Source organism: Pleurodeles waltl, chromosome 6 (genome assembly GCF_031143425.1).
Source record: "Pleurodeles waltl isolate 20211129_DDA chromosome 6, aPleWal1.hap1.20221129, whole genome shotgun sequence".
NCBI lineage: Eukaryota > Metazoa > Chordata > Amphibia > Caudata > Salamandridae > Pleurodeles > Pleurodeles waltl.
The window spans coordinates 377,264,986-378,289,873 of record NC_090445.1 but is presented as its reverse complement, the minus strand read 5'-3'; the positions used below and the strand labels follow the sequence as shown (position 1 = coordinate 378,289,873).

The window sequence follows — 1,024,888 nt, the reverse complement described above, 5'->3', positions numbered from 1 at the left end:
TTACTTCAGCAATAGTAGGAGGCACATTTATCACTGGGTCTGGACTTTTCAAGGGCCACCGGTCTCTAATTTTACTTCTTGTCCCAGGCACATCTGAGTTTTCAGAGTTTTCTGAGCTGGCAGGAGTTGACTGACTCTGACTCGACCCTCCTTCACCTTCAACTGCAACAGACTCGCTCAGAGTTTCAACAGACTGTGCATTGTTCATGACAGCCACTTTTTTAGACCCCACAGCTTTGCTGACCTGGACCCCTGCGCACACTATACCTAACTTGGGAACTTGTGCTGTATGATCAAGGGGAGCTGAAACTTTGGGAGTGTGGCTCGCCTGAACCCAGTTCGGGAGACCAGCACACTTCACAGCTTTTGTAGTCACAAGGACAACTTTGACCGGCCCTTTCCAATGCGGCTCTAAGCTAGACTTTCTTAAAAGCTTCTTCACCAGACCCCAGGTTCCTGGACTCAGATCATTACACAGTTCTTGTGTGGTTGAGCTGTTGTTTCTCCAAGCTGGCAAGTCAAAGAACAAACCACATAAGCTAGTCCTTTGCAATAATCCAGCACTAAGTCATCTGTAATGTTCACAAGTGCATTTGCAGGCACAGCTGGCAATCTCATAGCCTGCCCCATAATAATCTTGTGCGGGGATAAACCAGTCTTTCTGTTGGGTGCACTGTGCATGCTCATCAGAGGCAATGCATCCGGCCATTTCTGGATGCACACATTTTCGCTAGTCAAGACTTCAAAGTTCCATTCATCTGCTCAACTAATCCTGAATCTTCTGGTCTGTAACCGTAGTGCAATCTTTGCTCAATTTGTAGTGCTGCACACAATAATTTTCTAATTTTGCTGTTGGAAAGAGTCCCTCGGTCTGATTCCAAAGAAGTCTGAAAGCCGAATTGAGGACTCAGTTCCCTCAAAAGCAGCTTTGCAACTGTGAGACTATCATTCCTACATGTTGGGTAAGCTTCTACCCAATGGGAGAAGGCACACACTATCATCAAAACATTTATCAGTCCATTACACACAGGCATTCCAATGAAATCAAGTTGCATTATGTTGAAGGGACCTCCTGATCTACCTATGTGACTCAGGTTAACTACAGTGCATTTCCCTACATTCATTTGTTGACATGTTACACATCAGTGACACACTATTTCAGCAACCAATCTGAATATGAGGTTGCACCATGTTTGCCTAAATGTTCTAATCATTGCGCCTCTACCTATGTGAGCCTATCCATGGTAATACCTTGCCATTGGGGGCAACAAGCTATTTGGTAACACTGATTTACCTTCACTTGAAACCCAAATATTATCCTCTCTGAACACAACCTGCTCTACTCCAACCTCCTTGTTCTTCCTCTGGGACTTCTTCTTGCAATCTTTTGACTTCCTCCCAAGTATCAATTGCTGTCATTAAAAAGTTATGACTTGTCTCATCGGTGCTGCTACCATAGCTCCATTCCTCGTTAAAGTTTGTGCTATGAAGAGCACAGTACCAGGCCACTTGATCAGCATAGGCATTGCCTAATGAGATATAATCATTTGACTTTTGATGAGCTGCACATTTCACAACAGAAAATTTCAAAATTAACTTTAATGCTTTCAATAATTGGTCAATTTTGTCACCCGTAGAGGCCATGAAACCTCCCTAGGACCATAACTGTCCGAAATAATGAATGACAACAAAACCATAATTGCTGTCAGCAAAAATGGTCACTTTGAGCTGTTCAGAAACATAGCATCCTGTAGTAAGAGCAACCAATTTGGCTACTTGGGCAGAAAAGAGTCCTTGAAGCCATGAAGCCTCAATTATGCCTGAGACTGTGGAAACTGCATAACCAGATCTCAGATGTCCATCAGCATCACTTAACCAGGAGCTATCAATAAATATGACCTAGTCATTTTCACCAAGGTGGGTATCTTGAATATCGGGTCTTGGTCTAGTGCACAATTAGTCAAATCGAGACATTCATTGCTCTACCTCATCCTTGTAGTCAGTTACATCAGGATTTGGCACGAGCGGGGCCAAAGGAACCTATTTTTACTAGGGCATGTTCCTAATTAGGTTTTTTAATTGTCTATTTGATACTCCTATCACCTGAACTAATTTTCCTGACAAGGGCAAATTTGGAACTTCTGCGGTTCTGACAGTGGAACATGTAGCTCCAGTGTCGACCAAAAATGAAACATTGTGTCCCATAACATTGGGACTATGTTGATCTACTTCTAAGGATGCTGCTAACATGCAATCCTCATCATCAAAACTGTCACTGGTAATTTTTTCTGAAAGCTCCTCATCACTTAAATCAATTAAGGGAAATTGTGATAATAACTAATTCACATTTGCATCTGCCCTCTGATTCATGCTTTGCTGAGGAACATTCACCTGCTGCTGTATCCCCGGGGCTTATGAAATCTGCATTTGTTGCAGGACCTGTATCTGCTATAGAACTTGCATTTGCTGTGCAACCTGTATTTGTTGTGCACCTGCAGAAGCAACCACATTTTGAACTCAGGGTCTTTGAATTGTCTGAATTTGAATTTGATCATTGGCAATAACTTGAGCAACACCATCACTTTGCACCAAATTATTCACATTATTATAAGGACAGTCACGATTCCAATATTCAAGATTTGCATTACATGGAAGTTTTTTCTTCTTCGACTGTACATCAACCAAATTTCCAATCTGATTCACCTGAACACCACGTCCTTTACTTCTAAACTGAGGCACATTAGTAACTTAGGGCCAGATGTAGCAAACGTTTGCGAGTCGCAAATGGCTCGAATCGCTATTTGCGACTCCGCAAAATCGGAAATGGGATGCAAAAATCCCATTTCCGACTCGCAAAAAGCGATGCGAGCCGTTACCGACTCGCAAAATTTGCGACCCCATTGTGCGACCCGCAAATAGGAAGTCGCAATTTGCAAGTCGCAAACCATATGCAATAGCAACTCGCAAATTGCGACTAGTCGCAAAAAGCCCAGTTTGCATGTCCCATTTACCACTAACTCAGAGCAGGTGGTAATCATTACCAAAGTTTAAAAGGAGACCCAGAAGGCATCTGGGTTACTCAAGATGGCGGAGATATACCTGATAGCAGTGAGGAGGAGAGCCCACGCAGCCCAGCAGAGGAGGAGGAGGAGCCACAGACAGGAGAAGATTTACAGAACAAGGCAGACACTCTTCCAGCAAACCGAGGAGGAAATATACGATAAATATAGACTTAGCAGCGCAGCTATACTAGATTTAATCGAATTACTCAAACCACAGCTAGAACGCCATACTCTGCGCGGCTGCGCCATCCCAACGCATGTGCAAGTGCTATGCTCACTGCACCTCTTGGCCTCGGGGAGCTATCAGGGGGTCATTGCTGTGGCAGGTGGGGTATCCCAAAGTGCACTATCAAGGTTCCTCAGGGCTTTCCTAGATGCCTTACTCACACACATGTCCCAATACATATACCTACCCAGGAATGAGGCAGAAATCAACAGCACCAAGTTGGACTTTTACCGGATTGCCAACTTTCCCCATGTCATAGGGTGTGTAGATGGGACACATATTCAAATATGCCCTCCTGCAAACCTGGAATATCTGTTCCGCAATAGAAAGTGTACCCACTCACTCAATACTCAGGTTGTATGTGACGCCCATTATGTCATTACTGACATTGTAGCTAAATTTCCAGGCAGTACTCATGACTCCTACATTTTTAGGCACAGTGGGATACACCAACGCCTGGAACGTGGGGAGTTTGGAGACGGATACCTCCTGAGTAGAGCTGCATATACCTTGTAGACATGCACACAGATCAATGTGCACACCAACCAGGACTTTCTAACAGTGTACTTTTTGTGCCCAACAGGTGACAGTGCATATGCCTTACGGCCATGGATACTGACTCCGTACTTAACACCCAGCAATGAATGTGAGAGGCGATACAACAGTGCACATAAGAGGACCAGGAACCTGATAGAAAGAACATTTGGATTGCTGAAAGCACGGTTCAGATGACTTCACCGAAGTGGAGGTGCCCTCCAGTATACCCCCATAACGGCATTCAAAATAGTTGTTGCATGCGCCATCCTGCACAACATTGCCACCCGACGCGTTCTACCTCTCACCCCTGCAGACCCAGATTCTGAGGATGAAGAGCAAGAGCAACCACATCGCCATCCTGGGGATAGGAGCATCGCAAATCAAGGCAGACTAAGACGGGAACACATTGCAACACAATACTTTGGAAGGTACGTGCCAACTTCTACCATACTCACCAATTGAACAAACACTCCATTTGTTAAGTGGAACAAAAAAATTATTTAATATGCGCAAAAACCGAACAAATTTACAATGAAAAACTGTTCAGGGACTTAAAAAAGTCCACCTGGCATGGGGCACATTGCCATCATGTGCCCCAACATCAGGGACAGTGTTTAGTTTATAGCCTACAGCTGCCTCTGCCAGCCTGGCTGGTACCAGGTTGCTCAGCAGTGCTCTGCCTCATACTCCCACTCCGGAGCACCCTGGTGTCACCAGCAGAGACACTGCTGACAGTGGAGCCCTCCTCACTGTCTTGTGGGGTGTCCCCTGTACCCCTGGACACCTGCCGTGCCTCCATGAGGTCTATCACATGGGTGATCCGGCCCAGGCCCCTTGCCACATCACCCGCAAAGTGGCCCATTTCCACCTGGAGGCCGACTGTTCTCCTTGACAGCCCAGTAGTGTTCACTGCCAGTCTGCAAATAGAGGTCATCCTGTCCAGCCTTTGGAGCAGCTGGCGGTCCCTGCGCCGCGCACCTTCGCTCTGTGTAAGCAGTCCAGCCACCAGTTCACGCATGGACAGGGCTAGGTCACCAGTGTTGTTGCCTATTACGTCCAGTTGTGCATGAAGCTGCTGCATGCTGTTTTCATTGTTCCTTACGAAGCGCTGCAGAACCCCACTAATCCGCCCTGACATTTGATTCTGCAGGCGCTGACCACGTAGCAGTTGTGCCTCTGTCAGTGTGGTGGACGGACGCCCTGACTCTGCCTGCAGCCCTGCTCTCCTCATCTTGCGTCACCTGCGCAGCGGTGGATGCCCTGTGATATGTGCTGTGGCACTCCTGGTTGTTGCTGGTGCAGGCTCCGAAACCACTGTTGCAGCGGGTGTTGCCATAGAGGGGATGGTGTTGGTGGTACAGGTGGGAGTGGTGGCTGCTCCTATTGTCTCCTCATGAGGCTGGCTGACCAGTGGCACCTGGCTGCTGTGGCTGGTGGTGGGGTCTTGTGGGAGACCTGTGGGACATGGGGAAAACACTGTCAGTGTCTACTATCTGTTGCACACTTCCTAATAAACATTTGCCTATTAACTGCCTACTTGACTACATTGCCAATAATGCATCATGCTGGTATCTGCAACTCTGAAATGGAGCTATCTTGGTTGTGCATGCCCCTGTGTACATGGTGGGTGGGGGTATGGCATTGATGGGGGTACAGGCATATCACATGGTAATCACCGGTTGATGTTCTGGGCTCAGAGGTGTCCAGTTCTCCGAATCCTGTTACAGACTCCGGCTCCAGGGTCTCCTCCACCCTTTCCTCCAGGGGTGTGGGTGGTGGTATGGAAGATGGTCCCCCTCCTGTGCCTCTCATCTCCAGGAGCCTTTCTGCCACCCTCTCCTTGGTCCGGGAGCGGAGGTCATACCACCTCTTCTTTATCTCATCGACACTCCTGTGGCTGACCCCCAGGGAGTTCACCTTCTCCTGAATTTCCTGTCAAATTCTTTTTTTGGCAGAGTCTGGCACATTGAGGGCTGCCTTCCCAAATAGCTCATCATGGTGCTGACAGCATTCCTCTGTGAGCACCTCCAGCTCCTTCTAGGCAAATTTCAGTTTTCTCTTTCTGGGAGTGTCAGCCATGGTTGCTGTTGCTCTGTTAGCTGTGCAGCAGTTAAAAAGGGTGTGGTCCTCCCTCCTCCCAGGTGTATTTTTAAACTTCCTGGCTGTGATGTCATCATCATGTGCCAGGAAGTGTTTCCAGAGTGTTCTGGAGTGGTTTCTGGAGTGTTCTGCAGCACCTGCAATCAATTTTCATGAAAATCGCAATTTGCGACACCCACTCGCAAAATGCGAGTCCGTTTTTTGCGTGGTCGCAAAAAGCGACCTCGCAAATAGCGGACTCGCTATCTGCGGTGCGACTCCGGGTGCGAGTCGCAATTTGTCCCCGCAAATTGTACCTGCATTCCAGTTAGCGACACGCAAATTGCGAGTCGCACATGCTCGCAAATTGAGAGTCGATAATTTTTTTGTACCTACATCTGGCCCTTACTGTTGCACACCATGCATTCCACTAGTATTCACCATCATCTGCTGGCTCTGAGTTCCTGTCTGAGCAGCTTTCAATTTCATAACATCAACTTTTCTTTAAGCTTTTTCTGCCTCAATTCAATGAAATCTCCACAGAAACTTGTGTACTGCAGAATCTCATCAATTGGTTTGTTTTGCCAGCAAATCAAATGCTTCTGAATAATTTCGCTAATTTCTGGTTACAATCCTAGCATGAATCTAAACACAAAATGGCCCGTTTCTTTTGTCTCAATGTTTTCTGTACCACTATGCTGTTTGAAAGCTTCCAACAATCTCTCATAATAAGCATGAACCACCTCTTTTGTTTCCTGTGTTGTGCTGTCAATTTGCTGTCAATCAATGTCTTTCAGGGACACTTTGGGGGCTATTATGACCCATTATGAATTTCCAGCCCGGCGGCCGCCACTGTGCTGCCGGCGGTATTATGTCCCTGCCTATTGCCATGGAATTCCTTCCCTGTCACTGATAGGAGGCCTCCACCCCCCCCCAACAACTCCCCAGACGCCTCCCACCTGCCCCTACATCTACACACCCCCAAAAAACACACACAGGCAGACACACTTATCCACACATACATACACGCATGACTACATTCATTCACGCACACATCCGCACACACATCATGACATACATGCATACACATTACCATACTTACACGCACTCACACACACATACACGCACTCACACACATTCATACACGCTCTCACACACATTCATACACGCATGCATGCAAACACCACTCACACACCCGCATTTACGCACACTCACACAAAAATGCACACACACCCCCCCTCACACACACACAACTCCCCCCACCCCTCTCCCTTGTCGGAGACCCGACTAACCTGGGTCCAGGGGGTCGTCCAGCAGGGGACAGGACGGGGCGCTGCTACCACCAGCAGTGCCCACAAGCAGAGCATATTTGTCATAATACAGCTAGCGGCGGTCTACTGGCGTGGCGCTGCTGGTGGTAGCAGCGGCACCTTACCGTCATCCGCCAGTATGGCCACAGCCGGGTTTCCCCCTTCCTGTGGTCATATTATGGCGGATGGATGGGAGCCGCGGAGACGGTCTTTTGGCGCCCGTTGCTGCGGAGGTCGGCAGTTGTTACCACTAATATCAAAAAGAGGGCCTTTATTCTTCAGGAATTCAATCACATTATTATAATATATTTTCATCATCAGGCGCACCTGTTACTGGATCTCTCAGCGGTTCGTGATCAGGCCAAACAACACCTCACTTGCACTCTACCCACAAATCAACTGGAACCACAATGTCAAACAACATATTCAAATCTTACCACAGGCATGTTTTAAGTTTCAAAATCTCTGTCTGCTTGTGCCATTCTTTAGGTTTCTCTCTCAATCTGGGGTAATCAACAGTATGTCCCCTCTGCTCCATGGAGCATGTACATAACCTCCTCCAAAATTCTCCCACATAGCCATTATTTTTACATTGTCTTTGGCTTGATTCACTCTTGCTGGAGACAAATTCTGCTTCAACAACTTCTCTCTTTTCTTTACCCATCTTCCTTCCCATTTATCGAAAGCACCCTATGTTTGAGTTTATGTAATCAATTCCTTTATGTGCATTCTCATTTCAGGCAATCTCATGTTTGCTGTCTTTTGCACTGAACTCTTATCTGTAATTTCTCTTCAAAGGTTTTGATTTTTCTAAAACTTCATCATATTTGTCTGCCAATCTCCTAAATTCTCATATGTCAGTCCTGCTTGTTGAGCAACATCTTTGCACATGAAGCGCCTTTTCATCTTCTGTGTACTTTCCCAATTGAACTTTTACCGAATGTTTACTGTGACTCTGTCCTGTCTGACCCTGAATAACATTCGATGTTGACTGACCTGGAGTGAACATTGACATTGACTGGGCTTGGACACAATTCTGAATGGGTTGATTCACTTAAGGTATAGACAGCGTCTGACTCACAATGGGACTTGGCATAACCTATTTCATAACTGGACTTGAAACTACTTGATTTACGATTGGACCCAAATTGGGCTGTGCTGTACTAACAGTTGAAACAGGTGGGTAACCCACGGGCACTTGTTTCACTGAATTGGCAGGTGTTCATGGAAATATCTGAATCGTGGTCTGTGCAACTGGAGCAGTTGGCACATTTGGGGTTATATTTTGTTCTACTTCATTTCCTGATTCTGTTTCAACTGCATGATAAGGTAGGGGACGATTTATCAATAACTGATTTATGAATTCATCCCCTGAATCACTGTCGTATGAAATGGTCTTTGTATTTTCTTTTTCTGTTGTCTGCTCTGTTTTTGTTGTCTGCTTCTTTTTCGTCTTAGGCTTTGTACCTGCTTCTTGTTCTTCACCTGAAAAAGCTGGAAACATTCTCATTCCATATAATATGTCTGCACTCCATATTTTCTGCTCTGCGTCCCATCTAGCCTCTGAAAGTGTCTTAATTGCTTTCTGCATTCTGTTCTCGTATTTAGTTGACATCCTGTCACAAGCAATTAATCACCAAACACTAAGGGCTTCAAACTGTGTGGGTCTCACAGGCAGTTTCATCTCATACATTATTCACCTCAAGTTATCTAGAATGCTCAAATTAAAAGGTCCATATCGTGGAAAGGCTTTCTCCGTAATTTTGCACCAATGTTGTAGCCAAGTACAATACTGACATCCCTTAGGAGTTGTTACAATATAGCCTGGAGTTCCGTCTGGTAGGGTTTCAATACCATCAATCAATCAGGGGATTTGTAAAGCACACTACTCACCCGTGAGGGTCTCAAGGCGCTGTGTGGGTGGGGATGGGAGGAATAAACACATGGTCTGTACTAGAACTGGAATAAACACATCTCCTCTTAACACACTCTTTAATGCCTTGAAAATTGACAATTTTACATTAATTCAATTAATAACAATGAATTCCGATCGAATCAGGAAGTACTTTCAATCCCTCAATCCTTTACTCTTGCGGTCTTCAACCAATATCAATGCGGTACTCCACCAATAACGACAAAGCATCACACCAAACAACCTATACCAGTGCTGTACAATATGACATCACACTCACTTCACTCAGCAGCTGCAGTTGCTTCGCACTTGTCTCTCACACAGTCTCTCAGTCATAAGCTAAATGCAAAATAATGTGAGCAAATAACATAAAACAAAAACCTGTCTGCTCACTACAAGTAGGGCTCAAACGCTTTGAGGCTGTACAAGCTACATTTCCGACTGTGGCTTCTACAATTCACGAGTACGACTTGACCAGCAATTCTCACACTGGTTGATATGGATCCTCCATGTGCACTCAGAATTCACCTAATACCAACCAACAACTCACACACACTCAAGGAAAAACTAATAGCGCTGTCAACAATGTGTCATGACAGATACCTCACTGCAGGCAATAAATTAACCAAGTGTGCCGCAAACACTAGTGCGTTATCCTGGGATCTTGATGGACCCGACAACAACAACCACAGATAATTTTTGAGTCAAAGGCGCCACAATCACTTAGAGTATGACAACTCTGCAAAACACTTCACAACATCTCACTTCAACGCAATCTTCAAGCAAAAGCATTGCACACACAAATCCCTATTTATATTCAAACAATACGTCACTTGTAGTCACAATGCTGGAACTTCAACAATCTCTGGAACGGACCATGGAGGAAAATGTGGGATGGGCAGTTTGTGGACTGGGCAAGAACATGTGATCCAGGGAGATCACTAATCTACTCAACAATATGTTTCCTCCTCTGATGGGACAAAACCATCAATCTGCTAACAGAACTATGAACCAAATTTACTAACATTAACCTAAAATATGGTTACCCCTCTTATTGGACAGAACCTCTGCTAGCAGAACTGCAAGGGCGTTTTCATCCTTCACAGAATTCAAAGGCATCACCGAGGTCAAGGAACCTTTAGAACCAGTAAGGTGTGTGATGTACCATAAACCAAATTCTACATCAAGACCGCAATCAACAATTTAGACACCATGACCAATCTGGCCACAGAAGGAAAACTCCAATCTGAATAAAGTTTAAAAGCTTTATTTTACAACCACAATGTTAATTTCATGAAGACAGTATGCAAAACCAAATTGTAAAGATATATGATCACCATAGGTTGCCCAAAGCGGTAAAATAAATTAAATCTAATTAGCATTAACACAATTAAACATTCAAGAAAAACCATGCATATCATTAAGGATATTATCTGTGAGACATATCTAAATCTTAGGTCAGATTTTATCAACATTGATCGAATTCAATTAGGCAGAGTACACAATTTTAGTCTAGGCATAGGCTGTCCCTTAGGCTAACCAAATTAGGAAATGCATGTATGGGGATGGGCAAAAACATGCAGGCAAAATGAAAGAGAAAACAAAAATAATTTAGAAAAATATAACGGGCTACAGAATGCTAGCTAGAAAAATAAAAAGAGTGATTATCAGCATATTAAATCTATTCTAGAAAAATGGGACATGACAAGGGACAATAGAATTCAGTTGAGAGAGTATCAGGGAATCCTCAAATCAGAGCATCAAGATCAGCAGCAAGTGTCATCAGGAAAGGTGCAGCATTAGGAGAGAAAATGAGTTCCAGAGTCCTTTAGTATTTCAAATCTCATAAATGTTTCCAATTGGTCCATTAACATCACTTCAGCGCATGCTGGAGGGGCATCATCCAATAAAATTAATTAAGTTCTGCCATGGGATTAGCTCATGTCAGTGTGAATCCAAAGAGTTTGAAACATTTTGTATCCCTTTGCAACACTCTGTTTAGCTCCCAGCGTTTTTACAATACAGTCATCTCAGTTCCAGGTGAATCCTAACAGTTTGAAACAAAATGCAGTCCATGTTCCTGTTAAATTTAACATTCAAGGACAAATGTATTTCTCTTCCACAGTAAGACAGTGGGTTTTAAAAATGAGGCTTTGCTTCTCCTGGGAAAGAATTATGGAAGAAAGCTTCATGTGATAAGAAAAATAATTTTAACATTTTTACAATACTGCAAAATAAGAGCTCTGCACGCCTTGTTAAGCTAATATAAGAAATTCAAAGGCATTATAATTTATACATTGTAATCTAATAAAGCATGTAAAATATAAGCATAAACTTATTCATGTTAATTTCTTATTAATGCATGCAATACATTTCACTTTAAACAAAGACAGTATTAATATTTTTAATAGCTGTAACAGAGAAGTTAATTTTTTTAATTTCTGCTCAATGTTTAAATTAACAAATCACACATAAAATGTTAAATAAGCAAATACGTTTAAGTACATATGTATAAACTAAGGTCTAACTTATACTTTCCCATAATTTTCATTTTTCTAACATGTTAATAAACAAGGTAGGCACAATGTGATCACCACCAAAATGAAAACATTAGCGCATTTTATATGCGTGTGAGTGCAGCTTTCTATGTTACGACTTTTAAACATAAGGCATGAAATTGTGCTTCTGTTGACATCTGGGTCACTAAAAGCTTTAATAAAAATGTGATTTGAGATGACCCAGGTTAGACTAGCTTTTGAGTTCCCCTCTTGTCTCAGGGGCATAGAAGTCTCCCTATACTTTATCACTTGCACGATTTTTTGCAGCCAGTATTAGCAATGTTTTGGTTTTATTACTGGATGACTTGACATGTAGAAATTTCTGTGTAAGGCATGCATCAAGAGTTGGGACCTTGGTTGGGAAGGAGGAAGTAAGGATTCTGTTGTCTGATACAAAATGTAATGCAATTATTAATAAAATTGCATATGGTTCTAATGCAGCTGCATCAGGCTACCCATTTTTAGGTTAAAGCTTAAAAGACAGCGAAGCTGGCTGTTGCAAAAACATATTGGAAGCATAAAGAAAGCTTACCCAGGAATGCAACCTTTCCATTGCTTGTCATTGGCTTTGTTTTGTTTAACTCACATTTGCTTGTTGTCTATTCACTGGCTTTGTGGTATGCAGTCCAGCATGTCTGTCTCTCATGTGCAGCATAGGCTCATTATCACCTCTCTGATTCCTTCTTGTGTTTTTAGCTGTTCACCTTGTATGTTAGTTTACCAAGTAGCTGCTGCAGCTCAGTGAGATGTAATAAGCATGCTGTATTTCGTTGAAAAGGTTTTCCACGCATAAACTTATTTACCTATCTCTGACACTACAAGTTCATCAATCATGTGACCATGCTGGAGTTCAAAAAGCAATGAGCAATAAAAAGTCCTTTACATTTTCATTTTATCTTGCCACATTTGCTGCACGTTCAAAGGCAGACGTCATATGTCAGACTATGCTTGTTGCTATTTATTCTTTTAAAAGCAAGGTTGATGTTTACTTTTCTTTCTCTAACTGCAAAATGATAGGATTTTGTAAAGTAAACTATTCAACAATCTTGCTGACTACAGGGAGTGTGAAAAGTAAAGGCTGCAGGAAGTAATTTTTTCTAGCTTGCAACAAAATTGAAATACTTGTAAATGTACTCTACAAATGTTTCAGAATACATTAGCAGCTAGGAAAGCACAAATGAAGCATATTTTTGGTAATCCTGAGTGTGGTGGAAATAAAGATTTTATCAGGCACTAATTAGTACATTTGGTGATGTGCAGATGAAATATTTGCTGGAATCCGATTTCAACAGATTATCGTGTGCTGCATAGTTTTATCAGCAAAATTGAGTGTCTGTGCTAATTTAGTGCCTATTTCAGTGGCAAATGTGTTGTATGTAAATGGTAGTGTGCAACCACACCATTTAGTAATCGAATTGCCACACTCTGCTCTAAAATGTACCACCAGCATATACTACGTCTTTACTATGCTTCTGGTAGACTCCTGGTGAATAAATGTGCTACACTTGTTCTTTGTATGACGCAATTATTTTTCACAATCTTTATGTTCGAACACCACTGGTACTGGCCTTTCGTGAAATGTCTTTCGCACATCAGCCCTTGTTGGTCAACCCTTTTTCCATACAGACCTTGAAGGTAGAAGCACTGCTCAGCTTTTACTTCAGCATTAAGGTGGTCATTATGACAATGGTGGTGACTGTTAAAGTGGCAGTAACACCGCCAACAGGCTGGCAGTAATTACGCAAAATTATGACCATGGCGGTGATAACTCCCATAGACAGCCAATGTACCACACGAACTGCCAGGGCATCAACACCACTGACCACGGCGGCAGCCATCAACAGCCAGGCCGAAGACAAGGTACCACCCACCATATTATGACATAGCAAACCGCCACGATTTCTGGGGTGGTAACAACGCAATCAAAAGCCTGGCGGAAACAGAACACTGAAGATGAAAGACTCACCATTAGAGACACAGAGAAGATCAACGCCGCCATGGATCCGGAACTTCAAGTCTTCCCGATGCTCTTCTATGCCATGCTCCAACTGGAACACCAATGCAGACGAAGACGACGGCGGACAGTACAGCCGCTTAGCGCACACGGAAGTGAGAAAAAGGAAAGTGACACTCATGCACAACAGACACCATCCAGACACACACCATACACACAACCAGCTGCAGAGGAAAACCAATCTCACAGGACACACGTCATAACAATGCAAGGCAACATTTAGCCATAACTGATAGTGTAATTTGATGCCAACAGCCACCATATTGTCCATGTGATAAGAGAAATTTGAGTAAATGTTCAGAAAGGGCCAATGGCCACTCCAAAGTACAAAAGGCCCACATGGCCACAGGGCACAGTCCAAGCCCCAACTTGTTTCCTGACGAAATCCTCACTTCATTGTGCAGTGGCATCATGTTTGATTGGTGCCAAGCACCTCATGGGGAAACGGGGTTGAGGGCACCTCATCTGAAGTGGAATACCTGCCCACTGGTTCTGGAGGGGGCCCATGACCATTTCCCTTTGCTGGGAAGTTCAAGGTCAGAGGGCCTGATTCTAACTTTGGAGGACGGTGTTAAACCGTCCCAAAAGTGGCGGATATACCACCTACCGTATTACGAGTTCCATAGGATATAATGGACTCGTAATACGGTAGGTGGTATATCCGCCACTTTTGGGACGGTTTAACACCGTCCTCCAAAGTTAGAATCAGGCCCATAGTCTCTGAGGTGGGGAACTTGCCCACTTGTTGCAGTGTGCTGATGTGAGGTGGATGGCTGTTGGGAGTCTGAGAGTGTGCATTTGTGTCTCTTGGCAGGGCAGTCAGGGTAGGAGAGGACACAAGGGATGCATGGATGGATGTTGTAGAGGCGTCTGCAAGTGAGGTGTGGGTGCTGCTTGGTGTGGTGATGGTGGCGGTGACCTTTGACACAGTGCATGCAGGTGTGAGTGCGGATGTGACTGTGAGGAAGGAGGAGGAGGAGGAGGCAGTGGAGGCAGTGGATACTGTTGTCTGTGCAACTGTCTGTTGGTTGTGTCAGTGCCTGTTGCCTGAAGTGTGTTGCCTGTGTTTGTCTGTGCCATTCTTGTGTGATGTTTTGTCTGCATGCTTGTCTGTATGTGTGCATGGCATGGGTTGGGGTTGAGGTGACTGGGACTGGGAAGTGTTCCTACCGTCACAGGGACAATTGCTGCCATCAGAGAGGATGCCAGAGCCTGGAACGATCTCTTTTGGGCCACCAATCCACCGTGAATGCTCTCCAGGGATGCATTGCATTGTTGCACCTGGGATGCCAGCCCCTGGATGGCATTCACAATGGTTGACTGCCCTACAGAGATGGATCTCAGGAGGACAATAGCCTCCTCACTGAGGGCAGCAGGGTTGACTGGGGCATGACGTAAGGTGCCTGTGGCGAAGGAGATGCCCACCCTCCTGGGTGAACGGGCACGGGCAACTCGGTGAGGGCCTACTGGGTGGTAGGTGCTGGTATGGGGGTGGTGGCTGCAACTGTAGCTGGGGTGGTCGCAGAGGTGTCCACCACCAGGGAGCTTCCATCAGAGGATGAATCAGAGTCAGTGTTGTCTCCTCTTGTCTCCGCCGTGGTGTTCCCCTCGCCCTCCGTCCCACTGGTTCCCTCGGCGTTGGTAAACTCTGCCTCCTGGGTCCTGTGGGATGCAGCTCCCTCTGTCTCCGGTGCCCCTGCTCCTCCGCCAGAGGATGACATAAGAAAAAAAGGGGGGGAGAGCAAGGGAGCACTGGGTCCATTAAAGCACAAACACCACAGATGGCATACACATTACCGTCACAACCAGGGATCAGGATTGAGCACCATGCATCGCACTGGCATTCCATTGGCTAGGTACCACAGCAAAATATGAGCAAACCACCGCCAACTGCACCCCTCCTGGGAGTCACTAAGCCCTGTCTGACATGGAATGCAACCTAGCTAGGTTACCAGATTTTGCAATACACCCATTAACCTTGGGCTGGATCACTCTGCAATGTCTGAGCTGGCATTATGAGGCACCCACTAACTAACGCCCGCCACCAGGATCCCAAGCCCCCTACCAATTATAGCTGTAATGCCCACTGTACTCACCCCCTTGTGGCTGCTGTGATGCTGTCAAACGCCCATCCAGCTCTGGGTAGGCCACTGCCAGTATGCGGGCCATCAGGGGGGTCAGGTTCCCATGGGCACCCGCCCTGTTTGGCAGGCCATCCCCAGCTGGGCCTCCGCGTTCTTCCGGGCCCAGCATCTCAGGTCCTCCCACCTTCTCCTACAGTGGGTGCTCTGCCTGCTTTCGACCCCCAGGGTCTGCACGTCCTTGGAGATGGCACGCCCCAATCCCTTCTTCTGATGGGCGCTGACCAGCAGAGGAAACACAGAGAGGAGGACACCATTACACATACAATCCAGTCTGTCACACATATGGCCCACAAACCCTGTTTCAATCTCCATTGGCACACACATCACCCAGCGCCCACCATGTACACTACCACCAGACATACCACCCCCCCAAATTACACGATGCTTCCACACACATCTCCATGCAAACTTGTCAAATGCATTTGCCCAAGGTGTATTCACCTGTTGGTCTGGAGGCCCATGTAGCTGTTCATACTGGGGTAGTACCCAATCCACCAAGCGCTCCAACTCCTCAGAAGTAAAGGCAGGGGCCCTTTCCCCAGTCACACCGGCCATGGCAGGATCCAGACACAGGTCACAGCAGCACACGCAGTGTAGGTGTTGTCCTGTGAAAAGTCAGGAATCAAATGAGGATTTAGATAGAAAATGGTGGGACTATACGATGGAACAACTACTACCTAAACAACGACGTTCTAAACAACTACTACTGAAGCATGAAAAAGCCTAAACAACGATGTTTTTTACAACGATGTCTGAACAACGAAAAAATCCTCTTAAACAGTAAAACACCTAAACAACGGCATCAACTACAACGAATACCAAAACCCCAACAATACACAGGAAAAGGAACTACGAAAAGGAAAAAAAAGGTGTTTGAACTGAAAATAAAGTTTTAAAAAATTCTTTCAAATTCTAAACGTACAATGCAAACTTCATTTACAGAAAAAAAAACATTTTTATAGAAAAAAATAAAACAGACTACATTAAAAAAAAGGACACTGCATAAACACATAGTCCTACAACGCGGTTTACAGCACCCAGGAAGTATTTCTTCTCCTCATACAACACCGACCAGAACGGAAAACATATCAATATTGTACAAACACTAATCTCAAGTAATAAATATACGTTCAGTCATACAAATATATACAATAAAAAAAAAAAATTAAAACACATTCTACCTTAATTTAAAGATAACATTTCAAACACATATATACACATATACAGCCGTCCACCATTTTGGGTTCAGCGTTACACAGAACACAATACAGATAAGACGTGTGAAGGAGTACAGAGACACAGTGAGTAAAATTTGATGTAAGAGCGCCATCTATTGACTTTAACAGGTAAATTTTTATCAAAAATAGATAAAAAATATTTGATTAACAAAAGAATAGCAAAAAAAACAAGAAATAAAAATTAATTTATTTCTTTAAAATTACAGAAATATACTGCAGACCAGTAAACAAGAGAAAAAGAAAATCTTGTCAAAAACAAAGGTCATTTCCACTATTTTATCCCAAAAAAATGAATAGAACAATAGAAAATGAATTAAAAAATGTTTATATGTATTTACAAAAAAAAAACATTCAATTATATTCAGCTGTACAGAAAAAAACGAATTTCACCTACCAAATAAAATACAAGAGTATATACTACCTGGCACAAAAGTGACTGTTAGAGGGAAAACGTTAAAAATAAAAAATAAATTTTTTACTGCGTTCATACCTGAAAACATATAGTAAATAAAAATTACAACACTATTTTCTGTTTATTTATATATATCAAATACAGAAAAAAGAAACAGAAAAGGACTTCAAAAGTTCAAAATACGACTTCCAAAAAAACAATTAAGGACCACTCACCCAAAAAAAAAGAAAAAAGAAAAGTAAGTATAATTTTCAACAATATTTTCAAGGATAGTGCAATTAAATTAACTTTCTACCAAGTAGAACAGAAACTGAGTGAAAACAAAAAAAAGAAATGGTATTTTAGCACTACCAAATATGTGAAATGAAGTGCCGAGCAGCACTTAAATTGCCGAATATATATTATACGTCCTCTACAAACATAACTCAGAGCAGTGGCAAAATACCAATTAGGAAGCAAATATAATATTTCTACCTCACTCAAACGATACCTCAAATCAAGTGCAGAGTAAGAACCAGCTATACACTTACTTCAGAACAGATAGAAATCAGTGACTCTGAAACAAAAATACAGTAGACTATCTCCACTAAATACTTACTTGAGCAAAAGTGTTTAAAATTAACTAAACTATGAATATAAAATACTAAAGAGAAGACTAATAAATATTTTTTTCAGATTGACAAAAAAGATATCACCACAGAAGATCATCAACAACGTGAAAAACAATATCTTCACAACTAAACAGCTCACCAGAAAACAAAAGTAAGTATAATATTAAATGGTAACTATAATGTGTATATAGCTGAACAACATACTACAGGAGAGATGTCAACAATACACACAAGAGCAAATTTAGTATTACTACACCACATAGTACTTACCTCAGAGAAAGTGCTGCACAGTGACTAAATTGCAAAATAACTATTCCAACTCCATAGACTACTTATATCACAGTAGGTGCAGGATACTAATAAAAGTATAAATTACTATTCCAACTCCAGAAACTGGTTACTTTATAGTAGATGCTGGACAGTGATAAAAAATGTACCCTTCATAATGCACTAAGTACTTACCTCAAAGCAGTGTAGGACAAACACTAAAAGCCCCCCAAAAAACCCTAAACTGCACGAAGTCCTTCCATCAAAGCAGGTTCACAACAGTAAGTATACAATAAATTTACTGTTACAACTCCACCAAATACTTACACCGAGGCAGGTGCTAAACACTAACTATAAACAAAACTCACTAATACAATCCTCTCCAAAAACTTACCGCAGAGCAGCTGGTGGACACAGTACAGGTAAAATTTACTAACACAAAAGGATGATGGACAGAGTGCTAAACAATGCAAACACTCACCCCAGTCACAGATCTAGGTTTAATTCATCATTCTTTTGCTCACTGTGCCACCTCAGTTTGAAGCCAGCCATATGCAAATCAGTCTTGACCCTGTTCCCCATGGGAACAGTCCAGCCCAAACTGCCAAGCCAGGTCCTCCCTGGACCAGAAACAAACATCCTCGGACCGGTTTCAGGGTATCACCCTTCGTCAACCAGGCTAGCTTGAATCCAGTGGCACAGTGATCAAAGGGCCCACGTCTGGGGATACCCTTCCCACTTAGGGCAAATTTAGCAACACAAAACAATGATGGACACATTTATTTACTAAATCAACTCCACAAAATACTTACCTCAGAGCAAGAAAATAAAGTCACAAAATGTCAAATTTAGTGAACCAAATCCACGAAAAAAATACCATTAGTAAATGTGTTGGACAGTGAGAATAGAAAAAAAAATACTAGTACTTCTCCACTAAGTACTTACCTAAAAGTAGGTGCTGGACAGTAACTAAAAGCAAATTACTAAAACAAATTGCACCACTAACTTATATCAGGACATATATGGGAGCAGAAAAAAAAATTACTATACCAACTCCACCAAATGACAAAGTAAGTAAAACAACTCCACCAAATAGTAACATGATACAATGTGCTGGACAGTGGATATAGAGAAAAAATATAATATCACTACTTCACTTATCTAAAAGCAGGTGTTGGACAGTAACTACACCAACTTTACTACACAAACTCCACCAGGAACTTATGTGAGGACACATAGAATAGTCGGGGAAAACAATTACTATTCCAACTCCACCAGGTACTAACCACAAAGCAGAAAATGAAAAGTATTTACAATTAAAAATACTATTCCAAGTCCACCAAGTACTTACCTTAGAGCAGGTGCTGAACAGCAAATATAGCCAATCTACTAGAAAATTACCTCACAGCAGGTGATAGACATAAAATAGAGCTAAAATTAGCTACACCAACTCCACCTAAACATTACCATATGGCAAGTGAAACATAGTCACTACATACCAAATTCACCAACTACAACAAATACTAACAAAAAAGAAAATACCTGGACAGTAAGTATAGAGAACAAATACTATTACCACTCCGCCAAGTACTTACCTAAGAACAGGTGCTTGATAGTAACTAGAAAGAAACTACTCAAGGAAGTCCACCAGGAAGTTATGTCAGGTCACATATTGCACAGGAATTAAAAACAAAAATACTACTGAAAATCTACCAGATACTTACCACAAAGCTGGTAACAAAGAGTGTGTAAGAGCACAATTACTATTCCACCTCCATCAAGTACTTACCTTAGAGCAGGTGCTGGTCAGCGAATACAGCCAAACTAACAAACCAACTCCGTTGAATACTTACCTCAAGGCAGGAAATACACAGTCATTAAATACCAAATACACTACTCAAACACCATTAAATAATTACTTACTTATTAATTACTTACTAACTTAAATTTTGTCTTTTTCTATTATTTACAGACTTTGAAAAAATGACATCACAGGGTGAAGCAAGTTACGTGACATCATGCACAGGACACCAACTCCTTAAATTTAGAGGATATCTTTATTGCAGAGATAAAATTGATAAACTCAGAGGTCATTAGAGGTGTGTACAATACTTCTCTTCACATTGCAGAGGCAGAGCTGTTACTCTGGAAGATACTGTGGTTAGGACAACAGAGTATAACCACTCTGCCTCTGCAATGGAAATAGAAGTAAGAGAAAATGTACAGAAAATAAAACAGTTTCGACACACCTCCAATGAACCCTGTGGACAGGTGCTAAGGGCAGTAGCTCAAGCAATTCCTGTACAGGTTGCAGGTAGCATGCCTTCAATACAAAATCTTAGACAAATGTTTCAATGAGAAAAACTGGCAAGTAACCCCCAACATGTAACACCACAATCCTATGCTGATATTAACATCCCACCAGAACTAAAACTTACCTTCTCGAATGAAGAATTCCTGATACATGACAATGAAAACCTTCAAAAGAGAAATTTAATATTTAGTACAACCCACAACTTACTAATCCTAAAAAATAGTGAAATTTGGATGATGGGTGGAACATTTTAATCAACACCACATCCATTCGACCAAATTTACACTATACATGCTACAAAAAATAACACCACAGTCCCCGTAGTGTATGCATTACTACCTGACAAACATTCCTCTACTTACACTGAATTTTTATCAGTAATCAGAACCAAAACAATAAATAAAAGACCTAGAAAAGTGATAATTGATTTTGAACTTTCAATGATGAACACAATAATAAAAATATGTCCAGAAACTCAAATAAAGGGATGCTTTTTCCACTTTTCACAGGCATACTGGCGTAGAATACAAAAATCATCGTTAAGTAGAGAATATTTTTCAGACTGCATACTCCAATTTGAATTAAGAAAACTAACTGTATTATGCTTTGTACCACCTGATAATGTAGATCAATATTACACAAGTATCACAGATTCTAACTATTATACAACAAATGAAGAGAAATTGGCACCATTACTAAATTACTTTGAAGAAACATGGATTGGACACCTTAGCAGATAAGGTCGCAGAAGAAAACTAAGATTTCCTATACAGTGGTTGAACTGCTACATGACCTGTTTAGAAGGTGGTGCAAAGACTAATAATGCCATTGAGGGATGGCGCAACTCCTTCAATAAAGCAATCGGAAACTCCCCCAAACCTCTATCATTTCATGGAAATTTTGAAGAAGAAGCAAAGTTTCCTAGAAATGAGGCTTGCTCAATCACTGTCAGGTAGCCTGAACCCACGTGCGACCCAAAAAAGCAAACAAATGTCAGAACAAATATTGGCAAAAATACAAGAATTCCCTTTAATGGTGGCTTCAGACTACCTTGACAGTCTAGCATATATACTAACTTTTAGTATGCCAGTTTTAAAAAGACCATCAATTAAATTGAAATTTTTAAAATTATTTTTAAACTAAATTATTCCCAAAAACACAAGTTCATACCTTAAGGTATTTTTCTGTCTTAATGCAATAATCATACCATCTCTGCATCAGTTCTTGTAGAAATATTGTTCTTCTTTCATATAGATAAGGCATTTTAAGCTGCAAAATGATAAATAAATAAATTAATCATCCAAAAAAAATACAATTCATGATACAAAATATATGATGAAAAAAAACATATGTACATGATAACAACTGTACAAAAAATAATTATAACAAACATTTCATCAAAGTACAAAGTATGTGAAACACAATATACTATATAAGCCCAAATAAAATGTTTCATCCCTAAAAAAAGGAAAAAACGTAACTCACATACTAAAAAGATACTAATTTGGGAAAAAAAATAGCATAAAGACAACAAAACTAAACAAAAGAGAAAACTATTTCACAAATATACTAATACCACTGATATACGATAAATAATATTTTTTTGAAACAATTCCATTGCCAACTCCATCTATCACGGAAAAATAAAATAAAGCAGCATAACATTTTTATGACATTAGCAGTAGAACTGTTACAAAACATAAAAAACTGCTAAACATTTTTTTTTATAACAAAACAAATACCGCTATCGATAAGTAACCTGAATGGGCAGAAAACATAAATATTATTAATACACGCAAATTGGAAATGCTACTCCCTAACTTAAAAGTACCTCCGATACCTATGGCTATAATAAAAATACCCTAAAACATGTGGTAAAAATAATTTAACTTAACTTACCCGAGCAACGTGTCTGCTTCCGTCCAGTCTTGACCGCGACGCTCCCCGGAATGAAGAAACATACGAAAAACCTACGTAACCAGAGGATACCAGTAAAAATAGGAAACTGACTATTTCTTCCATAGGAAATATTAGAACAAATAGAAAAATGCCACAAAAAAGGCTAAAAAAATGTAAATAATTTTTTTTTTATTGTAAAAATATGTAAATATGTAGAAAAAAAAGTCTGTATTTTTAAATGTTTTTAAAAAAGTAAACATTTTCAAAAGTTCTCAAAATGTGTTTTTATTTAAAGAAAAATGTATTTGAGAAAAAATTGAACAAAAGGTGCAAAAAATGTATAAACTATAATACAATAACACAAAAATAAAAAAGCGAAATATAACTTCTCTCACTTTAAAAAAAAATTTTTTTAAAAAGCCATAAATATTACTTAAAATTATATTTTTAAATTATGCATTTAAAAAAAATATCAAACACATAATGCACACATATGAATATTTCTATTACCAAAAAAAATCATTTCTACTGTAAAGATAAAAAAATCATTAAAAAGTATTTATAACAATTACAAAATACATTTACAATCAATAAACATTTTTAAAAAATTGAGAAATTAGATAAATTAAAAAATTAATTAATATTTTACATATTAACCAATACAATTAATATTTCAACATTACAATAATACACAAGTATATTTAATTTACAAAACATAACAAACACATTTAATTAAAATACAAAAAATAAAAAAATAAATTAAAAAAATAAAATACGACACAAATATTAATTATAATGCTTAAATATAAATAACATTGTCCAACCATAACAACTACATACCATATATCCTGTCCCATTTACCACTAAATATTTTAAAAACAAATAATAAAACAAAAAATATAACTGAATTGTTTAAATTAATACCAAAACATCAAAACTGTTCCCCACTAAACACCCCTAAATCCCATATATTCTGCACCTAAATTTAATGCATGTTTTTTTAAAAAAAATCATAAAAAACATTTAAAAGTATACTATTTAAATTAATACCTAAATACTAATAATCTTCCCCTCCCATAAGCCCTACATCCCAAATATCCAACCCCTTAAACTGCAGCATATTTTTTTATATATAACAAAATACTAAAATATTAAAATAAATACCTAACTATGAATACACTTCCCCATCCAAAACCACTCCATCCTATACATCCTGCTCCTTAGCCCAATACATATTAATACACTTCCCCACCCATAACCCCTAAATCCCATATATCCCGCCACTAATTCTACAGCATGTGTTTAAAAAAAAAAATAGTAATAATAATACACAAGTATTTTAATGAATACCTAAGTATTTATACACTCCCCCACCCATAACCCCTGCATCCCATACATCCCGCTCCTTAACCCAATAATTAATACCTGTGTACTAATACTCTTCCCCTCCCATAAGCCCTACAGACCAAATATCCAACCCCTTAATACACAGCATATTTTTTATATATAAAACATACTAAAATATTGAAATAAATACCTAAGTATTAATACACTCCCCCACCCATAACCCCTCCATCCCATACATCCGACTCCTTAGCCCAAAACATCTTAATACACTTCCCCACCCATAACCCCTAAATCCCATATATCCCACCACTGATTCTACAGCATGTTTATTTTTTAAATAATACACAAGTATTTTAATTATTACCTAGGTATTAATACACTGCCACACCTATAACCCCTGCACCCAGTACATCCCGCTCCTTAACCCAATAATTAATACCTGAATACTAATACTCTTCCCCTCCCATAAGCCCTACATCCCAAATATCCAACCCCTTAATCTGCAGCATATTTTTTTATATATAAGAAAAAATACTGAAATATTTAAATAAATACCTAAGTATTAATACCCTTCCCCACCCATAACTGCTCCATCCCATACATCCCGCTCCTTAGCCCAATACATATTAAGAATAATAATTTAATTAATAAAACATCTATATATATATATATACACATATATATAAATATGTAAATATCTATATATATATATATATATATATACATATAATTATATTAAATATAAAAATTATACATACAAAAAAAACTAATAAACCAAAACAAATTCTTACCTTAAAATTCATTCTAAATGTGTTGTTCCAGCATTCGTTGTTAAGGAAAATTTGTTGTTCAGACAGTAGTTATTCTGTACTTCGTGGTACAGACTAACTAGTGGTTAGGTCTCGTTCTTCAGGCAGGTCGTTGTTCAGAACTCGTGGTTCAGGGTGTTTCCCAAATGGTGGTCATGTCCGCGGCGGTGTACACCGTCACCGCTGCAGCTGATCCCCATTGGCCACTGTACTCCATAGAGCCCTATATTAGCCAATGAGGAATTGCAGGCCAGTGCAAGACCGCCTTCCACCATGATGCACAACGTCGGCAGAGTTACCTCACTTCCACCTGTTTCTAGATACACGACAGGCGGTCTCCATTTCATGGTGGTGGACTACACTGAGATAATCCATAACTGCATTCTGCATAACTGCGTCATTGCTACAATTTGCACATACATTGACATTCCCATTGTCCCATCACATCAATGCTCAATGTACACTAAGGGAGGTGGTTCCATTGTTCAAACTGTGACAGCCTACTCACTATTGTGTCCCTTAGATACCTACCACTGCAGATGAATAGGAGGAGGAGACAAGCCCCCGTGTACAGACCCCTTGTGGACTTGGCTACACTGGAGGAGAGGCATATAATACTGACCTATAGACTGGACAGGGCCACAATCACAGAGCTGTGTGCCCAATTGGAACGTGATCTGATGTCAGCTGTCCATCATCCCACTGGGATCCCTCCTCTTGTGCAGGTTCTATCAGTGCTCCATCTCCTGGCAACTGGTTATTTCCAAGTGACAGTGGGCTTGGCAGCAGGAATGTCACAGCTAATGTTCTCAATCGTGCTGGCAAGGGTTTTGTCTGCCTTGGTCAAACACATGTGCAGCTACGTTGCTTTCCCCCAGGTTGAAGATTTGGCCACTGTGAAGGTAGGATTCTATGCAATGAGACATATAACCAATATTTTTGGGGATATTGATGGTACACATATTGTGTTTGTTCCCCCCCCCACCAGAATGAATAGGTGTTCAGGAATCGGAAGAGTTTCCACTCACTCAATGTACAAATGATGCGCCTGGCGGAGCAGTACATCTCCTACGTCACTGCCAAGTATCCTGGGTCGGTGCATGACGCCTTCGTCCTGAGGAATAGCAGCATCCCAAATGTGATGGCACAACTACAGAGGCACAGGGTGTGGCTAATTGGTGAGCCTGACTCCCCACCCAATGTATGTCAGTGTATGCCCTCTGTTGTTAACCCCATACCATTGTGTACGACTAATGTTTGTCCCTCAATACTTGCAGGTGACTCTGGCAACCCAAACCTATTGTGGCTCCAGACCCCTGTGAGGAATGTCAGGACAGGGGCTGAGAATTGTTATAATGATGCACATGGGGGAACCACGAGAATTATTGAAAGGTCCTTTGGCCTCCTGAAGGGCAAGTTCAGAAGCCTCCGTCTAACAGGTGGATCCCTGCACTACTCAACCGAGAAGGTCTGCCAGATAGTAGTGGCATGCTGCATGTTGCACAACCTGGCCCTCAGGCGACATGTGCCTTATTTGCAGGAGGAGGTGACTGGAAATGCCCCTGTGGGAGCAGTGGACCCTGAGGACAGTGAGGATGAGGAGGCAGAGGATGAGGATGTGGACAACAGAACATCAGTTATACGTCAATACTTCCAATGACACAGAGGTGAGACAATGGAAGAGACCATTCCTCTGAATATTGATGTTTTCTGTGTGCCTGTAGCAGGATGGCATTCACTTCCTTTGCATCTCAAATTACTGTCGCCTATGGCTTCTCATTTTGCAGATGATATAACAACTGTATACTGATGTGATGCCTACAAACAGCTACAAGTCATTAATTGAATGGTATCACAGTGTTCAGATCTTTCGCACAAGATGTGACTGTTTCCATAAATGCACATTTTCAGCACATAAAATACTGTCACTCAAGTTGTGTTCAAGGGTGTTTATTGTAATGCTAAGAACTGACGGACAAGTGCACTGGAATGGGGTGATGGTAGAGGAAAGTCCAGGGTATTGTTCCAGTCTGTTTGTAGCACAGGTCCAGTGTCCAAGGGGCCAAAGGAAGGGGTGCAAAGGCAGTTCAAAGGGGACAAGGTGACTGGGTAGGAAACAAGGGGGGGGCATTCAGGAGGGTCTCATTTCCTGGCAGTGGTCTTGGTCTTGGCAAGTGTTTCTGGCTTCTGTCTGGTTCGCAGGGAACGTTTGTGGGATGGTTCACCTTTTGCAGGGGGAGGCGTGCTGGTGGCCTGTAGGTCCTGTGGCAGGGCCGCCTGCCCACTAGCTGCAGCAGAAGTGGTGGGCTGGTCAGTAGACTGGCTAATGGCAGGGGCCTACTGGTGTGCTGTCCATTCTCTCATGATGTTGGCCATATCTGCCAGCACCCCTGCTATGGAGACCATGGTGGTGTTGAGGGCCTGCAAATCCTCCCTGATCTCCTGATGGTGTTCCTCCTGCAGCCACTTGTTCTCCTGCATGTTGGTAAGGATCTGGCCCATCTTGTCCTGGGATTGTTGGTAAGCCGCCAGGAGATTAGTGAGTGCCTCCTGGAGAGTCGGTTCCCTGGGCCTGTCCTCCCCCTGGCTCACAGCTGTCCTCCCAGTGTCCTTGTTCCCCTCTGCCTGTGTCCCCTGAACGGTGTGCCCACTGCCACTGACCCCAAGTCCCTGATTGTCTTGGGGGTGAGGTGTGGGCTGGGGTCCCTGTACAGGTGGGCACACTGCTGATTGGCGTGTCCTGTGGACAGAGGTGTGGAGATGTTGGATGGGTGCTGTGGTGTTAGATACAGATGAGGGAGGCACTGTGGTGGACTGTGAGTGGGCTGGGGTGACCAGTGGTCCCCAATGGGCCATGTAGTTCATCCAGATCTTGAAGTCCAGATTTACTGTCATCACTAGGGGCATCTTCTGTTGGGGGACTGGATAGTCATGGCACCTCCTCGTCGTTTAGATTGCCTGGGGCACCTGTGGGGATATAAGTGATGTATTATGCTTCATGTCTGTGACATATTGTCCATCCCTAGCTTCCTTTCTATTGTTGCTGCTGCCCTGCCACCTTTGTTCGTGTATGGTGATGTGGGATTGTTTGTTCTCCATGCTGTGCATGCTTTGGTGATGGGTGTACATGCAGGGCTGGGAAGGCTGTCCATGCATTGGTATAGCATGCAGGGATTGGCATTGGGGTTAGTTAGATGTGTAGGTGAATTGTGTGGGATGGAGTGGAGTGATGGGAGTGAGGGTGAGGGGGTGTGATGGCATGCAGGTGGAGGGGTGATGGGTAGTAAATATTGACTCATCAGTGTCCAGTCCTCCGGCTACTCCAGTGAGTCCCTCGGGATGCAGGATTGCGGACTTGCTCCCCCCATGCTATGAGCTGTGGGGGAGGAGGTGGAGGTCCGGCGCCAGTCCTCTGGATGGCAAGCTGGTGCCTTGCTGCTATGGAATGTACCTTCCCCCGTAGGTCGTTACACCTCTTCCTGATGTCGTCCCTTGCTCTTGAATGCTGTCCCACGGCATTGACCCTGTGCACAATTCTCCGCCATAGCTCCATCTTCCTGGCAATGGATATTTGCTGTACCTGTGCTCCAAAGAGCTGTGGCTCTACCCTGACTATTGCCTCCACCATGACCCGCAACTCCTCATCAGTGAAACTGGGGTGCCTTAGTGGGGACATGGGTGTTGTGTGGTGTGTGTTGTGCAGAGGGTGTTGAGTGATGTGGTGGGGTGTGGAATGTGGGGTGCCTGACGGATGGATGGGTGTTTGTGGTGTGTGTGTAGTTGTCTCAATGGTCTTCGTGTTAGTCTTGTGGTGATTATTGGTGTTCGCAAAGGGTTGTGTGTAATGTGACTGTGTGTTTTATAGTGCTGTGGGTGGGTGGGTGTGGTGTGTGTCTCAGTGTCAGGTGTGTGATTTTCGTTTAGGCCAATGTTGTGTTGTTTTGTATTTGGGTAGCCATTCTGAGCGTTCCGGTGTGTACTGCCAATGGTTTACCGCCAATGAATGTCCGCTGTGGTGATTCATGGACACTTTACCATTGACCTTTGGCTGGCAGATTTGTGTATGTGGCAGTATTCTGTCGGTTTGGTGTGTGTGTGTGTCATAATATGGCTAACAGATACAGGGGTGTGGAATTTATTAAAATATCTACTTGTCCAGGGGACAGGTTGCTTCTCAAATCTACTTGTCCTGTAAAAAGATCTACTTGTCCCTTTGGTGCCATGTAGTGTGGCGACAAATTATGGCAGCAATTAATAGCCTCTCTGATTATGCCAGGGCTACTACCATAGTAGGGCTTGAATACTTGGAGTTTCAATCCCTACTGCAGCAATTTCCTTATTTTGCCACCTTTCTGCAGATCTGCATACTGGGGCTGGAGGAAGCAGTAAGCAATAGTTCCAGGGCTGGAATGCCTTTGAGTCTGCAGACCTACTAACCTGCATGTTTTAAAGATTTTTACCAGCTTCTCTCTAATATTTTCCCATAATAAGAAAGGTTGGACATTTACTCCTGACAATGGCAGAATTAGAACTTCTTCCAGGGTTGGGAAGAAAGTGGCTGGAGGGAAAATGAACTTGCAAATGCTCAATAGATTTTCACATGAGCAAATCTACACATCGTATTTACCCACGCTAAAATACAGTTCACAAATATTTTATAGGGGTACGACATATACCATGGGTGCACTTTTGTGACTTTCTTTAAGAATTTGGGGCCACAAGTAGGTAGGTTCAGATTTGTGACCTGCAAATTGCGAGTCGCAAATCCGAATGTAGGATGGTGTCCTTGACACCATCTGTGATTCGCAAGGGCTTCGCAAATGCCCACATCATGAATAATCGTGAGGTGGGTCGCAATTTGCGACCCCCTCACAAATGGTGGCCTGCTGGAGACAGCAGACCACCATGTCTGTGACTGCTTTTCAATAAAGCAGTTTTTTTTGTAATGCAGCCCGTTTTCCTTAAAGGAAAACGAGATGCATAACAAAAACGAAAAATGAAACGTTTTCGTTTCATTTTTTCAGAGCAGGCAGTGGTCCACAGGACCACTGCTTGCTCTGAAAAAATGTTTACAGTGACATTCACAATGGGAAAGGGGTCCCATGGGGATCCCTTCCCTTTTGCGAAAGTGTTGGTACCCATTTGAAATGGGTGCAAACTGCGATTGGTTTGCGCCCGCAAAACAATCCTACATTGCACTGCGAGTTGCAATTAGGAAGGGAACACCCCTTACTAATTGCGAGTCGCAAACCCGTTTTGTGATTCGGTAACCAGGTTACTGAATCGCAAAACTGGGTTTGTGCATCGCAATGTGCTTTTTGCACGTCGCAAACAGCGAAAGTCGCTGTTTGCGACATGCAAAAAGCTGCCTACATGTGGGTCTTGGTCCCTAATTAGGTCTGTTGTTAACAAAGACATTTTGTTTTTATTAAACTTCTATTTCTCTCTCTTTTGACTGGCTTTACTGTGAGTGAACGCATTCTGCTCTTCCACAAGGAGCATATTGCCACACAAAGTAGTTTTGTTCAGTGTCAGGAACTACAGTGGCAATCAGTGACGTAACGAAACTGGAGGGTGCCCCTTTGCAAAGAACATGGAGGAGCCCCCTCTCCAGACTCACTCAGGGCAGGTGCTGTGCTGATGGGGCCCCCTGGAGGGCGGCTGCGGGGCCTTTGTTATGCCGCTGGTGGCAACGTGTGCTTTAAGAGTTCAAAAACTTTTTGGGGGGGTTTTGCCAATGTTTGTTACAATGTTGAGGGCCTGGTAGCTCCCACAACAATAAAGTGTTACAAAAGCCATGTCAAAACAAGACACGCATTGATGAAACTAAAAGACTTATAAAAATATGTCAGATCAGTTGGCTTTGTCAGTGTTTGTTTATTTTCATGCTTCCCATAATCGTGTTGAAAATGGTTACACTGATTTTCCATTAGAAATATTTTTGGGAAATACTAGCATGCATCAACACATTTTCCTAAATGACACTTCATTTGCATATAATCAGAGAGCATTCTGGGAGCATTATACTTAGCCTCTTAGCCTAAACTTTTCAAACATGTGTGTACATGTTTTTTTGTTTTGTACTGGAACAACGTCAGTAGTGAAGTGTGACCTTAAAACATTTATTTACACCACGCACCCTAATAATGAAGGCTTTCAAATAATGAACCATAAATACAAGTTCGAACAGCATTATCTTTTGGAAACACATTACCTCAACTGCAGAGAGTTCAACTCTCTGTAAACAGGCAGCCAAAGGGTTTGTGCTGCAGGGGGTTGGGCCTATTTGTCCCAAGGACAAAGTAAACATAAAAACTTGTTGCCCTTGACCCCAAACAAGATGTCCCAGGCGATAGGATGCAATACTCAAATAGGAGGTGCACTGCGAAAAGGGCAATTAAATCAATAATATAAGGAAGAGACCAAAGTTCCAGTAGTGCAAATGAACAGTCCTTATTTTTAATGTTTCATAACCAGTCCAAGGTGTTGATTCCACACCATTCCGTGGATGAAAAAGTTGAAGCCAGGATAAATAACATAAAGTAACCATATGTTGTTACAATTCCATAAACAAATTAGATGACACTCGAGATGAATAGCCAACGCATTTCGCCCAACAAAGGGGCTTCTTCAGGGCTGTAATGTAATGAGAAATAAATATATACTATACTATCTAATGTCATAATGAGGGCCTAACTGTTTACACGCTTGCTGAAAAGACTAGTCTTTTTCACTGAAGAATACATACATATCACTGTATTACTATCTGTAATTTAGATCACAACAAAGCATTATAACAGATGTTATTAGGCCCCACAGAAAGCTGTGCAGGGACACATTCAGAGGACTTTTCACAAGAATCTAAAAATACACAGTCGTGAACTTCTAAAACCAGACTCCATTTTGAGCACATTAAGGTAAGCTGTCTGCCTTTGGCCCAGCTAGTCATTATCTTTTGCAGAACTTATGAAAGTGTCAATTTATCCAAACAGTGATTTTTGCTAATACACAAGGCAACACATGTCTGCTCCAAGTTCCTTGATATTTGCCTTTCAAGGTATGACAATGAGTGTGCAAAATAAACATGTAGTCAGAATTGACTTGTTTTCATCATGCTGGCTCATGTCATTATATCTCAGATGAAGAGAGAGGGGGCGGGGAGAGGCCCAGCCCAGCCCACATGATGTGTGTTTTCCTTCTGAGGGACCACTCTCTCCCAGCTGAAGTCTGATAATCACAGCTTCTCTGCTGTGAACAGGTATGCAGTGCGCTGAATCTCAAGAAACTCTAGAAGCAAATTAGCTATTCCATGCTCTCATAGTGTAGCGCAAAGAAGTCGTCTTTAGGGTGTTAGACTGATTGGAACCTTCCAATCATGTTAAAAATATTTATATTTGTTCGAAATGGGGTCTCTAGTTGGCAGTAGTTTGCTTCCTGTCCAAGTCGGGGTCCTCACTCTAGTCAAGTAAGGGAGTCACACAGCTAAGATAACCCCTGCTCACCCCCTTGGTAGATTGGCTCAAGCAGTTAGACTTATCTCAGAGACAATGTGCAATGTTTTTGTACACAGTGACACAGTGAAAACATCACAAAAGTACTCCACACCAGTTTAGAAAATAGGCAATAATTATCTGAGTAAAACAAGACCAAACCAACACAAATTCAACATACACATGTAACAATAAGAATGTTCAAAGATTAAATGTAGTTAAGCCCTTAGAAACACAATAGCCCCAACCTTGCCTATCACAGCAGCTGGATGGAGTCACTTCCATTAGTCCGTTGCCACCTGCAAGGGAGCATGGCCAGCCACGGAGTCGTGTAGACCCTGGTTACAGTACCTTGAAAATGATTGGGACACAAAGATGTTGCACAGAGTTGGGGAAGTGAGGCTGTGCTGGAGCAGGTGGTGGATCAGTTCCTTACTACCACCGGGGAAGTGAGGCATTAGTTCCTTACTGCTAGGCATGGGATGTGAGGCATACTTTCCTTACGGTTGCAGGGAAGGTGATGCAGTGTTGGTGACGAGGCTTCGGTTCCTTACGAAAAGGTGGGGTTGATGAATCCAGCAGGTCAAGGCATAAGGCGTCAAATTTGTGGTGTTGCAATCACACCACAGAGCCACAGGTGCTGCGGCGGAGTCAGAGGCAGTGCCATGGACGTCTGTAATACGGCACTCTCGACTCACGCTGTGGCGGGGCTTCAGAGGTGCAGTGACGGGCCTGCATTGTAGGTCATGGTCGTTGCACTCTGCAGGGACTATGGCTCAGGTGCAGGTAGCAGTGCGGGGTCAGAGAGAAGCACCAGTTCCGAAGTCGTTCTGGAAGTCAGTGTAATAGTTTCTTCTTGGTTGCACCAGAACCCACTCCCAAGGGCTCAGGAACTGGATTGGGCACCACTTGACAAATCAGCAAGAGAGCCCAGGTGCTGGCAGGTGAAGTCTTTGATGTCCGTGAAGGCAAGCTCAGTCCAAGCCCTTGGAGAACCTCTGCATGCAGGATGTAGAACGCAAAGTCCAGTCCTTTCACTCCCAGTATAGAAGCAGCAAGGAGCAGGCCAGCACAACAAAGCAACAGACAGAATGGCAGTCCCCCCTACATCATCCAGCTCTTCTACCTGGCAGAATTTCCTAAGTATAGAAGGATTCTAACTATGTGGTGTCATTTCAGTACTTATACTAATTTCTGTCTTTGAAGTAGGCAAACTTCAAAGAGATGCCTTTGTAGTGCAAAGGACCCTGCCTTTCCCAGCCCTGGCCCTAGACACTTCCCAGGGGGTTGTAGACCGCTTTGTGTGAGAACAGGCACAGCCATCTTCAGGTGAAAGTGTCAGCTCCTCACACCACTCTAGCTCAGGAAGACCCATCAGCCTGGTGATGGACCTTCAGAATATGCAGGACACACCTCAGCTTCCTTTGTGTCACTATCTAGAGTGAATGTACAAACAGCCCAACTGTCATCCTGACCCAGATGTGTATTCAGCAGATAGACAGAGGCACATGATGGTTAAGAAAGAAAATGCCCACATTCTAAAAGTGGCATTTTCAAACTCACAATTCAAAAAACAACAGAACTAAAAGATGCTCCCAATAAAATTACACTTAAAAGATATTTCAAGGCAATCCCCATGTTGCCCTATGGGAGAGATATGTCTTGCAATAATGAAAAACAAAATTTGCAGTATTTCACTATCAGAACATGTAAAACACACCAGTAGATGTCCTACCTTTTACATACACTGCACCCGCTCCTGCCCATGGCTTATCTTAAGGGTGACGTACAGGTACTAAAAGGGAAGGTTTGGGCCTGGCAGTGGATGCACAGTTTAAACCTGCATACACAGGCACTGCAATGGCAGGTCAGAGACTTGTTTACCAGGCTACTCATGTGGGTGGCACAATCTGTGCTGCATGCCCACTAGTAGCATTTGGTTTACAGGCCCTGGGCACACCTGCTATACTGTACTAGGGACTTATTAGTAAATCAAATATGCCAATCATGGAGAAACCAATCACCAATACATTTTAGACAGAGAATATATGCAATTTAGCATTGGTAAGCAGTGGTAAAATGCCTAAAGTGCTAAAGGCAACAACAACAGGTCAGAAACAATAGGAGGAAGAAGGCAAAACATTTGGGGATAACCCCGCAAAAAAGGGCCAAATTCTTGGTGTTAGTAATATATGATAGTGCTTATGAGGAAAGTTGTGTATTATATGGCGTAGTTGTGTGACCTCACTGTGTAATACACTCACCATACAGCCTTAGGTCAGTCAGGCCCATTTGTAAAACCTTAGCTCAACCTTGGGTAGCAGGGGCGTCGAGCAGTAAGGCTTAAACAAAGGAACACGTGCAAAGCATGTAAAAGTACCAAAACAATCATCAAAAAAGAAAGTCACATAATACAAAAGAAATCTGTCAGCAATTTATAATTTGTAATTTTATTAATTTACATACATCAAAATGAACAAAATTCTTTAAGGGTTTTACAGATGCAGATTTTTAAGTAATATGTAAATCATTGTTTTTCACTATTAATTTAAGCAAGCATTGGCAACCACCACTGTTAGAGGAAACATTGGAAACTTTATAAAACTTCTGTAAAGTTGTGATCAGGTACTCTGGCCTGTTTTGGGCAACCAGCTCCAGCAGTGAGCAGGTCAAGAGGGCCAGTGAGTAACTGTAGAACAGTTACCTTGTCATAAAGCAGTCTCCAGTCCAGACCCAGGCTCTATGGATCAATGGAGTATTCCTGATGAAGGAATACAGGATGCTGTAGGATGCTGAAGAAGCTGTGCAGTTGGTGGGGGCTTCCTGGGGCGATTTCTCGATCCATGGTCTTGGAGGGGTGACTTTGGCCTCTGGGGTTGATGTCCCTCAAAGTCGTGACAGGTCCTGCAAAAGTCCAATTGACACTGGACTACTGGTCTACAGCCACAACAAAATCAGCAGTTCCATTTGGTAAAGGCTAGGGTCCTTCTTGGAAGACTAAACTGCTCTCAGACAACTCCCTCGGGTCCAGCAGACTCGGTTACAGCTTTTGATTATCAGGACAGGCTTTATGTCGGAGGTTAGTGGCGAACGAGTGATTGTGGCTACTGACTTGCCAAGTTGGGTGTCTTCAGCTTTTGTGGCCATGGAGTTGTAGCAGGAAGTCAGCCAACTGACTCTTGGAGTTCACCTCTTCTGTCTGGGGCTGTGGGGTCAATGTTTCCCCCCAGCAGGGCACTACACACAGTCCTCTCTTTGCTAGCCCAGGGACAGCAGGTGCAGCCCAGTCAGTAGGGTAACCTCTCATTCCAGGTCCAGGGAACAGCAGGGCAGTCCTTCTTCGGTCCTCTCTCCAGTAAGATGTCATTTGAAGTCTGGGGGCCAGGAGTGACCTTTTTAGACTTAGAAAGTGCCCTCTGGGACGTGGCAGTTACTAGTCAATGGGCTACCAGGTCCTTTTCTGCCAGATGATGACTTCCTACAATGTGTGTAATCCAGATACCTCAGAATGCAATTTTCTTCCCAATCCCAAGATGGCAGAACCACTCTCTTGGTGTGTAAAGCTTGGTAGTTCACACTAAAGGTATGGCTGCTTGAGGGCTACACGCCCACAGGAAAACCGGTTTGGCAGCTGTTTTCCCCTTCCTGCCCCCTAAGTCATCCCATCCACTATTTGCCCTTCAAAGGTGGCTTCCCTTTTGAAGCTGCCTTATTGGCAACCAACAGATGGGCAACTTTCTAATGTTGCCTTTTACTTAAAAGGTATATTAAATTCATTATGGGCATCAAGTTGGGTTTAATATAATGATTATTTTGATACCTTGAAGTGCCAACTTTCGAAGGCTCATTCCAGAGTTAGCACAGCTATCATGCAACTGTGTACTTACCAAATGGGCTACTAACCTTTCCACAGTAAAAATTTCAATTTTTGTTTTTTTACTGTTATGGCAGATAAAAAATACGTCTTGCTTTTTAATATATAGCACCCTGTCCTAGGGCTTGATAGGCCTATCTTAGGGATGACATGTATATTAAAAAGGTGGGGCTGGACTTTGTCAGCAGTTTCAATGGCAAAGCCCAGTTAGCAGTTTAAAAGGTGCTCTACCAGTCTGTAGTGGCAACCTGGGAGACATGTTTCACTTTGTTGCACTCAAGGAAACACAATAAATGCTGCAGCCCAGAATGGAAACGTTGACTTATAAGCCCTAGCTTCCCTTTGTATATTATAGTATGGACTTATGAATAAGTTAACTAATTTCAACCGGGCATGAGCCAATTAAACATACATTTTTAAGAGTCAGAGTACTGGCACCGTGGTTTGGTTAGCAGGCCTTAGTGCAGTTTCAGCATCAAATAACCAGCACATAGTAGTCACAAAGTGGGTCAAAAAAGTGTGAGATTAGCCTTCAAAAAGTGATTTCCTCACAGTGCTGTATTAATTATATTCTGTGTCATTATTACTCATGTCCTAAGCAACAGGCTAGGACTTTTAAAGATATAGGCTCTCATCAGGACCCTGGTGGCCCAAAGACAGCCAGGGCAGCTGTGGCGGTGTCACTGCTGACGGGTCGGCGGTGAATACCACCAAATTAGGAGTTTGTCCGAAGCCAAAATGCTGAGCCTCCACCAGTCCCACCGCCAGAGAAAGTTGGTGGTCTTGCACTCTGGTAACAGGAATTAGCATTCCTGTCGCCAGGATACACTTGCACACACGTCCACATACCCGCACACATGCACTCATATACTCCCACATACAAACATACCCGCATTCACCCACGCACTCACGTCATACACCCCCATTCACACTAACATACATACACAAACACTGCACTCATGCATGCATTCATTCCCCCTATCCTCTCCTCCAGCGCATATACATACATTCACGCCCCATCCCCCCTGCACTACATACGTATATTCACTCCCCCTGCACTGCATACATTCATTCACACCCCCTGCACTGCATACACGCACTCACCCGCTCTCCCCATTCAGTCACACAAACACGCACCCCCTTCCCCGTCCACTCACACAAACATGCACCCCTCTCCCCCGCATTCACGACATTAACACACGCACTTGCAGGAGCAGACACGCACACACACACACACATGCTACCCAGTCAGATGATCCACTTACCTCGTCCGTCGAGGAGGTCGTCCCAGAGAGGACGGGACCTGGCGCTTCCACTGCCGGCAGTGCCTCACCATCTGAACACCGCCACACCGTATTATGGGTTGTAATACGGTTTGCTGTCTCTTTTTGGTGTGGCGGTACCGCCTCTGCACCACCAACCGCCAACCCGACTGGTCTTGAAATTCCACCCGATTTCAGGCAGATTTCAGAGATCAGTCATATTAGGGCGGTCTTAAGACTGCCAGCACTGGCAGCATCTCTGCGCTGACGGCTTCGGCAGTCTTTGGAAAAGACAGCCAAAGTCATGATGAGGGCCATAGTGTCTTTGCTTACTGCTGTACTTGTGGGTGCTATTCTAAAGACCAAAATTGAGTATGGATCACCACTGCATCCCTGACACATTTACAGGACTTTTAGTAATCCAGAAAGTACAGACACCACATTGACACATATGTCAAAAGGGGTTGTGTGGGGCTACAGTAAGATAGACTTCCCACTCAAGGGCTGAGGCACTAAACATAATCCAGCTACCCATGGGAGGGAATGCCAAATATTGTAGAGCTAGGCCAGAGCCTAGTTCATACAACATGGCACCCAGGGTGAGACATTTCTGATATTTTGGACCTGTGAGTAGTCTGAATATGCACACTCAAGAAAACCATCATTACAAGTACAAAGAGGTGGCCAAAATAATTATGGTTTCCTGCTACAAGAAATAGGGATTCACCTGTCACTGTAGGTTTGTCAAGCTTGACTCCTAAAAGGTTATATCCTATCTGTGATTTTCTATGTTTTTTTACTCTTATGTTTATTGAATCTCTTCAATTAAAATGATGGCTTCTCCACTTATGATAGGAGTAAATTACCAAGAGATAGTTGTACAACATCTCAATAATAGAGATGTCCTGATGTTGGGCAGTTACATTTTTAAGAGCTGCACATCCAGTGTATGCTTTTGAAACATATTATTCTTGGGAGGGGATTGAGGCAATAGATGCTGCTTCAGAGCAGTTTCAGGTTTGAAAAATAGCAGCACTGCCTGTCCATTATAAGGCATAGCAGTACATGGAAATCACTTTAACTTACCAAGAGCACCAAAATTGACTTGTTGGTGTACTACCACACACACACACACACGCACAAAGGAATGTTGGATTGGAACTCTTAAGTACACAAGCATTTGCAATTCAATGGGTCTCACATTTGTTCGATTTAGAGCTATTAGCGTAGTAAAGTCCTAACCAGACTTTTCTTGCCACATAAATTGAAAATGAAAAGTAATACAGCAAGTTGAATCAAAGTGCCACGCCATGAGCATGAGCGTGGAGGAGCACACAAAAGGAAACAGAAGTTTGCTCACAGTCAAACTTATCTGCAGTTACGCAATTATCCATGTAACAGAGTCCATGTCATGCAAAGCGCTCAACAACTAACCAGCAAGATTGCGCTGCGTAGGAAAGAAAAAGTAAAAGTAGTCCAGAAGCCATGTGGAAAACATGGACCCTCGTATGTTTTCAGTAGTTTACCGGTGCTGTTGAGAAGGGCTAAACACCGGAAAAGGCATGACGTATGTATGCCTTTCACAAATGAAATCAATAAATTTTTAAAAGGCAAGCCCATGAACCAATGAAAGTGATGGTGGTAACATGGGCATGGTTAAAAGCCCACAGAAAGATTACAACAGGGGTCAATGCGCTTGAGCGCACGACCCTAAAATTGACGAAATAGTGAAGTAATACTGTTGCAAAATGTGGCACATTATTCTCCATAATTTGCATGTTGTTGCTCCATAATTTACTCAACCCTATTGCATAATTTGGCCCTCTCCAACTGCATAATTCTAGTGGCCCTGATCATGACGCAGGCACATATGTCAAAAACACGTCGTGATTTGTGGATGTGCATCAGCTTCCATCTTGCAACTGTTTACTTACGTAGAAAACCCACTGGAAGATTTCCGGCCGTGGTCTGCTTACAAACTGATGCTTATACATGCACCACTGGCACAGCTAATAGGTCTCTCTAACTTCTACATCTGAGACCTATTGGCAGGGCCATGGGAATTATGCGATTGTGCCGTTGTGGCATTTTTTGCATAATTGTAGATTTGCCATATTATTCATCATCTGCTGCATAGCCTGCAGATTTTAACAATTAGTGGAAGGCACTTTGAAAATGTTCACCAGTCAACTTTCTGTTGCTTATTGCTATATTTGGGTGCTAAGCTGGTACTAATGAGGTGCATCCTATGTCCATACAGTGAAAATAAATGTAAAGAAAGACAAAGTAATGATGTAATACCATAAAAAATGTCCTGCATTACACCACATAATTTAACTTTTCTTGTTGCATAATTTACTCAACCCTGTTGCATAAGTTGGCCCTCCCATGTCGCATAATTGCATGGCCCTGCCTATTGGCTTTGCAAATGCTTGCTAAAAAGATGGACCATGATCACTGATGTGCAGAAGCACACTGTTAATAACTGAACGCACAGAGAGCAAAATTCCCCAAACGTTTTCAACACAGGCACGTTTTGGAAATATATAAGTACGTTTGTGGAAATGTATTTAAAGAAAAAAAGAACAGAAGAAGGAATGCTACATCTAGCAGTAAGTGAATCTGAGGTGAGGAATACAGTACTCAGAGCTGTTTGCATCACACTGCTGTAGTCTACCGAGGACAATGACAGTGGCAGAAAAGGCCACAGGAAATCCTTTGAATAGGCGCCGAACTACTGAAAAAACTGCTCTGTGTAAGGATCACCATTACTAACATCGCTGGCACTTACTGTATACTGCGCGCTCTTTGCCGTAAGCAATCCATCTTGTTTACATATGTGAACTTTTAGTTCACAATAGTTGCAATGTAATCGTGATACTCGTGATATCAGCAGAATCCCATGCTATGCACGGAAGCTCCAAAAGGCCGAAGCAGATTTCTCAGTCAGTGTTCAAGGACCCTTACTAAGCTTATTATCCGACCTGACAGTAAATGAAGACGGATCCTTCGGGGAGATGTTTGACTTCTGCTCGTAGAACTGGTTCAGCTATAAACACAAACAGACATTTTCAGTAGAGTTCACAGCTTTTTCATCATTGATAACAGTAAATATGCCATTCTATAGCGAGGCGACGGTGCTTGAAATGGAAATACAGTAGCGCCTGTACCGTTTTCATTAAATGCAGCAGTGTGGGAAAGTGCAAGTACTCTCCCTGTCGAATCAGGTACTCAGTACCTGCCATTTTGAGCACTGACGACAGATCTATTCCATGAAAGAAGTTTCGAGAGTACCTTCATAAATCGTGACATGGTTCCACACTACTGAATGACAGTGAAAACTTGGATCACACGTATCTCTTAGTGCTTTCTTGACATCGGATAACCCAATTTAGCAGTGTTTAGAAATGTTGCTGACCAAAGAAATCATCAGTTTGCTTTGGGATTTTGGGGGAAATGTAGGCAACTGGCCCTCTGATCAACTACTTCTGCCCCTTGTACCTTTCACGCAGTCCGGGCACCAGCTCATCCTCTCCTCGGTCTTATTGCTACAGAACAGCACAAACACTTCCTTGTCTTTGAAGCGCTTTACTGTCTGCATAAACTTGTCCTAGCCCTGGCAGTTATGCAATTATCCATGTAACAGCGTCGAGTTCATGCAAAGCACTTGAATAATGCCCAGCGGGATCATGCTAGGTAGGAAATAAAAAGGAAAAGTAGTCCAGAAACCATGAGGAAATCATGGAGCCTTGTATGTTTTCAGTAGTTTACTGGTGCTCTCGAGGAGGGCTAAACACCGAGAAAGGCATGACATTTGCATGCCTTTCAGAAATGAAATCAAGCGATTTTTAAAAGGCAAGCCCACGAACCAATGAAAGTGATGGGGGTGACATGGGTGTGGTTAAAAGCCCACAAAGAGATTACAACAAGGGTAAGAGCGCTTGCCTGCTCGACCCTAAAAATGGGGAAACATGGCCAGTACTAGCTGAGTATACACTGTTTCCACATCCTGACCCTACCACTCAAACATTGTAAGGATCTTGAATTGTACAGTCTTCTAATGTAGGACACTTATACAATATATATGCTACGAACCATGAACACTAAATAGGCCAACTCTAGCAGGACCAGTAGTATGGGGCAGATTGTGGGACAAACAATCAGTCTGTAAACAATAAACGCTATCATAGGAAAGATGCCTACGAAGCATGATGAGATTGCCTTTTGGATTGCTCAGAAGACCAACCAATGAGAAGCGGTTTACCCTCACAACACACCCCAAGACAAGTATAGATTGCTAACTTTATGTATTTCCCTTCGAATGGTGCCACCAAAGGAGGAGTGTAGCACCTGGGGTAGTATATTTGCATACAGTTACACTAACACACATGGCATACACTCATTAACAATTCTACCGGAAGTATTAAAACAAGTGCAAAATGAGCCCTCTGCTGCACAGACTCTGGACTTACGAAATTAATGGGAAGTTTTTCTACAATTTCCTCCATCATCCCAAGCAACATTAAGGAAGCAGTGTCAGCACTGGCTATACACCAGAGACTTGCAGAAGATCCAGTTCAAGATTGCAAATGGGAACTACAGTGAATAATGTCTGAAGTTTGAAGGTTTATACCCTAATGGTCTGTGATACTTTAGGTACATGAGCAATTAAACCGCAATTAAAACCTAAAGGCAACATTAAAGAAAAGCCTATGACTGAATGTTGAAAGAAACATAAGGGAAAAGAGAAAAGATGGACGGGATCTCCAGTAACTTAGGAGTCCAACCTGAGTGGGACTGTGATGAAATTAAAAAGCTAGTTTTCTCATAGCCACTCTTCTGTTCTCTGCAGGACTCTTACAGTAAATGAGCAGAAAGAGGGGGTTGGTTTGGGTACCAAAGAAAAGATGAATATACCTGTGAGAAAACAGGGCTGATTGCAGAGGCCCCCTAACTTTTTGCCCCCATGCTAACCAGTCCCAGGGCCTGTGCTCTGTGTAAAATCAGTATGCAAATTAGGCTAATTATAATTGGCTAAGTCAACCTACCTATAAGTCCCTCGTATATGGTAGGTGTAGGAAAGTACCATCTTGCCTGGCATGTAACCCCTATATTTCACTGTATATATGTTGTTTTAGTCTGTGTGTCACTGGGACCCTGCCAGGCTGGGGTTCAGGGTTTCAGGGAGGAGCTCAGGACCATCAGCTGCGCCCTGGGCACCATCGTAGGGGTGCTGAAGGACATACAGCAGACCTTGAGGGACACCGTGGCACTCCAAGGGGCCCCTGACACTAGCCACGACGATGAACTGCCCACCACCTCCGCCGGCGCTAGTGGACAGGACGCCCCACCACAGGACCACCACACCAGCAACCCACCCCCTGCAGACGGACAACCACCACGCAAGCGGTCCCTGAGATCCAGGAACAGGACAGAGCAAGATGGCAAGACCCCGCCAGGAAATGAGACCACCCTGATTGTCCTCCCACTGTCCCACTTTGTTACCCTGTCCATATTCGAACTGCCCCAGCTCCACTTCCTATGCCCAGATGGGCAGTGCACCTGTGAGACTAATAGACTGGACTCTGCCATGGACATTCCTCCACCATCCCCCATCACCATTTTACAACCCCCCTTCATTTTCTGAGCACTTAAATAAACACCCTTGAAACACAAAACAATCTGGAGTCAGTCTATGAATTTGGTAATTTGTATTATCAATGACAGTGTCATAATGGCTGTACCATTGTAAGGCTAACATACCTATGTCACACATCACAAGCCCTTGAAGGATGCAAGCAGTTGACACGTAGGTTACCACACCTGTGAAACCGTAATGGAAGGGTACAACTCAGTTAACAAATAGTGATTGAAATCGAGAAACAGGATAGAGGTAGACGTGTGAAAGTTAATGTAATGTTAAACCTGAAAATGTTCTCACCTGTGTGTCACTGGAAATATTGCTGTATGACTGACTCCCTGTTGTCGTTGTCTTCTTCCTCAGCTTCATCCTTATCACTGTCCACAGGCTCCAGACTCCACAGCTGCTACAACACCGTCATCTGGATCATCCTCCTGCAGAAAAGGCACCTGGTGTCGCAAAGCCAAATTATGGAGCATGGAGCAGGCGATGATGATCTCGCACACCTTCTTTGGTGAGTAGAATAGGGATCCACCTGTCATATGGAGGCACCTGAACCTGGCCTTCAGGAGGCCAAAGGTGCGTTCAATCACCCTCCTAGTCCACCCATGGGCCTCATTGTACCGTTCCTCTGCTCTGGTCCTGGGATTCCTCACTGGGGTCAATAGCCAGGACAGGTTGGGGTAACCAGAGTCCCCCAATAGCCATACACGGTTCCTCTGGAGTTGACCCATCATATCAGGGATGCTGCTATTTCGCAGGATGTAGGCGTCATGCACAGAGCCAGGGAACATAGCATTTACCTGCGAGATGTACTGGTCTGCCAAACAGACCATCTGGACATTTATGGAATGATAACTCTTCCTGTTCCTGTACACCTGTTCACTTCTGTGAGGGGGGGACCAGAGCTACATGGGTCCCATCGATGGCACCTATGACGTTGGGGATATGTCCAAGGACATAAAAGTCACCTTTGACTGTAGGCAAATCCTCCACCTGAGGGAAAATGATGTATCTCCTTACGTGTTTCAGCAGGGCAGCCAACACTCTGGACAACACGTTGGAAAACATAGGCTGGGACATCCCTGATGCCATGGCCACAGTAGTCTGAAATGACCCACTTGCAAGGAAATGGAGCACTGACAGCACCTGCACGTCAGGGGGGGATTCCAGTCGGATGGCGGATCAGTGACATCAGGTCTGGCTCCAACTGGGTACATAGTTCCTGGATAGTGGCACGGTCAAACCGGTAGGTGACGATGACATGTCTTTCTTCCATTGTCAACAGGTCCACCAGCGGTCGGTACACCGGAGGATTCCGCCATCTTCTCATATGTCCCAGCTGACGGTGCCTACGAAGGACAACAGCGAAGAACCAGTCATTATTCCTCCAGGTATGTACCCACAGTTACACACAAGACTACACCAGACACAAAACACTTCCTGTCTGTGTGTTGAGTGTAGGCCTAGCTATGTGTGACGCAGTAGTAAATGAAGCCATGTGGGCCCCTGAAATGGCGGCTGCCTGACCTCTAAACTGGGACAATGGGATTGTGGGTTAACTGCGCTGGCGTTCACACCGTCGCGGTAGGCGGTCGTAGACCGCGGCGCAATGTTGCATTGGTTAACATTGGACCCTATGGGTCCCAGGAGCCAATGAACAGGTGCGCCGGTGGTGATGATGCGCATCGCCGCGGACGTCACCGCCGCGGACGTCACCGCCATTTTCTACCTGTTCAATCACTAGATACCTGACCTTCGACAGGAGCGGACCTACACTGCTAGTGCTGCTGTGACCTCGGTCTGGAAGCGACGATGGCTGCTGCGTCCGGTGAAAGGGCCCCTGCCTTCACTGCACAGGAGTTGGAGAAACTTGTGGATGGGGTCCTCCCTCAGTACACGCTACTCTATGGTCCTCCAGACCAACAGGTTAGTACACAGGGAGCCCGTTGTATGGGCTAGGCCTGGGTGGAGAGAGCTGGGTGGAAGAGGGAAGGGGCAGAGTTCATAGAACATTAATGCATGGGAATGAATGGGCCACATGGCCAGAGTAGGGAGGGGGCCACTCACATTGACGGTGCAATTGGTAATGACTGTTCCTCTTCCCTTGTGCATGTCATGTAGGTCAGCGCCCACCAGAAGAGGGACATCTGGCGTGCCATCGCAAAGGAGGTCTGGACCCTGGGGACCCACCAGAGACGGGGCACCCACTGCCGGAAGAGATGGGAGGACATTCGCCGCTGCAGCAAGAAGATGGCGGAGGCTCAGCTGGGGATGGCCTCCCAACGTGGGAGGGTGCCCGTCGCACCATGACCCCCCTGATGTTCCGGATCCTGGCGGTGGCCTACCCGGATTTGGATGGGCTCTTGAGGACATCACAGCAGACACAAGGGGGTGAGTACATCCTCATTCTGCGGACTTTGCGTGCAGTGGAGGGGTCTGGGTGGGGGAGGTGGGCTCTGGGTGTCCCTAGGCCAGGGCGAGTTAGGTAGGCAAGGCCCCTCCGTAATGTAGGCCCTGTGGCACAGTGCCAAGTCGAGGTATAGTTGCCCCTGTGGCATCCATGTGCGCAGATGTCCACCATTGCCATGTAGGCCATAACCCAGAAATTGCGTGTGCAGAGTGCAGGAGCACGGCGTAATGGAGGGGGCTGCTGCGTCTGTCTTGTCCGCCAACGGTAGCGGAATGCCATGCACTAAAACTCTCTTTCTTCTGTCTCCCCCCCCCCCCCCTTTTCCTGCTCTCCCTGTCCTTTTGTACATCAGCATCAACAGGCGGAGGTACAGTGGCACCGGAGCACGAGGGAGCTGCATCCCACATGGCCATGGAGGGCCACACCACGGACTCTGAATGCACCAGTGGGACGGAGGGCGAGGGGAGCTTCACGTCGGCCACTGGATCACCAACCAGCGACACGGACTCGTCCGCCGATGGGAGCTCCCCTGTGGTGGCGGCACCATCTGTGCCCACCACTTCAACAGGTACTGCCGCCACCTCCCCTACCAGCATGGCCCTCCCAGCAGCCCCTCAGCGTTCGCCCCGTGCCCACTCACCCAGGAGGGTGGGCATCACCTTTGCCCCAGGCACCTCAGGCCCTGCCCCAGTCACCTCTGCTGCCCTCAGTGAGGAGGCCATTGACCTCCTCAGGTCACTCACTGTTGGGCAGTCTACCATTGTGAATGCCATCCAGGGTGTAGAACAAGAGTTGCAACACGGTAATGCATTCCAGGAGGGCATTCATTCTGGTCAGGCTGTCCTTCAGCGAACCCTGCAATCTCTGGCCTCAGCACTGATGGCAGCAATTGTCCCTGTGTCTAGCCTCCCCCCTCCAACTTCCTCCACCCAGACCCAATCCCCTGTACCCCAGCCCATCCCAAGCACACCTACAGACCAGCATGCACACAAGTCAACACACAAAAGTAGCTCAAGCAAACATAGGCACCACACATCCCACAGGCACTCACACAAGCATCACACCCATACAGACACAGCAACATCCACTGTCTCCACTGTGTCCCCCTCCTCCTCTTCTCCCTCCTCCCTCCCAGTCTCGTCTACACACACACCTGCATGCACCACATCTACAGGCACCATGAATCGCACCAGGACACCCAGCACCACAAGCCGCTCACCTGCACTCACCACCTCCACTGCCATTTACACGTCCCCTGTGTCCTCTTCCAGTGTGTCTGTGACGCCCCCTCCCAAAGTACACAAACGCCGGCAATCACTCACCCAACATCCATCCACCTCACGACAGCCTCCAGTACCTGCACCTGCACCCAAAACAGCTAAAGTGACACCTCCGACAACCACCTCCTCTTCCTCCACTCCCAGACCCCCTCCAGCTACCCATCCCAGTGTTCGTCAGAAACTGTCCATGTGTAAAATTGACCTTTTTGCCCCCACTCCCCCCCTCCAATTCATCAGTCCCGTTGTAACGCCTCAGCCAAAAAGCCTCCAATACCAGTGGTGCGTGTTCGAGGCTTGTGGAGTGCACCGGCCACTAGGGCAGGCAGTAGGACCTGGAGCCAAGGCACTGGCAGCCCACCCCCTGTAAAGGCTCTAAAATTGGAGAGTGGACGACGGGACCGTGTTAAGACTCCTGGTGGGACAACAACTGACATGGGTTCGAAGGGGATTGGTGAGTCAGCTGTGACTCCACCAAAGGTGGGGCAGGTCCAGAGGAAGTCTGCCCAGCCTGTTGTGAGTGTCACGGCGGAGAAGTGCGCCATCATTTCCGGCGGTCCAGACACAACCGCCAGCACCGTCGTCACTGGTCCAGAGACCACCGCCAGAGTCCCAGCCCAGGAGGACCCAAGTATTGTCACTGGTCCAGAGACCACCGCCAGAGTCACAGCCCAGGAGGGTACAAGTATTGTCACTGGTCCAGATACCACCGCCGGAGTCACAGCCCAGGAGGGCTCAAGTATCGGCACTGGTCCAGAGACCACCGCCGGAGTTACAGCCCAGGAGGGCCCTGGCTGCCACAGCCCCGCTGGGCAATGATGGAACGTCATGCCACACACCAATTCCCAGTGTGAAGAACGTCATGCCACACACCAATACCCAGTGTGAAGAACGTCATGCCACACACCAATGCCCAGTGTGAAGAACGTCATGCCGCACACCAATGCCCAGTGTAGAGATCATCATGCCACACACCAATGTCCGTATCAGAACCGCCATGTCAAAGCACCGCTGAACAGTCCAGAACCGCCATGTCAAAGCACCGATGAACAGGGCAAAGACCGCCATGGCAAAGCACCGCTGAACAGGGCAAAGACCGCCATGGCAAAGCACCACTGAACAGTCCAGAACCACCATGTCAAAGCACCACTGAACAGGGCAAAGACCGCCATGGCAAAGCACCGCTGAACAGTCCAGAACCGCCATGTCAAAGCACCGCTGAACAGGGCAAAGACCGCCATGTCAAAGCACCACTGAACAGTCCAGAACCGCCATGTCAAAGCACCGCTGAACAGGGCAAAGACCGCCATGGCAAAGCACCGCTGAACAGGGCAAAGACCGCCATGGCAAAGCACCGCTGAACAGTCCAGAACCGCCATGTCAAAGCACCGCTGAACAGGGCAAAGACCGCCATGGCAAAGCACCGCTGAACAGTTCAGAACCGCCATGTCAAAGCACCACTGAACAGGGCAAAGACCGCCATATCAAAGCACCACTGAACAGTCCAGAACCGCCATGTCAAAGCACCGCTGAACAGGGCAAAGACCGCCATGGCAAAGCACCGCTGAACAGGGCAAAGACCGCCATGGCAAAGCACCGCTGAACAGTCCAGAACCGCCATGTCAAAGCACCGCTGAACAGGGCAAAGACCGCCATGTCAAAGCACCGCTGAACAGTCCAGAACCGCCATGTCAAAGCACCACTGAACAGTCCTGAACCGGCATGGTGAAGACCGCTGAACAGTCCTGAACCGGCATGGTGAAGACCGCTGAACACGGCAAAGACCGCCATGTCAAAGCACCGCTGAACAGGGCAAAGACCGCCATGTCAAAGCACCGCTGAACAGGACAAGCACCGTGTAGGAATGAATAGCCCGCCACATCAGGCATCCTTATCCCATGTGCAGCTGGAACAGTGACAGGACAGGAACATTCACGGGGAGACTCATCCAGTCTGGGCACCAGTCCCACCCAGTACCAGTAGAGAACTGCATCTACTTGAGAGACTGTGGCTTTGCACTCCCCAGGATGGCACAGTGGGCAAACCACCCACTGTAGAGACTTGTGAGACTGTGGCTTTGCACTCCCCAGGATGGCACAGTGGGCCAACCACCCACTGTAGAGACTTGTGAGACTGTGGCTTTGCACTCCCCAGGATGGCACAGTGGGCAAACCACCCACTGTAGAGACTTGTGAGACTGTGGCTTTGCACTCCCCGGGATGGCACAGTGGGCAAACCACCCACTGTAGAGACTTGTGAGACTGTGGCTTTGCACTCCCCGGGATGGCACAGTGGGCAAACCACCCATTGTAGAGACTTGAGAGACTGTGGCTTTGCACTTCCCGGGATACATCAATGGGCATGAAGCCCCGTCGTGGATCTGGCTTTGCATTCATCCGGCTGAGGTGCCCCTCCCCTTCCCTTCCCCCTGAGGTGCCTGTAGTATTTTGATCTGATGCCCCGGCAGTGTTCTCTCCGATAGTGGTCAGGTATCGTTTGTGGGCCTCGCCCATGCATTTTTGGACTGTTGTTGTACGGACATTGTTGTGTACATATCTGCACTACTTCTCGTATTGTATATATAATTATGACTGATTTTCAAATACTGTATATATCTGTATATTTTTGTATGACATGTATATTGGCACATTATAATGTTTGACCGAATTTCGCATTGTCTTTTCATTCTTCCGGGGGGATTGTGGGTTGTTCTTGTGATTTTTGTGAATGCATTGGTGTGTATGTTGTAATATGGGAGGGTGGGGGTGTTTGGTGGGTGTCCCCCTAACTTTTGCCTCCCCCCTCCCCCGTGTCGTAGGTGCAGTACTCACCGGTGTCTTCGGCGCCTACGTAGCTGTTGGTCGTAGAGGAGCAGAAAGACAAGGGCAGGGAGTATTTGTAATTCCGGCTCCATGGTGGCCTCCTTCCTCGTGGGATGTGTTCAGGTGAGCGTTTTCCCATTGCAAAAGCTGTTTCCGCCGTGTTTTTATCCACAGTGAATCTGCCCCGGAAAAGGTGGCGGATTGGCGGGTTGTAATACTGTGGGCGGTACATTGTCTCCCGCCTGTCTGTTGGTGGTAACCGCCGCGCTGCTTGTCTGTACCGCCGTGGCGGGCGGTGTGTTAAAGTGGCTGTCTATGTTGGCGGTTTCCGCCAGGGTCATAATTCCCTTTTTTTGTCCGCCGGCCTGTTTGCGGTATTTCCGCAGCTTTAACACCGTCCGCCAGGGTTGTAATGACCCCCATTGTCATAAAAATAAAGTACCTTTATTTTTAGTATATCTGTGTATTGTGTTTTCTTATGATATTGTGCATATGACACCATTGGTATAGTAGGAGCTTTACATGTCTCCTAGTTCAGCCTAAGCTGCTTTGCCATAGCTACCTTCTATCAGCCTAAGCTGCTAGAAACACCTCTTCTACACTAATAAGGGATAACTGGACCTGGCACAAGGTGTAAGTACCTCTGGTACCCACTACAAGCCAGGCCAGCCTCCTAAATTGGTTGTGCAACGGTCAGATAAGTACTTGTAACTACTTACCTCTTTGTCATTGTGTACTTTTCATAAGAGAATAATATACAAAACAAGTTCAGTGTATGTACACCTAACGAAAAAAAAAATGCTTTTCTTCTCTTACACTTTCTACTAAGTGCTGAAAAGTATTCCTAAACTTCTAAAAGTTTCCAAATAGTTTGAAAAAGTTTTTATTTTCCCCTGTTCTTTAAAAAGTCCTGAAACTTTTTCTCTCTTCTCACCTTCTCTAAACCTTCTTCTATCATGTCTGATGTATTAACTGCTCTTAAAATGGTCAATACTACTTATGACAATTTAAACTTCAAGAGCCTAAGGAGTCTCTGCATTGATAGAGGTTTAGTGATAGGAAGAACCCTTCAAGAGAATTTCTATATAACATGCTCATTGAGAATGATAAGTCCTTAGCAGGCACTTCAACTGAGAAGTTAGTAGATAGCTCCCATTCTGACTCAGGGGAACCCCTTGAGGGAGGTGTGGAGGGTTTTCTTCCAAATCTGCCCCTCAGCAGACCACAGACCAATGCTGGTAGTAATAGGAGCTCCCATCATAGTAGGGATGTTTTTATTCCTGGAGGCCAGGTTGTTAGAGTCCAAGCTGTTAGGGACAGATCTCCCTCTGTTGGTTCCAATTTATCTTCAGTGTCCAAGCATTCCCCACCCACCCACCCTGAAGACAACATGTTAGAAAGGGAACTCAAAAAATTGAGAGTGGAAGAGACCAGGCTGAAGATTAAACAGCAACAGCTGGCTCTAGACAGGGAATCCCTAGACCTGGAGAAGGAGAGACAGAGATTGGGGTTTGGACCCCATGGTGGCAGCAGCAGTATTCCTGATAGTAATCCTGTTAGAGAGCATGATTCTGCACAAGATAGTTCCCCCTTACAAGGAGGGGGATGACATCAACAAGTGGTTTGCGGCACTTGAGAGGGCCTGTATGGTACAGGGGACCCTCCAAGGCAGTGGGCTGCTATATTGTGGCTATCTTTCAATGGAAAGTGTAGGGATAGGCTCCTTACTGTTAGAGAAAGTGATGCTAACAATTTTGCAGTTTTGAAGGATGCACTCTTGGATGGATTTGGCTTAACCACTGAACAATACAGGATTAAGTTCAGAGACACCAGAAAATAGTCCTCACAAGACTGGATAGACTTTGTGGACTATTCAGTGAAGGCCTTGGAGGGGTGGTTACATGGCAGTAAAGTTTCTGACTATGAAAGCCTGTATAATCTTATTCTGAGAGGGCATATTCTGAATAACTGTGTGTCTGACTTGTTTCACCAATATCTAGTGGACTCAGATCTGATCTCTCCCCAAGAATTGGGAAAGAAGGCAGACAAATGGGTCAGAACAAGAGTGAACAGAAAAGTTCATACAGGGGGTGACAAGGATGGCAAGAAGAAGGGTTGTAAGTCTTCTGACAAGGGTGGGAATAAATCAAAACATGAATCTTCATCAGGCCCACAAAAATCCTCTGGTGGGGGTGGTGGGTCCAAATCCTCTTCAAATCAAATTAAAAAGCCTTGGTGTTATTTGTGTAAAGTCAAAGGCCATTGGACAACTGATGCCAGTTGTCCAAAGAAAAACACAAAACCTGCCACTACCACAACCCCTACTGCAAACTCTAGTGCCCCTAGTAATAGCAGTGGTGGTGGGCGCAAACCTACTAATAGCCAATCCAAGGGAGTAGCTGGGCTCACTTTTGGTAATTTAGTTGTGGTTGGTCTTGTTAGGGAGACCACAGAGGCTGTGTTAGTCTCTGAAGGTGCCATTGATTTGGTCACCTTGGTTGCTTGTCCCCTTAATGTGGATAAGTGCAAGCGACTTCCCCTAATAAATGGTGTTGAGGTTCAGGCCTACAGGGACACAGGTGCCAGTGTTACCATAGTGATAGAGAAACTGCCTACTTGGTCACCAGTACCAAGTGACAGACGCTCATAACAACACTCTTAGCCACCCCATGGCTGTTGTGTATCTCAACTAGCGGGGGGGTTACTGGTCCAAAGAAAGTTGTGGTTGCCTCAGACTTACCTGTAGACTGTCTACTAGGAAATGATTTAGGGACATCAACTGGGGCAGAAGTGGAGTTTGAGGCTCATGCAGCAATGCTGGGCATTCCAAGGCATATTTTTGCTTTGACAAGGGCTCAGGCCAAAAAGCAAAAAGGACAGCGTAACTTGGATCCTGGAACAATGGACCAAGTGCTCCATAAAGCTAGGGGTATCAAAGGTAAATCCCTACCCACTATACCTCCCTCTACAGATGATTCTCCTTCTGAGGAAGAAAAATGTCCTCCCTGTGCAGAACCTTCACCAGAGGAGCTGGCAGCACACACTGCTGAGCATTTAGGTGGAGGGGGGACTGCCAGGGAAGAGCTGAGAGTGGCACAGCAATCCTGTCCCACATTAGAGGGTCTCAGACAGCAAGCTGTCAAACAGCAAAATGGGGATGTCAGTGACTCACATAGAGTTTACTGGGAGGACAACCTCTTGTACACAGAGGCAAAGGACCCAAAACCTGGAGCAGCCAGGAGATTGGTCATTCCCCTGCAGTACAGAGAGTTCCTCCTAACTCTGGCACATGACATCCCTTTGTCTGGGCATTTGGGCCAGATCAAAACATGGGAAAGGCTTGTCCCCCTGTTTCACTGGCCTAGCATGTCAGAGGACACAAAAGATTTTTGTAAGTCTTGTGTGACCTGCCAAGCCAGTGGCAAGACTGGTGGCACACCAAAGGCTCCCCTTATTCCACTACCTGTGGTTGGGGTCCCCTTTGAAAGGGTAGGGGTTGACATAGTTGGCCCCCTTGACCCTCCTACTGCTTTAGGAAATTGTTTTATCTTGGTGGTTGTGGACCATGCCACAAGATATCCTGAAGCAATTCCTCTAAGGACCACTACAGCTCCTGCAGTGGCAAAAGCCCTCCTGTGAATCTTTTCCATGGTGGGTTTCCTAAAAGAGGTTGTATCAGACAGGGATAGCAACTTTATGTCTGCATACTTGAAAGCTATGTGGAAGGAATGCGGTGTAACATACAAATTCACCACACCTTATCATCCACAGACCAATGGACTGGTAGAGAGGTTTAATAAAACCCTCAAAGGAATGATAATGGGACTCACTGAAAAACTCAGGAGCAGATGGGATATCCTGTTACCTTGCCTCCTTTTTGCTTACAGGGAGGTACCCCAGAAAGGAGTGGGCTTCAGCCCCTTTGAACTCCTCTTTGGGAACCCTGTAAGAGGTCCAGTAACACTTGTGAAGGAGGGTTGGGAACAACCTTTAAAAGCTCCCAAACAGGACATAGTGGACTATGTACTTGGCCTAAGATCCAGAATGGCTGAGCACATGAAAAAGGCCAGTAAAAACCTTCAGGCCAGCCAAGAGCTCCAGAAGCAATGGCATGACTAGAAGGCTGTTCTGATCCAGTACCAACCAGGACAAAAGGTGTGGGTATTGGAGCATGTGGCCCCAAGAGCACTCCAAGACAAATGGAGTGGACCCCATCTAAGAAGGGCGAGGTCACCTACTTGGTTGACCTGGGCACTGCCAGGAGTCCCCTTAGGGTGATTCATGTCAACCGCCTAAAACCCTACTATGACAGGGCTGATCTCGCCCTGCTCATGGCAACAGATGAGGGACAGGAAGAAAAGAGAGACCCTCACCCTGGTCTCTTCTCCTCCACAGAAGAGGATGCTCTAGTGGAAGGAGTAGTTTTGGCAGACGGTCTTACTGCAGAACAGAAAGACAACTGCATAAATCTCCTTGGACAGTTTTCTGAACTCTTTTCAACTGTGCCAGGCACCACATCTTGGTGTGAACACACAATTGATACTGGAGACAGCATGCCTGTCAAAAGAAAAATCTATAAGCAGCCTGACCATGTCAGGGACTGCATAAAGCAAGAAGTTCAGAAAATGCTTGACCTAGGAGTGGTTGAACCTTCTGAAAGCCCATGGGCGTCTCCTGTGGACCCTGTACCAAAGCCTCACTCAAAAGATGGAAAAAGGGAGATGAGGTTTTGTGTAGATTACAGAGGTCTCAACCAGGTAACAAAAACTGATTCTCACCCTATACCCAGAGCAGATGAGCTCATAGATACACTGGCATCTGCCAAGTATATAAGCACCTTTGATTTGACTGCAGGGTATTGCCAGATCAAATTGGCAAAGAATGCTAAACCTAAAACTGCATTTTCAACTATAGGAGGTCACTACCAATTTACAGTGATGCCCTTTGGTTTGAAAAATGCACCTACCACTTTTCAGATGTTGGTGAACACAGTCCTGCAAGGGTTGGAGGCTTTTAGTGCAGCATATCTAGATGATATAGCTGTCGTAAGCTCCACCTGGGATGAGCACCTGGTCCACCTTTGGAAAGTTTTGGAGGCCCTGCAAAAGGCAGGCCTCACTATCAAGGCCGCAAAGTGCCAGATAGGGCAGGGAAAGGTGGTTTATCTGGGACACCTGGTAGGTGGAGAACAGATTGCACCACTTCAGGGGAAAATCCAGACAATCATGGATTGGGTTCCCCCTACAACACAGACCCAGGTGAGAGCCTTCCAAGGCCTCACAGGGTATTACAGGAGATTCATTAAAAACGATGGCTCCATTGCAGCCCCACTTAATGATCTCACTAGTAAGAAGATGCCTAAAAAGGTATTGTGGACAGCTAGCTGTCAGAAAGCTTTTGAGGAGCTCAAACAGGCCATGTGCACTGCACCTGTCCTAAAAAGCCCATGTTACTCCAAGAAATTCATTGTTCAAACTGATGCATCTGAATTAGGGGTAGGGGCAGTCTTATCACACCTGAATTCTGAGGGCCAGGATCAACCAGTTGCTTTTATCAGCAGAAGGTTGACCCCTAGAGAAAAGCATTGGTCTGCCAGAGAGAGGGAGGCCTTTGCTGTGGTCTGGGCACTGATGAAGTTGAGGCCATACCTGTTTGGCACTCACTTCATTGTTCAGACAGACCAAAAACCTCTACTTTGGCTAAAACAAATGAAAGGTGAAAATCCTAAATTGTTGAGGTGGTCCATATCTCTACAGGGAATGGACTATACAGTGGAACATAGACCTGGGAGTACCCACTCCAATGCAGATGGACTCTCCAGATATTTCCACTTAGACAATGAAGTCTCATCAGGTCATGGCTAGTCTTATTGTCCTTCGTTTGGGGGGGTTGTGTAGGAAAGTACCATCTTGTCTGGCATGTTACCTCCATATTTCACTGTATATATGTTGTTTTAGTCTATGTGTCACTGGGACCCTGCCAGGCAGGGCCCCAGTGCTCATAAGTATGTGCCCTGTATGTGTTCCCTGTGTGATGACTAACTGTCTCACTGAGGCTCTGCTAACCAGAACCTCAGTGGTTATGCTCTCTCTGATTTTCAAATTGTCACTAACAGGCTAGTGACTAAATGTACCAATTCACATTGGCATACTGGTACACCCATATAATTCCCTAGTATGTGGTACTGAGGTACCAAGGGTATTGGGGTTCCAGGAGATCCCTGTGGGCTGCAGCATTTCTTTTGCCACCTATAGGGAGATCTGACAATTCTTACACAGGCCTCCCAGTGCAGCCTGAGTGAAATAACATCCACGTTATTTCACAGCCATTTACTACTGCACTTAAGTAACTTATAAGTCACCTATATGTCTAACCTTCACCTGGTGAAGGTTGGGTGCAAAGTTACTTAGTGTGAGGGCACCCTGGCACTAGCCAAGGTGCCCCCACATCACTCAGGGCAAATTCCCCGGACTTTGTGAGTGCGGGGACACCATTACACGTGTGCACTATACATAGGTCACTACCTATGTATAGCGTCACAATGGTAACTCCGAACATGGCCATGTAACATGTCTAAGATCATGGAATTGTCACCTCAATGCCATTCTGGCATTGGGGGGACAATTCCATGATCTCCCGGGTCTCTAGCACAGAACCCAGGTACTGCCAAACTGCCTTTCCGGGGTTTCCACTGCAGCTGCTGCCAACCCCTCAGACAGGTTTCTGCCCTCCTGGGGTTCAGGCAGCCCTGGCCCAGGAAGGCAGAACAAAGGACTTCCGCTGAGAGAGGGTGTAACACCCTCTCCCTTTGGAAATAGGTGTGAAGGCTGGGGAGGAGTAGCCTCCCCCAGCCTCTGGAAATGATTTGATGGGCACAGATGCTGCCCATCTATGCATAAGCCAGTCTACACCGGTTCAGGGATCCCCCAGCCCTGCTCTGGCGCGAAACTGGACAAAGGAAAGGGGAGTGACCACTCCCCTGACCTGCACCTCCCAGGGGAGGTGCCCAGAGCTCCTCCAGTGTGCCCCAGACCTCTGCCATCTTGGATTCAGAGGAGTTGCTGGCACACTGGACTGCTCTGAGTGGCCAGTGCCAGCAGGTGACGTCAGAGACTCCTTCTGATAGGCTCTTACCTCTCTTAGTAGCCAATCCTCCTTCCTAGGTAGCCAAACCTCCTTTTCTGGCTATTTAGGGTCTCTGCTTTGGGGAATTCTTTAGATACCGAATGCAAGAGCTCACCAGAGTTCCTCTGCATCTCCCTCTTCACCTTCTGCCAAAGGATCGACCGCTGACTGCTCAGGACGCCTGAAAAACCGCAACAAAGTAGCAAGACGACTACTAGCAACCTTGTATCACTTCATCCTGCCGGCTCTCTCAACTGTTTCCAGGTGGTGCATGCTCTGGGGGTAGCCTGCCTCCTTTCTGCACCAGGAGCGCTGAAGAAATCTCCCGTGGGTCAACGGAATCTTCCCCCTGCAACCGCAGGCAACAAAAGACTGCATCACTGGTCCTCTGGGTCCCCTCTCAGCACGACGAGCGTGGTCCTGGAATTCAGCAACTCTGTCCAATTGACTCCCACAGTCCAGTGACTCTTCAGTCCAAGTTTGGTGGAGGTAAGTCCTTGCCTCCCCACGCTAGACTGCATTGCTGGGTACCGCATGATTTGCAGCTGCTCCGGCTCCTGTGCACTCTTCCAGGATTTCCTTTGTGCACAGCCAAGCCTGGGTCCCCGACACTCTAACCTGTAGTGCACAACCTTCTGAGTTGTCCTCCGGCGTCGTGGGACTCCCTTTTGTGACTTCAGGTGGACTTCGGTTCACTTTTCTTCTAAGTGCCTGTTCAGGTACTTCTGCGGGTGCTGCCTGCTTTTGTTAGGGCTCTCTGACTTGCTGGGCGTCCCCTCTGTCTCCTTATCCAAGTGGCGACATCCTGGTCCCTCGTGTGCCACCGCAGCATCCAAAAACCCTAACTGCAACCCATGCAGCTACCATGGCTTGTTTGCAGTCTTTCTGCATGGGAATACCTCTGCAAGCTTCTTCACGACGTGGGACATCCATCCTCCAAAGGGCAAGTTCCTAATCCTCTTCGTTCTTGCAAAACACCAAGCTTCTTCCATCCGGTGGCAGCTTCCTTGCACCCTCAGCTGGCATTTCCTGGGCTCCTGCCCACTCTCAACACTGTCGCGACTCTTGGACTTGGTCCCCTTGTCTTACAGGTACTCAGGTCCGGAAATCCACTGTTGTTGCATTGCTGGTGTTGGTTTTCCTTGGAGAATCTCCCTATCACGACTTCTGTGCTCTCTGGGGGTTGTAGGTGCACTTTACACATACCTTACAGGGTCTTGGGATGGGCTATTTTTCTAACCCTCACTGTTTTCTTACAGTCCCAGCGACCCTCTACTAGCTCACATACGTTTGGGATCCATTCGTGGTTCGCATTCCACTTTTGGAGTATATGGTTTGTGTTGCCCCTATACCTATGTGCTCCTAATGCAATCTATTGTAACTTTACACTGCTTGCATTACTTTTCTTGCTATAACCTGCATAATTTTGGTTTGTGTACATATATCTTGTGTATATTTCTCATCCTCATACTGAGGGTACTCACTGAGATACTTTTGGCATATTGTCATAAAAATAAAGTACCTTTATTTTCAGTAGATCTGTGTATTGTGTTTTCTTATGATATTGTGCATATGACACCAGTGGTATAGTAGGAGCTTTACATGTCTCCTAGTTCAGCCTAAGCTGCTTTGCCATAGCTACCTTCTATCAGCCTAAGCTGCTAGAAACACCTCTTCTACACTAATAAGGGATAACTGGACCTGGCACAAGGTGTAAGTACCTCTGGTACCCACTACAAGCCAGACCAGCCTCTTACAGTAGGGCATGTAAGTTGCCAACTTCAGCCCTGCATTGTTTTTGCTGCTGTGCTCTGATTGGCCAGCCTCTGGCAGCCTGGCCAGGCAGCCTTGATGAGGTGTGAAGTGGCCTGGCTTCACACAAAGAGATGTGTCTGCACAGCAGATGGTGAGGCAGGAAGGGGGAGGGCTGCCAAACTGGTCTTCAAAGGCAGAGAAGGACCTTTGGAGCAACCCAGCAGCACCCCCACATCATGCAACCACAGACAACTAGGTGCCCCCTAGATTAGAATAGGAGAGGGGTGTGTTTATGATTTTTAGCCACACCAGTGGGTGGGCTTAGCCAGATGTAACCTCCAAAAATCACTTTCAGCCATGATGGATTTTTGAGGAATGTTGCCTCCTGGGATTGATTTTTGCCACACTTCCCAGGAAGAGGTCATCACAGGTGGAAGAACCCTGCCCCTGATTGGAGAACCAGGACCCACCTGTTTTTCACACAGGAGCAAGGATAAAACTGGCAGACCTGCACCCACACCTCAGTTCCCTGCCAGATCCCTACCAGGAAGAACTACAGAAGGAGAAGGACTGCCATGCTGGACCCCTGGCCTGCACCTGGACCCTGCACTCTGAAGGACTGCACCAGCTGCACACTTGGGCTTCACCACAAGAAGGACTTTGCCTGGCTTCAACTGGTTCAAGGAGGGACTCCCTGTTTGCTACAGGTGAAAAAGTGCTAACCAGAGTCCCCTGCACCAACTCCTGAAGAAACCAACCAGCTGACCATTGTCCAGTGGCCAAAAAGGAGTTTGCGCCAGGTGCATTCTGGGAGTTGTAGTCCACACCCCCAAGGATCATCTCAGAGCTTCTGGAACTTTGGGGTGAGCTGTGGATCCGAAAAGAACCTTAAAAGAACATCTGGGAGAAGATCCAGACGTTTGGAGAAGTTTGGAGAACTTTTGGAAAAAAGCTCCATAGAGGGACCGACCCGCAGCGGCAACTCTAGCCGGCTTGCCTCAACCGCGACCCGGCCTGATCTGCAGGTTCGTCCCGGTGAAGAAAATCTCCAAAAAAGAGACTAAGTCCGAACGTAGAAAGTTGACCGGGACCGCCCAGCCAGCTTATCTGAGGAGGGCTCCAAGGACGGCGGATCAAGATCCAGGTTTACCCCAGTCGAAGGATTTTCACCTCAAAAAAACGACTAAGTCCGAAGGTAAAAATCTCCACCGAGGGCTCCCGCGACGTGTATGTGGAGAAGAGTTCCAGGAGGTCGGATTGGACAGGCATGTTCGTCCCACTGAAGAAAATCTTCAGAAAAGCGAGCAAGTGCGAAGATAAACTTTTGACCGAGGCCTCCCGCGGGCTGTAGCCGAGCCGGACTCCATCGCGGTCACCCTTAAACTTTGACTTTGCCCCGGTCGAGGTGCGACCAGATGACCAGATTGGCGCTTTTTGTTTCTAGGTGCTAGAAAACAATAATTCTTTAAAAATTCATAACTCCGGTTCCCCTTATCCGATTTTATTCGTTTTGGTGTCATTTTGAAGATAAAAATATAATCTATTTTTTTAATTGATTTTGGATTTTTAAACTGTTTCCTGTGTTCTATTTAATTACTGTTTTGTGATATTTGAATGCTTTACACTCTGTCTCCTAAGTTAAGGCTTGTTGCTTGTTGCCAAGCCACCAAGGGTTGAGGTTTAATTTACTCAGACCTAACTGGACCTAAGTGGAGGTTAGTGGCCTACTGCTAAGTGTAGGTGCCTACCTGCCCTTACCAATAACCCATTTTCCAACAATACCAAGCAAAAGTAGAAATAGGAGGAGGGACTGAGGTCACAGTAGACAGGGAAGAGAAAGGTTCTGACTGTGAAACTCAAGAAAAAAGAATAAATTGGCAGGACTTTCAAAAAACATGCCTTACCAGCTACTTCTGTTATAGCCCACTCTCAGTCCCAAACTATTCTACCATAATCTCTCTTATTTTAATTCTGAAATTGGCTACACCTCTTTTCATAGATCACAACTGCTCCTTTTTAAAATTCTATCCCTAAAACCTAACATTGCCTAATCTCCACTAGCCTATCTATCTTACTCAACCATTCACCTGAAGCCACTTAGCACTAATGATCTCACCAAGCTAGTATTAATATAATCTAACACAAACTAACTGTGGTAAATGCATGCAATTTCTTTTCTTCAGAGCAAATGACTAATTGCAATTACCATCTCGACTTGGTTAACTATTAATCTTGGCTTTCGGATATATAAATAAAAATAAAAATACAATACCATACAGATACTTCTGCAGAACAGCACTTTGGGCGACAGCAGAAGTAACAATAGTGTATCAGACACTCCAGCTGTCCAACTGATAATTTCATACAGATGAATACTGCATATAAAAATGTGAGTCCTCCTAATAGTTTAGATACACAAATTGAGGGGGATATTCTCTGCACAATTAAACCTGTCTTCAGGCTGCATTTATCTGAAGAGTATGACATAATACTAGAAGAGGAGGACTGGCCCCCGGTCTTCATTAGATAAGCACTCCGAGGATTGGAGGTAATACAAATAGCCTTTTCCTCGATAATACCAGACGATATCAGGGAAATTTACACAAGAGGGGGTACTGTTAAACAAGCTCCAGTTTTGTACAGAAACTAAGCAAGGTTGAATAAGCATTCTATTCCACGTGACATTCCCTTATGCAATGATCTCCAAGCACAAATTCAATATTCCTTAAAACAAGAAGTAAAGCACAATATAAAAGAAATATTGAAGCAACTACAATATCAGGGCATTATAGTGCCTTATCTTTCACCAATGAACACAACTATTTTCCTGTTTCAAAACCAGATGGATCCTCTAGAATAGTTTTAGTTCATAGGAATCTAAACACGCATACACACACACACACACAAACATATACAGTTTAAAATTCACACAGTATGGGTTTAATGAAAAATCTAGTACAGAAAAAATATAAAACAACCCTGGACATTTCCAACAGGTTTGTCATTCAGAACGTGAAAGCAAGTATCTAACTACCTTCAACTTCGATGGGGTGCATTATTCTTCCAAAAGAGTGCATAAAAGGGTATAAGAATAACTCTGCTCTATTCTAAACACACATAATGGAGATCTTAGAACCAGATCCCGAGGCACTATCATAAATTGATGACATCTACCCCACAGATGAGAACTTAGATGCACACCTAACTAGGGAGAACTGGATAGTGACAATTCAAAAAATCACGTGGTTACAAAATTTACTTAAAAAATTCTAAAAGCTAGCAAAAAAAACCATAGAGAGCATTTAAGAATTCAGACTCAGCCCTTCAAGTCTGAATGCTCAGGAGTGATAACTGGCCTCTGTCTGGAGAAAATAGTTTCTAGATAGCAGGCTGAGGGTCAGGTCCTTGGCACATAACTGAGACTCTGTGCTTTTCCTCCTTTTCGTATCCTCATCAAGATGGCAGGAGTCCGCATTTTTGGAGCCAGGCTCTGACTGGCCGGTACTGCTTTCACCACACTCTACTTTCATGCAAAATATGACCGATGTGCAGGAAACCAACGCATTGTGTTCTGCCTCCTGCCAGGCGTTTTGCCAACTTTATGGCCGTATTTTCACGGCCAACTCCTTGCCGCAGTCAGGCTGACATAAGAAGGGGCACCCGCTGCCCGAAGAGTACTGCCAGCCTGCCAAGACCGCCAATTTCGCCACACTAAGAGGAGAACGGCCGATGTAACAGCTGCTCGAAATCTCCATGGGCAACGTGCCCAGAGCCGTGATTCGGAACTCCCAACACAGCATCTGCTCAGCCCCGTAGGAGGAGGCAGCTGAAACATCATCTCTGTCTCTCGTCAGAGTCTCTCAATGGTTCCGGCGAGGCGGGGGAGGAGCCGAGATGCACAAGGCTGCCTACACGGGAGTCATCTTGCTTCTCCCTACTGTATGTGATATTCAGCATTTCCGTAAGGATGTTTAAATAGTAGTATCTCATAATTTGGTAGGGTGTGTAACTTGATTGTTGTTTTGGGACTAGGGAGAATGTCGAGCACGGAACCCATCATTCAGGCCTTGTATCTGATTGCTTCTAAAGGTTGGTGGTGGAGGGACAGTAGGGGGCTGGACTGGTGTTGAGTGTTCAGGTGGGACGGGGAGGAACGGGAGGAGCACTGGGTGGGTGTTGGCCGAGTGGGACTAAAAACAAAAGAAGAGCAGAACAATTTAGATGTCCATATTGGGTCTGACATTGGCAACGCCGCGTGTCTTTTTAGCAAACTGGTAGGAGGTATAATAATTTTCTGATATTCTAATTACTACCATGAATGACACTCTAATTGAGACTCTGGGTGAATCAGTATATGAACTGTAACATGGCATACATAGCGAAATTGCGCACTGCCACAGTCAATGTATGTGGCTTAAACAACAGTAGAAACAAGCATTTACAATGCAACGGGTCTCGCGTTTGCTCATGTTTGAGCTGATCGGGTTGTAAACTCTTAACCCGACTTTTCACCTATCGGGCAAAAGTGCATTTATGCACATAACCCGAAAAAGTGAAATCAAGTATGTAAAGCGCTCGACTTCTGTCAAGCGAGATCGCGCTCGTAAATAAGAGAAAAAAAACTCCACGAGCCCGATGGAAAACAGCGAGCCTCGCATGTTTTCTGTACTTGGTCGCTGTGCTCGAGGAGGGCTAGCCACCGGAAAAGGCATGACATATGCATGCCTTCGACTAATGAAAGCAAGTAGGTTTTATTAGGGAAGCCTACGAACCAATAAAAAACACTGATGTGAAGTTGACAGGGCTCCGAGCCCTTTTCTAAATACAAAAGAGTCTTGCTGCGATACGCATGCGCGAGCGCTTGCAACGAAGGCTCGACCCTAAAAAAGGAGTGCTATGGAGGCATTAAAAACCCTGCGGGCAGATATCATATGTATGCAGGAGACACATATAGATGGGTGAAGGAAAAGTTTGCTTGAGTCCCTAGGTCTTATGTTAATTGTGCATACCACACAAGGAACTAACATGCTCTGCTGGCCCGTAGAAATATCTGCATGGTTAAATGTAGCAGATCAGACAAGTACAGCAGATGGGCATTTGCAGAATGCCAATTTGTCACGGAAACCATTACTATTTGTTCTGTGTGAGGTCCAAACATGGATGATTCGACTCTGTCTATTTCCTGTATCTTGAATTGGCTCTATGGCCACCTCCAATTTTAGTCTGTGGAGATCTGAATATAAGCTTGGGCTCTCTGGTGGATGGCTTGTCCAGAACCTCCTACCTGGTAAAAAAAACCCTAAGACCTTTCATGCCCTCCAACATCTTATTGGCAATCATGTGCTGATAGATATCTGGCAGAAACTTAAGGCTGTGGACCTGGAGTCACCCATAGGAACCATGCTCGACTTGAGTATTTTTTTTACCTCTACTAGTTTAGTCAGCGGGATTTTTAAATTTCCACAAGTGATTTTAGATCATAACCCATTTGCTATTGAAATCCCCCTCACGTGTAGGGCAACCTCTTCCTGCATGTGGACGTTTGAGGGAGAATTACTATTAAACAAGAGCTATGTTCACTATCTAGATACCAGAGTTTGGGGGAATAATGTAGGTTCTGCCCCAGTAGGAATTGTCTTGGATACCCTAAAAGCAGGAAAACGGGGGGAACCCTCAGCTTTAGTCTAAAACACCAGAAGTCTCAGTCCGTCTTGATAATGGCCAAATATAAGGAGTTGTCTGAGCTGGAGGCAGAACTCATGGTCGCAGTCTCAGAGGGCGTTGACTCTCAGGAAATTCTGAATAATGTGATGATTGCCGAATCTGCTATCAATGAAGTCATCACAAACAAAGTAGCAGAGAAATATCTGGCACATAGAAAAGAATACTATGAATATAGTAAACGTGTTGGGCATCTTTTGGCTCTGTAGACTAGACAGAGGACCATGCAGGGGGTGATAGCTGAGATCAGGAGCAAGGATGAGATGGGCAGATATCCTCTCACAAACCCAAGAAGTATTTCAGGATTTTTATGAGGAGCTGTAGCAAGCGCAGGAGGTTCATAATCAGCGGAATGTGTGGCAATACCTGGAGTTAGTAACTTGAGTTAGACTTAATTAAGAGGAGAGAGAAACCTTGGGTGCTCCTGTTAATGGGGATGAAATCAGGGAAGCTCTTAAAGCATTGTCTACGGGCAAAGCTGTATGGGTAAACAACATCCTGGTGGAATTCTATAAGGTCTTCTTTCCAGCTCCTGAGGGTGCTCTTGTTAAGTTATTTCTAAACGTGCAAAGCAGATATCTGGCACCACAATCCTTTGCTCTGTCTAACATTGTAGTTTTTAAAAAGAAAGGGAAACCTCTTCAGGAACCCAGCTCATATAGGTCTATTACATGAATTAACAGTGATATGAAATTATATACTAAGGTATTATTGAAAGGTGAGTCATGTTGTGGGCAAACTAGTCTCTCCTAGTCAGCACAGGTTTATACCCAGAAGGGGGACGACTGATCATATTCCTCTGGTTATAGCACTATTTGATAAGGCTGAGTACAGATGATCCCATGTTCTTGTCTTATTGGAAGCTGAGAAGGCTTTTGACAGAATGGCATGGGATAATCTGTGGACGGTCCTAAAATATAACAACATAGGGACAGGGTTTGTAGGACTATCCAGGCTGGCTATAAAAGTCCTATGGCAAAGCTTTCAGATCATGGGTGTGCAATCTGATCCTACTAAAATCACAAGAGGTACAAGGCAGGGGTGCCCTTGCACACCCTTGATGTTTGCCCTCTATATAGACCCTCTGATCAGGAATATAGAGTCTAATGTATTAATTAGACCCTTGAGGACACAGGGATATGACACCAAAATACTTTTATACGCAGATGACACCGCTATCGTGACGCCAGATCCAAAGGGGGCATTAAGTGAGCTAGCGAAGAAAGTCACTGAGTTCAGAAAACTCTCCGGCTATTCTCTCAACCAAACCAAGACCCAAATTATTGTGAACAGTCTAATCACACGTCGATGTCCACCAGCTTTCCCCAACACACCATTATACTGCTCGGCGACACTGTCTCTGCTTCCTACGGTACAGGAAACCATCTCCCCTGCCCATTGAACTGCTAAGGCCTTACCTCACCATCCAGCATGTCGGGCCGCCCCCACGTGACACACCCATTACGGATCCTCTCCTGGAATGTGCATGGCGGGATTGGGTAGGAAGGGTTTTCTTTAGCTGTTGCCCAGCACCCAAGAGGTCAGAGGAGGTACCCTCCGCAAATGCGGAGTAGCGATGCTACTACGTAAAACCCTTTCGGCCACAATTATCAAAACATGGGACGACCCGGAGGGGAGATATGTATTCGCAAAACTGAAGGTGGGAGGCACTTTTCTCTGCATGGTCTCAGTTTACGCACTGACCGGTACTAAGCGACCTTTTCTCCTGCAACTAAACCGCCTCCTGACCAAAATTGGGACCACCCGCCACATCATAGGGGGTGACTGGAACCTAGCCCAGGACGCCATATCAGATAGGACAGGCCCCATAGATTCGGGCAACAACCACGACAGGGCGTTACTGACAGACGTGACCAATGACGCGGGTTTAGTCGATTACTGGAGACTAACCCATCCAAAAGACAAGGAATATACCTTCTTTTCACCTGTCCACAGCACCCAATCTCGCCTAGACTACTTTTTCGTATCACACACTGTAATTCCCCAACTTCAAGACACCAGTATATTAGATAGTGGGCTTTCAGACCATTCCCCTATTCTACTTTTGATCCAAATGGGTCTCACATCCCCTGGCCGCAAACCATGGCGCTTCATTGTGCACAGGTACCGCTCCCCACAAGGGAAAGAACAGCTGAGGACTCAAGTGGCAAGGTGATTAGGGACCACCTATACTGAGGAGGACTGGGCAGACATTTTGGAAGCCCTCGACAGAGGCACCCGAGAAGCACGACTAAGTTTTGCCTCTTTAAAGTCCTCCAAGACTGGTACTGGACCCCTATGAAACTCTTTGGGGCGGGTCTTATACCACACGCAAATTGCTGGTGCTGCGTATATTCTCACTGAGATCTACTACACATTTTGTGCTACTGCCCATCGATACAACTCTTATGGGACGCTGTACACCACACTCTGGCGGACTCCCTTTGGATACCGCATCCGATTCCACAGCCGTTTATCCTTCTCCATGACACGCGTCCATACCCCCCGCCACAACCACAGCAGAAATTACTACATATGGCATTCGCCACAGCCAAAATGTGCATACTCCGACACTGGAAATCCAGCACCGCTCCAACTTCGGCAGAATGGATGATTGCTATAATCCAAACCACTACACATGAACAGGTAATCTATAATCTACAGGACCACACGGCCCTGTTTACAGAAGTCTTGAGGCCTTTCCTAATAGGACCGTAACTGACAAAAGCCTTTTCCCTCTAGATACTCATCCTCCTACAACCCATCCCTCCCCCCCTTCCCACACCAGCTGGTGGACAGCCTAGAGATGACAACTTGGTCCCCCCCTTCCCTCTCACACCCCGTCTCGCCAATCTCCACTTCCATTCTCACTTCCTGTGTCAACGCCCATCCTCTTCTTCTCCGACTCCTAGACCACCTATCTCTGGCAGAACCCCTTGGTTCCATACTGTTTTTCTATAGTCTTGTTCTTGTTAATCCTCCTCAAGTCGAAGTCTCCTCTCCCTCTCTTCTATTCAGCTTCTATTAGCCCGACCAGTGAGGGACTACTAGACCCGCTCCCAAGAGGTTAAAGCTGTCAGGGAAACCCACCCAGACCTCCCTCGATCCCTCCTCCCCTCAATCAACGATGGGTGAGCCCCAGGGTACGGGAGAGGCAACAGCAGATAACTTACCGATATTGTACTCTAAATACAACCGACTCACAGAATATCTGCCCCTCTCGGCTATCTTTTAACCATCAGGAAAGATATCAACAGAATACGCCAGGGCATCACTCTCCTGTCGGATTGTATTACAGGCCAACGACAGTGTGCATAAACATCTATAAGATGGAGTCGCATACCTTCAACATCCTGTGATATACACTCTTATGAGCTTACCCATCCTGATCCCCCCCCTCCCTGGTCACTTGAATAAAGGTGGCAATTATGTCCTGGATCACCGCTCAAACCCCCTTACCACGCCCACACCCTGGATACTCCACACTCAACATCTTGGACCTCACGCCCTACAGTATAGATAAGTTCACATAATATTCCATAATATTAAGGAAATTATCAACATACTCTCTAATCCACCCTGGCTCGCTGACCTAACCCTCCCCCCCCCCACCCCCCCCCCCCCCAATTTTTTTTTTTTTTTTCCTCTACCACTTCCTCCCTCCCCTCTTTTCCCTTATCTATCTCCATCTCTAATACTTTTTTCCACCACCCCTTCTACCTATCCGTATCTCCCCCCACTTAATATCATTTTTCAGTCTATCTTACTCAATGTATTTTATATCGCCTCAGATGGCAATTAACCCTCGCATGTTAATCATAAAACTAGACCAGTTATGAAGCATACGGACGATATCCCGCAATGTACTCTGTAATATCCTTTAATTTTCAATAAAGACCTAAAAAAAAAAAATCATAGAAGATCTGGTTAGCAGGTTTATCTGGTATTCTGCTAAGCCCAGAAGAGCACTCAAGTTTTTAATGCTCTCAAAAGCAGAAGAGAGGTGGGTAGTCCCAAATTTCAGGCTTTATCAGAGAAGTATTTGAAACTTCTCATCTGGGCCACATTTGGGGATCATCAGCTAGGGAAGGGCCTTCCCTCTGTCTATGATCTGTTAATGAGGAAAGATGCTAAAAAGTGTTTTTTCAGATTTGTTACAATTGAAAACCACATTTAAGACGTTACAGGCCGCTTTCAAGATTTGGGCCATTATTAGGCGAAAGATTGGTATAGGGAGATTCAGTTATTATTCCCCCATTTGGAGATCTCTGCTTATGCCTGCAATGTTTCATGAGTCATGTTGCTTTAGTTGGGAGGCAAGTAATCTAGGGATATTGGGAGATCGCTATGACAGAGCAAGTATACCCTCATTTGCAGAGTTGCAAGCAGATTATGGCATAGATAAGAGGGATATCTTTAAATACCTCTAGATTTGTGATTCGTTTACTCCAAAAATGTGGGGGTGTGGCTGGCTTTTCCAAACAAGCACTGATGGAGCTTCTCTGCACTAACTCTGAGTGTACTTTAAGACAAATCTATGGTTATCTAGCAGAGTTGATGCCAGATGATCTGGAGAAGTACTAGGAGATATGGCAGACAAAGCTAGAAGTTCGCAATTGCAGCTTTTATGAATCACTTGCTCTTGAACAAACTCTTTTATTATCCATGACTCCAGGCACAGCACTATAAAACAATTTTCAATCTGTACCATATCCTGGCAAAAATCACTAAATCGCTAGATGGGGTTGGGGGAAGTGCAGGAGCCTGTGCCTTCGTTCCCATATGAGGGAAGCAGATCTCAAGCACATGTTTTGTGTTTGCCCTGCACTAGAATTGCTTAAATTAGAAGTTTATTACTGAATTATGTTTTGATTAAGGATTTAATGCAGTACTTTTGATACAACTTTTTATGGGCTTTATTTAATTGTGTTCCTCTTTGGTATAAAACTGAAAACATTATAATGATAGTCTAAAACTGCCTACCTGTCGGTGAGTTTTCTTGAGTATGAATTACTCAGTGAGGACAAGGGACGAGCACCTGATTTCCTTCAGAAATGTGCTGCTTTTCAGCCTTCTGACATAGTGAAGAAGTTACAATCCCTGTTGGGGTTTCTTAACTTCAGACAGAATTACTTATCACTTTATGCTGAGCGAGTGAAGCTCTTATACGACTTAATTTCTCCCACATTTTCTGCAAAGCAATGGGCAAGCAGACACTCGAGACTATTTTGCATGTGCCACAAGCAAACATGATAGAGACAAAATATTTACAGACCAGGGATAACAAGACAAGTCTAGGGGCATATTTACAAGAATGGATGATGTGCCACTTTTCTTGCGCCCTCCTACCGGCACCTAACAACACCATGGCTGCACCGCATGCATTAAAAATGACTAAAAAGATGGTGACGTGAAATATTGTAAATTTCACTGCCCCATTTGTTCGGGCAAGCATTGCGCCACTTTGTACATATGGCACAGCAGAGAAGCTTCCTTCATGTAAAAAAATGACACTATACCGGGAGCAAGGGGATTGTAAATATGCACCCTAGTATTAAGAGTCGTACTAAGTTACTCAAATTACACAAATATAATCTACAATGAGGGACAGACAGTGCCCATAGCATATGAATCACATTTGTATTCTATAGCTGGAGCATGTTTTGCTTCTATAGAGAAACTTCTAGCAGCTGTGCAGACAATGATTTTGATTGAGGACCTGTTGGCACAGGGAAACTAATGATTTTGGTTTCTCCTATTCCTGCACAAGAGGCAGCCTCTACGGCAATCATTCCTAATCCTCAATCTCTACACCAGAGATGGGTGCAGTGGGCCTCCCTGATAAGTGCAATGAATGTAAAGTTTCAATATGATTTGACTTTTTGGACACAGTATTTTCGCCCTTATGAACAGAATGTCACTCTGACCTTGAAAGCCTTACCCATTGAGCCCCCCTAGAGCTTGTTCTATACTGATGGCTCTACACAACCTGCATTTGGGTCTAAATAAAAGTACTCCACAACCTATGCAGCAGTCCAGGTGTAGTTAAATATGGTGAGTTCCATGCACAGCACACCCACAACAACATTCTAGGTCATAGCACCACACAACATGCAGAAATTCATGCCTTGGTACTTGTATTACAGAAGACTGACCCATCAGTTCCTTTACTAAGGGCGGTCTTGTGCACAGCTTTCTCGCAGGGAGGTCCAAACATGCCACCCCACTGCTATACCTTTCAGCCAGCCCTACACTCAAGTCTGGATAATACCACACTGCATGCAGCATTTTAACATAGGCATCCACTTGAGGAGAAAATGATAAGAGGAGTCTACCCACGAGTGACTTGCACATTCATCAAAACCAAGGCTATAATTACCAGAACACCTGAAAGGATGCTGCAGATCCTGCATGCTGCCTGCACATGGTGAAGGTTGATGCCCTCAGCGTAGACACAGCATCTTTAACTAAGGGGAGCATCTTTGTGTGAAATGGATATCCTGTGCACTACCTGGCCTACCTCTGGTGATATCCGCCATGGTCGTCATGTCCTCCCACCATCAACACAAAAAAGAAGCGTACCCCAAGGACATGCTCAGTAAACCCTCCGCAAAACAGAACGCTCAAAGTGGTGATGCAGCAATGCCGGCCACTTGACTCGCCTCCCCCACGACTGCCAAGACTCAGGAGGAAGACGCACTGGTCATCTGGTGATTCTTGGAGAACCTCTTTAGCACTCTCAGAGAGGACCTAGCAGCCTTGAAGCACGACATAGCAACAGAGGTTAAGGACATGAAGAAGGAGGTCAGTGAATTGGGCACAGAGTTAGCACTCTGGAGCACGCAAGCAACGCAAGGAAGTTGAGCTAGAGGAACACAGATGCAAACTGCTTGTACCGAGAGATAAAAATGCTGACCTCCTCCACAGACTGGAAGATCTTGAAAATAGATCTTGGCGCTCCAACATTTGCATTAAAGATATCCTGTCTCAGCCCTGGTAGCTTGGCACAGAGCAGACAGGCTTAACTTAGAAGGCAAAGTATTTGTGCAAATACTCCTACAGTAATACAGTGAAAACACCACAAAAATGCTCCATACCAATTTTGAAAAATAGATAATATTTATCTGAATAGAATAAGACCTACACAACAACAATCCAATATGCACAAGTCAAGATATCACATTTGAAAGGATTAAATTAGTCTCAATCTTTAAGAATCAGTGGATGTTCCCTTTTAGCAAACAGTACCTGGGATGCATCAAAAATAACCATGCAGAAGGGCTGCAGGGGAGGAGAAGCATAGAAAATTAAAGAGATGCATCAGTTTTTCTGGTGTGGCAAATGCGATGTGCCGATTCTTTCCACGCTGCAAAGTGATACCCCAGGGAGGATGCATTTAAAACCCAGAATGAGTTGAGCAGAGGCAATAAGCACTGCGTCGATCCAGCATGTGTTGCGTCGAATTTTGCAGGCATTGCGTCAATTTTCCAACACCCTGGCTTTTCTTCTCTTTGGTGAAGTCTTTGATAGCCCTGAGACCGTAGAACAGGAGGCAAGCTCAATCGAAGCCCTTGGAGAGCACTGAGGAGGAAGGCAGGGTCCTTCGAGCAGAGTCAGAGGTCAACAAGCAGGCCAGCAGTCCTTCCAGCAAAGCAGTCCAAATTAGTATTTTTGGCAGCCAGGCAGTCCCTCTGATGGAGTCGAGTTGGTGGTCCAGAAGTGTCTGATTTGGTGGGTTCACAGACCCAGTATATATATCCAGCCCTGTCTGCCAGGAGCTCTGTGGGGGGTTACCAGTCCTTTGTGTGAGGGCAGGCCACTGGCTTTGAAGAGTAATAGAGAGCCCCTCTGCCTTTCCTGTCCACGGAAACCCAGCTGTATGCAGAAGAAAGCAGATGGAGTTGAGTCTCCTGTTTATGGCTGTCTGGGCAGAATACACAAGAGGAGCTGACAACCAGCACAGACCAGACGTGGATTGGAGACAGCCTGTAAGGCACAAACGGAAATAAGTGCAGAGAAATGCATACTTTATAAAAGTGGCATTTCTGAAATAGCAATGTAAAATCCAACTTCACCAGTAGGTAGGATTTCTCACTACCATTCCAACCATACAAAATATGACAAGTCTGTTCCTCTCAGATCAGAAATGACCACTTAAAAGCATATAAGGGAATCTCTAATGCTGGTGTATGAGAGGAGCAGGCTTCACAGTAGTGAAAAACGATTTTTTCACTATCAGGACATATAAAACCTGTAAGTGCATGGCGGGCCTTTTATTTACATAGCACCCTCCCCTATGGGTTACCTATGGCCTACCTTATGGGTGACTTATACGGAAGAAAAGGAGAATTTAAGGCTTGGCAGGTAGTTGTAAATGCTAAGCCAAAGTGGCAGTTCATCTGCACACACAAGCCTGGCAATGGGAGACCTGAGATATGGTTAAGGAGCTACTTATGTGGTTGGCACAATCAATGCTGCAGACCCACTACTAGCATTTTGCTTACAGGCCGTGGGAACATCTAGTGCACTTTACTAGAGACTTGCAGGTAAATTAAATATGCCAAATGGGTATGAGCCATTGTTAACATGATGAGGGGGAGGGCACATGCACTTTAGTACTGGTCAGCAGTGGTAAAGTGTGCAGAGTTCAAAAGCCAACAAAAACGAGGTCAGAAACAGAGGAGGAGGAAGGCAAAAGGTTTGAAGTGACCCTTCAGAAAGGACCATTTTTCAACAGTGTTCCATTACAAGCAGACTCAGGGAGACTTGAGGAGCATGACACCCACCTGTGTTGCCATGTCACGCCAGATTTTGCAAAGAAAGACATCATACTGGACTGCACGCACAGGGCAGGGCGCCCATCAAAATCCTCCAGTGCACATCTGGAGATACTAACTTGCCTTCACTCACATCATCAAAAAGACATAATCATGGCAGCAGTCTGCAATAAGAACAGCATTGATTTTGAAGCCATAAAGATTTGGCTGTACCAAGAAATCTCTCTTCTGACATTGCAACACCGTAGGACCCTCCACCCCATAACTAACTTCCTGCAGGGACAGGGGATCCGCTACAAGTGGGATCACCCATTCAGACTCACATTTGGATGAGACAATGAAATTTGTAGTATTCGCACCCTGAAGGAAGCCCAATCCTTTCTGAACTCCCCGGACTTTGTAAGGGCGGGGACGCCATTACACGCGTGCACTGTACATAGGTCACTACCTATGTACAGCGTCACAATGGTAACTCCGAACATGGCCATGTAACATGTCTAAGATCATGGACAATTCCAGAACCCGGGTACTACCAAACTGCCTTTCCGGGGTCTCCACTGCAGCTGCTGCTGCTGCCAACCCCTCAGACAGTTTTCTGCCCTCCTGGGGTCCAGGCAGCCCTGGCCCAGGAAGTCAGAACAAAGGACTTCCTCTGAGAGAGGGTGTAACACCCTCTCCATTTGGAAATAGGTGTGAAGGCTGGGGAGGAGTAGCCTCCCCCAGCCTCTGGAAATGCTTTGATGGGCACAGATGGTGCCCATCTCTGCATAAGCCAGTCTACACCGGTTCAGGGATCCCCCAGCCCTGCTCTGGCGCGAAATTGGACAAAGGAAAGGGGAGTGACCACTCCCCTGACCTGCACCTCCCAGGGGAGGTGCCCAGAGCTACTCCAGTGTGTCCCAGACCTCTGCCATCTTGGAAACAGAGGTGTCTGTGGCACACTGGACTGCTCTGAGTGGCCAGTGCCAGCAGGTGACGTCAGAGGCTCCTTTTGATAGGCTCTTACCTCTCCTAGGTAGCCAAACCTCCTTTTCTGGCTATTTAGGGTCTCTGCTTTGGGGATCTCACCAGATAACGAATGCAAGAGCTCACCAGAATTCCTCTCCATCTCCCTCTTCACCTTCTACCAAAGGATCGACCGCTGACTGCTCAGGACGCCTGCAAAACCGCAACAAAGTAGCAAGACGACTACTAGCAACCTTGTATCGCTTCATCCTGCCGGATTTCTCGACTGTTTCCAGGTGGTGCATGCTCTGGGGGTAGCCTGCCTCCTCCCTGCACCAGGAGCTCTGAAGAAATCTCCCGTGGGTCGACAGAATCTTCCCCCTGCAACCGCAGGCACCAAAAGACTGAATCACTGGTCCTCTGGGTCCCCTCTCAGCATGACGAGCGTGGTCCCTGGAACTCAGCAACTCTGTCCAAGTGACTCCCACAGTCCAGTGACTCTTCAGTCCAAGTTTGGTGGAGGTAAGTCCTTGCCTCCCCACGCTAGACTGCATTGCTGGGTACCGCGTGATTTGCAGCTGCTCCGGCTCCTGTGCACTCTTCCAGGATTTCCTTTGTGCACAGCCAAGCCTGGGTCCCCAAAACTCTAACCTGCAGTGCACAACCTTCTGAGTTGTCCTCCGGCGTCGTGGGACTCCCTTTTGTGACTTTGGGTGGACTCTGGTTCCCTTTTCTTCCGAGTGCCTGTTCAGGTACTTCTGCGGCTGCTGCCTGCTTCTGTGAGGGCTCCCTGACTTGCTGGGTGTCCCCTCTGTCTTCTCCCCCAAGTGGCGACACCCTGGTCCCTCCTGGGCCACAGCAGCACCCACAAACCTCTACCGCGAGCCTTGCAGCTAGCAAGGCTTGTTTGTGGTCTTTCTGCATGGGAACACCTCTGCAAGCTTCATCGCGACATGGGACATCCATCCTCCAAAGGAGAAGTTCCTAGTCCTCTTCTTTCTTGCAGAACTCCAAGCTTCTTCCAACAGGTAGCAGCTTCCTTCCAGCTTTCCTGGGCTCCTGCCCACTCTCGACACTGTCACGACTATTGGATTTGGTCCCCTTGTCTTACAGGTACTCAGGTCCGGAAATCCACTGTTGTTGCATTGCTGGTGTTTGTCCTTCCTGCAGAAACACCCTATCACGACTTCTGTGCTCTCTGGGGGTAGTAGGTGCACTTTACACCTACCTTTCAGGGTCTTGGGGTGGGCTATTTTTCTAACCCTCACTGTTTTCTTACAGTCCCAGCGAACCTCTACAAGCTCACATAGGTTTGGGGTCCATTCGTGGTTCGCATTCCACTTTTGGAGTATATGGTTTGTGTTGCCCCTATACCTATGTGCTCCTATTGCAATCTACTGTAATTTTACACTGCTTGCATTACTTTTCTTGCTATTACCTGCATAATTTTGGTTTGTGTACATATATCTTGTGTATATAACTTATCCTCATACTGAGGGTACTCACTGAGATACTTTTGGCATATTGTCATAAAAATAAAGTACCTTTATTTTTAGTACTTCTGCATATTGTGTTTTCTTATGATATTGTGCATATGACACCAGTGGGATAGTAGGAGCTTTACATGTCTCCTAGTTCAGCCCTAATCTGCTTTTCCATAGCTACCTTCTATCACCTCTTCAAGACTAATAAGGGATAACTGGACCTGGCACAAGGTGTAAGTACCTCTGGTACCCACTACAAGCCAGGCCAGCCTCCTACATTGGTTGTGCAGCGGTGGGATAAGTACTTGTAACGACTTACCACTTTGTCATTGTGTACTTTCCATAAGAGAATAATATACAAAACAGTTCAGTGTATGTACACCTAACCAAAAAGTTTTTTGCTTTTCTCCTCTTAAAACTTTTTACTAAGTTCTGAAAAGTATTCTAAAACTTCTAAAGTTTCTAAAAAGTTAGAAAAAGTTTTTCTCTGTTCTTTAAAAAGTTCTGAAACTTTTTCTTCCTTCTCACTATTTCTAAACCTTTTACTGTCATGTCTTTAGAAGACTCTACTCTTAAAATGATCAATACTACTTATGACAATTTGAATTACAAGAGCCTAAGGAGTCTCTGCTTAGATAGAGGTTTAGTGATAGGAAAGAACCCTACAAAAGAGTTTCTATTTAACATGCTTATTGTGAACGATGAGTCCCAAGCAGGCACTTCAAGTGAGAGGTTAATAGAAGGTTCCCATTCTGACTCAGGGGATCTCCTTGAGGGAGGTGGGGAGGGTTCTGTACCAGATCTGCCCCTAGCAGGACACCTAGTAATGTTGGTAGTAATGGAGGTTCCCATCATAGTAGGGGAGTCTTTATTCCTGGAGGCCAAGTTGTTAGGGTTCAGTCAGTTAGGGACAGATCCCCCTCTGTTGTTTCCAATTTATCTTCTGTGTCCAAGCATTCCCAACCCACCCACCCTGAAGACAACATGTTAGAAAGGGAACTCAAAAAGTTGAGGGTTGAAGAGACCAGACTGAAGCTTAAACAGCAACAGCTGGCCTTAGATAGGGAATCCCTAGACCTGGAGAAGGAGAGACAGAGATTGGGGTTAGGACCCCATTGTGGCAGCAGCAGTATTCCTGATAGTAATCCTGTTAGAGAGCATGATTCCAGGAATCTGCACAAGATAGTCCCCCCTTACAAGAAGGGGGATGACATCAACAAGTGGTTTCCTGCACTTGAGAGGGCCTGTATGGTACAGGGGGTCCCTCAAAGGCAGTGGGCTGCTATATTGTGGCTATCTTTCACTGGAAAGGGTAGGGATAGGTTCCATACTGTTAGAGAAAGTGATGCTAACAATTTTGCAGTTTTGAAGGATGCACTCTTGGATGGATTTGACTAAACCACTGAACAATACAGGATTAAGTTCAGAGAAACCAGAAAAGAGTCCTCACAAGACTGGATAGACTTTGTTGACTGTTCAGTGAAGGCCTTGGAAGGGTGGCTACATGGCAGTAAAGTTTCTGACTATAAAGCCTGTATAATCTTATTCTGAGAGAGCATATTCTGAATAACTGTGTGTCTGACTTGTTACACCAATATCTAGTGGACTCAGATCTGACCTCTCCCCAAGAATTGGGAAAGAATGCAGACAAATTGGTCAGAACAAGAGTGAACAGAAAAGTTCATACAGGGGGTGACAAAGATGGCAAGAAGAAGGATGGTAAGTCTTCTGACAAGCGTGGGGACAAAAGTAAAAATGAGTCTTCATCAGGCCCACAAAAATCCTCTGGTGGGGGTGGTGGGTCCAAATCCTCTTCAAACCAACCTAAAAAACCTTGGTGTTATTTGTGTAAAGTCAAAGGGCATTGGACAACTGATGCCAGTAGTCCCAAAAAAACACCAAATCTCCCACTACCACAACCCCTACTGCAAATTCTAGTTGCAAATTCTAGTGCCCCTAGCAATAGCAGTGGTGGTAGGAGCAAACCTACTAATAGCCAATCCAAGGGAGTAGCTGGGCTCACTTCTGGTAATTTAGTTGGGGTTGGTCTTGTTAGGGAGACCACAGAGGCTGTGTTAGTCTCTGAAGGTGCCATTGATTTGGCCACCTTGGTTGCTTGTCCCCTTAATATGGATAAGTACAAGCAACTTCCCCTAATCAATGGTGTTGAGGTTCAGGCCTACAGGTACACAGGTGCCAGTGTTACCATGGTGATAGAGAAACTGGTGCACCCTGAACAACACCTACTTGGTCACCAGTACCAAGTGAAAGACGCTCATAATAACACTCTTAGCCACCCCATGGCTGTTGTGAATCTCAACTGGGGGGGGGTTACTGGTCCAAAGAAAGTTGTGGTTGCCTCAGATTTACCTGTAGACTGTCTACTAGGGAACGATTTAGAGACATCAGCTTGGGCAGAAGTGGAGTTGGAGGCTCATGCAGCAATGCTGGGCATTCCTGGGCATATTTTTGCTTTGACAAGGGCTCAGGCTAAAAAGCAAAAAGGACAGGGTAACTTGGATCCTGGAACAATGGACCAAGTGCTCCCTAAATCTAAGGGTAGCAAGGGTAAATCCCTACCCACTACCCCTCCCTCTACAGATGATTCTCCTTCTGAGGAAGAAGAATTTCCTCCCTGTGCAGAACTTTCACCAGATGAGCTGGCAGCAGACACTGCTGAGCTTTTGGGTGGAGGGGGGCCTGCCAAGGAAGAGCTGAGTGTGGCACAGCAAACCTGTCCCACATTAGAGGGTCTCAGACAGCAAGCTGTCAAACAGGGATGTCAGTGACTCACATAGAGTTTACTGGGAGGACAACCTCTTGTACACCGAGGCAAGGGACCCAAAACCTGGAGCAGCCAGGAGATTGATCATTCCCCTGCAGTACAGAGAGTTCCTCCTAACTCTTGCACATGACATTCCTTTGGCTGGGCATTTGGGCCAGATCAAAACATGGGAAAGGCGTGTCCCCCTGTTTCACTGGCCTAGGATGTCAGAGGACACTAAAGATTTTTGCAAGTCTTGTGTGACCCGCCAAGCCAGTGGCAAGGCTGGTGGCACACCAAAGGCTCCCCTTATTCCACTACCTGTGGTTGGGGTCCCCTTTGAAAGGGTAGGAGTTGACATAGTTGGCCCCCTTGACCCTCCTACTGCTTCAGGCAATAGGTTTATCTTGGTGGTTGTGGACCATGCCTGAAGCAATTCCTCTAAGGACCACTACAGCTCCTGCAATGGCAAAGGCCCTCCTGGGAATATTTTCCAGGGTGGGTTTCCCTAAAGAGGTTGTATCAGACAGGGGTAGCAACTTTATGTCTGCATACTTGAAAGCAATGTGGAAGGAATGTGGTGTAACCTACAAATTCACCACTCCTTATCATCCACAGACTAATGGACTGGTAGAGAGGTTTAATAAAACTCTCAAAGGTATGATAATGGGACTCCCTGAAAAACTCAGGAGGAGATGGGATGTCCTGTTACCTTGCCTCCTTTTTGCTTACAGGGAGGTACCCCAGAAAGGAGTGGGCTTCAGCCCCTTTGAACTCCTCTTTGGACACCCTGTAAGAGGTCCACTAACACTTGTGAAGGAGGGTTGGGAACAACCTTTAAAAGCTCCCAAACAGGACATAGTGGACTATGTACTTGGCCTAAGATCCAGAATGGCTGAGTACATGAAAATGGCCAGTAAAAACCTTCAGGCCAGCCAAGAGCTCCAAAAGCAATGGCATAACCAGAAGGCTGTTTTCATCTAGTACCAACCAGGACAGAAGGTGTGGGTATTGGAGCCTGTGTCCCCAAGAGCACTCTAGGACAAATGAAGTGGACCCCATCTAATTGTTAGGAAAAAGGGCAAGGTAACCTATATGGTAGACCTAGGCACTGCCAGAAGTCCCCTAAGGGTGATTCATGTCAACCGCCTAAAACCCTACTTTGACAGGGCTGATCTCACCCTGCTCATGGCAACAGATGAGGGACAGGAAGAAGAGAGTGACCCTCTCCCTGATCTCTTTTCCACCACTGAAAATGATGCTTTAGTGGAGGGAGTAGTTTTGGCAGATTGTCTGACTGCAGAACAGAAAGACAACTGCATAAATCTCCTTGGACAATTTTCTGAACTCTTTTCAACTGTGCCAGGCATCACATCTTTGTGTGAACACACAATTGATAAAGGAGACAGCTTGCCTGTCAAAAGTAAAATCTATAGGCAGCCTGACCATGTCAGGGACTGCATAAAACAAGAGGTTCAGAAAATGCTTGATCTAGGAGTGGTTGAACCTTCTGAAAGCCCATGGGCGAGTCCTGTGGTGCTTGTACCGAAGCCTCACTCAAAAGATGGGAAAAGGGAGATGAGGTTTTGTGTAGACTACAGAGGTCTCAATCAGGTAACAAAAACTGTTGCTCACCCTATACCCAGGGCAGATGAGCTCATTGATACACTGGCATCTGCCAAGTATCTAAGCACCTTTGATTTGACTGCAGGGTATTGGCAGATCAAATTGGCTGAGGATGCTAAACCTAAAACTGAATTTTCAACTATAGGAGGGCACTACCAATTTACAGTGATGCCCTTTGGTTTGAATAATGCACCTGCCACTTTTCAGAGGTTGGTGAACACAGTCCTGCAAGGGTTGGAGGCTTTTAGTGCAGCATATCTAGATGGTATAGCTGTCTTTAGCTCCACCTGGGATGAGCACCTGGTCCACCTTTGGAAAGTTTTGGAGGCCCTGCAAAAGGCAGGCCTCACTATCAAGGCCTCAAAGTGCCAGAAAGGGTAGGGAAAGGTGGTTTATCTGGGACACCTGGTAGGTGGAGAACCGATTGCACCACTTCAGGGGAAAATCCAGACAATCATGGATTGGGTTCCCCCTACAACTCAGACCCAGGTGAGAGCCTTCCTAGGCCTCACCGGGTATTACAGGAGATTCATTAAAAACTATGGCTCCATAGTAGTCCCACTTAATGATCTCACAAGTAAAAAGATGCCTAAAAAGGTATTGTGGACAGCTAGCTGTCAGAAAGCTTTTGAGGAGCTCAAACAGGCCATGTGCTCTGCACCTGTCCTAAAAAGCCCATGTTTCTCCAAGAAATTAATTGTTCAAACTAATGCATCTGAATTAGGGGTAGGGGCAGTCTTATCACAACTGAATTCTGAGGGCCAGGATCAACCAGTTGCTTTTATCAGCAGAAGGTTGACCCCTAGAGAAAAGCATTGGCCTGCCATAGAGAGGGAGGCCTTTGCTGTGGTCTGGGCACTGAAGAAGTTGAGGCCATACCTGTTTGGCACTCACTTCATTGTTCAGACAGACCACAAACCTCTACTTTGGCTAAAACAAATGAAAGGTGAAAACCCTAAATTGTTGAGGTGGTACATATCTCTACAGGGAATGGACTATACAGTAGAACATAGACCTGGGAGTACCCACTCCAATGCAGATGGACTCTCCAGATATTTCCACTTAGACAATGAAAACTCATCAGGTCATGGCTAGTCTTATTGTCCTTCGTTGGGGGGGGGAGTTGTGTAGGAAAGTACCATATTGCCTGGCATGTTACCCCCATATTTCACTCTATATATGTTGTTTTAGTCTATGTGTCACTGGGACCCTGCCAGGCAGGGCCCCAGTGCTCATAAGTATGTGCCCTGTATGTGTTCCCTGTGTGATGCCTAACTGTCTCACCAAGGCTCTGCTAACCAGAACCTCAGTGGTTATGCTCTCTCTGCTTTCCAAATTTGTCACTAACAGGCTAAGGACTAAATTTACCAATTCACATTGGCATACTGGTACACCCATATAATTCCCTAGTGTATGGTACTGAGGTACCCAGGGTATTGGGGTTCCAGGAGATCCCTATGGGCTGCAACATTTCTCTTGCCACCCATAGGGAGCTCTGACAATTCTTACACAGGCCTGCCAGTGCAGCCTGAGTGAAATAATGTCCACGTTATTTCACAGCCATTTACCACTGCACTTAAGTAACTTATAAGTCACCTATATGTCTAACCTTCACCTGGTGAAGGTTGGGTGCAAAGTTACTTAGTGTGTGGGCACCCTGGCACTAGCCAAGGTGCCCCCACATTGTTCAGGGCAAATTCCCCGGACTTTGTGAGTTCAGGGACACCATTACACGGTGCACTGTACATAGATCACTACCTATGTACAGCGCCACAATGGTAACTCCGAACATGACCATGTAACATGTCTAAGATCATGGAATTCTCACCCCAATGCCATTATGGCATTGGGGGACAATTCCATGATCCCCCGGGTCTCTAGCACAGATCCCGGGTACTACCAAACTGCCTTTCCGGGGTCTCCACTGCAGCTGCTGCTGCTGCCAACCCCTCAGACAGGTTTCTGCCCTCCTGGGGTCCAGGCAGCCCTGGCCCAGGAAGGCAGAACAAAGGACTTCCTCTGAGAGAGGGTGTAACACCCTCTCCATTTGGAAATAGGTGTGAAGGATGGGGAGGAGTAGCCTCCCCCAGCCTCTGGAAATGCTTTGATGGGCACAGATGGTGCCCATCTCTGCATAAGCCAGTCTACACCGGTTCAGGGATCCCCCAGCCCTACTCTGGTACGAAACTGGACAAAGGAAGGGGAGTGACCACTCCCCTGACGTGCACCTCCCAGGGGAGGTGCCCAGAGCTCCTCCAGTGTGTCCCAGACCTCTGCCATCTTGTAAACAGAGGTGTAGGTGGCACACTGGACTGCTCTGAGTGGCCAGTGCCAGCAGGTGACGTCAGAGGCTCCTTCTAATAGGCTCCTACCTCTCCTAGGTAGCCAAACTTCCTATTCTGGCTATTTGGGGTCTCTGCTTTGAGGATCTCATCAGATAACGAATGCAAGAGCTCACCAGAGTTCCTCTGCATCTGCCTCTTCACCTTCTACCAAAGGATCGACCGCTGACTGCTCAGGATGCCTGCAAAACCACAACAAAGTAGCAAGACGACTACTAGCAACCTTTTATCGCTTCATCCTGCCGGCTTTCCCGACTGTTTCCAGGTGGTGCATGCTCTGGGGGTAGCCTGCCTCCGTCCTGCACCAGAAGCTCTGAAGCAATCTGCCGTGGGTCGACGGAATCTTCCCCCTGCAACCGCAGGCACCAAAAGACTGCATCACTAGTCCTCTGGGTCCCCTCTCAGCACAACAAGCGTGGTCCCTGGAACTCAGCAACTCTGTCCAAGTGACTCCCACAGTCCAGTGACTCTTCAGTCCAAGTTTGGTGGAGGTAAGTCTGTGCCTCCCCACGCTAGACTGCATTGCTGGGTACCGCATGATTTGCAGCTGCTCCGGCTCCTGTGCACTCTTCCAGGATTTCCTTTGTGCACAGCCAAGCCTGGGTCCCCAACACTCTAACCTGCAGTGCACAACCTTTTGAGTTGTCCTCCGGCGTCGTGGGCCTCCCTTTTGTGACTTCGGGTGGCCTCTGGTTCACTTTTCTTCCAAGTGCCTGTTCAGGAACTTCTGCAGGTGCTGCCTGCTTCTGTGAGGGCTCCCTGACTTGCTAGGCGCCCCCTCTGTCTCCTCCTCCAAGTGGCGACATACTGGTCCCTCCTGGGCCACAGCAGCACCCAAAAACCTCTACTGCGACCCTTGCAGCTAGCAAGGCTTGTTTGTGGTCTTTCTGCGTGGGAACACTCTGCAAGCTTCATTGCGATGTGGGACATCCATCCTCCAAAGGAGAAGTTCCTAGTCCTCTTCTTTCTTGCAGACCTCCAAGCTTCTTCCAACAGGTAGCAGCTTCCTTGCACCCTCAGCTGGCATTTCCTTGGCTCCTGCCCACTCTCGACACTGTCGCGACTATTGGACTTGGTCCCCTTGTCTTACAGGTACTCAGTTCCGGAAATCCACTGTTGTTGCATTGCTGGTGTTTGTCCTTCCTGCAGAAACCACCTATCACAACTTCTGTGCTCTCTGGGAATAGTAGGTGCACCTTACACCTACCTTTCAGGGTCTTGGGGTGGGCTATTTTTCTAACCCTCACTGTTTTCTTACATTCCCAGCGACCCTCTACAAGCTCACATAGGTTTGGGTTCCATTCGTGGTTCGCAATCCACTTTTGGAGTATATTGTTTGAGTTGCCCCTGTACCTATGTGCTCCTATTGCAATCTACTGGAATTTTACACTGCTTTCATAACTTTTCTTGCTATTACCTGCATAATTTTGGTTTGTGTACATATATGTTGTGTATATAACTTATCCTCATACTGAGGGTACTCACTGAGATACTTTTGGCATATTGTCATAAAAATAAAGTACCTATTATTTTTAGTACTTCTGTGTATTGTGTTTTCTTATGATATTGTGCATATGACACCAGTGGTATAGTAGGAGCTTTACATGTCTCCTAGTTCAGCCTAAACCGCTTTGCCATAGCTACCTTCTATCAGCCTAAGCTGCTAGAAACACCTCTTCTACACTAATAAGGGATAACTGGACCTGGCACAAGGTGTAAGTACCTCTGGTACCAACTACAAGCCAGGCCAGCCTCCTACAGTGAGGGGTTGCGGGTGTGGCTCCATGCACCCTTCGAAACCAACAGCAGGGCAAGACAGAGGACACCACTGCTCCTCCAGGCCTAAAATAAAATCGGTCAACAAACCTACAGATACTGAAAGCCGCAAAGAAAGTGCTGCACTCTTGCATCAGTTGCAGCAACACAACAATGCTTCAGACCATGAAACTCTCTTTGCCCTTCGAAGGCCCACCTTCTGGTGTCAATTAGGGGCACCGCAGTGCTCTTGCCCCTCCCAACTCACATTTCATGTAGGTGGGGGAGCCCCCCTTCTCACTGCACTACAATGAAAATTAATGCTGCTGTTGCCATTGACATGGACCCTCTAACAATTGATTATCCTGTTCCCAGAAGGGTAACTTTACAGTTTGATTGTTCTGTTCTTTATTTCCACACTTGGCTTGACAGCTCCTGATCCACTGAGAGCCATCTCTGTTTTATTCATCTTTCTTAACACATGGAGGATCACACAGTGTCCTGTCCTACATGATAACAGGTTGCAATTCTACAATAGACAGACACATGGTTCAAATATTCAGCTTCAATGTACGGTCCTCAGTGCTCCAACAAAGCGATTGGCACTGCACTCATACCTTAGGGACTCTGGGTGCAACATTTGCTTACTGCAAGAAACACACCTCTTTCACGCAGATTGGAAATGATTTTGGTTGTGCGATTTGACTGTCAGTATTTCTCCCCTGGGCCTGGGAAGAGGGCTAGGGTGGCTATACTACTGGCATCACACTTCCTGGGAAAGGTAATACAGACCTAAGTGAAACTACCTGGCCAACTGCTCTCCCTCTGACTGGAAGTAGGTGATCATACCCTCACAGTTGCCTCCATCTATGTTTCAAACAACCATCAGGAAGCCTTTATTAAAATTGCAGTGGCATGGGTGGTGACCACAGTAGACGCAGATGTACTTATAGGGGGCGACCTTAGCATACATCAAGATGCCCTACTGGACACATCTGTCCATAGAACAGGACAGGGGGGATCCCTGTCGGCCTCCAGTCAGATATGGTTAGCGGACATGGGACTGACTGATTTGTGGCAGCAACGTAACCCAACAAGAGCTCCCACATTTTTCTCTGCCAATCATCTGACATGTATCTTCGAACTATTCTTGACAACCCCTCGTCTCACTCTAGCTTCCACCTCAGCAGACATTGGCGTGGGGCCCCAATCTGATTATGCACCTATTACCCTCACTGTGCAGTTGCCCTGGGGGGTTCCACACCAACGCACATGGTGTTTGAACCATAAACTACTTGAGTATGACTCTAATATCACCTAAGGTTATACACGCTTATTTAGACACTAATGACACACCAACGACATTGGTTGTGGTGCTGTGGGATGCTTTGGAAGCGGTCATTTGGGGCCACTTCATTGCTCTTTTCTCTAGACTTAATGGAGAAAGGAAACAGAAATGGATGTGTCTTGAGGAGGAAATATGGGAATTAGAGGGGATACATAACAAGTATAGGCTCATTTAAAATGTGGTGGAAACTCATGGCAGCCCGCAAACTTCTTTGGACATGGGACATGAACAAAGAGGAATATGCTCTCTTGCGTACAAAGCAGACATTCCATGCTGGAGGTGGCAAGGCAGGGCGGCTATTAGCTCACTGACTTTGTGCCCAAACTATGCAACAATGGGTGGTTGAACATGAGGGGTCCCAGGGTAAGCGCGTACACCAAGATGCACAAATAGCTCAGGAATTTGAACACTTTTATCCCTCACTGTACATGGTGTAGAAGCTTGAAACTAGCGCAGCTGGGACCTACTTGGCCCAGGCTCCCATCGCCTAACTTCCGGAACGTGATGCCTCCCATTTAGATAAAGATATCCTTTAGAAGAGGTACTTTTGACCATTCAATCCTTACCATTGGGTAAAGCCCCAAGACAGGATGGCTATACCTCAGTATTTTATAAAACGTTTGCAACCACTCTCCCCCTACTTCTGGTGCATCCTTATAACTCCTTCAGTGACACAGTGACACCTGTGTGCTCGCAGAAACGATGACAATGGGAACCATATCGGTCCTCCCTAAACCGGGTAAAGACCCAGCTTACTGTGCCTCATATCAACCTATAAAGTTGCTTAATGTAGATGTTGAGATCTTTACCAGCATTCTTGCATCTCGCCTGGCTCTCTATATGCAAGTTCTTATAGATCAGGACCAATTCATACCTGAGGTGAGTTACAGTGGCAACACTAAGCACCTCTGTCACCTCATGCATAAGTCACAGTGTACACCCATACCAGCACTTCTATTATCAGTTAATGCTGAGAAAGCCTTCAACTGCGTACATTGGGCAAACCTACAGAAAGTGCTTTCCAAGTTAGGCTTGGGCGCACGTTTTTGTCGCGGGGTAGGATGCAGCTATGCGGCCCCACAGGCAAGGGTCAGGAGCAATGGAATGATGTCCCAGCCATTTCAAGCTGCTCCGGGCATGCGTCAGGGCTGCTCATTGTCCCCACTCTTATTCACCCTTTATATGGAGCCCTTTGTTAAACGCATAAGGAGACACCCTTCCATAGCGAGCATACATATGGGTGGAAAAGAGCATAAATTATCCATGTACTCTGATGATCTGTGCTGGTTGTGACTGGGCCCCTTACTTCTCTTCCACCACTTCTGCTTGAATTGGAAGAGCTCAGACAAGCATCGGGATTAAAAATTAATCTGCAGAAGACACTTAAACTTACTATCTCTCAAGAAGACCAAGCCAAGCTTGAACGCCTTTTTCCATTTGAATGGGCCGCTCAGGGAGTCACATATTTAGGACTACAGATACACTCCACTACCGGGCACCGTTAAATCTGATTTCTAATCTTTGAGGAGATATGTTATTTCATGATTGGGAAGGCTGGAAGCAGTTAAGATAACGCTACCTTTGCAACCTCCCGCACAGACGTTAGACAACAATTTCATCTGAGCCGGGAAAAGGGCACGAATGTCCAAGGTGCGGGCTTATTTGAGTCAAGCCAAAGTGGGATTAAGCATACCCCACCTGGAACAATATTACCAGGGGGCTCAATTGATATTTCTAGTGAAAGGGGCTAGAACGGAAACAGAGAAATAGTGGCGTTTTATTGATCAAGCTAACGCTGGAATACACATCTGGAAAATCACATGGCTTCCCAAGGGGTCCCGCCCTACTGGGGTGTATGTTTTGCCAATCACCAGAGCCACAATGGGGGTTTGGGATAGAGTGCAAGAATGCAACATCTCTCCTTCCAAATATCACCTATGACTCCTTTTATAGGCAATCCGGACTTTCCTCGAGCACTCCAGAGATCTGCTTTTATAAAATGGCAAGACACCAACTGCAAGAGAGTGCGAGACTTTTTTGATGCCAACAGTATGCTGGACTTTCCTCCAACTCTGGGAAACCTTTGACCTTGATAACGCGTCCAGTCCTTATAAATTACTTATACTTGGACACGCCGGAGGTCGGTGAACCTTTTAACCGAGTTGGGTTCTCCTCATCCAAGAATAGTCGGATCACTTAAATAAATAATCAATAACCATTATAATCAATACCCAATACTCAATTAATAGATCAAACAACACATCAAGAATCAATAACAATCAGTATTTTGACACACCATGACCTTTCAGTCATGAATAACCACACCTGTTTTATCAAAAGCTAATAAGTTTATTTCCCTATATTAACAAAGCTAGCACAATATAAGTAAGTCTCAAAATCAAATGATATACGTATACGAACATTACTAGCTTTACCATAGCGACGGAAGAAACGCAATCTATGCAATATTTGGATTATAATGCACTTGGTTATAGCAATGCAAATCACTAATATAAGTAATTGAATTTGACTAATTGCATACATCGGTCAGCATAACAAGATTTCAATGTAGCATGGTGCATCAAGTGAATACCTCAACTAACCTCTAATTAGCATTGGCATGTGGGACTTCATGCAAAACAAATTTAGTCAACACAAATTTAGAAAACTTTTAGCTTAGGCCCTGTCAAAATAAGCAGTTGGTACCTAAGAAGGAAAACACAATGCATAATACAATTATCCTTTCATATTTACCAAATACAATCAGCATTCAAGAAAAGTCTTCGTCCTTCAGGTACCGGTTCGATCAGCATGGGGCGGATTTCAAAGGGGCAAAGTTAAAACAAGTTTCCTTGCGGCAGCAAGGAGAGTGTGGCAAAAGTCACTGCATGGACAGGACGGGCAAAATTAAAGTTAAAGTCTCTAGGGTGAGAATTCTTTAAAGTCTCTTTCTCTGCGACACAAAAAAGGCATCAAAGGGTCATTCTAAAATGGCGTCTTGAATCAGGCTTCAAAATGGCATTGAAGAAAAAATGGCTGGCTTCTCTTTGTCCGGTGGGTTTAAGTAAGAAACGGTCCAAATTCTTCAGGGTCTTCCATTGGAGGGTTCATAGGGTGGCTTCCTTTTGACCAACTAATAGTGTCTTTCTCCTAGTGCTCATTTATGCATATGGTGTCCTTGGAGCCTTGGAACACAAGTTGCAACAAAGTTTGCCAATTAATTCTATATCAGAGCTTTTATTGTCTGCACCTGCAGAAGCTGACCTTGCTTCAAAGGGGATGAAACTAGCCTAGCACGAAACCTTGAGATAAGTGTATTAGTCATTTCTACTGGAAAAATACAACCTTAAAGTAAAAGAATATGTCTTTGTTAATACAAGTGAAAACCACGCAGTTAAATTTGGGACCAGGCAACTAGGCCAAAGCCTCTGCTAAATGTAAGCTAAGCATAAAAGAGTTTCAACAAGAAAATCATAGAATACATTTGCAATTATGACGGATTACTACATTTATCAATTCTTCATGATTAATTAGGCTTGTTTATAATAATGGCGAACTACCTCATGGGCACAATTTCCCACGTACCTTATTTTTTTTTGCTAAAATCACACTACTTTATACGATTTTGATACATGATATATGAATATTTGTCAGCCTTTCTTTTCTGCATCATCAATCCCTCCTCTGATGACTAATTATGTCATCACATCAAATCTTCCACCACAAATTTTATTTCATTAAAATTCTGTTTTAGTAATTTGGCACTTCATTCAATTCCCTCTTCCTTTTTGTTCCCTTTGATTTTTCCCTATATATTTCTACTATTTTATTTTGTTCTTTCTCTTCTCTTCTCCTTTTGCTTCTTGATTTCAATATTTTAATATCTTTCCATATTCCCCAAATACCTAATAAGCAGATTAATATTATTAATATTCCTTTTACTATTTTCAGTAATATTCCGTTCCAAATGTTGCTGAGCCAATTTCCCACGGAAGCAAATCCATTTCAAACCTTTTCCCATACTCCTGGTTCTTTCCATTCTTTCAAATTTGCACTCTTGTTAGTTAAATTTGTAAGCATTTTTCTAATTTGCCCACTGTTGTCTGGAATATAAGAACAGTGACGTGCACTAAGCATTTTGCAAACGCCTCCATTCTTTGCTAAAAGAATGTCTAAAGCAAGCCGATTTTGAAGAGTCATAGCTCTTTCTGCAGCAAGTTCAGCATCAATCAGGATCATGGCTCCTGAGAATTTTGTCAGCATGTTAACCACAATAGTAGACAACTTTCGTATTTTAATTGAATTCAATATAACTCCTACGGAAGGAATCATTGCTCCAAATATATCTCCTACCACACCAGAAGCTGTCTCCCTCTTCTGAATACGATGTAATTCAGACAGCTTTGGAAATTTCTTTAAGTCGTCTAGTTGAAAAATCTTTGGAAATACTATTCCCAAATAACATCTCCCATACCATCCTTTTGGAAGACGATAATAGGCATTGAGTCCACAAATATAGTATACTCCTGGAGTAGCTGGATCTAGGCCATTTAGCATGAACGTCCATTCAGCCTGAAACAAAAACGCGTGTTTACATTCACTCGTTCCCCCAAAGATTGTGTCATAATATGATTTAGGTCTATATATGCAAAGCTTTCCTACGTGTATTGCATCTAAAGCTAATTTCCCTTGTGTCTTTATCACGACAAAAGCATAGTTATCTACAGATGTCCTTTTGTGTAATTTCCTTTCTAATTTCTCCTTCACCACTTTCCTTCTATCTTCAGTGTGATCTAAAAAGTTTTCTCTACAGGTGAAAGCAAGCATGTAAGGTTTTCTCTATGAGCTTGAGCTGTGGAAAAAGGTGATAATGGTTCAAAGAAACCCCTAACTATTTGTATATAATAATCTCTTACTACTTTACTCAAGTACATATGAAAACATGCCATCATGATTGGAATAGAAATATTGAATAGACTCCTGGCCATAAAATCTGGTCAGTAACAAGCTACATGATATTCCATACGTAAGAGGCATGCTCTGATATGTCACTCCTTCTATTACTGAGGTAGGTATTTGTGTGCACACATAACAATCTTTCGCATCCAATGTCTCAACATACTCATTAAGCAAGCGATAGAAGACGTTTGAGGAGAGCTCTTTCTTGTCGTGTAAATATTTCTCGTCTTGTTCAAGTTTCTGCAAAGGAGTTAATTCAGTAGGAGTTTTAGAAGTAGAAGCATCATTCGCGTCTCTTTCATTCTTTCCATGCATTCCAAGAACTATTGCTATAATTATTAGTACACATGCAGTTATTAGACCTATACACATGTATTTACAACATTTTATTTTGTGTCCTTTTGCAGTGCAGCCTGTCATGATCTATATAGAATCAGAAAGTTGAAGACACTTTATCAAATCAAATTTGCAGATATATATAAAGCTGAACGAGTTAAATGTTCACGCAGTTTTCTTAAGCAGCTTAGTTTCTTATCGGTTTAGCAGCTTTTGTCTCAAAATTGGTTTCAAAGTTAATCAAGTTATCAATGTCTTATCCGGTTCAAAAGTCAATCAGGTTGTCAATGTCTTATTCGGCAATGTTCATGAAATTTTCACTTCTCAAGTACCAAAGTGTCGTTCTGCTTCTTCGTTTTCAAGACTGAGAGATAGAAATTCATCTGACCAATCGTTAGTGGCTGTGTATGCCCACTCTGGACCAGAATATCTTCTGCTCGTAATTCTTTTCCTTTTCAATTTTGAATCACCTTTTGATTCTCTCTCGCTGATGTCTTGTTCTTTGGCTGTGTCTTTTTCTTCACTTAGTGATGTTATTACGATAGACACTTCTTTTCTTTTCTCCTTCAATTTTGGCCCTTCATTTTCTTTTAATATTTCTTTAGTCTTTGATTTCACTGGCGATATGCTTTGTCACCGTTTCCCTCTGCTTTCACCTGATGGACCTGCAACCGGTTCTGGAAGAATTTGAACGATTTCACTCTGTTCTGTCTTGTCTCCTTCGCCTAGAAGGTCAATCAGGTTTTCCTTTTCTTTGCCTGTATCGTCTGCTTCTGGGAAAGCCCTCCTCTTATTAGGCTCTCCTGCTTCTTCACCTGTGACAGGATCTTTGTCACCTTCAGGATCTTTGTCGCTTCCTGAGGCTTCTTCTCTGTTGTCCTCAAAAGGATCAACTGCGTCTTCCTCAGAAAATATTTCTTCTGTCTCAATTTCTTCTTGTTCACTCTCAGGCTCTCTAAGTTCTGCTTCAGTGCCTGGTACTTTCCTATCAGCTGCTGGTAATTTCAGCGCTTCAACTACCTCTTCTGTGGGGCACGTCACCCTTTTCGTGTGACTGGCGTGAATCTAGTTGGGAACTCCCGCACACTTCACAGCAGTGGTAGTTGTCAGAATCACTTGAAAAGGTCCTTTCCAACGAGGTTCCAGACACGATTTCCTCACGTGCTTCTTTATCACGACCCAGTCACCTGCTTTCAGGGCGTGTCCTGGACCTTGGATCGGTGGCAAGGTGGTTGCCTCCACCTCGTGAGAAAAAGAGCGGACCACATCAGCCAGCCCTTTGCAGTAGTCCAATACCATATCATCGGTAATATTTACAAGAGCACTTGCAGGAACAACTGGAAGTCTCATGGCTCTGCCCATGAGGATTTCATGCGGCGATAGTCCAGTTTTTCTATCAGGTGTGTTTCTCATTGACAGTAACACCAAAGGCAACGCATCAAGCCATTTCAAGTTTGTGGATGCGCATATTTTCGCCATCCTCGATTTCAATGTGCCATTCATTTGCTCCACTAGTCCTGATGCTTCAGGGCGGTAGCTACAATGCAATTTTTGTTCAATGTTCAGCGCTGCACACAATAATTTGATTACTTCGTTGTTGAAGTGACTTCCCCAATCTGATTCTAAAGAGATCGGGAATCCGAAATGTGGTATTAGTTCTCTCAAAAGTAGTTTTGCAACTGTGAGACTGTCATTTCTGCATGTAGGGTATGCTTCAATCCAGTGACTAAAAATGCACAAAATCACCAACACATACTTCAAGCCTGCATGCATAGGCATCTCAATGAAATCCATTTGCATCCTGCTGAATGGACCACCTGCTTTTCCAATGTGGCTCAAATTTACTACTGTTCCCTTCCCTGCGTTCATTTGTTGGCAAATGACGCAACAATGGCAAACTGCTTCAGCAACTTGGCGGAATTTGGGATTAAACCAATCAATTTTGAATAATATAATCATGGCATCCCTTCCAACGTGGGCTTGTCCATGATACAACCTGGCCAATTGCGTCAAAAGACTGTCTGGTAGAACCAATCTCCCTTCACTTGAAACCTACAAATCATCTGGTTTCTTTACGCATTGTAATTTGCTCCATGAGAGTTTCTCATCCTTACTGACATTATTTTGTAGGAATTTCAATTCTTCAATTGTATCTACAACTTTTAAAGCAAAGGCTTCACTTGGTTCAAGTTCTGGCTCATTTATCAGGTTCCATTCATCTCTGAGCAATATACGGTTCAATGCGCAAAATCTTGCGACTTGATCTGCATATCCGTTTCCCAAAGAAACATAGGGCCTCATTATGACCCTGGCAGTACAGAACCGCCAGGGTCAACGGGGGCGGGAGCACCGCCGACAGGCCGGCGGTGCTCCCTTGGGCATTCCGACCGCGGCGGTAACGCCGCGGTCGGACCGGGACAACTGGCGGTCTCCCGCCAGTTTCCCGCTGCCCAAATGAATCCTCCAAGGCGGCGCAGCATGCTGCGCCGCCTTGGGGATTCTGACACCCCCTACCGCCATCCTGTTCCTGGCGGTTCGCCCGCCAGGAACAGGATGGCGGTAGGGGGTGTCGCGGGGCCCCTTGGGGCCCCTGCAGTGCCCATGCCAATGGCATGGGCACTGCAGGGGCCCCCGTAAGAGGGCCCCGCTAGTATTTCACTGTCTGCATAGCAGACAGTGAAATACGCGACGGGTGCAGTAGCACCCGTCGCACCTTCCCACTCCGCCGGCTCGATTACGAGCCGGCTTCATCGTGGGAAGGTTGTTTTCCCCTGGGCTGGCGGGCGGCCTTTTGGCGACCGCCCGCCAGCCCAGGGGAAAACTTGGAATACCCTCCGCGGTCTCTGGACCGCGGAGCGGTATTTTGGAGGGGGGAAGTCTGGCGAGAATGAGGGCCATAGTCTTGTGATTTCGAGTGTGCACTGCATTTTACCACTGCTACTTCTCCTGGTAACTGGATGTCATTGAGCAATTCTCTTATTCTTTCACCATTTTTCACTGGTGATCCTGAAGAGGTCATGAAGCCTCTCTGTGACCACAATTGTCCAAAATCATGCACTATTCCAAATCCATACTGACTGTCAGTGTAAATGGTGACTTTCATTAATGCAGAGAGTTGGCAAGCTCTAGTAAGGGCTACTAGTTCCACTACCTGTGCGGAGTAAACTCCCTGAAGCCAAGATGCTTCCAGAACACCTGTTATTGTACATACAGCATATCCTGCTTTCAATATTCCTAGTGCATCTCTTAAACATGAACCATCAACAAAAATAATTTTATCATTTTCTTCCAATCGGGTGTCTTTGATATCAGGTCTTGGTTTTGTACAAAATTCAGTCACCTGAAGACAGTCGTGCTCGATGTCTTCGGCGTTCTCAATTTCAACATCTTCACTGGGAAACAAGGTTGCTGGATTCAACGTAGTGCACCTTTTCAGCTGCACATTGGGTGATCCCAAAATTATTGTTTCGTACCTTGTAAGCCTAGCACCGGTCATGTGCTGTGTTCGGGAACGTGTCAAAAGTATCTCGACTGAGTGAGGGACCATAACTGTTAAAGGATGTCCCATCACTATTCCTTCACTCTGATTTAGGCTTATACCAACTGCTGCTACAGCACGCAAGCACCCTGTTAAGGCTGCTGCGACTGGATCCAAAGTAGCTGAAAAATATGCTACTGGTCTGTTTACGCCACCATGGGCTTGAGTCAAGACAGACAAGGAACATGCATCACGTTCATGACAAAACAATGTGAAAGGCTTTGTGTAATCAGGCATACCTAAAGCTGGAGCTCTGCACATGCATTCTTTTAATTCAATAAAAGCATCAATTTCATCTCTTTTTGAACACTATTTCATCCAACGCATCCTTCTGGGTCAGTTTCAGTAAAGTTTTAGCTAGAGTTCAGAAAATGGGAATCCATTGGTGACAATAGCTCACCATTCCCAAAAACATTCTCACCTCTTTCCTCGTCTTGGGTGGACTCATTTGAAGTACACTTGTTATTCTTTCTTTCATGATTCTTCTCGACCCTTTCTCTATTTGGTGACCCAAGTATTTCACTTTCTTCTGGCAGAATTGTAATTTCTAAGGGGACACTTTGTGGGTCATTACGACCCTGGCGGCCGGCGGTATGCTGGCGGTAACACCGCCAACAGGCTGGCGCTGTTCCGCCAGCAATTATGACCGTGGTGGAATTGCCACGGCCATACTGCCGGCCCCTCCACTTTCCCGCCAGGATTCCGCCTGGCGGTCATAATCCCCAGGGCAGCGGTGCCAGCACCGCCGCCCTGGGGATTATGAGTCACCGACCGCCGGCCTGCCCATGGCGGTACACACCGCCATGGAAAGGCCGGCGGTAAGGGGACTTGGGGTGTCCCTGGGGGCCCCTGCACTGCCCATGCACTCTGTTAAGGCTGCTGCGACTGGATCCAAAGTAGCTGAAAAATATGCTACTGGTCTGTTTACGCCACCATGGGCTTGAGTCAAGACAGACAAGGAACATGCATCACGTTCATGACAAAACAATGTGAAAGGCTTTGTGTAATCAGGCATACCTAAAGCTGGAGCTCTGCACATGCATTCTTTTAATTCAATAAAAGCATCAATTTCATCTCTTTTCAACACTATTTCATCCAACGCATCCTTCTGGGTCAGTTTCAGTCAAGTTTTGGCTAGAGTTCAGAAAATGGGAATCCATTGGCGACAATAGCTCACCATTCCCAAAAACATTCTCACCTCTTTCCTCGTCTTGGGTGGACTCATTTGAAGTACACTTGTTATTCTTTCTTTCATGATTCTTCTCAACCCTTTCTCTATTTGGTGACCCAAGTATTTCACTTTCTTCTGGCAGAATTGTAATTTCGAAGGGGACACTTTGGGGGTCATTACGACCCTGGCGGCCGGCGGTATGCTGGCGGTAACACCGCCAACAGGCTGGCGCTGTTCCGCCAGCAATTATGACCATGGCGGAATTGCCACGGCCATACCGCCGGCCCCTCCACTTTCCCGCCAGGATTCCACCTGGCGGTCATAATCCCCAGGGCAGCGGTGCCAGCACCGCCGCCCTGGGGATTATGAGTCACCGACCGCCGGCCTGCCCATGGCGGTACACACCGCCATGGAAAGGCCAGCGGTAAGGGGACTTGGGGTGCCCCTGGGGGCATGGGCAGTGCAGGGGCCCCCAGGCATAGCCCCGTCGCGCATTTCACTGTCTGAATTTCAGGCAGTGAAATGCGCAACGGGTGCTACTGCACCCGCTGCACATCAGCATTGCCGCCTGCTCTATTACGAGCCGGCTGCAATGTTGATGTGACATTTCCGCTGGGCCAGCGGACGGTAACACTGTTACCGTCCGCTGGCCCAGAGGAAATGTCATAATAGGGAGACAGAAATACCACCAGCAATGGCGGTATTCTGTCTCCCGTGGCCTCGGCGGTCTTCTGAAAAGACCGTCGAGGTCGTAATGACCCCCTTTGTGTCTATTCCTTCCCAAATGGTTCAATAGGGCAATAGTGTCAACCGTACAGTAATTTTCTGTCTTGGATGCAATCAGCAAATCGTCAATATACTGTACCAAGGTTGATTCAAAAGGTAATTCCAATGATTCAAAAACTTTCTTTAGAATCTGATTGAAAATTGATGGTGACTGTGAAAACCCTTGAGGAATTCGACACCAACTGTAGACTCTGTCCAGGAATTTGAAGCAAAAGAGAAATTGGCTGTCCTCATGAAGAGGCACAAAAAGAATGCTTGTGACAAGTCGATGACTGAGAACCACTCTGCATCACAGGGAATTTGAAACATTATCACAGCTGGATTTGGTACCACGGGACAACATTTGACTATTAAGTCATTTATTTTTCTCAAATCTTGAACAATTCGGACCTTTCCACTCGGTTTTATTAATCCCATGATTGGTGAATTACATGGACTACTTAGTACTTCTTTCAGTACTCCCTGTTTCACAAACTCATCAATGAGTTGGGCGACGTTTATGAGAGTGTCTTGTGACATATGGTATTGTGGAGTCTGAGGAAAATTTACATTGGGTTTTACAGTCACTTTCACTGGTTCTGCTCCTTTAACCAATCCTACTCCTTTCCCTGTCATATCCCACACTCCTTTTTCAGCTGTTTCCTGTAACTCAGCAGGAATATCCGCTTCAGTGAGCATTGGATAAAGAGTAATCAGGGGATACTCTTCATCAACAGTTTCCACTTCGTCCCCTCATAAACTGTCCTCTTCTTCCTCATCACTGTTTGTCTGAATTTTAATTCCATCATTTGAACACATAATCGAGCATCCCAATTTGCACAATAAATCTCTCCCTAATAGGGATATCGGACTCGAGTCACAAACCACAAATTTATGTAACCCTTGAAGGTTACCAATTCTGTCTTGCACTGGATCTGTGATTGGGTTTGTCAAATACCTATTTGCTACTCCCACTACTTGAACTGTTCTCCCTGATAGGGGCAAATTTGGTACTTCGATACTTCTGACTGTAGAGCGTGTAGCTCCTGTGTCAACCAAGAATGAAACGCTGTGACCCATAACTCTTCCTTCTACATACGGTCCCTTTTGATCAACTTCCAAAGATGCTGCAAGCATACAATTTCCCTCCTCATCTGAACTTTCACTCTCCCATACATCGTTTATTCCATTCTCACTGTGTAACGGGAATTGGTGTACTGTGTCATTTTGATTCATTCCTTGAGCCGTGACCTGTTGAGGAAGCATTACTTGTTGCTGATTCATTGGTGCTAAGGGTATTTGCATTTGCTGATTAGGTACCATAGGAAACTGCTGTTGCATTGGTTGCAACTGTGCCATTTGTACACGGGGCATTTGCACCTGCTGTTGTTGTATAGGTTGTATACCCTGCATCTGATTTACATTATTTTGGAAATTTGGATTTAGACCTCTCGATTTCGGTCCTCTCATATTCTGAAATGTATTGACATCATTGTTTTGCTGACCTACACCTTCCTGCACCAACATTGGGCATTCCCGTTTCCAATGCCCGACAATTCCGCACGTGTGACATGGCATCACCTTCTTCATTGCCTGTATACCATTTGGAATCACAACAGTATTTAAATCAGGACCATTATTCACAAAACCTCCTCAGCCTCTGCCTCTCATCTGTGGCTGAAACATAGCATTTCCCTGATGTTGCTGCTGCTGCAACTGTTGTTGGAAACCTTGCAAACCTTGCAAACCTGTGTGAGCTGCTCTAATCTGCATCACCATCACTTTTTCTTTCAACCTTTTCTGCTTTGTCTCAATCTCATCACAGCAGTATTGTGCATAGTTCAAGACTTCATCGATTGATTTTGACTGCCAACAAATCAAATGCATTTTAATCATCTGGCTGATTTCGGGTCTCAATCCCTCCACAAATCTGAACACAAAATGGAGCATGTCCTTTGCCTCAATCGTTTCCGTGCCACTGTAATTTTTAAATGCTTTCAACAATCTGTCATAGTAAGCATGTGCTGTTCTGTCAATTCTCTGCCAATCTACATTTTTCGACACAACTTTTTGTTTTTAAATGCTCAATCACCTTATGGTATAAACTCATTACCGTAGGCAATGGTGCACCTATGTCCCTATCTCTGTCTGGTTCACTTGTTGGCCAACCTACAGCCCTTTTACAATCTTCCCACAAATCTGCCGGAACCACAATTTCGAATAAAGTATTCAGGTCTTCCCAAAGACATTTTGCGAGCTTCACAAATCTATCTGTTTGTTGATACCATTCGATCGGTTTCTCTCTTAATTTAGGGAAAACATCTGTAAAGGATTGAATATCACAGCTGTGCCACGGTACATGGACAAGTTTTCCCTCTGCTGTTTCTCTCATTGGTAACATTGTTATCAGATCATCATTCTGTTGTACTTTCTCATTCTGGTCTGAGGTACTCTCTTTCTTCTTGTCCTTTTTCTTAACCCACCTGCTCTCCCATTTATCTAAACATCTCCAAACCTGCGCGCTTTGCAGTATCTCTTTAAGGTGTGTTTTTCATTCCTGCAGATCTCATGTGTTCAAAATCTTTTGTCTCAAAGTCTAACCTGTAACTTCTGCTCAAGAGTTTGGTCTTACCTATGTCGACCTTGTTTCTGTCTGCAATTTCTTGTAACTTCTTATGTATGCTGCTTACTTCTCTTGCAATTCTAGGGCACATGTATCTCACCTCTTCTTCTGTGTATGAGTCTAACCTGTTCAAACCCATTGTTCCCTCTACTAGTTCGTCTGCTTCCATGCCCAATCTTATTTTATTCAAATATTCCTCTCCCTTCCCGCTGGGTGTACTCTGTGGGGAGTTCAAGCTGTTCAACCATTGTGTCAACTGTTGCGCGTCCAGTCTCATCAATGTAGCACTTACATCGACTGCTACTGATGGTTTCTGTAACGTTTCTGTTTTTGAAGTTAGCAGTACTATTAGAGGTGGACTTGACCTTACCACAGTTGACGGAGCACAAATTGGAATTGGACTAAATTCCAACAAAGACCCAGATCTATTTGGCAGTGTTCCTACCGGAGTTGTTTCTGGAGTATTTTCTATCCATCTCCTTCCCGTCTCATTTTGTGTCATTACCCCTTGGTCGCATACATTCGGTTTTGCCTGTATATACAATGGCACTGGCGGACCTACAGTGATAGGCAAAGATATTGCATCCGGATTCTGTCTGTTCCCCGAATTCTGTGGCATGTTAATTCCCACATTATGGTTCATCATTGCTGGCATGTCTAACTGGTTTTCTGTTATTTGAATGTATTTTGGCACTTCTTGCATCTGCTTTTGAGGCATCAACATTTGTGTTGATTCGGCTTGAATCAATGTCAGTATTTGGTAATTCTGTCCTCCCTGCGCATTAAACTAGAAGTCATTTCCAGAATATGCTCATCACAATAGCGTCTTTGAACCTGTGGCTGATAATCATTGACAGGTTTCAATTTAGGCACGTCAGGATATATTCTCCTAACTTGTGGTATTTCTGGTGTAAAAAGCATGTCGGGACTACTTTGCCTCTGTGATATTCTTAAATTCGGTGTTACAGTACCCTGTATTGGTTCTGGAGGGGCAGTGCTAGTGCTTGGGCCCTTTTCGCTTTCCACATATGGTGGCGGGCGGTCATTTAGCAATTGCATAAAGAACTCCTCATCGTCTGATTCGTCTGACCTTTTCGAATTTCTATTGTTTTCTCTATCTCTGGACTGACTCCTGTTTGTTTCATAGGTAGCTTTCCTTCCTTCCGTCTCTGCTTCGTCAGTAATTGCTGGAAACAATTTAATTCCTTGCAATACGTCTGATCTCCAAACCTTTTGAGTACTATCCCATCTAGCATCCGCTAGTGTCTTTTCTACTTTTCTCACTCTTGTCTCAAATTTGTTTTGCTGTTGCCTTCTAGCCATTTGCTCCCAAATTGCTAATGCTTCAAACTGTGCTGGTCTTGGAGGTACTTTCATGTCGTATAGCGCAAATCTTAAATTCTCCAAGACTCCTAGATTAAATGACCCATGGATAGGGAACGCTACACTTCCATGCTTCTCTGTTAATTTACACCATTGCTTTAACCAAAGACATGGTGCGCCGCCCTTTTCTTCAATCACGATGTAAGCTGGTGTACCCTCAGGTGGTGTTTCTTCTCCTACATTTGCTTTAATATATACATCCCCCCTCAAGGCACTCTTAAGTGCTTTGAAAAATTTCATCTTTCCGTCTTTTATTTTCTCAAAAATTTGTAATCAATAAGTGACTTTAATTCCCGGAATACTCTTCGCTTGCCTTTCCCCACCAATTGCGCTTCACGGACTGCGTCCAATCCGTGCGTGACCCTTCTCACCAACCAACCTATCCCAGCACGGCTCCTAGTGACGTCACACCCACACACTGCGGCTGACAAAGTCTTGCGGCTTGTCCTCCTTCATTCAGCTTCACTCAAAACTAATATCTGCAATATATTGGTTTACTACAGGAAGGGTAATACAATCGCTTCAGAAACCTTAGGGATTTTTCACTAGCCTCGGCAGTTATTCCATCTTTCTCGGTTTCCCACTTTCGCAAGCAAAATTTGACCCGCAAACTTTACTCTCAACTGATCAATGAACTATTCTAGCACGCCTTAGAATTCGTCAAATCTCAAAGTCGAAAATGTTCTTTCAATCCTCAATATTCATACTGACTTGTTGACCACGTCCGATCAACCTACTAAACCGAACAGATTACAACATCAATCAAGTGTCTCATACACTTTTCAGCATACTCCGGAGTCTCTTGACCTCACAGGGCCTGTCTCAACATCAACAACCACGTGGACAATTTTTCCTGCACAAAGCGCTACACACATATGAAGTTCGACGACTTCCCTACTCTCACACTTTGGAGTATCACTCCTCTAAAATTTTTGATTGGAGTTCGTAACCCCCTAAAATCCTCACAAACTTCACAATTAATCTGCGGCATAAGCTATGCAAGCGCAAAACCCTAACTTCACTCATACCGTCACTAGAAACGGCGAAAACATTCTCACACCTCCATTTCCTCCATTCGCAAGCTCTGAGATTCCAGGAAAGTCATTGGGGATTTAGGGCATCATCATCTCTATCAAAGAAAATTCTAACTTGAATCCGTGTATTGTTCGGATGGGGTCCCAAAGGGCGAAACCAGCAACCTCTGCTACCATCTTGCTCCAGTCCTTATAAATTACTCATACTTGGACACGCCAGAGGTCGGTGAACCTTTTAACCGAGTTGGGTTCTCCTCATCCAAGAATAGTCAGATCACTTGAATCAATAATCAATAACCATTATAATCAATACCCAATACTCAATTAATAGATCAAACAACACATCAAGAATCAATAACAATCAGTATTTTGACACACCATGACCTTTCAGTCATGAATACCCACACCAGTTTTATCAAAAGTTAATAAGTTTATTTCTCTATATTAACAAAGCTAGCACAATATAAGTAAGTCTCAAAATCAAATGATATACGTATACGAACATTACTAGCTGTCCATAGCGATGGAAGAAACGCAATCTACGCAATATTTGGATTATAATGCACTCAGTTATAGCAATGCAAATCACTAATATAAGTAATTGAATTTGACTAATGGCATACATCGGTCAGCATAACAAGATTTCAATGTAGCATGTTGCATCAAGTGAATACCTCAACTAACCTCTAATTAACATTGGCATGTGGGACTTCATGCAAAACAAATTTAGTCAACACAAATTTAGAAAACTTCTAGCTTGGGCCCTGTCAAAATAAGCAGTTGGTACCTAAGAAGGAAAACACAATGCATAATACAATTATCCTTTCATATTTACCAAATACAATCAGCATTCAAGAAAAGTCTTCGTCCTTCAGGTACCGGTTCGATCAGCATGGGGCGGATTTCAAAGGGGCAAAGTTAAAACAAGTTTCCTTGCGGCAGCAAGGAGAGTGTGGCAAAAGTCACTGCATGGACAGGACGGGGCAAAATTAAAGTTAAAGTCTCTAGGGTGAGAATTCTTTAAAGTCTCTTTCTCCGTGACAGAGAAAAGGCATCAAAGGGTCATTCTAAAATGGCGTCTTGAATCAGGCTTCAAAATGGCATTGAAGAAAACATGGCTGACTTCTCTTTGTCCGATGGGTTTAAGTAAGAAACGTTCCAAATTCTTAAGGGTCTTCCATTGGAGGTTTCATAGGGTGGCTTCCTTTTGACCAATGAATAGTGTCTTTCTCCTAGTGCTCGTTTATGCATAAGGTGTCCTTGGAGCCTTGGAACACAAGTTGCAACAAAGTTTGCCAATTAATTCTATATCAGAGCTTTTATTGTCTGCACCTGCAGAAGCTGACCTTGCTTCAAAGGGGATGAAACTAACCTAGCACGAAACCTTGAGATAAGTGTATTAGCCATTTCTACTGGAAAAATACAACCTGAAAGTAAAAGAATATGTCTTTGTTAATACAAGTGAAAACCACACAGTTAAATTGGGGACCAGGCAACTAGGCCAAATCCTCTGCTAAATTTAAGCTAAGCATAAAACAGTTTCAACAAGAAAATCATAGAATACATTTGCATTTATGAGGGATTACTACATTTGTCAATTCTTCATGATTAATTAGGCTTGTTTATAATAATGGCGAACTACCTCATGGGCACCATTTCCCAAGTACATTATTTTTCTTTGCTAAAATCACACTACTTTATACAATTTTGATACATGATATATGAATATTTATCAGCCTTTCTTTCCTGCGTCATCAACCTCCACCCCACTGCGTATTGTCAATACATTGCCGTTCGACACTGGATTATGCAACCGCACACTTATGCCCATGTCAGTCCTCCCCTCACCCCTTTTTTTACAAATGACTTATCACGCGCCACTCAGAGAAACGCATCCTCTCGGATATCTACGCTTTCCTCCTGACACCTATGGCTCCCATAAAATCCCCAGCATAGAAAAGATGGGAACAAAAGTGTAAGCATCCCTTCACTTTGAAGGAATGGCATGATATCGTTCACAGAGTACGAGCATCAGCATGTAGCTCGTCAGGCAAAGAAATGTTGCTCAAAATAGCTGGTACTGCACTCCAGCCAGGGTGGCTCAGTGAAAACCGAATGGCGATCCCACCTTTTGAAGGCTATGTGGACAGACAGGAACTCTGACACATTTACTTTTGCAGTGCCCTAAAATACAGCACTTCTGGGCAGGGGTTCTGGCGGACATAGATGAAATGCATGAGAATGAACTGCTGTGATTCCCCAGTTACGTCCTATTGACCTCCCAAACGACCTGGCCTACCTCATGAAATCAGCAAAGGGACACGCTATCACACTCACTCTGGGAGCGGCCAAGCTGGTACAGGTGCCATCCAGACGAAGCTAGATTGGTTACACAAATTGTGGGATCTTTCAGGAATGGAAAAACTGACAGCAGCTGCTACACATACACTGCCTCGGTTTGACAAAACATGGGGTCAATTCATACGATTCCTATCAGCTGGATTTAGGGAACGGACTTGCCCAATCTACCTCCAGATACTCCGACTTACGCTACCAACACACACCACTGGCTAATATGGAGGACAGGTGATTTTATTTACTCCTCCATACACACACTAGCTCTCCTTAGACCTTTTCCTCAACCTCTTAGATACTCCTGAGCCTCGGTTTCTTCTCTTTCCTCCCTCTTACTCCCTACTCTTCTCCCTCTCCATGTTCTTTGCAATTGTATTGAATTTACCTTTACCACCGGCCACTGGCTTTAGGTGGGTGCTGTTGTATTTTGCTTTATAAAACTAATAAAACTGAGATAACCCTTAAATGTCTCACGGAGCATTCAAGAGGCCAGAGATAAGATATCTAAGTTGAAGTATTCAGAAGCCGCCACTGGAAAAGAGAATACATCAACAGCTGCTGACAGGTGGGTACCTTAAGTAGGGGATCTAGTTTGAGAAAAGAGCTATGATAATTAAGCTTTTGGGCTATCCTACAAACCACCCTATTCCAGTTCTTGGGGTAAAAGGTGAACAAATTGTAATGCTGCCTCCTTTGTCTGGTTAAAAAAAAACAACAGGTGCCCAGTGACTACATTAAAAAGCAATACGTGGCCAATTCTGTACAGCAGACTCTCCTGGACATCAAGAAGCATTCATTGTGGAACCTCTCAGCCTCTCCCTACTCTGAATGAAATACCCCTAGAAGGGTAGAAGGGTGCAGTAACCTCACTAGCTTGAGTACCCAGCCAGGGATGTTAGAGGCTAGTGCCTTCTGTGTCTCTAGTTTTACATCAAACAGTGTATTCCTTGGAAGAATCTGACACTGCATTTAGTACAGTTGCAAATGTTCCAAGCAATGCTATGGTTTATAATGAATCCCCACATGAGCAAACATCAACTGAGATGATGCGTTTTTGAGAAACAACACTTTATCAGAATGAGTTGTACACAGTTGACTTTTCACCACAGCACCCAGTCACTCCATGGCATCAATTTCTGTTTGCTTATCATTGGTTTGCGATCTTTCCATCATGTGGCTGATAACAGTGACTGTCATTCTGCTGCTGCTGAATTGACATTCAGGGTCTGATTTAGAGTTTGGCAGAGGGGTTCATTTGTTACAAATGTGACAGATATCCTGTCTGCCATATTACACGTTCTATAGACTATAATGGAATTTTAATATGGCGGACGGGATATCCGTCACGTTTGTGACAGAGTAACCCCATCTGCCAAACATTAAATCAGGCTCCAAGTCCCTGAAAAAGCTGTTCTACAACCTGTGGGCTGAGAGCTACAGCTGCAACTTTCTTCCCACAGAGCTCAACGAGATATCTACACTGCAAACATTACAACTTATCCTGTGCCTGACGGCATAATCTGGGAAAGGGTTCCCTGTCAGGTTATGGGACCCACTGAGACATTGCAACTGCCATCTGTGTTGAAAGTCTCAATGATTGATATGATTATTCCTGGTTCTATCTCAGATGACTGGGAGTCTGAGAATAAAACATATGATAACTGAATTACACTAATATACAACCGTGGACAATGAAAATCCTTATTAGAATGCACTGAATTACAAAGGAATGATTTGTTTCCATCATTATGCACATTCTTACGGCTACAGACCGTCTCCCTTCGACCATATCTGGCAAAGGTCTTACAAAACTAATTAACCAACACCTCAGCAACCACCAGCTCCTCAATGTCACAGTTTCGGAATTCAGGCCCAATCACAGTACAGAAACAGCACTAAGCACTACCACAGACAAAATCTTTATGATCCTTGACAGAGGAGGCACAAAAGCCCTCATTCTCCTGGACTTCTCTGCAAATATAACACAGTCTCACACCCAATCCTTGTCAGGTGCCTGCACAAGATTGGCATCCAAGGATCTGCACTCTGCTGGATCTACTACTTATCGGAGAGAATACAAGCTGCCAGCCTGGCACCTTACTTCCCGGAAACACACAAACTCATCTGGGAAGTGCCTCAACGTTCATCACTCAGCCCCACCCTCTTAAACGCATACAGGATCCCTCTGGCCAATATCATCCACGCACATGACATCAAAATCCTGATGATGACAAGCAACTCATACTCTCCTTCTAGGACGAGACCCCAAGCACAAGAAACAAGCTCACCCCCACATGACCAAATTTGCTAACTGGATAAAAAACAACTGTCTCAAGTTCAACACTGACAAGACAAAAGTAGTAATCTTCTTCAAGAATATTTCAGCATGGGACTCTATCTGGCAGCCTGCTGATCTTGGACCCATATTCACACCCAGCACCCATGCTAGGATCCTCAGAAAAATCATCAAAAGAAAACTGGACATGACCGAACAAGCTAACACCTCTGCTGCACCCTGCTTCCAAAACCTGAAGATGCCGAGGAAGATCTTCAAATGCCTCCCAAGCAACATTAGCAAAATTGTCGCCCACACCCTAGAAACCAGCAAGTTGGACTACAGGAACACCCTCTATGCCTAAATCACCAAGCATCTCACTAGAAGACTACAAACCATCCATAACTTGGCAACCAGACTCATCCTCAACCTCCCACATAGGACATACAACACACTACACCTCACAGAGCTCCACTGGCTCCTGATACACAAACACACTCATTTCAAACTCCTCATACACATAACCATTGAAGGCACTATACAACATAGGCCCCACATACCTGAACAGTTGCATATTCTTCCACCAACCACCCAGATACCTCCACCTCACAGGACTTCTATTCGCACACATCCCACATATACACAGAACCAGATCAGTAGGACAGGTATTCTGTTACATTGCTTATAAAGGGTGGAACAGCTTCCCACTCCACACAAGAGCCTCCCTCTCTCTTCTTGAATTCCACAAGAAGCTGGCAACTTCTAAATGAAGCAGCCATTTTTTACTCCTACACTTTAACATTAACACAAAAAACAATGGCTAGAAGGAATCCACCTACACTTTATTAAGAATTGAGTAAATGGAGGAAACCCCATTTTCTGTCAGCGAGCAACCACCTGCTACATGGCTGATACATAGTTATATCCTTTTCAATTACCACCTTTCATTTCCTTGACTGGCAAAAATATAAATCATTGGACTGGTACAAGAAAATGACACTTCACATCTGTTTTATTCATCGAAATTTCCTTTCTCCTACGTGTGCTTAAATAAAGATGACCGTGTGTATCGCTGTTTCCAGATGGAAAGGTCCTCTAGGTCTCTGACTATCGTGCAATTCAATTTCTTTGCATGGATGTGTAACTCTTTGATGGTTGGATTGAACTGTGTTTTATCAGTAACTCTCATTTTATCCATCCCTACACACCAAGCAGTTTCGCACAGTGGTTTGCATTTAATGTTAGCAAACATTAACTAATGCTCGTGGAGCCCAGCATAATGATGAGATTACAGTTTCTAAAACAATACAGTGTTCTGGAAGAACCCTGTACTTCCCAACTCAACATGTAATCAAAGGTGTCCCTTGGCTTAGAATTGATGTGAAAGACGTGTATTGACGAAATTAGTAAACTTGTCACAGTTTTACTAAATAAAGAGGTCCCTTTGACTTCTGCAGTTTAGGCATACGGTTTGCAGACAGCCAGAACAGCTTTAGAAATAAATAGGCTATTATGAACACAATACTCAACTCATTTTGCTGACATCGTACAAACGGTTTTTAATGAACCCAGTACCACTGGTATTGTGCACTTTTTCAAGAACATCAGATCTGTTCTGGTGACTGGATTTGAAGCTGTATTCAGACTGATTCCATGGTTTTTTTCACTTCTTACTCTCAAGTCTTTTTGAGGATTGCCCATGATCATTCTACTAATCTGCTAAACCATGGAGCACTGTCTGGGACGTAAGTGGCTTTTTGAACTCAGTAAGAGCTACATTTTGTCCTGTTGCAAAATGGATGCTGTAAAAGTAAAACCCATCTTTTGGTGTAAGAACTGTACAACTAAAATCATCTTGGAACTGCATCTGGAACAGCCCCCACTGGCTTTCCTAAATGTAGACATGCTACTGCAACCATTGCAGTCACACCATAAGCAATGTCAAGCAAAGCATCTGCTCATGCTTGCTATAAAAGCCCCTCTTTGTCTTTCTAAGAGCTACCTGAGGACTGACTTGCACCGCTCATGTCATTTGAACTATCGATCGTAGCACTCTCACCATGTCTGAGTGTTTTGGTGCAACATCTCTTCCAGTTCTCTGACCCGTCCACCTCACGCGGTAACATACCTGTGTTACCAATCCGTTTAATTGACCCCTCATATGCTGCCTGTGATCCGGTTATTATGGAAACATCTTCAGCTGATGACTAGGAGTAGTTGTACCCTGATCCGAAGGCTTGTTTAACATGAAAGAAACTTGCTCTGGGAAGCTCAAGATGGCATTTCAAACTGTGATCAGTGGCATAACGAGAAAAGATGCCTTCTCAAGCCGCTATTCTTTCTGACATATTGGTGACAGACCTCTAAATGGTAGGCTACTCATTCACAGACAAGCAGAGGCAGGGGCCTTATGCTTACCAGGTGGTTCTCAAGAAAATTCCGATCCCCGTATTAGAGGGCTTGCAAGGTCATCTGTTGCTAACCATGAGCCACCATGAGCCAACAGCGTAGCAGGCAAGTTACATACGTTTTTCTACCCCGCACGCAACCTTCCCTGCCATCTACCTGATCTTTAACAGATCTTGTTACTTTATAAGGCTTCTTGGGCATTCTTTTGTATAGCACACACTGCTAATTCTGCTATGAGTTTAGAAGAACTTTGCTCTGAGGAATTATTGTGCTGCTGTACATGTGCATTACGAAAATAAAAGCATTGATAAAGTGAATAGGTCACTGCCTGCCAGCAAAAGTAAGACCTATTGGCTTTGCCAGTGCTTGTTTTATCTAAAATCTTGCTTTTGGCCATGTCTCTAGTTGGAAAAAAGACTGCGGCTGCGCAAGGACAGGGGGAAATTGGCACATGACCAACAGCACCCAAAGTGTTCATCGAGACCACAGTACGAGTTTCCAAGGCAACATTAACAGGAAAGCACTGATTGACATGCTGATTAGGTGGCCATGCACAGTTACTTACTGGTAGCCACCATTATCCTTAGCACTGAAAGTACTTGCCACAGGCATTACTTCAGAGGTGAGCCCAGCTTCCACAGGAGAATGGGACATTAAGTAAGCTAAGTCCCCACCCATCCCAGGGTGCTATGAGGCGAGATACCCTAGGTAACGACTTGAAAATACCAAGCTAAATGAAAACCAGTATCAGAGTGAGGTGGGAATGTCTTAGTGATTGTTGGCCTTGGCACTCTCTGCAGGGTAACAGGTCACCCCCATACGTTTTACCTTCACCTCTCCTGCTTTCTGAACCCATTTTTGTTGTCGTTTAGGACTTTCTATACTTTACTACTGCTAACCACTGCTAACATGCGTTTGCTCACTCCTTAAAACATGGGGAAATTGATTACACCCAATAGGCACATTTAATTTACATATAAGTCCTTAGAACAGTGGTACTACATGTACCCAGGGCCTGTAAATTATTATATGCTACTAATGGGCCTGGGGCACTTATTGTGCCACCCATTTAAGTAGCCCTTTAAAACATGTCTTAGGGCTGCCATGGCAACCTGTATGCAGTTTTAAACTGCCAATTTGAGCTGGCAAAGTTAACATTTTGCCAAGCCTACGCCTTTCTTTTAATACATATACATCACCCCTAAGGTAGGCCTTAAAGAGCCCATAGGGCAGGGTCCATTGCATTTAAAATGTTGGCATGTATGTTTAAATATTATGGCCCTCATTACAACATTGGGGGCAAAAGCCGTTTACCGCCGTGCAGAAGACCGCCAACACACCGCCGCGGCAGCGGAATTCCACCACGGTCATTATGACCCACTGCTCGGAATCCGCCAAAATTCAGACACCCACACAAGTCCGCCACACCAAAGGTCAGTGATAAACTGACGAAAACAAAACCTCCACCGTCACGCCAACAGAAATACGCCCATACTATCACGACACACGAATCCACGCAGCGGTCTTCCAACCATGGTATTCCATTGATGGTACACGCCACCGCGTTCAAAATACACACACATTTACGAAACACTACCACATTGGACAATTCCAAATACACACACCTGATACACATACACACACCACCCCCACACATCCAATACAATATAAAACACACACCCACATCACCCACAAACCCCTACGACAAAATTACAGAGAGAAGGCCAGAGAGAGACACTACAAACAGCTACCAAGCATCCACAGGCACACAATACCATCACCCACATAACTTCCACGCACCTCACACAACACACCACTAAATATCACTACACTCATCACTACACACACGACCCCACACATCACCCACACCTCCCCATGGTACAGCAAAGACACCCCAGGTTCTCTGAGGAGGAGCTCAGGGTCATGGTGGAGGAAATCATCCGGGTAGAGCCACAGCTATTCGGATCACAGGTGCAGCACACCTCCATAGCTAGGAAGATGGAGCTATGGTGCAGAATAGTGGACAGGGTCAACGCAGTGGGACAGCTCCCAAGAAATAGGGATGACATCAGGAAGAGGTGGAACGACCTACGGGGGAAGGTGCGTTATGTGGTCTCCAGACACCACCTTGCGGTACAGAGGACTGGCGGCAGACCCCACCTCCTCCCCCACAACTAACAACATGGGAGGAGCAAGTCTTAGCGATTCTACATCCTGAGGGCCTCGCAGGAGTAGATGGAGGAATGGACTCTGGTAAGTCAAATCTTAACTATTACATCCCCCACCCTACTTGCATGCTATCACATACCCCAACCCTCACCCTCACCCCCATCACTCCAACTCCTCACAAATGTCCCAACATCACAAAGCACACATCCTAACACCAAGCCCTGCATGCAACAACAAAGCATGGACACCCATCACCAAAGCATGGCCACTGCACATACCCATACAGCCCCCTAAACCACCATCACACAAGGCCCCACACAGGAATGCAAGCACTGGGGTACACGGTCACCCACCCATTGCACACCATGGCACACACAGATGTAATAAACATCCTTTTATACACCTGCAGGACCCCTACCCAATGTCACCGGACAGGAGGGTCCACACATGTCCACACCACCAACAGAAGAGGCCCACAGTGATGACAGCAGCTCTGTCCAACTGGATCTAGATGACCAGCCCGGCCCATCTAGGAGCTTCCCCCCTCTGGAAACAACAGCACAGCACCCACCCAGCGGGCCAATACTTCTGTCCCCAGGACACATCAATCAGCAGTGTGTCCACCACTACAGCGAACCCAGGCTAACCCACCACCCCAACAACAACAGGGACCTGGGGGCAGTGGGCACATGGTCCAGGGGACGGGGGCCCAGGAACACAGGGGAACTGGGAGGGCTGCTGTGCGACAGGGGGAGGAAAGGCCAAGGGAAACCACTCTCCATGATGCCCTCTCCAACATCATGGGAGCATACCACCATTCCCAGGAGACGATGGCAACGGTACTGGCCAAATTTCAGGAGACCCAGCACCTGCAGGAGGAACAGTATTTGTGCTTCAGGGAGGAACTCAGATCCATCAATTCCACCCTGGGCACCATCGTAGGGGTGCTGAAGGAAGTCCTCAACACCAGGAGGGACACTGTGGCACAACAAGGGGCCCCTGACACTAGCCTGGATGATGAACTGCCCACCACCTCCGCCGGCGCTAGTGGGCAGGAGACACCGCCACAGGACCACCTAACCAGCACCCCACCCCCTGCAGAGGGAGAACCACCCCGCAAACGGTCCCTGAGATCCAGGACAAAGACAGAGAACAATGCCAAGACCCCCGCCAAGAAATGAGACCACCCTGAATGTCATCCTTCTGTCCCCCCTTGTCACCCTGTCCATCCTCAAACTGCCTCAGCTCCACTTCCTATGCCCATTTGGGCAAGGCACCTGTGAGACTAATAGACTGGACTCTGCCATGGACATTCCTCCATCATCACCCCTCATCATTTTACAACCCCCTCCAATATTGAGCACTGAAATTAACACCCTTAAAGCACAAAACAATCTGGAGTCTGTCTGTGATTTTGAAATTGTGTATTAGCAATTACAGTGACAAAATGCTCTTTCAATTGTAATGTCAACATACCTATGCCACACAGCTCTAGTCCATGAGGAAACAAAGCAGATGTCACTGGAAGTATTGCAGGATTACAGAGTTCCTGTTGTCGATGTCTTCTTCTTCTGGTTCCTCGTCTTCACTGTCCACAGGCTCCACAGCTGCCACAACAGCACCATCTGGACCATCCTCCTGCAGAAAAGGCACCTGTCGTCGCAAAGCTAAGTTGTGAAGCATACAGCAGGCCACGATGATCTGGCACACCTTCTTTGGTGAGTAGAATAGGGATCCACCTGTCATATGGAGGCACCTGAACCTGGCCTTCAGGAGGCCGAAGGTCCGCTCTATAATCCTCTGAGTCCGCCCATGGGCCTCATTGTAGCGTTCCTCTGCCCTTGTCCTGGGATTCCTCACTGGGGTCAGTAGCCATGACAGGTTGGGGTAACCAGAGGCACCTGCAAATGGCGAGGGCAACTGTTAGACACACACTAACCTGTAGGGATATCCCCAGACCCAGACAACCATTCCCACTTGCTTCCAGGTGCTCACCTAATAGCCACATACGGTGCTTTTGGAGTTGACCCATCACATAAGGGATGCTGCTATTCCGCAGGATTTAAGCGTCATTCACTGAGCCAGGGAATTTGGCATTCACATGGGAGATGTACTGGTCTGCCAAACACACCATCTGCACATTCATGGAATGATAACTCTTCCGGTTTCTGTACACCTGTTCACTCCTGCGGGGAGGTACCAAAGCCACATGTGTTCCATCAATGGCACCTATGATGTTGGGGACATGTCCCAGGGCATAGAAGTCACCTTTCACTGTAGGCAAATCCTCCACCTGAGGGAAAACGATGTAGCTCCGCATGTGTTTCAGCAGGGCAGACAACACTCTGGACAACACGTCGGAAAACATAGGCTGGGACATCCCTGATGCTATGGCCACTGTTGTTTGAAAAGACCCACTTGCAAGGAAATGGAGTACTGACAGCACCTGCGCTAGAGGGGGGATTCCTGTGGGATGGCGGATAGCTGACATCAGGTCTGGCTCCAGCTGGGCACACAGTTCCAGGATTGTGGCACAATCAAGCCTGTAGGTGATGATCACATGTCTTTCCTCCATTGTCGACAGGTCCACCAGCGGTCTGTACACCGGAGGATGCCGCCATCTCCTCACATGTCCCAGCGGACGGTGCCTATGAAGGACAACAGCGAGCACAGAGTCAACCAACTCAGAGGTACCTACCCACAGCTTACACAGAACACGAATCATAATCCGAAATTTGGCCTGTATGAGTGTTGAGGCAAGGCCTAGGTATGTGTGGCGCAGTTAAAAATTAAGCCATGTGGGCCCCTGAAATGGCGGCTACCTGACCTGTAAAGTGGGACAATGGGATGTAACTGCGCTGGTGTTGTACACCGTCGCAGTAGGTGGTCGAAGACCGCGGCGCAATTCTGCATTGGTTAACATTGGGCCCTATGGTCCCTATGGGTCCCAGGAGCCAATGACGATGTACGCCGGCGGTGACGGTACGCACCGCCGCGGCCGTGACCGCCATTTTCTATCTGTTCAATCACTCAATACCTGATTTTCGACAGGAGAGGACCTACACTGCAAGTGCTGCTGTGACCTCAGTCTGGAAGAGGCAATGGCTCGTGCGTCTGGGGAAAGGGTCTCCCGCCTTCACATCGGAGGAGTTGGAGAAACTCGTGGATGGGGTCCTCCCCCAGTACATGCTACTCTACGGTCCTCCAGACAAACAAGTAAGTACACTGGGAGCATGCTGTATGGGCTATGCCTGTGTGGAGTGGGGTGGATGAAAGATGGGGGGGGAGATTAAGGCGTGCATGAAACGACGGTGAGTGCATGTGCCACATGGCAAGGGTAGGGATGGGGGCCAATGACTGTGATGGTGCAGTTGGTAATAACTTTCCTTTTTCCCCTGTTCAATTCATGTAGATCAGCGCCCACCAGAAGAAGGACATATGGCGTGCTATCGCCAAGGACGTCCGGACCCTGGGGGTCTATCACAGACGGAGCACCCACTGCCGTAAGAGATGGGAGGACATTCGCCGCTGGAACAAGAAGACGGCGGAGGCCCAGCTGGGGATGGCCTCCCAACGTGGGAGAGGTGCCCGTCGCACCATGACCCCCCTGATGTTCAGGATCCTGGCGGTGGCGTACCCGGAGTTGGATGGGCGCTTGAGGGCATCACAGCAGCCACAAGGGGGTGAGTACCCTCTCATTCTGCTGATTTTGCGTGCAGTGGAGGTGTCTGGGTGGGGGAGGTGGGCTGTGGGTTTCCCTAGGCCAGGGTGAGTGTGTTAGTTAGGTCCCCTGTTCTGGCAGACCCTGTGGCACCCCACCCCACCTGTGTACAGTGCCAAGTACACCTAGTCAGGCTCCTGTGACATCCTTGTGTGCAGATGTGGGCCATAGCCTTGTAGGCCATGTCCCATGTATTGAATAGTGGACCCCAAGTGCGCAGCGTAGTGCAGGGAGCTTCTGTGTCTGTCGTGTCCGCCAACGGTAGCGTTAATGCATGCACTCAACATGTCTTTCTTCTGTCGTTCCCCCCCTTTTTGTGGTCTCACTGTTCTTGTGTGCATTAGCATCATCAGGCGGAGGAGCTGTGGCACCGGAGCAGGAGGGAGCTGCATCCCACATGGCCCTGGAGGGCGAGACTACGGACTCGGAATTCACCAGTGGGACGGAGGGCGAGGGGAGCTCCACAGCGGGGACAGGAGCTGACACCAGTGATACAGACTCATCCTCTAATGGGAGCTCCCTTGTGGTGGCGGCTAAATCTGTGCCCCCCGCACCTACAGGTACAGCCGCCACCCCCCTACCAGCACCGCCCTCCCAGCAGCCCCTCAGACTTTGCCCCGTGCCCACTCACCCAGGAGGGTGGGCATCACCTTCGCCCCAGGCATCTCAGGCCCTGCCCCAGTCACCCCTGCTGCCCTCAGTGAGGAGGCCATTGACCTCCTCAGGTCCCTCACTGTTGGGCAGCCTACCATTTTGAATGCCATCCAGGGTGTAGAAAGGCAGTTGCAACAACCAAGTGCATTCCTGTGGGGCATTCTTTCTGGTCAGGCGGCCCTTCAGCGAGCTTTTCAGACTCTGGCCTCAGCACTGATGGCAGCTATCATCCCTGTCTCTAGCCTCCCCCCTCCAACTTCCTCCACCCAGACCCAATCCCCTCTACCTCAGCCTATCCCAAGCACACCTTCAGACCAGCATGCACACACGTCAACACACAAGGGAAGCTCAGGCAAACATAAGCACCACACATCCCACAGGCACTCACGCAAGCATCACACACATGCAGACACACCAACATCCACTGCCTCCACTGTGTCCCCCTCCTCCTCGTCTCCCTCCTCCCTCCCAGTCTCGTCTACACTCACACCTGCATGCACTACATCTACAGCCATTACTTCCATCACCAGCAGACACACCACCACACCCTGCTCACGTGCACTCACCACCCCCACTACCATTCACACGTCCCCTGTGTCCTCTCCAAGGTGACGCCACCTCCCAAGATTCACAAACGCAGCCACACACCCACCCAACAACCATCCACCTCACGACAGCCTACAGCGCATGCACCTTCACCCAAAGTCACCAAACGAACACCTCCTACAACCACAACCTCTTCCTCCACTCCCAAACCACCTCTAGCTACCCGTCCCAGTGTTCCCAAGAAACTTTTCCTGTCCACCCTTGACCTCTTTCCCTCACCTTCCCCACCCCGTCAGTCTCCTAGTGCCCGACTCTCCAGGTCCCAACCGAGCACCTCAGCCACAACATCTCCGGGACCAGTGATGCCTGTAGTCACCGGAATCTGGAGTGCACCGGGCAGCAGGGCAGCCAGTGTGGCACGGAGCCACAGCACGGACAGTCCCCCACCTGTCAAACATCAAAAGTTGGCCAGTGCCCGGCGGGAGAGGGGGAAGACTCCAGCCACCAAAGCCGCTCCCCGGGGTACAGGTGGGAGTGTGGAGTCAGCTGCGACACCTTCCAAGGTGGGGAAGGGGCACAAGAAACTCAGCAAGTCTGGGAAGAGCAGCACGGCGGAGAAGACCGCCATCATCCCCGCTGCCCAGGAGGCCACAGCCATCATCCCCGCTGCCCATGAGGCCACCGTCATCATCCCCGCTGCCCAGGAGGCCACCACCATTATCCCCACAGCCCAGGAGGCCACCGCCATCATCCCCGCTGCCCAGGAGGCCACCACCAGCACAAGCCCTGCTGCCCAGGAGGCCACCGCCATCATCCCCGCTGCCCAGGAGGCCACCGCCATCATCCCTGCTGCCCAGGAGGCCAGCACCAGCCCTGCTGCCCAGGAGGCCACCGCCAACACCAGCCCAGCTACCCAGGACAGGACCGCCAGCACCAGCCCTGCTGGGCCATAAAGGACTGCCAGCACCAGCCCCGCTGGGCCATAAAGGACCGCCAGCACCAGCCCCGATGGGCCAGACAAGACCGCCGGCAGCTGAGTCACTGGCAACGACCCTGCCGCCACAAGCACCTCTGAACAGGACACCGCAGCCACAAGCACCGCTGAATAGGACACTGCCACCACAAGCACCGCTGCCAAGGACATCGCTGCAACAAGCACCGCTGGCCCATGAGCGCCAAGTGCACAGACACTACTGAGTCCGTCACAAGCAGGATGAAGCACTCTGGGCACAAGGCCCCCTCCAGAACCAGTGGAGAGATGCATCCACTACCTCAGTCCTTGGCAGGATGAAGCACTCTGGGCACAAGGCCCCCTCCAGAACCAGTGGAGTAAGGCATCCACTACCTCAGCCCTTGGCAGGATGAAGCACTCTGGGCACAAGGCCCCCTCCAGAACCAGTGGAGTAAGGCATCCACCACCTCAGTCCTTGGCAGGATGAAGAACTCTGGGCACAAGGCCCCCTCCAGAACCAGTGGAGAGTGTTATCCACTTGAGAGACTGTGGCTTTGAACTCCCCAGGATTGAACAGTGGGCAACCCACCCACTGTAGAGACTTGAGAGACTGTGGCTTTGCACTCCCCAGGATGGAACAGTGGCCAACCCACCCACTGTAGAGACTTGAGAGACTGTGGCTTTGCACGCCCCAGGATTGAACAGTGGGCAACCCACCCACTGTAGAGACTTGAGAGACTGTGGCTTTGCACTCCCCAGGATGGAACAGTGGGCAACCCACCCACTGTAGAGACTTGAGAGACTGTGGCTTTGCACTCCCCAGTGGATTTGGCGTCGTGCACTCAACCGGCTGAGGTGCCCCCCCTTTCCCTTCCCCCTGAGGTGCCTGTTTTATTGCTATCTGATGCCCCTGCAGTGTTCTCTCCGTCATGTTCGGGGATTGAGTGTGGGCCTCGCCTATGCCGTGGGGGCCCAGTGTTCCACGGACTTCAATGGAGCACTACCTGGACTACTATTCTTGGTGTATATACTTGTTAATAGTTTATACATATTTTTACGTACTGGATTTTAATACATTACAATGGTTACTCTAATTTCCTTTTGTCTTTGCATTCTTCTGTGGGGTTTGGGGGGTGTAACTGTAAGGTATCATGCTGTATTAGTGTGTGTGTTGTAGTGAATGAGGGTGGGGGTATTGCATGTGTATGTCCCTGTTTTTCCCTCCCCCCCTCCCCTGTGTCGTAGGTACAGTACTCACCGTGGTCTTCGCCGCTGGCGTTCGTGCTCCCGGTAGAGAAGCAAGAAGATAAGGGCTGGCAGGATCTGGAGCTCGGGTTCCATGGCATCCGGATTCCTCGTGGGGTGTGTAGAGGTGAGCGCTTTTCCTTCGAAGTCCTGTTTCCGCCGTATTTTTGTTTGCAGTGAATCCGCCCCGGAAAAGGTGGCGGATTGGTAGGGTGTGATACTGTGGGCAGTACATTGTCCTCCGCCTGCCTGTTGGCGGTGACCGCCATGCTGTTTGTTTGTACCGCCGTGGCAGTCGGAGTGTTAAAGTGGCTGTCTATGTTGGCGGTTTCCGCCATGGTCGTGATTCAATTTTTTTACCGCCGGCCTGTTGGCGGTCTTACCGCCGCTTTAACACCGACCGCCAGGGTTGTAATTACCACCTATATGTCCTGAAAGAAAACAACACCTACATTTGTTGTTCACTAATGTGAGGTATAGCTTCCACACAGGATAACACTGGGTTACTTTATTACATGTCATAAGTGCTAACCTCTGATTGCAACCAAGTGGAAATGTCCTGTTTGGACTCAAATTAATTGTAATTTAAAATCTTCTTTAATGGTAATGTCGGATTTTTTATTACAATTTTGAAAATGCCACTTTTAGAAAATTTGTTTCCTGCCCTAAACTTCGTGAGGCATTCTAGGTCTTTCCAGCTGCCTTGGCCTGTTAATTGCTCCCACATCAGGAATGCATATTGGGCCCAGACGGTGAAAAATAGGATCTGGGTGTAGCTGTGGAGGGCCATCCTCCTAGAATGGGAGGGGCCGAGCTGTTACCTACTGTGCTTACATTTCAAATGAGCTGCCTCAGCGCACTCACAAAAAAATAGACACCAGGCTTTTGTTACCCCAGATATCTTGGGACCTGGGCAGGGAGGAATAAAATTCTAGAAAGATCTGTGGGGCGGGGGTCAAGACATTTCTTACACTTCAAAATCGGCTCTGGGTATAAGTAAGGGACTGTCATACCCACTTTTCAGTACACTCCTAGACCTGCGGAATACTACAGAAGAGCTGCCTTTTATTCCAAAGGACTGCCCTGCTGCTTGTACCTGCCTCGTTTCTCAGAGTACTGCCCTGCTGCTTGAGGTCTGCCTTGTTTCTCAGAGGACTGCCCAGCTACTGCCAGGGGACTGCCCTGCTGCTTGAGGCCTGTCTTATTTTTCATAGGACTGCCCTGTTGCTTGAGGCCTGCCTTGCTTCTTAAAGGAGCAAAGACTGTCTCTTTGAACCCAGGACTACCAGAGTGACTCCAGGGGTTAGTTGGCTGACCTCTTTTTCTGAGCTACAGGGACAAAACAAGCTCCAGAGGCCTACCTACAAATGACCAGCTTCAACTAGACCTGCAACTGGGCCTTCCTAAGCCCTGCTAACCCCTGCTGGAGAGTTTCCTGATCCCCTATTGGTATCTCTCCAGCTCCTGGACCCTTGACTGGCACTGGCGGAGTTCCTTCTGTGAAATCCTGAATTTGCTCTGTGTACCTGACTTTGAGAAGGTACATTTTTCAACAGGATTAACGTGGTCCCTGTATCCGGCCCACACTCCAACGCGGTTGGCCTTAACTTGTGACTTTGTTCCAGCATAACATGACCAGATACCCACAGTTAGCGCTTTCTGCTTCTTGGAGATATTTTTACTTAAAGCTTTAAAACTGCATGACTCTGGTTCTACTGATTGGATTTTTGTCATTATGGTTTTCATTTGTTCACACTTTATTACTGTTTATGGTCTGCATAAATAAGTATCACAGTGCTTCTAAGTGAAGCCTGACTGTTTTTGTGCCAGGCTACCACTGCGTTAAGCATAGGTTGCATTAATACATTTTGTGGTTCACCCTAGGAAGGATTGTGGTTGTTGCTTGACAAGGGTTTTCTCCCCCCTCAACTAAAAACCCAATTTCTCATAACATCTGTGAAAAGGACACTCAGGACTAAGCATTACTAGGATTACCAGTAAGCAACTGGGCATTATCCCTCCATCCTCGTCTCAGACATTACTTGTGAGTATACCAACCCCGAAAACGGTCGTTCTTTTTAAAAAAAAAGAAAAAGATAGTCATTGTACAGATTTTTACTCCATGGTTCACATTTTCTAACGTAACCAACAAATGGTCAGGTTTCCCTTAAGTCAAAGCAATCCAGACAGATGGGAGGTGGCTGTTTTACTTGCCAAAGTGCAGTATTTTTTCCTCTTCTGAACTTGGGGAAGAAAAATTGTAGGTAAGAAAATGCCCTGATCCTTATGTAACTTAGAAACAACCCTAGGTATAAAAGCAGAATTTGGCCTTAAAGGTATGCCATGCTCTAAGATAGTAAGAAAATGAGGATTACACAAGATTGTGCCCAAATTGACAACCCATCTAGCAGACGTAATGGTTAATAAAAAAGCTATTTTCATAGTCAAGTACTTAGAGACCAAAGGTTCAAACGAAACTCCCTCCAGGCTTTTCAACAGTAAGGGAATATCCCAGAGAGGAAAAGAAAGTCTATTTGCAGGTCAAGAAATAGAAAAGTCTATAATAACTCAAATACCAAATAATAATCTTTTCCAAAAACCTCCCTATGGTTCCCTGAAGGATTTGATGGCAGACCATAGAGTTTTTAAGGTAGATGCTACCAAAGTCTGTTGGAACCCACCTTGTAAAAATTGGAATAAAAATATTCAGGAGAGAGGAGAAAGGGACAAAAATTCACACCAACACTGAAACAACTGCCAGTGCTTAGAGTTAACTTTAAGAGTACCTGGACGTCTAGATTCCTGATAATTCAGGGTTAAATGTTCAGGAATTCATTTATTTTCCATTCCCAATCTCTCAACATCCACTCCAATAGAAAAACCCTACTAGAGGAAAATACACCAGACAGCGCAGATAACAAGGCAAAAGAGGAATTCTCCAGTGAGGTGCTACCACCATTGATTTGAGAATATGAAAGAGAGGTGAGGCCATAATGGAAGCAACACCTAAGCTGATAGCCCCACAACAAAGGGAATGGTAGTGACTAGGAGTTAAAACCTGGATGTCAGCCATAGGGATATGTGTATCAAAAGGTTAGCCCATGGTGTCAGCCTTACATTTCATCATTTCATGATTTTCTTATAAGCTCCATATCTTTCCTGAGATTTTCCCAGGTCCCTTCCTTGTGACCTGTCTCTGAATCAAAGAGCACCATTTATACACCACAGAGATACTGCAATACTGAGCCTGGCATATATGCAAGTGCTTGGCATAGCTGTACCAGTGAATGAGATAATACATGAAATATCTACTGCTGTGCAGTGATGTATGCTGTATCCAGGCACTGGGTATTTGTGTGTCTGTGGATGGTACAATAAATGGAGAGCCCTAGCTTCCTTTTTAGGAGAACAGGGCTTGCATGGTGAAAAATAGATAGGAGGTGGATAGACCCCCCCAGACAGATTTGTGTATTGCTGCATTCCTATAGGCTGGGTGGGACACACACTGTGGAGGAAAGAGCCAGACTACACCTGTACACTTCAACGGGTGTTTTTTGATTCAGTGACACGTCACAAGTAAGGGGCCTAGGCACATCTCAGAAAGGAGATGAAGCTGGTAAGAGAATCATAAAGATTAGGGCTGGGGACCCATGGGCTAACCTTTTGGATGCACAAACAACTATGGCTGACATCAAGATAGAGCCTTTAGTCACTCCTATGGCCTGTGTTGTAGGACTAGCAGCTTTGGAGACACTCCTGCTGTGACAGTCTGCTTTTTAAGAGGAAGAGGGACCTGAGGAGTGGACACTTCAAATGAATCAGACCCCCAACATCAAACTTCAAAAATTACTATAAACCACTTTTGCTGTCTGGAAATGAACTATAAGGGGAGTTTGAGATCCCAAACATTGTCAACTGCCAAGCAGCCAGGAAAGCTGTGTGAGGAGCACAAGGCCTGCAAGACATCTGCCTGTGACCACGACTCGGGCAAAGGCCTGTTACTCTCCCTGATGAGTGAGATGGCATCACTCAGAGTAACCAAGACCAAAAACGTTGGAGACTGGAGCACCAGTGCCTTCCTGTTTGTCAAGACTAGTGTGCCCTGTGTGGAAGAGGAGAGCGTTGGGAGGAGCAAAGTCAAGTGGGGAGCCCGTCGAGTGGACTCACCATGTGAGGTGTGTGGCAACAGCTGCTGCAATAACCTGGTCTTTTGTCCTGTACAGAACAAAGTCGGTGATCCCTCCCCTCCAGCAGGTGAAGGCTGTAGTGAATTGAGCCGTGTGGTGTGCTGCGCTGCTCAGGCCAAAGCCCTATATATTGCTGAGATGGTGACCCCATGTGTGAAGAGAGGCAACTGAGAAGAAGAGTGCAATGTGGTAAGAGCCATAATCCTGCGCAGCAGCAGACAGTGATCCTGTATGCCAGGAGAGGCTGCTGTGAAAAATACTGTTGTGCGGTAAGGACAGTAGCCTTGTGTGGCAGCGGGCATTGATCCCGTACACCAGGAGAGGCTGCTGTGAAGAATTCACAGTGCCAATCAAGCAGGAGCTTGTACTGTGAGTTGTGGTGACCCCATATGCCACAGAGGGTCAAGGGAGCACCAAGAGCTGTGACCTGTCCCCCCCTCCACTATCAAAGTGAGGATGCCGTGGGAGCACCAGTGCACCGTCACCCAGAGGAGACATAAAACACAAGAATTGGCACAGTCATCCCCACCACCAGGAGACAAATTGACCACTTCTCTCACAGGAGGAGCTGCAGAGATCCTCCGATTGCTTCAGGAGCACAACAGTGAGTGAGAGATTCTGCACCCGCTGAGTGTGGCTGCCTGGGCAGCATGCGGCCAACTCACCTGAACTCAGCTGCAGCCACTGTGGGAACTCGCGGACAGGGCACACTCAGGAATTCTGAATGCTTCTGTAGGAAAGTAGCCTCTTTTTAGCTTGGTTACCCACACTATTGGCCAGTTTGTCAGTGTCTTTGACTGTGTCTACTGGGATCCTGCTAATCAGGACCCCAGTATTTATGCTCTCTCCCTTAAATTATGATTGTTGCATACTGTTAACTCAGTATTTCACCCACAATTGGCATACTGGTGCCCTCTTATAAGTCCCTAGTATATGGTACCTAGGTACCTAGGGCACTAGGGTTCTAGGGGATCCCAATGGGCTGCATCATATCTTTTGCCACCCGTAGGGATCCCATGCAAAGGCTTCTACAGGGCTGCCATTGCAGCCTGTGTGAAAAGGTGCATGCACCCTTTCACTGCCATTTACACTGCACCAGGTCACTTTTAAGTCACCCATATAGCAGGACCTCCAGCCCTGCACTAGCAGAGGTGCCCCCACGACCTCCAGGACCATTTACCCAGACTTCATGAGTGCAGGGACTCCATTTTACACGTCTACTGGGCATAGGTCACTACCTATGTCCAGCTACATAATGGTAACTCTGAACATAGGCATGTTTGGTATCAAACATATTGGAATCATATCCCAAGGCTTTTGCAAGCATTGGTTGTATGATTCCATGCACTCCGAGGGCTCCTTAGAGGACTCCCAGTATTGCCATTCCAGCCTTATGAGGATTTCCAGGCAGCCCCAGGTGCTGCCGCCTCTCAGACAGGTTCTGCCCTTCTGTTGCTTGAGCAGCTCAGGCCCAGGAAGGCAGAACAAAGGATTTCCTTTGGGAGAAGGGTGTTACACTCCGTCCCTTTTCAAATAGGTGTCACAGGCTTGGGGGGGTAGCCTCCCCAAGCCACTGGAAATGCTTTGAAGGGCACATTTGGTGCCCTCCTTGCATAATCCAGTCTACACCGGTTCAGGGACCCCCAGTCCTGCTCTGGCGCAAAACTGAACAAAGGAAATGGGAGTGACCACTCCCCTGTCCATTACCACCCCAGGGGTGGTGCTCAGAGCTGCTCCAGAGGGTCTCTGGGTTTTGCCATCTTGGATTCCATGTTGACAAGGAACTCTGGGAGCATATGAGTGGCCAGTGCCAGTAGGTGACGTCAGAGCCCTCACCTGATAGGTACTTACCTGTGTAGCTGACCAATCCTCTTTCAGGGCTATTTAGAGTCTCTTTCTTGGGTGGTTCTTATCATTCAGATTGCAAGACTCCAGCAGGAATCCTCTGCATACTTTACTTCACCTTATCACGGAAGTAACTGTATCTGGACCCTCCAGGAACTCTACAAACTGCAACAAAGAAGCAAAGACATCTTCTGCAACATTGTATCTTCAGTTCCTGCCAGCAACTGCAACTATTTTCCAGTTGTGCATCCTCAGAGGACAGCCTGTCTTTAGCCTGCACCAGAAGAACAAAGGAATCTCACTTGGAGTGAAGGAGTCGCTCCCTGCTTCAGCAGGCACCTCTCTGCAACAACAACCGGAGGCATCGGTCCCCTCTCCTGACGAGTTGTGTGGATCCTGCCCCACAGGTGGTAGACTGAAGTGGTCCCAACGGTACTGACGCCCTACTGTCGAACTTTGGTGGAGGTAAGAGTTTGCCTCCCCACGCAAGACAGTACTCTTGTGCACTGCGTATTATGCAGTTGCCAAGGCTTGTTGGCATCCTTCCATGAAGTTCATGCACTGTGCAGCTCTGGCCCCCAGCACTCTGTCCTGCGACACACAGCTTCCTGCATGGTTCTCCGGCAGCGTGGGAACCTTTGTTGTAGTGCTGCGTGGGCCTCCTTCTGCACCTTCTTTGTCCCTGTGCTGTGCGACTCCTGTGCAGGCTGCCTGGTCTTCTGAGGGCTCTCTGAGTTGCTGATAGCGCCCTCTGACTCTCCCTCCTGGGTAGAGTCCACCAGGTCCCTCCTGGTCCCGGGCAGCGCCATTTTCTGCTAACTGCGAGCTTTGCATGTGCCAAGGCTTGTTGGCAGAATCCAGCGATGCAAACCAGACTGCAATCATCCATCTGGCATGTGACATGATCTGCACCAACCAGGAACCCACACCCTTCTTCTTGGCTGCAGTACTGACTGTTGTTCTTCACAGGTGGTTCTTCTTTTGCACCTTCATCTGGGTTAGAGGGGCCCCTGTTCTCCCTGGACTCTTCTGTGCTTCTTGGACTTGGTCCCCTTCTTCCACAGGCCTTCAGGTCCAAGAAGCCACTGTTGGTGTCTTGCAGTCTCTTCTGGTTCTTGCTGCATTATCTTCTTTCTTGTGTTCTTGTGTGTTCTAGGAAAGTTACTGTGATTTACTCCTGCCTTCATGGGCTCTGGGGTGGGTTCTATTACTTACCTTTGGCCTTTCCTAATACTCCCAGCGCCCCTCTACACACTACACTTGTCTATGTGGGAAACCGACTTTCGCATTCCACTTTCTTAGTATATGGTTTGTGTTCCCCTAGACCCATTTCTAACTATTGTGATTTTCACTATTTGCACTGTTTTCTAACGGGTTTTACAGATATTTCTGCATACTAATGTATATAATTTGTGTATTACTCACCTCGTAAGAGAGTATAGTCTCTATGGTATTTTTGGCATTTGTGTTACAAAAATAAAGTACCTTTATTTTAGTAACACTGAATATTTTCTTTCATGTGTGAGTACTCTGTGACTACAGTGGTATTGCATGAGCTTTGCATTTCTCCTAGATAAGCCTTAGCTGCTCAGCTACAGCTACCCCTAGAGAGCCTGGCTTCTAGACACTGCCTACATTTCACTAATAAGAATAACTGAACCTGGTATAAGGTGTAAGTACCTAAGGTGTCAATTACAAACCAAGCCAGCCTCCTACAGCTTCATAACTGCCAGATCAAATAAGAATGGTTCTGGGCCTGCCGGCCTGCAGGGGAACTTGCTGCTAAATTAGCATGGTAGTGCTGGAACGCAATTGACTTTAAGTTCGAGTCATAGTGGACTCTTGAGACTGTCTACTAGTGGGGCTTACCCTGGATGTTACCAATAAGGAATGGTGACTAACCACAATTTCTAATGTGAGGAGTAAGTGGGACAGGGAACCACCAAAGAATCACTAGAGCCGCGATCTCAGGCGTGGACTATATAATTGTTTATGGATGTCATATTTTTCCTCTTTGTGGATGGTGTGAGCAAAAAATACTTCTCTTGTTTTTGTAAAAGTGATTATTGGATTGTACAATGATTTACTGCGGTTGCATGCATTTTGAGTTGTTAACCTGTGCTCCCTATCCCAAAACTCAATCCCCCTGATGGAGCCTTGGACTGATTTGACCATTCTATTGTGAGAGTCAAATGCAGAAGGGGTACTTGGCCAAGTTGCTCAGCATTTGCAGTAGGTCAGGCCCCAGGATATCAGGGGTACAAGGTCTCACCACACACGGTTAGGCCCAATAGCCACTGTGTGCTCTGGCAGAGCTTCTGACATGCCCCCAGGTCCAACATTTTAACAACTCCGCCTTAATGCATCCATGAATCCATTCAGACATTCTGTACCTCCTGCCCTTCACTGACAGATTGTCTCCTGTGGTTTTGCCATGCACACAAACAGGTGTCAATCCTGGAGTCAGAGAGACGAGGCAGGGAAGCTATCCTAACACCTTGTTACTTTCTCTCTGTTACTCAAGCATTAACTCAAGGGCTAACTGAACTCCTTTTTAGGATTCGCCTGCACAGTCTTGCACTGTGCAAGTGAAATCTATTGTATATAAAGCCTAAAAGGGGATTATGTCACACCCTTGGTTTTCATTGGTTCCTGTGCTTGCCACCTGCTTTTCCTCCATTTCTCTTGGCTATAGCATATTTCCTGCAGTTATCAATGCTTGTTCCTCATGTGTTTGTTCTTATCAGTGTCCCGAGGCCCAAGTACAGTTTTCATCAGCTTTTGCAACTTTTTTTTTCAGGTTTTCCTTGCATGGTGCTTTTTTTTGCACAATGTTAAATAACGTGATACACAAGCACCACTTCTATTATTTAGGTTTCTCCTCACAGGACTTTGGTGCAATTTTACATACTGTGATAATATAGCACCGGTATCATTACAGATCGACACATTCCAAGCACAGAGGGATTAAGTAAAAGTGAGTTGCCCAGAATTTCAGGATATTGAACCTCCTGCCGGTGATCAAACCCTGCTCCCCAGGAGTCAAGGTCAAGTGCTCTACCCCTACAGTACTTTCTCTGCTCCGTTACGATTCAAGCAGATCGGCATAAAAGATGGCTTGCACTCCTTTAGAATGCACAAGTAAAATGCATTCCTATTATGCGTTCCAAAGCACCGCCGCCCATCTTGTTTGATTGGTTGTTTGCGCCCATTTTCAACCATTTATGTTTATTCATGTTGTATAGTAGTGCCGAGGGTGTACAATGCAGCTTTGAGCTCAGGGACAAGCCTTCAACTACTGTTCTCACAGAACTGTATTTCTGTCATTTTAAAGTGCATTCGAAGCCCAGTCCCAGTTTTGAAATGTTGCATTTCGCAAACGAGCATCCCTTTGGTGGCAAACTCTTCTCCCCGCGAGGCTCTGCTGGCTCGATAAGGCTTCTTCATTTCCCAGATAACCAGCAGGTGGCGATGTTTCACTAAACCACAAGTGGAAAAGTTAAAAACAAAACGTTTTCAGTGCTGACAGTTCTGCTGTGGATGTGGCCGTCTATTTATCAGATTACTTCTATTTCAAGCTAATTAAGACATGTGGCTTTCAGTACAGCATGACTGCTTAATTTGGTGGTTTCGTTTTCTGTAAACTGGACAACGAATTCAACCAGAGGAAGTGCCACCAAAACTCTTGAAGCATACATTAGAATGCCTTGCTTTTAACAAATCTTGACTGAACGCATCAGTGCTCACTTAAACAAAATTGAGGCACTCAAAACAGAGTTATGTTCAGGGTGCTACACAGTGCTGCCCTACTTCTTTTTACTTGCATATTCTGTTCTACACTGATAGATGTATCTGTTAAATGCCCTTTCATTTTCAGCCCCTAGTTTTTCAATTCTACCCAGACAAAAATCAGACCACTCTTGTGGAGATGTATGTGACTCATGGTATTATCAAAGCAGAGGCCGAATGAGCTGACTGTATTACCCAACTTCCCTGCAACCTTTCCTCAAGGCTTATTCCTGCTTGCGGTACCAAAGATTGCGCTACTGTGGAAAAAGGCTGGGTGATGCAATGTCTGCAGCTGTACACTTGACGGGGCAGCCTATTCTCCACAAGCGTGGAACACTCATGTTTCCCCACCAAGGCATACCGAGGGACATATTTATAGGCCCCTAGCACCACAGGAGCATCACTTTTTGTGACCCCCCCTGTGGTGCTAAGCACTGGGCCGTATTTACAAGGTGGCGTTAATCCACTTTTTGTGGCTTAACGTCACCTTGTAAATACAGCCCCTTCCCACACAGCACTGTGCGTGGAAGGCGCGTGCAATGGGTGTTGCATTTTGACGCTGCCTCAGATTTATTAAATTTTGTAAACCTGAGGCAGGTCCAAAATCAAACACCACCCCTAGGGGTGGCATTAGCAAGGCACAACAAGGATGAAGACTTTTATTCCTCCTGTTTTTTTTGTTTTTTCTATTCGAGCTGCATTCTACAGTATGCATAGAAAGAGCAAAATGCCAGAAATGATTGTTTATGTGGAGGAAGGTGTCCCTTCCTGCACATAAACAATCATTTGAAAATGATGCTTTGACACTTTTGTGTGTGCTGTATTGTGCAGCACATACAGAAGTGCAAAAGCACCATTAGTGATTGTTTATGTGCAGGAAGGGACACTTTCCCGCACATAAACAATCAAACCCCTCAACCCAGGCACCCTTGGTGCAAGGATGCCTGCATTGGCGCTGGTAGCTGAATTTAGCGCCAGTGCAGGGGACAGCACAGGGGTGCGCCGTATTCACTACTGTGCATTGCTGTGTTTCTAAAGTGATGCAGCGTGACGCTGCCAATTTTGGCGCAGCACCGCACTGCGCCACATTTCCATAAATCTGAATGAGGAACAGGGTCAAGACTGATTTGCATATGGCTGGGTTCAAACTGGGGTGGCATGGTGAGCAAAATAATGGATGGATTAAACCCAGATCTGTGACTGGGGGTGAATGTTTGATTGGTTCCGCATTCCGTCCATCCAGTTACGCTATCCCACAGCGTTTGTGTTTTGCTTTGCTAAGTGAGCAGACACCAACACTGGTGAAATGGATGGACGCAGACACAGAGCTCTGCAACTCACCGTTTAAATTTAAGGCCAACCGTTTTCTTATTCATCTCAAGATTTCTACTGACATTTTTGAAAACACTACTAAATATTAACGTATTGTGTAAAGAAACAAACACCAAATAATTAACATTCACTAACCACTAACAATAAATAAAAAAGGGAAAAAAACATGTTAAAATAGCAATACAAGTGTGCAATGAAAAAAAAAATCACGCTGTATTTCACGTCCTGAATCATGCCTATCCCCTCACAGGCCAATAAGCGACTTAACTGGGAGGTAGTTAATCTATGTATTTATATATGTGAAGCATTCTCGATACCATCTCTGGAGGGTGAGAGATACACAAATAGTCCTATCCAGTCACAATACAATGTGTTTTACGTAAACAATAATTACTACCTATATCATAGAACATATAAAGGAGGAGTATATGGTGAGGACCGAAAGCAGAAAGACCTGGCCAATCACAACACAAAACTTGAGTCTATTCCATGGCATTATTTCTTTGAATTTGATGGTTTATGTCTGTCCATATTTTTCCAGTCAAACTACTATATTTTCGCATTAATTAAACTGATTAAAGTGCACCTACAATGGAATGCAGGTCGGAGGTTAGCATTCTAAGCAGCCACATGCGGTATAATACTCTTATGAAAACATAAGTATCCTTATATGTTGGCCTCTGACATCACGATTGCTTGCATGGGGAGTCACTCCAAAAAAGACGGTCTTGAAAAAAAAATTCTGTTTGAAAAATAGGTACAAACATGAAACAGCATTTCTTTTCTTCTGTATTTTTAAGTAAAATGAAGAAAAACAGAAAACTGAGTGTTTTAAATATAGCATGTTAGAAAATGAATGGTGAGTGGGTGATCTGGTGTGTCTTAATTGTCAGAATCACAATAACAATGATGACAATTCAGAGATAGAGAACGCGCACACATACCTCAAATAAAATGTTGCCATGGTTTTACTTTTTAGGTTTCACCTGCACAGAGCTTGCACTGTGCTTGCAAATTCTTTTAAAAATTAAAATAAAATCTTAAAAGGCGGCCTGTTTCTTCTGTAGGGGTTTTCTGGGTGAGCAAGTGGTGTCTGGAGCACGGGACCTGGAGACTGGTTGCGCTCGCCAAGCAAGTGTGATGGTAACTCTCCAAAGCATGTGTCATGAATGCCTGAATATGTATCTTGCTGCTGCAATAATAAAATAATTTTTAAATTTAACAAACCTAATACATTTTGGGTAGGCAAAACCTACTTGCTTTGCCAATGCCTGATACAGTTCCATCCTTCATGTAACTATCCAGCACGCCAGGAAGAGACTCATTGTCTTCCTTTATTTATTCTGCCATAACCATGACATTCACTGTGCAATCTCTCCGGAGATAAGGCTTTAGCCTGTTCACATGGAACACCCTTTTGGGTTCGCTTGTGGCACCTGTGCCCACTTTATACTTAATCTCAGAAATCTTCTAAACTACTTGTGTCCTCCCAAGCCATGAGACAAATAGGCTTTAGCGCCAACTCCTTCTGACCTTCCTAATACCCAGTTAGCATGGCTATATGGACATACCATTCCTTCATCAGCACTTGGCTGGCGTGAAGGTTTTCCTCTGCCTGAGTCACGTATTGCATCATCAATTTCCTGAGGCCAATTACATAGTCCTTCCTTCCCACCCTTCTCAGACTAAGATGAGTGGACCCCAAACCGGGTGTCCATACAGAAGCTCAGATGTACTTAACCCTACCCCCTTCTGCAGAATCCCTCAGCGAGCAAACAAGAGACATGGCAGGAGAAGATCCCACTTCTTCCTAAGGTTCTCTGGCAGAGTTCCCAAATGCTTTTTAGTGTCTTGTTAAACCACTTTACCAAACAATTGGTTTGTGGATGGTACACAGTAGAGAAGCACACCAGTTTGCTCCCACATCTGTTTCATGTAAGAAGAAACGAAGTTGGTTCCACGGCCAGAAATTACTGTCCTTGGAAATCCAATCCATGAAGCGATGCCCAGGAGAGCTCTCACTACCACCCGTGCAGCCATGCTCCTCACAGGTACAGCTTACAGGCACCTGGTAACATGATCCCCCACAACCAAGATATACTTGTTGCATGACTGTGAGGTGGGGGTCAAATGGACCAATTAGGTATATTCTCACCTGCTCTACCTACAACTGGTAAAGGCACTAAGGGTGCCTTAGTTCTCCTTCCTGTCTTACCACTCATCTGGCAAGAGGGACAGAACCCTTTGGTGTCTCTGCACATTCCTCACCAATAAAACAGAGGATCCAACCTATACTGGGTATTTCTAAGCACTAAGGGGACTTCATAGGCCGGTGTCAGCAGGACATTCCTGTGCACTTATAGAACCATTAACCTCATGCTAGTTCCTGGCTCAGAATTTGCCAGCTCACTATAAAGGAGGTCATCATCCCAGCCAACTTTGTGACCCTGACCACTTCTTTGCTGAACTGTTTCTAGGCTTCCTGTTGCCACAGACGTCCCACAAGGGTAGGGCACTCCTTCTGTGCCTTGTGTAAATCTTTCTGGGAAACTCCCCCTGACCAACTAGCAAGCCCTCCAGGTCAGGTGCACCCAGACTCCAGGAACTGGTCCACTTCAGAACCCTCATCCTTCCCTCCCTATGGAGCAGAAGCAATGATTTGTTTGGCCATTGCTTTTGTAGTCCCTACCCATTTCCTGCAAACATCTTTGTCCTGGTCCTTGCAAATCAGGAATGATCCCAGTCCCACTCTCAGAATGACATGCAGCATGTGCTCTAGTCAACACAGCTAACAATATCCAAGTCATAAAGGTGTCTGGTCCTGTACCAAGCCTGGGGCAATCAAATCATTGCTCAAGAGACATCCAGCACCTTGCTTTTCCCTTACCCCAACATCAATCTTGGCTGCCTTTCTATTGAGTTCAAATGCAACCCTGGGAAACAGATATTCTATGCCCTCTCCACTGGCTACCAACCCTGTATCCTTGGCCCCAGGGAGTATCTCTTCAGGCTTAAGGTGCTTTCTCTCAGCATAGTGAGGAAGGCTTCAGTATCCCTCTGGGCAGGCACTTCCCATCCATTGACACAAACTTCCTGCACAAACTTCATTGATGAATGTGCTTAAGAGCATCTGGTTCCCTCTCCCAGATGTCCATAGCTACTAGGTTGAGCACAACCAGGCTCTCTCAGGTTCCTTCACCCACGTCTGACATGCTTGCTCTCATAGGTGCTGCTAGGTCAGGGTCGCTTACCTGACAGTCTCTCTTAATGTGTTCCACTTGTGGCACTTGAAGCAAGTTAACACCTTGGAAGAACTTCCCTGTCCTCCTTTCTCGTGATGCACCTTCCCAGACACTTCATTGCCATTTCCATTTTTCCAGGGCCCTCCTCGAGTGAGACAGTGGTACCCTAGAAATGCGACGTGGTGTACACACCAAGGAGATTATAGAAAATAAAGGAGCTGAGTGTCTTGGTGAAACTCTGGTAAATGTATTAGGGGGCACATGCTGCATGTGTCTGTGATAGATCTGTCCTAAGGGGATCTTAGATTCTAAATGCACAGTGCTCTCTTCATGGGTTCCTACCATAGTTCCCTCCTGAGAGTCAACCAAAGTCTCATACCTTCGACTTAGTGTCTCAAGCTGTTCCCTAATGAAATTAGTAAGGACCTCTCTGTCCCTACTCCTGAGAATATTTCATCCTCTATCTCAACATAAAGCCTTCATCTGATCTATGGACATGTTGCTGAGATCTATTTCTAACCCTGTGTTTTTCATTGTCTATGTGTGTCGCCTTTGAGTGTAAAACCTGGACATATGATACTATTGACACCTTGGATTTGGACACCTTGCCCAGCACCACACCTGCATCCGGGCTCCTAAACGTTAGCAGGACCACTGCTTGCTGCAAATTGTTGGAGCTCCATTCAGAGGGCACCTGGCAAGCAGGGGTTACTGGGCCCAACCAAGGGATTTGAGATATTTTATTCCTGATGTCCCAGGGTCTGACCTACTCTGCTTCCTGAGCAACTAGGCCAATGACCCATCCACCACTTGACTCTCACTAATAGCATGGGTCAAGCAGTACAGGGATTCTCAGAGAGGAGATAGGTACAAGAGGGTGAACTCGGACTCACAACTCAAAATACATGCAGCAGCAGTTACAAATGATTGTCCAGTAAAATCAGAGGTTCTTTATGGCTCCTTCAAGCTGTGCAAGATCTTTTGATCCTTTCCATGTTGAGTGTGGGGGAGGGCAAGTGCAAACGTCCTGTCTCTGATCCAAAGTCACAATGACTCTGTCCTCTGGCGATGATCCTAACCTGATCATACTTCTTGCTTGGTCCCAGTGGCCTCCTCTGGTATAAAGGTTTATGTTTTTTCTACAGCACATGGGCTCCGACCTCATCATCAGAAGAGATTTCCTTCCTTCTGGCACACACGGTTGTTGGCTCACCTGCAAACTAACTACGACCAACTCAGCATGACATTCACTTCATGGCAGCCCTTCCTGGCAGACGGGGTCACTGGCTTTCCACAGCACATGGGTTGTGGCTTTTCAGTATGGCAATCTCTACACTTTGGTCCTCCTGGCTTAGAGGGTTGTTGGTTCCTTACTGCACATGGGTACATTCAGTACAGCAATGATCATGGCTCACTTCACGGAAGCCTTCCTCTGGCGTACAAGGGTCGCTGACTTCCCTTGCACAAGTTTAGAAAAAAATAAGGCAAACCCAGTAACCCGAGGACCCGGGTATGTAAATATAACAAAAGGTTTTAACTCCTTCGCTGCCAGGCATTTCCCCTCAGGTGTCAGGCCTTTTTTTGGCTCTTTGGGGCAGTTTGCGCTTAGGCCCTCATAACTTTTTGTCCACATAAGCTACCCACGACAAATTTGCATCCTTTTTTTCCAACATCCTAGGGATTCTAGAAGTACCCAGACTTTGTGGGTTCCTGTAGGAGGCTGAACTGGCTTGTAGTGAGTACCAAGGGGTACTTGCACCTTGCACCAGGCCCAGTTATCCCTTATTAGTGTATAGGGTGTCTAGCAGCATAGGCTGATAGATAATGGTAGCTTAGCAGAGCAGCTTAGGCTGAACTAGGAGACGAGTGAAGCTCCTACAGTACCACTTAGTGTCATATGCACAATATCATAAGAAAACACAATACACAGTTATACTAAAAATAAAGGTACTTTATTTTTATGACAATATGCCAAAGTATCTCAGAGTGTACCCTCAGTGAGAGGATAGGAAATATACACAAGATATATATACACAATACCAAAAATATGCAGTATAGTCTTAGAAAACAGTGCAAACAATGTATAGTTACAATAGGATGCAATGGGGACACATAGGGATAGGGGCAACACAAACCATATACTCCAAAAGTGGAATGCGAACCACGAATGGACCCCAAACCTATGTGACCTCGTAGAGGGTTGCTGGGACTATTAGAAAATAGTAAGGGTTAGAAAAATAGCCCACCCCAAGACCCTGAAAAGTGAGTGCAAAGTGCACTAAAGTTCCCCAAAGGACATAGAAGTCGTGATAGGGGAATTCTGCAGGAAAGACACAAACCAGCAATGCAACAACGATGTATTTCCAGTCGAGGGTACCTGTGGAACAAGGGGACCAAGTCCAAAAGTCACAAGCAAGTCGGAGATGGGCAGATGCCCAGGAAATGCCAGCTGTGGGTGCAAAGAAGCTGCTACTGGACTGTAGAAGCTTAGGTTTCTGCAGGAACGACAAGGGCTATGGACTTCCCCTTTGGAGGACGGATCCCTCACGCTGTGGAGAGTTGTGCAGAAGTGTTTTCCCACCGAAAGACTGCCAACAAGCCTTTCTAGCTGCAAATCGTGCGGTAAGGGTTTTTGGATGCTGCTGTGGCCAAGAAGGGACCAGGATGTCGCAAATTGCGTCAGGAGACAGACGGGACGTCGAGCAAGACAAGGAGCCCTCTCAGCAGCAGGTAGCACCCAGAGAAGTGCCAGAAACAGGCACTACGAGGATGCGTGAAAGGGTGCTCACCCAAAGTCACACAAAGGAGTTCCACGTCGCCGGAGAACAACTTAGGAGGTCGTGCAATGCAGGTTAGAGTGCCGTGGACCCAGGCTGGACTGTGCACAAAGGATTTCCGCCGGGAGTGCACGGAGGCCGGAGTAGCTGCAAAAGTCACGGTTTCCAACAATGCAGTCTGGCATGGGGAGGCAAGGACTTACCTCCACCAAACTTGGACTGAAGAGTCACTGGACTGTGGGAGTCACTTGGACAGAGTTGCTGGATTCAAGGGACCTCGCTCGTCGTGCTGAGAGGAGACCCAAGGTACCGGTGATGCAGTTCTTTGGTGCCTGCGGTTGCAGGGGGACGATTCCGTCGACCCACGGGAGATTTCTTCGGAGCTTCTAGTGCAGAGAGGAGGCAGACTACCCCCACAGCATGCACCACCAGGAAAACAGTCGAGAAGGCGGCAGGATCAGCGTTACAGAGTTGAAGTAGTCGTCTTTGCTACTATGTTGCAGTTTTGCAGGCTTCCAGCGCGGTCAGCAGTCGATTCCTTGGCAGAAGGTGAAGAGAGAGATGCAGAGGAACTCGGATGAGCTCTTGCATTCGTTATCTAAAGTTTCCCCAGAGACAGAGACCCTAAATAGCCAGAAAAGAGGGTTTGGCTGCCTAGGAGAGAGGATAGGCTAGCAACACCTGAAGGAGCCTATCAGAAGGAGTCTCTGACGTCACCTGGTGGCACTGGCCACTCAGAGCAGTCCAGTGTGCCAGCAGCACCTCTGTTTCCAAGATGGCAGAGGTCTGGAGCACACTGGAGGAGCTCTGGGCACCTCCCAGGGGAGGTACAGGTCAGGGGAGTGGTCACTCCCCTTTCCTTTGTCCAGTTTCGCGCCAGAGCAGGGCTAAGGGGTCCCTGAACCGGTGTAGACTGGCTTATGCAGAAATAGGCACCAAATGTGCCCATGAAAGCATTTCCAGAGGCTGGGGGAGGCTACTCCTCCCCTGCCTTCACACCATTTTCCAAAGGGAGAGGGTGTAACACCCTCTCTCAGAGGAAGTCCTTTGTTCTGCCATCCTGGGCCAGGCCTGGCTGGACCCCAGGAGGGCAGATGCCTGTCTGAGGGATTGGCAGCAGCAGCAGCTGCAGTGAAACCCCGGGAAAGGCAGTTTGGCAGTACCAGGGTCTGGGCTACAGGCCACTGGGATCATGGGATTGTGCCAACTATGCCAGGATGGTATAGAGGGGGCAATTCCATGATCATAGACATATTACATAGCCATATTCGGAGTTACCATTGTGAAGCTACATATAGGTAGTGACCTATATGTAGTGCACGCGTGTAATGGTGTCCCCGCACTCACAAAGTCCGGGGAATTGGCCCTGAACAATGTGGGGGCACCTTGGCTAGTGCCAGGGTGCCCTCACACTAAGTAACTTAGCACCCAACCTTTACCAGGTAAAGGTTAGACATATAGGTGACTTATAAGTTACTTAAGTGCAGTGTAAAATGGCTGTGAAATAACGTGGACGTTATTTCACTCAGGCTGCAGTGGCAGGCCTGTGTAAGAATTGTCAGAGCTCCCTATGGGTGGCAAAAGAAATGCTGCAGCCCATAGGGATCTCCTGGAACCCCAATACCCTGGGTTCCTCAGTACCATATACTAGGGAATTATAAGGGTGTTCCAGTAAGCCAATGTAAATTGGTAAATTGGTCACTAGCCTGTTAGTGACAATTTGTAAAGAAATGAGAGAGCATAACCACTGAGGTTCTGATTAGCAGAGCCTCAGTGAGACAGTTAGGCATCACACAGGGAACACATACCTATAGGTCACAAACTTATGAGCACTGGGGTCCTGACTAGCAGGGTCCCAGTGACACATAACAAACATACTGAAAACATAGGGTTTTCACTATGAGCACTGGGCCCTGGCTAGCAGGATCCCAGTGAGACAGTGAAAACAGCCTGACATACACTCACAAACAGGCCAAAAGTGGGGGTAACAAGGCTAGAAAGAGGCTACTTTCTCACAGTTCCCCAGAAGGAGATGAAGAAATTAGCCAAAAATTCAGTGAAAATTTAGATTTTTCAGAAATTTGGGAAAAAAGGGCTGCAGAAGAAGGTTTGTGTTTTTTCCCCCTGAAAATGGCATCATCATAGGGTTTGCAGTACTAAAATAACCAGCTTCCCAGCTTTCAGGAACAGGCATACTTTAATCAGAAAATCCAATTTTTCAACACAATGTTGGCATTTTACTGGGACATACCCCATTTTTACTATTGTTTGTGGTTTCAGCCTCCTTACAGTTAGTGACAGAAATGTGTGAAACCAAATGCTGGATCCCAGAAAGTTAAACATTTTTGAAAAGTAGACAAAATTCTGAATTCGGCAAGGGGTAATTTGTGTAGATCCTACAAGGGTTTCCTACAGAAAATAACAGCTGAAATAAAAAAGAAATTGAAATTGAGGTGAAAAAAACTGCCATTTTTCTCAACGTTTTACTCTGTAACTTTTTCCTGCAATGTCAGATTTTTTGAAGCAATATACCATTACGTCTGCTGGACTCTTCTGGTTCCGGAGATATATAGGGCTTGTAGGTTCATCAAGAACCCTAGGTACTCAGAGCCAATAAATTAGCTACGCCTTGCAATGGGTTTTCATTCTATACCGGGTATACAGCAATTTATTTGCTGAAATATAGAGAGCGAAAAATAGGAATCAAGAAAACCTTTGTATTTCCTAAATGGGCACAAGATAAGGTGTTGAGAAGCAGTGGTTATTTGCACATCTGTGAATTCTGGGGTGCCCATATTAGCATGTGAATTACAGGGCATTTCTCAAATAGACATTTTTACACACTGTCTTACATTTGGAAGGTAAAAATGTAGAGAAAGACAAGGGACAATAACACTGGTTTTGCTATTCTGTGTTCCCCCAAATGTCCAGATAAAAATGGACCTCACTTGCGTGGGTAGGCCTAATGCTCACGACAGAAAAATGCAACATGGACACATCATAATTTTACATTGAAATCTGATGTTTTTTGGACAGTGCCTAGCTGTGGATTTTGGCCTGTAGCTCAGACAGCAGCTAGAGAAACCTAGCAAACCTGCACATTTTTTAAAACTAGACACCTAGGGGAATCCAAGATGGGGTGACTTGTGGGGCTCTCACCAGGTTCTGTTACCCAGAATCCTTTACAAACATCACAATTTGGCTAAAAAAAAAACACATTTTCTTCACATTTCCGTGGCAGAAAATTCTGGAATCTGAAAAGAGCCACAAATTACCTTCCACCCAGCGTTCCCCCATGTCTCCTGATAAAAATGGTACTTCACTTGTGTGGGTAGGCATAGCGACCGCAACAGGATATGCCCCAAAAAACAACATGGACACATCTCATTTTCCTCACAGGGCACATTGCTCTTGGCAAGCAGGCAGGAGCTCATGCCTGAAGCTACAGGGCAGGTGTTCTCTGATTCCCTGGGTGATATCCCCTCACCTATCCTTGGGCCCCAGTTTGGTCACAGGCAGAAATCTTGCGGATCTTTTCCTCCTTGTACAGCCTGACTGGCTCCTTGAAGTTTGACTATTTTGGGGGTCTCAAGCTCCTCATAATTTCCAAACACCAAGTGTGATTTAGAGTCTGAGTCTTTGAAGTTTATGTTGGGGGGTCTTCTTCTTTTTGGAGTGCCCGCTCCGCTGCCTTCTCTTTCTCCTGAAAGCAGTCTGTCACAGCGGATGCGACTCTAAAGCTGAGAGTCCACAATGCAGGCCAAGAGAGCACACCTGGATGTCAACCACAGTGATATGTGTATCAAGCTTTTAGCCCAGGGCCTTAGCCCTTCTCTTTATGATTTTCCTATAAGCACCAGTTCTTTCCTGAGATGTACCCAGACCCCTTCTTTGTGACCTCTCTTTGAATCAAAGTGCACCCTTTGAAGTGTACTGGGAAGCCTACTCTCCCTTTTCAAGTGCACCCCAGCCCGAATATAGGAATGCAGAAATACCCAAATCTGCTGAGGCAGATTCCGCTACCTTCTCTCCTTATGCTTCACCATGTGGCCCTGAGTCTCCCACAAATGAAACCCAGAGTATGCCATGAACTGTGAAATTCGCAGTACTCATATATCCAGCACATGCATATAGCATACATGCACTGCATCACACTACATCCTTCATGTATTTTACCACTCACCGGCGCACATACACCCTGCACATGTACTTTACATATGCACTGTTCAGCACTACTTGCCAAACTGATGAAGGCCAAGAGTGAGTTAAGCACACAACAGCAGAACTTTAAATGAGTGAGTCTCTAGGCCTCACTCCAGTGGCATATGTAAAAAGGACCTGTTCACCCCTACTGATCACTACGCAGTATGCTGCCCCCACAGCGCTAGTGCTGCCCAACTTCTAGTAAAGGCAGTAGTCTTTCATCACTGCAAGGGCACCTTTTTCGGCACTCATCATGGTCCAACAAGAAGGCAATCCATACAACAGGCCTCTGTTAGGGCAAAAACGCATGATCCTTGTTTGCCTACGACAACAAAAAACAGCATTAGGGAACCAGACATCACTAGAGTGGTGTCACTCAGAGCAGGGGTGCACATCTGTTGCCATATAGAAGGATTTCAGTTCCAACAGTGGTGCAATGAGTGCTACAGCCCACTAATAGCATTTAATTTGCAGGCCCATGATTTGTTCCAATCAGGTATATACCAGGTTTACCACATTTGGAAGGCAGAGCACAAGCACTTTAACTCTGAGTAGCAGGGGTAAGGTTCACGAGTCTTGCAGCCAACAAAAAACAGGTTCTGCAACAGAAGGCAAACAAAAATCAGGTGTGAACCTATAGAAAGGGCAAATTTCCAAGAAGCCCCAATGAAGATCTTGTCCTGCTGAGGTTCCAGATTGCATTTCTATAAATTTACCAGTAATCCATACTGTCCCAGGCGGCCCATCATCACCTTCCATTTGTCTAGTGTCCTTTCGCTAGATGACTCCTGAAGAAACCATTTGTCTAGGTATGGATAATTATTCCAGCCTTGAAGCTGAAGTCTTGCTGCTAGGGGTGCCAACATCTTTGGTAAAACTCCAGGTGCTGATTTTATTTCAAGAAGTAAAACTTGAAACTGATGATGTCTCTTCCGTACTGTAAATCTCAGATATTTCAATGCTTTCACCACATGGGCATTTAAAAGAAGGCACCCATTAAGTCCATTGTTATCAGGAAGGCGTTATCCAATATGAGTGGGATAATATTTTGAACTGTCTCCATCTTTACTGGTATCTTTCTGATCTATTTGTTCAATTCACATAGATTGGTGATCATTCTGTAGTCCCCTGATGTTTTTGGTAGAAGAAAAAACTCTTCAAGGTCTGCTCCAAAAAGCTTACTTCCTGAAAATGTCATTCATAAGGCTGTAGACTTCTGAGCTGCATCAGTATGCCTTTCATATGAGTACAGATTCTTCCTCGCTGCAATAGTAATTCTCTCAGTTAGGGAAGTAGCTCTTACTTTATCAAACGAGATGTCAGAGAGAAATTCAATCTGCTCCTCAATGGCCACCAGAAGACCAGAACACTCTATACCCTCTTGAATAGCCTTACAAAGCACCATGAAGTCTGAAATAAGAGAATGTGACATATAGCACCATATCCTACAGCTTGCATCACTAGATGAGATCCTGATTCAGATTTCTTTATTGCAGAATCAATCGTTTTGTTAGTCTGTCCTCAGCTTTGGAAATGTGTGTCACCACAGTGGCTATCTGGCAGCCTACTCCTACAGAGCCCTCAGAGGTCCTACAGAGTTGTATCCATAAACCTAAGCATGGGACTTATCATAAACCTAGTAAAGCGAATCTTATCTGTCTTTCCATTCTCTCAGCACATCTGCTACATGTTCATGCATGGGAAGATCAACAGAAGGAGCCGTCTGAAAGTTCCTAAGTGTCAAGATCCACTGAAGAGCTGGAGACTTACGCTTGAGAAAATCTCTTGTTAACTCGTATTCTTCTCCCAATATCTGGCAAATGATTTCTATCTATATAATTCTGTCTTTGGTTAGGTGCAGATTTTAAGCCTTCGTTGTTTCCAACACAATGTACTTTTCTATGCAAGATCCACCCCCAAACTCATCATTTAGAATGAGGGGAAAAATGGCACAAAGTAGATGATGAAAATGACTCATATTTGCTATAAGAAGAGCGATTCCATACCTTGACAACAACAGTAGTATCTCAATTCTGCAGCCTACTAGGGCAATAAGTAACACAGAGCGCTGTATTTTAAAGTAAAGAGATGCGCTACCATAAAACCGAAAGTTCGTGCATCAGTGGTTCTCTGAATGCACACTCCTCATACGCTACAAATGTATGCCCCAATCGCATGAATGCTCTTCTCATAAACAAGGCGAACACCCTGAAGAGACAGAAGAGGGTCTGTTCTCCTGCTTATATCAATTAGGTAAATTGCAGCAAGCTTTTATTTTTAAGAAAATTAAATAATAACGCAAACAGATACAAAATGCTCGACTCTTCTCCATCAGTCAGCATTACTTATATGAACTAGGGAACCAGGTAGGAGTCTTGGAGTCAACTCAATGTCCTGTGATTCTTTGGAAATCACTTCCTCTCCTCAGGCCTAAAAATAGTTTACAAAAATGAATGTGAACTGGTGCTCATGTAAAGCGATCCAATAGCTTCAGGCCCCGTTCACACTATGTAAAACTGCAAAAACGAAATAAATAAATAAATCAATCAAACAATCAATCAATCAATCAATAAATAAATAAATATGGCTGGAATGAGGAATGAAGGGCGTGAGAATAATGTCCCATATGTACAAAATTTCATATCTGCAATTCCTAAATAGCCAATCCGAAGAAGCCGCTATTTGGGAATCACAAATTGGAATGTACATAAATTGGGATTTACTAATAGCGATTCCGATGGAGTCGCAATCGCTATTAGGAAATTGTAATTTTGGAAATCCTGTCTCCTGGTGCACAATGATGATGTCAGAGTAGGAAGGTTATAAATATAGGGTGTGTCCACAACACTGAGGCCTACACTCGCAGTAAGGAGTGTCCCTGCATCACCACTGCCACAGATTACACCACCCCATGGGAATACCATGGCCGCAGCGGATGGGAGCTAGGACTCAAGACCCAGAAAACGCAAAGTTCACTGAGAAGGAGTTGGAGCTCCTGACAGAGGAATATGTGGCCCATATGGACCAACCTTTTCTGTGCCACAGTGCCAAAAGACCCGAATATGGATTACCATCCCAGAGAAGGTAAACTCCCTAGGAGTCACCCAGTGGACCATCCCTGAGATCCACAAAAGATGGTACAACCTGAGGGTTCGTATGAAGGAGGAGCTGGCCTGCAGGATGGCAGAGGGATGTGGAACCAGTGGAGGACCACCACAACACACCTCTCCAACTCCCATGGAGACACTGATAAGGGGACCCTGGAACCAGAGACTGTGGTGGGAATAAGTAACATCGACACCTACAATCCAGCAGGCACCATTCACGGTAAGTCATCTTCCCTTCACTTACTTAAAAAAACAGAATGTTAGTAAATCCATATATCATACACACAGCATGATTAGGTCCATTGAGATGTTTGCCACACCCTGGCAATACATCATGGGAGTTGTAGTACACATCACCTGCTTGCGGAACTGTGTGCGGATTACTACCCCAATCATATCCCTACAACATTAACAAATCACAAACACTTATAACAGAGATACAACAAAATTGTGGCCAAAATGTAGCAATTTATTTACACTAACTATTTACATTCATTTACACAGATCACAGCCCAGATATGCCACAACCTATTGCACCTGAAGGGCCTACTGACACTGATGTGGTCATGCAGCACACAACACCACCAACCCCTCCACTTATCACCCCAACTCCTACTGGCAGGAGAGCAACCATCTCACTGGCCAAATTATGTAGACAGTGATGAGGGCCAATCACACAGCAGGGACCTCCACAACATTGGAGACCAGGACACACAGACAGCGCGGAGGGTAAAGATCAACAGTCCATAATGAGAACGTGTCACCCAACATGTCAGCTAGTGCTCCGTGTATGGTGGGTTGGAGAGGTCCATCCTCTCCGTACAGAGCCTGCAGACAAAACAGATGCAGACAGTTAGTAGGCAGCTATAATGTATGTCTAATTCCCTGAAGAAACTGGAGAAATGTAAGGACTGTTGGCTAGCAGCAATGGAGAAGGAGCACCATGAGAAACAGAGGCACAGGCAGTACCTGGCAAGGTCTGATTCCTTCACCTGATCCCTCAACCCCCTGGCAGTAGCCACAACAATGCTATCAAGGCGTACTGTTACGATTCAGACTGACATAGGGCACTGCTGTCAGGATATTACGCATGAACCTGTGCAAGTGACCACAGCCCTAGAGAATATCCACACCCATGACCTCTGTGTCCTTAACATCCTGCCCCACCTGAGAGCGAAGAGGGCTCTGACCTCCATGCCACATCCGTTCAGGAGGCATTCACTACCAGGCATTCATGCAGACACATTTCTGGGACTGACACCAGTTCCACAGTCAATGTTGCTGACAATGCACCCAAACCCAGAAAAAAGTGAAGCACTGTAAAATCAGAGGAATGAGTGACCTTTTTTTTGTATCACATTAGTAACTTTTGTTGCACATATATTAACAATGTTCCTTACACAAAGATACAGTCAATCTTTGCGTGTTACAATGCTGTTACTATCTGAATTAAAGGTGGTGTCTTGGTTATGCACCAAGCATTAGCAGCATGTGTGATTTCTCATTATTTGATAATCTAATTTATCTCACCTAAGAAATAGTTGTTTGTGATCTCTGTGCATCGTGTACGTCCCTGTGCTGCACGTGTGCCCTCCTGCTGCACATGCAGTAGTGGTAACCCACCATCAGAGGTGGTATCTGCCTCTATGGTGATGTCATGCAGACCCTTCTTTATTGCAATATTGTGCAGTATGGCACAAGTGGTGATGATTTTGCAGCATGTATCTGGTCTATACAAAAGTATCCTACCAGTTTTATGGGGCCAGCAGAAGCAGGACTTCAGAATCCCAAAGATCCTCTCAATGATGGTGAGCTTTGTCCTGTGTGCCCGGTTATATTGCCTTTCACTTCTTGTCCTCAGAGTTAGGTACGGTGTGAGTAGCAAAGGCCATAAGGCATATGCACTGTCACCTTTAGAGCATGAGAAGTAAAACCATTAGGTCGCATTATACACACTGTGGTGGCCAATATATACATTGAGTGTGCCAATCTGCGACTAAGTGGAAAACCATCACCAAATTCCCCCTGTGCCAGTCAGTTGTGGATTCTACTGTGGTGGAACATGAATGAGTCGTGGGTGCTGCCTGAAAATCTGGCCACAAGGTCTGTTATGATACAGGAGGTGTCACACACTACCTGCACATTAAGTGAGTGTGAGCTTTTTCTGTGCCTATAGATGTATTCAGTTGCTGAGGGGGGACATATGGCAATATGTGTGCCATTTACATAGCAAATGACATTGGGTAACTGTGCTACCGAGTTCAACATGAGATTGGTTTGCTGCAATGGTTGGGAGGTATTGAGGAATGAAATATATTGGTTGATCGTGCTCACAATGATGTCAAGGAACCGGTGAAAGAACCTGAAAAAAGGCACTTTGTCACACCCCCCGGACACTGCTATGAGTTCTAGGCAACACAATGCCTGCACATGTGGTGATATTGCATTGCTTCTGCATGTTGGGGCCTGTAGCTGAGGCCCTTACACAGCTATTAAATCAAGTATTACCTGGCTACAACACAGGGCACTCAGCCATATCTGCATTCATCTGCATACTGATGGATCTTCCTGAGGAAGGGGTGGGGTGGATCTCACACCTGTATTCTCAAAGGGTAAAGGCTGGGGTCCACACAAGAGAGCTGAGTACTCCCCACTGGCTGTCTGGAGCCAAGGCTGACTTGAAAGGAGGACCTGCGTACTTCACAAGCCTCCTTTGTTAATCATCCCCCACATCAAAATGCACTTTTTTGTAAACGTAGTGTGCCCCTTGACACACTAGCTAGATCATCCCTGGGATAAGAGGAAGACTGCTCAAGTAACCGCTCCTGTTCTAGAAGTACTGCCACTTTGCTGGTATTTGACTGTTTTTATGAACTGCTACCAGACTCTGCTGAGCTGCCCTCTGCCTGCTGACCGCTGTGCAGCACCATCCCAACTCCAAGCCCTACCAGGGAGTCTCCAGGGCTTTAACTGCATGCCCTGTCTTTGTTAACCACCACTTGTGAAGCTCCCTGTGGACGCCCCCTCATCATTGTGCCTGGCTCTTAAGAATCACCGAGCAGTCCCCGCACCCTTTTCAGGACTGCTACTTTCTAATCCGCAACCACAAGGCCGTTGCCACCAAGAGGGCATTGTGGTCATGCCAACGCACCGGGCCTGCCGGCATTGTGAAGCTGCCTCCCTCCTCTCTGGTGCCCCTGACTCACTAAGGATTGACAAACCTAGGACTGGGCAGCCCGAGAGTAGTCTCCAGGAAAGCCTCCTCAACACAGCAGCAACCCTGGCGGCCTGATCATACCACCACAGGAGTGCTGAGCACGGGTACCGTCTTTGCGGGGACATTGCCTCAGACCCCTTAGCATCTCCCACTCACTGGGACTGACAAGCCTAGGACCAGGCGGCACCCCAGGAGATCCACCGCTCTCCCTGTTCCTGGTTGCACTGCTTCACCAGCCAGCCTTCCTCGCAGAGCATTTAGTAAGGCTTGCCTGTGATCTTCATTACCCTGAAACTGACGAGCCTGAGACTATGCGGCCCCTGAGAAGTCTGCCGCTCTCCCCGACCCTTCGGTACTCACAACACCAGCTCCCCTTCCTTGAAGAGCGAGCAGGAAGCCTCCCCCAACCTCTTCAGACATCACATTGCCAGCCGCTCCATGGTGCTGAGCGCGACCGGGGGGAATACCGTATTGCTTAAAGACAATGTGCATTTTTGTAGACCTCTGGGTCACCCTTCAGAGAGACCTGAGACAAACGGGGTTTACTGGGCCCAACACTTAATGTCCTGGGGTCTGATCTACAATGGATTCTTGTTAAATTAACTCTGCGTTGGGTACAACTCCAAATTGGTGGTGACTTAAAATTGTCTAAGATGGGTCTGTGTACAGGGTTACTGAGGGTTTTTCTATACCTGTGACAACTGTAAATCATGTGCATATATTGCTTTAGAGAACAATGGTTTGTATTCACATTATGTTTAACAGCCCCTTCATGCACTGGGCCCTGCTAACCATTCTGTGGGAATAGTGATACCTGTCAGAGATTGTCAACAGATCAAACGGTGTCTTGTGACACAGCCCTCACAATCTCTGGTCATAAATTCCAACCTTCCTCAGCATTTTTACAGCTCTGGGACCCTTTCGATTTGTTTGTGTAGGCTTGATGCTTTGACATATAGGGCGCCATTACTAACTTCCGTGGAAGAACCGCCACTGATAAGCCGCCATCAGCACCATGCTCCCACTACCAGGCAGCCTGGTGGTGGCGGCGTTTCTGATCCGCTGGATAATGAGTCCGGCTGGTGGAATGAGTGACTCGGGCCCCCATGCACAATCCCCATGCACAACCCACATGCACAACCCCGTTGCACATTTCACTGCCCGATTTACGGGCAGTGAAATGCGCGATGGGTGCTGCTGCACCCGCCGCACTGCTACATTGCAGCCGGCTCTATTTGGAGCCGGCGTCAATGTTCAGGCCCTGCTTCCATCTAAGCAGGCTGGCGGACACACTGTTTCCGCCCACCGTCCCAGCTGGATGTTTATTATGTATTATTGCACGCTGGCAATCTTCTGTTGGTTTCCCCACCGAGATTGTAATGAGGGCCATAGTCTCTGATTTAAAGCTCCCTCCGGCATTGTGTTGGTTTCATCTGTTTACAGTAGGCTTTCAAGATGACCATTTATTTTTTAAGTTTTCAGCTTGACAACCGTTGAATGTCTCTGACATTGTGGGTCTGATTTACAGATTCCTCCTGCATTTTGTTTGTTGCAGCTGTTCGCATGGTGATTTGACAATGCATAATTGTTTGTGACTCTGTCCTTTCCTAACTCTGTGTTACTCATTCTACGACACACGGCTGGTATCTTTGACAGGTTTGTGCATTTTGTTTTATGGGGTCCTTTTAAAACAACCCACTTCTTTTTTTTTTTAAACTCCCACTGCCAGTCCCCACCTCCATATTCGTCAGCCATGAGGCACCCTGCCCATTCACACATACCCTTTGCTCTGCTGAGACAGCCAGCACAGCTCTTAACATGCCCCAACAAGCCCCTGTTCGACTCACACATTGCGCAAAATGTTAGGGCTTTAATTTTACACATACCTTAACAAACACAGACTTACTGTGATAGCTCCACACACAGCGCAAGCTGTTAGAGTTGTAATTTTTCACAACCCTTTGACAGCCTGAACATGAACAGACACACACAGACATCAGTTGTAGGCTCTTAGGGATATCAATCACACAGCCACAGACCCATGACAGGCACGGTGATTGATTGACAACCTGAGGAAGGGCACCCACGTCATTGCCTATGTCATCCCGTGGAGTGGCACCTGTCAAAAAAGTTTGAGGGACGGTATCCCCTCATACTACTCATTTGGAACGGGAAACAGTCCCATCTTTAAACATAGTGAATTGATTCATTTTTCTCACATTAAGCTATTAGGCTAGTAAACGTAAAAGGCAATGAATTCAAGCATCCTTTTTAAAATACTTTAATTTAGGATTAAGTTAGATTCAGTAGGTACAGTTTCTGCTATCTGCATGACATCTACATGCCCAAAGTGTATTTAAACATACACACTGTTTAAAAAAGGCCTCCCATGTACATACAGAGCCCCTGAACAAACCATATCGTTTTTACAGTGCTCGGCTGTCACTAACAAGGTTTCCGGCATTGGTTCACATATGAGTTACACACTAAGCATGCACAGATAATTGACAAAAAAGATTTTCAGCTACGTGAGGGTTGGTTTTCAGGATGAAATGGGTGTAAACAAGCTTTTCTGCAGAGTCGATACTTTAACCCCCACCAGGCGTAGCTCATCGAAGGCAAACCCCGCATTGTACATTTAAAAAACCCCTTTTACTTTGGGAAGGACACATTGAGAGCCAATGCTATCCAAACCTGGGAGCTTAAAATTGATGTACCTCCGTATTCACACACAAACATAAGATCACACACAGGGAAACTAAGGCACACAGTTAAAGACACAGAGGGTCGCATGCAAGTACAAGAAGGTGCAGACATTCAACATATATATATATATACACATGAACAGTCGGACATGTGAACATAAATCCATGCACACAAAGAGACACAGGCCAGCTTACTCACGACACGTATACTTATGCTATATGCTCACACATGAGCAGCCGTGCGCACAATACATCCATTACCACTTCCAAAGATGTATTTGTATATACTACATGCACGTGATTGCACCCTATGCAATATACCACCATGTGTCCAGTGAAAAATAAATCTAGAACAAAGTGCACGCCGACCTAAACGCATTTAGGCAGAATGGCAATAGGTTACACTTTAACCCCTTAAGTGCCGGGGACGTAATGGTTACGTCCACCGGCACAGTGCTCCTGTGCCGAGAATGTAACCATTACTTCCTCTGCCTGGAGCTCGGAGGGAGCGCCAGCACTCCCTCCGTGGGCTTCCCTTCCACCCCCACAAGGCAGGGATGGAAGGGAAAGCCCTTCCATCCCGACCCCCCAAAACCCCCCCCAGTGACGTCTGATGACATCAGCACGCATTCGCTGGATTTATTTTTTGTGCCAATTTCATGCAAGGGGAGCGACCCCTTAGGCAAGGGTCGCTCCCCTGGGGGGGGGTGGAATTTATTTTAGGACATTTCTGCTCTCCTTGGGGGCAGATCGGCATATTTCTATTAGGCTGATCTGCCCCCAAGTGGGGCAGAAACCAGTAGGCACCGTGGATTTTTTTTTGTTGGGCCAATTTCATGCAAGGGGAGCGACCCCTTAGGCAAGGGTAGCTCCCCCGGGGGGTGCAAATTTATTTTTGGCTATTTCTGCTCCCCTTGGGCGCAGATCGGCGTATTTCAATTAGGCTGATCTGCCCCAGGGGGCGGGGGGGGAGAAACCACTTAGTCACCAGGGATTGGTGTGTGTGTATATGTGTGTTTTCTTTAGGGGGGCAGCCCCTTGGGTAAGGGTCGCTCTCCATGGGGGCACATTACTGTTGGCCATATCTGCCCCCCTTGGGGGCAGATTGTGCTATTTTTAGAAGGCCCATCTGCCCACAAGGGGGGGGGGGGGGCAGAAAGCCCACCAGAGACCAGGGAAGTTTTGTTTTTCTAAAATAAGAAGATGGGGGTATGGCCATACCCCCTCCCCAAATAAATGGGGCCAAAGTTGTTCTGCTCACCAGTGGGCAGATGGGGCAATTAGCCCTGATCCACACCCCGGTGGCAGAAAGAGTACTAGATGCCAGGGAATAAAAAAGAAATAGTGGGGTGGTGGCTACCAACCAGTAAAGGCCTGGTTATGCCCTCACCCCAACTGTAGGGGGTAACAGTCTTTCAGCTCTCCCCCGCACACTAAAATATCTTATCCCACTGTAAGCAAGAAGACATTTGTTTATTTTGGGTTTTGGTTTTACATTTGGGCCATGAGAGCTTGGCTAACTCTCAAAATCGTCTCACTTGGAATGGTGAGAGCTGCACTTTATGGACTTTGGGACGCTGCCATGTAGAAAAATCCACAAGACCTAGATACATCTGAAAACTAAACATCTGGGTGATTCCAGGGTGGTGTGTTTCACATGCACCCCACGCTATTTTCTTACCCACGATGCCCTGCAAATCTCCATCTTTGCTGGAAATCACACATTTTTCCTACATTTTTGTGATGAAACCTACCGGAATCTGCAGGAATCCACAAAATTCCTACCACCCAGCATTGTCTCATCTATACCGATAACAATTCTGCTGCAAAAATGTTTTTCTTCAAACTGCCCTTTTGGACCCTCTTTGGTTCCCCCTCAATTTCAACATGTTTTTGGCTCTTCCTGTCACAAGCACTTGGCCCACCTACACAAATGAGGTATCATTTTTACCGGAAGACTGAGGGGAACGTTGGGTGGTATAAAATGTGTCCCAGTGAGGCGATCCCTCACAGAAATGTGGGAAAAATTTGATTTTTTTAGCTAAATTTGAGGTTTGCTGAGGATTCTGGGTAAGAAAACATTGGGGGAACCACGCAAGTCACACCTCCCTGGACTCTCTCGGTGTCTAGTTTTCAGAAATGTCTGGGTCAGATGGCTGCTGAGCCCAAGACCAAAAACGCAGGTGACCCCCGGCGCAAAAACAGGTAGTTATGTATTTGATAATTTTAATGTGTGCAGATAGCGTTCTGGGGCATTTCCTTTCATGGGCAGTAGGCCTACCCACAAAAGTGAGGTACCATTTTTATCAAGAGACTTGGAGGAACACTGGGTGGAAATACATTTGTGGCTCCTCTCTGATTCCAGAACTTTCTGTCACTGAAATGAGAGGAAAAAGTGGTTTTTTTGGCCAAATTTTGAGGTTTGCAGACGATTCCGGGTAACAGAATTTGGTCAGAGCCCCACAAGTCACCCCATCTTGGATTCCCCTAGGTGTCTAGTTTTCAAAACTGCATAGGTTTGCTAGGTTTCTCTAGTGTCGGCTGAGCTAGAGGCCAAAATGCACAGCTAGGCACTTTGCAAAAAACAGCTGTTTTCTTTGTGAAAATGTGATGTGTTCACGTTGTGTTTTGGGGCATTTCCTATTGCGGGCGCTAGGCCTACCCCCACAACTGAGGTACCATTTTTATCGGGGGACTTGGGGGAACACTGGGTGGAAGGAAATGTGTGGCTCCTCTCAGATTCCAAAACTTTCTGTCACCGAAATGAGAGGAAAAAGTTTTTTGGGGGCCAAATTGTGAGGTTTGCACAGGATTCTGGGTAACAGAACCAGGTCAGAGCCCCACAAGTCACCCCATCTTGGATTTCCCTAGGTGTCTAGTTTTCAAAACTGCACAGGTTTGCTAGGTTTTCCTAGGTGCTGGCTGAGCTAGAGGCCAAAATCCACAGCTAGGTACTTTGCAAAACACAGCTCTGTTTTCTTTGTGAAAATGTGATGTGTCCACGTTGTGTTTTGGGTCATTTCCAGTTGCGGCGCTAGGCCTACCCCCACAAGTGAGGTACCATTTTTATTGTGAGACTTGGGGGAACGCTGGTTGGAAGGAAATTTGTGGCTCCTCTCAGATTCCAGAACTTCCTGTCACCGAAATGAGAGGAAAAAGGTTTTTTTTGCCCAAATTCTGAGGTTTGCAAAGGATTCTGGGTAACAGAACCTGGTCAGAGCCCCCAAAGTCACCCCATCATAGATTCCCCTAGGTGTCTTGTTTTCAAAACTGTGCAGGTTTGCTAGGTTTACCTAGGTGCGGGCTGAGCTAGAGGCCAAAATCCACAGCTAGGCACTTTGCAAAAAACAGCTCTTTTTTCTTTGTGAAAATGTGATGTGTCCACATTGCGTTTTGGGGCATTTCCTGTCGCAGGTGCTAGGCCTAACCCAACAAATGAGGTACCATTTTTCTCTGGAGACTTGGGGAAATGCTGGGTGGAAGGGAATTTATGGCTCCTCTCAGATTCCAGAACTTTCTGTCACCGAAATGAGAGGAAAACGTTTTTTTGGGGGCCAAATTTTGAGGTTTGCAAAGAATTCTGGGTAACAGAACCTGGTCAGAGCACCACAAGTCACCCATCTTGGATTCCCCTAGGTGTCTAGTTTTCAAAACTGCTGAGGTTTGCTAGGTTTCCCTAGGTGCCGGCTGAGCTAGAGGCCAAAATCCACAGCCAGGCACTTTGCAAAAAACAGCTCTTTTTTCTTTGTGAAAATGTAATGTGTCCACATTGTGTTTTGGGGCATTTCCTGTCACGGGCGCTAGGCCTACCCATACAAGTGAGGTACCATTTATATCGGGAGACTTGGGAGAATACAGAATAGCAAAACAAGTGTTATTGCCCCTTGACTTTCTCTACATTTTTTCCTTCCAAATGTAAGACAGTGTGTAAAAAAGACATCTATTAGAGAAATTTTCTGTAATTCACATGCTAGTATGGGCACCCCGGAATTCAGAGATATGCAAATAACCACTGCTTCTCAACACCTTATCTTGTGGCGATTTTGGAAATACAAAGGTTTTCTTGATACCTATTTTTCACTTTTTATATTTCAGCAAATTAATTGCTGTATAACCGGTATAGAATGAAAACCCATTGCAAGGTGCAGCTCATTTATTGGCTCTGGTACCTAGGGTTCTTGATAACCCTACAAGCCCTATATATCCCCGCAACCAGAAGAGTCCAGCAGACGTAACGGTATATTGCTTTAAAAAATCTGACATTGCAGGAAAAAGTTACAGAGTAAAACGTTGAGAAAAACTGCTGTTTTTTCACCTCAATTTCAATTAAAAAAAATATTTCAGCTGTTATTTTCTGTAGGAAACACTCGTAGGATCTACACAAATGACCCCTTGCTGAATTCAGAATTTTGACTACTTTTCAGAAATGTTTAGCTTTCTGGGATCCAGCATTGGTTTTTCACCCATTTCTGTCACTTACTGTAAGGAGGCTGAAATCACAAAAAATAGTATAAATGGGGTATATCCAAGTAAAATGTCAAAATTGTGTTGAAAAATGGGGTCTTCTAGTTCAAGTCTGTCTGTTCCTGAAAGCTGGGAAGAGGTTGATTTTACCACCGCAAACCCTTTGTTGATGACACTTTCAGGGGGAAAACCACAAGCCTTCTTCTGCAGCCCTTTTTTCCCATTTGTTTTGGGAAAAAAACAAATTTTCGATGTATTTTGGCTAATTTCTTGGTTTCTTTCAGGGGAACCCACAAAGTCTGGGTACCTTTAGAATCCCTAGGATGTTGTGAAAAAAGCACGCAAATATGGCATAGGTAGCTTATGTGGAGAAAAAGTATAAGAGCCTAAGCGCGAACTGCCCCAAATAGCCACAGGAGGGTGAAAAGGCCTCGCAGCGAAGGGGTTAAAGATTTGCCAAAGCAAATATTCTCTTTAGCAGGTCTTCTGTTTGAACGCTAGGTGGCATCTCTCTCCATGAAAATGCTCAAGCCAGACACGAAGCGATCTGAGTGGAAAAGAAACAAAGATGGCGTTCCAACCCAGTATGCAGCTGCAGAGGTTGGCAATGCCGAGCTCCAGCAGGCACCTGGATACGTTCCAGGACCCAAATGAATCAGCTCTGCAGGAACAGTCAGACCACAATAACATTGCATCAACATTCACAATCTTTCTGGCTAAAGAAGCGGGTAAAGTAATCTCAGAAGTTACTAAAAAAGTAAGAATGTAAAATAACATCTGAAAACGAGGAAGGAACCCAGAATAAAAAAGGTTGAGGAAGCTAAACTGTTGACGGACTTGAAAAGAGCTGGAGCCATATAACACAGGAAGGTTTCCAGGAGCAAACGCTTCAGTTTGCAGTAATGTATGTTGCCCTTCAAAGTAGGAAGGAAGTTTATTTGCCAGCTACATTGGCGAGATGCCACCCAGAGCAGATCCAGCTACAAACTGCCCAGAGAATGCTAAACAAATCCAATCCAATGGATATAATGACGCTAATCTAATCTGAAACATCTGTATGTGTGGCCCGGATACCATGAGCCAGTCTTCCACACTCTCCAAACTGTGATATAAATCCAATACTCTCCAAGCCTTTCCTGTGGCCTGCGGCAGCCGCCCTTCTCTCATGAGTGAAATCTTGACAGCAATGTTTTAAAGATGTTGAGCACGTTTGTCAAGTCTTTTCATGATGATATTTTATTATTTTTTCAAAAGATTACGTTGATAATAAGAAACATTTAATGCATATTCAAGGAAGGAATGTGAAAGAAAACAAAACAATGGAGTAAATCTAAAAATAGAGAAAGGAGAGTTGTTTCAAGCGAGGTGTATTATTGAGAGGGCACAATTTTGGGAAATGGCACTGTAAATATTTTTTGGTTGAAGAGATCACAAAGGCTCCTTCGCCAGACACTAAGGAAAATTAGGGGATTCTTTGAGTGGTATAGCAACTTTGGGCCTGATTTAGAACTCGGTGGAAGGGTTACTTAGTCACAATGGTGACAGATATCCCATAGGCTGAAATCTAAATCCTATTATGTCCTGTGGGATTTAGATTTTAGCAGACTGGATATCGGTCACCATTGTGACGGGCGAACCCGTCCGGCGAGTTCTAAATCAGGCCTTTTGTGTGTCATTTCTTGGAGAAAAGGGAACATTTGAGGAAATTAGCAAGAAAGAATGTGAATTGTGTATGGCACGGAGATCAACAGAACGTGTTTGAGCAATTCATGACAGACATTTTAAATGTTTAAATCATATTGTGTATGGAAGACATTTATCATTACATGGTCTGTGCAAATGTACAGACTGTGTGACGTTTTTCTATGTAATCATGTATCTATATATTTATTCCTTTACTCCTACAGTACAAGAGAAAAAAATCACTATCTCCAATTCACTACTCTGTCTCTCCCAATACCTCTCTCAATCTCCACTCTCTGACTCATCCCAAACCTCATTGTACTACTATGATCTCCAAAATAACCAGGGATGTGGAATTCCCCGGGACATATTGTTTGGGGTCAAGGGCAACAAGTTTTCATGTTTATTTTGTTCTTGGGACATGTACAACCCCCTGCAGCACAAACCCTTTGGCTGTCAGTTTACAGAGAAGGGAACTGTCTGTAGTTGAGGTAATATGTGTGTCTATCAGTTAATGCTGTTCGAACTTGTATTTATGGTTCATTAATGAAAAGTCTTCATTATTCGGGTGAGCGCTGTAAATAAACTTTTTAAGGTCACACTGCATTTCTGACAGTGGTTCCAGTAAAAAAAAAAGTATACACGTTGCTCTCTGATTACACGCAAATGTTTGCAGAAGCTTGTAAGCAAGATGATAATTCTTTGCTTAAAAAAAAATGTTCAGAAAAAGTAGGAAAGAAAGTTTAGCTGCTATGAATTTTTACGTGCTATTTCTTTGAAGCGACATTTAGTGAAATGTGTTGATGCATGCTAGAATTTTCAAAAAATATTCCTAATGGAAAATCAATGTAACCATTTTCAACCAGATTATGGGAAGCATGAAAATAAACAAGCACTGGCAAAGCCAATCGATCCAACATTTATTTGTGAGTCTTTTGGTTTCGTCAATGCGTGTTTTGTTTTGACATGGCTTTTGTAACACGTTATTGTGGGAGCTGCCAGACCCCCACCATTGCAACAAACACTGGCACCAAGAAAAAAATATTTTGGGTCTCAAAAAGCACACATTGCCACCAGTGGCGTAACAAAGGCCTGCAGCCCCCAACCAACGGGGTCTCCACAGTACATGCCCTGAGTGAGTCTTGAGGAGTGGCCCCTCCATGTCCTTTGCATGGGGGGACTCCAGTTTTGTTACACCACTGATTGCCACAGTAGTTCCTAGTACTGAACAAAACTACTTTGTGTGCCAATATGCTCCTTGTGGAAGAGCAGAATGCGATCACCCACAGTAAAGCCAGCCGATAGATAGAACGAGAAGTAGAACTTTAATAAAAACCAAGACCCTCATTACAACCCTGGCAGTAGGTGTTAAAGCAGCGGTAATACTGCCAACAGGCCAGCGGTAAAAAAAAAGGAATCACGACCACAGCGGAAACCGCCAACACAGACAGCCACTTTAACACTCCGACCGCCAACAGACAGGCGGAAGACAATGTACCGCCCACCATATTGCAACCCGCCCATCCACCAGCTTTTCCGGGGCAGTACCAACGTCATCAAAAGCACAGTGGAAACAGTACACAGAAGGGAAACCAATCACCTGTCGACACCCAAGGAAGAACTAGGACGCCATGGAGGCCGAACTACAGGTGTTACCCATGTTGATGTATCTTCTCACGGTGAGTACTGCGCCTAACACACAGGGGAGGGAGGAGGAAAAAGAGAGTGGCACACACACGCAACACGCAACACCCCCACCCTCACCCCCAACACCGTACATAAAAACACATATATCAACATTACTTATACACCCCGTAACCCTCTGGAAGAACACAAGGACAAAAGGAATTGAGTCAAATGAGTGTCATATTAGAAATAGTCAGATATACGTTACAAATTCAAAAACAGTATTTACAATATATACAATATGTACATAAGGCAGTACATTGTCCACTCAAAAGGTCCATGGGGCACTGGGCCAAAACTCATATGCCAAGCCCACACTTGACTCCTGCCTCAATAAAGAGAGAACACTGCAGGGGCATCAGGTCTAAAACAAACAAGCACCTCAGGGGGACGGGGAAGGGGCACCTCAAACGGAAGATGGGACAACGCCACTGCTCTTGGATGGGGCTCCATGCCCACAATGATGTCCTGGGGAGTGCAAGGCCACAGTCTCTCAAGTCTCTCAAGTGGGTGGTTTGCCCACTGCTTGCTCCTAGGGAGTGCAAAGCCACAGTCCCTCAAGTCTCTCAAGTGGGTGGTTTACCCACTGCTTGCTCCTGAGGAGTGCAATGCCACAGCCTGTCAAGTCTCTCAAGTGGGTGGTTTGCCCACTGCTTGCTCCTTGGAAGTTCAAAGCCACAGTCTCTCAAGTCTCTCAAGTGGGTGGTTTGCCCACTGCTTGATCCTGGGGAGTGCAAAGCCACAGTCTCTCAAGTGGATTCCTTTCTCCACTGGTTCTGGAGGGGACATTGTGGCCAGTGTGCTTCATCCTGCCAAGGATAGGGTGAGTGGATGCCTTCTTCTACTGGTTCTCGAGGGGGCTCTGTGCCCAGTGATGCAACACTTGGGGTGTGGCAGTTCACAGTCCCTCACCTGAGTGTCTGAGCCACGAGATTTGCAGTTACCAGGATGCCTGTCCATGGAGGCAGGGCTAGAGTCCATCTGGCGGCTACAGCTGCACAGTGGTGGTAGTGCCGGTGCTGGTGGGTGTGCTGCCAGTGGTGGAGGTAGGCTCCAGCCCCTCTCCTGCAGCCTCGGACGGCTGCCCACTGGGACTGCTGCTGGCAGTGGTGCTACTGTCAGCAGTGCAGATGGCAGTGCTTGCCTCGGGGCTGCTGGCGGTGCTGGCCGCGGTGCAGGTGGTGGTGCTGGTGGTTGTGATTGTAGCCACCAGGCCTTCACCTGCAGCCTCGGATGGCTGAAGTGCCTTGCCTGGTGTTTTGGGCCCCTTCCTCACCTTGGCAGATGGTGTTGTCACGTTGGGTCTGGCAGCTGGAGTCTTTGAGGCAAGGTGGTTGTAGCTCCTTCCCCTTGCTGGATGCTGTTCTCTTCACCTTGCTAGGTGGCGGAATGGCTTTTGCCTCGGCAGGGGTTGGTGGCACACTGGCTGGGCCGACGGATGCCCCCTTTGAGCCTCTGACAGCTGCAGGGACCACAGCGGATGTGGACTTGGAGGCTGAGGTGCTGGGCTGGGTTTTGGCCACCCTGGCCCGAGGGGAAGGACGGGGTTAAGGGTCGGGAAGAGGTCAATGTTTGCCAGGAAAAGCTTCTTAGGGACACTGGGGCGGGAAGAGGGAGAAGGTCTGGGAGTGGAGGAAGAGGGAGTGGTTGGAGGAGGTGTCTGTCTGCTGAGTTTGGGTGCAGGTGCATGGGCTGGATGCTGTTGTGAGGTGGATGGCTGTTGGGTGGGTGGGTGTTTGAGTTTGTGTACTTTGGGAGGAGGAGTCACAGACACAGTGGGAGAGGACACAGGGGACGTGTGCATGGATGTGGGGGTGGTGACTGCCAGTGAGGGGTGTGTAGTGATGGGCGTGCTGGTGATGGAGGTAGTGGATGAAGATATAGTGCATGCAGGTGTGAGTGGAGACGCTACTGGGAGGGAGGTGGACGACGAGGAGGAGGGGGACACAGTGGAGGCAGTGGATGTCGGTGTGTCTGCATGTGGATGGTGCTTGTGTGAGTGCCTGTGAGATTAAGTGTGGTGCTTGTGTTTGCCTGAGCCACTTCTGTGTGCTGATTTGGGTGAATGCTGGTCTGAAGGTGTGCTTGGGATAGGCTGGGGTTGAGGGGATTGGGACTGTGTAGAGGAAGTTGGAGGGGGGAGGCTAGATACAGGGACAATGGCTCCCATCAGTGCGGAGGCCAGAGCCTGAAATGCTCTCTGTTGGGCTGCCACGCCAGAGTGAATGCCCTCCAAGTATGCATGTGTTAGTTGCAAATGCCTCCCAACACCCTGGATGGCATTCAGAATGGTTGACTGCCCAACAGTGAGGAATCTCAGGAGGTCAATAGCCTCCTCACTAAGGGCAGCAGGGCTGACTGGGGTAGGGCCTGCGGTGCCTGGGGCAAAGGAGATGCCCACCCTCCTGGGTGAGTGGGCACGGGAAACACGCTGAGGGGCTGCTGGGAAGGTGGTGCTGGTGGGGGGTTGGCGGCTGTACCTGTTGTTGGGGTGGGCAAAGAGGTGTCTGACACTGCCAGGGAGCTTCCATCGGAGGAGGAGTCGCTGTCTGTGGTATCCCCTCCTGTCCCCATCGTGGTGCTCCCCTCGCCCTCCGTCCCACTGGTGCCCTCACCGTCAGTGGATTCGGCCTCCAGGCCCATGTGGGATGCAGCTCCCTCCGTCGCCGGTGCCTCTGCTCCTCCGCCAGATGATGTTAATGCACACAAGGACAGGGTGACAAAACAAAAAGGGGGGGAGAGACAGAGGACACACTTGGTCAATGCCAGCAACAACACTACCATTGTGTACATAACTCACAGGGAACAGCCCTATGCACTACTAGTTACAATGCTAGTTATCAGCCAATGGGGTACAATGCCTAACGCCATCAGCTGCACACCTGAAACAAACACGGCCCTGACCAGTAGTAGATGCCCACTAACACTATTGGGGTTGGAGTGCTTCGGAGCCTGCTCAACAAGGGACCTACTCTGCCATGTTTGCCCTGGCCTAGGGGCACACACAGTCCACATCACCACCCAGGTAAAACCTTAACGCGCGCAAAGTAATGAATCAGAATTTTTTATCACCCCCTTGTGGCTGCTGTGATGCCCTCAAGCGCCCATCCAACTCGGGATAGGCCACCGCCAGGATGCGGAACATCAGGGGGGTCAGGGTACGATGGGCACCCCTTCCTCGTTGGGAGGCCAGCCCCAGCTGGGCCTCTGCCATCTTCCTTGCCCAGCGGCGCAGGTCCTCCTACCGTTTGCAGCAGTGGATGCTCTGCCTGTCAAAGACCCCCAGGGTCCGCACCTCCTTGGCGATGGCATGCCAAATACCCTTTTTCTGATGGGCGCTGACCTGCAGGAAAAAGACAGCAGAAAAGGGAATTAGTTAACCGTCTGGACCACCACACTCATGGCCCACCATATCCCTCCCCTGACGCACATACATTGACCACCATACACGCAGCACTCTGGCCAGGACGCCTCCGCCTCCCCCTACATGTGGCTTACACTCACAGCACTCCATACATTCATGGCCCACACATCATGCTCACAGTGTACTCACCTGTTTGTCTGGAGGACCGTAGAGTAACGTGTACTGGGGTAGGACCCCATCCACCAGTGTAGGTCCTCTCCTGTTGAAGGTCAGGTAGCAAGTGAGTGAATAGATAGAGAATGGAGGTCGCGTCCGCGGCGATTCGTACCGTCACCGCCGGCGTACATCACCATTGGCTCCTGGAACCCATAGGGCTCAATGATAACCAATGCGAAGTTGCGCGGCGGTCATCGACCGCCTACCGCAATGGCGCACAGTGCCAGCGGAATTACCTCAGCCCCACTTGTCCCTCCTCACAGGTCAGGGAGCCGCCATTTCAGGGGGGCACAGGCCATGGCACCTAACTGCGTCACTGCAGACATTGGCACAGCAACTGACTCTCAGATTCACATACTGGTTCTGTAAATGTAGAAATGCATCATTATTGCAATAGGTGTGTGATTATGACCCTCTGCTCACCGTTTTCCTCCATAGGCTTCAACCGCTGAGGATGAATATGAGATGGAGACATCCTCCAGTGTACAGAACCCTGGTGGGCCTTGTGACAATGGGGGACAGACACATTATACTAACATACAGACTTGATCTGGCCACAATCCAAGAACTGTGTGCCCAATAGGAGCCAGACCTGATGTCAGCTATCCGCCAGCCCACAAGTATCCCCCCTCTAGTGCCGGTCCTGTCAGTGCTCCATTTTCTGGCAAGTGGTTCCTTCCAAACAACAGTGGCCATGGCATCAGGGATGTCTCAGCCAATGTTCTCCAACTTGTTGACCAGAGTGTTGTCAGCCCTGCTTAAACACATGCGCAGCTACATTGTATTCCCCCAGGTGGATGATTTGGCCACAGTGAAAGCTGACTTTTATGCCCTGGGACATATCCCCAACATCATTGGTGCCATTGATGGTACACATGTGGCATTTGTCCCCCTCGCCCGGAGAAATGAGCAAGTGTTCAGGAACAGAAAAAGCTATCACTCTCTGAATGCGCAGATGGTGTGTTTGGCGGACCAGTACATCTCCCATCTGAATGCCAAGTATCCTGGCTCTGTGCATGACGCCTTTATCTTGAGGAATAGCAGCATTCCATATGTGATGGGCCAACTCCAGAGGCACCGGGTGTGGCTAATAGGTGAGCCCAAGGCCCCCGTCCAGTATATGTTGGTGTCTGGGTATGGGGTTGTCCATAAGGGTTAGTGTGTGTCTAACAGTTGTCCCTCGATGTTTTCAGGTGACTCTGGTTACCCCAACCTCTCATGGCTACTGACCCCAGTGAGGAATGCCAGGACAAGGGCAGAGGAACTTTACAATGAGGCACATGGGTGAACAAGGAGGATCATTGAAAGACCTTTGGCCTCCTGAAGGCCAGTTTCCGGTGCCTCCATCTGAAAGGTGGATCCCTGTACTACTCACCCAAGAAGGTGTGCCAGATCATCGTTGCCTGTTGCATGTTCCACAACCTGGCCTTGACGCCAGGTGCCTTTTCTGCAGGAGGATGGGCCTGGAGATGGTCTTGTGGCAGCAGTGGAGCCTGTGGACAGTGAGGAAGAGGAGGCAGAGGAAGAAGATGTGGACAACAGAAGTAATATCACACAGCAATACTTCCAGTGACACACAGGTAAGACACTGTAACTTCACTTTACCTTTCAGTTTTCTGTTGGACATTGTACATGGCAGCCTGATTTCCCTATGTCTATGGCCACTTACTGTACCCTTTGGCATCTCTATTTCCAGATCCCTGTGGCCCACTCTGGCTCCTGGTATGTTTACTGCTGCCCACTAAAGATCATACCAATGTATATATAACTGTACATATGACTTGCAATGTTTTCAGAATGTTGTACTAATACATATGTCAATCATTTGACAGACTCCAGATTTATATTTGTTCTAAGGGTGTTTATTTAAGTGCTCATACGTAAAGGGGGATGTGAAATGGGCTGGGGTGAAGGTGGAGGGATGTCCAGTTAGAGTCCAGTCTCTTGGTATCACAGGTGCATTGTCCAATGGGGCATAGGAAGGGAAGTAATGGCAGTTCAAGGTGGACAGGGTGACAGAGTGGGACAGAAGGGTGACAATCAGGAGAGTTGTATTTCCTATCTGGGGTCTTGGCAATGTTCTCTGGCTTCTGCCTGGATCGCAGGGACCGTTTGCGGGGTGGTCCTCCTTCTGCAGGGGGTGGGGTGCTGGTGGCCTGTTGTTCCTGTGGCGGGCCTCCTGTCCACTAGCACCGGCGGAGGTGGAGAGCTGTACTTCTGTGTGGCTAGTGTCAGAGGCCAGTTGGTGTTGGCCATGTCAGACAGCACCCCTGCAATGGTGACCAGGATGGTGTACATGTGTTTGAGGTCCTCCCTGATCCCCAGGTACTGTCCCTCCTGCAGCGCTGGGTCTCCTGCAACTTGGCCAGTATCTGGCCCATCATCTCCTGGGAATGGTGGTATGCTCCCAGGATGTTGGTGAGTGCCCCATGGAGAGTGGGTTCCCTGGGCCTCTCCTCCCCTTGTCACACAGCAGTCCTCCCAGCTTCCCTGTTGTCGTGTGCCTCTGTCCCCTGAACCGTGTGCCCACTACCACTGACCCCAGGTCCCTGATCGTACTGTGTTTGTGAGGTTGCCTGGGGTCCCTGTAGTGGTGGACACACTGCTGATTGACGTGTCCTGGGGACAGTGGCATGGGCCCGCTGGGTGGGTGCTGTGGTGGTGTTACCTGAGGGGGGAGGCTCTGTGGTGGGTTGGGACTGTGGTAGGGTAACTGACTGTCCAGAGGTCCCTGATGGGCCAGGTTGGTCATCGTGATCCAGGTGTGCAGAGCTGCTGTCATCACTGTGGGCCTCCTCTGGGGGGGACTGGATGTTGCTGGTAACTCCTCTCCGGTGACGTTGAGTAGGGGTCCTGTGGGGATGCAAATGCAGTGTTATTGTATCTGCGTGTGCCATCTTGTGCATGGGTGTGTTTCCCTGTATGGTTGTGATTGCCCTGTCAGCTTTGCTTTGTGTGCGTGGTGATTTTGTGGGCTAGGTGATTCTCTCTAATGGGCATGCTGTGGTGATGGGTGTCCATGCAGGTCTCTGATGGGTGTCTATGCATTGTTGTGGCATGCAGGGCTTGGTATTGGGATGGGTGGGTTGTGATAGTGGGGTATATGTGAGGTGGTGGAGTGATGGGGTGAGGGTAGGGGTAGGAGTTTGTGATGGCATGCAGGTAGGGTGGGGGATATAGTAGTAAAGATTTAACTTACCAGAGTCCAGTCCTCCTGCTACTCCTGTGAGGCCCTCAGGATGCATGATTGCCAAGACTTGCTCCTCCCATGTTGTTAGTTGTGGGGGAGGAGGTGGGGGTCTACCGCCAGTCCTCTGTACAGCTACCTGGTGTCTTGCAACCACGGAACGCGCCTTCCCCTGTAGGTAGTTCCACCTCTTCCTGATGTCATCCCTTGTTCTGGGGTGCTGTCCCACAGCTTTGACCCTGTCCACGATTCTCCACCATAGATCCATCTTCCTAACAATGGACGTCTGGTGCTCCTGTGATCTGAATACCTGTGGCTCTACCCGGATGATTTCCTCCACCATGACCCTTAGCTCCTCCTCTGAAAACCTGGGTTGTCTTTGGGGTGCCATGGATGTGGTGTGAGTGATATGTGTGAGGATGTGTGGGGTGAGGTGTGGGGTGATGTGTTGGGGTGTGTGCTGCGAGGTGCGTGGATGGTGTATGGGTGATGGTTTTCTGTGGTTCAGATTGAGTGGGTGCTCCTGGCTTGTGTCTCTCTCTGTTGGCAATCTATTTTTTTCGTAGAAAGGGTTGTGGGTGAGTGTTTTATATTGGTGTGGGTGTGTGGGTGTGGTGTGTGTATGTGTGTCAGGTGGTTGTAGTTTGAATTGTCCAATGTGGTGGTGTTTTGTAAGTGTGTGTGTATTTTGAGCGCAGTGGTGTGTACTGCCAATGGTTTACCGCGGTTGAAAGACCGCTGCGGTGATTCGTGGGTCCAGATACTGTGGGCGTATTCCTGTTGGCGTAACGGTGTGGGTTTTGGTACCACCAATTTATCACTGACCTCTTTGGTCTGGTGGACTTGTGTAGGTCTCTGTATAGTGGCGGATTTATCTGTGTGGGTCATAATACCCGTAGCGGTATACCGCTGCGGTCACAGTATGTTGGCGGCCATCAGCATAGCGGTAGGTGGCATTTACTGCCAGGGTTGTAATGAGGGCCCGAATGTCTTTGTTAACACCAGACCCAATTAGTGACCCAATTCTTAAAGAAAGTCACAAAAGTGCACCCATGGTATATGTCTTTGAATTAGTAGCTTTCGTGAATTCACAAGAACTTACAGAAGTAGACCAGGAAATCGTACTCCCAGAAAATATTTGTGAATTGTATATTAGCACGAGTAAATATGAATGTGTAAATTTTCTCATGTGAAAATCTATTGAGCGTTTATAAGTTCACTTTCCCTCCAACCACTTTTTTCCCAACCCTGGAAGAACTTCTACTTCTTCCATTATCAGGAGTAAATTCCCAAACTTTCTCATTATGGGAAAAGATTAGAGGAGAGCTGGTGAAAATCCTTAAAACATGCAGGTTAGTAGGTTTGCAGACTCAAAGTCATTCCAACCCTGCTTACTGCTTCTTCCAGACCATTATGTAGATCTGCAAAAAGGCAGCAAAATAAGGAAATTGTTATAGTAGAAATTGATATTGCAAGTATTCAAGCCCTACTATAGTAGTAGCCCTGGCATAATCAGAGAGGCTATTATCAGTGCTCTTACATAATGAGATTCCTGCTATAATTTGTCACCAGACTACATGGCACCAAAGAGATAAGTAGATATTTTTACAGAACAAGTAGATTTAAGAAGCAACCTGTCCCATGGACAAGTAGATATTTTATTAAATTCCACACCCCTGATAACCCTTCCTAGACTCTACCCTACTCTATCCCGCTTGCCTCACTCAAACTTCAGTTTACTCAGTCAAGGCTCGCTGTGGGTGCAGACCGCAGGAGGGGAGCAAGGGTACATTTAATAAAGAACATTTTTTTAAAAACGTACCTGATCCGCAGCCACCCCGCTCCTCTTTCCATCGTCGCTGCAGGCACAGGCTCCTAGCCTGCCCTGCGGCCAATCCTGACACTGCTAAGAGGAGCATTAGGATTGGTTGGGAGCGCCCAACCAGGGTGCTCCCAGGCAGACTGGGAGCCTTTACCTGCTCTCTCCAGCCTGGCAACACAGTGCCGAGCTGGAGAGAGCACACTGAGCATTGTGTTTGGCCGGCCCGAGACAGCCAGCCAAACACACATGCGCACTGAGGGGAGTGCACATCCAGGTCACCCCACAAGGCCTCACCCCTTTCACAACGAAAGTATAATAAACTCAGTTTATTATCCTTTTGTTCTGAAAGGTTTGCAGCTTCTGCTGCTGGTGGGGGGGGGGGAGGATGACGGTTCTCCACCTTAACTGAGGAGCTGCACCAGAGTTTACTACTATGATCTCCCAAACAACTGTACTAAATTCTTCCCTCATGTATCTCTTCTTTTATTATTCCCAAACCTCGTTTTACTACTATGATCTCCCTAATCCCTTTCTACAGACACTTCCTTCTCCATCTTTCCTTTTACTAATCCCAAACCTCATCTTACTACTATGATCTCCCTAGTAACACTTTCTAGATTCTTCCCTCTACTATCCCTCCATTATTCTATCCAATCACTTTGACACCTCTTCAGGGGTAGTGAGCACTATATGAATACAATTATCATTACCATTACCATTTCTGTCACGGAAAGCAGAAATGGAATGGAAGCGTTGTTAGCATATGTTTGGGAAATTGGTGCCGTCACTTTGAACTAAGTCAAACTGCAAACCTGTGGTGGGATTCTTTCCCATGGTGGCGGTGAATGGAATTTTACAGCAAGAATATTTATATTTATAATTTGATTGAAATGGCAAGAGTACACTTTTGAGATTATGCTCTGGGAAAAAAATACTAGGTTTGACTGTTTAGGCTTTCATGTGCCTTTATCTCTGCAAGACTCTGCTATGCATATAGTGATTTGGAAGTTATAGCTACCATCAATGAGGTGACTGACAGGTTAAGAGGTATCTGTGAAAGAGATTTAGAAGAAGCTGATATAAAGGATAAAGAATTAGTTGGTACAAAAATACGTGATGGAAGTGTGGCCCACACTTTCAGTGATGCATTATGGTATTAAATTCTATTTTAGGTGGCAAATGATTTTGAGGTAGAATACAAGCTGTTATTTCAGTCAGGAAAAGGTGTGCGTCTTTAGGTTTGAAACAATATTTTGGTATACGTGCATGAAGATCATCCAAGAACATCTTTGCTAGAAATAGGTCTCTAGTTGGCAGTGAGTTTGCACTCTGTCCAAGCAGGGACCATACTCTAATAGGGTAAGGGGGATACACACCTAAGATTACCCCTGCGGAGGCAATGTGTAAAGGATATGTATCAACACACACAGTAATATATTGAAAACACTACAAAATGGACACAACACAAGTGTAGAAAAATAGCCAATATTTATCTAAATTAAATAAGACAAAAACAACAAAAATCCAACATACACAAGCAAAGTTTTGAATTTTCAAAGATTAAACTTCAATATATCGCTTAGAAACACAAATGCTTCAATTTGGGCTTATCACAGCATCAGGATAGATTCGTTCCCAACAATCCGACGCCAATCGCACTGGTCACGGAGTTGCAAAGACCCCCAGGTATAGGAACTTGTGAAAATGAGTAAACAGGCTGGTGCACAGAGTCTGGGATCGAGGCTTTGCTGGATATGGTGCAGCGTCAGTTCCGGTGCTGTGGAGTAGAGGCATCGGTGAGAGGTCCTTGCCATGTAGCTATGGAGACGAGGCAGCATCAGTGCGAATTGTCGGTTCCTTACACTTCTGGCGGGGTCGGTGCCCAGCAGTCAAGAAACAGTGGGTCAACCGCACAGGGTCATGGCAAGAGGCTGCAGGTGCCGCTGCGGTGTCGGGTGACAAGGACGTTGGTGACACCGCACTTTGGAACTCATGGAGTCGTGGACTTTAGCAAGGCTGCAGCGGCGTCGGGACTGTGTGGTGGGTCTGTGTTGTCGCACTCCAACAGGGACCACAGCTTCAGTTGCAAGCGGTGTCGCAGGATCTGGCAGTGGTGTCAGTTTGGGTGTTGTCCGGAGTCTGTGCACTTGGTTTTCTTGGTTGTTCACCAGATTCACCTTTCAAGGGCCCAGGGACAGGATTAGGCAGCACTTAGTAGGGTAGGAGTCCCAGCAAGAGCGTCCAGATACTTGTAGAAGAAGTCTTTGATGGCCCTGAGACTTCAGAACAGGGGGCAAGCTCAGTCCAAAGCCTTGGAGAAACTTCACAAGCAGGATACACAGCAAAGACCAGTATTTGCCCCCTCTGAGGCAGAAGCAGCAACTGCAGGCCAACCCAGCAAAGCCCACACAGCAAATGGGCAGTACTCCTCAGCTCTTCTCCTTGGCAGAGGTTCCTCTTGATCAAGAAGTATTCTAAAAGTCTGGGGTTTTGGGTCCACTACTTATACTCTTATCTGCCTTTGAAGTAGGCAAACTTCAGAGGAAATCCCTGTTGTTCAAAAGATCCTGCCTTGCCCAGGCCTGGCCCCAGACATGCACCAGGGGATTGGAGACTGCATTGTGGGAGGACAGACACAGCCCTTTCAGGTGTAAGTGTCAGCTCCGCCATCCCCACTCTAGCCCAGGAGACTTATCAGGATATGCAGGCTACACCCCAGCTGCCTTTGTGTCACTGTCTACAGGGAATTCACAAACAGCCCAACTGTCAGTCTGACCCAGACGTGGATTCCACAGGCACGCAGACTCATCGAATGGATAAGCAAGAAAAATGCCTACTTTCTAAAAGTGGCATTATCAAAATGACAATCTAAAAAACAACTTTACTAAAAGGTGTATTTTTAAATTGTGAGTTCAGAGACCCCAAACTCTACATCTCTATCTGTTCCCAATGGGAAACTGCACTTAATATATATTTAAAGGCAGTCCCCATGTTAACCTATGAGAGAGATGGGCCTTGCAACAGTGAAAACTGAATTTAGCAGTATTTCACTGTCAGGACATGTAAAACACATCAGGACATGTCCCACTTTTAACATACACTGCACCCTGCCCATGGGGCTACCTAGGGTCTGCCTTGGGGGTGCCTTACATGTACAAAAAGGGAATGTTTGGGCCTGGCAAGTGGGTACACGTCCCAGCTCAAACTGCAGTGGCAGGTCTGAGCCAAGTTTACAGGGCTACTCATCTGGGTGACACAGTCAGTGCTGCAGGCCCACTAGTAGTATTTGAATTACAGGGCCTGGCACCTCTAGTGCATTTTACTAGGGTATTACTAGTAAACCAATTATGCCAATCATGGAAAAGCCAATCACCAATGCAACTTACACAGAGAGAATATGCACTTTAGCACTGGTTAGCAGTGGTAAAGTGTCCAGAATTCCCAAAGCCAACAAAAACAGGTCATAAAAATAGGTGGAAGGACGCAAAAAGTTTCAGGATGACCCTGAAAAAAGGGCCAGGTCCAACAATCTTAAATAAAGTAATTTATTTTCTGGTGACCTGAACTGGACCCAGTAGTGCACCAGGTGGCTATGAAAATGACCTTTGTACAGTTATTGTGAATGATTGTCATCTTTGAAAAACTACTGCTTTTACATTTCTGTATAACTTCATAAGTTATCATGTGATTGAAAAGTTGCTTTGTTGACCATTGTGTCAAATTCTCACCTGGGTCTTTTCACAAGAGTGAAATAAATCATGATGTAAATTCCCAACCTTCTGTAGGCCTAAATGGACCCAACACTGTCAGTCGAGATTGAACCTCAGGGAAGAGAGGCTGAAGGATCCTTGAAGGTAATAGTGGGTTGTTGCTCTGATCGTCTGGCCTTCCCCAAGCTTTTTCTCTATCTAGGATTCAAGGAAATAGAAATACCATAGATATCAGACTGCAAGGTGCATCAGAAACCTACAAGCTATGGTAAGTACAGGACATACTAAAGATACCTTATGTTACTTACTCTATGTATCTAGGGTGTATCAGGGATTGTCTCCTCCTTTGTGTGCCTAGGGTGAATCAGGTGTTCTTGTTGCGCAAGGATTAACTCTAAAAGAAAATAGGATTTGTAAGACTCTGATGTTCTACTTGTCTAGTGCGCAAATTCTTATAAGGAACTCACCTATATGTTTCTGGCATAAGTGTGGGAAAAATATATATATATATCCTAAAGGGAAAAACTTGTAGATATCTTAGCGCACATATATTCACCTCATATATGCATCAACATATTTTTTAATACGTAAGGTATTTCTCAGGAAAACACTCAGTTAGATTACCTCTTTTCCTAGCCTGAGAAAAGAACAGAAATCATTCACTTATATATATGAAAGTCAGTTGTGGCTTCAAATCAAGAAATACATGTAACTAAACACTTCCTTATACCTTCAGGTTCGTAATCACAACATCTATCAAAACAACAAAACTGAATGACAGAAACTGAAGATTAAATCAGATAAGTATAGTTCACAAACATGTTTTTACCAAACTATGGGCCATATTTACAAGGCCCTATCGCCTTTTAGCACCACATTAGCATATTTTTTTTACCCTAATGTGGCATTAAGGAGGCCATTCTCCTTCGCATATTTACAAAGTTGCGCAATGCTTGCATTGCGCCACTTTGTGCCTCCTTGACCCATATTATGCCTGCGCCAGGCATAATGTATGCAAGGGGGTTTTCCCCCGTAGGGAGGCCCGTAAAAATGTCGCAGTGAAATTTACAACATTTCACTGTGCCATTTTTGGCGTCATTTTCAATGCCTGCTCAGAGCAGGCGTTAAAATGACGTGCCCATTACTTTCAATGGGCCTACCTTTACTTTGCTGGATTAGCACCACAATTTATGGCACTAATCCTGCAAAGTACCACAATAACATAATACATTTTGATAGTATTGTCCTAACGTGCGCCATGGTGCGCCATATTGTATGGGCGAAAGGGGGCACAAGAAAAGTGGCGCATCACAGCTGATGTGTAATTTTTTGGTAAATCTAGCCCTATGTACTATAGCTGCCTTAAAGTGTGTTTCTTTCCTTGTGTTGTTTGCAGATGTTTAAGACAAAATTTGACTGACGCCGAAGAAGTTGAGCAGCCCGATGCAACCCGTCACTCCACAGACAAACGTTGCAACAGAGAGTCATGAGATCCAGAATGCCACCACACGGATCCCAAACCTTAAGACGCAATATCAGGACTCCAAACACGGACCCAAGGAGACAGTTAAGTAACAGCAGGAAAGGGAAAAACGGAGAGCAACTTTTGTGGTGCAGCACGTAGTCTCAAAGGCTATGCGCTCCACCTCGTTAAAGGGACCTTGCACTCACAGCAGCAGGTCGACAGTCCCAACATCATTGATTACCATTGGCCAGTGGTGACATTTTTAAGCCATATTTCTACAGATGTTGTGATTGACTTTTAATAAACTTTTGTCAGAGACATTAGACATGTTGCAGATAACCGTGTGCAACTTACATGTGTCGCGCCGCGGTCTGCCGCAACCCAGGCAGGCAGATCGGCTCGGGACGCGGCTGGAGCCGCGGTTCGTTTTCTCTGCCGCAGGGCATGCCGTGCCCCTTTTTTCGACCTTATCTTGCACAAGGCCCTAGATTGGGCATGGGGCCTCGTGAGTTCAGGGCGCAGCACGCTCCCTCGAAATTAGAATTGAGCACCCCCTCACTTACCTGGTGTTACCTGCTCTTTTTTTTGTCTTCTTTTCTCTTCTTTCTTCTTTCCTTCATGTTTACAAATAGGATCCATGTTCTTCTTTCTCCCAGTATACCCTTCTTCTACCTCTTTCCCTGCATGCATTAGGATCCTTTTCTAAAATGGTGTCTTCATCTATGTTCTCCTAGGGTCCTTTCCCAATCCATCATGGCATCTTTTTTCTTCCTGTCTGTCACTTCCTGTTTTAGGGTATATAAGGAGTGGGATTCTTGCTCTCCTTGTGCTGCAACACTTCCTTTGGTGGTGATCACGCTCCGGTTATTTTTCCTCCAGCCTTTTTCCTCGCCTGTTCCAGTTTCTTCCAGTATTTGTTTTCATTTTATTGGAAGACTTACCTTTTTTCTTGTGCTTATTCTCTGTTCCAGGAAGTTCCAGCCATTAAGGTTTTCTCCCGTTGGGTTTTTCCTCTGGGACTCCTTCTGGAGGGCACGGACTGCCTTTTGACGTCCATTTGTCAGCAGCACTCTGGCTACCAGAAAGGGCTGCCCTTACCTTGGTCAAGGCAGGACCTACAAGGATCGAGACCATCCTGCAGTTCCAGTTTATCCGAGCCGTAAGCGATGAGTAAATTGTGACAACATGTTTGATTAAAATATTTCTACAGACATGTTGGAGTAAACATATTATGACAGTTTTGTATGATACGAAAACAAATAGGCAAGTGGAATTGTTAAACAGAGGCATTATCAGTAATATTGTTTGAGCTCTAAGTAATGGTTTGGAATGGTAAAATATTTTTATATGAAAATTTGCAGTTTTTCAAAATGACACAACACACCACAGCCAAAGAGAATTCCTTGTGATTCAAGGTAGGAATCCCGCTTCTAAGTTATACCTACGGTGCTTTAAAAAGTCAAAAGAGGGTGGTTATTATTGTTGTCAGCGCAAATGGGCAGTGGAGGACTGTTGGAAGTTAAACATGAAACTACGAATGGTCAAATTTTGTTGTCGGCATATGGTATACTCTGTCACAAACGTGCTGGATATCTTATCTGCCATATTACGATCTCCATAGAATATAATGGGATCGTAATTCAGCGGACCGAATATCTGTCACATTTGGGACAGAGTATTCTGCTCCACCAAGAACTAAATCAGTCCCAAAGTCTCAACATGATTGTAATAGGAGTGCATGATAGGTAGAATCAGACACCAGATTTGAACCTTAGAGTTTTGATGAATAATTTTACTTTAAAGGAAAAGCATATGGGTTAAGGTTGTGTTATTTATATTTTTAATCCTTTCTTTTGCTATCTCTCTTTCCATTATTTATTTCCTTCTTTGTATGCGTACATCACCTCAGTATGTTGCTATGATGTGACTTCAGTTTGTGTATTGGCCTCATGGATCGATTTGAAACAAATATGTTGTGTGCCACTTCTATGTGTCTGCCATAGTTGTGGAAGATGGAGAATAGTCAGTCAATATCAATGGTATCTTTATTTGTTAGAGCAGTAAAAATCATTACTGTTGTACCCGACATCGTGGCGTGGGTTCCCCTAACTTTTTGTCTTCAATACTCCTGTTTTTGCTGACTTAGTTCTTGCTGGCCTTAGGACTCTGCACACTTTACCGCTGCTAACCAGTGCTGAAGTGCTTGTGGTATCTCCTTTACACATGGGAGTTTGTCTTACACCCAGTAGGCATATTTAATTTACTTGTGATTCCTCAGTAATGTTGTACTAAAAGTACTGAGGCATGTAAATTAAATGTTACTAGTGGACCTGCAGCACTTATTGTGCCACTCACTTATGTAGCCCTTTAAACATGTCCCAGGCCTGCCATTGTACCTTGAGTGTGCAGCTTTAAACTGCCATTTCAACTTGGCTCAATAAACCTCTTGCCAGTCCCAACCTAGGGTACCCAGAGGGTGGGCCACAGTGAATTTAAAACTGTGGACATGTACTTATTAAGTTTTACAGGTCCTGGTAGAAAAATAAAATCCTAAAATGTGTTTCTTCACTAGTGTGATGTCTTCCTCTCCCATATTATAACACTGGGCTCCCTTATTGTGTTTAATATGTGATAACTTTCATTTGGAAGCGGATAGGAATTTGCATTTGGTGTACAAAGAATTGAAATTTAAAATCATCTTTAATTGTAAAGTCAGATTTTAAGTCACAATTCTGAAAATGCCACTTTTAGAAAGTTAGTATTTTGTGCCTGCAGCCTGTATCCTGTGACACATGACTAGGTTTAAGTGCCAGTTGGAATGTGTGTATTGTTTCCAGACAGTGAGACAAAGGGTAAAAAGCTGTTGGCAGGATGGGCCATCTCTGATTTAATGGGTGGGGGCAGCTGTCACATCACAAAGCGTTTGCATCAGCACATTCACAAAGGTTTAGATAAGCTGGGGCCAGGGCAGGGAGGCAGGACATTCCAAGCATCTCTAGGGGGTGGAAGCCTATAGAAACTTCTCCTACTTCAAAGCTTGCACCAGGTATAGATATTGTACCCTAAGACCCAACTCCTCAGTGCACCTCTGGATCTGTGGAAGATTCAGAAGGACTGCTGTGCTGCTCAGCAAGAAGCACTGCTACTCAGCTGCCCTGCAGTCTCAGTGAGAATGATTGAACCTGCGTCTTGAGCCAAGGACCACCACAATGACTCCAAGGGCTAACTGGCTGGCCTTCGTTTCAAAGCTTCAGGGACAGAAAAGGCTCCACCACCCTGAAACCAGCATCTGGACTATGCCTGCTGTGAGTCTTGCCCCCAAGGGTTGTCACCTCAGTCCTTGACCTTTGGAAGTGGGCCTGAAGGTGTTCTGCCAGCCCAGTGGTGAACTGGTATGCAGAACCAACGCAGTGTACGCATTGCTTCGCATCGGAACCACCGGGGCAAGGTGCATACCTGATACAGTACCCACCAGCTGCTTGGAGCTGCCACTGGGCAGCATATCTTCAACACAGGACCTCTAAGCACAGCTTTGCAGCTTCTCAGAACCACTGTTGCACAACACATCTTCAACGCAGAATCTCATATCACAGCCCTGCAGCTCCTCGGAACTATCACTGCACAATACATCCTTGTCTCAGGACCTTGAAGCTGCTGCTGTGCGACATATCCTCAACGCGGGACATCGCAATGTTCTACAACCTGGATTTAAAGTACTTTGTTCAGCAGGCCTAACTTGGCCCGTGGACCCAATCCACACTCCATCGCAGGCGGCCTGAACTTATGACTTTGTCCTGGACCGACATGACCAGATAACCAAATTTGGTGCTGTGTGCTTCTAAGCACTGTTTTCACTGAAATCATTAAAACTGCATACCTCTCATCCTACAGAGTTTTGTTGTTTTGGTCTCAAATAATTTATTAGATTTTACTCTACTTTTTAAATTGGTGTGGGATTTTGCTTGTGCTGTGTTTTCACCTGATTACTATTTGAAGTGTTGCATAAATACTTTACACATTGCCTGAGTTAAGCCTGACTTCTTTTGTGCCAAGCTGCGAGAAGGATAAGCACAGGTTAATTTCGGGTTTGCTTGTGTTTCACCCTGATAATAATTGTGGTTGCTACTTGAGTAGGGTTTCACCCCCCTCAACAAGTAACCCAAATTCCTACAATTGCAAATATAATTTATGAACTGCAGCACATCAATCACATTATAAATAAAACACTGTATGGCACTTGATTACCAAGTTAAATACACAATAAAACTCCACTGTGGCATTATAAAAGAACATTATAAGTTGCTGATATATGATGCATATGAACGGCAGGGTAGAAATACTCAAAGGAGATAAGTTGCACCCTGAGGTGCAGACTGTAGATGCTTGTCTGAAATATCTAGAAACATCAGGATGGCTGCTTTGGTTTGTTAGAAATTGGGTCTCTAGATGGCAGAGGTCTGCACCCTGTCCAAGTAGTGACCACAATCCTAGTCAGGGTAAGTAAGCTACACACCCTAAAATGAAACATCTGCTCACCATCTGGTAGCTTGGCACAAAGCAGTCAGGCTTAACTTAAGAGGCAATGTGTAAAGTATTTGTGCAATACTTCATTACAGTAACACAGTGACAGACACCACAAAAAGACTCCACACCAGTTTAGAAAAATAGAGAATAATTATCTGAGTAAAAGAAGACCAAAATGACAACAGTCCAACTAGTAGAAGTCAAGATATTCATTTTTAAAGATTAATGCCCTCATCATGACATTGGCGGTAAATCCCACTTACCACCACGCTGACAGCCGCCAACATACCACCACGGTGGCGGATAACCATTCGGCATATTACGACACACTAAAACCTAACCGTCAGAATACAGCCACTTACACAAATCTGCCAGCCCAAAGGTCAGTGCTAAAGTGGCAGTCCCAATACCCATAGTGTTACGCCAACAGAACAACGCCCACCACAGCATGACCCAGAAATCACCATGGCGGATATTCAAGGGCGGTAAACCATTGGCGGTATACACCGCCGCGCTCAGAATGGACACCAAAAAACTAAACTACACAACTTTGGTAAATTCAAACAACACACACCTGACACCCATACACACACCACACCACTATAAAACACACACCCACATTACCCACAACCCTTTACGAATACAAATCATTGCCACCAGACAGACATCAAGACCACTGCGACAAATACACACACACCCATACATCCCTCACCCACTCCACTATGCACACCCAATCACACCACCCAACACGCCCACACTGACACACATTACACAACACCCATGGCCTCACAAAGGCACCCCCGTTTCACAGATGAGGAGTTGAGGGTCATGGTGGAGGAAATAGTCACGGTAGAGCCACAGCTGTTTGGAGCACAGGTCCTGCAGATATCCATTGTAGGAAGTTGGCTCTGTATGTGCTATTTCAAAGTAAGGAATAGCATGCACAGAGTCCAAGGGTTCCCCTTAGAGGTAAAATAGTGGTAAAAAGAGATAATACTAATGCTCTATTTTGTGGTAGTGTGGTCGAGCAGTAGGCTTATCCAAGGAGTAGTGTTAAGCATTTGTTGTACATACACATAGACAATAAATGAGGTACACACACTCAGAGACAAATCCAGCCAATAGGTTTTTATATAGAAAAATATATTTTCTTAGTTTATTTTAAGAACCACAGGTTCATATTCTACATGTAATATCTCATTCGAAAGGTATTGCAGGTAAGTACTTTAGGAACTTCAAATCATCAAAATTGCATGTATACTTTTCAAGTTATTCACAAATAGCTGTTTTAAAAGTGGACACAGTGCAATTTTCACAGTTCCTAGGGGAGGTAAGTATTTGTTAGGTTAACCAGGTAAGTAAGACACTTACAGGGCTTAGTTCTTGGTCCAAGGTAGCCCACCGTTGGGGGTTCAGAGCAACCCCAAAGTCACCACACCAGCAGCTCAGGGCCAGTCAGGTGCAGAGTTCAAAGTGGCGCCCAAAACACATAGGCTAGAATGGAGAGAAGGGGGTGCCCCGGTTCCGGTCTGCTTGCAGGTAAGTACCCGCGTCTTCGGAGGGCAGACCAGGGGGGTTTTGTAGGGCACCGGGGGGGACACAAGCCCACACAGAAATTTCACCCTCAGCAGCGCGGGGGCGGCCGGGTGCAGTGTAGAAACAAGCGTCGGGTTCGCAATGTTAGTCTATGAGAGATCTCGGGATCTCTTCAGCGCTGCAGGCAGGCAAGGGGGGGGTTCCTCGGGGAAACCTCCACTTGGTCAAGGGAGAGGGACTCCTGGGGGTCACTCCTCCAGTGAAAGTCCGGTCCTTCAGGTCCTGGGGGCTGCGGGTGCAGGGTCTCTCCCAGGTGTCGGGACTTAGGATTCAAAGAGTCGCGGTCAGGGGAAGCCTCGGGATTCCCTCTGCAGGCGGCGCTGTGGGGGCTCAGGGGGGACAGGTTTTGGTACTCACAGTATCAGAGTAGTCCTGGGGTCCCTCCTGAGGTGTTGGATCTCCACCAGCCGAGTCGGGGTCGCCGGGTGCAGTGTTGCAAGTCTCACGCTTCTTGCGGGGAGCTTGCAGGGTTCTTTAAAGCTGCTGGAAACAAAGTTGCAGCTTTTCTTGGAGCAGGTCCGCTGTCCTCGGGAGTTTCTTGTCTTTTCGAAGCAGGGGCAGTCCTCAGAGGATGTCGAGGTCGCTGGTCCCTTTGGAAGGCGTCGCTGGAGCAGGATCTTTGGAAGGCAGGAGACAGGCCGGTGAGTTTCTGGAGCCAAGGCAGTTGTCGTCTTCTGGTCTTCCTCTGCAGGGGTTTTTCAGCTAGGCAGTCCTTCTTCTTGTAGTTGCAGGAATCTGATTTTCTAGGGTTCAGGGTAGCCCTTAAATACTAAATTTAAGGGCGTGTTTAGGTCTGGGGGGTTAGTAGCCAATGGCTACTAGCCCTGAGGGTGGGTACACCCTCTTTGTGCCTCCTCCCAAGGGGAGGGGGTCACAATCCTAACCCTATTGGGGGAATCCTCCATCTGCAAGATGGAGGATTTCTAAAAGTCAGAGTCACCTCAGCTCAGGACACCTTAGGGGCTGTCCTGACTGGCCAGTGACTCCTCCTTGTTGCTTTCTTTGTTCCCTCCAGCCTTGCCGCCAAAAGTGGGGGCCGTGGCCGGAGGGGGCGGGCAACTCCACTAAGCTGGAGTGCCCTGCTGGGCTGTGACAAAGGGGTGAGCCTTTGAGGCTCACCGCCAGGTGTTACAGCTCCTGCCTGGGGGAGGTGTTAGCATCTCCACCCAGTGCAGGCTTTGTTACTGGCCTCAGAGTGACAAAGGCACTCTCCCCATGGGGCCAGCAACATGTCTCTAGTGTGGCAGGCTGCTGGAACCAGTCAGCCTACACAGATAGTCGGATAGGTTTCAGGGGGCACCTCTAAGGTGCCCTCTGGGGTGTATTTTACAATAAAATGTACACTGGCATCAGTGTGCATTTATTGTGCTGAGAAGTTTGATACCAAACTTCCCAGTTTTCAGTGTAGCCATTATGGTGCTGTGGAGTTCGTGTTTGACAGACTCCCAGACCATATACTCTTATGGCTACCCTGCACTTACAATGTCTAAGGTTTTGTTTAGACACTGTAGGGGCACCATGCTCATGCACTGGTACCCTCACCTATGGTATAGTGCACCCTGCCTTAGGGCTGTAAGGCCTGCTAGAGGGGTGTCTTACCTATACTGCATAGGCAGTGAGAGGCTGGCATGGCACCCTGAGGGGAGTGCCATGTCGACTTACTCGTTTTGTTCTCACTAGCACACACAAGCTGGCAAGCAGTGTGTCTGTGCTGAGTGAGAGGTCTCCAGGGTGGCATAAGACATGCTGCAGCCCTTAGAGACCTTCCTTGGCATCAGGGCCCTTGGTACTAGAAGTACCAGTTACAAGGGACTTATCTGGATGCCAGGGTCTGCCAATTGTGGATACAAAAGTACAGGTTAGGGAAAGAACACTGGTGCTGGGGCCTGGTTAGCAGGCCTCAGCACACTTTCAATTGTAAACATAGCATCAGCAAAGGCAAAAAGTCAGGGGGCAACCATGCCAAGGAGGCATTTCCTTACACAACCCCCCCCAAACGAAAGAGGATGAGACTAACCTTTCCCAAGAGAGTCTTCATTTTCTAAGTGGAAGAACCTGGAAAGGCCATCTGCATTGGCATGGGCAGTCCCAGGTCTGTGTTCCACTATAAAGTCCATTCCCTGTAGGGAGATGGACCACCTCAACAGTTTAGGATTTTCACCTTTCATTTGCATCAGCCATTTGAGAGGTCTGTGGTCAGTTTGAACTAGGAAGTGAGTCCCAAAGAGGTATGGTCTCAGCTTCTTCAGGGACCAAACCACAGCAAAGGCCTCCCTCTCAATGGCACTCCAACGCTGCTCCCTGGGGAGTAACCTCCTGCTAATGAAAGCAACAGGCTGGTCAAGGCCATCATCATTTGTTTGGGACAAAACTGCCCCTATCCCATGTTCAGAGGCATCAGTCTGCACAATGAACTGCTTAGAATAATCTGGAGCTTTTAGAACTGGTGCTGAGCACATTGCTTGTTTCAGGGTGTCAAAGGCCTGTTGGCATTCCACAGTCCAGTTCACTTTCTTGGGCATTTTCTTGGAGGTGAGTTCAGTGAGGGCTGTCACAATGGATCCATATCCCTTCACAAACCTCCTGTAATACCCAGTCAAGCCAAGGAATGCCCTGACTTGAGTCTGGGTTTTTGGAGCTACCCAGTCCAGAATAGTCTGGATCTTGGGTTGGAGTGGCTGAACTTGGCCTCCACCTACAAGGTGGCCCAAGTAAACCACAGTTCCCTGCCCTATCTGGCATTTGGATGCCTTGATAGAGAGGCCTGCAGATTGCAGAGCCTTCAAAACCTTCTTCAGGTGGACCAGGTGATCCTGCCAGGTGGAGCTAAAGACAGCAATATCATCAAGATAAGCTGTGCTAAAGGACTCCAAGCCAGCAAGGACTTGATTCACCAACCTTTGGAAGGTGGCAGGGGCATTCTTTAAACCAAAGGGCATAACAGTAAACTGATAATGCCCATCAGGTGTGGAGAATGCTGTCTTTTCTTTTGCTCCAGGTGCCATTTTTATTTGCCAGTACCCTGCTGTCAAGTCAAAGGTACTTAGGAATTTGGCAGCACCTAATTTATCAATGAGCTCATCAGCTCTTGGAATTGGATGGGCATCTGTCTTGGTGACAGAGTTGAGCCCTCTGTAGTCCACACAAAACCTCATTTCTTTCTTCCCATCTTTGGTGTGAGGTTTGGGGACTAAGACCACTGGGCTAGCCCAGGGGCTGTCAGAGCGCTCAATCACTCCCAATTCCAGCATCTTGTGGACTTCCACCTTGATGCTTTCCTTAACATGGTCAGATTGTCTAAAGATTTTGTTTTTGACAGGCATGCTGTCTCCTGTGTCCACATCATGGGTACACAAGTGTGTCCGACCAGGGGTTAAGGAGAAGAGTTCAGGAAACTGTTGTAGGACTCTCCTACAATCAGCTTGCTGTTGGCCAGAGAGGGTGTCTGAGTAGATCACTCCATCTACTGTGCCATCTTTTGGGTCTGATGACAGAAGATCAGGGAGAGGTCCACTCTCTGCCTCCTGATCCTCATCTGTTACCATTAACAGATTCACATCAGCCCTGTCATGGAAGAGCTTAAGGCGGTTCACATGGATCACCCTCTTGGGGCTCCTGCTTGTGCCCAGGTCCACCAGGTAGGTGACCTGACTCTTCCTCTCTAGCACTGGGTAAGGGCCACTCCATTTGTCCTGGAGTGCCCTGGGAGCCACAGGCTCCAGAACCCAGACTTTCTGCCCTGGTTGGAACTCAACCAGTGCAGCCTTTTGGTCATACCAAAACTTCTGGAGTTGTTGGCTGGCCTCAAGGTTTTTGGTTGCCTTTTCCATGTACTCTGCCATTCTAGAGCGAAGGCCAAGTACATAGTCCACTATGTCCTGTTTAGGCTCATGGAGAGGTCTCTCCCAGCCTTCTTTAACAAGAGCAAGTGGTCCCCTTACAGGATGACCAAACAGAAGTTCAAAGGGTGAGAATCCTACTCCCTTCTGTGGCACCTCTCTGTAAGCGAAAAGCAGACATGGCAAGAGGACATCCCATCTCCTTTTGAGTTTTTCTGGGAGCCCCATGATCATGCCTTTTAATGTCTTGTTGAATCTCTCAACTAAGCCATTAGTTTGTGGATGGTAGGGTGTAGTGAATTTATAAGTCACTCCACACTCATTCCACATGTGCTTTAGGTATGCTGACATGAAGTTGGTACCTCTGTCAGACACCACCTCCTTAGGGAAACCCACTCTGGTAAAAATACCAATGAGGGCCTTGGCTACTGCAGGGGCAGTAGTCGACCTAAGGGGAATAGCTTCAGGATACCTGGTAGCATGATCCACTACTACCAGGATATACAGATTTCCTGAGGCTGTGGGAGGTTCTAGTGGACCAACTATGTCCACACCCACTCTTTCAAAGGGAACCCCCACCACTGGAAGTGGAATGAGGGGGGCCTTTGGATGCCCACCTGTCTTACCACTGGCTTGACAGGTGGGGCAGGAGAGGCAAAACTCCTTAACCATGTTGGACATGTTGGGCCAGTAGAAGTGGTTGACTAACCTCTCCCACGTCTTGGTTTGTCCCAAATGTCCAGCAAGGGGAATGTCATGGGCCAATGTTAGGATGAACTCTCTGAACAGCTGAGGCACTACCACTCTCCTAGTGGCACCAGGTTTGGGGTCTCTGGCCTCAGTGTACAGGAGTCCATCTTCCCAATAGACCCTATGCGTTCCATTTTTCTTGCCTTTGGACTCTTCAGCAGCTTGCTGCCTAAGGCCTTCAAGAGAGGGACAGGTTTCTTGTCCCTTACACAGCTCCTCCCTTGAGGGTCCCCCTGGGCCTAAGAGCTCAACCTGATAAGGTTCAAGCTCCAAAGGCTCAGTTCCCTCAGAGGGCAGAACTTCTTCCTGAGAAGAGAGGTTCCCTTTCTTTTGCTGTGTTGCAGTTGGTTTCCCAACTGACTTTCCTTTCCTCTTGGTAGGCTGGGCCATTCTTCCAGACTCCAGCTCTACTTGTTCACCCTGTGCCTTGCATTGTGCTCTTGTTTTCACACACACCAGTTCAGGGATACCAAGCATTGCTGCATGGGTTTTTAGTTCTACCCCAGCCCATGCTGAGGACTCCAGGTCATTTCCAAGCAGACAGTCCACTGGGATATTTGAGGAGACCACCACCTGTTTCAGGCCATTGACCCCTCCCCATTCTAAAGTAACCATTACCATGGGATGTACTTTTCTCTGATTGTCAGCGTTGGTGACTGTGTAAGTTTTTCCAGTCAGGTATTGGCCAGGGGAAACCAGTTTCTCTGTCACCATGGTGACACTGGCACCTGTATCCCTCAGGCCCTCTATTCTAGTCCCATTAATTAAGAGTTGCTGTCTGTATTTTTGCATGTTAGGCGGCCAGACAGCTAGTGTGGCTAAATCCACCCCACCCTCAGAAACTAGAGTAGCTTCAGTGTGGACCCTGATTTGCTCTGGGCACACTGTTGATCCCACTTGGAGACTAGCCATACCAGTGTTACCTGGATGGGAGTTTGGAGTGGAACCTTTCTTGGGACAGGCCTTGTCTCCAGTTTGGTGTCCATGCTGTTTACAGCTATGACACCAGGCCTTTTTGGGATCAAAGTTTTTACCCTTGTACCCATTGTTTTGTGAAGAGGCTCTGGGCCCACTCTCCTGTGCAGGTTTTTGGGGGCCTGTAGAAGACTCTTTACTATTTTTAGTTTTGGTTGTCTCATCACCCTTCCCCTGGGGAGTCTTTGTGACCCCTTTCTTTTGGTCACCCCCTGTTGAAGTCTTGGACACCCTTGTCTTGACCCAATGGTCCGCCTTCTTTCCCAATTCTTGGGGAGAAATTGGTCCTAGGTCTACCAGATGCTGATGCAGTTTATCATTGAAACAATTACTTAACAGGTGTTCTTTCACAAATAAATTGTACAGCCCATCATAATTACTTACACCACTGCCTTGAATCCAACCATCTAGTGTTTTCACTGAGTAGTCAACAAAGTCAACCCAGGTCTGGCTCGAGGATTTTTGAGCCCCCCTGAACCTAATCCTGTACTCCTCAGTGGAGAATCCAAAGCCCTCAATCAGGGTACCCTTCATGAGGTCATAAGATTCTGCATCTTTTCCAGAGAGTGTGAGGAGTCTATCCCTACACTTTCCAGTGAACATTTCCCAAAGGAGAGCACCCCAGTGAGATCTGTTCACTTTTCTGGTTACACAAGCCCTCTCAAAAGCTGTGAACCATTTGGTGATGTCATCACCATCTTCATATTTTGTCACAATCCCTTTGGGGATTTTTAACATGTCAGGAGAATCTCTGACCCTATTTATATTGCTGCCACCATTGATGGGTCCTAGGCCCATCTCTTGTCTTTCCCTTTCTATGGCTAGGAGCTGTCTCTCCAAAGCCAATCTTTTGGCCATCCTGGCTAACAGGAGGTCATCTTCACTGAGAGCATCCTCAGTGATTTCAGAAATGTGGGACCCTCCTGTGAGGGACTCACTATTTCTGACTAACACAGTTGGAGACAGGACTTGAGGGGTCCTGTTCTCCCTATTTAGGACTGGAGGAGGGACATTGGCCTCCAAGTCACTAATTTCTTCCTCTGTGAGGTCATCATCAGAGGGGTTGGCTTTTTCAAACTCTGCCAACAGCTCCTGGAGCTGAATTTTGGTAGGTCTGGAGCCAATGGTTATTTTTTTGATATTACAGAGAGACCTTAGCTCCCTCATCTTAAGATGGAGGTAAGGTGTGGTGTCGAGTTCCACCACATTCATCTCTGTATCAGACATTATTTTGCTAAAAGTTGGAAGACTTTTTAAAGAATCTAAAACTGTTTCTAGAATCTAATTTCAAACTTTTAACAAACTTTTAAACTCTAAAAGACAATGCTAAACAGGGACTTAACACACAAGGCCCTAGCAGGACTTTTAAGAATTTAGAAAAATTTCAAATTGCAAAAATGAATTTCTAATGACAATTTTGGAATTTGTCGTGTGATCAGGTATTGGCTGAGTAGTCCAGCAAATGCAAAGTCTTGTACCCCACCGCTGATCCACCAATGTAGGAAGTTGGCTCTGTATGTGCTATTTCAAAGTAAGGAATAGCATGCACAGAGTCCAAGGGTTCCCCTTAGAGGTAAAATAGTGGTAAAAAGAGATAATACTAATGCTCTATTTTGTGGTAGTGTGGTCGAGCAGTAGGCTTATCCAAGGAGTAGTGTTAAGCATTTGTTGTACATACACATAGACAATAAATGAGGTACACACACTCAGAGACAAATCCAGCCAATAGGTTTTTATATAGAAAAATATCTTTTCTTAGTTTATTTTAAGAACCACAGGTTCAAATTCTACATGTAATATCTCATTCGAAAGGTATTGCATGTAAGTACTTTAGGAACTTCAAATCATCAAAATTGCATGTATACTTTTCAAGTTATTCACAAATAGCTGTTTTAAAAGTGGACACTTAGTGCAATTTTCACAGTTCCTAGGGGAGGTAAGTATTTGTTAGGTTAACCAGGTAAGTAAGACACTTACAGGGCTTAGTTCTTGGTCCAAGGTAGCCCACCGTTGGGGGTTCAGAGCAACCCCAAAGTCACCACACCAGCAGCTCAGGGCCAGTCAGGTGCAGAGTTCAAAGTGGCGCCCAAAACACATAGGCTAGAATGGAGAGAAGGGGGTGCCCCGGTTCCGGTCTGCTTGCAGGTAAGTACCCGCGTCTTCGGAGGGCAGACCAGGGGGGTTTTGTAGGGCACCGGGGGGGACACAAGCCCACACAGAAATTTCACCCTCAGCAGCGCGGGGGCGGCCGGGTGCAGTGTAGAAACAAGCGTCGGGTTCGCAATGTTAGTCTATGAGAGATCTCTGGATCTCTTCAGCGCTGCAGGCAGGCAAGGGGGGGGTTCCTCGGGGAAACCTCCACTTGGTCAAGGGAGAGGGACTCCTGGGGGTCACTCCTCCAGTGAAAGTCCGGTCCTTCAGGTCCTGGGGGCTGCGGGTGCAGGGTCTCTCCCAGGTGTCGGGACTTAGGATTCAAAGAGTCGCGGTCAGGGGAAGCCTCTGGATTCCCTCTGCAGGCGGCGCTGTGGGGGCTCAGGGGGGACAGGTTTTGGTACTCACAGTATCAGAGTAGTCCTGGGGTCCCTCCTGAGGTGTTGGATCTCCACCAGCCGAGTCGGGGTCGCCGGGTGCAGTGTTGCAAGTCTCACGCTTCTTGCGGGGAGCTTGCAGGGTTCTTTAAAGCTGCTGGAAACAAAGTTGCAGCTTTTCTTGGAGCAGGTCCGCTGTCCTCGGGAGTTTCTTGTCTTTTCGAAGCAGGGGCAGTCCTCAGAGGATGTCGAGGTCGCTGGTCCCTTTGGAAGGCGTCGCTGGAGCAGGATCTTTGGAAGGCAGGAGACAGGCCGGTGAGTTTCTGGAGCCAAGGCAGTTGTCGTCTTCTGGTCTTCCTCTGCAGGGGTTTTTCAGCTAGGCAGTCCTTCTTCTTGTAGTTGCAGGAATCTGATTTTCTAGGGTTCAGGGTAGCCCTTAAATACTAAATTTAAGGGCGTGTTTAGGTCTGGGGGGTTAGTAGCCAATGGCTACTAGCCCTGAGGGTGGGTACACCCTCTTTGTGCCTCCTCCCAAGGGGAGGGGGTCACAATCCTAACCCTATTGGGGGAATCCTCCATCTGCAAGATGGAGGATTTCTAAAAGTCAGAGTCACCTCAGCTCAGGACACCTTAGGGGCTGTCCTGACTGGCCAGTGACTCCTCCTTGTTGCTTTCTTTGTTCCCTCCAGCCTTGCCGCCAAAAGTGGGGGCCGTGGCCGGAGGGGGCGGGCAACTCCACTAAGCTGGAGTGCCCTGCTGGGCTGTGACAAAGGGGTGAGCCTTTGAGGCTCACCGCCAGGTGTTACAGCTCCTGCCTGGGGGAGGTGTTAGCATCTCCACCCAGTGCAGGCTTTGTTACTGGCCTCAGAGTGACAAAGGCACTCTCCCCATGGGGCCAGCAACATGTCTCTAGTGTGGCAGGCTGCTGGAACCAGTCAGCCTACACAGATAGTCGGATAGGTTTCAGGGGGCACCTCTAAGGTGCCCTCTGGGGTGTATTTTACAATAAAATGTACACTGGCATCAGTGTGCATTTATTGTGCTGAGAAGTTTGATACCAAACTTCCCAGTTTTCAGTGTAGCCATTATGGTGCTGTGGAGTTCGTGTTTGACAGACTCCCAGACCATATACTCTTATGGCTACCCTGCACTTACAATGTCTAAGGTTTTGTTTAGACACTGTAGGGGCACCATGCTCATGCACTGGTACCCTCACCTATGGTATAGTGCACCCTGCCTTAGGGCTGTAAGGCCTGCTAGAGGGGTGTCTTACCTATACTGCATAGGCAGTGAGAGGCTGGCATGGCACCCTGAGGGGAGTGCCATGTCGACTTACTCGTTTTGTTCTCACTAGCACACACAAGCTGGCAAGCAGTGTGTCTGTGCTGAGTGAGAGGTCTCCAGGGTGGCATAAGACATGCTGCAGCCCTTAGAGACCTTCCTTGGCATCAGGGCCCTTGGTACTAGAAGTACCAGTTACAAGGGACTTATCTGGATGCCAGGGTCTGCCAATTGTGGATACAAAAGTACAGGTTAGGGAAAGAACACTGGTGCTGGGGCCTGGTTAGCAGGCCTCAGCACACTTTCAATTGTAAACATAGCATCAGCAAAGGCAAAAAGTCAGGGGGCAACCATGCCAAGGAGGCATTTCCTTACATCCATTGCAAGAAAGATGGAGCTATGGTGGAGAATCGTGAACAGGGTGAACCCCGTGGGATAGCTTTCAAGAACAAGGGACGACATCAGGAAGAGGTGGAGCGACCTACGGGGGAACGTACGTTCCATGGCAGCAAGGCACCAGCTCGCCATGCAGAGGACTGGCTGTGGACCCCCACCTCCTCCCCCACAGCTCACAGCCTGGGAGGAGCAGTCTTGTCATTACTGCATCCTGAGGGACTCACTGGAGTAGCCGGAGGACGGGGTACTGTTAGGTCAACATTTAACACTTATCACCCCCCCATACCTGCATGCCATCTCACACCCTCACCCTCACTCCCATCACTCCACTCCATCCCACAAACTGCACCAACGCTGATGACTAACCCCAATGCCAAGCCCTGCATGCCATACCAATGCATGGACAGCCATCCCAGCCCTGCATGGACACCCATCACCAAACCATGCACAGCATAGGGAACTAACAATCCCACAATACATCACCATATACAATCAAAGGTGGCAGGGCAAAAACAACCATAGAGGGGAATATAGGGATGTACAACAGGTCACAGGCATGAAGCATAATACATCTCTTAAATACCCAGAGGTGCCCCAGCCAATCGCAGTGGAGAGGAGGTGCCACGACTATCCAGTTCCCCAACAGAAGATGCCCCCAGTGATGACAGTAACTCTGGACTCCAGGATCTGGATCAACAACCTGGCCCATCAGGGACCACTAGACAGTCAGTCACCCCAGCCCATTCACAGTTCACCACAGAGCCTCCCCCATCAGTTACCAACACCACAGCACCCACCCAGCGTACCCACATGTCTGTCCCCAGGACATGTCAATCAGCAGTGTGCCCACCTGTGCAGGGACCCCAGTCCGCACCTCATACCCAAGACAATTAGGGACCTGAAGTCGGTGCCAGTGGGCACACCATTCAGGGGACAGGGGCACAGGGCAACAGGGACACTGGGAGGACTGCTGTGCACCAGAGGGAGGACAGGCCCAGGGAACCGACTCTCCAGGAGGCACTCACCAGTGTTCTGGGTGCCTACCAACAATCCCAGGACACGATGGGCCAGATCCTGAACAACACGCAGGAGAACAAGCGGCTGAATGAGGAACACCATCAGGAGATCAGGGAGAACTTGCAGGCCCTCAACAGCACCATGATCTCCATAGCAGGGGTGCTGGCAGACATGGCCAACATCATGAGGGAATGGACTGCACAGTGGCAGGCCCCTACCATTAGCCAGTCTACTGACCGGCCCTCCACTTCCGCTGCAGCTAGTGGACAGGACACCTCGCCACAGGACCCACAGGCCACCAGCACACCCCCCCTGCAGAAGGTGAACCACCCCACAAACGAAGCCAGAGACACTTGCCAAGACCAAGACCACTGCCAGAAAATGAGACTCTCCTGATTGTCCCCCTTGTGTCCTTCCCTGTCACCTTGTCCACTTTGAACTGCCATTGCTCCCCTTCCTATGGCTCTTTGGACACTGGGCCTGTGCTACAAACTGACTTGAACAACATCCTGGACTTTCCTCCACCATCACCCCATTCCATTGCACTTTACCCTCACTTATATAGCACTACAATAAACACCCTTGAACACAATTTAAATAACACTGTTTTATGTGTCTTAAATGTGCATTTGTGGGAACAGTCACATAGAGTGCAAATGATCTGAACACTGTGATAGCTATCAAATAATGACCTGGAACAGTCTGTAGTGATCACATTAGGACAATGTTGTCATATCACCAACATCTGGAAAATGAGAAGCCATAGGTGACAGTAAGTTGAGATGCAAAGGATGTGAATGCCATTATGCCATAGGCACACAGATAAATCAATAGTCAGAGTAATGGTCAGTTCCACTGTCTCACCTGTTTGTCATTTGGAAGTATTGTCGTATAACTGATGTTCTGTTGTCCTCATCCTCATCCTCACTGTCCTCAGGGTCCACTGTTGCCACAGGGTCATTTCCAGTCCCCTCCTCCTGCAGAAAAGGCACATGTCGACTGAGGGTCAGGTTGTGCAATACATACTGGCAGACCTTTCCACTACTGTCTGGCAGACCTTTCCGGGTGAGTAGCACCTATCAGATGGAGGCACCTGAACCTGGCCTCCAGAAAGCCAAAGGTACGCTAGATTATTCTTCTGGTTCACCCATGTGCCTCATTATAACGATCCTCAGCCCCTGTCATGGCATTCCTCACAGGGGTCAGCAGCCACAATAGGTTTGGGTAGCAAGAGTCACCTGCAAGTATTGAGGGGCTACATTTAGCCTTACACATTCCTCTGGGGAAACACCTGAAGGCATACGCTGACATACAGTGGGTCGAGGATCTGGCTCACCTATTAGCCACACCCTGTGCCTCTGTAGTTGGGCCATCACTTTTGGAATGCTGCTATTCCTCAGGACAAAGGCGTCATGCACCTACTTAAGATACTTGGCAGTGACGTGGGAGATATACTGGTCTGCCAGGCAAAACATTTGCACATTCAGTTAATGGAAACTCTTACGATTCCTGAACACCTGTTCATTCTGGTGGGTGGGGGGACTAATACAATATGTGTACCGTCAATTGCACCTATTATATTGGGGATATGGCCTATTGCATAGAATCCTGCCTTTACAGTGGCCAAATCTTCCACCTGGGGGAAAGCAATGTAGCTGCACATGTGTTTCACCAGGGCAGACAAGACCCTTGCCAGCACAACAGAAAACATTGGCTGTGACTTTCCAGCTGCCAAGCCCACTGCCACTTGGAAAGAACCAGTTGTCAGGAAATGGACCACTGATAGCACTTGCACAAGAGCAGGGGAATCCCAGTGAGATGACGGAAAGCTGATTTCAGGTCAGGCTCCAATTGGGCACACAGCTCTGTGATTGTGGCCCTGTGCAGTGTATGGGTGAGTATAATGTGCCTGTCCTCCAGTGTAGCCAAGCCCACCAGGGGTCTGTACACAGGTGTTCATCTTCTTCTCCCATTCATCTGCAGCGGTAGGTATCTAGGGGTCACAAGAGTGAGTAGGCTGTCACAATTTGAACAATTGAACCACAAACTCAGTGTTGTGGGACAGTGGTAATGACAAGTATGTGCAAATCTAGGCAGTGACGCAGTGAAGGTTAATCTGATGGCTGTCCATCTCCATGATATGGCGACCACCTGTCCAGTATGTAGGGACAGGTGGAAGTGAAGTAACTCCGCCGACGTTGGGCGTCGTGGCGGAAGGCGGTCTTGAACCGCCGTGCAATTCCTCATTGGCTAATATGGGGCTTTATGGAGTACAGTGGTCAATGGAGGTCAGCACCGGTGGTGACGGTGTACACTGCTGTGGACATCACTGCCATTTTCTATCTGAATCCTCACTTGTTTCCTGACCTTCAACAAGAGAACACCTACACTGCATATGCTGCTGTGACCTGTGTCTGGAACATACCATGGCCCGTGTGATCAGGGAAAGGACCCCCTGCATTCACCCCGGAGGAGATGGAGCGATTGGTGGATGGGGTCCTACCCCACTACGGACTGCTGTCTGGGCCTTCAGACCAACAGGTGAGTACACCTTGGACACAATGCATGTGGGAAGGATGCATGGAGATGTGTGTGCAAGCATCGTGTCATGGGGGATGTAATGTGGTGGTGTAATACACAGACAATAGTGGCTATGCTAATGGTTCGCACCTCCTTCAGTATGCATATGAAAATGTTGTTCGTATAATATGCTCAATCATGCAAAAGGTGCCGACTGGTACTGCACCCAACCACTTCAAGTGCATTCGTGTTGGTTAAAAACCAACCTTACTTGAGAAGAAATTATATACCAGGGCACACCGAAAAGTCCATAAGGTCCAGTCCTTAATGTGGACTTGCAAAACAGCGTACAACATAGATATACAGTGCATCATGAGAATTGTATTAATTCGCTGTCATATGTTTCCCATTAGAACAACAGCTAGTCCAATGACAATACAGCCGGCATGTGTTTCGTCAATATGACTTCCTCACGGCCAAAGTAGACAGGGTTAAACCAATTATCTGAATTCTGAACACATCTCCTATGTCCAGGACATACCGCGAGTCCAATGTGGGCAATACAGCCAACACGTGTTTCGTCAATATGACTTGCTCAAGGCCAAAGTAGACAGGGTTAAATCAATTATACGAATTCTGAGCACATCTCCTATGTCCAGGACATACTGCGAGTCCAATGTGGGAGTATGTATAAAGCAGATGCTGTGCTTTTGTGTAGTACATAAGTACGACCTTGATAAGTCATAATGGTCTGGTCAATCACCAGTTTGTGAACACAATCATAATGTGGTGGTGTACATGGTGTGCGCCGGGTGATGTGTGTGCCAATGGTGACGGCAACGGGATTGGTGGGCCATATGTGTGACAGGCTGGATTGTATGTGTAATAGTGTCCTCCCGTCTGTATCGCCTCTGCAGGTTAGCGCCGATCAAAATAAGGGATTATGGCGTGCCATCGCCAAGGACGTGCGGACCCTTTGGGTCCATGGAAGGCAGAGCACCCACTGTCAGAAACAGTGGGAGGACCTGAGACTCTGGGCACGGAAGACCGCAGACGCCAAGCTGGGGATGGCCTCCGAAAGAGGAAGGGGTGCTTAGCAGAAACTGACCCCCCTGATGGCCTGCATACTGGCGGTGGCCTACCCAGAGCTGAATGGGTGCTTGCGGGCATCACAGCAGCCACAAAGGGGTGAGTACAGTGGGCATTGATACAATAATTGATATGTGGCATGGGATCCGGGTGGTGGGTGTCAGTTAGTGGGTGCCCCTTACTGCCAGGCCATACATTGCAACGTGATCCAGCTCAAGGCTAATGGTTGAAAGGGAAAAGAAGGTAACCTAGCTAGGGCTTAGTTGGTCCTAGGAGGCATGCAGTTGGCGGTGTTTGGCCCTCATCTTGGTGTGGCATCTAGCCAAATCAATGGCAGTGCAATGCATAGTGCTCAATCCTGATCCCTGTGTGTGACAGTGCTGTGTATGCCAACAGTGGTGTTGGTGCAGTAATTGACCCTGTGTTCTCTTTCTCTCTCTCTCTCTCTTTATCTTCTGTCATCCTGTCCATGTGTGCATTAGCATCATCTGGCGGAGGAGCAGGGGCACCGGTGACAGAAGGAGCTGCATCCCACAGGGCGCAGGAGGCAGAGTCCACCGACCCCGAGGGAACCAGTGGGACGGAGGGCGATGGGAGCACCATGGTGGAGAAGGGAGGTGACAACACATGGCAGAGAAAGGAAGTGACTACACAGACTCAGATACCTCCTCCAATGGAAGCTCCCTGGTAGTGGTGGACACCTCTTTGACCACCCCAGCTGCAGGTACAGCCGCCACCCCCGTACCAGCACTGCCCTCCCAGTAGCTCCTTAGCGAGTTGCCCGTGCCCACTCACCCAGGAGGGTGGGCATCTCCTTCGCCCCAGGCACCTAAGGCCATGCCCCAGTGAGCCCTGCTGCACTGAGTGAGGATGCTATTGACCGCCAGAGATCCATCTCTTTAGGGCAGTCAACCATTGTGAATGCCATACAGGGGCTAGCATCCCAGCTGCAGCAATGCAATGCATTCCTGGAGGTCATCCACGGTGGATTGGCAGCTCAACAGAGATTGATTCAGGCTCTGGCCTCGTCTCTGATGGCAGACATTGTCCCTGTCCCTACTGTCCCCCCTCCAACTACCACTTCTCAGTCCCAGTCTCCTCAACCCCAACCCATCCCATGCACACATACAGGCGAGCATGCACACAAGACAACACACAAGAGTAGCACAGTCAAACACAGGCACCACACTTCAACACACAAGCAGTCACGCCAACACCAGACATTTGCAGACACAACCACATCCACTGCCTCCACTGTCTCCCCCTCTTCCTCCTTCACCTCCCTCACAGTCACGTCCCCACTCACACCTGCATACACTGCTTCAACAGACACCACCAGCATCACCACACCAAGCAGCACACACACCTTACTAGCAGACACCTCCACAACATCCATGCATGCGTCCACTGTGTCCTCTCCAACCCTGTCTGTCCCCCCTCCTAAAGCACACAAACGCAAGCACTCAGACACCCAACAGCCATCCACCTCACATCAGCACACTCCCCATGCACCTGCACCCAAGTCCAGCAGACGTACTCCTCCAACAACCACTCCCTCAACCTCCACTCCCATCCCTCCTCCCTCTTCCCCCCCCACCGTCCCTAAAAAGCTTTTCCTTGCCCAACTTGACCTCTTCCCTCCCCCTCCTCCCTGTCCTGCCCGTAAGAGCAGGGTCCCAACAACCCAGCCCTGCACCTCAGCCAAACAGTTAACGCGGACAGTGGAGGCACCTCCTAGTTGTGGAGGCAAGACAGCGATGGTTCCCACTCTACCAGACAGAAAGGGTAAGGATCCCACAGCCACTGCCATGAAGGGGTAAAGCCCTCGACTCCTGCCATGAAGTGGAAGCAGGCTGAATCTCCTGCCATGAAAGGGAAGAAGCCCTCAACTCCTGCCATGAAGTGGAAGAAGCCCTCGACTCCTGCCATGAAGGGGAAGGAGCCCACACCTCCTGCCATGAAGGTGAAGAATCCCTCGATGTCTGCCATGAAGGGGAAAAAGCCCTCAACTCCAGCAGAGGCTGGCAGGATGACACCACCACCACTGGGCAGCCTCTGCTGGAGGTGGTCAAGGAGCCCTCACCTCCAGCAGAGGCTGCCCAGGAGGCACCTTCACCTTCTGACACAGTGGAGCACTCACCTCCAGCTGAGGCAGTGCAGACCACTCCTCCTGCAGAGGCTGCACCTTCACCCGCTGAGACAGTGCATTCCTCACCTCCAGCAGAGGCTGCCCAGGAGGCACCTTCACCTGCTGACACAGTGCAGCCCTCACTTCCAGATGAGACAGTGCAGCCCTCACCTCCAGCAGAGGGCATGTAGGCTACCCTGCTGCAACTGCTGTACAAGGAGCCCCCTCCAGAACCAGTGGGAAAGCCACCCACCTGAGAGACTGTGGCCTTGCACTTCCCAGCACAGAGAAATGAGCTTAGCGCTCCCCGGCACCAGTGGGAAAGTCACCCACCAGAGAGGCACCAGACACTGTGGCTTTGCACTCCCCAGCACAGAGAAATGGGCATGGAGCCCCTTCCAGAACCAGTGGGCATGTGCCCCAACTTAGCTGAGGTGCCACCCTCCCTCTTCCCCCTGAGGTGCTTGCCAACTTACAAAATCATGCCCCTGCAGAGTTCTGTGTAGCTGATGTCAGGAGACAAGTTGGGCCTTGGACTGTGCCCTGTGGCTATGTGGGCCCTTTGGACTTTGGACTGGGTGCTAGCCGGTTGTACTCACCATCATCGTCTTCATCGGTGTTGATGTTCCAGGTGGAGCATGGCGTAGAAGAGCATCAGGAAGACTTGCAGTTCCGGCTCCATGGTGGCGGCGGAGTCCTCTGTGTACTTGTTGGTGAGTCTTTTGTTTTCTGTTTTCTGTTTCCGCCAGGCTTTTGATGGCGTTGGCACCGCCCCGGAAATGCTGTGTCATAATATGGTGGGTGGTACTTTGTCTTCCGCCTGGCTGTTGATGGCTTCCGCCGTGGTGCGTGGTTTTAACTCCCTGGCGGATGGTGTGGTACATTGGCTGTCTATGGGAGTTCTCACCGCCATGGTCATAATTTGCCGGTAATTATCGCCAGCCTGTTGGTGGTATTTCTGCCACTTTATCACTCACCGCCAATGTCATAATGATGGCCTAAATGTGAAAACAGTGCTTAGAAGTCACTAGCGGTCAATAGGTTGCTTGACATAGCGAGGGACCGGTGCAAATCCAAAACCCAGGCAGACCGCAATGAAGGGTAGGTGGGCTATAGAACCCATGCAGGGTCCACTAAAACAGTACCTTTGATGGAGCAAAGCATCGACGCAGAGGGCTTGATGTGGCGGTATTTACCATGCAGTTTGGTTACTACGTCATCTTCGGGCAACACTGAAGTGAATCCGCTGTTGCCTAACAGCCTCTTTATCAGCGTCAAAGGAATGATGCGGCTGAATTTCTCACACACTGGAGGAGATGCATACATTTTTGCAGGAATCAACTGCAGAACCCACTTCGGAGGCCAGGACTGAGGGGGGCACCTCAAGCATGAATTAGACTCACAGAGGGCAGAGTCCAGCAGCACCATGAGAGTTGCAGGCAGTCTTTGATGTCCCTGAGATTGCAGAGAACAGGGGACAAGCCAACAAGCCCTTGGAGAATCTTGGGTTGAAAGATGTAGAGAACAAGTCCAGGCCTTCTCACTACAGGCAAGAAGCAGCAGGCCAACACAGCAAAGCGAGTAGCAAAGTGGCATGCATGCCTACAGTACAGCACACATTAAGCAGTAGGCCAACACAGCAATGCAGTTGTAGAGTGGCAGTCCCTCCTGGCAGCATAGCAGTCCTTCTTTCTGGCAGAATGCCATTGGTTCCAGTAGTGGTCTGATTTGGTGGTGTTTGAGATCTAGTATGTATACCTAAATGTGCCTTTGAAGTGGGGGAAACTTCAAAGAGGCATTTGAAGATCACAATGTCCCTGTCCTTCCTTCCATGTCTCCAGACACTCTACAAGGGGGTTATGCAGCCCTTTGTGTGGGAAGAGACACATCCCTATTCAGGTATAAGTGAAGCAGTGCTAAGCTCTGCCACCCCATCAAGCCAGTTAATGGTCCATTAAGATCCATTAAGGCACACCTACGCTCCCATTGTGTTTGACTGTCTAAAGGGAATGCACAAGGACCAGCTGTCACCAACCCTAGACATGTATTCAGAGACAGGCAGAGGCACAGAATGGTTAAAGTTAAAAAATGTCAATTTTCTTAAAGTGGCATTTTCAGACCTACAATTAAAAATCCGACTTCATCATGAGTTGTGATTTGAAATTCCAGAGACACCTAATTCCAAATGTTTATATTTTACCACTTGGAAGTGACACTTAAAGGCTGCTTCAAGGTAACCCCAATGTTAACGTATGGGAGAGATAGGCTTTGCAGTAGTGAAAAAGGAATTTAATAGTTTTTCACTATCTGCACACGTTAAACTTAAAAGTACATGTCTACATTAGGGGTGACATATGTAATAAAAAAGAAGGTTTGGGCCACGCAAGTGGGTGCACGTGCCAGGTCCAAATCACAATTTAAAACTGCACACACAGGCTCTGAAGTGGCAGGCCTGAGTCATGTTTAAAAGGGTACTGTAGTGGGTGGGACAATCAGTACTGCAGGTCCAATAGTAGCATTTAATTCACAGGCCCTGGGCACATATAGTGCACTTAACTAGGGACTTACAAGTAAATTAAATGTGGCAGTTCTGGAGAAGTCAAGGTTACTGTGTTTAGTTTACAGAGCACCAGCACTTTAGCAAATCCTAAAATCAACAAAAACAAGGCCCGAAAAGAGGCACAGGTAGGCAAATATCTGGGGAGGACATTGCGGCAAGGGTCATGGCCAACACAACTCTCCTCCAGCCTAGAGCCAGGGTAGGTTAAACAATGCCTTGATGGGCTTTCCTGTTTAGGGCAATAAAATATGGACAATGGCCCACGAATGCAGGGGCACTTGTAAGTTCTACACCCCTCTGAACCCAGTTGGATCCCTCTGCCTATAATCTTGGGTTCCACTCACTTGACCAATGGGAACCCTTCTCATCTGTGGACCCCATCAGTGCAGCACCTACCCTTAACTTGCTCACAGATGCATCCCAATAGGAAGACAGTGTTAATATTAGAAAAATTGATGTGGCTGTGCACCATGATACTTTCACATATAAAAACGAAATTGCATTACTATTGTTGAATTCACACGTCATGAACTCTCCGTCAACCCAGACTCCAATGTACGTGGTCAGGCAGGCTCTGAGACCTAGGCCTAAGGTTACTGATTGACAGGTCACAAGTGGGGAAACATGTAGCCGGTAGACAAACGTGCAAACAGGAAACTGAGATCAATCCCACAGAAAGGCGCAGCACCACCACAATGGCTCTAAGAGATTGACATCAATAAGCACATATGGCCGGAAAACACCATGAAGTCAGATTCTACATGAAGTTTGGAACACTCAGCCAATCAGAACACAGCACGCACAGTAACACACCGTGAACACGCGCCCCTCATGCCGGACATCAGCAAACATTATCCACTGGCCCTCATTTTGTCCATGCAAGGTCAAGGCCCACCTCATTTGTTATCAGGGACCCTAGTTGGGATATAGGGCCATCACCCTAGTCTAAAAGTGTTTTCTCAGTGCTACCGTTTTCTTAACGCTGTTGGTATCTGAAGGAAGTGAGAGGTGTTGTTCACTTCGACCGCTTGGCCTGACACAGATGGTACGTATGACCCTTGGGTTTGATATAGGGTGTGACATTAGGGGAAAAGGATTTGGATCTAGGAAATTACGTCTGGCTTGTGTTTGGCCAAGAAGGGTCTATGGTTGTCGAGTTATGCCTTTTCTTTGCATAAATTGTTATTATATTTGTCCTGCAGCCGATATTGACAGACTATCAGGCTCACTTAGTCCAGTGTACCGCGCAGAGCTTCCCCCGTTCGCAGGATAGCGTGTGCTAGAAGCTGGCTAAGGTATTTTTGACAAAGTCATCAAATTCTTTTCTGTCAGTTTTTTCTTTATTCTAGTTGAAAATTGATGTATCTTTGATGATGTGGTACTGGTAAATTAATGCAATTGTATTTTGTCTTGAGTACTGTGTTTTGTTGTTGACTCAATTTGCTATATGAAGGTGTTACTATTTCTCACAATCACTATTTAATACCAAAGTAAAGTTTGCTATTTGATACAAAATTTCATGATGTTTGACTTAACCATTGTACTTTGTTCTACGTTGTGACCCTACATATGTGCTATTTGTATTTGTGCAATGTTCATGATGATGCATCTGTTAATAACGATGAGCTCACAGTAAATAATTAGAATTAGCAATCCACATGTATATATTTCCCCACGACCAGAGTAGAACTTAAGGTTCCCTAAAACCATAAAAACTAAAAGTGTATCTGTCCCCTTAAAACAGAACAACTTATCATGGAGTTGCCACTAAAACACATGCAAACCAGGTTCCCCACACAGGCTAAGAAACATAACAAGTTTTGCCATGAATGATACACACACACTAAGGCACGCACATTTCCCTGGCCAATGGAGGGAACGTTTGACACTAACATAATCGAAAATATGAGGACACACATACAAACCAAATAAATGGGACAAAAAAAGGATGGGAGAAAAGCACTATTAGAGCTATGGGCCATCTTCAAGGAGGCCCAGCCCAGACCGATATTCCTATCCCACAGTCAGCAAGCAATGTGTCCGCACTTCCCCGCCATATGCAGGAATGGAGGTGGTCTTCCTGATGCCTGCTATCCCCACATCAGTTTACACCAATCCACTGGTTGAGGAAGACAGAGGGTCCAGTCATGACGGTCTAACAGGCCAGCAGGCCTAGGCAGCCCAGCACAACCCCAGTCCAATGCTAGAGTTCCCTGAAGTTCGACCCCCTCATCCGTTGCATTCAGCGCATCCACCCTCACCAGCACGGAGAACATGTACTCCAAATCTATACGGTGAGCACACTCGAGTGACAGGGACATTTATAGTGGTTTTGGACAGTGATACAACAAGTGGGGGTGAGGAAAAGGGTCCCAGTCCACTGGGATCTGATGATGGGGGGGAACCACATAGTTTGCTCAGGTAGCCGAAGAAACAGCAGAACGCAAATTTGCAGGCAGGTCTCAACCAAAAAGAACAGCGCATACCTCAGAACAAAGGAGGTAACCTAGGTGGGATTTAGAGGAAAGGCGCAAACTAAGGAGGGTGAGAGAGAGAGACCACCTTGAAAGCACAATGATACAGTAGAGGGGTGCGCCCTCCACCCAAGGAGAGCGGGTGTAGGTACGGAGCACCACTCAGGCGAGAGTCAGAGGCAGAACTAGAGGAGAGGCTTTTGGCTGGGATCTGAGCCTCACCAGATCGTCAATGTAGGAGAGGGGCTGAACAGAAAATAAGAGACCAAGGTAGCCTGTTGCAAAATCAACTTAGACGCAGGAAAACCAAGATGGCACCTTTGCGTGCATGTAAGGAGAGCAGTGATGAAGATGTCTGCTGCGCCTTCCGAATGCGCAGGAGAGATAAACTAGCCCCCAGAGAAATAATGGCTTGAGAGGAAGGCGAGATCTTTGCTTGTCTATTTTATCACCTGCTAGCCCACTGGCCGAATAAAGAGAGCAGTATGATGGACCTTGGCCGGAAGAGGGATCCTTCAAACCAGAGGACATGGTTTTTGCGGAAGACTGCATCTGGCACGGAGTGGGAGATCCCAATTGGAACTTCAATTACATTCAGGATTATCTAAGAAGATGGGAACACTATGTCAGGGAGAAACCAGTAGAGCTACCCAAAACCAAAATATACTCGCTACTGCAGAAGGGCACGTCAGAGGCCATCTATGTGCCACAGGCTCAGATGGATAAAAAAGGGCTAAGAATCAAATTGCCACGTTGTTGGGTGGGATGGGAAATTAATCTCATGCTTTGAGAAGTACATTGTGAGAATAAACCTAGCGATAGAGGATGTCAAAAGTCTGCAAAGTAGTCTTATCGGACAGCAGACTAAAATGATGTTTACCCGAGCTCGCATCCCAGCAATCAGGCTGACAAACACCGAGCATGACAAGGCCACATTCAATTCGAGCAGACACCAAATATGGATGGCTCTGAGGGAAATGTTCCCTGCCTGCCCAGGCGTAGAGGGGTTAATGGCAGAAATTATGAAACATGAGGAAACCATAACCGATTTTTTGGGTAGGATGAGGTAACGATGGGGACAAGAAAAAGGAAAGCCAATGGACCGATACGGTCCCCGAGTTCCTATTCTTTTACAATGTCCCCAAGAACGGGTAGCCTACTGAAATACAAAGCAGATTGGATAGCATAGTGGAGCTAGACACCAAACTCTGGCAGGAGATACAAGCTCACATATTACATTTTCACTAAAAAAAACATGGAAAGGACAGAGAAAGACAGGAGCAAGCCCAGAGAGACACCACTAAGTTGGTTCAACATAAATTGAAAAAGACCACTCTTGATGGGGCTGCATTGACTGCGAGTGTGCAGTTCTGAAGAGAGCTCCACCGCAAAACCCCAGGGGGATTCAACCTTGATATAACAGCAGAAACCATGGAGGCCACATGGACAACAAATGCCAGCTAAAAGCATATCACGAACAGAGGTCAAAGAGCCTGGGCCAGTCTCTGCAAAATTTCCATCCATAAAACCAAGTCCAAGAAAACCCGGACATCCCTTACAGGGAAGTCAATCCACCGTTGTACCACCGCAACATGGGTCATGTAGTTGAACAAATACATGGCAACAGCAACCACAGACAAGGAACCCAGCCCAACAAGGACCGGGGCCACAACCACAGCAGGAAGAGGTAACTGTTTGGGGAAGCCTTGCCTTTATACAAATCAGAACAAAAATGTGCAGTAAGGTTAATACCCCCAATGCTATACATCCATTTCACGCACACCTCAAAATTCACTGTAATAAAACTCAAAAGAAGGACGAACAGGACAACATTAGGGATTCAAGTCTTTATTTGAGTTCAGGAAGCTCAGGGCTGCTGTACATGTGTTTTTCGATTGGGTATTGTCGCTAGATTCTGCCATTCAGGCTGCCTGCAGAAGCCTAGGCCTAACTCTGCTGCTGCTCCCCAAGGGCGGGATCAGCTGGCCACGCCCAGGGGGGAGGGCATTCTGACCAGGGGGTGGAGCACACCCACCCCTAACCATCGATAAAAGCAGGCACCCAGGTCCCCGCATCCAAGTCTAAAGTGGGATGGGTTCCAATAACCTGATCAAACAGTCTCCATCCAAAGGCACCCACCCTGGGACTGAAGTTCCCATGTGGTGCATAGTCCTGACTGCAGCACCTCCAAAACCAACAGGCCTTCAGCTAATGGAGCTTCCCTTTCATTTAAAAAACAAAGCGATGTTCCAGGGCCGGAAGCCAGGTTCTGTGCACACTTGGAATAATTATGTCGGCATAAAACATTGAAGTCCACGCAAATCCGACAGGTTATGAGGCAACAACATGGCACCAAGTCAGTAGGGAAATTCACCAGAGCAATCATCCGTCCCACTTCATTACCCATATAGGGCAAATCTCAACAAGTCCTGGCCGCGCACCTGACTCCCACCATAAGCAAATGATCTGCCTCCTCCTCCCCCCACAATTCTTCCAAATGCCCAAAGGTCGCCCGTCGAACCATGTCCCTCTAGCGATGGTAGCGTGTCAATGAGTAGAAGTTCCTGGTCCCAACTGCGGCAGCAGACCCAAAAACATCCTTGATCCAAGGGAAAAGGGATGCCAGGAGGGAAAGGGATTCTGTAAATAACCAGCACAACCTCATGTGAGGAGCACAGACATGCTCACCGCCGCATCTGACCTGCCTATCAGATCACATAAGACCTCACACATACACAGTCCGAGGAAGCAATAGGCCCAATCCTAGTCACTGTCGGATTGAAGGTCACATGGGAGCCACAGAGCACCTCTCCGACCCTCTTCAGCATACCACAATAAAAACAGCATTGCATGAAGATCTAGGAAGGCACCCTGTGACCCACAAAAAAGTAGCCCAAAACAAAGCTTCCAGAGAAAGGGTGTTTCCTAGACACCTGACCTCATAAGGGAGAACCTCATTGCACGCAGTGTGCAGGACCTAGAGGGGCGCATGTCCTCAGAACACATTGCGACCACCAGCAACATGCAAATTGCTACACGCACCCCTTCCTTTCACATCGGACCATGCATGTAAAGGGCAAAAGGTTCCTAACACATCAGTAAAGCACACACACGTTAGGGAAAAATAGTTAGGAAAAAAGGAATAATCCCACGAATATCACCCCACAGAACTACTCTCCTCTGTCATGGTGAGAAGGGAGGACCAAATAGCACACAAAACACACCTCAGGCCATCCACAAATAAAACATTCACCACTCCCTAAAATAGTTGCCCCAACTAGAGTCACCTCCAAAGTAAATGCAAAGAACATACATAAAAAGAAAGGCACAGGAATCTCCCGAGACTAAAAAATGATGTATGTTTTTCTAAAAGCTAACCTTCAAACCACAGCTCTTATCCAACAGGTCTGCAACCGAACCATAAGTGCACCACATTTATAACGGCCTGCCACCTCTTCAGCAGCAACTTCCAGAACTCCAACAAAGCCCAAGTGTACAAGACAACGGCCACAAACTGCTTTTGGACTGTTTCTATGGACATTCTTCTGAGAACTCATTTTCCAAAAGCAAAGACATCCCCGGTACCACAGCATTTACGAGAGCAAAAACACCCACGATCTCCAGAAGACCACAGATGTTTCTCCAGGAAGCCATCCCGAGACCTGCAAAATTCCAAACGTTATATATTATTGTACCATTGTACAGCCTCTGTTTGCTGTGGGTATGGCCACATCCATCCATAGCCAGAAATCTGCTTCTGGACATGGAGTCCACCTCAACACTTTCACAGTGCTTGTCAAGGGGCCTTTCCCACATCACTTACAATTACACTGAACCTAACGTTAGTCTTCCACACCCACTACACAGCGCACTATTACACAACACATGGTATCAGCACATGACCGCCCTGGGCACCTAGACATCAGCCAGTCCGTGCTATGTCTGTGCACTAATACCACATGCCATAGGTGCAGATAGGCTTTATTTATTCCAGGAGGTAGCCCCCGAAAAAGCAAAATGCCTCATCCATCTGTACCTATGTAGGATCAGGGCCAAGTTACAACCTAGTAGAGCGGAACCCCATAGGGTAGTAGTAAACGTCACTCGATATGAAACCAATCCCACCACACTGTACGTTTACACCAAGCCTAGCAATATTCAAACTGAGTTAGACAAGATACGCAGGCGAGGCACTGTAGGGGAGGACACTGTTTGGCCCTGAGACTTTCCAGAAAAGAGGTTCTTGGAGGTAGCAAAACCACAGCACCAATGGACAAACATGTCCACTCCTGCCTCCGTCTGTGGCCCCAAGGTGGCCCTTATCATGTCTCGGACAGTCTTCTTTAATAACGAATGGACCCCAGACGTGAAGTTCCTGTGTAGGGCCATCCACCTCAATTAAAGAAAGAGAAACAAGCGTCATTGGGGAGGACTGAATACCAGCATAGATACCCCATGTCATGGAAATCTGGGATGTTGAGATAGATAGGTACATGTGGATAGAGGTGAAGGGGCAACCCTTAATGGTACAGAAATTTACACTGTATTCCTTGTGTTTCAGAGAAAAAGGGACGATCCCGCTCAGCACGAATGAGAATTGTGAACCAATAAAGCACATAACAGACATGCACTGGGGCACCTACGCGCTGATGGACCTCTACTGGCAGTATGGAAAAATTCACCTACCCTCAGTTCATCCCCGGGTGGTGGGGCCTCTGCTCCCTCATGACCAAATACGCCCGATCCTGGTCATCCCTCGAGAAAACCTTTCTGAGGTGTTCTAACATCCGCTACAGAGGAAAACAACAATGTTGCATCAGGCAAAAAAAAAAAGAACAGATGATTATTTTGGCTGGGCTCAGTACAAGGACATTCCAGGAGAATTCTGACTATTCTCTGACACTCAAATAAAATGGGAGGATCAATAGCCTTTTTTACCCTACAGACAAAGTCAAGCACCCGCTGGTTGCAGATAAACAGGTGGAAAATGTTGAAAATGATCAACGATACTGAGCTCGCCCTAAACGCTATCAGAGAAGAACTAAGAGCCATCCGCCCCATGGTGATGCAACATCGGTATGTGTTGGACTTGATGACTACAATGCAGGGTCGTGTGTGCACCAAGATCGGTGCATCCTGTTGTACATTTAGCCCCAGTAACAACCTAAACAATGGGGCACTAACTTCTGTGTTCCAAGCACTGCATCATATACAAGTCAACATGAAGGAGGGAGATGCCCCTGACCAGGACTGGTTATTTGATTGGTTTGGCTGGCTTCCCCGGTGGGTGACCAAACTATGCATGTCATTGCTTCGAATACTCATTTTTGTTATGTTTTTGTGTTGTTTCCTACAAGTGGGGGGTTCCTGCTGTAAAAACGCAGTCTTCAAATTAGGTGGAATGCAAGTAACTTGGAAAATAGTAGTGGACGCAACAGAAACATGTCAAACCTCAAATAAGGTGACTTTCATGAAGTGTGGGGTGGACAAAGTAGGTGAAAATTCAACCAGAGAGGAAAATAGTGATAGAGATACAAACAATATCAATGTATGCCATGATATGATTACCCATAACAATGAACTTGCATTACTATTGTTGATTCTACCAGATGTGACATCCTCATCAACCCAGAGTCTGAAATACATGATCAGGCAAGCCCTCCGATCTATGCCTGAAGAAACTCATTGACAGATCACAGGTGGGGTGACAGTCTGTAGAAAAATGCTTGAACAGGAAAAACCCAGATCAATCCCTCAGATAGGCTGCAACACCACAAAAGTCAGAGAAGATTGGCCCCCTATAAAACACATTTGGCCAGAGGGGCTTGCATTCCCAATACACCATAAAAGTTAGATGCCACATGAAGTTAGGAACACTCAGCCAATCAGAATACAACACACACAGCACACGCAGTGATTACGTACTCCTCATGGTGGACATCTGGACATGTTACCTAAAGGCCCGCATTTTGTCCATGCAAGGTCGAAACCCACCTGAGCAGTTCATCAGTTGGTTAGATTTACGACTCCATGACTAGGCCTGGATTCCTTTCTGCAAAGAATGTATAGAATTGTTTAATAACCCTTCAGGAATTGTATATGAGGGTGCTCAGAACTCTGTAACTTTGAGAGAGTCATCAGACCCCGACTCTGTGCTGTGCTCTTCTGGTCGCTGCTTTTAATTAAACCAACTATTCCTGTTTTGCCAAACGCCTTTTGACTTTCATTTCTTTAAGGTAAAACCGCATTTGAGCAACAAAATCACCCTGTGAAAAGTGCTTTACCGCTGTGCGTCCAGTCAGTAATGGAGAGTGGGAAGGACCAACAAACCATAAAAATTCATGTGTCCATGAACAATAACCCACTTTTTCACCCACTTTTTCACAATAGATACCCCGAGTGGGGCCACCCCCTGGTGCCTCATTACAAACTGCGCGAATGAAGTGTGGAAGAAATACACCCCCAAAAAGGAAGCACAGGAAACTCTGAGGAAATAATTGTCGGCAACACCTGCAAGCTTGCAATGTTCTCTAAAATAACAAACCAAACCTAGCAGCTCATATCCAACAGGTCAGCCTCCAAGTGTACCACCTTTACATCACTTTTTAAGCAGCCGCATCAATACTCCCAACATGATCAGTAACTAAATTGCACAGTGAACTTTTCGTCTGAACTGTTAAAACTGAGAAACTCCCCTCCCCAGAGGATTACAGATAGCTCCCCCCCCCCCCGGATTCATCCCAAGACCTGCAATGCTTTATAAGTTATTTATTGCTACTCATTTTCATAACCTCTGTTTACTAAGGGTGCAACTGCATCCCTTCATTGCCAAAAAATTGCCTAGTCAAATCCAAGTCCATCCAGAAATTGTCACAGGGCTTGCGTAGGGACCTCTCCCATGTCATCTATAATTACACCACACCCAACACTAGCATTCCACACAAGCTACACAGCGCCCTCATACACAACACATGGTATCAGCACATGAGCGCCGTGGCTTCCCAGACAACACCTCGGTTATGTTACGTCTGCTCACTGATACTGTATGCAGTAGACACAGACAGGCTTTACAAGAGGTAGAACCTGAAAAAGCAAAATGCCTTCTCCACCTATGTAGAATCAAGACCAAGATACAACCCAACAGAGTAGAACCCTATAGAGTAGTAGTGAATCTGACTCAATACAAGACCACAGCACGGTACCTTTTCACCGAGCTTAGCATATTCAAACAGAGCTAGATAGGATGCGCAGGAAGGGCACCATAGGGGAGGATACTGTTTGACCCCAAGACTTTCCAGAAAAGAGATTCTTAGAGGTAGCAAAACCACTAAACCAATGCACAAACATGTCCGCTCCCGCTTCAATCTGTAGCCCCTGGGTGGCCCTTAGCGTAACTTGGGCTTTCTTCTTTAACAACAAGTGGACCCCAGACATGGAGTTTCAGTGTAGGGTGATCCATCTTGATGATCTGAGGGTAAATCACTCTCATAGGGCAAGGTTGAATAACATCATAGATACTCCATGTCAGGAACTCTGGGATACTGAGGTGGATGGATATATGTGGATAGACGGGTAGGGGCAAGCCCTTATTGTACAGAAACTCACATTGTATTCCTTGTGCTTAAAAGGTAAAGGAACAATTGCACTGGGAACAAATTAAAACTGTGGCACAATCCTGCACATTTCGGACATGCAATAGGGTACTGCCACGCTGATGGATACTTTTTTTTTTAACTTGTTTATTTATGCATAAAATAAACACATACAACTGTGTACTACATTATTACATAGTGCTTTTAGGAGGGGGGAAGATCAGACCAATCGCACCTTTTATGTTCATAACATTTTGAAGAGTTCAGATCCAGGTCCACTTAACTACTCTGACTGAGCACGCATAGGGAGATAAGACATCCGTGTTGTTGGATAGGGGGACCCAAACAACATGACTTCCACAGCGGCCCGACAGAGCAGAGCCCAGCCATTCAGAGACAATGCAGTACACTATAACATATTAACCAACAACAGTACACTGTAAGTATAGTAAGCATCGACAGACCAGCGGACAGTGCTACAAATGATCGTCATTCATCTGGTGCAACAGGCATGGTTGGGGGGGAGGGGGAGACTCAGCAAGGGAACACAGCAGCATCCCAGAGTGACACAGTAGCCAGGTCGAGGGAGCGAGCATGGAGCCACCCACGGCGAACCCCCTCAAGTAGCAAGACCGGAAGCATGCCCTCCTGGGCAAACGAAGACACACATTCGTGCCACGGGAATCCCCGGGTCCAGCACCCCAAGGCTCAACCATGACCAGGGCTCAATGGGCAGACGCATCAGTCAAAGGACTCTCACCCTCGCTCTCCTGCACACCAGTTAGCTCAATAATCATGGTACGCCAGAGTTCCAAATCTTGGTCAGCATACTCATCTAATTGAACCTTCCGCAAACAGCATTCTTCTGCAGTAGCCCATTCAATGAAATCACTTAACCAAGTAACATGTAGCACGGGTTGCGGGCTGGCCCAACGAATCGCAATGCGCCTTTTTCGCCAATATAAGCCCCAGCTGTGCAAATCTATATGCCATTTTCCACCCTTTTTAGGAACAAGGATCAGGCCCAGCAGGCAGTGCTTCATTGTCACCTGCACTCTCACAACTGTAACCTCCCTTAGCGTCTTTACCACTTGATGCCAATAAGGTTGGAAAGAGACACAGACCCATGCCATGTTATCAAATGTGGCCGACTGCTCTCCACATCAGGCCTTGAAGGAAATATCCTATTTAACCGCTGAGGTGTCAGGTATGCTCTATGCAAGTAATAAAAGTGCATCAACTTAAACCTAGCGTTGCTGGTCGCATCCCGCACCAAACAACGGGTCCTATTCCATTCCCCATCTGTGACCACCATTCCGAGACTAGTGTCTCATTGGCCTCTAATCCCCTGAAGGTCAGTCAGTCTGTCACCCTTGAGAGCTTTGTAAGTTCGGGATAGCAGGCCCCGATCACCTCCGGGATCAAGCAATGACGCCAGGAGGTGAGATTCAACGGGCTCCTCCAGAAAAGATGTACAAATGTCTCTGACCGTCTGCGAGATGCTCGCATATTGTAAGAACTGTCTTGGACCTATACCAAACATGGAGTCTGCCTCCTCCCTCGTAATGAACATGGCATTATGATATAAGTCACCAGCATTGCTACAACCCCCTGCACGCCACTGTGCAAAATCCATTACTTCAGCAGCTTTAATAAAAGGCCGGATCTACCACAGGGGGAGCAGGCGAGCATATGGGGCCTTACGTAGGACCCGCACCACCGCACTCTCCCAGGGCCTCAACACCTGCTCCACCAGGTAGGGGGTGCCCTGCGGAACCCCAGAGCCGCCCATTAGTACATGCGTGAGGTGCTCCACACAGACCGAGCTGGCTAACAAATCCTTTTCCCAATCGGACGCATCCTCACACCATCGGACTGCGTACTGCAGCAACCCATCCAAGTATTATAAATATAAGTCTGGCAGTTCCAAGCCGCCATCAGCCAGGTCCAATTTCAGGATTCCCATGCAAACTCGGCATTGTTTGCCTGCCCAGTCTAAGGATAAGAGCAGTTTATCTAGTTGCCGAAATATCAAAGAGGGAGCTCACATAGTGAATTCTTCATAACATATAGGCAGCGAGGAAGCAAGATCATTTTACTGAGCACGACCCTACCCATAACCGATAGTGGGAGAGAGGTCCAAAACTGAACAGATGCACGGAGGCCCTCCAGTCCTCTTCCCATGTTTAAACTGAATTGCAATTGCGGCAAATGTGCAACTCGGATGCATAAATATGAAAAGGACTCAGTCTCCCAGGTTAAGCCCAATTGGGGCAACTCCGAAGCCTCTTCCACAGACAGACCTGCCATTGGGAACAACACCATTTTGTGTCTGTTAATGCGTAAACCCGAAACCCGAAACCCGAAACCCGAAACCCGAAACCCGCCCGAAATCATCCATCATTCCCAACAAGAGGGGGACCGCCTTCTCAGGCTCCGATACGTACACTAGAGCATCATCTGCATACAATGAAATTATGTGCGTTCTCGCCCCCTCCTGGATACCCCAACCATCCACGCCAGTCCGTAGTTGAATAGCTAGGGGCTCCATGGCCAACGCAAACAGCAGCGGCGACAGGGGGCAACCCTGCCGTGTGCTGCGTTCGATCATAAAGGAGTGTGACACAATCGCCCCTGTACGCACTCTCGCCCGGGGCGGCGAGGACAAAAGACGCACCTAGGATAAGAAGACAGGACCAATCCCCATCCTGCGCAACACCTCCCATAGGTAGTCCCATGACAGGGTGTTGAACGCTTTTTCCATATGTAGCGCCACTAGTGCTGTGGGAAACGCAGAGCCTCAAGTCTCGTGAAATATAGGCAATAAGCATTGTATGTTAATATGAGTTCCCCTCCGCGGCACGAAACCACATTGATCCCCCTGCACTAAATGCGTCACCACTCTACTCAACTGAGAGGCCAATACTTTAGCGAGTAGTTTAACATCAACATTCAGCATGGATAACGGCCTAAATGAGCAGGGGTCGTCAACCTTCTTTCCTGGCTTTGGTAGCATAACTATCAGAGCTTCTCGCATATGCACCGGTAGCAGACCCTCCCCTCGCGCCTCATGGAGTATTTCCAACAAACGAAGAAGAAGCACAGCAGAATATGTACGATAAAATTCGACTGGCAGCCCGTCCGGACGAGGTGCTTTCCCAGTCGCCATACTACTCAACGCCTCTCCCAGATCGTCCAATGAAACCTTTCCTTCCAATTCCTCCGCCTGGACTGCCGTAAGGTGAGGTAACCAGAGACCATTCAGGTACGTCTGAATCTGGGTTTCGCCCGCTCTCCGTGGTGCGGCATAAATAACTCGCAAGTGCTCACGCAGATGCACATTCACCCTCAGCTGCCCCAAAATCCTTTCCCCAGAGGAGCCGCGGAGCAACTGAATAATGGGGACTGGTCTCTCTCGCCAGAGGAGCCAAGCCAGCATACGCCCAGAACGGTCTCCCTCCCAGAATAGTCGCAGCCTATAGTTCCAGCGGACATAATTCTCTAGCCTATCCCAGAGGTCCACAATTCTTCCTCTCACCTCAAGGCAATCCACCTCCGAAGCGTCGCCATTATCAACTTGACGCTGTAGAGTAGCCAACATCTTCTCCTGACTCGTGAGCTCCCGCTCCAGGCGCAACCTAATTCCATACGTTTTACTAAGGCTTTCCCCTCTAATAACAACTTTCAGTGCCTCCCACTCTAAGCCTCTGGTCCCTGCCGTACCCCAGTTCGTGTTAAGTATCCAACTAGCACATCCTGGAGATCTTTTTTATATTCCGGATCACTTAGTAAGTCTGGGCGCAACCGCCACAGGGGGATCGCTGTCCTGGGCATGTGCGTCTCACACTCTAGAAGGAGGGGGGCATGGTCTGACAAAAAACGGGCCTGATAAATAATTCGACAAACATCTAGGGACCCGTCATTGGCTAGAAGAAATCTGTCCAGATGGCTGTAAGCCCCATGGGTGGGCATGTAACACAAAAACACTCTAGTCGAGTGGTGCATTTCTTTCCACACATCCACAAAGTGGAGATTCCTCATAACGTTTTGCAGTTTGGCAGTCATATGCACTTTCGTATTAAACTTCTGGGGGGTCTCCATCTAGCTCTCCATCGAGGACGCAATTAAAGTCGCCCGCCCACAGAATGGGTATCCCTGTAAATGATATTAATTCCTGTTGTATCTGATGATAGAATCCCACATCATCCGTGTTAGGGGCGTAGATATTCAACAGACTGATCTCACGGCCATCAAGTGAGCCATGAAGACATATGTAATGTCCCTGCACGTCTGCTTATAGACTTTGTAGTACAAAGGGAGTCCCAAGGGCCACCCAGACTGAAACCCCTCTAGTGTAGGAGGAATAGGTTGCGGAATATAGCTGCCCCCTCCACTTTTTCTGCACTTATTGAGCTTCATTCTCAACCAAATTAGTCTCCTGCAGGAGAGCAATATTAACGCCAAGCCGCCGAAGGTACGTATGCTCTCTATAGCGCTTCACATAGAAGTTTAACCCCCTAATGTTCCATGTAACTATGCGTGTCAAGGTACCCACCATAGTCTTATCTGTTCCACACACCTCACCACCCCTCCGGGACGTCCCACCACCCCAACCGCCCATGGCCCCACCATAAAATCCCCCGGCTTGTGCTCGCGCAACCAGGCAAGTCGATGTCCCTACACAGAAGGACACTCACAGTGCTTACAGTGCCAAATACAGAACTCCAACTCAAACAAGAACTCACAGATAAGTTCCCCATCCCACCCCGGGTAAACACCTCCCGTAAACTAGTGTCTGCTCAATCGAGTGTGTACCCCGCTATCACTTCTATAGTCCAGAAGTGGGAGGCTATCGCCGCTTCTGCTCGATTGCTAGATTCAGGTCCAGACAGCGCTCCAACACTCCGTCCACGCCAATAGTCCGGCCCGCACACACACTGTACCCACAAGCAGAACCAACAACAACAATAGGGGGCATTAGCTCAGCTCCACCACTCCGAAGCAACTCCCGGCACAATCATTGACCCAGACCCCTGCTACCTCCCATCCATAGTCAGCATCAGAAAGAGAGGGGAGGGGTCAGAAAAAGAAGGAGGGCACAACAGGGGGAAGACCTCAAAGAATCCCCCAAAAGAAAGTGCGTGGCTCCAGCCCCGACCAGGGGGCCAATGAAGCATTCAGGCTCCTTCAGGGCTCAAATCCGGGGACAGTCTGCCCACAACACAGGGGGACCCGGAACGGAAGGATGCCTCCAACGTGACAGTTTGAACCAACAGTTTGGCCTACTCCTGCTTCTGTCTCTGACGTTCAAGACCCAGGGCGCCATCCAAGCGAACAATCACTCGGCTTCCTTGGCCAGCACGGCATCTGCGGGCTGCAATATGCACCTCTGCTGTCCCTCTGGGCCTTCTGCCACTCTCTCCAACCAGGAAGTCTGGCGTTTCCACCACACCGTTTTGCTCCAACCAGTCCCAAGCTGCTTCAGGGGATGGAAAAAAGTGCGAGCGACCTGCATGGAGAACTTTCAACTTAGCTGGGAACAACAGCATACAGGTATAGCCCAGTTCTTTAAGCTTGCGTTTAACACCCGCAAAGGATTGCCCCTGGAGCTGCACCATCCTGGTATAGTCGGAGAAAATGTTTTTGCACCTCCTGCAAGATTACATCTCGGTCTCTGTAGTTAAGAACCGTGGCTATAATTGATCGTGGGGGGGCTTCCCGCAACGGTGGCGCTGTTAAGGCTCTGTGCGCACGCTCCACCACAAATACAGCCGATAAGGGTGCCTCAGGCAATGTTTTTCGGATCCAGTTTTCCAAGAAAGCCTCCACATTCGCCCCCTCCACACCTTCGGGAAAGCCCACTATGCGGAGGTTACACCGTCTTGCCCTACCTTCCGCATCCTCAACCCTCACCTCCAGCTGGTGCGTTTTAGCTTCAAGGATGGCCACAGAGGCCTTCAGCATATCCTTCTCAGACTGCAGGCATGTTACTTGTTGCTCAGGGGCCACCGAGCATTCTGCCACTACTCTGAGGTCTGCACGAAGCAGATTGACATCCACCGCTATGGACAGATTCTGAGTTGTATTGCCTGCCGCGAGGACTCAATAGCAGCCAGGATTTGCGCACCAGTGGGTTCTGCACCCTTCTCCAAGGGGTCTAGGGGATCTTTCTGTAGACTCACACCTGAACTTTACGTCGTGTATTGGACAATCAACGTTTGCTGAGTACTCTTTTGTGTTCTATCTTTGCCCATGGTATCCACCTGCTGGAGTGGCTGTTACGAAGGAACACACCAAATGCCAGGCTCAAGCCCTCCAGGCGCAAGGCAGGCAGCCAAACTCCGTATTCCTGCCGCCCAACACCTCTCAGTCTCTTAACCCTCCACCCCCTATGGGGGTGCCAGCATATGTAGAAACAGCACAAGTGTCGTACCCGAGCTGACGGATCCGATGCACAGCTTGATAGTTCCACACTCCAGTGCCGAGCAACCCAAGAACTCTGGCAGATCTCCAACGCAAAGGAGTCACTCCTCAAGAACCAGTCCAGCGACGCCTCCAGATGCCACTCTATGCCTAATGCAGCTATGTGAGCCCCAAGCGTCCAGGGCCTGTGCACACACCGCTGCCCCAATCACCACATCCAACTGGGAGGCCCAACTCCCACACTGTACCCACTCTCTGGGGGGAGAATCAATGGGGGGCAGAGTCAAAATCCACTCAACCCCTCACCCCGAGTGGCTCCCCTTCAGGAAATTTCTTCCTTGGATTTGCGCCAAAATGGTGAGCAAAAAAAGAATCCCGTGCAAAATAGATTCTGATGTGATATTCCAGAATGAGAAGATTCTTAAGCCCATGCATAATAGGAGTTAGTAGGTGATTAGGATAGGACTCAAGGCTTTGGAAGTCCATAAGAATCAGGAAAAAGAACAATGAAATGTTAATCGTGCTACAAAAACTGTGATGTTACACCTACTAACTCCTATTATGCATGGGCTTAAGAATCTTCTCATTCTGGAATATCACATCAGAATCTATTTTGCACGGGATTCTTTTTTTGCTCACCATTTTGGTGGTGTTTTTGATGGTATCTTATCTCTTCCTTCTTATATGATCAACTCTACTAGAAAATTTGATTTTTCTCTTCCTTTTCAGCCTTGAGAAAGCCCCGGCTTATATATAGCCAGAGGGGGCGAAACACGTGTTGGCTGATCCTCCCTTTTCTTGTCATCATTTTGGATTTTGGATTTTGGATTTTGCCTTTTGTTTCATAAATAAGTGACTCTTTAAATATTTGGAACTATAACGCCTGTACAACAATGAAATACATTTTTATTTTTACAACTTCAAGAACCTCTTGAGTGGGACTTTACCTTCTGCTTATACTGTATACTCTTTCTAGAGGACGTGGGTCCCTGTCCTCTGGTCAAGTCCCCCATTTCATGAAGAAGGCATTTAATACAGAAGAATAGTGACTTTGGACCCTCTCCAGTATTGGAGTTTTGTTTTGTACTAAGATCAGTGCCTCCTGCTGCACATTTGTACCAGCCAATGACATGGGCAATGGGACTCTGATGCTTGCCATCCAAGCATTGCACCGTTTACAAGGAGAGATGCATGAGCAGGGAGGTGCCCCTTGTAGGAAAGTACCATCTTGCCTGGCATGTTACCCCCATTTTTCACTGTATGTATGTTTGTTTTTGCCTTGTGCCATTGGGATCCTGCTAAGCAGAACCCCAGTGCTCATAGTGTATGCCCTTTATGTGTTCCCTGTGTGGTGCCTAACTGTATCACTGAGGCTCTGCTAACCAGAACCTCAGTGTTTATGCTCTCTCTGCTTTCTAAAATTGTCACTGCAGGCTAGTGACTAACTTCACCAATTCTCATTGGCACACTGGTACACCCATATAATTCTCTTGTATATGGTACTTAGGTACCCAGGGTATTGGGGTTCCAGGAGATCCCTATGGGCTGCAGCATTTCTTTTGCCACCCATAGGGAGCTCAGACAATTCTTACACAGGACTGCCACTGCAGCCTGAATGAAATAACGTCCACATTATTTCAAAACCTTTTTTCACTGCACATAAGTAACTTATAAGTCACCTATATGTCTAACCCTCACTTGGTGAAGGTTAGGTGCCAAGTTACTTAGTGTGTGGGCACCCTGGCACTAGCCAAGGTGCCACCACATCGTTCAGGGCAAATTCCCCAAACTTTGTGAGTGCGGAGACACCATTACACACTAGCACTGCACATAGTTCACTACCTATGTGTAGCGTCACTATGGTACCTCCGAACATGGCCATGTAACATGTCTAAGATCATGGAATTGTCACCCCAATACCATCCTGGTATTGGGGGGACTATTCCATGATTCCCCAGGTCTCTAGCACAGAACTCGGGTACTGCCAAACTGCCTTTCCGGGGTTTCCACTGCAGCTTCTGCAGCTGCCAACCCCTCAGACAGGATTCTGCCCTCCTGCGGTCTGGGCAGCCCCGGCCCAGGAAGGCAGAACAAAGGATTTCCTCTGAGAGAGGGTGTTACACCCTCTCCCTTTGGAAATAGGTGTGAAGGGCTCGGGAGTAGTAGCCTCCCCCAGCCTCTGGAAATGCTTTGATGGGCACAGATTGTGCTCTTCTCTGCATAAGCCAGTCTACACCGGTTCAGGGATCCCCCAGCCCTGCTCTGGTGTGAAACTGGACAAAGGAAAGGGGAGTGACCACTCCCCTGACCTGCACCTCCCAGGGAAGGTGCCCAGAGCTCCTCCAGTGTGTCCCAGATCTCTGCCGTCTTGGATTCAGAGGTGTGGGGGGCACACTGGACTGCTCTGAGTGGCCAGTGCCAGCAGGTGACATCAGAGACCCCTCCTGATAGGTTCTTACCTCTCTTGTTAGCCAAACCTCCTTTCTTGGTAGCCAAACCTCCTTTTCTGGCTATTTAGGGTCTCTCCTCTGGGCTATTCCTCAGATAACGGATGCAAGAACTCACCAGAGTTCCTCTGCACTTCCCTTTTCGACTTCTGCCAAGGATCGACCGCTGACTGCTCCACGACGCCTGCAAAACCGCAACAAAGTAGCAAGACGACTACCAGCAACATTGTAGCTCCTTATCCTGACAGCTTTCTCGACTGTTTCCTGGTGGTGCATGCTCTGAGGGCTGTCTGCCGTTACCCTGCACTGGAAGCCAAGAAGAAATCTCCTGTGGGTCGACGGAATCCTCCCCCTGCTAACGCAGGCACCAAAAGACTGCATCACCGGTCCTCTGGGTCCCCTCTCATCCTGACGAGCATGGTCCCTGGAACACAGTAGCTGGGTCCAAGTGTCTCCCACAGCCCAGTGGCCCTTCTGTCTAAATTTGGTGGAGGTAAGTCCTTGCCTCCCCACGCCAGACAGCAAACCTGTGTACTGTGTGATTTGCAGCTTCTCCGGATTCTGTGCACTTCTCCAAGGATTCCTTTGTGCACAGCCTAGCCTGAGTCCCCAGCACTCCGTCCTGCAGTGTTCAACCCGCTGAGTTGGACTCCGACGTCGTGGGACCCTCCGTTTGTGACTCTGAGTTCACAGAACTTCCAAGTGCCTCCTCCGGTACTTCTGCGGGTGCTGCCTGCTTCTGCAGGGGCTCTCTGAGTTGCTGAGCACCCCCTCTGTCTCCTCCTCCAAGGGGCGACATCCTGGTCCTTCCTGGTCCCCAGCAGCACCCAAAAACCCCTACCACAACCCTTGCAGCTAGCAAGGCTTGTTTGCGGTATTTCTGCGTGGAAACAATTCTGCAACATCCAGCACGCCATGGAACATCTTCCTCCAAAGGAGAAGTTCCTAGCCCTTTTCGTTGTTGCAGAAGCTTCGGCTTCTTCCACCCGGAGGCAGCCCTTTCACACCTTCATCTGGGGTTTCCTGGGCTCCTGCCCCCCCCCTGGACACTATCACGCCTCTTGGACTTGGTCCCCTTCCTTTTCAGGTCCTCAGGTCCAGGAATCCGTCTTCAGTGTTTTGCTGATGCTTGTGGTTCTTGCAGAATCCCCCTATCACGACTATTGTGTCTTTCTGGGGTAGTAGGGTAACTTTACTCCTACTTTCTAGGGTCTTGGGGTGGGGTATTTTGGACACCCTTACTGTTTTCTCACAGTCCCAGTGACCCTCTACAATCTCCCATTGGTCTGGGGTCCATTCTTGATTTTCATTCCACTTTTGGAGTATATGGTTTGTGTTGCCCCTAGACCTATGTTTGCCTATTGCATCCTATTGTGATCCTACATTGTTTGCACTACTTTTCTTACTGTTACTTACCTGTTTTGGGTTTTTGTACATATAACTTGTGTATATTACTTACCTCCTAAGTGAGGGTATTCTCTGAGATACTTTTGGCTTATTGTCACTAAAATAAAGTACCTTTATTTTTAGTAACTCTGAGTATTGTGTTTTCTTATGATATTGTGCTATATGATATAAGTGGTATAGTAGGAGCTTTGCATGTCTCGTAGTTCAGCCTAAGCTGCTTTGCCATAGCTACCTTCTATCAGCCTAAGCTGCTAGAAACACCTCTATACTACTAACAAGGGATAACTGGACCTGGCACAGGGTGTAAGTACCACAAGGTACCCACTATAAGCCAGGCCAGCCTCCTACACCCCTTAGCAGAATTGGTTCACAAATTGGCTCTACTGGCTTCCCCAGTGGATGACCAGTCTGTGCACATCATTGTTACCTATTTTCATGCTATTATTGTTTTTGTTGGGTTTCCTGCAAGTGGGGGTTTCCTGCTGTAAAAACACAGTCCTCAAATTGGGTAGAATGCAAGTAGCTAGGGAAGTAGAACAAACCCCCAAAAATGTGACTGACATGAAGTATGGGTTGGATAGTGTAGGTGAAAATTGAACTAGAAGGGGGAATGGTAATATTAGAAAAATCGATGTTGATGTGCACCATGACACTTTCACATATAAAAACGCATCACTATTGTCAAATTCACCGGTCATGAACTCTACGACAACCCAGACTCAAAAATACATGGTTAGCCAGACTCTGAGACCTAAGCCTGAGGTTACTGATTGGCAGGTCACAGGTGGGGCAGCACGTAGCTGGTAGACAAACTTGTGAACAGGAAACTCGGATCAATTATACAGATAGGCACAGCAATACCACAATGGTCCCAGGAGATTGGCCTCAATAAAGCACACATGGCCGTAGGAGTGAGCGCATTCCCAAAACACTAGATACCACAAGAAGTTATGAACAGTCAGCCAATCAGCACACAGCATCCACAGTTACATGCCACAATCACGTGCCCCTCAGGCTGAACATCTGGACACATTACCCACTAGCCCTCATTATGTCCATTCAAGGTCGAGGCCCACCTGCATTTGTTATCAGGGACCATATTTAGGACTCCAAGACAACTGCTCAAATTCTTCACATAAAAAGAAATGTCAAAATTGTTTTATTGTACCCCACAAAAATGTATAAAACAGTGCAGATCAATTGTACTTTGAGACTGTCCTCAAAACATGTTTCTGTAACTGTTGTCCCGGCATAATGTTTAATTAAACAAACTGTTCCTGTTTTGCCAAACACCTCTTGTCTTTTGTTTCTTCAAGGTAAATTAATATTCGAGCTACAACAGTACTAGCATGGCCAACAAAGTGATGTGGCCCATTCCACCCCTGACTTCTGTCCCCAGCCTAGAGAAAACTCTTTCGGACATCAACCAAAAGAGACCACTGGCAGCTGTCAGTTTAAAAAAGAGGTCCCAGGTCATCCAGGAGTCTTTGATCTTTGTGGTCTCTCGGAGTACGGAGCAGTAGCCCTAGATGCCTTGCACCCTTCTTCCACTCTACTTTCCACCAGTTCGGGGGGGTATCATGAAACTGGCCACCCAGCCTAGGGTCTGTACCCTGAGGCTGAACAGGAGACAGAGGTGGGCTCTCCCTCACCCTGCTCCTCCCTCTGGAGTCCTGTACCTTCTGCTTTGGTGTGGTACCCCCAGAAAACGGAACTGTTAGGGTGCTTGTGACAGCCATCCCACCTAGTTCCCCTGGTTCCGAGGGGCAACTCATTCCCCAGAAGGCAGTCAATGGGCATCTGGGGACTACTATGACCCTCCTGTGTGTCACTTCCCCACCCCATTCTAGGGATACCTGGCCAACAGGGTGGAAGAAGTCCACCCATGTGCTGGTGTCACCCTACACACCTGGCAGGTGTAATGCTCTGGGGAAACTAGACTTTCCAGAATCATGGTATAGCTACCCCCGGTGTCCCTCAGAGCAATGACTGAGACCCCATTCACTGTCACCTAGTAGTAGTGATGATTCCCAACCTCATGGATCACCAACTCACCCTTGAAGTCCACCTCTCAACTAAGGGAGATCACAATATGGTCTATGACCAGCCCTGGGAAAATACTTATGCCTAAGGCTACATTGGTCACTACTGTAGAGCTCCCACCAGTGGGTGGTTTCTTTGAACAAACAGAGTCCCATCCCCCAGCTTGTGTCCAAACTGAGAACAATCAAAACAGTAGGGTTGGAAATGGGGTGCCCTGGGCCACCGCCCACCAGAACGTCCCTGCCTTCTTCTCAGAAGTGACATGGGAATCCTTTTCTTCCCCCTTATCCTGGGACTTCACTGGGTCTCCCTCGACCTCCCCTTTATTCTGCTGGGGGGACCTGAACCACCCTTGGGGTACTTGGGGTCACTCCTGGGTACCTTCTTGTGGACCTGGGTGCTAACCCAGCAGTCCGCCTCCTTGGCAAACTCTCTGGGGTCAGTGAGCTTGGGTGTTGGCCCGGATCTGGAAAACAAAGACTAAACAGGTGCTCTGTTGCAAACAAATTGTATAGCTCTGTATAAAGCTTTTATCTCACTGCCCCTCACCCAACCATCTAGTGCCTTGCAAAAATATTCCACACAACCCACCCGGGCCTGTTAGGAAATCTTTTGACTATCCCTGAATTTCTGCCTATATTTCTCTGGGGTCAAACCAAAGTTCCTGATTAGGGCCTGCTTCATGGGGGATACCTCATTTTGTCACTCCCTACTAGGGCCAATAGAGCGTCCCTCCCCTCACTATGTTTCTCTTCAAACTAGCTCCCCAATCTGATTCAGGGACCTTGAGCATTTGTAGAAAAATGCCATTGGCCACAAACCATATGTCTATGTTGTCTCCGACCACAAAATCAGACATCAGACCCTTGGGTATGTGAACCCTCCTGTCAGAGAGCACAGAAGAATTGCTGCCACCATCACTGCTGGGCTCAACCTGTCTTGTCTTTGTGCCCAGGTCTGTTAGGTTCACCTCTTGAGCCAACATCAACTTTTTCTCTTCAATAGCCAATTTCTTTTGGCTCTTCTCCATCGCAATGGCAATCCTTTTCTCCTCTAAGGCCTGTTTCTTCTTTTTTTCCTCTTCCTCTATGGCCATTTTCCTCGGATTTGAGCTTGTCAAGCTTCAGTCTGAAAATTCTCTCCTTCCTCCTGTCCTCCAGCTCCACTGGAGAGAGGCCCTAGGATGACACACTACTCCTTGCCCTGGAAGGTGCCCTCATTCCTAGGAGTATGTTGCCCACCTCCTCCACAGACAGCAGCCCAAGGCCTCCTCTCAGTCCTTGGTCCAGATCATCCTCCACATCCAGCTCTTCCTCAGTCTCCTCTCAGGTCTCATTTGCTACAGCAGGGGCTTCTAAATAGGCTCTCACTGCCTTTTGCAATTCCACCTTCTTGCTCCTTGCAGGCATCCCAAAATCCTTATAGAAATCTTTGAGCTGGGCCATAGTGTAATCCTCAAGTTTGGACAGCTCAAACTCCATTTTTGCACCTGCTGAAGCAGAACCTCCAACCAGAGTCATGATTTGGAGTAAAAATCTAAAATGCCAATCAGAGAGAATTGAAAAATCAAAAATGACAATTAAAGAGAGTGGGAAAAAAATACCAATGGGGATCAGAGAGAATTGATTCGAATTGGTTTAGGTGTGAGTAGTAGTATACACCACATTAGTATAGGGTACTACACAAACACAAGTCCTAGCCTTACTGCTGATTACCAATGTTCAAAATGGGGTCTCCAGTTGGCAGAGATTTACACCCTGTCCAAGTAGTGACCACAGTCCAAGTCAGGAAAAGTCATATACACAACCTAAATTAACTTGTGTTCACCCTCTGGTAGCTTTCACAGAGCAGTCAGGCTTAACTTAAGAGGTAATATGTAAAGTATTTGTGCAACACTTAATTACAGTAACATGGTTAAAGACACCACAAAAAGACCCCACACCAATTTCGAAAAATAGGGAAAATGTATGAGTAGAACAAGACCAAAACAACATAAATCCAAATAGTAGAAGTCCAGATCTGAACTTTTAAAGATTAATTGTGAAAAGAGCCCTTATACGTCATTAGTGGTCAAAAGGCTACTTGAGGTCGGCAGGGACTGGTGCAAATCCAAAATCCAGGCCAACCGCGATGGAGGGTAGGCCGCCTACAGAACCCATGCAGGGTCCACTGAAACACTACCTTTGATGGAGAAAAGCGTTGACGCCGAAGACTCAATGCAGCGGTACTTCCCACGAAGTCAGGTCACTGTGTCGTTGTCGGGTTCCACTGAAGTGAATGCTGTGTGTTGTCGAGCTGCGCAGAGTGTCAGCATCAGGCTGTACAAGGTGTGAATGCGCTGTCATCGAACAGCCTCTGCATCGGCGTCGAAGGAGCGATGCAGTAGAATTTCTCATGCACTTGAGGTGATGCATTGGTTTTTGCAGAAATCAGCCGCAGAACCAACTTCTGAGGCCCAGTACTGGAGGGGGGCACCTCTGATAAGGGTAGGACTCACAAATGGCAGAGTCCAGCAGCACCAGGAGAGTTACAGGCAGTCGTCCATGTCCCTGAGACTGCAGAGAACAGGAGGGAAGCCAACAAGTCCTTAGAGAATCCTGGGTTCAAGGATGTAGAGAACAAGTCCAGGCCTTCTCAATGCAGGCAAGAAGCAGCAGGCAGCAGTCTAACACAGCAAAGCAAGTAGCAAACTGGCAGTCCCTTCTACAACACAGCACGCAGCAAGTAGTGGGTCAACACAATTGCAGAGTTCACAAGTTCCCTGCCCTTTCCTTCCTGTCTCCAGACACTCTACAGGGGTTTTGCAGACTTTTGTGTGGGGACAGGCACAGCCCTATTCAGGTGTATGGGAGGCAGTGCTAAGCTTTGACCCTCATCAAGCCAGTTAATGGCCCATTAAGTCACACCTAAGCTCCCATTGTGTATGAGTGTCTAGATAGAATGCACAAAGACCAGCTGTCACCAACCCTCGACGTGTATTCAGAGGCAGGCAAAGGCACAGAATGGCTGAAGTAAGAAAATGACAACTTTCTAAATGTGACATTTTCAGACTTACAATTTAAAATCCTTCTTCACCTAAGTTGTGATTTTAAATTGTGAGTCCAGAGACACCAGACTCTAAATTTCTATCTTTTCCCAATTAGAAGTTACACTTAAAGGCTGCTTTAAGGTAACCTCAATGTTGATCTATGGGAGGGATAGGCCTTGCAGTAGTGAAAAATAAATGTAATCGTTTTTCACTACCAGGACATGTTAAACTTAAAAAGTATATGCCCAACTTTTTTAATACACAGCACCCTGACTATGGCACTAACTAGTGCCTACCTTAGGGGTGATTTATATGTAATAAAAAGGAAGGTTTGAGCTTGGCAATTGGGGGCACTTGCCAGGTCGAAATGGCAGTTTAAAACTGCACATACAGGCTCTGCAGTGGCAGGCCTGAGACACTGAAAGACTACTTTAGGGTGTAGCACAGTCAGTACTGCAGGCCCGAATATAAGTCCGAACAATGAATGCTGGAACCACGCATGCCTCAACAACGCATTCAGAACAACGACCGTGTTGTTACCACAAATGCCTTTACTACGAATGCCTTAACAGTGATTTTTCTTTGTAAAGGCATTCCTGGTAAAGGCATACATGGAACGCATAAAAACTAAAAATACCCCGACCCCTCCACCCCTGCCCCTAAAACCACTGTGACCCTCCACCCCCCTGAAACCTAAACGTCTCCCCGACCCCCCACCCCACCCCTAAAAACGACCCCACCCCTAAAAAACTAAAGGTACACTCGCCCCTAAAACTACCCCAAACCCTGCCCCAGCCCCACTTACCTGACTACCACTACTCCCCACCCCCTCTAAAACTTAAACTAGCCTGACCCACCACACTGCCCCTAAAACCTTAAAATACCCTGACCCCCCACCTCTGCCCCTAAACCTACCGCAACCCCCACCAACCCTATACTCAAACTACCCGACCCCCACCCTGCCCCTAAAAACTAAAAGTACCCCAGCCCCCTCACCCCTGCCCCTAAAACTACTGCAAACCCCCCTCTAAAACCTAAACTACCCCAACCCTAAAAGCTAAAAAATTGCCCCAAACCCCTACTCCACGCCTAAAATGCTGCAACCCCCCCACACCCCAAAACCTAAACTACCCCACCCCTAAAAACTAAAAATACCCTGACCCCTGCCCCTAAAACAGCCCTAGCCCCACTTACCTGACCGCGTTCTCCTCCAAAGTCCCTTCTTCTATGCCTTAACCACGCATGTGTGTTGTTCAGCACATGTGTGGTTAAGGCACAGAAGAACGAAGTTGTGGTTAATGAAAGCGTTCTACCGCTTTTGTTGTTCACAACTTCGTTCTTCCGGAGTCGTGGTTTGGGATTTTTCCTCTGAAGACCCACTAGAAGCATTTCATTCATAGGCCCTAGGCACAGATAGTGCACCTTTGGTAGGGACTTACAAGTTAAATACATGTGCCAATTGTGGAGAAGCCAAGGTAACTATGTTTAGAGTACAGAGTACCTGCACTTTTGAACTGGTCAGCAGTGGTAAAGTGCCCAGAATCCTAAAACCAACAGAAACAGTAACAGTATTAGTATTGTCAACAGTGCGCAGCCAAAGTCTAATAAAACATAGCCTCTGAAAGTTTTTGCGCAGATCCAATAGGTGCAGGCATATGCAATAGCATGTGTCAGGGGTCTGAGACAATAGCCACATCCTCCAGAGTATTTGCAAGGCATGGAGTTTTGCTATTTCCATTCAGAACTAACAGCTGCAAGAGGCACAAATAAGAACTGAAGTCTCATTTATTTAGCTGTAATTGATTGCTTCAGGTTCGTTCTCAGGTAATTCTGGGATAATAAAGAGGTGTGTGTGGGTGGTAACATAATCCGTTGTTACATATTTGACTGCTCCTGAACACTTTAGCCAAAGGACATCTTGATTGCAGATTTTTTGCCAAGATCCTAAAACAGCCATACTATTGCTACCTGCTCCTGCAGGAGTTGCGCTACTGGAGTCCCCTGGAGTGTTCCTCATTTGGGGGTCATGGAGGTCTGCAGCAGCTGCCGGTGGTGAGGAGCACTTTCACTTTGGCAGAGGCAGTAGGTGGTCATTCAGGGCGCTTCCTCTGATGACAATGTAAGTTCCTCTGATCTTTCTCTCAGGTAAGGGGACGATCACCCGGGTTCTGAAACTTCAGTTGGTGGTTGGGCACTCACAGGTCACCATGACATCCCTCCTTCTCAGCATCTAGAAAACTAGGAAACAACTCTTGCTCTTCGCAGCAGCCCCCTTTGCAATACAGAGTCACCAACTTTACTTCACATCTGAAGGGTGGCCCACTCGAACACGAGTAATGCATTCTTCAAGGTGACCTCTTCCATGATATGGGGTTGCCAACTTTACTCCACACATGGGCAACAGCCATATCGGCACAGAATAACATAATCTTCACGGCGACCCCCCCTCAGGCACAGAAGATCACACACTTTACTCCGCACATGGGTGATGACCCAATGGGCACAGCATGCAGTCTTCACAGCAACCACCTCTGATATATGGGGTCACCAACTTTAAACTGCACATGGATGATGGCACAATCAATACAACAGGCAGTTCCTCACACCTCACAATGAGGATTCATTCTCCAGGATCCCCCACTGGACCTTGTGTCCTCCACTCACGCTGCACTTCCTCAAGGGCATATTGGTCTCAGCAAGCAGACAGGTGATGGTGCTCCAGGGCAGGTGGTCTCAGATTCCCTGGGTGATATCCCCTCACCCAGATGGGAAACTGGCAGGCCTTAGTCCCAAGCCCTGGACACAGGTCGAAGTCTTGCAGAGCTTCTCCTCCTCACACAGCCCAACTGGCTGCCTGGCAGTTAAAGATTTTAGGAGCCTCAAGCTTCCCTCCTTATAGTCCATTTCCAGACACAAAATGTGATTTAGGCCCTCATTATGACATTAGCGGTAAGTCCCGCTTACCGCCATGCCAACTGCTGCCAACATACCGCGACCGCAGCGGTATACCGCTACCCATATTATGACCCACACATAGCAATCCATCACTATACAGACACAAACACAAGTCCGCCAGCCCAAAGGTCAGTGATAAAATGGTGATAGCAAAACCCACAACGTTACACCAACAGAACTACGCCCACATCATTATGACCCAGGAATCACTGCGGCGGACATTTAACCGCGGTAAACCATTGGCGGTACATACCGCTGCGCTCAAAATACATGCACACATACAAAACAACACCACATTGGACAATTCAAAATACACACACCTGACACTCATACACACACCACACCCACACCACTATAAAACACACACCCACAATACCCACAGCCCTTTACGACACACAAAAATTGACAACTGAGAAAAACACCAAGAGCACCCACAGAACCAGAGCCACACAGCACCATCACCCATACACCATCCACGCACCTCACAGCACACACCCCAACACATCACCCCACACACCCTCACACACACCACACACATTACACCCATGGCACCACAACGACACCCCAGGTTCTCTGAGGAGGAGCTAAGGGTCATGGTGGAGGAAATCATCCGGGTAGAGCCACAGCTATTCAGATCACAGGTGCAGCAGACATCCATTGCAAGGAAGATGGAGCTACGGCAGAGAATCGTGGACAGGGTCAACGCCGTGGGACAGCACCCCAGAACAAGGGATGACATCAGGAAGGTGCGTTCTGTGGTTGCAAGACACCAGATAGCAGTATAGAGGACTGGCAGTGGACCCCCACCTCCTTCCCCCCAACTAACAACATGGGAGGAGCAAGTCTTGGCAATACTGCATCCTGAGGGCCTGGCAGAAGTAGCAGGAGGATTGGACTCTGGTAAGTCAACTGTTTACTACTTTTACCCCCCCCCACCTGCATGCCATCACATACCCTCACCTCCATGACCCCACAACCTCACATACACCCCACTATCACAACCCACCCATCCCAGTACAATGCATGGACATTACTCACAGCCCTGCATGGACACCCATCACCACAGCATGCACACTAGAGAGAGCCACTTAGCCCACAAAATAACTACTCACACAAGACAAAGGGGACAGGGCACTCACAACCATACAGGGCAACACACCCATGCACAAGATGTCACATGCAGAAACATTAACACTGCATTTACATCCCCACAGGTCCCCCACCCAACGTCACAGGAGAGGAGGTGCCAGCAACAACCAGCCCCCCCTCCCCCCAGAAGAGGTCCACAGCGATGACAGCAGCTCTGCTCGCCTGGATCTGGATGACCAACCTGGCCCATCAGGGACCTCCAGACAGTCGGTTACCCAGGCACAGTCACATACCACCACAGAGCCTCCCCCTCAGGAAACACCACCACAGTACCCAACCAGGACACGTTAATCAGCAGTGTGTCCACCACTACAGGGACACCAGGCAACCCCACAAACACAGGACGATCAGGGACCTGGGGTCAGTGGCAGTGGGCACACGGTTCAGGGGACGGAGGCACAGGACAACAGAGAAGCTGGGAGAACTGCTGTGCGACAGGGGGAGGACAGGCCCAGGGAACCAACTCTCCATGAGGCACTCGCCGACATCCTGGGAGCATACCACCATTCCCAGGAGACAATGGGCCAGATACTGGCCAAGTTGCAGGAGACCCAGTGGCTGCAGGAGGGACAGTACCTGAGGATCAGGGAGGATCTGAGGGACATCCACACCACCCTGGTAACCATTGCAGGGGTGCTGGCAGACATGGCCAACACCATGAGGGAGGCAGTGGCACACCAACGGGCCCCTGACACTAGCCACATCGATGAACAGCCCTCCACCTCCACTGCCACTAGTGGACAGGAGGCCCCGCTACAGGAACAACAGATCACCAGCACCCCTCCCCCTGCAGAAGGAGAACCACCCGCAAACAGTCCCTACGATCCAGGCACAAGCCAGAGAACATTGCCAAGACCCCCACCAGGAAATAAGACTCTCCTGATTGTCACCCTTGTGTCCCACTCTGTCACCCTGTCCACCTTGAACTGCCATTGCTCCACTACCTATGCCCCCTTGGACAATGCACCTGTGATACAAATAGACTGGACTCTATCCTGGAGTCTCCTCCACCATCACCCAAGCCCACTGCACATCCCCATTACATTTTCAGCAATTAAATAAACACCCTTTGAAAAATACAAGTATGTAGTATGTCAAATGATTTAAGTACATATTCCTTTAACAATCTGTAGACATTACAAGTAGACTGTACAGTAATGTATACATAGGCATTACCTGTATTGTGCTACAGTCAATACACCAGGAGCCAGAGTAGGGAACAAATATCTGTGAATAGAAATGTCAAAGGGTACAGTAAGTGGCCATAGTAGTAGGAATAGCAGTCTGCCAGTGAAAAGTTACTACACAAAACTGCAATGGAAGGTGAAGTTACAGTGTCTTATCTGTTTGTCCCTGGAAGTACTGTTGAATGATAGATGTTCTGTTGTCCACATCCTCATCCTCTGCCTCCTCTTCGTCACTGTCCACAGGCTCCAACGCTGCCACATGCCCATCTCCAGCCTCGTCATCCTGCAGAAAAGGCACCTGGCATCTCAAGGCAAGGTTGTGCAACATGCAACATGCCACGATGACCTGGCAGACCTTCTTGGGTGAGTAGCACAGGGAACCACCTGTTAGATGGAGGCACCGAAACCTGGCCTTCAGGAGGTTAAAGGACCGCTCTATAATTCGTCTTGTTCACCCATGTGCCTCATTGTAACGTTCCTCTCCACTTCTCCTGGGATTCCTCACTGGGGTCAGTAGCCATGAGAGGTTGGGATAAATAAAGTCACCTGCAAATATCGAGGGATAGCTGTTAGCCAGACAATCACCCTTAGGGTGAAAACCACACCCATATACCAGGATACACTGGCTGGGGACCATGGGCTCACCTATTAGCCACACCCTGTGCCTCTGGAGTTGAGCCATCACATGTGGGATCCTGCTATTCCTCAGGATATAGGCATCATGCACAGACCCAGAATACTTTGCATTCACATGGGAGATGTACTGGTCCGCCAGGCACACCATCTGCACATACATAGAGTGAAAGCTCTTTCGATTTCTGAACACCTGTTCATTTCTCCTGGGGGGGACAAAGGCAATATATGTACCATCAATTGCCCCAACAATGTTGGGAATATGTCCCATTGCATAGAAGTCAGCTTTCACTGTGGCCAAATCCTCCACCTGGGGGAATACGATGTAGCTGTGCATGTGTTTCATCAGGGCAGACAACACTCTGGTCAGCACTAGTGAGAACATTGGCTGGGACATTCCTGCTGCCATGGCCACTGTAGAACCACTTGCCAAGAAATGGTTAGCTGAGGTCAGGTCTGGCTCCAATTGGGCACACAGCTCTTGGATTGTGGCCCTATCAATTCTGTAGGTGAGAATAATGTGCCTGTCCTCCATTGTTGCCAAGTCCACCAGGTGCCTGTACATGGAGGGATGTCTCCATCTCCTAATCATCCTCAGCGGTTTTAATCTAGGGGGCAAAGCAATGAGCATCTTGTCAGTGTTCAACATTTCCTCAAAGTACAATGCATTGCATGTTGTGACAGAAACCGTATGTTTATGTTTAGTCCCAAAATGTGCTTATGTCTGCTGTGACGCAGTGGCTGTAATGGCAGGTGGAAATGAGGTAATGCCGCTGACGTTGTGCGGCGTGCAACTCCTCATTGATTATCATTGGGCCCTAAGGGTTACAGTAGCCAATGGTGATGTGCGCCGGGGGTGACGGTACGCACCGCTGTGGACGTGACCACCATTTTCTATCTGTTCTCTCACTTGCTACCTGACCTTCAACAGGAGAGGACCTACACTGCCAGTGCTGCTGTGACCTGTGTCTGGAACCGACCATGGCTTGAGTCACTGGGGAAAGGGCCCCTGCCTTCACCACTGCGGAGTTGGAGAGACTGGTGGATGGGGTCCTACCCCAGTACCGATGCTTTATGGGCCTCCAGACCAATAGGTGAGTACACTGTGTGCACGATGCATGGGGCATGAATGTATGGAGTGCTGTGTGTGAAGGCCTTGTGTAAGGGGGGTGGTTGAGTGGTACTGGGCAGTGTGCTGCATGTATTGTGGGCAATGTATGTGCATAGGGGATGAGAGGGATATAGTGGGCCATGGGTGTAATAGGCCGGATGGTATGACTGATCCCTTTTTCTATTTTCATTTTTCTGCAGGTCAGCGCCCATCAGAAAAGGGTAAATGGCGTGCCATCACCAAGGTCGTGTGGACCCTGGGGGTCTACGGCAGGTGGAGCACCCACTGTCCCAAACAGTGGAAGGACCTGACACTGGGCAAGGAAGACGGCAGAGGCCCAGCTGGAGATGGCCTTCCAACCACACCCTCTTCCTCCACTCACAAACCTTCACCCTCTACCCGCCCCAGTGTCCCTAAAAAGCTTTTCCTCTCCACCCCTGCCCTCTTCCCAACCCCTCCCCCCATCCTTCACTTCGGGCCAGGGTGGGCAGAACCCAGGCCAGCACCTCTGCTACCCAGTCCACGCTCACTGTAGTTTCGGCAGCTACCGCAGGTGTAAGAGGCTCCAAGGAGACACCCATCAGCACTGGCAGTGTGCCTGCACCAGCTGCCAAGGGCAAGGGCAAGGAACAACCACCAGCTGCCAAGGGCAAGAAGGGACCGCCAGCTGCGAAGGGCAAGAAGGGACCAACAGCTGCCAAGGGCAAGGAGGCACCACCAGCTGCCAATGGCAAGAAGGTACCACCTGCTGCCAAGAGCAAGGAGGCACCACCAGCTGCCAAGGGCAAGGAGGCTCCACCAGCTGCCAAGGGCAAGGAGGCACCAACAGCTGCCAAGGGCAAAAGGCCTGCCCCTGCAGGCAGGAGGGACAGGAGGCCTGGTGCTGTGACAGGATCTGAGCCCCCACCACCAACCATGGTGCTTCAGCTGTCCGAGGCTGCAGGGGAAGGGATGGAGCCTCCCCCACCACTGCCAGCACTGCCACCAGCACCGCCACCAGCACCACTGTCAGCAGCAGCAGCCCCAGTGGGCAGCCGTCCGAGGCTGCAGGGGAAGGGCTGGAGCCTCCCCCCAGCACTGTCAGCACCACCACCAGCACCACTGCCAGCAGCAGCAGCTCCCGTGGGCAGCCGTCCGAGGCTGCAGGGGAAGGGCTGGAGCCTCCCCCACCACTACCAGCACCGCCACCAGCACCACTGCCAGCAGCCCCAGTGGGCAGCCATCTGAGGTTGCAGGGGAAGGGCTGGAGCCTCCCCCCACCACTGCCAGCACCAACACCGACACTGCCACCACTGTGCAGCCGTCACGGCCGGTGGATTGATTGTAGTCCTGCCTCCATGGAGTGTCATGCATCCTGCCCACTGCATATCTCGCGGGTATGACACCCAGGTGAGAGACTGTGACCTTGCACTCCCCATGTGCTGCATCACTGGGCACAAGGACCCCACCAGAACCATTGGAAGAAGCCATCCACTCACCCCCTCCTTCCAGGATGAAGCACACTGGGCACAAGGTCCCCTCCAGAACCAGTGGAAGAAGCCATCCACTCACCCCCTCCTTGCCAGGGTGAAGCACACTGGGCACAAGGCCCCCTTCAGAACCAGTGGAAGAAGCCATCCACTCACCCCCTCCTTGCCAGGGTGAAGCACACTGGGCACAAGGCCCCCTTCAGAACCAGTGGAAGAAGCCATCCACTAGCCCCCTCCTTGCCAGGATGAAGCACACTGGGCACAAGGTCCCCTCCAGAACCAGTAGAAGAAGCCATCCACTCACCCCCTCCTTGCCAGGATGAAGCACACTGGGCACAAGGCCCCCTCTAGAACCATTGGGCAAACCACCCACTTGAGAGACTGTGGCCTTGCACTCCCCAGGACCAAGCAGAGGGCAACCCCCCCCCCCCCCCTTGAGAGACTGTGGCCTTGCACTCCCCAAGATCAAGCAGTGGGCAAACCACCCACTTGAGAGACTGTGGCCTTGCACTCCCCAGGGCCAAGCAGTGGGCAACCCACCCAGTTGAGAGACTGTGGCCTTGCATGTAGCCCCCTCCAGGAGCAGTGGCGTTGTACCATCTTCCGGCTGAGGTTTCCCCGCCTTCCCCTTCCCCCTGAGGTGCCTGTGTATTTTCGACCTGATGCCCAGCAGTGTTCTCTCCGGATTGAGGCAGGAGTCAAATGGGGCCTTGGCCTATGTGATTTGGCCCTGTGGCCAACGGACATTATGGACTGGGCAGTGTCCCTACATTTGTATATCTGTAAATAATGTTTAGATTTTTGAGGACGTATTTCTAGTATTTTATCTTATTACACTGACTTTCTTAAAATCATTTTGTCCTTGCATTATTCCTGAGGGTTACAGGGTGAATATGTAATATTACTGCATCTGTTTGTGTGAAAGGTGTTGGGGGTGGGGGTGTTGCGTATTGCGTGTGTGTGTGTCACTCTCTTTTTCCTCCCCCTGTGTGCTAGGCGGCAGTACTCACTGTGGTCGTTGTTGCCGGCGTTGGTATTCCTGGTGTAGGAGGAGGTAGACCAGCATGGGGAACACCTGCAGTTCAGGCTCCATGGCGTCCTGGTTGTTCCCTGACTCTCCAGAGGTGAGTCCTTTGTCTTCTGTGTACTGTTTCCGCCGTGCTTTTGATGTCGTTGGTACCACCCCTGAAAAGGTGGCGGATAGGCCAGTTGTAATATTGTGGGCGGTACATTGTCTTCCGCCTGGCTGTTGCCGGTTACCGCCACTGTGCTTGTTGCTACCGCCGTGGCAGTCAGTGTGTTAAAATGGCTGTCTGTGTTGGCGGTTTCCGCCGTGGTCAAAATTCCATTTTTTTTACTGCCTGCCTGTTGGTGGTATTACTGCCTCTTTATCACCGACCGCCAGGGTTGTAATGAGGGCTTTAGTGTCTGAGTCTTTGAAGTTTGTCTTGGGAGCCTGCTTTCTTTTGACATGTCCACTCCTCTTACCTGCCCTTCCTCCAGAAAGCAGACTGTCACAGCAGCGACTCTAAGGCCCTCATTCGGACCTTGGCGGGCGGCGGAGGCCGCCCGCCAAAGTCCCGCCGTCAAAATACCGTACCGCGGTCGCAAGACCGCAGCGGGTATTTTGACTTTTCCCCTGGGCTGGCGGGCGGCCGCCGAAAGGCCGCCCGCCAGCCCAGGGGAAAACGACCTTCCCACCATGAAGCCGGCTCGTAATCGAGCCGGCGGAGTGGGAAGGTGCGACAGGTGCTACTGCACCCGTCGCGTATTTCACTGTCTGCTATGCAGACAGTGAAATACTAGCGGGGCCCTCTTACGGGGGCCCCTGCAGTGCCCATGCCATTGGCATGGGCACTGCAGGGGCCCCCAGGGGCCCCACGACACCCCCTACCGCCATCCTGTTCCTGGCGGGCGAACCGCCAGGAACAGGATGGCGGTAGGGGGTGTCAGAATCCCCCATGGCGGCGCAGCGAGCTGCGCCGCCATGGGGGATTCAAATGGGCAACGGAAAACCGGCGGGAGACCGCCGGTTTTCCATTTCTGACCGCGGCCAAAGCGCCGCGGTCAGAATGCCCAAGGGAGCACCGCCGGCCTGTCGGCGGTGCTCCCGCCCCCGTTGGCCCTGGCGGTGCAACACCGCCAGGGTCATAATGAGGGCCTAAATCTGACAGCATCACAACACCAGCTGTGGGAGTGACTACAAGTTCACACCTGAATGTCAGCCACATTGATACGTGCCTACCCTACTCTTTATGATTCTCCTATCAGTCTCATCTCCTTCCTAAGATGTGACAAGGCCCCTTTCCAGTGAGCTCTCCCAGAATCATGGAGCACCCTTTGAAGTGTACCTGGCTCTTACTTCCTCCTTTTTGTGTCCCAACCAGCTCTCAGGAATGCAAAAATCCACAAATCTGTCTGTGGGGGGCTACTCTACCTCTGCAAGATCCTCCACTTAACCCTGGGTCTCCCAAAATGGAACTCAGAGTCTTCCATGTATTGTACTACTCACAGACACACATACACCCGGCAAACAGCACACGTGTGCTGCATACCGACTTAATGTGGGGCAAGGGTGAGTTAAGTACACAGCAGCAGAACTTTACATGAGTGGGCCTGCAGGACTCCTTCTAGTGACACAGGTAAAAAGGTCTCTTCACTTCTTCTGATCACTACAGTTTATGCCGGCACAACTGCATTTGTGCTACTTTACTCCTGGTAAAGACAGTGGCCTTTCACCAGCATGAAGGTAGCGCTTTGTGCCCCCCCACACTCCTACCTCCGCCTCCCCCACCCCACCCCACATCCCCCACCCCCAGTTCAGCAAGACTGTGATCAGTTAGACAGGCACATGTCATGCTGCAGATGCATGATCCATACTCGCTCACGACAACAAAAATCTGTGCCATGAATTCAGCTATTGTTGCAGTTGGGCACCTAGAGCAGGGGTTCATGACCATAACATGAGGGACATTTCGGTCCCAACAGTATTCTGAGCAAATTTCGAGATGCCATTGATGCTGTGTATTTTAGGCTTTCACAGAGCAAATCAAGTTTTTTAAAAGCCCTGCTACTAAGTTTTTCAGCCTGTATCTTTCATTTAAGGTGTTTAAATTATTTTATATGCTGCTACCTAAAACTGAAAGAACATCATATTAGTTACAAAAGATTATTTGTGTTTTAATAACATCCTAGAACCTGACATCATTTCTCACAGGATCAGTTCAGTGCTCTGATGGACTCACCTGTGCTATCCAAAGCGGCCTTTACAGTGACAGCCAGACTGAGCCAGAGAGCATTTTTGTGTTGGACTGGGGGCCACCAGGCAGAAGACAGTGCTGATTGTTAGCAGGATTGATGGTGATTGGCCTGATAATTGTATGGGGCAGCCGAGCTGACAAAACTAAAGAGTGTTGGCTGTTTAATAATATCCTTCATCGCCTCGCCAGAAGAGCTGTAGTATGCGTGACATTTTAATGTGGTGAGGCGGACACTAGCCATAAAAATGCGTTAGTCTTTGCCGCCGTACTGGACAAGGTCGGATGAAAAATGTATTTAGCACTGGCAGCTGAAAAAAATCAACGTCTACCATGCACGGTTACCAGATCATTCTGTCTCTCAGGGGCACCTTGTACCCAGACCTGGGCAACAGATACAAAACGAACGTATTGTTCGGTAGTAACACGTGTGGTGGTAACACGTCATTGGGGCTGGCTTTAAAGAAGTGTGACCGGTGCAGCCGCACCTGGTGCTGACCTTGGAGGATGCTATGCCTGCTGCAAAAAACATGTACCATGCGGTCACAAAAATGTATTTTATGTGGATAGCTCAGTGGGTTACTGCTTTTGTCACAGAAATCATTTTGTTAGTTGTGGTTCATAAGGAACGATCACAGTTTAACACAGAGACCCATGAACTGTCATCAAAGACTGCATGAAAACTGCATGGTATGGGTTAGAACGTTATGCTTTTCGCCCAGTCTTTATTATCCTAAAGTTGATAAAAAAAATTGTTGACTACAAATACATTATTAGTAAAGCCAACCCCAGCCACTGAGGCACGTTTGAAATCCTGAGTTTTCGCTTCTCCAGACCACTCTTAAATACAGCTTGTAGTCCTCATTGTTTTGTGTAAATTTTCTATAGACTAATTTACATACATATGACTCATTGTCTCTGCATAATGTATGTCTGATGTAAAGTGCTCTGACACCCTCTACTAGTATGAGTAACACTATAAAACAAATGAAATGCATATGAGTGTGTGGTTACGTAGAGATGAGGGCCACTGTAAACAAGCATTTGCAATACAACCGGTCTCGCGTTTGCTTGAGCTAGAGCAATTAGTATTGTAAACTACTAACCAGACTTTTCTTCCCACGTAAATTGAAAATGAAAATAAAACAGTTTCACATAACTAACTGGACTTTTCTTGCCATATAAACTAAAAACTAAAAGTTTCACATAAGCAAGCTGATGGCCGCCATCAGTGCAAGCAGACAGACAAACGGAAATAAAAACCTATCAGCAAAAATGCAATTATCCATGTAACCGGCAAAAGTGAAATTATCTACGTAACCAGCAAAAGTGCAATCAACTATGTAACAGGGTCGATTTCATGCAAAGTGCTCGACTTCTGCCCAGCGAGATCGCGCTGCCCTAGAGGAGGGCTAAACACCGGAAAAGGCATGACTTATGCATGCCTTTCACTAATGGAAGCAAGCATATTTTAAAAGGCAAGCCCCCATACCAATGAAAGACACTGACGTGACATGGGCGTGGTTTGAAGCCCAAAGAGAGGTTACAACACGGGACGGAGCGCTTTGCGCGCACCCGTAAAAATGGGTTTAATTTAGCTGTCCCCCGCCTGAAATTGCCTCTCCTTCAATAGAATTCAATGAGGGGAAATACATTCTCCTGATTATGTTTTTTTAATCTCCCACTTTCCTCTTCTAAAATATTGGCATGATGCTGTTGTAGGGTGCTACTGAGGGAAAAAGAGGTCATGAGGATTGGGGGCAGCGCCAAAAAGCGTCAGCAACACTCAAGATGACCCTGCCTGTCATTTCCAGTTTATAGAAACTGCACTAGCATTCCACGAAGTGCAGTGCCAATATCTAGTTATTAGTTTGTATTCTGGATGTTCAAATAATGGTTCAGCTTAATTTAACCTATTCAAATGGCATCTCTAAAAATAATTATTTGGGCACGGAAAACTCAGGGCTGAACAGTTTGTCCCGTGGTATCATATATTTATCTGGTAAACATGAGCACAATTTTTTAAACAAGGGCAAGCCTGTGGTAAAAACCACACACATGTTGCCTTGTGAGTTTGTTTTGATTTGTTTTTGGTGCAGTAAAAATCCTAAAGAAATAACAAGTATTGGCAAAGCAAATAGTTCTCGCCTATAGAAGTGCTATTGGCTTTGGCAATGTGTTTTGTCATGTTGTACACCAGTGTCGCTGCTGTCCAACATGGCTAAAAGTTAGTGGCATGCAGTGTCAAAGTGGAGTGGGGGAGTAAAGTGTTGTGGAGTGGATTTGTTAGAATGTCATAAAGTGGAGAAGGAGGAGTAAGGTGTAGTAGAGTTGAGTAGAGGTTAGATGTGTTCAGTGGTTCAGTGGCAGAAAGTGTCATAGAGTGAAGTGGAGTAGGATGGGATAGGATGGAGTGGGTTGGAGTGGTTTGAGGTAGGGGTGGATTAGACTAGAGTGTGGTGGCTTTGACAAGGTTGAGTGGGGTGGATTAATTGGAGTGGGTGGATTGATGTGGGGTTGATTGGATTGGAGTGCGCTGGGGTGGATTGAAATGGGATGAGGTGGGTGGGATTGGGTAGATTCAAGTGAGGTAGATTAGATTTTGGATTGGGGTGGGTGGTTTGGATTGGAGTGATAGGGCTGGGGTGGGGTGGATTGGATTGAGGTGGGGCAGATTGGATTGGAGTTGGACGGAATGGATTGAACTGGAGTGGGGTGGATTGGATTAACTGGATTGGAGTGGGGTGGATTGGACTGGAGTGGGGTGGATAGGACTGGAGTGAGGTGGATGGATTGGGCTGGATTGTGGATTAGATTGTATTGGAGTCAGGTGGGGTGGATTGGAGTGGGATGGGCTGAATGGATTGGAGTGGGATGGGCTGTATGGATTGGAGTTGGGTGGATCGGATTAGGATAGAGTAGGTGGGTTGCAGTGAGTGGGGTAGATTGGAATGGGGGTGGGGTGGGGTGTGGTGGATTGGAGTGGGGTGAATTGGATTGGAGTGTGGTGGATTCAATTGGAGTAGGGTGATTTGAAATGGGGCGTGGTATATTTGATTGGGCTGGGGTGTGTTGGATTGGGGTGGATTGCACTGAGGTAAAGTGGATTTGGAGTGCGGTGGGATGGATAGATTGGAGTGGAGTAGACTAAAATGGGATAGGATGGGTGGGGTGGATTGGATTGAGGTGGGATGGACTGGATTGGGTGGGGGTGGATTGAGTGGGATAGAGTGGGTAGATTGGAGTGCCGTGGACTGAACTGGAATAAAATGGGATATATTAGTGTAGATGGGTTGATTGGATGGAAATGGGGAGGAGTGGACTAGAGGGGGTTGATTGAATTGGGGCGTGGGATTAGATAGGGGTTGGGTGGAATGCACTGAGGTGAGATGAGGTGGATTGGATTGGCGTGGAGCGGATTTGTGTGGGGTGGACTTGAATGGGGTAGATCAGATTGGGGTCGCTCTGATTGGGGTGGTGAGGAGTGGATTGGATTGCATGGGGTGGATTGGATTGAGTGGAGTGAATCAGGGTGGGTGGATTAGGGTGGGGTTGTATTGGATTGAGTGTGGTGGATTGGATAGGGGTGGAGTGGATTAGATTGGGTGGATAGGATTGGGTTGGGGTGGAATGGATTGGGGTGGGGAGGATTGGAGTGGAATGGGTGGATTAGTGTGGAGTGGATTGTGGTAGATTGGACTGGAGTGTGGTAGACTTGATTGGAATGGGTTGCATTGGATTGGTGTGGGATTGATTGGATTTGTGTGTGGTAAATTGATTGAGAGGGGTGGACTGAATTGAAGTGGGGTACATTAGGTGGTTTGGAGTGGGGTGGATTGGACTTAGTAGGGTGGATTAATGTGGATTGTATTGGAGTGGGATGGACTAGGGTGGTGTAGGTGGATTGGACTGGAGGGAGGTGAGGTGGATTGGATTGAAATATGGTGGGTTTGATTGGAGTGGGGTGGGATGGGCTGGAGCAGAGTGGGTTTGATTGGTGTAGGGTGGGTTGGATTGGAGTAGGGTGGGATGCATTGGAGTAAAGTGGATTGGAGTAGGGAGGGTTGGACTTGGGTGGGCTGGATTGGAGTGGGGTGGATTGGAGTGGATTGGGTGGACTGGATTGGTGTGAGGTGGATTGGTTCGGAGTGGGGTAGATTGGACTGAGCTGGATTGGGGTGATTGGCTTGGAGTGGGGTGGACTGGATTGGTGTGGGGTGGAGTGGATTGTAGTGTGGTGGATTCAAGTGGGTTGAACTGGGACTGAGTGGGGTGGTTTGGATTGTGGTGAGGTGAGATGGATTGGATTGGGGTGGGGCAGATTGTTCTGTACTGAAGTGGATTGTTTGGAATTGGGGTGGGGCAGGCTGGAGTGGAGCAGGTTGAGGTGAGGCAGGCTGTTTTGGATTGAAGTGGGACAGATTGTTTTTGTTTGGAGTGGGCAGGTTGGAGTGGGGCAGATCGTTTTGGATTGGAGAGGGAAACTTGTTTTGGATTCTAGTGATGCAGATTGGAGTGGGGCAGATTGTTTTGGATTGGAATGGGGTAGATTGGAGTGGAGTGGATCGGAGTGGGACAGATTGCTTTGGATTAAAGTGGGCAGACTGGAGTGGGGCAGATTGTTTTGGACTGGAGTGGGGCAGATTGTATTAGGGTGGACTGAAGTGAGGCAAATTGGGTTGGTTGGGGTGGATCAGATAGAAGTGGAGTGGATTGAAGTGGTGTGAATAAGGATGGAGTGTGGTGGATAGAGGTGAGGTGGATTGGTTTGGAGTGGGGCATATTGTTTAGGATTGGAGTGGGGTAGACTGGAATGGGGTAGATTGTTTTGGACTGGAGTGGGGCAGACTGGAGTGGGACAGAGTAAAGAGGGACAGATTGTTTTGATTTGGGGTGGGGAAGATCTGAATGGAGCAGGTTTGAGTAGGTCAGATTGTTTTGGATTGGGACAGATGGGAGTAGGGTGGATTGGAGTGGGCAGATTGTTTTGGATTAAAGTAGGGCAGATTGGAGTGTCGTGGACTGGATGGGGCAGATTGTTTTTGATTGCAGTGGGGCAGATTGTTTTCGAATGGAGTGCATCAGATTGCATCGGGCAGGCTGTTTTGGATTGGGAAAGATTGGAGTGGAAAAGATTGTTTGGACTCCAGTGGGGTAGAATGTTTTGGATGGGAGTGAGGCAGATTGGAGTGGGGTAGATGGGAGTTGGCATATTGTTTTGGACTGGATTGGGGCATGTTGTTTTGGATTGGAGTGGGGCATATTGTTTTAAATTGGAGTGGGCAGATTGTTTTGGAGTGGTGCAGAATATTTTGGATTAGAATGAGGTGAATTGAAATGTGGCGGGAGTGGGGTAAAGTGGGGTGGGCTTGGTGGATTCTAGTGGGGCAGAGTTGAGTGAGGTGTATTGGGGTGTACTGCACGATTATGTGTTAATAATAAAGAAACAACATTGCATTGCAAAACTTCAAACAAAATAATTGTCATCTTTTGAGAAGAGCGCCCACAAGCAAAAACAAAATAAAACAGGAGTGAAACGTGAGAAAAGATTACTTTGTAACATAAAAGATAGTAAGCTATAAAACAAGAAAACGTTGCAAATTTGTTTGTCCTGCTGGGCACGTTTTTGTCAGTCACAATTCTTCTGTTTGCAGGGCACTCGAAGTTAAAAAGAACAAAACAGTACCTTGATCACATCAGGAGCAGCAGAAGCGCACTGAATAAGTTTAATCAATCAGTGCTTGATCCCTGCGCCACAGAGAGTAACACAAATGATGCCAGGCCTGAAGTGGACAAATTACGAGGCTGTAAAGAAGAGTGCCAAACAAGCCAACAAATGGTGAGAGACAGGCAGGCTCCAAGCCCTTTACTGTACACTACAGAGTCCCACAAGCATGTGCTTACAGACTTGACCCTAAAAACTAAAGGCCTGATTCACAAAGGTAAAGTTAGACCAAAAATCTATCTTAGACCAAAAGTCTAACTTTTCAGTTCTTTCAACGGTAAGTTACTCTAGTCAGGCAATCAACACCCATTAGGCTGAAAAGGCTTCTGCCACCCCTGTCGTGTCCGAAGCCCGAGCTGAAGCTGTACTGGTGTCTGCCCCATGAATCCTGGGCAAAGTAGGGCTGTAGAAGAGGTAGTTGGAATAAACATTTTCTACAGACACCTTCAGCTTACCTTGCTGCTGCACTGTCATAAAAGGAGGCAATTGGGGTCACAGGTGATTCACCACACCCAGGAAAAAACCCACTGCAAGGCAGTGATCAGCTTTTAAAGGGGATGTCACAGCTGCACTCCAGAGGCAATCTCTTGCACCTTCCTCTGCATCCAGGCAAATAAGGCAGAAATCGCAAATTGTTTTGAATTACAATTGTATTTGTATAGCGCTTACCACTCCTGAGGGATAATGATTTCTAAATAAATGCTAACAGATTTTGCTTTTTAAATGCAGTGACCGTTGGGCAGTCCAGACGTTTTTGCCAATTGCATCTTTCATTGGGGAGGAGGGCAGGGAATGAGTTGTACTTTTGGTTTGAAAAATGCTAAGTACTGATTAAAACATGAGACCAAGAAAAGTGGTGTTGGCACAATAGGGGTGGGGTGGGGTTGGTGGATCGCAAAGATGATCAGTGGGTAGAACTCAATCCTCTGAATAAAATGTTCCCAACTGCCTGCCGTTTTTTTATTTGAGCAGTTTTATATAGAGCACAACCCAGGCAAAAAGCATCAAGGTGTTTTACATGAGGACCAGATTATATTACACAAAAACAGATTTTTTTTAGGCACATGGAAATTAAGGCCCTCATTACAACCCTGGCGGTCGGTGATAAAGTGTCAGTAATACCACCAACAGGCTGGCAGTAAATACCACCAAATTATGACCATGGTGGAAAGAGCTCTGACAGACAGCCACTTTACCACACCGACCGCCAGGGCGGAATCAACAGGCACTACGGTGGTAGCCACCTACAGCCAGACGGAAGCCAATGTTCCGCCCACCGTAATATGACAGCCCAATCGCCACCTTTTCCGGGGCTGTACCAACGACATCAAAAGCCTGGCAGAAACACTGCACAGAAGGGAAACGACTTACCACGCTGCCATGGAGCCTGAACTGCACATCGAGCAAATGATTTTCTATGTCTGCTCCACCACGAACACCAACGACGGTGAAGACGACCACGGTGAGTACAGCCACCTAGCACACAAGGGGGGGTGGAAAAAAAGAGAGACACACACACGCAACACACCCCCCCCCCCACCCCCAACACCATACACACCAACATCAGTTGCAGTAAGAATACATATTTACCCCGTAGCCCTCAGGAATAATGCAAGGACAACACGAATAGATGAAAGTGAGTGTAAAAATATATAGTAGAAATATGTACATCCAATCTAAAAGTATATACATATGTACAAATCAAGGGACTCTGCCCAGTCCTCAATGTGCGTGGGCCACAGGGCCACATTACAAAGTCCAAGGCCCCACTTGTCTCCTGCAAAAATACGGAGCGAACACTGTTTGCGCATCAGTTCGAAAATAGGCAGGTTCCTCAGGGGGATGGGGAACAAGGGGGCACCTCAGCCAGCAGATGGAACAACACCACTGGTCCTGGAGGGGGCAACATGCCCTGTGCTTGGTCATGGGGCGTGATAGGCCACAGCATCTCAAGTGGGTGACTTGCCCACTGGCTCTGGAGGGGGACACATGCCCTGTGCTTGGTCCTGGGGAGTGATAAGCCACAGTCTCTCAAGTGGGTGTCTTGCCCACTGGCTCTGGAGGGGGAAACATGCCCTGTGTTTGGTCCTGGGGAGTGATAAGCCGCAGTCTCTCAAGTGGGTGATTTGCCCAATGCTTCGTCCAGGAGAATGCAAGTCCACAGTCTTTCGGGTAGATGACTTGCCCACTGGTTCTGGAGGGGGCATCGTGCCCTGTGATCTTCATCCTGGGGAGGATGGGGTGAGTGGGTGTCTTCCCCACTGGTTCTGGAGGGGGCATAAACCCCTGTGATATTCATCCTGGGGTGGATAGGGTGAGTGGGAGTATTCTCCACTGGTTCTGGAGGGGGCATCGTGCCCTGTGATCTTCATCCTGGGGAGGATGGGGTGAGTGGGTGTCTTCCCCACTGGTTCTGGAGGGGGCATTGTGCCCTGTGGTCTTCAGCCTGGGGAGGATGGGGTGAGTGGGTGTCTTCCCCACTGGTTCTAGAGAGGGCATCGTGCCCTGTGGTCTTCATCCTGGGGAGGATGGGGTGAGTGGGTGTCTTCCCCACTGGTTCTGGAGGGGGCATCGAGCCCTGTGATGCAGATCTTGGTAAGTGCAAGGTCACAGTCTCTCAGGTGGGTGTCATACCCGCAGGGTTTGCATGGGCCAGGCTGCACAACAGCCCATGGACACAGGACTACAGACTGTCTGCCGACGGTGACGGCTGCTCAGTGGTGGTGCTACTGATGCTGCCGCTGTTGGGGGGCTCCAGCCCATCCCCTGCAGCCTCGGATGCCTGCCCACTGCTGGTGGTGGTGCTGGTGGTGCCGGTGCTGCTGGTGGTGGGGGGGGGAAGCTCCTGCCCATCCCCTGCAGCCTTGGATGGCTGCCCACTGCTGGTGGTGATGCTGGTAGTGGTGGCGCTGCTGCTGGTGGTGGTGGTGGTGGAAGGAAGCTCCTGCCCATCCCCTGCAGCCTCGGATGGATGCACCACCATGGTTGGTGGTGGGGGCTCCGACAGAGTCCCAGCACCAGGCCCCTTGTTCTTTCTGCCTTGTGCAGGCCCCTTGCCCTTACTGGCAGCAGCTGAGGATTGCTCCTTGCCCTTCCTGGCAGCAGCTTGGTGTGGCACCTTGACCTTCATGGCAGCAGCTGGGAATTGCTTCTTGCCCTTCCTGGCAGCAGCTGGGGGTGGCACCTTGACCTTCATGGCAGAAGCTGGGGAGGACTCCTTGCCCTTCTTGGCAGAAATTGGGGCAGGCACCCTTTCCGTGTGGCTGCCTGGTCCCTGAGATCCTTTCCCACCACAAATTGCTGTGGACACTACTGGGCCCGTGGACTTTAGCCTCCCTGGCCAGACGTGAAGGACAGGGGGAGGGGTAGGGAAGAGGTCAATGGTGGAGAGGAAAAGCTGTTTAGAGACATTGGGGTGGGAAGAAGGAGAAGGTTTGGGAGTGGAGGAAGGGGGAGTGGTTGTAGGAGGTGTCAGTCTGATGTGTTTGGGTGCAGGTGCATGGGCTGGATGCTGTTGTGAGGTGGATGGCTGTTGGGTGTCTGAGTGCTTGCGTTTATATACTTTGGGAGGGGAGCGCAGACACAGTGGGAGAGAACACAGGGGACATGTGCATGGCTGTTGGGGTGGTGTCTGCCAGTGAGGTGTGTGTTCTGATAGGTGTGCAGGTGATGGCGGTAGTGGGTGAGGATGTAGTGCATGCAGGTGTGAGTGTAGACACAACTGAGAGGGAGGAGGAGGCGGACACATTGGAGGCAGTGGATGTTGATATGGCTGCATCTGGATGGTGTTTGTGTGACTGCCTGTGGGATGACGTGTGGTGCTTGTGTTTGCCTGTGCCACTCTTGTGTGTTGTCTTGTGTGCATGGTGGTCTGCCTGTGTGCTTGGGATAGGTTGGGGTTGAGGGGAATGGGATTGGGTAGAGGAAGTTGGAGGGTGGAAACAGGGACTGCCATCAGAGAGGAGGCCAGAGCCTGGATTGATCTCTGTTGGGCCACCAAGCCAGTGTGAATGCCCTCCAGAAATGCATTGGTCTGTTACTTTTGGGTTACCAGCCCCTGGATGGCATTCACAATGGTTGACTGCCCAACAGAGATGGATCTCAGGAGGTCAATAGCCTCCTCACTCAGGGCAGCAGGGCTAGCTGGGGCAGGGCCTGAGGTGCCTGGGACGAAGAAGATGCCCACCGTCCTGGGTGAGCGGGCATGGGCAACTCGCTGAGGGGCTGCTGGGAGGGCGATGCTGGTACGAGGGGTGCGGCTGTAGCTGGGGTGGGCACAGAGGTGTCCGCCACCACCACAGAGCTTCCATCGGAGGAAGTATCCGTGTCAGAACTGTCCCCTCCAGTCTCCGCCGTGGTGCTCCCCTCACCCTCCATCCCACTGGTGCCCTCGGCGTCAGTGGACTCTGCCTCCTGGGTCCTGTGGGATGCAGCTCCCTCTGTCGCCGGTGCCTCTGCTCCTCTGCCAGATGATGCTAATGCACATACGGACAGGATGACAAAACCAAAATGGGAGGGGAGGAGATAAAGGATATACTTGGTCAATGGCTGCACCCACACCACCGTTGGCGTCCACAGCACCCTCACACACAGGGAACAGCCCTAAGCACTATGCAATGCACTACCAGTAACAATGCTAGTCACCAGGGCATGGAGATGGACACATACCGCCAACTGCAGCATACCTGGGATCCACACAGCCCTGCCCGGTAGTGGATGCCTACTAGCTAGGTTGGAGGAATATCACATCAGAACCCTGCCCAACATGCAACCTACTCTGCAATGTCGGGCCTGGCCTAGGGGCACCCACAGACACACATCCCCAACCCGGATTCCACCCCACCATGCGTAAGTTGTAATGATGGGCACTGTACTCAGCCCCCTTGTGGCTTCTGTGATGCCCCCAAGTACCCATCCAGCTCCAGATAGGCCACCACTAGTATGTGGGCCATCAGGGGGGGTCAGGATTCGATGGGCATCCCTTCTTCGTTGGGAGGCCATCCCCAGCTGGGCCTCTGCTGTCCTCCGTGGCCAGTGTCTCAGGTCCTCCCACCGTTTCTGACAGTGGGTGCTCCACCTGCCGTAGACCCCCAGGGTCCACACGTCCTTGGTGATGGCACGCCATATACCCTTCTTTTGATGGGCGCTGACCTGCAGAGGACATACACACAGGGAAAGGTATAAGTCAGACCGTCCTGGCTGTTACACTCATGGCCCACCATAACCCTTCCCATCCCCATTTGCACATCCTCCAACCCCCCTCTACACAAGGACTTCACACACACCACTCCATGCATTCATGTCCCATGCATTGTGCTCACAGTGTACTCACCTGTTGGTCTGGAGGCGCATACTGCAGTCCGTACTGGGGTAGGACGCCATCCACTAGTCTCTCCAACTCCGCCGAGGTGAAGGCAGGGGTCCTTTCCCCAGTCACACAGGCCATGGTAGGTTCCAGACACAGGTCACCGCAGCACATGCAGTGTAGGTCCTCTCGTGTTGAAGGTCAGGTAGCAAGTGAGTGAACAGATAGAAAATGGCGGTGACGTCCGCAGCGGTGTAAACCGTCACCGCCGGCGTATATCACCATTGGCCACTGTACCCCATAGGGGCCAATATTATCTAATGAGGCGTTGCACAGCGGTTCCTGACCACCTCCCGCAACAGCGCACAACGTCAGCGGAATTATCTCACTTCCACCTGTCCCCCAATACAGGACAGGCAGACACCATTTGAGGGGGGGGAGGCAGGCCATGGATCATAACTGCGTTACTGATCGCAATTGTACATACAAGACAAATGCCAGTAACACATTAAAAATTCACATCATGCATTGAACTGTAGTGGCCACAATGTACAGTTTATGACCAGCTCCTCACTCTTTTGCCCCATAGATTGCAACCGCTGAGGGTGAATAGGAGATGGAGACATCCCCCGTGTACAGACCCCTGGTGGACTTGGCAACATTGGAGGACAGGCACTTTATCCTCACCTACAGGCTTGACAGGGCCACAATCATGGAGCTGTGTGCCCAAGTGGAGCCTGACCTGCTATCTGCTATCCGTCACCCCACTGGGATCCCCCCTCTAATGCAAGTCCTATCTGTGCTCCATTTCTTGACAACTGGCTCTTTCCAAGTGACAGTGGGCTTGGCAGCAAGAATGTCACAGCCAATGTTCTCAATAGTGCTGACCAGAGTGTTGGCTGCCCTGATTAAACACACATGCAGCTACATTGTTTTCGCCCAGGTGGAGGATTTGGCCACAGTGAAGGCTGACTTCTAAGCAATGGGACATATCCCCAATATCATTGGGGCGATTCATAGAACACATATTGCATTTCCCGCCACCCCCTGGCAAAATTAACAGGTCTTCAGAAATCAAAAAAGTTTTCACTCTATAAATGTCCAGATGGTGTGCATGGCGGACCAGTACATCTCCCACATCAATGCTAAGTATCCTGGATCTGTGCATGATGCCTTTATCCTGAGGAATAGCAGCATCCCAAATGTGATGGCCCAACTACAGAGGCACAGGGTGTGGCTAATAGGTGAGCCCTGGTTCCCACTCAGTGGGTGTTGGTGTATGGGTATGGTGTTGGCCATATGGCATAGTGTGTGGCTAAATGTGTCACACAATATTTGCAGGTGACTCTGGTTACCCCAACCTATCATGGCTACTGACCCCTGTGAGGAATCCCAGGACAAGGGCTGAGGAACGTTACAATGAGGCACTTGGGTGAACAAGAAGGATCATTGAATGTACCTTTAGCCTCCTGAAAGCCAGGTTTCAGTGCCTCCATCTAACTGGTGGATCCCTGCGCTACTCACCCAAGAAGGTCTGCCAGATAATCGTGGCATGCTGTATGTTACATAACCTTGTCTTTAGACGCCATGTGCCATTTCTGCAGGAGGAGGAGGCTGGAGATGGCCGTGTGGCAGCAGTGGCCCCTGTGGATAGTAAAGATGAGGAGGCAAAGGATGAGGACAACAGAACTGCAGTGATTAGACAATACTTCCAATGACACACAGGTAAGACAGTGTAACTTCACATTTCATTGTCACTTCTTTTGTTTCACATTGTCACTGGCAGGCTGTTATTTACCACTTCTATGCCCACTCACTGTACCCTTTGGCAACTCTTTTTGCAGATGTTGGTGCCCCACTATCGCTCCTGGTATGTTCACTGCAGCCAACTACAGGTCCTTCCTATGTAAAGATTACTGTACAGTTGAATTTCAATGTTTAAACCCTGTTAAACGAATACATACTTGCATCATTTGGCATACTCTATACTTGTATTTTTTCAAAGTGTGTTTATTGCAGTGCTAAGAAGAAAAGTGAGAAGTGCAATGGGCTGGGGTGATGATGGAGAAAAGTCCAGGGTATAGTTCCAGTCTATTTGTAGCACAGGTGCATTGTCCAAGGGGGCATAGGAAGGGGAGCAATGGCAGTTCAAGGTGGACAGGGTGACAAGTGGGACATAGGGTGACAATCAGGAGAGTCTAATTTCCTGGCGTGGGGTCTTGGCAATAGTCTCTGGATTTCGCCTTGATCGCAGGGAACGTTTGCAGAGTGGTTCTCCTTCTGCAGGAGGAGGGGTGCTGGTGGCCTATTGGTCCTGTGGCAGGGCCTCTTGTTCACTACCGGCAGCTGAGGTGGGGTGCAGTTCAGTAGTCTGGCTAGTGGTAGGGGCACGCTTTTGTACGACTGCCTCCCTCGAAATGCTGGCCATGTCTGCCAGCATCCCTGCAATGGAGACCAGGGTAGTTTTAATGGCCTTCAAGTCCTACCTGATCCCCTAGTACTGTCCCTCCTGCAGCCACCTGTTCTCCTGCACGTTGTCCAGGATCTGGCCCAGTGTATCGTGGGAATGTTGGTATGCTCCCAGGATCTCAGTGAGGGCCTCCTGGAGAGTCGGGTCCCTTGGCATGTCCTCCCCCTGGCACACAGCAGTCATCCCAGCTTCCCTGTTGTCCTGTGCCTCTGTCCCCTGAACCGTGTGCCCACTACCACTGACCCCAGGTCCCTGATTGTCTTGGGTTTGAGGTGTGCCCTGGGGTCCCTGTAGAGGTGAACACACTGCTGATTGACATGTCCTGGGGACAGAGGTATGGGTATGTTGGGGGGGTGCTGTGGTGGTGTTTCCTGAGGGGGCAGGCTCTGTGGTGGTGTGTGACTGTGCCTGGGTAACCGACTGTCCGGAGGTCCCTGATGGGCCAGGTTCGTCATCCAGATCCAGGCGAGCAGAGTTGCTGTCATCATTGTGGGCCTCTTCTGTGGGGGGATTGGATAGTGCTGGCACCTCTTCTCCAGTGACATTGGCTGGAATACCTGTGGGGATATAAATGCAGTGTTATTGTTTCTGTGTGTGACATATTGTGCATGGGTGGGTTGCCCTCTATGATTGTAATTGCCTTGGCAGCTTTACCTTGTGTCAGTTGTTATGTGGTGGGCTAGATGATTGTCTCTAGTGTGCAGGCTTTAGCGATAGGTGTTCATGCAGGTCTGTGAGTAGTGTCCATGCATTGGTATGGCATGCAGGGCTTGGCATTGGGAGGAGTGGGTTGTGATGGTGGGGTGTGTGGGAGGTGGTGGAGTGATGGGAGTGAAGGTGAGGGTGGGGGTATGTGATGGCATGCAGGTAGGGGTGTGAAAGTAGTAAAGAGTTGACTTACCAGAGTCCAGTCCTCCTCCTACTCCTGCCAGGCCCACAGGATGCACAGATGGTTTTTAAGCGCAGAGAAATGCTCACTTTCTAAAAGTAGAATTTCTAAAATAGTAATATAAAACCCAAGGGCTTGGCATTGGGAGGAGTGGGTTGTGATGGTGGGGTGTGTGGGAGGTGGTGCATTGATGGGAGTGAGGGTGAGGGTAGGGGTATGTGATGGCATGCAGGTAGGGGGGTGAAAGTAGTAAAGAGTTGACTTACCAGAGTCCAGTCCTCCTCCTACTCCTGCCAGGCCCTCAGGATGCACAGATGGTTTTTAAGCGCAGAGAAATGCTCACTTTCTAAAAGTGGAATTTCTAAAATAGTAATATAAAACCCAACCTCACCAATAAGCAGGATTTTCTATTACCATTCTGGCCATACTAAATATGATCTGGTTACCCCTTTCAGATCAGAATCTAACACTCAAAAAATATATGAGGGCAGTCCTAATGCTAACCTATGAAAGCAGCAGGCCTCACAGTAGTGAAAAACAAATTTAGTTTTTCACCACCACGACATATAAAACACATATGTACATGTCCTGCCTTTTACCTACATAGCACCCTGCCCTATAGGTTACGTAGGGCCTACCTTAGGGGTACCTTATATGAAGAAACAGGGGAGGTTAAAGCTTGACAAGTACTTTTAAATGCCAAGTCGAAGTGGCAGTGAAACTGCACACACAGACCTTGCAATGGCAGGCCTGAGACATGGTCAATGGGCTACTTATGTGGGTGGCACAATCAGTGCTGCAGGCCCACTAGTAGCTTTTAATTTACAGGCCCTGGGCACATGTAGTGCACTCTACTAGGGACTTATAAATACATTGAATATGTCAACTGGGTATGAGCCAATGTTACCATGTTTAAGAGAGACAGCATATGTACTTTAGCACTCGTTAGCAGTGGTAAAGTGCACAGAGTCCTAAAACCAGCAAAAACAGTGTCGGAAAAGTGGAGGGAGGCAGGCAAAAAGTTGGGGAATGACCACCCTAAGGCTGTCAGGTCTAACATGTGTCCCCCCAGCTGAAAGTGGGGAGAGCTACCAAACCCCCTGGGAGCTCTCATCACTAAGGCGGAAGAATCTGGAGACAATCAGCATTGGCATGGTCAGTCCACGGGCGATGCTCCACCGTAAAGTCCATCCCCTGTAGGGAAATGGACCACCTCAAGAGTTTAGAATTTTCACCGCTCATTTGCATGAGCCATTTGAGGTGCCTGTGGTCTGTCTTAACCCAGAAGTGAATCCCAAACAGGTGTGGTCTCAGCTTCTTCAGTGCCCAGACCACAGCAAATACTTCTTTTTCAATGGCACTCCATCTCTGTTCCTGTGGTAATAGCCCTCTGCTAATAAAGGCTACTGGTTGGTCTAGGCCCTCCTCATTCAGCTGTGCGAGAACTGACCCTATGCCATGCTCGGAAGCGTCTGTCTGCACAATTAATTCTTTCGAGTAGTCAGGGGCCCTGAGCAAAATTGCTGTGCACATGGCTTCCTTCAGGGAGTCAATGGCTTTCTGACAAGCCTTCCTCCAAGTCACCAACCTAGGTTGCTTTATGGAAGTGAGTTCTGTTAAGGGGGCCACTATGGTGCCATAACTCTTAACAAACCTATGGTAGTATCCGGTGAGGCCCAGAAAGGCTCCCACTTATGTTGGGGATCTAGTTGGTTGCCAGGCTGTAATTGTCTCAACCTTAGCCTGGACGGGCTGCACCTTTCCACCACCTACTAAGTACACCACAGAACCCTTCCCAATCTGGCACATACTTGCCTTGTCAGGCCTGCCTGTTGCAGGGCCTGGAGCACCTCTTGGAGGTGGTGCAGGTGTTCCTCCTAGCTGGAACTGTAGACGACAGTGTTGTCTAGATGGGTGGTGCAGAATACATCCTTTTCAGCCAGGACCCCATTAACCAACCGCTGGAAGGTAGCAGGGGCATTCTTCAAGCCAAAGGGCACTACCCTGAGCTGGTAATGTCCCTCAGGTGTTGAAAAGGCAGATCTCTCTTTGTACCCTTCAGTCAAGGTGATCTGCCAGTACCCTGGTGTCAAATCAAAAGTACTTAGGAATTAGCAGCACCTAGCATGTCAATGAGCTCATCAGCTCAGGGGATGGGGTGAGTGTCAGTCTTGGTGACTGAATTGAGACCCCAGAAATCTATGCAGAACCTAAGTTCTTGCTTGGCACCGGATGCGGCAGCCTTGGGTACCAGCACCACAGGGCTGGACCAGGGACTGCTGGACTTCTCAATTACCCCTTAGAGCCAGCATCTTGGCAACTTCATCCTTGATACTGGCCTTCACCGTATCTGACAACCTTTAAATGTTATTCTTTACAGGGGGACTGTCTCCTATGTCAATGTAATGAACACACAAGTGTGTGAGTCCAGTGGTAAGGGAAAACAGGGAGGAGTACTGCTCCAGTAGCTGGTAGCAGTCCCCTCGCTGGTCCAGGGTCAGGGAGTCAGAGAGATTGACACCCTCCACTGGCCCATCACTTTCTTTGGCAGAAAGGAGTTCGGGAGAGGTTCACTCTCCTCCTCCACACCCTCATCTGTCATCAGAAGCATATTGACCTCAGTCCTTTCCAAATGAGGCTTCAGTCTATTCACATGGAGCACCCTTAGAGGGTTCTAGGGGACTGGAGGTCCACTAAGTAAGTGGCCTCCCTTTACACTCCTTGATCTCAAATGGGCCAGTCCTGGAGAGCTCTAGGCTCTACTGTCTTCATTACCCAAACTTTGTCACCAAGCTGAAACTTCACCAGGGTGGCCTTCTGGTCATACAAAATGGCCTCGAGGTTACTCTTAGCCTTTTTCCAGAAGCGGTGCATCTGGTTGCGGAGGGCCAACACATAGCTGACCACATCTGGGGGGGGGGTTCTTGGGAGCTTTCTCCCACTCCTCCTTTACAATGCTTTAGGGTCCCCTGACAGGGTACTCATAGAGAAGTTTAAAGGGACTGAACACTACCCTCTTCTGGGGTACCTCTCTGTAAGCAAAGAGAAGGCATGGCAAGAGGACGTCCCACTTATGCCTCATGGCCTCAGGAAGGCCTATGATCATGTGTTCAAGGTCTTGTTGAATCTCCCCACAGGACCATTGGATGGAGGATGATAAGGTGTGGTGAACTTGTAGGTCACCCCACACACATCCCACATGGACTTTATGTATGCAGACATGAAGTTTGTGCCTCTGTCAGACACAATCTTCTTTGGGAACCGCATTAGAGTTCTGGTCACCACTGGTGCAGTCACCGTCCTCAGAGGGATTGCGTCTGGGGAGCGGGTGGCATGGTCTACCAAAACCAGGATAAACCTGTTGCCTAAGGCAGTTTTGTGGTCCAATGGACCAATGATGTCGCAATCCACCCTTTCAAAGGGGGTGCCAATGACGGGGAGTGGTATCAGGGGGGCCTTGAGCCTTGTCCCTGTCTTCCCACTGGTCTGGCAGGTAGGACAGGACCTACAGAATGCATGTGAGGCTGTCTGTATCTGGGGCCAATAGAAGTGGGTGACAAGGCGGGCAAATGTCTTGTCTTGCACTAAATGTCCTGCCAGGGGAATGTCGTGACCTAGGCCAAGTAGGAAGGCCCGGTAACACTGGGTGACCAACAGCACATGTGCTGCCCCAGCCTCCGGTACCTTAGGCTCACGGTAAAGGAGATCATTCTCCCAATAGATAAGGTGATCACCAGAGGCTTCACCTGCTCCCTGTTGCCTCAAACCCTCAAGAGTGGGGCACTCTTTCTGCTCCTTGCAGAATTCTTCCCTGGTTGGCCCACCCTCAACTTGCCATCCAGCAAGGTCAGTTAGGTCCCCTAGGGCAGCAATGTCCTCCCTGGTTGGCTCAGGGGCCTCCTCCTCAGGGACCCCGTCAACCACGGCGGGAAGTTCTGGGACTGGTTTCCCGCACCCCTTGCCCCTCTCCTTGGCAGCTGTCAGGGCCATTCTTCCAAGCTCCAGATGCCCTTGACTCCCCTCCTGGGCAGCCATGGACCTTGTGGTCATGCAGACCCATTCGGGCTATCACAACATCTCCAAGTGAGACCTTAGCTCTACCTCCCTTCAGGTAGTGTGCTCAAGGTCATTGCCTAACAGACTCACACCTACTTTCAGAGTACCAGAGACCCCCTCCCCCTATTCAAAGGGAACCAGAGCTGCCAGTAGGCGGCTCTCACGTTTATCAGCAACTATGACTTGGTGGAATGTGTTCGGTAGGGCCTGCTCTGCTGACACCAGCTGACCCCTGACAGTAGTCATGCTGGCTCCTGTGTCACGCAGAGCCTCACCCGTTACCCATTAATGGTGACCCACTGCCTATACTTGGACGTATTAGCAGGCATGGGGGCTTTTGGCACCATTTCTGAATCCCCCATGGACAATAGGGTTACCTCTATCTGTTCCCCAAAACTAACTGGGACTACCTCCTCCCCGAGCACTACAGTAGCCAACACAGGTGTCTGCTCTCCAGTGGGGGGGGCTGTGCCCTCTTGGGACATTTGGAGTCTCCCTTAGAGTGACTATACTTAGTGCACTCTATGCATTGGGATACAAACATCTCTTTCTTGTGATCAAAGAACCCTTTCTTATTAGAGTTGGACTGGAACTGGTTACCACTATTCCCTTGAGAATTATTTTGGGGGCCTTTTAAGAACTCCTTGTTTTTAATTTTTTCTGTTAAGGACCCTGACCACCTTTGTGGGTGTGCCCCCCCCAGATACCTTTTAGGACACTCTGGTGCTAGGCCAGAGGTCTGCCTCCACAGCAAGCTTCCTGGGATCAGTCAGCTTACTGTCAATTAGGTGCTGGCGCAACTCTGTAAAGCAAATACTGAGCATATGCTCTCTCAGTATTAAATTGTCAGCTTCCAGCGCGATCAGAAGAGAAAAGATTTTGTTTCTCTTCTGATCAGGGTGGGTGAGATCGGAGAGGCATCAAAGGAAAGCAAAGGCAAATCGGCCTACTTTTATTAGACCAATCTGCCCCCAAGGGGGGCAGAAACCACTAGACACCAGGGATTAAAAAAAAAAAAGTTTTACATAAGGGGAGAGACCGCTTAGACAAGCGTCACTCCCCGGGGGGGCATATTATATCAGGCCATTTCTGCCCCCCTCAGGGGCAGATCGGCCTATTCCTATTATGCCCATCTGCCCCCAACGGGGCAGAAACCACTTAGGCACCAGGGATTGTTGTGTGTGTGTGTTTTGTTTGGGGAGGCAGTCCCTTGGGCAAGGGTCGCTCCCCATGGGGGTACATTACTGTTGCCCATTTCTGCACCCCTTGGAGGCAGATCGGCCTATTTTTATTAGGCCCCTCTGTCCACACTAGGCACCAGCGAAGAATTGTTTTAAAAAAAAAGAGGGTGTGGGTATTGCCATACCCCCACCCCAAATAAATGCAGACAAAGTTGTTCTGCCCACCGGTGGGCAGATGGGGAAATTACCCCCGATCCACTGGGGGGGGGCAAGCCTTCTAGATGCCAGGGAATTAAAAAGAAATAGTGGGGTGGAGGTTACCAACCAGTGGGAGCATGGTTAAGACCCCACCCCAAATGAAGGGGGTAACAGTCTTTCAGCTTTCCCCCCCACCGCACACTAAAAGATCTTATACCAACGGCAAGCAAGAGGACATTTGATTACTTTGGGTTTTGATTTTACATTTGGGCCATGAGAGCTTGGCTAACTCTCAAAATCGTCCCACTTGGAATAGTGAGAGCTGCACATTTTTTGACTTTGGGACACTGCCTAGACACATCTGAAAACTAAATATCTGGGTGAGTCCAGGGTGGTGTGTTTCACATGCACCCTGCACCACTTTCTTACTCACAATGCCCTACAAACCTCCAACTTTACTTGAAATCACACATTTTTCGCACACATTTTCCCCACATTTTTGTGATAGAACCTTCCGGAATCTGTAGGAATCCACAAAATTCCTACTACCCAGCATTGTCACATCAATACCGATAAAAATTCTGCCCCACTTGTCAAACTGCCTTTTTGGACCCACCTTGGTTCCACTCAATTTTGACATGTTTTTGGCTCTTCCCTGTCGAAGACACTTGGCCCACCTACGCAAGTGAGGTATCATTTTTATAGGGAGACTGAGGGGAACATTGGGTGGTAGGAAATTTGTGTCGGTGCGGTGATCCCACACAGATATGTGGGGAGATTGTGATACTTTAGCTACATTTGAGGTTTGCTGAGGAATCTGGGTATGAAAACATTGGGGAATCCAACAAGTCACACCTCCCTGGACTCCTTTGGGAGTCTAGTTTTCAGAAATGTCTGTGGGTGTTAGGTTTGCTTGGATGGCTGCTGAGTCCAGGACCAAAAACGCAGGTGCTCCCTCCACAAAAACAGGTAGTTTTGTAATATATCATTTTGAAATGTCCACCCAGTGTTTTGGGGTATTTCCTGTCACGGACACTAGGCCTACCCACACAAGTGAGATACGACTTTTAGTCGAAGATGTGGGGGACTGCTAGGTAGAAGGCAGTTTGTGGCTCCCCTCAGATTCCAGAACTTTGCAGCACCGAAATGTGAGGAAAAAATGTTTTTTTTTGCCAAATTTTGAGGTTTGCAAAGGAATCTTGGTAACAGGACCTGGTGACAGCACCACAAGTTACCCCATCCTGGGTTTCCCTAGGTGTTTAATTTTCTGAAATGCACAGATTTGCTAGGTTTTCCTAGTTGTCGGATGAGCTAGAGGCCAACATCCACAGCTAGGCACTCTGCAAAAAACAGGTCAGTTTTCATAAGAAAAATTTGATGTGTCCATGTTGTTCTGTCTTGGGGCATTTCCTGTTGCGGGCACTAGGCCTACCCATACAAGTGAGGTACCATTTTTATCACACGACAACGGGAAATGCTGGGTGGAAAGAGATTTGTGGCTCCTCTCAGATTCCAGAACTTTCTATCACCGAAATATGAGGAAAAGGTGTTTTTTTACCAAATTTTGAGGTTTGCAAAGGATTCTGGGCAACAGAACCTGGTGACAGCACCACAAGTTACCCCATCCTATTTTCCCCTAGGTGTCTAGTTTTCAAAAACGCACAGGTTTGGTAGGTTTTCATAGGAGCCAGCTGAGCTAGAGACCAAAACCCACAGCTAGGCACTTTCCCAAAAAAACGTCAGTTTTCTATGTAAAAAAATGATATGTCCATTTTACGTTTTGGATCAAATCAAATCAAATCATTAACATTTATAAAGCGCGCGACTCACCCGTGCGGGTCTCAAGGCGCTAGGGGAAAGGGGGGGGGTTACTGCTGCTCGAAAAGCCAGGTTTTTAGGAGTCTCCGGAAAGCGGAGTGGTCCTGGGTGGTCCTGAGGCTGGTGGGGAGGGAGTTCCAGGTCTTGGCTGCCAGGAAGGAGAAAGACCTCCCACCCGCCGTGGAGCGGCGGATGCGAGGGACGGCAGCGAGCGCGAGGCCAGAGGAACGGAGGAGGCGGGTGGGGACGTAGAAGCTGAGGCGTCGGTTGAGGTATTCCGGTCCCTTGTTGTGGAGGGCTTTGTGTGCGTGGGTGAGAAGTCGAAAGGTGATCCTTTTGCTGACTGGGAGCCAATGCAGGTGTCTCAGGTGTGCGGAGATGTGGCTGTTGCGGGGTACATCGAGGATGAGGCGGGCCGAGGCGTTTTGAATGCGTTGCAGGCGATTTTGGAGTTTGGTGGTGGTCCCAGCGTAGAGGGTGTTGCCGTAGTCCAGGCGGCTTGTGACGGAGTCGTGGGTCACGGTTTTTCTAGTGTCGGCGGGGATCCAGCGGAAGATCTTGCGGAGCATGCGGAGGGTGAGGAAGCAGGAGGAGGACACGGCGTTGACTTGCTTGGTCATGGTGAGAAGGGGGTCCAAGATGAAGCCGAGGTTGCGGGCGTGGTCTGTGGGGGTCGGTGCGGTGCCGAGGGCCGTGGGCCACCAGGAGTCGTCCCAGGCGGACGGGGTGTTGCCGAGGATGAGGACTTCCATTTTGTCAGAGTTCAGCTTTAGGCGGCTGAGCCTCATCCAGTCTGCGACGTCCTTCATACCCTCTTGTAGGTTGGTCTTAGCGCTGGCGGGGTCCTTGGTGAGGGAGAGTATAAGTTGGGTGTCGTCGGCGTAGGAGGTGATGATGATGTCGTGCTTGCATACGATGTTGGCGAGGGGGCTCATGTAGACATTGAAGAGTGTCGGGCTGAGCGATGAGCCTTGAGGTACGCCGCAGATGATCTCGGTGGGGTCTGAGCGAAACGGTGGGAGGTGAACTCTTTGGGAGCGGTTTGAGAGGAAGGAGTCGATCCAGTCCAGGGCCTGGCCTTGGATCCCGGTGGAGCGGAGGCGGGTGATTAGGGTGCGGTGACAGACGGTGTCGAAGGCTGCCGAGAGGTCGAGGAGGATGAGGGCGACTGTTTCACCGTTGTCCATCAGGATTCTGATGTCGTCTGTGACTGAGATGAGGGCGGTTTCCGTGCTGTGGTTGGTTCGGAATCCGGTTTGTGAAGGGTCGAGCAGGTTGTTGTTTTCCAGGAAGGTGGTCAGCTGTTTGTTGACGCTCTTCTCTATTACCTTGGCAGGGAAAGGCAGGAGAGAGATGGGGCGGAAGTTTTTCAGGTCGCTCGGGTCAGCCGTAGGTTTCTTTAGGAGGGCGTTGACTTCGGCGTGTTTCCAGCATTCAGGGAAGGTAGCAGAAGAAAAAGAAGAGTTGATGACGGCCTGGAGGTGCGGGGCGATGATGTCGTCGGCTTTATTAAAGATGAAGTGAGGGCAGGGGTCCGAAGGGGCACCGGAATGGATAGAGTTCATGATGGATTTGGTTTCTTCAGTGTTGATGTGGGTCCAGTTGTTGAGGGTGAAGGCCGGGGGTGCGGGTTCGGTGATGTTAGGTAGGGTCTGGTGTCCGAAGCTGTCGTGGAGGTCGCTGATCTTGAGGTGGAAGAAGGTGGCGAGGGATTCACACAAATCCTGTGAGGGCGTGACGGCGTTTGCGTTGGCGTTGGGGTTGGAGAACTCCTTGACGATGCTGAAAAGTTCTCTGCTGTTGTGGCTGTTTTTGTCTAGTCTGTCGGTGAAAAAGTTCCTTTTGGCAGCGCGGATCAGGTGGTGGTGTTCGCGGGTAGCGTTCTTGAGGGCGGTCATGTTGTCAGCGGTGTGGTCCTTGCGCCAGGCCTTCTCGAGGGTGCGACAAGTTTTCTTTGATTCTTTGAGGGTGTCAGAGAACCAGAGAGGTTTTTTGGTGTTGGTCTGTCGATGCATGCGTTTGAGGGGATCAAGGTTGTCTGCGCAGTTGGAGATCCAGTTTGTGAGGCTGAGGGCTGCGTCGTTGGGGTCGGTGGTGAGGGTGGGTTGGTTGGCGGCGAGTGCGGAGAGGAGTTGCTCTTTGGGGATCTTGTTCCACTGTCGACGAGGGATGGGTTGAGTGTGGAGGTGGCGGGTCTCGCGTCGGAATGTGAAGTGGACACAGCTGTGGTCGGTCCAGTGTAGAGCGGAGGTGTGGCTGAAGAAGATGTGTTTGCTGGCGGAGAAGATAGGGTCGAGCGTGTGTCCGGCGATGTGGGTGGCGGTGTTCACCAGTTGCTTGAGGCCGAGGTTGGCGAGGTTGTCGAGCAGGGCGGTGGTGTTGGGGTCGTTGTTCTGTTCCAGATGGAAGTTGAGGTCACCTAGGAGGATGTAGTCCGGCGAGGCGAGGGCGTGCGGGGAGATGAAGTCGGCGATGGCGTCGCTGAAAGGGGGTGCGCGGTCCGGGGGGACGGTAGACGAGGGATCGTCTGAGGGTGGTCCTGGGGTCGGTGCGAATTTGAAAATGCAGATGTTCAGCGGCGAGAGGGGTGTCTTCGGTGGAGGTGGTGACGCTGATGGAGTCTTTGAAGACGATGGCGATGCCTCCTCCTACTTGGTTGGTGCGGTCTTTTCTGGAGATCTTGTAGCCTTCGGGGATGGCAGTGGCGATGTCTGGAGCTGATGAGGCGTTCATCCAGGTTTCCGTGATGAAGGCGACGTCCGGAGCTGTGGAGTCCAGAAGGTCCGAGAGTTCAACGGCGTGCTTGTGGACAGAGCGAGCGTTGACCAGGATGCACTTGAGGTGGTTGATGGCGCGTGGGCTGGTGGTCGTGGTAGTTGCGTGGTGGAAGATGCATTTGCAGGAGTTACAGGCGAAGGGTCCATGGGTGCGCTTGGGGTGGGCTTGGAAGCAGGTGTTGGAGCGCCCGGGGTTGAGGGCGTGGAGGGTGGTGGGGTCGTAGCGGGTCAGCGGGGTAGGGGAGGGCTGGGGACCAGGGGTCGTGGCGCTGGGCGCGGGCCAGGCACGGACGGGCGCAGACGGGCTTGCCTCTGGTGCGCCTCTGGCGCGCCATAAGAGGGAGGAGGGGGGGAGGGGTCAGCTGGGGGCGAATGGGAGCTGGGGGGCGGGGCGTGCAGGAGGTCGGGCGGGAAAGCGCGGGGGAGGGGGGGACAGGTAGAGTGAGAAGAGCTGGGGGAGGGGGGTTTAAGGGTGGAGGGGGGTGAGTGTTAGAGTTTTAGGAGAATAGGGAGATAGATAGGAGTAGGGTTGAAAAGATAGGGGAGGGGGTGGTAGAGGTGGGTGAGAGGTAGAGTGAGAGGATAGGGAGATAGGTAACAGAGGGGGTGTCGGGACGGGGGAGAGATAGGGAAATAGATAGATGGAGAGATAGGTGGAGAGATAGAGGGGGGTGAGGCAGGAGGGCAGAGACAGGGGCGGGAAGAGACAGGAGTCGGAGAGGACCGAAGAACAGAAGAACCGAAGAACACAGAAGACCGGAAGAACAGAAGAGAAGCACACAGAGGACCGGAAGAACACAGAAGAGCCGAAGAACACAGAAGAACAGAGGAGAAGAACGCAGAAGAACACAGAAGAACAGAAGCGAAGAACACAGAAGACCGGAAGAACACAGAAGAACAGAAGAGAAGAACACAGAGGACCGGAAGAACACAGAAGAACCGAAGAACACAGAAGAACAGAAGAGAAGAACACAGAAGAACAGAAGAACACAGAAGAACAGAAGAACACAGAGGAAGATGCAGGGAACGGAGAAGCAGAAGAGCAGACGAACAGAAGATCAACAAAGAAGATACAGAAGACGAAGAGCAGAAGGCAGAAGACCACAGAGCAAGATGAGGAAGAAGAGAGGCGACAGGAGAGGCTGAGGAGCACACAGAAGAAGAGAGAAGACGGGGAGAAGAAGAGTGCAGAAGAAGATTGCAGAGGAGGAGCGAGGAGGAAGAGACAGAGAGGAGGAAAAGAAGCAGGAGCAGGAGAGAGGGTGAGTAGCGCGGGGCAGGGCGAGGGGCTGGGAGGTGGGGGGTACTTACTGTGAGGTGGGTCTCAGGAACTCAGGAACCTGAAGGAGCTGGAGGAGCTGCAGCAGCAGGGGGAGCGACCTACCCTTGGGTCAAGGGTCGCTACCACTGTCGCGCAGCGGCCGCCATAAGAGGGAGGAGGGGGGGAGGGGTCAGCTGGGAGCGAATGGGAGCTGGGGGGCGGGGGCGTGCAGGAGGTCGCGGCGGGAAAGCGCGAGGGAGGGGGGGACAGGTAGAGTGAGAAGAGCTGGAGGAGGGGGGTTTAAGGGTGGAGGGGGTGAGTGTTAGAGTTTTAGGAGAATAGGGAGATAGATAGGATTAGGGTTGAAAAGATAGGGGAGGGGGGTGGTAGAGGTGGGTGAGGGTGAGAGGTAGAGTGAGAGGATAGGGAGATAGGTAACAGAGGGGGTGTCAGGACGGGGGAGAGATAGGGAAATAGATAGATGGAGAGATAGGTGGAGAGATAGAGGGGGGTGAGGCAGGAGCAGGAGGGCAGAGACAGGGGCGGGAAGAGACAGGAGTCGGAGAGGACGAAGAACCGAAGAACACAGAAGACCGGAAGAACACAGAAGAACAGAAGAGAAGCACACAGAGGACCGGAAGAACACAGAAGAGCCGAAGAACACAGAAGAACAGAGGAGAAGAACGCAGAAGAACAGAAGAACACAGAAGAACAGAAGCGAAGAACACAGAAGACCGGAAGAACACAGAAGAACAGAAGAGAAGAACACAGAGGACCGGAAGAACACAGAAGAACCGAAGAACACAGAAGAACAGAAGAGAAGAACACAGAAGAACAGAAGAACACAGAAGAACAGAAGAACACAGAGGAAGATGCAGGGGACGGAGAAGCAGAAGAGCAGACGAACAGAAGATCAACAAAGAAGATACAGAAGACGAAGAGCAGAAGGCAGAAGACCACAGAGCAAGATGAGGAAGAAGAGAGGCGACAGGAGAGGCTGAGGAGCACACAGAAGAAGAGAGAAGACGGGGAGAAGAGTGCAGAAGAAGATTGCAGAGGAGGAGCGAGGAGGAAGAGACAGAGAGGAGGAAAAGAAGCAGGAGCAGGAGAGAGGGTGAGTAGCGCGGGGCAGGGCGAGGGGCTGGGAGGTGGGGGGTACTTACTGTGAGGTGGGTCTCAGGAACTCAGGAACCTGAAGGAGCTGGAGGAGCTGCAGCGGCAGGGGGAGCGACCTACCCTTGGGTCAAGGGTCGCTACCACTGTCGCGCAGCGGCCGCCATAAGAGGGAGGAGGGGGGGGAGGGGTCAGCTGGGGGCGAATGGGAGCTGGGGGGGCGGGGCGTGCAGGAGGTCGCGGCGGGAAAGCGCGAGGGAGGGGGGACAGGTAGAGTGAGAAGAGCTGGGGGAGGGGGGTTTAAGGGTGGCGGGGGTGAGTGTTACTGTTTTAGGAGAATAGGGAGATAGATAGGAGTAGGGTTGAAAAGATAGGGGAGGGGGGTGGTAGAGGTGGGTGAGGGTGAGAGGTAGAGTGAGAGGATAGGGAGATAGGTAACAGAGGGGGTGTCGGGACGGGGAGAGATAGGGAAATAGATAGATGGAGAGATAGGTGGAGAGATAGAGGGGGGTGAGGCAGGAGCAGGAGGGCAGAGACAGGGGCGGGAAGAGACAGGAGTCGGAGAGGACCGAAGAACCGAAGAACCGAAGAACACAGAAGACCGGAAGAACACAGAAGAACAGAAGAGAAGCACACAGAGGACCGGAAGAACACAGAAGAGCCGAAGAACACAGAAGAACAGAGGAGAAGAACGCAGAAGAACAGAAGAACACAGAAGAACAGAAGCGAAGAACACAGAAGACCGGAAGAACACAGAAGAACAGAAGAGAAGAACACAGAGGACCGGAAGAACACAGAAGAACCGAAGAACACAGAAGAACAGAAGAGAAGAACACAGAAGAACAGAAGAACACAGAAGAACACAGAGGAAGATGCAGGGGACGGAGAAGCAGAAGAGCAGACGAACAGAAGATCAACAAAGAAGATACAGAAGACGAAGAGCAGAAGGCAGAAGACCAAAGAGCAAGATGAGGAAGAAGAGAGACGACAGGAGAGGCTGAGGAGCACACAGAAGAAGAGAGAAGACGGGGAGAAGAAGAGTGCAGAAGAAGATTGCAGAGGAGGAGCGAGGAGGAAGAGACAGAGAGGAGGAAAAGAAGCAGGAGCAGGAGAGAGGGTGAGTAGCGCGGGGCAGGGCGAGGGGCTGGGAGGTGGGGGGTACTTACTGTGAGGTGGGTCTCAGGAACTCAGGAACCTGAAGGAGCTGGAGGAGCTGCAGCGGCAGGGGGAGCGACCTACCCTTGGGTCATGGGTCGCTACCACTGTCGTGCAGCGGCCGCCATAAGAGGGAGGAGGGGGGGAGAGGGGTCAGCTGGGGGCGAATGGGAGCTGGGGGGGCGGGGGCGTGCAGGAGGTCGCGGCGGGAAAGCGCGAGGGGGGGACAGGTAGAGTGAGAAGAGCTGGGGGAGAAGGGTTTAAGGGTGGAGGGGGTGAGTGTTAGAGTTTTAGGAGAATAGGGAGATAGATAGGAGTAGGGTTGAAAAGATAGGGGAGGGGGTGGTAGAGGTGGGTGAGGGTGAGAGGTAGAGTGAGAGGATAGGGAGATAGGTAACAGAGGGGGTGTCGGGACGGGGGAGAGATAGGGAAATAGATAGATGGAGAGATAGGTGGAGAGATAGAGGGGGGTGAGGCAGGAGCAGGAGGGCAGAGACAGGGGCGGGAAGAGACAGGAGTCGGAGAGGACCGAAGAACAGAAGAACTGAAGAACACAGAAGAGAGGAAGAACACAGAAGAACAGAAGAGAAGCACACAGAGGACCGGAAGAACACAGAAGAGCCGAAGAACACAGAAGAACAGAGGAGAAGAACGCAGAAGAACAGAAGAACACAGAAGAACAGAAGCGAAGAACACAGAAGACCGGAAGAACACAGAAGAACAGAAGAGAAGAACACAGAGGACCGGAAGAACACAGAAGAACCGAAGAACACAGAAGAACAGAAGAGAAGAACACAGAAGAACAGAAGAACACAGAAGAACAGAAGAACACAGAGGAAGATGCAGGGGACGGAGAAGCAGAAGAGCAGACGAACAGAAGATCAACAAAGAAGATACAGAAGACGAAGAGCAGAAGGCAGAAGACCACAGAGCAAGATGAGGAAGAAGAGAGGCGACAGGAGAGGCTGAGGAGCACACAGAAGAAGAGAGAAGACGGGGAGAAGAAGAGTGCAGAAGAAGATTGCAGAGGAGGAGCGAGGAGGAGGAGACAGAGAGGAGGAAAAGAAGCAGGAGCAGGAGAGAGGGTGAGTAGCGCGGGGCAGGGCGAAGGGCTGGGAGGTGGGGGGTACTTACTGTGAGGTGGGTCTCAGGAACTCAGGAACCTGAAGGAGCTGGAGGAGCTGCAGCGGCAGGGGGAGCGACCTACCCTTGGGTCAAGGGTCGCTACCACTGTCGCGCAGCGGCCGCCATAAGAGGGAGGAGGGGGGGAGGGGTCAGCTGGGGGCGAATGGGAGCTGGGGGGGCAGGGGCATGCAGGAGGTCGCGGCGGGAAAGCGCGAGGGAGGGGGGGACAGGTAGAGTGAGAAGAGCTGGGGGAGGGGGGTTTAAGGGTGGAGGGGGTGAGTGTTAGAGTTTTAGGAGAATAGGGAGATAGATAGGAGTAGGGTTGAAAAGATAGGGGAGGGGGGTGGTAGAGGTGGGTGAGGGTGAGAGGTAGAGTGAGAGGATAAGGAGATAGGTAACAGAGGGGGTGTCGGGATGGGGGAGAGATAGGGAAATAGATAGATGGAGAGATAGGTGGAGAGATAGAGGGGGGTGAGGCAGGAGCAGGAGGGCAGAGACAGGGGCGGGAAGAGACAGGAGTCGGAGAGGACCGAAGAACAGAAGAACCGAAGAACACAGAAGACCGGAAGAACACAGAAGAACAGAAGAGAAGCACACAGAGGACCGGAAGAACACAGAAGAGCCGAAGAACACAGATGAACAGAGGAGAAGAACGCAGAAGAACAGAAGAACACAGAAGAACAGAAGCGAAGAACACAGAAGACCGGAAGAACACAGAAGAACAGAAGAGAAGAACACAGAGGACCGAAGAACACAGAAGAACAGAAGAGAAGAACACAGAAGAACAGAAGAACACAGAAGAACAGAAGAACACAGAGGAAGATGCAGGGGACGGAGAAGCAGAAGAGCAGACGAACAGAAGATCAACAAAGAAGATACAGAAGACGAAGAGCAGAAGGCAGAAGACCACAGAGCAAGATGAGGAAGAAGAGAGGCGACAGGAGAGGCTGAGGAGCACACAGAAGAAGAGAGAAGACGGGGAGAAGAAGAGTGCAGAAGAACATTGCAGAGGAGGAGCGAGGAGGAAGAGACCGAGAGGAGGAAAAGAAGCAGGAGCAGGAGAGAGGGTGAGTAGCGCGGGGCAGGGCGAGGGGCTGGGAGGTGGGGGGTACTTACTGTGAGGTGGGTCTCAGGAACTCAGGAACCTGAAGGAGCTGGAGGAGCTGCAGCGGCAGGGGGAGCGACCTACCCTTGGGTCAAGGGTCGCTACCACTGTCGCGCAGCGGCCGCCATAAGAGGGAGGAGGGGGGGGGAGGGGTCAGCTGGGGGCGAATGGGAGCTGGGGGGGCGGGGGCGTGCAGGAGGTCGTGGCGGGAAAGCGCGAGGGAGGGGGGGGACAGGTAGAGTGAGAAGAGCTGGGGGATGGGGGTTTAAGGGTGGAGGGGTGAGTGTTAGAGTTTTAGGAGAATAGGGAGATAGATAGGAGTAGGGTTGAAAAGATAGGGGAGGGGGGTGGTAGAGGTGGGTGAGGGTGAGAGGTAGAGTGAGAGGATTGGGAGATAGGTAACAGAGGGGGTGTCGGGACGGGGGAGAGATAGGGAAATAGATAGATGGAGAGATAGGTGGAGAGATAGAGGGGGTGAGGCAGGAGCAGGAGGGCAGAGACAGGGGCGGGAAGAGACAGGAGTCGGAGAGGACCGAAGAACAGAAGAACCGAAGAACACAGAAGACCGGAAGAACACAGAAGAACAGAAGAGAAGCACACAGAGTACCAGAAGAACACAGAAGAGCCGAAGAACACAGAAGAACAGAGGAGAAGAACGCAGAAGAACAGAAGAACACAGAAGAACAGAAGCGAAGAACACAGAAGACCGGAAGAACACAGAAGAACAGAAGAGAAGAACACAGAGGACCGGAAGAACACAGAAGAACCGAAGAACACAGAAGAACAGAAGAGAAGAACACAGAAGAACAGAAGAACACAGAAGAACAGAAGAACACAGAGGAAGATGCAGGGGATGGAGAAGCAGAAGAGCAGACGAACAGAAGATCAACAAAGAAGATACAGAAGACGAAGAGCAGAAGGCAGAAGACCACAGAGCAAGATGAGGAAGAAGAGAGGCGACAGGAGAGGCTGAGGAGCACACAGAAGAAGAGAGAAGACCGGGGAGAAGAAGAGTGCAGAAGAAGATTGCAGAGGAGGAGCGAGGAGGAAGAGACAGAGAGGAGGAAAAGAAGCAGGAGCAGGAGAGAGGGTGAGTAGCGCGGGGCAGGGCGAGGGGCTGGGAGGTGGGGGGTACTTACTATGAGGTGGGTCTCAGGAACTCAGGAACCTGGAGGAGCTGGAGGAGCTGCAGCGGCAGGGGGAGCGACCTACCCTTGGGTCAAGGGTCGCTACCACTGTCGCGCAGCGGCCGCCAAAAGAGGGAGGAGGGGGGGGGGAGGGGTCAGCTGGGGGCGAATGGGAGCTGGGGGGCGGGGCGTGCAGGAGGTCACGGCGGGAAAGCTCGAGGGAGGGGGGGACAGGTAGAGTGAGAAGAGCTGAGGGAGGGGGGTTTAAGGGTGGAGGGGGGTGAGTGTTAGAGTTTTAGGAGAATAGGGAGATAGATAGGAGTAGGGTTGAAAAGATAGGGGAGGGGGTGGTAGAGGTGGGTGAGGGTGAGAGGTAGAGTGAGAGGATAGGGAGATAGGTAACAGAGGGGATGTCGGGACGGGGGAGAGATAGGGAAATAGATAGATGGAGAGATAGGTGGAGAGATAGAGGGGGGTGAGGCAGGAGCAGGAGGGCAGAGACAGGGGCGGGAAGAGACAGGAGTCTGAGAGGACCGAAGAACAGAAGAACCGAAGAACACAGAAGACTGGAAGAACACAGAAGAACAGAAGAGAAGCACACAGAGGACCGGAAGAACACAGAAGAGCCGAAGAACACAGAAGAACAGAGGAGAAGAACGCATAAGAACAGAAGAACAGAAGAACAGAAGCGAAGAACACAGAAGACCGGAAGAACACAGAAGAACAGAAGAGAAGAACACAGAGGACCGGAAGAACACAGAAGAACCGAAGAACACAGAAGAACAGAAGAACACAGAAGAACAGAAGAACACAGAGGAAGATGCAGGGGACGGAGCAGCAGAAGAGCAGACGAACAGAAGATCAACAAAGAAGATACAGAAGACGAAGAGCAGAAGGCAGAAGACCACAGAGCAAGATGAGGAAGAAGAGAGGCGACAGGAGAGGCTGAGGAGCACACAGAAGAAGAGGGAAGACGGGGAGAAGAAGAGTGCAGAAGAAGATTGCAGAGGAGGAGCGAGGAGGAAGAGACAGAGAGGAGGAAAAGAAGCAGGAGCAGGAGAGAGGGTGAGTAGCGCGGGGCAGGGCGAGGGGCTGGGAGGTGGGGGGTACTTACTGTGAGGTGGGTCTCAGGAACTCAGGAACCTGAAGGAGCTGGAGGAGCTGCAGCGGCAGGGGGAGCGACCTACCCTTGGGTCAAGGGTCGCTACCACTGTCGCGCAGCGGCCGCCATAAGAGGGAGGAGGGGGGGAGGGGTCAGCTGGGGGCGAATGGGAGCTGGGGGGGCGGGGGCGTGCAGGAGGTCGCGGCGGGAAAGCACGAGGGAGGGGGGGACAGGTAGAGTGAGAAGAGCTGGGGGAGGGGGGCTTAAGGGTGGAGGGGGTGAGTGTTAGAGTTTTAGGAGAATAGGGAGATAGATAGGAGTAGGGTTGAAAAGATAGGGGAGGGGGGTGGTAGAGGTGGGTGAGGGTGAGAGGTAGAGGGAGAGGATAGGGAGATAGGTAACAGAGGGGTGTTGGGACGGGGGAGAGATAGGGAAATAGATAGATGGAGAGATAGGTGGAGAGATAGAGGGGGGTGAGGCAGGAGCAGGAGGGCAGAGACAGGGGCGGGAAGAGACAGGAGTCGGAGAGGACCGAAGAACAGAAGAGCCGAAGAACACAGAAGACCGGAAGAACACAGAAGAACAGAAGAGAAGCACACAGAGGACCGGAAGAACACAGAAGAGCCGAAGAACACAGAAGAACAGAGGAGAAGAACGCAGAAGAACAGAAGAACACAGAAGAACAGAAGCGAAGAACACAGAAGACCGGAAGAACACAGAAGAACAGAAGAGAAGAACACAGAGGACCGGAAGAACACAGAAGAACCGAAGAACACAGAAGAACAGAAGAGAAGAACACAGAAGAACAGAAGAACACAGAGGAAGATGCAGGGGACGGAGAAGCAGAAGAGCAGACGAACAGAAGATCAACAAAGAAGATACAGAAGACGAAGAGCAGAAGGCAGAAGACCACAGAGCAAGATGAGGAAGAAGAGAGGCGACAGGAGAGGCTGAGGAGCACACAGAAGAAGAGGGAAGACGGGGAGAAGAAGAGTGCAGAAGGAGATTGCAGAGGAGGAGCGAGGAGGAAGAGACAGAGAGGAGGAAAAGAAGCAGGAGCAGGAGAGAGGGTGAGTAGCACGGGGCAGGGCGAGGGGCTGGGAGGTGGGGGGTACTTACTGTGAGGTGGGTCTCTGGAACTCAGGAACCTGAAGGAGCTGGAGGAGCTGCAGCGGCAGGGGGAGCGACCTACCCTTGGGTCATGGGTCGCTACCACTGTCGTGCAGCGGCCGCCATAAGAGGGAGGAGGGGGGGGGAGGGGTCAGCTGGGGGCGAATGGGAGCTGGGGGGGCGGGGGCGTGCAGGAGGTCGCGGCGGGAAAGCGCGAGGGGGGGGACAGGTAGAGTGAGAAGAGCTGGGGGAGGGTGGTTTAAGGGTGGAGGGGGTGAGTGTTAGAGTTTTAGGAGAATAGGGAGATAGATAGGAGTAGGGTTGAAAAGATAGGGGAGGGGGTGGTAGAGGTGGGTGAGGGTGAGAGGTAGAGTGAGAGGATAGGGAGATAGGTAACAGAGGGGGTGTCGGGACGGGGGAGAGATAGGGAAATAGATAGATGGAGAGATAGGTGGAGAGATAGAGGGGGGTGAGGCAGGAGCAGGAGGGCAGAGACAGGGGCTGGAAGAGACAGGAGTCGGAGAGGACCGAAGAACAGAAGAACCGAAGAACACAGAAGAGAGGAAGAACACAAAAGAACAGAAGAGAAGCACACAGAGGACCGGAAGAACACAGAAGAGCCGAAGAACACAGAAGAACAGAGGAGAAGAACGCAGAAGAACAGAAGAACACAGAAGAACAGAAGCGAAGAACACAGAAGACCGGAAGAACACAGAAGAACAGAAGAGAAGAACACAGAGGACCGGAAGAACACAGAAGAACAGAAGAGAAGAACACAGAAGAACAGAAGAACACAGAAGAACAGAAGAACACAGAGGAAGATGCAGGGGACGGAGAAGCAGAAGAGCAGACGAACAGAAGATCAACAAAGAAGATACAGAAGACGAAGAGCAGAAGGCAGAAGACCACAGAGCAAGATGAGGAAGAAGAGAGGCGACAGGAGAGGCTGAGGAGCACACAGAAGAAGAGAGAAGACGGGGAGAAGAAGAGTGCAGAAGAAGATTGCAGAGGAGGAGCGAGGAGGAAGAGACAGAGAGGAGGAAAAGAAGCAGGAGCAGGAGAGAGGGTGAGTAGCGCGGGGCAGGGCGAGGGGCTGGGAGGTGGGGGGTACTTACTGTGAGGTGGGTCTCAGGAACTCAGGAACCTGAAGGAGCTGGAGGAGCTGCAGCGGCAGGGGGAGCGACCTACCCTTGGGTCAAGGGTCGCTACCACTGTCGCGCAGCGGCCGCCATAAGAGGGAGGAGGGGGGGAGGGGTCAGCTGGGGGCGAATGGGAGCTGGGGGGGCGGGGGCGTGCAGGAGGTCGCGGCGGGAAAGCGCGAGGGAGGGGGGACAGGTAGAGTGAGAAGAGCTGGGGGAGGGGGGTTTAAGGGTGGAGGGGGTGAGTGTTAGAGTTTTAGGAGAATAGGGAGATAGATAGGAGTAGGGTTGAAAAGATAGGGGAGGGGGGTGGTAGAGGTGGGTGAGGGTGAGAGGTAGAGTGAGAGGATAAGGAAATAGGTAACAGAGGGGGTGTCGGGACGGGGGAGAGATAGGGAAATAGATAGATGGAGAGATAGGTGGAGAGATAGAGGGGGGTGAGGCAGGAGCAGGAGGGCAGAGACAGGGGCGGGAAGAGACATGAGTCGGAGAGGACCGAAGAACAGAAGAACCGAAGAACACAGAAGACCGGAAGAACACAGAAGAACAGAAGAGAAGCACACAGAGGACCGGAAGAACACAGAAGAGCCGAAGAACACAGAAGAACAGAGGAGAAGAACGCAGAAGAACAGAAGAACACAGAAGAACAGAAGCGAAGAACACAGAAGACCGGAAGAACACAGAAGAACAGAAGAGAAGAACACAGAGGACCGAAGAACATAGAAGAACAGAAGAGAAGAACACAGAAGAACAGAAGAACACAGAAGAACAGAAGAACACAGAGGAAGATGCAGGGGACGGAGAAGCAGAAGAGCAGACGAACAGAAGATCAACAAAGAAGATACAGAAGACGAAGAGCAGAAGGCAGAAGACCACAGAGCAAGATGAGGAACAAGAGAGGCGACAGGAGAGGCTGAGGAGCACACAGAAGAAGAGAGAAGACTGGGAGAAGAAGAGTGCAGAAGAAGATTGCAGAGGAGGAGCGAGGAGGAAGAGACAGAGAGGAGGAAAAGAAGCAGGATTAGGAGAGAGGGTGAGTAGCGCGGGGCAGGGCGAGGGGCTGGGAGGTGGGGGGTACTTACTGTGAGGTGGGTCTCAGGAACTCAGGAACCTGAAGGAGCTGGAGGAGCTGCAGCGGTAGGGGGAGCGACCTACCCTTGGGTCAAGGGTCGCTACCACTGTCGCGCAGCGGCCGCCATAAGAGGGAGGAGGGGGGGGAGGGGTCAGCTGGGGGCGAATGGGAGCTGGGGGGGGCGGGGGCGTGCAGGAGGTCGCGGCGGGAAAGCACGAGGGAGGGGGGGACAGGTAGAGTGAGAAGAGCTGGGGGAGGGGGGCTTAAGGGTGGAGGGGGTGAGTGTTAGAGTTTTAGGAGAATAGGGAGATAGATAGGAGTAGGGTTGAAAAGATAGGGGAGGGGGGTGGTAGAGGTGGGTGAGGGTGAGAGGTAGAGGGAGAGGATAGGGAGATAGGTAACAGAGGGGTGTTGGGACGGGGGAGAGATAGGGAAATAGATAGATGGAGAGATAGGTGGAGAGATAGAGGGGGGTGAGGCAGGAGCAGGAGGGCAGAGACAGGGGCGGGAAGAGACAGGAGTCGGAGAGGACCGAAGAACAGAAGAGCCGAAGAACACAGAAGACCGGAAGAACACAGAAGAACAGAAGAGAAGCACACAGAGGACCGGAAGAACACAGAAGAGCCGAAGAACACAGAAGAACAGAGGAGAAGAACGCAGAAGAACAGAAGAACACAGAAGAACAGAAGCGAAGAACACAGAAGACCGGAAGAACACAGAAGAACAGAAGAGAAGAACACAGAGGACCGGAAGAACACAGAAGAACCGAAGAACACAGAAGAACAGAAGAGAAGAACACAGAAGAACAGAAGAACACAGAAGAACAGAAGAACACAGAGGAAGATGCAGGGGACTGAGAAGCAGAAGAGCAGAAGAACAGAAGATCAACAAAGAAGATACAGAAGACGAAGAGCAGAAGGCAGAAGACCACAGAGCAAGATGAGGAAGAAGAGAGGCAACAGGAGAGGCTGAGGAGCACACAGAAGAAGAGAGAATACGGGGAGAAGAAGAGTGCAGAAGAAGATTGCAGAGGAGGAGCGAGGAGGAAGAGACAGAGAGGAGGAAAAGAAGCAGGAGCAGGAGAGAGGGTGAGTAGCGCGGGGCAGGGCGAGGGGCTAGGAGGTGGGGGGTACTTACTGTGAGGTGGGTCTCAGGAACTCAGGAACCTGAAGGAGCTGGAGGAGCTGCAGTGGCAGGGGGAGCGACCTACCCTTGGGTCAAGGGTCGCTACCACTGTCGAGCAGAGGCCGCCATAAGAGGGAGGAGGGGGGAGGGGTCAGCTGGGGGCGAATGGGAGCTGGGGGGGCGGGGGCGTGCAGGAGGTCGCGGCGGGAAAGCGCGAGGGAGGGGGGGACAGGTAGAGTGAGAAGAGCTGGGGGAGGGGGGTTTAAGGGTGGAGGGGGTGAGTGTTAGAGTTTTAAGAGAATAGGGAGATAGATAGGAGTAGGGTTGAAAAGATAGGGGAGGGGGGTGGTAGAGGTGGGTGAGGGTGAGAGGTAGAGGGAGAGGATAGGGAGATAGGTAACAGAGGGGGTGTCGGGACGGGGGAGAGATAGGGAAATAGATAGATGGAGAGATAGGTGGAGAGATAGAGGGGAGTGAGGCAGGAGCAGGAGGGCAGAGACAGGGGCGGGAAGAGACAGGAGTCGGAGAGGACCGAAGAACAGAAGAACCGAAGAACACAGAAGACTGGAAGAACACAGAAGAACAGAAGAGAAGCACACAGAGGACCGGAAGAACACAGAAGAGCCGAAGAACACAGAAGAACAGAGGAGAAGAACGCATAAGAACAGAAGAACAGAAGCGAAGAACACAGAAGACCGGAAGAACACAGAAGAACAGAAGAGAAGAACACAGAGGACCGGAAGAACACAGAAGAACCGAAGAACACAGAAGAACAGAAGAACACAGAAGAACAGAAGAACACAGAGGAAGATGCAGGGGACGGAGAAGCAGGAGAGCAGACGAACAGAAGATCAACAAAGAAGATACAGAAGACGAAGAGCAGAAGGCAGAAGACCACAGAGCAAGATGAGGAAGAAGAGAGGCGACAGGAGAGGCTGAGGAGCACACAGAAGAAGAGGGAAGACGGGGAGAAGAAGAGTGCAAAAGAAGATTGCAGAGGAGGAGCGAGGAGGAAGAGACAGAGAGGAGGAAAAGAAGCAGGAGCAGGAGAGAGGGTGAGTAGCGCGGGGCAGGGCGAGGAGCTGGGAGGTGGGGGGTACTTACTGTGAGGTGGGTATCAGGAACTCAGGAACCTGAAGGAGCTGGAGGAGCTGCAGCGGCAGGGGGAGCGACCTACCCTTGGGTCAAGGGTCGCTACCACTGTCGCGCAGCGGCCGCCATAAGAGGGAGGAGGGGGGGAGGGGTCAGCTGGGGGCGAATGGGAGCTGGGGGGGCGGGGGCGTGCAGGAGGTCGCGGCGGGAAAGCACGAGGGAGGGGGGGACAGGTAGAGTGAGAAGAGCTGGGGGAGGGGGGCTTAAGGGTGGAGGGGGTGAGTGTTAGAGTTTTAGGAGAATAGGGAGATAGATAGGAGTAGGGTTGAAAAGATAGGGGAGGGGGGTGGTAGAGGTGGGTGAGGGTGAGAGGTAGAGGGAGAGGATAGGGAGATAGGTAACAGAGGGGTGTTGGGACGGGGGAGAGATAGGGAAATAGATAGATGGAGAGATAGGTGGAGAGATAGAGGGGGGTGAGGCAGGAGCAGGAGGGCAGAGACAGGGGCGGGAAGAGACAGGAGTCGGAGAGGACCGAAGAACAGAAGAGCCGAAGAACACAGAAGACCGGAAGAACACAGAAGAACAGAAGAGAAGCACACAGAGGACCGGAAGAACACAGAAGAGCCGAAGAACACAGAAGAACAGAGGAGAAGAACGCAGAAGAACAGAAGAACACAGAAGAACAGAAGCGAAGAACACAGAAGACCGGAAGAACACAGAAGAACAGAAGAGAAGAACACAGAGGACCGGAAGAACACAGAAGAACCGAAGAACACAGAAGAACAGAAGAGAAGAACACAGAAGAACAGAAGAACACAGAAGAACAGAAGAACACAGAGGAAGATGCAGGGGACGGAGAAGCAGAAGAGCAGACGAACAGAAGATCAACAAAGAAGATACAGAAGACGAAGAGCAGAAGGCAGAAGACCACAGAGCAAGATGAGGAAGAAGAGAGGCGACAGGAGAGGCTGAGGAGCACACAGAAGAAGAGGGAAGACGGGGAGAAGAAGAGTGCAGAAGGAGATTGCAGAGGAGGAGCGAGGAGGAAGAGACAGAGAGGAGGAAAAGAAGCAGGAGCAGGAGAGAGGGTGAGTAGCACGGGGCAGGGCGAGGGGCTGGGAGGTGGGGGGTACTTACTGTGAGGTGGGTCTCTGGAACTCAGGAACCTGAAGGAGCTGGAGGAGCTGCAGCGGCAGGGGGAGCGACCTACCCTTGGGTCATGGGTCGCTACCACTGTCGTGCAGCGGCCGCCATAAGAGGGAGGAGGGGGGGGGAGGGGTCAGCTGGGGGCGAATGGGAGCTGGGGGGGCGGGGGCGTGCAGGAGGTCGCGGCGGGAAAGCGCGAGGGGGGGGACAGGTAGAGTGAGAAGAGCTGGGGGAGGGTGGTTTAAGGGTGGAGGGGGTGAGTGTTAGAGTTTTAGGAGAATAGGGAGATAGATAGGAGTAGGGTTGAAAAGATAGGGGAGGGGGTGGTAGAGGTGGGTGAGGGTGAGAGGTAGAGTGAGAGGATAGGGAGATAGGTAACAGAGGGGGTGTCGGGACGGGGGAGAGATAGGGAAATAGATAGATGGAGAGATAGGTGGAGAGATAGAGGGGGGTGAGGCAGGAGCAGGAGGGCAGAGACAGGGGCTGGAAGAGACAGGAGTCGGAGAGGACCGAAGAACAGAAGAACCGAAGAACACAGAAGAGAGGAAGAACACAAAAGAACAGAAGAGAAGCACACAGAGGACCGGAAGAACACAGAAGAGCCGAAGAACACAGAAGAACAGAGGAGAAGAACGCAGAAGAACAGAAGAACACAGAAGAACAGAAGCGAAGAACACAGAAGACCGGAAGAACACAGAAGAACAGAAGAGAAGAACACAGAGGACCGGAAGAACACAGAAGAACAGAAGAGAAGAACACAGAAGAACAGAAGAACACAGAAGAACAGAAGAACACAGAGGAAGATGCAGGGGACGGAGAAGCAGAAGAGCAGACGAACAGAAGATCAACAAAGAAGATACAGAAGACGAAGAGCAGAAGGCAGAAGACCACAGAGCAAGATGAGGAAGAAGAGAGGCGACAGGAGAGGCTGAGGAGCACACAGAAGAAGAGAGAAGACGGGGAGAAGAAGAGTGCAGAAGAAGATTGCAGAGGAGGAGCGAGGAGGAAGAGACAGAGAGGAGGAAAAGAAGCAGGAGCAGGAGAGAGGGTGAGTAGCGCGGGGCAGGGCGAGGGGCTGGGAGGTGGGGGGTACTTACTGTGAGGTGGGTCTCAGGAACTCAGGAACCTGAAGGAGCTGGAGGAGCTGCAGCGGCAGGGGGAGCGACCTACCCTTGGGTCAAGGGTCGCTACCACTGTCGCGCAGCGGCAGCCATAAGAGGGAGGAGGGGGGGAGGGGTCAGCTGGGGGCGAATGGGAGCTGGGGGGGCGGGGGCGTGCAGGAGGTCGCGGCGGGAAAGCGCGAGGGAGGGGGGGACAGGTAGAGTGAGAAGAGCTGGGGGAGGGGGGTTTAAGGGTGGAGGGGGTGAGTGTTAGAGTTTTAGGAGAATAGGGAGATAGATAGGAGTAGGGTTGAAAAGATAGGGGAGGGGGGTGGTAGAGGTGGGTGAGGGTGAGAGGTAGAGTGAGAGGATAAGGAAATAGGTAACAGAGGGGGTGTCGGGACGGGGGAGAGATAGGGAAATAGATAGATGGAGAGATAGGTGGAGAGATAGAGGGGGGTGAGGCAGGAGCAGGAGGGCAGAGACAGGGGCGGGAAGAGACATGAGTCGGAGAGGACCGAAGAACAGAAGAACCGAAGAACACAGAAGACCGGAAGAACACAGAAGAACAGAAGAGAAGCACACAGAGGACCGGAAGAACACAGAAGAGCCGAAGAACACAGAAGAACAGAGGAGAAGAACGCAGAAGAACAGAAGAACACAGAAGAACAGAAGCGAAGAACACAGAAGACCGGAAGAACACAGAAGAACAGAAGAGAAGAACACAGAGGACCGAAGAACATAGAAGAACAGAAGAGAAGAACACAGAAGAACAGAAGAACACAGAAGAACAGAAGAACACAGAGGAAGATGCAGGGGACGGAGAAGCAGAAGAGCAGACGAACAGAAGATCAACAAAGAAGATACAGAAGACGAAGAGCAGAAGGCAGAAGACCACAGAGCAAGATGAGGAACAAGAGAGGCGACAGGAGAGGCTGAGGAGCACACAGAAGAAGAGAGAAGACTGGGAGAAGAAGAGTGCAGAAGAAGATTGCAGAGGAGGAGCGAGGAGGAAGAGACAGAGAGGAGGAAAAGAAGCAGGAGCAGGAGAGAGGGTGAGTAGCGCGGGGCAGGGCGAGGGGCTGGGAGGTGGGGGGTACTTACTGTGAGGTGGGTCTCAGGAACTCAGGAACCTGAAGGAGCTGGAGGAGCTGCAGCGGTAGGGGGAGCGACCTACCCTTGGGTCAAGGGTCGCTACCACTGTCGCGCAGCGGCCGCCATAAGAGGGAGGAGGGGGGGGAGGGGTCAGCTGGGGGCGAATGGGAGCTGGGGGGGCGGGGGCGTGCAGGAGGTCGCGGCGGGAAAGCACGAGGGAGGGGGGACAGGTAGAGTGAGAAGAGCTGGGGGAGGGGGGCTTAAGGGTGGAGGGGGTGAGTGTTAGAGTTTTAGGAGAATAGGGAGATAGATAGGAGTAGGGTTGAAAAGATAGGGGAGGGGGGTGGTAGAGGTGGGTGAGGGTGAGAGGTAGAGGGAGAGGATAGGGAGATAGGTAACAGAGGGGTGTTGGGACGGGGGAGAGATAGGGAAATAGATAGATGGAGAGATAGGTGGAGAGATAGAGGGGGGTGAGGCAGGAGCAGGAGGGCAGAGACAGGGGCGGGAAGAGACAGGAGTCGGAGAGGACCGAAGAACAGAAGAGCCGAAGAACACAGAAGACCGGAAGAACACAGAAGAACAGAAGAGAAGCACACAGAGGACCGGAAGAACACAGAAGAGCCGAAGAACACAGAAGAACAGAGGAGAAGAACGCAGAAGAACAGAAGAACACAGAAGAACAGAAGCGAAGAACACAGAAGACCGGAAGAACACAGAAGAACAGAAGAGAAGAACACAGAGGACCGGAAGAACACAGAAGAACCGAAGAACACAGAAGAACAGAAGAGAAGAACACAGAAGAACAGAAGAACACAGAAGAACAGAAGAACACAGAGGAAGATGCAGGGGACTGAGAAGCAGAAGAGCAGAAGAACAGAAGATCAACAAAGAAGATACAGAAGACGAAGAGCAGAAGGCAGAAGACCACAGAGCAAGATGAGGAAGAAGAGAGGCAACAGGAGAGGCTGAGGAGCACACAGAAGAAGAGAGAATACGGGGAGAAGAAGAGTGCAGAAGAAGATTGCAGAAGGAGGAGCGAGGAGGAAGAGACAGAGAGGAGGAAAAGAAGCAGGAGCAGGAGAGAGGGTGAGTAGCGCGGGGCAGGGCGAGGGGCTGGGAGGTGGGGGGTACTTACTGTGAGGTGGGTCTCAGGAACTCAGGAACCTGAAGGAGCTGGAGGAGCTGCAGTGGCAGGGGGAGCGACCTACCCTTGGGTCAAGGGTCGCTACCACTGTCGAGCAGAGGCCGCCATAAGAGGGAGGAGGGGGGGAGGGGTCAGCTGGGGGCGAATGGGAGCTGGGGGGGCGGGGGCGTGCAGGAGGTCGCGGCGGGAAAGCGCGAGGGAGGGGGGGACAGGTAGAGTGAGAAGAGCTGGGGGAGGGGGGTTTAAGGGTGGAGGGGGTGAGTGTTAGAGTTTTAGGAGAATAGGGAGATAGATAGGAGTAGGGTTGAAAAGATAGGGGAGGGGGGTGGTAGGGGTGGGTGAGAGTGAGAGGTAGAGTGAGAGGATAGGGAGATAGGTAACAGAGGGGGTGTCGGGACGGGGGAGAGATAGGGAAATAGATAGATGGAGAGATAGGTGGAGAGATAGAGGGGGGTGAGGCAGGAGCAGGAGGGCAGAGACAGGGGCGGGAAGAGACAGGAGTCGGAGAGGACCGAAGAACAGAAGAACCGAAGAACACAGAAGACCGGAAGAACACAGAAGAACAGAAGAGAAGCACACAGAGTACCAGAAGAACACAGAAGAGCCGAAGAACACAGAAGAACAGAGGAGAAGAACGCAGAAGAACAGAAGAACACAGAAGAACAGAAGCGAAGAACACAGAAGACCGGAAGAACACAGAAGAACAGAAGAGAAGAACACAGAGGACCGGAAGAACACAGAAGAACCGAAGAACACAGAAGAACAGAAGAGAAGAACACAGAAGAACAGAAGAACACAGAGGAAGATGCAGGGGATGGAGAAGCAGAAGAGCAGACGAACAGAAGATCAACAAAGAAGATACAGAAGACGAAGAGCAGAAGGCAGAAGACCACAGAGCAAGATGAGGAACAAGAGAGGCGACAGGAGAGGCTGAGGAGCACACAGAAGAAGAGAGAAGACTGGGAGAAGAAGAGTGCAGAAGAAGATTGCAGAGGAGGAGCGAGGAGGAAGAGACAGAGAGGAGGAAAAGAAGCAGGAGCAGGAGAGAGGGTGAGTAGCGCGGGGCAGGGCGAGGGGCTGGGAGGTGGGGGGTACTTACTATGAGGTGGGTCTCAGGAACTCAGGAACCTGGAGGAGCTGGAGGAGCTGCAGCGGCAGGGGGAGCGACCTACCCTTGGGTCAAGGGTCGCTACCACTGTCGCGCAGCGGCCGCCAAAAGAGGGAGGAGGGGGGGAGGGGTCAGCTGGGGGCGAATGGGAGCTGGGGGGCGGGGCGTGCAGGAGGTCGCGGCGGGAAAGCACGAGGGAGGGGGGGACAGGTAGAGTGAGAAGAGCTGGGGGAGGGGGGCTTAAGGGTGGAGGGGGGTGAGTGTTAGAGTTTTAGGAGAATAGGGAGATAGATAGGAGTAGGGTTGAAAAGATAGGGGAGGGGGGTGGTAGAGGTGGGTGAGGGTGAGAGGTAGAGGGAGAGGATAGGGAGATAGGTAACAGAGGGGGTGTCGGGACGGGGGAGAGATAGGGAAATAGATAGATGGAGAGATAGGTGGAGAGATAGAGGGGAGTGAGGCAGGAGCAGGAGGGCAGAGACAGGGGCGGGAAGAGACAGGAGTCGGAGAGGACCGAAGAACAGAAGAACCGAAGAACACAGAAGACCGGAAGAACACAGAAGAACAGAAGAGAAGCACACAGAGGACCGGAAGAACACAGAAGAGCCGAAGAACACAGAAGAACAGAGGAGAAGAACGCAGAAGAACAGAAGAACACAGAAGAACAGAAGCGAAGAACACAGAAGACCGGAAGAACACAGAATAACAGAAGAGAAGAACACAGAGGACCGGAAGAACACAGAAGAACCGAAGAACACAGAAGAACAGAAGAGAACAACACAGAAGAACAGAAGAACACAGAAGAACAGAAGAACACAGAGGAAGATGCAGGGGACGGAGAAGCAGAAGAGCAGACGAACAGAAGATCAACAAAGAAGATACAGAAGACGAAGAGCAGACGGCAGAAGACCACAGAGCAAGATGAGGAAGAAGAGAGGCAACAGGAGAGGCTGAGGAGCACACAGAAGAAGAGAGAAGACGGGGCGAAGAAGAGTGCAGAAGAAGATTGCAGAGGAGGAGCGAGGAGGAAGAGACAGAGAGGAGGAAAAGAAGCAGGAGCAGGAGAGAGGGTGAGTAGCGCGGGGCAGGGCGAGGGGCTGGGAGGTGGGGGGTACTTACTGTGAGGTGGGTCTCAGGAACTCAGGAACCTGAAGGAGCTGGAGGAGCTGCAGCGGCAGGGGGAGCGACCTACCCTTGGGTCAAGGGTCGCTACCACTGTCGCGCAGCGGCCGCCAAAAGAGGGAGGAGGGGGGGAGGGGTCAGCTGGGGGCGAATGGGAGCTGGGGGGCGGGGCGTGCAGGAGGTCGCGGCGGGAAAGCACGAGGGAGGGGGGGACAGGTAGAGTGAGAAGAGCTGGGGGAGGGGGGCTTAAGGGTGGAGGGGGGTGAGTGTTAGAGTTTTAGGAGAATAGGGAGATAGATAGGAGTAGGGTTGAAAAGATAGGGGAGGGGGGTGGTAGAGGTGGGTGAGGGTGAGAGGTAGAGGGAGAGGATAGGGAGATAGGTAACAGAGGGGGTGTCGGGACGGGGGAGAGATAGGGAAATAGATAGATGGAGAGATAGGTGGAGAGATAGAGGGGAGTGAGGCAGGAGCAGGAGGGCAGAGACAGGGGCGGGAAGAGACAGGAGTCGGAGAGGACCGAAGAACAGAAGAACCGAAGAACACAGAAGACCGGAAGAACACAGAAGAACAGAAGAGAAGCACACAGAGGACCGGAAGAACACAGAAGAGCCGAAGAACACAGAAGAACAGAGGAGAAGAACGCAGAAGAACAGAAGAACACAGAAGAACAGAAGCGAAGAACACAGAAGACCGGAAGAACACAGAATAACAGAAGAGAAGAACACAGAGGACCGGAAGAACACAGAAGAACCGAAGAACACAGAAGAACAGAGGAGAACAACACAGAAGAACAGAAGAACACAGAAGAACAGAAGAACACAGAGGAAGATGCAGGGGACGGAGAAGCAGAACAGCAGACGAACAGAAGATCAACAAAGAAGATACAGAAGACGAAGAGCAGACGGCAGAAGACCACAGAGCAAGATGAGGAAGAAGAGAGGCAACAGGAGAGGCTGAGGAGCACACAGAAGAAGAGAGAAGACGGGGCGAAGAAGAGTGCAGAAGAAGATTGCAGAGGAGGAGCGAGGAGGAAGAGACAGAGAGGAGGAAAAGAAGCAGGAGCAGGAGAGAGGGTGAGTAGCGCGGGGCAGGGCGAGGGGCTGGGAGGTGGGGGGTACTTACTGTGAGGGGGGTCTCAGGAACTCAGGAACCTAGAGGAGCTGGAGGAGCTGCAGCGGCAGGGGGAGCGACCTACCCTTGGAACGTTCCCAGTCGTGGGCACTAGGCATACCAACACAAGTGAGGTACCATTTTTATCGGGAGACTTGGGGAATGCCGGGTGGAAGGAAATTTGTGGCTCCTCTCAGATTCCAGAACTTTCTATCACTGAAATGTGAGGAAAAAGTGTTTTTTGCCAAATTGTGAAATTTGCTAAGGGTTCTGGGTAACAAAACCTCATGCGAGCCCCACATGTCACCCCATTCTGAATTCCCACAGGTGTCTAGTTTTAAAAAATGTATAGGTTTAGTAGGTTTCCCTAGGTGCCGGCTGAGCTAGAGGCCAAAATCCACAGCTAGGCACTTTGCAAAAAACAGGTCAGTTTTCTTTGGGAAAATGTGATGTGTCCACGTTGTGTTTTGGGGCATTTCCTGTTGCGGGCACTAGGCCTACCCACACAAGTGAGGTACCATTTTTATCTGGAGACTTGGGGGAATGCTGGGTGGAAGGAGGTTTTGGCTACTCTCAGATTCAAGAACTTTCCCTCACCAAAATGTGAGGAAAAAGTGTTTTTTTGCCTAATTTTGAGGTTTGCAAAGGATTCTGGGTAGCAGAACCTGGTGAGAGCCCCACAAGTCACCCCGTTCTGCATTGCCCTAGGTGTCCAGTTTTCAAAAAAGTACAGGTTTGCTAGGTTTCCCTAGGTGCTGGCTGAGCTGGAGGCCAAAATCCACAGGTAGGCACTTTCCCAAAAACACGTCAGATTTCAATGTAAAAATGTGACGTGTCCATGTTGCATTTCTTGTCCGCGCATAAGGCTTACCCACATAAGTGAGGTACCATTGTTATCAGGAGACTTAGGGGAACACATAATAGAAGAACAAGTGTTATTGCCCCTTGTCTTTCTCTATATTTTTTCCTTCCAAATGTAAGACAGTGTGTAAAAAAGAAGTCTATTTGAGAAATGCCCTGTAATTCACATGCTGGTATGGGGACCCTGGGATTCAGAGATGTGCAAATAACCACTGCTTCTCAACACCTTATCTTGTACCCATTTTGGAAATACAAAGGTTTCCTTGATACCTATTTTTCAGTCTTTATATTTCACCAAATGAATTGCTTTATAGCTGGTATACAATGAAAACCCATTGCAAGGTGCAGCTCATGTATTGGTTCTGACTACCTAGGGTTCTTGATGAACCTACAAGCCCTATATTTCCCCACAACCAGTAAAGTCCAGCAGATGTAACTGTATATTGCTTTAAAAAATCAGCCATAGTTGGAAAAGGTTATAGAAGAAAACGTGGACAGAAATGGTTCTTTTTTCACCTCAATTGTAATATTTTTTATTTTAGCTGTTACTTTCTGTAGGAAAACCTTGAAGGATCTACACAAATGGCCCCTTGCTGAATTCAGAATTTTGTCTACGTTTCAGAAATGTTTAGCTGTCCAGGATCCAGCAATTGTTTCACACCCATTTATGTCACTAACTGGAAGGAGGCTAAAAGCACAAAAAATAGTAAAAACAGGATATGTCCCAGTAAAATGCCAAAATTGTGTTGAAAAATGTGTTTTTCTGATTCAAGTCTGCCTGTTCCTGACCGCTATGAAGATGGTGATTTTAGCACTGTAAACCCTTTGTTGGTGCCATTTTCAGGGGAAAAAACACATGCTTTCTCCTGCAGCACGTTTTTCCCATTTTGCTGACAAAAAACAAAATGTTAGCTGTATTTTGACTAATTTTTTTGTTTTGGTCTCCTCCAGGGGAACCCACAAACTCTGGGTACCTTTAGAATTGGAGCTGGGAGAAATGGATGCAAATTTGCCGTGGATAGCTTATGTGGACAAAAAGTTATGAGATCTAAAGCGAAAACTACCCCAAATTACCACAAAAAAAGGCTTGCTACCTGAGGGGGTAAAACTCAAACTCAGTGCTGAGAGGCAAGTGTTTATGTATTTTCTTTAACTTTTCTTTTCTGCTCAAGCCCACTCTTTTCTCCCTATGTGCTACAGTGCATTTTAACTTCTATTGAATTGCACATAGGTAGTCACCTTGTTATGCCATTAATTGTGTTTGACCAATGACTTTGTGTTTCACCACTGCGAATATTAGTTGTACAATGTTCATCAGGAGCACATTACATTCTGTATTCAGTTTAGCTGCCTATTGGCTTTAACGTGGCATTAGACATTACATTCTGTATTCAGTTTAGCTGCCTATTGGCTTTAACATGGAGTTCGACATTGCAGTTGAGACATTGCAGATGAGCTGTGTTTTTCCACAAGGTAGACCAAGCTGTGTTTTTCAAATTGAATTCACACAAACCCTAACGTGATAAGAGAGCGTATATTTGGTGTTTTCCTTTCTGCTCAGCCTTGGGAAGAGGAGTGGCTTAGGAGATCTGGCCAATCTCCAATGGCTTGTTTTATTTCCCAGGTCTGAGAAGAAGGGGCCAGGCTTTTTTTTACCGTGGCCCTGGGCGGCAGCGAGGGGAGATTCTCCAGGACTTCAATCAGGAGCGGACCTCCCGTTTGGGTGGAAAATCTCCTTCTCGCAGTTGAACAGGAGTCATCAACTTCCAGGCATGAGAAGGATGACGAGCAGTGATAGGCCCTACAGTGATGACATTTTGACTTTTATTCTTTGCTTTGAAGTTATGCTATTATATAATCACATGTATTTGCTGTGTACATTGCAATTGAGAAGTACTTTGATATATTTTGCTTTCATTGCTGCGACTACTTTTAAACATGTGCTTCCAACCTACTAATCTCGTCTTTCAGGAACCTCGTGGTGAAGTAATGATAATAAATGTCTTCTTTAAACTAAGAAGTGCATTCCAGAGAAGTTTTGTAAGCTTGGTCATAAGATAAGGAAAGCAAAACACACCTGTACCTCAGCATTGTACATCCTGCCCTATGCCCCTCTTGCCCCCCAACCCACATGTCACTACCTTCTCTCCTTTTCATTTTTCTCAACCTGCCCCTTCCCACCCTGTACATTACACCTTTATCTTGTTTCATATTTAACATTGACTCCTTGTCTGAGCCTGATGTTTCCTGCTCTTTCAGGGTTTCTTTCCTACAAATGTAGTTCAAAAGGACATTTAAAGCAACGAAGATCAAGAAGATGTTCACAACAAAGTATACTATGGGAAGAAAGAGGGTGTGCCATTGAGAGAAGATAAGAACACAGGGTAAATGGAGATCAGCAGAGGCATATGTAAAACAAAGTACCATTCAAACGGGTGAGGTCTGCTCGGTATCAGGAAGTTGGTTGTTTCTCTGGAGGTAGGCTGAACACTTAGAAGACATAATCAAGTTCTTGGACAGAGAAAAGTAGGTCTTTGTGAAGACAGAGACAGTGGAGCTCTGCCACAAACAGTCCTCCTAATCGTGTAGAGTTGAACTAACTCCTCTGCAGACAGAGCTGAGCTCCAGTACATAGTGCAGCAACCAGGGGTTATGTCCGCTGCAACTGGGCCTTATCCAGGTCAAGACCCATGTTTTCAGTTTCCTGCGGAGCTCAAGTATGAAGGAGACAACTCTAATGTGTAGGGGCAGTTTGTTCCAGACTTTGGGCACAAGGTATGAGAAAGCACAATTGCTGACTTTAGATCTTTATACGTGGGGGATATGTGTGAACAGAAGTCTGGCTGAGCAGATGTGTGTGGTGGGTGTGTTGAAGTTGATGTGGCTATTGAGGTAAGTGGGGTAGAGGTTGTTCAGGACTTTGTATCTGTGTGTGAATAGTTTAAAGAGTGTGGGTTAGTGAATGGGGAGCCAGTGGAGGTCTTTGAGGGTTGGGTTGATGTGAACGCTTGGGAAAGCCTAATTGTGAGTCTGGTCACAAGCTTCTGAATGGTCTGAATTTTGTTAGCAGTTAGACATTGATTCAGATAGAGTGTGTTCCTGTAGTTCAGCTTGCTGGTGATGAGGGTTTGGGTGACCATTCTGCATGTGTTAACTGGGATCCACTTGAACATTGTATTGAACATTTTGAAAGTGTGGAAGCAGGAGGTGGTGACTACATTGACTAAAGCAAATCTTACAGCACATTTACCCCATTATTTTTCTCCCTTCATCAGAAGTCTGCCTTTCACTGTGTAACTGGGCAATGCTGGTGCTAGCTGTGGATGGTGCCTGTACCAATCTCCAAAGAAACATTTTTGTCTCCAGCATACTTTTCTATTAGCTAATTAAGCACTGGGTTGAAAGGAAAGGGTAGCACATGTGACAGATTCACTTGGCAACTAGGTTTTAGAATTGTGAGTGGTCTAGTCCATTACAAAATTGTAAATCTTTCACATACTGAAGGAGTTTTACTTTTTATATGTTTACTTCCCTGGCGTGGTTGAAGCAGGCAAACCCCAAAGTGAGTGAATGGAGGTGTAAAGCATAAAGCCTGTGAAGGCAGCTCAGTTTCAAGGGTGCAATAGGAGGGATTCCTTTCAGGACCTCTGTTTGTGCATGTGCACTAATTGATAATGTATGGCTTGGTAGCACCACAAACAAAGGGAAGGACTCCAATAATGGTGCCCTCAAATCATGGTCTCCTCAGTGGACAAAAGCTCTGCATACTGTACATTCATTTTCCTGCTAGAGAGCACTAGGCATCTGTTCAGGTAAAGAAACATGAGCTCCACACTGGCTGAGGGTGCAGGTGTTGTGCACTGGCTGCAACTACAGGAGCTCTTTGAGAGGGGTGCAGCAGGATTGTGGCATGCACACAGCTTTCCACACAAATGCATCTACTCATAAGTCTCCTTCTGGCTATCTAAATGCAACCCTGCATTTAGATAACCAGAAGTGTCTAATGCTGCTGATGCTCACCATAGCAAGAATACATTTAATTTTACTTGGCTTCAGTTACTTCACTAACATGGCTGCCAGCACTACTTCCCATGATGTATTTCTGTTGTAGCATGCACAAATTTACATCTATGCATCTTTGTCCAGCTTTCTTTCATTTGGAGAGAATAAAACAGTGACTGAGTGATTATTTGGCTTAGGTGTAAGTATGCATTTTTATAAGAAAATTCACCTAGAGCTAACAAAATGGGAATTGGCTGTATAGTTGTAATTTACGATATAGCCTCATTTCTCTCACAGCAGTGCTTAGCCATTTTAAAGAAGTACTACACATCCAAAAACTGAAAAAACATTGATCAGCCATTTAAACACTTCCTTATATGACAGAAAATACCACATTAAGATACTCCTCCCCACCAGGATTGCTTGTCCACATGGAAGGATGGGTAAAATGGAGAATATTGAAAAGTCATTACATCTTCGAGTGAAAATGTGGTTTTAGAAATGGGGTCTTTGGTTGACACTCAGGTTACCCCCTGTCCAAGCAAGGACCCTCACTCTTGTCAGGGTAAAAGAGAATCACCCTCAGCTAAGCCCTACTCACCCCTTTGGTAGCTTGGCACGAGCAGGCAGGCTTAACTTCAGAGACTAAGGTAGAAAGTATTTGTACCAACAAACACAGTAACTTAATGAAAACACTACAAAATGACACAACACAGGTTTAGAAAAATAGAAAATATTTATCTAAGCAAAACAAGACCAAAACAACAAAAATCCACGTCAAGTTATCACTAAAAATGCAAAAAGAGTCTTCTTGTAATTTTAAACACAAACATTGTTAGCGTGAAAATGTACAATGTACCTGTGAAAAATAACCCCACATGGGCGAGTGTGCGTCAAAAAGGGCTTGCGATGCGTCGATATCACTCACGAGCGAGACCTTGCATCATTTCTCCTTCAGTCGGGTTGACGTGCGTTGTTTCTTCTCTCCACAGGAGAGCAATGCATTGATCCGATCAGCACTCTTGAGTCCGGGCAGGCCTTGAGTCGTTTTTACACGGCCAGCGGTGTTTGCGTCAGAAATCCAGCCGTACGATGATCCAAAAACCACGCAGCGCGTGTTGCGATCTCACCAGCCTCTGTCAGCGATGTTGCGCATTGTTTCTCCAGCCGCGTGCATCGATCTTCTAGCTGCACAACAGGCAAACGTTGATTCCAGCTGCGAAGCCAGCGGCACGTCGATTTTTCAGCAGTGGATCGGAGTTGTGTCGATCTTTTCCCCGCACAGTGGTCTGTTTCTGGATTTCTCACTCTTGTCCTGCCAGCTTCTCCTTTCAGGGCCCCAGGAACTGGATGGGCACCACTTGGCAGAGTAGGAGTCTCAGCAGAGGCTTCAGGTCCTGGCAGAGAGAAGTCTTTGCTGTCCCAGAGACTTCAAATAACAGAAGGCAAGCTCTAAATCAAGCCCTTGGAGAGTTCTTCACAAGAAGGAAGGCACACAAAGTCCACTCTTTGTCCTCTAGCACAGGAAGAAGCAGCAACTGCAGGTGGCTCCACAAAGCACAGACACAGGCAGGGCAGCTCTTCTACAGGCAGAGGTTCCACTTGGTTTCCAAACGTGTTCTGAAGTCTGTGGTTTTGGGTGCCTTTCTTATACCCATTTTGCCCTTTGAAGAAGACCTACTTCAAAGAAAAGTCTCTCTTGTTTGTGAAATCCTGCCTTGCCCAGGTCAGGCCCCAGACACACACCAGGGGGTTGGATACTGCATTGTGTGAGGGCAGGCACAGCCCTTTCAGGTGTGAGTGACCACTCCTCTCCTCCCTCCTAGCACAGATGGCTCATCAGGAAATGCAGACTACACCCCAGCTCCCTTTGTTCACTGTCTAGAGAGAGGTGCAACCAGCCTAACTGTCAAACTGACCCAGAATCCACAAACAGGCAGAGTCACAGAAATGGTTTAAGCAAGAAAATGCTCACTTTCTAAAAGTGGCATTTTCAAACACACAATCTTAAAATCAACTTTACTAAAAGATGTATTTTTAAATTGTGAGCTCAGAGACCCCAAACTCCACATGTCTATCCACTCCCAAAGGAAATCTACAATGTAATCATATTTAAAAGTAGCCTCCATGTTAACCTATGAGAGGGATAGGCCTTGCAACAGTGAAAAACGAATTTAGAAGTATTTCACTGTCAGGACATATACAACACATTACTGTATGTCCTACCTTAACCAGACACTGCACCCTGCCCTTGGGGCTACCTACGGCCTACCTTAGGGGTGTCGTTTATATAAGAAAAGGGAAGGTTTAGGCCTGGCAAGTGGGCACACTTACCAAGTTGAATTTACAGTTTAAACTGCACACACAGACACTGCAGTGGCAGGTTTGAGCCATGTTTACAGAGCTACTAATGTGGGTGGCACAACCAGTGCTGCAGGCCCACTAGTAGCATTTGATTTACAGGGCCTAGTGCACTTTACTAGGGACTTACTAATCAAATATGGCAATCATGGATAAACCAATCAACCATACAATTTACACACAGAGCATATGCACTTTAGAACTGGTTAGCAGTGGTAATGTGTTCAGAGTTCAAAAGCCAACAGAAACAGGTCAGAAAAAATAGGAGGTAGGGGGCAACAACATTGGGAATGACCCTGCAAAAGGGCAAATTCCAATATGTGTCTATTACATGTTTTGGTGCTTTTATTGCACAAAAAGCAGTACTATAAAACCCATGTACTTAAAAACTTTATTCGGTATGAAAATTATCAACCATACAAATAAATTAGCAACACAATACATAGCACTCTCAAAATCATTATCAAAAATACATTCCTACACCTATCCTATCCAATAAATACTTAAAACAAAGATTAAGAACACTTCATTAAACCAATTTCATATCCTACTAGCCATATTACACATATAAATATTACGTTCAAAAGTTCATTAAAAATATAATATTTCGATAAGATTACAGATTAAGACTCATTTAAAAAGCCTCTATATTGTTCTGCAATGGTTATAGCTACCTTTAGTAAAGACCCCACCCCTCGCCACACTAGCGCATCCGAGGTCATACGCAACCACAGGAAGGCTGGGCGGTATTGCACAAAACCCCTAGACCTCAGTATGGGGAGTAAATAGCGATGCCTAAAGGGGGCATAAAAACCACAGACAAAGTAAAATGAATTAAGGTCTGTAGAGACACTCCATCACAAGGGCCTGGTTTTATAGATTTTTCATCAAACTGGCCTAGCGGAAAACACAGATTGCTTCTTATAACCCCTAAACGAAATCGTGAGATAAGAGTCCTTTCCCTCACATTTCTTATCTCCAAAATATAAGCCTCAGGACCCACCCCCATCTTTAATATAATAAAATCCCTTACTGATTTTTTCCTTAATCTCTCCATTTCCCTCTTAACCCCCACAATTTTGGAGAAATTCTCCTTTGCCCAGCGTTTGTCAGAGCTGGTTAGACTCTCTGGAGCCTCGTACATATCCAGCCGCCCCAGTAGATAGGCTACTTTTCTAATAAACATCAGCCAGGGAATATTCTTTGCACGCTCACTTGCCATGCAATCCTACAAAATCTCTCTATTGAAGGTAGCAAACTTGTTAGTCCAAATAGAGATCCATAACATAAGGGGTGCAATCGTGATGGTATCTTCTATAAAGTCTAAGGCCAATTCAGCATGCAAACAGAAACTGGAGATATTTTGGCCAACTCCTAACACCCTCCTGCAGAAGCAATGTTCCTCTATAGCAGGGGCCCTGTTTTCTGTATGCCCCCACAATGGAGCCTTGTACAGCAAGACTGGGAGACACTTTCACCTATATACTTCGAGCAGGGCCTTAACTTTCGAGTTTGCTGCAGGTCAGCAAACTCGAAAGTGGCACCAACTGTTGCACTGAAAGCGCCCCTCTCCTGGAAATACAAGATTTCCAGGAACCCTTGTCATTGAAATTAACCAGTAAATAGGGGAATTCCTGAACCTTACTGATTACTTACTCGTTAATCTTCAGCCCTCCCACCCTGCTGAGTGGTTTCCCATACACCATAAAGTGTGATTTATTGCAATTTACCTCCAGGGCAAGAGCTGACATAACAATTTCATAAGCTCTAACCGCCTCTCGAAGGCCATTCATAGTGTGGGCCATAAGCACTGCGTCATTCACATAAATCAATACTGGGGCGCTCTTACCATGAATTTTTTAGGAGCATCCTTACAGCATTCCACCAAAAAAATCAGACTGCCCATTATTATACAGAAAAAAAAGGGTAGAAGCCAAGACACATCCCTGGTGCACACCCCTGCTGAGCTCAAAAGCATCAGAGCATTCCCCATTTATCCCAACCCTCACGTTTGCATACGTTCCTTGGTCGAGGTACGAAAGCAGTTCCATAATTAAGGGGTCCATTCCCAGCCGGGTAAGCTTCTCCCACAGCTTAGACCGATTGACCTTATCAAAGACACAACTAAGATCCATAAATCCGAGATATAGAGTGCTTTTCCTAGCTTGAGTATATTTTCCAATCACCATCAGCAAATGTAGGCACTGTTCCTGGGTACCAAGCCCTTTCCTAAAACCATATTGTACCCGGCTCCGGATTGCATTTTCGGTCATCCAGGCCTCAATACACCTTAAGATAATCCAGTCAAAAATTTTGGCCTAAGAATCAAGAAGAGAAATTGGGATCATTCTGGTCCCCCTTTTTGTACACAGGAAGAATACAAGCCGATCTCCAGGTATCTGGGATACCCACACTAACTGCAGCATTAAGGGCATTTAGCAGAATGGGCGCGCATAACTGGGGGCAAGATTTATAAAGATCCATTGGGATTGTGTCTGGACCTGGAGCTTTGATACTAGTGCTATCATGCAACGCCTTCTTTACCTCTTGGAGTGTAAACATGATAGCTAAATTAGGGTGCTCTTCATATTTTCTCCCCCATTAGCTCCTAAAGGACTCCCTTGAAAGAATCTACAGAAATGGCTGACCCAAGCCTCGGGGGCAATATTACCGCTCAGACCCTCAGATGTTTCTGATTCAATAAAACCCCTATTAACAAACTTCCAGAAAGGCCAGGGTTCTTACAATCTACTGCACATTGCAGTCTCTCCCAGGCTAGCTCCTTAAGCTTTAGCTTCCTTACCCTGAAGACAGATTTATACAGAGCCCTCGCTTTTCTAACTTGGGCCTTATCTCTTGGGTGCTCTTTTAAGGCCTTCCTCAGAGATTTCTTAGCCTCCAAACAGGACTTTCTGAACCAATCACCCTTATACATACGGGAGGACTGAGCGGCTACAGTCAAACAATCTTTAAAAGCTTTATTCACTCTAAGCATAGCATCCATAACTTTCCCTGGGCTGGGAGTTTCTGCCAGAAGTGTACCTGTGATCAGATTTAGGTTGTCACCCACCACCCTTTCTACTACTTGCTGGATGTTTATTGCACAAAAAGCAGAACTATACAACCCATGTATTTTTAAAGAATTATGGAAAATATTTCATGGGTACCTGTGAAATACAGATGATTTTCTCATCATAATGGAAGGCCCTAAACCACTGTGCAGAGGTTTTATATTGTCCAGGCTATTAAGATTAGGCAGTTTGGAGGACTAAGGTTATCTTTATATTATTCTGTAAAAAATGCAAATGATGTGGCACTAGGTCTGGCGGTATGTTTTTTTTACTGCATTTGAACTAGAAACAATAGTTTTGGAGAAATCTGAGTATTTTGGAAATTATGTGGCTGATTCAGTAAATCTATAATTATGCTGAAAACCCTGCAGCCACAGATTCACATATATCCACTGACCTCCCCATTGCTAATTATTTTATCAAGAGTTTATTTGTGACAGGTAAACAAAACTTCAATATTTTAATTCAAGTTAGTGTCCATTGTTAGCTGTATTCTGAATAAAACAGTTTGTAATATAAAAATATATAATGGGTACCTCGTCATTGCTATCTCATGCTTCTGGTGACTTTTACAAATTATAGGGACAAATATATCACCAGAAACCATATTGGACCAGATTACACAGTTACCTATTATGCAAGCTCTGTATGTACTTAACTTTAAACCACTGTGAATATGCAAATAAACCTTAAACAGGAGACGACTCAATTAGGTGCTTCCCATGTATAGCATATGAATACAAAAAAATGTGCATTCATCTACATATTAGACAGCTTGACGAATGTGGCCTAGTGGCTGGATGTATGATGGAACAGCTGTAGGAGGCTGGCCTGGTTTGTAGTGAGTACCTAAGGTACTTGCACCTTTTACCAGGTCCAGTTATCCCTTAATAGTGAAATGTAGACAGTGTCTAGAAGCCAGGCTCTCTAGGGGTAGTGTGGATGAGCAGCCAATGCCTAACTAGGAGACATGCAAAGCTCATGCAATTCCACTGTAGTCACAAAGTGCTCACACACATGAAAGAAAATCCTCAGTGTTACAAACATAAATGTACTTTATTTTGGTGACACAAATGCCAAAAATACCATAGAGACTATACTCCCTCAGGAGGTAAGTAATACACAAATTATATACACTAGTATGCAGAAAAAGCTGTAAAAACAGTTAGAAACAAGTGCAAATAGTGAAAATCACAATACTTAGAAATGAGCCCAGGGGGAACACAAACCATATACTAAGAAAGTGGAATGCGAAAGTTGGTTTCCCACCTAGGCAACAGTAGTGTGTAGAGGGGCGCTGGGAGTATTAGAAAACACCAAAGTAATAGAACCCACCCTAGAGCCCAGGAAAGCAGGAGTAAATCACAGAAACTTTCCTAGAACACACAAGAACACAAGGTAGAAGATAATGCAAGAACCAGAAGAGACTGCAAGACACCAACAATGGATTCCTGGACCTGAAGACCTGTGGAGGTAAAGGGGACCAAGTCCAAGAAGCACAGAAGAGTCCAGGGAGAACAGGAGCTCTTGTGAACCCAGATGGGGTGCAAGAGAAGAACCACCGGTGCAGAACAAAAGTCAGTACTGCACCCAAGAAGGCAGATGCAGATTCCTGATTGGTGCAGATGATGTTCCACGCCAGATGAATGATTGCTGTCTGGTTTGCTTTGCTAGATTCCACCAACAAGCTTTGCACACGCAAAGCTTGCGGTTAGCGGAAAATGGCGCTGCCCGAGACCAGGAGGGACCTGGAGGACTCTACCCAGGGGGCGGAGTCAGAGCGGGCTCTCAGAGAGCCCTCAGAAGACCAGGCAGGGCACATAGGAGTCCCACAGCACAGGGACAAAGAAGGTGCAAAAGGAGGCACACGCAGCACTACAACAAAGGGTCCTACGCCGCCGGAGAACCACGTAGGAAGCTGTGCGTCGCAAGATAGAGTGCTGGGGACCGGAGCTGCACAGTGCACAAAGAACTTTGTGGAAGGATGCCAACAAGCCTTGCCAACTGCAAAACACATGATGCACAGGGGTACTGTCTCGCTTGGGGAGGCAAACTCTTACCTCCACCAAAGTTGAACAATAGGATGTCAGTGCCATCGGGATCACTTTAGTCCACCACTCGAGATGCTGGATCCATGCACTTCGTCAGGAGAGGGGACCCACGCCACCGATCGTCAATGTAGAGGGGTGCCTGCTGAAGCAGGGGAGTGACTCCTTCACTCCAAGTGAGATTCCTTCGTTCTTCTGGTGCAGGCTGAAGACAGGCTGTCATCGGAGGATGCACAACCTGGAAACAGTTGCAGTTGCTGGCAGGAGCTGCAGATACAATGTTGCAGAAGTCTTCTTTGCTTCTTTGTTGCAGTTTGTAGAGTTCCTGGAAGGTCTGGAGGCAGTTTCTTTGGCAGGAAGGTGAAGTAAAGGATGCAGAGGATTCCTGCTGGAGTCTTGCAATCCGAATCTGAAGTACCACCTACAAGAGAGACCCTTAATAGCCCTAAAAGGGGGATTGGTCAGCTACACAGGTAAACACCTATCAGGGGAGGGCTCTGATGTCACCTGCTGGCCCTGGCCACTCAGATGCCCCCAGAGTTCCCTGCCAACTTGGAATCCAAGATGGTAAAACGCAGGGACTCTCTGGAGGAGCTCTGAGCACCACCCCTTGGGTGGTGATTGACAGGGGAGTGGTCACTCCCCTTTCCTTGGTCCAGTTTCAAGCCAGAACAGGGCCTGGTGGTCCCTGAACCAGTGTAGACTGATTTATACAAGGAGGGCACCATCTGTGCCCTTCAAAGCATTTCCAGGGGTAGGGAGGCTACCCCTCCCAAGCCTGTAACACTTATTTCCAAAGAAAATCCTTTGTTCTGCCTTCCTGGGCTTGAGCTTCTCAAGCAACAGGTGGGCAGAAACCAGTCTGAGAGGTGGCAGCAGCTGGGGCTGCCTGGAAAACCTCAGAAGGCTGGAATGGCAATACCGGGGGTCCTCTAGGGAACCCCAGAGTGCATGAAATCATACAACCAATGCTTGCAAAAGCCTTGGGTTATGATTTCAACATGTTTGATACCAAACATGCCTATGTTCGGAGTTACCATTATGTAGCTGGACATAGGTAGTGACCTATGTCCAGAACACGCATAAAATGGCACCCCACACTCACGAAGTCCAGGAAAATGGTCCTGGACTTCGGTGTGTGAGGGCACTGGAATGGTCCAGTGCCCTCACACACAGGTACTCTGCACCCTGCCCTCAGGGCTGGAAGGTGTACTACAGGGGTGAGGTATAAGTGACCTGGTGTAGTGTAAATGGCAGTGAAAGGGTGATTGCATTTTTTCACATAGGCTGCAATGACAGTCCTGTAGAAGCCTTTGCATGGGCTTCCTATGGGCAGCAAAAGAAATGCTGCAGCCCATAGGGATCCTCTGGAACCCCAATGCCCTGGTTACCTAAGTACCTTATACTAGGGACTTATAAGGGGGCACCAGTATGCCAATGTGGGGGGAAATACTGGGCTACCAGTATGCAGTGACACAATTTAGAGGAGATGGAGCATAATCACTGGGGTTCTGGTTAGCAGGATCCCAGTGAACACAGTCAAACCCACTGACATCAGGCAGAAAATGGGGGTAACCATGGCAAAAAGAGGGTACTTTCCTACACAACCTCCCCTCCCCCAAACGAGGGACTATAAGGCTAACCTTGCCCAGATGAGTCTTTATTGTCTAAGTGGAAATATCTGGAGAGTCCATCTGCATTGGAGTGGTTACTCCCAGGTCTATGTTCCACTGTAAAGTTCATCCCCTGTAGGGAAATGGACCACCTCAACAATTTAGGGTTTTCTCCTTTCATTTGTTATAGCCATAAGAGAGGTTTGTGGTCTGTCTGAACAATGAAGTGAGTCCCAAAGTGGTATGGTCTCACCTTCTTCAAGGCACAGAACACAGCAAAGGCCTCCCTCTCTATGACAGACCAACGCTTTTCTCTAGGGGTCAACCTTCTGCTGATAAAAGCTACAGGTTGATCCTGGCCCTCTGAAATAAATTGTGATAAAACTGCCCAACCCCTATCTCTGAAGCATCAGTCTGAATTATAAACTACTTTGAGTAGTTTTGGCTTTTTAAGACAGGTGCAGTGCTCATAGCCTGCTTTAGCTCCTCAAAGGCTTTTTGACATCTAGCTGGCCATAATACCTTCTTAGGCATTTTCTCAGAGGTGAGGTCATTAAGAGGGGCAACAACGGAGCCCTAGTTCTTAATTAACTTCCTGTAATACCCAGTGAGACCAAGAAAGGCTCTGACATGGGTCTGTGTTGTGGGGGGAGCCCAGTCTAAAATAGTCTGGATCTTCCCCTGTAGTGTTTGAATCTGTTCTCCATCTACTAGGTGCCCCACATAAACCACCTTCCCCTGCCCTATTTGGTACTTTGAGGCCTTTATAGTAAGGCCTGGCTTTTGCAGGGCTTCCAAACCTTTCCATAGGTGGACCAGGTGGTCATCCCAGGTGGAGCTAAATACAGCAATATCATCTAGATATAGTGCACTAAAAGCTTCCAGATCTTGAAGGCCTGTGTTCGCCAACCTCTAAAACGTGGCAGGTGCATTCTTCAAACCAAAAAGAATAACAGTAAACTGTTAATGCCCTCCAATGGTACAGAAAGCTGCCTTAGGTTTAGCATCTTCTGATAGTTTGATCTACCGATACTTGGCAGATGCCAGTGTTTCAATAAGCTCATCTCCCCTGGGTATAGGGTGAGCATCAGTCTTTGTGACTGTGTTGAGCCCTCTGTAATCTACACAGGACCTCATCTCCCTTTTCCCATTTTGAGAGTGAGGTTTGGGTACAAGCACCACTGAGCTGGCCCAGGGACTATCAGAGTGATCAATCACTCCTAAGTCAAGCATTTTCTGAACCATAGATTTAATGCAATCTCTGATATAGGCAGGCTGCCTATAGATCTTACATTTGACAGGTAAACTGTCTCCAGTATCAGCTGTGTGCTCACACCATGTGGTCTGACCAGGTGTCAGAGAAAGGAGTTCAGGAAACTGACCCAAGAGGTTCCTGCAGTCCTCCTTCTGAGATTCAGTAAGGCAGTTCAAGGATAACTCCTTCCACTGACCCATCAGGTGCATTGTTGGAGAAGAGATCAGGGAGCGGTTCACTCTCATCTTCCTGTCCCTCATCAGTGGCCATAAGCAGGGTTAAGTCAGCCCTGTCATACTAGGGCTTCAAACGGTTCACATGCAGTACTCTAAGAGGACTTCTAGGAGTGCCTAGGTCAACTGAATAAGTGACCTCACCCTTCTTTTCCACTATGATGTGTGTTCCACTCCATTTATCTTGGAGTGCTTTGGGTGCCACAGGCTCCAGTATCCACACCTTCTGTCCTGGTTTGTATACTATCAGGACAGCTTTCTGGTTATGCCATTGATTCTGTAACTTTTGCCTTGCCTGAAGGTTTTTAGTGGCCTTGTTCATGAACTCAGACATTCTTGATCTTAGGCCAAGCACATAATCTACTATATCTTGTTTAGGGGGCTTCAATGGTTGCTCCCACCCCTCTTTCACAAGAGCTAATGGACCCCTAACAGGGTGACCAGAGAGGAGTTCAAAGGGGCTTTAGCCCACTCCTTTCTGGGATACCTCCCGGTAGGCAAAAAGGAGGCATGGTAATAGGACATCTCATCTCCTCCTGAGTTTTTCATAGAGTCCCATAATCATGCCTTTGAGGGTTTTGTTAAGCCTCTCAACCAATCCATTTGTTTGGGGTTGGTAAGGTGTGGTGAACTTGTAGGTTACACCACACTCTTTCCACATTGCTTTCGGGTATGCAGACATGAAGTTGCTACCTCTGTCTGACACCACTACTTTTGGAAAACCCACCCTGGACAAGATTCCCCGCAGGGTTTTGGCCACTGCAGAAGCAGTAGTGGTCCTCAGAGGTATTGCTTCTGTATATCTAGTGGCATGGCTCAAGGGGGCCAACAATATCAACTCTTACCCTTTCAAAGGACACCCCAACCACTGGCAGTGGGATCAAAGGGGCTTTGGGGTCCCACCAGTTTTACCACTGACCTGGCGAGTGGCACAGAAGCAACAACACTCCTTTGTGTCCTATGACATGTGAGGCTAGTGAAAGTGAGTGATTAGTCTGTCGCAGGTCTTCCTTTGCCCCAGGTGTCCAGCAAGGGAAATATCATGAGCTAAGGTCAACAACCATTATCTATACTGCAAGGGAATGACCAGTCTCCTGGTGGCACCAGGCTTTGGGTCCCTTGCCTCAGTGTATAAGATTTTTTTCCCAGTACACCCTATGGGTGTCAATGACATCCACTGCCTCTTACTTGCCGGTTTGCTGTCTTAAACACTCAAGTGTGGGACAGGTCTGCTGAGCCACATGTAACTCCTCCCTGGCAGGTCCATCTGCACCTAAATGCTCAGCTGTGTCAGCTTGCAGGTCCTCAGGTGCAGGTTCTGTCCAGGGAGTTGACTCTTCCTCCTCAAAAGGGGAATCATCAGTGGAGGGAGGGATAGTGGATAATTTCTTACCCTTTCTACCCCTACTTTTGGGAAGCTCTTGGTCCATTGTTCCAGGATCCAAGTTTCCCTGTCCTCTTTGCTTCTAGGCCTGAGCTCTTGTCAAATCAAAGATATGCCCGGAATACCCAGCATGGCAGCATGGGCCTTCAACTCCACTTCAGCCCAAGCTGAAGTCTCCAAGTCATTTCCTAGTAGACATTCTACAGGTAGGTCTGTGGATACCCCAACTTTCTTTGGACAAGTAACCCCCCCCAGCTGAGATCAACAACAGCCATGGGGTGGCTTACAGTGTTTTTATGGGCGTCTGTCACTTGGTACTGATGGCCAAATAGGTGTTGCTCAGGGGCCACCAGATTTTCAGTCACCATTGTGACACTGGCACCTGTGTCCCTGTAAACCTCAACATGAACACCATTTATTAGGGGTTGTTTCTTGTACTTATCCATATTAAGGGGACATGTAACAAGGGTGGCAAGGTCAATGCCACCATCAGAGATTAAAACAGCCTCAGGGTTTTCCATAACTAAACCAACCTCACTACACTTCCCAGAGGGAGCCCTGCTACAACCTTGGATTGGCTATTGGTAGTGTTATTTTTCCCACCCATACTGCTATTGCTAGGGGCACTAGTTGAAGCAGTGGGGGTTGTGGTGGTGGGTGCCTTGAAGTTTTTCCTTGGACAAGTACTATCACTTGCCCATTGGCCATTCTTCTTACACATATAACACCAAGGCTTTTTTTCTGATGGTTGGAAGAGGATTTAGACCCACCTCCAGAAGATTTTTGTGGACCTGATGAAGACTCCTTGTTTTTATCGTTGTCCCCACCTTTGTCATGAGACTTGCATCCTTCTTCTTGTCCTTGTGACCCCCTGAATGAGCTTTTCTGCTTACCCTTGTTCTGACCCATTTGTCTGCCTTCTTTTCCAATTCTTAGGGATAGGTCACATCTGAGTCTACCAAGTACTGGTGCAACAAGTCAGACACACAGTTATTCAAAATATGCTCTCTCAAAATCAGATTGTATAAGCCCTCATAATCAGACACTTTGCTGCCATGTAATCAGCCTTCTAAAGCCTTAACAGAACAGTCCACAAATTCAACCCAACCCTGTGAGGACTCTGTTCTGGTTCCTCTGAACTTAATCCTGTATTGTTCAGGGGTTAAGCCAAATCCATCCAAGAGTGCAGTTTTAAGAATACCATAGTTGTCTGAGTCTTCTTCCCTGACAGTGAGTAGTCTATCCCTCCCCTTGTCAGAAAAGGACAACCACAGAATAGTAGCCCACTGACTTTCAGATACCCTCTGAACTTTGCAGGACAGCAAACTACTTGTAGATAGCATCCCCTACCTTGTATGGGGGAACAATTTTATGCAGGTTTCTAGAATCAATGGTGTCCTTCCTGACCCCATAACTCCTGAAACTGCTGCTGCTATCACCATGGGGTACTACCCCCAACCCCTTCCTTTCTCTTTCCACAGCCAAGGCCTCCCTATATAGGGCTAGCCGTTGCTGCTGCAGCCTCAGCATGGCCTCCTCCACTCTCAGTTTCCTGAGTTCTCTATCTATTGAGTCATCAACTGGAATTGAACCATGGGATCCCTCAGACACTGAGGTGATATGGGAATGGGCAGAGGTAGATATTTCCCTAACTATTGTGACCCTAGTGACTTGACCTCTGGGTGTGAAGGTAGCCCTACCTGAATGACTACTCCTCCCACTACCAGCTACACTAGTAGGTCTGCTAGGTGGAAGATCTTTGGAAGAGCCCTCCCTTAAATCTGAAGGGTGATTCTCTGATTCTAAGGGGTCAGAATCTCCCTCTACCTCATCCTCCTCCTGATTACCAGCATGCTCCTGGTCATCCTGAAGAAGGAGGCTCAACAGGAAATTCTTGCTGGGGTTCTTCCCCACATCTAGGTTCCTATCTGTGCAACTCCCCTTCAATTCCTTGAAGGTCATGCCCTGATAGGGAGTACCCATGATGTCAGAGCTAGGCCCAGCAGTAGATATGATGTGAGTGTGTTAGTGTAGTGTAGGAAAACCACCTAACCTACCTAACATCTAGTCTCTTGGAAAGGAAAGTAAGAGACTAGAACCTTGTACTAGGTATATATGTATAGCTCTAGGTATAGAGTATTCTTTCCTGTGGAAAGCACTGGTGACAGAGTGATAAGGCAATCGCAAGTACTTACCCCATCGCTGCACCACCAATGTAGGAGGCTGGCCTGGTTTGTAGTGAGTACCTAAGGTGCATCTTATACCAGCTCCAGTTAGCCCTTATTAGTGAAATGTAGACAGTGTCTAGAATCCAGGCTCTCAAGAGGTAGTGTGGATGAGTAGCCAAGGCCTAACTAGGAGGCATGCAAAGCTCATGCAATATCACTGTAGTCACACAGTACTCACACATATGAAGGAAAATGCTCAGTGTTACAAAAATAAAGGTACTTTATTTTGGTGACACAAATGCCAAAAATACCATAGAGACTATACTCCCTTGGGAGGTAAGTAATACACAAATTATATACACTAATATGCAGACATAGCAGTAATAACCGTTAGAAAACAGTGCAAATAGTAAAAATCACAATAGTTAGAAATGGGCCTGGGGAACACAAACCATATACTAAGAAAGTGGAATGCGAACGTCAGTTTCCCACCTAGGCAAGTGTAGTGCGTAGAGGGGCACTTGAAGTATTAGAAAAGACCAAAGGTAAGTAATAGAACCCACCCCAGAGTCCAGGAAAGCAGGAGTAAATCACAGTAACTTTCCTAGAACACACAAGAACACGAGAAAGAAGATAATGCAAGAACCAGAAGAGACTGCAAGCCACCAACAATGGATTCCTGGACCTGAAGACCTGTGGAAAAAGGGGTCCAAGTCCAAGAAGCACAGAAGAGTCCAGAGAGGACAGGAGCCTCTGCTAACCCAGATGAAGGTGCAAAAGTAGAACCACCAGTGAAGACCAACAGTCAGTGCTGCACCCAGGAAGGAGGATGCGGGTTCCTGGTTGGTGCATATGATATTCCACGCTGGATGGATGATTGCAGTCTGGTTTGCGTCGATGGATTCTGCCAACAAGCCTTGGCACACACAAAGCTTGCGGTATGCGGAAAATGTCGCTGCCCGGTACCTGGAGGGACCTGGCGGACTCTATCCAGGAGGGGGAGTCAAAGGGGATCCCTCAGAAGACCAGGCAGCGCGCACAGGAGTCTCACTGCGCGGGTACAAAGAAGGTGCAAAACGAGGCCCACGCAGCACTACAACGAAGGTTCCCACGCCACCGGAGAACTACACAGGAAGCTGTGCATCACAGGATAGAGTGCTGGGGGCTGGAGCTGCACAGTGCATGAAGAACTTCATGGAAGGATGCCAACACGCCTTGGCAACTGTAAAATATGCAGTGCATGGGGTGCTGTCTTGTGTGGGGAGGCAAGCTCTTACCTCCACCAATGTTGGACAGTAGGACGTCAGGAACATTGGGGCCACTTCAGTTCACCACCCGTGATGCTGGATCCATGCACTTCATCAGGAGAGAGGAACCACGCCACTGGTCGTTGCTGAAGAGGGGTGCCTGCTGTAGCAGTGGAGTGACTCCTTCACTCCAAGGGAGATTCCTTTGTTCTTCTGGTGCAGGCTGAAGACAGGCTGTGCTCTAAGGATGCACGACCAGGAAACAGTTGCAGTTGCTGGCAGGAGCTGAAGATTTAGAGGATTCCTGCTGGAGCCTTGCATTCCGAATCTGAAGAACCATCCAAGAGAGTGTTAGGAAAACTATTTTTCAACCCTCCTCAGAGTGACGCAAAGAAAACACAAACACCAGGCAAGGCTCCGGAAAAGATTAAGTCGGTCATTACAACATTGGCGGTAAAAGCTGCTTACCGCCGTGCAGAAGACAGCCAATAGACCGCCGCGGAATTCCGCCACAGCTATTATGACCCACATCTCGGAATCCGAAAAAATTCAGACACCCACACAAGTCCGCCACACCAAAGGTCAGCGATAAACAGGCGGAAAAAAAACCTCCACTGTCACGCCAACAGAAATACGCCCACACTATCACGACACACGAATCCACGCAGCGGTCTTTCAACCGCGGTATTCCATTGGCGGTACACACCGCCGCGCTCAAAATACACGCACATTTACAAAACACAGCCACATTGGACAATTCGAAATACACACACCTGATACACATACACACACCACTCCCACACACCCAATACTATATAAAACACACACCCACATCACCCACAAACCCCTACGATCACTATTACAGAGAGAAGGCCAGAGAGAGACACCACCATCAACAAACTAGCATCCACAGGCACACAACTCCATCACCCACACAACTTCCACGAACAAAACACCACACACCACTACATATCACCACACTTATCACCACACACACACCACCCCACACATCACCTACACCACCCCATGGCATGGCAAAGGCACCCCAGGTTCTCGGAGGAGGAGCTCAGGGTCGTGGTGGAGGAAATCGTCTGGGTAGAGCCACAGCTATTTGGATCACAGGTGCAGCACACCTCAATTGCAAGGAAGATGGAGCTATGGCGACGAATAGTCGACAGGGTCAACGCAGTGGGACAACACCCAAGAAATCGGGAGGACATCAGGAAGAGGTGGAACGACCTACGGGGGAAGGTGTCTTCCGTGGTCTCAAGACACCACCAGGCGGTTCAGCAGACCCCCACCTCCTCACCCACAACTAACAACATGGGAGGAGCAGGTCTTGGCGACTCTGCATCCTGAGGGCCTCGCAGGAGTCGGTGGAGGAATGGACTCTGGTAAGTCAAACCTTTAACTACCATATCCCCCACCCTACCTGCATGCTATCACATACCTCCACTCTCGCCCCCACCCCTATCACTCCAACTCCTCACAAATGTACCAATATCACAAACCACCCATCCCAACACCAAGCCCTGCATGCAACACCAACGCATGGACACCCATCACTAAAGCATGCCCACTGCACATACCCATACACCCCCCTAAACCATCATCACACAAGCCCCCACACAGGAATGCCAGCCCTGGGGTACACGCTCACCCACCCATTGCACACCATGACACACACAGATGCAATAATCATGCCTTTCCACCCCTGCAGGACCACTACCCAATGTCACCAGACAGGAGGGTCCAGACATCTCCACTCCACCCACAGAAGAGGCCCACAGTGATGACAGCACCTCTGTCCACCTGGATCTAGATGACCAGCCCGGACCATCGTGGGCCTCGGGACAGTCGGTTCCCCTCACACAGGCACAGGCCACCACAGACCTTCCCCCCTCTGGAAACACCAGCACAGCACCCACCCAGCGGGCCCATACCTCCGTCCCCAGGACACGTCAATCAGCTGTGTGTCCACCACTACAGGGAACCCAGGATGACCCACCACCCCAGCAACAACAGGGACCTGGGGGCAGTGGCAGTGGGCACACTGTCCAGGGGACGGAGGCTCAGGAACACAGGGGAACTGGGAGGGCTGCTGTGCGACAGGGGGCGGACAGGCCAAGGGAACCCACTCTTCACGAGGCCCTCTCCTCCATCATGGGAGCATACCACCACTCCCTGGAGACGATGGCAACGGTACTGGCCAAGTTTCAGGAGACCCAGCGCATGCAGGAGGAACAGTATTTGGGGTTCAGGGAGGAACTCAGAACCATCAGCTCCACCCTAGGCACCATCGTAGGGGTGCTGAAGGAAGTACTCAACACCAGGAGGGACACTGTGGCACTCCAAGGGGCCCCTGATACTAGCATGGACGATGAACTGCCCACCACCTCCGCCGGCTCTAGTGGACAGGACACCCCGCCACAGGACCACCACACCAGCACCCCACCCCCTGCAGAGGGAGAACCACCCCGCAAATAGTCCCTGAGATCCAGGAACAAGACAGAACACGATGCCAAGACCCCCGCCAAGAAATGAGACCACCCTGATTGTCATCCCACTGTCCCACTTTGTCACCCTGTCCATATTGAAACTGCCCCAGCTCCACTTCCTATGCCCATATGGGCAATGCACCTGTGAGACTAATAGACTGGACTCTGCCATGGACACTCCTTCGCCATCACCCCTCACCATTTCACTTCCCCCTCCAATATTTTGTATTTAAATAAACACACCTAAAGCACCAAAAGATCTGGAGTCTATCTGTGATTTCGAAATAGTGTATTTGCAATTACAGTGACAAAATGTTCAGGAAATAGTAATGTCAACATACCTATGTCACACAGCTCTAGTCCCTGAGGAATCTAAGCAGATGACACACGTTGGGACCCACACCTGTGAAACAGTAAGGGAAAGTGACAACTTAGTGACCATACACAAGGTGAAATCGACAGACAAGATAGAGGTAGAAGTGTAAAAGTACATGTAGTAGGCAGCAATGTATTCTCACCTGTGTTTCACTGGAAATATTGCTGGATGACTGAGTCCCTGTTCTGCATGTCTTCTTCCTCTGCTTCCTCCTCATCACTGTCCACAGGCTCCACAGCTGCCACAACACCGCCATCTGGACCATCCTCCTGCAGAAAAGGCACCTGTCGTCGCAAAGCCAAGTTATGAAGCATACAGCAGGCCACGATGATCTGGCACACCTTCTTTGGTGAGTAGAATAGGGATCCACCTGTCATATGGAGGCACCTGAACCTGGCCTTCAGGAGGCCGAAGGTCCGCTCGATCACCCTCCTAGTTCGCCCATGGGCATCATTGTAGCGTTCCTCTGCCCTTGTCCTGGGATTCCTCACCGGGGTCAGTAGCCGTGACAGGTTAGGGTAACCGGAGTCACCTAATAACCACACACAGTGCCTCTGGAGTTGACCCATCACATAAGGGATGCTGCTATTCCGCATGATGTAGGTGTCATGCACTGAGCCAGGGAACATGGCATTCACATGGGAGATGTACTGGTCTGCCAAACTTACCATCTGTACATTCATGGAATGATAACTCTTCCAGTTTCTGTACACCTGTTCACTCCTGTGGGGGGGGGGACCAGAGCCACATGGATCCCATCAATGGCACCTATGATATTGGGGATATGTCCAAGGGCATAGAAGTCACCTTTCACTGTAGGCAAATCCTCCACCTGAGGGAAAATGATGTAGCTCCGCATGTGTTTCAGCAGGGCAGACAACACTCTGGACAACACGTTGGAAAACATAGGCTGGGACATTCCTGATGCCATGGCCACATTTATTTGAAAAGACCCACTAGCAAGGAAATGGAGCACTGATAGCACCTTCACTTGAGGGGGGATTCCTGTGGGATGGCGGATTGCTGACATCAGGTCAGGCTCCAACTGTGTACACAGTTCCTGGATTGTAGCACGGTCAAACCTGTAGGTGATTATCAAATTTCTTTCCTCCATTGTCGACAGGTCCACCAGCGGTCGGTACACCGGAGGATTCCGCCATCTCCTCACATGTCCCAGCGGACGGTGCCTATGAAGGACAACAGCGAGCACAGAGTCAAACAACTCAGAGGTATGTACCCACAGTCTACACAGAACACCATTCATACAGAAAATGTGGCCTGTATGTGTGTTGAGGGTACGCCTAAGTATGTGTGACGCAGTTGGTAATTAGGCCATGTGGGCCCCTGAAATGGCGGCTGCCTGACCTCTGAAGTGGGACAATGGGATGTGAGGTAACTGCGCTGGCGTTGTACACCGTTGCGGTAGGCGGTCAAAGACCGCAGCGCAATGCTGCATTGGTTAACATTGGACCCTATGGGTCCCAGGAGCCAATGACGATGACGGTGATGGTACGCACCGCCGTGGACGTGACCGCCATTTTCTATCTGTTAAATCACTCGATACCTGATCTTCGACAGGAGAGGACCTACACTGCAAGTGCTGCTGTGACCTCGGTCTGGAAGAGACAATGGCTCGTGCGTCTGGGGAAAGGGCCCCTGCCTTCACATCGGAGGAGTTGGAGAAGCTTGTGGATGGGGTCCTCCCCCAGTACACGCTACTCTACGGTCCTCCAGACCAACAGGTAAGTACACAGGGAGCATGTTGTATGGGCTATGCCTGTGTGGAGAGGGCTGATTGTAAGAAGGAAGGGGGCAGAGTTCTGAGTGCATGAAAGACGGTGGGTGCATGTGCCACATGGCAAGGGTAGGGATGGGGGCCAATCACTTTGACTGCCCCGTTGGTAATGACTTCTCTTCTTCCCCTGTACATTTCATGTAGGTCAGCACCCACCAGAAGAAGGATATTTGGCGTGCCATCGCCAAGGACGTCCGGACCCTGGGGGTCCACCACAGACGGAGCACCCACTGCCGGAAAAGATGGGAGGACATTCGCTGCTGGAGCAAGAAGACGGCGGAGGCTCAGCTGGGGATGGCCTCCCAACGTGGGAGGGGTGCCCGTCAAACCATGACCCCCTGATGTTCCGGATCCTGGTGGTGGCCTTCCCGGAGTTGGATGGGTGCTTGAGGGCATCACAACAGACACAAGGGGGTGAGTACACTCTCATTCAGCTGACTTTGCGCGCAGTGGAGAGGTCTGGGTGGGGGAGGAGGGCTGTGGGTTTCCCTAGGCCATGGCGAGTTCCGTAGGCTAGGCCCCTTCGTAAGGCATGGCCCTGTGGCCCCCCCACCCCACCTCTGTAGAATGCCAAGTACAACTATTCATGCACCTGTGTCATCTATGTGTGTATATGTCGTCAATAGCCTTGTAGGCCATTTCCCAGGAATTGCACTGTAGAGCCCAACAGTGCGACGTAGTGCAGGGGGCTTCTGTGTCTGTCTTGTCCGCCAACGGTAGCGGTAAGCCATGCACTCAACATGTCATTCTCCTGTCCCCCCCACCCTTTTTTTGCAGTCTCCCTGTTCCTGTGTGCATTAGCATCATCAGGTGGAGGAGCAGTGGCACCGGAGCACAAGGGAGCTGCCTCCCACATGGCCATGGAGGGCCACACTACGGACTCTGAATACACCAGTGGGACGGAGGGCGAGGGGAGCACCACGGCGGTGACAGGAGCTGAAACCAGCGACACAGACTTGTCCTCCGATGGGAGCTCCCTTGTGGTGGCGGCAACATCTGTGCCCCCCACTTCTACAGGTACAGCTGCCACCCCCCCCCTACCAGCACCGCCCTCCCAGCAGCCCCTCAGCCATCGCCCCGTGCCCGCTCACCCAGGAGGGTGGGCATCACCTTCACCCCAGGCACCTCAGCCCCTGCCCCTGTCACCTCTGCTGCCCTCAGTGAGGAGGCCATTGACCTCCTCAGGTCACTCACTGTTGGGCAGTCTACCATTTTGAATGCCATCCAGGGTGTAGAAAGGGAGTTGCAACAAACCAATGCATTCCTGGAGGGCATTCATTCTGGTCAGGCGGCCCTTCACTGAACCTTTCAAACTCTGGCCTCAGCACTGATGGCAGCCATTGTCCCTGTGTCTAGCCTCCCCCCTCCAACTTCCTCCACCCAGACCCAATCCCCTGTACCTCTGCCTATCCCAAGCACACCATCAGACCAGCCTGCACACACCTCGCCACACAAGGGAAGCTCAGGCAAACATAAGCACCACACATCCCACAGGCACTCACGCAAGCATCACACACATACAGACACACCAACATCCACTGCCTCCGCTGTGTTCCCCTCCTCGTCGTCTCCCTCCTCCCTCCCAGTCCCGTCTACACTCACACCTGCATGCACTACCTCTACAGCCACTACGTCCTGCACCAGCACACCCACCAGCACACCCCGCTCACGTGCAGTCACCACCCCCACTACCATTCACACGTCCCCTGTGTCCTCTCCCAGTGTGTCTGTGACGCCCCCTCCAAACATACACAAACGCAGGCACACACCCACCCAACATACATCCACCTCACAACAGCCTCCAGCGCATGCACCTGCACCCAAAACCACAAAACGTACACCTCCTACAACCACCACCTCTTCCTCCACTCCCAAACCCCCACCAGCTACCCGTCCCAGTGTCTCCAAGCAACTTTTCCTGTCCACCCTTAACCTATTTCCCACCACCCCCCGTCCAACTCATAGGTCCCGAACTAGCACCTCAGCCACAAAATCTACGGGACCAGTGGTGTCTGTTGTCACAGGTATGTGGAGTGCACCGGCCACCAGGACAGCCAGTGTGTCACGGAGCCACAGCACAGCCAGTCCCCCCTCCTGTGAAGCACCAGAAGTTGGCCAGTGCCCGGCGGGAGAGGGGGAAGACTCCAGCCACCCAAGCCGCTCCCAGGGGTCCCAGGGGGAGTGTGGACTCAGCTGTGACTCCTCCCAAGGTGGGGAAGGTCCAGGAGAAACCAAGCAAGTCTGGGAGGAGCAGCACGGCGGAGAAGACCACCATCATCCCCGCTGGCCAGGAGGGCCCCGCCAGCCCCATCGTCGCTGCCCAGGAGGCCACCGCCAGCCCCATTGTTGCTGCCCAGGAGGCCACCACCAGCCCCATCGTCGCTGCCCAGGAGCCCGCCGCCAGCCCCGTCGTCGCTGCCCAGGAGGCCACCGCCAGCCCCATCATCGCTGCCCAGGAGGACCCCACCAGCCACAGCCCAGCTGCCCAGGAGGGCCCCGCCAGCCACAGCCCAGCTGCCCAGGAGGGCCCCGCCAGCCACAGCCCAGCTGGCCAATGAAGTACCACCAGCCCCAGCCCAGCTGGGCAATGAAGGACCGCCAAGTCATGCACCGCTGAACAGGGCAAGGACCGCCAAGTCAAGCACCGCTGAACAGGGCAAGCACCGCTGAACAGGGCAAGCACCGCTAAGTCATGCACCGCTGAACAGAGCAAGGACCACCAAGTCAAGCAACGCTAAACAGGGCAAGCACCACTGAACAGGGCAAGGACCGCCAAGTCAAGCACCGCTGAACAGGGCAAGCACCGCTGAACAGGGCAAGGACCGCCAAGTCAAGCACTGCTAGCCCATGAGCGGCAGGGGCACTGATGCAACAGGGACCGTCACGGGGTGAGTGATGCACTCTGGGCACCAGTCCCCCTCCAGAACCAGTGGAGACCTGCATCCACTACCTCTGTCCTTAACAGGATGAAGCACTCTGGGCACCAGTCCCCCTCCAGAACCAGTGGAGAGATGCATCCACCACGTCTGTCCTTAACAGGATGAAGCACTCTGGGCACCAGTCCCCCTCCAGAACCAGTGGAGACATGCATCCACTACCTCTGTCCTTAACAGGATGAAGCACTCTGGGAACCAGTCCCCCTCCAGAACCAGTGGAGACTGTTATCCACTTGAGAGACTGTGGCTTTGCACTCCCCAGGATGCAGCAGTGGGCAACCCACCCACTGGAGAGACTTGAGAGACTGTGGCTTTGCACTCCCCAGGATATGGCAGTGGGCAAACCACCCACTGTAGAGAGTTGAGAGACTATGGCTTTGCACTCCCCAGGATGCAGCAGTGGGCAACCCACCCACTGTAGAGATTTGAGAGACTGTGGCTTTGCACTCCCCAGGATATGGCAGTGGGCAACCCACCCACTGGAGAGACTTGAGAGACTGTGGCTTTGCACTCCCCAGGATATGTCAGTGGGCAAACCACCCACTGTACAGACTTGAGAGACTGTGGCTTTGCACTCCCCAGGATATGGCAGTGGGCAACCCACCCACTGGAGAGACGTGAGAGACTGTGGCTTTGCACTCCCCAGGATATGGCAGTGGACAACCCACCCACTGTAGAGACTTGAAAGACTGTGGCTTTGCACTCCCCAGGATACATCAATGGGCATGGAGCCCGTTCGTGGATCTGGCGTTGTGCACTCATCCGGCTGAGGTGCCCCCCCTTCCCTTCCCCCTGAGGTGCCTGTTGTATTTCTATCTGATGCCCCTGCAGTGTTCTCTCTGTTTTGATCTGGTATCGTGTGTGGGCCTCGCCCATGCATTTTGGGCCCAGTGGTCCACGGACTATGAATGGTGCAATACCTGGACTACTGTTCTTGGTGTATATTTTGTTAATAGTGTATATATGTATATATTTGCTTACTGAATTTTGATATATTACAATGGTTACACTCATTTCCTTTTGTCTTTGCCGGGAGGGTTGGGGGGTGTAACTGTAATGTTTAGATATGCATTGGTATGTGTGTTGTAGTGGGTGGGGGTGTTGCGTGTGTGTGTCCCTGTTTTTTGCCTCCCCCCCTCCCCTGTATCGTAGGTGCAGTACTCACCGTGGTCTTCGCGGCCGGCGTTGGTGCTCCTGGTAGAGGAGCAGGAAGACTATCGCAGGGAGAATATGGAGTTCCGGCTCCATGGTGTCCTCCTTCCTCGTGGAGTGTGTAGAGGTGAGCGTTTTTCCTTCGAAATTCCTGTTTCCGCCGTGTTTTTATCTGCAGTGAATCCGCCCCGGAAAAGGTGTCGGATTGGCCTGTCATAATAGTGTGGGCGGTACATTGTCTTCCGCCTGTCTGTTGGCGGTGACCGCTGCGCTGTTTGTTTGTACCGCCGTGGCGGTCAGAGTGTTAAAGTGGCTGTCTTTGTTGGCGGTTTCCGCCACGGTCGTAATTCCAAAATTTTTACCGCCGGCCTGTTGGCGGTCTTACCGCCGCTTTAACACCGTCCGCCAGGGTTGTAATGACCCCCTAAATGTTTCTTGAGGCACCAAGGTTTATTGGCAGGCCAAGGCAGAAGGCAGACACACATCCCAGTGTTACGTCTTACAAGCTGGCATCTTCTGCCCTGAAGTATATAAGTCAGGCACTTATAATGTTAATAAGTGCTGTCACAGCAAAACCCCAAAAGGGGACATAGTCCACACATGGGCACGCACATACAAAAGAAATGCTGCATATACAAAACTTAAAGTCCATAGAGTAAAAATATACATAATGCAGTGTGAGCATGAACAAGTGAACAAGTGAATAGACAACAGGTGGTCCCTAAAGAAAAGGGGACTGGGTTGCTGACTGGCTGAACTTAAAGTGTGAGACAGAGCTAAACTTAACAATGTGGTTTTGAGAGGTTTGTTTGCACAGCTGGCATAGTTGTCAGAGAGGTCAGTAGGGAAGTCTTCGAGCAGTTCTAGAATAGTAATGTGGATGAGCTGGTTCAGCCCGTGAATGACATGAGCAAGTGTCTTGGAAAGAGGAAAGGATAAATAGCTTACTGGGATTCAGATAATGGAGGAGAGAATTGGAACTAAAGTATCATATCTATAGGTACATACGTGGGAATATATTTTTCTCAACAATACCTCCTTTTTGATGGAAATATCAAACATGATTGCAAAAATTTATTCTACATACATGGCAAGCATAGTAATAACAACGTATCAATAAAATACATTTCCTCAGATGGCATTACACATTTTTTAGATGAAATGTAGGGGGTCATTACGAACCCCGGCGGTTCAGCCCGCCATGCCGGCGGCAAGTGAAAAGCCCACCACCGGCATGGCAGGCTGGACCGCCATATAATGGACATAGGCGGCCCTCCTCCCCCGCCAGGCTGCCTCCGACAGGCAGCCTGATGGTGGAAGGAATCATTATCCGACAGGACATCACTGCTGCCCTTCAGATAATGATCCCTACTGCCCCCAGCCTTTCCCTGGTGGGTTCTCCCGCCAGAGAATGGCTGGTGGAAGGGGTGCTCCGGGGCCCCCCTGGTGGCCCCTGCACTGCCATGCACTTGGCATGGGCAGTGCAGGGGGCCCTGTGCAGTGCCCCATTGTGCAGGTCACTGCTCGATTTACAGGCAGTGATCTGCGCGACAGTTGCAGTTGCACCCGCCGCACAGAGGGATGTGGAGCCGCCAGCAGTGTCCGGGCCAGGTATTCTGCTGGGCCGGCGGGCGGAAACAATGTTTCCGCCCGCCGGCCCAGCAAAATGTTCATTATGCGGCCGGCAGGGTCCGAGGGGGGCTGGCGGTCAATGAAATGACCGCCGGCCTGAACACGGCGGTTAACACTGCGGTGTTCATAATGAGGGCCATAATCTCGCTATACACCTACTAGATAATCATAATTCAACATAGGCAAAATGACATGCTAGTATCTAATCTAATGCTTTCATGTGTTATGGGTCGATAGCGATTAAATCAAACATTTCTTTGTGTGCTTCCTCTACATCTTGTTGTATTCTAAGATATCTGTGGGCTAGCTCCTGCTCTGTAGGAGGCAGAACTTTAACTGAATAGATGCTCTTACTACAGAATTGCTGGAGCATGGCAAAAGTTATAGACATAGATATGAAGCCTTTCTGTTATTCAGTTTTAAGCCACTTTCTCTAATTGTCAGTAATGCAGTGGCACACAGCGTGCTGTCCTCTGTTTCTCCTACTGGTCAGCAGTCCTCTTGTTCAGGGGCCGCTTCACGGACCTGCCCTGCGGTGTCCTCTTCAGTCTATTTTTCTTCAGGTGTGGCCATCACCTTTCTTCGAGACTATGTTGTGTGCTTCACTCCACTGCATCAGTTGGTATCACCTGACACTTGATGAGGAGCTCTCAGTGTGGTTCTTGGGAATTGCCTGGTCTGTCTCCCCCTTTCCTGGTATGTTGCGCTGCTCCACAGGTTGTAGGTGCTCATCGGTTGCGGGCACTTCTGTCTTGGTTGTTGTTGGTGCGGATCTGCACCTAGTGCCGTGAATCCACTCAGGACATGCCTGCACCTTCACCGCCATCCACGTCACCAGGAGCACGAGGTGTGTCCAGTCTTCCTAGAACTAAGAGAAACATCTTTTATTTTCTCACCATGACCATGTCTCCAGCTTTTAAAAGCTTCCTTCACCTGGAGATGGTGATGCATCAAGACTGCTGACAACTTTATGGCATAGTCAGAAATGTTTTCATTTGTCCATAGCAGTGCTGCTTCAGATGCTGGGAGTGGCAACCTCAACCCCACAGGCATATGCCGCCCCATCAGTACCTCATGGGGGGACAAAAGGGCTGTCCTAGATGCAGTTGCCCTTATGGCATTCCTCATTAAAGGCAGTGCATCAGGCCACTTCAGGCCTGTTGCATCAGTTGTCTTTACTAATCTATTTTTTATTGTGGAGTTCATCCTCTCCACCTGTCCTGAACTTTGGGGGTGTTACAGGGGCATGCAGTTTCCACTCTATTCCCAAACATTCACACATCTTTTGCACAACTGCAGCCACAAGTTCACCCTCTCTGTTGCTATTCATGCCCTGGGGGACCCCAATTCAGGGTATGATATATTTCATCAAGCATCGACCCACAGTTGTCGCATCATTCTTCCTTGTGGGAAATGCCTCCACCCATTTTGAAAATTGATCCACACCCACCAGCAAATATTTGAATCCATTCACGGACGGCAGATAGGCAAAGTCTATTTGGACATTCGTAAACGGCCCATGTGGTACTGGGAAGTGATTATGTGTAGCAGGGGACCGGCATTTAGTATGTTGGGCACAGACAAGACATTGGGAGCAGTATTGTGCAGTGAAGGCTATTATCCCTGGTGCATTTCTGTGTAATTATCTCATCCATCCCCCTTGTGCCACGTGAGTGGGTCCATGAGCAAGCCTGGTAAAGGGAAGGAACCTACTGCGCGGAGCCACAGGTTTCTCATCCTGGTGGACCCATCCTCCCTCATCATTTTGCTCACACCCAGCATCAATCCACACTCTTTCCTCAGCTGGTGTTGCAGACCATTGTGCTTCCTTCACATCATCTAGCAACAATTGTCTCAGAATAAGCTGAATTTTTGGAATGCTTTTTGCCATTTGGGGTACCATCTGTATTGGCTGTAACATGCTCTCTCTCTTGCTGCTGTGTCAGCCATGGTGTTTCCTCTGGCTATCTTGGTATTAGCTCCTATATGGGCCTTGCATTAGAGCTGCACTTTCAATTACAATGTCTACTGTTGTTATAGCTTAGCCTGCTCTGTAATCGGTGTCTGTTAGTCTGCTGGAGGAACCATCAGTGTACCACTCATAGTTTGCCTTTTCTAATGGTGTCTATTGTAAATCTGGTCTGTGGGTGGTGCATGTTTCTACGACCTCGACACAATCATGGTCAGGGGTCTCATCAGAATCACATATTGCAGGTAATAATGTTGCCAAATTAACAGGTGGGCATTTTTTTATGGTAATATTAGTGTTAGACAACAACGTAACCTCATAACCTGTGTGCCTGGCTGCCGAAAAATATTGTGTTGCTGCTAATGACAACAACTGTACCAAATGTGGCACATAAACAATACAAGGGTAGTCCATCACAATGGGGGCCCCCCTCTCTAACATCACAGCGGCTGCCGCCACTGCTCTCAAACAGGCTAGATGCCCAGTCACTGTCAAGGGCAAAGTCGCAGAGTAATACGCCACAGGTCTTTTTCCAGAATCAGGCAGCCCCAATGCTCAGTCTCTTGAAACATTCTGCAAGTTCATTAGTCCATACAATGTTGTTGGGTGCATCTTGTAGTGTACATTTCCTCAAGAATGCATCATAGGATATGAACTCAGGGATCTACTGGTGGCAGTAGTTCATCATCCCCAGGAAGGACATCATTTCTTTCTTGGTAGATGGGGGCTGCATGCTTTGAATCATTTTTATTCAGTCAGGTGACATGCAGCGTGTACCTTTGGATATCACATAACCAAGGTCAGTCACTTCTTTTTGGCAGCACTGAAATTTTGACAATGAGGCTTTATGTGGTTCAGCAGAGCTACAGTGTTTTTTTTCACAAGCTTCAAGTGATGGGGATGCCACAAGGAGATCATCAGTGTACTGCATGATGACACTGCTGCCTTCCAGGTGTAGGCTGTCCAGGTCTTTCTTTACTGCCTGTGCATAGACCATGGGACTCTTTGTGAAGCCTTGGGACAGTCTTGTGAAAGTGTATTGCGTATCTTTTATTGTGAAGGCAAAGAAGTATTCACTCTCTGGATGGACTCTAATGTTGAAAAATGCACTTCCGAGACTTAACTGAAACGTACTCTGCTTCTGCAAGTATAGAAGATAATATAGTATTGTTGTCAGGCACAACAGATGCTAAGGGAACCACGATGTTGTTTATCTGGCGTAAATCCTGTATGAATCTATATTGCCCAGTGTTGCCCTTGGGCAATGGAATTATTGGGCTATTACAGGGGCTATTGGTCTTTTTAATGATACCCTCTTGTAAGATAGACTCAGTCACATGTTTTATTCCCTCTACTGCCTGAGGTGACAGTCTATACTGACGCATATAAGGTTGTTCTGCATTTTCCTTAAGTGTCACTTTATGGGGAGGGCATGTTTTTAACAATCCTGCCTCATTTTTGTGTTTGCCCAAACCTCTGAGTTCAGTTGTTCAAGGACTTTGTTTTTAGTCAGCTGTAAAGTCATATTCCCTTCAAGCTTATCAAAAACTACAGCCCTGTCGTTTCTGAGCATACACAACATTCAACATCATCCTTCTCCATCTCTCAACACAGTCACAACTCCCAAAGGAAATGTAAAATTCTTAGTTCTTGGTAAGTCCCAGAGACATATGACCATGGGACCCACATTTTTAGGGTAGAATCCTGGTGCTACAGCTATAGACGTGTTCCGAAGCTGGCCCTAAAGAATTTCTCTTCCTGTGGTCCTAGGACAATGCTCACTATTGTAATTAGCGCTATGTTAATCAATTCTAACCTGCGCTCAGGTGCTTGTAAGTAAATCCCAATTCTTGAAAGTATATACTGTTGCAGAAATTGTGGCAGATGAGGTATCTCCCCAGCAAATTAGTGGAGCACATCCATATTGAAATTAAGAAATCAACTATTTTATCTCCTACCTTAGTTGGGAACATTGTATTCTATTCAGGTGTGTTCAGATACGATACCTCCATCATAAAGCACTGGGTTCATTGGTTTTCTGCTGCATGGATCATCTCTCTCTCTGCGTCATCCTATGTTCCTACTTGTTTTCTCTGGAAAGCGTTCCTCATGTAGTGCTGTTTCTTCTGTAAGATTATTGGCATGGGCAAGAATAGCACTGATCCCTACTCTTGTCTCCTTGCTGGTATCCTTGTCCTTCATCTTATCTACACTGTGGCCCTTGATAATGTTATTCAATAATGTAAGCCCTACCTTGCATAACTCCTACAAAGGTACTATTCCTCAAGAAAACAGCAAAAACTCTGCCCTGTCCTTAACAGAATCTGCAATTCTTTCTTTATCCAGTCTTGGTAGTTGCATGGTGACGGTCCCTCAAACAAGTTACAATCCAGTGAGACACCGGCTCCTTCTTTTACTTATGTTTTTATTGACACTACAAAATGCATCATAAAGGGGTCAATCAGTTTCATTCTTGGACCTAGAATGGACCTGTGGTGTTCAATTTAGTTTCAAGAGGGCTGAATCAAATCCAGAAATGTATTGCTACCACTCTGCAAATTCTTCCATTTATTAAATGTATTTAAATTACGAATGATGATATTCTAAAACAGTTTACATGTATTCAGCATCAATTTGACCCTCTTTTTTCTAAGCAGAAGGGACTTTCTTTCATATATTAGCTCTTTTCACCTAGTATGTTCTGGTTTGTATATTACTTGGAGTGGGTTCTCCTACCGTGGAATAGTTAGAAAATGTAGGAAATTAAGTTATTCTTAACCGACTCTTCAAAATTATAAGCATACATGATATATTTTTTCTTTGTTCTGTAGTACCTATTTAGAACAAGTTGCACTCCAGTGTGCATTTTTTTTACTTTTAGAAAATTGTGCTCATTCAGTGTGGTGAGGGCTAACATGACACTACACTGTTTGCACGTGTAAAAGTACAAATTGCATTAATACAATTAAAAATGTTTATGTATATGTACATATTCATCTCATATTTAAACTATGGCCTGCAGTCATGCTTTCACAGTCTAATGTAGACTCTTCAGCAGTTTGCCAAGCTAAGCGTGTACATGTGTCCCTTTCAAATCATTTAGATAAAACCAGTTTAATCAGTGTACTGCTAAAAATCTGGTGTAAAAACAGAAATAAGGACTGCCACAGTTGTCATTACTTATTTGCATAACTTTGCATGAGGAAATGTTCAAAGCTACCCTTGAGTATTTTTTTTTGTTTTTGTAACAGCAGTGCAAGTCAGGGCTAAATACAGAAGCTTAGCATCTGACACTTAAACCTGCTATTGTAAATTCACATCCCCTGCCCCAGCACAGTTAACAACTGCTGTTTAGTGTTTGACCTATGTGAGAGTCCCATCAGACCTCTGCAGGGCCAGAAGCATGACTGCTTAACATCCACATTTTCAGTCTTTGGAAAGGTAGGATGTAAACTATGCTGTTTTTGTATTTCTGTGTAGTACACTCTCTATCACCAATTAACACCAGTAGGGAAAGGTAACCTTCCAAGGAACTGGCTCAAGGAAATTTAGAATGCCAGTATGCGCATAAAAATCCTGTGCAAAAAAGCAGTTCAGGAGCTGGGGTACTTGAGAAACACTGCAGCCATGCGGCCACATTGAAACTAAAGCTCACATTTTAATTTTGTCTCTAAGATACAGGAATATTGGCATTGTTAGAGCTCAAAATCATCCTGTATTGTACTCAAGATATTTACCTATTTAGAAACCTGAGTGTGTCATTTACACATGTTGAGAAAAATGACACAGAAAAAGTAGCAGCATCTTAAAAGTGTGCTTGAAGCCACAGAAATGCAAAATATTAACTGCTTCTTAGTAAGATGTTATAACAGAATACTTATGAAAAGAACGATTTAAAATAATTATGGTGACAGAATAATGCAATTCTAATGATGTGCCCTAGCCTTTCTGTTGCCTTACATTGTAGTATACCATGAGACGAAAGGGGTGAAAAAATTTGTGGGAATTAGTTACATAGCTGATATTTAAAGTAGTGATATTAGACATTATAAACATCATAAAAATGCTAAACGGTTTTAGTAAATTTAACTTTAAGAATAATTTACATGTATGTATGTTGAGCAAACTTTGTGGTAGTTGGCCATATTCAGCCTTGGTTATTATTGAATAATGTTTTAAGCTCTTCAAGCTGTAGCTTCACACTGTAATAAGTGTTTATTCAGAATGTACATTTTAGGTTGATCTCTTCATTGCTGCGAACATGATCCTTTACTGAATCCTAGACATGTGTATTTTATCCTTTAGAAATAAGTAATTATTTTCCATCCAACCACAAATGTATCTGAAAGTAGTATACCATGTGCCCAGGGCCAGTAAATGAAATGCTACTAGTGGGCTGTAGTACTGGTTGTGCCACCCACAGATGAAGCCTTTCAAACCTGTCTTAGGCCTGCCACTGCAGCCTGTGTGCGCAGTTTACTGCTACTTTGACCTAGCATTTAAAACTGTTTGCCAATCCTTAAAACTCCCTTTTTGCTATACACAAGTCACCACTAAGGTAGGCGCTAGGTAGGTGGGGCATGTACTTTTAAGTTTACATGTCCTGGTGGTGTCACGCAGAAATTAATTTTATTTTTCTTTCACTACTGTGAGGTCTACTCCTCTTAAACTGAGTGCACTTTTACCATTAAAGTTAGTTTTATCATCACTATGTTATAAATGTTACTTATAAAATGTAGATATTTGTCTGCTGTTACAGTTCTGTGTGCATACAGCCTGTCTTTAAAACCCAGGTTTTGTTACAACTACACTCTGCTTTCCCTCTCTCTGTCAACATTAGCGTGCAAACTACTTTACATTTGCTAGACAGTCTGTGTCCTTCTTACCTTGCTCTATAGGACTATCTGGTCAAAACATTTCTCTCCTGTCATCTGTTTAAACAACTTTTCATTCTTTTTCAGCATTCTAGGGTTACCACCCTTACGTTTCTTTCAGACTTGCCACTGCCCATTGTGCCCTTCCCTCACAATTTTACAATCTGAAAAATAAACACAATGGTTGTATCCTGCAAAAATAAATTAAGCAGAAAACAAAATGTATGCAGTGGTGGATAGAGAGATGGAGAAAACCAAGAGCTATTGCTAATTTAGAGGCACAACATGAAACAGTTTTTCTTCTCTAATGCGGTGCTGCACTACTTTACATATAATTCAAAAACACTGCAATGAAACATAGTGGCACATTTACACTTAAGCAACACATAATTAAAATACAGCCATTGATCAATGACAGACTATTTGTTTGTGCACATTTCAAAATCATTTCCTGTGTTCCGGTGCCAGCTGAACAAATACTTCCCAAGCTACACTCTTGGAGGGTTTTAATTAACTAATTAATTTATTTGTTTTCTCTCTGGGATTCCAGTAAAAGAAAAACAAAATTATCTTCTCTCTGTCCAGGCTCTCCTGCGTGGTCTTACTAATCGCCGTATGAATTTGCCACTATCATTTAACGTAATGATATGGGTAACTTAGTTACTCCTCAGTCACCTATTTAATAGCCAGCTATATTTTTATTTACCTCAATCCCCAGTTTAACTCTTAGCTCAATTGTAAGCGTTGAATCGCCACAACAGCAAGGCATTTAATTAACTTACCGGTGGTGGCATTTCACGCATCCCACTTCTGATGCCATTTGTTAATGAAACTACGTTCAACCCTCCTCAGAGTGACGCAAAGAAAACACAAACACCAGGCAAGGCTCCGGAACAGGTGAAATGCTTTTATGAGGTACCAAGGTTTATTGGCAGGCCAAGGCAGAAGGCAGACGCACATCCCAGTGTTATGTCTTACAAGCTGGCATCTTCTGCCCTGAAGCATATAAGTCAGGCACTTATATATGTTAATAAGTGCTGTCACAGCAAAACTTCAAAAGGGGACATAGTCCAAACACGGGCATGCACATACAAAAGAAATGCTGCATATACAAAACCTAAAGTCCATGCAGTAAAAATATACATAATGCAGTGTGAGCATGAAGATGTGAACAAACAACAGGTGGTCCCTAAAGAAAAGGGGGCTGGGTAGCTGAGTGGCTGAACTTAAAGTGTGAGACCTAACAACGTGGTTTTGAGAGGTTTGTTTGAACAGCTGGCATAGGTGTCAGAGAGGTCAGTAGGGAAGTCTTGGAGCAGTTCTAGAATAGTAATGTGGATGAGCTGGTTCAGCCCGTGAATGAGATGAGCAAGTGTCTTGGAAAGAGGAAAGAATAAATAGCTTACTGGGATTCAGATAATGGGGAGAGAATTGGAACTAAAGGATTATGGGCCAGATGTATCATCACGGCTGTAGGAAAGTACCATCTTGCCTGGCATGTTACCCCCATATTTCACTGTATATATGTTGTTTTAGTTGTATGTGTCACTGGGACCCTGCCAGCCAGGGTCCCGGTGCTCATAAGTGTGCCCTGTATGTGTTCCCTGTGTGATGACTAACTGTCTCACTGAGGCTCTGCTAACCAGAACCTCAGTGGTTATGCTCTCTCTTTGCTTTCCAAATTGTCACTAACAGGCTAGTGACCAATTTCACCAATTCACATTGGCATACTGGAACACCCTTATAATTCCCTAGTGTATGGTACTGAGGTACCCAGGGTATTGGGGTTCCAGGAGATCCCTATAGGCTGCAGCATTTCTTTTGCCACCAATAGGGAGCTCTGACAATTGTTACACAGGCCTGCCACTGCAGCCTGAGTGAAATAACGTCCACGTTATTTCACAGCCATTTACCACTGCACTTAAGTAACTTATAAGTCACCTATATGTCTAACCTTTACCTGGTAAAGGTTGGGTGCTAAGTTACTTAGTGTGTGGGTACCCTGGCACTAACCAAGACGCCCCCACATCGCTCAGGGCAAATTCCCCGGACTTTGTGAGTGCGGGGACACCATTACCCGCGTGCACTATACATAGGTCACTACCTATTTATAGCGTCACAATGGTAACTCCGAACATGGCCATGTAACATGTCTAAGATCATGGAATTGTCACCCCAATGCCATTCTGCCATTGGGGAGACAATTCCATGATCCCCCGAGTCTCTAGCACAGACCCGGGTCTGCCAAACTACCTTTCCCGGGGTTTCACTGCAGCTGCTGCTGCTGCCAACCCCTCAGACAGGTTTCTGCCCTCCTCGGGTCCAGCCAGGCTTGGCCCAGGAAGGCAGAACAAAAGACTTCCTCAGAGAGAGGGTGCCCATCTCTGCATAAGCCAGTCTACACCGGCTCAGGGATCCCCCAGCCCTGCTCTGGAGCGAATCTGGACAAAGGAAAGGGGAGTGACCACTCCCCTGACCTGCACCTCCCCTGGGAGGTGCCCAGAGCTCCTCAAGTGTGCTCCAGACCTCTGCCATCTTGGAAACAGAGGTGCTGCTGGCACACTGGACTGCTCTGAGTGGCCAGTGCCAGCAGGTGACGTCAGAGACTCCTTCTGATAGGCTCTTACCTGTGTTGCTAGCCTATCCTCCTTCCTAGGTAGCCAAACCTCCTTTTCTGGCTATTTAGGGTCTCTGCTTTGGGGAATTCTTTAGATAACGAATGCAAGAGCTCATCAGAGTTCCTTTGCATCTCTCTCGTCACCTTCTGCCAAGGAATCGACCGCTGAATGCTCTGGACGCCTGCAAAACCGCAACAAAGTAGCAAAGACGACTACTGCAACCTTGTATCGCTGATCCGGCCGCCTTCTCGATTGTTTTCCTGGTGGTGCATGCTGTGGGGGTAGTCTACCTCCTCTCTGCACTAGAAGCTCCGAAGAAATCTCCCGTGGGTCGACGGAATCTTCCCCCTGCAACCGCAGGCACCAAAAGACTGCATCACCGGTCCTCTGGGTCCCCTCTCAGCACGACGAGCGTGGTCCCTGGAACTCAGCAACTCTGTCCAAGTGACTCCCACAGTCCAGTGACTCTTCAGTCCAAGTTTGGTGGAGGTAAGTCCTTGCCTCCCCACGCTAGACTGCATTGCTGGGTACCGCGTGATTTGCAGCTGCTCCGGCTCCTGTGCGCTCTTCCAGAATTTCCTTTGTGCACAGCCCAGCCTGTGTCCCCGACACTGTAACCTGCAGTGCACAACCTGAGTTGTCCTCCGGCGTTGTGGGATCTTCTTTTGTGACTTCGGGTGAGCTCAGGTTCACTCCTCTTCGTAGTGCCTATTCCGGTACTTCTGCGGGTGCTGCCTGCTTCTGAGAGGGCTCCTTGTCTTGCTGGGCGCCCCCTCTGTCTCCTCACGCAATTGGCGACATCCTGGTCCCTCCTGGGCCACAGCAGCATCCAAAAACCCTAACCGCAACCCTTGCAGCTAGCAAGGCTTGTTTGCGGTCTTTCTGCGTGGGAACACCTCTGCAAACTTCTTCATGACGTGGGACATCCATCCTCCAAAGGGGAAGTTCCTAGTCCTCTTTGTTCTTGCAGAATCCACAGCTTCTACCATCCGGTGGCAGCTTCTTTGCATCCACAGCTGGCATTTCCTGGGCATCTGCCCACTCCCGACTTGAGTGTGACTCTTGGACTTGGTCCCCTTGTTCCACAGGTACCCTCGTCCGGAAATCCATTGTTGTTGCATTGCTGGTGTTGGTCTTCCTTGCAGAATTCCCCTATCACTATCTTCTGTGCTCTCTGGGGAACTTAGGTGCACTTTACACCTACTTTTCAGGGTCTTGGGGTGGGCTATTTTTCTAACCCTCACTGTTTTCTTACAGTCCCAGCGACCCTCTACAAGCTCACATAGGTTTGGGGTCCATTCGTGGTTCGCATTCCACTTCTAGAGTATATGGTTTGTGTTGCCCCTATACCTATGTGCTCGCATTGCAATCTATTGTGACTGTACATTGCTTGCATTGCTTTCTATTGCTATTACTGCATAATTTTGGTATTGTGTACATATATCTTGTGTATATTTGCTATCCTCATACTGAGGGTACTCACTGAGATACTTTTGGCATATTGTCATAGAAATAAAGTACCTTTATTTTCAGTATATCTGTGTGTTGTGTTTTCTTATGATATTGTGCATATGACACTAGTGGTATAGTGGGAGCTTTGCATGTCTCCTAGTTCAGCCTAAGCTGCTCTGCTAAGCTACCCTTTTCTATCAGCCAAAGCTGCTAGACACCTCTTCTACACTAATAAGGGATACCTGGACCTGGTGCAGAGTGTAAGTACCCCTTGGTACTCACTACAAGCCAGGCCAGCCTCCTACAACAGCCCTTTGCGATTCGGAAATAGCGATTTTTAAGAAATCGCTATTTCTGACTCGCAAAGTGCCATGTATCACATTTGCGATTTGGTAATAGCGATTTCTTTAAAATCACAAATGCTATTACAGAATTGCAAATTGCGATACCGGCCCCATTCGCAGCTATGGGCCTGCCAATTTTGGAAATGCAAAACCCGAGGGTGCTGGGGGGCTAAGGCCCCCTCTGCTGCACCCCAAAAAGAATTTGGGGGACATGTAAGGTGCACACATGCCAAAAGGGCATGTGTGCTTTACATGTACAATTTAAAAATGCATTTTAAATGTATTTTTAAATTTTGCACATGGTTACCACCAAGTTCAACTTGGTAGTAATTAGCGATTCCTAAATGCCAAAATCGCATTTAGGAATTGCTTCATACATGTGCTAAGAAATCGCAAATAAGGAATCCTTATTTGCTATTTCTACTTTAGAGAGTCGCAATTTGCGACTCTCTAAACAGGGTCGCAATTTTAAGGAATCGCTATTTTAGTGATTCCTTAAAATTGCATTCAGAATGTATTTCATACATTCTGAACTGGCATTCTGCATTCGCAAACGGGCATTCGCACCGTTTGCGAATGCAAAATGCCTTCATACATCTGGCCCTATATCTATAGGTACATACATGGGAATATATTTTTCTCAACAGAGAGACACCAAATAGCCCTGAAAGGGGGTTTAGCCAGCTACACAGGTAAGCACCTATCAGGGTTGGCCCTGACGTCACCTGCTATCACTGGACACTCAGATGCTCCCAGAGTTCCTTGCTAACTTGGAATCCAAAATGGCAATACCCAGGGACCCTCCTGAGGAGCTCTGAGCACCACCCCTGGGGTGGTGATGGACAAGGAGTGATCACTCCCCTTTCCTTTGTCCAGTTGTGCACCAGAGCAGGGACCAGGGGTCCCTGAACCGGTGTAGACTGGATTATGCAAGGAGAGCACCAAATGTGTCCTTCAAAACATTTCCAGTGGCCTGGGAAGGCTACCCCTCCCAAGCCTTTAACACCTATTTCCAAAGGGAGAGGGTGTAACACCCCTCTCCCAAAGGAAATCCTTTGTTGTGCCTTTCTGGGCTTGAGCTTCTCAAGCAACAGGAGGGCAGAAACCTCTCTGAGAGGTGGCAGCAGCTGGGGCTGCCTGGAAAACCTCAGAAGGCTGGAATGGCAATACTGAGGGTCCTCTAAGGAGCCCCCAGAGTGCATCGAATCATACAACCAATGCTTACAAAAGCCTTGGGGTATGATTCCAACATGTTTGATATCAAACATGCCTATGTTCGGAGTTACCATTATGTAGCTGGAAATAGGTAGTGACCTATGTCCAGTACACGCATAAAATGGTGTCCCCACATTGGGAAAATGGTCCTGGAGGTCGTGGGGGCACCTCTCCTAGTGCAGGGGTGCCCTCACACACAGGTACTCTGCACCCTGCCCTCAGGGCTGGAAGGCGTGCTATAGGGGTGATTTGCAAGTGACCTGGTGTAGTGGAAACGGCAGTGAAAAGGGTGCATGCACTTTTTCACACAGGCTGCAATGGCAGTCCTGTAGAAGCATTTGCATGGGCTACCTAAGGGTGGAAAAAGAAATGCCTCAGCCCATAGGAATCCCCTGGAACTCCAATGCCCTGGGTACCTAGGTACCATATACTAGGGACTTATAAGGGGGCACCAGAATGCCAATTTTGGGTGAAATACTGGGTTATCAGTATGCAGTGACAAACTTTAGAGGAGAGAGAGCATAATCACTGGGGTCCTGGTTAGCAGGATCCCAGTGAACACAGTCAAACACCGGCCCTAAAAATAAAACTTCCCCGACCCCTCCCATCCCTAATACCTACCCGACACCCCCCCACCCACCCTGAGCCCTAAAACCTACCCCACCTGACCTAAAAACTGATCCCTCACCCTAAAAAATAAAACTACACTGCCCCTAAAAACAGAATTACCTCAACCCCCTCACCTCACCCTAAAAATAAAATGACCCCAACCCGATCTAAAAATCAAACTACCCCGACCCCCACCCACAAAATAAAACTACCCTGACCCTGCCATCTGCCACAAAAATAAAATACCTGACCCCCCTGCCTCTAAAAACTATTCCGATACTCCCACCCACAGCCCTAAAACCTACCCCCCAAACCCCACCCACCCTAAAAACAACCGACCCCATCCCCAAAAATAAAAACTATCATGACCCTAAAAAAATTACCCTGACCCTGCACCCCACCCCTAAAAACCCGACCCCCCACCCGCCCTAAATACAAAATTAGCCCAACCTCCCCACCCCTTACAATCCGCCCAACCCACACTAAATACAAAAACTACCCCAACCCCTCACCCCGCACCTAAAAACAAAACTACCCCAACCCTCCACCCCACCCTAAAAACAATAGTAAAAACGATCTCCTACCCCCACCCTAAAAACAAAACTACCCGACCTCCCACCCTCGCCCCTTGAAAAAAAAAATAACCCAACCACCCCACCCCTAAAACCTACCCACAACCCTCCCCCAGCCCTCCTTACCTGACCGCGTCCTACTCCTACCCCTTAACCTGCCTCTAAAAACAAAATTACTCCGCCCCTACCCTGCCCCTAAAAACCCAACCCACCCTAAATACAAAATTACTCCAACCCCCCCACCCCGCCCCTTAAAACCCGACCCCCCAGCCGCCCTAAATACAAAATTACTGCCACCCCATCCCCACCTCTAAAACCCCGCCCCGTCATAAATACAAAATTACCCCGACCTTATAAACAAAATTACCCTGACCCCTCACGGTCGCCCCTTAAAACTTGACCCCCCACCCACCCTAAATACAAAATTACTGCCACCCCATCCCCACCTCTAAAACCCCGCCCCGTCATAAATACAAAATTACACCGGCCTTATAAACAAAATTACCCTGACCCCTCACGGTCGCCCCTTAAAACTCGACCCCCCACCCACCATAAATACAAAATTACCCCGCCCACCCACACTGACCCTAAAAACCTGCCCCCATCCACCCTAAATACAAAATTACCCCATCCCTAAAAACAAAATTACCCACCCCGCCCCTAAAAACCCACCCCAAATACAAAATTAGCCCGACCTCCTCACCCCCGCCACTAAAAACAAAATTACCACAACCCCCCCACTTCCGCCCTAAAATCAAAACTGCCCTAAAAACTACACCCAGCCCCACTTACCTGTCCGCGTCCTCTCCCGATGCTGATTCCCTTTTTCTCTGCCTTAACCACACATGTGCGTTGTTCAGCACATGCGTGGTTAAGGCAGAGAAAAAGGGAGTTGTTGTTAACGCAAGCGTGGTTACACTTGCGTTAATAACGCTGTTGTGGTTCCGGCGTCGTAGTTCCGGACATTTCCCCTAGTGGCTATGTTAAACCATCTACAGAACAAGAGTGTTCACAAGGAGTAGGGAAATTCAAAGTTTAAAGTTTTTTTTAAGCTCTTTTGAATCATCTAAGCAAGGAGACGCGTTTGGTGACTTGCCTATCGATCTTAGGACCTTGGTTTGAATCCAGGTTAGCATTTACTGAAACTTATGCAGTTATGGAAAATCACTTAATCCCAGTGTGCCTAAAATTTAAATGTGTGAGATAGTAGTGCAAGTGTGTGTTACAAAAAGATTTAATCTACCACTTCTGAATACAATCTTGCATCATGTTCCATTATCCCAGTTTATTCTGCATACTTCAAGTCTACTTCTCAATGTCTGTGGGCTCATTTTCTTGGCACATCGGGAGATTCGCCCCACATGCATCTTCTTGTACCCTGGAAACATTTCATCATTATGCAGTTCATGCCACTTTTAATCAGAAAAAACATGTTTCCATTAAGCCTTCAGTGCTTTCTTTTCTGTTCGTCAGACGTGCACAGGATTTCCTTGGTACCAACCATTTTCCAGACATCTGAAGCTGGCAGGTCTGGTGGATACTCTCTGCGTTCCAGCAGTTCTCGTGTCTCAGGGGAATGCATTGGAGAAGACACAAGATATGGCTTTAATGTAGTGGCGGTTCACAGTGTGAAGAAGGGGTGGGCGGCGCCTGGGGGAGGATAAAAATGAAATTAAGAAAAAAAATGTACCGCCTCCGTCGCGCTGCTCCTCTGCTGCACGCAGGCACAGGCTCCCAGCCTGTACTGAGGCCAATCCTGACACTGCTCAGAGAAGCATCAGGATTGGCTGGAAGCACCCAGCCAGGGCACTCCCAGGCAGACTGGGAACCTGTGCAGGCTCTCCAGCCCGGCAACTGTGTTACTGGGCTGGAGAGAGCCCTGTGTGTATGTGTGCTTGGCTGGAGACGGCCGGCCAAACAAACATACATGCGCAGTGAGGGGAGTGCTGTGCACACCCTCTCAGTGCACGTCACCCCCAGGGGCCCCGCCCAGTTCAAAGAAAATGATAATAAACATAGTTTATTATTGTTTTTTTTTAAAGGTTTTGCAGCTACCGCGGCTGGCCAGGGTGCAAAACTCATCTGTCCTAAAGGAGAAGCCGCCCCTGCTTTAATGTGCTAAAGCATAAAAGAACAACCAGGCACATATGCTTTTCCATGCATTTATTAGCCCATTAAACTGGTCTACCAAATGTAAATTCTAATGCTGACTCGCCTCCAGGTGTGGAAAATGATAGCGTCTCCCCTCCCCACCCTCCCCAAAGTTCAGGTCTAGTTGCGCCCCGGCTACTAGTAAAGTTAGACTTTTTGGCTAACTTTACCTTTGAGTATCAGGCGTTATAGGTTATTTTCCCCAGAGCATTCCGCTTCATAGATGTTTGAAGTCGGGGGCCCTCTCGTGGCCGCTCCCTGTGAACTTTTCCTTTGGTTCACCTCGCGCTCCCTCTCTCATTGTCAACCGCGCGCGCGCCTATAATTAGACTGAGGCGAGGGCAGGCGGCGCAGGCGCAGTGGCCGGGGACTGCCAGACGCCAGATTCCGCTGGGTGTATTAAATCACATCGGGTCGGGGGTTATTGCAGTTCAAGGTGCCGCGGCCTCACGCCACCTCCTCCCTACTCTCAGAAGGAGGGAGGGTAGGAGGAGCACTTCATTCGTGCCAGCCTTGTGGGGACGTGCCGTCTGCATATGCGCCCTACGTTAAATACCAGTAATTCTGGTGCTCGAGTTCGTTGTAGGTAATTAAAATGTACAAACGTATGTGCGAGAAGACAGCGGGGAAACGCTAACGTCCAGAATCTGTTTGCTTACAAACACAAGGCGTATCCTAAAGCCCTTCAAAAAAGCAAAACAAAAAAAACATCCGTCGTGGGATTTCCCAAGCCTGCTCATCGAGATAATGAGAGTTTTAGGCATTCAGAATGATAAGGCCCGAACGATCACTCTACAGGCTTTTTTAGGGGGGAAATGATGGAAATGCAGGCGTTAAGTAGTTTAGGCACGGAACATATCATTAGTCATCGTTGTGGCATGATTCAAGAGGCTATCCTTTTTTCGGAACTTTAAGTGTGGCACAGTCACATGGGTGTTGTTGGCGCAGGCAGGCAACATGTGTCGTTTCTGGAGCAAGTGAACTGCCTGCGTTAGAGATAAGTGCTGCTTGGAATTCCAGTGTAAAAAGCAACCAGCGGGCTAGTTTTGATTGGTACCAGGGCCTACTTTAGCGCTGGTGGTGGTGGCGCAATTTGCACACAATGTATATGAAAACTCTTGGTTTTGAAAGATCGGGGTGATTTCTCATTTTTCTCCTGAGACTATCCAAGTACTCTCTGACTTTCTTTCTCACTAAAATATTTCCGTACCCTTCAGATTGACATTTAGAATTTAGATGGACATTGATGGTATTTTGTTATGATTTATGATTCTGTATTTCTGAGTTTTCATGACTGTAAATTTGCATTCCTCTGTAATGTTTTATTAACCTCTGCTCAAACCCTTGGTTGACTGGGGTATGAGCCCTGATCAGGCAGCAGCTACAATCCTAGTCAGGATAAGACACAAGCAAACCCCAAATTAACCAATGGTTTACCTCCTGGTAACGTAGTACAGAGCAGTCAGGTTTAACTTAGTGGCAATGTGTAAAGTATTTGTGCAACACTTGGGTAAAAAAGGTGAAAACACCACACAAAAAGGGACCCACACCAAGTTAGAATAATAGAGCAAAATTAAGGGCCAGATGTATGACTATTTACTTTTGCGACTTGCAAATTTGAGTAATTTGCTTTCGTGTAATTACATGAAATTTCGGCAAAATACAAATGCATCATTTGGGCTGGCATTACATCAGCTTTTGGGCCAAAAACGCTGTTGGGACGAAAACGTCTCCTGCATGGTGAGTGCATGCACCCTTCCCCTTAGTGCACCAGCTGTATCGATATCTGGATCCCTGGTACCAATTTTATGGTCATGGGAGCAGACGGATCATGTTTGTGTACCATGACCTAGGCCTTAATGCAGTCTGACCTAGGAGTTAAGGCAGTCTGCTTGGACCTGGAATGGTGCACCAAGCACTACCTTTGTGAAGGTAGGGGTTACACCTGTTACCTAGAGTTAAGTGACACAAGCACAGTCGTGACAGCATACCTGTTTTGTGTTCAGTAGACTCAGTAATGTGAACAGGCCTTTTTACCTTTGCTACTGGAGGGGGGCCTACTGGCTGTGTACTTAATTCACCCTTGGCCTGCATGGCTGGTGTGTAGCACCGGACATTGCATGATACATGCATATGTGTCCTGGGTTGCAATGGTGTGCCTATGGATGGAATATTAGATGGGGACCTGTGGTTTCCATTTTGGGGGCCCAGAGCCTGGAGAGGTGAGGACTACATTCGACAGATAGGAGATGTGCATTGCTGATATTCCTGAGGGTTGGAATGGGACTCATACACTGAAGGAGGAGGAGCAGAGCATCCTCTCTACACATCAAAGGGCTCTTTGAGTCCAGGCAGAGTTACTGGTCAGTGGGAACTAGGCTGACAGAAAAGGCTGGCACCACCAGGAAATTAATCTTGATAGAGAGGAAGGCTTAGGGCCTGATTACGACCTTGGTGGAGGGGATTACTCCGTCGGAAACTTGACATACATCCCCTCTGCCATATTACAAGTTCCATAGGATATAACTCTTAATTTGCGAGTTACAAAAGGAAATGTACTAATGTGTTACAGACACATTTAGTGATTTCCAATGGGGTCACATTTGACCTGCCTCATCAATATTCAAGAGGCAGGTCGCAAATTGGGAATGGGCAACTACTAAAAACGGCCGTACATCTGGCCACAAATGAATAAAACAAAACCAAAATGACAAATATCCAATCATTAGAACCACAGTTAAACATTTTCAAAGAATAAACCTCAATATAGCGTCTAAAAGCATAAAGCGCCAACTGCGGCTATCTGGTCATGCTGGACCGGGTCAAAGTCAAAAGTTCAGGCCGACCCCGATAGAGAGTGGGTCAGATACAGTCCCAGATTATTCCTGCTGAAGTTTTGCCTTCTCAAGTTTTGTGCCAGGAATCCCTTTCGCATTGATGAAGGTCGCCAGGAGCAAGGAGAGCGTTGTGGGCTGTGGTCGGCATGTTGCAGATGAGTGAGCCAGAGGTTTGCGTTGGCAGTTCCCAGTGGGCTTTCGATGCTGCTGTGCGAAGGGACTGGCTGGCGGTGAATTGCTTTGATTTTTGGAATGAGCAGAGTGGCTTTGGTACAAACGGGCCCAGTTGCGGTCATGAAGAGCCGAAAAGCTTGATTTCAAATGCTCAAGAGCCACACCACCGGTCCAGGGCCTGAGTGGCATCATTTGGGGGTCAAGAACTCACTGACGACGGGTTCAAGAGCTGTTGGGGAGTCTTTTATGTCTCTGAAGCTCAGATCAGAAGGCCAGAAGACTAGCCCTTTGAGTCACTCTGGGGTCCTGCGTTCAATATATAGTTGCAGGTCCAGTTATTCTTCCCCAGGCAACAGGGCAGCAGGCAGCAAGTCAGCAGGATAGAAGTTCCCTTAAAGCAGCAGTCCAGCAGATTGGCAGTCCTTGTAGCAGCCTCCTGGCAGAGTATCCACAGGTCCAGAAGTGTACTTAAGAGTTTTGTGTCTGAGGTTCTTCTTTTATACACAGATGTGTCTTTGAAGTGGGGAGAAGCATCTAGAGACATGCCTTCTAAATGCACATATGCCCTGCCTTCCTTGCCCTGACTCCAGACTAACTGCAGAGGGTATGCAGCCCTTTTTGTAAGGAAAGGACACAGCCTATTCAAGTGAAAGTAGGGCTGTGCCCCGTTCCTCCATTCCAGCCTGCCAGTGATGGCCCATCAAGTCACAGCTAAGCTCCCATTGTGTGTGGCTGTCTAGGAGGAATACTCTAAGCCCAGCTGCCAACCCACCCAGTCATGTGACCAGAGACAGGCTGCAGGCAGCAAATGGCTAAGGCAAGAAATTGCCAACTTTCTAAAAGTGACATTTTCAGAACTGTAATATAAAATCTGACTTCACCTTAAGTTAGGATTATACATTCCAGAGACACCAAGCATGAATTGGTTATCTCTTCTCATGTGGAACTTACACTTATAAAATGTAATAAGGCAACTCCAATGTAATCCCTTGGAAGAGATAGGCCTTGCAGTAGTGATAAATGAATTTAAGAGTTCTTCACTACCAGGACATGTAAAACTTAAAAACTGGGCTGTGCAGGGCCTACCTTAGGGGTGACTTACATGTATTAAAAAAGAAGGTTTGGACCTGGCAAAAAGGCTTTTTTGGCAGGTCGACATAATCGACATAATCAACACCTTGATGGACTTCCCTGTTTAGGCAATAAACATGAACAATGGCCCTCTACTGTAGGGGCCCTTGTCAGTTCTATGCCCTCCTGAATTCAGTTTGACCCTTCTGCCTATACTCTCCTGAGCCACTGAACTGACCCATGGTAAACACTTCTCACTTGTAGACACTCTGCAGCACTTAACCTTAAATTGCTCCCAGTGGACAGTGCCACCATGGCCAACGTGATGTGGCCCACTTCACTCCCTTGATCAGACGTCTGTCCCCAACCTAGGGAAAATTCTGTCAGAAGGACATCAACCAAAAACTTCCACTGACAGCTGTCAGTGTTAAGAGGCATGCCCAAGGCCATCCAGGGCTCTCTGGCCAGCGAATGGGGCTGGCGCAGTAGCCCTGGGTGTTTTGCAACCCACTTCCACTCGCTTTCCTACCAGTCCAGGAGTGGTAGCCTGACATTGCCCGCTTGGGACAGTGTTTGCACCTTGAAACTGAACATATGCCTGGCAAACCAGGACGTCCAGGGGGAACCCCCTCAACCCCCAAAGGGTGACACACCCTGTCTCAGTCATGTTTCCACTTCCTGCCCCTCCATCTGCGCCTCTGTATTCTCTGTTGTGGAGTGGTACCCTGTAGGAAAGTACCATCTTGCCTGGCATGTTACCCCCATTTTCACTGTATGTATGTTTGTTTTTGCCTATGTGTCACTGGAATCCTGCCAGGCAGGACCTCAGTGCTCATAATGTATGCCCTGTATGTGTTCCCTATGTGGTGCCTAACTGTATCACTGAGGCTCTGCTAACCAGAACCTCAGTGTTTATGCGTACCTAGGTTCCCAGGGTATTGGGGTTCCAGGAGATCCCTATGGGCTGCAGCATATCTTTTGCCACCCATAGGGAGCTCAGACAATTCTTACACAGGACTGCCACTGCAGCCTGAGTGAAATAACGTCCACATTATTTCACAGCCATTTTCACTGCACATAAGTAACTTATAAGTCACCTATATGTCTAACCCTCACATGGTGAAGGTTAGGTGCCAATTTACTTAGTGTGTGGGCACGCTGGCACCAGCCAAGATGCTCCCAAATTGTTCAGGGCAAATTCCCCAGAATTTGTGAGTGCGAGGACACCATTACACGCGTGCACTACCTATAGGTCACTACCTATATGTAGCATCACAATGGTAACTCCGAACATGGCCATGTAACACGTCTAGGATCATGGAATTGTCCCCCCAATACCATTCTGGTATTGGGGGGACAATTCCATGCATCCCCGGGTCTCTAGCACAGAACCCGGGTACTGGCAAACTGCCTTTCCGTGGTCTCCACTGCAGCAGCTGCTGCTGCCAACCCCTCAGATAGGTTTCTGCCCCCCTGGGGCCTGGGCAGCCTGGTCCCAGGAAGGCAGAACAAAGAATTTCCTCTGAGAGAGGGTGTTACACCCTCTCCCTTTGGAAATAGGTGTGAAGGGCTGGGGAGGAGTAGCCTCCCCCAGCCTCTGGAACTGCTTTGATGGGCACAGATGGTGCCCATCTCTGCATAAGCCAGTCTACACCAGTTCAGGGATCCCCCAGCCCTGCTCTGGCGCAGACAGATGATGGACGGAATGCAGAGCAAATCAAACATTCACCCCCTGTCACAGATCTGGGTTTAATCCATCAGTTTTTTTGCTTGCCATGCCATTTCAGTTTGGACCCAGCCATATGCAAATCAGCCTTGATCCTGTTCCCCCATGGGAACAGTCCAGCCCAAACTGCCAGGCCAGGTCTTCCCTGAACCAGAAACAAGCATCCTTGGACCGGTTTCAGGGTATCACCCTTCATCAACCAGGCTAGCTTGAATATGGTGGCATAGCAAGCACGGGACCCACGTCTGGGCATACCCTTCCCACTTGGGGCGACAATTGCAAAAAACAACAGATGATGGATGGAATGCAGAGCAAATCAAACATTCACCCCCTGTCACAGATCTCGGTTTAATCCATCAGTTTTTTTGCTTGCCATGCCATTTCAGTTTGGACCCAGCCACATGCAAATCAGCCTTGACCCTGTTCCCCCATGGGAACAGTCCAGCCCAAACTACCAGGCCAGGTCTTCCCTGAACCAGAAACAAGCATCCTGGGACCGGTTTCATGGTATCACCCTTCATCAGCCAGGCTAGCTTGAATCTGGTGGCATACCCTTCCCACTTGGGGCGACAATTGCAAAAACAACAGATGATGGACGGAATGCAGAGCAAATCAAACATTCACCCCCTGTCACAGATCTGGGTTTAATCCATCAGTTTTTTTGCTTGCCCTGGTTCTGGCGTGAAACTGGACAAAGGAAAAGGTAGTGACCACTCCCCTGACCAGCACCTCCCAGGGGAGGTGCCCAGAGCTCCTCCAGTGTGTCCCAAATCTCTGCCATCTTGGATTCAGAGGTGTTGGGGCACAATGGACAGCTCTGAGTGGCCAGTGCCGGCAGGTGACATCAGAGACCCCTCCTGATAGGTGCTTACCTCTCTCAGTAGCCAAGCCTCCTGTCTCAGTAGCCAATCCTCCTTTTTGGGCTATTTAGGGTCCCTCCTCTGGGCCATTCCTCAGATAATGAATGCAAGAGCTCACCAGAGTTCCTCTGCACTTCCCTCTTTGACTTCTGCCAAGGATCGACCGCTGACTGCTCCAGGACGCCTGCAAAACCGCAACAAAGTAGCAAGACGACTACCAGCAACATTGTAGCACCTCATCCTGCCGGCTTTCTCAACTGTTTCCTGGTGGTGCATGCTCTGAGGGCTGTCTGCCTTCACCCTGCACTGGAAGCCAAGAAGAAATCTCCCGTGGGTCGACGGAATCTTCCCCCTGCCAACGCAGGCACCAAAATCTGCATCACCAGTCCTCTGGGTCCTCTCTCATCCTGACGAGCATGGTCCCTGGAACACAGGAACTGGGTCCAAGTGTCTCCCACAGTCCAGTGGCCCTTCTGTCCAAATTTGGTGGAGGTAAGTCCTTGCCTCCCCACGCCAGACAGTAATCCTGTATAGTGCGTGATCTGCAGCTGCTCCGGCTTCTACGCACTTTTACAAGGATTCCTTTGTGCACAGCCTAGCCTGGGTCCCCAGCACTCCGTCCTGCATTGCCCAACTCTCTGAGTTGGACTCCGACATCGTGGGACCCTTCTTTGTGACTCTGAGTTGACCGCTGTCCTCAGATCTTCTAAGTGCCTGTTCCGGTACTTCTGCGGATGCTGCCTGCTTCTGCTGGGGCTCTCTGAGTTGCTGAGAGCCCCCTCTGTCTCCTCCTCCAAGGGGCGACATCCTGGTCCTTCCTGGTCCCCAGCAGCACCCAAAATCCTCAACCGCAACTCCTGCAGCTAGCAAGGCTTGTTTGTGGTATTTCTGCCTGAAAACACGCCTGCGTCCTCCAGCACGCAGCGTGACATCTTCTGATCAAAGGAGAACTTCCTGGCACCTTCTGTTGTTGCAGGATCTTCGGCTTCTTCCACCTGGAGGCAGCCCTTTTGCACCTTCATCCAGGGTTTAGTGGGCTCCTGTCCCCCCTGGACACTTGCGTGACTCTTGGACTTGGTCCCCTTCCTTTACAGGTCCTCAGGCACAGGAATCCGTCTTCATTGCTTTGGTAGCAGTTCTGGTTCTTGCAGAATCCCCTATCTCGACTATACTGTCTTTCTGGGGTAGTAGGGTAACTTTACTCCTACTTATCAGGGTCTTGGGGTGGGGTATTTTGGACACCCTTACTGTTTTCTCACAGTCCCAGCGACCCTCTACAACCTACCATAGGCCTGGGGTCCATTCGTGATTCGCGTTCCATTTTTAGGGTCAAGCCTGCGTTGCATGCACTCGTGCATGCGTATCGCAGCGAGACTCTTTTGTATTTAGAAAAGGGCTCGGAGCCCTGTCAACTTCACGTCAGTGGTTTTTATTGGTTCATGGGCTTGCCTAATAAAATCTGCTTGCTTTCATTAGTCGAAGGCACGCATAACTCATTCCTTTTCCGGTGGCTAGCCCTCCTCGAGCGCAGCGAGCAAGTACAGAAAACAGGCGAGGCTCGCTGTTTTCCATCGGGCTCGTGAACTTCTTTTTCTCTAATTTACGAGCGCGATCTCGCTTGGCAGAAGTCGAGCGCTTTACATAGTTAATTTCACTTTTTCGGGTTATGCACATAAATACACTTTTGCCCGACAGGTGAAAAGTCGGGTTAGAAGTTTACAACGCGATCAGCTCTAACATGAGCAAACGCGAGACCTGTTGCATTGTAAATGCTTGTTGGAGTATATGGTTTGTGTTGCCCCTAGGCCTATTTATACCTATTGCATTCTATTGTGATTCTACAAAGTTTGCACTACTTTTCTTACTGTTACTTACCTGATTTTGGTTTGTGTACATATAATTTGTGTATATTACTTACCTCCTTGGTGAGGGTATCCTCTGAGATACTTTAGGCATATTGTCACTAAAATAAAGTACCTTTATTTTTAGTAACTCTGAGTATTGTGTTTTCTTGTGATATAGTGCTATATGATATAAGTGGTATAGTAGGAGCTTTGCATGTCCCCTAGTTCTGTCTAAGCTGCTCAGCTATAGCTACCTCTAACAGCCTAAGCTGTTAGAAACACCTCTATTCTACTAATAAGGGATAACTGGACCTGGCACAAGGTGTAAGTACCACAAGGTACCCACTATAAGCCAGGTCAGCCTTCTACATACCCCCAGAAAACAATACTGGTAGGGTGCCTTGGGCTGAGCCCTACCCAGCACACCTGACACTGTGAATCTCCCACTAATGGATGGTCTTTTGGTACAGAACAAGTCCTCCTGCATGTACCCCAGCTGGGAGTAATCAAAGCACTGGGGCTGGAAATAGGGCATCCTGGGCCTCCACCCATCAAAACCTCCCCCTACGCTTAGAAGGAACATGGGAACCCTTTCCTTCCTACTGTACTTGGACCTGTCCGGGTCACTGCATACCTTCCCCTCACTCTATTGGGGAGAGTCAGCCTCCTATGCAAGCTCTTTAAAGTCAGTGAGCCTGCAGTCAACCAGGTGTTGGCGTAGCTCTGGAAAACCCTGACTGAACATGTGCTCTCTGGCGAGCAAATTGTACAACCCCTCATAGGTGTTTACCTCACTACCCTTCACCCAACCATCCAGTGCTTTACACAAGTAAGCCACAAAATCCCCACGTACTAGTGAGACAGTTTCGGACTGTCCCCCTGAACCTCAACCTATACTCTTCGGGGTGAATTCATATCTCTTGCGAAGGGTCCCCTTCATGGTAGGATACCTCATCCTGTCTTCCTTCTCTAAGGCAAGTAGGGTCTCCCTCCCACCACTTGATATGTGCTTCCAAAGGCCAGCTCACCCATCCTCCTCAGGGATCCTGTGCATCTCTAGAGCAACTTCATATGCCTCAAACCACCTGTCTAGGTCACCCTCCACCTCAACGTCAGGCACTAAGTCTCTGGGTACGTGGAGCCTTCCTTCAGGACTCGTAACTGTAGGTTCTCTGCCACCATTTCCGCTGGACTCTAACAGATGTTTGCCCTTCAAGTCCAGCTTTAAGACACAGTTCATGAGTCAACAAGATTTGCTTCCAAGTCTCGTGCAGCATCAGCCCTCCTCTCTTCTGCAAGGTCTCTCTCAGCTTCAGTTTTTCTCTCCAACTGCATCTTCAGGTCCCTCTCAGCCTGTCTGTCCATCTCCACAGGAGACAGGGTGTGGGAATAGACACTGCTTCTTGCATTGGATCCGACAGGGGGCTCCATCCCTGTGGGCTCCCCTCTCTCCTCTGCAGTCATTGCCAAATCATTTTCCTCCTCCTCCTCATCCTTCTCAGGGCCATCGCCCCTTTGGAGCCCTGATTCTGGGGCCAGGAGTAACCAGGGCTCCACATTCTCTAGCCCCAGAGCTGCAAAGTAGTCCTCCTCAGACTTTTCCCCAGAGTCATCACCCTCCTGGTCCTCTGTTGAAGTCCTTAACCAGCGTGCCTCCTCATGAGGGCAGAGGGCTGTCTGAAGGTCCGCTTAGTGGACTTCTTCTTCACAGCCAGCCCCCTCTCCTTGCAGATCTCTTTCAGTTCTCAGTTCTCTTACAATGTAGTATGCTAGACAGTTGACATCCAGGAACATTCTGGCAAGGTATTACAGGTGCATCAACAAAAGAGTCCAAAGTGTATAAAGGTGAAGCAGGAATCAAATATTGGAAAAAAAATTACCAAATGAGAGAAAAAGGAGAATTTAAATTTTAATTGGTCTTAGATATGGGATGGTAGTGTTCACCAAATCATGATATTGCACTGCACAAACACAAGTCCTATTCTCACCACTGATCACCAGTTTTAGAAATTGGGTTACCGGTTGACTGGGGTGTGAGCCCTGGTCAAGCAAGAACCACAATCCTAGTCAGGATAAGGCACAAGTAAACCCCAAATTAACATGTACTCACCCCCATGGTAACTTGGTACGGGGCAGTCAGTTTTAACTTAGAAGCAAAATATAAAGTATTTGTGCAACACTTCAAACACTAAAAGAACAATGAAAACACCACACAAAAAGGGTCCCGCATCGTATTAGAAAAATAGAGCAACGTGTAATGAATAAAGCAAGACCAAGACAACAAAAATACAATCAGTAGAGCTGGAGTTATGAATTTTCAAAGGATACACTGCAATATAGCGCCTAAAAGTATAAAGCACCAACCACGGCTGTCTTTTCACACTAGACTGAGTCCAAGAAAAAAAACCATGTTGACCGTGATGGAGCAGTGGTCAGATACAGTCCCAAATTAGTCCTTGTTGGATATGGCCCTTCTTGCAGGGTTATTCCAAAACTTTGACTTCTTCCTCCTATTTTTTCTGACCTGTTTTTGTTGGCTTTAATCAACAGTGCTAAAGTACATATGTTCTCTGTCTAAAATGTATTGGTGATTGGTTTCTCTGTGATTGGCTTATTTGATTTACTAGAAAGTCCCTAGTACAGTGCACAATGTGTGTCCAGGACCTGTAAATCAAATGCTACTAATGGGCCTGCAGCACTGATTGTGCCAGTCATATAAATAGCCCTGTAAATATGACTCAGGCCTGCCATTGCAGTGTCTGTGAGTGCAGATTTGAACTGCCTTTTTCGACCTGGTAAGTCCACCCACTTGCCAGGCTCAAACCTTCCCTTTGATTACCTGGAAATCACTCCTGAGGTAGACCCAAGGCAGCCCTGTGGGCAGGGTGCAGTGTATTTAAAAGGTAGGGCACGTACTGGTGTGTTTTACATGTCCTGATAGTGAAATACTACTAATTTTGTTTTGCACTATTGCAAGACCTATCTCTTCCATAGGGTAACATGGGGATTGCCTTGAAATATCTTTTAAGTGTAATTTCCCATTGGGAGCAGATAGAGATGTGGAGTTTGGGGGCCTCTGAACTCACAATTTAAAAATACATCATTTGGTGAAGTTGGTTTTTGAACTGTGAGTTTGAAAATGGCACTTTTAGAAAGTGGGCATTTTCTTGCTGAACATTCTGTGCCTTTTGCCTGTCTGCTGAATACACGCCTGAGTCAGGGTCAGGATGATACTTGGGCTGTTTGTGAATTCACTCAAGACAGCCACACAAAGGGAGCTGAGGTGTTCCTTTCATATCCTGATGGCCCATCACCAGACTGGTGGGTCTTCCTGAGCTAGAGTTGTGGAAGGAGCTGACACTTGGCTCTGAATAGGGCTGTGCCTATCCTTACACAAAGCAGTCTCCAACCCCCCGGAGTGCGTCTGGGGCCAGGGCAGGGAAAGGCAGGGTTGTGTGCAATCAAAGACTTCTCTTTGGAGTTTGCGGACTTCAAAGATAGAAATGGGTATAAGTACTGGACCTATGACACCACATAGTTAGAACACTTCTGGACTGAGGAACTTCTGCCAGGAAGAAGAGCTGGATGCTGTAGAAGGGACTGACACTCTGCCTGTTGCTTTCTTGTGCGGGTCTGCTGCTTCCGTCCTGAGAGTTAAAGGACTGGACTTGTCTTTCTATACATCCTGCTTTCCAAGGTTCTCCAAGGGCTTGAACTGAGCTGGCCTCCTGTTAAGAAGTCTCAGGGCCATCAAAAACTTTATCTGCCACCACCTGGGATCTCTTGCTGAGAGTCCTGACTTGCCAAGTGGTGCCAAATACAGTTCCTGGGCCCTTGGGAGTGAGTTCTGTTGCAACAAGGAAGAAATTGGTCCATCAACTTCCAGAACAACTTCGGAACAGGGCTCCACTCCCCGACCCAGCCATGCTGCCTGCACCGGAGCCGTAGTCCCCCCTGAGTGCAATGACCATGACCTACTACTTTGAAGTGGACAGAAGCTTCTAGAGGCATGTCTTTGAAGAGCATAGATGCATTGCCTTCATTGCCCTGGATCAAGACTCACTACAGGAGGTATGCAGCCCATTGTGTGGAGACAGGATACAGCTTATTCAAGTATAAGTGGGGCTGTGTCCGGTTCCTCCTTCCCATTTTGTCATTGATGGCCTATCCAGTCACACCTAAGCTACCATTGTATGTGCTGTGTAGGAGGAATACACAAAACTCAACTGACAATTACACCCAGTCATGTGACCAGAGATGGGCTGCAAGCACCAAATGGCTACGGCAAGAAAATGCCAACTTTCTAAAAGTGGCATTTTCAGAATTGTAATTTGAAACCGACCTGACCAAACATGACTTAGTTATCTCTTCCCATTTGGAATCTACACTTATAACATGTAATAAGGGAACTCTAATATTATGGTATGGAAGCAGTAGGCTTTGCAGTAGTGAAAAATGAATTTAAGAGTTTTTACTACCAGGACATGTAAAACCTAAACGTACATGTCATACTTTTTAAATAGATTGCACCCTGTCCGCTAGGCTATCTAGAGCTTACCTTAGGGATGACTTATATGTTTTAAAAATTAAGGTTTGGACCTAGAAAAGGTTTATTTTGTCAGGTTGACATGGCAGGTTAAAACTCCACACACAGCTGGTGCGATTGGCAGGCCTGGGACATTTTGAAAGGGCTACTTGAGTGGGTGGCACAATCAGTGCTGCAGGCCCACTAGTAGCATTTGATTAGCAGGCCAATATGCCAAAAGGGTATAAGCCAATGTTACCATGTTTTGAGCTGAGAGCACAATCGCTTTACCACTGGTTAGCAGTGGTAATGTGCACAGAATCCTAAGGCCAACAAAAATGAATTCAGCAAAACGTGGAGGAGTGAAAGCAAAGAGTTGAGGATGACCCTGCAGAAAGGGCCAGGTCCAATAGTTTTACCCTGCTAAATTTGCCTGATTGAAAGGGAGGATGGTCTGTTGTCACCAGAGCAATAAGAAGGGTTGTGGAGCTGAACTATCCAAGATAAATTTTGGGGTTTTGCTATATTGGGCTTCAAGATCTTATTAGCATTCGACTTCCACAAAATTTTGGTAGCAGAAGATGATTAGCATGAGAACACTTCTTCTTTAAGGGGTCCCTGAAGGATTTTTGTAGGTTTTGATCCATTTATACTCATAAGAAAGGAGAAAAGAGTTTTTGAAAACTAGCCAATGTTCCAGTGCCAGATCCTCTTTTGAAGTAACTAGCTGTGTTGACTGCACATTCTTGAAAGAAGTTGAAGTGTAAGTATGAATAGGGAGAAATTGAGTTGGTGAATGTATTTTGAGGTATGAGTTGTGATGATTGATTTCTGTTTCTGTATTGGGTTGATTAGCCATATGATGATGATTGTGGGTACAACTGGTGGCCTGATTACTGCTGTGATGATGTATTATTCCTATTGGTAATCCCATTTGAAGATTAATGTGTTAATAGAAGGAATGTGTCGTGCTTACCCTGAGTGCACAAAGGAAGTATTTTAACTCGGAGGCTAATTTCTGCTGGTCAGCATTTGCCTAGTGAGAACTTTGTAGGATTGTTGTGTCCTTTTCTCTTTATTTGTTTATATTTTGAGACTTTATGGTTTGCAAATGAATAATTTTACTTAAAGTACTGATCTTTATTTCCTTTCTAGGATAAATGGACAAAGGTTTACTAATTCAATGTGGTTTAATGTGGTTTCCTAATTGGAATGATCTGGAGAAATATCAAGAAAATTGGAAGAAGGGACAGAAAAAAAAAAAAAATGAAGGGGGCTGAGAGAAAGAGTAAAAGGCAAGGATTATCGTAATTGATTTAGAAGCAGGAACAACCTCAGTGGTAAGGAAGTGCATGGAGGAAATCTGATACGTGTTCCTTGGCTAAGGGCTGATTTGTATGACTTTAAAAAAAATATTTTTATTGTTTTTCAAACAAATTGATATAACAAAGCAGAAAAAATGAGGGTGTGCTGGTATGGTAGTCGAGGCAGTCAGAAAAGGCAACACATTCACAGATAAGATTGTAGATAATGTGCCAAGTAGAACCGGTACTGTGTTGGCCACTGCAAGTATTGAGCAGGCATAGTTGTTCAACAGTACTGGTATGATGCCAGGCACACCCCTGCATCATACACATCACTAGTAGACCCACCAGTGTCCCACAGCCTAGAGCCTCCCTAGGTCAGGGGATTGCTGTATCAATATGCTGCACTGCAGGCGTGACCCGGGCCATCAATGACTTCCCGGATGTTCTCCTCCTTCACCACAATCCTACCCTGGGGGGTCTAGTCTAAGGCATGAGAGTACCACCACAACCCATGCCGGCAGGATTGGAGTTCTGCTTACCCTCTAGTCCTCCTCCTGCCGGATCACCTCTCTCTCACAGTCAGCCACTTAATCACTTCCTTCCACCTCCTGTAACACATCTGGGCTCCAAACCGATTTCTAGCTCATCATCAGCTGCCTGCCCCTGATTGTAAATGCGGTGACATCAGGTCCGTCTGAGCTGCCTTCAAAGGAGCCCTGTAGAGGAGCATAACTGCCCTCGTCTTCCTCATTATAAGAAATAAGTAACAAAAGCACTCATTTTCCGGAGGTTCCGCAGACCCCGATGCTCACCAAGTACACACCTTGCCCATCAAGGCCCAATATAAAAGAAAATGCCAGCCGGAAGGTCATAAAATTCTCACAGTTCGAACAAGGGGGTGAGTTTACTCCTTGTATACAGGTCACCCAGTATGGTAAACCTCTTTTTGGCCCATGTGTGCAGGCCAACCAATCCCTCGGTGTAAGCCAATATTGCGCGATCAGCAAGGGGAGTACAGAAGTATGGGGGGCTGTCATGTGTGTCCTCTGCAGTGCGCTGGCCCAAACATAACTCACTGTTCTAATCAGTATATTCTCACTTAGTACCATCAACGCGGGAGTTGGGTTCAACAATATCTGGGTCAAAAGAGGGCACACCACATTCCCCAAGACCTAGGGGGATCCCATAGATGGGAGCACCACCAGCCCACCCACTGTAACTGCGCAGTCAAGTAGCAGAGTTTAAAGTCTGGGGTAGCCATTCCCCTCTTATCTACAGGAAATCACAGCTTCCACAGAGCCACTCGTCATCTGGATGAGCCCCAATACAAAGTTAGGAGGGCGCCATCCAGTTCCTGAAAAAAAAAAAACCAGGGAGCTCCACCAGCAGAGCAGCAAACAGTTAAAGAAAACATAGCAGTATCACCATCTTCGCTACCGCTATCCGGCCACTCACCGAAAGTGGGAGGGCACTCCAAAAGGTGACCGAGCATAGCAGCGTGAATACAGCCCAACCATTATTAGCCTCAAAGCACAGATCTGCTGTTCTGTATATCAAAACACCCAGATATAGAATGGTAGGCTGCTCCCAGTGCAGCACGGGTGTGGCCCAAGTGACCTGTGGTTCCTTGGTGTTGGGAAGTAGCAGGTAGGCATTAGATTTATGGCAGTTGACTCTGAGAACCGACACCTCCCGAAATGTGGAGACGGCCACAGGGGCCCCCTCCAGGACTGACTCCTCACAATGCATATGCGATAGAATATCATCGGCGTACAGAGAGATGTCATACAGTTAGCACAAAGGACTCCACAGCCAAAGCAAATAACAGTGCGAAAGCGGGAAGCCCTGCCTAGTGCCTCATTCTACCTCCTAGGAATCTGATATCAATGACCCTGTCCAGACCCTCGCCGCCGGTTTGGTATACAACAGCAGTGTACATTTAACAAATTGGAGCCCAAAGCCCATCCCAATCATGGTGGTATAGAAGTCGTCCCAGCGGAGGGAAACAAATGCGTTTTGGATGTCTACTAACAGCACTAGAGAGCCCGGAGGAAAGTGCTCATACATGTCCAAAACATGGATCAATTGGTGTTCATTGGGCAGAGTGGTATGAGTAGGAACATACCCTGTCTGGTCCAAGTACATTAGCATACCCACATGGGGTAAGATCCGGTTTGCCAGAATCTTCCTCAGGATTTTGTAATCTACATTGAGAAAGAGAGGTGGTGGTAGGAGTCTACCACTCTCGGATCCAAGTCTTTCTTGGGCAAGGACACTATCACGGCATAGTGCAGTGAAGGTGGGAGCAGACCCAACACCAGCTTCCCATTGTAAACATCTGTCAACTTAGTGGCTAAGGCTGCCACATAGGTGACATAGAACTCAATAGGTAGCCCATCCAACCCAGGGACCTTGCTCTGCTCCAACTCCTTAATTGCACCACTCACCTCCTGGACAGTAATGGAAGTACCTATTCGCTCCATGATTTTGAAACTCAGAAAGGGGGGGAAGAGTCTGCAATATACTGCAATGGGACTTCCTCTGCAACCGTCGCGATCACCGTATACAATCTGCAATAATACTTGGTGAACACAACATTAATCTCTTCCTGTGAATACACATTCCGGCCCGTGATTCTCCTCCCAGAGGAGTCAGGCTAGCATGTGCCCCGACTTATCTCTGTCCGCATAAGCCCACGTAATATAGATTCTATATTCATACTACTTCAGGCTTTCACCAAGGCAAATAGCTTCTCTCTTTCCTCCGACAACCAAGTCCTCCCTTTGACCATCTCTCCCAAGACCAGGACAAACCATTCAGTACCCACTCTTGCCGCTTAATGTCAGAATGCAGTTGGGTGCAGATGCCCATTTTATTGGAAAAGCAGTGCCCCAGCACCACTACCAAGAACGCATCCCACTCTAACGTGAGCGATGACGCCTGTCTTCTCCAGCCAGCAATTATGGATCACCTCTCCAAGTGAGACCTGGAACACCGGATACTTCAGGAGGGTGGGATCCAATTGCTAGATCGGGGTACTAGCCCTATGGGGTGACCAGAGGTAAGTGCAAAGCAAGGGATAAGGATCTGAATTTGTCCTCCTTAAGTACTCCACATCCACCACTCACTCACACAACACATCACAACAAAAAAATGCATCCAAGCGAATGTCTAATGAGTGCAAGCCAGGGTGGAAGGAGTAGGCCAGTGCCCCCAGCTTACATGCCTGCCAGCGGTCTATAGGCCCCCAGTGCCCAATCCAAGTGTGGAAGGATCCTGCTATTTTATGCACCCGGGACAAAGGTAATGGGGGGGTAACACCTATCCAGGTGGAGGTCTGCCACGTAATTAAAATCCCCTCCAATTATCTTCGGATAAGGCAATGTGGCTGTCAACAATGGTGTCAAGCTAGTCAAAAAAGTGTTTTGGTTGTCATTTGGCGCATATATATTTAGCAGTGCAACATCCTTACCATCCACTCAGCCCACCACTAAAACGTAGCGTCCCTTGCTGTCTACCTTTACCTTATGCAATTGGAAAGGCACTCAAGGCTTAATCCAAAAGAAGGCCTCCCTTGCAAATGCAGAGTAGGCAGTATAATAAATTTGCCCCCTCCACCTCTTTTGGAGAGCCCTATCATCGCGTTCCTTCAAGTGGGTCTGTTTTAAGAACCGTATCTGCGCCCCGTCTCTGTTTTATGTACGTAAGAACATTATAAAACTTTGATGGTGTGTTCAGTCCCCCCACATTCCAGGTAGTTACTCAAATGCAGTCAGCCATTGCTGTATGAAAGTGTGTGGGTCAGCACACCAGGGCCTCCCCCCACCATTTGATCATCTGCAGCGCCACCAGCTGGTCACTCCATACTGCCTTGTCCACCACATGCACACCAACAAGGAAAGAAGCAAAAATCAGAAAATCATAACTAACCAACTAAATACCCACAACCCCCTACCCAGGCTGATATAAACACATGCTGTCTAAATAAAAATAAGCAGCAGCCACAAACTAAAGCCCATTTACAAAGACCAACCAGTTCAATTATGGAGAGTTCTTAGGCAAAAGAGTCTTGCCACTCTAATAGTATCCACCTAAGGAATATCCAGTAAAGAATCCTGTATAATGCTGGCTCCCTCCCACACTCAACTCCTCCTCAGCCCCACAATGAATAGAGTAATTTGTAGAAGGAGAAACAACAGCCCCATTATAACAATATCAGAGGTATAATCCAGTCTACATAGTGCGTCCCAGCTCAACCAGTAAGAGTCAAATGAGGTCATCTACTGTGCCTGGGGTATTTCCCGAAAGGGTATGTTCCAGGCCTGCCTGATAACACTGATTTCGCTGAGCTTGAATTAGACCCACTGTGTGATTGTGGCCCAGGATGTGACAAACCATCTCCAGATCCCAATAAGGCTGCCACCTCCACTGCTCTCGTCTGCTCCGCAGTCGCCTGCTGCTTGGTGGGTTGGGAGCCCCTCACCTGCGGGATCTCTGTCACCTCTGTGGCTGCGACCCAGGCTACTATGGGGGGCACGGTCACCTCATCAAAGAGTTCCAGCCAATCCCACATAGTGGTGATTTCTACGAAAAAATGGGTCTTGCCCTCTGTCTACACCCTTAGTTGAGCCGGGAACAAGAGGGCATAAAACACACCCAACTCCCGGATCCTCTTTTTCACTGCAGTGAAGGAGGCCCTCAGATTCTGAATCTGAATGGTGAAATGTGGATAAAGGGAAACCCTAGCATTTTCCATGGCAAAGGGGCCACGGCTGCGCACCTCCTGTAGAAGGAAGTTGCTGTCCTGGAAATGCAGCAGCTGGGCTATTACTGGACGGGATGGTGCCCCTGACATGGGTGCCAAGCAGTAATTCTATGTGTACGTTCCAACATATAGACCCGGAATAAGCAGTCTGGGGCTACAACCTTCTGCAGCCAAGCATGGGCTCACCCTCCACTTTTTCCGGCAGGCCAACAATCCTGATGTTATTGCGATGATCCCTCCCCTCCTAATCATCAATCTTGGCCTCCAATCGGCAAGAGCGAGCCTCTAGGTTGGTGAAGCAGCAGGGTTAGGAGGAAAGTTTCAAGGGTAGACACCCGTGCTAACATCTTATCTAAGTCCTCCCAAATGGCTCCACCCCTATGGAGTCGATCTTGCCCTCCAACTGCTCCCAAGTAGCATCAATCGCCGCCAACAGCTTATCAAACTTGTCACCGAGTTGTGAAGCCCTGCCAACCCCGGTGCCATGCTTGATCCCCTCTTGAGAGGTTCCCTTTGAGACATCATGCTACACACCCTGGAATGGCCCATAGTGTAGCAGGATAAAGGGAGTCAGCCCACTACAAGCACCAGCAACTGGGGTACAGCAACATATAGCACCTCTGCAGCGTCAGTTGTGAGAAGAGGCAGTCTGACAGGGATCAGTGCAGTTTCCGAAGGGAGGGCAACTACCAACACTTATGGGCAAGGGCATCCTTCACACCCAGCACTCCTCAAAAGCTGTCTCGGATTACGCCTCCACCACCTGGTCACAGTCCAGAACACAGCCGTACATACACCTATGCCATGTAGCACAAAGAAGGAGCCCACAGACCAGCTACCTCCTCCCTGAGTCAGGGCAGCCAAAAAGACAGCAACCTCTAATGAGTGGGGCACTCCCCCCAGCTCTGGCAATCTCTTCACACAGGTTTACCAGTCCATTGAGGGCGCCGACGAGGTGCACAGGATGAAGGCCACATGTGCCTAACAGCCAAAGCAGAGAGAAAATGCAGGGGGATAAAAAAAAGTCCAGGGACCCCCTGTTCATCAGCACTATGCTATAATCATCAGCACCCAGGCACTAGGTCCCAAAGTTCCAATAGCCCTGTAGGCCAGGGCTACTATTCATCCACTAGCCAGCCCTAGCGCAGAGTATGATGCCCCAGGAAGAAGGGGGGGGGGGCAATTAAGCAGTCTGCCTCTTTGTTTCACCACGGGTCTTAGCAGCCTGGTCTGCCCCTATGGGCTGTCTCCAGGATATGGGGCAGGGCTGCAAGGCTCTAAGAGACAGGTAAACCAGCGTGGGGAGGCACTACCCCCACAATGTGTGGCTTCCTCAATGACTCTCTTCCAGGCATAAGTGATGCAGCTGATTTTCAGCGAGCGCCATTGGCGCTGTATAATTAGCTTGGGCCACCATCTTGCCTTTGTAGTCAGGGCCAATCATACTCAGCACAGTGCGGTCTTCAGCAGTGCCCTCGCTCGTTCTCTTTAGCCTGCTGTGTGCTCCTTTGTGATGCAGCATCTGGGACCCGAGGTCATCAGTGTCGAGAGTATATGGGGGCCGTGAGGGGCAGAGAAGTTGTGAGGCAGCCGGGGAGCTCCCCTATAATGCTACCTATGGCACGGGAGCAAACTTTGCCCCCTCACAACCTCCCCCGGCTGATTTGTATGCCTTTACAGATGATTATCCAAAATTGAGAGAAGACCCAGCAAATTGATATGATTAAATACACTGGTTCACACGCATTTCGTCAGTGTTATAGGCTGATTTAAATATGTTATTTGAGATTGCAGTCCATGGAGATCTGTGATTAGAATGCAAGATTGCTGGATAGCTGACACACTTGGTCCTAATAATGCACCAGCAATGGGGATAGCTTAAAAATATAAGGCTGTGGTTGAGTATTTGAAAGAGTAAGTTCCTTCGAGGGTTATACGTATATTTGAAGAAGACTTTAAGAAAATCACAGGAACCTAAGGAATCAGTGCACTCCTATTATGAGAGGTTGATGCATGTTTTCAAAAAACATAGCAGAGTCGAAATTGCAGAAAAATATGGAGCTAGTGGTTTTGTTTCTACTTTTGTAAATGAAATGAGATCAGAAATTAGTAATCATATTCATCAAAATGAGTGTGTTGGCAGATGAAGAGCATTGGTAAGGTCTTAATGCTGGCGAAAAAGAGAAGTGACCACTTTGAGACAAAGCAAAAGAAGTTAAAGGAAAAGATGATGATTGCTCTGACAAAACTGTTTGAAAAAAGATTGCAAAATCAAGTGGGTTCAAATATGAAATTTGCACAGAGTGGAATGAATAGAATGATTCAAGGAATTAAAAGTAGAAGTGATGGAATGAATGTGAATGTTGAAATGTTGAAAAAGAATACAGCATGTCATTACTGTGGGAGGATTGGACACTGGAAAAGAGAATGTAAATAGGATTCAGATAAATTTAGAAAAGAGCTAAATCAAAGAGGTAATATGATGTAAAATATGCACAATACACAGCAGGACCAGAAAGGGTTTCGAATGTCTATGCCACCAGTACTGGTAATGCATTAATACATGAGAAACAAAATGCCATATAATACAGGATACCAACAAAATACTATGATTTTGAATGATGAAATGGCAAGGTGTAGTTCATAAAGACTGTGCCTGAGGGAGGAAGGAGGATTGCTTGCTTGGTGCAGTCGTAGAGCTAGATCAGAGTGCCCTGTGTATTGACAGAGAACACAGTTGCCACCCAGTTTCATTTTTGATTGCCCCATAGATTGCAACCGCTGCGGATGAGTAGGAGATGGAGACACACCCCTGGTGGACTTGGCAACACTGGAGGACAGGCACATTATCCTCACCTATAGACTGGATAGGGCCACAATCACAGAGCTGTGTGCCCAATTGGAGCCTGACCTGATATATGCGATCCGTCACCCCACTGGGATGCCCCCTCTTGTGCAAGTGCTCTCAGTTCTCCATTTCCTGGCAACTGGTTCTTTCCAAGTGACAGTGGGCTTGGCAGCAGGAATGTCACAGCCAATGTTCTCAATAGTGCTGACAAGAGTGTTCATGCAGAGTTCTATGCAATGGGACATATCCCCAACATAATTGGGGCGATTGATGGAACACATATTGCATTTGTCCCTCCCCTGTCAGAATGAACAGGTGTTCAGAAATCGGAAAAGTTTCTACTCTATGAATGTACAGATGGTGTGCTTGATGGACCAGTACATCTTCCACGTCAATGCTAAGTATCCTGGGTCGGTGCATGATGCCTTTGTCCTAAGGAATACCAGCATCCCAAATGTGATAGGCCAACTACAGAGGCACAGGGTGTGGCTAAGAGGTGAGCCCTGGTTCCCAACCAGTACATGTTGGTGTATAGGTATGGTGTGGATCATATAGGATAGTGTGTGGCTAAATGTTGTCCCTCAATATTTGTAGGTGACTCTGGTTACCCAAACCAATCATGGCTGCTGACCCCTGTGTGGAATGCAAGGACAAGGGCAGAAAAACGTTATAATGAGGCACATGGGCGAACCAGAAGGATAATTGAAAGAACCTTTGGCTTCCTGAAGGCCAGGTTCCAGTGCCTCCATCTAACAGGTGGATCCCTGTGCTACTCACCCAAGAAGGTCTGCCAGATAGTAGTGGCTTGCTGCATGTTGCACAACCTGGCCCTAAGACGCCATGTCCCTTTTCTGCAGGAGGAGGAGGTTGGAGATGGCCGTGTGGCAGCAGTGGACCCTGTGGACAGTGAGGATGAGGAGGATGAGGAGGCAGAGGATGAGGATGAGGACTACAGAACATCAGTGATTAGACAATACTTCCAATGACACACAGGTAGGACAGTGTTACTTCACATTGCAATAACATTTGTTTGAATTTGTGTGGCACTGGCATGCTTATATTTCCCATTTCTATGCCCACTTACTGTTCCCTCTGGCAATTCATTTTGCAGATATTGGTGACCTCACATATACTCCTGGTGTGATCAGTGCAGCCAGCTACAGGTCATTAATCTGTGCTCAATTTCAGTACAGTTGAATTGCAATGTTTGTACCTGTTTCGATGAATACATAATTGAAAATATGACATACTCCAGACTTCTTCTTTTTCCAACAGTGTTTATTGAAGTGCTAAAATATAGAGGGGCAAGTCCAATGGGATGGGGTGATGATGGAGGAAAATCCAGGGTATTGTTCCATTCTGTTTGTCGCACAGGTGCATTGTCCAAAGGGACATAGGAAGGGGAGCAATGGCAGTTCGAGGTGGACAGGATGACTGAGTGGGACACAAGGGTGACAATCAGGAGAGTCTCATTTCCTGGTGGGGGTCTTGGCAAGTGTCTCTGGCTTCTGTCTGGATCACGGGGAATGTTTGTGGGGTGGTTCTCCTTCTGCAGAGGGCGGGGTGCTGGTGGCCCGTGAGTCCTGTGGCGGGGCCTCCTCGCCACTAGCCGCAGCGGACGTGGAAGGCTGTTCAGATGTCTGGCTAGTGGCAGGGGCCTGCTGTTGTGTGACTGCCTCCTTCATAATGTAGGCCATGTCTGCCAGCATCCCTGCTATGGAGAGCAGGGTGTTGTTGATGGCCTGCAAGTCCTCCCTGATCCCCTGGTACTGTCCCTCCTGCAGCCACCTGTTCTCCTGCCCATTGTCCAGGATCTGGCCCATCGTGTCCTGGGAATGTTGGTAGGCTCCCAGGATCTCTGCAAGTGCCTCCTGGAGAGTCAGTTCCCTGGGCCTGTCCTCCCCCTGGCACACAGCAGTCCTCCCAGTTGTCCTGTGCCTCTGTCCCCTGAACCGTGTGCCCACTGCCACTGACCCCAGGTCCCTGATTGTCTTGGGGGCGAGGTGTGCCCGGGGGTCCCTGTAAAGGTGGACACACTGCTGATTGACGTGTCCTGGGGACAGAGGTGTGGGTACGCTGGGTGGGTGCTGTGGTTGCGTTTACTGATGGAGAGGCTCTGTGGTGCTGTGTGACTGGGCCTGGGGTCCCTGATGGGCCATGTTGACCATCCAGATCCTGAAGACCAGAGTTGCTATCATCACTGTGGGCCTCTTCAGTTGGGGGACTAAATATTGCTTGCACCTCCTCTCTGCTGACATTGGCTGGGATACCTGTGGGGATGTAAATGATGTGTTATGGTTTCTGTGTCTGACATAATGTGCATCCGTGGCTTGCCCTCCTTGGTTGTAATTGCCCTGGCAGCTTTTGTGTTTGTTGGTGTATGGTGGAATTGTTAGTTCTCTATGGTGTGCATGCTTTAGTGATAAGTGTCCATGCAGGGCTGTGAGTGGGGTCCATGCATTGGTAGAGCATGCAGAGCTTGGCATTGGGATAGGTGAGATGTGATGATGGGGTGTGTGGGAGGTGGTGGAGTGATGGGAGTGAGGGTGGGGGTATGTGATGGCATGCAGGTGGGGGGTGATAATAGTAGAGAGTTGACGTACCAGAGTCGAGTCCTCCTCCTACTCCGACCAGGCCTTCAAGATGCAGGATTGCCAAGACTTACTCCTCCCACGCTGTTAGTTGTCGGGGAGGATGTGGGGGTCCACCGCCAGTCCTCTGCACAGCGAGCTGGTGTCTTGCTGCAATGGAACGTACCTTCCCCCGTAGGTCGTTCCACGTCTTCCTGATGTCATCCCTAGTTCTTGGGTGCTGTCCCACAGCGTTGACCCTGTCCACAATTCTCCACCATAGCTCCGTCTTCCTAGCTATCGATATCTGCTGCACCTGTGCTCCAAATAACTGTGGCTCTACCCTGAATATTTACTCCACCATGACCCTTAGCTCCTCCTCTGTGAAGCGGGGGTGTCTTTGTGGTGCCATGGGTGTTGTGTGAGGTGTGTAGGTGGGGGTGTGTTGGGTAAAGTGTTGGGGTGTGTGATGTGGGGTGCGTGAGTGGTGTATAGGTGTGTATAGTGTATGGCTCTGGTTGTGTCTGTGGTCTTGATGTCTCTCTGCTGGCAATTGTTTATAATGGTAAAGGGTTGTGGGTAATGTGGGTGCGTGTTTTATAGTGGTTTGGTGTGTGTATGGGTGTCAGTTGTGTGTTGTTTGAATTGTCCAATGTGGTGTTTTGTTTGTGTGTGTCTATTGTGAGAGCTGTGGTATGTACGGCCAATGGTGACTGCCGTTGAATGTCTGCCATGGTGATTCGTGGGTAATAATGTGGTGGGCGTAACAGTGGGGATTTAGATACCGCCAGTTTATCACTGACCTTTGGTGTGGCAGATTTGTGTCTATGGCTGTATACTGACGGATTGGTGTGTCATAATATGGTGAACGGATATCCGCTGCGGCAACGTTAAGTTGGCAGCAGTCAGCGTGGCAGTAAGTGGGATTTACCGCCAATGTCATAATGAGGGCCTATATGTCTACTTGTTACCACACACAAACAGATGGTCAGGCAGAAAGAGTGAATTAATGTGGGATACATTCCTTTGGGCTGCACAGTTTGCCTACAATAATGCACAACACGGTTCTATAAAGGTTACCCCTTTTCAATGTAATTATGGTCTACATTCTCGATTTCTGTTACACTCTTTCACTCATACTACTGAAGTTCCGGCAGCTCATATTTATGCAGATCAAATCAAGACTATTCAGCAAACAGCACAAAACAATTTGGACCAGGCAGAGTTGATGTACAAAATGAATGCAGGTAAACATCGAAGGCCAAGTCCAGATTATCAGGTGGAAGATCAAGTGTGGTTATCGACATAACATCTCAGTTTGAAAGGCCCATGAAAATTTCAAACACGGCATATAGGCCCTTATCCGATTATCAAGAGGATTAATGATGTCACCATGAAACTGGAGTTGCCTTCACCAATATGAGTACACCCCGTTTTTCATGTGTCCTTGTTAAAGCCTCTTGACCCTTGAACTGTGCTTACAAAAACTAAACCAGGGTTGTTATGGTGGATAATGAACAAGAATTTGAAGAGGAAGAAATCTGTGACTTCAGATGGGTTAATCACAAACTATTTTATTTGATTCACTGGAAGGGATATGGACCTGAGGATTGCACATGGGAGCCTGCATGTCAGGTACATGCCCCCTGTCTGATTCCCCTTTTTCACTGACAATACCCTGATAAATCCAAACCTGTAGGGAGGCTCCTTTTGGTGGTGTACTGCCAGGCCCACCACACCATTTAGGTGGCATGCTGGGTGCTTGTCCCTTTAAGGGCGGAGCGTGGAGCCTTGAAGGCTAGGTACTGCACCATGACAACTGCGGGTCGTCAGTGTTCCCACACCTTCGGGTATTCACCTGTTGTTTTGGAGTCTTCATCGTTCTCTGGCTTTCTTTTTGACTCTCTGCCCGAGCGCTCAGCATTTTTTCTTCGGGAACTGTTGTAGCTTCGCCTTTGCCGTGGGATCGGGCTTCTCACCGTTTTCTTTGGATTTAATGATCACGTGCAAAAGAAAGAATAAGAAATAACATTAAAACAGCAATCTTTTCTGTTAACATTAAGACTAATACAAAAAACGCGAAAATAATTATTTATCTGATGGATTCTTCTGGAAAGGACTGGTGAAGTTAACCATTTTCATTTTTTGTTTCTGCAAGAGAAAAAGGAGTATATAATTTGTTGTTCATGTGGAACTAATCTAAAATAGTGACTCTTAATTAAGAATTGCACTATATATGTATAGATATATATATTGTACAAGGTACAAGTGGAACTAAATTGAACTCAGAGACTATTAAGGAGTTCCTCATATGAAATTAAACAAAAATATATTTTACAGATCATGCATGTTTCCGGGGGTGTCATGATGCTAACCACAAACAGAAACAAGAAGAAAGGGAAAGAGCCATGTTTTGAGTTTTTTCCTAAAGCAGGAACATGATGAGCAGTTCTTCAGATCCACCGGAAGAGAGTTCCACAGTTTGGAAGTCCTGTAGACGAAATTACATCCACTCCAATGGGCTTTCTTGAACTGTGGGACCAGCAAATCATGAGCCCACTAACTCTTTAGCTGATGCTTCAACCACTGTTCTGCATCCTCATCTCATAAGGATTCTTTTAATTGGCCCAAAAAAGGAATATTAGAGCAGGAACCGATTATTCTCTCTGTGGAAATCATGGGTATTGTTTTTTGGATGCTTTGTTCTTTATAAGGAAAATAATGAATCTGGGTTGTGCAAAGATAACCCCCCCCCCCCCCCACCCCCTCCACAGCTAATAGAGAAGCGTCTGCTTCTAAGTAAAATGGTAGAGATGGATCAGGGTGCTTCAGGATTGGAGCAGAGGTAAAACAAGACTGCAACGTATCAAATTCAGATTGTGCTCCATGTGACCAATGAAAGGGTACCCCTTTTCTCAGTAAACATGTGATTGGTGTGACTGTGTCAGAAAACTGTGTTATAAAACGCCTACAGAAATTGGTGAATCTTAACAATGTTTGCACCTCCTTGACACAGGTAGGAGTCAGCCAATGCAGGATGGCTTCAGTATTTTTTTTGTCCATTTGGATACCTTGTGGTGACAGAATGAAGCCCAGAAACTCCACCTGTGAAGCATGAAAAATACATTTCTCGAGTTTAGCATAGAGCTGATGTTCGTGCAGTTTTTGTGGTACCATCAATACATGATACACATGTTCCTGCTAATTTTCTGAGTAAATCAGAATGTTGTAAATGGATTACAAAGTGATCTAGGAATTCTCAGAGGACCTCATTTATAAAAAATTGAAATGCTTCAGGGGTGTTGCATAACTCAAACAACATTAATAAGTATTCCAATAAGTTGCACTTTGTGTGAAGCCTGTTTTCCATTTGACGCCTTTGCGGACTGTTATGAGATGATAAGCCCTGCGAAGATCGAGTTTAGTGAAAATGGTAGCCTTTCACACTTGGTCCAACAACACCGTTATGAGAAGGAGGGGGTACTTGTTTTTCACTGTCACTTTGTTCAGTGCCCTGTAATCTATGCACCCCCTAAGTTCCACATTCTTTTTAAGGAACACAAAATAGAGGAGAAGAGAAATGACAAATTAAACCGATAGCCAATAGTTCATCTTATTATTGCTTGAGATGTTGAGTTTCTGGCACAGATAACGCATACACTCTACTACCAGGTTAAGTTGCACAAATAACTAAATCTATTTGGGAGCCAAAACTGTGGTGCAGGGGTAAAGCAGATGCCTGAGTTTTATCAAAGATATCAGCATGAGATTGATACGGCTTTGGGAGCGTGATGACTTAATTCTCTGGTGCCGTAGCACATAATAATGGGGAATGCCAGTTGGTAGCTCCTTGGTAATAGTACTGCAAACAGTATTTTGAATTCAGCGTCACAGTACGGGCCTTCCAGTCTATCTTTGGGTCATGCTGTTGAAGCCATGGTACCCTAAAATGGTCCCAAAGGTTGGGGTATCAATGAGATCAAAACTATTGGCTTCAGAGTTCCCATTGTCACAAATGAGAGTGATTGGTTCTGAATAGTATGTTATAAGCCCTGAAGATAGCTCTGAGCCATCCACAACTCGAATTGGTTCTAGTTCCTATTTTCGTAAGAACACGATACCCATAGCCTTGGCTAGTATGATGTCTAGAAAGTTTGCAGTAGCTCCTGAGTCCAATAAAATAAATAGGAATCTTCTAATCTGATTATGTAAGAATATAGTTATTGTGATGGTAAAATGTTGAAGATTTCTAGAGAGAATTCTGTTAATAACTTTTGAGATCTGTGGCTGCTTGCCCAATGAATCAATTTTCCAGAACATAGTTGGAAGTAACCACGGAGGCCAAAATAAGAAATAATAGTGGAGCACTCAAAATCTCTATAGATCATTCATGTGATAATCAATGAGGCAATCTGGAAAGAAGAGTTAGATCAAAATATAAACAGAAAAAATAGCGTGCACAATTAGATAACAAAACCAAATGGGTGTTGACGTTCTCTAAATCGTTGGCAACATTAATAGTAAATTAACTGTATATTAGGAATTCAGTGTCTGACCCATCATATCCATGATAGTATAAAAACACATAAAAAGCGATACCAAAATGTAAATTCTTTTGATACTGCAAAAAGATTAATGTCCATTGCTATAAAAATCCACTTGATAATTAAGCCCAAGAGTTCAATCTTTATAAATCCTCAAACATTTGAGGCAAACTTCAGCCCATGCAATGTTATAGCCGAGAGTCCTTTTGACAGATGGGCCCTGGTCTTCAATCTTTGTGAGTCCTCAACCACTCGAGGTGAGTTTCAGCCCATACAATGATTTTGCCGACACGTTTCGTCCTGTGCTGGGACTTTATCAAGGTTGACGAAATATTACTGTCAAAAGAGGAGAAAATATTCTATCACATATTGCACGTCAATTGGCACGAAGATGCTTCCAATACCTGAGTAGTATTTGATAGACTGACAACTATTCAAATTGCCTATTAATCCAATGTGCTGTGATGTTCTTTTGAGCAAAATCACAGTGTCAAAGATATGTGATTTCCATAGATGAAGATACAGTCCAACACCCAATGATTTAAAGAACAATTGTAAGAATAAAGAGACCCATAATGATTCCTTAGAGTATAGAAAATGCGTTGTTAGTATTAGTATCTAAGGATGGAAAGTCGAAATCAAAAAGTTTCATAAAGTCCATATGGTGAAGTTTCTAAATGTACCTTATGTTTAATTTCTAATGAACTCCAAATTTCCCATTTTTACGGAATCCAACTCTGTAAAATAATGTCCAACATTTTCTAAAGTGTCTCACACTATTTTATAATAACTACAGTTCAAAATCTGTATCCACTTATGGCACTTAAACCAACCTTGTTATTTATTTGTCACTTCTCAATAACCTAATTTGACACATTGATGTCCACTATTCACTTCCTAATCAAGGTTTCCAAGTTGTAATAATTTGCAACAGTTCGTCATATCTATCTCATAGATTACGTAGACTACTCCATTTTGCAAATCTGTTCAAGAAAGGTAGCTCCACTTCATAACAGTAATTTAACTTATTCTTTTAGTTGTTGTTACCTCCAAAGTGCTGTTAACTCTTCAAAGACGTCTTCGATGGCGTATTATGGCCCTCATTATGACATTGGCGGTAGATCCCACTTACCGCCATGCCGACTGCCACTAAACACACCGCCGCCGTGGCGGATTTCCTCTACCCATATTATGGCACACACACACCAATCCGTCAATATTCAGCCACACACAAAAGTCCACCACACCAAAGGTCGGTGATAAAATGGTGCTATCAAAACCCACACCGTTACGCCAACAGAACAACGCCCACAACATTATGACCCACGAATCACCACAGCGGACATTCAATGGTGGTAAACCATTGGCGGTACATACCGCCGCACTCAAAATACACACTCAAACAAAATGATACCACATTGGTCCATTCAAACTACACACACCTGACACACATACACACACCACAGCCACACACCCACACCACTATAAAACACCACCATCACCTATACACCACCCACGTACCCCACATCACACACCCCAACACATCACCCTACACACCCTCACCACTCACACTACACCCATGGCACCACAACAACACCCCATGTTCTCTGAGGAGGAGCTAAGGGTCATGGTGGAGGAAATCATCCGGGTAGAGCCACAGCTATTTGGATCAGAGGTGCAGCAGATATCCATTGCAAGGAAGATGGAGCTATGGCGGAGGATTGTGGACAGGGTCAACGCTGTGGGACACACAGAACAAGGGATGACGTCAGAAAGAGGTGGAACGACATACGGGGGAAGGTGCGTTCCATTGCAGCAAGACACCAACTGGCTGTACAGAGAACTGGCAGTGGATCCCCACCTCCTCCCCCACAACTAACAACATGGGAGGAGCAAGTCTTGGCAATCATGCACCCTGAGGGCCTGGCAGGAGTGGGAGGAGGGCTGGACCCTGGTAAGTCAACTCTCTATTACTATCACCCCCCCCTACCTGCATGTCATCACATACCCCACCCTTACCCTCAATCCCATCACTCCATTACCTCCCCACACACCCCACCATCACAACCCACTCATCCCAATGCCAAGCCCTGCATGCAACACTAATGCATGGACACCACTCACAGACCTGCATCAACACCTATCCCCACAGCATGCACACTAGAGACAGTCACCTAGCCCACCAAATAACAACTTACACAAGGCAAAGCTGCCAGGGCAATAACAACCATAGAGGGCAACCCACCCATGCACAATATGTCACACACAGAAACAATAACACTGTATTTACGACCCCACAGGTACCCCAGCCAATGTCACTGGAGAAGAGGTGCCAGCAACAACCAGTCCCCCACCCCAGAAGAGGCCCACAGTGATGACAGCAGCTCTGGTCACCGGGATCTGGATGACCAACCTGGCCCATCAGGGACCTCCGGACAGTTGGTTACCCAGGCACACTTGCACACCACCACAGAGCCTCCCCCTCAGGAAACACCAGCACAGCACCCACCCAGCGGGCCCATACCTCTGTTCCCAGGACACGTCAATCAGCAGTGTGTCCACCACTACAGGCATTCCAGGCCACCCCACAAACCTAAGACAATTAGGGACCTGGGGTCAGTGGCAGTGGGCACACGGTTCAGGGGACAGAGGCACAGGACAACAGAGAAGCTGGGAGTACTGCTGTGTGACAGGGGAGGTGCAGGGAACCGACCCTCCAGGAGGCACTCACCACGATCCTGGGCACATATCAACATTCCCAGGACACGCCGGGCCAGATGCTGGACAAGTTGCAGGAGAACAGGCGGCTGCAGGAGGGACAGTACCTCAGGATCAGGGAGGACTTGAAGGCCATCAACACCACCCTGGTCTCCATTGCAGGGGTGCTGGCTGACATGGCAAACACTATGAGGGAGGCAGTGACACAACAGCGGGCCCCTGACACTAGCCACACTACTGAACAGCCCTCCACCTCTGCTGACGCTAGTGGACAGGAGGCCCCGCCACAGGACCAACAGGCCACCAGCACACCTTCCCCTGCAGAAGGAGAACCACCCCACAAACATTCCCTGCGATCCAGGCAGAAGCTAGAGACTAATGCCAAGACCCCCGCCAGGAAATAAGACTCCCCTGATTGTCACCCTTGTGTTCCACTCTGTCACCCTGTCCGCGGCCGCTCCCGACACTATGGAGATAAAGGATGACATGTACGAATACTTTTGTTTCTCATTGCGTGGTCGAGTGTGGCCTTGCTCAGAGCAGCAAGTGGTCCGGCGTCCTGCCTTTGAGCCGCACCGCCGCTCCCTCATGGCCTTGCCGACCACGCCCTCTTTATTTATACCCCCGGGCAGTAGGCTGCGGGGTAAACCATAGTTCACATTTGTGGAGGTGAACTCCACCTTCAACATACGGGGATTACCTAAGTTGAACGCACTTAGGTAATCCCCCCTCCATCGCTGGGAGGTGTCGACTGGCCGGTTACGTCACCAACCAGCGACACTACACCCAAGTTGCCCGGGACAAAACCCCTGGCACAGATGGGCTGCCCATCGAGTACTATTCTTCTTTCTTAAAGCAGATCTCCCAGCACCTGCTGGAAGTGTTTACCAAATCTAAACTGCCTGGCCAATTGCCAGACTCAATGTGTGAGACGTGACCCTTTGGGTGTGCGCTCATACCACCCTTTATCTCTACTCAACCTCAATTGTAAGGTGTTGGGGAAAGTGCTTGCCAATAGGCTGCTCTCTCTAATCAATACCTTGATACATGCCAATCCTTCTGGGTTTATCCCTAGACGCAGCACCTTTCTTAATATTCGACGTTTGCTGAGGCTTGTCTACGATACACCACCACAGGCACATGGCAGAGTAGCAGTGTCCCTTGATATCGAAAAGGATTTCAATACCCTGAGCTGAGACGACTTCTTGTCAATCAGAGGGAATATGGGCTTTGTGCCCGAGTTTTTGAGCTGGGTTTGTACGTTGTACTCAAGACCGATAGCTAGGTTCAAGACAGACCAGCTGATATTGGATAGTTTTCCTATCCAAGGGGGCACTCGCAAGGGATGCCCACTGCCACCACCAATTTTTGCCATGGCCATGGAATCCCTAGCCTGTCACCTGCATTTACATGTACAGAATTGGGGATCCCGGAATTGGACACCCACCACATTGTATCATTATATGCGAACAATGCACTGGTCTTCCTCCGTGAAATTGGAAACTCATTCCCAACCTTGATGCGATTATTTGATGTCTTGGTGATGTGTCTGGGCTTAAGGTCAATTGGGGAAAAATCCTGTCTGTTACCCCTTATTCCTACTTCTAAAGTCAGCAGAGGCCCCTTGCCGGAGCACTGGCTCAAGTGGTGTTACAACACCTTTAAATACCTAGGTGTCCAAATTTATCACACCAATAAGGCTCTCTGTTGGACAAGGCCCTCTCTACAGGGTCACCCCCAAACGTTTTACCTTTCTTCGCCTCCTTTTTGCTGGATTTTGGTTTGTTGGCCTTTGGACTATGTTCACTTTACCTGTGCTAACGAGTGCAAAAGTGCTTGTGATCACCCGCTTAAACATGGTTTGATTGGCATATACATGATTGGCATATTTATTGTACATGTAAGTCCCTTGTAGAGTGTCATACCATATACCCAGGGCCTGTAAATTTAATGATACCAGTGGTCCTGCAGCACTTATTGTGCCACCCACTTAAGAAGCACCTTACAACTTGTCCCAGGCCTTCCATTGCAGCCTGGTCCCATTGCCATGTTGACTTGGCATTTAAAACTCCTTGCCAAGCCTTTAACTCCCCTCTATTACATATAAATCACCCCTAAGGTAGACCTTAGGTAGCCCATAGGGCAGGGTGCTGTGTAATTAAAAGATAGGACATGTACCTTTTAGTTTTATCTGTCCTAGTAGGGAAGAACTCCCAATTTTTTTTTCATCTACTGTGAGGCTTAGCCCTCCCATAGGGTAACATTAGGGATTTCTTATTAGATTTAATAAGCTGCAATTCCTAAACCTGCGGTACAAATATCATGTTTGGTATCTATGAACTTGTAATGATAAATTTCTTTAAAGGTAAAGTCAGATTTATCATTATAAGTTGGAAAATGCCACTTTTAGAAAGTTGTCATTTGCCTGCCCTTAGCCCTTTGTGCCTGCAGTCTATTTTGGGTCACATGACTGGATGTAGGTGACAGTTAAGACTTTGTGAATTCTTTTCAGACAGTCACACAATAATGGGATTATCAGATCCTGAATAGGCCATTAGCTGGTGTTAGACCTCACGGCCTTGGGGTGGTCTTCCCTCCAACTTTTTTCCTGCTTGCCTCCAATTTTCACTGACGTTGTCTTTGTTGGCCTTAGGACTCTGTGCACTTTACTAGTGCTAACCTGTGCTAAAGTGTTTGTGCTACCTCCCTAAAACATGGATTGATTAGTATATACCTAATTGACATAGTTAATTTACTATACGTCCATAGTAAGGTGCACTACATGTGCCCAGGGCCTATACATACTTTTAGTGAGCATGCAGCGCTGCTTGTGACACCCACTTAAGTAGCACTTTAAAACATGTTCCAGGCCTGCCACTGCAGCCTGACTGCAGTGTTACACTGCCAAGTAGACTTGGCATTTAAAGCCCTTTGCCAAGCTTTTTTTTAAAATAACATACTTTATTAGATTTTATCAGGAAAAGGAAACAGTACCTTGTACAGACATTTCATACCACCTCATTTCCATTACTCATAGCAAACACATAGAATTGCCATGTCAAATAGCCTTTGCACTCCATTAGTGTCAGATTGGTCACCCCGTCTTTCCACCTAATGCACCCTAGAAAATGTGCCCCAGCCATTTCCCCCATATTTTATTATGTTTTCGAGGGCAACCCCTGGCCTCATAGACCAGCCTCTCCTGTTGAGCACATCAGTCAACTCCATGATGCCATTGTGTCAGAGTAGGTGGTGTGGATGCTTTCCAGTGAGCCACAGTGTCTCTCTTAGCAACTATGAGGGCCCTTTCTTAACATGTTCTGTCAGCTCTCGTGACTCCTGTACCCTCTAACATCCTCAACAAGATCATAATAGGGGAGAGGGGAACCTCCCATCCCAGAACCTCTGTAACTTCGGCAACCACAGCCGACCAGCAGCGCTGAATTGGGGCACAAGTCCATACCATATGATAGAAGTCGGCTGGGCCATGCCACAGCAGGAGCAGTCAGAGTCTGAGCACAAATCAGCATAGTGAAGCCGCTGCGGGGAAAGGTATGTTGCATGGAGGTAGCAGAGCTGGATTAGCTGCAGATGGGAAGTAGTAAGTGTTCTGGGGGCCATCAAGGCATCCCGCAAGTCGTCCTCTTCGAGGGGTCCCATCCAGTCCTCCCATCAGGATCTAAGATAGGTGAGGTCTGCTGAGGTGTTAAGGATAAGTGTACAGTAAATTAGATTCCCTTTCCCCTGGGACCCATAAGGAGTTAGGCTTCTAGGGAATTTAATTCCAGTAGGGGGCAGTTCTAAGGAACTGGGCATGAAGGGTATGACGCAACTGCAGATATTCATAAAACTGCCTGCTGGTATGTATTCAAGTTGTAATTCCTGAAATGACTTCATATATGTACTCGACCTGACATCTCCCAGTCGGGACAGGCCAATGATGTCCCATAGTGTGAAGCTCTGCAACTGTGCAGTATCACGGAGCCAGGTGCCATGCCAGAGACATGTTTGTTGTGTGAGTTTGTTTAGACCCAGAGGCGGTCATTCCAACCCTGGTCCGAGACCGCCAGGGTTGTGGACCACGGGAGCACCGCCAACAGGCTGGCGGTGCTCCCAAGGGCATTCTGACCGCGGCGGTATGGCCGCGATCAGAAACGGAAAACCGGCGGTCTCCCGCCGGTTTTCCGCTGCCCTGAGGAATCCTCCATGGCGGCGCAGCTTGCTGCGCCGCCATGGGGATTCCGACCCCCTCACTGCCATCCTGTTCCTGGCGGTTGTGACCGCCAGGAACAGGATGGCGGTGAGGGGTGTCATGGGGCCCCCGTAAGAGGACCCCTAAAAGATTTTCAGTGTCTGCCATGCAGACACTGAAAATCGCGACGGGTGCTACTGCACCCGTCGCACCCTTCCCACTCCGCCAGCTCCATTCGGAGCCGGCTTCCTCGTGGGAAGGGGTTTCCCGCTGGGCTGGCGGGCGGCCTTCTGGCGGTCGCCCGCCAGCCCAGCGGGAAACACAGAATAACCGCGGCGGTCTTCTGACCGCGTAGCGGTATTCTGTTGGGGGAACTTTGGCGGGCAAATCACCCCCAGAGTGTGGCGCAGAGCTGTTCTCCAAGCCAGTAGCAGCTTTCTGATGATGGGGCAGTATTTTGGAGGATTGAGGAGCCGTTAAGCATAGATAGGATTTGGGGAAGTTGATAAGGAATAACTCTAAACAGTAGGCAGGGTTGGCCCATCCACCATTGAACAAATCATGGATCACCAGGAGGTGGAGTGTCAGGTAACAAAAGTATATATTTGTCATACCCAGACCTCCCTTATAAGTCATACGCTGGCATGTTTTGCGCACCAGACGGGAGCGTGTCCCCTTCAATAGGAAGGAAATCACATATCTATCTTTGAGACAGAACCAGCTCTGCAGTATGATGATTGATGTGTTCTGAAATACATAAAGGAACAGCAGCAAGACCATCATTTTATATAGAGCAACCAGGTTCATCATGTTGAATGGTAAGGATTACCATTTAGCGAGGTCTTGTTTGATCTTCCCCACCAGGGGCTCTAGATTAAGGCTCCATGTTAGTTCCGGAAGCACGGATACCCATATACCCAGGTATTTCACACTAAGGATGTCGCTCCGCCAGGCAAAGCAGTCCTGTGAGGGAGCTAGGAGTACCAGCACTGATTTGGAAAGGTTCAGTCTGAGTCCTAAAGCTTTTCCAAAACAATGAAGGCGATTCAGGCAATGGGGCCCAGTACGGGCAAGGTTAAGTAAAGGAGGACATCATCCGCATATAAGGCAATGCGATCTTCCCTCCCATCTTCCCAGTCCCAACCCTGAATCAGAGAGTCGTTACGAATCAGGTATGCCAGGGGTTCGATTGCAAGTGCAAATAAGATGGGGACAGGGAGCACTCCTGCCTAGTTCCGTGTCTAATGGGAAAGGGGTCAGATAGAACTGCATTAATTTGCACTCTCGCTGTTGGGCAAGAGTAAAGAGCCCAAACCAATCCACAAAAGCGTGGTCCCAGTTCAGCTTGAACCAAAACCGCCCCACAGAGCCCTAATCCACTGTATCGAAGGCCTCTTTAAAGTCAAGAAAAAGTAGCACTAGGTTGCTTGGAAGGCAACGCCGGTGGGCATGGGCCACATGGAGTCACCAGATACAGTGGTTTGTGCTTGGCCTTAGCATGAAACCACATTGATCCGGATGGATCAGTGTGGAGATGACATGCCTCAGTCTGGATGGCAATTTGGTAGCAAATATTTTAATCTTGCAATTGTATTGAGATATGGGCTGATAAGCCGCATACAATGTAGAGTTTTTGGGAGCACCACAATAGCTGCTACATTTAGTGCAGGTGGAAAGGTGCCAGTATGTTCTACCACTTTATGGAGAGCTAGCAATTTAGGGACTAAAATGTCAAGGAATGTGGTGTAGTATTCTGCTGGAAGGCTGTCTGGGCTAGGTATTTTCCCCCAAAGTCATCTTCGCAAGAGCTGTGTTGATTTCGTTATCTGTAATGGGCTCGTCCAACAACTGAGCCTCTGAGTGGGAAACGTGGGGAGGGACGGAACCTCAAGGGACCGCTGGGAGTATTCTGGGTCAGGTTGATGTCTGGCATTGTAGAGTTCACGGTAGTAGTGAGCAAGGTTGTGCTACTTCAGTTGTATGTACTTTGTTACCAGTATCATCCATGAGTTCTGGTATAATCCTTGATGTCTGGTGGTGGGAGACAAGCCAGTATAAAATGTTACCATTCTTGTCCCCCAGCCATATATGTTTGCCTGTGTGGCTCTCCATACATGTTTGGCTGCATCTAGAGAGAGCTGACGTATCTCATTCCGTAACTGACCTAATTCATGCTCTGTGTTTTCCCCCGGCCTCTCGCAACATTGGTCTCCAGCCAAAGGACCTGGGCTTCCAGTTGGGCAATGTGGAGCAGGCGGGCTTTTTCCCACGCTCGTAAATGGCCCCTGGCAAAGCCAAGCAACGTTGCCTTGCTGACAGCCCAAATGGTGCCAGCAGAGAAGACCGAGCTGTCATTAACATTAAAGTAATTGTGAAGCTCTTTCTCCAGGGCCTGGACATAAGGTTTATCTTGCAGGTACCAAGCATTAAGACTCCATATCGGGAGTGTACCCTCTCTAGGGGATCCAAGATGGAGCAGGATAGGTGCATGATCCGAGATGCCTCTTGGTAAGATTTGGATTTGGGTAATGCAGCGGCAATCGTGGGAAGGCATAAGTATCAAGTCTATACGTGAATGAGTATGATAGGCTGTAGAAGTGTGAGTAAATTGTCATTTTATATGATGCTATATCTGCCACACATCACTCAGGCCTAGCGAGGTGACTTAGGGGGTCATTCTGACCTCGGCGGTAAAAGTCGCATACCGCCGGCCAGAAGACCGCCATAACACCGCCGCAGCCGCGGTAAACCGCCACACCAAAGGTCAGCGGGAAACTGGCGATGACCAAACCTCAACCGTCACGCCAACAGACATATGCCCATACCATTCCGACCCACAAATCCCTGCAGCGGTCTTTCAACCGCGGTATTCCATTGGCGGTACACACCGGCGCGCTCAAAATACACACACCTTTACAAAACACTACCACATTTGATAATTCGAAATACACACACCTGAGACACATACACACACCACTCCCACACACCCAATTAAATATAAAACACACACCCACATCACCCAAGTGAAGGACAGAGAGAGAGTGCACAGCATAGAGTACACCATCACACAGAGACAAATCACATCACCCACACAATTTCCACGCACAAAACACTATACACCACCACACTTCATCTCAAGCACCACTCCGCTGGGCCTTCATCTCAAGCACCGCTCCGCTGGGCCCTTCATCTCAAGCACCGCTCCGCTGGGCACTTCCTGTCAAGCACCGCTCCGCTGGGCCTTCCTGTCAAGCACCGCTCCGCTGGGCCCTTCATCTCAAGCACCGCTCCGCTGGGCCCTTCATCTCAAGCACCGCTCCGCTGGGCCCTTCATCTCAAGCACCGCTCCGCTGGGCCCTTCCTGTCAAGCACCGCTCCGCTGGGCCCTTCATCTCAAGCACCGCTCCGCTGGGCACTTCCTGTCAAGCACCGCTCCGCTGGGCCTTCCTGTCAAGCACCGCTCCGCTGGGCCCTTCATCTCAAGCACCGCTCCGCTGGGCCCTTCATCTCAAGCACCGCTCCGCTGGGCCCCGCCGTCTCTGCACCGCTGGCCCATTGGCAGGGCCGGATCTGTGTCGGGCAGGGCTTCACAAAGCACTCTGGGCACCATGCCTCCTCCATAACCAGTGGAGTCTGTAATCCACCAGATGGACTGTGGCTTTGCACTCCCCAGGATGGTACAGTGGGCAACCCACCCACTGCAGAGACTTGAGAGACTGTGGCTTTGCACTCCCCAGGATGGTACACTGGGCAACCCACCCACTGTAGAGACTTGAGAGACTGTGGCTTTGCACTCCCCAGGATGGTACAGTGGGCATGGAGGCCCCTCGTGGATCTGGCGTCGTGGACTCATGTGGCTGAGGTGCCCCCCCTTCCCTTCCCCCTGAGGTGCCTGTGGTTTTATTATCTGATGCCCCAGCAGTGTTCTCTCCAATGGAATCGGGTCTCGTGTGTGGGCTTTGCCCATGTGTTAATGCACATTGGCCCACGGACAATGGCATGTACCCATTATGTGCCGGACTTTTGGACTATGTATACATTGTTCATGTTGTGATTTATTTATTTAAAATATCTCATATTTCACTTCAGTTCAAATATGCTTTAATATACGTCTATTTTAATGATCATTTTATTTTGTCTTTGCATTATTCCGGGGGGTTTGGGGGTGTCACTCTGACTTGTTGCTCTGCATTGGTGTGTAGGTATTTGGGGTGGGGGGGTGGGTGTATCGCGTATGTGTGTGCCCGTTACCTTTTCTCCTCCCCCCTCCCCTGTGTCGTAGGTGCAGTACTCACCGTTGTCTCCTGCGGCGGCGTTCGTGCTCCTGGTAGAGGAGCAGGTAGACAATCGCTGGTAGGATGTTTAATTCGGGTTCCATGCTGTCCAGATTGCTCGTGGAGTGTATAAAGGTGAGCGTTTTCCCGTTCGTGGTCTGTTTCCGCCATGTTTTTATCGGCGGGGCTCCCGCCCCGGAAAAGGTGGCGGATTGGTGGGTCGTGATAGGGTGGGCGGTACATTGTCTGCCGCCTGTCTGTTGGCGGTGACCGCCGCGCTGTTTGTTTGCCCCGCCGTGGCGGTCGGAGTTCCCGCCAGGGTCAGAATTCCATTTTTTTTACCGCCTGCCTGTTGGCGGGTTGGCCGCGCCTTTAACACCGACCGCCAGGGTTGAAATGACCCCCTTAGTCTGTCAAAGGACGGGCGCTTGTACGCCGGTATGCGGAGGGAGGGCCAAGGTGTCAAGCTCAAGAACCAGAGCTCAAGTCACCACCTATCAAGGTCAGGCCCTGCGGGAGGTCTGTGATATACCTGATCAAAACCCTTTCAGGCCAAGAAGGGACAGTGGTTGTCCAGGAGATGGGTCTCTTTCAACAGTAGTACATTTGGGGAGTGGTGGTGGCAAAAGTGAAGAATGCTGGTTATTTTATTCGGTCTAGCAGACTGTTAACATTCCATGAGAAGGCACATATAGGTTCCATGGTTTGAGTTGAACAAGGCATTTGCAGGTGTGGAGAAGGGACTTCTAGGGTCACCGGTAACCCATTGCTTAGCTGGAAGTGCTATTATGTGTGTCATCTGAAGCCATATGGAGTATCTCCTACGGTTAGAGTTTAGAAAGGGATGAGTTTGTGGGTAAGGACCTGTTGATGGACTAACTGTCATACAAGGTTGAACAAACAAATCAAACATTAAAACATTACTGAGTCCCATCCCACAAACTCCCACCCCTCCCCATAATTCCCTCCCAGAAGCAGCTGTCACCCCCCCCAAATATTGAAAACATCAAGAATATAAAGAAAGAGAGAAATATTTACAAACTGAACAATAGGAGAGTAGCGTGGTGGACCCCTCCTTCTGAAGGATAAGTGATAGCCATGGACCCAACAGAATATATTTCCCCCTCTGGGGATATTGACTATGTGGTCTCCTTCAAGGGTTGTGACCAGTGTGGGACTACGAGAAAGGTCAGAGTCAATGTCACTGTGAAGTAGGACCATGGAGTGTCTCTCGGGCTCGTCAATAGTCGATGGAAGCTCTTCATCTGTTCCAGCAATCTTCTGTGGCACTGACATGTGCAGAGGGTCCCCTTGAGGCCAGGAGGACTTGGAGCAGGCGTCTGAGGTGGGTCCCCGGCGTCGCCATATTGATCCAGTCCTATGGCATTGAGCTTTGGGTCTTGTTCCTGCTGCAGATAGGTTTGGTCCGGCTGACAAGTGTGTGTGGGTGTCCGTTGGCGGGGGCTCTGTGAGCCATTGCCACGCCGCCTCCAAGGTGTCAAGGAAATGTGTGTTATTTGCATGGACCATTCGCAGCATTGCCAGGAAGAGGAGGCAGTATTGAAGACCCATGACCCTGAGTTTCTGTTTGACCTTGGTGTATGAATGCCTTTGTTGTTGTCCTTCACATGTATAGTCTGGGAAGATAAGGACCAAGGCATCCCTGCAGCGAAGGTCTGTACGTGAGTGAGCCTGCTGGAGAACTGCATCTCTGTCTCGAACGTTTACGATGTGCGCAATCAGTGGCCTTGGAGGAGCACTGGGTGATGGTTGTGGTGTCAGGGTGCGATGGGTGTGCTTAATTGCGAATCAGGGTGAAAGAAGGTCAGTCGGCATCGATTACTTAATCCAGGCCTTTAGGAAGCCTGCTGTTTGATGCACTTCTGTTCCTTCAGGCACACCTATCACTCTTGTGTTATTGCACTGAGACCTATTCTCCACATCTTCAGCGTGGCGCTGGAGTTTGGTTTTGTGAGTGAGCAGCTTCGTCATTTGAGCTTTGAGTACTACAACTTCGTCTTCTACTGTAGAGAGTCTGAATTCTGCTTCAGTAATACGTGATGAAGCATTGCGCAGATACTGTCTTAGTAGGGTGACATCTTCGCAGACTTCACCGATTTTTGTTTCTACTGCTGATTGAGCTGTGTGAATGGCCTGAAGAATAGCCGTTAATTCATTTGTTGGGGTATGTGTCTTCTCCACTACAGTTTTCGCCATGGTGCCAGTGGTGGAGCCAGTTGTGTTTTGGTCCATGCAGGCTTGGACTGATGTGGAGTGTGATGGTTTGTCCTTCCCCATGGGTCCAAGGAGTACCTCGTTGTTGTTTTACCCCAAGGGGCGGGAGACACCTGGCCAGGGGAGGTCAGCTCCACCAGCATGTGTTTGAGTCCCAGGCTCTGTTGCTAAAATCGTGTAGCAATATAAGGCCAGAGGAATCCATACCACAAACTGGACTCTTTGCAACAGACTTTAAGAAAGTAACTATTCCAGCTGGACTAACCTGGTCTCTGCATCCGGCCCACGCTCCATCGCAATTGTCCATCAAACTTGTGACTTTCCCCCGTCTACCACGACCAGATGACTGTAGGAGGCTGGCCTGGCTTGTAGTGGGTACCTTGGGTACTTACACTTTATACCAGGTCCAGTTTTTCCATATTAGTGAAATGTAGTAGTGTTCTAGCAGCTTAGGCTGATAGAGGTCACTGTAGCAGAGTAGCTTAGGCTGAACTAGGAGACATGCAAAACTCCTGCAATACCACTATAGTTACACAGTACTTAAACACAAGTAAAGACAATACTTCAGAAACATAAAGGTACTTTATTTTAGTGACACAAGGCCAAAAATATGATACAATACTCTTTCTGGTGGTTAGTATCATACACAATATATACACTAGACACCAAAATGAGGTAAGTAAATAGTCATAGGCTAGTGCAAACAATAGAAAATACCATAGAATGCAATAGGAAGAAATAGGCCTAGGGGCAGCACAAACCATATACTAAGAAAGTGGAATGCGAATCACAAATTCCCCCCTAGGCAAGTGTAGTGTGTGGAGGGGTGCTGGGAGTGTAAGAAAACCACAAAGGTAAGTAAAATATCCCACCCCAGAGCCCAGGAAAGTAGGGATAAAGTACTGCAAGTTTCCTCAGGACACACTACAAGTCGTGATTAGAGGTATTGCAAGAACCAAGCAAGACTGCAAGCAACAAATGGTGGATTCCTGGACCTGAAGACCTGTAAAGAGAGGAGACCAAGTCCAGAAGTCGCAGAAGTTTCCAGGAAGGACAGGAGCCCCTGAAAAACCTAAAAGATAGTGCAAAAGAGGATTCTCCGGTTGGAAGAAGTCTGCAGAAGGGCACCAAAGATGATGGCTGCGGGTTCCTGCGTGATGCAAAGGATGTCACACGTGGAGATGTTGGATGCGGGGCGAGTTGCAGCACTGGATTCATCCAAAAAGCCTTGGTTCATGCAATGTCGCGAATTGCATCAAAATGGCGCTGCCTGGATGCAGGAGGGACCTGGTGGCCTCAACTCAGACTGAGGAGGCAAACTGGGCTCCCAACACAGGAGGGAACCCACAGATGACCCGACAGCACCCACGTAGGTCCCAGGACATGGGGACAAAGAAGGTGCAAATTATGGTTGCTGCAGCACTACAAAAGAAGGTCCCACGCTGCCAGAGAACAACTCAGCGAGTTGAGCATCGCGGGACAGAGTGCTGGGGACCTTTGCTAGGCTGTGCACAAAGGATTCTTGCAAATAGTGCACAGAGTCCTCAGGAGGTTAAGATGACGTGGTGCACAGGGGTACTGTCGCAAACAGGGAAGGCAAGCTCTTACCTCCTCCAAATTTGGACAGCTGGACCTTAGGACAGTCTGTGTCGAAGGGGTCCACCACCTGTGTTCCAAGGAGCACTCTTGTTGTCAGGAGAGGTGTCCCAGAGAACCGGTAGTCATCTTAGAAGGTACCTGCTGGAGCAGGGAAGTGACTCCGTCACTCCACAGGAGATTTCTTCAGTTCTTCTGGTGCAGGGTGAAGACAGGGAGTCCCCAGATGGTGCACACCATGGAAACTGTTGCAGTTGTTGGCTGGAGCTGAAGTTGCAGAGTCACAGTAACCTTTCTGGATACTTTGTTGCAGTTACAGCGGTTTCTGGAGCAGTCTGCGGTTGATCCGAGGTAAGAGGATGAAGCAGGAGTTGCAGAGGATTCCTGATGGAAACTTGTAAGCTAAATCTGAAGAGGAACCCACAGGAGAGATCCTAAATAGCCCTGAGAGGGGGATTGGCTATCTAACCAGGCATGCACCTATCAGGAGGGGTCTCTGGCGTCACCTGCTGGCACTGGCCACTCAGAGATTTCCAGAGTGTCCCCACACCTTGGAAAACAAGATGGCTAACACCAGGGAAACACTGGGGGAGCTCTGGGCATCACCCCTGGGGTGGTGATGGACAGGGGAGTGGTCACTCCCCTTTCCTTTATCCAGTTTTGTGCCAGAGCAGGGACTGGGGGTCCCTGAACCAGTGTAGACTGGCTTATGCAAGGAGGGCACCATCTATGGCTTTCAAAGCATTTCCAGAGGCTCTGGGAGGCTACCCCTCCCAAGCCTGTAACACCTATTTCCAAAGGGAGAGGGTGTAACACCCACCTCCCAAAGGAAATGCTTTGTTCTGCCTTCCTGGGACTGAGCTGCTCAGACCACTGGAGGGCAGAACCCTGTCTGTGAGGTGGCAGCAGCTATAGTTGCAGTGCAAAGCTCAGAGAGCTGCTTTGGCAGTACTGGGGGTCCATGGTGGAGCCCCCAGAATGCATGGGATTATCCCCCCAATACCAGATTTGGAATGGGCGGACAATTCCATGATCTTAGACACCTTACATGGCCATATTCTGAGTTACCATCATGAAGCTACATATAGGTATTGACCTATATATAGTGCACGCATGTAATGGTGTCCCCGCACTCACAAAATCTGGGACATTGGCCCTGGACAGTGTGGGGGCACCTTTGCTAGTGCAAGGGTGCCCTCACACTTAGTAACTTTGCACCTAGCCTTCTGTAAATTAAGGTTAGTCATATAGGTGACTTATAAGTTACTTAAGTGCAATGGAAATGGCTGTGAAATAGTGTGTGCACTATATCACTCCGGCTGCAGTGGCAGTCCTGTGAAAGGGTTTGTCTGAGCTCCTTATGGGTGGCAAAAGAAATGCTGCAGCCCATAAGGATTTTCTGGAACCCCAATGCCCCAGGTACCAAGGTACCATATACTAGGGACTTTTAAGGGGGGGGCAGTGTGCCAATTGGAATTGGTAAACAAAGTCACTAAATTATAGTGACTAATTCGGAAGCACAGAGGGCATAAGCACTGACGTTCTGGTTAGCAGAACTTCAGTAACACGGTTAAGCACTACTAACAACACACACATTAGGCCACAAACTAAGAGCACTGGGGTCCTGACCAGCAGGATCCCAGTGAGACAGGCACAACATACTGACATACAGGTAGAAATTGGGGGTAACATGCCAAGAAAGATGGTACTTTCCTACACAACCACCCCCCCACACCCTCTAACGAGGGAAAATAAGACTAACCTTGCCAGGATGAGGCTTCATTGTCTATGTTGAAATATCTGGAGAGTCCATCTGCATTGGAGTGGGTACTCCCAGGTCTATGTTCCACTGTAAAGTCCATAATGGACCACATCAGCAATATAGGCTTTTCACCTTTCATCTATTTTAGCCATAAGAGAGGTTTGTGATCTGTTTGAACAATGAAGTGAGTCCCAAACAAGTAGGGTCTCAACTTCTTCAAGGCCCAGACCACAGCAAAGACCTCCCTCTTTATGGCAGGCCAACGTGTTTCTCTATGGGTCAACCTCCTACTGATAAAAGCAACAGGTTGATCCTGGCCCTCTGAGTTAAGTTGTGATAACACTGCTCCAACCCCCAGTTCAGAAACATCTGTCTGGACAATGATTTTTTTTATGTCATTTGGGCTTTTTAAGACAGGTGCAGTGCACATAGCCTGCCTAAGCTCCTCAAAAGCTTTCTGACAGCTGACTGTCCATAATACCTTTTTAGGCATTTTCTTTGAAGTGAGGTCATTAAGAGGGGCAAAACTGGAGCCATAGTTCTTAATGCACCTCCTGTAATACCCAGTGAGACCTAAGAAGGCTCTGACCTGGGTCTGAGTAGTAGAGAACCCCGTCCATAATTGTCTGGATTTTCCCCTGTAGTGGTTCAATCTGTTCTCCACCTACCAGGTGGCCCAGATAAACCACTTTCCCCTGCCCTATCTGGCACTTTGAAGCCTTGATAGTGAGGCCTGCCTTTTGCAGGGCCTCCAAAACTGTCTATAGGTGGACCAGGTATTCATCCCAAATGGAGCTAAATAAAGCAATGTCATCTAAGTATGCTGCACTGAAAGCTTCCAAACCTTGGAGGACTGTATTTACCAGCCTCTGGAAAGTGGCAGGTGCATTTTTCAAACCAAAGGGCATAACTGTGACTTGATAATGCCCTCCTATGGTAAAATATGCAGTTTTTGCTGTAGCATCTTCTGATAACTTGATCTGCCAATACCCTGCAGTCAGATCAAAGGTGCTTAGATACTTGGCAGAAGCCAGTGTATCTATGAGCTCATCTGCCCTGGGTATAGGGTGAATATCTGTTTTGGTTACGGTATTAAGTCCTCTATAGTCCACACAAAACCGCATTTCTCTCTTTCCTTCTTTGCAATGAGGTTTAGGGACAAGCACCACTGGGCTGGCCCAGGGGCTATCACAGGGCTCAGTAACTCCCAGGTCTAACACTTGCTGTACCTCAGTTTTAATGCAATCTCTGACATGGTGAGGCTGCCTGTAAATGTTACTTTTGACAGATAAACTGTCTCCGGTATCAAATGAATGTTCACACCAGGTAGTTGTACCAGGCATAAGGGAAAAGAGGTCAGAAAACTGTCCTAGGCGATTTTTGCAGTCCTCCCTCTGCTCAGCAGTGAGGCAGTCTGCAAGCACCACTCCTTCCACTAAGCCATCAGCTTCAGTGTTGGAGAAGAGGTCAAGGAGAGGGTCACTCTTCTTCCTGCCCCTCATCTGTGGCTATGAGTAGAGTTAAATCAGCCCTATCATAATAAGGCTTAAGGTGATTGACATTACACACCCCAAGGGGGCTTCTGGCAGTGCCCAGGTCCACCACATAGGTACCTCACCTTTCTTCTCCACAATGAGATGGGGTCCACTCCATTTGTCTTGGAGTGCTCTTGGGGCTACAGGCTCCAATACCCACACCATCTGTCCTGGGTGGTACTCTGGTCAGGACAGCCTTCTGGTCATGCCATTGCTTTTGGAGCTCTTGGCTGGTCTGAAGGTTTTTAGTGGCCTTTTTCATATACTTAGCTATTCTGGATCTTAGGCCAAGTACATAGTACACATTGGCCCTCATTACAACCCTGGCAGTCGGTGTTAAAGCGGCGGTAATACAGTCAACAGGCCGGCGGTAAAATAAATGTAATCACGACCATGGCGGAAACCGCCAACACAGACTGCCACTTTAACACTCCGACCGCCACGGCGGTAGAAACCAAAACCGCGCCGGTAACCGCCAACAGACAGGCGGAACACAATGTACCGCCCACTGTATTACAAGGCACCAATCCGCCACCTTTTCCGGGGCGGTACCAACGGCATCAAAAGCACGGCGGAAACAGGATTTGGAACGGAAACCACTCACCTCTCGACACCCAACGAGGAACCAGGACGCCATAAAGCCCAAGTTACAGGTGCTACCAATGTTGGTTTACCTCCTCTTCTACCAGGAGTAGCAAAGACGGCGGCGATGACCACGGTGAGTACTGCACCTAGCACACAGGGGAGGGGGGAGGAAAAAAAAAGTGACACACACACTCAACACCCCCACCCCCACCCTCACCCACAACGCCATACACACAAATACATGCCGCAACATTACATATACACCCTGTAACCCTCAGGAAGAACGCAAAGACAGAAGGAAATGATTGTAACGAGTGTAATCATCTAAAATGCAGATATGGAAACAGGTCTGTAACGGATCAGTATATACAAATATGTACAGCAACTACACAAGTCCAGATAGTGTTCCATTCATAGTCCGTGGACCAGTGGTCCCAAAATGCATGGGTGAAGCCCACACATGATACCTGCCTCTAAATGGATAGAACACTGCTGGGGCATCAGGTTGAAAAAAAACAGGCACCTCAGGGGAAGGGGAGGGGGGCACCTCAGCCAGATGAAAGGACGACACCACTGCTCCACAAGGGGGCTCCATGCCCACTGTTTGGTCCTGGGAAATGCAAAGCCACAGTCTCACAAGTCTCTCAAGTGGGTGGTTTGCCCACTGTTTGGGCCTGGGGAGTGCAAAGCCACAGTCTCACAAGTCTCTCAAGTGGGTGGTATGCCCACAGATTGGTCCTGTGAAGTGCAAAGCCACAGTCTCACAAGTCTCTCAAGTGGGTGGTATGCCCACAGATTGGTCCTGTGAAGTGCAAAGCCACAGTCTCACAAGTTTCTCAAGTGGGTGGTTTGCCCACTGATTGGTCCCGGGGAGTGCAAAGTCACAGTCTCTCAAGTCTCTCAAGTGGATGGGTTGCCCACATGCTCTGGAGGGGGCTTAGTACCCAGAGTGCTTCATCCTGCCAAGGACTGGGGTAGTGGATGCTTTTCTCCACTGGTTCTGGAGGGGGCTCAGTGCCCAGAGCGCTTCAACCTGCCAAGGACTGGGTGAGTGATTGCTTTTCTCCACTTGTTCTGGAGGGGGCTCTGTGCCCAGAGCGCTTCATCCTGCCAAGGACTGGGGTAGTGTATGCTTTTCTCCACTGGTTCTGGAGGGGGCTTAGTGCCCAGAGTGCTTCACATGGTGTGTGGCAGTTCCCATTCCCGCACCTGGGTGTCAGAGCCACGAGATTTCCTGGGAACAGGTAGCATGATACTCCATGGAGGCAGAGACACACTCCACCCTGCGGCGACTCAGCCTGCCAACTGCTAGTATTGCCAGTGCTGGTTGTGTTGCCTCATGTACGCTCTGCAGGGTCCCGGACGTCTTCTGCAGCCTCGGACGACTGCCCACTGGGGATGATGTCCATGTCAGCTGTGGTGGCACAGTCTGAGTACGTTGCGGGGCAGGTGCCAGTGGTTGCGCCGGTGTCAGCGGTAGACATGCTGGTGGTGGTGCATGTGTCAGCACCTGTGGAGGGAGACACCAGGCCGTCTTCTGCAGCCTCGGACGACTGCCCACTGGGGATGATGGTGGGGACTGGAGCAGAGGCGGTGCAGGTGGCCGTGCAGGTGGCCGTGATTGCGGCGGGTCCACCGTAATACAGGTTGCTGTTCTGACCTGCAGAAGGAATGTCACCAGTCCCTCACCCTGAGGCTCCGTGCCCTGAGCTGACTTCCCTTTAGCCTTGTGTCCCTTCCCCACCTTGGAAGTCGCTGCTGGGACTTTGGCACTGTCCTCTTTTGTCTTGGAGGAGCCCTTGCTGCTTGGTTGGTTCGGCTTGTCCTTACGGCATGTTGTCCCCTTCTTCACCTTGGCAGGTGGTGGAAAAGGGTGATCCTTGTCCTCATTAGGTGGCGCACTGGCAGCCCTGATGGGTGCGGCCTCCGATGTTAGAGGACTTGCAGGGACCACAGTGCTGGATGATTTCATGGCTGAGGTGCTGGGCTGGGATCAGGACATCCTGGCTTAGTGGAAGGACGAGGGGGTGTAGGGAAGAGGTCAAAGTTAGCGAGGAAAGGTTTTTTTAGACACACTGGGATGGGAAGATGGAGGGGGTTTGGGAGTGGAGAAAGAGGTAGTGCTTGTAGGAGGTGTACGTCTGCTGAATTTGGTGAGGGTGTATGGGCTGGAGGCTGTTGTGAGGTGGATGGCTGTAGAATGGGTGTGTGCCGGCATTTGTGTACTTTGGGAGGAGGGCTCACAGACACACTGGGAGGGGACACAGGGGACGTGTGCATGGTAGTGGGGGTGGTGACTGGACTGCATGTGAGCGGTGTGTGGTGATGGGCGTGCTGGTGATGGAGGTAGTGGCTGAGGATGTAGTGCATGCAGGTGTGAGTGGAGACGAGACTGGGAGGGAGGCGGAGGACGTGGAGGAGGGGGACACAGTGGAGGCAGTGGATGTTGGCGTGTCTGCATGGGGATGGTGCTTGTGTGAGTGCCTGTGGGATGTGTGGTGCTTATGTTTGCCATGTTCACTCTTGTGTGTTGATGAGTGTGCATTCTGGTCTGATGGTGTGCTTGGGATAGGCTGAGGCAGGGGGGGATTGGGTCTGGGTAGTGGACAATGGCTGCCATCAGTGCTGAGGCCAGAGCCTGAAATGCTCTCTGTTGGGCTGCCACGCCAGAATGAATGCCATCCGGGTATGCATTTGTTTGCTGGAAATGCCTCTGGACACCCTGGATGGCATTCAAAATGGTTGACTTCCCAACAGTGAGAGATCTCAGGAGGTCAACAGCTTCCTCACTGAGGGCAGCAGGGCTGACTGGGGCAGGGACTGAGGTGAAGGAGATGCCCACCCTCCTGGGTGAGCGGGCACGGGAAACTCGATGAGGGGCTGCTGGGAGGGCGGTGCTGGTAGGGGGGGTGGAGGCTGTACCTGTTGTTGCGGTGGGCACTGAGGTGCCCGCCACTGCAAGGGAGCTCCCATCAGAGGAGGAGTCGCTGGTGTCTCCTCCTGTCCCCGTCGTGGAGTTCCCCTCGCCCTCCGTCCGACTGGTGCCTTCAGACTCCGTACATTCATCCTCCAGGGCCACAAGGGTTGCAGCTCCCTTCTGCTCCGGTGCCAATGCTCCTCTGCCACATTATGCTAATGCACACAAGGACAAGGTGACAAAATAAAAAGGGGGGGAAATAAAGAGGTGAGACATGGTCAATGCCAGCAACACCACCACCATTGGCGGACACAACACACAGGGAGCAGCCCTATGCACTAGGCCATGCACTAACAGTTCAGGGGAAAATCACATGCACATGGCGGACTATGCCTATATCCATTTGATGCACACCTGGAACCCACAGGAGCCTGACTAGGTGTAGAGGGCCACTACGACTTTTGGGGTTGGAATGGCACTGAGCCTGCCTAACAATGGATCTACCCTGGCACGCTTGCCCTGCTCTAGGGGAACCCACAGTCCTCTTCCCACACCCAGAAACCTCAAAAGACGTGCAGAGTCAGCTGCATGAGACAGTACTCACCCCCTTGTGGCTGCTGTGATGCCCTCGGGCGCCCATCCAACTCCGGATATGCCACCGCCAGGATCTGGTACATCAGGGGTGGTCATGGTGCGACAGGCACCCCTTCCACGCTGGGAGCCCAGCCCCAGCTGGGCCTCCGCCGTCTTCTTGGTCCAGCAGTGCAGGTCCTCCCATCTTTTGCAGTAGTGGGTGCTCTGACTATGGTAGACCCCCAGGGTCCGTACTTCCTTGGCGATGGCACGCCAAATACCCTTCTTCTGGTGGGGGCTGACCTAGAGGAAATGTAAAGTAGGAATGGATTTTACTCCCCCGTCCGGTTTTTCTTACTCATTGGCCACAACCACCCACCCTGGCCCACAAACACATACACTGACCATCCTCACATGCTGGCCTCTGCCCACCTCCCACCTGTACGTTCCATCGACGTCACTCCATACATTCATGTCCCATCCGTCATGCTCACAGTTTACTCACCTGTTTGTCTGGTGGACCACAGAGTTGCATGTACTGGGGGAGGACCCCATCCACCAATTTCTCCAACTCCTCCGCGGTGAAGGCAAAGGGCCCTTGCCCCAGACACTGTAGCCATTGTCGCTTCCAGACTCAGGTCACAGCAGCACTTGCAGTGTAGGTCCTCTCCTGTTGAAGGTCAGGTATCAAGTGAGTGAACAGATAGAAAATGGTGGTCACGTCCGCGGCGGTGCGTACCGTCACCACCGGTGTACATCGTCATTGGCTCCTGGAACCCATAGGGCCCAAGGATAACCAATGCTGAATTGCGCCGCCCGCCTATCGCGACGGTGTACAATGCCAGCGCAGTTACCTCATTTCCCCTTGTCCCTCCTTAAAGGTCAGGCAGCCGCCATTTCAGGTATCCACATGGCAGGCCAACTAACTGCGTCACAGCAGTTTTGTGCAGGAATACGGACATACAGCGCTAAACACAGATTCAATCACATTTGTTCTAAACAGCCTTGTGCAAGCTATGTGGTGTATGACCCTCTGCTCACCCTTCTCCTCCATAGGCCACGTCCACTGGGGCAGATGATGAGATGGCATCATCCTCCGGTATACAGACCACTGGTGGACCTGTTGACAATGGAAGACAGACACATCATCATCACCTACAGAGTTGATCGTGCCACAATCCATGAACTGTGTGCCCAATTGGAGCCAGACCTGATGTCAGCTATCCGCCATCCCACAGGAATCCCCCCTCTAGTGCAGGTCCTGTCAGTACTCCATTTCCTTGCCAGTGGGTCCATTCAGACAACAGTGGCCATGACATCAGGGATGTCCCAGCCAATGTTCACTAGCTTGTTGTCCAGTGTGTTGTCTGCCCTGCTGAAACACATGCGCAGCTACATCGTATTCCCCCAGGTGGATGATTTGCCCACTGTGAAAGGTGACTTCTATGCCCTGGGACATATCCCCAACCTCACTGGTACCATTGATGGTACACATGTGGCATTTGTCCCCCCTCCCCTCCCAAAGGAATGAACGGGTGAACAGAAACCGCAAAAGCTACCATTCTATGATTGTGCAGATGGTGAGTTTGGCAGACCAGTACATCTCCCATGTGAATGCCAAGTATCCTGGCTCAGTGCATGGCACTTACATTTTGAGGAATAGCAGCATCCCTTATGTGATGGGGAACTCCAGAGGCACAGTGTGTGGCTAATAGGTGAGCCCAAGGTCCCAAAACACAGATTACATAGGTGTCTGGCTATGGGAGAGTCCCTAATGGTTGGTGTATGTCTCACAGTTGTCCCTCTATATTTGCTGGTGACTCTGGTTACCCCAGCCTGTCATGGCTACTTACCCCAATTAGGAATCCCAGGACAAGGGCAGAGGAACGCTACAATGAGACACATGGGTGGACTAGGAGGATTATTGAGCGTACTTTCGACCTCCTGAAGGCCAGATTCCGGTGCCTCCATCTGACAGGTGGCTACCTATACTACTCACCGAAGAAGGTGTGCCAGATAATCGTGGCATGTTGTATGTTGCACAACCTGGCTTTGCGATGCCAGGTGCCTTTTCTGCAGGAGGATGGGCCTGATTTTGGTCTTGTGGCAGCTGTGGAGCCTGTGGACAGTGAAGAAGAGGAGGCAGAAGAAGATACAGACAACCGAAACAGTATCATCATGCAATACTTCCAGTGAGACACAGGTAAGTGACTGGCACTGCTCCTCTCATATCAGACTACTGTAGGACATTGCATGATTCTGGCTTTTTACCTCTGTGTATGGACCCTGACAGTTCACTTTGGCTTTCCATTTTACAGATCTGTGTACCACTTTCTGCCTTCTGCTATGTTTACTGTTGCACAACAACTGTCTAACATTGGTATGTGGAAATGAACATTGACATTGCTATTTTTCTGAAAGTTTACAATAACACATTTGTGAAAGAACAGACTGACTCCAGATTGATTTGTGATTCAAGGATGTTTATTTCAGAGCTAATAAATGGAGGGGGCTGTGCAACGGGCTGGGGTAATGGTGGAGGAATGTCCATGGTAGAGTCCTGTCTATTTGTATCAAAGGTGTATTGTCCAAGGGGACATAGGAAGTGGAGTAATGGCAGTTGAAAGTGGACAGGGTAACTGAGTGGGACAGAAGGGTGACTATCAGGAGAGTCTTATTTCCTGGTGGGGTCTTAGCAATGTTCTCTGTCTTGTGCCTGGATCGCAGGGACCGTTTGCCAGGTGTTTCTCCATCTGCAGGGGGTGGGGTGCTGGTGGGCTGTTGGTCATGTGGTAGGACCTCCTGTCCATTAGCGCCGGCGAAGGTGGAGGGCTGTTTATCGTTCAGGCTAGTGTCAGGGGCCCGTTGCTGTGCCACTGTGTCCCTCTTGGTGTTGGCCATGTCTGCCAGCACCCCTGCTATGGTGACCAGGGTGGTGTTAATTGGAATTCAAGTCCTCCCTGATCCCCAGGTAGTGTTCCTCCTGCAGCCGCTAGGTCTCCTGAAACTTGCCCGGTACCGTGCCCATGATCTCCTGGGAATGGTGGTATGCTCCCATGATGTTGGAGAGTGCCTCATGGAGAGTTGGTTCCCTGGGCCTGTCCTCCCCCTGTCGCACAACAGTCCTCCCAGCTTCCTTGTTATCCTGTGCCTCTGTCCCCTGAACCGTGTGCCCACTGCCACTGACCCCAGGTCCCTGATTGTCTTGGGTTAGTGGGGTTGCCTGGGGTCTCTGTAGTGGTGGACACACTGCTGATTAATGTGTCCTGGGTACAGTGGCATGGGCCCGCTGGGTGTTTCCTGAGGGGGGAGGTTCTGTCGTTGTTTGTGACAGTGGCAGGGGAACCGACTGTCCCGAGGTCCCTGATGGGCCAGGCTGGTCATCTGGATCCTGACGTGTAGAGCTGCTGTCGTCACTGTGGGCCTCTTCTGTGGGGGGACTGGATATGTCTGGCACCTCCTGTCCCGTGACGTTGGGTAGGGGTCCTGTGGGGGTGTAAATGCATAGTTATTGTATCTGTGTGTGCCCTCTTTTCCAAAGTGTGAGTTACCCTCTACTCCTGTGGTTGGCTTATTGTCTTTGGCCTTGTGTGATTGTTAATTTTGGGGCCTGGGTGAGTATCTGTACTGGACATGCTTTGGTGATGGGTGTCCATGCATTGGTGTGACATGCAGGCCTTAGAATTGGGATGTGTGGGTTGTGATAGTGGGGTATCTGTGGGGTATTGGGGTGATGGGTGTGAGGGTAGGAGTTTGTGATGGCATGCAGGTAGGGGGGGATATAGTAGTAAAGCTTTGACTTACCAAAGTCCAGTCCTCCTGCTACTCCTGCGAGGCCCTCAGGATGCATGATTGCCAAGACTTGCTCCTCCCATGTTGTTAGTTGTGGGGTAGGAGGTGGGTGTCCACCGCCAGTCCTCTGTTCTGCTACCTGGTGTATGGATACCACGGAGCGCACCTTCCCCCGTAGGTCGTTCCACCTCTTTCTGATGTCATCCTGTGTTCTTGGATTCTGTCCCACTGCGTTGACCCTGTCAACAAGTCTCCGCCATAGCTCCATCTTCCTTGCAATGGATGTCTGCTGAACCTGTGATCCGAATAGCTGTGACTCTACCCGGATAATTTCCTCCACCATGACCCTGAGCTCCTCCTCAGAAAACCTGGGTGTCTTTGAGGTGCCATGATGTGGTGTGAGTGATGTGTGAAGTAATGGTTGATGTGATGTGTGGGGTGATGTTTTGGGGTGTGTGGTGTTTTGTGCGTGGATGTTGTATGAGTGATGGTGTTGTGTGCCTGTGGATGCTGGTGTTGTGTTTGCTATTCTCTCTCTCTCTCTCTCTCTCTCTCTCTCTCTCTCTCTCTCTCTCTCTCTCTCTCTCTGCTTCTTACAAAAATGTAATTGTGGGTAATGTGGGTGTGTGTTTTATAGTGGTGTGAGTGTGTGGGTGTGGTGTGCGTATGTGTATCAGGTGTGTGTATTTTGAATTGTCCAATGTGGTTGTGTTTTGTAAATGTGTGTGTATTTTGAGCAAGGTGGTATGTACCCCCAATGGATTACCGCGGTTGAATAACTGCAGCGTTGGTTCGTGGGTCGTGATTGTATGGGCGTAGTTCTGTTGGCGTGACGGTGTAGTTTTGCTATTGCCAGTTTATCACTGACCTTTGGTGTGGTGGACTTGTGTGGGTTTCTGCATTGTGGCGGATTACGAGATGTGAGTCGTAATACCTGTAGCAGAATTCTGCCGCGGCCACGGTATCTTGACGGCTGTCAGCACAGCGGTAAGCGGGATTTACCGCCAGGGTTGTAATGAGGGCCATTGTCTTGTTTAGGGGGCTTTAAAGGTTGCTCCCAACCCTCCTTCACAAGAGCAAGGGGACCCCTAACAGGGTGACGAAAGAGGAGCTCAAAAGGCCTGTAGCCCACTCCTTTTTCGCCCACCTCCCTGTAAACGAAAAGGAGGCATGGCAAGAGGACATCCCATCTCCTTCTGAGTTTTTCAGATAGTCCCAGGATCATGCCTTTGAGAGTTTTATTAAACCTCTCAACCAATCCATTTGTTTGTGGATGATAAGTGCTGGAGAATTTGTATGTTACACCACACTCCTTCCACATTGCTTTGATGTATGCAGACATGAAGTTACTATCTCTGTCTGATACAACTTCCTTAGGGAAACCCACCATGGAAAATATTCCCAGGAGGGCCTTTGCCACTGCAGGTGCTATAGTGGTCCTTAAGGGGATAGCTTCTGGATAACTTGTGGTATGGTCCACCACCACAAGGATGAATCTATTGCCAGAAGCTGTTGGAGGGTCAAGGGGGGCAGCAATGTCAACCCCTACACTTTCAAAGGGCACCCCAACCACTGGCAGTGGAATTAAGGGGGCCTTTGGGGTGCCACCAGTCTTGCCACTGGCTTGCAGGTGACATAGGAGCGACAAAACTCTTTAGTGTCCTCTGACATATGAGGCCAGTGAAAATGGACAACAAGTCTGTCACATGTTTCACTTTGCCCCAAATGTCCAGCCAAAGGAATGTCATGAGCCAGAGTTAGGAGGAATTCCCTATAATGTAGGGGGATGATCAGTCTCCTGGTGGCACCAGGTTTAGGGTCCCTTGCTTCAGTATAGAGGAGATTATTCTCGCAGTAAACTCTGTGGGTGTCTTTGACATCCCCATCCTGCTGTTTAACAGCTTGCTGTCTTAGACCCTCTAGTGTGGGACAGGCCTGCTGTGCCACACTCAGTTCCTCCCCCCTGCACCCAAAAGCTGTGTCAGCTTCAAGCTCCTCTGGTGTAGGTTCTGCATAGGGATACGACTCCTCCTCATCAAAAGGGGAATAATCTGGAGAGGGAGGGATAGTGGACAAGGGTTTGCCATTCCTACCCGTAGTTTTTGGGAGCACTTGGTCCATTGTTCCAGGATCCAAGTTTTCGTATCCTCTTTGCTCCTTGGCATGAGCCTTGGTAAGAGCAAAGATATGCCCTGGAATGCCCAGCATTGCTGCATGGGCCTCCAACTCCACTTTAGTCAGCCCAAGCTGAACTCTCCAAATAATTTCCTAAGAGACACTCTACAGGTAAGTCAGTGAATACCACAACTTTCTTTGGACCAGTAACTCCCCTCCAGTTGAGATTCACAACAGCCATGGAGTGGCTAACAGTGTTGTTATGGGTGTTTGTCACTTGGTACTGATGACCAAGTAGGTGTTGCTCAGGGGCTACAAGTTTCCCCATCACCATAGTGACACTGGCACCTGTGTCCCTGTAGGTCTCAACCTGAAGACCATTTATTAGGGGTAGTTGCTTGTACTTATCCATATTAAGGGGACAAGCAACTAAGGTGGCAAGGTCAATGCCACCATTAGAGACTCAAACAGCCTCAGTGGTCTCCCTAACTAGACCAACCCCCACTACATTACCAAAAGTAAGCCCAGCTACACCCTTTGACTGGCTTTTTGTAGTGTTTTTCCCACCACCACTGCTATTACTAGGGGCACTAGTGGAAGCAGTGGGGGTTGTGGTGGTGAGAGGCCTAGTGTTTCTCTTTGGACAAGTGGGGTCACTTGCCCAAGGGCCTTTTATTTTACATAAATAACACAATTTTTCTGATCGTGTGAAGAGGATTTGGACCCACCATCCCCAGAGGATTTTTGTGGGCCTGATGAAGACTCTGATGATTTCTTATTTTTGTCCCCACCCTTGTCATGAGAATCACCATCCTTGTTCTTGCTGTCTATGTCACCCCCTTGTATGAGCTTTTCTGCTGACCCTTATTCTGACCCATTTGTTTGCTTTCTTACCCAATTTTTGGGGAGAGGTCAGATCTGAGTCCATAACATACTGATGTAACAATTCAGACACACAATTGTTCAATATATGCTCTCTCAGAATTAGGGAGAGTCATTATGAACACTGTGGTGTTTACCGTTTCACTGACCGCCAGCCCCCTCGAGACCCTGCCGGCCGCATAAACAACATTCTGCTGGGCCGGGACATTGCTGTCGGCTCCACATGGAGCTGCTGTCAATGCCGCTGTGCGGCGGGTGCAGCTGCACCCGTCACGCAGATCACTGCCTGCGCGACGGGGCACTGCACGGGGGCCCCTGCACGGCCCATGCCAAGTGCATGGGCAGTGCAGGGGTCCCCAGAGCACCCCTTCTGCCAGCCTTTACCTGGCAGGGGGACCCGCCAGGGACAGGCTAGAGGGAAAGGGATCATTATCCGGAGCAGCGCTTCCCTGTCGGATAATTATTTCCGCCATCGTCATGCTGACTGTCGGCGGTAGCCTGGCGGTGGTGGAAGGCCACCTGTGGTGGTCCCCACAGCCTTCATTATTTGGCAGCTCAGACCGCCATGCCAGTGGCGGTCATTATCGCGGCCACCGGCATGGCAGTCTCAGCCACCAATGTTCATAATGAGGGCCTAAGTTATATAGACTTTCATAGTCAGTCACCTTACTGCCATTTAACCAACCTTCCAGGGCCTTCACTGAACAGTCTACAAAATCTGTCCAATCCTGTGATGACTCATTTCTGGTCTCTCTGAACTTTATTCTATCTTGCTCAGAGGTTAAGCCCAGGCCATCTAACAGTGCAGTTTTGAGAATGTGATAGTTGTCTGCATCATCCTCCCTGACAATAAGGAGTCTGCCTCACCCCTTGCCAGTGAAAGACAACCACAGGATAGCAGCCCACTGAACGTGAGGGACCCTTTGAACTTTACAGGCACTATCAAGTGTAGCAACCCACTTATAGATGCCATCCCTATCTTTGTGCAGATTTCTGGAATCAAATGTAGGTTCCCTAACACTGGAGTTCCTAAAACTGCTGCTGCCATCATGGGGAAGTAACCCCAACCCCTGCCTTTTACCCTTTCCACAGCCAGGGAGTCCCTGTCTAAGGTCATCTGTTGCTGCTGTAGCCTCCGTCTGGCCTCCTCTAAACTCAGCTTTCTGAGTTCCCTATCTAGGGACTGGTCCTCAGAGTTAGAAGTGTGGGATGCTTCTGAAACAGAAGTAACATTGGAATTGGCAGGGGCAAGTGTTTCCCTAACTGGGGCCACCCTAGTGACCTGGCCTCTAGGTGTGAAGGGAGCCCTACTGGTGCGTGACCCCTTCCCACTCCCAGTTACACTAGGGGGTTTGTTGAAAGAAAGATCAGTGGAAGGACACTCCCCAGGATTGTCAGAATGCTCCTCTTAGCCTACCTGGCTGGAACTTTCCTCTCCTCCCCCTCTGGCTCTTCCTGACCAGTGCTAAGCCCCTGGTCATCCTTTAGGAGAAGATTTAAGAGGAATTCCTTATTGGGATTCTTCCTAATACCTAAACTTCTTTCAATGCAGAGACCCCTCAAGCTTTTAAAGTTTAAACGTTCATATGTTGTCTTCACAACTCTAGGGGTAGTCTCTACAACAGACATGTTGACAGAAAGAGTTTAGGAAAAAGAGTAAAAAGGTAGTAGACTAGTAGGCCTAACTTTTTAGAGAAAGGAAAACTTTTCAGAAACTTTGAAAAACTTTTGCCAAGTTTTAAATAACTTTTTAGAAAGCTAAAAATTACTTCTAGGTACAATTATGTATAGCTGTAAGTATTGGAGCAAGCGTTTCTTGTGAACAGTACTAGTAACAAAGTGGTAAAGCAATTGCAAGTACTTATCCCACCGCTTCACCACCAATGAAGGAAGCTGGCCTGGCTTGTAGTGGGTACCTTGGGTACTTACACCTTATGCTAGAACCAGTTATCCCTTATTAGTGAAATGTAGTAGTGTTGTAGCAGCTTAGGTAGCTATAGCAGAGCAGCGTAGGCTGAACTAGTGGACCTGCAAAGCTCCTGCAATATCACTATAGTTACACAGTACTTATACACAATAAAAGACAATACTTAGGGCCTCATTTCAATATTGGCGGGCGGCGGAGGCCGCCCGCCAATATTGAACCGCCAGTCGGCCGTCTATGCTGCCTGGAACCCGCCAGCCGCATTTGGACATCCCCGCTGGGCCGGCAGGGAGCAGGGCCATAACATTGCAGCCGGCTCCTAGTGGAGCCGGCGGCAATATGGCGGTGTGGCGGGTGCAGCATCAAGATTGCGCGATGGGGCTGTGCCTGGGGGCCCCCAGATTACCCTTACCGCCAGCCTTTCCATGGTGGTGTTTACAGCCATGGACAGGCTGGCGCCATGGACAGGCTGGCAGTAAGGGGAGTCGAAATCCAAAGGGCAGCGCTGCTTGCAGCGCTGCCCTGGCGGATTACGACCGCCGGGACCGCCATGGCGGTATGCCGCCGGTCCTTACGGTATTACCGTGGCGCTTTTGCCACGGTCAAAATATGGTGAACAGTATGGCCAGCCTGTTGGCGGTACTACTGACACATTTCCCCTGGAAGTCACCGACCGCCAGGGTTGAAATGAGGACCTTAGTGTTACCAAAAATAAAGGTACTTTATTTATAGTTACACAAGGCCAAAAATATCTTAGAGACAATACTCCTTCTGGAGGTTAGTATATACACTAGACATCAAAATGAGGAAAGTAAATAGTCATAGGATAGTGCACACACTAGAAAATACCATAGAATGCAATAGGAAGAAATAGGCCTAGGGGCAACGCAAACCATATACTAAGAAAGTGGAATGTGAATCACAAATTCCCCCCTAGGCTAGTGAAGTATGAAGAGGGGCGCTGGGAGTGTAAGAAAACCACAAAGGTGAGTAAAATACCCCACTCCAGAGCCCAGGAAAGTAGGAGTAAAGTACTGCAAGTTTCCTCAGGACACACTACAAGTCGTGATTAGAGTTATTGCAAGAACCAAGCAAGACTGCAAGCACCAAATGGTGGATTCCTGGACCTGAAGACCTGTAAAGAGAGGAGACCAAGTCCAGAAGTTGCAGAAGATTCCATGAAGGGCAGGAGCTCCTGCCAACCTAGAAGATGGTGCAAAAGAGGATTCTCCTGTTGGAAGAAGTCTGCAGAAGGGCACCAAAGAAGATGGCTGCAGGTTCCTGCGTGATGCAAAGGATGTCCCACGTGGAGTTGTTGGATGCAGGCGGGCTGCAGTGCTGGATTCGTCCAACAAGCCTTGGTTCAAGCAATGTCGCGGATTGCATCAAAATGGCGCTGCCTGGACCCAGGAGGGACCTGGGGGCCTCAACTCAGATGGAGGAGGCAGTGGGGGCTCCCGACATTGGAGGGAACCCACAGATGACTAGGCAGCACCCACGTAGGTCCCAGGACACGAGGACAAAGAAGGTGCAAATTGCAGTTGCTGGTCCCATGGTGCTAGAGAACAACTCAGCGAGTTGAGCGTCGCAGGATAGAGTGCTGAGGACCTGGGCCGGCTGTGCACAAAGGATTCTTGCAAATAGTGCACAGATGCCTCAGGAAGTGAAGATGATGCGGTGCACAGGAGCAAGCTCTTACCTCCTCCAAGTTTGGACAGCTGGACCTTAGGACAGTCTGTGTCGAAGGGGTCCACCACCTGTGTTCCAAGGAGCACACTCGTCGTCAGGAGAGGAGTCCCAGAGAACCAGTCGTCGTCTTAGAAGGTGCCTGGTGGAGCAGGGAAGTGACTCCGTCACTCCACTGGAGATTTCTTCGGTCCTTCTGGTGCAGGATGAAGACAGGGAGTCCCCAGAGCGTGCACACCGTGGAAACTGTTGCAGTTGCTGGCTGGAGCTGAAGTTGCAGAGTCGCAGTAGCCTTTCTGGATACTTTTTTGCAGTTACAGCGCTTCCTGGTGCAATCTGTGGTTGATCCGAGGTCAGAGGATGAAGCAGGAGTTGCAGAGGATTCCTGATGGAAACTTGCAAGCTGAATCTGAAGAGGAACCCACAGGAGAGACCCTAAATAGCACTGAGATGGGGATTGGCTACCTAACCAGGTAAGCACCTATCAGGAAGGGTCTCTGATGTCACCTGCTGGCACTGGCCACTCAGAGATCTCCAGAGTGTCCCCAAACCTTGGAAAACAAGATGGCTAATGCCAGGGACACACTGGAGGAGCTCTGGGTACCACCCCTGGGGTGGTGATGGACAGGGGAGTGGTCACTCCCCTTTCCTTTGTCCAGTATTGCACCAGAGCAGGGACTGGGGGTCCCTGAACCGATGTAGACTGTCTTATGCAAGGAGGGCACCGTCTGTGGCCTTCAAAGCATTTCAGAGGCTCTGGGAGGCTACCCTTCCCAGGCCTGTAACACCTATTTCCAAGGGGAGAGGGTGTAACACCCTCCTCCCAAAAGAAATGCCTTGTTCTGCCTTCCTTGGACTGAGCTGCTCAGACCCTAGAGACCCCTGTCTGTGAGGTGGCAGCAGCTGTAGCTGCAGTGCAAGCCTCAGAGACCTAGTTTGGCAGTACTGGGGGAGTCCATAGTGGAGCCCCCAGGATGCATGGGATTGGCCCCCCAGATTTGGAATGGGGGGGACAATTCCATGATCTTAGACACCTTACATGGCCATATTCGGAGTTACCATTGTGAAGCTACATAGAGGTATTGACCTATATGTAGTTCACGCATGTAATGGTGTCCCCGCACTCACAAAGTCCGGGACATTGGCCCTAGACAGCGTGGGGGCACCTTTGCTAGTGCAAGGGTGCCCTCACACTTAGTAACTCTGCACCTAGCCTTCAGTAAATAGAAGGTTAGAAATATAGGTGACTTATAAGTTACTTACGTGCAGTGAAAATGGCTGTGAAATAGTGTGTGCACTATTTCACGCAGGCTGCAGTGGCAGTCCTGTGAAAGGGTTTGTCTAAGCTCCTTATGGGTTGCAAAAGAAATGCTGCAGCCCATAAGGATCTCCTGGAACCCCAATGCCCTGGGTACCTTGGTACCATATACTAGGGACTTATAACCGGGTCCAGTGTCCCAAATGGAATTGGAAATGAAGTCACTAAAATATAGTGACTAATTTGGAAGCAGAGAGAGCATAAGCACTGAAGTTCTGGTTAGCAGAACTTCAGAGACACAGTTAACCACTACTGACAACACACACATTAGGCCACAAACTATGAGCACTGGGGTCCTGACCAGCAGGATCCCAGTGAGGCAGGCAAACCATACTGACATACAGGTAGAAATTGGGGGTAACATGCCATGAAAGATGGTACTTTCCTACAATGACCTTGAGAGATGCTTTGCGCTTCTAGGCGCTATACCTACCTAAAATCTTTGAAATTGCATATCTCCAGGTTCTCTGATTGGATTTTTGTTGTTTTGGTGTCAAATAATTTATTAAATTTAACTGTATGTTTCTAAATTGGAGTGGGATTTTTCTTCCATTGCTTTTTCTCTTTATTCCTGTTTGTAGACTGCATAAATACTTTAAACATTGCCTCTACGTTAAGCCTAACTGCTTTTGTGCTAAACTACCATAAGGTTAAGCACAGGTTAATTTAGTTATTTTTTGTTCACCCTGAGGATTCTGGCTGTTGCTTGAGAAGAGCTCACACCCCTTTCGCAATCAACAACCCAGTTTCTCATAGGGCACTACTGCTACACTGTATGCTGTTCAGTCTGGGACATATAAACTTGGCTTTGAAGAAAGTACATTTCGTTCAGAACATTCAGTAAAGTCTTCGTCTTGCTCCGTGGAACCTAGAAATTCTTTATTATAGTGAAGAATGAGAGGACAGAGGTAATCATGTGGTGTAGCACAAAGTCATGTCAAAGATGAGACTAAGGCCCTCATTACAACACTGGCGTTAAATGTGCTGATCGCTGTGCGAATGGCTGCTAACATACCGTGGCGGAAATCCGCTACAGGTATTATGACCCACATCTAGAAATCCGCCACAATACAGACACCCACACAAGTCCACCACACCAAAGGTCAGTGATAAACTGGCGATATCAAAACCCACACCATCACACCAACAGGAATACGCCCACACTATCACGACTCACGAATCAACGTGTCGGTCTTTCAACCGCGGTAATCCATTGGCGGTACACACCACCGCACTTATAATACATACACACTTACAAAACACAACCACATTGGACAATTCAAAATACACACACCTGACACACATACACACACCCACACACTCACACCACTATAAAACACCTACCCACATTACACACAATCCCTTGTGACATTTTTGGAAGAAGCGGAGAGAGAGAATAGCAAAGACAACACCAGCATCCAGAGGCACACAACACCATCGCCCATACACCATCCACGCACCTCAAAGAACACACCCCAACACATCACCCCACACATCACATCAATCAACTATCACCTCACACATCACCCACACCACATCATGGCACCTCAAAGACTTTCTGAGGAGCAGCTCAGGTTCATGGTGGAGGAAATCTTTCGGGTAGAGCCACAGCTATTCGGATCACAGGTGCAGCAGACATCCATTGCAAGGAAGATGGAGCTATGGCGGAGAATTGTCGACAGGGTCAACGCAGTGGGAGAGCATCCAAGAACACGGGATGACATCAGGAAGAGGTGGAACGACCTACGGGGGAAGGTACGTTCCGTGGTATCCAGACACCAGGTAGCGGTACAGAGGACTGGCGGTGGACCCCACCTCCTCCCCCACAACTAACAACATGGGAGGGGCAAGTCTTGGCAATCATGCATCCTGAGGGCCTTGCAGGAGTAGCAGGAGGACTGGACTCTGCTGAGTCAAATCTTTACTACTTTATCCCCCACCCTACCTGCATGCCATCACAAACAACTACCCTACCCTCACACCCATCACCCCAACAACTCACAGATACCCCACTATCACAACCCACACATTCCAATACAAAGCCCTGCATGTGACAACAATGCATGGACACCCATCACAGACCTGCATGGACACCCATCACCAAAGCATGTCCAGTAGAGAGACTCAGCCAGGGCACACAATCAAGACTCACACAAGGGCCAAGGCGATAATGCTAGCAGAGGAGTAGAGGGAAACTCACCCATTGCACAAGATGGCACACACAGATACATTAACTATGCATTTACACCCCAACAGGACCCCTATCCAACGTCACTGGGCAGGAGGTGCCAGCCATATCCAGTCCCCCCACAGAAGAGGCCCACAGTAACGACAGCAGCTCTGCACGCCTGGATCAAGATGACCAGCCCGGCCCATCAGGGACCTCTGGACAGTCGGTTCCCCTGCCATAGTTTCAAACCACCACTGAACCTCCCCCCTCAGGAAACATCACCACAGCACCCACCCAGCGGGCCCATGCCACTGTCCCCAGGACACGTCAATCAGCAGTGTGTCCACCACTACAGGGACCCCAGGCAACCCCACTAACCCAGGACGATCAGGGACCCTGGGTCAATTACAGTGGGCACACGGTTCAGGGGACAGAGGCACAGGACAACAGAGAAGCTGGTGACTGCTGTGCGACAGGGGGAGGACAGGCCCAGGAAACCCACTCTCCATGAGGCACTCTCCAACATCATGGGAGCATACCACCATTCCCAGGAGACCATGGGCACGGTACTGGCCAAGTTTCAGGAGACCTAACGGCTGCAGGAGGAACACTAGCTAGGGATCAGGGAGAACTTGAAGTCCATTAACACCACCCTGGTCACCATAGCACGGGTACTGGCAGACATGGCCAAAACCATGAGGGAGACAGTGGCATACCACCAGGCCACTGACACAAGCCCGAACGATGAACAGCCCTCCACGTCCGCTGGCGCTAGTGGACAGGAGGTCCCGCCACAGGACCAACAGGCCACCAGCACCCCACCCCCTGCAGAAGTAGAACCACCCTACAAACGGTCCCTGCGATCCAGGCACAAGACAGAGAACATTGCCAAGACCCCCACCAGGAAATAAGACTCTCCTGATTGTCACCCTTCTGTCCCACTATGTCACCCTGACCACTTTGAACTTCCATTGCTCCACTTCCTATGCCCCCTTGGACAATGCACCTGTGATACCAAGAGACTGGACCATCACCCCAGCCCATTGCACATCCCCCTCCATTTATTAGCACTTAAATAAACACACTTGAATCACAAAACAATCTGGAGTCAGTCTGTACTTTCACAAATGTATTATTACAACCTCTTTGGCAAATATCAATGTTAATGTTCATTTGCACATACCAAAGTATGACAGTTGTTGGGCAGCAGTGAACATAGTAGAAGGCAGAATGTGGTACCCAGGTCTGTGAAAAGGAAAGCCAAAGTGAACTGTCAGGGTCCATACACAGAGGTAAAAAGGAAGACTTATACAATGTCCTACAGTAGTCTGATATGAGAGAAGCAGTACCAGTCTCTTACCTGTGTCTCACTGGAAGTACTGCATGATGATGTTGTTTCGGTTGTCAATATCTTCTTCTTCTGCCTCCTCTTATTCACTGTCCACAGGCTCCACAGCTGCCACAAGACCAATATCAGGCCCATCCTCCTGCAGAAAAGGCACCTGGCGTCGCAAAGCCAGGTTGTGCAACATACAGCATGCCACGATTATCTGGCACACCTTCTTCAGTGAGTAGTATAGGGAGCCACCTGTTAAATGGAGGCACTGGAATCTGGCCTTCAGGAGACCGAAAGTCCGCTCTATAATCCTCCTAGTTCGCTCATGTGCCTCATTTTAGCGTTCCTTTGCCCTTGTCCTGGGATTCCTCCCTGGGGTCAGTAGCCATGACAGGTTGGGGTAACCAGAGTCACCTGCAAATGTACAGGGATATCTGTTAGACATACACCAACCCTTAGGGACTATCCCATACCCTAACACCTATTCATACTGTGTGGGGACCTTGGGCTCACCTATTAGCCACACACGGTGCCTCTGGAGTTGGCCCATCACATAAGTGATGCTGCTATTCCTCAAAATGTAAGCGTCATGCACAGAGCCAGGATACTTGGCATTCACATGAGAGATGTACTGGTCTGCCAAAGACACCAACTGCACATTTATCGAATGGTAGCTTTTACGATTTCTGTACACCTGTTCATTCCTGAAGGGGGGGGGGGACAAATGCCACATGTGCACCATCAATGGCACCAATGATGTTGGGGATATGTCCTAGGGCATGGAAGTCACCTTTCACTGTGGGCAAATTCTCCACCTGGGGGAAAACGATGTAGCTGTGCATGTGTTTCAGCAGGGCAGACAACACTCTGGTCAACACGTTAGAGAACATTGGCTGTGACATCCCTGATGCCATGGCCACAGTTGTTTGAAAGGAACCACTGGCCAGAAAATGGAGTACTGACAGGACCTGCGCTAGAGGGGGGATACCTGTGGAATGGCAGATAGCTGACATCAGGCCAGGCTCCAATTGGGCACACAGTTCTTGTATTGTGGCACGATCAAGTCTGTAGGTGATAATGATGTGTCTGTCTTCCATTGTCGACAGGTCCACCAGGGGTCTGTACACCGGAGGATGACGCCATCTCATCATCTGCCCTAGCGGATGTGCCCTATGGAGGAGAATGGTGAGCAGAGGGTCATATACCACATAGGTTGCACAAGGGTGTTTTGCACTAATGTGATTTAATTGGTGTGTGGCGTTGTCTGTCTGTTTTTGTGCCCAAATGTGCTGTGACGTAATTAGGTGCCCTGCCATGGGTCTCCATGAAATGGCGGCTGCCTGACCTGTGAGGAGTGACAAGGGGAAATGAGGTAACTGCACTGGCGTTGTGCAGCGTTGCGGTAGGCGGTCGAAGACCGCCGCACAATTCAGCATTGGTTATCATTGGGCCCTATGGGTTCCAGGAGCCAATGACGATGTACGCCGGCGGTGACGGTACGCACCGCCGCGGACGTGACTGCCATTTTCTATCTGTTCACTCACTTGATACCTGACCTTCAACAGGAGAGGACCTACACTGCAAGTGCTGCTGTGACCTGAGTCTGGAAGCGACAATGGCTACAGTGTCTGGGGAAAGGGCCCCTGTTTTCACTGCGGAGGAGTTGGACAAACCGGTGGATGGGGTCCTCCCCAGTACACGCTACTCTACGGTCCTCCAGTCAAACAGGTGAGTACACTGTGAGCATGATGGATGGGACATGAATGTATGGAGTGGTCTGGATGGAAGACACATGTTGTGGGGGACTATGGCCTGCATGTGAGGATGTTCAGTGTATGTGTTTCAGGGCATGGTTGGGAGCTGATGGTCAATGAGGAAGAAGAACCGGACAGGGGAGTAAGTTCCATACTTACTTTACCTTTCCTCTAGGTCAGCGCCCACCAGAAGAAGGGTATTTGGCGTGCCATCGCCAAGGAAGTGCGGACCCAGGGGGTCTATCATAGACGGAGCACCCACTGCCGCAAGAGATGGGAGGACCTGCGCCCCTGGAGCAAGAAGACGGCGGAGGCCCAGCTGGGGATGGCCTCCCAATGTGGAAGGGGTGCCCATCGCACCATGACCCCCCGGATGATCCGGATCCTGGCGATGGCATATCCAGAGTTGGATGGGCACTTGAGGGCATCACAGCAGCCACAAGAGGGTGAGTACAGTCTCATTCAGATGACTCTGCAGGCTTTACGAGGTGTCTGGGTGGGGGATGTGGGCTGTGGGTTCCCATAGGCCAGGGCGAACGTGGTAGGGTTGGTCCCTTGTTAGGCAGGCTCTGTGCCACTCCAACCCCAATAGTGGTAGTGGGCATCTACAATTAGTCAGGCTCCTGTGGGTTCCAGGTGTGCAGCAAATGGGGTTAGGCATAGTCCCCCATGGGCAGGTGATTTTCCTAAGTACTGTTAGTGCATGGGCTAGTGCATAGGGCTGCTCCCTGTGTGTTGTGTCCGCCAACAGTAGTGGTGTTGCTGGCATTGACCATGTGTCTCCTCTGTCTTTCCCCCCCTTTTTGTTTTGTCACCCTGTCCTTGTGTGCATTAGCATCATCTGGCGGAGGAGCAGTGGCACCGGAGCAGGAGGGAGCTGCAACCCACATGGCCCAGGAGGGTGAATGTACAGAGTCTGAAGGCACCAGTGGGACGGAGGGCGAGGGGAGCTCCACGACGGGGACAGGATGGGACACCAGCGACAGCGACTCCTCCTCTGTTGCGAGCTCCCTTGCGGTGGCGGGCACAACTGGTACAGGCGCCACCCTCCTACCAGCACCAACTTCCCAGCAGCCCCTAAGCGTGTTTCCTGTGCCCGCTCATCCAGGAGGGTGGGCATCTCCTTTGCCCCAGACACCTCAGGCCCTGCCCCAGTCAGCCCTGCTGCCCTCAGTTAGGAGGCTATTGACCTCCTGAGATCCCTCACTGTTAGGCAGTCAACCATTTTGAATGCCATCCAGGGTGTACAGAGGCATTTGCAGCAAACAAATGCATACCTGGAGGGCATTCATTCTGGCGTGGCGGCCCAACAGAGAGCATTTCAGGCTCTGGCCTCAGCACTGACGGCAGCCATTGTCCCTGTGTCCAGCCTCCCCCCTCCAACCTCCACTACCCAGACCCAATCCCCTCTACCTCAGCCTATCCCAAGCACACCATCAGACCAGCATGCACACACATCAACAGAGAAAAGTGCTCAGGCAAACATAAGCACCACACATCCCACAGGCACTCACACAAGCACCATACCCATGCAGACACACCAACATCCACTGCCTCCACTGTGTCCCCCTCCTCCACGTCCCTCCCAGTCTTGTCTCCACTCACACCTGCATGCACTACATCCTCATTCACTACCTCCATCACCAGCACACCCATCAACACACTGCTCACGTGCAATCACCACCCCCACTACTATGCACACGTCCCCCGTGTCCTCTCCCAGTGTGTCTGTGAGCCCTCCTCCCAAACTACACAAACGCCGGCACACACCCACTCAACAGCCATCCACCTCACAACAGCCTCCAACCCATGCACCTTCACCCAAACTCATCAGACGTACACATCCTACAACCACTACCTCTTCCTCCACTCCCAAACCCCCTCCATCTTCCCGTCCCAGTGTGTCTAAGAAACTTTTCCTGGCTAGCATTGACCTCTTCCCTACCCATCCCTCCAGTCCTTCCCCTAGGGCCAGGTTGTCTTGAGCCCTGACCAGCACATCAGCCACCAAATCCTCATCCAGTGTGGTCCCTGCAAGTCCGGGAACATTGAAGGGGGCACCCATCAGGGCTGCCAGTGTGCCACCTAGTGAAGCCATTGACCACCCTATTCCGCCACCTGCCAAGGTAAAGAAGGGGCCAGCATGCAGAAGAGAAAAGCCGCACAAACCACCCAGCAAGGCCTCTTCAAGAACCAAAGAGGACAGTGCCAAGGTCCCAGCAGCGACTTCCAAGGTGGGGAAGGGACACAAGAGCAAAGGGAAGTCAGCTCAGGACACCGAGCCTCTGGGTGAGGGACTGGTGTCACCCCTTTCGCAAGACAGCCCAGCAATCTGTACTGCGGTGGGCACCGCCGCCACGACAGCCACCTGCACCGCCACCTGCACGGCTGCAGCCTCAACTACAGTCACCAGCATCATCCCCATTGGGCAGCCTTGCAAGGCTGCAGGAGACAGCCTGGTGTCTCCTTTCACAAGTGCAAACACCTGCACCACCAGCAGCATCTCCGCCGCAGACACTGCCGCAGCCACCGCCACCTGCCCCGCGACGTGCCCAGCCAGTGCCACTACAGCGGACATCAGCAGCATCCCCAGTGGCCAGCCGTCCGAGGCTGCAGGAGACGTCCTGGACCCTGCACACACTACATGAGGCACCAGCACTGGTACTACTAGCAGTTTGCAGCCTTAGTCGTCGTAAGGAGGAGTCTGGGTCTGCCTCCATGGAGTATCATGCTACCTGTTAGCGTTAATTCTTGTGGCTCAGACTCCCATGTAAGGGAATGGGAACTGCCACACCACTGGTGCAGCATCACTGGGCACCCTGCCCCCTCCAGAACCAGTGGAGGACAGCATCCACTCACCCATTCCTTGGCAGGATGATGCACTCTGGGCACCATGCCCCCTCCAGAACCAGTGGAGAACAGCATCCACTCACCCAGTCCTTGGCAGGATGAAGCACTCTGGGCACCATGTCCCCTCAAGAACCAGTGGAGAACAGCATCCACTACCCCAGTCCTTGGCAGGATGAAGCACTCTGGGCACCATGCCCCCTCCAGAACCAGTGGAGAACGGCATCCACTACCCCAGTCCTTGGCAGCATGAAGCACTCTGGGCACCATGCCCCCTCCAGAACCAGTGGAGAACAGCATCCGCTAGAGAGACTGTGGCTTTGCACTCCCCAGGACCAAGCAGTGGGCAACCCACCCACTTGAGAGACAGTGGCTTTGCACTCCCCAGGACCAAGCAGTTGGCAAACAACCCACTTGAGAGACTGTGGCTTTGCACTCCCCAGGTCCAAGCAGTGGGCAAACCACCCACTTGAGAGACTTGAGAGACTGTGGCTTTGCACTCCCTAGGACCAAGCAGTGGGCAAACCACCCACTTGAGAGACTTGAGAGACTGTGGCTTTGCACTCCCCAGGACCAGGCAGTGGACATGGAGTCCCCTCGAGGAGCAGTGGCGTCGTCCCATCATCTGGCTGAGGTGCCCCCGCTTCCCCCTGAGGTGCCTGTTTTTTTTCGACCTGATGCCCCTGCAGTGTTCTCTCCATTTTGAGACAGGTGTCATGTGTGGGCTTCACCCATGCTTTTTGGGACCACTGGTCCACGGACATTTACAAGGGACAGTGTACGGACTCGTGTACTTGTTGTAAATATTTGTATATACTGATGATTTAAAGTTCTCTAGGGCTATCTGATTGTTCGATTATTACACTTGTTAAACTCATTTCATTTGGTCCTTGCGTTCTTCCAGGGGGTGGCGGGGTGTATGTGTGATGTTATTGGATGTGTGTGTGTGTATGTTGTTGTGGGTGGGGGTGTTGCGTGTGTGTGTCACTGTCTCCCCACCGCCGCTGTGTACTAGGTGCAGTACTCACCGTCATTGTCGCCGCCGTCTTTGATGTTCCTGGTAGATGAGGAGGTAACCAACATGGGCAGGACCTGTAACTCGAGCTCCATGGCATCCTGGTTCCTCGTTGGGTGTCGAGAGGTGAGTCGTTTACCTTAAAAACACTGTTTCCGCCATGCTTTTGATGGCGTTGGTACCGCCCTGGAAAAGCTGGCGGATTGGTGCCTTGTAATAGTGTGGGTGGTACATTGTCTTCCGCCTTTCTGTTGGTAGTTACCGCTGCGGTGTTTGTTTCTACCGCCGTGGCGGTCGGAGTGTTAAAGTGGCTGTCTGTGTTGGCGGTTTCCGCCATGGTCGTGATTCCATTTTTTTTACCGCCGGCCTGTTGGTGGTATTACTGCCGCTTTATCACCGACCGCCAGGGTTGTAATGAGGGCCTAAGTTAGCCTGATTCACTTAAGGCATGATTTCTAAGATTCTCAGCATTGAAATGTCTACATATGGCATTCACAACAGTTACGAGCCAAAAGCAGCTCATAACACGGTGCCCATAGTAACATGATTCCAGGCCCGGCTGGCTGAGTAAAATTCCCTGCAGTAGCGGGCGGAGACATGGGCATGGAGAAGAGATCAATGATTGCACCTTCTCATTGTTCACCCTGAGCCAGAGGAGCGGTAATTACAACTGACTAAAGCATTTTAGTCTGATAATGCAGAGATGCAGAGATGTGTGGTACTTGATAGGGCTGACTTTCACTTTCAAAGCTATAAGAAAATATGTCCACTATGATGTCTTACTGAGGCTTGAAAAGACATAAACATAAAAGGACAGTATTGGACTTGGCCCTCTCTGCAGTGTCATCCCGAAACGTTTTGCCTTAACCCTCCTGTTTTCTGAACCCGTTTTTGTTGGTCTTGAAGACTCTGCACACTTTACCACTACTAACCAGTGCTAAAGTGCTTGTGCTCTCTCCTTTACACAAGGTAAAATTGTCTTCCACTCAATTGGCATGTTTAATTTACTTGTAGGTCCCTAGTAAAGCGGTACTACATGTACCCAGGGCAAGTAAATTAAATGCCACTAGTGGGCCTGCAGCACTTACTGTGCCACTCACTTAAGTAACCTTTTAAAACGTGTCTCGGGCATGTCATTGCAGCCTGTTTATGCATGTTTAAACTGCCAATTTAACTTTGAAAAAGAAACCTTTTGCCAGGCTCCAACCTTTTCTTTTTAATATAAATGTCACCCCTAGGGTAGGTCCCTAACAGCCCACAGGGCAGGGTGAGGGTATTTAAATTTAGGACATGCACTTTTATGTTTTACATGTCCTGGTAGTGAAAAACTCCTAAACTAGTTTTCACTACTGCAAGGCCTACCTCTCCTATAGGATAACATTGGAATTCCTTTATTACATTTAATAAGCTGTAACTTCCAGTTGGGAGCAGGTAGACAGCATGTCTAAAGCATTGTAATTAAAAGCCCCCTTTAATGGTAAAGTCTGATTTTAAGTTACAATTCTGAAAATGCTACTTTTAGAAAGTTGGCATTTTCTTGTCCCAACCATTTGGTGTCTGTATTCTGTGTCACATGACTCAGTGTAGCAGGCAGTTGGTATTTGTCTATTACTACCAGACAGTGAGACTTGGCAGGATGGTCCATGTCTAATTTGATGAGGGGGCGGAGTAGTTACCTACCATACTTGCCCATCACAAATACTCTGCCTCAGCACACTTGCAAAGGGTTTCACACTATTATTTTGTGCACCCAGGCAAGCAGGATACATGGCAGTGAGACAATCAACTCCAGACACCTGTGTAAGGGGAGGACCCTAGAAGCTTCTCCTGCTTTAAAGTGTGCACGAGGTACCAATATTGGACCCTCAGGGCCAACTTTTCAGTATACATTCTGGATCTGTGGAAGACTCAGGAATACTATGCTGCTCTGTTGCAAGGATGACTGCTACTCTGCTGGACCTGCATCTTGAACCCAGTACCACCACAGTGACTGCAATGGCTGGTTGGTTGGCCTACTGACGAGAGCCTCAGGGACATAAAAGGCTCCAACCACCTTGAAACCTGCACCTGGACTCTGCCTGTGAGTCCTGTCAACTAAGTGGTGCCACCCAAGTCCATTGGAAGTGGGTCTAAAGGTGCTCCACTAGTCCAGCTGTGGTCCTTGCAGAACCGACACAGTGTGACACATCTCTGCATCGGAACCACCACTGTGCGATGCATCTCTGGTGCAGGACCTCCTAACTCCTCAGAACTGCCACTGCTCAACACATTGACGCAGGACCTCGCATCACAGACCTGCAGCTTCCCTGAACGACCGGTGTGAGATGCATCCTCAATGCAGGACCCGGCATCACACCCTTGCGGTTCCTCGGGACCGCTGCTGTGATGCAGGACCTCACATCACAGCCTTCCAGTTACATATTTTAAGTTAACCCTAACTGATTTTGTGCCAGGCTACCAGAGGATTGAGCACAAGCTGTTTGGGGATTTTCTTGTGTTTTACTCTAAGATTGTGGTTGCTGCTCGAGTAAGGTCTCACCCCCCTCCCTCAACCAGTAACCCAATTTCCTTTAGAGTGTCTAAAAGCTCAGAAAAAATGTGACCAACTTTAAAAAGGGGAATTCGTATACACGGTGGTTTGCTGAACAGCCATTGTTGTCGGTTCTAGATATCGTGAACTGGAGCCCAAGGTATTAGAGCGCATTTACATGAGCACCAGTTACATTACCGTACAAACAAACCCTCCCAATTCAGTGGGGAGACTACAGATTTCTGCCTCACGATTCCTGCATGCAGAAACCAGATTGGGAGTTTTGTAAAACTGCCAAAAATAAAAGGTTGCTAACTGTAACGCACGCTCCAATCTCCCCCTTCAAGAAACACTTCTGACATCAAAGGTTAACACTTTCTCTTAATTCTTGGCGGGGAAGATTAGAGTATGTGGCAGGCGTCCACATTTTATTTTTGGCAGTTTTACATAGCACAAACAAAAACAAGAATTTTGAACTTTGTTTTTGTTTGCGCTATGTTATTAAACTGCCACAAATGAACTGCTGATTGTCACCATACATACCAATAAACCCGATTAAGGCAGTTTGCCTCTGCTACAATATGTCAGTGGGGAAATACATTCTCCAGACGAATTTTTTCAAATCTCCCACTTGCCTGCTTTAAAATGTTCGCACGTATGTATTACACACAGTCACATCCATTGACGTCGGCGTTGCAAAACGTGTTCAGCAAACCGTGCTAAGAACATGTTACCTGGGCACTTGCAAATCTTTTCGTATTTTTTCATTTTCGGCTGATCGGGACAGACTTTGCCCGACCAGACGAACAGATTATTACCTAATTGTGAAGTCTAGCACAACAAGCAAAGCAATTCCCTGGTAATAGACAGAGAAGGTGGACAAGACCAACCGCCTCCGAAAGCCTGAGAGCTGATGTTCGTTGGAGAAAATAGCCATTTTAAAGAGGGATTCATCAGAAGTAAACGACAGAGAGAATAACAAAACAAAACTTCATAAAAGCTTCCAAACAAAAACATATTTTTGAAAGCTTTTCTTCACATATATGTATAGCGTATGCAATTTGTGATTCTCAATTACGTTTCATCACTACATAAGGCATATTTATTTTATTTACTTTAAAAAAAAAGTATGTACTCTGCTGTAAATAATTAGCTAGCTTTTTAGATTTATGTGCCATTCTTCTAGTTCCCGGGCACTCGTAGCCTGACGTAAGTTAGCCGAGTGTGTTTAGTTCTGAGATGGCGGCCGAGATATCACGTTGCTGGTCGAGGCTCCTCCCTTGATACCAGCCTCCCGGCCCTCCCCGGGGATAGTGGCACTGTTGCTACTGTGCTGAGGCTGGAGCCTAGGCTTGGAGGCTCCAGGTTGCGCGGAGCTATGAGTTGGGGCCGCGGGCTGGCAGAGGGGCCCGGCCTGGCCTCCTTCAACCCCTTCATACACGAGGTGCACCTGCATGGGGCTCTACAGAGAGCGCAGGTAAGAGGCTGAGGAGAAGGAGGGCAGCGTGAGAGAATAAACGATGATGATGATGGTGGGGGAGTAACACGGCACAGAGGGATGGGGCAAATAAAGACGGAAGGGGGCAGAGACCGAGATAGACCAATATGAGTAGGGAGTGGGCGAAGAAGAGTGAAGGTGTGAGGATCCGAGACAGGCCACTAGGATGGTGAGTGGTAAAGAGGGCAAAGAATGGTATACTCACAGGGACAGCAAGTGTAGATAAGTAAGTACTGATTGGGGCAGATGGATGCAGGGTATTATATTTAATGAGAAACCGGAGCCAAAGCGACATGGAACAAGATAAAAGATGCTTGGGACATGTTTGTAGTAGATGACGGAGTAGGAGGTAGACTGGTGAGCAAGGGTAGAGATGATCGAGCAAGGGATAGCGAAACTGGTCAAGCGGCTAAAGATCCAGGGAAGCAAGGAATTCGATAGAAGAGGAGCAAAATGGGGCTAAGGAACAGAGAGCAACCGATTGATAGGTGGACGATTTGCAAGTAGGCAGGGAGTGTGGGACGGCAATTTGGTGGATAGAAGTGAGTGGGAGTAGAGAAACGGGTATCATTGGGTCGAGAAGATGGATGGAGGGCATCCTTTAAGCTTAAAGCAGGCATGGGAGCTAGGATAGATGATGGTAGAGCAAATGGGTTATTTTTTGGAGGGGGCGCTAGAATTAGTGTTTAATGAAGGTCATTACTGAATGTAAAAGTTTAAGTAATTCAACAGTGTGGTGTTATAAACGGAGTGGGCGAAGGTGACTTTATTTACTTTTTAGTTACTAAACACGCGGCATTGACACTTCAATCTGAAACATGCATAAGAAACGTCAATACATGAAACAGTGGGGTTGCACATGGGCCACAACGTAAGTGCAGTGATTATTCCAATGTCTGCAGTTGTATTTGACACTTGCCTGCTCAAGGGGCAGTTGAATAGCATGTAGTGTGATGAGTGAGAGACTTTTCAGTCAGTGTCCCAAAACCGCATTTGTAACTGTTAATTTATGACTCGCATCCCAACTATACTTCTAATGATGCCTTCGTATTTGGGTGACTAGACGTCTTGGATTAGCCCGGACAGCCCTGTTTTTTTCAAGGACTTGTCTCACCGTCCTGACACTTCTTGGTGAATTGAGAACATATCCTGGTTACTGAAAAAGAGTACACACATTCATCACAGTGTGGTGCAGGCTTACTCTAGGAGGCTGGTATGGCTTGTAGTGGGTACCAGAGGTACTTACACCTTGTGCCAGGTCCAGTTATCCCTTATTAGTGTAGAAGAGGTGTTTCTAGCAGCTTAGGCTGATAGAAGGTATCTATGGCAAAGCAGCTTAGGCTGAACTAGGAGACATGTAAAGCTCCTACTATACCACTGGTGTCATATGCACAATATCATAAGAAAACACAATACACAGAAGTACTAAAAATAAAGGTACTTTATTTTTATGACAATATGCCAAAAGTATCTCAGTGAGTACCCTCAGTATGAGGATAAGATATATACACAAGATATAAGTACACAAACCAAAATTATGTAGGTAATAGCAAGAAAAGTAATGCAAGCAGTGTAAAATTACAGTAGATTGCAATAGGAGCACATAGGTATAGGGGCAACACAAACCATATACTCCAAAAGTGGAATGCGAACCACAAATGGACCCCAAACCTATGTGAGCTTGTGGAGGGTCGCTGGGACTGTAAGAAAACAGTGAGGGTTAGAAAAATAGCCCACCCCAAGACCCTGAAAGGTAGGTGTAAAGTGAACCTACTACCCCCAGAGAGCACAGAAGTCGTGATAGGGGGAGTCTGCAGGAAGAACAAACACCAGCAACAACAGTGGATTTCCGGACCTGAGTACCTGTAAGACAAGGGGACCAAGTCCAATAGTTGCGACAGTGTCGAGTGGGCAGGAGCCCAGGAAATGCCAGGTGAGGGTGCAAGGAAGCTGCCACCTGTTGGAAGAAGCTTAGAGTTCTGCAAGAAAGAAGAGGAATAGGAACTTCTCCTTTGGAGGATGGATGTCCCACGTCGCGATGAAGCTTGCAGAGGTGTTTCCATGCAGAAAGACCGCAAACGAGCCTTGCTAGCTGCAAGGGTCGCAGTAGAGGTTTTTGGGTGCTGCTGTGGCCCAGGAGGGACCAGGATGTCGCCACTTGGAGGAGGAGACAGAGGGGGCGCCCAGCAAGTCAGTGAGCCCTCACAGAAGCAGGCAGCACCCGCAGAAGTACCTGAACAGGCACTTGGAAGGAAAGTGAACTGGAGTCCACCCGAAGTCACAAAAAGGAGTCCCACGACGCCAGAGGACAACTCAGAAGGTTGTGCACTGCAGGTTGGGGTGTCGGGGACCCAGGCTTGCTGTGCACGAAGGAAATTCTGGAAGAGTGCACAGGAGCCGGAGCAGCTGCAAATCACGCGGTACCCAGCAATGCAGTCTAGCGTGGGGAGGCAAGGACTTACCTCCACCAAACTTAGACTGAAGAGTCACTGGACTGTGGGAGTTACTTGGACAGAGTTGCTGAGTTCCAGGGACCACACTCGTCATGCTGAGAGGGGACCCAGAGGACCAGTGATGCAGTCTTTTGGTGCCTGCGGTTGCAGGGGGAAGATTCCGTCGACCCACAGGAGATTTCTTCAGAGCTCCTGGTGCAGAGAGGAGGCGGGCTACACCCAGAGCATGCAGTACCTGGAAACAGTCGCGAAAGCCGGCAGGATGAAGCGATACAAGGTTGCTAGTAGTCGTCTTGCTACTTTGTTGCGGTTTTGCAGGCGTCCTGAGCAGTCAGCGGTCGATCCTTTGGTAGAAGGTGAAGAGGGAGATGCAGAGGAACTCTGGTGAGCTCTTGCATTAGTTATCTGGTGAGATCCCCAAAGCAGAGACCCTAAATAGCCAGAAAAGGAGGTTTGGCTACCTAGGAAGGAGCATTGGCTACCAAGACAGGTAAGAGCCTATCAGAAGGAGCCTCTGACGTCACCTGCTGGCACTGGCCACTCAGAGCAGTCCAGTGTGCCACAAACACCTCTGTTTCCCAGATGGCAGAGGCCTGGGACACACTGGAGGAGCTCCCTTTCCTTTGTCCAGTTTCACGCCAGATCAGGGCTGGGGGATCCCTGAACCGGTGTAGAATGGCTTATGCAGAGATGGGCACCATCTGTGCCCATCAAAGCATTTCCAGAGGCTGGGGGAGGCTACTCCTCCCCAGCCTTTACACCTGTTTCCAAAGGGAGAGGGTGTGACACCCTCTCTCAGAGGAAATCCTTTGTTCTGCCTTCCTGGGCCAGGGCTGCCTGGACCCCAGGAGGGCAGAAACCTGTCTGAGGGGTTGGCAGCAGCAGCAGCAGCTGCAGTGGAGACCCCGGAAATGCAGTTTGGCAGTACCCGGATACTATGCTAGAGACCCGGGGGATCATGGAATTGTCCCTCCAATGCCAGAACGGCATTGGGGTAACAATTCCATGATTTTAGACATGTTCAATGGCCATGTTCGGAGTTACCATTGTGACGCTGTACATAGGTAGTGACCTATGTACAGTGCACGCGTGTAATGGTGTCCCCGCACTCAAAAAGTCTGGGGAATTTGCCCTGAACGATGTGGGGGCACCTTGGCTAGTGCCAGGGTAGCCACACACTAAGTAACTTTGCACCCAACCTTCACCAGGTGAAGGTTAGACATATAGGTGACTTATAAGTTACTTAAGTGCAGTGTTAAATGGCTGTGAAATAACATGGACGTTATTTCATTCAGGCTGCACTGGCAGGCCTGTGTAAGAATTGTCAGAGCTCCCTATGGGTGGCAGAAGAAATGCTGCAGCCCATAGGGATCTCCTGGAACCCCAATACCCTGGGTACCTCAGTACCATATACTAGGGTGGGTGTACCAGTATGCCAATGTGAATTGGTAAATTTAGTCACTACCCTGGTAGTGACAAATTTGGAAAGCAGAGAGAGCATAACCACTGAGGTTCTGAGGCATCACACAGGGAACACATACAGGGCACATACTTATGAGCACTGGGGCCCTGCCTGGCAGGGTCCCAGTGACACATAGACTAAAACGACATATATACAGTGAAATATGGGGGTAACATGCCAGGCAAGATGGTACTTTCCTACACTTACATTACCACTGGCCCTCTAATCCTAACAGGGACGGAAGTTTTGTTTAAAGAAGTCGCCTGCTGTGCTGCCTCGCCTCATTCACGTAGCACAGCTAGATTTAATGACGGGGTGAATTGACGACCCCTTACCAATGGCTGGGATCGCTAGCATCCTGCTTCAGGAACTCATTATAGATGTGATGGAAGTGTACTTTTTAATCTAACAGGTGTATAGCTATAGGGCTGTTGTATTCCTTTGATCACCATGGTCCGCGCCAACACTCCATCTGTGGCTATCCCGCTTTTTTTGTTCTGAAACTATAGTTACCCTACGTCGCATGGCCTTCTGGAGAGCCTTCCATACAGTGAGTACAAGCAGGGTAGTAGAAGGCAAGTCAGGAGGAGGTCTTCCCAGTACCGGAAGCGGTGCACTACTGCTAAGGTATTTCTTCACCTCACGAAGAATACAAGCTCAGTGGGTCTGGGATGTACAGGTCAGGCACAGCTGTCTGAGTGAGAGGTTTAGTCTGTGGGTGCACATACGATGCAAGTGTTTGAGAGAGGAATGGGGTCAGGAGTGTATAGATGATGTCGATGGAAATTCTCTGGAATGGTCAAAAGTGTGACTACGCCGCTGTGGCGGTGGTGCGATATTGACAGCGACATGTGTTAAAGTGGACCAGCTTGAGGTAGCGATGGGCTTGTTTGAAGGGAGTGCTGCCCAGTCATTGTTTGTAGGGTGACCAGATGTCCCGGATTTCCCCGGACAGTCCCGTTGTTTAGAGGACTGTCCCGTTGTCCCGACGCGTCTCTTAATTTTAAATAAAGAGTCCCGGTTTTTGGGACAAATGTCAGATAATTAAATAAATGTCCCGGTTGTTGGGACAAAGGGCAGATCATGTAGGGAAGCATACGTAAAGTATGAAATAGTTAAAGTAATTTATCTGTTACTGTCAGGCAACACAGTCCCCTTTCTGCTCCCAGCAGAGAGATGGAGTGGGGAGCAGAGAGAGGTGGGTGGGGCGGGTTGGGGCTGCAGGGTGGGTGGTCAAGCCATAGCTAATTTTATATATGGAGTCTTGTAAATGTGTGCGTGTGTGTGTATGTATAAAACACAAACATAGGTATAGGCATACATTCACAAAGCTACGCAAAAACAAAACAAAAAAACAGGCCAGATATAAAAGTGAGAGTAAAGTCTTTAGTCCTTCTGTTATGTCTGACCTATCCAGGTTTTTGCGCCTAAAAGCTGGTCCCCCTATCTAGTATCTTTGAGAGGTCCATCTTTGTTAGCAAAGTTACTATGAGAATAATGCTGCTTCCCACTAATGATTGGTATTAAATTTTGTTTCTGGTGGGTGGAGGGCAACTGGCAAATTCGTGTCTTTTCAAGGTTTTTGGACAAAAACCCGGACATGGGATGGGAATAAGTCTGCCAAGTTTACTTCAGCATTCGACATTTGCAGCAGGAGCGGAGCAGGATAACTTGTATTCTTGTAGAGCGAGCAGTGGAGTGCCCAAACTCATTAGAAGCTGAAAAGTTCATGCACACCGCCTTTCAGGGACTTAGAAAAAAGTAAATGTACCTTTCAGTTGTTAAAAAAGCTAAATTAATTCGTCAGAGCTTTGGTTCTATGTAAGTCCTTGTTTGTACCGCTCTAAGTGCAGCGGCCCAGGTTGGTGCAGTTTAGGACCTCCAGCGCTTCGGACCGCATGTAGATGGAAACAACTGAATGTTGGCAAACTTTTTAAAATGCCTGATGTATTTCCATGCATTCACCCATAACTTGACTTAAAGTATTGCTGTTTCTCGGGGCCTCTTTCTAATTCGAACTGACACTCAAGTTTCCCTTTGATTTCGAAAACGAACTTATTAAAATATCCTTCCACTCTTTCTCTGCAGCACCTAAGTTAATTTGGAATATTTTCTGTATTGATGTTTAATTGCAGGATTTTCAATGGTTCGAGGGAGCGACTGACAACTTGGCGTTTGTTTCTAACAGACGTACATGTTATTAATGTATTGGGTATAGTAAAATGTTGGCGCAGTTGCCTAAACCTAAAGTAGTTATTACATTCGGAAGCAGTTCATTCTGTATAAATATTGAACTAAATGTAAAACAAATGTTTCTGGGGCCTCTACATTCGTGCGCTAGGGCATACTTACCGTATCCTTTCCGTGTCCTTTCCCCTCTTATCGCGTGCCTGTTATCCTTTATCTTTTTATTCACTTCCCATTATCTCTGTTTTTATTGCCTTTCTCGCCTGCCCAGAGAATAATCTCGGGTCTTTCCTTCCTTCTGTAGGTGAATGTATACTCTTTTCTGCCTCTTATCGGCACTATGTGAATCTGTTTGGTTCACTTGCATTTCAGTTAGTCTGGTTCAGTTACTTGACTAATCAGATTTTGTGATGCAGTGGGACGATGTCCATCGCTCCCTTCTCAATAGTGAAGGAGTTAATGGCATACCATTCCCAGCAATGAAAAATCTCCTGCTTGGCTCCTTCCAAATACTCGCCTTTGTTGCCATTGAGGTTGCACCAACTGCTCCCTTAAACACAGGTCATAGTTTTCACGGGTGATCCTTGACTAGGGAGATTTTCAGGAACAAGTCAGCAATGTGAGACTGCATAACACATTATTTAATAGACACTGTCACTGCCATTTGGACTGTTATGTAGATTTCGTGCAAGTATGGCAGCCATTGCACGAGGATGGCACAGTCCTGTTTCAACTGCCACGTTTTGATATACTAATAAAAATGCTTTACATTTGGGTGATTATTAGAAGGTGCGACTAAATCGAGCATTGAGAAAGGCATTGTTGCTGAAACGTGTCCGCTCAAGAGAGAATGATACATTTTTGGACACCCCATGAGTGATAGATTATATATATATATATATATATATATATAATCTATCAAAGGCTACAGGAATGTTATAGGTATGCTCACATTTTAAACGTACCAAACCTTAGAAATTCACGAGTTAGAGTTGATTATCTCAAGTAACTATAACTAGCGCCCCGTCATGCAGTTTTTTCCATCAAAAATGTTACTGCAAATATTACATTGATATTATCAATTATTTGATCAATGATGTCATGAGTGCTGCATTTTGTGCTGTAATTAGCAGGGCATGGCGAGGGCGCAAGTTATAGTTACCTTAGCATGTGAGCTATAGCTGCTTGAGATAACTCTAATATTATCTGGTGAATTTCTGTGGTTTGGTATGTTTAAAATGTGAGCCTAACTATAACGTCCTTGTAACCTTTGTATTTTTAAGTAAATTTATATTGTTTTTTAAATTCTATTTCTAACTATAATGTACCTGTAACCAGTGCTTAATTTGTAAATAAAAACGTGCCGGTGCCCAAAGTGCTCATTTGAAACATGCAGTTGCTGCATTTAAATGTGCGAGCACTGAATGTTGAGGCAGAATAATCCTGAAGCAATCTCTGGCCTCTTTAATCTATTTACAACCTCTCCCTGCCCCTTCAGCTCACTCTTGCAGCTTTCTGCTGTCTCGATTTGTGACGGGTTTTGGTTTTTGTATTCTTCCGCCTTTCTCATAAGTGTCTTTTGCTAAAAGTAAATTGCCTGATGCAGAAAACGAAGTGCCGGCCCTATAAAATAAGTGCCAGTGCCCTGCACCAGAAACCTCAGGCTCAAATTAAGCACTGCCTGTAACCTTTTGTTTTTTCAGTAAATTTCTACTTTTTGTAATCCTTTTTTTTTTTTTTTCAACTCAAAGTAATTTTCCTTACTATACGTTAATCCACAGGGCCTAACCTGTGTTCAAACCCTGCGGCCAACCTCCTAAACCACCAAACTCCACAATGCACACAGCCCTTTGGATGTGCGCTGCTGGAGTTGGCTGCGGTCTGTCTCTCTGGGTGTGAGAATAGGTGCGACAGGGTGTATCTGGGTGTGAGTGGCTTCTCCAAAATTTTGGTTGATTATATCTGAAGGGTGTAGAAACCACAAATCCTCCACTGCTCCCTCGATAGCTGAAGCAGTTTGGAGGGAATTTATACTTTCCCTTTACGCGGAAAATCGGGATTTGGATTTAAAGAGGGTGGTCCCGAGCTTAAGTAATATAGCGGAAATTAATTGTTTTGAGCCCCCTTCTGTTATCGAAATTGAGGGATTTATAAGGTCAATGTGGACATCTGGAGATGTGGCCCAGATGAGGTTCCATTGGCAGTAATTAAACAAGAACCTCACCTCTGGGCAAGAATTCTCCACCCGGTATTTTACACCTAACATTCTCAAGGTAAAATCCCAGAGTCCTGGACAGGGAGTGTCATAATCCCCCTTTATAAAAAGGGAGACTAAACCCTCCCCATAAATTATCGTCAAATTGCGTTGCTGGATGCTACTGATGAGATTTGTGCGAAAAGCATATTAACTCATTTAACTTCTTGGGTGGAGGACAATGCGATTCTCCCTCTGGAGCAAGCAGGCTTCAGAAAGGAATATAATACTCTGAATAATATTTTTATATTGCAAACTATCAATGAAAAATATGTTCACCTTAGGGGTGGAGTTGTATATGCTGCTTTTATAGATTTCTTAATGGCCTTTGGTACGGTAGATAGGAAGATTTTATGGAAGAAACTACATGAGATGGGCGTTCCACCAAACCTTATACGCTTGGTTATTGCTTTACACTCTTCCACTTGGTGCAAAGTTCTTTTAGGAGGAGAGCAGGGCCTGTCCTCTGAATTTCCCACAAAAAATGGTCTGAAGCAAGGTTGCCTATTGGCTCTGTTGCTTTTTTCCTCTTTATATTTGCGATTTGCTTTTAATAGCAGCTTCCTGCTTGTGTGAGAAATGTTTTCATCTGTCTTCCTGCAAGCATATTTGCGTGCAGGGAAGACAGATGAAAAGTCCGCTTTCTGACAGTGTGAGCTGTTTGACAGCTCCCGCTGTCAGAAAGCGGACTTTGTTTGCTTTTGCTTGGTGGGAGCTTTTTAACTCTAGGGCTGGAGGAGCTAACCCATCAGGGTGTCCCTACCCTGGCCCCTTTTTGTTTTTGAAATATTTTTTTCTGGAACTCGGCTCAGAGCGAGATCAGGCGGGGTCGCAAATCCTTCCCTTCCCTATATATACAAATGTTGATCTTCTTTGATTTCTCTAAAACTACTGAACACATTTACACCAAATAACAAAACGGTTGCTTTCTGGACCAAGAGCTACCTTTCTGCCAAATTTGGTGTAATTCTGTCCACTGTTTTCGGTGCTATTGCTGTTCAAAATCCCTGCAGAAAACTACATGGGGAAAACATGTTTTGGGCCCCACCCTTTTTCTCTGCCCCGCTTGACAGATCACCCTGAAACTTTTCAGACTGCAGCAGACGTGACCTGCAAATAGTTTTGGAAAATTTAATGAAGATTAATCAACAGGCGCCAAAGATATAGGCAAGTTTAAAAAAAAAAAAATGCTTTTCCTACAGAAACTAGGCCCTAACTATAACTACCTAATGGCGACTGCCACTAGGTAATATATATATATATCGCTGTGCAGTGGTGGTCCATGGAATAACAATACACAGCATTGCCTTCAGGTGCTTCCCCGGTTGGGCCAGGCCCTCAATTGTCCAAACAAATATTTCAAAGATTTGTACCCCAAGAAATGTGCAAAACTTATTTTAATACAAATTGCATGGTAGATGTAAAAATGTAACACTGCCACTAAGCAATTTGTAATAAATTATAAATTTTTTTGTACCTTTCCAGAGTGATACACCTTATCTCGCTCATGTAAAATATTTATGTGGAAAATATGTAGCATGAAACACATCTATTTAGCAACACAAGATATGCTAGTATGTTGTGCCAACATCAGTGCAGCTCTTTGAATGGCATGTCCTGAGAGAGGGTGTATAGCAGCAGTGTGGTGTAGAATGGTGGTAATAAAAGCTTCCCAATTTATGTATGGCTGTGTTTTTTTTTTTTTTTTTTTTTTTTTTTGGCAGATGGTTAGTACAAATGTGTGATGGTAGTCCGAGGTGATTAACCATACTTTGATCTCCTTGAAAAGAAAAAAAAAAAAGTGAACAACATTTTTATTTGAAAAGGGAATAATGTGAATGTGTGCCACAAGACTGTACTGAGCGGAGTGGATTTTGGCTGACTGGATGTAGTAAAGGTTTGGGATTTAGCAAAAGTGTGAAATGCAGAGCCAGAAAGTGTCTTTTAGAAAAAAGAGGATCAAATTCAAGATGTAGTAAATAGTGAGCTTATGCTGTTTTTGTGGGAAGTTGAAGTAGTTGAGCAAGGTGAGGCTGCATCGCGTGTTCAGGTGATGATGGTTGTTTAGGAAGGCATGACTGATAGAATGAATGGGAATGTAGAGAAGGATGTCGAGTGCAGTGAAGAGGTATGTCATGATAGGACAGTACAGAAAAGGAACAGGAAGGTTCCAAAGGCTGCCAGTTTCTGGGATTATTGATGTAAAGAGAATATTGTGGGCAATGCCTTTTCTTTATTTTTCATTAATTTTTCTTTTTTTATTTGTGATAGGCATCTGTATTATTTTTATATATTTAATTACTTTCTCTTTGGATAGAATGAAGCTCAGTTTCCAATCCTAAGATTCCGTGATTTGCTTTCGCACTGTACAGCAGTGTTATGCAAATGCATATGACAGGATCTAATATCGTCTGTCTGAAGGAAAGTCCTCCTTTTTGCCCTGGTCACCCCCAAATATTTTGAACAGATAATGGTGGTTAGTGACTCTTGGCTGTGCCTTGGGTACTGCTTACCAGTCCCAGGGCCAGTGCTCTGCGTAAAGTGGATATGCAAATTAGGCTAATTAGAATTGGCAAAATGAACCTACCTATACGTGCCTAGTATATGCTAGGGCATGTAGGTTTAGGGACCCCAGCATAGGTAGTGCCCCCATGGTGCACTGCTGAGGTGCCCAGTGTCATTTTAAAGGCTGGCCTGCCTTGCTGACTGATTTTAAATTAAAGGTACATGCAAATTCAACTTTGGAATTAAAAGTAGTTCCAAAGTCTTAAACTACCTTACTTTTACATATGTCACCCCTAAGATGTGCCCCTAGGCCTGGGTGCCATGTAACTACAAGCAGGGACCTTATAAGAATAGTTTTATAAGCCCTGGTGAAGTAAAACAGCCAAATTTGTTTTCCCTTCATTGTAGTCAATGGCCTCCATAGGCTAGAATGGGGAGACTTTATTTTAATTTTAAAAGTCCCCTTAAGTAACAGATACCTCAGGTTTGGTATCAAATTAATTGTTATAATAAATCCCACAACTTCCAGTTGTTGGATTCAATATAACTTGTTCAGGTAGAGTTTTAAACTTTACCTGAAAAGTTTCCAGTTTCAGCTCTGCAGTGTTTTTTGCTGCTTTGCTCTGTTTGGCCAGGCTGCATTGATGAGGTGTGAAGTGGTCTGGCTCAACACAGAGAGATGTGCCTGGGACAGGAGATCTTCCCTCAGCAGATGGTGAACCAGGAAGTGGGGAAGGCTGCCAAACTGGTCTTTAAAGGCAGGGAAGGACATTTGAAGCAACCCTGCACCCCCCTTCACATCCTGCAAACCCAGACAATTAGGTGCCTCCTTGATTAGATTAGGAGAGGGGTGTGTTTAGGATTTTTAGCCACACCAGTGGGTGGACTCCGCCAAATGTAACCTCCAAAAATCATTTTCAGCCATGATGGATTTTTGAGGAATGTTGCTCCCTGGGATTGACTTTTGCCACACTTCCCAGGAAGTGGTCATCACAGGGAGAAGGACCCTGCACCTGATTGGAGAACCAGGACCCCCCCTGTTTTTTTTATCCAGGAGCAAGGATAACACTGGCAAACCTGCACCCACACCTCAGGTCCCTACAAGGAAGAACTACAGGAGAAGAAGGTCTACCCTGCTGGACCCTTGGCCTGCACCTGGACACTGCACTCTGGAGGACTGCACCAGCTGCACACTTGGGCTTCACCACAAGAAGGACTTTGCCTGGCTTCAACTGGTTCAAGAAGGGACTCCCTGTTTGCTACAGGTGAAAACTTGCTAACCTGAGTCCCCTGCACCAACTCCTGAAGAAACCAACCAGCTGACCACTGTCCATTGGCCAAAAAGGAGATTCCGCCAGGTGCATTCTGGAAGTTGTAGCCTGCACCCTCAAGGAGCATTTCAGAGCTTCTGGAACCTTGGGGTGAGCTGTGGACCTCAAAATAACCTTAAAAGAACACCTGGAAGAAGATCCAGAAATTTTGAGAACTTTTGGAAAAATCTCCATAAAGGGACTGACCCTCAGCGGCAACTCTAGCCGGCTTGCCTCAACTGCAACCCGGCCTGACTTGCAGGTTAGTCCCGGTAAAGAAAATCTCTGAAAAAGTGACTAAGTCAGAACATAGGAAGTTGACCGGGACCTCCCAGGCAGTGTATCCGAAGTGGGCTCCAGGGACGTCGGATCAAGATTCAGGTTTGCCCTGGTCAAAGGTTTTGCATCTCGGAAAAACAACGGAGTCCGAAGGTAAAAATCTCCACTGAGGGCTACTGCAACGCGTATCTGAGGAAGAGTTCAGGAGGTCAGATTGGACTGGCGACTTGGTCCCGCTGAAGAAAATCTTCAATAAAAAGACTAAGTCCGAAGGTGAACTTCTGACCGAGGCCCCTTGTGAGCTGTAGCCGAGCAGGGCTCCATCGCGGTCAGCCTCAAACTTTTGACTTTGCCCTGGTCGAGGTGCGACCAGATTGGCACTATTAGTTTCTAAGCGCTAAAAAGCATTAATACTTTAAAAATGTATATCTCTGGTTCCCTTTATCCGATTTTATTTCTTTTGGTGTCATTTTAAAGCTAACATTATTTCCTGTTCTTATAAACTGGGTTTGGATTTTTAAACTGTTTCCTGTGTTTTATTTAATTACTTTTTTGTGATATTTTAATGCTTTACGCTTGGTCTCCTAAGTTAATCCTTGTCGCTTGTTGCCAAGCTACCAAAGGTTGAGCTAGGTTTAATTTACTGAGACCTAACTGAACCTAAGTGGAGGTTACTGACCTATTACTAAGTGTAGGTACTTACCTGCCCTTACCATAACCCATTTTCCAACACTGTCTACTTGAGCTTTTCACTACATATGTGATAAATTATGATGCAAAGATTCATTTTACACAACTTCCATATTGTCTCTTATGCCTTCCTCCTTGACCTGGCCTGTGAGAAGTACACAGTTAAAGTAGAAAGGAGATAATGCTTCAGGGGGTACAGTGTTTCACAGGTCTCGCCTTCAGCTGGTCAATGCTTATGGGTATTTGAGGCCGAGGCATTAGACTAGCAGAGGAACAGGTTTCCACTGAAATACTGACTAATGGTGACACGTATTGTAAGATGTTTTAGTTAACAATGCAAGTGCTCTTTAGAAAAGAGCAGAGCCAAGTATTTACTCCTAAGTATAGCTATGAGGTTTGTTGAAAGGGTACAGTGAACATGAGACTGAGAAGTGGTATGCACAGAAACTCGGACTCGGAAGGCAATGTATGGGGAAAAAAAACCTGACTGAAAAGCCAACATTTACATCAGACTTTGGCATAGTTTTCCGTTTCCTCTGGAATGTTCACATCAGTAATTCACTTTGTCCTGGCTCCTGCCTTTCCTAATCTACATAGCTAGACAGAATCTTTTCTACAGTCAACTAGTTAAACCCCGCACCCCTAATAAATAAAACGGTATTGTGTGCAAATAATCTAGACTGAAATGCATAACACTTGAAACAAATAACAATGTATAAATATAACTTTTTGTAAAGGCACTATGACAGTTTGTGCAGAAAACCTCACGGTAAGGGCTGAGTATGCAAAAAAAATGAAAATGCAGTATGTGCATAGAACAATATTGAAAAACAGTGTACGCTGGCAACCTGACTAACAAGCATTAGCAAAGCCAGTAGATCTTGCCCATGCACGAGGTACTGGCTTCCCAATTTCTTTGAGATGTGTTGTACAGCTGTGTAGCTGTACTGCATGCCTGATATACTTTTTTTAAGTGTTAGGACACGGCCAACTTTTTCCACACCATAGTGCTTTTTTTTCTTATGGCAGGAGGGAAGGTGGGAAGGAAGAAGCAAAATAGACATTGGGATGGGAAAAAGGAGCACCCGCAAATGTAGTCACCAAGTTTCTAAGAAAACAATAATGGAGTAATTTTTTTTAACTATTTGTTAAAAAAGGGAGGGTCCCAGCATCGCCAAAACATACTGTGATACTGTGCTATTTGCTTAATCTCTCCATACATAAAATATGAAGTTGTCCTCTGTTAGAAATGGGGTTTTTGGTTGGCAGTCAGGTTACCCTCTGTCCAAGCAAGAACCCTCACTCTAGTCAGGGTAAATCACACACAATCCAAAATTATCCTGTGCCCACCCTCTGGTAGCTTGGCACGAGCAGTCAGGCTTAACTTAGAAGGCAATGTGTAAAGTATTTGTGCAATAAATCATACAATAACACAATATAGCACCACAAAAATACACCACACAGTGTTTAGAAAAATATATAATATTTATCTGGATAATTGCAGGTCAAAACGAATAAAGATGCAATGTGAAATTGTAGAGATATCACTGAAAAGTGATATAAAGTGTCTTAAGTCTTTAAACCAGGTACTTTGTGCTTGAAAGAGAGTTTGTTTGCTTTTTAAAGTGGAAAATCTCTGCAAAGGGGCGCAGAAGAAGATACGTGGAAAAATGGTGTGTGCGTCGATTTCTCCCCTCCACACACGGACTTGCGTCGTTATTTTGCACGCGGGGAAGACGTGCGTCGTTTTCCGGCGAGCGGACAGTCTCTTTCTGTGGTCCGCGGGATTACCAGATGTCCTGGGGTCTGTGCGTGGATTCTTCGGCTTGTTTTCCGGCTGCGCGTTGTTCCGGGAGGCTGTGCGTCGAAGTTTCGTTCTCACGGCAGGCATCGCGTCTATTTCCCCTCTGGAAGCCGGGCGGCGTTGTCCTTGCGAGGCCGTGCGTCGAAGTTCCGGTCGCCCCGAAGGTGTTGCGTCGGTGTGCTGTGATTTTCTCGCCGTGGAGCAAGCTGTGCGTCAAACTTTTCGGCGCACGAAGAGTCCAAATGAAAAAGAGAAGTCTTTTTGGTCCTGAGACTTCAGGGAACAGGAGACAAGCTCTATCCAAGCCCTTGGAGAGCACTTTTACAGCCAGGCAAGAGTTCAGCAGGGCAACAGCAAGGCAGCAGTCCTTTGTAGAAAGCAGTCAGGTGAGTCCTTTAGGCAGCCAGGCAGTTCTTCTTGGCAGGATGTAGGTTCTGGTTCAGGTTTCTTCTCCAGCAAGTGTCTGATGAGGTAGGGCAGAGGCCCTGTTTTATACTAAATTGTGCCTTTGAAGTGGGGGTGACTTCAAAGAGTGGCTAAGAAATGCACCAGGTCCCCTTTCAGTTGAATCCTGTCTGCCAGGGTCCCAGTAGGGGGTGTGGCAGTCCTTTGTGTGAGGGCAGGCCCTCCACCCTCCCAGCCCAGGAAGACCCATTCAAAATGCAGATGTATGCAAGTGAGGCTGAGTACTCTGTGTTTGGGGTGTGTCTGAGTGAATGCACAAGGAGCTGTCAACTAAACCTAGCCAAACGTGGATTGAAGGGCACAGAAAGATTTATGTGCAAAGAAATGCTCACTTTCTAAAAGTGTCATTTCTAAAATAGTAATGTTAAATCCGACTTCACTAGTCAGCAGGATTTTGTATTACCATTCTGGCCATACTATATATGACCTTCCTGCTTCTTTCAGATCATCAGCTGCCACTTCAACAATGTATGAGGGCAGCCCCAATGTTAGCCTATGAAGGGAGTAGGCCTCACAGTAGTGTAAAAACGAATTTAGGAGTTTTACTCTACCAGGACATATAAACTACACAGGTACATGTCCTGCCTTTTTTCCACACAGCACCCTGCTCTAGGGGTTACCTAGGGCACACATTAGGGGTGACTTATATGTAGAAAAATGGGAGTTCTAGGCTTGGCAAGTACTTTTAAATGCTAAGTCGAAGTGGCAGTGAAACTGCACACACAGGCCTTGCAATGGCAGGCCTGAGACAAGGTTAAGGGGCTACTGAAGTGGGTGGCACAACCAGTGCTGCAGGCCCACTAGTAGCATTTAATCTACAGGCCCTAGGCACATATAGTGCACTCTACTAGGGACTTACAAGTAAATTAAATAGCCAATCATGGATAAACCAATCAATAGTACAATTTACACAGAGAGCATATGCACTTTAGCACTGGTTAGAAGTGGTAAAGTGCCCAGAGGTCAAGAGCCAACAACAACAGGTCAGAAAAAATAGGAGGAAGGAGGCAAAAAGTTTGGGGATGACCCTGTCAAAAAGCCAGGTCCAACAACCTCACTTATGACATTTAAAGTCAAAGGATCGGGGGGAGCATGTTGTGTTAACTTCATTTGAAACTTTCCTCATTGCCCTCATTGGATAATGTTGGACACACATGACTTGAAGCAAGTGAAAGTTGTACCTTGTTATTTGGTTGCTTGAATTTAAGGGCTGTGTGATTTCCAAAACAGTAATAGGTTTGTCTTTCCTAAGTTCCACCAAAAGTTTCCTTTGTAAGGTCAAGCAAAGGAGCATGTCTATGAACATAAACAACAGTGTAAAAGCAGGGCAAACACGAATCGTTTATAATTCAGAGTTTGACATTTATAATTATAAATTTGATGTTTGCCATTGTGGGCCATAATTTATAAAAATTGAGGGTACTTCATTGTCCCGTTTATGTGGGAAGAGCAACTTGTGGCTAGTTGAAAAAAAGAGCAAAGTAGAGGGATTATATCACTAAAGGGGAAAGACAGGTAAGGATGAGCAACAATACCAGAGCAATAATAAATTGCAGCAGCATTGCAGAGTAAGTTTTATGCAAAAGAAAACAAAGATTTCTTTTAAGCAAAGTCTGTTATTGACGGAGAAGAGTCATTAAGAGAAATGTGAAAAAGGTTGGAACAAATAAAACACGGATAAAAAAATAATCAAAATAAAAACACAAGTATTTGGTCTATGCTCTAGGGGAGGACTAAACACAAGAAGAAGCAGAAAGCATGCATGCCATGGACAAATGGGAGCAAAGGATACAAGAGCGACAATAAGGCAAGCAAATGATAAGTCTATGGACGAGCTGAAGCCCACTAAATTGTAAACAACATGCATCCTTAAGACAGCACATGCGTTGTCTAGCCGAGACCTAAAAAGGCATTGTACACAAAGAACTTAACTGAAAAAACCAGTGTGCAACAGTTTGACTATGAACACAAGTATACACATAGTCAGGGTTTCTCCCCCCCAACCTGCACAGTTGCAGAGAACATCAAACTGAACCAAACATATGTGTGCAGGTGTTGTCCATTAAGAGTCTAAATTATTTTCTACAAAACTAAGTTAGCCTCCTTGACTCTGCGAAAATATGTGGACGAGCAGTCAAAACCTTGCTCCGAAAAGGTTATGGAGTACACAGTACTTCAGTGTCATTTTTGTAAGTATATCTACAGCATGAATACGGTTGGTATAGAAGGTGCATGCAACATAGAAGGCTATCAACTCTATACTCTAAAATCACCACATGATTGCAAACACAATAATAATCCTGAAAACACAATAAAGTCAATAAAAGGTTGGAATGGGCATCAGTTTTTGCAAACACATCGATCACAGTCACTGACGTATATAAAATGGAGGATCACACTTCTACCACCTAAACAGCGATAGTTTGTAGCAGGTTCACAATACTTGACCATTTGCAATCCTAATGTTTGCTAACACTCAGCAAGCAGGAACAAAGAATTTGGAGGCAATCAACAGTACAGTGTATCAGTAGTCTGCAGCCTGCAATGGAAAGAGTCTGTGTCTCAGAGTTCAGTAAATGAGTTATTTGAGCTAACAAGGTAATGCCATCTCCTTGTTTAGGATTGTTTTGCTGTTAATTAGTGGCATATTTTGCAGCCTGGGGGTTCGCAAGAAGCTCTAGTCTCGAGAATAACCAGACTAGATGAAGAAGAGCCACAACAACAGGTGCATACCCCACGGTAGGCCACCCCAGTCTCACTCACTTTCCTAGCTTGCAAAGCATAAGTTACAGAATCACCGCTAAAGTGGCAGGGTCTTTGCAGAAGAAAATAAAACAAGCATTGTCAAAGCGAATAAGTTTCACCTATGCGAGATCTATTTGCTTTGCTTTGTCTATTTTTAGACATGCTTCAAACAACATGGCAGCACTGGCCATCATAGCGCATTTTCTTCTGAGATGGGGTGCATAAAAAAGAGGATTCAAGAGGGGGTGAGAGGGACGGAAAAAACTAAATGGGAGGGTATGGTAGGGACAGGGCAAAAAACAAGGATGGGAGAGAGGGTGGGAGGGATGGTGAGGGGTAGAGAGGGCCAACAAAAACATGCACCCATAAGTAGTGCAAGAGTAGACATAAAAAGCTACCTCTACATTCGGTTGTCAGTCGAAAAACACTGGCCGCTGAGACTGCAAACTGTACTTGGTTCGAGCTCCATTGATGACCGAATTACTGGAAGAACTGAAGAGAAAGTGGAGGCAGCAGGAGGCCCTGACCAGTGAAAAGCAAGGAAATGAGAGCTACGTGGGAGCCAACCAATGGCAAGTAAAGATAAGTATGGGGTGGGCTCTAAGCTAGTTTTATTACCTTTTTTGTGCAAGAGAATTCGCAATGACCGCACATGCTGTGTGTAGGTGAAACCTATAAAGGTGATAGGGAAGCGTTCTTGCCTGGCAGTCATCACTTGGCCCTTCTGCTCCAGGAGCAATGGCTCTTAAGGCAACAGTCCGTACTGCATGTAAGAAAGTGCTTCAGATGCTTCGGGCCTCCATGCTGTCAAGGTCTGCAGCAGCAGGACAAGCCAGCTGAGCTTTAGCAGGGGCCTTCAGGTTTGTTCTTAGTGTGGAGGAAACAGCGAGCATTTAGCACCACGTTCTGGAAACTTCCAACAGCAGCAAGTTGCATTCAAAGACCCTGTTTATGTTTTCAAGTCCCGGTGTTTAGGCAGCACACAACTCCCAATCAGTCAGGCAGTGGATTCTACAAAGTTTGAAAATCTGTGCTAGAGCAGAGCTCCTCTGAATCATTTCTTGAAAGGGCACTCTTTGCTTTTCTCCCAGAATACATTGTGGTGGCCACTGCCTACATGCAAGTGCCCATATAAACATCCAGTGGTGTGCTGTTACTGGAATCATGTGTATTTCCTTGAAAGTATCTTGGAATGAAGAAGTGGGCAACGGGGCAATCCATGTTTTCTTCTGTGAGTAGTATCTATTCCCCACCTTGCAACCCTCCATTCTTTAAATGTTTACAAACAACTAAGGGTTACCGTGAAGTATCGGTGTGCATAAGTTCAGAAGATCATGGTCACGATTGTAAATTATACACATATAATGTTTACAAATATTTCGCAGAAACACACAGAAATAAACACGAAGCCCCCTGTCTGATCTTAATTTGTACAGAGAGGTCTGTAGTCAACTCCCCCGAGTTCAGATAATGCTTCTCAAAAAGCATGCAATGTTGATACCTAGCAGGGCCTATGCAGAGGGTGTTAAGAAAGACTACTCTTTTAAGACTACAAGGTGGCTAAACTAATAGCGTGCCTCCATATCTCTGGACATACCAAAGGCTTGCTGAGAAGCACATTTTGACAGTTTGAGGCACCCCTCGGGGATCCCCATAAGACTACTGCCACAAGGCAGAGGAACTTGCATGGACAAAGAAACAGTGGCTGGGATGGCACTGTCTGGGACTTGTCCTAACTGACTGGCGCTCATTTGAGCTTGTCGCGCACCATAAAAATATGTTTACTCTGACCATGAGATCTGCTTCTTGCTGACCATAGAACACCAGCACTGGCAATAAGTGGAGCTTCTTACTGATCATGAAACCATGCAGTTGTGGGAGCAGAGCTGGACCCCAATATTTAAGACGCCTCAACATTTCAAATCTCCCACAATTTATCTCAGACAGTTCTTCCCCAGTTTGATCTTGAAGGAAAAGACGCCCTCCCAACTCGGTAAATCATTGAGACCATTCAATAAGTGAGTTCTAGTTTGGAAGAAAGTTAAAGGGTTTTATACAGAATAATCAAAATCGGAAATCATAAAGCTATCGGACATGATCCCTAATAGTAAATCCTAAAAGTCGTGCACACCGCCAGAATGAAGGGTTTCTTGTACACAGTTCTTGCATATCAAATTAGAGAAAGAGCAGATGCATTGTGTCATGACGAGTAACGACTCTTGGCAAATCAGAATAATTTATGTCACTACATGAGTACATAAGCACTATTGCATTTTAAGAAAGCATTCAGCATCTTCCATACTATTGCTTTTCAGAGATGCTCAAACTAATATGAAACATTTAAACAATGATGCTCCACACAAATGTATAAAACTAGGCCCAGCAACGGTGGAAGGGCCCTGAAAAATAAAAGTTAGGAACACTAGAATGTTTATTCAAAGCACACCATTAAAAAGCCATCACATCAACTTGTCTTTATTCTGTCAAGTCTCGCAAAGAATATGTGCGGGGGACCGGATGGGAGTGGTCAGTATAGCAGTGAATGATAGTACAGAATTAATTTTATCCAAGATACGGTTTTTAATATAAATGTGACACAACTACATTATTATATAAATAAATAAACACACTACTATATACCATATCAAACTTGTTTAAATTGCAAACATATTAGTTCGGCATTTGCATACTGGATCCAAACTAAAAATCATTATTATTCCTTATTAGTTTTCCACAAAAATATGAATCTAGAAAAACACTTCCACAGTTACCATTGAAACATGCGTTGACTGAGACGAGTCGTTTTGCAGATGTGCTTAGACCGTAAGAAGAGTTTGTTTAAGCTCGTGGAAGCACAGATACTGGGCGTTAAAGGTCTTGCTTCTCACAGTCTGACACGTCTTGACTTACTAGAGGTGCGTCTTACTACAGCTAAGGACAATCAGAGTAAAATGGACCTCTCAACGACCACTGGATCTCGAGCGCTGACGGGAAAAGGACACTGTTACAGACCACAGCAGTCTCGGCGCTGGCCTAACAAGGGAGCCTCTCAATTATACAGTGTGACAACAGCAGTTGATAGAAAGGAAGGCTGTTTCCTTTCTTTCTCATGTCTCTGCCCCACCCTAGGCGGAACCCCAATGTAGTTTTCTCTTCTGCGTCTCCAGTGCGAAGGTCACGGTGTCCAAGTGTGAAACTGCGAGTCTTGGCGACCACCTGCAATTGATTCAGAATCTGGATGAGACTGCACTAATCCCGTGCATCATGGCTGCCTCATCATACAAACGTAATTTGGACTCCCTTCTTTGAACTAATTGTAGGTTTTGTTCAACTTGTGGTGTTAGAATGATGTCACCTATGAGCGTTATTTATCTAATTTTAATTTGCACCCTCCATGATGCTTCTCAGCTTTTAAGCTGACCTCACCCTCTCCACCTATTTTCATCCATCCAGCCCAGACGTGCCAGCTGTTCTTTTTTTTTAGGTCGAGTATAGCAGAGCACAAGCGCTGTTTTTCCGACATGTTGGTATGTATCTGGGCTTTTAACCACACCCACCCCACACCCATCACTATCACTTGTTCATGGTGTTGCCTTTCAAAAATCCTTTGTTTCTGTTGGTAACTGCTTTACGTTTGTCCCTCCTTGGGGCGGTATTGTTACCGCCTTGGCCATCTCCCCTGTTATGTGGATAATTGCACTTATGTCGATAACTTGGACTGCGAGCGAACTTATTTTTCCTTTTGTTTCTCTCTTCGCGCTCAGGGCGGCGCTTTGAATCGGATCACTTATGTCAACTGTTTTACTACTTATTTTCAGTTTGTGTGGCAACAAAAGTCCAGATAGGAACTTACAACGCTAATAGTTCTAACTCGAGCAAACGCAAGACTGATTGCATTGCAAATGCTAGTTTTTTTTCTTGCCTTGTCAACATATTTTTTTTGTTTCTACCAAACTTCTTCTGACTTTAGCGACCTGTGCTCCTTCACAGAGATAACATGCGGCAGAGCTATAAAGAGGATACTTATCTGCTCTTTTCACTCTTGGAAAGTCACTGGCTAGTTATTTGGGCTGTTTTCTCTTTTTTATTTCATTGTATTTTATCAGAATAAAGCATGCAGGTAACCAAGATAACATTATATCATTGTAATCAACTGATTTCTGACTGCATCTGTACGAGATGCAGTTGACATGCACTGAACGACCGACTGAAAGCCTCCCTACCCACCTCCCTCCTCCTTTCACCCTTGCAACCCAGCACAAGTAGTACGGTCAGGGCTGCTTGCATTGCTGCCCTTGTCCTCCGTGGCAAGTAGAAATCCTTGGAAAAGGTTGACCATATGTCTCCTGGGCGAGAAGTGACAGGTTGCAGTTCAACATACATTTTTAACTGGTCATAACAATCAGTCAGTTTGGCCAGCCATTGTTTGTTTTTGTTGGGGTTTGCCCTCGCCCCTAGTGCTTCACCAAGAATCGCTGGGACAGCAATCACTCCAGCGCAGTGAATTCCCTGATGGTGTTCTATATGTCCGTTACCCATCCCAAAAGTGCCATTTGTGCTGTTAACTGGATGGACAAGTCCAGTGTTTGATGTAGGGTGTTCTCCACAGCAGTCCACAACCTTTGTATACCTCTACATTTCCCACGCCAGGTGGAAGAATCCCGCTTTGTGTGCCAGCATCTCTCATAGTGGTCAACCTCCCTCAGGCCCCATCTGCATACCATTGCAAGGGTATAATCTACATGGTGCAGGAAGAAGAAATGCATCAGTCTAAGGTGGCTAGTTGGGTGTGAGCTTCCCATTTGAGCACAGCAGTACTCGCATACCACGCCTGAGATCTTCCTGCCATCCCACTCTGAGAGGCAGGCCGTACTGGCATCACCTTCTACATCTGTCTATGCAGCTTCTTGGGATTATTAGCGTTCAAGAGAAGCTGCAGTTGCATGAACCGCTCTGGCTCGTGGGTTAAGTCCGCATTTAATTTGTCTACTAATGAGTATGAATGAGCCTATAATATTGAAAAATTCATGTGTAAAAATTACTAAATAATAAAATTATACTATCAAAAAATGTGCTACTTTATGACGCAATCGTTGCCTTTTCATGACGTATAATTTGGTGCTCCCTTGCCACATAATTCCAGTGGCGCTGATTATAGTGTAAGGATTATTGAATTGTAAGTAAACCACTATGATCAACACATGTGGCCCCAAAACAGACGGTCAAGACTTAACACACCACTAGACCCGCAAATGGACCAATCACGTACAGGGAAGAGAGGGCACGTGAGTGCTACGAGGGCACTACACAGCATCATCACAAAGACTTAGTAAATATTTAGAGAATTACACATGAAACCCTTAGAGGAGGGATGTTCTACTCTGCCACCAATAATATATGACCCAGGCTAGACTATTGGCTTACCACCGGGAGTATGTTGGCAAACATGCTTAAAAGGCCATGGGTTGCTGGCGATATCACTGCGATTACTACTTCCCGAGTCTGGATACTGCTGCTTCCCGGCGGCTAAACTGTACATCAATGGGCAACTCTCGGTAATATCACAACTGTGCAATCCGGGTATCATAGAGTGAGGGGATCTGTATGAGGAGGGCCAGTATGGCCAGTGCCCCGCACTGAACATGTTAGAAGCCCTCGCTGGCACCACTCTAACATGTTCAGTGCGGGGCACTGGCCATACTGGCCCTCCTCATACAGATCCCCTCACTCTATGATACCCGGATTGCACAGTTGTGATATTACCGAGAGTTGCCCATTGATGTACAGTTTAGCCGCCGGGAAGCAGCAGTATCCAGACTCGGGAAGACTCCTCGAGATAGGATTGTGGACATATCTGGCTATTCAAGCAAATCAAATGCCTTCGTCGCATGCAGAAACACAGCTCTGGGTGGGGGTCTATTTGATGCATGACTGCGAACAGCGTGTACAAATTGTGAGCTGCCGTTCTACTGGGAAGGAACCTTGCTGGGTCCGGCAATATTAGTAGTGGAATCAGGGGCAAGAGCCGATGTGCTATCACTTCTGTGATGATCTTAGTGTTGCAGTTAATTAGGGATAGTGGACTGTAGGATTTGCAGGGTTTCCGAATGGCTGTTATAATGGCTTCATGCATAGAGAGGGCAGGCAGCCATTCGTTATGGCCTCCCCGAATGCCACTAATAAGCGCAGTGCTAATAGGTCTGTATATGTTTTGGAAGTCAGGTGGTAGTCCATCTGAGCCCTGAGCCTTCCCACTTTGTAGGTTGTGTATGGCATCTCCAAGCTTATCCATTGCAACTGGGCAGGCCAAGAACTCACCTTGTGCCGCTCCCAACCGGGCAATTGCAGTGTTGTCAAGGTATGTGTGTGTATGTGTGTCAGCGGGAGAAGCCCGGTAGCGGGACTCGTACAGCTTTTAGCAATATTGGATGAATTCACTATTAATGTCTGTGGCTCCATGTAGGGTGTGTCCCATCTCCGTAGTAATCGCAGTGATATCGCCAGCAACCCATGGCCTTTTAAGCATGTTTGCCAACATACTCCCGGTGGTAAGCCAATAGTCTAGCCTGGGTCATATATTATTGGTGGCAGAGTAGAACATCCCTCCTCTAAGGGTTTTATGTGTAATTCTCTAAATATTTACTAAGTCTTTGTGATGATGCTGTGTAGTGCCCTCGTAGCACTCACGTGCCCTCTCTTCCCTGTACGTGATTGGTCCATTTGCGGGTCTAGTGGTGTGTTAAGTCTTGACCGTCTGTTTTGGGGCCACATGTGTTGATCATAGTGGTTTACTTACAATTCAATAATCCTTACACTATAATCAGCGCCACTGGAATTATGTGGCAAGGGAGCACCAAATTATACGTCATGAAAAGGCAACGATTGCGTCATAAAGTAGCACATTTTTTGATAGTATAATTTTATTATTTAGTAATTTTTACACATGATAATTTGGTCTGGGCAAAGATTTCACCTCATTAGTGCCAGTTTAAGAAATGGGCAACTAAAAGGTGAACAGTTCACCTTTGTGAATCACCTTGCATTGCGCACATGATGCCACAGGTGTAGTAACTTTTGATCCATTTGAGCTAGAAACATTTTTGTTAAAATCTGCAGATTATGCAGCAGAGGAATGATATAGCAAATGTGGCGAACGCATAGTTATGCAGAAAAAGCCGTGGATGCAGAAACAAATAGTTCAAGTGGCCCTTATTATAATAAAGCAGCACTGTGCATCTGTGTGAGCAGAGCAGAAAGAATGCCACCCGCCTCTGAGAATCGCCGCTCCTCTGGCATATGCAGAGTAGGACATTATGTAACAGTGTCCCACTCAGCTTGTGAAGAGGGCAGTGACATTCTGTATCTGCAGGTGTCTCCTGCAGAAAGGGTATATCTGCGCCCTGTCGTATTTATGCCATGACCCACCTGGGGTTCTCTTCCATGTGAGGAGTGTTAGTATCTGCTCTCTAATGCCTCTTGTTGTCATGTAGCTAGGATGTTGGGGGGCGGGGGAGGGAGGGCAGTGGTGTCTGATTTATGTTACCCGCTATTACAGGTCCTGTTTCATCTGGTATGTGGTCTTTAGTGCACCAGTGTAAAATGTGTATTTGTTTCCCCATTCCTCCTACATCAGCCCCCAAACCTTCTCACGAATATCGAAACCCTCCCTCCTTCCTAGGAAATAACTTGGAGTGTACCAACAGGGGGCCAAGGCCAGCGGCTGTGGGGTGTTACATCACAGTCCTAGCTGAAGGGTCAGCCCTTCATAAGGTGCCTCTCTTGTGCCAGTGATGGCCTCCTTGGGGTTGCAATGTGCTCAAATGATTATAGTTGCAATGCCCGAAGCCATGTCAGCGGCCACTGCGGTCTCAACAGAAGTAATCTGGTGCTGTATGTTCATTCCATGTCTTCATCCGAGTAACGGTTTTGTGCCTCCAGTCCCTCTGCTGCTTTTTCCTTTTTACTTCAGCTGTATTTGTTTTAGGTAGTCTGCTGCTTAATGCGGTGTATGATTTTTAATTATGCGAGGTAGAGCATAGCGCACGTATAACTGTATTAACCTTTTCTTTTACCATCGCATAAGGTCTGCGCGCTTCCAGCACTACTAGAGTGAAGTCTGGGTATAGCGAGGCTTTGGAACCTTTGTGTTGCAGATCTCCCTTGCAGCATGGAGCGCTCTGTCGCGATCCCTGAAATTCAGCAGTCTGCGAGTGTAAGTCGAAGTGGTGCATCCAGTGGCAGGCACACCTTTAACGACCTCTGTGCTATCTCCACCATAAACAGTGTTGAAATCATCTGTGCCAAATAACGTGATCAGCATATACTTCACATGTTTCCATTTTGCCTGTGGAGGTCATTTCTGGTACTCCGACGATTCTTATGTTACTCCCTTCAGGATTTGGCTTTATTTCTGTTTTTGATAAGCGCCAGTACTTTTTCCATGTTGAGCAGCCTTTCTTTATTGGTGTTTTGGTGGTCTTCTGTGTTGGATACTCTCTGCTCCATCTCTTTAGGCAAGAATCATGCTTGTCTAGTCCGATTGTCACACTATCGATTTGTTTGTGTACGTTTTTTGTGAACTATGGTTAGAAGGCTCTGCTGCATACTCAAGAGCAGTGCCTTGACATCCGCATCCATGGTCTCTTCAGTGGTTTCACGTGCTCCTACTGCTGTCTGTTCATGGTCCAACCCTGGTGCTCTGCTACCGTGCACCAGGCCTGAAGGCCATTTGTGGCTGCTTGCAGTTGTTCATTTGCCCCGTCACTACCTTATGGCCAGTTATTATGCTCCTTTTGATATACCTCTCCCAGTGTATATGGTTGCTCCTGTATAAATGTTGGCATTTCTCTGTTCCTCTCACCTAAGTGCACCCCTTGTGCAGGGTTTCTTGAGCTCAGACTGTCCTTCATAAGGCAGTTGTGTGTCACTCAGTGTGTCCTGCAGTAGCTGACAGAGACCCGCCACCCCGGGGCACCCGAGGAATCTCCCACAAGCCGAAGCTCGAAATGTAGGCCTGGGCCTCTGCATGTGACAGCCACCCTTGATAGTTCAGAGCAGCTGTAACGTTGACCAGGTTGATTCTGCCCTCATACGTATTTAAGGCTAGTGGCCCACTGGCCCATTTGAGTGGGGCCTGCGACCATCCAGGAGGCCCCCTCACATTGTCTTGAGGCAGGCTCTCTGTTTCCAGTCAGTCGGCACCACGTCTGCCAGTGTGCTCCACTGTCCCCATCAGGGTGCATGCCCATAGCCTCAGACGCCTCCTGCACAGAGCCTGCGCTGATCATCAGGCTATCACAGTGCAAGGCATCTTCAGCCTGGGGCCTGGCAGGCCTACTCCTCTTTAAGCCTACTGTGGCTGCTATCTTAACCCCAGCGTCCTGCTGCAGCACAACCTCTGTGGGAATCACTGGTGTGTTTCGCTGTCTACATTTTGTCGCAAGTCCCCCTCTCTCAGCTTCTGACGGTCACTAGGCTATGACAGCGGTAGAGATGTCCCCAGCATATCCTCAAGGTGCCGCTTCCTCTCGGCCTGTGTAGCTCCACACTTACACAGCTATGTTTGCTGCAGGACAGGCCACAACCACTGGGCTGTTTTCTTGAAGGACTATTGCCAGAGCAGCCAGACTGGCCTTGTGAATATATGAACTTCAAATCTGGAATGGAGTCCTACTCCACTACGCCATTGTATTTAGTCCCTCTCAATAACATGTTGTGAGGTTGAGAGAACATGTGCCTGTTCTACAAGTAGCCATTATTTAGCACAGTTTTGTGGTAATGTTCTGCAGCACGCACGGCATACGTGCAGCGTTCATAACTTATTCAGCTGCTATTTCTGGTCGTACCAGGCGACGCTAAGCAATCTGTTCATCTCCTATTCTTATCAGCATCTGCTTGAGACCATCAAGTTCCGGGCAGGAATTCCCCATTTCTTGTGACAAATGGCTGTCAGTTTCTTTGGTACAGTGTGTCCTTCTATGTCCTTTTCCTTTATAGTTCTGCCAACATCGCCCTCTTGCTCTAGTGTGGATAGAGCTATTCTGCTGCTACACCGTTTACACCGTTGTTGATGGGGCTTGCATTTTGCTTCCCTATGTGTTGATGAAACCAGCTTCTACCTCTAAGAAGCTGATAATGATTTCCTTTGCCGACGTAATCCAATTACTCTGGCTCCAGTGGAGCCTCCATACCCTAGCTCGGCTGACAGTCTTGCCCTCTGTGCAATAGAAAGCTGTTTTATACAGTCAGGCTTGTGGTTCATTTGGTCTGGGCTGAGCTGGCCTGGTCCAGTCTTGACAGAGCAAGTCTGTTAATTCATAATGAGTTTGGGGGGGGTTTCTTGGTAGGTGTGGCTAATCTGTTCATGCCTGTAGGAAAGTGGGATATCATACAGTGAGGTTGCCTAGTCTTCACTATGTAATACCTTCACATTAACCTAGATTTGGTCCTTTGGATACACTAATAAAAGCCCTACCTCAGTCCTGGTAGTGGGCATTTCAGAATACTAACATGGACGATAATTAACTGAAACAACTGAAAATAAATCCAACATCAATTTATAAAAATAGAGCATATTTTTATATAATTTTAGATACCAAAAGAAAGATCATCTGATGAGAATAATTGGAGTTGTAGATTTTTTAAAGGAAAAATGAATGAGTGCACTTAAAAGTTGCAAAATGATACTATTGTAGTCAATTTGAATATGTACTTGTGACGGTCACTTCCAGGTCGAGTTCAGTGGAACCCACTGAGGGTAAAGGTGATGCGAGTCCCAGGGCCAAGCTCAAACAGTCAGTTGATTTTTACCTGTCTCGTATGGCCGATGTGCAGAGTTGTCCTGGCTGTCTTGAGTGCGGAATGAGGGAGCCTTGGGTGCTGGTTTTGCTGCTTGGATGGTGCTCGAGAGATAGAGATTGCAAAATCTCAACAACAGTGGTAGCCGGACTGGCCACCAACAAACCCTTATATTAGCAAGCTTTTGATTACTTCGACGTCCTAAAGTGTAGGGGGAAACATCTGCTTGAAACTAGCTGGCAGTCAGGACTGTGTTTCCCACAATGCACTAAACAACTTACTGGGCCCGATAGGCAGTAATTCTTTGGCTCCGGGAGCGCGATTACCCTGCGGGCTGCTGGGGACTAGTACGTCTAGTAGTTCTGGAGTTTCCTTTTGGTTGCAGAGTGGTTCCTCTTACCATTGGAGCAGCTCTCTGGTTCAGGACGAGTTGTGCAGTTGCAGGGTGGTTGCCACAGGTGCAGGGTAACATGCCTTTGTTGTATGCAGGTCCTGAAGTCAGTCTCAGGTCTCTCTTTTTTTTTTTTTCTTTTGTCCTTTTTTCACAGTTCAAGCAGATCTGTGGTTCTGGTGACGGGGTGTCCCTTAAGTCTTAGATTTAGATGTGTTAGGGTTAGTGTTGCTGGTAGCCAGTGGGCTACTAGCCCCAGCAACTTATCTGACCCTGAGGTGGCCACATCCGGCAGGGGTGTGTGTCACCTTTTCTACAAATTTTAAAAATTGTAGCAACCTTCCTCGGCTGTGCAGACCAGGTAGCCCACCCTAGGGAAGGGGCTAGCCTTCTGGAGGTGTATGCCCGGGTGCAAATATGCCTGGGGCAGGGGACTGGCCTTGCCTTCCCCTGGGAGATAGCCTGCTTGCATAGCAGAGGAGGTGTGGGCTTTGAGCACACCACTTTGATGTGCCACTTCACAAGCCATCCTGTCAGAGAGGGAGGATACACCTCCTGCTTAGACAGGCCTTAGTTTCTGACTCCTGGGTGTGCTCAAATCTCCTGGCACAGGGTCACATTCCTGCCTTGGCAGCCGCAGCTGAAAGCAGCCAGCCAGAGCATAGGAAAGGCTGGGGTAACCAGGCGGATAACCTCTAAGGTAGCCCTGGATGCATGTCATGTGAAATCTGACTGTGGACAAAGTTGAATTTGATTAGGCAAGTCATTTAATACCAAACACCCCACTTTCCAGTGGGACCATAATGGAGCTGTCAACTTTGGGGTGCCAGTCCATGCTCGCCTATGGCCCCCGGCCACTTACAGTAGCCCTTAATGGAAGAAGGGTACTATAGGGACATATAAGCTTGTACTTATATGTCCACACCTTTAATATAATGCACCCTGCCACCTGGGCTCAGGAGGCCTACTTTAAGGGTGACTGGCATATATTAAAAATAGTGCTTTGACCTTGCCACACATTGTGAGGGCAAAGTTGTTTTTGAGCAGTATGCAAGCTCATGCAGTCTGCAATGTCAGAAATGCTTTCGGTTTATGTGGGTTACTCAGGGTGGCATAATCAGTGCTTCAGGCCCTGGTGACCCATTTAACTCCCATGCCTTAGGTACCACTGGTACAGCTTTACCAGAGACTTAAAGGGTCAAAGTCTTTGCCAATAGGGGTTATCAATTAACATCATTCATTTTTAGGGAGAGGACACTGGCACTGGGGTCTGGGAAGCAGTCCCCAGTGCACTTTGAGTTGAAAGCCAGGAGCTAGTAGTCCGAATGGGGGCAAAAAGTGGGAAAAACCTGCAAAAGGCCTGTTTTCTTACAATGCCCAAGTTTTACTAGTGGGCTTTAGTTAATTGTTTCATTGTTCTTGTGCCTCGTCTTTTCTGACGTGCTACTCCCCTGAGTAGGCAGTCCAACTCTGGGTTGGATGTATCCCTGTCTCAATATTTTCTTTTCCACCGAATGGTGTCATTGATATATCATAATAATATATCATACTACTTAGCCTTCTCTTCCTCTCATCGGACAGTTTCTTTCCCTTTTTTTCCTTTCTAGAGGAAGGGCTATGATCCTCTCCAGATTGTCTTGTGCCACCCTCTCTGAGGCACATGGTGGGTGGAGAGTTTACCATAACTACTTACAGTAGTCATAGACCTTGCCCCAACCCTAGAGCTGCAGATGCAGAGTCAACATTCCACTCTTCGCTTTAGCCAAGATAGTGAGCTTTCTGCCGTTCCTTCCCTCCTTGCCCATTTAGGGGAAGTCGGGTGGGGGGGCTTGCAGCAAATGGGCTACTAGGTCCCTAGCATGGCGTTTGAGGTCATTTGCCACTGATGCCCTAGAGTCTGTCTTACAAAGGCTCTGCAAACACATAAACTTCATATTAGCGAGGACAAGTAGTTAAAAGGCTTTTCAGGAAAGTAGTGTGCGGGACAATAGCTCAGAACTCGTCAGTCACCCAACAAACACAATAACATTTTGTCCAGCCTTGTGCTAATTGTAGTTAAAACAAAGTGCTGTACTCTCACATCAAAACTAAGACTACAGAGTTAAATAGGAATTGTAATATGTTTGTAATCTCAGTTAGTCTTTAGTAAGGTAGTACACCCAGCTTTCATTAGTCTCTCCCACCGCTGTAAGAGATTTCTAATGACTACACTCCCCATTATACTGTGGGCATAGGTGCAAATTGCTACACATTTCCCCAGTGATTAGATATGCATCTCAGTTCAGTGGCTTTCTACCCCTTGCGTTAACTCTTACAAAAAGTCTAAAGTGAATGTGACAGACTTTTCAGCACATTCAAGCCTCTTATTCTAGTTGAAGGCTAAGTGCTCACAGTGGTAGCTTCACTTCTGCTGTGGCAGCGTCTTTGGGATCTCTGGATGGCGTCAGCTCAACTGGATTGTACAGTTGCACTAGTTTTTGGCAGTGGCAGCCTCCCTAGTTCAGCCAGGTACGTGTTCACGTACTGCAGTTGTGGTCTCTGGGCAGAGTCATTGTGATGGTGTGTCTTTGGCAGTTGTGGCCTCTGGACTGTTGAAGACTTTCCCCTACTGGTGTGATACTCTTCTGATGTGGGCAGCGCCAGTCCTTTGCTAACAATGTCCTAATTTGGTTTCCAAAGGGAGCCCTTCCTCCATCCTCCTTCATTTCAGAGTGGGATCTCTAGCCACATGAATGCAGACAATACACTTCCATTGTATGGGTAAGCAGTCCTCATCTTTCACCATGTGCCATGTTAAACCAGGGGCAATCCAGAAAGCATCCCACTTGCCCCAGTACCCACACAATATGCACAGAATCCTTCTAGCATACAAGTTCTACACACTAACTGCACACCCATGCACTTGATATGCACAAACACTATCGAGGTTCACATTACAGTGGACCTTTACATGAGAGGGATCAGTAGACCATACTTTCCATGACTGAGAAAAAGGTCTGTTCACATTAATGATTCAAAAACAAACACAGAATCACAGTACTCTGCCACCACACTTTGTGTGTCTCAACATGGTCATGAACAGAGTCTTATTCCTATTGTGAAGGAACGCATTGTGAATCCCCCCCAAGTCACAGAACAAGCTTGGATCTTGCATCACCAGGGACTCGCATATGCCTTTGTACGTTATTATTATATAAATTAGTGCGACGAGAGGGCCAATCAAAAAGTCAGGATACCAGTTTCACATGCAGTTGGGCACTCAGGGGTACAGGCCTCTTTAATATGGGGGAACATTCCTGTCGCAAAACCTATTCTCTATAAACCCATTGGGCATAGAGTTTGTACTAAGATGCGATGAGGTGTCATGGTTAGTTGTGATGTTTGGTCCGGTGCAATGTGATGCATATAGTGTTCGATATGTTCTTAGTGGCTTGCTCTTTTGTCACATAGCATGAGATCGTACGGGTTGGCGTGCTGTGATGTATGCATCTTGTGGAGTGGTAAGGTATTGGACCAAGAGGTGAAGGTGTGATGTTTTGATTGTGGTGTGGCCTGTGTTGCATGGCGTATTGAGGTGGTGTATGCTGGAGGATGTTGTGTGCTGTTAGAGGATTGCATTGTTGAGTGGCATAAAATCCTGTGGGTGTTTGATCAAGTTCAGGAGGTTTCTGTTGTAGGGTGCAATGCAATATTGGATGTTGATCTATTTTCTGGGATGTTGTCATTTGTTGTGAAATTATAGGATTTGATTGTTTGTGGTAGGCTGAGATAAGACTTGTTCTCCTTGTAGGACATTACATATTCCGCTAAACCAAAACTCTTGTTTTTCATAGAATGATGATGAATTGTGAGTTAAAGTGATGAGGCACAAAGTTTTTGACTTGGCATGTGGTCTAGCTTCTGGTGTTGAATTGATTATTTTTATTGTAATTGTGTGGTGCGTTGGTGCAGTGTTGTGGATGGCATGGCATGATGTAGTTAGTGCAGTGTAATACTGCATGGAGTTAAATGATGGAATGGAGAGCTGTTGTAAGGAATGACATGTTTTAATATTTTAAGCAACAAAGTATCTACTTAGGAATTGTGTAAAGATTGAACATGTTGTATTACAGCACAAAATAACATTCAAGAGGCGAGAGCAGCATGCTGTTGTGTAGTTTTGCCTTTGCTTTATTTTTTATATACAACAGCAGTTAATATTTTCAACTGCATGTTGGCAGTTGTTAGCCTTTTGCCTATATTTTCCTCCTTTAGTATAGAGAATTATTACTAGAGTTCTCTATAGGTGCCTGTAGCCTCTTCTTTTGTGGGGTCTCCCATGGTCCTTCATGCCTGCCCCACATGCTTTCAATGGTAAGCATGCCTTTAGCCCATGCTACAACCCTGATGTCTGCTCCCAACATTCCTCTGAAAGGTTGGCCTAGGGCCACGGTTTCTTCCCTAATCTTTCTGCTTGGGTGCGATCTGTTTGTATCAGTGTCCCTCTCGATACCCTTTCCTGTCTCAGTGTTGTGCAGGTTAGCTGGAAGCACGGCATTGAATTCACGTGAAACAATTCCCCAGAGCAGGTTGCTATGGGAGTGTAACCCAAGTAGCGTGCCGTCGCCCTGGTCCGAGTACAGGATGATGCCACGTGGAAATGGCAGTAAGTAATCGTCCCGTGGTAGGCCGTCGCCCCCCCCCCCAGTCTAGCCTAAGGCTGTGAGGTCACTGGACCAGTCCTTCAGGAATGGAGTGAAAGAGAACCAGTACCCGGTACCGACGGCAGGAAGACCCTGAACACATGACAGAGGATTCTGCTATGTGCTGTGTGATGGGTCAGATTTACAGTGCAACACGCCCTGAACAGTTCCGCTTAGCACCTGAGTAAGTGGATGGACTCTTAAATGGTTGCCAAGGGATTTCCGAATGGGATCATTCTGAGAGCGGTGTTTAGTTTTTTTTTTTTTTTAATGTAATTATCGTTACGTACTTTTTACGGAGTTAATCTCTAGTAGATGTCTGCTAGGTTGCCGACTACTAAACTGCATATAATGGAAACGTGAAAATAACTTACATTGTGTACTGTTACGTTACTATACAATAACAAAACATTTAATTTTACCAGTGACCCTTTTTCTTCAGTTTGTTAACTTTTGATAACGTTGATGTGGATTTGGTTTAGATAGTGGGGATGTGTTTTTGCAGTAGGGAATACCAGCGAGGGATCCCTGAAATATACAGTGTTCGACCCTATTTATTAACTCTAGCTAGGGCCCCTATGAAGATACCCTTGACTGCAGCAAACTACTCTGGGGTTACACATCTGCTAGGAGTCGTTACCTGTCAGAAGAATAGCTGATTTCTCAACGACAAACATTTTATTGCTAGATCACAGTGCTACAGCATTTAAACTAATTCCATTGGGGGGATCTAGGCCTAGAAGGTCACCGTGACGAACAGTTTCAAAAGTATGTGAAAACTATATTGAACGTATCAATGTTTATGTCCAAACGTCGCATCTCTCGTGGGCGCTCTGTCGAGGCGATTGCAGCCTAGAACCTATTATCAGCCCTGAGCACATTTACCAATGTTACCAATCCCAGAAGGGAGGCCACGTACACTTTTGGAAATCCAGAAATTGGATCCCTCTAACAGGCCACAGGGCTCACACTTATAATTATACCTTCCGTTTAAAGTAGTGTGACACTAAGTAGCAACATTGGATGGCCTACTTCCTATTCTTGGGCAATTTAGTTAGTATGTGTTAGATCTGACAGCCTTAGGTGCTCATCTTCCAACTTTTTGCCTGCCTCCCTCCATTTTTCTGACGCTGTTGTTGCTGGTTTTAGGACTCTGCACACTTTACCACTGCTGACCAGTGTTAAAGTGCATGTGGTCTCTCCCCTAAACATGGTAACATTGGCTCCTACCAAATTGTCACATTTAATTTACCTAGAAGTTCCTAGTAAAGTGCACTAGAGGTGCACAGGGCCTGTAAATTAAATGCTACTAGTGGGCCTGCAGCACTGATTGTGCCACCCACATAAGTAGCCCATTAACCATGTCTTAGGCCTGCCATTGCAAGTGTGTGCAGTTTCACTGCCAATTTGACTTGGCTTTTAAAACTACTTGCCAAGCCTTAAACTCCCTTTTTCCTACATATGTCACCCCTAAGGTAGGCCGTAGGTAACCCATATGGCAGGGTGCTATGTAAGTACAAGGCAGGACATGTACATATGTTTTTTACATGTCCTGGTAGTGAAAAACTCGCAAATGTGTTTCTCACTACTGTGAGGCAAGCATTAGAACTGCCCTAACTTACTTTTAAGTGATAGAATCTGATTAGAAATGAGTAGCCCTGTCATGTTTAGTATGGCCAGAATGGTAATAGAAAATCCTGCTTACTGGTGAAGTTCGATTTAATATTGCTATTTTAGAAATGCCACTTTTAGAAAGTGGGCATTATTCTGCACTTACTGCCATCTGTGCCTTACAGCCTGTCTCCAATTCATGTCTGGTCTGTGCTGATTGACAGCTCCCCTTGTGCATTCCATCCAGACAGTCATAAACACAGGGCACTCAGTCAGATCTGTATACTGAATGGGTCTCCCTGGGCTGTAAGGGTGGAGGGGCTCTCTCTTACACTTCAAAGGCCAGTGGCCTGCCCTCACACAAAGGACTGATAACCTCCCACAGGGATCCTGGCAGACAGGGCTGGGTTGAAAAGGGAACTTGTGCATGTCAGAACCACTCTTTGAAGTTTCCCCCACTTCAAAGGCACTTTGGACTATATATACTGGGTCTCTGACCCCACCAAATCAGACACTTCTGGACCTGCAACTGGACTCTGTCAATGGACTGCCTGGCTGCCCAAAGGACTCATCTGGACTACCTTGCTGAGAAGGACTGCTGCCCTGCTTGTTGCCCTGCTGGTAATTGTCACTGCTGGAAGGACTCTGCCTTCCCCACAGGTGCGCTCTCCAAGTGCTTGGATTGAGCTTGCCTCCTGTTCTGAAGTCTCAGGGCCACAAAGACGTCACCCAAGAGAAGAAAATCCCTGTGCGTCAGAAAATTGATGCAACGCCTGTAGAAATTGATGCAGCCCTTGCCTCGCGGCTGATAAATTGCCACATCGCCTACCGGATCAATGCATCACCTGCTCTTTCTTATCAGTGCGTCAAGGATTTTCAACGCATTGTTCCTGGGTGTAAAAATATTCCTGCATTGCAGTGAGGAACCAAGGCTGCGCTCCTGAAAATCAACGCATCACCTTGCAGCGTAGAAAGAAACAATGCATCATTTGTACTATGCTGGAAAATCCACTGCATCTCCTCTGCAGCCCCCGTGCATTATTTGTGACGCATCCTTGGTACTGTGTGTTAAAATTATATAATCACTGATTCTTAAGGATTGAGACTCGTTTAAATCTTTCAAATGTGATATCTTGACTTCTGCATAATGGATTTTTGTCATTGTGGTCTTATTTTATTCAGATACATATTATCTATTTTCCTAAACTGGTGTGGAGTACTTTTTGTGATGTTTTCACTGTTACTGTAGAAGTTATTGCACAAATACTTTACACATTACCTCCTATATTAAGCCTGCCTGCTCTGTGCCAAGCTACCAGAGGATGAGCACAGGATAGTTTGGGTTGTGTTGTGACTTAATTGACTAGGATTGTGGTCCCTACTTGTACAAGGCTGTATACCTCTGACAACTAAAGACCCAATTTCTCACAGTATGATTATTTGCACCGTGAGTCTGTGCAAATATTGTTTCTTCTGTTTGGTAACACACTATATTTAACAGTTCATGTCTATTTATGCACTGTCAAAATATAGAACACATCCAAGTATTGATTTTAGTACACTCGATAGTTGAAAAGTCCTCTAACACATTTGTCTAAGGTGTTGAAGGAAGGAGCACCATGCAAGCACAGAGGCAATATAAATAGTTAAAATGACATTCTATTTGGGTACTGCTAGTTCTCACTTGCATGCAAGTACCTAAAGTACTCGATAAATCCCTGTTTTTTTCTGCACAAGGAAATTACTTTAAAAAAAATTATTTTTTTTAGGGCAAACTGTTTTTCATACACCTCCACAGTTTTCAGGTATTCAATTCTCCTTACCCTCGAAAAGTGAATTTCTCCAGCCCTTGCGTGGAGTAAATATTTTACCATTTTAAGAGTGGGAGCTATTGTAAAAAAAAAAAAAAAAGGCCTGTGAATGGCTACAAAAGGATGTGATGGTTACTTTAATATACTGTGAAGGTTGGCCATGCTTTGAACTGCTCACTTTCCATCTTGGTGTGGGATTTACTCCTCACACAACATTAAACTCATGGGGTTACTGATACGTTAGAGTAAATGGAATTATGATTGTTAGGTTACAGTTTTCTTTTAGTCTAGAAGTCATATGCACAGCCATTGTGCACAGTGTGATTACCTCCCCTTATTGAGCACGCATTCTGTGGTATCTTTAACTCCCAGGCTGCGCTTTGGGTGGTGCTGATTTATCATGGCTGCCACTTTACTCTGCTTGGTCTCAGGCTCTGACTTCACTCTCATTGCTCCACTAAGATGAGATATGATCTGTGCTTTCTGGTCTCTGGCAATACTACTTTATTTGATAGATCACACATTATTTAGTGTAGTGTTCTGTGTATGTGATGCAACTGGTCTTGAAGATGATCTTGGCCTGCAGAATTAGCTTGTGTAGTTCCTTTAACATGCAGGGTAATATGTTTGATTTCTTTTTTTCAGATTCTTGAGCCGTGCTATTGCATGGCGACATGCCAGCTCTTCCTTTGTGTGGCTGGTACTGGGCTCTGACATCTGAGCCTAGCACTTGTTTAATCTCCAGTGCAATGTGTTCTCTCAGGCTTCGATTCCTCCCTTGTGAAGAACAGTATTGTGTGCTCCTGGAGATTTTAGACAGCAACGTTTGTGAATTTTGTTTGACAGCTGACACTTAACTCTTTTTAGTCTTCAGCTCTGACTTTGTTCTCAAACACCGATTCCTCCTGGTTTATTAACTGCATGCTTTCTGCTTTGTGATGTCTCGAGGCACTAACTCGAGCATAAATTCTTAACTTGTGTGTCCCCTTACTGACTGGCAAGGAAGCATCCGAATATCTTTAACTCTTTTGGCTGCAAATTTGATTTTTAGGAATTTAAACACTTTTTTATAGATATGCATGGACATCTCAAACAGGGGCATGTTTCAGTCGTAGTCCTAGCAAACTTATACATTCATTTTTTATGAGCAATTATAAATGTGTATATTTGCTCACATTTACAGAACAACTTTCTTCTCTTTTTTTCTCCACTGGGATACATTTTTCCCATTGGATAAAGTTCTTTCCTTACAGCCATATGCTTTTGAGGGTGCTCTTTTCCCACACTGTAATAGAATTTACTTCACCCTTGTAAGAAGTTAAATTTTGAGTACCCGTGAACCTTTAAGTTTGTGTTTGTGTGCACAAACCCAACGGCACTCCTTCACTGGACTAGATTTATTCGGATAGCCTCATGTACACTTAGTGAGTTTCTGCGGGGGGTGGGAAGAATCTTTGCTGAAATGACTTTTGAACTGTGGATTTACTGAATTACTGGAAGTTAGTGAAGTATTTGAATGTTGGGGGGGGGGCTTTCCTTTTTTAACTTAGAATTAGTTTTAGGCAATATAATGTGGAGTTTTTACTGGCAGTCGCACTTTCTTTTATCCAGGACCTGGTCATTGAAAAGCCTGTTTCAGAGCTGCCATAATGATTTTGGGCGCTCTAGTCTTTTGGCTGGATCGCTGGATGTGTGCAGTGGGCGTGTGCCAAAGTCAAGCCCATGTGTGTCCATCCGTGACCAGCACCAGCCACACTGCCCACTTTCTATCCGGTATCTCTGTCAGCTGCTTTTTAAAATTTCTGAGCTAACTACATTCCTCATTGTACTAGTTATAGCTCTTTATATAATACTGACTCCTGTATTAAATGTAAAGACGGCTTTGTGAGTAACAGATGGTACAGATGGTTCATAAACTGCATGTTGGAGGGTGGCCTGATGATAAACGCTTGTTTCTTTTAGCAAACACTACCAGGAAGTTTATAATCTTATTTCCGGGCGCAAGTTTGACTTTCTGTTTATTACAGAATCCTGGCTAAAAGATTGGTGCAATCCTGACATTGCCCTTGCACTCCCAACTGGTTGTACCATCTCCAGGGAGGATAGACCTGATTTTCGGGGCAGGGGTTTCACCATTATTTACAGAGATTCATTCCAGGAGACTTTCAAACTTAGCTTCCTTACAGGGGCAGAGAGCCTAGTGTTCTGTTTCAGGCTCAGCCCCTCTCAATCGTTTGCTGGGGCTTTGATTTCCGGCATCGTGGCTCAGGAGCTACCTTTTTGGCCTCTCTAGGTGAAGCCATAACTCCCCTGGTACTTCGATACTCCAACTTCACCATCATGGGAGATTTCATTTTTCATCTGGAGCTTGCTAATAAGAGGTAATGATTTTTTATGATACCTTAGGCTCTTTAGGATTACAGAAAATGATCCTAGGACCCACCTGTGAGGGGGGACACACCCTCAATTGTATTTGCCCCAACAATCCCAAGCTATTAGTAGAGGCTCTCGTTCAGCAGAGTTGGTCAGACCACTCGTTCATTCCTTTCAAAATTAAGCACGAGCGAGGCAACTCTCTGTCCCTGACTCCCCGGTTACCTCCACTATACATTTGCGGGACAAGTTACAAACTGACCCGATATTCTCAAGACTATTAACTCAATCTACCTCCACCCTTCAAAGCAGTATTGCAGACAATGTGGCATATTGTAGCGCCAGCCCCTTCTGTAAAGAGAAGACCGAAATCTCTACACACAGCCCCTTGTTTCAGTCAGGCCTTAAGAGATCAACATTTACTCTGTAAGCAACTTGAACGAAAATGGTGTAATACCTACGATCCAGATGAATTGGTGCGATTTAGGTTAGCACTAAAAGCATATCACAAGCAGATTAAGTCTGCAAAAAGGGCCTATTTCTCTACTCTAATCGAGGAAGCCCATTATGATCACAAGCTTCTCTTCAAGATCACAAATTCCTTTTACAAACACAGATTCTTTCATCCCATGCTCTATGTGACCAGATTGCTTCCTATTTTATAGATATGGTACAGGCTATTGAATGGGATTGTCCCACACCCACCTTCTCTGCAAACAACTTGGGGAATAATGATCCATTGACAGCAGGGACTGGTACTCTGGCAACTGTTCGAACAGTCTTGCTGGCCCTGTCCCGCCGGGCCGTTTTAGCCTGTAAATCTGGATCACATAATATTCCTTTCCCTCCACATGTTCTTCATAAAGTTGTAGATATTGTCAACCCAGGGATCAACCTGTTACTGACTAATTTCCTGTGCACTTCAGATGTCCCCACTGAATGGAAGTTGGCGGTGGCCAAACCCTTAAGGAAAAACCTCTTACAGACTCTGCTACGCTGTCTAATCTACACCCTTTCTCGCTATTGTCGGGACTGAGCAAAATAACAGAAACATTACTAACTACCAGCTGATTGCATTCATAGAAAAAGTCAACGTACTTCACCCTCGGCAATCAGGTTTTCACCCTGAGCATTCTACAGAATCCACCCTGCTGGAAGTTGCAGACACTTTAAAACTAACGCTGGATGTGGGAAAGGATGCAGTACTGATTTTATTATACCTATCGGCAGCATTCAACACCATCTCTCCTGGTATCCTTCTCCAGCACGTAGGAGATTGTGGAATTGTTTGTCAGGCCTTCTCTTGGTTAAAATCATTTCTCACCAATTGTAGACAGATGGTCAAACTGGCCCAGTATTCTTCTGAAGAATCCAGTCTCTTCTGGTGACCCGAAGGGCTCCTCATTAAGCCCAGTATTATTTAACAACTGTATGGCCCCGTTCTTTCCTTGATAACATCCTTTGGAATAGACACCGTTTCGTATGCTGACGACACCCATCTGATATTATAGCTGGATAAACCCTCACTGGGCTTGGAATTAAAAAAATTGCTTAACTGCGATCATTCAGTGGATGCATGCTAATCATCTGAAATGCAACACTGACAGAACCAAGATTATGCTATTGGGAAGTCAAATGACTTTGTGCCCTCTGAATGGTAGCCAAATGCAATTCCCACTCCCCCTGCCACAGTGGAGGTTGTCAGAAACCTTGGCGTAAAATGTGATGCCTCCCTGTCATTCTGCCCCAGGCCCTGGTGATTGCAGGGACTTGTTTCAAACTAATCAAATCTCTGAAGAAGTTCTTTGACCTCCTGCCCCTCTCAGCCAGGAAAACCATAGCCTGTGCGCTTATTACTTCCAGGCTAGACTACTGTAACAGCCTGTATGCTGGCTCTTCCAAACAGACTGTTCATAAACTCCAGGTTGTTCAACATGCCGCTGCCAGAGCAGTCATCAAATTACCTGTAACATCATCGGGTTCGGCAGGTTTAAAAACTCTTCACTGGCTGCCAGTTCACAAGAGAGTTCTTTCTAAAATGTTCCTAATGACCTACAGAAACTTCAAGGTGACTGGACCTAAATTCCTCACAGTTAGGTTCACTCATTACACGACTAGCATAAACTTGAGTTCTTTACAGGCCAATCTGCTCAACCCAGCATCATTTATATTGAAAACCAGAGGGGGTAAATCTTTCACCGCTCTAGGCACCAAATCCTGGAACTCCCTCCTCAGACATCTAAGGTATTATAAATGCGCAAGCTAGTTTCCGAAATCAACTCAAAACATGTATCTTCGAGATCCCGGACACTCTGTTATTCCCTTATATTGTGAGCACTTAGCTCGCCTTCCTCCGTCTCCCCCCAAGCAGATTATTTTCTTCCTCCCTCCGCACTAGAGCCAGGATGCTCCTTTGGGAGTGACAGCAGTGCTTAATAAATGACCAATAGAAATTCTCTGAAGTTCTTGGGTAAGGAGGTATTTTTAAATGTTAAAAATCACATTTTGCACCTGTAACCCAACTTGGTCCTTAAAATAAACTGCCAGGTAATATTTTAACTCTGACAAGACACTATCTAGTTGTTAAATGTATCTGTCCAGCCATTGACATTTATTTATACAATGCTTCCTCTGAAACTAACATAACGAAGAGACAAGGGCATAATTGGATCACTGACATATCCAAATATTTGCATAATGAAGGTGCTGGCATATTCAGAAAACTGTCCTACACAGAATCAAATACATAAATGTGGTATTTTCAGTACAGAGTGCAGATACTTAGAGTTTGCATAAATAGAGCCCTGCCACATTCAGACCATCTAATCCTCAAAGAGGTGGCATAATAGCAACCTTTTCTGAGCTCTGATATAATGCTATTATACTAAACACTATATATATTTTCATCTCACTGCTTTTCACCAAATGGGAGAAGCAGATTCTCTACAGCCCTAGTAGATTTCAGAAGCACCGTGTCCCTTGGACAAGTACATAGTTCCTAAAATTCACATTAGATATGGTCTCATAAACCTTGGAACCTTCAAATTAAAAATGAACAGTCCAAGTCTGTAGTTATGGGACCTAGTACATTGACTGGTGTTTGTGTAATCTTCAGGCCATGCAGGACAAAGATCATAAAAGCCTTATGTGTCTCAGGACACTTTTGTAGCTCTGTTGAGGTGACCTGGGAGAGTTCTGTAGAAATTATGTCAAAGGCTCAAACAACACATCTAGCAACTGTGTACTGGGGAGTGGAAAGGGAGTGAATTTCTGATATGAGCGTTATAGGTCATGGGTATAGAGTGAGAATGCCCACCAGAGAGGGTCTCAGATGAGGGCTGCTCTCCTGCATTTGTACTAGTCATACCAATCAGCCTGTCTGTTTCTGTGGTCTAGCTTGTCCTCATGTTGACAGCACCTTGATCTTTGACAGAACAAGCAGACTAGTCTTTTTCTGGGGGGTGATGTTGTCTTCTCACTTGAGGATGCTTCTGAGTCCCTTCATGTGCAGGCCAGACAGAACATCTTCCTGTCCAGGTCCAAAGAAGCAATTCCAACATCAAGTAAGCACTCACCAGGTCAACATAGGTTTTGAGTGGGTAGATTTTCACAGTACTGAACTGTGAGACTCTATATGTATCCTGAGGGAATGACCTGGCGCATATCTCTCAATCAACGAGAAATTTTGTTACAAATGTATTTGTGGCCATTTACTAACATGAACCAGCATTTTAGTGTTCTCCCATTTTAAATAGGCTGGATTGGGCTGACTTGGCAAATATTTTTGGTTACCATTTTAAAGTGAAAACTTGCTAGAACTAATTACGCAACCTCATGTAAATGAGACCTGTTGGGAGAGCAATCTGTCTTTCGGAACAGTCACAACACTCTGTTTCCCCTTTAATGACAAACTGTGACCATGTTTTCGCTGATGCGATCATTCATTTAGAAACAGTTGCAGCCAAGATAGAGCCCTAAGCATTTAATATACTCCTTCCTGCAGGATGATATGTTTTTAGCGGGGAAAGCAACTGAAAATTCATTTGACAAAATAAGAAAAGGTCAACTGTCACTGAGCACTACCTTGGTTTGCATGAGTAAACGTGTTTTTTTGTGACCAGTGAGAGATATTATCAGTTACTGCCAGGCAGCAATTCAAATTTCCAACAATGTCCTGATAGTGTTCCATTATCAAAGCCCCTCCTTAGCGCTGTGTTAGTTTTTGTTTTAATTGTTGGGTCATACAAGATTGTCTAACCCTCACCCCCTGAACCGTCACTATCCCACATCCAATTCAGAGAGAAGCCCTATGTCACTTTGCATTATTATCAATTTGTCCATCGATCTAGCATTTCTTCCTCTCTTATAGCATCAGAAATTGCTTGCTTTATCGCTTAACTTTTATCAAATAAGAGTTTCTCAGTTTCACTTTACCTGAATATAAAAACATTTAGTATGTGGCAGCTGTGAAATCCAGGAATAACGAAATCCAAGAATTAATGTTTGATATGATGTAAAAAAAAGACCAAATATTCTAACACATTTGCTCAGGAATACAGTGTATTCAAGCTTACTTGGTCTATGGCGTATGATTATATAATTACTTGGTTAGAGCGCAGACTGTTTTTAGGTCGAGCTGCTTTTCCGACGAAAAATGTCCACCTCGTGCCCCTTACTTTCACTTGTTCGTGGGATTACCTTTCGAAAATCCTTTGTTGACCTTGGTAAATGCTCTACCTTTGTCCCGCCCTAGGGCGGTTTTGTTACTGTCTTGGGGAGCGACACTGTTACATGGATAAAGGCACTTTTGCCGATACATTTGACTGCGATCAAACTTCTTTTTCCTTTTGTGTATCTCCTTTGTGCTCTCGCTCATGGCGGCTGTGACGCTTTGAATTGACTTGCTTATGTCAACTGTTTTACTTTTCATTTTCAATTTGTGGCAAGAAAAGTCCAGTTTTTCGAACAAACACAAGACCCATTACATTGCAAAGGCTTGTCCTTTTCTTCACCCAGAATGTAGTCACTGGCTGCAGGCATAAAGCTTGGTTGCAGTTTCAGTAGAACGGATCTTACCTTTCAGGACCACATGTTTCAGGCCTGGTAGAGCTACTCCAAGTATGTGCTGGGGAACACAAAGCTTTTCGAATTTGTTTTAGAAAATGAAGCAATTTTGACCTAAGGACCTACAAATTTTTATATTCCTTTAGGTAATCTGATGATCCCATTCCTGTGTGTTGAGCCTACTAACATATTACTTCAGCCCAGCCCATCAGTATTCCACAGGGGTTCCATGTCCGTTTGTTTTTCATATTTTGCTACATGCTCAGTAGGTTAAAGAAGTGTAGATTTATGAGTTTAATTGTCAGAACGAAATGTATAGATGGTGTGCTATTTACGTATGCTTACTTTATGTTTGGGATCAATACAACCTGGATGGTGAAAGCATACTATTTATATGAATAATGTTAACCCTGGTGGTAGTGCTTCTCAAACCACCGTTGTGCAATTGAGTGTTTATTATCATCTCATTGATTTCAGATTTATGTAAGAAAAAGTCTTGAAAGGTGTCATGTTCTTCCATCAGATCAAAGGTAGCGTTGGTTATTTTTTTATATGACCTACCTAAAGCAGAGATTTGTTGGGTGGCTAATGATGCTGCTATTCACCTTTTCTCTGCATCCTTTCCTAGATGTTACTTTCACTGGTTCCTCGTGTGGGTAGCAGATTTTGTTTAATTTGTTGACTTGAAACCTATACATATTCTGTCCCGTGGATACTTAATTTTTTTAAGCTTGTCTTGACCAATTGAGATGAAGATAGATTAAGACTAAAGAATGTTAAGTTTACTTTCGTGGTTATAATGTTAGAATTTCAATAGGGAGGAAGGAATAGAATTTTAGCAAAGTTTATCTTTGCCTCCAGATTTAGACACTGCAAGTGTTTGGTTGAAGTGGCAAAAAAAATCAATCACAAAAATCATATCATTATAAAATCTCTTTGTTGAGGACGGTTACCTGGCCACCTACCAGCAGAGATTAGTTCTACTATTAAGTTACAGGAAAACTTTCCCAAGCCGCGACTTCTTGGATGATCACATTGTTGCACAAAGTCAGTTTTTGCCTTTGCGATTTGCGACATGGATTATTTTCCGTTGTGCTGTGGTTGTAGTCCCAATGCCGCTGAAATATTCTTTTTCACATAAACGCTTGTGGTATAGTATGTTTCAGTATTCATTTTTCCTACATACCACTGCATAACAATAAAACTACGAGTCAGTGGTACTCCTGATATTGTAGTGATTTTACAAAGTGTTCACCCAATTTTAATCTGTAAAATAAATGTGATGGCTCAAAGTATTTCTTAAGAGCATGATGCTGAATGCTGGGGTTTCAGAATACGAAGATTATCTATCTTGATTCCAGAACGTGCTCTGTCTTCCATCATTCTACTTTTTGTCCTTCAGCTCATGCAGCTTGCTTTTCAACCCTGTTCTTTCTCCTTCCTTTTCTCACCATTCTCTTCCTTACCCTGGGTCTAAGTACGATGATGAAAAATAAGTACGGGGTCCCCCAAAGGAAGAATGGTAACCTCCACCCACGACTTGTACATCTGTTTCACCAAGGTTGACTTCGAGAGATAATATATCAGCCAATACCCCCATTCAACCACTGTGTAGATCCTTGGTGACAAACTGATCTCTTCAAAGGACATTGTGCTCTAATTCTATTTCGGCTTGAGGCACTCTAGTCCTGCCTGAAACCAAGACTTAAGAGCATGTCACAAAAAGATCTTTCATGGTGTCGGGCTCCTAAGATCTACCAAATTTGGAGAAGAAGTTAAAGAAGAACAACAAAGCAGCAGCATGTTTGTATTTAATCTGAAAAGGGGATAATTTAATAGCACAGTGTGCTATTACGTATGTTGGTAAAAGGTAACATCGTGCTGCCACAAATCGCCAAACCTCGGGCCAAATTTGGAATTTTACTGCCAAGAAATGGAAGGGTTAATCTTGGCATCTCTTGACACTCGCTTCCAGCCTGCATATCAGAACTGAGTGATAAAAAAAATCCAGCAGTTTAATAAACGTATAGAATCTGTCAAAGTACCCTTAGTACTTTGTTTTTCCTCTTGTACAGCACCCACTCAGCTTTCTGCCCAGCTGTCCAGGGCTGGGCGCCAACTGTATCTTCTCTTTTTCCCACGGCCTTGTCAGAATAAAGAGACTCCTTCCTGTAGCCACAATGCTGTCCTTTACAGAACTATTACATGACAAAAACCATGTGTCTCCAAAAAGTCACAGTTGGAGGGGAAAAACCCCAAAAGACATACATAACCTTGGCAAGAATCTAGAATATCTTCAGAACAGATGACAAGGGCAGAACACTAGAAGATGAGATTAACAGTAGACTTTACTGGGGCTTAGCAACATTGACTTCAAAATCGTAATTCAATTCCAAAACTCAATAGGAGCCTAACATAGCAGAAAAATATATGGATACAAATCAGAGCAAAAGGTCAATGAACATGATGGAAAAGATCCACAAATGCATTGTGATGCATTCTAATTGAGAAGCGGTAAGGTTAGATAGCGAAGAAGCAGGATATGACCTTATATGAAATCGCACCCTCATTCCTTGGGATGTTGTAGTGTGAACCTATTGATAATGGCCATACTGTATTCATAAGGGTCCTATATGAGGCCTCTCCACATTTCAGTAGGAAAGATCTGGTAGAACTGTGGTAGACAGAATGCTGGCCTAGGTGAATGGCACGGTAAACTTAATGGTGTGCTTCTTGTTCAGAACCTTTCCTTCATGAAACTTTGATCTGACCAGTTTTTGGTTAAGCTAGTTGGAGTTAGTGCCATGCTGATGTGCGTTGCTTTAAAGGAACGTCGTTCTCTTTCTCCACTCTTGGAAGGCGGACCATGAGACCACGTTTCCAAAGACAAGTACTGCTGCAGCGAAGACGTGTTCTGCAGAATTCAGCACCAGGATGCATTACCCCAGTGATAGTGTGCTAGTGCACCTTCCAAATCTACATACCATCAACATCAAAGTGGGGCTTCCCGATGTCTTGGGAATTGGAGCAGAAAGGAAGGCTGCATCAAGAAATAGCGATTAGTGTGATCTTTAATGATCAGTTTCAGAACAGCAGCCTTGTGCCTGCCAGAAGGTGAACAGACTACCACCATTCACAGATCATACGTCTGAGTATAGAACGATGATCTCACACTAGCTGCAAGGACACTGAAAACCTATGACCTTCTAAGAATAGGCATTACTTAACATTACAGTACAGAATATAAAAGTACTGCACAGCTTCTCACAGAAACAAAAAGAGAACAAACCAAAAAGAGAAATTAAAAAGTACAGCATGCACCAAACGTGTAGAGAAAAAGAGAAAAGAGGAATCTGGGGGAAAAGAAGGAAAGAAAATATAACAAAAAGAAAAAGTTCATCCAATGATAGTCTTTGAATTAAAAATGTAGGCAAGGAAGGATAATTCAAAACATAGGCTTTGAGTCTCTTTGGAATTTTCCTTGAGGTTTTGGATGAAAAAGAACCTTCCAGAGCAAGAGACTTTATTTTCTAGAAAACAAGGGATCTTGAACTAGAGATCCATTAGTCGCATTGTCCCCAGAAACACCCTTGCTTGGGTTGTGAGCTGGAGGGTGAAGGGCAAAGGACATGTGTACTGCCACAATCTTTAAAAATATTAACATCAACAAACTTTTCTACATATTCCTTAGTGGCCTCCTTTCATAAGCACATAGACCCCGACCAATTTGTTTGAGCTCCACCAAGTCCAGTATTCACTTTTGTTCAGGTTTTGCCCACAACTAAATTTTTGAAAACTACTGAACACTTCAATAAGACTTTTTATTGCAAAACATTTATTTGTAACCGTATCTGCCACAAGAATCTTTTTCACAATGTTTTCATAAATGTCCAAAATTCATACAACCCCAATAATTCCATAGCCAGCTCCTCCCGAGGTCATCTTTGAGGTTCACAATTTTGAGTGCATTCAGGTGTACTCTTCTACAAACCGAATGTGTTTTTTATTTTTACAAAGTCAAAGACGTGTGTATCCAAAGCCAACAAAATTTCTCCCTTGCTTTAGGTAGCCCCAAATGAGCGAACAGATTTATAGATTTGTGCAAGACTTGTGGGGGGAATAACACAAGAGCCTTTAAAAATAAGGCTAACACTGACAGTAATTTTATTGTATTTGCATTACATAGCGCTTTCTACCCCTGACGAGGCATTGGAGCACTTTGTAGGGCAGCAAGTTGCTCCGTAAGCCAAGAATAGAGCTTATTCTACGGATAAGTGGTATTGTTCTTTTTTGGGATTAATCTTGTGCGCTCAAGCGAACAATTCCATAATTTATTTTAGTTTCTTTGTGGTAGATTTATAGGAGTTAGGCATGAGCATTAGTTAGGGGTCAGGGATTTATGGTAGTTCATGCAGAAGGATCAGTGGCATTAAAATATTAGCTAAAGGAGATTAGGTATTTCTGGTTGCCGGGGTATGACCGTCAAAGGAGGGGGTTGTGATCTTTGAAATAAGTTGAGGGCACTTTGCAGCAATACATAAATAGAGGTTGATGCAAAGATGCATGTGGCTTACAGAGTGTGCTCAGAGAGAAGGCAAGTAGTGGGTGCGATGGAGAAGAGGGTCATCTGAACGAAAAAAGGAAAGGTGACAATCTGAAGGACAGCTTTTCATGCCAGATTTTAGGAATATAGAGGATGCCTTTTGAACATGCAGTTTAAGGATGAAATTGTGTAGAAAGAAGCAAACATAATTTGCATGTGGAGAAAGTGCTACTTTATGTCAATTTGGTGGCAGTCTATTCACTCTTAAGGTACTACTAGTCTATCGATCCAGCAAGGATAGCTGAGCAGTTCGGAAGCGTAATGTATGGTATCATATTGAGGGAAATAATGAGAGATTAGGTTATACTCCAAGCAAGCATTAATCTCAAGATCATAGCAATTTGGGAAAATATGGATAATAAAAGCAAGCATTGAGAATGAGATTCTGTGAGTACTGGAGTGTATGTCTTCTAATGTTGAGCCTTAAGGTTAAATCATAGTATTTACAAGGTAAAGTAGGATCCATTTCTTCAACCCCCCCCCCTAGTTAAACTTGGTACAAGATGGAGGACAAGGTTAGCTTCCCCAGACAGTTGGAGCGCATTGTCTGCATTCCTGGGCCTGGAGGGTGGAGATCCAGACACTGGTGAGAAAGATGCTGTTTTGTTTTCACTAATGACCGAGCTGACAAAAATCTCTGGAATGCACTTCTTAGCTTAAAGAAGACATTTATTATTATTCCATAACGAGGTTCCTTAAAAATTAAGGAGATTAGTAGGTTGAAGGCACACGTTTAAAAACAGTCACAGCAATCAAAGGAAAATATATCAAAGTGATTCTCAACTGCAATGTACACAGCAAATATATGTAATTATATTATAGCATAATTGCAAAGCAAAGAATAAAGTCAACATTAATCACCGTAGGGCCTGCCAAGCTCTTCATCTTTCTCATGCCAGCAAGTTGATGACCCCGGTTCAACTGTGAGAAAGAGTTATCCATCCTCACGGGACAAGTGTCTGTGTCAGGCATTTGACGTCCAATCCTGACCGAGGTCTCGGAAATTCCCCTCGCTACTGACCAGGGCCACCTTTTCACAGCTTAAACAATCATGGAAAAAGCCTTCTGAAAGGCCCTCCCCTCTTAGATGGATATTCAAACATGCTGCCTACTGTAAGTCGGAGTTGGAAGAAAAACGTTGAAAATTGGCCAACTTTTCAAAGCTCCCCCTCCAAGGCTAACCTGTTCCCTGCACTGAAGAAAAACAAAACAAATGTGCTTTCTTATCATGCTATCCTGTTAGGTAAGAGAAAATAGGAAGAAACAAGCTTAGTTTACCATGTGGAAAAACACAGCTCAACTGCAATGTCTAGCGCCACGATAAAGCCAATAGGCAGATAAACTGAATACAAAATGTAATCTGCAACTAGTGAACATTGGACAACTAATAAGCAAAGTGGTGAAACACAGTCAGTGGTCAAACCTACCTATTTTCACTACAGAGGCTAACTAGGCTCCCTCTAAATATTCATTGAAGACTTTGTTAGCAAGGGGCTAATGATTATCCTTTCTTAAGTACTGTCATTTGGTAATTGGTGGTTGAGGGGTTGTTCTGCAGATTCTGTTCATAAGGGGAAGGGGACCCTTTATGTGAGGCCCATCTTTTTATCTTTCTTAACCATGCTTTCAGTTGTACTGCTAACAAGCACAGAAACCTAACCTATTTTTGTGCCCTTTTTTGTGGGTGCTTCAGGCCTGAGACCACATTGCTATGAGGTGCAACACCAAACAAAGGCTGCATCTGGAAAACAACCTGGAAAAGGTATTTGAAAGGAGAACCTGGTAAAAAAAATAAAAAGAAATTATATATATATATATATATATATATATATATATATATATACACACACACACATACACATACCTACCTAACCATGTTTGCACTTCCTCTTAAAAATTTACTCTTTTTACTATTTCAATTTAACAAATGTTGGTGTGTTTGATGCTTCAAGATTCGTGGAGGATGTCCCCTCTCCAAACTGACATAACAATTGTATTTGGCAGGAGAGCGTGGTATTATTGTTGTGTTTGGTTGACACATGAAAAATGGAGCAATGTGTGGGTTACCTGGTGTAATATTGTTCCCAGTCTCCCTACCTCCTACCCCTAAACTACATAACATTTTGGTGTGTTAGGGGCTCGGTTTTGGCAAAGAAAGACCTTAAGAATTGCCACCCATAGAACTTTGAAGTTCTGGAAACATCTGCCACGCGTCCAGTCTGTGCAACAACAGAGTGAACAAAGCAGCCATCTTTCCCTTACCTTCCAGTAAATCTGTAATTCTGGAGGTAATACCCTCTCTGTAGGCCACCCGTCCAGTCTGTGCAATAAGAGGGTGAACAAAATGGCCATCTTTTCTCTTAAACACTAGTAAATCTGCAATTCTGGCGATGATTCCCGCTCCCTAGCCCAACCAGTCACAGCAAATATTCTCAACTTTAGCATAAGTAAGTTCTTATCCAAACTCTTTTTAGGTCGAGTGCACAAGTGCTTTGGTTTGTTGTAAGGTTTGTGGCCTTTTAACCACCCCCACCTCATGCCCGTCACTTTCACTCGTTCGAGGGCTTGCCTTTCAAAAATCCTTTGTTGATATTGGTAAATGCTTTGTTTGTCCCGCCTTGAGGGGAGGGGTAGTGTTACTTCCTTGCAGACCGACCCTGTCATGGATAATTGCACTATCGCCGATAAGTTTGCCTGTGAGCAAACTTCTTTTTCCTTTTGTGTCACTCCTTCACGCTCATGGCAGCCATGGCGCTTTGAATCAGCTTGCTTCTGTGAACTGTTTTACATTTCATTTTCAGTTTGTGGCAAGAAAAGTCCAGTTAGGAATTTACAACGCCAATAGTTCTAACTAGAGCAAATGCAAAACCTATTGCAGTGAAAATGTTTGTTCAGTTTTCTTTCTTGATGGTAGTGCTGCACTAATTTATGATAGGTGGCACGCTGATCAACACAATCCTCCTTCATGTTTGCTTTTCCAGTAACTGTGTCATGTTGTAGCCTGGATAAGCAGTCTGCAACTAAATTGCATGAACCAGGAATTTAAATAACTTCAAAATTGTACTCGCAGAGCTTTGATAAAATGCAACTAAGGCAGCAAAGGCAAGGAGAAACTTTGCCTGTGCTTTGACTGCTGAGCATTGCAGGAAGAGGTTTGTGATCGTTTGATATAAAGAGATAGGTCCTGAAGTGCTCAATTGCGGAAGCCTTGGCCAAGTCTGCTTTCAGTGGTGGCGTAGTTAGATTCACCATGCCAAAGGTTCTAGAATCAAGTGATAGTCCATTTGGGTTTAATTTCTAGATTTCTCTGGTTTGTTTGTCTGCATTCAGTTTTATTTTGACAAAGACAATCTCATCTGGTACTGCCTTATCTTCGTTTACAACTTTGAAAGATTTTGTAGATCTTTCATTGTTTTTGACGACTTCAGAAAGTGTCAGATTTCTTATGCTTTTTTCTGAAGCAATGTATATTTCGGTAAGAATATATGTATCAATAATTAGATCAAAGGTGCATGCTACAGCAAACACTCATTAAGCTACCACATATGCTTTAGTAGGTTAGCATAATGAATAGTAGTTATATATTTCCGTCAGTCTCCTCAGTAAAGTGCAATGTTAGACTGTCCTGAGCTTCAGTGCACTCATATTCACCTGGTTGTATACCTTGTGGAGGATTTAAATGTGGTAAATGATTGACCTTATCCCGAGATTCTGGTTACCTAATACATTTAGTAAAGTAACCCCTTTCCTTTCAGTTTGGAACACATTACCATTAATTGCAATTAAATATTTGTTGTATAGCCTAAGCCACTCGCTCCATCTCAGTGTCAGTTCCCCTGAGTTCTACAACCACTGTGAGAGCGGATTGCCACACTGCTGGCCATTGGGATTGAAGAGTGGTGAACACATTGAACTGATGCTTTAGATGGTGCAGGTCGCTAATGGTGAAAAAAAGAAGTAAAATAGTCAGGTCTGTTAATTATTGGTATGCAAAGCTAAGGTACAAGAAAATTAAAGCTTACTAAACCCGAGCAGGTAGTTCTCAGTTTGAGCTGACTCCTTGAAAAAATGCACACGTACACCATCTTACTCCACAGAAGAGACATTGCTGCCATTTGGACACTACCTTGCACAGCGCAATAAGTAGGAACGTTCAGTATGCTCATTTGCCCTATTTGGGTCCATGGAGATCAGTAGGTCAACAAGAAGGCAACATGAAAAAGATGTTATCACTGGGTGTCTTGTACGACACCAAAAACTCTGCAAATGACGTGAAGAATCACATGGCAGAGGGATGGGAAACACCGCCACTATGGTGAACAATGCAGTTGAGCTTTCATTGATTCTGGAGTCTGATGACGTGGCACCTCTCTGTTGCCTCTGCCATCCCAGTCTGCTAAGCTGAAAACGAGAAGTACATTGTGCGGTCGTTGGATGAGGTGCTTTAGATCAAATTGCTGGATCTGAACTTGCAGTGGATTGCTGCAAGCATAAATCGTCACCATTGAGTTGAAGACAGCACCACAGATCTGCCATGAGTGTAGTCTTTAATGGGCAGTGCCAGAAGAGCAGCCTGCTGTAAGTCAAACAGACCTACCGCCAACCTACAATAAAAAAATCGTAACTGTTTAAAAACACAGAACAATTCTCACACTGGCCGCAGGGACACAGCAAGCACACGATGTCTTAAGAATTGCATCACTTAACATTACTACACAGGCAGGGCTCAAAAAATCTACTCGACCACTCGCTATGGTAAATCATTTTTTATCAGGTCGAGCTATTTTTAGGACCTATTTGCCCCTTTAGGCTAGCTGACAAAGAACAGATGTTCTGTTCGGTCAGAAAGTGAAAAAGATGCCTTTAATCATGTTCTTTTACATGTGCTCTGTGTTCAGAGACAGAGGCCAAAAGTCCATTTGTCTTTTTCCATTCTGACTGCAGAGTTCCAGGATTGTCTAAAGTGACCTGTTATAAAAACGGAGAAATGAAAATCTAGGTGGGTTTTTCCTTACATACATTTAAATAACTAAGTCAACTGTACACAGATTTCAAAATACATCTCATTAGCTATAAAAGACCATTGTTTTGTGCTTCATTGTGATGATCCCAAACTTTTGAGGTGGTCCATATCCCCTACAGGGAATGGACAATACAGTGGAACATAGACCTGGGATTAACCACTCCAATGTAGTTGGACTCTACAGATCTTTCCACTTAGACAATGAATTCTCAAATAGACAAGGTTAGCCGTATTGTTCTTAGTGAAAGTACCCTCCTTTTGGCCTGGCTACCCCCACTTTTTGCCTTGCCTTGACCCTTCTAACCAGGACCCCAGTGATTGTGCTTTCTCACTCTAAATCTGGTTGCTTAGGAATTTGCACACCTCACAATTGGCATACTGTTGCCCCTATATAAGTCCCTAGTATATGGTACTTAGGTACCAAGGGCATTGGGGCACCAGGGGTTCCCTATGGGCTGCAGCATGTATTGTGCCAATCCAAAATGTATCTGCAGGCCTCCCATTGCAGCCTGGGTGAAAAGGTGCATGCACTCTTTCACTACAGATGACTGCACCAGGTCACTGTAAGTCACCCCTATGGTAGGCCCTCCTAGCCCAGAGGGCAGGGTGTGAGGGCACCCCTGCATGAGCAGAGGTTCCCCTACGAGCTCCAGCTCCATTACATTGGGCACTTCGTAAGTGCAGGGAAGCCATTCTACCTGTGTACTGAGCACAAATCACCTGTGTCCAGCTACATTCGCACATGGGCATGTTTGGTATCATATATGTTGGAATCATAACCCAATATTGTTTCTAGTATTGGTTGTATGATTCCTTGCACTCTGGGGTTCCTTAGAAGACCCTCAGCATTGCTCCGATCAGTCTTCCGGTGTTTTCTGGGCAGCCCCTGCTGCTGCCACCCCTCAGACAGGTTTCCGCCCTCCTGCTGCTTGACCAGCTCAGGCAGATGAAGGCAATACAAAGTATTTCCTGTGGGAGAGGGAGGTAACACCATCTCCCTTGGAAATAGGTGTTACATGGCTTGGGAGGTTAGCCTACCCAAGCCACCAGTATGCTTTGAAGGGCACATTTGGTGCCCTTCTTGCATAAACTGGTTTGCACCTGTCCAGGGACCCTCGGTCCCTGCTCTGGTGCGAAATTGGACAAAGGAAAGGGGAGTGACCACACCCCTGTCAATCACCACCTTAAGGGTGGTGCCCAGAGCTCCGCCAGGTGGCCACTTGATTCTGCCATCTTGGATCCAAGGTGGGTAGAGGCCCTTGGGAGCATCTGAGTGCCCAGGTCAGGTAGGTGAAGTCACAGCCCCCTCCTGATAGGTGGTCACCCTGCTAGGTGACCAATCCTCTTTTCTGAGCTATTTAGGGTCTCCCTCGCTCTCAGATTCGACATACAAGACTCCAGCAGGACTGCTCTGCATCGTTTATTTCATTTTCTGGCCACTGGGACTGAAGCTGGGCCCTCCAGGAACTGACAATCTGCAACTTCCGCGACGACTCCGCTCTGCAACATTGTTTCTTCGGCTCCTTCCAGCAACTTTAACATTTCCGTGGCTTTGCATCCTCTGAGGACGGCGTAAGAATGAATCTCCCTTGGAATGAAGGAGTCACTCCCCTGCATCTGCAGGCACCAACTGCAACGACGACCGGCTGCGTGGATCTTCTCTCCTCAGGAACTGCGTGGATCCTGCATCACATGTGGTGGTCTGGAGTGATCCTTTCTGCCAGGTGTCCAACTTAGACAGTAAGTGATTGCCTGTCCTTGCAGGACAGTAACCCTATGCACCTTGACTCTTGCAGCTACCAAGGCTTGTTTGTTGCTCCTCCAAGGGATCGTCAGGCTCCGTGTAGCCCTGCTCCCAGCACTTCTTCCTGCAAAGAACAGTCTCCTGCCTGCTGCTCCCGCGACGGGGGACACTCCTCCACGTGTGTGAGAGGACCTCACTGTGACTCCTGTGCTTGCTGCCAGTGGGTTGCCTGTGGGGGCTGCCTCCTCTTCTTGTGAATCTCCCACCTGCTGAGGGCCACCCCGGACTCCCCTTCTTGGGTTTGGTCCCCTGGACCTTGTTGGTCCTCTTCAGCCTCGCAAAAATGTCTTTGTCTCTTGCATTTCATTTTTTTGGTGATTTTCCAGCATCTCTGACCGACTGCATCTCAATTGCCAACATGGGATATCACTTGCATTACTTCTGGGACGTTTCTTCGGCTCCTGTGCTGCACTACTGATCTTCTTTGTCCATTGCGACCTGGTTCTGCATCCACAGAAGGGTGGGTAGTGGCTCCTGCCACACCTGGACACTCCATTTCGAATTGGACTTGGTCCCCTTCTTTTGCAGGTTCTGTTCTGTCAGGATCCACCTTTGGGTTCTTCCAGTCTTGGTTGGGTTTTGCATAATCCTTTCCTAAGTCCTTCTATCGGGTTTGGGGAAAACCAGATACTTACCTTTGCTCCCCTGGTCACTCGGGGTCACTCTGGTACTCTCTTCTTGGGGTCCTAATTCCTCCAGCTCCCTTCTACTGATTCCACTTCCTTGAGTTGGGGACTGCCTTTCACATTCCACTTTTTTAGTATATGGTTTGGCACTCCCCTAGGTCCCTCACTATTTGCTATTGCTTTTACCAATGCCTATTGCTTTCTATGCTATTTACTGATTGCTAATGTATAAATAATAGTGTATTTACTTACCTCCAGTTGGGGGATTACCTATTCAGTATCCTAGTGTTTCTGTTACCCTAATAAAGTACCTTTATTTTTGTAATACTGTGTGGTTCTTTCATGTGTGTAAGTGCAGTATGACTATAGTGGTATTGGATAAGCTTTCCATGTCTCCTAGATACGTATTGGCTGCTCATGCACAACTACCTCTAGAGTGCCCCCGCTTCGTACACTTAACTAATAAGGGACACCTGGACCTGGTATAGGGCGATAACACCCTAGGTGGTCACCACACACTAGGCCAGCTTCCTACACAGATCTTCTGAACAGTCTCACCTTCATATTAAGTGTGCACAGATCTCACATCTGGGCCATTTGAAACCATCTCCGGTACATACTGATGTCCAAGCTGGTGGTCAACTGTCTAAGCTACTAATATTTGGCTGTGGCAAATCTTATAGCACGTGTTGGACCTGGCATCCGTAGGATGGTCCTACCCTGAACTTTTGCCTTTACCTCCTGTTTTGTTGCGGTATCTTTTTGTTGGCCTTAGGACTCTGAGCAGTTTACCTCTGCTAGCCAGTGCCATTGTGCATGTGCTTCTCCCTAAAACATGGTAACATTGTGGTACCCACAATTGGCCTTTTTAATTTACATGTAAGTCCCTTGCAAAGTGGTATACCGCATACCCAGGGCCTGGAAATTAAATGCTGCCAGTGGGCCTGCAGCACTGATTGTGCCACCTAGGGTTGATAGCCCTGTAAACATGTCTCAGGCCTGCCACTGCAGAGCCTGTGTGTGCAGTCTAACTGCCACCCAAATGTGTCAATTAAAACCTCTTGCCAAGCACAGAATTCCCCTTTTCTTACATATGTCACCCCTAAAGTAGGCCTTAGATATCCCGTAGGGCAAGTTGCCATGTAAGCAAAAGCCAGAACATATACTTTAAAGCTTTCATGTCCTAGTAATGAAAGACTCCCCAAAGTTGTTTTCATTGCTGTGAGGCCTCTCTCTCTGTCATAAGCCAGCATTGGGAGTTCCTTAAAATACTTTTAAGCTGTAATTCCTGAGCTGAGAGGAGTAGCTGTATCATGTTTAGTACAATTGGAATGGTAATCCTAAATCCTCCTTACTGGCAAAGTCAGATTTATTATTACTATTTTAGAAGTGCCGCTTTTAGAAAATGGGTTTTTAGATACAACTACCCGTGTATTCCTCACCTTATGAATTCTTCCACTGCGCCTGCATTCAACTGAAATTTTCTTCCCAGCTCTTCACGTTGACGAAGACGTCACAATGGCACGGCTCCCCACGTGACTCCATCTGACGTCATCGTGGCAATAAGAAGTCCTCAGTTCACCTTTTTCTTATTGTTCTATTTACAATGTCTCCATAGAATAAATCAGGTTTTAAGCCTTGTCATGAGTGCAGGGGTCGCATGTCGGTCACAGATCCTCATGAGAACTGCTTGTGGTGCCTAAGCTCGGACCATGACGTGGAGGGGTGCGTGTCTTGCCAACGGATGAACCCGGAGGCCTTGAAAGAGAGAGAGGCTAAGCTCTTCTTGGCAAAAGCTAAGAAGAGGCATAAGGGTCATCGAAGATCTAAGGTGAGGGACTCTTCCTCACATAAGTCCTCGATCCCATAAGAAGTGTCAATTCTCGACGCCGTTCTCCCAGGGATCTGTTTCGGTCCCCTCAGCCTCAGAGTCCACAGGCTTCTCCGGCGCCGTTGTTGATTGATGTTGTCGAGTCCCCGGTGAGTCCTCCGATTCACTTTTCACCTGTGTTAACGCAGGAGCCAATGGCACAGGCTTTGTATTTCACCCAAGCGCCTCAAGATAAGCAGAGGTTTCCTGCCTTCCCGACTCAGGGAGAGGATCCAGCGGCATTCCTTAATGCTATGTTTAGCATTTTCAACAGGGCTGTGGCCCCTGCTGGTGCACTGGCTGGTCCCACGGGTCCATTAGCTTTCTCTCTGAGTTCGCCGGCGCCATACAAACAGGCCCTGTTTGCACCCTTCTATCCAGCTGAAGGTGCTGTTTTGGGGCCAATGACATTGTCGCCCCAGATGATGCTGCCTACGGTGCCAGTGGAGTCAATGCCGGATGGAGCCTGATTGGGACGCAGCATAGCTCCACCATCTCCTTCGCCAGAACGTCCATCTGCCCTGAAATCTGTCAAGGAGGAGGGCCTTGGGGCTTTTGGAGGAGCAGGAATATCAGCAACAGCTGTTGGAGGAAGGGGAGATTCCTGAGCCTATGGGGGAATTTCAGGGTCTGGACTCTGCAAGTGGACTAGATACATCCCCTGAGTGGGATCTTTCATCCCTGGGCGAATTCACAGAGGAGGCAGTTTCTTATCACAGTGTTATAAAGAAGGCTGTGGAATTTTTGGAACTTCCGTTACCAGCATCGGAGGTGAAAACAAACATCTTGACTGAGATGTTGCATCCGTCCAGAGCCCCTACTCCTTTTTAATGATGCCCTTACTGAGCCCATTTTAGACATTTGGAGGAAACCTGTCACAACTCTAGCGGTTTCCAGGACTGTGGCTAGGAGGTACAGAGTTGCTCCTGGAGCTCCTCAATTTTTGTCTCAGCATCCAACACCTGAGAGCTTGGTGGTGCAAGCATCTTGTTAGGCCCGATCTGTTCCTTGTTCGTGTCCTGCTACCCCATCGGATAGAGAGTCTAAGAGGATGGAGCAAGCAGCCAAGAAAGGTTTCTCCTCATGCAATATGGCCTTGAAGTCGGTCAATGCTACCTGTGTGCTGGGGAGGTATATTCATGCCCTGATAGACACAGCAAGAGCTGTGGTGCTGAGCTTGCCTCAGGATGTGCAGGGGCAGTTTGAGGAGCTCCTTTTGGACACTCAAGCGGTGGCCAAGCAGGTTATCCAGTCAGGTTTGGAAACCCCTGATTCAGTTGCCGTGGCAATAGGCACTTCGATGGCGACCAGGAGGCATGCGTGGCTTAGGTCTTCTGGCTTTTCCATGGACGTTCAGACAACTTTGTTGGACCTTCCGTGTTGATGGTGAGAAGTTATTTGGATCCAAAGCCGACTCTGCTTTGGACTGTTTTAAAGACAGCAGGGCTACTGCAAGATCCTTGGGGCTAAAGACTTCAGCGTCCATCCCCTTTACATCTTTTCGGAGGTTCAGGGGGTTTGGCCGTGGGTCCTCTTTTCGTGGAAGGCCACAGTCCAGCATGCAGCAGCCTGCCAACCCTCTCTATAGGTCTTATAGAGGGCGGGGGAGGGTTAGAACATGAGGAGCCACCCAACATCCTCCTGCCTCATCTTCTTCCTCTTGGGGAACCCAACAAGGAAAGCAGCCCCAGTTTTCTCTCCATCTTGGATCATGCCTCTCCTGTAGGGGGAAGGCTATTTCATTTTCTTCACGAGTGGGAGTTTATCACATCGGACTCTTAGGTGCTGAATATTGTGGGGAAAGGGTATGCCCTTTCTTTTCTGGAGTTCGCCCCCCTCCCATTCCTCCCCGTCATTTGTTTTGCTCGGAAGACCATCTCCTGTTGCTTCAGCAGGAGGTGCAAGTCTTTTTGTTAAAGGGTGCAGTGGAGTTAGTTCCAGAGCAGGAAAGTGGTCAGGGATGCTATTCGAGATATTTTCTGATTCCCAAGAAGGATGGTCGATTTGAGGCCTATCCTGGACCTGAGGATTTTGAAGTGGTTCCTCAAACAGAAGAAATTCAAAATGCTGACTCTAGCACAGGTGCTTCTGACGTTGAACAAGGAAGACTGGATGGTGTCTGTCAACTTGCAGGATGCTTATTTTTATATCCCCTTTCTAAAGTCGCACAAGAAGTATCTCCCGGTTGTGGTAGGGTCACAACACTACCAGTTTGCAGTCCTTCCTTTTGGTCTTACTTCTGCACCTCAAGTCTTCACGAAGGTGATGGCGGTGCTTGCAGCGGACCTCAGAAGGAAGGGAGTTTCTGTATTTCCTTACCTGGACGATTGGCTGATAAAAGCAAATTACAACACAGTAGTTGTTCAACCTGGGTTTTATGGTAAACGTGCCCAAATCTCACCTGGAGCCCTCTCAGCACCTCCTGTTCATAGGGGCAGTACTGGATAGAACATTGAATCTGGCCTATCCTCCGCCTCAGTGGATTCAGGACATTAAGGCGTTGATTCCAATGTTTCAAAAGGGAGCGGCTGTTCTGGTCCTCAAGGTCCTACGTCTGCTCAGTCTGTTCTCTTCTTGCATTGTGCTGGTCATTCATGCACGTTGGCACATGAGGACTCTCCAGTGGTGCCTCCGCAAGCAGTGGTTTCAACACAAAGGGGATCTTGAGGAGTAAATAACGATCTCCAGAGACGCTACAGCGGATCTATGATGGTGGGCTGTGGACGGCAACCTTTCCCAAGGAGGACCGTTTTGCCTCCCACCGCCCGTGGCCACGGTCATAACGGATGCTTCCACTCTAGTTTTAACTTTTGCATAGTGGCTCTACAACTGCGGGGAGGCAGCAGATTGTACCATGGTGGTCTAGTTGTGCCTTCTAACTGAGCTAGCCTAGAGAGTCTCCATGTCTCACACCTGGATGTTTCTTATGTAATCTGCCGTACCTGTCTCAGGTATGCATCAGAGCTGTCCCTCTAGTGTGCCCAAATCTCACAGCTCACTTCAGTTCTCTTTGCTCAGCTGTGTATAGGGGGTAGTGTGGCTTTTTGAGCTGCTTCCAAAGCATTACAGTTCTCTCTACTGGTGCTTTGCTAACTTAGTGTTGGACTTTTGCTTATGCAGGGTCACCCCCAGTCTTTTTGCCTCCTGCCTCCTATTTTTTTCTGACCTATTGCTGTTGGCTTTTCAACTCTGAGCACTTTACCACTGCTAACCAGTGCTAAAGTGCATATGCTCTCCGTGTAAATTGTATGTAATTGGTTTATCCATGATTGGCCTATTTGATTTACTAGTAAAGTCCCTAGTAAGGTGCACTAGAGGTGCCAGGGCCTGTAAATCAAATGCTACTAGTGGGCCTGCAGCACTGATTGTGCCACCCACATACGTAGCTCTGTAATCATGTCTCAGACCTGCCACTGCAGTGTCAGTGTGTGTATTTTTACACTGTAAATTCGACTTGGCAAGTGTACCCACTTGCCAGGCCTAAACCTTCCCTTTTCTTACATGTAAGGCACCCCTAAGGTAGGCCCTAGGTAGCCCCAAGGGCAGGGTGCAGTGTATGGATAAGGGAGGACATATAGTAATGTGATTTATATGTCCTGACAGTGAAATACTGCCAACTTCATTTTTCACTGTTGCAAGGCCTGTCTCTCTCGTAGGATAATATGGGGGCTACCTTTAAATATGATTAAAGTGTAGATTCCCCTAGAGAGTAGATGGACATATGGAGTTTGGGGTCCCTGAACTCACAATTTAAAAATACTTCTTTTTGTAAAGTTGATTTTAAGATTGTGCGTTTGAAAATGCCACTTTTAGAAAGTGAGCATTTTCTTGCTTAAACCATTCTGTGACTCTGCCGTGTTTGTGGATTCCCTGTCTGGGTCAGTTTGACAGTTTGGTTGTTTTTCACCTCACACTACACAGTGACACAAAGGGGGCTGGGGTGTAACCTGCATTTCCTGATTAGCCATCTCTACTAGGAGGGAGGGGTGGAGTGGTCACTCTCATCTGAAAGGACTGTGCCTGCCTCTGACAATGCCGGCTCCAACCCCCTGGTGTGTGTCTGAGGCCTTGCCTGCACAAGGCAGGATTTCACAAGTAGGTGTGAGTCCCCTTTGAAGAAAGGTGACTTCAAAGACTAAAATGGGTATAAGAAGGGCACCCAAATCTATAGACTTGAGAAACACTTCTGGAACCAAGAGGAACCTCTGCCTGGAGAAGAGCTGATAGCTGAGGAAGAAGTGCTGCCCTGCCTGTGACTGTGCTTTGTGGAGCTTTCCTGCAGTGCTGCTTTTGCCAGAGTAAGAGGGCAAAGACTGGACTTTGTGTGCCTTCCATCTTGTGAAGAAATCTCCAAGGGCTTGAGTTCGAGCTTGCCTCCTGTTGTTTGAAGTCTCAGGGGCCGCAAAGACTTCTCTCTGCCAGCACCTGGAGTCTCTGGAGAGACTCCTGCTCTGACAAGTGGTGCCCTATCCAGTCCCTGGGCCCTTGAAAGGAAAGCTGGTGGAAATCCAAGGAAATCGACTTCGGACGACTCCGGACCGATGCCGCTGCTGAATCCGGTGACGAGGCCTGCACCCGATGGTGTGACCTTCGCTGGAACGCAACGCTCTTCGCAGGCCTGACGCCGCTGCAGCCCCGCTGAAGTCCGCGACTCCATGGAAGTCGCCGCACCACGTTGTGACAGACGCCGCTCGAAGTGCACGGATTCAACGTTTCGCACAGACGCCGCGATCCCCGACTTCGCGCATCGGCTTGTTTTCACTCTTCACCAAAGGTACTGTACTTGGGGGTCTACACGACTCTGTGTCAGGCGCCGCTGGTGTCGGCTTGTTGGGAACAAGTCCGTCAACGCCGTGTTAACATCTCATTGAAGCATTTTTGTTTCTAAGCGCTATTTTTTAGTTTAATCTTTAAAAATTCATAACTTGACTTGTGTATGTTGGATTTTTGTCGTTTTGGACTTGTTTTGTTTAGATAAATATTTCCTATTTTTCTAACCTGGTGTTGTCATTTTGTAGTGTTTTCATTAAGTTACTGTGTGTGTTGGTACAAATACTTTACACCTAGCGCTCCGAAGTTAAGCCTACTGCTCTGCCAAGCTACCAAGGGGGTAAGCAGGGGTTAGCTGAGGGTGATTCTCTTTTACCCTGACTAGAGTGAGGGTCCTTGCTTGAACAGGGGGTAAGTAACCCGACTGTCAACCAAAGACCCCATTTCTAACACTTAGCTATTATATTCTGTTGTATTGCAACTTTATGTAGTGCTTAAAACTCCTAAGTGGGGTCCAGAAGCGCCTACCTACATAGATAGCATGCTACATGCTGTAGTGTGTCTCGTTGGAAATGTGTGGTCTTTGTTTTGATCCTAAATGGGAAATATTTTCAAGTTGTGTGAGATGACTATATAGATGATTATTATGTTATGGGATGCAGCGCTTAGCAGTGTGATGGATAAAGTGTGAGAGAGCCAGAGAGAGTGGCGCGCACAGCTTTGAATAGCACTGCAGGCCCCTTTATGCTATTTCTTATGGTATTAGTCCACTTAACTGGTTATTGCACTAGGATGCTCTAAGAGGCCCTGGGGCCTGCGGAGTTTTCAGAGGGGACGTGGCGGCCCTGGGTCCCAGGTGGCACCACAACATAGGGATATAAGGACAAGTGATCTTGCATTCTGCCAAGGGTTGAAGCAAAGAGTGGCTAGGTGGGTGATTCGAGGAGGTACTGGGAGTCAGCCATGTGTGGTACGAGGGAATTAGGTTGCAGCCCGCCAGCGTTGCACAGAAGCGGTCGGCTGGTGCAGCTCATGCATGCGTGGAAGATTGCTGTACCACAGCAAGCCTCGAAACAGCACCCTGTCCAGAGTGTAATAATTGCCGGCACATCACAGCACACAATATCTAAAGGCAACCAGAACATGCCTTGTAACAGCTTCAGAAAAATGTCTGACCTCTCATAAAGGCTCACAAAAGCTTACAAAGGCTCATCGACTCAGTTGACAAGAGGTGCAGATTTAAGGAAGAAGGGCATCCAATTTTTGGCATGATGGAGGACAACTACAGGGGGTGCTCGTCCCTCCTCATTTATGGTCGTGTTTTCACTCCAAAAGGGGTGTTAGTTTATGACTTTCGGGAAAAGACGGCCCCAGATTTGGTCTATCTGAACCAGCATCCCAAGCTGGTCAGTTTTTGCAATAATTAAGGGCACGGCAATGGTAAAAAAACATATCAAAGGTTAAGGAATCTGCGCTAAACAGCGCAGAAAACTGTATAAATTGCCTTCCACCTTCAATCCCCCATACAGTAGATCAACTGGGAACCCAACCCATGGGGTGATTTCTACGTTTTAGAAGTTGCAGAATTACTGATTAAAGGGCGCACTACTGAGGTCTGGTAAAGTAAGAATGATGCTGGCCCGGGAAAGGAACAAAGCACTAAAGAGACGAAGGCAAGGTTCTCTGGGATTCCTAGAGGACGACCCAGTAACATGTTGGGGTGACACCACAGTCTTGAAAACTCCCTCAACAACAGCAGCTTCTAAAAAAGCAAGAGTGGCAGTCACAATCAAGAAAGAGGGATTCAAAACTGACTTTTTTATCATCAAACATTTTAGCTAACCCTATTGCTGTATTGAGCAGTCCACCCCCAATCCTCAGTTGAGGTAACCAAAGTGATACTAGCAGATAGTGATGAGGCCCTGATGACGAAAGAGGTTGCCAAGAAGAGCCTGAAGTAAGCTAAGTGCCAAAGTTTTATTCCAGCAACTCCAGTCAAACAATTCAAGTGGATGTTCACAACTGTAATCCACCAAGTATTTTTCATCTTTAAACCTCAGTAACTGGGATAACGTTTGCCCGAGGTCTTGCTTAGTATATCAGCAGGAGCAACCAGTAGGCACAAGGCCACAGGACCAACTTCTAATCAATCCCTCAGAAATGGTATTAGGCAAGCAGGATCACAGTGTAGTGCAAATCAACGTGCCTTTGGCACAGCCTCCAGTCCCCTTGCAAGGGGAGATGAGACACACGGAAAACCACAAGAGTCAGCTCAAGTCCGTTTTCTATGTGTAGCAGCAGCGCCTCAGTTAAGTGGAAATTCTCCTTTAATATTACGACCTCTAGAATATTCGACAGGCAGGGTGAGAAAAAGGAAATTGTACCACTCTATCAAGAGGAATCTGGTAGTTCACTACCTGCTTCTTCATATTCAACCAAAGTCAGCAAGGAAATCCTTGAACCCACTTAATAGGTGAGCCAGTGGCTGTGTGGCACACGCTTCTGTCGACCATGGATGCAATGTCCAAAGCAATCCACCATCAAGCTGATTACCAGGAACTTCAGGTGGATCTTCATAACATCCTGGCATTGCACACAGAGAGTACTGCTTAGAAGCTACAAGCGCTTAATGATTTGATGGGGAGGGCTCAAAATTATTTGTATGCCCAGCAAGTCTCATATCAATGTGCTCTCTCGGGATAATCCCCAATGACTTAATCAATTCTTAACAACATTTTGACAGAAGTAAGGGCTCAAGCATCTAGATACTTTGATAGACATATAGTCGTAGAATATGAGGCAAGAGAAACAGTACATGTAAAAGATATAGCAGGTACTAAAGTCTCACAAGTAATAGATGATTCCCTAGTACAGGCTACCTAAACCCCCTCCAGGTAACGGGCCCAATGTCAAAAGCAAAATAAGGTTCCTTATACTGGACGCAAATGCTGCTGGGAGGGAGAATTTTGCTGAGGCGGCTGCAGAAACAGCAGAGAAAGGGATAGTAATCACTAAGAGGGAAAAGAAAAGGCAACAGAAAGAATGGTAAGGTGGCACAGCAAAACAGTATATGGAAATTATTTTTAAAACCCAGAATCCTGCAGGCTATTGATTCTGAGGGGGGGGGAGGGTAGAAAGCGAAACAAATGTTTCTCGACAGGAGAATTCACATCCCCAAGGCGAAGAAACTGAGGCAATCCCCCAGAGTATGCAAACTAGTGTGCAGGTAAATAACTTAAGACAGTCTAAAAATGGTCAAGACTTAAGGGGTCATTGGGAGTTTGCCAGACGGAAAAGGCCGTCCGCCAAACTCCCGTGGTCAGGTTACCGCCAGTGCTGTCCCCTTCCCGCGTGCCCTATTATGAGTTTCCCATTGGCCCCAGCGGGAAACAGCCCACAACATTGATGCCAGCTCATTATTGAGCCGGCAGCAATGTTGCGGTGCGTAGGGTACACCAGCACCCATCACGCACTTCACTGTCTGCAAAGCAGACAGTGCAAAGTGCAACAGGGCTGTCCATAGGGCCCCTGCAATGCCCATGCCAAGTGCATGGGCAGTGCAGAGGTCCCCATGAGGCCCTCGTCTCCCTGTCTCTGCTAGCCTTTATATTGCAGGGCTAATGCCATGTAATTGCTGGCGGAGAAGGGACTCTTAATCCTCAGGGCATTGCTGCTTGCAACAATGCCCTTGGGGTTCGGCACCGCCAGGCCGTTGGATGGGCAAAAAGTGGCTGTCCTGGTGGTCTGACCATGGCGCAAACGCCACGGTCATAATTTGGCTGCCGGACTGCCACATTGGCGGCAGTTCGACCGCCACTGTGGCCCTGACGGTCTGAAGTCCGCCATGGTCATAATGACCGGCTTAGTCTTTAGACTGGCAGGTAGTCCGCTAGCTTCAAACTCTGACAAGGGACAACAAGTGAATGATTATAGAGAACAAATGCAGGAAACTCCCAAAGATAATTTTTTGATTTTAGCATCTAATGGTATGGATCAACAAAGTCATTTACTAAATAAGGGAAACCCAAATTTGAGAACGTGCTGGGGAGGTAGCCAAATCCAACAGTATGAAGCTTCAATCCAGTCCCTGGATCAGGGGTTCAGTTATCAGCAGTCTGGGGGTCGAAGAGCCCAGCAAGTCTTCGGACCGTCTGCAGCAGAAATGAGTTGGAATTTGATGGGGGCTTTCGACATCCAAAATAGAGGAACCATCATAAAAGCCATGAATGAAATTCAGGCCATAGTACATATCACATCTGCAGACGTGCGGTCAGTGGAATTTACAGCGCATCCAGACAGAAGTGACAGAGAAGCAACACTAACAACTTGGGCCTCGTCTAAAATTGTAGCTTTAATTATGGCAAATCAAGCTATTTTCAGTTAATGGGGAATTGTGCTTCAACAGATCGAATCTCTTTGCTACCCTGGCCCACTGCTTTAGACAAAATCCAAAGGGAGCTCAGTCTCAAGAGGAGCACTGAGAGTTAGTAACGCCCCAAGAAGGTTTGAAAATCTAACAATCGTGAAGTGCTTGAGTACGCCCTTTCAGGGCCCAATTCAGTAAGTGTATCTTGGCTCATTGTTTCTTAATAACCAGGCCAGGCATCGGCCTTTGAATGGTCAAGTCATCAACGGCCCTGATAAAAAAGTTGATAAAAAAAAGAGTTCTGATAAAAAGAGGAAGGTAGCATAATCATCTGTTTCTGGAACACTCATAGGCTGGAGAATCTACTACAAGAAGTGGAGCCAAGGGTATTTTTCCAGAATTATGACATCATCTTGATGCAGGAAACGTGGTGCATAGAGCCAACACAAATTATTGGCTATATTGGGTACCACGTTCCAGCAATAAACTTCCTGCAATTTGGTCACAAGAAGGGGCCTCCCAACGTTTTGTTCTTCCAAATATGGTTGGGCTATAGAACAAATAGATCTTGGAGTTTTAAGCTGGTGCCTAAGAAGGCATGCTCTTCTTGTACACCAATGCTGCTCATCAATGTATATATTTATCATAATAAAGCAAAAAAAGGGAAATCATGAAAACGTTGCTTAAAATCACAAAACTTTTACAGATGCAATATAAGCATGCAACCTTTATTATTTCTGAAAAATTTAACGCAGATCTAGGCAACACTATTACAAAAGTGGGCTCTAAACGTAGTGGAATAACCCTAGGAAAGAGGTTTAATAATCTTGAGCTAAGGGGTTTGATTGGCCACACAAAAGGAGGGTTCACCGCCTTTAATTACCTTCTTAAGTGACAACAAAACTCAACATTTGACTTTAATCAGTGAAGCTGCTCTGCCTCAGATCACCTCCTACCAAATACTTATCTGCACAGAGAGTGATCACTTTCTGCAGTCTATCCAGATTCTGTGTAAATCTCAGCTGTTGTGTCCAACAAATTCCTGGGGCTACCTATGGCCTACCTTAGGGGTGCCTTGCATGTTGTAAAGGGAAAGGTTTGGGCCTGGCAAGTGAGTACACTTGGCAGGTCGAATTGGCAGTGCAAGACTGCACACACAGACACTGCGGTGGCAGGTATGAGTCATGTTTACAAGGCCACTCATGTGGGTGGCACAATCAGTGTTGCAACCCCACTAGTAGCATTTGATTTACAGACCCTGGGCACACACAGTGCACTGTACTAGGGACTTATTAGTAAATCAAATATGCCAATCATGGATAAACCAATCACCAATACAATCTTCATAGGGAGCACTTGCACTTTAGCACTGATCAGCAGAGGTAAAGTGTGCAGAGACAATAAACCAGCAAAAACAGAGTCCAGCATACCATAAAAGCAGGAGGTCAGAAGGCAAAAAGACGGGAAACACACCAAAAGATGCCAGGTCTAACATAATGTAAGTGTGCCTACATTAAATTATGTTGGAAACTTTGTGCTGCCGAAGGTGGTTCCATTAGTAACTTATACTGGATGGAAATAGGAGCAACATTGTAGTAATCTAAAAGGGGTAATAATTAGAGGATTCATTCTAAATCAGGCAATTAAGGAACTAGGCTTGCAAGAAGCATGAGCCATGAGCATGGGGAAATTAGCATTTAATTGTATAATAAATGTTTCAACCCGGTCTCTGTCCTTATTAACAGATAAAAATGCTCTTGCACAAAGACGGCATACTTGGATAGTGATAACCTCATATAAGATTTTGCAAACCCAGGAGTACTTGTCAATACTTTTTTTCAAGTTCTAAAGTACCAATTTATGTTATTTTGTTTTGGTATGTTTTGGTAAAGACTTAGGGCCATATGTACGAACACATTTTCCCATTGACACAAAATGGGAAAATCCCTTTGCTACATCTGGCCCTTAGTTCTTTCCTGAAAACATCAGCCATCAACTCTATCTTGTCGTCTTTGCAGGTATGAGCAAGAGTCATTTAAACATGTTTTTTGTGTATGTTCGGTACCTGTGGCACAAAGGAAAAAGTAAATGAAACAACTTTTTATAAATTTGAACATCCGCTTGTGTAGGCAAGCGGAAATCAGCTGGGTAAGTGGCGCCCCAGTTCCTTTGTCTTGCAGGGGTGTAAAGTTTTCTCCTTAAATGTCTAAAAAGAACAAGAATGGTCTGGCGGAAGACCAGAGCACTTACCAAGTGCAAGCATTTTAGTAGTTAACCACCGACAGGTATTCTGAAAAGTGTGCTTTGGTGTTTCCTAAGACAATTGTTTGTTTAATAGCCACCATTAGCTCACCCGTATTAAAGCAAGCCGGAGATCCTTTTGTTATGAAACCATCTACCTACACAACAGTTGTCTAGCTTACAGTTTTTATGGATTGTTCTTTGCCAATGTTGTATGTATAATGTTGCACAACGTATTGGCACTTTAATGGATAAATTGATTTATGACTTGTATTTAAGGTTCAGTTGTTAGTGGGAAAGGGATTCAGTAGGCCTAGACCACAGTTTATCTAAGGTACTCTCCATGATCTAAGTAAGTATTGGTGCCTTACTGCCCTAAATAAACAGTCCTGCATACATGTTCAAGTGTATATTAATAATTCATTGTATAAAGTCGTTTTTAAGATAGCATTTTTAGGATTGGGTAGCTCTCAAAATTTTGAAATACTTGTTTTTAAGCTAAATAATGTAAAGAAGTTTTTAGAGTGGCTATAGTGTTTGTGAATTGATTATATAGTAAACAATGGTTATAATTAACTATGCTAATAAACTTGACTTTACTAAATGTCATTAGTGGACTTCAGGACACATTGTGCCACCACCAGAGTGACAGTGCAAAGCATGGCTGCAGGCCTATCCCTGTAGCCTGGCTGTGCTGTTCTCAAACTGCTATTTCAACCTGTCAAAATAACCCCTTTTGACAGGCCTAAACAATCCTTTTAAATATTAATAACCCCCTCCCCCCCCTACATAAGCCTTAATACTCTATAAGCAGGGCCACTGGAATTATGCAATTGTGTGGCTGTGGCAGTTTCTGCCTATTTGTGGATTTACTACAATTGCCACTTAATCCACCATCTGCATAATCTGCAGATTTTAACAAAAATAAATTATCTGTTTGTAGCTCAAACGATCAGTCGCTCACAAAGGTTGACTGGTCACTTTTATGTTGGTTATTGCTATATTTGTGTGTAAAATTGGTACTAACTCAGTGAAACGTATCCAGATAGTGTTAATAGTTCAAAAAATTACAAAATAATCAGGTAACACTATCACAAAATGTGACACGTGGTGCTGCCTAATTCATTTTTTCGTGCTGCACAATATAGTCAACCCTGTTGCATAATTAGGTTCTACCCAGCCACATAATTCCGACGGCCTTGCCAATAAGGCAGGGTGTGTGGTATTTAAAAGACAAGTAAAGGCTTAATGTAACTGAAATAAGGGATGGGTTGGCCTTTTCAATAGCCGTACCTGTGGGTAGCCACAGGACTCTGCACAGGGGAAGAATGTTTCTGCCATGTTGGTTTTGGGAAGAAAAACTCAGTGTGGGATTGTTTGCTGCCTGCCAAACAGGAACTGCTGAAAACGTGGGTAGGGTTGACTGTGGGAACTTTTTCCCCATTAGTTGGGGAGGGGCCAGGAGTCACTTCCACCCACAAGCTAGTGTCAGGCTTAAATGTTGCATGCACCCCTGGTTATGTCTCCAGATCACTACTGGATCTATGGAAGACAGAAAGTCTGCATCTGATGTTGAGACCTGTGAGGAGCACCCCAAGGGCAGGACCTGCTCCCACTTGTACCCAGGTTAAAGAAGTGGACTCCAAGGATCAGTGGGCTAACTTTCTGCTGTGCTACTGTAACACAAAAGCTGCAGGAAACCCACTTTCCTGAAAGAGCCCGTTTGATCAGTTTCAATTGGACCTGCCCTGGACACTGCTGGTGGCTTCTGTTGGAGTGAGCCCTGACCCCTAACTCCTGTTCCTGTGTTCCTGGAACACAAGATGGTGGCAGAGTGTAATCATCCTGTCTTAAAAACTTGGGATTTAGAAACTTTTTGCTCGCTTTTTGCTTGGAGAACCATTATGGGATCAAGACCAAACTGCTATCCGATCCGCCAAGTGTCTATCGCCGATGGGCCTGACTTCTCTGCAATTCCTCCTACATTCTTCTTTTTAGCATCAACTCTGATTCAGTGCTCTTAACGCCAACTGGCCTCCAATGAAGACCATGTCAAACCCTCTCCAACTACTACCCTGCTCCAGATAAGAATCTAAGTATGGAGGTAAAAAGCTTAATTGGGCTAGATGATGAGCAGCTTTTGATTGATGTCAACAACTTCCTGGGTGCAAATTTCAGACTTTTACTTCTCAGAGCTTTTTCTGACTTTGTCAACAGCTTCTCTGAGACCTCTTCCTTCGACAATGAGCCCTTCTTTGGATCCAACCTTCAGCCTTGTCTCTCTGAGTACTCTATCTTCTTGAAAGTATTCTAAATGTGAGGGTATCTTTCTTACCTGGATCAAGTCAACCTTGTATCCGATCCGCGCAATATTACTGTGAGCTTAAAACTTTACCCGAGGGGGCGTGGTCTGGTCATGAGAATGGTGGCTACCTGAGTGCTGGGCTCCGCGTGACATCAGGGGAGGCAGAGGAGTCAGCGGGACATTGGGGACCCTTGTACCTCTCCCCAAATTCCCCCCCCCCCCGACTGACGAAGGCCTGGACAGCTGCTCGGGAGCCCGAATGTTAGGTTGGTGATATTCCCTTTACGTCCGTGGACCGTGGTCTTAGAAGAAGCCACGGACTGGATTTGAAGGTGGGTGGGGGCCTCAATGATACATGGCGGGGGCCCAACAGGGGAGCACCAAGCATGACTGCAGTACTCTTCAGGGTAAAGGGGTCCACGGTCCACATAAAGGGCAGTGACCGCGGACCTGAGCATAGCAAGAGGAGAGCAGTGCCTCGGCGGGGGTGCAACCGAGGACCCATACGAGGGGTCCCGCTTGGGACCGTTGAATCCACTGGGGTGACTGCAGTACTAGGAACAGCAGAGAAGGCAGCCGCAGCGGAGTGATTTAGGAGACAGCAGCACCTTGTGTGCGTGCAGCGGTGACCAGTGCGAGTGACCCAAGGTGCGCCTCCTGGCCTAGTCCGGGCGCAGTTGGAGTCTGCGGCCTACAACACGGGAAACAGCTGCGGGCTCGGTTAGAGTGACAGCAGTGCCTCTGAAGCTTACAGCGGGGGTGCGAGGGAGACGTCCCGGTGGCAGCTACCGCAACATCCAGGACAAAGGGAGAAACCACAGCAGGCGACAAAGGGGAAAGACGTTGGCTTATCTTACCTCCACACCACAGTGAAATTGAAACCTGATTATATCCCCAATTGCAGACAACCTGAGCCTCTGCACCTGTGGTACTCCTGGGGGCCCACACAACTAGAATCCCAGCGAGGAGGTCCCTGGCGTACTTGTAATACCCTCAGGATACTGGGACATTGGCGGAGCCTATGACTTTTCCAGTAAGGTGAGGCCTTGAGCCAGACCCCTCTCCTCCGCCTCCACCGCATAGTACACCACGATCAGGGTCACGAGCGGTAAAGGGTGACGCAGGCTCTCCGGACCAAGTAGGGCTCTTTGCCCTTTGCTAAACCTGGCCACGGCCAGTGTTTCTCAGGGTACTCCAGTACCCTCTCATCATCTTATCGCACCCTTTCAATTTGACCCGCAGCGGATAACGGATCATCACACTGCCCACCCGGGGCCTAATAAGCAAGGGCCCTGGGCCTCCCAGGGGCCCACGGAGTACTCCACAGCCAGTCTTAACGGCCTGGTTACCAGCTCCGCCATATCCCTGGTGAGGGATATTCCTAAAGTTTATCCCTACCCTCTGACTGCGGAAGAAAATGCTGACCTCTATAGGTCTCTCAGTCAAAGGTGGTCATCCCACAATCCTCTCTATCTGTGGCTTATGGAACAACGGTCTCCTTACCTGGTACTGAGGCTGCTATGGACAGTCTCCTCGCTGCGTAAGTGAGCCTCCGCTCTGGTGGGACACCTTCTCCAGCCATATAGAATCGGGACATGCGTGACAAAGCGGAGCATCAGGACAATGCAGCAGCGGTAATACCGGGTCGTACCATCAGACCCTAGAATCGTCCCATCATAGAGCCTGAGACCCCTGCAACACTGGACGACTGGGTCTATACTCTGGTGATCCTAGTGGTGCTCTTACTTCTCCTTCCCTGAGACGATGTCCCCCGGCAAGGCACCTGGCAAATCATCATGCAAATCTACGTGCCAACTGCTCTTCTTGGAAGCTGTTTCGCAAACAAGACCAATGTCCTCGTCCCCCTCCACTGTCGACCTTAGCTCCACTGTCGCCCCAGAGACTCCCCGTCCAGACACAGCAATGGAGCGCATGCTCCAGGAAATCTCCGCAGTCGGCCCCGCCTGGAAGCAATGGACTGTAAGATCACAGACCTCTCAGCTGACTCCAAGTCAATTCGAGCAGACATTGCTGGCTTCCAGGATAAAGTCACGGACTTGGATCATCGTCTGCATACTGTCGAAACCAAGGTGGCGGCCTTCCCAGATAACTAACCGGAACTGCAATACCTCTGCAACAAACTTGCAGATCTAGAGGACCGGCGCTGCAGACGCCAACTGTTGACGTCTTCAAGGGCACATGGACCTTACCGGACCGATGGCCAGGAGATTCGTATTGTTGCAACCTTTTCCTGAGAGAAGTATGAGAAAAGAAAGGTGTTCCTCACAATCAGGCCCCAACTGTGCCATTTGAATATAAAGTTTGGTCTTGTTGTGCCGGCCAGAATGTGAGTAACGATGGACAGCAAATCCAGTAATTTCTTTGAACATGCCGATCTGCGTTCTTTCTTGGATGGCATTTTCGCCCAACCCATGGACCAGGTCCCCGAGACTGCCCTGATATGACCTCTCTTGCCACGCGATTCCCTTCTACATGCTTACGCCTTCCGAAGCCACCCTGTGGCACACAAAAGGGCACAGATTCTTTGACCGCCCACCACGATCCCAGAATGAGAGAGATGTGGTTCTTCAAGCAGTGGCAGACATCACCCAGAGGCCGTTCAGGGACAGAGAAACCCACCTTGCCTGCTGATTGACCGATTGTCTGGCATACTTCCTGCAGAGACCAACAGGACCTTCTATTACACATTGCCGAGTAACTAGTCTGGTCCTCGGTAGAGCGCTAAGTACCATGCATGTTTCGTTATGCTATTGTTGTTGTACACTGTACCATGCCTGCTCTTCTCATTGTTGCTGTTGTTGCTCTAACCATGTCACATGTTAGGATGCAGACCGTATTCCCTCCCCTCCACGGCTTCACCTCTGCATTTCCCTGACCCGGCACCTCATGATCATCCCGGGCCCACCTTATCGGTTGCTTATCCTCACTGCTCATTATTGCAGCATTGTTCTACCCCCTTGTCCGAGTTCTTCATTACTCTGCTCTTGGTCCTAACCTACTCAGTAACGGGGGGGGTCAAAACCCTCCCACGAACCCCCAAAAACCAAAACCCAAACACCAACTACGGGAACATACCCTATCGCGAAAGCAAATGCAGAACAGGATGAACCAAAGCGTACCGGGATATTACCTTCCACATTGCCCGCCCCTGTCTGATATGCCTCTTGTTACCTTACCCGGCTGACTGCCCCCTGAGCACTCTTTCAATCCCCCCTTAACCCACCCCCCCTATGTTCCCGGTAGCCTCCCTCATACCTCAGTTGCTCTCCCATGCCCACTGTCTCCAAGGACTTCTGAGTATACGCCTGCCGACTAGAGAGTACGTTATGTGACCCTTTCTCCTCGTCCAGGCCATACGTGTCCTACGTCCTTATCGTCCAGTCCTACTGGCATGTCTGTGCAAACATCAGGACCTTTCCCACTAGCCCCTCACCTCCCCCCCTCTATCATGGGACAATTGCATCCTAGATTCCTCCCTGCTTGCTCTCTGTCTCCCCCTCCCTTTCAGGTTTACCTGGCCGTGGTTTTCACAGGTTCCGACCCATGGTATACAGAGTTAGGCTCACACAAGATTCCCTCTCAATCCAGTCCTATCACGAACCTGACTTATCTGCTAATTGCTCCCTCTGAGCCTCATTTCTTTCCTTCTTCTGGTCTTCTCTTATCCTTTCGCTTTACCTTCCCTCCCTCTCACCCCCAACTTTTCTCTTTTCCCTCACTCCTTTTCCTTGCTTGGTTTCATGCTATTGAGTGCGACCGCGGCCCCCCCATTCTGCCCTCCCCCCCACCTCCTGTTCTCTCTATTTGCCCACCACTTTGACATGTACAGCTCAAATAGGCATGCTGCACTTCACAGATCTGGCAGCACCGGTATTATCCTCGCAGACTCCCGTGAACGCTTTGGTCATGGGGACTGCTCTCCCGTTAAAGATAATATCATGGAACGTACATGGTCTCATGCATTATATCAAACAGAAAAAAGTCCTATCTTACCTACAATCCAAGCGTGTGGATATTGCCCTATTGCAAGAAACCCATCTGTCTTCCTCAGAATCTGGAAAACTGCGCCGGGAATGGGTGGGCCGAGTACTTTATAGCGGTAGCCCACGGTCCTCATCGCGAGAGTCTGGCCCTGTGCGCAAATGCGGGGGTCACGATTCTTCTCCGCCGTTCCTTACAATTCAAGGTGCTCGGGTCATGGACCAACCCTGAGGGTCGCTGCATCCTCACCAAACTTAAACTTGGGGATCATATACTCTGTATAGGCTCCGTCTACGCCCCCACAGGTTCTAAGCATTCATTCCTTCTCTACCTTAATGGTCTCCTGAAAGAGATCGGAGAAGCTCACTACTTATTGGGAGGGGACTGGAACTTGGCTGGCGATGCAGTTCAGGATAGAACGGGCAGGTTGGATATCAGAAACAATGCAGACAGAGCCCTGTGGGGTGATGTGCTGAAGGACCACTGGCGCCTCTCGCACCCGCTCGACCGAGAGTACACCTTCATCTCCCCGGTCCACGTAACGCAGTCCTTATTGGCCTACTTCCTCATCTTGCAGAAGCTGACTCCCATGGTCCGGGACTCCTGTATTCTGGAAGCTGCGCTATACGATCATGCCCCAGTGCTTTTAGCACTGGAATTGGGCCTTGTCTCCCCAGGCAGTAAGCCATGGCGTCTAAATGTGTTGCAGTAGCGTACACCTCAGGGTAAGGGTCAACTCCGTGATCTCATTTCTACCTATATCAATGACACCAAAGGCTCTGCCTCCTCCCCTCAGGTTTTCTGGGCTGCGGCAAAGGCAACAATCAGAGGACAACTTATGGAAGACGCTGCTCTTGCTAATGCTCAGAGATGCTCTCGCCGACTGGAACTGGAGGGGTCTAATAGTAGCAAGCACTTGCGTATATACCATGAACCCCTACCAGGCTGCACGCTGTCGCCTGGAAAAGGCGAACATGGAGCTTAACGCCCTCTATACCTCTCAGGCAGAGTACGCACTTCAAAGTTTGAAGGGTAGGCACTATGAACAAGGTGAAAAAGCAGGTAGATTGCTAGCTGCCCAACTGCGCCAGCAGGAGGCAGTGCTGGCCATTCCTGCTGTATGTGATAGCGCTGATGAGCTTCTAACGCACCCACAGGACACAGCTAGTGCATTTGGGCGCTTCTATCGGACTTTATATACCCCCGAACTGGAAGCAGATCACGACCGTCTAACTGCGTTGTTTGAGGAGACTCATATACCCAGTCTCACGGAAGAGGGCCAGGGCCCTACTAGAGGGGGAGATTAGCAAGGAAGAGATCTTGCATGCTATTTCCAACTTAACCTACCATAAGGACCCTGAGAAGGAGGGTTTTACAAATGCACAGGACCAGAAACGGTAGACTCCCTTTATGAAGCATTTCTGGGCGCTGAAAGGACAGGCTTTTTGAATCCTCTTTCCAATAGGGCTTTCGTAGTAGTACTACTGAAGCCAGGGAAGGATCCCTTACTGCTTGCCAGCTACTGCCCCATTTCCCCCCTCAATGGGGATGTCAAGATCCTAGCTAATGTCTTGGCAACCTGGCTCAAAAAGGTCAGTCTGTCCCATATACATCACACACAGGTGGAATTTGTACCCAGACGATCATCCAGAAACCATCTCTGCACCTTAGCACATACGCTTTGGGCTACCAGGGACTCCAAAGAAGAGGCTGTAGCTCTCTCCCTTGACGCTGACAATGCCTTTGATAGAATGGAATGGTGGTACCTCTTCGAAGCCTTAGACTGTCTCGGACTGGGGGATTGCTTTATTAAAAAAGTCTGATGACTGCATGACTCACCCACAGTGCAGGTGAATTGCGGGGGATTCCTCTACGATGTGTTCCCCGTTAACCGAGGGATAAGGCAGGACTGCCCTCTGTCACCACTGCTCTTGGTTTTGGGGGTTGAACCATTAGCAGCGCACATACGCAGATCCCCATCCATAGCCGGCGTTTCCATCCCGGGGGCCGCTCTGTGATTTATCTTTATGCTGACGACAACTTATTTACGCTCCCAGACCTTGATCACTGCCTTCCAGCATCACGGCCAATACTGATGGAATTTATTTGAGGCGCTCTCGGGCTATAAAATCAACTGGGACAGAAGTGAAGCCTTACCTCTATCCCGAGTGATTACGAGCTCAGCTATGACAGACTTCCCCATCTCATGGAAGCAATCGCAACTCAAATACCTTGGAATTCTTATCAACAGGGGCTTTAACCAGATGGTGCCGGATAATTTAGAACCCCTGTTAGCTTGCACACAGAGAGACTTTGAAAAATGGTCCCAACTGGGTCTCTCCCGTTGGGGAAGGGTACAGGCCGTCCGTATGTTTACTTTACCACTGTACACGTATGTCCTTGGGATGTTACCACTGCTGGTACGTCTTCCGATGATCAGGAAAGTGGATGCCTGCATACGTAAATTTGTGTGGGGTACAATGCGACCACTGCTTTCTAAAGCTGCGCTCACAGGGAGGAGCGAATGCGGAGGCTTGGGACTGCCCTCTGTGGAACACAATGTGCTGGCGCTTCACCTGTCTCAGCTGACCTTTCTTCTCCCAGGTACGGATCCAAACTCGTGCGTCACTATGGGGCAACACTGGCTTATTGATGGGGGGGAGGCAGTTACTTGGGAGGACTGGCGGGCAAAGGGCATTCTGACTATCAATCAATTCCTCGCTGACGGGATGCTGAAGTCGTTCCAGACGCTGCAGAATGAATATGGGCTCCCTAATCACTATATTTGGCAACACCAACAACTATCACATTGAAATTTTGCCTTTTAAACTTTGCACGACTGGTACTGGATGGCCCAAAAACTTGGATCAGCAGGATTGTTACCCCATGTGCAATGCTGGCATTGTACTCTCAAGTTGTGACCTACTACACATACTATGTGACTGTCCGACCACACAGCCGTACTGGGAGGCGGTTGGGGCCACATTGCTGGCGGTCTTACCATTGCCGCCTTCTCTTCCAACATACTTGCTCCTTCTACATGATACTGGCGGGTCCCGGGGTATGTCTTGTATGCAACTCCGCCACTTATACACAGCAATGGCCACAGCTAAACTTTGTATTTTCTGACAGGCCCCCTCCCATGATGAATGGCTGTTGACAATGTTCCAGACTGCTGCCCATGAATTTATGATCTATACCATACAAGACAGGATGGAGGTATTTCTGCAAACTTGGGCCCCCTTTCTCCGGCTTGCAGACGGTTAACCTCTTGTGTGCCCCTGCCTCCCCCTCCACCCCCAACCACATCCTCCCTTCCCACCCCCCACTTCCCTGCACCCCTGCCCCGCGGTCGCCCTCTCTCTCACCACCTCCTTAATTGCCCCCTCTCCCCCTTCCTCTCCCCCCTTATCCCCCCCTCTTTTCTCCCCCTCACATCTCTCTTCTCTCCCCCCCCCACTGCCCTGTTACTCTCAATTTCCTTCTATCTTGCCTCCCCTCCCTTCTCACTTACCCCCACTTTCAGATCCCTCGGCTCGCCCCTCCCCTCTAATCCCTGCTTCCCCAGTCCAATCCCCACCCTCCCCAACCCCCTTCCCAGGATTCTTCTGCTTTTTCTTTATTTTTCTTCCCTCTGCCCTCCCTTCTACCACCTCTCATATCATTCTCTTCTTTTACTTTTTTTTTCTCTATAATGGATTGTGACCCTCATCTTTTACTCCCTTTACCCCTGGCACATGACATTTTCCTCTTCTGCCATCGTGGAATAAGAGGTCACACTAGTAAATAGTGTCCGCTTGCCACAACCCCTCCTCTCTCCATCCTGTTGTGCTTCACTATGATTCCCGCCTCCCAGAGGTCTCAAGCCTATCAGTGGCGCTTTCTCCTGCTGGGTCGTCGGACCAAAATCCCTGAGGCCGCTACGGATAGGAGGCCTTAAGTCAGACACTACCTCTTTTCCTCTGCCTCTGGCCAGCATCGATATTCTTATAGAGCCCTACCCTCTCTTTCCCTACAACTCGGGTCCCGGAAGAGTGGACACAAGATACTGTATGCTCATTGCTTACATTTGTATCTGTTTGAAGGGATGCCCCATCATTGGGGGATCGGCTGATGTTGCAACTCTAGATGTACAGTACAGAATGTGAAAGCTCACTATATTCCGCTGTAATGTTTGTCATGCATGATGCTACATTCCTGTTAATAATTCTTACTAAAAAATTGTGGAGAAAAAAAAAAACTTTACCCTTGTCCCGGTGTATTGTGAACAGTTGCCATTGGTTGGCACTTTGCTCTTTTTTATGCTATTATTATCTAAAACTTTAAAAATTCAGAACTCTCCTTACTGGATTTTTGTAGTTATAGTGTCATTGTGTTTATTGAAATATTCTCTTTTTATAAATCACAGTTATTGTGTCGTTTAGTTTTTTTATTGTTTTTATACTTAAGGCTTTCAACATTTTCTTAAGCTAAGCCTATCCGCTCCATGCCATGGCTATCAATGGTTGAGCTTCGGACCTAATTTTTAGACCTAAATAAGAGCGCTGGGAGGACTTCGGGTAGCCATGCGCTTTATAAATCCTCTTAACATAACATAACTGTGACATTCTTATTTGTAGTGGTGCACCACTCACCCCAAATCACTTTTTCACAGTATTAAAACACTTACAAAGTACTTACTACCTGGACGTACATCTTATACTGGGTAGTTCTTCCACTACGCAAACTATCTCCCTAGTGTACATATATCTCAATTCAGTAATCTGTGCTTCATCTCAGGCTTGCACAGAGGTCACTGTGGGCGGTCCTTTTGCTATTTGACTAATCTCCCTTGTTTAAACATATATCACAGTAGGAGTTTAGCTACCTGAACTATCTCTTAGGCTTGCAAAGATCTCGCAGTGGCGAGCGATCTCCGAGGTGTGCAGACCTTACATTGGGTGGTCCTGTGTTAACTGAACTATCTCTTGGGTGTGTGCAGAGACCATGGCTGGTGCTAAACTGTCTAAGCTTCCTCTCAGGTGTGCACATGCCTCAAATTCAGCGAATATTCTATCTGACCTGTCTCTCATGTGTAGATATCTCGGCTGGTGCCATCTGATCTACATTTCGGGCATGCGCAGATCTCGCACTTGGCAGTCTTCTAGCTATCACAGCCACTCTCTCAGGTGTGCACAGACCTCAAATTGGGTGGTTCTTCTGCTGCCTGATCTATCTCTCACATGTGTACAGATATCTCGGCTGGTGCCATCCGGTCTACATTTCGGGCATGTTCAGATCTCACACTAGGCAGTCCTCCGACTATCGGAGCTACTCTCTCAGGCACAGATCTCATATTGAGTGATTCTTCTGCTCTCTGAGCTCTCTCTCACACATGGAGATATCTCGGCTGGTGCCATCTGATCTACATTCGGTGAATGTACAGATCACACACTGGGCAGTTGTCTGGCTATCTGAGCTACCCATTGGATGTGCACACTACAGCTGGTTATTCCGTATGACCCCTTAACTCAGTCGGCCGTATTTCCCCTAGATATTCAGTTTAGTTTTTGTACGGTTTGCGCGAGGCTTTTAATCGGATTGTCGTCCTGTAACTTAATTTTCTGTGGGGCGCTCTGTTCCCATAGCATTCCACACTGGCGACCCCCCCCCCGCATTTCAAATGTCATAAACAGTTTGTTGTTCTGTGCCCTGGGGTTTGAGGAACAAAGCTCTGAGTGTTTGCGTTGAGGGAGACGGAGCTTGTGTCGATTTGGCACCGTCCAACTGCGCAATGATTTGCATGCCGACTGCAGAGTCACAAATGTGAATTCTGCGAAGGCAGACTCCGTATCGGTATATTGGGAGCCTTTATGGTGGTTTTCAAATTTGTACGCGTAAATTTTTTTTGTTTTGTGTTCTTGAGAAAAGGTCGGAATTCTCGATAGCACCGCGGGGTTTGTTTTCTTGCACACATTATTTCATTTAAACTCACAATGCCCTTTCTATCGCTGGCCATTCTCTCTCGTTTTCTCTTTCGCTCCCCCTGTTGTATCTCGCCCTCCTGCTCCTCCAGTGGTCTGTATTTTACGGGATTACCTAGGGTGACCAGAGTTTTAAAGCCAAAAACCGGGACATTTAACAAAAAAAGAAAAAGAACTACGATTTTACTTCATGCGAGCGCGCAGGATGACATCAGCATAGATTTATATCAGAGGCATTAAACGTAAATAAAATGCAATTTTTAAAGCCAGTATTATGCGTAATTGATTTGCTTTTTTTTTTTTTTTTATATATAACCGCTGCTAACTCCCTTACTTTGGAAAACATAAAAAGGCACCGCTCACCTTTTTCAGTTGACACTGTCAAAAAACCGGGCATGAGCTAAATTTCCCAAAATCTGCCGCGACGGCTGGTGAAAATCGGGATGCCTGGTCACCCTAGGATAACCACTAAGGAATCGTGAAGTGGGCGAAAGCCTGTTTCTATATTTGTCCCCTGCCATTATGGGCCTTCTGTGAGAAGTGAGTAAACCTCTCCTACAAAGCGCAGGCAGGGACATTAACCCCTTTTAACAACTGACCTAACACAAGTGCACTATTTTTAACGGCTCCGGAAAGATCGAAGATTAAACCAGCCTTGTGAGATCCTAAACTGAGATTCGTAGATTATGTTCAGATCTGGGCAGCAGGCGCGTTAACCACTTAGTCTGCCTTTTCGTTTTTGCGCAGGTTGGTGTCTTGCTATGTGCTCAGCTAAATAGACTGTGTGGATCCATTGCGTAATTAGAAGGATGTCGTAATTTCCCAAAGGGTCTGGTACTTGTTACCTTACTCTGCTCCTTATCTTCCTACCCAGTGCTTTCTCGAGTCCCGCCCTATTTTAAGTTTACCCAACATGGCTGGGATATCAACAATGCCAGATGCTCTATTTTATCCCCTCTCGCCCCCAGGAAGTCCTGATGAGCTCCAGTACAGGACCAGTAGTTTACTGCAGGGCACCTTTGCAGCAAGACAGTGCATGCTGGTTACCAGTACGAAGCCCATAAAAGAGCCAGTAACAGCCAAGCTTCACAAGCCTCTGATGTTGAGCTTTGTAGTAACATTGAGAGGGTTTATTCCCCCCACCTCCTTTCCGGAGCTGATGAGGGAAGCACCATTTGGTAATAACTTCTGTTTTAACGTTTGGCTTGTGAACTGTTCGTATGGTCGACTTCTAATGGTCTACTGAGCAGATGCCATTGCAAGTCCTTCACCCTCTTCTTTTCGACGCCTCCCTCTGGGTATTAAGGATCAGTTGCCGGGATGCTCTCGCTCGGAGTGGCGTGTCTGCCTTTGAACCGGGTTTACTGGTGTGATCAGTTGTACTGGGTGTGGACTCGTGTGCCCTTCTTGCTCACACTCTCCATTTATGACAGTTCATTTGTTGTGGAACAGGTCCGGCAACATTCTCTGGTTCTCTTCCAATGAAGGTGTGTCTCATCAAAGCCCTTTCTCTGCTTGTCTCTTGGGTTGTGTTGACGAATGCCCTGGTCTTCATCTCCAGTCTTCCACTAGCTTTCTTTTTATGCGGTTATCCTCCTTTGCCTTGTCCCAGTTTTGACTGGGTCACATAAGTTACCATTGAAGCTATAAGTCATGAACCTTATGCCAGTATGTTTGTGGCTTTGGAGGACTTCCACGGTTCTCTTCTCTGTTGCACTTTCATCCTCTGTTGCAGTGCTTCACCTAGCCTCATCCTCTCGAGATGATGTGTTGGCAATGTCATGTTAACCTTCCACAGAGGGTACCATTACCCTACTCCTTTGTGGATCATTCTGTGGTATTGTATATAGCCTTCAAGACCGACCTTAAAGGCCTAGTCTTTCAGTGTTTCTTCCAGTGGTGAAATGCACGAAACAGTCCTCACTTGGTGATAGAATATGTCGGGTTTAACGGATACTCTCTGAAATCGGAATTGTGAGACACTCATAATACATTGCGCTTTCATTACTTGTCTGTGCAAAAGGTAGCTCTGTTCCTATAAAGCAATCCATCTGTTTCATGTTTAGGTCTCACCTCTGAAGGCACAAGCTGTCTTGTTGCTAAGCTCCTCCTGTTAACTTACAATGCCCGCACATTGCTTACTACTAGTCAGCTTTGTTGTCACTCTATTTTTTGCTTGCTTCTTCAATGGCTTACCTTCCCCATCTTGTGTTTGTCCTTCTCCCGATCCTTTAATTGGCTAACTTGTATCCCTCCACTGCTCAGTTAGGAAACCGCTTTCTTCTTTTTAGTCAGCACTCCATTAGAGTGAATGTGTTTTCTAGCCCTTTTGTGTGCTGCTTCCCGCGTAATAGCCACCCTCCATATACTCTGGTGCTTTCCATTCTTTACAGCCTGTATGGAAAAGCACAGCCACTGTGATATTTTTGCTAGAGTATTGCTGAAGAGCAGCCTGCAAGGTTTTTTTTGTTTTTGTTTGACCCCTCTCTCCTGCATTCCAAAAAAGCACAAGCTTTGACACACAAAAGCTTTTATGGCACTGGGGGAAGGTCTGTCTGCTGCACTCAGTTGGCATATGGGGCCAAAAGTGTACTTAGCATGCCACTTCACCTTAAGCCACATAAATCTGCTCTTAAAACTGCTACAGAAGGACCAAATGGATGAATCCCATGGAAAGTAATGGGGCATTTGGCAGGCATTTCACATTTACAAGCTGATTTTTCCTTATTCATTTTAAATTCTGTTCAGTTTCTTGAGTGAAAATTATTTGAAAAGTAAACCCCATGAGACTGAAAACTTTGTTTTGTGATAACATAAGATATGTCTGCTTTTTCTCCGGTCCCAATTGTAAGAAGCTGGCCTGGTGTGTGGTAGGTACCTAAGGTACTTACACCCCATACAAAGTCCAGGTATCCCCTCTTAGTGAAGTGTAGTCAGTGTCTAGAAGCCAGGCTCTCTAGAAGTAGCTGTGGATGAGCAGCCAAGGCTTATCTAGGAGACATGCAAAGCTCATGTAATACCACTGTTGTCACACAGCATTAACACACATGAAAGAAAGCACGCAGTTGTTCAAAAGATAAAGGTACTTCATTTTTGGAACAAATCACCACAAATTACTAGACGGGTGACCCACACTTACGAGGTAATTAATATACTAAATATGTGCACTAGTAATCAGAAATAGGCATAGAAAAGATTAGAAAACAGTAATAACCAATAGTGGCCCTAGGGGGAGCACAAACCATATCCTAAAACATGGAATGCTAACAAGGTACCCCCACCTTGGTAAGTAAAATGTGTAGAGGGGATCTGGGAGTACCAGAGAACCTCAAAGGTAAGTACCTCATTACCCCCAGCAACAGGAATGCAGGAGTAAAACACTGTATTTTCCCCAGACCACCCAAAAGGAGGAAAAGAAGAAAAAGAAGACACCCAGAGAAGACTGCAAGAAAACCAGCGGTGGATTCCTGAAGAAAAAAGACCTGTGGAGAGAGGGGAACAAGTCCAAGAGTCTCAGTGGAATCCAGGAGGAGTAGGAGGTAATACCCACCCAGCTGTGGATGCAGGAGTTGGTCGACGGTTCTGAAGAACAGGTCAGCACTGCAGCCCAGAAGCCGGAAAAAAGTTCCACATGGATGCAGAAGGTGTCCCGCTCCGGAAGGAAGATTGTAGATGGGGGGTCGGTGCAGGATTTCCACCAAAAACCCTTCGCAAAGGCAAACTTGTGATTAGTGGAAAAGAGGTGCTGCCGGGGACCAGCAAAGCCCAGGAGGGAGAGTCACAGGGGACCCTCAGCATCACAGAGAGTCTACATGAGCTGAGGCAGCACTCACAGGAGTCCCACAGGAGTCACAGAAGGAGCCCACGCAGCACCACAGAAGTGGATCCCATGCCGCAGGAGAACCACTCAGTAGGCTGAAATTTGCAATGGAGAGTGCGGGGGCTGGAGCTGCCCTTAGCCAGAAGATCCCTCGGAGGACAGGCAAACAAGCCTTGGCAGCTGCAAGAGACGCAGTGCACGGGGGTACTGTCCTGCGTGGGAAGGCAAAGGCTTACCTCCAGCAAAATTTGACAGCTGGCAGAGAGGACCAATACGGATCACCACCTGTGATGCAGGATCCACGCAGCTCAGCGGGAGAGGGGATCCATGCAGACGGTCATCACTTGTTGTAGGTGCCTGCGGTTGCAGGGGAGTGATTCCTTCACTCCAAGGGAGATTCCTCCTCTTTGTGCATGCTGAAGAGTTGTAGTCTTTTGAGGATGCACAGTGAAGAAACAGTTGCAAAGCTGGCAGGAACTCTGGAAACAATGTTGCAGAAGAGTCTTCCTCATGGATCTGCAGCTTGTCAGTTCCTAGAGGGTCCAGTCGCGGTTCAGGGGGCCAGAAGTCGAAGCAGAGGTTGTAGAGGAGTCCTGCTGAAATCTTGCAACCTGGATCTGAGGTCCCACCCCAGAGGAAGGCCTTAGATAGCCCTGAAAGGAGGACTGGTCACCCAACCACATAAGTACCTTTAAGGAGGGGGCTGTGACGTCATCTGCCCACTCATATGCTCCCAAAGTTCCCTGCCAACCTGCAATCAAGATGGCAGAACCCATGTACCCTCTGGAGGAGCTTTGGACACCACCTCTGGGGTAGTAATGGACAGGGGAATGGTCACTCCCCTTTCCATTGTCCAGTTTCAAGCCAGCGCAGGGACTGGGGGGTCCCTGAACCGGTGTGGACTGGTTTATGCACAGAGGGCACCAAATGTGCCCTTCAAAGCAAACCAGTGGCTTGGGAAGGCTACCCCTCCCAAGCTAGTCACACTTATTTCCAAAGGGAGAGGGTGTTCTCTCCCTCTCCCAAATGAAGTCCTTTGTTCTGCCTTCCTGGGCTTGATCAGATCAAGCAGCCAGAGGGAAGAAACCTGTCTGAGGGTTGGCAGCAGCTGGGCTGCCTGGAAAACCCTGTAAGGCTGGTGGTAGAAATGCTGAGGGTCCTCTCAGGAGCCCCCAGAGTGTATGGATTCATACTTCCAATACGTGCAGCAGTATTGGGGTATGATTCCGACATGTTTGATACCAAACATGACCAGGTTCGGAGTTAACATTATGTAGCTGGATATAGGTTTTGACCTATGTCCAGTACACATATAAAATGGCATCCCCGCATTCACAAAGTCCATTAAAACGGGGCTGGAGTTCGTGGGGGCACCTCTTCTAGAGAGGGGGTGCCCTCACACACAGGTATCTGCACCCTGCCCTCTTTGGCTGAGAGGGCCTACCATAGGGGTGACTTACAGTGACCTGTAGTGAAACCGGGTTTGTGCACCTGGTTCACGCAGGCAGCAATGGCAGGCCTGCCAGAACCCTGTGCATGGGCTCCCTATGAGTGGCAGAATAACTGCTGCAGCCCATAGGGATCCCCTGGAACCCCAAAGCCCTGGGTACCTAGGCACCATATACTAGGGACTTACACGGGGGGCCAGTATGCCAATTGTGGGAAGAAAAAGGTACAGTTTAGAGGAGAGAGCATAACTACTGGGGTCTTGGTTAATAGGAACTCAGTAGACACAGTCAAACATACTGACAACAGGCCGAAAATGGGGTTAACCATGGCAAGAAAGAGAGCACTTTCCTACACTGATTTTTTTTTTTTTTTTTAAATCTTTTTTTATACAATACTTTGCAGACAAATATTTTCAAAAGCAACATCTCAGCGCTTGCATTATAAAGGTGAAACCTATTGATTTTGCCAATGTTTGTTTAACCGTTAAATATGATCTTTGAAATTTGTCCCTCCACTTGCTGTTGATTACTTTCATACTGCATTAACCTGATATGTCCTACTAGTCTTTGTCATCTTGCTCCTCTGTAACCACACATTCAACTCACCCATGTACTCTGTAGATAATACTTCTGTAACCTCAGTTTCATCTTCTGTACAGGGTAGCGTCATGTCAGCTTTATTAAACCTCATGTTTACCTTCTGTAGAGGGTACTGCCATTTTACTCTGAAACTCAGTAGATAATCTATCATTTAACTTTCTTTCTGTGTCATCCTCACAGGTATGTCTGTATATTCAGACTCCCGTATTTACGTTTATGGAGGACATTTTACCTCATACTATCTTTCTAAGTCTTATGGCCCACTTCTACCACCAGCAGCTAATCTTCAGCCTCCCTTAACCCATCATTTTTCCTCTCATCATCTATTGATAATTTGCGACTTTTTGACTGCCTTAGGCTCTCTCTGACAATATTTGGTTGTCTTCTGAGACAGTTTGGACTATCTTTTGACAACTCTAAAGTCATATAGCGAGGTATCACAACCTTAATGTGAATGTCTATATAGTCTGATCTTATTTTGATAATTTTGTCTGTTATGCCTCTTTATATTCTGCATTACTTGGCGAAAGGATTTTCAGAGGCACGGGCAAAATTATGTTTTGCAGTTTTAGGGATCCCTTCAACATGGATGAATGCATTATTTAGGATTTGTATTGCAATGTGGCTTTCTCCTGCAGCCGTATGTGGTGTTGCTTTAAGCATGGGTCGACCTTTGCCTTTTCCCTCTTACACGGAATCATTTAAAAAAAAAAAAAAAAAATCTTCTAGAACTATTCGGAGTCAGTAATTAATTGCTCGTATATAATGTGTGCTGACTGGGCCTGGTGTGCTTCTCTGCTTCTGCATAGGAAGGAAACATATACTTTCTTTGACATTTGTCCAGTCACTGCAGAGACCTGGACGGTTCACTGACCGAGTCCGTCTCTGGCCAGAGGAGTAGTGATGTTTTTTAGGTCTGACTTGACAGCGCAGTTGGCGCTTACCTTATGTGATAAACAGAAAAAGAACTTTAAGAAGTAATTTGAGTTCAGCATTTGAGTGGGCAGAAGTTGTGGATTTCTTTTTCCCTGTCTTCAGTTTAAGTGTGAGTTATGCACACAACACTTTTTTCAGCACTTTGTTCATAAACCAGTACCTCTCGTTAAACGAAGCTGAAGAAAATTAAGGATGCGCTTCAAACCATTGTAATCTTTGAGTGTGTGGATGGGGGCCCTAGAGTGTCCTTACCGCCACCTTAGGCCCTCAGGCCTGTCCCAGTAAATAACACGGACATAGAGGAGGACACACTTCAGAGGTGTACATGCGACGGCCCTCGAGTGGTGCAGTCTCCTTTATTTAGCCCCTCAGCCCGCTCCAGGACCTCAGGGCGATTGTGAACTACAATGTATTGTGGTAGCCAGGTGGTTCACTAAATCCCTTTCACCCTTTGGAAAAAGACAACACCAACAATTAAGACAAACGAAAAGACAGCCACATTAAGCAAATGCTGAAGAAAAATCAACAAAAGGAATGTCCCTGTCATGATATCCTAGGTATCTTCTAGTCGGGCCTTGATGAGAATCCTTCCGCCCCTCCCAGCTCATAACACACAAAGTCTTTAAGTCTCTGACTAGGGCCAGGGCTCTTTTTTAGTTTGATAGGGGTGGCCTCTTACTTCCTTCTCTTTGAGTGGCTTTCCTTTTTTTTTTTTTTACTGCAGGCAATGCTACCAGGGGTTGTTCTCAAGTTTTCTCCTCCCTCATTCCCAACCTCCTCACAGTCACCTGGTCTCATTAGCGATGACTCTCCACAAAAATCATTCAGACGTCCCCCTGCCTCACTCTGTGTGTCGATACGTAGCCTGGTCTGCCCTTTTAAATCAGGATACATTTCTTGAGACTTCCAAGGTGCCTCTTCTTCCTGTGACCATGTTCCCACATACCTTCACCACTTCCCAAGAGTCCGTTTCATGCAAAGTGCGGAACTTCCAACCAGGATGTCGATCTTTGATAAACACAATGTCCCCTTCCTGGATTTTTGGGATCACCGCCCTTCTCATCTGTCTGGCTCTCTCATTGTTAGATAATCTTCTTTCATGAGACACTTCTAAATCAATGATTACCAGTGACCAATGAGGTCCAGTACAAATTACATCTTGCACTACTCATCCACAATCTGATTCTTCCCTGGGAGCCACACTTGTGCTCGAAGCCGGGCTTTGGTTTTCGCTACGCACTAATGCTCCAGCTCCATGCTGTGGCTCCACAAGTGAAGAGGTTTAACTGAAGTCCTCACAATATTAGTCCCTCTGCACTTTCACTTAGTTCGTCTCTACATCTCTACAGCTGAATTCTGGTGTCCTTCTCTCCTTCCGTGAGTACCTGGATCCCGTCTAGGCAGTCTTTCCATTTCTTCTTTTGGAGGTCTTTCTTGACCCTTTCTAGGCATGTGTCATCACGGGTGGCTTATGCTATCGCCTCCAAAATTAAAGCTTGGGGACAGGTAATTTCTGTTATCATTTTCACAGATTCTTCTGTGCCAGCCTCATTTTGCCCTTCTGTGGGATCAATTGCTAATGGATGGTGAGACAGGTAGCCGGCAGGGTTGTTTACACCTGGTTGATATGTCACTTTGAAGGCATAGGCCTGGAGTTGAGCAGCCCACCTTTTGATTCATGGGGGAGCCTTGCCGCGCCATCTCTGTAAATAGTGGCACAAGCAGTTTGTGGTCTGTGACCCCCTTGAATTTGTGTCCACACAAGTACAAATGGAAATGCTTGCAGGCCCACATGATTGCCAACGCCTTGAGCTCAGTTAGAGCGTAATGATTCTCTACAGCCTTGTGCTCATGACTGGTGTAAGTGATCAGCACCCATTCATCCTTTCTCTTTTCCTGCTTCAACACTGCGCCTAGCCCCACGGGGCTAGTGTTGACAATTAGCTTGGTGGGGCTAGTGGGGTCAAAGTACACCATAATGGCGTCGTGCAGTAATGAATTTTCTTTACCTACGTGAACGTTTGTGCAGCTGTGGTCGACTATTCCAACGGCATGTCTTTCCTCGTGAGACTTCTGAGAGGCTCTGAAATTGTGACAAGATTCAAGATAAAGCGTCCGCAATAGTTTGCCATGCCGAGGAAGCGTCGCACTTCTGACTGATTTCAAGGTATGGCGGCTATCCTTATGGGTTCCACTTTTGTTGGGTCGACCTGTAATCCATCTTGCAAGAACTTATACCCCAAAAACTCTACTTCGTTTGTATAGAATTTACATTTCTGGAGGTGCAGGGTGAGCCGTCGCTCTGTCAGGTGTCGCAAGGTGTCTCTCAACCTTTTGTGATGCTCTGAGGGTTGCTGAGAAGATGAGGATGTCATCGCTTACGTTTATTACACCGACCAATCCCGACAAGGCCTCCCTGAATGCCTCTTTAAACACTTACGCCGCCGATAATACACCAAGGCTAAGTCTTGTAAACCCCTTCACCCAACATGAGGAGAACGTTGTGATGTAGGCCCTGTCTTCATCTAAGAGAAGTTGATGAGATCCTGAGTTCAGGTCTATTTTAGAAAAACATTTTGGTTTGTTATTGTCTGCTACTATTTCATCAGTGGTCAGTGTGATATTTTTATCTCACCTGATGACTTGATTGGGCAGCCTCATGTTCACACACAGTCTTAATGGCTCCTGGCTGCTAGGGATTTGGGGCTATCACAAGCGGCGACACCAAGGGCATAGGGCCTTTGACTTTCTCTATCATCCCTGCTTGTTTTAACATCTGCAGTTCCTTCTTGACTGCCAGGCGTAAATGGAAAGGCACCCTTCTATAGCGCAGGGCCACCGGTCTCACTGTCTCGTTGATGTGTAATCTAACTTTCAACCTTTTTAAACACCAAAGTCCTTGAAACAGTTCTGGGGATTCATTGAGGATCTCCTCCACGTGTGATTGGTGCACTTGGTTAGCAAAGAATACCAGGCCCAGATCTTCCGTTGTGTGGCAGCCTACCAGTGTTCCTGTGTTGCCCATGGTCACATGGAATTTAGTCTTCTTTTGGCTTTCTTGTGTGCAGCCTCGACTTCATTTACCCCTTGTAGTGGGAGCTGTGTAGTCCCTCCATAAGTGGAAATCTTGGTCTTGGTTAAGTGCAGCTTTGGGGTGAGTTCCAGTCGTGCAAATTGTTCTGCATCCATAACGTTCATGGATGACCCGGTGTTGATTGATGTCAGTGGGGCACTTTGAGAGTGGTCTCCTCTGTTTATCTTTTCTACCCATGAATGATACCATAAGTACTTCATCTTCCTCGATATGGTTTGCTTGGGCCTGATCCTCCTTTTCCTCCTCCAGTGATAGTTGTTTGAGGTTCGACACTCCCCTCCCTTTCACTGTCGATGCTCCTGTGGTGGAAGAGCTGCAGCATGCTTTGGCAAAGTGGTTCATCTTGCCACACCTCAGACAGATCTTTCCTTGCACTGGACACCCCTTTCCTGGGTGATGTTCAAAGCTTGAGTTTCTGCACCCTGTACGCCACTCTTTTGTTGGGGGGTTTTCTCAGGCCCTGGCCCGCCGCCGCAGTACGGCATCTATTCGTTCCTCCTTGACTTTCACCCCTGAGGAGTCTGTTTGGAATGCTCAAGCTGCGTGCCAGCGTTGATTCCATTGCACCTGCTCTGCTCTCCACTAGCTCGTGCGATCTTGTCAAGATGAGGATGTCATTGAGAGAGATGCCAGGTTGACGGAGGATCAGCTTCCTGTGGTTTGAGGATCTGCATCCCTGGATCAGCTGTGCTCTTATCTTGTCCAGCTTGTCTGTGCCAGTGCATGTACCTGCCAGCTTCCAGAGGCATGCGAAAAATGTGTCCATGGACTCGCCTTCCACCTGCTCGGCTTGGCGGTGCATGAATCTTTCATAATCTGGGTTTAGCTGGGGGTTGAAATGCCGGTTCAACGCTGCAGCATCAAAGTCGTTGTCAACTCCAGTATTTGACAGATCTTCAAAGAGGTCATATAGTTCACTGCCTCCCATGTGCAGCATCATGGACCTCATGATGACGCTGTCAGTCTCTCTTGTGGCTTGGAAATAATGTTGCAGTCGGCCTATCCACTTGTGCCACCTCAGCGCCGCTGTGGGGGGGGGGTTGGGGGGGAGGTCATGTATTTGGGTGCATGGCAGTGGCGCATTAATTGTCGCATTCGCCCCTCTTGTGGTCGCTGAGGCTGCTACTCTGTCCCTGCTGACATATATTGTGTGGCCAATGCATCGGATTCAGCTCTTGTTCTCTTGTCTCTGTCTGGTGTGTGTGTCTCTCGCTCTCTCTCTTGCTGTCTCTTTCTCGTTCTCTCTCCTTTCTCCTCGCTCTCTCGCCTTTCTCCTCTCGAGATATGGGACGTGTCTCACTGAGCCAGCTGATCAGGGCTAACCTGTGTATGGGGCGCTGAGGGCTTCAGGTTGTCCCTTTCCTTGTGTCCTGAATTTCTGTCTTGTCTGTTTTCTTCTTGTTTAGTTCCTTATTGCATTATTTCTTTATTATTTCTTTCTTTTTTATTTGTATTGCCCCTGCTCTGCTTCGTGTTGCTCTCCACGTTGCTGCCCTCTTTTTCACGCTCAGTGCGCACTTCTTGTACGTCTGACATGTAAATTAGCTGCTATCACCTTCAAGCAACCTGGACTTTTCAGCTCCCGACCTGGAGCAGCGTGGCCTCTTCAATTCCCTCACCCGGCCCCATGACTTTGCCCATGCTGGTGGAGCTGTTCCTCACGGTGTACTGCAGCGGCTCACCGACAGGTGAGGAAAGCTCCAGGCCGCGTCGGATGTCTCGTACTTCCTCTCCTTCCTAATCTTGTTCCTTGTTTTTTTTTCTTTTCTTTTTTTTAATTTTCCTATCACTGCCCTAACCGGTCCTCCGTGCTGGGCACACTCTGTCTGTCATATAGCGGTTAACAGTGGGGCTAACCGCCTCGTCCCCAATGTGGACGACGAGGGCCCTAGGGTGTTCTTTCTCCCACTCTCAGGCCTGTCTCAGTAAATAACACAGGGAGGACACACTTCAGAGGTGTACGTGTCACTGCCCGCGAGTGGCGCATTCACCTTTAGTTATCCCCTGGGTCCACGCCTGGACCTCAGGGTGAATGTGAACTACAATGTGCTGTTGTACCGGGTGGCTTACTACAGAATGCACGGCGAGGGCCTCTGTTGCTGGACAATGTGCATGGGATAGCTGCACTTACAAGGGAGGTGATTATACAGACTGGGCCATTTTCCTATCACTCCCACCCATAGACTGATATCACTTCATGTCCCTGGCTGCCATACACCTCTTAGAATGGAAACACGGTAGTTGAACGTGACATAGAGCTTACAGGCTCCGCTGCCGCCAGGGAGTTGGAGGTGGCTTTGTTTTCCATTAATGTGCGTCCTGCCCTCACCCCTCATTTTTGCGTGCTGGCAGAGGGTGAAGAGTTCATGGGAACGGGTACACGGACTTTGTGGGTCAGGAGAGGCTTGTAGTGTGTGGAGCCACTTGTATGCTAACGTCCTAGAGCCTGTGCTGATAAACACACCTCCCTCTTTCCCCTTCCTCCACCACGCCATTTACAAGCTTGCGCTCTTTTCACAATGACTTTATAAACCGAGCTCACCACTTGGCTTTCAATTTTGACCGGTTTTCTTCGCCACCAATTGCTCAGTGTATGTTGCCACTCCTCTCTGTGTTTCCAGTTCTCAACCTTTTTTTTACCCTTTTCATAAACTGTCCCATCTCCTTTATATCTCTCCTATCATCTCTCCTCTTTCCCTGTGTACATCTCCTCTCCACTGTATCTTTCCTTCTCTCAAGTCTCCGTATACTTCTCCCTGACTGTCTCCACTCGCCTTTGTCGCCTCCTTTATTTCTTATTCATCGTTCTGTCGCCCTTCCAGATTGCCCCCCCCAGCCTCTTTGTCCCCCCCCTGGTCCCTGGTGCCTGTACTAAATATAAATGAATTATGATTTGTTTTTCTTTCTGGCTGCGGCAGTCGGCTTTTTTCAGCCACGAGACACTTGCTATAAGTCCCTAAGGAGGGCTGTGCATGGGGGGGGGATGGTTTGAGGGTGCCTAAAAATAACTGGCAACAGACCCACTGCTACACACACAAAACAACATGCTCAGGTAAGTGTGCATGTCGGGTTGTATGGCTACCTTTCTGTGGCCAGCCAGACATGCGCACCAGAGGTCTTTCACCACTTCAGCAATTCAAGAGCGAGGGGAAGCACAGCTGCAGCCCCCTGGTCTCTTAATGAACGCTAAGTTCCCCTATCTGAGCCAATCCTGGCACCTCTGTCATGCCGTGATTTTAATATTACAGCAAGAGAGCAGCGTCTGGATTGGCTGAACAGATGCTGTTAGGCCTCTGGTACAGTGGTCCTGCATAGGAGGCAGCGCGGGGGGAGAGGTTCAGGTTGACAGAGTGTCCAATCACTTGTTTAGCCTTATTATGAAGCCATACAGTGAATGGCCATTTACTGCCCTTGATCTCTGGGTCTGTTTGTGCGCATTTGCCACCAGTAACGGTCGGCATTGCACACGAAGAATCAGTGAGTGGAGTCTTAGACGAGAGGTGTTCTCACTCCTTCTGACCTCGCCACTGTGACCTCACACTCTAGCAGTAAGTGTTCAGGGCCTGGCGAGAAACAGAAACTAAAGACATGAGCAGCTCTCTAAGTCACCGTCAGAAAAGCTGTGTTTAAAAAAATAAAAAATAAAAATAAAAATTGGTAATAAATAGATGTCAATTGGCTCTTTACCAGCAAACACATTTTTTTTTTTTGTGTGTTGATTTGTCTGCATGCAAAGTCCTAAAAGTACTGGGTGCTTCCTTACAGCCAGTGCTTGCAGTGGATAAATGCAGCTTGCTGAATGAATTTCCAGCAATGGAGGGGGAGGCTACCCCCACTTAGTACCTACTACCAGTCTTGCCCACTACTGCTTTCATCCTACACATGCCAGGGCTCAGGGCTGTGGGACTTCAGCTCCAATTATACTTATTTTAGAAACATTTCGTGCCCTGATGACTGTGGGCTGGGAACTAATCTCGCACACCCCTAAACTTAATTATTTTGCCTGGAAGCTGCACGGAATGCAAAGCATTTTGGAGCATGACCACTGAGTTACAACAAAAGGGAGCGGGAAACACTTGTACATTCATTATCTACTTGTGCAGCCATAATTTTATCCAGGCATTTACCAGTATCTTACAAATCAATTCATGCACAAATCTACTCACCCAGCCAGCAGTGCAGTCATTCTTTCAGTCATCCGTGCATTTGTCAATGTATTCATCTAGCTACTTACTTACCAGTTCATTCAACATTGCATAGAACTTGTTCCCACATTCATTTACCGACCCAACCATGCGCGCAGACACAGGAACTTCTAAATAATGGAGCTCTCACTTTCACAAAAAAAAGCTGGCCTATAATTTCTGGCCGTGTCTGTTATATAAATTTCTCTGGATGCTTGATATGCTGTTTATGTCGATACAGCAACTATAGTATGCGGGTCCTCACTGAGTCCTAAATGACTTCGACTGTGCTTAAGGGACTGAAACTAACCCTCAAACAGCCAGTCAATCAGTGAAGCATAGCTGTACTTTTGCAGTACTGCTCTTTCATGTAATGTCACGGAAACAGGGGTGCCTATAAATTTACACCAGAAGGTTTTTCATTAGGATGTCCCCAGAAAAAGCATTCACTTGTGTTAGTCTAAATTAACATGCAGAATATTGCATGTTTGCCTTTCCTACAATTGAACGCAGCATTGTGCGGTCATGAGCAAAATTTTACTTGAAAGAAATCTGTAACTTTCACATCTTTACAACTTTAAGATGCTTTTGACAGTTTAGTATTAATGTCTGACCCTTGTTGCCCTAATTGTGCCCCGAGAGCTGCAGGATAATCCCACAGCATTATTTAGAAATCAGATTACTTTGCTTGCCATTACTACAGGGCCCTCAGGATTGGCTGCCAATTGGCAGCTCAGCCTGTAATCGCAAAGGCCGCCCCCGAAGGGGGCATAGAGGGCCGGCGCCATAATGGCTGCCTTGGACCCGAAAGGACTGCACCCCCATTTGTAGAAATCTCCCCCCCCCTAACCCCCTGCCCCCTACCCCATGGACCAAGGTGGGGGAGGCGCCAAGCACAAGGGGCCAATGGGGGTTTCGTAACCCCCCCCTCCCCCCCCCAGTGAGGAAGCGGGGGGACACCCTCCGGGGTGGGGCATCTAGTGGAGGTTTTTTTAAAACCGTGCTATCCCCTCCAACGGACAGTAATGAGATTGGGGACAGTGCGCGACCAAGGACAGTAAAGAAACCCACCCTCCAACCCCGGAACTACAGCATTAAGTCGCGATGCGGGACAGATAAGGGGCAGGCAGTTATTAAAGGAGGTTTTACCAATGTTGAAGGTAAGCACATCTAGTAAGGCGGTGTTCTAATGAAAAGCAATTCACCTGGGGATGCCTTACGACAGAGGGCAAAGGGGAGTAAGCGGAACATGGCACTCGCAGCCCAGACCCACAGAGACGGATGGCGGGGCACAGACATGCAAGGGAGTGAGTGGGGCCTAATCCAAAAACAAGAGGCTACCCCCTCAGAAAAACATGGTAAAATGAACACTATGGAGTGAGCCCCCTCCAAGGTGACATGTAGGATTGCCTAGAGAAGAAAGTGTCAAAGAGACATGACAAGCAGAGGCCAGGACTCAAAGGCCGATCAATCAAAATGACTCTTGATTACCTAACGATTTTGATTTATGATACCAGCAATAGCTTGTGATGATGTGACAAAGAAAATTGATTTATGATATCAGTGATGGATTGAGGGCCATGTGACAGAAATTGATGCCTTTGTATAATAATGATTAATAATGTTTATGGGGCAATCGTGCATGTTTTGTGTAATAAATAAAAGCGGACAAGTTATATTCCACAAAAGAATTGTGCATTGTTGGTTGCTTTTAAGGGTGGTTACGGGGTAACCATGGGTTCAGTAAGAAGGTACTGGAATGAGACAATTGCAGGAGTTATGCATGGGGAGGGAGTGTTCCATCTTTTTGTCTCCTTGTCACTGCATGTGCTGGGAGATTGGAACACACTTTCCCGAGGGAGTCGTAAAACCGCCATAGTAGTTTTACTGCTATATGATCTACGCTGCTGAGCTTCGGCGATAGTGGTGAAAATACTGGGCTGAGATAAGGTGACTCGAATTTTGTGTTGCATTCAATGGGTTGTGGAAATAATGTCAGTCAGAAAAGGGCAGAATCCACAGCAAACTTTTGATGGAGCACTTTCATGGTATAGGCATAAGTTATACTTGTCTATGATTAAGAGCTTAGCTTAACAAACATCTTTGTCTCACCTTTTCAAATATTTACCCACTGCCAAGTTTAAAAAGTTTTGTAACTTTCTTTCTGGAAAGACCAGTTAAGATTTCCAAACAATAACTATTATACATTGCATTATTTATATACTGATTTATGTATTGCATTTGAATTTTTTTGTTGTCTGCTGCATGTATATATGAATAAATAACAAATTACAACGTCCACAGTGTTCCACTGTTGAGCGTGAGCACCAAAGGCAAGGCCCCTGGGATTTCCTTCACCAAAGTAGTTAACAGTGTCCTAAGCCCAGTGTTTATGGCCTGACAAGTGGCTTGCAGTCTTCCCAAAAGCAGGGACTTCAGCCCCTTTCAAACACAAGCTATACATTTAAACCATTTGTCAGGGTATAAACACAGGACCTGGTAACAGTTCAGATGGCATGGACATATGGCCTGGGCTTCAGTGTGCTGTAGTGTAAACTTTGGGAAAGGATAATCGCAGGAGGACCCAGCATTGCCTCTGATGCACATTGCACACAAGTCTCCTTTTGTGATCTGGCCAGGGAGTTTGAAAGTGTGCTGTGCAACTTGTTCATTTACACACAGTGGCAGAATACATTGTCATCTGAATATTATATATCAATATAAAATGCAGAAGTTGCTTCTTACTTGCACGAAGTTATAAAACATCTTATAAAATAGTTTTGAATGTTATTTTGTAGCACAGGAATGAACGGCATTCAGTTTTAAAGTCAGTCATGAAGTTCTGTGGTTACACTAAATATGCGACTACTTATGTAAATATCTTATGAAATCGCTTTATTGATGGCATAATTACACTTTCACAATTGCTTTGTAAACATTCTTGCTTTCTCATATTTGATAGAAAATGCACCATTTGTCCACTTTTGTTTCAACATTTTCCCAGGAGGGAGAATCTTCCCCCTACCCTCCCCCCTTATGACGGTCGGGCTCACTCGCTCGCCACAGGTCACTCGTCCTGAACTTTGACACACCATTTTCAAATCTCACCAACCACCACTGAGCTCCGTGCTGTTTTTTTGAGCAACCTGCTGGACTGAACCTCTGCGTAAAACCGGAGATTAGAACCGTTCTTTTGGTTTTCCTCACTTTCAGTCTTTGTGACCCTGCAGAAATTTTTATTTTTCTCCGAGTTCCCTCCCCTAACAACAACTCAGAACTTAAGAAACTAGTTGGAATGCGTGGTTCAAGGGCTCAGGGGAAAAACCTAGACTCTTACCTCGTGCCAAACCTTATAGTATTTTACAGCAGCTCAAAACTAGCAGCATAGCTGCTGCCAATAATGGATTAATTTGTAATTCCATCACCCTTTGCATGTGTTCAAGAAGCCAACTAGTGTTGAAATCAGAGTCGGAGCTGCATGTGTTCTGTTTGAGAGATCGTAGTCTTAGAAGCGAGGGTGTTTGAGGACATCGGGGGCCCTGGTCCTGTGGCCTGAAGAGCGAGCCGGGCTTTGTGAACATTTGCCTGCTTTGCCCGGCTACCAGTCACACTAACAACCTCTTGAGGGAGCACTTCATTGCAGGGATCATTATTAATTCCGCTCCTAGTTTGTGCCCACAGGAGACTAAACTGAACCGAAATACGAGTGCCCCCTCTCGTGGTACGCACAGGAATTGCGGTCAGAAATTGGGATTAAATGTCCATGTTGTTGAATTCTGTGGCTGCTGCTCTGGTCATTGTCAATCACTGGGCGTGCGAGGCTCGTCGTAATCCAGGAGGAGACGCATATTCCGCATTCCTAGTTACTTGCGCTCTCAGCAGTTACCTTAACCTGTCCCGTCCTACTTGCACCAACCATCAGCCCCCAGATCCTAACAGGGCCCTCGGACTGACTTCCATCATTATGGGATCAACTAGAGCATAGGTACTCGCAAACATTTTCCCAGGGGCCAGAAAGTTTGGTCTGTGACGTGCCTGGGGGGCCGCATTGATGCCAGGGAGGCGGTGGTGGCGTGACTAGGGTGATTGGTGGCCAGGTAGGTGTAGGGGAAGCAAAGGATATATAGCTAGTGGCTGAAATAAACAATGGGAAATCAGAAAACCTGGAATTAATCCCGGTTTACCCACTTTTCCAAATTGTGTGATCCTAGGCAATTGTTTAGTGTCACGTTCCCTCCTTTTTCTGCATTATCACATTTAGGATGACCTCAAAATACATGATTCATGGTGTGCGCTGCACAAAACCTGCTTCTATGTTTGATTTAATAAACTAGAATGTTGTTTATGTATGATAGGAACCCAGGCCACCCATAAAGTGCACATAACAAGTGACTTGCCTCTTTAATTTACTATTAGTGGTGTACTCAGGTTAATGGAAAAAATGAATGTATCCAAATTTATGTTTGAAAACTATCACTTTAAAATGAATACATCTCAATGCACTGATAAAATAAATTGTAGTAAGGCGAAACGGTTCTGCATGTTAACTAAATACACTTAATTTTGAAGAGACTGTCTTAGTTTTACACATATGCTGCAAGATGTCTTTAAAAATGAAGGCGTTTCTAAAGTTAAGTGCAGGAGTCCCTAGTTACTTCCTTTCTTTAGCACCAATTAAGTTTGAAATAAATGATTGAGTGAGTATTTAATATTTTTGTTAGTGCAGAGTCGAGCAAACAGCTCCCCAGTGCTCCTTTTGCCCCAGGGGCCGCATGTAAAGGTCAGAGGGGCCGCATGAGGCCCGCGGGCCGTACTTTGAGTATCCCTGAACTAGAGCATCCCAAATGTAGGGAGACAGGTTCACCAAATTATTAACGGTGCCTGACTCAAGGTGAGTGCTCAGCATCTCGTGTAGGATGTCCTAATTCATGTGCCCAATGATCCATGAAAAAGAACTAGGGTGAAAATGACCCCGTCCGACTCCAGAAACATGAATTATGCACTCATTTATTCATGTAGTTTAGTACCCACCAACCAGCGCCAAGGCCCTTTCCATTGAACCCAGACGGCTTGTAACAAGTCCAATAAAAAAGTGTTGGGAAATTATTAGCATTAAAAGTGTGCATTAATGTCACTTCATCGTTCAAGGGGTATCAGAATCTTATCTCACTCTCATGTGCAGGTGTAGCTGAGTTAACAAATTTGCAAGTTAAATATATGCATGTATCTATAATTTACAATGTATATGATAGGTATCTCAGAAGTTTGTGATCATGCTGTGATTTAATAATGTATTATTACTGTTAGGCTGTCAGACGGGTGTGAGCACTGTACGGACACATACAATGAGGTAGACGTTATCGTACATAGAAATGTGAAAAAAGTACACGTTAGTTTACGTGTTGTAAATCAGTTACATATTTTCCTTCTAATGAGGGGCAATTGGCCTGCTAAATGACTCAAAATTAACATTTAAATCAAAGGGGCAGTACGTTTGCGTGGAGAGTTGAAAAATAGTACAATACAAAGGATGTCCAGCTATGAAATTTCTAATGCTTTAATGCTTGCGTGCCATTGGTTTGACAAGGGGGTCATGCCTTAGAGTTGCAGCATTTAATGTGTCTCCAATCTCCTTACCCCCTCAATATTCTGTTCACTCTGGTCTTTGTCTTTCTCAAAGCTAGTAATAGGCAATATGTAGGCTTCTCACAGGTGACAGGTTCTGGCCTAGGGCTGAGACTCTTTACAAAACTATTGGAGGGACATGAGCCCCACAAGCCCTTATAACCTTGAGCCTATCATCTGTATCTTATCCTGCGGACTGCACTAGTAGCCGGGTCATATCAAACTACCTGTTTTGACTTTGTATGCATTTGTATCTCTGTACGGAGGCTCTCCTAAAAATCCCTGAAGACTAGTCTTAAGGAGGTATCAGTGTGAGGAGGATGTTTGTCCAGGACAAAAATTCACCAGTAGGCATAATGGCACTTTCAAGTCGCCAGATATAATAAATTAGCTAGGATGGATACTTTGAGTTATTACCGTCCTTGAGGCAGTGCATCGGCTGCATTTCTGTTCTTGCTGCTACAATTTGATTTAAAACTGTTAAGTGTGCAGAAACATTCCACAAACCTGGAACAACTTATTTCACACTGCATTGTTCTTCCCATGACAGTGTATAGTGCACTACTGCCTTTCTGCTTGGTTTTTGCTATATAAATACCACATATACACAAACGACTGAATTGAATGGGGGCTAAAAGAAGACTCCAAATCCTACTGAAACAAGCAAACCTATGTTTGCTGTGCAAAAATTACTCAATAAAAACATGCAGTACAGCCTGGGCGGCTGGAATTCTGCAATGCCACAGGTTTTTTTCCGCATAATTGTTGATTTACTGCATTAGCGACATAATTAATCACTAACCAGGTTAGGCAGTATGCAAATTATATCACTGCACGTAACATTGCATGTGCCATTACAAGAAGTGACTTAACAGGAAGTGGCATCACAGCCCATGGCTTTAGAGGAAGTGACATCAGATCTTAAGACCTCACACATATGTTTAACAGGTCTATCATGAGTAAATTTGAGCACATTATGAGTATACATGCAAACACTCTTGATTTAAACAGACGACTCACGTTTTTTTAATCTACGTGTAAAACAATGTTGGCTTATGTCAGTGTATAGCTTCCATTACTCTAAGACTGAACAAACTATTTCCACCAGGCATAATAATCCATATGCAGTTAAATGTAGATGAAATTGCATTAGCTGTGTGTGCAAGTAGTGTCTTCCTGACAGAAGGCAATGTGCTGCTTTGTGTGTGTGTGTGTGTGTGTGTGTGTGTGTGTGTGTGTGTGTGTGTGTGTGTGTGTGTGTGTGTGTGTGTGTTTTTTTTTTTATTTTATTTTTTTATTCAAATCAACACAACCGGGATTTGTGTGGCACTGTAAGTCCCCAAAATAGATTTTGCATCAGGATTGTGCCAGAAAAGTGACGCGACCCTGATGGAAAATCTGCTCCTTAACTTACACATTTGTTTTTTTTTAAAACTCTAGCACAAAGAAATTGGCGACAAGGAGAAACGGGATGGTAAATCTGTTCTGCATAATTGTTTGCAAAGTCTGAATTTTAAAATATGATTTTGGGTTGAGGCACCTGCTACTGAGATCTTTGGATTAGCAGTAAATCTGAGAGAATAATAATATTGGTAAAATAATAATTTAAGTGGTTAATGCATTTGCTAGAAAGATCTGGGTTTCATCTAGTGCCTGTTTTGACTCAGTTGCTTAGAGGATTAATTTGTCTTCTGCAAAACACATCATGTACTATACAGGTGACAGATTTTTATTTATTGTTGATAGGTTAGCAATTGTTTTAACACAGAAAAACTTTTGTTAATTTCAGTTCACAAATTCTAATCCTTCTAATATATATTGCAGTCAGATATGAAGGACGAAATGTGACTTCTACACCTTGTAACCCTCACTGTTTTGTGTAACACATCCTGAACATTGGTGTACAAACTTGTATGATTTATTGTCAATGGAAAGAGTATATGGGATGTAAAGCCTTCAACACCCTTCAATTTGATGAGTAGTGCTGTAACAGAAATAAATAGCGGTATTAATTGGCTATTTTGTGTAAATACTAGGATAGACCCACACATCCTTACAGCACATGCATATCTCTCATATGCAGGGACTGAATAAAGTCAAAAGCATACCTCTTTTAACTGTATGTGCAGTGCTAACTAGCTGTGTTCCTTTGTTTTTCCTCCACTGCATTTGCCTCCAAGTGTGAGACTCCAGATAGATTCCAGCCAAGGATACTCATGATAGCGCCTAAAATTCGGCCTTTTTTTATGGGCCCTGCTGGAGTCTGAAATTGGAAGGACCACACCTTAATACACCCCCACCTGCCTGCACATTGTTGTTCGTAGTGTGTATCCCTGACTTGTGCCCTGAAACTGGTACTAATGATGTGAAATCATTTGCTCAGACAGTATTACCATGAGTGAAAATTACAAAATAATGAAATAACACTATCAAAAAACGTGCTGCATTATACAGCATAATTTGCCTTTTCTTTTTGCATAATTTAGTCAACCCTGGTGCATAATTTGGTACTCCCCTGCTCCATAATTTTAGTAGCTCTGAGCTGAGCACATGCCAAAGAGAGCTGTATGCAATCTGCCGAAGTGGTTTGCAATGCCAGTGAGGTGTTTCAGGTTGTTAATGCTTCAGCTGCAGAGATTAGTGTGTAACATGCAGGTTACATGTTCCAATAAGACTGCTCAAGAGGCTAATGCAAAAAGAACAGACGATGGACGGAATTCTGAACAGTGTCAAACCTTCACCCTAGTCACAGATCTGGGCCTAAATCTATCTTTTTTTTTAATTTTATTTTTTACTCACCATGCTATTATAGTTTGGGCCCTGCTTCCTGTGGAACATTCCAGCCCCAACTGCCAGGCCAGGTCCTCCCTGGATTGGAAACAGGCATCTTGGGACCAGTTTCGCTGTATCACTCCTCATCAGCCAGGCTAGCTTGAATCCGTTGGCATAGCGAGCACAGGACCTACATCTGGGCATGCCCTTCCCAGTTAAGGCGACAAAAACTAAAAGTACAGCGGATGGACGGAATGCTGAACAATGTCATTCACCCTCAGTCACAGATCTCTGCCTAAATCTGTTGTTTTTATGCTCCCTGCACCATTCCAGTTTGGACCCACCCAAATGCAAATTAGCCTTGACCATGCTCCCCAAGGGAGCAATCCAGCCTGGACTGCCAGGCCAGGTTCTCCCTGGATGGGAATCACTCATCCTGGGACCGGTAACAATGAATTTGGATGGGGCCCGAGGAATTACCAGTGGCTGAGATTATTAAAGCATTCCATCCATCACTGTTTTGTGGACAAGATGTTAATGCACCTGCATTTGGAGTATTTGTGTGAAGTGCTTGTCATAGGCTGTCATCCAGGATAAATGGCACAAGGGATTTTTGGGCCTTCTGCAGACATTTATATGCTCCCTGCAGATGACATATTTGAAAGATTTTCTCAATTCATCTGGGAGAGGTGGAGATCAAAGGACTCTGGTCTCTGGTGAAATCCAGACTCCACTCAACCTGCTGGAGCTCCGTGGATCCAGCTAGCATTGAAAGCGTTTCTTCCCTCCGTGAAGATGAAGTTAGTGCAGGTGTTCATGGACAACACCACCGTCATTTAGTACTGCAGCAAGTGGCAGGATGGGGTTGTGGACACTTTGTCAAGAGGCCCTTTTTATCTGAACATGGCTGGAACAGCAGGGCATAACCCTTGTATTTCAACACCTAGCAGGTTCTCTGAAAGCCAGGGCAGACTAACTCAGTCGTTGATGCCTAGCGGATCACGAGTGGTGTCTTCATTCAGAGGTGGTGCAAAGACTCTTTCAGCAATAGCAGGAGCCCTGGTTAGATCTGTTCACCTCTGAAGAGAATGTGCAATGTCAGCAGTATTGCATATTTCCAGGCAACAGTCTCTCGGCTATGCTTTTTGTCGCAAGTGGAGATCAGGCCTTCTGTAGGCCTTTCTGCCCATACAACTCCTTCCCAGAGTTCTCAATAAGATCAAAAACAACCGGGCCCAAATAATCCTTGTGGCTCCCAACTGGGCACAGAGAGTCTGGTATCCCGTGCTTCTCAAAATGAGCACAGATCCTCTGATCAGGCTGCCCCATCGGGAGGATCTTCTGCCGCAGCAGCAGTTCTCCACCCGAACCTGTCAACTCTGCACCTCCATGCTTGGAGATTGAACAGAAACAGTTGACAGCCTTCGACCTTCCTTCCAAAATCTGTAATGTTATATTAGCAGCCAGGCGTTCCTCCACAAAAACGGTGTACCCCTGCCATGGACAAAGATTTGTAAGATATTGTGCAGAGAAGTCTTTAGATCCTCTTTTCGCTTCTCTCTCTGATGTTCTTCTTTTCATTCTGTCCCTTGCCCAGCAGGGCTCTGTTCTGGGCACTCATAAGCGATGTCTGCTTTATCCGCTTTTCTACAGCTGCCTGACCAGCACTCTTTATTTAAGTTCTCTATTGTAAATATCTTTCTAAAAAGGGTTTGTGCATATGTTTCCCCCTTTGCCCTTCCTTATGCCTCAGTGGGACCTGAACTTGCTTCTTACATTTCTGATGTGTGCTTCATTTGAGCAACTTCATATTTGTCCCTTCAGGCTACTCACCATCAAAACAGCCTTTTTTGTCCATGATCTCTTCCTGGAGGGTGAGTGAGCTGCAGGCCTTGTCATCCAAGCCACCATATCTTAGCGTTTTCTGTTAAAGTGGTGCTCCACACCATTCCTCTTTTCTCCCAAAGGTTGTGATAGACTGTCACCCTGCCCACCTTCTTTACTCCCCCGCATCCCTCTATGGAAGAGGAGTGACTCCATCGGATGACCCAAAAAAAGCGTTGTTGTTCTACCTTGACTGTACAAAAGAGTTCCAGGTGGACTACCAGCTCTTTGTGGGATATGTGGGAGCAAAAAAAGGTCGGGCAGAACAGAAACTGACCATTTTGCGCAGGGTCGTTCTCTGTATAAAAATCGACTATGCACTGGCCAAGAAGCAGCCTTTAAAGGATTTGAGGGCCCATTCCTCCAGGGGTAAAGCTGGTACCACGGCGTTTGCACACGGTGTTCCAGTCCTGGATATTTGTCATGCAGCAATGTGGGCATCACTGCACACGTTTGCAAAACACTACTCCCTAGACAGTCTGGTCCGCAGAGACGAGTATTTCACCTGTTCAGTCCTGCAAGACTTCCTGGTGTAGAAAATTTGTCTGCAGCCCACCGCCAGGAGGATATGGTTTGGGTATCCATTCAAACGTAAGGAATCTGCAGCTAGAGGTCTCTATCAGATGAACAAATTACTTACTTTCGGTAGTGCATTATCTAGTAGACACTATATCTAGCTGCAAGTTCCTTACACCCACCTATGCCTCCCTGCTCTGCGTACTCATTTGCTAGGGTCAGGGTGATCCCTTTCAGGGCCTAAGAGTGGATACACAATTGTCAGTTCATTTCATGACTCTGCAATCCTACGTGAAAATTGTGAAAAAAGTAATTGATGTCCGCACGCCTGGGTGGCGCCTGTATAGCTGACCGCGACATCACATCCGATGCTGCCACCGCCATGTGGAACCAAACTGAGCCACCCGACGGCACGCAGAGGGGTATTATGCAAGTAGAAATTTCAGGATCCAGTCTGATGCCTGGGGAAATTCAAAGGTAAGGAATCTGCAGCTAGATATAGTCTCTATCAGGTAATGTGTTACTGAAGGCAAGTAACTTGTTCTTTAGGTTGAGCCTACCACACAGGGCAAGACACAGCACATGCTATCTGGTTAGAAAAGACCTATTGTAGGCTTACCAAGAATTCAGAGGAGCTAACTTCCGGCTCATTGCTTGCTGTTTGTTATCTTTGTCACTGTCATTTGCTTGCTTCCTGTTTGATGGCTTTCTTGTCCTAACTTGTCTATCTTGTTGTTGCCCCTCCCCAGGATCATAGTGTCTTTACCATCTGCCTGAATGCTTGGGTTTTAACTTTCCACTGCTCACTGTTGGGGAACTACTTTTTTTGTTTTTGCTTAAGTACTCCATGAAAATGCATGTGTTTTCCAGCTTGTGCTCTCTAGTCTTCTGCCTCCCCCACAAAACACCCATCCCCCTGTGCTCTGTTTTTTCACCCATGTGTTTCTTCCCTCGCTCATGCTTTTCTCTCCCCAGTGTGCTGCTTTGCCCTTCACCGCCCACTCTCTGTTGCCCCCCTTTCCTCACACAAACACCGTTTTTACATTAAAAAAAAAAGAAATTGAGGCAGGGAAAGAGTTTAGACCAGGCAGCAAGTTGCTCCCAGTCCCTCAGTCTTCAAATTTAAAAGAAAAGGTTGTCACAGGATAATTTTGAAGGTGCACATGCGTAATTACGTGTGCAAACCTACACGTCCTCCTGCATGCACCTACAAAATGAAGCAGCCTCTCCAGTTGGGTCATCACACTTTTAATGTTTTGAGCTCTTATGCATGGCCGCTTGTTGATGTGGTGCAGCATCACCAAAAGACATAGGTAAAGCTGGTAGTTCCAAAAGACAAGACCTATGGGCTTTGGCCATGCTTGTTAGTATAGCTGTTCTGGTGTTTGCAAGTAGCCTTTCACTCCACAGACGTGAATGTGCACTGTACCTTATGAGTCTGGGGAACATAATCCTCCTATGATATTTCATTAGTGGGACTACCGCTCCCGGCGGTGTGCGCTTGATTACATATGTTCTTCATTGGAGCAGCAGTGCTGGACTCTTATCTTGGCCCAGTGGTGTCTCACTAGCCCTCCAGCAGTCCTTACGTACAAAGGTTTGTGCCAGTAATTCAGTGCAGGTGGAGGTAGGCTGGTCATAGGGGACAGTAAGTAGATATTCTATAGTCTTGTGCCCGTAGGAGATAGGGAGCCTTTTTTCTGGGGGCCACTTCCATCCCAGCAACAATGCATGATCCATCTTGCAGTGGCAGTAACGTATTTTTTTTTTTTTGAATTGTTTCTGTATATCAGTATATCTAAAAGTGTGGTAAACATGCCAGGATGTTGAGTGGGATTTGAAGTTGAGCCGAGTGCCAGTGGCTCATTGTGATCACAAAATGGTGATATCCTCAAGGCACGTTTTCCAGCAGCTAGTGCTTAATTTGTGCCAGTGATGGCCAAAGGCACTCGTTTTTGGAGACCAATACTGATTTTTCGTCAGCAGCCTGTGACCCAGAGAGAAGTGCAAACATTGGCATAGCAAGTAGGTCTCACCTTTATGACCAACTGGCTTTGTTGATAGTTTTTTGCTGTGCTGTAGAAAATCCCCCCTTTTTTTCCCGAATAAATAACTTGATGTGCTGATGGAGGGAAAGTATCCAGAGGGGGAAAAGCGGCACAGTGGGATGGAACAAATATGGAGGGTAGTGGTGGGTAGTGGTGGCCTGAAATACCAAAGGTGAGACACAAGGAAGCTGTGGGTAGGCAACATAGAGGGCAGGGTTGGGAAGCAGATGCAAGTGGCAAGGGAGGAGGGCACAGGTGGGGTGAATCAACACAGATAGTGGCTGTGGGTAGGAGAAGAAATGGGCAAGAGCATCATGGAGAGGGCAGGGGAGAAGCACAGGGGCGAGCAAGCATTGGTTAAGGAGGAGAAGCAACGAGTAAGAGTAATGTGGGGAGGATGGGGAGAGAGCAACATGGAGCATGTAGGGTGGGAGAGAAGCACACTAAGGTGACAGCTGGAAACACCATGAAGTCTAGTCAGTGCTTAAGACACTTGAGAAAAGTAGGTCCCTAAAACTGAACAATGGAAGGACGCAAGTAAACTGGAAATGCTCCAGGGGTGGAACAGACACAAACCGAACAATGTTGAATAAGGTGCAAGCAAATGATAATGACGGAAATACCAACATTGGTAAGCAATGGGCGCATTCAAGCCCTGGTAGGTTCTTGTTAGGCTCCCACAGTATGTCTAGCAAGTATGTGCGGTCAAGTGGGCATGACCTAAATTGGGATTGGTGCAAAAGAAAGAGAACTATAGGAGACTAGAGAAATCAGGGATACAAATCAACGTGCAGAGTTTGGTAAAGATCGTAGGGTGGTGAAAGAAATGTTTGAGGTGGAATCAAAACTAGTCAGCCTTGGAATTCGGCAAACCTGACATTTGGCTATTAAGAAAAAATAAATGTATAAGGGCACAAACATTTCATATACTGTAGTCTCGTTACTAATGTTGTGGACTGAAGTGCAGGACTTGGGACGAACAGATGAATCTTTATACCGACAGCTGGCTACTCAGATCATCAAAGGCAATGTCTAATAGAATATAATAAAACATTACCATGAACAGGACCAGCTCAGTTTTTTATGCACTGGGAAGGGTAACTCTTGTTGCAAAACTGAACGCTGTTTCCTCACTGCGCTCTTCTGTGAGCCTCGAGATACTTAGATGGGGGAGATACCTGCTAATTCCATCTTTCACGATACCGCCAATTCCATCTTTCATGAATAACTTTTTCTTTTTGCTTTTCGCTGATAAATGGCTGCACCTATAATTAACCACTTCGCAGCCAAGGACATAACGGTTACGTCCTTGGGTGCGGCGCCGAGGCGCCAAGGACATAACCGTTACGTCCTTGGACTGGCTTATGGGGGGAGCATTGGGCCTCGCCGCGGCGCCCCCAGTGCAGGGATGGAAGGGGAATCGCTTCCCCTTCAACCCCTGCCCCCCCCAGTGGCGTCTGATGAGGCCTGCCCCTCCGCGCTGGAAGCTCAGCGCGGATCAGAGGAGGAATGTCTTTGCATTTCTCCTCCGATCACGTAGAGGGGACCGAGAAAGGCATTAAAGGAAAGGTCTTTCCTTTCCTTTGATGTCTTTCTCAGCATTTCTGCTGCCCGATCGCAATGTGATCGGGCAGCAGAAATGCCCACTAGACATCAGGGAGTTAGTTTTTTTTCTTCAGGTTATTGTCATGATGGGAGCGGCCCCTTGGGCAAGGGCCACTCCCCAGGGGGCCAAATTATTTTTAGGCCATTTCTGCCCCCCCACCCCCTGGTGGGCAGATCGGCCTATTATAATTAGGCCGATCTGCCCCCCCCTGGGAGCAGAAACCTCTAGACACCAGGGAGTTGTATTTTTCATGTCAATTTCACGCAAGGGGAGCAACCCTTACTGTAAGTCATTCCCCTGGGAGCAAATTTATTTTAGGCCTTTTCTGCTCACCTTGGGGGCAGATTGGCCTATTTTGTTTTAGGCTTGGGGGCAGAAACCACTAGGCATCAGTTTTTTTTTTGTTTTTTTGTGCCAATTTCATGCAAGGGGAGTGACCCCTTAGGCAAGGGTAGCTCCCCTAGTGGGGGCAAATTTATTTTAGGCCATTTCTGCTCCCCTTAGGGGCAGATGGGCCTATTTCTTTTAGGCAGACCTGTCCCCGGAGGGGGGGGGGGCACGGGGTGGACGAAACCACTTAGGCACCAGGGATTGGTGTATGTGTGTGTTTTGTTTGGGGAGAAGCCCCTTTGGCAAGGGTCGCTCCCCATGGGGGCACATTTGTTGGCCATTGGCCTATTTTTGGAAGGCCCATCTGCTCCCGGGGGGCAGGGCAAAAAGGCCAGGAAAGATTTTTTTTCCCCCCAAAATAAGAGGGTGGGTTATGGCCATGCTCCCACCCCAAGTACATTGGGACAAAGTTGTTCTGCCCACCAGTGGACAGAAAGGGCAGTTAGCCCTATCCTCACCCCAGGAGAAGGGGAGGGGCAGAAAGTCTACTACATGCCAGGGAATATAAAATAAAAATAGTGGGGTGGTGGCTACCAACCAATTTGGGCCTGGTTAACCTCCCACCTCAACTGAAGGGGGTAACAGTCTTTCAGCTCTTCCCCCGCACACTAAAACATCTTATCCCACGGCAAGCAAGAGGACATTTGATTATTTTGGTTTTGGTTTTACATTTGGGCCATGAGAGCTTGGCTAACACTCAAAATCGTCCCACTTGGAATGGTGAGGGCTGCACTTTTTTGACTTTGAGACACTGCCATATAGAAAATCCACAAGACCTAGACACATCTGAAAACTAAACATCTAAGTGAGTCCGTGGTGGTGTGCTTCACATGCACCCCGCAACATTTCTTACCCACAGTGCCCTGCAAACCTCTAACTTTGGGGGAAATCACAATTTTTTTCCCCATTTCGTGATGGAACCTTCCGGAATCTGTAGTAATCCACAAAATTCATACCACCCAGCATTGCCTCATCTATACCGATACAAATTCTGCCCCACTTGTCACCCTAAAAATGTTTTTATTCCAACTGCCCTTTTGGACCCACTTTGGTTCCACCTTAGTTTCGACAAGTTTTTGGCTCTTCCCTGTCACAGGCCCACCTACACAAGTGAGGTATCATTTTTACAGAGAGACTGAGGGGAAGATTGGGTTGTAGGAACTTTGTCCCGGTGCGGTGATCCCACACAGATGTGGGAAAAATGTTTTTTTTTTTTTTGTTAAGCTAAATTCGAATTTTGCTGAGGATTCTGGGTAAGAAAACATTGGGGGATCCACGCAAGTCACACTTCCCTGGACTCCCTCGGGTGTCTAAATTTCAGAAATGTCTGTGTTTGGTAGGATTCCCTGTGTGGCTGCTGAGCTGGGATCCAGCATTGGTTTCACACCCATTTCTGTCACTAACTAGAAGGAGGCTGAAAGCACAAAAAATAGTAAAAATGGGGTATGTCCCAGTAAAATGCCAAAATTGTGTTGCAAAATTGGGTTTTCTGATTCAAGTCTGCCTGTTTCTGAAAACTGGGATGATGGTGATTTTAGCACTGCAAACCCTTTGTTGATGCCATTTTCAGGGAAAAAACACAAGCCTTCTTCTGCAGCCCTTTTTCCCCATTTTTTTTTAAAAAATGAATTTTCGCAGTATTTTGGCGAATTTCTTGGTCTCCTTCAGGGGAACCCCCAAAGTCTGGGTACTTGTAGAATCCCTAGAATGTTGGGAAAAAAAGGACGCAAATTTGGCGTGGGTAGCTTATTTGGACAAAATGTTAACTGCCCCAAACGGCTAAAAAAAGGCTCGGCACCTGAGGGGGAAAAGGACTGGCAGCGAAGGGGTTAATAAAAGCGATCTTTTAGCTACATAAGTTACAAAAGGTTAGTCCCTTTCTAGAAGTAAATAAACATCAGAGTGCCCATTTTAAAATGCAATTATTGATTGTCCAGATGATGAGAAATAATGTGCCCTCCAAGGCAGGGATGTGGAATTCCTATCGCCCACGCCCGGGACATCTTGTTTGGGGTCAAGGGCAACAAGTTTTTATGTTTACTTTGTCCTTGGGGCAAGTAGGCCCAACCCTCTGCAGCACAAACCCTTTGGCTGCCTGTTTACAGAGAGTGGAACTCTGCAGTTGAGGTAATGTTTTTCCAAAAGATAATGCTGTTCGAACTTGTATTTATGGTTCATTATTTGAAAACCTTCATTATTAGGATGAGTGCTGTAAATAAATGTTTTAAGGTCACACTTCACTACTGACGTTGGTTCCAGAACAAAAAAAACAAAACCGTGTATACACATGTTTGAAAAGTTTAGGCTATGAGGCTAAGTATAATGCTCCCAGAATGCTCTCTGATTAGATGCAAATGAAGTGTCATTTAGTAAAATGTTTTGATGCATGCTAGTATTTCCCCAAAATATTTCTAATGGAAAATCAGTGTAACCATTTTCAACACGATTATGGGAAGCATGAAAATAAACAAACACTGACAAAGCCAACTGATCTGACATATTTTTATAAGTCTTTTAGTTTCATCAATGCGTGTCTTGTTTTGACATGGCTTATGTAACACTTTATTGTTGTGGGAGCTACCAGCCCCTCAACATTGTAACAAACACTGGCAAAAAAAAATAACGTTTTTGAACTCTAAAAGCACACATTGCCACCAGTGGCATAACAAAGGCCCCGGAGCTGCCCTCCAGGGGGCCCCTTCAGCACAGCACCTGCCCTGAGTGAGTCTGGATAGGGGGCTCCTCCATGTTCTTTGCAAAGGGGCACCCTCCAGTTTTGTTACATCACTGATTGCCACTGTAGTTCCTGACACTGAACAAAACTACTCCTTGTGGAAGAGCAGAATGCAATCACTCACAGTAAAGCCAGCCGAAAGAGAGAGAAATAGAAGTTTAATAAAAACAAAATGTCTTTGTTAACACCAGACCTAATTAGGGACCAAGACCCACATGTAGGTAGCTTTGTGCATGTCGCAAACAGCGACTTTCGCTGTGTGCAACGTGCAAAAAGCACATTGTGAAGCACAAACCCAGTTTTGCGATTCGGTAACCTGGTTACCGAATCGCAAAACGGGTTTGCGACTCGCAATTAGGAAGGGGTGTTCCCTTCCTAACTGCGACTCGCAGTGCAATATAGGATTGTTCTGCGAACGCGGGCGCAAACCAATCACAGTTTGCACTCATTTCAAATGGGTGCTAACACTTTCGCAAAGGGGAAGGGGTCCCCATGGGACCCTTCCCCATTGTGAATGTCACTGTAAAAAAATTTTCAGAGCAGGCAGTGGTCCTACGGACCACTGCCTGCTCTGAAAAAATGAAACGAAAACGTTTCATTTTTCGTTTTTGTAATGCATCTCGTTTTCCTTTAAGGAAAACGGGCTGCATTACAACAACAAAAAACTGCTTTATTGAAAAGCAGTCACAGACATGGTGGTCTGCTGTCTCCAGCAGGCCACCATCCCTGTGAGGGCCGCCATTCGCAAGGGGGTCGCAAATTGCGATCCACCTCATGATTATTCATGAGGTGGGCATTTGCGAAGCCCTTGCGAATCACAGATGGTGTCGGGGACACCATCCTACATTCGGATTTGCGACTCGCAAATTGCGACTCGCTCTGAGTCGCAATTTGCAGGTCGCAAATCTGAACCTACCTAGATGTGGCCACAGATTCTTAAAGAAAGTCACAAAAGCGCACCCATGGTATATGTCGTACCCCTATAAAATATTTGTGAACTGTATTTTAGCATGGGTAAATACGCATGTGTAGATTTGCTCATGTGAAAATCTATTGAGCATTTGCAAGTTCATTTTCCCTCCAGCCACTTTCTTCCTAACCCTGGAAGAAGTTCTAATTCTGCCATTGTCAGGAGTAAATGTCCAACCTTTCTTATTATGGGAAAATATTAGAGAGAAGCTGGTAAAAATCTTTAAAACATGCATGTTAGTAGGTTTGCAGACTCAAAGGCATTCCAGCCCTGGAACTATTGCTTACTGCTTCCTCCAGCCCCAGTATGCAGATCTGCAGAAAGGTGGCAAAATAAGGAAATTGCTACAGTAGGGATTGAAACTGCAAGTATTCAAGCCCAACTATGGTAGTAGCCCTGGCATAATCAGAGAGGTTATTATCAGAGCTCTTACATAATGAGATTGCTGCCATAATTTGGCGCCACACTACATGGCACCAAAGGGACAAGTAGATCATTTTACAGGACAAGTAGATTTGAGAAGCAACCTGGCCCCTGGAAAGTAGATATTTTAATAAATTCCACACCCCTGTAAGGTTTTTGTATGGGCCACTCTCTGGGTTAATTGCCTTTTGCGGGAATCAAGAGACCCTGAACCTTCGGTTGTAATGTCCAAGTTGAGTAGGACCAACTCTTCAAAGGCACTGTTGTAATTTTACAGTGCGGGTGAAGGAGCATGATAGAGACTGCCATGTAAAATTTCATGGTTTTTCTAAATGAGAGTGTATGCTCCAGCACATAAAGAACTGAACAGGTCATGTCTCAGTCAGGGAACTTTTTCATTGAATCGTTCAGTCTATTGCATGCTCACTGCGACAGTCAGACTGCTGTTCACATTTACTTTGTGTTTCATACATGATGTCGTTGTAGTTCAATGTTAAGTTGTTACTACCTTAACTCGTCGGCTTCCCTCTTGTGAGGTTTTGTTCCATATACATATTTGCTCATTAACCTAAGCTAAGCCATAACTAAAATTGTTCCATTAAAGGCTGTATCCATCTTACATCTAGGAATGAGTTCATATGGGGCAAGATATTGGACTAGCACACAGTCAAGGGATGTTCGAATCTGGTCGCTATGCACAGTAGGTCTTCCTTCCGTTTTCTAGGCGCCTCTTACTAGCTGTTGCATAGTTTTTGTTTGTTTTTATTATCAACCTGCTTCCATATGTGGTTGCTGCGTGATGCAACATTCTTTCACAGAACTGTGTTGGACAGTTGCACTGTCAGCATGCGTGTGTCGGGATGCTATTTAGATGGGGTAAGGGATTTAAACAGTATATGTGGGTGAAAGAAGGAGGGTTCCTCTCTGGTGAGCAGCATTTCCTGTACCCTGCGATATTTTCTCTTACTCAGAATCTTGTCTGAACAGTCCAGCATCCAGCTGTGGCCCATCCTTAAGGGCAGAGGGGACACCCTCCCCCTACCTTTTGCCCCTTATGAAGAGTGCCTGTCAGGCTGAAGAAAGTTCAGCCTGAATGACACTCTTCATGTTCAGCTCAGGCAGCCAGGAGCTAGACGTGCGCAATTTGGGCAGACTCCTGGCTGCCTGAGCCGAACTTTGCTGGGCTGAAGAGGTCACACAGCTCCTGTGGGCGTGACCTCCTCGGCTCAGCAAAGGTGCCTCGAGGCCCTCCCCCTTGGTGATGAGGGGAAGCGCCACCAATTGACTTCGACCTGGGCGCTTCAGGTTTAAGCCCTGAAGCGCCCAGGGTGAGTGTCAATCAGTGACACTTCGTCACAGAGTGGGGTGGAGTCAGAAGTCTCACTGACCCCATTCCCTCACTGTGACGAAGTTGGGACTGCTGCCTTCCCCCATTGCCTGACCTAAGGTCAGCCAGAGAGGGAAGGCAGTAGTCCCAACCCTCCTCAGACCTCTTGGAAGGGGGGGGTGGAGAGAGAGAGATTTTTTTTAAATGAATGTTTGTTGCATGCGTATATGTTTGAATGTTGATGAGTGTTGTGAATGGATGTCCGTGCGTGTGGGAATGAGTGTTCTGCCCGCCCACTCCTTCCTAAAATTACTGGCCGCCACTGCCAGCATCACAAACGTGACCCGTTCCAAGTTCACGATTTCACATTTAACTTGAAGGGTGAGGCTTTCAGTAAATCATACTACTTTGCTTCATTTACCAAGGCATAATACCCTATCAAGGTGCTCTCTGTTAATGTGTGCAATGTTTTGTTAGTTCAGTGAATTTGGTTCTTCCCTGCTCAGCTTTAAAACGAACATGCAAAAAATGTTCACTTTTTTGCTACCTGTATCTAGGCCGAATCAGCGCGGTTGTGATTGGAATAAGATGGACCAACAACAATCACCACTCTTAACTCCCTGCCGCCAAACAGAGGGGCAAGCCCAGTGGTGGCTGGTAACTTTACCCGGGGAGAGGTGTGGCGTGCGGTACACATACACCTCACTCGCACCCATTCATGCACACTCATGCATTTGCAACACTCAGTAACAAATACACATACATTCATACTTTTACACATGCCCCAAACATAAAAATAATCACATAAAACTTAAAACAGCAGCTCTTCGACAGGGAAGCCTTGGAGGTCTCTGTAGGGTTTGGGTCCGCTGCCTTGCCTCATTCATTGACTTTAGGGCAGCCATTGAGGGAAGGCAGCAGTCCCAATCTTGTCACTGTGGTATGAGATTAGTAAACCTGCTGACCCCACCCACCTCTGTGATGAGGTATCACTGGTTGACACTGCCCATTGCATTTTAGGTCTTAAAACTGACGTGCCCAGGTCTGAGGCAGTGGGTGATGTTTCCCCTCGTCACGAGGGTGTGGGGCCTCAAGGCACTTTTACCAGGCTGAGAGGGCTGCGAAATCCTCAGTCTGGCAAACTTCAGCTCAGGCAGCCAGGCACCTGCCCATGTCTAGCTCTTGGCTGCCTGATTTGAACCAGAAGAGTGTGTGTTAGACTGACCTTTGTTCAGCATGGAAAAATGTGGGGTGGGGGTGGCCCTTAGCCCGTACAGACGAGCGCCGTACACCTCTTTTCTGTTCCCTGAAGTGCCATGCTTCACAGAAACCAAAAGAGGAGGGAAGCGAGCGCATATCTGTAAACCACTTTTAGATTTCTTGAGTTCTGGTGGGTTCTGCCTGATGCAATAGCAGCCTTGTGCATCACAGCAGAGACTTTCCTTGGTCTGTAGTCTCACCCTGGCACTAGAGGCATGGGAAGAACATCGATTCAGCAGACCGCTATGGAGAGAACCATCCTGCTGGTGGTATGAGATGGGTGAGGGTCATAATGCCAAAACCCTGTTCAATTGGGCGCTCCCTAGCAGAAGATTGTACACAAAATGGCGAGCCTTTTAAAGTTGTCAGTGTTTTTTGCCAACTGAATAACTCTCAAAAGCTAGTATTCCTTTCTTTCTTCCCTTCATTCTGCATCAGCACCATAATTGAAGTACAATCTAATCAAATGAATCGAAACTGTGTTGCTGATCTTGAAGGAATCCTCACTATAAAAGTAGCATAAAAGAAAATAATTTACGTAAGCTTTCTGTGGCAGAGCACCTAAGACGTTTATCTCAATCCCGCAAATGCTCAGAATAATACTGAATATTTTCGCCAATTCAGGAGAGGCTTGAAACTTTGTTTGCAGACACATTTTTTTCAGTTTAGGTTTTGAACCCGGTGTTCCTGATTATCTGGAATTATGTGGAAACATCGGTAATTGCAGGAATTACTAGGGGACCTGACCAGCCACTAACTGACACAGCCCACAAAGCTGAAAGGAATGTTGTACAACCGCTGGCATCCAGTTTTAACCTCTGGCCGTGTTGACTGGTGTCTGCAGTTTTGCTTTAAATACCAAACTGAGACACAGAGTCATTACTGTAATCGTATTATTTGGGTACAGGAAGAATTGTTTTCTTTTTTCTTCATTGGGCTTCAGATGAAAGGCGCAACAAGAGGTTTTTCCCCCCATAATCATTTGGATAATTACTACTGATTTGCCCAGCTGCAGGCAGAAAATCATCACGCGCAATCTCTGAGGAATACCAATCTGAAACTTTGCTATGTTGCGATAAAGGAGTAGATGTGTACAACACCCCCTTTAAGTAGGGCTGAATGAACCTACTTCCTCCGTTCCGTGGTTCTCCTCTCTTTAAAGTTTCTTAAAGGCCTGGGATAATGGGGGCTTGATTTACGGGGACTATATGGGGAGTCACGTAGTGGGCTACATCGTGCTTCACCGTTAGTGTTGTAAAATTACAATAGTACCTTTAAAGCGTTTGTCTCACACGGAAGTTGCTTCAATTTTTCGACCATGGAACAGCGATAGATAGATATTTTTTTTTGGCAGAAGGCATTGAGGTTTCGAATAAAATAATCCAATTGTGTGGATATGGTTTGAACTGTTCAAAATAGTTCTATGTTGGAGGGTCCAAGCTTTTGTCATCATAGTATGAAAATGTACAACTCTTCTGTATTACTCTGGCAACATCTAAGCACTTTATAAATGCCTTAAATAAAACCGAATTTCAGTTTTTCAGCCACCCATGTTCCCATCACACTTGCTCCACAAACATACTTACTAATCACTGTAGTAGTCACATGGCTTATTTTGTAATATTGAGTCTTGCAATCTTGTACTTTGTAACCTTTTTATCGTGTCCTAATGATTTGTTTCGCAACCTCTGTAAAGTAGGTTGCTACCCACCTGGATTGAAGTCACGCCATATAAACTACTAATAAAAAAACAAAGGAATTAATTGGGTAAGCAAAAAGACTCCCCAGCTTTGTGAGTGATTGCACATGAAGACATCATCTGTTATAATCCGTTAACGAGAGTGACCCGTTGACTGATTATTCACTTGTTTGTAAATTTAACTGAATATTCTAATGTGTGCCATGAGTTCACCCTTGCCTCAAACCTACGTTGGACCTTCGTGCATGAAGCATCAAATCTTTGCCTATCCTTGTCATCCCACTTGCTCATTCATTGTAGTTAACACATTCATTTAACATAGTTACACACCCATTGACACCAGTCACACATTCAGTTATATTCTACAGTTTACAGTCCACAGATGCAGCATAGCTCAACCAGCACACCATTGTGTGCACCCAGATAATTTATGAAGGGCTGACCTATGTCCAGCCTGGGTGATTTATAGTGATGTCAATTCATATGAAACCCTCCTGACTTGCAATAATACTACTACCTTAACACTGATTAGTTGGGCAGCTGATAACAGGTCATACTGGTTCGCACAGTAATTCCCTTACACTGTTTGACCCTCTTATACTAACGAAAGACACAACTGCTACAGGCCATTCTTCTGGCTCACAACTATACAAGTTCACAGTATTAAACCTCCTGTCACCAACTGAACAGGCATGGAATAACTGAAGAAATCTACCACATGCCACGGACCAACAGAGGGATTTTAATTTAGTCCACTACTGCAGGTTCCAACAAACTACACATTACGACTGCTTCTGGACATGTCACAGTAAGATATGGGATGATGTTAACGTCTGTCCCAGCAGATACCTCCTCCTTTTCTCCCTCTAACCTGTGCCTGCTCAAGACCAAAAATGTTTTTTAACATCTTTATTTATGCTGCATCCATCCAACATGACAGTAACTAAGTTATTCATTATTATACTCAAATTCATCAGAGAAAACGTTTTCTAAATCATTGTCTGCAGTGTGGACATCTATGTAGTAATCTGTATACATAGCATATATGAATTTGAGATGCTGCGTTTCCAGCCCCTTCAATCATCTCCCTGTGTACAAACTGCCTCTCTCCATCACTTTTTAGTGTTTATTCATCCTTTCCGATTTACCCTCTGCAATTTCTTGCAGTGAGGTCGGGGTCTGCTTGTCACCACTGCAGCTCACCTATACATATAATTGTGATACCCAACACTGTATATCCTGAGGACCATAAACGTTGAGCAAAATATCTTAAAATGAATAAACCACTGCAGTAACCATCTAAGTGGACCATGACCATTAAGAAAACCATAAAGTGACACGCAGAGCTGCTCAAAGCTGCCAGCTTGCTGAAAACCATCATCTATGCGGCTTTCTTGCACTTTTCCATCCATTACACTGCTAAATGCTACATCCGAAAACATAACTGAACCTCCATGGTCCTCGGGCAGAATATGTAAACACTTTCGACATAGGATCAAAGACGACACCCATCCAACCACACACTTTGCACGGTGAAGCATGCTGTCCATGTTGGCAAGTGCTTCAGCATCCCACACGGGGGTAGTAAGTGCTCTATATATAATAAAGTACAACGTGTGTTAACAGTAGGCTGAGAGATGTCTGTATCTACTAAGAGGGCTTGAAATAGCTATTTCTTGACAGTCGCTATGCATGAGTGTGGTGTGCTCTTTCTCTGTAACCAGTGGGAGTGGCGATTGTACCTTTTTTTTTTTTAGGTCACAGAAGGGACTTCCATGTCGAATATGTATGTCATGCCATAATCTTTTTAACACAGCCTATATGCGCTGCTTTATTGATGCCTGTTATGGAGTACTAGAAGTGTTTTTAAATGTTCTATCCCTCTTTGTTTTTTCTTGTTAAAAGGATCTGCAAACCACATTCTTGACAACATTCATTAATTATTATTCAGGTGATGGCTCGAGCAACTTCAAATCCTTGTGCCAAAATACATTTAAACAGTTGTTGAGCCTCCTTTCCGATGTGAGACACAACGCGTTCGTAAACCTTTATAGTTACATCAGTCCACATTAAATAAGCAAATACATGAAGTCCTAAATAAAAAGAAATAAACATTCTAATCGTTGCTGGCAAAATGCTGACATATTTACCCTTCATAGGGAGCGTACTCTAATAATATAACAAACAGACTTTCATAAATACGTGTTTCTAGGAACAAGTCCTAAAAAACCAAACAACAAGTAGGGCGACTAATTATCATAAGTAGTGTCCAGTAATGTCACATGACATCACAGGAAGTGATATTACCATTGTTAAGAAAAGTTGGATTTGAAAGAAGGTAGAGTGTTTGTGCTTGTGTGTGAGAGGAAGGGTTATAATGAGACGTAGGTGTGACAAAGTAGTTCAGTGTGTGTGAGAGAGAGGCTAGGTTAGCAAGAGACCATGTTGTAGACAGGAGGAGCATAGAATTGGTGTGAAAAGGCAGTAACAAAGATGTGAAAAATCAATTTTAACAAAGCTTTTAGAAATGTTTCATTGTGAGGCGAGCAAAGGGAAGACTTGGGCATGTGCTGGGGGAACAAAACCAAACCGCAAAATTTACCTCATTCGGATTCTCCCAAATGTTAATGGTTTGGAGACTGTTAAACTTAAACTTCATGAGGCAGTGTGTCCCTGTATTTGAGGCACCACCTCAAGCATCAAATCAGCAGAGTGAAACAGGTCAAAAGTAATGAATCCCACTCAATAACCGATGTCTAGATCAATAAAAAGTGAAAGCATTGTATTGCAAAATTTGATAACGGGTGATACATAGTAATGCCATGAGGGCTCCCAAAGCAGAGTTATACAGAGAATGTGCCACATGAGCAGCAAAATCACTAAATAGATGTGCATCATCTCTAATAGCATCAAGGAAAGCTCACCCCTAAAATCAATTAATTCTAATGCACAGTTCTTGGATAGAATATTAGCATCTTAACGTGGTGTGAGCAAAAGTATAATTTCCTTAGCAAATCAGAACACAAAATAATTTCATTACCTTGACACAAAAAAAACGATCCTATTTTCTGCTATAATTATTTAACACCCTCTGTGCTAATGTCATCAGGAGATGTTCAAACAAAAATGAAACATTTAACAATAAGACTTTCTCCAAATGAATAAATCCAGTGTAGGAATAGAGAACATTGATAAATGGTACGATTTTACATGCACACCATGAAAGATTCAGAATAAGCTAGACGGCTACATCAATGGAAATAAACCATTATGACATTAGTTTAACTGTGCTGTGAGGAACGCAGGCGGAAAGCATGAGTGAGTGAGTGACAGATAAGTTCCATCTTGTTTAAAATAGAGTTTTACACAGATACCTGACCTAAGTATAACACAATAATAAACACACGTCCGTACATTGGAAGAAATTTGTTTCAATGACAATTATGTTAATTCAGGCTATGTATGTAAAATCATATATAAGAATACATAGTGCACATTATCATTGGTGTACAAAAATATAAACCTGAAAACAATTGCCACATTTGTTTGAAAATAGAGTGAAAATGTGACAGAGGACTCAATGTTTAAGGTGTCAAGATGTAGAGAAATGGGTTGGGGAAACAGTTAGGCATAAGAGTTAACAGAGAATAAACGGTACAGGAAAAAGATGATTTATGAGACAGAGGAGAGTGGAAACGATTTTATACTGGAAGGGAATGATAAGTGGATGCCAAGGGACCCTCTTTCAGGAGATGTCATATTACCAGTGCTAGTAGCAACTGGTGGTGGTACCTCTTTGAAGCATGGCAAAAATCCTTGCACTTGGCCCTAGAGCTAAATAGGGAGATAAAAGCAAAGCTAGGAGTACATAAGAGAGTAAGTGGCTGATATAGAGTTGGTGCTTGAGATAACCCCTCACAGATGTGACGGCTATCCTGTCTGCCTATATTACAAGGGCCTTATAGACTATGGCACTTGAAATACTGTGTAAGGGATATGCGTCCCTTTTGTGACGAGTGTCCCATCTACCAAACTCTAAATCAGGCCCCTTGTCTTTGATTTAAAGAAGATTGTGAAAATAGAGATGAAATTGAGGGAAGAATGAGGGTAGGTGTAAAAGAGTATGGTGGATTGACATGTGAGAGAGATGTGCAAGAAAAAAGATACTTGTGAGTAGGGCAAAAGGGGAGGGTGAAAAAGAGAAATGATGTAGAACAAGAGGAATAGAGCACTGAGATCAGAGAAATTGGGAAATGAAACCCAAACAGTTGCACGAGTGAGAGTGTGGGAGATGCAGGAAAGAGGAGCTGGAGAAGGAAAGTGAGATTGTAAGAGATAATTTGCCCTGAAGTAGTCCTGCTGGGTACTGATCTCGCCCTCCAAATTCTTTCACACACTAAGATAAGGTTGTTGAAAGGTATAGCAAGAGAACGCAGTGAGTATTTTCAGGTGTAACATGAAGTTAAAACAGAACTCGAGTGACAGCACCAGGATTGGCTAGAAATGATAGCAGCAGGAGTTGCATGGAATTACTACAGCAGAACCACCAGCACATGAAAACAGCAGGAGTTATAGGCATGGACAGCAGTGCAAGAAGTAACCTCGGCCAGGTTTACAGAATATCATACGAATGGTAATTGGACATTGGCCCATCGCTAGAATTTTCATAGCCTTTTCACTGGCCTGTATGTGACCCAGTTAGCTGATGAATGAGCCCTTTGTGGATGAAGCCAAGTTTTAAACCTGACACAAGCTTTTCTGAAATGTACTTAAAGTCCTGTATGAAGGGTTCCTAGGAGAATCAGGTGATGCTGTTAAGCTGATCCTAGCATTTCCGATACATGAACTTGGTCTACTTGCTATTAAAACTGATTGCACACCACATATTGATTACAAGTCTTGTCATTGTGATAGATAAAGTGCATATACAAAATAATCTAAAAAGTGGACCATGATAAAAGTTCTTAAAATTTGAAAGAGCTGTGGACTCTTGGTTAGAACTGATCTTGGAGTTATGTACACAATATTAGAGTAGTTTGGTTGTGTGCAGATGAGTCAGCTATTGCAGGTAAATGGTAGCTTGCATTATTACTGCTGCTGTGAGATCTCACCTGCACTGTGAATGCCATCTGTGAGAAAGAAAAACTTATTTTGCTGCTGTTGTGCTGGACCTATTGTATAAAGAAGGACAGTGTACTCCTGCTGCCCTGTTGTTTGGAAAGGGAGGGTAGCTTGGCCTGCTGGTACAAGCTATTTATATTCTCATAGGCGGCAAGCCTGCATTACTACTGCTTTGGTGCGACTTACTTGGGAGGGATCTTGAACTGCTGCTGCTCTTCCTGGTCCTTTCTGTTGAGTAGGAAAGATGTACTGCTGTTGCTCAGGGTTTTTTTTGTGAGGGAGAGAAGCTTGCATCAGTTATGCTTGAGTTGTACTTATTCTGTGAACGAGATAATCTTGCACACTTGCTCTGTTTGATGGAAATGTGTGCTACTCCTCTTGCTGCTGACAGCTGCAGCCAGTACTGAATCTTTAGTCAGCATCACTCTAGATGTCAACATTTTTGAGACCACTGTGGCGATGTTAGAAGCCGGGCTATAAGCCCCAAAGTGCAACAGAGATTTTTATTTGTTTTATTTTTAAGACACACTTTCCAACCTGTGTGTGAACCCTTGTTTATGCAGGAGTAGGAATTATGAGTTGAGTGTTATTTTAATTTTGGCTGGTGGAACCATACATTACAGTATCATGCGGATTTTGGTGCGTTAAACACCATAAATACCTATTTTATTTTCCAGAAAGTCATATTAGATGCTGTTTGTCACACCCAATTACGAACCCTGTTGCATCATTATTTATGAGGTGTGATAAATAACACCTAAACTCGTAATAAGGGCCTTAGTGTATAATTCTGTTTGTGTCACACTAAGTGCAATGTTAGTAGCCTGGAGCTCCCTTAAATCACACACTTTCCAAGAGTATGTGAAGTCCTTTAAAATTGTTTTTATTGTGTTCCCAGGCTTTGATTTATTAGAACATCTATTTGATTTCCTCATTTTTCAGTTCCTAAGGTTAGTCATGGATGTTGTCCAAAAAAACAACTCAGCGTTGTTAGCGCGCCTGGTCCTTAGTAAGTAAACTTACAAGGGGATGTGTATAGGTCAATGAACCTTTTGATTCGCATGGAGTATCCTAGCTAGGCTAATGGCAGTCACACTAATGATTAATATGCAATTCAATAAACATTAGTCATTATCAACAATGAATCAGAATATAACACGCATGACCCTCCAGTCATGCATAACCACAACTCACTATACGTTTTAGTAGTTTTATTCCCTATTGATTACAATACTAATTCATGAAAATTAGTTTTAACTTTATTTGAGTCAACAAATCCGTAATAATTCATTAGAAGGTGCCAAAAACATAGCCTAATTAAAACTTGCATCAGAGTACATTCCAAAGCAGTAGCATAAGTCAATAATCGAATCAGGAATGAATAAGTCAACATAAGTAGCAGAGTTCAGCAAATCAGTTTGTCAATCATTTGTCTCTGTGTTGTCAATGTCATAAGGCAGTAGTTCCCAAACTGTGCGCCGCGGCACCCCGGTGCGCCAACAAAACTAGCCAGTGGTGCCACGGTCACAGTTGCTGAATAGAGTCCATTAGGAATTCCACCGGCTTCTGGAGTGCTTGCCGGGTGTGCTGCACCTGACGCCCGCTAGGTGGTGCACTTGTTGCCTCTTAAAACGTCTAGTATGAAGTGTTCCTTAAAATATTTTGTTTCATTTGACAAAAATAGAGCAGTATCTCAGACATATTATAGTACGAAGGGATAGTGCAAAGTTCTGCTATTACAAGCTTGTGTGCAGTACACGGATTCACTTATGGCTACGTTACATTGTTTTTACCTTTTCCATCGCTTTGCTAAAAGGATGAATATATGGCGCCTGTACTGACACTATAAGACACCAAATCACGGAATGGCTAGCCAGAATCTGTAATTAACATAATGCATGTTGTTTTTCAAAGCAGTGACATTTTGAAGAAGATCGAATAATATGGTTTTTAATGAAACAAATGTGTTCAGCAGCAATTTACTATAGAATGTGGCAATAAATGCAGTTATTGGCGATATGTTTACATATTGCAGGGGATAGGAATTTGCGTGATTCACTAACTGGACCAAAGGCACCAATGGCACAAATTACGATCTTTTTAATTTTCTTCTGTGCTTGCGATCTTGGAAAAGTAAAAGCAGCAACATGCCATGGAAAACGTGTTTCAAAACACAGGATTAAATGATGTAATTATTACTCGATGTGAGTGCATTAGATTTAAACATGAAAAGAAATATACCCTTCGGAGTACCGGTCACTCTGAGGCTGGTGGGAAATTGTCTGCCTTTAGCAGCTGCTTCATATCAAACGAAAGCTGTGTGCCTTCCACAACAATTGCATAGAGGCGTGCAGCCGTTGTAAATGGGCTGTGCAAAGTAACAGTACTCATTGCAAAGCCTCCTTCTACAGAGGCTAGCTCCGGGGTCTGTAAAGGGGGGGAAGAGGGAAGCTGAGATATTGTTTCCTATTGTAACCCACCAATACATCTGACGGGCTAACCTGAGCTAAAGCACCCCAGATACCCTGTGTAATCTGAGACACGGAAATAAGCAAAACTCCTCAGTTGGCTGGTATTGCATCACACCACCATGCCCATATGTAGTCCGATTTTAACATGCATACCGCTTCTATTGAGTACACATTTTTAAACTAAGGCACGGATTCAATACTTTCTGTTCAGTTTTTTTGTAGTGGATGACCATTTGGCAGAACTGTGCATTGGAATATATATATATATATATATATATATATACATATATATATATATATATATATATATATACATATATATATATATATATACATATATATATATATATATATATATATATATATATATATATATATTGCTTTAAGGAGTAGCCATCTCCATATGTATTGATGTACCCTTTATTTCGAAGATTTTCCATGGAATGGACTTCAATACCACCCAGAATTTAACCCGCTCATCACAGGCTATGGGAAATCATTCCGCTTTCTACTAAGTACTTACACTGGAGTGCATGATGGGCTAGTTTACATCTAAAAAGTATATGTTCGATGGCATCTGTCGCTGTAGATACACATGTTGTGCATAGCCCGCCATCTGGTGTTGGGTCGGAGTGTTACAAGTTGTTTTTCTTCGAAGAAGTCTTTCGAGTCACGGGACCGAGGGACTCCTCCTCCTTGTCTCCATTGCACATGGGCGTCGACTCCATCTTCGATTGTTTTCTTTCCGCCATCGGGTTCGGACGTGTTCCTTTCGCTCCGGGTTTCGGAACGGAAAGTTAGCTAAATATCGGAAAAATTACGTCGGTATTGTTGCGTTCGGGATCGGCTTAGATAGAATCGACACCGAATCGAAGAGTGAAGAGCTCCGGTACCCTTTGGGGTAGTTTTCGATCTCCCGTCGGGGCCTAGTCGGCCCGACCGCGTGTAAAACAACGCTGATGGAACGGACCCCGTTCCGTTTCTGTCCTAAATGCCACAACAAATACCCGTATACAGACCAACATTTGGTCTGTAACCTGTGCCTGTCGCCTGAGCACAGTGAAGAGACTTGCGAGGCCTGTCGTGCGTTCCGGTCCCGAAAAACACTCCGTGACCGTCGTGCCAGAAGACTGCAGATGGCGTCCACGCCGACAGCTCACCGAGAGTTCGAGGAACAAGAGGAAGAAGAAACCTTCTCGATCCATGAATCGGACTCCGAGGAATTCGACGACCAAAAAACTGTGAGTAAGACGTCGAAGCCAGCACACAAGAAAAGTGACAAGGCCCAGGGGACGCCACTGCCACCAGGCCATGGCTCGACCCATAAATTCGGTGACCGACCATCGGCACCGAAAAAGGCCGAAATAGTGCCGAGATCGTCCGACTCCGGTCGAGACACCGGCACGCAGCCTTCTCGGGACCGAGAAAGTGCTGCTGAAAAACATCGACGCCGAGATAGTGGAGCCGAAACTGCTCGACGCAGAGACAGCGGCACCGAGGAAGATCGACGCCGAGAGGGTTCGACTCCGAAAAAGAAGAAGGTCACCTCGGAGCCGAAAAAGAGTACAGACAGGGTTTCAGTGCCAAAACGACCCGCAACCGACCCAACTACCGGTTCCTATACAGAGGAGCAATCACTGTCCTCTCAGATGCGAAAGCATAGATTTGTGGAAGAGTTGCAATCCACCGAAGTGGACCACACTCAGAAACGTATTTTTATACAGGAAGGAACAGGGAAAATAAGCACCCTTCCCCCTATTAGGAGAAAAAGGAGACTGGAGTTTCAGTCAGACCAAGCACCACAAACAAAAATGGTGAAAAAGGTAACTCCGCCACCCTCTCCGCCACCTGTAACTAACGTTTCACCGGCACAAACTCCATCACATTCCCCGGCTCACACCACCATGAGCCAAGGTGACCAGGACCAAGACGCTTGGGACTTATACGACGCCCCAGTGTCGGACAACAGTCCAGAGGCGTATCCTACAAAGCCCTCACCACCGGAAGATAGCACAGCATACTCACAAGTGGTGGCTAGAGCAGCAGAGTTCCACAACGTGTCCCTACACTCGGAACCAGTCGAGGATGACTTCTTATTCAACACCCTCTCCTCCACCCATAGCTCCTACCAAAGCCTGCCTATGCTCCCAGGAATGCTTCGGCACGCAAAGGAAATCTTCAAGGAGCCGGTCAAGAGTAGAGCAATAACACCAAGGGTGGAAAAGAAATATAAAGCACCTCCCACAGACCCTGTTTTCATCACCTCACAGCTGCCACCAGATTCCGTCGTAGTAGGAGCAGCTCGCAAGAGAGCCAACTCCCACACATCTGGGGATGCACCACCCCCAGATAAAGAGAGCCGCAAGTTCGATGCAGCCGGAAAGAGAGTCGCAGTACAAGCTGCAAACCAGTGGCGCATCGCTAACTCTCAAGCACTACTTGCGCGCTATGACAGAGCCCATTGGGACGAGATGCAACACCTCATTGAGCATCTACCCAAAGAGCTACAAAAAAGGGCGAAACAGGTGGTTGAGGAAGGACAGAACATATCTAATAATCAGATACGCTCCTCTATGGATGCAGCGGACACAGCTGCAAGAACAATTAACACATCTGTGACTATAAGAAGGCACGCATGGCTACGAATGTCTGGTTTTAAACCAGAGATACAGCAGGCAGTGCTCAATATGCCATTCAATGAGAAACAACTGTTCGGACCAGAAGTGGACACGGCAATTGAGAAACTCAAAAAGGACACTGACACTGCTAAAGCCATGGGCGCACTCTACTCCCCGCAGAGCAGAGGCACTTACAGCACCTTCCGCAAAACAACCTTTAGAGGGGGGTTTCGGGGTCAGGCCACACAAGCCAGCACCTCACAGGCAACACCGTCCAGCTACCAGGGACAGTACCAAAGGGGAGGCTTTCGGGGCCAATACAGAGGACAATTCCCTAGGAATAGGGGAAAATTTCAAAGCCCCAAAACCCCTACAACCAAACAGTGACTCACATGTCACTCATCCCCTCCACACAACACCAGTGGGGGGAAGAATAGGTCAGTATTACCAAGCATGGGAGGAAATAACTACAGACACTTGGGTCTTAGCAATTATCCAACATGGTTATTGCATAGAATTTCTACAAATCCCTCCAAACATACCACCAAAAGCACAGAATTTATCAAAACAACATTCAGACCTTCTGGAAATAGAAGTTCAAGCATTATTGCAAAAGAACGCAATAGAACTAGTACCAAAGACACAAATAAACACAGGAGTTTATTCACTGTACTTCCTAATACCAAAAAAGGACAAAACACTGAGACCAATCCTAGACCTCAGAACACTAAACACCTACATCAAATCAGAACACTTTCACATGGTCACGCTACAAGAAGTGTTACCATTGCTAAAGCAACAGGACTACATGACAACCTTAGATCTCAAAGACGCGTATTTCCACATACCAATACATCAGTCGCAGAGGAAATACCTCAGGTTTGTATTCAAAGGAATACATTACCAATTCAAAGTATTGCCGTTTGGTTTAACAACCGCACCAAGAGTCTTTACAAAATGTCTAGCAGTAGTGGCTGCACACATCAGAAGGCAGCAAATACACGTATTCCCGTATCTAGACGACTGGCTAATCAAGACCAACTCACTGACAAGGTGCTCACACCACACAAATCAGGTCATACAAAACCTCTACAAACTCGGTTTCACCATCAACTATGCAAAATCACACATTCTGCCGTGCAAAGTACAACAATACCTAGGAGCCATAATAGACACAACAAAGGGGTTAGCCACTCCAAGTCCACAAAGAATTCAAAATTTCAACAAAATCATACAACGCATGTATCCAACACAAAGAATACAGGCAAAAATGATATTACAACTCCTAGGCATGATGTCCTCATGCATAGCCATTGTCCCGAACGCAAGACTGCACATGAGGCCCTTACAACAGTGCCTAGCATCACAATGGTCACAAGCACAGGGTCACCTTCTAGATCTGGTGTTGATAGACCGCCAAACATACCTCTCGCTTCTATGGTGGAACAGTATAAATTTAAACAAAGGGCGGCCTTTCCAAGACCCAGTGCCACAATACGTAATAACAACAGATGCTTCCATGACGGGGTGGGGAGCACACCTCGATCAACACAGCATACAAGGACAATGGGACGTACATCAAACAAAACTGCACATAAATCACCTAGAACTGCTAGCAGTTTTTCAAGCACTAAAAGTATTCCAACCAATCATAACTCACAAATACATTCTTGTCAAAACAGACAACATGACAACAATGTATTATCTAAACAAACAGGGGGGGACACACTCAACGCAGCTGAGCCTTCTAGCACAAAAGATATGGCGATGGGCAATTCACAACCACATTCGCCTAATAGCACAGTTTATTCCAGGGATCCAGAATCAACTTGCAGACAATCTCTCTCGAGATCACCAACAAGTCCACGAATGGGAAATTCACCCCCAAATTCTAAACACTTACTTCGAACTCTGGGGAACACCTCAAATAGACTTATTTGCAACAAAAGAGAACGCAAAATGCCAAAACTTCGCATCCAGATACCCACACAGGCAGTCCCAAGGCAATGCCCTATGGATAAACTGGTCAGGGATATTTGCATACGCTTTTCCCCCTCTCCCTCTCCTTCCATATCTAGTAAACAAATTGAGTCAAAACAAACTCAAACTCATACTGATGTGTACCAGGGTTGCCTTGCCCATGTTGGTGCAAACACTGCTAGACCTATCAGTAGTACCCCACATCAAATTGCCCAGCTGGCCAGATCTGTTAACACAACACAAACAACAGATCAGGCATCCCGATCCAGCATCGCTGAATCTAGCAATCTGGCTCCTGAAATCCTAGAATTCGGACACTTAGACCTTACACAAGAATGTATGGAAGTCATAAAGCAAGCTAGAAGACCATCCACTAGGCACTGCTATGCAAGCAAATGGAAAAGGTTTGTTTGCTACTACCATCATAATCAAATCCAACCATTACACGCATCTCCAAAGGATGTAGTGGGTTACTTGCTACACTTACAAAAATCAAACCTAGCTTTCTCTTCCATTAAAATACACCTTGCGGCAATATCTGCATACCTGCAGATTACCTATTCAACTTCACTATTTAGGATACCGGTCATTAAAGCATTTATGGAAGGCCTTAAAAGAATTATACCACCAAGGACACCACCCGTTCCTTCGTGGAACCTCAATGTTGTCTTAACAAGACTCATGGGTCCACCTTTTGAACCCATGCACTCTTGCGCAATACAGTTCCTAACCTGGAAAGTTGCATTTCTCATCGCCATCACATCTCTACGGAGAGTAAGCGAAATTCAAGCGTTTACAATACAAGAACCTTTTATCCAAATACACAAAAATAAGTAGTCCTAAGGACCAATCCTAAATTTTTACCAAAGGTTATTTCACCGTTCCACCTAAATCAAACTGTAGAACTACCAGTGTTCTTCCCACAGCCAGATTCCGTAGCTGAGAGGGCACTACATACATTAGATGTCAAAAGAGCACTAATGTACTACATTGACAGAACAAAAAACATCAGAAAGACTAAACAACTATTTATTGCATTCCAAAAACCTCATGCAGGAAACCCAATATCAAAACAAGGTATAGCCAGATGGATAGTTAAGTGCATCCAAATCTGCTACCTTAAAGCAAAAAGACAGCTGCCCATTACACCAAGGGCACACTCAACCAGAAAGAAAGGCGCTACCATGGCCTTTCTAGGAAATATTCCAATGCACGAAATATGTAAGGCAGCCACATGGTCTACGCCTCACACGTTCACCAAGCACTACTGTGTAGACGTGCTATCCGCACAACAAGCCACAGTGGGTCAAGCCGTCTTAAGAACCTTATTTCAAAATACTTCCACTCCTACAGGCTGAGCCACCGCTTTTGGGGAGATAACTGCTTACTAGTCTATGTACAACATGTGTATCTACCGCGACAGATGCCATCGAACTGAAAATGTCACTTACCCAGTGTACATCTGTTCGTGGAATCAGTCGCTGAAGATTCACATGTGCCCACCCGCCTCCCCGGGAGCCTGTAGCCGTTCGGAAGTTAGCTTAAGCTTTGTACATTTGTAAATATATTATTTAAACCTTAAATAGGTACATACTTATTCACTCCATTGCATGGGCACTATTACTACAACACAACTCCTACCTCACCCTCTGCGGGGAAAACAATCGAAGATGGAGTCGACGCCCATGCGCAATGGAGACAAGGAGGAGGAGTCCCTCGGTCCCGTGACTCGAAAGACTTCTTCGAAGAAAAACAACTTGTAACACTCCGACCCAACACCAGATGGCGGGCTATGCACAACATGTGAATCTTCAGCGACTGATGCCACGAACAGATGTACACTGGGTAAGTGACATTTTCATTAATCATCACATCATATTCAGTTTATCTCCCATGTGTATTATATGCAAAAGAAAATGTAATTTGCTACTGCTCCACCATTACCCTAGTGAAGAACATGGGTGCACGCAGCTCATGCGAATAGAATTTATGAACATCTTTGGCACTGTAATGCCTGGCTTTTGTAAATTGCTTGTGCCAATTTACAATTGCTTGTGCTTTCTGGGTTATAATTAATGGTGCTGCGTTATAAGTTTTCATATTAATGGTGTTCTGAACCTTGTATCTAAATACCCATAATCTGGAATTTTGAAATCCCAGCAGTGATACTAGGAATATTGTTGCTTCCACTCTGCTAGATAGCTATGCAAATGCCTACATAAGAGTTGTAGAGTTCTTAACAAGTTATGTCATATCTAGCAGTCATACTGGAATAGTCACCTGAATTTGCTAACGGACTTCAGTTCGGTGGAATATTGTGGATGTTTCTTACATTTCAGTTTGACAGCATTAATTATCCAAAGGTCCTTTGGCTTGCGGTAAAGGGAGTAAAGTCCGGTATTTTTATCTCTCAACTTGTGTTATCACTTTAGTCCTAGCATGGGACCGGATTCCATTTGCAAAACAGATTCATTAAATCAATTTTTTGTCCTGCACTGCTGATCATTGGATATGAACTTATCGCCCATTTGTTCACATGAGTAATGTGTGGTATGAGCTCGTAAACCAGTGGTTCCCGAACTCTGCGCTGCAGCAAATCAGTGCCGCTGGCTGGTTTTGGCTGGATGTTGCCAGCTCGAGGCTGAGAGCGCGTGACAGGAAACAGATGCAGTGACTGCGTGGCCCGTGGGCGCACAAATATTGTGAAAAGAGAGAGCAGATGCATCCTTGCATTGCACGCACTATTCTCCATACCTTCATCCCAATTATTATCAAGGATTAAAATAGAAGTACTCCCAAGGCTGGATTTACAACGCCCAACTCCTAACATCCACCCTCCCCCCACACCACACCCCACCACCAAACAAAGTCATGTAATGGGGAGCCATGGCCAACATCCAATTGGTCAAGGGAGCCGCAGGTCAAAAAAGTTTGGGAACCACTATCATAAGGTAAGAACCTCACCTAACCCAGATTAGCATCAGTATGTGGGATGTCATGCGAAAACAGTTTAGAACATGAATTTGGAAAACATCTAACTAAAGAAAAAATATTTAAACAGCGCAGTCTGTACCTAGAAAGAAAAGGCACAAAAATGAATTCAATCACATTGTCATATCTACCTATCTTCGGTATGGATCAGCAACAAATCAGTCTTCGTCTTCAGGTCTTCTAATTGATCAGCATCACATCAGGCTCTCAAGAGCATGAGCCCAATGACAGAATCTCAAATCTTCGATCTCGCATCAATTTCAGAATTTGGTCTTCTCTACATCTGCACCTAACATCTCTCTCTATCCGTCTCTCTCTTCCTTCCCTCTGTCAGGTTGTTTTATCAAAGTTACCCAGACTATCCCCCAATTCCTAATTGGTCAATTAATCACACGATTCTTCTTTATCCAATAATTTTTGCTATTAAAATCTCTGAATTCTAATATTACACAATTCTCAGATTGTTGATTGGTTCACTTTGTGATGTTCTCATCATCCGGCTTATCAGGTATTGAAAATGTTGCATCTTCTCCTCCAAACAATGTCTCTATTGTTCGAGTCCTGGGAAAGTACGCTCTGAGCGCTTTACACAGTAGTTGGTACATTCTACTTCCATCATCTCCTGTCCGTCGGTTCATGCAAAGGTTTCAGCAAAGCAAATTTTTATTAAACCATAAGCAGTATTCTAAACAGAAGATCAACAAGTTTAATGGAACACACGCATATGATATTATGTATGATTGATCTCATTTTGAATAATAATAATTTAATGTTTAAAAGAGAATGGTACAAACAAAAGCAGGGAGTTGCAATGGGCTCACGATTTTCCCCCTCATACTCGAATTTGTTTATGGGGTGGTTTGAGGAAAAATGGGTGTGGGGCCCGGGAGCAGTGACTTGGCACACACATCTTATATATTGGGGGCGATACATCGATGATTGTTTTATGTTATGGACAGGAGATGTTGAAACACTAGAGAGTTTTTGCAGCCATCTCAATAATAATGAGGTAAATATAAGATTCACGTATAAATATAGCACTACTTGTATAGAATTTTTTGACGTTGAGTTGTTTATACATGACAACATGATAGAGAGCAGGTTATACCGTAAGCCTAAATTTTTAAACACTTTATTGCATGCAACAAGTGCGCATCCCAAACATCAAATTGAGGCTATACCACTGGGGGAAATGATTAGAGCAAGACCAAATTGTAGTAGAAATAGTGATTTTCATACAGCTATTGATGATATAGGGCATAGATTTAGGGTTAGGGGTTACTCGGAAGAGGTTATACGCAAGTCTCAACAGAAAATGTTGAAGATATCACGTTCGCAAACACTATTGCCCATTGAACAAAAGGAGAGCAAGAAGAAAGAGAGCACTAATCAGAAAGTGAGGATTATTTTGGATTACACAGAAAACTCTCAGAGATTGAAGAAACATTGGTCTTTACTTAATCGGGATAAGCTACTAAAGAAATATATTGGTAATAAACCGGAGGTCTCATTTAGGAGAGGTAATACCCTGAATAATATTCTTAGTCCTAGTTATCTCTCTGATATAACTAAGTCAAGTGTGCTCAGTGTGTATAACCTGGGCTTCTACAAATGTGGCACATGTGCAGTGTGTAGGTGGGCATGGCAGGCCAAGAAAGAATTTTATGGTAAGGGTGGAAGAAAATATGATATAGAATCAAATATCGATTGCAACACCAGGTTTGTGGTATATATGCTTATTTGCAAATGTGATAAAATATATGTGGGCAGTACGATACGCCAGCTTAAAGTTAGAATATCAGAACACTGGAGAGCGATAAGGCAGGAAGATGAACGGTATCCTATAGCTTCACATATGAAAATATGTGACGCTCAGGGAATTCATAAAGAATTCAGGTTCTTTGGCTTTGACTACTGTGAACTAAAGCCACGAGGTGGCAATAGGGAATTGGATCTAAGGAGAATGGAATCCACATGGATTATACGTTTAGGAGCTGTAGAGTATGGTCTGAACTCAGACTATGAGATGGAGTACTTCTTGGGTAAGAAATAGGGTGTATACATTGAAAAGAAAAATATGGAAGCTGGATGTGCATTGTTATAATTATTTGGTTTCGAATAGTAGGGTTGGTGATGTTTCTGACAATTATATGCACAGTCGTTGTTTTGGGGTAGCATTTGAGCTTTAGGATTTGTCTGAGGTACAAGTTACAATATTAGAAGTATTTGAGCCTATGTGAGAGAAGGGTGTGTAATCACCAGCAATTATGTTTGAACTCTAATATTGGAAAGGGAGTAAGAATTGATTTTCATTTTAGGTTATAATTAATCTAATAAATTCGAATTGTGTAATGTGAATAGCACATGTGCCATATAGTTATGGTAGTTTCGATTTTCTTTTTGGTTTTCAGGTATTTAATTGAACTCTTATGTCAATAATTTAACTACTTCTCAGTATGAAATTATTTAAGAATAATCTCATTTGGTTAACACTGTTTAGCAGTACGATCGGTATAATAATTGCTCATGTTCTGTTAGAGATTTAGTGCTTATTGAAAGATGGCAGGCACTGGGGTTGAGGTTTACATAGATCCGATTTGGGATAGTCCGTTTTTTATTTAGTCTCTACTCCTTTCAGGCGCTGGCAATTTTTAGTCCTTTCTCTATTATTATGATGGGACCGTGGTGTCTTTAAAATGGCGAAGTGGGAACTAGATTCCCCGTTTTGATAACGAGGATCGCGTACTCGCGTAATCTGGTACCGGGCATCACTGAGCATAATAGAATCAACAGAACCACGAAGGTAAGAACTAGGAGCCGAACATTGTGGAGCCCTTTAGTATAGGAGGAATTCTATTCATGATAGTCTACAAATGGCTTTTTGATGTTATTATTTGTAGGATACGCTGGTTAATATACATGTCTGACAACCTGGCACGACTGAATAGAAGAGTTGAGACTTATTTTGTACAGCGTATCGGATACACGTTTTGGCTTTCGAATTTGGATGAGTAATTGAATGTAGTATAATCAGGTACAGAGTTGAACGTTACTTGATTTTCGCACGTTTTTGGGTCTGGGTATTGGACAGCATGCTGAGTTTACACAAGACATGTAGCACTTTTGTGGTGGATTTTTGGTATTTTTGAAGCTATATTTATGTTCAATATCCACAACATTACAGGATCAGGAGAAGCATTAGATTAAGAATGAATATCACTGAGTATTAAGTAAAACAATTATTTAGGGCACGGTTTCCACTACTAGGCACAGTATATGTTCACCAACAATGGTGGGATTGCAAATAAGGTTTATAAATTGTATACTGATTTGTTTTCTATGGCATTATTATTATAGGGGGTCCTGATGAAGTCCTGGGGCACTCCCCAGACGAAACACGTGTTGAGTGGGACAAGAGTGGGATAAATGAATGGACCTTAAAAATACTCTTGTGAATTAAATATGCGAACATCGTTTGAACAACAAGTGGAATCCAATTACATTTGGAGATCGGATAAGTGAATTCATTTGGATCAAGACTGTACAAAACTTTTTGGAAGATAGCAGATGCTAATTTATTTGGACTTTATAGAGAATAAATGTGTTTTCTAAATTTGGATTAGATATAATTTGGTTTCATTCAAGTAATTACTGTATTTCATTATCTGTGGATAATAACGTGTGCCGTTACATATTTATATACATAAGCAGTTCAGTTAATCTGATTTGTCAGCATCTTTCTTTGAACATTAATATTCAGCTTCTGCACAAGGCCTGGCAAAACTAGGCCACGACTTGGGCTAAATTAAGCTCTACAATATAATGCAAAACATAAGTTATATCTCTCAATATGATATACTACTACGTTATTCTAATACATTTTCAATATTTCACATATGTTAGTCGTTCCTTTAATATAATTTGTGAATCTTGGCAACCACTCTCCGAGGTCACAAATTTCAAACGTGTAATTTCTTCTTTTTTTTTTTTACGTTAGTCATTTTCTACATTTTTCGTTATTCAAAATACATAAACATTCATTAATAATTTCTAATTAAGACATTTGCGTTAACAGCTTCAAGAACAGGAAATATTTCTCACAGCTTTGGCTTGTTGGCTTAGGCGTCCCAATAGAATGTTTCTAGCTAAGATTTAACTAGGCATAACTTGTAGCCACTTAGACCCAACAATAACAACAAAATCAAATGAACACTTAAAAAAAAAAATATTCTATGAACGCACTAAGTGACAGCCCACCGGTACCCGTTGCCCAAGAAGAAAAATCTGACCTCTGGCCTAAAAATACTGCGAAAGCCTGCAGGAGTTTGGCCGGTGGATCTCGCACCACCTACGGACCCAATACTTTCTGTGATGACCTGTGTCTGAGAAGGCGAGAGAAGTTGGAAATTCAACAAACTTGCTTCTTGAGTTGACAGTGTACATTTTGCCCTTTCCCAGTGATGGGAGACTTCAGAGCCTTCCTCAGACCCGGGCTAAGAAGGACAGCATCCGCATTCTAAAATTAGTGTGGGGACTCCGTCCACCCCCGATCTGTATCCTGAATACTCGGGTTCATTTCTAAAGTTTGTGTACCAAACAGAACCCTTATCGCGGACACCGAATGTACTCTTTTTTTTTTTTTTTTTACAAAACACGCTGTTTAGTTAAAAGCAGAGACATGATTTTCTGCTGCATGTGTCCACCGTTACACTGGGAGGTTTAATCACTTATCGTTCTATTCTGAATATTTCCCGTCAGTCTTACTCCCATAGTTCGTGTTTTTAAAGAAAGCTTGTGTTCCCGTGCCTTTCATTTACCTCCAATTTTCCACCCAAAATGCATGTTTTTTTGTTTGTTTGTTTACCAATATGTTATTTCTAATGGCCTAGCGGCTAGAGCTGATCAGCCTAGAAGTGTGGACCAGCTTTAAATTACAGCCTCGGCTCAGCATTGTGTGATTCTCGACAAATCGCTTAATCTTCTCGTGCCCGAATTCGCGCTGAATACATCAGAAGAAAATTCCCAGTTGCTCGTAAGCTATCAAATAAACCCATACTTTATTGTAAATTAAAATCGTTATAATTATTCGATTTCAATAAGACAACATTGTACAGTAGCGCATTAACAAAGCCGCTACATGGTCTTCAATAAAGCAGTGCAATTTAAAATAAATGACTATAAAGTACAGCATTAATTTACATGCGAAATGCAGCAATTCGAGCAGGAAATATCGTGGCGTTCCCTGGCTCAAAAGGATGCGTCCGAGTGTGCCAAGTATGCACTATAAGTTGTTTCATGTAGAATAAGATTGATTTTATATGATGAGCATAACTAGTGAGACGTCATTCTCAACAGTATTACCCAGTCGCCCGTAAGCTACCACTTCAGTAATGTATGTAAGGGTATTCCTATTATACCACAAAAGTGGCTGGTTAGCAAAGGAGAGCTAGTTGTACGTAGTTTTAGGACGCTCACAGTTTCAACATATGTATATCTCTCATATTTATACTTTTGACATATAATTGCACTATATTTTGTATATTTACAATTGTAATCATAGGAGGATTAAGTGATTTCCCAGAATTACCTCATGTCTTCAGCTGTGCAGTTTAGCCACTAATATCCCTGTTTAGTAAATATATTTTCCTAAACCTCTTTACAGGCCTGCAACGTTCCTTCTAAAAATGTTCTGGATAGCAACAATGTAAGGGAGCATATCTTCCTTCCATCAATGATTACAAATAGTTAATTGATTCTTCTTGACTGGTAGAAGCTGAGCTGTTTCCTTCAATCTGTCACTTTAAAATCTGAGGGCACAGGATTGCCTCTCTATCCATCTCCCCCTCCAAAAGAGAATCATCAGCCACTTCATTTCTCCAGCGTTACAGATGGCCCTGCTACCTTAAAACATGGGTATCACAGGGGCTGGAGTATCTGCTGGGTCTTGGGACTTCTAAGAGAAAATTAGGTAGGTCAGGCCGGCCCTGTTGTTCCAGCTTGCACTGAATGTGGCTGGGGGAAAACCTCATATAGGCTAAGTAACCCTGCCTCAAACCTGCCTTTGTCTTGCCTCATCCTGATTGGTAGGCCTTTGGCTCAACTACATCCCCATTTCTCTTATCTTTTTGGTATTGGTTGATGGCTTGCCTGGGCCATGTCCAAAATATGCCATATGCCCCGCAAGGAACTAATAACCCTGTATAAGGGAAATGTGTAATTTCTGGGGCTGGGGTCTTAGGCTACATTTTGCCGGAACGCCTGCAGTCGGTTGAGAATACATTTATGAGCAGATTGCTGACTTCCCATAAGAGCACTGCAAGTCTTATCATCCACTTGGAACTTGGTTTACTTTTCCTAAAGAACATAGTTAAAGCTGTGCCGTTGCTCCTTCCATTGGGTTAAAATCTGGAGCTCACCCCATACTACTTTTACCCACTCTATTGTTGAAGACTACCTAAGGCAAGACCGCTTTGATTTTATCCCCCGGCTTCCCTATTTCAAGAGGAGTCTTTCTGACCTAGGCCTGTCAAATCTGCTTTTTTCCCCCATGGAATGCTATCAACAGTTGTACAAAGATCCTGGTTAAAAGCCTTTTTTACCAACGTAGCGATGAGGTCAGACTCTCCAATTGTTTTTACATGAGCTCAGTTTGCTGCTATTTAAAGCTACAACACACTGATGCACCTGCACCACCACCAAGACCCGGGTCCAAGCACAACCCAACCGCAACAACTCATCAAACCCTAAACCTCTGAAGTGCATCCTCCCCAATGGTTACTCTCTCCATAAACACACCACCGAAATCTGGGACCTCCTTGACAGCATCATCCCGGACGTCGCATTCCTCACTGAGACCTGGACGAACAACACCTCAGGCCCATCCATCGCCATCCCCCAGGTGTACAAGATCACCCGGAAAGATCGCCCCAGCTGCCCTGGAGGGAGGGGAATCTCAATCGTCCACAACTCCAACCTCCGCCTGAACACACACTCCGAAGACTCCAAAGAAACCACTAACCTGATGGAACACCTCCGCTTCAAGCTACACACCAGCCCAAGATTCAACCATCAGGGGAACCGTCATCTACCGCCTTCCTGGACCCCGCATACCCTTCGCCGACTCCATCACAGATTTAATCTCTGCACAGGCCATCGCAGCCACCAACTACACCTTGCTGGGAGACCTCAACTTCCACCTCGAGAAACCACAAGACCCCAACACTGCTTCCCTCCTAGACAACCTCAGGACTTTGACAAATCGTGACAGAGCCAACGCACCCAGCAGGACACACCCTTGATCCCATCTTCACTACAAGAACCGCCGCTACATTCAGCCACACCACAGAACTCCCATGGACAGATCACCGATGCATCCACTTCACCTTCAACTCACCCACCGTGACCAGACCCAGCCATCGCATTGAAACTGGACAAGAATAACCGACAATCAGCTCACCGCCGCCCCCTCCATCGCCATGCCTATATTGCACGCAACGAGGATCCAAACACGCACCTTCCACAAGTGGATCACTGACTGCGCCAACACCATAGCCCCCCTAAAAAAAGAACAACAACACGCAAAGAGAGCCAGCTGGTTCACCCCCGAACTCCAGGAATCAAGACGCACCTGTCACCGCCTTGAGAAAATCTGGAGAAACACTAAGTCCCCAGAAGCCCACTGCAACTTCAAAGCCGCCACCACCGCACATGACCAGCTCATCTGAAACACCAGAAAGAAGGCCATCCAAGACAGGATCGCCTCACAACCACACAACAGCAAGGAACTCTTCAACATCATCAAGGAGTTTGCCAGACCCAACAGCGTGACAAATTACATCCAACCCTCACAGGACCTATGAGACAGACTCAACACCTACTTCCACCACAAAATCAAGAACATCTACAACAGTTTCAACGAGGACAACCTGTTGTAGTTTGGACTCTTGCTCTGAGCAAGACTGCTGGTCTCAGGATGACAGTTCTTTCGTTTGTAGGTGACTAAGTTTCTTCCTACAACTAGTTGTAACTGTTGTCCAAACCTTACCGGCTTACTAGCAGTACCTCACCAGAAACACAATAGTAAAAGGTGATTTGTAGCAGTCGCTTACGCATGGACTCAAAGTAAGATCTCTCAGGGTTGTCGTGGTTAAACGGAAATTACCCTTTTCTCACAGATTTATTATATCTCATACAAACAAAGGCAATAACACAGATGCAGTGAAGTTATAATAGTTTTTATTCAACATAACTGCAATTTGTGATAAGTTGCATGAACTGCAATGATTAGGATAATGAATATACCAAGCAACAGTATTGTGAAGAAGAGTCATTGTTATAAAGACCCCCACCATTGTGCAATATATGAAAGAAATATATGTATATGTATAAGATGGAATAAGCCCTAATACCCTAAGGAGAATAGGTCTAACCTCCTACCTAAAAGGAGAGCTGGGTTCTTTAAACCTAGTCTGCCAAAACCGTGTCCATGAGAGGAGCCCCCAACCCTCGTTACCTTGGAATGAGGTCTCTATCTCAGACTCCGCAGGGACACGGAAACTGGGTCAGCGTCAAGATGACTGCAGCATTGGTATCAGCGATGGTGGCGATGCCCTCTGGTCGGAATCCCTCTGATTATCTGTCTAAAGTGTGTTGTATTTATTCAGATCTACAAGGTCCCCTGACATAAGTGTTATTCATAACAATAGATAACAGGCATGCTTGGGACGGCAATTAATATCAACAATCCCTCGAAAGTATAGAGAGGGAAAATCCCTAAGTGTGAATACCTACTGTATATTTGTCTTTCGTGCTTGATCTTGACGCCTTGGCGCAGTGACACTGATAATAAAACCCATAACAAGTGGCCTAACTATAAACAAGGCCGCCATCTTAAAGGAAATAAATAATTAAATGGACTAAGACAGAGCAAGCTAAGTAGGTTAAAAGTCACTGGGTGACGGGGGCACGAGTTTACAAGCCTACGGCTAAGCTAACTCCTGTTATCCCGTTAAAACAAACTAGGATTCACTACAAACCCACACACCAAAACACCTCTCCCTCAACAACCAACTCCAACAAACCTGCTATCTCCACCTGCACACCCCTCTCCACTGAAGATACATTGAAAACCATGAAGTCCATACACTCTGGGACCCCACGGACCCATGCCCCCATCATGTTTTCAACAGAGCTGCAGACACCATCGCCCCCAAGATCTGCCTGACCATCAACTGCTCACTAGCTGCAGCCACCTTCCCCGACGACTTGAAACAACGCCGAGATCAACCTCCTCCTCAAGAAACCATTGGCTGACCCCACCGACCTCAAAAACTTCAGGCCCATCTCCCTACTTCCATTTCCTGCCATAGAAAAAGAAGTCAACAGCCAACTCACCACGTTTCTGGAAAGCCACAACATCCTCGACATCCCCCAATTCGGATTCAGGTCAAACCACAGCACCGAAACAGCCCTCCTGTTCACAACAGACGACATCCGCTTCCTATTGGACTAGGGAGAGACGGCGGCTCTCATTCTACTTGACCTCACGGCAGCATTCAACACAGTCCCCCATCACACCCTGATCAGAAGACTCCATGAAGCCGGCGTTAGAGACAAGGTCCTCGACTGGTTCCATTCCTTCCTCTTCAGCAGAATGCAACGAATGAGACTCGCCCCATTCCTCGCAGAACCCACACCAACCACCTAGAGTGCACCAAGGATCCTCCCTCAGTCCCAAGCTGTTTAATGTCTACATGGCCCCACTAGCCACCATCGTCCGAAGCTACAGAATAAACATCATCTCCACGCTGATGACACCCAACTCATCCTCTCTCTCTCCAACGAACCAGACAAAGCCAGACGCAACTTCCACAGGGTCATAAAAGCAGTAGCCAGCTGGATGAGAGATAGCTGCCTTCAACTCAACACAAACAAGACCGAGGTACTCATTCTGGGCCCCCAAGCCAGTGCATAGAGCGACTCCTGGTGGCCACCCACCCACCCACCCTTGGAAACCCACCCAAACCCTGCCAGCTACGCCCGCAACTTCAGAATCATCCTGGACCCCGACCTCAGCATGAACCATCAGATCAACGCAGTCACCTCCACCTGCTTGCGCACCATCCACCTCCTACGCAAGACCTTCAAATGGATCCACTTGATCATAGAAAGACCATTACACACACTCTCATCACCAGCAGACTGGACTACGGCAACGCACTCTATGCCGGAATCAACAAAAAACTCACCCGCAGCAACACATCCAGAACGCCGCTGCCAGATTGATCCTTGACCTACCCCGACACTGCCACATCTCACGATACCTACGCACACTGCACTGGCTCCCTATCAAAAAATCTCACCTACGCACACAAAGCCCTCCACAACACCAGACCTGCCTACCTTAACCAGCGACTCAACTTCCACGTCCCCCACAGGACCCTATGCTCAGCCCAGCACTCCCTCACAGAAGTAACTAGCATCAGGAAGACCAGAACAGGACGATTCTCCTTCCTCGCCGCCACCACCTGGAACACCCTACCCATCCACATCAGACAACCCACCTCCCTCCGCAGCTTCACGAAGGAACTGAAGACATGGCTTTTCTAGTCCACATCCGGGACACACACACCCATACCTCTCCTAGCTGCGCTCTATAAACTCTGATTGATTTAGTGAGACCATATTGATGTGTTTTTTAAATCCCAAGCATAGATTTTACCTAACATGCTTTAGACTAAGCACTCTGCACTTTTTGATGGCCTACCTCCAGCAGGGCACTTGGTTCTCCACTCTGCCCCTGTGTCCTTGTGACAACAACTCCAAACAAACGCCTGTCCATTTGATGCTCTTCTGTGGTTTGTATGTTTGTCCTAGATTGCAATTTTTACACACACTACTACGTTCTTATGACTTAAAATTAATCCTTTCAAGTTTGCAACAATTAAACACTTTAGATTCTGAGGACTGTTGCCTAGATGTGATAAGTTATTTCCAACAATCACTTAGAATTAGGGAACAAAAGAAGGGTAACACCCTCTGAGTAATTTTTCTCTCTCACCTTAAGTCAGTGCTCTTGCTCCTGCTGCAACCAATTTTAAATATCTTGTCAGATTGAGCTTTGTACTAACTGTTATTACATGATATGATCAATTTTAAGTGTTACAGGAGTGATTGTTTTTAAGAATTACATGTATTATTTTAAGATTGTATATTGTTTTCTTTGCTGGTATGTTTCCTTGTCTTCATTTCCTTTTTATGGCTTTTAGCTGAATAAAAGTATTTCACTGACGCTGTCACTGGCTTGCCTAGGCTCCACCCCTTATAAGAAGATTGGCCTGCTTTTTTAGGGTCGAGTGCAAAGCGCTCTGGCCCTGGTGTAATCTCTCTGTGGGCATTTAACCACACCCATTAGTTTGGTTGGCTTGTGGGCTTGCAGTTTAAAATTTGCTGGATTTCATTGGTGAAAGGCATGCGTACGTCATGCCTTTTCTGGTGTTTAGCCCTCCTTCAGCTCACTTGCACAGCCATCCTTCAGCTCACTTGCACAGCCATCCTTCAGCTCACTTGCACATCCATCCTGCAGCTCACTTGCACATCCATCCTGCAGCTCACTTGCACATCCATCCTGCAGCTCACTTGCACATCCATCCTGCAGCTCACCTGGAGCTCACTTGCACATCCGTCCTGCAACTCGCTTGGACATCCATCGTGCAACACGCTTGCACATCCATTGTGCAGCTTGCTCGCACATCCATCTTGCAACTCGCTTGCACATCCATCTTGCAACTCACTTGCACATCCGAAGAACCTCTGAGAAATCCCAGCCAGTGGAACATGCAAGTAACCAAACTCGAGGTTGTAAGAAATCCCCTGGAGAGACCAGAGGAATCAGTTGCTGTAGAGTATTCATTTTTAAGTGAACCGTTTGAATGTCCTGATTCAGGACGCAATAGGTCCATAATCGTACAAAAGTCACCGGTGACTTTCTTGGCCAGAAAGACCTGGGAATAGAAACCCATCCCCCTCTTCCGTAAAGGTAACTTGATTATGGCCCCATTCTCCAGGAGGGAGGCAGTGCTCTCCTATAGGGCCCTTTTATTGGCCAAATCCTGGGGTCACTGGGTGTGGATAAAATTAGGTTCTTGAAAATCCTGAGACACTTGTAGCACATAACCCTGCAACATTGTTTGGACTGCCCAGTTGTCGGAAATTGAGGTTCTCAGAATTTCCTAAAAGATGAGGAGACGACTCCCCCAGGAGCTCGGGAGAACATTGTCTAGTCAGGAGGGATGCTTGGGACCCCCTTTATCAGATGTTGGACAGGAGGAACCTGTGGCCTGAGAAGATTTGCATTGAAACTGTGAGCAGTTCTGCTGAAACTCTGTTCTACGATGTTTGTAAGGATCAGAATTCTTCCTGCTGGAATCCAAAAACTTTTGTTTTGGCCAGATGGGTTGAACATGTTCCTGGCTCTTAAAGATTTTCCAAGGACCTCCTACAACTCATCAACAAACAGACAACTACCAGAGAAAGACATCCACAATAAACAGTTCTTTTGAGCCGCCTCTACCTTCCAATTGTGCAAGTCAAATGATGTCTGGCAGCCACAGTACTTGCAGAGGTCATAGCAGGTGCCCTCAAATTGTCGAAATCAGAGAGGAACTTAACCTGGACTTCCATGCAGCTCAATAATTGAGAAAATCCTCACCTTCTTGGATTGCAGAGGCGAGAGACTCTTTAACCAATGACTGCGATGTGTACACCGCATACATTTCTGAATATAAAGAAAGACTAAGAGCAGCATGGGCCCTTTTAAGTGCTGCCATCTTATCCACAGAATCAGTCAAGAAAGTAAAGAAGGTTTCCCAGTCAGAGTAGAAAGGAGAGGATCAGGAGTAAGCACTTGCAGTAACTCAGTCTCCCCCTGTGCCACAGGATAAAGACTCCCATGAACCTAGGCACCGGAACTCTTTCAGGAGCTCTGCATTCACGTTTCAAAAGATTATAGATGGCAGGAATAACTGACACTTTAGGGACTGAAGGTCTTTGAAATTGTATGAACCAGTCACCACTCCTGCAGGGTTGATCCACATCCTGAGGAAGCTGGAGATTAGATGTCAGGCAAGAAATGACTGGTTCTAAGTCTTCTTTCAAAATATACTTTCCCATGACCAAAGAGACTAAGAGAAAATGTCTCCTTGTCATAATCAGAGGAAGCGCAAGATGAGATGGATGAAGGGCAGGAGACCCTTCTGATGGTAATATTTTTGAGCTTAGTTAATAATTTAACATAAAAATGACATATGCATAAAAAAAATACACGGCATCCAGGGTGACTCTAGCGACCCCTGAACACTTGCATAGTCTCCACAACTATGTAGAGAGACTAGAGAAGACAGCTATATGCACAGCAAAACAGAGAGGAGAGTCCCAAACTCTGCAATCTTTCCAAGTCTGAAGCGGCCGCTGAACTGAAGTGCCAGAGAAACGCTGCAGTACATAGTTACTGCATAACTGGAAGAAGAGCCTGAATGCATGCTTTACAACTGACTTCAGCCTAAACACGGCTCTGTAACAGGGGCCGCGGAGACTGTGGCAAGGAAGCTCGGAAGTCAGCAGCTAACCCAATACAGTGCAGAAAAGCACACATCTGGACTGCTCCAGAGAGGCCCATAGTCCCCGCCCAGGAGCCGTAGAGCAAGCGGTTCGCCCAAACCAGCGCCGCTGAGAGCCTGCTCTCAATCACAGTCCCTTGCAACCATGAGAAGGAGGATGTGGCGCCCCAGTAATCGGACGTCCACAAATAATGAGGAGCCCGTGCAACTGCGTAAAAAATTAAAAGGTAAGACATACCTTATCTTCTGTGAGAGGGGCCATTCCAACACCTCAGTCCGCTCTACCATGGAAAGACACAAACAATAACAAAAAAAACGGGACGTCATGGGAAGGAGAGGGCTCTATACTGCTTGAGTCTCTCTTTATAAAAAGAGAAGATCGCTTTTACAAGGGTGAGGTATATGAGTAAATGTACTCAATGGCTCTCTTAGGAATGGGACGAGTTTAAGAAGATGAGGTAAATCCTGATCTACAGACTGCGTCCACCCTTAAGCAGACCACTTTTGGGTTGCTGCTTATCGTCCAGTATTTGGTGCAGGATTCTGGAACGACACAAATGTTAGCACACACAGTATTAAGTGATGTCTCTTCTGTGTAGCAATTTATTCATCTGGCTACTTGTTCCTCTTCCAGTCCAGAAGTTGATTCTCACTCTTTATAACAGTTGGGGCTATTGTTCCAGATCTGTAATGGTTTAGACAGCCATGGGAAGAAGCCTACTGCTGCACCAGTACTATGGTCTGTTTTGGGCAGGCTCACTGAAATTATGAGATTCTGCAGCTGTTGCATTTTCTTTAAAATTATGGAATTGTCACATAATCCATCATCTGCTGCTTAATTTGAAGATTTTAACAAAAAATATTGTTTCTGATTTACAAATATCAAAAGTTAATATACTGCAATAAATGTTGCTACATGGTGGAAGACCCTTTGCAAGTGTTGACTGGTTACGTTTCAGTTGCTTATTGCTTTAATTTTATATTTTATCTGGTAATAATGAGGTGAAACCTTTACCCAAACAATGTTAAGGTTTGTAAAAAAAAATAAAAAAATAATGATGTAATAACTCGCTTTTTATTGATGCATAACTTAGTCTAGCCTGCCACATAACTACAGCGGGCACATCTTTGGGGTATTATCGCTTAGTTATCACGAGACACTCACACTCTCGCTTAGATCAGGTAGAATAGAGCTTGAAGTCTATCTTCAGTCTGTGTACTCCGATAACGAGGCTATGCAGAAGTCCTCATCAGGGCAAAACATTTTTCAAGGAATCTCAAGTCAAGTTATTGAAGCTAAAAGAATTTGGGGCTTACCGATCGTCCTTATGATGTATGCTTATGTTCATGCTAGTGAAACATATGCATGTGATACCACATTGCATTATAGTGGAATTGTTGTAATACATTTTAGAATGTGGTTGGCGGGTGCCAGTCCTAGCCTCCAGGATCCTTCTTTACCATGTTAACGCAACCATGTTTTTTGTGTGTTTTTAGTACTACCTGCTGGGACTGGTGCTGTTTCCGATCCGCTTCCTCCTGGCCTCGATCTCCCTGTTCCTCATGTGGCCCTTTGCCGTTCTGCGTGTGGCTGGCCTCTCTGAAGAAGAACTTCGGGAGCCAATCACTGAGCGGAGAAAGTAAGTGCTGTTGACATCTGTTGTGTTATTGGCCAGACGGTGTACCATCCTTGTACTGCTACAGAGCTAACACTAACAAACGTGTATCTGTGGTTCTGTGTTCTCAGTGAAAAGCTTTTGAGTGCTGAGATTCGTGTACAGTTTAGTGTAATATGATTGTTACGTTTTTCAAAAAGTTGTATTCGAGTTCCTGTGTGCAGCACATGACTTGAAACAGCCTTGTCAATATTTTTGCCAAAAGACATTATGTATTTAGTTTAATGATAAAGGTATTGAAAGATAGTACCAACATTTATAGTGTAAGAGCAAAGATCAAGCTGGAGACTAAGTAGTTTTTTTTTGGTATTCCATCAGATGAGTTGGCAAGTTACTTGTGTCTAGTGGTTCTTAATGTGCCTTCAATGAATAATAAGGTATGCATCCAGTGTATGCACGTTGACAAAAATACTTAAGATAAAATAATGCATGTCCTAACACATTCGCTTGACTGATAGATTTTGACTTTCAGAGGAGGATTGCAAGGTACAGCCCCCACACACCTCCCCCTCCCTCAGTTGCAGCACCACTGAATCAACTACCATTAATTATAATCTAAGATTAGCAGTACCAATTGATCTAGCTTTAAAGGGAAGTTGTGTGGTAATGTGAAGCATTGCAAGTAAATATCATGGGAATGGATCTGTCTTTGTATGAAAGCAAAGAGCTGTAGAATAATATTGATGCAAGTTCAAAGGTCAGGTGACAGTTGCACTGTCAGGCCAGATCTAAGCATCCATGTAGGTAATGACTTCCCTCCTCCCATCCATGCCTGTGACAGAGAAAAAGACCATTAATTATCTAGTTATCTGCGACACGTTAATTGTATTACAATGTAATGTGTGTGCCCCTGAAAGTTCAGACACCTGGATAAAGAAACAAAATGGTCACAAACAGCTGTGTGTAGGGCAGGCACTTTTTTGTGAAAGCACACAACTTTTGCCTAATCAAAACGTACTCCTGGCTCCTAACATTGGACGGAGCCAGATCCTCTTTCCTGGTAATTCTCACATAATTATCTGTTTGCAGGTGCTTTGTCAAGCCAGAATATAAGAAAGTGCACACATTAATGAGAAGACAATATGCTTACTTTACTGCCAGACCAGTTGCCAATCTTGCATGCTCCTTTTTATGTCAGAAAGATGCAAGCTGCATCTAGTCATCATCCTGTATTTTCCACACCACAGACTTCCAAGTTACGTAGTCTCATAACTAACATTTACTTACACCCCTTTCCTGTACAAAGCAATAGAGTGTAGAGCACAACTTTTACTGATGCCACAACAATGCTTAATATTTGGCATGTAAACTGCACTGTACAAAAGCTGCATAACATAACACAAATTAAAATCTAACCTGTCATTGGCATGGTCCTGTATAAGTTGTTATTAGACTGGTCTGAAATAACCTCTCATTGGTGTGCTATAACCTATAATTGGTCTGGTCTCCTATAAATTGTCATTTGTATGGTATGGTTTGGTCTGGTATAACCTTTCATTGGTGTGGTCTGCTATAAACTGTTGTCTGGTCTGACCCGGCCCAACCTGTCATTGGTGTGGTCTGGTATTGTCTAACCTGTCATTGGAATGGTTTGGTCTAACCTGTCATTGGTGTGGTGTGGTGTGGCCTGGTCTAACCTGTCTTTGGTGTGGTCTGGTCTAACCTGTCTTTGGTGTGGTCTGGTCTAACCTGTCTTTGGTGTGGCCTGGTCTAACCTGTCTTTGGTGTGGCCTGGTCTAACCTGTCTTTGGTGTGGCCTGGTCTAACCTGTCTTTGGTGTGGCCTGGTCTAACCTGTCTTTGGTGTGGCCTGGTCTAACCTGTCTTTGGTGTGGCCTGGTCTAACCTGTCTTTGGTGTGGCCTGGTCTAACCTGTCTTTGGTGTGGCCTGGTCTAACCTGTCTTTGGTGTGGCCTGGTCTAACCTGTCTTTGGTGTGGCCTGGTCTCACCTGTCTTTGGTGTGGCCTGGTCTCACCTGTCTTTGGTGTGGCCTGGCCTATCCTGTCTTTGGTGTGGTCTGGTCTAACCTGTCTTTGGTGTGGTCTGGTCTAACCTGTCTTTGGTGTGGTCTGGTCTAACCTGTCTTTGGTGTGGTCTGGTCTAACCTGTCTTTGGTGTGGTCTGGTCTAACCTGTCTCTGGTGTGGTCTGGTCTAACCTGTCTCTGGTGTGGTCTGGTCTAACCTGTCTCTGGTATGATCTGGCCTGGTCTAACCTGTCTTTGGTATGATCTGGCCTGGTCTAACCTGTCTTTGGTATGATCTGGCCTGGTCTAACCTTTCTTTGGTATGATCTGGCCTGGTCTAACCTGTCTTTGGTATGATCTGGCCTGGTCTAACCTGTCTTTGGTATGATCTGGCCTGGTATACCCTGTCTTTGGTATGATCTGGCCTGGTATACCCTGTCATTGGTATGATCTGGCCTTGTATAACCTGTCATTGGTCTGGTTTGGCAACATAAAAGGATGATGGACGGAGTGCAGAAACTTTTCAAACACTCGCCCCCAGTCACAGATCTGAGTTAAATCCATTGTGATTTTTGCTCAACATACCACCCCAGTTAGGACCCCGCCATATGCCAACCAGTCTTGAGCCTGCTTCCCATGGCAGCAGTCTATCCCGAACTGCCAGGCCAGGTCCTCCCTGGACTGGAAACGAGCATTCTGGGACTGGTTTCATCAGACAGGCTAGCTTAAATCCAGTGGCACAGTGAGCCACTGGATTCAATGTTTTTTTATTTTTTATTTTATGATGTTGGTGTGTGTGTCCTAAGTAGCTAGGAGTATGCCCAGACGTGCGTCCCTTGCTTGCTGCGCTACTGGATTCAAGCTAACCTAGCTGATGAGTGGTGATACCCTGAAACCTGTCACAGGATGCTTGTTACTGGTCCAGGAAGGACCTGGCTTGGCAGTTCGGGCCAAACTATTCCCATGGGGAACGTGTCAAGACTGATTTGCAAATGGCTGGGTCCAAACTCGGGTGATGTGGCAAGCAAAATAACAATGGATTAAACCCAGGTCTGTGACTGGGGATGAGTGTTTGAAAAGTTTCAACACTCCGTCCGTTTTATTTTGTGATGTTGATTGATCTGGTACGTGCTGGCCTGGTATAACCTGTCATTGGTCTGGTATGGTCTGGTCTGGTCTGGTATAACCTGTCATTGATAAGGTATGGTATGATATGGTCTGGTATAACATGTAAGTGGGATAATATGGGCTGGTCTGATCTGGTACGGTATAACCTGTCATTGATCTGGTATAACCTGTCATTGGAATGGCATGGCCTGGTATTCCCTGTCATTGGTATGGTATGGTATTGGTTGTCCTTTTATGGTGTATTATGGTACGATATGGCCTGTCGTATAGTATGGTGTTGTATTACCTCCCATTGTATTGAATGATATGGTATGACATGGCCTGTCATTGTATTGTATTGTATTGTATTGTATGGTATGGCCTGCCATTGTGCTAAATGATATAGTATGGCACAAACTGTTTTCACTGGCTACATTGTTAGCACGGAGAAGAGTCACAGCAGAGAAAAACATGCAGTTTTTAACTGCTTATTGGGATTGAAAAGATCTCTGCATGGTAAAGAAGTGTACTCCTCCCTGAATACCCAACTGTACTGCTGCCTGGATCCCTAATGCAGATTTATTTTCCTTTTTGGTCATAAGCAAACACAGATTCTGCTTGTGTGCCATTACATAGGCTTGTCTCACAGATTGTGATCTTGTTGGACCGGGAGTGGTGCCCAAAGTGCTACTCTCATAGTGGTCGAAGGCTAATGCCTTCACCAGAAGTTAAGCAGCACATATGTGGTGGTGGCAGCTTATCGTGTGGTGATCAGTTGTATTAAACAGAACCGTTTTACCCTGTGTCACTGGAGTGAGTCCTATAGACTCACTCACCTTTTCAAAAGCGCAGCTGCTGTGTGAGTAACTCACCCTTGGCCTACCCTCATGTAAGTTGTGGAGTGCTGCACAACACAGGAGTAATGACTGCGTTAGTTGTATGTGTGCCTAGGAAGGGGATAGTACAAGGATGGAGCAGTACTATGCAGTGCCTGTGTGGTTAGTACATGTACAGGGTGTATGTATATTGAGAGGAATACATTATATGAGATGTAGCCCAATGCAGGGCATGTGTGGTTAAAGCATGTGCTGAGTGTATGTGTGCTTGTGTGGAGTACAATATGAAGGGAGAAGTGTTGTGCAGCGTGCACATAGAGAGAGAGAGAGAGAGAGAGAGTGTGTGTGTGTGCTGGGAGTGTGTTTGTAAGGAGCACAACCTATTCAAAACAAAAAAGCTTCAGTGTTGAACATTGCGTGCAGATTGAATGTGTGTAGTGAATGCATGTATAAGTCTAAGGGTACAGTGAATAGAGGCAACAGTGCTTGGCCCAAAGTGTGCTATGAAAGTGTACTGATACTGAGTGAGTGTTCCTACAATGGTACATTGTATGGAGGAACCTGGGTTCCAACTTGGGAATTCCAGGCCTGCCTGATAAAAACATGAGGATAGGAATCCTCCCAGACCGATTTGTATATTGCTACGTTCACGTGAGGTGGATGGGGACACTCCAAAGAAGAAAGGAAGACACTCCCTTTACATTGCAAAAGACTACTCTTTGATTCAGTGATAAATCACAAGAAAGGGGCGTGGACAAATATCATGCATTTGATGTCTGGAAAAGTACTATAAGAAGGAGAGGTTAAATCTTCAAAAATGTGTCATTTGCCAAGAAGCCAGATGGGCTTTGTGAGAAGGGAAGCTTTGTAAGAGTTCTGCTAGTGGTCATGACTGGAGGCCAAGACCTGCTAGTCTCCCCACCACCAACCCAACACCACAGTGCCTGCCAGCTTGCCAAGACCTTTGTGACCTGTGAGGAAGAGGAGAGCATTGGAGGAAGCAAGATCCAGCGGTGAGCCCTACTGTGAGGACATCCTGTGAGAGGTGCGAGGCCTCGGCTGTGCCTTGATCGGGCCATTGTCCATGTGCAAGACTGTTTTTGGTGACACCCCCCCCCCCCATGCCAGGAGAGGGCCGCTGTAGACTGAGCCGTGTGGGTCTTACTGCGCCTTCATCACTGTGCTGCAGAGGGAAAGCTTGCGCACCCAGTGCTGACATATCGGTTGCAAACAGTCCTACTTCTCTGAACTGAACAGAACCCGCTGCTATGATTTTGAAGGGGCCAGCTGCATCGCTGAACGTTCTGTGCTGCAAGAGTGGGTAAGACATGAGCTACTCTATTTGGGCCTCGGGGAACTCACTGGAAATGTTGCTGCAGCATAATAGACAGTTTTGACTAAGTTCCTAAAAGTCAGAAGGGAGAATTCTTGAGTGCGGCCTAATAATTTGCATTCTCTGATGCGGCCACCAGTGAATGGGTGATAACCCTAAACATGTTACACGAAGGAGGGTGGGCCAGGGATTCGACTAACAGCTACTAGTGCCCTACCTCACATTTCTTTGCATATGTAGAGGTAGAAATAAAATACTACTTTCACTTAAAAAAGCAAGTTTTTGGCTGGATATAGATTTATTGTTCGTACTGTTTTCATCTTCTAAGTCTGTACTACAGTGTCACCCTAGAGGATATAAATGCAATATTGCAGCTAAGATTGCATTTGGAAACCGAGTAGAATGCTTTTTAACATTATATAAGTGTGTCACTGCAGTATCGCCCTAGAGCCTTTAAACATTAAATAAGTCTGTGGCTACTTTGTCAAAGGGCCTCAAAGCAAGTGCAAGCAGTGGAATGACGCTACTAAGGAAATTATTCAGTACTTGGTCCTTGCTCCTTCGAAGAGACAAACATAGGAAGAGACAAAGTGAAACCAGTAAGGTAATGAGTGTGTCAATGAAGCCAACCAGTGGTAAGTAAAGGGTGGGCCAATCAGTGGGTCAGCAAAAGATTTAGCATGTGACAGCTTGTGCGCATCTCATGCAAGTGATAAAAATGGAATGATCCGAATTGTAAATCCATTACTTCTTAAATCAATGTAGGCAAAATGTATCACTTTATCAAAGGTGCATCCATTTTATCCTTGTCTGCTGAAAGTAATCAAAGTTAACAAAGGCAGTATTGTTACGCTGGATAGCAAATCTTTGAATATGAGGCGGGCGATTAAATTGAATGGATCTTCACACTGAGCAATGAAGATTAAACTCAGCGAAAGTGAGTAATCTTTTGTAAATATTTGCAAGTAATACCTTGGCAATGAAGGTGTTGTTGCCTAGCATTCAGAAAATAATCCCAGTTGGAACAGCTTTCAGAGGGCTGCTGGTCATGCAGGGGTTACTGACCCCAACATTGTGTTATGGCCTTTTATTTCTGATGTCCAAGAACCTGACCTACTATGGGTCCTGAGCAACTGGGCCTGGTAGTACCCCTTCAGCACTTGACTCTCAATGGTAGTGCAGGTTGAGGAGTTCAAGGCTCTTCAAGGGTGGTAGGGTTTACGGTGTGCACAAGCCTCAAAATACACACACTAAAGGTAACAATTGATTTTCCAGTCATATACTGGCTTTAGGGATAGAAGCATTCTTTAGTATAAATACAAAGAACATAAAAACCTAATGATAAATAATATCCACAGTCTGTTAAGAGTGGCAGCTAGCGTAGTCCTGGGCGGTATCCCAGACTTCATCTTTCCCTCCTAATGAGGCTGGTTATTCCCCATTCGATAACGGAGGTGACTGTCACATGGGTAACACCTGAAAAAGTCTGAGTTAGGCCTTAAGAATCCTCTTCAGCAGCGCTGCACACTTAGTTCATGTACGTCCCTGGGAGGCCTGGTGTCCTGAAACAGTCTTACCTGACCCAATTGCAGCTAGAGTGCTGGACGACCAGGGCAAGACTTTATGTGGTCCGTACCCTTAATATTGGTGGACCGTAAACTCTCACTCATTTCCTGATGACATATTGTGGCTGCCACAGTCTCCAGGTGGCCTGTGTTTGTGTCAGACAGCCAAGGGAGCCACATAGAAAAGATCTAAGTGTTATAGCAGTTGTCCTAAAGGGCAGGTCCCTTGTGGCTGACCACCCAAACTGGAATCCTCTTGACCCAATGTTCCAGGCAGGCAACCCTGACTTCACAGTGGCCCCTACCTCACATACAGGGGTTAACTCATTCACCCAGCAAGGCCACCAATCGAACTTTGCAGTGGCCCCCACCTGGCATACCTGGGTAGCCAACTTCCACCAGGTGGGGCGGAAGGCCCACACTGTAGCGACGGTCCTGACTAGACCCAAAGTCTTCCACTAACTCACTGGAATCCACTCACTTTCATTGAGTTTGGCAGGTAGGCAGAAGGCTGGTGCTTTGGGTTCAGGGCATGTGGTCTTGACTTCCTGGGTGATGGCCCCTCACCCAGCAGGGAAACTAGTAGACCCTAGCCATGGACCTGGTTACAGCAGCTGGAAGTCTTGGTGATCTTTCCAAGCTGGGGCACAGTGCTTTTAAATAAGTTGTGTGACTCGGGCTCCCAACTTTATAGTCCCAGCTCTCAGGAATGTCAGCATACCACATCTCCTGCTGGGGAGTTGCAGCTCAATTGCGCTCGCAAGATCAAGCAGTGCATGCCACTAGATAGAGACATCTTGTAGGCAAAGGGTGAGTTAAGTGCACAGATGCATAATTTTATATGAGTTGACACTACTACTGTGACCTATGTAACAATGCCTGTTCACACTTCTGATTACTACAAAACACCAAACTGGAATGCTGACACCACCATGCTCTTGTCAATTATCACTTGGCAACGGTTGCATCCCTCTACCACTACAAGGGTAGTGCTTGGGACACCACACTCAGTCTAACAAGACCCTAATACCATGAAATAGGCCATGGTATATAAACATGGCCTGTGTTTGTTCATGAACAGAAATCACTACCATGGCGTCCAGATATCCATGCAGCTGTGGCACTCTTGCAGGGGTGCATGTTCATCAACATGCAACTGATTTCTTTTTTTTATCAAAGTCATCCTCATTCTAGCTCTTATCCGGACTATGAAAACAGTCTCACCATTGTCAATAGAGTCAGAAGGCACTCAGATGTTTGGAAGCCATCCTGGAGAGTACCCCTTAACTAAGTTTTTTATTCTGTTCAGATTGTTTTAGAAACATTCCTAAAAAAAATGAGGGGAGGTGGTGTTATAATGTTTTCTTTTCCTCATTTATCTATATTTTCTTAATAATAAATCAGGGTAATGCTACAATTGGATAATTGGTTATCCAATTAACCATTCTTATGGCCTGCCACTCCAGCAGGTTGTTGTGGATTCTAATTGATGGACTGCTTAGTATTCTGTTTCAGTTAGGAAGTTGGTGAATCTCGGTATGTAGTAGCATGATTCTGATTTACCAAAATAAATCTACACTTGCTCCACTTTGCTGAGAAGTCTCATTTCTACACTTGCCTCAGCTTCTATTGATCAAGACTTGCATACTACATTATAATATAAAACAATGCATATAAAATACATGAAGTGTACAGAAACCACAGCAAAAGCCAGATAGAAATAGCATCTCAAAACGTTACTAGCTAGAACAAAATTACCATCTACTTTACTACAACTTTCAACACTGCCATTTCCTTCACTTCCTCACTTGCCAAATATCCTGTGCTGCTCTTTACACTTACAGCTTCCTGGATCACCTACCCAAATACTCCCTCATCAAGTTTCTCTCTTCTTCCACACTGCTAACCCCTCTACCAGTACCATCTGCATGACTAACCACACCCCCACTTCTTCCCCGCTACTCTGTTCAACGTATTTCTCTACATTTTAGTTCCATGAAGGAATGCAGAACGTCTTTTCAGAATATTACCACCTGCCCTTCTCCTTCAATCATGCATCCCAGCCGTATCTCTAAATGTCCTTTTCATCCTTCATCCACTTAAATCTTGTGTTTCCCAGCCAAACCATGCCTACTCTCCCTTGCTTTCTCTGACTTCGACCTCTCCACAAGCAGTCTAATTACCCACATTCCATACTTTGTACTAACTCTTGATTACAGTCTATTTGAATCTCCCTGCTCACTCTCCCGGACCCGGTAAAATATTTGAGGACCTGATGGGAGTATGCACCTGGTATGCCACTTCCCTTCAGGTGAAGTGAGAAATTGAAGGCTGATTGTGCACTCCAATCTCTCACTAAAGATCTGTCCAACAAAGCGTATAAATGATAAGATGTCTTTGGCGAAACTTCCCATGTTTTGGCTTCCCTCAAAAAAGATTAAGCTATGGTTACCCTCGCCAGAATACTTTCCCACCTTGACTATGAGAAGTTAACTATACATTGGAGTGTCTCTGCTAACACTGTGAAAATTACAGAGAATTCAGAACGCAGCTGCAAGATAATTTCTTACAGATCTGAACCTCAGTGACTACTCTGACTGGTTATGGCTTGACAAATCACCTGCGAAGCACTGTGCATCACACAATTGTAGGTAGCCATATATGTATTAGAGAAATTTCTGATGGATACACCTACCTGTGGATTCCTCACCTAAAGAATTCTCCCCTCGTGCCAGCCTCGACGGAAATTTCTTCTACCTCTGCACGTCAACGATGACGTCACAATCGCCCGACGCCGTATGACGTTATCTAGGCAATAAGAAGCCCTCGTCGAGGTGCAGACGTCCGTTCCCTTTTTTCCGTGCCTCCGAGTAGCGGTTTTTCTTCGAGGCTCACAGGGAGCTACAGTTGCGTATCGAAGGTTACAATGTCGCAACCAAGAAAATCCGGTTTTAAGCCTTGTAACCAGTGTGGGGGTCGAATGTCGGTTACTGATCCCCATGAGAATTGCCTCTGGTGCCTTAGCTCCGACCATGAGGTCGAGTCATGCGGCTCCTGTCAGCGCATGAACCCTAAGGCGCTTAAGGAAAGAGAGGCTAAATTATTCTTGGCCCATTCCAAGAAAAAGAAGGAGAGGCGTCATCGGAGAGAGTCCTCTTCAAGATCTTCAAGGGCTCATCATCGCCATGGAGACTCTCGGCGCCGTCACGACTCCTGGCGCCGATCGAGTAAAGGACGGTCCAGGTCCAGATCGGCATCTCCGTCAGCTTGGCGCCGTCCGACGTGGGAGATAAGCCTGCCCGTCACTCCTCCACCTCCTACGACTCCGACTTCACCTGGGTCTGTTTTCGAGGTAGAGCCTCTTCAGAGGCCAGAGGGTTCTCCTAGCCAGGAGTTGCCTGGCCCATCTTTGGCGTCTATGCCGGCGCCGGTGCAACAGCAATATCCAGCTTTCCCGGGTATGGATCCTGCGGCTTTTTTGAATGCCATGTTTAAAAATTTTTTCACCATGGCGCCGGGTGGAGGACAAGCAGGTCCGTCGGGCCCTTTGGCCTTTAATTTGGGTGTTCCGACATCTTATAAGTCAACGCCTTTTATGCCATTTTTGTCTGCTGCAGCCGAAGCGGCGCCGAGGCCCTTGACGTCACCCAGGAGACCTGCAACACCTGCTACGGCGCCGATGGATTCGCCTCAGATCCAGTCCAGTCAAGGTTCCTGTGGAGCCGAAGGGTCCGGCGTCGGATGGATCCGATGTTCGGCACCGACGAAGATCTTCGGCGTCGGCTGACGCCTTATCGACGCCGGGTCTTGAATCTAGGCTTCGATCCAGACGTCTGGCTTTGCACCTTCTAGAGGAAGAAGAGTACAGCAGACAACACCTGGAAGAGGGTGAAATCTTGGAGCCTTCCGGTGACTTTCAAGGACTGGATACTGCAAGTGGCATCGATACTTCCCCTGAGTGGGATCTGGCTTCCCCTGGGGAGTACACTGAGGAAGCTGCATCTTTTCATGCAGTAATATGGAAGGCTGCAGACTTCTTAGATCTTCCTCTTCCGGCTGCGGAGGTGAAGAGGAACCTTTTGACAGAGGTGTTACATCCAACTTCTGTGACGGCAGAGCCTCTCTTGCCTTTTAATGAGGCTCTTCTAGACCCTATCAAAGACATTTGGAAGAAACCTGTGTCTTCAGCAGCTGTCAACAGAGCGGTAGCACGACGCTATCGGGCGGCACCAGGTGACCCTGTCTTCCTCTCCAAGCACCCGACACCGGAGAGCTTAGTAGTTCAGGCCTCCTGTTCTTCCAGGTCCTCTCCTGGCTCGTTTCCCGGAACCCCTGCGGACAGGGAATCGAAGAAAATGGACCATTCTGCCAAAAAGGCCTTCTCTTCATGTAGTATGGCCTTAAAGTCAACCAAAGCAACCTGCATTTTGGGACGTTATATTCATGCCCTTATGGAGGAAGCAAAAGGCCATCCAAACTTGTCACAGGAAGTGTTACAATTGCTGACGGACGCTCAGGCGGCAGCGACCCTGTGATCCAGTCTGGGTTAGACACTTCGGACTCAGTGGCAAGAGCTATGGGCAAGTCCATAGTTTCCAGACGACAATCTTGGCTGCGTTCGTCTGGCTTTTCATCGGATGTGCAGGCGACTCTCCTAGATCTGCCCTTTGATGGTGAAAAACTCTTTGGGACAAAGGCAGATTCTGCTCTTGAATGATTTAAAGAGAGCAGAGCCACAGTGAGGTCGCTAGGACTTCAGTCAGCTGCCTTCTCCTCCTTTAGGTCTTATAGGAGGTTTAGGGGTTTTGGACGTGGCTCCTCCTTTCGTGGCAGATTCCAAGGACCACAACAAACTGAAAGCTCCCTGCCATACAGATCTTTCAGGGGCAGGGGCAGGGGCAGAGTCCGTACAAGAGGAGCCATCCAGCAGCACTCTGCCTCTTCCTCTTCCTCGGGAGGTGTGCAGCAGGGAAAGCAACCTTAGTCCTCCACCACTTCCTGTCCACTTGTCTCTGGTAGGGGCGAGACTTGCCCATTTTCTTCCAATGTGGGAGTTTATAACAACAGACTCTTGAGTCCTCTACATTGTGAAGAGGGGGTATGCTCTTCCCTTTCGGGAGTTCCCTCCTCCCTTCCCTCCCCACCAGGAGGTGTTATCCCTATTGGCAAAAGGCGCAGTAGAGTTGGTTCCCGAGCAGGAGAGGGGTCAGGGCTTTTATTCAAGGTACTTCCTGATCCCCAAAAAGGATGGTCGGTTAAGACCAATTCTGGACTTGAGGATTTTGAATTGGTTCCTCAGGCAGGAAAAGTTCAAAATGCTGACCCTTTCACAGGTTCTTTTGGCATTGAACAAAGGAGATTGGATGGTGTCTGTCGATTTGCAGGACGCATATTTCCATATTCCGATCCTCAAATCGCACAGGAAGTATCTCCGGTTTGTGGTGGGATCGCAGCATTATCAGTTTGCGGTCCTCCCGTTTGGTCTTACTTCAGCACCTCGAGTCTTCACAAAGGTGATGGCGGTGGTAGCGGCAGAGCTCAGACGAAGGGGGATAGCAGTGTTTCCCTATCTGGACGATTGGTTGATCAAAGCCAAGACTCCGGAGCTCGTGCGGCGTCATCTCCAGTCGACAACTCAATTGTTGTACGACCTGGGTTTTTCAATCAATGTGCCCAAATCTCACCTTGAGCCCTCTCAACGCCTCCTGTTCATAGGGGCAGTATTGGACACAACATTGAATCGGGCCTTTCCTCCGCCCCAGCGGGTTCAGGACATCCAGGCGTTGATTCCAATGTTTCGAAATGGAGCGGTAGTTCCAGTCCTCAAGGTCCTTCGTCTGCTCGGTCTGTTTGCTTCTTGCATACTGCTGGTCACTCATGCACGCTGGCACATGAGGGCTCTTCAGTGGTGCGTCCGCAGGCAGTGGTTTCAGCACAAAGGAGATCTCGAGGAATCTATAAAGATCTCCAGAGACACTGCAGTGGATCTTCAGTGGTGGGCAGCGGTCGACAACCTGTCACAAGGAAGGCCGTTCTCGCTACCGCCACCAGTGGCCACAGTGGTAACGGATGCTTCCACTCTAGGGTGGGGAGCTCATCTGGGGGACCTGGAGGTCAAAGGCCTTTGGTCTCCAGTGGAACAGAGATTTCACATCAATCTGTTGGAATTGCGGGCAGTACGTCTGGCTCTCAAGGCCTTCCTCCCTTCCATTCGCGGTCAGTCAGTCCAGATCCTAACGGACAATACTACCGCGATGTGGTATATAAACAAGCAGGGAGGAGTGGGATCGTATCTTCTCTGCAGAGAAGCTCTTCGACTCTGGTCCTGGCTTCAGGATCACAAGATCTGCTTGGTAGCACATCATTTGGCCGGGGCTCTGAACATGCGTGCGGACGTTCTCAGTCGACGCAACTCGGTCGACCACGAGTGGCGTCTTCATCCAGATCTGGTTCTGTACATCTTCCAGATGTGGGGATATCCGCAGATAGATCTGTTTGCAACTCAGGAGAATGCGCAGTGACCGTTATTTTGCAGCCTCCAGTATCTGGTGCAAGGAGCTTTGGGGGACGCGTTTCAGATGTCCTGGAAGAGTCAGTTGCTTTACGCGTTTCCTCCCAAACCCTTGATTCCTCGAGTTCTGAGGAAGATCCGCCAAGACCGAGCCCAGGTCATCTTAATAGCTCCGGATTGGCTAAGAAGGGTGTGGTACTCAGACCTTCTCCAACTCTCTCAGTGCCCACCGCTCAGTCTCCCTTACAGGGTGGACCTCCTCTTGCAGTCGCAGGGGCAGATTCTACACCCCCACCTCCAGAGTTTGCACCTTCATGCCTGGAGATTGAACGGGGCAATCTGAGTGCTTTTTCTCTCCCACCAGAAGTGGTGGATGTTATTTTATCGGCCAGGCGACACTCCACCAAATCGATCTATGCAAGTCGTTGGGCTAAATTTGTATGCTGGTGTGGAGAGAACAGAATTGATCCCTTAAAGGCTCGTTTGTCTGACATATTGTCATTTGCTCTTTTCCTGGCGCAAAAAGGTTGTGCGGTTGCCACAGTCAAGGGTTATTTATCTGCACTGTCGGCTTCTCTGTGCCTTCCTGATCAGCCTTCCTTATTTAAGTATCCTATTGTTTTAAGGTTTGTTAAGGGGCTTACTAACAAATTTCCACCATCACCATTTGTTATGCCTCAGTGGGACCTTAATTTGGTATTAACATTTTTAATGGGGTCCCCATTTGAGCCGATGCATTCTTGCTCTTTGCGGTTGCTAGTTCACAAGACTCTGTTCCTGGTGGCCATAACATTGGCCAGAAGGGTCAGTGAGTTTCAGGCTCTTAGTGTAGTGCCCCCATACCTTTCTTTCTATAGAGACAAAGTGGTGTTAAGGACCAAGGCGGCTTTCCTCCCGAAGGTTGTTACACCCTTTCACTTGGGGCAGTCTATTACTCTCTCTTCCTTTTACCCTCCACCTCATCCATCCAAGGAGGAAGAGAGGCTCCATCGGCTGGATCCACGAAGAGCGCTGAGCTTCTATGTCGACAGGACGAAGGAGTTCAGGCAAGATGATCAGCTCTTCGTTGGATACGTGGGGAAGAGGAAAGGTAGAGCTGTCCACAAGAGAACGCTATCAAGGTGGGTCATTCTATTAATTAAAATGTGTTATTCTTTGGCGAAGAAAGAACCACCTGTGGGGCTTCGTGCCCATTCCACCAGAGCTAAGGCTGCTTCTTCGGCTTTGGCTAGGGGTGTTCCTGTGGCTGACATCTGCAGGGCGGCGACTTGGGCGTCCCTCCATACTTTTGTCAAACATTACTGTTTGGATTCTGAGGTTAGGAGGGATGGCCATTTTGCTCGCTCGGTGCTGCAGGATTTCTTGGTTTGACCATTCGGGCACCCACCTCTGGAGGTAGTACTGCTTTGGGACTCTATTCTTTAGGTGAGGAATCCACAGGTAGGTGTATCCATCAGAAGAATAAGTTACTTACCTTCGGTAACGCTTTTTCTGGTGGATACAGTAACTACCTGTGGATTCCTCACGGTCCCACCCGCCTCCCCGTTGCCTGACTGGTCTTACCATGAAATCCATGGGTGAACATCCTTTGTCTTGTATATATGTATATACCTGACTTATGTATATAGTTGGGGCATGTATATGTGCATTTCTTTCACTAATTTAGATAGTTCAAGGAACACGTTTGGACTTGTTTGACATATTTTCCTTTCATATAGAGCAATTATTGCTGTTACCTGACTTTATCTTTATTATAATAAATGTTGTGATTTCATTCCATTTGTTGTGACTATGTTCCCTTTAAGGTCACTGTTCACCTGTTTGCCTCTTTGGCACGTAAAAAATGGTGATAACTGACGTCTGCACGTCGACGAGGGCTTCTTATTGCCTAGATGACGTCATAGGGCGTCGCGTGGAGTCGGGCGATTGCGACGTCGACGTGCAGAGCTCGAAGAAATTTCCGTCGAGGCTGGCGCGAGGGGAGAATTCTTTAGGTGAGGAATCCACAGGTAGTTACTGTATCCACCAGAAAAAGCGTTACCGAAGGTAAGTAACTTATTCTTCTAACTGGACACTGTTGTGGTGTACACGGATCTAGATCTATACTACCTCATGTAGCTAACATTGACAGGTCAACCAAGTTACCTAGAGAGAGAGCAAGGTGAACGATGAGAGGCTTGGTAAACATTGTGCTGGGTGCCAGTAGACTAGGCTCTGCCCACTAGTCATAATTGTACTTGATGAATACTCCAATTTATCACTAATCTCTAACCAAACCAGCCTAGTACCTCAGGTAAAAGCCTAACCTACATTATGGTAAATTCCAGGTTTGCATATCAGAGCAACACAATGAGTTAAAAGGTTGATCTCATTACCAAAAAAATGTCTGAGCAGTGGAGGAAAGTATGAAGTAAATTTGTGCTACAGTGATCTAGCCCCAGATGCTGAAATTCCTTACATTTGTCTAATAATAATCTTTCTGTATTGCCCCAGAGAAATGTAACAACATTTTTCTTTTGTTTTACTCCTTTCTCCTACTTTCCCATCAAGGATATTCCATTACATTATTCGCTTCTTGAGTCGGCTGCTATACTTCGTCTCTGGTTTTCATTGGATCCGGATCAAAGGCCGTAAGGCAACATGCGTTGAGGCCCCCATCCTTGTGGTTGCCCCACACACCAGCTTCTTTGACCCAGTGATTTTGGTGCCCTGCAACTTGCCATCAGTAGTGTCTCGTGTCGAGAACCTCAAAATTCCTGTGATCGGAGGTAAGAGGAACACTACACAAGGGACGTTGGACACCATGTATGCTAAGATACATTGTTGGAGCACAGAATTCCAAATTCACAGATTGTAAAATCTGTGGCTTGCTAAAGATCTCCGCACCACTGTATTATCTTAAATTATCTGCACACTTTTTTGGATTCTCAGTAAAAATGTATTGACTAATTAAAATGTAGTTCTGGTACTTTTGCCATGCCAAGGGGATGGCCTGACTTCAGGAGAAGGACCAATAAATCTGTTACTTAATAAAGGTCAAATATTGGATTTAAGTTGGAATGACAAATTCACTAACCGCAATCAATGATTCTTCCCTACCCATCAAACAAAGCATTTTTTTCTTGATTTTCATCACAGCTGCAGTTCCATGGTGGGCCCCCTTCCATTACCTCATCACTTTCTAATATTCCCTTACCATTCATTTTTTTTTTTAAGGCAACGGGCTTCCATATGGCCACCCGTTCAGTCCATCCCATAACCACTTTGTTTTCCCTCACTGAAGACCCCACTCCTTGTTATTGTTTATTTTGTTCCCACCTGCTACTTTCCTCTTTTTTTTTTTTTGTTTTGCGATTTGTACCACCACCTCTATCTTTGTGATTTGGAGCCCATCAGTGCCTTTACTCCTCACTTCGCACACTTTGGGCATGCTTTTGCCTCCCTCTGTTTGACTTGGCCATCTTTGTTCGGCCCCTTACTTTTTTAGGACCCTCCTCTGATGTAATGAGATTAGACACCACTGATCTCCATGCTTTTGATTGTACATCTTTCTAATATCGCAGTTTTCTTTTTTTCATAATGGTAACTGATTTTGAAGTAAGTAGTTAATGCCCCCTCGAGAATATTAACTTGATAGTCACTGTGAATGCAATTGTAGTTTAGACCCAGTGTCCAAATATCTGCCTGAAAATTTCAGGCATAAGCAAATCCCTCAGACACTGACCCCTGTGTGTACGTATCCTTCCTTACACCTTATTCTACTGTTTAACTGTGCATATTTTTGTATTGTGTAATCTCCCTTGTGACCTAGCTGGTGTGAACCCCAGGGTCATTCTCCATGGTTAAGAGGCAGACATTACCTCCCATGAAGCCACGCAGCAGACTGCCTCCCTTAGTTTAGTGCTTTCTGTAAGTTATGTCACTCTGATTGACAATATTCTCCATGTGCAGCCACCCTACCGATATAATTTGAGGTTTTGAAAGCCCCCTTCTCAAGAGTCCCCGTTTTTCGTTTAGCTTGAGAAACTGCCTTTTCCAGGACATTGGCATTCGCCTTACTCTTGGGTTGAGAAGTTTCTTTTTCATCTGTGGATTTCTGCCCCTGCGGGTTACTGTGTACGGAGGCTGACTAAGTTGAGAGGAAGACCGAGAAATATTATTGTTCACTTCCTGTTGGACATAACCCTTTTTGCAGGGTCATCCACAGAATTTAGCCTTCTGCTGCTGAACCGGTTTATGTTGACATTAGGACTCTGTGCAGCTTTTGCTTGCTAACCAGTGGTAAAGAGCTTGTGCTGTCTCCCTAAAACATGGTACCGTTGACCTACACCTGATAGGTACCTTTAATTTACATGTAAGTCCCTAATAAATGGCACCAAGGACCTGTAAATTAAATGATACTAGTGGACAGCAGAACTCATTGTACCACCCACTAAAGTAGCCTGTAATGCAGGGTTAAACTGCCTTTTTGACCCTGCAAAATAAACCGTTTTGCCAGGGTGTAAACATTCCTTTTTGTCTGAGACCTTTTATTAGATTTTGACCACAGTAAAATACATTATAAGCAAAAAACAGAGAGGCAATAATATTGTCCAAGCTGGCTAAAAATTGGGTTTAAACCTTCTTCTTTAGATAGGCCCCTAAAGCCTCATAGGACAGGGTGCATGGTATTTTAAAAGAAGGATAGGCATGCTTAAACTTGACATGGTCTTAACAGTGACACTCTTGTAAGTCATATCACTCCCACAGGCTAACATGGGGTTACCTTATTTTATGTTGTAAGTGCTAACGTCCGATTATGAGCAGGTACAGAGATGTTTATGCTTTAAAATCCTCTTTAATGGTAAAGTTGGACTTTAGAGTATAATTTTGAAAATATCACCTGGGTCTGTTAATGGTTCCCCTATCAAGAATATCTATTGGGACCAGACAGTGACTCTGGGTGTACCTGGGAGAGGGGCTTCCTGGAAGAATGGCTGGGGAGGAGCTGCACCCTGCCCTGATTTACTTAAGGGCTCTGTCTGCAGCACACACAAAGGGACCTCACACCAGGTCTAGACAGTATGGGGACAAACCCAGGGGAAGAACTGACATTGAACCACGAAGACTGGCACCAGGTATAAAAATGGGACCTTCAGAACCTCCCACCAGAAAACTTCTGGAAGTTTCAGAAAGTCTGCCATGCTGCCCGGGGGACTGCCTTGCTTCTTGAAGGACTGCTTTGGTATCTGAAGAAGGAAGATTGGGCCTGCTTGCTTTGATCCCAGGCTACTCAGAGTGACTCCAGCGGTCTGTTGGCCAACCTCCTGCAGGACTAGCTTCCAGAGGCTTCTATGCAACTGCCTAGCTGCCCAGCTGCAACTGGACCTGCCAAGACCTACTGCTGGCCTATGCTGGAGTGAATCCTGATCCCCAAGAGGTGCCTCAGAGGTCCTGGACTTGTGGCTGGCAGCATTGTGAGCTCCTCCTGAAGTAAAAGGTGAAAGTTCTGAAGTTTGGACCCTTCGAGACTCTGCATGGGCCCATTCATGCCAAAATTCTGCCGCCTGTTGCAACCACCAATGCGAAGCTCTGGTGAGACATTATCTTTGCAGCAACAATGACAGTTCATAACAGTCAGCAAAGCAAGACCTGTGCTTTGAGCTGACAGCGACCATCTGTGACAATCCACCAATACAACGCTCCAGTGGCAACTGGATCTTCGCTCTACTGCAATGACCATCCCAGGCATTTGACCTGCTCTTTGTACCAGAAGTCTCCTCCATGCCATCTCCTCCAACTCAAACGGAACTTTTCGCATCAGACTTAAGAAGGTACCCATCAGTTGGACTAACCTTATCCATGTATCCGACCAGTGTTCCATTGCAGACTGCCTGAACTTGTGACTTTTCCTTGGTTCAGCATGACCAGGCAACCGCAAGTGGAGCTTTCTGCTTCTTTGGCGCTATTTTCAATAAAACCTCTAAAATTCAACATCTCTAGTTTTACTGATTGAATTTTTGTCATTCTGATATAATTTTATTTTAAGAAAATCATACCCTACTTTTTAAAAATTGGTTTGGGATTTTTCTTGTGTTGTTTTTTCACTTTGTGTGCTGCATAAAAACGTTATGCATTGCTTGTAAGTTAAGCCTGCCTGCTTTGTGCCAAGCTACCAGATGGTTGAGCACAGGGTAATTTAGTGACTATTGTGGCTCACCCGGACAAGAATTGTGGTTGTTGCCTTAGGCTTTCTCCCCCTCCTCAACTAACTCAGTTTCTTACCAGCCTCCCTCAAAAAGCATCTTTATAGTTGGCCCTCCCTTCATTTTCTAGGTCACCCAGATGAGCTTCTAACATCACAGATCCCTAACTGGTTAGGGCTTCAGCCCCTGTCTGTTCCACAGCTTCCTGAAACGTGCCAGTTAGCAGACTCAGTAGTCATTACCCTCTCTTCTGATGGGCCTTAGCTGCAGTGCACACCCCTTAAGAGTTTCCAAAAGGATTGTAGAAAATCAATGTCCCCTTTGCAAGGGTTCATCAGTTTTCTCTCTTCACCTGCATCAAAAGCACTGCTATGACCCCTCATGCTGAGATCAAATGAGTCCCCGTTCCCCCCTGCGTCCCATATCCACAGATCCTGGTAAAGCACCCTCCTGGGTCCTCCAAGTGGCATTAGAGTAATGTTACCAAATGTCAAACAGTGACCTCTCCAGAGGACAGTGTTAACTGCTCAAAGGAGTAATGGAATTCCTGCAGTCCAAGCCGAGGAGCTTATGAGCCACTTCTTCTGGTAGGTCCCCATCACTGTTAGACTGAGGTGGATCCGGTGGTGGAACTAACTCCTCCAACCCCACCCCTCTCCAATCCTCCCCAAATTCTTTCTCCTCTTCCCCTCCCACTGCCTCTGGAGCTGTTGGCAAAAGCCCATAGACTGCTGCAGTAGAAGGCATTAGAAACTAGTCCCTTAAACCAGAGGAGTCAAGGCCTCTAGCCCTCCTTTGCAGCAAACAGGTGGAATAAAGCTTGCTTACCATCTTGGACCTCCATGTCTTCCATTAGTTTTTTTCTTCACGTTGTTAAATGCTCTAGTGCAAATCCTGTCTGCCACAGGTTGGAAACTGGGTTTATATAAACCTCCCAGAAATGCTTTTGTCCACACCCATACATGTCCACTAGAACCTGATTCCTTAGATTTTTCACTGAATGAGCACACTATTAGTACAAGGTGGTAGTCTTTTTTTAATTTGTGTCACTCGTCATTTTCACCAAAGATATCATAGCCTTCCTTTGTTGGCAGTGGTCCACATCTACCCATGTGCCAATTACTGGCGGATTCAAATCTTGCCTTTACAAGAGCCATCAGACTCCTTTCACTTGTTCTGCCCCTACTGTGCGACCTAGATTACGTAATGTGCGCAAATGTCTGTTCTCCACCCAGCATTTTTCCTTGCTTTTGGCCTCAGCTTAGCATGTCATCATCTCCCAGAAGAGGAATTTTACCCTAAAGCATGTTCAGTTCTGTTGTCTCACAAAATAACAACATGAAATAATGGTTCCAACGATTTGTCAAGTCCATGGCCTTCTATCTGTCGATGGCCTGCCTCTTCTGCTAGAGGATGCGCTTGACCTAGCAACAGTATTCAGACCTTTTGTGAGTAGCGATGCTCCTTCTCGGGAAGTGCAGTCTGACCTCCTATGCGGTAGTCTGTTATGCATTCTGGGCAAGATTTATCAAGAGCAATGCTGCGTCGGAGCTTTGTGCTTGGCAGATCCTCTAAAAGTTCTTTTTTTTTTATTTATTTTTTATATCTGATAGAGACTTCTAGCTGCAGAATCCTTACCTTTGAATTCTCCCCAGATGTCAGACTGGACCCCGAAGATTTTTCATGAGCAGTGCCCTTGTGTGCTGATAGGTGGCGTTGATCCGCTCCGTGTCCATCATCAGTGCCACCCATGCTGGAAGTAACGTCATGGTACCTATTTAGGTAGCACCCAGGTGCGCAGAGGTCAGTTCTATTCTTTCTGCACCAGAATTTGGGCTGATTCAGAGAGAGCTACCCCTCAGTCATATATTCACTGGAGTTTTTTGACATTTTGTCGACTTTTTGAGTTTTTTTTCTCCTGGTGTGTCAAGGATGTCATCCAGGAAGACGGGTCTAAGCCGTGCAGAGCCTGCCATTGGCTGATGTCGATGACGGATCTGCACCTTGTCTGTCTGTTTGGAGCGCAACCACACCCTGCAACTACAACCAGAAGTCGTGCTCTGAGTGCCATGCCATGCATGCTTAGGCTTTGAGAGAGTGGTCCCTAAAGCTGATGGCGGCCCGACACTTGACTCTGTGCAAGTGGAGATCATGGTGGAGGGGAAGGCCCCAGGACTGGTCATAGAGTCCAAAGTCACAGTTGTCCCACTACAAGTGCTGGGGGTGATCAGGTCAGTTGAGGCACAAGAAGAAGAGCAAGAAGTCCTAGCTGTCTTCAACTTCTCCTTGTCTGTTGACTGACACAACAAGAGAGCGTCTGCTTTCTAGGCCTCAGACCCTGTGCCTGGGCCAGCTCCATGCCTTTCTCACTTTCAAGGAGCTGGAGCGACCCCTGTCCAACTCTGAGTTTTATGAAGATATGTGCCTCATTTTTGGACAGTCCAACCCTGTGGACATGCCTTCGGACCCTGTGGTGTTGGAATGGACCCCATTGGGGCCCCATAGTGCTAATAGGCCCCCAGGGATCATGTCCTAGATCCAGACTAGTGCTGGTTGTACCATCTCACCCTTTCCTGGTGCCTGTACTAATGTTGATTCTTTCAGCACCTCCATCGCCATTGTCATCTCCAACTCCAACACGGAGCTGGATAGTACGTTGCCTGATGCCGACTCTAGCAGGAGCTTTGCCTCACAGATCAGATCCTGAGCCCTATTCCCTTGGGCTAGGCCTCGGGGAGAAATGGGGAGGGGTTGCTGTACCCTTTAAAATACTAGCCCTATGAGGAAGAAATGGATTGGCATGGGGATCTGGGTGAAGCCAGTGGACTAGATACTTTTCGAGATATTGGCATGCTTTCTCCCCCTACCGTCACTACGGAGGAGGGATTTTCCTATGCAGTTGTGGTGAGGAGGGGGCTGAAGTCATTGACCTTAAACTACCCTCAGTGGCAGTCAAGAATTCTCTCTTGACAGAGGTGCTACAGCTGGGAGTTTCCACATCCAGACCCCTACTCCTGTTCAATGATGCTCTCACGGACGTCCTTTTGGGTACCTGGTCCAAACCCAGCACATGGGCACCTGTGCATAGGACAATTTCCCAGCTCTGTCGCCCTGCTCCTTGGGGGCCCACGCTTTCCTCACACAGCACCCTACACTTGAGAGGTTGGTTGTCCCAGCTTCATCTTCCCATGGCACATTCCCTACCATTCCCCTGGATAGGGAATCCAAGAGGCTGGACTCATCTGGAAAGAAAATGTTTATTTCCTTTAGCCTGGCATTACAGTTCTTAAACACTGCATGCTTTTTGAGCTGTTATTCCCACACACTGTGGGACACAGCTGTAGAAGTGCTGCCACAGATTCCGGAGGAGGCCCGTGCTGTACTGTCAGGCTGCTGCTGATGGGAGGGATGCAGTAAAGTTAACAATTCGTTGCTGACTTGCCTTTCTCAGCTCTTGAAGGGGCTTTCAGCTGCGCCAGTTCCTGGCCAGTGACATTGCCACACAGACTTCACAGCCTCTGCGTGGTCGAGTGTGTGGTACTCACAGACCTCAAGGGTGAGTTGGCCAGCGGTCTGGTCAGCCTGCCACCACGTGTGCAGCAGCCTCCAAACCCTCCTAATCTGCCTTTTTACCACAATGGACACTCAGCTGGTGGCAGGTTTCGCCATCACCTGCCTCACTCGCAGTCTGTAACACCAGACAGGAGGGTTTTGCAGTTAGTCCGGAGGGGCTACTCCCTCCCCTTCAAGATTACCCATCCACCCATGCCACCATCCCACGACCAGCTGACTGAGGATCATCCGTCCCTTCTCCACGAGGAAGTTGCAGCTTTCTTGACTAAAGGAGCCATAGACAGGGTTCCTGTGCCAGATGTAGGCTGTGGTTGCTATTTCTCCTACTTTCTGAATCCCAACAAGGATAAATATCTTCACCCTATTCTAGGTCTTCAAACCCTCAATCTCTTCCTCGAGAAGGAGACATTCAAAATGTTAACATTGGCTCAGTTCTTGTGTGCCCTAAACCCAGGAGACTGGATGGTAGTATTAGATTTGCAGGACTCCTATTTTCACATCCCCATCCTGCCTGCCCGTTAGAGCTGTCGATGGTTTACGGTAGGCCATGCACATTTTCAATTACCAGCACCCCTCTGGTGTTCACCAAAGTGACGGCGGTGGTTGCAGCTCATCTGCCGAGATCAGGAGCGCCTGTCTTCCCCTATCTCGATGGCTGTTGAAGGCGGGCTTACCACAGGCTGTCTTCTCCCACCTCCAGACTACAGCGAGCCAGACCCCTCTCCCGTACCCAGTCATATGTGACAGTAGTGACAGATGCTTCACTCTTGGGCTGGGGCGACCATCTGGGAGAGATGGAGATCATAGGACTCTACATCAGCCTGGCATTGAAAGCCTTTCTACCTTCCATTAAGGAAAGACTAGTTCATGTGTTCACGGATGACGTCGCTGCCTTGTGGTATTGCAACAAATCGGGTAGGCTGGACATGACTGGAACAACAGGGCATATCCCTGGTGGTTCAACATTTAGTGGACACTCTGAATGCCAGAGCGGACAAACTCAGCTGAAGGTGCCTAGCAGATCATGAATGGTGTCTCCACCCAGAGATGGCACAAGGTCTCTTTCAGCAGTGCGGGAAGCCTTGGTTAGATCTGTTTGCCTCTGCCAATAATTCACAATGTCTGCAATTTTGCCTGCTGGGGTTAGTCTCGAATGGAACGCAGGCCACTGGTATGCTTTTCCACCAATGCCACTCTTTGCCACAGTTCTCATGAAGATTAGGAACGACCGGGTCCAAGTCATTCTTGTGGCTCCGGACTGGGAACGGAGAGTCTAGTATCCCAAGCTGCTGAGCATGTCCATTGATCATCCGATCAGTCTGCCTCTTCGGGAGGATCTTCTGTCACAGCAGTAGGGGAGGGTTCTTCACCTGAACTCCGCCTTCTTGCGTGGATACTGAGTGGCAGCAGTTTATAGCTTTTGACCTTTCCCCCCCGAAGTCTGTAACTTCATCTTGGCAGCCAGGCATGTCTCCCTCAAGACACTATGGGCCTGATTACAACTTTGGAGGAGGTGTTAATCCGTCCCAAATGTGACGTATATACCACCAGCCGTATTACGAGTTCCATAGGATATAATGGACTCGTAATACGGCTGGTGGTATATCCGTCACTTTTGGGACGGATTAACACCTCCTCCAAAGTTGTAATCAGGCCCTATATGCCTACATGGTGTGCAGAGAAATCTGTTGATCCCCTTTCTGCAGTTCTACTTTTCATTCTTCCCTTGCCCATTAGGGCTCGTCTTTGAGCCCTCTTAAGGGCTATTTACCTGCTGTTTCTCCCTTCTTGCGGTTTGCCTGATAAATCGCCTCTGTTCAAGTTCTCTATTGTAAATAGGTTTTTCAAAGGACTTACTCGTCTCTTTCCTCCATGATGCCAAAGTGGGACCTTAATCTGGTCTAACGTTTTTGATGTGTGCTCGTTTTTAGCCTCTCCACAATTGTTCCCTCAGGCTTCTAACACTAAAAACAGCCTTCCTTGTGGCAATTACATCTGCCTGCCGATTGAGTGCTCTGCAGGCCTTATCTCAGCCGCATTACCTGTCTGTATACCCTGACAAACTGTTGCTTCGCACAAGGACATCTTTTCTACCCAAAGTGGTCAAATCCTTTCATGTAGACCAGTCTGTCACTTTGCCTACTTTTCATGCACCCCCACATCCGTTGACTGTACTTGAGAGATCGTGGTAGATGACAAACTCTTTGTTGGGTAGGACGGTGCAAAGAAAGGTTAGGAAGTGCAGAAGTGAACCATCTCTCGTTGAGTTGTGTCCTGCATCATGATCTGCTATGCACTGGCCAAGAAGCAGCAACATGGGCATCTCTGCACACGTTTACTAAACATTATTGCCCGGTCTGTCAAGTCTGTAGGGATGAACATTTTGCCCGTCCGGTTCTGCATGACTTTCACATTTGAAATTGGTTCACAGACTCTCCTCTGTTGGGATATCTATTCACAGGTAAGGAATCTGCAGCTAGAAGTATTAATCAGATGAACAAGTTACTTACCTTTGGCAAAATGTCTGGTAGATACTATTTCTAGCTCTAGATTCCTTTCCGACCCACCAATCTTTCCTGCTTTGTGAACAGATTTCTAATGACCCTGATGACCTCTTTCAGGGCCCTAGTTGTGACGCACCAGTGGTCAGTGTTCTTCACAGCTCTGCGCTTCTGGCGTGGAAAGTCGTGAAAAGAAACTGACATCGGCACACCTGGGTGGCACCTATATAGGTACTGCAATGTCACTTCCGGCATGGACGCTGCCACCGACAGACGCGGAGCCGATCAACTCCATCTACTGGCGTGCAGGGGTACCGCTTACAGAAAAATCCTCAGGATCAAGGCCTGGGGAGAATTCACAGGTAAGGAATCTGCAGCTAGATATAGTCTCTACCAGATAAGGTGTTACCGAAGGTAAGTTACATATTCTTTTGTGCCAAACAGACTGATGCAGGGACTGATGCTATAGATTGCTAAAATCTTATCATAAAGGATACCTCAGTTATGGGTCTTAAACATACCTCCCCTTTTTGGTTGCTGTTCACATGTAGCCAATAAATCCTTGGGCAGAGTGCAGTAATACCATATATAAGTCTGAGACCTGTTTTCATAAAAACAGAGGTTAGTGACGTTCCAGGGCCAGGCTTTAATAGCGCCATTAGAAAGTGTTTTTTCTATTATTGTAAATGCTTGGCCTTAGTGTTGCCCCCAATTTGGCTCTTTTATATACTGTGGCAGCAAGGCTGTTCACTGGTGCAGGAACTGGATGTGTAGAAGAAGCTTGGCACGTGGATGTGGCTACAGACTCTGAGTCTTTCAGTTCAGTGGTTCTCTTACAGTCTCTTTCATGCACCCAGGCTGGTAGTCTGACACTTTAGAGACATGTTTGTGGTGAGCAGGACGTGGTCGGGGCTACGCCAGCATGCCTGGATGGCAGATTTCTGTTGAGGAACTCGCAAATTAACCCATGCGCCTGACTTCAGTTCATGCTAGGTCTCTTTTGTGCAGACTGGTAATAAAACGCAGACCTGCCAACGGAAGCTGTAGCAACAGCGAATACATCTTTAGCTATAGTGAAGAACTGCGTCATAATTTATGTGCAAGCCAGGGAGACACTGGAGGTTTGAATGTAAGTAGCCTGGACCGTTCCTTAAATATTTTGTAGGGAATGAGCTTAGTTCCTTAGTTTTCTGGGCAGGCATGGCTCAAATGGGCCAGAGTTCCAGGGGTGGGACAATGGACCATTTTATTCCAGTTTCAGAGCATACTTTCGTTAATTTGATTTCAGGGTACAATCAAAGTGCTTAACTTTTCCTGTGTGATATGAACATTGGAAGTATTTAATTTCTAAAGGCTTGCATAGTTCTTGAACTACAAAGATAACAAAGTGGGAATCATTGTCATTGGAATGTCAAAAAGGGACTCTAAACCTAAATATGGAGTCTTTCATTAGCCTTTTTGCATCTGCACAAGAACACGTATTTGCCTCAGTCAAACCTGAAAAATCCAGACTATCACCAAACTTAGGACAATAAAAGCATTAGTCAGTTAGGTGAAGTTCATCTGTAATTAGACGAGGAGTCACTGTGGTGTTGGGTTCATAGCATGGATGGTTTTGATCATTATCCCAGTGTTACAGGGTCAGTAAATGGCACCAACAATGCAGAAGTGAAAATGGGCTTTGGGAAAACTATTAGGTTTCACACATGAAGAGATCTATTGGCTTTGCCAGTGTATGTTCTAGCCATGCTGTGTAGCGCAGCTCCTATGAAGCATGGCTGGAATCCTTTGTCTATCAGCTCATCAGCTCTAGGAATGGGATGGGCATCTGTCTTGGTGACAGAATTAAGTCCTCTGTAGTCCACACAAAACCTCATCTCTCTCTTTCCATCTTTGGTGTGAGGTTTTGGGACTAAGACCACTGGGCTAGCCCAGGGGCTGTCAGAGTGCTCAATTACTCCCAATTCCAGCATCTTGTGGACTTCCACCTTGATGCTTTCCTTAACTTGGTCAGACTGTCTGAATATTTTGTTTTTGACAGGCATGCTGTCTCCTGTGTCCACATCATGGGTACGCAGGTGTGTCTGACCAGGGGTTAGGGAAAAAAGCTCAGCAAACTGTTGCAGGACCTTCCTACAGTCAGATTGCTGTTGGCTAGAGAGGGTGTCTGAATAGATCACTCCATCTACTGAGCCATCATTAGGGTTTGATGACAGAAGATCAGGGAGAGGCTCACTCTCAGCTTCCTGATCCTCATCTGTTACCATTAACAGATTTACATCAGCCCTGTCATGGAAGAGCTTAAGGCGGTTCACATGGATCACCCTCTTGGGGCTCCTGCTTGTGCCCAGGTCCACCAGGTAGGTGACCTGACTCTTCCTCTCTAGCACTGGGTAACGGCCACTCCATTTGTCCTGAAGTGCCCTGGGAGCCACAGGCTCCAAAACCCAGACTTTCTGCCCTGGTTGAAATTCAACCAGTGCAGCCTTTTGGTCATACCAAAACTTCTGGAGCTGTTGGCTGGCCTCAAGGTTTTTACTTGCCTTTTCCATGTACTCTGCCATCCTTGAGCGAAGGCCAAGTACATAGTCCACTATGTCTTGTTTAGGCTCATGAAGAGGTCTCTCCCAGCCTTCTTTCACAAGAGCTAGTGGTCCCCTTACAGGGTGGCCAAACAGAAGTTCAAAGGGTGAGAATCTTACTCCCTTCTGAGGCACCTCTCTGTAAGCGAAGAGCAGACATGGCAAGAGGACATCCCATCTCCTTTTGAGTTTTTCTGGGAGCCCCATGATCATGCCCTTTAATGTCTTGTTGAATCTCTCAACAAGGCCATTAGTTTGTGGATGATAGGGTGTATTGAATTTATAAGTCACTCCACACTCATTCCACATGTGTTTCAGGTATGCTGACATGAAGTTGGTACCTCTGTCAGACACCACCTCCTTAGGGAAGCCCACTCTGGTAAAGATACTATTGAGGGCCTTGGCTACTGCAGGGGCAGTAGTCGACCTAAGTGGAATAGCTTCAGGATACCTAGTAGCATGATCCACTACTACTAGGATGTACATATTTCCTGAGGCTGTGGGAGGTTCAAGTGGACCCACTATGTCCACTCCCACTCTTTCAAAGGGGACCCCCACCACTGGAAGTGGAATGAGGGGGGCCTTTGGATGTCCACCTGTCTTACCACTGGCTTGACAGGTGGTACAGGAGACACAAAACTCCTTAACTTTCTGGGACATATTGGGCCAGTAGAAGTGGTTGACTAGTCTCTCCCACGTCTTGGTTTGTCCCAAATGCCCAGCAAGAGGAATATCATGGGCTAAGGTCAGAATAAACTCTCTGAACCCCTGAGGCACTACCACTCTCCTAGTGGCACCAGGTTTGGGATCTCTTGCCTCAGTGTACAGGAGTCCATCTTCCCAATAGACCCTATGTGTTCCATTTTTCTTGCCATTGGACTCTTCAGCAGCTTGCTGCCTAAGGCCTTCAAGAGAGGGACAGGTTTCTTGTCCCTTACACAACTTTTCCCTTGAGGGTCCCCCTGGGCCCAAGAGCTCAACCTGATAAGGTTCCAGCTCCATAGGCTCAGTTCCCTCAGAGGACAGAACTTCTTCCTGAGAAGAGAGGTTCTCTTTTTGGTGTTGTGTTGCAGTTGGTTTCCCAGCTGACTTTCCTTGTCTCTTGGTAGGCTGGGCCCTTTTTCCAGACTCCAGCTCTACTTTCTCACCCTGAGCCTTGCACTGTGCCCTTGTCTTGGCACACACCAGTTCAGGGATACCCAGCATGGCTGCATGGGTTTTCAGTTCTACCTCAGCCCATGCTGAGGACTCCAGGTCATTTCCAAGCAAACAGTCTACTGGGATATTTGAGGAGACCAACACCTGTTTCAGGCCATTGACCCCTCCCCACTCTAAAGTTACCATAGCCATGGGATGTACTTTAGTCTGATTGTCAGCGTTGGTGACTGGATAAGTTTGTCCAGCCAGGTATTGACCAGGGGAAACCAGTTTCTCTGTCACCATGGTGACACTGGCACCTGTATCCCTCAGGCCTTCTACACTTGTCCCATTAATTAAGAGCTGCTGCCTGTATTTTTGCATGCTAGGAGGCCAGGCAGCCAGTGTGGCTAAATCCACCCCACCCTCAGAGACTAATGTAGCTTCAGTGTGACACCTGATTTGCTCTGGGCACACTGTTGATCCCACTTGGAGACTGGCCATTCCAGTTTTAGCTGGAGTGGAGTTAGAAGTGGTATTTTTCTGGGGACAGGCCTTGTCTCCAGTTTGGTGTCCAGGCTGATTACAGTTACGACACCAGGCCTTTTTGGGATCAAAGTTTTTACCCTTGTACCCAAAATTGGTTTGTGAAGAGGCTCTGGGCCCACCCTCCTGTGCAGGTTTTTGGGGGCCTGTAGAAGACTCTTTACTATTTTTGTTTTTGGCTTTCTCACCACCCTTCCCCTGGGGAGGTTTTGTGACCCCTTTCTTTTGGTCACCCCCTGTGGAAGTTTTGGACACCCTAGTCTTGACCCAATGGTCCGCCTTCTTTCCCAATTCTTGGGGAGAAATTGGTCCTAGGTCTACCAGATGCTGATGCAGTTTATCATTGAAACAATTACTTAATAGGTGTTCTTTCACAAATTGTACAGCCCATGATAATTACTTACACCACTGCCTTGAATCCAACCATTTAGTGTTTTTACTGAGTAGTCTACAAAGTCAACCCAGGTCTGGCTCGAGGATTTTTGAGCCCCCTTGAATCTAATCCTATACTCCTCAGTGGAGAATCCAAAGCCCTCAATCAGGGTACCCTTCATGAGGTCATAAGATTCTGCATCTTTTCCAGAGAGTGTGAGGAGTCTATCCCTACACTTTCCTGTGAACATTTCCCAAAGGAGAGCACCCCAGTGAGATTTGTTCACTTTTCTGGTTACACAAGCCCTCTCAAAAGCTGTGAACCATTTGGTGATGTCATCACCATCTTCATATTTAGTTACAATCCCTTTAGGGATTTTCAACATGTCAGGAGAATCTCTGACCCTATTTAAGTTGCTGCCACCATTGATGGGTCCTAGGCCCATCTCTTGTCTTTCCCTTTCTATGGCTAGGATCTGTCTTTCCAAAGCCAATCTTTTGGCCATCCTGGCTAACTGGATGTCCTCTTCACTGGAGTTATCCTCAGTGATTTCAGAGATGTTGGTCCCTCCTGTGAGGGAAGCAGCATCTCTGACTATTATGTTTGGAGTCAGGGCTTGAGAGGCCCTGTTCTCCCTAAATAGGACTGGTAGGGGGGAATCTCCCTCCAAGTCACTATCATCATCCTCTGTGTTGCCATCCTCAGAGGGGTTGGCCTTTTCAAACTCTGCCATCAGCTCCTGGAGCTGTAGTTTGGAAGGTCTGGGGCCCATTGTTATTTTCTTTATTTTACAGAGTGACCTTAGCTCCCTCATCTTAAGATGGAGGTAAGGTGTGGTGTCGAGTTCCACCACATTCACATCTGTACTAGACATTATGCTTCTAAAAGTTGGAATACTTTTTAAGAATCTAAAAACTAGTTCTAGAATCTAATTCAAACTTTTACCAAACTTTTAAACTCTAAAAGAAATGCTAAACAGGATCTAACACAAGGCCCTAGCAGGTCTTTTAAGAATTTAGAAAAATAGTTCAAATTGCAAAAATCAATTTCTAATGACAATTTTTGGAATTTGTCGTGTGATCAGGTATTGGCTGAGTAGTCCAGCAAATGCAAAGTCTTGTACCCCACCGCTGATCTACCAATGTAGGAAGTTGGCTCTGTATGCACTATTTCAAAGTAAGGAATAGTATGCACAGAGTCCAAGGGTTTCCCTTAGAAGTAAGATAGTGGCAAAAAGAGATAATACTAATGCTCTATTTTGTGGTAGTGTGGTCGAGCAGTAGGCTTATCCAAGGAGTAGTGTTAAGCATTTGTTGTACATACACACAGGCAATAAATGAGGAACACACACTCGGAGACAAATCCAGGCCAATAGGTTTTGTTATAGAAAAATATATTTTCTTAGTTTATTTTAAGAACCACAGGTTCAAATTCTACATGTAATATCTCATTTGAAAGGTATTGCATGTAAGTACTTTAGGAACTTTGAATAATTACAGTAGCATATATACTTTTCACATAAAACGCAAATAGCTGTTTTAAAAGTGGACACAGTGCAATTTTCACAGTTCCTGGGGGAGGTAAAGTATTGTTAGTTTTATCAGGTAAGTAAACCACCTACGGGGTTGAGATTGGGGTCCAAGGTAGCCCACCGTTGGGGGTTCAGAGCAACCCCAAAGTCACCACACCAGCAGCTCAGGGCCGGTCAGGTGCAGAGTTCAGAGGTGCCCAAAACACATAGGCTTCAATGGAGAGAAGGGGGTGCCCCGGTTCCAGTCTGCCAGCAGGTAAGTACCCGCGTCTTCGGAGGGCAGACCAGGGGGGTTTTGTAGGGCACCGGGGGGGACACAAGTCCACAAAGAAAGTACATCCTCAGCAGCGCGGGGGCGGCCGGGTGCAGTGTGTAAACACGCGTCGGGTTGTCAATAGTTTTCTATGAGAGACCAAGGGGTCTCTTCAGCGATGCAGGCAGGCAAGGGGGGGCTCCTCGGGGTAGCCACCACCTGGACAAGGGAGAGGGCCTCCTGGGGGTCACTCCTGCCCTGGAGTTCCGATCCTTCAGGTGCTGGGGGCTGCGGGTGCAGGGTCTTTTCCAGCCGTCGGGAAATTAGAGTTCAGGCAGTCGCGGTCAGGGGGAGCCTCGGGATTCCCTCTGCAGGCGTCGCTGTGGGGGCTCAGGGGGGACAACTTTGGTTACTCACGGTCTTGGAGTCGCCGGAGGGTCCTCCCTGAGGTGTTGGTTCTCCACCAGTCGAGTCGGGGTCGCCGGGTGCAGTGTTGCAAGTCTCACGCTTCTTGCGGGGAGTTGCAGGGGTCTTTAAATCTGCTCCTTTGAAACAAAGTTGCAGTCTTTTTGGAGCAGGGCCGCTGTCCTTGGGAGTTTCTTGTCTTTCTTGAAGCAGGGCAGTCCCCTGAGGAATCAGAGGTTGCTGGTCCTTTGTAAATCGTCGCTGGAGCAGGTTTCTTTGGAAGGCAGGAGACAGGCCGGTAGGACTGGGGCCAAAGCAGTTGGTGTCTTCTGTTCTTCTTCTGCAGGGGTTTTTCAGCTCAGCAGTCCTCTTCTTCTTGTAGTTTCAGGAATCTAAATTCTTAGGTTCAGGGAAGCCCTTAAATACTAAATTTAAGGGCGTGTTTAGGTCTGGGGGGTTAGTAGCCAATGGCTACTAGCCCTGAGGGTGGGTACACCCTCTTTGTGCCTCCTCCCAAGGGGAGGGGGTCACATTCCTATCCCTATTGGGGGAATCCTCCATCTGCAAGATGGTGGATTTCTAAAAGTTAGAGTCTCTTCAGCTCAGGACACCTTAGGGGCTGTCCTGACTGGCCAGTGACTCCTCCTTGTTATTCTCATTATCTCCTCCGGCCTTGCCGCCAAAAGTGGGGCTGTGGCCGGAGGGGGCGGGCAACTCCACTAGCTGGAGTGCCCTGCGGTGCTGGAACAAAGGAGGTAAGCCTTTGAGGCTCACCGCCAGGTGTTACAGCTCCTGCCTGGGGGAGGTGTTAGCATCTCCACCCAGTGCAGGCTTTGTTACTGGCCTCAGAGTGACAAAGGCACTCTCCCCATGGGGCCAGCAACATGTCTCGGTTGTGGCAGGCTGCTGGAACCAGTCAGCCTACACAGATAGTCGGTTAAGGTTTCAGGGGGCACCTCTAAGGAGCCCTCTGGGGTGTATTTCACAATAAAATGTACACTGGCATCAGTGTGCATTTATTGTGCTGAGAAGTTTGATACCAAACTTCCCAGTTTTCAGTGTAGCCATTATGGTGCTGTGGAGTCCGTGTTTGACAGACTCCCAGACCATATACTCTTATGGCTACCCTGCACTTACAATGTCTAAGGTTTGGCTTAGACACTGTAGGGGCACAGTACTCATGCACTGGTGCCCTCACCTATGGTATAGTGCACCCTGCCTTAGGGCTGTAAGGCCTACTAGAGGGGTGACTTATCTATACTGCATAGGCAGTGTGAGGTTGGCATGGCACCCTGAGGGGAGTGCCATGTCGACTTACTCGTTTTGTTCTCACCAGCACACACAAGCTGGCAAGCAGTGTGTCTGTGCTGAGTGAGGGGTCCCCAGGGTGGCATAAGATATGCTGCAGCCCTTAGAGACCTTCCCTGGCATCAGGGCCCTTGGTACCAGGGGTACCAGTTACAAGGGACTTACCTGGATGCCAGGGTGTGCCAATTGTGGAATCAAAAGTACAGGTTAGGGAAAGAACACTGTTGCTGGGGCCTGATTAGCAGGCCTCAGCACACTTTCAATTCAGAACATAGCATCAGCAAAGGCAAAAAGTCAGGGGGTAACCATGCCAAGGAGGCATTTCCTTACAGCCAGTGAGTACTTAGAGCAGGTCTCATGTTGTCTCTGATAATGTGGGCAATATATGGGATGAGGATAGACATGAGTAATTCTGGGGAAGCCACCCTCTTGGTGCTAACCTGCAACACTTCACTGGGGGGGTCACTTCATCAATGCCTCTTTCTCAGCTTCCTGTAGAGTTCTGACAATTCTTGTAGCTTGGTTATATGAGATTCAGTAGGTTAAGAGACAGAGTTATATTAGAATTCAGCAATGTTAAGAGTCAACATATGCACATCAAATAAACCTTCCCATAAGTATCATTCTTGGTGGGAGTTCGCATCATAGTGAGGAAACCCAATTACATTCAGAGAAAGCCCAAATCACAAGCCACTCCAAAAGCATATTTGAGGCAGTAAGTGTAGTAACAGTCTTTGGGGAGTGTTACAAATTGGGTATCTAGTTGGCAGAGGTGTACACTCTTGTTCAAGCGGGGACCACAATCCTAGTCGGGTTAAGTCGCAACATAATCCAAATTATCCTGTGCCCACCCTCTGGGAGCATGGCGCTGAGCAGCCAGGCTTAATTTAGAAGACCATGTGTAAAGTATTTGTGCAGTAACCGATACAGTAACACAGTGAAGACACCACAAAAATACACCACACAGGTTTAGAAAAATAGATAATATTTATCGGAATTAAATAAGGTTGAAACTATGAAAATCCATTGTACCCAAACAACATTATGAATTGTTAAAGATTAAATCCCACTAAAGCACTTAGAAACTCCAACCGGGGCTGTCACTGTGTCATTGATGGAGTCATTCCCAGTAGTCCGATGCCACAGGTGCCGGTCACGGAGTCGCACGGACCCCGAGGTACAGTACTTTTGTAAACGAAGGAACAAAAACATCGGATGAAGTCGTGGTGGTGAGGCGTTGCTGGGGCCGGTGCGTCATCAGTCCCTTGCAACGTCCGAAGAGATGAGTCATTGGTTCCGTACTGTGAGGCAGGGGAGGTGAGGCATCGGTTCTGTCCAGTTGCAGGGGGGGCTGGTGCGGTGTCTGTGGCGATGCATTGGTTCCTTGTGACCCGGCAGGGTCGATAGATCCAGTCAGTCAAGACGTGATGTGTCGACTTCACAGTGTTGCGATGATACTGTGTGATGTCAGTGGTGTCACGGAAACGTCGGACTTGCTTTGCAGGCAGCGGTCGGCGCATGCTGTGATGTTCACGGAGCAGGAGCAGGCTGCAGCGTTGTTCCTTTCATCGCTGAAGTGGGAAAACTAGCTAAAAGCTAGTAGATGAAGTCTTTGCTGTCCCTGAGACTTCAGAACAAGCTCAATCCAAGCCCTTGGAGAGCACTTTTGGGGAACGCAGTGTCCTTCCAGCACAGTCAGAGGCCAGCAGGCAGCCTGGCAACAAGCAGGGCAGTAGTCCTTCTCAGCAAAACAGTCCAGGTGAGTCCTTTGGGCAACCTGGTAGTTCCTGTGACAGAGATCAGGTGTAGATCCAGAAATGTATGATTTGGTGGGGTCAGAGTCCCAGTTTATATACCCAAAAAATGCCTTTGAATTGGGGGGGAAACTTCAGAGAGTGGTTTTGAAGTGCACACCTTCCCCTTTCAGCCCAGTCCTGTCTGCCAGGATCCCTGTAGGTAGGGGGGGTGGAATCAGTCCTTTGTGTGATGGCAGGCCACTGGCCTTTGAAGTGTAAAAGAGAGCCCCTCCATCCTTCCCACCCAGGGAGACCCATTCAGCATGTAGATGAATGCAGGTGTGACTGAGTGTCCTGTGTTTATGGCTGTCTGGGTGGAATGCACAAGCGGAGCTGTCAACTAACGCAAACCGGACGTAGATTGGAGGTAGGACTGTAAGGCACAGATCGTAGTAAGTGCAGTGAAATGCCCACTTTCTAAAAATGGTATTTCTAAAATAGTAAGATTAAATCCAACGTCACAAGTAAGTAGGATTTTCTATTACCATTCTGATGATACCAAACATGCTAGGGCTACTCCTTCCAGATTAGAATCTACCACTTAAAAGTATATAAGGGCGGTTCTAATGCTCGTCTATGAGAGGAGCAGGCCTCACAGTAGTGGAAAACGAATTTGAGTTTTTCGCTACCAGGATATGTAAAACACATAGGTACATATCCTGCCATTTACTCACATATCACCCTGCCCTATGGGTTACCTAGGTACTACCTTAGGGGTGACTTATAAGTAGAAAATAGGAGGTTAAGTCTTGGCAAGTAGTTTTAAATGCCAAGTCGACGTAGCAGTGAGGCTGCACACACAGGCCTGCGACATGGTTAAGGGGCTACTTATGTGGGTGACACAATCAGTGCTGCAGTCCCACTAATAGCATTTAATTTACAGGCCCTAGGCACATGTAGTGCACTTTACTAGTCACTTACAAGTAAATTAAAAATGCTAATTAGATTGGAACCAGTATTACCATGTTTAGGGGAGAAAGCACGTGCACTTTAGCATTGGTCAGCAGTGGTAAAGTGCAGAGTCCTAAAACCTGCAAAACAGGGTCAGAAAAATGGAGGGAGACAGGCAAAATGTTGGGGGATGGCCACTCTAAGGTTGTCAGGTCTAACAGGGAGGAATTATACAAGCACAAGTAAAAGCAAATTATTCAGCAACTTGAGCAGAATGCACTTGAAGCAAACATCTTCTCTAAGAAACTTAGTGTTGAGTACATATGGCATTCCCAGCTATCAAAGAGCAACAATCATTTCTGAGACATAATTCATCAACATAGTACATGAGATCACATTTGGGTGTTGATGCCTGAGTGTGTACAGCAGGTTTTAGTCAGATGGGCAGTAACCATTAAACGGTTGTGGGGCCTTCATGCTGGCTTTGGGTAGCTTGGCCAGCTTCAAAACGAAACAACTGGCAAGGGTGATGTGCATTTATTTCATACTGTGATAACCTGGCCCTGAATAAAGAATTTTGTGGTGAGTAGTGGGCCACCGCTACTATGAGTAGAAACAAATATGGTGTCGCCCTGTACAAGAGGAGTGGCTGCTGCACCACCTGGCAAACAGGACAGAAGACCTGCTGTGAGTGCATAAAGAGTGGAGGTGTAGTAAGCCACAGGTTTCCCTGGGTATCTGTGATCCAGCACTCATATCTCAGAGGTAAACTCACTTTGATGACCATGGAAAGTAAATAGTTTGCTGTAATCCGGAAATCGTAATACAAGCGCAGTATAAAGAGCTTGCTTCAGATTTAAACAGCCTCCCTAGTCCAGTGGCAAAGATCTAGGTTGCCTTTCTATATGTAATCTTAGAGAGGCTTGACCATAAAAGTAACACCTATGAACCATTACGTACCATAGCCCACCAGCCCCAATAAAGTGCATGCCCGATAGAAGGTTACAGGTCTTACAAGTTACAAATTACTTCAATCCGGTCTGCATTCATGTTTCTCTCCCCTGCTTAGATGCTGTGACCTAAAGAGCAAACAAGGATTCAACAGAATTGTAATTCTTCCTTCGAAGCTTTATGCCCTTTTTAATTCAGTAAGGAGATAAAGGGAGTCATCCATGCATTTGTCTAGTGAGACAGACCCAGTTAATTAATCATCTGTGTATTAAACTAAGGAAGGTGCTCCGCTGAAGATGAGGGTGTCCAAGTCACTATGTAAGGTCTGAGAAAATAGATGGTGAGACAAATACAAGGGGACATTGGCTGTTCTCATGTATGGTATGGGAAAAGAGAAAAAACAGAACAAAGATCAACAAGAGAACCATCTGGTAGTTACTGTAGTATATGACAATATGGTTGCAGCGTTAGGCACCTCAGGAAAATTGGTATTTCAACAGCATTAACAACTCTGAGATTTTTCACAAATCGGTGCATGTCCTGACCAGGACTTGTTCCTGTAAAATTGGAATTATTGCACACACACACTCACACACACATCCACACAGACACAGTGGGCACTAGGACCACTTGTTTCAGTAAAGCAGATAGAAGAGATTGAATTCATGTTTCTGCCTTTGGCCCTACCAGGTGCTGAGGAACGCATGACAGTTTCTTAACAGGTTTTACTTGAACCTTTATCGTCTCTGCAGACAAGAGTCAGCCAATATAATTTGCGTCTTTAGACCATAAAGTAGAAAGCACTTGATTAAGTAAGTCAGAGATATATTTGGCCACATTAGCTTTACTTTTCAAATCCTCAACATTATCAGTATGTTCACATAAGACAGCTAAAACGTCATTATATTTAACTTTCAGCACATTCCTATGGACAACATGATTGGTGCAGAACACAGTACAGACAGTTCAACTTATAGGGAAGGTCTTTCCCCAACACATTTATAGGAGAGCTAGGGTTGATCAAAAAGCAGGTTGATCAGTAATCAGATCTAGGGTAATGGACACTGGATTCATTATTTGAAGATGGACATTTCTATTTGAAATGTCAGATGCATCAATGGACAAGCCTGAGAAAAGAAGCGAGAAGAACGAGGAGGTCATGAAGGCCATTGGTTAGCATTGGTATCAAGGCATGAACTGGGTTTCCTATTTATCGCACAATTAACCGAGCTTCTGTTTTGGTCTGCAGGAATTGGGGTGATAAGGTAGCAGTCAGCACATCAAAGTCTATCCTAAAATGTAGGATATTGGCTCTGAGAAAGTTGGGTGAACTCGACTTATTGGCTTAGGATGTTGTGGTTTTGGCATCCCCATTTTCTATAGCTAAGTTGCACACAACTTAAATAATAAGACTTTCCTACCGGCAGGGGCATAATCTCCCCTGCCCTGTCCTAGTATCCATCCCTCACATCCTGCCCTTTGTCCAACCCTCTTGTTTGATTTACCCGGTCCTCTCCTGTCCCACTCTTTTAAGGTCTGTTGAAACTATTGCGTTTGCAAAGACATATGCCTAGATTTCTTCAACTCTTTTTGCCTTACTTGCACTGTCTATATTAGTGTCTTTATCCCCTTCGCTGCCAGGCCTTTTCCCCCTCCTGTGCCAAGCCTTTTATTGGCTATATGGGGCAGTTCGCGCTTAGGCCCTCATAACTTTTTGTTCACATAAGCTACCCACGCCAAATTCGCATCCTTTTTTTCCAACATCCTAGGGATTCTAGAGGTACCCAGACTTTGTGGGTTCCCCAGAAGGAGGCCAAGAAATTAGCCAAAATACAGTGAAAATTTCGTATTTTTTTTTTTTTTTATAAATGGAAAAAGGGCTGCAGAAGAAGGCTTGTATTTTTTCCCCTGATAATGGCATCAACAAAGGGTTTGCGGTGCTAAAATCACCAGCTTCCCAGCTTTCAGGAACAGGCAGGCTTGAATCAGAAAACCCAATTTTTCAACACAATTTTGGCATTTTACTAGGACATACCCCATTTTTACGATTTTTTGTGCTTTCAGCCTCCTTCCAGACAGTGACAGAAATGGACATAAAACCAATGCTGGATCCCAGAAACCGAAACATTTCTGAAAAGTAGACAAAATTCTGAATTCAGCAAGGGGTAATTTGTGTAGATCCTACAAGGGTTTCCTACAGAAAATAACTGAAAAACAAATATTGAAATTGAGGTGAAAAAAACAGCAATTTTTCTCTACGTTTTACTCTGTTACTTTTTCCTGCAATGTCAGATTTTTGAAAGCAATATACCGTTACGTCTTCTGGACTCTTCTGGTTGCGGTGATATAAAAGGCTTGTAGGTTCATCAAGAACTCTAGGTACCCAGAGCCAATAAATGAGCTGCACCCTGCAGTGGGTTTTCATTCTACTGTATACTGGGTATACAGCAATTCATTTGCTGAAATATAAAGAGTAAAAAATTGCTTTCAAGAAAACCTTTGTATTTCCAAAATGGGCACAAGATAAGGTGTTGAGGAGCAGTGGTTATTTGCACATCTCTGAATTCCGGGGTGCCCATACTGGCATGTGAATTACAGTGCATTTCTCAAATAGACGGTTTTTTACACACTCTTATATTTGGAAGGAAAAAATGTAGAGAAAGACAAGGGGCAATAACACTTGTTTTTCTATTCTATGTTCCCCCAAGTCTCCCGATAAAAATGATACCTCACTTGTGTGGGTAGGCCTAGCGCCCACGAAAGGAAATGGCCCAAAACACAGCGTGGACACATCCCATTTTGACAGAAAACAGAGGTGTTTTTTGCAAAGTGCCTACCTGTAGCTTTTGGCTCCTAGCTCAGCCGGCACCTAAGGAAACCTACCAAACCTGTGCATTTTTTAAAACTAGAGACCTAGGGGAATCCAAGATGGGGTGACTTGTGGGGCTCTGACTAGGTTCTGTTACCCAGAATCCTTTGCAAACCTCAAAAGTTGGCTAAAAAAACCACATTTTCCTCACATTTCGGTGACAGAAATTTCTGGAATCTGAGAGGAGCCACAAATTTCCTTCCACCCAGCGTTCCCCCAAGTCTCCCGATAAAAATGATACCTCACTTGTGTGGGTAGGCCTGCGCCCACAAAAGGAAATGGCCCAAAACACAACGTGGACACATCACATTTTTTCACAGAAAACAGAGGTGTTTTTTTGCAAGTGCCTACCTGTGGATTTTGGCCTCTAGCTCAGCCGGCCCCAGGGGGAGCAGAAATGGCCTAAAATAAATTTGCCCCCCAAACTCCCCGGGGTGCGACCCTTGCCTACAGGGTCGTTCCCCTTGCGTGACGGCGCAAAAAAAAAATCCCTGGTGCCTAGTGGTTTCTGCCCCCCTTGGGGGCAGATTGACCAAAAAGCTGCAGAATTGCCCCCAAGGGGGGCAGAAATGGTCTAAATACAATTTGCCCCTCCAGGGAAGAGACCCTTGCCTAAGGGGTTGCTCCCCATCTCTAATAAAACAAATTAAAAAAAAAACACAAAAAATAAATTAGCCCTGGCGCCTAGAGGTTTCTGTCCCCCGGGGGCCGATTGCCTAATAACAATAGGCCGATCTGCCCCCGGGGGGGTGGAAATGGCCTAAAATAAATTTCCCCCCCTTCCCCCCCCCACCCGCCTGGGGCGCGACCCTTGCCTACGGGGTCGCTCCCCTTGCGTGACGGCGCAAAAAAAAATCCCTGGTGCCTAGTGGTTTCTGCCTCCCTTGGGGGCAGATTGACCTAAAATCGGCCGATCTTCCCCCAAAGCGGGCAGAAATGGCCTAAATACAATTTGCCCCTCCAGGGGAGCGACCCTTGCCTAAGGGGACGCTTCCCATCTGTAAAACAACAACAAAAAATCCCCGGTGCCTAGTGGTTTCTGCCCCCCTTGGGGGCATATCGGCCTAATTAATATAGGCTGATCTTCCCCCCTGGGGGGCAGAAATAGCCTAAAATAAATTTGCCCCCCAGGGGAACGACCCTTGCCTAAGGGGTCGCTCCCCTTACGTGAAATTCACGAACAAAGAAAAAAAAACTCCCTGGTGTCTAGTGGTTTCAGATTGGCCTCATAGAAATAGGCCAATCTGCCCCCAAGGGGGGCAGAAATGGCCTAAATATAATTTGCCCCCTATGAGAGCGACCCTTGCCTAAGGGGTCACTCCCCATCTCTAAAACAAAAAACAAAACAAAAAAAAAATGTATCCCTGGTGCCTAGAGGTTTCTGCCCCTCCCCTGGGGGCAGATTGGCCTAATAATAGGCCGATCTGCCCCGGGGGGCAGAAAAGGCCTTAAAAAAAATGCCCCCCCCTGGGAGCGACCCTTGCCCAAGGGGTCGCTCCCTCATGCCAATTTCCTTTTTAAAATTAAATCCCTGGTGTCTAGTGGGCGTTTTCACAGCCGGATTGCTTTCAATCCGGCTGCCAAAACGCAGAGAGAGACTTCAAAGGGAAGGAAATAACTTTCCTTCCCTTTGAAGCCTCTCTCGGCCTCCCCCACGTGATCGGAAGAGAAATGCAAAGCATTTCTCTTCCGATCGCGGTGGAAGCTGAGCTTCCAGCACGATGGGAGGAGGCCCTGTGACAAACAGCGGGCGATCGTGCGCTGACGTCGGGGGGTGGGGGTCTGGGGTGGAAGGGGAAGGGCTTCCCCTTCCATCCCTGCCTTGGGGTGGGGGGGGGTGGGGGAGGAACACCACAGAGGGAGCGCTAGCGCTCTCTCTGTGCTGTGTGCCCAGGACGTAATGGTTATGTCCTGGGCACAGCAGCACTGTGCCTCAGGACGTAACCATTACGTCCTGGGCACAGAAGGGGTTATAGGCAGGTTGAGCAATATACTAGTAGATGACACAACCTTTAAACAATGTAAATAATCAGCAGAGTATTCACTTTTGGTTTGTTTAGAATTGGATATTTTTATTCAATTGGTTGAAATGCTGATAAACCTCCAGAACAACATTTATCACAGCTTGACGCAAGAGCAGCTGCATCATTTGGGACTTGTCACGGCCAATTACTCTTCTCAATCAACCAGCCCCTGATTTCACATCTCACTCGGCACAACAAGTTGCAACAATTAATTCACATCAGCCCAGTAAAGTTTATAACATTCAAACACTAAGTTCTTCACAGAATTTCAAGGGTTTTTCCACAGGTATTAAGGAATTGCTTGACTTTGGCAAGATCTCCATGAGACATAAATAGTAACTTGGCCTGCTACCCATGACTCTGGATATTTTCTGAAGGTACAAAAGGCATCTTGGGGATTATCAATATCTCTACAACCTTCTCAGACCCCAGTCTAAGAAGGTCAGTTGGTCATTTGAGTGTTCCTTTAAGTTACCTCACTATCAGAGTAGCAGAAAGCTGGCTCTGTATGTACTATATCAAAATGAGATATAGTGTGCACAGAGGTAATAATAGATAATACTAATGCTCTGTTTGTGGTAGTGTGGTCTAGCAGTAAGGCTTATCAGAGGATAGTGTTAAGTGTTTGTTGTACACACATTAGCAGTAAGTGAAAACGCACACTGAATGACTTAACTCCAGGCCAGTAGGTTTTTATATAGAAAAAATACTCTTTTGTTAATTTATTTTTAGAACCACTATTGGGGGTTCAAGGCAATCCCAAACACCCAGCACCAGCAACACAGGGCCGTTCATGTGCAGAGGTCAAACAGGAGCCAAAATAACATGGGCGCCTATTGAGATAGGGTTATACTCCGGTTCCAGTCTGCTGGCAGGTAAGTACCCATGTTCTCGGAGGGCAGACCAGGGGGGTTTGGAGACCTCATGGAGTGGCCCCAAGTAGGCACACAAACCACACCCTCAGCGGCACGGGGCCGGCTGGGTCCAGTGTGCAAACAGGGCGTCGGGTCTCAGTAGAACTCTATGGAGGGACCCAGGAGTCACTTAGGCGCTGCAGGCAGGGCACAGGGGGACTTCTTGGGCAAGCCACCGACTGGGCAAGGGTGAGGGCCGCTGTAGGAGGTTGCTGTACCGGTGGTCGGTTTCTCGCAGGCCTGGGGGCTGTGGGTGCAGTGCTTCTTCCAGGCGTCTGATATCTTCGTCCCGGGCAGTCGCAGTCAGAGGGGTCCTCGGGATTCCCTCTGCAGGCGTCACCGGGTGCAGGGAGGTCCGCCCAGGGTGGACCCGTCGTCAGAGTCGCTTGGGGGTCCTCCCTGGATAGTTGGTTTCTCTGGATACGGGCCGGGGGCCTCTGGTGCAGAGTGTTGGGGACTCGCGCATCTGGAGTGAGGTGGGAGTCCCTTTAAAGATGGTTTCTTCTTTCTTGGTTGGACTGGTCTGCTGGGCCTGCACGATGAGTCGCTGTGGTGCAAGTTCTCTGAAGTAGGAGGCAGACCGGTAGGGCTTCGGCCAAAGCAGTTGTTGTCTTCCTTCTCTGCAGGGTTTTTTAGGTCAGCAGTCCTCCTCCTTTGTAGGTCGTCATGAATCTAATTCTCTGGGTCGCCCCTAAATACTGTATTTAGTGCGGGTGTTAGGGTCACTGGGCAGTAGCCAATGGCTACTGCCCTTGAGGGGGGGCTACACCTCCTTGTGCTCCCTCCCTTTGGGGAGGGGAGTACACCCCTCTCGCTATTGGGCTAAATCCTCCAAAAGAAGATGGAGGATTTTCTGAGAAGGGTGTCACTTCAGCTCTGGTCACCTTTGGGGTGGACCTGGCTGAAGGAGTGACTCCTCCTTGTTTTTCTCATTATTTCCCCGGACTTGCCGCCAAAAGTGGGGACTCCATCTGGGGGGCGGGCATCTCCACTAGCTGGAGTGCCCTGGGGCATTATAACACCTGGTTGAGCCTTTGAGGCTCACCGCCAGGTGTTACAGTCCCTGCGGGGGGAGGTATGAAGCACCTCCACCCAGGACAGGCTTTGTTTCTGACCACAGAGTGTACAAAGGCACTCACCCCATGTGGTCAGAAACTCGTCTGGAAGTGGCAGGCTGGCACAGACCAGTCAGTCACACACTAATAGTAGGGCTAACATACAGGAGGCATCTTTCAGATGTCATCTGTGTACATTTCTCAGTAAATCCCACATTGGCATCAGTGTGGGTTTATTGTGCTGAGAAGTTCGATACCAAACTTCCCAGTATTCAGTGTAGCTATTATGGGGCTGTATAGTTTGTAATGACAAACTCCCAGACCATATACTTAGTATGGCTACCCTGAACTTACAATGTCTAAGAATTGAATTAGACACTGTAGGGGCATAGTGCTCATGCACCTATGCCCTCACCTGTGGTATAGTGCACCCTCCCTTAGGGCTGTAAGGCCTGCTAGAGGGATGACTTACTTATGCCACAGGCAGTGGTTTGTGGGCATGGCACTCTGAGGGGAGTGCCATGTCAACTTTGTCTTTTCTCCTCACCAGCACACACAAGCTGCACAGCAGTGTGCATGCACTGAGTGAGGGGTCCCTGAGGGTGACGTAATACATGCTGCAGCCCTTAGGGACCTTCCCTGGCCACATGGCCCTTGGTGCCATGGGTACCTTTTACAAGGGACTTAACTGTTTGCCAGGGCTGTGGCAATTGTGGAAACAAAGGTACAGTTTTAGGGAAATAACACTGGTGTGGGGCCTGGTTAGCAGGGTTTTCCAGCACACTTCCAATCAAAGCTGGCATCAACACTAGGCAAAAAGTGGGGGGTGACCATGCCAACAGTGGCATTTTCCTACACAGTTCATCTCGGATTATTCCGATTATAGTATCACTGTGCACCCTGACAGTTCTAGTGTTGATCTAGTAGGGTGTTGAGCAAGTGCAGACCCTGGAAGAGGTGTGTGCTATCATGGAGTTGGCCTCTCCTTGTTCGAGTTGTGCTCTCTAGTGCTTTGCTGTTAGTCACCCTGTCACTGCTCGATGCACCTACATGCATGTTCTTCAACATTGATACCTTTTAAATATTCATATGCTTGAATCAGACTGGGAATCCCTGACGACGGGGAATGATTCAAGCATGTGAATGTATAAAAGATACCAATGTTGGAGAACTGGAGTTACAGGTAAGTATCTAATTTCTTGTTCACAAGAACTCCTCCTGCCGTCCAGTTGACTGATGCTGCCCCATCCCCAAACCCGGATGCTGGTGCAGCTCTGGTGTCTGCTGGTATGGGGAAGCTCAAGACATCTAATAAATCCTCCTTTTCCTCTACCTTCTCTGCCTTTTCTTATGTAATTATGGGAAACCAATACAGAGGTGTTGGAGCAGTTGGGACACTAGCCCTAATGTGTCCCTCAAAGAGGTAACTTGGAATTTCAGTCTCTCATTGGTCTCTTTCATAACCCACAAATGGGACTCGTGTTTGCTAGCTTCCTCGAGCTAATTCAGAAAGAATGATCGATATCTACCTTATGTTTTGCCTTTTTGTAAGGTTAGTTAAGTGTTGTAGATCAAAGGCACCGTTTTCCATAAAGAACTTATTCCCATCCTAGTTAGTTAGCCCAACTGCACTGTTGTATATACCCGCACTTGCTTTTTCCATACTGTTGCCGGACCACATGGGTGGAAGTCCCTTTTACTAGGGGTTGTTCTTCTTACAGCTTTTTCACCACCATTTCCTCATTCTTAACCAAGAAAACAACGTTGTCTGCCAGCCTTTTGCCAGAGCTCTTTCTGTGGAAAGGATGGGTAGAAAGGGGAAATAGGCATGGTTAAGACTAACAGCTTCTTCCTGTTTGTTCTCGTGGAGTGAGGTAAGAAAGGTGCTCTCACTCTCACCTGCTAACACCCTTGCAGTTGAAATTCTACAGTTACAGCCTGTTGAGGTTTGCAGACGTTCCGGGACGTATCTAGATGAGTGTCCGTTCTTTCATAAATGCATCCATTCGCTAGGGCAGTGGTTCCCAAACTTTTTTGACCCGCGCCTCCCTTGACCTATTGGCTATTGGCTGCGGTTCCCCATTATGCTATTTTCTTTTTTTGGGTGGGTGGGGGGATGTGAGCCGGGCCTCAGGAGTACTTACATTTTTCACGCTGAAAATAATTGGAATAAAGCCAATGAAGGTATTATAATCATAGATGTAACAACATAAAAATATAACAGTTGTTTAATTAAAAATATATATAATTGATTAAGTCAGAAACAATATAAACTATGCTTAGAAATCTGTACTGAGGGGAATGTCTCCAGTACTAATCCTATGCTATACAGCATATGCTCTTCTCTGCACTCTGGTGTTTGACTGTGCGTCGCACAAAGCAGCCTATTTGTGTGCTAGATCTGGGAGTGACACCAGCAGCATGCAAAGTTTTGCATATATGGTGCTGCACTCTGTTTTCTCTTTAATGCAACAATGCACAGCAAAAATTGAAGTTTCATCACATTGTGTGAAATCTCAGTAAACTTGAGCCTGCAGGTTTTTGTGAATAGAACTAGTGTGTACTATAATTACTACCACTAGATGGTGTTTGAGGATTAAACTTCAAGGCCCTTCCTTGCTGTATTTCAATTTCTCACTCGCAATTCCACAATCACGAGCTATGCACTCTAAACAAGGAAAACGGCTTTTGACTTTTTTTAATGGAGGGGATTATCTAAGTTCTAATATACAGCTGCAGAATTAGGTCACTGCTATCGGTAATGATGCAGCTCATGACGCCCCTGTCTTGTTTTGATGGCGCACCTGGGCACCGTGGCGCACAGTTTGGGAACCACTGCGCTAGGGTCTTGGTGCTCCGGCATCACATCCTCGTTACACACTATTCCAGAGCCATCTGCTCTATGTGGCAGAATGCATTCACTCCTATTCCCTCACGCCCTGGGATTTCCCGTACCTACCTAAAACACTTTCTCTGTTGCCACCTCTCCACACGACTATTTCTATGTCAATAAATAAATCTGATAAGATCTTATAATTCCTGAAATGTTTTTAAACGTGCAGTCTGACCGGATTGTCAGGCCGAGCACTGGGCCGTTCTCCACTCCAGATCCTCCGGGGAATCTCTCCTTACCTTCGGCGCCAGTGGTCATCTTGTTGGAGTCCAGTCCAGCCCCTCCTCCCTGACTTTAGCCAAGTGCAGACGTTCCTAACAGAAGCACCAAAACTGTTGAAGAAAATCTGTTCACATGATTGCTTGAAATCTGAGCAAGTTTATATAAAAAAAAAAATCTGAGTTTGTGAATCAGAGAAAGGGTACAGTGTATTCCTGCTGATCATAAATGCAAATCCACATATATTAATACAAAAATTATAGGTTTTTACATACAAGACTCCAGTGGATGAACCTGAAAGACAAGTGTATTGTAGGTGTGGAAGAAGACCATGAGACAGAGCAAATATGACCTTTAAAATGATACAAAAACATAAAATGTCTCGTGCTGTGCAGGCTGCTTGAGAATCTTTGCTTACGATTGCAAAGGTGGCACAGCTTGGCACTATGGTTAACATTGGCAAGTAAGATGGCAGCAGGTTTCACGGGAGCACTAAAGCAAATTGGGAAAATCTCACATCTTTGGGGGCAAGGAGGTTGCATTTTCTGTTTGCCATGTCTGCATGCTGCCACTGGATTGGCTTCAACATATTGGCCGTTGGGTCCATCTTCCTAAATCTCCATGCACTGGGAAACTTGAACTCTATCTGCAATAACCATATTGCCAGTACCCTGTCTCTCCTCTTCTTTTTGTGGAGGATTTACTTGAATCAGTTTTGAGATTTTTATTTCATTCAAGGCATCTCATAGAATCCCACTATTGAATTTTCCTCTAAACATGGTGTTGTTTAATTTTCTTTCTGTCACTTTGTTCCACCTATTCCCTTCCTCCCCTCTCTTGCATTCTTTTGACATGTCACATAATGTATTGTAAAGTGCTTTGTCAAAAGAGTTTGAGTTGACATTGATAATAGTTTAATACAACTAATAGATTTAAGCCTCATAATGAACCTGAGATGGAATGTTTTTTATTTTTTTTTATTATTGCCTCAGTTTACAGTTAAAAAATGATCTTAAAGTATCTGCTCCAGAATAGGAGTTCTCACAAATACTTGACCCTGTAGTTACCGAACTCTCGCTCCCCCAACTTCCTACCATCCTGTTTACTTAAAATTACTAGCATTACACAAGAATTAACGTAGATGTTTTTCCTCAACCTGCTTATGTGTATTGTAGCATTTGGAAGTGCCTGCAAAGTGATGTGTTGGTATCATAATAAACTCCTCTACAAATACTGTAAATGTATACTTGATATAGAATCATATGTACAAATGCATTGTGTCTATTGGACAGAATGTCGAAAGCTCTTTGATACATCAGGCCCATATTTGGCTCCAGATCTAAGCACTTTAATTGCCTTTCTTCATTTTTGTGGAGTACATCAAACTGTTTTTCATTATTGATTCTAAGCAAAAATTTGGATTGTTTTTTCTGTGGGCATTGTCACTTTGTCTCAAAAACTGCGGTCGTTTAAAGATGATCAAGAGCTGTACGCTTCCTGTTTGGAGGTGTCAGGTCTATAAAGCTGCAAGGGTGGCAAATATCAAACTTGCTCATCTACTAGTGTTACAGAAGTAGTTTTGCCATATTTAATGAACTACTATGTTAAAGGTTTATCATATTTGTTTGGTGGAAGTAATAGTTTAAATAGTGATCAATATAATCGATCCTGTACCCTAATATTTGTACTTATATTAACACAGAAGGACATCTTATGATCCTTGTATGGGAAGTTGAACACGCACATGCTTCGGATGTGTGCTTATGTCTAAATTCTTTGGTGGCATTACCCAGGTGACCAGATAGTGGTGTTTGGTTCTGGGATTGAATTTAAATGCATTTTCAAAACCATAACAAGATCGATCTGCTTGCCAAAACTGATTAAAAGTTGCACTCGTTCCTTCCTTTCCTGCAGCACTGCTCCGCTTTAACCAGTCCATTTTGGTCTCGCGGCATGACCCAGCTTCACGAAAGAAAGTGGTGGAGGAGGTGAAAAGGAGAGCTACTTCCAATGGGAGATGGCCCCAGGTGAGGTAGCTGTACAAAAAAGCTCTTTGAAGACTACCATCACTTTACTGGACTGACTTTCAGAAGTGATCGTAGGTGTGGGCTGTTAGGTAAGCGGTGAGATCAGAGTACCCCAAACCTGTGTCCGATCTCCCAGGAACCTCCATCTCACTTGCAGTCTGCCATTATCTTGAAACACAGCAACCTCCACACTGAAGGCCCAAAGTAGAGCTGAGCGATATCAGTGCAGTGACTCCATTAAAGTCTGCTATTATCTCAAGGTGACAACTTCCTTGGGTGATTGGGCAAAGGGCTGCTGTGAGATTGAAGTACAGAGAGTCCTTTGAAGTGAACCATCGTTCTGAATGGCTGGAGCCTGCGATTAGGATTGCCCCATTTAAGCAGGGTGTGGTCCAGGTATGTTATACCTCTTACAGAGCTATTTTAGCTGTGCGGTTTGACTCAAATGGCCAAACTAAGTTGCCAAAGTAGTAGGAGATTGCGTCCCCAAAGGGCTAGTTTCTTGTTTGAATGGACTCTTGGTCAGTGGACTGTTCCTATAAGCATTAGTCTCACATGGAAAATGTGCCATCGTTTTTTTTTTTTTTTTCAGCCAACAACCCCTGTTTATGAAATATCATTGTTTGTCGCTCCTTTTCCACAGGTTCTGTTTTTCCCAGAGGGAACCACTTCCAGTGGACAAGTTCTGCTCAAGTTTAAACCAGGTACGTCTGTAACTGCAGCGTTATAAAGAACACTCCTCTGGGTGAAATGAGTAGTTAGCATTTGTAGTCATTTTATTGTAAAGAGAAAAATACTTATAACCTGATGAGCGGCCCATGATTGACCAGGAGAATACAGTGTTTACCAGAGAGTACAATGAGGATGTTCAGCATGGCACATTGGTTCACATACTTGCATTTTACTTCTGCTGTTCACTTCCGAATTGTGTAGGTACTGATGATGTCAGGGTTCACAGTATCCTAGTATGGAAAGCAAACATTGCCATGGCAGTACCTATTTTCGTATGTATGCAAGCAACGGGAAACTACAATGTGGACTTATGTAAAGCACCACTGTTTTGCCCCAATCCCCATTTCCCTATATGTAAAGCACCAGTTATACAAGAATCAGTATTGCTTTGGTATGTAAATCAGTGCCAGATCCACATTTCCTAGGCATGTAAGGCAACAATGCACTTCAACTATGCACCTCGGCTTGGTTTGTACGGCGCTGTCGCCATGGTAGAATCCATATTGCTCGAGTGAGTAGTTGCCAGGGGCCAAAATATTCCACGATCTTATACTACATTTTAATACAAGCATCATTGCCAGCATATTCAAATGACTGTTGCCACAATCCCTCCCTCTTCTTTCTTCTGCTTATTGCAGCCTGGACTTAAGCTGTAATGGAAAGTTGCAGCCTCACATACTAGAATCTTCAGTGCTAGGCCACCAGTGACCACACTGAGTACAAACTGTTCAGTGTGCCACAACAGCAGACAAAGAAGGCATCGCATGATTCCTGCTTCCCTTATGGTGCTTCAACCTTTGCTACTACATGAAGTCCAGGTGGTCTTCCTATTCCAGGCTCCTGCTTGGATGACTTATAGATTACATTTTAAATTTGTGTCTCTCTGCCTGTGCTCTGCAACACTGTTTCACAGGCTGCTTTCTTGAGCCCAGAAATTTAAGCTGTAAATGTCAGGAGTTCCTGCAGGGTGAATCATAGTGACCAGTGCTTTTATCCACCTTTCCTTCTGATCCATAGGAAGTAGTACAGAAACCTCTGAAGTGTGAGTTTTTAATAGTGCGTAAGACATGTTCCATTGTTGTATGTGTTAGTCGGCTCGCACATTTTGGTATGTCTTTCTCACATGAATTAAATATGGAGTAATGAATGTGAGATGCAGTCTCTATCCCACCTAAAGATAAACAATGGCGTTTAGAGTCTATGGTACAGGGGGATTGCTCTGAGTGCAAGTACTGGCATTGGGTTGTGGTGGCTATAATGAAGCCAAGGATGCTTTTAGGACTGGATCATGGCAACCCATCCAACCCTAAAAGCAGCTCCCCATCTCACAGCATATCGGAAAAAACAAAATGCCCAAATGGCCAGTCCTGCACTAATGGTATATCATTAAACACCTTTGAAATGTCCTGAAGAGGCTTTTGATGTACTAAGAATGGGAGTTGCTGGTATTGGTGAACTTGTCACATTAGATCTACCTGCTTTTTATATACATGACAATCCACTCTTTTCATCTTAACATATGCTGTATACGCCACTGTCTGTTTTGACCAATACGCAAAAAAAAGTGTGCTTCGCATCCGTTTGAATCTAGCTGTGGCCTGCTGTTTTTCTAGGTCCCTGTCGTTCTGTCATTGCATGCAGTCAGATGGAGTGGGGCCCTTCACACCAGAATAGAACAGAACACAAGGTTCTGCGTAGCTTGAAGTCCCTTGCCAAACAGACTTTACATATTCAACCTTGTGCTGTAATTCGATTGTGGATAACCAAGAAGATACTAAAGCTTAATTCCAAGCTATCATATATCCTGTTTACAGAAGTAAATTAATATATGTAATACTGCTAAATCTGACCCAAACGTGTGGTCAACTGCTGCGCTCCCACTAGCTCAGGCAGATGCCTGGCAATCAGTATTTATCAGAAAGTTTCCTTAACCACACACATCTCCACGGTGTCTGGCCAGCTCAGACTGCTTTATGAGACTGAGCCACTCTTAGTTTATTCTTACAGTCAATATATACATACTGATTCATTTGCTTCCTATTTGCTGTTACCAGTACATCTTTCAAGCACCCCAATATTTGCAAGGTTTCTCCTAAACCTTGCCCATTCAGATAGTTTGACAGAAAGTAATGTAAACAGTGTTGCAAGCCTTAATGTTTGCTCCATAGCCATAAGAGGGTTTGCTTGACCAATGTTTTCATTTTGCATCCTGTTTTTTAACATGATGGAATGGTTCTACAGTATTAGCAGTTATGGTGTTTAATCCTTTTACTACGATGGCATGCTGCGCCGGTAGTCTGCAGACACAGCATTCCATTCCGATGTAAACATCATATCTTGCTGTGGTTTTCTTTTCCTTTTTTTCTTTTCAATGTTTGCTTTGACTCTTCTTTCTATTGACTTTGCATGTGATTGTCCTTACGGAAAATAGATTCTGTACTTGTCTAAGGAAGCTTTCCTGGTTTTGAGGGAATATATATTCTGCTTGTAGTATTGTGTACACCTAGTCCATTACACTTTTCTGCATACTTCATTATGTTTTTTCACCAGGACTTTTCAGAGACTTCTACTTTATCGCCCCAACCAACTTTTTTTGTTTTTCATATTGTAGAAAAATATAGTCACCATCCGTACCTTTATTATCAAAGAATTTTACTCCTGAGTAGAGGAACTAATGAAGCTGAAGCTCCAAATTAAAACAAATGGCAATGTTATGGCGAGTGGAAAAACTTATTTTTCTGCTGAAAGTTATGTCTGATTCTCTCATCTAACAGTCTTCCATTCTGGTATAATCTTTTTCAATTCCAACGGCAAGCAGTTAGCTTAATTTGGATGTTCCGCAAAACCACATTATAACTTTTTGTTTCTGTTTTTAATCTGCCTAAAAGGAAATTGGTTGCCACATATGTATTTCTTTTGAACTAGCCTTCACAGAATGTTCTATGTGTTATCAGACTACAGACATATGTTACAGAAGCACATTAGAGATATTAAACGGAGGGAACTCTTCTGCCTTCACTTAAAAAAGCACCGTATTCAATACTACTGCATTGTCTGCAAGGAATTTAGCTCAAGCATTTCACTGTATCAGCCAACTACTTTCTAGTGGACACATCTGCCTGCATAATCCTCACCTCATGAATCTCCCCAGATTTATGACAGCTGCCAGGCTGGATCTGGAAGTAGATATTCTGCACAGATAGGTGATGCCACGGCCCTGATTCAACCCTGGTATTTCGTTGCATGTGATGTCACCGAGACAGATATGGTGCACCCCCAGCTCTCTGAGGTCACTTTCTTTTTTCCATTGTTCTTTGATGTGGATCTGTAGATAACATCCTTTCCAGAATGGTTTGATTATTCAGTAGTTTTGCCGTGCTGTAGGATCGCTATCACTGAAGAAGTAAAGTTCACATAAGTGCCGTACTTGTCAATTCCAAAGGCACCTGTTCGAGTTCCCACAATCCCTGACTAGGGGGACTCAGTGCTCACCTCCAACCTCGTTTCAGGATGGGATTGTTTGTCATAGCGCCTGTCAAGGACAAGCAGAAACGTCTTATGAATGTAGAGATTACAGCGAACTTCCCGCGCTTGTCAAGGACACACATGAGCTTCTTTCGAATGTACAGATCACAACGCGCGTCATCGCCTTTTCATGCCACATTTCAGGGACAGGTACGGATATCTTGATTTTGGCCTTGATTGCAAAGCAGGTCGTCTGTACAGTAAATCTATTACCCGACTTGAGCCCTGACGTTGTCTGTAGAATTGTGACGTACTTTGGTTGATATGCAGCAGCTGTTAGTACTTGGCTCTATTCTGTTTGCACATTTAGGATCTGGATTTTCAGCGTCACTGGGACTGACCATATTTACGTGATGGCTTTCACTTGTGTTTTGTTGACTATGCTGCGTATTTCTGTGAAGACGCATCTAGGTTCTGTGGACAGTCTCTTTCCCCTGTGTCAGTTGATTGACCCTGCCACTAATTAGAATGTTGATCGAGCATTGGAAGGCCTTATCTTGCAACTGAAGGCATCACCATGTTTTTCATAGCTGATAGCAATGCCATCTATGGTGCTCATTCATATTTTGAGGACGTGGGGCGGTCACATCTTTAATATTCCGTATGCCTTGCTTAGGCTTTGATCAAGAACTTGTGTGTTCGGAAGGCCGATGGTGAGCAGTCTCATTCACTTTCTGTCAAGAGGCTACTATTTTGGTGCTCCTGAACCTTAGTGACTTCACTACTTCTGGTAAGATTATTCTTGATAGCCCCTCATCAGTCCTTTCATAGGGCTTCATTCTCATGAAGATGTTTTTGGGTAAAGCTGCCGAGGTCCTAGAATTACTCTTGCCGTTTGCAGAGAATTAGGATAACATTACTGTTGAACTACAGCAGTTTGCTCCCATGATGTCAGAACCTTTACTGCCTTCTAATGAGGCATTATCTGATTTATGATACTCATCAACTCTGTTAATCCCTCTTGATAGATCTTGTTTATGTCATCTACTTCAGTTCTTCAAAGGAGTTGCTTTGAAATAAAGTAAGGGTATGCACATGATCACACTCGATTAGAGATTTTATTTTGAATAGAATCCTAAATTATGATTTTATTTTGAATAGAATCCTAAATTATGTTTTCCTTTCATTTTCTGGTGTTAATAAACATTAGATGTTCCCCGATGATGGGACATTCGATCATGGAATTTGTTGGTAAAGGCAATACATTAGAAATGTCTGTGATAAAAGCATTATTATTGTTATAAATGACATACTCTACAGAATAAATGGTATAACAATTTGAAATATGGTATAAAGAAGTGAAGAAAGAAAATAAATTATGAAACCTTGCAACAAACTGTTGTTTGTGAATGTCCGCAATATTGATGAGTCCCATTAATTTATATTGCAGATTGTTTAATTCTGTCTGCTTCCACTGGGGGTTAACATTCGTAGCATGTTTTGGCTGTAGATACATATGCTTAGCATACTCTTGCCATCTAGTGTTGGGCTCAGATGTTTGCAACCTGTTTTTCTTCAAAGAACTCTTTCGAGTCACAAGGTATGGTGGGTGACTCCTTTTATAGTCTGTATTGTGAATGGTCATCAGCTCCTTTGTTAGATTGTTTTCCTCTCCATTGGGTTCGGACGTCTATCTCAGAGCTCCAGTAACAAAGCTTTGAGATCTTCCATGAGGCCTTAGCAGCGCCCCAATTCGTAACCCTTCGATGGATAACACTCGGAAGACAACCAACAACTGGTTTTCTTCACTTTTTGTGTTCCACACGCCAGGGCCCTTTTCAAATTTACTGACACCTTCTTCCACTCATAATACCCAAAGCGATGGAAAAGACTTTCAGTTTCTGCCCCAAGTGCCACACTAAATATTATAGACAGGATCAACACTCTGTCTCCAGAACACGAGACAAGCCATTATGTGAAGCTTGCCTGGCTGAAGAAGAACTTCCCTAACAGAGAGAGTGCTGCTGGGTGTATAACACTATGCAAGCACACCAAGCTGAATATGCACCCGATATCTTAGGGGACCATGTACTTAACCTCCAAACCGAAGAGGACAGAGGAGGAAGTAGGAGCCCAGTGCTTACCTATAGACGTCCCCATCCTATTTGCCTGCAGCGGTGAAGTAGTAGGAGTACCAGCTAATTTACTCACAAGGCAACATGAGTGCCCTGGGGAAAGCCTACTATGCCCACACAAAAACATACCGGATGGCTCACGGAACCCCACTGCCCTCGGGCCATGGAGTTGTCTGGAATAAAGCAAAGGAGCAGACAGCCGTCCCTCCACTTAAACAAGCACCAAAAGGTACTAAAAACTAAAGCCACTGCCTGTCCCGAAGTTGAATCCAGCCTCGGTGCTGGAGTCAAAAGCACAAACCTTGGCATCGGAAAAGCCTATAAGCCACGCAAAGTCAAAAGTTACACCTTCAGCATCAAAAACGCCCTCTGCACCAAAGGCATCTCTCCATGCGAAGCACACCTCGGCGCTGAAAACCCCTTCGACTCCCCAACCATCTGCCCTGACACCACCGTCGGCGCTGAAAATAATTAAGACTGCCACGGAGCCAAAAGAGTGACCCATTGAGCCTATGCTTACCAAACTGCAACAAAAACTTGACTCCAAACAAAAGACTTTGTATATTAACCCAGGCACTGGAAAAGTAGTCACAAAATCACCTCCAGCATCAACAGACATGCTCCCGAAAAGGACGTAAACATTTGAGGAGGGGTCATGGGGCCATGTGGCCTGAGCCACAAAAGACCCCACCAAAGAAACATAAAGACGACGGTACTAGCCCTCTTTTACCTCAACTCCTACCTCGTCCCCCTCCTATTCCACCATTACCTCTACCGTCTCCTCCACCTATTCTTCCTTTATTGCCAATACCAGCTATACCCTTCCCTCCTCCCCCATCCATCATCACCACAACACTCCCCCTCATGCTCACCCGTGGGGGATCACCCACACCATTGTCTTTTGAGGAGCATAACACGGGATAATCTTGACCTCGATTTCGCACCATATTTTACAGATCTGCAAGATGACCCTGAAAAAGTTGACTAAGCACGGAATGACTGATATCGCCCCACAAGATAATACTGACCCTGACCTTTACCCCTCTAAACCTTCCCCACCAGATGACAAAACAACTTACCATAAAGTCCTGCAGAGGGCTGCACACTACCATAAGGTAGATTTGCACACACTAGAAGATGAGGATAATTTTCTTGTAGAGACGCTATCAAGATCACAGCATACTGTACAATTCTTGGCAACGTTAAAGGGCATGCTTAAACCCACGGCTAAAATCTTCACACAGCCTATAAAATCAAAGGTCCTAACCCCAAGGGTTGACAAAAAATCTAAGCCTTTACAATTCGACCCAAAGTATATATCAAGGTGCATGTTCCTCCTGATTATCTTGTGGTACATACTGCCAGAAAACATGCCAGTTCCCAGGGGACTGGCGATGCTCCCCCCACTAACCAAGACAACAAGAAGTACGAAGCCGCAGGAAAGTGTGACAGCACAAGCAGCCAACTACCTCAGGATGGCAAATTCAGTAAGCCTCCTCTTTAGGTACAACAGGGCACAATGGGATGAGATGCAAGAATTACTCCAGCATCACCCTGACCACAAGAAGCAGAGAGGGGCAGAGCTGGTAGAGGAACGGAGGATTATATCTAATGCCACCATTCAGTGTGCCTTAGATGCAGCAGATGGGGATTTAACATCAGCATAATTATCAGGTGCCACCACACGTTTCTGGCTTTAAGCCTGATGTACAGTAACATCTTCTAAGTTTGTCGTTCTATAGGGAACATCTCTTTGGGACCACAGCTAGGTGAAATGGTAGAGAAAATGAAGAAAGACACTAATACTGCAAAGGCTATATGGGTACCTCACAGATATACCACAACAAAGGTTCCTTTTGGAGAGGCTAGTATAGAGGGGCATCAAAGACAAGCACCTCCACAGACACAGCCTCTGCGCAAGAGCCACAGAGCTTCCGTCAGTCTCAGTACACCCAGGGGGCGTACTATAGGTCACATTTAAAAGGCAATGGAGGTTGTGGATCCTCTTCCAAAGCGACTACCTCCATCAAACAGTGACTGTATGCCTCCAAACTTAACATTAGTAGAGAGAACAGCTATGTGGCATTCATGCAGTCTGGGTACAAATTACATCTGATCAGTGGCTCCTTTCTATCATAAGATAGAAATCAAATTCACATCTCTATCTCCCAATATCCCACCTTGAACCCAAGCTATGTCTAGAGAACATGTCATTCCTACAGGAGGAGATTCAAGCTCTGCTTGAGGGGCCATACGGCGGGTCCCAACACAACACCAAGAACATGTGGTGTACTCTCTGTATTTCATTCCAAAGAACGACTGTATTAGACCTTAGGCAACTTAACAAGTACATCCTGTCAGAGCACTTCTACCTGGTAAGCCTTCTACAGCAGCAAGACATGACAGCATAGATCTCCTCCAGCCTATCAACATTACCTATGTTTTCAAGCAAGTGGCCAATATTACCAGTTCAAAGTGTTACCATTCTGGGTAACTACTGCACCAAGAGTATTCATAAAATGTCTTGCAGGAGTAGCAGCTCATCTCAGAAGGGGGGGCACATGTGTTCCCGTACCTAGACATTGTCTACAGGACACTCCGAAAGTAATCAGCCTTCTACATAAGTTGGGCTTCACAATCAGTACAACAAAATCTCACCTTCAGCCTTTACAAGTGCACACATCCAACGCCTATCCCAGTCATTCAAGAGTTCAGAGGTTCCAGCCACATTGTCAAGTCACAGTTGAAACAGTGATGAGCCTATCTGATGGAGACTTCTAGTTTCAGATTCCTTACCTTTGAATGTCCCCCAGGTGTCAGACTGGATCTGGAGATTTTTCTTCGAGCAGTACCCGTGTGTGTTGTTAGGTGGGGTCGGTTGACTCTGCGGGCGTCGTCATCACTGCGATGATGTTGGGAGTCGTATATAGACGCTGCCTCAGTGCGGTGATGTGAGTTATTTTCTTTCCGCTCCACTCACTGATCTGGCCCTCCCATTCGAGACTGCCCCTCCGGCCATGCCTCCATCCTACAGCAGAATACCAGAGGATCATCAGGTACTTCTCTGTGAGGAAGTTGTGGCTCTCTTGGCCAAGGGAGCCATAGAGAGGTTCCCTGCTCCAGAAGTAGGTTGTGGTTGTTATTCCCGCTACTTTCTGGTGCTAAAAAATGGCAAGGGCTTAATGTCCTATACTAGATCTTCAGGCCCTCAATCCCTTCCACATAAAGGAGAAGTTCAAAATGCTCATCCTGGCTCAGGTCCCGTCTGACTTGGAACCAGGAGACTGGATGGTAGCGTTGGACTTGCAGGATGCTTATTTCCGTATCCCTGTCTTGTCCGCCCACAGATGTTGCCTACGATTCATGGTAGGTCACAAGCACTTTCAATTTACTGTGCTTCCCTTTGGCCTTAACAGCACCCCTCGGGTGTTCACGAAAGTGATAGCAATGATTGCAGCTCATCTACGCAGGTTGGGGCTTTCAGTCCTTCCCTACCTCGACGACTGGCTTTTGAAAGCGGACACACCCCAGAAAGTTGTTTCCCAACTTCAGACTGCGGCGTACGGTGAACCTTTTGCACACGCTGGGGTTCACTATAAACGTGCCGAAGTCACACCTGACTCCCTCTCAGACGCTCCCTTTCATTGAAGCTGTTCTGGACACAGTGCAGTTTTGGGCCTATCCTCCAGGATATTCAGGTTATGATTCCTATCTTTCAGCCTCTATCCTGGGATGCATTGAGAATGACTCTGAGGCTACTGGGCCACATTGCCTCCTGCTTCCTGCTAGTGACACATGCCAGATGGCATATGCGGCTTCAGCAGTGGGACTTGAAGTTCCAGTGGGCGCAGCATCAGGGAAATCTCTCCGACATGGTCCAGATCTCGGCGGGGACTGCGAAAGACCTGCAGTGGTGGCTTTTGAATCAGGATTGGGTCAACAGCAGATCCCTCTCCCTTCCCCAACCAGATCTGCCAGTAGTGACAGACAGGTCACTCCAGGGATGGGGTGGCTACATGGGAGAGGTGGAGATCAGAGGTCTCTGGTCTCTGGTCTCTGGTCTCCGGCAGAGTCTGGACTCCACATCAATCTTCTGGAGCTTTGGGCGATCAAGCTTTCATTGAAAGCATTCCTTCCCTCTCTGAAGGGGAAAGTGGTGCAGGTGTTCAAGACAACACTCCCGCCATGTGGTACTGCAACAAAGAGGGCAGAGTGGGGTCCTGGACTCTTTCTGCGCCTCTGGACATGGCTGGCACATCAGGGCATTTCCCAGGTGGTTCAACATCTGGCGGGCTCTCTGAATGCCAGATCAGACGAACTCAGTTGTCGATGCATAGCCGATCACGAATGGCATGTCTTTCTGAAGGAGTCACAAGCTCTCTTTCAACAGTGGGGAGAGCCTTGGTTAGATCTTTTCCCCTCCATAGAGAACACACAATGTCAGCTGTATTGCACTTTGGAGTTTCCAATGCAGCACTCGCTCGGCGACGCTTTTCTTCTCGAGTGGAACTCCAGCCTCCTTTACCCCTGCACCACTTCTGTCCAGAGTTCTGAAGATCAAGAACGACCAGGCCCAAGTAATCTTGGTGGCTCCGGACTGGGCATGGAGAGTATGGTATCCAGAGCTACTGAGCATGGCCAATGATCCTCCACTCAGACTGCCCCTTCGGGAGGCTCTTCTGTCGCAGCAGCAGGGAACAGTCCTCCACCTGAACCTGTCCAATCTTTGCCTTCATGCGTGGAGATTGAGTGGTGGCGGGTGCCTGCTTTTGACGTTCCACCCGAAGTCTGTGATGATATCTTGGCAGCCAGGTGTCCCTCGACTAAAACTGTATACGTCTGTCATTGGCATAAATTTGTGGCATGGTGTATCAACAAGTTTGTTAATCCACTCTCTGCTCCTCTATTTGAGGTTCTTTTGTTCATTCTTTCTTTGGCCCAACAGGGCTCTGCTTTGGGCACTCTTAAAGGTCACTTATCGGCTATCTCAGCCTTTCTCAGATTGGCTGATCAATCTTCCCCTTTTAAGTCTTTTATTGTTGGTAGATTCCTTTAGGGTCTCAACCATTTGTTTCGTCCCAGTCCGTTTATCATGGGTCAGTGGGACTTCACTGTTGTCCTTACTTACTTGATGTGTCTCCTTTTGAGCCATTACACAATTATTACTTACGGCTCCCTACTTTCAAAACGGTTTTTAGGTTGAGCATAGCAGCGCGCAAGCGCTGCTTTTCTGACGTGTTGGTATGTACCGGGGCTTTTAACCACGCCCTCAGCACGCCCATAACTATCACTTGTTCTTGGGCTTGCCTTTCAAATATTATTTCTTTTCATTGGTAACTGCTTTACGTTTGTCCCTCCTTGGGACGGTTTTGTTACCTCCTTGGGGACCGACCCTGTTACATAGATAATTGCTCGTTTGCCAATAACTTCGACTACAAGCGAACTTCTTTTCCTTCTTGTGTCTGTCCTTTGTGCTTACGGCGGCGCTTTGAATAGGGTTTCTTATGTCAACCATTTTACTTTTTATTTTCAGTTTCTGAGGCAAGAAAAGTCCAGTTAGCAATATGCAATGTTAATAGCTCTAACACGAGCAAATGCGAGGCCCATTGCATTGCAAAAAATAGTTTTTGGTATTCGGAGCACTTCAGAACTTGCCGATGCTAATACTTTTATTGTAGCTGTGCTTAACTATGCAACGGGGCTAAGAGGAGGGACATATTAAATGCTTACGCTTAGGTGATGGAGATGTGGTACATGATTGGGACTGCTCCACCCCAAACATCTGCCCAGTTTTTCAAACGCACACACACGAGCAAGCACAGAGGCATATGCGCACACAATCACACACAGACACACGGAGAATGAGGCAGGTTTCTTCTGTCCGAGAATAAACACAGGGTTGAGACGTCTGATGCATTCCACCCAGTCATGGGGGCGATATCCCCAAGTGGACCAGTCACGGTGCATCACTCAGAGCCATAAATCACTGCCGCTACAGGGAAGGCGGCAGCAGCGTGTTAGCTGGTTTCCCATGTGCACAGAAAGCACAGGTCTGCACTGCCTTGAGCAGATCTCCATGAGAGCCGCCTAACGATCGAGAAGATGAAGGTGGAGACTGTGCCTGGTCAGGGTGCTATCTCACCACTCCAGAGATGCTCTGTCAGCTAACTAGTAGGATTGATCCGAGGAGTAAAGGGATGTCAGGTATACGCAGATGCGAGCTCAGCCAATGCCAGTGCTTGTACGCACAAGGTGGAAGATGCAAATGATGGGGTTTGCGGGAGGGGGTAGAGAGGAGTTGACGCAATATATTAGGGTAATTTAATTTGGTGCTTCGGCTGTTTAAATACCAGAATGCCTGAGTTCTGGGGGCACTAAGCTGCTTACTGTGATTTAAGATAGGCGAGATGAGTTCTTAGTAGAATCACCCTTTCCACTCCTCTTCTTTTTTGTCTTGATTAACCTTTCTGGTGTATAGGAATGGGATGTGCTGATGAAGAGTAACCGGTAAGCAACTAGGCAAAATCTAAAGCGTAAGAAATATGTAAACGAAACCATGTGATTTCTCGCAGTCCACCCGCCTTTCAACCAAATATCGCCAAAGTCAATGGATCTGGCTTCATCTGTTAGGGTGCTTTGTGGCGAACAAGAAGATGTGGCTAATTTTTGTTAAGATTAAGAGATTTTGAGGTAGTTATTTGCAAAGGTCAGGTTGTGCGTATGCATGCTTTTGTCTGTTCGTGTGTGCACGACAGTGTAGGTCAGGTTGTGCACAGGCATGCTTTTGTCTGTTCGATTGGGCTCGACAGTGTAGGTCAGGTTGTGCGCATGCATGCTTTTGTCTGTTCGCTTGGGCTCGACAGTGTAGGTCAGGTTGTGCGCATGCCTGCTTTTGTCTGTTCGCTTGGGCTCGACAATGTAGGTCAGGTTGTGCGCATGCATGCTTTTGTCTGTTCGCGTGGGCTCGACAGTGTGCACATGTGAGAGTGCGCATTGTACTGTGTTATCATGTATCTGCTATTTATTATCCCTTAGAAGGCCCAATAAGTTGCGGTCTGGTTAAAAGTTGTGCAGAAATACATTTTCTGATTCTAATGAAATTATGGCAGGAGAACTATAACAATTAGAGAGGAAGAGCGAAAAGAGAAGGGAAGATGAACAGTAGTAGACCACGATTCCCCCGAAAGGGAAACAGCACCTTATCTAGGCCCTGAGGCCCTTGTATTACGCCAATGCCAATTTCGCTATTTAAGACATTATACACAGCTGATTTTCGTTGCCGACTTTCCAGAAAATATTTCCCTTGCAAATGTTTCATAGCTATAAGGGAAACATCAGTCCAAACAGGGCTTGCCAGTCATAGCGACTGGGCTGCACTATTCTTTATATTTTTCATTTACAAAGTGTGCATGAAAAGGTATACACTGATTTCTAGTAAAACATGCACAGCATAATGATGCACTTCACTGACAGAGAAAATACAGTTAGAGTACATGTACCATACTCCAAATCCTTATCTTCTTTTCTTATATAACCAAAAGGTTTGTGGCACCAAGCATGTAGCACTCCTTTAGCCAGACTGAAAAAGTGAATATTTTATGAACTGCGTTGCACCAGGGCACAAATCTCTTCATTTAGTGGTTTATCATGGCAGATTCCAGTTTAGCCACAATGGTTATTATGGTTCAAACTGCAAACACAGGGAGGTACTGTATGCATCAAAGAGTAAAATCAGAATCATCTTCAACATTAGGTAAAATGTTTTCTCCTAATCTTTTACCTAGAGTTAGGAACAACAGACTGCTTAGAAGCGATTTTTGAAGAAAAACACGTTAGTCTGATGCACGTTTGTTATTTGATCTATAACAAGGCCTCAAATTCAGAAAGTTGTGAAAACTACGTGGGTGTCCCATTAGAGTGGCAAACAAGCCATAAATAAACCATTCGCAGTACATCAAAGAGTATCATGAGACCAAGACTATCCACACCCACATTAGGTCATCATCATCTGAACATGGAGAAGAGGAGCGGAGTTGGTGTGAATGAAGAAAAACCATAAAGGGTGTGCCCTTGTTGATGAGCCTGTTTCCCCATCCTGCGGCCTCCATTCTGATGGATACAACTACCTGTGGATTCCTCACTTATTGAATTCTCCCCTTGCGCCAGCTTTCGACGGAAATCTTCTTCCTAGCTTCTGCACGTCGACGAGGACGTCACAATTGCCCACGCGACGCTGTCTGCCGTCATACAGGCAATAAGAGGTCCTCACCGACGTGCCGACGTTAGTTCCCTTTTTTCCGTGCCATTCTAACGACTGTTATTCTTCGAGGGAGCTACTGTTACTACTCTGTGTAGTTACAGTTATTGTTACTGTTTCTTTCTCTGAGAAAGAAAGAATGTCTCAAAGAAAGTCTGGTTTTAAGCCCTGCAATGAGTGCGGGGTCAAAATGTCAGTGACGGACCCGCATACAGACTGTTTGTGGTGTCTCAGCTCTGACCACGACGTTGACAAATGTGACTCTTGTCAATGGATGAATTCGAAGGCGTTAAAAGAGCGAGAGGCTAAGCTCTTTTTGGCAAAGTCCAAGAAAAAAGAAAAGCGGCATCGACACAAGTCATCCTCTCCGAAGTCCCATCGGTGTCATCGTGACTCCTGGCGTCGTCGTGAATCTCGGCGCCGGTCGAGTAGGGAGAGATCGCGTTCGAGATCGCCCTTCAGCTCGACGCCGTAAAACATGGGAAGTTAGCCCTACCATCTCTCCACAGCCGCAGATGACTCTTGCATCACCGGCTTCACCAGCTTCGCCGACGTCGCCTGTGAATCCACCATCTGTGTTTCAGGTTCCTCAGCGTCAGGAGTTTTCACCAGCTTCTCAGACGCCGGGGCCGGCGCCGATGTCACCTCGAGCCCAGGCTCCACAGTATCCGGCTTTCCCAGCCCCAGGAGCCGACAGTTCCGCATTTTTAAATGCAATGTTTGCAATCTTTCAACAGATGGCTCCAGATGGTGGACCGGCTGGTCCTTCGGGTCTTCTGGCCTTCAACATGGCTGCTCCGGCTCCGTTACGACCGGCACCTTTCATGCCCTTCCTTCCTATGGGAGGTGTTGGCTCGGCGCAGGCTCCTATGGCACCAGCTTCACAGCCGGTGACGCCGAGTAGATCCGCGGGTCTGGCGCCGGAGCGTTCTCCTGTCCATCCTTTGCCTCATACGGCGCCGAAGAAGTCCACAGCACCGATGGATCCGGCGTTGGATGGATCCGAGGATCGGCGTCAAGCTTCGACGTCGGCTGAAGCCATGTCGACGCCTAGAATTGAAGCCAGGTTGCATTCAAAAAGGCTTGCCCTTCGCCTTCTTGAGGAGCAGGAGTATCAGAAGCAGGCGTTGGAGGAAGGAGAGATTGAGGAACCTCTGGGGGACCTCCAAGGTTTAGATACAGCTAGTGGTTTGGACACCTCTCCAGAATGGGACTTAACATCTCCTGGAGAGTATACAGAGGAGGCTGCTTCATTCCACTCTGTAATAAAGAAAGCAGCTGATTTTTTTGGACCTTCCCTTGCCGGTGCCTGAGCCTAAGCCCAATATTTTAACAGAGGTTTTACATCCTGCTTCGACAATTGCAGAGCCACTTCTGCCTTTTAATGAGGCTCTGTTAGATCCAATTCTGGAAATCTGGAAGAAGCCGGTGTCATCTTCGGCAGTCAATAGATCGGTGGCTCGCAGATATCGAGTGGCTCCTGCGGACCCAGGCTTTTTGTCCAGGCACCCAACCCCTGAGAGCCTGGTGGTTCAGGCTTCATGTTCATCCCGGTCTGCCCCAGGTTCTTTTCCGGGTGTTCCTTCAGACAGAGACTCAAAGAAGATGGATAATTCTTCCAAGAAGGCTTTTTTTTCATGCAGCATGGCTTTAAAATCTACTAATGCTACATGTATTTTGGGGAGATACATCTACGCCCTGATGGATGAGATAAAGTCATCCCATGCTGAGGTGCCACAGGAGGTGTTGAGTCTGGTCTCCAATGCTCAAGCTGCGGCAACCCAAATGGTCCAGTCTGGGCTGGATACGACTGACTCTGTAGCCAGGGCTATGGGCACTGCTGTTGCTACAAGGAGGCAGGCCTGGCTTCGTTCCTCTGGTTTCTCGTCGGATGTCCAGTCAGCCCTGTTGGATCTTCCCTTCGATGGAGATAAACTTTTTGGCTCCAAGGCTGACTCTGCCCTAGAGAGATTTAAGGAGAGTAGGGCCACAGCAAAGTCTTTAGGCTTGCAGACCTCCTCTTCTTTTTCGTCCAGACTCTTTAGAAGATTTAGGGGGTTTGGTCGTGGTTCATCCTCCACCTTTTGAGGCAGATTTCAACAACAACCCGCCACTGCTCTCTCCTACAGATCGTACAGGGGGAGGGGTAGGGTCCGAACCAGGGGAGCCGCCCAGCAGCACTCTGCCTCTTCCTCTGGAGGGGTGCAGCATGTGAAGCAGCCATAGTCTTCCACCAATTCCTTCTCAGACCACTCCTGTATGGGGGAGGTTATTGAACTTTCTCCGCAAGTGGGAGGTTATAACATCAGACTCCTGGGTCATCAGCATTGTGGGGAAAGGCTATGCCCTTCCCTTTCGGAAGTTTCCTCCCCCCATCCCGCCCAGCCCTTCCTACTGTTCAGAAGAGCATCTCCTGTTACTAGAACAGGAGGTTCAAGTCCTCCTTTCAAAGGGTGCGATGGAGTTGGTTCCAGAGCAGGAGAGGGGTCAGGGTTGTTACTCAAGATACTTCCTGATCCCCAAGAAGGATGTTAGTTTGAGGCCAATCCTGGACCTGAGGATCTTGAATTGGTTCCTCAAACAAGAGAAGTTCAAGATGCTGACCCTAGCTCAGGTGCTTTTGGCATTGAACGATGGAGATTGGATGGTGTTGACTTGCAGGATGCTTACTTTCGTATCCCGATACTCAAGTCACACAGGAAGTATCTCCAGTTTGTGGTGGGGTCGCAGCACTATCAGTTTGCGGTCCTCCCGTTTGGTCTTACTTCAGCACCTCGAGTCTTCACAAAGGTGATGGCGGTGGTTGCGGCAGAGCTCAGAAGGAAGGGGATAGCGGTATTTCCTTACCTGGACGACTGGTTGATCAAAGCCAAGTCTCCGGAGCTTGTGTTGCGTCACCTGCAGTCGACAACCCAGTTGTTGTTCGACCTGGGTTTTTCTGTGAATGTGCCAAAATCTCACCTAGAGCCCTCTCAGCGCCTCCTCTTCATAGGGGCAGTACTGAATACAACGTTGAATCACGCCTTTCCTCCGCCTCAGCGGATTCAGGGCATTCAGGCGTTGGTTCCAACGTTTCAAAGTGGAGCGGTCATTCCAGTCCTCAAGGCCTTGCGTCTGCTCGTCTGTTCGCTTCTTGCATTCTGTTGGTCACTCACGCTCGCTGGCACATGAGGGCTCTTCAGTGGTGCCTCCGGAAGCAGTGGTCTCAACACAAAGGAGATCTCGAGGGATCGGTAAAGATCTCCAGGGACGCTGCGGCGGATCTAAGATGGTGGATTGCGGACGGCAATCTTTCTCAAGGAAGGCCATTTTCACAACCTCCGCCGGTGACCACAGTAATAACGGATGCTTCCACTCTAGGGTGGGGAGCTCATCTGGGGGACCTGGAGATCAAAGGTCATTGGTCTCCAGTGGAACAGATGTTTCATATAAATCTGTTGGAGTTGCGGGCAATACGTTTGGCTCTCAAGGCCTTTCTCCCTTCCCTTTGCGGTCAGTCGGTTCAGGTCTTGACGGACAATACTACCGCGATGTCGTATATAAACAAGCAGGGAGGAGTAGTGTCGTACCTTCTCTGCAGAGAAGCTCTGCGGCTATGGTCCTGGGTAAGGGACCATCGGATTAGCTTGGTAGCAAACCATCTGGCCGGAGTCTTGAACGTGCGTGTGGACAGTCTCAGTTGGTACTTCTCGACCGATCACGAGTGGCGTCTCCATCCAGATCTAGTCCGACAGATCTTCCAGATGTGGGGAATCCCTCGGGTAGATCTTTTTGCCACTCGGGAGAACTCTCACTGCCCGTTGTTCTGCGGCCTCCAGAATCCGGTGCAAGTAACGTTGGGGGACACGTTTCAGCTGTCCTGGTGCGACCAGTTGCTCTATGTGTTCCCCCCATACCTTTGATTCCTTGGGTTCTGAGGAAAATTCGCCAAGACCGGGCCCAAGTCATCTTAATAGCTCCGGATTGGCCAAGGAGGGTATGGTATTCAGATCTTCTCCAACTCTCTCTGTGCCCCCGCTCCGTCTCCCTCTCAGGGCAGACCTCCTCTCGCAATCGCAGGGGCAGGTTTTACACCCCCACCTCCCGAGCCTGCACCTTCATGCCTGGAGATTGAACGGGGCAACCTGAGTTCCTTCTCTCTCCCACCTGAGGTAGTGGATGTTATTTTATCGGCCAGGCGACACTCCACTAAGTCTGTCTATACGCTACAGGTGGGCTAAATTTGTGTGTTGGTGTGGAGAAAGACAAATTGATCACTTACGTGCCCACTTGTCAGATGTCTTGTCTTTTGCTTTGTCCCTGGCACAGAGGGGTTGTGCAGTGGCTACAGTCAAGGGCTATTTATCGGCCCTGTCAGCCTTTCTGTGTCTTCCAGACCAACCTTCCTTATTTAAATCTCCTTTAGTATTAAGATTTTTAAAAGGTCTCATTAATAAATTTCCTCCCACTCCTTTCATTATGCCTCAGTGGGATTTAAATCTAGTTTTAACATTTCTTATGGGCTCGCCGTTTGAGCCAATGCATTCTTGCCCTATAAGGTTATTGGTTTTGAAGACTGTTTTCCTTGTTGCAATTACTTCAGCTAGAAGAGTGAGTGAGCTGCAGGCTCTATCTGTTAAGCCCCCGTACACATCCTTTTATGGGGATAAGGTGGTGTTGAGGACCAAGGCAGCTTTCTTGCCGAAGGTTGTTTCACCCTTCCATATGGCCCAGACTATTACTCTTTCCTCTTTTTATCCTCCACCTCATCCTTCGAAAGAGGAAGAAAGACTGCATCGTTTGGACCCGAGAAGAGCGCTGAGCTTCTTCGTGGACAGAACGAAGGAGTTTAGATTGGAGGATCAACTCTTCATCGGGTACGTGGGAAAGAGGAGAGGAAGGGCAGTCCACAAGAGAACACTCTCCAGGTGGGTCATTCTTTGCATTAAGCTGTGTTATACTCTGGCAAAGAAAGAACCCCCTGTTGGAATAAGAGCTCATTCCACCAGAGCTAAGTCGGCCTCTTCGGCTTTGGCTAGGGGTGTTCCTGTGGTTGACATCTGCAAGGCCGCGACTTGGTCATCCCTCCACATTTTTGCAAAACATTATTGCTTAGATTCGGAGGTTAGGAGGGATGGCCATTTTTCTCGGTCAGTGTTGCAGGATTTCTTGGTTTGACCATTCAGGCACCCTCCACTGAGTGCGGTACTGCTTTGGGACTCTATTCAATAAGTGAGGAATCCACAGGTAGTTGTATCCATCAGAAGAACGAGTTACTTACCTTCGGTAACGACTTTTCTGGTGGATACATTAGCTACCTGTGGATTCCTCACGGTCCTTCCCGCCTCCCCGTTGCCTGTCTGGTCTTACCAAGCTATCTTTGGGTGTGCTCCTCTTGGTGGTTGATGGTTTTCAAATATAATGTATATATTTATGTATATAAGTTTATTAAAAAAAACGAAAAAGAAGAGAAGGAAGTGTTTGTAAGATTGCTATGTATAGTATTGACATTTTGGAATGATGTTTTATCTTTGGTGTAATTAAATATTGCTATATGATTATTTGTTTCAATGTCCTATTCGTCTCAGAGGCACGTAAAAAATGTTGGTACTGACGTCGGCACGTCGGCGAGGACCTCTTATTGCCTGTATGACGTCAGACGGCGTCGCATGGGCAATTGTGACATCCTCGTCGACGTGCGGAAGCTAGGAAGAAGATTTCCGTCGAAAGCTGGCGCAAGGGGAGAATTCAATAAGTGAGGAATCCACAGGTAGCTAATGTATCCACCAGAAAAGTCGTTACCGAAGGTAAGTAACTCGTTCATCTGGCCCGTGCTCTACTATCCCATTGTGAATGACCTAAACCATTCACTTTCTGGATCGAAAATTGTAATGCATGGAAGGTGTCATGAACACATTATGGTTGGAAAGTCCGATGTCACAGGTTTACAGTCAGAAGTGCGCCCACTCCCAAAATGCGAGAATGCTCCACATTAGCAATACAAGCATCTCTCAACTATTATTGCTGCTGCAAAGCCATTCAGATTCTCAGAATGGAGTAAAAAAACAAAATGAATTGTCTTACGTCTCAGGGATTTGCATGTTTTATTAAATTTATGTAAACGTACAACTTCCACTTCTAACTAGTAAAACAGGAGCAGGACAGTAGCTCTGTAAACCAGAGAAATATTTGTGTTGTGCTCTCGCATATTTATAACATATCTGTATTTTCTTTTACTGGTGGTGCAAATTTAAAGACTGTTCTGTAAGTTATGTGGTCTGGGCATGCTGCAGTACAAGCTATAGCTGAGCTTACATACGTTAACCAGAACTATCTTTTTGCCTAAATGTCAGCGTGTATCTATTCTGTAGGGCGTTTGACGTGCTTGTTTTTAGTGCATCTCACTCTGAATTCAACTTCTTTCGGCTGTTATTACCATTTATTAAAGGACGTGACTAAGGTGTTATTGAGATAATGTGCCCTCAGTGTCTACCTTCCCACTAAGATACTTTAAAATAAGGCCTGTGCAAAATGTTTTATTACATCCATTATTTTGTGTAATTCGTACAATTTATATGTACATTTGCAAATGTCCACTAGTGTAAAAATTCGCACAACTTCCTGCTGCAGAGAACTGGCTTGAGTACAACATTTTCTTGGGAGACAGATTCAAGCAGAAAATAGATTGGGGCATATTTAACAGCCCCTACCACCACCTTAGCACTGCTATTGTGTCATTTAATTAAAAAAAAAAAATTAACGCTAAGACGGCGGTAAAGTGACTTTTTCCACACGCCATATTTACAAAGTGGCGCAATGCATGCATTGCCCCACTTTGTCAACTGTTGCCCCACATTATGCCTGCACCAGTGTATGCAAATGGAGCGTTCCGGCGCTAGGAGGCCCGCAAAAAATGGCACAGTGAAATTTAATTTTTGGCATAATATTTAGCGCCTGCTCAGAGCAGGCGTTAATATGACGCTCCCATAAAAATCTCTGGGCCTCCTTGCACTTTGCTACACTAGTGTCAAAAGTTTTGACACTAGTGCAGCAAAGCACCACAATATCACCAAAAATGTTTACGCTGTTGTGCCAATGTCCGCCATGGTGCACCATATCATAGATATGGCGCAACCATGGTGTCGTTAGGTGCCTGTAAAAAAGAGGGGGGGTGCACAAAAAGAGGTGCATTAGCTCTGATGCTCCACTTTTTAGGTCGAGTGCGCAAGTGGTTTGATCTGTTTTAAGTCTTGTTGGATTTTATCCACACCCACTGCATGCCCATCACTTTCACTCGTTTGTGGGGTTGCCTTTCAAAAATCCATTGTCGTCATTGGTAAATGCTTTATGTTTGTCCCTCCTTGGGGCAGTTTTGTTGCCGCCTTGCATACCGTCCCTGTTGCACGGAAAATTGCACGTTTGCCGATACGTTTGACTGCTAGTTAGCTTATTTTTCCTTTTGTGTCTATCCTTCATGCTCATGGCGGCCGCGGCGCTTTGAATCGACTCGCTCATGTCAACTCTTTTACTTTTCATTTTCAATTCATGTGGCAAGAAACATCCAGTTAAGAATTTACAATGCCAGTAGACCTAACTTGAGCAAATGCAACACCCATTGCATTGCAAATGCTTGTTAACTTATAGTGCCCCGCAATCAGAAGGCTTGTGACTGCCACTTTACCCTACACCAGTCCACCCCATCCCACTTTCCACTTATATTTTTTATTGGTTTTGCTCGTGGGTGATGTTCTCGAAAGATGACAATTAACTTGTTCAAATATTGTAAAGTGCCAGTGTTACTTTATTATGTGTAATCTCCAAAATTATACTTGAACACGTAATCATGCAGTACACCCCAATCCACCCCAATTAAATCCCTCCACTATCCACCCAATCCAATCCACTTTACCCCCACACCAATCCACCCCACCCCAATCCAGTCCACTCCAACCTACCTCACTTCAATTCTCCCAACCCCCAGCAATCTAGTCAGCCCCACTACAATTCATTCCCTTAAATAAAAAGCAGTCTGCACCACTCCGAAACAATCTGCTCCACACCAATCAAAACAGTCTGCACCACTCCAATCCAAAACAATCTGCCCCACTGCATTCTAAAAAATCTGTCCCATTCCAATGCGCCACACTCCAGTCTGTTCCACTCCAGTCAAAAACAGTCTGCCCCACTCGAGTCTGCCCCACTCCACTCCAATACAAAACAATATGCCACACTCCAATTCAATCCACCTCGCCCCAATCCAGTCCACCCAACTCCATCCCAATTCACTCCACACCGATCCAGCCAACCCCACACCAACCTGATCCATCCCACTCCAATCCTACCTAATAAAATGTCCCCCACTCTAATCCAAAACAAAAGCCCCACTCCAATCTGCCCCAATTCAAAACACTATTCCCCACTGCAGTCTGCTGCACTCCATTCCAAAACAATCTGCCCCACTCCAATCTTCCCCACTGCAGTCTAACACAATCTGACCCGCTGCAGTCCCAAACCAACTGCCCCACTCCAATCTGCCCCACTGCAATCTAAAACAACCTGCCCCACTCCCACCTGCCCACTTCAGTCCAAAACAATCTGTCCCACTCAAATCCGCCTGCTCCAATCTTCCCCACCCTAATCCAAAACAATATGCCCCACTCCAATGTGCCACACTAGTCTGCCCTACTCCAATCAAAAACAGTACACCCAACTCCAATCTAAAACAATATGCCCTACTCCACTCCAATCCACCTCACCCCAATTCAATCCTCCCCACTTCATCCTAATTCCTGCCACTCCAATCCGCCCCACTCCCAGCCAATCAACCCCATCCACTGAAGTCCAGTCCTCCTGCCCCACTCCAATCCAAAACAATCTGCCCTCTGCACTCCAAAACAATCTGTCCAACTCCAGTCTGGCCCACTACAATCTGCCCCACTCCAGTTCAAAGCAATCTGCCCCACTTCAATCCATTTCAACCTGCCCCACTCTAATCTGTCCCAATTTAATCCAACCAACCTTCCCCACTTCAACCTGCCCCACTACAGTGCTAAACATAACACTCCAATACAAAACAATCTGCCCACTCCAGTCCAATCCACCTCACCCCAATTTGACCCACTCCAGTCCACCCAACTGCAGTCCAGTCCACCCCACTGCAGTCTGATCCACCCTGCTTAAATCAATCCACCCTATTCTAATCCACCCCAGCCCACTCCAGACCAACCCATCCCACTCCTATTATCCCACCTACTCAGTCATCCCACCCCAGTCCAATCCACCCTACCCTACTCCAATCAAACTCACAATATTCCAACCTGCCCCATTCCAATCCTTTCCACCCCACTGAGGTCCACTGCTACGCAATCCACCTCACTTTAATACAGTCCACCCAACTCCAATACAATCCACTTTAATACACCCAACTCAGTCCAATCCAGTCCACATTAATCCACCCTACTCCAGTCAAATCCACCCCACTCCAAACCACCTTAATCTACCCCACTTCAATCCAGTACACCACTCTCCAAACAATTCGCCCCACATCAACCCAGTCCAGTCCACCCCACCCCACTCCAATACACCACAGTCCACTCCACTATAATCCACCCCACCCCAAACCAATCCGCCCCAACCCAGTCTAGTTCAGTCCACCCCCCAAATCCATTCCATTCCACTCCAATTCAGTCCACCACATTCAATCCAGTCCACCCCTTTACACTCTAATCCACCCCACTCAGTCCAGTCCACCTCACTGGACTCCACCCCAATCCGATACACCCTACCCCACCCCAGTCCACCCCACTACAGTCCCATTCACTTCATGCTAATCCAATCTACCACACCTCAATGCGATTCACCCAGTCCAGCCCACCCCACTGCAACCAACCTCTTCCAGTCCACCCACCCCAATCCACCCCATTTCATTCCACTCCACCCCACTCCAGCCTTCCCCATTCCAGTCCACCTCACTCCACTCCAGTCCACCCACGCTACCCTCAATCCAGCCCCCTATCCCAGTTCAGCTCACCCCACTCCAATCCGTCCAGACTATCCCACTCCACTCTAATCCACCCCACTATAATGCAGCCTAGCCTATCCCATTTCAGTCCACTGCACTCCAAACCAGTCCATCCACCCCACCGCACTCCCACCCATCCCACTTTCGCGCAATACACCCCAGTCCAGTCCAGCAAAATCCAATCTAACACCCCCCACCCCAGTCCAATCTACCACACCCAATCCACTCCACCCCAATCCACCCCACCCTTATCACACCAATACAAACTGCCCCTAAATCCAATCTAATCAACCCCACACAAATCCACATCACCCCATTTCAGTCCGCCCCACACCCATTTCAGTCCACCCCAATCCAATCCACCCCACACCTGTCCACCCCACTCAAGCTATCCCAATCCAATCCACCCCATTCTACTTCAATCCCCACCCCTCTAACTCAGTCCACTCCAACCCACTCTACCCTGTTTCACCCCACTCCACAACACACTCTGCCACTGAATCCTGCTCCCCTCTACTTAACTCTGACTCTAATCCTCCTACCCCGCTATACAACATTCAGACAAATCCACTCTGACACTCTACGCACCCACTCCACTCTGACACTCCATACCACTAACCTTTAGCCAGGCTGAACAGGAGCCACACTGTTGTACAACATGGCAAAACAAAGCTGATAGCTCTTGCATAGGCGAGACCTATTGGCTTTGCCAGTGCTTGTTCTTGTTGCCATGACCTCTGCTCGCAGAGTGAGTGAGCTTCAGGCTCTTTCTTCCAAGCACCCATTTTTGTCTGTCCACCCTGAGAAAGTGATGTTACGCACTAGGGCCTCATTCCTTCCCAAAGTAGTTACACCTTTTCATGTAGGACAGTCCACCACATTGCATACTTTTTACGCACCTCCACATCCTTTTCATGATGAGGATAGATTCCACCACCTGGATACAAAAAGAGCGTTGGCGTTCTACCTCAATCGTACTTACGATTTCTGGGTGGACGATCAACTTTTTGTTGGTTATGTGGGTGCGAAGAAAGGGAAGGTGGTGCAAAAACATACCATCTCACGATGGGTACTACTTTGCATCAAAATGTGCTACGCTTTGGCAAAGAAGCAACCCCCTGAGGACTTGCGCACTCATTCTACCAGAGCAACTGCTGCTACCACAGCGTTAGTACGCGGAGTCCCTGTCCTGGATATCTGTCAAGCAGCAACATGGGCATCCCTGCACACATTTACTAAACATTACTGCCTGGACAGTCAAATCCACATGGACTTTCTAGTATGATCTTGGTTCGCAGCCCACCACCGAGGATGGCAGTGCTTGGGTATCTATTCTAAGGTAAGGAATCTGCAACTAGCATTCTCTATCAAATGAACAGGTTACTTACCTTCGGTAAAGATTTATCTGGTAGAGAGAGATTCTAGTTGCAGATTCCTTACTGACCCACCCATCCTCCCCGCTTGCAAACTGATTTCTAGGGACAGGGATTCCACATTCAGGGCCTTAGCTCTGGCACACTATTTTCAGTGTTCTTCATGGCTCTGCTCTTCGGCGTGGAAAGTTGTGAAAAGAAACTGACGTCACTGTGTTGAGGCAACGTCTATATACAACTTCCGACGTCATCACAGTAACCACGACGCCAATGACGCCCGCGGAGTCGACCGACGCCACCTAACGACGTGCAAGGGTACTGCTGGAAGAAAAATCTCTGGTTCCAGTCTGACGCCTAGGGGAAATTCTAAGGTAAGGAATCAGCAACTAGAATGTCTCTACCAGATAAATCCTTACCGAAGGTAAGTAACTTGTTCTTTAGAGTTGATGGCTTCATGTATCTCTATAATCCCACACGCATGTCTGCACATTCGTCCCTTCAAAGGTGCCTCTAATCACAATGGTCTCAAGTTTGGGGGCATATACAAGATCTAGTGTTGGTAGGGCTAGCCACCCATCGCTCCCTGCAGTGGTGGAACAATAACAGTCTGTTACAGGGTCGGCCCTTCAAACCCCACTCCCTCTCAGGTGGCCATTTCAACAGATGCACCCTACACAGTTGGGGACGGTGGCATATATGCAAGATCTCACAGTACGTGGCCAGTGGTCTTCAAGTCAGAAATACCTACACATCAATCTTGTGATTCAATTAGCCCTCAAAGCTTTTCAACATCTTCAACACAAGGTGGTGGTAGTCCGCACCAGCAATATGACCACCATGTACTACATTCAAAACAAGGGTGCACACACTCCATACAGCTCTCCCGCATAGCAGAGCACATATGGCACTGGACCATACATCACAGCACCCACCTCCTAGCAGATATCTACAAGAGGTGGAGAACGACTTTGCAGAAATGCTCAGCATAATGCAACAGCAGGTACACAAGTAGGAAATCAACACAACACTGCTCCACTTAAATTTCCAGCAGTGACGAACCCTGGAGATGGACTTCTTCGCCACACAACAGAACGCGAAATGCTAAAGCTTTGCCTCCAGGTTTCCCCTCCACAGTCCAAAGGCACTTCCCTATGGATCAGTTGGTCATGAATATTTGCTTATGCTTTTCTTCCTCTCCCACTCATCCCTTACATGGTTGAAAAGCTCAAACAAACATCCCTCCTTCTAATCCTAATAGCCCCAACATCGGTTTGACAAGCGTGGTTCACAACCCTACTACAACTATTGGTTGTGCCACACGAGAAGCTGTCACTTTGGCCATGGCTTCTGACTCGGGAGCAGGGAAGGGTCACACAACCCAACCCCAAGCAGCGGACTGAATTTAGCGATCTGGCTTCTGAAGTCTTTGAATATCTCAAGCTTCCATAAGAATGGATTATCAGTATCAAACAAGCTTGCAGGCCTAACACACAAGCATGTTACCAAGCCAAATGGAAAAGGTTTGTACACTACTGTATGGCAAAACAAATCCAGCCACTCTATCTCACAGTACAAGACCTTATTTGTTACCTACTGCATTTAAAACAAGCAGGCCTCGCATACACCTCTAGACTGCACTTAGCAGCATTCACTGCGTACATGCAAAAGACAACACGTCATGTTTAAAATTCCAGTAATTAAAGCCTTTATGAAAGGATTAAAAAGGGTCATTTCTCTCTCCATCAAGCCAGCTCCAGTCTGTAACTTTAATATGGTTCTTACCAGGTTTATCGGTCCACCTTTTTAAAACCACTACTTTAATGTGATCTAGAGTTCCTTAAAGGGAAGGTAGCACTCTTGGTGGCTATAACATCGCTTAGATGAATAAGTAAGCTCCAAACACTCACTCTGGAAGAACCCTTTTTTCAGATCTATCCAGATAGGCTAGTAGTAAGGACAAACCCCAATTTTTTCCCTAAAGTGGATTCTGCTTTTCATGTAAACCAGACTATGAGCTGCCAGTGTTCTTTCCTAAACCAGACTCACTAGTGGGAAGAGCTCTGCACACCCTCAATGTTAAAAGAATAATAATTGTAGGAAGCTGGCCTGGTGTGTGGTGGGTACCCAGGTACTTACACCTTATACCAAGTCCAGGTATCCTCTCTTAGTGAAGTGCAGACAGTGTCTAGAAGCACTTACACACACGTAAGAAAACACTCAGTTGTACAAAAATAAAGGTACTTTATTTTTGGAACACAATACCACAAATTGCTAGAAGGGCAGCCCTCCAATACAGGAGGTAAGTAATACACTAAATATATACACTAGCAATCAGAAATAGGCATAGAAAAGGATAGAAAACAGTGCAAATAGCAATAACCAATAGTGACCCTAGGGGGAGCACAAACCATATACTAAAAAAATGGAATGCAAACCCAGGACCCCCACCTAGGTAAGTGGAATGTGTAGAGGGAAGCTGCGAGTACTAGAAAACCACAGAGGTAAGTATCGCAGTACCCCCAGCGACCAGGAAGGCCAGAGTAAATCACTGGAATTTCCCCAACCACCCAAAAGGAGAAAAATAAGTCACCCAGACAAGACAGTGAGAAAATCATCAGTGGATTCCTGAAGAAAGAAGACCTGTGGAGAGAGGGGACCAAGTCAAAGAGTCACATTGGAGTCCAGGCAGAATAGGAGCTACTTCCCACCCAGCTGTACTTGCAGGAGTTGGTCGACGGTGATGAAGAACAGGTCAGCACTGCAACCCTGGAGCCGTAGAAGAGTTCCTGATGGATGCAGATGAGGTCCCACGCCAGAAGGTAGATTGCAGGCAGGTGTCTGTGCAGGAATCCCACCAACAAGCCTTGGCAAAGGCAAACTCGCAGTTAATGGGAAAACGGTGCTGCCGGGGACCAGCAAGATCCAGAAGGACTCAACTCCGGAGGGGGAGTCACAGGGGACCCTCAGCGTCGCAGAGAGTCCACAGAAGTAGAGGCAGCACCAGCAGGAGACCCACAGGACGGGGACACAGGAGTTGCACAAGGAGCCCATGCAGCACTACAAAAGAGGACCCACACGGCCAGAGAACAATGCAGGAGGCTGTGCTTTGAAGGAAGGAGTGCTGGGGGCTGGAGCTACACGGCTCTTGAATATCCCTTGGAGGAGATGCAAACAAGCCTTGGCTGCTGCAAGAGTCGCAGAGCATGGGGGTACTGTCCTGCATGGGAAGGCAAGGACTTACCTCCACCAAAGTTGTTCTGCTGGCAGAGAGGACCAAGAGGACTACTCCGGACCACCACCTGTGATGCAGGATCCACGCATCTCAAGATGAGGGCGGATCCACGCAGCCGGTCGTCGCTTGCTGTAGGTGCCTGTGGTTGCAAGGGATTGACTCATTCAATCCAAGGGAGATTCCTCCTTCTTGTGCAAGCTAAAGAGTTGCTGTCTTCTGAGGATGCACAGCCGGGGAAATGTTGCAAAGCTGGCAGGAGACGTGGAAACCAAGTTGCAGAAGTCTTCTTCATTGTTTGCAGCGTTGTCGGTTCCTGGAGGGTCCAGTCGCAGTTCCAATGGCCAGAAGCCGAGGTGGAGGTTGCAAAGGAATCCTGCTGGAGTCTTGCAAGCAGAATCTGAGGACTCACCCAAGAGAGAGACCCTAAATAGCCCTGAAAGGGGGATTGGTCACCTAACCAGGTAAGCATCTATCAGGAGGGGGCTCTGATGTCACATGCCTGGCTTGGCCACTCAGATGCTCCCAGAGATCCCTGCCAACCTTGGAAATAAGATGGCAGAACCCAGGGACCATCTGGAGGAGATCTGAGCACCAGCCCTGGGGTGGTGACGGACATGTGAGTGGTCACTCCTCTTTCCATTGTCCAGTTTCGCACCAGAGCAGGTGGGGGAGTTTCCCTGCACTGTTGTGGACTGGTTTATGCACGAAGGGCACCAAAGCAAACCAGTGGCTTGGGTACGCTAACCCTTCCAAGCCAGTCCCACCTATTTCCAAAGGGAGAGGGTGTTACCTCCCTCTCCCAAAGGAAATCCTTTGTTCTGCCTTCCTGGGTTGATCAGATCAAGCAGCAAGGGGGGGGGGGGGCAGAAACCTCTCTGAGGGGTGGCAGCAGCTGGCCTGCCCGGAAAACCCTATAAGACTGGTGGTAGCAATGCTGGAGGTCCTCTGAGGAGCCCCCAGAGTGCATGGAATAATACTTTCAATACTTGCAACAGCATGGGGGTATAATTCCTACATGTTTGATACCAAACATACCCAGGTTCAGAGTTACCATTATTTAGCTGGACATAGGTAGGGACCTATGTCGAGTACAAGCGTAAAATGGCGTCCCTGTACTCACAAATTCCAGGAAAATGATCTGGAGTTTGTGGGGGGTACCTCTGCTAGTGCAGGGTTGCCCTCACACACAGGTACCTGCACCCTGGCCTCTGGGCTGAGAGGGCCTACCATAGGGGTGACTTGCAGTGACCTGTAGTGAAAACGGGTGCATGCACCCGTTTCATGCAGGCTGCAATGGCAGGCCTGCAGAACCCTTTGCATGGGCTCCTTATGGGTGACAGAATAACTGCTGCAGCCCATAGGGATCCCCTGGAACCCTAATGCTTGGGTACCTAGTTACCATATACTAGGGACTTACATGGGGGGCCAGTAAGCCACTTGTGGGAAGAAAAAGGTACAATTTACAGGAGAGAGCAAAACTGCTGGTGTCCTGGTTAGCAGGATCCCAGTAGACACAGTCAACACACTGACAACAGGCAGAAAATGGGGATAACCTTGCCAAGAAAGAGGGTACTTGTACTACATCGAGTGAACAAAACCCTTTTGCCAAACGCAACAACTTTCTGTTGCTTTTTCAAACCCACAAAAGGGTTCACCTAGTTCTAAAGCAGGAATTGCAAGATAGATAGTAGATTTAAACAAACTTGCTACCACAAAGCTTAGCAGTTGCTACCTGCAGTTCCAAGAGCTCACTCTACACATAGAAAAGGAGCTTCTATGGCTTTCTTAGGAAAAACTTAGCTCACCAACAAGCTGGAGTAGGTCAAGCTGTATTACAAACACTTTTTCAGACAACTACGTCAACCATTGGCTAGTCACGGCTTTTGGAGTGCACTGCTTTCCATTTGAGCATATGTATCTACATCCAACACACGCTACAAATAGAATATGTTACTTAACTTGTAAGCATCTATTCGTAGCGTATAATGTTGTAGATTCATATACACCCACCCCTATCCCCGGACTCTGATGGCCGACTTACACACCTCTCTACTAAAACACTCCGCTTTATCCAAACTTTACCTGCATGCTCATCTTTACTGTCACTGTGCTGTTCCTATCCTAAGCTCACCCAATGAACCAGAAAACAAACTAACAAAGGAGCTGATGACCATGTGCAATACAGACTATAGGAAGAGTCACCATACCTCGTGATGTGAAAGACTTCGAAAAAAAACAAGTTCCAAACTTCTGAGCCGTACACTAGATGGCTGGAGTGTGCTAAGCATATGAATCCACAGCACTACATGATATTAATGGATGCTTACAGGGTAACATATTCCTTCTGTGCAGGCTGGCCACCGTGAGGTTATTAGTTGCCATCGACCAGCTCCAAGTGACCCAGTGTTGTTGTCATCTGTCAGGCCCTAACTCTACAGGCACGTGGATTTTATGGTTGTTGATGCAGGGCCATCTTCATTGTTTCTGTCCAATAAAAGATTTCAGTGGATTTAGCTGATGAGCGGTAAATTGTTTTCTTTTGGGAGCCTGTCATTTTACTCCTGTAATGCAATGTGCCTATGAGTGTATTATTCCCACACTCTTTAAAAGTTGGATTTGCAGTGCCTTATTTGCTGGACCTCATGAGGGGTCACTTCATTGAAGTGGGTCAGAATGTACGCTTCTCTGTGATTCTTAGTAGGCATACTTGGTTGAGCTCCTTAGAGATGTTCAGGCACCCGTGTTGGGTGCAGTCTTTGATGGTTCAAAACTCTTTAGTAAACAGAAGTTTCTGGACCTAAAGGACATTGCAGGGTGTCTCACTAGGAGGTTTTGGCATCTACTACGATCTTACCCGGTAGGAGACATGGGAGGCTCCAAGGGTTCATGGATTTGCAAGCTTCTGAGCTTTGCCACCAGTCCCACTGTGATAATCAGCCATATTTACCTTCCTGCAAGTAGGAGCCTGTTGAACGGTACCAAGATCAGAAGTAGCCGTTTTCACCTTCAATGTACCAGGGTTCTCCTGTTAGCCCATTTTAAATGCCTCCTCATTGAGGGTACTTGGAAAGGTGTTTCCTTTGACACATGACTGTACTGGGGCTGCGGCTTTCACCCTGTATGGGGGTGATTTGTTTGTAATTCACAGCCCATTGGTTGTATTACTTTACCACTTGTCTACCTGGCAGCGTTTAACAGTGTCTAGGTATGGGGCAGTACCTATTTGTCTTCTTTCTATTATGGACACCTTTTTCATTTAAAGGGGCCTCAAATGATTTCTGATAGAGGTTCTATCTCATGTGTGGGTATGTTTAGTCTTACGGCATTTCTAGTTTGACTTTCCAGTGTCCCCAGATATATAACAGTATCTGATAGCGACTTTTAGATGCAGGTTCCATACCTTAGAATTTCCCCTAGGCGTAAGTCTGAATCTGGAGATTTTTCTCGAGCAGTACCCATGCACGCTGTCAATTAGCGTCAGTTGGCTACGCGTCCGTTGTCGGCGTCATCCCACAGGTGCCACCCCGGTGAGCTGATGTCAGTCCTTTTCTTTCCGTGCCAGCCTGCGCAGATCTGTAGAAGAGCTTCCCCTCAGTCACTTTTTGATTGGTCTTTTTTGACTTTTTGTTGAAGTTTCTTGAGTCTCGACACTCCTAGTGCATTAAGATGTCATCAAGTAAGACCGGTTTCAAGCCCTGGGGATCCTGTCATCGGGTGATGTCCATGACTGATCCACACCTCGTGTGCTTGTGTCTGGAGTGCGAATACAACCCAAAGTTGTGCTCCTGGTGCTGGGCCATGAATCTGAAAGCTTTGATGGAGCGGTCCCTAATGCTCATTGCGACCCAGCGCTCGGCTCCACTTCGCTTCTGATCTCAGTCGAGAGGCAGGCCCCGAGAACGGTCACGGAGCCCTCATTCTTCATCATCTCACTCCAAGTCCTCGTGATGGTCCGGGAAGTCTAAGAAGAACAAGTGTTCTTTGACTTCACCCTTTATGTCGGCCAATGAGGGAAAAGGAGCGTTGTTGTTCCAGGCCTCTGTCCGTGGAGCCAGTGTCTGGGCCGGCTCCTTGCCTCCCTGAGTTTCCAGGAGCCGGAGTGACCCCTGTCTAACTCCGAGGAGTTTTATGAGGCCAAGTGCCTCATATTTGGGCAGTCCGACTCCGCTAGAGTGCCTTTGGGCCCGCAGGTTTGGCAGAGGCTCGCTCGTGTTCCGCGCAGGCAGCTTCGGCCTCTACTCCTGGAGGCACCCGTGGATCTGTTCCTGGATCCAAACTGGTATTGGTTGTGTCACCTCAACCTTCCCTGACGCCGTTCCAATATCGACCCTCCCAATGCCGCCCGTGCCCCTGGGTGGTGTCGACCCCATCCTCATTTCTGATACTGACGTGGAGCCGGAACAGCGTCACTCTGCGCCATTTCAGACTTTGACAGGTACCTTGTTCCGTAGGTCAGATCCTGACCATTATTCTGTTGGGTTGGGTACAGTGAAGATTGGGAGGAGTTGCTGGACTCTGTGGAATACCTGCTGGAAGATCCCATAGACTGGCGGAAGGACCTGGGTGAGGCCAGGGGTATGGACACTTCCCCTGACACTGGCATGCTTTCTCCTCCTGCTGTGGCGATGGAGGAGGGAGCATCCTGCTCACCGGTGGTCAGAAGAGCGGCCAAGGTCCTGAGTCTCAGGCTACCTTCAGTGACAGTCAGGACTAACCTCCTGACCAGAGGTGCTTCAGCCGGGGCTTCCACTTCTGAACTCCTCTTGCCAATCTGTCCCAAGCTGTTGCTGATGGGAGAGATGCATCGGAGATTACAATACGATGTGGGCTGGATACAACCAACTCACTTGACAGATGGGTTGCTTTGACGTTGGCTTTGAGGCACCACCCCTGGTTGAGGACATCTGGCTTTACGGGGGATGTCCAATCCACCCTTATAGACATGCCCTTTGATGGCACCCATCTCCTCAGAGACGAAGCAGACTCAGCGCTCAGCCACTTTAAGGAGTCCTTGGGCCTCTCAGCTGCCCCTTACCCACCTCAGTCTGCTTTTCGCCCCTTTCATGGCTACAGAAGGGGCATTCAACCATATCTGTTTCCCTTGAGCCACTGTGCCGCAAATGCTGCCCAACCTCTGTGTGTCAAGGGACGTGAGATCCAACATCTTCGTGGATCAGGGAGCCAGTGGTCTAGCCAGTTCACCCCCCCACTCCCAGTGACCTCCAAACCTTCCTAGTCTGACGCTTCCCCACCAAAGACCAGTAAGAGGCAGGGTTCACCAGCCCTTGCCTCAGTGGGAGTCCGTCAGACAGGTGGGTTTTTTCAAATAGTTTGAAGGGGCTACTCCTTTCCCTTCAAGACTACTGCTCCATCCATGCCACCATCCTACAATTGGATGACGGAGGGTCACCTGCTACTTCTCGGCAAAGAGTTTACGGCTCTCTTGGCCAAGGGAGTCAAAGAGAGTGTCCCTGTGCTAGAAGTAGATTGTGGTTGTTATTCCTGCTACTTTCTGGTGCCCTAAAAGGACAAGGGCCTCCACTTTATCCTAGACTTCGGTCCCTCAATCTGTTCCTCAAGAAGAAGTTCACAGTGCTCACTCTGGCTCAGGTACTATCTTCCCTGCACCCAAAAGACTGGATGGTAGTGTTGGGCTTGCAGATTTTTTTTTGTTGTTGTTGTTTTTTTCCATATTCCCTTCCTGTCTGCCTGAGGTTGTTACTTTCCGTTCACGGTAGGCAACGAGAATTTTCAGTTCATTGTGCTTGCCTTTGGCCTTACCAGCACCCCTTGGGTGTTCACCAAGGTGATGGCTGCAGCTCATCTGCACAGGTCAGGGGATTCTGTCTTCCCCTACCTCCATGACAGGCTGTTGAAGGCAGGCTCTCACCTGCAGACTATGGCAGACCTCCTGTGATCGCTGGGGTTCACTATAAACATGCCAAAGTCACACCTAGCTTGCTCTCATATGCTCCCTTCCATCGAAGCTGTGGTTTTAGGCTTATCCTCCCGAGCGGCAGGTCCATGATATTCAGGCTGTGATGCCAATGTTTCAGCCTCTATCCTGGATTTCAGTGAGAATTACTCTGAGACTGCGGGGTTTCATGGCCTCCTGCTGGTTGACACATGCCAGATAGCTTATGTGGTCTGTAAGGAAATGCCTCTTCGATATGGTTACTCCCTGACTTTTTGCCTTTTGTTGATGCCAGTTATGATTGAAATTGTGCTGGGACCCTGCTAACCAGGCCCCAGCACCAGTGTTCTTTCCCTAAAACTGTACCTTTGTTCCCACAATTGACACAGCCCTGGTACCCACATATGTCCCTTGTAAATGGTACCCTTGGTACCAAGGGCCCTGATGCCAGGGAAGAGCTCTAAGGGCTGCAGCATGCCTTATACCATCCTGGGGACCCCTCACTCAGCACATGCACACTGCCTCACAGCTTGTGTGTGCTGGTGGGGAGAAAATGACTAAATCGACATGGCACTCCCCTTGGAGTGCTTTGCCCACCTCACACTGCCTGTGGCATAGGTAAGTCACCCCTCTAGCAGGCCTTAGAGCCTTAAGGCAGGGTGCACTATACCACAGGTATATGTGCATGAGCATTATGCCCCTACAGTGTCTAAGCAAAACCTTAGACATTGTAAGTGCAGAGTAGCCATAAAGAGTATATGGTCTGGGAGTTTGTCAAACACAAACTTCACAGTTCCATAATGGCCACACTGAAATCTAGGAAGGTTGGTATCAAACTTCTCAGCACAATAAATGCACACTGATGCCAGTGTGGGATTTATTATAAAATGCACCCAGAGGGCATCTTAGAGATGCCCCCTGAATACCAGTCCGACTTCTAGTGCTGGGCTGACCAGTTTCTGCCAGCCTGCCACAACCAGACGAGTTGCTGGCCACATAGGGAGAGTGCCTTTGTCACTCTGTGGCCAGGAACAAAGCCTGTACTGGGTGGAGGTGCTTCTTACCTCCCCCTGCAGGAACTGTAACACCTGACGGTGAGCCTCAAAGGCTCATGCCTTTTGTTACAGCACAACTGACTTGGCCCCAGCCCTACTGCCTGTCTCTACACTCTAAAGAACCTGCAACAGCGATGCATCCGACAGGGACCAGCGACCTCTGAAGCCCCAAAGGACTGCCCTGAACCGAAGGACCAAGAAACTCCAGAGAACAGCGGCACTGTTAAAAAACAGCAACAACTTTGCAACTTTCAAAGACTTCACTCTTCCCACCGGAAGCTTGAGACTTCACACTCTGTACCCGACGCCCCCGGCACGAGCTCCAGAGAACCAGCACTTCAGGGAGGACTCCCAGGTGACTGCGACCTCGTGAGTAACCTGAGACGACCCCCCTGGACCACCACAGCGACGCATGCAGAGAGGATCCAGAGGCTCCCCTGACCGCGACTGCCTGGAACGAAGAATCCGACCCCTGGTCCAAGCACTGCACCCGCAGCCCCCAGGACCAGAAGGAACCGAACTCCAGTGCAGGAGTGACCCTCAGCCCCCCTGTGTCCTGCCTGCATCACTAGAGTGACCCCTGGGTCGATCCATTGATTCCTATTGAAAACCCGACGCCTGTTTTGCACACTGCACCTGGCCGCCCCTGTGCCTACTAGTGCCCCCCCGTGCTCTACAAAACCCGCCTAGTCTGCCCTCAGAAGACACGGGTACTTACCTGTTGACAGACTAGAACCGGAGCACCCTCCATAGGCGCCTATGTGTTTTGGGCCCTCCTTTGACCTCTGCACCTGACCGGCCCTGTGTTGCTGGTGCGGTAACTTTAGGGTTGCCTTGAACCCCCAACGGTGGGCTGCCTATGCCCAGGAACTTGAACTTGTAAGTGCCTTACTTACCTGAAAAAAACTAACCAATACTTACCTCCCACAGGAACTGTTGATTTTTGCAGTCTCCACTTTTAAAATATCTTATTGCCATTTTTTACTAAAACTGTGTATGTTACTGTTCTAATTTAAAGTTCCTTACTTACCTATGTGGAGTACCTTGCATTTTATGTATTTACTTCAAATCTTGAATCTTGTGGTTCTAAAATAAATTAAGAAAATATATTTTTCTATATAAAAACCATTGGCCAGGAGTTAAGCCTTTGAGTGTGTGTTATTCATTTATTGCCTGGATGTGTACAACAAATGCTTAACACTGCCCTCTGATAAGCCTCCTGCTCCACCATACTACCACAAAATAGAGCATTAGAATGATCTAATTTTGCCACTATCTTAGCTCTAAGGGGAACCCTTGGACTCTGTGCACACTATCTCTTACTTTGAGATAGTATCTACAGAGCCAACTTCCTACATGGGCTTTGCAGTGCGCAGCATCAGGCGAATCTCTCTGACATGGTCCAGATCTTGGAGGGACCTGCGCAAGATCTGCAGTGGTGGCTCTTGAACCGCGATTGGGCCAGAGGCAGATCCCTCTCCCTTCCCCATCCGGATATGACAGTATGCTTCACTCCTGGGATGGGGCGGCCACATGAGAGAGGCAGGGATCAGAGGCGTCCGGTTTCCAGCAGAGTTCCGGCTCCACATCAGCCTTTTGGAGCTCAAGGCGATCAGACTGGCATTGAAAGCATTCCTTCCCTCTCTTGAAGGGAAAGTATTGAAGGTGTTCAGACAGTGCCACTGCCATGTGGTACTGCAATAAGCAGGGCAGGGTAGGGTCGCTGACCCTTTGTCAGGAGGCTCTGCACCTCTGGACATGGCTGGGACATCAGGACATTTCCCTGGTGGTTCAACACCTAGTGTGCTCTCTGAACATGAGAGCGGACAAACTCAGCAGACTATGCCTGGTCGATCACGAATGGTGTCTCCATCTGGAGATTGTGCAAGGTCCCTTTCAGCAGTGGGGAGAGCCTAGTTAGATCTTCTCGACTCCCTCAGAGAACACACATCAGCAGTTTTGCACTTTGGAGTTTCCAAGGTGGCACTCGCTCTGTGATGCTTTTTGCCTCTAGTGGTGCACAGGCCTCCTGTGTGCCTTTCCACCCATACCACTTTCTCCCAGAGTTCTCAAGAAGATCAAAAAAGACTGGGACCGAGTAATCCTTGTGGCTCCGAACTGGGCACCCCGAGCTATTGAGTATGGCCATTGATCCTCCAATCAGACTGCCCCTTCAGGAGGATCATCTGTTGGAGCCGCAGGGGAGGGTTCTCCACCCGAGCCTGTCCAGTCTCCACCTTCTTGCGTGGAGATTGAGCGACAGCAGTTGATGGCATCTGACCTTCCGCCCAAAGTTTGTAACATTATCTTGGCAGCCTGCCAGTCCTCCAAAACGGTACACGCCTGTCGATGGAACAATTTTGTGTCATGGTGCACAGACAAGTCTGTTGACCCCCATACTGCCCCTCTTTCCAAGGTACTCTTGTTTATACTTTTTGGCTCAGCAGGGCTCTGCTTTGGGCACCCTCAAAGGTTATTTGTCTTCTGTCTCTGCATTTCTAAGATTACCTGACCAACCCTCTTTGTTGAAGTCTACTATAATTAGTAGGTTCCTTAAGGGTCTTACCCACATGTTTCCTCCATCACCATTCATCATGCCCCAATGGAATTTTAATTTGGTTCTGACATTTTTCATGTGTGCTCCTTTTGAGCCTCTTCGCAATTGTCCTCTCAGGCTTCTAACATTGAAAAGAGCCTTCCTTGTGGCCATTACATCTGCCCGCAGGGTGAGTGAGCTGCAGGCATTGTCATCTAAGTCACCATACCTTTCGACCTATCATGACAACACCAATACTTCATGTTTGCCAAAAGTGGTCATGCCCTTTCGAGTAGGCCAATCCATCACCCTTCCTTCTTTTTACGCACCCCTTCATCCTTCTGAGGAAGAGGAAAGACTCCACCGCCTGGCCCTAAAAAGAGCATTGGCTTTCTAATTTGATCGTACCATAGTTACGGTTGGATGATCAACTCTTTCATGGGTATGTGGGTGTGAAGAAAGGTTGGGCAGTGCAGAAGAAAACCGTCTCTAGATGGGTTGTTCTCTGCATTAAAATGTGCTACGCATTGGCTAAAACCCAACCCCCGGAAGGTTTGCGTGCTACCTCTACCAAAGCGGCATCTGCAACCACTGCGTTAGCACGCGGAGTTCCTGTCCTGGACATCTGTCAGGCAGCACTGTGGGCATCACTGCACACATTCACCAAACGCTACTGCCTGGATAGTCAGGTCCGGAGGGACGGGTACTTTGCCCATTCGGTCCTGCAGGACTTTCTAGTACGGTCTTGGTTCGCAGACCCTCCTCCAGGGATGGGATTGTTTGGGTATCTATTATAAGGCAAGGAATCTGCAGCTAGAAGTCTATCAGGTGAACAAGTTACTTATCTTTGGTAACACCTTACCTGATAGAGACATATTGTAGTTGCAGATTCTTACCGACCCACCCATCCTCCCGATCTGCAAGCTGATTTCTAGGGACAGAGACTTCCTTTTCAGGGCCCTAGTTTTGACGCACCAGTGTTCAGTGTTCTTCATGGCTCCACACTTCTGGCGTGGAAAACTGTGAAGGAAACTGTGATCAGCACACATGGTCGGACATATAGGTCCTGCAACGTCCTATCCAGGGTGCACAATGATGGAGGCACAGTCAACCGACACCACCTGACGGTGTGCTGGGGTAATGCTTGAGAAAAATCTCTGGATCCAGACTGACGCATGAGGGAAATTCTAAGGTAAGGAATCTGCAACTAGAATATGCCTCAACCAGATAAGGCGTTGCCAGAGGTACATAACTTGTTCATCTGTGTTTTCAATTCTATGTGTGGTTCCATCACATGATGTATTCTTTAGGCTTTATGTCCTCTATACTTGTTGTTGACCCAAGAATGCCAGTGTTCATGGTCTGCATTGCCTCTTGTGTCAAAAAGGTTTGCCAAATTTCTCTTATCTTTATTTTATAATTGTTTTCCTTATCCTGGGGGAAATTGTCACTCTAGGATGCCTAGTGCCTTTCGGAGACTCTGATTTGAGCAAAGTGGAATACCCCATAGCAACACTGCCATCAAGGAACGAGAACTGGTAGGGTTATGGGGACCTCTCCCTAGCCTGGAATATGTGTTTGGATAATTTCCTACACCTAGCTAGTGTGTGGTATGCTCATCTGTGCAAGAACTGTTTTGTCTCAGGTGACTTCTCTGGCACTTGGCTTTCAACAACATTTTTCAGTTGTGTTCTCTGTGGTTCTGTTAGGAATTGTAGAGAGATTTGCCTCTGATTGGACCTATGCTCAGTTGACACAGTTTAGCCACTCCCCCCTCGTAATTTGAAGATGTTTATTGAAACAAGACAATGACTCTTGTTGCCGTAAAGGATACTGTGAAGTGTGACGCAGTGTCCTCCTTCGGTTATAGCTGTTTTTTGTATTACACTTTTGTTATCGGACATTATCCTTCCCTTGAAGGTCGGTTCCTTTCAGCTGGTGTTATTACCTTGCTTTGTTGTGACTAGGTAGGCATGAGGTGACATGAGATGTTTTACAAATCACTTTCTGTATGAGTCGTCCCTTTGGTGTTGTCTGTATGCAGAGGAAGAGCACAAACTACAAGTGTAAACAGACATTGGCAAAGCCAATAGGTATTGCCTATGCTAGATTTAGTTGATTTGTTATATATATATTTTTTTAAATGTTGCACAGCATGATGACTTTTTTTTTTTTAAGAAGTGCCATGATGCGGTTAATGCTGTTATCATGTGTGTTTGTGTATGTGTATGTATATATGTGTGTATATATATATATATATATATATATATATATATATATATATATATATATATATATATATACACATATGTTTGATGGCATGTGTAGCTGCAGATACACATGCTGTGCATATTTCACCATCTAGTGTTGGGCTCAGAGTGTTACATGTTGTTTTTCTTAAAATAAGTCTTTTTTTTTTTTAGTCGCGTGAACGAGTGACTCCTCCTCTCGGTGATAGTGCGCATTGGGCATCAACTCCTTTGTTAGATTGTTTTCTTTCCGCCGTCGGGTTCTGACGTGTTCCCTCTCACTCTGGGACTTTTGATTCGGAACCCCTATATCTTTCAAACTTTTCTCATACCGTCGGGATTTTTTTGAACGTGGTTTCTTCTGCACTCTACCGGATAGTACCATTGTGATCAAGGAAACGCCCTTTCGTGTGTTCGCACCCTCCTTGGGCCTGTTCGGGCCTACTGCGTCATAGCCTGATGGAGCGGACTACATTCCAATTCTGTCCTCAGTGCCACGCAAAATATCCTTATACCGACCAGCACTTGGTCTGTAATTTCTGTCTTTCTCCAGAACATCGAGAAGACAGCTGTGAGGCGTGTCGGTCTTTTTGATCGAAGAAAACATCACACGATCGAAGGGCACGAACACTAGAGATGGCATCCAAGCACAGAGTCCACCGCCGACACCCTCGAAGAGGAGCAGCCATAAACGGCAGTTTCTAGCCCAGACTCCGACTCCGACCATGGTTCAGACGACGATAGCCAGCCAATAGCAGTGGCGCAGTACGTGAGTACACCTGCCCCAAAACCAGCTTTTAAAAAAAATCAGGCAAGGCCTTGGGTGGATCACTGCTGTCAAGCCATGCTTCCACCCGGAAAAAATGAATCATTGACCAAACCTTGGGTTCTGCGCCGCAAAAGGCCAAAACACTCCAACAGTTTACCACACCAGTTTCGGTGTTGGGGTTGAGCTGAAAATTACAAGCCTCAATCTCCGAACCGAGCCGACGCCCAATGTCATTGGATCAAAAAAGAATACGCTCTGCTTCAGAGCCGGAACCTCGCCCAACAGCTTCGGACCTAAAACATCCCCTTCCGACTTTGGAGCTGAAAACATCATCTTATATAGAGGAGCCGGGGCTTTCGGCTCGAATGAGGCAGGTGCCCAAAACATTGACTGAATATTCCTCTAAGGGCACAAAACATAGCTCTGAGCATCAAATGGAGGAATCGGACATTCAATCTATTTTAGAGGTTATGGACAGCAAGCAGTGAAGAATCCAAATCTAGAAAGAGACTGGAAAAGTTATTACTTCTCCACCTCCACAGACCAAAAGAAAGTTAGCATTAGGAGACTCTTGATACTACCCCACCAGCAGTACTAAACAAGGGGGTCATTTAGAGGCTGTTACCAAAGCAAAACATTTCTGGACCACAGGAAAATTTGCAGCCTCAAAGGGTACTTCCACACCCACTAAAACTGCAACAATTCCATTCTCACTGGCAAAACATCACCACAGATCAATGGGTATTCGCAATTATCCGCAATGGTTATTGCCTAGAGCTCAACTCTGCTCCACCAAATATCCCAACTTGTTCGCACACTCTCTCCTGAACACACTATTCTACCAAAACAGGAAGTACAATTTAATTTACTCAAGGAGGCAATAGAAATAGTTCCCATCTCACAGCAAGGAACAGGAGTATACTCCCTATAGTTCCTTGTCCCAAAGAATGATTGTACTCTCAGGCCCGTTCTCGATCTCAGACCTCTAAATCTATATATCCTGTCAGAACATTTTCACATGGTCTCTCTACAGGATGTCATTCCCCTACAAAAACAAGATTACATGACAGCTCTAGATCTAAAAGACGTTTACTTCCACATTCCCATACATCCAGCTCACCGCAAGTATTTAAGGTTCATAATTTCAGGCAAGCACTACCAATTTAAAGTACTACCCTTTAGTGTAACCGCACGATGAGTGTACACAAAATGTCTAGCTGTAGTAGCAGCATACCTCCGAAGACAGCACATACATGTCTTTACTTATCTAGACAACTGGTTAATAAAATCCAGCACCATTCTAAAATGCCAACAACACACACAATAGATACCCTACACACATTAGGGTTCACAGTCAATTACCAGAAATCTCATATTTGGCCAGCACAAATGTAACCGTATCTAGGCACAGTTCTGAAGACTCAATCAGCATTAGCCTACCCAAAACAGCAACGGATACAAGCCTTTCACTACCTCGTATCACGAATACAGGTCACTCAAACTTACACAATAAAATTTGTCATGAAACTATTGGAAATGATGGCATCATGCATAGCGATAGTACCAAATTGTAGGAGGCTGGCCTTGTTTGTAGTGGGTACCTTGGGTACTTAAACCTTACACCAGGTCCAGTTATCCCCTATTAGTGAAATGCTGTAGTGTTCTAGCGGCTTAGGCTGGTAGAGGTAGCTATAGCAGAGCAGCTTAGGCTGAATTAGGAGACATGCAACGCTCCTACAATACCACTTATAGTTACTCAGTACTTATTGTAGGAGGCTGGCCTGGCTTATGGTGGGTACCTTGTGGTACTTACACCTTGTGCCAGGTCCAGTTATCCCTTATTAGTAGAATAGAGGTGTTTCTAGCAGCTTATGCTGTTAAAGGTAGCTATGGCAAAGCAGCTTAGGCTGAACTAGGAGACATGCAAAGCTCCTACTATACCACTTATATCATATAGCACAATATCATAAGAAAACACAATACTCAGAGTTACCAAAAATAAAGGTACTTTATTTTAGTGACAATATGCCAAAAGTATCTCAGAGGATACCCTAACTTAGGAGGTAAGTAATATACACCAATAATATGTACACAAACCCAAAACAGGTAAGTAACAGTAAGAAAAGTAGTGCAATGTAGAATCACAATAGGATGCAATAGGTAGACATAGGCCTAGGGGCAACACAAATCATATACTCCAAAAGTGGAATGCGAATCACGAATGGACCCCAGGCCTATGGTAGGTTGTAGAGTGTCGCTGGGACTGTAAGAAAACAGTAAGGGTGTCCAGAATACCCCACCCCAAGGCCCTGAAAAGTAGGAGTAAAGTTACCCTACTACCCCAGAAAGACAGTATAATTGTGATAGGGGATTCTGCAAGAACCACAACTGCTACCAAAGCACTGAAAACGGATTCCTGGACCTGTAAAAGAAGGGGACCAAGTCCAAAAGTCACGCAAGTGTCTGGGGGGGGGGGGGGGCGGGGGGGGGGGGGGCAGGAGTACACTAAACCCCGGATGAAGGTGCAAAAGGGCTGCCTCCGGGTGGAAGAAGCTGAAGATTGGTATTGGGGTGACAATTCCATGATCCTAGACATGTTACATGGCCATGTTCGGAGTTACCATTGTGACGTTACATATAGGTATTGACCTATATGTAGTGCACGCGTGTAATTGTGTCCCTGCACTCCTAAAGTCCGGGGAATTTGCCCTGGACAATGTGGGGGCACCTTGGCTAGTGCCAGGGTGCCCACACACTAAGTAACGTGGCACCTAACCTTCACTAAGTGAGGGTTAGACATATAGGTGATTTATAAGTTACTTATGTGCAGTAAAAATGGCTGTGAAATAACATGGACGTTATTTCACTCAGGCCGCAGTGGCAGTCCTGTGTAAGAATTGTCTGAGCTCCCTATGGGTGGCAAAAGAAATGCTGCAGCCCATAGGGATCTCCTGGAACCCCAATACCCTTGGTACCTAGGTACCACATACAAGGGAATTATAAGGGTGTTCCAGTGTGCCAATGAGAATTGGTAAAGTTAGTCACTAGCCTGCAGTGACAATTTTAAAAGCAGAGAGAGAGCATAAACACTGAGGTTCTGGTTAGCAGAACCTTAGTGATACAGTTAGGCACCACACAGGGAACACATACAGGCCACAAACGTATGAGTCCTGGGGTCCTGGCTAGCAGGATCCCAGTGACACATATCAAACACACTGTCAACATAGGGTTATCACTATGAGCACTGGGCCCTGGCTAGCAGGATCCCAGTGAGACAGTGAAAACACCCTGACATGCACTCACAAACAGGCCAAAAGTGGGGGTAACAAGGCTAGAAAGAGGCTACTTTCCTACACTTGTACACAAGTAAAGACAATACTTGGTGTTACCAAAAAAAAAGGTAGTTTATTTGGGTGACACAAGGCCAAAAATATCTTAGAGCCAATACTCCTTCTGGAGGTAAGTAATTAGACATAGGATAGTGCAAACAATAGGAAATGCTATAGAATGCAATAGGAGAAAATAGGTCTAGGGGCAGCACAAACCATATACTAAGAAAGTGGAATCTGAATCACAAATTCCCCCCTGGGCAAGTGTAGTGGTGCCAGAATTGCTGGGAGAGTTAGAATACCACAAAGGTGAGTTAAATACTCGAGCCCAGGAAAGTAGGCGTAAAGTACTGCAAGTTTCCTTAGGACACACTACAAGTCGCGATTACAGTTATTGCAAGAACCAAGCAAGATTGCAAACAACAAAAGGTAGATTCCTGGACCTGAAGGCCTGCAAGGGAAGGAGACCAAGTCCAGAAGTCGGAAGAAGTTCCAGGAAGGACAGGAGCCCCTGCCAACCCAGAAGAGGGTGCAAAAGAAGAGTCCCTGGTTGGACGAAGACTGCAGAAATGCACCCAAGGAAGACGTCAGTGGGTTCCTGCATGATGCAATGGATGTCCCATGGAGAGATGTTGGATGCAGGCGAGTTTTGGCCCTGGATTCGTCCAACAAGCCTTGGTTCCGGCAAAGTCACATTTTGCGTCAAAGTGGCGCTGTCTGGACCCAGGAGGGACCTGGGGGCCTCAACTCTGAAGTGCTGAGAGCCCCCTCTTCCTCCTCACCCAGAGAGCCCTCAGTCGACCAGACAGCACACACTGGAGTCATGGGACACTGGGACAAAGGAGGAGCAAAATGCAGTTGGTGCAGCACTACAAAGAAAGGTCCCACACCGTCGCATGTCAACTCAGCGAGTTGAGCGTTGCAGGATAGAGTGCTGGGGACCTGGGCCAGGCTGTGCACGAAGGAAGTTTGCAAAGAGTGCACAAATGCCTCAGGAGGTGAGGAAGACGCGGTGCACAAGGGTACTGTCGTATTCTGGGAAGGCAAGGTCTTCCTCCAAATTGGGATAGCAGGACCTCAGGACAGTCTGTCCAAGGGGTCCACAACCTGTGTTCCAAGGAGCACGCTTGTCACCAGGAGAGGAGTCCAAGAGAACCAGTCGTCGACTTAGATGGTGCCTGCGATATCAGGGAAGTGACTCCGTCACTTCACGGGAGATTTCTTCGGTCCTTCTGGTGCAGGGTGAAGACAGGGAGTCCCCAAAGCATGCACACTGTGGAAACTGTTGCAGTTGCTGGCTGGAGCAGAAGTTGCAGAGGAAAAGTAGCCCTTCTGGATATTTTGTTGATGTTACAGCGGTTCCCAGAGCAGTCTGCGGTCGATCCGAGGTCAGAGGATGAAGTAGAAGTTGCAGAGGATTCCTGCTGGAAACTTGCAAGTAGAATCTGAAGAGAAACTCACAGAAGAGACCCTAAATAGCCCTGAGAGGGGGATTGGCTACCTATCAGATATGGACCTATCAGGAGGGGTCTCTGATGTCACCTGCTGGCACTGGCCACTCAGCCCTCCAGAGTACCCCCACACCTTGGAAAACAAGATGGCTGAAGTCTGGGACACAATGGAGGAGCTCTGGGCACCACCTCTGGGGTGGTGATGGACAGGGGAGTGGTCACTCCTCTTTCCTTTGTCCAGTTTCGCGCCAGAGCAGGGACTGGGGGTCCCTGAACCGGTGTAGACTGGCAAGGAGGCACCATCTGTGCCCTTCAAAGCATTTCCAGAGGCTGGGGGAGACTACCCCTCCCAACCCTGTTACACCTATTTCCAAAGGGAGAGGGTGTAACACCCTCCTCCCAAAGGAAATGCTTTGCTCTGCCTTCCTGAGACTAAGTTGCTCAGACCCCAAGAGGGCAGAACCCTGTCTGTGAGGTGGCATCAACTGTAGCTGCAGTGCAGGCCTCAGAGAGCTAGTTTGGCAGTATTGGGGGTCCATGGTGGTGCCCCCAAGATACATGGAATTGGCTCCCCAATACCAGATTTGGAATGGTGGGACAATTCCATGATCTTAGACACCTTACATGGCCATATTCGGGGTTCCCATTGTGAAGCTACATATAGGTATTGGCCTGCATGTAGTGCACATGTGTAATGGCATCCCCGCACTCACAAAGTCTGGGGAATTGGCCCTGGACTGCATGGGGGCACCTTTGCTAGTGCAAGGGTGTCCTCACACTTAGTAACTTTGCACCCAGCCTTCAGTAAATGAAGGTTAGACATATAGGTGAATTATAAGTTACTTAAGTGCAGTGAAAATGGCTGTGAAATAGTGTGTGCACTATTTCACGCAGGCTGCAATGGCAGTCCTGTGAAAGGGTTTGTCTGAGCTCCTTATGGGTGGCAAAAGAAATGCTGCAGGCCATAAGGATCTCCTAGAACCCCAATGCCCTGGGTACCTAGGTACCATATACTAGGGACTTATAAGGGGGGTCCAGTGTGCCAATTGAAATTGGTAAATGAAGTCACTAGCCTATAGTGACAAGTTTAAAAGCAGAGAGAGCATAAGCACTGAGGTTCTTGTTAGCAGAGCCTCCGTGACATGGTTAAACACTACTGACAACACACACATTAGGCAATAAACTGAGCACTGGTGTCCTGACCAGCAGGATCCCAGTGAGACAGTAAAAACACACTGACGCACACTCATAAACAGGCCAAAAGTGGGGGTAACCATTCTAGAAATAGGCTACTTTCTCACTTAAATATGTGGCTAAACATAAGACCACCACAACAATGTCTCTCACAACAGTGGTCTCAGGCATTTGGGTCAGCTACAGGATCTAGTGTTAGACCGCCAAACTTATAAATCCCTGCAATGGTGGAATCACAACGTAACAAAGGGGCGGCCATTTCAAGACCCTGTGCCACAGACCATAATCACAACAGATGCGTCAGTGACAGGTTGGGGAGCCCATCTCAACAATCTAACAATACAAGGGGAATGGGACTCAATCCAAAAAACGTATCACATAAACCACTTGAAATATTAGCGGTGTTCTTAGCTATCAAGACATTTCAACCACAGACCATACACAAAGTAGTCTTATAAAGAACAGACAACATGACAACAATGTATTATCTGAAAAAAAATAGGAAGGGGGCACACTCATCCCAATTGTCCCTTCTAGTTCAAACAATATGGAAATGGGCAAATCACATTCACCTGCTGGCGGAATACATCCCAGGGATACACAACCAGATAGCGGACCTTCTAAGTATGACGCAGCAACAAATACACAAATGGGAGATTCATCCACAAGTAATTCAATATTACTTTCATATGTGGGGAACACCAAACATAGACCTTTTTGCAACAAGCGAAAAGGTAAAATGGCAAAACCTCGCATCCAGATACCCAGACCCTAAGTCCAAGGGCAATGCTCTATGGATCAATTGGTCAAGGATATTTGCTTACGCTTTTCCACCTCTCGCACTAATTCCATTTCTGATCAAAAAGATAAAACAAACCTCGCTCACCATGATAGTCCTAGCGTCCACGTGGACACGTCAACATTGGTACACCACACTGTTGGATCTGTCTGTAGTAGCACATCACAAACTACCAAACAGGCCAGACCTGTTGACTCAAAGGAGAGGTCAAATCACACATCCATATCCCAGCATACTCAACCTGGCGATTTGGCTCCTGAAGTCATAGAGTTTGGCTACTTACAACTTCCATCTTAATGTATGGATATTCTAAAGGAAGCACACAAACCCACAACTAGACAGTGTTATGTGGCTAAATGGGAGCATTTTGTCTACTGTTGTCAGCCCAGAAACATTGACCCACTTAAAGCTTCAGTACAGGAAATTGTTTGCTATTTGCTACACTTCTAAAAAGCAAACCTCGCATACTGCTCTATTAGGATCCATTTAAGAGCAATAGCTGCTTACATCCAAAACAGACAACCTACTTCCCTGTTTAGGATTCCTGTTATAAAGGCTTTTATGGAGGGTCTTAAAAGGGTTATTCCACCTAGAGCTCCACCAGCCCCTGAGCGGATTCTTAACATTGTACTCAGAAGACTTATGGGTCCCCCATTTGAACCCATGCACTCTTGCGCTATTCAATTTCTAACATGGAAGGTTTCTTTCTTGGAAGCAATTACTTCAATGAGAAGGGCAAGTGAAATTCAGGCATTTACTCTAGAGGAACCTTTCTTCCACCTTTTCCTTTTCACCTTTTCATATCAAATCAGTCAGTGGAATTACCAGTCTTCTTTCCTCAGCGAGATTCAGTGGCTGAAAGAGCTCTTCACACCCTTGATATTAAGAGTTCTCATGTACTACATAGACAGAACAAAAGATTTCAGATAATCCAAGTGACTCTTTGTGGCATTTCAACAGCCTCACAGAGGTAATCCTATTTCAAAACATGATTTAGCCAGATGGATAGTAAAGTGTATTCAGACCTGCTATCTTAAAGCTAAAAGACAGTTACCAATAACTCCTAAAGCACATTACACTACGACAAAAGGAGCTTCAATGGCATTCTTAGGGAATACACCAATAGCAGACATATGTAAAGCAGCCACATGGTCTACACCACACACATTTACTAAACACTACTGTGTGGATGTGTTATCTCACCAACAAGCAAATGTTGGACAGGCAATGCTTAAAACACTATTTCAAACTACACCAACTCCTACAGGCTAGCCACTGCTTAAGTTCGGAGGGGACTGCTTTGCAGTCTATGCAAAGCATGTTTATCTACAGCTACACATGCCATCATATGGAAAATATTACTTACCCATAGACATCTGTTCTTGGCATATAGTGCTGTAAATTCACATGCGCCCTCCCTCCCTCCCCGGAATCCTGTTGCCATTGTAGTACTATATATTGTAAATATGTATATACATTGGATGGACATCTCATTTCTTTTACTATATCTGTACATATACACTCTTTACTTCATCCTCCTGTGGGAAAACACTCTAACACAGGACTCAATGCCCATGCGCAATATCACAGAGAGGAGGAGTCACTTGATCTGTGACTCAGGGAAAAGACTTCTTCGAAGAAAAACAACTTGTAACACTACGATCTCAACACTAGATGGCGGACTTATGTAAATCATGTGAATCTACAGCACTACATGCCACGAACAGATGTCTACTGGGTAAATAACATTTTCTATATATGTATATATATTATCACTGAAGATTGCCTGCAAACAGACAAAAAGATTACACATAATAAAAATGAAATCGGGATATACCATGCACACAGGGCCACTGGGGCTTTATTAATATTATTGTTACATTGAGAAATGTGCGCAAAAGCAATTATGAGATGGTTCTTTTGGACATTGATATGGATAATTTGAATATATTGTTATTGTTTTATGTCTTGAAACATGATATTTTGAGCCATATTAGATACTATAGTTGACCAATATGTGCATTTATTGAGCTACCAGCAAACGCAGCTTGTTAGGAACAATTATAATTTTTGTGTACTATTTAGAGATATTACTATTATATTTGTAGCAGAATACTAACTATTTAGGGTAATTGTTCACATTTAGACATAATAGTATTTCTAGTATGGTTATTGCAAACAACCATGGACTCGCCATGTACATTATTATATCTTGTATACCTTATTACTTGGTACATTACTTTATGCTTTCACCAGTTAAACAAGGCTGCCATGTTTACTGTGTTTTAAATGGTGCTGTGAATCCTTCTACTATGTCGATTTGGGGTGTAGGTTCTGTGATATTTATTGGTGTTGTGGAACACTTCCCTCCATGTGTGAACAAGGCTTAGTGCCGAAACTCGTCGCAGGGGCTGTATATTTTAATTAAACTACATTGAAGTCTCCTTGAGTGTGCATGTTCGTCTGTTTGCAGACGATCTTCAGTGATTTGGATTGGGCAGCTGTGTCCACCTACACTGGACACTCCCGCTTTGGCAGCCTGGTTTTGCTGCAGTTGTTTGTTGCTGTGACATGGATCTTTTAACCGTGTAGCACAGCAGCCATGCAGCTATACAACATAGCAAAGAAAACGTCCCAAATCTCTGAACTGTTTGGATTTATAATGTTTTAGGTCATGTTGTGCAGCTGTATGGCTGCTGTGCAGGATAGTTAAAAGATAAACTCCAAAGCTCTCTATTTTCAATTGTTTTGTAGTTTTTTTTTAGACGTGCTTCACAGCATTGATGTGTTGTTTGTGAAGAATGACTTTGCCTATTTGTCTATGCTGAACTTATCCCGGTGTAATTTTCAGACATCAGATCACGTTTAGTCGCAGCTGCGCTGTTATGTGCGTTCATTCTAAGCAGTAACATGCATGTAGGGAATTTCCTTTTTTTTATTTTATTTTTTATTTATTGTCACCTCCAGCTGGGCAAAAGTTAGACCGAAGTTGAGAGGCCGTCAAGCCTCCTTTGTTTCAATCTGATCCTGGCTTTATGCGGTCTGGAGGCTCACACTTAGTTACAAATGGAAAGGAGGGGAATGAAAGGCTCACAGCTTATCACTTCACAGGTGCTTAAAAGAGGCATGCTTTTGGCTTTGTTCAGCCCTTCTTTAGAAGAGAAATGCATGCAGTGTAAGAATGTCAGATATGGAAATACCACTATTTTATTTTTTTAATCGTGCTACTTATTCCAGTGCAGGATGTTAGAGCGCTTTACATACATACTATACATTGACAATAAATCATGTAAGTAAATTAATGTACAAGATGCTTGTTGCATAAAACAGTGAGGGTTACAAGGTGTAGGAGTCATGTCCTTCATTGCTCACCGGGGTATGTATTTATAAAGGATTACGATTTATTAACTGCAAGTAACAAAAGGATCTCTGTGCTAAAAGCTGCAACCCACTTACCTAGCTAGATAAAATAAAAATCTGTAATCCGCATGTTACAAGATGTGCTATTTAATAAAGGGTTGTGCTACAGCCTTGTAAACTGGAGCATAGGAGGGGCACGAGCTTGCTCCATGGATAGAGTAATCTCTATTACACTTTCCTATGAATGCTCTTACTTTGAAGGCAGTGAAAGCAAACTAAACACCAAGCTCCTTCGGAAGACACAACTTGACATTTTAGCTCCATGACAAGATAATAAGATTTGAAGGCCGGTTTGCAGAAAGCAAGTTAATGGAAGGATGCAGTAAACAAGGTTTAGATAAAGGAGGGACAAAGTCAAGCTGGACAGCCTAAAGCAAATAAAGCCGGCATTTAGAAAGCCGGAAAATGTGAGTTACAAAGCCCAAAGTTAGTTGTAAGCAACGGGTAGAATATTCCTAGGTACATTTTCTAAATGTCCCCAAAATGTCTTTGACAAACCAGACAGCTGCAACCGAAAAAAGCTCTTTTGACCCTGGGGGCTCTTACCTGCTGTGCATTACTCCATGTTGCATAACCGTGCCCTTGTTGGGTTGTCTGTGTGCTTGCCAACCTGTGTTTTCACTTACTGTTGTGTTCCTCACTGGTGCCTACTTTACCTTGTTATTGGGTTACGTTTACAGTTGACCATGTTTAGTGACCTTTTGTCTGTTCTGTTTTCAGCCATATGTGTATGAGCTATGGGTGTGGTCATTGTTTTACCTCTCCATCAGCTCTTTGTACTGGAGCTGCTGTATTTGCATATTTCTGCCTCTTATGTGTCTGGTCTCCTCTTGTGGGGAGGGGTTGGATGAGGAACATTTTCCAACCTCTGCTCTCTTGAGTTGCTCACTTCAGCAACACTTCAGTTAGCATGTTTCTGTTGCATCCTTGTACCTATTTGGGATTGTCTGCCTATTGCTTGCTGGTTTAATTCTGTATTGTTTACCAAACATATCATGCTATCTGTACGATATTGCTTGGATTATAGATGGGAGTGAAAACAGTTGCCTTTATCAATTCCTTTTTTAAACGCTGCTTCAGTAGTTTGTCATTGCTTCTAGCCTGAGCTTGCAGGGTTGATTGACTTCATAGGACTACATGGTATAGTTCTTGGATGTTTCTCCTCAAACCTTCCTCATGTAGTTAATTGCATAAGTGCACAGACCACGGCACAATCAGGGGGAATGAGGAAGGGCATCAAAACGCGAGCAAACGCACATCATTCTACCTGCCTGTTCAAGGTCGCCAGGTATTCATGCAGAGCGGCCCAGATATCCTTCGGTCTAGAGCCTTCGGGCATAAGCTCCCAAAAAATCATCAGCTGATCCTGGCAGAAGGCGGCGTCCAGCAACCATTCAGACCCACGCGGCGCTCGCTCCCTACCCCAACACATAGCACCTCTGCACTTAGCCAGCAACAGAAGCAGGCCTACCAACCTTCTATGAGGCCCACTGATCTCATTCACGCACCCAAGCAGCGCAACTTTGGGGAAAATGGGTATCTCGGATCCAGTTACCTCAGCAATTATATGCAAAACCTACACCCAGAAGGCATAGACCTCAGCGCATTCCCATGCAAGATGCACTAAACCAGCATCCGGAGCACAACAGCGCTCGGAGCACGCATCCACACTCAGACCCATGGAATAAAGCCCACTAGGCGTGTGATATATGCGATGTAGAAACTTAAAATGCCGCAGCCTATAATTCGGGGACAGCGCTCTCATATGCACACAGCAACTCCGCCACGTTTCCTCCGTAATAGGTTCACCCACGTCCCTCTCCCATCGGGCCCTAGAGGACGCCCCAAAGTCACCCGCTGTTCCTGAATGCAATTGTATAACTTGGTAACCAGTTTGCGTGGCGACTGCGCGCAGCACAGCACCTCCAAAGCACGGCATTCCGTGGGAACCTCCTGTAGGCCAGGGAACCGAGCCCGCAGCATAGCACAGACCCTGAGTACATACGTCCGCTGCAATGCAGTGGTGCGTCCATCGCCGAGCACCTCCCCAGGGGGGATCAAACGACCGTCCGCAAACCAGTCTACGAGCTCCGTTAAGCTGGCATCCCAAAGAAATTCATGCATTCCCCCATCCCGGAACATCTGGGCATCAGCAACCGCCATAACGGGCAGCGAAGGAGCAAACAGTGTACCAGCACCAGTATACTGCATCAGCACCCTCCTTGCTCTCGCCTTGCATGCCACTGTGTCGACACCCCTAGGTCAAGACGGGCTCCCAAGCACGCGCACCAAGCCGTCCGGCCACACCGCATCACTTTCAGGCACCAGATGCAGCAGATATCGAATCAGGCGCAACCAATAATGTGCAAAATGCGTTGCGCACAGTCATAATATAGCTCCAAATCAGGGGCAGCAAGCCCACCCAACTCAAACGGCAGCGTCAGCCTCTCCCAGGAAATGCGAGGTTGGCTACCCGCCCACACCAAACGGATCAGAGCAGAGCGAAGATGCCGCAGGAAACCCCTCGTGAGCGGAAGCGGGAGGTTGACAAACAGGTACAAAATTTTGGGGAGAACCACCATCTTCACAATAGCAATACACCCAATCAGCGAGAGCGGTAAGGCGTGCCAAGCCTCAACCTTCTCCTCCAACCACGACATTGCTGCACCGTAATTGGCCAGCCAAAGAGTGTCAACATCGCAGCACAAATGGATCCCCAGATAGCGGACCAGGCCCTCCGCCTATGCAATAGGATACCGGGAGGAGAACGTCGCCACCCCCGGAGATAAAGGCAGAACCACCGACTTGGACCAGTTTATCGCGATACCCGAAAAAGTACCAAAGTGCACAATCTCATCCACCAAAATATCTAAATTCCAACAAGGGTTCCGCACATATAGCGCAATGTCGTCTGCATACATAGATACCAAAACGGGTCTCTGCCGGAACTGCAAACCTCTGTCGTTATGTCTCTCCTGTAACCCTGCCACAAGGGGCTCCATCGCCACCGTGAAAAGTAGCGGGGACAATGGGCATCCCTGACGCGTTCCACGAGCAACAGAAAATGGGGCCGACACACTCCCATTTAACCGCAGCCTGGCTGTGGGCTGAGTCTACAGGCGCGCGGCGCAGGGTGGGTGTTCCCGCTGAACTGAGGAGCAAACAATAATACCTCCTTGGTTGAGGCTAGCGCGGTCCTAGGAAGATCAGTCTCGAATATGGGATGGACAACTGATTGACCAACTGACTGACAAATGTTATCTTCAATTTGTAAGTGACATTCCAGCACTTAACAATCTTTTTGAATAGGAGAAGTAGTTTTCTGGGTCCTGACGAAGCGTCACGGGATCATTTATTGACCAAGTAAAGACGAGAAACATGTTGACCATAAGACAGGATTAGGCATACTACCCTTCCTTCTTCATAGAGTATAGCGGGACATTATTCCCACTAAAACTCCCTATATACGTTTTTAATCTTGGCCTGAACCTTGTTTCTGATTCATTAAAGTGATATTTTAGGTTCAGAGCTAATTTTACTTTACTCTCACTCTCCTTCACTCACTCACCCTGTTCTCTTTTTTCAGTCAGTTCTCGTTTCAGACCTCCATTTGGCGATTGGCCTACGGTTAAGTACCACCCCTACTTCCGGGTGGTCCGCCAGACATTGCAGCACCGGTCTGACGAGGAGATAGCCCAATGATGAAATCTGTCACCCTATTGGGTGCTTGAGGGCTCTACTGAAATCAATCATAATTTCGCCCCTATCTTCCTATATAGTTAATAGGTTTTTTGTCTTTTTGGAACAGTGCACTTTTTCTATATAACAGGTAAATTTGGGAGACCGTGCACTGGACCAGTAATCTCCCTGTCCCTCGTTTGTATTTAGTATACAGTAACCTAATCAGCTTCACAAAGCGCGTGCTGAGGCCCACCCGGGCAAGGAGCGCAAACATATACTCCCATGGTAAAGAATCAAAAGCTTTGGTGGCATCTAGAAACACCGCCGCAGCGCTGTCGTCTGCCTCCATCGAACCAGCAACTGCAAAAAACGTATGTAAGTTGTGACATGTGGATCTTAATTTACTGGGCTTTCCCTGAAGAAACATTTCCCATCTTCACCTGCATGGTCGGGTATTGTAGGTCTCTCCCTTTTCCCTTCTGCCCTGTGCTACCCAACTCTTATTTTAAATCTTACTTCTTTTCCTTTGACTTGTACCCGTCGGCATATCCTCTTACGTCCTGTAGCATTGTCTCTTGTATCAGCGTTTCCTCTTGTACTGTGTGACGTTGCTCTGTGGCTAATTCCAGTCATTATAAATCCACAATCCACATAGATACATACTTATTAAATTGTATCCCAGTCTTTCAAACAAAAATGGTTTATACGCTCAAAATAATTCAGGTAGAACAGAAGTCCTTTGAACCCTCTTACCTTGGTTATTCACTACTAGATATTGTATTGTTAGTTTGCGAATCCATCTAAATTGGTTGCAAAAAATTGATCTCTGCCTTAAATATTACCCTCAGTTATCTGCAGGCCACCCTACCGTCCCACCCCTGAAAAAGAGGCCTTGAAGCTTCTTATAACATTTGAATTCTAAATGTATCTTAGTCAAATTTCATCAGGCTAAAAATGATTGAAAGTGTTCGGTAAATGCTTTCCTGAAATAGTGGATTATTCTGAGCATGCGATATCTGGAGGTTTAACTATATACAACATTCGTTACGGACAAAATACTAATCTTTTTAGAAGAATATGCTTTGGTCTCAATTAGCAAATGGGGTGAAGCAGGTCCAGGTGTCATTGTAATAAAAGGAATATTACCTGAAAGGTCAAGCTGGTATCTTTAGGTAGAGCAGCATGCTAGGGTTTCCTCAGCTTGAGTTTGTCCCTTCTGCCCATAGAGCATGCTTGTGAGGGAGCTTGAAGTGAGGTCGAGGGTGACTCCTAACTTCATTGGAGGGGTGGGGGGGTGTGGGGGGCTGTAATAAATGCTGGACCAGTAATCTGCAATGCTGTCCACTAACCTCTCGAAGCCTTCATCACAACTAACTGATTTAGAGTCATAAATGTGTGCTCTCTGGGAAGTCATGTTGAGAAAGAAATTGCTACTTTGCCTGTGGCAGGCAGGGGAGTAGCGATTTCAAACATGATTTGCTTTCCTGTAGTTTGGTTTATTAACCTTGTTAAGTGGCAGTGTACAGAAGTGGTGTTTCTTCACAAAAACTACCATGTTGAAATATGTCTTAACATATTTCTTATCTGAACATTTGTACAGCCTATAAACCTTCCATTTTGATACCTTATATACACCTGTGTGTGTTCAGCATTCTGTAAAGAGCAGGTTCACCAGTTTGTGACAGATTTCATATCACTTTTCTCACAACCTCTGCTTTTTTTCAGGTGCCTTCATTGCTGGTGTTCCCATTCAACCTGTCCTTATCCGATATCCCAACAAAATGGTGAGTCACCAAGCCCAAATCAGGCTGTGAATTATTTAACATGTTGAATACTTATGTACTCTATTTTTTTTGGAGTTCACTGTGACTATTTTCTAAACTTTAGAAATGTCGTAACTGCCTTGTGTGAAAAGTTCAGACTTGGGGGCAGTGTAAGTGTCTTAGAAATAGACAGTGGTGTAAATGCAGTAGTAATTCGAGCAAAGTATGTGTGAAAACTATTGTTAAAAAGCACAGGTCCAGACCCTTATTGGAACCTGGTTTTCTGGCACACATTAATCAGGGCGGCTCCTCCGTAATAGTAGAGGAGCGTCACCCCCCTGCTCAGAGTCAGTCATTGAAAAATAAAATGAAGATAAAACAATTTTATTATCGTTTTTATTTTCCACTGGCTGATCCATGAAATCTAGGGCGGGCCATGAGAGGGAGGAGGAGTAATGGGTACTGTATGTGTCCAGGTCAGTTTGGCTGGCCGTCTTAGGAAGACCACACCGACATGTGCACTTACATTTCTCCAACCCAAATGTATTGCACAGCAGGGTGAAGAAATGGCACAGGCTCTCTGTGCCTGAGCAAGCATCAGACCAACCTTTCAGGCCAATCCTGGCACTTCCCTCATGCTTGTTATAGCATGAGAGCAGTGTCTGGATTGGGTTGGTGGGGGGGGGGGGGAGGCTATGCTTTGTGTGCCCCAGTCACTCCAGGGAGGAGAGGAACACTGAGGTGGCTGTCAGCAGCAGCGACAGATACTTTTTTTAAAAATGATGAAATGATTTATTTCCCTATGACAGCAACCCCCCCCCCCCCCCCCCCCACGAGTCACCCTGTATGTTAAGGGTGAAAAAAAAGTTGAAACAGAAAAGATTACAGTGTATGTGACTAGAGTGCTAGCACAATTGTGAGATATTTGGTCTGACTTTCCGTAGAGGGGAACTAACTAAAGGTGTCAGGCGTAGAGCATGCCAGGGAGCTGGTAATCACCTTATGATGTGTTTATTTAAAAGCAGTTGTAGAGATACTCCACACATACAGAGGAATCGTTGACGTGGGCATGCTAACTTTAAGATAGATCATATTGACAGAGTGTCTGGATGGAGAGACTGCTACATGGAGAAAGATACAGTGGGAGCCTTATTGGTTCTTTCCCGTAGACAGATGTTTAGCATTGTATAAGAAAACAGTATACAAATTCTCCTTATAAGTAGCAGATGTAAAAGTGCACTCTCAGTCTAAGTTAGAGTACTTTAGAAAATGTATTTAGGTCGCAAATGTGTATGTCTGTTCCCGTGTTTATATGCGATAGCGTAAACGGAGTCCTTTTATCAACCGTCAAAGGCTCTCATACCCTTGACTACTTTATCCCAGTTCTCAATGCTTGATCCTAAGTGGGATTCCTAATGCCGTGGAGCGGCTACCCACAAGGTTAGTCTGTTTACTCTTATGACACCAATCCAAACTATTCTGTCTGGGTTTTTCAACATCTGGATGGACGCAAGGAAGATGATCTCTCGCTCATGCTTTGCACACAATAAGCAAAAGGATGCAACAAGAATGATACCTCAGAGATGCATCTGCAATGTGTATTTTATTCAGATGAACACAGAATACTTTGTGTTACCACCTTATCAGGTGGTATCTGACCAGCCTCAAATCGTTGCCATTTCTTGACATTTATTACATTCTGCTAGCATCACAATTAAATCTACCAAGTCAGTACACCACATCACCCCTTTCCTTCCCTCCAGGAACGAAGCTAACAAAAATAGAAAAATTGCAATCATACTAGGTTTAGTACATCTATATAGTCAACACTTCTTGTGCCACTATATTAACCTCCAGCTGCTGGGTAGTCTAACGCTCTGGTGGGTGTAGAGGCACACATATTCACCCTAATCTTTACTCCTTCTTACACAGTACACTTTAACATCCCAGCATTCATTGCGTGCCACCAGTATCTTTACCTGACATGTTTTCTATACCATTTTGACCCAAGGAACTACAAGGATCGGACAAATCATCTCTCCATTAAGAGCCTCAATGGGCACCAAAGTATTGTGGCAAGACCCAGTTCAATTTTACCATCACTTTATTTGAAATTTCGAAAAGCTCCAAAATGCTCTCTGTCACCTTCAGTATTCAGCTGTAATGACTGGATTACACGTGTTAGGGTACTGTTGCACCCGTAGTTGACAACCACATCTCATTTATCAGCACCCCATTTGCAGGCTGTACTACATTTTAATTAGGGCTCCCGCTTTTATGCTTTTTTTTGTTGCTTTTTTACATTTTCGTCAGTATCTGAATTTGTTTTGCTAATTTTGTCTGTATTTGTCACCATTTATGTTGGGTTTTGTGAAAAAAATGAAGCTTAAGCTAGTATATTTTCCATGTTTATTTAACCGGTACAAATGCACTCAGGTTTCAATATTATGGACACCTGCAGAAGATAAATCAATGACCTTATATGAACATATGTATCAACCTTGTGCATGTCTACTGCTGCCTAAGCCTCTTTACTCAAATTCCTTTCGTTTTTAACACCCTTACCTTATCACTCCACACAGCTATTGGCCTGGCAGTCATGGCAGAAAGTATTTAGAATCACTCAAAAAGTAACCCAATCTCTGTTTTTAATCTACATAAATGCAGACAAGAAAACAAATGGTTTTCTGTCGGTATTTATCTGTAAACATCTTTAAAAACAGAGAACCTTAATGTTAATACACCGTTTACATTTGTACACTTCATTACATCTTATATATCAATCACTCTTCTTATTTATCTACTTTGGTAGATGACTTAAAGTGTACTGATACATGCAGGCTTGCCAACATATGTATATACAATGCTGAGGCCTTTCATTTCCTGTCTGGGTCTAATATTCATAACAGCAATTTTTGATTTTAGATTGAACTGTTTCTTCTATACAGAAGGACAAAACATGTATTTCGAGGACATAATAGGACCTCTAATAACAAAGAGGTCCTTTTGAACTCTTCAGCATCTGAGTCAAGCACTCATGTAGTCTTGGTAGTGTTACGACAGCCCCATATGTCAGAAGGGGCTACTGGTATTAAGAGTGCCAAGAGTATTGGATTGCTGCCCAAGAACTGTGAATTAATGTGACCCGTAGACAGATGCATCAAGAATTGTACCCACACTGCCCCCATAAACTGAGGAGGATGCTGTGGGTGCAGCACCACATCACTGGGATCCAGATTGGGAGCATCAGAATCCAAGCTGTCAGCCCTCCATTAGGGAGCACAGAGCTTACCATGCAGGAGGTACACTGGAGCATCTTCAATCACTACTGGAGTCGACTGCGGAAGCTCAAGAAAGAGCCTCCGGGTGCTGCTGTGCCTTCTCCTTGCAGACTACTCACCAGTGCCTGTGGACAGGATGCCTGCTGAGAAGTTGCATGCTTTCTTGCTGCTGGATCAGTTAAGAATGGTTGTGCCTACCAGGCCCCGGAGGACTCACTGCTTAGAGCGCTGAGGCACCAAGACACTTTTGACTATATTCTAAGCGTTAGAATGGACTCTTGAGGCCAACTTTAGAGCATTCCTGGATGCAGCCACCAGTGAATGGGTGTGAGAAAGTAGCCTCTTTCTAGCCTTGTTACCCCCACTTTTGGCCTGTTTGTGAGTGTATGTCAGGGTGTTTTTACCTTCTCACTGGGATCCTGCCAGCCAGGACCCAGTGCTCATAGTGAAAACCCTATGTTTTCAGTATGTTTATCATGTGTCACTGGGACCCTGCTAGCCAGGACCCCAGTGCTCCTAAGTTTGTGACCTATAGGTATGTGTTCCCTGTGTGATGCCTAACTGTCTCACTGAGGCTCTGCTAACCAGAACCTCAGTGGTTTTGCTCTCTCTGTACAAATTGTCACTAACAGGCTAGTGACCAATTTCACCAATTCACATTGGCTTACTGGAACACCTTTATAATTCCCTAGTATATGGTACTGAGGTACCCAGGGTATTGGGGTTCCAGGAGATCCCTATGGGCTGCAGCATTTCTTTTGCCACCCATAGGGAGCTATGACAATTCTTACACAGGCCTGCCACTGCAGCCTGAGTGAAATAACGTCCACGTTATTTCACAGCCATTTACCACTGCACTTAAGTAACTTATAAGTCCCCTATATGTCTAACCTTTACCTGGTAAAGGTTGGGTGCTAAGTTACTTAGTGTGTGGGCACCCTGGCACTAGCCAAGGGGCTCCCACATTGTTCAGGGCAAATTCCCCGGACTTTGTGAGTGCGGGGACACCATTACACACGTGCACTACACATAGGTCACTACCTATGTGTAGCTTCACAATGGTAACTCCGAATATGGCCATGTAACATGTCTAAGATCATGGAATTGCCCCACCAATGTCATCCTGGTATTGGGGAGACAATCCCATGATTCCCCGGGTCTCTAGCACAGACCCGGGTACCGCCAAACTGCCTTTTCAGGGGTTTTCACTGCAGCTGCTGCTGCTGCTGCCAACCCCTCAGACAGGTTTCTGCCCTCCTGGGGTCCAGCCAGGCTTGGCCCAGGAAGGCAGAACAAAGGACTTCCTCAGAGAGAGGGTGTTACACCCTCTCCCTTTGGAAAAAGGTGTTAAGGCAGGGGAGGAGTAGCCTCCCCCAGCCTCTGGAAATGCTTTCATGGGCACAAATGGTGCCCATTTCTGCAACAGCCAGTCTACACCGGTTCAGGGACCCCTCAGCCCTGCTCTAGCGCGAAACTGGACAAAGGAACGGGGAGTGACCACTCCCCTGACCTGCACCTCCCCTGGGAGGTGTCCAGAGCTCCTCCAGTGTGCTCCAGACCTCTGCCATCTTGGAAACAGAGGTGCTGCTGGCACACTGGACTGCTCTGAGTGGCCAGGGCCAGCAGGTGACGTCAGAGACTCCTTCTGATAGGCTCCTTCAGGTGTTGCTAGCCTATCCTCTCTCCTAAGTAGCCAAACCCTCTTTTCTGGCTATTTAGGGTCTCTGCTTTGGGGAATTCCTTAGATAACGAATGCAAGAGCTCATCAGAGTTCCTCTGCATCTCTTTCTTCACCTTCTGCCAAGGAATCGACTGCTGACCGCGCTGGAAGCCTGCAAAACTGCAACAAAGTAGCAAAGACGACTACTGCGACACTGTAACGCTGATCCAGCCGCCTTCTCGACTGTTTTCCTGGTGGTGCATGCTGTGGGGGTAGTCTGCCTCCTCTCTGCACTAGAAGCTCCGAAGAAATCTCCTGTGGGTCGACGGAATCTTCCCCCTGCTACCGCAGGCACCAAAGAACTGCATCACCGGTCCTCTGGGTCTCCTCTCAGCACGACGAGCGAGGTCCCTTGAACTCAGCAACTCTGTCCAAGTGACTCCCACAGTCCAGTGACTCTTCAGTCCAAGTTTGGTGGAGGTAAGTCCTTGCCTCCCCACGCCAGACTGCATTGCTGGGAACCGCATGTTTTGCAGCTACTCCGGCTCCTGTGCACTTTTCCAGGATTTCCTTTGTGCACAGCCAAGCCTGGGTCCACAGCACTCTAACCTGCATTGCACGACCTCCTGAGTTGTCCTCCGGCGGCGTGGGACTCTCTTGTGCAACTTCGGGTGAGCACCGTTTCACTCCACTTCGTAGTGCCTGTTCCGGCACTTCTGCGGGTGCTGCCTGCTTCTAAGAGGGCTCCTTGTCTTGCTGGACGCCCCCTCTGTCCCCTCACGCAATTGGTGACATCCAGGTCCCTCCTGGGCCACAGCAGTATCCAAAAACCCTAACCGCGAGCTTTGCAGCTAGCAAGGCTTGTTTGCGGTCTTTCTGCAGGAAAACACTTCTGCACGACTCTTCACGACGTGGGACATCCATCCTCCAAAGGGGAAGTTTCTAGCCCTTGTCGTTCTTGCAGAATCTTCAGCTTCTACCATCCGGTGGCAGCTTCTTTGCACCCACAGCTGGCATTTCCTGGGCATCTGCCCACTCTCGACTTGATCATGACTTTTGGACTTGGTCCCCTTGTTCCACAGGTACTCTCGTCTGGAAATCCATCGTTGTTGCATTGCTGGTGTTGGTCTTTCCTGCAGAATTCCCCTACCACGACTTCTGTGCTCTTTGGGGAACTTCAGTGCACTTTGCACTCACTTTTCAGGGTCTCATGTAGGAAGTTGGCTCTGTATGCACTATTTCAAAGTAAGGAATAGTATGCACAGAGTCCAAGGGTTCCCCTTAGAGGTAAGATAGTGGCAAAAAGAGATAATACTAATGCTCTATTTTGTGGTAGTGTGGTCGAGCAGTAGGCTTATCAAAGGAGTAGTGTTAAGCATTTGTTGTACATACACACAGGCAATAAATGAGGAACACACACTCGGAGACAAATCCAGCCAATAGGTTTTGTTAAGGAAAAATATATTTTCTTAGTTTAGTTTAAGAACCACAGGTTCAAATTCTACATGTAATATCTCATTTGAAAGGTATTGCAGGTAAGTACTTTTGGAACTTTGAATAATTACAGTAGCATATATACTTTTCACTTAAATACAAATAGCTGTTTTAAAAGTGGACACTTAGTGCAATTTTCACAGTTTCTGGGGGAGGTAAGTTATTGTTAGTTTTATCAGGTAAGTAAATCACTTACAAGTTTCAGGTTTGGGTCCAAGGTAGCCCACCGTTGGGGGTTCAGAGCAACCCCAAAGTTACCACACCAGCAGCTCATGGCCGGTCAGGTGCAGAGGTCAAAGAGGTGCCCAAAACACATAGGCTTCAATGGAGAGAAGGGGGTGCCCCGGTTCCGGTTTGCCAGCAGGTAAGTACCCGCGTCTTCGGAGGGCAGACCAGGGGGGTTTTGTAGGGCACCGGGGGGGACACAAGTTAGCACAAAAAGTACACCCTCAGCAGCGCGGGGGCGGCCGGGTGCAGTGTGTGAACAAGCGTCGGGTTCTCTGTAGGTTTCAATGGGAGACCAAGGGGTCTCTTCAGCGGTGCAGGCAGGCAAGGGGGGGGGCTCCTCGGGGTAGCCACCACCTGGGCAAGGGAGAGGGCCTCCTGGGGGTCACTCCTGCACAGAAGTTCCGTTCCTTCAGGTGCTGGGGGCTGCGGGTGCAGGGTCTTTTCCAGCCGTCGGGACTTTGGGTTCAGGCAGTCGCGGTCAGGGGGAGCCTCGGGATTCCCTCTGCATGCGTCGCTGTGGGGGCTCAGGGGGGACAACTTTGGTTACTCACGGTCTCAGAGTCGCCGGAGGGTCCTCCCTGAGGTGTTGGTTCTCCACCAGTCGAGTCGGGGTCGCCGGGTGCAGTGTTGCAAGTCTCACGCTTCTTGCGGGGAGTTGCAGGGGTCTTTAAATCTGCTCTTTTGAAACAAAGTTGCAGTCTTTTGGAGCAGGGCCGCTGTCCTCTGGAGTTCCTTGTCTTTCTTGAAGCAGGGCAGTCCTCTGAGGATTCAGAGGTCGCTGGTCCTTTGGAAAGCGTCGCTGGAGCAGGTTTCTTTGGAAGGCAGGAGACAGGCCGGTAGGACTGGGGCCAAAGCAGTTGGTGTCTTCTGTTCTTCCTCTGCAGGGGTTTTTCAGCTCAGCAGTCGTCTTCTTCTTGTAGTTTCAGGAATCTAAATTCTTAGGTTCAGGGGAGCCCTTAAATACTAAATTTAAGGGCGTGTTTAGGTCTGGGGGGTTAGTAGCCAATGGCTACTAGCCCTGAGGGTGGGTACACCCTCTTTGTGCCTCCTCCCAAGGGGAGGGGGTCACATCCCTAATCCTATTGGGGAATCCTCCATCTGCAAGATGGAGGATTTCTAAAAGTTAGAGTCACTTCAGCTCAGGACACCTTAGGGGCTGTCCTGACTGGCCAGTGACTCCTCCTTGTTATTCTCATTATCTCCTCTGGCCTTGCCGCCAAAAGTGGGTCCGTGACCGGAGGGGGCGGGCAACTCCACTAGCTGGAGTGCCCTGTGGTGCTGGAACAAAGGGGGTAAGCCTTTGAGGCTCACCGCCAGGTGTTACAGCTCCTGCCTGGGGGAGGTGTTAGCATCTCCACCCAGTGCAGGCTTTGTTACTGGCCTCAGAGTGACAAAGGCACTCTCCCCATGGGGCCAGCAACATGTCTCGGTTGTGGCAGGCTGCTGGAACCAGTCAGCCTACACAGATAGTCGGTTAAGGTTTCAGGGGGCACCTCTAAGGTGCCCTCTGGGGTGTATTTCACAATAAAGTGTACACTGGCATCAGTGTGCATTTATTGTGCTGAGAAGTTTGATACCAAACTTCCCAGTTTTCAGTGTAGCCATTATGGTGCTGTGGAGTCCGTGTTTGACAGACTCCCAGACCATATAATCTTATGGCTACCCTGCACTTACAATGTCTAAGGTTTGGCTTAGACACTGTAGGGGCGCAGTACTCATGCACTGGTGCCCTCACCTATGGTATAGTGCACCCTGCCTTAGGGCTGTAAGGCCTACTAGAGGGGTGACTTAACTATACTGCATAGGCAGTGTGAGGTTGGCATGGCACCCTGAGGGGAGTGCCATGTCGACTTACTCGTTTTGTTCTCACCAGCACACACAAACTGGTAAGCAGTGTGTCTGTGCTGAGTGAGGGGTCCCCAGGGTGGCATAAGATATGCTGCAGCCCTTAGAAACCTTTCCTGGCATCAGGGCCCTTGGTACCAGGGGTACCAGTTACAAGGGACTTACCTGGATGCCAGGGTGTGCCAATTGTGGAAACAATGGTACATTTTAGGTGAAAGAACACTGGTGCTGGGGCCTGGTTAGCAGGGTCCCAGCACACTTCAGTCAAGTCTGCATCAGTATCAAGCAAAAAGTGGGGGGTAACTGCAACAGGAAGCCATTTCTTTACAGGGTGGGCTATTTTTCTAACCCTCACTGTTTCCTTACAGTCCCAGCGACCCTCTACAAGGTCACATAGGTTTGGGGTCCATTCGTGGTTCGCATTCCACTTCTAGAGTATATGGTTTGTGTTGCCCCTATCCCTATGTGCCCCCATTGCATCCTATTGTGACTACACATTGTTTGCACTGTTTTCTATTGCTATTACTGCATATTTTGGTATTGTGTACATATATCTTGTGTATATTTGCTATCCTCATACTGAGGGTACTCACTGAGATACTTTGGCATATTGTCATAAAAATAAAGTACCTTTATTTTTAGTATATCTGTGTATTGTGTTTTCTTATGATATTGTGCAAGTGACACTAGTGGTACTGTAGGAGCTTCACTCGTCTCCTAGTTCAGCCTAAGCTGCTCTGCTAAGCTACCATTTTCTATCAGCCTAAGCTGCTAGACACTCCTATACACTAATAAGGGATACCTGGGCCTGGTGCAAGGTGTAAGTACCCCTTGGTACTCACTACAAGCTAGTCCAGCCTCCTACAATGGGGAATAACCCCAATCACATTACAAAGCGCAGGTGCGACCAGGGATTTACCAGTGCAACACTAGAGCCCTCACCTCCAGGGTAAGTATGGGTTTGATGGTATGTGTGGCAATGAATACACATGTTGTGCATACTCCTGCAATCTGGTGTTGGGTCCGGAAGTGTGAAAGTTGTTTTTCTTTGAAGAGGTCTTTTGAGACATCAGGTAGAGTGACTCCTCGTCTTGGTGTTAATGTGCATGAGCATCTTCTCCATTGTTGTAATATTTTCTTCCACTGTGAGGCCCAGTCATGTATCACAGAGCTCTTTCCATTCAGTAATCACCACTACACCACCAGTATTGTTTTAGAATGTGCCCCCACCTTTGCGTTTTGAGATTAGAAAACATTTGCCCGTTAAATCGACTCACTCGAACAAAGGCCCTTTGGGCCTCATGCTCTTGGGCCCTTCTTTCTATCTCTTTCAGTATTGAATGGTCTGCTGATGGAACAGATGCCTTTCCATTTCTGCCCGAGGTGCCATACTAAGTACCCGTGGACCGACCTTTGCCAGGTCTGCAAACTTTGTTTGTCCCCAGACCACAGAGAAGAGGACTGCGGTGCCTGTCAATCGTTTCGGTCCAAAACTACCATACAAGGCCTAAGGGCACATTGCAGAAAGATGCACAAAAAGAGGTCAATGAGACAACCGACATCTTTGTACATCAGAAGACGACGAGAAGGAACTACATAAAGCCTCTGCGGCTGAGGAAGAGCCCTTTTCCATCGAGGGCTCTGACTCTGAACTTGAGATCGACCTAGAAATGCATGATCTTCCAACGGGTCAGCATACTGCAAGTACCGATATCCCTGTCCTGCTGCTTAAAAACATTAGTCTCCTTCCAAACATAAGGCTTCTGGGCCACCATGTTTGGCACCAAGAATCAGATTTGGATGCCCTGCCTTCGAGCCCAGCACCAAAACATAAGCCGAAGCCGACCACTTCAGTGCCTGGTCCCACAGAAAGTTCTACCTTTGGGACTGACCCTTCAGCAAGAGCCTGAACTCGCTGGGGGCTGCTGTGCCTTCTGCATGCAGCCTACTCACCAAAGAGGACTGGAGCCTTGCGAGTGCCCTTGTCAATGAAACAAAAAACAACCTTGGCTCAGATTTTTTTCCAAGACACCACCGAAAGCTAACTTAACTACTCCGATTAAATCAGTTCTCCAAAAAAAGGGTGAGAAGCTCAATGCCCGTCAAAGGCAAATTATCCAAGCGCCAACTATCTTTTGGAGATGCTGTTTATATACCGGTACCTACCAAGAAGAAAGACTGACACGGCCACCAGCCCTTTGCATTCACCTACACCCTCTTGTCTACCCCCACCACCGCCTTCACCATCTTCACCCTCGCCTTCCCAGTCTTAGGGTGATCCACTAGACATTATTCCTCAGGGGCCCCCACTTTCCTACACTGGGAGCAATGGACAGGCAATGACAAATTTGATGTACCACAGTCCCCCTGATTTTTTTGGTTAGGCTATGACGTTGAGCACCAAGTTGATAATGATCCTGACTTCGACCCTGCTAGACCATCTCCTTCTGATGACACCACCTCGTTTCAGGAGCTTATTAGCAGAGCGACAACATACCACCAGGTGCCATTACGTAAAGAACCCATAGAGGACAATTTTATTTTTGAGACCCTTTCCACTTCACATAGGTCAACACAATTAACACAGTACCTCCCTATGCTTAAGGGTATGTTAAGACATGCAGATGATATTTTTAAAGATCCTGCGTGAGCCCGCATTATCACACACAGGGTTGATGAAAAATATGTATGTATGTTCGATGGCATGTGTAGCTGCAGATACACATGCTGTGCATAAGTCAGCCATCTAGTGTTGGGCTCTGAGTGTTACAAGTTGTTCTTCGAAGAAGCTTTTTCGAGTCACATGATTGAGTGATTCCTCCTCTCGGTGACAGTGCACATGGGCATTGAGTCATTTGTTAGATTATTTTCCTTCTGCCATCTGGTTCAAACGTGCTTCCTCTCGCTTCGGTAGATCTTGGTTCAGGACTATCTGAACTTCTCTCTTCTTTCTATAAACATTGGAATAGTTCTCGATCGCATTTTTGAACTTATATTCGATCTGATAGTAATCGTCCGGGTTGATTAAATGCCCTTTTCGGGTGACCGCACCCTTCTTGGGCCTACTTCGACTTGTGGTTTTCGAATGATATCAGGCTGATGGAACGGACTCCAATTCGCTTTTGCCCTCAGTGTCACGACAAGTTTCCATACACCGATCAGCACTCTGTGTGCAATCTCTGTCTTTCTCCGAATCACAGAGAAAAAAACTGTGAAGTGGATCGATCCTTCCGTTCAAAGAAAACTTAGTTATCGAAGAGCACATCGGCTGGAGATGGCGTCCAAGTCGTCGGAACAAACACCCAACATCTTCGGAGAAGAACACGCTCAGGAAGACATGACTCATCAGGCTGCGGTTTCCATCGCAGAATCCGATTCGGGTTGAGATTCTGATGGTGACAGCCAATCTATTCCAGCGGTGCAGTACGTGAGTACATCAGCCCCTTCCCATCACCCAAAGACAACCAAAAAGACTTCAGCAGTGGTCTTGGGTCCACCACTGCTTGCCAGCAATGGTCGGAGCCAAAAAACACAGGCAGATGACCAACCATTGTGTTTAGCACCAAAACTGAAGCCCAAAGTGTATTCGGCACCAAACAAACAGCATGCCACACCTGTTTCGGGATCGAGCCAAAAAGCAGAGACTTCCCCCTCGGAGCCGGAAAAACTGCCATCCATTTTGGAGCCAACATTTTCGGCCCGACTAAAACATTCGGTCTCCAAACTTTCGTAGCTGAAACCTGTGGGTGGAAAATATGCTCCAATTACCGTGGAGTCTTCTGAAATAAGGCCCATATTAGAAGTAATGGATGCTAAACAGAGCAAAATCCATATACACAAGGACACAGGAAGAATTATTGCTTCTCCTCCTACAACAAAGAGAAAGTCAACTTTTCAAGAGACTCTAGAAGCTGGGCCTCCACCTGCTAAGATATTTAAGCATAAGGAGAAACCAAAGGCACTTCAACAGCCTTCACCACCACATTCTCCTTTGCTTCCTACTTCACCACCACCACCTTCACTTACACAATTTTCTCCACAGTCCTCCCCTATCTCTACACATGAGGATGATTTAAGTGATACTCATCACAATATAGATCCATGGGACTTATATGATTCAAATCCCGTACCTTCCATTGATCCTGATTTATACCCGGCTAGGCAATCTCCACCTGAAGACACCACTGCCTACAATCAGGTGATAGCTATGGTAGCTGCAAATAACAACAGGCAGTTGCATACAGATCCCATTGAGATTACTTCTTATTCAACACAATTGCATCCACTCACAAGGAGCATCGATGTCTACCTATGTTCCTAGGCATGCTTAAACATGCAGACCTTTTTAAAGTGCCAGTGAAGTCGAAATATCACACCAAGGGTAGACAAAAAGTACAAACATGCACCTTCAGATCCACATTTTATTACACAACAATTACCACCTGACTCTGATTGTCAGTACAGCAAAGAAAAGGGCAAAAAGCCAATCTACAGAATGCTCCTCCCCCTGACAAGGAGAGTCGTAAATTTTATGCATCTGGGAAAATAGTAGCAACTCAAACTGCTAATCACTGGAGAATAGCAAATTCTCAAGCTCTGTTAGCAAGATACGATAGAGCTCATTGGGATGAGATGGAGGAGTTCTTACATTACCTTCCACCAGAAAAGGGCACAGCAGATACTGACAGAGGGGCAGGCTATTTCTAATAATCAAATTAGATCTGCCTTAGATGCAGCAGACGCAGCAGCAGGGGGTATCAACACCAGTGTGATTATTAGAAAGCACGCATGGGTAAGAACTTCAGGGTTCAAACCTGAAATACAACAGGCAGTACTGATTGTGCCTTTTGATAAGCAACACTTATTTGGCCCAGAAGTACATACCACCATAGAAAAGCTGAAGAAAGACTCTGATACATCTAGGGCTATGGGTGCCCTTTACACTACCCCTACTCGGGGAACTTTTCGTAGGCTCCATTTCAGAGATGGTTTTAAACCATCAACCTCAGACCCGTCCACATCCCAACAGAAACAAGGGCCACATTTTACAACAGAGGTTCTTACAAAGGAAATAACTTTAGCGGTAGAGGTAAATCCACCACCAGAAGAGGTTCCTTCACCTCAACCAAACAGTGACTTCTTGCACATCCCCAGACCGCATACATCTCCAGTGGGAGGAAGACTGGAACATTTCTACCAACAATGGCACAACATTACAACAGATCAGTGGGTGCTATCTATTATCCACCTTGGTTTTTGCCTAGAACGCATCTCTACTCCACCAAACATTCCCCCTCGCTCGAACAAACTTTCTTTGGAACACCTAAATGTATTAAAACAAGAGGTACAATCATTTCTACTCAAAGGTGCAATAGAGATTGTTCCTATATCCCAACAAGGGTCAGAATTATATTCCCTACACTTCCTCATACTAAAGAAGGATGGTACACTCAGGCCAATCCTGGATCTCTGACCCCTCAATCAGTACATTCTGTCAGAGCACTTCCACATGGTCACTCTACAGGACATCATTCCTCTGCTACAAAACCAAGACTACATGACAGCATTAGATCTAAAAGATGCCTACTCCGACATTCCCATACATCCAGCACATCACACATTTCTAAGAATTGTGATAGCAGGCAAGCACTACCAGTTCAAAGTACTATTTACCAAATGTCTTGCAGTGGTTGCAGCATACCTCAGAAGGCAACATATACATGTCTTTCCCTATCTGGATGACTGGCTCATAAAAGCCAGAACCATTCAAACCTTTGAACAGCATGCACAGTACACATTGGACTTCCTACACAACCAAGGATTCACAATCAATTAAAAAAAATCTCATCTGCAACCAGCACAACTACAGCCGTAACTGAGAGCAATTCTGAACACTCAATCAGCATTAGCGCACCCAAACGCACTGAGAATTCAAGCTTTCCACAATCTCATATCTCAACTACAATACAAACACACTTACACCATAAGGTTTATCATGAAACCTTTGGGAATGGTGGCATCATGCAGAGCAATAGTATCCAATGCACGTCTAAGCATGAGACCCCTAAAACAGTGTCTCTCACAAAAATGGTCTTAGGAACAGGGTCAACAACACGATCTAGTGTTGTTGGACTGCCAAACTAGCAACTCTCTACAATGATGGAATCACACCAACTTATTAAAAGGGTGGTCATTTCAGGACCCTATGCCATAGGCCATAATCACAACCAGTGAATTAATGATAGGTTGGGGAGCACATCTCAACAACCTTACCATACAAAAGGAATGAGACTCAGTTCAACAAACCTATCACATAAACCATTTGGAATTGCTAGCAGTGTTCATTGCACTCAAAGCTTTCCAACCACAGATCACACACACAAAACTGTGTTGATAAGGGCAGACAACATGACCACAATGTATTACCTGCAAAAACAGGGGGGGACACACATCTCAATTGTCCCTTCTCGCTCGGACAATTTGGAAATGGGCAATTCACAATCACGTTCAACTACTAGCAGAGGATATCCCTGGGATACACAACCAATTAGCGGACCTCTTAAGCAGGATGCAGCAACAATTATACAAATGGGAGATTCATCCACAAGTGATTAAACAATACTTCCAAACGTGGGGAACCCCAGGCATAGACCTCTTCACCTGAAGACGAAAACGCAAAAGCTCCCACTATCTTCATCCGGCACCAGGTCCCAGCCTGACTGAGTCCTGAGCCCCGAGGAGGTGTCCCACCATTCCTGGACCCTTAGTTGTTTTGTAAAAGATGCCCAGATGTCCAAAAAAACTGAACTGAGTACTTAGACAAATTTTGCTCCAAAGGTGCTCTGAGAACCAGCAGGATACTGAGACCAACCTGATCGCCTATCTGTATGAGGTGAACCATCAGTTAGATTAACTTTGTGGCTTCTTCAGCTACGTTGTCATCTACAGCAGCAAAGTCTTCGACCTCATGGAACAGTCTTCGGCTACAGCGCTCTGCTGCGTCCAGTGGAAGATTTTTGACTTCCATTTCGGCGACTAAGTCCGAAACTAGAAATCTTCACCGCAAATTTGACCAAAGTGTGATTGTTCCGCCATTGGCCTCTTTGACGTCAATGAAGGTGGCACCGGAGCCCTCAATGACGATGCTGAAGGGGAAGGTACCATTATTTCTCTCGATGCTGACCTTTTACTAGTCAGCGGTGGTGGAGAATGACACTTTTGATATGATTTATCTGTTCTCCCTCTGTGCTGATGAGAGGAGGGCTCTTTCAAGGAGGTTTTAGACCCCCGGCCCCCAAGGCCACTTGAAGGTCTTACCTTTCCGCTCTATGAAGTCTGCTCTTTTCCCTGTCTTTAAGGATCCTCTTTGAATTTTTATTTACAGTGGTAACAGATGTCAGGACATTGTGAAGGCACATAGTGTGGTCATAGAGTGGTCTAGGTCTCCTCATAGATCAACTCCAACCAGATCTAGACATTCACACCTGTCCAGATCCAGCAGAAGACATAGGACTCCTTCCTGGCCCACATCTCATTCACCAGTAACCGATTATTCGCCCACACTGTTTGATTCACTACCAGTGAGGGTTTCTCTGGTGGATGACCTCATTACTTTTAATGATGTCCTTGTAAGCGGAGCAGCGAAATTGAACATTGACATTGCCTACCTTTGCGTATCCTTAAAAAATACAGGGCCCCTCAGCAGGATCCACTTTTCCTATGAGCTGATCCTCCTCTGAATTCTGTGTTTGTTTTAGCAGCAAGAAAAACTGATGCAATAGCATCCTCTTCCACTGTTTCTCCAGAAAAGGGCAGTAAACACACTGATTCCCTAGGCAAGAAAATGTGCAACACTTTAGCATCCTGCTCTGGCCAGCTCCCTGGCTTTATTGGGGCACTATGACAGAGCTCTTTGGGACTCTGCCTAGATTCACTGAAAAACTACCCAAGGAGGACAGACAAGATGTTCAAGAGATTCTTAAAGAGGGCGGTCTGGTTGCAAACCAGGTTATCATTGCGACTGTTGATACTTCAGACCTTGCTGCACATGGATACACTCACAGAATTTGCGCAAGGCGTTCATCTTGGATCTCAAGCCAGAGACACAGCAGAGAATGCTAACTCTTCCCTTTAAGGGCACATCTCTCTGTGGAACACATACTTTTAATGATGAGATGATAAAAATGAAGAAGGAACTAGATACGTTAAAATAAGGGGGGCCACGAGAAGCGCAAGGAATTCAGACGTAAACTCAAACCCTGTGACTGCAGGCCATGCAAGCAGAGGATTCAAACCCCTCACTGGTTACAACATATACAGCAACAATCCAGGTCACACTACGATCAGCAAAAACCATCAAGAGAAAGAGGAACCCATTGCCCATCAAATTCCTCCGCTAAAGCCCAACCAAAGCAATGAGCTGTTTCTTCCCCCCATTCCCGTATACAGCTCCTGTGGGTGAAAGTATTATGAAACATCTAAACGAGTGGAGAAAAATTACAAACGACAGATGAGTATTGAACATTGTTCAAAATGGCTACTCTGAGGTTCAAATTCCCTCCTCCTGTTGTCCCTCCAAAAATAACATCTTAGCGACAGAGCCTGTTGCCAAAAGAAGTAAACACACTGCTCCAAAAAGAAGCCATCGAAGAGGTTCCGCTTCCCCAACATGGGCGAGGAATATATTAACGCTCTTTTGTGATGCAGGGAAAAAGTCCAACTCAAGAGTACAGACCAATTCTAGACTTCAGAATTCCAAACAAGTATATCTGCAAAGAAAAATGTAGGATTCTGGCCCTGCACCAAATCTGCCAACAGCTACATCAGGGGGACTGGATGTGCTACAAGGATTTCAGGATGCATACTTCCACATTCCAATCGCCAAGAAACATCGGACGTTTCTCTGCTTCAGTGTGGTATCCAAGCACTACCACTACAAAGTGTTGCATTTTGGGCTCAAATTAGCTCCTCTGATATTCTTGAGGGGCATGGCAGTAGTATCTGCATACCTGAGGAAGCAGAAAATATGTGTCTATCTATATCTGGACGATTGGCTAATCAAGAGCTCATCCCCGGCGCTAGCGCAAAAACACTATCAGACTTGCTAAGACATTCTGCGAGGCCTGGGATTGCAAGTAAATTTTAACATATTCACAAACATACCGACTTAATAGCTGCACTATTTAGAAGAAACTCTAGATACAAACCTCGCAAAGGTGTATTCTTTGGAGAAGAGGTTGTCCTCAGTCAACATAAAATGTCTTGCTCTTCTCCACACTTCTCGGCCATCTGCCAGACAAGTAGCGTTGTTATGGGGATCAATGGCTTCCCGCATTTTCGTTGTACACAATGCCAGACTACATATGAGACTGCTACAACAAACACTGGAAGATTAGTGGTCTCAATGTTCCAACCTATGGGTCAACAGAGTAGTCATCACACAAGAAACCAGGCAATCACTCAGATGGTGGATGCAGAGCCAGCAGTTGCAGATCGGAGTGCTTTTTCACCAGGAACTCCCTACACAGACTTTGATCACGGATGCTTCCCTCCAGGGTTGAGGAGCACACATGGGGTCTCTGCAAGTTCAAAGCTTGTGTTCAGGTAAGGAACAGCTCTATCACATAAACATGCTGAAGATCAGGGCAGTCCGTCTAGCGCTGAAGTCTCTATCCATCCATAGAGATGCGTTCTCTGGTCATTCAAACAGACATGACTGCAATACATTGTCTGAACAACCAGGGAGGTACTTGCCCACACCCCCTATCATGGGACACGCAAGCCATATGGAAATGGCTACTAGCCAGAGATCTAACAATTTCGGTTGTTCACCTACCAGGATCACTGAACACCCAAGCAGACTCTTTAAGCTGCACCTTCACAGAGGCTCAAGACTGGGTTCTAAACGACAACATCGCTCAAGATATTTTTCAGGCTTGGCGGCAACCGCCAATAGAATTGTTTGCAGACGAAGCAAACAAAAAATGCCCAGACTTTGCATCTTGGTTCTACCATCCAGAGACAAAGGAGAATGCCCTCTTGGTAAGCTGGTCAGGAAATGTTCTGTATGCGTTCTCTCTCTCCCCCCCCACCCAAATTCCTCTGACACCGACCGTCATCAACAAGTTCTACAGAGCCAGGACCAGAATGATCCTGATAGCCGCAGACTGGCCCTGCCAGTGATGGTACACAGACCTTCTCTGTTTGTCAGCAAGACCACATAGGAGACTAGAGTGCAGACTGGATCTCCTCCCCAACTTTCCCTCGCTGAGCTTGACAGCATAGCTCCTCAGTTACTGCAATATGGACATCTAGGTCTCTCTCAGGAGTGCATGAGCATTCTAAAAAAGTTAAAATGACCTACTAGATGTTCTTATTCCTTTAAAAGGAAAACGTTTTACATGTGGTCTAGTCAGAATGATTACCTTACAATTCTGAGACACAACGAGGTTATATTGCCCTACCTCCTTCATCTAGCAAAATTGGGATTACAGTACTCTTCTATTAAGGTACACTTGTCAGCAATTACTGCTTATAGAAAATCACCTTCCCAAATGTAATTCTTTAATGAACCTGTAGTGAAAGATTTTCTTGAGGTTCTAAAGAAAGTGTTCCCTCTGGTACTTTCCCCCTCTCCTCCTTGGGAATTGAATGTGGTTCTTTCAAAACTTATGGGTCCACCCTTTACACCTATATATAAGGCTTCCTTGCAGCATCTCACCTGAAAGGCTGCTTTTCTAGTACCGATTACTTTGACTTGTAGTCAGTGAGATTCAGTCTCTCTGTGCCAAAAGGCTGTATGCTGTTTTTCATGGTTGTGATGTGGACTCATACCAGTTTTCTCCCCTAGGTAATGTCTGATTTCTACATTAACTTTACAGTTTTACTTCCTACGTTCTTTCATAATCCGTCAACAACATCGGAAAGACCGTTACACACTTTAGATCTCAAAAGAGTTCTGAAATTTTACCTGGACAAAACCAAGGACATCAGACTGTCTTATCACCTGTTTGTAAACTATGGCCCTGTGTGGATGGGCATCGCCTCTTCTAAACAAACCATCCCCAGAAGGATAGTTTCTTGCATTATGTTCACTTATCAGTTGACCAACAAGCAATTGCCTGCCAGGCCGAAAGAGCCCTCTACAAAGGGCAAGGTGGCAACAGCAGCCCACTAAAAAGTGTCTCTATCTCCGAAATCTGCTACTTGGAGATCGGTACATACTTTTACAAGACATTACTGTCTAGATGCAGGCACTAAGACAGATACTGAAGTAGGGCAAGCCTCATTAAGAAATCTATTTCATTGATAAAAAATATATATTGGTATTTATCCTTGATTCATCCGCAGGAGTGTGGGATGGGCTTGCAGTATATTTTGTTCAGTGCTTATGACTATTGATGAGGATCCCCTGGAAGAGAAGGATAAATTACTTAACCTATAATCCTAGTTCTCTTCCAGGGGAATCCTCATCAAAGTCTTAAGAAACCTGCCCTCCTCCCCGGATGAATTTTGCATATAGCCCTATATACTTATCTCTTGTTTATTCTTCGAATCACCGTAAAGGAAGAACTGTCACTGTCACTGACTGTCACTAAACAGTCATCTCTGGGGCATGTTGGGATACAGGAGGTCCTGGAGGTCTCAAAGGCACAGTGCCAATATTTCCTTATTATGCTTTTAATGCGGCATATTGGCCAATAATGCCTTTGGATGTTTCCTCAAATTTCAAATTGGTAAAAGTTGTATTTTTGCACCCTATGCATTCCCTCTCCAGTTTTACAGAAATACGTCAGTCTGAGAAGAATTTATTGAAGAAAAATATACCGTGAATAGACATTCTTAGCCTCTGCTATAGGCTGCATAAATGTATAGATGTCTTGCATACATGTAGGTATATTATATTTAGATATATATATATATATATATATATATATATATATATGTTCGATGGCATGTGTAGCTGCAGATACACATGCTTTGCACATCCCGCCATCTAGTGTTGGGCTCGGAGTGTTACAAGTTGTTTTTCTTCGAAGAAGTCTTTCGAGTCACGAGATCGAGGGACTCCTCCCCTTTCGGCTCCATTGCGCATGGGCGTCGACTCCATCTTAGATTGGTTTTTTTCCGCCATCGGGTTCGGACGTGTTCCTTTTCGCTCTGTTTCGGGTCGGAAAGTTAGTTAGAATCTTGGAAAAATCGTCTATATTGTTTACGTTCGGTATCGGGTTAGTTACAACAGATCGACACCGACTTTTGAAGAGCTCTGGTGGCCCTTCGGGTTTTTTTCCGATCCCCCGTCGGGGCCTGGTCGGCCCGGCCACGTGTCTCTTCAAGGCTGATGGAACGGACCCCATTCCGTTTCTGCCCAAAATGTCACAACAAGTATCCTTATACAGATCAGCATCTGGTCTGTAACTTGTGTCTGTCTCCAGAGCACAAGAAAGATACTTGTGAAGCCTGTTGAGCGTTTCGGTCGAGGAAGACATTAAGAGACCGAAGCGCGAGAAGACTGCAGATGGCGTCGGCGCCGACAGGACAAGGGCGTTTCGAGGAGGAAGAAGAAACCTTCTCCATTCAGGAATCGGACTCAGACGAGCTTGATCCTGAAGAAACGCCGAAAACCGTGAGTAAGACGTCGAAATATAAAACTCACGAGAAGACCACAAAAGCCCAGGGGACGCCACCGCCAACAGGCCATGGCTTAACCCGAAAAATAGGTGACCGATCATCAGCACCAAAAAAGGGCACGCTTGTGTCGAAGTCATCCGACTCCGGTCGAGATACCGGCACACAGTAATCTCGGGCCCGAGACAGCGGCTCCGAGCAGATTCGGCACAGAGACAGTGGCACTGAAATGGGTCGGCACCGAGACACCACGACGCCGAAAATAAAGAAGGTTTCCTCAGAGCCCAAAAAGGCGACCAAAAAGGTTTTGATTCTGAAACATCCAGCCTCAGAACTGAAGCAGGTTCCTACACAGAGGAACAGGGATTGTCCTCCCAAATGTAAGGACATAAGTTCGGAGAAGAACTTGAATCAATGGACCCAGACTACACTCAAAGGAGGCTCCACATTCAAAAGGACACAGGGAAGATAAGCACTCTTCCCCCAATTAAAATGAAAAGAAGACTTGCCTTTCAAGAAAAGGACAAGCAGCCACAGGCAAAGGTGGCAAGACAAACAACTCCGCCACCATCTCCACCACCATCAATGCACACATCACCTGTAGCCACTCCACCACTGATGCAATCCCCGACTCATACTGCAATGAGTCAAGATGATCCAGACGCATGGGACCTTTATGATGCTCTGGTATCAGATAACAGCCCAGACTGTTACCCTGCGAGACCGTCGCCACCTGAAGACAGTACATCCTACACGCAGGTGATCTCAAGGGCAGCTGCTTTTCATAACGTCACCTTGCATGCAGAACCAATTGAGGATGACTTTTTGTTTAATACATTATCCTCCACTCCTAGCGAATACCAAAGCTTACCTATGCTCCCTGGAATGCTAAAACACTCCAAACAAATATTTCAGGATCCTGTAAAAGGCAGGGCCATAACTCCAAGGGTGGAGAAGAAGTACAAGCCACCGCCAACAGACCCTGTTTATATTACGCAGCAATTAACATCAGACTCTGTGGTTGTTGGGGCAGCTCGCAAGAGAGCAAACGCTCATACCTCGGGAGACGCACCACCTCCAGACAAGGAGAGTCGCAAATTCGACGATGCGGGGAAAAGGGTTGCAGCACAAGCAGCAAACCAATGGCGCATTGCCAACTCACAAGCACTTCTGGCAAGATACGATAGAGCTCATTGGGACGAAATGCAGCATTTCATAGAACGCTTACCCAAAGAGTTCCAGAAAAGGGCACTACAAGTGGTGGAAGAAGGACAACGTATCTCCAATAATCAGATACGCTCAGCAATGGATGCAGCAGATACGGCTGCAAGGACAGTAAATACTGCAATAACGATAAGGAGACACGCATGGTTGCGTACGTCAGGATTCAAGCCGGAAATACAACAAGCCGTGCTGAATATGCCCTTTAATGAACAGCAGTTGTTTGGGCCGGAGGTGGACACTGCTATTAAGAAACTCAAAAAAGTCACTGATACGGCAAAAGCCATGGGCGCACTCTACTCCCCACAGAGCAGAGGCACATTTTGCAAGACACAATTTAGGGGAGGGTTTCGAGGCCAACCTACAGAAGCCACAACCTCACAATCAAGGCCCACTTATCAAAGCCAATATCAGCGGGGAAGTTTTCGGGGGCAATATAGAGGGGGACAATTCCAAAAGAATAGAGAGAAGTTCCAAAGCCCCAAAACTCCTCAAAACAAGCAGTGACTTCCAAGTCACACATCCCCAACACATAACACCTCTGGGGGGAGACTAAGCAAATTTTACAAACATTGGGAGGAGATAACAACAGACACTTGGGTACTGGCAATTATCCAGCATGGTTATTGCATAGAATTTCTCAAATTCCCTCCAAACGTCCCACCAAAAACACACAATATGTCAAAACAACATTTAGATCTTCTAGGACTAGAAGTCCAAGCATTGCTACAGAAAGGAGTAATAGAATTAGTACCAATCCAACAGAAAGGAACAGTAGTTTACTCTCTGTACTTTCTCATACCCAAAAAGGACAAAACACTAAGACCTGTGTTAGATCTAAGAACATTAAATACCTACATCAAATCAGACCACTTTCTCATGGTGACATTACAAGACGTAATCCCACTGCTCAAACAACAAGACTACATGGCAACACTAGACCTCAAGGATGCATATTTCCATATACCAATACATCCTTCACACAGAAAGTACCTAAGATTTGTATTCCAAAGAGGACACTACCAATTCAAAGTGTTGCCATTCGGAATAACTACTGCGCCAAGAGTCTTTACAAAATGCCTGGCAGTAGTAGCTGCGCATATCAGAAGGCAGCAAATACATGTGTTTCTATACCTAGACGATTGGTTAATCAAAACCAACACACTAAAACAGTGTTCACAACACACAAAGTACGTCATAGAAACCCTACACAAACTAGGTTTCTCAATCAACTACACAAAGTCACACCTTCAGCCGTGTCAAAAACAGCAATACTTAGGGGCAACAATCGACACAACAAGAGCGATTGCCACGCCAAGTCCACAAAGAGTACAAGCATTTCACAATGTAATACAGGTCATATATCCAAACCAAAGGATACAAGTCAAAATAGTAATGAAACTACTAGGCATGATGTCCTCATGCATAGCCATTGTCCCAAACGCAAGATTGCACATGCGGCCCTTACAAAGGTGTCTAGCATCACAATGGTCACAGGCACAGGGTCAACTTCTAGATCTAGTGTTGATAGACCGCCAAACATACACCTCGCTTCAATGGTGGAACAATATAAATTTAAATCAAGGGCGGCCTTTTCAAGACCCAGTGCCTCAATACGTAATAACTACAGATGCCTCCATGATAGGGTGGGGAGCACACCTCAATCAACAAAGCATTCAGGGGCAATGGGAATCTTGGCAAAAACAGTTTAACATAAATCACTTAGAACTATTGGCAGTATTTCTAGCGTTAAAAGCATTTCAACCAATAATAAGCCAGAAACACATTCTTGTCAAAACAGACAACATGACAACAATGTATTACCTAAACAAACAGGGAGGAACACACTCAACACAGTTGTGTCTCCTGACACAGAAAATATGGCATTGGGCGATACACAACCACATTCGCCTAATAGCACAGTTCATTCCAGGGATTCAGAATCAATTAGCAGACAATCTCTCTCGGGATCACCAACAAATCCACAAATGGGAGATTCATCCCCAAGTACTACACACTTACTTCCAAAATTGGGGAACACCACAAATAGACCTGTTTGCAACAAAAGAAAACGCAAAATGCCAAAACTTTGCATCCAGGTACCCACAAGATCAGTCTCTGGGCAATGCGTTATGGATGAGTTGGTCAGGAATATTTGCATACGCTTTCCCCCCTCTCCCACTCCTTCCATATCTAGTAAACAAGTTGAGTCAAAACAAACTCAAACTCATACTCATAGCACCAACTTGGGCAAGACAACCTTTGTACACAACACTACTAGACCTCTCAGTAGTGCCTCATATCAAACTACCAAACAGACCAGATCTGTTAACTCAACACAATCAACAGATCAGACACCCCAATCCAGCATCGCTGAATCTAGCAATCTGGCTCCTGAAGTCTTAGAATTCGGACACTTAGACCTCACACAGGAATGTATGGAAGTCATAAAACAAGCTAGAAAAACAACCATTAGACAATGCTATGCAAATAAGTGGAAAAGGTTTGTTTATTATTGTCATAATACTCAAATTAAACCCTTACACGCATCTGCTAAAGATATCGTAAGCTACTTGCTACATTTGCAAAAGTCAAAACAAGCTTTTTCATCCATTAAGATACATCTTACCGCAATTTCAGCTTACCTGCAAATTACCCACTCAACTTCACTGTTTAGGATACCAGTCATAAAAGCCTTTATGGAAGGCCTAAAAAGAATTATACCACCAAGAACACCACCAGTTCCTTCATGGAACCTCAACATTGTCTTAACGCGACTCATGGGGCCTCCTTTTGAACCCATGCACTCATGTGAAATGCAATATTTAACATGGAAAGTTGCATTTCTAATTGCCATCACATCTCTAAGAAGAGTCAGTGAAATCCAAGCATTTACCATACAAGAACCATTTATTCAAATACACAAGCATAAAGTAGTTCTACGGACAAATCAATTTTTTTTACCAAAAGTCATATCACCGTTCCACTTGAATCAAACAGTAGAACTACCAGTGTTCTTCCCACAGCCAGATTCTGTAGCTGAGAGAGCACTACATACATTAGACATCAAAAGAGCGATAATGTACTACATTGACAGAACAAAACAAATTTGGAAAACAAAACAATTATTTGTTGCTTTCCAAAAACCTCATACAGGAAATCCAATTTCCAAACAAGGCATTGCTAGATGGATAGTTAAATGCATTCAAACCTGTTATCTCAAAGCAAAAAGAGAACTGCCTATTACACCAAAAGCACACTCGACTAGAAAGAAAGGTGCTACCATGGCCTTTCTAGGAAATATTCCAATGACTGAAATATGTAAGGCACCCACTTGGTCTACGCCTCATACGTTTACCAAACACTACTGCGTGGATGTGTTAACAGCACAACAAGCCACAGTAGGCCAAGCAGTACTACGAACTTTGTTTCAAACAACTTCAACTCCTACAGGCTGAACCACCGCTTTTGGGGAGATAACTGCTTACTAGTCTATGCAAAGCATGTGTATCTGCAGCTACTCATGCCATCGAACGGAAAATGTCACTTACCCAGTGTACATCTGTTCGTGGCATGAGTCGCTGCAGATTCACATGCGCCCACCCGCCTCCCCGGGAGCCTGTAGCCGTTTCGAAGTTGATCTTGAACATTTGTAAATTTGTAAATATATCACTTTAAACTGCATTATGTACAGACATGTTTACTCCATTGCATGGGCACTATTACTATAATACACAACTCCTACCTCACCCTCTGCAGGGAAAACAATCTAAGATGGAGTCGACGCCCATGCGCAATGGAGCCGAAAGGGGAGGAGTCCCTCGATCTCGTGACTCGAAAGACTTCTTCGAAGAAAAACAACTTGTAACACTCTGAGCCCAACACTAGATGGCGGGATGTGCAAAGCATGTGAATCTGCAGCGACTCATGCCACGAACAGATGTACACTGGGTAAGTGACATTTTCCATATATATATATATATATATATATAGATATATATATATATATATTTGATACGTGCTCAAGGGTCCCAGCAAATAGGCAGGAATAGTCATTGCTTATGACTCTGAGGACTCCCCTGGAGGACGAGCTAGAATTACAGGTAAGTAACTTATCCTTCTCAGACACTGTTTTGCTCTGAATTTCCTTTAAGTTCGAAGGAAAGCGCTGACTGGGCCCTATCTACTTGTATCCAAACCACACTTCATTAGGATTGGCCATATATTTCGACTTTGACACGGTCTCGCACAACTAGGTGTCCGCGGTTGGCTCTTTGATCTTTTAGTTGCTAGTTTTCACAAACATGTAAAAAAAAAACATAACTCTGGTTCTATTGATTGGATTTTTGGCATTCTGATGTCAAATAAATTATAAAAATGTACTCTTTTTTAAATTATTGTTTTGAGATTTTTCTTGTGCTGTGGTTTCACTTTATTGCTACATAAATGCTTAATGCTTTGTCTATAACTTAAGCCTGACTGTTTTTGCACACAATTACCCAGGGTTAAGCATACGTTAATTTAGTGGCTTTTTGTGGTTCACCCTTTAATGATTTGTGGCTGTTGCTTGACCAGGGCTCACACTCCAGGCAACCAACAACCCAATTTCTCACATACGCTTACCTAGATAGTTGGCTGGTAAAGGTGAATTCTTTTAGGCAATGCGGAAGAAGCACAAACAGTTATACATACCCTACACAAACTGAGGTTTTCACTGAGCTCCATGGATTCCACCCTGATACCCAGTGGCGGCTGGTGACCATTAAGAGTGGTGAAGTGTAATCCTTAGCTTGATTTCTAGTGAGTGAGACAGGCTCACTTAATTGGAGGTTTTGGTGGAGTGGTTCGCTCGCACTCGCTTGCATCCAGTCTTATTCTCTCACTTATTCTCACTCGATCTTAGTCATTTCCTCTCATTTGCACTTGCAATCACTTTTACTTACTCTGACTCAGTTCCACTGACTCAAGCTGTCTCACTCATTCTCACTCTGACTCCCTCAGCTTCACTCATTCTAAGTTACTCACTCAGTCCCTCTCATTGCAAGTCATTCTGATTGACTGTCTCACGCTGACTCACTTAGTCTTACTTAGCCTCGCTCAGTCTAAGTCTGACTCACTAATTCCTGCCCAGTCTCACTCATTCTCACCTAGTCCCTTACTCTCCCCCGAATCACTTGTTCTTCCTGATTTACTCCCACTAATTCCGATTCACTCAGTGTCACTGTGACTCATACTCAATCAGTCCCACTTATTCTCACTCAGTTCCACTCGGTCTCTCTTATTCTGACTCGCACAACATGACTCTGACTCACCCGGTTTACCTCTGTTTCACTCTGACTCACTCATTCCTACTCAGTCTCATTTATTCTCACCTAGTTTCCCTGAGTCTCCCCTTAACTCACTCGTCCTCCCTGATTCACTCAGTCCTACTCGTTCTAATTCAGTCTCACTGTAACTCACTCATTCGCAATCAGTCTCACTCATTCATACTCGGTACCACTCAGTCTTCCTCATTCTGACTCACTCGGTCTCACTGTAACTCATTGTAGGAAGTTGGCTCTGTATGCACTATTTCAAAGTAAGGAATAGTATGCACAGAGTCCAAGGGTTCCCCTTAGAGGTAAGATAGTAGCAAAAAGAGATAATACTAATGCTCTATTTTGTGGTAGTGTGGTCGAGCAGTATGCTTATCAAAGGAGTAGTGTTAAGCATTTGTTGTACATACACACAGGCCATAAATGAGGAACACACACTCAGAGACAAATCCAGGCCAATAGGTTTTGTTATAGAAAAATATCTTTTCTTAGTTTATTTTAAGAACCACAGGTTCAAATTCTACATGTAATATCTCATTTGAAAGGTATTGCAGGTAAGTACTTTAGGAACTTTGAATCATTACATTAGCATGTATACTTTTTACATAAAACACAATAAGCTGTTTTAAAAGTGGACACTGCAATTTTCACAGTTCCTGGGGGAGGTAAAGTTTTGTTAGGTTTCACAGGTAAGTAAGTCACTTACAGGTTTCAGTTTTTGGTCCAAGGTAGCCCACCGTTGGGGGTTCAGAGCAACCCCAAAGTCACCACACCAGCAGCTCAGGGCCGGTCAGGTGCAGAGGTCAAAGAGGTGCCCAAAACACATAGGCTTCAATGGAGAGAAGGGGGTGCCCCGGTTCCAGTCTGCCAGCAGGTAATTACCCGCGTCTTCGAAGGGCAGACCAGGGGGGTTTTGTAGGGCACCGGGGGGGACACAAGTCAGCACAAAAAGTACACCCTCAGCAGCGCGGGTGCGGCCGGGTGCAGTGTGCAAACACGCGTCGGGTTTACAATGGTTTTCAATGAGAGACCAAGGGATCTCTTCAGCGTTGCAGGCAGGCAAGGGGGGGGCTCCTCAGGGTAGCCACCACCTGGGCAAGGGAGAGGGCCTCCTGGGGGTCACTCCTGCACAAGAGTTCCGTTCCTTTAGGTGCTGGGGGCTGCGGGTGCAGGGTCTTTTCCAGCCGTCGGGAAATGGAGTTCAGGCAGTCGCGGTCAGAGGGAGCTTCGGGATTCCCTCTGCAGGCGTCGCTGTGGGGGCTCAGGGGGGACAACTTTGGTTACTCACGGTCTCGGAGTCGCCGGAGGGTCCTCCCTGAGGTGTTGGTTCTCCACCAGTCGAGTCGGGGTCGCCGGGTGCAGTGTTGCAAGTCTCACGCTTCTTGCGGGGAGTTGCAGGGGTCTTTAAATCTGCTCCTTGAAACAAAGTTGCAGTTCTTTTGGAGCAGTGCCGCTGTCCTCAGGAGTTTCTTGTCTTTCTTGAAGCAGGGCAGTCCTCAGAGGATTCAGAGGTCGCTGGTCCCTTGGAAAGCGTCGCTGGAGCAGGTTTCTCTGGAAGGCAGGAGACAGGCCGGTAGGACTGGGGCCAAAGCAGTTGGTGTCTTCTGTTCTTCCTCTGCAGGGGTTTTTCAGCTCAGCAGTCTTCTTCTTCTTGTAGTTTCAGGAATCTAAATTCTTAGGTTCAGGGGAGCCCTTAAATACTAAATTTAAGGGCGTGTTTAGGTCTGGGGGGTTAGTAGCCAATGGCTACTAGCCCTGAGGGTGGGTACACCCTCTTTGTGCCTCCTCCCAAGGGGAGGGGGTCACATCCCTAATCCTATTGGGGAATCCTCCATCTGCAAGATGGAGGATTTCTAAAAGTTAGAGTCACTTCATCTCAGGACACCTTAGGGGCTGTCCTGACTGGCCAGTGACTCCTCCTTGTTGTTCTCATTATTTTTTCCGGCCTTGCCGCCAAAAGTGGGGGCCGTGGCCGGAGGGGGCGGGCAACTCCACTAGCTGGAGTGTCCTGCGGTGCTGGAACAAAGGGGTGAGCCTTTGAGGCTCACCGCCAGGTGTTACAGCTCCTGCCTGGGGGAGGTGTTAGCATCTCCACCCAGTGCAGGCTTTGTTACTGGCCTCAGAGTGACAAAGGCACTCTCCCCATGGGGCCAGCAACATGTCTCGGTTGTGGCAGGCTGCTGGAACCAGTCAGCCTACACAGATAGTCGGTTAAGGTTTCAGGGGGCACCTCTAAGGTGCCCTCTGGGGTGTATTTTACAATAAAATGTACACTGGCATCAGTGTGCATTTATTGTGCTGAGAAGTTTGATACCAAACTTCCCAGTTTTCAGTGTAGCCATTATGGTGCTGTGGAGTCCGTGTTTGACAGACTCCCAGACCATATACTCTTATGGCTACCCTGCACTTACAATGTCTAAGGTTTGGCTTAGACACTGTAGGGGCACAGTGCTCATGCACTGGTGCCCTCACCTATGGTATAGTGCACCCTGCCTTAGGGCTGTAAGGCCTACTAGAGGGGTGACTTATCTATACTGCATAGGCAGTGTGAGGTTGGCATGGCACCCTGAGGGGAGTGCCATGTCGACTTACTCGTTTTGTTCTCACCAGCACACACAAGCTGGCAAGCAGTGTGTCTGTGCTGAGTGAGGGGTCCCCAGGGTGGCATAAGATATGCTGCAGCCCTTAGAGACCTTCCCTGGCATCAGGGCACTTGGTACCAGGGGTACCAGTTACAAGGGACTTACCTGGATGCCAGGGTGTGCCAATTGTGGAATCAAAAGTACAGGTTAGGGAAAGAACACTGGTGCTGGGGCCTGGTTAGCAGGCCTCAGCACACTTTCAATTCAAAACATAGCATCAGCAAAGGCAAAAAGTCAGGGGGTAACCATGCCAAGGAGGCATTTCCTTACACAACCCCCCCCCCCCCAAACGAAAGAGGATGAGACTAACCTTTCCCAAGAGAGTCTTCATTTTCTAAGTGGAAGAACCTGGAAAGGCCATCTGCATTGGCATGGGCAGTCCCAGGTCTGTGTTCCACTATAAAGTCCATTCCCTGTAGGGAGATGGACCACCTCAACAGTTTTGGATTTTCACCTTTCATTTGCATCAGCCATCTGAGAGGTCTGTGGTCAGTCTGAACTAGGAAGTGAGTACCAAAGAAGTATGGTCTCAGCTTCTTCAGGGACCAAACCACAGCAAAGGCCTCCCTCTCAATGGCACTCCAACGCTGCTCCCTGGGGAGTAACCTCCTGCTAATGAAAGCAACAGGCTGGTCAAGGCCATCATCATTTGTTTGGGACAAAACTGCCCCTATCCCATGTTCAGAGGCATCTGTCTGCACAGTGAACTGCTTGGAGTAATCTGGAGCTTTTAGAACTGGTGCTGTGCACATAGCTTGTTTCAGGGTGTCAAAGGCCTGTTGGCATTCTACAGTCCAGTTTACTTTCTTGGGCATTTTCTTGGAGGTGAGTTCTGTGAGGGCTGTCACAATGGATCCATATCCCTTCACAAACCTCCTATAGTACCCAGTCAAGCCAAGGAATGCCCTGACTTGAGTCTGGGTTTTTGGAGCTGCCCAGTCCAGAATAGTCTGGATCTTGGGCTGGAGTGGCTGAACTTGGCCTCCACCTACAAGGTGTCCCAAGTAAACCAGAGTTCCCTGCCCTATCTGGCATTTGGATGCCTTGATAGAGAGGCCTGCAGATTGCAGAGCCTTCAAAACCTTCTTCAGGTGGACCAGGTGATCCTGCCAGTTGGAGCTAAAGACAGCAATATCGTCAAGATAAGCTGCACTAAAGGACTCCAAGCCAGCAAGGACTTGATTCACCAACCTTTGGAAGGTGGCAGGGGCATTCTTTAAACCAAAGGGCAAAACAGTGAACTGATAATGCCCATCAGGTGTGGAGAATGCTGTCTTTTCTTTTGCTCCAGGGGCCATTTTGATTTGCCAGTACCGTGCTGTTAAGTCAAAGGTACTTAAGAATTTGGCAGCCCCTAATTTATCAATCAGCTCATCAGCTCTAGGAATGGGATGGGCATCTGTCTTGGTGACAGAGTTAAGTCCTCTGTAGTCCACACAAAACCTCATCTCTCTCTTTCCATCTTTGGTGTGAGGTTTGGGGACTAAGACCACTGGGCTAGCCCAGGGGCTGTCAGAGTACTCCCAATTACTCCCAATTCCAGCATCTTGTGGACTTCCACCTTGATGCTTTCCTTAACTTGATCAGACTGTCTGAATATTTTGTTTTTGACAGGCATGCTGTCTCCTGTGTCCACATCATGGGTACACAGGTGTGTCTGACCAGGGGTTAGGGAAAAGAGCTCAGCAAACTGTTGCAGGACCTTCCTAAAGTCAGCTTGCTGTTGGCCAGAGAGGGTGTCTGAATAGATCACTCCATCTACTGAGCCATCATTAGGGTCTGATGACAGAAGATCAGGGAGAGGCTCACTCTCAGCTTCCTGATCCTCATCTGTTACCATTAACAGATTTACATCAGCCCTGTCATGGAAGAGCTTAAGGCGGTTCACATGGATCACCCTCTTGGGGCTCCTGCTTGTGCCCAGGTCTACCAGATAGGTGACCTGACTCTTCCTCTCTAGCACTGGGTAAGGGCCACTCCATTTGTCCTGAAGTGCCCTGGGAGCCACAGGCTCCAAAACCCAGACTTTCTGCCCTGGTTGAAATTCAACCAGTGCAGCCTTTTGGTCATACCAACACTTCTGGAGCTGTTGGCTGGCCTCAAGGTTTTTGCTTGCCTTTTCCATGTACTCTGCCATCCTTGAGCGAAGGCCAAGTACCTAGTCCACTATGTCTTGCTTAGGCTCATGAAGAGGTCTCTCCCAGCCTTCTTTCACAAGAGCTAGTGGTCCCCTTACAGGGTGGCCAAACAGAAGTTCAAAGGGTGAGAACCCTACTCCCTTCTGAGGCACCTCTCTATAAGCGAGAAGCAGACATGGCAAGAGGACATCCCATCTCCTTTTGAGTTTTTCTGGGAGCCCCATGATCATGCCCTTTAATGTCTTGTTGAATCTCTCAACAAGGCCATTAGTTTGTGGATGATAGGGTGTAGTGAATTTATAAGTCACTCCACACTCATTCCACATGTGTTTCAGGTATGCTGACATGAAGTTGGTACCTCTGTCAGACACCACCTCCTTAGGGAAGCCCACTCTAGTAAAGATACCAATGCGGGCCTTGGCTACTGCAGGGGCAGTAGTCGACCTAAGGGGAATAGCTTCAGGATACCTAGTAGCATGATCCACTACTACTAGGATGTATATATTTCCTGAGGCTGTGGGAGGTTCCAGTGGACCCACTATGTCCACACCCACTCTTTCAAAGGGGACCCCCACCACTGGAAGTGGAATGAGGGGGGCCTTTGGATGTCCACCTGTCTTACCACTGGCTTGACAGGTGGTACAGGAGGTGCAAAACTCCTTAACCTTCTGGGACATGTTGGGCCAGTAGAAGTGGTTGACTAACCTCTCCCACGTCTTGGTTTGTCCCAAATGCCCAGCAAGGGGAATATCATGGGCTAAGGTCAGAATAAACTCTCTGAACCCCTGAGGCACTACCACTCTCCTAGTGGCACCAGGTTTGGGATCTCTTGCCTCAGTGTACAGGAGTCCATCTTCCCAATAGACCCTATGTGTTCCATTTTTCTTGCCTTTGGACTCTTCAGCAGCTTGCTGCCTAAGGCCTTCAAGAGAGGGACAGGTTTCTTGTCCCTTACACAACTCTTCCCTTGAGGGTCCCCCTGGGCCCAAGAGCTCAACCTGATAAGGTTCCAGCTCCATAGGCTCAGTTCCCTCAGAGGGCAGAACTTCTTCATGAGAAGAGAGGCTCTCTTTTTCTTGTTGTGTTGCAGCTGGTTTCCCAGCTGACTTTCCTTTTCTCTTGGTAGGCTGGGCCTTTCTTCCAGACTCCAGCTCTACTTTTTCACCCTGTGCCTTGCACTGTGCCCTTGTTTTGACACACACCAGTTCAGGGATACCCAGCATGGCTGCATGGGTTTTCAGTTCTACCTCAGCCCATGCTGAGGACTCCAGGTCATTTCCAAGCAAACAGTCTACTGGGATATTTGAGGAGACCACCACCTGTTTCAGGCCATTGACCCCTCCCCACTCTAAAGTTACCATTGCCATGGGATGTACTTTAGTTTGATTGTCAGCATTGGTGACTGGATAGGTTTGTCCAGTCAGGTATTGGCCAGGGGAAACCAGTTTCTCTGTCACCATAGTGACACTGGCACCTGTATCCCTCAGGCCCTCTACACTTGTCCCATTAATTAAGAGCTGCTGCCTGTATTTTTGCATGTTAGGGGGCCAGGCAGCCAGTGTGGCTAAATCCACCCCACCCTCAGAGACTAATGTAGCTTCAGTGTGACACCTGATTTGCTCTGGGCACACTGTTGATCCCACTTGGAGACTGGCCATTCCAGTTTTAGCTGGAGGGGAGTTAGAAGTGGTATCTTTCTTGGGACAGGCCTTGTCTCCAGTTTGGTGTCCAGACTGACTACAGCTACGACACCAGGCCTTTTTGGGATCAAAGTTTTTACCCTTGTACCCAGGATTGTTTTGTGAAGAGGCTCTGGGCCCACCCTCCTGTGCAGGTTTTTGGGGGCCTGTAGAAGACTCTTTACTATTTTTGTTTTTGGCTGTCTCACCACCTTTCCCCTGGGGAGGTTTTGTGACCCCTTTCTTTTGGTCACCCCATGTGGAAGTTTTGGACACCCTAGTCTTGACCCAATGGTCCACCTTCTTTCCCAATTCTTGGGGAGAAATTGGTCCTAGGTCTACCAGATGCTGATGCAGTTTATCATTGAAACAATTACTTAATAGGTGTTCTTTCACAAATAAATTGTACAGCCCATCATAATTACTTACACCACTGCCTTGAATCCAACCATCTAGTGTTTTTACTGAGTAGTCTACAAAGTCAACCCAGGTCTGGCTCGAGGATTTTTGAGCCCCCCTGAATCTAATCCTATACTCCTCAGTGGAGAATCCAAAGCCCTCAATCAGGGTACCCTTCATGAGGTCATAAGATTCTGCATCTTTTCCAGAGAGTGTGAGGAGTCTATCCCTACACTTTCCTGTGAACATTTCCCAAAGGAGAGCACCCCAGTGAGATTTGTTCACTTTTCTGGTTACACAAGCCCTCTCAAAAGCTGTGAACCATTTGGTGATGTCATCACCATCTTCATATTTAGTTACAATCCCTTTAGGGATTTTCAACATGTCAGGAGAATCTCTGACCCTATTTATGTTGCTGCCACCATTGATGGGTCCTAGGCCCATCTCTTGTCTTTCCCTTTCTATGGCTAGGATCTGTCTTTCCAAAGCCAATCTTTTGGCCATCCTGGCTAACTGGATGTCCTCTTCACTGGAGTTATCCTCAGTGATTTCAGAGAGGTTGGTCCCTCCTGTGAGGGAGCCAGTATCTCTGACTATTATGCTTGGAGTCAGGGCTTGAGAGGCCCTGTCTTCCCTAGATAGGACTGGTAGGGGGGAATCACCCTCCAAGTCACTATCATCATCCTCTGAGTTGCCATCCTCAGAGGGGTTGGCCTTTTCAAACTCTGCCAACAGCTCCTGGAGCTGTAGTTTGGAAGGTCTGGGGCCCATTACTATTTTCTTTAGTTTACAGAGTGACCTTAGCTCCCTCATCTTAAGATGGAGGTAAGGTGTGGTGTCGAGTTCCACCACATTCATCTCTGTACTAGACATTATGCTTCTAAAAGTTGGAATACTTTTTAAGAATCTAAAACTAGTTCTAGGTTCTAATTCAAACTTTCACAAACTTTTAAACTCTAAAAGAAATGCTAAACAGGATCTAACACAAGGCCCTAGCAGGTCTTTTAAGAATTTAGAAAAATAGTTCAAATTGCAAAAATCTATTTCTAATGACAATTTTTGGAATTTGTCGTGTGATCAGGTATTGGCTGAGTAGTCCAGCAAATGCAAAGTCTTATACCCCACCACTGATCCACCAATGTAGGAAGTTGGCTCTGTATGCACTATTTCAAAGTAAGGAATAGTATGCACAGAGTCCAAGGGTTCCCCTTAGAGGTAAGATAGTGGCAAAAAGAGATAATACTAATGCTCTATTTTGTGGTAGTGTGGTCGAGCAGTAGGCTTATCAAAGGAGTAGTGTTAAGCATTTGTTGTACATACACACAGGCAACAAATGAGGAACACACACTCAGAGACAAATCCAGGCCAATAGGTTTTGTTATAGAAAAATATATTTTCTTAGTTTATTTTAAGAACCACAGGTTCAAATTCTACATGTAATATCTCATTTGAAAGGTATTGCAGGTAAGTACTTTAGGAACTTTGAATCATTACATTAGCATGTATACTTTTTACATAAAACACAATAAGCTGTTTTAAAAGTGGACACTGCAATTTTCACAGTTCCTGGGGGAGGTAAAGTTTTGTTAGGTTTCACAGGTAAGTAAGTCACTTACAGGTTTCAGTTTTTGGTCCAAGGTAGCCCACCGTTGGGGGTTCAGAGCAACCCCAAAGTCACCACACCAGCACCAGCAGCTCAGGGCCGGTCAGGTGCAGAGGTCAAAGAGGTGCCCAAAATACATAGGCTTCAATGGAGAGAAGGGGGTGCCCCGGTTCCAGTCTGCCAGCAGGTAAGTACCCGTGTCTTCGGAGGGCAGACCAGGGGGGTTTTGTAGGGCACCGGGGGGGACACAAGTCAGCACAAAAAGTACACCCTCAGCAGCGCGGCGGCGGCCGGGTGCAGTGTGCAAACACGCGTCGGGTTTACAATGGTTTTCAATGAGAGACCAAGGGATCTCTTCAGCGTTGCAGGGTAGCCACCACCTGGGCAAGGGAGAGGGCCTCCTGGGGGTCACTCCTGCACAAGAGTTCCGTTCCTTTAGGTGCTGGGGGCTGCGGGTGCAGGGTCTTTTCCAGCCGTCGGGAAATGGAGTTCAGGCAGTCGTGGTCAGGGGGAGCCTCGGGATTCCCTCTGCAGGCGTCGCTGTGGGGGCTCAGGGGGGACAACTTTGGTTACTCACGGTCTCGGAGTCGCCGGAGGGTCCTCCCTGAGGTGTTGGTTCTCCACCAGTCGAGTCGGGGTCGCCGGGTGCAGTGTTGCAAGTCTCACGCTTCTTGCGGGGAGTTGCAGGGGTCTTTAAATCTGCTCCTTGAAACAAAGTTGCAGTTCTTTTGGAGCAGTGCCGCTGTCCTCGGGAGTTTCTTGTCTTTCTTGAAGCAGGGCAGTCCTCAGAGGATTCAGAGGTCGCTGGTCCCTTGGAAAGCGTCGCTGGAGCAGGTTTCTCTGGAAGGCAGGAGACAGGCCGGTAGGACTGGGGCCAAAGCAGTTGGTGTCTTCTGTTCTTCCTCTGCAGGGGTTTTTCAGCTCAGCAGTCTTCTTCTTGTAGTTTCAGGAATCTAAATTCTTAGGTTCAGGGGAGCCCTTAAATACTAAATTTAAGGGCGTGTTTAGGTCTGGGGGGTTAGTAGCCAATGGCTACTAGCCCTGAGGGTGGGTACACCCTCTTTGTGCCTCCTCCCAAGGGGAGGGGGTCACATCCCTAATCCTATTGGGGAATCCTCCATCTGCAAGATGGAGGATTTCTAAAAGTTAGTCACTTCAGCTCAGGACACCTTAGGGGCTGTCCTGACTGGCCAGTGACTCCTCCTTGTTGTTCTCATTATTTTCTCCGGCCTTGCCGCCAAAAGTGGGGGCCGTGGCCGGAGGGGGCGGGCAACTCCACTAGCTGGAGTGTCCTGCGGTGCTGGAACAAAGGGGTGAGCCTTTGAGGCTCACCGCCAGGTGTTACAGCTCCTGCCTGGGGGAGGTGTTAGCATCTCCACCCAGTGCAGGCTTTGTTACTGGCCTCAGAGCGACAAAGGCACTCTCCCCATGGGGCCAGCAACATGTCTCGGTTGTGGCAGGCTGCTGGAACCAGTCAGCCTACACAGATAGTCGGTTAAGGTTTCAGGGGGCACCTCTAAGGTGCCCTCTGGGGTGTATTTTACAATAAAATGTACACTGGCATCAGTGTGCATTTATTGTGCTCAGAAGTTTGATACCAAACTTCCCAGTTTTCAGTGTAGCCATTATGGTGCTGTGGAGTCCGTGTTTGACAGACTCCCAGACCATATACTCTTATGGCTACCCTGCACTTACAATGTCTAAGGTTTGGCTTAGACACTGTAGGGGCACAGTGCTCATGCACTGGTGCCCTCACCTATGGTATAGTGCACCCTGCCTTAGGGCTGTAAGGCCTACTAGAGGGGTGACTTATCTATACTGCATAGGCTGTGAGGTTGGCATGGCACCCTGAGGGGAGTGCCATGTCGACTTACTCGTTTTGTTCTCACCAGCACACACAAGCTGGTAAGCAGTGGGTCTGTGCTGAGTGAGGGGTCCCTAGGGTGGCATAAGATATGCTGCAGCCCTTAGAGACCTTCCCTGGCATCAGGGCCCTTGGTACCAGGGGTACCAGTTACAAGGGACTTACCTGGATGCCAGGGTGTGCCAATTGTGGAATCAAAAGTACAGGTTAGGGAAAGAACACTGGTGCTGGGGCCTGGTTAGCAGGCCTCAGCACACTTTCAATTCAAAACATAGCATCAGCAAAGGCAAAAAGTCAGGGGGTAACCATGCCAAGGAGGCATTTCCTTACACTCATTCTTACTCCTTCATAGTCAGTCTCAGTCATTCTCACTCAATCTCACTAATTCTCTCTGATTCACTCAGTCATATGCACTGATTCACTCAGATTTACTCAAACCCACTTAATCACACGTTCAGACTCAAACTCATTCAGATACAATCATTCTCACTCAGTCCAACTCAGTTAGTCTCACTTCCACTGTCTTACTCTCTCATTCTCTGACTCACTAACACTCAGACTCGACTCAGAGTCTCACACACAGTGACATTCAGTTACATTGTCATTCTCTCCCTCATTCTCACTTCTAGTCACTCTTATTATCACTCATTGTCCTCACTTTGACTCACTCATTCTCTGAAACTCGGCTTTACTCACACATACATAAAAACATGCTCACACATACACACACTCTCACGGACACACGCTATCACACATACATGCACAATATTGAAAAGCTGTTTTTACTTACCTTGCTTTCTGTGCAGGTCCTGTTTGCTGCTGCTACTTTAAGCTTTGAAATTAAACTTTCTCAGCTTCGGACACTTGAAACCGGAACCTCAAACCTGTGCAGTTGCAGATTTGAGTTTTCATTCTCTGCTCATTCACCCCACCCTGTCCGACTCTGTCGAGTTGGGAGAGGGTGGGGTGACTGGCTGAGTGACATGTAGCCACGGGCACTGCAGGTCTTAGGCCTACAACACCCGTGGTTAACTTTATCTATGATGCTTCAACACGTCGCAGATTGGGAGGCACTGAGACATGCCAGAGGTCTGAGGCCAGGAGTGGGGGTTTCACCAGCCCTGGACAGTCTCTGATGGCTGGTGGAGGCCTGGAGCCCAAATAGAAAAAACGCCACTGCTGATACCAAAGAAGGATAAGACACTTCTTGAAACAGGACTCTATTCCAGGAATGCCAAAACATTCCCCACAGCCTAAAGGATCTTGTTGTTGATGGAGAAAACGTGCCTCTATCAGAAGGGGCAATTTCTGACAGTGAGGACAGTTCAGGGATTTATGGGCATGATGGCCTCATGCATTTTACTAATTCCTCATGGGAGACTCCACATGAGACCAATCTAGGAGTGGCTACAGAGCCAGTGGTCACCAGCAACCGGACATTGGGAAAATCTAGTGATTATTTCAGAGAATGTACAGAAGGACACAGGTGGAAGAAGAGTAGCGTAGTTGTAGTCTAGCATTTCACACTGCCTACTCCTTCAGCGAATGTTACCATATATGCATCCCAAAACCTGCCAACAATGCAAAAGAGACACGTCCTCTGAACAGAACCAGCCTCGCTCTTGAGGACTTAAATTTTAGATATCTGGAGCTCTCACAGAGAAACATGGTGCCACGGAGAGTCTTGGAAGTCCTAAGGAAAGCAAGAAGGCCAAGCAAATGCCACCCTGTCGCAAAGTGGAAGAGAAATGTCCTTCAACAAGGAAGGGTAAAACAAAACTGCTGCTGTTGGATACTCAACTCACCTTCTAGGTAAGCATCTCACCTACACATCACTTAAGATCCACTTGTCGGCCATAGTGGCTTTCACAAGGGGAGACCCATGGATAGAAGCTTCCTCAATACACCAGCCATCAAAAGATTCCTCAAAGAGTGAAAAGAAGGGCACCATCACGCTTCCACATTAACCAAACCATCCAGCTGCTGGGATTCTCTCAGCAGCCAAAGACACACAGAGCCCTTCACACATTAGATTTACGGAGGACAGTACTGCCTGCAAGAAACTAGACAACTCGGGAAAGGGAGTTAGTTGTTTTTCTCCTTTGCACCAGCAAACAAAAGCTCGCCGATTACCAATGGGATTATCGCAAGATAGACAATACAGACATACTACAAAAAAGCAGGAGTATTTTTTAGAAGAGGAATGTGGGAAAAAAGTGGCAACCCTTTCCTTTTCGGTGAACATTTCCATTTATAATATCTGCATAGCAGCTAATTGGTCATCCATACACAACTTCACCAAACCCTATTTGGACATTCAAGTCAGCAGAGACGCACAGGTGAGGCAGAAAGTATTAAACACCTGTTTGCAATCACAAACTCATTTCAACACTTCTTCTTCAAACCCCCCACCCCCACCCCTGTGCGGAGGAAATTGCTGCAAAATCAATGAAATACACAGCTGGTGAATCTAGAAAAGATTCACACTTCAAAATACAATGCTTACTGCACCTGTAGGAGTATTTTTGCAGCTTAGAGTTTTTTAGATTCACATGTGGCTCTGCTACCTCCCCAGAAATGAGTGTTCTGTTTATATAACATGCAAGAAGCCCAAAAGGTTCAATAAGGTCTCCAAGGGAGAAAAATAATCTGAAAGTTAGAAATCACGTACAGGGGCTTCTGGGACACACTAGGGAATGAATAGCAAACAACCCCACAACAAAAAAGAAAGACCAGTCTACCATTCCCGGCTCAACCACTACATGGTGGAATAATTCACAACCTGTTAATCCAGAAAGTTTATCAACCTCACAACTACTGAATAAAGGCTCTTTTGCATATGGCTGGGTCTCATTTGTGGGGGCAGGGTAAACAAAATTATGGAGTGGGATGCAGCTCTGTAATTGCCAGTGGCTGAGTTTAATTCAAGCATACCACTCGCTTTTTTTGTTCAGTTCAGTGTGACGCCCTAAATCGAATAGCTATGCCCAAATATGGGTCCCTTGCTCAATGTGCCACTGGAATAAGGCTGAATCCATCTGAAGAGCCCCAAGTGCAGGGAAATTGGCCTTAGATTGCTTGTGCTCCTGTTCAGAGAGGACCTGACTTGGCAGCTCAGACTGACCTTAAGTAATTACCAGTGGCTGAAATTAACTTAAGTGTCCTATTCATCACTTTTCTGTTCAGGTCAGATAACCATTTGGTTTCTTTATTTAGTTAAATTCTAAGTCCTGCTCCTCTCTCCAATTGACAGTCTCTTCCTTGATGGTTTTTTCAAGGGTTTGGTTTACAAAGATAGTGGAAACATTGCGGTGTCTTGCGTGGTATCTTGCCTGCCAGGCAAAACACAATGTCTGAAGCACACCTCTAAGTGGTGTGGTGGAAGGCATATAATTTAGAATGTAGAGTTAAAACCTAATTAAAGGTGGAATGATGCAAGATCTGTTGGTCACTAGCAGCAGGCTTGGTTGGGACGTTTCCTCTATGTTAATGTACTTAATAAATATTTATTTTCCTGTGATACTGGTGGACCTCACTTTTTCACACACATTTACATTCATAATCAACTAACTACATCTAGTGCACATTGTAAAATGTGGAAAACTACTTGCAGCTTTTAATGTGGCAGTGGCTTATGCTAAAATAAAGTCAATAGTCAAAATGAAGCTTGTGGTCACTAATGTGATGGTGTGCTGCTAGGCTAAGTGCAACATGGAGTCAGTGGTCAAAACTCACATATCATTACAGATCCCTGCTTACTTGTTCTAGTGTTTTTACCATCACTGTTTCGCCCATATTCATGTCTACCCTAGAGCCTCTAAAGATCTCAGAGTGAACTCTTCTCATATTAGATTATGGGGTCAACCAGAGGCTTCCCCATTTTCATTCACTTTGTTTGTATCAACCCCTACCAGTACTTTCGGTCAGTTACATACAATTTATTAAGGTCCTGTTAAATCTCTCAAACATACCATTGGCTTCAGCGTGATGCAATAATTGTTTTCATGAACAAAACCCCTTGCCTTAAGAAACCATTCCAGGTTCCTAGAAGTAACTTAAATCCATTATTTTTCTTTATGGATTGTGTTCCCTTTGAAATATTAAATCCTAAAACCTTACCACAGTTTCATTGCTAATATCTCCTACCTTAGACACCTCTGGCGAGTTTGAGGACATGCCTAAAAAAGCTATCACATACTGAGAAACCTTCTCCCGTTTGTTGGGACCAAGAATATTGTGTTAAGTTTCATCCCTTGGACCTGTTGGTAGAGAACTGCACATCATTGGAAGTGTTCTAACGTTACATTACTTGTCACTACATGAACAATCCATGCATGCGAGGGACTTGAACTCTGGTCTGTCCATCCTCTGGCAAGTTTGACTGAAGTCTTGGAACCTTAAGCCTGTGTACAAGTAAAAAAGGTAATTAACTTCCCACTTAATGGAAAAAGTGTGTTCGATCCCACAAATGAAACACCCTAAAGCAGCAGAAGATGGGTGTGCAAGTCCAAAATGCTGCGTGCCATCAAACTCCACCACCAAGATTACTCTTTCTCTTCCTGGTTGGAAAAACCCTTCAAGTCCTTCAAGAATAGTGCAGCTTCCACTCAAATGCTCCATTTGGTGCCTCCTCCTCTTCAGACTTTAAACAGAAGTCAGAGCGACAGTTATTTGGGGAAAGGCCAAAAATCCTTCTTTGTGCCTTCCTGAAAGATTGAGTTCATAGGGACAGTTGGGTAGTATATTAAAACTCTCTCTATAGGGATTCCTACGACTTCCAAGACTGCAAACATTGTGTCTAGGAGTGGCCCCTTCTGCCAGGCTCCACATGTGCTTATGCAGCTTCTTCCGGCAGAGGATTGGACCTGATTCTGAAGCAACAGTTCAAGCCTTTTCCAGTCCTAACTCTTTGTTCTCACCCTTCACACGGTGGGCACACGCTCCCAAACGTTTAATGTTGTGCCCCTCTGCTGACCGCTCTTTCACAACCAACTCTTCAGAGCACTGGTAGGGGCTTAACTGCAGGAAACACCATTGGTACCTTGAGGGAGCAGCACAGATTAGATCTTCCACTTACACACATAGTAGGAAACAAGTTTCCTTGGTGATAAAAACCTTCTTTCCAGTGGTGAGATCCGGATTGGTTGCAATACATACAGCCAAAGCAGTTTTCATTGTAAAAATATAAGGTAAATAGACTTGAGGAAATGGGTGATCCATCATTGCTTGTTTCTGCTGGACAATGTGTAGGTCATCACCATCAAAGCAAGCAACCTGTGCTACTACATATACTCCCTGCACACATTGGGCATCCCTATAGCAGTCTAACTCCACTTTCAAGGCCTCAAGCTGTCTTGCTATTGACGCTCGTACAGTCCATTTGATTTCAAGATGAGAATCTGTGCTTCTCCTGAGTAGATGGAGACCACAGTCCCTTGGGGGTATCCTGATCGTTTATTGAAGTTGGTTGCTCACCTATACCTTTCACCAAACAGCTATGATTTAGAGGGCTTTACAATTGGTCAAGTGAAGTCTCCAAGGTTAGGTTATCGTAGAGGCTCAATATTAGCTCTGCCACGTTTTGGTCTTGGATTTACTCCCTCTTCAGAGGGAAATTGCAACCTCTCCCAAGTAAGCGTCTTCTGTCTATGAAAGGAAAGTGGAGTGCTGCACCCAACACTTGAAGCCATGTATGAAGGGTGGCTAGTCTTAGCTCACTTTTTCAGCTCCTAGAACTGCAATTTCCTGGTGATTGCCAATAAGGCAGCCACCAGATCTCATAAATGAGGAAGCACCAGAGATTCTTTCATTGCGCCCTCTCATTAGAAATGTTTGTGTTTTAGCTGGTTCTGAGGCAGAAGCTCATATCAGTACGACTAATCTGGTGGCCATTTGGGACCTGTAAGAACAGAGCTGTCTGAGTGCTCAAGGGAATATGGAGCAAGGGATTTTACTTCCATTATCAAAAAGGCTTAAAGAAGTCTAGATGCTATCTCTGTGCACGATTCTTCTGTACCCCCATTCTTGGGGATTATATGTCTGCTGTGGACCAGAAACATGGGAAAGGTGAAATGTCCGGAATGTTAAGAGAAATCTAGAGTCATCATCACACATCTAGATGACTGCTAAAAGACCAAATCTACATGAAAGTGCAACAAGACATTTGTAAGGCAGCAAGTGTTATACAAATTTTGAAACTTCAATCAGTGATTACAAATAAATGCCAACTATAGTGCAGAGAATGGCATAGATACAATCCAAGCAAGGGGTTATCCTCAACCGCAGGTATATTTGTTTCATTTGGAAGAAATGTGTGTGTTTTCCCTTTTTTGGGGGGAGAGGGGGCCGTATTCCAGACTTTTACCAATGACTTGTCAAATTTTGTCTCTGTCCATCTTTATTTTCTTAGCCTACTTGCAAGATCCAATACCTCTGCATAAGAATGTAGGGATTGTTTGGAGTATGTACTTCATGCATTACAAAAACAACCAGTCTTCGAGGCAGATTTGCTATCTTTCACTTGGTAGACAGCGACATTGACTGTGCCAGTTCCTAGTGAAGAGGTCTTCGTATCTCTTTGGGAATCTTACTTGAGTGAAAATGGTCTCTGAAAAAAAAGTTTTTATAGTATAGGTATATTGGGAGTTAAACGCATTTTACCAGGCACTGAAGTGTTTTATCAGTGTTTCGACAGTCATGTCTTTACTGATTCTAATTGGCAACATCAGGAAGGCACGAGATTCTTTGGTTACTTAATCGGGAAGTTGTCATACATAACATTAATTTACCTTCCACAGTTGTAGTATGAACAAGTCGGTACCTTAAAGTCACCATTGGTCACCTGCAAGAGCTCTAAGCCATATTTTCCATCACATGAAAAAGCCTCTTGTAGCTGAAAATGTGTTTACAACATGTACCCATCAATACATCTGATGCCAAAAGAGCTAATCAAATTGTAGCATGCCAAGTAAAATGATCCTGATTGCCACCGAGTAGCAGTAGATAATGGCAGCTCACAAAAGCACGCTGTAAAGTTCCTTTGAGACTTGATCTCATTCATAGGGCACAAGGCAAGATCCTCCATCACACCCTGCAGTCACTGGGTGTGGGTATTAAATACTGGCAGTATGGGATACTACCAGCAAGAGAGTTTGCATTTACCACCAGACCTTATGAATGCTCTGCAGGAGGCAAAACATCCTTGGACCAGAGCAGTTTACACATTCAGGTGCAGAGCATTACGCATCTGGTGTTAGGAAAGTCTGTCAAACCCCACGGTGTGTACCTATCTGGGTAAAGGTTCACTTAAGGACCGTCACTGCCCTTAAGTGGAGGAAGAGGAGTAGTTTTCAAACGTTTTAAGTTGTACTGATTACCAGCTCATAGAGGGTATTGAGTTGCATTTTCACCAGTGAGAAGACAGCCTGTCTTTGGAAGTTGAATATTGTTTTGTCAAAATCTTTGCCTGCCCTTTGAGTCCTTGTGCTAATCGGATTTATGATATATTTATTGGAAGGCAGTCCCTACTGGGTATAGAAATAGTAACATACAGGACAGTTCGATTTGTATATAAATTCAATTTGCGCATAAATTAATCTATCATTTCCGCCAAAAATGCATAAAATACCTTCTCAGATGAAAAGGTCCATTTACACCCTTGAAGTGAAGCCAGCTCTGCTTTTACCTGTCCGAGGGCAAAGAAAATAATTTTTATGGATTCTGCTTCTGTTTACACAGTGGTGAAAACATCTAAGGAAGCCATAGCCATCGCGATGAAATTCTGTAAAATAACTTGTTACTATGTTGTAGACGGCCCCTGTTCTGCAAGGGAAAATAGGCTACTGCAGTCCTCCTTGTAGGCCATTTCACTGCAGAGGTGTTCTCACACCTAGTTGTTTAAACATTGGTAAATCTTTGGGCAAACAGTTTTTCTCCAGTGCACTCAGGGCAATGCATTAATACAACCTCTGTATCGATAGATTTGTGCACCGTGAAAACATCGTGAAAAATGTGGAAACTTTTTTTTTTTTTTTAACTAAGCAGCTTTATATTTTATTTAATTTCTCAATTAATTTCTGAACAAACAAAGATCATCGAATGATCCAGAGGCTGTAAATACCTAATGTATGTGGATTTTCCCGTGGGATGTGGTCTGCACAATCACTTAATGTAACTTTGGTGCAGATCACTAATTAATACGAGAATCAGTGTTTATGATGCACTGTTCATTTGATGGCAGATATCAAAGCCAGGACTGTATGGGAAGTCTATAAACTATATATGTTCAAATTCTGTACAATCAAATGTGTGTAGTGCTACAGGCTGATGTTAACCTGATTAGCTAGCCGGGACAATATGTTGAACATGGCATTTGTAAAATTTCCAGTAATTTTCCCCAAAACATTGTAATTCCTTTGCCTTCCTCATGCTGAAAAACACCATTGCTAGTGCTTGACCTACTTCTCTCTGTGTTGGGGTGGTGGAATGGAGGGGAGCCAGACATAAATGAGTTTGGGGTACTGGTAGGCATTTAATTTGGTGTACTGCATTCAGGAAAATTCAAATGCAACTAATAGCAAAACTTTTAAAGGTACCAGTCTTTTGGTCCACTTTTCACCCATAGGTCGTTTGTAACCTACCACAACCATATCCTTTCAATCTGAACACATCTTAAGGTTTGTCACTGGATGCCAGACCTTCCTCACCCTGACTAGCTCCTTGCTGGGTCACAGAGACACAGCTCCTTGTAAGGGCACAGACACATTGCTATTTCCTCTCACAATGCTTCTCTGTCCATTTGTGAAAAGGAGCTGCCAGCAGCAACAAAATTACTTAAACATAACGAAGGGATTGGAAGCAGTAGTAAAAAAAAAACTAGTTCTTATCCTTCCAGTCCAATGTCTTCTGTTAGTGGGCTTGAGGAGGGAGTAAGAGGATCTGGTCTGTCGTACCACCCTCTATCGCTAAATCCAGAAAAACAGGAGAGGGCCTGTGAGCATGGCTATGGAGCAGGTGCTGGCTGTGATGGCTACACTACTCCCATCCTCTCTCTATATCCCTCTCTACACCTAGGAGTCATGTCTACTTGTCCAATACAGGGGAGGGATCTGGGAAGGGTTCAGAATTTTTTTGGGATCTTTAGATGTGCGTTTGACGCATGCTCTTGTCTGGGAAGGAGCCCAGAAGGGATCTACTACCAGCAGACTCTCTCCCGTTGCCCCACCACCAAAAGAAGTGGGGAGGTGACAAAACATTTTTTTTTAAAATGGGTGCAGGACTTTGGTGTCAATGCAAGTTGACATGTAGATACATCATAAGGGCTTATGGGGAGCATCTTTTCATGATGTAGTTATATGGCTGTAGAGCATTAACACCGTAAATGTACTCATTAGTGAGATTTGTAGAGTATATGGTTGGCAAAGATACTGTGATAAACCTGTTTGGCTAGCAGCCTGCTATCTTCTTGCTGGCTTTCTTATTCTGTTCTGCTCTCTTGCTGTTGTTTCACTGTTTGCTCTGGTTGGGCTTTCTGTTCTGTCCATTCACAATTACAATGGAAGGTTCCCAAAGTGGGCCAGTGACTGCCTTTCCATTTATTAAGTCCTCTTTTTTTCTTAATGAGGAAAATAAGCTTCAGAGATTGCATGTTGTTCTTTTGTGAGATTTAGTTCTACACTCTGTTAGGCATAAATTATAAAAAGTAAAGGAAGAGGGAACCAGTTGCAAGCTTTTTCTGGGATCCCCCACACATTGGTGGAGATTTTCAAAAGATTCCCTTATCTGTTGTCCAGCTGTCATCTGTTAAAGCAGCTCCTTTCTCGCAAACTATGCTGCACTCTACCATTTCCACAGCTATTTATGCATATTAAATCCTGTTCATTTTTAGAGCCGTGGACGAGGTGGGGTGGGTGGGAGTGAGAGTGCTGTGATTTAGGGCCCCCAAAATCCAGTCCCCATATCTCAAAATGAGTCAGTAAAATGACCACTATATGTAAAAGAGGAAGCAGGACTTGACAACGACTTCTAGCTTATATTGTGCAGTCCCACCCAGATCTTTGTAGCTTAGTATCAATTCGCAAAGATGATTAAGGAAATCTTGCACATTGTGTACAACCTACCCAGTAATGCGCACATTCACATCAAAGGGCCTGTTGGCAGATAAAACATGTTTGTTACCCAACTCAGTGTTACTTTATAGGCTTTATGAGACGAAATCAAGTAGACCGTATAGGAAGCTGGCTCTGTATATACTATACCAAAATTAGGTATGGTATGCACAGAGTCCTGTGGATCCCCATAGTCTTAACAGAGGCTAAAGTAGGTAATACTAATGCCCTTTTTTGTGGTAGTGTGGTTGAGCAGTTAGGCTTATCAGAGGGTAGTGCAAAACATTTGTTGTACACACACAGTCAAGAAATGAGGCACATACTCAGTGACTGACTCCAGGCCAATGTTTTTATATAGCAAAAATATACTTTGTTACTTTATTTCTAGAACCGAAAGATCTCTGTTTGCTGCAGGTAAGTACAGTTGTAAGTTTTTATCACGCTTATATATCATATGTTCTTTGTTTAGGTTTTGCATGTAAAACAGTTTACAAGTAACACTTATCTATTTCAAAAGTATGCAATTTTCCACACAAAACACTGCAGTCCTAGGGGAGGAAAACTGTTAACACAGTTTACAGGTAAGTACTCAACTTGAGTTGCCAGTGTTCGGGGGTTAGGATGTCAACAGGTCAAGGTTCATGTTGACCCCAAAAGCGCACCAACACATGTTCAGCTGGGTGCAGAGGTCAAAGTTGGTGTTGGGTTTTTAATGGAATCCTATAGAGACTGGGGCACTTGGAAAGAAATAGTTTGCAAGCATGTACCTCCACCCAGAGCAGGCATTTATCCTTACCCCAGCGAGCTCAAAGGCTCCCAGCCATTGGGTCTGGAACTTGTCTGTTAGTGGCAGGCTGGCACAGACTGGTCAGCCTTACACTAAAGGGTTGGGTGAAATACAGGGGGCATCTATAAGATGCCTTCTGTGTGCATTTTACAATAAATTCAACACTGGCATCAGTGTGGATTTATTGTGCTGAGAAGTTTGATATTAAACTTCCCAGTCTTCAGTGAAGCCATCATGGAGCTGTGAAGTTCATAATGACAAACTCCCAGCCCATGTACTTAATATGGCCACATGGCATGGACTTAGACATTGTAGGAGCATATTGCTCGTGCCGCTATGCCCCCACCTGTGGTATAGTGCACCCTGCCTTAGGGCTGTAAGGCCTGCTAGAGGGGTGACTTACCTATGCCACAAGCAGTGGTTTGTAGGCATGAAACCCAGAGTAGGATGCCATGTCGACTTTACCTTTTTCTCACCATTAGCACACACAAGCTGCAATGTCAGCGTGCATGTTTGGTGAAGGGTCCCTTAGAGTGGCATAATGCATGCGGCAGCCCTTAGGGACCCTCCCTGGCCACAGAGCCCTTGGTACCACTGGTACCTTCTGCAAGGGACTTAGCTGTGTGCCAGGGGTGTTCCAATTTTGGAAACAATGGTGCAGTTTAGGGAAAGAACACTGCTGCTGGGGCCTGATTAGCAGGATCCCAGCATACACTCAGTCAAGTTAGCATGAACATCAGGCAAAATGTGTGGGTGTAACCATTCCAAAGGAGCCCTTTCCTACAGACTCATACTGAAAAACTGAACTTTTCCTATGTTTACTTTGGCTCACACTATTATGTATGCCTTCATGTACTCTGGAGTGGATTGCTGGAGCACATGTTTGACCCTTAATACGAAAAATCTTCTAACATTCCAGTACAAACAGAACGCCACAGCTAAGTCCATTTTTAGGGTCGAGCCTGCTTTGCATGCGCTCGCGCATGCGTATAGCAGGAAGACTCTTATGTATTTAGAAAAGGGCTCCGAGCCCTGTCAACTTCACGTCAGTGCTTTTTATTGGTTCGTGGGCTTCCCTAATTAAATCGGCTTGCTTTCATTAGTCGAGGCACGCAAATATGTCATGCCTTTTCCGGTGGCAAGCCCTCCTCGAGCGCAGCGACCAAGTACAGAAAACATGCGAGGCTCGGTGTTTTCCATCGGGCTCGTGGACTTTTTTTTAAACTAATTTACGAGCCCGATCTCGCTTGGCAGAAGTCGAGCGCTTTACCTACTTGATTTAACTTTTTCGGGTTACATGCATAAATGCACTTTTGCCCGATAGGTGAAAAGTCGGGTTAGGAGTTTACAACGCGATCGGCTCTAACACGAGCAAACGCGAGACCCGATGCATTGTAAATGCTTGTTAATATTGGTATTGTTTACCAATAGCTGATACATTTAAACTGCTACATTTGCTTCCTATCAAAAAGAAAATCGTATTTAAAACTCCTTGCATTTTGCATAAGAATTTTTATCTGGCCCAACCTTCATACGTGGTTCAGTAAGGTACTAGATATATTGCTAACCGCAAACTGAGATGGAGGTTGTTGGACCGGACAGACTTTGGTGATTTTCCCCCAAAGATCTTGCCTTCCCCCCTTCTGTTTTGCTGAAAACGTTTTTATTGGCCTTAGGACATCCGATTGGCAAATTTATTGTACTTATAAGTCTTATTAAAGTGGTACTGCATGTACCCATGGCCTGTAAATTAAGTTCTACTAGCGGGGCTACCCACTTAAGTAGCTATTTTAAAAAGTCTCAGGCCTGCCATTGTAGGCTGCGTGCAGTTTTGCCCCATGAATCTCTTCTAAATTCACATGCTGTGGATATTCTGCCATTTAGTGGTTGGATCCAGAACCCCCTACTTATTTTAACCCTTTTGTCTTTTTTTTTTTTTTTAAACAAGATACCTCAAGAGCTAGACTATTAAACTCCTTTTTGTGTGGCTAAGCCTTCAGATTGTATTTCTGCCATGGGGCTTGGAGGTGCCTGCTATGCTGCAGAAGGAACAAAGGGAAGTAGACCCCCAGGACCTAACAACAATAACATGGGTGGTAAGAATAAATATTACTTGAGGAACGCCTCCTAATTTCGGTTGTTCGGGATGTCTGTTCACTTTCTACCTGCCATAATTACTTTTTAAATTACTCAGTATTTTGCATGACGGAGTAAATATCTCCGACAATGCTCTCTGCAGCCCTTGAGCAACAATTCATATTTGTTTCTGCCTATTGCAAGTGCAGTATTTGTAGTATGTCTGCATAGAAAACTATGTGCCAGAGCAGCATAGCTGTTGCTGTAACAGAGATTAACGATCATCTAGCGAAGGTAACCGTTTATAATTCATTGCATTTGTTCATCTTCTGATGTTTATTGGGCCAGTGGCAGTGTCTATAAAGCGCGGTTTAATGGCATTCTAGAGTTGACTGACTTTGTAAAAGTGGAATGTTTAAAATTAGGGTTGAATGTTGTTTAGAGTTAAGTAGCTTCGGCTTTTCTAGTACTTTAATTATGTTGGCTGGCATCCGTGTGCTGGTTGCCCCAGACAGTCTTATCTAAAAGGAATGCAACCCTGCTCGGTTGAGAGACAGGAGGCACAGGAACACTTTAAAAACAGAAAGCAGTTTCAAGCTATGCCAGAGTAGGAACTCTGAAGTAGTTCAACGGGCCACGTGTTTTCGTATTAAAAGCCTGCTGCTATGTTCTTCAATAACGTGTTGATTGATGCTGAACCTGCAAGCTACTAGCAACTACCTACAAGCAGTGGAAGAATAGGCATCGTCTGTTTTTATACCGAGACAAAAAAATCAGTTCTGAACTAGATTCTACCCGACATTTATATGTCATTCTATGTGTAAATGGATGTAGTCATTGTACACTGCATCATATGTACTTATATAAATACGTAAATATACATGTACACATGTATATTCAGTTTCCTTTTCTGACAACAGTAAGGGAAGAGGTACTTCATGTAAGCAGTAAAGTAAAACGAAGGGCTTCTGTCCGTTTTGCTCCCCTCTTCCATTGCAGACTGCCTTGTTGCAAACTCGGACACTTTGGGATGCAGAACACATTCCTTTGTGTCCATACTGGTATAAAAACATATTTAACTGACAAGTAAAGTGCCATGGACCGTTGTTACACAGAATGTCTTAATAACAGAGACAGATCTTCTACCTGCATTTTTAGAAGAATAGCTTTGCAATTCTGGCTGAAACTAACACTAGCCCTTTACAGTTCTTAAACTCAAAACAAATGACACAAGTTGAGAGCATGCACAACTTTAAATAAGGCTCAAGGCAATTGTGGTTTGCAATTGTGCTAGACCGGGCCACCTGATCTGCTCGGAGAGAAGGGGAGCCTGTGCTATCACCCGCATAACTAGAGTTCACAATGCACAGCTGACGTGGGGTTCCTTGTTTTATTAGTTGTTTACTGATCATGTCTTTGGTGCGTGTTGTACTTATTTCTTTTTTATGCACTTTCTTCCTCTCACAACAGCCTGGGTTTTAAGGGCACAGGCCGATCAGCCTGTGTTTTTGGAATATTTCATTCTGAGCAGCTCATGTTTTTGTTTCTCACTATTAGGGTACTATGGTACTGCTTAGAAATGGCACACAAACCCAAAATCCTCCCTGTCTATCAGGAGCGAAGGGACTGAGCTGGCCCTTGGTTTCAATCGCTTTCAGAAACAGCTCCGATGGGGAAAGGAGCTTTAACAAACACAATCCCCATAATCCGTAAATATCGCCTTTCATATGGGCTTATTACAGTAGCTGCTAGTTCTGATCAGCCTAATTCATGTTCTTCGCAGCGGGCACATTAACCCTCTGTGTCACCTTATAATTAGTTCAAGCTTCCACTAGAGAAAAGTACGTTCTCTCTCCAGAAATAACATTGATCCCCAGAGTTATTTTTAACATTTGAAGATTGAATGCAGTGTGACAGCTGAACCTAGAAAAAACATATTTTTCGTGTATGCTAACAAGACAATTGTTGGTTTCCAAAGCTAAAAATATAAAGCTTATGGCTTCGCTAAAATAAATCATCCTTCTGTGTAGAGTAACAGCTGGATCTAAAAAAGGCACACTTATTATGCTAGCAGTGCTTAATTTGAGCAGGTTTGTTCCGATGCAGGCCACAAACAATTTTTGTTAAAGGGCTTTCAGTTATTTTTCTGCCTCACTGATTTACTTTGGGCAAAATAAAGATAAATTTTTTAGAAATGCAGACTTTAACATCTGAAAATGTCCTTTCACTCCTAACTATAAACAAGCTGCCAGGCTGGAAGTTTAAACAGCAAGATGTTATCATGTTGTAGAAAACCTTTTTGAACACAAGCACATGAGTCACTCTCTACTCATAAACACTGTGAAATACAGCAAATTAATGTAAAAAAGACTGCTGGGCAGGCAAGAGTTTAACGTGAAAAACAAAAACACAGAGCAGAAACATTAGCATGTGTTCGTGAGAGGCCAGCATCACCCAGATGAAAGAGTGTAAATGGCTGGCTGGCTGGCTTGCTCTGTAGACAGTGATGTTATCAGATGCTATAAAACTTTGTGGAGTGAATCACACTTAGTGTAAATTGCAGCCAAACACCACGTGAGACACACCAGTAAAACAACATGTAAACATAAATATTAAAAGACACAATTGTATTAATATGCAGTCATTGGCTTTTAAAAAATATTTATTTTCTGTGTGGCCAATGTGATCCGTGGTTCGACTGTAGTTTTTAAGTGGAAATCGTGTATTTTGTTAAGTGCATATTTGCCTTCAGTAAACACAACGTTAGCATACTTCAATTAAGCTTTGCCCAATTAAACGCTGCTAAATAGCAACATTTTTATTTTTTGCTGCAGATAGAGGAAGAAGGTACATGGATGTGCTTTAGTTTTATGCAGGGCCACTAGAATTATATGGCAGGAAAAGGCAAAATTCTGAGGCAGCAATGACCAGTTTGTGGCAAGAAAAGTCCGGTTATAAATTTACAATGCCAGTAGCTCTAACTTGAGAAAATAAGAGACCTATTGCATTGCAAATGCTTGTTACTATTGCAAGGCCTACCTGTCCCATAGGATATGACTGGGGTCACCTCATTAAATGTAATAAGTTATGACTGTTGTCAGGGAGCTGGTATAAATGCAGTGTTTACTCTCAAATTGTGATTTAAAACCCTCCTTGAAGGTAAAGTTGAATTCTGATGGGTACAACTCCCTGTGGATTCCTCACCTTATAATTCACCCATGCGCCAGCATCCGACTGAAAATCTTCTTCCCAGCTCTCAACGTCGATGAGGACGTTACAGTTGCACGGCTCCACACGACTCCGTCTGACGTCACCGTGCCAATAAAAGGTCCTCGCTGGCGTGCTGACGTCAGTTCCCTTTTTTCCGTGCCTTTGACGCTAACTGTTTTCTCCTAGCTCTCGCTACTGTTGGAGGTGTTCTATCTTGTTGCTAGTTTCTGTCCAGTTTCTAGTTACAATGTCTCCTCCTAGGAAGTTGGGATTCAAGCCATGTCGAGCGTGCGGGTGTCGCATGTCGGTTACTGACCCTCATGACGATTGCCTTTGGTGTCTGAGCTCTAAGCATGACGTCGAGGAGTGTCTCTTGCCATAGCATGAATACTAAGGCTTTGAAGGAAAGAGAGGCTAAACTCTTTGGCCAAGGCGAAGAAGGGGCATAAGAGCCATCGTAGATCCTCTTCCCATGCTTCTTCGAAGAGACATAAGAAACGTCGTTGTCATGACTCTCGGCATCATTTGGCTCTGAGACAGTCAAGAACAAGGTCTCCATCTCATAGGCGCCGTGCGACTTGGGAGGTGAGTCAGACGGTGACTCCACAGCCTCAGAGCCCTGAGGCTAATCCAGCGCTGTCAGTCTTTGAGGTAGTGGCACCTCCGGGCAGTCCTCGATTTTCACCTGCTGCTCATGATTCCAATGTTCAGTAAGCACAGGTGCAATGTGGAGATCAGTGGTATCTGCCTTCCCGGCTCCGGGAGCGGATCCTGCGGCATTTTTTAATGCCATGTTCTCGATGTTCAACGCGATGGCCCCTGCTGGTGCACCGGCTGGTCCCATGGATCCGTTGGCATTTACGTTGGGCACCCCCTGCTCCATACAAGGCAACAGCTTTTATGCCATTCAATCTGGCTTAGGGTGCTGGACCGGCGCCGATGACGTCACCTTGAGGCCCTGTGATTCCCATGACATTGTCTTCCAGGCCTATGGTGTTGATTTCATCGGCCCGTCAGACGACGCAGATGGTGGAAACGCAAGTGTACTCTGCGCCGTTGTGATCCGTTCCGTCGCTGCATCCGAGTGATGGATTTGACCGAAGCCAACCTTCCTCTCCTGTTCCGTGTCATGTGTTGAAGCCAGTGTCATCGACGTCGGCCAATTCTATGTCGACGCCAAGGTTAGAGGTCACGCAGAAAGGCCTTGAGACTCTTAGAAGAGGAAGAGTACCAAAGGCAGTTGTTGGAGGAGGGGGAGATTGTGGAGCCCTTGGGAGAATATCAAGGGCTGGATTTGGCCAGTGGGCTTGACACTTCCCTGGAATGGGACTTGTCTTCACCGGGGGAGTTCACGGAGGAGGCAGCCTCCTTTCACACAGTGATTAGGAAGGCGGCAGATTTTTTAGATCTTCCATTGCCTTCTGCAGATGTTAAGACAAACATTTTAACGGAGGTCCTGCATCTTTCTTCAATTTCTGCGGATCCTTTGCTTCCATTCAACGATGCTCTTACGGAGCCCATATTAGAGCATTGGAGGAAGCCTGTGTCGTCACCTGCTGTGAATAGATCTGTAGCACGAAGATACAGAGTGGCGCCTGGAGATCCTGGGCTTTTATCAAAACATCCTATCCCGCCCAGAGAGTCTGGTTGTTCAGGCCTCTTGCTCTACACGGTCTGCTCCTGGCTCCTTCCCTGTGATTCCATCAGACAGGGAATCCAAAAGGATGGAGCAATCCGCAAAGAAGACTTTCTCTTCTTGCAGCATGGCTCTCAAGGCTGCAAATGCTACCTGTGTTCTGGGTAGATACGTCCACGCGCTGATGGACTCCACAAAGGCTACGGTTTCTGACCTGCCGTAGGATGTACAGAATCGGATGCTCAGGCTGCGGCAAAACAAATAATCCAGTCTGGTCTTGATTCCACGGGCTCGGTGGCCAGGGCAATGGGTACATCTATTGCTACCAGAAGGCACGCTTGGTTGTTGTCCTCTGGGTTTTCTTCAGATGTACAGACTACTTTATTGGATTTGCCCTTTGATGGAGAGAAACTGTTTGGTGATAAAGCAGACTCTGCCCTAGAGCGCTTTAAAGATAGTCGGGCCACGGTGAAGTCTTTGGGTCTGCAAGCCTCTTCTGTTACCCCTTTCAGGTCTTTTCGGAGGTTCAGGGAGTTTGGGCGTGGAGCCGTATACCGTGGGAGGCCCGAGTCCACGGTCCAGCAGCCTACCAGTCTACCATATCGATCCTTTAGAGGGTGTGGGAGGGTTCGGACAAGAGGGGCCCCCCAGCAGCACCCTGCATCATCCTCTTCCTCCGGAGGACAACAGCCCTAGTTTTCTCCCCTTTATCGACCACACTTCTCCTGTAGGGGGAGGATTACGTATTTTTCTCCACGAGTGGGAGTTAGTTACATCAGACTCATGGAGTCTAAACATTGTGAGAAAAGGATATGCTCACCCTTTTCAGGAGTTTCCTCCTCCCATCCCTCCCCGTCCCTAGTTTTGCTCAGAAGACCATCTCCTGTTGTTGCAGCAGGAGGTTCAGATCCTATTGTCAAAAGGTGCAGTGGAGTTGGTTCCAGAGCAGGAAAGGGGTCAGGGTTGTTATTCAAGATACTTCCTGATCCCCAAGAAGGACGGTCGTTTGAGACCAATTCTAGACCTGAGATTCAGAATTTCTTCCTTAAACAGGAAAAATTCAAGATGCTGACTCTGGCAAAGGTACTTCTGGCGTTGAACAGAGAGGATTGGATGGTGTCTGTCGACTTGAAGGATGCTTACTTTCATATCCCTATACTCAAGTCGCACAGGAAGTATCTCCGGTTTGTGGTAGGGTCTCAACACTACCAGTTGGCGGTCCTTCCGTTTGGTCTTACTTCAGCACCTCCAGTCTTCACGAAGGTGATGGCAGTGGTAGCAGCAACTCTCTGAAGGAAGGGGGTATCGGGATTCCTTTACCTGGAAGATTGGTTAATCAAAGCCAAGTCTCCAGAGCTTGTGTTGCATCACTTGCAGATGACAACTCAGTTGCTGTTCAGTCTGGGTTTTTTGATAAATGTACCCAAGTCTCACCTGGAGCCCTCTCAATGCCTCCTGTTCATAGGGGCAGTACTGGATACTGCATTGAATCAGGCCTATCCTCCGCCTCAGCGGACTCGGGACATTCAGGCGTTGATTCCAATGTTCAAAATGGAGGGGTGGTTCCAGTCCTCAAGGTCTTACGTCTGCTCGGTCTGTTCACTTCTTGCATTCTGTTGGTCACTCATGCACGTTGGCACATGAAGGCTCTTCAGTGGTGCCTCCGCAGGCAGTGGTTTCAGCACAAAGGGGATCTCGAGGAGTCGATAATCTCCAGAGATGCTACAGCGGAGTTACGATGGTAAGCTGTGGACAGCAACCTTTCTCCGGGAAGGCCGTTTTCACTGCCGCCTTCTGTGGCCACAGTCATGACGGATGCTTCCACTCTAGGGTAGGGAGCTCATCTGGGGGACCTGGAGATCAAGGGTCGTTGGTCTCCAGTGGAACACACTTTTCATATAAATCTGTTGGAATTGCAGGCGGTACGTTTGGCTCTCAAGGCCTTCCTCCCGTCCCTTTGTTGTCAGTCAGTTCAGGTCCTGACGGACAACACTACCGCGATGTGGTATATAATCAAGCAGGGATGCGTAGGGTCGTATCTTCTCTGCAGAGAAGCTCTGTGTCTCTGGTCCTGGCTTCAGGACCATCGGATTTGCTTGATAGTGAATCATCTGGGTGGAGTGCTCAACGTGCGTGCGGACTCTCTGTCGACATTTTCCGGCCGATCCAGAGTGGCGTCTCCATCCAGATCTCGTCCTGCACATCTTCCAGCTGTAGGGTTCTCCAGTGATAGATCTGTTTGCCACTCTGGAGAACAAGCACTGCCCGTTATTCTGCAACCTCCAGTATCCGGTGCAAGAAGCTTTGGGGAATGCGTTTCAGATCTCGTGTTGCAACCAGTTGCTTTACGCATTTCGCCCCATACCCTTGATTCCTCGGGTTCTGAGGAAGATTTGCCAAGATCGGGCTCAGGTCATTTTAATAGCCCCGGATTGGCAGAGAACGGTGTGGTTCACGGACCTTCTCCAACTCTCGCTGTGCCCTCCGCTCTGTCTCCCTCTCATGGCAGACCTCCTCTCGCAGTCGCAGGGGCAGGTTGTACACCTCCACCTCCAGAGCCTGCACCTTCATGCCTGGAGACTGAATGGGGCAACCTGAGTCCCTTTTCTCTCCCGCCAGGCAACACTCCACTAAGACCGTTTATGCCGGCAGGTGGGCAAAATTGGTGGATTGGTGTGGAGAAAGACAAATTGATCCTATGAAGGCCCACATCTCCGATCTTTTATTATTTGCTTTAGATTTAGCAAAGAAGGGTTGTGCAGTGGCTACAGTTAAGGGTTATTTAGCTGCTCTGTCAGCCTTTTTCTGCCTACCGGATCAGCCCTCATTGTTTAAATGTCCTATTGTGATTAGGTTTCTGAAGGGTTTAGTTAATAGGTTTCCTCCCACTCTTTGGGACCTAAATCTTGTTTTAACCTTTTTAATGGGGTCACCTTTTGAGCCCATGCACTCTTGCCCGTTAAGGTTTCTGGTGCTTAAAACAGTTTTTCTCATTGCTATAACCTCAACCAGGCGGGTTAGTGAGCTTCAAGCTCCTTCTGTTAAACCCCCCCTTTACCTTGTTTTTCCTAGATAGTGGTGTTGAAAACTAGGGCGGCTTTCCTGCCAAACGTTGTCACTCCTTTTCATATAGGGCGGAGCATTACCCTTCCATATTTTTACCCTCCTCCTCACCCCTCGAAGGAAGAAGAGAGGCTCCACCATTTGGACTCTAAAAGGGCGTCTAGTTTTTATATTGAAAGGACGAAGGACTTCCGCCTGGAGGACCAGTTGTTCGTGGGGTATATTGGACAGAGGAAGGGCAGAGCAGTTCATAAAAGAACAATCTCCAGGTGGGTCATTCTTTGTATCAGGATTTGCTACCCATTGGCAAAGAAAGTTCCCCTGAGGGTATCAGAGCCCATTCCATCAGGGCTAAGTCCGCTACTTCGGCCCTGGCAAGAGGGGTTCCAGTGGTGGATATTTGCAAGGCAGTAACTTGGGCGTCCCTCCACACCTTCGCAAAGCATTACTGCTTGGACTCTGAGGGACGTCCATTTTGTACGATCTGTGTTGCAGGATTTCTTGGTGTAATCAGACAGGCACCCATCTCAGAGTGCAGTACTACTTTGGGACTCTATTATAAGTTGAGGAATCCACAGGTAGTTGTATCTATCAGAAGAACAAGTTACTTACCTTCGGTGATGCTATTTCTGGTGGATACAATAGCTACCTGTGGATTCCTCACAAAGACAAGGTGACGTCAGATGGATTCGCCTGGAGCCGTGCAATTGTGACGTCCTCGTCGACGTGTAGAGCTGGGAAGAAGATTTTCGCCGGATGCTGGCGCATGGGTGAATTCATAAGGTAAGGAATCCACAGGTAGCTATTGTATCCACCAGAAAAAGCTTTACCGTAGGTAAGTAACTTGTTCTTTTAGGTCGCAGTTCTGAATATACCACTTTTTGTAAGTTGGCATTTCCTTGTCCTAACCATTTCGTGCCTGTGTCCTGGGTCATGCCATTAGGTGTAGCTGGCATCTTGCCTTTGTGTATTCCTCCCAGGCTACGACACAAAAGGGGGGTACTAGATGTTGGCAGGATGAGCCATCCTGTTAGGATGAGGTTAGTGGAGCTGTGCACAGCTCCATTGACATTTCAAAGGAGTGACCTCAGCACACTCCAAAGGACATCACACTAGCCTTTTGTCATCCTGGGCCTGGGCCCAGTGTATGGAAGAAGGATATTCCAGGACCATCTGTTGTGCGGGAGAGATGGGGGCATGGTGGAAGGGGCTTGGTAGCACTGAGGCGTTTCTTCCACTTTAAAGGTAGCAGGTATGAAAATAGAACTCTCTGACCCACTCTTCAGTACACTCTTGGAACTGTGGATACGACAGAATGACTGCCCTGCTCCCAGAGAACTACCCTGCTTCTTGAGGCTTGCCCTGCTCTATGTGAAGTAAGACTGGACCGGCTCCCTCCATCCTAGGCAGTGACTCCAAAGTTCTGCTGACTGACCTCCTGTTCTGAGCTGTAGGGACACAACAAGCTCCAGAGGCCTCCCCGCAACCTCCTAGCTGACCTGCTGCAACTGGACCTTCCTGACCTCGGCTGGTCTCTGCTGGAGTGAGTCCCTGATTCCCCAGAAGGCACCTCCCCAGATCCTGGGCCCTTGAATGGCATTAAAGTGGACATATCCTGAAGATTTGGGCTCTTCGCAGCTGCGAATGGGCTGTTTGCACCGAGATCTCACCACCCACGACCGCTGCCAGTGAAAAGCTCCATTGAACCCAACTCTTTACACTACAGCAACTGTCAGCGACGACAGGCAAGGCGAGAATTGCTTCAGCATCAATAGCCTGCGGTGACTGCCAACTCGAAGCTCTAGCAACAGCCGTCCATGACACCCAATATGATCTTCACATAACAGTGATGACTGCCCGCAGTGCCCAGCCTGATGTTCGTGCTCCAGTGACGATTATCTGTGACGTGCTTGTTGCATTCTCCTCCACCGTGTACCGGACTCTGTGCCCCAGTCTTTGAGAAGGTAACTTTTTCAGCAGCCTAACCTGATCCCTGTATTTGGCCCATGCTCCATCGAGGTTGGTGTGGACTTCTGACTTCCCCCTGGTTGAGCACGACCAGATAACAAGCGGTGCTTTGTGCTTTTGGGTGCTATACGTACCTAAAACGTTGAAATTGTCTAACCCTGGTTCTTCTGATTAGGTTTTGTCATTTTGGTATCAAATAATGTATTAACTTTTACTCTGTTTTTCTAAATTAATGTGGGATTTTTATTTTGTTGTGTTTTCACTTTATTACTGTTAAAGTGCTGTATAAATACTTTACACATTGCTTCTAAATGAAGCCTGACTGCTTTTGTGAAGGCTACCAGAGGCTTAAGCATTGGTTTATTAAGTGACTGTTGTGGTTCACCCTGACAGGGATTGTGATTGTTGCTTGAAAAGGGTTTTCTCCCTCAGCCCCCACCAAAGCCCCAATTTAAAAATCCAATTTCTCACAGGTGGAAAATCCTTTAGGGTCCTTGACCCTAAATTGTGGAATCATCTTCTTCTCTGTACTAGGAAAAAAATAAGAAGAGCCTGAACACTTGTTTGAAAGATCAAGAGTTAGAGATGTTTTCATAGCTTAAAGCGCCCTTGCTTCATTGAGCCAAGGGATATCTTTTGGGGGTGTACATAAATGCTTTATAAATATGTATTTTTGTAGGTAGGTATGTTTGAACCTGTAACCACAGGGTCAAGCACAGGTTTGTGATATAGCTGCATTAGTCCACTGAGCCACCATACCTGGCTATAGGTAGAATACATATACATGATAATTGCATTAATCAGGCGCCCCTCTGGATTCGCATTTGCACCGCTTGTTTCTTGGTATTAAATATGTACACACAAGGGATAGAGGCGGCCTGGCACTTCCCTGATGTGAAGCACATAAACCATGCAGGCTGCTGATTTTGTACTTTAATGTAATGGATCTTTTAATGTAATAATTCAGCCATGTTACACCATTTAGCTGCTCACACAGAAAATTGCGCATCCATCTCAGGTTACTTTCAAGAAGACTTGTAAACACCAGTTTAACCAGTAAAAAAAAAGAAATTTGTTCTAATGGATGGGCCGGGTCTTCCAGGCCCACTCAAACATGACCTTTGGCCCTCTCAGTCACAGCAGAAGAGGCCACCGAGAGAGCACCCTTTTAAGTGCTTCCTCCATGTTGAAGGCCAAACGTTGTGATTTTTTTCCCCCACTTTCCTTTAGTTATTAGGGGTTTGCCTGCCAGTGATCCAGAAGTTGTAAGTGGCACCTGGGCCCAGGGTATAAACGGCCTTCTGCGCCTCAGTTATGGCTGTTTCTCTATTGGGGGGGGGGGGGGGGGGTTGAGAGCGTTAATGTAGCTGTCTGTTGAATGCGTGCCTTATATATACTGTAGAATGGGACATGCATTATACAAGTGGTCCTCTTTTGTAATTCAATAGTGCCCCTGGGGCTCTCTGTATTAAATGCCCCAGAAGGTTACCTCTTTGACTGCAGTTACCAGTTTTTCAATTGGCAGGCATGAAAAACTCTCAGGGATCAAGAATACTGCTTTCTTTTGTTCCAAATGTGTTGCTGGTTTTTAAACTTTTTTAATCAATGAAAGCAAAAGAATGACATGAAAATAAACAGTTATAAAGATCACAGTGTGCAAGGAAATAGGTGTTGGGAAAATTGCAAGGAGTAAATAGCCAGTCTTCCTAGTGCTAAGGTGCAGAGGCTTGAGTGTGGTTACAGGGACCTCATTAAACATGAACCACTATTACAATCTGCTTGGCATCCAGGTGCTTTAATTAAAGTCTGGCCTGCTAGAAATTGAGGGTTGGGCCTGGATGGGCCCATCCAGATATAAATAAATTCTTGGAACAGGGCTTGGTAAACATGCCATCAGTTCCTTCATTCCTACGTGACAAACCGTGGGCCCACCAGTGCTGGCTAATTAATAGTTGTAACCTCTCGTTTTTGTTTTAATGTGGAAATTTACATAGCATAGGACCATCTACATATGTTTGCGAAGAGCACAGAAGATAGGAGTCTGGCATGTCTTGTTAGAGAGGGCAGATCACGATGTGCCTGTTTGTTGAAGGTAGATTTGAGTCTGTCCATGGGGAGATGGCGAGAGTGTTTTGACGAGGAGACGATGGAGAGAGGCCACTGAAGCAGAGAGACGATATGATGTAGGTGTTTATACTACAAGATGTTTTTTAATCAGGTTGATAATGGATAGAGGTTTCAACGAATGCCAGCTGGAGATTGTGCAAGGTGGAAAGTGGGGCTGTTTCTGAAGTCTTGATTATTTCTGAGTGTTCAGTTTGCTGGTTACTGTCTGTTGACTTTCGTACAATATGCCTGCTGGCTGAGTGGGTTGATGTATCATTCCAGGGCTGGACTGGCCGCAGTGGGCATCAAGCATTTTCCCGGGAGGCTTGAAGGGTGGGGGCTGGTTTTGCAGCGGTTCTGCGGTATCGGCCTCCAGCAACAAAAGCAACAGTGCTTCACACTTGCAGCTCCCCAGCCCCTAACTCTTCACTGCTCCCTTCACCCCATGGGGGCTGGTGTGACAAAATTGCCAGGGCTGCTTTGGGTTCCTAGTCCGACCCTGATTCAATCCCTGTCTCATAGTGCACTTACTCTCTGTGTTATAGTGTTGAAGGAGAGTTCAGTTTTGTTGTTGTCATCCATGCTGTTTTGAATGGACAGTAGTATTCATTGTGCTGTGTTTTGCTCCTTCATATTTTACATTTCTTAATGTTTTTTGTGGTTAGATTTTGTGTGTGCCATAGTATTTTGCACAGTGTCTAACTCTGGGTATTTCTGTACATTAAGAGTTTGATCATGAAAACCATTGTGTTGAGCATGTCTAGCAGTGTTGATGTTGTCTTTGTGGATGGGTGTTATTTTGAATGGAATGGTGTGATGGTCATTCCGTCTAGTGGAGAAGGTGGTTCTTTGTAAGTTAGATATTCGTAGAGGTACAGTAGAGATGATGACATTTTGTTTCATTTACGTAGGAGGTGATTTTCATGAATTTAATGACTTTAAGTGCTTTGTTTATAACCTTAGCTATGCTGCCACCTGAGATCTTAACGTCAGTGAAGTAGATGTGCAAGTTCTTGGTCGAGTGACTCAGTGAGGCAGGTTCAGTGAACTGGTTGTGGACTTTTTCTGGCAGTATCATGTTTGGTGCATAATTGTGCAGACCTTGCTAGATGTTCCCCACATTTCTGTAATACAGCAGGCATTGCTGGACATGGCAAGCATGCTCCCGTAGTGGCGTGAACTTTCAGGATTACGCGGCCAAAGGCGGGACGGTAGGGCTCTGCTTGAAGGCCCTGGCAGAGACTCCAATGGGTAAGTATATGACTGATGTAAGCTAGGTAGGTCCGACTAAAATGAAAGTTGTGTGGGCGGCTGAGCGAGTAACAGGCAGGAGGACGCCTACAGGCAGGACGGTAGAATGTGAGGTAAACATTGAGGGGAGGGTCCGGGGTGGGGGCCCTGGAAATTCAAAAGGGGATGTTGCCCAGACTCTCCACTGATTTTGGTTTGCACAGTCTGTATCTTTTCAAAGAAGAAGCTGTATTTTCAGATATACTGTAAATGCCTTGCATCTAACTGCACTTTCTAGACCTCTTGTCCTAATCATTCAACCCGTTTCTTGTTTTCCAGCCCGCCACCATCTGGACATGGAAAGGCAACGGGGTGTAAGTTGTTTGCATTGATTTACTACTACTTTTCACTCCTTGCCGTCTCTCGCTTTAGATTTTCTTCAAGTTGTCAGTTGGGATCCTCAGTTCTGGGCCATGTCAAGGGCAGTTTTAGAGCTTGAGCCAACCACAAGTCAGACTTTACACATTTGTATTCATGTGTCGCAGTGGCATATTAAATTTTTCCTGACGCTAATAAAAGCTTGTGATACTCACATCTCATATTTAAATGTCATGTAATTCATCGGGCAATCCGTTCTCAGGAGGAAACTCGTGTGACTTACTGTATTTATTTTTTTATCAAGCTTTCAGGCCCCAGAGGGACCTACTGTTTTACACAGCTTATTTTATGCTTTTCTTTCTACCGGTGTGTTACCAACTACCAGTAGTGTATTTTTACACCTTAAGCCAAATCGACCGAGCGTTGTTAACCAGATCGCCCCGCTAGTGGCTAAAATTTCTACAGGGAGGTCGAAGTGCATATATTCCATTCTAAAGCTCCTCCTGCAGAGGAGAACGGCTCCTGTTACCCAGACCACACGTTTGACACCTTAAACCAGTGGAAAGTGTCCATGTTGCGCTTTTTACCCATCAATCGACAAAACGCGAACTTTCGTCCTCCAGTCAGCTCGTGATACACAGACTGCTAATTCAGTTCCTTGGTCCAATTAAGGGAACAAATGATGTACCGGGTCTCCAAACGTTTCTCTAAAAAGAGCTAATTGTGTGCTTTTAAAATACTCCTGAGCTACTCATAATATTACAGAAGTAATAGTAGCCACATCAGACAGGATTATATAAATTTCCACTGTGTGCAACATTACCAGCAGCGATCACATCTGTGCATCATTCACAGTTGCCAGTGGTAATGAAAAACATGCTTTGTCAGTGTGCAATGCCTGTACATAGGTAACACACAACAACCATAGCTGCAAAGCTCCTACCATAAAAGTTAATAACAGTAGTAATAGTCTCCCCAACACTGTTTGATTTTTGACTCAAAAATAAGCTTTAAATATATTTTGGAAAGCCAGCCATTGTTCTCCAAGTATCAACTTATGAATTCTTAACATGTATTCATTTTCATCTTGAACACGTGTTTTTCAAATTTGGTGTAAATATATTAACTCAATCATCATACAAAAGCTTCTAATTTATTTCACTGAGCTGCACACAGGAGAGTTACTTGGAGGTAGCTGGAGAGCAACCTGTTGTTCATAAGCTACTCGTTGAGAAACTTGTGATCTACAGATGAGTAACCTTCTTCGTCATCAGCAAGGAGTTCATAGTATGTAGTCATGTTTGATTTTCCCTTTTCCTGGAGTGCCAGTGCCATTAGATTACACGCATCGCATATATATCACCTTCAGCCACTGAAGGGAGTTCATGATCACACAACATCTTATTGTGCCCTCTTGGGTCTCGCCTTTCCAGCTGGTTAAAAATGGCCACTGCTGGCTTCCATAACTGGGAAAATGACCTCAGAAGCGGATGCTGCCACTTTGTTTCAATATCCTTTAATGGAATTTTAAAGAAAGAACGGAAATAAAGTACACAGTATTGAAGACAGGTGTGGCCTCATTCTGCAGTTTCCAACTTCGCTAACTTGCCAAAATCGGCTCTCACTGGAGGATGGGTGAACAGTAGTTAAAACACTCATTGAGTCTAGGCTCTGTATTCCTGTGTCTGACCAAAGCTTGTTTACACCCCCATTGGATCCAAAAGTAATCATCCAGGTTAAACCTATCAGCCCCCTTTCTCACACACTGCTCCTACCACAGCTACTTTGGAAACCACTAGCATTCTAGATTCACTTCAGAGCGTTGAGTTTTGCCCATTATACCACTCATGCTCCCTAGCCACCAGTGGTGGTTCCTCCACTGTGGAGGAGGAGTGTCACCCCTTCCCCGCAGCAACCACTACAAACCCTTTAAAAATGAAAGGATAATAAACTAAGTTTTAGCCAAGTCCAGGTTAAAACTATACATCAGACACCTAGAAAGGGGGAGGGGGAATTGAAACACAATGTGTTAAAATTGAAGAGTGTCTTCTTAGCCCCAAAACCCTTACATAAGGAGGTAGGCTATTCATAAATAGCAAAACAACTACTGGGAGTGAAAAACAAGGAAATGGAAAGGCTACGTGGATAGGCAAATGCCTTGCATGAGGGAGAGCCTAACTAGAAATAGTGAAGAGAATCTTTCAGTAGTGTGACACACCACACGTACTTAGCAACTTGAGAATGCAAAATGCCAAAGCTTTGCATTCAGGCACCCACACAACTGGTCACTAGCAAATGGCCTATTGAAACAATGGTCAAGTAAACTTGAACACATTTTCCCCCAATCCTGTTAATTCCACCAATGCTAGAGAAGTGCAAGAAAGCACCCATGACTCTAATCCTGATAGCACCCCAATCAGCCAGGCAAACATTCTTCTCCAACCTTGTGGAGAAGGTACAAGACAGATGTTGGAAAATGGGTTACAGTTTGGGGGGATGGGGTGTGAAACCCTAGTCAACACCATTCACTATCTGTCACGGTGAAACACAAGCACACCCCAAATTAATCTGTGCTTAACTCACTGGTAGCTTGGCACAAATCAATCAGGCTTAACTTAAAGGCAATGTGTAAAATATTTATTATCACTTCAAACAGGAGCAGAGTGAAAACACAACACAAGAAAAATCCCACACCAATTTCGTAAAATGTAGTAAATTGTTGGAGACAAAAATCAGATCAGTAGAATCAGAGATATGCAATTTCAAAGTTTTAAGTAAAAATAGTGCATAGAAGCAAAAAGCTCCAACTGTGGTTATCTGGTTGAGCCAGACGGGGACACAGTCACAAGTTCAGGATAACATTCATGGAGCTCGGGCCTGATACAAGGACCCAGTTAGGCCCGCTGACCAAAATACCATAAATCCTGGTCTGCAGAGTGCTCAGAGATCCCTCGTCGAGATTACTTCATGCAGGGGCAGTTCTGAGATGCTGCGATGCGAAGTCCTGCGTTGCACACTGGTGGTTCGGAAGAACCTGCAGGGCTGCAGTGCTGGGTCCTAGCTTGTCGTAGAGGATGATGTTGATGAGGGACTTGCGTTCAGAAAGCCTGCATCATTGATGTTGCACAGTGGCAGTTCTGAGGAAACAACGGGCTACATTGTGAGATTTCGCATCAGGATTACATTGTGCTACTGTGATTCCAATGCAGCTACGAAGAGATGCCTTATGTTGTGTTGGTTAACTATGCAGACCACATCTGAGCTGGCAGAGCACCTTCAGGCCCACTTCCCAGGGTCCAGGTCTGGGGTGGCATCACTTTGGGGGGGCTGGAAGTAGAACTCACAGCAGACAAAGTTCAAGTTATGGATTCAGGGTAGTTCGAGCCTTTTATGCCTCTAAAGCTCTGATCAGAAGTTTAGCCAACTAGCCCTTGGAGTCACTATGGTAGTCCTAAGTTCAAGATGCAGGTCCAGTCCTTCACTGAGGTAGCAGGATAAGAGAGTGGCAGTCCTTCTTTCCAGTTCTCTCTCGACATCTGGAAGGCTCAGAGGACTGCTGTGCTGCTCTGAAAGAACTACTCACCTACCTTTGAACCAAACCACCCTTGGGATTTCAGGAGAAAGCTCAAGATCTGGCTCTTTGAAGACTAACCCTTCCACCTGCAGCATAATCTCACAGTGCCCGGCTACCCCCCAGGGTGATAAGTGGAAATACATAAATCGATTTGGGGATTTTGGATTGGATTGTACTGAAGAGTTGGGTTTCAGGGTCAAATATTTATATCTGGTGCTCACTGTGAAGCAGGCAAAGGTTCTGGAGTTTTCCATCCCCAGAGGTGCTTGGAATTTCCTTCCTACCTGCCCTGGCCCCAGTTTGTCTGGGGTCACAGTAGACTAGTGTCAAACTCTTTGAGCAAATGCTCAAGCACAGCCTGTGTGATACGCTAGTGTAGGAGATGACATCTCCTCCCCCTTATCAAGTCAGAGATGGCCCATCCTGCCAACAACTATGCTCCTTTGTCTCCCTGTCTGAGAGCAGTGTACATAGATCAACTGCCCGCTACACTTAGGCATGTGGCCCAGGAAGCAGGCTGCAGGCATCAAATGGGTAGGAGAGGAAAATGCTAACTTTCTAAAGGTGGTATTTTCCGAATTGTGACTTAAATGTGGACTTTACCATTAAAGAGGGTTTTAAATTCAAATACTTTAGACTCCAAGCTCTATATTTCTGCGATGTTGTGTCTTCATGACAACCAAGCTCTGCCATTACCTGCATTTTTCCAGCAATCAAAATCACAAGCTGAAAGGGCCGATCCGTTGGTTGTCAGAAGGACAAAAACAATCCTCTTTGTTAGTGGCATAGAGTGCTATAGATTGACATGCCATGCATACTCCTGCCATCTTGTCTTGGGCTTGGACATGTACAATTCTTTTTGTTGGAAGAAGTCTTTTCAAGTCACAAGGTGTGGTGACTCCACCTTTTATAGACAATGCTCATGGGCATCCGCTCTATAGTTAAATTGTTTTTCTCCGCTGCCTGGTCCAGACGTGTCTACTGGAGCTCCAGTTCAACGCCACACATTCTCACCGGGCCCTAAACACCATATCTTGTTGGTCCAAACAATCCCACTGTTAGTCAGTCTCCACCGTTGGGTGTTGTTTCGACTCTCCCAGTCAAGCAAATCTCCACTACGGGACTCTACCTCTCACGACTCCCATCGGTTCAGCAGCTGAGAATACCATGAGGGTACACACTTCTTTTCAGTTCTGGCCAACTTGCTAAATTTCCAAGGATGGATTTGCACGAAGTCTGTAACTTGTCTCTGTCTCTGGATCATTGGGAAGAATCCTGCATGGTGTGTCTTGTGTTCTACAAGGAAACAACGCTTCAGTACCGAAGGGCATAATGCTACCTTTGCTTCAATGACACAGAGGACGCCCTCAACATTTTCGGTGAAGGGGAGAAGCCCTACAACAGCCACGTAAGTCTGGCACTAAAATCGAAGAGGCATTTTCATTGGAGGATCCCTACACAGAGTCTGATGTTGAGACTATAGGGCCCGAGGTCAGCATCAGTTACCAAGGACCACAGTGAGTAGCACTATCTCCCATCGTTTGGAGGTACCAGCCTCGAGCTCCTGTGCCTCATCTGATGGTTCCTGGCTGCCACTGCCTCATAGCCATGGTGGGTACGAACTACCAAACCGGACCCCACGTCCTCAATACCTTCAGCATCGATGTCCTCTTTGACGCCTCGCCTCTCGAACACTGCTTTGGGGCCAAATTCAAAGACACCCTCTTGGGCCGTACTCCCAGTCGAAATGTTCGGAGCCAAGATCCAACTTGTTGCATTCTGGCCACCAACCTTCTTCAACTCCATCGAGGCCATCATTGGAGGAAAGCAACCAACTCATCCTACAATGGCTTCAGGAATGTCTCTGTGGCAGAAAGCAGAGGATTCACATACAACCAGGCACGGGCTGGAGTATGACCGAGCCTGTCTAGCCACCCAAGGACTACTTCCCTCACAGGAGGAGACTTACTTTCAAGGAGGATTTCAACCCTCTTTTGGAGCCGACGCCCAAAAAGTCTCTGCACCACGACAAAGGCACCTTTCTATTAATACCTGGTCTTACTAACCCTCCTCTTTCTCTTCCTCCTTCTCATACTCCTCCCATGTTGATGGGTGTGCTAAAACCTCTGGGGATATCTTCAAGGGTCTCTCAGCCAGGAAGAGGGCTAACTCGCAGGGTACAGGAGATGCCCCGACACACACAGACACACCCACTCCCACCCCCACCACCAGGAGAGCAAGTAAATAGATGACGCTGGCAAGCGTGTTGTTGGGCAGTCTGCCACTCAGTGGCCCATTGCTAATCCCATTGGCTTGCTCTCTTGGTATGATTGAGCCCTTGGGATCAGATGGAGGATCTTATCCAACATCTTTCAGAACAATACCGCAATCAGTGTCATGAGTTGGTGGAGGAGGGGAAAAAATCTCCAACACCCACATTCGCTGCGCTCTGGATGCTGCAGACATAGCTGCGTTGCGGCATTATTTCTAGCCTTCTATGGCTGCAAAACAGTGACTCTCCTTCTTTACCCTGACCAACACCTGTTGGGGGCAGACTACAGGGGTTCCTGCCCCTGTGGGGGCAATTACCTCCGACCAGTGGGTTATAGACATTATACAGGAGAGGGGGTATTGTTTGGAACTTACTTTAACACCACCCAACAATCCTCCACATAACCACAAGTTATCCACAGAACATCAACATCGGCTCCAAGAAGAGGTTCTTGCACTACTTGCCAAAAGGGGCCATAGAGCCAGTGCCACCATTACATCATGGCAGAGGGTTGTACTCCCTGTACTTATTCATTCCCAAGAAAGATGGCTTCCCCAGGACTATACTCATCCTCCGACCCCACAACAGAAACATCCTGTCGAAGCATTTCCACATAGTCACCTTCAGGATGTCGTCCCTCTGTTGCGGAAATGCAACTTTGACTGCCCTTGACTTGAAGGACACTTACTTCAATATTCCCAAACACTCCGCCCATCGAATTTTTCTGCAGTTTGTGGTGAGTGGACAACATTATCAGTTTAAGGTGCTGCCTTTTGTCACAGCAATCCCCAGAGTCTTCACCAAATGTCTAGCTGTGGTAGCTGCTCACCTCAGGCGGTTTGGCATCCACATGTTCCCTTACCTCAACGACTGATTGATCAAGAGAATCATGCAGCAGCAGTGTCTGGTGCACACACAAACAACCATATACCTTCTTCACAAGCTTGGCATCACTTTAAATATAGCTAAATCTCACCTTCAGCCCCGCTAGGTACAACTGTTCCTCGGGTACACTAGACTCAACAGTGGGGAAGACTTACCCAAGAATGCCCAGAGTCAACCCTTTCCAAACTCTGCAACCTTTTTTTTTTTTTTTTTGGTCAGAACAGTAATGTATTTCTTAGGCATGATAGCATCCTGCACAGCAATAGTGCCACATGCAAGGTTAAACATGCATCCCTTTTAGCTGTGCCTGGCAGCATAGTGGTCTCAGGCGGAGGGTCTATGGGAGGATCTAGTATTGATTTGGGGAAGTACACATTTCTCTCTGGCCTGGTGGAATGCCAACAACCAGTTACAGGGACGGTCCTTTCTAGACTCAGTTCTGCAGGAGACCATCACTGTGGACTCCTCATTCTCCAGCAGGGGAGCGCAGCTGCAAGATCACACAATCTAGGGCTTTTTGGACACCCATGCACCAGGACCTCCTCATCAACCACCTAGAATTGCTGGCTATTCAGTTTGCTCTTTATGTATTCTTTCCAGTCATTAGCAACAAGGGCGTGTTAGTCCGCACGGACAACACCATGGCTACGTTTCACCTTCAAAAGCAAGGGGGCATGCATTGCCCCAACTATCTGCTCTAGTCCAGGCCATCTGGAGGTGGACAATACATCAAAAGCTGCAGTTGGTCATACAGTATGTTCTGGGTCTGGACAATGACTTAGCCAACCTGCTTAGCAGAATGTATTAACAAGTCCACGAGTGGGAACTCCACCCCCAGACCCTACTCATTTACTTCTAGCAGTGGGGCTTCCCTCATATAGGGATTTTTGCCACCGTTTAAAATGCATAATGCCCAAACTTCAAAGCCAGGTCATAGTTTTCAAACTATGTATAGAATGCATGTCCAATTTCCCACAAAGCATGGAGACCTACTACCAGGGCCTGCTAAGCTGCCAAAATGGAAGCGTTTGTGCACTTATGCTTTCAAAAACATATTAATCATCTCACACCGTCATTACAAGACATTGTCTATTACCTCCTTCACCTTCAACAGTCAGGCCTTGCCTCCACCTCCATTCGGTTACATTTGACCACTGTGGCTGCTTACCTACAAAATACAAAAACAACAAGGTGATGGATGGAGTGCTTGAATTAATCTCACCCTCTGGCAGTCACTCACTCCCGCATCCCAATCCATTGTTTTTTTGCCCACCATGCCACCTCAGTTTGGACCCACCCATATGCAAATCAGCTATGACCCTGCTCCTCATGGTAACAGTCTAGCCTGAACTGCCAGGCCAGCTCCTGTCTCAACCTAGCACCGGTTTTGCCCTAGGTATGGCCCGTCAACCAGGTATAGCTTGGTTCCAGTGGCACAGTGAGTCCAGGACCCACAGCTATGCATATTCAATGCACTTAGGATGTCAAATGCAAAAACAACAAGGTGAAGGATGGAATACTTAAATTGATCATATCATTCGGGCTGCATCCCAATCCATCGTTTTTTGGCCACGTCAGTTTGGACCCAGCCATATGCAGAACAGTCTTGACCCTGTTGTCATGGGAACAGTCCAGTCTGAACTGTCAGGGCAGCCCCTCCTCGAACCAGAACACAAGCAGCCTAGGGCTGGTTTCACCCTAGTTAGGGCTCTTTGGCCTGGTATGTGTTGGTTCCAGTGGCACAGTGAGGCCAGACCCACGTCTGGACATACCTGGTGCACTTGGGGTGTCAAACGCAAAACACTTTGCACTTACAGCATCCCAATCCATTGTTTTTCACCCACCATGCCACCTCAGTTTGGATCCAGCCGTATGCAAAACCGTTTTGACATTCCTCCTCGTGGGAATAGTACAACCAGAACTGCCAGGCCGGCTCCTCAACTGGAACACAAGCAACCTAGGAGCAGTTGACCAGTTCGCCATGCTGGGCGAAAAACGATGGATTGGGATGCAGCCCGAGTGATTGCCAGTTGCTGGGATTAATTCAAGCATTCTATCCATCACCTTGCTTGTTTTCCCTACAAAATAGGCAGCACACTTGCCCTTTTCAATTTCTTTTATGGAAGGTTGCCTTCCTTGTAGCCATTACTTCCTTTGTGCGAGTCAGTGAGAAACACACTGTCACCTTAGAGGAGCCTTTCTTCCAGGTTCATCCAGATAGGGTAGTCCTCAGAACCAACAGCAAGTTTCTCTCTGAGAGTTTCCACTTTTCATCTTAATCAAACCACTGAGTTCCCAGTTTTCTTTCCACAGCCAGTCTTTAGCAGAACACAACTTCTTTACATTAGATGTCAAAGCGGTGTTAATATATAATGTGGATGGAACAAAACCCTTTCATGAGACACATTTTGTGTCGTACTCCAAGCCACACAAGGCGTGCAGTTTTCAAAGATGTTACTTGTTGGCTTGTCAACTGTATTCAAAGTTGCTGTGCCAAAGTTAAAAGGCCCCTACCTTTCCCTCCAAGACATCATCCCCCTTGCAAAAAAAAGGAAATGATATGGCTTTCTTGGGGAATATTCCACTAGCTGACATCTGTAAGGAAGCTACTACTCTCACGTTTACTAAACATTACTGTGTGGATGTCCTGGCTAACAAAAAGCTAGAGTTGGCCTGGCTATATTACACATACTGTTTCAATCTTCTGCAACATCCTGCTTTGCAGTCTGTGGACAGCATGGGTATCTGCAGCTCCACGTGCCACGAACAGAAAATACCCTGTAAGCATCTGTTCGTGGCATGTAGGGCTTGTAGATTCACCTGTGCCTTCCCTCCTCCCGGCTTTATAAAGTTAGTTGCAAATACCCTTACAATTAATTCTTAACTTTGCATGGTCATCTCTTCTCATATGCTCCATCTACATCTTCGCCTTCCAGAGGGAAAAATCGGACTGTGTAGGCTATGCTCATGCGCATTGTCTACAATAGGTGGAGTCACCACACCTCGTCACTCCAGAAGTTGACTTTGAACAAAAAGTTCTACACATCCGAGCCCAACAGCAGGTCGCAGAAGTATGCACAGCATGTGAATCTACAGCATACATGCCATGAACAAATGCTTGCAAGGTAAGTAACATTTTCCTTTAATTTCTTTTGCCCCAGCACACAAGGCTTCACCATTAACTGAGGGGACTATTGCAAGATGGATAGTCCAGACATGATACAAAGCAAGACACCAGGAATGGCAATGGAAGGGAAAAATAAGCACACACTTTAGGAGAAAAAAAAAGGAGTGATGCACTTTCATTGCTAACATGTTAATAAACGACAGCTGCATGGCATCCACTCATTTGTCCATGCACACCATCATATAACATTACTACATTCAAGCTAACTAGGAAGCATAGGTGGGTTTAAAAGTCATTTTACAGGTTGCAGATTTTTCTAGATTTTTATGACTTTCCTGCCTCTCCCAAATGAGCTAAATTGCAACAGAGGTAGGTAGTAGTACATGTAGAAAAGAAAGCCAGACCTTCAAGAGGGTCGCCCAAGAAGCTTCCGGGTCGTATGTCTGATGTCATGCAGGGAAGGACTTACCACCAAACAGTTGATGACTCAATTCCCACAACAAAAATAAGAGAAGGGACTAAAATCAATATTTCTCGTCCCAGCCACTAGATGGCGGAATGATCCACTGCATATCAATCCAGAATGTTTTTTTCAAACTTTAAAACGTTTCCTTTAGGTAAGTAACCATTTCATTTTAGGTGAGTAACTTTTTCTTAAACACATTGCTGCTTCCTCAAAATCTGAATATTTTTATGCTGGTTATCATTTTTTAAGCTCATTATACGCGTCACTTTTTCTCGTACTCTCTGAAAGGTGATAAAGAGAACTGTTTCCCCATTTAATCTACTTAGAGTATCAAACAAAGTGCCCATATGTGGCGGACTGCCCTTATTTACCTCTGTGTTCTTAAGAAACATAATTGCCAATACGTAGCATGTGCTGGTCTTAGCTATGTATATTTGGCATATACTTACCATACCATCTAGTGTTCGACTCTGACTGTGATGTTGCAAGTTGTTTTTGTTCAAAAGTCTTTTGAGTCATGAGGTATAGTGACTCCTGCTATAGTCTGTATTGCGCATGGTCATGGGCTCCTTTGTTAAATTGTTTTTCTCCACCAAATGGTTTGGATGTCTGCCTTGGACCTCCGGAATCAAAGCTGTTTCACTTGCCTCTCGGCGATCAGTACATCACCTTTCAATGAAGGCTACCAAGAATACTGGCAACTTACTCATTTCTGTGGGGTTTTCCACCCGCAGGGCTCTGTCCCTGCTTGACTTTGCCTTCTACGTTTCACCACCATCTTCCATCACTCAATGTACTCGGAGTGATGGAAAATAACTGTAAGGAAATGCCTCCTTGGCATGGTTGCCCCCTGACTTTTTGCCTTTGCTGATGCTATGTTTACAATTGAAAGTGTGCTGAGGCCTGCTAACCAGGTCCCAGCACCAGTGTTCTTTCCCTAACCTGTACTTTTGTATCCACAATTGGCAGACCCTGGCATCCAGATAAGTCCCTTGTAACTGGTACTTCTAGTACCAAGGGCCCTGATGCCAAGGAAGGTCTCTAAGGGCTGCAGCATGTCTTATGCCACCCTGGAGACCTCTCACTCAGCACAGACACACTGCTTGCCAGCTTGTGTGTGCTAGTGAGAACAAAACGAGTAAGTCGACATGGCACTCCCCTCAGGGTGCCATGCCAGCCTCTCACTGCCTATGCAAGTATAGGTCAGCCACCCCTCTAGCAGGCCTTACAGCCCTAAGGCAGGGTGCACTATACCATAGGTGAGGGTACCAGTGCATGAGCATGGTACCCCTACAGTGTCTAAACAAAACCTTAGACATTGTAAGTGCAGGGTAGCCATAAGAGTATATGGTCTGGGAGTTTGTCAAACACGAACTCCACAGCACCATAATGGCTACACTGAAAACTGGGAAGTTTGGTATCAAACTTCTCAGCACAATAAATGCACACTGATGCCAGTGTACATTTTATTGTAAAATACACCACAGAGGGCACCTTAGAGGTGCCCCCTGAAACTTAACCGACTATCTGTGTAGGCTGACTAGTTCCAGCAGCCTGCCACACTAGAGACATGTTGCTGGCCCCATGGGGAGAGTGCCTTTGTCACTCTGAGGCCAGTAACAAAGCCTGCACTGGGTGGAGATGCTAACACCTCCCCCAGGCAGGAGCTGTAACACCTGGCGGTGAGCCTCAAAGGCTCACCCCTTTGTCACAGCACCGCAGGACACTCCAGCTAGTGGAGTTGCCCGCCCCCTCCGGCCCCGGCCCCCACTTTTGGCGGCAAGGCCGGAGAAAATAATGAGAATAACAAGGAGGAGTCACTGGCCAGTCAGGTCAGCCCCTAAGGTGTCCTGAGCTGAGGTGACTCTAACTTTTAGAAATCCTCCATCTTGCAGATGGAGGATTCCCCCAATAGGGTTAGGATTGTGACCCCCTCCCCTTGGGAGGAGGCACAAAGAGGGTGTACCCACCCTCCGGGCTAGTAGCCATTGGCTACTAACCCCCCAGACCTAAACACGCCCTTAAATTTAGTATTTAAGGGCTACCCTGAACCCTAGAAGATTAGATTCCTGCAACAACAAGAAGGACTGCCTAGCTGAAAACCCCTGCAGAGGAAGACCAGAAGACAACAACTGCCTTGGCTCCAGAAACTCACCGGCCTGTCTCCTGCCTTCCAAAGAACTCTGCTCCAGCGACGCCTTCCAAAGGGACCAGCGACCTCTGAATCCTCTGAGGACTGCCCTGCTTCGACGACGACAAGAAACTCCCGAGGACAGCAGACCTGCTCCAAAAAGACTGCAACTTTATCCAAAGAAGCAGCTTTAAAGAACCCTGCAATCTCCCCGCAAGAAGCGTGAGACTTGCAACACTGCACCCGGCGACTCCGACTCGGCTGGTGGAGAACCAACACCTCAGGGAGGACCCCCGGACTACTCTACGACTGTGAGTACCAAAACCTGTCCCCCCTGAGCCCCCACAGCGCCGCCTGCAGAGGGAATCCCGAGGCTTCCCCGGACCGCGACTCTCTGAAACCTAAGTCCCGACGCCTGGAAAAGACCCTGCACCCGCAGCCCCCAGGACCTGAAGGACCGGACTTTCACTGCAGAAGTGACCCCCAGGAGTCCCTCTCCCTTGCCCAAGTGGAGGTTTCCCCGAGGAAGCCCCCCCTTGCCTGCCTGCAGCGCTGAAGAGATCCCTTGATCTCTCATTGACTTCCATTGCGAACCCGACGCTTGTTCTAACACTGCACCCGTCCGCCCCCGCGCCGCTGAGGGTGACATTTCTGTGTGGGCTTGTGTCCCCCCCCGGTGCCCTACAAAACCCCCCTGGTCTGCCCTCCGAAGACGCGGGTACTTACCTGCTGGCAGACTGGAACCGGGGCACCCCCTTCTCTCCATTGAAGCCTATGCGTTTTGGGCACCACTTTGAACTCTGCACCTGACCGGCCCTGAGCTGCTGGTGTGGTAACTTTGGGGTTGCTCTGAACCCCCAACGGTGGGCTACCTTGGACCAAGAACTGAACCCTGTAAGTGTCTTACTTACCTGGTAAAACTAACAAAAACTTACCTCCCCCAGGAACTGTGAAAATTGCACTGTGTCCACTTTTAAAATAGCTATTTGTGAATAACTTGAAAAGTATACATGCAATTGAAATGATTCAAAGCTCCTAATGTACTTACCTGCAATACCTTTCAAACAAGATATTACATGTTAAATTTGAACCTGTGGTTCTTAAAATAAACTAAGAAAATATATTTTTCTATAACAAAACCTATTGGCTGGATTTGTCTCTGAGTGTGTGTACCTCATTTATTGTCTATGTGTATGTACAACAAATGCTTAACACTACTCCTTGGATAAGCCTACTGCTCGACCACACTACCACAAAATAGAGCATTAGTATTATCTCTTTTTACCACTATTTTACCTCTAAGGGGAACCCTTGGACTCTGTGCATGCTATTACTTACTTTGAAATAGCACATACAGAGCCAACTTCCTACATTGGTGGATCAGCGGTGGGGTACAAGACTTTGCATTTGCTGGACTACTCAGCCAATACCTGATCACACGACAAATTCCAAAATTGTCATTAGAAATTGATTTTTGCAATTTGAAAAGTTTTCTAAATTCTTTAAAGTCCTGCTAGGGCCTTGTGTTAGTCCCTGTTAGCATTTCTTTTAGAGTTTAAAAGTTTGGTAAAAGTTTGAATTAGATTCTAGAACCAGTTTTAGTTTCTTAAAAAGTATTCCAACTTTTAGAAGCAAAATGTCTAGCACAGATGTGAATGTGGTGGAACTCGACACCACACCTTACCTCCATCTACAGATGAGAGAGCTAAGGTCACTCTGTAAACTAAAGAAAATAGCAATGGGCTCCAAACCTACCAAAGTACAGCTCCAGGAGCTTTTGGCAGAGTTTGAAAGAGCCAACCCCTCTGAGGATGGCAACACAGAGGATGAAGATAGTGACTTGGAGGGAAATTCCCCCCCTCCAGTCCTACTTAGGGAGAACAGGGCTTCTCAAGCCCTGACTCCACAAATAATAGTCAGAGATGCAGGTTCCCTCACAGGAGGGACCAACAACTCTGAAATCACTGAGGATAACTCCAGTGAAGAGGACATCCAGTTAGCCAGGATGGCCAAAAGATTGGCTTTGGAAAGACAGATCCTAGCCATAGAAAGGGAAAGACAAGAGATGGGCCTAGGACCCATCAATGGTGGCAGCAACATAAATAGGGTCAGAGATTCTCCTGACATGTTGAAAATCCCTAAAGGGATTGTAACTAAATATGAAGATGGTGATGACATCACCAAATGGTTCACAGCTTTTGAGAGGGCTTGTGTAACCAGAAAAGTGAACAGATCTCACTGGGGTGCTCTCCTTTGGGAAATGTTCACAGGAAAGTGTAGGGATAGACTCCTCACACTCTCTGGAAAAGATGCAGAATCTTATGACCTCATGAAGGGTACCCTGATTGAGGGCTTTGGATTCTCCACTGAGGAGTATAGGATTAGATTCAGGGGGGCTCAAAAAACCTCGAGACAGACCTGGGTTGACTTTGTAGACTACTCAGTAAAAACACTAGATGGTTGGATTCAAGGCAGTGGTGTAAGTAATTATGATGGGCTGTACAATTTATTTGTGAAAGAACACCTGTTAAGTAATTGTTTCAATGATAAACTGCATCAGCATCTGGTAGACCTAGGACCAATTTCTCCCCAAGAATTGGGAAAGAAGGCGGACCATTGGGTCAAGACAAGGGTGTCCAAAACTTCCACAGGGGGTGACCAAAAGAAAGGGGTCACAAAACCTCCCCAGGGGAAAGGTGGTGAGACAGCCAAAAATAAAAATAGTAAAGAGTCTTCTACAGGCCCCCAAAAACCTGCACAGGAGGGTGGGCCCAGAGCCTCTTCACAAAACAATCCTGGGTACAAGGGTAAAAACTTTGATCCCAAAAAGGCCTGGTGTCGTAGCTGTAATCAGCCTGGACACCAAACTGGAGACAAGGCCTGTCCCAAGAAAGGTTCCACTCCAAACTCCAATCCAGGTAACACTGGAATGGCTAGTCTCCAAGTGGGATCAACAGTGTGCCCAGAGCAAATCAGGGTCCACACTGAAGCTACTCTAGTCTCTGAGGGTGGGGTGGATTTAGCCACACTAGCTGCCTGGCCGCCTAACATGCAAAAATACAGGCAGCAGCTCTTTATTAATGGGACAAGTGTAGAGGGCCTGAGGGATACAGGTGCCAGTGTCACCATGGTGACAGAGAAACTGGTTTCCCCTGGCCAATACCTGACTGGAAAAACCTATACAGTCACCAACGCTGACAATCAGACTAAAGCACATCCCATGGCAATGGTAACTTTAGAATGGGGAGGGGTCAATGGCCTGAAACAGGTGGTGGTCTCCTCAAACATCCCAGTAGACTGTCTGCTTGGAAATGACCTGGAGTCCTCAGCATGGGCTGAGGTAGAACTAAAAACCCATGCAGCCATGCTGGGTATCCCTGAACTGGTGTGTGTAAAAACAAGAGCACAATGCAAGGCACGGGGTGAAAAAGTAGAGCTGGAGTCTGGAAGAAAGGCCCAGCCTACCAAGAGAAAAGGAAAGTCAGTTGGGAAGCCAACTGCAACACAGTCAGAAAAAGAGAACCTCTCTTCTCAGGAAGAAGTTCTGCCCTCTGAGGGAACTGAGCCTTTGGAGCTTGAACCTTATCAGGTTGAGCTCTTAGGCCCAGGGGGACCCTCAAGGGAGGAGCTGTGTAAGGGACAAGAAACCTGTCCCTCTCTTGAAGGCCTTAGGCAGCAAGCTGCTGAAGAGTCCAAGGGCAAGAAAAATGGAACACATAGGGTCTATTGGGAAGATGGACTCCTGTACACTGAGGCCAGAGACCCCAAACCTGGTGCCACTAGGAGAGTGGTAGTGCCTCAGTCGTTCAGAGAGTTTATTCTGACCTTAGCCCATGATATTCCCCTTGCTGGGCATTTGGGACAAACCAAGACGTGGGAGAGGTTAGTCAACTACTTCTACTGGCCCAATATGTCCCACAAGGTTAAGGAGTTTTGCCTCTCCTGCCCCACCTGTCAAGCCAGTGGTAAGACAGGTGGGCATCCAAAGGCCCCCCTCATTCCACTTCCAGTGGTGGGGGTCCCCTTTGAAAGAGGGGGTGTGGACATAGTTGGTCCACTAGAACCTCCCACAGCCTCAGGAAATATGTATATCCTAGTAGTAGTGGATCATGCTACTAGGTATCCTGAAGCTATTCCCCTTTGGTCGACTACTGCCCCTGCAGTAGCCAAGGCCCTCATTGGTATCTTTACCAGAGTGGGTTTCCCTAAGGAGGTGGTGTCTGACAGAGGTACCAACTTCATGTCAGCATACCTAAAACACATGTGGAATGAGTGTGGGGTGACTTACAAATTCACTACACCATACCATCCACAAACTAATGGCTTAGTTGAGAGATTCAACAAGACATTAAAAGGCATGATCATGGGGCTCCCAGAAAAGCTCAAAAGGAGATGGGATGTCCTCTTGCCATGTCTGCTTTTCGCTTACAGAGAGGTGCCACAGAAGGGAGTAGGATTCTCACCCTTTGAACTTCTGTTTGGTCACCCTGTAAGGGGACCACTTGCTCTTGTTAAAGAAGGCTGGGAGAGACTTCTTCATGAGCCTAAACAAGACATAGTGGACTATGTACTTGGCCTTCGCTCTAGAATGGCAGAGTACATGGAAAAGGCAAGCAAAAACCTTGAGGCCAGCCAACAGCTCCAGAAGTTTTGGTATGACCAAAAGGCTGCAATGGTTGAGTTCCAACCAGGGCAGAAAGTCTGGGTTCTGGAGCCTGTGGCTCCCAGGGCACTTCAGGACAAATGGAGTGGCCCTTACCCAGTGCTAGAAAGGAAGAGTCAGGTCACCTACCTGGTAGACCTGGGCACAAGCAGGAGCCCCAAGAGGGTGATCCATGTGAACCGCCTTAAGCTCTTCCATGACAGGGCTGATGTAAATCTGTTGATGGTAACAGATGAGGATCAGGAGGCAGAGAGTGAACCTCTCCCTGATCTTCTGTCATCAGACCCAAAAGATGGCTCAGTAGATGGAGTGATCTACTCAGACACCCTCTCTGGCCAACAGCAAGCTGATTGTAGGAGAGTCCTACAACAGTTTCCTGAACTCTTCCCCCTAACCCCTGGTCAGACACACCTGTGTACCCATGATGTGGACACAGGAGACAGCATGCCTGTCAAAAACAAAATCTTTAGACAGTCTGACCATGTGAAGGAAAGCATCAAGGTGGAAGTCCACAAGATGCTGGAATTGGGAGTAATTGAGCGCTCTGACAGCCCCTGGGCTAGCCCAGTGGTCTTAGTCCCCAAACCTCACACCAAAGATGGAAAGAAAGAGATGAGGTTTTGTGTGGACTACAGAGGGCTCAACTCTGTCACCAAGACAGACGCCCATCCAATTCCTAGAGCTGATGAGCTCATAGACAAATTAGGTGCTGCCAAATTCTTAAGTACCTTTGACTTAACAGCAGGGTACTGGCAAATAAAAATGGCACCTGGAGCAAAAGAGAAAACAGCATTCTCCACACCTGATGGGCATTATCAGTTTACTGTTATGCCCTTTGGTTTAAAGAATGCCCCTGCCACCTTCCAAAGGTTGGTGAATCAAGTCCTTGCTGGTTTGGAGTCCTTTAGCACAGCTTATCTTGATGATATTGCTGTCTTTAGCTCCACCTGGCAGGATCACCTGGTCCACCTGAAGAAGGTTTTGAAGGCTCTGCAATCTGCAGGCCTCTCTATCAAGGCATCCAAATGCCAGATAGGGCAGGGAACTGTGGTTTACTTGGGCCACCTTGTAGGTGGAGGCCAAGTTCAGCCACTCCAACCCAAGATCCAGACTATTCTGGACTGGGTAGCTCCAAAAACCCAGACTCAAGTCAGGGCATTCCTTGGCTTGACTGGGTATTACAGGAGGTTTGTGAAGGGATATGGATCCATTGTGACAGCCCTCACTGAACTCACCTCCAAGAAAATGCCCAAGAAAGTGAACTGGACTGTAGAATGCCAACAGGCCTTTGACACCCTGAAACAAGCAATGTGCTCAGCACCAGTTCTAAAAGCTCCAGATTATTCTAAGCAGTTCATTGTGCAGACAGATGCCTCTGAACATGGGATAGGGGCAGTTTTGTCCCAAACAAATGATGATGGCCTTGACCAGCCTGTTGCTTTCATTAGCAGGAGGTTACTCCCCAGGGAGCAGCGTTGGAGTGCCATTGAGAGGGAGGCCTTTGCTGTGGTTTGGTCACTGAAGAAGCTGAGACCATACCTCTTTGGGACTCACTTCCTAGTTCAAACTGACCACAGACCTCTCAAATGGCTGATGCAAATGAAAGGTGAAAATCCAAAACTGTTGAGGTGGTCCATCTCCCTACAGGGAATGGACTTTATAGTGGAACACAGACCTGGGACTGCCCATGCCAATGCAGATGGCCTTTCCAGGTTCTTCCACTTAGAAAATGAAGACTCTCTTGGGAAAGGTTAGTCTCATCCTCTTTCGTTTGGGGGGGGGGGGGTTGTGTAAGGAAATGCCTCCTTGGCATGGTTGCCCCCTGACTTTTTGCCTTTGCTGATGCTATGTTTACAATTGAAAGTGTGCTGAGGCCTGCTAACCAGGCCCCAGCACCAGTGTTCTTTCCCTAACCTGTACTTTTGTATCCACAATTGGCAGACCCTGGCATCCAGATAAGTCCCTTGTAACTGGTACTTCTAGTACCAAGGGCCCTGATGCCAAGGAAGGTCTCTAAGGGCTGCAGCATGTCTTATGCCACCCTGGAGACCTCTCACTCAGCACAGACACACTGCTTGCCAGCTTGTGTGTGCTAGTGAGAACAAAACGAGTAAGTCGACATGGCACTCCCCTCAGGGTGCCATGCCAACCTCTCACTGCCTATGCAAGTATAGGTCAGCCACCCCTCTAGCAGGCCTTACAGCCCTAAGGCAGGGTGCACTATACCATAGGTGAGGGTACCAGTGCATGAGCATGGTACCCCTACAGTGTCTAAACAAAACCTTAGACATTGTAAGTGCAGGGTAGCCATAAGAGTATATGGTCTGGGAGTTTGTCAAACACGAACTCCACAGCACCATAATGGCTACACTGAAAACTGGGAAGTTTGGTATCAAACTTCTCAGCACAATAAATGCACACTGATGCCAGTGTACATTTTATTGTAAAATACACCACAGAGGGCACCTTAGAGGTGCCCCCTGAAACTTAACCGACTATCTGTGTAGGCTGACTAGTTCCAGCAGCCTGCCACACTAGAGACATGTTGCTGGCCCCATGGGGAGAGTGCCTTTGTCACTCTGAGGCCAGTAACAAAGCCTGCACTGGGTGGAGATGCTAACACCTCCCCCAGGCAGGAGCTGTAACACCTGGCGGTGAGCCTCAAAGGCTCACCCCTTTGTCACAGCACTGCAGGACACTCCAGCTAGTGGAGTTGCCCGCCCCCTCCGGCCCCGGCCCCCACTTTTGGCGGCAAGGCCGGAGAAAATAATGAGAATAACAAGGAGGAGTCACTGGCCAGTCAGGTCAGCCCCTAAGGTGTCCTGAGCTGAGGTGACTCTAACTTTTAGAAATCCTCCATCTTGCAGATGGAGGATTCCCCCAATAGGGTTAGGATTGTGACCCCCTCCCCTTGGCAGGAGGCACAAAGAGGGTGTACCCACCCTCAGGGTTAGTAGCCATTGGCTACTAACCCCCCAGACCTAAACACGCCCTTAAATTTAGTATTTAAGGGCTACCCTGAACCCTAGAAGATTAGATTCCTGCAACAACAAGAAGGACTGCCTAGCTGAAAACCCCTGCAGAGGAAGACCAGAAGACAACAACTGCCTTGGCTCCAGAAACTCACCGGCCTGTCTCCTGCCTTCCAAAGAACTCTGCTCCAGCGACGCCTTCCAAAGGGACCAGCGACCTCTGAATCCTCTGAGGACTGCCCTGCTTCGACGACGACAAGAAACTCCCGAGGACAGCGGACCTGCTCCAAAAAGACTGCAACTTTATCCAAAGAAGCAGCTTTAAAGAACCCTGCAATCTCCCCGCAAGAAGCGTGAGACTTGCAACACTGCACCCGGCGACTCCGACTCGGCTGGTGGAGAACCAACACCTCAGGGAGGACCCCCGGACTACTCTACGACTGTGAGTACCAAAACCTGTCCCCCCTGAGCCCCCACAGCGCCGCCTGCAGAGGGAATCCCGAGGCTTCCCCGGACCGCGACTCTCTGAAACCTAAGTCCCGACGCCTGGAAAAGACCCTGCACCCGCAGCCCCCAGGACCTGAAGGACCGGACTTTCACTGCAGAAGTGACCCCCAGGAGTCCCTCTCCCTTGCCCAAGTGGAGGTTTCCCCGAGGAAGCCCCCCCTTGCCTGCCTGCAGCGCTGAAGAGATCCCTTGATCTCTCATTGACTGCCCTACAAAACCCCCCTGGTCTGCCCTCCGAAGACGCGGGTACTTACCTGCTGGCAGACTGGAACCGGGGCACCCCCTTCTCTCCATTGAAGCCTATGCGTTTTGGGCACCACTTTGAACTCTGCACCGGACCGGCCCTGAGCTGCTGGTGTGGTAACTTTGGGGTTGCTCTGAACCCCCAACGGTGGGCTACCTTGGACCAAGAACTGAATCCTGTAAGTGTCTTACTTACCTGGTAAAACTAACAAAAACTTACCTCCCCCAGGAACTGTGAAAATTGCACTGTGTCCACTTTTAAAATAGCTATTTGTGAATAACTTGAAAAGTATACATGCAATTGAAATGATTCAAAGTTCCTAATGTACTTACCAGCAATACCTTTCAAACAAGATATTACATGTTAAATTTGAACCTGTGGTTCTTAAAATAAACTAAGAAAATATATTTTTCTATAACAAAACCTATTGGCTGGATTTGTCTCTGAGTGTGTGTACCTCATTTATTGTCTATGTGTATGTACAACAAATGCTTAACACTACTCCTTGGATAAGCGTACTGCTCGACCACACTACCACAAAATAGAGCATTAGTATTATCTCTTTTTACCACTATTTTACCTCTAAGGGGAACCCTTGGACTCTGTGCATGCTATTCCTTACTTTGAAATAGCACATACAGAGCCAACTTCCTACAATAACTTGTTCAGATTATAGTACTCAAGGTAAGATCACCAGCCAGTCTGCAACCTCTCCCTGTCTCAGGAACACGATGAAATGTCATGTGAAGCGTACCTGGCCTGCTGTCCGAAGGAGATGCTTCAAAAGTGAGTGACCATGGGCCCATAGCACGATGCAGACACACTGAATGGAAGACACACCGATATATCTTTGTGGATTCAATGCAGAACCTAGAGAAAACAGCCTCCATGCTGAGGGTGACTCCAACAAGAGGCAGAGGTGGAAGATTCTCCAATTAATGTCCCCATTATTCTCACCAACAGTGGGGAAGGGCCCAACTCCAAACATGAACTCAAAGCCCAACAGATCGTTTCAAGGGGCACGTGATTACTGTGGTGAAAGCATTCTAGGCACAAAGTACAAACCCAGGCTCACAAAAGCCTTTTATCTGTTTAAGCCAAAGAAGGGGCTTGTGGTCTGTCTGAACAAGGAAGTGAGTGCAGTGCAAGCAAGTATGGCCTCAGCTTCTTCAAGGCCCAGACCACAGCAAATGCCTCAGTTTCTATGGCTGACCAATGCTTTTCCCTGGGTGTCAACCTTCTGCTTATAAAAGCTACTGGTTGGTCTGGCTCTCAGTGTTAAGTTGTGATAACACTGCCCCAAACCCTACCTCTGAAGCATCTGCCTGAACTATGAACTGCTTGGAGTAGTCAGGACTTCTTAAAATAGGTGCAGAGCACATGGCCAGTTTGAGACCATCAAAAGCTTTTTGACAGCTAGCTGTCATTAAACGTTCTTGGGTATTCCCTTTGAGATGAGATCATTAAGAGGGGCTACAATGGAGCCATAGTTCCTAATAAACCTCCTGTAATGTCTTATGCCACCCTGGGGACCCCTCACTCGGCACATGCACACTGCCTCACAGCTTGTGTGTGCTGGTGGGGAGAAAAAGACTAAGTCGACATGGCACTCCCCTCAGAGTGCCATGCCATCCTCACACTGCCTGTGGCATAGGTAAGTCACCCCTCTAGCAGGCCTTACAACCCTTAGGCAGGGTGCACTATACCACAGGTGAGGGCATATGTGCATGAGCACTATGCCCCTACAGTGTCTAAGCATACCCTTAGACATTGTAAGTGCAGGGTAGCCATAAGAGTATATGGTCTGGGAGTTGGTCAAACACGAACTCTACAGTTCCATAATGGCTACACTGAAATCTGGGAAGCTTGGTATCAAACTTCTCAGCACAATAAATGCACACTGATGCCAGTGTGCAATTTATTGTAGCATGCACCCAGAGGCATCTTAGAGATGCCCCCTGAATACCAATCCAACTTCTAGTGTAGGCTGACCAGTTCCTGCCAGCCTGCCACAAACCAGACAAGTTGCTGGCCACATGGGGAGAGTGCCTTTGTCACTCTGTGGCCAGAAACCAAGCCTGTACTGGGTGTAGGTGGTTCACACCTTCCCCTGCAGGAACTGTAGCACCTGGCAGTGAGCCTCAAAGGCTCATCCATTTTGTTACAGCACCCCATGGCATCCCAGCTAGTGGAGATGCCCACCCCTCTGGCCACTGCCCCCACTTTTGGCGGCAAGGCTGGAGGAGATAATGAGAAAAACAAGGAGGAGTCACCCGCCAGTCAGGACAGCCCCTAAGGTGTCCTGCGCTGAGGTGACCCCTGCCTTTAGAAACCCTCTATCTTAGTTTTGGAGGATTCCCCCACTGACCTCCCAGACCTAAACACCCCAGAACCCAGCAAATCAGATTCCTGCAACCTGAACTACAAAGAAGGACTGCTGACCTACAAGCCTGCAGGGACGACGACGACGACGGACGACGACAACTGCTTTGGCTCCAGCCCTATCGGCCTTTCTCCAGAGTTGAAAACCTGCAACTAACAATGCATCCAACAGGGACCAGCGACCTCCGAAGCCTCAGAGGGCTGCCCTGACCCCCAGGACCAAGAAACTCCCGTGAGCAGCGGCTCTGCTTAACAATCTGCAACAAACTTGCAACTTTTCTACAAATTTAAAGACTTCATGTTTCCCGCCGAAAGTGTGAGACTTCCCACTCTGCACCCAACGCCCCCGGCTCGTGATCCAGAGAACAAACACCACAGTGAGGACTCCCAGGCGACTGCGACCCCGTGAGTAGCCCAAGACGAACCCCCCTGATCCCCCACAGCGACGCCTGCAGAGAGAATCCAGAGGCTCCCCCAGACCGCGACTGCCTGTAACAAGGGACCCGACACCTGGAACAAGCACTGCACCCGCAGCCCCTAGGACCTGAATGAACCGAACCTCAGTGCAGGAGTGACCCCCAGGTGACCCTCTGCCTAGCCCAGGTGGTGGCCGTCCCAAGAAGCCCCCCGTGCCTGCCTGCACCGATACAGTGACCCCCGGGGTCCCTCCATTGAATCCGATCTAAAACCCGACGCCTGCTTTGCACACTGCACCCGGCCGCCCCTGTGCCGCTGAGGGTGTGTTTTGTGTGCTAACTTGTGCCCCCCCCCACCCACCCACCCCCCAGTGCTCTACAAAAGCCCCCTGGTCTGCCCCCCGAGGACGCGGGTACTTACCTGCTGGCAGACTGGAACTGGTGCACCCCTGTTCTCTATAGACACCCATGTGTTTTGGGCTCCTCTTTGACCTCTGCACCTGACCGGCCCTGAGATGCTGGTGTGGTAACTTTGGGTTGCCTTGAACCCCCAACGGTGGGCTCCCTATGCCTAGGAACTGAGACTTGTAAGTGTTTTACTTACCTGACAAACTAACCATTACTTACCTTCCCCTCCACTTTTAAAATAGCTTATTGCCATTTTAACAAAGACTGTATAGGATATTGCTTTTGTTCAAACTTCCTAACTTACCTGTGAGAAGTACCTTGCATTTTATGTGTTTACTTCAAATCTTGAACCTGTGGTTCTTAAAATAAACTAAGAAAATATATTTTTCTATATAAAAACCTATTGGCCTGGAGTAAGTCTTTGAGTGTGTGTTCCTCATTTATTGCCTGTGTGTGTACAACAAATGCTTAACACTACCCTCTGATAAGCCTACTGCTCGACCACACTACCACAAAATAGAGCATTAGAATTATCTAATTTTGCCACTATCTTACCTCTAAGGGGAAGCCTTGGACTCTGTGCACACTGTTTCTTACTTTAAAATAGTATATACAGAGCCAACTTCCTATACTGTTGGCCTGACTACTTTTAGTAGTCCCACCACTTCTGCTTTTGCTAGGGGCACTAGAAGTAGATATGGGGTTTGTAGTAGTGGTGGTTGGTTTGGTGCCTTTCTAAGGACAGGAACGGTCTCCTGGCCTATGGCCTTTGTTTTTTGCAACATAGCACCAAAGCTTTTTAAAGTTGGATGATGAGGAAGATGGTTTAGACTCACCCCTAGAAGAGTTTTGTGGGCCTGATGAAGACTCCTTACTTTTGTATTTGTCCTGAGACCTACCTGCGTCCTTTTTCTTGTTGTCACCCCCTTTGAGCTTGTTTGCTTACCCTAGTTCTGACCCATTTGTCTGCCTTTTTTCCCAGTTCTTGTGGAGAGGTCAGATCTGAGTCTACCAAGTATTGGTGCAACACATCAGACACACAATTGTTCAAAATATGCTCTCTCAAGATTGGATTATACAAACCCTCATAGTCACCGACTTTTCTGCCATGTAACCAGCCTTCTAAAGCCTTAACAGAACAGTCCACAAAGTCTACCCAATCTTGGGAGGACTCTTTCCAGCTCTCCCTGAACTTGATTTTGTACTGTTCAGAGGTGAGACCAAATCCATCCAAGAGTGCTGATTTTAAAACTGTGTAGTTGTCAGCATCCTTTTCTCTAACAGTCAGAAGTCTATCCCTGCCCTTGGCAGAAAAGGAGAGCCACACAATAGCAGCCCACTGTCTCTGAGGGACCCTCTGTCCCTTCCAGGGGCAACCTTGTTTAGATTCCTGGAATCAAGAGTCCTCCCTGACCCTAGGTTCCCTGAAACTAAAGTTGCTGCCACCATGGGGTGCTAACCCCAACCCCTGCTTCTCTCTTTCTCCACTGCCAAGGCCTCCCTATCTAGGACTAGTTGTTGCTGATGCAGCCTCTGCCTGGCGTCCTATGGCTTTAGTTGCCTGAGCGCCATATCTAGAGGTTCTTCCCCTGGAGTTGAACAGTGGGTCCCCTTGGATACTGAGTAGATGTAAGAGTGGGCAGAGGGGAGGATCTGTTCTTAATCTTGGATACCCTCTCAACCAGCCCTGTAGGGACAAAGGTGGACCTACTGGTGTAACCTCTGTTGCACTGCTAACAGTGCTCCTAACAGGACTGTGGGTGTGCCTAGAGTTCTCTGATCCTCCGTGGGTTCTTCCTGACCCATCTCAATAGCTAAGTTTTCTTTTTCTAGCACTGGAGGGTCAGACTCTGCCTCTTCCTCCTGGCCACCAGCATGCTGTTGGTCATCCTGGAGGAGTAGACTCAAAAGCAGACTCTTACTGGGATTTCTCTCTGCCTTCAGCTTTCTCTCAGCAAACATCTCCCTAAGTTCTTGGAAGGTCAGGTTCTCATAGGGAGAATCCATGGCCTGAGAGTTGTGCTCTGCTGTAGACATGTCAGCTAGCTAGAGTGGTGTAGGATCCCCAACTACTTTAACTTAGTCTTCTTACAGAAGTTTGGAGCAAGGGCTATGCCAGATACCTAGCTTACCCAAATTTTAGAGGCTAACTCCCTGACCCTAAGTATAGTGTGTGCCCCTCGTCAGTAAGTGGTGTTTTCTGTGGAAAGTACCAAGTGACAGAGTGATAAGGCAATTGCAAGTGCTTATCCCACCGCTGCCACCAATGTAAGAAGCTGGCCTGGTGTGTGGTAGGTACCTAAGGTACCTACACCTTATACCAGGACCAGGTATCCCCACTTAGTGTAGTGTAGGCATTGTCTAGAAGCCAGGCTCTCTAGAGGTAGCTGTGGATGAGCAGCCAAGGCTTATCTTGGGGACATGCAAAGGTCATGCAATACCACCGTAGTCACACAGCACTTACACAAATGAAAGAATATACTCAGTGTTACAAAAATAAAGGTACTTTATTTTAGTGACAAAATGAACAAACCGTTCTAGAGGGCCAACCCTCAAATATGAGGTAAGTAACACACTAGATATGTACACTAGAAATCAGAAGTAGGCATAGATAGCAATAGAAAAAAGTGCAAATAGGCAATAGTGACCCTAGGAGGTGCCCAAACCATATACTAAAAAAAATTGAATGCAAATGCAGGACCCCCACCAAAGTAAGCGGAATGTGTAGAGGGGAGCTGGGGAAACTAGGAAACCCCAAAGGTAAGTACCAGTGACCGGGAAGAAAGGAGTAACTTACTATATTTTCCCCAAACCACCCAAAAGGACTAAGAGGAAGAAAATGCAACACCCAGACAAGACTGCAAGAATTCCTGAAGAGGAAAACTTGTGGAAGAAGTGGACCAAGTCCAGAAGTGTCTGGTGGTGGCAGGAGCCACTAGTCACCCGTCTGTTCTTGCAGGAGTTGGTCGACGGTAGGACGAAGACGGTCAGCAATGCAGCCCTGGAGGATGCAGTCGACGTCCCACACCGGATGGAAGATTGCAGTCTGTTAATGGCGTGGAAAATCCAGCAACAAGTTTTGGCAAATGCAGAAGTCACGGTGAAGCAAAAGTGGAGCAGCCGGGGACCAGCATGGTCCTGGGGGGACCCTCAACAAGGCAGAGAGTCCACAGAAGAGAAGGCAGCCCCGAGAGGAGACCCACTGGAAGAGGAACCAGGAGTCGCAGAGGAGCCCATGCAGCACAACTGGAGAAGGGTCCAACGCTGCAGGAGATGTACGCAGAGGGAAGTGCATTGCAGGAAGTACTGCTGGGGGCTGGAGCTACACAGAGCCTGAAGGTCCCTTGGAGGAGTTGCCAAGAGCCTTGGTAGTTGCGATAGACGAGGTGCATGGGGGTACTGCCCTGCGTGGGAAGGCAAGGGCTTACCTCACCAAAGCTGGAGAGCTGGTAGAGAGGACCAAGTGAACTACTCCACACCACCACCTGTGATGCAGGATCCAAGCATCTCAGGATGAGAGGAGATCCACACAGCCAGTTGTTATTGAGGTTGTTTCCTGTGGATCCAAGGGAGATTCCTTCTTCCTTCTTGTGCTGACTGAAGCCAGGGAAATGTTGCAGAAGCTGGAAGGAGCCGTGCAAACAATGTTGCAAGCAGAGAGAGTCTTCGTCGTGGATGCAGATTGTCAGTTCCTGGAGAGTCCATTTGCAGTCCCAGTGGCTAGAAGCAGAGGTTGAAGAGGAGCCCTGCTGAAGTCTTGCAAGCCGTATATGAGGACCCACCCACGAGAGAGACCCTAATAGCACTGAAAGGGGGGTGGTCACCTAGCGAGGTGACCACCTATCAAGAGTGGGCTCTGACGTCACCTGCCTGACCTGGCCACTCAGATGCTCACAGTAGCCCATGTCCACCTTGGATTCTAGATGGCAGAACCCACGGACCCTCTGGAGGAGCTCTGGGCACCACCCATGGGGTTGTGATGGACTGGGGAGTGGTCACCCCCTTTCCATTGTCCAATTTTGTGCCAGAGCAGGGAGTGGGGTGGGGTGGGGTCCCTGAACTGGTGTAAACTGGTTTATATACAGAGGGCACCAAATGTGCACTTCAAAGCATACCAGTGGCTTGGAGAGGCTACCCCTCCCAAGCCATGTAACACCTGTTTCTAAAGGGAGAGGATGTTATCCCCCCTCACCGCTTCCCCCTCAAAGGAAATCCTTTGTTCTGCCTACCTGGACTTGAGCTTTTCAAGCACCAGGAGGACAGAAACCTGTCTGAGGGGTGGCAGGAGCTTGGGCTGTCCAGAAAACCCCAGAAGGCTGATAGGAGGGGGTCCTCTAAGGAGACCTCATAGTGCATGGAATCATACTTCTAATACTGGCAACTGTATTGGGGTCTGATTCCGACATGTTTGATACCAAACATGTCCAGGTTCGGAGTTACCATTATGTGGCTGGACATAGATAGTGACATAAGTCCAACACACATTGAAATGGCGCCCCCGCACTCAATGAAATGCAGCTGGAGTTCGTGGGGCACCTTACACACAGTTACTTGCACCCTACCCTTTGGACTGGAGAGCCTACCGTAGGCATGACGTACAGTGACCTGTAGCGAAATGGTGCATGCACCCTTTCATGCAGGCTGCAATGGCAGGCCTGCAGATACACTCTGCATGGGTTTCCCATGGATGGCATACTACATGCTGCAGCCCATTAGGATCACTTGGTACCCCAGTGCCCTGTGTACCATGTACTAGGGACTTAAATGGTGGCACCAGTATGCCAAATGTGAGGTGTATGTGGTTCAGTAACCAAATTTGAAAGGGAGAGCGCATAATCACTGGGTTTCTGGCTAGGAGGAGCCCAGTGAACACAGTCAAACACACAGGCAGAAAATGGGGGTAACCATGCCAGGAAAGAGGGTACTTTCCTACAATGTGAATCTACAGCACTACATGCCACAAATAGATGCTTACAGTGCAGGTAGCATAATCCTTCTTTGAGGTCCGTCCTGCTAAATTCGTACTCCGAACAAACGCCAAATTCCTCCCTAAAGTGGTTTCTTCTTTCCATGTTAACCAAACAATCGAGCTCCAGGTTTTCTTACAATACCAGTCTCTACACACACACAGTGCTAAAAGAGCGGTAATGTATTACATCTAGAGAACACAAACCATTTCCTAAAACTCTGCACCTTTTTGTAGCATTTTCAAATGCTCAAAGGCGCTCCAGTCTTGAAAGCAGGAATTGCAAGATTGAAAGCAAGATGTATTCAAACTTAGTACAACAAAGCCGAACGTGTGCTACCTGCAGTTCCAAGAGCTCTTTCCAAGGAGCCTTTAAGGCTTTCCTGGATAACATTCCACTAGTGGATGTCGGTAAAACAGCCACATAGAATAATCCACATACATAAACAAAACTTTATTGTGTTGATGTCCTAGCTAAGTAATAAGTTTAAAAGGTTAAGCTGTTTTATGAACACTTTTTCAAGCGTAGGTCAGCCATTGGCTAGCAACCACATTTGAGGAGCAATTCTTTGGCTAGCAACCACATTTGAGGAGCAATTCTTTATGTTAGGTGCTATGCATATGTATCTGTGGCCAACTCGTACTACAAATGGAGTATGTTACAGCACTTCTAGCAATGTGTAGATACCTACAGGGTAAGTAACCTATTCCTTGGGTAACATGCTTGATTTATGTAATGTCTACTGGGAGCCCTGCAAAACACTGATGTAGTGTCTCCTTCCAGTTTAAAACAGTAATTAAATGTTCGATGGCATCTGTGGCTGTAGATACGCATGTTTTGCATAGCTCGCCATCTGGTGTTGGGCCAGAGTGTTACAAGTTGTTTTTCTTCGAAGAAGTCTTTCGAGTCACGGGACCGAGTGACTCCTCCTTTTGTCTCCATTGCGCATGGGCGTCGACTCCATCTTCGATTGTTTTTTTTCCGCCATCGGGTTCGGACGTGTTCCTGTCGCTCCGAGTTTCGGAACGGAAAGATAGCTAATTTCGGAAGATTTTCGTCGGTATTGTTGCGTTCGGGATCGGCGTAGTTAGATTCAACACCGCGTCTAAGATCGAAGAGCTCTGGTGCCCTTCGGGGTAATTTTTTCGATCCCCCGTCGGGGCCTGGTCGGCCCGACCGCGTGCAGAAGAACGCCAATGGAACGGACCCCGTTCCGTTTCTGTCCCAAATGCCACAATAAATACCCCTATACAGACCAACACTTGGTCTGCAACCTGTGCCTGTCACCTGAGCACAGTGAAGACACCTGCGAGGCCTGTCGTGCGTTCCGGTCCCGAAAAACACTCCGAGACCGTCGAGCCAGAAGACTTCAGATGGCGTCCGCGCCGACAGCCCACCGGGAGTTCGAGGAACAAGAAGAGGAGGGAACCTTTTCGATCCAAGAATCAGACTCCGAAGGATTCGACGATACACAAACCGTGAGTAAGACGTCGAAAACCACTCAGAAGAAGATTTACAAGGCCCAGGGGACGCCACTGCCACCAAGCCATGGCTCGACCCATAAATTCGGTGACCGACCGTCGGCACCGAAAAAGGCCCAAACAGTGCCGAGATCGTCCGACTCCGGTCGAGACACCGGCACGCAGCCTTCTCGGGACCGAGAAAGTGCTGGAGACGAGCATCGACACCGAGATACCGGTGTAGACACGGCTCGACGCCGAGACAGCGGCACCGAAGAAGATCGACGCCGAGAGGTTTCGGCCCCGAAAAAGAAAAAAGTCACCTCGGAGCCGAAAAAAGATGCAGACAGGGTTTCGGTGCCAAAACAAACTGCAACCGACCCAGTTTCAGGCTCTTATACAGAAGAGCACTCGCTAACCTCCCAAATGCAAAAGCATAGGTTTGAGGAAGAGCTACACTCAACTGATGTAGACCATACGCAAAAGCGTATTTTCATACAGCAGGGGACAGGAAAAATAAGCACCCTTCCCCCTATTAGAAGAAAGAGAAGATTGGAGTTCCAAACTGAACAAACACCACAAACAAAAGTGGTGAAAAAAGTTACCCCACCACCCTCTCCTCCACCTGTGATTAACGTCTCACCAGCACAAACTCCATCACATTCCCCAGCTCACACCACCATGAGCCAGGGTGACCAAGATCAAGACGCATGGGACTTATACGACGCCCCAGTGTCAGATAACAGTCCGGAGGCATACCCTACGAAGCCATCTCCACCAGAGGACAGCACTGCGTATTCCCAAGTGGTGGCTAGAGCAGCACAATTTCACAATGTAATCCTCCACTCAGAACAGGTCGAGGATGACTTTTTATTCAACACACTCTCCTCCACCCACAGCTCCTACCAAAGCCTGCCTATGCTCCCTGGTATGCTCCGGCACGCAAAAGAAATCTTTAAGGAGCCGGTCAAAAGTAGGGCAATCACACCAAGAGTGGGAAAAAAGTATAAGGCGCCTCCTACAGACCCGGCTTTCATCACTACACAGCTGCCACCAGACTCTGTCGTTGTAGGAGCAGCTAGGAAAAGGGCCAACTCCCACACATCTGGAGATGCACCACCCCCAGATAAAGAAAGCCGCAAGTTCGATGCAGCTGGTAAGAGAGTTGCAGCACAAGCTGCAAACCAGTGGCGCATCGCTAACTCCCAGGCACTACTTGCACGCTATGACAGAGCCCATTGGGATGAGATGCAACATCTCATTGACCATCTGCCCAAGGACCTACAAAATAGGGCAAAACAAGTGGTTGAGGAGGGACAGACCATTTCCAACAACCAAATCCGCTCCTCCATGGACGCTGCAGATACAGCTGCACGGACAATTAATACATCTGTAACTATCAGAAGGCATGCATGGCTCCGAACGTCTGGATTTAAACCAGAGATTCAGCAAGCAGTTCTCAATATGCCTTTTAACGAAAAAGAACTGTTCGGTCCAGAAGTGGACACAGCGATTGAGAAACTCAAAAAAGACACGGACACTGCTAAAGCCATGGGCGCACTCTACTCCCCGCAGAGCAGAGGGAATTACAGCACATTCCGTAAAACACCCTTTAGAGGGGGGTTTCGGGGTCAGAGCACACAAGCCAGCACCTCACAGGCAACACCGTCCAGTTACCGGGGACAATATAGAGGAGGGCAATTCCCTAGGAATAGAGGAAAATTTCAAAGCCCCAAAACCCCTACTACTAAGCAGTGACTCACATGTCACTCACCCCCTCCACACAACACCAGTGGGGGGAAGAATAAGTCATTATTACAAAGCATGGGAGAAAATCACTACAGACACTTGGGTTCTAGCAATTATCCAACATGGTTATTGCATAGAATTTCTACAATTCCCTCCAAACATACCACCAAAAGCACAAAATTTGACAAAACATCATTCCAATCTCCTGGAGATAGAAGTGCAGGCACTATTGCAAAAGAATCCAATCGAATTAGTGCCAAACACACAAATAAACACAGGAGTTTACTCACTGTACTTTCTGATACCAAAGAAGGACAAAACGCTGAGACCAATCCTAGACCTCAGAATAGTGAACACATTCATCAAATCAGACCACTTTCACATGGTCACACTACAAGAAGTATTACCATTGCTAAAACTACACGACTACATGACAACTTTAGACCTCAAGGACGCGTATTTCCATATACCAATACACCCATCGCACAGGAAATACCTAAGGTTTGTATTCAAAGGAATACATTACCAATTCAAGGTACTGCCTTTCGGATTAACAACCGCACCAAGAGTCTTTACCAAATGTCTAGCAGTAGTCGCTGCACACATCAGAAGGCAGCAAATACATGTGTTCCCATATCTAGACGGCTGGCTAATCAAGGCCCATTCGTTAATAGAGTGCTCAAATCACACAAATCAGATCATACAAACCCTCTTCAAACTAGGGTTCACCGTCAACTTCACGAAATCCAACATTCTGCCATGCAAGGTACAACAATACCTAGGAGCCATAATAGACACAACAAAAGGAGTAGCCACTCCAAGTCCCCAAAGAATTCAAAATTTCAACACCATCATACAACGCATGTATCCAACACAAAAGATACAAGCAAAGATGATATTACAACTCCTAGGCATGATGTCTTCATGCATAGCCATTGTCCCAAACGCAAGACTGCACATGAGGCCCTTACAACAGTGCCTAGCATCACAGTGGTCTCAAGCACAGGGTGATCTTCTAGATCTGGTGTTAATAGACCGCCAAACTTACCTCTCGCTTCTGTGGTGGAACAACATAAATTTAAACAAAGGGCGGCCTTTCCAAGACCCAGTGCCACAATACGTAATAACAACAGATGCTTCCATGACAGGGTGGGGAGCACACCTCGATCAACACAGCATACAAGGACAATGGAACGTACATCAAACAAAACTGCATATAAATCACCTAGAACTTCTAGCAGTTTTTCAAGCACTAAAAGCTTTCCAACCAATAATAGTTCACAAATACATTCTCGTCAAGACAGACAACATGACAACAATGTATTATCTAAACAAGCAAGGGGGGACGCACTCCACGCAGTTAAGCCTGCTAGCACAAAAAATTTGGCGTTGGGCAATTCACAACCAAATTCGCCTAATAGCACAATTTATACCAGGGATCCAAAATCAACTCGCAGACAATCTCTCTCGAGATCACCAACAGGTCCACGAATGGGAAATTCACCCCCAAATTCTGAACACCTATTTCAAACTCTGGGGAACACCTCAAATAGACTTGTTTGCGACGAAGGAGAACGCAAAATGCCAAAACTTCGCATCCAGATACCCACACAAACAGTCCCAAGGCAATGCCCTATGGATGAAATGGTCAGGGATATTTGCTTACGCTTTTCCTCCTCTCCCTCTCCTTCCTTACCTGGTAAACAAACTCAGTCAAAACAAACTCAAACTCATATTAATAGCACCAACTTGGGCAAGGCAACCCTGGTACACAACGCTGCTAGACCTATCAGTAGTACCCTACATCAAATTGCCCAACAGGCCAGATCTGTTGACACAACACAACCAAAAGATCAGACACCCAGATCCAGCATCGCTGAATCTAGAAATCTGGCTCCTGAAATCCTAGAATTCGGACACTTACAACTTACCCAAGAATGTATGGAAGTCATAAAGCAAGCCAGAAGGCCATCCACCAGGCACTGCTATGCAAGTAAATGGAAGAGGTTTGTTTGCTACTGCCATATTAATCAAATACAACCATTACACACAACTCCAGAACATGTAGTGGGTTACTTGCTTCACTTACAAAAATCTAACCTGGCTTTCTCTTCCATTAAAATACACCTTGCAGCAATATCTGCATACCTGCAGACTACCTATTCAACTTCCCTATATAAGATACCAGTCATTAAAGCATTCATGGAGGGCCTTAGGAGAATTATACCACCAAGAACGCCACCTGTTCCTTCATGGAACCTAAATGTTGTCCTAACTAGACTTATGGGTCCACCTTTTGAACCCATGCACTCCTGCGAAATACAGTTCCTAACCTGGAAGGTTGCATTTCTCATCGCCATTACTTCCCTTAGAAGAGTAAGCGAGATTCAGGCGTTTACAATACAAGAACCTTTTATGCAACTACACAAGAATAAGGTCGTCCTAAGGACTAATCCTAAATTTTTGCCAAAGGTTATTTCACCGTTCCATCTAAATCAAACAGTGGAACTTCCAGTGTTCTTTCCACAGCCAGATACCGTAGCTGAAAGGGCACTACATACATTAGATGTCAAAAGAGCATTAATGTATTACATTGACAGAACAAAGAACATCAGAAAGACTAAACAACTATTTATTGCATTTCAAAAACCTCATGCAGGAAACCCAATATCAAAACAAGGTATAGCCAGATGGATAGTTAAATGCATCCAAATCTGCTACCTTAAAGCTAAACGACAGCTGCCCATTACACGAAGGGCACACTCAACCAGAAAGAAAGGTGCTACCATGGCCTTTCTAGGAAACACCCCAATGCAAGAAATATGTAAGGCAGCCACATGGTCTACGCCTCACACATTCACCAAGCACTACTGTGTAGACGTGTTATCCGCACAACAAGCCACAGTAGGTCAAGCCGTATTAAGAACATTATTTCAAACTACTTCCACTCCTACAGGCTGAGCCACCGCTTTTGGGGAGATAACTGCTTACTAGTCTATGCAAAACATGCGTATCTACAGCGACAGATGCCATCGAACTGAAAATGTCACTTACCCAGTGTACATCTGTTCGTGGCATCAGTCGCTGTAGATTCGCATGTGCCCACCCGCCTCCCCGGGAGCCTGTAGCAGTTTGGAAGTTACCTTCAACTATTTGTATATGTATCATCTCAACCTTAAATAGGTACATACTTAGTCACTCCATTGCATGGGCACTATTACTACAATTCAACTCCTACCTCACCCTCTGCGGGGAAAAACAATCGAAGATGGAGTCGACGCCCATGCGCAATGGAGACAAAAGGAGGAGTCACTCGGTCCCGTGACTCGAAAGACTTCTTCGAAGAAAAACAACTTGTAACACTCCGGCCCAACACCAGATGGCGAGCTATGCAAAACATGCGAATCTACAGCGACTGATGCCACGAACAGATGTACACTGGGTAAGTGACATTTTCATTACCTGACTTTAAACCAGATTATTAATTCTTCTTTTCACCCCACAGCTTTAAAGTTCTATGGCTAAGCTTGTCCCAGTTGTTCATAAGGCTTGAGATTGAGGTAAGAGGGCTCAGTTATTTCTCCCCCTGCTGCTTTTTTGTAATAGATGTATGTTGATCACCTATTTATTGTTAGAATGTTTGTACCAGGAGAAGATAACATTCGAAGTGTATTGTACACGTATGTGTTCAGCAACACGCCTTTTAATGGAAAAAAAAATGTTTAGTGGTAAATGTGGCTGTTATTTTCGGCTCCTTTAGCTGTGATACACCGGTTCTGTTCATCACTTCAGTGCTACTGCTGGAGATTAGACTCCATGCGATCTGTGCTCTATCAGTACTTGATCTTGGTGATATATATATATATATTTTTTTTTTTGGTCAACGGTGTATAAACAACCTGTGTTCCCATACATTTTGAATGTCCTCTGGCAGCCTATTTTTCTGGTTTTATTGAGTTGCTGCAATACAAAGCACAGTGTACGAACACAAGACCATACTTATCCACAGTTTCAAATCTAGCTATGGAGTTCATCTTCTTGGTTTGGGTACTTTAAGAAGGTGTGGCCTCTATATCAGGAGGACTAATGATTGTGCCTGTAGATGGCTTGTATTTTGAGCCAGTGGCCTGGAGATCTGTGGATCTTAAGAGTGAGTTAAATGGGTGATGCCTAACTTTCTTCAGTAGATCAGATGGGTGGGCGAACAGTTCCACTGAGATGGTTTTCTTGTGAGTTCATTGTTAATTTTTACCTATGAAATCTGCTTTGTTTGTGTGCAGTACTTCATGGCAATACATAGATGTTTACATTTGAATACTGCTGTGCAATATGGAACTGATAGTCATTGCAGTTGGTGTATCATGTAGGATGGGATATGTGCCTTTAGCATTGGATGCCGGTTCTACATCTTGCCTCCCCTAATCCTTCCAGTTTGCACTGTGATCATTTCTACTGAAACCATTGTAGATCGAACTGCAGTAATCTGACAGGAGAATGCAAGGACCAGTACAACTATTGAGTGCTGTACCTAGATGTGGTTGTGCCGCTCTACAAATACAGGGAAACTGTTCATGGAAGAAAGTATCTGCATTTGGGATGAGAGTTACAGAGACTGTGTGGTTATCACACATCCAAACTGGGCCAAGCTGTTCAGAGATGCATGTGATAGGCTATACATTTGGTCTTTGTCTGTGATTATTCCCTTCTGAGATTGTACTCTATTCCTTGCCCTAACAAATTAATATTTGTGAACTAGTAAACCAGGCCCCATGGTGGCAGGCATGATTTGCTACCATAGTTTACCGTATCTGTTCACTTTCTTATGGATTAGAATCTAAAACACTTGATACTTGACTCTTCTAAGATGCTCTGACCTGCTAGACGTGTTTGCTGTTAGTTCACCCAACATCTGAGGTGTACTGCAACATACTTCTTTTGCATGCTGCTTTGAGCTTGCACTCTTACTATTTATCTATTGAAAGGACTCTGTGATAGATGAAACTATGAAGGGCAGCTACCAAGGACACTTTTTAATAACACCCATATTTTACTCCAACATGCACATCCTGTATTTTGACATGTGATTTTACGACTTAATTTATAAATGTGGCGTTTTACATCCAGAACATAATCCATTTCTTGGCTCAAGAAGGCACTTTCCCCTTTAGCTCGCTCCAAACTGATCCAATAACAAACTTTAGGCATCCTTTAGCTCAGACTTGAAGGAAAGATGTGTTGTTGCTTATAGGCACACGGGGCTTAGTACACAATATAATTTAATACTAGCAAAGCAGAATAGCTTTCTGTCTTAAAGTTTCCTTCATATAGAAGATAAACAGAAGGCCATTCCAGCAAATGTAATTCTTGTTCTGCTGGCAGTGCTTCTCATAGATGGTGAATCAGTGTGTCACTCATATTAATAACAATGTTCTTTTCAGCGAATTTGTTGATTAGCAGAACCTCATCCTCTCTTTTGCGTCCTGTAAAGGTCAGATCTGTGTATGGGATGCTTGCGTACCTTATGTTATGGCCCCGAGATTTGGACACCTGCTTTCAGTCTGTGTTGGTGTAGGAGAGGTAGCATATTCCAAGAGAGTCTGTAGTATTTGCCTCTCTTAGTAGTTGGTTTCTCTAGACACGGGCTGGAGGTGCCTGGTGCAGAGTGGTGGGGACCTGCGCTTCTGGAGTGAGGTGAGAGTACCTTTAAAAATGGTTTCTTCTTTCTTGGTTGGACAGGTCCACTGTCGATGGGAGTTTTTGATCCTTTTTGGTTTCAGGGCAGTCCTCTGAGTCGGCAGGGGTTGCTGGGCCCACAGGATGCGTGGCTGGTGCAGGTACTCTGAGACAGGCCGGTAGGGCTGGGGCCAAAGCAGTTGTTGTCTTCCTTCTCTGCTGTGTTTTTCAGCTTAGCAGTCCTTCTTCTTTGTAGGCAGGAATCTAAAATCCTGGGTTTAGGGTCGCCCCTAAATTCTGAATTTAGTGGTGTTAGGGTCACATGGAAGTAGCAAATGGCTACTGTCCTTGAGGGTGGCTACACCCTCCTTGTGCTCCCTCCCTTTCGGGAGGGGAGCACATCCCTATCGGGCTAAATCCTCCAAAACAAGATGGAGGATTTTCCAAGCAGGGGGGGGTCACTTCAGCTTTGGTCACCTTAGGGGTGGACCTGGCTGATGGGGTGGTGACTCCTTGTTTTTCTCATTAACTCCCATGTCTTGTCGCCAAAAGTGGGGCTTTGTCTGGGGGTGGGTATCTCCACTAGCTGCGGTGCCCAGGGGCTTTGGAACACGAAGCCTGAGCCTTTGAGGCTCACTGGTAGGTTTTACAGTTCCTGCTGGGGGGAGGTGTGAAGCAGCTCCACCCAGTGCAGGCTTTGTTTCTGGCCCCAGAGAGCAAAAAGGCTCTCACCCTAGGGGGTCAGAAACTCGTCTCTCAGTGGCAGGCAGTCCTGCATTGAAGGACTGGGTAAAATACAGGGGGCATCTCTAAGATGCCCTCTGTGTGCATTTATTTTTGTTAAATAAATCCAGCACTGGCATTAGTGTAGGTTTATTATTCTGAGAAGTTGGATACTAAACTTCCCAGTGTTCAGTGTAGCCATTATGAATCTGTGGAGTTTGTTTTGACAAACTCCCAGACCATATACTTTATACAACCACACTGTACTTACAATGTCTAAGAATGAACTTAGACACTGTAGGGGCATATTGCTCATGCAGCAATGCCCTCACCTGTGGTATAGTGCACACTGCATTAGGGCTTTAAGGCCTGCTAGGGGGTGACTTACCTATGCCACAGGCAGTATTTTGTGTGCATGGCATCCTGGGGAGGATGCCATGTCGACTTTGCCTTCTTCCCCCTACCAACACACACAATCTGCATTGGCAGTGTGCATGTGTTAGGTGAGCACAACACATGCTGCAGGCCTTAGGGACCTTCCCTGGTCACAGGGCCCTTGGTACCATTGCTACCTTTTACAAGGGACTTATCTGTGTGCCAATTGTGGAAGCAATGGTCAATTGTTAGTGAAAAAAACAGTGGTGCTGGGGCCTGGTTAGCAGGGCCCTAGCACACTCTGTCAAGTAAGCATCAATACCAGGCAAAAGGTGGGGGGTAACTGCAGCAAGGAGTCATTTCCCTACACTGTCATTTACAGACATCTAATTTTCCTTTGAAATGCCCAATACATTTGCAGAGACATGCAGATTTTCTAATAGAACTACATTGCACACTAATGATAATGTGTGGAAATCAGGCTTCTGTGAATATTAATCATTTGTACTTCATCAAGTAAAGTGTCTTAATTTGTTTTGATTCTATTAAAATCTTTGTTTCCATTACACTTTAGAATTTAGAAGTGCTTAATTTTCTGCTTTTCTAATTGCTTAATGTGTAAGGTTAATTTCAGGGTGTGTAATGTATTTAAGTATCTACTTGTCCGTGTGACAAGTTGCATTTCAATGTACTTGTCCTGTAAAAAAAAACTCTACTTGTCTCTTTGGTGCCATGTACTGCTGCAACACATTATGGTATCATTTACATCATACAAGAGCTCTGATGATAGCCTCTCTGATTAAATGAGGGTTAATAGTATAGTAAGGCTTGAATACTTCCAATTTACTTTTTTTATCACCTTTCCAGAGATCTACATACTGGGGCTGTAGGTAGCAGTAAGGAATAGTTACAGGGTTGGAATGCCCTTTTAAGTCTGTGCAAAACTGAGGAAGGTTGTAAATTTACTCATGACAAGAGCAGACATAAAACTTCTTCCAGGGGTGGGAAAAAGGTGGCTGGAGAACAGGAACTTGTAAACGCTCAACATACTTTCGCATGAACACATCTGCACATGTATATTTGCTCATGCTAAAATTCAGTTCTCAAATATTTAGCAGGAGTACAATTTCCTAGTCTACGTTTGTAAATTCCTATTAATAAATGAAATAAGCAAATCTGCACTAATGTAAATATATCTACCCTGGGTTTGCTTTTGTGACTTTGTTTAAGAATTGTGTTCCTGACTTGGCCTGGCATTAACCAATATCTTTTGTTTTTATTAAAATTCTATCTCTCTATCCATCTGGCTTTACTGTGAGTGATAGTCTTTTTTTCACAGGCAGTAAATCAGCACACAAAATAGTTTTGTTCTGTGCCAGAATCTACAATGGCAATGTGTGCTTTTTGAGACCAAAAGTATGTTTTCTTTTTGCCAATATTTGTTACAGTGGTGAGGGCCTGGCAGCTGCCACAACAATAAAGTTTTACAAAAGCCATGTCAAAACAAGACACACATTGCCAATACACTGACCACCAATGTTGGACCTACTGGCTTTGCCAATGCTTGTTTATTTTAATGTTTCCTGTACTCTTGTTGAAACTGGTTACACAGATTTTTGGTGTGGTGAATGGGGCTGCCAGAAACTCGTTAGTGTTGCGAGAAACCTGTGGGAGCTGAGTGTTGAGCAAATAGCCCTCCTGGACAGGAGTGCTCGGATTATCTGATTTATACAGTTGAGAATAGAAGTTCCTAAAAGTTTGTGCTTTCTCCTCATCTGAATGATGCTCCCCTGACTCATCCCGCACTTGCACTATATAGCCCTTAGTTTGCTTGGCACGTAATTGCCTGGCCAGGAGAGTGCCTATTTTGTTCCCAGTGACATAATGAGATCTCTAGAACCTTAGCAATGCAACTTCTGCCCTGTTCTTGTAAATAGATTGCAGTTTGTCTTTAATGAAAGTCAGTTTCCTCTGAGTCTGCCAGGTAGGAGAAAGTTTATGGGCCTGTTCAGCCTCCTTCAATGCACTCTCCAGATCTTGTTGTTCTTTGGCTTTCAACCGGTAAAGTGAAGACACTAATGAGATGCATGTGCCCCTGAGGACCGCTTTAAACGCAGCCCAGGTGGTGGGGGAGGAGTGTCCCCGGTTTTATTATTCTGAAAAAATTCTCTGATAGCTCTCCGCAACTCGTCTCGAGTCGTTGGGTCACAGGTTAAGATTTTGGAAAGTACTAACGTCTACCCCTTGGACTCTGGAGGGACCACTCCAAACCCACCTCAACCGGTGCGTGATCAGATATGATAACGGGTAAACATTGGAGTGATTGTCGAAGTGGCTGGCTTAAAAATATATAGTCAATCCTGGAGTAGGATCTATGAGAGTGGGAGAAGAATGTGTAATCTTTCACCGTGGGGTGAAACCCGCGCCAAGAATCAAGGAGCCCCAATCTGTGAAGAGCTGTCTTATGGGATTTCACAAAGGCACTTATAAGTGGTCTCTGGGGGGTGCGTTGTGTCCTGAGCGGTATCCCAAATCAAGTTAAAGTCTCCCTGAAGCACTATCTCACCCTCCGCAAAAAAAAAAAAACACGTCAAGGAAGCTCAATAGAAACTGCGTTTGGCCACTATTAGGCGCATAGAGTGTGGCTACCGTACAAGTCCGCCCCCCCCCAGGGTGCCCTTGACCAACAGGAATCTACCCTCCTTATCCAGTTTGGACCCCGAGTTGGAAGTGCATGGACCTATGGAACAGCAGGGCCACCCCACAATGCTTTGTTGTCGCAGAGGCAGTATATATCTGCGGATAGTGTTTGTGCTGTAGTCTATGACCTTCGCCCTTCTTGAGATGTGTTTTCTGCAATGACACAATATCATATTGGTGGTCGTCAAAGAATTTCCACAGCGGTGACCGCTTATTGGGGGAATTAAGCCCCTTAACATTCCATGTTAGAAAATGTAGCATCATGTTAGTGTGCCCGAGAGGGCCTCGCCTGTGGGTACATCTGACCTAAGTGGTCACTCAGGTCCCCAGTGCTCCCCTCTGTCCAAAGACCCCCTGCGTCTCCTTCCCCCTCCACCCCCCAGGCTGTTCATCCATGTGTAGTTGGGACAACAAACAATAATCAAACATAAAAAGTAACAACAAATCAGGTAACAACTCAGAAACTATAAGTTGCTGATACATAAACCTCAGTGTGGTCCTCATGGTTGGGAAGGGGTATTCATCCACCACCACCTCCTGTCAGACCACTCTCAAAAGCTCGAACAGTGTCCGGTGTGAGGACCTCCTTTATCACTTACTGGAGGGATGGTAGGGAACACGCTGGAAGCGCTCAGTCCGCTAGCGCCCCTACGGCCAGATCAGTCTCCAGTCTCTCCCCCGGGGGGCCTCGAGATCCCATGCGGCCTCCATTTGAAATCCTCTCCTCCGCCCCTTTGGCGACCCTTCATCTGATGTGGTTTAGGTGCATAAGTCTACATCTTGGGGGTTTTCCTCCCGCTCCTCGTCTGCCTCCATTGATCCACAGCAGTAGACGAAGAGGGGTCCTCTCAATGCTGCGACTTCCCCGGTGCGGTGAGTCCGATGTCTGCACTCTTCTCCTGCACCCCCAGTGCGGACGCCACCGCCCCATACCCCATGAAGTGGTAGGATTTGTTGTTGTTAAGTTCAAAAGCTATGCCGAAGGGGAATGTCCATCTGTACCTAACATTTTTCGATTTCAACTCATCTGTGACCGGACGAAACTGCTGCCGGCGGAGCAATGTGGCTGGAGCAATGTCCTGGTAAAGTGTGCACTCAGCTCCTTGAAAAGTCACAAAGTCCTGTCACCTCCCCCTTTGAAGGATGCGCTCCTTGACCTTGAATGAGCTCAATTTCACCAGGATGTCGCTAGGTCTCTTACTGTTATTGGCGGAGCGACATCCCACCCTATATACTCTTTCAGCCTGTACTACTGGGTGTTCTTCTCCCAACAGGGTGGAAAAGAGACCCACCACAAACGCCTCCAGATCTGCTCCCTCACTGCCCTCCTCCAGCCCCCTCACTCTAATTTTGTCTCTGCGGGAGCGGTTTTCCAAGTCCTTGCATTTGAGTATCGAAAGCTGGAGTTGCGACTTGAGCTGTGAGACCTCTTTCTCCAAGGGACTTACTTGTTGTTTCATCTCGTGGACCTGCGTTTCGAGATCTAACGTACGGGTCCCCACTGGATCAACGTCCGCCTGAAGAGAGGCCATGCTACTATTAATGTCCGTTTGGAATGCATCCAGCGCGGTCTTAAAGTCAGACGTGAGTTCATCTTGCAATTCCGCCTTGAAATTGCAAAGGGCCGACAGATTGTCCTCCTTAGTGCAATGTCCTGTGACCGCGGCGACACGAGCACCCCGGATCTGGCAGGTGCAAAATAACTAGAGAACCTGCTAGATTGTGGCCTCCGTCGAGGAATAGGTACCCCCCAGACACCTCTCTCACTTGTGCTCCTCTTGCCACTGCATGCATCACTTCCTCCACTGACCCCCTTCTGCTCCTTACTGGGATATGACTCCCCATGCTGAAACCGCCATAGAAATCCCTTTGAAGGGGAGAGAGATCTCAGTCTTGCTACTCCTCGGCCTTGGGCCTCCATGGGGAAGCTCCACGTGAGCTGACCTCGGGCTCCATTTTAGGGTCAGGCAACAGCATCAGGCATGCCCCAGGACAACATCATCCAGAACCCCCCCCCCCCCAAATCTTCTATGGGGGGCCGTGAGCCGATGTCTTCATTCCCGCGGTCCCCGGCTCGCTCTCCTCCGCCGGGACCGCGCTACTTCCAGCGTCGCTCCAGATGCGGCTGTGCTCTGCCCTTACCGCCAGGTGCTCCTGGAGGGGCTTTACTGCCTCTCCCCGCCATCCTCCCCCTAACTATAGGAGTTCTACACCCCTGTAATTTACAATTTTCTTTTTGTTGTGTTACACAAAAATGGGATCCTATCGCCTTTCTTTCATAGTCACAGTACCCAAGCAAGATTGATGTGTAATTGACTTTACTTTTTTTCGTTTGTAAACGCCAATATCCATGTTAAAAAAATAAAAAAAAATCTGCAGTGTCAGAAAATATAGCCTGACATTTGATCTCTGTCTTTGAAGTGCATCGAATGTGACAAGATAAATGCAGAATTTAAAGGCATCTTTATTTATTGCTTGCACTTTCACGACCCACCAAAAATCTGCTCACGAACCACAGTTTGCAAAACTTTGCCCCAGATTCCACCAAAGATCTGATTTTAGGGCGCAAATGTGAGAAGGGTATAATAAGCCTCTGACTGGGGAGGAGGGAGTGATATCAACGCTGGAGAACTGATGTTACAGGTAAGTAACTAGTTTCTTCTCCAACATTGGATCTTCCATATATTGACATGCTTGAATAAGATTAGTATGCAATACATGACAATTACATTAAATCCAATAAAAGCAGGAAGCAGGCTCACCTTCACTCAAACCGGTTACAATTCAGCTCTGGGACAGGCTGTTCCTCACAGTAGTGCCTTGTAAAAGTGTGTGCGCTCTTTCAGATGTTTTGCAAAGTCAAACCAGTGTAGAGTTTACAGTTATAGCCGTGCACCTGGATGAATCTGCCATCACGTGTCCCTTGAGCAAACATTTGACCTTGTTGTGGCAGAAAGTGGTGCAGGATGATAACCAACATACAGTCCCCCTGCTTTGGATGGTGGTCACCTTATTATCATTGACCAAATGACATAAACAGTTTACTTCAGTTTGTTACTCAAAAGTATGCCTGATCCCCGAAGGTAATGCTAAAACTGTTAAGGACCCACAAAATCTATGGATAAATATTGCTTTGTATGACTTGATACAACAGTGATTACCAGAGTTACTAACTGGCATTTTTCTGGCTGTGCAACTTTAGACACACTTCAGTTTTTGTTGTTTGCAGACATTTAAGTTGGTGATCTGTAGCACAAAGCTTCAGTTCTGTTCTGGCACGCCTCCACATTGCAGACTTGCCATATGCATCCAAGTAGAAACCTGCTTGTCCCCTATAACAGACAACCAAGTCACAAATAAATAAAAACTAGCAGTTTTTGGTGACTTTACAACCTTTTTGGAACCTGTGTCAGATGCAAAAGTACATGTGTACTTATACTTGACAATTTGGCAGATCTAGATGCCCTTGTAATTTGGTCCTCTCAAACATAGCTTCTCCTTCTGAAGCAGTCTGTGATTGTGAATAAGGCTATGTTTGCTTTTACCATTTCAAGCACTACTGCTTTTAGAAACCATCAAGGCTTTCCAGTAGTATAAAGCTTTTCCTTTTCTGCCGCCCTGTCTTTCAAGTGGTTTCACCATTGTATCTTAGGAGCATACTTCTAGCTGGCTATAAGTGACAGACATTTATACTGTATTCATCATGGACCTAAATCGCCTGTCAGCACTTTGAGGTATTTATTGCTTTACTAAGCTGACTTAAGCTTTTGTTGGAGGTAATGTGAATGTGCTTTGAGCTTGGTATTATGTTGAATTAATTAGGCTTCCAAGGAATGAGTTCTGTGTTTAAACACAGAGTAAGCCCTGGCTTAAATTACTGAATGGTTGGTGGAGTGGGGCAAGAGTTGACCTTAAGCACATCATTTTATTTAGTGTTGGTGTTTTGTATAATTTGCATGTTTTTGTTCTTTTTCTATCCACAAACCTATGATCCAACCCTTGTTTTATCTGTTACCAAGGTTGTCTATTTCTCTGCTAGCTGTATTCAAATGTGCTGTTTTCAGTTTTTCTTTTTGTTTATTCATTTATATTCTTGCAACTAGTATTATATTAAGTTACATCCAAATGTATGAGTATTGAAATATCTGTATTAATCTTTACATGCAGTCTTTACAGTAAACATTGCTACATTTTTTTTTTACTATCTTCCTAATGCAATGGTTGTAGCAATTTCAGTATATCCCAGTAGAACTTGAAGTGATTGTAGTAGTGGAGGATAGTTTACGGGATCATCCAAAGGAACTTTGATGGTAAAAAAAAAAAAAAGAGAGAAGGGTGAAAACCTACAAAAAGAAAGCCTTCTCAGTATGACACGTCGTTCTGAGGTGTGATGCTTGTTCTCAAATAGCACCTTAAGCTTTTAAGAATCCCTCTTTACACGGAAAAGGTTTTTAAATATCCATATTGCAACATAGATTACAAAGAATAAGCATTGTGTTATTAATTGATAGTAACAATATTATTAGAAAAAGTCCGACAAGCGATATCTCCATCTGGCCACAGAGGTAAACACTTTGGTAGTGATGCGAGAGCTGAAGAGCAGAGATAGTGTGTGAGATGTGTGTAACAGGGCAACCAAACAACAATGTAGTTCATAAGAAAAGAATAAAGGATAAACAACATTTCCATGGGTTGACAAAGTGAAAATCTGGTATGGGTTCAGCCTTCATGGATTCACATTGGGCACCACTGGCTCAAGTAGTGGGTCCTGTAATAAAAATTAATTGGGTCTTTGTTCAAGTTTATTCCACGAGCTTGAGCTTTTAAGTCTTACCAAGATGTATAATCAGTACTGTGAAATTTCAGCCCTTTGTCCTAGATTCTCTGCGCCCTGGGTGCAAAGTAAAGCAGCTTAGTGGCTGAGAACTTGATAAACCTTTGACAAAACTAATAGCCTACTACCACAAGTGAACTTGGATTCCCAGGCCACTAACAGGACAGATTCTGAGACTGAGTTCCTGTGCACAGTTAATGGATCTAGAGCAGGACGTTAGTGTATTGGGAGGCAAGGTAAAGCTTCGACTGATCTCCGGAGTCACTGTACAGGAGTACTATTATTCTGGGAACAGGATTGTAACGCATATTTGGTGCTTATAAGGGGCCTGATAGTGTTAAGCACCTAGAGGGCGTCAGTCCCTCACTGAACCTGTTGGTTACATTATAATCTTCTGTTGTGAAGAATCAGGCCTACCAGCCCCGAAGATTGTTTAAAATGTTTGTAATCAGGGTGAACTTCACTGGCCAAAGCGTCCAACTGTAACGACCTAGGGGCAAAGAAGAAAATCGCTGATCTTCCACTTAGTCTTGAAATAGGGTGAGTCGTCTCCTGTAAAGTCAAAAGAGCAGTAATGTGCAGTACATGCTTAGAGCCAGACCATTCTTTTGATGATGTGAGCACCTTCAGGAGATGCAGATCTTCTTGCCACGGATAAGGGCTGCTGAACTGCACACATGTTTTTTGTTCTCTATAGGTTTGTCAGCTGGTCCTACCGCTTGCACTCAGTCAGTCCTCTCTACTCCTTGGCAGTACAGTTTGACTCTTCCTAAAAGGGCACGTCAGTTGGACAACCCCAGAACCTAGGTTAGGGGTCTGGCTTGCAAGAGGAAACAAGATATCCTTTCTACTTGAGCAGCAGAGCTTTCTTTCTAGGTTCAGCCAAATATAAGCCAGTAATGGAGGGTCCCTTGAGTTAATAACTGTGCTATGTTTACAGCTCATAACCTTCAATCCATTTGCTTGCCATGGCTTTTAACACATTCTCACATAGAAGGAGCTGATTGTCCTATTTCCAGGCAGTCCTCAGCACAGGACAGGTAGATTATGTACGTTGGGGGTAATGGGCCTGAAATTTCAGTCCGTTCGTAATGTGGTGTCTGGTTTGAGAGCAGATGTAATGAAGCAGTGTGACCAGTTCTAATCAGACTTGTGTTGTGTTGCAGTGCTCTAGCCTGCCAAAATGTTTATGGATTTCTTAAACGCTAGTAGCTCAGCTACGTCATGCAGACAGAAGGCTTTACTCTTGTTGTGTCATCAACAAAGACAGCAGAACATGAAGTGAAACCTACATCTTGTGCCGCAGTGCACCATGATCCTCACCATCCAGGGACATCCTTACTGAATGAGAGAAGCGTAATCTTGCTACACACATGCCACATGTAGCACACCCTAAACACGCAAGCATAGGTAAACAGTCCTGTTAATGGGGGACAGGTTAGTGCTAAACAGAATGTACACAGAGATAGCTGCTTGTCTTCTCCCTGAGGGTACAGGGAAACTGAGTCTGAGCCATTCAAATGTCAGTCTTCCTAGTCTAGTGCTTGAATAAGGGGCAGAATGTTGGGTATGCCACACTTCGGTTGCACCCTGTAACCAGAAGACATTTCTAGAAAGCTGGGTTTTGGGTGCAGTGGTTCTTTCAACCCCACACACCCCTCTTCCCCCGCCAAAAAAATCTCTCTTTCCCTCTCCCTCTCCCTCTCCCTCTCCCCCTCTCCCCCTCTCCCCCTCTCCCTCTCCCCCTCCCTCTACCTCTACCCCTCTCCCTCTACCCCTCTCCCTCTACCCCTCTCCCTCTACCCCTCTCCCCCTCTCCCTCTTTTTGTGATGCTACTTTGACTGAAGTGCAATGAGGTTTCTGCTATCAAGGTCCCCAGTGTTTCTTCCCCGAAACAAGACACCTGGGTACCTGATCCTCAAGTAGCCATGCCTTTAGCAAATCTGTAAGTCCCAAATAAATGGTACCTAGGGCAGGAGTACTAAAGAGAGTCCCCCAGGAGCTGCAGCACAGCTTGAGCCATTCTAAGGGACCCATCACCAAACTCATACAGTCCGCCACTGCAGGCTGCATGTCTCGGTGCAGCTAAAAGTGAAAATGCAACATGGCACCCAGCCTGTATGCCATATCCCCTAACATTGCGTGCAATGTATGCATGTCACCCCCACAGCAGGCCTTACAGCCCTAAGACTGGATGCATTATGTTACATGTGTGGACACATTTGCAAGAGCAGATGTGCCACTGCTATGTCTATGTTGATTCTTAGACATAGTGAGTGAACAGGAAAGCCATTTTAAGTGCAAGTGCTGATCACTACGAGTTCCCCAGCTACACAATAGCTTCGTTGAAACTAGGTATGTTTGGTATGAAACATAACGTATTAATAAATCCTCACTGATGGTAGTGATGGTTTTATTAATACATGCACCCAGAGGGCAGCTTGGATGTGCCTCCTGAAAAACCTACCAACTACCCGTGCACTGACTTACTAGTTTTAGCTAGGCTGCCACTACCAGACATGTTTCTGACCCCCCCAAGGGTTAGAGCCTTTGTTCTTTGGCAGTCAGGAACAAAGCCTTCTCTGAGAGAGGTGTTAACCCCCCCCCCCCAACACACACGCACACACACACAGACAACAGGACGACCTGCAAATCTGCATTTCAAAGCAGGGAGCTTTAAAGCAGCCCACCCCCACCTTGGTATGCAGATCTGGCTTCCCTCAGGAGAGAGATGCAGCAACACACAACCCCCTCTGCCTTAATCCCCTCCTGTTACCCGCACTCCCCCTCCACCCCCATCTCCAGGGTACATTTGGCACTTAGGCAGGAAAATGAGTAGTCAGGAAGTCGTGTCCACTCTAAGAACAGTTCCACTATAAAATCCCCTAATGCCCCTAAATTCAGTTTTTAGGGGAGCCCCTGGCACCAGGAAATCAGATTTCTACTGACCTACGAGAAGGACACGCGAGCTGCAAAAGCGAAGACTGACGAAGAAAGAACTGACTTGACATCAGCTCTGCCAGCCTGTACCTGCCGAATTGCACCAAAGAAGTCTCGTCACGCAAACTGTTGTGCCTCCAAAAGCCTGGGAGGACTGCCTATCCTCAGCAAAGAACCAGGAACTCCCGTGGAGCAGCTTCCCTGCATCCTGCAGACACCCCAAGAGACCTGAGAGGACTCCGGACCACTAAAACCAGACACCGGAAAGCACCACTGCACCTGTGCCGCCTATCCCGAGCTGAAGGTGGCCAATGGTGCCAGTTTGGTCCCCTCTGCTTTCCAAGGACAGAACACCTTGGACTTGCCCACTGTGGACTCAACGATGCAGCCTATTTGCAGGCCCCTCAATAGCGAGTGCTTCCGGTGATGAAAATCTGATGCCTCAAGATACCTCTACACCTGTCGCCCCTGGCCTGTAGAGAAGAGGACCTAAGATGTCCCAAGCATCATGCAAGCTGAGCCCACTTGCTGGTTCAGCCCGACTGGCCACCCAGTACAAACCTGCAGCCTCTTTTTAACTTGACAAATCCCCATTGACTAACATTGGGCACCCAATGCTGTATTGCACCTCTCCACCCGGCTGCCCCAGTGCTGCCTGGTGTGGTCTGTTGGTGTGGCCTGTAACTTGCTGTGAAGTGCCCGAATATAGTACATGTTTTTCCCCTATAGGATAACATTGGGCACCTGATGCTGAATAGCACCTCTGCACTTGGCCGCCCCCGTGCCACCCGAAATGACCTGTTGGTGCTGCCTTGGACCTCACCCCATACTTATCTTAAGTCCAGAAGATTGATCCTGTAAGTCACTACACTATACCTGTATGCAGTGTCTGTTGTTCCATTTCCACCTCTGAAAAATGCAGTGTCAACTTCTAAAACCTGAAATTATTTCTCTTGCAAAATGTACTTACCTGATAGTATTGATTCTGGTGACTAAATATATATAAAGATACTTGTTACTTTTGTAAATTGGTGTGGATCTCCTTATTGACTCGTGCATCTTATAAATTGATTGTGTGCCTGTCGTAAATGTCTAACACTCCTCTCTGATAAGCCTAAGACTGCTCAACCACACTACTCCCTAATAGAGCACCTTGGGATTGCTAGGGCAAGCCCCTGTCCACTAGTAGGGGAACCCCTGGACTCTTTGCACGGTATATCGCCTTTTGATATACTGCATAAAGAGACAGATTCCTACATAGGTTGAGTAACGAAAACATTGATCACCCCAGTAAGCTTTTAGGTGTTCCACTCCACTGAGGAAAAGCGGGCAGGTCAGGAAAAGTTTTCCTTGCTGTGTGAGGACTTTCATGGAGATGGTGATAAAGTTATGTTCAGTGTGCAAATGGTTTGTTACATGTGATTGGTGGATAGCAGTATTTTGTAGGTGTTGATAATTTGTGGTTGCTTAATTGTGAGGCAAGAGCAAAGTGTTTGTTCGCTGGTAGGGGTTTGGGATTTTGGTGGATGTTTTTTGGTGTGAGTTTTAACTTTATGGTAGACGCTAGTAAGTTTTGTTTGTTTTTAATTTTTTTATTTTTTTTAATTTTTTTAAGCACAGTAAGGTTTTGATGGACACCAATATTTCACAAAATGTACAATGGCTTTACATTGGTTTCAAAGGTTTCTCTCATCAGTAAGGCTTTCTCTCTGGGTACTAAAGTGCTGAATGCTCAAGTTTAGTAGTAGGTGTTGGAAAATGGGTTATTGGTAAGGGCAGGTAGGTACCTACACCTAGCAACAAGCCACTAACCCCCACCTAGGTACAGTTAGGTCTCAGTAAATTAATCCCAGCTCAACCCTTGGTAGCTTGGCAACGAGCGTCAAGGCTTAACTTAGGAGACAGTGTGTAAAGCATTCAAATATCACAAAAAAGTAATTAAATAAAACACAGGAAACAGTTTAAAAATCCAAAACCAATTTATAAAAATAGTTTATATTTTTATCTTTAAAATGACACAAAAACGATTAAAATTGGTTCAGGGGAACCGGAGATATAAATTTTTAAAGAATTATTATTTTTCTAGTGCTTAGAAACAAAAAGCGCCAATCGGGTCATCTGGTTGCACCTCGACCGGGGCAAAGTCAAAGTTTCAGGCCGACCGCGATGGAGCCCTGCTCGGCTACAAGTCGCGGGAGGCCTCGGTTAAAAAGTTACCTTCTGACTTAGTCTTTATTTTGAAGTTTTTCTTCACCGGGACGAACCTGCCAGTTGAATCCGACCTCCTGGAGCCCTTGTCCGGATACGCGATGTGGGTTTCCTCGGTGGAGATTTTTACCTTCGGACTTAGTAGTTTTTTCTAGATGAAAATCCTTCGACCGGGGTAAACCTGGATCTTGATCCGACGTCCGTGGAGCCCTTCTCGGATACGATGGCTGGGAGGTCCCGGTCAACTTTTTACCTTCGGACTTAGTCTCTTTTTCGGAGGTTTTTCTTTACCGGGACGAACCAAGTCAGGCCGGGTTGCGCTTGAGGCAAGCCGGCTAGAATTTCCGCGGCGGGTCGGTCCCTCTCTGGAGCTTTTTTTCAAAAATTCTCAAATCTTTTCCAAACTTCTGGGGCTTCACCCAGATGTTCTTTTAAGGTTCTTTTGGGGTCCACAGCTCACCCCAAGGGTCCAGAAGTTCTGTGATGGTCCTTGGGGGGTGCGGACTTCAACTCCCAGAATGCACCTGGTGCAACCTCCTTTTTGGCCACTGGACAGTGGTCAGCTGGTCACTTTTCAGGAGTTGGTGCAGGGGGACTCTGGATAGCAATTTTTCACCTGTAGCAAACAGGGAGTCCCTCCTTGAACCAGTTGAAGCCAGGCAAAGTCCTTCTTGTGGTGAAGCCTAAGTGTGCAGCTGGTGCAGTCCTTCTGAGTGCAGGTTCCAGGTGCAGGCCAGGGGTCCAGCAGGGCAGTCCTTCTTCTCCTTTAGTTCTTTTCTTCTTGAAATCTGGCGGGGATCTGAGGTGTGGGGGCAGGTCTGCCAGTTTTATCCTTGCTCCTGGGTGAAAAGCAGGGGGGTCCTGGTCCTCCAATCAGGTACAGGGTCGTCCCCCTGTGATGACCACTTCCTGGGAAGTGTGGCAAAAATCCATCCCAAAAGGCAACAGTCTCTACAAATCCAACATGGCTGAATCTGATTTTTGGAGGTTACATCTGGCTAAGCCCACCCACTGGTGTGGCTAAAAATCATAAACACACCCCTCTCCTGCCCTCTCCTAATCTAATCAAGGGGGCACCTAGTTGTCTGGGGTTGCAGGATGTGGGGTTGTTGCTGGGTGCTCCAGATGTCCTTCTCTGCCTTTGAAGACCAGTTTGGCAGCCCTCCCCCTTCCTGCCTCACCATCTGCTGAGGGGAGATTCTCTCCCCCAAGCACATTCCTTTGTGTGAAGCCAGGCCACTTCACACCTCATCAAGGCAGCTTGGCAAAAGCTGCTGCAGGCTGGCCAATCAGAGCACAGCAGCAAAAACAATGCAGAGCTGAAATTGGCAACTTTTTAGGTAAAGTCTAAACTTTTTACCTGAACAAGTTATATTAAATCCAACAACTGGAAGTTGTGGGATTTATTACAACAATTAATTTGATACCAAATTCGTGGTATGCAACAATTAAGGAGACTTTAAAATTTAAAATTAAGTCTCCCCATTCTAGCCTATGAAGGCCATTTACTTCAATGAGGGAAAAACGAATTTGGCTGTTTTTACCTCACCAGGGCTTATAAATCTATTTTTATAAAGTCCCTGCTTATAGTTACATGGCACCCAGCCCTAGGGGCACATAGGGCACACCTTAGGGGTGACTTATATGTAAAAATAAGGTAGTTTAAGACTTTGGAAGTACTTTTAATTCCAAAGTCGAATTTGCATATAACTTTAATTTAAAAGCAGCCAGCAAGGCAGGCTTGCTTTTAAAATGACACTGGGCACTTCAGCAGTGCACCTAGGTGTGCACCACCTATGCTGTGGTCCCTTAACCTACATGCCCTACCATATACTAGGGACTTATAGGTAGGTTAACTTAGCCAATTATAATTAGCCTAATTTGCATATCCATTTTACACAGAGCACTGGCCCTGGGACTGGTAAGCAGTACCCAGGGCACAGCCAAGAGTCAGTAACCACCAGTACCTATCCAAAAAGTGTGGGGGTGATCAGGCAAAAAAAGGAGGACTTTCCTACACTGCCCCCCCCCCCCCCAGATGAAAGGTGATGGGTACTAACCTACACCCTGGTAGTCCTCATCAGCTAAGTGGAAAAACCTGGAAAGGCCATCTGCATTGGCATGAGCAGTCCCAGGTCTGTGCTCCACTGTGAAGTCCATCCCCTGTAGGGAAATGGACCACCTTAACAGTTTTGGGTTCTCCCCCCTCATCTGCATCAACCACCTGAGAGGTCTGTGGTCAGTTTTTACACGGAAGTGAGTGCCAAACAAGTAAGGCCTCAACTTCTTCAGGGACCAGACCACAGCAAAGGCCTCCCTCTCAATGGCACTCCATTTTTTCTCTCTGGGGAGTAGTCGCCTGCTGATGAAGGCAACTGGGTGATCATGGCCCTCTTCATTAACTTGTGCTAACACTGCCCCAATCCCTTCCTCTGAAGCATCTGTTTGCACTACAAACTCCTTGCTATAGTCAGGGGCCAGTAACACTGGTTCTGAACACCTAGCCTGTTTTAGGGTGTCAAAAGCTTTCTGACACTCTGGGGTCCAAATGACCTTCTTGGGCTGTTTCTTGGAGGTAACCTCAGTCAGAGGGGCCACTATGGTCCCAAAATTCTGAACAAACCTTCTGTAGTACCCGGTCAGGCCAAGAAAGGCCCTGACCTGAGTCTGGGTTTTTGGAGCCTCCCAATCCAGAATAGTCTGGATCTTGGGCTGGAGAGGTTGTACATGGCCTCCACCAACAAGGTGGCCCAGGTACACAACAGAGCTTTGCCCTATCTGGCACTTGCTTGCCTTGATAGTCAGGCCTGCTTGAAGCAGGGCCTGAAGCACTTCCTTCAGGTGGACCAGGTGGTCCCTCCAGGTGGAACTAAATACAGCTATATCATCCAGATAAGCTGCACTGAAAGATTCCAACCCAGATAGGACTCTGTTCACCAACCTTTGGAAGGTGGCAGGAGCATTTTTCATGCCAAAGGGCATCACCTTGAACTGAAAGTGGCCCTCTGGTGTGGAAAATGCTGACCTCTCCTTAGCTCTTGGACTTAAGGCAATCTGCCAATATCCTGAGGTCAGATCAAATGTGCTCAGGAATTTGGCAGACCCCAACCTGTCAATGAGCTCATCAGCTCTAGGTATGGGGTGAGCATCAGTCCTAGTGACTGCGTTTAGACCTCTGTAGTCCACACAGAATCTCAATTCTTTCTTCCCACCTTGGGGATTAGCTTTGGGCACCAGTACCACTGGACTGGACCAAGGACTATCAGAGGGCTCAATTACCTTGAGGTCCAACATCTTAGCCACTTCAGCTTTGATGTTGGCCTTGACCTGGTCAGACAGCCTGTACAGCTTGTTCTTGACAGGCAAGCTGTCACCAGTGTCAACATCATGGACACACCAATTGGTGAGTCCTGGGGTCAGGGAGAACAGACGAGCAAACTGTCCCAAAACTTGCTTACAGTCTTTTTGTTGCTGATCTGTCAATTTGGGAGAGAGTACCACTCCCTCCACTGACCCATCTTTTGCCTTTGAGGACAGGAGGTCTGGCAGAGGTTCACCCTCCTCCTCTTTCCCTTCATCAGTGACCATTAGCATGGTCATGTCTGCCCTGTCCTGGTGGGGTTTCATCCTGTTTACATGCAGGATCCTGTGAGGATTCCTGGGGGTGCCAAGGTCCACCAAGTAGGTGACCTCACCTTTTTTCTCTAGAATTGGATAGGGCCCAGTCCATTTGGCCTGAAGTGCCCTAGGAGCCATAGGCTCCAAAACCCACACCAGCTGTCCTGGGTGATACTCAGGCATGGTAGCCTTTTGATCATGCCAGAGCTTCATGAGCTCCTGGCTGGCTTCCAGGTTTCTGCTTGCCTTCTTCATATACTCAGCCATGCGTGACCGCAGGCCTAGCACATAATCTAGCACATTCTCCTTGGATTCTTTGAGAGGCTTTTCCCAAGACTCTCTCACCAAGCACAATGGGCCTCTTACAGGGTGCCCAAACAGTAACTCAAAGGGGCTTAATCCAACCCCCTTCTGTGGCACCTCTCTGTAGGCAAACAGCAGGCAAGGGAGGAGGACATCCCATCTCCTCCTGAGTTTGTCAGACAAACCCATGATCATGCCCTTCAGGGTCTTATTAAATCTTTCCACCAGACCATTGGTCTGTGGGTGGTAGGGGGTGGTGAACTTATAAGTAACACCACACTCATCCCACATGGCTTTCAGATAGGCTGATTAAAGTTTGTGCCCCTATCTGAGACCACCTCCTTTGGGAATCCCACTCTGGTGAACACACCAAGTAGGGCCCTAGCCACTGTGGGAGCAGTGACTGTTCGGAGGGATATTGCCTCAGGGTACCTGGTGGCATGGTCCACTACCACCACAATGTACCTGTTACCTGAAGCAGTTGGTGGGTCTAGGGGACCAACAATGTCAATCCCCACCCGCTCAAAGGGAGTCCCAACCACTGGCAGTGGTATCAGGGGAGCCTTTGGTTTGCCTCCTGTCTTGCCACTGGCTTGACAGGTGACACAGGAGCTGCAAAACTCCCTGACTTTTTCTGACATTTGGGGCCAATAAAAATGGTTGACCAGCCTGTTCCAGGTCTTGGTCTGTCCCAAATGTCCAGCTAAGGGGATATCATGGCTTAAGGTAAGGAGGAATTCTCTATACTTCTGGGGGACCACTACTCTCCTAGTAGCCCCTGGTTTGAGGGCCCTTGCCTCAGTGTAGAGAACTCCATCCTCCCAGTAAACCTTGTGGGTCCCACTGGTATCCCCTTGTTCTTGCCTGGCAGCAGTCTGCCTCAGGCCCTCAAGAGTGGGACACTCTCTTTGTCCCTGGCACAAATCTTCTCTGGTGGGCCCACCTGCCCCTTGCAGTTCTGCCAAATCAGGCATAGTTTGCAGGGAAAGTGTCCCTCCCTCAGAGTTCAGATCCTCCCCCTCAGGGTTGGATTCTTCCTGACCCTCTGTACTTGTTGGGGCTGGCAATCCAGACCAAGTGCCCTTTCTCTTTTTCTTGGAGGCTTGGCCCATTGTTCCAGGGTCCAAGTGTCCAGCATTTCCCTGTTGTGCTGCCTGTGACCTGGTCACAGCACACACCCATTCAGGGAGGTCCAGCATCTGTGCATGGACCCTTCTCTCCACTTCTGACCATTCAGATGCTTCAAGATCATTTCCCAGCAGACACTCTACTGGGAGGGCAGGAGCTACAGCTACCTTTTTAGGGCCAGTCACACCTCCCCATTCCAGACTCACCATAGCCATGGGATGGAGTTTGGTTCTGCTATCTGCATAAGTCACCTGGTGGAAGACACCAGGTAAGACCTGCTCTGGAGAAACCAGCTTTTCTGTGACCATTGTCACACTGGCTCCTGTATCTCTCAGAGCTTCCACTTCAGTCCCATTGACTTTAGGCCTCTGCCTATACCTCTCCATGATGGGAGGTAAGGTGGCCATAGTTGCAATGTCCACCCCACCCACAGATACTAAGGTGACCTCTGTGTACCCTGATTCCACCCCTGGGCCAACTTCCACCCCCAACCCTACACTAGCAATCCCCTGGGATTGCCCACCAGTGGGGGGCTTCTTGGAGCAGATAGCATCTCCTCTTTTATGTCCAGGTTGATGACAATCAAAACACTTGCTGGCCTTAGCAAGCTCCTGAAACCTTCCTGCTTTAGCAGGATCATAATTCTTTCCCTGATACCCTTTCCCTTTAAAAGTGAATTGGCTCGGGGCTCCCCCTCCCTGAGAAGTTTTTGGAGACTCTTGTGAGGACTCTTTGGGCTTTTTATCATCTTTCCCCTGGTTCTTCCCCTGAGAAGAACCATGTCCTCCCTTTTTCTGATCACCCCCTGGGGGTTTCTGGTTAACCCTAGTTCTTAACCAGTCATCTGCTGCCTCCCCCAGCTCTCTGGGGTTGGTCAACCTAGAGTCAACTAGATACTGGCGGAGCTTCTCTTGGACACAATTAGTTAGAAGGTGCTCCCTCATAATCAAATTGTACAGCCCCTCAAAGGTACTTACCCTGTTGCCCTGTATCCAGCCCTCCAGTGCCTTTACTGAAATGTCCACAAAGTCCACCCAGGACTGGGTGCTTGTCTTTTGGGTGTCCCTAAACTTGAGCCTATACTGCTCTGGGGTCAGACCAAACTTTTTAGTCAAGCAACTCTTCATACTGGGGTATGAGTCTGCATCTTCCCCACTCATGGTTAGGAGCCTATCCCTCCCAGAGTTGGGAACTAACTCCCAAAGAAGTGAACCCCAGTACTGAGGCTTGACTCTCCTCATCTGGAGGGCCCTCTCAAAGGCCCCCAGCCACTTATCTATGTCATCTCCCTCTACATAGGCAGGAACCACCCCTTTGGGTAATCTGGGGGAAAAACCCCCACCCAGGGAAACCTCAGCTTCTTTATCGCTGCCACCATCTCTTTTTTCTTTGTTTGCCCACTTTTTCTTTTCTAGGGCCAGCTTATCTGCTTCCAAAGCTATGTATGCTAGCTGGGCCTCCAGCTCTCTTTCTCTGATGGATGGGTTCTCTCCTCCTGAAAGGACCCCCTTCCTACTACTAGCTTTGGGTCTGCCCCTAGTGACTGTATCTACTGAGGACCGTTCTTCCTCATCCTCACTTGGGCTCAGATGTCTTCCCTCCCCTGAGAGGTTAGAGTTAGGATCCTCCCCTTTTTCTTCCTCCTCTGGAGCTTCCTCTGTGCCTAGCTCTTGGGCCTCAGCCCATGCTGTCAGGGATTTAATCAGGATTTGCTTCCTGAGATCAGTGGTTGCAGGCAACCCTCTTTCAATACACAACCCCCTAAGCTGTACTACTGTCAGTGTGGGTAGGCTAGCCAGATCAAGCTCCATGTTTCCCTAGTTTTGTGTGAACAAAAACTTTTTGCAAAAATTGGAAACAAGAATTTAGAAAAATTACAAAAATTCAATAATTGAAATTAATCCATATTAATAATAATAATAATTAAAAAAAAATTAAAATTAAAAAAAATTTTTTTTGCACTAAGACAATTTAAAGGATTTTTAATTTGTTTTATTTAAAACTGTAACGTGATACCGAACACAAGTACAGGATCCCACCGCTGCCACCAAAAATGTTGGAAAATGGGTTATTGGTAAGGGCAGGTAGGTACCTACACGTAGCAACAAGCCACTAACCTCCACCTAGGTACAGTTAGGTCTCAGTAAATTAATCCCAGCTCAACCCTTGGTAGCTTGGCAACGAGCGTCAAGGCTTAACTTAGGAGACAGTGTGTAAAGCATTCAAATATCACAAAACAGTAATTAAATAAAACACAGGAAACAGTTTAAAAATCCAAAACCAATTTATAAAAATAGTTTATATTTTTATCTTTAAAATGACACAAAAACAATTAAAATTGGTTCAGGGGAACCGGAGATATGAATTTTTAAAGAATTATTATTTTTCTAGCACTTAGAAACAAAAAGCGGCAATCGGGTCATCTGGTTGCACCTCGACCGGGGCAAAGTCAAAGTTTCAGGCCGACCGCGATGGAGCCCTGCTCGGCTACAAGTCGCGGGAGGCCTCGGTTAAAAAGTTACCTTCTGACTTAGTCTTTATTTTGAAGTTTTTCTTCACCGGGACGAACCTGCCAGTTGAATCCGACCTCCTGGAGCCCTTGTCCGGATACGCGATGTGGGTTTCCTCGGTGGAGATTTTTACTTTCGGACTTAGTCGTTTTTTCGAGATGAAAATCCTTCGACCGGGGTAAACCTGGATCTTGATCCGACGTCCGTGGAGCCCTTCTCGGATACGATGGCTGGGAGGTCCCGGTCAACTTTTTACCTTCGGACTTAGTCTCTTTTTCGGAGGTTTTTCTTTACCGGGACGAACCACCAAGTCAGGCCGGGTCGCGGTAGAGGCAAGCCGGCTAGAATTTCCCCTCTCTGGAGCTTTTTTTCAAAAATTCTCAAATCTTTTCCAAACTTCTGGGGCTTCACCCAGATGTTCTTTTAAGGTTCTTTTGGGGTCCACAGCTCACCCCAAGGGTCCAGAAGTTCTGTGATGGTCCTTGGGGGGTGCGGACTTCAACTCCCAGAATGCACCTGGTGCAACCTCCTTTTTGGCCACTGGACAGTGGTCAGCTGGTCACTTTTCAGGAGTTGGTGCAGGGGGACTCTGGATAGCAATTTTTCACCTGTAGCAAACAGGGAGTCCCTCCTTGAACCAGTTGAAGCCAGGCAAAGTCCTTCTTGTGGTGAAGCCCAAGTGTGCAGCTGGTGCAGTCCTTCTGAGTGCAGGTTCCAGGTGCAGGCCAGGGGTCCAGCAGGGCAGTCCTTCTTCTCCTTTAGTTCTTTTCTTCTTGAAATATGGCGGGGATCTGAGGTGTGGGGGCAGGTCTGCCAGTTTTATCCTTGCTCCTGGGTGAAAAGCAGGGGGGTCCTGGTCCTCCAATCAGGTACAGGGTCGTCCCCCTGTGATGACCACTTCCTGGGAAGTGTGGCAAAAATCCATCCCAAAAGGCAACAGTCTCTAAAAATCCAACATGGCTGAATCTGATTTTTGGAGGTTACATCTGGCTAAGCCCACCCACTGGTGTGGCTAAAAATCATAAACACACTCCTCTCCTGCCCTCTCCTAATCTAATCAAGGGGGCACCTAGTTGTCTGGGGTTGCAGGATGTGGGGGTGTTGCTGGGTGCTCCAGATGTCCTTCGCTGCCTTTGAAGACCAGTTTGGCAGCCCTCCCCCTTCCTGCCTCACCATCTGCTGAGGGGAGATTCTCTCCCCCAAGCACATTCCTTTGTGTGAAGCCAGGCCACTTCACACCTCATCAAGGCAGCTTGGCAAAAGCTGCTGCAGGCTGGCCAATCAGAGCACAGCAGCAAAAACAATGCAGAGCTGAAATTGGCAACTTTTTAGGTAAAGTCTAAACTTTTTACCTGAACAAGTTATATTAAATCCAACAACTGGAAGTTGTGGGATTTATTACAACAATTAATTTGATACCAAATTCTTGGTATGCAACATTTAAGGAGACTTTAAAATTAAAAATAAAGTCTCCCCATTCTAGCCTATGAAGGCCATTTACTTCAATGAGGGAAAAACGAATTTGGCTGTTTTTACCTCACCAGGGCTTATAAATCTATTTTTATAAAGTCCCTGCTTATAGTTACATGGCACCCAGCCCTAGGGGCACATAGGGCACACCTTAGGGGTGACTTATATGTAAAAATAAGGTAGTTTAAGACTTTGCAAGTACTTTTAATTCCAAAGTCGAATTTGCATATAACTTTAATTTAAAAGCAGCCAGCAAGGCAGGCTTGCTTTTAAAATGACACTGGGCACTTCAGCAGTGCACCTAGGTGTGCACCACCTATGCTGTGGTCCCTTAACCTACATGCCCTACCATATACTAGGGTCTTATAGGTAGGTTAACTTAGCCAATTATAATTAGCCTAATTTGCACATCCATTTTACACAGAGCACTGGCCCTGGGACTGGTAAGCAGTACCCAGGGCACAGCCAAGAGTCAGTAACCACCAGTACCTATCCAAAAAGTGTGGGGGTGATCAGGCAAAAAAAGGAGGACTTTCCTACAGTAGGTGACTGGAAACATTATGACCCTCTGTGCGTCTGGCCTGACGATCTCGGACCACCTCCTCAATCATCCAAGGAAGTGAAAAACCTAGGAATCACCATGGATTCCAAACTAACTATGAATGCCCAAGTAGACAAATTAGCACGCACAAGCTTCATCACCTTAAAGACTTTACGACGCATTTTCCCTCACCTCGGATTTCCACACAAGGTGCAAGCTACTATCTCACTTGTATTATCCAAACTGGATTATGCCAATAGCCTCTACCATGGATCATCTCTATCTGTTATGAAAAAACTACAACGTATCCAGAATTCCGCAGCCAGGCTACTACTACATATAAAGCCGCAAGCCCACATCTCCCCTGCCTTGAGAGCACTACACTGGTTACCCGTTGCCAGAAGATGCACTTTCAAGCTGCTTTGTATCACCCACAAAGCTATACATGGAACAGGATCGCTTTTCATCAGAAAAAAAATTACCAAGTACATCCAAACAAAGAACCCTCCGCTCAAGACTGCCACCCCGCCTTAGAACACCACCATACAAGAAAAAGACTGTAGGTGGTACATCCTTCTCCGTCCAAGCAGCCAAACTATGGAATTCATTACCCCCAACTATAAGAGCCACAGATAACTTTCTTGTTTTCAGGAAACTACTCAAGAGTTGGCTCTTTCCTTCATAACCACCTTTTTCAAGCAACTACGAACTGCATATGCCTATGTGGATAATTATTTTTTTCAGATTATATGTATATTTCTATTCATTTATAGTTTCTTTGGAAACTAAAGCAAGGCTGTGCGCTCAGAGATCCCATAGCAGAAAAGATCTAGAATCCATCCTGGAGATGAACTGTTGATGTACTGGAGCGTAATCTGTATCGGACTGAGACGCGCGGGTTCTATCTTCCTCTGCTGGAGACACAGAATAGAAGGTTTCTCCCTTTATAAAGCACCTGTAAGCTCCGCCCGCTGAGTCACGCCCTGTCCACCCTCGAAGTAGGTAAAGGAATTCCCGCCTTTTTACCAGGATGATGGACAGCTTTCCAAAACGACCCCAATGCGTTTACCGCCGATTCCGGTGGTGCGTTGTTGATGCTCAGAAGCACAAGGACAGCTCCACAAAGACGCACTAGTAACAATCACATTGCCAAAGGCACACAAGGTTGCTGGAGACGTTTACCCCGTGGCCCATCACGTACCCTTAATTGTACTATATAAACGGGGCGTATAAAACATGCTAGGTAACGCTTACTGACATACTCGTAGAAAATACTCCGGTTGGGTAGGCCACAATACTCATTTTACAGACACTAAACCTCAACAGGAAGCACTTACAAATATAAACGTAGCAGGTGCCCCAGTTGAAGCTCAGCTTCTGGAAAGGACAAGCCACCCTAACTCCTGGGCTTGGCAAAGATAAAGCAAGGCTGTGCGCTCAGAGATTCCAAAGCAGAAAACAATCTAGAATCCTTCCTGGAGGTGAACTGATGATGTACTGAAGCGTAATCTGTATCTGACTGTGACGCGCGGGTTTCTATCTTCCTCTCCTGGAGACACAGAGTTGAAGGTTTCTCCCTTTATAAAGCACCTGTAAGCTCCGCCCGCTGAGCCACGCCCCGTCTACACTCGTAGTAGGTAAAAGAATTCCCGCCTTTTACCAGGATGATGGACAGCTTTCCAAAACGAGCCCACTGCGTTTACTGCCGATTCCGGTGGTGCGTTGTTGATGCGCAGGAGCACATATCCACAAAGACGCACTAGTAACAATCACGTTGCCGAAGGCACACAAGGTTGCTGGAGTCGCTTCTCCCTTGGTCCATCACGTAGCCTCAGTGTACAATATAAACGGGGCATATAAAACATGAGAGGTAACGCTTACTGACATACTCGTAGAAAATACTCCGGTTGGGTAGGCCACGATGCTCATTTTACAGACACTAAACCTCAACAGGAAGCACTTACAAATATAAACGTAGCAGGTGCCCCAGTTGAAGCTCAGCTGCTGGAAAGGACAAGCCACCCTAAGTCTTGGGCTTGGCAAAGATAAAGCAAGGCTGTGCGCTCAGAGATTCCAAAGCAGAAAACAATCTAAAATCCTTCCTGGAGGTGAACTGATGATGTACTGGAGCATAAGCTGTATCTGACTGTGACGCGCTGGTTTCTATCTTCCTCTGCTGGAGACACAGAGTAGAAAGTTCGCCCTTTATAAAGCACCTGTAAGCTCCGCCCGCTTGAACCACTCCCCGTCCACACTCGAAGTAGGTAAAGGAATTCCCGCCTTTTACCAGGATGATGGACAGCTTTCCAAAATGACCCCACTGCGTTTTACCGCCGATTCAAGTGGTGCGTTGTTGATGCGCAGAAGCAGGAGGACATCTCCACAAAGACGCACTAGTAACAATAACATTGCCAAAGGCACACAAGGTTGCTGGAGACGTTTTACCCCGTGGCCCATCACGTACCCCTAGTGTACAATATAAACACAAAATCGTTTTTGTAGTAGGTTCTCCCTTTATAAAGCACCTGTAAGCTCCGCCCGCTGAGCCACGCCCCGTCCACCCTCGAAGTAGGTAAAGGAACTCCCGCCTTTTACCAGGATGATGGACAGCTTTCCAAAACGACCCCAATGCGTTTACCGCCGATTCCGGTGGTGCGTTGTTGATGCTCAGAAGCACGAGGACATCTCCACAAAGACGCACTAGTAACAATCATATTGCCAAAGGAACACAAGGTTGCTGGAGACGTTTACCCCGTGGCCCATCACGTACCCTTAGTGTACAATATAAACGGGGCGTATAAAACATGCTAGGTTACGCTTAATGACATACTCGTAGAAAATACTCCGGTTGGGTAGGCCACGATGCTCATTTTTACAGAGACTGAACCTCAAAAGAAGCACCTACAAATATAATCGTAGCAGGTGCCGCAGTTGAAGCTCAGCTTCTGGAAAGGACAAGCCACCCTAACTCTTGGGCTTGGCAAAGATAAAGCAAGGCTGTGCGCTCAGAGATCCCATAGCAGAAAAAGATCTAGTATCCCTCCTGGAGGTGAACTGATGATGTACTAGAGCGTAATCTGTATCTGACTGTGACGCGCGGGTTCTATCTTCCTCTGCTGGAGACACAGAGTAGAAGGTTTCTCCCTTTATAAAGCACCTGTAAGCTCCGCCCGCTGAACCACGCCCCGCCCACCCTCAAATTAGGTAAAGGAATTCCCCGCCTTTTACCACGATGATGGACAGCTTTCCAAACGACCCCACTGCGTTTACCGCCGATTCCGGTGGTGCGTTGTTGATGCTCAGAAGCACGAGGACATATCCACAAAGACGCACTAGTAACAATCACATTGCCAAAGGCACACAAGGTTGCTGGAGACGTTTTTACCCCGTGGCCAATCACGTACTCTTACTGTACAATATAAACGGGGAGTATAAAACATGCTAGGTAACGCTTACTGACATACTCGTAGAATATACTCCGGTTGGGTAGGCCACGATGCTCATTTTACAGAAACTAAACCAATAACAATAAAATACACACACACTCTTTTAAACCTATCTGACTAAGTATTTTTTACCCATGATTCTAATTATGTATTGTATGTGCATATGTGTGTTTTATTCATGTGTGTGTGTGTGTGTATAAATATATATATGTGTATGTATGTGTATATGTTGTTTCTGTACCTGGCATGTTTGTGGATCATTGCATGGCTCCTGATATCTATGAATTTCTGCTCTCTTTTATCACACTTATCTACCCATCACTCTTATGTCATGTCTCTATCAAACTATCCTCCATTCTCACTCGGACTCATCCCAAATCCCTTCGACCACTTTCATCTCCTAAATATCTCTGCCTAAGCTCTTCCCCTCCACCTCCACATCTAACTCACCAAACCTCACTCTACCTCTGTGACCTCCCACACAACCCTACTAAATTCTCCTGCATTCATCTCACCCTACTTCTATGCTCTCCCTAACCCTTCCACATCCTCTTTCCCCTCCGCTCCCCTATTATTCATCTCAAGCCTTTGGATTGAGTAAATGAAGGATAAACTCCCAATTAACACTTCTGGATTTCTTTCCTCCTCCACCCCTCCATTACTCCAGTCAATCTAACTAACAAACTCTCATATCTGCAACTCAAATTAACTCATAATAATACTAAAACTGTACTCCTTATTAAATTATACTAATCCATCACTAATTCTTGTTGGGTACCGGAGTAGCGTGCTACTCATCGAAAAGCGCTTCGACGCCTCGTCAGGGGTAGTAAGCGCTATATAAATACGATTACAATACAATACAGTAGGCATGAAGGTTTCATGTTGAGTACTAAAAATAAACACTTCAGTTTTGTCGCAGGCACTGATTTTTTTGTGTAGCATGTTGAGACTTTATGATGTGTGCCTCGCTTTTGCTGTTGGTGCTAGATTTTATTTAAGTGAGTGAACTTATGCTACTCGTTTGGCTGCTAAAGATTGTTATGGTTTTGAATGCTGAGGTTTGTGGTTGGTAATCTTTTGTTATAAAAACAAACGTGTGCTGAAGCATTTTTTGCCTGTTATGGCAGTAAATACTGATAGTTACATTGTAATATTTGAGTACACAGTAATGTATCTGACTTTCTTCTTTGAAGCAAACTTTGGTAAAGAGCATTTTCTCAGGCCTCAAAATTTTATAATATCGATACTACGCTCCATGAAACCCCTTGACTTGTTTTAGATATACTCTGTTATTACGTATTGAATGAGCAAATGCTCGGTGATAGCAATAGTCACGCACTCACCCTTTTTGGCCAATAATACAACTTCATTGAAGGTGATGGTGCTCTCTCCTCCCTTCTAGCTGTGCAAAGGGCGGGACAGGACAAATTGTGTGGAGTGGCACACAAGGTAAGTCTCTAGCAAGTGCAAAGCATATATATATATAGCAGTTTCTCATTAACAGCAATCTGACTTACCATTATCATATTTCTCCACGTTTACACCATCAACTTCATCATAAGTAGAGTCCTAATGTTTCACTGACTGCTGTAGTGCGTGATGCATTTAATTAACTTTCATCGATTGATGCTGAAAGGAAGTATACCTTAGGGTGTGAGGTACTACAAGTTAGTCATAATTATAGTGTTGACTCAAATTCTAACAAGCTAAAATTATGAGAAATGTTGTTTGTGTACCTGGCCCTATCCAGATACAGTTTTAGATAAAGTATAAGGTAAGACAGTGTAGAATGGAGAAACGTGAGTCTGCCAAAGGTTGTCCAGGCAACGAGAACTTGACTTCTACAGTTCAACTCTTTACATTATGCATAACCAAAATAATTCAGATGCTTGAAATGTAAAAGAAATATTATAATATCCTTTGGAGATGGCCAGTTGAAATTGACTGTTAATCAATCCATTCCTTTCAGGAAGACCACTTGCCATTGTAACATACTGAGTTATATATTTAGGTCAAGTGTACCACATTCTATTTGGCTAGCTCCAACCCCACTGTTTTGTTATGAAAAGCGTGAACCATACTTAGCAACCTTTCACGAGGTAAAATCACAAATTGCATGTATGTACCTGTCTCACTAGCTGTGGGCCAGTTTAACTAAATTAAATTTATTTTTTCTTTTCACTGGAAACACAGGTTTGAAGTATAATTTTCAAAGTCTTTTTTATAAGATACAAATGTAAATGTGGTAAATGAATAGCAGCTATATAAAGTTGGAAAGAAATACAGCTCCTTTAAGATACAGTAGTTCCACTTGCCCATATCACCCAGCTCTTGAGCTTTCAGTTCTTTTTATCAGGCTCCTGTAAGCCATATCTCTGGGCCCTGCACTTTCTATTCTAACTTTGTCCTGATGGAGAAATCTCATATTTGTCAGATAATTGGATGTGTAAAGAGGGTTGAAGACATTCTAGTCATTTTTGGCTTAGAATCTCGATTTTCAAAGCTTTATGCCGGGCATTTTCTGCCCACTGAGTTCTACTGCCTCTGGGTGAAATAAATCAAAGAGCTTCCTCGCACATTGTTGTTAATGTCATTCCAAATAACACCAAAGCGTCAGTATTGCACATAAGTGAACTGCAAAATGTCTGCCATCTACGGAGTAGAGATTGACACCACATTCAATGTGCATTTCATTTATGATGTCACCATTCAGAAATTTGGCATGTAAGCTGTGTTTGCAAGCTAGACCACACACCTTCCATATCAAGGCAGATAATTTACAAGCATAATTCACCATTCAGGAATTTGGTGCTTAGGCATATATCTTCTACAAGATCACTGTATTCAATCTCCAACTAGTATGAAAACAGCCATGGAGACATCAGTTACTGCCAAGGTGCATATCCAAAATATTCTACCCTTTCAAAACAACTGCTGTATACAAATGCTTCCTAGAAAATCTGCTCCAGGTTCACACCTAAAAAGTCAAAAATAGATTTTCAAGGAGGAGTTAGAGCTGAAACACCTGTCAGTCAAATTCATCAAGATAGTCCTTCATTTCAGGATGATCTCTGACTGAGATTATTCACACTGGGAAAGTTGTGTACCCAAGGAGCTCTTACACACTTAACGGTGACTCCTGAGAAGAATACATTATCCAAATGTCACGGCTACTTACTCCAACATCTCTGTGTTCTACTTCCAGTGTTCACACTGTAGGTATCGGAACTTTTCACAAATTCATGATCATAGTAGCAGCAAAGCTGTACTTTGCCCTCATTTCAAGTAAAATATTCACTCACATTTGAAACAAAATAGTATAATGTCCAATACTAGTTTTTGCCACCTCCCATCCCATATCACGGGGGAACTGGTGATGGCAACCTTTTTTCCACTGACAACTACCAAATCACGACAACATGTGACATTTTACAAATAAATGTAAACTTCCTAGTCCAATATGAGCTCTTTCTGTGAGCAAGCACCCAGCTGCTGTCTGTGGTTTCAGTGATTGCATTGATGAGATGCCATTTCCTTAACAGCAGTATGCTTTGTAGGTACTGTTACTTACCTCTCCTGTCCAATGTTACCATTACTGGTGCAATCTAATTGGGTAGTCAAGGCTTTTAACATGAGGTAGAGGGTCTTTGAAACACAAATACAGTATTACACATTAAAATATAATTGTCCAATTGGTCCAAGAGGACCATTTTTAGCAGCTAGATAAAAGAACAGATGAAACTAAGATGGGCACCAAAAACCGAAAAAGCTAGTACTTGAGGACTGAGATGTGGCCACTAATGTTAGTGGGATTTTTGTGCTAGAACTAGATTACTGAATAACATTAGACCCGTGGGCAGTTTTATCACCCGGTACTCATAAAAAATGGTCAAATATTTTGAACTGGTCAAATATTTTGAACTGGTCCTTTGTGTGATCATTGAGTTCAAACTCAAGCCCACACCTGCTCGTGTTATGGGAGAGGGCAGCAGCACAAGAAATGGAGGATATGAGAGTTTCATTTTTAGAAAGAGAATAGGCTGATGACCTAGCTCTTGCTCACCATGTGCATAGACTGTTCTGTTTGTGAAGGACATAGCCAGCTACACAGAGGAGCTACCATCTTGTCCCACACACATACTGGTCCCTATGGCAAACTCAGACGAGGGATGAAGTACTCTTTGTTTAGATTGCGTATTATCTTTCAGCTGTGTGACAACATATACTCCGTAAATGCTTAAATATGGTTTTATTTAATCAGCCATGTGCTTTAAGACTCTGTGTACCAGCTCTTTCAAGTATCGCTGGATTGCAGTTTACCTTAATGGTTAAGTTTAGTTGCAAATTAAATAACCCTTAATAGCAACAACCTGAATCAGACTCTGGACTGTAATGGAAACCTGGATTCCCAGACTAAAAGGAAGTGCAGTGATGCCAAAGTAAGGCATGTTATCCCCTGAGCATTTACCACATGTTATACCAAAAATACAGTTTAAATTGCATGTGGAATTTGATTTTTTTTAATTTGTGCATTGTGTTTACACAGTGTATGTTTATTGTTCCTCTTACCCTTGATAACCACAAGATGCTACATGCTATTCTGTAGGCAGGAGACTGCAAACCATCTTAAAATTCCAAGACCACATAGAGGCCTTAAACCCAGTTTTGTTTTGGAGCGATGGATCCCAGTGTGTCTTGAAATCGCAAAAATGTTTTACAAGCTCAGTGTATAGTATCCCTCATGATCTTCTGTCCGTCAACATTTTGGAAAAACTATGTGCTTAATCTTTGTTGCTCATGCATTTGTAAAAAGTCTAGTGGCATTTACTTTTGGTGGCAATATAAAGATAATGGAAAATTTGCTAACGTTACAGAGGTACTGCAATACGTTATTTTGTATTCTCAGGATAGTGATTTCTTAATTTTTTATGTAATAAGATTATTGACGGATGTCTTAAAAGTAGGGCAGTCTTAGCATGTATTTTATGCCAGTTGCTAATTGTGTCAGATGTTTAATTTCACTGAATTTTATCTGTTCAATATTGTAATCCATATCTGAGAGGAACAACAAAAATCAAATAATGTCACAGTTTTGTCCCAGCTAAATCATCATGTACTAGCATTCTGTGTTGGGATTGGTGTCTAAAAAAAAAACCAATGGCCCTTACATTGTTCATAGTCGTTCTGTTATCAATATTTTGGATACTCTTGTTTTCCTGATCCTCCTTCATTTCCCTCAGACCAATGCTACAGCATTCCATAGTTTGACATCTCTCCTGCCATACGACTTAACCAACAGTACCCTCTGTGTCTGTCAGTCTGAGCACTGATTCTTGTATACCTTTCTCCTAAAATAACTTTTTTTTTTTTTAATGGAATAGTTCCTGCCGGTTTACCATCCGACTCAGGAAGAACAGAACGACCCAATGCTGTACGCGTGTCACATTCAGAAACTTATGTCCACGTGAGTGCCTTCCCTACTCTGTGTACTCATTCTCTCTGAGCAGGCAACATAATCTCATGGAGACAGAGGGTCAGTGGTGTAGACTGGTGTGAAGCAATTACGCATGTTAGTTTGTAGGTCATGCAGGCTTGGAAGGCAGGTGGAGTAGTGGTGTCACCAACTTGTTCAGTTTTGTTTCTTCTGACAAGGTATCCTGTATAGAACTAAAGAGTTAGCAATTGTAAAGTGCTAAACGAGTACCCCTAGATGTACAGACCTGAAAGAAGAATGTTTATCCAAATTAAATGGTTACAAAACTGATCTCATGATTTTAGGCCACAGTTTCCTTGTACAAAGATAACGCCATACTCTGCCCTCGTCTTCCAGCCTAGGAGAACTTATGATACCAACCAATCTGTCATAAATGTTGGAATAAGCCTCAGTGAAGAACTAACACAACATGCTCTGCATTGATGGGTAATGTCACATAGTAAATGGCATTGCTGACAAAAGACCTCTTTGTTGCCCCACATAATGGTCAATGATTGGTAAGTTAATAATTTTTGCTAGGTTGTTGTAGCTACATGTGGACCATCATTCTTCAGTTTGACCAACAGCAAATTTCACAGACTTACCCTTTTAGAAAGAATCTGTTTTAGAGCTCTGTGCAAGTGCATATATTAGTAGCTAATAACACTCATGGATTCCACTTTGAAATAATCTATCTCTAACTCAGAACTACAATTTACACCAGCTTCGATATGGATATTAAGAGAACAGTGTAAAAAAGGCAAATGATTGAGTAGTTGATTGCACCCATTGACACATACTGCCAGTAAGTAAACCTACAAAAACACAGAAAAATTTGAACAGGCTTTCTCAGGCTCGTGAAGTGGGACCTCAGTGGCTGATCAGCAGAAAGCTTATGATCTGGAATCACTCTTGGTTGGCTTAATCCTGGTATAAATGGTATCTGGGTCGTGCAGTGTTAACCTGTTAACAAGGTAAAGTGAGATCATGACTACTGTTTTAAAACACCTTTCCTTATGAATACTTATTGCTGTTGCTCGTGGCTGGTCAGTCTTTCTTATGGAAAAGTAAGTTTACATAACTGCACAAGTAGGCATGTGGTCTCCTTATTGATTTGGGTCACTCATTGAGTGATCTGTGTTGTAAGTCTCTACTAGCTTGAATCAGGAACTAGTGCAGGGGTTCTAGGGCATGCTGTTAGTAACACCATTTGTGTCCTGGGGCCTAACTAATTAATTGACCCAAACGTTAGCATCAAGTATACACTTGTTTAGTCCTTGATCCTCAGGGTAGCGAACTAGAATGTCCAATGCTTACTCAGGAAAGATAGCAATAATAGAACACCATAAATCAATGTCTAACCAGTGTTTTATCTTTAGAAATGGAAACTACTTATTCAAAGTAATATACTATACATCGAATGAACAAATTTAGGAATGTACACAATGTTTTGGGGGCAAATAAAGTCGGTGGCTAGTGATAGCAGTTATTCCCCACTGGGTTCTCTATTAGCCACACCCTCTGGTTAGCAGATCCCACCTCCTTCAATGTTTTATGCTTGTTGCATAATCTGCCTTTTTGCACCTGTGAGTCCATAGTCCTAGGGCTATGCTTTGCTTAGGGACAGGCTTTGCACCCTCCATCTTAATTTTCAATCTTAAAAGTCGCCCTGTCTAGGTCCCTTTTAGTTATAAAAGTTTGTACTGCAAGCAAGTGTTTAGATCATGGCTTAATGTTTCACATTCGGTACTTGGTCATACTGATCTGTGTGCACCAGCAAGCTTTTCAGCTGGTTTCACGGCTCAGAAATAAATGTGCAGAGGCCACTGTGCACACCTATGGGGAAGAATGGAGCAGGTCCGGGTCAGACTGTCCTCAAAAGGGCTGTATCCTTTCCTTCACAGAAGTCTGGCCTACTTCAAAAGCCTTTCACGAATGTTCTTGGTACTACCTGCAATTCACGTTCATCTACGTCAGACTCTCTCTTTAGTGATCCACTGTTAAAAAATGGAAGTTAAATGGATTCCGCTGTCCTTGATGTCACACAGTCCACAGAAAACATGGTTGCACTGTCACACAAACACACAGCAAACATACTTGCTGCACCCATGCTTCTCATGGTTGGGGTGACAGACTGCGTGAAAGGGATTAGCAACACACTTTTTAATGGGAAAGGTCAGTGGAACCACTCTCTCCATGCAGGTAACAAGAAAAGTCCTGCTCATACTGCTGAAATCAATTTCTGTCACCTTTGCTAGTATTTCTCAACCGAGCGAGAGGGCAGCAACTACTGTTCACAAAGCGAGGGCGCACTTGAAGTCTCCCTCCATACCACAGAGCCCCATTCTGTTTCTCAGAGCATGCAACAGGCACAGAGTGTACAAGCATGATACTCTGTGTTCTGGGGTGAAAAATCAAGAAAAAGGTATAAAACATGCCACCAGGAATTTTGGGCAGGGGTGCTGAACAAGGGACATTCCTGACCTACAAGTGCAGCTTATTCATTCAGGTCAAACCTTCTTGAAGGTTGAAGACCTCCATAGAAAAAAGCAACTATAAGCCTATGATGAAATAAGGGAAATAAATATATATAATAGTGTATGAACTCTCCACATTGATGACACCAATCATTTTATGTCGCTGCTTGCTAATAAAACATGCATTTATTGACTTGTGAACTGTATGCACAACTGCTGAACGACTTTAATCAGTGTGGGGGTACTTTGGACCTGAGCATGAACTCTCATACACCCTGCCTTTTCTCTTTGGTGGGTTCTTATGAAGGTCAGTTCTTCAGATTTGGCAAACAAGAGACCTAATATATATAGGCCTAAGAGTAACACATACTACTAAAGTGATCCATGCATCATATTTCTTAGTGTGCATTTAGAAAACTGCATAGCGTTACAGTCTCTAATATGGGTGGGTTTAACCTCCCAGAGTAAAATTACAAAAAGTTGAATTCCCTGATGAACAGTGCAGACTTCTCCTTGACCTCCGAGACTAATGTGCCTGAAAGTTGCAACTCCCAGTGAGTTACCTAGATGAAAACCGAAACTACAAAAACTCAGGAGGTGGTTGGCAGTCCTTTATCGTTATTTGGATCTTCTCCCAATGCATTTAGGTAGGAGCAACACATCTTTGTCGCCCAAGATATTAATATATGCGTACTTTGACGTTGGGCACAGTTCAGCGAAAGTAAGACAAGATCTTCACATCACCCTTTTACATCAACTGGGCGAACAGATCAATTTCAACTGTCAGTTACAAGTCCAGTTTACGTTTTTTTCATATCTAGGAGCAACAAGAACAAACAGGAAAGTGATAGATAAAATGCTTGAAATAATCTGATACTCACCGGGCGAAGCAGTTGGTCTACCAGAGTAGGGAGAGCCCTCAAAAATGGTAAAAGATGTGGGGGAACTGGAACGAGTATTGCAGACATGGAGGGCTCTAGGCACAGATGACTTGGGGGGGGGGGGGGGGGGGGACACACTAATTCCCCTGGGAAGACTGGTGGTGGCCTTATATATACACATAGGTCTCTATGGCTCCAGCTCCACAAAGGCAGCTAAACTAAACAGCAGCATGTATTAATTACTATGCCTCTCTTGTGTAATGGACAGCCACACAGTGATTTGATGATTGTTTCTGAAGTTCTGAAAGTTAAATAAAAAGGTTTTCTTAAAGAAAGGGGAAAAAAAAGAAGAAATAATTGTAGACACTGGCTAAGATCAATTCACACATTCCACCCATCACCTTTTTTTGTTTTCATAGAGGCAACCATAGACAAAATTCAAGGAGAACTCAGTTCAGTGGCACGTGTGACTGTAGATACACATGCTCTGCATTCTCCTGCCATCTGGTGTTGGGTTGGGAGTATTTAAAATGTTTTTCTTCTGAGAAGCATTTTCAAGTCATGGGATCGAGTGACTCCTCTGTGATACTGCGCATGGGCATTGCCTCCTTTGTTAGATTGTTTTCTCTCCTCCGCAGGGTTTGGACGTGTTTCTTTGCTCCATCTTGGAAGTGTTTCTTCGCTCCATCTTTCTTCGCTCTGGTTTCAGAACCTTCCTTTTCTGCCTTTTCTCCAACCGCATTGTTTCTTTAACACATGTTTCTCAGTCTGTCTCACTCCGTCAGTCCGAGAATCGACTAAACACCCTCCCGGACGTCCTAGTCTTTTTGGGCTTATCAACTGGTGGCACGACCAGCATGCTGTGCTAATAGAACGTACTCTGGTTTGCTTCTGTCCTCGGGCCACTCTAAATTCCCACACACTGGTAACATTGGTGCAACCTGTGAGTACTGTGGCCCCCCCCCCCCACCTCACCCCCTCTAAAGCTCCCAAAAGACCCTTTACTGTGGTAGCTGGACTGCCTCTGTCACCAGGCCATGGCTGGCTCTGAAAAACTGGCTTGGATGCCCCGACTTCCAGCTCAGCACTGAAAATTGGCAAGACAAAGACATGGTCTCTGACATCGACCTCAACATCTTCAGACCAAGTTAGCAGTCCAATTCCTAGTCGAATCTTAGCACCAACCATTCCGGCACCGACCCTAATCAACTCCACCTCCGCTTCAGTCCCCAACAAAAAGGCACCAACCGAAAAGCTCGGTCCCGAAAAACAGGGGTTTAATTTCTTCAAAGCCAAAAGACTCTAGCCTATCTTCGGCCACACCATCTCCTGTTGAGCCCATTTTGGAGACCATGGATGCTCGTCAGCGCCCTCTCCACCCCACCCCACCCGTTACTTTCAAGCAAAAATAATTTCAGTAGGCCCTAGACATATCACAACCTCTAAAAGAAGACCAAGGAAACGGCTGTCACCATTCACAAGCCTTTTCCTCTTCCTCCTCCTCCACCAACTTATCCTCCACCACCTCCCCGTCTCCACCTTCCTCTCCTCCTCATTCACCTACCTCTCCTACTGCAGGAGACCTAACGCCCCAGGTTTCCCTGTTATTCACTGGGGACACATCCATGGGACACATAAGACCCTGATCCCATGATCTTGATAGATCCAGACTTGTACCTATCACATCCCTCACGGTCAATGGATGCTACATCCTATCAGCAGGTGATTGCTCAAGCAGCCACCTTCCACAATGACTAACTTCACAGGGATCCCATTGAACAAGATTTTCTTTTTGATACCCTAACGTCCACATATAGGGATATCCAGTTCCTCTCCATGCTCCCTGGCATGCTTCGTCATGCAGACAACATTTTTAAGGAACCAGTCTGCTCTAGGGTTATCATCCCTACAGTTGCCAAAAAATGCAAGGGAGCAGGTCCAGCCAGACCTCTGTTGCGGTTACTACCACTTGTAAATGGGCCAGTAGTCAGGCCACGGGGGACTCTCCTCCCCCAGATAAAGAGAGCAAAAAGATTGATGCCACAGGTAAAAGGATGGCTGCGCAGGCAACCAATCACTGGTGATTTGCCAACTCACAAGCCCTACTTGCCATATATGATTAGGCTCACTGGGATTAGATGGAGGAGCTCCCCCAACATTTGCCAGATGAGCACTGCAAAAGTGGACAATTGCAAAAGTTGACTATGGTTTGGCAAGCAATCAGTAATAATTCCATCAGATGTGCCCTCGATGCTGCAGACCCTTCTGCATGTGGTATCAGTACTGCTGTCCTAGTAAGGAGACACACCTGGCTTAGATGCTCAGGCTTTAATCCTGACGTACAACAAGCAGTACTAAACATGCTCTTCGATAAGGAGCATCTTTTCGGTCTTCAAGTGGACTCCACCCTTGAGAAGCTGAAAAAAGACACCGATACCGCAAAGGCAATAGGTGCTTTATAATCCCCCTCCTAAAGAGGTACCTTTCGTCACCCCACATTCAGAGGTGGTAACAAACCAACAATCTCAGAGGCCTCTACATCTCAGGCCTGACAGCCTTCCAGTTCGTACTCAGGAGGCTTCTATAGAGGCACCTATAGAGGTAACAACACATGAGGTAGATGTAAAAGTGCCACCTCGCACCTCTGCATAAACAGCTAAACATTGACTATCAATGCCTCCCTGCCTGTCGGGTATGACTTCAAAATTTCCATACACAATGGGTCACCATTGCTTCAGACCAGTGGGCTCGTTACTACTCCTCCAAACATTCCCCCTCGCTCTCACCAGGTTCTCTCAGGAACACCACCTTCTTCTGAAAACAAGAAGTACAATCCTTTCTTCTTAGAGGAGCTATTGAGCCAGTTCCACTACAAAACCAAGGACAGGAGTATACTCTCTACTTCTTTATTCCCAAAAAGACGTTTCTCTTTGGCCCATTCTGGACCTAAGGCCCTTAAATCACTACATTATTTCAGAACATTTTCACGTGGTCACTCTTCAAAACGTTAGCCGTTCTTTAACAACAGGGCAACTTCATGACCACCCTAGATCTCAAGGATGCTTACTTCCATATCCCCATCCACCATGCACATCGCAAATATCTCAGATTTCTGATTGCAGGAAAACACTATCATGTCAAGGTTCTTCCTTTCTGAGTCACCACAGCTCCCAGAGTTCTTACAAAGTGTAGAAGCAGCACATGTCAGAAGACCAAACTTACATGTTTTCCCTTACCTAGACGACTGGTTCATCAAAGCCAGCACGTCACAACGCCACACTCATATGACAGTGGACCTTCTGCACAGCTTAGGTTTCACACTCAGCTTTCTCAAATCGCATCTTCAACCTCTCCAGATACAGCCCTATCTAGGAGCTATACTGAATGCAAAATTGGGGATTGCATACTCCAATCTGGCATATGCTCACAACTTTGTCTCTCCGCCCTCAGTTTCGAGAGAACTCCTCATACACAGTCAGGATTATAATGCTACTGTTAGGCATGATGGCCTCTTGCATTGCCATCATTCCCCATGCCAGACTCCACATGCATCTTTCTTGTCTAGTCAGGGGGCTAAATCACAGGCTCGTTGGTAAGAGACAGTGTTGTTAGACCGCCATACTCACCGGTCTCTGCTATGGTGGAACACCACCGGTGGGAATTTGGCTCTGTAGGTACTATACCAAAGTAAGCTACAGTGTGCACTGAGTCCAGTGGATCCCCAGAGGCTTTACAGAGACTGAAGTAAATAATGCTGATGTTTTCTTTTGTGGTAGTGAGGTCGAGCAGTTAGGCTTATCAGAGAGTAGTACTAAGCATTTGTTGTACACATAAAGGCAACAAAATGAGGCACACACTCAATGACTAACTCCAGGCCAATGTTTTATGTATCAAAAATATACTTTGTTGCTTTATTTCTAGAACCAAAACAAGCTTTGTTGCAGGTAAGTACAGCCTCAAGAATGCATCACTTTCAAGTATCGAATGCACTTTGCTTAGAATTCACAGGTAAAACAGTTTGCAGGTAAGCCATACTTTTCAGTTTATTTCTAGAACCAAAACAATCTTTGTTGCAGGTAAGTACAGCCTCAAGAATGCATCACTTTCAAGTATCGAATGCACTTTGCGTAGAATTCACAGGTAAAACAGTTTGCAGGTAAGCCATACTTTTCAGTTTCAAAAGTAGAAAGCAATGCAGTCCTAGAGAAAGAAAAGTAACAAAATAATTTGCAGGTAAGTACTTGTCTTACAATACCAGTCTTCAGGGGTTAGAGTGTGCACAAGGCAAACATTAGGGCAACACCAAGAGTGCACCAGCAACAAAGGGCCAGCCAGGTGCAGAGTTCAAAGTTGGTGTCGGGTGCCCAGTGGAATTCTATGGAGACAGGGTGCACTTAGAAACAAACAGCTTGCAGGTAAGTACCCGTGACTTCAGCACACAGACCTGGGGAGTCTAGATGAGCACCGGGGGGACCTTAGGTAAGCACCAGACAAACACCTCCAGCAGCACACGGGCGGTTGAGTGCAAGGTGCAAACACAACATCGGGTGCCCAATTGTTTTCAATGCGGGAACCCCGGGGGTCACAAAGATGCTGCAGGCCCGGTCCAGGGAGTTGGTTGCGGAAAACCAAAGGCTGAACAAGTAGGAGAGGCACCGGCTGGATACTGCTGGACTGCCAGCCGGATTCCCCAAGGCCAGGGGGCTGTGGGTGCAGGGGTAGCTTTGGGCATCTGGAATCTTTGTCGGGTCTGATCGCAGTCAGGGGTCCTCCGTATTTAGCCTGCAGGTGTTGTCGTGTTGGCCAGGAAGGGTAAACCCAGGTTGGACTCTAGGTCGGAATCGCCTGGAGACCTTCTCTGGACTGGTGGGCCAGCTGGACTCTGGCCGTGGGTGTCGGGTGCAGAGTGGGCAGGGCTCTCTAGCGGTAGCTCTGAATGAGCAGCTAATACTTACCTAGGAGACATGCAAAGCTTTTGCCATACCACTATAGTCACATAGCACTCACACACATGAAAGAACCACACAGTTACAAAAATAAAGGTACTTTATTATAGAAACACAAATACCTTATAGGCATCACCCAACTGGAGGTAGATAAACACACTATTATATACACATTAGCAATCAGTAATTAGCATAGAAAGCAATAGGCATTGGTAAAAGCAATACCAAATAGTGAGGGCCATAGGGGAGGGACAAACAATATACAATGTGAAAGGCAGTCCCCCACCCAAGGAAGTGGAGTCAGTAGAGGGAGCTGGAGGAACTAGGAACCCCAAGAGGTGAGTACCAGAGTGACCCCCAGAGACCAAGAGAACAGAGGTAAGTACCTGGCATTCACCAAAACCAACTGGAGGATTTTGGAAGAGGATTTTGCAAGACCCAGACAAGACTGGAAGAACCCAAAGGTGGATCCTGATAGAAGAGGAAGTGCAAAGGAAGGGTACCAAATCCAGATCGTGATGCAGTGTCTGGTTGTGGCAGGAGCCACTACCCACCCTTCTCTGGATGCAGGACCAGGTCGACAGTGAACAAAGAAGGTCAGCAGTGCAGCACAGGAGCAGAAGAGAAGTCCCAGAAGTGTTGCAAGTGATGTCCCATGTCGGCGGTCATGATATAGTTGGTCAGTGGTGCTGGAAAACAACCAAACAGCTTTGGCAAATGCAAGAGTTGTTGAAGAAGGTTTTGCAAGTCCGCTGTGACCCTCGGCAGCTGGGTGAGTCACAAAAAGAGGAGGCAACCCCCCACAGATGATCCATGGGCAGCAGGCACAAGAGTCGCAGTGAGGCCCACTCTGCACACCTGAAGGAGTGTCCCACGTCGCCTGAGCATCAGGCAGGAGACTGTGCATTGCAGGAAGAAGTGCTGGGGGCCCTGGCTACACGGAGCCTGAAGATCCCTTGGAGGAGGAACAAACAAGCCTTGGTAGCTGCAAGAGTCGCTGTACACAGGGGTACTGGCCTGCAAGGAGAGGCAAAGGCTTACCGTCTCCCAAGTTGGACAGCTGGTAGAGAGGACCAAGGGAACCACTCTAGATCACCGCTTGTGATGCATGATCTACGCAGCTCCAGAGGAGAGAAGATACACACTGCCGGTCGTCGTTGCAGTTGGTGCCTGCGGATGGAGGAGAGTGACTTCTTCACTCCAAGGGAGATTCCTTCTTTCTTCCTGGTGCAGAATGAATTCTCACTGACTGGGGGCTGTGACGTCACCTGCCTGACCTGGCCACTCAGATGCTGCCAGGGGCCTCTGCCTACCTTGGATTCAAGATGGCAGAATCAAGTGGTCACCTGGAGGAGCTCTGGGCACCACCCCAGAGGTGGTGATGGACAGGGAAGTGGTCACTTCCCTTTCCATTGTCTAGTTTTGCGCCAGAGCAGGGACCGGAGCTGCAATCTTAGCTGAGAGGAGCAGAAGTGAATGGACGATGAGAGCAGCCGTGCATAACTTTAAAACATGACCTGCATTTTACTTTCTATGAATGGGCATAGCTTCTGTTCAGTGACTAACTGTTACTGGCAGCCATCAGCATCTGAAATGTAATTTTGCATTGCTGAGACTTTCCTACATCTGTGGCCAGACAGCTGCTGTTGGCGCACTTCTGCTGTTGCTTCCTTTAAAATTGTGCTAATTTATGTTGGCCAAGAGGTGAAGCAGGTACTTTTAAGGTTCAGTGGCTACAGTGCCTTTTCGATATTATGCATTACTAATCCAGTGTGCGCAACCACAGCTTGCAAACATTCCATGACGGGCATGAATCACACAGTGTTATAGTTTCATTATCAAAGAATTCATTATTTTCCTCATTGTGTGTTGCTAGCTGCTTTTTAGAACAGATTTGATTCCATTGATTTGTTCTTTAAGTTTAGGACCTTGCACGCTAAATTAGCAGTTTTCGTAGGTAATTTATTATAATTTACAGTCTCCAATCACGTCTCGTAGGATGTTGTTGATCGTTGCAGACTGTACATATTCATTGAGAATACTGCTTGCAAAGACATTTGAAGAAACTGTTGACATAGACTTAATAAGATGTAGGAAGAAAGGAACTGTTGTAATCGGGCATGGGTGACACTTCTATGCAGCACTGCTCCACCACCTAGCAGCATGCAAAAACATTGCTAAAAGGTTTCCGGATCCAGTCTAGCGCCGGGGTAGTATTTTAAAGTTGTGAAATCTACAGTTAGAAGTATAAATCAAAACAGATATTTCTTTCTTAGGTGCAATCAGAGCCAAATGTCAGTGTCTGTCTTTTGTGTGGATTTCTTTAAAGAAATTACACTAATGTCAAGTATTTGGAACCAGTCACACATGCAGGCAAGAAATCCACATCCTGTGTTAGTCTTCCATGTTTGTCTTGCTTTTTCCACAAGTTGTACTTAGAGAGATTTCTTCTTATTTTTTAGCCATGGATAACAGTGACTCCTGATTGTAGATACCGCTCCAGAATAACAAGTACTTAGACACTGCTTTGTCTAGAACAATCATTGGAAAAGCCATTGTCCCACCTGCACAACCCACTGTTTTTGTAAATGCATTTTTTCGAATCTTAGATAGCTGCTGTGAATGTAAGTGCATATGTAATGGCCATTGTAGAATGGGTTATTATACTAAGTCTCTAAACACCAATGTAAGTTCAAAAATGGCATGATGGCTGGGGAAAAAGACTAGATAACAGTCACCCTCATGACATAGGGGCAGCTGACAGCTATGAGGAACATGATCATTAACATGAAAATATTAGGCTACTGCAGTAATGCATGCCTCCATCGTACCAGGAGGATAAACATGAGGTAACAGCACTGCTCAAACAAAAGACAACAGGGATGGCAAAACAGCTGAAGCCTTAGTATTATGAAGGAGCTGGATATATTTGGCAATGCAGCTCAATTTCATTTCAGCACCAACTGGCATCCAGGGAATATTCTAAAGCTGAGGAATATGTGGTTAGAGTATTCACAAGAAAGAGCATTACTAAAGATTAGTAACTTGTTCCTCTGCCAGTCCTGCACCAAAAAAGAAAAATATGTTTGAGCTCATGGCCTACAAGCCGAAGTCTACAGTACCAACTTTTTAGGTGGCCAAAAGGCCCACTGAACTTGTTGTTAAGCCATAGTCAACTGGCTATGCACGGTAAAAGAAGGAAAGTTGTGTTGGCACAAACTACCCCTGTTAAGGTGGCAGAAATCCAGTATGAACACACAATAAATCAATAAGAGATTACATTCCCTTCTTCTGACCAAAAACCCTGCCAGTTTTTCAAAAAGCAGAGTTTGCACTTTCTCTGGTCACACCTTTCAGCATTACAGCTGTTGTTGAGTACTAGTCTGCAAAAGCATTTCCAACAGACAACCTCTGGGTTGTCAGTGCCTGCTACAGCTTCATCAGCAGTGTCACACGCATTTCCGCATAAGTGTTGAATTTAACCATTCTCTTGTTTGCAGTGGCTCTACCTGCCCAGCTAGCTCCAGATCTTTACAACACTTTCTTAGCACCTACCAGGCTGCTGGCTTCCACACTTATTCCCACACACTTACTCCTGCATTCTACCCATTAAGTCTATCCCCCATCAAACTATCTTCACAACTGCGATATGTCCTCATTATAGGGATCAGTTGCCATTAATGATTACGATCAGGATATTTTAAAAGATGATGGACATAAAGAAGCCTTCTTTATTCCCAGTAACAAATATGAAGGTAAAAACACACTACCCCACAACATCTTAAATACCTTGTTCATGATAATATTGATGATGATAATGGAGAGACATTCAAACATGGACACCAGATACACTCCCATCACTTGAAGTTTCCTTGTCTTTTGAAAATTGATAGAGACATGATCCTTATCCATCCCACCCACTCCAATAGCAGGCATAGCTCAGACAGCATTGCTTTGTAGAACATTGGCAGATTAATTCCAGGAGTAAATGTAAAGTAGTATACCACAACCCAAAATAAGTTCACCTGATGGACTGGCTACTGAAGGACTGAAATTTCTGTCTGTTCAACTTTGGGATGTTTGCTAGTCGACTTTACAAGTAGCTAAAGTACCATTTACTTTTGAAACCTTTGTGAATGATATTGACATTATGGACACTCTGTAAACACAATTTGCTTTCGATGCCCACCCCTTCCTTATCTGCTCCCCCTAGTCAGATTGGGACTTAAATACTCTTCTGTGGGAGTTCATTTATCGGGTATTTTCCGAAACCTGCAAACGCTATATCAACTATCTTTATTCTCACCCAGGATTATCAAGGGATTTTAAAGGAATCGTTTTATAACTTTCCTTTATTCAAAGATCAGCTTCCTTATGGGATTGTAACACTGTCTTGGTGGCTTTCATCTTAAAAACAAATTTTATTGAGGTTTTACATTTTTTAACCCTTGCAGGTACAGCATGATAAAAAGGGGAGCAAACAATGTCTGACAATCTCATTACATCAAGAACACAAGGAGCATAGGATGCGGCTTGACGGGAGTCTGGAGAGATGTCTACCTGGTGCAAGGGGGCTTATGAGGATATGGAGGGTCAGAGTCTGGTACCCACATAAGCCAGCAGTGTCTCCAGGAGCTAGGGACGAGAAAGGGCCAGGCCAAGGAGGGGGAGGCGGGGCAGCACCGGTCTGCTCAGCTTCCTGACCTGTGTAAGCATAGTATGTCTTGGTGGCTTTCATGAAGGCCACATTTGAGCCTATGTATAAGGCATGAGTCCATTCTTTTTCTTGGAAGAATTGCTACCAATTGCTATTTTGCTTGCTACCAATCACATGAAACAGAAAAGTGAGAAAAATGAAAGCTTTTTCAATACAAGATTTTCAGTGGCAATCTAGTATTCATTGCAAAGTACCATCAATATTCTGTTTCCACATTCAACTTCAGCAACATAAAGGATATTGTTTTCCCTTGACTCAAAGATGCCTGTAATTGCATGTGGGTAAAACCAAGAACTTTAGACTATCAGCCCAATAAAGCAAGGCCTTATACAAGATAAAGCATATGCCTTATGAAAATGAAATGAAAATTATGTCTTACATAGCTATGCTATAGCCTAGGAAGGTCACAGCTCACTCTAGAAACATGACAGCATCTCTCTTTGCATGGGGATTTGACAGCAGCAGCTTGCAGGGTCATGCATTACCAGCTAAGTTCTTCAGCCTTAATGACGATTGCAGAGCGGAGTCAACAGTTGGTGCTTTGAAATCTGTTTTCTTCAGTTGAGCTTTGTTGCTGCCTAACATTAAAGATGCTTATAATACAGTGTTCATTTTAATTCCAGCATGCTCAACTATGGAGAAGATAGCATTTACTTATAGGTACAGTTCTCCAGCCCTGGTACATTACATAGATTTACATGCCTTCCTCACCTGTCATGAAGTGCTCATGAATTGAGGTAAATTATGAAAATCTGACAGTTGATGACTTGGGTGGGAGTTCCGCTTGCTGCCTTTGCACGTCATTGCCCTAGGTATAGGTTACATCATTGAGGTCAATAGGCCGCATAAGGATTGTATACGCATTGCTGTTTTAATATTGTTTACCCAGGATTCCAAGACTGACAATAGGCTATAATTCAAGCATATACGTTTATAAAGCTGTGTAGTCGGAGGTAAATAACCTTTTCATGTTTTTTTGTGTTAGCTGAGGGTGTTCTCATTGACTTTGAATGATGTATTCTTCTTTCTAGTGAACTCGGAATTCGTGCTACAGAGTATGAGATAGTAGGTGATGTCCCAGTGACACCGATTGGTCAGCTCCGAGTTGCCTTGGACCCAGGCATCTGGAAGCTGGGTAAAGACTTGAAGAAACTTGGGTAATTGTTTGTATTTTTTGTATCTGACATGCTCTGTCAATTTTCTCTTTTGTACTATTTCCTATGTTCATCTTGTTACACATGTTTAATTCCACACACTTGAAGGATAAGTGTAGTATTGTTGGCAGATATACATTATGAGAGCTGTAATGTAGAAGTGCATGAAAGGAGGATAATGAATTGAATTGTTGTATGATTTTGAGAAAAACATGATTCTGAGAAGGTTGTATGTTTAGTTTATCCAAGCATTCTGAATGTATTCCTTTTTCCTGCTCTTACCTTCTAATTGAAGGGTCACTCCAGCTGCGTTACCCAGCCTACTAGACATAAGTAAGTCGGAGTCACCTCGGAAGGTCCAACCAGAGGAGCTGGCGACACGGCTGAACGTGAGGGATTCCAGCACTATTTCCAAGATTATTAGCTACTTCCAGCAGGTAAGGAAGAGCAAATATCTCAACTGAGTGCTTGCCAATACTATCCAAATTGATGTCTCATTTCCTTAGTATTGCTAGCATACAGCATCATTATAGGTTTTCTCAGCCACTTAGTCAACCGGTCCCACCTTGGAGTGGTTAGACACTCATTTGTTTTGGAGAAATCACGTCTGTAAATAAGGGGGAGTTCTCACTCCACTCCACAAATGTGTATCTAATCCCTTGTAATGGTAAACCCTCTTTAATGGTAAAGTCAAATTTTTCATTTCAAATTCAGAAATGCAACTTTCAGAAAGTTGGCATATTCCTGCTGTTATTGCCTTCAGCATGTCTTGGGTCACATGACTGGATGTAACTGACAGACTTTGTAAATTCCTCCCAGACAGTCGCACAATAGAGGAATTAGGTGTGCCTCAGTGGTCCATCTGCTGGCAAGATTGGGGGGTGTGCGGGGTGACAGAGCTGAGCACATCCTTTCTGTAAACTGAATAGCATGTGCTCTGCCTTCACACAAAGGGTCTAACAACCCTGTATTGTCACTGCAGCCAGCTTGGAGTCAGGAAATTCCATGCACTTCAAAGAACCTTTTCAGAAGCTTCTCCCAGCTTCCAGAAGAAGGGCACCAGAGTATAATTCTAGGACCTTCAGACCCACTCTTGAGTTACTAATGGGCCTGCGGAAGGACTCTCGGAGGACTGCCTGCTGCTGTGAGCTTCTCTGCACTCTGCCAGACTGTTGCTGTACCTGGAAGGACTGCCTTGCTGCCTGGAGCCCGCTTTGAACCCTCAGAGCCTGGGCCAGGAGGACTTTGATCATATTGTTAATACAATACACAGAAGCAGGACTTAAAATAGCTCTTGGCCTAACTTACTACACATAAGAATCCTTCCTTACCTCTAGTTATATAGACACATTGGCCACCACCTATGATTTTGGCTGGTACACAGTGGGGCAGTCCCTATGCCACCTAAAAAAGTTTAAAACAATAGGGTGTCCAGTTACTTCAGTCCACAGGGGATGAAATTACCGGCCTCAGACTACTCCCCAGAACGCAATATGGATGTCACGAAAGAGGAACACCTTTCTTACCTCCGCAAATTTAAAATGGAGCTTTGCAAGGAACTCGAGGCCGACATAGCCTCTTCCTTTGATGGGGACATCAATTCACGGATGATTGACTTACAAACAGATGTCGACTCCATTGAAACTCACACTCTAGATCTGGAAGCGAAGGTGCAGGATCTTGAGCAGTGTGTGCTCCTGCTGGCACAGGAAGTGGACCACCTCAATTCCCAAATACATCTCTCTCTTCTAAAATATTAAGACTTGGAGAACCAATTCCAATAGAACAATATCCGAATGAGGGGTCTGGAAGAAGGAGGGAGCTGACCAACCTGAGGTGAAGATGGAACGAGTGCATAGGGTGGGTCTGCGGGCCACGGCTGCGGGGAAGATGGCCTAGAAATATGCTGACCAAGTTAAGCTCTTACAAAACAAAAGAACTGATTCTTTGCTCAGCGTGTCAGAAAGACACTGCTACCTACCAGGACGGTATCTACTCACTGTTCTCAGATGTTGCTCCAGCGACATTGGCACAGAGGCTACAATTTAAACCCATAACGGATGCCCTCCTCCATGCCAAAGTGAAATACCAGTGGACCCATCCCTTTGGCATTGCCTTTGAATTTGACAATATACAACACCATTTCACGGAATTAGATGGTGCGGCCTCTCTCCTGTGTCTCAATGTCACTTATCCAGTGACCTTGGGGAGTCTGGGTGGAATGTGTGACTGAAAGCACTGGAGGCCCTACCACTGCAGACTGGCACTACCAACGAAAGGGAAAACAAGGTGGCAAGAAGTGGTTCCTGACACGATTATATGTAACTATGAAGCAGCCATGCTTGTCTTGATCGTCGACAGCCCTAAGGAGTGGTTGGTATGACTGGTGATCTCCCCGGCTTTGTCGAGGAGCATGTACTGGATTACTTGGCTCTGCAGCTTCGGAACCCACTGGGTCTTATGCAGTCTATGCAGGCTAAGACAGACGACCAGTAGGAGACTGGGTACTATGCTCGATACACTCTGCATTTGCAAACTGCGGGGGTGCTTGGAGGATTATTGTCCATTATACCCTTATCATTTAGAAGTAGATGGAATTAGAGATTAGGAGGGAGTGTATGCTCCCTGGTTCTTGTTTTCTTGTGAATTTGTTTGATCGTTGTTAATCTGCATGGTGAAACATATTCTTTTGGAAGGAGGGGAGTCTGAGCGGGAGGAGCTTGATTAAATACAGGGCTGGAGGGAGGGGAAGAAATGGACTAGACTCTTTTGCACCGTTCGTAGGGAGAGCAGTTAAGCATTTTTTTTAATTATATGCCCAGATGGTATTAAATACTGTAACATGGAACGTTAAAGGGCTCAACCTCTCTTCTCAACCCCTTCCCCCCCCCCCCTAAACCCCACACCCCGCGATCCCAGGTCTGGAAATATGTGCTTGATAGGCATACTGACATTGTGGTGCTCCAGGAAACCCATCATAAATGGACGAAAGCACAGAGACTATGCTATAGATCATACCCCCTTATCTATACCTCATCTGCCAACACAAAACACAACAGAATCACACTTGTTTTCCACTCCACGGTCTACTCCCACTTTATCAATACCAAGTCAGATAAAATAGGGAGGCTATTCATGGTTAAAGGGCTTATGGATGGCTGCCCCTGCACCATTGTCACAGTTTATGCCCCCAATACTGGCCAAGCAGAGTTCCTCCGCTGCTCTCTTTTCTTACTGGGCATTGTAGGAAAGTCCTTTTTGGCATGGTCACCCCCACTTTTTGCCTGCTATCAGTGTTCTTTAGACTGTTTTCACTGTGATCCTGCTAACCAGGACCCCAGTGATTGTGCTCTCTCCCTCTAAATGTAGTCACCTAGGATTTTGTACACTCCACTATTGGCATACTGGTGCCCCTTTAAAAGTCCCTAGTATATGGTACTTAGGTATCCAGGGTGTTGGGGCACCAGGGGTTCTCCATGGGCTGCAGCATGTGTTGTGCCACCCATGGGAGCCCATGCAAAATGTGTCTGCAGGCCTGCCATTGCAGCCTGCGCGAAAAAGTGCATGCATCTTTTCACCACAGGACACTGTACCAGATCACTCCAAGTCATCTCTATGGTAGGCCTTCCTAGCCCAGAGGACAGGGTGCAAGTCCCTGTGAGTGAGGGCACCCCTGCATGAGCAGAGGTGCCCCTGTGAACTTAATTTCCATTGCACTGGACTTCGTAAGTGCAGGGAAGCTATTTTATCCATGTACTGGACATGTTTGGTATCAAACATGTCGGAATCATACCCCAATGCTGTTGCCAGTATTGGTTGTATGATTCCATGCCCACTGGGGGCTCCTTAGAGGACCCTCCAGTATTGCTCCTACCAGTCTTCTAGGGTTTTCCAGGCAGCCCACACTGTTGTATTCCCCCCCACCCCCACAAAAACAAACAAGTTTCTGCCCTCCTGCTGCTTGAGCAGCTCAAGCAGAGGAAGGCAGAACAAAGAATGTTCTGTGGGAGAGGGAGGCAACATCCTCTCCCTTGGAAATAGGTGTTACAAGGCTTGGGAGAGGTATCCTCCCCAAGACACCGGTTTGCTTTGAAGGGCAGATTTGGGGCCCTCCTTGAATAAACCGGTTTGCACCAGTCAAGGGACCTCGGGTCCCTGCTCTCACGTGAAACTGGACAAAGGAAAGGGGAGTGACCACTCCCCTGTCCATCACCACCCTAAGGGTCGTGCCCAGAGCTCCTCCAGGTGGCCACTCGATTCTGCCATCTTGAAACCAAAATGTGCAGAGGCCCCTGGGAGCATCTGAGTGGTCAGGTCAGGCAGGTGATGTCACAGACCCCTCCTGATAGGTGATCACCTTGCTCAGTGACCAATCCCCCTTTTGAGGCTATTTAGGGACTCCCTGGCGGGTGGGGTCCCCAGATTCAATGTGCAAGACTCCACCAGGGCTCCTCTGAATCGTTTACTTCAACTTCTGGCCCCTGGAACTGCAACTGGACTCCTCAGGAACCGACAAGACTGCCACTCCGACGACGACTTTGCTTTGTAACATTGTGTTCGATGGCATCTGTCGCTGTAGATATGCATGTTTTGCATAGCTCGCCATCTGGTGTTGGGCCGGAGTGTTACAAGTTGTTTTTCTTCGAAGAAGTCTTTCGAGTCACGGGACCGAGTGACTCCTCCTTTTGTCTCCATTGCGCATGGGCGTCGACTCCATCTTCGATTGTTTTTTTTCCGCCATTGGGTTCGGACGTGTTCCTGTCGCTCCGAGTTTCGGAACGGAAAGATAGCTAATTTCGGAAGATTTTCGTCGGTATTGTTGCGTTCGGGATCGGCGTAGTTAGATTCAACACCGCGTCTAAGATCGAAGAGCTCCGGTGCCCTTCGGGGTAATTTTTTCGATCCCCCGTCGGGGCCTGGTCGGCCCGACCGCGTGCAGAAGAACGCCGATGGAACGGACCCCGTTCCGTTTCTGTCCCAAATGCCACAATAAATACCCCTATACAGACCAACACTTGGTCTGCAACCTGTGCCTGTCACCTGAGCACAGTGAAGACACCTGCGAGGCCTGTCGTGCGTTCCGGTCCCGAAAAACACTCCGAGACCGTCGAGCCAGAAGACTTCAGATGGCGTCCGCGCCGACAGCCCACCGGGAGTTCGAGGAACAAGAAGAGGACGGAACCTTTTCGATCCAAGAATCGGACTCCGAAGGATTCGACGATACACAAACCGTGAGTAAGACGTCGAAAACCACTCAGAAGAAGATTTACAAGGCCCAGGGGACGCCACTGCCACCAGGCCATGGCTCGACCCATAAATTCGGTGACCGACCGTCGGCACCGAAAAAGGCCCAAACAGTGCCGAGATCGTCCGACTCCGGTCGAGACACCGGCACGCAGCCTTCTCGGGACCGAGAAAGTGCTGGAGACAAGCATCGACACCGAGATGCCGGTGTAGACACGGCTCGACGCCGAGACAGCGGCACCGAAGAAGAACGACGCCGAGAGGTTTCGGCCCCGAAAAAGAAAAAAGTCACCTCGGAGCCGAAAAAAGATGCAGACAGGGTTTCGGTGCCAAAACAAACTGCAACCGACCCAGTTTCAGGCTCTTATACAGAAGAGCACTCGCTAACCTCCCAAATGCAAAAGCATAGGTTTGAGGAAGAGCTACACTCAACTGATGTAGACCATACGCAAAAGCGTATTTTCATACAGCAGGGGACAGGAAAAATAAGCACCCTTCCCCCCTATTAGAAGAAACAGAAGATTGGAGTTCCAAACTGAACAAACACCACAAACAAAAGTGGTGAAAAAAGTTACCCCACCACCCTCTCCTCCACCTGTGATTAACGTCTCATCAGCACAAACTCCATCACATTCCCCAGCTCACACCACCATGAGCCAGGGTGACCAAGATCAAGACGTATGGGACTTATACGACGCCCCAGTGTCAGATAACAGTCCGGAGGCATACCCTACGAAGCCATCTCCACCAGAGGACAGCACTGCGTATTCTCAAGTGGTGGCTAGAGCAGCACAATTTCACAATGTAAGCCTCCACTCAGAACAGGTCGAGGATGACTTTTTATTCAACACACTCTCCTCCACCCACAGCTCCTACCAAAGCCTGCCTATGCTCCCTGGTATGCTCCGGCACGCAAAAGAAATCTTTAAGGAGCTGGTCAAAAGTAGGGCAATCACACCAAGAGTGGAAAAAAAGTATAAGGCGCCTCCTACAGACCCGGTTTTCATCACTACACAGCTGCCACCAGACTCTGTCGTCGTAGGAGCAGCTAGGAAAAGGGCCAACTCCCACACATCTGGAGATGCACCACCCCCAGATAAAGAAAGCCGCAAGTTCGATGCAGCTGGTAAGAGAGTCGCAGCACAAGCTGCAAACCAGTGGCGCATCGCTAACTCCCAGGCACTACTTGCGCGCTATGACAGAGCCCATTGGGATGAGATGCAACATCTCATTGACCATCTGCCCAAGGACCTACAAAATAGGGCAAAACAAGTGGTTGAGGAGGGACAGACCATTTCCAACAACCAAATCCGCTCCTCCATGGACGCTGCAGATACAGCTGCACGGACAATTAATACATCTGTAACTATCAGAAGGCATGCATGGCTCCGAACGTCTGGATTTAAACCAGAGATTCAGCAAGCAGTTCTCAATATGCCTTTTAACGAAAAAGAACTGTTCGGTCCAGAAGTGGACACAGCGATTGAGAAACTCAAAAAAGACACGGACACTGCTAAAGCCATGGGCGCACTCTACTCCCCGCAGAGCAGAGGGAATTACAGCACATTCCGTAAAACACCCTTTAGAGGGGGGTTTCGGGGTCAGAGCACACAAGCCAGCACCTCACAGGCAACACCGTCCAGTTACCAGGGACAGTACAGAGGAGGTTTTCGGGGACAATATAGAGGAGGGCAATTCCTTAGGAATAGAGGAAAATTTCAAAGCCCCAAAACCCCTACTACTAAGCAGTGACTCACATGTCACTCACCCCCTCCACACAACACCAGTGGGGGGAAGAATAAGTCATTATTACAAAGCATGGGAGGAAATCACTACAGACACTTGGGTTCTAGCAATTATCCAACATGGTTATTGCATAGAATTTCTACAATTCCCTCCAAACATACCACCAAAAGCACAAAATTTGACAAAACATCATTCCAATCTCCTGGAGATAGAAGTGCAGGCACTATTGCAAAAGAATGCAATCGAATTAGTGCCAAACACACAAATAAACACAGGAGTTTACTCACTGTACTTTCTGATACCAAAGAAGGACAAAACGCTGAGACCAATCCTAGACCTCAGAATAGTGAACACATTCATCAAATCAGACCACTTTCACATGGTCACACTACAAGAAGTATTACCATTGCTAAAACTACACGACTACATGACAACTTTAGACCTCAAGGACGCGTATTTCCATATACCAATACACCCATCGCACAGGAAATACCTAAGGTTTGTATTCAAAGGAATACATTACCAATTCAAGGTACTGCCTTTCGGATTAACAATCGCACCAAGAGTCTTTACCAAATGTCTAGCGGTAGTCGCTGCACACATCAGAAGGCAGCAAATACATGTGTTCCCATATCTAGACGACTGGCTAATCAAGGCCCATTCGTTAATAGAGTGCTCAAATCACACAAATCAGATCATACAAACCCTCTTCAAACTAGGGTTCACCGTCAACTTCACGAAATCCAACATTCTGCCGTGCAAGGTACAACAATACCTAGGAGCCATAATAGACACAACAAAAGGAGTAGCCACTCCAAGTCCCCAAAGAATTCAAAATTTCAACACCATCATACAACGCATGTATCCAACACAAAAGATACAAGCAAAGATGATATTACAACTCCTAGGCACGATGTCTTCATGCATAGCCATTGTCCCAAACGCAAGACTGCACATGAGGCCCTTACAACAGTGCCTAGCATCACAGTGGTCTCAAGCACAGGGTTATCTTCTAGATCTGGTGTTAATAGACCGCCAAACTTACCTCTCGCTTCTGTGGTGGAACAACATAAATTTAGACAAAGGGCGGCCTTTCCAAGACCCAGTGCCACAATACGTAATAACAGATGCTTCCATGACAGGGTGGGGAGCACACCTCGATCAACACAGCATACATGGACAATGGAACGTACATCAAACAAAACTGCATATAAATCACCTAGAACTTCTAGCAGTTTTTCAAGCACTAAAAGCTTTCCAACCAATAATAGTTCACAAATACATTCTCGTCAAGACAGACAACATTGTATTATCTAAACAAGCAAGGGGGGACGCACTCCACGCAGTTAAGCCTGCTAGCACAAAAAATTTGGCGTTGGGCAATTCACAACCAAATTCGCCTAATAGCACAATTTATACCAGGGATCCAAAATCAACTCGCAGACAATCTCTCTCGAGATCACCAACAGGTCCATGAATGGGAAATTCACCCCCAAATTCTGAACACCTATTTCAAACTCTGGGGAACACCTCAAATAGACTTGTTTGCGACGAAGGAGAACGCAAAATGCCAAAACTTCGCATCCAGATACCCACACAAACAGTCCCAAGGCAATGCCCTATGGATGAACTGGTCAGGGATATTTGCTTACGCTTTTCCTCCTCTCCCTCTCCTTCCTTACCTGGTAAACAAACTCAAACTCATATTAATAGCACCAACTTGGGCAAGGCAACCCTGGTACACAACGCTGCTAGACCTATCAGTAGTACCCTACATCAAATTGCCCAACAGGCCAGATCTGTTGACACAACACAACCAAAAGATCAGACACCCAGATCCAGCATCGCTGAATCTAGCAATCTGGCTCCTGAAATCCTAGAATTCGGGCACTTACAACTTACCCAAGAATGTATGGAAGTCATAAAGCAAGCCAGAAGGCCATCCACCAGGCACTGCTATGCAAGTAAATGGAAGAGGTTTGTTTGCTACTGCCATATTAATCAAATACAACCATTACACACAACTCCAGAACATGTAGTGGGTTACTTGCTTCACTTACAAAAATCTAACCTGGCTTTCTCTTCCATTAAAATACACCTTGCAGCAATATCTGCATACCTGCAGACTACCTATTCAACTTCCCTATATAAGATACCAGTCATTAAAGCATTCATGGAGGGCCTTAGGAGAATTATACCACCAAGAACACCACCTGTTCCTTCATGGAACCTAAATGTTGTCCTAACTAGACTTATGGGTCCACCTTTTGAACCCATGCACTCCTGCGAAATACAGTTCCTAACCTGGAAGGTTGCATTTCTCATCGCCATTACTTCCCTAAGAAGAGTAAGCGAGATTCAGGCGTTTACAATACAAGAACCTTTTATACAACTACACAAGAATAAGGTCGTCCTAAGGACTAATCCTAAATTTTTGCCAAAGGTTATTTCACCGTTCCATCTAAATCAAACAGTGGAACTTCCAGTGTTCTTTCCACAGCCAGATACCGTAGCTGAAAAGGCACTACATACATTAGATGTCAAAAGAGCATTAATGTATTACATTGACAGAACAAAGAACATCAGAAAGACTAAACAACTATTTATTGCATTTCAAAAACCTCATGCAGGAAACCCAATATCAAAACAAGGTATAGCCAGATGGATAGTTAAATGCATCCAAATCTGCTACCTTAAAGCTAAACGACAGCTGCCCATTACACCAAGGGCACACTCAACCAGAAAGAAAGGTGCTACCATGGCCTTTCTAAGAAACATCCCAATGCAAGAAATATGTAAGGCAGCCACATGGTCTACGCCTCACACATTCACCAAGCACTACTGTGTAGACGTGTTATCCGCACAACAAGCCACAGTAGGTCAATCCGTATTAAGAACATTATTTCAAACTACTTCCACTCCTACAGGCTGAGCCACCGCTTTTGGGGAGATAACTGCTTACTAGTCTATGCAAAACATGCGTATCTACAGCGACAGATGCCATCGAACTGAAAATGTCACTTACCCAGTGTACATCTGTTCGTGGCATCAGTCGCTGTAGATTCGCATGTGCCCACCCGCCTCCCCGGGAGCCTGTAGCAGTTTGGAAGTTACCTTCAACTATTTGTATATGTATCATCTCAACCTTAAATAGGTACATACTTAGTCACTCCATTGCATGGGCACTATTACTACAATTCAACTCCTACCTCACCCTCTGCGGGGGAAAAACAATCGAAGATGGAGTCGACGCCCATGCGCAATGGAGACAAAAGGAGGAGTCACTCGGTCCCGTGACTCGAAAGACTTCTTCGAAGAAAAACAACTTGTAACACTCCGGCCCAACACCAGATGGCGAGCTATGCAAAACATGCGAATCTACAGCGACTGATGCCACGAACAGATGTACACTGGGTAAGTGACATTTTCATTCTCTGGCTCCTTCCAGCAATTGTAACATTTCCCCTGCTGTGCATCCTCTGGAGTCGGTGAGAATTCATTCTGCACCAGGAAGCAAGAAGGAATCTCCCTTGGAGTGAAGGAGTCACTCCCCTACATCTGCAGGCGACTACAGCATCGACATCCGGCTGCATGGATCTGCTCTCCTCTGGAACTACATGGATCCTGCATCACAGGTGGTGGTCTGGAGTGGTCCCTTTGATCCTGTCTGCCAGCTCTTCAACTTGGGAGAAGGTGAGCCCTTGCCTCTCCATGAAGGACAGTACTCCTTTCACTGCAACTCTTGCAGCTACCAAGGCTTGTTGTCTCATACTCCAAGGGATCTTCAGGCTCTGAGTAGCCCCAGGTCCCAGCCTGTCATGCACAGTCTCCTCTCTGCTACTTCAACAAGAAGTGGAACTACTCTTCAGGTATGCAAACTGGACCTCACTGTGACTTACTGTGCCTGCTGCCAGTGAGTTGCCTATGGGGGCTGCAACTGCTTCTATTGGCTGTCACGACTGTTGAGGGTCACCTCGGACTCCCCTGCAAGGGTCAAGTGCCCTGGGCCTTGCTGGTCCTCTTCAGCCTTGCAACTCCTATTTTTCTCCTCCTGCATTTGCAAAGGCTTGTTGCTGGTTCTCCTACACCACTAACCACCTGCAACCCAACAACCGACGTGGGAAACAATCTGCACTGCTCCAAGGGCTCCTCTTCAGCACCTGGGCTCCACAGCTGGTGGTCTTCCTCCCCCATCGACCTGGTTCTTCATCCACAAAAGGGTGGTTAGTAGCTCCTGTCCCCACTAGACTCTGTCCTCTTCTTTTGCAGGTCATCTTCTGTAAGAAGCCATTGTTGGTTTCTTCTAGACTAGTCCTGTCCTTTCACAATCCCTTTTCTAATTTCTCCTGTTAGTCCTTGGGAAGACCAGGTACTTACCTCCGCTCTCCTGGTTGGGGTGGGGTCACTCAGTAACACACTTCTGGGGGTCCCTAGATCTCCCAGCTCCCCTCTAACAACTCCACATCCTTGGGTGGACGAATACATTTCGCATTACACTTTCTTAGTATATTGTTTGGCTCTACCCTAGGGCCCTTATTATTTTCACTAATTATTGCCAATGCTTGTTTCTATGCTAATTCCTGATTGCTCTTGTGTATATAACTAGTGTGTGCTTACCCCCAGTTGTGGGGGGACTGCCTATAAGTAATCTAGTGTTCTGTTGCTATAATAAAGAACCTTTATTTTTGTAACACTGTGATTTGTTCATGTGTGATAAGTTGCCGGGTGACTTTTGTGGTATTGTACAAGCTTTGCATGTCTCTTAGATAAGTCTTGGCTGCTCATCCACAGCTACCTCTAGAGCCCTGGCTTCCTAGGCACCACGTACACTTCACTAATAGGGGTTGCCTTGACTTGGTATAAGGTGCCAACACCATCGGTGTCCACTACACACCAAGCCAGATTCCTACAGGCGGCTTTGTGGAGGGTGCGATCACATTGTTGGGAGACTTCAACTTAATATGGGATCCAAACCTGGACAGTACACACTCACACAGATCCCCAACTGGACTGTTCCCTAAAACTATTTAAATGATTTGATGTCAGTTGGGCCTGGTAGATGCCTGGAGAGTAATGAACCCCAATGTACGGGACTATATATTCTTCTTTCATAGAACCCACTCTAGATTAGACCACACGTTCATAAGCCAACACCTCATTTTGACTGTTACCATTCACGCTATTACTATCTCACATCATTCTCCCCTAGGCCTTGTCCTTGATTGGCACAGTCCACGGTCATCTTATCGCAGATGGCACTTCCCTAATTTATCTTCAAGGCACCCCTTGCTTCGAACAGAACTTCGTCAGGCAATTAGAGAATTTTTTCAGCTATATAAGAATGGAGGCACTGATCCTTCCCTGACCTGGGATGCCTTTAAGGTGTCATTCAGAGAAAATGTGTATCTCTGATGACTACCCTAACCCAGCAGAGGATGGGGGAGAGATGCTTGAAACTGAACTCTTGAAAGCTGAAAAGGCCCTTAAAGCAGCACCCACCCTTCAGAGGAAAGTTACGGGGCCAGGAAAACTATTGCCAGCGTTGTTAAGTTCTTCCCTCAGCAAAAACGATTCCCCTTTTCCTTGTTCCCACGTTGTTTGCAGTGGCGTCCTCACTCCCGGTGGCTCTTGCAGAGTCTGCACATAGAACTACCTTCTTCAGGTTTAACTTCCACTCAAGATGGTGGCCGTAAATCCTTGTGAGGTCAGCCCTCTAGTGTTTCTACCTTAGTCTCGTGCTGATGCTTACCGCCAGCTGTTTTTCTCTTGGAGCCCTGCACTTCAACTGTCATCCTGAGGATAATGAGCGGTGTTCCTGAGGCGCTTCGTTTCATAGAGAATTCTCCCAGTTTTGAGTAATTAATTATTTTTCTTGTTACGGTGTGCACACCAGCTACTTTTTCCTTTTTGAAGAAGCTGAATTCTTTCCTTCTTTCAACAACTGGGTGTCGGCTTTATGAGGAGAATTTGTTTTTGCTCAACAGAACTTCCAGCAACTGCAGTAAGGGATCCTTTTGTATGACTTCCAGACTTGCCAATATATACATGTACATATATATTCAAGAACTCTTTGCTTTGCAGACTTGTCAATCTTAGAGACAAACCTCAGTGCTCAGACAACCCCTAGAGACTGTGATTGAGAAAACTGAACCTTGAGAAGGAGTTTTTGTTTCCTGTTAAAGACATTAGTAGTTTGTATATTTGTGAACTGTTCTCCAGAGAACCTTGGAAACATGTGTCTCCTGGAGAAAAAATGATATTAAGTTAGCATTGTTCTCTTAAAGAGAGGCTAGTTTCTCAAAAGATCCAGGTTAGGAGACCGATAGAATTGGGTGAATGTGAATGGCTGCACAGTGAATGCACAGTAGGAATGTACTTATCTATGCTCTTATCTCCCGACTGCAGGTCCTTCCTTTAAATCAATCCCAATTAGAAGAAAGTTGCAGGTTTTCAGAGACATACACTGAATATCCTATCTTCAAGTGGGAAACACAGCTGGAACTAGATCTGGAGGCGGTCTCTCTTTTTCTATTCCCATTCCCCTTTCCCCCTAGCGGATGCAGGGTTCAGATAATCAGTTAGTCTTGCAGAAGACTGAAGCCAGCTAGGTAGACTAGCTCTTCTCTGTCGTCTCTGGAGTCTGATGTATTATGTTTTTGACAGAAATCTGGTAATGCGCGGGCATAGATCTAGGACAGATCTAGTTTCTCACCTGAAAGAACTTTTCAACCATATAGCAGATTCCCAGGCAGTTACTCCCACAATAGGAGAAGCCCTAAAATTAGTTATCCCGAAACTGGGTAAAAACCCAGATTTCTGTGCTTCATACCGCCCAATAGCCCTTCTAAATTTAGATGCAAAACTGAACCCTAAAATTCTGGCTTGCATAATGCCAGATCTGATTCATCCATTTGATAGAGAAACTTATGAAGAAATCTATACCAGCGATCTTATGGCGTTGGACGCCAAGAGGGCTTTCGATAAGTTGGACTGGACATTCTTGTCTCACACACTGCGATTTGGATTTAACTACCATTTCATTGCTATGATACAGGCTAACTGTAGTTGCCCCTGATCTAGAGTTCTGATGAAAGGGACAGCATCTGACTTTTTTTTACTCTTACTCGGGGTATGCAAGAGGGATGCCCCCTTTCCCCTTTACTATTCACCCTCAGTATTGAACCCCTGGTGGCAAAAAGAAGGGCTACTCCTTCTATTCAGGGGATTCCCTTTGGAACTGACAAACATTTTTTTTTTATTATTTGCCAATACCATCTTGCTTTCCCCTTCCTCCCCCGATCTTCTCTGCAGGCTCTACAAGTTGAACTCCAGTGCTATAATCTCATAGCCGGCTTCTGTATTACTTACATAAATCTTTCATCCTTAATTGGACAGTCTCCCCTGCAGAAACTGAAGACTTGGCTTTTATCTTCCCCTTCCAGTTAGCAAAGAAGGACATTACGTATGTAGGAATAAGACTCATGTCCAGGGTGACCAATATGTGTAAAGCCAACTACCCCCCATTGTATGACAGCTTAAACTGTACTTGAAACAATGGGCCCCACTATATTTAACCTGGCTAGGTTGTATCAACATCATTAAAATGTCAGTGCATCCCCATATTTTGTACTTGTTCCAAGGACTCCCGATTGAGGTAGATAGGGAGTTTTTCACTAACATACAGTCCTTGATTATTAAATTTATATGGCTGAACCGGAGGGCCAGGCCCGCATATCGCCTCTTGACACTTCAAAAAGAAGAGGGGGTCCTGGGATTATCAGATATTGTGCTCTAGTTACAAAGCAGCCCAACTCCCAGTCTTATCTGAATCGACCGTAAAAGAATCGGACTAAGACTGGCTGCACATGGACCGGACCATAGTGGGTAAGACCATTTGGGACATCCTTTGAAAGCCTAAAGCTGACCATCCACGCAATGCCTACCTAAGCACCCCCACAGCCACCACATTGAGGATCTGGAACATGATCAACAAAACCAGCAAGCTTAGGATCTTGCCCTCCCTTTACACACCTGTTCATTTCAACGCAACTTCACCTCCCACTTTGCTACCAAGCCCCTTTGATAAGTGGAGGGGGGGTGCCTTACCATATAGAACCTGTCCCATGCATGGGACATTTCAACATTTGAGATCTGCTGCCAAGAGTTTAATTTACCTGTCTCCGAAGCATATCATTGCTCCCAATTAAAACACTGGGTTCTCCAGACTGATATAAGACAGGCTGCCACTAGAGACACCCTATCCATTGAGGAATTTGTGCAGAATGCGGGAACTACCAGAGAATGCATTTCCTTTCTCTACTCTGTCTTGAGATCCACCATACTCTCCCCCACCTCATGACATGTCACATTCTGGGAACAAACGCTGTGGATCACAATTGAGACGCGGCAATGGTGTAATCTATGGCGTGATATCCACAGATTTAGATACTCAGTGGTATTACGTGAAGCCCATTACAAAGTCATCCATGACTGGTATTTGTATCCCAAGAAACTACAGAAAATATTCCCAAACACGACCGATGTTGGAGATGTGTTTACTAGGTGACTTCTACCATATCGGCTGGGACTGCCTGACTATTCGTCCTTGTTGGGAGGAGATTGTAGCACAGAAAACTGATATATTGAGCTATCCTGTCTCTTCAGATCCAGAAAATGTTCTTTTGGGTCTCAGGGACCAATCCCTTGAATATCAACGCAGGGGGGGGTCGATCGATCCTCTGGCTGTGCCTGGGCCTTGCTAAGATGACCCTAGCTTCACCCTGGAAAAAACCAAATGTAGGAAATTGGCCCTTGTTGCAGTCTCAAAGAAGGGGACCTACTTTTAGCAAGGGTAGCCAAAAGATTAGCTTTGGAGAAACAGCTCCTGGCTATAGAGAGGAAGAGAACAGAAATGGGTTTAGCACCCGTTAATAGTGGCAGCAACATAAGAACTAGGGACAGAGAGTATTCTGCCACACCAAAAATCTCTAGAGGGATTGTCCCCAAATATGAGGATGGTGATGACCTCACCAAATGATTAACAACCTTTGAGAGGGCCTGTGGAACTGGAAGATTTAAAAAGTCTCATTTGGGAGCTCTCATGTGGGAACTGTTTACTAGTAAGTGTAGGGATAGGCTCCTCACACTCACTGGTGCAGATGCTGAATCCTGTGACCACGTGAAAGCTACCCTGATTGAGGGCTTTGGATTCACCACTGAGGAGTATAGAATTAGGTTCAGGGGGGCTCACAAAACCTCAAGCTAGTACTGGGTTGATTTTTGTAGACTACTCAGTGAAAACACTGGATGGTTGCGTAATTGGTAAAGAAATGCATGACTATAATGGGCTTTATAACTTACATAAGAAAGAACACATTTTAAGTAACTGCTTCAATGACAAGTGCATCAATATCTGGTAGACCTAGGTCCAGTTTCTCCCCAAGAATTGGGAAAGAAGTCCGACCACTGGGTCAAGACTAGGGTGATCCGAACCTCCACTGTGGGTGACCAAAAGAAAGGGGTTACAAAGCCTCCCCAGGAGAAAGTGGGTGACACTGCTAGGAATAAAGAAAATGATTCCTCTGCAGGCCCCCAAACACCTGTCCAGGTGGGTGAGCTCCCAGACACATCCCAAAACAAAAGTGGGTACCAGTGTAAAAACTGGGATGCCACTAAGGCATGGTGCCACAACTGTAGAAAGATCGGGCACCACACAAACAACAATTTTTGTATCACAAAAATAAACCCACTAGCAAACCCACAGGGGTAGCCAGTATAGCCATTGGGGATGACTCCTCAGACAAGGAGGTCCTCATAGCCTTTAACTTGAAAATGGGTCCCACAGGTGAGTTGGAGATTCCAAAGGGAAGTAGACACTTCCACCACTTACTGGTGAATGGAATCCCAGCCACTGCCCTAAGAGACACTTGTGCCAGTTACACAATTGTGCATGACAGGCTGGTGCTCTCAAACCAATACATTCCAGGCGAGATTGCCAGGGTAAGTGTTAGCCCAGGGGATGTCACGAAGAGGTCTATAGCTTTAGTGCCCCTAGAAGTGGGTGGGACTTTTAGCTGGAGAAGGGTGGTAATCAGTACAGACCTCTCTCCCTTTAATGTCTCCTTGGAAATGACTACCCAGAGGTTGGTCGGAGCCCAAAAGAGGAGCTGATCCAGTACCAGTCCTCTCCCAAGGATTCTGGAGGTGCTGCCCCTCAATGTCTACAGGTAGGCCCTAGATGAAAAATAAAAAAATGTAGTGCAGGAAAGGTGGACAGCCTTTAGACAAGGATCCAGTAAGCCAAGGAGATGCTGCTCCAGTAGTGGAGAACTCCGAAGTTGGCACTGATGAAGTTCAAAAAAAACTATGAATGCACAGTTCCAAAAAGAGCATACAAATAATGATTTCACCTAAGAGAGAAAAAGTTACAGTTCCTGTGGGTGACCTAGGTCAGGAAAAAGAGCCCTCACTCACCAATAGGTGACAAGCTTCATCATTGGGCTTTGCTCCTTGTCAGACCAGCACTACAATGTCTGACGGGCCCCTCGTGGGGGCTCTTTGCCGGACATCTTTTGTAGAAAAATGCCATGAATAAATGCAAGAATGTGGGTTTGGTGAGAGGACTGTTAGAATTGGCTTAAATTACCATGTAGTGAAGTGTTTAATAGATATATGAGCCTCTGTCAAGATTAAAAACAAAGAAGGGGAATAAAGAATAATGTCAGTCTTACCCTATTTGAAAAATGAAGTCAAAAGTTGGAGAACCTTGAATTCTAGGGATTAACTATGTATGAGGCAGGGTTCGAAATCCCTACACTGCCTTAGTGTACTACCTTTTGAAGGGACTCCCTCTCTTCTCGTGCCCCACCCAAACTAGAACCCTCCATCTCTTCTAAATATAGGAGCCTCCCGCAGCGCTGTTGTACTGCACCCAGATAACCCCACTGAAATACACCTCCCATAATGCCCAGAAATCCCCTCTGTCTGTTGCCTACCTCAGTGGTTCCCAACCTGTGGTCCGGGGACCCCTGGGAGTCCGCAAAGCCTCCTCAGGGTCCGCGACTGCTTAGAAAATTTTATAATTTCAACAGATTAGGTCCCCTGCTTTGCATAATAACTTAGTGGGGGCTCCTCGCATTCCAATAATGATTCAGTGGGGGTCCCCGGGTTCGAGTATTGATAAAGTGGGGGTCCACAGAAGTCAAAATGTTGGGAACCACTGGCCTACCTGATTAAATTCTAACCATGCAAGTTATATTGGTTCTCCCCTATATGTTTAACTAGAAATACACAATCTAGCAAAGTCATGGAAGGTTCCTTTCCTTACATTCCAGTTTGATATATGTATACTTTAATGGCCTGTTTATAATTGTGAAACCGTGTCTGCAATTAGCCTGATTTGGGTTAAGGGCCTTATGATGTGTATACCATAATTGCATGTGCTGTAATACTGAAAACTAATGAAAACAGTTCCCAACACTGAGGACTTAGACAAAATTTGGCCAAAAAGTGCTCTCAGAACCAGTAGGAGACCAACCTGCTTTCGTATCCCCCCGGGGTGCACTGTCGGTCGGATTGAATATGTGGCTTCTTGCACTACATTTTCTTCACAGCAGCAAGTCCGTTTCAGCGGTGCTTTGCCAAAGGGAAGTATCTGACCTCATGGAGCTCTCTTTGGCGATAGCCCTCTGCTTCAGCCCTCTATAGTTTTTTTACTTCCATTTCGGCAACTATATCCGGATGTAGAAATCTTCACCGTGGCTTTGACCCAAGACCATCCGATTGCGACTCTTCCTCCTATGACACCTCTGCAGTCCTGCCTCGCTGAACTTTACCTTCTCAGACATTTTTCTAAGTAAGCACAGACTGGGCCCATTTCACTTCTTGGTATTCAAACCTTGTTCCAGAGCGATCGTCCTTAACTTTTGACGTTGAACCGGTCTCATGCGATTAGATGTCTGAGGTTGGTGCATTGATCTTTCAGGTGCCAGATTTCACTTAAACGTTTAAAAATTCATATCTCTGGTTCTACTGATCGGATTTGTGTTTCTCTGGTGTGAAATAATTTATTAAAATGTTCTCTATTTTTCAAAGTGGTTTGTGCTTTTTCTTGTGTTGTGTTTTCACTTTATTACTGTCTATGTGCTGCATAAATACTTTACACTTTGCCTCTAAGTTAAGCCTGACTGCTTTTTGTGCCAACCCACCGAACGTTAAGCACTGGTTAATTTAGTGACTGTTCCTGGTTTACCCTGTAAGGGATTGTGGCTGTTGCTTGTCCAGGGCTCACACCCCAGTCAACCAACAACTCAATTTCTCTTGCATGTTCATTTTGTCATTATTTCGCAAAACCTTGGTTGGAAGGACAGTTCAGTACTGTTGCTTGTTCCATCTTTGGCCTCATTCTTGAAGATGTAAAAGTTTGGTGGCCATGTTTGTACCGTGCATGAACTCTTTCTGAAAGTATTAATTCTTCAAATGTGCAAAGAATTTATCATGCATGCTTATTCCATCCACGAGCTTACATTGCTAGGATTGACTCTGTTTGGCAAGTCTGCCTTGTCAGGCTTTTGCAGTCTTGGCAGGCTTTACTTGGGATGAAACGATACCCTCATCAAATATCTGAAGCCACATGAAGTTTAGTTCTCAAACTTCCAGTGCCATCTCACTGTGGATTGCTTCCAAATCAGACAACTTAATGTAATTCAACCTCTATCCAGTGGGTAGGAGCTTACGACACCACAGTCAATACCCCACACATACCACAGTTAAATGAACAAAACAATCTTGGAGATCTGAAAGTACATTAGAGTGAAGAGGACAACTACTTTATCCCCTTCTCTATCACACCAGTACCCCTTAAAGACAGGTTATTCATATTGATGTTGGTCAGAGGGGGACAGTAGGACCACCTTGTTGATCTGTTTGAGACCCCAAATGTGAAATCTGTCGAAAAGGGTAAGTCTCAATCTAATCTCATGGAGGGGGAATGCTCCTAGTTATTATAAGCTTTGCCACAGGATAACACTCTTGATTATCAGGAAAAAAGAGGAGAGGAAAATGTTCTCCTTTGCGACGTAGGTGGCTGAGAGAGGTGCCACAAAAGATGTGAGATTGTCCCCCAAAGAAGATTCTAAATAGCCCCATTATGCAGAGGTTTGAGAGTGATCTGCACAGGGAAATTGCTGTAGAGAAAAGTTTACAATTAGAGGTGGATATTATCAAGAAGAGCTTAGAAGTGCAACACAGGCAATACACAAGTTGTCACCTGACAACATGCCAGGTTGATATCTGACAAGAAAAAGTTTAAAAGTGATGTGCCCAGATTATAGCGAATGAGGTGGTGTGAGAAGGAGGGTAAAAGTTTAACATACATGGCGGGCATGCTTTCACCTGCAAATATTCTGGAAGGAAGTTCCTGCCACAATCGGTCATAAAATGTTTATTTGAATTCCAGGAGAAGCCGCCCTGGCTGTCAGAACTGAAGACAGTGTCCCGGGTTGAAATTAACTAGAAAAGATGGAAGCAATTCTACCAGCTTTGTTACTACTAAATTTGTCATTGCTAGGAACTGGAAAAAGGTACAGGTACCAGCAGGAGCCTTGTGCTACCCGACACTTTTGAGACACAATGACAATGAAGAAGTAGTCTCTACATGTCTGACTGAAAGGATACATTCCTGTATGTCGGGTCCATAACATTATTTGATTAACTATTTTCAACATTTGTGACTCACTCAGAATGGCACAAGTTTTGGTCTGTAATGGTGGGTATGGGCAGAGAAGGGATGTTTGGGGGTCAGGGATAAGAAGCTGGGTAACATAGGTGAGTGGGGTTGGAATAAACACTGGGGGAAGATCGATTTTTGTCAGCTTAGCGGAGCTTTAATGTGTAAGCCTTTTGCTGCCGCTTATGTATAGAGAGGCTTCCTTGTTTGATCTTGAAAACAAAAAAAATGTTGGTTGTTTGGTATGCTCTTTTTTAATCTTTATGTATCATTGTGTATGGAAACCGATTCCGATAACCAGAGCTTTTGAACTTCATGATCGCAATTCTGGCTGAGGGCAGCTTACAACCTTTTCGATTTAAAATAGCATTTAAAATGGCCTGTGGCAAAACGGACCTCTTTTTTCTTGTCTTTCTTCTACCTCAGGATTGCAATGGTGCAGTGGACTTTCATGAAGTTATCCTGGCACTGGCTGCACAAGATGGCTCCAATAAGGCAGCAGACATAGCTCAGCTCGCATTTCAGGTATGGTGGATGGAATGTTAAGCCATTAAATACATTGGCACTGTCAATGAATTGTTACTTTACTTTTCTCTCAGGTAAGTAGTGTAAACGTCAGTGCATGTCTAAGCCTATTGAAAACATATCATGAATACTCATGAGGAAAGTGTATCATAGGAAGAGAGAGAGCGTTTAATGTGCTTCTCCAGCATGACCTTGAATTCTCTCCACTGTCAGATTGATAGTCGACATGAACTCAAAAGAATTAATAGAAGAAACCCCCTTCTTGGTCCCTCTACAATCACCAAAATCTCTCGGGGCATTCATAGATGGTTTTAAGAGCCACTGCATTATTTTGTTCAATTTTCATGCCTTTCCCAGGGATGTCAAACTAAAATATTTCTTAAAATATTGAGACTACTAAGCGTGTCTGCCTGTGACCTATGAAAACTTTGTCTGTAATTCATGGTTAGACTGTTAAACTTTCAACTAATCTTAAACATTTTTCCAAATTTACAGTTATACGCATGTTTAAAATTAAACGAGTTGTGCATCCTGTAGTGTGTATAATGTTTCTTTCACTTGCCACTCTCACCTGTGATTTGTGACCGATTTCGTTTTTTATTTTTCTTCTTAAACTGTTTGTGTACTGGTTTTCAACACATTTATCTTTTCTGTGCACATGGAACTCGTGCCTTTTCAAACATATTACCCATGTTTATGAAAATCCTATACTACATTTTATGTCAATTATGTTTTCATTTGGTATCTTCCTCATTATCGCCAAACACTCCCCCATGTGTGGGATCCCATGAAACGTTTAACAAGGAGGTTTTAAAACCATTGTGCAACGAAAATAAATTGTAAAACAAAATAATAAAATTAGTCTGTTGAAAGTAAGCACATGTGTGTTGACATCTGTCCTGAGAGCAAATCATGTGATTATATCACTACGTCTACAGCAAGACTGATTTTCACTAGTGACCATCATGGCGATCTGGATGATAATACAGGTTTCCAGTGGCTTTAACATTGATTGTGTCAACAGCTTATAGGCGCACCGTTAAAACTAGATCTAACCTAAAACCCTAAATGCTATTGGCCTGAAGAAAAGTAATCAAGTAATGTCAGGTCACAATACAAGCATCAAGACCACCAGTATTACTCAAGGCAGAGGGTTTAGTCACCCTAGTAGCCTTATCGGACCCGCAATTAGTCAGAAGAAGTCCTCCTTGACAGGCAAAGCTCCATCTCATGCCTCACCATAACTGCCTTTCTTCCTCGCTTACTTACATCACCCTGGTGTGAGGGAGAGTACCCAAACATCGCCATATGTGCCAGGCAGTTTCTAACAACATCTATTTTTTTAACATGTCCTTGTTAAGGAGGCAAACGCAACGTAACGTTCTTTCAGAAGCGGGTTGTAAGAAGCTGGGTTATTGGTGGAGGGTGGTGGAAACCCTACTCAGGCAATGACCACAATCCCTGTCAGGGTACACCACAAAAGTCCCTACATTAACCTGTGCTTAATCCTCTGGTAGCACTAAGCAGTCAGGCTTAACTGGAAGGCAATGCGTAAATTATTTATGCGGCACACAAACAGTAATAAAGTGTAAACACAACACAAGAAAAATCCCACGCCATATTAGTTACATAGAGTAAATGTTCATAAGTGAAATGAGACCAGAACAACAAAAATCTAATCTGTAAAATCGGAGATATGTAATTTTAAAGTTTTAGGTAGGTAAATATAGGGGCTTAAAGCACAACGTGCCACTTGCGGTCATCTGGTCCTGCTAGACCCGGCGACAGTCACCCGTTCAATCCCACCATGCCGGATACAGAGACCAGGTTAGTCCCACTAAATAAGTTACCTTCTCAAAGGCTTGTTCACTGTGGTGGAGGCTGCTGGGAGAGCGGATGGTCATTGCAGTCGCTTAAGTAGTAGATCTGCCACTGCCAGTCGTAGCTTGAGGCTAGCCAAGGGCCTAGGACTTGGGGAGGCACCTCCTGGGGATCATGAACTTGATCTAGCAGAGACGAGCAGGACTCGGGCAGCTCCAGTGCAGCAGGTCAGCTGAGTAGTTGCAGGGAGGCCTCTGAAGTTTAATGTGCCCCAGTAACTCAGACAGTAGATCAGCCAACTGTCCCTTTGAGTGACTCCCCTGTAGGCTTGACCTCCTCAGCTCAGCAGAGGTCTTCGAGACCCTCCCCTCTCGGTGACAAGGGGTAGTTTCACTCATTGCCGCCGAACCGGGGTGCTTCAGTTTTAAGCTTTGAAGCGCCCAAGGCGAGTGTCAATCAGTGACACCTCGTCACAGAGTGGGGTGGGACAGCAGTCTCATTGACCCCCATCCCACTCACTGACGAGGTTGGGACTGCTTCCTTCCCTCACTGGCTGACCAAATGTCAACCAATGCGGGAAGGCGGCAGTCGCAATCCTCCTGGGGCTTCTGAGTCTGAGCTGTGTGTGTGTGGGGGGTGGTTTAAAATTGTGCGTGCATGTATGTTTGAATAACTGGTAATGAGTGTTGTGAATGGATATGTGTGTGCATGTGTATAAATGAATGAGTATGCATGTGTATTTCGCATCCGCTCCCCTCCTTCCTAAAATTACCGGACTCCACTGCCTACTCTCCATTGTGGCCGGCCTTATATCATGCCTATGTTTCAGTGTTGCCCAAAGTGGGAAGGGTATGCCCAGATGTGAGTCCCGTGCTTCTATGCCACCAGATTCAAGCAAGCCTGGCTGATGAAGGGTGAAACCCTGAAACTGGTCCCAGGATGCTTTCTGGTTCAGGGAGGACCTGGCCTGGCAGATCGGGCTGGAAGGTTCCCATGGGGAACAGGGTCAAGACTGATTTGCATATGGCTGGGTTCAAAATTGGAATGGCATTGCAAGCAAAAAAAACTGATGTGTTAAACCAAGATCTGTGACTGGGGGGTGAATGTTTGATTTGCTCTGCATTCCGTCCATCATCTGTTGTTTTTGCATTTGTCGCCCCAAGTGGGAAGGGTATGCCCAGACGTTGGTCCCTTGCTTACTATGCCACCAGATTCAAGATAGCCTGGCTGTTGAAGGGTGATACCCTGAAACTGGTCCCAGGATGCTTTCTGGTTCAGGGAGGACCTGGCCTGGCAGTTCGGGCTGGAAGGTTCCCAGGGGGAACAGGGTCAAGACTGATTTGCATATGGCTGGGTCCAAACTCGAATAGCATGGCAAGCAAAAAAAAAACTGATGGATTAAACCCAGATCTATGACTGGGGGTGAATGTTTGATTTGTTCTGCATTCCGTCCATCATCTGTTGCTTTTGCATATGTTTCAGTAAGGGGCAACAGAGACAGGGGTGTGGAATTTAATAAAATAGCTACTTGTCTATGGGACAGGTTCCTTTATAAATCTGCGTGTTGTGTAAAAAAAAAAGAAAATCCATTTGCACCATTGGTGCCACATAGAGCGATGACACATTATGACCGCAATCTCACTGTTTAAGAGCTCAGATAATACCCTCTCTGATTATGCCAGGGCTCATACTGTAGTATGATTTGAATACTATCAATTCCCTTATTTTGCCACCTTTCTGCAGATCTAGATACTGAGGTTGGAAATAGTGGTATGCAGTAGTTCTGGGGTTAGAATGCTCTTCTGAGTCTGTGCAAACCTATTAACATACATGTTTTGGGGTTTTCACCAGCTCTTCTCTAATCGCTTACCATACTGGGAAAGGTTGGAAATTTACTCCTGACAAAGGCAGAAGTAAAACTTCTTCCAGGTTTGGGGAAAGTAGTGATCGGAGGGAAACTGAACTTGTAAATGCTCAACAGATTTTCGCATGAACAAATCTACACATGCATACTTGCTCCTGCTAAAATGCTTATCTTGAAGTAGCATTTCCTGGTCGGCTTCAGTAAATTTGTGTCAATTCATGAAGCTATAAATCTGCACTAATGCAAGGACATATATCATAAGTGCACTCTTGTGACTTTCTTTAAGAAGTGGGTTCCTTTCTAGGTCTCACATTAACAAAGAGGTTTTGTTTTTATTAAATTCACTCTCTGTATTGGCTGGTTTGACTGTGAGCTGCAGCATTTTTCTCTTTCACGAGGAGAATATCAGCACACAAAGTAGATTTGTTCAGGGACTACTGTGGCAATGTGTGCTATATGAGACCCAAAATATTTTAGCTTTTTGCCAATTTTTACTACAATGGTGAGGGTCTAGCAGCTCCCATAATAATGTTTTATAAAAACCATGTTGAAACAAGGCACACATTGACAAACCCAAAAGGATGACCTCCACTGTCAGACCTATTGTCTTTACCGATGCTTTTTAATTTCACGTTTCTAAAAATCTTGTTAAAACTGATTCAACTGATTTTTTTTTTTTCATTAGAAATAGTTTTTGAAAATATTAGCATCTATGAACATATTTTGCTAGAAATTGTATCTAAACTTTCACAGAAGTTGATCAAAACATTTTTTTCCTAGTTGCATTTTTTCTGTGAACATTTTTGTAATACAAAGAATCATCAATCTTATTTTCAAGCTTCTGCAAATTTTTGCATCTCATCAGAGCATACTGTGGGAGCATTATAGGTAGCCTTATCCTGAAAACTTTGTAGACGTATGTACACATTTTTAAACTGGAACCACAGTCAGTAGTGCAGTCCTAGCTTACAACATTTCTTTAGAGCGCTCATCCGAATAGTAAAGGCTTTGCATTAAGGACTACTAAATACTACTTCAAACAGCATTAACATATGGACACAGTTATTACCTTAACTGAAGACAATGCTATTCCTTGATCCATAATGTGATATTCTAAACTGGCAATCAAAGGGTTTGTTCTGCAGGGGCTTGGGGGTCTACCTGTCCCAAGGACAAAATAAACATAAAAATGTGTTTCCCCTGACCCGAAACAATGTCCTGGACGTAGTGCTATAGGGATTCCACACCCCTGAGATGACTGCAGTTGGTGCTAACACTTTTTAGCAATATTTTGATTCAGAGTTTTAAAAATGATCTCGAATTTGTTTTTTTTGTTTTTTTGGTCCTTATTTGCATACCATCCTTTCTCACCGCGAGAGGATATAGGTGGGAAGGTCTTTCAATGCAGAGTTTACTATATTAACCGCTGCCCAACTCTGCCGGACCTTACCTGCCCGGAAATATGACCTCACTATACCCACTCCACTTGCCAGTAACGGCCGGTGGTGATATATTACAGGCATATTTAATAATTTGACCGTGTCAGACCAAATATGCTCCCCTATCCTCTCCCAAACTCCACCATTGCTTCAATTGATTCCAAAATCTTTTTTTTTTTTTTTTTTTTTTACTGTTCTTACTCGTATCCAGCTTCAAGTTATACATTAAAGCATCTTTTCAATCAGTAAGAGTTGGAGGGAAAACATCAATCCATTTTTTACAGATCTCTCTTCTTGCCACATGCATCATATAAAATAGAAGTTTAGAGCTATCCCTTGCTAATCAGCTGAGATCCTGTCAAACATCCAAAAATGACAAGCGAGGTGCTTACCTTGAGTTTTATGGAGGTTATTTCACTAATAGCATCATCAACCTCTGCCCAGAATTTACTCAGCATGGGGCATTCCAGAAACACATGAATGTCGTCTGCCGCCAGAGTCCCACTCTTTATGCATCTGACCGTACTACCCTGATCCGTTCTAGAAAGCTTTGCTGGTGTCCAAAAAAACTCTGTTAATTGAAAACAAATGATTCCTCCTTAACGCAGCAGGTGTGACAGTATTATATAAAAGTGTAGTAGATACTTGCCATAACTCTTTTTGCTGGCGCTCCGGCAAGCAATCTTCCCATAACTCCTCTGGTAGGGTAAATTAGCCGTCCACAATATCCATAATTAGCCAGTACCATCTTGCCACCTCCTTCTTCCGCGGGGTTTCCAAATGCCACTGGTCTTCCAACTCATTTTTGACTCCCAGCTCCACTTTTAAATTCCTCACCCAGCTAGTGATCTTAAGATACTTGAATTTAGACAGGTTACCCCCTACCTCTCCATTCAGGTTTTCAAATGATCTAACCTCTCCATTAGAGCAAAATTATCCCCAGTGCAAAAAAACCTGCTTCCTTCAGAGGGGTTGCCAATGCATCCTTAGTCCATTCCGGTGACCCTGGGGAGTCCCATATAGGGGCCTTTTTGCTATAATACGACAATTTCGTGGCCCTCCTGACCTTATACCAAAGTCTCGCTAGATCTTGTAACACCTTAAATCTGACTTTCTTGAAGTATTTAGGATCTCCAAACTTATACATAAAGCTTGTCTGTGACTCATTAACCTCTGCCATTGCAAACAGTGCCTGCCCCAGCTCTGAGCGACCTGGGTGATTAAAGGTCTCCCTCGCATTCTTCAGAAAGGTACAGCCAACCCTCCTTTTTCTTTCCTCCTTCCCAATTTTTTCTGGGAAATACGTACACCTTTAGATGCCCAAATAAAACTGCTGATTTTTCCTTGAAGTTTCCTTAAAGAGTCCTTACTAAACATTAATGGTATTGAATTAAAGATACATGTAAACTTAGGGACAATCACCATTTTAATTAAATTAACCCGACCAATAATAGTTAGGGGAAGATTTAACCATCTCTTCAGTTGGATATCTACATCCCTCATTACCTTCCTGAAATTTGTTTCTGCCAATTTACTTATATCCTGTGTTATAGTAATCCCTAAATATTTAACATCCTCCTTCTTAATTACAAGGCTACATAAGTCCATGTTCCAGGCCATTACCTCTGTCTTTTGATTATTAACTACATAACCCGAAATACTCCAAAAATCTCTCATCATTTCTTCCACTACCGATTTAGTAAGGGTTAAATTAGAAGTATAAATCATCAGGTCATCTGCATACAAAGACACCTTCATAGAAAAATTCCTACACACAAAGGGGGGAATTCGCTGGTCATTCCTAATTCTAGTAACAAGTGGCTCAATATACAAACCAAACAATAACTGGGATAACGGACACCCCTGCCGCGTTCCCCTTTCTATCTTGAACGAGGAGGTGAGAGCACCAATAACCAAGATTCTTGCACAGGGATCCTGGTAACATTTTTGTAATGTCCTAATAAAGTGCCCCCCAAGATTATAACCCGCACATACCATATTTAAATAATTCCAGTTAACTCTATCAAAAGCTTTAGTTGCATCAACCATCACAACTGCTAGAGGGGAATAGCATGTGGTGGCCAAATCAACCGAGGCTACCAACCCGTGTATCGAATCCTGCATATGTCTTCCATTCAGAAACCCTTTCTGATCTATATGTATAAGCTTCCCCCCAAAAAAACCTAATCTATCTGCCAACATTTTTGCGAAAATCTTATAATCGCAGTTTAAGAGAGATATCGGGTGATATGATTCACAATTCCTGGGATCCTTTCCTGGTTTTAAAATTATTGTAATAATAGCTTCCCTCCAAGGGGAGGGGGGGGAAGTCTCCCATCAGTCTCTAGAACATTATTAAAGAGTTATCTCAGAAAAACCATAATACTACTACCCAATACTCTATAGACTTCAGCAGGCAGCCCATCGCGTCCTGCTGCCTTGCCTAATTTACCTGATTTTATCACCTGCTCGAGTTCTACCATATTAATTGGCTCATTAATCACCTTGTTCTCCTCCTCACTTAGAGATGCCAGTTCCAATCCCTCTAACCATCCCTTCACCGACTCCGCTGAGACTTCTAATTCCTCTGTGTATAATTCCTTGAAAAAGTTTAAAAAGGTGTCTTCTTACTCTTTCTAACCTCCCCTGAAATTCCATCCCGAATTTCTACCACCCGATTTCTAACTATACCGGTTTTTATTTTCCAGGCCAACACTTTACCGCTATTCTCACCGTATTCAAAATGAGACACCCTGTTGGCCTCACATCACATTCTATTTCGATTATCTATAACTGCTGCTAAATCCAATGGAGCCTCTTGTTCTTGTTTGTATAACTGATTAACTTCTTCCTCCTCAAGGTCCATAGCTGCCAATCTTTGCTCAGCCTGTCGAATCAAATTTTTTCCTCCTATATGCAGCTGCGCTTATCAGCTTCCCCCTCAAGAAGGCTTTGAAAGTAGGCTGACCCTTTATTAAGATTGAAAAATTCTTCTGTCCCTCTCCGTAACTGTGCTACGACCTCATCATCCAGTAATAGCATTCTATCCAAAGTCCACCTTCCTTCTCTTTTGGCCAAGCCAATTAAGCTTCAAACTCACCGCCAAATGATCCGATAGGTGAGCCCCAATGTGTGAAACTTCTTCCACAGCCTCTTTTAGACTTTCATCTTTTAAAAAATAATAAATTCTAGACTGATGTCTGTATTTTTTGTTGTTATAAGTATAGCCTCTTTCACGCCCCTTCTTTTCTCTCCAAACATCATATAAGCCAAATTGGGACATCATTAATTGGACCTGAGCTTGCATTTTCTCGTTACTTCTCAACCTACTCCGTGAAGACCTATCCAGCTCATAATTCATTACAACTTTGAAGTCCCCCACCCATATAAAAGGATCCCAGTGTTGCAGCAAAAAAAGTGACACCTCTCTCAACGGGGCTATATCATCCCGGTTAGGACCGTTGTACCCTACTAGAGTAAAAGCAAAATCATACACCATTAATCTCCCCACCACCCTTCTCCCCTAATTATCCACGGACCCTCAACAAAAGATATATTAGCATGATTTTTTATTATAATGGCGACCCCCTTATCGCCCCCGCATAATTAGAGCTAGCTATCTGCTGTACCCATCTACATGGTCGAAAAACCTCCACACACACTTCCTTGGAGAGGTGGGTTTCCTGCATAATCAACACTTCAAATAGAGCGTCCTTTAAATATTGCACTATCCTCCTTTGTCTAATCCTCACCCGGAGGCCATTAACATTCCAGGACAGGAGCTTCAAATAAATTTTCGACATCCTCCCACAAGGGGGCCCACAGCCCCTGTTAGATCTCGTGTTTTGCCACCTTCCTCTCTATACACAACAACCAGGACCTTTTTTCCTTTTTCCCTTTAATGCTCTCCACCCAGTGCTCCCCATCACCACCCTCCCCCCTCCCCAAACTCTCCCCTTCCTACCAACCCCAGGAGAACCCTCCCTATCTTCATATACCGGCGTTACCGCCTATGAAGGGTCATCATGCCGGACTCGGAGCCTCCTATCACCATAACCAGCCGACCATTGCTAGAGAAGGAGGCCTACACTGCACCAGAATCTTGCTCTGATTTCTTAATCAGGTCATCAACATCATTACAATCACTGAAATTGTGCATCTTATTATTCAACATTACTCTTAAGGATGCCGGGAACCTTAATTGGGCCGTTGCCCCCAGTCTTCTCAATATATCGATTCTTTTCCCCAGCTCCCATTGTTTATTTTAGGTAATAGATGCAAGATCCGACCTAACCTCAAATGGAGCGCCGTCCACCGAGAGTGATTTCTTCTTCAGTGCCATCTCCAAAATACATTCCTTAAGCCCATAAGTATGAAAGTAAACCAAAATTTTCCTTGGCCTATCCCTATTGGGAGGCATTTTTGCAGGGACCCTATGTACCCTTTGAATATCTTTTGCAATGTCGACCTCTGCATCCTCAAATTTTATTTCTTGTTTTTTAACCTTACCACAAATCCCTTCAAGTCATCTCCCTCCAATCCCTTGGGGACTCTGAGAAACCTCAGGTTATTTCTCCTTTGATTATTTTCCAAGGATTCCAACTTAGCCAGCACCCCTGTTTCTCCTGCTTTCAAACCCCTTATCTGCTCTTTATTTTCCTCCACAGTAGTCCTCAGATCACCAACCTCTTCCTCCAGGACGGCTGTCCGACCTGCAAGATCGTCTGTTTTTTTGCCGAGATCTTCACAAAGATTCCTGATCTCCTCCTGATTAGTTTTAGAAGTCTTAAAGCCGCCCTTCAATTCCATGGATAAAGCCTTTAACATACCTGTGATGGAGTCACTAGACGGAATTGCATGCTCACCCCCATTCAGAAGTCCTATTTCCCCTGCAGACTGCACATCGGATTGACTGACCCCCTGTCCTCCTTCAGCAGATCCAGCTTTCCTAAAACAGATTCCGGGGATACTTTGCTGTGTCGTGGCCCCATTGTTACGTCAGAATAGTTATATCCCCGCTTCCTGGCAAGGGCAATACTGTCTCTGTCCCTTGCACTATTGACATTTTAGGGGTTCCAGGTAACACTCTGAAATAAGTCCTTAATGAGGGGGTGACCCTTATTTTCCTATTAGTGGCGGAACCTAAATTACTCACAGTAGTTTTCCTATTACAGGTATTATTAATTTGCTCTTCCTTACTCCTCCCCGTGATCTGCTTCTGAAGATTCTCGCAAGTTTCTACTTCTATCTGCTTTTTAGCCGCCTTAACACTCCGCAGGGAATAGGCTGCCCCACTGCTACCACTCCTATCTTCCCTTCTCCCCTTCTGGCCAGACTCAGAGCCACTCCCTCTGCCTTATCCACCATGGGACCTGGGGATGCGAGAGAAAGAACGCTGTCCCTTAATTGTAGACTGTTTGAAGAGCAAAGGGTACCTCCAACACTCCTTCGGAGTTCTTGCTCGACTTTTGCAGCAACAAGTATAGGAAATGCCTTGTCAGCTTCTCCTGAGCCTTTTCCTCTACCAGTGCTGCCAGTGCTGACTCTGCCACACCTCCCCCGGAGCAAAATCCTTGCCGCCACCTCACTTCCTCGTAGCGCCTCCGAGCCGGCTCTCAACAGCCTCTGCCCATGAGTACACCGCGCTCCCGCCACCACGGTGCTTCTTCAAGAAGGGAGAAAAACCACCCCTCAAATGCTTTCACCTTTGCGCCGCCTCCTCCGACCCCTGGTAAGCGGCTAATATCACTCTAACATTACTTTACTCCAAGCCCTGCTGAGCCCTCCGCGCCCGGCTCCTTAGCCGGCCGCCATATTCTCCTCCTCTAATTTGTTTTTGTTGGATCGGTTTTGTGTAATTTTGTTCAGTAAAATATTCTCTATATTCTCTTTTTTATAAATTGGAGTGGGAATTTTATTGTCTTGTGTTTTTGACTCTAGGAGTTATGGTACTATTAAATGCTTTATACACTAAGCCTGTCTGCTCTGTGCCATAGCTACAAGGAGAATGAGCTCAGGTTTAAATTACTGAAACCTTTACTGGCCCAAACCAGAACAGCGCCATTATTACTAGTGATTGACTACTATCTACTCCAACCAATAAGACTACTATCCAAACTGTAGGAAGTTGGCTCTGTATATACTATTTCAAAGTAAGAAATAGTGTGCACAGAGTCCAAGGGTTCCCCTTAGAGGTAAGATAGTGGCAAAAGTAGATAATTCTAATGCTCTATTTTGTGGTAGTGTGGTCGAGCAGTAGGCTTATCAGAGGGTAGTGTTAAGCATTTGTTAAACACACACAGGCAATAAATGAGAAACACACACTCAAAGACTTACTCCAGGCCAATAGGTTTTTATATTGAAAAATATATTTTCTTAGTTTATTTTAAGAACCACAGGTTCAAGATTTACAGTAAATACTTTAAATGTAAGGTACTTCACCTAGATACTTTAGGAACTTTGAATGGAAACAATATCATGTACAGTCTTTGTAAAAATGGAAATAATCTATTTTCAAAGTGGTCACAGTGCAAAAATCAACAGTTCCTGGGGGAGGTAAGTAAAGGTTTGATTAGGAGGTAAGTAAAACACTTACAAGTCTCAGTCCTGGGGCATAGGCAGCCCACCGTTGGGGGGTTCAAGGCAACCCCAAAGTTACCACACCAGCAGCTCAGGGCCAGTCAGGTGCAGAGGTCAAAGAGGTGCCCAAAACACATAGGCGCCTATGGAGAACAGGGGTGCTCCGGTTCCAGTCTGCCAGCAGGTAAGTACCTGCGTCCTCGGGGGGCAGACCAGGGTTTTTTTGTCAAGCACTGGGGGCAAGTAGGCACACAAAACACACCCTCAGCGGCACAGGGGTGGCCGGGTGCAGTGTTCAAAGCAGGCGTTGGGTTTTGTATAGGTTTCAATGGAGGGACCCGGGGGTCACTCTAGCGGTGCAGGCAGGCACCGGGGGTTTCTCGGGACAGCCACTACCTGGGCTAGGCAGAGGGTCATCTGGGGGTCACTCCTGCGTCGAAGTACGGTTCCTTCAGGTCCTGGGGCTGCTGGTGCAGTGTTGGTTTCAGGCGTCGGGTCCCTTGTTACAGGCAGTCGCGGTCAGGGGGAGCCTCTGGATTCTCTCTGCAGGCGTCGCTGCGGGGATCCAGGGGGGTCGTCTCTGGTTACTCACGGGCTCGCAGTCGGCGGGGAGTCCTCCCTGAGGTGTTGGTTTTCTGCAGGTCGAGCCGGGGGCATCGAGTGCCAAGTGTAGAGTCTCACGCTTCCGGCGGGAAACGTGAAGTCTTTGGAAGTTGCTTCTTTTTTGCAAAGAAGAAGCTGGTTTTGAACAGGGCCGCTGTTCACAGGAGTTTCTTGGTCCTGTAGTCCAGGGCAGTCCTCTGAGGCTTCAGAGGTCGCTGGTCCCTGTCTGATGCGTTGCTGGAGCAGGTTTTCAAAGTTGGAGACAGGTCGGTAGCGCTGGGGCCAAATCAGTTGTCATCTTCCTCCTTCTTTGCAGTCTTGTAGGTCAACAGTCCTTCTTCTTTCTTCAGGTTGCAGGAACCGGTTTTCCTGGGATCTGGGGAGCCCCTAAATACTGTATTTAGGGGTGTGTTTAGGTCTGGGAGGGCAGTAGCCAATGGCTACTGTCCTTGATGGTGGCTACAACCTCTTTGTGCCTCCTCCCTGTGGGGAGGGGTGCACATCCCTAATCCTTTTCGGGGAATCCTCCAAACTCAAGATGGAGGATTTCTCAAGGCAGGGGTGTAAAGAAATGGCTCCCTGTTGCAGTTACCCCCCACTTTTTGCCTGATACTGATGCTGACTTGACTGAGAAGTGTGCTGGGACCCTGCTAACCAGGCCCCAGCACCAGTGTTCCTTCACCTAAAATGTACCATTGTGTCCACAATTGGCACACCCTGGCATTCAGATAAGTCCCTTGTAACTGGTACTTCTAGTACCAAGGGCCCTGATGCCAAGAAAGGTCTCTAAGGGCTGCAGCATGTCTTATGCCACCCTAGAGACCCCTCACTCAGCACAGACACACTGCTTACAAGCCTGTGTGTGCTAGTGAGAACAAAATGAGTAAGTCGACATGGCACTCCCCTCAGGGTGCCATGCCAGCCTCTCACTGCCTATGCAGTATAGGTAAGACACCCCTCTAGCAGGCCTTACAGCCCTAAGGCAGGGTGCACTATACCATAGGTGAGGGTACCAGTGCATGAGCACTGTGCCCCTACAGTGTCTAAACAAAACCTTAGACATTGTAAGTGCAGGGTAGCCATAAGAGTATATGGTCTGGGAGTCTGTTTTACACGAACTCCACAGCACCATAATGGCTACACTGAAAACTGGGAAGTTTGGTATCAAACTTCTCAGCACAATAAATGCACACTGATGCCAGTGTACATTTTATTGTAAAATACACCACAGAGGGCACCTTAGAGGTGCCCCCTGAAACTTAACCAACTATCTGTGTAGGCTGACTGGTTCCAGCAGCCTGCCACACTAGAGACATGTTGCTGGCCCCATGGGGAGAGTGCCTTTGTCACTCTGAGGCCAGTAACAAAGCCTGCACTGGGTGGAGATGCTAACACCTCCCCCAGGCAGGGGCTGTAACACCTGGCGGTGAGCCTCAAAGGCTCACCCCTTTGTCACAGCCCAGCAGGGCACTCCAGCTTAGTGGAGTTGCCCGCCCCCTCCGGCCACGGCCCCCACTTTTGGCGGCAAGGCTGGAGGGAACAAAGAAAGCAACAAGGAGGAGTCACTGGCCAGTCAGGACAGCCCCTAAGGTGTCCTGAGCTGAGGTGACTCTGACTTTTAGAAATCCTCCATCTTGCAGATGGAGGATTCCCCCAATAGGGTTAGGATTGTGACCCCCTCCCCTTGGGAGGAGGCACAAAGAGGGTGTACCCACCCTCAGGGCTAGTAGCCATTGGCTACTAACCCCCCAGACCTAAACACGCCCTTAAATTTAGTATTTAAGGGCTACCCTGAACCCTAGAAAACCAGATTCCTGCAACTACAAGAAGAAGGACTGCCTAGCTGAAAACCCCTGCAGAGGAAGACCAGAAGACGACAACTGCCTTGGCTCCAGAAACTCACCGGCCTGTCTCCTGCCTTCCAAAGATCCTGCTCCAGCGACGCCTTCCAAAGGGACCAGCGACCTCGACATCCTCTGAGGACTGCCCCGGCTTCGAAAAGACAAGAAACTCCCGAGGACAGCGGACCTGCTCCAAGAAAAGCTGCAACTTTGTTTCCAGCAGCTTTGAAAGAACCCTGCAAGCTCCCCGCAAGAAGCGTGAGAATTGCAACACTGCACCCGGCGACCCCGACTCGGCTGGTGGAGATCCAACACCTCAGGAGGGACCCCAGGACTACTCTAAGACTGTGAGTACAAAAACCTGTCCCCCCTGAGCCCCCACAGCGCCGCCTGCAGAGGGAATCCCGAGGCTTCCCCTGACCGCGACTCTTTGAATCCTAAGTCCCGACGCCTGGGAGAGACCCTGCACCCGCAGCCCCCAGGACCTGAAGGACCGGACTTTCACTGGAGGAGTGACCCCCAGGAGTCCCTCTCCCTTGACCAAGTGGAGGTTTCCCCGAGGAACCCCCCCCTTGCCTGCCTGCAGCGCTGAAGAGATCCCTAGATCTCCCATTGACTTCCATTACAAACTCGACGCTTGTTTCTACACTGCACCCGGCCGCCCCCGCGCTGCTGAGGGTGAAATTTCTGTGTGGGCTTGTGTCCCCCCCGGTGCCCTACAAAACCCCCCTGGTCTGCCCTCCGAAGACGCGGGTACTTACCTGCAAGCAGACCGGAACCGGGGCACCCCCTTCTCTCCATTCTAGCCTATGTGTTTTGGGCACCACTTTGAACTCTGCACCTGACCGGCCCTGAGCTGCTGGTGTGGTGACTTTGGGGTTGCTCTGAACCCCCAACGGTGGGCTACCTTGGACCAAGAACTAAGCCCTGTAAGTGTCTTACTTACCTGGTTAACCTAACAAATACTTACCTCCCCTAGGAACTGTGAAAATTGCACTAAGTGTCCTCTTTTAAAACAGCTATTTGTGAATAACTTGAAAAGTATACATGCAATTGTGATGATTTGAAGTTCCTAAAGTACTTACCTGCAATACCTTTCGAATGAGATATTACATGTAGAATTTGAACCTGTGGTTCTTAAAATAAACTAAGAAAAGATATTTTTCTATAACAAAACCTATTGGCTGGATTTGTCTCTGAGTGTGTGTACCTCATTTATTGTCTATGTGTATGTACAACAAATGCTTAACACTACTCCTTGGATAAGCCTACTGCTCGACCACACTACCACAAAATAGAGCATTAGTATTATCTCTTTTTGCCACTATCTTACCTCTAAGGGGAACCCTTGGACTCTGTGCATACTATTCCTTACTTTGAAATAGTACATACAGAGCCAACTTCCTACATTGGTGGATCAGCGGTGGGGTACAAGACTTTGCATTTGCTGGACTACTCAGCCAATACCTGATCACACGACAAATTCCAAAATTGTCATTAGAAATTCATTTTTGCAATTTGAAATTTTTCTAAATTCTTAAAAGTCCTGCTAGGGCCTTGTGTGTTAAGTCCCTGTTTAGCATTGTCTTTTAGAATTTAAAAAGTTTGTTAAACGTTTGAAATTAGATTCTAGAAACAGTTTTAGATTCTTTAAAAAGTCTTCCAACTTTTAGCAAAATAATGTCTGATACAGAGATGAATGTGGTGGAACTCGACACCACACCTTACCTCCATCTTAAGATGAGGGAGCTAAGGTCTCTCTGTAATATAAAGAAAATAACCATTGGCTCCAGACCTACCAAAATTCAGCTCCAGGAGCTGTTGGCAGAGTTTGAAAAAGCCAACCCCTCTGAGGATGACTTCACAGAGGAAGAAATTAGTGACTTGGAGGGCAATTCCCCCCTTCCAGTCCTAAATAGGGAGACCAGGGCCTCTCAAGCCCTGTCTCCAAAAATGATAGTCAGAAATGTTGCGTCCCTCACAGGAGGGTCCAGCATTTCTGAAATCACTGAGGATGCTCTCAGTGAAGATGACCCCCTGTTAGCCAGGATGGTCAAAAGATTGGCTTTGGAAAAGCAGCTCCTAGCCATAGAAAGGGAAAGAAAAGAGATGGGCCTAGGTCCCATCAATGGTGGCAGCAACTTAAATAGGGTCAGAGATTCTCCTGACATCCTAAAAATCCCCAAAGGGATTGTAACAAAATATGAAGATGGTGATGACATCACCAAATGGTTCACAGCTTTTGAGAGGGCTTGTGTAACCAGAAAAGTGAACAGATCTCACTGGGGTGCTCTCCTTTGGGAAATGTTCACTGGAAAGTGTAGGGATAGACTCCTCACACTCTCTGGAAAAGATGCAGAATCTTATGACCTCATGAAGGGTACCCTGATTGAGGGCTTTGGATTCTCCACTGAGGAGTATAGAATTAGATTCAGGGGGGCTCAAAAATCCTCGAGCCAGACCTGGGTTGATTTTGTAGACTACTCAGTAAAAACACTAGATGGTTGGTTAACTGGAAATGAAGTGTGTGACTATGTTGGGCTTTATAATTTGTTTATGAAAGAACACATTTTAAGTAACTGCTTCAATGAAAAGTTGCATCAGTATCTGGTAGACCTAGGTCCAATTTCTCCCCAAGAATTGGGAAAGAAGGCAGACCACTGGGTCAAGACTAGGGTAACCAAAACTTCCACTGGGGGTGACCAAAAGAAAGGGGTTACAAAAACTCCCCAGGAAAAAGTGGGTGACACTAGAAACAAAGAAAAAGAGTCCTCTGTAGGCCCCCAAAAACCAGAACAGGTGGGTGGGCCCCAAGACACAACCCAAAACAAAGGTGGGTACCAGGGTAAGAACTGGGATGCCACTAAGGCCTGGTGTCACAACTGTAAACAGTCTGGGCACCACACCAAGGACACTTCTTGTCCCAAAAACAAACCCCAGAACAAAATTCCTGGGGTAACCAGTGTAGCCATGGGAGATGACTCCTCAGATGAGGAGGTCTTCATAGCCTTCAACTGGAAACAGGGCCCAACAGGTGAGTTGGAGATTCCAGAGGGAAGTAGACACTTCCACCACCTACTGGTGAATGGAATCCCAACCACTGCCCTGAGAGACACTTGTGCCAGTCACACTATTGTGCATGACAGGCTGGTGCTCTCAAACCAGTACATCCCAGGTGAGACTGCCAGGGTAAGAGTTAGCCTAGACAGGGTCACTAAGAGGCCTGTGGCTTTAGTGCCCATAGAAGTGGGTGGCACTCTTAGCTGGAGAAGGGTAGTAGTCAGTACAGACCTCCCCCTTGATTGTCTCCTTGGAAATGACTACCCAGAGGTTAGTCAGAGCTCAAGAGAGGAACTGGTCCAGTGCCAGTCCTCTCCCAAGGATTCTGGAAGTCCTGCCTCTGCAGTAAATGCAAGCAGGCCCCAGAAGAAGAAGAAAAGAAAACAGAGTAGGAAGGGTGGACAACCTTTAGCCAAGGTTACAGCAAGCCAAGGAGATTCTGCTCCAGTAGGGGAGAACTCCAAAAATGGCCCGGATAAAGTCCAACCTGACCCACAAGAAGTCCTGGCTAGTCAGGCAACTGTTAAACCTGAGTGGGTGGCTCCTCAGCTAACAGAAGAAAGAGTGGAAGAAGGGTGTTTACTACAAGATCTGGTAACCCCCCACTCCAATACAGCAGACAGGCAACCTGAACCCAAAGAAGCCTGTAACTTAGCCCCTTCCCTTTTAGGTGAAGAGCTAAAGGTGTGGTTCTGGGCACTGACAGCTGTCAGTGGCCTCTGCTGGGTGTTAGCCTTTATGGCTGCACTATCCTTAGCATGGTGGTCTGACCCCATGCCAAATAGCAAGTTAGGCCCCCTGACCCTATTGGTCATGGTGGGGTTACTCCAGCTCTGGGTAACCTCTCTGGGTAAGCTAGGGGTAACCCTGGCCAAGATAAGGTTAGCAGAGGTGGATACCTCTAAGACCAAAATAGAAAGAATGGGTGGAGACATTGAAGAGGCAGACAAGAGGCAATTCAGACTAGGTCCTATCACTGTGGAAGTGGGTCAGTTCCCCAAAGGGAATGACCTGAACAGAAGGATGTAAGGCAGAGTAGGCCCTGCAACTAACCAGCCTATTTCTCCTACACTTCCTCGCCTGACAGACTAGGAAGACTCTCCCAGCTTGGGCTGAGTCTCCTGGCCTGTAGGCTGGGGGGGGCTTGTGTAAAGAAATGGCTCCCTGTTGCAGTTACCCCCCACTTTTTGCCTGATACTGATGCTGACTTGACTGAGAAGTGTGCTGGGACCCTGCTAACCAGGCCCCAGCACCAGTGTTCCTTCACCTAAAATGTACCATTGTGTCCACAATTGGCACACCCTGGCATTCAGATAAGTCCCTTGTAACTGGTACTTCTAGTACCAAGGGCCCTGATGCCAAGAAAGGTCTCTAAGGGCTGCAGCATGTCTTATGCCACCCTAGAGACCCCTCACTCAGCACAGACACACTGCTTACAAGCCTGTGTGTGCTAGTGAGAACAAAATGAGTAAGTCGACATGGCACTCCCCTCAGGGTGCCATGCCAGCCTCTCACTGCCTATGCAGTATAGGTAAGACACCCCTCTAGCAGGCCTTACAGCCCTAAGGCAGGGTGCACTATACCATAGGTGAGGGTACCAGTGCATGAGCACTGTGCCCCTACAGTGTCTAAACAAAACCTTAGACATTGTAAGTGCAGGGTAGCCATAAGAGTATATGGTCTGGGAGTCTGTTTTACACGAACTCCACAGCACCATAATGGCTACACTGAAAACTGGGAAGTTTGGTATCAAACTTCTCAGCACAATAAATGCACACTGATGCCAGTGTACATTTTATTGTAAAATACACCACAGAGGGCACCTTAGAGGTGCCCCCTGAAACTTAACCAACTATCTGTGTAGGCTGACTGGTTCCAGCAGCCTGCCACACTAGAGACATGTTGCTGGCCCCATGGGGAGAGTGCCTTTGTCACTCTGAGGCCAGTAACAAAGCCTGCACTGGGTGGAGATGCTAACACCTCCCCCAGGCAGGGGCTGTAACACCTGGCGGTGAGCCTCAAAGGCTCACCCCTTTGTCACAGCCCAGCAGGGCACTCCAGCTTAGTGGAGTTGCCCGCCCCCTCCGGCCACGGCCCCCACTTTTGGCGGCAAGGCTGGAGGGAACAAAGAAAGCAACAAGGAGGAGTCACTGGCCAGTCAGGACAGCCCCTAAGGTGTCCTGAGCTGAGGTGACTCTGACTTTTAGAAATCCTCCATCTTGCAGATGGAGGATTCCCCCAATAGGGTTAGGATTGTGACCCCCTCCCCTTGGGAGGAGGCACAAAGAGGGTGTACCCACCCTCAGGGCTAGTAGCCATTGGCTACTAACCCCCCAGACCTAAACACGCCCTTAAATTTAGTATTTAAGGGCTACCCTGAACCCTAGAAAACCAGATTCCTGCAACTACAAGAAGAAGGACTGCCTAGCTGAAAACCCCTGCAGAGGAAGACCAGAAGACGACAACTGCCTTGGCTCCAGAAACTCACCGGCCTGTCTCCTGCCTTCCAAAGATCCTGCTCCAGCGACGCCTTCCAAAGGGACCAGCGACCTCGACATCCTCTGAGGACTGCCCCGGCTTCGAAAAGACAAGAAACTCCCGAGGACAGCGGACCTGCTCCAAGAAAAGCTGCAACTTTGTTTCCAGCAGCTTTGAAAGAACCCTGCAAGCTCCCCGCAAGAAGCGTGAGACTTGCAACACTGCACCCGGCGACCCCGACTCGGCTGGTGGAGATCCAACACCTCAGGAGGGACCCCAGGACTACTCTAAGACTGTGAGTACAAAAACCTGTCCCCCCTGAGCCCCCACAGCGCCGCCTGCAGAGGGAATCCCGAGGCTTCCCCTGACCGCGACTCTTTGAATCCTAAGTCCCGACGCCTGGGAGAGACCCTGCACCCGCAGCCCCCAGGACCTGAAGGACCGGACTTTCACTGGAGGAGTGACCCCCAGGAGTCCCTCTCCCTTGACCAAGTGGAGGTTTCCCCGAGGAACCCCCCCCTTGCCTGCCTGCAGCGCTGAAGAGATCCCTAGATCTCCCATTGACTTCCATTACAAACTCGACGCTTGTTTCTACACTGCACCCGGCCGCCCCCGCGCTGCTGAGGGTGAAATTTCTGTGTGGGCTTGTGTCCCCCCCGGTGCCCTACAAAACCCCCCTGGTCTGCCCTCCGAAGACGCGGGTACTTACCTGCAAGCAGACCGGAACCGGGGCACCCCCTTCTCTCCATTCTAGCCTATGTGTTTTGGGCACCACTTTGAACTCTGCACCTGACCGGCCCTGAGCTGCTGGTGTGGTGACTTTGGGGTTGCTCTGAACCCCCAACGGTGGGCTACCTTGGACCAAGAACTAAGCCCTGTAAGTGTCTTACTTACCTGGTTAACCTAACAAATACTTACCTCCCCTAGGAACTGTGAAAATTGCACTAAGTGTCCTCTTTTAAAACAGCTATTTGTGAATAACTTGAAAAGTATACATGCAATTGTGATGATTTGAAGTTCCTAAAGTACTTACCTGCAATACCTTTCGAATGAGATATTACATGTAGAATTTGAACCTGTGGTTCTTAAAATAAACTAAGAAAAGATATTTTTCTATAACAAAACCTATTGGCTGGATTTGTCTCTGAGTGTGTGTACCTCATTTATTGTCTATGTGTATGTACAACAAATGCTTAACACTACTCCTTGGATAAGCCTACTGCTCGACCACACTACCACAAAATAGAGCATTAGTATTATCTCTTTTTGCCACTATCTTACCTCTAAGGGGAACCCTTGGACTCTGTGCATACTATTCCTTACTTTGAAATAGTACATACAGAGCCAACTTCCTACATTGGTGGATCAGCGGTGGGGTACAAGACTTTGCATTTGCTGGACTACTCAGCCAATACCTGATCACACGACAAATTCCAAAATTGTCATTAGAAATTCATTTTTGCAATTTGAAATTTTTCTAAATTCTTAAAAGTCCTGCTAGGGCCTTGTGTGTTAAGTCCCTGTTTAGCATTGTCTTTTAGAATTTAAAAAGTTTGTTAAACGTTTGAAATTAGATTCTAGAAACAGTTTTAGATTCTTTAAAAAGTCTTCCAACTTTTAGCAAAATAATGTCTGATACAGAGATGAATGTGGTGGAACTCGACACCACACCTTACCTCCATCTTAAGATGAGGGAGCTAAGGTCTCTCTGTAATATAAAGAAAATAACCATTGGCTCCAGACCTACCAAAATTCAGCTCCAGGAGCTGTTGGCAGAGTTTGAAAAAGCCAACCCCTCTGAGGATGACTTCACAGAGGAAGAAATTAGTGACTTGGAGGGCAATTCCCCCCTTCCAGTCCTAAATAGGGAGACCAGGGCCTCTCAAGCCCTGTCTCCAAAAATGATAGTCAGAAATGTTGCGTCCCTCACAGGAGGGTCCAGCATTTCTGAAATCACTGAGGATGCTCTCAGTGAAGATGACCCCCTGTTAGCCAGGATGGTCAAAAGATTGGCTTTGGAAAAGCAGCTCCTAGCCATAGAAAGGGAAAGAAAAGAGATGGGCCTAGGTCCCATCAATGGTGGCAGCAACTTAAATAGGGTCAGAGATTCTCCTGACATCCTAAAAATCCCCAAAGGGATTGTAACAAAATATGAAGATGGTGATGACATCACCAAATGGTTCACAGCTTTTGAGAGGGCTTGTGTAACCAGAAAAGTGAACAGATCTCACTGGGGTGCTCTCCTTTGGGAAATGTTCACTGGAAAGTGTAGGGATAGACTCCTCACACTCTCTGGAAAAGATGCAGAATCTTATGACCTCATGAAGGGTACCCTGATTGAGGGCTTTGGATTCTCCACTGAGGAGTATAGAATTAGATTCAGGGGGGCTCAAAAATCCTCGAGCCAGACCTGGGTTGATTTTGTAGACTACTCAGTAAAAACACTAGATGGTTGGTTAACTGGAAATGAAGTGTGTGACTATGTTGGGCTTTATAATTTGTTTATGAAAGAACACATTTTAAGTAACTGCTTCAATGAAAAGTTGCATCAGTATCTGGTAGACCTAGGTCCAATTTCTCCCCAAGAATTGGGAAAGAAGGCAGACCACTGGGTCAAGACTAGGGTAACCAAAACTTCCACTGGGGGTGACCAAAAGAAAGGGGTTACAAAAACTCCCCAGGAAAAAGTGGGTGACACTAGAAACAAAGAAAAAGAGTCCTCTGTAGGCCCCCAAAAACCAGAACAGGTGGGTGGGCCCCAAGACACAACCCAAAACAAAGGTGGGTACCAGGGTAAGAACTGGGATGCCACTAAGGCCTGGTGTCACAACTGTAAACAGTCTGGGCACCACACCAAGGACACTTCTTGTCCCAAAAACAAACCCCAGAACAAAATTCCTGGGGTAACCAGTGTAGCCATGGGAGATGACTCCTCAGATGAGGAGGTCTTCATAGCCTTCAACTGGAAACAGGGCCCAACAGGTGAGTTGGAGATTCCAGAGGGAAGTAGACACTTCCACCACCTACTGGTGAATGGAATCCCAACCACTGCCCTGAGAGACACTTGTGCCAGTCACACTATTGTGCATGACAGGCTGGTGCTCTCAAACCAGTACATCCCAGGTGAGACTGCCAGGGTAAGAGTTAGCCTAGACAGGGTCACTAAGAGGCCTGTGGCTTTAGTGCCCATAGAAGTGGGTGGCACTCTTAGCTGGAGAAGGGTAGTAGTCAGTACAGACCTCCCCCTTGATTGTCTCCTTGGAAATGACTACCCAGAGGTTAGTCAGAGCTCAAGAGAGGAACTGGTCCAGTGCCAGTCCTCTCCCAAGGATTCTGGAAGTCCTGCCTCTGCAGTAAATGCAAGCAGGCCCCAGAAGAAGAAGAAAAGAAAACAGAGTAGGAAGGGTGGACAACCTTTAGCCAAGGTTACAGCAAGCCAAGGAGATTCTGCTCCAGTAGGGGAGAACTCCAAAAATGGCCCGGATAAAGTCCAACCTGACCCACAAGAAGTCCTGGCTAGTCAGGCAACTGTTAAACCTGAGTGGGTGGCTCCTCAGCTAACAGAAGAAAGAGTGGAAGAAGGGTGTTTACTACAAGATCTGGTAACCCCCCACTCCAATACAGCAGACAGGCAACCTGAACCCAAAGAAGCCTGTAACTTAGCCCCTTCCCTTTTAGGTGAAGAGCTAAAGGTGTGGTTCTGGGCACTGACAGCTGTCAGTGGCCTCTGCTGGGTGTTAGCCTTTATGGCTGCACTATCCTTAGCATGGTGGTCTGACCCCATGCCAAATAGCAAGTTAGGCCCCCTGACCCTATTGGTCATGGTGGGGTTACTCCAGCTCTGGGTAACCTCTCTGGGTAAGCTAGGGGTAACCCTGGCCAAGATAAGGTTAGCAGAGGTGGATACCTCTAAGACCAAAATAGAAAGAATGGGTGGAGACATTGAAGAGGCAGACAAGAGGCAATTCAGACTAGGTCCTATCACTGTGGAAGTGGGTCAGTTCCCCAAAGGGAATGACCTGAACAGAAGGATGTAAGGCAGAGTAGGCCCTGCAACTAACCAGCCTATTTCTCCTACACTTCCTCGCCTGACAGACTAGGAAGACTCTCCCAGCTTGGGCTGAGTCTCCTGGCCTGTAGGCTGGGGGGGGCTTGTGTAAAGAAATGGCTCCCTGTTGCAGTTACCCCCCACTTTTTGCCTGATACTGATGCTGACTTGACTGAGAAGTGTGCTGGGACCCTGCTAACCAGGCCCCAGCACCAGTGTTCCTTCACCTAAAATGTACCATTGTGTCCACAATTGGCACACCCTGGCATTCAGATAAGTCCCTTGTAACTGGTACTTCTAGTACCAAGGGCCCTGATGCCAAGAAAGGTCTCTAAGGGCTGCAGCATGTCTTATGCCACCCTAGAGACCCCTCACTCAGCACAGACACACTGCTTACAAGCCTGTGTGTGCTAGTGAGAACAAAATGAGTAAGTCGACATGGCACTCCCCTCAGGGTGCCATGCCAGCCTCTCACTGCCTATGCAGTATAGGTAAGACACCCCTCTAGCAGGCCTTACAGCCCTAAGGCAGGGTGCACTATACCATAGGTGAGGGTACCAGTGCATGAGCACTGTGCCCCTACAGTGTCTAAACAAAACCTTAGACATTGTAAGTGCAGGGTAGCCATAAGAGTATATGGTCTGGGAGTCTGTTTTACACGAACTCCACAGCACCATAATGGCTACACTGAAAACTGGGAAGTTTGGTATCAAACTTCTCAGCACAATAAATGCACACTGATGCCAGTGTACATTTTATTGTAAAATACACCACAGAGGGCACCTTAGAGGTGCCCCCTGAAACTTAACCAACTATCTGTGTAGGCTGACTGGTTCCAGCAGCCTGCCACACTAGAGACATGTTGCTGGCCCCATGGGGAGAGTGCCTTTGTCACTCTGAGGCCAGTAACAAAGCCTGCACTGGGTGGAGATGCTAACACCTCCCCCAGGCAGGGGCTGTAACACCTGGCGGTGAGCCTCAAAGGCTCACCCCTTTGTCACAGCCCAGCAGGGCACTCCAGCTTAGTGGAGTTGCCCGCCCCCTCCGGCCACGGCCCCCACTTTTGGCGGCAAGGCTGGAGGGAACAAAGAAAGCAACAAGGAGGAGTCACTGGCCAGTCAGGACAGCCCCTAAGGTGTCCTGAGCTGAGGTGACTCTGACTTTTAGAAATCCTCCATCTTGCAGATGGAGGATTCCCCCAATAGGGTTAGGATTGTGACCCCCTCCCCTTGGGAGGAGGCACAAAGAGGGTGTACCCACCCTCAGGGCTAGTAGCCATTGGCTACTAACCCCCCAGACCTAAACACGCCCTTAAATTTAGTATTTAAGGGCTACCCTGAACCCTAGAAAACCAGATTCCTGCAACTACAAGAAGAAGGACTGCCTAGCTGAAAACCCCTGCAGAGGAAGACCAGAAGACGACAACTGCCTTGGCTCCAGAAACTCACCGGCCTGTCTCCTGCCTTCCAAAGATCCTGCTCCAGCGACGCCTTCCAAAGGGACCAGCGACCTCGACATCCTCTGAGGACTGCCCCGGCTTCGAAAAGACAAGAAACTCCCGAGGACAGCGGACCTGCTCCAAGAAAAGCTGCAACTTTGTTTCCAGCAGCTTTGAAAGAACCCTGCAAGCTCCCCGCAAGAAGCGTGAGACTTGCAACACTGCACCCGGCGACCCCGACTCGGCTGGTGGAGATCCAACACCTCAGGAGGGACCCCAGGACTACTCTAAGACTGTGAGTACAAAAACCTGTCCCCCCTGAGCCCCCACAGCGCCGCCTGCAGAGGGAATCCCGAGGCTTCCCCTGACCGCGACTCTTTGAATCCTAAGTCCCGACGCCTGGGAGAGACCCTGCACCCGCAGCCCCCAGGACCTGAAGGACCGGACTTTCACTGGAGGAGTGACCCCCAGGAGTCCCTCTCCCTTGACCAAGTGGAGGTTTCCCCGAGGAACCCCCCCCTTGCCTGCCTGCAGCGCTGAAGAGATCCCTAGATCTCCCATTGACTTCCATTACAAACCCGACGCTTGTTTCTACACTGCACCCGGCCGCCCCCGCGCTGCTGAGGGTGAAATTTCTGTGTGGGCTTGTGTCCCCCCCGGTGCCCTACAAAACCCCCCTGGTCTGCCCTCCGAAGACGCGGGTACTTACCTGCAAGCAGACCGGAACCGGGGCACCCCCTTCTCTCCATTCTAGCCTATGTGTTTTGGGCACCACTTTGAACTCTGCACCTGACCGGCCCTGAGCTGCTGGTGTGGTGACTTTGGGGTTGCTCTGAACCCCCAACGGTGGGCTACCTTGGACCAAGAACTAAGCCCTGTAAGTGTCTTACTTACCTGGTTAACCTAACAAATACTTACCTCCCCTAGGAACTGTGAAAATTGCACTAAGTGTCCTCTTTTAAAACAGCTATTTGTGAATAACTTGAAAAGTATACATGCAATTTTGATGATTTGAAGTTCCTAAAGTACTTACCTGCAATACCTTTCGAATGAGATATTACATGTAGAATTTGAACCTGTGGTTCTTAAAATAAACTAAGAAAAGATATTTTTCTATAACAAAACCTATTGGCTGGATTTGTCTCTGAGTGTGTGTACCTCATTTATTGTCTATGTGTATGTACAACAAATGCTTAACACTACTCCTTGGATAAGCCTACTGCTCGACCACACTACCACAAAATAGAGCATTAGTATTATCTCTTTTTGCCACTATCTTACCTCTAAGGGGAACCCTTGGACTCTGTGCATACTATTCCTTACTTTGAAATAGTACATACAGAGCCAACTTCCTACAAGGGGTCACCTCATCTCAGAACACCTTAGGGGCTGACCTGACTGGTGGGGGACTCCTCCTTGTTTTTCTCATTATCTCCTTCAGCCTTGCTGCCAAAAGTGGGGGCAGTGGCCAGAGGGGTGGGCATTTCCACCAGCTGGGATGCCCTGGGGTGCTGTAACAAAAGGGGTGAGCCTTTGAGGCTCACCGCCAGGTGTTAAAGTTCCTGCAGGGGGAGGTGAGAAGCCCCTCCACCCAGTACAGGCTTTGTTCCTGGCCACAGAGTGACAAAGGCACTCTCCACATGTGGCGAGCAACATGTCTGGTGTGTGGCAGGCTGGCAGGAACTGGTCAGCCTACACTAGAAGTCGGGTAAGTATTCAGGGGGCATCTCTAAGATGCCCTCTGGGTATATGTTACAATAAATTGCACACTGGCATCAGTGTGCATTTATTGTGCTGAGAAGATTGATACCAAACTTCCCAGTTTTCAGTATAGCCATTATGGAACTGTGGAGTTTGTGTTTGACAAACTCCCAGACCATATACTCTTATGGCTACCCTGCACTTACAATGTGCAAGGTTTTGCTTAGACACTGTAGGGGGCATAGTGCTCATGCACATATGCCCTCACCTGTGGTATAGTGCACCCTGCCTTAGGGTTGTAAGGCCTGCTAGAGGGGTGACTTACCTATGCCACAGGCAGTGTGAGGTTGGCATGGCACTCTGAGGGTGGCATAAGACATGCTGCAGCCCTTAGAGACCTTCCCTGGTATCAGGGCCCTGGGTACCAGGGATACCAGTTACAAGGGACTTACCTGAGTGCCAGGATTGTGCCAATTGTGTGGAGACAAAGGTACAGTTTAGGGAAAGAACAATGGTGCTGGGGCCTGGTTAGCAGGGTCCCAGCACACTTTCAAGTCATAACTCAACATCAGCAAAGGCAAAATGTTAGGGGGTAACCATGCCAAGGAGGCATTTCCTTACACACCCCAACAAATAATCCACTTTCTCACAATATGCATCAAATAATCCAAGCCTTATCTTACTTATTCTCCTGTATGTATGTGAACTCCCTACAACCCTCAACAACATAAAAAAAAAATGGTGGTGCCCCTTCTAGGGACATCACAAAATCAAAAGATACGTAAATAGCCCTTGCAGGGCATTATGGGATATGGAATGCTCCTTTTTTTAACAAAAAATTATTTTTTATTTTTTATTTTTTCAACAATTTTCTGGATGTCCCGATCCCACTTGGGACACCAACTTTTTTTTTTTTTTTTTTTTTTAATGGGGGACTGTGGGAGAAGACCCAGAGCCCATACAGCCTTGCTGGCTCCCTGCAAGCAACCCCATTCCATGGGGCCACACAGGAGCCGGCAATTATTTCCTCAATTAAGGAGGTCCCCACTTGGGACGCTCCACACATTGTGTGGGTGGCAGCAGTGGGAGGTAGCCGGTCTTTTTTATTTATATATATATATATATATATATATATGTATATGTGTGTGTGTGTGTGTGTTCGATGGCATGTGTAGCTGCAGATACACATGCTGTGCATATCCCGCCATCTAGTGTTGGGCTCTGAGTGTTACAAGTTGTTTTTCTTCGAAGAAGTCTTTTCGAGTCACAAGATCGAGGGACTCCTCCCCTTTCGGCTCCATTGCGCATGGACGTCGACTCCATCTTAGATTGTTTTCTTTCCGCCATCGGGTTCGGACGTGTTCCTCTTCGCTCCGTGTTTCGGTTCAGAAAGTTAGTTAAATCTGGGAAAATTAGACGGTATTGTTTGCGTTCGGTATTGGGTTAGTTAACACAGATCGACACCGAATTAAAGAAGAGCTCCGGTAGCCCTTCGGGGCTTCTATCCCCCGGCGGGGCCTTGTCGGCCCAACTGCGTGCGTCTTCAAGGCTCATGGAACGGACCCCATTCCGCTTCTGCCCCGAATGCCACAACAAGTATCCTTACACAGATCAACATCTGGTCTGTAATTTGTGTTTGTCCCCCGAACACAAAGAGGATACTTGCGAGGCCTGTCGGGCATTTCGGTCGAAGAAAACGCTACGGGACCGGAGAGCACGAAGGCTTCAAATGGCATCGGCGCCGTCAGGACACCACGACGTCGAAGAAGAGGAGACTTTCTCCATTGCTGACTCGGACGAGCCCGAAACGGAGCAGCTGGCGAAAACCGTGAGTAAACCAGCCCCGGCCAAAACTCACACCAAAATCATGAAGGCCCAGGGGACGCCACCGCCGGCAGTCCATGGCTTAACCCGTAAAATCGGTGACCAACCATCGGCACCGAAAAAGGGCACACACGTGTCGAAGTCATCCGACTCCGGTCGAGATCCCGGCACAGAGTATACTCGACATAGAGAACCTGGCTCCAACCAAACTCGACATCGAGTTACCGGCTTCGACCAAAGTCGGCACAGAGAGCTCGGCACCCCGAAACCGAAAAAAAAGTGGTATAGGAGCCGAAAAAGACGGTTGAAAAAGTTTCTGTACAGAAACGCCCAGCTTCGGAGCCGAAAACAAGCTCCTACTCCGAAGAACAAGGCCTTTCAGCACAACTACAAGGCCATAAATTTGGACAAGAGCTAGAAGCGGGGGAGCCAGATTATACACAAAGAAGGATCCATATTCAAAAGGAAACAGGGAAAATAAGAACTCTCCCTTCTATTAAGATGAAAAGGAAACTTGCTTTCCAAGGCACAGAAAAACAACCAAAAGCAAAAGTGGCAAAAGAAGTAACTCCACCTTGTTCTTCGCCACAACCATCACCACACCACTCACCACAACTCTCACCAATTGCAACCCCTCCTATGCTGCAATCTCCAACACACACGGGGATGAGCCAGGATGACCCAGATGCATGGGATCTATATGATGTACCAGTATCAGACAATAGTCCAGACTGCTACCCAACAAGGCCATCACCATCTGAAGACAGTACTGCTTACACGCAGGTGGTGTCCAGAGCAGCTGCTTTTCACAATGTGGCACTGCACGCTGAACCCATTGAGGATGACTTTTAATTTAATACTTTGTCGTCAACACACAGTCAGTACCAAAGTCTTACAATGTTACCAGGGATGTTGAAACACACGTGTAAGGAAATGCCTCCTTGGCATGGTTACCCCCTGACTTTTTGCCTTTGCTGATGCTAAGTTTTGATTTGAAAGTGTGCTGAGGCCTGCTAACCAGGCCCCAGCACCAGTGTTCTTTCCCTAACCTGTACTTTTGTTTCCACAATTGGCACACCCTGGCATCCAGGTAAGTCCCTTGTTACTGGTACCCCTGGTACCAAGGGCCCTGATGCCAGGGAAGGTCTCCAAGGGCTGCAGCATATCTTATGCCACCCTGGGGACCCCTCACTCAGCACAAACACACTGCTTGTCAGCTTGTGTGTGCTAGTGGGGATAAAAAGACTAAGTCGACATGGCACTCCCCTCAGGGTGCCATGCCAACCTCACACTGCCTACAGGTATAGATAAGTCACCCCTTTAGCAGGCCTTACAGCCCTAAGGCAGGGTACACTATACCATAAGTGAGGGCATAAGTGCATGAGCACTATGCCCCTACAGTGTCTAAGCAAAACCTTAGACATTGTAAGTGCAGGGTAGCCATAAGAGTATATGGTTTGGGAGTCTGTCATGCACGAACTCCACAGCACCATAATGGCTACACTGAAAACTGTGAAGTTTGGTATCAAACTTCTCCGCACAATAAATGCACACTGATGCCAGGGTACATTTTATTGTAACATACACCCCAGAGGGCACCTTAGAGGTGCCCCCTGAAACCTTAACCGACTATCCGTGTAGGCTGACTAGTTTTAGCAGCCTGCCACACACCAGACATGTTGCTGGCCACATGGGGAGAGTGCCTTTGTCACTCTGTGGCTGGTAACAAAGCCTGTACTGGGTGGAGGTGCTTCACATCTCCCCCTGCAGGAACTGTAACACTCGGCGGTGAGCCTCAAAGGCTCACCCCCTTTGTTACAGCACCACAGGGCACTCCAGCTAGTGGAGTTACCCGCCCCCTCCGGCCACGGCCCCACTTTTGGCGGCAAGGCCGGAGGAGATGATGAGAAAAACAAGGAGTCGTCACTGGCCAGTCAGGACAGCCCCTAAGGCATCCTGAGCTGAGGTGACTCTGACTTTTAGAAATCCTCCATCTTTCAGATGGAGGATTCCCCCAATAGGGATAGGAATGTGCCCCCCTCCCCTCAGGGATGAGGCACAAAGAGGGTGTAGTCACCCTCAGGGCTAGTAGCCATTGGCTACTAACCCCCCAGACCTAAACATGCCCTTAAATTTAGTATTAAAGGGCTCCCCAGAACCTAGGAACTCAGATTCCTGCAACCTACGAAGAAGAGGACTGCTAAGCTGAAAAACCCTGCAGAGAAGACTGAGACACCAACTGCTTTGGCCCCAGCTCTACCGGCCTGTCTCCCCCCTTCTAAAGACACTGCTCCAGCGACGCTCTCCCCAGGGACCAGCGACCTCTGAATCCTCAGAGGACTGCCCTGCATCTAGAAGGACCAAGAACTCCCGAGGACAGCGGCCCTGTTCACCAAAGACTGCAACTTTGAAACAAAGAAGCAACTTTGAAACAACTTGTGTTTCCCGCCGGAAGCATGAGACTTGACACTCTGCACCCGACGCCCCCGGCTCGACTTGTGGAGAACAATCACTTCAGGGAGGACTCCCCGGCGACTGCGAGACCGTGAGTAGCCAGAGTTGCCCCCACAGCAACGCCTGCAGAGGGAATCCCGAGGCTCCCCCTGACCGTGACTGCCTGCTTCTAAGATCCAACGCCTGGTAAAGACTCTGCACCCGCAGCCCCCAGGACCTGAAGGATCCGACCTCCAGTGCAGGAGCGACCCCCAGGTGGCCCTCTCCCTTGCCCAAGTGGTGGCTACCCCGAGGAGCCCCTCCCTTGCCTGCCTGCATCGCTGAAGAGACCCCTTGGTCTTCCATTGAAACCTATTAAAAACCCGAAGCGTGTTTGCACACTGCACCCGGCCGCCCCCGTGCTGCTGAGGGTGTACTTTCTGTGTGGACTTGTGTCCCCCCCGGTGCCTTACAAAACCCCCCTGGTCTGCCCTCCTTCTCCATTGAAGCCTATGCGTTTTGGGCACCCTTTTGACCTCTGCACCTGACGGGCCCTGACCTGCTGGTGTGGTAACTTTGGGGTTGCTCTGAACCCCCAACGGTGGGCTACCTTGGACCCAAACCTGAACCCCGTAGGTGGTTTACTTACCTGCAAAAACTAACAAACTCTTACTCCCCCCAGGAACTGTTGAAAATTGCACTGTCTAGTTTTAAAATAGCTATATGTGATTTATGTGAAAACTGTATATGCTATTTTTCTAATTCAAAGTTCCTAAAGTACCTACCGGCAATACCTTTCATTTGAAGTATTACATGTAAACCTTGAACATGTGGTTCTTAAAATAAACTAAGAAAATATATTTTTCTACACAAAAACCTATTGGCCTGGAATTGTCTTTGAGTGTGCGTTCCTCATTTATTGCTTGTGTATGTACAACAAATGCTTAACACTACTCCTTTGATAAGCCTACTGCTCAACCACACTACCACAAAATAGAGCATTAGAATTATCTCTTTTTGCCACTATCTTACCTGTAAGGGGAACCCTTGGACTCTGTGCATACTATTCCTTACTTTGAAATAGTGCATACAGAGCCAACTTCCTACAACGCAAAACAAGTATTTCAAGAGCCCGTCTAAGGCAGAGCCATCACACCTAGGGTGGAGAAAAAGTACAATCCTCCCCCTACAGACCCTGTGTACATCACGCAACAACTGACACCTGACTCAGTAGTAGTAGACGCAGCACGTAAAAGGGCTAATTCACACACCTCTGGAGATGCACCACCACCCGACAAAGAAAGTCGAAAGTTTGATGCAGCTGGGAAAAGAGTTGCAGCACAGGCAGCCAATCAATGGCGCATTGCCAATTCACAGGCTTTATTGTCAAGATATGACAGTGCTCATTGGGATGAAATGCATCACTTTATAGAACATCTTCCCAAGGAGTTTCAAAAGCTTGCACAACAAGTGGGGGAGGAGGGCCAAAGTATCTCCAACAACCAGATACGATCGGCAATGGATGCAGCGGACACAGCGGCAAGAACTTTGAATATAGCGGTCACTATTCGGAGACACGCTTGGCTACGCACCTCCAGATTTAAGCCAGAGATCCAACAGGCTGTGCTTAATATGCCTTTTAATGGACAGCAGATGTTTGGGCCGGAAGTGGACACAGCTATAGAGAAGCTGAAGAAGGACAATGATATGGCCAAGGCCATGGGCGCGCTCTACTCCCCACAGAGCAGAGGCACATTTAGGAAGACACAATTTAGAGGGGGGTTTCGGGCCCAAAGCACAGAACCCTCAACCTCACAAGCCAGACCCACATACCAGGGCCAGTATCAAAGAGGAGGCTTTCGGGGACAATACAGAGGTGGACAGTTCCCTAAAACTAGAGGAAAGTTCCAAAGCCTAAAGACCCCTCAAACTAAACAGTGACTTCAGTGTCACAAATCCCCAACACATAACACCAGTGGGGGGGAGACTCGCAGATTATTAAAAAAATTGGGAGGAAATAACAACAGACTTGTGGGTCCTAGTCATTATCCAACATGGTTATTGCATAGAATTCATACAATTACAACCAGATGTGCCTCCAAGGGCACACAACATGTCCAAACAACACTTGGATCTATTACAACTAGAAGTCCAAGCGTTATTACAAAAAGAGGCAATAGAACTAGTAGCCAAACATCAGAAAGGAACAGGTGTCTACTCCCTGTATTTTCTAATACTAAAAAAGGACAAAACTCTGAGGCCCATACTGGATTTCAGAACATTAAATATTTACATCAAATCAGATCACTTTCACATGGTGACACTTCAAGACGTAATTCCATTGCTCAAACAACAAAACTTAATGTCAACATTAGACCTCAAGGATGCTTACTTCCATATACCTATACATCCTTCCCACCGGAAATACTTAAGGTTTGTAATCCAAGGAGTACACTACCAGTTCAAAGTGTTACCATTCGGGATAACAACAGCACCAAGGGTATTTACAAAATGCCTTGCAGTAGTAGCTGCACATATCAGAAGACAGCACATACACGTATTCCCGTATCTAGACGATTGGTTAATCAAAACCAACACTCAAGAACAGTGTCTTCAACACACAAAATACGTCATAGTAACCCTTCACAAACTGGGGTTCTCACTAAACTACCAAAAATCACACTTACAGCCGTGTCAAATACAACAATACTTAGGAGCAACAATCAACACAAAAAAAGGGATTGCCACTCCAAGTCCACAAAGGGTACAAGCATTCCAAAACGTAATACAAAGCATGCACCCAAACCAAAAGTATCAGGTAAGATTAGTGATGAAACTACTAGGCATGATGTCCTCATGCATAGCCATTGTCCCAAACGCAAGATTACACATGCGGCCATTACAACAGTGCCTAGCAACACAATGGACACAAGCACAGGGTCAACTTCAAGATCTAGTGTTGCTAGACCGCCAAACACACACCTCGCTTCAATGGTGGAATCCTGTAAATTTAAACCAAGGGCGGCCTTTCCAAGACCCAGTGCCTCAATACGTGATCACAACAGATGCTTCCATGGTAGGGTGGGGAGCACACCTCAACCAACACAGCATCCAGGGACAATGGGACACTCAGCAGAAACAACTTCATATAAATCAGCTAGAACTACTAGCAGTGTTTCTAGCGTTGAAAGCATTTCAACCACTAATAGCCCACAAACACATTCTTGTCAAAACAGACAATATGACATCAATATATTACTTAAACAAACAGGGAGGCACACACTCATCACAACTGTGTCTCTTAGCACAGAAGATTTGGCATTGGGCGATTCACAATCACATTCGCCTAATAGCTCAATACATCCCAGGAATTCAAAACCAGTTGGCCGACAATCTCAGTCGAGATCACCAACAAATCCACAAATGGGAAATTCATCCCCAGATACTGCAAACCTACTTCCAAAACTGGGGAACACCGCAAATAGACCTATTCGCAACAAAAGAAAACGCAAAATGCCAAAACTTCGCATCCAGGTACCCATAGCCTCAATCCAAGGGCAATGCGTTATGGATGAGTTGGTCAGGGATATTTGCTTACGCTTTTCCCCCTCTCCCACTCCTTCCGTATCTAGTAAACAAATTGAGTCAAAACAAACTCAAACTAATACTAATAGCACCAACTTGGGTGCGACAACCTTGGTACACAACACTACTAGATCTGTCTGTAGTGCCTCTTATCAAACTACCAAACAGACCAGATCTGTTAACTCAACACAAACAGCAGATCAGACATCCGAATCCAGCATCGCTCAATCTAGCAATCTGGCTCCTGAAGTCTTAAAATTCGGACATCTAGAGCTTACACAAGAATGTATGGAGGTCATCAAACAGGCTAGAAAACCTACAACAAGACATTGCTACGCAAATAAATGGAAACGATTTGTTTATTACTGTCATAATAATCAAATTCAGCCATTACACGCGTCCGTAAAAACATTGTAAGCTACTTACTACACTTACAAAAATCAAAGTTAGCTTTCTCATCCATTAGAATACATCTCACAGCAATTTCTGCCTATCTGCAAATTACACATTCAACTTCACTATTTAGAATCGCAGTCATAAAAGCATTTATGGAGGGTCTAAAAAGGATCATTCCACCAAGAACACCACCAGTTCCTTCGTGGAACCTCAATATTGTATTAACATGACTCATGGGTCCACCATTCGAACCCATGCACTCTTGTGAGATGCAATACTTAACCTGGAAAGTAGCCTTCCTAATAGCTATCACATCTCTCAGAAGAGTAAGTGAAATACAAGCTTTTACCATACAGGAACCCTTTATACAAATTCACAAGCATAAAGTGGTTTTACGCACCAATCCCAAATTTTTGCCAAAAGTTATATCACCGTTCCACTTAAACCAAACAGTGGAACTCCCAGTGTTTTTTCCAGAACCAGACTCTGTAGCTGAAAGAGCATTACATACATTAGACATAAAAAGAGCACTAATGTATTAGATTGATAGAACCAAACAGTTTCGCTAAACCAAACAATTGTTTGTAGCTTTCCAAAAACCTCATGCATGAAATCCAATATCCAAACAAGCCATTGCCAGATGGATAGTTAAATGTATTCAAACCTGTTATGTTAAAGCAAAAAGAGAACTGCCTATTACACCAAAGGCACACTCCACTAGAAAGAAAGGCGCCACCATGGCATTTCTAGGAAATATACCAATGACAGAAATCTGTAAGGCAGCCACATGGTCTACACCTCATACATTCACTAAACATTACTGTGTGGATGTGTTAACAACACAACAAGCCACAGTAGGACAAGCAGTTCTAAGAACATTATTTCAAACAACTTCAACTCCTACAGGCTAAACCACCGCTTTTGGGGAGATAACTGCTTACTAGTCTATGCACAGCATGTGTATCTGCAGCTACACATGCCATTTAACGGAAAATGTCACTTACTCAGTGTACATCTGTTCGTGGCATGAGACGCTGCAGATTCACATGCGCCCTCCCACCTCCCCGGGAGCCTGTAGTCGTTATAAGTTGATAAAAATAAAACTTGTACATTTGTAAATATATCACTATTAGTCACATTATGTACATACATACTTACTCCATTGCATGGGCACTATTACTATATACACAACTCCTACCTGACCCTCTGCGGGGAAAACAATCTAAGATGGAGTCGACGACCATGCGCAATGGAGCCGAAAGGGGAGGAGTCCCTCGATCTTGTGACTCGAAAAGACTTCTTCGAAGAAAAACAACTTGTAACATTCCGAGCCCAACACTAGATGGTGGGATATGCACAGCATGTGAATCTGCAGCGTCTCATGCCACGAACAGATGTACATTGGGTAAGTGACATTTTCCATATATATATATATATATATGTATATATATATATATATATATATATACATATATATATATATTTTTTTTTTTATTAAATGGCATGCCCCAGTGCTCACCCCGAGCACACCACAGCTTCTCCCTTGTTGGGGGGCGTTTCAGGGGGGTGCGGAAGGAAGACTTAGGGTCCCTGCAGCCCTTTTGGTTCTCCTGCTTGCACCCATTCTTCCCACTCCACTGGAGCAGTTTCCTTGTGCTCCCCTGTGGTTGGAGCAATTCACACTATTTCCCTGCCCGAGAGCATGGGCTGGGTAATAAGCACTCTGCTTACAACCTGTGGGAAAACATTGCACTTACTACAGTGTCCTAGGTGTTGGGGACACTGGTACACCATCACTGGGCCGACCTCAAGAGATGAGGTCTCCGTTGCTATTGTGTGGCTCATAGTGAGGAGTTGCACAGCCCTCTCTCCATCAACTGAATTAGGCCCCCAGGGGGATTGGGTCCCCGGGGCCTCTTATGGCTTGGGTTGGTAGGCTGTGCTGCCCCTATCCCCTTTATTAAAAACATAACCCGGAAGATGGGGTCCCCAGGGCATTTTTAGGCTTGAGGAAAAGATCTTCACGTCCCCTCCACTTTATAATCTGTGGCCCTAGGGGATGGGGTCCCCAAGGCCAATTAAGGCTTAGGGACAGGGAGGCATGCACCACCTCCCCCTAACACATGCGCTTCTCCCTTCCCTCAGCTCTTCCCGGGGTGTTTTATCAAAGTTTACATGCTTTGGTGATGTCATTGATGAAGTCATTTGAAATGTCATCAGTGATGTCATAAATGATGTCATATAACGTCATGAGTGGTGTAATATGTGAGCTCATAAGTAATGCATGATCATTAGCTCTGCTAACTATAACTGGTGATTTTTTTCTTTTTTCTTTTTTTTAGTTCAAAAAGTTACGTTGGCCCTGACATTTTCACATAACTATAATGTCACTTTAACCTGTTTTTTTAATGAATTTCTAATTTATTTTTTTAAACAAATTCGGATCTTAGTCACATCGAACTATAACATCACTTTAACCTTTCTTTTTCAATGAATGTCAAGTTTATTTTTTATTTTATTTTTTTAATGTAAAGTAAGATTTTACTGGGGGAGGGGTCAGTTACACAGCATGGTCTGCAGTCGGACCTTGCGGCCAACCCCACGTAGTCAAACTACCCCACACCGAGGGAGGGACGTCGCACAGGCCCCTCCTCAAGCCATTATTGTCACCAGGGCCCTTTGGTTTTAAAGAAGGGACAGTAGTGCGTGCAGCTCTCCTTGCCAAGCCACTATTTGCCCCGAGGACCCCATCCCCGGGATCAAAAATATATTATTTGGGGAAAGGGACACGTGGTCCGCAGGGCCAAATACATTAACATTATGAGAGGAGGACTTTTGGACTCCTCCCCCAGCCCAAATGGGCTCCGGGATCCCATCCCCTAGGGCGAAATACTTTTACATTGGGGGAGTTGGGGGCACATGGCCCCCAAGCCCAAATGGCCCAGGGACCCTATCCCCTGGGACATTCTTTTTAACTACAGAGGAGGAAGGCAGATGGCCCCCTTAGGAGACCCCAGAGACCTCATCTCCTTAGGGCAAATACTTTTACAATAGGGGAGAGGGACCCAAACTCCTTGGCCAGATGCAATAAAAAAGAGTAGAGGGCGGTGCAACCCTTCTCCCTGAGCCTTATTAGGCCCCCGAGAACTCTATGCCGTTAGGCCAAAAGCAAATAAAAAAAGGGGGAGGGGTGCCACGCAGCCCCCCTTCTTGAGCCTTATCAGGTTTCGGGAACCCCATCCCCTCAGGCAAAATGCAGTTAAACAAGGGAGGGGAGACATGCACCCACTCACCTCGCAATCTCGGGCCCCAGGACTCCATTACCCAGCTTCATGCCCTGGTGCCCACTGGGACATCCACAAAACTCAAGTTGGAGGCTCTGGGGGAGCCCGTGCACCCCAGCTGGCTCCCTGCATAGTGTGGTAGCTGGCACTGCTCCTGCCCAAAGGGAGCAGCTCTCTTTGCATACTCCCTCTGGGTGAGATCAATGTCTGTTTCCATGCCCACAGGAGTGCAGGCAGGGAAACAAATATCTGCTCCCACTTGGTGGAAGCATTTTTAAATTTCCTGCTAGGTGGGGGCAGACATGCCTGCACTGCTGCAGGCAGGGAAGGCTTGTTTGCTCTTTTCTGGTGGGAGATTTAAAATGCTTCCACCAGGTGGGAGAAAACATATGTTTTCATACCTGCGCTAATGCCCCTTATTCTGATGATGCTCCATGTCCTTTCCTAGCTAGGCCCCATCATCTTCAGAACCTGTTGTTTATTTACAAAGCCAGGCTGACCATCGGCCCTCTTATCTTGCAGACAAGCTCATTCCAAGCACACCTGCAACCAGGACACGATCAGACTGGGGACTGAGAAATGTGTATACAAAAAAATAAATTAAAAAAAAGTTAAAAAAAATAAGACAGCAAGCCTTTTGCATCTATGCAGCCAGGATCTAGAACAACACTATTATACCCGCCACTAACACCCCATTGCTACTTCTTTTTTTTTTTTTTTTTTTTTTTTTTTATTGGAAGGAAACACATAACACATATATTCTTATGTCATTATACACTGAAGGCTTAAAAAAAAAAAATATATATATTACCAAGTTATATCATACGTACTACAAAACACAAAACCTAGCCACCCCTCAAGCTCTATCTAGAAGTGGTACCCATTGATTTATTCAAAAGGGAGTGGCCCGATCATTGTGGGCCTGTATCCAAGCCTGAAACAGACCCCATATTATCTTCCCTTTCCTCCTGGCTTGTCTCCCCTTCCGTTCATACAATGACATCTCCAAGTGATATACAGACAGCAGCCTAGCCAGCCATTGTTGCCAGGACGGGGGTCGTAGATCCAGCCATGCTGTTGATAAACAGATTCGAAACACCGCCATAGCTACAAAGATAAACGCTCTGTGAGGTCCAGCGATTTCGCCATCAGTCCCAAAGACCATTATCTCAGGCGTGAGGACAAGATCATAGCCCACTACCTCCTTCAACACAGATTGAATACCTTCCCTTGAGGCTTTTAACTCCCCACATGTGGCCATCATATGTATAATATCTGCACCATGCATCCCACATCTTGGACAGTTTGTTCCTGACACACATCCCCATTTGGCAAGATGGGCTGGTGTATGATACAGATCAAACAAAGTCTTGTAATGCTGTGCTTGTAGGGAAGATGATAATAGAATAGTATATCCCAATTCCAGTGATCTCAAAAAATTATTACTACCATCCGCCAGCTTCTTACTCCACCTCTCCTTGTTCTTTTCTAAATCATCTGCTTCTTCTACCATTAAAATAGGGTAAATTGACCTAATAGTTATGCTGGGCTTAGCCAGAATATCGTTCAACAGTTGATTACTTTTAAATCCCTGGACCCCCCCTGTTTTTTTCGCTAAAAAGTTCCTTATCGGTAGATATTTGAAGAAGTCCCTTTTCTGTAGACCATATTGCTCCTGTAGATCTCGAAACGTCTTGACCCCCGAGTTGTCGAAAAAGTTTCCTAGCCTGGTAATACCTGATGTACACCACTTAGCCATATATCTATCATGAAATATTTCAGGAAGTAATGGATTCTTCTCGATCATGGTATAATAGTTGTATCTACCGAATCCTTTCTTTTTATACCATAATCGCCAGCACTTGTGAGCCGCTCCTAGGACTTTATACCTAGTTTTCTTATAATATCCAGGCTCATGGAATGTTACCAAACACCCATTGGCTGCAGCTCCTATCTGCAGCTCATATATATTGGGGCTATCTGCCTTTATAGCGCCTTCTGTGTCAGATCCCAGTAGCGGACGCATATGCTGAAAGGCTGCTGCCATTTGATATAGTTTTACATTCGGCAGGGACCACCCACCCCTTTCACGGGGAAGAGACAAAAATGTACTCGATCTCCTACACTTGCCATACGCCCATATAAATCTCATAATTATTCTATCAATCTCTTTAAATTTTAAGTTAGCAAAGTTCAATGGTATAGCACGAAATAGATACAACAACTTTGGGAGGAAGATCATCTTTATCATATTACATCGCCCTACAATGGTTAAATGTAGATTATTCCATCTGCATGTATCATCTCTAAATTTGGCGAGTATAGGATCTAAATTTAGGTTTACGACTTCATCTACATTTGGTGTAATATTAATACCTAAATATACTGCATGGTCCACCCTCCGTGGATCTTTGATATTTGTGTATTGATTAGCCAACAGCTGTGTCTTAGCTCCATTTAACAGATACCCGGAAAACCTTCCGAATTTTTTCGTCACCACTTCAATCTCTCTCAGTGCTGAATCAGGAGAGGGTGTTAGTATGGCTATATCATCTGCATATGCTAAGACTTTGGTATCCCATCCCTGCCTATGGATTGGTGGAATCTTACTATTTTCTTCCAATTGTCTCAGCAGAGGATCTATATACAAAGCAAACAGAAGAGGAGAGCAAGGGCACCCCTGCCTGGTGCCTCTCCTAATTAGTATAGTCTCAGATTGTCCTCCCATTAGTTGTATTTGCGCAGTCGGGGATCTATATAGAGCCCTTACTGCTGTAATAAATTTCTTCCCTAGCCCATAATATTCCATAACGTGCCATAAATACTTCCAATTCACCCGATCGAATGCCTTCTCTGCATCCAAAAAAACAGCCGCCATAGGCTCTTTTGCTACTTCCGTAGAATCAAAGAGTGCTAGAACTCTCTGGATATGATTGGTTGTATCTCTTCCTGGGATAAACCCATGTTGCCGTGGAGAAACCAGTTTTTTAATCACCAATGCCAATCGGACTGCCAAAATCTTTGAATATATCTTGGCATCACTATTTATTAATGTGATTGGGCGATATGAGGCTGGATCTAACGGGGGTTTTCCCTTCTTATGAAATATAACTATATTAGCTAGATCCCAAGATGGGGGGATTTTCCCTCCATTTTGTACCTGAGTATACAACTCCAACATAACCGGAAGCAGAGGTAGTTTGAAAACTTTATAAAATTCTAGAGGGATCAGATCAGGACCAGTAGCCTTCGCTGTGGGCAGATTGTTTATTGCCGTTTCTATTACTGAGACATCTATCTGTTCTCCAAGGCGTGCCTTGTCTTCCTTATCTAGCTTTCCCAACTTAATGGGGTACCAGAATTCTAAAGCATCTTCATCCGAATATACTGATGTTTCATCATAAAGTTCCTGATAATATCCGTGGAACACCTTTCTGATCCCGCCCACTTCTGATGTTACCCCTCCTTGCCGATCTGTGATCTCCCTAATTACCCCTTCCGCTGTTTTCTGGGTTGCCCGAATCGCTAGCAGCCGTCCGACTTTTTCTCCAAACTCAAACCCTTGCGCGCGCTGCGTTAAATATTTCTCTGCTATTTTTTGGGCTATAACCTCATTTGCTGTTGCTTTTATTATGGCAACCTCTTCCTGTGCTTTCTTTATATCTACTCCGGTTTCTATAGCTATAGCCAACTGTCTTTCTGCAGACCGCAGCTTTGCTTGAGACTCTATTATTTTCCCTTGAGCCTCCTTCTGTCTTTTAATACTAAAGCTTAATGTTTCTCCACGAATACCAGCTTTCAGAGTATCCCAGACAATCTCTACTGGGGCTGACCCCTGATTGAACCCCAAAAATTCAGTTATCCACTTACTCATATACTCACAATATTCTGGATTTTTTTAAAGTCCCCTTTCAAATGTCCATCTGCTGACTTTTGGTTCTAACCCATCCAGTTCCACATCAAGTACTAAAGGGTTATGATCTGACACCATCCGTGAGTATAACTCAATCCTGGCTTGTTTTAAGAATACAGGGGAGATTAGAAAATAATCAAGCCGTGCTAATTTCACATGTGGAGCCGAGTAATAAGTATATCCGGGGTCAGGTTTGCGCAGCTTAACCCAAGCATCCACCAGCCCATTGCTACTTCTACTTTGGAAACTGTTGAAGGCTCACCTCTTTAAAGATCCTTGAGTCACAATACATTAACCATCCTCAACCCAGCTACCGCTCCTATTTGTTGATTTTATGCTTATCTTCGACCATGCACAGCGCTTCACTACCTTTTGGTTAGGTTTGCCTTTTAGAAATACCATAAAAATACAGAATATGGGAATTTGGGTTTCTGGCCAGTGCCCTTTCAATATACATTTCTGGGAAATTTCTCTGCACTTTCCCACCAAATCTTCTGATCTCAACAGTCTTGATAAAGGTGAAATTATCTAAAGGAAAGTTCCTGAGTCACCAAATTAGTGCAGAGGGTGTCCAGATCTTCTTCACCGATCAATACAGTCACACAGGAGGCTTTGATTAAAATGTATCCTCATGCGAATCCAGTTATAGATAGCATCAGAACACAACATCCTTGAATTTTACAGCATGCCTCTTGAGGCAAATAAACCTATCAAAAGCCTGCATGAACATTTTATGAGGAAAAGGCCAACAAGGTCCTCATATGGCATTAAATGAAAAAGCTCTTTATTTGGTCCCGGTGTCACAAGTACAACCTACTCTCCTGCCAAGAAGATATTAATATTCCATGGCTTCTCCATCTTGTCCAATCAAAGCTACAATATTCTTTTATAAAAAAGTGCATTTGGCAGATACTAAAACTTACAAAACAGGTTATTTGGAAAGATCTTTCTTTTTGATTCTCATCACCAAAGACTTTTTATAGAGATTTAAAAAAACATACTCTCCTTAACAGTTACAGCATTTCATTAACTCTGGTCCACTTCGAAACATATTAGCCACATCCAAATAGTCCATCTCCAGGTGGATAGTCTCTTGTCTACCTATAATTGACAAATCAAGAAGAAAAACAGTCACTGCTGCTAAGGAATGTCCCTGTATCAGACATCTGTAAGTCAGCAGTATGAAAGTCTAGTTACACTGTCTCCAAACATTACTGCCTAGACTCACATTCTAGAATGGATGCAACAGTTGGTCAATCTGCGCTCAAAAATCTTTTTGGATAAATTATTTGCCCCGTACATTTTAATCACTAAAGACTGCCTTTTACCTTAAGGATTAGCCTGCCACTCTATTCTACGTGCATGACTATCATTGAATGTACGATGCAGAAGGGAAAGTTTGTAACTTGTAATCTTACTTCAAAGAACCGTCATTGAAGTCAGGAACACCCCTTCTTTAGAGGTCTCTAATCTCCAGTGGTGGGGAGCAGAGATTGGCTAACCATTTAAAAGCTCTAACCAGGTTGGAACTAGATGCCTGGGTCTGGGTTAGCTCAAGGTCTTTTTTGACCCTTGAGCCCCAAAAAAGCCCAGCATGCACGTGACTTCTGCTTGCCACCCACTCTCTGACTTCATGCACCAGGAATTGAAGACAACGAAATTAACTTTTGATGTACAACGGGAGACAGTAAAAGATGCCCATCCATTCGCTTAACTGCACCGTGTGACATAAGAAAATGTGACCCCAGTTGCCCTACTTGCAAATAGTGTGATCCTAGTATTATATTTCACCAAACCCTTTTCCGTCATCACTTGTGAAAGATCGGGTGTGCACTGTACAAAAAAGTATTGCTTTCGATTTTATAGGCTGTAATGTTGCTCCATCTATGATAACAATCTAGACTATGTGTAGGGTACTGGAAGGTTACATAATTCTGTTGCATGATGTCCATGCCAAATCTTTTCTTGGCACTGCTCGTGCACAGGCTCCTAGAACCAAGCTAGACCATTGGCTCGACTCTGGCTCAGTTCTCCATGTTAAATTGTTGGCTCGCTCACCTCCAGCTTGGACTTCTTTGTTCATTTGTACCAGGCCTGCTGGGATATGAAACCTGTGCGTTGCTTAAATGAGTAGTACATGTTGTTTTCAGCCTGTCATGCTACATTTTCTACTTTGGTTAACTTTAGTCTTTAGAACAGAGGCTCCTTTGTGCAAATGATTGATGAACCTGTTTTGCAGTTGTAGGAAGTTGGCTCTGTATGTGCTATTTCAAAGTAAGGAATAGCATGCACAGAGTCCAAGGGTTCCCCTTAGAGGTAAAATAGTGGTAAAAAGAGATAATACTAATGCTCTATTTTGTGGTAGTGTGGTCGAGCAGTAGGCTTATCCAAGGAGTAGTGTTAAGCATTTGTTGTACATACACATAGACAATAAATGAGGTACACACACTCAGAGACAAATCCAGCCAATAGGTTTTTATATAGAAAAATATCTTTTCTTAGTTTATTTTAAGAACCACAGGTTCAAATTCTACATGTAATAGCTCATTCGAAAGGTATTGCAGGTAAGTACTTTAGGAACTTCAAATCATCAAAATTGCATGTATACTTTTCAAGTTATTCACAAATAGCTGTTTTAAAAGTGGACACTTAGTGCAATTTTCACAGTTCCTAGGGGAGGTAAGTATTTGTTAGTTTTACCAGGTAAGTAAGACACTTACAGGGTTCAGTTCTTGGTCCAAGGTAGCCCACCGTTGGGGGTTCAGAGCAACCCCAAAGTCACCACACCAGCAGCTCAGGGCCGGACAGGTGCAGAGTTCAAAGTGGTGCCCAAAACACATAGGCTAGAATGGAGAGAAGGGGGTGCCCCGGTTCCGGTCTGCTTGCAGGTAAGTACCCGCGTCTTCGGAGGGCAGACCAGGGGGGTTTTGTAGGGCACCGGGGGGGACACAAGTCCACACAGAAATTTCACCCTCAGCGGCGCGGGGGCGGCCGGGTGCAGTGTAGAAACAAGCGTCGGGTTCGCAATGTTAGTCTATGAGAGATCTCGGGATCTCTTCAGCGCTGCAGGCAGGCAAGGGGGGGGTTCCTCGGGGAAACCTCCACTTGGGCAAGGGAGAGGGACTCCTGGGGGTCACTTCTCCAGTGAAAGTCCGGTCCTTCAGGTCCTGGGGGCTGCGGGTGCAGGGTCTCTCCCAGGCGTCGGGACTTTAGGTTCAAAGAGTCGCGGTCAGGGGAAGCCTCGGGATTCCCTCTGCAGGCGGCGCTGTGGGGGCTCAGGGGGGACAGGTTTTGGTACTCACAGTATCAGAGTAGTCCTGGGGTCCCTCCTGAGGCGTCGGATCTCCACCAGCCGAGTCGGGGTCGCCGGGTGCAGTGTTGCAAGTCTCACGCTTCTTGCGGGGAGCTTGCAGGGTTCTTTAAAGCTGCTGGAAACAAAGTTGCAGCTTTTCTTGGAGCAGGTCCGCTGTCCTCGGGAGTTTCTTGTCTTTTCGAAGCAGGGGCAGTCCTCAGAGGATGTCGAGGTCGCTGGTCCCTTTGGAAGGCGTCGCTGGAGCAGGATCTTTGGAAGGCAGGAGACAGGCCGGTGAGTTTCTGGAGCCAAGGCAGTTGTCGTCTTCTGGTCTTCCGCTGCAGGGGTTTTCAGCTGGGCAGTCCTTCTTCTTGTAGTTGCAGGAATCTAATTTTCTAGGGTTCAGGGTAGCCCTTAAATACTAAATTTAAGGGCGTGTTTAGGTCTGGGGGGTTAGTAGCCAATGGCTACTAGCCCTGAGGGTGGGTACACCCTCTTTGTGCCTCCTCCCAAGGGGAGGGGGTCACAATCCTAACCCTATTGGGGGAATCCTCCATCTGCAAGATGGAGGATTTCTAAAAGTTAGAGTCACTTCAGCTCAGGACACCTTAGGGGCTGTCCTGACTGGCCAGTGACTCCTCCTTGTTGCTTTCTTTGTTCCCTCCAGCCTTGCCGCCAAAAGTGGGGGCCGTGGCCGGAGGGGGCGGGCAACTCCACTAAGCTGGAGTGCCCTGCTGGGCTGTGACAAAGGGGTGAGCCTTTGAGGCTCACCGCCAGGTGTCACAGCTCCTGCCTGGGGGAGGTGTTAGCATCTCCACCCAGTGCAGGCTTTGTTACTGGCCTCAGAGTGACAAAGGCACTCTCCCCATGGGGCCAGCAACATGTCTCTAGTGTGGCAGGCTGCTGGAACCAGTCAGCCTACACAGCTAGTTGGTTAAGTTTCAGGGGGCACCTCTAAGGTGCCCTCTGTGGTGTATTTTACAATAAAATGTACACTGGCATCAGTGTGCATTTATTGTGCTGAGAAGTTTGATACCAAACTTCCCAGTTTTCAGTGTAGCCATTATGGTGCTGTGGAGTTCGTGTTTGACAAACTCCCAGACCATATACTCTTATGGCTACCCTGCACTTACAATGTCTAAGGTTTTGTTTAGACACTGTAGGGGCACAGTGCTCATGCACTGGTACCCTCACCTATGGTATAGTGCACCCTGCCTTAGGGCTGTAAGGCCTGCTAGAGGGGTGTCTTACCTATACTGCATAGGCAGTGAGAGGCTGGCATGGCACCCTGAGGGGAGTGCCATGTCGACTTACTCATTTTGTTCTCACTAGCACACACAGGCTTGTAAGCAGTGTGTCTGTGCTGAGTGAGGGGTCTCTAGGGTGGCATAAGACATGCTGCAGCCCTTAGAGACCTTCCTTGGCATCAGGGCCCTTGGTACTAGAAGTACCAGTTACAAGGGACTTATCTGAATGCCAGGGTGTGCCAATTGTGGATACAATGGTACATTTTAGGTGAAGGAACACTGGTGCTGGGGCCTGGTTAGCAGGGTCCCAGCACACTTCTCAGTCAAGTCAGCATCAGTATCAGGCAAAAAGTGGGGGGTAACTGCAACAGGGAGCCATTTCTTTACACAAGCCCCCCCCAGCCTACAGGCCAGGAGACTCAGCCCAAGCTGGGAGAGTCTTCCTAGTCTGTCAGGCGAGGAAGAGTAGGAGAAATAGGCTGGTTAGTTGCAGGGCCTACTCTGCCTTACATCCTTCTGTTCAGGTCATTCCCTTTGGGGAACTGACCCACTTCCACAGTGATAGGACCTAGTCTGAATTGCCTCTTGTCTGCCTCTTCAATGTCTCCACCCATTCTTTCTATTTTGGTCTTAGAGGTATCCACCTCTGCTAACCTTATCTTGGCCAGGGTTACCCCTAGCTTACCCAGAGAGGTTACCCAGAGCTGGAGTAACCCCACCATGACCAATAGGGTCAGGGGGCCTAACTTGCTATTTGGCATGGGGTCAGACCACCATGCTAAGGATAGTGCAGCCATAAAGGCTAACACCCAGCAGAGGCCACTGACAGCTGTCAGTGCCCAGAACCACACCTTTAGCTCTTCACCTAAAAGGGAAGGGGCTAAGTTACAGGCTTCTTTGGGTTCAGGTTGCCTGTCTGCTGTATTAGAGTGGGGGGTTACCACATCTGGTAGTAAACACCCTTCTTCCACTCTTTCTTCTGTTAGCTGAGGAGCCACCCACTCAGGTTTAACAGTTGCCTGACTAGCCAGGACTTCTTGTGGGTCAGGTTGGACTTTATCAGGGCCATTTTTGGAGTTCTCCCCTACTGGAGCAAAATCTCCTTGGCTTGCTGTAACCTTGGCTAAAGGTTGTCCACCCTTCCTACTCTGTTTTCGTTTCTTCTTCTTCTGGGGCCTGCTTGCATTTACTGCAGAGGCAGGACTTCCAGAATCCTTGGGAGAGGACTGGCACTGGACCAGTTTCTCTCTTGGGCTCTGACTAACCTCTGGGTAGTCATTTCCAAGGAGACAATCAAGGGGGAGGTCTGTACTGACTACTACCCTTCTCCAGCTAAGAGTGCCACCCACTTCTATGGGCACTAAAGCCACAGGCCTCTTAGTGACCCTGTCTAGGCTAACTCTTACCCTGGCAGTCTCACCTGGGATGTACTGGTTTGAGAGCACCAGCCTGTCATGCACAATAGTGTGACTGGCACAAGTGTCTCTCAGGGCAGTGGTTGGGATTCCATTCACCAGTAGGTGGTGGAAGTGTCTACTTCCCTCTGGAATCTCCAACTCACCTGTTGGGCCCTGTTTCCAGTTGAAGGCTATGAAGACCTCCTCATCTGAGGAGTCATCTCCCATGGCTACACTGGTTACCCCTGGAATTTTGTTCTGGGGTTTGTTTTTGGGACAAGAAGTGTCCTTGGTGTGGTGCCCAGACTGTTTACAGTTGTGGCACCATGCCTTAGTGGCATCCCAGTTCTTACCCTGGTACCCACCTTTGTTTTGGGTTGTGTCTTGGGGCCCACCCACCTGTTCTGGTTTTTGGGGGCCTACAGAGGACTCTTTGTCTTTGTTTCTAGTGTCACCCACTTTCTCCTGGGGAGTTTTTGTAACCCCTTTCTTTTGGTCACCCCCAGTGGAAGTTTTGGTTACCCTAGTCTTGACCCAGTGGTCTGCCTTCTTTCCCAATTCTTGGGGAGAAATTGGACCTAGGTCTACCAGATACTGATGCAACTTTTCATTGAAGCAGTTACTTAGAATGTGTTCTTTCATAAACAAATTATAAAGCCCAACATAGTCACACACTTCGTTTCCAGTTAACCAACCATCTAGTGTTTTTACTGAGTAGTCTACAAAATCAACCCAGGTCTGGCTCGAGGATTTTTGAGCCCCCCTGAATCTAATTCTATACTCCTCAGTGGAGAATCCAAAGCCCTCAATCAGGGTACCCTTCATGAGGTCATAAGATTCTGCATCTTTTCCAGAGAGTGTGAGGAGTCTATCCCTACACTTTCCAGTGAACATTTCCCAAAGGAGAGCACCCCAGTGAGATCTGTTTACTTTTCTGGTTACACAAGCCCTCTCAAAAGCTGTGAACCATTTGGTGATGTCATCACCATCTTCATATTTTGTTACAATCCCTTTGGGGATTTTTAGGATGTCAGGAGAATCTCTGACCCTATTTAAGTTGCTGCCACCATCGATGGGACCTAGGCCCATCTCTTTTCTTTCCCTTTCTATGGCTAGGAGCTGCTTTTCCAAAGCCAATCTTTTGACCATCCTGGCTAACAGGGGGTCATCTTCACTGGAGTTATCCTCAGTGATTTCAGAGGTGTTGGTCCCTCCTGTGAGGGAACCAGCATCTCTGACTATTATTTTTGGAGTCAGGGTTTGAGGGACCCTGTTCTCCCTAGATAGGACTGGTAGGGGGGAATTTTCCTCCTGGTCACTATCCTCTTCCTCTGAGTTGCCACCCTCAGAGGGGTTGGCCTTTTCAAACTCTGCCAAAAGCTCCTGGAGCTGTATTTTGGTAGGTTTGGGGCCCATTGTTATTTTCTTTATTTTACAGAGTGACCTTAGCTCCCTCATCTTAAGATGGAGGTAAGGTGTGGTGTCGAGTTCCACCACAGTCACATCTGTGCTAGACATTTTGCTTCTAAAAGTTGGAATACTTTTTAAGAATCTACAACTGGTTCTAGAATCTAATTCAAACTTTTACAAACTTTTAAACTCTAAAAGAAATGCTAAACAGGATCTAACACAAGGCCCTAGCAGGTCTTTTAAGAATTTAGAAAACTTTTCAAATTGCAAAAATCAATTTCTAATGACAATTTTGGAATTTGTCGTGTGATCAGGTATTGGCTGAGTAGTCCAGCAAATGCAAAGTCTTGTACCCCACCGCTGATCCACCAATGTAGGAAGTTGGCTCTGTATGTGCTATTTCAAAGTAAGGAATAGCATGCACAGAGTCCAAGGGTTCCCCTTAGAGGTAAAATAGTGGTAAAAAGAGATAATACTAATGCTCTATTTTGTGGTAGTGTGGTCGAGCAGTAGGCTTATCCAAGGAGTAGTGTTAAGCATTTGTTGTACATACACATAGACAATAAATGAGGTACACACACTCAGAGACAAATCCAGCCAATAGGTTTTTATATAGAAAAATATCTTTTCTTAGTTTATTTTAAGAACCACAGGTTCAAATTCTACATGTAATAGCTCATTCGAAAGGTATTGCAGGTAAGTACTTTAGGAACTTCAAATCATCAAAATTGCATGTATACTTTTCAAGTTATTCACAAATAGCTGTTTTAAAAGTGGACACTTAGTGCAATTTTCACAGTTCCTAGGGGAGGTAAGTATTTGTTAGTTTTACCAGGTAAGTAAGACACTTACAGGGTTCAGTTCTTGGTCCAAGGTAGCCCACCGTTGGGGGTTCAGAGCAACCCCAAAGTCACCACACCAGCAGCTCAGGGCCGGACAGGTGCAGAGTTCAAAGTGGTGCCCAAAACACATAGGCTAGAATGGAGAGAAGGGGGTGCCCCGGTTCCGGTCTGCTTGCAGGTAAGTACCCGCGTCTTCGGAGGGCAGACCAGGGGGGTTTTGTAGGGCACCGGGGGGGACACAAGTCCACACAGAAATTTCACCCTCAGCGGCGCGGGGGCGGCCGGGTGCAGTGTAGAAACAAGCGTCGGGTTCGCAATGTTAGTCTATGAGAGATCTCGGGATCTCTTCAGCGCTGCAGGCAGGCAAGGGGGGGGTTCCTCGGGGAAACCTCCACTTGGGCAAGGGAGAGGGACTCCTGGGGGTCACTTCTCCAGTGAAAGTCCGGTCCTTCAGGTCCTGGGGGCTGCGGGTGCAGGGTCTCTCCCAGGCGTCGGGACTTTAGGTTCAAAGAGTCGCGGTCAGGGGAAGCCTCGGGATTCCCTCTGCAGGCGGCGCTGTGGGGGCTCAGGGGGGACAGGTTTTGGTACTCACAGTATCAGAGTAGTCCTGGGGTCCCTCCTGAGGCGTCGGATCTCCACCAGCCGAGTCGGGGTCGCCGGGTGCAGTGTTGCAAGTCTCACGCTTCTTGCGGGGAGCTTGCAGGGTTCTTTAAAGCTGCTGGAAACAAAGTTGCAGCTTTTCTTGGAGCAGGTCCGCTGTCCTCGGGAGTTTCTTGTCTTTTCGAAGCAGGGGCAGTCCTCAGAGGATGTCGAGGTCGCTGGTCCCTTTGGAAGGCGTCGCTGGAGCAGGATCTTTGGAAGGCAGGAGACAGGCCGGTGAGTTTCTGGAGCCAAGGCAGTTGTCGTCTTCTGGTCTTCCGCTGCAGGGGTTTTCAGCTGGGCAGTCCTTCTTCTTGTAGTTGCAGGAATCTAATTTTCTAGGGTTCAGGGTAGCCCTTAAATACTAAATTTAAGGGCGTGTTTAGGTCTGGGGGGTTAGTAGCCAATGGCTACTAGCCCTGAGGGTGGGTACACCCTCTTTGTGCCTCCTCCCAAGGGGAGGGGGTCACAATCCTAACCCTATTGGGGGAATCCTCCATCTGCAAGATGGAGGATTTCTAAAAGTTAGAGTCACTTCAGCTCAGGACACCTTAGGGGCTGTCCTGACTGGCCAGTGACTCCTCCTTGTTGCTTTCTTTGTTCCCTCCAGCCTTGCCGCCAAAAGTGGGGGCCGTGGCCGGAGGGGGCGGGCAACTCCACTAAGCTGGAGTGCCCTGCTGGGCTGTGACAAAGGGGTGAGCCTTTGAGGCTCACCGCCAGGTGTCACAGCTCCTGCCTGGGGGAGGTGTTAGCATCTCCACCCAGTGCAGGCTTTGTTACTGGCCTCAGAGTGACAAAGGCACTCTCCCCATGGGGCCAGCAACATGTCTCTAGTGTGGCAGGCTGCTGGAACCAGTCAGCCTACACAGCTAGTTGGTTAAGTTTCAGGGGGCACCTCTAAGGTGCCCTCTGTGGTGTATTTTACAATAAAATGTACACTGGCATCAGTGTGCATTTATTGTGCTGAGAAGTTTGATACCAAACTTCCCAGTTTTCAGTGTAGCCATTATGGTGCTGTGGAGTTCGTGTTTGACAAACTCCCAGACCATATACTCTTATGGCTACCCTGCACTTACAATGTCTAAGGTTTTGTTTAGACACTGTAGGGGCACAGTGCTCATGCACTGGTACCCTCACCTATGGTATAGTGCACCCTGCCTTAGGGCTGTAAGGCCTGCTAGAGGGGTGTCTTACCTATACTGCATAGGCAGTGAGAGGCTGGCATGGCACCCTGAGGGGAGTGCCATGTCGACTTACTCATTTTGTTCTCACTAGCACACACAGGCTTGTAAGCAGTGTGTCTGTGCTGAGTGAGGGGTCTCTAGGGTGGCATAAGACATGCTGCAGCCCTTAGAGACCTTCCTTGGCATCAGGGCCCTTGGTACTAGAAGTACCAGTTACAAGGGACTTATCTGAATGCCAGGGTGTGCCAATTGTGGATACAATGGTACATTTTAGGTGAAGGAACACTGGTGCTGGGGCCTGGTTAGCAGGGTCCCAGCACACTTCTCAGTCAAGTCAGCATCAGTATCAGGCAAAAAGTGGGGGGTAACTGCAACAGGGAGCCATTTCTTTACAGCAGTGCAGTCCTATCTATTAAAAATAATGACTATGAAATAAATAGGCCTGCGTATGCTGTGTACGCTCCACTGCATCTAAAAATAATAGCAGATATCACCTCTTAGCTGTACACTCTTTGTATGATGTTGACGTATACTTTCTTTTTTGCTGTTAATAACAGTTGTTGAGTTTGAAAACGGTCATGGCTTATGAGCATGAGAGGCGAAGTGTCAAGTGTGTCAGGATGTTCCTTTCTTAGCAGCAAAGATAATAAGTAGCATATTACACTCTACAGCTGTCTATTGTCGATGGTATTTATAAGCATGGCACGGGGTATTAAATCTGTTCAGTGAAACTAAATCACAATAACTACCTTTATGATTATTATCAGTTGGTTTCCTTTATAAAGTGATTCTAGGATGGGGACTCTGAGACATTCAGCATTGGTTTACAAACTCAGTTAAGCTGTTGTGTGGTAATAACATGAAATGTGACCTTTGTATTGCAGATATCATTGTTTGCATCTGTTTTACTGGCACATTTGTTCCGAATATTTTGACACTGGTCCACATTTATTTTATTTGGAAATTTGTTGAAGTGTGATTGAAAGCATGGCAGGAATCCATGTATGTATTTTTAATTGTTTAAAAGGCGTTGCTGAGGGTGCTAGAAAAGAGGCGAGTGACAGAAAGAATGAAGGAATTGTAAGTATGGGGAGGAAGTCTGTTTTCTGTATGGCATGTAAATGACTTCTCCGCGGTATCTGCTTACACGACAATGCTGTTGGGGAGAACCTTGCACAATATAAAATGTTATTTGGTTACTCTCAATGTGGCAGTTTCCACCTCGGTGGTCCGAAACAACTGAAGCGTTAATCTCGTCCTTTTGACATCATTTGGAACACCTCAGTGGAACTCAACCCTGTTACTGATTTGCCCAGTTATATTACTTTGGACTTGTTTTTTCATCCTCCTTTCAATCATCTGTGCTTTTCTACTCTTTTCCCCACTGCCTGTTTTTTATTGTATTTGTTTTTCCCTGTTTTTTCCATATTGCACCCTTTTTAATGCTCATTCTGCAGCACTGAGAAACTGTTTTTCGACATTCTCTTTTCCACACTCATGTCATTTTTGCCTCTCCCCAGCTGTTTTCAGAGCCGTGTCAGGAAGGAGAGCTTACATTATATGAAGCTGGCTTTTCCTCCATACTACGCACTCTGCTTGGAACCTCCGCCAGCGACTGCTCAAAAGTTTTTGCTGAAATCTGCTTGGAGAACGAAACAGAAGGACTTTCCGGAGGTAAATATTTAACCTAACTTCACCAACTGTAATTAAGTAGTTAACCTAGATTTAAGTCTATTACTGCAGAATGGTACAAGGGAGCTACTACACTTACTAAGGAGCCGTCGCTAGGAAGTAAGGCTGCTGGGTTCCTTTAAACTTGAAGTTTCAAATCTGCCATCCTGTACTCTCTCTTACGCAGTGGACATCATGTGACCAAGACCAAATAATGTTTTTTAGAACTGCTAGTGGAATCTACCGGACTTCCTATATTACACATGTATTTTCCTTTCATACAGTTTATCCAGTCACTGCGAGCACCCTCTGAATACTGCATTTTTTGTCTTCCTCCTTTCACATGGAAAAAGTCTTGTGATTTTTGTTTATGGCCACAGATTAACTTCCCTTGTTTCACTCTATTTTATTCTGAAGAAGCAAACTAGAGACTTGGACTGCAGCTGTACTACGTTTGCCAGACTATGTTTGACAAACAGTGTGCTTCAGCTACTGCAGGACAACATACCTAGTTCTGAGCCAGTACAACATTAGTTGCCTATACAGAGCTCCACCCTACATTTGGACAGCCACAGCACAATTTTTGTCCCAGAACTACTCTTGCCCTCCAAACTTTATTCAGTTCATCCACCCTGTTGATAAGCTGACCCCGATATACTTGTATTTATATATGGGATCCGCGGCCGGTACACAAATCTGTGCTTATTGTGCATGTACCAAGTGGCCCAGCACCACACACACTTCATAACTGCCCTAATAGATCCATAAGTGAATAAAACGCCTCAGTCGTGAGCTGACTTTTCTGTAATTGCTAGGGGACCATTTATGAATAGTCAGGATAACTACTTAGTATTGAAATGTGGTCAGTTCGGACTGCAGACACCTTTAAGAATGGTGCATCCCTCTTGATTTTCACAAGTTTCTAACCTATGCACTGGATATCTTAATCTTTTTGGCCTCAGGTCTTGAAAGAAATGTCTGAAATCTACTTTTGCAAATGTAGTCCTACCTATATATCGATTTCTTTTATTCAGAAAGGATTAATAGGTGTTCCTGGGATGCTGCAACAATTGAAGTTTCCTAGGACTAATTCTGTAGTTATTTTCTGAATTCCAGGTTACTCACACATTGAGGCATTTCCCAAAGTGTAAATGTAACATTTTACATTTGCACATGTGTAAATACTTTTGAGTAGTGCACTTGCTAATTAAACCTTTTTTTCACTTCACCCTCCTCCTGCCCATGACAGGAGTAAAATAATCCAGTCTGGGAATGTGCTTAGTAAGGGTTTGTCATTCCCCACAAACTTGTAATGTGAGTGTCAGCCAACTATCTAAGGCATGGCAATTTGGAGCCTTCATACCCTGTTCCCGTGCGTATATTTGCTTCTCCAGGATTACATCTTTCATAAATTCACTAGCTTGAATCATTCCCTGTTGTCAAAGTGGGAATCCCATGGTATCATAATACAGCAGTACATGACATTACTATAGGATACAATGGCAATCAAGCATTCACTTTCATAACTTATCCATGTTATTTAAAAAGCACCGAACCCCAGCCAATCAGGTGATGCCACCTCTAGAATACTCCCCACAGAGGCTGGTTCCCTCAGATTTTCTAATGCACTTCGTATGAAGGGAGTCTCCCTGAGCTCTGCTCAGTTTTCTTCAACCAGTTTAGGAAGAATGTTCCTACTCCTGTGTGAGATGCATCAAAGATAGGGCACTTCAGGCCTTGTGGTACATGTGGTAAGAAAATACTTCACTCTGAAGACCACCATAAGGGCTGTATCTGCTGCCTCTACCCTCAACATAAGGTAAAGGACTGCAACATTTTTTTGCACATTTTCATCTAAGACCCTAAAGGATAGAGTGAGGAGGGTTCCTATTTGGCTACAAAAAAAAATCAGAATCTAAAACAGATGTCTGCAGCCAGTCGATCGTGAGCTACTAGTAGCTCGAAGACACCTTCAGAGTAGCCCACAGCCTTGATTTAATTTTTAAACAAGCACAGATTCACATCTTCCTTTTAAAGTTCAGGGTATACTGTGTTTATTTTACAATATTATCTTTAGGCTGCAGATAGCGGGCCTGATAATGAGCAGTGCTGGAGTCTGATTTATGACCCAGGGTACAATTGTGAAGAACTGAAGCATTGAGGTATTTAAATCTTAAATAAGTCCTTGTCTACTAGTGTGAGAACAAAATGAAGTTTTTGAATACTTTTAAATGGGAGAAAATTAAAAGGACGAGTTAACGTAAAGATTAAGTTAACTCTTCAGTTTAATTTTCTCCCATTTCAAAGGGTCACATTTACAAACAGCAGGTCTCTTGCTTGTGGTGGCCAATATACACTGTGCCATACATATAAGTGAAAAAAATAAAATCGTTTTTTTCTAAATGGGATAAATTTTAAATGAAGAAACATATTTATATGAAACATTGAGTCAATTATGTCTTAATATTTTGTGAATTTTAAAACACACAGGGGACAACCCACAGGGATTAAGAAAGCAAGTGCTTTATAAAGGAACAAGGGTCCCTTAGATAGAAGGACTATAGATCTAAATACCTCATAGAATCACAATGAAGTCTGTGGAAAACATGCAATAAATCAGTACGTTTATTCCAAACGAAAGTAAGAAAGCAGTGTAGTGGGAAAACAAAAACGTCTTGGAAACCATAAATCATAATTGCTCAGCGATTTTACACTACTCTTGCTCATGTCAAAACATATATTATTGTACAGTGTCCAAGTGCTAAATGTCAATGTTTCGATCCCTTATTTGATTGTTAGGATCATCATCCGGACAAAAACATTATGCCTGAGATGCACATAAGTAGTCACTGACTATATAACAAAGACTTGTTAAAAGGAAGGGAAGAAAAAAAGGAGAAAATAAGAAAAAAGGTTAAGCCAGAGAGAAAAAGGAATAGATTAGATATTGCTATTTGTCAAAAATATAAGATTAATGTGCTGCCACGCCATACATCGCATGCTGGAAAGATTCGCCATGCAGGGTCTTATGCTGTGCCAACACTCAGATCCTTTATTAATATTTTGTGAAGCATGTTTCTTCACTTTAAATTCCTCCCTTATAAATAAATGGTTGTATTTTTCTGTCATAAATATCACACCATGTCTACAGGCCACTGGGTGCAAGATGCCTGCTGTTTGTAAGTGTAGCAATTTGAAATGGGAGAAACTTTAAATTATGAGTTTTATGGCATCCATATAAAGTTAACTCTTTAGTTTAATGTTCTCCCGTCTCAAAGAGTTGCATTTACACATAGCTGGGATCTTGCTCCCAGTGGTTGGTAGACTTTCTGTTATATTTATAATTGAAACATACAGCCATTTTTTATGTGGGAGGAATTTAAATTGCGGAAACATGTTCCTTATAATAAATATTTTGTAAAAGATTATTAAGAACTTTAAACTTCTCAGATTAAAAAAATAGTTGTATGTTTGTTATACATGTAACAGTTCCACATATGAGGGAAGATATATCCTGTGCTACAAGTACAAAAGACATAAGCTCTCATCACCCATACACACTTATCCCATTCATATTTGCTCAAGACCTCACTGGCACACATGGCAGCAGTGTCATTGTGCCCCAAGTCAAAAAGTACTTTGTTCAAACCATGGTTTCTGGCTCTATGGACGTTACGTTTAAAGTTAATATAGCTAGGTGTGGGGGTGTCTGGTAACACTGCACAAGTGCCTTGGCCTTCAGTAGCTCACAATGATTTTTACTCATCAGAAGTAGCTCTCACTACAAAACAAAGTTGGAGACCCCTGGTCTCTATCTTAATATTGCAGCCAGGTGTACTTTTATGGATGCATGGACTAATCCTGATTTTGCCAGAGACAAGAGATAAGGCAGTATTTGTTATGGAGAAGCCTGACTTCTGGCACCATAGACCGATATTTTCCCACTTTAATCTATACATTTTGGTAGCTGTGTCTGCTCTATATTTGGCTAGAATGTCCCTTCAGCCTTGAGATATATTTAGGAATTCAGGAGCCATGCTTGTAAGTGTGGAGAAGTTGTGTCTGGATGAAGGACATGGCCTTGGTTCATCGTCAAGAGCCCTCCTGAGTGGTTTTGGCTGAATGTGGTTGGTTTCCGACACCAGGAGCAGCTCCGTGAAACAATTATATACTGCTCTGTATTTATCTTGTTGAAATGCCTGAGTGTGAGAGGTATGGGGGGAGCATATGCAAAGATCCCTGACCATCCTATTGAAAAGGCATTCCCCCACGATCCAGGATGGGGATGCCAACATGCATAAAACTGGCATTTCATGCCTCTTAATTGACAGTGTAAGGAGCTCTAAGAAATGAAGGGATGTATTTGCTTGTATGAGCATATGTTTACAGGCAGTTTCAAATAGTAAAAATAAATTGTATTCATTAGATGCAAAAATGTTAAAGAGTGAGTTAAAAAATGAAGAATGTGGTATTTCTTAAGTTTAGACAACGTGCTAATAAGCTAACAATGTAAAGTGACCGTTTGAAATCATTGTATGGCTAATAAGACGGTTCTAGAGGGAGGGTCTTAGCTAGGAGAAAGCGTTTCTTCCTGTTCTGGTGAGCTGTATGAAAGTAACATTAACTTGAATAAGTGTCTGATAATTAACCCCTTCTGTGCCCAGGATGTAATGGTTACATGGTTGCAAGCAATCCCGCTGCTAAAACGCCCACTAGACACCAGGGTTTTTTATTATTTTTTATGAAATTGGCATGAGGGAGTGAGCCCTAGGGCAATGGTCGCTCCCAGGGGGGGCTTTTTTTTTTAAGGCCTTTTCTGGCCCCCCGGGGGCAGAAACCTCTAGGCACCAGTGGTCTTTTTTTTTTTTTTTGAGGTGGGGAGCGACTCCGTAGGCAAGGGTCGCTCCCCTGGAGGGGCAAATTGTATTTAGGCCATTTTCGATAGTCCGATTTTAGGTCAGTCTGCCCCCAAGGGGGGCAGAAACCACTAGGCACCAGGGATCTTTTTTTTTTTTGCGCCGTCACGCAAGGGGAGCGACCCCGTAGGCAAGGGTCGCTCCCCAGGGGGGTGGGGGAGGCAAATTTATTTTTGGCCATTTCTGCCCCCCCGGGGGTAGATCAGTCTATTGTTATTAGGCCGATCTGTCCCCAGGGGGGCAGAAACCTCTAGGCGCCAGGGCAAATTTTTTCTTGTGTTTTTTTTTTTTTTGTTTGTTTGTTTGTTTTTTTAGAGATGGGGAGCGACCCATTAGGCAAGGGTCGCTCCCCTGGGGGGCAAACTGTATTTAGACCATTTCTGCCCCCCTTGGGGGCTTATCGGCCGATTTTAGGTCAATCTGCCCCCAAGGGGGGCAGAAACAACAAGGCACCGGGGATCTTTTTTTTTTTTTTTTGCACTAATGTCACGTAGGGGGAGCGACCCCGTAGGCAAGGGTCGCTCACCTGGGGGGTTGGGAGGGCAAATTTATTTTAGGCCATTTCTGCCCCCCCAGGTGCCGGCAGAGCTAGAGGCCAAAATCCACAGGTAGGCACTTTGCAAAAAACACCTCTGTTTTCTGTGAAAAAATTTGATGTGTCCACATTGTGTTTTGAGACATTTCCTTTCGTGGGCGCTAGGCCTAACCACACCAGTGAGGTACCATTTTTATCAGGAGACTTGGGGGAACACAGAATAGCAAAACGAGTGTTATTGCCCCTTTTCTTTCTCTACATTTTTTCCTTCCAAATGTAAGGCAGTGTGTAAAAAAGACGTCTATTTGAGAAATGCCCTGTAATTCACATGCTAGTATGGGCATCCCAGAATTCAGAGATGTGCAAATAACCACTGCTTCTCAACACCTTATCTTATGGCCGTTTTGGAAATACAGAGGTTTTCTTGATACCTATTTTTCACTTTTTTGTATTTCAGCAAATGAATTGCTGTATACCCGGTATAGAATAAAAACCCATTGCAAGGTGCAGCTCATTTATTGGCTCTAGGTACCTAGAGTTATTGATGAACCTGCAAGCCCTATATAAACGTGGAGAAAAATGGCTGGTTTTTTCACCTCAATTTAAATTTTTTTTTTATTCAGCTTTTATATTCTGTAGGAAACACTTGTAAGATGTACACAAATGACCCCTTGCTGAATTCAGAATTTTGTCTACTTTTCAGAAATGTTTAGCTTTCTGGGATCCAGCATTGGTTTCTCACCCGTTTTGGTCACTAACTGGAAGGAGGCTGAAAGCACAAAAAATAGTAAAAATGGGTTATGTCCCAGTAAAATGTCAAAATTGTATTGAAAATTGGGTTTTCCAATTCAAGTCTGTCTGTTCCTGAAAGCTGGGAAGATGGTGATCTTGCCACCGCAAACCCTTTGTTGATACCATTTTCAGGGGAAAAAACACGAGCTGCCTTCTGCAGCCCTTTTTTCCCATTTTTTTAAAAAAAAAACTAAATTTTCACTGTATTTTGGCTAATTTCTTGTACTCCTTCAGGGGAACCCACAAAGTCTGGGTACCTCTAGAATCCCTAGGATGTTTGAAAAAAAGGACGCAAATTTGGCGTGGGTAGCTTATGTGAACAAAAAGTTATGAGGGCCTAAGCGCGAACTGCCCCAAATAGAAAAAAAAAAGGCTCAGCACAGGAGGGGGAAAAGGCCTGGCAGCGAAGGGGTTAAAGTACACATTAGGACATAGAACAGGAAATTTTCACCTAAGAGAGATTGGGACTTTTACAGTAACTACTTTGTGGACAGTGCACAGGGATCTACAAATATGTTTATTAATGGGCGAGCAGCTCAAGCACTGGCAAAGCCAGTGGGTTTCGCCTATGCAAAATCTATTGGCTTTGTCATCGTCTGTCATAGCGTTTTTTTTTTTTTGTTTACTTTAAGTTATATTGCACAGCGGCTCTACTGCACTGCAATATGTTAAAAAAGCATTACCCTTTCTGTGTCTATTATTCATAAATACTTTTATAGGACAGAAAATGATTTCATTCGATGAGTGGCTCAGCAAGGCCCATTGTCCATTGTGAAAGGTTATTAATTTATTTCCCCCATGCCCTTAGTACGCGTTAAGCGTGACAAGTAGTAGTGCCCAGAAAATACCAAGCATTGGGAGTGGCCTTCTGCCAAGGTGTGTGCAAAGGCCCATACCCACAGTATCCTCTAAGCATGTCTTGTAGCTCTTCCTAATCGACACCGAGCACAAGACATATCCTTCAGACAGTATGCCTAAGCCTAGTTCTCAGAAAGCATGAACTGCGGATTACCATTAGAGCACAAGGAATACTTTCTGACAGAGGTTATTCAATTAATATTCTATTTTAAAAATAAAGACAGTTTCATCTAGTTGAATTAGTTTCAAAATAGAAGAAGCACCACCCACCAATCTGCCATCCTTAAGAAACCCATAATAAAATGTTTTGCTTTTGTGAATTGTTTTTAGACGTTACACAAAAGCACAAGCTGCTGTGCAGCATGTCCTTCAGTTAAAAAGCGTTATGATGCGCTCAGCGATGATTGCATCATAGCGCAGGTCACGCTCTTGTATAACATGTCTTTAAAAAAACAAAAAATGACAAAACCAATAGATTTTGCATAAGCGGGTGGTACCGGTTTTGGCAATGCTTTATATTTTTAATGCAAGAGATTTTGCAGGTTTTGTCAAAGTAATTTTAGACATGTTAAACAGCAGCGCAAGCTGGTGTGCTGGCTGCCTCAAATAAAAATAAAAAGCATTAATGCAATCAACACTGGGCTCATTACAGCGCTTTTTTTATAAACTTTAAGACATGCTGTACATCAGCTTGTGCTGATGAATAACATGCAAAAAAACATGAATACAGCAGATAAATCTTTTGGCTTTGACATTGCTTGTTTGTGGAATTGGCCCTAGATTTTGTAGGAGGTGAGCAGGGAGCCGTGCTTTCTTGTCAAGACAGCAATTGCCAGAACGGTTCTTTTGTCAATGTTATTTGTAGCCGTAAAGTGAATGCAGTTCCATTAGAAATTCAAACTCACTTGTGATTGGCGGCTTGGAGGCTGGGGACGGTCTGGTAAATGGGACGATTTTCCAGTGAGCTTGTGTTTATTTGATGACAGTGTTTTAGTGCTAAAGACAGCGGTAGCATTTTTACCTTTAACTATTTGTTTAAAAACCGTGACAACAACCACCAGGCACTTACATTTGAAAATCAACAATTCTCAGCGTGAGTCAACTCTCACAATGCTGTAGCGCGAGCCAGCACAAGTCAGGTTGCTCATCCGAAAAGAATCTCGAGCGCAGTGTAATTGCTTACATACTCTGCACTCATCACACTGGTTATATTTTCAATGATTATTTACTGTCACTATTCACAAGAACTGTGCAATATGTCCACACTACAGCCCCTTCATGGCTTAGTTAAAGCTAAAGGCACAGTGTTGGGGGGGGGGGGGGCGGGGGAGTGGGAGATGATTTCAGGGCTGCTTGAAGAACGTAAGCCTAAAGCAGCCCTTATTTACATACCCTGAATTCAGTGCTTAGTTTGAGACGGTAGAGGGCACCAGCACTTATTTTTGGGGGCCAGCACTTATTTTTCCGCGTCAGACATTTACTGCAAGCAAAAGACACATGAAAAATGCAGGAAGAGAAATATGGAAAAACATCACAAAGGGAGAAAGCAGAAAGCTGTAAGAGTTAGCTGGAGGAGAAGAAAGTGGCTTTAAATGTATTAAAGAGGCCCGAGATGGCTTTAGGATTACGCTGCCTCAGTATTCTGTGCTCGCACATTTAATTGCAGCATCCATGTGTTTCAGAGGAGAGCTTTGGGAACCATCAAGTTTTTATTACCAAATTAAGCACTGCCTGAATTTGTTTGTTGTCTCCCTGTGTGGTACTCCGTACCTAAACGTCCATGTTCATATGGATAAACTAACTTACCTTTGTTATTCACATAGGGATTGAGTTTCATTTAAAAAAAATAAAATTGGTACCTTGGTAGACCATAGGGTAGATCTCAATTGGCAGGAGTACTCAAGTATACAACAGCTCAGAAAGATAGCATTCTGTAATGATACGCTTATATGTTAATACATTTCTGTCACACTTTGTTCTGCATACCTCAGATGATCTCAGCTAATAACCTTAGGCTTTCTCAGCTAAAAGTCTCATTTACTTTCACTAACGGGAAAGTTTACCTTATCCTGCTAGAATTTGTAACCCTACTAAACTCCATCTGAATGGTTGAACTGCATGAAATACTCAAGTGCCAGTTAGCTTAAAGCATATAAAGGCATTGTGACTGAGGACGGTGATGAAAGAAACAGATTGGAACCATCAATTCCCGTCTAAGAACTGACACATGAACATACCAAGTAAGTAGCCCAAGTGATAGAGGGGTGAAATCCCGCCTTTTGCCCAACCTGTTCACAAAGCATGGCCTTTCTCTCTCCCACCTACATTTTTACACTTTCCAGGCTTTTACTCTTGCACATGGAAACGTTTCAAAGTCAAATGTCATACATGTGCAGTGTACCCATTCCTATTATGTGTATTCTGGTACCAATACAACCCATCCCTTCCCACTGCATCCAGATTTTAATGAAACATAAGTGGGAACTAATGGGTTATTTGCAACCTGGCAGGAGGCAACTAGAGATCTTTGGGGCAGGCCCAAACTATGCATGCTATCTCAGTATGTGCTACTATATCAGATCGTGAGGCGCTCACAGAAACCTATTTTTTCTGTTTGCATTCTGATAATAGCCCTACATCCAGTGCTTTAAAAGTGCTTGAAGAATGTAAGCTAAGAGCAGCCATACACTGTGAGCGCCAGGGAGAAAAGAATATGGCCTGCACATGCACGCACTCGTATGGAGTGCTAGGCATCTAATAAAAAAAAAAAAAAATGTGAGGGGAGAAGTATTTTTAAACAACCAAAACTACCATCAGAAGCTGCCAGTGGAAAGAGGTGGGTACCGGAAGCAGTAGTTGGGCCTGAGGCCATTCTCCACAGCATGATGACTGAGGCAAGGAGGAGGAGGTGACCAGCAAAGAGCCACGAGGGAGGCAGCTAGTGGTAAGTAGAGGGATGTGTAGACCACGTGGGATCCAGCCACTGGTAAGTAGAGCGATGTGGAGATCATGTGAGAGCCTTCCAATGGTAGGACAAGGTTATTGATGGGTGGGCTCGAACCCCCCTACCCTTTAAGATTTTTTTCTTTTTAAACATAAAGATTTTGCAAGCGCTGTGCAGATGAAATGCTTAGGCTGGGGTCCCCACCTTCCAGTAATGACTCAGTGAGGGTCCCTGGATTCCAATAACAATTCAGTCGGGGTCCCCAGGTTTCAGTAAGGTCTATAGAAGTCTGCGTGCTTCCCATGCCACTGGATTCAAGCTAGCCTGGCTGATGAGGGGTGAAACCCCGAAACCGGTCCCAGGATGCTTGTTTCCGGTCCAGGGAGGACCTGGCTTGGCAGTTCGGGCTGGACTGTTCCCATGAGGAACAGGGTCAAGACTGATTTGCATATGGCTGGGTCCAAACTGGGGTGGCATGGTGAGCAAAAGAACGATGGATTAAACCCAGATCTGTGACTGGGGGTGAGTGTTTGACAATGTTCAGCATTCCGTCCATCACTTGTTGTTTTTGCGTCAGCAGGTTAAGAGCCACTTATTTAGTGGAAACAGTCAGGAAGATCTAAATGCCGAAATTAAGGGCACCCCAGCCATCAAGGGGTTAATATGTGATAAGGCTGCTTTGATTTTGTTGTCCTTTGACACAGTACAAAGAAGAGAGAAAATAACAGGCAGACATTAACATTCTTTGAACCTGTGCCCTCGTCTTCAAGCACTGAGTGCTAAGCCACCATTGTTAAATCCATCATGTGACCTGAGAGACTGTCAGACCCAAATAAGCAATGCAGCTGCTGCCGCTTTGGACTACAGAATCACCCGAGGCTCAGGACCATGGCGGTGAAGGTCAACCAGATGTCTCTCGGGTGGAAATTAGTAGCGGATGTCATAGTAAGTTCAAAGCTTGGGCACCTCACCCTTTTCCACACAGACATTTATCAGACTACACAGCCTTGTGAAAAATGTACTTTAGGAAGCAATGTGGTTTTTAGAAGGAGACTGGCTAGTAACCAGTGTCCGTGACTGGAAATATTTGGTCCAGAATCCACCTGATGGCAGGATGGCAAGCAGCAGAGGGCAGGAACTGAAAGCAAATGACGTGCTCTCCAATCAGAAACAGGTAAATGAGATCGATGTTGGACCAAGCCTATGGTTAGTCCTGGTAATTAAGGGGTTGGCTCCAAGCCCCTTTTAAAAAAAATGTTTTTATTCACAAAAGATTTCGCAAGTACAGCACGCAAGCAGCGCAAAACTTAAAACGAGTTTTATCATGGCCAGTATTGGGAAGCCTAGAGGTGAGCGATTTAAACAGTCAAGAAGTGTGACACGGCCAGAGTTGAAGTAGGATCAAATGACTGCCTGGAATGCTCCAGTTGTCCCATTAGCACAATAAAACCAGTATCTATAAGCTTGTTAGCATGGGGAAAGAAAGACAATTTGAAATAGATCATGACCTCTAAATTTCTACGTGCTTCCACTGGAGTGGGAGGAGATCCCAGCTCTGCGATCAACCATAATCAGGAAATAATTTTTATTTGAGTTGTTCTTTATTGAGCATTATGCTCTAAGCGTTGAATCAGTAACTGCATATTTTCTTCTTGGGTGAAAAAGATAAGCCAAAAGATTGAATTAAGTTGATGGGAAGCGATACGTAGGTGTTGAACAACATTGGGCTCAGGAAGGAACCCGGGGTTACTCAACAGTTCAGGGTGAAACTGTCTAATAGAACTTTGGTCAGAAAAGATTAAATGGGACCCAACACAAGAGATGTAATAAAAGAATGACATAATCGACAATGAGATCATGGCAATAGTACTCCAGTTCCAAAATCATGTAAGCCTCATCAGCTGCCACCAACCAAATTCGGTTGCTCTTGTGGACAAAACCCAGTTGGAGGAGACTATAGGGTCTCAAATGATTCAATTGAGGAATCACAGGTGTTTCAAGAAAGTTTGCCAAGAGGCAGCAGGCAGCAGAAAGTCAAGGTGGTGTGAGTGGCAGGCACTGCTATGTTTTTCTTAAAAGACTATATGGAATAATAAAGATAAATCAAGTCTCAAGGAGTTCCATGACCAGAAGTACAAGATCCTATAACAAGTTCGGGAGCTCTGAAGTGACTTGAAATAACCTTGTACGGCGTACTATAACTTATCCCTTATGATACCTTTCCATAAATCACTTAAATCTTTGATGCATAACTCTTTAATATGAAAAAACAGCATGTTTGCAAACTTGAAGAATACAAATAGAACCTGTATTACAAAATTAAACATACCAAAAAAGCTGTTAGGTATTTGTTGCAAAAAGATATTACAATCTGTTAAATAAGAGTCATTTTTTAGAAAAAGGTGCATTAAAATTGGAATGTGTAGAAACATGCAGATATATTCTAATTTTTCTATAAGGAGTTCAGAAATAAACATGTTGCTATAAATATCGCCTTTCTGCTTGTTGCTCCACAGCTAGAACAGAGCAAAGGATCTGACCTGCCTTTCCCCTCTGCTGCTGGCTCTGGCAGCAAGTATTGTGATGTCAGATCTCAACTTATTACAGATAAGTTCTAAAGTCATTAGGGAACTGGGTGTGTCACAAGTCGCCTATTATTATATATAGAATTATAGATAGGTAGCAGTGAATTACAAGGATATTTTTCACTGAGGGGTTCAGAGTGACATCAAATAGGCGAGAGTGAAGCTGAGGTTTTGTGTGATGTCACTCAAAACCCTGAGGTGAAAAACATCCCTGTAATTCGTTTATTACCCATCTATAATTTTATGTAATTTGTAGCTCCCAAAATCCTCTACCCCTGCTTTCAGTTGCCCCTCAGGGGCAGAGGAGTAATTGGGGAGCCATACATAACATGGCCTCTCCTTCCTGACCCAAATGTGAAAAATAATAACTTACCTGCCATCCTTAATCAGCCTCCACCACTTTCCCTGCCTTCCTCCCCCTTCTGCAGCTGTGGTTTCTGCTTCCAGTCAAAGCATACAAACAGCTGTGCGCTGACAAGCACAGAGAGACCTGTCATCCTGGCCTGGAAAGCCTTTAGACATTGCAACAGGTAGTAGCCAGTTTTGTTAACATCTGCTGTTAGGACAAAGCAGCGGGTTATGAGTTTCAGAACCAGAAAGCAGCGGGTTATGAGATTCAGAACCTGAAATAAACGATGGCTGTTCTCCACCAGAGCCTTACATAACAAATAAATTATAGACGGCTTTTTTATGCAGGGACTGCAGAATCCCATGATTTATACTATGATATTTCCAGTTAATTCATGGGAGAAAATGTTTTATTGTATGTGCTTGTTCCTTTGTTAGCACTCTATCCCCAGTTTCTGTTGATAGAACCATAGCAGATGTTGATCATCTTCGAGCCTCTCACTTGTGAGGAAGTTGGAGATATTTTTTCAACTAAATCTTGTTCCCCAACTTAACCCTTGCCCTGTGAGCCAACTGAGTGAAAGTGTTGGGATTCCTTCCACAGAATTTGAGCAGGTTCTTAATGCTTCTCTGAGCTCTGCAACCTTTCCTTCTTGTCTCATGAAAGCTGTTAATGGTCTATAATATGTTATTCTGTATAAAGGCCTGTCTCTGACTTCCTTCTAATAGGCGACTTGTGTGCACCCAGTCGCCTATTATAAAGAAATGACATCAGAATCTAAATGTAATAACTTATTACAGTTGACTTCTGATGTCACAATACCTGCTGCCAGTCCCAGCAGCCTCTGGGAAAGGCATGTCAGGTCATGGAGCATAATTGAAGCAGCAATTTAAAGAACAAAAACGAAATGTTGCTTTTCTTTCTTCTGCTCTGTGTTTCTAGCTGTACAGTGACCAGCAGTCTGGAGATATTTACAGCAACATATTTATTTGTTGCACTCCTTAGATAATTATAGAAAAGGTAGATTCTTTCTCCATGTTTATTCTTTCAAAAAAGCGTTAGAGATTCTATTGTCATTCTTTATGTTTGCAGACATCCTCTCTCTCTCTCATATGAAAGACCTACGCACTAAGGCCTATATTCACGTTCACGGTCATTTTGGGATCCATCGTTTCTTGTTAGACTGCCTGGTGTTCAAGCGCGTGACTAATTACACGAGATCTAAATGCTTGAGCGTATTCACAAGGAAATCTCCAGGCCGCGAGTAACTACATGGGGCATCATCACGTCCCTTCTCAATAAAAGACTAGACCGCGCATGATTGTTGGTAGCAGTATTAACCAAAGCACCCTCTTTCAGCAAAACATGGGCATTTTTCTCGAAGTGTGCATCATTTTGAATTCAATCAAGTGATGTGCACACCTGTCTAAAGATCACACTTGGAATTATCGCTATGCCCACACTGTACACAGCAGTGATGCGCACACTTTAATTATAAATTGGAGGGCATTTTTCTCGGAGCACTCTTCTCTTTGAATTTAAACCAGTGATGTGCACACCTATCTAAGTTCACATTTGGAATTAATGCTATGCGCACATTGTACACAGCAGGGATGAATTGCAGGCTATTCCTTGTGCTCCTATTTTAAGTTGTACTCCGTGATGTACAAACCCTCTTTGAGTTAGTAATCTCAATGTGTTTGTGTAGTTTTGTAGGTGTCTTTAGGAAATTTGGCAGTATCTTTTGAATATAAATCTGTTAAAGAAGAAATGACCAGGGATCAATTAATGGAGGAAACAAACAACAAAAAAGTTCAAGAAGCTGTGTTATCCACACCTAATTTAACTTTAGAAAACGTTGTAGCGATGGCGACCTGGATTATCGAGTGGAGTATGTGCCTAGTATCAAAAATATATTGGCAGAATGTCTGTCTCGTTTTCCTACTCAAGATCTTCAAGTCAGTATGGAAGAAGTAAATGAGGATAATGCATAGTTAGTATGCACGGCTGACGGTCATATTGAGGGAGCTTTATCAGAAGAAGAATGGTAGTCAGCATGTAGTTCAGATGAACAAATCATAGAGGTGAAGGAAGGCATTCAGCAAGGGTGTTCTAGATGGGATTCTAAAGAAAGATTAAGCAAAGCATATTAACAAGATTCTGTGAAGTTGTCAAGTGTAAATGACCTTTTGTACAGGTCCAGTGTTTTAGTAGTTCCAGAGAGGATCACAAATAAAGTGTTGACTTTTGCTCATGAAGGGCATATAGGAATGTGCGCAATGAAAAGGATTTGTGAGAGTTTTTGGTGGCCTGTATTGGATAGACATGTCGAACATTATGTAAGGGATTGCATGATTTGTGCTATATATGATAAATCTCAGGTCACCGCTCCAGTTGCTGAGAAAGAAGGTGGCAGTCTGTAGTCCTGATGAACCTGCGTTTAATAAAGAAATAACTGGAATGCTGTGTCCCACGCCTTTATACATTGGATCACTTTTGCGGAGCAACTCTGACACAAAATCCATTTTGGGATTTACTAAGCCTCTCAAAGTTGATTTATGTGGCATTGAGCAGTTTAGTAACTACAAAGTAACACAAGGCACTGGCTTTGTGTCAAGTAGCTGAAAGTAGGTGGATCATGGGAATTCCAGTGCATCCACCCTTGTGTTTTCATGCAAACCCAGATTCACAGACGTATGTAAACCTTGGGATGCACTAAAACACAACAGAGGCATAACAAGGAGAAATATCTTCAATTCTTCTCATTACTTCCTCTTTCCATATGTGTTGCATTTTGCAGCACACATGGAAAGAGGAATATGCCTGTAAGAATTGTTTTGTGAAGGAATGTATCCGTTAATGCACAAAAACAATCCTGCCTGTAACCCAGACACCCTTGCAGGATGGCGCAAGGGTGTCTTCGATGGCGCTATGTTAGGCAACACATACTACACCGACACATAGGAGAGAGCCAAATGCACCATATCCTAGCATATATGACCCATTTCTGTTCTCTCCCTTTCATGCAAAGCAGCAAGTTGCCTTTTTGGACTCTCTTGTGGGAAATATGAGCAAATCTGCCCTCAAGGATTTAAGTGTTTTACAGTTAATTGATGATGGTGTGGCTGGATTAAAGTAGCCCTGCTGTACATGACGAAATTGCAAGTCACCTCAGAGTTCCACAACCTTGTAAAGGAACTCTATCTTCAGCCTCATTCCTCTATATGGTCATGGAACTCCTCAGTGACTTGAACTGCCCTTATAACATAGTTTCTTTTCCATAGAGTGTCTGCTAATTATTTTAGCAATCTCAAACACCTTTGTAAAATTCGTAGCTCTGCAAATCTATGTTTTTGGCTTCAAAGATAATTGTTTGAAATGCTGCCAAATGCAGCTTTTATACAGTTTTATCTTGTTCATAATAATGTGTGCCTTTCTCATTCTCATTCAAGAAATTTGCCTGTGGTTTTGAGTGATTGGAAGTCAGAGGAAAATCATAGTGCCAAAGGATTGACTAAGTATTCTTCCTCATTTACGATCCATTTCTGTACCTTGGCGTTATTCATATTTTTATCTTGTGAGAGGTGGATTTGGCAGCTCATCAGGATGGACCTCTGACCCCGCTGATTTTGCAGAACTCACTTTATACCAGTTGATTTGAACAGTAGACCAGACGCTGCCCTCAATAATATCCAACAATAGTTGTTTGAGATTAAGGAAAGAGGAACGTCATCTGTTTCCCAGTTTAGCATGAAAAGGATATTGCTTGTCTTGTTGGAGCTTCGTTTGGTAACTTCTACACTACTAATATATTAGTAAACTTTGATCTCTCTCTCCCCTCTCTGATGGCAATTAATGCCTTAACAAAAGGACATTCTCATTTACAATGAGACAACTCAGCCTTGCAGTGTGTTAACCCATAGGTCTAGGTCTGCTGTCATTTTCTTGGTTTTGTAATATCTGTTTCTCATATTCTCCATTTCAGTCTCTTCCCTCCTATGTTTATTCTTTGCTACTTGCATCTTTCATAAATTGTAAGTCTTGTAAAATCCAAGTGCACACATTATGCATACAGCCACAATTAATAAATATTTCAGGATCATTTTCACAAAACCATTCCCTAAATCTCCAATCCAAGATCCTAATTTAGTGAATCCTTCGCCTACCGTTTTCCAAATATTTGTCTGTTTCAGGTAATTTAAATCATTTTTCTGACTTGCCAGGTTAGAGAGGTATTTCCTTATCTCTTTACTGTTGTCAGGTATGTAAGTGCAACAATGTTACATCATTAAAACTCGCAGGCTTTGCCTTCTTTTGCTTAAAGAATACCGTAAACATTTCCGTGTCCATTAGGAGCATGGAACCTGTAAAATCAGTTGACATTTTATCTAAAATGGTTGATAACTTTCTTATCTTAATGTCTTTCACGATCACACCCACTGATGGAATAAAAGCTCCAAAAATATCTCTGGTAATCTCTGAACTACTTACTCATCTTTTAATCCTCATTCTAAATCTCTCAATCCCAGCAGGGTTGTCAAGATTATTGAAATTATACATTTTTGTGAAAAAATACTCCTAAATATCATGTGCCACACCAACCTTTTGGTCACCTGTAATGAGCATTCTTCCCACAGATGTAATATGTGCCAGGCACATCAGGGTCTTGTCCATTTAACATAAAATTCCATACATTCTTAAACAAACACACATCTGCATTTACTCATCCCTACAAATGTATTATCAGTATTTGATTGCGGCTTTTATTTACAAAGCTTCCCTACATGTTGCCAATCTAAAGCTAAGCATCCTTGTGTGTCCGGTATGTTGTGAGCTGATTTGTTTCTGGAAACTATGCCTTTATCTATATTTTCTTTCATTGCTTTTCTTCTGTCATCAGCTTGATTAATAAACTCATTCTCTACTTGTGTAAGAATACATGTTAGATTATTCCTTTGATCATATGCTGTGCAAACGTTAGTGTAGGTTCAAAGAACCCACCTACTATATCTATATTCTTAGCCTTTGCGATGCTGCTCAAATGCTGATCAATAGGAACAAAAGAGAAAACAAGGTTGATGTTTGAAAAATATTGAATGTACTCTTGATTGTACAAACGTGTTAACAATAACCTGCAACTAATGCCATAAATCAGTGGTAAGCTATGATAGGTGATCCCTTCTTGGACTGATGAAGTAATCTATGTGCACACATAGCAGTCAAGCACATTCATTGTAACCAGGTACTCATACAAAAGACTGTAATAAACATTGGAAGACACATCTCTCTTCGTGCAATCCAAATGAAGCAATCTCTCAACCTTATAAAACGTATCCTGCTTAAATGGTGTTATTCTCTGTACTGGAGTCATCGTGCCTTGTATATCTTATTTCACTGAAAGACTCATTCCTGCAACCAATAAAATTCATACAATCATACATACTATAATTAAACCAATGCACACATATTTACATCTACTACATTTACCCTGTTCTGGGTTTATTGCTTCTGTAAAATCAGAAAGGAAAAAAGAAGAAAAAGGGAAAAATTCAGGAGCAAAAAGCGAACAGAATTCAAATTCAAAGCGGCTTCAAAAAGTCTTTCTGCACTTATTTACAACAGTTCTCGATCTTCTAGAAATTTCATCAAGTTTCAACTAAAAGGTTCTCAAAAAAAGTTCAAATGTTATGTCTCTAATAGATCACAGTCTGATGATCAGTATTGTCACTTCCAGTGTGTAATGTTTTTGTTGATCAATTGGCAAGGTTATTTCAAAACTCAGTTCAAATAGGATTTCAAGTTCCAGAATGTTTAACTGAATTCTCAAAACAAAAGGCCAAAAACGTGTTCTCCCATTCATTTGCAACAAAATAGAGCCATTCAGTATTTGCGGCTTGACACTTTACCTTTTTGTTCTCCTCACAGCACAAATTTCGCCTTCACTTTAATTCAATTCTTCAGCTGCTTTTGTTATAGTTGGGAGATTATCAGCAACCAGGTCAGATGTGGCTGCAGACCATTGATCTCCTTTTACAGTTCTCTTTTCGGGTGCAACTGGATTTTCAACATTTGCTATCTTGGCAGTAAGTTGGTTTTGACTTTGCTTTCCTACGTCTTTATCTATATTTGGAATGCTTGCATTTTCACCATCTCACACAAGTTCTATTTCAGCCACTTGTCCAGTCCTCATCTTGGTTAATTTGAACCCCTTCTTCTTCTTCTGCATTCACTCTTAGGGGATCAGGCTCTGTGTCTTCAAGAGGACATGGAACTGTGTGTGTGTGTGTGTGGCAGCACACTTCACAGCTGCTGTCACAAAGATGACTTGATATGGTCCGTTCCACCTTGGTTCTAAGCACGTCTTCCTCACGTGTTTTTTGATAAGCACTCACTTGCCATCCTTCACGTTGTGACATTGCTCTAGAGCCTTTTGAACCTTTGTTGCATCAACCTGATAAGATAAAGAGTAAACCACATCAGCCAGACCTTTGCAGTAATCCAGCACTAAGTCATCTGTTATGTTCACAAGTACATTGGCAGGTACTGCTGGTAACCTCATTGTACGCCCCTTAAAGATTTCATGTAGCAGCAATCCTGTCTTCCTGTCAGGTGTTACGCATGCTCATCAGGACAAGTGGTAATGCATCAGGCCACTTTGTTCCAACGATCCAGATGCCTCTGGTCTGTAACTGCAGTGCAAGTTTTGCTTAATGTTCAGTGCTGAACACCACAATGTTATGATCTTGTTTTTAAAATAAGTTCCTCGATCTGATTCCAAAGAAGGTATTAGTTCCCTGACGAGAAGCTTGGCTAGTGTAAGACTGTCATTCTTGTGTGTTGAACAGGCTTCTATCCAGTGGGAAAACACACACAATTACCAGCACATACTTCAATCCATTACGAGCAGGCATCTCAACAAAATCAAGTTGCATTCTGTTAAATGGACCACCTGATCTGTCTATGTGGCTCAAACTAACCACAGTGTGTTTCCCTACATTCATCTGTTGACAAGTAACACATCTGTGTCATACTGCTTGTGCAATTAACCTAAATCTGGGTTTGCACCATGGCTGTTTAAATGTACAAATCATTGCTTCTCTGCCAAGATCCACTTGACCACGGTAATACCTAGTCATATATGTCTGTAAACAATCTGGCAATACTACTTTCCCTTCATTTGAAATCCAGACATTATCTTCCTCTTTGTAGACAACCTGCTCTACTCCAACTTCTGTGTTCTTCCTCTGTTGCCTCTTCCTGCAGTCTTTTAATTTTTTCCCAGGTATCAACCACTGACATTAAGAAACTTTGATTTGTCTCACGATGTCACTTCCACCACCCCACTCTTCACTGAAAGTGACGCAATGGAGTGCACAATATCTGGCAGTTTGATCAGCATAGGCATTGCCCAATGAGATATAATCATTTAATCTCTGATGTGCAATACATTTTACAACCGCAATTTACTCAGGTAATTGTAATGAATTTAATAAACTGTGTTCTTTCACCATTTTGAATGGGTGATCCTGAAAAGGTCATATCATCGTGCTGGTGCCATAATTGCCCAAAGTCTTGCATCACACCAAATCCTTATTGGCTATCTTTGAATACAGTCACTTTGAGCTGTTTTGATACAGAGCATTCTCTTGTAAGAGCAACCAATTAAGCTACTTTGGCATAAAAGACTCCTTGAAGCCATGAAGCTTTGATTACTCCTGAGATGGTGCAAAGTGCATACCCAGCTCTCAGAATACCCTCATTATCTCTTAAACAGGAGCCATTAACAAATACAACTTGATCATTCTCCTCTAAAGGAGTAGCCCGAATTTCAGGTCTGGGTTTGGTGCATAGTTCAGTGGCACCAAGGCAGTCATGTTCCATTTTATTAACATCATTTGGATCATCAACATTGACTGGTAATGTAGCAGGATTTAAAGCTGAACATCTTCTAATAGTCACATTGGAAGATCCTAGAATTAATAACACATAAGTACGACTAGCATTTGTCCACTAATGGTTTTTGGTTTGGGTCAAAAGGACCTCAACCGAATGTGGGACATAAAGAGTTAAAGGGTGTCCTATCACAATGTCTTTGCATTGACTAAGACTTACACCAGTGGCAGCCACATTCTTTAAGCAGCCGGGCAAAGCTGCAGCAACTGGATCCAATGTGGAAAAATATGCCACAGGTTTATTCATTCCTCCATGCAACTGTGTCAAAAGAGAAAGAGCATAACCATCACATTCATGACAAAATGTTAAAAAATACTTTTTGTGTTCTTTGGCATTCCCAAAGCCAGAGCTCTGCACAAACCCTCAACTCAGTTAAAGTTTTAATGCATTCTTCATCTAATGGGACTGGGTCAGTAACTTCCTTATGCGTTAACTTCTGCAGTGGTTTGGAAATCACTGAAAAATTCGGGATTCATTGACAACAGTAGCTCACCATGCCTTAAAACATTCTAACTCACCTCTCTGTGTAACTGAGGGACTCATCTGCTTAATAGTCTCAACTCTCTCTGGGCACTTTCCTAGCACCTTTCTCTGTCTGATGACCCAAATACTTTACTTCCTTTTGGCAATACTGTAATTTGGTAAGTGAAACCTTATGTCAGTTTTCACCTAAATGATTCAACAGTGTTATGGTATCTTGTCTACAGGCTTCACGTGTATTGGATGCAACCATCAAATCATGTATGGCACCAAAGTTTACTGGAATAGCATATTTAAGAATTCCAAGTTTTTTTTTTTTTTTCAGGATCTGATTAGAAATGGATGGTGATTTTGAGAATCCATTTGGAGTACGACACCAGGAATACACACAACTGTCAGATTTGAAGAAAAATAAGAACTGACTTTCTTTGTGCAAAGGTACTGAGAAAAACGCTTGGGAAAAATCAATAACAGAAAACCACTGTGCCTCGCATGGCATCTGGAATAAAATGAATGCTGGGTGTGGCACCACTAGACAATAACATACCGCAATTTCGTTCACTTTTCTCAAATCCTAGACTACGTGGTATTTCCAACTAGTCTTTCGCAAGCCCATAATAGGAGAATTTCACAGGCTACCCATCTCTTCTTTCAGACCTCCCTGCTCAACAAAGCCTGTTATTATTGGAGTAATTCCCTCGAATACTTCTGGGGTCATATTGTACTGTGGCATTCTGGGAAAGACTGGATTTGGCTTTATAGTCACCTCGACTGGTTCAACACCTCCTATGAGTCCAATACATTTTCCAGAGAAATCCCAAACTCTCATCATTGCCGTGTTTAATTCATAAGGCAAGTCTCTCACTGTCATGGCAGGAAACGATAAAATGAGAGGATACATCTCATCAATTTGCCTGGAAGTCTAATCATCACTATTTGTTTGAATTTCTATCCCTTCGTGAGTACAAGTGATGGAGTATTTTAATGTGCATAGCAAATCTCTTCCTAATAGACTCACAGGACTTGAATCACAGACTACAAATTGGTGAAAATCTTCAAAGGCTCCTATTTTAACCAGGTGTACTCCGTAATGGGGGTTTGCAAATGCTGGTTTGCCACTCTACCTGAACTCTCCTTCCAGAAAGGGGCATATTAGGGACTTATGCAGATCTGACAGTGGAACGGGTTGCTCCAGTGTCAACCAAAAATGAAACATCATGACCCATAACACGTAAATTCACATAATACCACGCTGATCTACCTCCCGTGAGGCAGCCAACACACATTCTTCCTCTTCTGAACTCTCACTCATATATTCTTCACTCACTTCATCATCACTGAAATCCATTAATGGGTATTGTGTGATTAACTAATTTGGTCTTTGGCTTGCGTTCCGCTGAGGAACCATTACCTGTTGCTGTGCCATCGGAGCTTGTGGAGTCTGCGTTTGCAGTGGAATCTGAATTTGCTGTTGAAATTGTACTTGTTGTTGGGGAACTTGCATTTGTACTGCTCCTATTGGAACGTTCATGTTTTGATTTTGTGGCCTTTGAATTCTTTGATTTTGAAATTGACTGTTGTCAACCATCTGCACAACACCACCACTTTGTACTAAATTGTTTACACTACTATATGGACACCCCCGTTTTCAGTGTCCACCGTTCCTGCACACATGACAAGATATTGATGTTTCGAACATCAGCCACATTGACATTCTGATTTTCTACAAGTCCACGACCCCTATCTCTAAACTGTGGCATCATATTGCCCTGCTGTTGTACTCCCTGCCTTCCTCCTCCTGTGTTCACCATAAATTGCAATCCGTGCATACCTGCTGCTTGGGCATATTTATTTTGCATCACCATCGCTTTCTCCTTTAACCTCTTCTACTTCAGTTCAACTTCATCACTTTAGTATTTTGCATACTGCAGTCCTTCATCAATCGATTTTCCCTGCCAGCAAATCAGATGATTCAGAATCGTATTGCTAATGTCGGGCTTCAATCCTTGAACAAATCTGAACACTAAATGAATCATATTGCTCGGTTCAGTAATGTCTGTACCACTGTATTGTTTTAATACTTGCAATAATCTCTCATAATAAGCATGAACAGACTCCTTGGATTCCTGAGCTGTCCTGCCAATCAACATCTTTACAATAACTTTTCTCCACCTCTTCAGACTGTGCACCTGTTACTGTATTCCTTGGCGGCTCACAAGTTGTCCAGTCAACACTGCTTACATTCGACCCATAAATCTGCTGGAACCACAATTTCAAATAGTGTTCAGATCTTCCCACAAACACTTTGCAAGCTTAACAAACCATTAAAAGGTCCAGTCGGCTTCACTCCTGATCTGTTTTTTTGCCCATCTGCCTTCCCACTTATCCAGTGCTTCCCATATCGGGATGCTCTGAATCAGTTCGTTAATTTGAATGTTCATTCCATGTGATCTCATGCTTGCAATGTCTTTAAAATAGAATTCTAATTTGTAACTTCGTTTTAACTGCTTAGATTTAGTCATCTCAGTTGCAAAGTTTGCGTCTAAATCAGCTAATTTCCCATAGATCTGTCCTGCATGATGTGCGACATCCTTGCATATAAAGTGCAACTAATTTTCATTGTAAGAATCCAATCCAATCTTCTCAATTCAAGTATTCCCTCGATCATTTCATTCAATTCCAATTTTAGTCTAGCCATATTCAATGTCTTCTCTCCCTCGGTGTGTTTTTCAAAACTGATACTTCACTGATACTTCACTTAGACTGTCTAACCATTCAGTTAATTGTTGTGCTGATAACCCTTGTAAACTCATATTATTACATCGAGATATGGGCTGTGGATAAGTACAGGAAGCTCTTATAGCTTGCTCCTGAACCAGTACAGATGAGCCTGTAGAGCATGGGGGACATATTATATCAATCAGCAAGCCTACTTCATTACATATCTGTTTAGAACCAGAAGAATTCATAGGTGTCATTGTTGGCTCAGTCTTTCCATTTCTGTATTAGTTCCAAAAAGGGAATGTACTGCTGCTCCCAGATTTGAAACTTATGAACCACTCTCACTATTACCCTGGGCATACAGTGGGACGACTGGACCTATTGTTAAATGAACTGTCCATGCATCTGCTTCTGACACATTTGATTGACTTGGTGGGAACATTAGTCCTGTACTTTGATCAGTTAGTACTGTACTGTAAGGAAATGCCTCCTTGGCATGGTTGCCCCCTGACTTTTTGCCTTTGCTGATGCTATGTTTACAATTGAAAGTGTGCTGAGGCCTGCTAACCAGGCCCCAGCACCAGTGTTCTTTCCCTAACCTGTACTTTTGTATCCACAATTGGCAGACCCTGGCATCCAGATAAGTCCCTTGTAACTGGTACTTCTAGTACCAAGGGCCCTGATGCCAAGGAAGGTCTCTAAGGGCTGCAGCATGTCTTATGCCACCCTGGAGACCTCTCACTCAGCACAGACACACTGCTTGCCAGCTTGTGTGTGCTAGTGAGGACAAAACGAGTAAGTCGACATGGCACTCCCCTCAGGGTGCCATGCCAGCCTCTCACTGCCTATGCAGTATAGGTAAGACACCCCTCTAGCAGGCCTTACAGCCCTAAGGCAGGGTGCACTATACCATAGGTGAGGGTACCAGTGCATGAGCATGGTACCCCTACAGTGTCTAAACAAAACCTTAGACATTGTAAGTGCAGGGTAGCCATAAGAGTATATGGTCTGGGAGTCTGTCAAACACGAACTCCACAGCACCATAATGGCTACACTGAAAACTGGGAAGTTTGGTATCAAACTTCTCAGCACAATAAATGCACACTGATGCCAGTGTACATTTTATTGTAAAATACACCGCAGAGGGCACCTTAGAGGTGCCCCCTGAAACTTAACCGACTGTCTGTGTAGGCTGACTAGTTCCAGCAGCCTGCCACACCAGAGACATGTTGCTGGCCCCATGGGGAGAGTGCCTTTGTCACTCTGAGGCCAGTAACAAAGCCTGCACTGGGTGGAGATGCTAACACCTCCCCCAGGCAGGAGCTGTGACACCTGGCGGTGAGCCTCAAAGGCTCACCCCTTTGTCACAGCCCAGCAGGGCACTCCAGCTTAGTGGAGTTGCCCGCCCCCTCCGGCCACGGCCCCCACTTTTGGCGGCAAGGCTGGAGGGAACAAAGAAAGCAACAAGGAGGAGTCACTGGCCAGTCAGGACAGCCCCTAAGGTGTCCTGAGCTGAGGTGACTCTGACTTTTAGAAATCCTCCATCTTGCAGATGGAGGATTCCCCCAATAGGGTTAGGATTGTGACCCCCTCCCCTTGGGAGGAGGCACAAAGAGGGTGTACCCACCCTCAGGGCTAGTAGCCATTGGCTACTAACCCCCCAGACCTAAACACGCCCTTAAATTTAGTATTTAAGGGCTACCCTGAACCCTAGAAGATTAGATTCCTGCAACTACAAGAAGAAGGACTGCCTAGCTGAAAAACCCCTGCAGAGGAAGACCAGAAGACGACAACTGCCTTGGCTCCAGAAACTCACCGGCCTGTCTCCTGCCTTCCAAAGATCCTGCTCCAGCGACGCCTTCCAAAGGGACCAGCGACCTCGACATCCTCTGAGGACTGCCCCTGCTTCGAAAAGACAAGAAACTCCCGAGGACAGCGGACCTGCTCCAAGAAAAGCTGCAACTTTGTTTCCAGCAGCTTTAAAGAACCCTGCAAGCTCCCCGCAAGAAGCGTGAGACTTGCAACACTGCACCCGGCGACCCCGACTCGGCTGGTGGCGATCCAACACCTCAGGAGGGACCCCAGGACTACTCTGACTGTGAGTACAAAAACCTGTCCCCCCTGAGCCCCCACAGCGCCGCCTGCAGAGGGAATCCCGAGGCTTCCCCTGACCGCGACTCTTTGAATCCTAAGTCCCGACACCTGGGAGAGACCCTGCACCCGCAGCCCCCAGGACCTGAAGGACCGGACTTTCACTGGAGGAGTGACCCCCAGGAGTCCCTCTCCCTTGACCAAGTGGAGGTTTCCCCGAGGAACCCCCCCCTTGCCTGCCTGCAGCGCTGAAGAGATCCCTAGATCTCCCATTGACTTCCATTACAAACCCGACGCTTGTTTCTACACTGCACCCGGCCGCCCCCGCGTTTCTGAGGGTGAAATTTCTGTGTGGACTTGTGTCCCCCCCTGGTGCCCTACAAAACCCCCCTGGTCTGCCCTCCGAAGACGCGGGTACTTACCTGCAAGCAGACCGGAACCGGGGCACCCCCTTCTCTCCATTCTAGCCTATGTGTTTTGGGCACCACTTTGAACTCTGCACCTGACCGGCCCTGAGCTGCTGGTGTGGTGACTTTGGGGTTGCTCTGAACCCCCAGCGGTGGGCTACCTTGGACCAAGAACTAAGCCCTGTAAGTGTCTTACTTACCTGGTTAACCTAACAAATACTTACCTCCCCTAGGAACTGTGAAAATTGCACTGTGTCCACTTTTAAAACAGCTATTTGTAAATAACTTGAAAAGTATACATGCAATTTTGATGATTTGAAGTTCCTAAAGTACTTACCTGCAATACCTTTCGAATGAGATATTACATGTAGAATTTGAACCTGTGGTTCTTAAAATAAACTAAGAAAAGATATTTTTCTATATAAAAACCTATTGGCTGGATTTGTCTCTGAGTGTGTGTACCTCATTTATTGTCTATGTGTATGTACAACAAATGCTTAACACTACTCCTTGGATAAGCCTACTGCTCGACCACACTACCACAAAATAGAGCATTAGTATTATCTATTTTTACCACTATTTTACCTCTAAGGGGAACCCTTGGACTCTGTGCATGCTATTCCTTACTTTGAAATAGCACATACAGAGCCAACTTCCTACATTGGTGGATCAGCGGTGGGGTACAAGACTTTGCATTTGCTGGACTACTCAGCCAATACCTGATCACACGACAAATTCCAAAATTATCATTAGAAATTCATTTTTGCAATTTGAAATTTTTCTAAATTCTTAAAAGTCCTGCTAGGGCCTTGTGTGTTAAGTCCCTGTTTAGCATTGTCTTTTAGAGTTTAAAAAGTTTGTTAAAAGTTTGAAATTAGATTCTAGAAACAGTTTTAGATTCTTTAAAAAGTCTTCCAACTCTTAGCAAAATAATGTCTGATACAGAGATGAATGTGGTGGAACTCGACACCACACCTTACCTCCATCTTAAGATGAGGGAGCTAAGGTCTCTCTGTAATATCAAAAAAATAACCATTGGCTCCAGACCTACCAAAATTCAGCTCCAGGAGCTGTTGGCAGAGTTTGAAAAAGCCAACCCCTCTGATGATGACCTCACAGAGGAAGAAATTAGTGACTTGGAGGCCAATGTCCCTCCTCCAGTCCTAAATAGGGAGAACAGGACCCCTCAAGTCCTGTCTCCAACTGTGTTAGTCAGAAATAGTGAGTCCCTCACAGGAGGGTCCCACATTTCTGAAATCACTGAGGATGCCCTCAGTGAAGATGACCTCCTGTTAGCCAGGATGGCCAAAAGATTGGCTTTAGAGAGACAGCTCCTAGCCATAGAAAGGGAAAGACAAGAGATGGGCCTAGGACCCATCAATGGTGGCAGCAATATAAATAGGGTCAGAGATTCTCCTGACATGTTAAAAATCCCCAAAGGGATTGTGACAAAATTTGAAGATGGTGATCACATCACCAAGTGGTTCACAGCTTTTGAGAGGGCTTGTGTAACCAGAAAAGTGAACAGATCTCACTGGGGTGCTCTCCTTTGGGAAATGTTCACTGGAAAGTGTAGGGATAAGACTCCTCACACTCTCTAGAAAAGATGCAGAATCTTATGACCTCATGAAGGGTACCCTGATTGAGGGCTTTGGATTCTCCACTGAGGAGTACAGGATTAGGTTCAGGGGGGCTCAAAAATCCTCGAGCCAGACCTGGGTTGACTTTGTTGACTACTCAGTGAAAACACTAGATGGTTGGATTCAAGGCAGTGGTGTAAGTAATTATGATGGGCTGTACAATTTATTTGTGAAAGAACACCTATTGAGTAATTGTTTCAATGATAAACTGCATCAGCATCTGGTAGACCTAGGACCAATTTCTCCCCAAGAATTGGGAAAGAAGGCGGACCATTGGGTCAAGACAAGGGTGTCCAAGACTTCAACAGGGGGTGACCAAAAGAAAGGGGTCACAAAGACTCCCCAGGGGAAGGGTGATGAGACAACCAAAACTAAAAATAGTAAAGAGTCTTCTACAGGCCCCCAAAAACCTGCACAGGAGGGTGGGCCCAGAGCCTCTTCACAAAACAATGGGTACAAGGGTAAAAACTTTGATCCCAAAAAGGCCTGGTGTCATAGCTGTAAACAGCATGGACACCAAACTGGAGACCAGGCCTGTCCCAAGAAAGGTTCCACTCCAAACTCCCATCCAGGTAACACTGGTATGGCTAGTCTCCAAGTGGGATCAACAGTGTGCCCAGAGCAAATCAGGGTCCACACTGAAGCTACTCTAGTTTCTGAGGGTGGGGTGGATTTAGCCACACTAGCTGTCTGGCCGCCTAACATGCAAAAATACAGACAGCAACTCTTAATTAATGGGACTAGAATAGAGGGCCTGAGGGATACAGGTGCCAGTGTCACCATGGTGACAGAGAAACTGGTTTCCCCTGGCCAATACCTGACTGGAAAAACTTACACAGTCACCAACGCTGACAATCAGAGAAAAGTACATCCCATGGCAATGGTTACTTTAGAATGGGGAGGGGTCAATGGCCTGAAACAGGTGGTGGTCTCCTCAAATATCCCAGTGGACTGTCTGCTTGGAAATGACCTGGAGTCCTCAGCATGGGCTGAGGTAGAACTAAAAACCCATGCAGCAATGCTGGGTATCCCTGAACTGGTGTGTGTGAAAACAAGAGCACAATGCAAGGCACAGGGTGAACAAGTAGAGCTGGAGTCTGGAAGAATGGCCCAGCCTACCAAGAGAACAGGAAAGTCAGTTGGGAAACCAACTGCAACACAGCAAAAGAAAGGGAACCTCTCTTCTCAGGAAGAAGTTCTGCCCTCTGAGGGAACTGAGCCTTTGGAGCTTGAACCTTATCAGGTTGAGCTCTTAGGCCCAGGGGGACCCTCAAGGGAGGAGCTGTGTAAGGGACAAGAAACCTGTCCCTCTCTTGAAGGCCTTAGGCAGCAAGCTGCTGAAGAGTCCAAAGGCAAGAAAAATGGAACACATAGGGTCTATTGGGAGGATGGACTCCTGTACACTGAGGCCAGAGACCCCAAACCTGGTGCCACTAGGAGAGTGGTAGTGCCTCAGCTGTTCAGGAAGTTCATCCTAACATTGGCCCATGACATTCCCCTTGCTGGACATTTGGGACAAACCAAGACGTGGGAGAGGTTAGTCAACCACTTCTACTGGCCCAATATGTCCAACATGGTTAAGGAGTTTTGCCTCTCCTGCCCCACCTGTCAAGCCAGTGGTAAGACAGGTGGACATCCAAAGGCCCCCCTCATTCCACTTCCAGTGGTGGGGGTTCCCTTTGAAAGAGTGGGTGTGGACATAGTTGGTCCACTAGAACCTCCCACAGCCTCAGGAAATATGTATATCCTGGTAGTAGTGGATCATGCTACCAGGTATCCTGAAGCTATTCCCCTTAGGTCGACTACTGCCCCTGCAGTAGCCAAGGCCCTCATTGGTATCTTTACCAGAGTGGGTTTCCCTAAGGAGGTGGTGTCTGACAGAGGTACCAACTTCATGTCAGCATACCTAAAGCACATGTGGAATGAGTGTGGAGTGACTTATAAATTCACTACACCATACCATCCACAAACTAATGGCTTGGTTGAGAGATTCAACAAGACATTAAAAGGCATGATCATGGGGCTCCCAGAAAAACTCAAAAGGAGATGGGATGTCCTCTTGCCATGTCTGCTTTTCGCTTACAGAGAGGTGCCACAGAAGGGAGTAGGATTCTCACCCTTTGAACTTCTGTTTGGTCATCCTGTAAGGGGACCACTTGCCCTTGTTAAAGAAGGCTGGGAGAGACCTCTCCATGAGCCTAAACAGGACATAGTGGACTATGTACTTGGCCTTCGCTCTAGAATGGCAGAGTACATGGAAAAGGCAACCAAAAACCTTGAGGCCAGCCAACAACTCCAGAAGTTTTGGTATGACCAAAAGGCTGCACTGGTTGAGTTCCAACCAGGGCAGAAAGTCTGGGTTCTGGAGCCTGTGGCTCCCAGGGCACTCCAGGACAAATGGAGTGGCCCTTACCCAGTGCTAGAAAGGAAGAGTCAGGTCACCTACCTGGTGGACCTGGGCACAAGCAGGAGCCCCAAGAGGGTGATCCATGTGAACCGCCTTAAGCTCTTCCATGACAGGGCTGATGTGAATCTGTTAATGGTAACAGATGAGGATCAGGAGGCAGAGAGTGAACCTCTCCCTGATCTTCTGTCATCAGACCCAAAAGATGGCACAGTAGATGGAGTGATCTACTCGGACACCCTCTCTGGCCAACAGCAAGCTGATTGTAGGAGAGTCCTACAACAGTTTCCTGAACTCTTCTCCTTAACCCCTGGTCAGACACACCTGTGTACCCATGATGTGGACACAGGAGACAGCATGCCTGTCAAAAACAAAATCTTTAGACAGTCTGACCATGTTAAGGAAAGCATCAAGGTGGAAGTCCACAAGATGCTGGAATTGGGAGTGATTGAGCGCTCTGACAGCCCCTGGGCTAGCCCAGTGGTCTTAGTCCCCAAACCTCACACCAAAGATGGAAAGAAAGAGATGAGGTTTTGTGTGGACTACAGAGGGCTCAATTCTGTCACCAAGACAGATGCTCATCCAATTCCAAGAGCTGATGAGCTCATAGATAAATTAGGTGCTGCCAAATTCTTAAGTACCTTTGACTTGACAGCAGGGTACTGGCAAATAAAAATGGCACCTGGAGCAAAAGAGAAAACAGCATTCTCCACACCTGATGGGCATTATCAGTTTACTGTTATGCCCTTTGGTTTAAAGAATGCCCCTGCCACCTTCCAAAGGTTGGTGAATCAAGTCCTTGCTGGCTTGGAGTCCTTTAGCACAGCTTATCTTGATGATATTGCTGTCTTTAGCTCCACCTGGCAGGATCACCTGGTCCACCTGAAGAAGGTTTTGAAGGCTCTGCAATCTGCAGGCCTCTCTATCAAGGCATCCAAATGCCAGATAGGGCAGGGAACTGTGGTTTACTTGGGCCACCTTGTAGGTGGAGGCCAAGTTCAGCCACTCCAACCCAATATCCAGACTATTCTGGACTGGGTAGCTCCAAAAACCCAGACTCAAGTCAGGGCATTCCTTGGCTTGACTGGGTATTACAGGAGGTTTGTGAAGGGATATGGATCCATTGTGACAGCCCTCACTGAACTCACCTCCAAGAAAATGCCCAAGAAAGTGAACTGGACTGTGGAATGCCAACAGGCCTTTGACACCCTGAAACAGGCAATGTGCTCAGCACCAGTTCTAAAAGCTCCAGATTATTCTAAGCAGTTCATTGTGCAGACTGATGCCTCTGAACATGGGATAGGGGCAGTTTTGTCCCAAACAAATGATGATGGCCTTGACCAGCCTGTTGCTTTCATTAGCAGGAGGTTACTCCCCAGGGAGCAGCGTTGGAGTGCCATTGAGAGGGAGGCCTTTGCTGTGGTTTGGTCCCTGAAGAAGCTGAGACCATACCTCTTTGGGACTCACTTCCTAGTTCAAACTGACCACAGACCTCTCAAATGGCTGATGCAACTGAAAGGTGAAAATCCTAAACTGTTGAGGTGGTCCATCTCCCTACAGGGAATGGACTTTATAGTGGAACACAGACCTGGGACTGCCCATGCCAATGCAGATGGCCTTTCCAGGTTCTTCCACTTAGAAAATGAAGACTCTCTTGGGAAAGGTTAGTCTCATCCTCTTTCGTTTGGGGGGGGGGGTTGTGTAAGGAAATGCCTCCTTGGCATGGTTGCCCCCTGACTTTTTGCCTTTGCTGATGCTATGTTTACAATTGAAAGTGTGCTGAGGCCTGCTAACCAGGCCCCAGCACCAGTGTTCTTTCCCTAACCTGTACTTTTGTATCCACAATTGGCAGACCCTGGCATCCAGATAAGTCCCTTGTAACTGGTACTTCTAGTACCAAGGGCCCTGATGCCAAGGAAGGTCTCTAAGGGCTGCAGCATGTCTTATGCCACCCTGGAGACCTCTCACTCAGCACAGACACACTGCTTGCCAGCTTGTGTGTGCTAGTGAGGACAAAACGAGTAAGTCGACATGGCACTCCCCTCAGGGTGCCATGCCAGCCTCTCACTGCCTATGCAGTATAGGTAAGACACCCCTCTAGCAGGCCTTACAGCCCTAAGGCAGGGTGCACTATACCATAGGTGAGGGTACCAGTGCATGAGCATGGTACCCCTACAGTGTCTAAACAAAACCTTAGACATTGTAAGTGCAGGGTAGCCATAAGAGTATATGGTCTGGGAGTCTGTCAAACACGAACTCCACAGCACCATAATGGCTACACTGAAAACTGGGAAGTTTGGTATCAAACTTCTCAGCACAATAAATGCACACTGATGCCAGTGTACATTTTATTGTAAAATACACCACAGAGGGCACCTTAGAGGTGCCCCCTGAAACTTAACCGACTGTCTGTGTAGGCTGACTAGTTCCAGCAGCCTGCCACACCAGAGACATGTTGCTGGCCCCATGGGGAGAGTGCCTTTGTCACTCTGAGGCCAGTAACAAAGCCTGCACTGGGTGGAGATGCTAACACCTCCCCCAGGCAGGAGCTGTGACACCTGGCGGTGAGCCTCAAAGGCTCACCCCTTTGTCACAGCCCAGCAGGGCACTCCAGCTTAGTGGAGTTGCCCGCCCCCTCCGGCCACGGCCCCCACTTTTGGCGGCAAGGCTGGAGGGAACAAAGAAAGCAACAAGGAGGAGTCACTGGCCAGTCAGGACAGCCCCTAAGGTGTCCTGAGCTGAGGTGACTCTGACTTTTAGAAATCCTCCATCTTGCAGATGGAGGATTCCCCCAATAGGGTTAGGATTGTGACCCCCTCCCCTTGGGAGGAGGCACAAAGAGGGTGTACCCACCCTCAGGGCTAGTAGCCATTGGCTACTAACCCCCCAGACCTAAACACGCCCTTAAATTTAGTATTTAAGGGCTACCCTGAACCCTAGAAGATTAGATTCCTGCAACTACAAGAAGAAGGACTGCCTAGCTGAAAAACCCCTGCAGAGGAAGACCAGAAGACGACAACTGCCTTGGCTCCAGAAACTCACCGGCCTGTCTCCTGCCTTCCCAAGATCCTGCTCCAGCGACGCCTTCCAAAGGGACCAGCGACCTCGACATCCTCTGAGGACTGCCCCTGCTTCGAAAAGACAAGAAACTCCCGAGGACAGCGGACCTGCTCCAAGAAAAGCTGCAACTTTGTTTCCAGCAGCTTTAAAGAACCCTGCAAGCTCCCCGCAAGAAGCGTGAGACTTGCAACACTGCACCCGGCGACCCCGACTCGGCTGGTGGCGATCCAACACCTCAGGAGGGACCCCAGGACTACTCTAAGACTGTGAGTACAAAAAGCTGTCCCCCCTGAGCCCCCACAGCGCCGCCTGCAGAGGGAATCCCGAGGCTTCCCCTGACCGCGACTCTTTGAATCCTAAGTCCCGACACCTGGGAGAGACCCTGCACCCGCAGCCCCCAGGACCTGAAGGACCGGACTTTCACTGGAGGAGTGACCCCCAGGAGTCCCTCTCCCTTGACCAAGTGGAGGTTTCCCCGAGGAACCCCCCCCCTTGCCTGCCTGCAGCGCTGAAGAGATCCCTAGATCTCCCATTGACTTCCATTACAAACCCGACGCTTGTTTCTACACTGCACCCGGCCGCCCCCGCGTTGCTGAGGGTGAAATTTCTGTGTGGACTTGTGTCCCCCCCGGTGCCCTACAAAACCCCCCTGGTCTGCCCTCCGAAGACGCGGGTACTTACCTGCAAGCAGACCGGAACCGGGGATCCCCCTTCTCTCCATTCTAGCCTATGTGTTTTGGGCACCACTTTGAACTCTGCACCTGACCGGCCCTGAGCTGCTGGTGTGGTGACTTTGGGGTTGCTCTGAACCCCCAACGGTGGGCTACCTTGGACCAAGAACTAAGCCCTGTAAGTGTCTTACTTACCTGGTTAACATAACAAATACTTACCTCCCCTAGGAACTGTGAAAATTGCACTAAGTGTCCACTTTTAAAACAGCTATTTGTAAATAACTTGAAAAGTATACATGCAATTTTGATGATTTGAAGTTCCTAAAGTACTTACCTGCAATACCTTTCGAATGAGATATTACATGTAGAATTTGAACCTGTGGTTCTTAAAACCCATTGGCTGGATTTGTCTCTGAGTGTGTGTACCTCATTTATTGTCTATGTGTATGTACAACAAATGCTTAACACTACTCCTTGGATAAGCCTACTGCTCGACCACACTACCACAAAATAGAGCATTAGTATTATCTATTTTTACCACTATTTTACCTCTAAGGGGAACCCTTGGACTCTGTGCATGCTATTCCTTACTTTGAAATAGCACATACAGAGCCAACTTCCTACATGTACCAAAAGTCTGATTTCACTGATTTTGGGCAACATTCTATGGTGTCGTTACTGGAGAATAGATGGGCATTAGCTGCCTCTGATTCACAATTTGTGGTGGTGTCTTTATATTAGACATAGACTCTGTTTGAGTCATTCCTGAATCCTGAATTGGCTGTGGCATAACTGGAAGTGTGACATTCTGGGCTGTATTAACAATTGGAATTGCTGATAAATCGCTGGCACCTTTGCTACTGTAGCTACATTTGGAGCTACCTGTATCTGGCTTTACACAACTGTAGCAATTCTCTGGACTACTTCTGATTTACTGATTTAAATGCATTAGACGTGGGGGATTCTGAAAAAGTGGAGTTATACATTTATCATATGAATCACTTTCAAAAGCTGTTACCCTTTGGTGTTCATTCTGCTCCAGATCTTCTACTGGCTTCTTCTTGGTTTTAGATCTAACACTTCCATCACCTTCCTGTGTTATGGCTGAGAATAATTTAATTCCATGTAATATATCTTTTCTCCACATTCCCTGCTCTTCATCCAGCTTCTGCCAACTTCTTTTCTGCTTTCCTCATTCTCCTCAAGAATTTCTGAGCCTCTTTCTGCCTCTCAAATAATTCCCAAATGGCAGGTCCTTCAAATTGTTCAAGTCTAGGAAGGGGTTTCAATTCATACATCACCCTCCTCAGATTCTCTTAATACCCTTAAATTAAAAGTTCTGTAACTGGGAAAAGCTAAGTTACCTTCCTTTTCAGTTATTTTGCACCACTGTTTTACCCAACAACATTCTGAAACGCCTCTTTCCTCGATTATCTCGAGTGCTGGTGTACCCTCAGGTGAAGTAGGTTCACCCTCTCTAACTGGAATAAAAACATCTCTCAATGCACTTCATTTTTTTATACAGATTTAATTCCCAGGCACAAAGTCTGTGAATCCAGGAAGTATTTCCAATCCCACAATCCTCTTCACAAGCTGTCCTCAGCCTTTAACATTGCAGCTGCGATTCACTTCAGAGCCATCTTATATACCTCTGATGTATACACCTAAATGCAAATATTGTGAGCACAAAATACAAACCTGTCTGCTTACTACGAGTAGGACTCAAACGCTTTGAAAGTTGTATGGTTACACTTCCAACTGTGGCTTTCGCACATGCGCAAGTAAGATTTGACCCACAAATCTCACTGTGATTGATATGGATTCTCCCTGTGCACTCACAAATCACCTCATACCAACTAACAAATCACGCACTCAAGACGTCTACTGTTATTGTTGACAGCGCTCAAACGACCAACACCTTCACTGCAGACAATAAATTAACCAAGTGTCTCCATATACATGTGTGGTACTCCAGAGTCTTAGGTTTCACATGAGCTGTAAACAACAACCATGTGGGCAATTTTGAGCACAAAGCGCAACATTCACTTGGAGTACACAAACTCCCCACTCTTACTTGGAGTATGCAAACTCCCTACTCATTTACTTAGGGTATGCAAACTCCCTACTCACGTCACACATTACACTTGACCACGATTTAGCAAAAAGCCTTGCAAACGCAAAACCCCACTCAAAACACGTACCATAATCTTGTAACACAACACTGGAACTTTATCTACCCTTTCACTTCAACAACTCACTATGTGGGCAAAATCAGACTCCCCTCCTCACTGCAGATGTCTTGACAACTAGAATGGCACAGATTACAATCCTGATGATCCTGACATAGCTTTTTCTCCTCTTCATCTCTGCAAGGTAGATGCAAATGAATTATAGCTATTTTGTTAAGAATGGCACCTGCTTTGGCTTTGCAACACTGTGAAATGGAAGAACGTGTATTATTTATACATATATTTTTGATGGCATGTGTAGCTGCAGATACACATGCTGTGCATTATCCTGCCATCTAGTGTTGGGCTCGGAGTGTTACAAGTTGTTTTTCTTCTAAGAAGTCTTTTCGAGTCACGGGACCGAGTGGCTCCTCCCTTTCGGCTCCATTGCGCATGGGCGTCGACTCCATCTTAGATTGTTTTCTTTCCGACATCGGGTTCGGACGTGTTCCTCTTCGCTCCGTAATTCGAATCGGGGAAACTTAGAAAATCATCGAAATTCGTCGGGATTGTTTGCGTTCGGGACCGGTTTAGTATCATCACATCGGCACCGACGACTAGACCGCTTCGGCGGCCCTTCGGGGCTTCTGCACTTAATCGAGGCCTGGCGGGCTGACCACACCCGTCGACAAAGAACTAATGGACAAGACCCCTTTCCGTTTCTGTCCGAAGTGCCACGCCAAGTATCCTTACACAGACCAGCATCGGGTCTGTAACCTGTGTTTATCGCCCGAACACAGAGAGGATACTTGCGAGGCCTGCAGAGCGTTTCGATCCAAGAAGACCTTAAGAGATCGACGCGCAAGACGGTTACAGATGGCGTTGAAACAGTCGCAGCATCTCGACGTCAAGGAAGAAGAGATGCGGATATCCATCCAAGTTTCGGACTCGGATGAATCTGACGGGATCGACCACCGACGGCGGCACAAAAAGTGAGTACACCCGCCTCGTCCCACACCGAAGGTCAGGTCAAGAAACAAAAGGCCTCGGGGACGCCACTGCCGGAAGGCCATGGCTCAACCCACAGAAAGGACGGTGACCAAGTAACATCGGCACCGAAAAAGGCCAAATCAGTGCCAAAGACTTCCGACTCCGGTCGAGAAACTGGCACCGAAAAGAGTCGGCATCGAATTGAGTAAACCTCGAAAAAGCCACTCGGAGCCGAAACCAACAATCTCCATCGGGGTTTCGATACCGAAAAAAGCGGCTTTGGAGCCAAAAAAGACGTCCTACACAGAAGAGCAGGGGCTCTCTCTACAGCTCAAAGAAAAGCACAGATTTGAGCAGGAACTGGATCTAGAAGAGTATGATCAAACTCAGCAAAGGCTAGAAATCCAGAAACATACAGGGAAGAGACAAACTATCCCTCCGCTCAAGTCCAAAAGAAAACGGACTTTTCACAAGACTGAGATGCAACCAAAGGCCAAAGTGGTTAGCCAAAGATCACCACCACCACAGTTCTCACCACAAACGTCCCCACTTCAATCTCCACAGTTGTCACCAGTGAGTACACCAATGGCACAGTCACCCACACATACTGGGATGACTCAAGACGAAGCGGACCCCTGGGATCTATACGACCCACCAGTTTCGGACAATAGTCCAGAGTGTTATCCGACAAAACCTTCGCCACCAGACGACAGTACATCCTACACGCAGGTACTGGCTAGAGCAGCAACATTTCACAATGTAACAATGCACTCAGAACCAGTGGAAGACGACTTTCTGTTTAACACTCTGGCATCCACGCATGCATCTTATCAAAGCCTGCCAATGTTACCGGGCATGCTTAAACATGCACAACAGGTTTTCTAAGAACCAGTGAAAGGGAGAGCAATCACGCCAAGGGTCGAGGAAAAATATAAACCGCCCCCGTCAGACCCTGTGTTTATTACACAACAGCTCCCTCCGGGCTCAGTGGTTGTGGGGGCTGCAAGAAAACGGGCTAACTTGCAGTCATCAGGGGATGCGCCACCCCCTGATAAGGAAAGTCATAAATTTGACGCGGCTGGGAGAAGAGTGGCATCGCAGGCAGCCAATCAGTGGCGAATCGCCAACTCACAAGCCCTCCTTGCCCGATACGACCGAGCACATTGGGATGAGATGCAAGACATCATCCAGCACCTCCCTAAAGAGCATCAAAAACGTGCCCAACAAGTGGTTGAAGAGGGACAGGCCATATCAAATACCCAGATCCGCTCTGCAGTAGACCCTGCTGATACAACAGCACAAACTGTAAATACAACAGTAACAATTAGGAGGCATGCATGGCTGCGAAGTTCTGGGTTTAAAACAGAGATACAGCAAGCGGTATTGAATATGCTGTTTAATCAACAGCAACTATTCGGCCCAGAAGTGGATACCGCAATAGAAAAAATGAAGAAGGACACGGACACGGCCAAAGCCATGGGCGCGCTCTACTCCTCTCAATACTGGGAAACATTTAGGAAACCACAATTTAGGGGAGGGTTTAGACAGCAACCATCAGAACCATCTACCTCCCAAACAAAACCCACTTACCAATCTCAGTACCAGAGAGGGGGGTTTAGTGGTTCCTACAGAGGACAGTTCCCAAGAGGAAGAGGGAAATTCCAGCCTACCAAGCAGACCCCTGGTAGCAAGCAGTGACTTCAATGTCACACTTCCCCAACACACATCACCAGTGGGGGGGAGATTAACGAAATACCACCACAATTGGACACACATTACCACGGACACGTGGGTTCTATCAATTATCCAACATGGTTACTGCATAGAGTTCACAAGATTCCCTCCAGATGTTCCCCCAAGAACACACAAAATGTCAATACAACACTTAGACCTATTACAAATAGAAGTCCAAGCACTACTAGCAAAAGAAGCCATAGAACTGGTACCTTATCACCAGAGAGGAACATGGGTTTACTCCCTGTATTTCCTCATCCCAGAGAAAGACAAAACGTTAAGGCCTATTTTAGATCTCAGAACACTGAATCTCTTCATCAAATCAGATCATTTCCACATGGTAACACTACAGGATGTAGTCCCTTTACTAAAACAAGGGGAATACATGACAACACTGGATCTAAAGGACGCGTATTTTCACATACCCATCCATCCATCTCACAGGAAATACCTCAGGTTTGTAATACAAGGCAAACATTAACAATTCAAAGTGTTGCCATTCGGAATAACAACGGCCCCCAGAGTATTTACAAAATGCCTAGCCGTAGTAGCAGCTCATATAAGGAGAAATCACATGCACGTATTCCCGTATCTAGACTATTGGCTAATAAAAGCCAACAATCAACAACAATGTCAAAATCGCACGCAATATGTAATAGATACTCTGTACAAACTAGGGTTTTCTATAAATTACCAAAAATCACATTTACAACCATCCCAAATACAACAATACTTGGGAGCAACACAACACGCAAAGAGCAGTTGCCACTCCAAGTCCACAAAGAGTCCAGTCGTTTCAAAATATTAAATCAAGCATGCAATCAAACCAACAATACACGGTCAGGTTTGTGATGAAACTACTGGGCATGATGTCCTCATGCATAGCTATTGTCCCAAATGCAAGACTACACATGCGGCCCTTACAACAGTGCCTAGCAAAACAATGGACGCAGGCACAGGGTCAACTCCAAGATCTAGTGTTGATAGACCGCCAAACACACTCTTTGCTTCAATGGTGGAACCCTGTAAATTTAAACAAAGGGCGGCCTTTTCAAGACCCAGTACCTCACTCCATTATCACAACAGACGCCTCCATGATTGGGTGGGGACCACACCTCAACAATCACAGCATACAAGGTCAATGGGACAATCAGCAAAAACAAATTCACATAAATCATTTAGAACTACTAGCAGTCTTTCTAGCACTAAAAGCCTTTCAACCCCTTATAGCCCACAAACATATCCTTGTCAAGATAGACAATATGACAACAATGTATTATTTAAACAAACAAGGGGGGACGCACTCATCACAACTGTGTATCCTAGCGCAAAACAATTGGCACTGGGCAATTCACAACAACATTCGCCTGATAGCACAATATATACCAGGCATTCACAATCAGCTAGCCTAAAATCTCAGTCGAGATCACCAAAAGTCTCACGAATGGGAAATACATCCCCAAATTCTAAAAGATCACTTCTACCACTGGGGGACACCAAACATAGATCTGTTTGCAACAAAACGCAAAATGCCAAAACCTTGCATCCAGATACCCACACCCTCAGTCCAAGGGCAATGCTCTATGGATCAGCTGGTCAGGGATATTTGCTTACGCTTTTCCCCCCTCTCCCGCTCATTCCTTTTCTAGTCAACAAAATGAGTCAAAACAAACTCAAACTAATACTCATAGCACCAACGTGGGCTCGCCAACCGTGGTACACCACACTGTTGGACTTCTCGGTAGTACCACACATCAAACTACCAAACAGACCAGATCTGTTAACGCAACACAAACAACAGATCAGACACCCGAATCCATCATCGCTCAACCTAGCAATCTGGCTCCTGAAATCTTAGAATTCGGATATCTAAACCTCTCAAAAGAGTGTATGGAGGTCATTAAACAAGCAAGAAAACCCACAACAAGGCATTGTTATGCTAATCAATGGAAAAGGTTTGTTTTCTACTGCCAGGCTAATCAAATTACGCCGCTAAATGCCTCCATACAAAACATTGTAAGTTATTTACTACACTTACAAAAAGAAAATCTTGCTTTTTCTTCCATTAAAATCCATCTCACAGCAATATCTGCTTATTTGCAGATTACACATACACAACTGCTTTTTAGAATCCCAGTTATCAAAGCCTTTATGGGGGGACTAAAAAGAATCATACCCCCAAGAACACCTCCAGTACCTTCGTGGAATCTTAATATTGTACTAACACGACTCATGGGTCCACCATTTGAACCCATGCATTCTTGTCAAATCCAATTCTTGACTTGGAAAGTAGCCTTTCTAATAGCCATCACTTCTCTACGAAGAGTTAGCGAAATACAGGCATTTGCTATCCAAGAACCCTTTATACAGATACATAAACATAAAGTGGTTCTCCGTACAAATCCAATTTTTTTACCAAAAGTCATATCACTGTTTCATCTAAACCAAACTGTGGAACTTCCAGTCTTCTTTCCACAACCAGAATCAATAGCAGAAAGGGCACTGCATACATTAGACATTAAAAGAGCGCTAATGTATTACATTGACAGAACAAAATAATTTAGGAAAACGAAAATTATTCGTAGCTTTCCAAAAACCTCACGCAGGTAACCCTATATCCAAACAAGGCATTGCCAGATGGATAGTCAAATGTATTCAGACCTGTTACCTAAAAGCTAAGAGAGAATTACCCATTACTCCAAGGGCACATTCCACTAGGAAAAAAGGCGCCACAATGGCTTTTCTTGGAAATATACCAATGACAGAGATTTGTAAGGCAGCCACCTGGTCTAGGCCCCATACATTCACTAAGCATTACTGTGTAGATGTGTTAGCAACACAACAAGCCACAGTAGGACAGGCTGTACTGAGAACATTATTTCAGACAACTTCAACTCCTACAGGCTGACCACCGCTTTTGGGGAGATTACTGCTTTGTAGTCTATGCACAGCATGTGTATCTGCAGCTACACATGCCATTGAACGGAAAATGTCACTTACCCATTGTACATCTGTTCGTGGCATGTTGCGCTGCAGATTCACATGTGCCCTCCCACCTCCCCGGTAGCCTGTAGCCGTTTTAGTTGCTTGTAAATCTGTAAATAAACATTCCTTTGATACACAATATGTACATACATTCCTACTCCATTGCATGGGCACCTCTAGTATTCTTACTTTACCAACTCCTACCTCACCCTTTGCGGGGAAAATAATCTAAGATGGAGTCGACGCCCGTGCGCAATGGAGCCGAAAGGGAGGAGCCACTCGGTCCCGTGACTCGAAAAGACTTCTTCGAAGAAAAACAACTTGTAACACTCCGAGCCCAACACTAGATGGCAGGATAATGCACAGCATGTGAATCTGCAGCGCAACATGCCACGAACAGATGTACACTGGGTAAGTGACATTTTCCATATATATATATATATATATATATGTATATATATATATTCATATTCACAGTCTACCCCAACAGGTACCAGACAAAGAGCCCTAGGGGAGAGAAAGGACCAGACTTTGGAGCTGGGTAACACGGTTTGAGTCTTGTTGCTGGCTCAACATCCTGTGATTCTGAGCAAATCAATTAATCTCCCCTTGCTACCAAAAATGAATGTGTTCTTGTGTAATGTAACCGGTGCTCATGTAAAGTGCTGTAATACCTTTTTTATAAAGTTTGTTCTATATAAAACTGCAAAATAAAAAAAGCGCTCCAATACCTTCATGTAGCGTGCGTGTTACATATAACTGCAAAAAATAAAGTGCTCTAATACCTTTGTGTAGATAAAACTGCAAAAATAAAATAATAAAAAAAGACCCCACAGACATCGCAAAGAAACAGCAAGATACCCGAAAGCAAGGAAGAGGAATAAACAACATATGGCCACACAGCGCAAAGCGGTGAGGCAAAAGAGAAAAATAGTGGGCTACACTAAGTTACATGGCAGATCGTGCAATAATCCATGTGACAGGGTCAGTCTCCAAGGCAGTAACCAGTCAGCCTCAAGGTGGGACAAATGTAAAGCATTTACCAGCTACATCAAGGGATTTTTGAAAGGGAGGCCCAGGAACCAATAAAAGTGATGGGCGTGGTTGAAGCCCACAGAATAAATTACAACATGTCAAGAAGAGCAGCACTTGCATGCTGCAATGCTCGACCTAAAAAAAAATGGTTACCAAATTTTCTCTTCTCTGGACGTCCATTTGGGCACCACCTCGGGCCAGTATGGTGCCCCTCCAGAGAAGGTGAAACATAAATAAGGGTGGACCATGCCCATGGGGCTGACCCACTATGCAAATTAAGACATCCCTGGTGTACAGTGGAAGCCCTGCTCGTGGATTGCAGTGCAGTCGCGATCCACAAGCAGGGATCTGTTCCACCAAAACATCACCGATAGAAGGTAACTCTTCCTTTCCCAACTATACCTTTACACCTTTTTGTGTTGCCTGAGAAAATTGGAAAGACCCCAGGCAGCACAAAATTAAAAACAAATATGTAAAACATTAATCTTTAATGTATGTAACTACATGCCTGGTGTCAAGTGGTCACTGCTCATGGATCACTGTGTGTCAGTGATTCAGGAGTATGGATCAGTTTGAAAAAGGCATTGCTGGAAATGGGAATGTGTCCCCTTTCCAGCAATGTCTTTATACCTTTTATGCTCTTGAAAAGCTGGAAAGGCCCCAGGCAGCACAAAAATAAAAACAAAAAAGACTGCCAAATGTACGCTTCCCTAGGCGCACCCCACTCTCTAACGAGGCCAATCGGCACCCCCAGGGAAGGGAAAACACAAATATAATGAATATGCCTCCTGGAGGGTGGTCGTCCATAGGCAGGGGGCCAAACTCCCACGAATATATAAACTAACATCCCTAGTGTCTCGTGATCCCTGCTCATAGATTGTGTTGCATTCGCGATCCACAAGCAGGGATCAATTTGAGAAAGGCATCACTGGAAAGAGAAGACTCTTTCTTCTCCAAAGATACCTTTCTCATATTTGGAAAGGAAGGCTGGAGGGGCAAAAACCCACGGGACGCGCAGGGAGCTGTCTTACCTGCTCCTCTTTCTGCTGTCTGGTTGGATCTGTGACGTCAGCGTGCAGTGTAGTGCGCTGATGTCACTGATGGGCAGGAGCTGACGCAGAAGTGATACCACACCAGCCCTCACTACAATCACCATGAGGGGAAGCCTCTGGTCAGAGAACTGGAGCTTCCCCCACGATCCCCAGGAGGATGACCTGTTGACATCCTCTGCACTGCAGAGGTAGTGTGGAGGACGTCAGTGAGTCGTTCTTCACATTTAAAGGGTTAGTAGCATTTTCAGAAGTTATGCTGTTACTACGTAAATCTGATTTTGGGACCCTAACATAGGTTGCCCATGTCTGGCCACACATACTTTTCCTAAGATGGAGCTTGACGGAAAAGTAATGGAGGACCAAACATTTATAAAGTCTGTTCTTTTTTTATTATCAAAAGAAGAGTTGTGGTATCAAAATGATCAGGAGTTGACTAGCACTTCCAATACTGCATATACAGCATTTTACTTGTCTTTGGTGAGTAAACAAATGGCTGTGCTTTATAGTGTTCCTTAACAACTAGGATTAGGTTATCCTTGACTGCACTAACATCTTGAGATTGTATTCTTTCACTGAATTAATGTAATGCTATGATCTGCATGTGCTCAAAAAATGACCTGCCTTCCCACACTTGAAGTCCCTCTTAAAGGCTAGTCATGCAGCTTTATGTATTTTTGGTCCACTTCTTGTGCACTTTCCTTTATGAGGTTACACACTGATTTTTTATTTCCATTGGTTTCACTCTCAGTATACTGTGTTTCTAAATAAGGCTAATGCTTCTTGTCCTTCTGTGGCTTCATTTAGAACTTTAAGTGATCTGTTTTGATCTGTCAGTTCTGTTGACATTATCTGTAACTTCTCCTAAAGTTAGATTGTTAGGCTTCAAAAACTCTCCTGTATCTTCTTGCTGAAACGGTGCATAGTGATCTGGTCAAGTATATACAGATCAACATTGTTGCAAACTCAACAGTTAGTAGCCAACATAACTAACATTGCAGCACATTAGCTAGTTGATGTCTAGAATAAAAATTAAATCTCTCCATGATCACACATGGTTCTTCTGTAATTTAGGTCTGTCAAGTATGTCAGTGTTTTTATTATATGCTGCACCTCGAGGGCTAATGTGTGGTAAATGATCAAAAATCGTTTTTGCCTCGGACCCTATCAAATTCAATAAAATCCCTTTTTTCTAAATAGTGTAAAGGATTTCTGTCAGTAGATACCTTATAATTTCTATATAGACCAAACCACCTGTTCCATCATATTGCTTCTTCACTTAGAGTTTGTAATAGTGATGGCGGTGTGTTGCAACAATGCTGCATGACTGGGATTGGTAGCAGAGTAAAATACTTTTGAAAAAGGAGATGGAAGAGCACATGATGATGATGATGAATATGAAGATGCCACATTACCTACCGGTACTTAGTTAACTGCTAGAAGATTTAGTGGCGTAACACTAGGCAGCCTGAAAATATTTTGTGGCACATGTACTCTGGCTGGGAATTATGATACCCCCTTTTTTTTTTTTTTACTCAAAACAGTGGTATACAAAGAAATAGATGCAGATGTAGTTAATACCTGTATAGGCACCACCTCTCTACCTTTGATGCAACATATCCATGATGACTGCATGTTGGTTACAGCAGCATAATAGTAATAGTTGCATAATAGTTATCAGCAACTATTGGGCCACAGATATTGGAGCGACTCTGAGGCCTGCTACCATGGGACTCAATGCAAATTCAGCTCAGAGCCTCACAGCTGGTTTCCACTGCTGTGCCTTGTCTACATACCATGAGGTGTGTTGCCGGTAGCTGAGAAACTCAGCTCTCCTCCACACTCTTTCAAAACTTTTTGTTCTGTGGCCCCTGAGGTAGGAAACTAGTAAAGAGTGAAGAGACAACTTGTACCCAATTTGAAGTAAGTCTAGAGTCTATCTGTGGTGAGTAGAGGCTTTATTAATGAAGAGCTGTCCCTGGAAGAGCAAGGTGCTGCGACTGCATTTTATTGGTTTTAAAGCTAAGACTAGCATAAACAATGGTAGGACACAGGCAAAGGATTACACCATACTACTGGATCATGGTATAACACATTGGAAAGAAACTCCTACAATAGCTTAATAAAGGCTATGTGATAAATGTGAGAAAGGATATATGTGAGCACTAGAAAATTAATGCAGTACTGTGTACCCTGTTAACTAGTGTCTACAAAATTAAACACCAATGGATACTTCTAACCACAGATGTCTCACCTATAGAATATTCCCAGACAACAGCCTGGATCTGGAATCGTTTAAAGCAATTGATCTTGCATGCCACCAGGTGATGCCATCAGAGTCTGCAACAACCTTGTGCCCCCCTGGAAGTGACAGAGTGGAGCTACATAAAGACGTAACCCTTGCAAAGTGATGTCAGTTTCCATCTTTCCGCACCATTCCACGCAGATCAGGTGCTCCACTCCCAGCTTTATCAGCCTACCAACGCATTATCAAACTAAGGAACTACAGTGTGCCAGAGTGGAAATTATGTCTTATCCCAAGATGACCAGTTTTAAGCTTTTCTGCAACTGCAGAAAGCAGATGTTGGTCATGGATCTACTGACGTGTTCCTCTGTTGTGTCTGGTTTGGCCACAATTTGAGGTTGTACGATAACTGCACTGTGATATATCCCAAGGTGGTCAGCGAGCAGTAAGTCAAGTTATATGTTGAGGAATATTAGAAAAGGTTTCATACAAAGCAGCAGTTCTGCTTCGAGTCATGGTGCTGCTCTTCCATCAAATCATCCTTTTCAAAGTCGTCTGGTGAGTTGAAGTCCAATGTTTGCCATAAGAGCAAGAAGGCCAAATGTGATTCGCCTCCTCTTTCCACTCTAAATTGTGCTAGAAGTCACTTAGTCAGGATTCTTAGGGCCTATGCCAAGACTGGTTGCAGCGTCATCCAAATTACCTTGGCCTCGTTAACTCTGCAAAATGAAGCCTTTAGCAAGGCTGTGCTGCAGATCTTTAAGGCGATGTTGGCTCCCTCTGGAGCACCTTCAGGGTTATGGCCCTAGAGGGCCACCAATTGCACTTTTGCTGGTGGGTGCTCCATAGGGCTGGACCACCCTCTAGCTCCCACCATACGTTTGTCATTCTTGAAATAACCAAGTCCCAGCCATCAACTTTAAGATGCACGCTGCACTACGCTAGCACTATAGGAGTCTGGAGGCTTCTTTGTTCAGCTGCAGCACAGGGGTTTCACAAACATTCGATGAGGAGGTGGACAGCTTGTTCCCCTCTCATTACACTGATGCTGACCTGTACCTAGACCTAGAAATGCAAGTGAGTTGGATAGCTCGCCATAAACTGAGCTGAGCTCAACCATGGCCATCACAGCTCCCACCCCTTTGTCTTGACTTCAGCCGCCAGCTCCTCTGCATAGCACAAAAAAAAAAAACATTGGCCTCTCACATAACCACCACAAGTCATCACAGCTGTCTATAGCTTCAGACCACACTGATTTAGACCAGAGTAGCCCCTATGGTGGACCTGATCCTGTGACATCCAGGGATAGGGATGATTCTTTTGAGGATTATCTTGTTGAGCGCTAGGGGAATGCTGGCCTAGAACCCTTTCCTGTGAATCTTCCCACCAGATATCACCATGCCAGGTCCACGTGGTTGAGGCCGACAGCTTATTAGTCAAACCTATCCAAACCTGAGAAGTCTGCCCTTAGAAAAAGGCATGGTCAAGTGTCGTACAGACAACCAAACGGTTGAGATGAAGTACATGCCAGCCTCGCATGACCTGGTTTCATCAGGGGCCATGTCCACCTGACTCGTTAGTGGCACACATCAGTAGAAAATCAAGAATCCTTGATTGGGAAGCAAATTGCTATTTGGGCAGCTACTCAGTGGAGATCACCAGTTCAGTTGCTAGTCTTTCCAGAGACACTCATTATCACTTGGTGGAAATGGTGAAGTTGGTGTAGCACCTTCCTGAGCCTTATTGCAAGAGGGGACAAGAACCTTGTTGTGGAGCTGAAAGTAATTTTGAATGCTACTATTCACTGTGCCCTGGACTCTGACACAGGCTCAGGGAGATAAACAATACCATCCTGCTGCAATGCTACACCTGGCTAAAGGTGTCCAGCTTTAGACCAGTGGTTCAACAGCACCTTATTAGTTTTCTGTTTGATAGTGAGCATCTGTTCAGCACTAAGGTCGGCTGAATGCTTGGAAAAAAATCAGACACACAAGGATTGTTAAGGCCATTGGTGCTCTGCAGATCGAAACACCTAGGTCTGCCTGCCACAAGCAGCAGGCACAAAAAGGTCTCATATCATCTACTCGAGTGGTTCTTAACCCTTAGACTTCGGTGGACCCCCACTTAATCATTACTGGAACCCGAAACCCCCCCACTGAATCAATATTGGAAACCGGGGACCCCCTAATGAATCATAACTGGAAACGGGGGACACCATGTAGGAAAGTGGCCTCTTTCTAGCATGGTTAGCCCCACTTTTGGCCTGTTTGTCAGTGTTTTGACCGTGTCTACTGGGATCCTGTTAATCAGGACCCCAGTAGTTATGCTCTTTCCCTTAACTTATGGTTGTAAGATACTGGTACTCCATTATTTCACCCACAATTGGCATACTGGTGCCCCCTTGTAAGTCCCTAGTATATGGTACCTAGGTACCCAGGGCATTGGGTTTCGGGGGATCCCTATGGGCTGTGCATTTCTTTTGCCACCCATAGGGAGCCCATTCAAAGGCTTCTACAGGACTGCCATTGCAGCCTGTGTGAAAAGGTGTATGTGCCCTTTCACTGCCATTTACACTGCACCAGGTCACTTATAAGTCACCCCTATAGCAGGCCCTCCAACCCTGAGGGCAGGGTGCAGAGTACCTGTGTGTGAGGGCACCCCCGCACTAGCAGAGGTGCCCCCACGACCTCCAGGACCATTTTCACAGATTTCGTGAGTGCAGGTTCACCATTTTATGCGTGTACTGGACATAGGTCACTATCTTTTCCAGCTACATAGTGGTAACTCCGAACATAGGCATGTTTGGTATCAAGCATTGGTTGTATGATTCCGTGCACACTGGGGGCTCCTTAGAGGACCCCCAGTATTGCCATTCCAGCCTTCTAAGGTTTTCCAGGCAGCCCCAGCTGCTGCCACCTCTGACAGGTTTCTGCCCTCCTGTTGCTTGAGCAATTCAAGCCCAGGAAGGCAGAACAAAGGATTTCGTTTGGGAGAGGGGTGTTACACCCTCTCCCTTTGGAAATACATGTTACAGGCTTGGGAGAGGTAGCATCCCCAAGCCTCTGGAAATGCTTTGAAGGGCACAGATGGTGCCCTGCTTGCATAATCCAGTCTACACCAGTTCAGGGACCACCAGTCCCTGCTCTGGCGCGACTAGACAAAGGAAAAGGGAGACCACTCCCCTGTCCATCACCACCGCAGGGGTGGTGCTCGGAGCTCCTCCAGAGAGTCCCTGGGTTTTGCCATCTTGGATTCCAAGTTGGCAGGGCACTCTGGGAGCATCTGAGTGGCCAGTGCCAGCAGGTGATGTCAGAGCCATCCCCTGATAGATGCTTACCTATTTAGCTTACCAATCCCCCTTTCAGGGCTATTTTGGGTCTCTCTCTTGTGTGATCCTCCAGATTCGGTTTGCAGGACTCCGGCAGGAATCCTCTGCATCCTTTACTTCACATTATTACCGAAGAAACTGCATCTGGACCCTCCAAGAACTCTACAAACTGCAACAAAGAAGAAAAGATGACTTCTGCAACATTGTATCTTTAGCTCCTGCCAGTAACTGCAACTGTTTCCCGGTCGTCCAGCCTCAGAGGACTGTTTTGCTTTACTGCTGACCGAGCTAAAATACACTGAAAAGAATCTCTGGAATGCACCTCTTAGTCTAAAGAAGAAATGTATTAAATCACTCTGCAAGCCTCGTAAAGGAAGGTCAGTACAACTGAAAGTGCACCTTTAAAATGTGTGCAACAATAAAGTGAGAACATGTACAAAGAATCTTCAATCTATAAACAGCAAATATGTACGTGCAAAGATACAGATACCTGTATATATGTATATATATATATATATATATATATATATATATATATATATATATATATTCATGCACAATGCAAACCAAATAATTAGTAAAAATTAATCACCATAGGGCACAGCTGCTTGTTCATCTTTCTCTCAGTAGCTTCAAGCAGTAGACTCCAAGATCAGCGGTGGAAGAGAAAGATCTACCCTCACGGGATGTCAGGCATTTGACATCTCAATCCTGACCGAAGTCTCTGAATCGCCCAGTCAATCCTGGGTCTCTTATATACCTTAAACTAGTTAGAGAGGATATTTCTAGAACCTCCCCACCCCCTCCCAGCTCTCTGTTATTCAAAGCTACTTCAGGTCAGCTTTGAAAGAAACACGTTGGAACTGGCCAGGTTCCCAAGGTGTCCCTCCCAAAACTAAACCAATCCCTGCGTACCATAAACATCACCCTAGTACATCCTTAACTTGCTGACTGACTCCTCCATGTTATGTCCTAGCCCTTGATGAGAGAGAACAAGCAGAATAAAAACATGAACGAGAAAACACATTGCACGGGAAAATACTTGCACCTTTAACGTAGCGGTGAAGCCAAGGCTAAGCTGAATTCAAAATGGAGTCTGTAACTTGTGACCGCTAATGTAACGGCAGACAACTAAACCAAGTGCAAAGTGGTGCAACATGGAGTCAGTGGTCCAAACACAGATATCATTTTAAGGACAGCCTGTCTTCAGCCTGCACAAGAAGAATGAAGGAATCTCCCTTGGAGTGAAGGAGTCACACCCCTGCTTCAACAGGCACCTCTCTGCAACTATGACCAGTTGTGTGGGACCCCTTTCCTGACGAGGGACATCATCTGTACCAACCATGAACCCGCATCCATCTTCTCAGGTGCAGTACTAACTGTTCTTCACCAGTGGTTCTTCTTTTGCACCTTCATCCTGGTTAGCAGGGGTTCCTGTTCTCCCTGGACTCTTCTGTGCTTCTTGGGCCTGGTCCCCTTCTTCCACAGGTCTTCAGGTCCAGGAATCCATTATTGGTGTCTTGCAGTCTCTTCTGGTTCTTGCATAATCTTCTTTCTCGTGTTCTAGGAAAGTTACTGTGATTTACTCCTGCTTTCCTGTGCTCTGGGGTGAGTTCTAGTATTAGTAGTAGTATTTTCTTTCATGTGTGTGAGTACCTCACTGAGGGGTGGAAAAGTACCATTAACTGCTGGTAGTTGGTATCTGGTATGTTCCTGTCATCATATCCTGGGTGGACAAAGCAGCATGACTCCATCTGGGTGGCTGTGGGGAGCTATTTCTGAGCAAAATGTTTCCAGATTCAGTCTGGCGTATGGAGGAGTTTTATAAGGTGAGAAAGACGTAAGGAAAATAAAATATCCGTGAAAAATATTGTTACCGAAGGTAAGTAGCTTTTTCTTTAAAGTAAGAACAAATACAAAGAGAAATGTCCTGTACAGTCTCAAAAAAACATGTTGTGATATCTTACAGTTTTCATTCAAGTGCAATTAGAATTGCTATTCTCTTATAAACGTGCAGTGGCTTGGTTTAAAGTCTGTGACAAAACAATTCAGTTCATCAGAGTATTTACATTAGGTTTTCAAACTTGACCACATCGAAAATTCTTTAATATTTGCTGTGACGTTTTCCAGAATGCTAGAAAGGGAAATAGATTTTTAAAATGTTTTTAGAATGCCAGTGATTCTATTGTACTATAGATTTGCTGATTATTCTCTCAGCATGTCACCAACGGCATGGATGGTGAAATTTGGTATAAGTGCAACATTATTTTTCTGTTTACTGCATAGATGAACAGCGAGAGCAAAGCTACACAAAGTATGTGAAAAGAGGTGACAGACATTTGGGAAAAAGTAGGTGTAACAAAAAGCAAGGTGACGTGAAACATGCTAGAAAGGAAGGCAGTTATGACTCATTTCAGAGTGGAGGAGTTTGATGCAGTGTTATAGCTATGTTACTTGTAATTTTAATTTTCTCCTCCATACCATTTTCCTATCTCCCGTTAAACCATTTTTCTTCGTCACCCACACAGATGTGTTCCAGGAGTTTGCCCTTTCACACCCAGATTACAGCCAACTGTTCCTCATCTACCTGAGACCTCCTATGACTCACAAGAGGCGTCAGCAGACAGAAGAAAAACTGACTCTTGTCCCTGAAAATGGTACCTGCATCAATGGACCTATGGTTAATGGGCCTAGCAGCACTGCCTCCCATGTGAAGACAGACTAAACTGGACAGCCATACTGTGGATATTTGAGGCGCTGTACAACCTTTGGCAAAAATCACGAAGGAAAACAGAAGATTTTATGAAATTTAAAAAACTCTATCCTAAGAGTTTTATTTTATTTTTTCCACTTAAATATATAAATATATTAAAATAAAGGAAAGTATTTTTATAAAAGGAAATACAGGAGACTGCAGCTCAGGCTTTGGAAGGATTTTTTGCACGTGCCTTAAATTTTTTGGCCCATTTAAAGGTATTTTACAGTAAAAAGTGGATAACTCCAACCACCTCTTGAAAGTGTAGAGTTTGATGCTGGATTCTTCGGGGACCTTGGTGCTGCAGTGAAGGCGGCAGGCTAAAAGGCTCCCCCCTTGGTCCTCCACCTTCATTTCTGCCCCATGTTCTCTTTGTTCCAAACACTTCAATTTTCCAGGAGGATTACAAAGAATGAACTGGATTTTGTATGAAACCTGTGATATTGCAATGTCCATCAGTGGATTTAATCTGCTGGTCTCCTCTCTGCGTCTCCGGACTTCACTGACGTAACACATGGCCTGTTCAGTAGATTGGTCTTCTATGGTTGGATGATGAGGAAGAAGTAAGGTCACTTTGGGATGCTGAAGCCATGCTAGTGTTGGTGGTTGCATACCAGGAGATGGTATTAGGGTTTGCAGGACCATTGTCTTCTCAGACTGTATCCCAGATTTGTACGACTGCTCATATATCTAGTTGTATAAGATCACTTCTATTGTATGCTGTGTAACTCCCTTTGTATCACTGTCTGTGTAAGGTGCGTAGTGTTGCAGGCTGTGGAGAGGGCCTCTGGTGTATCAGGCTGTATTTCACTGCTTGTGAGGCTGGCCATGTAAGGCCGCTGATTGTGTAATCACTGTAAATCATTACTACTATTGGTTGAATCTGGCCACCTGTGTGGTGCAACAGGTGCTATAGGCTGTGTGGGTCTATTGATTTTACAAACCTTGAAGGCCCACTGATTACCAATTTGTGTTCAGCCATTGAGGTCAGAGACTTTGCAGGGCCACTGTTTTGATATATTATTTAGTGACACTGGTACCATGGGCTCTATATGGCAGCTTGCTTCAGAGGTTACTTAAACCAGTGGTATTTAAAGCTGCACAAAGTGACTGATATTCTTAGCCTGATAGGGCTGTTAGTATTGTAAAGTCAACGTGTTTATTGGCTTTGCTAGTTTTCTAGAACAGCTTCTACAAATGGCCTGTAGGACTGCTAGTGTACCAACCTCCACATGTATGTTTGGCAATTGGTATCACATAGTGAATATACAGCTGGTAACATCAGAGACTGTATGGGATGCTACAACCACAATCTCTTTATCGAGGTAGCCTGTGTTACAAGCTGAATATAGGGCCATTATTGTCACAAACTCTGTATATGGTGGTTAGTGTCATGATGTTTATATACTGATAATAGTGTCGCACACTCCATTGCACCTATGGTGATGCATCCATCTGAGCCTGGTACCTTCTCCTCAGCTGAGGCCTTCAGTCTGTCATTTAGAATGACTACCTCTCTTTTCAGTGAAAAACGTTTGTCAAAGAGCTAGACGGAGGGAGCATTGTTTTTCACACAATGTTATGGGCCTCTGAGCTTTTGTTTGCTTTACTTTCTCTGAAAATTCTATTAGCTCCCATATTTAACTACTATTTGAAATGTCTTGTGATTGACACTTGGCCTCACTTGTAGGTTCTGCTGCAGCTATGCTCGATGTTGATCTTGCGAGGGGCAGTTTGAGTAAATGCACATTGTGAAGCTTTCCAGTAAAGTGCAGGATTAGCTGGAGCCCTGCTTGAAGCACATAATGCAGCCTGTGTGTATCACGTAGGCCTACCACTCAGGAGATGCCTATTTCTTAGATATGTCTCAACATGACTGTTTTAGATTATAGATCCTAAGAGTCATAGGCCATGCACCTCTGCATCGGGGCAAGTGCCTTGCAAATACAATAGACCCTATATATAAATAAATATATATATGTATAGGAACATGAGATGGTGCCGCTGATAGAGCCAGTGCCTAGAAAAAATGGAAGCAATCTTTCAAACATAGATACGTACTCCTCTTGTCATTGAAGAATGCAAAATTCACCAGCACACAGAGGTGTGCCTCCATCTCTCAACAGAAATTAATTCCATCTCTATCAAGGGTACTCTACCACGTTATCTCTGAGACTGTTTATGATACATGTTAGGTATAACCACTTAGCGGGAGGGTGTTATTCAACTGAGTCTGGATCATACAAATCACAAATTGGTGACACTCGGCCGTCCAGTGCACGTACACTCACTCAAGGTTCAGACTTTGACAGTCCTTGGAAATTTTCATTGAGTGCGGTGGCAGAGCCACAGAAGGCTAATATCCGTCATTAACTGTGCCTAAGAGATGTAATTTTGCCAGTTGAGCCGGTGCCTGGCCAAAATGCAAACATACTGTCCAACATAGATGCTCATTCCTCTTGTCATGGAAGAATAGGTATTCATTATATTATATGTTCAGTACACAAAGCTGGCTTCAAGCCCTCCAAGAAAATGCAATTTCCTACACTATACTAATTTGTCTGTGAACAGTGAGGAGCTTGCAGTCTAGGGGAGGAGGGATTTTTTTTATATTTCTTAGGAATCCTTAGTTTTCTCTTGTGCCTGTGCCGTGTATTCCTTTAACACTGCCCGCTATTGCCTCAGTGCCTTCGTGTTACCCCCTTGCGATATTTTTAATCACCTTGGAAACAACTTTTCAGAAGTATGAATGTTTTTATTTATGGGGGATTGGTTTTGTGGGGAAATAGAGGGGGATGGAGGTGGTTGTACCATGTAAAGAACGTCATTCTACAGTCTTAAGTTATTTTGTAACTGTTGATAAACCTGTACATTGTCGCTAAGCAGCTTCAAATTTCTCACCACAAATAAACCTCCCTGATTGAGTCAAAATTATTGCGGCTATGCCACATTTTAAGTGAGTGTGTGCAATTATGTGTGCAAAACTTGTTTATTCCATGTTTAGAATTGTACATAAACATTTTTACAGCATTTAGATTGCATCAGAGAGAGGTGGATTTCAGTGGATGCTCATCATTTAGAGTTTGGCTTAGGGCACGTGAAGGTTGTGTATGTATCTGTGTCACACTATAGTGTTACTTAAGCAGCATTGCATATAGTACACTTCACCAGATGTGAGTGTTCATTTGTATGGTGAAAGAAAAAGCTCAACCATTTTAAACTGCTTTACATAATGAGGTTCTCCTGTCCTTTTTATACACATATTGGTCTCCTAGACTCAGATATAGTTTCTCACCTGGCACCTCTCCTTCAAAGGAGCACAAGATGAAAAGGACAGGTCTAACTGTGTACCATTTTGGAGCTTCTCCTACAGAATTCTGAGAAGCTCATCTCAACCATCTCTTATGTAGTTGGGTTCGCATTGAAATGTATTGAATAGTTACTTGTAAATTGAAAAGGCAAACGTGAATGATTGACTGCATTTTATTACCCTTGAAAATGCCATCCTGAATATTTTCAGTCACAACATTTAGAATTCTTCCCTTAAATATGGGGTTAGTCTGAATTGAAAAGTGTAATAAGGAACAAAAATGTTTTTATTTTAAATTTTTAATTGCTTAGGCCTGAAATTGTAATTGCATGTCCTCTTCCCCTCTCAATCCTGAAGTATGAACATCCAGAGTTCTCCAAGAATGTCTTGTACTTACAGCGATCACCTGAGCTCTAACTGTTAGCCAGATGTTTGTAAACTACATTTTTAAGGTTGTTGTGAACCCTACAGCTAGTTGATTGAACTTGTGTCTTTAGCAATATCTTCTGTTAGTCTGTGAAATAGAAAATCATGTAAAAGATGAATACATAGATGAGTCAACATTGTCAATTGTCATTTGAAGGAAGAATTCCCATTCACATGTTTTGTGTGTAAGGGGATTATTACTGCTAATGTCTGGGCACAGAGGTTTCCTCAGTTAGCTCCAGAAGAGGTAGGAGTTCACAAAATAATTATACAAAATAGGTCATTAAAATAACACCTGGCCGGAGAAAGGACAACACCTTCTCTATTATTGTATCTCTCTTGAACCATCAGTAAACCATACATGATTCCTATCCTCATGTGACTGTGACAAGAAGTCAAATGGTGTACCTCATCTCACTGGTGACTCTCTTACCTGTGGTACCTCTTGCACCCTCTCCTCATCCTGTACAGGGGCTTGTGACACCTGTTCATGTTGGGCTGCAGTGCCTGCCAGTCCTACTCGAGCCCTATCTTCTATGTACCATTTCCAGCGTATGATACTAGCCTCCTGTGCATGTCCTGTACAGTGAGATTTACATGAACTCATCAACCACTGCATGATTGGTATTTCAGGTCTCAGAATTACATTATGACCTAGTGTTATTTGCTCAGTATCCACTACAGCCCAGTAACAGGCCAAAAGCTGTTTTTCAAAAGGAGTATAGCACTCCTCAGAGTCAGGTAGTTCCATAGTCCAGAACCCCAGGGGCACGCTCGTCCGTTTTCGCCACATACTCCAATTTGCATATTGTCCCTGAACAGTTACATGTAACTCAATGTCTCCATCATGCACTGGCCACAAGTCAAAAGCCTGTTGAATTCCTTCCTTTGCCAAATCAAAAGCACACTGCTGCTCATCACCCCGTTAAAACTCATATTTCTTCCTTGTCACTTTGTACAGAGGGGCCAAAATCGGAGTCAAATGAGGGATGTGCTTTCGCCAAAAAACAAACTATCCAATAAATCTCTGTCTCTCCTGCTTAGTGCGGGGAGTGGCAAACTCGAGAATCTTCTGCTTCGCTTGTGGCAACACCTCTCTATGCCCCTGCTTTAACTGAATCCCTAGAAACTTCACATTTTGAGAGGGTCCTTGTGTCTTATCTGTGTTAATGATCCACCCCTTACTCTGCAAGAGTTCCACCACCTGCGCCAACTGAGTCTGCACCTGTTCTGTCTCATCACATCATCAATGGAATGGGTCAGTTGCACACCTGGAATGGCAGATACTTCATCCAGGTGCTGTGCCGCCAGCCTGTGACAGATGGTGGGGCTATGTAAATACCCTTGTGGGAGCCTTTGCATCCGGAATGGTCTACCACCGTGTGAGAATGAGAATTGTTACTGACATTCTGGCGTCAAGGGTATAGAGAAGAACGCATTGGTAATATCAGTGGTGGCATACCATGTCCCTTTATGTTTCTGTATTCGTTCAATCATAAGTGATGGTTTCTGGGACTGGGGCTGTTAAATGGGGGTGTATATTTATTCAGCTCACAGTAATCAGTCGGCATTCTGTACTGCCCGTCAGGTCGTTTAACTGGCCAGAGGGTATTGTTCCATTCAGTAGTAGTTGGACCTATCACACCAGCGTCAATCATGTCTTTTTTGGTTTCACTTATTTCATCATGCCCTCCAGGAATGCAATACTGTTTCAAATGAATTACCTTGGTTGCCAGGGGCACCTTCACTGGGGGTATCGTCAAATGACCTACTGTCATGGCTGCCACTGAAATATATCTCTTCGTTCCAAATTAATGATAACCATCATCCAGATACAAAGTCATTTCTTTCAAAATGTCAATTCCCAGTATGTACGCTAAAAGAGGCACAATCAACACAGTATATTCTGTTTTTGGTGTTCTTCCTATTTTCATTTGTACTGTAGTTTGCACAGTGGGGGTCTGCCTTCCCCCCAACCCTGTAATGGTGTAATGCGGTCCATTAAACTTCCTAGGGTTTCCATAAATCAAAGAGGCCTCGCCCCGGTGTCAACTAAAGCTCGAACGTTTTGCACATTTTTACGTTTCCAATGCATTTCTAAATCAACTTGAGGTCTTTTATCTCGACAAGCCCAACTTTGTACCAGAGCTTGGCCAGTTTCCTAATCTGATTTAAACCTGTCAACTTTTGCTCAAGTGAGGTGTGGATATATGCTTTCATATTTGCGAGCAGGCTCGCCTCCGTCCCTCTTCTCAAATGTTAACCAGTCACTGTCCAGATTTTCCTCTCTCTCTCTCATGAGGAAACATTTCTCTCCCTTTCTTTGCTTTCCTCCGGTAATGGTATCTGGCTCTGTGTTCCATGTTTTTTATCTTGCTTGTTTATCTTTCTGCTACCTTCCTTACGATCCAAACCCCTTTTACGCGACATCTCCCACAAGCTTTTGGTATATATCCCATCCATCTGTTCTTTGCTGACACCATCTTTTAGTAATGCCATAAACATGTCACTCCTAGACACTGTTATTATCTGTGTGACCCTCAGATCTTGAAGATGTCTCAGGTTTCTCCCAAATACCGAATTCACCCAACTCTCTTGACTGCCTCTAGTTCATCTTTCATAGCCTGTCCTGTCTGATTAATGAGTAGAGTCATACTTGCTTGCTTATAAGCAGGTGGAGCAAGGTGAATTATTTTGTTTCTTATTGGTACAGTGAGTGGTCCATCTAACAATTGGTGTGCATTACCCAAGAAAATGGCAGATTTCATTGCCTCCTCTTTAATTCTCTGCATTGCATCTCGTAAAGTATACCAGGTTTTTCATTGGGGGGGCACTTTGAATCTGTTGGATATTTCTGATTACATCCCTCAACCACTAGATGCAACAAAGTGGTCTGGTGTTGTCCTTGAAACCCCCTAAACTGTTCCTGTACTACTGGGTCAAAACTTATAGTACAGAACTTGCGAGAGTCTCCTATATCTAACATCAGCCCAGGGACACCAGTTTCAAAAATCCTCACAACCCAAGCCAATAAGGACTCCCCAGTTCGCTGTTTATATAGATCCATAATGTCATTTACTTCTTGCTGAGTGTAATCTTCTAGGGCATGTAGTGCAACTCCTGCCGGATCTTGTAGTGTGTGCTGCAATTTTCATCTAAATATTGGCTGTGCACGCACTACATTTGAGAAGTGGTTGAAACACTTTTAGGGCAAGGGACACAGCTAATAATTCTAAATGGTTTATGTGATAATTTAGGTGTTTTGAGTCCCATTCCCCTTGAATTGTGAGCTCCCCAACCTATCATTGATGCTTCTGTTGTGATTGTGGTCTGAGGCACAGGGACTTGAAATGACTGCCCCTTCATTAAATTGCTGAGATTCCACCATTGAAGGGACCTGTGCGTTTGGCGGTCTAACAACACTAGATCTTTCAGTTGACCCTGTGCTTGAGACCATTGCTGTGAGAGGCACTGTTGTAGTGTCCTCATGTTTAGTCTTGCATGCAGTACTATTGCTATGCAGGATGCCATCATTCCTAATAGTTTCATGATAAATCTTACAGTGTATTGTTTATTTGACTGCATTTGTGGTATGAGATTTTGGAAAGCATGTATCCTTTGTGTATTTGGATATGCTGCTAAGGCTTTTAGCTTATTGAGAATAGCACCTAGGTAAGGTTGCACTTGTGCTGGCTGAAGATGAGATTTTTGGTAGTTGAGAGTGAACCCTAGTGTATGTAGGGTCTCTACTGTGTATTGAGTATGTTGTTGACATAGTATAAAATTGCTTGATTTTATTAGCCAATCGTCTAAATATGGAAAGACATGTATGTGTTGTCTTCTTAGGTAAGCTGCTACTACTGCTAGACATTTTGTGAACACTATTGGAGCTGTTGTTATGCCGAATGGCAGAACTTTGAATTGATAATGTTTTTTTGCTATCACAAACCTTTGGTATTTTCTGTGAGCGGGATGGATGGGGATATGGAAATATGCATCTCTGAGGACTAATGCAGTCATGTAATCTTGTTTTTGTAGTAGTGGAATGACGTCCTGCAGAGTTACCATGTGAAAATATTCTGACAGGATGTATAGATTTAGAGATCTAAGATCCAGAATGGGTCTGAGAGTGCCATCCTTTTTGGGAATGAGGAAGTATAGTGAGTATACCCCAGTTCCTTGTTGAGATTTTGGGACGAATTCCATTGCCTCTTTTAGTAGTAGTGATTGTACTTCTTCTTGTAATAGAACATTGTGTTCTAGGGACAACCTGTGATAGCGTGGAGGAATGTTTGGAGGGGTAGAAATCAATTCTAGGCAATAACAATTGCGGATAATCGAAAGTACTCATTGGTCTGTGGTGATATTTTGCCATTGGGAGTGGAATTGCTGCAATCTTCACCCCACAGGAGATGTGTGGGGTTGAGGGATGGTTAATAAGTCACTGTTAAGATGGGGTAGTGGCTTGTTTTGAGGGCTGGAATTTGCCTCTGGTTCTAAAGTGTTGGCCTCTATAAGAACCTCTAAATCCCCCTCTCTGGTATTGCTTTTGTTGGTGTTGCCCTTGTTTTGCCTGGGAGGTAGAAGACTCTGTGGATTGTGGCTTGAATCCTCTAAATTGTTGTCTACAAAAGGAGCCTCTGTAAGGTGTTGTATAGAAGGCTCCCATTGCTTTGGCAGTATCTGAGTCCTTCCTGAGTTTGTCTATGGCAGTGTCAACCTCCGAACCAAACAGGTGTTTTTTTATTTTTATTGAAAGGCATATTTAGCACTGCCTGCTGTATTTCTGGCTTGAATACATAGAAACGTAGCCATGCGTGTCAGCGTATGGTGACAGCAGTATTCACGCTTCTAGCTGCTGTATCTGCAGCATCAAGGGCAGACCGTATTTTGTTGTTACTTCTGGCCTGACCCTCCTCAACAATCTGTTGTGCGCTTTTTTTGGTGTTCTTTGGCAGGTGTTGTAGGGGTTCCTGCATCTCGTCCTAGTTGGCTCTATTATACCTTGCTAACAAGGCTTGCGAGTATGCAATTCGCCATTGCTTACCATCTTGTGTCTCTACCCTCTTGCCAGCAGCATCGAATTTCCTACTCTTAGTCAGGGGCCTTCTTTCTGGCGGCACTCACAACCACTGAGTCTGGAGGTACTTGGAGGGTAAAGTAATCAGGGTCTGTTGGTGTAGGCTTATATTTTTTGTCAATGCTTGGTGTTAAAACCCTAGCTTTGACCCGCTCACTGAATATTTCATCCGCATGCTTAATCATGCCAGATAGCATTGGGAGGCACTGATATGGTGAGTGTGTCGAGGATAAGTTGTTAAAAAGAAAATCCTCTTCCAAGAGTTCACTGTGCATAAGCACCCCATGGTACGCTGCTGCCCTAGAAATAACCTGCCTGTATGCAGTAGTGTCTTCTGGTGGAGAAGGTTTGGAAGGGTATAGTCCAGGTCATTGGCAGGAATAGGATCCGGATCATAGAGATCCCAAGGATCAACCGTATCACCATGAGAATATTGCGAATAAGTTGGTGAAGGCAAAGGTGGTGGGCTAGTGGGTGGTGGCGAAAAAGAAAGTTGTGGTGAATGAGGGGGGAAAGTATGCATAGGTAATGGCTTCTCCTTCCGTTTAAAAATCTTTGCTGGTGGTGGAGCAGTATCTAAATGTTCTTGAAAAGCCAACTTTCTCTTGGTCTGTAGAGGAGGTGCAATAATTATTCTGCCAGTCTCTTTATGGATATGAATCCTTGATTGTCTCTCATCTATGATTTCAAGGATGAGTTGAATCTCTGTGTCCTCAGAAACATGATCAGATGGTCTATATGACTGTTCGTCAAGTGATTTTGAGCTCTGCTTAAGATGGTTCGAAAGTCCTTGTTCTTCCGATTAAGAACACTTTTTGGACTCCGAAGATGTTCATTTTTCGGGCCCGAAAATACAGCCGGGTGTTTCGGCTCCGAAGCAGGGCATCGAGGCTTCAACTCCGAAGACTGGGGACATCAATTCGGTTTGGAAGATGAGCGCTTGGTGGACTTGCTCGTCTCCGGTATCGACAGAGGTGAGGCCTTTTTCGGCACCGAACCCAGGTCGGTCGTCGAGAATCTTCTTTTGGGTCGAACCATGGCTCTCTGGCAGTGGTGCACCCAAGGCTTTCGAGGACTTTTTATGAGTGGGCGTAGGGGCAGTCGTACTCACGTGCTGACCAACAGTGATGAGTCTATCTTCCTCAGAGTCGTCTTCGGAGTCAGTGTCTCTGATGGAAACTGCTGTCTGCGCCTTTTCTTCTTCCATGATGTCGATGTCATTTCTAGTCTCCTGGCTCTCCGATCACGCAGGGTCTTTTTGGATCAAAACGATCGACAGGCCTCACAATCCTCTTCTCTGTGATTGGGGGAAAGACCCAGATTGCATACAAGGGGTTGGTCTATGTATGGAAATTTTGCATGGAATTGGGGACAAAATCCAAATGTAGTCCGATCCATCAGGCTTAGACGTGGTAGGCCCAAGTAGCCTTATATACCTTAAACAAGCCAGAGAGGAGATTTCTAGAAAATCCCCCCACTGCCTGTTATTCAAAGCTTACTTCAGGTCAGCTTTGAAAGAAACACTTTGGAACTGGCCAGGTTCCCAAGGTGTCCCTCCCAAAACTAAACCGTTCCATGCCGTACCATAAACATCATCCTAGTACATCTTTATCTTGGTGACTGACTTACTCCTCTACGTTATGTCCTAGCCCTTGGTGAGAAAGAAGTAGTGCACAAAAAAATACTTGCACCTTTAACGTGGCGGTGAAGCTAAGGCTAAGCTGAATAGAAAATGGAGTCTGTAACTTGTGACCACTAATGTGACAGTGGACAGCTAAACCAAGTGTAAAGTGGTGCGACATGGAGTCAATAGTCAAAACACAGATATCATTACAAGGACAGCCTGTCTTTGGCCTGCACCAGAAGAAAGAAGGAATCTCCCTTGGAGTGAAAGAGTCAATCCACGGCTTCAGCAAGCACCTCTCTGCAACGACGACTGGTTGTGTGAGACCCATCTCCTGACGAGCTGCTTCGATCCTGCATCACTGGTGGTGAACTGAAGTGGTCCCGACGGTCCTGACGTCCTACTGTCCAACTTTGGTGGAGGTAAGAGCAAGCTTCCCCATGCAAGACAGTACCCCCTGTGCGCTTTGTAGTTGCCAAGGCTTGCTGGCATCCTTCCACGAAGTTCTTTGTGCACTGTGCAGCTCTGACCATTAGTACTCCTTCGTATGACTCACAACTTTCTGCGTGGTTCTCCGGTGGCATGGAACCCTTTGTTGTGCTCCCTGGACTTTTCTGTGTTTCTTGGACTTGGTCCCCTTCTTCCACAGGTCTTCAGGTCCAGAAATCCATTGTTTGTGTCTTGCAGTCTCTTCTGGTTCTTGCATAATCTTCTTTCTTGTGTTCTTGTGTGTTCTAGGAAAGTTGCTGTGATTTACTCCTGGTTTCCTGGGCTCTGGGGTGGATTCTGTTACTTACCTTTGGTGTTTGCTAATACTTTGAGCGCCTCTCTACACACTACACTTGCCTAGGTGGGAAACAGACTTTCGCATTCCACTTTCTTAGTATATGGTTTGTCCCATATGTCCCAGGCCCATTTCTAACTATTGTGACTTTCACTATTTGCAATGTTTTCTAACTGTTTTTACAGCTATTTCTGCATACTAGTGTATATAATTTGTGTATTATTTACCTCCCAAGGGAGTATAGACTCTATGGTATTTTTGGAATTTGTATCACCAAAATAAAGTACCTTTATTTTTGTAACATTGAGTATTTTCTTTCGTGTGTGTGTACTGTGTGACTACAGTGGTATTGCATGAGCTTTGCATGTCTCCTAGTTAGGCCTTGGCTGCTCATCCACACTACCCCTAGAGAGCCTGGCTTCTAGACACTGCCTACATTTCCCTAATAAGGTATAACTGGACCTGGTATAAGGTGTAAGTATCTTAGGTACCCACTACAAACCAGGCCAGCCTCCTACACACTAGACTAAGTATTTGAGTATATTTGAACCGCAAATCAATGCACAAAAAACTGAGAAACTAGCATTCTCCCAGGGATTCCCAGACCACAGGTTAATCTGCTCCTTCCCAAAGTTTGGGATATCAATGGCAACAGCCTTTATAGGACACTCAGATGAAACTCTTTCAGTAGAAGTGGCTGCTGTAGAAATGGCATAGGCAGGGGAAGTAGTATCTCCAGCAATGGCACTTCTTCATCCAAGAAGTGACTTGCCTATCATTTCTCCCAGTCACAGAGCACCTGTTGGGAGTAGATTGTTAGTTCTTCCCAAATGGGTTCTCTCTCTGGTACAGCAGAAGTACTGCCTGCACTGGACTTCCACACCACCAGATCAAACATACCACCTCATCACCACAAAATGAGTTTAGACCACCTATGACTATTGCAGGAGGAAGTACACATGCTCCTCGCCAAAGGTGCCATTCAGCTGGTGCCCCCTCAAGACCCGGCAAAAAGAATCCACTTCATGTTCTTCCTCATCCCCAAAAAGGTTAGACCTTAGGTTATTGTACTTCCAGATCTGTTCATAGCGCTCTACAATGGCCATCTGCAGGATGTCATTCCACTGCTGTGCTCAGCGGATTAGATGGCAACCCTTGGCCTCAAGGATAGATACTAACTTCCATATCCCCATGTATCCAGCACATGACTGTTACCTGTGTTTTGTGATAAGAGAACCACACTACGAATTCAGAGTCTTACCTTTTGGTTTCACAACAGCCCCCAGAGTAATTAGCAACTGTCTAAAGGTGGTAGCTGCAAACCAGCATAGAAGCACCATTCACGTCTTTCCTTATCTGGACAATTGGCTGTGAATAGAGCAGCAGCCTAGAGCAATGCCTATCACACACTTAAGCAGCATTGTTCCTGTTACAAAGACTAGGGTTATAGTCAGTGCCATACAATCACACCTTGTGCCACAGCAGGTCCAACCTTTTTTAGGGACTTTGCCAAATTTCATAATGGAGACAGCCTATCAAAACCAAGATAGGGTGATGGTATGCAATAGGGTAATGCAATAGTGCACATGCCTCCACTGCAAGTGTCTAGCTAGGCACTGGTCATTAGCGGAAGGTCTATGGAAAGATATAGTGTTGGTAGACCCCAGAACCCCGCACACACTCTTAAGGTTGAACTACAAAAATGTGTTGCTGTGCAGGCCTCTTCTGGACCCATAACCACAGGTGACCATTACTACAGTCACCTCACTTATGGGGCAGGGGGCACATCTCAACACAGGACTAATAAGGGTACCAGGATACAAGAACAGGGTTGCTACATCAGAGACCTGGAGCCTCACAGTAATCCAATTGCCACTCAGCTTTATATGTTCATTCAAGACAAATCAGCTCCAATGAAGATGGGCAATATGACACCTGTGTATTACATCCAGAAGCAAGAGAGGAACTTGCTTGTCCCAATTGTCAGAACTGGCCCAAAGATTCACATGTTTGTCTAGTGTAAGAGCTTCCGGAGACACTGATTTTGCAGACCTGCTATTCAGGATGCATCAACAAGCCCACAAATGGGAGCTGAATCTCCAAGTACTTTTACAAATGGGGCAATGCCACAATCGATCTGTTCACTACCATTTAAAATACCAAAATCTTGTTTCCAGTTACCCACACCCAGAGACCATGAGCAATGCACTATAGATGAATTGGTCACGGATATTCGCCTACACTTTTCCTCCACTTCATCTTATTCCATGCATTGTGAAGAAAATTAGGCAAATATCTAATGCCCCAGTGTGATGGCACCAACTTGGGCTAAACGGCCATGGTATTCAGTGTTGCTGGAAATGTCTGTGTATCCTCACGAAGAGCTACCATTGAGACAAGTTCTCCTGGCTCAACATTAAGGTCAACTCAGACCTCCAGACCTCAGAACTTTAGCATAGCAATCTGTCACCTGAGGTCTTAGAAGATAGTTAACTTAAATTCCTACAGGAGTGTATACAAATCGTGTGCAAGGCACATAAACCAACCACGCATGACCTGCTAGGCAAGGTAGAAAGGATTTGTCATTATTGTTTGAGGAAAACAGATAGACTCCATTAAAGCACCTGTTCAAACCATCATATGCTATTTGTTGCATTTGGCAGACACTTAAATAACTTTACATTTATCTACAGTGAAATCTTAAAGGCAGAACACAGAACATTTATCCTCTTTTAAAATAGCTGTGGTCAGGACTTTCATGAGGGCCTTAAAATGATAAAAAGGTGATTAGTCCAAGAACTCTTCGAGTGCTAGCCTGGAAACTGAATACAGTTCTAACAAGACTAATGGGTCCTCTTTTTTAGCCATTTTCCACTTGTGGAATGCAGTTCTTGTCCCGGAAGGTAGTCTCCTTGATTGCTGTCATGCCTCTGGGGAGACCTAGTGAGCTGTAAGCACTAACTGTGGAGGAACCATTCGTTCAAGTACAGAGAAATAGAGAAGTTTTGAAGACAAACCCAAAGTTTCTACCAAACGTTGTTACCCATTTTCATGTAAACCAGACAGTTCAGTTGCCTATCTTCTTCCCATATCCAGTGACTTTGGCTGAAAGGATATTACACACACTTAATGGCAGTAGATGTCTAATGTATTACAATGAAGAAACTTAACCCATCTGCAAAACTGTCTGTTTGCTTTTGTCAAACCTCAATAAGGAAACCTGTTTCTAAGAGGGGTATTGCTAGATGAATTGCTAAAGTGATACAAACATGTTATGCTGAAGTACATTACAGCTCATTCCCAGAGCATATACCACTTGAAATACGGCTTTCATATGATTTATTTCTGTAGTAGGTGTTTGTACTGGCCAAACATGTTTCCCCAACACTACTGGGGGGATGTTCAGGTCCATCAGGAGGCTTTAGTTGGCCAGTGTTAAGAACTATGTTTCAAGCATCTGCATCGTCAGATTGCTAGTCACCATTTACTGGAGGTACGGCTCTACAGTCTGTGCAGAGCATGTGTATCTACAGCCATACATGCTACAAATGGAAAATGTTACTTACCCTCTAAGTGTCATTTCATAGCTTGTGATGCTGTAGATTCACATGCGCCCCTCCTCCTCCCTGGAAGTGAGTGATGCTTTAAGAGGTTTTTCACCTCCATGAGCATTACTCACCCACTCGGGGAAAAACAATCTGAGGTGGAGTCTTTGTCCTGGGGCATTGTTCACTAAGAGGTGAGCTACAAGATATGTTGGGAACGGAGCGTCGTTTTAAGAAAAACTATTTGCAAACGCCCAGATCAATACCAGATGACAGGAGCATTTTGAGCATGTGAATCTAAAGCGCTACAAGCTACGAACAGATGATCACAGAATAAGTAATATTTTCCTTGCCTTCGGCAACAATATTTCTGGTGGGTACTGTCTTGGAAAAGTACCAGGAACTGTTGGTAGTTGGTGTCTTGTATGTTCTACTGTCATCATATCCTGGGTGGACAAAGCAGCATGACTCCATCTGGGTGGCTCTAGGGAGCTATTTCTGAGCGAAACGTTTCCAGATTCTGTCTGGGGAATGGAGGAATTCTATAAGGTGAGAAATCGTCAGGAAAAAAAAATATCCATGAAAACTATTGTTACCGAAGGTAAGTAGCTTTTTCTTGTTTTTCTTTAAAGTAAGAACAAATACAAAGAGAAATGTCCTGTACAGTCTCAAAAAGACATGCTGTGATGATATGCAGTTTTCATTCAAGTGAAATTAGAATTGCCATTCTCTTGTAAACGTGCAGTGGCTAGGCTTTTTAGTCCGTGACAAAACATTTCAATGTATCAGAGTATTTACATTAGGCTTTCAAACTTGACCACATCCAAATTCTTTAATATTTGCTGTGACGTTTTCTAGAATGCTAGAAAGGGAAATAGATTTTTTAAATGATTTTTGAATGCCAATGTTTCTATTGTACTTCAGATTTGCTGATTTTATTCTCAGCACCTCACCAACGGCATGGATGGTGAAATTTGGTATAAGTGAAAAATGATTTTTCTGTTTCCTGCATAGATGAACAACGAGAACAAAGCTATACAGAAAGTATGTGAAAAGAGGCGACAGACATTTGGGAAAAAGTAGGTGTAATAAAAAGCAAGGTGACGTGAAACATGCTAGAAAGGAAGACAGTCATGACTCGTGTCAGAGTGGAGGAGGTTGATGTGGAGTTCTAGCTTTATAACTTGTAATTTTCATTTTCTCCTCCATACCATTTTCCTATCTCCCGTTTGTAGGAGGCTGGCCTGGCTTGTAGTGGGTACCAGAGGTACTTAAACCTAGTGCCAGGTCCAGTTATCCCTTATTAGTGTAGAAGAGGTGTTTCTAGCAGCTTAGGCTGATAGAAGGTAGCTATGGCAAAGCAGCTTACGCTGAACTAGGAGACATGTAAAGCTCCTACTATACCACTGGTGTCATATGCACAATATCATAAGAAAACACAATACACAGATATACTAAAAATAAAGGTACTTCATTTTTATGACAATATGCCAAAAGTATCTCAGTGAGTATCCTCAGTATGAGGATGAGAAATATACACAAGATATATGTACACAAACCAAAATTATGCAGGTTATAGCAAGAAAAGTAATGCAAGCAGTGTAAAGTTACAATAGATTGCAATAGGAGCACATAGGTATAGGGGCAACACAAACCATATACTCCAAAAGTGGAATGCGAACCACAAATGGACCCCAAACCTATGTGAGCTTGTAGAGGGTCGCTGGGACTGTAAGAAAACAGTGAGGGTTAGAAAAATAGCCCACCCCAAGACCCTGTAAGGTAGGTGTAAAGTGCACCTACAACCCCCAGAGAGCACAGAAGTCGTGATAGGGGGGATTCTGCAAGGAAAACCAACACCAGCAATGCAGCAACAGTGGATTTCTGGAACTGAGTACCTGTAGGACCAAGTCCAAAAGTTGTGACAGTGTCGAGAGTGGGCAGGAGCCCAGGAAATGCCAGCTGAGGGTGCAAGGAAGCTGCCACCGGATGGAAGAAGCTTGGTGTTTTGCAAGAACGAAGAGGACTAGGAACTTCCCCTTTGGAGGATGGATGTCTCACGTCGTGAAGAAGCTTGCAGAGGTGTTCCAACACAGAAAGACCGCAAACAAGCCTTGCTAGCTGCAAGGGTCGCGGGGTTGGGTTTTTTGGATGCTGCTGTGCCCCAGGAGGGACCAGGATATCGACACTTGGATGAGGAGAAAGAGGGGACACCCAGCAAGTCAGGGAGCCCTCACAGAAGCAGGCAGCGCCCGCAGAAGTACCGGAACAGGCACTTAGAAGAGGAGTGAACCGTAGTCCACCCGAAGTCACAAAAGGGAGTCCCACCACGCCAGAGGACAACTCAGAAGGTTGTGCACTGCAGGTTAGAGTGTCAGGGACCCAGGCTTGGCTGTGCACGAAGCAAATCCTGGAAGAGTGCACAGGAGCCGGAGCAGCTGCAAATAAGGCGGTACCCAGAAATGCAGTCTAGCGTGGGGAGGCAAGGACTTACCTCCACCAAACTTGGACTGAAGAGTCACTGGACTGTGGGAGTCACTTGGACAGAGTTGCTGAGTTACAGGGACCACGCTCGTCCTGCTGAGAGGGGACCCAGAGGACCGGTGATGCAGTCTTTTGTTGCCTTCGGTTGCAGGGGGAAGATTGCGTCGACCCACAGGAGATTTCTTCAGAGCTCCTGGTGCAAGAAGGAGGCAGGCTACCCCCAGAGCATGCACCACCTGGAAACAGTCGAGAAAGCCGGCAGGATGAAGCGATACAAGGTTGCTAGTAGTTGTCTTGCGACTTTGTTGCAGTTTTGCAGGCATCCTGAGCAGTCAGCGGCCGATCCTTTGGCAGAAGGTGAAGAGGGAGATGAAGAGGAACTCTGGTGAGCTCTTGCATTCGTTATTTGAAGAATTCCCCAAAGCAGAGACCCTAAATAGCCAGAAAAGGAGGTTTGGCTACCTAGGAAGGAGGATTGGCTACTAAAAGAGGTAAGAGCCTATCAGAAGGAGTCTCTGACATCACCTGCTGGCACTGGCCACTCAGAGCAGTCCAGTGTGCCAGCAACACCTCTGAATCCAAGATGGCATTAGTCTGGGGCACACTGGAGGAGCTCTGGGCACCTCCCCTGGGAGGTGCAGGTCAGGGGAGTGGCCACTCCCCTTTCCTTTGTACAGTTTTGCACCAGAGCAGGGCTGGGGGATCCCTAAACCGGTGTAGACTGGCTTATGCAGAGATGGGCAGTATCTGTGCCCATCAAAGCATTTCCAGAAGCTGGGGGAGGCCACTCCTCCCCAGCCATCACACCTATTTTCAAAGGGAGAGGGTGGCTCCTGGGCCAGGGCTGCCTGGACCCCAGGAGGGCAGAAACCTGTCTGAGGGGTTGGCAGCAGCTGCAGTGGAAACCCCGGAAAGGCAGTTTGGCAGTACCCGGGGGATCATGGAATTGTCTCCCCAATGCCAGAATGGCATTGGGGTGACAATTCCATGATCTTAGACATGTTACATGGCCATGTTCGGAGTTACCATTGTGACGCTATACATAGGTAGTGACCTATGTATAGTGCACGCGTGTAATGGTGTCCCGGCACTCACGAAGTCCGGGGAATTGGCCCTGAACGATGTGGGGGCACCTTGGCTAGTGCCAGGGTGCCCTCACACTAAGTAACTTTGCACCCAACCTTCACCAGATGAAGGTTAGACATATAGGTGACTTATAAGTTACTTAAGTGCAGTGGTAAATGGCTGTGAAATAATGTGGACGTTATTCCACTCAGGCTGCACTGGCAGGCCTGTGTAAGAATTGTCAGATCTCCCTATGGGTGGCAAAAGAATTGCTGCAGCCCATAGGGATCTCCTGGAACCCCAATACCCTGGGTACCTCAGTACCATATACTAGGGAATTATATGGGTGTACCTGTATGCCAATGTGAATTGGTGAAATTGGTCACTAGCCTGTTAGTGATAATTTGGAAAGCAGAGAGATCATAACCACTGAGGTTCTGGTTAGCAGAGCCTCAGTGAGACAGTTAGTCATCTCACAGGGAACACATACAGGGCACATACTTATGAGCACTGGGGCCTTGCCTGGCAGGGTCCAAGTGACACATAGACTAAAACGACATATATACAGTGAAATATGGGGGTAACATGCCAGGCAAGATGGTACTTTCCGAACCCTCCCCCCCCCCCCCCCCCCCCCCCCCCCCAAACTAAGGACAATAAGACTAGCCATGACCTGATGAGTCTTCATTGTCTAAGTGGAAATATCTGGAGAGTCCATCTGCATTGGAGTGGGTACTCCCAGGTCTATGTTCCACTGTATAGTCCATTCCCTGTAGAGATATGGACCACCTCAACAATTTAGGATTTTCACCTTTCATTTGTTTTAGCCAAAGTAGAGGTTTTTGGTCTGTCTGAACAATGAAGTGAGTGCCAAACAGGTATGGCCTCAACTTCTTCAGTGCCCAGACCACAGCAAAGGCCTCCCTCTCTATGGCAGACCAACGCTTTTCTCTAAGGGTCAACCTTCTGCTGATAAAAGCAACAGGTTGATCCTGGCCCTCAGAATTGAGTTGTGATAAGACTTCCCCTATCCCTAATTCATTCAGATGCATCAGTTTGAACAATGAATTTCTTGGAGTAACATGGGCTTTTAGGACAGGTGCAGTGCACATGGCCTGTTTGAGCGCCTCAAAAGCTTTCTGACAGCTAGCTGTCCACAATACCTTTTTAGGCATCTTCTTACTAGTGAGATCATTAAGTGGGGCTGCAATGGAGCCATAGTTTTTAATGAATCTCCTGTAATACCCAGTGAGGCCTAGGAAGTCTCTCACCTGGGTCTGTGTTGTAGGGGGAACCCAATCCATGATTGTCTGGATTTTCCCCTGAAGTGGTGCAATCTGTTCTCCACTTACCAGGTGTCACAGATAAACCACCTTTCCCTGCCCTATCTGGCACTTTGAAGCCTTGATAGTGAGGCCTGCCTTTTGCAGGGCCTCCAAAACTTTCCAAAGGTGGACCAGGTGCTCGTCCCAGGTGGAGCTAAAGACAGCTATATCATCTAGATATGCTGCACTAAAAGCCTCCAACCCTTGCAGGACTGTATTCACCAACCTCTGAAAAGTGGCAGGTGCATTTTTCAAACCAAAGGGCATCACTGTAAATTGGTAGTGCCCTCCTATAGTTGAAAATGCAGTTTTAGGTTTAGCATCCTCTGCCAATTTGATCTGCCAATACCCTGCAGTCAAATCAAAGGTGCTTAGATACTTGGCAGATGCCAGAGTATCTATGAGCTCATCTGCCCTGGGTATAGGGTGAGCATCAGTTTTTGTTACCTGGTTGAGACCTCTGTAATCTACACAAAACCTCATCTCCCTTTTTCCATCTTTTGAGTGAGGCTTTGGTACAAGCACCACAGGAGACGCCCATGGGCTTTCAGAAGGTTCAACCACTCCTAGGTCAAGCATTTTCTGAACTTCTTGCTTTATGCAGTCCCTGACATGGTCAGGCTGCCTATAGATTTTACTTTTGACAGGCATGCTGTCTCCAGTATCAGTTGTGTGTTCACACCAAGATGTGGTGCCTGGCACAGTTGAAAAGAGTTCAGAAAACTGACCAAGGAGATTTATGCAGTTATCTTTCTGTTCTGCAGTAAGACAGTCTGCCAAAACTAATCTTTCCACTAGAACATCTTCTTCTGTGGAAGAGAAGAGATCAGGGAGAGGGTCACTCTCTTCTTCCTGTCCCTCATCTGTTGCCATGAGCAGGGTGAGATCAGCCCTGTCATAGTAGGGTTTTAGGCGGTTGACATGAATCACCCTAAGGGGACTCCTGGCAGTGCCCAGGTCAGCCAAGTAGGTGACCTCGCCCTTCTTTTCAACAATGAGATGGGGTCCTCACCATTTGTCTTGGAGTGTTCTTGGGGCCACAGGCTCCAATACCCACACCTTCTGTCCTGGTTGGTACTGGATCAGAACAGCCTTCTGGTCATGCCATTGCTTCTGGGGGTCTTGGCTGGCCTGAAGGTTTTTACTGGCCTTTTTCATGTACTCAGCCATTCTGGATCTTAGGCCAAGTACATAGTCCACTATGTCCTGTTTGGGAGCTTTTAAAGGTTGTTCCCAACCCTCCTTCACAAGTGTTAGTGGACCTCTTACAGGGTGCCCAAAGAGGAGTTCAAAGGGGCTGAAGCCCACTCCTTTCTGGGGTACCTCCCTGTAAGCAAAAAGGAGGCAAGGTAACAGGACATCCCATCTCCTCCTGAGTTTTTCAGGGAGTCCCATTATCATTCCTTTGAGAGTTTTATTAAACCTCTACCAGTCCATTGGTCTGTGGATGATAAGGTGTGGTGAATTTGTAGGTTACACCACATTCCTTCCACATAGCTTTCAAATATGCAGACATGAAGTTGCTACCCCTGTCTGATACGACCTCTTTTGGGAAAACCACCCTGGAAGAGATTCCCAGGAGGGCTTTTTGCCACTGCAGGTGCTGAAGTGGTCCTTAGAGGAATTGCTTCAGGATATCTTGTGGCATGGTCCACAACCACCAAGATAGACCTATTGCCTGAAGCAGTAGGAGGGTCAAGGGGGCCAACTATGTCAACCCCTACCCTTTCAAAGGGGACCCCAACCACAGGTAATGGAATAAGGGGAGCCTTTGGTGTGCCACCAGTCTTGCCACTGGCTTGGCAGGTCACACAAGACTTACAAAAATCTTTTGTGTCCTCTGACATCCTAGGCCAGTGAAACAGGGGGACAAGCCTTTCCCATGTTTTGATCTGGCCCAAATGCCCAGCCAAAGGAATGTCATGTGCCAGAGTTAGGAGGAACTCTCTGTACTGCAGGGGAATGACCAATCTCCTGGCTGCTCCAGGTTTTGGGTCCCTTGCCTCGGTGTACAAGAGGTTGTCCTCCCAGTAAACTCTATGTGAGTCACTGACATCCCCATTTTTCTGCTTGACAGCTTGCTGTCTGAGACCCTCTAATGTGGGACAGGATTGCTGTGCCACACTCAGCTCTTCCCTGGCAGGCCCCCCTCCACCCAAAAGCTCAGCAGTGTCTGCTGCCAGCTCCTCTGGTGAAGGTTCTGCACAGGGAGGAAATTCTTCTTCCTCAGAAGGAGAATCATCTGTAGAGGGAGGTATAGTGGGTAGGGATTTACTCTTACTAACCCTAGCTTTAGGGAGCACTTGGTCCATTGTTCCAGGATCCAAGTTACCCTGTCCTTTTTGCTTTTTGGCCTGAGCCCTTAATATGCCCAGGAATGCCCAGCATTGCTGCATGAGCCTCCAACTCCACTTCTGCCCAAGCTGATGTTTCTAAATCATTTCCTAGTAGACAGTCTACATGTAAATCTGAAGCAACCACAACTTTCTTTGGACCAGTAACCCCCCTCCCCAGTTGAGATTCACAACAGCCATGGGGTGGCTAAGACTGTTGTTATGAGCGTCTGTCACTTGGTACTGGTGACCAAGTAGGTGTTGTTCAGGGTGTACCAGTTTCTCTATCACCATGGTAACACTGGCACCTGTGTCCCTGTAGGCCTGAACCTCAACACCATTTATTAGGGGAAGTTGCTTGTACTTATCCATATTAAGGGGACAAGCAACCAAGGTGGCCAAATCAATGGCACCTTCAGAGACTAACACAGCCTCTGTGGTCTCCCTAACAAGACCAACCCCAACTAAATTACCAAAAGTGAGCCCAGCTACTCTCTTGGATTGGCTATTAGTAGGTTTGCTCCCACCACCACTGCTATTACTAGGGGCACTAGAGTTTGCAGTAGGGGTTGTGGTAGTGGGAGGTTTGGTGTTTTTCTTTGGACAACTGGCATCATAAATAACACCAAGGCTTTTTTACTTGATTTGAAGAGGATTTGGACCCACCAACCCCACCAGAGGATTTTTGTGGGCCTGATGAAGACTCATTTTAGATTTGTCCCCACCCTTGTCAGAAGACTTACCATCCTTCTTCTTGCCATCCTTGTCACCCCTTGTATCCCCTTGTATGAACTTTTCTGTTCACTCTTGTTCTGACGCATTTGTCTGCCTTCTTTCCCAATTCTTGGGGAGAGGTCAGATCTGAGTCCACTAGATATTAGTGTAACAAGTCAGAGACACAGTTATTCAGAATATGCTCTCTCAGAATAAGGTTATACAGGCTTTCATAGTCAGAAAGTTTACTACCATGTAACCACCCCTCCAAGTCCTTCACTGAACAGTCAACAAAGTCTATCCAGTCTTGTGAGGACTCTTTTCTGGTGTCTCTGAACTTAATCCTGTATTGTTCATTGGTTAAGCCAAATCCATCCAAGAGTGCATCCTTCAAAACTGCAAAATTGTTAGCATCACTTTCTCTAACAGTAAGGAGCCTATCCCTACCCTTTCCATTGAAAGATAGCCACAGTATAGCAGCCCACTGCCTTTGAGGGACCCCCTGTACCATACAGGCCCTCTCAAGTGCAGCAAACCACTTGTTAATGTCATCCCCCTCCTTGTAAGGGGGAACTATCTTGTGCAGATTCCTGGAATCATGCTCTCTCACAGGATTACTATCAGGAATACTCCTGCTGCCACCATGGGGTCCAAACCCCAATCTCTGTCTCTCCTTCTCCAGGTCTAGGGATTCCCTGTCTAGAGCCAGCTGTTGCTGTTTAAGCTTCAGTCTGGTCTCTTCCACTCTCAACTTTTTGAGTTCCCTTTCTAACATGTTGTCTTCAGGGTGGGTGGGTTGGGAATGCTTGGACACTGAGGATAAATTGGAACCAACAGAGGGAGATCTGTCCCTAACAGCTTGCACTCTAACAACCTGGCCTCCAGGAATAAAAACATCCCTACTGTGATGGGAGCTCCTATTACTACCAGCATTGGTCTGTGGTCTGCTGAGGGGCAGATTTGGAATAGAACCCTCCACACCCCCCTCAAGGGGAGTCAGAATGGGAGCTATCTACCAACTTCTCAGTTGAAGTGCCTGCTAGGGACTTATCATTCTCAATGAGCAAGTTAAATAGAAATTCTCTTGAAGGGTTCTTTCCTATCACTAAACCTCTATCAATGCAGAGACTCCTTAGGCTCTTGAAGTTTAAATTGTCATAAGTAGTATTGACCATTTTAAGAGCAGTTCCTACATCAGACATGATGGAAGAAGGTTTAGAGACAGTGAGAAGAGAGAAAAAGTTTCAGGACTTTTTAAAGAACAGAAAAAAAAAACGTTTTCAAACTTTTTGGCAACTTTTTAAAAGTTTAGGAGTACTTTTCAGCACTTAGCAGAAAGTGTAAGAGGAGAAAAGCAAAACGTTTTGGTTAGGTGTACATACACTGAACTTGTTTTGTATATTTTTCTCTTATGAAAAGTACAAAATGACAAAGTGGTAAGTAGTTAGAAGTACTTATCCCACCGTTGCACAACCAATGTAGGAGGCTGGCCTGGCTTGTAGTGGGTACCAGAGGTACTTACACCTTGTGCCAGGTCCAGTTATCCCTTATTACTGTAGAAGAAGTGTTTCTAGCAGCTTAGGCTGATAGAAGGTAGCTATGGCAAAGCAGCTTAGGCTGAACTAGGAGACATGTAAAGCTCCTACTATACCACTGGTGTCATATGCACAATATCATAAGAAAACACAATACACAGATATACTCAAAATAAAGGTACTTTATTTTTATGACAATATGCCAAAAGTATCTCAGTGAGTACCCTCAGTATGAGGATGAGAAATATACACAAGATATATGTACACAAACCAAAATTATGCAGGTTATAGCAAGAAAAGTAATGCAAGCAGTGTAAAGTTACAATAGATTGCAATAGGAGCACATAGGTATAGGGGCAACACAAACCATATACTCCAAAAGTGGAATGCGAACCACGAATGGACCCCAAACCTATGTGAGCTTGCAGAGGGTCGCTGGGACTGTAAGAAAACAGTGAGGGTTAGAAAAATAGCCCACCCCAAGACCCTGTAAGGTAGGTGTAAAGTGCACCTACAACCCCCAGAGAGCACAGAAGTCGTGATAGGGGGATTCTGCAAGGAAAACCAACACCAGCAATGCAACAACAGTGGATTTCCGGACCTGAGTACCTGTAAGACAAGGGGACCAAGTCCAAGAGTCGCAACAGTGTTGAGAGTGGGCAGGAGCCCAGGAAATGCCAGCTGAGGGTGCAAGGAAGCTGCCACCGGATGGAAGAAGCTTGGTGTTTTGCAAGAACGAAGAGGACTAGGAACTTCCCCTTTGGAGGATGGATGTCTCACGTCGCGAAGAAGCTTGCAGAGGTGTTCCCACACAGAAAGACCGCAAACAAGCCTTTCTAGCTGCAAGGGTCGCGGTTAGGGTTTTTGGATGCTGCTGTGGCCCAGGAGGGACCAGGATGTCGCCACTTGGATGAGGAGACAGAGGGGACGCCCAGCAAGTCAGGGAGCCCTCAGAGAAGCAGGCAGCACCCGCAGAAGTACCGGAACAGGCACTTAGAAGAGGAGTGAACCGGAGTCCACCCGAAGTCACAAAAGGAAGTCCCACGATGCCAGAGGACAACTCAGAAGGTTGTGCACTGCAGGTTAGAGTGTCGGGACCCAGGCTTGGCTGTGCACGAAGGAAATCCTGGAAGAGTGCACAGGAGCTGGAGCAGCTGCAAATCATGCGGTACCCAGCAATGCAGTCTAGCGTGGGGAGGCAAGGACTTACCTCCACCAAACTTGGACTGAAGAGTCACTGGACTGTGGGAGTCACTTGGACAGAGTTGCTGAGTTCCAGGGACCACGCTCGTCGTGCTGAGAGGAGACCCAGAGGACCGGTGATGCAGTCTTTTGTTGCCTGCGGTTGCAGGGGGAAGATTCTGTCGACCCACGGGAGATTTCTTCAGAGCTTCTTCAAGGAGGAGGCAGGCTACTCCCAAGCATGCACCACCTGGAAACAGTCAAGAAAGCCGGCAGGATGAAGCAATACAAGGTTGCTAGTAGTCGTCTTGCTACTTTGTTGCGGTTTTGCAGGCGTCCTTACAGTCAGAGGTCGATCCTTTGGCAGAAGGTGAAGAGGGAGATGCAGAGGAACTCTGGTGAGCTCTTGCATTCGTTATCTGAAGAATTCCCCAAAGCAGAGACCCTAAATAGCCAGAAAAGGAGGTTTGGCTACCTAGGAAGGAGGATTGGCTACTAAGAGAGGTAAGAGCCTATCAGATGGAGTCTCTGACGTCACCTGCTGGCACTGGCCACTCAGAGCAGTCTAGTGTGCCAGCAACACCTCTGAATCCAAGATGGCAGAGGTCTGGGGCGTGGTCACTCCCCTTTCCTTTGTCCAGTTTCGCGCCAGAGCAGGGCTGGGGGATCCCTAAACCGGTGTAGACTGGCTTATGCAGAGATGGGCAGCATCTGTGCCCATCAAAGCATTTCCAGAGGCTGGGGGAGGCTACTCCTCCCTAGCCATCACACCTATTTCCAAAGGGAGAGGGTGTTACACCCTCTCTCAGAGGAAATCCTTTGCTCTGCCTTCCTGGGCCAGGGCTGCCTGCACCACAGGAGGGCAGAAACCTGTCTGAGGGGTTGGCAGCAGCAGCAGCTGCAGTGGAAACCCATGAACAGCTACAAACCCAACAAATGGTGCAAGGCGAACAGCTGGATCTTCAGAACGAGTGGAGAATTGGAAGTCCATCAGGATGCACAGTGGAGGAGAACAATTATACTAACCCCTTAGGCAGCCCTAAAAAACGGGATAACATCTTGGGGGGGGGGGGAAAATCCCCAATTAACTGACTGGGGCAGAGAAAGCAGTGACAAGTTTTACTCTCTGACAGAGGAGTCTGATCTTGGCAGCGCCGACTGCAGTTTTAGTGAAACTGATGAGAGTGAGACCTCTGAAACGGGCAACAAATCTCCAAGTGGGGAACATACAGTGCGTAAGGCTCGTCAACGGAAATCTGTTAAATCACGTTCTGGTTTACAAGAGGGCTCAGAAAATACGGCACCTATGAGTGGTAGGACTTTAAGGTGGGACTACTCGGGGATAAGCCTGGCAGATACTTTTACCGGTGGCAACAAAACCCCCACCAAAGATAAAACTGATCCAGAAGCCGCAGCCGGGAGTATTGGTAATTCTGGTGATGCTCACGCGATGGGCACCGAGACGGGGATCCTACAGTCAATTTACAGTTCAATCAAAGAGCTACAAACGGAGACTAGGATTGAAAGCCGTCGGGCTAGGGTCGCCACAAAGCGGCTGCAAGGATCTGTACGTAAGGTAGTGAAATCATGCATGGAAATTGAAGCCAAGTTATGCTCTATGGAAGATCGGATAGTGGCAGTCGAGGATGACATTGATACTCTCAAAGAGCAGAACACTGCCCGAGAAGGACAACTGACGGATGTGATGTGGAAGATAGAAGATTTGGAAAACAGACAAAGAAGGAACAATCTACGATTTCTGGGTATACCAGAAGGACTAGAAGGGGACAATATACAGGCATATATGGTTGTTCTTTTGCGTGGGGCCTTTCCAGAACTGGGAAATCGGGATTGGGACAATGAGGTGCAGAGGGCTCACAGGTTCCCGATAAACCGTCGGGAGGGGGGACATCGGGCAGACTCTAAATACCCAAGAGCGATTCTGGTTTATTTCGGGAGCTATTTGGTACGTCAAGAGGTAGCCGATAAGACTCCTCCCAATACCCCACGCTCCTGCAATGGGGTTACCTTCTTTACCCGCCCCGACTTCTGTCACGCTACAGTGGAGCGGAGATGGCGGCTTCGGCAGCTCATCAAACCGTTCTTTGAGAAAGGAGGGGAGGCTTATCTGTTGGCCCCTGCTAGGCTAAAAACAATAATGAGTGGAAAAGTAAGATTCTTTACATCAGAAATTAAGGCAAAAGAATACTTGATGGGGGTAAATGTATAGCGTATAGAAGAACTAGTGAAGACATAGGCACTCGGGGCACCGGTGGGTGGGGTAGGTCGATGCATGCACGACACCAACATTCAGGCCATTCGGGGTCTGATTGCTCAACAGAATGGGGGGCCAGTATCAGGAGGGGAGGGAGGGGATCAGGGAGGGGGTAAGGGGCGACTGGCCCTGGGGGAGGGAAGGGGGGGTGGGAAGGGGAAGGGGAAAGTAGGAGGGGTTGGGGGAGGAGCGATAGGGGTAAATCAGGGGGAGAAAATGGAAAGGAAACGATCAATGGAGGTGAGAGATAGGGGGCAAAGAAGTGGAAAAGGAAGGAAAGGGAACTCAAGAGATGGTGTAGTCAGAAATGGTAACTTGAGGGATTTCAAAGGGAAAGGTTTTGAATTTACAAAAAGGAAGGGGTATGGCTAGACTCAGAATTGTTTCAATCAATATATGTGGACTGAACGATCCTCATAAAAGAAGGAGAGTGGCCGAAGAACTTAAAACTTTTAAGGCAGATATTTTCTGCCTGCAAGAAACACACGTGGAATATAAAAACTCTGGGATCCTCGGCTCATTTGGTTTGAAGGCAATTGCCTGGTCTAAACAAGAAGCTAGAACTAAAGGAGTGGCGATTTTAGACCAGACTGGTAAATTAAAATTTACTCGGCAAAAGGCCGATACCGGTGGAAGATGGGTAATAATAGAATGTAGCTATGGCCATAATAGCTTTACATTATGTTCCATATATGGGGTAGTTACGGATGACCCGATTGTAATTGACACCCTCGCTATCGAGCTCACAGGATGGGCCCCTCCCTATATCATTTGTGGTGATTTTAACTTTAATGGCTCGTGGGAGGGACTACAGGATTTATTAGCACCCACAACTGAGAAGTATAAAGGGCGTAAACCTCGGGTGTACAAGGCAATGGGTGCTATTCAGCAAGAATTAGGGCTGGTGGATGCTTGGGTTAAGCTGCGCAAACCTGATCCCGGATATACTTATTACTCGGCTCCACATGTGAAATTAGCACGGCTTGATTATTTTCTAATCTCCCCTGTATTCTTAAAACAAGCCAGGATTGAGTTATACTCACGGATGGTGTCAGATCATAACCCTTTAGTACTTGATGTGGAACTGGATGGGTTAGAACCAAAAGTCAGCAGATGGACATTTGAAAGGGGACTTTTAAAAAATCCAGAATATTGTGAGCATATGAGTAAGTGGATAACTGAATTTTTGGGGTTCAATCAGGGGTCAGCCCCAGTAGAGATTGTCTGGGACACTCTGAAAGCTGGTATTCGTGGAGAAACATTAAGCTTTAGTATTAAAAGACAGAAGGAGGCTCAAGGGAAAATAATAGAGTCTCAAGCAAAGCTGCGGTCTGCAGAAAGACAGTTGGCTATAGCTATAGAAACCGGAGTAGATATAAAGAAAGCACAGGAAGAGGTTGCCATAATAAAAGCAACAGCAAATGAGGTTATAGCCCAAAAAATAGCAGAGAAATATTTAACGCAGCGCGCGCAAGGGTTTGAGTTTGGAGAAAAAGTCGGACGGCTGCTAGCGATTCGGGCAACCCAGAAAACAGCGGAAGGGGTAATTAGGGAGATCACAGATCGGCAAGGAGGGGTAACATCAGAAGTGGGCGGGATCAGAAAGGTGTTCCACGGATATTATCAGGAACTTTATGATGAAACATCAGTATATTCGGATGAAGATGCTTTAGAATTCTGGTACCCCATTAAGTTGGGAAAGCTAGATAAGGAAGACAAGGCACGCCTTGGAGAACAGATAGATGTCTCAGTAATAGAAACGGCAATAAACAATCTGCCCACAGCGAAGGCTACTGGTCCTGATCTGATCCCTCTAGAATTTTATAAAGTTTTCAAACTACCTCTGCTTCCGGTTATGTTGGAGTTGTATACTCAGGTACAAAATGGAGGGAAAATCCCCCCATCTTGGGATCTAGCTAATATAGTTATATTTCATAAGAAGGGAAAACCCCCGTTAGATCCAGCCTCATATCGCCCGATCACATTAATAAATAGTGATGCCAAGATATATTCAAAGATCTTGGCAGTCCGATTGGCATTGGTGATTAAAAAACTGGTTTCTCCACGGCAACATGGGTTTATCCCAGGAAGAGATACAACCAATCATATCCAGAGAGTTCTAGCACTCTTTGATTCTACGGAAGTAGCAAAAGAGCCTATGGCGGCTGTTTTTTTGGATGCAGAGAAGGCATTCGATCGGGTGAATTGGAAGTATTTATGGCACGTTATGGAATATTATGGGCTAGGGAAGAAATTTATTACAGCAGTAAGGGCTCTATATAGATCCCCGACTGCGCAAATACAACTAATGGGAGGACAATCTGAGACTATACTAATTAGGAGAGGCACCAGGCAGGGGTGCCCTTGCTCTCCTCTTCTGTTTGCTTTGTATATAGATCCTCTGCTGAGACAATTGGAAGAAAATAGTAAGATTCCACCAATCCATAGGCAGGGATGGGATACCAAAGTCTTAGCATATGCAGATGATATAGCCATACTAACACCCTCTCCTGATTCAGCACTGAGAGAGATTGAAGTGGTGACGAAAAAATTCGGAAGGTTTTCCGGGTATCTGTTAAATGGAGCTAAGACACAGCTGTTGGCTAATCAATACACAAATATCAAAGATCCACGGAGGGTGGACCATGCAGTATATTTAGGTATTAATATTACACCAAATGTAGATGAAGTCGTAAACCTAAATTTAGATCCTATACTCGCCAAATTTAGAGATGATACATGCAGATGGAATAATCTACATTTAACCATTGTAGGGCGATGTAATATGATAAAGATGATCTTCCTCCCAAAGTTGTTGTATCTATTTCGTGCTATACCATTGAACTTTGCTAACGTAAAATTTAAAGAGATTGATAGAATAATTATGAGATTTATATGGGCGTATGGCAAGTGTAGGAGATCGAGTAAATTTTTGTCTCTTCCCCGTGAAAGGGGTGGGTGGTCCCTGCCGAATGTAAAACTATATCAAATGGCAGCAGCCTTTCAGCATATGCGTCCGCTACTGGGATCTGACACAGAAGGCGCTATAAAGGCAGATAGCCCCAATATATATGAGCTGCAGATAGGAGCTGCAGCCAATGGGTGTTTGGTAACATTCCATGAGCCTGGATATTATAAGAAAACTAGGTATAAAGTCCTAGGAGCGGCTCACAAGTGCTGGCGATTATGGAATAAAAAGAAAGGATTCGGTAGATACAACTATTATACCATGATCGAGAAGAATCCATTACTTCCTGAAATATTTCATGATAGATATATGGCTAAGTGGTGTACATCAGGTATTACCAGGCTAGGAAACTTTTTCGACAACTCGGGGGTCAAGACGTTTCGAGATCTACAGGAGCAATATGGTCTACAGAAAAGGGACTTCTTCAAATATCTACAGATAAGGAACTTTTTAGCGAAAAAAACAGGGGGGGTCCAGGGATTTAAAAGTAATCAACTGTTGAACGATATTCTGGCTAAGCCCAGCATAACTATTAGGTCAATTTACCCTATTTTAATGGTAGAAGAAGCAGATGATTTAGAAAAGAACAAGGAGAGGTGGAGTAAGGAGCTGGCGGATGGTAGTAATAATTTTTTGAGATCACTGGAATTGGGATATACTATTCTATTATCATCTTCCCTACAAGCACAGCATTACAAGACTTTGTTTGATCTGTATCATACACCAGCCCATCTTGCCAAATGGGGATGTGTGTCAGGAACAAACTGTCCAAGATGTGGGATGCATGGTGCAGATATTATACATATGATGGCCACATGTGGGGAGTTAAAAGCCTCAAGGGAAGGTATTCAATCTGTGTTGAAGGAGGTAGTGGGCTATGATCTTGTCCTCACGCCTGAGATAATGGTCTTTGGGACTGATGGCGAAATCGCTGGACCTCACAGAGCGTTTATCTTTGTAGCTATGGCGGTGTTTCGAATCTGTTTATCAACAGCATGGCTGGATCTACGACCCCCATCCTGGCAACAATGGCTGGCTAGGCTGCTGTCTGTATATCACTTGGAGATGTCACTGTATGAACGGAAGGGGAGACAAGCCAGGAGGAAAGGGAAGATAATATGGGGTCTGTTTCAGGCTTGGATACAGGCCCACAATGATCGGGCCACTCCCTTTTGAATAAATCAATGGGTACCACTTCTAGATAGAGCTTGAGGGGTGGCTAGGTTTTGTGTTTTGTAGTACGTATGATATAACTTGGTAATATATTTTTTTTTTTCCCTTTTTTTTTTCTTTTTTTAAGCCTTCAGTGTATAATGACATAAGAATATATGTGTTATGTGTTTCCTTCCAATAAAAAAAAAAAAAGGAAACCCCGGAAAGGCAGTTTGGCAGTACCCGGGTTCTGTGCTAGAGACCCGGGTGATCATGGAATTGTCTCCCCAATGCCAGAATGGCATTGGGGTGACAATTCCATGATCTTAGACATGTTACATGGCCATTTTCGGAGTTACCATTGTGACGCTATACATATTTTTTCCACTTAAATATATAAATATATTAAAGTAAAGGAAAGTATTTTTATAAAAGGAAACACAGAAGACTGCAGCTCAGGCTTTGGAAGGATTTTTTGCCCGTGCCTTAACTTTTTGGCCCATTTAAAAGTATTTTAGAGTCAATAGTGGATTAGTCCAACCACCTCTTGAAAGTGTAGAGTTTGATGCTGGAATCTTCTGGGACCTTGGTGCTGCAGTGAAGGTGGCAGGGTAAAAAGCTCACCCCTTTGTCCTTCACCTTTATTCCTGCCCCAAGTTCTCTTTGTTACAAACGCTTCGATTTCCCAGGAGGATTACAAAGAATGGAGTGGATTTTGTATGTAACCTGTGATATTGCAATGTCCATCAGTGGATTGAATTTGCTGGTCTCCTCTGTGTCTCCGGACTTCGCTGATGTAAAACATGGCCTGTTCAGTAGATTGGTCTTCTATGGTTGGAAGATGACGAAGAAGTGAGGTCACTCTGGGATGCTGAAGCTTACCGGGAGGGTGTTATTCAAATGAGAATGGATCATCCAAATACAAATTGGCGACACTCAACCATCCAGTTCACGTACACCCACTCAGGGTTGAGACTTTCACAGTCCTTGGAAATTTTCATTGAGTGTGGTGGCAGAGCCACAGAAGACTAATATCCATCATTAACTGTGTCCAAGAGATCTAACGTTGCCAGTCGAGCCGGTACCTGGCCAAAATGCAGACATACTGTCAAATATAGATGCTCATTCCTCTGGTCATGGAAAAATAGTTATTCATTATATTATATGTTCAGCACACAAAGCTGACTCCAAGCCCTCCCAGGAAATTCAATTCCCCCACTATACTAATTTGTCTGTGGAGGAGGGATTTGCAGTCTTGTGGAGGAGGGATTTTTTAAAAATATTTCTTGGGAATCCTTAGTTTCCTCTTGTGCCTGTCCCATGTCTTCCTTTAACACAGCCCGCAATTGCCTCAGTGCCTTCCTGTTTCCCCTTCGTGATTTTTTTTAATCACCTTGGAAACAACTTTCCAGAAGTGTGAATCTTTTTATTTAAGGGGGATTGGTTTTGTGGGGAAATAGAGGGGGATGGAGGTGGTTGTACCATGTAAAGTAATTATTTTGTAACTGTTGCTAAACCTGTACATAGTCGCTAAGCAGCTTCAAATTTCTCACTACAAATAAACCTCCCTGATTGGGTAAAAAATATTGTGGCTATGCCATATTTAAAGTGTGCAATTATGTTTGCAAAACTTGTTTATTCCATGTTTAGAATTGTACATAAACATTTTTACACCATCTAGATTGCATCAGAGAGAGGAAGAATGCAGTGCACGCTCATCATTTAGAGTTTGGCTTAGGGCACGTGAAGGTTGTGTATGTATCTGTGTCACACTATAGTGTTACTTAAGCAGCATTGTGGATAGTACACTTCACCACATGTGAGTGTTCATTTGTGTGGTGAAAGAAAAAGCGGAACAATTTTAAACTGCTTTACATAATGAGATTCTCCTGTCCTTTTTATACACATATTGGTCTCCTAGACTCAGATATAGTTCATCACCTGGCACCTCTCCTTCAATGGAGCACAAGATGAAAAGGACAGGTCTAACTGTGTACTGTAAGGCACACACCATTTTGGAGCTTCTACAGAATTCCGAGAAGTTCATCTCAACCATCTCTTACGTATTGAAATGTATTGAATAGTATACTTGTAAATTGAAAAGGCAAACATGAATGATTGACTGTGTTTTATTACCCTTGAAAATACCATCCTGGATATTTTCAGACACAAAATGTATAATTCTTCCTTTAGATATGGGGTTTGTCTGAATACCATTGAAAAGTGTAATAAAGAAAAAAATGTTTTTATTTGTTATTCTTAATTGCTTAGGCCTGAAATTGTAATTGCATGTTCTCTTCCCCTCTCAATCCTAAAGTATGAACATCCAGAGGGCTCCAGGAATGTCTTGTACCTACAGCGATATCCCAAGCTCTAACTGTTAGCGTGACGTTTACAAATGTGAACCCTATAACTAGTTGATTGAACTTGTGTCTTTAGGAATATTTTCTGTTAGCCTGTGAAATAGAAAATCATGTAAAAGATGAACACATAGATGAGTCAACATTGTCAATTGTCATTTGAAGGAAGAATTCCCATCCATGTGTTTTGTGTGTATTTTCTACCAAGTAAGGGGATTATTACTGCTAATGTCAGGGCACAGAGGTATCCTCAGTCTGTTCCAGAAGAGGTAGGATTTCACAAAATAATTATACAAAATAGGTCATTAAAATAACACCTGGCCTGAGAAAAGACAACACCTTCTCTATTATTGTATCTCTCATGAACCATCAGTATACCATACATGCTTCCTATCCTCACGGGACAAGGATTAAAATGGTGTACCCCATCTCACTGGTGACTCTTTTACCTGTGGTACCTCCTGCACCCTCTCCTCATCCTGTACGGGGGCTTGTGACACCTGTTCATGTATGGCTGCAGTGCCTGCCGGTCCTACTCGAGCCCTGTCTTGTATGTACCATTAGCCTCTTATGCATGTCCCATACAGTGAGATTTAGGTGAACGCATCACCGACTGCAGGTTTGGTATTTTTAGGTCTCAGAATTACATCATGACCTACTGTTGTTTGCTCAGTATCCACTAGAGACCAATAACAGGCCCAAAGCTGTTTTTCAAAAGGAGTATAGCGCTCCCCAGAGTCAGGTAGTTCCCTAGTCCAGAACCCCAGGGGGCACCCTCATCCTTCCTTGTTTTTGCCACATACTCCAGTTTGCATTTTGTCACTGAACAGTTACATGTAACTCAATGTCTCCCTCCTCCTGCACTGGCCACAAGTCTAAAGCCTGTTGAGTTGCTTCCTTTGCCAAATCAAAAGCACAGTGCTGCTCGTCACCCCATTTAGACTCATGGTTCTTCCTTGTCATTTTGTACAGAGGGGCCAAAATATGACACAAATGAGTGTTAATCATCCACCCCTTACTCTGCAAGAGTTCCAGCACCCACTCCAATTGAGTCTGCAGCTGTTCTGTCTCTCCCTGAATCATCACATCATCAGTGGAATGGGTCAATTGCACACCTGGAATGACAGATACTTCATCCAGGTGCTCTGCCACCAGCTGGTGACAGATGGTGGGGCTATGTAAATACTCTTGTGGGAGCCAGAACCGTCGACCACCGTGTGAGAATGCGAATTGTTCCTGACATTCTGGAGCCAAGGGTATAGAGAAGAACGCATTGGCAATATTAGTGGTTGCATACCATGTCCCTTTATGTTTCTGTATTCGTTCAAAGGGATTGTGTCTGGGACCACAGCTGTCATAGGGGGTGTATGTTTATTCAGCTCACGGTAATCAATCGTACTGCCCGTCAGGTTGTTCAACCGGCCAGAGTGGATTGTTCCATTCAGTAGTAGTTGGAGCTATCACACCAGCCTCAATCATGTCTTTTTTGGTTTCACTTATTTCATCATATCCTCTAGGAATGCAGTACTGTTTCAAATGAATGGCCTTGGTTGTCGGGGCACCTTCACTGGGGGTATCTTCAAATGACCTACTCTCATGGCTTCCACTGAAATGTATCTCTTTGTTCCAAATTGATAACAACCATCATCCAGATACACTGGCATTCCTTTCAAAATGTCCATTCCCTGTATGTACTCTAAAAGAGGCACAATCAACACAGTATATTCTGTTATTGGTGTTCTCCCTATTTTCATTTGTACTGTAGTTTGCACAGCGAGGATCTGCCTTCTCCCAACCCGGTGTAATGCAGTCCATTAAAATTCCCAGTGTTTCTATAAATCAGAGGCCTCGCCCCGGTGTCAACTAAGGCTTGAACTTTTTGCACATTTTCATGTTTCCAATGTATTTCTAAATCAACATGAGGTCTGTTATCTTGACGAGCCCAACTTTGTACCGGAGCTTGGCCAGTTTCCTAATCTGATAAAAACCTGTCAACTTTTGTCCAAGTGAGGTCTGGATATATGCTTTCATATTTGTGAGTAGGCTTGCCTACGTCCCTCTTCTGAAAAGTTAAACAGTCACTGTCCAGATTTTCCTCTCTCTCGCATGAGGAAAACTTTTTCTCCCTTTCTTTGCCTTCCTCCAGTAATGGTGTCTGGTTCTGTGGCTCTGTGTACCACGTTTTTTTAATCTTGCTTGTTTACCTTTCTCCTACCTTCCTTACAATCCAAACCCCCTTTTACGGTACATCTCCCACAAGCTTTTGGTATCTATCCCATCAATCTGTTCTTTGCTGACACCATCTTTTAGTAATGCCATAAACATGTCGCTCCTAGACACTCTGTTATTATCTGTGTGACCCTCAGATCTTGAAGATCTCTTGGGTTTCTCTCAAACACCTAATTCACCCAACTCTCTGACTTCCTCTAGTACATCTTTCAAAGCCTGCCCTGTCATAATTACTTGCTTATAGACAGGTGGTACAAGGCAAATTATTTTGTTTCTTATTGGTACAGTGTGCGGTCCGTCTAACAAGTGGTGTGCATTACCCAAGAAAATGGCGGATTTCATTGCCTCCTCTTTAATTCTCTGCATTGCATCTCATAAAGTATACCATGGTTTTTCATTGGGGACCACTCCAAATCTGTTGGATATTTCTGATTACATCCATCAACCACTAGTTGCAATAAAGTGTTCTGGTGTTGTCCTTGAAAACCCCTAAACTGTTCCTGTACTACTGGGTCAAAACTTATAGTACAGAACTTGTGAGAGTCTCCTATATCTAATATCACCTCAGAGACGCCAGTTTCAAACAGCCTCACAACCCAAGCCAATAAGGACTCCCCCGTTCGCTGTTTAAATCAATCCATAATGTCATTTACTACTTGCTGAGTGTAATCCTCTAGGGCATGTAGTGCAACTCCTGCCGGATGTTGTGGTGTGTGCTGCAATTTTCATCTAAATATTGGCTGTACGCGCACTACATTCTTCTCCTCTAGGTCTCCCTGACCCCCATCTCTTTTACTGTCCTCATCACTAGAATTTTAAAGGTCACTGCCAGTCCAAATGTCGGTATCCCAAGACAAATATGGGCACCAGTCCACGCCAGCATTAGCAATGACTAAACAAAACCTTTTTTCTGATTCATCCTCCTTTACAATAATTGTTTTGAGCTACTTTGACTGTGGCACATTCTGCAATGGTTTGATACATGTCTGCCTTATCTTGCAATAATTTATTCTGACAAGACAACATGGTTGCAGTATTTTTTGAGTCAACAAGTTGTGTTGTGTAGCCATTTTAGTTATAGCTCCATGCACGTTATTTTAACACACTGGGCCACTGTGCACTTTAACCTAGATATATTTTATTCAGCTTTGTCTTATTATTGTTACAATGTAAATTTTTACGGTCTTGTTTTATTTCCGTATATCTAACTGTTTTTGCCTAGGCCAGCACTCTGTTCTCAAACAAGACATTCTTGATCACTCTGTGCTTCTTCCAAGGCTACAGCACGGTACATTGCCAGTGATCGTAGTAGAAGTTTAGTCTTCAATATTCGTAGAAAATACACAATCTTACGTAGGGACACTTTCTCAGAATATCAGCTGTGTTATTCTAAAAACACTTCCGTGTCCCTTACACGTTAAAGGGAGATTCCAGCCAGACAACCACGGCTGTATGCTGATTGCTGAATGCTTCGCTACAGATGCTAACGCAGACCGCAGGCCTTTGCTCAGGTATGGGGGTTGATGTCTTCCCAGGGGAGCCTGAAGTGCAGAATTAGAGCTTAACATGCTGTGCTCTATCATAGCCTAGACAGCGATTAGTCTATCGAAAGTAGTGACAATATGATAACGTTGTTCTTATGCTTTACTCTTCTCGTCACAATTTTAATACTGTCATGTTGTGTCGTCCTGGTTATTGCAGCTCATGCCTTGCTATCTAAGATGCAGTTGTTTTTATTAAACTCATTATTGAAACATATACTGCTTTTGTTTGTCACTTATAAATGAGACTGAATTGTAAGTGAGAGAACCGGATGAGGCTTGAGTGACCACGACTTCCCTGAGAAGCCAAGTTTGTCATGCGCTCGGCTGCCCAATCATCACCATCCTTTGATGGGGATGAGGCACTGCTAGTTGGCCGGAGCAAAACCCGGATTGAAGCAACAGGTGTCACCCGCATTGGGTTAGACTAAGTCTCCCACACCGTGGGCGATTCTGCCGCTCAAAATCCAGTAGTCTCATTAGAATGAGAGCCTACGCGACATGGCGCCGCCAACGTTTGGTCAGGCTCTAATTGTTGGGTCCTCCAGAGTATCTGTCTCATTATATATAATGACACCTCATTACCGTATACGGAAATGTTTGTGGTACTGAGGATTTCCACCCCAGCTACGTAGGTTATCCTATCTGAGGCTGGAGGTTGTTCAAGCTTGAACTTTAAAAGGAAAACCTCTATTTGGTATGCCTTCTTTGAACTTATAGTCTGTCTATAATGGTGAATCCACAGCAGGTACAAATAGCAGTTAATATGAGACAATCTCTAACTACACATTTATTAGCAAATGGCCTAACGCCACAGGGGGGTCCAGTCACATTTGTGGTGGATGCCCATGTAGCTTATTGAACAGAACCTTTTTGTTCTTGGGTCACATTTCCAGCAGTTGATGGGAACACAAATAAATTTAATCATTTTACATTCGCAAATGCGCCTGGACAATACAGAGCATACGCATATTTATAAATACCTTTATCTTAACAAGAACATAACAATTGGCTTGATGGCGCCCTACCCCACACAATATTACCAGTAAGGTTAGGTCCTCTAAGTTATGATGGTCCTACCTGGCCTTTATTGGCCACTTATACACCACATCCTGAAGTTGCAAACTTGGCGTGGCTGAGGTTCATCGTTTATATACTGAATTAATAGCGATATATAGACGATCAGTACAATTCATAATGCAGACACTAAATACAAACCCAGCACGTGCTGCTCCCGCACATACACATGCAGCAACGCCAGGTATAAATCCTGCGACTGTACATTTAATAATGGGTAAGGCACCCGCGAAACGGGAGGAAACTCCTTTTTGGTTAGCACAAAAGAGTAATGCATATGGTACCTCAGGATAAACATAGAATACTAACAATGTGCTTGCCTTTTGGGATGGTCCCTACAGTAGATACCTGTAATACCTGGGGCATGGTATTTGCCGCGCTCTACACAGCCGCACACGGTACACCAACACTTGCCAATTTCGGACTTTGTGAGTGCGGGGACACCATTACACACGTGCACTATACACAGTGCCAAAGTCCGGGGAATTGGCCCTGAACGATGTGGGGGCACCTTGGCTTGCCAATTTACCGGAGGTGTTGAAACAAATTCAAGATGAGTATGGGGATGCCCCCCAGCCCTAGATTTGGGGATGCAATTGATGGGCAATTTTGCCACAGTTTCTTCAATCATTTTAAGTAAACTTAAAGGGGAAGCGGTCGCACTTGCAGTACGCATGCGGCTCCGTGACGTTCCGCAACAGGATCAGGAACGCGAGCTGCCTAAAATAATCGCAGAAATTTATTCTAGATTATGTCAAGACAGTTTAGGGGCCAGACAATCTAACCCCCAATTTCAGGGCAAAGCAGCTAAAGATTTTCCCAAGCAAGCTCCTTAGGGCAATAAGAAACGCTGGGATAAAAAACAACAAACTCCTAAAAAAAAGAGAGGGGAGAATCTCTGCGTATGGAGACCCCGCAGAACAGGTATAATCTCAGAAATAGAAATAATATAAAACGCCTGATAGATATCAATGTAGTGATATACGCCAATCTCATTCCTTTCAGGACTCATAGGAAAAATGAAATGAGAAAGGTGGGCGATCATAGCGAAGAACAGAGTATGTGAAACCGAGACAGGAATCACAACGCTCTTCTGAGGTTTCTGTTAAAAAGGAAGAGAAACCTGCCCAACAAAAAACCCAATTCAAAAAGAAAAAAGTGGCAGCAGTCACAGTCCGACATGCCACTCAGGAAGAGGGTCCTCTTGAAGAACAAGAAGTGGGCTCTAGCACTGCAAGACAGCGCAGCAGAGGTCACAATAGTTTGCCGGAATCTTCCAGAGCATCTGGAGGTGAAAGCAACTGATGACTTTATTCAAGTAGAAACTGCGGACATGCCTGTCTCCATGCCTGAGAGGGTGTATAATATAACCTTACAGTTAGGAGACATTGAGTGCATAATAGACGCAATATTTTGGGATCGCGTAGTAAACATATATGATGTTTTGTTGGCCGAACAAGATTGGCCACCTGAATTTGTCCGTACCGGCCCAAATGGAGAAGAAGTTATTAAGCCTTCCTTCTCGCCCCTTGCTTCAGAGGAACTCGCTGAATCCTATGCCATTGATTGGGCTTTGGCACAGGCACCTGCGTTATACCGAAATCACGTATGATGGGATAAAGAATCCCCCTCTCATGTAATTCCAATCAAAAATTAACCCCAACCACAACCTCAGTATCCAATAAAACATGAAGCAAAAGCACCTGTGAGAAAGATACTCACACAATTAGAATACCAGGGCGTAATTGAACCCAGTGTCTCCTCAATGAATAATCCATTGTTCCCAGTAGCCAAACCAGACCATTCATATAGAATAGTCTTAAACTACAGACACTTAAACAGTCATACACTCACTTATGCTATACAAAACTCACATAGCACAGCACTAATGAACAATATAGTGTGTAAAGAATACAAAACAACACTGGACATTTCCAATGTGTTAATTCTGGCAAAATATAGCGCCTGAAAGTAGAGACTTAACAAGTTTCAGCGCACTAGGCTCCCAGAAAAAATGCTGTTGATTACCTCAGGGGTTTAAGAACAGTCCAGGACTGTTTGCAGCTCGTGTGACAGCACTTTTGCACGAGATTGTTCCTGAAGCATTGTCCTATGTAGATGATATCTATCTTACGGATGATGAATTGCTACAACATCTAAGACGAGTAGCCCGCGTTGTTGTAGGATTTGCTGAATTTGGCTACAAATTCAATTAAAAAAAAAACAAAAATTGCCTTCCTCAGTGTCCTGTTTTTGGGATATGAGCTATCAAGTGTATGAAAGAGCCTTGCGCCACAATTCCTAGAGAAATGCGCACAGTTACAACCACCAAATACGATTTAAAAAAAACTCCAGTCTCTCTTGGGTTTCCAAATTTTGGCAGAACTTACATTCCAGACTATGCTACACGCATAAAACCTTTATATGATCTGATAAGTCCCGGTTTTTCAAGTAAATTCTGGACAATTGAACATACATGCATTCTTCAAGATTTACCAACAGACATGCTTGCAGTACAACACTTACGAGGGACAATTAAACACATTTGGTCATCAGAGTAATAGCTGGTGCCATCGGTTTCACCTATGTGACATTTAACGAAGGTGAGACAGTCCCGATTGCATACAAATCACACTTATATTCAGCGGCAGAACAATGCTTTGCTCCCACTGAGAAAATTCTCACTGCTGTACAGATGGCTGTCATTAAAGAAAGACCTCTTGCCCAAGTAAAACGCATTATTGTTGTTTCTCCTATCCCAGCCCTAGAGGCTGTTACAAAAGCCAGCGTTCCGAACGCAAAAGCATTACATCCACGTTGGATACAATGGGCTATGTCTTTGACAGCCACTGATGTAGACTACCTTTTTGACCCAAAGTTACAAACTCAAGTGTTTTTACTGTACGAAATAGAATACCCAGTTCCAGCAAATACATTGCCAATTGAACAATATCATAGTCATGTACACCGATGGCTCAGCACAACCTGTAATTGGCACAAAACACCAATATTCGGCTGCTTGCGCAGTCGTAAGTGGCTGCATGGAGGGCGATACATTTTGTCCTCTACATACCTTTATGCAAACCCTAGGGGATTGCACAGCACATTTGGCAGAACTAAAGGCTCTGCTGATGGCACTGGAGCTCACGGATCCTGCACAGCCCACGCTGATTGTTTGTGATTCCTGTTATCGTGTCCAGTCCTTTAAAGAATGCCTGCATTATTGGTGCCAGAATGGGTTCAGAGATTCCAAAGCCAACACCATAAAACACAGACTTCTGTGGGGGAAAGTAGCAGATCTGGAAGAAACGCTACCAAATGTCCATGTTGTACATACACTTGGACACCAGCACGTTGGGATACACGTTGCTGGAAATACATTGGCTGATGAAGCCGCAAAGTCAGCAGTGGCTGCTGTAGCTGCAGTGACTCATTTGAGTTCAAACATATGCAGACATATGGGCTGCCCTGACCTCTACGGCTGATCGTACGCCCTATCCTGAAGGATTTCCAGACAAATATTCCTAACGAATGGGAGGTATGCTGAACGCTGAGGTTAAGATACCAGGCGTAGGGATATGAGACATTCCCAATAGAGATATAAGATCACAATTGATTAAAGCAGCGCATGTGGGGGTGGCATCTCCCCATGCTGGTGTGGCAGCTACAATTTCGATCTTGCAGGCCCCTTACTGGTGGCCAGGTCTCTATAAAGAGACCAAGCAGTATGTCCTTTGTTGTGACATCTGTCAACAAATTAAAGTTTCTACTGCCAAATACCCGCCGCAGACACGCCTCTTGATTTCAAACAAACCATTACAATGTGTGTACTTGGATCATTGCAGTCCCCTAACACCGGATAGCGCATAGAAGTATACTTTAGTCACTGTTGATTCATGCTCCAGATTTTTATGGGTGTGGCCACAACGCTCGGCTGACGCTCGGACTGTTATTAAAGATTTGCGAGTCTTTATCGGTACATATGCAGTTGCAGCTTTCCATTCAGACCAGGGCCCTGCTTTCGCCTCAAGGGCATTCAGGAACGCCATGGCTTCATTGGGGGTCCAACTCCAGTACTCGTCCCCATTTCATCCTGAGGGAAATAGTGTTGTGGAGCAATTAAACCGTGATTTAAAGCAATCCTTAACAGCCAGAGTCTTAGGTACGGGTCATAGTTGGCTTAACCACCTAATGGAGTCCAGAGAGCAGTAAATAATCTGCCTAGAAGGTCCCTGGGGGGGTCGCATTTCATATGAGTGCCTGTTTGGAACTCAAATGTATGTTCCAGATCTTGATGGTCCTGGCGTGGAGGCAGCAGAAACACCTTTTGACATAAATAAATGTGTCACTGTCTTACAGGAATTGCAACAGTTTCATGACGATAATTCTTCTATCGGTGCTGCCTCCACAGGAATTAAGGATGGGCCTGTAACATCAACCGGCTGGATTCCCAGAGTTGAGGATCTTGTACGTGAAAAAGTCACTGTGAAAAAGGAATTTGGCCCTTCTTACCGAGGACCAGTCCCAGGGATACGCAGTACCAGAACTGTAATTTTACTACTGTTGGCAGGTGAAAACGGTTTTGTCTTGATCGACAATGTCAAATTACACCATGTGCCCGATCTTGCACAGCCGACCAAGAGGAACGTCCAGTAGTTACTGAATCCCTCTCACTACTGGTCAAGAAGTTCCTCTACAAGTTATTTATACCGACACCTCTCTGAGCTTGGGGAAGGTGGAAGATGATCTTGCATTGATTCCACTAACATCACGCAATATAGAAACAGTCGAACGAGTTGACTCAGCTCCAACACAGACGGATGGTGCTAACTATAGTGTCTCACCACGAGAAACACCACCTCCTCCACTGACCACGGCTCCACCATTTGCACAAACTGCTTCTGGATATTTTGCCCACTTCAATGATGACTTCTTAGACTCATTCGCCTCTTCGACAGCCTACCTGTCAAGAACACATAAGCAAAAAAACTGGCTTAAAGAAACATATTTTGTTTTTCCATAGAACTATCTATGGCTCTCTTTGACTGTCCTAACTTTCTTGCTTTGTATTGGTTTTGTTATTACCTTTTTCTTATTAACACATGGTCATTTTCTTCCTGAAACATCAACAGTTGAATTGGTTGAGGAGGTCTTAAAACCACATTTTTCATCACATAAGGTCCGAAGAGACTTATCATTTGTGAACATTTCTGCAGTACCAATTCCTGATGGGATTGTTGGGGACAAAGTAATATTTGATATATATGGTCCCATGGAATTAATTCAAATACCATATGTGTTCAAATTATCAATGAATGATATTGTAATACCAGGAATTGTTTCTGATGATTGGGATGTGAAAACAGTTGATTCTATGATGACTGAATTGCAGTATTATATGTATTTGAAAACAAAGATGTTTATCAATCTAAAGAGAATTCTGGTGATATGTTTTGCTACAACTATTATGGGCACCATTTCATACATAGAGCGAGCAGCCCCAAAACTGTTTTTAATTATACACAATGAGAACATTGTCCGACTCCACCACAGGGGAGTTCCAAAACATATTCTGAAAAGTTTACATATTTTTCTGGGCACAATGTAAAAAATGCTGAGTCATATTATTTTAAGGTACCACCTACTAAGAATATACATATATTAATGACGAATCCGAAATTTATATATTCAGAATCCTTTGTTTCCCGGTTGTCTATTGAAGGCTACGAATATTGGCTGAAGTAGATAGATCTGAAAAGTGTATGGGGAACAAAAAATTGGCAAATTAGGGGAAAGGAAGCTTTGTTTAGAGCATGCCTCATTCCTTTACAAATGATATTTGTAAATGAAACAGTACAACAAACAAGTTGTTTAGGCTTAGCTAAAATTAAGGAATTAAACATGCCCAGTATACCTGTCCCTGCAAAGTTTTATAAATGGCAAAAATATACAAATGCAACTGACGATCAGCTCGACGAATGGGTCCAGAATGGTGCATTTAATGTTACACTGACATGTCCTTGCGGGTGGTTATTGTGACCAATAGATACCAATGGGTGTCATGAACGTTTTATCAACTACTCTGGGGGTTTAAGAACTAGTAGGACGGACCCTCGATATATATCATCCGAACATGCGGGTTTAGTCACAGGTTCAGTCACGAATATAGTGTAGGAAAATTGTGCCAGCAATGGTAAAAATCATCCTCGCTAAATGCGGTTAGAGAACACCTCAGTCTCCTGTCCAACACTGACTTACAGGACTTCCTGTTAGGCCCCAGAAAACACCGTAGGAAGCTGTAGGAAGTTGGCTCTGTATGTACTATTTCAAAGTAAGGAATAGTATGCACAGAGTGCAAGGGTTCCCCTTAGAGGTAAGATAGTGGCAAAAAGAGATAATACTAATGCTCTATTTTGTGGTAGTGTGGTCGAGCAGTAGGCTTATCAAAGGAGTAGTGTTAAGCATTTGTTGTACATACACACAGGCAATAAATGAGGAACACACACTCAGAGACAAATCCAGCCAATAGGTTTTGTTATAGAAAAATATATTTTCTTAGTTTATTTTAAGAACCACAGGTTCAAATTCTACATGTAATATCTCATTTGAAAGGTATTGCAGGTAAGTACTTTAGGAACTTTGAATAATCACAGTAGCATATATACTTTTTACATAAAACACAATAAGCTGTTTTAAAAGTGGACACAGTGCAATTTTCACAGTTCCTGGGGGAGGTAAAGTATTGTTATTTTTAGCAGGTAAGTAAATCACTTACAGGTCACAGTTTTGGGTCCAAGGTAGCCCACCGTTGGGGGTTCAGAGCAACCCCAAAGTTACCACACCAGCAGCTCAGGGCCGGTCAGGTGCAAAGGTCAAAGAGGTGCCCAAAACACATAGGCTTCAATGGAGAGAAGGGGGTGCCCCGGTTCCAGTCTGCCAGCAGGTAAGTACCCGTGTCTTCGGAGGGCAGACCAGGGGGGTTTTGTAGGGCACCGGGGGGGACACAAGTCAGCACAAAAAGTACACCCTCAGCAGCGCGGGGGCGGCCGGGTGCAGCGTGCAAACACGCGTCGGGTTTTCAATGGTTTTCAATGAGAGACCAAGGGGTCTCTTCAGCGGTGCAGGCAGGCAAGGGGGGGGCTCCTCGGGGTAGCCACCACCTGGGCAAGGGAGAGGGCCTCCTGGGGGTCACTCCTGCACAGAAGTTCCGTTCCTTCAGGTGCTGGGGGCTGCGGGTGCAGGGTCTTTTCCAGCCGTCGGGCCTTTAGGTTCAGGCAGTCGCGGTCAGGGGGAGCCTCGGGATTCCCTCTGCAGGCGTCGCTGTGGGGGCTCAGGGGGGGACAACTTTGGTTACTCACGGACTCGGAGTCGCCGGAGAGTCCTCCCTGTGGTGTTGGTTCTCCACCAGTCGAGTCGGGGTTGCCGGGTGCAGTGTCGCAAGTCTCACGCTTCTTGCGGGGAGTTGCAGGGGTCTTTAAATCTGCTCCTTTGAAACAAAGTTGCAGTTCTTTTGGAGCATTGCCGCTGTCCTCGGGAGTTTCTTGTCTTTCTTGAAGCAGGGCAGTCCTCTGAGGATTCAGAGGTCGCTGGTCCCTTGGGAAGCGTCGCTGGAGCAGGTTTCTTTGGAAGGCAGGAGACAGGCCGGTAAGTCTGGGGCCAAAGCAGTTGGTGTCTTCTTTTCTTCCTCTGCAGGGGTCTTTCAGCTCAGCAGTCCTCTTCTTCTTGTTAGTTGCAGGAATCTAAATTCTTAGGTTCAGGGGAGCCCTTAAATACTAAATTTAAGGGCGTGTTTAGGTCTCGGAGGGCAGTAGCCAATGGCTACTGTCCTTTAGGGTGGTTACACCCTCTTTGTGCCTCCTCCCTGAGGGGAGGGCGGCACATCCCTATTCCTATTGGGGGAATCCTCCATCTGCAAGATGGAGGATTTCTAAAAGTCGAAGTCACCTCAGCTCAGGACACCTTAGGGGCTGTCCTGACTGGCCAGTGACTCCTCCTTGTTTTTCTCATTATCTCTCCTGGACTTGCCGCCAAAAGTGGGGGCTGTGTCCAGGGGGCGGGCATCTCCACTAGCTGGAGTGCCCTGGGGCATTGTAACACAAAGCTTGAGCCTTTGAAGCTCACTGCTAGGTGTTACAGTTCCTGCAGGGGGGGAGTTGTGAAGCACCTCCACCCAGAGCAGGCTTTGTTTCTGTCCTCAGAGAACACAAAGGCTCTCACCGCATGGGGTCACAAACTTGTCTCTAAGCAGCAGGCTAGCAGAGACCAGTCATTCCTGCACTGAACAATTGGGTAAAATACAGGGGGCATCTCTAAGATGCCCTCTGTGTGCATTTTTTAATAAATCCAACACTGGCATCAGTGTGGGTTTATTATTCTGAGAAGTTTGATACTAAACTTCCCAGTATTCAGTGTAGCCATTATGGAGCTGTGGAGTTCGTTTTTGACAGACTCCCAGACCATATATTCTTATGGCTACCCTGCACTTACAATGTCTAAGGTTTTGCTTAGACACTGTAGGGGCATAGTGCTCATGCACATATGCCCTCACCTGTGGTATAGTGCACCCTGCCTTAGGGCTGTAAGGCCTGCTAGAGGGGTGACTGACCTATGCCACAGGCAGTGTAAGGTTGGCATGGCACCCTGAGGGGAATGCCATGTCGACTTAGTCATTTTCTCCCCACCAGCACACACAAGCTGGCAAGCAGTGTGTCTGTGCTGAGTGAGGGGTCCCTAGGGTGGCATAAGTCATGCTGCAGCCCTTAGAGACCTTCCCTGGCATCAGGGCCCTTGGTACCAGGGGTACCAGTTACAAGGGACTTACCTGGGTGCCAGGGTTGTGCCAATTGTGGAGACAATGGTACATTTTAGGTGAAAGAACACTGGTGCTTGGGCCTGGTTAGCAGGGTCCCAGCACACTTCTCAGTCAAGTCAGCATCAGTATCAGGCAAAAAGTGGGGGGTAACTGCAACAGGGAGCCATTTCTTTACATAAGCCCCCCCCCCCAGCCCACAGGCCAGGAGACTCAGCCAAAGCTGGGAGAGTCTTCCTAGTCTGTCAGGCGAGGAAGAGTAGAGGAAATAGGCTGGTTTGTTGCAGGGCCTACTCTGCCTTACATCCTCCTGTTCAGGTCATTCCCTCTGGGGAACTGACCCACTTCCACAGTGATAGGACCTAGTCTGAATTGCCTCTTGTCTGTGTCTTTAATGTCTCCACCCATTCTCTCTATTTTGGGGTTAGAGGTATCCACCTCTGCTAATCTTATTTTAGCCAGGGTCACCCCTAGCTTACCCAAAGAGGTTACCCAGAGCTGGAGTAACCCCACCATGACCAACAGGGTCAGGGGGCCTAACTTGCTATTTGGTATGGGGTCAGACCACCATGCCAAGGATAGTGCAGCCATAAAGGCTAACACCCAGCAGAGGCCACTGACAGCTGTCAGTGCCCAGAACCACACCTTTAGCTCTTCACCTACAAGGGAAGGGGCTAAGTTACAGGCTTGTTTGGGTTCAGGGTGCCTGTCTGCTGTATTAGAGTGGGGGGTTACCACATCTTGTAGTAAACACCCTTCTTCCACTCTTTCTTCTGTTAGCTGAGGAGCCACCCACTCAGGTTTAACAGTTGCCTGACTAGCCAGGACTTCTTGTGGGTTAGTTGGACTTCACCAGTGCCACTTTTGGAGTTCTCCCCTACAGGAGCAGAATCTCCTTGGCTTGCTGGAACCTTGGCTAAAGGTTGTCCACCCTTCCTACACTGTTTTCTTTTATTTTTCTTCTGGGGCCTGCTTGCAGTTACTGCAGAGGCAGCATCTCCAGAATCCTTGGGAGAGGACTGGCACTGGACCAGTTCCTCTCTTGGGCTCTGACTAACCTCTGGGTAGTCATTTCCAAGGAGACATTCAAGGGGGAGGTCTGTACTGACTACCACCCTTCTCCAGCTAAAAGTCCCACCCACTTCTATGGGCACAAAAGCCACAGGCCTATCAGTGACCCTGTCTGGGCTAACTCTTACTCTGGCCATCTCACCTGGGATGTACTGGTTGGAGAACACCAGCCTGTCATGCACAATAGTGTGACTGGCACAAGTGTCTCTCAGGGCAGTGGCTGGGATTCCATCCACCAGTAGGTGGTGGGAGTGTCTACTTCCCTCTGGAATCTCCAACTCACCTGTTGGGCCCTTTTTCCAGTTGAAGGCTATGAAGACCTCCTCATCTGAGGAGTCATCCCCAATGGCAACACTGGTCACCCCTGGGATTTTGCTAGGGGATTTGTTTTTGGGACAAGAAGTGTCCTTGGTGTGGTGCCCTGTCTGTCTACAGTTATGGCACAATGCCTTAGTGGCATCCAAGTTCTTACCCTGGTACCCACCTTTGTTTTGGGTTGTGTCTCGGGGCCCACCCACCTGGTCTGGTTTTTGGGGGCCTACAGAGGACTCTTTTTCTTTGTTTCTAGTGTCACCCACTTTCTCCTGGGGAGGCTTTGTAACCCCTTTCTTTTGGTCACCCCCAGTGGAAGTTTTGGTTACCCTAGTCTTGACCCAGTGGTCTGCCTTCTTTCCCAATTCTTGGGGAGAAATTGGACCTAGGTCTACCAGATACTGATGCAACTTTTCATTGAAGCAGTTACTTAAAATGTGTTCTTTCATAAACAAATTATAAAGCCCAACATAGTCATGCCCTTAATTTCCAGTTACCCAACCATCCAGTGTTTTCACTGAGTAGTCAACAAAATCAACCCAGGTCTGGCTCGAGGATTTTTGAGCCCCCCTGAACCTAATCCTGTACTCCTCAGTGGAGAATCCAAAGCCCTCAATCAGGGTTCCCTTCATGAGGTCATAAGATTCTGCATCTTTTCCAGAGAGTGTGAGGAGTCTATCCCTACACTTTCCAGTGAACATTTCCCAAAGGAGAGCACCCCAGTGAGATCTGCTTACTTTTCTGGTTACACAAGCCCTCTCAAAAGCTGTGAACCATTTGGTGATGTCATCACCATCTTCATATTTAGTCACAATCCCTTTAAGGATTTTTAACATGTCAGGAGAATCTCTGACCCTAGTTATGTTGCTGCCACCATTGATGGGTCCTAGGCCCATCTCTTGTCTTTCCCTTTCTATGGCTAGGATCTGTCTTTCTAAAGCCAATCTTTTGGCCATCCTGGCTAACTGGATGTCCTCTTCACTGGAGTTATCCTCAGTGATTTCAGAGAAGTTGGTCCCTCCTGTGAGGGGAACAGCATCTCTGACTATTATGTTTGGAGACAGGGCTTGGGAGGCCCTGTTCTCCCTAAATAGGACTGGTAGGGGGGGATTTTCCTCCAAGTCACTATCTTCATCCTCTGTGTTGCCATCCTCAGAGGGGTTGGCCTTTTCAAACTCTGCCAAAAGCTCCTGGAGCTGTAGTTTGGAAGGTCTGGGGCCCATTGTTATTTTCCTTATTTTACAGAGTGACCTTAGCTCCCTCATCTTAAGATGGAAGTAAGGGGTGGTGTCGAGTTCCACCACATTCATCTCTGTACTAGACATTATGCTTCTAAAAGTTGGAATACTTTTTAAGAATCTAAAACTAGTTCTAGGTTCTAATTCAAACTTTCACAAAACTTTAAACTCTAAAAGGAAATGCTAAACAGGGACTAACACAAGGCCCAAGCAGGTCTTTTAAGAATTTAGAAAAATAGCTCAAATTGTAAAAATCTATTTCTAATGACAATTTTTGGAATTTGTCGTGTGATCAGGTATTGGCTGAGTAGTCCAGCAAATGCAAAGTCTTGTACCCCACCGCTGATCCACCAATGTAGGAAGTTGGCTCTGTAGGCACTATTTCAAAGTAAGGAATAGTATGCACAGAGTCCAAGGGTTCCCCTTAGAGGTAAGATAGTGGCAAAAAGAGATAATACTAATGCTCTATTTTGTGGTAGTGTGGTCGAGCAGTAGGCTTATCAAAGGAGTAGTGTTAAGCATTTGTTGTACATACACACAGGCAATAAATTAGGAACACACACTCAGAGACAAATCCAGCCAATAGGTTTTGTTATAGAAAAATATATTTTCTTAGTTTATTTTAAGAACCACAGGTTCAAATTCTACATGTAATATCTCATTTGAAAGGTATTGCAGGTAAGTACTTTAGGAACTTTGAATAATCACAGTAGCATATATACTTTTTACATAAAACACAATAAGCTGTTTTAAAAGTGGACACAGTGCAATTTTCACAGTTCCTGGGGGAGGTAAAGTATTGTTATTTTTAGCAGGTAAGTAAATCACTTACAGGTCACAGTTTTGGGTCCAAGGTAGCCCACCGTTGGGGGTTCAGAGCAACCCCAAAGTTACCACACCAGCAGCTCAGGGCCGGTCAGGTGCAGAGGTCAAAGAGGTGCCCAAAACACATAGGCTTCAATGGAGAGAAGGGGGTGCCCCGGTTCCAGTCTGCCAGCAGGTTAGTACCCGCGTCTTCAGAGGGCAGACCAGGGGGGTTTTGTAAGGCACCGGGGGGGACACAAGTCAGCACAAAAAGTACACCCTCAGCAGCGCGGGGGCGGCCGGGTGCAGCGTGCAAACACGCGTCAGGTTTTCAATGGTTTTCAATGAGAGACCAAGGGGTCTCTTCAGCGGTGCAGGCAGGCAAGGGGGGGACTCCTCGGGGTAGCCACCACCTGGGCAAGGGAGAGGGCCTCCTGGGGGTCACTCCTGCACAGAAGTTCCGTTCCTTCAGGTGCTGGGGGCTGCGGGTGCAGGGTCTTTTCCAGCCGTCGGGCCTTTAGGTTCAGGCAGTCGCGGTCAGGGGGAGCCTCGGGATTCCCTCTGCAGGCGTCGCTGTGGGGGCTCAGGGGGGACAACTTTGGTTACTCACAGACTCGGAGTCGCCGGAGGGTCCTCCCTGAGGTGTTGGTTCTCCACCAGTCGAGTCGGGGTCGCCGGGTGCAGTGTCACAAGTCTCACGCTTCTTGCGGGGAGTTGCAGGGGTCTTTAAATCTGCTCCTTTGAAACAAAGTTGCAGTTCTTTTGGAGCAGTGCCGCTGTCCTCGGGAGTTTCTTGTCTTTCTTGAAGCAGGGCAGTCCTCTGAGGATTCAGAGGTCGCTGGTCCCTTGGGAAGCGTCGCTGGTGCAGGTTTCTTTGGAAGGCAGGAGACAGGCCGGTAAGTCTGGGGCCAAAGCAGTTGGTGTCTTCTTTTCTTCCTCTGCAGGGGTCTTTCAGCTCAGCAGTCCTCTTCTTCTTGTTAGTTGCAGGAATCTAAATTCTTAGGTTCAGGGGAGCCCTTAAATACTAAATTTAAGGGCGTGTTTAGGTCTCGGAGGGCAGTAGCCAATGGCTACTGTCCTTTAGGGTGGCTACACCCTCTTTGTGCCTCCTCCCTGACGGGAGGGGGGCACATCCCTATTCCTATTGGGGGAATCCTCCATCTGCAAGATGGAGGATTTCTAAAAGTCGAAGTCACCTCAGCTCAGGACACCTTAGGGGCTGTCCTGACTGGCCAGTGACTCCTCCTTGTTTTTCTCATTATCTCTCCTGGACTTGCCGCCAAAAGTGGGGGCTGTGTCCAGGGGGCGGGCATCTCCACTAGCTGGAGTGCCCTGGGGCATTGTAACACAAAGCTTGAGCCTTTGAAGCTCACTGCTAGGTGTTACAGTTCCTGCAGGGGGGAGGTGTGAAGCACCTCCACCCAGAGCAGGCTTTGTTTCTGTCCTCAGAGAGCACAAAGGCTCTCACCGCATGGGGTCAGAAACTCGTCTCTCAGCAGCAGGCTGGCAGAGACCAGTCAGTCCTGCACTGAACAATTGGGTAAAATACAGGGGGCATCTCTAAGATGCCCTCTGTGTGCATTTTTTTAATAAATCCAACACTGGCATCAGTGTGGGTTTATTATTTTGAGAAGTTTGATACTAAACTTCCCAGTATTCAGTGTAGCCATTATGGAGCTGTGGAGTTCGTTTTTGACAGACTCCCAGACCATATATTCTTATGGTACCCTGCACTTACAATGTCTAAGGTTTTGCTTAGACACTGTAGCTGCATAGTGCTCATGCACATATGCCCTCACCTGTGGTATAGTGCACCCTGCCTTAGGGCTGTAAGGCCTGCTAGAGGGGTGACTGACCTATGCCACAGGCAGTGTGAGGTTGGCATGGCACCCTGAGGGGAGTGCCATGTCGACTTAGTCATTTTCTCCCCACCAGCACACACAAGCTGACAAGCAGTGTGTCTGTGCTGAGTGAGGGGTCCCTAGGGTGGCATAAGTCATGCTGCAGCCCTTAGAGACCTTCCCTGGCATCAGGGCCCTTGGTACCAGGGGTACCAGTTACAAGGGACTTACCTGGGTGCCAGGGTTGTGCCAATTGTGGAGACAATGGTACATTTTAGGTGAAAGAACACTGGTGCTGGGGCCTGGTTAGCAGGGTCCCAGCACACTTCTCAGTCAAGTCAGCATCAGTATCAGGCAAAAAGTGGGGGGTAACTGCAACAGGGAGCCATTTCTTTACAGAAGCGTTTCTTATATGCAGTATATAATTACATTTGGAAGCTTTCTCAACAAGAAGCAGCTGCTCGGTTAAGGCAAATAGACCAGGAAAATCTGAAGAAAGCGTTAGCTGTTGTGGGTAATGGGATTAATACCTTGTCCGTCCGGATATATACTTTAAATAATATTGTCTCTTCTGCTATAGATGTTATACAAACAGATATGTCTTCTTTACATCATGGACAGAGTCAACTAAGGTCCACTATGCAGTTGGGTTGGACACTTCACTTCAAACATTGAAGGCGGGTCGCGTTCCCTGGCAGCATGTCAGCGCTAGGGAGATATTTTCTTCCTTTAATTTAACGCGACAACAACTGATGGCTAAGAAGGAAGCAACTTATGTCATGCTTAACATCGAGAAATTAGAAAAGTTGCCTTTTACTGTGGCTGAAATACCATCTGCTAATACATGGGGTCATTAATCTGCCTATTTCAACACTTCAGTTCACCTCCTGTTTAAAACACATTCCGGTAGGCAGATGAAAAGCTGGGAGATAGTTACATTCATGATGTGTGGGAGCTTACCTTCTCGTACAAATGCTTCAGTGGCATGAAAGAAGTCTTTCTTAGCGGTAGTGAATGTGAGACATCATTCAGCCATTCGATGGTTTGTAAACAGCTGTCCTTGCATGGGGTGTACAGCGCCTCTGCTGCGAACTTGGCTTGTTATCTGAAGGGAGTTCCAGTCCCATTGAATAGACCCACGTTCTAGGTGTTTTCAAACGGCAGCTACGTCCTCCTCAATGGTGAAGACTGTTGTGGCATGCGGGCCGGAATAGTTTACGTTGTTTCGGTCTCTAGGGTCGTTACATGCGGCGGGAACGTACTCCTCCCCCCCCCTAAAATTAAAGAGGTAGCTGACATTTGGCCTCACATTGCTACTTCAAACGTGAATTTTGACAAGTTGAGCAGACTCAATGCTTTACTGTTTCAAAAGCATGTGGCCCTTACATCTGCGAGTGAGACCTACTCACTTCAGCAGCAAGGTCGTCGGCAGAGATACAGTCCCTATTAAATACAAACATTCCGAGACACTTTAGTGAGCTCGTGGGACGAATATTTAATGCATCCAGTACAACTGGGATCGCACATTTTTTCAAAGCTGTTGGTTCTGGTTTCATTCACACCTTCTCCTCCGTATTCGGTTTGATACCATCAGAAATCCGCTCACTTTTCTCTAGCATTTTTGGGGGGATTTCTGATAACTTTGGCTTTATTTGCTGGCATCTTGCTGTTGCTATTTTTTATGCGGAATGGCTGTCCCACCGCAACAAGGAGGAATGAAGGTGCTCCCGTCTGCGCAGCTGTGTCGTGAACGCATGATGCAGTTTTTCGGCGCAACACTTCTGGAGCAATTGGAGTGTGGCTGGTCTTTGTCATTTAGACCAGTCTTGTATTGTGTGCAGCCCGTGTTTTGGTGCTCTTTCGAACATGCACTGGAAGTCTGTCTTTCAACGCAGCACTTGCCGACATTGGACGCTGATCTGTTGATGTTCTCGCTGAGGGTTCATTACCAGACATGCGCATTGAGGTTGCGTCTGCTACGAGAAGCTACTTATGAGTTAACCTTCTTGGAGAATGTAGCTCACGACTCATCACTGGACACACCACGGAATGCTGCCTTGGCTGAGGCTGAGGCTATGGAACACAACTGCTCCTTGATCCTTCTTGGCGATGATTTTATGACTTTAACATCGGCCGAAATGGAAGATCTCCTATTCACCCTGACTCTGGAATAAAATGGAACTTTTCAAAATTGACTTGCCCTTTGAATTCGGCCTTATGCCACATGCTTATGTTTTAAAATTGTCACGTTGGATGCTCATGTGTCCCTTCGACTTGTCATCATGGTTGAGCTTTTTAGCAATAAATTTATATATCTTTGGCTTTGAACCACTTTCAACCGACAAGGGGAGGGTGTTGTGTAGCCATTTGAGTTATAGCTCCATGCACGTTATTTTAACACACTAGGCCGCTGTGCACTTTAACCTAGATATATTTTATTCAGCTTTGTTTAATTATTATTACAATAACCATTTTTACGGTCTTGTTTTATTTCTGTATATCTAGCTGTTTTTGTCTAGGCTAGCACTCTGTTCTCAAACAAGACATTCTTGATCACTCTGTGCTTCTTCCAAGGCTTCAGCACTGTACATTGCTGGTGAACGTGGTAGAAGTTTAGTCTTCAATATTCGTAGAAAATACACATCCTTACGTAGGGACACCTTCTCAGAATATCAGCTATGTTATTATAGAAGCACTTCCTTATCCCTTACACGTTAGAGGGAGATTCCAGCCAGAGAACCACGGCTGTATGCTGATTGCCGAATGCTTCGCTACAGTTGCTAACGCAGACCGCAGGCCTTTACTCAGGTATGGGGGTTGATGTCTTCCCAGGGGAGCCTGAAGGGCAGAATTAGAGCTTAACATGCTGTGCTCTATCATAGCCTAGGCAGGGATTAGTCTATCGAAAATAGTGACAATATGATAGCGTTGTTCCTATGCTTCACTCTTCTCGTCACAATTTTAATACTGTCATGTTGTCATCCTGGTTATTGCAGCTCACGCCTTGCTATCTAAGATGCAGTTGTTTCATTAAACTCATTATTGAAACATATACTGCTTCTGTCTGTCATTTATATATGAGACTGAATTGTAAGTGAGAGAACCGGATGAGACTTGAGTGACCACGACTTCCCTGAGAACCCAAGTATGTCATGCGCTCGGCTGCCCAATCATCACCATCCTTTGATGGGGATGAGGCAATGCTAATTGGCCGGATCAAAACCCAGATTGGAGCGACAGGTGTCACCCGCATTGGGTTAGACTAAGTCTCTCACACCGCGGGCAATTCTGCCGCTTAAAATCCAGTAGTCTCATTAGAATAATGAGAGCCTACGCGCCAGTTGCTTTTCTAATTGTTGATTCTCTCTCTCTAACTGTTTGCATTTTTCTGTAGGCAGACAAAAGTATGCACCCCTGTCTGCCAAGAACTGAAAGTTAATTTCCTTCAACAGGTACTTTTCTTAAAGAAGACAAAAGATCAGATGGTTCTCCTTCATTGAAACATTCATCCCAAATCTCCGATAAACCAGCCAAATGTGAAAATTAATTAGCTAATACATTATAGGGTTCCTGGCACCATCCAGGAATATGATAAACACTCTGTTCACACACGTTTTTAGAAGCAGATGCTTTAGGCTTCTTGCCGAAGTTATGTTCACTTTTAAACATATACTTTCAGCTTATAATACCTTCCCCCTACGCCAAAGTGTTTTGCTTACTGCTGACCGATCTGTAATACACTCAAAAGAATCTCTGGAATGCACCTCTTAGTCTAAAGAAGACATTTATTAAATCACTGCGAGGCTCATAAAGGAAGGTCAGTACAGCCGAAAGTGCACCTTTAAAATGTGCGCAACCATAAAGTGAGAACATGTACAAAGAGTCTTCAATCTATAAACAGCATATATATACATGCAAAGATACAGATACCTATATATATATAAATATATACATATGTATATATATGTATATACATATATATATATATATATACACACAATGCAAGCAAATGGTTAGTAAAAATTAATCACCAGGGGGCACAGCAGCTTCTTCATCGTTCTCTCAGTAGCTTCAAGCAGTAGACTCCAAGATCGGCTGAGGAAGAGAAAGAGATCTACCCTCACGGGATGTCAGGCATTTGACGTCTCAATCCTGACCAAAGTCTCTGAATCTCCCACTGTCAATCCTGGGTCTCTTATATACCTTAAACAAGCCAGAGAGGAGATTTCCAGAAAATCCCCCCTCCCCCACTCCCTGTTATTCAAAGCTACTTTTGGTCAGCTTTGAAAGAAACACGTTGGAACTGGCCAGGTTCCCAAGGTGTCCCTCCCAGAACTAAACCAATTCCTGCTGCACCATACACATCATCCTAGTACATACTTATTTTGATGACTGACTCCTACATGTTATGTCCCAGCCTTTGATGTGAATGAAAACGCAGAGTAAAAATGTGAACGAGAAAACAAGTTGCATAACATGTTGTGCACAGAAAAATACTTGCACCTTTAACATGGCGGTGAAGGTAAGGCTAAGCTGAATAGAAAATGGAGTCTGTAACTTGTGACCACTAATGTGACGGTGGACAGCTAAACCAAGTGCAAAGTGGTGCAACATTGGGTCAGTGGTCAAAACAGAGATATCATTACTGTCTGTAATGATATCTGTGTCTTCAGCCTGCACCTGAATAACAAAGGAATCTCCCTTGGAGTGAAGGAGTCACTCCCCTGCTTCAGCAGGCACCTCTCTGCAATGACGACCAGTTGTGTGGGACCCCTGTCCTGACGATCTGCGTGGATCGTGCATCACGGCTGGTGGACTGAAGTGGTCGGATGGTCCTGACGTCCTACTGTCCAACTTTGGTGTAGGTAAGAGCTTGCCTCCATACGCAACTGTGCACCACGTGTTTTGCAGTTGCCAAGGCTTGTTGGCATCCTTCCACAAAGTTCTTGTGCACCATGCAGCTCCAGCCCCCAGCACTCCTTCCTGTGACGCACAACTTACTGCATGGTTCTCCGGCGGCGTGGAACCATTTGTTGTAGTGCTGCTTGGGCCTCCTTTTACACCTGGGCCTCCTTTTGCACCTTCTGTGTCACCATGCTGTGGGGCTCGTGTGTGTGCTGCCTTGGGTAGAGTCCTCCAGGTCCCTCCTGCTCCTGGCAGCACAATTTCCGTTAACCACGATCTTTGCATGTGCCAAGGCTTGTTGACTGAATCCAGCGAAGGAAACCAGACTGCAATCATCCATCCGGCGTGGGACATCATCTGCACCAACCAGGAACCCGCATCTGTCGTCTTAGGTGCAGTTCTGACTGTTCTCCTTCACGGGTGGTTCTTCTTTTGCACCTTCATCCAGGCTAGCAGGGGCTCCTGTTCTCCCTGGACTCTTCTGTGCTTCTTGGACTTGGTCCCCTTCTTCCACAGGCCTTCAGGTCCAGGAATCCATTGTTGGTGTCTTGCAGTCTCTTCTGGTTCTTGCATAATCTTCTTTCTTGTGTTCTTGTGTGTTCTAGGAAAGTAACTGTGATTTACTCCTGCTTTCCTGGGCTCTGGGGTGGGTTCTATTACTTACCTTTGGTGTTTTCTAACACTCCCAGCGCCCCTCTACACATTACACTTGCCTAGGTGGGAAACCGACTTTTGCAAACTACATTCTTAGTATATGGTTTGTGTTCCCCTCCAGGCGCATTTCTAACTATTGTGACTGACTATTTGTACTCTTTTCTAACTGTTTTTACAGCTATCCCTGCATACTAGTGAATATAATTTGTGTAGTACTTACCTCCTAAGGGAGTATAGTCTGTATGGAATTTTTGGCATTTGTGTCACCAAAATAAAGTACCTTTATTTTTGTAACAGAGTATTTTCTTTCATGTGTGTGAGTACAGTGTGACTACAGTGGTATTGCATGAGCTTTGCATGTCTCCTAGTTAGGCTGCTCATTCACACTACCCCTAGAGAGCCTGGCTTTTAGACACTGCCTACATTTCACTAATAAGGGATAACTGGACCTGATATAAGGTGTAAGTACCTTAGGTACCACTGCAAACGAGGCCAGCCTCCTAAACACCAGACGTAAGTATTTTTGAATATTTAAACCGCAAACCAATGCACAAAAAATTAAGAAACAAGCAGTCTCCCAGGGATTCCCAGACCACAGGTTAATCTGCTTCTACCCAAAAGTTGAGATATTAACAGCAACAGCCTTTATAGGGCACTCAGATGAAACTCTTTAAGTAGAAGTGGCTGCTGTTGAAATGGCATAGGCAGGGGTAGTAGTATCTCTAGCAATGGCACTTCTTCATCCAAGAAATGACTCGCCCATCATTTCTCCCAGTCGCAGAGTACCTGTTGGGAGTAGATTAATAGTTCTTCCCAAATGGGTTCTCTGTCTGGTACAGCAGAGGTACTGCCTGCATGAAATTCCACATCAAGCATACCACCTCATCACCACAAAGTAAGCTTATACCACCTATGACTATTGCAGGAGGAAGTACAAGTGTGCCTCGCTAAAGATGCCATTGAGCTGGTGCCCCCGCAAGATCGGGGCAAAATAATCAACTCCATGTTCTTCCTCATCCCCACAAAGGTTAGATCTCAGGTTCTTGTGCTTCCAGATCCGTTCAGCGCGCTCTAAAATGGCCCTCTGCAGGATATCTTTCCACTGCTGTGCACAGCAGATCAGATGGCAACCCTTGGCCTCAAGGATAGATACTAACTTCTTTATCCCCGTGTATCCAGCACATGACTGCTACCTGTGCTTAGTGATAAGAGACAAACACTACCAATCCGGAGGTTTACCTTTTGGGTACACAACAGCCCCCAGAGTAATTATCAACTGTCTAAAGGTGGTAGCTGCAAACCAGCACAGAAGCACCATTCACGTCTTTCCTAATCTGGACAATTGGCTGTAAAAAGAGCAGCAGCCTAGAGCAATACCTAGCACACACTAATGCAGCATTTTCCCTGTTACACAGAGTAGGGTTACAGTCAGTGCCATAAAATCACACCTTGTGCAACAGCAGGTCCAACCTTTTTTTTAGGGACTTTGCCAAATTTCATCATGGAGACAGCCTATCAAAACTAGGATAGGTTGATGGTATGCAATAGGGTAAATCAATAGTTCACATGCCTCCACTGCAAGTGTCTAGCCAGGCACTGGTCATTAGTGGAAGGTCAATGGAAAGATATAGTGTTGGTAGACCCCAGAAGGTTGAACTACAAAAATGTGTTGCTGGGCAGGCCTCTTCTGGACCCTCAACTGCAAGTGACCATTACTACAGTCACCTCACTTATGGGTCAGGGAGCACATCTCAACACAGGACTAATAAGGGTTCCAGGATGCAAGAACCGGGTTGCCACATCAGATACCTGGAGCCTCAATTGCCACTCAGTTTTTTATGTTCATTCGAGCTCTAATGAAGATGGGCAAAATGTCACCTGTGAATTACATCCAGAAGCAAGAGGAACTTGCTTGTCCCAGTTGTCAGAATTGGCCCAAAAGAATCACACGTTGCGTCTAGTGGGACTGCTTCCGGAGACACTGATTTTGCAGATCTGCTACTCAGGACACACCAACAAGCCCACAAATGGGAGCTGAATCTCCAAGTACTTTTACAAATGGGGCAATGCCACAATCGATCTGTTCACTACCATTTAAAATACCAGAATTTTGTGTCCAGTTACCCACACCCACAGACCATGAGCAATGCACTATAGATGAATTGGTTAGGGATATTCGCCTACACTTTTCCTCTACGTCATCTTAGGCAAATATCTACTGCCCCATTCTGGTGGTACCAACTTGGGCTAAACGGCCATGGTATTCAGTGCTGCTGGAAATGTCTGTGTACCTTCTCGAAGAACTACCATTGAGAAAATATCTCCTGGCTAAACATTAAGGTCAGCTCAGACATCCAGACCTCAGAACTTGAGCATAGCAATCTGTCACCTGAGGTCTTAGAAGATAGTTAATTTACATTCCTACAGGAGTGTATACAAATCCTGTACAAGGCACATAAACCCACCATGCATGACCTGCTATGCAAGATAAAAAGGATTTGTCATTATTGTTTGAGGAAAATAGATAGACACCATTAAAGCACCTGTTCAAAACATCATATGCTATTTGTTGCATTTGGCAGACATTTAAATAGATTTACATTTATCTACAGTGAACTCTTACAGGCAGAACACAGAACATTTATCCTCTTTTGAAATACCTGTGGTCAACGCCTTCATGGGGACCTTAAAATGGTAAAAAAAGGTGATTCGTCCAAGAACTCCTTGAGTGCTAGCCTGGAATCTGAATACAGTTCTAACAAGACTAATGGGTCCTCTTTTTGAGCCATTTTCCACTTGTGGTATGCAGTTCTTGTCCCGGAAGGTAGTCTCCTTGATTGCTGTCATGCCTCTGGGGAGAACTAGTGAGCTGCAAGCACTAACTGTGGAGGAACCATTCATTCAAGTACAGAGAAATAGAGAAGTTTTGAAGACAAACCCAAAGTTTCTACCAAAAGTCGTTACCCATTTTCATGTAAACCAGACAGTTCAGTGGCCCCTCTTCTTCCCATATCCAGTGACTTTGGCTGAAAGGACATTACACACACTTGGTGTCAGTAGATGTCTAATGTTTTACAATGATCAAAGCCAACCCATCTGCAAAACTGTCTGTTTGCTTTTGTCAAACCTCAATAAGGAAACCTGTTTCTAAGAGGGGTATTGCTAGATGGATTGCTAAACTGTTACAAACATGTTATGCTGAAGTACATTACAGCTCATTCCCAGAGCATATACCACTTGAAATACGGCTTTAATAGGTTTTATTCCTGTAGTAGATATTTGTACTGGCCAAACATGTTTCCCCAACACTACTGGGGGGATGTTCAGGTCCATCAGGAGGCTCTACAGTCCGTGCAGAGCACGTGTATCTACAGCCATACATGCTACAAATGGAAAATGTTACTTTCCCTCTAAGTGTCACTTCATAGCTTGTGATGCTGTAGATTCACATGCGCCCCTCCTCCTCCCTGGAAACGAGTGATGCTCCAAGAGGTTTTTCACCTCCATGAATATTACTCGCCCACTCGGGGAAAAACAATCTGAAGTGGAGTCTTTGTCCTGGGGCATTGTTCACTAAGAGGTGAGCTACAAGATATTTTGGGAACGGAGCGTCGTTTTAAGGAAAACAACTTGCAAAGCCCAGCTCAATACTAGATGGCAGGAGCATTATGAACATGTGAATCTAAAGCGCTACAAGCTACGAACAGATGGTCACAGAATAAGTAACATTTTCCTTGCCTTCGGCAACAATATTTCCCAGATATTCTTCACCGCTCTTTCTCCTACTCTGAATTACTGTTGTCAATAATGAAATCCCAAGGTATGCAATGAATTGTCTGTTAATGCCACTGTCTTTTATGATGATTCACTTCCTCTCTGCACGCCTCAGTGAGGTGTTGGAAAAGTACCAGGAACTGTTGGTAGTTGGTGTCTTGTATGTTCTACTGTCATCATATCCTGGGTGGACAAAGCAGCATGACTCCATCTGGGTGGCTCTAGAGAGCTATTTCTGAGCGAAACGTTTCCAGATTCAGTCTGGGGAATGGAGGAGTTTTATAAGGTGAGAAATCGTCAGGAAAATAAAATATCCGTGAAAAATATTGTTACCAAAGGTAAGTAGATTTTTCTTTAAAGTAAGAACAAATACAAAGAGAAATGTTCTGTACAGTCTCAAAAAGACATGCTGTGATATGCAGTTTTTATTCACGTGAAATTAGAATTGCTATTCTCTTTAAACGTGCAGTGGCTAGGCTTTAAAGTCTGTGACAAAACATTTCAATGCATCAGAGTATTTACATTAGGCTTTCAAACTTGACCACATCCAAATTCTTTAATATTTGCTGTGACGTTTTCCAGAATGCTAGAAAGGGAGATCGATTTTCAAAATGTTTTTTGAATGCCAATGATTCTATTGTACTTCAGATTTGCTGATTATATTCTCAGCACGTCACCAACGGCATGGATGAGGAAATTTGGTATAAGTGCAAAATTATTTTTCTGCTTACTGCATAGATGAGCAGGGAGAACAAAGCTATACAGAAAGTATGTGAAAAGAGATGACAGACATTTGGGAAAAAGTAGGTGTAACAAAAAGCAAGGTGACGTGAAACATGCTAGAAAGGAAGGCAGTTATGACTCGTGTCAGAGTGGAGGAGGTTGATGTGGTGTTCTAGCTTTGTAACTTATAATTTTCATTTTCTCCTCCATACCATTTTCCTATCTCCCGTTAAACCATTTTTCTTCGTCACCCACACAGATGTGTTCCAGGAGTTTGCCCTGTCACACCCAGATTACAGCCAACTGTTCCTCATCTACCTGAGACCTCCTATGACTCACAAGAGGCGTCAGCAGACAGAATAAAAACTGACTCTTGTCCCTGAAAATGGGACCTGCATCAATGGACCTATGGTTAATGGGCCTAGCAGCACTGCCTCCCATGTGAAGACAGACTAAACTGGACAGCCATACTGTGGATATTGGAGGCGCTGTACAACCTTTGGCAAAAATCACGAAGGGAAACAGAAGATTTTATGAAATGTCAAAAACTCTATCCTAAAAGTTGTATTTAATTTTTTCCACTTAAACATATAAATATATTAAAGTAAAGGAAAGTATTTTTATAAAAGGAAACACAGGAGACTGCAGCTCAGGCTTTGGAAGGCTTTTTTGCACGTGCCTTAACTTTTTTGGCCCATTTAAAGGTATTTTACAGTAAAAAGTGGATTAGTCCAACCACCTCTTGAAAGTGTAGAGTTTGATGCTGGATTCTTCTGGGACCTTGGTGCTGCAGGGATGGCGGCGGGGTAAAAGGCTCCTCCCTTTGTCCTTCACCTTCATTCCTGCCCCATGTTCTCTTTATTACAAACGCTTCAATTTCCCAGGAGGATTACAAAGAATGGACTGGATTTTGTATTAAACCTGTGATATTGCAATGTCCATCAGAGGATTTAATCTGCTGGTCTCCTCTCTGCGTTTCCGGACTTCGCTGATGTAAAACGTGGCCTGTTCAGTAGATTGGTCTTCTATGGCTGGAAGATGAGGAAGAAGTGAGGTCACTGTGGGATGCTGAAGCCACGCTGGTTGCATAGCGGGAGATGGTATTAGGGTTTGCAGGACCATTGTAGTCTCAGACTGTATATGGTCAGGGTATCCCAGATCTGTACGACTGCTCTAGTTGTGTAAGATCACTTCTGTTGTATGCTGTATAGCTCCCTTTATATAGCTGCCTGTGTAGGGTACGTAGTGTTGCAGGCTGTGGAGGGCCTCTGATGCATCAGGCTGTATATCACTGCTTGAGAGGCTGGCCATGTAAGGCCGCTGATTGTGTAATCACTGTAAACCATTACTATTATTGGTTGAATCTGGCCACCTGTGTGTGTCTATTGATTTTACAAACTGAAGGGCCACTGATTACCAATTTGTGTTCAGCCATTGAAGTCAGAGACTTTGCAGGGCCACTGTTGTGCCATGTTATGTAGTGAAACTGGTACCATGGGCTCTATATGGCAGCTTGCTTCAGAGGTTACTTAAACCAGTGGTATTCCAAGCTGTACAAAGTGACTGATATTCTTAGCCTGTTAGGGCTGCTATTGTTGTAAGGTCAACATGTGTAGTGGCTTTGCTAGTTTTCTAGAACAGCTTCTGCAAATGGTCTGTAGGGCTGCTGGTGTAGCAACCTCCACATGTATGTTTGGCAATTGGTATCACAGAGTGAATATAAACAGCTGGTAACGTCCGAGACTGTATGGGATGCTACAGCCTCTATCTCTTTATTGAGGTAGCTTGTGTTACAAGCTGAATATAGGCCATTATTGTCACACACTCTGTATATAGTGGCGAGTGTCATGATGTTTATATACTGTTAATAGTGCCGCACACTCCATTGCACCCATGGTGATGAATCCATCTAAGCCTGGTACCTTCTCCTCAGCTGAGGCCTTCAATCTGTCATTTAGAATTACTACCCCTCATTTCAGTGGAAAAACGTTTATCAAAGAGCTAGACTCGCTGGGCCTGAGGGAGCATTGTTTTCTACACAATGTTATGGGCCGTTGAGTTTTTGTTTGCTTTATTTTTTTTGAAAATTCTATTAGCTCCCATATTTAACTAATATTTGAAATGTCTTGTGATTGACACAACATCAGCAGCAAGTGTAATACTGGCTTCACTTGGAGGTTCAGCTGCAACTATGCTCGATTTTGATCTTGAGAGGGGCAGTTTGAGTAAATGTACATTGTGAAGCTTTCCAATAAAGTGCAGGATTAGCTGGAGCCCTGTGTGAAGCACATAATGCAGCCTGCGTGTATCACGTAGGCCTACCACTCAGGAGAGGCTTATTTCCTAGATATCTCCCAACGTGACCGTTTTAGATTATATACCCTAAAAGTCACAGGCCATGCACCTCTGCATGGGGGCAAGTGCCTTGCAAATACAATAGACCCTATATATAAATAAATATATTATATATATCTATACATATAGATATATATATATAAACATGAGATGGTGCCGCTGATAGAGACAGTGCCTAGCGAAAATTCAAGCATCCTTTCAAACATAGATGCGTACTCCTCTTGTCATTGAAGAATGCAAAATTTCCCAGCACACAGAAGTGTGCCTCCATCTCTCAAAAGAAATGAATTCCATCTCTTTCAATGGTACTCTGCCACGTTAATCTCTGAGACTGTTTATGATGCATGTTAGGTATACAAAAACAAAGAGGGAGAAGGAGGTTGTGGGGCTGGGTCTGTTCTCCTTATAGCCTATATCACATTACAAAAGAGGCCCAGCTAAAAGAACTACCAAGGGATGGATAGGAAAAAGGATTTTCCAGTAAGAAAAACCCTCACCCACCAGGGTTACCCCTTGGTGGCATGCTTCATCATTGGGTTTCTTCCCGTTCCGCTACGGAGCGGGGCGTGCTACGACCTACGTGATACGTGAAGGCACTGATGTAGTCTCGTCAGTGTGAATCACAGGAGGGATAGGGTGGTGGGGTCTTGGGTGAGTTAATGAATTAATAGATATCTTGGAGGCGGTATGATTAAAAAGGGGCTGCAGAAGTGGGGGATGTAATTAACCTGACTTCCTGTGATTCACATTGACATTGATGAGACCACATCAGTGATCCTATGTATCCCGCAGGTCATAGCATGCCCGCTCCTTTTTCCTATCAAACCTGTGGTAGTTCTTTTAGCTGGGCCTCTTTTGTAATGTTAAATGTTAGGTATAACTACTTACGGGGAAGGTGTTATTCAACTGAGTATGGATCATCCAAACCACAAATTGGTGACCGTCAACCATCCAGTTCACATACACCCACTCAGGGTTCATACTTTGACATTCCGTGGAAATTTTCATTGAGTGCGGTGGCAGAGCCACAGAAGACTAATATCCATCATTAACTGTGCCTAAGAGATGTAATTTTGCCAGTCGAGCCGGTGCCTGGCCAAAATGCAAACATACTGTAAAACATAGATGCTTGTTCTTCTTGTCATGGAAGAACAGTTATTCATTATATTATATGTTCAGCACACAAAGCTGACTCCAAGCCCTCCCAGAAAATGCAATTTCCCCACTATACTAATTTGTCTGTGAAAATAGTGATGTGCTTGCAGTCTAGGAGAAGAGGGATTTTTAAAAATATTTTTGGGGAATCCTTAGTTTCCTCTTATGCCTGTGCATGTATTCCTTTAACACAGCCCGCTATTGCCTCAGTGCCTTCGTGTTGCCCCTTTGTGATATGTTTAATCACCTCGGAAACAACTTTCTAGAAATGTGAATCTTTTTATTTACGACGGATTGGTTTTGTGGGGAAATAGATGGGGATAGAGGTGGTTGCACCATGTAAAGAAAGTCATTCTACAGTCTTAAGTTCGTTTGTAACTGTTGATAAACCTGTACATTGTCAAATTTCTCACCACAAATAAACCTCCCTGATTGGTTACAAATTATTGTGGCTATGCCACATTTCAATTGTGTGCAATTATGTTTGCAAAACTTGTTTAGAATTGTACTTAATAAAACACAAAAGAGAGTGGTGGGAGTAATACCGCCCCACACATACTGCCAAGACGAATTTACACATCCATATAAACCCACCCCACACTTCCAGTGGTATATAGAATTGTACATAAACATTCTTACACATTTAGATTGCATCAGAGAGAGGTATAATGCAGTGGATGCTCATCATTTAGATTTTGGTTTAGGGCACATGAAGGTTGTGTATGTATCTGTGTCACTATAGTGTTAAGCAGCACAGTGTATAGTACACTTCACCACATGCGAGTGTTCTTTTGTGTGGTGAAAGAAAAAGCTGAACCATTTTAAACTGCTTTACATAATGAGAATCTCCTGTCATTTTTATATACATATTCGTCTCCTAGACTAAGATATAATTTATCACCCGCACCTCTCCTTCAATGGAGCAGAAGATGAAAAGGACAGGTCTAACTGTGTACTGTAAGGCACACGCCATTTTGGAGCTTCTCCTACAAAATTCTGAGACGTTCATCTCAACCATCTCTTATGTAGTTGGGTTTGCGTTGAAATGTATTGAATAGTTACTTGTAAATTGAAAAGGCAAATGTGAATGATTGACTGCATTTTATTACCCTTGAAAATACCATCCTGGATATTTTCATTCACGAAATTTAGAAATCTTTCTTTAGATATGGGGTTCATCTGAATAACATTGAAAAGTGTAATAAGGAACACATGTTTTTATTTTTAATTGCTTAGACCTGGAATTGTAATTGCATGTTCTCTTCCCCTCTCAATCATAAAGTATGAACATCCAGAGTTCTCCAGGAATGTCTTGTACCTACATCGAGCACCCAATATAAAACCATGTAAAAGATGAATACATAGATGAGTCAACATTGTCATTTGAAGGAAACTAGTAGACAAATTCCCATTCACGTGTTTTGTGTGTATTTTCTACCAAGTAAGGGGATTATTACTGCTTATTTCAGGGCACAGAGTTATCCTGAGTCAGTTACAGAAGTGGTAGGATTTCACAAAATAATTATACCAAATAGGTAATTAAAATAACACCTGGCCTGAGAAAGGGCAACACTTTGATTATTGCATCTTTCATTGATGCTCGAATCATTCCCTGTTCTTAAGCTGGGTGTCTCAAGGTAAAGCCAGAGTGCAGTTCTATACCACATTGTCTGCATGGGCTACAAAACATTCAGTTTACTCTTCTATTCATATTATTTGAAACAAACTAATCTTTAACCAGATTAAAGCATCCTGCCCACACTCCTCTGAGCCCATCATACTTTAGATTTTCTACTGTTATGTGAAGTGAGTCTTCTCTTCAATGTCTTCATTTTTCTATCAGATTTGACTACTCCAGAACATTTTTGCCATCACTTGCTCTGAACTTAGACAGAAGATCATGACAAGTAAATCAAGAAAATTTCACCAACCTTGTAGTACTTGTGGGACACTTAGGATCTGAGGATCCCCACAAAGAATGTATTTAATGCCTACATTCCTTGCATAAAGCAAAGGGCTGCAAGATATAGCGAACCTTTTCCTCAAAGACTTTGAAAGAAGAAAGAGTAGGTTGCTGGACTGGCATCAAAAGAAACAAGGCCGAGGAAATCACTGCTTCAGAGGAGGAAAATGAATGTACTTCAGAGATAGCTAAAAAAGCTCATAAAGTAAGCAACAAGAAGCATTGGTGGAGTTGACGGGTCTATAACAGTGGGACACACCAGAACATTGTATTTTAGGATTATACCCGAGTCCCAAATGTCCTAAGGTAGAAGCATGCCTTACAAATTTAGCACTGATGTTGGAGAAATGGTTAATCATGCATCGTTGGAAATACCTCACTTTCCCAAACGTTGGATGCATGGTGCGAAGAGGCATCACACTGCGGACAGGCTTGAATTGAGCCAGTATGGTGAGAAGAATACAGGGGCTTGCATAAGACATCCATTTCAATGGAATGGGACACAATACTAGAGAGATTTAAAGCTCAAACATTGGAAACTGAGGCAGAGGGATAACTGAAAATAACAAGAGCCCAGCAGCGGTGATTCACTGTTGGGTCGCCCCATGGCTGAGGGCTTCTCACCAGTGATAGTTACACCTGAGGTATTCATGCCCAAAGCTGTTTTTCATTTCTGTCCTGCAGATGCCGGCATATACCCCTGGATTGACATGTACTTCCAACAATAAATTAGTTGCATTGTCCTATAATGTCTACATAACACAGGGCGCTCTTGCATGCATGCATCCCCCAGAATACTAAAATGGATTATTCAATAGGTGACATACACATCCTGGCTAATACAGGGGGTGGGCGTTTTGGGGGATATGGTTACTTTGTTGCATATTGTAGGAAATGTTTCTTACCAGTTTTAACCAATGTCCGTTCAGCCTGTGAGTGACACTAATAAGATTAATCTAATGCATTATATGAACATCGCAGATTCCATATTGCTGTATGCCAAAAATACAATAAAGTTTGTGTTTAAAAAAAAGAGCACCAAGTAAGCCACTCATCAAAACATGGCTCTCAATCACCACCATCTGCTAGTGAGCCTCCAAAAAAGGTGTTAAATCTGAGGGGAGGCCTTCAACAGACTAATCGTATCTTCAGCGGTTTCTCTGCAACAAAATTAAGAACAATGATGTATCTTCAGTACACAGACCAAGATCAGATGTTCTGATGAATTTAAGAAAAAGGTACCTATAGTTCATTCTAAAGTGTTGTTGGTGCCGTAGACTGTCTCATTATTGATGACTGGGGAAACTGTTGACAAGCTTCAGTCGACAAACCTCTTTCGAAATACTGTAACAACTATGATAACCATGTGAACTTTGACATTGACAACAGTGATGACCACTGAGATGATTACAGTTTCATCATTAGCGACAGACGCTCCATCGACAATCCCTTCTGCATTGCCATCAGCAGGGATACCATAGACAAAGAAATTGTCAACAACACTGTAGCCAAAGTCTCACAAGATAAATGTAATCACAGAAAAGTGCATTTCTGCCTGAACACACATCACCGGGTAAGGTGTCGCCTCTGCCACTAAGTCTATTGCTAGACATTAAGGAATCTAATGATGACATAGGGCCATTTAGTCCTGCATATAGCCCAGAAGAGCTTAACGTTAAATATCAGGATGATGAAGAGGATTATATGGAAGGTGAATATACATTTCCACCTCTCCAGACGCACAGCTGACAAGTTGAAGAGTAAGGCCTGGATGAATATGATGCTTATGGGTAGTAGATGCATTCACGAGGAAATGATTCAAACCCAGTAACATTAAAGACTTGCCTCTGATTACTATTAAAGGTTTCCAGAGCTGTCAAAATCAAAATTGCCCAGGCAACCGTCTTTGCCACAGCACTCATTAGTTTAGCAGAAATGACTCCCTAAGCCTTGTACACTGCAGACTTAAGTATAAGTTCAGAGTGACACCAACATGCCCAGATTTTTCAATTAAGTGGTTGATGATGCCTATTCGGATGACAACAGTGAGGAAGGAGAAGTACAAGATGATGCATCTAGAGGTGTGAATGCTGATTGTGATGATTATCTAGCTTCTATTTCTCCACCAGCTGCTCTGCTACCAACAGCCTCACTGCAAAATGATGTTGCAGGCTTTCATGCTCTGTTGGAACGGCATTTAAAAGATTTGATTCCAGTCAAGCAATCAGAGTGCTTCTTCAAAGAGACTGCTCGTGAATCAGTGAGAGCCATCACAATTTGTGGATTTTGTTTGGAATGAAGGCCTAGAGGGGATGAAGAACCCAGCGACAGTGGCAGCATTTCCCCTCGTCTCGACAAAATATGTAAGGCACCCGACAATTTACCTGCCTAATTGGTCATCCATGGGAAGACTGGGCTGATTGAAGTATACATCTTTCAGGACTGACGTCCAGAGTAAGATCTTGGACATGCAATATGAGATATCCTTTGGTAAGCATGTGGACGATGCTGTACAGTTGATGAAGACTGACACAGAAATGACAAGATCATCTAATGTTTGCCTGCACAGACACAGCAACCCTTGTTGTGAAGACAGGTACAGATCAATTTTCATTTAGGAGAGGATACCAGTCTTACAGATATCAGCCCTGCCAACATCATCAACAGTCCTACAGGCAGAAGCATAATGAACAGTTGTATAGAGAACCACCATCAGTCATTCAGACAAAGCAAATCCCTCAGAGAAAGCAAAGATCCCAGTCTAAGGAATCCACCACAATATGGTGACAGACCAGGGGTGCCGGTCAGGATTTTGTTCTATTCATACTCAGCTGGAGGGAGAATCTCCAGATAAATACCCCAATCCAAAGGAGAATCCCATCTCCACCTTTGTCTGTTACAAGTAAAGATTACAACCATGTTAAGCAAAGGATCTACAGAACAAGTCCCTTCACCCAGTGAAAAAAACTCCTAAATTTTTAGCTTTGAAAATTAAACAAATAACTAGAAAAACACTTATTTTCCTAGGGTCATGCTTTAAGACATCGGGGAGCACATTAGCTAGATTTGGACATCAGTAGAAAATGGGCACCACTATAGATGCTTTTGAACATCAGTCTTCTAGAGCTAAAAGCATTAGCAGTAGGACTACAGCCCTTTCTCCCAAAGATTGAAAGCTCTTTGGTACTTGTGCACACAGACAGTATGACAACAATGAATTATATCAACAAGTAAGTAGGCAAAAAATCCCAACCATTGTCGGTAGAGGCATCACAAATCTTTGTCTATGCTTTCCCTCTATTATCCATGTTTCTAAAGGTGCTAAACAAGAGGAAGAGGAACCAAGCAGCATCATTCTAATAGCCCCTAAATTCGCAGAGCTGCTTCTCCTATTAGAACATCATATTCCACTGAAACCAATACACAAACTATTGACTTGCCACAAAGGCCAAGTATGTCATCTAGATCCAAAGTCTTTAAACTTACTGACTTAGCTCCTGAGTACAGTGGATGCTCACATTTAGATATACCAGAGGATTGTAGAGAGTCTAGCTAAAGCCAGAGTGGAGAAAATAAACAAGGTTTATCAATTTAAATAAAAAGGGGTTTGTTTATGGTATTTGGAAATTAACATTCTCCATGTGTCTTTTCAATCAGTACAGGTGTTACCTTATCGATTGCACCTAGCACAATTGTGCCTTTTTCATACATCTGTTAATGACCATTGAGCTGCTCTTTCATACTGTACAAGATCTTCTAATAAAGCATCCCCCCTTTGGTCGTGTATAATTGTGAATAATTTTTAAGTGTAGCTCCATTATCCTCCATTGAAGCATCTACAAACTCGACAGTTAAATACAGGACTTTGTTGACCAATGAAGAGTCCTTTTGAACCCCATTCATAAAGAAGAACTGAAGTATCAGGCAAATGGCACTGCTCTTGGTGTTGACATTAGCAAGAAAAGTGAATGAAATAAAGACCCTTATGCAGGGTCAAGATGATTGTGTTATATCAAAAACAAATCCATGATTCTTTGAAATTTCTCCTAAACGAGTCAGTGATTCTACAGACATTCTCTCAAGAGCACGTAACACCGTTAGAAGGTGCCTGAAATTTTATATTGCATCAACTAGGAGATGGATGGAATACTTGAATTAATCTGATAGAGACTTCTAGCGGCAGATTACCTTAGAATTTCCTGGCGTCAGCTTGGAATCCGTAATTTTTGCTGAGCAGTACCCTGCGCGTGCCGTCGGCTGGCGTCATTCGGATCCGCATGGCGTCATTGGAGCAGTCTGTGACGTCACAGTTGCCTATAAAGGCACCACCCCGGCATGCGTATGTCAGTTCTGTTCCTTCTGCGCATATTAAGGCCAGATTCAGAATCGAGCTACCCTCTTTGTTTTTTGACAGGCCTTTTTCGACCTTTTTGTCAAGTCTCTTTGAAGTCTGTGCAGGATGACATCGAGGAAGATGGGGTTCAACCCGTGTGGCGCCTGCCATTGTGCTATGTCGGTGGCGGACCCCCACCAGGTATGTCTCTGGTGCCTTGACCGAAACCACAACTGGAAGTTGTGTTCTGACTGTCAGGCAATGGCCCCGAAAACTTTGATAGAGCGGTCGCTGAAGCTCATGGCGTCCTGGCAGTCGACGACTGTTTGCGCGACTCCGAGGAGGTCGTGGCCTTGATTGAGGAATAGGTCGTGGGACTGCTCCAGGAGCCCCAAGTCCTCTTCTTCACACTCGAGGACCTCCGGTCACTCGGGGAAGAGGCACACGAAGAAGAAGAAGTCCAAGCGGACTTAGCCGTGCCCTTCGGCCGAAGAGGCAGCTCTGGAACGTCGACATTTCAGACACAGTAGCATGGAACTGATGCCAGGGCCGACTCTGAGTCTGGCCCTCCTCCACCCCTTCCCGGGAGCCGGAACAACCCCTGCTCAACTCAAGGAGTTTTACAAGGCCATGCATCTCGTATTCGAGCGGGCTGCCCTTGCTGGCGAATCTTTGGGCCCTGCTGGGTCAGCAGGGGCCCCATCCAATTCCACGCTGGCGGTTTGGCCTCAGCTCCGATGGGGCCTCTTGGATCCAATACCAGATCCGGAACAACGTAGAGTACACATAGTCTGCCTCCTCAGGTGTCGTTCCCAACGCAGGCGCTTCCCTTGCTACCAGTGCCCCCCGGTGATGCGAGCCCCATCCTCATACCTGGTGAGCCGGAATGGCATTGATTCCGACTTCTACAGCACCAACAGGAGCCAGATCATTGCCTGAGTCTTATTATGAGCAACCAGGCACAGGTGATGAATGGGAGGGGTCTCAGGATCCTATAGAGTTTGGTTTGGAGCAAATGGACTGGCATGAGAAACTAGTAGAAGCCAGAAGACTGGACACCTCTCCAGATGCTGGCATGCTCTCACCTCCTATGGTGGCCATTACCCAGCTACAAATGATCCTAGTTTCCTCACCCAACACCCCACCCCAGAGAGCTTGGTGGTCTAGGCCTCCATTTCCCATTGTGCCTTCCCTTCCGCTCCCCCGTTAGGGAATCCAAGAGGCTGGATCAGCTTGGGAAGAAAATGTTTTCTTCCTCCAGTCTGCAATTGAGGTCTGTAAACACCTCATACTTATTGGGCTGTTTTTCCCATACTTTATGGGATACAGTTGCACAGGTGCTGCCACAGGTCCCAGAGGGCGTGCAGGACACTCTCTCACAAGCTGTTAAAGATGGGAGAGATGCAGCGAAGTTTACAATAAGGTGTGGTTTGTACACAACTGACACGCTAGGTAGGGCGATTTCATCGACGGTGGCCCTTCGTCACCATGCCTGCGTTCGTACATCTGCCTTTTTGGGGGATGTCTAGGCAAACCTTATGGACATGCCCTTCGAGGGCTCGCGCCTATTTAGTGAAAAGGAAGATTTGGAGCTAGAGCGCTTCAAGGATTCTCGGGCTACGGGCAGGTCCTTGGGCCTCTCACCACCCCCTCGCCAGCAGTCTGCCTTTCGAAGCTTTGGAAGGGGCGGAGCACCACGCCACCCACAAACCAACCACCGTCAGGTCAGCATCCTGTGCGGGGGACGAGGTTGTGGTACCTTCAGACCTAGAGGGTCTGGCCGGATGTCATCCACCTCCCAGCCCCCTCCTCCACAGTGCAAAGTCCTCCTAGTATGATTCCACAAGACCACACGCATCCAGTTGGAGGGAGGATTCAGTTTCATCGCCCTCACTGGCGATCCATAACATCGGACAAGTGGGTCTTGCGGATCATACAGAAGGGCTTTACCTCCCTCTATGCCTCCATTAAAAGAACGGCTGATGGAGGATCACTTAATCTTACTCCGAGAGGAAGTTCCAGCTCTGTTTGCCAAGGGAGCTATAAGAAAGGGTTCTGATGTCAGAAGTAGGCAGTTGTTATTCCCGCTACTTTCTGATTCCCAGAAAGAACAAGGGTCTGCAGGATGTCAATCTCTACCTCAAAAAGAAGACATTCAAGATCTCACTCTTGCTCAGGTCTTGTCTGCCCTAGACCAAGGAGATTGGATGGTAGCGCTGGACTTGCAGGATTCCTATTTTCACATCCTTATTCTGCCTACCCACAGGCGTTGCTTCCGGTTCAAGGTGGGTCACGAGCAATTTCAGTTTATGGTGCTTCCCTTCGGTCTCACCAGTGCCCCCTCAGGTGTTTTTAAATGTGATGGCGGTGGTAGCATCTCATCTGCACAGGTTAGGGATTGCAGTCTTCCACTACCTCGACGACTGGCTGTTGAAGGCTCCTACGCTCCAGGCTCTCGTCACCCACCTTCAGATTACGGCGAACCTCCTGCATTCGCTGGGGTTCACTATAAACGTGCCAAAGTCACACCTGACTCCCTCTCAGAAGCTCCGTTTCATTAGAGCTGTTCTGGACACAGTGCAGTTTCGGGCTTATCCCCCTGAGCAGTGAGTCCAGGGTATTCAGGTTATGATACCCATATTTTAGCCTCTATCCTGGATTTCGGTGAGATAGACTCTGAGGCTGTTGGGCCTCATGGCCTCCTGCAACCTGTTAGTCAAGCATGCCCGATGGCATATGAGGGCTCTGCAGTGGGACCTGAAGTTCCAGTGGGCACAGCATCAGGGGAATCTCACCGACAAGGTTCAGATCTCGGAGGGACCTGCAAAAGACCTGCAGTGGTGGTTAGTGAACTGCAATTGGGTCAGAGGTAGACTCCTCTCCCTTCCCCAGCCAGATCTCACAGTAGTGACAGATGTGTCACTTCTAGGATCGGAGCGCCATCTGGGAGAGGTGGAGATCAGAGGTCTCTGGTCTCCGGCGGAATCTGGCCTCTATCAATTTACTGGAGTTCTGGGCAATCAGACTGACATTGAAAGCATTTCTTCCTTTTGTAAAAGGGACGATAGTGCAGGTGTTCATGGATAGCACTACCCAATGTGGTACTGCAACAAGCAGGGTGGTGTGGGGTCATGATCCCTTTGTCAAGAGACCCTGCGTCTCTGGACATGGCTGCAACAGCAGGGCATAACCCTGGGGGTTCAACGCCTGGCAGGATCTCTAAACACCAGGGCAGACAAACTCAGCCGTCAATGCCTAGCGGATCACAAATGATGCCTCCACCTGAAGGTGGCACATGGGCTCTTTCAGCAGTGGGGAGAACCTGGGTTAGATCTGTTCGGCTCCACAGACAACGCACAATGTCAGCAGTATTGGGCACTGGAGATTCCAAGTTCAGGCCTCCTGTATGCCTTTCCGCCTACTTCTGCCCAGAGTTATCAAGAAGATCACAAATGACCAGGCCCAAGTAATCCTAGTGGCTCTAGATTGGGCACGGAGAGTCTGGTATCCCAATCTTCTGAAAATGAGCATTGATTCTCCGATCAGGCTGCCCCTTTGGGGGGTCTTCTGTCGTAACAGCAGGGGAAGGTTCTCCACCCAAACCTGTCAGCTCTGTGCCTTCATGTGTGGAGATTGAGAGGGGACAGGTGACAATCTTTGACCTTTCTCCCATAGTCTGTAAGACTGCCATTTTGCCAGACAGGCGACCCTCCACTTAAACGGTATACGCCTGCCGTTGATCCTCTTTCTGCTTCTCTTTCTGATATCCTTCTTTCTCTTACCCAGCAGGGTTCTACCTTGTGTACTCTCAAAGGTTATTTTTCCGCTTTATCGGCTTCCTTCAGCTGCCTGATCAGCCTTCACTTTTCAAGTGTCCTGTTGTACATAGATTTCTTAAAGGGCTTGTACACGTTTCCCCCTACACCCTGTGTTATGCCTCAATGGGACTTAAATCTGGTCCCCACATTTCTCATGTGTGCTCCCTTTGAGCCCTTACACAACTGTCCCCTCTGGCTGCTCATCATCAAGACAGCCTTCTTAGTGGCAATAACATCTGCCAGGAAGGTGAGTGAGATGCAAGCTCTTTCGTCTAAGCCACTGTCTCTCACCATGTTCCCAGACTAGGTGGTTCTCAGAACACGTACCTTTTTCCTTCCCAAGGTGATGACCCCATTTCATCTGGGTCAGAATATCACATTGTAGGAAAGTGCCTCTGTTGGTATGGTTACCTCCCCACTTTTTGCCTACTGTTGATGCCAACTTTGAAAGTGTGCTGGGATCCTGCTAACCAGACCCCAGCACCAGGGTTCTTTCCCAGAATCTGTACCTTTGTTTTCACAATTGGCACACCCATGGCACACAGTTAAGTCCCTTGTCAAAGGTACCCATGGTACCAAGGGCACAGTGGCCAGAGAAGGTCCCCAAGGGCTGCAGCATGTAATCTGCCACCCTGGGCGGACCCCTCACCAAGCACATGTACACTACCTGTGCAGCTTGTGTGTTCTGGTGGGAAGAAAAAGGCAAAGTCAACATGGTACCCCTCTCAGGGTACAATGCACACAAACCACTGCCTGTGGCCCTAGGGCAGGGTGCACTATACCACAGGTGAGGGTATAGCTGCATGAGCATTATGCCCCTACAGTGTCTAAGTCCATTCTTAGACATTGTAAGTGCAGTGTAGCCATATTGAACATATGGTCTAGGAGTTTGTCATTACGAACTCCACAGCTCCATAATGGCTTCACTGAATACTTAGAAGTTTGATATCAAATTTCTCAGCACAATAAACCCCCCAATGATGCCAGTATGGGATTCATTGAAAAATGCACACAGAGGGCATCTTAGAGATGCCCCTTGTATATTATCCAAACTCCTAGTGTAGGACTGACCGGTCTGTGCCAGCCTGCCACTTTCAGACAAGTTTCTGACCACATGGGATGTGAGCCTTTGTGCTCTCAGTGGTCGGTCAAAAACAAAGCCTGTCCTGGGTGGAGGTGCTTCACACCTCCCCCCCTTACAGGAACTGTAGCACCTGGTTGTAACCCGAGGCTTGACCCTTTGAGGCTCACCGTGCCCCAGGGCACTCCAGCTAGTGGAGTTTCCCACCCCCTGGTCAATGCCCCACTTTTGGCAGCAATACCGGCTGGAAAATGAGGGAAAACAGGGGGGACCGACCACCCCTAAGATGTCCAGAGCTGAGGGTACCCCCCCCCCCTGAAGAATCCTCCATCTTGGTTTGGAGGACATTGACCAATAGGATTAGGTTTGTGCCCCCCTCCCCTAAGGGAGTGGGCACAAGGAGGATATAGCCACCCTCAGGTACAGTAGCCATTGGCTACTGCCCTCTGACCCCTGTAACGCCTCCCTAAATCCAGGATTTGAGGCCCTTCCTGAACCCAGCCCACAGATCCTGGTGACCTGACAAGAAAGGAGGACTGCTAAGCTGAAGCCACAGCAGAGAAGAAGGAAGACGACAACAGACTTGGCCCCAGCCCTATCGGCCTGTCTCCTACTTCAAAGAACCTGCAAAACAACAGCGACCCATCCAGCGGGACCAGTGACCTCTGGCAAGCTCCAGAGGACTGCCCTGCACCCTAAAGGACCAAGAACTCCTGTGGACAGTAGCTCTGTCCAAGAAGAAAACTAACAACTTAGGACTCCATCCTCACTCCGAATGTGTGAGTCCTAACCACTCTGCACCCACGGCCCATGTCCAGGTGACCCATCCAGCTAGAGAGAATCCCCAGGCGATTCCAGCAAGTGCCCACCCTGGGTTGACCTCTCCATACCTCCACGATGACACCTGCAGAGGGAATCCCAAGGACCCCACTTACCGTGAAGCTCTGGATGAAGATATTGAACGCCTAAAAACACACTGCACCTGCAACTCCCAGACCTTGGAGAACCCGACTTCCGGTGCAGCACCGTTCAGCAGGTGTCCCTCCTCCTTGTTCAGGTGGTCTGCCCGAGAAAGCCTCCTGAACCTCACCTGCAGCATCTGAGTGACCTCTGGTGTCCAGTCATAGAGAATCATTGGAGACTAGACTTCTTGTTTGCACCTGGACGCCCCTTTGCCGCTGAGGGTGTATGTTTGGTGCCTACTTGTGGCCCCCTGGTGCTCCTCTAAACCCCCAAGTCTGCCCTCCGAAGTCGCTGGTACTTACCTGCTTGCAGATCTGAAACAGAGTGCCCCTCAGTCTTTATAGGAGCCCACGTTAATTTTGCCTACACTTTGACCTCTACACCTGGCCGGCCCTGTGTTGCTAGTTGTGGGTGTTTGGGGTTAACTTGAACCCCGACCTGTGGACTTCCTAACTAGATAGTCTGTACCAGACAATGTGTTACCGAAGGTAAGTAACTTGGTCATCTCGGCCACTGCCAATCTCTACGGACCGCATTCCGGTCTGTCGTTTTTCACTCACCATGCTAATCTAGACAAAGGCCCACTGTTGGACTGGGCCTTTTTTGCAGGGTCACCCCCAGATTTTTGCCTTGTGTTACTGAAACTGTTTGTGCTGGCATTAGGACTCTCTGCACTTTTTCCCTGCCAGCCAGTGGTAAAGTGTGCTTGTACTTATTCCTTCAAATATGGTAAAATTGGCCTACACCTAATTGACACATCTAATTTAGTTGCATGTCCTTCGTAAATGGTACTACACGTACCCTTAGCCTGTAAATTAAATGCTACTAGCGTACATGCAGCACTCATTGTGCCATCCAACATGCCTAAGTCCTGCCACTGCAGCCTGTGGTGCACTTTTAAACTGCTATTCTGACCTAGCAATATAATCTTTTTGCCAGGCCTAAACCTTCCTTTTTAATATGTGTAAGTCACCGCTAAGGTAAGCCCTAAAGACTCAAAGGGCAGGGTGCATTGTGTTTAAAAAGTAAGACATATGTACTTAAGTTTTACATGTCCTTGCAGTGAAAAGCTCCTAAAGTTGTTTTTCACTGTTGTAAGGCCTATCTCTCCCATTGCTCCCATTGACTAACACTGGATGTTGAACCACATGGGCTACAGTTTCTTTGTGTAATCAATCTGCTTACCCAGTTCCGTTGAACTCCCCTGGTTGGGAAAGTCCCATTGAGGCTCATGCCGCAGGCTCTCCTATGACTGAATATTTCACCCTTCCTGTTGTTGGTATCATAAAGAACAAAACCTTGCAGTGGGAAGTGCGCCTGAAGTCACTGGCTGTTCTGGAAGGGGGCAAGCAGGGGCAGGCTTCGCAGTGTCTACCCAGCCGCCCCTCTCTGCCCGCACTATATTGTAGTACTCCCTCTTTAGGGCAGTCCTCCATCTTGTTGAATTCTCCATAGGCCTTGAACTCTATGAATTATATGAATGCACTAAATTGTGGTTCTAAGGTGTTTGACGGGACACATGACATTGGACAGCATTCTATCAGAAATGGGGAGGGGGAAGGGAAGGTTCCATTTGAAATCATGTTTTGCATTGAGAAAGTTTTGTTATCTATTTTATCTCTACTGGAAAGATCTGTCTCTAATTCTGACCACGTGTTGGATGCGCTGTCTTCTACACTTTTAGAGGTTCAACACCTTACGACCTCTGGGTGGGGCAACATTCAAGGCCAAAGGGAAAAAGAGTTGAACTCGCAGGCTATTCAAGTTAAAAGCGCTGCTGGCAGGGGTTGAAAGAAGAGGGTCCACACGTGGGTAAGCCTTGTTGAGGAGGGAGGAAGTTTCCACCTAAAGAAAAGAATGGAGCAACAAGTAAAAAAGTAGACAAGGATGTTGTGTATTCATTAAAATATGTCAGGGGCATGGACAGGAAGGACTATTGGACCACCGGTTGGGGAAAGCGTTACCGATGTATCTGATTTTCACAAAAGAAGTAGCTACCTCTGGTGGTGTTCAGTTCCCTCCCCACCATATTGGCGCCTCCCCTGTTCTAGCTTTTGTAAATGGGGCTCCTCTGGGGAAATTGGTTGATCCTGTGGGTCCCAGGATAAAATCGCCAAAGGGAAAAAAGGGTGCATTACAAAATGTAAGTTCCGAAAATTAAGGTTTGCAGGTGTTCCTGTGAAGCCTGTCTCTTCGGAATCTCTTGTAAATCCTGTTAAGCTAAATGACGCTTTCCTCAATACGAGCACTGTGCCTGGTGGACAAGAAATCCCTATTCTGCCTGTATCCATTACTAGCATGGATGGGCCTGGCATAAACATTCCCCCTTCAGGTTCGGGGTCTGTTCTCCCCACAGGGGAGCTTGCCACTGAGATTAATGATGTTACAAATAAGTTATTGAAAGTTTATGGGAGCAGGGTTGTTAGTGACGATTATGACCCTTGTGCCGGAACAACTTGCAAGGTCTCCCCAGGGGTAGGACAGGATTTAGGGTTGCCAGCTCAAGCATGTCCTCAGGAGGTTTGTCCAACTGGGCCAATTGGATGGCTACTGGACCTCTTAATAGTGAGGTGCACCCCTTTTCTCTACAATTATGAAACTCCTCTGCAGGCCCTGAGCCAGTGGTTAGTAAATCTATGGCGGGGGAGGGGGGGGGTGAGCTAGGTGGTCTAAGCTCAAGCATGTTAGATTTTGTATCTTTGTTTCACAGGTAATTTGGTCCTATGAATAGACAATTCATTCTGCACTTGCTTTGGGAAATTGAGGCTCTATGATTGAGTACAAATAATGATATTGATACTGTGTGTATTAATTTATTAACAACTCTCCCACGCTCCAGGGTAACATTTTACTCTAGGATTGTGGCCTCACTGATCTTGGAGAATACTGACCACTTTAGGAAGAGAGGTATTGACTTTATCTGTGTAATTGCGCAGAGATTTAAATCATGATTACCCTTTGAAGAATTCTAAGATTGTCTTGAAGGATGAACGTGCTATGGGATCTGTTAGCCCGAAAGAAACAACCATCTCTGTAGGGAAGGACACAGGAAGAAGAGTAATAAGTATTGTGGGAAAGAAGACTGGTAATGATTGGACCCCTGGGAGGGGGATAGCCGGCCCATTGAATGGGGCTAGAGTCAATGCTAAGCTCCCAGTATTGCGGAGGTAGCCGTAGGGGAAAATTAGTCTCCTTGAATATGGCTGGCCTACGCAATCTAATGTAAAGTTGAATTTCATAGCGCGCCTAATGCCGTCCATTATATGTCTGCATGAAACTTAGGTTTGTACTGATTTTTCGGTTGAAAATTACTTAGTTTACTCCTGTGGAGCTACTCCTTCAGCTAAAGGTCACACCAGCAGGGGAATTGCCATTTTGCTTCAAAACAATTTTAAGTGAAATCCAAAAGTGTTTGTGCACCCCACTAATATGTGCGTTTACTTAAAATTGTCAAAATTGTCAGCTATTAACAGGGGTGGTGCAATGTCATCTTTTTTTTGGCTCGCTAATGTTTACATTCCCCTGGAAAGGCAGAATATTCACTATTCAACTCTATGGGTAACACAAGTCATATAGAGGAATGTCCTTTGGTAATAATTGTTGGTGACTTTAATGCTAAGGTATTCAATTAGGCGTGTATGACTTTTGGTGATTTTAAAATGGGCAAGCATGAGGGATTCCTGATGCTGTTTTGCCTGGAAAAATTAGAATCAATAAGAAGGATATTTGTTTTTTGGAAAGTTAAAGATCTAATAAATTCATGTTTTTGAATGGTCGGTGTCCTGAGGAATCTCAAGCTTCCTATGCGTTTTATTGTTCTTATATGGTGGTGTCCCATAAAACTTTAAATGGTTGTACTGAACTGCAGTTTTCACGGACTGATTTGAGTGATCAATGTATGGTTGATTTAAATTTTAATGGTCTTGATGACTGGAATCTAATGCAAATTTCAGCAGAGTATGATAGAAGTAAAGAAGGTACTTTTTGGTCTCACGCCAATATGATGCTTCTGGGCCAGAATCTGGAATCCGCATGTTTTCGGCCTCCTGTCCTTCCTGCCTTGTGATCCGATCTTCTGGTACGAAGAACAGATGGGTCTTTTTCAAATTCTAGGGGGTAGGGGTGTAAAGTAAGTGTTAGTTGTTCTAAGCCTGATCTGAAGATCTCTTGGGCCATTAAAAGGGTAAATAAAAAAGTAATCGGCCTTCTGAGGGAACAATTAAATTACCCTCTAAACAAAGAGAGATTACAGGGAGTGCAGAATTATTAGGCAAATGAGTATTTTGACCACATCATCCTCTTTATGCATGTTGTCTTACTCCAAGCTGTATAGGCTCGAAAGCCTACTACCAATTAAGCATATTAGGTGATGTGCATCTCTGTAATGAGAAGGGGTATGGTCTAATGACATCAACACCCTATATCAGGTGTGCATAATTATTAGGCAACTTCCTTTCCTTTGGCAAAATGGGTCAAAAGGAGGGCTTGACAGGCTCAGAAAAGTCAAAAATAGTGAGATATCTTGCAGAGGGATGCAGCACTCTTAAAATTGCAAAGCTTCTGAAGCGTGATCATCGAACAATCAAGCGTTACATTCAAAATAGTCAACAGGGTCGCAAGAAGCGTGTGGAAAACCAAGGCGCAAAATAACTGCCCATGAACTGAGAAAAGTCAAGCGTGCAGCTGCCACGATGCCACTTGCCACCAGTTTGGCCATATTTCAGAGCTGCAACATCACTGGAGTGCCCAAAAGCACAAGGTGTGCAATACTCAGAGACATGGCCAAGGTAAGAAAGGCTGAAAGACGACCACCACTGAACAAGACACACAAGCTGAAACGTCAAGACTGGGCCAAGAAATATCTCAAGACTGATTTTTCTAAGGTTTTATGGACTGATGAAATGAGAGTGAGTCTTGATGGGCCAGATGGATGGGCCCGTGGCTGGATTGGTAAAGGGCAGAGAGCTCCAGTCCGACTCAGACGCCAGCAAGGTGGAGGTGGAGTACTGGTTTGGGCTGGTATCATCAAAGATGAGCTTGTGGGGCCTTTTCGGGTTGAGGATGGAGTCAAGCTCAACTCCCAGTCCTACTGCCAGTTCCTGGAAGACACCTTCTTCAAGCAGTGGTACAGGAAGAAGTCTGCATCCTTCAAGAAAAACATGATTTTCATGCAGGACAATGCTCCATCACACGCGTCCAAGTACTCCACAGCGTGGCTGGCATGAAAGGGTATAAAAGAAGGAAATCTAATGACATGGCCTCCTTGTTCACCTGATCTGAACCCCATTGAGAACCTGTGGTCCATCATCAAATGTGAGATTTACAAGGAGGGAAAACAGTACACCTCTCTGAACAGTGTCTGGGAGGCTGTGGTTGCTGCTGCACGCAATGTTGATGGTGAACAGATCAAAACACTGACAGAATCCATGGATGGCAGGCTTTTGAGTGTCCTTGCAAAGAAAGGTGGCTATATTGGTCACTGATTTGTTTTTGTTTTGTTTTTGAATGTCAGAAATGTATATTTGTGAATGTTGAGATGTTATATTGGTTTCACTGGTAATAATAAATAATTGAAATGGGTATATATTTTTTTTTGTTAAGTTGCCTAATAATTATGCACAGTAATAGTCACCTGCACACACAGATATCCCCCTAACATAGCTAAAACTAAAAACAAACTAAAAACTACTTCCAAAAATATTCAGCTTTGATATTAATGAGTTTTTTGGGTTCATTGAGAACATGGTTGTTGTTCAATAATAAAATGTATCCTCAAAAATACAACTTGCCTAATAATTCTGCACTCCCTGTAATCGAGATAAGCAGGTGCGAACAAGATTAAAGGCAACGTAATAGGAAGGAGGAAAACAAGAAATGGATTAGTCTGAGGGAAACAGCTGTCTCAGGTAACTCTTGGAAATATTGGACTCTAATAGCAAGATATTGTGACTCAGGAGTTACGACTCAGGCTATCTCGCTTTCGGAAGATTCCTGGGAGCTGTCTATTTCAAACCTATATGCAAGTAGTTCAAGTGGTTGCAATCAACCTTCTTTTAGTACTGAAGCAGAGATTATGGAGGTATTCGATCACCCACTCTAAAGGAGATTAAAGGATACATTTAAAGTGCTCAAACTTCAAGAGCTATGGGTCCCGATTAAATTTCAATTTCAATCAGCTTTCTGAATTTCTTTATTATGTCCCTTATTCCAGCTTTGCTATCTGCCGGGGGATATTCCATCCTCCTGGAAAGGTAGCATTATTGTACCTTCATATACAAAAAATTCAAAGTCCTCTCCTGCCATTTACAGACAAATAGCTGTATTGCACCCGACTGGTAGTTTATTTGCTAAAAGTCTGCTCGGTCATCTCCAAAATTGGACTTTTGGGAGTAACCTTTTTCTAGCTGAACAGGCGGGCTTTCAAAAGAATTGGGGGACCCTTGATGATATCACTGCCATACAGACGATGATAGAGAGGTTCCCCAAGAGTAGGGGTGTGCCACTGTATGCTGCCTTCATTGATTTCCTCACAGCGTTCAAAAGGGTAGACCGGGCGACACTGTGGAGAAAATTATCTGCGCTGGGAGTCCCCGCTCACCTCTTGAGGCTAATCATTGCACCGCACTCTTCTACTTGGACCCGCGTCCTTATGGAGGGAATCGGGGGATATCCAGGAAAGTGGCTCCCCAGAATGGCTTAAGGCAGTGGTGCTTGTTAGCACTGCTGCTTTTTTCCTTTTATACCCATGATCTGCCTTGTGCAGTTGACTCTGTAAAACGGGATCCACCTTAAGTTGGGCAGATGCGCGTTAGCTGTCTCTTTTAAGCTGATGATGTTATCTTGTTGGATTTAACACCAATAGGTTTTCAAAGGTGGCTCAGTAGTTTAAAAAAATAAGCTAAGGAGCATTTTTTAAAGTTAAATACTGTCAAGAGCAAAGTTATGATTTTTGAAACTGGAGAGTGAGACTAAAGAAAAAGTTAGTTGGACTTTGGGAAAGTATGGGATGGCAACAGTGCAGTTTTACCCTTATCTGGGTAGAATGTTCTCTAGTAATTGTAGTGTTGATCATATAACCACTACAGAAGTAAAGTGTTTGGTCCAGGCTTCTCCCATACAAAGAGTGTATGAATGCTGTGGGCAGAGGCACTTTTCACATGTTTTATCAGTGTACAAGGGAAAATATCGACCTATTTTGAGTTATGCTTGTGAAGTGTTGGATGTTCGGAACTGGGCTTTTAAAAAAAAAAAAAAAAGACGAAGGAGCATATGTGGCGTTAAGTTAGTAATTTGAATTCCATGGCATCCTCAGCTATTCAGCTGGAATTTGAGTTAACTTTATTTTTTGTGCTCTCGCTGGCAATGGCTTTGAGGTGGGGGAATAGTATATCAGGCGGCAAAATTGATTCCATTCATGCATTGCTGAGGTTTGACAATTTTCAAACAATGAGAGGGGAAAAGCACTTTTTATTCTACTTTTAGGGAAGTCACAGAAATGTTTCAACTCACAGAGGTTGAGTCTCTCCCTCTTCCGAATGTTATCTTGAAAAATGTGATGAAGAGTTTATTGTTCACAGCGAGTAGGAGTAGAGACATCTCACTCTGCAGCCGGTCTGCAAGAAATTAAATAATAATTGGTAGCAGTATTTATAAACAACCCCAACTATATCTCACATGGAATCTTCTGCATGGGGTACATAGGGTCATCCTGCTATAAAGGCTGAATCTACTACCATTATGTGATGTCACAGGAGTTTGGTTTGGCAAAGCTCACAAAGCCTCTCCTCCCTCTGGATACCCTCCCAATGTTTAAAATGTGGATCACGTCATGTTTGTCCAGATTTGCATTTTGCACGTTGTTTCCTGAGACCCATATTTCTCAAACGTGATATAACTTTGGCTGCTGATGCTAAACTGTTTGTTTGCTCTTCCCACTGAAATGGCCTGCACAACATTTTTTTAATGTATTTGGTTTTTTTTAAATTTCTTTTTACTTTAGTTTGAAGTGGTGTTAAAGTTTTTTTAATTGACTTCTGTTTTTCAAACAGAAAATTCTAATTGTAGTGGTGAAATTCCTTTAGTGCTCTTTAATATAAGATATATTAGCCTCATTTGCTTCATTATTTTACAAGCCTGTTTATTGCACTTTATATTAGATTACTCCATCTTACAATTTGCACATTTGCAAAAGTTTAGTCTTTCTTGTTATGTGTCTTTTGTCTCATGTATTTTAAATTGGATTTATTTTCGCAGTTAGCAACTTGCACATGTACCATAAGCACTAGTGCGCACTTTTCGGAATTTTACCATTGTATGTACTTCTGAAGTGTTTTATCGCTTTGTTTAAATGTACTGTTTATATTGATTATTTTTAGTTGGACCTCGGTAGAGATCTAAAAGATAAATAAAATCTAATTTAAATGACTAACACTGGGTTACCTTATTACATTTAATAAATGTTAACTTTGGATTGAGAGCAGGTAGAAATATACTGTTCACTTTCAAATCATAATTTAAAATCATCTTTAATGGTAAAGTCAGATTTTAAGTCTGAATTCTGAAAATGCCACGACTGGAATACACATCACATTTATGGCATCAGCTGTATCAAAAAGGTGATGGATGAAATACCTGAATTAATCTCAGTTACTATCAATTGTTAGGGACCACGTTCCAGTCCACAATTTTATATTGACAGGACTATAGACTTTAGAAAAATGTCTCAATTATTGGTCACCTATAATATTACCAAAGAGTTCCTCCTTATCGAACTAGCATGACAAAATAGAGCATAGCATGTTTGATCTCTGCAACTATAATGTTTCGTCATCGCAAAGTAGGAAGACTTTGGAGAGAAAACTAAAAGTGCACTTTACAGGGAGTGCTTCCCCTTCAGCCGCTTTGTTTGATTGTCAGTATAAGACATTTGTTGGGCAGCTACATTGAAAAAAAATAAACACATTCAGGCAATAATATGTCAACTTTTCTATCAAGGTGAGCCAATTTTCATTAATTCCAACCATCCGCTATCACGATTATATATTACATTTAAATGCTTGCTATTCTGATTCAAGTATGTGAATCAATGACAGATCAAGTACTGATAAAGAAAAAAAGTTACTTAGGTGTAACTGTATTTCTCCATCTATTTTACAGATTCACATGTGGCCTAACCTCCTCTGCCTTTTGAGCCTCGCCTATCTTTACACTTTTACTGAAAAATTCTGTATAGTAGCCTGTAAGGGGAGATTAGGGGCATAGGTTTATGAAGTGAATGTTATGTTTTGCAGCCTTTGCAGGTTTTATATTATATATTATTGCTTTATGGATGTACCGTGACACTTCCAGCTCGATAACTAAGGGAGATTCAAGTTTGTAAATCTATTAAATAAACCAATACTGGAGAACTATTGTTGCGGATAAGTAACTTTTATTTTCCAATGCATACCTGGCTTTAGACTTGGTCATGGTGGAATCCCAGGTGAAAATAATTGTACTTACAGTCATCTGGGCAGATTGCCAGCTACCACACAAACTTCCAAATTGTTAGACCTACGCTCCTCCACGGGAACTTATGTCTTGCTATGTAATGTTGAAATCAGTATGAAGGTGAACATATGAAGGCAGCAGGAGTAGGGCTCCAGAATGGTCTATCTAGAGTCTTTGTAACATCATCAAGTTGAGCAGTTACAAAAGTCAGTTAAAAAAGCATTTCTTGAACGCTGTCATCAGCTGAATATTTTTAGTATTAATGGTTTACATCTCATCTCTTCTAATTGTGCCCTGTAGTTACTATTTAAAAATGTTTTCTTTCTCTTTTTCTATATATTTTATCAGATGCTGTCTCACATTTGTTGCAGAATATAAAGAAAAACAATACAATTCTGATACATAGTGTTTTAGACGCCAGAATGGATCTGAAACATTCTGCCTGCAGCGTCTGTTACTCTGAGACGTGACATTGAATGGTTGTGTGGAAATCTTACATCATCACAGAAGAGACAGAGTGGGGCTGTGTGTAGGCATCACCCCCGCACACTGATGTGGGTTCCTTTCCACCCCCTCAGCATGGATCTAGAACTCCTCTCTCAACTTTGGGCCTGATTTGGAGTTTGGCGGAGGGGGTTACTCCATCACAAATGTGACGGATATCCTGTCTGCTGTATTAAGATCCCATTGTAGTTTATGGAGATTGTAATACGGTGGGTGGAATATCCATCACGTTTATGACGGAGTAATCCAGCCACCAAATTCTAAATCAGGTCCTTTGTCAGTTCTCTGATGACTCCAAAAAAGCTTTTCTGGACACTGTGCCAAGTATGATGCCTCTGCCGAATGTGACAGGATTCAAGCTGTGCCGCGGTTGTAGGAAGCAGAGGTTGCTTACAGATCTGCATGCGTTGTTTCTCAGGTGCGTGGGTTCTGATCACAACTCAGTTGTGAAAAATGTGCCCTCATGTACCTGAAGGTGATGAGAGAGGTGGAGCCGAAACTCTGTTAAACAGTAAGTGGTTACGTTGCTCCTGCTTAAAGTCAAGGGGCCAGGACACAGCAATGTCCTGCTCTTACTGTAAATCATTAGACAAGCTGCAAATCTGCCATAAGCACAAAAAAAACAAGCGATACCCAAGCCTATCCCACTACTCAATCAAACAAGAAGTTGCAGAGGCAGCACGAGAAGGACCCCTTATCAGTGTCTTCCGAATCTAATCCAGTGCCACAGCTGGTTCACCTGTCCTCGGAGTCCCCAATCTATTTAATCCATAGCAAATCGCAGCCTTTAAGGAGGCCATGCTGCAGATCTTTCAGATGCTTCTGACTTGTTCTGGTTTACCTTTGTGCCCTACAGAGCCGCAGGGGCCTCCAATCCGACGATCACCATTAGGCCCTCGCCCTATGTCATCTTCCCCCTGGGAACCCAGAAACATATTGATGACGGTCCAGACTTTCAATATGGTTCCAAGGTCTGTGAAAGTCCCTCCTATGCCAGGGCTGCTTTTAATTCTCACACCTGCCTCTATACCGATATCAGGCATATGTTCCCCTATGAGTTTGCCAGAACTCAGCTAGTGGGCTTTCAACCAGATCCTCAGCCACCTTTGTGCCAATCAGAGGCTGAAGATTCCATTTGGCTCTGATTCTGATGCAGTCCAGGGCCTACAAAACTCCCCTAGACGCTGATGATGATGAAGCAGACAATCTACTCCCCCCTCACTACACCTATGAAGGATTTTATTTATGCCTGCAAAATGCCAGTGGACCATACACCACTGCACTGAATCCCCACATGGTTCACCCCAGAAGAAAACCCCTAGTGAGTAGAGCAGCGTAGGTGTGCTAGATTTGCAACTGCCTATTGTGTAAAGGAAGGACTATTTGCTGAAATACTCTGACCAGGACTGGTTACATCAGAGCCTCTGTTTCCATTTAACAAGGCGCTTAAGGAGACCCTCATCCCCACATTGTCGAGACCAAGCTCAGCTGCTCTCGTCAGTCGACCTGTGGCCAGGAGACATCTGGCAACCCTGATTTACTGACAGAATGCCTTGTGCCTGAAAGCCTTGTACTGCAGGCATCTACAAGTAGGGTGAATACCCTAAATCCCCCAGACAGGGAATCAAAGTGTATTCATGCCTTTTCAAAAAGATGTTTTCGTCAGCTAGCCTGCCGTTACGTTCTTTGAAAGCAGTGTGCCTTTTAGGCAGGTTTTCTTGCATTTTCTGGGACGTGGCCAGTGAGAGCATGTCAGTTGTCTCATGGCATCTCGCGCCCAGACAATTCAAAATGGGCATGATCCAGCAAAATATTTATTGTGCGCTGGCCTGTACACCACCAGTTGTATAGGCAGCATTATTGTCACTAGGATAGTGCTTAGACAGGATGAAAACTGGATTGTTTGCGGGACGTCTAGGTGTCCCTCATAGACATGCCCTTTGGCGGATCTAGACTTTTCAAAGAAAAGGCTGACTCCGTGCTTCAACAAATGAAAGATCATAATGCCGCAACACAATCCTTGGAGTTATGGTCACCAGAATGTTATTTCTACAAGCATTATCAGAAATGTAGGTGTTACTCCAGAGGCCT

General features: G+C 46.4%; 1 protein-coding gene and 1 long non-coding RNA gene across 3 annotated transcripts; one reads left to right on the top strand and one right to left on the bottom strand.

Moving 5' to 3' along the window:
- Nucleotides 1-101,496: 101,496 nt before the first annotated feature.
- LOC138301939 (uncharacterized) lies at nt 101,497-169,968 on the bottom strand. 2 transcript variants are annotated; one of them, XR_011205177.1, is made up of 4 exons: nt 169,860-169,957; nt 168,140-168,225; nt 167,850-168,029; nt 101,497-102,396 (listed from the first exon to the last, which is right to left on the bottom strand). It is a non-coding gene; the product is annotated as an uncharacterized lncRNA (long non-coding RNA). The 2 variants fall into 2 exon arrangements; XR_011205176.1 differs by lacking the exon at nt 168,140-168,225 and having other exon boundaries at nt 169,860-169,968.
- Nucleotides 169,969-399,990: 230,022 nt separating this feature from the next.
- Nucleotides 399,991-936,930, top strand: LPCAT4 (lysophosphatidylcholine acyltransferase 4). Its single transcript, XM_069238305.1, has 14 exons — nt 399,991-400,181; nt 550,289-550,431; nt 566,335-566,552; nt 599,705-599,817; nt 600,461-600,521; nt 657,134-657,192; nt 721,689-721,723; nt 757,456-757,510; nt 791,805-791,887; nt 805,949-806,074; nt 806,367-806,508; nt 827,214-827,312; nt 881,151-881,304; nt 933,770-936,930. Exons 1-14 carry the CDS (start codon nt 400,083-400,085, stop codon nt 933,964-933,966), a joined length of 1,584 nt encoding a protein of 527 aa, XP_069094406.1. The 5' UTR covers nt 399,991-400,082; the 3' UTR covers nt 933,967-936,930.
- Nucleotides 936,931-1,024,888: the final 87,958 nt, after the last annotated feature.

Excerpts from the sequence above, each read along its gene's own strand:
- LPCAT4 (XM_069238305.1), top strand. The coding sequence starts at position 400,083 with ATGAGTTGGGGCCGCGGGCTGGCAGAGGGGCCCGGCCTGGCCTCCTTC. Across the intron at positions 757,511-791,804 it reads TCATAAGGCTTGAGATTGAG|TTCCTGCCGGTTTACCATCC; the intron begins GTAAGAGGGCTC and ends TTAATGGAATAG. Across the intron at positions 881,305-933,769 it reads AACAGAAGGACTTTCCGGAG|ATGTGTTCCAGGAGTTTGCC; the intron begins GTAAATATTTAA and ends TCACCCACACAG.